Source organism: Pieris napi, chromosome 22 (assembly GCF_905475465.1).
Source record: "Pieris napi chromosome 22, ilPieNapi1.2, whole genome shotgun sequence".
NCBI lineage: Eukaryota > Metazoa > Arthropoda > Insecta > Lepidoptera > Pieridae > Pieris > Pieris napi.
Window position 1 is genome coordinate 8337252 of NC_062255.1, and position 1152552 is coordinate 9489803.

Genomic DNA, 1152552 nt, shown 5'->3' on the forward strand with positions numbered 1-1152552 from the left:
TTTCCTCACAATGTTTTCTTTCAACTGTATTGCCATTTTAGTTTTTCAATATTAACCTGGTGTTTACAAAAAGACTCAAAACAAAAACATTTGGCATAGTTACTTAAGAAAAAGAAAATCCAAATAACAGACACGAAGAGAAAAAAAGTGCGTGCGTACAAATTACACATGTCACAAGTGAAACTTCTTTGTAAATTAATTATTACTAAGGTAAAAGCCCCAATAGATGATCATGTACCAGTATATGATCACTCCATGTATTTGTATATCTTTTATTTCCTAGAATAATTTGGGATCGAACCGTTGATTGAGTAAAACATACTAAGCTTTATAATATTAGGATAGACCTGTCGAACACAGTAACTGCATATTTTCAATCATTAGTTTTGTATCAAATCATTTTTAAAATCCATTTAGTTCCTTGCTGTTATTGTATGAAAATATTGCCTTGTTAAACAAATTCAAATGATATAGCGCCGATGTACAATCTATCTGATAGTGGACAAATCTTTGTTTATAATTTATTTTATTATTATTTATTACTTATGATGTCATGTGGGACATGGTGTAATGGTTGCAGCTCCTTACAAACGTTGTGTAAAACAAAATACTTGGCGATTAAAAAGAGTGGCGGAGAGTTTATTGCCAGTTCTTCTCTTCCGTTCTACGCCCTTGATTTGATAACTGGCAGTAAATGTAAAATTTAGATGTATTTCATATATGAATAAATGATTTTGACTTTGACTGTATCTATCTATCTATTCGGCTTTATAAAATAACCATAGATTAATACACTGACTGAATTTAAACGAGATAAAACCATTTGAGGTAATGAATCGCTGATCCAGCTCTGTTCCGTTTTTATACGATTTTATTTTCCGATAAAAGACAGAATTTATCTCCACAATGAATGTCGATTCGAGTGAAAGCGAGAAAAATGCTGTTTCAGAACACGGGGTCCATTAGCGGCAAGACATTCGTTTGGAGAACCATCCGCATAATAATTTTAATATCTATCACCTTTTATAAGTTTAATTTGTCTTTGAATTGTGGTAGACTAAATATAAAAATGAATTGCTGTTCATTTGTTCTCGCTAAAACGAGACTGATTTGGATAATTGGAATTGGAAATTAATTTTTAACCTTGTGGTTGTTCAAGATTAAAACTATACATAAAAAAGGGTGCGGTCTTATGTACGCGCGTAAGAAGTTATATATACTTTTTGGCATTATCAAAAATAGTTTTTGATTGCATGCAAATAATTAATTACAATTAAATAATCAAAGACTGAAAAAGGAGTCATTATAGTCAATAAAGTTCAGTTTCCATTTGAAAAATTAAATAAATAAATATTTATTACTATTCTCTTACATTAAGTGTAACATAAATTCTATTATTATTCGAATGTTGTTTTTAAATTATGTCCAATGCCGTAGCATCTTCCGTGGGCAACTTGATTCTGTTAATTTTGTGTCACGGTGCGCGCGCATCGTAAAATTTCACTCTCATCAATTTTTCATAACGCGCCTAAAGAAGTATAACTTCAATAATAAGTAAAGAAAAATACTTGCTAGCAGTGTTGGCCTAGTGGCTTAAGTGTGTGACTCTCACCCCTGAGGTCGTAGGTTCGATCCCAGGCTGTGCACCAATGGACTTTATTTCTATGTGCGCATTTAAAATTCACTCGAACGGTGAAGGAAAACATCGTGAGGAAACCGACATGTCTTAGACCCAAAAAGTCGATGGCGTGTGTCAGGCACAGGAGGCTGATCGCCTACTCGACACTAATTGTTTGTTTTAATAACAATATTTTTAAATATTAATCTTTAAAAAACAAACGGACATCGAAAAGTCTTAATGTTTAGTTATGTAATCTTTGGTAATTTCTTCTCGTTCTTAGCAAATTAAGCATTTTAACTTTTTCATATCACCTCGACGTCCGTGGTTCCCCAACTTAGCCTTTTTAGGCGCGTACCACCACTATATGAAACCAGTTGCCTTCGGAAATATTTCCGACCCAATCCGACTTAGGGTCCTTCATGAAAAGAGCGTACCAATACTTAAAAGGCCGGCAACGAACGTGCGAGCCCTCTGTGAGTGTCTATGGACGGCTTAACATTAGGTGAGCCACCAGCCCGGTTGCCCCCTGTTACCTATATAAAACAATTTTTTTTTAAATTAATATTTATATAAAACAGGAAGATGTGTGGTCCTTTTGTGTGTTTTTAAACTCTTTATATAAAAATACTGCAATAAGATTATTGCATACATTAGTAACTTATTGTAATTAGAAGCTCTAACGTAAAACATTTAATACTTTACGTAACTAATAAGCTTTTTAATGGCTGTGTGGGTTCTAAGTCTATATGACTAGTCCAGTCAAATTATGGCTAAAAACGGGTTAAATAAACATGAGCGAACACAGTTTGGGGATTTTGAGGATCGATAGGGGGGTGTATTCTGAGCATAAATTCCAATTTGAGGGGTTGTACTGAGGTCAGCTCAAGGTCATTTCGATGGAAACGCATTTAACTCGATATCTCGAGAATGGTTAGTGTTAGCCGAAAAATTGTAGAGACCTTTTCTTTTCCTAACTAAATTTACTAACTTTTTTATTTGAAACTTTTTTTTATAACATTAATATTTTTCAAGTTATTACTCCCGCAAGGCAGAAATTTTACTTTTTTTTTCAATTTTTCGTCGTTTTCTCCCCAACCATTCAATTTTATTAAATTTTACCGATCATCGAAGTGTAGATCTTTTAATTATGAACAAATTTCTTCTTAAACTTTTTTCCGTAATGCCAATACCTTCGGAGTTATAGATTACTTTACCGAGCGAAATCCGCGCCACTGTCGCAATATAAAAAGGTCAATCGATTAAACTATTTAAAAATTTGGTATTTAATATTCATGGGTTAATTTGGGTAAGAAGTAAATTAAAAATTAAAACTGTTTCACACATTTATTGATAGAAAAATAGGTTATAAAATTCGGAATATTAAGCACCCGAGGTCGATGGAAGTGATTCGTGAATATTCGTTGTCCTGACGGTATTGGGGCATACGTCGTCCTCGTCCATTGCGTCAAGATCATCATTCGAACAATAGTTCTCTTGGCAATTGGTGCAAATCACTGAGCAAAAGAGGCCGGCCTTTCTGCATCCGCACGCTTTGCCGCATTTGGTTTTGCATTTGCACGCAATCGATCTCAGTAAATTATTAATCATAATATATGATTAATAATGATAATTAATCAGTAATTATTAGCCGATAGCGATGTCATTGAAACCAGCTCCGGATAATTTACGTGCGGCAAAGCGTGCGGATGCAGAAAGGCCGGCCTCTTTTGCTCAGTGATTTGCATCAATTGCAAAGAGAACTATTGTTCGAATGTCGCTAACGTTATCGACGATGATGATCTTGACGCAATGGACGAGGACGACGTATGCCCTGATACCGTCAGGACCACGAATATTCACGGATCACTTCCATCGACCTCGGGTGCTTAATATTCCGAATTTTATAACCTATTTTTCTATCAATAAATGTGTGAAACAGTTTTAATTTTTAATTTACTTCTTACCCAAATTAACCCATGAATATTAAATACCAAATTTTTAAATAGTTTAATCGATTGACCTTTTTATATTGCGACAGTGGCGCGGATTTCGCTCGGTAAAGTAATCTATAACTCCGAAGGTATTGGCATTACGGAAAAAAGTTTAAGAACAAAATTGTTCATAATTAAAAGATCTACACTTCGATGATCGGTATAATTTAATAAAATTGAATGGTTGGGGAGAAAACGACGAAAAATTGAAAAAAAAGTAAAATTTCTGCCTTAATAAGTAATAACTTGAAAAATATTAATGTTATAAAAAAAAGTTTCAAATAAAAAAGTTAGTAAATTTAGTTAGGAAAAGAAAAGGTCTCTACAATTTTTCGGCTAACACTAACCATTCTCGAGATATCGAGTTAAACGCGTTTCCATCGAAATGACCTTGAGCTGACCTCAGTACAACCCCTCAAATTGGAATTAATGCTCAGAATACACCCCCCTATCGATCCTCAAAATCCCCAAACTGTGTTCGCTCATGTTTATTTATTTCGTAATTTGACTGGAGTAGACGTCAATTTCCAACAACGAGACGTCAGATCCTACTCACCTTAAGTAGATGTTTTGCGATAAATATTTATTTCAGTGCGTTTGGGATCAATACTTGGATTTTATTCTTGTTCAGTGAAAAGTTAATTTTTGAATAGAATTATTATGAACTAAAACATTTAAAACGTACAGAATATTGTACTTCTTGAAGATGTTGGATTTCTGCTTCTCACTCACCATAGTTACCCGATTTTATATTCTTGAGGAAATAAATCGTTTAAGGAACGTTTCGGTTATGCATTCTACATAAGTAACTTTAACAAATTGGGATCCAAAAAACGTATCAGCCGAGTCCATTGAAAGCAACAAGTCAAAAAATCGAATCCAGAAATGTTAGTTCGTGTACGAATTAACTTTTTCGAAAACAAAACCTATTCCGAAAAGTTTTATTTTTGGTTTAACTTAAATTCGCTTTGAGTCAAGTATGCTAGTGACATCAGCTCCGTATGGTTGACTACCCGTGATCCAGAAATATTGAGAAATTATTAAACCTTCGTTATGAAGCATAAACTCCGTAAGTATTTCTTGGTTACCCCAGCACCCTTCTGTTGTGTTTTATATATATTACTCAACACTACTAAAATATAAATTGAACACATAGGATATATCCACAAAAAGTTTCACTCATAAAAATAAGATACAAAGCAAAACATGATAGCAGAACGTTAGTTAAGCATACAATACAACACCAAATATATAAATCAGAACAACGACAAATATACTAGTAGGTATAATGAAGAAGAAACATAAGGTAGCATTCAAGTATTACGTAACGAATTTTTTCTATTTGTAAAACGTTACGATGCGGGGCGGGGATTGAATTTCGCGTTATTGTTAATATTTTTATCGACTTTCCAGTACTTTACACCACATAATGGTAACTTTTAGGTATTTAAAGAGTCACTGGCTGGTCACTAAACGTATTGGGTACAGAAAAACGTTACGGTGCGTTACAGGGGGGGGGGGGGGGGTGTCAATAATCTCCAAAAATTGCGTGACGTAGTACTTGAACGCTTCCTAAAAGGCTTAGGACGATAATAGTTGTTTTAACTTATGCTTTAATGAAGCAGTAAAGGAGTACGAAAAAAGGTCGATATTAGTGGCAGAATCCAACGTAGAACACATTCTGTGGCTAGGCTCGCTGAACCCAATGTTGATTCTGTGAGTCGGAAGGTTAAAGGTTTTTTGCGAGCGTAGAGATCTGGCAGGAATATTGAATGGTAAGAGATCGAGAAGATCTAAACAAGTTAGATTTTTTGGTGTAGTAATATTCCTTCAATAATGTCGTTCGAAAGTTTTTTTTTTTTTAAGACAATTCACACCAATTGACCTAGTCCCATGCTAAGCTGGTGAAGCTTGTGTTATGGGTACTAGGCAACGGATATACAATATGCATACATATTATAGCTAGATAGACATATAAATACATATTTGAACACCCAAGACCTAAGCACAACACCAAATGCTCATCACATCGATGTTTCGATCGATCGATCGAAATCGAAAAAAATATATACGGGATCGAACCCGGGACCCATGGATTCCACTAGACCAATGAGTCGTCATCGGTGATCAGGTACACATATTTTTTATCTTAAGCCCCATCCACACGCTTGCCAAACAATGGCAAACAGCCAACAGCAAACAGCAAACACGGACGTGTGGATGGGTGCTTGTCGTTGTTTGCCTGTTTGTGTTTGTGTTGGGCAGTGTTCGGCATCGGTGTCGGTTTTTCTTGCCAGATCAAAGGATGTTTGGCAAACAGTTTGCTACGTATCCACACGTTTGGCTGCGATCAGTATGCGCGCGAGCTTGCGGGAGGCGGACGTATTTACTTGATACACTTTTTCGTTGGCGCGCAAAGCGTAAAAAATGTCTGATTGTTCAGCACCTACGATTTTGACATTTTGGAGGCTTAACAAAATGAGCTCATTAAATTTTTCTTCTATAAATTGTCTGAAACGAATAAAAACTTTTAAGTAAAATTAAAATAGGTCTAAAGCAGTACCTTGTACGATGTCTATGTATTTTAATCATCAACCATCGTCTTTACTTTCTTCTTTTTTTCCTTTTTTCTTTCTCTTGCTTTAATTTATAATAAAAATATGTCAACCCGAAAGTAGAGCTGCCACAAGCTCGTCGGACGCCATGTTTGCCGATTCGGAATGTTATGACCGTTCGCCAAGCATGTGGATGGCTGTTTGTGTTGGGTGATTGTGGTTGGTGTTTGGTACTTCGTTTGCTGTTTGCGGTGTTTGTGACAAACAGCCAGCGTGTGGATGCCCCATTATAGTTTAAGGTAATACATAGACAAAAGACTAACGCGCCACTCAGGAAACCAAGCATAAAAATATAGAATGGAAATAATAACGTGGCTATCTTGATTTTTCTTTGTTCTTTTAATATCGCGTTCGAGCATACCAGCCTTTGCCTGAAGACGTTTATATAACGTGGAATTTGTTTGAGATCGGTGTAAAAATCTTAATTTAGAGTACAATTTTGCAAGGAATTTTACGGTATATTTTAATAGTATTTTATGTTGTACCCCTTTTCATAAGGATGTTATTGAATGTTCTTTATCGCGAACGTGTCAATTGGGAACTGAATAAACGTGACAAAACATTATATAACTAATTACTTCCGTAATCTGGGATATTTTCGCCGATTCGATTTTATTCCAGATTACGGATCTTAAGTAATATATTTTTATTATAACAATCAACTATATAGTATATAAAATATTCTTACCATACAAAGTAATAATTAAAAATTAATAAAAAGAAAATTAAAACTAATTTAAAATGTTTGGTCCCTGTTTGTACTCTTGACGCTGGCAGCATTTACTCGCTGTATTGCGATACTTATTCGTTGAGCAAGGAAGATCTACCAGGCGCCAACTTAAATCTTTAATTAGTGCCTGTGCACATGAACCCCACGGCCCAAGAGTCTTTACTCCAAAGGGAACATAATCGAACTTGGATGAAAGACTCTTATATTTGAGCCGTTTTTTATTTTCTGCCTGCTCTACGGCCGCCCCCGCTTTTTTGATTGTCCGAGGGAGGTGAGACGGGGCAAACGTGTCCACGCCCACCCAATCTTCCAAGGGATCACGAAATCCGCCCGCTTGCCATCGTCTCTTGCGATGCCCGTTGACTCCAAAATGGCTGGAATCTTGACGTAGGCAAGAGAACGTCGTAGTAGTTGAGCGCAGCGTGGCGAGATAAACGATCTGCACTCTTTTGGCAGTGGCCACACACAGCATGGAGAAGGCCATGGTTTCCAAGACCACTTACTTCAAAGCCACTGGGACACTTATGGGGAGTACATTTGGGCACTCTTACGCGAAGGCTGGTGGCATTGCAATTCAAGATCCAAAAGGGTGCCAGTGTTTGACAAAGAAATAAGAATAAGCATTAAGCCAATGACCGGCTTTCCTAGACCCCACAGCCCCCAACCTTGCCCGGTCTGTAATTGAAGTGTGACGTATTTCATGAGTTCTAGTTCTATAATGTTTTGTCACGTTTATTTAGTTCTACGCTCTTACACATACATAGCCTCAATAAAACTACAAATTTATTGAGAAATCATGAAGATTACTTTTTATGTAATAATATGAAAAGGTGGCACATTGTACTTGATTAACTAGAACAATTATTATTGAAGGATAATCCCCTTTTGTCGTTCTGTCCTTTGACCTAAACATACTATCTGAATGAAAATCCAATGGGAATGTCGATTCAAATTTATTACACACATTTGCGGTTTTCATAAAAGGCCAATGGCTTGGATGTGGTTTAATATCCTTTATATTTGACTGTTTACACACACAATAGGGGATTAAGTAAATAAGAAGCTTATATACTGGGATTGAGGCTTACTTCGTTACGCATATGGCGTTTAATCTGAAAGGTTTGATTCCCGACAAAACAATTATTTATATTGTTAATAATTTTCACTATTTTTTTAAATAGATTTCACTTCCCAAGAATTTTGTATTATAAGAACCAAATGTCGACGATTTCTCCATCCACAACTACTCACTTAGCCAAGTGAAGTGAACAGAGGTTACCCTCACGCATGGGAGGATCGTGAATTTCTGGGGCTCTGCGCTATTAAGGGGAAGTCCCCCGTCATAGACACAGGCGAAAAAATACACCGGCCAAAAACAAGCGACTGGGTGACGACACCCCGTTCCCAGGGATACCAATGGTTATTTCAAAATATCGCCTATTGTTTTTAGTGGGGACTTGGAGCCCTTGTATCCACGGGACCCTGGGCTGTCGCCCAAAAAGCTAAGTAAGTAGATCCGCCCATACCCTCGTGGCATAATTAAGATCGTTGAAGCCCCTGAATAAATTTGATTTATATTTGGCACAGAAGAATAATTGTGAATGTAATAAAAGGTAATTGATCGATTTAACTTGCGAAATTACTTCACCGGCTCCGGAGACCGGAGACTCGTAATGGACCACCGCGCTGGGTAAAGTGAGATTGCAAGTGATTTGATCATAGTCATTTTAAGGAAACCGCTGCAGATATGTTTCTGCCTCTTCCTCATTTGCGACTTAGGGGCCGTTCAAGTATTACGTAAGCAGATTTACTGCCCCCCCTCTCCTCTTTTCAGAAAAAGTAAGCACAGCTCTCAAAGATAAAAGTACATAATCGTTTTATTTTTTATAGGAATTCTATAATGACTATTGACGTAATCACTAAATATGAAAATCAAAGACCCCCCTGCCCCTACAGTACTCACTTAATACTTGAACGGCCCCTACGGGTCGTTTTATATAATATTATGCAATTAATTCCAGTCGCATTATTCGCAGTTTGGATATGCGCCAAATTCCTTAAAAATATAGCAATATTCGGGTCACAGATTCGATTAAAACGGTGCCTTGTTGTCAACCAACTGACCATTATCCCAGAATGTAGGCGAAATATCAATTAATATAGTGTCGTAATCTAGTAAAGTTAAAGGATTTTGTAATGCACTCTAATTTTTTTGCTCAGCATGTTAAAAAAGACCTGTGGGAACTTAAACGATATAAGTTTGTCATAGATAAAAAATATTGAATGCCTAATGTGATCTGGCTTCAAATAAATCAACAATTTATGAGATTGAGTGGCACTAAAAGAAAACTATGCTATGGTTTTATTGAAAAGGAGGGTTATTTATTCTTCAAGGGCTGGTCAAATAGTCATACAATACCGTGGTTGATTTAAAAATGCATCATTTTCAATCGCGCCTCACAAGTTTATAAATACTATGGCGAACGTAGGGCAACAGTTAAATAATAATTGGACCGCAAAAGTTGAAATCGACTACAATTATGATACAGCTATAGAGAACTAAAATGGCAACATTCTTACCAACTAAGTAATGTTGCCAATGGACTTTGTATCCGGCTAATAAATTAATTTAAAAAAAAGTAATGTTGCCACTTTCGGTCCTATTATTTCATTTCACTATGAAGGTTTTATACTTTATTCTTACGGCACGCTTGCGGTACATAACACTGTATATACCTTACTCTGTAAGTGCAATTTTCCGTAAATACTTGGGTAGTTTTAACATACACACGATACAAGCCTTTCAAACCTCCTATCGGAGTGATTAAATCGATATGCCTGTGTTTGCATTTACGTCTTATTGCAGTTTTTCCCGCTGTTTACTAGCACTCAATTTAATTAACGGTGGCTGCCATATTTTCTCCTATTTCAATAGAATTTTATTTTCTCAATTTTAGACGCTGATAAAATGAATGATGGAATAAAATCAAATAATTTTCTATTATTTCCGTACGGATTTCGATCAATATTCGATGTCTGGTTACGCCCTAATGAAGCGTTGATTTTGCTTAGGAATTTTGATTTCTGATTATGCTAAATATATCTTAAATATGTCCTTCAAGAAAAGAGCGTACCAATTTTAAAAAGGCCGGCATCGCAATCGCGTGCCCTCTGAGCATTGGCGGTATCACTTAACATCAGGTGAGCATACTGCCCGTTTGCCCCGTTCTATATAAAAAATACTTTTCTAGATATGTATACTGTGGGTATAGAAAGGAAATGTCAAGGAAGAGAGTCTCATTGGCCAAACGCTGCTATGTAAAAAAAACAAAAATCACTGATTATTAGCAGATTTTAAGAAATATTTCATAGTAACTCTGAGTGTACTGAAATACACTACATACCAACTAAACATACAGAATATAAATAAAAAACCAATTACATTTTATAAAAAATATATTTACAAGTCAATTGTCAAAACATACAATTTTCCTACCAAAACAGTGTAGATGAAGACGTTGACAATTTACAAATAGACCAAAAGACGGAAGAATCTTAATCGTGCGTCACAGAACGATCACCAGCTCGCATTGCATGTAGATCGACCACAAATAGCTTTTGCAGAGTGCAACGTACGTATACAGTGGATGGCGCCAAGCAATGCGTCGAAGGTACCAACATTTCACTGGCGTTGGTATCAAGTCAAACCACTCCTTGTGTACTCCAAATAATCGTCTGAAAAAATTGTTATAAGAAGTATCGTAAAATCATAGATTCGAGGTTATAAGCATGGACATTTAGAGACCCCCCACACTAGCGTCTTCCAAACGTTGTCGTCGTGTCAGCGGCCGCACAGCGTCGACGCTATGTCGACGCCGCGGCGACGTGACGCTATCGTTATATGGCCACAAAATATCCAAAAAGTGTACATTCCAACATTTCAGTTTCTAACGTTAAAATATATATATAAATGATGTATATATCTTATTTCGAATCGTATTTGAGTCACTATCATATCGTGAGCTTTGTCAAAAAATTATTTATACAAACATGGCATAACGGTTCTAAAATTAGATTTAAGTTTGTTATTTGAAAAAACGCCATAAAGATACCCTTCGTATCTTTTAAGTCGATTTAAAATCGACGTAAGTAGGTTGTGGCTTTAGTTTTGAATATCTTAGCCGACAAAACTATTTTAAAGATTATATTCAATAACAATAGCATTATGAAATGTAGTAAAGTGAGATACGTATATTCTGAAGGTGACAGGCACAAATTCTGGTCTGGATATTTGTAATCTATCAATTTTCTTAGATATATAACATACGTGAAAGACACTATAAGAACTTGTCGTCTTAGCATTGTTCTAATTATACATACGAATTATCTGTAAATTAGATTAAAACTACCAGCGGTCTAAGCATATATGTATAATAAAAAAGATACAAATAAAACTTCGTAACCATCAGGCGTGGTCAGTAGGAGATTGCGACTGCTACAAATCCCTCGAAACTGTCGAGTTATGCACAAAATTTAAATTAGATTAGCATTTATATAATGAAGTTTTATAATTGTAGTACTCACGTTTGCGTTCTGTTATTAGAAAACATTATTTCGAATTATTGTTAAGTACTTACTCTTCCATGACTTCTCTTTCTTTCCTTTTTAAGTTTCTTGGTCGTGTATTTGGTCGGAACCTATAGTATTTCGGCATACTTAAATAATTTTGTAAAACCAATAAAAATGCACAATGTGTTGTGTTACGACACTTTTGACACTTGATTTAATTGACGCAATAATGCAAATCTCAATCTACCCTCTAACGTAAGAAAAATATTGTGAAATTTGTGCTATAATACTATTTACCATTTATAAATTGTAATATTTTATATTTAATAATTATTTTATATTACTGAATACTAAACTCATAATTATTGTAATTTTAAAGTTAAGGTGACTTAAATTAACACAGAGTATAGTACTGAGGTCATGTCAAATTGACAATTGACTATTTATATTTTACCGTTGACAAATAATATTATGAAGACACTTTTTATTGTAATATAATTTCTTAATTTTGAAGAATAATTCATAAAGAAAAATGTCTCAAACACAATATAAATCTCGGCGAATCGTACTTGTATTTGTAATTGCTGCGATATTAAGTTTTATGTACCACACTTCTTATACAATTAACTACATCATCACGAATAAAAATGGCGGAAATTTTGAAATGAACAATGATTTATATATAAATGAGTAAGTCTTTAACCGAATTCTAGGGTACTTTACTAGAAGAAGAATGTACTAATAAGACGAAAAATGATCTACTATTTTATATCAGGTCATAATCATCACTAAAGGTTTCCATTTACTGTTTCCAGCCCCAGCAAAAGAGTCCCCCACAGAGACTTTAATAATAAAAGAATCTATAGTACTTGGTTTCGCAATAAATTATTTGTTGTTAAACTCGGAAAAAAAAACTGGTTTTTTTTCGGAAAATAATTCGGAAGCTGAAGGCCTCCACTCGTTTGTTGCCCCCCCGACCTCCAAATTAGGCATTGATTGTTTCCTAGGCATGTTAATAATGTTCCAACCTATTAACATATTCACTAAAACCTATTAAATGTTTCAGTTTCGTGTGTCTTGGTAATAAATAGACATGTCAAAACATTTTATCCTAATTTACGTTTATGAAAAAGCGTATGAATGATTGTATTATAATTAATGTGTAATAAACAAATTAACACTGTTCCATAATTTTGAATGAAAGCATAGTTTTTATGATAGTCAAACTGAATGAATGAATTTATATAAGGTTTATATTTTTACGCTAGTTTTTCATGCCTATTTTTATATGGCTGTTTGTGCGGTTTTTTTAAAACTAATCAACCTGAATGTACCACAACTGAATTACAACTGTTGCGTAGGTAACTACAGCCCTTAGGCCTTGACTTCAGATTATATTTATATTACTAATAATTAAAGGAGTTTATAGTAGTGTGGTAAAAACACAAACCATACATAGTTTCTATGTCCGCCAGGATGTCAAACAAATTTACAACTTATTAACAAGTACCTATGTTGTTCACGCAACACAACAAAATTATAATTGTGTGCACTACGAAAGTACATTATAACCAGGTCATTGTAAAAAGTCGATTTTAGAAAAGGTAAAAAAATCAGTGATTTCCTTTAATTTTCCTTCACCGGACGTTGAGAAAATTATGACTTTGAAAGAGTCATTGTTATGCTTGGGGTTCAAACGTAGATATACAGTAAAAACTCCTTATAACGAATTTCAAGGGACCTTTCGTTCTAGAGAGTCTTACTTATATAGAGGGAAGAGTTAGGCACCTCAAAAGGATAGTTTTGTAAGCTGATTAGAAACACAATTACACTTAAGTTGATGTCTAAATATGAAAATATTTCTTCGTAATAGAGAATGGCTGTTGCCTTATAAAGAGTGAATTATTGTATGAGTTTTGTGTTAAACCAATGACAAATGACGTTATGAACAGTTTACACTGTACTACATAAACGTATATGTCAAGTTTTATGTCCTAACACTAGTCTGCACGAGATCTACCTAACCCATGATTTCAAATTTTTCAGAACAGAATACTCTCAGCTGGTACCAATAAATATAGACTGGAACAAGCAAGTTTTACGAAATACTGTTATCTGTGGTAAAAATATTACCAGTGAAAATGCCAAAAACGTAACTAACAGAGAACTTAAAGACGGGCTCTTAGATTATTTTCAAAATTATGAAAACGAAAAGAATGAATTGTGTCCAAGAATTCCGCCCCATCTTGGTAATAATTTTATTTTTATGTAATTAACAGGAAGCAAGTACTGTACGCTTTCTAATACCAGGGAAGGTTAATTAATCCGGCGTAAAGTTGTAATTCTGTTTAGGTATTAAAAGTTACACCGGATTTGTTATAATATAATTAAAAAGCATTTTGAAGTGAAACTTCTTTAGAATCGTTGTGATTTCAAACCGGATGCAACGGAAAAAGCGACAGTAAAAAGAGACAGACGCATAAATACGTAGGATTTAGCGTGGGAGAGAATGAGATGGGAAGAATTGTGCAGTGTATAAACTTTAAATTGGCGTGTATTTGATCATTTTCTGAATTAAAAAAACATAGATGTGCAAAAAATTAAATAAGTAATAATCATCGAATTTCAAACTTCCATTATTTTAGTTTTTATCAAATTAAAGATTGATATTGATATTAAACTTATAAATGAAAATTTAACATAGTCCTACATTTAGTTAGTGAAAAAAGTATAATTTACATATTATTCATTATAAAAACTTTGTTTTTGATGGTTTCACTTCTACCACGTGTGAATTGCACACATGAGTTTTTTTTTTATTTTGCTTCAGAATCATCTAAGCAATAATGAATTTGTTGAATACGTTTATTTACCCTTAAATGAATATTATATTTTAAAAACTCCCACACTCAGTGTTGATTATTATAATACATTTCCAAATTCTATTAATATTCTATTTCAGACAAAACTAATATTGATATAGTTTTGTATTGCGAAATCGCGTTATTAAAAATATTGTCACAAAACCCAGTTTTTTAGTCGTAATAGATAAAGTCACAACAGTGCCGAACTGTTTTTCATTTAAACTTTATCTATACGCTGTGCTCTTTTAATTAAAACCCATTTTCAGGACCTGTGCCGGGTGATAAATCAATTATTGGATTGTATGGTATTGAAAATATGCATATTGATATTGTGGTGGGCGGTATACACTCACCCTCTGCGTGTATTGCGAGACAAAATGCCGCGATAATTGTACCGCTGCATGAGACTAATAAGTATTATTAATTAATTAAAACTCTGTGGGATTTCAGCGTCTATTTCGTAGATATTTTCTAAGCATATCTATGGCTACATCTTGCTTGCTAATTGGCTAAGGTCAATAGGGGCCTATGTGCGAAGTATCCCATCTGTCAAAAGGTTAATTCCCATAAGATTTGACAGATGACAAAAATAGTTCACCATTTAAAATCTTTCTTAATGAATGCCGAAGCGCCTGTCTAGTTATTGAAATATTATAATACAGATGTAAACATTTAAATATTATTTGAAAAATCTGTAGCGCTGTAACCTCTTTAGGTCCGGTCCTCAGATTTCTGAATCTGTTTCGTGATCACTTATCAATCTAATAGGCAAGTAGGTCGACTTTGAGATGTCGGTTTCCTCACGATGTTTTCCTTTACCTTCGAGCGAATTAAATGCGCACGTAGAGAAGTCCAGTGCACAGGGATCGAACATACAACCTCAGGGATGAGAGGCGCACGCTGAAGCCACTAGGCCAATACTGCACTGTAAAATATTATAACCTTTGACAAAAACATATTTATATAGTTTTTCTTTCTTTCTATAATGCCTTTATGAAAGTTAAAATTCATACTATTGGCCTAAATCGTTATTAGTTTAAGTGATAAAGTTTAACCACTGGCACGCTTTCTTGATTTTAATCCGAGGAAATAAGTTTTTATGGCTTGATATTAAAACTTCTTGGTTATATAGAAAAATATGACCGACTCTTAAAAAAGAACCTTATTTGAAAAAAGTATACGTTTTGGTACTTCCAACAGACAACACAACTATATGCGACGTAGTAGAATATAATTAAGTATTATTTACCTAACCTTACCGTAACCTTTATTTACAATTATCTTTTACAGACATATGCGAAAATATTTGACAAGTTTTCTATATTATATGCATCCATTTTTGATGAAACAACAACTTGCCTACCAGATATTTGTTATCAGCAAATGTTAGTCAAATCATATATTTTAATATAACAACATCCTGCAGGAAAACGATTTCCAATTCTAGACTCTGTGCTAACTTATACACTATTAACCATCGTTTCATTGAATGTTTTATCCTTATCGCTCTCGAGTCCCTTTGAAAATATTAAAACGAGACACAGTATACGTGACTATTTGGGCCATACATTTTTATTTTTCTAGTAAACTCAACGACCCCATACAAGCGCGGTCAACTGTACAACATTGGTTTTGAAGTGGCTCAAACGAAGCGAGCAGAGGGTTGGATGTGCTTCATATTTCATGACCCTCACATAGTTCCTGAAGATACGAGGAACCTATACCGTTGTGGGAGCCGTCCTAAAAGACTAATAGCAGATACACGTATGCCTCCAAGGTCGGATAAAATAATTTATAACATTATAATATCCGCAGGTTGAGTTGTCATCTCAGTAAAAATAGTTAGAGATTTATAAGGAAATTTAAGTAGTTTTTACTATAAATATTTACAAATATTTATAATTAATTAGAATCTATTTTTTGGGAACGAAGCCTTTACTAGTATTATTATTTTCATTAGATTTGGTGGTGCCATTTCTATTCAGCCGGAAAAATTTACCAAAGCTAACGGATTTTCGAATCTTGCATGGAATGATGATGATGATTACATCGATATGTATCGAAGGTAAAATTGATTTATTGACATGACATTCCGTTGGGAAAGAAGGCTTATTCGTGACTATAAATCGATCATATTTCAGATTGATCGTAGCCAACATATCATTAGAAACGAATAAGGCGCCAATAGGAAAATATTCTTCCTTACCGTATCTAAAGCAAACAAATAATATAACGTGAGTATAGTTTTTGTTTAAATTTACAACACCAATACTCAGATTAGCAGCAATCTTTAATGCGTTCGCCCTTTTTTTATTTACAGTGTAAGAAGAAAGCAAACAACACCAAGTCTAAAAAAATTAAACGAAGGACTAAACAACATTAAATTAACGATAATGTCCATAGAGTATCACCAACTTTATACATTGGTAACAATTGTTGAATAAACAATATGTGAAAATAATTGTTTTACTTAGAAATAGCACTGTTAAAACAAGTATGGATAAAAAGGAATTAAATGACTTGAGTGGTTAAATTTCAGAACGTAACTTTTTCATTATAGTACTGACTTTGACTATCACTCTAATGTCAAATTACAAATGTCATCGAATCGAGATTGACATCGTTAATTTATTTTTGTGGGTGAATTGTTGATTAAATAAATTTTCTATTTTATTGTAAGGAATTTGGAATTGGTTCTTAACAAAATAATTTGTTTATTCTCTCTCCATGCTGCGCCATATTAGACGTGTAAAATGGCATTTTTAGAGGTACATTTATTATTATTTTAATGATATTGCTATTTTTACAAGTACAATGTTTTGTGTTTTGTTACTCCCATAATATACTGCTACTACACATAATATGCTACTTTATTAACAATATTAATTATATTATTATCAATTCATTACAGTGGCGCCGATTTACCTTTTTTGATGTCCATAATAATATAGATAATGGAAAAATTGCTGAGTGCCTACAGGTATGTAAATAACAGTTTTATTTTAAAGAGCATTACAGTATAATGTAGTTAGTTACTTGAAGCAATAATACTTTGGTTTACACACTAATAATTTATTATATTTGACGCACTTAAAAAATACAGATAAGTTATCTCAATTGTATGTAACTGCAACTTCAACTCAATTAGGAGTGCTCTGAACTCAATAGCAGATACCAAGTATTAAAGGTGCCTAAGCGAGACTTGTATGTATGTTGGGTTGTAAACAAAGCCATTATTGCCTTTTTGAATACTCAGCACTAAAGGTTTGGCTTTAATACCACAATTAAAACCAATTATTGCTCAGATAAACTATAAATGTTCTTGGTAAGCTTAAGTTGTATAGTTTTATTCCTTTTTATTTAATATTTTCAGGACACTCATGTAACAGTAGCTACAAGTGGAAATAATCATGTCATACTCTGTGACTTGACAGGCTGGGCCCACCTAATCTCACGTTCATGGGAGATCACATCATTTAAAGCATATGAACTCATAATAACACATGCTCAACAATTGCCACATGATACTCTGTTGGTGACAATAGGGGTAATATTTTTTTTATTTATAATAGGGTACTACCTCCAAAATATTAATAAAAATCTATATTTAAAACTCTACAAAAAATTAATTAAAACTGTTGAAATGTCTATAATATTATCTATTGTCTATGGGTCCATAAGGTGAAATTTCATTAATTCTTTTCTGATATTGTTTTGTAATAAAAGTTTATTTTATGCAGGAGGATGAAACTGGTGTAACTCCATTAATAAAAGTATGGGATTGGTCAAGGGTTGACCGGCATGGGAACCCCAAATGTGTAAGAACATCAAGGGCTGTGCCCTCACATATGTTTCCCACTCCAGCCACAGCATTAGCCGTACATGATAATAAGGTATTATAGTCAATAATTCTTAAATTATCTTTACATATAATTAGGCTGTTAATGGCTCAAATCCTTTGAAAACAAAACATATCCCTTATTGTAGCAGCTGCAACTTGTATTTACAGGAAGATTTTCAACAAAAATAAAATAGCGACTATAATTTTGCTTTCTGATAAACACAAATAATTAAATTTTCCAGAATCTTCTAGCTGTAGGTTTTCAAGATGGCTCTGTATCACTGTTTCGTGGAGATATAGCAAGACAACGTGGTAAAATGAAAACATTATCAGACACCGGTACTAGCCCCATCACAGGACTTGCTTTCAAGTAAATATATCTGATTCTATTCTCAAATAACAAATGTTATTGTTACCAAGGTTTCCTTTAGAATTTCAATAGCAAATAGTACTACATGATTATAGTATAGTAGAAAATGTTTTTTTAAGCTATTGCATAGATTTTATCGCTGGCTTTGAGCGCGGCGACCTAATCAAGAAATTCCGTAACGAAAAAACCTAACACACGATGACGTAATATAGGTGCGGCAAATACGCGTTAGAGTGGGACAGAACGCATACTGCGCATTCCCATCTCTCTGACGAGATAGGTTTGATTAATATCAAAGAAAAACAAATACTGCATAAATAAATAATTATAACTTCATAAGTTGTTAAAAATGCTATGCTTTACCGTCATCGAGTGCCACACGTTTTTCGATGTTAAGTATACCACCCCGCCGCCCATGGACACTCAAACCAGACAGCTCGCTAGTGCGTTGCCGGCCTTTAAAACATTACTTTAAACATAGTGACAGTAAATTTTTACAGGGCATTCATACCACAGTCAGTTTTATTACTACTTACTAAAATCATAAATTTTCTCTTACAGGGACACTGATAAATTATTCATAGTATCCCGTAATTGCATTATGGTGTCCTATGTGAATAGTGACAAATGTGTAGTTCTTGACTCTATGGGAGCGGTGGCTGGCTGCAGTGTTTTGGCTGATAGGCATAGACTCACTGTCGCTACAAGTGAGGTCAGTAATCTATATAGAGCTAGACGTCTTGTTTAATGTGATAATCTCAGGAATTATAATTTTATGACCATAGGGTATGGTGAATGAATCCAGTTGTCCAGTCGTTTTTAAGTTTATCGATACGTTTTTCCTTCATAAAATAATATTATTAAGGATTTTATGACCTTACTTTATAAATTTTATTATTTAAGTGATCCTAATACTTGGGATTAATTCGCTCCAGTTTAAACAATTTGTATGACTCAAAACTTGGCGATTAAAAAGAGTGGCGGAGAGTTTCTTTCCAGTTCTTCTTGCCCGCTCTACGCCGTTGACTTGCGAACTGGTAGTAAATGTAAATTTAAAATCAATTTAACATGTCTTCTGTTGACGTTCATAAGTCTACTTGGTTACCTATATGTATGCGTATAATGAATTTTAAGTTTGAGTTTTACTGGCCAGAAAAAGCTAGTGTGCTCGAGTAGACAACCCTAAGACATGAGCTACCGATCAAAGAGAGAAAATAAGGATTTTTAAGACACAATATTTGTATTATTATAATACATTTATTCTAGTCTATACAGATAACTTTATATTAAATAAAAAAACTCGTGTTTAAAATTTAAATCTAAATTTTAAATCCACTTTGATAAGATTATCTATCTATCGTGCTAATTTTGAATGAATAAATTGTAGGCGATATACTGCTATACCACCGAAGGGCGGGGTCCCTGCTACGCTTTAGAAGGCGAAAAGCTCCGCCTTAACTGGTTCCGCAGCTACCTCGTGATCACCACAAGCGAAACCTCCACGAAGCCATCCGGCTCATCCACCACGCCCAAATCCCACCACGTCACAATTCTAGACATACAAAACAAATTCATCGTCTTCTCGAAGACATTCGAGGAAATTGATGCAGTTTTGACAGAGTGGGGATCTTTCTATATTCTAACGAAGAAAAAGGAAATGATATATTTGGATGAGAAGGATCTGCAGTCGAAGTTGTCTTTGCTATTCAAAAAGAATCTCTATGACGTTGCGATAAGGATCGCGAGTAGTCAGCATTATGATGCGGAGGGGCTCACGGAGATATATAAGCAGTATGGGGATCATTTGTATAGCAAGGTATTTAGTTTAATTTTTTATTATTTATATATTAAACTAGCTGACCTGGCTAACTTCGTTCCGCCCTACAACCTTATAATATCGTTGTTACTTTAATTTAACTTATTTTAGGATTTCATTAATACAACTTTTTGCAAATACAGAAATGTTTTATTGCTTGCCATTGCGAAAGAAGAATGGCAGTTTTACACATTAGGCATCTTCTCTCTAGCGTCAATATGGCGATACTGCATGTTAAGCACTTTCTGATATCCAACATCTTTTGATCAGGATCAAAGCATGGTTATGCATCTCCTCATTCACCTCAAGATCGGAATTTCTTGAACTGACACGAATTCGACGTAAAATGATGCGTAGTTTTGTCAACAGATGGCACCATATGGTTTTTGCATAAAATTAATTTATTAATTTATTGTTATTCGATAACTTATCCGATATTTTATTGCTTATTCTGCTATTCGGGACGGAAACAAATCCAACAAATCAAAAACCATGGCAATCAGTCCAGCCGTTCTCGAGTTATAAGTGTTGTAACAAACACGACTTTCTTTTATATATATAGATAATATGTGTAATAATAAATATGTTATTTATATGTTAACCTCCTATCTCAATTTAAGTTCCGTGTACCCTCTCGATACCCCAGGCATCCCATTATTCCATTTGTCCCTCCTTTCCGTAGAACGCGTTTTGGTCAAAGCTCACCGATGTCCAGATAAAGCATTCTTATAAACGAGCTAGGTCTGGATATACATAATTGCTCCCCTCACACTATAAAATGGATTTTTGTTTAGTTTTCTGTAATTTGAATTTTTTCTTTGATTAGTAATTGTTTTCTTTTTTGTAATGTTTGTTATGTTTGTGTTGTAATAGGTTATGATCTCTATATATTTGTAAGTCATGTTTGCCTTTAAGTGCTTGTCACATTAAAAATTGTATTTTGTGTTTGTTTTGTGCCAGTGTGCCAGTGTGCCGAGCGTTGGCAAGCTTTTTCTCAATAAAAAAAAATATGTTTATTTACACTTCGTTGCTTTATACAAATACATACATAAAAAACATCTTATGAAGTTTTTAATAGGGCGTGCTCTAACCGAATAAAGCTCTAATAACAACAATTTGTTGAATTTTTTTTAGCATTATTAATTGTGTTGCAAAGAACAGAACCTATCAAGATTCTTGAGCCGTCCAGCTTCGAAATCAATAGACCTATTTGCACAAAAAGTGCAGTATTTTTTTATGCAATATTTTTCATACATTAATTATTTTGAATAAAATTTCAGGGAGACCTTAAAGGCGCAATATATCAGTACGTAAAAACGATTGGTTGGCTCGAGACATCTTATGTTATAAGGAAATATTTGGAGCCGAGACACTTGGAGCCGCTCATACAGTATTTAGAAGAATTACATAAAAAGGTAAACATTCTGAAATTCTTAGGAAGAATTCGCTTAATTGTCATTGGTTTTTTTTTATATTTATTTATGGCTCTGGCACGATTTGTGCATTAGCCAGCGTCAAGTATAGGATTTTTTATAATTCGTGCGTGTCTTTTAGAAATTCGACCGTGACCTCCATGTACGGTTTAAGCACTCGCCCGGTACCGCACAACCCTCCCAAAGGCCGAGAACAAATTTAAATTAAATTAAAACTTGCCCTCGAACCGGGAATCGAACCCGGTACCCCTCACCTAGCTGCCACTTAATAAGACCGCTAGGCTATGAGGCCCCCAATTTCATTGGTTAATAGGTTGACACAAGCAGTACGTCGTTCCGTTTCACCAATTACATGTTTCGTTTTAAATAAAATCTAATTGCATCTTAAAAGATCTTATCTGTATTACAGTTTGAGAGAATGAGACGAAAGATTACTTTAAATTAGTCCAATTAGTATTTTTTTAATGAAATATATGTTAATCTCTAGTACACGGTTTCAAAGTTAGATGCGCAAATGTTTTAGCTCTGCTACGAAATAGAGTGAATTTTCTCCCACTAGAAGATATGTCAAAATTATTTAACTCTATTTCTTATATTTTCTTTGATAGACATATTGTGCTTGTAATTTACACATATTTTGCGTTTGTCTTAAAGTAACTTTTCAAAATTAAAATTCATGTATTTTTCAAAGAAATTATTAGTATGAAGAGTTTGGTGTGTCTTGGAATTAAAAATTAGGATATTGGTTGACTAATATACGCGTGCGTTCAGACAATTCTTGTGTTAATTTCTTACTGATGTAGTGATCTTATTATTAATTTGGTATCCATTGTATTACATTCATAAAATAATAAATTAAGTTCAATCTATAACACGACATTTATTGTTAAAAATAAGTCTAGTCAGTTTTATACCCACTAATTAGTCTACAAATCTCTTTAAGGGATTTGCCACAGAGGACCATACTACTCTATTATTGACGTGTTACGTCAAAATAGATCAACACGACCAACAAGGGAAATTGAAACTGTTCATCAATTCTAAGGACAAGGCCATAGACTTTGACGTGGATGTCGCTATAAAGGTATGTTGAATATTAAATAATTAATATAAATCTATTGTTTATGAAGTGATGTTTACGAAATTTATAAAAAACATCGTAATTTTTTAATGTTAATAATTAGGTAAATCTCTTTGAAAATTTTAACTAATCCTGCTCTTAAATCAAAGGCAAACTGTTTTGAAATACACATTTTACAATACACTTGATGATCAAATGTTTAATTAACAACAATTACTCTAAAAGTGTGTATACCAATGAAGTTATACTTCTTTTGGCCCTATAAAATGATGAGAGTAATTTTTTACAATGCACGCGCACACCGTCACAAAAAACCGACACCCTGAAGTTAGCATAGTCAACATTTTAAAATAAAATCCATTCTTTAATTATGTAGAATTTTTTTGTGATATTTAAATAGACTAGTTAACTAGATAATGCGTTATAATAAAACTTTCAATGTATTTAATACCTTTTTTATATTGTTAGTGTCGTTTTTTCTACAAACGTAGAATAAGGCGAAAGATATAATTTTTAAATATATTTTTATCTACTACGCCTAAGAAGTATAACTTCCAACGCGTGTACATAAGTACACACACATGTTTTTTTCTTTCAATCCTTATATTTATAATCTTCTGTATGTGTTTGTAATTAAACGATTTTTGATCACTTTTGTGTATTAAAGAAAAGTTAAATTTACGATTATATCTTTTTTATTTATTTGAAATTTTTGTATTAGGTAAAGTATATAATTAATGACCCACAACACATTTTTTTGTGAATTTAAATGTCAATACCCATACACGCAATACTTACAAATCTATTGCAATTATTCTTAAAAATTGAATACTGTTTTTTTATTTGCGTGTGTGATAATTACTAGTCAAAGTTATACAAATTATAGGTAGTCCGTCAAGTAAGCATAGACGACGCCCTCTCATTAGCAGCGAACCATAACAGACACGATTGGTATCTCAAAATGATGATTGAAGACAAAAAAGAATTTAAACAAGCCCTCGATTATATAGCGGAATTAGAATTTGACGATGCCGACTGCTATATGAAGAAGTATGGCCATAAATTGATACAACATGAACCGGAAGAAAGTACGGAGTTGTTAAAATGTAAGTATTGGTTAGAATAATAATGTAATATTAAGCTATTGCATAGATTTTATCGCGGGCTTTGAGCGCGGCGACCGAATCAAGAAATTCCGTAACGAAAAAACCTAACACACGATGACGTAATATAGAGTGGGACAGAACGCATACTGCGACTTCCCATCTCTCTGACGAGATCGGTGACGTAGCGAGAGCGCGGCCGGTGCAGCCGGTACGCGGTAGAGTGAGACAGACTATATAGGCGTTTTAGTCTGAGTCTGGTAGAGTGGTAGATTGAAATAATATCAAAGAAAACACTTGAATTATTAATTATTATCAAAGAAAAACAAATACTGCATAAATAAATAATTATAGCTCCATAAGTTGATAAAAATGCTATGCAATAGCTTTACCGCGGCAGTCCCCGAGTGCAACACGTTTTAATTTTTATTATTATTTGTAAAATTTATATAGATACGAGCTGACCTGGCAAACGTCGTTTTGCTATGTATATCGTTTGTAATAAAAAATAGGGGTTGATCGTAGAGGGGTGAAAATTGGGGGTTGTATGTATTTTTTAATGCTGTATCATAAAAAAATAAATAATTTATCTAAAAATTAAAAAAATATAGGTGTGGACTACCCTTAACATTTAGGGGGATTAAAAATAGATGTTGTCCGATTCTCAGACATACCCAATATGCACACAAAATTTCATGAGAATCGTTTAAGCCGTTTCGGAGGAGTTTAACTACAAAAAACCGCGACACGTGAATTTTATATATTAGATAGGCATAACATTTTATTAATATTAACGTATTAACGAAATTAATCCATAATAGACTAAATTAGAGTATTTAACAGAAATTTCTTTTATACTGTACAGTAAGAATTAATCAAAGTCGGCTAAAGAACAAACCGTTCAGATGATTTTGGTGCCCTGAAAAAGCAACTTAAAATTAAATGTACTTAAAATGTAAAAATAGACAAAGAAAAAACGGATTAAAATAATGTATTGCTTTAACAATCAAAATTTATTACTATGTATTTATTTATAGACAAAATTAAGTATGCGACTTGATGGTTCGAATCAAATGATGGATGGGTTCTAAAAGTATAAAACGGGATTGTGATTTGTGTGTTAGCCCTAATCACTTTGTGGTGTTTGAACCTCATGAATCTTGTAAAATACCTATACGTTGAGAGCTATGAAATAGAGTACACTTGTGGATTCTAATATCGACTAAGCAAAATTCGAATAAGAACTCTCGAAGCGACATTATTATTTCAAATACATAATAAAATGTTTTCTTATAACGAATCTTAAAAGGGATTACTTTAAAAATTGTTTTACAACCTAGTAATGCACTATTAATACATTTTCATGTCTTTTCCAGTAATGTGTACAGACTACAAACCACGTAGTAAGCCGTTAGTTGACGAATCGTCGCTTGTCGGTAGATATCGGGAACCCGATCGATCTATACCCGACGACTTTATTCACATGTTCCTTAGTAACTCAGAGAAACTGATCATCTTCTTGGAACACATGATATCAACAGATGTCAAATGCTCTACCCTTGTTTTTGATGCCCTGATTGAACATTATATTCATGTATGGTGAGTATTCTGGATCGAAGGACCAATATTTTAAAGTAATAATAAAACCGTATCTTTGACGTATTTATTGTTTTGACGTTTTAAATTAATTAGTTATATTTAAATAATGTGTCTTGTAGCCTTTCTTATTTGATTTAGAATATAAAAACGTTAATAATTGTGAAACCGTAACAATAATAAAGCTTAATATTATGATGGGTACGATTCCTAGGATTTCTGACAAAATGATGAGAAAAAAAGGTGCAGAAATATGTCCGTATGTATGATGATAATGTGGCAAAAACTTTAAACGCGAGATAAACGCATATAGCTTTCCACTTTCATGTGAACAAAAAACATAATTTTCTTAAGAAAATCGTAAGATCTAGTTAATTATATTGCAGGGCGAAATCAACCAACAGTGAAAAAGTAATATATGAACAGAAAATACTGAGTGTGCTCAAAGAACCAGAGTCGAACTATGATAAAGACCACACCCTCATCATTTGTCAAATGTTGGGATTCAAAGCTGGCATTTTACATCTGTATGAAGAGAAGAAATTGTAAGTTAAAATTAATCTTTAAACATTGGGACATTTAATTTAATTGTACATTATTATCTTATTTAATTGTTACTAAGTTTAGTCTGATATAATCATTTTTTTTAATTGTTTAATTCAGAAAACAAGGTTCCATAACAATGTTAGTAAATTACAGCTTAATACCTTAAATCTAAGTGTTAGTATGTTTACATTAATTCATACTGGAATCATTCCGCATGAAATAGAGGAACAGTGATTCACGTATGGGCAATCGACTCGGTCCGCGATAATGCGGAGGATACCGTTACCGCTAGCTCTCACCCTGCGCACCAAGGATGCACATCTCTTGCGTATGGTGGCGTAAAAACAATCCACCCGCGCCTCAGCAAACATCCCCGATGCGCTGCAGAATCGAGGCAGCCGCAACAGCACCCTGAACGCATTATTATATTGGATACGGAAAGCGTTGTATGACAATCGAGTATATTTCGACCATAAGGCGCTCGTATAGAATGATGTGCAGAATGCTCTAAACAAGGTTACTTTCACATCAATTGAGCATCGTGCAAACCTGCGGGCGATCATGTTCGCCCTGACACACAACGCTCTCCGTTCCCTATCTATATCAGCATCGTCCCTGAGGTCGGGTGTCAAAATGTGACCAAGATATTTAAATGTTTTTACAATTTTTAAAGGGACCCCATATAGCGACATGGGGGGTATACTGGACACACCCTTCCAACCGGCCCCAAAGACCATGACTTCACTTTTATTTACATTATATTTCAAACCATGACTTGCCGCATATACCTCACAGAGCTTAAGGAGACGTCTAACCCCACAGACCGACGCACTCAGCAGCACCATGTCGTCTGCGTAGCTGATATTGTTAACGCACACACCGTCCACGTGACAGCCGACACGCTCGTTGCTAAGCGTGTCAATCAAAGCGTTTATATATAAATTAAAGAGAGATGGAGAGCTCAGTCCACCTTGTCTAACTCCACACTGCATCGTATAGGGCTTAGACAAGGCACCCATCCATTTAACATTATTGATTTGGTTACCATACCAAAACTTAAATACGTTCAAAAGTTCTTGAGGAACACTTATATCCTCTAGCTTCTTCCAAAGTAGATCGTAGCAAACCAAATCAAATGCCTTGGAAAGATCAAGGAAACAGGCATATACCGCCGTCCTCCGACGCAGATAGTATGAAACGGTGTGCTTAAGACTCAGTATAGCACCATCTGTAGACAGCTTGGGTCGAAACCCAAACCCAATCATAAACTCACTTAAAAGGCCGGCAACGCACTCGCAAGCCCTATGACATTGAGTGTCCATGAGTGGCAGTATCACTTAATCAGATGAACCTCCTGCCCATTTGCCCCCCTGTTCTATATAAAAAAACATCTTTCGTCATACAGCATTGATATTAATAAAAACAACCTTAAGCCCTATCAGAAGTCGTTACGAACACGCATGAAAATATCGTATCAATTCTTAAAAAGCCACCAACGCACTTGAGAGCCCTCTGACATCGAGAGTATCCATGGTACCACTTAACAGCAGATGAGCCTCCTGCCCAAAGTGACAGTACTTACAGAAACCTTGTGTAAGTGCTGTCGCCCTCCTGTGTCTGACATGTCGTTTGGGTTTAGACATACTGGTCTAAGATCCCGCTATACAACGACCTTCACCGAGATGCTTATTTAATGAAACTTATTTTATATATAATTTAATATGTCAATAAATATAATCCATATGGGTTGCCTAGCAAATTTCAGTCCAGAGTATATTTAATTAATTTAAAAAAAAAAATTTTTTTTAAACATTTCACCGGTATGATTATTAGATAAATTCTATACCAATCGAAAGTATGAAGCCCATAGAATATGCAAACGTTAGGTTGTTTTTAATCAATTAATTATTTGTGTATATTTTTTATGTGACACTAAAGTATATATACATCTTTAGTATAAAAGAAGTTTATAGTGATATATATATATAATACTACCCTGATTAAAAATATTGATTGAAAAAAGTTCAAAAAATTTACTACATGCAAATTATAAAAAAAAATTTTTTTTTTAATATTAATTAAACTTACTTTGGACTGAAATTTGCTAGACAACCCATATGGATTATATTTATTGACATATTAAATTAAATATAAAATAAGTTTCATTAAATAAGCATCTCGGTGAAGGTCGTTGTATAGCGGGATCTTATACTATACCGGTTCCTCCGTTTAAGTGTTGTAAATAATTTCCCAAATCCCCAATAGATGGCGTGCTCAAGTGTCCCTGCACATGCGCAGTGGTGAAGCCGATCTCGCGTTGGCCGTGTGTCGAAGAAGGGGCGCGGTTTGTCCTCGTCTGTGGTTGGACGTTCTATGGACGCCGCCCCCGCCTCGCTGCTTGCCTGATTTATTGCATGTTGTTGGTGAGTTTAATTTTATTATTAAATTATTTATTTTCAAAATTATTCTACCTTTACAGTCACAACTGAGGCACTTTTAAACAGAAATAAATTCTAGACATTTAAACTAGCTATTTCCCAAGCGAAATTAGAGAATTATCACTGAATAAATTCAAAGCACTTGTTAAATGTAAATTAATCAATAAAGCTTTTTATAAATTACACGAATACTAAAATGATCCTAATCCGTGGGATTGATTTGCTCCAGTTCAAACAATTTGTATGACTCAAAACTTGGCGATTAAAAAGAGTGGCGGAGAGTTTCTTGCCAGTTCTTCTTACCTGCTCTACGCCCTTGACTTGCGAACTGACTAATTTAACTTCTTTCTGACGATTCATAAGTGTACTTGTTTACCTATATGAATACAGATATTTTGAGTTTGAGTTTATAACTGTGTAATGTTACAATAAAAATAAATAAACTTAATTGGAAATGGGCGGGGCACATGGCAAGAGGGACAGAAAAGAGGAACAAGAAAGTATTTAACTGGTGGCCAAAGTACAATAAATGCATAAAAGGAAGACAATTTAGAAGGTGGAAAGACTAGTTTAAGGAAACAGTGGGTACATGGCTGAGAGTTTCACAGTGCAAACAGGAAGTGCGGGATTTGAGGAAGGCATTTGCGAAATACACATAGATATTTAAAAAAAATAGATGATAGAACTATAAAAGTGGAAATGTATCTGAAATAAAAGGCTCATATTTTATTAACTGTGTAATATACAATATTTAATTTGACCTATGTTTCGTTGCAGCGACTGAAAAGCTGATGTCACCAATTCTAGTCGTAGACTGCTTAGCGAGCACGCCTACGTACACGCTCGGGGACGTTCGAAAGTACGTAAAGTGATATATACTAATGTTTTTGGTTAATATATACTATTAAACTTATCAATAATTCAAGCGATAGTTTATTTATATAATTATTTCCAATTTAATTATTTAATCAACTACCAGACTGTTTTTAGATTTAAACTGGTTAGGGCCGAAAAATAGATTTCCTCTTTATGATATACGTTATTAATTATGTATGTTGGTTACAAATAAACTGAAAACCGACTAAGCCGATAACACTATTTTAAATATAATTATGAGTGTTTGATGATACATGTTGTGCATGAAATTGTGCATTTTACCATCCGTATCACCTCGATGTCCGTCGTTCCACAACTGAGCGTTTTCTAAGGCAGTTTTTGCCGCGCACCACCACTATGTGGAACCAGCTGCCCACAGAAGTATTTGCGAACCAATTCGACTTAGGGTCCTTCAAGAAAAGAGCGTTCCAATTCTTGAAAGGCCGGCAACGCACTTGCGAGCCTTCTGGCATTGTGAGTGTCCATGGGCGGGGCGGTATCACTTAACATCAGGTGAGCCTCCTGCCCGTTTGCATAACATAAAAAAAAAAATACAGAATTCTAAATAGTTTTTGAAGAAGGACCTTTGGACCTCTGATATGTCTCATTTGGAGCTATTTTTGGCTTTTTCATAAAGTTTATGAGTGAAATCTGGATGTTCATTTTATATAATATTAAAAATATATCAGATGATTCTTTTAGATACCTAATGGACGTTCTCAAATCGGAAGATGAAGTCATAACCCGCGAACAAGAGTTGGCCACTAAATATAAGAAAGAGATTGAGAAGATGAAAGCTCATATACAGGTGAGTTGAGAAAGACTTTCCTATTATTACCAATTAGATAAATTATAGTAACTCCTAAATCATATATTGCTACCCAAGAAATAAGAAAAGAAAACGAGGTAGACAGTTTCGAAGGTGGAAAGACGAAATAAAGGTTAAAAATTTAGGTTTAAAATTATGTAAAATTTTCTGTCTGAATAAAGGATTTTATTATTATTATAAACCCTAAATGAAGGTTCTAAGTATGTTTTGCTCTCGTAATAGCTTTAATAGTTTAGTAGAACATGTGCGTCAAAATAGTATGATTATTCTTCGTAAAATATTTCGTATTTTAAATCTATTTTTATAAACTATCCTCAAGGAACAAAAGACGTTCTGTGAAATGCTGTTATCTATGGTCCTCAGAGTACACGACCCTGAGGACTGAACTGACTGACTGGTGCACAGACTGAAACACGGCTGTGCACCAATACAATTTTCTTTCGAAGTGCCCACTTAACTCGCCCGTACGATAAAGAAAAAGAACCTACTTAGACCCAGAAAAACAAACACAAGACAGATACACAAATACATACACTGAGGCCTAGCAAGACCTTAAAAGCGTGTCGCGCCAGTGTTTATTTCTATGAGATAGATAAATAAATTTCAAATACGTTCGCGAAGTCGAAGACGCAACATATTAACCCACCTTTTCGAGAAACTGGACGTTTTCTTGAACCGTTGATTATTTGGATATTATTTGTATTAATCATGAAGTATGGTCACGTGATATGCGCTGAAAATATTTAAATATTGCTATTTCAGTCGTGTTTAGATACAAAATTAACTAAACTTAAAATACTGAACGGTTTTTTTTTCACACAAAAAAGTTTCATAAAAAAAGGTTTAATATAAAGTAATGGTTTTAAGTAAATTCACTGAAATATTTTTGTTGTTGCAAAAAATCATGAAAAATTCAGAATCCATGCAGTCGAGGGGTAAGGTAAGGGGGGTAAGTGCGAGGGTTAGCTAGTTGATATATAGGTATCACTTAAGTAAAAAAAACAACTAAATTTACATTAGAACAAACTTAGAACGAGAAGTAACTAGAAACTCTTCGTCACTCTTCTTTAGAAGAAAATACGATTCACTGTTTTTGTATTATCTACAGGTGATCCAGCATGAACCAGTGACATTCCAGTCTTCCAGATGTGCAGCCTGCAATCGACCTCTAGAACTACCCACTGTACATTTCCTCTGCCAACATTCCTATCACCAAGAGTGAGTAATGGTTTATTTAGAACAAAATGTTTTTAAAATTAAATAATTTCAATTTTGTTTTGTCTCTTTCTGTTTAATTGCGTATACGCTATAGCGAAAAGAGATGAATAGGTAATTTAGTTAATTACCCGATAAAATTTATAAAATATTCTTATAATATACACAAAATTAATTTTAATTAGTGTTTGAAAATAAGCCTGAATAGTTTTGAGAAAAAAAAATTAGATTTTAATCTTTTCTACAGTTATGCGGGTACAACACAATTTTTTAGTTAGTTTGTGATGATACTTGACACAGCAAATATCCTTCACAGACCTTTCGCCTATAAACTAACATAACCTAACCAAATTGAACTAAGAACTGAAGGTTATTGTTATTTATAATGGTGATATGTAAAGTTATTGAAATATAACTATGCGCTTTCTACTAAGCACGGGCTTTAATTTAACAATTGTTTGCAGTTGCTTCCAAACGTATAGCGAAACAGAAAGGGAGTGTCCTGCCTGTGCGGCGCCTTCCCGAAGACCGGAGGCTTTGCCCCACGCGGCCGAAGCCCTACATTCGAGATTGCAGCAGCAACACGATCCGTATGTATTATTTGTATAGTGTACAGATTTTTGGTATTCAAATTCCGCTAAAATTTTTATTGCTATTGAAAGTTAAAATATAATCCCAAAATTAGTACTTGTTTTTGCACAAGTGTATATTTCGTCTATAGTTAGTAGCCGTCGCATTATGTATAAAATCTTGAGTTATATATAGTTTTAGGAATTGGCTTGCAGGGAAAGTCTTGTCACCCCATGTCAAGGGGCAGACATTTCAGTCATAATAAAACTTCCTTCCAACTCGTTACTTACAAAGATACATAAAAATAAACTAGACCAGTAGGTAACCTTCCGTATTAATTAATTTTTAACCCCCCCTTAATTTAACTTTTTTTCCCTTTTACCTTACACTTTTAGGTCTAAAACATGTCGAGATATAGAGAATTCATAGACGCAATACAAAATGACGTATGTAAACGCGTGTTTAACGAACATACAGTCGTTTCGTCTCTCGTTTGACATTTCCCTCGATCTAAGGTGCCTGTCTATATAATAATCTTCAAATTAGTTATTTGATTAGTTTTCTAACTTTTCTGTAGTGTTTTTACTTAAGGGAGCGTTCAAGTATTACATAACGTATTTTTCCTTTTATAAAACGTTACTATGCGGGGCGGGGATTGAATTACGCGTTATTGTTAATTCGACTTTCCAGTACTTTACACCCCATAATGGTAACTTTTTCGTATAAAGAGTCACTAGGTGGTCACGAAACGTTTTACTATACTTGAGTACAGAAAAACGTTATATCGCGTTACATGGGGGGGTCAATAATCTCCAAAAATTGCGTGACGTAATACCTGAACGCTCCCTAAGTTAACCGGTTAATAAAATTTTGTAAACATGTGTTTTTTCCCCTGTGACCTTTCAATAATAAATAAATTGCGCCTAGTGAAAAACGTATGCAATTACGCAATACAATATTTATGCAGTAAGGGGCGTAGCTTTATCGTTGATTCATAAAAAGATTCCCGATGATGTTACCATGACCATAGTGTATTCATGGTGCGGTGTTCCCGATTGAAAAATTACCCATTAATTCTTTCCATTTTGACATGTTATTTTAATGGCATGTCGGGTGTCTTATAATTAAGTCGGTTCAATTTATTTCTTACTTCCAATCAAGAGCGACTGCCAATGACTGGAGGGTACTCAATAAATCTTATTGGTTTTTTTTTCAGATATAAATTAAGCTTGCGTTGCCTCATTAAGACAAATAATTTTTAGACCTGACACAGTTTACAGAATTAAGAGCTCAGATTCTATGAACAGACAAACAATACAGTTTTTAAAAAAATATAGGTTTATTAATTCTCTTATAACTATTTCTAAACGTATTATAAATCAACGGTTTTAGATGCCTCAATATGCCGCAAATGAGGACAAAATATTTTGCATTAGACAGCTACCGTAATATTAAACTGTGTTGTTAACACATTATTAATAACATTTCTATTAGCAAGTCACACTTCCCGAAAAATACTTTTCCTACCTATAAAGTTTCGTCCCAAAACAATCGATCATTAAATATTTTATAAATCTCTTGGACCTCTAAAATTCTAAAGCAACGCTTTTTTAGCCTTAAAAAAAACAGGAGTTTGATATTGCAAAGCTGATAAACCAAATATAACCCGAGACATCAGAATCTGAAGCTTGCTGACACAAATAGTTAAACAAAATTTTGGTATTTTTACTTTTTAAACAAAGAACTCACATTATGAGTGATTTCTGTTTTATTGCTAAACAATTTAGGTTAATCTTTAACATTAAAAAGCAATAAAATTTTATTTCTTATCATCATTCATGTAATCTATATTTTGAAAACAATGATCGTAAATTACTAATAGATTAAATTTGGTAACTATCTTATCATTGACATTTAAATTATATTTTTAAATGACAACTCTATAAAAAAATATTAAAATAATAACTAGCCGCAATTTAAATGGCAACTCTGATTTCTTTAAATAAATCTCAATAATAGAATACATTAATTATGATGGCAACTCGATTAATATTTACCTAACGAAATTAATTAGAACGGATAGGAAATTATACGCACAGGTGGCCACGGTCGTACGTCAATGTCATAGTTGTACTTGCGCGGGCGCAGTGTTATCAAAATATTTATAATTGATAACACATTGTAGGAGACATGTTGCCACCGTTCTCTTGCTGTTTCAAAAATACATCCGAGGATGGGTATGTGAGGTTGTATAGATTTTATAAATTGTTTTAATTTTTGGAAACGTGTTCGTGACCTTCGGAATTATGTTTTAAAAATTGTTACGTGTATTTAGTACGTGTTAAGTGTATTTTGTGTAATGTAATCGCTTGCGTGTCACACTTGTAATTGTGAAAATTATGTGTTATAATTATAAATATATATTCTATTCCCCATTTTACAGATTTTTTTGTCTACTTATGTCACCCGGGGGCATTTTGCCATCTTTTATATTTACAATAAAATCAACTCTCTATCTCAATAAAATTTGTGTTACGCATCCCGCGGGATACTTCCCGGCTACTTCGGTAATATAATTTACAATATTGATCGCAAGACCTGTTCTTTCCTCTCGTTTACGTATTTTTATTTAGACTTAGACATATCATTTATTACAAAAACACACAAAATAGCAATAATCAAAATTTTTTTTTTATAAAAAATATAATGAGAGATATATAATAAAAAAACCCGTTTCCCATTCGGTTCGTTTCAAGTGTGTAATGCGTGTGTGCTGTGGCTGTAATTGGTTCAGCATTATGCTGAGGAGCAAAAAGTTCCACGGCGCTGGTTATTTGGTCGCAGAACCTTCCAGACACTTTCTGTAGGCCTGACACTTGTCCTGTAGGCCTTTTCGGTCTACCCCATTTTACTGTTGTAGTTTTTAAATCATATACCTATATCAAATATATATTTTTTTGTATTGCGTCAACCGTTAAAGTTTTTAATTAACCCGGAATTATAGGTTGTGTTAATAATTAATGTAAATAAGTGGTTTATAGAAATGTAAATATGCAAATAGTTCATTTAAAAAAATCTAAAATTTCAAAGTAAAGTATTTATGTGACTTGATGGAATATATTTTTCCTATTATCGATTATATTATCTATTTCATGTTTCTAAGAGTTAGTGCAAATATATACTCTTTTAAATCTTATCAGGGCTAAACACACTAATAAATAATTTATTAACCACTTAATAAACAATTATCATTATAAACACAAAAGCCTCGAATTAGTTACGTGATTGAACTGGTCTGGTAAATGTAATGTTATTAAAATGTTTTGCGTCTTCGAGGAATCCAGTTTTAAGTCTTAATCGAATAACAATATTTTTCTTTGTAAAGCTAAAATGTAGTTACTGTACGTAATGGCTATTTTAAAGTTTATTAACATTTAAATAAAATTATAAATTCGTTATTAAAATTAATAAGCTTCTGCCTTGCGATATTTGCATCGGCAGTCGCTCTGAAATCAGTCGTGAAGCAGTCATTTTATGATTTGGCATTCTGATAAACAATAAACTACAAGCTCCCACCTTTTCAGAATGCCAAATCATAAAATGCCTGCTTCACGACTGATTTCAGAGCGACCGCCGATGCGAAAACCGCTGTGTGAGTTCGAAAAGTGACTTACAGAATCGCAAGGCTGTTCTCTTAATAGTTAATTTTTCGTAATTTATGTTACCCCATTTCGAAACGAAGGCCTCAAAAAAGGCCAATTTCCCTTAAGCCGTCCGAAGTCAATGAGCCAATTTGAGACGGCGGAAACGAAGATTTACAGCATAGGCAGAACGCATTTGTGGCACCAGGCCAAAGGCGTTGCTAGTGATTAATACTGTATACGAAACTATCGATTGTTTTGTTAATAAAAAAAAAATGTTTATTATGGAACATTAGATACATGTATCACTTATTCCACGTCATTAAATTTGAATTTGTAGGCATCCCTACTCATCGGCAAAGAAGACAGAGGGTGTAGGCCGAGAGAAAAAGCCGGCGTAAAAAACTCTCGGTACTCTTTTAAAATAGCAAATCATCAAACAACACTAATTTTAAAACATATATCGCAAATTAATTAGAAGTAGCCTGTCTAGCACTAGTCCCAGGCCCTTTTATCAACTAGATATTATATTCTAACGTACCCAAAGTGGGCCTTAAATTTAATATATATTTTTTATTAAAATATTACGTATAACATTTTATTCGAATTCTGCATATTTGCAAAGTCTACTGGTGTCAATTTTCAGTAGAACTAAACATTTTCGTTTATACATATAATAGGGAATTTATCCACCCTATCCAAAAAAAATAGGCTGTTTACAAATTCAATTGGATGTTATTATTAGTCACTAAAGTCAGTTAAAAAATGTGCGTGTACTAGTGTACACACGTTAGAAGTGAAACTTCTTTATGACCTTATTTTTCGAAAAATTATCTATATGCAACTAACTTTACAGAAATTGGTTAAATAAAGTTTAACAAAAGGCTTTTAATATCACAGACTTGAATACAAATAATACAATTATTTCATTTTACCTTATTACCACTAAGATTATTACAGAATTTCATAAATTGTAATAGAATTTTTAGTATCATTGTTATCGTTATTATACATTTTTGTTATTAATGGTTTAGAATCTCTTCGAATCAACCATGGTAGGGACGAGAAAAAGACGCGCGTAACGGTCAAATGTGACGCGTAACCGAAACATGTGACGCGTAACCGAAACATGTGACGCGTAACCGAAACATGTGACGCGTAACCGAAACATGTGACGCGTAACCGAAAAATGTGACGCGTAACGAAAAACTGTTACACAAATTTTTTTTCCAACCCCGATAAAGAAGTTTCACTTCAAAAAATACTTTACAACTCCAAATACATATTTATTTACGTTTAATTCTCCTAAGGCCAGTTAAACTAATATGTTTTATACTTAGTCTGAAGTGGGCATTTCTGGTTTCAGATTTGCAGTAGTCTCAGAATACTTCGGTCGAGGTCTATTCAATAAGGTGACGGTTGTGACTGAAGCCCCCACGCCAAGTCCGCCTCAGTCCAGTTCAGTCTCTGAGACTGCGACACTGTCCTATGGACCGGGCGCTGAGGCTAGACTGAGACTGCAGGAGGGGCAAAGCAAGGAGAGTAAGTGCTTTTAATCATAGGTGTTGTAATGTTTAGGAAGGTTTTATATGGAGTATCAAGTGTTGAAATCTATTAAAAGTATTTTAGTGGTGACCATATATAGGTCTTTGTCTAAATTTGTTAGTTACTTTATCTTTTATAGACAAGTAACAGTTATTAAGTGGCAGCTAGGTGAGGGGTACCGGGTTCGATTTCCGGTTCGGGAGGGCATGTTTTAATTTAATTTAAATTTGTTCTCGGTCTTTGGGAGGGTTGTACGGTACCGGGCGAGTGCCTAAACCGCACATGGAGGACACGGTCGAATTTCTAAAGACTAGCACGAATTATAAAAAATCCTATACTTGACGCTGGCTAATGCACAAATCGTGCCAGAGCCATACAAAAAAAAAGTAACAGTCTATGCCTGACTTATGAAACTTTGTTTGAAGTGAAACCTCTTTAGGCGCATTTTTTTTACGGATGAAACGCAATAATAATAATATTAGTCACGAAGATGTGCAGCGTTTTTGTCGAAAAGGGAGAGAGCGATTGAGACCAATTGATAGAGAGTGAGGAGGGAAAATTTCGTAAAGAGAATTTATGAAATATTAGTATTTTATATTCTATGCAAAATAATTTATCGACATCTCAAATGACGAATTGTAAATTAAAATGCCACGTGTTTTTATCATCGAAGAAATAAATTCAAAAATTAATTTATAATTTGTATTAATATTCGACACTTTCAATATTTTAATGACAATTAAATTCATTAAATTCCTATCATCTTCCTTTTTCCCACGCACTTGTCTTAAGCTACAAATGTTTGTAAAGTAACGAGCAACCATTATGGAACCATCTATCCATTGAAGTATTTCGGAATTAATCCGAATTAATCAAACTTAATCCTTCAAGAGGGTACTGGTTTCTAAAGGCCGGCAACGCACTTGCGAGCCTTCTGGCTGTAAGTGTCAATGAGCGTCGTGTCCATTAGTAAACATCCGTTCATGCAAAATATTATTTAAGTATTGGTCTTCATATTATTTAAGTATTGGTCTTCACTTTATTAATGGTATACAAAATATTAATATTGGAATAAATGATTAAATCTAATTTTACAGTTTTCGTCTCCAACACGGCAAAGCAAATACCACCTAAAGGGACATCAATAGTTCCAGTACCGGAAGGTCGTATGCGCGTCCTTGAACAGCAGAAATACAGTTCGAGCCTCGAAGCACATTTGACCCGCTTAGAACCGGTACACGTTCAAAAAGATAGAGATTCCCCAATCTCTAGCGCAATATCAAACGGCAACCCTTTTGAGGAATATGACGAAACGAAAAATCCATTTGCAGATGAAAGCGATCCAACCAACCCATTTGAGAATGATGATTATGATAAAAACTTAAACCCATTTGCGTCGTGAATGAATTTACATAAATTAGCTGCTTCAGGATATAAAAAACAGTCCAGTTGCACCTTCACTAACCCTCTCTTTTCACAATCCGACAGAAAGAGACAAAAGACTTTAAAAGAGTGCAATGAGATTGTATTTATAAAGTGTCCCGTGACGTATTCTACGACGGGCGTTAGGTCAAAGGTCACGTGACCATGTTTAGCTAATCCCCATACAATATCCAAATTCATTTATGTTTAATAAGAACCGTTATTTGTGTATACCTGTCAAATCGATTATTTTCTATTATATATATAATCTGTTGTACGCTCATAATATTCGTATGCAAGTGAATATAAAAGTTGTATTTTCACTGTTTGACGTAAGCTTGAGAATAATTTGTTTACAACGATCAAAGATGTATAGAAGATTATATTTTTTATTATTATTTTAAATATAAGTTATCCTAACTGACATATTTATTGTTTACGGAGGGATCTCAACTGTATTGAGTTATTGTTCCAATAAGTTATTTTATACTAGTTTTAAGTAATTGGTACTCTTGTGATACTGTAATAAATGATATTTAACGATTTAAGCATTTTTCTTATTTACATACCGAAGTTTTAGTAGAGAATATCGATTGTGTGCTAACGGAAATAGCCCCCAATCGCAATGGAATGAATGACTCTACTAGTCCAAGCCATCGAAGGACAGGAATGCAATAACCTGTGTGGAAATTAGCATTGCTCTTAAAAGTGAACGCAGTCTGTAAAAAACTTCAATTTTCCCATTTATAATCGTGACATTAGAGTGCCCAACCGCAAGGATTTCTCTGTCTAGCCTAATAGTCAACAGGAACTTTCTTCAGAAGAAACTCTCTTACGAAAAACTGAAATGAGAGCTGTGAACAAATACTGTTAAATAATAAATAACAACAAACTCGGTACAGCGTCGTCAATGTATGTCTCCGAGTTAATATGACGATAAACAAAAATAGTGTAATTAAAGATACGGCTAAAGCAAATAACTTCAAATGCTAGGAGAAAAATGGACAGGTTAATTTTCGCTGTCAGAACTGAAAAGCTTCGTTCGCCTGAAGTCAAGTCGTCTTTGTGATGTATCATGTATTTTAAACCAACTATAGACCATACTTAATAACTTACGCATATAATTTTCATACAGCAAGCAGTCAATCCGCATAAACAAATAATTTTAAATAACCTTTAGAGAATATTTATAAAGAATCTTCGTCCACTATCACATACCACTAGAAAACATTGTATTACAATAATACCCCTTAAAATTTTGAAGTGGAAAATACAGCGTGGGTTACGTTGTATTAGCAAGTGACCGTGGCACCAAGAAAATCTTCGGCGCATTAAATTTATTACCATACATTCAGATATATTATCGTACTCATTAAATGCTGGATGGATCCTAAATTTCAAATATTTGTTTTTGCTAACTGTCAACACATTAGATCAACAAATTTACAAAAAAATCGGTTTTGTTGTTCTGGAAAAACAAGATCCTAAAATAAAAATATCGGAACCACTCATTTCTAAAGGAAACTGTCTCTTAGTCAAAGATAATGACAAAATTACAATACTCAATATATCTCCTTCTTTTACTAATGTATATTTCTGTAAATCGATAATGCGCTGAATCAAAATGATAATATTTCCACTTTTATAGTCGGAGATATTAATCAAAGAATTCGCTATCGACCAAAAAACATATAACATAAATATCTTAATCTGATAGCATGTTGTGATACGTCCAAATATTCAGTTTGACTCCTCCCTCAAAGGCCGGCAACGCACCCACTAAAAATGGGTGTCCAATGTCCATGTATTGCGAAGACTCCAAAGTTTGTGGGCGTCCCGTAGGCTCGTTTGCCCTACTTTTTTTTTTATTTCTTTATATTTACAATAAAACTGATGGAAATTGACTGGACTGGACATATTTAGCTACTCCGAGTCGTTTTTAGAAATCTTGCTGTGTTATTTGATATTATTATTACGTTCTTTATTCCTTCATAATTATGTATTTACATGTGTTGCCATTCTCATATAGCTTTTAAATCTACTATTTGTATAGGTTGTTGTTGCTTGTTGCCAGTTTAAATGGCTACTAACTATAAAGTGGCCAATAACTGCACTATTTCCCCTAACATAATTCTATAACTTCGATTCAGAAATCCTATGTAGATTGGATTTTATATTAGAGTCCTTCTTGTCCAAATAAAAAATTGTACCAGGTTGTGACTTGTAGCTGCTTGTAGCAGAAAAGATCGAGTGTGTCAGAACAATCTAGACTTTATATTTAGGTTATATTTGTTGAAAAATTGCAGGGATATAAATAGGGGCTAGGGTAGAATTAAAACAACGGTTTGGAAATTTTCAAAGCATTTTATTTATGACCTTTAACACTGTGTATAATATATTTGATAGTACATTTAGAGCAATGAGTAATATTACCAATTACATTGTTCTTATTTTCATAAATTGAATGAAATCCATAAATTATATATAGAATATATATAATTTCATAATCGTTCTCGCCCAACAAACAATCTCTATCGAATCACAAGGAGCCCTCTCACATCACTATAATAAAAAGCACTAAACATAAGCTCCCTCAAATATAAAACAAAGTTTCGAAGAACAGTCAACTCAAACATCCGCTACTCTATAAAAATAACAGTATAGCTTTCGAGTATACTCTATAAAAATATAATATATAATCCAGCTTAAGCTGCTATATTATCTAATTTAAAAAGATCTTTCGAAATTTCAAAAATACGTAAGAAGCTCCGCAAACCTAAAAAACTAAATAGAAAATATATTACCAATTCACGGCACCTCCGCGCCATCTGTAGCTATTTCTACGCAAACACAATTTTGCTATGCAAAATACATTATCCTATCATTCGAAAGAAACGTATCGGAATGTTATAAAAATGACTAGAAAAGAACGCATTAAACAATTATTATTATTGAGATCCATAAATTATGTGAGGTACAAAAGATTGCTAAATAATTCAACGCAATTAATAACGAGACATACCATCAAACTACGGATGGCTACGGTAAGAGAATTTCAAGCATTAGTTTAAATATTCGAAATAGTTGACGATATGTCTCAACAAACAGATCAGCAAGTATACAACACTAAGAGTATATTGTAATTTCAGAAATAACACATAGCATGCCTAATTTGGATAATACTTTTGATCTTAAAACTATTTTTAGCTCTGGTCACCCTGAAAGGCACGGGCCTACACCTCCTGACCAGTGCCTGCAGTATGACATCCCTATTTTAATCTTAATTAACTCGTTAGTGTTCAATGATTCTACGTCAGTGTGCCTATGATCAGATTTGTAACAAAAAAAGTGGAATAATCGGTTTAAGTCAGTTAAAAAGCAATCGTATTAGTGTGACCGAAACAAACTGTTTAGACTTATTTACAATGACCAAAATTCACTTAAGCTTAAAAATTTCAAGATCTTAAATTACGCTCAATAATTTTATAATATCGAAAGTCACCTAGAAGCGATAGGACAGTGACATTTACTCAACATTAATCGAAGCTGTAACAAGATTAGAACTGGACATTCGAGAAATTAACACCTACCGTCACATTTATCTACCTACGATGATACAACGAAAGGGCGAGGGTAGATCTATGAGAAAATAACACCGAGACAATTATTAACAAACTACGTCGTGATTGTATGCACAGCATATTTGTATGAACTACCCTATCACGCAACATCCTACGCCGCGAATGACTAGAATATTCCCAAACGATTTGTGACGTTGGACACTTCCGAAATTAACTGTTGCAAAACCATTCCTACCGTAACATTAACCTACTTTATACAATCAAATTCAATCGTGATAATAAATTATTCGTAAATAAAATTGGACACATAAAGGGTAAATAATCTGGAACGCATATACTATATTAACTATAAATATTATAATAATAATGTATTTACAATCAATACTAGTGTTGTATGAAACAACGGGGATGTTAATGGACTGTATTGCGAAATGTGCTAACCTCACGTCCAACATTCTCGATCCACCATCCTTGACATAGACTCTTAAGCAGATCATATGATCATATATTTGAAGTCTACAACAGCCCATGTTGTTTATAATCGTAACTAATCCCCATTATCGCAAGGCTAGCACATTCAACGACAATAAAACAAAATGTTACGTATGACGTTACGGACGACCGCCATTTTGAATCGGCCTTGAGCCTCAAACTTAAACCACTAGCATTCGGTCATACGTATATACAAGATAATTATTAATAAATTATGAAACATTAGAAGAAAATCTAGATACTTCCTTAAACATGTCGGTTTCGTGTAAGTCGCCTCACTTATGGAGTCCACTCGAATTCGCCGATTATTTTTGTGCGCAGCATTAGACCATATTCTCGTTACATTTATAAGTTTTGTGTATGTTAGAGTCTTTGCATGGCTAGCTACAGCTACCACAGATAATAATTTGACTCGGTCGAGTCAACTAAGCGTTAAGTTAGAAAATTATCTGTATATTGATAAGGATAAAAATATTTATTAATGGCAACTATCACAATCATATCCATGTAATGTCAAAAACCAATACTAACCTGACGATATAGTTCAAAAAATTTGGCAAGAAAATGACAACATCGATGCAAAGACAATAACGCTAACAATTTGTCTAAAATCGATTACAAATACAATTCAAAGATTACAAAACGATGTGCGTCCCGCAGATATTAAAGCCAGCCAAATGTTACCATATACAAACATTATTGTTCTCCACAATCTGTAAATAGCTCTCATCTGTGCACCGGTTTGGTCCCAACTCACACTTGTCCATAGCAAGTCGAAAATATAAAATCTATAATTACGTATAGAACCGTCGCATTAAATGCAATTAATACTGAAAATCGCGATAACACCGAAGGATACAACTAATTTAAAAATATATATAGAATTTCGGATTAGAAAGTCTTTGGAAAATATCTTACTAAAGTAAGCAAATAATTTTTGGTAAATTTCTTTTCTACCAAACCAGTCACGGAATTTTTTTATCCACTTTCGTCCCACGAGTTTTCCATTTTGGAGAGTTCCTTTTTTTCAAAGTTTATGATACTTTTCTGTATGAAAAGCATCACTACTCCTACGTACATTCTAACAATAGGCATTTTGACACACACAACACCAGTTTACAGGGTGTTCAATTGTGTCAAGCGGTTACAAAGAACACAAATCCATAATATATCTATCAAATTTCACTATACCACATTGGTACGTAATACTTGAGATTGAAATAATGTTTTCAAGAAAACTTTGGTGAAGAAGTTCTGGTCATAGACCTTTTGAAAATTGTTCAATTTAATTAAAATTTCAATCTAAAAGAAACTGCTCTCAGCAGTGACTCAGCGATATTCAATTCAATTTTTTATAATTGATGTCAATAATATTAGATTTGTATTTCTTGTAACCGCGTCCGTATCAATTACCAGTAATAGTTCTCTCGCTCTTTAAAACTATGGGCCGACACAATTCTTTCATAAACCCTATCAAGTGGGACGTAAGTGGAGCTCATAGGCCGGTTTCAATATCTGGCGGATCGCACGGCTCTGAGCGGTCTGTGCGCTATTCTTCCGTCGGCAACGCCTTTAATAAACGAGTAAAGACTCCATTGTGAGGTCTCATGCTGCAAGCTGTCCTTTCTCGGGTGAGGCTTTGTTAGGTGACCCCTTTTCCCCAGTAGTGCGCCGGGCCGAACGCGACCTGTGCGCGCACACCTTTATACATGTATTTATTGGGCAGAGCTCGGGATATCACTTAGGCTAATGCTCTTAAACAATTGAATGCTTGCATTTACGACTTCAATTGTTTATACCACTTCAAAAGCACATTAGCTGCAAGGTTTCAAGTTTAAAAGCAACTAACCTACAATTTATAACGTCTCTCATACATTTTTAATTCGTTTCACATCAGACTAAACCCCGGTTCTGCGTTGGATTTCTAGAAAATAGACGGAAGAGCATCTTCCGGAATAAGATCGAAACCACAAAATTGAATGAATTTTGGTTAGTTAGCCAGTTAAATATGTTATTTAACCCTTTTTCTTTTAGTTAAAATTATGTTAATCAAATTTTTAACCTTTCATACTTCCAAATATAATAACTATTAAAATTATGACTTTGTAAGCGTTGTGAATTCACAAAGATACAGAAAGTAAATATCTTGATTCACTTGACTTGAATTGGTTATTTGCTCACCTGATTTGTCCAGCCAGTAATGGGTTGATGGCGTAGAGCCAGTCGTGGACCTCTTTATCACCCAAGGTCTGGAGCAGGTAGCCACGCTCCTTGCTCACCACACTGTTAAATATATTTGGATTATAGAACGATGAAGATTATTAATAATTTACTATATATGGGACATTCATTTGTATGAATTTTTAAACAGAGCACTAATTGAGATTGGTCAAGCACTAAAAACGTACGTACGTACGTTATGTACGCGTTTAAATCTAAAATAAACTAAATCGGTGACGCTACAACCTCTTTAGGCCTTGGCCTCAGATTTTTCCATTCCTCAGATTGAATCTGTTTCATGATTATTTAAAAATCTAATAGGCAAGGAGGTGATCAGCCTGACACACGCCGTCGACTTTTTGGGTCTAAGACATGTCGGTTTCCTCACGACGATTCACCGTTCGAGCGAAGGTTAGATGCGCGCATAGAAAGAAAGTCCATTGGTGCACAGCCGGGGATCGAACCTACAACCTCAGGTATGAGAGTCGCACGCGGAAGCCACTAGGCCAACACTACTCAACGCGTTAAAATCATGTTTTTCAATAACCCTCTGGTGGCGCTACCAGCCATGATCATTTGTTTTTCTCTACCAGATGCCGTTGATTTTTGGTTCTAAGGCGTGTAAGTTTTCTCACATGTTTTTCCTTAACGTGAAAAATTAAAGAAAGAAAAGTTCTTTAGTGGTGGTCCAAATCATAGAAAGACCTCGGAGTTTTAATGGCAATTTTATTACATCTAAAATAAATTCTCTTGAATGTCGTGGTACTTGAAGAGGAGACAAAAACCAATATCTGTTAACCTCTAATGCCTCGTTATACTAACCTGAATGTATTAGGCATGCGGACCATTTGTTCCTGGTCTTCCGAGTACTCAACGTGCGCGTTCGCGAGGTTGATGAGCGCACGTTCAATGGGATCGCGTTCGTCACGGTACATGAATACGTACGGTCGTCTAACCACCTAATATTCATTTTTATATGTTAAATATATATTCCTATTTGAAAAATATTTACATAGAGTTAGGGGTTTACTTAGAAATGAAAAAAAAACTTTAGACTAAGTTCGATACAATCAGCTCTCATACACATGCTCTTTTATTTTTAATGAAAGAAAGAAATGGTTGGTAAAATAATTATTAATTGTTATTTCTTTTCCCGAGAACTTTACAATAATTAACTAAAATGTACATCATTCAATATTCTTTTAACTTGGTAAACTTACCAGCCACCGTTTCTTCCAGCCGTGCGTGCCATGTTGAAGCACGTTAAGATACCCGCGTCGTGCCACTGCGGCCGACACGCGCACTTCCTCGCACTCGGGCACGTAGAGGGCGCCTCCCACTCCCGAGACGGACATGGGGCCCATGGGCGCACCGACACCGCAGCCCCAGCCCGATATGGATTTCTCGAGAAGAGCGCGCTCGGGAGAGCAGAGCCTAAAATATTACAAATTATTAAAATATTACAAGTTCCCAAAATCCAATCACAATTTTATCTTGGCAGAATCGTCAAACTTTAAAGATACAATTGACAGTTCTTAAGGAATATTTGTGTGTGATTTATAATTGTGAATACCAAAAGAGATTTTGATTTAGTTTTTTTAAGGCGTAATGTAAAGTTTTTAAGAGGAAAATCTTTTCAAAGTCAAAATAAATTAATAAAATCCAATAGTATTGACTAAAACAAAGTTATCAAAATCCAAAACAAGTTGTTAAAATCAGAGAGCAGAGATAAGTTCGTTTACTCACTCAAAACTGCTAGCACTGTGAATAGAAGAAAGAAGACTTGGGGTGGAAATATCCGCAGACACGCCTTCGTCGACTGGAGTCGCGGGAGATACTGCTGTTTCCACTTCTTTGTTCGTGTTTGTGCCTATTCGTCCTGAAGAAGTAGCTTAGTCATAAACAAAGAAAAGTTATTTAATCAACTGCATATTAAGTTTCTTTGAATTATTCTAAGTACAAAGACTTAAAAAACTAAGGCACCATTAGTAATATATATTTCAATATTACTTTAAAAATTTATTTGTAATGGTGTCTGAGTTTAATTTGTATTAAAGTTTTGGTATATTTTTGTTGTAAGTAAAAAGACATAAATTATTATCACCTACGGTAGTAGCACAAAATGCCTACCTCCAAAAAGAACAAAAATCTATCCATGTTAGGATTAGCAAACATATTTATCCTTTCAAAATACCTTGTATCAATTTGATGTATTTAGTGGTTAGTTCCTTCTCCTTTGGTGACATTTCCCATGGCTCATAGAGTGACTCGTCACGTGTGTGTGCGCACTCAGACGCTGCTTTTGCCGCCATGTTGCATACCTCCTGTAGAGCACACATTTTAAAACTATTTTAAAAAATTGGCCATTTTTTATTTTTTATAACATAAATTTATCAATAATTAAATTTTGGAAAAATTATCACGAATCATCGTAGTTTGAATCATGACATACATTATTTCAAATGTATATTAATCTTTTGTTTATCACAATTAAAAAAAGTTACTAAATGTTTTAAAAAACAATTTGGTCCTTCGATCCGGATTATATACCTTTTCTGTCTTAGTAAAGTCGTTTGGAGCAACTGTGTTCTCATGGCCATGCCTCAGACGTTCACGCAGAGCCAGCAAGTGTCTTGTACGTCCCACCTGTTCCAGCCGAGTCATTTTCTCCAACTCCCACTGAAACATATATGAATTTTTATAACTACCCTCAAATATTGAGCCATAATTTTCAGGATTAAAGCACGCTATTTTTAAGTATCAATTACACACATGCTAAGCCACAAAGCAAGAAACGATCCAACGTCAAAAGCAGATATCCAAGCAAAAGGCATGAAACAATATAAAAAGACGGTACTTTACAAGCAAAATCTACAAATAAGCTAACAATGTATGATGAAACGAATCCCGTATGAGATGCCCAGTACACAAATTTTCAATAGCTATTTAGTATGAATGAAGGAACATCGAGTGAGTGATTGCGCACATACTAAATAGCTAAGAAAACATTGTGGACCTGAAATCTATCGATAACGTTGAGGGGCCAATCATACATCACTTTGCGCCAAATGCGTCTCTGTACGAGTGAAAAAAAAACATTGTTAATGCACATTGGTGCTGCTGTCGATGCGCCAATGACGTGACAACGTTTACGATACAAAGACGGTATATTTATATATTATTCTAAGCAAAATATGAAATGATTTGTTTACAAGATAGGACCAATTTTAATTTGTATTTACATAGTAATAAAAGTCAGAATTTTGATTTTTATAGAAACGGCAGGAGGCTCATCTGACGTGAAGTGATACCGCCGCCCATAGACACTCTCAATGCTAGAGGACTCGTGAGTACGTTGCCTTTAAATAATAGTTGCGCTCTTTTCTTGAAGCACCCTAAATCGAGTCTAATTGCATTGAAACTTTTCTCTGATCGTTTGAGTATGTCTATTTCTTTCAATAACATAAAGTATTTAATCAAATAATCAACTAAGAACAAATAATTGACATATTTCATCTTTGCTAATTTTCTATAATGTATTCGAATAGGAAACTAAAGTTTTCTGAGCTTTTTACCATTAAAAACTTCTCAAACGTTGTCATGCCAAACAAGTATCAATTTACATTTTATTCGCACTACGGTAATAGCATAGCCACAACGCTAACACTACTAGCTCTCGGTCAAGACGTAGCCATAACAATTATTAAATAGGTTCAATATATTTCTGTTAATTTAATAGTTGGCCGACATTTAAACAATATTCATAGAGCATATTCACAGCCCTATTGCATTATCACATTCACCGAAAATATACGAGTAGGTATGTGACAAAATGTACTTCAACAAAATTATTATTTTTTTAAATATTAAATTAATATATTTTATATCTATGTGTATATACAGCACTATATTATTGTTCTAATGATATATTAGTCAAAATTCTTTTCCTCCTATATAATATAACATTTGGGGACCTTTGCGAATAACCAATTCCTAAAATTCCCTTTGTAAAATTGAGCATCGGTGAATGTGAAGGTAAACAACATGCACATATCAAGACACAGATCCACTACAGCATCAGAGAAAATCCGTACCTGATGGTCGAATATGAGGGAGTCACCACGAGGTCGCCACCCGTGAAGGTTTTCTTCTCCGCGCACGTAGGTGCCGCTAGTGTCCAGTACGCGTCTCTGTCTGCGTTGTACGCCTAAAATAAATAATATATTAAAGATATATGTCATTGCTTGTGGCGGCGTCCATGCGTCGGGTTGTCTCTCTCCCTAAAATATGGTGAGGGGGCCGATGGCTGGCCATGCGTCATACTCGTGAACGGGTGCTACCTGGTGACTGGTCGTACTTGAATTCGTGTATGCGGTGATGTTAGTTATTTCGACTATGTATTTACGTGTTGTTCCCACGAGAATGTAAGTGCGTGATCCTATTTCACCATGCCTCCTGCTGATAGAGGACAAATAAATTGTTTTTAATTTATTTTACTATTATTTATTACTTAAGATGTCATGTGGAACATGGTGTAATGGTTGCAGCTCCTTACAAACGTTGTGGAAACAAAAAACTTGGCGATTAAAAAGAGTGGCGGAGAGTTTATTGCCAGTTTTTCTCTTCCGTTCTACGCCCTTGACTTGAGAACTGTCAGTAAATGTAAAATTAGAAGCATTTAATGTATATTTCTTTTTTGACGTTCATAAGTGTACCTATATAATAAATCATTTTTGACTTTTTTAAGTTATAGTTGTGATCAGCCTTCTGTGCCTGACACACATTATAGAAATTAGTAAGCTGTATTGTTTTTCACTTATGGTGTTTTGTAAAATTTAAAATATATATGTACAAAATTACAGTTAATATAGAAATAAGAGTGCTATCTCTCTCTGGACCTATGAACTTCGAAAACTCCTTATGAAAGAATGATAGTTAGAAAAGGACTTAGGTCGTAAGTGCTGTGTTCCATTGTCGTTTAGTAGTACAATTTGTAAAAGGTTGAATTGGCATAAAATGATTGATAAAACAGACTCAAAAACCTACCTGATGCGCCTTTCCTTTATTTTTTTTTAAATCTTGACACATTTTTATTCATTGTATATTCACTGTAAAGCTGGGTTAGTAATGATTAAAAACATACCTGGTTCTAGAGCGCGATGCAGGCTAAGTTCGTAGACGCCCGTAAGTCTGTCAGCCCGCGCCATCTTGGATCCGAACAACGCGCGTCGCAAAGAACGACCCGTGCGAGCTTCACGACCCACGACAACCACCGAAAGGTCTTTTGTCACTATGGCTGGGCGACCGCAGTTTTCGATCTATTTGCATATTATTACATTGTTAATGGCTCATAATATCTATACATATGTACATTTGTTTGGTTAATATGCTCATTTCAGGAATCGTATGATTTTGTGTAGGGTATTCAGAGCTCTAACTAACGCAGATAAAACTGTAGTGGCCCCTTATACATATTAAATAGTTTAAAATTGGTTAGTAAGCCTGATCAATATTGTTTTTAAAATTATATTTGAAAAATATTATTTCGTATGTGGGATCGACTATGTCACTTTGACAATTAACTTTCTTAGGAGGCATTTTTTCATCGAATTATCGTTTTGTTAGGAATTATGAAGAAAAATTAAAAGGTTTTTAAATCAATACTAATAATATCTTCAAAATTATGACGTTATATTAAATATTTGACATGTTCCTAAAATATCGACGATAAAATTAAAATTTTAGTATTACCTCTAGATAAGCGCTCAGTGTTATGTAGACAACTTCTCCATTGGCGCTAACTCGGTTGAGCAATGGAGACCCGTGAAGACTACTGTCCCATGCCGCTTCAAACCTTCGAAATAATCGACTTTTAATATGTTTTCTTAATTCATTAAACAATTTTATCATTAAACAATTTTATTATTAAACAATTTTATCATTAAACAATTTTATCATTAATCTATTTACCTGAATACGGCTCGATCGTCTAAGTTGGGTCGTTCCCCTGGGAATAGACCTAGGGAAAGGGCTCCATCTTCATCCCCATCTGTCGTGTCCTCGTTCGCCTCAGGACTATTGCGTATGCGACCTGCGACGGTGAGTTATTTACTAGTTAGTTATATAGGATGATACATTTTATTTATTAAGTTCACATATTTATTATTTCAAAATATAAAATTTAATAGTACAGAAGAATTGCAATAAATTAATCTTATTGAAACTTTTAAGTGCCCACGCACAAAAAGCGACTTCATTCGTTCTGCGCGTATGTGTGCGCGCACAACTCGCTTAAAGCTTGGAAGTAGTGCGTGTGTAATGTTGGATACCCGTTTGATTCACTGTTTATATATGTTTTGGGAAAAACATAAAAACAATTAATTATTTTTATAAATTCTACCCCATATTTTTTTTAGATGATTTTTCAAGATCAAGAGTACTGTCTAACTATTATGATGTAACTTCGTAACGTACAGAACTTTACAATCGGTTTCATGCATAATTTATTTGTATAAATTCGACTCCTGGGGACAAATATGATTTTAATTTGAATCTTACATGACGTGTTAAAAGGTTTTTACTATTTTTTATCAATTCAGATTGACATTTACTGGTTAATTTTGTATTAATCTATTTTAATTAAATATTTGTAGGGGTAAAATCAAATAATTTTCTTACCAACAACAAGCTCCCTGACATCAGTCCACTGAAGGTCCGACGATGGCTCATGGAGAATTGTGATGCGGATACGACGTTGAATACCTTGATGGAGGAGGAACAGCCCACGGCAAGGAAGATCGTCGCTATGTTCGAATACCTATGTATGTAAAATTTAATGTTATTGAAAGTAATCTATGTAAAATATATTTTCTATCGTCACTAATCAATAATCTGAAATTATTAAGTTTTAAAGGCTTGGTTTTAATTTCGTTCATTTTCCCACTAAACAAATTCATCGTTGTTTTTGACGTGACAACGTCTTATTATTCGATGGAGCCGGCTGCACGCACGAAAAAACATGACGCATGCGGCGTTACCTCGCTCTGAGGCGTTCCATTTAAAATTGACATAATTGTATTTATGCGTACAAATAAATGTAACTTGATCAATTCAATTGTGATTTCCATTTACCTCCTCTATATCCATACAAAATACCTATCAAACAAATATTTATTTTTTTTTTAAATGCAACCATCCCATCAATAGTTTTTTATGACGTTGTCACGTTCAACTATCGTCAGTCGACTTTACAGACAACCGATTTTTTATGGTTCGAACACACGATTGGTGAAGGGTCGCGTAATGGGTAATCGGGTTTAAAGAAAGCATTGTTAAGTGGCTATCTCGAACATAATCCGCTGTTTAGCTGGTATTTTTTTTCTGCTTAACAAAAATTTCTAGTATTTTTAATTTATCTTGTTTATTTTAATTGTATTTTTGTAACATTTGTTTACTTAAATTTTCATACGTTTTAGATAAAAAAAGTTTGTAACATATATACCGTAGTTAGTATTGTATACTAAATATACTATGTGTGATTAAAAAAACTACGTTTTTACATAAAAGTAGCTTTTAAATCCACTTCTTAGAAAAAACAATGTTTTTATCTGTTTGGTGATCGTTGATTTTTCTAATAGGCAAGTAGGTGATCAGCCAAAGATATCAAAAGTTCAACATTAACATTATTTAGTTCAAAATTAATATTAATTAGTTCAACATTAATATTATTTAGTTCAAAATTAATATTAATTAGTTCATCATTAATATTATTTAGTTCAAAATTAATATGAATTAGTTCAACATTAATATTATTTAGTTCAAAATTAATATTAATTAGTTCAACATTAATATTATTTAGTTCAACATTAATATTATTTAGTTCAAAATTAATATTAATTAGTTCAACATTAATATTATTTAGTTCAACATTAATATTATTTAGTTCAAAATTAATATTAATTAGTTCAACATTAATATTATTTAGTTCAAAATTAATATGAATTAGTTCAACATTAATATTATTTAGTTCAAAATTAATATTAATTAGTTCAACATTAATATTATTTAGTTCAACATTAATATTATTTAGTTCAAAATTAATATTAATTAGTTCAACATTAATATTATTTAGTTCAACATTAATATTATTTAGTTCAACATTAATAAGGCAGTTTTTGCCGCGCACAAACACTATGTGGAACCAGCTGCCCACTGAAGTATTTCCGAACCAATTCGACTTAGGGTCCTTCAAGAAAAGAGCGTACCAATTTTTGAAAGGCCGGCAACGCACTTGGGAGCCTTGTAAGTGTCCATGGGCGGCGGTACTTCTTAATATCAGGTGAGCCTCCTGTCCGTTTTCCTTTGTTTACATAACATAATAATAAACGCGTTAAAATTTCTTATGTACTCACAGCAGGCACGTATTCCCCACTAGGGGCCAGTTCGCAGATCTCGAACCAGACCAACAAGTCATGCTTGGAGTGCAGGTGCGAGGAGCAGCAAGGGGGCGCCACACTGGCTGCCCCCCATTTGGGGCTCCTCACGGGGGCAGATATCGGGATGGAGGGTGGCAACATTCGACGAGGGGGCGTACGACCCGCCACTGGACCGTCCTGTTTGGCATCCTAAAATAATAATTGAGATAATTAAATATAAAAAGCTACTGTACTAGAATTTGTTAAAAATATTAATTAAAAAATCATCTATATACTTTCCTTTAATTAGAACAATATTATATAAAAAAGAACAACATATTTATATATATACCTTATGTAAAGGATGTTGTTGATAATGTCCAAAAACTTCGAAGACAATCGGTTGGGTTTTAATATATTCAACGAACGATTTCGTTACTGGAACGGTAATCTGAAAAAATATTCAAACTTGTACAAATTTTAAAATTTCTAAGAATTCAATATATTTAAGACTCATACAGCAAAATTTCAATACAGTACAGTACAGTAAAAATTATATGTTAACACACAAAAAAACCATTAGCTTGAGCATTAAAGTAATACTGAATCAATCTTGTTAGTAATAAAGGAAGACCGTAATGTTATCTTACGTTTTGTACGTGGTAGAAACCAAGTGGCGTATTCTTGCCGGCATTTTTGACTGGCTCCGTTGAAAAGGCGTCTTCATTTCGATGCAAGAAGCTGAAATTACATATTTTCATCAATAAATATGAATTATTAAAAATACGTTTTTATACGTACTCGTACGTGTACGTATTGAAACAGCCAGCTTACACTGTCAGTTTCGAGTTCTGAATCCACCGATTTGGATCCCTACGGATACTTAATTCAGGCTCTGTAATTCTGATATAGCGCTTAATTGCGTCGTGGTGAAAAATAATGATGCAAGTCGAATAAAAAATATATCGAAAATATCAACAGACCTCCATAAATACTATTTATTAGTAGAAATATATTATCAAATTCGGTACAAAACATTGGCAATGCTCGATTTTCATTAATTATGCACTTTAATAATGAATAGGATAGGGATCGTTCTAGTAACGTCACGCAATTTTTGGATATTGACCCCCCCCCCCATGTAACGCGCCGTAACGTTTTTCTGTACCCAAGTATAGTAAAACGTTTCGTGACAACCAAGTGACTCTTTATACCTGAAAGTTACCATTATGTGGTGTAAAGTACTGGAAAGTCGAAAATAATATTAACAATAACGCTTAATTCACTCCCCGCCCCGCATAGTAACGTTTTAAAAAGGACCCCCCACCAAATTCGTTACGTAATACTTAAACGCTCCCATAGTAAAGATAAACAGATATATGGAATCGTCATTTTACAATTCGCGGGCAAGGTAAACGTATACTTGATCAAACTATCGTAGTAAAAGCAAAAGACCGTTCGTTCTCTACTGTGATTGGATTTTAATACGTACTTAAACTGACAGAAGACATCAGCGTAATCTGTGGACACGCTGTGGGCCTGGAGTACGGTCACTCGGAAGGTGAACTCCTTGCCCGGTGTCAAGTGCTCTGGAAGCTCGTCATCCTTCAGCTCAGACGCGAGAGAACTGTCTCCGCGTCCACTGTCTGCATCACACTCGGCAGCTGCTAGTTCTAAATATATTTAGTCATGATTTTTTTAATGAGTTTAAATATCAATCACTTTCTCAATAACTGTTTGATGAAGTCGTTATGTCAATGCATATTTTCAAGTTCACGTCAGAATATCAAGATATCTAAAAATATATGTAAAGAAGGGCGATGATGATAGTCTTTCTAATATACTACTAATATATATATATATTATATATATGTATACTATTTTAATAAAATCTTCTCAAACTGTCCTATGCTGAAACGGAAAGTAAACGTGTGCAACAATAGTTTAATAATAAAATTGTAAGTGTTATATAGTAATTATTATGTCAAGTACCGTTAATATGTGAAATGGAAGAACTGCCCTCGACACAGGGAATTCTAGTGTGGGGTTTATATTTTAACTAAACATCCTTTTTTATGTATAATAAAGTTTTTTTTTCATATATTATATTCTACATAAAAATATAAGTCGATATACATCATACACAACCAACAGTATAAGGCAATATTCAAAACTTCGGCGTTAAAATTTTCGTTATTTTTTGCAGTTACTAAACTATCGGCGAGAAAACTTGACTTCCTTGATATAACATATAGCGTACCGGAAGTGCTATGATTCATTTCCAGAAATTGCATTATTTTGAGCTGCCTGGTAGACTATGTAACCTTTAAACTGTGGCAGTCTTATAAGAAATTAATGTAACCAATTTAACTAACTTCAGCTTAATTTAAAAAACAACAAAATCAGCTTCGATTCTCCACTCCAAGACAAATCACGCAATATTTTTAACAATCAAACACGCATTTTTGAAATATTTTACAACAATGAATATCACCTTCAATCTTAATGTTGGAGTCCTGATCAGGCCTATCTTCTAAATTAATAGCGTTGTTCTTGTCTATGGTTGACAAAGTCTTCAATCGTGACCGAGTGGGCACGATGTCGTCATCGAATGAGATCTTAGCGGACTGTTTGACACCCGCTACGAAATCAGCGTTATCTGTAATGAATTCCAAAATATTCTTCTGTATAGCTAAAATTATAGAATTCCATAAGTTTTTTTTTCTACACCTAAACGGGATTAATTATCATGAATCATAATGCTGTATAAAGACATGATTTTAGATCCGGTGCGATTTAGAGAAATGTAAGAAAAATACATGTTCCCTTGGAAAAAACATTAAAATTTAAAAAAAATATTATTTTTTTCTTGTAGCGGTTAGGTATTACTTGTAACCACCTACTAAATAGCGGAGGCTATTTTTCACTAGCTATCGGAACTAATTAAAAGTCGGATGCAAAATAATAACTATTAATTTATTGGCGACGCTAGCCTAACATTACAATAATAATTGTGCACAGCGAACGATGTTATGCAAGTGAATATTTTCAAACAGAATTGACCAGCTTTTATATGAAAACAATTTTCTGACGTAGCGGTGGCGTGATCCGATGCTGCGTTTGAACTTGATATCTTACTCGCCTGCCTACTCGCCACATTCTGATGATTTTTTAAGGTTTTCTGATGCTATAGTACAATAGTATAAAATGCGTTACTTTTTTCGGCGTCGACTACCGCCTGCACGGCTACTCTGAGGTAGCCCTTCACGTCTCCCTTCTCGTTCACGATCGCGACCTTGTGAATGAGCGGAACCGGGTACAGGAGGTTCGAGAGGTATACAAAGCTCCTGCAAAAGGATAAATGCTATGATGAGCGAGTAACAAGTACTTCTTGCACATGTGGGGTAAAATACACGACCGCTATTCATATATGAGATTAAAAACTTCAAAATATCATGTAGGTTTGTGGACTTAAGGTCAAAAAGTCAATATATCACTATGTGATCCTTTATCATCGGTATTTAACAGCACATGGTATATCGTCAGACTTTTAGAACCAGTAACAATGAAAATTAAGCAGTGTTGGCCTAGTGGCTTCAGCGTACAACTCTCATCCCTGAGATCGGAAGTTTGATCCTCGGACTGCATCAATGGACTTTCTAACTAACATTCGTTCGAACGGTGAAGGAAAACATCGTCAGGAAACCGGCTTGCCTTAGACCCAAAAAGTCGACGGCGTGTATCAGGCACAGGAGGCCGATCACCTACTTGCTTATTAGATTGACAAATGATCATGAAACAGATACAGAAATTAGAGGTTCAGACCCAAAAAGGTTGTAGCGCCACCGATTTATTACTTTATATATTTAATGAAAATTATCATAATTACGTGACTTTAGGAGCTTATTAATTTTAATTTATTATTAAGGAATCTATACTAAATTTAAAATCAGCGTACGCTAGATTTGCGCTGATACTGTAAATATATCGATAGCAGTACCGGATTCGATCAGTTTTGCATGGTCACAAAGTAACAACACTACGGCAATTCAAGAATTATATCAAAATTAACAACAATATCCATCGAGATCGCTATATATACGTAATTCAAAGAGTTTGCTGTTTAACAAATTATAACAAGTTCTCTCCACACTAGTCTAGCTTCTCCAAACCGCCACGTGTGACTCATAGAAGTATGCGTCGAACGAGTTATCTTGCATTACCTAAACTACGTACGAACTACGGCAAAAAATGTTTACCTACGAAGGCGCACAGCTGTATAATAAACTACACACAGATATAAAAAATATTACTTCTATCAATTCATTAAAATCGAAGCTAAGTGAATATGTTAGACAAAATTACTTTTAAATTCATTTCTTATAATTACTTTTAATTCATATTTCTTTGGTTACTTTTATTTTTAAGTTTATTGCATGTACGGCTCTTTTACTGTGATTTTTTTTAAAACGACTACAATGTTATGTTAATCTAAAGTATTATTCTCATGTTAGTGAATTTTTTTTGTCTTTCTGAGAAATAAAGTCTTTAAACCTAAAGTATGGAAAATATTAATCATATTATGACTTACCGTCCAACAAGACGGAACCAGGGGAATCTATCGTAGAATGGATCTCCACCGGTCACAGATTCGATATTGTGATCTGGCGATGTCGGAGAGAGCTCTGCCTCGTTGTGGTACATCTCACGCATCAGCTCCAAGCGTTGTCTGTTAATACAAAACCTTTTAAAATCAGCTTTTCTGAAAGTACCAGGGTCATAAGATCCGGCTGCAAGATTAGTGCGTTCATCGGTTATTTGCTAAAAACCATTTTTTTAAGAATATTTATGATGATATCTAACAAGTCGCCTATCAAAATTTGGTCGTATTATTATAAATTGATTTTTGAAAAAAAAATTCGTTCACTTGTTTTTTAAATAAAATATCATAGCATTCGACGCATGCGCAAAGGCTTATAAGCGTCGCACAGCCGGCAATCGCTACCTCGTCTGTTAAAACATGTTACGCGTAGATATATAAATATAGATAAACATTTGGTTTTGGCAAATAACCGATGAACACACTAATCCTGCAGCCGGATCTCGAACTATTAAGAATCCGCAAAACTAGAGATAAGCTTAAGTGGGAACTAACTCTCCAATCTGTCACAATTTGACAGACGAGAGGAAAAGCTGTAAACATATAATCTAAGGCTTTGAGCGGGAATCAAACTTAATTTGACCTCGGATAAGACTCAATATAACATATATGTTAGTAGTGTTAGTAGATTTTAATTGAATTTGGTTCCTCGAGATTCTCCTGGCTAAATATATTAAATATATGATCTGAACGGATATAGACGTATATTTTCACAAAGAATACAAATTGTCATTTAGTACATGCCTTAACACAATTATACAAAATTTGGGTGCAATAACTATGCTCTAGTCTAATACTAAGCTTCAAGTTTTTGCCACAGTCATACATATTAACCAAAACAATGGCCCGGAACATTAAAAAGTTCCTGTATTTTCCATTTAGCTACATTTTCAATAACTTTAATATATTTAGCCATTTTGGGGAACTTTCTAGAATGCGGTACATGCATAAGTTCAGTCTAGCTAAGTTAAGGCACATGCGAACACAAATGAACACAAACATTGCAAACAATTTTGGACTTTTATCTCCCAAAAGATTTCCCATATGACGCCACGTGCTTATAACCTAAAAAGCTATTTTAAATATATACAAGATCCGATTGGTAGACAGATAGCGAAGCCTCGAGTACTGTGCAATGGTTAACATTGAGTAGGTAGAAACAAAACAGGTATCTTTGCCTATTTGATCCCCATTATGCGGCTCCCAGGTTAAGAAAATTAAAGCGGCCGCACTGCTATATTCAAAGTATAAATTGACTTATACTCTGATTTTTAATTCCGTAGAATTCTGACAGCTATCATTTTTTGACATGTCAGAGATGGCAAACCTTTTTCGCCGGGCACAATTTTAAATTTCAATACGAGTCTGAATATCTGACTCTATACATACATTTTATTTGTTAGTGAATGTATCCATTTCATTAAGTGCGGTACTCAACATTTGAAAGTGGTTGTACGGCGAGTGATAATTACGTCCCTTTTCATCACATACAGTAAAAAACGCACACGTAAAGATAGCATTTTTTTAAAATGTTTACTAAACCTGGAATTAGTAGGCAGTGATGCCAGCTAAAAAATAAAATAAAGTAATTAAAGTGAATTCGATATATTCTTCTTGACATTGAAATATTTGTTATTTTTGTATTAGGTCACTTGAATAAGTAAATATAATATTAAGATTTACCTTTTTGTAGGTAAAACATAAAACATACCTTGCATTTTATTTTATTGCCCTCAAATGGGTCAAATTTGTCCCATTTTCGGTGGAGAACTTTTTTAGTAGCAACATTTATGAAATGTCAGAATTCTACGGAATGAAAAATTTGAGTATTGAAGCGACAAGTATATAAATGTTATGCCATTTTGTTTCGCGAGCAGTGCGACCGCACAATATCTAATCAATCTAGCGTTATCTCTGTCCAAATGCCAATACATCGCTGTATTGTTTCTCCCCTGAGGCAGCACAAACCTCGAAGGTAACAGGTTGGCTAGTGACAGTCTGGTCTGTTGCGCACACGCAGAAATGCACTGCAATAGATCGTCTTGTTTCGCTTGTATGGGGGGCGACGGCGGACGAATCGTCGGTGTCGGCTCGTCATCTTCAGAACATGCCGACTCGTTCATGTTGTATATTTGACGCATTAGCTCCAGACGACGTCTACGAAAAATATCTTTGCTAACTAACCTAACCAAACGATGCGTAGAGTTTTGTTGAAGGATCCTAACGCTTGCGAATGTATTTGTGTTAATCATGTTTATGCCTTTTTAATATATACAAGATAAAGCGATTAAATGAAAAAAGCCGCAAATTAATCAGCGCTATGAGGCGTCGCTAGACCAAGACCCGACTTATACATGTATACAAATATTTTATAATAAAAGCGTCTACACACGGCCCTAACATCAGAGGCAATATCGGGGGAGTGGTGGGGGGGGAGTACTCTAGATCAATTTTTATCAACCCAACTGCTACTGCCGTTTTGAACTACGTGCTGATTTCATCCCCACCACCAATGTCCCGATATCGCCACTGATTTTAGTGCCGTGTGGACGCTTCAATGTAAAGTGCAGCATTGATATTCGTTGAAACATAAAGTGCTTTAAATAAATATTATACGAAAAATAAAAGTAAAATAATAGAATAATACAAATAAATGCAACAAAAATATTGTAAATAAATAATGTAATGTGTTACGAATTAAAAAAAATATATCTTTAGTATCAGATAATTTAGTTTTCTATATATGTCATAAGGGTTAAATTCTAATTTAAATTACAACTAGATCACACAACTAAGTTTACACAAATTTACTTACCGTTAAACCAAACATTCTTAATTTAATTTATAATTTCTACAAACATCGGTAAGGGAATACTATAAATAGGAAAGCGTAGAAAATTTATTTTGCAACAACAAATTTTTGCACGACTGTATGTAATATTTTGATGGGATTTTAATTAATAGTTAGAAGTATTCTGAGACAATTGAAACGCTGATGAACAAATTATCTATGTAAGAATGTCCCTCATAAATAAAAAATCCTATAAATTGCCGCGCACCACCACTAAGTGGAACCAGCTGCCCACTGAAGTATTTCCGAACCAATTGACTTAGGGTCCTTCAAGAAAAGAGCGTACCAATTCTTAAAAGGCCGGCAACGCACGCGCGAGCCCTCTGGCATTGAGAGTGTCCATGGGCGGCGGTATCACTTAACATCAGGTGAGCCTCCTGCCCGTTTGCCCCCCGTTCTATAAAAAAAAATTGGCACTTACCGCAGTTTCTCCAATGTCCAGTAGTGCGTTGCCCCATTTTTGGTATCAGTGACTTCGACGGCCACCACAGTTGGAGCACTGGGGCGATATTCGTCATCTGCATCATCACGCGGTGCCAACTCCGCCGGTAAGGGTGAAAATGGTGTATCGGTGAGGAGCGTAAATTGGAATTGAACTTTCTTTCGTAGTTCTACCGATATCGCGTTCGCTTCCTGTTATAATTATATTTTTATTTTAAAGTAATGAAACATTAATATACCTAATAATAATATAAAAAACGATAATACATATTTATAATGTTTGAATGAAAACTATAGCCAAAATGGATTAAATAAAATATACGACGAACATTTTACAAAGCTAGTTTTAGTATAGGGTAACATTATCTTTAGTTAAAAAAATCCTACATTTATTTTTTTAAATTAACAATACAATTATATTCTGTCGGTGTTAAATAACAAGAAAATAATCAGTGAAACAAAATTTTTGGCAAGTAGATAATACTGAAGTAAATTTTCTTTCGTCAAAGTGAGGGTATGTCGCTATGGTCCCTATTCGTAACTATAAAAATAATGTTATTTTTAGGGTAATACTTTTATCTTTTCATAAAAATGGTAATCAGAACAGAGGTTTTTTTAGACCAGAACTAAAAAATAGAACAAATCCAGCTCTTAAAGGGCTAAATTAACATTCCGACATAGCGTTACAATTATTTACTCGACTTTAATTAGCTTAATTACTTTTTAAAATTTAAACCCATTTTAGAGTACATATTCATTAATGACTATAGAATCAACAAAATTGTTAATTTTAATTCTGTTTTGGTTTGACTAAAAAGTTCTTTAGAACATTCAAAATTTCAAGAACACGCCAAAACATTTCATTACTTAAAATGGCGATGTAGCAATTATTCCAACAACGTACTGGGAACATATAAACAAACGTTTCGTGTTTCTTAAATTACCCTATCACATTATATTTCAAGCAAAAAACATGTCCGAAATTAAAATCCAATGCAATACAGTACATTATAGACAAATATGCTACTCCATCGTCGATACGACTAATCTGTGACCGTTTCGTGTCACGTGACTTATAAAAATCTATATTTTTTAACAAATTTTTGATAAATTATATTTATGAGATCAGATATTAACAACCCTTTTAATGTCAATTCAAAGACACAATCATGTTCAAAGAAACTACTTTCAATAACGCTTTTTTTCCATTTCAAATAGCCTATATCAGAAAACTAAAGTTGTTGAACCATTCTTGTACCCAAAGAATAGTTTACATTAAGAAAATCAATAAATTTAAATAAACCCATACCTTGAGGAAGATCGCGTTGCCCCAGAGATCGTCCCGTAGCGATGTGAACTGGTGGTACTTCCACTTGCGGAAGGCCCACGCGGCCAGACCCACCTCGCGAGCCGACCAGCACTCTGTCTCGAATAATGGGTTCACTATAAACATAAATGTATGTTTATACGAAGATGGAAAACTAAAAAGGGGATTGCTAGTGAAAACCAAAATAATAAATAATTATTTGTTAAATGAAATTCTTTTACTGCCAAAATTATTAATGTACGGAAGAGATAAAGTCTTTTAACACACAAGAGTGCTCCCTAGACTAGCGTTTGATCAATTTGCATCCCTTCAATTAGTATTATTTTTCTTAAATTTGTCCTTTAAAGATAGGAAATGGAAAAGCTTACGCCTAAAACATACAAGAGAAATATTGAAAATTCCCTTTAAAAAACCTGACGACTTGATTGACTGTCTAAAAAAAACAAAAAGGGAGGAAAAAATTAAGAAATAAATAAAGAATGAGATGATAATGTGTTTTTCCTAAATGACAAATGAGCTGTGACATTTTCCGTGACTTACCAAATATATCTTCATCATTGTGGAAATCTTCGGGGGTGTACGAGCTGTACATTGACATGGTGACGCTCTGTTCTTCCACTTGACGCTGAAGAGCATCTATACGGGCTTCGTAGTTCTGAAAAATAGGTAAGAACTTGTGGTTATTTCTCTCATCCACGTTCGTATCTTAGTAAAGTATTTTTAAATTTTGAACCATTCAACAGTAAGCTTTTTCGTCAAGTTATCTTTCGGTTACCAACGTCTGTTTGGAAAATTATGGTAAATTCTACAAAAGGAGTGTCAGATGGGCTGTCCCAAAATCTTTGACCTTATAATGGCTGGTATATTATAAGTAACTGTGCTCTATTTTTTTTAATATTAATTTTACCGGGAAACACCAAATTATAATTATACTACATTAACACATTATTCCTATATAAATGCTAGGGATAGAACAATATATAGGAGAAATGAAAATAATAGAAAAACCTTTCTCTGCTCCTCAAACTGTTGGTCGGCATGTTCCTTCTCCTTGCGGAATTGTTCTTCCAACGCACATAACCTCTTCTGCATCTCTTGCTTCAAATCAATGCCTTGCTTTTCAAGCAGCTCACACTGGGCGAAGTCCCAATCCACATTTTGATTTTCGGTGGTGTCACTGTCTTCTACGAAACAAAATTTATCTTCTAAATATTCTAAATTCCCTTCTAAATATGGGATTAGGGTAAAATTTGTAGTCGACTTGCATTAAGCTAAGGTTTTGTGATGTAATCAGACTTAACAATTCAAGTTCAGAATATTGCTTCATTCCGCTTTATGGTAGGTGTGCCCCAAGGGTCATAACTGTGTCCTGTTCTATTTACCTTAGTTATTAATGATAACACATATGAAAAAAATGGATGGCCAAATTTCAACTAAAAATATTATAGTATTAAGTTACTTTATAAAATTAACAGAAAATCTTTGCTATCCATCTTTTCTAAGTACATTTTAAAATCATAGTATTTACCATAAAAATGATTGTATACTCACTCTCAACAACTCCGGGTGTATCAGCAAGCTTTTTGTTGCTAACCGGTTCCTCCCGGGGTTGACTCGGATCAGTGAAACGGAATACGTGGTTCTTACCCAGAATCACTCGGGATCCGGTCTTAAGTATTATGGGTTCTGTCACCTAAATTATAACAATAACACTATGAGAAAAGTTTCAATACACCAAAAATATATTTCTAGAAATTAAGAACATTACACAGATTACATTTTCAAGTAATCAAATGGTTAGAGTATATGGTGAATAAAGATACGATTTCTGCAAAAATGATTTCTAGTTACAAAAACAATTATCAATTTAGATATGTGACATGAAATCTTTCAAGCCCACAAAAAGGCTTAGACTTAGACTACCAAAAATAGATCTCGTTATTCGAACTCATTAAAAGGCCGGCAACGCACTCGCGAGCCCTCTGGCATTGAGTGTCCATGAGCGGCGGTATCACTTACCATCAGGTGAGTCTCCTGCCCGTTTGCCCCCTGTTATATAAAAAAAAATCATAAGAAATTCAAATACCTCTCTTCCATTCACATAGACAAGAGCCCCACTATGCGGTATAAGACAGATAACGCCATCCGTGTTCTCGAAAATACAATGTTCACTGACAATATGAGATCCGGATAATTGTATATCCTGTGGTACGTTCGCTTCGGCTGTTCCCACGCGGGTTAAACCTGTCAAAAAATATCATAGATTGAATTACGAAAGTGAGACAACAAAATAGAAATGTATGAGAGTGAATAGGACAAACATTTTGTAATGTTTTTCGTGTGTACTTCGTCGTTAGCCTTTCAAAGTTATATTGAGGTCTGAAGCATTATTGTTGATTTTTTTTATGTAATAGGAGGCAAACGGGCAGGAGGCTCATCTGATGTTAAGTGGTACCGCCGCCCATGGACACTCACATTACCAGAAGGCTCGCAAGTGCGTTGCCAGCCCTTCAAGAATTAGTACGCTCTTTTCTTGAAAGAACCTAAGTCGAATTGGTTCGGAAATACTTCAGTGGGCAGCTGGTTCCACATAGTGGTGGTGCGCGGCAAAAACTGCCTTAGAAAACGCTCAGTTGCGAAACGACGGACGAGGTGATACGGATGGTATTTTGTATTTTACCTTGACGTCAAATTATAATCTTGCGGAAGTGCCTTGGAGTGCTTGATGCACAGAAATTATTTTTTTGTTAGCAGTTAAGGGATAATATAATGTATAACATGGCTGAAAACGTTGAAGAAAAGGAAAAAGTAGCTTAAATCTATTTCGAAGTAAATCTTAAGATAGTATTGTCTTTGATTAACATTACCCTTACACATTTAAAGAAAAACGCTTTTTACCGGATTAAAGTTATGTATTATTATAAATTTACAACTATTTGACATAATTTTAAATTTATCCGACGTTTCGCGTGCTTTACAGCGTGCGTGGTCACGGTGAAACGTCGGATAAATTTAAAATTATGTCAAATAGTTGTAAATTTATAATAATACATAACTTTAATCCGGTAAAAAGCGTTTTTCTTTAAATCTTAAGATTATTGTTTTCCATACCTATATGATGAACGAACATTATGTTACCTTAGTTTATAATCAAAACATTTAATACAAAATGGCTTACCGTCTTTGATATAGTAAATGAGACACTCGGACAGATTTGGGTCCTCATTCAAATTCACCAAATGTGGTGTCTTCTTGGGCGAATAAACACCAACAGTAATGCCTTCCTTGACAGCAAGACCCATTTCAGCAAATACAGCTTCCCGTTGCACCCGGATTTGCTCGGTACGTTTGAGTTTCTCTTCCCATGTCTCATTTAGTTCTAAACAATAGAGAGAATATACAATTTAGTCAATAATAATTAACCTAGTTTAAAAAAGATGGTTAGTTTTTAATTTCCTTAAAAACCGTTTTTTTGCCTTAATTTCGTCACTGTGTGACACAAATTTCTTGGAAAAGGAGTCGTTATAAGTATTTACCTGAAGTAAAGTGAAGTTTTTTTATGTTTTCTCTTTTACAGGAAACATACAAGAAAGACTAATTGCAAACTTTCTTTCGCTTAAGGGTTAAGTCATACGCTCTAGCCTAAACTGCTCTTCTGAACAAACCCAAAAATGGGTTCGGGATTTGTATGGGTTCATTTTAAACCTGATACTTACAAACTTCCAGAACGCTTAATAGGTTTCCTAACTTGTTGAAATATCGGAAAAATTCTAATGAAACGTCAATAAAATGACGAAGGTTCGCTTGCTTACAAAAGTTTTGAAGAGGGTATTTTGTTGAGGAATATTGAACTATGAAAATATTTCATGAGTTAAAAATTTTCCTTATAACATTAAAATGATATTCTGAAAACATTTAGTAAGACAAACATTGGACAAGCTTAAAATGAAAAACTCATTTCGATGGAAAATTTAAGTCTCTTTACAATTTAGCGATAAATCTGAGCGAATGTAGTTATTTAAATCTTATCTTAATATATATAAATTACCTGTCACGTTGTTTGTCCGCTATGGACTCCTAAACTACCAAACCGATATCAATCAAATTAGCGCACCGTGTGCAGTTTCATCTAACTTAAAAGATAGGATAGCTTACATCTCAATTTATACCCGCAATATTATTTTATTGTAAATATTTGTTTATTATTTAATAGTCACAATTCTAACAGATGGCGCTGTGTTGAAAGTACCAACGTTTCGCATAAGCTACAATTTAATGGCATAACTACCAAAAGCATGGTGGTCCCCATGTTCTCCTACCGTTTCCCTTGAATAGTTTACTACTATGTAATATAATAAAAACCTTAGCCACAGCAACGCTTGGCCGGTCTGCTAGTAGTTGTATATTTCTCAAAACTTACCAGCAATAAGTTTCTCAGAAGCCTGCAGCTGATCAACCGCCTCTTCTGCAATCGTTGTTGCTGCACGAGAAAGCTTCGGCGATAGCACTTCTTCCTCATTCTTTTTGCGCATCGGTGAAGGTTCTCCTGTTTAAACAGAGATGGTAGAAAGTTTCTTGACGAACAAATATGTTTTTACTAAGATATGTTTAATTTTGTTATGAAGAATTTGTGTCGCTTCATTGTGTTTAGAGATCGAATCACAATCAAACGACATGTCTTGTTCTCAAATATAAAATATTTTGTTTTAATGCACAAATTATGCAGTTTAATATCCATAATTCGGAGAAAAAATCTCCGACACAGTAAGCGGATATGACGTCACTATTGTGACACTAAAAATGTCGGTACACCTAAAGCATCATCATGCAATTATATGTTTTGAGCCATTGAAGCGACGATACAAGATAGGAAATTATTTCGTTTGCGACTTGATATCGATCGATATTACGATACAAAAATTAACATCTAAAGGCCAATAGTTTTCAAACTAATATTAATAAAGCCGCGAACGAAATTGCATAGATTTAGAAATATTTTGTTTAAAATCACAAATATACAATTCGATACTATATACCCAAGTGATAATTCTAAAACGCCACAAGCTTCGGAGTGCGTTTTGCTCTGTGGGTTGCCAGTTTTTTTTTTATTTCCCTGGCATGAGGCAAAGCGGTACAGGTGGGGTGTACATATGCAAAAGCCTCTTTACTTACTGGTCTCTTTCTTTTCATAAACGACTCTACCGTCAGGTCCTTCGCGTTTGAAAACAAAATTAACCATGGTTAGTTAATACCGGGTATGTTGTGGCGATACTATACTAACACATTCACAATGCTCACATGACTAAGCTTATCGCCACAGATTAAGCGATTTTTGACAGATTCAAACTTGACAACGTAAATACCCTTCATATGGTAAATAAATTAACAGAACAATTGTCACGATTCAGTTGTTTTTAATGAGAAAAAAACCATTCCAATAACTTTGCATTTATATTGAACGATGCATTTAATAATTTATACGACGAATTTAAAACGTGTCTTCCATAGTATTTTTTTTGCAAATCCGTTTTTTCTCTATTGAATTACTATTTCCTTTTAAATGTCTTTTTATATAATAATTGTTAAGTGTGTGTCATGTTTGTGTTTAAATGTGTAGTCCATTTTTGGATTCTAAGTATGTGTGTCTAGAATGTGGGAATATTGAAATCAAATAAATAAAAACATTATATAACAATAAGATTTTTTAGTTTTCCCTTGCTCATTGAAATATATTTGACACATATAAATTATTACTAATTAATTAAAATAAAAACTTTTCTTTATTTCGCATAATGAGGACGCACCAAAACACATTCACGTATACGTACAGTTCGTACAAATCTGTCAATAATCGATCAATCAAATGGCCGCAGAGTAAAAATATAACTGACCTTCCTCAACGTCGATGCCTTCAGCCTTGAGCAGCTCTCGGAGCTTGAATATCTCTTCTTTGAGCTCTCGAATGAGTTTCGCGTTCGCGTCTTCGTTGACCACGGCTTTGCAGACAATTTGCTTGGCGCGATCGGCATATCTATAGACAAGTGAAGTTTCTCCATAAAAATTATGAATCCATAAAAAAAGACTAACACAAGCAATGTTACTTACATGCGGTATTTATAAATCAATTATTGAACCTAATTACAAATTGGCAATTAACCTATCATTGAATAAATAAAAAATACTGAGTTTTTACTTTTATCAGATTTTTTGACATGATTTTAAGGCAATTAGAGAATGCAAATCCAATCATTTTCCCTCTGTGACTCCCAAACTATCAGAGTGCAGCAAGTCTCTCCCTTCTCAGCCGAATCACCGTCCGATCTTTTAGGTCTGGGCCTCAGAGTTCTGTATCCGATTCATAATCTTCATTTCATTCATTCTTTTACTCACGATGTTTTCTTTCACCCTACGAGCGAGTGAATACGTACATAGACAGATTATTACTGCATAGCCGGGGTTCGAACTTACGACTTCAGGGGTGAGTATTTCGACTATGTATTTGCGTGTTGTTCCCACGAGAATAATAAGTGCGTGTTCCTATTTCACAATGCCTCCTGCTGATAGACGACAAATGTTTGTTTTTAATTTATTTTATTATTATTAATTACTTAAGATGTCATGTGGAACATGGTGTAATGGTTGCAGCTCCTTACAAACGTTGTGTAATACAAAAAACTTGGCGATTTAAAAGAGTGACGGAGAGTTTATTGCCTGTTCTTCTCTTCCGTTCTACGCCCTTGATTTGAGAACTGGCAGTAAATGTAAAATTAGAAGCATTTAATGTATATTTCTTTTTTGACGTTTATAAGTGTACATTGTGTTACCTATATGAATAAATTATTTTTGACTTTTGAGTGTTAAGTGAGTAGGAAGTACTAAATTTGTCACAGTTTCTCTGTTTATCAAATTATTATTAACATTTTTGTATTTTCTCACAATCTACGAATATCAATCAAATATTACCAGAAAATCTTAGCAAGTTTTCAGTTCAGAATATATAATATATACCATACCTGAGTGTACTTAATGTTTCATCATAGTTGATGTCAGCTGGCGAAATGGCGGCTATCATGGCCGTCTTGGAGTTTCCACCAAGATTTTCACGAAGCAACCAAGTCAGGACCGAGTCACGGTACGGTATGAAGTCCGCTTTCTTCGATTTTTTACTCTTGGACGCCTGAATATTAGGAATACGTATTGAATAACTTTTATAGTAAAGGAATTTGGATTGTGTTCTGTGTTATATCGTTAGTTTTATTAACGCGAAAAATATTTAAATTAGAATTTAATCATTACATAATATATTAAATTAATAAATAAAAATAAATCAATGGCACTACAACCTTTTTTAGGTCTGGGCCTCAGATTTCTGTATCTGTTTCATGATCATGTGTTAATCTAATAAGCAAGTAGGTTATCAGCCTTCTGTGCCTGACGCATGCCGTCCATTTTTTTAGGTCTTAGGCAAGCCGGTTTTTTAATGTTAAATGCGCACATAGAAAGAAAGTCCATAGGTGCACAGCCGGGGATCGAACCTACGACCTAAGGGATGAGAGTCGCACGCTTACACTGATCATATATGTATTACATTTTATCATGTGTTTTTAATCTTAAAAACTATAATTTTATTCAATAACATATTATGAAACGATATAGTCCGTTTGTTATATCGTATATATATATATAGGTATATAGTGTATGAGTTAAGCAAAAATGCATTTTTGAAGAGGGCTATTACTAGAGTCCTGTACTTTTAGCGGAAGCATAGCTTAAGAATAATTTTGACATCTGTACATTTGACCAATATTTATTGAATATTAGCTAAGCCAAACTGTGCATTAAAAAGTGAATCATGTTATAAATGATATTAATTGTCACAGAATTATTAGTCCAAATCCAAGCTAGCGTTAGTAGTAGTTAAAATTTGTGGACGAGACGGCCGATAACTGAGATAATAAATAGGTAACTATGCAATTATACTTTTACTAATAATTCTGTTATATAGATCTGAATCACGCAATCAAACATACAACTTACCGACTATAGATATCCACACAAGATGCATCAAACATTCGAAAATAGATTTTAGCTAGCTTACAATGATTCAATCACACGCAACAATAACAATTCATAACTAAACAGCTAAAAGTACTAATTATTTAATTCAAACAATTTAGTATAAGATCCCGCTATACAACGACCTTCACCGAGATGCTTATTTAATGAAACTTATTTTATATTTAATTTAATATGTCAATAAATATAATCCATATGGGTTGCCTAGCAAATTTCAGTCCAGAGTATGTTTAATTAATATTTAAAAAAAAAATTTTTTTTATAATTAGCATGTAGTAAATTTTTTGAACTTTTTTCAATCAATATTTTTAATCAGGGTAGTATTATATATGTATCACTATAACCTGCTTTTATACTAAAGATGTATATATACTTTAGTGTCACATAAAAAATATACACATAAATAATTAATTGATTAAAAACAACCTAACTTTTGCATATTCTATGGGCTTCATACTTTCGATTGGTATAGAATTTATCTAATAATCATACCGGTGAAATGTTTAAAAAAATATTTTTTTTTTAAATTAATTAAAAATACTCTGGACTGAAATTTGCTAGGCAACCCATATGGATTATATTTATTGACATATTAAATTATATATAAAATAAGTTTCATTAAATAAGCATCTCGGTGAAGGTCGTTGTATAGCGGGATCTTAGACCAATTTTAATGCTTTGTCCGTAATCAGTATTATGTTTTGTTTGTCACTTATAAATAAAATTTTGTATTTTATGTTTGTGTTAAATATCTTCCGTTTTTGGCTATTATGTATATACTATATATGGCTATTTAGACAATGTATAGATTTCTTAGGAAATATCGTGTCTAATAAAATTTATTTTACACATTTCCGTGCGATTTTAGGAATTACATACAATTCCGAATTATATACATATACTAGCTGCCCCCGCGAACTTCGTTTCGCCTTCGTGATTTTTTTAGTGAGGCTACCTTTTTACTGGCAAACACATCGAATAGTTTGCTACCCCAGATAGACTATTCGCTTTTTCGAAATAAAAACTTTCTAAAACAATTTTTTTTTAAATTTTTACTTCATAAACACCTAAATATTTAGGGAATAAATATTTTAAAAAATCCTGTAAATTTAATAATAATAGAATCTAATTTGGGCTTAACTATGTAATAGTATAAGGCCATAGTCAAGCATGACTCTTGTGAAAAACAAAACAAGTTTTGTCTCCTATTATCCATGAGGACCGCAATATCTTTACATAAAGACTTTAGAACATGTACTATTAGCTGCTTTTGACAACTTCAATAATGACTAAATCTGAAGAAGTAGAGGTGGCTATGATATGACGTGATATTGGCAGTAAAAAAATGATTATTTTATATAATTTATCATTCTCATAAACATATATAAATATAAATCTTCTGTGCATGTGTTTTATAATCCTTTTAAACATCTGAACCGATTTTGATGATAATTTTTGTGTGTTTAAGTGGATTCGAGCATGGTATAGATTTTTTGTCGTCACTGTAAATTCTAAAAAAATATGTTTAGTGATAACGTAAAAAAAAATTATTAATAAAAATTATAAGTTGTATGTAACTTACAATTTCGGCGAGAGCGGATATAACTTTCCCCAGCGTAGTAAGGGACTTGTTAATATTCGCGCCTTCTTTGAGCCTAGTCCCTTTCGCTCCAGTAGAATCAGCTCGTTCCGAACCAGCTAAATCCACTAGAGATATTTTCGACACCTGAAAATAATGAAATTATGTTTATGTTTAAAGAACTTTATTTCTCATTACAAAAAATATATGTTTTATTACATGAGAAACTTAATATATACGAACGAGATACACGTCGCCATCAGCCGTCCCAATTTTAGTCTGCTAGGCTCATTCTAATATGTATCTTTAATGCCCTTTTGAATTGGTTAAACGCGTTAGTATTACGAATTATATACGGTAATTGATTAAATATAATATTTGTTTTTAAAGACAATTCACACCAATTGACCGAGTCCCATGCTAAGCTGTGTGTTATGGGTACTAGGGAACGGATATACATACATATAAATACATATTTAAACACCCAAGACCTAAGCACAACACAAAATGCTCATCACATCGATGTTCGTCTCAGCCGGGGATCGAACCCGGGACCCATGGATTCGCAGTCAGGGGTACTATCAACTAGACCAATGAGTCGTCTTAATAGATTATTTATATTATTACTTAATAGACTTCTTCAAATAATTTGTACGCGGCTTCGGCAAGATAAGCAAACTCGCTCGACGAGTATTGCGTGTAGTGGTGTGTTTGTTTTTTTTTTAACAATAAGCTACTATGGAGAGTTATTTAATTTTTTTAAATTAAGATACAGGTGCTATAAACATATAGCTGTTTTACCGTCATAATATTGGTTTCGGTAGATTTTCTTAACAATAAATTTCAGAAATGAAGCATGTCTTTGTAGTAAAACCCAAAGTTCAAATCCTTTTTATAGTTAATTAAACAGTAATTGTTTTACAGAGATTTGAAAGAGATAGATTTCTACTAAGACATAGGGCCCATGCTTTTAAATCAACCAAAATTAATGGTAATTTATCCAAGAATGATCTAAGTATAGAGAAATTCAAGTTCCAAAATTATTTAGTAGTTAAAATCAATTGTTGAGTGGATTTCCTATATTTCCTTCAAATTAACATTAGTTTACCTTTTCAGAAACCAAATTAGTGGTTTTGTCGTATCGCTGTTGCGTGAAGAATATTGTGAAAACTGCATGGGATCGGGACGACGTCTCGTTCATGTTAGTAGCGGCCACAGTTCTGCAAAAAATATATAGTTTAGTTCAAATAAATATTGCAGCGAAAGGGTTAGGTTTTATTGGATTAATATTAGTCATTAATATATTAGAATGTGAAGATGAGACACAATTAAATAATTAATGCGTTAATTAACTTAAATTGTTGTAAAGTTATAAAAAAAAATATGAAACAGCTGGAAACCCTGACACAGGATCCAACTCTCACAATTGTAATGAATGAACGAATCGTAATTTTTTATTAATTTTAATTATAAATAAATAAAAATATATTAAAATCAATACGCCTCTGTGTTACAAAGCTTAATCTGGGGTAGTGTTGGTTACGTTGCTGTTTTGATTGAAAAGACAATTGTCTTTGGTTTGAAACAGATGCGATGATAACACAGTATCAAATGCAGAACATAAATTTGGCATAAACTTCTGAAAGGATTTTGATTGCTTTAAGCAAAAACCGTAGAAGTATCATTAAGACTAGATCATTTTATTCAATGAAACTTATTACATAGAAATAATTGTATATAGATCATGAAATTTTTTAAGGCTTCAAAAAGAAGCTTTTTAATTTAAGTAGACGAAATACTTCAATAAGCTATGTAATACAAAGGACATACAATAGTTTTATGAAAGAAATAACGAAAGCGCTCCCACATTTGTGTCAAGGTCACAATCACATCGTACAGTTTGAATAATCCCTGGGGTAATGCAAGTTAAGCCGTTATTTGCATATCTTTATTGAATTAAGCGCGAACATTTTACTCATACATTTAAATTCATGTTTATAGTATAAGCAGCTTTAACTTTTTTGTATTGATTTCATTGCCAAAGGAAACGTATTCTTATGTTCTTACGTCCAAAATTTATTTTTTTGTATGTATCACTTGTAAGTAGTTTTAGTACGATTACGAATATCATAGAGTCTCTAAAAAAACAAGATTTTTTTTATACTATAGGCTAAGTTCTGTAACAATAATTATTGTATAATCTATCCAGGAAAAATGTAACGATTTTAAGACGCCAATAAATGCAAATGAAAAACGCAGTAGAAGATAAAAGTTTTTTTTTTTTTTTTTCATTTAAATCATGAGATGTATGGAAGAAAAGATTGCACTGAAATAACAGAGGCTAAAGCCTTCTTACCTGGCCTTATTTCCTTCATCTATGAGGTCGTAAATGTCTTGATAAGACATGACAGCTAATTTGCTGAGATCTTCTACATAGGGCCCCAGTGCTGGGTGCTCACGAACCCGAAGGTTCCCTTTGTTTTTCGGGTTCAATAGATCGCGTACGCGCTCACAGTATATCTCCATGTATGAGACCTCCACCTTATGAGAAATCCACTTGATTAGTATATGTACTACTGTAAAAAAGTTTAACTATAAAAATGTGAGTGTATAATTAATTGATAATTATTCTAACAAAAAGGAATGAAAATAAGTCTGAAAGGTGAAACACATATTCAAGAACTCAACCAGGTCTTTATAAATAGCCAAGAACCTCCTGGGAGCCCTTTTGATGAGGCAACATGGCCACATCAAGTTGTGAATAGCCTGAAAAGCAGTACTGAAAAGCTTGTAAGTAGGAAACAGTATTACATCACCATGCCACGCCGTAGGCGCGTAGCACACGCTACGCAATTAGCAAAGCTACGCGCCACGAAATCATTAGTAGTAAGTAGTGAAAAGTCGTAGAGCTTTTACAGTTAAGCCTATTCATGTTTGTGCTTTTGGTTCAGGCTTATAACGAATGCGTATAAATCAACTTTCCGGAATGTTTTTTTCATACCAATAAAAAATCACAGACTAGTTAGTTTATGAATAACTGCATTAAAATCGCTAGTATGCTTATAATCTAAGACCAAAAAAATCGTTATATCACAAATATATTGTGATCACAAATTCATTCAAATGCGTAACATTTTCACGCGTTGTCTTACGTTAAGTCTTTTTGCAAAGCCTAATCTTCTTGATGTGATTATGAGACATGTGGTTATCAATAACAATATACTAAAACTGAAAGTTTGTATTATTAATTGTAAAATTAAAAGTTAGGGAAGGCTATAGAACCGAATTAACGCGCGTCATCACCGGATACAGATACCATGGAGCTTTTTATTGTATCAAGCATAATAATAGATAGTAAAAGGGGCATTACCGAATAAGTGAGGTCCTCTGAAGTAGTCTGCCTTATTCGCCGGAAGAGATCTTTGCATATCTGAGGGATAATACCCTCTTGTCCGTCCTCACCACGGCCCATCATTGTGTACGACTTCCCCGCCCCCGTCTGGCCGTATGCGAATATGCATATATTGTAGCCTGAAAACCATTATTCTTATATAAAAAAAATTATTAACGTAAAATTTTCTTTTACTCTCTGCTTTTGTGTTAGTTTGTTGTTATTTTAATGTAATTTCGGGTTTCCAAACAGCTATCTTTAATTGAACACTTCATGAATTACATAATTTAGTAGATATTTAAATATTTAAATATTATATTAGAACATGTCACAATAAACTAGTATTTCATATCGTCACTGTAGAATGGTAACCTCGTATGTCCAGAGAACCAGTCATTACAGGAAACGAAAAAATGTTTTATTGCGTCTTCTCAAGGTTCGTTAAAATATTATTATGTGCTTATGTTTTCGATGGTAAAAAAAGACTCATTTAGTAATAACATAATTAAGTCCTTACTTCATGATTATACCAGTTAAATACATAAGAGTCTAAGAATAAAAAATGTTTTTTTGACATACGAGGTTACCATTCTACAGTGACGATATAGGCTTCAGAGTCCCGACAAAGTATGTTCATGAACTTAGAGAAAAGTTCTAGCGGCTTCGATCGATCGAATCACGGCCGTGCAAAAATAGACTTTTCTCTCTACGTGCGCATTGAATACTTGTACGGTAGAGAATATCGTGAGAAAACCGACATGTATTAAACCTAAAAGTCGACGGCATGTCACAGATGGATGATATTATATCGAGCTCTTACCATCAAAAGAATGCTGCAGCATCTCTTCCCCGATATCCTTGTAGACCATCACTTGGTCGGAGAAGTCGGGATCACTTGGCTAGAACAAAAAATAAAAATTGTTTAATATAAATATAAGTAAATACATACATAGACCACAAAATGCAAGAAAAAATAAATTACAACTGATGTAGTTCAAAGTAATGATGCAGAAACCTTGCGAAGAATTATCATGATGACAGTCCACATTATTAATCTCGTTTTACTCCTTCAAAAAGGTTTGTCGAAGATTGATAGTGAACAGTCTCTTCGACCTCAAGGGAGGATCCTCGACCAGTCTGAGTGACTGGCCCGAAAGCCCCATAGGTAACTGGTAACGATAGAATGTAGGTGTTACAGGTCCGACAGATTTTAAGAGACGAAATGTCTGTTACACCATTACGGGACTGATTATTAGGCAAATTAGTACAAGCCGTAGTTAAATACAAGTCGACATTTGTGGCACTCGACAAATAAAAACTTCAGTATATTATAGCTTAATAAAACTTGAGATGTCTAATCCATATTAAGAGTGATCCTTAAGGATCGTCCTATTATTATACTGCCACAGAAAACATTTAAATCCCCTTTAATAACCTGAACCAAAACTGAGCGATTTAAAAGAGTGGCGGAAAGTTTCTTGCTAGTTCTTCTTGCCCGTTCTACGCCCTTGACTTGCGAACTGATAGTAAATGTAAATTCACAATTAATTTAACTTTTTTCTGACGTTCATAAGTGTACTTGTTGTCTATATGAATAAAGTTATTTTGAGTTAACAATATATAACTAGCAACATTCATTTAAAATTACGTAGTAAAACATCTGCCATATTAAAAATCTAAACATTAATCGAATAATATTAATTTTAAAATTAATGGAGGCAATTAAACTTGAATATTTTCATAAAATTACTGCGTTCTGTTATTGTATTAGTCGAGTCGTATAAATTTAAATAAATATGCATAATTAATTACGAATGCTAATCGCATTTCTAAACATATATATACATCTTGTTTGAATAAACATTTTTGATACCAATTGAAATGTTTGCAAGTGCAATTAGACATAGTTTTTAAAATATTTAAAGAATTTAATATAGCCTAGATGTTAGTCTGGGATAACGTATCATTCAAATGGTGAAAAAAAACTTTATCGATTCAGTTAATTGAAATTAATCGTTGTTTAGTTCTCAGTGCTCTAAAACTAATCACTTTCCAATACTGTGAAATTGAAATCGTAATTAAAATTTAAACAGGTCAATCTTGCCGCTATTTCCGCAACCACAGACAATCGAGGGAGAGGAGAGTGAAATTAATTATCAAATGGCATCGTGGTCTGTGGTTTGTTGAAGAGGGTTCAAATTGTCTATTTGAAAGCTTTACTCATTTTACCGTCGTGTGGCAATGCTACGGGTAAACCTGGGTTTTACTACCGCAAAAGGGATCTACGGCACCAATTTGACAACCACCAACTTGACAACCATAAATTGCGTGTAAGCCCCCATAGAATATTTTAAGCCATCACGATCAGGTTATCTGCCTAACCACTACAATCCCATTTGCGGATGAGTTTTTCCCCAGTTCAGTTTTCCTACAAGGTATGTTTTCCCAAAAGGTATTTTTTTTACTTTTTTGTTACAGAAACAGATTGATTAAATACCTACATACAGTTATTACACACTAAACAACATTTCTAAACCTGAAGACCAATTACATCTGTACACAGCATTTTAGTGGCATCTTCAATGCTGGTTTACTAAATTTTAACTATTACATACCGTAAATATATATTTAACTTAATGACAAAAACATTAAGTTATATAGTATAGTGAAAAAGGCCCATGGGACTGGAAGCAAAAGCCCAAAATAGGGGCTAAAAAAAAATAGGCCATTGTCGACTCTATAGTAAAAAATCCGAATAATTTAAATGTGGCGAGATTATTCCTATTACTCGACTCGAAAACATTAAATTTAATTTAATTTGAGCGTAAAAACTCAAGTTGTCATTTACCGTCAAAGGAAACCTTAAAAATTAAATGACAACAACACGACCCTCACACCATAGATAACTAATCCCGTAATCCGTTAGATAAACTTAAATCCAATATGGCCGTTATGTCAAAACCCATCTAACAATGGACGCTTTGTCTTGCGTTCTGAAATGTATTTTTAACATTAAACACGAATTTATTACATTATTTATTTTAAACATTTTTCATTTATTCACGTTAATACAATATAGAGCTTAATAACGCCCGATTAAAAAAATAAAAATATATCAGTGGCGTCACAACCTCTTTTAAGTCTTGGCCACAGATTTCAAAATGTGCATGACACACGATGTTTGACGATGTTTTCCTTCACCGTTCGAGTAAATGTTAAATGCGCACATAGAAATAAATTCCATTGGTGCACAGCCGGGGATCGAACCTACGACCTCAGGTATGAGAGTCGTACGCTGAAGCCACTAGGCCAGCACTGCTTGATTCAATTAATTTCTTATAAACGTTCTCCATGACAAAGACAGATGGTTTATATATAACAGCCACCACCACCACATTGTTGAAGGTCGCAAATTATATATTTGGTCATTATGTCGAGTAACTAAGACATATAGGGTGTTTACCTATCAATCAACCATGGAAACGTGTCTGACACGACTCAATTGGGGCAACCCAAGATCTAAAAATTGTATGTGTTATATTTAGAATTTAAAACAAAAGACAATCAACAATATAGGTATTAAGTCGTTGGATAACACATCTCCGAGTATGCAAAAACAAGATTTATTTAATGGAAAAACAACATGACGCAGCACAATTAAGTTTTCCATCTGGACGCCATTTGCTGAGGAAACTCGAGTCGTGGAGATTATTGATTCCACCCACCCCTAGACGTCTAGGAGTCTGACGTATTTCTTAATAGCGAAGTTTTTATAAAAGCAATTTTCTCTTATATTTTAAACGAATCACTCGTTACTCAAACATTACTTTGTTCACCAACGCAAAGTCAATTTCACAGATTGGACAAATTGAGTTAGCTATAAAGAAAAATGAATCGCAAAACTCGAAGACGGCTGGATTAATTCGAGTATTTTTTTATTTATTCCTTGAACTCTGAGGAAGGATTTTACGGAGAGAAAAATTAGAAAAAAATCACAGAAAAACAAGACCAGTTTTAATTCGGAAATAGTGTATTTGGGGTAGCATAGCAAAATGTTCCATATGTTGCTAAGTAAAAAAAAATCATATTAAGGCGAAACGAAGTTCGCGGGGGCAGTTAGTTATTGATTGATACACCTTCAATCTCAAATATTTTGACCTTATTTCTCTATCTATACTGAAAACGAAGAAGTAACTTCCTCATATATATATATCTATACAATATACATACCATATTATTTATCTCATGTATAACATGAATTATGTCAATTTCCGCTGTTCAGAAGTGAGGAGAAGCATTTAATGAAAACAAAATGACGGATGTAAATAACAAGCGGCGAAAAAGGTACTTATTTTCTAAAATACTTACGTTATGCGACCAATACGAGAAATCAAAGTTGAAACTTTTTGCGCTCTCCTTGGAACCCGGCGGAACCTTTGGGTTCACGATTACTGCAACAAAAAACCCATTGTTAAAAATTATATTAAACTATTACATTTTTTATTGGAAGTTTAATATTAGTATAAGTTGAATAATTCATTAAGTTATGATTAGCTATATAATTTTTTTGTCTCTCTTGTATCATTTTATACTTTGTATGTGACAAAATTAATTACCACGTAGTTAGAACATAGTTCACATATACACTAAATCACAATTAAATAATTGTCTCAATCTTAATTGTAAAATATAGTTTTACAATTTTCTTAACCAACATAGTAATAATAAAAATAATTAAAAATTAATACAAATTGATTTTTTTAAATATATAAATATATTTATATTGCATTGCTTTTTAGTTTGTCTACAAAAACAAACAATATTTCAATATAAAATGTTTTTAATGAATAATACTATTATAAACAGGAAATATTTGATTGTTTTTTTTGCATTAAATAGACGCCATAACTATTGGACCAATCAGAAACCATTAGAATCCTACATTATTATGAGGCTTTGGAATATTTTTAAAATAAGGGATACGTATGAAAACTTCGATAATGTAAATGTAAAAAAATACACATAAATATCGCGTACGCTGAGGAGACTATTGACAATAAACCAAAGTGATATCCTAAAGTTTTATATAATAAGACATCAATATCTACAAAGTTACCAAATCTAAATAATACATATTTAATAAAATAAATATCCAGCCTGAACTGAACGCTAGAACTTTATAAGCTTAAGTAAAACATTTAAAAACAAAACATCAGTAAAATTAGGTTTGATGTTTCACTACGCATTCTACAGGCTCTTGACAGTTAAGTTTCGTTACGTACATTCGCTCCGCGATGAGTGTGTTTTGTTAATTCAACCGTTTCTTGTCTCGTCGTATCGACCGAGCTTTACCCAGACGCTTTCAAAGAAACCTTCTATACTGACATATAAGAAAGTCTAAAGTAAGTCGTAAAGTAGTCTAACTCAAAGTAGTCTAATTATGAGGAATTTCTTTACACATTTTTCTAATAAAGTGTTCACACTAAAGCTCGCAAAGCGGATAACAAGGTCCAGAATTCGATATCCGTCTAATCTTATTAAGCTTTTAATTTATATACGATTTCTATTGACTGGCTTTCCATCTTCTGTCATATTATAATTCGTTTTTAAAGAATAGGGGGTTAACGGTCAGGAGGCTCATCTGATGTTAAGTGATACCCGCCGCCCTTGGACACTAACATTGCCACAAAGCTCCTTGCAAGCTATTCCGGCCTTTTAAGAATTGGTCCGCTCTTTCCTTGAAGTACTATAAGTTGAATTAGTCTGGAAATACTTTAGGGTATGTGGTTCTACATAGTGGTGGTGCGCGACCATTGCCTTTTATTTTGACACTGGCTGCGTTATTTTTACTCTATGTGCAGTAGTGCAGTATAAAGTTCCGAAGTAAAATTTTCCGCAGATTCCAATCAATATAGAACACGTGATAGGCGCCAGTTGATGTATGTGATTAGCAGAAATAATTACTCGTAGCGAATATTCCACGGTATAAACTTCCGTTATACATTATAATAAGAATAATATTTATCGAGGTGACACAATAGAAAGACTTATTATCTATATATTATTAAGTATTAAATACATATAAAATAGTTTCATTTATTTATTGATTGAGAGCAGTTTTGGCCTAGCGGCCTCATCCCTGAGGTTGTAGGTTCAATCCCCGACTTTGCACCAATGCACTTTCTTTGCATGTGCACAATCTCTCGAACGGAAACATCGTGAGGAAACCGGCTTGCCATAGACCCAAAAAGTCGACGCCGTGTGCACAGTAGGCCGATCACCTACTTGCCTATTAGATTGAGACATGATTACAGCCCAGACCTAAAAAAGGCATATAGGCAGAATAATATGTTCTTATACGCAACGGAATTTGCTCGTTATACATATTAACATAATAAAATAAAAATGTGTGCGTGTACTAGGTGTACACACGTAAGAAGTGAAACTTCTTTATGACCTTATTTTTCGAAAAATGATCTACTATATGCAACTTTACAGAAATTGGTTAAATAAAGTTAAATTAGATAAAGTTTAACAAAAGGCTTTTATTATCATAGACATGAATACAAATACAATTATTTCATTTTAACTTATTACTGTACCTAATACTATGTAGTACCTATTAAGATTATTACAGAATTTCATTAATTGTAATAGAATTGTTAGTATTACTATCATTGTTATCGTTATTATATATTTTTGTTACTAATGGCTTCGAATCTCTTCGGATCAACCGTGGTAGGGACAAGAAAAAGATGGCGCGTAGGTAACCGAAAAATGTGACAAATGTGTGTAAATTTTTTTCCAACGCCGATAAAGAAGTTTGACTTCAAAAAGCAACATGGCGCGTAACCTGCTACAAAATTTCTCCCATACGTCGATAAAGAAGTTTCACTTCAAAAGATGGCGCGTAACGGAAAAATGTGACGCGTAACGAAAAAATGTTACACTACATTTTTTTCCAACCCCGATAAAGAAGTTTCACTTCAACAAGTATTAGAAACGCGGTTCCCTTGAGTGCAGTGAAACGGCACTACATGAATTCCTGTTATACTTTATACTCAAGAGTATGTTTTACGAGTGCTGCCTTTTACGTAGTTTGCTAAATGCATGTTCCAACATATTTTTATGGCAAAAATAACGAGCAGTTAAACTTTTAAGCTCGGAATTCTTTTATTTTAAGACCTATATGGAAAAAGGAACTATATATACGGATGAAGGCATATTCAAACAACGATATTTTTATTAGTTTGAAGCTATTACAATCCTACATTATTATTAGGCTATAGAATATTTAAAAAGTAATGGAATACGTATGAAAACTTCGATAATGTATTGAAACGTATAAAAGGCTCAAATATAAGTGTTTTTCTTCCAACTTCCATTTTGATCCCTTTGGAGTAGAGACTCTTGGGTCGTGAGGTTCTAGTGCTCAGGCGCTTATTAAAGATTAATGTTAGCGCCTGGTAGATAGTACCGGTGACCCCACCAAATTTACTTTGTAGGTTTAGAAACTTGTAAATATTTGATATGTTTAGGTTTAATAAACAATATAATAATATATTAAAGTGTAATCTTTGTTATATAATATAATATATGTATATAAAGAGACAGTCTTTGACGATACAGCCAGTAACGACTATTTGCTAATTTTTAATTAGATTTTAATAAAACTAACTAATACTTTGTTTAATTAAAAATCAAACGCATTCCAAATAACTGTATTTGTTACGTTTAAGGACAAACAATAGATAGGCTGAGTTTCAACATCAAAAGATGAAAACCAAGCAATAAAATTATCCAGTCCATTGAAAAGCAAGCAACCAATTAGTAGAATCCTTTCCCTAATTATACAAATGGCTACCGTTTTTATAAACAAAAGGATCATTCACTTTGAGCTCCGACCTCACTTCCCGGGTCACAGTTTCTTTTAGCGTTCATTAAAATGAAGAAATATACGCGCGTTTACACTCGCCCCGTTAAAGCTCACTGGGAAGTTTAGCAAGCATTATTAATTTAATTGATTTAAAAAAATATAACAAGTTTTGTTTATGTTTGACGACTAGGTCTAGTGGTTAGTACCCCTGACTCCGAAACCATGGGTCCCGGGTTCGAACCCCGGCTGAGACGAACATCGATGTGATGAGAATTTGGTGTTGTTCTTAGGTCTTGGGTGTTTAAATATGTATTTATATGTCTATCTATCTATAGTATATATGTATATCCGTTGCCTAGTACCCATAACACAAGCTTCACCAGCTTAGCATGGGAACAGGTCAATTGGTGTGAATTGTCTTTAAAAAAAAGTAAATTGCATATGGTATAAGATCAAGTATATACTAGATATCTCGTGGATGCGGTGCCGATACAAAGATTTGGAAATAGGTACTGCGATGGACAGTTGGTTCTATGGTAAAAGCGCATTTAAAAATATTTACTCTTCTGTTAAAGGACTTAAAGAGTCGAGGACTGCTATGTCCAAAAGCTGATCAAAAGGTACCTTAAACGCTCAGGTCTGGAACTATAGACATCGAGGTGATGCGGAAATCCGTATTTGAAACAATAATATATTTTTATCAGAACAAATAAATTAAATAAAAGCTTATTCCAAATTCGTCTTTACTAGTTGAATCCATGCTTTTAAAACATTTCTAATAAAAATAATAAAATAAATAGTGTTCCATAAGTAAGCTTTAGTTTCGGAAGTGCTCTTTGCTCTACAATATGGATGAGGAAATAAAATTCAGAATGTCGTAAACTGTTAAACCACAAGCGGTGACCACAGACACGTTTCGCATTAGAGCTTTAGTTTATGGTTAGTTTTATGTCAAAGTTTATAGCGTCTTCTAATATACTTTTTGATAAGCTATGGATATACGGGCCGGCGCGGCTCAGTGCTCCAGCACCCCATTGCGCCCAGTCCAGCAGTCCAAAGACAGGGCCTTAAGTTCGTGTAATTTGAAAAAAACTCTTAAAAAGATTCTATCAGCAAATTCTGAACATCTAGGCAAACACAGTGAATAGTACGATTACGCCAATTATCAGAAAACGCAGTGAATTTCATGGATCGTTCCATTTGTTCACGTGTTATTAATCTCAACCAAATCGCTCCTTAGGGACAATCGTAAAGCTCCAAATCCTTACATTACTGACATTTATAAGCATTATACAGCCGTACTAAGAGTCGTTTATTAAATTATCTCTAATGGTAAATTAAGTAAATTCCCCTATTCATAAGAACTAAATCAATCTAAAAGCACTCTTGTAAATAGCGTCCCTGGCGTTTTAAAAGCTGGGGTTGAAAAAACTACACTCTCTTTCTGTGAAATTATGTTGACGCTGTGATGAAAGGAGACAGATGAGTACTAGTTAGTAGCCTAGGCTTAAATAATAATAATAATAATAATAAAGCATATTTATTCAAGACTTACAATTTGTTTTGTTTACAACCTATTATTGAAGCCTTGACCCCATCCGGGTATATGCCTCCTCCATCTCATTCCAAACCTGTCTATCCCTTGCTTTCTCTAGCCAGTTTGTGCCTGCCACTTTGGCAATGTCGTCCATCCACCTCATTTTTGGTCTGCCCCGATGTCTGTTCCCTGGGGGACCTCTCCATTTTGTAATTTTGAGAGTCCATCTTTGGTCTGGGACCCTGGCTACATGTCCTGCCCATCGCCATTTCATTTTTAGAGCATGTTTGAGAACGTCTGTAACATTCGTACTTTCCCTAATGGTTTTGTTACTAACTTTATGTAACCTCCTTAGCCTTAGCATACTCCTTTCCATGGCGTGTTGTGTAGTAAGCAATCTGTTTCTGGCCTTATTAGTGTACACCCATGTTTGGCTACCATAGGTGAGGCAAGGCAAAATGCAGACATCCATTACCGTCTTTTTTAGCTCTAATTTATAGGCTTAAATACTTTTACTAAATTACCTATAGAAGTAAGACTGTCGAAAGGACACAGCTTAAAATTTTGTTTAATTCAAAAGAACTATAGTTTATTTATTTTAATCAGAATACGTTAATAATTTGAAAATATCCAATTTTATTAACAATGATATTTAAGTATTCAAGTTGTTGTATTAATTATGAATTAAATTTCCAATCAAAACAACATATCCTTTTACAAGTGACGTCAATGTTTTAAGAATACGCATATTAACTTAAACTTAACTGGCTTAGAATCTGAAAGCTCGGCCAAGCTTTTATGACAGTGAACTTGGATTATATTGTGTTATCTTGTTTTTAATTTGTTAAATTTGGTGCAAATATATGATCCAGGCTTTAAATTGTAGTCAAAGTAAAAATACAATCTTTTATTATCTAGTACTAGGTTATTCCAAAAAATACATCCAAAGTAAATGTGAAACAAAATCTTAATGACATTTACAATTAATGACAATAACAGTTTGATAACTGTACTGATGAATTAAGACGAATATATATAATACAAAAAAACATATTTTCATATATTCAAAAACATATTTAAGTGTTACAGCATTATCATATACATTTCATGTATGATCTCATTATGGAAGTAAAAATCTTTCATTAAAATGTTTTTAATGAAAGCAACTAAGAAGTGCAGTTCCACACTAATTCCTGTCCTAGATTTGAAATGAAAATATTTAAAAAATGTTAACGAAGAAAAAGCTGTTTACTCAAATGATGTGTTTTAAATCGCATGTATGCTAGCTGTTAGCTACGTAAATGAAATTATGTATCACGGAATAGTGGTAACAAAGAAGTTAAACGATGCTCAACCCTGGGGTAGTACGTTCGTGAGATATAGACGAAAAAAAAATAGTTTAAAATAAATAATAGTTTAAAAAAACTAAAAAAACACTCTTTTAAAGCACATCAATTGGGTTGCTCGATAGACGAAAAATATTGCCCAGAGCGCCCCACGCTTTTTCACAATAATTCCAGTATTTTTTGTTCATTACCATTTTCAGCCTAAATTAGGAATTATTTTTCACTTTTTAGTTTGATGTGCTTTAAAAGCGTGTTTTTTAAAACTATTATTTATTTATTATTTTTTAGTTAATTTTTTTTCGGATTATTGCATTGTCATCGATCTTTGACAGGGGCGCAAAGTTTGAATTAAATCTGTCCGTTAAAAGTGGGTCAAAATCGAGTCCGAAGGAGTCGGTTACATACATACATACATACAGGTGAAGCTAATATAAAGCGTGTAAAAAAAACCAGTGGGACTGTACGAGCCAAGGTTGTACATTTTACTCACTCAGGCTTTCTTAGTTTTATAAGCGTGATGATTTTCTATGTACGTGCCATGGCTATACATTTTGATCACTTATAAGCGTGACGATTTCTTAAACTGTCGGAGTCACGCCCCGAGAGTATAGCCAGACGCAGGCACTCTCTTCGACTGTTACTTTGCAGTCTTTTCATTCGTTTAAGAGCAATTAACGAAATCATGGGAGTTACACTTGAGAGCATAGCCAGATGTAGGCACTCTCTTTGACTGTTAAATAGGAATCAACATTTCATTATTTCGCTCATATTCTATTGTTATACGCGAGTTGTTAATATAGAGTAAAACAAAAATCTTCTATTATTTAAAGTACCCCATGATCCAGGAACCGTACAGGCACAATGGTTTGAAGGTCTCAGATTTCTGTACCCGATTCATTTGTTTTTCAGGCAAATGATCAGCAATGTCAGACAAACACCGTCGACTTTTTCAAAAACATGTTTCATATTGATTTCCTTTACCGTACCTTCACGATTCAAAGCTACTACCTCAGGGATGAGAATCTCACACAGAAGCCACTAGATCACTGCTCAATGTCCAGAAGTAAATTTAAAAAATACACACTTTATATTACGCAATTTTATACATGTGAAAGAAATTTTAAATCATTGGTTTTTATGTTATACAATAATTATATGTTTCCGTTCCAGTATTCATAGATACAACTCTAGGTTAGTTTAGCATAGAATCGTTGGAAATTCATTCCTCGCCAATATCCTTTATTACATGTTAAGTGAAATATACCTTTAAAGTACTTTTATATACGAAAACGCCCTGAAAATGGAAAACTATTGATTTCCCATTGTAACCGATTGTAACAACGATTACCTGTGACATTGATACTTGAAAAGATAATCTCGGTTGCTATAAACAAACTTGTATTACCGACATACACGCAACACAAAGAATTATGGTAACCATAAGTCCACAGACGGGTTAAATTCGAATATATTCTCCATTATTTTATTATTATAATTTTTTTACCTAATAAATAGAAATTTAACTAAAATAAATTGTCAATCAAGTATACAGTATTTACAATTTTCTTAACCTACAAAGTAATATTAGAAATAATTAAAAATAATTAAAATGAAAATCAAAACAAATTTAAAAAGTTTGGTCCCTGTGGCAGTGTACCTTTTTTTATTTTATATTAATTAAAGTAAACCAACTGCTGCTACCTTTACCCGTGAGGAGATTCCGATCAAAGAAAGGATAACGAGTATCAAGAAAAATATGAATATAACAATTACATAAAAACTGTATATTGTTAGCAACTGTAAAGATTGAAAATAAACGTGCTTTATTATTATTTAACCATAAACATATAAATCAAATCAAAGGCTCAGAGACAGCCTTATTGCTAATATGCGATTTCTACAAAGCAACTTAGCAGTTTAACTAATCATTAATTGAATTAAATTATTTATTTCGATGTTATTTTCGATAGTAACTCTACATAAAGAAATAACTTGCAACGGGGTATGCTTTCAAAAAATTTCATGGGAATATATTTAATTTATACTTAATGGTGTATACAGACTGGTGCAAGCAAATTCAGCCTATATCTAATAATAATAATAAATCGTATATTTGCCAAGATAGTGGTACAATTAGATCGATCAACAAGAAAAATCCGCACAATCAGCCATATATAAAGGCATGCAAATGTCATATAAATTTTTTGCAATGTCATATAATAAGATCATTAACATAACGTCATAATAAGAAGTTAAGTCATTTATAATTGTTAAACTTATGGTCTAAACTAACTACTCGACTTCCGACTTGGCGATCTTTGTGTCTATTGTGTTAACATTCTATTGATCATTTGTGCATATGATACTCACACTTAAAAAAAGGTTTATTTCGAATTGAGGCATGTATAGGCAAATTTTAATAACCAATAAAAATATATGTAATATTAATAAGAAATCATAAGAATATTTTGATCTCGTGATGTAGTGAGAACTATATTCCGGAATGACTTCTCATTTGTAGCACAAATAACAATTATAATGAACTTTAAATATATACTACATATAGTTTTTGTCGCTTCAGATTTCTGTATCTATTCCGTGATCACTTCTAATAGATAAATAGGTGATCAGCCTTCTGTGCTTGATACACGCCGTTGACTTTTTACATCTATGCCGGTTACTTTACTATTCAAACACCGCCTTTTGTCAAATTGTTTTATGAACAGGGAATGAGTCATTGTTTTAATAGGGAATAAGACTTTAAATTTAAATGTAACATGAATCATACACGTCCAGATACGCTGTCACCCCTTCAATTATTAGTCACAGAAGTATGTATGTATGTACCCGGTCAAAATTTATAAATTATCCAACGACGCGATTGAAGCGGCCTTATTTATTAAACTTGGATTAATAATAACTAATTATTCATTCAGATACTTAATTATGTTGTGTTATGTATATTGTGTGTTATAAGTAACGATAAAATAATATAAATTCCAATTAGTTTTCTTCAGAAAATGGCTTCCATTAAATTATTAGACTTAATATTTATTATTTATTATCATTAACACTTCAAATGAAATACGAAATTAGACCTGATCAATGTAAAAGGAATTGGAATTCATTTCTCGCTTCGTCTCAAAGTGGCAAAGACTGCTTAAAACTATTGATCGTGGTGAGCCTGCCCGAAACCTTTGAGAAAATTACACCACTGTGAACCTCTGATCATATTCCGGCTCCCTTTGTTACCTTAGGTGTCTTAGTGAAGACATCCCGTACTTATTTATATATTTATTACACATATAACTGTAGGGCGTAGGGATAGGTACGGTTGTTAGGTAACACACTACATATATTACACAGATACTGCTGACACTTATTATTACTATGTGCTTAAGACCCCGTTTTGAAATTTAAATTTAATAAGAATTTGAAAGTTAATATTAAGGATTAATATAAGCGCACCAAAACAATATTCTACCTATATATATGTAATCCATTAAAGCTTTCAAACATGTATTTAATGCTTGGAAAATTTCTAATCAGATGACAATGTCAACAAAAAACTTAACGAAGAAGCCATGGCGTCTTTTAGAATCGCTGTATTTTCTTCAATATTCCAACATAAAACATTTCTAAAATTAGCTTTAAGTACAATATCTTAAGAGTCGCAAAGGCTCTTCAAAAGGTTTTACGGCGCAATAAATGCCACTCTTCATTATGGCGCACCGCTAACTTAAAAAGACGGACTGATAAATTAAATAAGGCACTCATAAACATTCATTTGCTAGCTATTTGCGTCGTAATGGCTTTTTTGGGACTTTTACCGCATAAATCTCTTATAAAAAAAATTACTACGATTTTATCAGGCTCTATCAATACATATAAAAGTTTATTTTGCATAGATCAATTTAGTTACTTACTTAAGAGTACAGTCAAAACCGTTTACGACGACATCGTTTAGAACAACATACCGGTTACATTGACCAAAATCAAAGGTCCCGGCTGAATTCTATTGTATTAATAACAACGTCATCGGCTGGTCCGACTATCGGTTTTTACGACCAAATATGAGTAGTCCCTTCGATGTCGTTATAACAGATTTTTACTGTACTTTTCAAAGTGGATATTACAACTGAATATTGTTTCTTACGTCATACCTTTCGCTGCTTCGCGTGGATTTTTATCACGAATGTTAATGATCAGATCAACAATATTTCTAATTCAATCAATTTATATACAATCATAATGAATAAGGCAATCCTCAGCCATTACACAATCGTCCGACACAGCCAGGGACTTCTTTTTACAATATTTATTTAATAATATGTAATACAGATTAGTAGTAAGGTCAAATAAACTAATCTAAGATAAGAGTCACAGATGTATTTTTATTTATTATTATTGTTATTTTTTCTTTATTACATAATATTTGGGTTTTTTGTTGTTTTTAATTATTTATACACTTCTTGTACTCTACCGTAGGTGTTTCTTTTTTAATGTTCCACATTAAAAAGGGTTGCCTGGAAGAAATCGCTTGTTAGCGATAAGACCGCCCGTTGCCTTATAACTTTTGTAACCTGCTTTTTTTTATAAGTATGTTTTTGCATAATAATAAAGTATAAATAAAGGTCGTAATGTCAAGAATTACATACTCATGGAATCTCGTACTATAGAATATATATTCTTACCTGTGGTATTGCCGGACATCTCTATGATACATTTGCTCTCCCTCGCGATCTCCCGCGAGTTGAAGGGGCGGACCCGCACCGCCACCTTCACAGACGACATGGCGGCTGTTTATTTAACCGTCTGCGCCTTACAGCATCGGTACTTGTGCCGATTTATGCCTGGAACAAGAGTTTATATGAGAACCGGATTTTACATATCGTAAATGAAATGGGTAAGTAATGTAAGTGTGTGAAAAAATAGAACACAAGAACAGAGTGTCTTCTCTTTAATAGAGATTGTAAGTAGTGTCATTGGACACTTTCTTATGTTAAATATCTTTAGTTGTAAATTAGGTTAGACTTAAATTACTTATTAGTCTTAAGTTGGGCTAGATCGTAATGTTCCATGATGTCTTAAAAAGACACATGTATAATGTGACAAAATGTTACAATTATTATAAAGAATGTCGTATTTTTTTCTTACTTATAAACACTAAGATTAAATCGCTCTCTTCTCAAGTAGTGTTTCATCACTTTCTGTAAAATTGTGTAATTGTGATTAAAGGAGACGAATACTTTAGTTAAAACTGTGCAATTACTAATTTATTTTTTATGAGTAAGACTAGTGTAGTAGACTTTAGTGCTTAATAAAGCCCATATTTTAAATAGAAGAACAGAAATAATAATTAAAATTGGCAAAAAAAGAAAAAGAATTATGTGTACAAAAGACTAAAGTGGCTATTTCAAATCAATAGTCTTTATATAGTCTTGAAGACAGGTTTCAACATAACTTACTAAAGAAAATGTTTGAAATGGTTTGGCCGTAATAATATTTATTTCAAACTAGCAATGGTCCATAGTCATCAATTTAATAAACGCTTTTGGTTTTCTCTTGATTTTCAGCCTACATATATTACATTTTGAAACCGCACACTATATGTTTAAATAGAAACTATGAAACTGTTTTACACATTTTAGATTAAATTCGATATACATACATACATCGTAAATTAACATATATATTTTCAAACTAATTTGTATCGCCAATTTTTTACTATATTTTTTTTATTATTTCTAGTACATAGTTCAATCAATATATTCTCAAGCACCGTTAAGCTCACAAGACGTGAAGAAATTCAAGTCTCCTTGACCTACTTACAAGATGGTGTTCCAACTTGATGTATTATATGAACCTTTTGCATTTCCAAATTCCCGAATAAACTTTTTCTTTCCATTGTTATTTTCCGACATAAAAATGCCTAATAATCTGTTTTGAGAATACTAAATATATTTTAATTATATCATTCTGTCACTAGATGGCATTATATGTAAAACGTGTGCTCTGTTTTCATTTATTTGTTTAAGGTTTTTAATGATGAATACACCCGTTGCTTTTTTGTGCTATGTTAGTTTTTATTATTTTTCCATGATGCTTTTGTAATAATAATTAAAAATATTTGTAAAAATTAATGTACATAATACAATATAAATTAAAACTAAAAAGTGAAACTATTAATAAATGATAACAATAAATGTCTTGTTCAACAATTTACGTAACTGTGAACTAAATAAATCAATACTTGCGTTTACGTGTTTAAAAAACTGGCATTTAATATTAGTTGAACGTTTATAAAAATTTTGCCGTTACGAACCGTTACGCTCTGACAGACAACTAAACCAAATGCGCCGGCGACTCACAACAGACATTTGGAAAGGTCACAAATCATCGATTTTATTTAATGTTGCACGCACTCGTCGACTTATATACCAAAAACATCACCTACCTATGACGCAATAAAAGCAAAATCCAAAAAAACACTGTCAATTAACACTTTCACAGCACATCTCACGAAATCACAGCTTAGCACAAAATGTAGGAGCGAAGTGATTGTTTTCAAAGCGCTCCACGGTCGCGATCGACTGCACACAACTGAAAGTGGCCGCCACGGCCGATGCACGCCACTTACGTAATCAGCACTGCAACCCACATCTAACACCGCCTGCAAACTCAAGATCGAAGGGGCAGCCATAAAACGTCGTCGCAGAGGTGACTCATCGCGCAGTGGCGCCACCTACCCTGGAACCTCTGCTGCAAAGGTGAAAACTTACCCTGGTCTCGCGGACGAGGGTGTGGAGTTGATGCGTTGTTTTCTAACGTTTAGAGCGTGGTGCTCAGGTCAAGTCGCAGTTGAGGCCGGCATAGCGTCGCCGTCGGGTGCGCGATGCGACTGCGGGAGGACGGCCAAGGCATTGGCGGAATGGTGGCGCGCATGCGTGCTGCCTTTCCAGGGCCTTCGATCTAGGGCCGTGGTGCGCGAAAATGTCACCGCGCATCCCACACCGCAAATAACGTTATATACAACTTGAACGATGAATGTTCGTTTGATACAGAATTCAGCCCTAATTTCATCACATTTTAACAATTTATTGCCATTTTTAGATGTTTTTATTGCATTCAATTTATGAAACTACCACTTATGAATTGCAATGTTACTTTTTCTCATATTATGTTGAATTCATTTATTACCGAACGGGTAATTGAGGTCCTTAAAACACAATCATTACAATTTATCGCCTCAACCGTGAGCAATAAAACAGTGGGTATTCGGTGAAAATCTCTTCATTACCTACCCCCACTTTACATATTCAACATAAGAAAGTCTTTACTGTTTATGTACGTCATACTTTTAAATATTTAATAAAAACCAAGTCGCACAAGATGAAACGGAGGGGTGGGATTTGATTCCAGGAAAAAAAAGACTGATTATTAGTCCCTCTTTAATCCTGTATGGGATTGATCTCATATATATATGCAATTGTTTCATCGACAAGGAGGTTATCGCTTAGGAGACTTTAACATATATATCTGAAACTCCCCAATGGATAAATAGAACTTTAAACCAAATGAACAGCAGTTAAAGCCTTCTTTCTCTCAGACATCTGTGAGTCGACAATCGATACAACTGCGTCATAGATTTGTACATTTCAAACTAGTTCCTTGAACCTTCTTTGGTAATGCGCTTGACGTAGAACGCTTGGGTTCCGAGTAAATCGTCTATACACAGTAGATGAGGGCAAAGATATCTTTAGTGTGACAAAATCTTTTACTTTTCCATATATTATTTGCTTGAGCTTTTTGTCTGATTGTTTTTAAATATGATTTTCAGTTTACCCGCCTAACCAGTACGCCACAATGGCGGCGTTTTATAACTTAGTATTTTGGATATAGCTCTTCAATTTTTCAATAGAGGGCAAACGGACTGGAGGCTCTTCTGTTGTTATGATATACCGTCCATCGACACTCGATGGGAGAGGGCCTCGCAAGGCCAGCATTTTAAGAATAGGTAGGTACGCTCTTTTCTTGTAGGATCCTAAGTCGCATTGGTTCGAAAACAATTCCACAGCGCATAGTCTATAGTCCATAGTCAATTAGTAATTAATAAAACAAATTAAGCTCAGGACTGCTTAAAAATAGATAGGTAATAAATCTCCGCGTCTATTCATAAAAGAAGATCTATCGAAACGTAAAAGAAATATTAAAATATTCTTCAAATATGTTATCGTTATATCATATATATATATAGGTATATATATATATTTCTTGCCCCATGTTCTATAAAAAAAAGTTGAGGTCAAGATCGCAATTTTCTAGCGCTTTTGTTTCACATCTATAAAGGATAGACGCCGTGGGATTTTATAATAAATTTATAGTGCGACCTAGAACACGCGATCCCCAAGGAGAAACAGGATAAACAATACTTTTCCAATAAAATTTTCTTGAAAGATTTCTTGAACTCAATTTTCTTTAGATTGTTGTGACCCAACGTAGAATTAGAATTATAAAATCGATAAAGAAAATCTTATATAAAGTATTAAAACATTTATTTATTGGCTAAAAAACAGTGTAATTTATATAAAAAAGAGATATTTGTATCTATTAAAATATGTTCTTGAAACGCGTAATGGCGTCACTTCTTTAAGAATTTATAACAGAGGTAAACACGATCTACTGAAGTGAAGTTTCAATCTCGGACCGAAAAAAAATCTATTTGAAGGCTGTGCTGCCGAATGCCTACGTCAGTCGTGTCTGACATACTCCGAGTTATAAAGTGATAGAAAAGCAATTCCACATGCGTCTACGCACACTACGTTGCTATTCTGCGTAAATGGCCAGTCTCAGTCACAGAGACCTGCCATCATAGCCGCTCGTCTGCAATACAGCACTAGCCTGTCTCAACAGAGACTAGCTGTCATAGCCATAATACAGAACTTCGTTCTGCAGTACTAAAAGAGCTTTATGATGAAAGTCAGATACATCTGAATTATCATCAAGTTGATTTCAAACAAATTTCGTATTTATTTATTTATTAAGGAAACTAAATAGATACATCTCTATACAGTAAAAATAAAATAAAAGTAAAACATTAAATAAACACATTGGACATATCCACAAACAGTTTCACTGATAAAAAATATAATACAAGACAAATCATGACAGCACAAAATATATAAATTAGGAGAATGGCAAACACACTAATAGCTATTATAAACAAGGAAGATACAAGGCTTAAGACATTAGAGTTTTTACTTCTTAAATAAAGCAGTAGAGGAGTGCGAAAAAGGGTCAATATTAATCCTACTTCTGAAACCTTGACTGCCTTAGCCACGCCTGGGGAATGAAAACAGATTTCACAATCTGTGATCAATAAAAGCCATCACTGCCAAATTAACCTTGACTTGTTAATGGATGTGATGTAAGTTGTTATAGTTAAATCCGTTTAACACAGTAAAATTAAATATGCTCTAAATATTGTTGTGTATAAATTTATTTGTAAGTAAAATTTCTCATATGAAAATCATATTTCTCGTTTGAAAGAAATGAATCCAACTAATTTCTGAGCGGCAACTCTTTTCAAACGCCTACTCAAATTTACTCTCAAAAACAAAACAGCCATAATAGCTAAGCTGATCAATTGTGATTTCCCTAAATTAGGCTCAAATTGAGGCAATATATAATAATTCAAAGGGTTTTATATTAAAAACTAGCTGGCCTGGCGAACATCGTAACGCCTAACAGTCTATTCTTTATTTGTTTAAAGTACTTATTCTTCTATTCGGGACACCGGTCTAGCTAGTAAGATAAAAAAAGAAAGTTGATAAGACAACAAATACATTATGTCAAAAATAAAAATTTACCTTCCCGGAACCCCTCCACTAACACTTGAACTCTATGATATGGTATTAAAGTTCAAATTGACTTTTAAGTATTATTACGAATATTTTGTATGGGAATATAGAAAAGTTGTTTTTAGACGTTTTCACTCATTTTTTTTAATTTTTCTCTCAGAACCATCCTCGTACTTCAAGGAATATTATATAAAAAAAATCAGACAAATCGGTCAAGCCGTCTTCATGTTATGTCGTGACAACGGAAAACGGGTTTAATTTTTATATATATTAAAAATTACTTTTAACTGAACAGTTTTAATTGAGTAATCAAAGGAAAACTACATCGAAACTGAATCAGTCTTCGTGTCATTATTTCGAATAGACGAATAGAATCATATCAAATGTTAAATTAATTTAAGTCAACAGTTCATAGTATTTTTTTTATAGAACGGGTAACAAACGTGCAAGTAGCTCAACTGGTGTTATATAAACATGGACACTCTCAATGCCAGAGGGCGATGCCGGCCTTTTAAGAATTGGTACGCTCTTTTCTTGAAAGATATGTTTCTAATTTTCCGTTCTGAAATTAGTAAATTTTCACGATGCGCGCGCACACCGTCACAAAAAACCGACATCCTGAATATCTGTTCAAACGTCTGTAAAACAGTCTGGCGCTTATTTTATCGACATTTTGCATTGTCTGTTATGGCGTAGTGTTTTTCAAAGTCGTGTTTATTTAAACCAAAATAATGTTTTCTATACGAGAAAACCCGTTCCAATGTGATAAAAACGTAGTGTAAAATATCATGATTAGTACATATTACTTTGTTTCGATTAGAAGTGAAGAGGGAAGCGTCCCTGTGTGTACATAAGTACACACACACAGTTTTTTGTATTAACGTGACTGAACACTATTTTGACAAAAGATAGAATCACATTACAAACTAGCAATGATATAGTCTGCCATATCAGTATAAAATGTGTTTGATTAATAATCGAATACACATTTTATCGAACGAGTTTTATCTTATCCAAAAGGCCCACAAGAATTATCTAAAGAATTATATAAGAACTATATATAAATTAAGATTGTGTTCTATGTTCATGCTCGCTGTTTAAAATTTTGCGGGGAAATATATTCTACCAAAATTAAAAATATTATGTAAACATTTTTTATACAAGTTACACTGCTTGGTGCAACCAACACGAAAAATAATCATACATATAAATAACCGCAACGAAATACCGGATAAATATTGCAGCCACAATAATCCTTGAGCTTTATCCCTCACAGTCGGGCACAAGGCTACAGCCTTCGGGCTATATTGCAAGCCTTTGTTTCTCTTTCTTGTTTATCTCGAGACTCGCCCGCCGATGTTTTTAAATAAATAGAAGAAATATATGAACACTATTTAACCCTAAACACCTTCACCCTATCAACTTTAATGAATGTTTGACATAATCATTATATTTGTGCTTAAGGATCTATAAAAAAATTTGGACCTAAGACTGGTAGTCTTTGTCTTTTCCTAATAGCTTACGGGGTTAGAACGCATCGAGATTAGCACACGTAACTATTAAGCTAACATAGGCAATTAATACTTTTTCAAAACTAACTGTCAAAATTAATGAGTACACATCAGACCTTTCCCTCGCATGACATACATTATGTATTAATCGATTCCGTTTATATGCGTTACATATTATATCGTAACCAAAGTGTATATTATGTATTTTAAATAATGTATGTAACATTATCAAATATAATGTTTTTTTACAGAACAAATAGGTGTTAAACGTTCTAGTACATTTGTTCAGGTTACTCATGGAAGGAAAGTTATTTTTTTTATATATTATCTTTTCACTGAAGCATCATGGAAATTACGATCTAACCTAACTTAAGACTAAAGTAATATAAGTAATGTTACTCTTACTCATTATAATAAGGATATTTAACATAAGAAAGTGTCCAATAACTACTTACAGTCTCTATTAAGGAAAGATAATTAACCGTTCTTTTGTTTCATGTACACGTAATTATCGACTGCTTCTCGAAAGTTCCTTTAAAGGAACAAACAAAACTTTGTCGTAAGAAAATTATCTTATACGCTTATAGTACGTTCATGAACAAGAGAGTGATTACAATGTTTACAACAGCCCGTTTGAACCCATTTATAATACTGTACTAAGATCTACTTACTAATGGAATGAACAAGTGTACACTTATATATCTTTATTATATCTACCGATGAGTAATATCTAGAACGAAACGTGGGTGTACCATCCCACACAATGCGCTTTTCATTTTATTCATTTCCAATGAAAAGCTTACAGTTTATTAGCTACTGTACACCGATAAAGATGTAATTCAACTCAAATATCAGTCAAGATCTAATGATAGATTTAATACAAAATAATTAACCATTTTAATGCAGTTTTACCCGTAGTGCAGTAGCATCTGTAGCCCACAGACTTAAATAATCACCTACACGGCCAATCTCAATTATTCTGCATAGGTTCTGAAGATCGGCTTACTATACTGAAGGCTCAAATAGCCAGTTATGTACATTAACATTGGGGTGAAAGCCGATGACAGCGATAGAGGTCGACCGACAAGTATAAAATAATCGTTTGAATCTGGGTCACAATTATGGCCGGCCTAAGTACCGGGATACTGATCCCATAAAGACACCTTATTCAGGTTATATGCACTTATAAAATGGGACAATTTAAGCAGCTCTATGTATAATCTGTAGTTGCCATTAACTCGATAGCACATCGTATAAATAAATATAAACACATTTTGGTATATTTTTTTTTATCTTAACTTTAGTTTATAAGTACAGGAATTTATACTGTGGCCCTTAAGGTTAAACTTAGTGGTTATTTAGGTTTTTAGTTATTTTAGTTAAACTAATGTTTAAGCAATAGTAATCAAAAATATATGTATATGAAATAGTATGTACATATCTTGTAAATAAATTTGGCTCTGGTTTGTATAGACTATAGACTATATCAAGACCGCTACCGAAAAGATAAACAAGAGACTGTAGAAGAAAAATATACTCTATGTCTTTTGAAACATCATACATTTGATAAACAATCAAATATACAAACTCAATTACATAACATCACTTTGTATGCAACAACAAAGAAGCTCACGTATTTTTTATAGCAATTTGGTTTTTATCAAAAAATAATAGATTTCTGTATTAAAGGCTTGAGCACGTCGCTCCTAGATGCGCCATTTACGATAAGAACAATATTAAAGCAAAATAAATAAAAAAACTTATCCCAAAATGTCCCACAACATATTCATGCATATAAGTTATTATTAATATTTAAGCTTTACTAAAAATCCATACACCAATTGTTTAGTTTACATTTCTTAATATTAGTTTAGTCCTACATATGTTTCCATTCCTCTTTGTCTTGAGCAAAGTTCATCAGCATATAAATAGTTATTATCAATTACCTAGTCCTTTAAAAGGCTTACGATCACAACACACAGAGGCCATTTCGAGAGCCCGCAGCCTGTTATTAAAATTCATATCATTCAAACTATTTCACTCGCAATATGAAACACGTATTACCGCTCGAACAATTGCATCGTAAACATTATCAACCTGATAATACATATGAAGATATATCTATTATCAGGTTACTAGTTCTATAAAGATACAATTCATTCCACGAACACATCATTGTTCATATAACAATGTGGGATATAAAAGACAAAACGTTTCTAATCACCGGAGGTGCGTCGGGCTTGGGAGCTCAGTATGCAAAGACTTTTTTACAACTCGGAGCTAAGGTAAAGATTTTCTTATTAATCTAAATTGTATTGACGCCAAACTTAGAGACTTGACTAGATTCCGTAGCGATATGACGATACATTTGTTTTATATTGTATATTAGAATCGACAATAAATTATTAATAATATAACCTTAAATGTACTTGTTACTGTAAGTGAGTGTTTATGTACATGCGCGTTTTTTATACATATAAGACTAAAATAGGGTTTTAAAGTCTACCATAACCTAAGCAAGGTTAAGACTCGTAACATTTAAAATATATAAACGTATCAAAACATTCTTTAAAAAATTAAGTATACTTCGTAATACCGTAATAGTTAACTATTACTATTATTTTTTTTAATATTAAACTATTGATTAAAATCAATTAAGGTTAAGTTCTGATAATGCACAGTGAAAACTAGAATTTGATGTTTGGTCATATAAAATATACTTTGTTTTATATATTATTTTACACAATGCCTGTTAATTTAATGCACATTAATTGCAAATTTAAATATCTGAAATTATATAATATGAAAAAATATTTAATATAGTAACTCATGCTTAAAGAAGACGTATGCTGTCGCTAGTTTTTAGTTTTTTTACATACAATCCATACTTTAACTAATATATACCACTGAGTAGTGAAATAAAAAATAAAACATTTTTTAACGGTGCTACAACCATTTCAGGTCTGGGCCTCAGATTTCTGTATCTATTTCATTTTTTGTCAATGTAATAGGCAAGTAGGTGATCAACTCTCTATTCCTGACACATGCCATCGAATTTTTGGGTCTACGGCAGATGTTTTCCTTCATCGTTCGTGCGAATGTTAAATGCGCATAGAAAGAGAGTCCATTGGTGCAAAGCTGGGGATCGAACTTAAGACCTCAAGGATGCGAGCACGCTGAAGCCACTAGGCCAACACTGCTGTGAAATATACATATAACAAAAATATAATTTACAGAAAGTAGCAATATTGGACGTCGCTGAGACTGTCGGGGTGAGCTTTGTAACGTCACTGAATGAAACCTATCCAGGAAAAGCTGTATTCATAAAATGCGATGTCGGCAACGAAGACGACATTAAGGGCGCTTTTCAAAAAGCACTAAACGATTTGCAAAGGCTGGACGTGATCATCAATAATGCGGGGATTATGAGCGATAGTCCTGATCTATGGAGGAAATCATGTGAAGTTAACTGGGTATGAAACTTTTACATACAATTTTCTTCTTCAGTCTTAAGTTGAAGAATTTGTTTATATATTTACACGATCAGGAATGTATAATTGTTAAACAAATCGTAAACTTTATTCGAATTATGGCGTGGTGAAGGACTTACGGGAATTCCAAGTGCGCGATTGGGAATTCTCTAATTTCAGAGGCAGAAGGCACAGTTTGACTCTCTGTGGCGCCTCAGAGACAGATACACTCCTGGGGTTAGCGAAAGTTTTTCCATACTTGTTTATGTAAATCTTTGATGCAATTCTACGTACAATACCATAAATATTTTGATGCTAGAATATATAGAATATATCTACAAAGACTTGCTATCTTCATCCTATGACACATCGATGAACAGTTAATTGAAAAAAAACCTTAACATCTTTCAGCAAGGTTTAGTTTCGTTCACCATGAAAGGGGTTGAGTCCATGCGGACAGACGAAGGAGGCGCCGGTGGCACAATCATCAATATTGCATCCACCGCTGCACTTTTCAAGTTACCTACAATGCCAGTGTACTGCGGATCCAAACTGGCCGTAATACATTTTAGTCAGAGTCTTGCGGTAATACTTTTATCTCTCAATTAAAATAATAGGGGTTTTGATATAATTTCATCAAATGCATTTTGTATCGTAGTTGTAATAGATGTGGAATATAAAATAAAATATGTTTATTATGGAATATAAGATACAGGTATCACTTATTCCACGTAATTAAATTTGAATCGGTAGACTACTCATCGGCAAAGAAGACAGAGGGTGTAGGCCGAGAGAAAAAGCCGGCGTAAATAACTCTCGGCACTCTTTTAAAATAGCAAATCATCAAACAACACTTATTTTAAAACAAATATCGGAAATTAATTATAAGTAGTCTGTCTAGCACTAGTCCCCTGGCCCTTTTATCAACTAGATAATAAAAATATATACGAAGTCTGGTGTATTAGCTTAGCTGTTAATATACAGCCTATAAAGCCTGAATAATTAATGTTATAGTTTAAACATTACATGTAAATGCGATATAACATAAACTAACTCGTACACTAGCGGCCGTTTTCTATACTCAATCCCAATAAAAATTTTACTATTAGACATTGCTATTTCAATCCATTTCTCCTAAAATACGTTTCAATAACCGAATATGGATCATTTTTGAAAAATTTAAATTCGACAGATCAAATTTTCACATTCATCAATCTAAATTTGCGAAAATCTGGATTGGGGATAACTTTTGATTATAGATCGTGTATAGAAAGCGGCCGTAAGAGACTCTGTCACGTCATCTCCCTAACCACTTTAAAATCATTAGAACCAGAACGTTTTTCTCTAATCTAAATATATGTTTCACAGGAACCGCCATTCTTCGAACGTACGGGTGTTCGCATTTTGACTATGTGCCCAGGACCGACAGATACGCCCCTATTACACAATCTTCTAGATAGAGCCATTGACAAGAAATACGCTGAGGACTTCTATGCTGCTGTCCCAACATACCCCCAGGAGTGAGTTTTTACATTTTATATATATGCATTAGGAAAAATATTGCACTTTGCGTGACAAACATTTCGTAGCAAAAGCTACGCATGACTTCAAGATTTTAAAAACACTTTCACAACTAGCGAATAAGTATGGAATCAATTAAAAGTTATTTATAATTCCAAATATCGAACATTTGTTAATAAAAGTATTAAATTGCACAATTTGAAATAGAAAATCGATATCACATATAATTATTTAACAAATGTAACAAATATTGTAAACCTATTTTAAAAGAGTAAGTGTGGAGTTTCTTGGCCATTCTTCTCCACACGAAACTACCTTTTGGAATGGGCAACTAGAATCTTCTTTGTATTTTTTTTTGACGTTCAAAAGTGCCATTTTAGATGGTCTAATTGAAATAAATGATTTGACTTTGACTTTGACTTTGATACATTATTTAGAAAAGGGGAAAAATATATCATTTATTTTCAGAGTGGAATCAGCGGTTAACGCAGTCGTTAAAATGTATCAAGAAGGTGACTGCGGTTCAATTTGGTTATCAGTTAAAAATAAACCAGCACAGGACATAACTGATATGTTTAGGAATTTCTACATTGAATTGGCGAAAGTCATATAATACTACTAGCTGACCCGAAAAACGTTGTTTTTCCATGTATATTATTAATGCCACATAATAAAAAAATTCTAAAAAAATTCATTAAAAAAACTAAATAAAAAATATCATAAGAATCGGTCGAGCCGTTTCGGAGGAGTATGGGAACGAACATTGTGTTAGATAAAACAATAATATACATATTTTGTTTCATTATACGCTGAGCGTGTTCTCTAGAGGTTCAATTTAAAAATATTAAAAAAAGGCTTATTACGACCGAACCATTTCGTGTGTAACCGCGGGACATAACTAGGTATGTTTGAAAATATCTTCTATAAATAAGATAAACTAATGTTACTCTTGTAATTCAGAGATTAATTTTTTTTTGCGTCACCATAAACTCTATTTCATGGAGAAAAACCTTGCTCCTAGAAGAATTTCATTGTCAATTTTATTTTTCATTTCATATCTTTATCTATATATATAAGGTCAAATATATTGCTTAAATGATATAATCTTTATCTTATCAAGTACTTGTCATACTTAATATCGTTTCTTCACCTATCGATAGCTTCAAATTCTACGAAATGTCGAAATGTTTTCGTGACATCTAATAATTCGACAGTTTGATGGGTAGAAAAACAAAGGAATTTCCACCTCTTTAGCTGTAGACAATAGAGTTACAATCATAGATAAACGTCGGAACTCGGAAGTATAGCCTTACAAATCGATTGATAAGCGACGGCAAGGCGCCATTGGCTAGACTCTGTGACGTCACGCGTATCGACCGCCCGCCCACGGGCGCGCATGCGCGTGCGGGCAAACTGCGTCGTGATTGGCTCACCTGGATATCTAAAGTAAATGTACGGTTTCGTTTGTTTTTAAACGGATTATTGTGTTGAAAATTTTTGTTTAACTGTCAAGTTCGAATTAAATAAATAATGACCAATATATAGATTAATCATGGTTGTTTCAAATAACATATAATAAAATCAAATTTTAATAATCTTACTGTTTTATTGGAAAGGTGGCATACGTGCATGGATACTTTGAATCAAGTGATAACCGCCGCCCATGGACACCTACAACCCCTTGGGCTAGCGGGTGTGTTGCCGACCTTTCAGGGATTAATCTTTTCTTGAAGGTCCCTTGTTATATGAAAAGATATAAAAGATGACTTACGTTCGATTTTTATACAGTAATGTAATTTTTATACTGTCAAGTAACACTATATAATAAACAAAATCATAGTTTTGATACATATATTAATTTAATTTCATTCATTAATACATAGTTGCATGTGTCGCAGATTTTCCTAGGACACTTCCAATACTGAAAACTAATTCAAAACGTACATGCATCGGCATAGCACGCCGATCTTCGCATCTATAAAATATTTTTTTAATTTAATCGTCGTTTGTTTAAACCAACATTATCAAGTCCGTGTACTGGTAATCAAGTATCGTATTGCGCATACACCTTTATTGCTCTGAGTGCAATAGGTGTAGTTATATCTATGCATTTATAAATTTAAGTTTCCATAATCCGGTATACAGTACTTCAATGGCCCATGATTACAACATTGCGTGACACGCCACTCCGCCGCCGTAGGCCTCACTTACCCCATTTCAACATAAATTACCAATGCAATTAAGTTCATATACAGCTTAAATTTGAACAGATAATTTGTTGAGAAAGGTTAGTTACAATTCCATATAAAATTCCTTAATCCAGAAACGAGACTAGGAGTAATTCATTCGTAAGTTCTCAAGCGCCATCTTATGATAAGAAAACATGTACTGGCAATAAAATCTTGTCTGTTGGAAGCATTTTGGACAGAAAATTTCATTATTAAGTAGCATTATTCACTTATAAATTATATTTAAATTAATAATAATAATTTATTTATTCAAAACAATCATAAGTAAATATTTTTATATAGAACAGGGGGCAAACGGGCAGGAGCCTCACCTGATGTTAAGTGATACCGCCACCCATGAATACTCTCAATGCCAGAGGGCTGGCGAGTGCGTTGTCGGCCTTTTAATAACCATTTTATGGTTATTAATGTGTTAGTTGCAATACCGTCCTAAATATTATAATAGCAGGTTAGCTTTAAAGTTTATTTATTTATTTATTTACATTTTATGTACACTTCGTTACCTTATACAAAAACATACATATAAAAAAGCAGATTACACAAGTTCTGGCAACTGGCGACCTTATCGCCAACAAATGATTTCTTACAGGTAACCCAAATATGGAACAATAAAAAAAGAAACAAACATACAGAGGGTAAGGTACTAGCATAAATAATTAACAAAAAAAAACCTAAAATAACATATAATTAACCTATAACTACAATAAAGTAAAATCTAAAAAAAAAACAAAAAAAAAATAAAGTAAATAGTATATTCACTCATTAAATTAAAAATGGCACACGTTGTCCTTTACCATTAGAAATGAATGTTTTTTATTCATTTTTAAACATAAAAGACAGGAACAATAAATATCTAGACAACCCAAACCTAACTTGATTAACATATAACAGTAGCACGGATGCCAAAATCGGTAGGCCATAGGCACTCAACATTTCGAAAAAGACAATTATAGTCTGTAAAGGTTGCATACTGAGAATGGCAAATCGACATTTTCTTAGCTCAAGAATTAATTATTTAACTTATACCTAACTAGCTGCCCCCGTGAACTTTTTAGTAGCTACATACCAACATATGGAACATTTTGCTATGCTACCCCATTGAGACTGTTAGATTTTCCGAAATGAAAACCTAAGTTCTAAATATGACTAAATTATACAATTTTTTTTTTATCTCCATAAAAACCTTCCTGTCTTCCAAGAAAAAAAAATACTCGAATTGGTCCAGACATCTTCTAAATTTGCTCTTAGCAAAATAATTTGATTCATTTTTATTTATAAAGAAAATAAAAATTCTAATACACTGAAGTATGTTTACTAAATACCAACACGAAACAAAATAATCTTTTTAAATCACCGCTGGAATAAGCAGTATATATTATAGCCTTTAAAAAAACGTCTTGTAACATTTACTGACTGGTTTGGTTACCTTTCATTAAATTCAAATAACAATGATCATAGATTACTATCGAAGTTAATTCACAAATCCCTTATTAACATTCCGTAACCAATTGTAATGAAGGTTCGATTCTCATTCCAATTCCACTTTGAGCCGACCGTTCTATAGCCTTCCTATATATTTGATTGTGAAAGGTTGTGTATAAATTTTATACGGAGCACTTTGCTTATATTTTTTTTTATTATAGTTTGGTTGTCCGGAAGAAGCTTTTAGCAGTAACACCGCCCATTTACTTCCTTTTTTAAATTAATTTTCTTTTCATCCTTTACTATGTTATTGTGGTATAAATAAACTGTAAGTACTAACCTAAATGTTAGCCCGAGGGCGTGACTTCGAACGACGGCTTCTTTCTATGTATGCAATTACTCTCACGCTTACTTGTATACTACAAACATATTCACAGTCGAGATTTAAAAATCACGACGTTTTTATATGAGTAATATTTACCACTAAGTCTCGAAACTGGATATTTTAACTTCAGCCAAAAAACGACTCGACTTAGGCACAGAAGACTATTTACAAAAAGATACAAAAATACCTAAATTCTTAGATACTTAAGATGCAAGGTCATCTCGTCACAATCCATGTGCAAGTGTGGTGGAGTAAAAGTAATTGTGGTAACAGTGTGATGTGAGTCGATAAAGTTCACCTATTTCCCGAATGGATCTTAGGTCACAATTTTGCGTTCATCATAATCAGAGGTGTAAAGAGGTTGCCGGTTCTGCCAGAAATTGACGAAAGTGGTAGAGGTCCCAACTGGGAGCGGTGGAAGTTACTGATTTAGAAAACCAAGATCCTTGGGTCGCATAGCAGCGAAGTGATTGATGACAACTAGCGCGTTTAATGTGGGTAGCATCAAAATATATATATATATATTACTCTGTAAAGATAAACCGATAAATATTAATTAATGTGGATCAAATTTTTACGTTGTATTTCATGCCCGATGCAATTGGATGTATTATTTGTAAAATGTATGGTATTTAATTGTCTGTTCTGTCTGTGTTGTTGAAATAATGTTGACAAAGAAACTAAGAAGTACTGAAAGCTACTGCTGTTTAACATTATTTCTTTGAAGTTTATCTGTGTAAATCTTAAAGTGGTGAAATACTAAAACACACGTTTATAAATATATTTATTAGTTAAATAAAACAGTTATAAATATATCTAATAGTTAAATAAAACAGCAAGAGAACTATAAACTTACTTTGAGGTTGAATATATCTATTTGCCCTCCGTAAATACTGAATTTAAGGGTCTTGTGAACGTATGTCTAATAACTCGCCTGGGATGCGTTGCTAACAATTTATTAGCGATTTCTTTGAATTTGCGGCTCCCTGAGATACTTCAAACGTCAAATAAATAAATTACTTTTATACACCGTAATTGTTTCTTTATGTATAAAAAGTGGCGCTATAACCCCTGTTTCGTGATAATGAGCTGTTTCTAGTAGGTGCTCAGTATGTGGCTGACAAATGCCGTCTACTCTTCGGGTCTAAGGCATGCCGGTTTCCTCAAGATGTTCTCCTTCACCGTACAAGCCATAAACAGAAATGTCCATTGGTGCACAGCCAGGGTTTGAATCTACAACTACTATATGTTACAACGTTTACATAAAGATAATATGTATAAGCAATATTAAAAAGGGAATGAAAACATCTGTTTAATATGCCCCTATTTTTTGGGTTATTATGTATTATGATTTGTAGAGCAAAGAACGTTCTTAATCATTACCGTATTCATTAAGTCGCTAGACATATCGAAAACAAGGAATACTCCTACCAATAGACATAGACATAACATTTATTACTAACAAAAACACACACACATAATAACAATAATCAAAGAAAAAAAAATGAGAGATAACAAAAAAAAATATTCCCTTTTCCCTTTCGGTTCGTTTCAAGTGTGTAATGCGTGTGTGCTGTGGCTGTTATTGGCCCTGGCTCAGCATTATGCTGAGGAGCAGACTGTTCCTCAGCGCTGGTCATTTTGCCAGAGACCACAGCAGCTAGTTTGCACCTCAATACGATAATGTCCCTTTCCCTAGAAAAACCAACGAAACTACATTTTTGAACATTCAGCTCTATACCATTGTAAATACACCACGAAGTTATATGATTTAGACCGGAGCTACAAGCTATCCTCGAAGTAACTAATTACACAAGAATCATCCGCATACATATACTCGTTAGAATGCTTATTACGAAATGAAATCTATTCTATGAGAAGCTGCGAGCGAAAGTAATTTATAAGACGTTACAAGCAACTGTATCGTAAACATGAGATATCTCGCTTATTCATATCAGCAATCGGCATCTAAATCAAAAATGCATTGCTCAGCGGGAGAGCGAACATACTTTGAAATATTCCCCAAACAATCAGCTACAGAATACTTTATACACTGGCAATAAATTAGAGATACAACCGGAAACAGTAAAATGAAAGGATATATTTTGAACTTTTGAATTTCGAATGTTTGAATTTTGTAAATAAATAATATGACATTTTGTGTTGTATTAAGGAACATTAAAACGGTACAAGCGATTCCTAGAACAATATGTAATTTGACATAAATATATTAATTTATTATTTTAGACCAGCCTAGAAACCATAACCACGAAAGATCAAAAAGGTCAGAGATTCTTTACTATTTCATCAGTTTACAGAAAATATGGAAATGTTTAATATGTTATACATTTTCAAGATTAAACGTCGCCCTTCATTATAAGGCGCCAAGAAGTCGACCCCGGTGAATGTTATACGTTTATAAATACAAATTTTTACGACATTATAAACACGCAACTGTATTTTGTCTACTGTTTAAATATTGTTTTATTTAAACATTTAAACATTAACGTTTTTTAAAAATCGAACATGAACCATCTCTACCGCATTTACCACGGAGAGTGTTCAGAGGAGTTGTTCGGATTAATACCTCTTGTCTGTTGTTCCGTAATAAGCGTGTTTTAAGGCAGTTTTTGCCGCCTTTCACCCCTTTGAGGAACCTACTGACCACTGAAGTATTTCCAAACTAATTCGACTTAGGGTTCTTCGAGAAAAGTGCGCACCAACTCTTAAAAGTTTGGCAACGCACTCACGGTCTCTGGCATTGAGAGTGTCCATGGGCGGCGGTATCACTTAACATTAGGTATGGCTCTTGTACGTTTGCCTCCTGTTCTTTAAAAATGATAAAAAGCGTGAGAAAAATATGGTCAGTAAGTAGCTTTCACTACTTCTTAAAAATTGAAAATTGAAATTGACGCTTATGTTGCAAATATATTCGTATAGTTTGAAAGTGTTTGCTACGACGTAGCTTTACGCTACGCGGATTTTACATCGCTGTTACAGATTTGTTTTTAAATACAACCATTCAATTTTCTAGTATAAACTGTTTTTAGAAAATGTCACTTGGTTGTCATATATTTATAGATAATTAAAGCCTTTAGATATTTGTAAGTTTTGACACAAATATATGTAATAGGAAGTTCACGGGGTCATCTAGTAAGTAATAAAGCCTGTTATTAAAATGAATCGTATAATTTTTAACACTCAATAAAAGAACTAAATCAGCTAATTATACAAATGTTTCCATAGAAATGTGACTAGTACAACACATTAAAGATAAACATAATCATGACTCAGCGTTTCATTTTTCGAATTCACTAAAATCCTTTTGAAATAACCCAGATTCGAATGCGTGCACAATGAGAGTTTTCCACAGAATTGCAGACTGCATAGTATTTCGTGAAACTTCATGTAGGCCATGAGTAATCGATACCTGTTGAAGTATGTACTTTTGATAGTGAACTTTAAAAGCGTATAAGAGTTCTTCTTATACAATTACTATTATAGAAAACGCAGGCGGAAACGTGCACAGGACCCCCAAGGCTGTCCCATCCAACAAAGGATAACATCAAAGTCTAGGCTCTGCTCAGATATCTGAGTTTCTATACAGTTTTAAACCACTTATCAACAACTATGTTGCGAGAACATCGAGGTCGCTTAATCGCGTTAAGGCTTTTACTACAAATAACGGAAACAGCACAGAACAGGCTCTTTATTCCCTATAGCTATATATTCCCTAGTGCGTGCTCCTATTTCACAATGCCTACTGCTGATAGAAGACAAATCTTTGTTTTTAATTTTGTCTATTATTAATTAAATATTAATTACTTAAGATGTCATGTAGAACATGGTGTAATGGTTGCAGCTCCATACAAACATTGTGTAAAACAAAAAACAAGAGGTGGAGAGTTTATAGCCAGTTCTTCTCGTCTGTTCTACGCCCTTGATTTGAGAACTGGCAGTAAATGTAAAATTAGAATCATTTAGCATTCAATGTATTTCGTTATTTACGTTCATAAGTGTACATTGTGTTACCTAAATGAATAAATGATTTTGAATTTGAATAAAGGATTGTAGTGCCACTAGACTTTCTTAAAATGAATTAATGAAATACATAATATATCGAAAGTTATGATAGATTATTGTCTGTGGTTAGAGTTACCAACCCACGCATTGACGTGTATCGCCTCGTGAATTCATCCAAAACGCCTACTGGTGTTACGTAATAAGTACTCGTCCTTTCGACCGGGACGAAATATTTTTACACCAAGTCTAGAAATTCGAATATTAATGGGATCTATATATTATTAGTATTTTCGATATCCCTTTACACACTTTGGTTGCGTTACGTTTGTCTACGTAAACGTATATTTATTAGTACATTTATTTCGTACATATTGATTGCTTACTAAAGGTTTTTATAGAACAGGGGACAATCGGGCAGGAGGCTCACCTGATGTTAAGTGATATGCCCATGCACACTCTCAATGCCAGAGGACTCGCGAATGCGTTGCCGGCCTTAAAAAAATTGTACGCTCATTTTAAATTGTTTTTTTTTATAGAACAGGGGAAAACGGACAAGAGACTACATTATACATATACATTTATTTCAAACGATGCAGCTTTAGATCATAAATTGACAAGAAATAAGACAATATTCTGTTACTAGCTGGCCTGGCGAACATCGTACCGCCTAACAGTCGATTCTTTATTTTTTTTTAAATACTAATTCTGCTATTCGGGACACCGGTCTAGCTAGTAAGATAAAAAAAGAAAGTTGATAATACAACAAATACATTAAGTCAAAAAATAAAAATTTACCTTCCCGGAACCCCTCCACTAACACTTGAACTTTATGATATGGTATTAAAATTCAAATTGCCTTTAAATATTATTACGAATATTTTGTATGGGAATATAGAAAAGTGTTGTTTTTAGACTTTTTCACTCAATTTTTTTTTATTTTTCTCTCCGTAAGAACCATCCTCGTACTTCAAGGAATATTATATAAAAAAAATCAGACAAATCGGTCAAGCCGTTTTCATAATATGTCGTGACAACGGAAAACGGGTTTATTTTTATATATATAGACTAAAGCAAATTACATTTGTTTTAATGTACGTAGAAATGTTACCCAGTTTTGATGTGGAATTTTCACGAACGCAGAAACATTTCAATAAGTTTCATCAAGTATTCATATACCTCGATACGAAAATAAATTTAATCAAAGCACGAATTTATACTACTATTTATTCGTGTTTTGTTTTAGTACAAAATAATAAGCTCTGCCCAAGAGTTTCATATAAATTCGATCCTATTGTTCGTGGTTGGAACAAAGCGTACTTTTTCTTTTTCGACAATTAAATCAACGAAATCGTCTTCAAATCACATTAGTGAAAATTTGATTAAGACCCACTGAGACTGAGATGCATTATCGCTTATTATTTAACGAGAAAGTCGAAAGGTTATTTCTTTGTATCGGAGTTATCAGTAAAAATTCTGATTAACACCGTAAACATAGAATATACAGAATAGATTATATTATTGCTAATAATATTCTATACATAAACAATATATTTACAGTCCCATATTATTAAAAACATAATTAATAAATTTATTTCTTAAAGTACTTAAGGAATACAATAACTGAGATGGTTCTTATAAACGTATCAATTTGTAAAAAAACTATTTTGTTTATTTATTAGATTATTCGCCGCATATAGTACGTTTATAGGTAACACAATGTACACTTATGAACGTCAAAAAAGAAATGTTCATTAATGGCTTCTAATTTTACATATACTGACAGTTCTTAAATCAAGGGCGTAGAATGGAAGAGAAGAAGTTTTTTGTTTTCCACAATGTTTGTAAGGAGCTGCAACCATTACACCATTTTCCACATGACATCTTAAGTAAATAATAGTTAATTAATAATAATAAAATTAATTAAAAACAAAGATTTGTCCTCTATCAGCAAGAGACATAGTGAAATAGGAGCATGCACTTACATTCTGGTGGGAACAACACGCAAATACATAGTCGAAATAACTAACACCACACACGAATTCAAATCCGACCAGTCACCACAAGTAGCACCCGTTCACGAGTATGACGCATGGCCAGCCATCGGCCACCTCGCCATATTGGTTGAGAAACAACCCGAGGGATTTCGAATATCTATCCAGTTCTGTATTAAAAAACTCTTGGTTTCGCCAAAGGATCAAACCCATATACGAAGTTACAAGCCAAGGGGCCATCCATAAAGTACGTCACACGAATTTTAGGACTTTTGAACCCCTCCCCCCGTCCTTGTCACAAGTTGTCACATTTTTTATACCCCCCCCCCCCCCCTCTTGATGTGACGTCACACATTTTTAAATTTATGTATGTATTTAAAAATAATCGTTGTAATAACAACTTTATAAATAATATATGCTTGTAACTTATAGAAAGAGACAGAAATAGTGTTTCGGGACACTTTCAAGCGTTACTTTTATTCGAGACTGTGCATCTTGGGTTTTTTGTATATCAATGGTTTTAGTATTTAAAATTTTAACATGTGACGTCACAAAAGTATTAACCCCCCCATGCCCCTTGTCACACGATGTCACAATTCGGTGATACCCTCCCTCCCCATTAACGTGTGACGTACTTTATGGAAGGCCCCCAAGGTGACCGGAATATCAAGAGTAACGCGTTATTAATTCTAAATCATAAACTGAATTAACTTTTTGAATCAAATACGTGTCTTGTTACACGAAGCAGAAACACTGGGTCATTGCTGCTTAATATTCCATGAGACGTAATAAAAGAACATTTTCTTTGTAAACAAAGCGATTGAAGTGAAACATTACACCTATAAACAAAAAGAGTTCTGTTTATTCAATTCCATCCCCGCTTTCGTAGTAAACTCTAGTGTATTTGACCTTTTTTCTCACCAAAATAAACGTGTCAAATTATTCTTTATCTAATCTAGTAGTCTAACGTATATTAACTGCATGTATACTTTAAATATTAGAGGATTTTATTGTTACTCTATATTTACCACTCGCGTACAACTATAGAATATAAGCGAAATAATGAAATGTTAATGTAGCGAATGAATAAGTGTTGAAGAGAGTGCCTACGTCTGGCTATACGCTCGGGGTGTAACTCCGATGATTTAGGAAATCGCCACACTTATAAAACTAAGAAAGCCTGAGTAAGCAAAATGTACAATTGTACAGCCTTGGCTCGTACACTGCTTACTGTCCCTAAATATAGAACAGCGTCTTTTCACGATAGAATTCGATACAATACAACTAAACCAACCAACCACCACCACTTCGCGACATCCAAGACATTACGTCTTTCAAGATTTGGAATTTAGTTGTATTGTTTCATGTTCTATCTCTGTTTCCGTTTGTTGATTTTGTTTTTTTTAATGTTTGTTTTGTTCAGTGTATATAGCTGTCATTCCAAGATAGTATGGGTCCACTGTACAAGTGTTGCTTGTGACATCCCACCTCCAACTTGAATCGGGCCCAGTTTTGATTAAAGTGATTGGGTTTGTATTTCTTTATTTTATATATGTGTGCTTTAATCAAATAAATGTTTTTCCTTTCTTACTTTCTATCTATATGTGTCCTCCTTTGTCCGGCTTTTCTATATAAGAAAATGAAATATACTAAAGTCAACTGTTGGCAGGAGAATATTCTGCATTGGCTGTTAGTGGGTAGATGATTTTAATACTACGAAGAAATAACTACTGCAAGATAACAATCTTGGGTACAGATTTGATAAATCAAATACTAAAATGCGAATACTTAATCAAAGAAACTCCAATATTTTTAGATAAACATTATTTTCAAACTTCGAATATTTTATTTAAAAATACTGGCGAGTAATTTACCAGATTGAAGCGATAAAGTAATTGTCTGCAAAGGAAATTGCTAACCCTGCTCCAGACTCCCCTCAATATCCGGAGCTTTTAAACAAATCAGTCTGGCTAAATATTTAGGAAAAATATGTTACCTTGCCATAATTAATCATTTATATTGTAATTGTTTAAAGTAACCCTCCACTTGGACAAGAAAACAACACCTTGTGCCAATATATCTATACATGTCTATATACTATAAACGTTCGTCATTCCACAACTGTACGTTTTTTAAGTCAGTATTTGCTGCGCTCCACTACTATGTGGAACCAGCTGCCAACTGAAGTATAACCGAACCAATTCCACTTAGGGTCCTTCAAAAAAAGAGCGTATTGATTTCTTAAAGGCCGGTGACGCACTCGCGGGCCATCTGGCATTGATAGTGTCCATGGGCTGCGGTATCACTTAACATCAGATGAGCTTCCGGCGGTTTACCCCGTGTTCTACGAAAAAAAAATCTTTCAATGCCGACGAAGCTAAAACAGTTGTTTCGTGAATCGAATCCAGAGGCTCTTAAGTTAACCACAAAACCACAAAGTATATATCTTTCTAGATATAACTCGATATCGGTAAAAATTTGTCGTTATAATACTAGATGACCTGTCTTACGGTGGATTGTTATATAAGATTAGTACAGTACTAATACCGTTATTCAAAAATGGAGTTTGATGCCAAAGCATAACGAAATTACAATAAAAAATAATTACCAAAAAATGTGGTGTGGGCAAAAATCAATCGTGGGCAAAAAAAAATTTACGACCTAACTAACAAACACTGTTATATCAACTACTATTTACAGAAGAGAGATACCCAGTGTATAAATATCAACGCTTAAGAACGTCTCAGTAACATAATACCCAATTAAGAAATACACCTGAGGTTTGGCTACATTTAGTGCCTTTCAAAATACAAATTACAAAGGTGTCTCAACATCGCATTGCCGGACGTTTTTTTATAATATTTGGGGAAAAAATATAGCTGATCCTTTTATTCAATCCATATAAGTATAGATACATTACTTTAAGTCTTCACTAATAAAAATTATATCTAATTCTTATGTTCCGTGGAACTCGGATTAATACCTACGGCTAAAATTCATCATCGGACGTAAGATTGAATACAAATTACACCTGTTCTACCTTGACGTCTTCGATCCACGACAGAGCGCTGTAAGAAATTTCTTGTCTCGCATCACCACTTATGAAACCAGCTGCCTTCCCAGGTCTTTTCCCAACCGTTACGACTTAGAGGACTTCAAGAGAGGGTGCTATCTTAAAAGCGGGCAATGCACTTACCAACCTCCTGGTGTAGCCACTGGGCGGTGGTAATCTTTTTTTTTTTTAAAGACAATTCACACCAATTGACCTAGTCACATGCTAAGCTGGTGAAGCTTGTGTTATGGGTACTAAGCAACGGATATACATACATATTATAGATAGATAGATAGACATATTAATACATATTTAAACACCCAAGACCTAAGCACAACACCAAATGCTCATCACATCGATGTTCGTCTCAGCCGGGGATCGACTCGGGACCCATGGATTCGCAGTCTGGGGTCCTAACCACTAGACCAATGAGTCTTCAAGTGCTGCCGCCTGCTTATTAGACTACAGACGCGTGTTTGAATATCAGTTAGGTATACAACAATTTTCTTGTGTACACTTAAGAACATTCTCATAAGCAAACAATATCAACGCAGCAGGTGTAACGGGATATCATACTTTAAATATTTCATTACAGCATTGTAACGCAAAAAATTTAATATCGCTAAAAGGTCTCAAAATTAAAATGTTACATGCACACGACATCCCTCGAGGTTTTAATGATTTACTATATGTTACATATAATAATAAGGAATATGTTACATATAATTTAGCACATCAATCCTTACTGTTTAGTAAGAAAACCCAGATAGAACTACAAATTTTTGGAGTATTTTTTGTCACAACATTTGCCATACATTTAGTTAACTGCGCGAATACTATTTGAACGTATTCCGTTTCGATTCAAATACTCGGCTATTTTAAACCCTCGACACAAAATGTGATGAGAGAGAGATTTATTTTTCAGAATATTCAATGTAAATCATTATTACATTTGAAAACCTCTGTGATTTGTATTAATGTTGAACCAATTCTACTTAGGGTCCTTCAAGAAAAGAGCCGGCAACGCACTCGCGAGCCCTCTGGCATTGAGAGTGTCCATGGGCGGCGGTATCACTTAACATCAGGTGAGCCTCCTGCCCGTTTTCCCCCCGTTCTATAAAAAAAAATGTTCGCTATTACATTTTTTTCATGTCAGTCGCGACAAATGAATATAAAAATAATCATTTAACTTGTTTTAAGTATCGCTGTTGGTGAGAGAATTAAGAAATACATACCTTCAATATAGGCTGAAGTTCTTAGAATTACCTGATAAAAAAAAGCAAGAGTTATTAACATCTTTAAAAACCCAACAATTTTAGGAACAAATCGATGTTATTTAAATAATAACATTACGTAACATTTTACTGAATTCCTGTTTTCATACTTATAACAGGAGCCAAATTAAAAATAACCTTATTGCAAATAAATAAGGTAGGATTTTGTGTAGCACAGCTGCTTCAGTAAAAGTCGTTTTGTGGGTTTAGAGGGGTCTGTTATTAGTCTTGTCCTTCTTTATTAGAATGTAGGGAATGAAATTTTGGGACGCAATATACTATCTGGCGTAGGAGAAAAACTTATAAGCGAAATTATACAACATATAAATAGTGTTAGTCATAATGCGTTTCTCATTCTTGAGTGTTTGCACCATGCATGAACGAAGTTCTCTTTCTTTATAATTACACTAGCTGACCCGGCAAACGTTTTGCCATGTATATTATTCCTAGGAAAAATTTTTTTAGTTCAATAAAAATAACTATCTACTATACTATCATCTTTCAAACCCCTAAGTGATAAGTGTGTACATCCCAAATTTGATTTTTTTATTTTGTACACAAAATTATTTGTTTTTTATTTTTTTTATGATATAACATACAAAAATACATACAACCCTTAATTTTCATCTACCTACGAACCAAACCTATTTTTTTAATAGTTAGTTAAGAACTTATAACTTTAACTCTGAGATTTATATAGAGAAAAATCTAAAATGTTTTCATTCCGGAAAACCGAACTGTCTCTGAGGTAGCATAGCAAAATATTCCATGTTGGTGTGTACTAAAAAGGTATGCTAGGCATTAAGTTGAAACGAAGTTCGCGGGGCAGCTAGTTAATATAAAAGTATACTGTTATCGAAAATTGGTAAAATATATATTATCAAATAAAACCATCTATCTTTGGTTCAGTTACAACGATGGTTATAAAGATTGGGCCAATATCTCTTAGCTTCACCTCAGACATGCTTCAGATCTAGGTCACAACTGAACATCACAGAAAACATACCCCGATATTGTAGTGATTTCAGTATAAAAACTTTTGTATATAACAAAACAGAACACTAGCTGAAAATCTTAAAATTTGGTTTAAGATTCTACAGTGATATTCAAAACATTCATATATTAAAATTCAAAATTCAAAAATCATTTAATCATATGGGTAACACATTGTACACTTATGACTTGTCAGTAAAGAAATACATATTAATGCTTCTAATTTTACATTTAGTGCCAGTTCTTAAATCAAGGGCGTAGAACGGAAGAGAAGAACTGGCAATAAACTCTCCGCCACTCTTTTTAATCGCCATGGTTTTTTTTTACACAACGTTTGTAAGGAGCTACAACCATTAAACCATGTTCCACATGACATCTTAAGTAATTAATAATAATAACTTAAATTAAACACAAAGAGTTGTCACAAAGGAGGTAAAGTTTCTGATTGTAGGAGCGGATTACTAGCGACCAACCCCGGCTTCGTGGTATTAAATCCGTGCACCTTATAAACGTAAACTCCCGCATGATTCATACTAGATATTGGTAAAACCGCTAAGACTGCAGTAGTTTTTCAATTTATCGCGAATAGACTGACACATGCTGTTGCTGACTTTTGTCTTATAAGATCGACCGTAGGAAGCGTTTTCGTTCAACCAGCTACCTACTGAAGTATTCCCGAACCAATACGACTTCAAGAAAAGAGCGTACCTATTCTTGAAAGGCAACGCACTTGCGAGCCTTCTGGCAGTGAGTGTCCATGGGCGGCGACTTAACATCAGATGTGCCTCCTGCCCGTTTGCCTCCTATTACATTAAAAAAAACGTTTTTTACTTTGCAAATCCGATTACCACCAAATTCTTATTTTTCAAATCGGTTAAGTAGATTCAGAGATTACCTCCTATAATCAGAAACTTTACCTCTTTTTAACATAAGTATAGATATTACACGAGTAATAAGGACAAATCAATTAATAAGCATATAAGCTATTTTGTATAGAAGTGCGTTGTCGATGAAGCGTTTAAAAGAATCTAGCCGCCATTGAAAGATAAAAAAACAAAAAATCTGTGGCGCTACAACCTTTTTAGGTCTGGGCCTCAGATTTCTGGATGTTTCATGATCATTTGTCTTATAGGCAAGTAGATGATCAGCCTGCTGTGCCTGACACACGCCTGCGTCGACTTTTTAGGTTAGAGCGAACCACGACTCCCGGACGAATGTAATTAATACATTTAAAACCGGAGTATTTAGTGTCGACTGAATTATACCTTTAGATTTCTCGTAATGGCTTCAGTCTAGGGGGTCGTTCAATTATTACGTAAGCACTATAGGGGGAGGGGGTCTTTGATATTCTTATTTGGTGATTACGTCAATAGTAATTATTTACTTTTTTACACATATTACCCACACATTGTCTCTGATTGAAAACGAAATGCATTTTCAAGGATTTCTCCAAAAAACTAATACGTTCATGTACTATTATTTTTGAGAGCTTTGCTGCACTTTTGCTGACAAGAGGGGGGGGGGGAGAGATAAGTTGCAGTAAATCTTCTTACGTAATACTTGAAGCTACACTAACCCACGTCTAAAACATTTGTATTGTGTAGGATCAACTACAAAATTGAGCTAGGAGATAGCGTTTATACTGCCACACTTAAGCCAGTGTTAATTATTGTGTAATTAATTACGCCAGCGTTATTAAGCCGTCAGATACTCTTGTTTCGTAATATTAAACGGTATTTTAATATTAAACTTTTGGAGGGTTTAAGGGAACTTTAGACTATACAACGGCAAAGTAGGCAATCCCTTAGTTGAAAATAACTATACTTATGTTGTGTGTGAGCAATTGTTTAATAAATTAAGAAATATTAGCGTGTTTAATCAATTTAACGGCATTAAAGATACACATGAGAATGAGCCTAGAATACTGATATTAGGACGGCTGTCTGGATGTTAAGAATTCATTCAAATCATTTCGTAATGAGAAACAAAGTACCTTAAACATGACACTTTAACTAGGTTCAAAGTATAATAACAAGTTGATACGGATTGTCTTTTTAATCCAATGGTAGCAGGTTCAACTACTGCTTATGTCTTTAGTTACATTACAGGTGGAGATCAATGAGTAATTCAAAGCCTTTTAATGGAATTGCGTATTTAATAAAGTTCCTTGAATTTCAATTTGTGTTAAAAAAGCTTTAACGAATTAAAATTATTCTAAGCTAGCTGTTCCGACGAACTTCGTACCGCCTAACAGTCAATTAATGTGGTGTTACAGATTACCTGAACCTAATTTATGAAAGTAATACAATGAATACAAAATAAATATTAAGTTCACTACTTTATTAAGCAGAAGAAATATAGAATTATAGAAAACCGGCTGCCCCCGCGAACTTCGTTTCACCTTAATATGTTTTTTTTTTACTTAGCCCACCTTTTAGTAGCTACATGGAACATTTTTCTAAGCCCCATAGAGAGTGTTTACTTTTCCGGAATAAAAACTTAAGTACAAAATAAAACTAAATTTTTCGTTTTTTTTTCAATTGGTATCCTCAGTGTTCAAGGAATAAATAATCTAAAATACTCGCAGTCCAGTTGAAGTTTGCACTTAGTACCATATTTATTTACAAATAAAAAATAAGGGTTGATCGGTAGAGGGGTGAAAATTTAAGGTTGTATATGTATTTTTTAATGCCAGATATTTAAAAAATTATCCAAAAAATTAAAAAAATGTTTTGGGGTGGACACCCCTTATCACTTAGGGGTTTTAAAGATAGATAGTAGGCGAATCTCAGACTTACTGAATAAGCATAAAAAGTAGTCTTCGATTTTCTTATTTGGTGATAACGTCAACAGTAGTTATTTACTTTTTTTACACATATTACCCACACATTGTCTATGCTTGATTCGTACAAAAAATTTATACGTTTATGTACTATTATTCTTGAAAGCTTTGCTTACTTTTGCTGATAAGAGGGGGGGAGGGATAAATTGCAGTAAATCTGCTTACGTAATGTAATATTAGAACCCTTAGTGGTAAATTTTCAAAGAATCAAAAATCGGTCCAGTTCTTCGAATAAACCCGATTTTGTTTTATATTATAAAATAAAAAATGTCATAATAAGAATGTCCCTATTGGCTCAAAGTTGTATATAAAACCCATACATCATACTAAATGAAACGATAAGCTAAGACACTATCAAGTTTATAGGCCATAGATTATTTTAAGTGGATTTTCGAAGTAAAACTCGTATTTAAAAGCTGCCTTCATCTAACACAAAAGCTCGCAAGTTTAAAGTATTAAATTTTCTATTGTCCAGTCTGTCGATTTCACTCGCAGGAACACAAAGGAAATTTATTTCAAAAGGACGCTGCCAGAATAGAACATTATTTTGACTTAACAAAAAGCATGACAGCTGTGCTATTCGGCTTCACGGAAATCCATTTCAATTATGCTAGGAAATTCCAGCTACTATCGATTTTCCCTGCAAAATGCGTTTGCAACTTCAGGTAGGGTACACGTTCTATGTAATATATTATTAAAAATAGGAAAATGTTCTAAGCCTTGTAATGACTTATAATAATTTCCTTTAAGAGTAAGCGAGTAGCTTAACGTGTACATAGAAACATTAAATATGACGTCAAGGAGTTTTTACTTTTAACAAAAGAAAAATCGATGGAAGAATTTTTCTAAGAAAGGTCACGGCTTAGGAGTATAGACAAAGGATTATGTAAAGGAAATAAAGTGTTAGATAAACTAAGTATTGAAAATATTAAAATATACGTTTCTATCCTCTCAAGTTAGGGGCGATACAAAATGATCAATAGTAAATTCGGGAGAAGGTCATCAGACAGCAGGTACAAAGGGCATCAAAGTCAAAGGGCAACGCACTGCGAAATGGCTCTCGACGGGAGATTATTGTCACGACGTCGTAAGACTGATTGATTGCGAATAAACAATTTAGCTTAAATTATTAGCACTGAATACATAGAGATTTTTTTATTTTATAAAGAAAATTCCGCAAATAACGTAACTGATATAAGATGAAAATTATTAAGCTAATTATAACGCTATAAACACAAACAAAAACTTAAAAACAGTATTCTATAATACATACGACCTCACACGAAAACCGACAAAATATAATAAAAACTGTTTTTTTTTTTAATGTAATAGGAGGCAAACGGGCTGAGGCTCACGTGGTGTTAAGTGATACCGCCGCCCATGGACACACATTGCCAGAAGGCTCGCACCGTTGCCGGCCTTTCAAGAATCGGTAAGACATGCCGAATTCAAGATAACCTTCCTAATTCCATATATCAAGCAAACTGTAGTTTCAACAACAGTAGAAAGCCACATTCCATTCCTTTTGCTGCTATTATCCGGAATAGGAAAAAATATACAACATCAACAATTTTGTTTCGAATATTTTAAATTAAAGTATACGTAACCTGTCGGTGACAGTACCAAACAATAACTATATTTCTATACATAATCGTCCCGCATAACTTTGAAGAAATATTCAAAATTGTTATTAATAAAAGTACCTATAAAAATAGTAATAAATGTTTATATTTTTAAGGTTTACGCAAATTAAATTTTCATACCGTTTATAAAAAATAATATCATATTATTATTCTATGCTATACTAATTGATTATAATTATAAAGCTACATAGTTTGATTAATTGAACACGCTAACTTTCTAAACTACAACGGATGAAACAGCCGGGTACACTAAAATAAAAAATAATCGCAAATAATGAGATATTTATCCCATATTTTTACTGAAAAATATCGCTAACTAACGAAACCCCTTACGCGATACAATGTATATTACCATTTTGCTGAGTATTAAAGTGATATCTTTTCACTTATTATTAGCAGCTAAGACATTTTATATATCCGTCTTTATGTAGAGTGAAAAACAAAAGAAACCTCTAACGGAATTAAGAATTAAGGATAAGGCTGTAGCAGGATAAAACAAAGCCGTTGCATTGAAAGGGTGAATAGTGCATTCACCGACTGAAGTATCGCGTGCGGCGCCTGATATCCATCGTAGCACTATAGACACCCATAGCTTTTTCATTCAAATTATTAACAACCACTTTTATCTATTTTCCTATGGAGTCTATAACTGGCATAGGCTAATAATTCTATATTCGTCTATAGCTTTACGTTTGAAGAAATTTACTTATCATCTTGATTGTCAAAACATTTAACAATTTTATATATGTATAATCTTTGTTCTACTCCTGGTTTTGATAATTTTTAAGTTAATATATATATCTATATAATTTAAAATAGGCTATATATTTTACAAATATTCAATTTATGCTTTTTAGACTAATGAGTTTCCCATTTCTCGCAAAACATTCCATGTATAAAAGACCGCCCATTGCCACTTTTATTTTTGTGCTAAGTTATAAAACTAACATATAATGTCAAATATAGAACATCCCGCTTCCTTTCAGACCTGACCTATCCCAATAATGGCCTTAATTTTGTGGAACAGCTGTTATGAGCCCCTACTAAATAACATGCCTCAGTCCTCACCCATATATATATTTGCATGCAGTGAAAACGTTGCATGTTAAACTAATAAGATGCCGTTATTTGAGTGCACTGTAGGAGTTTCCTTTAAAGAAATTACAAATTCCATAAAAACATCCTGTCTTAATTTTGTTATGTTAACGCATAATGCATTGTTCATAAAACTGATCATGAAACTTATTAAAAAATTGACATTTTAGATTAATGTTTATTTATAGATTAAATTCAATATTAATTTTTAACATCTATTTTTATCTATAGATCTGGGTACTACTAACAGATACTTTTCATACAACTTTTTATTAACATATATTTACTTAATATATGTTATTGAATATTTTATAGATATTTAAAATATTTTGATTTGTTCTAAATAAAATTTCCATGTAATTAAAACAAATCTCAGTACATAAAAACCAAATATTTAACTGCAATTATGTTGCAGTAATATAATTTCCTAATAAGCGACCTTCATACACGACTGGTAAGATTACTAAACAAAGACTTTTTGTAGTTGATATGAATCATTTTGGCAATAGTTTAATTAAATATATGATGAGCTAAAGAAATCCTTCGTAAAATATCGAAAACGACACTGAACACGGAGAATGAAAAATCAATAACATGGGCCTTCGTTGTTTTATTTAGTAAAGATTATGGGTTAAATGATAACGAAAGTCAACTTACGGAATTTCAATCGATGGCCGTGAACCTTTTAGACGAAGCTTCTGTTAACAATATTGGAGTTTACACAATAATAAATTTAATATTTATTTATTTCACACTCAATTCTTACGCAGCGATTAATGAAAAACTGACATACATTACTCAATTTTGTTTTGACATTTCTAGACTTCAATGACTGACATTCAACTACGTTTTGCCACAGGAAATTGATTTTTATCACAGATTATAGAGATCTTTATAATTTGAGATGACATAGTTTCCACAAAACATATACAGGTGGCCAAAAAGTCGTGGATCAAACGCAAATAGGGGATAGATGAGGTGCAAAAAATTGTTCTACAGGAGGTCTCTAAGCTCAACCCCTACAGAGTTATAATTAATGTTGGGTTTTATAAGAAAATTGACTTTTTTTACTAATTCTTATTGAAATTCGAAAAAATTTACATCCTGTATCTTTTTCATAATATCCACTAGATTTTTTCGCCCTCCCTGTTCGTATCTTCATATCAATGCCCTTTTGAACATTGTCAACATCCATTGCTGTGCAAACAACAGCACCATCAACACATTATATTCCGACCATCCAAGTCTTGATCTGAAATCGATGAAAAACTATACGGAAAAAGTTTCTGTGTGGGATAGTAGCAACCTTGTGAAGTATGACCATACAGAGATTCAGGTCTGTTGGCTTTCAGCCAAGATAGAGACTTTTGTCGTGTCTCAACCTAGGTATCCTTTCAGTTGACATATCAAAAGAAGTCCAAATCCGCAGTCATCTGGAAAAAAAACCCAAAGTGGCTTTCAAAAAGCTGGGTGTTTTTGGTAGGACTAAGCAATATTTCATTGAGGTACAACATAACCAGCTCTACAAGGCTCAAGTACGTACCTCGTATGGAATACTGCTCACATCTCTGGGCCAGTGCTCCCAAATACCCGCTTCTTTTTACCAAATTTAGCGAAGGGATTGTCGAATTATCAATATTCAACGCAGTGGCGTAGCGTGCCTTGTCGGGGCCCCGTATAAAAATTTTTTTGGAGGCCCTTATATGGAGGTAAAGATTTTTCACAAAAGAAAAAAAATATTGTGAGAAGTAATATTTATTTATCACATAATTTACCCATTTTACAAATAAAAATCGAATTTTAAATATTCACTCTCCTTGCCTTTTTATCGGCAAACTGATTTATTAAATCATTTATGGCTGATGATGATTTTAGTTTTTCTAAAGTTTCTGCCTCTATGGACAATAGTGAGATGTCTGACAGCCGTTCTTGTCCCATCGAAGTTCTTAAGTAATTTTTTATTAGTTTTAATTTTGAAAAACTTCTTTCTGCCGTTGCGGTTGTAACTGGAAGGGTCAAGAATAAAAAGCATGCTGTGATTACCTCGGGAAAACTGGATGCAAGACTATTTAATTTTACTAGCAATAATTCAATGAGTTCTTTAATGGAATAAATTTTTTTAATTTCAGAATTTAAGCTAATTTCGCTACTTTAGTTGAATTAGGACGGAATCCAGAACATCTAGCAAGATTACACGAAGAAATTGATGCCTCATTTGCTGAACATAATAACGAAATGCCGTACGATGCTGTAGTCAACATGACCTTCCTTGACATGGCTTTAAACGAAGCGTTGCGAATGCACCCACCGATTGGATTTTCAAGTAGACAGTGTGTAAAAGATACCGTACTTCCTACGGGTAATATTAAAGTAGATAAAGGTACTAGGATTTTCACACCTATATTTGAACTTCATCATGATGAAAGGTATTACGAGGAGCCAGAAGTTTACAAGCCAGAGAGATTTTCTGCTGAAAACAGAAATAAAATTGCTGATATAACTTATATGCCTTTTGGAAAAGGAAACAGAATTTGTGTTGGTATGAGATACGCCACTTTACAAACAAAAGCAGGCCTTATACACCTATTGCGTAACTTTACAGTTAAAACTATAATTGAAGATGGTGGAATGAGGTACAGTAAGCAACAAGTACAAGTTAGGCTGAATAACGTGGATGTGGAATTAATACCACGCCAAAATGTATCTCAATAAATTATATTTTTGATAAAATTGTTATTATTAATTAAACATTTGTATGCCAACTTATATGTTATTGTTTTCCTTACATAGAATTAGAAATGTATGCACTTTGTCTATACCCAATATGAGGTACAAATTTTCAGAAATGTGGGATATGTACATGGCAGTGGCGTAGCGTGCCTTGTCGGGGCCCCGTATAAAAATTTTTTTGGAGGCCCTTATATGGAGGTAAAGATTTTTCACAAAAGAAAAAAAATATTGTGAGAAGTAATATTTATTTATCACATAATTTACCCATTTTACAAATAAAAATCGAATTTTAAATATTCACTCTCCTTGCCTTTTTATCGGCAAACTGATTTATTAAATCATTTATGGCTGATGATGATTTTAGTTTTTCTAAAGTTTCTGCCTCTATGGACAATAGTGAGATGTCTGACAGCCGTTCTTGTCCCATCGAAGTTCTTAAGTAATTTTTTATTAGTTTTAATTTTGAAAAACTTCTTTCTGCCGTTGCGGTTGTAACTGGAAGGGTCAAGAATAAAAAGCATGCTGTGATTACCTCGGGAAAACTGGATGCAAGACTATTTAATTTTACTAGCAATAATTCAATGAGTTCTTTAATGGAATAAATTTTTTTAATTTCAGAATTTAAGCATGTTTTTAGAGCCTTTAATTGGTCACAAAGATTAAGTGAGATGTCTTTACTGTATTTAGCAGACAGTTTTCCGGAAGCGTTTAATATCTCTTCGCTTGAAGAAGATAGGAGTTTCTCCGGTTGTAATATTTCGAATATACTACTCAGGTTGCAAAGGCTCTGAAATCTTTCTTTAGTTTGAGAAATTAATATATCTAAACAGCAATAGTATACATTGACTTTGAATAGGATGGGTGTGAAATAGGATTCCGGGTCGGAAATTCTCTCATCTTGTGATAACTCATCAAAAAAACGCTTCGTTATCTTTCGCCTACTGTTTTTAAAAACAGTTGTTACCCCCCACTTTTTTGCTAAATCTTTGGATTCATTTAGCAAACTATTAAATGAATTCTGATTTCTTAATTGGCACAGTCTATTTAAAAGATTACTTAATAAAATACTAGATTTCTGTAAGTCATTATTTTCATGCTGTAGAGCTTTAGAAACAGGATTAATAATTTCAAATAGTGAAGAAAAAAATGTAACGAGCACTAAGAAATCAAAACTCTCTAAAATATTAATTATACTTTTACATTCTTCACGTTCATCTTTTTTATTTGAAATTAAATTTAGTTGGTACAAAGTTTTCATGATTAGTAAAAAAATTTTCTTTACTGCTAATAAAGCGTCGTTCCTAGAAGACCATCTGGTAGGACATACCTTTTTAAGGGTAATCAAATATTTTTCAGATGAATCGTCACTTAGCATAGCCCAGCGTTTTATACTATTGCCAAAAAAAGTATATATTTTTTCTAAATTATCGAAAAAAGTCGATACTTCACGAACATGTCTCGCAGCATCGTTCAAAACCAAGTTTAAAGCGTGCGCAGCACAATGAACATAATCGGCATTTGGAGCATGCTCTTTTATTAGGGTTTGTAATCCTCCATACACACCCGACATAACATTTGCTCCATCGTATCCCTGTCCTCTACATTTAGTCAAATCAATTCCATATTCTTTATTCAAATTTAAAATGACAGTTTTCAGAACTGCAGCACTGCAATCGGTTACTGCTATGAATCCTAAAAAGGACTCACAGATTTTTATTTCTTTAGGCACATTATCATCATTTTCTGTAACCGAGATATATCGAAAAACTACAGATAGTTGGTCAATTTTTGACAAGTCTTGTGTTGTATCCAGAATTATTGTCAGAAATGGAGCTTTTTTAATTTCTGAGATAATACTGTTCCTAACGTTAGTACCAAGCAAACTAATAATTTCGTTTTGAATCGTAGGGCTTAAATAATTTATTTCACCTTTCGGTTTTAGAAAAAGTTCTTTTAAAGTTGCATCATAGTTAGATAGCAGACGTGAAATTGCCATAAAATTGGCAGAATCAGAATCATGCCCCCTCAAAGGTAGATTACAAGATACTAAAGTAATTATAACATTAATTATACGATGCAGTACATCTCTCCAGAATGTAATTTTACTATCGATTTCACTTTTCAATAGAGTATCGATGGTATTTCCTTGCAACCAATTATTATAAGAGAGTGAGGCACTAATATGCTGCTGTGACTTTTCATGGTCAAGAATAGTTTGTGTGAAATTGCTTCTAACCGAAACACCGTTAACCCAAGCAGAGGAGTACGATTTGTTTTGACGATCTGCTAATAACCAACAGAAGTGACAGTACGGTTTGTTTAAAACGTTAGAATAACATAACCATGGTCTTATAATTTTTATGCCTGCCTGATTGAAATATGAATAATAATAAGCTGAAAAAGGTCGGTTATTTTCTGAAACTTTTGGAAATGGTCCTTGTGGTTTAAATGGACCCAATTTAAAAATTATTTTTCGTTCGCATTCAGTTAAATTGTCACCAAAATTTCCTCTATCTGATGAAATTATATTACAATCTGCATTATCTGCAGATATATCAGAATCGTTGACTTGGGGTTCCTCGATTTCTGGATGGACATCCGATAAAGTATGTGCTTGGCTTTCTTCTATTTCCGGATGGATATGTGACGAAAAACATGCTTCAGAAGAATCTAAAAATAAACGAGTAATTGTTAAAAAATAAATACGAATGCTTTGATACTAAACTAAAAAGAGTTATATATAAATAAATAACGTTACTAAGGGTCACAGTTAAAGAGTGTTCAGTTCAGACGCACACAGATTCTACGCGGATTGTGCTCGTACCTATTAGTAGATACAAAATCACCTGCAGCCCGTCCGTGCATTACTATACACCTGCGTGCTATTTAAACGCAGCGCGTAGTGTAGTGGCCATACAAAACGAGAACCCGAAAGCGAGTCTGCACATCTGAAGTTCTCAACACGCAATTAACGATACGATACGGACTGATAAACAAACAACAAAACAAATCGATCCTATAGATAAGTTAGAATTTTGTTTTTTTTAATCAAGGCACGGAACCCTAAAAACAGTATAATTGTGAAAATCGAGGGGGGAGACAACTTTTTGTGACGGACAGATGGACAGACCGAAATTAAAAGATTTCCTTGTTTATCAGTACGGGCCCCTAATAAATGGGTTGGGTAGTAGTGTAGTACTTACCTTTCCAATCTAAATCACTCACAGTATCTTGTCTCTGAAAAAATGAAGAAATTTTGGGCACTTTTTTTATAACCTCGTCCCTTTTCTGTTTAATTTTTCTTTTCTCAGCGCCGCTGGGATAATCTCTTTTTCTTTCACTCATTTCTTTTACAAATCGTTACTAATACTGCTAAACCAGAAGAACAATATTGTTTCTACTGAATTACAATGTAATGCACATTTATATAAAGCGCGTAAATAAACAGTGCACTGCACTCCGTGGTTTAACATCCAATGCAAAGTACAACAACGTACACGTACATCGCGATATCGATGAAGGATTCCCGGGGATTCCCCGCTGAGTTGAAGATGAAGTAAGTAAAACGGGGAAGTCCCGCAGCCCGCCATAACGATGTAGTGTTGCCAACATTTGAACGCATGCTTAAGGCGGGAAAAAAAGGAATTGCTTTATAGAATTTTGTCATTTGTAAAATAAAATAAATTAGAAAGTTTTTATTCTTTTTCCTTACACACTTTGGGGGCCCCCGTGGCCCGGGGGCCCCGTATAATTGATACGGCAAATACGGCGGTAGCTACGCCCCTGATTCAACGTATTACTGATCGACTTGATTCTCTCACAGATACATTGCGTCTCTATGCGTTTTCTACAAAGTGTACTATGGTGTGCGAGCTGGAGCTCGAGACTGTCATGAGGGTATACAGGGATGGGCTATTCGACATGTTGCTTGAGCACAGATCGAAACTGGAAAAATTCTGCTGAAAGATTGTCAAATATGTCACTAACATAAATAGTACGAGAGGTAATGCGGGTAGCGGGCACCGACTCGTCCTTAAATACATATTATGAGGATATTTTCGAGTAGTCGTCGCCCGGGCCCGGGGGGAGACGCCAACCCTTTAAGTTAATAAAGTCCTTTTTTAGAAAAAGGGAGATTTGGACACTCCCCTGCTGCTTAGCTTCTCGGTCACATATCTGCCTGATTGCGTGCCTAATAGGCTATGATGTAGGTGTCCCCGTTTATTAAAAAAAAAGTGTACTATGGTACCCGAAGAATTGTTCGGGTTGATCCCTCCTGCCATGTTTCAACACCGTACGAGCTGTATTAATTTAAACTTCCATTAGCATAACCTTGATGGCTTCCACAACCTGCTAGTTGGAAGTCTTCCAATGTCACAAGACATTTACTTTTGCGAACTAGCGAGCTATGGAATCAACTCCCAGTGGGGGATTTCCCTGAGATACAACCCTCGACTGTTCAAAGTAAGAGTACACCATCCCGTAAACAACAAACACAGGCAACAAAAATTGGGTCTCCATAGGCTGCGATGACTGCCCTTTTTGGGTAAAGTAGGCTCATTTGATTGAAAAATATAAGTCATAATTGAAAAGATATTAAACTACAATTCAATTAACTATAGGAGGTAAACAAATTAACAATAATTTTTTCGAAATTATATTTAAGAGTTAACAAAAATGTAAAGGTTTTAACTTATAAAGGCATCACAATAGCAGACTATATAATGCAATTTGAATCACTAAGTGACCAAAATTTATGCCTTTGCATCTAAAGGCTTTCTAAATGCTGAGATTATTCACTTGAGAGCTTTTTCATATCTTGCTGAGATGTCTTGCCAGTTAGCCACATCAAATATTGCTTTTACATAATCAGCACGGACATTTTTGTATTGCAAGTAGTAAGCATGCTCCCACACATCAATTCCAAAAAGAGGCACCAACCCTGTTACAAAACAAACATCTTATTAATACAAATTTAAAAGGCTATATAGGATAAAGATAAGATAAGATGCCAAAAAAAATATTTATTTTTATACAGATAAAGTTCTGCCTAAATAGAGTGAAAGATGAAAATTACCAGTGGTTGCTTCCAATGGATCTTGGTTTTGACATGTCTGAATTACTAGTTTCTTTGTCAGTTTATTGAAACCTAACCAACCCCAGCCTGAACCCTGGACACCAACTGATGATGCAGCTAATTGGTTCTTCATGTTCTCCATAGAACCAAATTCTCTGTAATAAGGCAAATAATTAATTACTAATCCATTTCTTAACAAGATTAAAAAACATATTACACTATAGAGCATTTACATTTAAGAGTATTAGGTATTTATATAAATATGTATTCAAATGAGTCTAGTCTATGTGACCCAAGCCAAATTTAATAAGTAACTACTATTTCTAAATGAAAAATAAGATAAGAAGCATTCAAACAATCAAACAATTAAGCAAAAGAATTAGTTTTTCAAGCCATCTCATTCTAATTATATGATGTGTTTACTTCTCAATAGCCTGAACTAAGGCATCAGATGGTTTTCCACCTTTGGGAGAAAGGTTCTGCCAGAAAATAGTGTGGTTTATGTGACCACCTCCATTGAATTTAAGTGCTGGGGCTAAGGTGATGACTGTTTGAATGTCACCTGGAGATACAATATTACACAAAAATTAATATACAATTACTTTATATCAGTCTACAGTTACTTTTTAAAAATAAAATATATAAATAAATTTATTAAGTATGCTAGAATCATACTTGTAATATCCTATATTGTTATATATGTACATATATACGTGAAACTAAGTTTATCTACTTCTTAAATTTTAAAATTACTTTTCAATAGCTTTGCAAAGGGAAGGAGAAGGTTGAGTAGAACCGGGACTAAGGTTTTGCCAAAAAATTGAATGGTTTACATGTCCACCGCCATTGAAGTTTATTGCACTCATTAAGGACAAGGTTGTGTTCGTGTCTGCTGCTGTCAATGTTAATTTAAATGTAAGAAAACCACAAGCAAAGACAATTTGTTAAAAGCTGTTATTAAATACATATGTTAAAAAATCAAACCTTTTGCTTGAGCCTGTGCTAACTTTTCTTCAGCAGCATTTAAATTATTTACATAAGTGGCATGGTGCTTGCTGTGATGCAAGCTCATGATTTCGCGACTGATGACAGGCTCAAGTGCGCTATATTCGTAAGGTAGGTCAGGAAGAGTGTGCTTTTGCCGAACATTATTTGCGGACCGACTGAAATATATATTTGCTACAATGTTTTAATAGTTCTAACATAGCAATTAAAACAAATAATCAATTGTAGTTTGAATAATTAGGGCTTATTCAAGTAATAACACTTTTCTAATACTTACAGTGTAGTGCCGATTCTACGGATAGCGTACATAGTAACAAAGGCGGTTCCCTGAAAAATATGGTACAAGATGCCGAATACTACAACTAAATAATTAGAAATAGGTAGGTATAAGAGATATTTTCAAATGAATTGCTATTATGTATTATGCAATAAACTGCAAATAGGAATATTCCGCTACCTACCAAAAGTAAACGTAAAGGCAAGAGTCAAGACTAGTAGTGACACCAGTGGCAGTGACCAGACACATTCAAAATTCAAATGGTATTCTTAAATTGTGTATTGTCAGTGTCGTCTGTCAACTATTATAATGTGAAAAGGTGTAGACTACATAAATTAGATTAATTAATATTGTATTAATTTCATTTAAGACTGATCAAAATATTTTTTATACAATGCTGGAGGTTTTAAATGGATTTCTTCTGGTTTATTTCTTTGTTTTATGTACTATCAGTGCTTTAGTTCCTCTTCTAGTCAAACCGGTAAATCATAAAGTTTTTATATTTTTAGTTCAAGAATGAATTGTTCGTTATAACTATAATATGTTATTATTTCAGATTGTCGCGTGTTTCTCAAGGCCCTCGCACGAAGAACGCCAACTATGGGATGAAATAGTAATGCTTAAATGTCAGCAAAAGCAAATTTCTATGAAAGATGAATTTGCTGCTTATTCCAAACTTCAAAGGCGGATAATCAAGCTAGAAGCAGAATTAAAAGAAAATTCTCAGGCTCGATTAAGTAAAAGCTTGGCAATAAAGGGCACTATACATATAGTACTTCAAGTGGTCATTGGTTTCGTAATAATTATTTCAGTCATCTTATTCAGGAGAGAACCTCTCGTAGCCCTCAAAGGAGACCTTTTCCCACTTACAACATTTCTTAAATACCCAAGTGAAACTCCGAATGCAATCTCGACACATATGTGGGTTATAATTTCGAATGTTTCAATAAGAACTCTGGTGAAGCCTATGCTTTCTTAAATTTTAATAATTATTTTATAAATGTATTGTAAATTATTTAACTACCTTTTTAACAGCTGTAAACAAAATGTCTATGATAAAAATTTATTGTATAAATAATTTCTTGATGAGAAACATCTAGTTCTATTTTAAGTTATAGTAAAAATTTTAGACAAATCAACAGAATGTCTTAAAATTAAAAATCAGTGTAATTATTGTGTTCCTATTGCAAATATAGAATTCAATATTTGGTCACCATAAATAGTTTTTTATTATTACAAAACTGTTTTTAATTATAAATTAATAATACATTGGGGTTAGCTTGTAATTATGCATTATATATTTTTAGTAAGTTTTTAGGACAATCAAGTCTTCTTAAAGTAGAGGTTTTAAATAAAACAAAGATATTATTAATCATTTATTTGTTAAACAAATTTAAGTGTATCTTATACTCAGTCTGACATACGTCCAATTATATCTCTAAAATATATTCTAACAACCGGATCTGCCCGCCTTAACATATAAAACTCAACATCTACAAAATTAATATATATTCTATGCAATCCATAGTTTGGAACATAACACTAAGATTAGAATGACAACAATAATCCTAGATTTTCAAAAAATATGAAACAGGTTACTCAATTTTTTTTTTCTTATTTATCGAAGGAATAAACTAATTTACTCAAGCATAATTTGGCTTCATATAAAGTTGAGATATTTTATTTTAGTATCAAAATTTTCAGTACAGGCTGACTATATATATAAGCAAATATAGTTCCATGTTTTGAGAAAACTCTTTTATATAAAGAAATTACCACTGAATCTATCAATTCTTCACAAGACTAACATAAGCGCTATATCACAGCTCACAACTAACTATTTAACCAAGGGATTTTAGAATTCCTCTATATATAGGTTATTCAATATATATTTTGTGCTGGAGTAATCTTATAAAAATATTGAATGTCTCCATTTTTATCCTTCTAATATGTACTTTCTCATAGCCAATCTTATAAAAAAGTAACAGTATATAAAAAAATATCAAGAAAAATAAAATAATTAAAAATCCCTTAGTTTTCTTATTTTACTTGAGACAAAATGACTAAACCACTGGTTTAAATCAATCAATGGACAATTAGTGTCTCCCAGCAATATGATAAAAAAACTTTTAAGTCAATTTTGCACACATTCTACTATTTATTATGAATAGGACAATATGTGATTAAACAGCCATGTTGTATTCAATATGCCAATTGTTATTAACAGAGTATTTTAGCCAACTTCAAAAGAGGTGGCACAAATTAATTTCAATGAGTATATTCCAACTAAGAGAACCAAGTTACATAAAAATCGGTTGCATAGTTTTTTTTAGATATTTCTGTAATATATACACTGAAAGCGACATGTATAATGTAGAAACCTAGTTTAATAAAAAATTATTCTTTTTTGTTGACAGTTGACAGTTTGAAGTCGGCACTTTATTTTTCAATTAGCTTTAGAAGTAAATCAACATTATATTATTTCAGCAGTCTTTCCATTTTGCCTCACAAACATCGGGCAGAATGGTGTTCGATACTAGACTAGACCCTAATGACTATCTTGCGAGTAAGTAGCCGGCTGTAGGAAGATTCCAAACCATTATTTACAAACACCGCAATAGAAACAAAACTCCATAACCAATAGAGTATTATACCTTGAAAAATGTATGAACAACAAAAATTTCATGATCCTACCAAAGGGCTCCACTAAATTCTGATCTTCCTCTTACAATCTGAGTTTTGAGAGCCTTCGTGTGACGGCCAATTGCGAATATTACTTGAGCAGTCAAGTCGATATGACCATTTCTCATAGAAATTGCAAGTCACGTGACCATGCTCTCTTACAAGTTGCCGACATATGACCATCATACAAGGGTTATTCATAGTTTCCGCTACCACGTATGGCTAAAAGATCTCAGGGGCCAGAGGTATCAGAGCCTCGCTAACTAAATGGCATCTAACTGTCAGTGGGTTCGCCACTTCGAGTATCTAACGTGATCAACTCGATCATTTGGTAAATGGCTAGGTATTTTCGTAGAAGGAACTATTAAAGTGTGTCGTAAGAAGATATACCACTGCTTCATATGTGGACATCATTATCGCTGTGTTCGGTATCTGACGGACCAGCTGCGTGCCAAGGCCCCTGGAAAAATTAAATAATTAAAAATGTATTTTCCGGCAATTAATTAGTACCTGACGTAATGACGACAAAAGTTTTGGGCCTACCCTTTTTGAGATTTTTTTGTATAAAACGGGGCAAGCGGTAAGGATGCTTATCAAGACGTTAAGAGATGGGCATTGCGACACGGCTCGCAAGTGCGTTGCCGGCCTTTTAACAGTTGGTACGGTATGTTCTTGAAGGACTCTAAGGGTGAGATCTATAGTGCGCACTTGGACTTTGCTCAGACTTAACTACAACCATTCTTTACTTTTTTAAAGGATAATAAAGAAGGTATTGCATGAAATGAAACATCAATTTCTGTCTTAGCTTGAGCTTAGCTTAATCTCACCGTTAAAATGACTATAAATATACTAAATCATAGTTTAACCTTAGTGTTTTTCGTAAGTAAAGTCTGAGCAAAGTCCAAGTGCGCACTATAGATCTCACCCTAAGTGGAATTGGTTGGCAAAAACGTTGAGTCGTAGAATGACGGGGTGATACGAGTGGACTTTCGTATTATGCTTTGACGTCCGATGATGAAACTCAGCTGCAGGTATTAATCAGACAACTACTGAATACTTCGTGGTAAATGCGCTAGGAGCTGCAGTGACCCCACTTCTCTACCCATCACCAAGGGATCAAGTCGCTCGGAAACGGATTGATCGTTGACAATTAGAAATGATAGCAATTTATTGAAAATAAGGGTATAGGTATGTTATCTAAAGCTGGCGGCTTCAACACATTTACACTTTGTGCTTGTGTAGTGTCTGTGAATAAGCGCGAGACGTGATGTCAAACTGAAATACAATCACAAATACATCATGAAAAGACTGTCCGTCTCTCTCGCGCTCGGTCAAGCTTATGAGTATAAAAGAGACAGTTATTGTTTTTCTTTTGCTACTGTTTATGTTGATCTTTACTGTATTATATTATTATTATTTTATACATGTTGATCTTTTTTCAAACATTACCAGGGCAATCTCGTGAAATGGTGCACAATGTTTTTAATTATTTTAAGCATCTTAATAAAAACAGTTTAATGAAAAAATTTTATATTTAATTTGACATCACATGCGACTGGGGTTTCTAAGAGGAGTATTGACAGAATAGTTAGTGAAGTAAAAGTGAAGTGTGTTGAGCTAGATGGAGCTTATGTCGAAAAATGAAAAATTATTTACACAAACTACTCTTATACGTTCTTGGTCAGGTTTAGAACTTTTGGATCCACCCTCGTATGCACATAATATTTATATGTATTTGAAACATTTTTATTTATTTACAACCCACCCAACCTTACTAAAACCAGATTAGACTAAAATGTATAGCTTCGCAAAAAAGTAATATTTTTAAACATACTGTATAGTGAAATTGCATTAGTGTGAGTACTGTGAACGCGCCAGCTTTCGATAATCGACCTATAAATGTTTTTCATGATACCATTCAAAGTAAAATAAAATCGTTGTTTAAAAACGTTAACACTCACCTATAAACACCACGATACCCCTCTTCCATCCAAACAGTGTGCAATGTTTGCCAGAATTTCCTGTACTTGTCACCTTCCTCGCGAAGTCGCGTTCTTGCCACTTCTACAAAAAAGACATTTTGTTATAAATTTAACGCTTTTTTTTCAAATATTAACAACCAAAAAAAAAACTTAAATAACGACCGGCCTTATCACTAAAACGCAATATGCGCGCTGTTTGAAGGTGCGACAGGACAAAAGTAAACGAATACAATATGGACAAGAGTTAGTTTTCTGCCTACAAGTTTTGAAAAGGAAGGATGGATATAAATACTTAGGGACAAATTTTATTACGAAGTGTCATAGTCAAACTTATTTATAGATTCATATGTAGTATGCTATTTTTGACAGCAATGATATAATTATGACTCACATATTCAGACTACATGACATAATAGTATATGAAAGTCATCTCCGAATTATATCATAAATATAAAAATTAAACACGATAACTGATAACATATCATTTTCCATTGCATATACTGATAACCAGTTACCTTATATCACAATGCGCAAGATATTTCAAAAGAGTATTGTCATTCTACTAAAATCAGCGTTTGAACAATGTATTGTCAAAGTTAAAGTCAAAATCATTTATTCATATAGGTAACACAATGAACACTTATGAACGTCAAAAAAGAAATACATATATGCTTCTATATTTTTACATTTACTGCCAGTTCTCAAATCAAGATCATCAATAGCGTATACATAGGTACGAGTATTTCACTGGCACGCAACTATCTGCGTGCCGCGCACATTTTAGAAGTAGTGCGTGAGTCCTACACTCTTTATACGTATAGTTATGGCAATATTTTGTAATTTATATATATTTATTATGACCTTTACTTTTATACTTATTTTACTAACTTGGAGAAACTGATCGTGGTTGGTAACACAGAAGGCAAAAGATCACGTGGCCGTGTACTAACCAGATGGCTCAGACATGATCACATGAGCTGCCGATTGAAGAGAGATACTTTTAAACCATAAATGTATGGTTTAAATATCAATAACATAATAAGCATTGCATTTGGAGTATATTTGAATATCATCTATACACCTAAAAGTCTATCTCTCTTCAAAAGAACCAATTCCAAAACTCCACCTCTTTACAAAAAGGTTTCAATTATATAAATGAAAAAAGGAAATCATAAATAAAACTATACAATTTAAATAAACGTAACACTTATTAAGAAGTTGTATAAACCCCAGATTTCGTTTTAAAATAAACTTAAATCTGTTATTACTGTAAAAAGTCTTAATTGACAATAAAAACCTTTACAAAAAGGTTTAATTTTTTACGATTTTTCAGACCGACTTTAACTTCCTATAAAAATGCATATTTGCTCACTAAAAAGCAGATTTTTCCATAAAATATAGTACTATTTTTAGTCCACGTTTATAAGAAAAATATGATCCGTAATTTTTATAAGCACTAAGTATAGACTTTAAAAGCCTTTGCAATAATTTCCAAATAACTCATCTGACTTGCTCAGAGACAATTATCCAAAGATAAATCTTAGAAACATCCTATCTATGAACTGATCACTATGACCTTTAAGACGGTTATCAAAAGTATGTCAACTCTGATTGCAAATGATAAGCTTGTCCTAGAAATATTGAATCATTATTTACAAATATTCCAGCGCGATTACAACTTTGTCATATTAACTAAACAAAACTAAATTAGGTTGAATTACTTAAAATTTAGAAAAAGTATTGCTCATATTACCCATGGGTCTGTTAATGAATTCTTCACTTTAAACTAACTTAATTAACTTTAAATTAACTTTATTTTTTTTTAATTAACTTTATTTTGTCGCTACTAATATAAGAGAATTTAGTTCAAGAAGAATCAAGGAGAATTATGGTACTGTCACTGAGCTAGGGGCCACTGTTTACATACAAAAGAAACATTGCATCCGCCCATGAACCATTACAAGAATTCATTATCAATTGGATAAACATATATAAATACATTATGTAATATCTGGTTATTTTGGGAAGGTCACTCAATTTACACATTACATATTTACCTATAAATGAATTTACATGTAACATTCTGTTATATTTAATAAATTGTTTCGTAGTAAATATCGCTTTAGTAAGTCAGCTTGTTTCACGAAGACTAAAATATTTTGAAAAACGCTGTCATTCTGGCAATGATCGTTTTTCAAAATATTATATATAAATAAAACATTTCGTTTCTTATTATCTTGAAATCCTTGGCACAATCCAAAACCATGATGGAGTGGAATCTTTGAGTTTAAAATTAGATTTGCAGATAACTTATACAAACAAACATTGTGGCAATTTATTTTTCAACAAAACAACGGTCAGAAGAGACTGCGGAAATAGAACTGTCGCGGGATTTGAGGTCGCTGCAGTGGTACCTACTTTTATAATATGTAATCTTAATACGTAATATACGAAAATTAAAGGAACATAATTTTTGTTATGTTAATAATAATTATATTATCATAACCGCCACGCCACTGTTTTTAACTCTAAAATAATGTAATAAATTCGCGTTTAAGTTGTAGCCTTACCGTGTGGATAAGCGATGCAAGAAGCGATCGTCTTGGAAAAGGCTCCAGCAGCCATGAACTCGAGGAAATCTCTCGGCGAGCGAGTGTCGCTGACAACGCCATCTTTGCTCCGGGCAGCCATCAATCGGGCTTTGACACCTTCGTAGAGAACAAAATGGACGACCGTCTCACTTATGCCCATGTATGACGCAGTTATGCCTTTGTAGAAACCTTTGATACCCTGAAAACAGCGTTTCACTTTTGAGCATCAAGAAACATCGAGAAATGCAAGTATAGATCCTTAATCGTTTTCAAAATATAAAACATAAATAAATTAAGCCCAAGACAGTAAAAAAAAACTATTACTTTTACATAAATACACACAGATAAGAAAATTGTTTAGTGAACTTTGTATTAGACTGTGCGATACTGTTTCTATCTTATCTATTAACAGTGGCGTCACAATAGGGTGGCAGGGCTGGCAAAATGCCACGGGCCCCCGAACCAAGAGGACCCCTGCCCAAGAGATATTATGGTATATGGGTGAATGTGAAGTCTCCAATACGCATTGGGCTAGCGTTGGGACTACTGACTATTCTCTCTCGCCTAGAGGAGGCCTATGGCCATTAGTCGGACATATACAACGTGTAATTGAGTACGCTGAAAATCTCGAAGTTTATTAAAATTAAACTGAGTACAACGTGACGATTTTTATTGATAGGATGAAGAATTTGCCACGGGCCCCAGATGGTATAGTTACGCCACTGTCTATTAATACTACTTAATTATTAAAAACCCAGTTTCTAGAGCGTTAAGAAAACTTAAATCTAGTTTCAAAACACATTTGAAATTATTCTTAGTAAATTCTAGCATTCAGTGCCAGCTTCACACGGCTGAATTTATTGAAAAAAATAATAAACATAATATGATATTCCGTTGATGTTTTCTATTAAATTAAAACTGGACGGAAACTATATTTATTATTTTAAGCTAACATTACCGAAAATCTTCTACAGCCTATATTAATCAGGGCTAACATAGGATTCTAATGGTGAAACAACTTTTTAAATCGCTGTAGTATTGGAGCCTATTAAATTCAAACAAACAATGTAATCTTTCCTCTTGATAATATTAATAGTTCTTTGATTAAACTAGTAATTCCTCTTATCTTAAAAATGAATTCAAATTTCCAGGTCCTATATGTTACGCTCCTCCAATAGATGCTTATTGGAAATTCCATCCCACAGCTCATCCTTCTTAAAGGCAATTCATTTAGTATCTCCACCATTAAGTTGTTGAATAGGCTGCCCGATTCCATACGATTGGCTACCTACCTTTCAACTCTCAACATAAACATTACTTAACCATATCCAATCCTGATCAATAACTTGTGTAATTATTATATGTCGTTTTCTTTTGTATTGCCATTAATCTCTTTTTTTTTCCTTCAGTTTTTTTCCCTTACTAGGGTTGCCTGGAAAAGATCGCTTGATAGCGATAAGGTCGCCCGTTGCATCCCTTATAATTTTTATGTATCTATTTGCTTTCTTATTTTAAATGTAACGAAGTGTGAATAATAATAAATGAATAAACTCCCTAGAAATTTCTCGAATTGTGTTTTTTACATTATGTATATACAAGTAACGCTTTATAATTATAACATTGCAATTAATTAAAAAGTATACTAACATGCTTTGCGTATATCCTCTTAATACACTCCAGCGCTGTGATATTTTGTCCGTCGAGTTGCAGCCGAGTTTTCACGAACCATATCGGGTTCGTCATAGTACACGAGACAAATCCTGAAATAGAATTTTAATTGAGACAAACAAACCACAGTTGATTATTTTGTTTTTTTGCCAATTGAGTCACATTCTATAAGTATATAGGCAACATATCTTAATATATATATTTCTTGTGTGCGTGTGTATGTGACTGAACTCCTCCTAAACGACTGGACCAATTTTGATGAAATTTTTTGTGTGTCTTCAAGGGGATCTGGGAATGGTTTAGATTCACAAATCAGCCCGCCAGATGTTAAGGGTAGTCCACCCCTAAATTTTTATTTTTATTTTTTAGACAAAATTTTTAATTTCTATTTTTTTATGATACAGCATTAAAAAATACATACAACCCCTAACTTTCACCCCTCTACGATCAACCCCTATTTTTTTATTATAAATGATATACATGGCGAAACGACGTTTGCCGGATCAGCTAGTATTATATAGTATTGATAAGGACAAAACCATTCGAATAAGTGAGTGCATGTTAGTCTTAAGGCCCTATCCCAGCACGAATTGCTGTGTCAGTGTCTCGGGGTGGACTGCGGGGCGCAGTGGAGAGCTGGAGCACTGAGGGGCGCCGGCCCGTAATAACAATTAGTTATGTAAAACATTAAATTAATGTTATTATATTAAAACAAATTCTGAAATGGATTAATTAGCTTGCGATAAAATACATCGTATAAATTTCAAAATCATGTTCTATATACATTTTCGTCATAAAATTAATTCAAAGTCAAAAATTGGCTATGTTTGGATTTTTTCTATCGAGCGAAGTTATTTAAATCGTGTATCGATCTTTCAAAATGGATACATAAACTACTGCACCATATATTTTTTCCATTCGCCTTACTTCAAGAAACGATGACGACAAATGGAAAGAAAAACAATGTACTTTTTTGGAGTTTGGCGACCAGATAGGTCCTTGAGTGGTAAGTGGAAAATAGAACGAAAGGTCAGGTGTCTTCCCCTTAATGCTGAGTGTAAGTAGTGTTATTGGACATTTTCTTATGTTAAATATAATTTAATTTAAAGTATAATATAGAAGAGACAATTAGTAAAAAAAATAAGTATATTTTTTTGTCACAGATCAATTGTTTGAAATATGACATAGTAACAGACAAGATAATATAATGTTATCAAAAGACGTAATCTTGATTAAGGAAAGTCGAACACAAGAATCTAGGTTTCTAGGTTCAAAAAATTCATGTCTTATGTTTGTAATGTCTTTTGTTTTTGTATATATATTAATCTTCTCTGTTTGTAATTGACGACTAAACGACTGGACCGATTTTGTTGAGTTCAGTATTCAAGTGGATTCGAGATTTGCTTATATTATTTACAATTAGATGTTTGTTTTTTTTTTGGTTTGATATTTTCGTATGTATCACGTGTGTACAGAGCACCGTCTTTCAGATCCGCTAGTAATGAATATATTATATGTATTTCGAGGCCCAACGTATAATAAAATGGTTCTAATTCGTCACATAATTACCTAAATATTAACAACATGAAACATAAAATCTTATTGAGAATAATCTACATATATAAAGCTTTAAGCTATAAATACTTAAGTACTACAGGGGTGGATCTTTGATTTTTAATTATTTACTTTTTAACACATATAAAATCATTAAATATTACCCACACATTGTCTATGCTTGAAAATGAAATGCATTTTCGATGATTCCTATTTATTGATTGACAAGAGGAGAGGGGGGGGGGGGGAATAAATTGCAGTAATCTGCTTACGTAATACTTGAACGGCCTCTATGGTGCAAAACCACTTGTAAACAATAATTAATTTGTCACATCATCTATAATTAACGTCAGTCAAACATGACACAAACTATAACTAACTAATGTGCTTTTAACGTCACATGACACCAAAGAATAAGTCGTTGACGTGTATAGTCTGTCTTCGCCTATCTATTGGTTAAAAGATAGACCTTAGGAACACATCAAATTAGTATCACATTAATTAGTATTAGTAGCAAAGAAATTATGCGTCCGCGTTTCAAATTTTAAAGTATGTTTTCGAATTAAGAATTTTTTTAACAGTCAACTGAGTGTTGCCATGTATTGAGAGAGCTCGGTTTTGGCAAAACCATTGACAAAGACGGCATATGGTAATAATAATAAAGGCTATTTATTTCCTATCTTTACATATGTTGAAGTTTAGATTTGTTATATACATTTGTTTCTCACGCGACATCCTATCTGCCTTCTGTACCATTGACCAGAACGACTTCACGGGTGTGAATATAAGACTTTCTTTCTCCATTCGGTTGCTGATAACACTTCTATCCACCTTTTTGTAAGGCGCCCTTTTCTTCTTTCCAGTCCACTTTTTATCTGTGTATCTTGCTATATGCCCCGCCCATTACCACATTCGTTTTATGGCATAATGTAAGTCATCTATGACTTTTGTTTTTCGTAACTAAATAGTAAAACGTCAAAAAGCCTCAATGTTATTTGTATTGATATTTTATAAATAAAAATAGATATGATTGAAGATATTTTATGAACACCTTCTGAATTTGATCCAGTAGTTTAGAGATTGCATTCAAACAAAAAAAATACTTATTTCAATGATCAGATTCAGATATGAGACTTACGCCCGAACCTAATAATCAATCCACAATGTCAGATTGAAAACAATCTGAGATCAGACCGTGACGGTCGATCAATCTCCTATCTGCATCCCAATAACCAAACCCTACGAAGACAATCCATTTTTAGCGACGGATAAAATGCTCATTGTCGTTCCATTTTATCGAGTTTTCACTCATAATTGATAGTCAATGTAATCCAAATAAAGTTAACAAAACCGTACACATAAAATTAAAATATACATGTGTATGTTTAAAAAATAACAAACAGTTTTTACTTATTTAAAAAACTGGTGTAAGTTAAAATCTGTTAAAATAATTAACTGTTGAAATCAAGCTTTCGTCAATTGTCATTTTCATACAAAGGTCTATCCACAGACACCGATACGACCACCCATAGATAGCTTGTATCTACAGATGGCTATTACAATCCGGCGATTGGTTATTGGCACACTTGTTACAACATTTGTATAACTATCTCAGATGGTGGATTATGGATTGAGATATGTTATTGGGTTCGGGCGTAAGCAGGAAGTGTGACACCCGCATGTCAAAATCCAATTCATTTTTTGACGTAGAAGAGTCAGAATTAGCGCTAAGTATCGTTTCCGAATCTTACCCCCAAAAGACTCATCTCTTACACAGTACCGGGAGGCTTAGCAATGTATTTGGACTCACCAGCTGCGCTTGCCGCTGACAAGTGCACAATAGGGGTGTCCGGTGGTATGTGCTGATTGAGGATCGCTTTAGCCTGGGAGTACGTGCAGAAGTAAATCGCTCGTGATGGAGCCACACCAACGATATTCGGTCCTAAGCCTTTGAACAGCGCCCGCGCACCCTCATTCTTCACTATATATCTGAAATGAATGGGAAATATTATAACACCCGTATTAATTGTGGTCTATGATTTGTTCCAAAATATGATATCCATGGTAACAGCCCGTTAGCCCGCGATTTATTAACCCATTTACCTGCTTACAACCGTGCTAAGGTGTGTCTCAGTGTATATATTCTCTCTGTATATATATATACATATATATGTACGCTAAAAATATGCACCTATTGTACACACCCAGTTAATTATTAGTACTTAACTATATGTAAAGATTTGTTTAATGGCGTTAAAAATACAATATATTTAGTAAGTAAGTCATAAGCTGTAAATCTTTCTCAATAAATAAAATAAAATAAAAATAAATCATTATCTCTCAAGATAAGCATCACATAAAATTTCATAGTCAATGATATGACCCCCCCGTCTTGGATTTTCTTATTTGGTGATTAAGTCAACAGTAATTATTTACTTCATTACACATATTACCCTCACATTGACTCTTGAAAACAAAATGCATTTTCGAGGATTCCTACAAAAAATTAATACGTTTATGTACCTACAATTATTTTTGAGAGCTTTGCTTACTTTTGCTGACAAGAGGAGGTTGGGGGGGATAAATTGGAGTAAATATGCTTACGTAATACTTGAACGGCCCCAAAGCAGGCTAATATATTCTTTGTGTTACATATACCTGAACACAAATCACTGACCCCTTCCACCTCTCATACAGCTTCACAAATTTTCAAAAATGTTTATTAAATTATCATTTATATTTCTCGACTTGTCACATAATTATTTTAAATACATAATAAGAATACTGTTAGTTAAGACTTTAAGTATTAATTTATTTGACTATTAAGTGGTGTGCAATTACTGTTTATAGTTTGTTTGTTTCTAGATATAAGATTTTACTGCAATGCCCGTGGGCAAACCTTTTTTAAATAAATATCATATAACAATATTTCTCATAGTGGTTTGTATTGTATTGTAATTTGTAACATATATGAGAATGGATTAATTGCAAGACAAAGGCGAAAGGGATTCTGCCTGTAAAACTCCGCGTCTTATACATATTGGTTCAGTTACCATTTGTGCCACATGCGGTCATAATTACCTTCCGTAATGGCACATGTTCCATGAAGTTTTTGATCCACCCCTAAACATCTAACACTCTGAGAAGCCATTTGTGTGAAACGCTTTCAAATTCTTTTTGGTAATCAACCAATGCCATGCATAAGTGTACAAATTTCTATAAACGAGACTTTTTTAATTGGATGTTTGGAATGTTTTTCAACAATCAGTAATTAATCAATCAGCGAAAGTGCCAATCAATAATTTGATATGATTAGATGTTAATAATTTATTTATTTTATATAACAGGGGGTAAACGGGTAAGAGGCTCACGTGATGCCACCGCCAGAGGGCTCGTAAGTCGTATCAAATCAAATCAAAATACGTTTATTCAGTTGAGATGCGTCTTAGGGCATGCTTATGAATGTCAAAAAAGTTTACAAAATTCGCGAAAAAGCAAGACTACGCAGTCCGTTCGCAAAACTACCAGGAGCCGTTGTTCTGAGAAGAACGGGCAAGAAACTCAGCAAGTTTTACCCTCCCTCTACATTACAATTATTCAAAGGAAAATGTCATAAACCACAACGTCATTAAAGTTACATAAGTAAATAAAAATAAAAATCTGTTCTGTGATTTACCACATTCACCATTACACACATATTCACAACACTTCAAAGAGAACAAAACAAATAATAACAATATAATTAGAACTATTGCCAAGCGTTGATTGGTTTATTGGTTCGGAAATACTTCAGTGGGTTCTACATTGATGGTGCGCGGGACTGCCTTAAAATTCTCAGTTGTGGAACAACGGAATCATATTAATTACCTTAAATAAGTTTAATTTAAATGTGTCAAGAGTATTCAAATTTGACGCAAGACAGAAAAATATCTACTAAATCATAAGTATATTACAATTAGGTAATTATTACCACTATTAAATCCTGAAAAAAACATTACAATTATATTTAATATTAAAATATTTTCACTATCTAAGTAGGAACTGAGTGACTTAGGGTGAGATCTATAGTCCGCACTTGGACTTTGCTCTGACTTAACTATCGAGCTAAGACACAGTCGGTATTTATAGAGCAAACTGCGAATCTCTCCCTAGTGTTGGCTTAGCTTAATCTCAAGTCCACGAAATCGACGACTTACCAAAAACTTTGACTATAAGCCTAACAAAAATAATGGCCTAAAATTTGCTCTACCATCATATCTTTTACTGGACTTTTTATTTTTGTCGGTTTTTAATGAACGGTGTTGCCATTTTGTATCAGAGTTCCATAGACTTTGGGAAAAATAGAATTTGAATTCAAAGAAATTTTAAATGATCTTGATAAATACCTATGAAATGCATGAATTAAAATAATTACACATTATTATGGTATTTATTGTTGTTTATTTATATTATTTATGTAATTGTTCAAACCCCATTTTTGAGAAATCTTAAAAATAACTGGTGTGATTTTGTATGTCACCTGGCATATTATAGTGACAACGAAATTCAAACTATAACCTAACCGATGACTCTCGCTTCACATCTGTTATTTTCGTTTCCCTGAATCTTCTACCATTTATTACCTGACTACCCTAAAAAATTTGAGATAGGAGTGGAACATATAAAATTAAAAAATCTGTTAGAAATAGAATTTCTTCAACAAAAATATAAATTAGTATTAGAAATATGTATTACACTCAAAAAAAGAATCAGAAAATAAATGTTTAAAATGAAACAAGTTTTGTTTTGATATTCTTTATTACCGAACAAATTACCTAGTTAAATTGTGCAATCACAGATTGCCGGAATGCTAGACCTGTAGGAGATCTTTCATTGTTTCTGTGTTACTCAACTTCTGCTGTCGGCAAGATCACCATCATCATAAGCATAGGGGATGCTTATGACTCTGTATACCTATATTATGCAATACAGCACAAGCTATAATTATATATAACTAGTATATTTTGTCAATTTTGACTGTAGTCCTAGCTGTAAACATGGAAATTTCCTTTTCTACACTCCGAAAACCCTTTCAACAATATGCCTAGTTCTTATTTGAGAATAATTATAACTATTGTCAGCTCTTGTCGTTGGATATAAAAGTGTTGTTAACATGAAGTTAAGTGCCGGATAACCGCTGTCACCTACTAAAACTCCTTCTAGTTCACCATTTAGCAGCCTTGCATACGCCTGGCAGTTTCTAAATATCCTGCTGTCGTGTGAACTACCAGGCCACCTGGTCACTATATCAAATATTTCCATATCAGGCCCTATTATTGCTTGCACATTTACAGAAAATTACCCTTTTTTATTTCTGTATGCTTCAGAGTGAGCGATACCTTTGGGTCTATTAATTTTTATATGGGTGCAGTCAATAGCTCTGATTATACTGTTTAGGTCATGGTGAGTATTAGATCTTCCTAATTCTTCAAACTTCCTTTTGGCTGTGTTCATATTTCTTGGAAAATTTACAAATCTAGGAAGTAATTTACTCAACTCTGCAGAGACTTTATTTATAATTAAACAGACTGTAGATTGGCTTATTCTGTTCAGATCACCACACACCACAAATGTCTTCAACATATAATGTATTTAAAATCATTTGAGAATACATAGGTACCTATAATATTCAAATCGAAAAACCATACATATTTATGAACACAATATTACCTGAAAACATCCAGTTGCATTTTTATGCCTTAATGCAAAAAGTATTTGCAATTGCGGTAGGTTTGGCGATCCTCTGTTGTTATAAGGTTGCAAGTTTGTAATGATCAGTGGCAGGATCACATTTAATACCGTGTGTTTCAAAATACGGTTCCTTCTTTTGAATTCATTCTCACCGTACAGGATGGAAGGATTTTGGTTGTATTCGTTCCGAACATATACAACACTTTAGGCAAAATTTTCAATTGTTGATATTTGATACAAGTGCTCTGTTGCTGTTGTCAAAACAATGCGATCCGTTCTACGTAACAAAATTATTGTCATCTTTAAATAATTAATAAATTTTCTAAAGGTTACTCGTAAATTTCTAGTTATTGCAATAATAAAATAAATGAATACATAAATAACAATAAATTGAAGATATATGTGTACCGTTTTAGATGTTTAAATATTTGTTATTGTTTACTTTTTTAAAGGATAATAAACAAAGTATTGCATGAACTGAAACATCAATTTGTATTTTGACATTTGCTGTCTTAGCTTGGGCTTAGCTTAATCTCACCGTTAAAATGTCTATAAATACGAAATCATAGTTTAACCTTAGTGTACACTAAGCAAAGTTTTTCGTAAGGTAAGTCTGAGCAAAGTCCAAGTGCGGACTATAGATCTCACCCTTAGTGACTTAGTCCCAAACAACAATCGAAAATATACTACAACTAGCCGTTTCGCGCCCGCTTTGCTGGACGAATTAACATAAATTTTATGTTTCATTATTTTATTTTTTTTCATATTTTTATTATTCTTCTTTTTAACTTCCCGCTAAGAAAATTGAAATATTTCGAAAATCGAGTTTTTAACAGATGTTGACGTTTAGAGGTTCTAGGAAGCCTCCCCGAATGTTTCCGCGTTGAAGTCCGTATGGATAAATTTTCATAAAAGTAAAACAGCAATAAAAAATGAAGGAACGTTGGAATTTAATAAATAAATAGCCATAAACCATCTAGGAAAAATGTTTCATGATGAAGTTGAATGAAGTTTCATGTCGATACGATCAGTGGTTTAGGCGTGATTGAGCCTCAAACGAAGACCATTTTCATTATATATATATAGATATTCATCAGAGATAACGTAGAAGTCTAATGCTGAAAGAATGAGAGAATCGTTCCAGGAGTTTTGGATCCAACAAACATCTTTGCTCTTTAATATTATTATAGATAAGATAATGAGAATCGAACTTTGAGGATGAACTGATAACCCATATACAAAGTAATAAACTTTCGTAATTTTTTTATTTTTGTGATGGAAAATTTCTAATTAATCTTATTATCTTGATCGATGTCTCAAACAAATCATAACTGTGTATAGTTTGATATTTAAAGGAACCCATTCGTCAGCGACGTGATGCTCATGTTCTCCATCTCTTATATTCCATTCTGTTCAACCCTAAAACTCCTTCCTATCTCAAAAATGATTTAAATTTTTTGGGATCCCATAACTATAGCTTACGCTCTTCCAAAAACTATATCCTTGAAATCCCGTGTCATAACTCCTCCTTTCTTGGCGAGTCCTTTAAGGTCTCTGCAGTTAGGCTATGGAATTCACTTCCAGTCCCTATTCGCTTAGCTCCTTCTCTATCTTCCTTTAAATTTCTTCTGTACAAACATTACCTGTCCACATCGTATCCCTAACTTTAATAATACCCACTAACTGACGTGAGACTGATCTTAAATTAAATTATAATGATTCATGTGCACTTTTTATTATTAGGTATTAATTTTTTTTCATGTGTCCTTTATTAGTTTGTTTTTTGTTCATGTTTAGTTTCTTTTTCTCAACAACTATATGTAATACATGTATTTTTGCACTTCTTGCCTACCTTATGTAATTTAATACTTTTTTTTTCTTTTCTCACAGTGGTTGCCTGGAAGAGATCGCTCGAAAGCGATTAGGCCGCCAGTTGCTCTCCTTTTTATTTAATTATGTCAATTGTACTATATTCATGTATATGCAACGAAGTGTTGATAAATATGTACATTTTTGCTTTATTTTAATGCATGTGAGACTACATGAGCCAATATAGCTTTTAGGGAATTAATAACGACTGCGCAGATAGCAAGCGGTTGCCAAAATAAGTCAAGAAATAATAAAAAGTCACCACTCCTGTATATAGACATAATTCTTAAGAGTACATAAAGCTCGATTAACAGGCATGATTTTACATTTTTGTATCTAAATTTGTGAGCGGTGTTTGCTTTAGCATGCGAGTCTCATTCCTGAAGTAGGTTCGACCCCCGGCTGTGCAGCAATGGACTTTGACCACATGCGCATTTAACAGTCACTCGTAAGATGAAGGAAAACATCGTGAGGAAACCGGCATGCCTTAGACTCAAAAAGTCAACGGCGTGTGTATTATGGTGGATTGTTGTAAGATACATCAATATATTATTAGTGTTAGTAATTAAAAGATAATTGTCTAATCGTCCTCGTTTAAACATGTGTGATGTTCGAGAACAATAAAATAAACAAAATAAATTTGAGAAGGTATTAAAATATTTCACTTATCAAACCCTCCTGTTATTAATCACCTTCCAATAGCGATATTCGTCAATAAATCGTATGACGTACACTGCTATCTCACGATAACTGAATGTAAACATAAATTATTATTATCTCCTATTATATATATAAGAACTATATATATCCCGACATTGGGTCGCGAGTCGCGACGTGACCTTTTCGCCAATTTTGGCGTTGGTATTACAGGTTTATTCAATATCCTTATGCCTTTTAAGTTGAGAATTTATTTTTGCTCAAGGTACATATTTAGTGAGTTTTTTTTCGATCTTATTTATTTTATAAGCCATACATCCAGTGATTAGGGCGGCTTAAAAATATAGCAATATTGCTTAAGCTTTAAATATTACTTTAACAGTTTACTAGTTAATCAAAAACTTTATAATATTCAGATCTAAGGTTCAATGAGTCTTTAATGTAACTTATGAATCTCACACTAAATTCGGCAGTGACCCCTTAAGGACCTATCTGGTCGCCAAACTCCAAAAAAGTACATTGTTTCTTTCCTTTTTTTGACATCGTTTCTTGAAGTAGGGCGAATGGAAAAAATATATGGTGGAGTTGAGTAGTTTATGTATCCATTTTGAAAGATCGATACACGATTTAAATAACTTCACTCGATAGAAAAAAACCAAACATAGACAATTTTAGACACTTTGAATTAATTTTTTGACGAAAATGTATTTAGAACATGATTTTGAAATTTACACTATATATTTTATCACAAGCCAAGTAATCCATTTAATAAAAATATTGATGAAATTACATTAATTTAATGTTTTACATAACTAATTGTTATTACGGGCCGGAGCGCCTCAGTGCTCCAGCTCTCCACTGCGCCGTCCACCCAGAGGGGTGTCTAGTGTCTAGTGTCTCTACACTGACACAGCAAATCGTGCTGGAATAGGGTACTTAATAAATGATGGAGAATGAAAAGTCGCCAGTAGAACAGCGAGTTTCCTTTATGAAATCCAAAATTGTTCGTTGATTTTACACTCATGTAGAATTAAATGTAGGAGGCTCTTGTCTCTCACATCGTGTACAATTAGGATCATCTCTTATTTTCATAATGAAATTAAACTCGTTAAGTGGGATGTGATAAGTACGAGTGAGTAGCACAACTCAGTCAAACGTCTTGAATGGCTTAAAACCCAAAAATATAATCTGGCTGATCACTGACTTGCTTATAAAAAATTATCAAAACACATAATCTGCGGCCATACAGTAGAGTAGGTAGAGTTTGTAGCGCTACTGGATCATTATTACATAGCAATTAATATAAAAATTGCAACTACATATTACTATCACTATATAACTCTAACTACACACCATCACACAGCACAGCCGAATTAGGTATGACATGTTAAATAATTTTTATTATTGTTTTCCTTTCGTAAATATTTGAACCTTTTTTTAAATATGTAGTATCTATCCCACCTTTTGCTATATTTTTAGTATAATTGTTTTTTGTTCTATATCATTTATGTTAGGTGTACAAATACGAAATAAATAATGGTTGTTGTGAATAGCAGACCACAAAATTAAAACAGTAGTACGTTTACAAACATCTATGATAGGTACCTTTAGTGCCTAATACTATTCTATTAATTAATTCAATCGGGTACCTCTAATAAAATGCCGAATGATTCTGTGAAGTCGTAGTATATAGGACCTTGTAATTAAAGCGGAGCAACAACCTACTTGACATGAAGCCCGTCTTACAATATGTATATTGTGTTATCAAGTCATATACGGTAAGCGACCTAACAAGATATTGTATCATATTTATTATTGCGCCAACGTGAGTACTATTATTCAACAGCCATGTTATTGATTTCAAAATATGGAGCAGCGTAAAATGAATACTAGTTAGTTGATAGTAACTTTCTAAAAAAAAGCGTCTACACACGGCCCTAAAATCAGAGGCAAAAACGGGGCAGTGGTGGAGAGCATCTATATCTCTCCCTAGAGCTGCTACTGCGGGTTCGAACTATTGCATCCCCACCATCATCCCGATATCGCTACTGATTTTAGTGTATAGTTTAAAAAACATCAAGGTAGTTAAATCACAAAAACTGCTATCTAGTTAACTGTCAGTTTCGTACTATTTTTTTATATAACATAAAAATGAATCGCAAAATATCTAAGCCCAAAACTCGAAGACAGCTGGACCAATTCAAGGATTTTTGAATTTATTCCTTGGAGGTTTTTAAGGAGAGATAGAATTGGAAATGTATAAAAAATTAAAAATTTAGTTTATTCAGCTGAGTACGGATTTACCCAGAAAAAGCGAAAAGTCTCAATGGGGTAGCTAATACTCACTAATGTCACTAATGTTTGCTAAAACATTTTGTATTAGCTACTAAAAAGCTATGTAAAAAATCACATTACGGGCGAAACGAAGTTCGCGCTGCTGTAGTTATAAAAATATAATAATAAACATCATTTATTTATTTAGATAGCAACATTTACGACCGATAAAAATTCAAATACATTTACTGCCAACTCTCTAATCAAGGACGAAGAACGGACAAGAAAAACGGACATTCTTTTAAGAACAAAAATGTTTTGTCATTCTCATGTACTCATAGGCCCTCGATACAGATATCGATATTTCGTAATGAAACGCATGCCCGATAATATTGTGATGAAAAAACAAAGTGATAAGCTAATGTTTGACGTAAATTAAGGTGAAGTGCGAATCTGTCTCACGCCCGTCTCGCGTGATACTCAGTGGGAGCAAGTTGTTTCTTATCATTAGCGCATGCGCGATAACTACCCGAGCCGGTTAAATCCTCTATATAATTAAACAATACACAATTTTCCGTGTCATCGAAATTAGTCGATAATAATTTGTCTTATTCACGTGAGATGTCAAATTTTATTATCATTTCCATTAAGCTAGTTTTATCCTTGAGATTATTTTGAGAAGATTTATATGAACATATATTGTTACTATAGATCAAAAACATTACTTAGTTTTGATACTTGCTAACCCAAAACAAACGGTTCGCCGGAAACAGCACCTTTGTTATATACAAAAATGGTTTAGATAAACACTGTAAGCAACTAGAAATAAGAGATCTCTTATCATTGTGGTATTGCACATATTGTTGACACATCTTTTTGTATAACTAACGCCATATTAAAGTATTTATTTTTCTTTTGACATATAAAAAACGTACACTATTGGTAATTTGTATAGATTGCATTGCATAACCCAATATTACATTTATTAAGATATGTTCATAAACTACATATCACTCAAAAACATATAAATTTTCTGCAGCTGAGTTTCAATATCGGACGTCATGGCAAAATACCATCCGTATCACCTCGACGTCCGTCGTTCTACAACTGAGCGTTTTTGCCGCGCACCACCACTATGTGGAACCAGCTGCCCACTTAAGTATTTCCGAACCAATTCAATTGGGGTCCTTCTGCCTTCAAGAAAAGAGCGTACCAATTCTTGAAAGGCCGGCGAGCCTTCTGGCAGTGTGAGTGTCCATAGGCGGCGGTATCACTTAACATCAGATGAGCCTCCTGCCTGTTTGTCTCCTATTACATAAAAAAAAGGCCACGGATCACCACTTGCTTCTGACATACCTCTCCCGTATTATCTGCTATCATAACATTCACCATGAAAGCTCAGCTGAAGCTTGTTAGCCGCTTTTATTTTTTTAATTATTTCTACTTAACGTAACCGTAATAATGAAATTAGTTTACTTTCTTAAAAGTTTCACTCACATAGGTTGCGAAAATTCTGTTAATTTTTCCAATATTCAATATTAGATTAAAACATGCAAAATCAATACTCAACGCTTCAACAATAATAGCGCGGTGGCATTTCGCCAACATTTTAGTAAACAACTTATTAAGACATGTTTACTATAAGAAAATATTATTAATTAAGCTAAAACATAAATCCACAACTACGCTAACTTCTATTTATGACCAAAGCTTTAGATGCTAGATCATGTTTTGTATAGTATAAGATTGGCGATTGATATACGTAAAAAGCTACATCTTGAAAATAAACATTTATAAATAAACTAGCTGACCCGGCAAACGTTGTTTTGCTATGTATACTACATATTTCTAGGAAATATTTTTTACTTGAAAAATAACTATGTATCTACAATAATAAAAAATAGGAGTTGATTGTAGAGGGGTGATTTAGGGTTGTATGTATTTTTGTATGCCGTATCATAAAAAAATAACAACAAAAAAATGGTCTAAAACATTAAAAAAAATGTTGTGGGGTGGACACCCCTTATAACTTAGGTGTTTGAAAGATAGTAGCCGATTCTAAGACTTACTGAGAATGCATAAAAATTTCAGAAGAATCGGTCGAGCCGTTTTGGAGGAGTATGGGAACGAACATTGTGACACGAGAATTTTATATATTAGAAAATAAGGATATGTTATCGATAAAGGTCCACAACGAGTTTGACATACATTTTGTTAGAGTGGATAAAATGGCGTCAGTTTTTATTTGTATGCAGGGGTCAATGAACTCGTGATATACAACATAATTAATAAATATAATCGCGCGCAATATTATTTCTATTTACTATAACAAACCTTTACCAAAGTGAAATTACATACATCGTTCACGTTGTAGAAACCGGTCCGTCTATATTTAAATTTCCCAACTATAATAAATCTATGTTTGTATGAATAACAAGTTCCAAGTGCATACACAAATTGTTTCTATGATAGAAATGCTTTAATATGGTTAACGAAAGACTTTCTTACATCACTGGCCTCGAAAAAAAGTCAAAGTCAAAAATCATTTATCCATATAGGTAACACAATGTACACTTATGAACGTCAAAAAATATATATATTAAATGCTGCTAATTTTACATTTACTGCCAGTTCTCAAATCAAGGGCGTAGAACGGAAGAGAAGAACTGGCAATAAACTTTCTGCCACTCTTTTTAATCATGTCATGTCAAAGTCATGGTTCTTAAACAGTTTTAACAAGTATTTCTAAAGTGGTTACTCGTGTCTTAAACATCGTGGTTGTTCCACTATCTTTAAGGGTGAGATCTATAGTCCGCACTTGGACTTTACTCTGACTTAACTATCGAGCTAAGACACAGTCGGTATTTATAGAGCAAACTGCGAATCCCTCCCTAGTGTTGGCTTAGCTTAATCTCAAGTCCACGAAATCGACGACTTACCAAAAACTTTGACTATAAGCCTAACAAAAATAATGGCCTAAAATTTGCTCTACCATCATATCTTTTACTGGACTTTTTATTTTTGTCGGTTTTTAATGAACGGTGTTGCCATTTGGTATCAGAGTTCCATAGACTTTGGGAAAAATAGAATTTGAATTCAAAGAAATTTTAAATGATCTTGATAAATACCTATGAAATGCATGAAATAAAATAATTATACATTATTATGGTATCTATTGTTGTTTATTTACATTATTTATATAAGTGTTCAACCCATTTTTGAGAGATCTTATAAATAACTGGTGTGATATCGTATCTGTCACCTGGCAGCCCTGGCATATTATAGTGACAACGAAATTCAAACTATAACCTAACCGATGACTCTCGCTTCACATCTGTTATTTTCGTTTCCCTGAATCTTCTACCATTTATTACCTGACTACCCTAAAAAATTTGAGATAGGAGTGGAACATATAAAATTAAAAAATCTGTTAGAAATAGAATTTCTTCAACAAAAATATAAATTAGTATTAGAAATATGTATTACACTCAAAAAAAGAATCAGAAAATAAATGTTTAAAATGAAACAAGTTTTGTTTTGATATTCTTTATTACCGAACAAATTACCTAGTTAAATTGTGCAATCACAGATTGCCGGAATGCTAGACCTGTAGGAGGTCTTTCATTGTTTCTGTGTTACTCAACTTCTGCTGTCAGCAAGATCACCATCATCATAAGCATAGGGGATGCTTATGACTCTATATACCTATATTATGCAATACAGCACAAGCTATAATTATATATAACTAGTATATTTTGTCAATTTTGACTGTAGTCCTAGCTGTAAACATGGAAATTTCCTTTTCTACACTCCAAAAACCCTTTCAACAATATGCCTAGTTCTTATTTGAGAATAATTATAATTATTGTCAGCTCTTGTCGTTGGATATAAAAGTGTTGTTAACATGAAGTTAAGTGCCGGATAACCGCTGTCACCTACTAAAACTCCTTCTAGTTCACCATTTAGCAGCCTTGCATACGCCTGGCAGTTTCTAAATATCCTGCTGTCGTGTGAACTGCCAGGCCACCTGGTCACTATATCAAATATTTCCATATCAGGCCCTATTATTGCTTGCACATTTACAGAAAATTACCCTTTTTTATTTCTGTATGCTTCAGAGTGAGCGATACCTTTGGGTCTATTAATTTTTATATGGGTGCAGTCAATAGCTCTGATTATACTGTTTAGGTCATGGTGAGTATTAGATCTTATTAATTCTTCAAACTTCCTTTTGGCTGTGTTCATATTTCTTGGAAAATTTACAAATCTAGGAAGTAATTTACTCAACTCTGCAGAGACTTTATTTATAATTAAACAGACTGTAGATTGGCTTATTCTGTTCAGATCACCACACACCATCTGTAATGTCAATGAATTATTATTAGTTACATATATGTTATGTTTCTGAAAGTCAGAAGACAAATGTCTTCAACATATAATGTATTTAAAATCATTTGAGAATACATAGGTACCTATAATATTCAAATCGAAAAACCATACATATTTATGAACACAATATTACCTGAAAACATCCAGTTGCATTTTTATGCCTTAATGCAAAAAGTATTTGCAATTGCGGTAGGTTTGGCGATCCTCTGTTGTTATAAGGTTGCAAGTTTGTAATGATCAGTGGCAGGATCACATTTAATACCGTGTGTTTCAAAATACGGTTCCTTCTTTTGAATTCATTCTCACCGTACAGGATGGAAGGATTTTGGTTGTATTCGTTCCGAACATATACAACACTTTAGGCAAAATTTTCAATTGTTGATATTTGATACAAGTGCTCTGTTGCTGTTGTCAAAACAATGCGATCCGTTCTACGTAACAAAATTATTGTCATCTTTAAATAATTAATACATTTTCTAAAGGTTACTCGTAAATTTCTAGTTATTGCAATAATAAAATAAATGAATACATAAATAACAATAAATTGAAGATATATGTGTACCGTTTTAGATGTTTAAATATTTGTTATTGTTTACTTTTTTAAAGGATAATAAACAAAGTATTGCATGAACTGAAACATCAATTTGTATTTTGACATTTGCTGTCTTAGCTTGGGCTTAGCTTAATCTCACCGTTAAAATGTCTATAAATACGAAATCATAGTTTAACCTTAGTGTACACTAAGCAAAGTTTTTCGTAAGGTAAGTCTGAGCAAAGTCCAAGTGCGGACTATAGATCTCACCCTAAGACACATTGTGTGAGACACAATCGTTGTGGAATTTTGCATTTTGCGTTGATATATGATATGAATTTAAGATGTAGTCAGCAGTCAATAGTTATTAACTAATTAACCATCGTGACTTAGCCATTTGAAGCCAGAAGATAGCTTATTTTAATAATCTATTCAACAATACAATAAATAATTGCATAAAATCTCCAAAAATCAGTCCAAACTTAATCAAGTGCGTAAAGAGCGTATACGTGCACGTCATCACGTACGCATTGCGTGCAGTTTTGTATTTTTAATAAAATCAGCTAAAACAGCTCTATATTTATACTACTCGCATTGCTGAACATACATTTTTAAATATTTTAGAAATAACCAACGATAATACCATTGTAATGTAGAAATAACTTTTAAGATCGATCCGATTACTCAGTTTATATTCTCTTTATAACATAAATATATAACAAACCGAAGCCCCATAAAGACTTACTATACCTGAATTGAATATTTGTAAACAGGAATTGGGAAAATTTATTAAGATGGATTCATAAAATTGTTTAAACTACATACACTATTACTCAAAAACATATACATACACGCTGTCTATATTATATATTTAATTTTAAAGAGTTCCTATATCTATTTATAAAAACCTGTTACTGTAAACAAATAAATTTGAATTCTCGTAACGAATATTTAAAGCCACTTCTTTCACACCTTATTCCCGAAGGGGTAGGCAGAGACCACGGATCTCTTCTTGCTACGTACCTGACATACCTCTCTATTTATCTACTTTCATGACATTTACCATGCAAGCTCATCGATTAAGGGAACTTTTAACTTCTCTAGTACCTCCTTATTTCCCTTCGAATTTGGTATGTAATCTAAACTAATATTATAATGAGGAAAGATTTGTATGTTAGTATTTGTAACGGATTGGCTCAAAAAGTACTGGACCGATTTTAAAAATTCTTTCACCATTTGAATACTTCATCATCACTGATTACTATATGCTATTTTAATTGCAAGAAAAAATAAGGATTCCTACTAAAACTCCAATAGAGTTACCCAAGGTGTAAAAAAAATACCTATAAAATATCTTCCATCGCATGCGCTGCGAAAACTATTGATGAGAGAACAAAATTTTTTTCCACAATATTAAAGAACACAACAGTGCGATGCGGGGACGGGCCGCTAGATTTAAATATTTTAGAAATATCCTATCTTACTCAGAGCTTACCATTGAAATCAATTACTGAGCTTGTGTAATACACACACATATACACATTATCTCGATATAAGCATTTAACGCATCGAAACTGCATACAGATTTACTACAACTGAATTGAATATTTGTAAACAAGTATTGTGTAATTGCATTTAATTTGCTACATTGTAATTGAGTTCATTCGAGTCGCGACACAGATTGTGATATGCAAATAGACATTTTACGCTGTGTTCGTGAGATAAGACTAACTAGTAACTATCATTGTTAAGATTATATAGTTTGAGTTATACATTTTGTTCATAATCAGTAGAATTTTCCAAATTCCATCTGCAAGATGACGGCTCATTGGTCTAGTAGTTAGTACCCCTGACTGCGAATCCATAGGTCCCGGGTTCGATCCCCGGCTGAGACAAACATCGATGTGATGAGCATTTGGTGTTGTGCTTAGGTCTTGGGTGTTTAAATATGTATTTATATGTGTTAGTTCTATCTATCTATAATATGTATGTATATCCGTTGCCTAGTACCCATAACACAAGCTTCACCAGCTTAGCATGGGTCTAGGCCAATTGGTGTGATTTGTACAATCATAAAAAAAAAAACAACCAACCAACTAGGCAGCTCATATTCTAATCTTTGCAAATATAACAGAATAAACACTACTCATCCAGAGCTTGATATGATGATGAAGTGGGATGATCAATTTATAAAAAAGCATTGTTTAGTGCCTAACTGATACCTAATCCGCTGTTTTACTTATTGTTAAGCAAGAAATTACATACTAGTAAAATCTAAAATTTTAAGTGTACCATTATTTTTATTGTCTACTAGCTGACCTGGCTAACTTCGTTCCGCCCTACAACCTTATAATATCGTTGTTACTTTAATTTAACTTATTTTAGGATTTCATTAATGTTAAGTATTACATTAATACAACTCTTTTGCTAATACAGAAATGTTTTATTGCTTGCCATTGCGAAAGAAGAATGGCAGATTAGGCATCTTCTCTCTAGCGTCAATATGGCGATACTGCATGTTAAGCACTTTCTGATATCCAACATCTTTTGATCAGGATCAAAGCATGGTTATGCATCTCCTCATTCACCTCAAGATCGGAATTTCTTGAACTGACACGAATTCGACGTAAAATGATGCGTAGTTTTGTCAACAGATGGCACCATATGGTTTTTGCATTCGTAAAATTAATTAATTAATTAATTGTTATTCGATAACTTATCCGACATTTTATTGCTTATTCTGCTATTCGGGACAAAAACAAATCCAACAAATCAAAAACCATGGCAATCGGTCCAGCCGTTCTCGAGTTATAAGTGTTGTAACAAACACGACTTTCTTTTATATATATAGATTAAGATAATATTTATTACCATAATTAATGAATAATAGAGAGCGCTAAGTATAACTATGTCTATGTTGATTTTGACATACCCTTAGAATCTGATGATCAATCTCACGCCAAATAAAAGCTTTTAGTGAAAAGAATTCAAGTATGAAACAAGAAATATTTAAAAAAAAACTATCCTGCTATGTTCCAAGCATTCTTCAGTAATTACTCTACTTAAAGTGTACTAAATATTTTCTTAATAGCTTAAATGCTAAAAAAACATTTTCCACCTTATCATAAAGGGTGTTAGAAAATTTGTTGGGAAGCAAGAAAACTTTGACTTTATTTAGCAGAAGTAACAATTTCTTTTCCTTTAAAATATTAAGTTGTAGTTTGTTTAATTTCGGTTTTCTTTTTTATCTATTAATAGACTTAATTGACTTATGTTTTCTCTTTAATTTTTTGTTTAACAATATATTATTCGGCTTTGTATATTAGGTGTTTTTATTTATAATATGTATATATATGTGTAGCTGTAAGATTACTTATAAATAAAAAATTAACTTTTAAACCAATTTTATCGGGAACTTACTAGTTTCGTTTTACAATGTCAGTCTGACAATAAATAGTGCTGTCAACATGGCGTCACCTAGTTTGACCATAAACGTTATCTATCTGTCTATAATATATCTTCAAAACACACTCTAAAGTCTTAAATAATCTGACAAATCTAACCTGATGCACTGAATAAGGCTCATCCTCTGCACCGTCCTCGCGTGGCCTGCGCGCGCGCACTGCTGCACCTGGTAATTGTACGACATCAGCATGCGATCTGCTTGCTTGCTGTAGGCGAACATTGCGCCCATCGTACGTCTGTAGCCCCATTTGGCCTCCTGCATTATATGGCCAATTAGTGTTTAAATTTAGGGCTGGTAAACTAACTACAATACCCACGAATGACAGAGTAGAAGCTCAGTTCCCTTCAGCTCTAAGTTCAACGTTAATAACTAAATATACGGCGACGGCAATAAGTACAATGTGTCAGCCATTGCATTGACAGCTTGAAGCTGTTTCAAATTTAAGCAATTTTGTAGTCCTTGAATAATTTATAAATTCAAAAATACAAAACAAATGTTTATATATGCAATATTGATTATACTGTTATTTTATTTGTTTTGATACATAGGTAGTATGGATATTGCAGCGTTATTTTGTCCCAATTCGTAAATAATTTTATTAAAAACCGAGTGCAGCAAATCGCATGAGAACGTATTGGTACCATGTTAAGTTATTATAAAATAAATTCATCACATTCATTTAGGAGCTTTACCATTTAAATAAAAGACCATTCTCGAATCCACTTGAACACACATAAACATTTCATCAAAATCTGTTTAGATGTTTAAATTTTAATACCAATACAAAGATTTATCCTTATAAATCAATAAAATGAAGAATTCTTATTCTTAGTATTGTAACCATTCCATAGAAATATTTAATAATTTACATTGGCGTTGTTAAACTCGTTTCGTTTAACCATAATCATAATATATATAAATTGTTTTAAATAATTACAAATAATGAGATAATCACAGAGATTAATCGCCTTAAAAAAATGCCATAAAAATATTCTAAACATTCAAATGTTTATAATAATGCGTCGAAATCTTGTTTAACTAAAACAATTATGACTTCTCATTAACGATGTGAATCTCAGTCAAAATCCAAATTAAAAATTAAGATGTACCAATACGTTCAACTTGTTTAAGATATGTTATAAGCAATACACTATGTTACCCATAAATTAGTTATAACGAAATAATTATATTAAAACCTATTATTTAGTCATCAAACTGAATTCACATTATCAAATTTTCAGCTGTTAAAATATACCATGCATTTGTAATTAATACTAAAATAACCGAACAACTGTGGCCCAAGTAGAATGATGAAATACATAAAAAAACTTTGAAACATACATACGCAGGAGCATGAGAAAGGCAAACAAAAGACTCAACATTATTATTAATAAGATTGATTATTCTCACGCAGTAATTGTATTGCAATGAAATCCCTTCAGATATTATGCAATACAACGCAAACATTTCTATACTTAGCTGCAAATGGGTGGCACGACAGACAATACACTTTACAATACATAGATATTCATGTACGACTGAGTCTATATGGTCGGGACTTATTCATGAACTAAATAAAAATATCTGTTTCAATTTCAAAGAAACCTTATGCAATAAAATTCTTATGCAATAACGCCTCTTGGTTTTAGTTGTGTGGCTGATGAAATGATAAAGTAAATGTTTAAGTCAAAACTCAATTAAATTTTAATCGATAAATTATAAATATATATTTACTGTCTAATGACTATCTAAGTTCACTTGCATATCTATGTATATTTATTCAAAAAATGCCGTCACTATTTATATTTCATGTTCTTATGTTATTATTCAAATACCTAATACTGTTTTATGTGATTTAAGATGTTTTTAGGAGAAATAGAAAAAAAACTAAAATTTATATTAAATCGCAATTAGTAAGATCGATCCTCGGATAGGAAAGAATAGGTATTCTGTCAATGTGCGCATTTAACATTCGCTCGTACGATGAAGGAAAACATGGTATTGAAACCCATAAAACTTTTTACGTTTTTAACTCTTTTTTTTACCTTTTTAAACAGAATATACAGAAATCTGAGGCCCCTAAAAGCGTAGCGTAGATATATCGACACTGGTTTTCTTATATTAAATCGATTAAAACAATACACTTTTATAATTACACAATTTATTTTTAAAAACTCTCAGTATACTTAGATAAACAAATAAAAAGCTTAATAAGTTCTCGTTAGTAACAAAATATCTTATCACACTTCAACTTAGGAACAATAACAAACAACGGAAAGTTTCGTTGGCATAATAGGTCGATTCTTCTATTCTAATTGAGTAAGATATATTCAAATATTTAACACTTATTTGCACCTAGAAAGAACTACAAAAATTCTGATAATTATATATAAAAACTAGTGGACCCGACAGACGTTGTCCTGCATGATATTTCAAGCAATTAGTAAAGCAAAGTATGAAAGTACCGACTGCAGCGCCATCTGGAGGGCTGATTTGTGAATCTAAACCATTCCCAGATCCCCTTGAACACACACAAAAAATTTCACCAAAATCGGTCCAGTCGTTTGAGAGAAGTTCAGTGACATACACACTCACAGAAGAATTATATATATAAAGATGTTTTGTCTGTGAAAATAAATATGTAGTAGACTTCCGGCCAGAGCACATCTTATGAATGAATTGTGACCTGACGAATTTACTATCAGTTGCTAGGTCAAAGTCCAAAAGTTTTTTAGTTAAAGATCTTTTAATACAAAATTGATTACGACAAATAAACATTGATCGTAAGTCCCTATACTCCTATACTCCCTAAAAAAGTTCTCCACCGAAAATGGGACAAATTTGACTTATTTGAGGGCAATAAAAAATGCTACGTATTTTTATGTTTTACTTACAAAATTGTAAATCTAAATATTTACTCACTCAAATGTTTCAATATCACGAACAATATATCGAATTAACTTTAATTACTTTATTTTATCACTGCCTACTAATTCCAGGTTTAGTAAACCTTTTTAAGAATGTAAAATGTTATCTTTACTTGTGCGTTTTTTACAGTTTGTGATGAAAAGGGACGTAATTATCAGTCGCAATAAAACCACTTTTTATGTGGAGCACGCACTTAATTAAATGGATACATTAACTAACAAATAAAATGTATGTATAGAGTTAGATGTTTAGGCTCGTATTGAAATTGAAAAATGTGCCCGGCCAAAATGGTTTGTAATCTCTGACAGCTGTCAGAATTCTACGGAATTAAAAATCAGATTATAGGTAGAATGCTTAAAAACTATCCTGACCCTGTATGATAGATAGATGATAAAGCCCTTAAGGACGTAATATATTGGTAGTTACGGTATAACTGACTATTAGATGACTCATGACTACTGCACGAATAGAAATGGACAATAAATTGTATGTAACGTTTATACAACAAGCGCACGCAGTATTTTACTGATTACAATACAATTACTGTAGGATACATATAATTTATGTTTAACCCTGGAAAGATAGTCTGCGTAAAATTTACGCATGCGTTTTCGAATAATTGCTCTATCTTTCTAATTAGCGCGAATCCATAGCTGTGCGTTTAGGACATCTCATTCGTGGTTGGGAGCTGCCGCGTGACGTAAGTGTCAATAAGGTAAGTGCCACCGATTTTGAAATATAACGACCGCGTGAGTCAAAATTACGCATGATTATCTTTATCGTGACTTTTATGATTTTGGCTTATATGACAGTTTTAGTACTGTTTTAATACTTTATATTATAACTAATATTATAATTTCATTTTTAAAGACATTGAGGCAAATATATACCACAATGGGGAGTATCAATTGAAACCAACACGAAATCCTGGCCGCTCTTATGCAAAGTGATGACGAGCTTCCGCGTGAGGACACCGACAGTGAAGTAGCGGACCACGTTTAAAGTTTTCTTTTTTTTTAAGTAAAAATAAAGGAGTTTAAAAAATTATCTGCAGTATTAATTACTCTAATATATGTGTATATATAATAACATACAGTTCATTAAAATAAACTATTAAACCTAGACCTACAACTAATTCAAATTCTTGCGTAAATTTTACGCATGATTATCTTTTCCGTATTACAAAATATGATTATCTTTCTAGGGTTAAATTAACTAACAAAAGTTATACAGTAATTAAATATTTTAAAAATCAATAAGACGTATCTGACTGGTATACTATAGCATTCCAATGGATAATTAAATGTTAAAATCTTTATTACACTAAACCAAATTAACTAACTTATAATAGTTAAATTTAGTGTTAAGAGATATTAAACTATTTAAGTATATAAAATTTAAAGCAATTTTTAAAAGATTTAATAAGTATTTTGATTACTTTGATAACATAAGAAATGTTTGTGTATATTATTGTTATACAATTTTTATAATAGATAATTTTTTTATATATTTTCATTCAAGGCATATTTAATAAGCAAGACAAAAAGGCCTTGAATCCTAGGTCGCATGGATAATAAAAAGTCTAAGGTCATATCGACCAAGTCTAAATCTAGACTTATGATAGCTTAAGACTTGTGTACATATGATAATCAAATGATTCATCTGTGAACACAAAACGACGTAGGAAATTTTCTTGACACAGACCCTTATCGGTCTTTACATACGAGTCTTACAATATCCAGAAATTATGAATATATACTAGGGATGCATCGATACACCTATTAGCCGATACGATACCGATGCCGATACTCTTATAGAAATATCGTCGATACCGATACCGATACCAACGCTTAGTGACTTAGAATAAAATTAAGGTTAAGTATATAAAGTTTTTTATTTTTATTAAAAAATATAAAAAGTCACAATTTTTTTTTTTATTAAAAAATATAAGAAGTCTCAAACTTTGAATAAGATTATTAAAGGTTTAGTTATAAAAATTAAGAGCAAATAATTAAATAAAAATAAAAGAAAAAACTGTCAATAATTAAAATTAACATTGATAAGATTTTTGTTTAAAAAACAGAGCATTCTCATGTTTTGGGGAGAAAGTCTATTTCGCAAGTCTGTCTGTATAAGACCTGCGGTGGAAAATAATCTCTCAGATGCGACCGAACTCATTTGAAAGCTGAAGTACTTCTGCGCCAGTTTTTTCAAGTTTGGGTATAATATGTCATTGTGCCAGAAAACAAACGGATCTGCGTCTCTCGATATATTAGGAGACCTCAGGTATTTCTCGACTTCCTCTTTGAGATCATTACAGCTCAGAGTGGATAGGGGCTCATCCTCCTCGGCCTCTTTAATAATGTTTTCACAAATGCTCCAAAGCCCACCATTAGTAGGGATCTCAGAACTTGTACTAGGTGTAGGCATGACTGTGTCTGAAATAGTTTCGGAATGCAGAGCTTCATTAAGGTTAAATAACTCAACAAGACGCTTTTTTACCGTTAAAATAGTAGACTGTAAATGAAATGTTCGTGTTTTGTAACGAGGATCAAGCGTTGTGGCTATGCAATATGTTTCATCATTTTCCAAACTATCAAATCTTTCATTAAGAGCCAATATCAAGTCAGCAGCTAACATTTGCGGTTGCGATGCATTCTCCCTTTCTGTTGCACGACGTCTAATGTTTTCTAACAATTTACGAAGACTGTTAATTAACGGAATAGCGTCAGATAACGTAGCAGTAGCTTTGCTTATTGACTTTGTAGCCTCTTCGAAGTAGCGTAAAATGTTCACCACCTCCTCCATCATTATCCATTCTTCGGTTGTAAGTTCTACTTTGCAAATTATACGAGGCAGACAAGCTTGTACTGCAACTCGTTGTTCTAGCAAACGCCTTAATGCCTGTAGTGTTGAGTCCCAGCGTGTAGATACATCCTGTATAAGAACATGATTGGGAATATTGTGTGCATTTTGCATTTCTTTTAATATTTTATTGCTGCTCGTGGAATGACTAAAATGTCCAATAATAGACCTTGCTTTGGTTATCATTTCTTTCACTTTGTCTTCTTTAAAAAGGCTGTTTTTGATTACCAGTTGCAATGAGTGAGCCAAACATTTGACAGGTAAAATATCATAGGTTTCTTGAATCTCTCTAATAGCAACACCCATATTTGGAGCGTTGTCAGTAACTACTGCTCGAACTCTATCTTGTATACTCCAATCTTGAAAAGCCTTGTTTAGATTACTTGCTATGTTGATACCTGAATGCTGAGGTCCATCGAATGGCATAACCTCAAGGCAGTAGTTTTTGTATTCAAAATTTGCATTGATCCCATGAGCTGTCAAACTAATGAAATCATTGGATTGCGAAGAAGAGTCACTTGTCCATATATCGGTGGTCATCACAATATGCGGCAGCTCCTTTAACAGTTCTAGTACTTTAGCTCTCACTCGCTGATAAATATCTGGTATAACTTTTTCAGTAATGTGGAACCGCGAAACAATTTTATAATTTGGGCATGGCTTTTTTAATAATCTTTGGAAGCCTATTTTGTTGACCAAATCAAACGGCTCCATGTCAACACATATTTCCTCAGCAATAGTGCGAGTTATATCTTTTGCCCGAATATCGTCGTCGGTGTAAAGTGTTTTCTTATTAATTATCTCCGTCAGAGTTGCTTGTCTCTTAGGTTGTGGACCATTGTCGTCATCACACTTTGTTTTTTGGATAGTTGTTTTTGACGCTAAATCGGTGTTCAATTCTCTCGAATGGTGCCTCTTCATGTGAATCCACAAGTTTGAAGTGTTATAATTTTTAGAATTGATGCCACGGGACACATTTTCTTTACAATACAAACATATTGCTTTGGAATTATCAAATGAGGAAATTTCAAAATGATTCCATATAGCACTTTTATGTTTTGAAGTTGACATGATCTTGCTATTTATTTAAAAATTCAACCAACGATAAACACACACAAACGAATTAATTACGATATGTAGTTCTGATTTTGTTTAATTTGATATCGAAAAAACACTAGCGCGATAGCAGTTAAAAGCCAACTAAAGTGTCTAGCGAAAATCGAAATGGAATACGCGGGCACAAAGCGGGCGAGAGAGACAACAAACTGAATAAAACGCGGGGCTTCCCCGGGTATAGATAGTCCGTGCCTCGTTTGCAACGAACTAGATCAAACAAGATGCGCGCTTACATTACTTTTTTAAAGCGCGAAATTTGAAAAGTATCGTTGTATCGGCAATAGAAATATCGCCGATGCCGATGTATCGGCAAACCCAAAGTATCGCCGATATATCGGTATCGGAATCGGTATCGGATGCATCCCTAATATATACCTACTATGACCGTCAAAGCCAGACTGAAATAACATTAAACGGGCATATTACATGTAAATATATGCTTCAGCGATTCACGTAAATTCCAATCCAGTTATTTAAATTAATTATTAAAAGAAAATTATTAAATATTTAATAAATTAAATATATATACGATATATAATTTCAAACAATCGCGAAATTTCAGTTATCACAACCAATTGAAAGAAATGTCTTAAATGTTTTGTTTCGTCGCTCAACAGCTCGTTACCAACCTATATTGTTTAAAATAATATTCCCGTCCCATTTTTGTACAAAAAATGGTTACTCAATGCACATACTACGCCGTATCTAATTGACTACTGTGAAGCAAAGAAAATACGTTGTGATATGAAGTTATTTGTAGAGTGACCTTGGTACTCCGTTAGTTTCATAAACGACATTGGACAAGGTCAAATATTACTTATCTAAGGCACTAATACAGCCTAAACATAAAAGTTTTCCTACTTCGAGACTTAATATTTGATCGGCACACGTTCTTGTTTTCCGTACTTCTCCTATTTATCGTATCATCAAACCATTGTTTCCAAATTATAAACAGATAACTCTTTAAGTAACATCAAAATGGCGGATACTTATCAAATGTCACACTGTTTTAAAATCATTGAATATAGATAATATAAACAAAAACAGCCATTGTATCACGATGGTTTCCTCCACTGTATAAACAGTACAAACTGAGCACAGATCATTTGCAAGCATCAGCATAGCTGCAGAAAACGCAGCTCTAAAATAATAGAGATCCAAAAATAGTGTGAAAACACAAACATCCTAATTCAATTAAGGTTCATTATTCTCTGTTGATTGATTGGTCGGCTATTTCTGCGCAATACATTGCCAATAATGCGAATTAATGATAAAAAACGTAAACAAGATCCGAACGTTATGTGAATGAAACAAAATTAGCATATGTATGTTAAATTAACATTGAATTTTGATCATTTGATGTTCTTTACTACACTGGTACCAAGGTCTCTTTATCACTTCCGAAAATTCATGGCTTTCATACTTGTTGAATAACTCGGTACTAAGTCGTACCAAAAGCGCAAATATTATGTTTAAATTAACTTTATATATGAAAAAAAACAAATGTTACCAAAATCTGAATACAGCCCAGAATAGAATTATTAACACAGATTTCCAACGGCACGAAAATGAACAAACGGGTTAGGTGACTATTTTATTGAATAGTTAGAGAATTTCGTCGTCAATTATCACTAGAAATCCGGATCTATGACAACCAGTGAGAAAAGTTTATGTTGCTATGTCAGGTATGTACTATATTTTAAGAAGTTGTTCCACTTTTTATTTTTGCACATGTGTATCAGGGTCAGGCTGGGTTATGAATACTTTTGCATCGTCTGAAGTAATATCACAATAGAAAGTGTTTTATTTCCAAGAATAAAGACTATTGCAGTCTATTATAGATAATAAAATAGGTATTGGAAGAATTAAATTAAAAACTCGAGACGTTCCTATAGTATGAAAAAATATTTTTTTAATTAATGCGTAAATTACTCAAAATGTCATTATGGTAAGATTGTGAAACGTTTAGATCAAAACTTTATCATTCGAGTACGTGTTTTACGAGAGAACTATATATACTGTATTGTCAAACAGTATAATTTACACCGACGCGAAGTTGCGGTTAATTTATGCGTAGACGCCGGCTGTATAACAGTTACGGATACAATAACATTAAAAAAGACTGCTGATATTACTATAAATGAACAGCATATATTTTACGTTTTAACGACACTAATTCCATATACATAGTTAATAACTTTAAAGCAGATAGCTTTTTTTATATTTTTTTCAAAACATAAGTTTGATAAAGAGGATGCGTAATTTTAACTTAAACATGCCTAAGTTACATTGTAAAGAATGAAACCAACTTAGGATTCTCTTTTCTTCTAAATAACACAACATCTTTTTCTATATTAAAAACCGAGTGCCCCAGTGAGAAAGAGTTTCTAGGTTTCTTCACACAAAGTATGTTTGAAAAGTATGATTACTTAATCAATTGCATTCTAAACCCTCAACATGAATTAAATCGTCATTCATTTCATCTCCTCAATGTGTAATTTACCATTTCTAATCATGTCTATTTATTAAACAGTAATAACCAAACATGCAACATTGCATGCTTCCATTATCATTTAGGAAAATTGTATTTTCCTGTAAACTACCCACAATTTACTGATTTACAACCATTCAATATTTATTTTGACTTAGCTATTGAAAATATTTATTGACATTGAATGTAGACAATAATTATAAAGAGAACAATGTCATAATTTAACTTGAGTCTCTGTTTGCCTTTTTCAAAAGTAATTCCGCATGATATAACTTTAATACTGATAACATTAATCTTTATTAATTCATCATCATTACTGAACCTTGAACAATGGTAATGAATCTGTATTATAGTTATATATTAACACTAAAAATTACATGTATTTTAACTGTACGGTTTTGTATGACTCAGGAACAAACTACTTCAAATAATAATAACCTTACCTGGTGTTTTGGGATTTTAGAACAGACTCTTTTAGAACTAGTAGTATTTGAGGATGGCGGGGGTGGTGGTGGAACCACCACACCTTTAGATGATTGCAGACGTGTCTTTACAACTTCTAGAGGGCAGGTAACTACTGCTCCCGCTGTACCTGCTACCCTGTGGATTTATATATATTTTTAAACATTTTAAAACGAATGTGTGTAAATTTAATCAAAACATTAATTCTATTATAGAATTTTATCAACAATTTTATCAAAACGGTTATCGGAATATTTGCAAGGTACCATTGACATAATATATGTATGACTATAACCTTAATAATTTACATAGGAAAACTTTCTCCAATAGTAATGCTGCAACAACAGCAATTCATTATAATCTAATACTTCTATTTTTATATTTTATAACAATATTGGACTTTAAATTTACATTAATCAATAAGAAGGCTGTCTTACTCAAAAATACCCCCTCGTGAACTAGCTATTTGATTGTATTTTGCATGTTAATTCTTGTTTAATTATCAATTACCACTAATAACTTATAACAAAAATCGTTCTTAATAACTAATTGTATTAAATTATTTACGTCGATCAAGCAAACTATTGTCAATAAAGATATGCGCCGTATCTGAGCACATGTATCGACAAAAATACGAAGGTCTACATCAAAATATGCAAATAAGTAAGGCATTCTTATTATCTAATTTATAAAAGTTAAACCCACCCTCCGGCAACCAGATGAATAGCTGTATCCCTTTGAGACATTTTAGCGCCACCAGAATAACAACATGACTGCAAGTCTAAAAATAAACAAATGCACCACTACCACTTCGAAAATAGCAATGTCTACACTTGTATTTTATATTCAATAAACAAGTTAATATTTTCCACAAAGCGAATATATGAAAGGATAACACTGGATGTTGTCGTTAAAAACACTATAGATACACTGGAAATTTTCTTGCTTTTCTGAAGAACAAGAACGATTTATCAATCCGCCGGTCACGTACGCCGCATCGAGCAAACATGTAAAAATGAGCAAAAAAACTAATTTATGTCATGGACTCATGGAGCATTGACATGTGACTATTGATAAAAATTAAAATGACAACACAAAATGCTGTCTTTATTGTCGACTGTCAGATGAAAGTCATAAGATAATGTCAATTGTTAAGTGGCCGCCCAACTCCCAACAGAGTGCACGCAACTACGACCATGAGTCAACGGTCTCAGTTAAGTTAAACCTCCAGTTAAGTTTAGATGTGGTATTACTAGACTGAGTATTTGCATTATTAAAAACAATGTTACATCGCTTTTACCCCAGTATCTTTAAAAAAAAGAGTGTGTGTACTTATGTACACGCGTTAGAAGTTATACTTCTTCGGCGTATGGAAAAAAAACCTAAAATGCAGTAGTGATTAACGATAAATATTAAAATTAATCCATAAAATTATTATTAGTAAATACTATCACGGTCGTATATGAAATTGATTTAGTAAAAACACCAAAATAATATTTATTTATTCACACTGTTTAATTGTACTGTTACAAAACACGTGTTCTTAATATAAAAATACTAGAATATACAACTTGAACATAGTTACTATCGATTTTCATGCTACTAACTTCATTCTGTTAATTTTGTGTAACGGTGCGCGCGCATCGTAAAATTTCACTCTCATCAATTTTTCATAACGCGCCTAAAGAAGTATAACTTCAAAAAGTAATAGCAATTTTTTTGTGAATTCGAAACCGTTACTTTAATAATCACATAACAAAAGCCAACTGAAAAGCTATTGTTTGCTTGTAATTAAAAAAAATTGGGAAGTTTCGTTAAAGTTGTCAGGACATAGTTTAAAAGCAGCACCCAGTGGTGCTACAACCTCTTGGGCTTGGCGCCAGATTTCTTCTGTGCCTAACACACTTGATCATGCCAGAGAGTGTTAAATTGATCACACTTATTTTTTCTCAAGACCATAATTATACAATCTTTCACTGTTTTCATCTATTTCAATTTTAGTCTAAGCCAAACTTCATGTGAGCCCGTTAAAGTTTTCCTCGTACATCATATGTCAAACTTCAAATGTCATTCTTTTATAGTTCATAGTTCATAATTCATATTTATAATTTATTTACACCAATTTTGTTACAACTTACAAGCGTGTGCATTAGAAAATAAATAATGAATAAGTAGTTCAGCTTAGTTTTCAATAAATTCGTATCAACAAAGAATCTAAAAACTATTAGAAGCGTTAAGACATGTCTAACTTTATTTATCTGGAAACGTTTAATAGCTATGATGACTATAAACAAACTCTAACCTTAAAAGTGCCAATAGAATCACTGATTTCTTATTGTATATACAAATACTGTTGTCCAGATAATGTCAAGTTATATTTTACTAACACTAATAAATCTGCAAGCCATGTGAGTCTTGAGCTACGTGTAGAGGACGTAAGCTTTCTAGATCCATTAGAAATTCCTTGGCAAGCTTCATGCTGTGTGTTTCCCGTAGTACTCTATGAGGACACTGTAATTACAGGTCTGTGCGCAGTAGCCCGTCATATCTGCAAGTACAGAAACTCGACACAAGGTACTAATGAACATGAAGAAGGTTTGCTAGGATTCCGAAAAAGTTGCCTTCAAGCACCAAATGAAGTTTCTATCTGGACAAAATTTTGTGAAATTGATATTATTAAAACGGTTTTAAAAATACTGGAATTATCAGAACTGCATGAAATACCTCTTAATATGGTCCGATTTGAGAACCATTTAAGTAAACCAGTACGGATTCATAATGTGTATAAGGTAGCTAGGGATATGAAAAGGGAGGCTTTGGAAAGTATAAAGAATACGTCTTTGCCCGAGAGAAATGAAACAAAAGACATATTGGATAATCCTAGAACACCTAAACCTAGAAAGTGGAAGTCTAATATAAAGAAAGATCTTGAAATAAATTGTTCCTTAAAAACTGAAGAATTGAGCATAAGTCACCAATTTGCTGAGGGTCCCTTCTTAACATTAGCTGACATAATATTGTTTCCATCTTATTATATATTTTTCAAGTTACTAGGACAAAATAATCTAGAAAAGTTTTTACCACTCTCATTTAAGTGGTACAAAAACTTAAGCAGTATATCAGAGTTGAAAATATTAACACTTATTTTAAATGAAATAAAAAACATAAAAACTGTATCAATACATAATTTGGTACTGCCTGAAGCAGATGATGTGAGTTTATACAAATCTGATCCAAAGAGACATAATCCAAAAAAGAGGTTATTTACTAAGCCTGAGGATATTGAGAATGCAATAAATACTCTTACAAGTGACTTAGAACTAAATATATTGTTAAATGAAACTAATAGTAGTATAAATTGGCAAACAGTACCTGATGGAGCAAACCCATCAGCTGGGCACTTACCTGATGTAAGGGTGAATAGAAAATCACAACAACTTGAAAATTTAACATTGGCGGTTACATCTATGGCTCAAGATGGAGATTTGATTGTAGACTTCTGCAGTGGTAGTGGACACTTGGGAATACTAATTGCACATCTATTACCTAAATGCACTGTTATACTTTTAGAAAATAAAGAGCAATCATTGCTAAGAGCTAGGCACAGAGTACACGAGATGGGATTAACAAATGTATTATTCTTTCAGTGTAACCTAGACTTTTTTGTAGGCAAATTCAATATTGGTGTTGGTTTACATGCATGTGGCATAGCAAGTGATCTAGTATTGGATAAATGCTTAAAGGCCAATGCAAAATTTGTTCTATGTCCTTGTTGCTATGGGTCTCTGCAAGCCACAGATCGACTGAAATATCCTAGGAGTAAAAGATTTAGTGGTATTTCTATTGATAACTATTTATGTATTGGCCATACCGCTGATCAGACTCATGACAATCATCCTCTTACTGAAAGAGGTGCCCGCTGCATGGCTATTATTGACTCAGATCGTGGAAGGTTAGCTGAGGAACATGGCTATACAGTGACATTATCTAAATTAAAACCTCTGTCTTGTACTCCAAAAAATAATCTACTAATTGGTGTACCTTCATGAAATAAAACACTTGTATATAAACATGGTTTATTAAATATACAATTTGTTACAACTGTCTTTTAAACACTAACTTCCAGTTAAATGTTTTACATTGTTAGTAATATTTCCTTATATCTTTGTATGCTCCGCATATTATAATGAATAGTATCATATAAAATACATAGCGACCAAGTCTGAGCACAACTGCCTGCGGTGGTACTCTGTAACTCAATGGCTTGAGCTTTACAGAAAATCGCCAGGATAACTAGTGTGAGTTACAGTTACAGAGTAAAAAGTCGCTTAAAAATACATAACATATGGCAGTAAAAAGTAAACAAATTCTCTTAAAATATGGCAAGGTAATCACAAGTGTTTTGGCTGATTATAAAATTGTGATAAACAGTCTTTTATTAAATTGTTTTCATATCAATCACACTTGGCGTAAACAATTGCTGTACGGCATGGAATATATACCTGAAAAAAATATATAATATAGCCTGAAGTAAGAACCACATAAATATATAATACTCTTAAAAAATAACTAAGAAAAAGAAGTGTCTTTAAACTCTGCTCCCGTTTGGAGTATATTAGATAGGCAAAAGTTAGCAATTTAGCTTACTATCTCGTTATAACAGTACGGATTCATAATGTGTAGCTGTGGAGTCTAAATCATTACCCTAATGGAATAAACAAATTAAGTATTAACCATAAATTTGTCAGCTTTTAGACTTTCAAGTTCGGTATAGAAGTGGATGCTTGTCAAAGCTGGGTTAAAACGATAGCGGGATAAAAAAAATCAATAAAAATATCAATATTTGGAATTTACCTGAACCGAGTCTCTCCTATTACCCCATCCACTATTTAAGGTGAAATGAAACTCGCCGTCCGGTTCTACGCGACCAAAGCCGCCATATTTCTTACTATCAGAGCATAACACCGCCTAAGAATAATAATCACTTATTAAAACATAAACACAGGGAACAGAAGTGGTGAGTTCCAATCATGGCTTTGTACCAATATGGACTATTCTCTCTTTGTGCGCATTAACGGAGGATGCCTATCGTAAAAATATGTGTCAGTCACAGAAGGCTGATCACCTTGTTTATTAAGAAAAATAAATCATCACAAGACAGATATAGAAATCTGAGGCTTGCTCCTTTGCCCCCTGGGCAGGAGGCTCGTCTGATATTAAGTGATACGGCCGCCCATGCACACTCTCAATGCCAGAGGGTTCGCGAGTGCGTTGATGGCCTTTTAATAATTGGTGAAACTAGTAACTACCTAAAAGGTTGTTTTAAACATAAAAATCTTAATCATTAGTAAACATGCTATCAAATTTTGTACCAAATTAATAGACAAATTAAAATATAAACAGACAGAAATTAATCTTCAAATTACGGAGAAAACTAGAAAATTCTCAACTTAAGAATAATAACTTTATCCCCTATGTTTTTAAACTTGTTGTTCTTGAGTTTGATCCTTTTGTTTGAGTTTGGTGAAGTTTCTGAATATTGTTACTGGAATAGTTTAAAAAGCCGAAGTGTGCTGATAAAACACACCCTTACCTGGTATTTGCCGGGCACATCCACCCCGACTCTGTAATCTGTGAAACTTTGTGAAGGATGGAAGTTGAAGACAAATAGCAATCCAGCTCGCTCGAACGCTACCACCTTATCGCCTTCGTGCTTGCAAGAAACATAAGCCTGAAATTTATATTAAAATATTAAGAAAGAATCATTTATCGACACAATAGAATCGTATAACAGCAAGAAAAATAGAAGTGCTAATTTGGTTCCACTCGGTAGAGAAGACAATCCCTCGGACAATTTAGGAATACATGAACGTAAAAACAAATGTTTAGTTGTTTATTTATAGTACGGAGCAAACGGGCAGGAGGCTCACCTGATATTACCTGATCTTGGAAACACACTGACAATGGCTCACGAGTGCGTCACCGGCCTTTTAAGAATTGGTGGCTTTTCTTGAAGGGGTCCTTCAGTCGTATTGATTCGGAAGTACCTTCAGTGGGCAGCTGGTTCCACATAGTAGTGGGCGGCAAAAATGCCTTAAAACGCTCAGGAACGACGGACGTTGAGGTGATACGTGATGATTAAATAAATATATTTAGAAATTTTAATAATTGATCGGTTCAAAATGTAAGAAGCATTGCAGCTTAAACAATAATTTTGCGAAACAAAAAAATTTGCTCTTGTCCGTTCTACGGTTTTGAATTAAAAACGCAAATTGTAATAAAACAAGCCTCTACGAAGATTTAATATATTAAACCATAGTGAAAAATATGAGATGGCGTCTTAGAGACAACAATAAGTTATTTCAAATAGTTAATGTAGTTTAAAACTAGTACGTAATAATAGTACCTAAGTATAACAATGGTTATCATTATTTTTATATGGCAAACACATTAAACACACAACGTTACCATGGTAACACATGGTATTAACGTTGGCTTAATTTAAGGACCTTATGTAATCTCTATGATTCCGACTGAAGGACTCTGTATCCATGGATATGAAATAAATTTTAAAAAAAAGTTGGCTTAAATCCACGCTTAATAATGAGGCCGTGTATGTTTAGAAAACGTCATTAAAGATTTTTTTCGCCCAAGAGGCAGGCTTAAGCTTTTCGACAATACCGCCTCCGCAGTTTTGAAGTTTGACATTCAAATAACACGAATAGTTAATATATTTTAAAAACTTACCGGATTCGACCTCAACCAGCCATATTTCTCTTCAAGCATTTGCATGTCCCTATCAAAATTATTCAGGTATTTATATTTGAGTAAATCATTGTCAACTAACGGCCACTGTCTTCGTGCGTAGTGATACGACGAATTGTTGCCCGCTCGAGGGAAATCCAACCATTCGGGGTGACCGAATTCGTTACCTGGAAAAAATATTCATTTAAAAAAACGTAACACGTGGAATTCATTGCATTTTAAGTATGTAATTACGTTAATATGAAACGAGAATATTGGATTCATGGTTACTGTAAAAAAATTTTTTTAACATATTTAAAAAATACACACACACACATTGCGATTACATTAATTTATTTTATGTCACTATATTTTAAATAGTACCTAGTAATGATTCTAGTATGAAGTTAATTAAATGTAGAATTACAAAATTCAGAGTTCTTTAAACTCGGAAGCGCAGATGGTAGATTTTTTCCTACTTGATATTTTGGACAATTCACACAATATCTTTATAAATTGTATCCTATGTGTTATTCTGATGTATAAGCTATATTATTGTAAAGTTTCATTAAAATCCATTCAATAGTTTTTACGTGAAAGAGTAACAAACATCCATCCAAACTTTCGCGTTTATAATATTAGTAGGATAAAGTCACATCTCGTGATGTCTGCAGCAAGAGACTTAAGGTAACAGACGGAGCCCTACGGGTAGGATCAAAGGTTCAAGGTGGTATTAATTATTATCTCACGATAATTAAGGGTCGTTCCACAACTGAGCGTTTCCTAAGGCAGTTTTTGCCGCGCACCACCACTATGTGAAACCAGCTGCCAACTGAAGTATTTCCGAACCAATTCGACTTAGGGTCCTTCAAGAAAAGAGCGTACCAATTCTTGAAAGGCCGGCAACGCACTTGAGAGCCTTCTGGCAGTGTGAGTGTCCATGGGCGGCGGTATCACTTAACATCAGATGAGCCTCCTGCCCGTTTGCCTCATATTACATTTAAAAAAAACCTAGATGAATAAATGACTTTTGAATATTTGAATTGTGAATATTTGAATTTTGAATATTTGAATTGTGAATATTTGAATTTTGAATATTTGAATTTTGAATTTTTAAAGATATGGAATGAAAATAATTTATTTTGGAACTTACCGATAAAATTGAGGTACGCCTCCCCGCCCAACGCGTGTGTGATAAGTCTTATCATACAGTGTAAGGCAAGTCCTCGCTCTATCACTGGATTAGGCTCACTCAGCGTACTCATGTGGGAGTACATATCTTTGTCCATAAGCCAAAATGCGATTGTCTTATCGCCAACAAGGGCCTGGAATTTCCAAACAAAGATAGTATAGTATGTATACGCATTGCGTGATATGACAATAGTGATATACGTGAACAGTGTGGGTTACAAGACGTAATGACAAGGATATGATAAGGAATGCTTAATAGTCTAAGATCCGGCTACAGGATTAGTGCGTTAATCGGTTATTTGCTAAAAAAACAAATTTTTGGAGTTATACTTCTTTAGGCGCGTTATGAAAAATTGATGAGTGAAATTTTACGATGCGCGCGCACCGTGACGCAAAATTAACAGAATAAAGTTGCCCACGGAAGATTCTACGGCATTGGACATAATTCAATAACAACATTCGAATAATAATAGAATTTATGTTACACTTAATGTAAGAGAATAATAATAAATATTTATTTATTTAATTTTTCAAATGTAAACTGAACGTTATTGACTATACTGACTCCTTTTCCAGTCTTTGATTATTTAATTGTGGAGATACGTGGTCTCTACCTACCCCTTCGGGAAAAGGGCTAACCTAACCCCCTCGAAGCGCACTATTACTATATTTACACATTTTATATTTTAACTTTCTATTGCTCATTATTGTACTGTAACAGGCTCCTGAAATACAATGTTTATCCAGGAGCCTAGGACTCATTTTTTATTTAATCAGTTTACGGCAATGACGGTCAAATTACCTGATCGTGGCTTTCAGCATATGCCACGGTGCCCTCCATCCACCTTCGATTAGTGAGAGTATGAACAATATGTCCCATTTTCCAGTTTTCATCTTTCTCTTCTTTTAACAGCTTTATCCACATATCGGGGATGGCCATGCCTAGGCGGTAATCGAAGCCTGTACCACCTTCCTTCACTGGCCGACCCGTTGCCGGCATTCCTGATACATCCTGAAATAAACCATTTTAATAAAACAATATATTATATATTATATATATATATATATATTTATATATATATATATATATATGTATATATATATATATATATATATATATATATATATATATATATGTTATATATATATATATATAACATATTTATACAATAGCTAACATATTTATTTGTTTAATATATAACAAAAAAATAACAGCCGATATATGGAAATCAACTTATATAAAAGGATTTTTAAAACCTACAAAAAAAATCTTGCTTTTATTTATAAATTAATTTAAAAACCTACATTAAAAAGGAAGAATTTTCGAAACAAAGTTTTAAATAAAATGTATTTTTCTGTTTTAAGTACTTTTATAGCACTTTGATTTTTATTTGTAGCTTCATAAACAAAAATATTTCTAATTTAATTTAATTTGTTACGTGTCTTACCTCAGCAATAGTAATAGCTCTGTTGTCTATGCCATGGACGAGTTCGTTAGCCAACATCAAATACACGAGTGCCTCTGTATCAACATTAAGGCCGTAATATTCGTCGTAATGTCCTGAAAAGCCTTCGCCGATACCACGGCTGTGGTACAACATTGATGTTACACCATCAAACCTATTACCAAATTAAAATCATTTTTAATCTAAACATTTCATAATATCATGGGTCAACAAAATTAGACCTTGACTTAATATGAAATTTCGATTAGTCGAAAAAAAACTATAACATGAAAAGGTTTAATAAAATAAATCAGTGGCGCTACAACCTCTTTAGGTTTTGGCCTCAGATTTCTGAATCTGTTTCAGGACCTTTTTTTTTGAAAAGGTTTGCTTTTGTGTTTAGGAGACCGACTGAATGATATTTTTCATAATCTGTGGTTTTCATTTTTAATAACCATGGGCCTTAGTCAAGATGCCTTAACAGTAGTGTATGTAGAAAGTCTAAAACTAAATTTGTATGGATATTTCGTGTCGAAAAGTTTTCATGCAAATTTAGTTTTTCACTTTCTACATACACTACTGTTAAGGCATCTTGACTAAGGCCGCATAACCATTCAAATTATTATGTTAATTTACATCTGATCGTTCTTTATCAATCAAGTGCCATCTAGCGGCACTATGTGAACGTAACGCTCTGATCGCGCGGTATTTTTGAATGGATTAAAATTAATAAACAAAATTAAAAATGAGTATTTTTACTATAACTAATACAAACGCAAACTTTATAACAATAAAACCGAAAAATCATAAGGTACACTTTAGGGCAAAGAACGTTTTTTTTGTCGTCGTGTAATAATCAAGTTTTTGATATATCTTAAATCTTAATATATATAAATTACGTGTCACGTTGTTTTACCGCTATGGACTCCCTAAACTACTGAACCGATTTCAATCAAATTTGCATACCGTGTGCAGTTTGATCTAACTTAAAAGATAGGACGACAGCTTACATCTTCATTTATACCCGCAATATTTTTTTATTGCAAATTATTTGTCTATTATTTGATATAATATTTGATCAATTCTAACAGATGGCGCTGTGTTGAAAGTACCAACGTTTCACATAAGCTACAATTTAATGGCATAGCCACCAAAAAAGCATGGTGATCCCCATGACTGGTATTCTCCTACCGTTTCCCTTGAATAGTTTGCTACTATGTAATATAACAAAAACTTTAGCCACAGCAACGCTTGGCCGAGTCTGCTAGTAGTTTATATACCTAGTTTTATGTATACATTTGTTTTAAAGTCACACACAGTTTTCTAATTTCTTAAGTTCTATTATTAAGTAAAAATGAATATCAGATGTTGTGTATTAAATTATATTAAAAATTTATACCTGAATCCGTCAAACTGATATTCCTCTTGATACCAACGGAGATTCGACAATAAGAATCTTAGAACTTCAGTTCTGCAAAATAAATATATAAAAATAAAAAGTATATATTAGCCGAGGCCAGAGAATTCTGGATAAAGCTGGAGGAGCCCTTTGGAAAAAGCAAATAAATATTATTATTTTAAATGGCATATTGTTAATAGCAAAGATCGGATGTTTCCGATCCGTTGCGATCCCGTTTATTATTGGGCTTTTAAAGTGAAACTTTTATTACATCGTCTCAAACTTTTTCGTCTGTGTGTTGCATGTCGCGTGACGGTCGGCCGCGGAGTAGGGATAAAGTGAATAGCGCTCGTCATAGCAGCCAAGGCCAATATGGCGGCGCCTATAGTTCGCAGCAGCTGACCGTGTAGTGTGACTATTATTTAATATGTGTTTATAATCTAAATAATTGTTAAGTATTATGTATGTCGTAGTCTCTAAGACACAGAGTTCAATAATAATATTAGTTGGAGACTTAGTCTACTTTTATTATTTCCCATTATCATTCCAATTTTCCAAGTATAAAATTAAGATTGATAAAGCGATTATTAATCCCATAATGGAATATTATTCCAAAATTTTATAGTTCAATGTCTATAATGTGAAAAAAAGTTTCACTTTTACTGTGGTTTCATAAAACCACACAATCCTTTTTATTATTATTATTAATTATCTTATAACATCAGGCTCGTGGTTCGAGTCAAAACATATGTTTGGTCGATGGGAAATTGAAAAACAATGTTTGTACGAAATTTAGTTAAATATAACTTACTCTGAATAATTAAAAAGCCGACTATCCCACAAGGAATGTGTTCCCCTGGGACCATCGTGGAAGAAGCACGCCGTGGTGCCATCGAACTCGTTGAGTCCATCTAACGTGTTTTTGGACGCGTGCGAATGTACTACGTCTAATAATACGTATATTCCCAATTCGTGGGCTCGGTCAATTAGCTCTTTTAGTTCGCAGGGGGTACCATAACGACTAGAATATAAATGTAAGTAAATAAAAAGAAAACCTTACCTTAGTTAATTGCTGCAAAATCAAGAAGTTTATAGCCTAGATTTGCTATTTTGTGAAAGTTGATTTTTTTTTTTGGAAATTGTAAATTTTTTTTTAGTAAAATAGGCCCCAAACCTACTGGAACAATTTGAAATATTCTAGATACTAATAATATAGTAGGAAGTAACCTAGCAAGTACTTTAAGTTACTTGATATTTTGGATAATTCACACAGTATATTTATAAATTGTGGCCTATGTGTTATTCTGATGTATAAGCTATATTAATGTAAATTGTAAAGTTTCATTAATATCCATTCAGTTTTTACGTAAAAGAGTAACAAACATCCATCCATACTTACAAACTTTCGCGATTATAATATGAGTAGGATCTGTTTTATGTAAGACAAAGCGTAAAATTTTAGTTATAAAAAGTAAGTCTAAATACCTGCTTGCAGCAAAAAAGCTGGTAACTTGATATCCAAAGGATGCGTAATAGGCATGCTCCATTATTGCCATTAACTGGATAGCATTATACCCTGAAAGTATTTAATTATTAGAAAGAGATTTAGAAAGAATTTATTTAATATTTTAAAATCATTCTTATGATAAATGTCATACTGGCGAAACTTGGAATATCAATGTGGTTTATTTTTAAATAAATATAATAATTGGTTGTTGTAAAGTCTGTAAACAAGTAGTAAATTAAGTTTTAGGAATCAACAGTGTTGCCCTTTAAGTACTAAAAAGTTTTTAATTCCTTTAAATTTTCATATTAAAATACAAAGGTTAAAATATAAAACCCATAATTTGTTAACAATAAAATAAACCAATTTTGAGTTTAGGCTTAGGTCAAATGAGCAATAGGCATTAAAAAATCTTTATTGGAACTTGAATCTCAGATACATACTATTTCAAAACTAATGTTTTAAAGTTAATCAACTCAATCCATGAAAAGACTTTAAGCATGTGTTACTTATGGTAAGCTGATGATATAGCGTTATAATACTTACCAAGATTTTTGATCCGTTGCAGAATATTATCCTTAAATTCAGTGTATGTCCCAACTCTTCCTTCCGGAGTGGCAATACCAACGTGGCACTCATATATACGAAGAGAGGCTGGCCTAGGAACTTTTGGATGTTTGAATTTGTATGGCTGTGAAAGAATATAATTATTAAGATAAATATATTAGAAGATGTACTGAGTTTTTAAATACAGTAGTTAGTCAAAGTAAATAATATATTTTTATACTAACTCAATAAGTAAAGAGTAGTAAAAAGAAATGCAGAGCTCTTTATTGTAAAACAATCTATATATATATACTAGCAGACCGGCCAAGCATTGCTGTGGCTAAGGTTTTAGTTATATTACATAGTAGTAACCTATTCAAGGGAAACGGTAGGAGAACACCAGTCAAGGGGACCACCATACTTTATTGGTGGTTATGCTATTAAATTGTAGCTTATGTGAACGCTGGTAAGTACTTTTAACACAGCGCCATCTGTTAGAATTGTGACTATATATTGCGGATATAAATTGAGATGTAAGCTATCCTATCTTTTAAGTTAGATCAAACCGCACACATTTGTGCAAATTTGATTGAAATCGGTTCAGTAGTTTAGGAGTCCATATCGGACAAATTATGTGACAAGTGAATTATATATATTAAGATATGTTATATATTCCAATTACTCACATTATTTGGCCGGTAAATAAACTGTTGATATGTGAACCCCTCAAATGGCTTCACATAGCTTGCCCAGGGAGATACACGGTACAAATTATCATTAACAATAATTTGTACACGGCTCTGATGGTGTAGGGAACAGCTGCGATCTGCATTTGGTGGAATATACAGTTCCCACTTGCCATATTCTAACTTTTTAAATGGATGACTTTTGGTGTTCCAACCATCTGAAATTAGTAAAAGAATAATTTAATCTAAAATTTATGATTGCAAAAATCTGATTAAAAAGACAAATGAATGAGATTAGAATTAAAACCATTGAACAAGTTAAGCCTTAATTTTGTTAAATAACTTCATATTCTTATTGTAGTTGAGATTAGTCTTACTAAAATCTCCCTGAAGATGTATTGAATGAGCACCGGGTGCCCATTCCCTCCAAGTGACAGACCCATCAGCGCCAAATTGAGGACCATAGTATTTGTAAGCTGATGTGAATCCTTGTAATCCACCATCCCATGAGTTCATCCTATCCCAAATGTCTTTGAAGCAGCCATATCTGTGAAGACATTAGTTTAACCTTACTTCATACTTGAAATAACCGAAACGAAGTATCTTGTAATTATTGTTTCCTTAACGACCTTGAAAGGTGAATATATAAGTTACTACAATTATGCTAAGTACATAAAAGTAAAGTAGTAACAATAGTAAATATTAACATGTAAGATTTTGTATAATTTTGTATTTGATAAAAAAATTCCACTTGCAGTTATTATTAACTATGAAATAACAATTGATTATCACTTCGAAATAAGATCTACATTCCGAAATTCGATTTTCGCGGTTCACGTTTGGGAATTGTGCCGTTGACAGGTTTGACCTTTGGTGTGACATTGTAGATGTAAAATTTGCCGCTTAAAGCGCTTTACTTTTGCAGATTTTTTAAAATTCAAAATTTTAAATATATACATGATTAAAGAAACACCAACTTTAACAGTATTCATTTATAAGTGAATACAATGTATTGATATGTTTCTTTTGTTACAAGTTATTATAATTCTCTTATTTTAAGTAATTACGACAAATAATCTAAATAAAATACGAAAGCATTACCAGCGCTAAGTTGTCAAATTATTGTAAATACACAACATAACCTAGAGTGACTACGAATATCAAATTTTTCATTTAATTTACAGAATTTTATCACAATCTTTCTTTAAATTAAGGTAATGTATCTCACCTTCTACGTATTTCTCTTTCGTATGGCTTCAAATACCCATCTCGTTCAAATAATTTTTCAATATCAGGCACAGGCACGTCCATTGGATCCATTGCTGAATAATTACCTCCCATCCTATCGTATAGATATAGTACGTAGATTTACAATACCAGTTTATGCGCACGCGCACAGCCGAGGGTACCGATAATTCTTGATTGAATGACAAATAGGTATAACATTTCTCATTTAAACCAATGATAAGTATATATTAATAACTGTGGTAAAAATATTATCATTAGGTTGAGAGGTCAAGTTGATTATCCTATCATCCACCTTGACAGTGCATCTTAATTATGGTCCTTTATCATGTAAATATTTTAATAAATTTACAATCTTGCATTACCTTCCACAATATTCAAACGAATATATTAAGTGAATGGACTTCATATTCATACTTGATTAATATGATGAATTCAGTTATAGTAATTTCATATTAACACTAATTAAGTTTTTGATAATATAATGAGATAATAATATAGTGCATTTATATTCTGGATACAATAATTTATTAATAATATCATATTTATTGAAAATTAATTTTTAACCTTCAATATTATAACTCGATTTTTATGATGCATTTTATTTATTTTCAAAAAATCACTACATAATGAGATATTAAGTAAATTTTGTAAATAAATAAATAATATCATATTTTATAAAATGTTGTTATGTAATTTTAATTTTATATACTAAAATGTTTATAAAAAGTAGGGGAATTAAATAAAACCTATAAATTACATCCTACAATATCTATTTTCCTATAATAATATGATAACTATAATAAGAACTAAAATATATCAGAACCAGTTCTCTTTGCTCTGACAACAGCTTCATCAGGCTGTAATTTCTCTTCCTCTGATGGTTCAATGGGTTGGTCGTTTTCATCCAGTTTACCTTGCTTAAAGTCCAAAACAATCTTTTTACTATACACTGCATCAAATAGTTGTTGAGATGTAAATTCACTTTGGATAACATCTTCAGTTTTATATGAGACATATGGTTTAAAAGTGCAATCTTTTAGGTCGGGTACAATTAGTTCAGGAATCATTTCTGGTACAGGTACAAATTTTCCATTTAATTCATATCCTGTATCACGTACACCTCGTTTGTCTATCGGTAGCTCGCGATTTGGCCCCATTTGTTGCAATTTGTGGAATTTGGAGCCTCTTTTGTTGGGAGTAAGAAATTTCCTAAAATTTCTCTTTCCTTCCCTTGGCGCGGAGAGAGAAATCCATCTCTTTGATATCGAATTTATCAATGGAACAATTTTGGACATACCTAATGTGTTTTAAATATTTTAGTATCAAAGAAATCTATCGTTTTTGTAAAAATTTAAATTGTAACTTTAGCGATAGGTATAAGGTTATATTTTGAAAATACACCATACATGTCAAGTGAATTTTGACATATATCGAACTTTGACTTGAGTCAAACGTCACGTCAATAATGCGAGAAATGAGTTTTTATATAATATATACTACTAGGATCACGCAGTATTAGAAAACAAAGGACCAACATGGTATTTTATGTTCGTTGGATATTTTAGCGAAGTTTCTATGCTTCTTTTGTTTAATCCCATCCATTTAGAATTTGACCATACAACCTGTATGCTGTTATAGTCTGGCTAATTAAAGAAGATAATTGAATTATTGGAAAACTTTCGGATGGCAACGGAGAATGTCATTGAATTTCTTAGGTAAGTATGATAGTATAGTATAGTATAAAGGCCGATTTACATTATCTTAGTGTTTAGGAGAGTGCTTTAGTACAACTTGAAAGGCAAGTTCTTTAGCGTAGCGTTTACTAAAGCAAGTAGCGTTTACATGTTTCAACTAAAGTACTATCCTAAAGCACTCTCCTAAACACTAATGATAATGTAAATTGGCCTTAATAGTGAGAACTATTGGTAAGCTCACTGATTTAGAGCAGAGAGACATTATAATAAAATCACAGAACCAGTACTTTGAAGAAATCGCAAATTTCACGGATTCTGATTTTGATTATTCCGAATAACGTTGTGTTTTATAATAAATATAGTTTTAGTTTTCCATGCAATGCTAGTCATTTTAAGTATCAATAGTAAAAGACTAAATACGTATAGTATTTAATTTCATAGAAATACAGTTGCTATCAATGTACAACATACTAAAATAAAATCAAGCATCAAGTAAGTTTCATCCACAAAATATATCAAACTTTTAGGGATACCATACTATTTTTTTTTATTTGCCGTGATTTTTCGTTATCCTTTTTCATTAGCCAGAATCTAGAGTGTGTAGATAGAGTGTAGGTAAGAGTGAATATAAAATGAAATTTGACCACCTTATTCGTAATCCAGGAGAAATGTTCTGCTGTGATCAGGCAGCTGGCTTTTCTAGTGGGAGTGCCATGCTGTTGCCTTCGGGCTTCAGCCAAATGGGCAGGCACGATCGGGGCAGTACCACTGTCTCTCAGAAAACCTGCGTGAAGGGATGCAATAGGTTCGCCTTATTGTACTCGCGTTTCGTGCGGTGAGAGAGATTTCCGGTTTAGGCGACAGGCGTTCCTGCAAAGCGGCTTTGCGCCGTAAGCGTGAATGCTTTAAAGCCTGGGCAGAAGCAGTGACATCCTATGATGCTACTATCGGCGAACGTAGAAAAGCATACAATTGCGCCTCCAGGTCCTTCAAACGGGAATTCGCACGTCAGTCACCAGGTCCTTCAAACGGGAAGTCGCAAAGTCAGAGCACGCGGTCCAGTTTCGCGGTCATTTGGAATATACTGCTGCGAGCTGGTACCCACTACCCAGTACCAGCTCCTTCCGCTTGACCATATTCAACGGAGAGCGATTCGAATCGTCGACGACCAGACTTTCCGCGCGGCTTGTTGCAGATCTCTCTGCAACTTCTGCCACATTTACCATGGTGAGTGAGCAGAGGAGTTGTTCGGACTAATACCTGCAGCTGAGTTTCATCATCGGACGTCAAGGCAGAATACAAAATACCATCCGTATCACCTTGACGTCCGTCGTTCCATAACTGAGCAATTCTTAAGGCAATTTTTGCCGCACACCACCACTAAGTATGTGTTACCAGCTGCCCACTGAAGTATTTCCGAACCCATTCGACTTTGTCCTTCAAGAAAAGAGCGTGCCAATTCTTAAAAGGCCGGCAGCGCGCTTGCGAGCCTTCTGGCAGTGCGAGTGTCTATGGGTGGCGGTATCACTTAACATCACGTGAGCCTCCTAACCGTCTGCCTCCTATAATATAAAAATAAAGATCATTTTATGCTTTAAGAAAAACATTTCCCTCACCTAAATGTCCAGAAATCGTTCTATAAACCATTAGGAGCTATAAAACTATTGTGTGTACTACCAAACTCTATTTTTTTGTACTCTGCTAACTTGATGGTCACAGTGCGGTCTTAGAGGAAGCGATACAGTTTTGACATACGGCGTAGAGAACTAACTTATTTGTAAAAGCGGTCTCGATTTTGATATTGATGAATATTATCATATATAGTTCTTTTCATGAAAGAAGTCCCCCAGACGCGGCGCTGCAATCGCATGACGTAATGTTGCCATTTATGAGTAAAAAAATTACCTATTTTAATTACATTTAGCAGATGTAATTTATCAAATAATACTATTTTCTGCATACTTCGATGAAACAATATTTCTGTTATAATAAAAAGTATATTTTTATTTACTTATTTTAGCGGTGTTCTACCTACTTACAGGGAAAAGATGAGAAAATAGGGTAAAGAAAAACAATACAATTTTTTATTCAGAGTTTTAATGCATAATTGTTGGGTTACAATCGTTTGTAATTCTTGTTACAGTTTTCTCTGACACACCTGCAATTAAATTATGAACATTTAAAAATAATAGTAACTTTAATGCTTATGTAATGTAATATAAGTTTTAATTTCAGTTACCTAGTTTCATCACGTTATGTATTTGTTCAATTTTGTCGCAAAACGAATTTATATCATAAAAGTCCCATCAATACAGCAAAAAAAAATTAAATAGCAACTCTAAAAAGTACCTGTTATGGCTGCAACTCTCTTCCGAACATTGTTTAGTGGTATTAAAACACCTTGATTCTTATGTTCCGCTTCACAGAACTCTTTCACCATTAATATAATTTCTCGAGCCGAACTTTTTACAACTTTTGCCATTGTAATCAATCTTCAAAATGCACTAAGCTAGTTAAAAATTCACAAAAATCTACCACAACAAACGAACTTGATAACATCGACTAATGACAACATTGCCGACCTGTCAAATGTAGTTCCAAAAATCACCGCGGGACTTCTTTCATGAAAAGCACTATAGATCAAGAGCCCAGGGCTGCCAGACCTTCGTCATTTTATAAAAGCTGAAAGTTCTTCTGTGCGTGTCCCCTATACAGGTAAGAACGACCAGAGACTATAGAGTTTGGGTAGTGGTTACTTTGGCAGATAACAGGTAGTAAAGGTGTATAAAATAGTACCTTAAATTCGTTAAAGTATAAAGCTCAATTTTTTTATATTTTATTAGGGATAACTTAAGGAATCTCGTCATACATTGCCGGACACTTATGACAGTTGCTTCCCCCTGCCAGACACCCCTAAACATTAATACATTATAATTATACTTTCGTTAGAGTATAAAAGCTAAATCTTATATATGTTACTTGGGGACCTATGAAAAAATTATACCTCAATAGCCGGACAGTTTCAATGGTTTTTACACCTTGCCAGACACATTGAAAGTCCGCTGTAGGTCCGAGCGCGAGGTAACGACTGTTCCAGCGGATGAGTGACAGGGCGCTTAGTCGACTGCGATCATTTACTGCGCATCATCTGTCTTTCAGTGATGTATTGAAGAATTATGTGTACTACAACCATACAAAAAATAAAAAAAAATATCCCGAGTACCACGAAGCTTTCAAAAACTTCGGCAACAGCGAATTAATTGAAAATTTAGATTTTCAACGAAAAATTTTCAATATTATTCAGAGATTTATATGCAGTGTTTACAATGTCCCTAAAGTTAGTTGTGTTGATGACGCTAGACTACAAATATTCATCGATTCATATATGGTGCGTTCCACTAAGCGTTCACAACACTCACGCTCACGACCGCTGATTTCCCCATTCCACTTGATTGTGAATGTTACTGTCGTTAACTCAAGTGGAATGGATTATGGAGCGTTTCGGGCGTTCATGTAAATATTACAAATGGCAAGTTTGAAAAAATAAATGTAATAATGTTCATTAAACCTTCAAATTCTGGAGTTTCAGAATTGAGATCGGTTGGATTATCACTATCAAGTCGTTCTTCTCCAATAAAACTCTCTGAAGTCTTTTCATCATATAATTCACTAGATTCTTGATCAACTTCAATAGATGCAGAAGCTTCAGAATTTTGATTAATAATTTTTCTTTCATATTATTAATGATAATAAATATCGTTTACTTATTGAGTTAGGTTATGCTATACATTATTCAGGAAAAATGTATAAATAGCTGTTGAATATAAACTAAAATCAATTGTATTAAACTTATATTGCATAATTATATTTACCTCTTTCTGCACGAGCAGCTTCAGCTTCATAAACGATAGCTTCTACTATAATTTCTCTTTCAGAATCATATAATGTTATTTTTCTTGACGCCATCTTTAAGCTTTGAATATCATATTTCAAAAACAATTTCAAAAATTGCGCCAAATTATTCTCATCTAAAGAGATGGGTCGTTGTGAGCGTTGCGTGAGCATTAGTCATGACGTCTTGAGTGACGTTTTCGCCGTGACCACAACGACCGCGGTCGGTATGTGGAATGGCTAAAGGAGCATTTTGATCGTCGTGAGCGCTTAGTGGAACGCACCAATACAGTTTCCGATGTACATGAAGCTTTTGACCGGAAGAAGTTGCGAAATTTTGACGGTAGCTATCTACCACCATGCAAAAGCGAGCTATTGGAGCATTTTCTGCGAGTAAATTATGTATGTACCATATTATGGAATAATGCTCATCTGAAAAATCCATCCACACATCAACCAGACAATAACGGCTGGGTATTGAAAAATGGCAAATACCAATTCAAATGGTTTTCAAGAGATCAACTACCAAGTTATGTTAGTGATTCGCTCAAAACTCAATCAGGTATGTTATTATTATGACAAATTATTGTACATATTTTTTTAATTATTCAGACTTGTATAAAATTCTTTATTTTTTATCAGAAACTGACGAAGAAGGCGATATTGAAGACGACCATGACATCGACGAAGAAAATGAAATTATCGACGATATTGAATAAATACTTTTTTTTACATGTAATAATACTTTTTTTGTGTTAAATAATAATAAAATTACATTTTTTACTTTATATAACATGGCTATGAACATAATAAAATATTTTTTTTATTGGATATCTTTAAAGATCGCAATCGACTAAGCGCTCGCGCTCGGACCTACAGCGGACTTTAAATGTGTCTGGCAAGGTGTAAAAACCATTGAAACTGTCCGGCTATTGAGGTATAATTTTTTCATAGGTCCCCAAGTAACATATATAAGATTTAGCTTTTATACTCTAACGAAAGTATAATTATAATTTATTAATGTTTAGGGGTGTCTGGCAGGGGGAAGCAACTGTCATAAGTGTCCGGCAATGTATGACGAGATTCCTTAAGTTATCCCTAATAAAATATAAAAAAATTGAGCTTTATACTTTAACGAATTTAAGGTACTATTTTATACACCTTTACTACCTGTTATCTGCCAAAGTAACCACTACCCAAACTCTATAGTCTCTGGTCGTTCTTACCTGTATAGGGGACACGCACAGAAGAACTTTCAGCTTTTATAAAATGACGAAGGTCTGGCAGTCCTGGGCTCTTAGGATAATAAGTATGTGTATCAGAAATAAATTTGTGAATATATAAATATTTATATCCGATATTTTTATATTAAATAAAATATACGAATACAAAATATTTTTCCCTTTTATCATACATAGATTTGCACGATCATTTATAAATGTTTAAATTACCTTAAGTAACAATAGAGTGCATATTGGTTATTATTTATTAGTTATTACCACAAAATGGTAGTATAAGCCTTGCTTGTTAAATTGTTTTAGAACAATAAAAGTAAGGAAAACATACCATCGAACGCTTATATCAAGCGCGATTCTCGGGAATATAAATAAAATGCATTCAAAAAAATTCCAAATTGTATAATCTTATTTCCACTTATAAATAAAAACATTTTTGTATCAGCCAGCCAACACTACATACAAATAATTAAAACAATTTATATTCAATATTTATTTATTTTGAAACAAAATGCTGTAACAAACACTTTGTACATTAAACAAGATAATAAAAATTTCCATCACATTTTCAGACATTTTTGTGCAATTACAAATATTGTGATTTATCCATATTTTCTTGGCACACATAGTTACGGAAAGCACCACAGCAAAACTATAAAAAAAGTCTATAAAGGCGTCGGCGAAATAGAAATCTGAAATATCGCGACCATTTTTAAAGACACAAGAACTATAGAGTGAAATAAAACCTTATTTCACAAAGGTTAAGATTCATTATTGAATACATACACATGACGGTGCTAAACGACTTTACGATTGTATCGATAGTATAGACAATTTTATGTGAGAAACTCAAAAGAGATTAAACCTTATTTAGAAAAAGTAAGGTTGATTTGACAGCACCTTAAAATCTTTTACGACTTTATTAGCGGTCTTAGAGATTTTATATAAAGTATTTATTTATTGCATGATACCTTTCCCCAAAAACTACTTATTATTTGGGATAATTTATTTAAATAATAATACAGGAATGTCAGCACAGATGTCGCTAAAACATAATTTCGATATTGCACAATTTAATAACATTTCCAGTTTAAAAAGCCAAAATTAAACTTTAAGTTTACACTTGCTATAGATAAATCTGGTTTTAACATATAACTAGCATCACACACATTGAACAGTCTTTCCCGCAAATTTAATGACAGATAAAAAATCGTAAAAATATTGTCAGAGTTTGTACAGAGGTAATTGTCAACTGTCACGTGTCACATGGCCTCTCGTCGTGGTTATTCTCTATGTCGTCAAGCGTGTCGCTAGAGGAGTGCGTGACGTCACTAAGCTCGTCCATTTGCTTCTGTTTCTTTCGCACATTCCAATGAAGGCATTCGCCGAGTGAGTCGAACCAATCCGATATTTGGTCCTGTGCGCATATTGACGGCACAGGGTACACTGATGTTGTTACGTATAAACTGAAATAAGTTTATAATGTAATGAAATAGAAGTATACAAATATCGCATACATTTTCATAAAAAATCATTTATTCAAATGGGTTTCGATATTCCAACGTAAACATTGCATATAATAATGTAATGAAATAAACTAATAATTTTCGATTCATCTCTTGTTTAATTAGATTTGAATAACTTCACAAAAAAAAATCTGGAGTAATAATGTTTTAAAAATTTCGACACTGCGTGACTTGGTAAAGATCTCAGAGTGTTGGAAATACTGATTAGCCGGAATGTGCTTGCCTCATATCTCATGAGTGTCACAGAAAATCAAACAAGACGTAATAAACAAGAGCTAAATTGAGGCGTCGAAGATTTTCAATCAACAAATCTTTTGGCTCTGTATAATCCCCTGGTATATAAATAATAAAAGTCAGAGGACATGATAGATATAATTCATATTAAACAATAATAATAAAAGTATTAGAGGGATTTGACGTTGATGTTTGTTAGGTATGTTGTTAACTATTATAGTTCGACAGTTTCGATATATGTATGGAAAAATTTAATATAGTAATTATAAGTATTAGTTGAGGTTAAACGTAAATTATTCAATAAATTCGACGATTTAAAAAAAAATGCTTGGGATTTATTTGCTCCAGTTCAAACAATTTGTATGACCAAAAATTTGCCATTAAAGCGTGGCGGAGAGTTTCTTGCCAGTTTTTCTTGCAGGCTCTACGCCTTACTTGCGAACTGGTATTAAATGTAAAATTAGAATAAATTTAACATCTTTTCTGTTGATATTCATAAGTGTACTTGTTTTCCTATATGAATTAAGTTATTTTGAGTTTGAGTTTAATTTAAATTACGATTACGTAAAAGATTCCATAAAATAAATTTTAAATAAGAATTACCTATCGCCATGCTGTAATGCTTGTCTGTTTCTTCCATCAAAAGATACCCACATTGCATTCCTTGCGTCGGGGGATAAGGAAATCTGAAAACATACAAATTTTGATACAAAACTGCAATTATTTTGGATATTTTTTAAATTATTATAGGTATTTAATTAAATAAGTAATCTTATTGAAGTTATACTTCTTTAGGTGCGTTATAAAAAATTGACGAGAGTGAAATTTTACGATGCGCGCGCACCATGACACAAAATTAACAGAATGAAGTTAGTTCTAGGTGGCATCAAAATCGATAATATTATTTTGGTGTTTTTATTAAATCAATTTCATATACGACGGTGATAGTATTTACTAATAATAATGTTATTGATTAATTTTAATATTTATCGTTAATCACTACTGCGTTTTAGTAATTTTTTTCCATTCGCCAAAGAAGTCTAACGCGTGTACATAAGTACACACACTCTTTTTTTTTAAATAGATTTCCTGTATACCTTAACAATTTTTTATCTATAGTTATTTTATAATAACGGTCACGACAGACACGTACACACGTCGAAAAAAAAAAAATAAAAAAAAAAATCATCTAATTATAAAATCCACATCAAAACAGATTAAAAATTAGAAACACATACATAAATTACTGTGTCCAAAAAGTTAGAAGAATCTTAAAATACCTTGAGTTCAACTCCAGCTGGAACCACTATGGGTCGGAAAGAGAGCGAATGTGGGCAGATGGGCGTGATCATGATGGCAGGCACCGATGGGTGGATCATACTCGCACCTGCAGCCACCGCGTATGCTGTACTACCAGTTGGGGTGGACACTATAAGACCTGGAAAAAAATATGTTAATTTAAGTATGAATAAAATGCTTACTTCAAAACTATTTTGGACTTGGCCCGCTGTGTTATTTAATTTCTATGATATCTATGGAAATCAAAGGTCATTTGTTCAAAATTAATAAAAACGGCGTGTATGGTATACAAACCATATTTATTATTCGGAAACTAAGAATTATTTTAAAACAAATTTAATAAGAGGTTATTGTGTGTCAAAATACATATACTGTCTGAAACATTTTTAAATTCCTTCATACATTCTTGTTCGTAGGTTCGATCCCCGGTCGTGCAGTGAAGGAATACATCATGAGGAAACCTGGCATACCCCAGATATATATGACCCAATAAGTCGATGGTACGTGTCAGGCACAGAAGGTTGATCACCTGTTGTCTATTAAAAATTATCAGAGAACAGATACAGAAATCTGAGGCTCAGACCTAAAAGGTTGTAGCGCCATTGGTAAATAAAATAAAAGTCACTATGATTCAAGTAAATTCTTCAGGTAGACTATATGAACTCTATGGCCATCTATGTGTAAGTTCGAATCCCAGCTATGCATTATTTTTCTATGGTTAGTAAAACTTTAAAAGGAAAATGTTTACGGGAATTCAACACGCTAAATCTATATAACCTTTTATATTATTAATAAGAAAAATGTGTTTGTTTTTAATTTTAAAAATGTATGTTTTATTAACAAGTGAAATTATTTTTTTCAGTATTTACTTATGGCAACATTTCAATAACATTAAAAAAATATTAAACTTGTCTATTACTAAATAAAATATTTTTTAGTAAAACTTCTTACCATCTCCCTGCACCGAGGTAATATGTTTTCCATCCAAAAAGAGATCGATATTAGAGATATAGGGTGAAGGACCCCTATCCACGACTACTTCGTTCAGCACCAGAATTGTCGTGGGCTTCTTCTTGTCTTTGTCTTCCGTTCTCTTTCTTAACACCACACATTGAAGACGGGAGCGTAATGTTAACGCCGCGTGACCTGAAAGTTTAAATTCGATTTAAAATAAATTTTAATTATACTTAAGTAATTGACTCGGCATAGGTTGTTTTGATTTTTAAATATTATTACAGTACTTATATTACTATTGGGCAGGGACAGTGAGAACTTGGACAAACTGATCGTGGTTACACAGAAGGCAAAAGATCACGTGGCAGTTCACCAACCAGATGGACCGATCAAGTGAAAGACTCATCGTCCTCAAAACTCACTGTCCTAAGAGAGGCGCTGGACCGAAACCGGTGGAAAATAGATAGTCCGCTCCAGACGCTTTCTTGCTTACCACAACGCTCAGACATATTATGACATGTGGTTGGTGAGAGAAGACTGAAAATTATATGTATTCCTATTCTTAAAAAAGAATTGGGGTGGGTCACCCTTATCACTCAGGGATATAGACAATAACGAACGACTCTTAGACATACCAACTAAATACTTTAATTTAATATATTAGATTATTTTTATTCTGTGCCAGAAACATGTCGACTTTTTGTTTCGAGTAATAATACAGTGGTAATTGTTATTTGTGTATTTTCTTGGTTTTTCGGTATGCTGTGTTTTATTATGTTTTTTAGTTGGTATGTTCTCAAAGAAAAGACAAAGTAAGGAGTAGCAACATCAGAGGAAAGACTAAGGTACAGGACATAACTTTGAAAATAAGAAGACAAAAGTGGAAATGGGCAGGCCACATAATCAGGGGAAAGGACAAATGGAGTAAAATAATCACACAATGGTACCCAAGAGATGGAAAGAGAAAGAGAGGTAGACCACAAAAAAGGTGGGACGACGACATTATACAAGTCGCGGGAACAACATGGGGTAGAGTGGCCATAGAAAGGCCAGAATGGAGAAGGTTAAAGGAGGCCTTTGCCATCTGGCAAACGGACACCCAAAAGTGGAAGAAAAGTACAATATACGAAAAATAAAGAAAAATACTGGCATGTCCGAATAGAGGCTATAATAAATAAATAAATAAATAATAATACAGTACAATTAAAATAACTAAAAGGGAGGGCAACTGGCGGCCTCATCACTTTCAAGCGATCTCTTCCAAACAACCACTGTTAGGGAAGAAGAGAGCAAAACTATATACGATAAACAATTACTTAGACTTAAAAAATGGAACAAAACAACGCAATTAAAATATATGTAGACAATGAAAAGGTTAGGAGGAGTTAGTATAAAAGTTAATAAGTCGATGCGGGCAGGTAATGCTTGTACAGTAGAGATTTAAAGGAAGAATGAGGAGAAACCAAGCGATCAGGGATACTGATTACCTTGATCTAACTGATTACCCAAACTCAGATTCATATTTCTCATCTAGCATCTAATATCTCTCGAACCTAATATCGCTGTTTTGCTGATTATTTTTCTTTCTTTTCTGCTTTTAGTGCCAACAAATTTCTATAATTTTATTTTATTTTATTGTGTGCTTGTATTGTTGTATATGTTTTAATTGTATTTTTTAATTTTTAATTTCTATTTTTTTTTGTGAAACTTATGTTTACATTAATTGTCACACATGTTAGATGTAAGATTTTGTAAAATAATAAGTAGATTTAGTACTGTGTGTGATGTCGTAAGCTTAACAACTAAATAAATATCTAAAGAAATGAATAAAATATTACCTTCTAAAACATTCATAACTTGGTCCTGGAAATTATTGAATTCGAAAGGCGTGAGGAAACCCAGCGAACCCAAGTGGAATGCCATCACCGGTGGTACAGATTGCTGAAATAAATAGTCATTTAAATATGACATATAACACTCGCCCGTACGTAAGGAAAATATCGTGAGGATTCGCATGCCTTAGACACAAAAAGTCGACATGTGTCAGGCACAGAAGGCTGATCAGCTACTTGCCTAAAAATGATTACGGAACTGCCTTGCGATTCTGTAACTCACTTTTCGAACTCACGCAGCGGTTTTCGCAGCGGCGGTCGCGCTCAAATCAGTCGTAAAGCAGAAGAGAAAACTGAGTTACAGAATCGCAGCTCAGATACTGAAGCCCAGATTTTAAAGGTAGCTCTATTGGTGTATTTTAAATATTAAGTATGTCTAAAGTCACACAGTTAAAGTAAAACCAAAACAGACGTAAAATTGTGTATAAAACTGGTTGATATTGAACAAATCAAAATCATTTATTAATTTAGGTAACACAATGTATACTTATGAACGTCAAAAAGAAATACACATTAAATGCTGCTAAATTTACATTTACTGTTAGTTCCCAAATCAAGGGCGTAGAACGGAAGAGACGACTGGTAATAAACACTACGTCACTCTTTTTAATCGCCAAGTTTTTTGTTTTACACAATGTTGGTAAGGACCCAACTATTTGAACTTTGAATAGAATTAGAAATATCTCGTAAATTGTATTGGTGTCTTCACTCCTTTAATGTGTATTTTTGTTCTGTTTTTTAAAGCTTACAGGCAAGTAAGTGATCAACCTGTCAAACGTCGTTTTTTAGATCTAAAGTGTGCTGGTTTCCTCAGGATGTATACCAAGCAAGAGAATTGCGTAAATGGCTAAGGCTAGCACTATTTTCTTATAGTTATAATTAACCAGATCGTTTCATAAACACTTCACCTTGTCTACTCTAATATTATAAAGAGGAAAGATTTGTTTATTTGCATTGAATAGATTCCAAAATGACTGAATTACCTTTGATGGACGAGAATATTTAAAAAAAGTTAGTGATCTGTATGAAACCTAGAGTAATCCATGGAGTGATAAAATTCCAAAAAATCCTGTATCGCGTACGCTGCGCAAGCAATTTACAGTACTACAGTGTTTTAGAAGATATGAATATTTACAAAAAAGTCCGCGATATCATATCTAATCACATAATTAATAAAATAAATATCCATCCGAATAACGACTTTACTGCTTTGTAAGATTTTTCAAAACACAAAAATTTCCCATCAATTTTTTATATGTTTAAAAAGTTACCTGAAATAATGAGCTAGCGTGTAACAAGGTCCCATCACCACCCAAACAAATGATAAAGTCAATTTTATCAGTGAGGTCATCCGTGCCTGCGCGGAACGTCATCAATCTCTCCTTTACCGCATTGAAGTTCCCATATTCTGAAAGTATCCTATCTTCTAGCACAGACGCCTCCACGAATACCACCATACTTTTGTCCTAAAATAAAAAGAAATCACATTAAAAACGACTAGATTTATTAGCTAGTTGGCTATATTAATGGTTCGTTTTATGTTTAATGAAATGTTTTTGTATGAGTGTATTTGTAAAAAACGTAAACGCGAGACACTTTAATTATGATAAATTCAACTATAAAAATAATAAGTTAATTTGCCTTTACACAATTTCGCATTTAACAAGTTAATCCAGTTATAGAAAATGTTTGTGAGAAACTGGTGCCTATTAGATATAGAAATAAAAAAAAAATATCTGATACAATTTGCGATGTAAAAATACCTATATTATTTTTATAAATTATCATAACAATAATTAAAGTATCTCAATCTGTGGATAAAAATGATATTCACCTTAAGTTTCAAGGTATAATAAGAATTAACCTATATTACTTATATGGACCTACTTGGAAATATATAGGGTGTGGCAGTAATGAATGAAACCTGCAGGTAGAGGACGTTGTGGCTGTTCAGAAAAATTGGTTTTACGTTAAGTAAAAGTTTCTCGGTTTTCGAGATATTCTTGGATATATGCGGTATCGAAGGTAATGTATGTGATTTTCGAGCATGCGTTTTTTTAACAAAGATCAAACTGAAATTTGATGTTTTACTTATTCTATTATGTCAGCTTAAACTTAGGACAATATCTTTTATTTTATATAAACAAAATCATCGAAACCAATATTCGGACTTATCATTTCATGATAAGATTTCATAACAATGGATATAGATTACAACTATAGATTAAGTGAAGGTTTTTAGATCTAATATGAGTCACACAACGTAAAGCTCTGGAAATGTGTTCGAGGTGGATAATTAGAATATCTTGGCTAACAAAACAAAGATATAAAAACGTCGACTTTCGAAACTTTGTTACCAACGGATCTTGAGCTTTGAACATATAACACGTACAGTTCCGGAAAATTTAGAAAAACTCATCTATTGTGATTGGCAGAATGGGCACTAGACTAGGCTGGATCAATCAACAGGACAATACAGGTCCTACCAGTTTAATAACATAAAAGTTAAAGAACATCAAAACCGCTATATTGTATATTTGATTTGCCAATATTAATAAATCATAATCATCAAAAAAAAATGCTACGTATTTTTAATGTTTTACCTACAAAAAGGTAAATCTAAATATTTACTTACTCAAGTAACCTAATACAAAAATAACAAATATTTCAATATCGAATAAACTTTAATTACTTTATTTTATTCTTTAGCTGGCATCACTGTCGACTAATTCCAGGTTTAGTAAACCTTTTTAAAAAAAATGTTATCTTTACTTGTGAGTTTTTTACTGATTATGATGTAAATGGGCGTAATTACCATTCGCCGTTAAACCACTTTTAATGTGAAGCACCTCACTTAATAAAATGAATACATTAACAATAAAATGTATGTATAGACTCAGATGTTCAGACTCGTATTGAAATTGAAAAATGTGCCCGGCCAAAAAGGTTTGCCATCACTGACATGTCAAAAAATGATAGCTGTCAGAATTCTACGGAATTAAAAATCAGGGTATAGGCTAAGACCAAAAAAGACTGTTAAATCTTTGTAAGATTAAATACTTGGTAGTTCCTTACATGAACAAGCCAGTGTACTAATTGTACGAATGGTGTGATGATGGTAGCGTCGTGTATCTTCTTGATGACCAGAACAGTCAACGGCGGCTTGTACCACGTCAGTCTCTGGGACGCCGGGTCTTGGATCTGCCTGAAATTGTTAAAGTCCATTGTTAGTCTTCATCGGGAAAGACTTATACATTGACATTACATATTGCGTGGACCAAACATTGTTACTTATTGCATCTCCGAAATGTGACAAATAAATGATCAGATTGAGAAGCTACACTAATACTTAATGATATTAGTTATTCAGATTAGCCTATTAAATAAAGTCTATGTATTTGTTATTTTCTACGAATTTTAATTAAGACACTTACGTAAGTACCATACGCGCCTGTAACGCGATAGTACATAACCCTTCCCTAGCAAGAACTTTCTACCTAATTAGGACGTGTTTATTAATTATAAATATAAACCTATTCCAATGTTTCCTATGTTATAGTATTATAAGTAATACAATTAATTTTTTAATCCAAAGAACTACTTAAGAGACAAATATTAATATAAAGAGTAAAAAAACTATATCATTGTTTACATTACTTGTTTCAACTTTCATAATTGAATTTTTCATACATAGGCAAATTCACTTAATTTGATGTTAAGTGAATAACCATGGACTAGCAATTAATCGAGTCGCTATAAGGCCTATAATAAGACTAAGGGTAACATTCACAAACGCGACCTAACGGTAACAGTCAAAAGCGTATATATCTATTAATAAGGAAACAACCAAATACATCACTATAATAAGAACAAGATGTCTTTTAAAACAATTACACGGAAACAAAAAGAATAATTATTTACAGACATGACAGCAGAATGGTAAGATAAGTAGACATAATATTTCTGACATGCGTCATAAACGATGTTGCGAGTCCTAAGTGCGACTTCCATACGTCAAAAAATTATTGGATTATGACATTTGTTTTTATGTTACAGGAGGCAGACGGGCAGGAGGCTCATCTGATGTTAAGTGATACCGCCGCCTATGAACACGCACTGCCAGAAGGCTCGCAAGCGCGCTGCCGGCCTTGTAAGAATTGGTACGCTCTTTTCTTGAAGCAGCAGCTGATTTTACATAGTGGTGGTGCGCGGCAGAAATTGCCTTAAGAATCGCTCTGTTGTGGAACGACGGACGTCAAGGTGATACGGATAGATGTCGAAGATGCAGAGAGATCCCACATCTCAACGCAACGCCAAGGGATCAAGCCGCTCGGAAAATGACTGGTCGTGGACCGCTCGAATCGCTCTTAAGATAACCATACTTACATAACCATTGCAGAGTTCTTCATTATTCTTCCACATGGTCCAAACTGCTGGATGGGTGAAGGCGCGTTCAGGGACCTCGTCCGCCTGGAAACGTAACGAACATTCTTTGGACACACGTTCAAGTAAAAATTCTTTGACTGTCCTCTTGCTACAAGTGCTATAAGGCACTTATGGAATTAAATTCACGTTTATATCTAAGTATAATTCTTACTAATATATTAAAACATAATTGCTCTTCATTTGCAACCTCTCACAGACATAGCGCAAATTATACTGACTTAGAAGTGGTAATATTAAAAATTTTGAAGAGTCATGATGTGTTCACTGACCATTATATCCGGTAGAGCAAAAAGTTGCATTCGTGGTTCAAAATTTTTCAAAATTTTGCTCTTACAAATTAACATATTCAAGGCATTCACTTCACATTCAAGTCACACAGTGGCCAATTAGAATTACTCAATTTTTCTTACACGAAATAATTATTAATCAAAACGTATACTGTCTATTAAAATGTAAATTTACTTCATTATTATTATGGTTTAGGTTCTTAGGTAGTACAATATCACCATAGACAAATTCTTTTGTAATTATTCAATCATAAAACACTTGTTTTTTTAAATATAAAATTCACTATGTTCATCCTAGAGCAATCATAGACGACCACGGACTGCACTATAAAGATAAGATTCATAAACAAGATATATTGCTAAGTCTTACTCCCTTACGTCAAAAATATATTGGAATTTGACAAATGGGAGTCAGATGTCAAGTCTCGTTTCTGAATCCTTAGAGTAGGTACTACATACATATTTTTGTCACGCCTTACCGTATACACACAAAAACTGCCTTCACGATTTTCTATTGAATTTAAATATAAAGGCATAGATAAATCAGTAATTAAAACAAACGCATCATAAAACTTGATTTTGTTAATAACTAAAACTACACTATAATTCGACCAATTTTCGACCTATTTTTATATTCTGTGAATAAAACACAGATTAAATTTCAACTAAATTCGACTAAAAGCCTCTTCCGACCTTCATTTTATCTTATGTCTTATATTCACTCGCACACGTATTTCTTATAACTATTTTTTTTACAAATTGCGATAAAATACATTAATTCCAACAATAATTACCTGAACGCATCGCGATAAATAAAACGACTGTTACCGCCTTACGTAAACTGAATAAATTAAAACTGAATAGGTCGTTTTATATTAAACGATACATGATGTTAATTCACGGTAGTGTGTAAAGTAAATAATAAGCACACATGCTCAAGGACTGTGAAGTTTACAAACACTATCGAAGATGTATTTTTAAAACTATTAAATACCATATATTTTAAGGGACAAGCGGCAAGCGGGAAGTCACTTAAGTTCTTACCGCCGTCCATGGGCACCTGCAACACCAGGAAGTTCGTTGCCGTTAAGTGATATCGCACATGGACACTTAAATTGCCAGGAGGCTCGCAAGTGCGTTGCAGGCCTTTTCGGAATTGGTACGCTCTTTTCTTGAAGGACCCTAAGTCGAATTGGTTCAAAAATACTTTAGTGGGCAGCTGGTTCCACAAAGTGGTTGTGTCAAGTCGAGGTGATACGGGTGGTGTACGTATCATCTGCAGGTATTAACCCGAACAACTCCCCTGAACACCCTCCATGGTAAATACGGTAGAAGATGAAGAATGAACCCCCATCTCTCCGCACGCGAAGGGATCAAACCGCTCAGACAGTGACAGGTCGTTGACGATTCGAATGGCGGTCAAGTGGAAGGAGCTGGTACTGGGGAGCTCCCACCCTCGGTGAGAGCAGTACAGAGTACTCTATGTGGGGCTAACTTTGCGCTCTATCGTAGAACACTGACCTGTCTTTTCGCGAACGTTATTTGGGTAGCGTGATTAGTACAGCTGACTATCCGGGACATAAGAAATTTTCAATTCGAATTTGTACTTCCTGGGATCCCAATATCGCACTAAGGGAACTGTCAAACAATATTGAATGCCATACAAATAAGTATTCATATTTTCAACAGAACATTTCAAGGCTTTTATAACCTGTTACAAACAGGAACTAAGCCTATTTTTTTTTCTCCATTGTGTAATTTCCGATCACACTGTACATAATCGAACATTCTACGCTCGCAATGCATTGACTTGTAACCTCTGATTAAAATACGCGTCATCGTTCCCAATCTATTTACATTATAATCAATAATTAAAATATTCCCAACGATAGTCACAGACTACTAAACATAGGTAAATAATAAAGCTATATCTTAGTTTAGTCTATTTTAGAAAGACGCTGCCGTATCAGCCCTGCGATTCTGTAACTCACTTTTCGAACTCACACAGCGGTTTTCGCTCTCAAATCAGTCGTGAAGCAGTCATTTTATGATTTGACATTCTGAAAAGGTGGGAGCTTGTAGTTTATTGTTTATCAGAATGCCAAATCATACAATGACTGCTTCACGACTGATTTGAGAGCGACCGCCGATGCGAAAACCGCTGTGTGAGTTCGAAAAGTGAGTTACAGAATAGCAGGGCTGAGCTCAAAAACAGTCGAGACGTAGCTTGACTTCTGTAATACTAAAAATATATTGGGATTTTACATACTGGAGGGAAAAACTTTACATAGACTTTATATTCGGAGCTGACATTACACCTGGAACGTTTGTGTCCAAAGATATACAGATTATTAACGGACAGTACAGGCGGTGTTCTCTCCACACGTCTTAAGTACAATAACCATTTAATTGTAAATCTCTGATCGAATATACTTTGATCCAGCCGTATAGGAAGAGTTTAGTTTCACACACAGAGATTTATATGTATTAAGATTTAAGTCTAGTCTTTAAATCGAACTTACGACCTCAGGGGGGAGAGTCGCACGCTGAAGTCACTAGACCAACAATGCTCATAGATATTAGTATACAATTATAAGTTAATTAAAATAAAACAATTGTAGCTACTAAAAAACAAAGCCGAAATCTAAAACTCATTAAAGAAAACAAAAGGACGCAATTTGGGCAAAGCGGCCTATGCAATTAAGTTTAAACATTTTTACGTAACTATTAAAAAAATCAACCTTCGATCCAAGTACTCTTCACGCGCTTGCAGCAACACCGATTTTCCCGACTCATGGGAAAAATGCCGTCGGAGCATCACAACTATATCTTGTCACTTGTGTCCCACCAAACACTGACGTAACCAAGCAAAAACATTTAACACACCACCGAGGTCCGTCCAAACCGAGGACTGGCATCGGAATCGCTTGCGCATCTCAGACTTGTGATAATTGTGACCTTGATTTCGCGATTACGAAGATTCGACGCAGGCCGATCTTATCGTTAGCCTTTTCAAATTCCAACACGGAATCTCTGTAGGGTGAACAAACTTGTATTTGAAACATGTTTTGACTTATGGGTACTGTGGTAATTGCGAGGTATATAGACTATACAGTCAAAACCGCTTACGATATCGTTTAGACTTTAAAACAACATACCGGTTATATTGACCAAAATCAAAGGTCCCGGCTGAATTCTATTGTATTAGGTATTTAATAACAACGTCATAGGCTGTTACGACTATCGGTTTTTACGACCAAATATGAGTAGTCCCGTCGGTGTCGTTGACAGATTTGGACTGTACACATAGTGTTGGTAATCCGCTTGTAAAACTTTAGCAAGACTAAACACAGAGAGATAGAGAATGGAGCCAATTGGAGGAGGCCCATACGTTTTAAGAGGTCCTTGAAAGAAATATATAATTTACTTACTTAAGTGTGTGTATTTTGTAAAGGATAAATGAGGCTTAATTATTATTATTATAAGATACAAGCAATACATGATAATTAGTGGCAATACAATTCTTTATAAGTCTTGGTTATTACAATTGTTTTACTTTTTTATCGAAGAAGGATAAGACCGACCTATTTTTTATTGTTAAGTAGTCTGTGCATACTACGTATTGGATCTAACTCTTCCGGCCTCATGTCTTCAGGAACAATTAGTGTTAATTGTACTAAGAAAATTACGCACGCGCAACAAAAAATAATAATAAATTAAATAACTGGTATCATTTATAATGTTCGTGATCATATAAAATATTAACCTTGGTGTTTATTACAAAAAAAATTATACGTATTATATATTACAATAAATTATAATAATGTAAATTTGTAATTATTAGGAAAATATACAAAGCGCGAACTACTACTCCCGTTTATCAATAGTGCAATAGCATCCTCATATTAATTAAATATGAGGCTGCTATTGCACAATTAAAATCTGTGGTCAAACAATAATATAGAGCCGACATGCGTCAAATAGCCGACCGGATATACTCGGCATTACAAAAATAAGCATAAATTACAATTGTAAAAACATAATATTTATAAGCTTTTTAGTTTTTTTTTGTATTATACATGATTAGGGTTGGTGATTGTATAATTTTTATTTTATAAAATTTGATTATGCTCTTCTTGCATTTTACGCATCATATTTCTTTTTTTAGTGTTTTCCCTTACCTACTTGCAGCTCCTTAAAAACATTTTGTAAAAAAAAAATGCCGATTAAAAAGAGTGGCGGAGAGTTTAATGCCAGTTCTTCTCTCCCGTTCTACGCCCTTGATTTGAGAACTGGCGGTAAATGTAAAATTAGAAGCATTAATATGTATTTCTTTACTGACGAGTCATAAGTGTACATTATGTTACCTATATGATTAAATGATTTTTTACTTTCCTTTACTTTTTTTACTAGGGTTGCCTGGAAGAGATCGCTTGTTAACGATAAGGCCGCCCGTGGCATCTCTTATAATTTGTATGTTATTTGTTTTTCTATAACTGTAACGAAGTGTAAATAAAAATAATATCAAATGCGATGCTTCTTTATAGCACTGTAGTGAAGTTCGGCGCAATACCGATAATTCATCAGTATGAAGAGTCAATTCATTTTTCAAAATTTATTGGCGCCAACGCATATCAGCAGACATGACAGTTTACTGTAAACAACATCGTAAATTTTCTCACAACAGTGGTGCGGAAATTGGAAACTATTAACAGTTAAATTAATTAAACATAAAGGTAATTAAAAATTTTAATTAACTGTCCATCAAATTTAAAAGGCAATTAATTTTCTCCTATATACAAAATAGGTAATACCTAGATTATTCAATACGCTAGAATTATTCACAAACAATAAATCAGTCTAATTGTACCGTATCAAATGAAGTACTCACCTGTCTTTTAATGACAGTGTAAACACAAATTGGCAGAAAGAGATGAAAGATGCATTATTTCTCATCAATAGGTAAAAAATAAACAAAAAAACAACGACGATCACGCTGCAATCTATATATATAAAAGAAAGTCGTGTTTGTTACAACACTTATAACTCGAGATCGGCTGGACCGATGTTAGTTATGTCTTTTTTGATGGATTTTTCTCCACTCCGAATAGCAGAATAAGTAATAAAATATCGGATAAGTTATCGAATAACAATAAATAAATAAATTAATTTTACGAATGCACACGGCATGTGGTGACATTTGTTGACAAAACGCATCATTTTACGTCGAATTCGTGTCACTTCAAGAAAACCCGAACTTGAAGTAAATGAGGAGATGCATAACCAGGCTTTGATCTTGATCGAAAACATGTGTTACCTCATCAAAAAATGTTGTAAAGCAGAAAGTGCTTTAACATGCAGTATCGCAATATTGGCGATAGAGAGAAGAGGCCTAATGTGTAAAACTGCCATTCTTCTTTTGCAATGGCAAGCAATAAAACATTTCTCTATTTGCAAAAAAAGTTATCACCTTAATGAAATCCTAAAATAAGTTTAACTAAAGTAACAACGATATTATTATTAAGGCGGAACGAAGTTAGCCGGGTCAGCTAGTATCTATATATATAAAAATGAAACCCCTTTTCCGTTGTCACGACATAACATGAAAACGGCTTGACCGATTTTTCTGATTTTTTTAAATAATATTCCTTGAAGTACGAGGATGGTTCTTACGGTTTCTTACGGTTCAACACTTTTCTTTATTCCCATACAAAATATTCGTAATAATATGTACTTAAAAGTCAATTTGAACTTTAATACCATATCATAAAGTTCAAATGTTAGTGGAGGGGTTCCGGGAAGGTAAATTTTGATTTTTTGTCATAATGTATTTGTTGTCTTATCAACTTTCTTTTTTTTATCTTACTAGCTAGACCGGTGTCCCGAATAGCAGAATAAGTATTTAAAAAAAATAAAGAATCGACTATTAGGCGGTACGATGTTCGCCAGGCCAGCTAGTTGATAATAATTACATATGACGACGGGTCGGGTAGGTCTATCTGGACGTCTACAGATGAGGTCTACCTGGATCCAGGACGTACTAGAGACGGGACATTTCAGAACTTAGGTATGCTAGTGGAGAACCATGGTTTCTGCATTCGGGAAAAAGTAAATGAATAAATAAATATTTATGCAAAATTGTGCAATAATCCATATCAATAACAAGGAACTATTCGAGAATATTGAAGTTTTAAAATAACGATAAGATTACTAATACAGTAGCACTTACATTTCATACGTAACACAAGTCGCAATTCATACTTGAAGTGTTGAACAATGCGAAAATAGTTTGGCTCTTTAGACAATTTAAAAACACTTCGCTTGGATACTGATAACATATCATATCAATGTTTAGACTTTGGTTTTAGATATTCATCATTCAAATCTCTTTTAATCACTACAATATATTTTTTCCTTAAGCAAAAAATATATTATGTACATTGTACAATAATCCTATAACTATAAGTTATAACGCGTTGTACAAATAATTCACGTCTAACTTTTGATGTTAAAGAGGATTTAAGTCAAATATTCAAAACTTTGAATACTATGTATATGTGCGTACAAATCATGTCACAGTACAGAAATAAAACGTAGCCCCGCGTTATATGCAATCGCGTAATATGAAAATGCGTTATAAGAATACCGTGTTGGAAGGGGTTTGCTGTATATGTCTGTTAAATACATGCAAAGTTGAACTTGCAAAAATTTAATTTTTCTAGTAGCTTTCATTACTGAGATATGCGCAACGATTTGTGACTTGATTCTGGCCCGAGAGAATCTCTTACCACCAGCTATACGAGCTATCCAATGAGGTGCCAATTGACAGGTTTATAAAAGATGGAAATTGGTGGCTGCGGAGAGATCCAAGTCACATTGCCAAGCGAGTCTCGACTGGAATCCTCAGAGAAACGCGGCCGCCAAAAACAGACCTGGCAACGAAGCAACATTGCAGAGGGGAAGAAAGCTGGAATGACGTGGAATTAAATTAAGACAGCCACCCAGGACCGATCCGGCTGGTTTTTTTACGCTGGATGCTCTCTGCCCCACTGGGGGACATAGAGCTTTAAGTTTAGTGAGTCAAAGGGCATATTGTGGACCTGTACAAAAATTCTTATTAAATGTATATTTTTTTTTTTTTAATTAAAACACTATTTTGACAGGATTGAAGTTATGTATTATTATAAATTTACAACTATTTAACATAATTTTAAATTTATCCGACGTTTCGCGTGCTTTACAGCGTGCGTGGTCACGGTGACTGAAGACAAAAGATGTTGAATGTCAAAAAGTATCACAGCTGCAGAGAAAGTTGCATTATCTGTATTAATTTCCCCGGGGTTGGTATCGACTAAAAGATGGAGGGTTTTGGCGTTAAAAATAATAAAATAAAATAATAGTTAATAAAAGTTATGTTAATCAAAGACAATACTAAATGTATATTTTGTTTGGACTATCGTTCCTATTTTTTATTTACATACATAGAGCATCAATATATATATATATTTAGTTATAATATAAAGCATACCTTTAAAAGGAGTGGCGAGTGTTCCTTGCCAGTTCTTCGACCGTTCTGTTACATAACTTATTTGAAAACTGGCAATAAAGTTAGCTGTGATATATTGACGTATGTACGTACATGAATAAATTATATTTCAATTTATAATCTAAAACGGACTTACGTATACAAAACACGTGTCGATAATGAGAACCGCAATGTGATGACTATTTCAATTACAAAACTATTAAGTAGCAATAAATAATACTCACATAATTTATTTACAATTTCCGTTGCTAAGTATATTTAACGCAGAACAACCGGGGGGTCTTAGATTCGATTCGATTTACAATAAAATAATACATACTTTACGTTTTAAGCTAGAAAACACTTCCGAATTTGAACAGAATTTTGGGACATAGCACCATTTTTTTTTGGAAAATAGGTACTGCTTTCGAGGATTATGCCAAATGTAACACGTTGGTTTCGGATTCGGTTAATTCATTTTTTTATAGAATAACTAACCTACAGGACGCCGATAAAGGGCAGTCTGCCCATGGACACCTAGTTTAGTGGGTTGCCGGCCGGGGGCCGTTCAAGTATTACGTAAGAAGATTTACTGCAATTTATCCCCTCCCTTCCTCTTGTCATCACAAGAAAGCAAAGCTCTCAAAAAATAGTACATAACCGTATGAATTTTTTGTAGGAATCCTCTAAAATGCATTACGTTCTCAAGCATAGACAATGTGTGGGTAATATGTGTGAAAAAGTAAATAATTACTGTTGACGTAATCACCAAATAAGAAAATCAAAGAACCTTAGGTAATACTTGAACCGCCCCTTAGTAGTATTTATTTAAACAATAGAAGGTCGTATCACCTAGTTAAGAGTCCCGGGAGTCGAATCCACAGTTCGCTTATTCGCAAAAGAAAATGTCTTGTGAAGACTTCCAGCCACCTTGCTGCTGATTCTATCGGCTGTAATCAAAAGCTAAATGCAAAAACCTTCCGAGCTATACGTTACGTGCCTTAACAATTAGGCCACGAAGGCGATAATAACATAATGCATATGTAAAACACTGTACCTAAGCCTTCGTGCTTATAACCGCTAATCAGCGTATCGATCGTGACAGTGTCAACACGGCATTGACCGACATTGCCGATTTCAAAACGTCTATCGAACTTGTTTACCCGACTGCCCAGTTTCAGGTCATTCCGTGCCACTTAGAATACAAGAAGAATCTTTACAAGGAAATGATTTGAAATTGTAAGACTATCGAGAACTGTTTATTGAAGTTTTACTTCTTTTGGCGCGTTAGGGGAATGATGGGAGTCAATTTTACGATGCGAGCGCACACTGTCACAAAAAACCGACACCTTGAAGTCTATAGTCAACATTTTAGTTACTCCCAGGCATTGAGAGTGTCCATGGGCGGCGGTACTTAACATCAGATGAGCCTTCTGCCCGTTTGCCCCCTGTTCAATAAAAAAAAATACAAATGCTATATTGACGCTGTTTTTTAAATAATTCCGTTCAAGGATACTTAATTTCTCGAAGAACATTCACTTAGTAAGAAAATTTAGTGTAGGTTAGTTGTTTACATCGTGTTATGAAATTATTAGATCAGTGGCCAACCTTTTTTGGTCTGGGCCTCAGATTTCTATATCTGTTTGATCATTTGTCAATCTAATAGGCAAGTAGGTGATAAGCCTCCTGTGCCTGACACACGCTGTCGACTTTTAGGATGTAAGCCATGTCGGTTCCCTCACGATGTTTCCCTTACGCGAGTGTTAAATGCGCACATAATGATATAAACTTTGGCTATTTGTTTGGCTGAAGGCGCTAATTAATGAATTTAAATGTGGTATAATAAATGACTGTATTTATCATTCTATCAAATAGCCATTCTATAAATCTTTTTGTATACATCGTCAAAAGAACAACAGAATTTCGGTCAAGATTAATGTTATTTATTGCAAATGATTTGAGGTCTAGGTCAAACATCGGACAAAATAAACTTAAAATTAAATCAAATTTACTTTGAAACATCCATTATTTTGTGATAACGTAGATATTGTTCTTGTATAATCAAACAACCGTGACTATTGATAAGCTTTTCATAACAGGAAGACATTGTATAATCAATTATATAAACGTTACGCCAAAGATTTTCCTAATGTTCCAGTGCGTAGGATTTTGTCTAGGAATTATCCATTTCCAAAAATATATTATTAAGTCGTTTAGACTTGATCCCTTGGCGTTGCGTAGTTGAGTCTCTCTGCATCTTCTACCGCACTACCTTTACCATGGTAAAGAGACTCAAGGCAGAATACAAAATACTATCCATATCACTTTAACATCCGTCGTTCCACAACTGTGCGTTTCTTCAGTTTTTGCCGCGCATCACCACTATGTGGAACCAGCTGCCCACTGAAGTATTTCCGAACCAATTCTTCCTTCAAGAAAACAGCGTTGCAATTCTTAAAAGACCGGGATCGCACTTGCGAGCCCTCGGGCCCCTTTTATATAAAATTTAATAAATAAAATAGACGTGTATTATCTTTTTACTTCTCTTTAACTTCCACAGAATCGCCCGCGTGGATTTTGTGTATCGCGACCTCCATAACAAAAAACTCGTTATATTTCAACCGGTATACTTATATAACGAATTACATATATGTATATCCTTTTTAGGAATCACACTATCTATGAGTGTAACCATACAAAAATCCGTCCGTTTTTGAGTTTATCGTGTTCCCGATCTAAAAAAATAGTTTTTTGCAATGCTTTTGGAAGTAACAGAGTAAGAGCGAGTCTACGGGACGCCCAAAAAGGGCAGTCACTGCAGCCCATGGGCACCGATTTTAGTGGGTGTAATGCCGGCCTTTGAGGGAGAATGATCTTTCTATAAACAATTGGAGGTCGTATTACCGGGAGTTGATTACACAGTTCGCTAGTTCGCAAAAGAAAATGTCTTCTGAAGCGGACCGAGGAAGACAGCCATCAAGGTGATGCGGATGTAAGCATTTACATAAAACTTTGTTACAAATAAATCTTCTAATATATAAAATTCTTGTGTCACAATGTTCGTTCCCATACTACTCCGAAACGGCTCGACCGAATCTTATGAATTTTTTTATGCATGTTCAGTAAGTCTGAGAATCGGCTACTATGCATCTTTCAAACCACTAAGTAATAAGGGGACGCCACCCCAATTTTTTTTCTTTTTTGATATTTTTATTATGATACAACATACAAAAATACATACAACCCTTAATTTTCAACCGACTACGATCAACCCATATATTTTTATGTAGTAGATAGTTTTTTTATTGAACTAAAAAAATGTTTCCTAGAAATAATATACATGGCAAAACAACGCTTGCCGGGTCAGCTAGTATAATAATGCGTAATACTCGCAAAAAAATCTTCCTTCGCTTTCAACCAAACTTAAGAACTGCCCTGCGATTCTGTAACTCAGCGGTGTTCGGATCGCCGGTCGCGCTCAAATCTGTGTGAGTTCGAAAAGTGAGTTACAGAATCGCAGGGCTGAGCCGTATCTTTCATTCGTGATGATAACGTGGCATATAGTAAACTAAATGAACATAAACCGATAAATTAAATGGTATGGTCATAGGTTATCAAACCTTTCACGCATTGATAATGACATTGCAATAAACATTATTTCTTATATAAACACTTTCTACTAGACTTCGGCATCACTATTACTATTATATGATATTGGTATGTTATCTAAAGCTGGCGGCTTCAACCCATTTACACTTTGTGCTTGTGTAGTGTATGTGAATAAGCGCGACTGTCAATGTCAAACTGAATATGCATCATGAAAAGACTGTCCGTCTCTCTCGCGCTCGGTCAAGCTTATGAGTATAAAAGAGACAGTTATTGTTTTGCTTTTGCTACTGTTGATGTTGATCTTTTTTCTCATTATTATTTTGTCTGTGATTGTTTACTTATTTGGTTGGAGGTTAGAATACTTTGAAAAAAATGTCTTATGAAATATATTCCGTCTACACATTACCAGGACAATCTCGTGAAATCATGCACAATGTTTTTAATTATTTTAAGCATCTTAATAAAAACAGTTTAATGAAAAAATAATATTTTTAATTTGACATCAGATGCGACTGGGGTTTCTAAGAGGAGTTTATTTATATACAACCCACCCAACCTTACTAAAACCTGAGTAGACTAAAATATATGGCTTGGCAAAAAAGTCATATTTTTAAACATACTGTATAGTGAAATTGCATTAGTGTGAGTACTGTGAACGCGCCGGCTTTCGATAACCGACCTATACCTCTCAAACTCAAAATAACTTTATTCAATAGGTAACCAAGTACACTTATGAACGTCAACAGAAAAGATGTTAAATTGATTCTAAATTTACACTTACTACCAGTTCGCAAGTCAAGGGCGTAGAGCGGTCAAGAAGAACTGGCAAGAAACTCTCCGCCACTCTTTTAAATCGCCATGTTTTGAGTCATACAAATCGTTTGAACTGGAGCAAATCCAAGGATTAGGATCATTTAAGTATTCGTCAAATTTATAAAAAGCTTTACTCATTAATTTACGTTTAACGAGAATTTATTCAAAATCACAGAACAGATTTTTATTTTTTTTACTTATGTAACTTTAATGACGTTGTGGTTTATGACATTTTCCTTTGAATAAATGTAATGTAAAGGGAGGGCAAAACTTGCTGAGTTTCTTGCCCGTTCTTCTCAGAACAAGGCCTCCTGGTAGTTTTGCGAACGGATGGCGTAGTCTTGCTCTTTCGTGAATTTTGTAAACGTTGTTGACATTCATAAGCATGCTCTAAGAAGCATCTAAATTGAATAAACGTATTTTGATTTTTTTTTTGAATGTATGGAAATAATTACGAACTGCATAGATTAACGATATTAATTGTCAGTTGAGTGAACTGACAAAAGGTCTGCTCATCAGTTTCTATAATGTAAGAAGTAGTTAGTCATTTTGTAAATATTTTAATTTATTGCTGTTTAATATTCTGGTGTTTTTATCTATATGTATGTGTTGTTTTGTGTGTAAATACTTGCCGCATTCGCATCTGTAATGGTAGCTTAATTTGTTAAAAAAATGATTACAAAATGTAAAGTAAATATTCTTTTATATGATATGTATTTGATTAACATTATATTATTACAACGCCGCAGATACTCCTATTTGACTATGCTCTCGGAGCGTAACTTGAATTCAGGTACGCGGTTTTAAAACTTAGAGCACCTGTGCGTTATTTACAGTCAATGCTCGTACTTACAACCAAAACCCCATCACCAAGGTCAGTACCACTAATCAACAATGGGGTAATGCAAAATCTTGTTAGACACCACAAAATAATTATAGGTTGCATAAATTGGTTGGTTTAAAGTAGGACGTCACACGCTGGCCCAAAAATGTGTTAATTGCTTGACCAATTTTTTTTAAAGGCACACTAACGAAACTCACACAGTAACACAATACATGCGTGATGCACATGCATGTATTGTGTGTGCATGTAATGTTTAACCTTAAGGGCCTGATCGACGGACGAGTAAGACCGCGGTTTTATGGCTCGTCGGTAAAGCTCGCCGGTGTATCATTGCAAAACCACGGTTTTAAATACCGCTGAGCCTGGCTCGCGGCTCGTCGTCGTGGCATATTTTTTACTCGGCTCGCCATGCAAAACCGCGTATCGGAAAGAGAACAAGACATGTTTGCGACTGTTTTGCTTGCTAATCGATCAGCACCAACGAGCCGCGAGCCAGGTTCGTCGGTATTTAAAACCACGGTCTTACTCGTCCGTCGATCATAGGCTTTAAGGGCCTGATCGACGGACGAGTAAGACCGCGGTTTTATGGCTCGTCGGTAAAGCTCACCGGTGTATCATTGCAAAACCACGGTTTTAAATACCGCCGAGCCTCGCTCGCGGCTCGTCGTCGTGCTATATTTTTTACTCGGCTCGCCATGCAAAACCGCGTGTCGGAAAGAGAACAAGACATGTTTGCGACTGTTTTGCTTGCTAATCGATCAGCACCAACGAGCCACGAGCCAGGTTCGTCGGTATTTAAAACCACGGTCTTACTCGCCCGTCGATCATAGGCTTTAAAACGAATAAAATAATATTTCACTGTAACGACAAATTTAGTTCCCAGGGTTCCCGTCGGCAATGAGTGGTGGCGCGGACTCTACACACTATACGATAGCCCACAGTTTAGCAAGAAATTCTAAAAAACATCATAAAAATAACATGTTGCTATGGCAACTAGACACAAACAATAGAAGTTCAAAGAAATAATGTTTAAGTAGACCAAGGTGACAGCTACTTTTCTATTTAATTGTAATATGAAAGTCAATATACTATTTATTATTACGGATATAGCGTAAGCAGTGTTTGCTTAGTGGATTCAGCGTGCGACTCTCAACTCTGAGGTCATAGGTTCGATCCTCGGCTGTGCTTTTTTCACTTTGTTTCTCTTTCTCTTTCAAACTAGCCTGATGTATCACTAGTTTACTTTTCTCATGTAAGTGAATGTTGTAATATTCTTAATGAGACAAACAAAATACATAAGTCAGTTTCCAAGCGGAAGTCTGCAAAGCGACAAAAGGATCTATATTGGGCATAATACTATAGAGTATAGAGCATTAACCGAAGATAACATCATACATGAAGTGGTACCTCTTTCAATTGATAAAGGCTTGGTATGAAATTGCTTGGAATTTATATTTGCTCATTCATTTTGGGCTTACAAATTTGTAAAAACTGTCCTTTTTATTTTCAGTTTTGATAAATACTTGCACTAAGTTGTACTTCTATTTGTCAGAGTCGCTAAGTTTAAAGGTCAATATTTATAAATTCTCAATTATTATGTCGCATCGTGCGCATAAGGAAATATCAACTTTACCTATATACACGTATTAAAGACTAAAATTCTCAATTATGTCGCATCCGGAATCGCATGCGCATAAGGAAAGATCAACTTTACCTCTTTACATTAAACACTAATAATTTGAAATACCCACTATATCAAATAAATTATTGTTTTCAATAGTAGTATTATAATACACAGCGTTTTGGCACAATATCACCGATATCCAGATTGACAATTCTGATAAACGAGCTGGATATCAATACTGGCTCACACTTTGAAATCGATTTTCGTTTAGTTTTTATAATTTAATTTCTTTTTCTCTTTGTGTATACTATATGCCTATAGGTTCTTGTCACAATGTTCACTTCATTTTTAGTATACTATTGTGTGAGTGTGCCGAACGTTGAAATTAATAAAATAATATAAACAATAGTAGTGTGTTAAGTATGGAAGATAGACTTCATACTGTAAAGAAATATTAAATAATTTACATGATTACTTGAAAACTAACTCGCCTATAGATAAGTGTCCTTCAGTCGAGACTAATCCAAGAATGAATTCTATATCTCAAAGGCACTGAAGTTTTTGCCAGGGAAAAGAGACAATGAAGCTTTAATCTAAATGATTATTTTATTGCAAAGAGGAGACCTCACCTACTTTACATTTAAAGCTTTTATACATAGTAACATGACAAAACGATCTTTAACGTTTTACCTATACAGACGATATGGTAATTGGCAATTAATCTTACATATTCTTAATATAATTAAAACATTTCCTTCTACGCAATTAAAGAAAAAACTTAATTTATGTGCTTTTTATCGGATAAAATCCAGAAGCAAATTCAATATTTGGTATTTCACATGGTCATAAAGTCAATGACCAGCCACACCTGGGAAATACCTAATTTAATTATAAACAATCACCGTAATTGCATCGTAAAATTACTCCAAAAGGTCGCGTTTATTGTATTTTGATGCGATATTTTATGAATATTTCGTTAATTTTGATTATAAATATACGCTTAGTTCAAATTGTCTATGAAACGTAGGTTTTCTATGGAAAATAACTGTTAAGAACACTTCCTATGTAATTATCAACGATTCGTATGGATTTGGTCCTGACAGTATATCAAATCAAATCAAAATCGTTTAATCATATAGGTAACACAATGTACACTTATGAAATCAAAAAAGAAATATATATATTAAATGCTTCTAATTCTACACTAACTGACAGTTCTCAAATCAAGGGCGTCAAACGGAAGAGAAGAACTGGCAATAAACTCTCCGGCGCTCATTTTAATCGCCAAGTTTTTGGTTTTACACAATGTTTGTAAAGAGTTGCAACCATTACACCATATTCCACATGACACCTTAAGTAATTAATAATAATAAAATAAATTAAAAACAAAGATTTGTCCTCTATCAGCAGTAGGCATGGTGAAATAGGAGTACGCATTTACATTCTCGTGGGAACAACACGCAAATACATAGTCGAAATACCATCGCCACCGCATACACGAATTCAAGTCCGACCAGTCACCATATATGAAAAGTTTATTTGGTATTATTGTATCACATCAATATGCAAAAAACTCATTTTGTTTCACGCAGCCCGGAGATACAACTACCAATATTTAAGCCTTGGTTAGTTAAGCTATCGTGGAATATGCTTACAAGGTGTATTAAGAATATCCATAGCGCTAAATCACCTGCATCACGAGCACACATACACATCCTCACGTACATAACCTCACTTACACACCATCACACAAGTAGTAGTTATATTTGAGTCCAAGTAAAATCACACCAGGTCGCGCTTTTAGGTCTCCCAGAGTTGCAGGTGTACTGTGTACGTTATTCTAATTGGCACACTATACCTTCAAGATTTTAAAATATCTTTTGCTTCTGTGTTTATTTTTACCGAGCTACAGTAAGTTATTTTAATGATATTCATTTCGGTTTTTCCCGTGACCATGATGCATTTTACAAATACATTTTTATACAAAACTCGCTATCCTTGACTTTTGTCTTTCAAAATTCCAATTTACTGATAAATAAGGGTATATTTAAGATATACATACTTCGCTTACTTAATTGAGTAAAGGAAATAATTTGCAAAAAAAAAAATCATTAGATTAACAGTAAGTAATAATTAAAATATATTAGTATCTCTTGCGTTGAAAAACTTCAGAGAGTTTCTTGCCACTTCTCCTTTCCCGCTCTACGCCCTTGAATTGCGAACTGGTAGTAAATGTAAATTTACAATCAATTAAACATCTTTTCTGTTGACGTTCAAAAGTGTAATTGGTTACCTATAGAATAAAGTTATTTTGAGTTTGAGTTTGTATGAAACTAGCATGTATCCTTTTATAGTTAAAGCATGTTCTAAGATAACTCCCACACATTGTAGAAGTGCCTATATAACACTAATCACCTACCCCTTTTTAAAGATTATAATGTGTGTTCGCGTAGTAAAGTGCCCATGAGCAACGCATTTTACTTAACATAAGGTAAGTTTATTTACCTGTTCAGCAAAAAAGTTATCATGACATTTGCTATAGAAAGTCGCCTTTCACAAAACAACTGCAATACATTTACTTTTAATGGAAATCAGCGCGACTTGTAATCTTAGAAATCCTGTACATCTGGTAGAATCATTCATTAGCCCAGAAACCTAATACTTAGCCTGTTTGTCCACACTTCCACTACATCCAACATAATGTTCAATCACATAGGGCTTCATTATTTGAATCTGGGATGCACTAATTATAATTAAAATTATTACTAATATAAGGGTCTGTTTTACAATGTACGGACAAGTTCTACATACGGCTCATTGCATTTGACGGCTCATTGGTCTAGTGGTTAGTACTCCTGACTGCGAATCCATGGGTCCCGGGTTCGATCCCCGGCTGAGACAAACGTCGATGTGATGAGCATTTGGTGTTGTCCTTAGGTCTTGGGTGTTTAAATATGTATTTATATGTCTATCTATCTATAATATGTATGTATATCCGTTGCCTAGTACCCATAACACAAGCTTCACCAACTTAGCATGGGACTAGGTCAATTGGTGTGAATTGTCCAAACATAAAAAAAAAAGTCTAATAAGTTCCAAATTAGCTATTTATTACTTATTGGTAGGATAAACACTATTGTTCCGTTTCACGACTGTCAGATAGCGCTATTCGTCACATAAAGTCCATCATAATTTATGAGTCCGATGAATGTCAAACAGCACAATTTATCTTCCAAATAATTTGTGTTGCATAGCTATTTGGTACTTTATCCATACATTGTGAAACAGACCCTTAGGGTCTGTTTCACAATGTATGGATAAAGTACCAAATAGCTATGCAACACATAAATTATTTGGAAGATAAAAGTTCCGAATAAGAAACTTTGCGTTTCACAATCATATTTTATCCGGCACATAACTATCCGACACATAAAGAAGATTGTGGTAGCAACACCAAATTCGTATGTTCCGTTTTTTTGTTACGAACAAATAAAGTTACAAAATTCTATAGAAAAACATAGAACCTTAACCTTTTTGTTGGTCATTTAATATTACTTGTAATGAAACGGGCTGTCATTTTCACATGGTATTTTTGTTTGTTAGGTTATTGAGTATTTTAGTACATATTTTAGTTCGGTGCCTTCGGCTTGACCTTTCCGTTGTTTTTGTGATTCGAGGTGGATTCTTTAACTTAAAAAAATGTCTACGCAAAAACGTGAAAGAAGCGTCAATTTCAGCCGGGAAGAAGTTGAGCTTCTAACTTCGCTTGTTGCTGATCATAAAAATATATTAGAAAATAAAAAAAGTGACTCAGTCACCTGGCAGGAGAAAGAGCAGTGCTGGAAGACGTTAGAGGCGCTGTTTAATAGCACAAGTGGGGAAAACTTTCGCAGCGCTAAAACTTTAAAAGCTAAATACGAAGGCTTAAAGAGGGGTACAAGAAAAAAGTCTGCCTTGATACATGCTGAAACGTAACGTAAAGGAGGTGGCCCTGGTGCTGCTACTCCTCTTACCCCTATCGAGGAAAAAGTCAAAGACATGATATTGTTGTCTGTCGAAGGAATTGAAAGTCAATTTGACTCCGATCGCATTGGTAAGATATACAATACAAATTACTTTATTTTCTCTCACAAATGAAACAATATTACATACATATTATGATATAATTTTAGAAAGAGAATCTATCCATTCAGTTGAGGCAGACGTTTGTACACAGAAGGAAGATTCTAATTGAGTTGTTGGTAAGTTAGTCGGACTTTACCTTTTATGTTTCACTTCAGGTGAATGTGGTAGTGCTACCCCAAAAAAATTGGCAATTGAAAAGTGGACCAACTGGAAGCCAAAATCTCTACGTTCCAAAAAAATCCCGCTTTATGTAAGTTATTTGTATTAAAGTAGATTTATTTCATTATTAGGTTTTGCCTATAGTCACCACGCTATATCTAAAACTCGCGGATAAGCCCTAAGTCGCTTTCATCGACACCCACAAGCAAATATTGAGTGGTACTACTCGTCTTTGCTGCCACCACACGACTAACCAATCAATCTATTTTCAGCTACTCCGAAGATGAAAAGGCCATTCGAAAAAGTTGCTGATTCAAAATTAGAGATTGCGGATCTGCAAAAGAAGATTCTGGAGGTAGAGCTTCTAAATAAGAGAAAGCAATGGGCATTTGAAGAGGAAGAAAGAGAGCATAAAAGATAATTATGGGCCATAGAAAAAAATATGTTGTTAAATAAATTAGAAAAATAATCGATTTTGTGCCTGGAGCGAGGATGTATTGTAATAAAAATTTGTATTTTTATTTTAATAAAAGCATTGAATGTTTATTTAATTTATCACAAAAATTTTGTAATTTATAAAATATTATAGTAATAAAGCAAAATAATCACTAATAAGATTACTTCGCACACTTGCATTTCCCACGTTGTCAATTGCGCTTTGATCAATATCATCAGCAGGTTCATCTACTTGTTGCAGTAGTTCAAAATGTTCATCTCGCATATCAATAGCAATATTGTGCAACACCGCACATGCCACTATCACGGCTTGTACACGAGATACATGAAGTAAAATCTTTTTTGACAAAATGGGGAACCGGTTTTTCCAAACACCATATGTCATTTCCACCACATTTCTGCTTCGAATTTGAGATTCGTTATATAAAAAAAAATAAAAAAACTAGAAACAATAATCGAATAAATAACAAAGTACAAACTACATAGTTTAATAGATATTATGTTTTTATATGGTTATTGGATCTTTTATAGGAACATGGGTACAATCAATAGCGCCAATGAGTCTTGGAAATTTAGCCATATTGTAAAACTCTGGCTGTATTTCTTGAGTATCGGTTGGAAATTTGATAAAATCAGGACGGAGCTGTGCAATAGCCTATGAAATCAAGGTGACAATGCGACTGGCAGGAGCTTTGCTGACACCAGAGAAATCACCGACTACTGTGAGAAAACTTCCTGTTGCATAATATCTCAAAGTCAATAGTAGACGAGTAATCGGCATTATAACATGATTTCTGAAACAAACATGGCTTAGATTTGGTACATAAGGAATTCGTTGGTTAGGTAAATAGATTCCTATTCCTACTTATTTTGTCTAGGAAAACCAGACACAATAGAAAATCTATTGTTAAGTGGATCCAGCAGCGCTCATCTGGTAGCTAAACCAATCATTGCGGGTTGTATGTATGTAGGTACTTACCTTTCTGTAGGAGCAGAAATTGTTTCTTCAATCATTGAATAAACAAACATCACGGCTTCTTTAGTAAGTCTGAACCGTGTCCTAAAGTCCGTTTCGTCCAATGTCTCCATATAGTTGGTTCTATTCTGAAATACGGGATTCCTGCGCGGTGTTGTGATGCGATCAAAGTATTCATCAAACTCATCTTCAAGAGTTTCAAAAACGTCCATCATATTATTGAATCACAACGTTTTCTTGTCTGACATCAGTCAAACACACTTATGTTTCAGATAAATTGTGCTATTTGCCACTTCATCCGACATATAACTTATGATGGACTTTATGTGACGAATAGCGCTATCTGACAGTTGTGAAACGCAACAATAGTGTTTATCCTATCAATAAGTAATAAATAGCTTATTTGGAACTTATGTGGAACTTATCCGGACATTGTGAAACAGACCCTTAATGTCACAAAGTTAAGACTGTTGAGATGTTTTGCATTCTTTACAGTGAACGTGAAACAACGAACGAATGAGTAAAATGTCAATGTCATTGGCTGTGACAGTCGAAGTTAGTTTTTGTCACCTATTTTCCAATTATATTGTAGAAAATTCCAACTATATTGAACAGTGTTGGCCTAGTAGATTCAGCGTGCGACTCTCATACCTGAGGTCGTAGGTTCGATCCCCGGCTGTGCACCAATGGACTTTCTTTCTATGTGCGCATTTAACATTTACTCGAACATTAACAGTGAAAGAAAACATCGTGAGGAAACCGACACGTCTTAGACCCAAAAAGTCGACGGCGTGTTTCTGGAACTGGAGGCTGATCACCTACTTGCCTATTAGGTTTAAATTTACTATGAAACAGATTCAGAAATCTGAGGCCAAGACCTAAAGAGGTTATAGCGCCACTGAATTTTTTATTTTTTTTATTATAGAAAATTCACTTCCCAATTCAAATACATAAGGGACTTGTCTTTGAAGTTTGTCTTGTAAATGTAAAGTCGCACTCTTTTTTGTGAACTTTATTGTAGATATATATATATATATATATTACGTAATGAGGTCCACTGGACGCATGCATCTCTCTATATAAACTAATAGATATTGTGATTTCTGAGAAAGGAGGTTTTATATTTGGCTGAATTATAAAGATTTTTGGTGAAAGAAATCTATCATATATAGTAACAAATATATCTATCACATATGTAGGGAAAGTTAAGTGAAATTAAAATGGTTGAAAACGGCGATGTTATGTATAATAACGTTTTGCGTTGGAAGCGTTCAAGTATTATATCATGCAATTTTTGAAGATTATTGACCCCTGTAACGCGCCGTAACCTTTTTTCTGAACCAAAGTACAGTAAAACGTTACCCAGTGACTTTTTATACCCAAAAGTTACCATGTGGTGTAAAGTACTGGAAAGTCGAAAATAATATTAACAATAACGCGTAATTCAATCCCCGCCCCCATCGTTACGTTTTACAAAAGGACCCCCCCCTCCAAAATTCGTTACGTCATACTTGAACGCTCCCTTATTTAGAAAAAAATACTCAAACCACTTGTTGGTTAGATAAGCTCCTTACATAACATTACATTACGTGACAACCGCTACTTCGACAAGTGTTAACTATTGACATTATTGGTAATGAACATAACGCGTTTTACCATTCGTATAAATGTATTTTTTTTAATTTACATTTATAAATAAACATATACACAAATAATGACAAGGCACTTTGGACGTATAATATCGATACACATTGGAAGTTGGTAACCGTACAACCTACAATTATCCTCGAATAGCTATTGTTTTGTCCTTATCACTCTCGAGTTAATTTGATAATAAATAAACGTGACAGAAAACTCTAGCTTTATAGCATAATAAGACTAGGAAATTAATTAGATCGTTCGTTTAGACACAAAACATTAGAATTGAAGCTAGTGTTGAACATATAAATAGAAACACTATCCTGATTAATCTATTATATAAAATTCTCGTGTCACAATGCTAGTTCCCATACTCCGCCGAAACGGTTCGACCGATTATTATGCATATTCAGTAACTCTGAGAATCAGCTACTATCTATCTTTCAAACCCCTGAAATTGGGGTTTGAATTTTATTCTTATTTTTTAGACATTTTTTTATTACGTGTCATTAATAAATTCATACAACCCGTAATTTTAGTACCTATAGTTATTTTTATTGAACTAAAAAAATATTTCCTAGTAATAATATAAATGGAAAAACAACGTTTGCCGGCTCAGCTAGAATTAATATACCTACTATTCATCTATAAGGAATAAATAGGAAACGTAAATTAATTAGTTTGCGTTTTTTAATTACTGCGTCATCCTAACAATAATTAATAATAATCAGCGATTAATGAGACCATTGTTTATTTATTTTGTGTTAGATAGACAATTTGATAAAAGCAGTGTTGGCATAGTGGCTTCCGCTTGCGACTCTAATCCTGAGGTCGTAGGTTCGATTCCCGGCTGTGCACCAATGGACTTTCTGTCTATGTGAAGGAAAATATCGTGAGGAAACCGGCTTGCCTTAGACTCAACAAGTCGACGGCATATGTCAGGCACAGGAGGCTGATCACCTTCTTGCCTATTAGATTGACAAATGATCATGAAACAGATACAGAAAAAGGTGGTAGCCACTGATTTATTTTTCATATTTCTTTTATAAAATCAATTTAATCCGTCAATATCGATTCAGCACTTGCCAATGGAAAATAATCATCAGAATCGATTAGTCTAATTGATAACTGCGACCTATTCCACTATCAATGAAGATTAAGAATGTGGGGCGTGGCCGAATTAAACAATATCTAGAGTTACGGCCGTGTGTTGAATAAATTATAGGAAATAAAGCGAAAGTAATACCCATAACAAGATTTTTTTAGGTCACACAGGTGACCAAACATGACGGTAAAAATTTTAAATTCTTGAACACTTTTAGACAAGTATGTAGTCCCAACTACCTGAACGCGATAAACTCAAAAACTACCAAACGAATCATTGTACCGTTTTCACTAATAAATAGTTACGTGGAAGGTTTAGGTGTATAATTCAAATAAATTACAGTTCGCAAAAAATATTTCAAAGCGAACGAAGCTCTGGGCTGAAGCTAGTTTATAGAGTCAAAATATGTATGAAAACTAAAACAAATAACTTTAGTAATATAGATAACCATTTTTTTTATTTTTTATATCCGAGGTGGAAATGCATTTGCGCATCCCCTGAACAGGGGTATGTGGGACTCGACCCACGACAAAATCTCTGCTATTCAGAGACTGGGTGAGCAATACCCACTAAAACCACCTCGAGTAGTTCCGATAAAGCCGCGTTACAGAGGCTCCGAATATAGGTAACCAAGTACACTTATGAACGTTAACAGAAAATTGTAAATTGATTCTAAATTTACATTAACTACCAACTGGTAGAACTCGCCAAGCGTTGAGCGAAAGAAGAACTGGCAAGAAAGCTAGTTTCTCTCTCTTTTTAATCGCCAAGTTTTGAGTCATCATACAAATTGTTTGAACTGGAGCTAATCAATTCCAAGGATGAGGATCAATTATTAATTGATTAATTTACGTTTAACGAGTTTTGAATTTATTCAGTGATAATTCTCTAATTTCGCTTGGGAATTTGTTTTAAAAACGAATACAATTTCCATAAAATGAGTGGTTTATCTACTATAGCAGGTCGTACGCTTAAATTCTGTTTCGAGTATTATACTGGTGATATATGGACAGAGAATTCAAACAAACGAATATTATTTGCCAAGGATTGAACATTACCCACAACCAACAATTATTATTGCTTATCTTGTACTTAAATAACAATTTTAAATTACGCATCCGCAAGCCGCAATCTTTTCGTATAATTGCTTATGAATATTAAGAAACCAAGGGCATACATCTATTAGGGTTTTATTACTGTTATATAAAACTACAACTTTATTTTATTTTTGCTTTCAAACATCACATGTTACAAGGAGGACATTCATATACTTATGAATATATTTATAGAAAGGATATACATGTGTAGTCAGATCAAGCACACAAATGCAAATGGATAGTTCATACACTCCGAAAGGATCCCAATCATATTCCAAAGCAGGCGCTTGATTGAAACCTGCAATAAAAGCGGAAGCGTGGCCCAGGCAAACCTGGCGCCGTACACATGAGGCAAAAAGAGTGGGAAAGACTTGAGCGAGGTGAAATACGAGGACCGAGAATCAAGACCGAACGCGATGGGGACTCACTGTGGACGCCCTCTGCCCCATCTAGGGGTTATAGAACATTAAGCCATGTAAGTCATATACACTTGTAAAAATTACAAGTGAACCTAGGAAGCAGCAACCAACAGAACTTCCTTACAATCGAGTAGCCCGTAATATCTCAGCACACAACTCACTAGGAGACTCTTTGTATTGAAGAAGTCGCATGGGTCCGCCAAGCATCCGCGAATAAACACGGTAAATACAATATGTAGGAATAAAGATAATAACAAATAAATACCTTAACACAGCATGGTTTCTAAATCGATCAGCATTATATAGTCCGGTGTTACCTGATATTCATAACTCGAAATACCTTATTATAATTTACTTTATATCTTTTGAGTTTAGCATTATTTCAATAAGGAAACACGGCTGATATATTTGCAAAATTAAAATCTTCGTAACAAATAAACGATTTCCGGCTTTACATGTATCCTTGCACTTTATAACACTTGTATGGAGTATTAAAATTACTCTAAATTCAGGGTAACGGATGCAGAATGCAGTACTGTGGTTATAAGAGCGTGATATGCTTTATAGAGCGCGAAGGGGTCAAACTAGAGGTCAACCAGTGGAAATTTGGGTTTTTCGAGGACACTAAAAAAAGTTCTTAAGACTATAATAGAACCGCGTTTATTAAACCCTATTCAGTGTCTTGACCAAGTTAAAATTTTAAGAAAACCATATAGATTTTAAATGATATTTATATTAAAAACTCTTTATAAAGTTTTTCAAAAACCCTTATTGTATAGACGTGAATGTCATTAGTAAAAATCAATCAACTGTGATCTATTATTCATGGAACATTCATTACGTAATTAATAATTTCATTGTAAATGACATTCTTTTCATTAAACCATTAGTTAGATTGCTTTTACATTAAGTAGATAATTCAACAGAACATGATGAGAATAAATCATAATCTACATATGAAACTAATAATGGAAAAACCAGAAACCATAGACGTATGTTCTATTGTCTACATGTGACAGACGACAATATTCTTGTAGACCTACTTTGAGACCCACGGGGGTCAACAACCGACCTACCTATCACAACTTGAACGATAATTAAGGTTGCTCTACTTTATTTATGCTACTGAGAAGTGACAGACTGCGTTGGAATGACTTAATTTATAAACACGCACAGTAGCTTCTAAGAAGCCGCCAATTTTTGTTGGGCTAACTTACAAACAATGGTTCGCAAGTGAGAATCAAACAAATTATATTTTTACAATCATTTAGATAATTATTTAAAAAACATAATTATCAGAATACTCACGGCCAAGTGCCTGATCGTCGATGTCTATGATGACGAAGCTGCGGTTGCGGCTCCGCGTGTAAAAGAGCTTGAGGTATCAAACTTTTCGAAGGCTTCCTCTTAAATCTATACTCCGATCTCTCCACACTTTTGCACATCCTCAGGGTCGACAGTTCCGACTCCGAACTACACCATAATGATTCCATCGAGAGCATTGTTAACGCAACAAAAATCAAGAAAAAATTCGAGAAAACTGATAGTTAAAACATCGCACGAATTTTTCGAAATTGCTTAATATCAAGGCACGGCAATGCGAATGTTGCAATTTTGCCCTGTTATGGGGAAATCGAAAGTTACGGAATCCGAGCGGCAGTAAACCAAGAACACGTCTTAACGCGTCTGGCGTGACTAACCAACTGACGACTGATAGCAAATTTCAACTATAGCCCGTGATATTAACACGATATAAGTGCGTGTGCAAAATTACAATGTTTTATGTTTATAAGAGCCATTGAATATGCAAAAGTATAACAATGTCAATTTTACTTGAGAACATTCCTCTCATTAAAAGAAACAGGTATAAAGACATTTGCTTGAACCAATTGTCGCTGTAAATTGCACTTCAATAACTGTAAAGTGTTTTCTGTCATACATGTAAATGAAGACAATATCTCAACCATTATCACAATCTAAAAATGTATATGCATACAGAACTTTCTTAAATGCATTTGTATTTCAGCTAACTCGAGTAGAAAGTGTGACCATCATGCATATCAGACCAATCACTGAAAACTCTTATTATTTCAGTACCAGCAATTAAGTGAAAGTAAGCAACATGTTGAAACTACTGTTGATTACATAAACAAACCAATCTTAATTAAAAATTTGTTAAAGAAAATAATTTTAGAACATATTTTGTATAATATAACAATATAAATTGATTTTATCTACATTGCAAAATATATATTAATTCATAAAATAAAGCTTAGAATTATCCACTCAATAAATTAAATTATTTTTGGAAACAATGTGTAAATTGTTTTCAATACTTAAGATGGTTTAAAAACAAGAATAAAGATTTTTCTTACTTCTCTCATATTAACGACATAAGGATAGTAGTAAACTGTTTTTATTGATACAAATGTTAAGGTAAGGTACTATATTAAAATGTTCATATTGTCATCTATTTACCCAAGCAGACCTAGAAATATAACCCCAGGTACATAGAATCTAAAATAAACATATAGGTATATTTATTTATAATGAATGAAACATTTAAGAAAAGAAAATGAAATAACTTACTCAATAATATTGGTTTGTTTACTCATCTAGGTTATGATTACACGGTAATTAAAATCTAGATCCAGATTAATAACAATATAAAATATTTGCATTACCTGTCTTCTTCTTCTGCCGACTCTTTACTCGTACAAGGATTTTTACTCTTTTTATCCATCTTCAAACCACACACTACACAATAAGCAATGAATTAGAACCATAATTATTGATATTGAATTCTAGTTCTCATGTCGTACGTAATTTATCAACGTTTATTTAGATTAATAAAGGAATAATAGTTTAACAAACTAAAATACTGCAATATTTTTTTTACATACAAAACTTTTCAAAAAAAATTCGTAATCAAAATATTTCAAAATAAAATTTATAGGACGTCATTAGACAATTTTCAATTTCACTACTGTCAGATGTCAGAACGCCAATCGACATATAAGTCTACCGACTATACACTTGTTTGGCCTGGTACACAGAGCACTAATATTTAATATTTCTGTGGTGTATGTGCGTCAAGAGTCAAGACTCACGTCGATGATGTAATGAAGAAAGGAGAAAAATCTTTTTTTAGACCTGCCAGGAATCTTATTCATGTTTATACTTTATACATGTAATTCATCTTTAGAAGAATGTCGTCAATATCACGGACTTTTAAAATAATCAATAAGAAGACTTAACTGAATTTCTCAGATGTGGCGAAAACAGAACTTGTTTATTCTTAACTCTAGCAGGGATATTCAAAATTCGGTATCTTCGATTTTCAATACATTAAAATTAAGTGTGACTCTCTTTTGAAACCCTTGCATTGAATATCGTTTTTCCGTCATGCATTTTGCTTTTAACTTTTTTATAGGCGTTACGAAATGTCATCGGTGATTTGCTAAAGATCCAAGTACTTACGGAGTTATACACAGTATACTTAATTTTATATAAATGAAAACTATAAGTATTCAAAACTTTCTAATAAAAAATGTGAGGGATAATAATTCTAAAACATATAATTATAATGTTTAAAACGATTCCATATTCATATAAATATCTTATTCGTATTTCTATTCGTTATAGTGTAACTTACCGGAATGTATTCAGCTTGTCAGCGATATTATTGAGAGGATTTTTACGCAGAGGTCCAGGTGATCCACCAGGCGAGCTATCCCGGGACTCTGCCGCAAGGGCCCTTGCAACCATCAAGTCTTGTTCGTTTAACATTCTGTAAAAACCATCGAAACGTACATTTTACAATATTTGTTTACATTTTAAGAGAAATGGTTAAGCATAAGACATACAACTCTAAGCTTTAGATAATCTGTGTGTCCACTCAAGGCTACAGCGCAATATAATCATGTTTAAATGTATATAATTTTGATATTTAATATTTCATAAACGTTTTACATTCAAGTTAATATTAAGATAGTTTCAACGATGACATTGAAACCTTACCAAGCTTATCATTTCATGTTTAAAACCACGTAGGTACACATATACATACTTTATATAAATTATTTAAGATTATTTCTTTATTAAAATTCATAACTTGATTTTCTACCTTCGATTTGTGTACATTTACTATTTAATAAAAATACAATTTACTATTTATTCATCTATGTGTGGTGTTCCATAATTAAGTATGGGACGGGGACATTTATAGGTTACTTTTTATTGACTATTAGACTAGTAAATTAGCCTTCTACCTTTTCAACAAACGATTTATATTTCGTCGAGAGTCTGTACGATTAATAGATGTAATATAAATCTTTTTATATACTCTGCGGTTTTCAAACCGAAACATAGACTATCATTTAAAAACCGAAGGTGTCGTGAGGTGCTGAATCTACGAATCCTTTCATTCAGAATACTGTATAAACTCATTTTTAATATAAATTAAACAATAGGTCCTCAACCAAACACGTGTTTAAGCTTCTTAAGTGTTTAAATATGTAAATGTTTATCTTAAACATACGCAAGTATGACCAAACACGTCATATTTTTGCTAACCATAATTTAACATGAAGACTTTAAAGATTTACTACTAATCAAGAGCTATATTGACACTTGCTTGTATGATAAATGAAAATATCGCGACTGAACCTACCTTGGACCGAAAAGTATAGAAGGTTGATCATTTTCAGGCGAAATTAAAAAAAAACACGCAACAGATACAAAATGCTGAGGCTGAGGAAGTTTTTTATATAATATGTGCTGTTCTTATCTTGTTTGATGATACTATCTTTAGGTAAAATGTTAATTTTAAGTATAAAATCTGTGTGTATAATGTATATTTAGGGTCCTTTGTAGGTTTTTAAGGTAAGATTTAATGCCTGGATTTAGGGCTCAGTATGACTTCCTATTTATTTATTATTTCCGAACCAATTCGACTAAGGGCCCTTCAAGAAAAGACCGTACCAATTCCTAAAAGGTCGGCAACGCACTAGCGAGAGCTCTGGCATTGAGCGTCGATGGCGGTATCACTTAACATCAGGAGAGCATCCTGCCCGTTTGTCCGCTATTATATATAGAAAAAAAATAAGGATTAACATACTTTTAAGACTCGACTTTGAAAATTATTAGTCATTTCTTAAAATAATTCTAAAAATTCATAATCGGTACCAAATTCTAGTATTACTCTTTTTGTCGCTTATAATATCACAACGCGCGCAAACACTTGGCAAAGATGGGCTTTAAATATTTAATATTCTCTATATTAAATAGCAAGTAACATATCGGTAAAAGTGGTTTGGTTAGCGATGAAGAAATGTTCGTGCTCTCCGAAGGTTAACTAGAGAATTGAGAGCACTGATTCAATAAATCATAGAATAATTATTATTACATAAGATCGAATAAGACATTGAATATACTTAACTAGAACAAAGTATGACAAAGGCGCGGATAACAGGAAAATTGTTTGGATTAAAAGCAATTAATTTCGTTAGTTTTTACAATTTTATGAGCTGAATCAGGACTAATAAAATTACGTGTTTGTGAAACATGTTTTTTGATTGTAAATTCAAGTAATTGGTAATATTTATTCTGTTTATACGTGTTAGTAATATGTGATATTTTATAAAATCCGTGTTACTTGGATACTATCAATTCCAGAGGACTCGTGAGTGCGATGCCAGCCTTTTAATAATACGAAGAAAGTATATAATATGTAGAAACAAATTGTCTATCTTTACTTTAACTACTTTATGAATAAAACGATCATTTAATGACGCGACGCGACGGCTAAATCCTTTTTTGTTACCATAAACAAGGTAAAAAGATTTTAAAATGAATATAAGTATGACAAAATGGACACTGTCCAATGTCGGATGGATATCTATAAACAGTTTAAAATATTGTTTTATGACTTACAAGTTTTATGTTTCCATAGAACCGTTTATAGTACTTGCTTCGTAATTTTTTAAGATAATAATAATTGAACTATCAAAAGAGCGGCCGCAGACCAGGCGGAAGATAATAAACGGCTCAAATATAAAAGCCTTTCCTCCAACATCCATTTTGTTCCCTTTGGAGTAGAGACTCTTGGGCCGTGGGATTCAAACAGGCGCTAATAAAAGATTTAAGTTGGCAACTGGTAGATAGTACCGGTGACCCCAGAGCTGGTGCTTTCCTCGCTCAACGAATAAGTATCGCAATACAGCGAAGAAATGCTGGCAGCGTTAAAGGTACATAACATGGACCAAACTGTTTCAATTTGTTTTAATTGTCTTTTTATTAATTTTTAAAAGCCCAGAATTAGATCGTCAATCAAACTTTTTTTTTATTGATTTGTATAAAGTTTTACATATTTGACGGTGCTCGAGATAGACTTAGAATACCAATTAGAATAAGGACCGAAATACGAAAACGACCACTTGTTGGCGGTACACCTCTCATACTTTTTTACGAATGAAACACATAACACATTAGTTTATTACAATACGAATTCCTTGATTGTTCATATAACTATAAAAAAAACTAAAAAAATGACAATACCACACCAAATATATGTCCGAAAATTTAGGTTTTTTTTCCAATAACATTTTTATATCCACCTTACCTGCTTGATTATACCACAAACACGTCACATACTACAATTTAAAAATAAAACACGTTTTAGAAATTTGTATATAAAACACGTATTGAAAAACGTGTGCGCATGAGAGCGATTTGTATTACAATGGCCATACGTTTATTTTTGCTAGGGGTCGGTTAGGTACAGCATCTGTCAATGAAGTAAGTCACGGCCATTGAGCCTCTCACCTCATTCAAAGCTAATAACCATTACTTAAGTGTATTTTTAAAGTATTTATCTAAATGCTGGCTATCTACCTGATATTAGGATGTTTTTTTATTTCTTTTATTATATAATCACGCCTTTTCATCATCAGACGTCAAGGCAGATTAGAATATACCATCCGTATCACCTCGATGTCCGTCGTTACACAACTGAGCGTTTCTTAAGGTTTTGCCGCGCACCGACACTATGTGGAATCAGCTGCCCACTGAAGTCATTCCGAACCAATTAGTCTTAGGGTCCCTCAAGAAAAGTGCGTACCAATTCTGAAAAGGCTGGCAACGCACTGGCGAGCCTTCTGACAATGTGTCACGCCGGCGTTATCACTTAACATCAGGTGATCTTCCTGCCTATTTGCACCGTTACATAAAAAAAGCCAGAAACCAAAGAACGGACCGTATCTCCCTCCTTCTGGTTTCTTCTATCTATGTTTGCCTTACTCAATTTGTATGATTGTTTGATATTTTAAAAGAGTAGCGAGAGCTTTTTCTCTCGGCCAACACCCTCTGTCTTCTTTGCCGATGAGTAGGGATGTCTACCGATTCAAATTTAATGACGTGGAATAAGTGATACCTGTATCTTATATTCCATAATAAACATACATACTCACGTATCTCCACTTGCTACGGGCTTGTACCCTTTTGGACTTGGTCCAGGTACAAGGCCATCCCGACTTCACCATCCAGTTGCTTTGTATATCCTACTTGTTAACCGCTATTCGGTAGGATTGTGATTACCTTAATTCCACCATTTTGTTTTGTTCGCTACAACACATGATTAACAACTATCTCTAAGCTATTTGATCAAACTCGCGCGTCACACTTATGAGGATTGCAAAGAAATTTGTATTTACTTGAGAGTCAAACCCAACCAGCGTTAAAACAATTGAAGCAGAGAATCATTAGTATGTAAGAAAGTTTAAGACTAACACGAGACGTAGAACTCTTGCAAAGACGTACCTACAAGATATGTCCTAAGCTAGGACTCCTATTACGATTGTTTATCAGAATGCCAAATCATAAAATGACTGCTTCACGACTGATTTGAGAGCGACCGCCTATGCGAAAACCGCTGTGTGAGTTCGAAAAATTAGTTACAGAATAGCAGGGCTGCTCTTAATAAACCAACGGCAAACAAATGATGACAGCTGTGTAGCTGTCGTTCCTCACTAGATATACGCTGCAATAGAAACTCCATGAGTAATATTCTGACTCAAGACTTAATTAGATAAAAAACACATTGAATTTTAACACGCGATCTTCATACTTCGTAATCCTTGAAGTTTATGAAATATAAATTTAACGCCATCTTCTGCTTAAAAATCTTAAAAAAATAAACAAATATGTTAATGTAAAGGCTGACCAAATATAACCAAGAACATTTAATGTATGTATTAGTTTGTAAAATGTATTAATATTGAAATATTAAAAACCATACAGAGAACATAATTCTGTATCCATACATTGCATTTTCTTTTGCACCTAATCAAATTTTGTGTGTAATTAATTACCTTGACACTATCTTTTCTCATTTATCTTGATTTTGTAGTAAGGAATTATTTTTTAATCTTTTTAAACGCGACAAGATAAATTTAGATGATAAGTTTAATTATGTTTACTTTTTAAAAATTGTTAAATTTAGCTCTAGATAAAAGCTAATCAATAGTACTGTTTCAAACACTTGAAAATACATTAAAACTCTATTTAAATTTTTACGATGAAGATTTTTAACATGTTTTTATTATATTTTATTTATATTATCTAGTCAATTGACTAGTGATGACAATCCCAGCCGAGAGATCAGTAGACGCATCATGATGGCAAAACGCTGCTACTTTGGCCTTCGCAGATATTTCCAATCGCGACTTCTCAGGAAGTATACTAAGCTTGTTCTGAACAAAACTCTGCTGCGACCAATGCTCACTTATTGTTCTGAAACCTGGCCCCTTAGCAAGAAAGACGAGATCTCTCTCCTTATTTTCGAGCGGAAGATTCTTCGAAGAATCTTTGGTCCTGTTTACGACGACGGTGTTTGGCGTATCCGCTACAATAAAGAACTTTATAACATCCTAGACGACGCCAACATCGGCCAATTCATAAAGTGCAACAGGCTCAAGTGGCTGGGACATGTGCACCGAATGGCGAACGACAGAATCCCTAGGTCCTCACAACCCGGTGCTAAGAAAAAACCCTGTAGACCGAGATTGCGTTGGTGGGATGGAGTTGTCAAGGACCTCGAAACAATAGGGGTTCGCAATAGGACGCGGGAAGCACTAGATAGATTGAGATGGCGAAGTGTAATTGAGGAGCCTAAGGCCCACAAGGGGCTGTATAACCATTGATGATAATGATTTATATTATCACGCCTTTTTCTCGTAGGAAAAAAAAGATCTCCCCTCTTTCGGCCATGCCTTCTCGATTTATCGACTTTCATAACATTCACCATGCATGTTTGACATGCACGTCGCGGATCACTTCTGGTCACCAATGGACTTTTATTACTATGCACAATAGTTGCTCGTACTGTACGGCTGAGGAAACCCGCAGACACTAAAGTCGACCTCATGTGTCGGGCACAGAATGATCAACCACTTACCTATTGAGGAAAATTTGACCACGACACAGATATAGAAATCGGAGCTCAAGACTAAGGATTGTAGCGCTACTGGTTTTATTATATTATCTTTATTCCCATACCACCAGCGCTGTGGAACATTCTGCTCCTCAGCATAATGCTGAGCCAGGGCCAATTACAGCCACAGCAAACACGCATTACACACTTGAAACGAACCGAATGGGAAAAAGGTTTTTTTTTTGATATCTCATCATATTTTTTTCTTTGATTATTGTTATTTTGTGTGTGTGTTTTTTGTTAGTAATAAATGTTATATCTACGACTTCTTCGATACAAAACGTCCCCTCGTGAGTTGTGTGCTGCGATAATGCGGGCTACTCGATTGTGAGGAATTTGCATAGATCTGGTTAGCTCTGCTCTTTTATAAGTTCTCGTGTCATTTTCACACGTGTATATCCTTTCTATAATATATATTCATAAGTATCTAATTGTTCATTTTAACATGTGTGATGTTAGAGGGTTTAAATCGCTCACCACCACTATGTGGTACCAGTTGCCCACTGGAGCGTATCAATTTTTAAAAGGCCGGCAACGCCCTCGCGAACTCTCTGGCATTGAGTGTCCATGGGCGGCGGTATCACTTAACACCAGGTGGTCCTCCTGCCCGTTTTCCCCCTGTTCTATAAATAAATTAAAGAAATTCAAAATTAAACCACTTATTAATACCATATTCTTTATTGTAAGAGTCTAAGTACAATAGGTTGTAATTGTCATGTGATAGGAATTATTTAAAAATACTCCATTACATCCAAAGTAAACTTAATATTAAAAACATCGTCCTAACATAAAAATTGCTGAAAGCCGGCAGTTCGGGCAAATGCAAGATGTCCATAATCTTAGAAAATACCACTAGTACGTACTCAGATCCACTTATCTTTTAATGCGGGTATAACTCAAGAGAGACTACCCTCTTTTTTTATTTTTTTAAAGACGTTACATACAAGTCTTCAGTCGAATAGTCTACTCGAAATAAAAATGTTACTAAAGTAAATATAAAACTAATTTTAACTGGATAACATGCGTCATATTAAATACTTGACTACTAGCAAGTGTGATAACAAAATCCTTAATTTTACGGTGTACCTACGTTTTCTAACAATTAACTTTCGATTGCTAGACTACAGAATTACTTCAAACATACGTAAAACAAAAATAATGCTAAATAATTCTAAGAAAGGGACACAAAATATTAACCGTCAGTCTTCACTTTCACATTGTGCGACCACTGCGACATTACGCGTTAATCACTGTGAAAAGTCACTACAAAATCACTGTGAAATAACGCGTCTAAATCACTGCTATTCGGGGTTTTTCACAACCGCGAACTAATGGGCCATATTTGAGGCCTGATGAGGCATACTAAATAGGCCTTTAATGTTGAGACAGCGTCACTCGCACGGCTAATCCGCGCCGAGTGAAGCCTAAAGTTGTGCTTCTGTCGGATTCTGCCAGAGGTTTGATGGTAGCGTGTCATAGTGGGATGGAACCGTCAACAAGGCATCCGCAGTTGTTCTGCTTATCGAACAATTCTGTAATTAAACAAAGAACAATTAGGTAATATAATAATACTTTAACATTTATATAGGAGAATGTAGTGCGTGCTGGGAGCGCCATGCCTACTGCTGATAGAGACAAATCTTTGTTTTTCATTTTATTTTAATTAACTTTTAATTACTTAAATGTGAAACATGATGTAATGGTTGCAGCTCCTTACAAACATTAAGTAACACAAAAGATTGGCGGAGAGTTTTTTGCCAGTTCCATTCGTCCGTTCTACGCCCTTGATTTGAGAACTGGCAGTAAATGTAATATTAGAAGCATTAAGAATTTATTATGATTTTTTTATTGACGTTCATAGGTCTTACCTAAATGAATAAATGATTTTTTAATAGAAACTTAAAATTACCAGAAATAAGGTAATAGTGTTTTAAATATGTACAGTTATTTCTTTATATATATTATGATTTATATACGATAAGGTCTAATTGCGAATTTGGAAGTGCTCTTAAAACATAATGATGTTAAAACGACGTTATCATTGCAATAAAAGTTTTAAAATAAAAAAACGTTAATTTATGACAACGATTAACTTGTTAATCACCTTAATATAAATTTATGTACACTTATCATACTGTTTTAAAGATAATATAAAGCTTAAGATAAAAGAAACTGTCTACTTATGCACAGATTAAATTACAGTACAATATATAACCACGATATTCCATTGATTTACAGTTAAGATAATAATTTATCTGTCAACATCTAAGTCGCCTCTTATTATTTTATCACTATTATTGTACAACATACAACTTACGAGTGACTCATTATAGCACATATGTAAACACAAATTGTTAAGACATGTGTTTAATAATGGTCACATTTTTTAAATACAGTGATTAATAAAATATATACCTGTTATAATTACTTGTGAGACCATTTAAAACTCATAAATATATAGCAATAATAAAACATAGATAGTGCTATTTTCATTTAAAATTAAATAAATAATAAATCAGAGGCGCTACTGTTTAGGTCTGGGCCTCAGATTTCTGTATCTGTTTTATGATCATTTGTCAATCTAATAGGCAAGTAGGTGATCGGCCTCCTATGTCTGACACACGCCGTCTACTTAGGTAGCCAAGCCGGTTTCCTCACGATGTTTTCATTCACTGCGAATTTTTAAATTAAATTGCGCACATATAAAGAAATTCCATTGGTGCACAGCAGGGGATTGAGCTTACGACATCAGCAATGAGGGCACGCTGAAGCGTTATTTTCATTAACGCCTGCTATTTAGCAGACTGTGATTTATCACAGTTGTGAAATTCTGATTTGTTAGATACATATGACTCTTTTGATATATTACCTTGGGTTGTTGGCGGTGTGTATCCACGCACTCTACGGGCAGCTTGATCATTTCAAACTTGTATTTATACCCATACGATGTCAGCTTAATAATTGTATGCAGCGGTACAGTCATATACGGCAGCTCATCTGTAAAACAATAGCCGTTATTATAATACTCTTTTGTATAAAAACTTAGTTTAAAACTCTACCAACCGTTGTATTTTAGTATAATAACATTCCTTAAGACGGTTAAACGACAATCTATATACATCTTTAGTTTACGTGAATACTAAACTTTAACACGTAAACACGTATTTATGACATCAGATGACGCTATAAAGCGCTAGAAACGTCGAGGTCGTACATATTTAAATAATAATCAATTTTGAAGCAGTTTGATTTTTATTTATATTACATTGATAGAATAGCAGCAGTACTGCGATTAGTACGTGGAGCAACTACGATTTATTTAATAAAAATATAAAAAGTGATCCTTATAAAATTAATTAAAACTTAACCAAGACAGCCCCTGCCCAAGAGATATTATGTTCTATGGATGAATGTGAAGTCTCCAATACGCATTGGGCTAGCGTGGGGACTACAGACCATTCCCTCTCGCCTAGAGGTGGACTATGGCCATTAGTGGGACATATACAACGTATAACGCCACTGCCTCTGGAAACGTGAGTGTCTATGGGTGGTATTACTTAACATCAGGTGATCCTCCTGTCCTTTTGCGTATGTTATATAAAAAAACATGAATCATCCAACAGGTATGTAATTATTAAAAAAAGCCCCTAAAAAGTAACCCATGTACGCCACAATACATATTATAATGGCCTAGAATAAACAATAACGTTCTAGAATCACGATCTAAGAATAAACAATGTAGGTCGTGATATATCACCGATGATTGATTGTTAAACTAATCGTCGCTTCCGTGAAATGAGGAAACCGTTTATGCTTACGAAATCGAAGTGTAAAGAATTATATTTTGAAATTATTATAGTAATACTAGCTGACCCGGCAAACGATTGTTTTGCCATGTATATTTCTAGGAAACATTTTTTTAGTTAAATAAAAATACAATAATAAAAAATTGGGGTTGATTGTAGAGGGGTGAAAATGAGGGGTTGTATGTATTTTTGTATGCTGTATCATAAAAAATAAAAACAAAAAAATAAAAATATTTTTTTTGAGGTGGACACCCCTTATCACTTTGAATTGAATTTTATATATTAGATATAATTATTTATAGTTACTTCCCTCACACTTTGAAATCGATATCTCTTCTTGTATGCTATGTCTATAAGTGCTTGTCTCATTAAAAATAGTATTTTATTTTTAATAGTTTGTGTTGGCAAGCTTTTATAAATAAATTAATCATTATTTTATATTTATATTGGACCATTACAAATTCAAAATTTTGTACAAATTAGGAATTGTCAGAATCCAATTCAAATGCGACAGTTGCCAAGTGAAGATGAAAGAAAATGTTTAAAAATTTTCTTGGAAAAATTGACTTCCTGATTTAATTCGCACGTTGTATTCCATTTTCGAAATGGACTTTAGTTTTATACAACCTATATACGCTGATACCAAACATTTTTTTGTTTCATATTAAAATAGGCTGTGTTTTTTTGGTACAGTACTAAGACTGCATGTTTGTGATATTTTTAGATTTTTTTACCACAATTTTTATTTAGTTTGAGGTTCAAGTACAACTAAATAAAAACTATTTTTAATAATGACAAGTGGACCCGGCGAACTTCGTTCCGCCATTCTAATAATATCGTGTTAACTTTAGTTAAACTTAATTTAGGATGTCATTAAGGTAATAACATTCATAGAATTTTTTTGCAAATACAGAAATGTTTTACTGCTTGCCATTGCGAAAAAAGAATAGCAGTTTTACACATTAGGCCTCTTCCCTCTAGCGCCGATATTTCTCGTTATTTATATGCGTAATTTTGTCAACTTACTTGCGTAATGAATTTATTTATTTTTTTTCGATAACTTATCCGATATTTTATTACTTATTCTGCGATTCGGAGCGGAGAAGAATCCACAAAAAAAGAGATAACTAACATCGGTCCAGCCGATCTTGAGTTATAAGTGGTGTAACTAACACGACTTTGTTTTATATATTTAAGATTTATAAACATGTAACTACATACTTGCAAGAAGTTCGCATATTCTGCCACACATAATGGCGTGCAAATTTGTCTCAAAAGGAATTATACAAAATACATAGAAGTTTCATACATTATGAGTCATATCATTATAATTAAATCTTATATTATTTGTAGTGATAAAATCATCATTAAAATAAATTATTACGTTATCAAATTAATGTTATTTATAATGGTTCACGCAAATAATCAATAATAGAACAATATATATATTTTTTACGAATTCTACTTAGAGACGTACCTTCTAGAAAAATGTCGTATGATTCACAGTACAAACTGATTTGATAAGATAAAAATATTTACCTATTTATCATAAATGTCGTGTGTATTTTTGAAAGATAAATACAATTAATATAAACATATAAATAACTTTATAATACGGGATACAGACCATAAGCTAAGACATAGCATAACAGATGACCATAACTTACCAAGCTTAGCATCCAGGAAGTATCCCAGCATACATCGCAACACCGCCTGATGCCCCACCACCACCACGTGATCTTCATCCTCTAGAGCAGAGAGAACTGGCCTCAGTCGAGTCATAATGTCAATATAGGACTCCCCCCACGGGTATCTGTACCGCAATTTGTCCTGATCACGCCAGGCGAACTCTTGTGGGAATCGTTCTTGCATCTCTTCATATGTTAGACCCTCACAAATGCCCTGTGAAAGATAATAATAATAATAAATAAATAAAGCCTTTATTGTCTTACCGTTGCTGTAACAAAAATAACAAATAATTGGTCAGAAAAAAAATTGAAAACTCTTTTTTTAGCAACTAAATTTGATATAAATAAAAAAATGATGTATGTACTTTTTTCTCAAAAATTTTATCTTTCGCCTTATTCAACGTTTGTAGAAACAACTACACTAACAATAGAAGAAAAAAATCTGATTATTTTTCCTAACGCACCCAAAGAAGTATAACATCAAAACTAACAAAATGTTAACTATAGCTAACTTCAGGGTGTCGGTTTTTTGGATGCGCGCGCATTGTAAAAATTTAGTACCATCAATTTTGCCCAATGCACCAAAAGAAGTCTAAATTCAAAAATATGTAAACTATGTAGATTTATGGATCAGGTTGAAATAAAGACAAGCACAAAAGCTGGCGCGGCCACAGAGCAGGCGGAAAGTAATCGGGTAAATAATAAAAGAGTCTTTCCTCCAACTTTGAATTTGTTCCCGTTGAAGCAGACTCTTGGGCCGTGGGGTTCAATGCACAGGCGTTAATTAAGAGAAGACCACTAAAGCTGGTACTTTCCTCACTCAACGAAGTATCGCAATACAGAATGGAAATGCATTTAAGGTAAACAGCCGGGACCAAACTTTTTAAACTTATATTAGTTTTCTATTTCTCCATTTAATTATTATTACTATGTAGGTTAAGAATATCGTAAATACTCTATATTTCTGTTATTAAACAATGATTACAGTTATCTAAAACAATTATTAACTCGATATCCTTTTCTTAATTTCTAAATCTTGTAACATTGCCAATTACTTTGCTCAATTTTATATCTCGTGCGGAGCGATGATTTCATTCAAATTTATTTTGAGAAAAATCCTAATAATATACAATAGTAATCTTTGCAATTGTTGCAATTCATTTTACTACCACAAAATACGTATGTGTTATAAATACACAACTAATAACTAAAACCGTTTGGTTGAAATCTTCTTGGGTCGAATTAACAATAAAATATTTCGTCTTTATTATATAAATATAGATGAATATTAATGTTACGTCAATAAATACAACAAAATTTACTACTACTTCCCAAATCAAGAACTGGTAAGAAACTCTCCGGTACTCTTTTGAATTGCCATATTTTATACAAGGATATTGCTAACTGTAAATTACGCCATACAGGTAAAACCCCTGGGCATTACTAGTATAACATAATTGCTTTATCTGTATTAAACTACATATTGTTTGAAGTGCACTCAAAGATAAGTTGAGCAAATATTTTAGCTCAAGCTGTCTAGGCTTAATTACTGTCTGATCGGAATCCCGTAACTCATATAGGCGAATGCTACACGCTCGATATTTATCGTGATATTTATCTTGTATTTTTTTAGTATACTACACACTCGATACGAATCGCGTCAGTACGACGGTAAATTTCATTGAGTACACTCGTACGTTTCGTGTTACAATATGAGTAACAATATAAAGAAAGCTTGCGTTGCCATTATTATTATTATTATTATCAGTATATGCTGATATATATCAATATCCAAGACTTTGAATTGTAAACATTTTCCGCTGCAGCACCAGATCGTTTCAAATCTGTTATTTTTTAAATTATTTTCTGTAGTTTGCCTAGTTTGCATTTGAGGTGTCCCATATGGCCGATTTACACGTATTAAGTTGACAAAAAATTTACTAAATATTAACTTAATTTTAAGTAACTTAACCCGTGTAAACAGTGAATTTAGTAAGAAGTTGCAAGTTAAAATTTAGTTGCAACTAAACAAGGTAGAATAGAATTTTGTCTATTTTTCGGTTAAGTTGGTGGGCGTGGCTAATCACTTGACACGTTTGGACAGGCAAAATTTAGTTAAATTTAAGTGAAAAGCATAAGCTGGCGGAGTCATTGCAAAGCTATGCTTTTGCTTTCGGCGCTGGAAGCTCAAAAACATATCCAAAACTATTTGTCCGATATGCGTATACAACAATTAATGAACAGTAGTAGAACCCCTTCGCCAATTAATAATAGTAGCCGTTTTACTCCGTCGCCTTCTTCAAATACGTATTACGTTGAGTCCCCAGAACCTTCACAATCATGTATTGGAGCATACAATACAGTAGATCCCCAATCAGGAAGAGAAAATCCTATAATATTTTGTTCTGTGGTCGTCCATCTTGAGCGAATAAATGAGTTTAACTAATTATTTAGTATTTTTACGTGTAAACGGTTACTTAAAATTAAGTCACTTGAAATTTAGTTAAAATTTAGTTAAGACTTGGCAACTTAATACGTGTAAATCAGCCTATACTTATAGGTAATGTTTCTAATACAAGTATGAATTCTCTATATTATTCCGCCTCCATATATGCGCGTCCTCTTCCATCGCTGGCAGAATAAATACTGACGCGATAAATATCGACCAGACACTAGACGCTCGATATTTATCGACGATAATTGATACGGATCGTGGATTTTTTGATTTCTAGAAATCCAGCGATCCGTATCACGATACGTGATACGCCTATACTACACATCGTGATTCTGGATCACGATCCAAATATCACGATAAATATCGAGCGTGTAGCATTCGCCATACACTTATTACAAAAAAACTAATATAAAATATATTTGAACAAAGATTCATCAATAAATCAGTGGCGCTACAACTTTTTCTGGGGCTGGTCCTCAGATTTCTGATAATTTGTCAATCTAATCGACAAGTAGGTGATCAGCCTTCTGTGCCTGACACACGCCGTCGACTTTTTGGGTCAAAGGCAAGCCGGTTTCCTCACGATGTTTTCCTTCACCGATTGAGCGAATGTTAATTGCGCACATAGAAAGATAGTAGTACAAAGGTGCACAGTCGGGGATTGAACCTACGACCTCAGGGATGAGGGTCGCACGCTAAAGCCACTAGGTCAAAACTGCTCTATGGAAAAAGATATATAATAATATACCAGTTTTAATTCAAATAATTTAATATATTTTTCAGTATCTCCAAACCATAACAAGCTAAAACTTTCAGATAACATGTAATGGTATATTTCCACGATATTTTTAATTATCATAATGCGATTATAAAAACAAATGTAATACCCGTCATGTCATAAATCATATGATTCTTTCGTCAGAATTTTTATCACGATGCAAATCCATTATGAATGCAACGAAATTTAATTATTAAAACTACTTTAACATAACTCAGTGTAAAGGGAGTGTATATTATCTTAATATATATAAATTACGCGTCACGTTGTTTGTCCGCTATAGACTCCTAAACTACCGAACCGATATCAATAAAATTTGCACACCGTGTGTAGTTTGATCCAACTTAAAAGATAGCTTACATCTTATTTTATACCCGCAATATTATTTTATTGCAAAATATTTGTTTATTATTTGATAGTCACAATTCTAACAGATGGCGCTGTGTTAAAAGTACCAACGTTTCACATAAGCTACAATTTAATGGGATAACCAGCAAAAAAGCATGGTGGTCTCCATGACTGGTGTTCTCCTACCGTTTCCCTTGAATAGTTTACTACTATGAAATATAACAAAAACCTTAGCCACAGCAACGCTTGGCTGGTCTGCTATTTGATTTATATAGATAAATCCAGGGGCTACAATGCTTTAGAACTAGCCGTCAGATTTGTTTAATTTTTTGTTACAGGCAAACATGTGCTGTGTGGGCCTGGGACCAGGGTATCCGGATGCTCCGTTACCTTGGTAAAAAAATATGCGCTGGTTCGTCTAACGTGTGTCAAATATAACAGAAAACTATATAATGGCAAAGTTTTTATATCAATATATAATTCTACTGTACGTGTGTATGTCACCGAACTCATTTTAAACGGTTGGACAGATTTTGATGAAATTTTTTGTGTGGAGTCGAGAATGATTTACATTATTAGTTTTTTTTTTGTATGTAAGACGTGTGTACATTGTACAATACGTCTGTCGGATCTGCTAGTTTACTTGTAGAAAGACAATATATATAAAAGAGCCTATTATAAACTACTGTATAGCAAGAGTAAAAAGGTGTTTTCCACGCTCAACGAATACAGCGAGGAAATGCTGCCGGGACCAAACTTTTTGAATTATAATTACTATGTAGGTTTAGAATATTGCTAGTACTCTATATTCACTACGAATTTAAAAAAAACACAATATCACCTTGAAGAAAATCATAACAAAAGAATTTATCTATGCCACGGATCACGATTCTATATGAATAGATAAAGATACATGATTTATATCTGAGATAATGTATTCACAGCTTATTTAAATGAACACTATCTATAAAGAGTAATCCAAAGTACAAATCATAATTCATTGTTGATAGGTCAAAAGAAATCGTAATAACTTATGAATACGCTGTTGGTATAGTAGCGCGTGCGCGTACAATTTACAATTGTTATGGAACAATGGAAAGTGCTTAAAAATTTCAAACCACGATTCATTTTAGTTTTCTTGGGGTTTGACTTGGGTGATATTATATAATCGTTATTATTACCGTCACTTTAATTTAATGTGATGTCAAAAAACGAGCTGTCAAATAAATTTGACATAATAATATGTATATTGTATTGTATATATTGGATGGAAAGAGAATTGTCGTTGTATTTGAGGTCACTGCTGCCCTGCGATTCTGTAACTCACTTCACGAACGATATTGTTTATCAGAATGCCAAATCATGAAATGACTGCTTCACGACTGATTTGAGAGCGACCGCCGATGCGAAAACCGCTGTGTGAGTTCGTGAAGTGAGTTACAGAATCGCAGGGCGGTGCTAAATTACGTTTATTATTACATCATTATAATACGTCAGTTTCCTAATCTTGATATGTACTTACTATGAAATACAAAACTATATAATTTTTGTGAATAAATGAAAGCAAAACAACCTTCCGCGCATATATATATATCTAATCGCTATATATATCATATCGCATATATATATCTAATATGTGAATAAGTAGATTTTTTTATAACTTAATGCGTCAAAATGATCGAATAAGTTTTTTTTTGTAAAGGGGCTAACGGGCTAGCGGCTCATCTGAAATTAAGGGGTTACACTCCCACTGCAACACAGTTCTAGCAAGTTTCTCACCGCATCCAACTCATTCAACGCCCTGACAGCTCTCTTCGGGGCCATAATTTCAGCTGCTGTCTGCATTGTGCGCCTCATTTCCGAAGTCCATACCGCCATTGGTTCATGCCCTGCTATCCTATTGATATATTCAGCCAATCCGTGAGCGTACCGCTCACCACGTGGGGACAGGTTCGCGTCACCACCGATGCGGCCCAGGACGTTGTATTCGCTCTCACCATGCTGTAGAAATTGTTATTATCATTTATCTTCGTCTCTTTCTGTCGTAACACCTTTAAGCTGAGATGAAAAGAAACAGATGAAACAACAGCTAGGTAATTGGAAAAACAGAATAAACCCAAAAGCAAATTTTTAATTACCTTAATTAGTTTTTAAATCTTATAATTAATTAGTGAATTTAATTAAAATTTTATAACTAAAAACATTTAAATTTCAAGGATGTTTGAAACGTTATTGTAAGTCGTTAAATGTGGTTTTTCTGGCCTTCTATATTTATCTATGCTATATGTAACTTAACTCATATTTATAGTATAGTTGTAATTTATTGAAGACCATGTTAAATCAAACAAAAATCGCTACTTTTTTATTAACATATTTTTAGAAATTTATTACTTTACGTAGGTACGTATATAATATATAACTAGCTTCCGCCAACTTCGTTTCGCCCCAATATGATTTTTACTTAGCCTACCTTTTTTGGTATGTAGCTACCAACATATGGAACATTTTAATATGCTACCCTACACTGTTCTCTTTTCCGGAATAAATTTTTCATTTTCCAAATTTTCTCTGTATAAAAACTCTTACAGAGCTCAAGGAATAATTAAAAAAATATTATCTACATTTTATTTATGTTGATAATATCTAATGATTCGATAATCGTATGTATATACTAAAAAATATAATCCTAGCAAATTAAAAACTTCGCTATATAAAACCTACCTATTTATAAACTATCTAAAAGCATAAAATTTTGTATCCATTGCTTGGTAATTTTACGATGCGCCAAATGCATATTATAACATTTACATTAACAATGGTTCTTATACTAAATTAATAATTATGAATTTTATCGTCCCATGACATCACAAAGCATTTACAAAAATATCAAGTTGAATGCAATTGGGATGCATCCAATACAAACAAGTGTGTTTATAATTATTGCAATTATAAATAATTATTATCAAGTAATAAGAAGCCGGATTTCTTGGGAAAACATGTTGACGTCTTGGATAATAGATGTTATCGTAATGTCACTATTATAAATATTTGTCTGTTGGGACAACTATAAATAAATGAAGTAACTTATATGTTACTGGTAAGTTTTCGAAAGACGCAATAGTTTACTCGATAGAATTTGTATACTTACTATACTTTATATTTGTAAAACCAATGTTGTTTGTAAAACCATTTTTTATTTTTCTCTCAAACATCACACAATGAGGACAATCAAATACGTATCGTGCGTATTCGTGACCACCTAGTGACTCTTTAGTTACTATTATGTGGTGTTAGTCGAAAAAAATATTAACAAAAACGCGTAATTTTATCCATTTTTCTTATTTGGAATCGTCACAATTTTGTTCTTCTGATAAATAGAAATATAACTAAACATTCTATATTTTGTGATTCGTAACTTTTAAGCCAACTAACTTTTTCCAAATAAATAACTTGAGTTTTTTTTTGGATTGACTACTTATTATTTGAGCTAAATTAAACCAATGTCCCATTTTGAGTCAAAGATGAAATGGTAACTTTAGGTATATAGCTAATAACGTAGGCTAAGTACAAACATCACATTACGGAGAAACGAAGTTCGCGTGTGCAGCCATTTATAAATAACAATGACCCTTTGCTCTAAATCATTATAATTTCAATTTACGTCTCACGCGAGAACTACTCAATAGATTTACACGGCTGTGCTCCGAGCTGACATTGCCCATGAATAGGAACTACAACTTAGCTTCTAAAAAAGTCTAACTTACCCGGGTAAAATATATGGTCTGTGGAAAAGCTCGCATCCCAGACAAGTATCCGAGTATGCCCGACTCCTTTTGCCCGGCCACCTTGTGCGCAGTGACAATCTCCCCCATATCCTCCACCCTCACAAAACCTATGTTCTCCACCGTGCCATCAATTGGCTCGTACTGTCTCATGTAATGTTCCAATTTCTTCCTCAAGTCATCTACGGCCTCCTCTTCGCTCATTGTCTTGTAATCAGCTGAGTAGTGTAGAATTTCAATGATGTTTCTCTCTAGAAGGTTTTGGTCTTCGCAAACGCATTCGATAAACAGAATTCTGAACCCCATTTCGGAGACGTATTCATTCAATTCTCTGCGTTGGTCGCGAGTAATGTTAGTTCCATCGAATATCTGGAAGGGTTAAGATTAATTTAAAACAACGATATGTATGCTATTTCAATGTAATTCTTAATATCCTACACTAAAATCGCGGTACATACTGAACTCCCCCCTATAACGCGGTAACCCTATAACGCGTTTTTGTGTATCATTTCTGTAGTGTGAAATTTGATTTGTGACCTTTGCATCTGTTTCAATTGAGTTGTTATAAAATAACTTTAATTATTGTGTGATCCTAGTTTTTGAATTAATCAAAAACGGTTTTATATTCTTACAATGCGATTTCTGGGTCTATCGCGTTATACAGATTAACTGTATTTACTAACACGCTTACAATTTACCACATGGCCAAGAAAAGATACAACTAAATATAACAAAAAAGATACAGTATTGCGGAATTTGGCTATTGAGGTAACAAAGTACCGGCGCTGATTCTGAAAGTAAAATAATACCCATGGTACACTTTTTTACGTCTGTTTCGCTGATTATACCTAAGCAGGTCAGTACGTGGCAAACGTGAATATTGCGGAAACAAGGCAAAAATCTTATCTTCATAAATACGTTTTAGAAATCGTATTAAGAAAACAATAACACTCATAAATAAAAACTTAATCGGTATTTTATACATGATAGAGGGGCAAACGTGCCTACGTAGAGGCCATAATAGCTGCTGCAGTCCTTCTGTTTTAAATGGTATGATCGCACTCTTTTAAATAAATTACTCATTCGTCTTTCTCACTCTCTTTGACAAATTGTGATTTCGTAGTGAAAAAAGAGACAGTACTATAGCCAACAGTGTGCACTGATTTACTTTTTATGAATAAGATCCAACGATCACTTACAACTTTACTGTTGTGAGTACAAGAAAATAATAAAAAATACAAAGTTAATTAATGAAACAATAATATCGGAGTTGGACATGTGCAACCATGGTTGTGAGAATAAAAATAAATGAATTAAACGATTCTGAGAAACATTCTCAAATGCATTCTATTTTAAGATCGCTGGCAGATGGCACCTAGCAAACACTTCATGTTCACGACTAATGTCAAAACATTTGCTCTAAATGTTAAACCATACACGATAACAGAATACATTTGGTCACAACGGGAAGAAATACTTATCATTTTATATAAGAGGAAAACGGCGCATCGTGTAATTTTATTAATATACGAAATTGTTTATATTCCTACACTCCGCGCTTAACACATCTTCTGATTGTACGTTATTTGCAGTTAACCCACAAAGCGACTTCTAAACCTAAACAGAACTAATCTCAAAACAATGATAGAGACAATTACGGGCCATTGTCTCCTTATCTTTTTGTCCTAGGCGCGACAGACAGCCCCATGTGCAGAGGCTGTTTCAGCGCAAAGGAATCAGTCACCCATGCAAGGCTGAACAACGTGCAGAAATCCTCGAAGCAGTGAGGTCGCTGTGAAGCCTACAGACTACTAGAAGGATCTAGACTGACTTAGTTAGCCAGGACTTTACGCACAATCTACCATAGTACCTTAGTATGTTTTTAGCGTAAAAAGCGTCTCAAAGCGTCATCAAAAATGTGAAGTTAAAAAGCTACTTACAGCAACACCATTTCCCTCCTTCAACCAAAGAACTGCGTCTTGTACCGCCTCTTGCGCACTCTGGCGGCGTATAGCTGAACCCTGCTGGTTATCCGCCCTGAAGATGTCGTGAGTGCCGTACAGGGCCATGTGACGTCGCCGATATTCACTGCAGTCGAATACTGGAACAAAAATTTTACTTATTGCTTTCCTGTATATTAATGGGTTCACAGGGGCACGTTGCCCGAAGAACGGATGGCCGATGGGGCAAAAACGTCCTGGAAGGGCCGGGAACAGTCTGCGAAGCGTTCTAACGGCCTCCCATTAGGTGGATAGATCTGGTGAGGGTGTAGAGAAGGTGTTAGATGCAAAGCAAACCGCTCATATTGTAAATTTAGGGAAGAGGCCTATGTCCAGCAGTGGACATCAGCTGAAAGGACGAAAGGGTTTACCATTTTGATATATGAACGCATGAGCATCTCTCTATCATATTTATTATATGCTCCCTAAACTTCTTAATTACAAAGGCCCTCGGATTTCGAAAGGAGTTTTTGCGTTCTAGATATCGGACATTTTCGTAATATTATAATTATTTTCTTATATATTTATTCAATTACATACTAATAATGCATATAACCACGTTTTTGTTTTTAAATGTTCTTATACCAGAACAGGCTAAAAATCTGTGTGAAGCAGAAAGTGTATGATTGTTATATCACTTTATACATATGAAATTATAAATATATTCTGCAAACAGCAATGTGTCCTACATTCTAGTGCAAAGCATAATATAAAATATACATAGATACCTGGCTACAAGACAAACCAGGTCAAGGCAGAGTGGTTATCATGGGCATGAATCTAAACTAAATAAATAAGTGTTAATAATTTAGACATTTAAGATAAGTCTGGTGTATGTATGGAGAGCACAAATTTTATAATCTTAATTTATTCTATATAAAAATATCAGAATAAATTATATTTATTCTGATATTTAATAAGCAAATCCTTTACAAAGAGCACTGAACTATCTAAGCGACCGATAAAGTTTATTTTACTTACATATACTGATTCTTAAAAAAATGACTTATTATTTGGAAATAGTTATCTCCATAATAATATAAATGAATAAAATAATTAAAATATAATTGTTTGTGGAACCTTAAAAACGTATTTTTTATTAGTTCTGGGCCTCACATACTGTACATTTCTGTTTCACGATCATTTGTCAATCTAATAGGCAAGCAGGTGATCAGCCCGTGCCTGACACACGCTGTCGACTTTTTGGATCTAAGGCAAGCCTTAAGAATATGTTTTCCTTCACCGTTTGAGCGAATTTTAAATACGCACATAGAAAGAATCATTCCATTGGTGCCCTGTCGGGATCGAACTTACGACCTCAGGAATGAGAGTCGCACGCTGAAACCACTAAGCCAACACTGCTCAATTAAGCTACAATACATTTTTTAAATGCTATGATTCAATGATGACTTATCAAAAATAGGTTTATCGCGAACAATGGTCTATTATTAGAATACATTTATTTCCTGAAGTGCAGTGTTTACAAGTGATAATACATAAACCACGTAACCCATCACGTTTTACCGATATAAAGAAATAAATGTCAGTTGTTTTTATTAAGCGAGCTCATAAAGGAAGTTTTGAATTATGTTTAGTGTAGACATATATGTGTATACTAAACATAATGTGTAACTAATAACTATGAACATTATGGACATACCTATAGAACACACATTATGGTGTTCTCGTCTGTTATGAAGCTACATTTGTACAGAAGATTTATTCATATCCCTTACTTCTGATAAGATGTTTATTTTTTAATTAAAAGATATCATCAAAACTACATTAGGCCTTTATAGGAGCGGCAAATCTACATAGATTTTCGGACATAGAAATCTATTATACAACAATTAGAAAACTTTCCAAAACTACTAAACGATCGTACTGTTGGTATTGTTTTATATTATGGTACCTAACTTAATTCCAGAGTAGAATTAAAAGTCAAATCTGTTACGACATCGAAGGGACTTCTCATATTTGGTCGTAAAAACCGATAATCGTAACAGCCGATGACTTTGTTATTAAGTACCTAATACAATAGAATTCAGCCGGGACCTTTGATTTTGGTCAATATAACCGGTATGTTGTTCTAAACGATGTCGTCGTAAAAGCTTTTGACTGTATAGTGTATATATGTCACCGTAAAATTGTAAAAACCGTTAGATTGTAATCTATCTCGCGATCCCCAGGTAGCCGAGATCCGCCGGAGCCTGGAAGAGTGCCGCAAAAGAGGAACTCATATAAGCCTCTTCTGGGTAAAGGCGCACGTTGGTACGCCAGGGAACGAGAGGGCGGACACGTTAGCAAAAGAAGCGGCGGAAAGACTAAGGTCAAAACCTGAATACGCCGCATACCCCCTGTCATATGTAAAACATCAGATAAGGCAAAAGACTCTAGATGTATGGAATGAACGCTACCTGGGGGGTGAAACAGCTGGAACTACAAAATTATTTATCGCAAATGTTAGAACTGCGTACAAATTAATAAAAGAGAAGCGTTTCACACCCCAGATGGCGCAAATTCTTACAGGGCACGGAGCCTTTGCACATTACCTTCATAGGTTTAAAATTAGGACAAGCCCAGCATGTGACTGCGGCGATGAAGAACAAACAGTAGAACATGTGCTCATACATTGCCCTATTTTCGCATCGTCCAGGCACGACCTGGAGCAACAAATGCAGATGACTGTAGACCGTAACGGCCTACAGGACATGTTAATAAAGCACAGATCGTGCCTGGAACGGTTCTGCGAAAAAATTGTGGAATATATAAAGGCGGCAAATAAAACCCCAAGAACGGGTCTCGCGAGGAATTGCGTCCCGGCTCGCCCATGAATATTGTTAACAAAAATATTACAGATGTAGCCGGGGCGTCTTTCGCGAGACGTATGATGTGCAAAGGTCCCTGGACAAAATGGCAGGGGAGTAGAAAAGTGATATATTATAAAAAAAAAAATAAAAAAAAAAAATCTATCTCGCGAGATTGTAAACTGTCGAAAGATTGTCAACTCAACATACTGCTTGCAATTTAACGTATTATTATTCGGTAGTTATATGAAATTGTTGGGAAGTAAAATTAATCTGTAATTGACCAAAGAAGTTTGAATGATAACTAAGTTAGTGTAGTACAATCTACCGAATACCGATAACCGATAGATTACAATCTAACGGTTTTTACAATTTTACGTTAACATATACATTACAGGTTAAACTTGTAACATTGCGCTCAAAGTAAGTGTTACTTACTAAACACTTTCTACGAAACACAATTTTAGTTGCCTTTGTGACATTGAATTGAAAAATATTAATACCATTTAACCCTTTATAAAATCATAATATATGTGGTTCCTAGCAACACATCGTTCTATTGGCAATAGCACTTTCCAGCTGGACTTACTATTATTTATTGTCGTAACTAACGAACCCAGTACTCTACCATAAATAGTAAAGAACTTTCTGTTAAAAAAACATCGGTAATACGAATGTGTATTGTGTATGCATTAAATGACCGTTGCATAATTAATATTTGAATATCATTATCGTACTTGGCTGCTTTGTTTTCTATAAAAACAGTCTACTATCCGTTTGGTGATAATTTATTTCTTAATAGACCGGTGATCCCTCTGCACTTGACACAAGCCGTCGGTTTCAGATCTAACGATGTCCATTGGTCCAAACCCGTAACTCCTCAACTGGCACACGCTAAAGGCTGGCAACACTGGTCTTTGTTAGGATAATCACATTACTCTACGTAAGCCTCAGCCAGCCAGACAAAAGATGGAACTGCTTTTGATTGCAATAATGTGGACGTAATATGACCAATCACAATCAGGAACACGCTGTGGAACGCTGTCGAAAGAAGGGAACACAGTTCTGGGGGGTGAAAAGACCAAAAAAGATGAAACCGTGCTTTTGATTTCGATAATATGGACGTAATATGACTAATCACAATCAGGCAGGCGCTGTCGTACGCTGACAAAATTTCACCACGCAGAACAGTGTTCTCTTCAACGTAAGCTAAGTTAATTGTGTATTACCTTTAGTGCTCTCTCCATTCCAGTTAAGATGTCGGGAGAGGCGATGAGCTAGCTGACTCTTACCGCGCGCAGGTAGCCCCACCAGCGCGATCAATAACGGGGCAAACTGGCTGACGCGCCTTGTACGGAGTGACACTGGAACAATATTGACTATGTACTTAATGTATAGATGGAGTACACGAGCTAAATATATTAGAAATGAGACTCCTCCATAGGCCAGCAACGCACACTAACAAAGACGTGTCCAAGGACTTATAAATTTACCAGAGAGTCCTAAAGCTTGAACGTTTTTAAACTCTTTTAGACTTAAATTTTTTTAGACATATATCGTATCACGACGGCACATTAGACGCAATGAATGGAAATAATAAACGAACTGCATAGATTTACGTTTTTAATTGTAAGGGTAGCTTATTACGTTACATAAATAAATTCCATAGTTAAAACGTAATTAACAACTTCATTATAAACGTATTTTATCTATAATTGGAAATACAAGATTAATTTGTTGCGTAAGCTAAAACGTATCTATCGTTTAACCTTCACTTACACAAGCTTACATAAGTCCGGGTCAATATATTTTATCTCTAGCATTATAAAGCATTGTTTTCTACAGACTCCTGGAGTGTCTGGTCCGGAAAGCTGATCACGTACTTATAAAGAAAAATATTGTAGAAACGGGCACAGTCAGTAGACAATAGACTGTCCCCTTTTTATGGTTATGGGTATTCAGACAAAATTCAGTTCAAAACTTTACATAATAATTATAATCAGTGGCGCTACAACCTTTTTAGTTCTAGGTCGCAGAGTTCTGTATCTGTTTGTCATTGTCTGTATTTGTCAATCTAATAGGCAAGTAAAGCAGTCTCTTGTGCTTGACACACGCCGTCGTCTTTTTGGGTTTAAGGCAAGCCGGTTTCCTCAAGATGTTTATTTTTTTCAAATTATAAATTCGGAAATCGAACATACGACCTCAGGAATGAGAGTAGCACGCTGAAGCCACTAGGACAACACTGCTATTATGCTGCTCTCGCAAATCTTTATATATTTAGAATAATTATTGGCTAATATCAATAACCCAAGTGTATATAAATTACGTTTTCGCCTAAAAACCTTATCGTTTATAAAAACATTCACACATCAAAATGGCTGACGTAGCGACACGGAATATCAATCGTACCACAAACCAAATCGACCAATAGGATGAGGTTTTATTTGCCGCGCCTTTTGTTTATCTGTGGCAAGGCATAAATTAAAAACATAAATGACGTCATCAGAGATTAACAACTGTCGTATCCGCCTGGGTACAGGCTATAATATTTAGTATTTCTCCGCAGCAAACACAAGTTATCATTCTGTTACCAAGTTATTAAAGTTTTAGTATTTACATCATTTGAATTAATTAATTACATATTGTGAGGTATGCACTGAACTGAAGTTAAAGAGACGTGACTTATAGGTATGACTTCTAAGTATGATAACGTAACCACAAAAAGTCCCGAATTTTTTCCCTCACACAATATGAAACTAGGGCTTGCATCGTTGACTATGAAGAATTTTGGCATAGAGATATTCTTATAGATTGAGGGACAAAGAAACGAAATTCATACAAAACCTATATTTTTTGTAAATAAAGTTAATATTTGTCGTGTTGGCATATGTTTAATCATATAGGATTTAGAATCGTATAACCAACGACTAAATCGTCGTGTCGTTGGTTACGTAGACAAATGTTCGGTGAACGTACGCTTGCCAATAGAAGGGACTTTGTACCCAACTCAAGGAAATATCAACCATTCTCTAGCCAGCGCACTTTGATACACAGATATAGGTTAAGGAGATTTATTTAGATCAAATTATGCAATTGAGGCTATTTTAGGATCGGAAATAAAGCGACGTGAGAGCTCAAGGGACCGCGATCTCATTTTCTTACGCCCGAACCCAATAACCTATCTCAATCCATAATCCGCCATCTGAGATAGTAATCTTAATCCAAATGTTGTAAAAAGTGTGCCAATAACCAATCGACGGATTGTAATAGCCATTTGTCGATCCAAGCTATCCATGGGAGGTCGGATCGGTGTCTGTGGATAGACTTTTGTATGAAAATGACTGTTGACGAAAGCTCGATTTCAACATTTAATTATGTTTTAAACATACAAACGTATATTTTAATGTTATTTGTACGGTTTTATTTACTTTATTTGGTTTACATTGATTATCAAATATGAGTGTAAACTCAAAGGTACACTGTCACAGGGACCAAACTTTTTAAATTTGTTTTAATTTTCATTTTATTTATGTGTAAACTCGGTAAAATGGAACGACAAAGAGCATTTTATCCGTCGCCAAAAATGGATTGTCTCCGTAGGGTTTGGTTATTGGGATGCAGATAGGAGAACGATCGACTGTCACGGTCCGATCTCAGATTGTCTCAATCTGAGATTGTGGATTGATTATTGGGTTCAGGTTAGGTATGTCAAAAATGCAAATCTAATCTAAAGGTTGCATAGCTCCCAGGTAGTTTACCTCATTGTTAAATTTAGTTAACCATTCGAAACATTACAACTTTTGTTTTATCTGTTTTATAGGTTTTTAAAAAAGCAAAATGGCTTTAAAACGTGTTTAGTTTTAAGTTTGTTACATTCTATGAAATAATGTACACTGGATATGTACCACTACAAACTTTCTGTAACGAAATAAACAATTTTTATATTGAAAACTTGAATATACGGTTTCTTATTAGCCCGAGGTTAGCTTACAGAGTTGTCTCTGACGCACATATAGTGGCCTATAAAACTGTCGAAAAATAACCCCATAATTTAATTATAAATTAATCGACTCTTGTGGTGTGGGACCTTATTTTGTACACATATTATGTTAAGAAATATTCCTATATTTTCATAGGCGATAGACATATAAGGGATGGTAAACTATATATTAAAGACCACTGTAGTATACTATTAGAATACGTAAATATGTATTTGTTTTAAAGTATGAACACTTAAACATACTGTTCTGTAGCTATATGTATGTTTTTATAATTATAAATAATTATTGTAAAACTATAATGATTAAACGACTTTTAAACTAGATAATGATGCTTCAAGAAAGAAATTGTAATATAAAATAATATATATTTAATAAAATTTATATTTAAATAAAGTCCGAAAAATTACAATTTTCAACAACGATTTAGATTATAATTATGCGTATATATTTGAATTAAAACGGATTTCACGGAAAAATATTTTGTATTTGCTAACGTTGTTAATTATTTGTAGTTTCATGGTTACGTCTTAACAAACTCCAGCTGTTATAATATTAGTATAGTAAAATAATTTAATTGTTTTGTATATGTAATATCTATAATGACTAACATTTATTTATATTTAGAAAAAATGTGTAACTTTGAACACACATTTTCTATTCAAAATCACTCATCAGGGTTGATACCTATACAGAAACGAGACAGCGTAAGACTCTTTTCGGATCTTGTCACACGGGAAACTAACATTTAAGTCGCGACTTACATATGTCAAATCTAATTCGTTGTTAATTAATTTCGCATAGTATTTCAATTATAGAACAGGGGTCAAACGGGCAAAAGGCTCACATGTTATTTGATACCGCCTATTGCCACTCACACTGCCAGAAGGCTCGCAAGTGCGTTGCCGGCTTTTAGAAATTGGTACCCTCTTGAAGGAGTCAAATTGGTTCGGAAATTCAGTGGGCAGCTGGTTCTACATACATTTATATAAATATATATATATACGTATTCTGCCTCAGACCGCTGAAGAAACTCAGCTGCAGGTATTAATCCGTGTCTATAGTAGGTACGGTTTTGTCAAGTCAAGACAAAATAACTTTATTCATATGGGTACACTTATGAACGTCAGAAAAGAAGTTAAATTAATTCTAATTGTAGCGTTGAGAACACAAAACCTTCCCATTATTATAGTTAAGTCTAGACTATAATAACATAATATATTTGCTTTGATTAAAGAGTTATGCTAGGTTAATCATAGATAATGCGATCAATGAATGACGTCAAATTCACGCTCGACACACGTGCATGAAATGCATACGTAAATCATAACTAGAGCTATTTGATAAAAACCTAAAATTTTCCAGTTTTCCCACAGATCTGCAACACTGAGACCTCTAATATATAAAATTCGCGTGTCACAATGTTCGTTTCCATACTCTTCCGAAACGGTTCGACCGATTCTTATGAATTTTTTATGCATGTAAGTCTGAGAATCGGCTACTATCTATCTTTCAACCTCCTAAGTGATAAGGGGTTTCCACCCCCTTTCTTTTTTGTTTTTTTTTTATGATACAGCGTATAAAAATACACACAACCCCTAATTTTCACCGCTCTACGATCAACCCCTATTTTTATTATTGTAGATAATTATTTTTATTGAACTAAAAAAAATCCTAGAAATAATATACATGGCAAAACAAACGTTTGCCGTCAGCTATTAATTAAGTATAATCTATTATCTATACCGTTAATGGGTATACCTTGCACTGCCTTGTGTTATCCAAAAAGTAGTCAACAGTACTTCTGTGTGCAAATTATGCTACAGGAGATGCAGAACGAGAGACGAATCCTAGGATCAGAAGACGATGAGAAAATATACCCATGTCCTTCTATGTAGTGTAAGCTGGACCGGAGGTTTTTAGCGCAATAGTTATGCCATAAAATTCCCGGTAGATTGTAAGAGCGACCCGAGAGCCTCTCTATAAAGCTTTGTAGGAACTACCGAGGTTTTAGTGGGTATTGCTCAGCTGAATAGCAGAGACAATAGTCCAGACATACCAGTGCTATTTTCGGGGGGAGTGGACGCGCAAATACATTTCTATCCACATGGATGAAAGCACAAATAGCATACAAGATACATTCTTATTACTCAATACAGTAATCGACACATACATTGTAACGTGTTCGAGAAAAGTGAACGATACACTGATTGATTAGTTATATAATAGTTTGTTTGCACGAGACGAAGTTACGACTACAATCTTGGACCCATTATACGAGTAGCTTGTGTAATGTTAATTTATGTGCATAAACATATGTATATAACCTCGCAAACGTTTTACATTAGGAAGCTCGATCGCATCTAGTGGAGTTGAGCTCCAAACCTAAATGGTGGACAATTAAAACGGTGTTTGGTTAAATAAACTCGTCAGAATTTAGAAAGTATATACGTCTATCAAAACCCTCCATACATACAAATCTTAAACACAACCTTAAAACGTTCAAAAAATCACACAAAGTTAAGCCGCCAATTAAATATTATAACAAAGAGGAGGAAGGGGAGACCCTTAGACCTCTGGGAAGATGATCTGAAAAGATCAGCTGGCATAAACTGGTACTCCATAGCACAAGACTGATAAAAATGGGCATCTTTGGAGGAGGAGGTATGATGGGCTGAGGTGTTTTTAGTGGGTGGGGGTATTGATTATAGACCCAGCCCCACAGTCCCCGCGTCAAGCTCGACATCCATGGTGCGGACCCACGTCAGCGCATTTGCACCTCATTAAAAAAAGACTATCTATGTGCGCTCGTCCTCTGAGAGAAAACATCGTGAGGATACCAACATGCCTAGTCTGATCTCTTACTTGCCTATTAAAAAATATGATCACCATTATTCTTTTAACAGTCCTAAGATTCAAGCGCGAACTGACTCCACCATGTCAAAATCCATCACATTTACATCATACTCGAATTATTAGCCAAGAGGATATTTATAATTTTATCATTTAAATTGCGGTATAAATAAAAAATAATCCCTTTTAAGACGATAATAATTATTTTTGGAAATTCAGTTGTTTCAAAAGCGATAACACGAACATTGATAACGATAAAAATTCAGAGGACAGAACAATAAACTTGTTTTTGTTAAAATGTTTATGTAGATAGTGCAAATGGTTTTGACATTTAGATGACAAAAACAAACGAGGTGGGTGGTATCACTCGAATTCTAGAATACTCAGAACATTGCAAGCAGATTTAGCTTGCAGTAAGGAAATATTTGAACTCGATATTTTCTACCACACCTCAAGGGTTGGTATTGAGGCTACGCTAATAAGGTATTGGTATAGTCAAGTCAAGTCAAAATAACTTTATTCATATGGGTAAACAAGTACACTTATGAACGTCAAAATAGAAGTTACATTTATTCTAAATTTACATTTACTACCAGTTTGCAAGTCAAGGGCGTAGAGCGGGCAAGAAGAACTGGCAAGAAACTTTCCGCCACTATTTTTAATCGCTTAGTTTTGAGTCATACAAATTGTTTGTACTGGAGCAAATCCATCTCAAGGATTAGGATCATTTAAATATTCGTCAAATTTAAAAAAAAGTTTTGAATTTATTTACTGATAATTCTCTAATTTCGCTTGGGAGTTTGTTGTAAAAACGAATATATTTTCCATATAAGGAGCGGTTTATCTTCTGGAGCCTTGGTTGGTCGTACGCTTAAATAAGTTCTGTTTCGAGTAAAAATTATACTGGTGAAAAATCCGATGAGAGAATTGAATGGCATATACTTTCCCTAGTTCCCGATATTTGTATGTCACTGAACAATGGCATATCGTACCCGCCTTACGAGGGACAGGGGATTCGGTCGCGCCCTGACAACGGCGGAACAAATTGCAAATTTGAGTTACGATGGGTAAATCATCTTGCTTAGTAACTGTAGGCAAATTAGATAAGCTACCTAAACACAGACTATGAAATGAAGATGTGAGATAAATTAGGTACAAAGATCAAGAAATTCCAGTGGAATATTGCAAATACCTATCGCGGCTATAGGTGTAAATAACAGGTAGACACTTATCATAACGTCAAAGAGCTTCGTCTACTTGATTAACGTGCGACTCTTGTCCCTGAGATCGTAGGTTCGATCGCCAGCTGTGCACCAATAGACTTTCTGTCTACATGCGCATTGAACATTCGCTCGAACAATGAAGGAAAACATCGTGAGGTAACCGGCTTGCTTAAGACCCAAAAAGTCGACGGCGTGTGTCAGGCACAGGAGGCTGATCACCTAGTTGCTATATTATATTGACAAACAATCACGAAACAGATACAAAAATCTGAGGCCCAGACCTAAAAAGGTTGATGCGGCACTGATTTATTTTAACCACATTTAGTAAATCATTTAGCATATAAAATGTATTTCTTTATTGACATTTATAAGACGTGTACATTGTGTGAACTAAATAAATAAATGATTTTGAATTGAATTTGAATAGCTCTCGAAAGTTTTAATAATGTGATAAAATGTTTTATTTAAATGTACTCTTAAATTCTACAGAAATTCCAATTAAAATCATTCTCAAATAAAACATATTTGTTTATTAACTTATTTGAGCCACCTATCTCGAGACAATTAACACTATCAGGTTTGCTGTGGGCGTGGCCCGACGTCACAAGATCATAATTCTTGTTTCGTTATGTCAGCTTGCGCCTTGTTGATGAAATCGTTCATCAAACTCAATTGTGGCCTCGTGATATTGTCACTTAAGCTAATATTAGAATCAATTAGTCCGCTTGTCCTTTTTGCAATTAATCGATGATTAAAAAGATAAGATGGATTAATTTTAAAAATAGGTTCGGCTATGTGATTTTTAAAAGACTGTTAAAATACGAAAAGTCGCATATCTCGGACACATCTTGTGTCATCATCGATACGGACTTGTTGCAGCTTATAATTATGGGCAAAATTCAAGGCAAGAGACAAAAGTCAAAATCATTTATTCATATAGGTACAACACAATGTACACATATGAACATCAAAAAAGAAATATACATTAAATGCATCTAATTTTACATTTACTGACAGTTCTCAAATCAAACTCTCCGCCACTCTTTTTAATCGCTAAGTTTTTTGTTTAACACAACGTTTGTAAGGAGCTGCAACCATTACACCATGTTCCACATGACATCTTAAGTAATAAATAATAATAAAATAAATTAAAAACAAAGATTTGTCCTCTATCAGCAGGAGGCAATGTGAAATATGCACTTATATTCTCGTGGGAACAACACGCAAAGACGGGCTGGTAAAAGGAACAAGTCGCGGTTGCAGACATATCGGAGTGGACCTTTTGAAGCTTTTTAGCCTAGCGCAAGATACCCGGACATTCAAATGGTTAATAGCCAACCTTTAGAAATAAAGTGGCACCAGAAGATGTGGTTTACCCCATCAACATTCAATTGTGTTCTACCATTCTCGCACCCGGATTTCATACATATTGGCATGATTATTTGGAAACTCTTTCACAATAATTATTTTATCAATCAATTTATCTAAACTAAAATACTAAAATAAATTTCATATCAGATGTATTTTACATTTTATTATTATTAATTTAAAAGTAAAAGTGTAATATAAATAAAGTACACACAGGCTCTAGGACATTATGTCCAAAATTTGTTACGTTTCTTATTACGTAGCGTAAATTCATGTACGCACAGAAAACCACAACGTTGCATTATGTGGCAAAATACATAATAACAATACGTTTTCCTTCCCTTAGACTTTTTTTACTTGAGAACAATAAAGGAATAGGTAGCTATAGTTAATAATTTATCTGCATGTATATATCATTGTATGTCGTGTTTCAAGACAAGTATATGGAAAGTACCAAGGGGTAGAAGATGGCCCCCAAAAAGTAGGCGGATAGAAGAGATAGAAGCGTCAGCTGGAAGCGAATGGAGAAAGTAAGCCATGGACAGAGATATTTGGAAAAAGCTGGAGGAGACCTTAACCCTTGAAGGGGTTCCGGCACTGAAGGTAGCCAGGATATAGGATAACAGGAAATATTTATAAAATGTATATAGCTTACATTTGTTAAGCTACGCCACTTTTGTAAATTGGATATTAAACGAGCTTTAATTATTACTATTATTTTTAGTTGGTCATTACTGCTTTTAAAGCTATTAAGAATTAAAACCTAAATTTCAACTAGAATATTTCCATACCGCGGTGACCCTTTTATTAATTTCTAAAAACACTATACTAGAAATTACATAATTTTACGATCGTTAATTGTATCAAGTAAAGATAATAAGGGAAAATGAAAGTCCCGCAGTAATATCACGAATTTTCCGCGTGTAACGTAGATTTCCCAAGACCTCTGGTCACATCTGGCTATCTGCCATACAGATTACGTAGCCATTACTCATTTAACTGCGTCTAGATAATTTCTACAAACGACACAAAATAGTAACCTCTTCGCTGTAAGCCCGTAAGGTCCTTTTTTTAACACACATTAAAAATAAAACCAGTGGCGCTTCAATCTTTTTAGGTCTGGGCCTCAGACTTAGACTCATGATCATTTGTCAATCTAATAGGCAAGATCAGCCTCCTGTGGCTGACACACGCCGTCGACTTTTGGGTCTAAGGCAAGCCGGTTTCCTCACGTTTCCTTCACCGAGCGAATGTTAAATGCACATATAGAAAGTCCATTGGTGCACAGCCGGGGATACGTACGACCTCAGATATGAGTCGCAATTATTGATTACTAGCTGGCCTGGCGAACATCGTACCGCCTAACAGTCGATTCTTTATTTTTTTTAATACTTATTCTGCTATTCGGGACACCGGTCTAGCTAGTAAGATAAAATAAAAAAGTTGATAATATAACAAATACATTATGTCAAAAAATAAAAATTTACCTTCCCGGAACCCCTCCACTAACGCTTGAACTTTATGATATGGTATTAAAGTTCAAATTGCCTTTAAATATTATTACGAATATTTTGTATGGGAATATAGAAAAGTGTTGTTTTAAGACTTTTTCACTTAATTTTTTAAAATTTTTCCCTCCGTAAGAACCATCCTCGTACTTCAAGGAATATTATAAAAAAAGAATCAGACAAATCGGTCAAGCCGTTTTCATGTTATGTCGTGACAACGGAAAACGGGTTTCATTTTTATATATATAGATTAAGAATTTTTTCATCCAAAACCTGACACTAGACCTAGAGGTTTTTGCTACTTGTCATAATTTAATTTTCGTTCGAGTGAATAATCATCTGACGCAGGTCGATTTTTAAGTACTATTTTGGTATAAAGGTTTCTTTCACCGTCACCATGAGCAAATGTTATATTTTGTGGTTAAGGATTCATTACATTAACAATGGTCTATCAGCGTAAAAGACAATGCATGCATCAAGAATTAATAAAATTACTATTTCTTAATGTTCTATAATAAATAACTGTGAGGTTAATATTCAAGGGCGTTAAATTGAGTAAAAAAATTAAGTTAACATTAAAATATTTTTTCTGCTCCAATTTCTTTTGGTTCTTTTTACGTTGAATAAAATTTCACTACACACGTTCTGGTACGAAGCCAATATGTTGACATGTGTGACAGGAAATAAGTAGTTATTGAAGTTTTCATCGGAACTATATATACTAGCCTACTTTAATTTTTTTGTAGAACCGCCCATGGACTCTTAATGCCAGAGGGGTCGAGAACGCGTTACCGGCTTTTAAATATACAGTAAATCGGTCGATACTCATATCAAGGTCTTTCTGTCATACTTGGAGATTAATTTAATATTTCGCAATATAAAAATTATACGGACAGCAACGGGTAATCATCGCTAAGGGTCATCAAAACAATTCTAAAATAAGTAATACGATAATTGAGAACACAAAAACTAGTGCCTAACATAGGCACCCAAACTTAAAAATGAATTTTATTTCGGCCATACACTGCGAAGAGGCGAGAACTTGGATCTGCTCGTGGTTGATAACACAGAAGCCAAAAGATCAAGTGGCCGTTTATCAACCAGATGGACCGATCAAGTGAAAGACTCATCGTCCACTGTACTATTTTTTTTAATAATACTTTATTTATTGCAAGAATATGGTACTAAAATGTGTAAGGTGGTACAATCGTAAATTCGCATATTCTGCCACACACAATGGCGCGCAAATTTGTATTTAAAGGAATTTTACATTATTGGTCAATTCTTACAATATTTGTATCGTACATATCATACGTTATTAAACTTATATCAACTACAGTCTCACGCAAATAAACATTTATTGAATAATATTTTTTTTTCCAAAAGTAATACACCAAGTCGGTTTTTAAAGACCCTAGTCGGAAGATCTTTTAATTATTTTGATCATACAAAATGCGTTTTTCCTAAATAATTCCAGATTGATTTTTGGCACAGCCAATTTCTTCCCATGTCTACTTCGACAGATGTTCATTCCCGTTGACTTCAAGATTATAAGAGAGACGCTGGATAGATACCGATGGAAACAGATTGAATTGAGATTGGACATGACGCTCAGAAATGAGCTACCGACTAAAGAGAGAGAGCTAATACAAGTCAAAGTATGCTTCGTAGATTACGGTCTATCGTTGTGTGTCGATTTCATTTCATTGACAATGACCTCCTCGTCAAGGTGGTTCAAAACCCCGCGGAAGTAACAAATAATTATTTTGTCAATGCTATATTTTTAAATCCAATCGATATTTGACAGCCGAAGTAATAACGTAAATTTACTAGGTAAACTTGGCACTTACCATTCGCAAGAGCACAGTGCAGTGCTTTCTCCTTGTCCTCCATCATTGCCTGAACTGGACTCGCTCCTGGTGCCATCACTATCTTTCTCAAGGAAGGTCTCCTCACTAGTGCAACTGTGTGCTTCACACGATGTTTCCTGCGACGCGTGCGCACTCTGTGGAGGCCTCCTGACGACTGGCCGCCGGCGCTTATCACGGATCGAGCCTTATCACCGCCGTGGCAGTGATTGCCAACCAGCCTTATAATTGCCGAGTAGATTTTGCAATATATAATCCACAAAAATAAGTACCAGTCGCCCCTGATACTGAGTAACGCCATGAACAGCGACCTGGAACAATCGATTTAAAATAAGTGAATAAATTCTATAAAATTATCATTTTGAAAGTAGTAATGAAATAAAACCCTTAGGCCTAGCAAAACCAGACACAGTTCCTTATAACATCGCATAAACAAATAATAATACTTCAAAATGTACTGTAAGTTGAAGAAAGTATAAACTCGTAATGATTTCGAAGAAAAATATTGCGGTCAACAAAATTACCGCACCTTCAGGAAAAATGTGTCAGCCAAATAACACATGACGGACAAATTATATTTGAGCAAAAATATTGAACTATATTTTTCGGTTTTAAAAATGTTACTGAGCAGTGTTATAGTGGCTAGGCGACTAACCCTGAATGGATGGACGTATCCATGTGTGCTATCAATATTAGCACATACCACTAGCACGTCTATAAAATCGACGGTGTATCCAACACGGCCTAACCCCAGTCAAAATTATTTTTTAAATAAAAATAGAAATCAGAGTGACCAAGGCAATAAAAATAATCTTTTACCACTATAATATGTACCTAAAATAAGTACTTCAATGTACGGGAAGGTAAAATTGGGGATGGTGAGAAACTTCTGAGAATTGGACTTAATTATCCTTGCCAATTTTAATTTAGTATGGTCATCTGTTTTAAGTCATTTATTAAACCAAACTCCGAAACATTCCATACCCTAAAAGGGGTGTGTTACAGAACGTTATTATCTTGTTAAAACACACCTCTTTTTGCATCTGTCATTATCTGTGTATATCATTCACTTGTTTATAGCTTTAACAAATGATATTATATTTAAATTTTGTTCTATTATTATCAAGATTCCGTTTATAATTTTAATAATTTACCTAATTTAACAATTTGTCCATTAGTGAGGTCTACAGTCAAAGATCGAAATGTTATATAAAGCCGTAATGTGAAAACAACTAAGTTCAGTTTACACTTTACATCACCAATTGCCGTGTTATCTATAATTCATGAGTCTCACTCACTCTCTTTGGTAAACAACACGGATATAAATACGAATGCAAATGCATAAACGAAGCAAGTAAATATGCATTAATATTAGTATAATATGCAGTTGTTTTTTACAGTTATGTACATCATATAGGTATAACATTATAGATATAAATAGAAACGTAATCAAGACCGCTTATAGATCACGAAATTGTGCACGCAAAAAAATTGCTGAATTGTAGGTTTGGGTATAGAAAACCATACAAGTCCTTCTCTGTTTATTTCTTTAAAAGACAACTTAATCTAAAAGCCACGATAATATTACGTATTTTAAATGGAAGATTACTTATTATAAATTTATCAGTTCATAATATTTTTCTTTTGCTTGGTCGGTGTTCTGACTATTATAACATTTCGCAATTAATAATAGACTGCGTTTAATAATAGGTATTATAATTTGTTACAATGTCATTGTTTCAAATTGTCTGTATTCCGAGACTAAATATGATAACCCCAGAGTCAAGCGCTTATAAGCAGCGTGAAGTCGCTTTCTATCCATCTTTGGTTTTGTGGTGGCCTCGTGTTTATAACCGGTTACAACTGGCACAATAATAACATTTAGGAACACGTTTAATTAATATTTTGTAATTTTATTCCGAAATAATTTGACTCGAATGACTTTTGGAAGAAGTTAGATAATGCGAAATGGAAATATCATGTTGTATCCAAAGTAGCGTTCACGTTATTTTCCACTGTACTCGATGGATTATAGATTTATATATGCATTCCAGGCTCCTAGCCAGATTGCAATACTACTATGCATTCATTAAAGGTATATGTATGTGGAAATTACTAGAGTTGTTACTGCCTCGTTGTTAACTTATTAGTGGCAGCTTGTTTATTTATTTAGGACTCCTTGGTAGGTGTACCAACGTTATTGTTATATATATATTGTTACCTTTATAAACAGTAGGAATTTCTTACCAGTTCCAGCAACTAAAGGGCTCCTTCGCAATAGTGATCTGAAGATGTATGCCTTATAAAGTGGACCAAATCGTGGCGCATAGCAGTGCGCCCGTGGATAGCGATAAACGTTTCAATACACATTCGCAATAAGTCCAATGAGTCGTAAAAGTCCAATTTATTAACTAATATTCTTCCCCAACATCTCACAGGTTTTATAACACAGTAATTATACAGTTTTGTGCCGTCGACAACACCGATGCTATGAAATGACGATTCGTAAATATAAGACCACCAGTCACCACAGTTCACACGCAGTTACTTCACACCGGAGCGTATTTTGCTCATTGTAAAAAAAATAATTAACGATCGTTAGGTAAGTTTTTAATGAGATCTACAGTTTAATAATACGTCTCGCTGCTTTTGTTTGCTAGACTTCGTTTTGTTAAGATACGGACAACTAAATGACGTGGTGCACTTGTAGCTTAGCGAAAGCAAAATGTGGGAAGGCACGATCTGCGAGCCGCGAGTCGCAATGTATATGAAGCAATGAATGAATGAACTTGAAGTGGGTTGTTTGCCGCCTGATGAACCGTGAAGTGTGAACGGGCTACGGAGCAAACGCACAACGATAAGATACGATTGGTTGGTAATATTGATTCTCGGAGAACTTCGTGTTAGTGTTACATTTGTAGCTCCATCCTTGTCTCGCGTAACTATACATTTTACCAGCTTCGTAAATAAACAAACAATGCGAAATGCGGATCCCTTTCAGGTCGATGGCCAGTCCCCGTCAAAACAAAGGACGAAGGACATCTTATTATAAAAATGTAGTATGTCTTTATTTATCAGAATTATATGAAAGGGTAGGTTTTATTGATCTAATATTTAATACTTTTAATGCAAATAAAATTGTAATTTGAATATCAAACTTTTATAGAGAATAGAATGAGATCACACAAGTTTGTGTTTGTGAACGAACTACTCAAGTGACCGATTTGGATCGTTATTCTACAAAATCTGTATAAATCTATCATTATCAATTTAATTTATTTTAAATAAAGCTAGATACTGAAAATAATCCGCCATTTAATCTAATAAACATCATGTACACATGTCCTTATCGAGCTTATAAATTAATATACCTACTTATTTTTTTTTAAATAGAAATCATATTTTCTCGTTGCTGTATTTTACATAACAGATGAACATTCCCACTGAATTTATTTTAAGTATTTGACATCAAAAGGCTGTATATTATGTCTTTTTACTTACGATACACATATACATAACCTAGCATGGCTTAGATTATACGCCATTTAAACTTCAATTAAAATAGTCGTTAAATAGTGTAGTAATTGAAAAGACAGACACCATATCCAATCAAATGCAGGCTTTATAATTGCGTTTTGATATACAAATAGACGAATAAAATCATATATTTAGAGAACCATATTGAGAAAGACGTCCTAAAATCGATTGATGCACGTGTTAACTTCTGTGGCGGTTGTTTTATGGATATGTTCAGCTATATGTTAAATGAAATACTTTGTTTGAAGCTACATGAGCATGAAGAAACATGAGCTTATAACTAAAATAACATTAGGGGTAGTGGGTTGCGACGCTGGATTAAGGAAAAAGTAACTTGACTTATTTAAGAGTTCGTAAATTTAATTGACACTTAGGTTTTTTTATATATAATACGGGGGCAAACGAGCCTACGGGAGCCCAAAAAGGACAGTCATCGCAGTCCATAGACACCCATTTTTAGTGGGTGCGTTGCCGGCCTTTGAGAGATTATTATGGTATTACATACTTATTGGACATTATCGGAAACGAGAATGTTAAATTACAATTTATAAGTGTGGTTTAAACTAAAGGGCTCATATTGGCTTCAAGTGTGCGGTATTCTTTACATTTTTTTACGATTTTAATTATTCCAAGTTATCTTTGACATAATATATTATGAAGAACGAAGGTACCTATTATACGCACACAAGATTGAAAGCTAATTTTACTTCCATTGTTTTTCTTTTAGTGTATATTTTAAATTGGTACTTTTTGCAGTGATTCAAAGAATACGAATTATTCTTCAAGTTAATAAATAATACACACTATTTTTTTTAAACATATTTAATAATTGAAAATGACTGACGTGGGTTAGCTCGTCGGTGATCTTAGTTTTCGTCCTGTTGTAATCGCGGTAACCTAGAAAACGCAAAATAAATTTTAAAAAATATATTTATTGTGAGCCTCATATTAAAACCCACGTAAGGCCTACTTATTAGTTTTTATAAGGAAACGTTTTCAATAATTACTAAGTTCGTGACGCACGCGCAGTTGAAGATCCACAATAGTATTTTCCTTGACGCATAATTGTTATGCGCATATTAAAATAATATATACCAATGGCGCTACAACCTTTTAGGTCTAGGCCTCAGATTTTTGTATCTGATCCGTAATTTATAATAGGCAAGTAGGTGATCAACCTTTTGTACCGTCGTCATCGGGTCTAAGGCATGCGAATTGCGAATCCTCACTATATAGTGTAATGAATGCAGCTCCTTACAAAAACTTGGCGATTAAAAAGAGTGGCGGAGAGTTTATTGCCAGTTCTTCTCTTCCGTTCTACTGCCTTGATTTAAGAACTGGCAGTAAATAGAAATTAGAAGCATTTAATATATATTTCTTTTTTGACGTTCATAAGTGTACATTGTTAGCTATATGAATTTATTTTGACTTTTGAGTATTACATTCAATATTACAAAGTCCATTGCACATCGGGGATCGAACCTACGACTCCAGGGATGGGAGTCGCACGTTGGAACTAGTAGGAAAACTATCCATTAAAATTAAAAGGCGTCCTATATTTTTTACATTACCTCAATTCTGACGGTCTTTCTTCTCAATGAATAATTCTAATGTTAATAGAGGTGTGCTAGATGGACAAAACAAAGGATGTTCGAATACAGAGAGTAAAACAAAACTGGCAGGTCAGGATATCGTTTCTCCTATGCAGTAACAACACTTAATATGACTCAAAATGGATGGAGGAAGGCCTGTGTCAAATAAATTTCTGATGGCGGTAATTAGCTTAAACCTGTGTAGTAGGAAATATTTCATCAGATGCTCATCTCCTTCAACTCATCATATTAACAATCACTTCAAATTCTCAGGCTCTTATATGTTACGCTCCTCCAATAGATGTTTATTGGGAATTCCATTCCACATCTCATCCTTCTTAGGCAATTCATTTAGTATCTGCGCCATTAAGTCGTGGAATAGGCTGCCCGACTCCATACGATTGGCTACCTCCCTATCATCTTTAAAACTCTTCTGCATAAACATTTCCTAACTATATCCTATCCTGATCAATATTTACTTGTGTAATTGTTGTATTTCCTTTTCTTTTGTATTGCATCGCCATTAATGAATCCGTGAGATTAGCTTCTTAGTTTTTGGTTTGTTTTATTAATAGTTTTTTTTTTGTATTACTTTAGATTAAGGTTCTTTAATCTTTTTTTATATACCTAACATTTGGTTATGCACGTCTTGTCTAGGGTTGCCTGGAAGAGATCGCTTTTTAGCGATAAGGCCGCCCGATGCATAATATATATACTTTATATATTTTCATATATAATAATTTTTATTTATTATATTATTTGTGTTTCTTTTTAATGCGAGGTGTGAATAAATAAATATTTGATTGCGTTTGTTTGTCACAATTACAGAACTGATATGAAAAGTTTCTTTACCATTAAAATATACTAAAAAGCATAGGCTAGAATATTTTACGAGAAGGCACTAATTTAATAAAATACAACTCGTATCAAGCAACGAAACTTACAATTACTATTTTTGTTTTTCCTAGTTTTTAAGGCAGTATACAATGAAAAAACCCATTAACACAAGGTCATATAAATAGCACCAAATCAGTAAAACCAACAATTCAATAAAAAGTCGCAAACCTTTCACCAAATACGATACGAAAATCAAAACCTAAATCAGTTGATTACGGTCGAGCTTCAAACAAAGGATTCTAACATTTTTATAGCACAATATTACTTGCAATAATCGCATGTTGCCTTCATATATCTTATAATCACAGATTTATCCATACCTATTCGCCAGTGCAAATAACAATTAGCTTGTGTGCTTTATTTACAAAGTGATAAGATACAAGATGAAAATTGCGCTAATATGGCTTTTGTGTAAGTAATTTGTTTCTTCTTAGAGATTTTACAAGTGCCTAAATTATAAACGAAATTGTTGTGATATAACATAAAAACCTGTGATAATTAAGCAGGTTGACAAGTTTCCGTTACATCTATGTACTGATAAAATACCAGTTATGCTTAGGTAACTTGTTGAACCTGCTTCTTAATATGCTTACGCGCTTATTATTTTCTAAAAGCGTTATATGTTATAGTTTAAATTATAATAAGTTATTTCCTATTTTATATTCTTCAATGGGTAGGTTTTGAGATACTAACCACTGACAATTCTGGCACTATATCTTCCGTGTCCTAAATGCTGAGTATTCGCACTAATATTTACTACACTATAGGAATTGAGTTATTTTTGTAAAGTAACACATACATTAGTCGATTTATTTCGTAAATACAAATATAATTACAGTTTGTAATTCAAATAAAAACACGAATATCTTTAAAATATACAAATAAAAGTGAAATTTTGTACATATTTTACCCAGATACAATTTGACGTAAAATAGAATAATTTCGTTATTTGCATATATATACAAGGACTTTTTTCAGTTTATAACATTCAATTTATCGTTATATCTTCATAGCATGTAATTAAACAATTTGAACAAAACTCTTCTTTTTTCTTGAAATGTGCGTAGGACAACACATCTATTTCTTCGTAGAATTGTAGGTTTGAATGGCCAATGTGTGTTGCGGTATTCATAAAATAACATTTAAACCTAACGGTAAATAATATTTGCCTTTTTTAAATTTCCCTCAAATCTTTATTCTAAACCAGAGTTCCCCAAACTTTTTTGTGTCGTAGACCCCTTGCCATGTTTTTCAGTGTTGGGTAGACCCCCTACTTTCCTGATATTGATTTCCTGTAAATTTCTAACTGTAGTGAAGTTTAGTGTTAAAAACTTAAAGTAAAAAATAATTATAATTTATACATTTATTAATTGAATTTAAATTAAAAATACTCAAAATAAAATTTTGTATCTGTTATGTAAAATATACGTAGCATTAAATAAACTATAAATAAAATAACATAAGCAATAAGTCAACATAATGTAATATGTTTTGATAATATAAGATAGTATGATGTAAGTAAATAGATACTATCAGTGTATGTGTTGAGATCCACTATCGTAGACCCCCATTTTCATTTCATGGACCCCCAATATTTTTTCGATAACGTAGACCCCTTGCAGGTTATCATAGACCCCTAGGGGTCGATATAGACCACTTTGGGAATCACTGTTCTAAACAAAGTAATGAATGAAATTTATTAGTATTTCTCGTCAACTGTCAAGTACAGTCACACACTATTAATCTGTGCTTTTCATTGTACTTAAATTTTTTTTTTCTTAAATCATTCTTTCATTTCATTCCAAATTCTACTTAAGTTTTTATAACAGCTAACAACTTTTGCTTAAATCTTACATAGTGTTATATATTTAAAAGTTATGTATAAATCTTTCATTTAATTCACGAAATTAATTTGATTAGAAAATCAAGATAAAGTTGTAACTTCAATTTACTTATTATGTATTTATTTAGCTTGAAAACAAAGCATTGTGATTAGAAGGTAGGTGCTGAACAAAGACTTTGTTTCTTATTTATTACCTACAATCGGACTTATTGCATCAGTTGACCTCATTTGTTTATAAAATAAATTATAAAAGGCTTATAATTATTAAAACTAGTTTCAGTTATCACAATGGGAGAAGATAGTTTTGCTCAGACAATAGATTTAGAGAATTGGATGAAAAAGCTGCCAGAACAAATTAAAAATACTCCTTTTATATACATTGCCATACCAGGTAAACTATTTTGCTTTTTGACTATAAAAGTATATTTTTTATTAAAATGTGTCCTGCAACATTTATGTTGTGGTTTATGGTTGGGGCTATGTTATTGGGGTTTAATTACTTGTATACATTTTATTCAATATTGGAATATTATTAAAAAAAAACCTTTTTTTATGTTTGTGATTAAAAAAAAATATTATTTCAGGAAGCCATGATTCAATGACATATGCTATAACCAGATCAAGTGATTTGGCACCTGATGCTGAACCAATTCTCAAAAGACTGTACCCCTTGTTCAAAGGTACGATATTGAGGTGGACAATAACTCAAAGCATAGATGCCTTGCAACAACTTCTAATGGGCATTAGGTAGTGAATTAATATAGTTATGTATTAAAAATTATCTATCTGTAAATAAAGTGCTTTGTTTATATAAATTAAATAAAGTATGTTTTTGATCACTACAAGCACTCAATTGATAACGCTTTGAATTTCAATTATTAATTTATTATCAATGAATTATTTATTCCTGACAAAAATTTACATTTAATACATAACTAATAATTATATAATTATTTTCAGATATTTTGATCTGAGGCTTGCAACAAAGACAGGTTCCGATCATTTTTACTTTACCCATGGAGTTTATGCAGGTGAAATAACGGAGCCCTTACATCAAATTAAGGATTTTATTAATTCCCACCCTGGAGAGGTATGTTAAAACATACAAAATGGAGAAGTACTATTTATTTATTCTAAATTCCATAAGAAAGCATGTAAACATTAAGTTATCAACCAAAGCTTGTTTAAACTTTTATTTATCAGTAACAAATTGAAGCTGTCTAATTGTGGGGCTAGTGGGGTACTTTTGCATTTGGAAAGCCCAAATTAAACATTTAGCAGTTAACTTCAAAAAAAGATATTATTTGCCTGTTTAAAATTAACAGAATTAACAATAAAGTAAGCTCTTGACTTGCACCAAAGCAAGTTGAAGTTTTCAATTCAAAAATATTAAAAGTTATATTTTTACAATTGTATTTAATTTGTATTGTATTTAAAAACACAAAATAATTTCTTAAATAAAAATAATTATTAAAAATAAAATAAATCAGTGACGCTAGAACGTTTTTATGTCTGGGCCTCAGATTTCTGTAACTGTTTCATAATCATTTGTTAATCTAAAAGGCAAGTAGCTTCCGCATGCCAACGACTTTTTGGGTCTTAGGTGAGCCGGTTTCCTCAAAATGTTTTCCACACCCTTCAATGATTATGAAATGTTAAATGCGCACACAGAAAGAAAGTCCATTGGTGGACAGCCGAGGATCGAACCTACGACCTCAGGGACGAGAGTCGCACGCTGAAGCCACTAGGCCAGCGCTGCTCGGTTTAACAAAAATAATTATTAGTGATCATTTATCTCTTACGCAAGTTTCAAGGATTTTTGAAGTCAGTGATATTTTTGTGTTTTCAGGTTGTGATTTTGGATTTGCAACATTTTTATGGATTTACTGCGGATGACCATCAAAAGCTTTTAAGGTATCTATTGAATATGTTTGGACCAAAACTTGTACCAAGAATACAAAACCTTCAAAGCATTACGTTGAATTCACTTCAGAGATTAGGACAGCAGGTACTCAATTTTTTGTCTTTTTTATTTACTATCATTTTATTTATTTTATAGATTATATTCTAAACTGTAAAACTGTACAAATTTAAAAATTAATTCACCTTTATAAAGGTACGATGTTAGTAAAAAACATAGACCCTGATATAAGAACTGACCATCAATATGAAATGTCGCAATACGGAAATTATTATTTCCTTTCGAGAGCTTCCCTCAGTTTGACGGCGCTATCTCAAGATCGATATCTGGATCTTGGGCTTTAGGGCAGGAATTTAAAAAAAGGCTATATTAGAAAACCACGCTACGATCGAATTAACGTGGCTAAAACTGCATGGGGTATAGATAAAGTGACCATTTATTTTTTGACTCAAAACGGGACATTAGTTTAATTTAGGTCAAATAATAAGTAGTCAATTAAAAAAAACACTGAAGTTATTTATTTAGAAAAATTTTGTTGGCTTAAAAGTAACGAATTACAAAATGTTTAGTGTTATTTATATTTATCAGAAGAACAAATTTGTTTTAATATAGCTAGTGACGATTTCAAATAAGAATAAAACTCTTGGCACGATTTTTTTATATACTCTCAAATTTTCGTGCGGTTTCTGAAAACGGGACAATTTTGCGTCCCATACTTCATTTCGGGAACACCGGGAAACGTAATTGGAAAAAGGGACAGTCCCGTTCAAAACAGGACGTCTGGTCACGTTAGGTATAGATGATATTCCTGCATTTGTCTTTTTAGACATGCAATGTAGTCCTTTTATTGCTATTAACCAATTGCTTAAGAAGTGAAACCTCAGTGGTTGCCTGGAAGAGATCGCTCGAAAGCGATAAAGTTGCTCTCCTTTTTATTTAATTATGTCAATTGTACTATATTTATGTATATGCAACGAAGTGTTAATAAATAAAATAAAATCTATAAAAGTATTTCAAATTAAAAGACGAATATAATACAAGCATTTAGTAAGACTTGTTATTTATCGTTTATACTTGATAAATTATGTTACCCAGGATCTCAACATGTTGAACGCAACCAAAGAGGTGGTTTTATCTCAGTATTTACTAGTTAATTAAAAGTATTTATCTATATGTTACAGGTGGTTGTTGTATATCGAAACCCCTCAGTGCAATCGACAGGGGAACTCTGGCAATCCAATATGTTACCATCCCCTTGGCCACAGCAAGATAGTATAAGTGCGTTATTGCAATTTCTGCAAAACGTAAAACGTCATCCGGGCATGGGCTTTGTGCATCAGGCTGTTTTGACACCGACACCAGCATTTATTTTGTTCCGGTGAGTTCTTATATACAAATACATATATAAATGAATTGCTTGAGAGTGGCTGGACCGATTTGGCTAATTTGATTTTGAAAATTTGTGGCAGTTCAGGGAAGGTTTCAATTATGAGAAACATGTATAATTCAATTCTACCGATTTTGTTGAAATTTTTGAGTGTTCAAGTAGATTTGAGAATTCTTAGATTACCAATTAGTGAAAAATAATAATTTATATAACATATAGATTACTAACATCAGTACGATTTCAAATGGTATCCTAACTAAATGTATAAATTTTATTTCCACATAAGTATACAGTACTTTGTAAACTTCTATAACGATAGCGATATTGAGTTTTTCTACTCCGAGATCCCAGTCGCGAAGCGCTACAGATTTATGAGAGAGAGAGAGAGATGGAAATTGCATAAAAAAGTTTATTACTAAGGCATATCACGCATATTATAAAATATTATTAATAGGTTGAAACAAATCAAGTGATGGAAAATTATCATTATATTGACTTATTGTTTCTCGGAAATACCTTCTTATACATGTATTTTATCTTTAATTGCGTAAAGTAAATTTCAATCGCAATAGCCAGTATAATTGTTGTACGCGATTACATGATCTATGAATGTAGTATATTTATATTCGCTTCCATATTGCAAATTATTTAATTAAGTGTCAATCAATTTATTGCCTTGGCGTTATACGGAGAACGTGATTTTTTTTTTAAATTTGAACATTTTTATCTTAGATTTAAAAAAAATTTAAACCGTTCTGTTGCCTATTTTTTGCACCTATTTCATTGATATTTAAGAATATAGATAATAAGCCTTCTGTTTATTACACCCGAACAATTATTATTTCACCAAGAATCGAAGAGGCATGTATAATATAAGGGAGTAAGATGCTTTCAGGCCGCCATCATTCGGACAGATATCATAATACTAAAATTGAATTTAACTATCTTTTGATAAAATGAACTTTCAGGTGGCTATCAACGTTACGAGAGAAATGTGCTAAGCCTGTCAAAAACGAGATCTACCCAAAGCTGACTGAGTTTACTCCTGGACCACCTAAAACTAACGGCTCAGCATCTGTTAATGTCGTTATAGCAGACTTCATAGATCTAGACAACGCCATATTTTCTAAAACGATTATACAACTTAACTATAAGCTTCTAAGGAATACCGATTCCTTATTCCATAATAATGGGTAAGCTTTAAAATACAAGTACCTGATAGTTTAAGTAAATGAGATGTGATATTTTATATTTTTACCTTGTACATAAATAAAATGCATGTTTAAATTTAGTTTTATTTCACGAAACAATTTACGGACCAAACACTTTATTACAAAAATCATCCAATTTGATACGTTCACACAGGTCTTTGAACGACCAAGTTTTGTTTTTATTCAGTGTTTCGGTGTTCAAAGCTGAAAACAATTTATCTGATAACTCGTCTGATATTTCAATAATCCGGCATATTTTATCTAAACGAGATATGTCTTCGATGGAATTAGTTAAATCTGTTATGTTAATTACTTGGGATTTCTTTTCTTCGAAGGAGGTCTCTGAATCGGACCCTGAAGCGCTATCCAGTTTATCGAATATATCTTGTTTCTTCCGCGGTCTAAAATTGCTATTTGATAAACACGGGCTGACGCACTTTGATGTTCCAGCTGAGGTTACATCCATTCTATTTATTTTATGTAAAATTCTTTCCACCATTTGATTTGTTGGTACGTTATTAATGAGTCGTTCAGATTTTTCTTGATCTTTTACGTATTTTTTATCATTTTTATTTTGTTTACAAACGTTTGTTGGTACGCTTTCATCATTTTCAGAAATAACGTTTTCAGAATATATTTTATCAGGAAAAACGATTTCTTCTCCTATGGGATCAATATTTTTGCTTTCAAGACCTAAATTGGCGTCTGATATTTGAGGTGGTTCACATTGTTCTATTATTTGCACATCTATAATTTGTGTTGTTATCGAATCCTTTATAATCCCCGTTATTGTACTGTCATTATTAGAGACTTGTACTATATTGCAAATGATATCCTCTTGTCCTAATTTTATAGTGTTATTGTCACTCTTTGGAAGATTTATGTGTGGAATATGATTTTCTGACATCCCTACTTCAGAAATGCTTGGAAGTGAATTTGCTTCAGATTTCACATATTCCAGAAGTTTACCACAGTTGCTAGTTTTATTTTTTGTAGTATCTTCAATGCCTTCTTCAATGACATTACTGGTCTGAATAATTGCAGAATCTTCTGGCATATTTATTGTTGTAGTAGAAGTAGATATATTATAAACTTCTTTATTTTCAGTGGTTTCGTTAGTTTCAGGTTCATTATTAAATGCAACTATTGGTTCAATAGCTTCTTTTGCATCATTAATATGATTGTTTACTGAATTTTTCTCATCCAAATCGAATGTAACAGATTCCATTTCTGGAATAGTTATGCTACTTTTATTTATCTGGTTATTACAGTGGCTTGATTTCTTTAACAAATCTTCTGTCATATTCACAACTTTGGAGAATTCTTTCTTCACCTTTTCAAGCTGTTCATGATTTCTTAATTCTCTACTTTGTGCTACACAAGCGGGACCCAAATGTAGGCAGCTTTGAAAAAGCGGGCCAATCTCATTTTGAGAGTGAGTTTCATCATCTGTTTTGTTACTTTTTAATACTTCATTCGTTTTATTTACAACACGTCTTAAAGTTGTCTGAGGCTTGGGTATATAACGGTAACCTAGTGTATTGTTATTTAATGTTTTCGGAAATAACTTCATTTTAAAGCCAGTGTCTTGCGATGCACTCGATATCATATCAGGGTTTATTTGAAAACTATAATTGTTAGGAATGAAGATACTTTTGCATCTGTCCGTTTTAGTGCCTCCTGACATAGATTCGATATTAATGGGTATAAAAACGTGCTGAAATTGTCGTTCCGAGAATAATATTGTATCTACAACACGGCATGCGTACGAGTACTCATTTTCATACCAACAAACCAGTTTTAAGAAATTGGATGATAGTTGGAAGCTGGAGTTAACGTCAACTATACAAGAATGATTTTCACCAAAAAAATCTGACGATACCGCCTCCTCATTCGATATCGTAATTATATCTTTCATACTAGTATGGCTGTATTGATGAATGCATTTCACAATATCTTCTATTGAAGCGCCCTTGTTTAATCTAAAGAGAAAAAAATCAGGTAACCTTCTGCCTAAAAGCGGGCATGATATTGATAACTTTACTTACCTTATTGACATATCCAGAACTGAGACATTAACAATAGGTACTCGAAAAGCAAGACCAGACAATTTATCTTTAATCTGTGGTATTATTTTATGAAGTGCTTTACAAGCTCCGGTGGCGGCGGGAATTATGTTTTGATGGATACTTCTATGGTCCCGCCAATGCTGAAAATGTAAAAGAAACACAACTTGCTACCATAGGATAGCTACATCTACAAAAATAATATTAATAATAATGTAAACGCTCATCTTAATGACGATTAATATAATAAATAAGTAGCTAATTACGAGGCAGAAGAGAAATGCTAAAAAAGAAGGTTCATAAATAAATTTAAAGACAGCTCGTATGATATCAAGAGTTCCAGCAGGATTGCAAAAAAAACTACCGCCAGAAAGTAACATACAATTTTGCTTTCAGTATACAACTAGGATTTCTATGTATTATAAACTTAAATTATTTTATACACACGAAAAAAGTAAGTTATATTACTTTTTTCGTGTGTATAAAATAGTTTAATAAATATAAAATTATTATTGGATAATTGGACTTTAAAAAATAATAGAATACAAATTTTAATGCCTTTAGGAATAAATAATATGTTGATAAATCTAAATTTCCCCCAATGAAAACTCTAAGAATACTTGTAACTTTAAAATATTGTAATAATATACTGTAACATACTCTTACATAAAAAATCGAACTCATGATCGAAAGACTTACTCTTCCTCTTAAACAGAGGCTGTCAAGGGGTTTTAACGAAGGTGTCATAGCATGTATACTTGTTACAAAGCCTTCTGTTACACCGAATTTGTCTTCTAAAATCTTGACTATTGGTGCCAAACAATACAGGGTACTGGACGCGCATGACAACACTTTGTCCTCTAAACAAAAAAAAACGTAAAAAAATCAGTGGCGCAACAACCTTTTTGGGTCTGGGCCTCAAATTTCTGTATCTGTTTCATGATTATATGTTAATCGAATAGGCAAGTAGGTGATCAGCCTCCTGTGCCTGCCACACGCCGTCGACTTTTTGGGTTTAAGGCAAACCAGTTTCCTCACGATGTTTTCCTTCACCATTCGAGCGAATGTTTATTGCGCACATAGACTGAAAGTCCATTGGTGCAGAGCCGGGCATCGAACCTACGACCTGAATAATGAGAGTCGCACGCTCAAGCCAGTAGGCCAACACTACTCTTAATAAATGTAAAAAGCTATCCAATATGTTTATACTTTTCGGAATCTTGAAATAAACGAGACAAAAAAATTCCTGTCATACTGCGATTGATAATCACTTAAATTTAATGTTGTAATTACACTTCGTTAAAAAAGATACCAAAAGGTTACATTTAAATCACTTCGATATCATTCTGTAAATATTTTTATGAACTCATAATGTAAGCAGTTTAAAAATATTTTATATATGTCGTGGGCTTATCGTTAGATTGGCCAGATCGAGATATGCCCAGGCAGAACGTGATACTCCGGCACATCATGATCTGGCCATCCAACACAGGGCATATCGTTCAACACTTAACGTTTGGCGATTTGGCCAGAGATACTTTAGGCATATCGATTATGTAGGGTGTCCAAGGTTTTAGCAAATAAAAATAAAGTTAAGAATTAAAATGTTTATTAAAATTGAAAATAATTATTGTTATGAAGCTCTAACTTAACATTATTTTTTAAAATTCCAAATGTGGCACATAGAATCACAGTTCTTTGGAGAGAAAATAACAAAACGCCTATTTGAGGCAAATAAAATATGTAAATAAACAGTAAGGTTTAATAAAATGTTAACACAGCCATCACGTAGAAAACGGCACGTACGAGCAACAGCTAGAATTAAATGAAAATGTTAAAAAATAATGAATAACATTAAAAATGAGTTATTTAAATAATAAAGTGTAACTAAATAATCAGACTCATTAATCAGTTGAAAACAAACTTATATTAATAGGAACGTCAAATAGTTTTTCAAAGAATAGTTACCTATTATTTGTTATTAAATATGACAAACATTAATAACATCGTCAAAAAATTCTAAAAATGGCACATTCAATCACAGCCCTTTGGTAATAAAATAAGATAACAAACCAAACGTTCGTAACATTTAAATACCTAAAAAATCTTTAGAAATAGGTAATACAACCCGACAACCGCCATGCAGAAAGAGAAATTAAATTAAAAAATGTTTATAAACATTAAATAGGTACCTACTTAAAAAATGTTCCTCAATCAGACTAACAACAGACTTAATCAGTTGAAAATAAACTTTGTATTGAATATTAAAGGAAAGTCAAATATTTTTTGAGATATCTATCATTTGTTGATGCATGATATACTTTGATGACATTTTGAAGTGCAGAGAACATTATTCTTATAACATGCACACCTTTTGGTGTGACATTGATTTCTGGCAGGCCTGCAGGAGCATTTCTGGAAACCTTGACCTCCAAACATGGACTGACATGTGACTGCATGACGCAATGTTATAAATGATTCAGAAATGTCTCCATTATAATCTTTGGCTGAAATTTGTAATTCTTGTCTCGGGAACCAGTTTTTTATTGTTCCAGAAGTAGTACCAATTTTAAATACACCATTCCTAATGTCAACAATTTTACCTGCGATGTTCTTGGTATCAAGTGGTCCACGATCAAATTTTGGAACATTTATCAAGACGCTATTACCAACTTCTAATAACGGAAGCTTTTTGACTGTTTGGTCAATCATTTTTTCTGCAGCCCGTTTGGTACCTTTAAGAGTTTGTGCTCTTTCTTTTGCAATGTTTTGTCTTATTTTGCATATGAAACATAAAATCTGAGACCCGTAACCTTCTTCACCGTCAGTGAGACCACATATAACGTGAACTGGTTTAAAGCACGATCTACAACTATGAGCTCCAGTTGTTTCTTTGGTACAAACCAAACAAATCTGCGTATTGCAGTCGGCTTTCTTAGTCGTTAGTGACGTGTCGCTACTGGCTGAAACCCCTTGAATTGAAACGACAAAAACATCTTTGCTAGTAGAAGCTCTGTTAACAGTTTGCAAAGCTAAATCTTCTATACAGGACGTATAATTTCTGGGTGAACAATTAGTTGCATCAAGTTTTTGTTCGGCGGTTTCAATATTTTCTATTTTCAGATCTTGATTGGCAAGCGCCGTTGCCGAATTTACACTTGTTAGGACGTTCTGTACTTAATGCTTTAGGAACATTTATTTCGGCCAAAACCATCTCAACATCAAGCGTTAGTGCTTTACTACTTAAGCCATCAACATTTGTCCCTTCAGGCAAGATTATCTCCATCGAGGTTGTCGTAATATTCTTCTTTTCAGTTTCAATAGATGAAATAACACTGTCTGCGATATTGGCAGTATATTTCTATAGCTTTTTTCGGTATGTGAAATTTGTTTTTAATACTATATATCATTTTTTCTCTGCCACCATGCCCAACAGCTTTGTGAACTTCTGTTAATATATCAAAATATTCATCTACGGCGACTATGCGCACTGTAGGATCATCGGCAGTTTTTCTTTTGAAAATTAAGTAATCTTTGTCAGAAGTTTCCATGACATCATATTTTGCACTCCAATTATTATTGAAGAAGAGAACCGCTGCATGGTCACCCTACTTCTTTTTATTTGTTCAATAACCTAAAAAATAAAATGGAACTTTAGCGTACAAACATTAGTTACTTAATCAATCTAAGAATTTTAATACATAATGACATGAGAGAAACGCATCACCTACACATTATTATGCAAAAATAAACACTTGTTTATCAACTAAATACTAACCTCTAAAATACGTTGAGAAGTCCATGGTTTTTTTACACTGTGCGAAGAATCTTTATGTCCCTCATAGAAATCAAGTAACTGATGGTAATATTGTTCTTTAAATGCACTTTTTGTTTCGTTTTCACTGTTCATTTTGATAATATCAACACCACATTCACTTGTTTGTAACGCCGCCATCTTCCGCTCGCGTAAACAAAGCCGAGCGCGCGAAGACAGCGCCACTATCGGCGCGAAATGCAACTATTTCACGATCCGCCGTGTTGTTAGCTCGGAATATCGACAAATACGTTATTCTCGTCGATCTGCCCAACCTTTTACTTGGCGCATCGCGATATGCCCGGCCGAATCATGATGTGCCAGCGTTTCAAGAAGTGCCCGGGCATATCTCGATCTGGCCAATCTAACGATAAGCCCACGACATATACAAGAATACCTAGTTTGGCAAAGTATGAAACTAAAGAATGGTCCGTGTCAAATATATAAGGGCGCCGTGTGCTTTTGTTACGATACCATTAAATCGCCAAGTTCATGGCAGAGTTGTTTAGGAAAATCAGCATCCTTGTAATGCTTTAATAAAATAACAGTAGATAAATACTGTTCCATTCAGATGTACAGACGATCAAAACTGAACAGCACAGAATATTTTACAAAGGAAATTATTATTATTAGGTACTAGCAAATCTATATAATTTAAGTATTGTAACTTACCGATACTAATCATGTGCTCGTTTACTCCTACTATGAGCATGGGAATATCAAGAGTTGGTGCAGTCACTACGACGCGCTTAACACCATTGCTTAAATGACCCTAGAAGGATATAATTAGAAGATTTAAATATTCGCTTATGATTAAAATATTCCGCTTCAATAGACGCCTTGACGCTAGTGGCAGGAAAAGCTCTTTCCGGTCGAGCTACGCTGGCTACAGCCCGAGCGGAGCTGTCAAGGCACTTTAAGCCAACAGGGAGATTTCATTAAAACAAATAAAAATCTACCATAACATGATACCCAATATATAGATAGAGCGAAGCAGAGAGCTTAGAGTAAACATTTTAAACCAGATTGTTCATATTTCTAAAGACGTCGACCAATCACAATCGAGCAACGATCCTTTGTTATTTTCAGTATGTAAAAGACCCAACGATGTCGCATGATTGATCTAACGAAACGATAGAGTATCTATGATTGGACTAGATGCTGACGACTAATGACAGACGAAAACGGTTACACTTTAATGTCAAAATAAATTAACAATTACTACCATAGACCTAGAATGAGAAGAACTAACATTAAATTACGATAAGTTGTTCTTAATCGCAAAGTAATTTTATAACATGTTGTAAGAAACTGCAATTATTACACCTTACTCCACATGATATGAAATAGAAGTCAATAAACTAGATAATATTTGGTTAATAATATCTTGGGGGCTGGGCAATGACAAAGAGTTATCACAATTTGACCCTTGGCTTTTAATATATCGTTAATTTTAATTCATAATTATACTTGTTTTGCCGCCCCTTTATGCATGACCTTCGTAGCTGTCGTTGCTTGATTATGTTTTCGGCTCCAAATTCAGGAGCAGAATAGGTGGATAGGAAGAGCTTATTCCGTCTGTGTTTGAGCACGGGAAACACAACAAACAAATTCATAAGATAAGGAGACAACAAGGCTAGCGTAACATAATTCTACAATGAATAAAACTGAGAATCATCTATTAAACTAAATAATGAATTCTTTAATTTAATTTATATTGTAATTTAAATATTAAGAGCGATAATATTATCAAGTATCTAGATTTTATAATATAATAACAATACCGAAGCTTTTTCCAAACTTGTGAACATTCCAGAAGCCTCAACAACATACTGAACCTCAACGCTGACCCAAGGAATATTTACAGGTAATTTCTCGTGAAGTATTTTAATTTTCGTTCCTAAAAACATCAGAAATATTATAGCTATATCTATACCTACAAACATTCAACTTCTTAATTTTATTCTCAAGAGTCAAGATGAATGAGCCCGTCAAGGAATGAAACAAATAACGAATATCGCAAGAATCAATAAAATTTGTTGTTGTTTGTTGTAATTTCTTAAATTCCTAAAAATAAAATATAGAACAAAATTGTAGAAAAAAAACAAAAATTGTGTTCGTTTAAGATTTCGATAAACCCATAAAATATTGTACGTACCGTCAATATTAACCTCATTTTCAGTAAATGATATTTTTCCTCTAAGTTTGCCATGCGTAGAATCAAATTTAATTAAATAACAAATATATTCGATATCAATGGCCGGGTCGTTGATTGCAGTAACCTAGAATAACAACCTAAAATATATGAATTATATCTAAGGAAAATAGGGTTTGCTATATACAAAATAAATAATAGTAGGTAAATGATTAATAATTATTTTCTTTATAGTAACTAACTTTAATATCAGGTATTTGAAGACATTTTCTAAATATAACTCTTCCAATTCGACCAAATCCATTTATGCCGACTTTTATAACCATAACAAATTTACATAGGCTTTACTTATAAATTGATTTTATGATTTCTTGAGGAAAAAATTATCATCTTCAAGTAATTCAAAATAAAAACTTCTAAAAATATTTGTATATTTCATTAATTATGTAGTTTGACTTTCAAGTTTTAGCTTCAATTTCATACTCCCCGCCATTAAAATGTCTACAGTCTATGAGCATTGAGCAGTTTTTTTGCACATATTATGGGTATGTTCCGATATACACTGCGACCACTGTACAGAGTACCGTCAATTTAGTATACTGTGAAACCGTTTCTCTATAGCCAGCTATACTGGTTACAATTTAAAACGGAACGCAGTCCAGTATACTAGTCAGCTTCGTTTTTCGACACAGTTTTCAAATGAGTGCATCAAAGTTTTTCAATTCAACAAGAAAAACTATTATTGGAGTATTATCGCATTAAAAAAATCTATATTAATATTAACTGTCAATTGAATTAATACTACAAAAAAAGTAAGTTAGAATTTTAAATGTTTGTTATTAAACTGTAAGTTATATCAGCCGTTAGGCATTCAAGTGGTTTTGATTGATCACGTGATCAAAGCACTGCGAGTACCTTACCTCGAAAACGCCAGTGCTCGCAGTAGAAGTATAGCGGGGATTTGTGACGTCATATATTTCCTAGGACGCTGCGGCTGTATACTGCAGTCCATAGCGGAACAAATTTTTGAACAGTGGGAGCACTATACAGTACTCGCAGTGTATATCGGAACATACCCTATATTTATAATGTGCTCTTCAATCTTTAGTTGACGCGAGTTGGCAGTTTTCACAGATACAGTTTTATTCTGGGAAATTTCTTTCTTACCCAATATTAGGGTAGTTATTCTTAACTTTATGATAACATGGCAGAACAGAATAATAATGAAATGTATATCATAAATTTGTGGTAAAGCTCTACAATAGTGCTGACATAGAATAGCATTAATTAATGTTAATTTTTAACTTAAAAAGGATTTTACAAACATTCTATGCTAGATTTTATTTTACAGGTTAGTAACACTGGTCCGCCCTTTATCTGACATTTCCAATAAGAACATTTATTTTCTTCACATTTCAAGTCACCATCTTGTGAAGGACGTACGGCTTGTGATTCGTTAATTATTCCAAGAACTTGGTAAGTCGACATTATACGCTTTTTTAATTATTCGTGTATATTTGTTATTTAATTATCATAATTTATGATGAATTAAAGATTTTACTGTATATTCTTCGGTTTAGATGTTTGCGTCATAATTACACGTAGGTCGTAGAAAAGAAAAAACGCGTAAAATTATGTAAATACAACTATTATCCAGTGAACTCTTCTGGCAGCGAAACTTTTAGAGTACCTAATTAGTTACTAATAAGAATTTAGTCAATAACTTGGATGATTTCTACTCAAAGGTTTGACCTTAACGTGACCTCTACAAGCCGGTATAATGTTCTCGAGCTCGATACATAATCATAACTAGAACTTTGATATAAATTGTCTTGAATTTGTAGGCTATTGTTGTAAACTAGCTCGACTAAAGGGTCATTACCAAGGTCAATCGTAACAAATGAATTAAATTATAGCTATTTTTCGGCCATTATAAAAATCTTATTTATATAAGTAGGTATTTTATTTTTATTATTAGTTCATTACGATCAACATGATTTTTGTTTTCAGCAAACATGTCGAAAATCGGTATCAACGGATTTGGACGTATTGGACGTCTGGTGCTCCGTGCTTCAGTGGAAAAGGGAGCCAAGGTTGTTGCTATCAATGACCCCTTCATTGGTTTGGATTACATGGTCTACCTTTTCAAGTACGACTCCACTCATGGACGTTTTAAGGGCACAGTTGAGGCTGCTGATGGATGCCTAGTAGTTAACGGAAACAAGATTGCTGTCTTCTCTGAGAGAGACCCTAAAGCTATTCCCTGGGGAAAGGCTGGAGCTGAATATGTTGTTGAGTCCACTGGTGTGTTTACCACCATTGATAAGGCATCTGCTCACATTGAAGGTGGAGCCAAGAAGGTCATCATCTCTGCTCCTAGTGCTGATGCCCCCATGTTTGTAGTAGGTGTAAACCATGAAACCTACGATCCATCCTTCAAAGTCATCTCTAATGCTTCCTGCACAACTAACTGTCTTGCTCCTCTTGCTAAAGTTATCCATGATAACTTTGAAATTGTTGAGGGTCTTATGACCACAGTTCATGCTACTACAGCTACCCAAAAGACAGTTGATGGCCCTTCAGGAAAATTGTGGCGTGATGGTCGTGGTGCTCAACAAAACATTATTCCAGCTGCTACTGGCGCAGCTAAGGCTGTCGGCAAAGTAATCCCTGCTCTTAATGGCAAACTCACTGGAATGGCATTCCGGGTTCCAGTTCCCAATGTCTCTGTTGTTGATTTGACTGTCCGCCTAGGCAAGCCTGCTAGCTATGATGCCATTAAGCAAAAGGTTAAGGAGGCATCTGAAGGACCCCTCAAGGGAATTCTTGGTTACACTGAGGACCAAGTTGTATCAACTGACTTTGTTGGTGATACTCACTCTTCAATCTTTGATGCTGCTGCCGGTATCTCTCTAAATGACAACTTTGTTAAACTTATCAGCTGGTATGACAATGAATATGGTTACTCCAGCCGTGTCATTGACCTTATCAAGTACATCCAAACCAGAGATTAAATTGCCCCAATAGAGTTGAATGTTATATTGTGATTGTAATGTCGAGATTACCGACCCTTATTTTTAAGTTTTAAGTATAGCTGTGTATTTATCTAAATTATTATGCTACTTTGACAGTAGTGTGCACTATGTATGTGTAATTTTGAATTCTGTTTAACATTCTGTGTATAGGATCTTCGCTGTTGAATCAAAAATAAAGTCAAATTATGTGTAAAAGTATTTTATTTTTTCTTTCTGTGCTATTAAAGAGCTGAATAGCTATTTTAACACAAACTTTGGGGAAATGTGGACATGTTAAAACATTTTATCATCCATATGGCCCTCAAGATATGTTCACAAGTGATCTGCCTTCTGTGCCTGACAGATATATGGGTCTCATACATGATACATGCCTGTTTCCTAAATATAGCACACAAAACTAAAATCTATAGGTGTACAGTCGTGCTCAAACGCATCCTCATACCTTTTGTCTTACGCATAGCACTTTCAGATGAAAGTAGTATGCGTAAAGGTGCGCTTACACGAGGGCAATAATTGCTCGGCGAGACGAATGGACCGATCTGGAGCAATTAATGGAGCAATTTCAATAAATTGCAATAAATTATTTCGGCGATATTGCTTCTAATTGCTCCAGATATTTCATATCGCTCAATGTCGCAGATACGAATTGACGAATATCCAATGGACTTGGAAATTCCTAGCAATTTTTGTATATGTCTCATTCGCACTTGTTTGTTTTGCGGCTTGCCGTCTTGCTTCCGCGGGGAGAGCGAGAGGTCTAAATAATAATAATTTATAATTACTTTATTCAAAAGTAATTCAAAGTCTGTTCGTGACATTCTAGTAAAGTTTTTGAATTATATATCATCTAATTCTTTACATAATGAAAATTTTGTCCTCTTTGCCAAAAACGATCGCACCCAGATGCGCCTATTCCTTATCTTTCTTTTTTGTTTTTGATTAATGATAAAAAAAGCGCTACAAGCCGCCGCAGCAAGAACAATGTCGTCCATAGCGAGCGAAAACTGAAATGCTCGTGTATGACAGTATTGCCTAGTTGATGAAGTTGTGCCATATCGCTCAATATTGTATTGCGCAGTATTGATGCTTGTTGCCGTTGCCGTAAATTGCTTGATGTAGTCGTGACGTCATAATTGACGAGTATTGACTGGAATTGAGCAATTTTAGTTGCCCGTGTAAGCGCACCTTAAGACCATAATAAGAATAACTAGGCACACTGCTCATTCAATCTTAGTACAGTAAGTACATATTTGTATTGATTGAATAATGTTTAATATTTTATGGTGGCTGTACACACTCGGCGAGAGCCTCTCGCCGAGAGTCTCGACCGAGAGGACCGAGAGAAGAGCGCAGCCTGTACACACTCGTTACGTTATTTGTATTTAAAACACCGTTAATAATGGACGTGGAAACCGCTGCTGCTGTTTGTCTTTGTGCAATAAGTTATTATAATTTTCTTCACGTTTACCATAAAAAATAAAATTACGAAGCCATGGCGAAGAAGAAGATGGTGGATGGTTACTATGCACCGCAACAGAAATAGGTAATTAGGTTCATAAAGTTACGTCCACGGTACGTAGCCATGAGTGAATCTCGCTTTTTCTTTAGTTCCTCAATTGGGGTATCCATCGGCCGGCTTATTCGCATCCAAGCATCATGTAGAGATGTTTATTTTTGTGTCCTACATCCTTCGGATTCCATAACAACGATTCCCTTTGGTAACACTCCAAAAACTCTAATTCGCGTTCGTTAGACCACATTGTGCGATACGTCCTGTCACAACCACAGTCATCGAGCAAGTGATTGAACGAGTGTGTACAGGTCGCTCTCGTTTTACTCGCGAGACCCTTTGACTCGTGCGCAAAAAACCGACAGGCGACCGAGAGAGGCGAGACCGACTGCGAGGAAGCGAGGCGAGACGAGAGCTCTACTGTACACTCTCGCCCTCGGCCTGTCTCGGGGTGTCTCGCCGAGTGTGTACAGCTACCATTATATATATTTCGATTAAAAATTCAAAAATCTGTTTACCACAGCAAAAAATTTAAACATTTCGCTAAGTGTATGGAAACAATAATAAAATTATAGGGTGGTCCTTGTACAATTGTGATAATAAGTTTTTATCTAGAAGTAAATAACTAAAGTGTAGCAGTTCCAACTACCAAGGAGAGAGAGTGTGAGCGCCACCATTTAGGTGTGTGGCCGATTTAGATGGCAACCATACTTGCGTACTTTCCACTGTAGGATTTCAATGAAATCATTTCAAACTGACTAAAAGGCTGCATACAATCGTTTTCTTTTGCAAGATTCTTATATACTTACACATATTATACAAAATTAAAACATATTTTTGAAATATTTCATAATACGTTTTTAATAAATAATATCTATTTTATTTTTCTTTATCTGTTATCAATGACAGACAATGAAAGCATACAATTGTCATAATTCGGGATTTGTCAATCATCAGTGTCAACAAAATAAATTCGTCTGAATTCTGCTGCTTCGTGTAAAATTGTGAAAATAAAGTTCAAATGGCGTTTATTTTGCAATAACTATGTTTTACAATGATAGATAATGGTTTTTCGTGTTTTATCGTTGAAATACAAAGTATCTTCTAAGTGTACTGAAACAAAACTTTAATAATCTTTAATAATGGAGGATCTCAATTTGACAGAGACTGAGATGAGATATTTTGGTGATTTGTTTTTATGTTGCGACGAGGAGTCCAACGGGAAAATCCCAATCCTTAAAGCGACAGAACTTTTTAGGTCATCTAACATACCAAATGATGTTCTCAAGCAGGTTAGTAACAGCGATTCTTAAGTATTTGCTACGCAAAAACTTTTTTGTAATTAATATACATTTATTTCAGATTATGGATTTAAGTGTATCGCCTAATAATAGTTCGTCTCTAAATCATATGAACAGAAAGCAATTTTATTCGGCCTTAAAACTTATAGCAGCTCATCAATCAAATATAGTATTAAAACCAGAGATTTTAATAACACCTTTGGATCTCCCCCTTCCAAGGTTTACATGGGCCTTAAACTCGGATGCAAATTCAGATTTAATACAGTTATCCAATTCTCCTAAAGAGCAGCATATATCAAAGAGAGAGCGAACCTTTGTAGAAAGGACTCTAGGTGCTTATGAGCCAATAAGAGTTTCATCAAATTTATCAGATAGCGACATTCCTCAAACGCTGTCACATGATACTGCTGAAGTACTAAGTACAGACTCGGAGATAGAATCTGAAACAATGTCACAAAGTGGTTCTATTGGGGTAAGTTGTTGTTTGATTAGTAATTAGGTTGAAAGGTAATAAGTTTTTGGTTATGTTTAAATAAAAAATATACATCATTATGTTTTTAATTATTATCAGAAAATTTTAATAGGTTAGTAGTCATAGTTATCTTATCTAAAACTTATGTTTACCATTTTGATAAGTAATTGAGTTAAAAAGTATTAACTTATTACCTTTGATAAATACAGTAAAAGATTTAGCTTATTCTCTAAATAAAGGTTTTGGAAAACAGATTAAAAAGAGTCAATTTAAAAAACTGCTGACTGCCACATATAGAACTCTATCGTGTTCTAGAATAAGGACAATCTACTGGAATACCTACTGATATTTTAAATATATTTGATTTCATCTAATTTTAGTTAATTAATCTTTGGCAAAACTTTTTTAATCACCTTTGTAACATGATTGGGATATTATAAAATAAATTTACATATATTTTTAAATACTATAGAGGAGAGGTAAAACGGGGTCTCCATGGAGTACAGCTAGTGAAAGTCCTACTCCAACCAACAGTGTAGCTGAAAGGGTCCACCCAGTGTGGGAACACAGTGCAACTGGGCGTGGTGTATGGCCTACAAATACTGCGGAGGAACATACTAGGCTTCTAGGTATTTGCCTTTTAAAAACTATAATATTTTGTTAATAGGTCTACATTGATTTATGAAATTCATTACTAAGCTAAAGTTAATAGCATTAATAGCAATAGTTGTTGATACCAGAACCAATTTTTTCATAATTCTTTCTATTAGTTAATAAAAAATGGATGGTCAGCTGCATAGATATACATATTTTATCAACAGTTTGTATAAATTATTGAGCAGGAATTACAGGAAGATGTTTTATATACATACTTCAAGATTTTAGTTTTATTTATGTGAAGTACAGTTGAATTGTTACAATTCTGTTCTGTTTGGTTCAAATAAATGGTATAAATAAAAGCAACAACAAAACTTAAACAAACTTATAATAACTTGACAAAACTTAACAAAAATTAAACAATAAACTTAACTTAGACTTAACTAATTGTTCTGTTTATTTAAATATGTAATGAGGTTTCACCACTCTTACCAGTACCCTCTTTTAAAACAGTTAGGCTTTTGATCAACATATATTTAACTTAATTATGTTTTATAGGCACAGAAGAGGATTCCTCTGACCGTCACTCCTCAGAGGAGGATGGGGAAGGCGAGGCAAGTGGTGATGACGTATTTGCGATAAGTCCTGCGCAGGCGTCGCATTATGCGTCACAGTTTGCGCAGCTACGACCTGAACGCGGCTTGCTGTCGGGACCTACTGCTAGGTACGTGTCCGATATTTATCAATTTTTCAAATATGTAAAATAATTACTTATGGTCTAAGATCCCGCTGCAGGATTGGTGCGCTCATCGACTATTTGTTTAAAACCAAATTTTTATGTTTATTTATAATTAAGAGAATATATATTTACTAGGGTGCCTATCAAAATTTGGCCGCCAGTATTTTTAATTAAATTATTTTTAATTGATTTTTGGAAAAAAATTTCGTTCATTTATTTTTTAAATAAAATAACGTCTACATCACGGTAATTAATATGAAGATTCTAAAAAAATCACGGGTGCCGTTGCGCACATGGCCGCACCTCTTTGCAGCCAGGTGTAAACAGGTATGATTTCGATAAATTTATTCGTTTATAACCTATTTTTATTAATTATATGTCAAATTGAAGCTAATTTTTTTCTATTAATTATCATATAAAGTTGCTTAATTAAATCTGGCCGCAGATAAGGGCTACTGGCTGTTAAAGATAATAAATATTTAAGGTAGAGTGAAAGAGAGTTAGCGCGTAACATCATTTGTCAGACGAGGACCGCGATTGTCGGCTGTGCGACGCTTTTAAGCCATTGCGCATGCGTCGAACGTTAGTGTTCTCAACCACCGGGGAGTAATAGAGACGACTTATAATAAATATGTACTCCAAAAAATATGTAATTTTTTTCAAAATGACAAATTTAAAATAAACGTATAAATTTATCGAAATCATACCTGTTTACACCTGGCTGCAAAGAGGTGGGGCCATGTGCGCAACGGCACCCGTGATTTTTTAGAATCTTCATATTAATTACCGTGATGTAGACGTTATTTTATTTAAAAAATAAATGAACGAAATTTTTTACCAAAAATCAATTAAAAATAATGGCGGCCAAATTTTGATAGGCACCCTAGTAAATATATATTCTCTTAATTATAAATAAACATAAAAATTTGGTTTTAAACAAATAGTCGATGAGCCCACCAATCCTGCAGCGGGATCTCGTACTATTAAATACAATTGAAGACACAAATTGTATTAGTAAAATGGTTATAGTTGGTAAGTTATCAGTTATTGTATTCAGTTATCTTAAGAGTTCGGTGTATTCTATTTATGTATTTATGTCAACAATATATATATAGATATCCAGATATAATGTCTATTTTGATGATAGCGTCAGTGATAGTTACTGAGTGTCATTAAGTTTTAATATTTCCTGTACATAAATAAAAACTAAATTACAAATTCCAGCTATTAAAGCTGCAGACAGAAGGGAGCAAATAAAGAAGTAATGTTATTAATTAAAATTACTATATACTTATTAATATTAAACATTCCAGAATGTTTTTCGAAAAGTCACGGCTGTCGGTTCCAGATTTACGAAAGATCTGGCAACTCGCTGATATCACCAAAGATGGAATGTTGACTCTTGAGGAGTTTAGTATTGCCATGCATCTCATAATTTTAAGGAGGAACAATATCCCAGTGCCAGATGTTTTGCCACCACGCCTCGTACCAAAAGTTGACTCACATTTCTCGCAACAATCGGTTACAACAGATCTGGTTGACCTGGGTGCTGATATGTTTAACTCTGGCACCTCTGCTGATTTCAATTTTGCAAAACCAGAAGTCAACGATCCATATGAAAGTAAACCAAAAAAATCAGAAGAGAGACAACCTTCCCTTTCACCAAAACCAGAACCTCAAGTGAACAATAAGGAATGGACCAAGTTCGTCGACTCGCCCACGTTCAGTGTTTCTAGTCCCGGCCCTAAACCTGTCAACTTTGACTTTCAAAAGTCCGCATTAGAGAGAGATCCAAAGATCTATCACCCCGTCGCATTAAGAGTGACTCCGGAAGCGAATACAATTCCACACGAAGATTTACGGTCGAGCACTTCCCCGCGAAGGGACGATATATCTCACGCCTTCGAACTCTCGAGTCCCAAACGAAATTCCAACGATCAATCGAATGGTAGCGAAATCAAGTCCATCCAGCGTCCTCAACCGAAGAAACCAGTGAAAAGTGTTGGTGTCTTGCCTCCTCCACCCGCCAGAGAGTCATCCGTTCACGCAGAAGATGGTCCGCAGTCGTTACAATATGCGCCTAAGAAGGATCCACCTCCTCCACCGCCACCAAGACCTATCAGAAACCATACACGTTCCAGTTCTCTGGATTTAAACCGGTTCAAAAGTGCCGCGCCCCCTCCGCAGCCGCCCCCTCGAATGTCCCCTTCGGCAACGACACCCACCCGTCGCTTAGTGAATCAGAAAAGTGAGGAACCCAGTTTTCCCCCCGACGCCTTCAGTAAGAGTGAAGAACCCAGCTTTCCTCCTGATGCTTTCGGGGAAACGTACGGCTACGAAGCGCCAAAAATGCACGGCGCGTTTGAAGTGTATCGGAAACCGTCGCGAGAATCGTCGTGTGAGACGGATCCGGATGTGAAATCTTTGCAGGAGCAAAATGCTGTTTTGCACCGTGTTTGTAGGGCTTTGTGCGCGGAACTAGCGGATGTGCAGAGAGAAAGAGAGGCTCTGCGGGTCCAACTTGACGCACACTCGACCCCCGTCTAGTCACAGCGGGCTTTGTAATCTATGGTCTAGCTTCCTAATCACTTAAAAACCCCCTACTACAACACAAACTATTCTATTGCGACAATAAAATAAGAATTTTGAAACTTTTATGAAAATCTTTGTTCGATACTTCTATTTTATTTCTATCTATTATTTCTAAATGCTGGATCATAGATTATTTGCCTATAAATTTTACTACCCTTTGTCTGTAAATAGACATATTCCACTATAATCGTTTAATTAATCTAAGTAATCTCATATTCTTTTGTTTTTATTCATATGAATTTTATTTGACTACAAATATTAGCTTTTTTAAATATAATCATTGCTTATTGGTTCTCAGTGAATTTGAAATAATACAATGTTTAATTAATCAATTTGCCGTCCTTCACAGATTACAGAAAGAGCAAGATGTGTTGGTTTTGTTCAAAATAAAAATTAAATTCTTTGAGAGCTAACTCATGTTCTTTGAATTTGGGATATGTTTAAGATCAACATATGTTTTTTTTAAATCGTTAAATGAGGCTACATGTCAGCAAGCACTTTTTAATATTTACTTAACCTTTTAAATGTTTGTATATTGTTAGCAATTACAATTTTAGTATTGCATAAAAGTGAAAAATAGAGTCCCCTCTATAGATGTATTGGTTTGATAAAATCTACCTCAAAATTTTAAATTAAAAATCCTTGAGCGAATGCTATGCCAAAGTAGAAAATTTAACAACATAGTAAACAAATTGAATAAAATACAATATTATGTATGTCAATATTTGTTACATGATATGTTTGTTAATGAAGCATTTATTTTGAAATTTGATTTCATAGTACAACAAATTTTCATTATGGGTAAGTAGAATCGCTTGCATTCCTTTTTATAAACGCTTTGTGAAAATTAAAAAAAAATCTAAAAAATATTAGATTTCGCATGTGAATGTTGTATATTAAATGTTGTATATGGTTGGACTCAGGAAGGCTAAAAATGTGATGTGTTTTACACAAGATTGTTTTAAGTAGATAGATAATATATTTTGTTGTCTGGAATTTTGAAAATTTTGAGCTGGCAACACTGAGCTATCTTGCGATTGGTAGCACATAAGTATAGCATAGTGTAAGTGTGAAAATGCGTTGTATAATATATTAAAATAAAAAATATTTATCATTTATTTTAATGTACGCCCTTCGTGTAAATACTATAATTTTTCCGAATGCATTTTCGGTATCTCGAAGCTTTATATCACACAAATCTATATTTCGGTCCAATTTTTTGTAATCTTCACCACTATTAACCTATTTATGTTTCGTATAATGTATACAGTAATGCATATTATAGTAGTTAAACTATGTATAATAAAATTATTTAAAAATATATATTTTTTTGTTTTTATCTAAGTCTAAACGGTAATATTACGTTTTTTTATGTTAATTAGAAAAATATTTATACCATATTCTTTGATAGTTTTTGAATATATGTAATTAGTGTAAAATAAGAAATGAATTTCAATTTATTAAAAAAGAATTACTATTTATTTCGAAAGCTTAAAGGAAACATAGTTTTCGTAGATATGCCAGTATATAATCGTATGTAAATATTAGAATAAGGAACATGAATGTACGATAATATTTTAACGCGATATACCAATTAATGACAATTAAACTACATAGTGTGAAAGTCTCGGGATAGGAAGTTAAAGTCTGTTAATGAGGCTTGAAATCCTAAAGTTCCTTCAATATCATCGTGCATACCTGCGTGGCTGCCACTTGCCCGAACTTTTTTATTTGTAACTGAACCCCTCCCGCACTCCACCTACGACGGCCGACCGGCGATCGCTATTTGCGCCTTGTGATTTGTCAGCGGTCTACAGTGCGGTTGGTTGCGGCGCGCGGCGCTTCATAACGTCAACAGACTCTTTGAGTAGTGCACGTGAGCCCAACTTTAGTCCGCGTGCGCGAAGTTTTATACGATGCATTGAAAGATTTTTTTGTTTTGTGGTGTGATCTGTATAAAAACAATGTTTAAGTACATAATTCTTCTCACTCTCGCTATGAACGCTGCCTCCGAGGCCTCTGTGCGGATATGTGAACCGATAAAAGTGGCTATGTGCAAGAACATTGGATACAATCAGACTGGAATGCCTAACTTAGCAAGACATACACTTCAAGCAGATGCCGATGTGACTCTGCAGACGTTCAGCCCTCTCGTACAATATGGTTGTTCATCTCAGTTACATCTGTTTTTGTGCTCCGTTTACGTTCCAATGTGTACGGATAAAGTCGCTCTTCCAATCGGGCCGTGTAGAGGACTGTGTGAAAGCGTATACTCAAGGTGTTATCCGGTGCTGAGAGGGTTCGGTTTCCCGTGGCCAGCTGAGCTTGACTGTTCTCTATTTCCAGTGGAAAATAATCATGAGCACATGTGTATGGAAGGGCCTGGAGAAAGGACTCCAGTAGGAACAGTACCTCTCGATACGAATAGTGCTAGTAGGAGCGCATGTAGGAGATTAATAAAACCTAATAACTGGATTTGGGTTAGGGGAACGGGACGATGTGCCCAGTTTTGTGACGCTGAAGTGTTGTGGGAAGCTGGGGAGAGGAAGGCTGCCGAAGTGTGGCTTGCTACATGGGCTGCGTTGAGTTTTGTGTGTTCCTTGGCGGCAGTGGTGGCTCAGTTAGCGTGTGGGGATCGAGGAGGCTCTGGAGAGAGAGCCTTGGTATTGGTCGCCCTCTGCAGGTGTGCTGCGGCAGCCGGTTGGGGAGTAAGAGCAGCGGCCGGTCGAACAGCAGCGGGCTGCGCTAAGGATTCCACCTCACCAACCCGAATGCTGCTTGCTCATGACGGCTTGGCAAACCCCAACTGCGCTGTTGTATTCATGCTTCTATATTATTTTGGATTGGCTGCATCTGTATGGTAAGTTTTTGGCTTATGCTTATGTCCTAGTTTTTTATTAGTTTTTCGATTTATTGCGTGTGATTTTGTCAAGTAATATATAGTCACTAATATTCAAACCATGAATAAAACTAAGTTAAATTCTCTATACCCAAAACGTTGACACAATTGACACAACTTTCTACTAATAACTATTTGTATACAATCTGAAACATAGTAAAACCTAAAAAAATTGCAAACATTGCAACCTTTAGAAATTAGTGACAATAGATTTGCAAACACCTTGTAACAAAAAACATCCGAAGCCGTACCTGATATTTTATAACGCATCCCAACTTTTGTCACCAAGGTATTTCCAATCTTTTGTACTTTGTCACTTTTGTCAAAAGAATGCGTGGTATTAAAAGTTGACTTATTAACAAAAACGAGAATTTGTTTGGGATGAATGCCAACCTTATAAATTGTTCCTTAGCATCTCAATAGCGCATGGGCCAAACACATTTCCCTATCCTATAGATAGACCTAATTAGTTTTGAAAGCAAACCTTCTGTGAATAAAAAACATTTTACCTGAAAAAAAAATTCAACCTTGAATCAACTCGAGTATATGGTTATATATTATGTGCTTATGTTTAACTTATCTATAGAAGAATTATAGACTATTTTCCGTTTTACCCACGAATACTTCAGTACAACAAAAACGGTTTTAAATGCAATGTAGTTTTCTGGTTTTGTGAAATAAAAACCGCACATTACTAACCAAACCGCTTCTATGAAATAGGTGATTTATGACCAACTATATTTTACGGCAAAAGGAATGTAAATAAGCGATGTTCAATAAATCATAATGTTGATGTGTATGCATTAGTCTAAACTGAAATGTGGGCCGCGCATCATAACACTTTAAAATAGAATTGTTTTCAGAGAAATCCTAGCTGTTTCGCTTCTTTTTACTACCACAAAAGATGCGGGCTTTCTTCGTTCATATATTATATTTCCTATTTATTATCGTTATACCTTTGAAAGCTGCTTATTCATTTTCATAATCTCCTTCACTCTTTGTTTAATCTTGAACAAATATATTTAATATTTTGCACTCCTTTCAAAATTCTCTCTCCAAACTTGCTTGCCTGGAGTAAATTGCTTTTAAGTTATAAGTTGCATTAAGGATAAGATCACGTCACGATCAAGTAAATCAAGACTTAGCGCTAAGTACCAATTTACGTATATGAAAAACGCATTGGATTTGACAAGCGGGAGATTACTCCCAAAACTCAAAGTATTTGCGCTAAGTCTCAGAAAGTTTTAGTGCGTTCTATGTTTATTATTAATTAGAATCTATATGTTCCCAGCTATTTCACTAGCGTTAATTTTATTGCAATATAATATATAGCTCTCCTCGACTAATAGACTAACACAAAAACAAATAAATTCGGACATTTCAATTAAACAAACTCTTCTTATTTATTTAATACTAAGTATTAAATAAATTGCAATCAAAAGCATCGTTATTAAAAAGAGTGACGGAGAGTTTATTGCCAGTTCTTCTCTTCCGTTCTACGCCCTTGATTTGAGAACTGGCAGTAAATGTAAAATTAGAAGCATTTCATATATACTTTTTTTTTGACGTTCATACATTCGTTTCTGATATGAATAAATGATTTTGAATATTTGAATTTTAAACTATAGTACTTCTATCATGCGCTTACGCAAACATACTTAAGCTAACGTAAATTATTATCAATTCAACATATTTTGTAAAGTATGTAGTTTATTTAACTGGAATGTTTTATAATAAATGGAACATCTATTAAACAGAGTGCGACGTATCTCTAAGAAGTTTTAATGTACATAATGATTATTAATAGATTGTAGAGGTGCATAATCAAGTCAAGTAATGACTTGATAGATATAGCAGTAAAATACTGGCCTATCGGCAAAGATGGAAACTTCTGGAAGGGGTTGGAGGAGACCTTCATCCAAGAGGGGTCCAGGTCCACAGGCGACTGACATATTTAGTTATAAGTAAATACTAACAACATTTGAAATGGAAATTAAGGATTTGGAAAATTTCAAGGCTTTATTATTATTATTAATATGTATAATACTATGTAAAGATATCTGGTACTGTCAGTATCAGAACGTAAATGCATTGCACCCGTTCGGCGCTGGCTCATAATTACAATGAATAATTTTTCATACTGGTATTACTGGCACAGAACACAACATGATATCAGTATGGATAAAGCGTCACTTACATTCCCCAGAATCAGGAGGTGGTTCACAAAGACACAAGAACCAGTCAAGTCAGATTTCTACATATATTATATGACTTTTGACTGAAATTTACGGGGAATCTCGAGGATCGATACGCTGCCAAAGGACAAGCGATGATTTTTTGCTCTCCTCATTCCCCTCACAAAGCTTCTTGCTTCGCACTTTGTGAGTCAAATTTGTTTCAACGGGTAATATTTGGATCTTGCCATACTTGCAAGTATTTTATTGATACCCAGAATGGCGGACATACGTAATTGAAAATTTCTTTTTGGATTTGATACGAAACAAGGCGTTTCCGTGTAATCAGTTATGTTATATAAAGTATTTCCCCGTGACGATAAACTCCCAAAATTTAATTTGAAACTATGAAAAGTTAGTAGTATATTCAAAATATATGTTAGAAGTTGTTGACTATTGTATACTTCACCACACGTCATAAGCAAGTCACTAAATCGCCGATTAACCCTAAGAACTCTACGGGCGCGTTCAGTCTCGTCTCTGAATCTTGAGCTAAATACTTTTTAGCAATATTATAAGAAACAAAAGCAAAAATAATAATCCCGTTAAAGTTTTAAAACGTATTGTAGTTATAAATAAATCCATAAAATACAGTTACACTAAATCAATGTCGCGTATGTAGAAATATCCAATTAATATTGTCATCGTCGAACATAACCGAAATATCGTAAAACCGTCCATTTATTTTCTAGAGCCAGAATTCTTCTAAACGACTCGTTATGATAATTTCACGTAGATTTATGTGCTCGGCATTCTTTGATACGATATCTGATGGGCCTCGACAGATATTAATGTTTCGTGTTGATAGTTACGCACCTATCTTTAAGTTTTAAAACTGTTTGTGATAATATTTAAATTAAAAACTTCGACATATCATTAATGGACTAGGTACGCTTGCAGTGGTTTCTTCGTGGACTTGTTATTCTTAATTTGCAAGAAATATACTATGCTACTTTATATTAATTAGCGTAAAAGATATATTGCAAATATTATATAATGCATATATGCCCAATAGGCCTAAAATACCTAATTCAATTTTCGTTGAAGCACTTATAATACATCTTTTCTAAAGTAAATAATTAAAAATGTCGTGAGTAGAACGAGTTTGAAGTTCGACACACTCCACCAACCGTTCATCAATTACATGTAGTTATCGCATTTTATTGACACTTCAAAAGGGACCGGTTTAATTGTTTACAGCGCGCGCCCTTGTTTAGCAGTTAGAACAATTTTATATTACTTCTAACTAGAGTCTAAAATATTGTAAAAGAGGTTGATTTATTACTGTATTCTTGTTTTATCAGGGGCAAGGGACAGACACTTTATACAGACAAGATAGACAAGTTGAGCAGTCTTTTGTGTCTGACAAACGAGGTTGATTTCTTGATCAAACCCAAGCCAAACAAGATTCAGATATTCAGTAACGATACTTAGCGCGAACTATGTCTTATGCCAAAATCCAATACTTTTTTGACGTGTACTTAGTGCTAAGTCTCGTTTGTAATGTTTACCTTTAACTAAGTATAACTCCTATGTATCAAACTTACCCTAATAATTTCGATTATCACGATGTTTTCCCTCCGTGAACGAATAATTAATTATTACGCATACAAAGATTCATTTGTGCACATGGGTTCGAATGCACCTTATAGTTGTGAACAAAACTACTAGGAACTCGAATATTATAGTAATAACAGACGAGCACGGAACTAGTTAACGGCGCAGGCGCATGTTGTGGTTGCTGTAATGAGTGGTGAAATTGGTTATCTGTGTGATGGGACGTGCGTCGGCGTGCCTAGTTCATGAACAGGAAAAGATTATTATTAATTTTTATAAGGTAAATTATTTTGTGAGCTATATTAAAAATAAAGGTTTAAAAAATAAATCAATGGCGCTACAAAATTTTTAGGTCTGGGCCTCAGATTTCTGTATCTGTTTCATGATAAATTTTTTTCTAATGTTAATCTAATAGGCAATTAGGTGATCGGCCTCTTGTACCTGACACACACCGACTTTTTGGGTCTAAGGCAAGGTTTCCTCACGATATTTACCTTCACCGTTCGAGCGAATGTTAAATGCGCACATAGAAAGAAAGTCCATTGGTGCACAGCCGGGGATCGAACCTACGACATCAGGGATGAGAGTCGCACGCTTAATCCACTAGGCCAACATAGTTAAAAAAAAGTTTACTTAACTAAAAATGTTAATAGTAGTAGAAGACTACAGTTTATTTTCTAGACTTCTAAAGCCTCTGCTTGATTCCGAAAGGATTTGAACCTACTAAATTGTTACTTAATGGTTTAAGTAAACGTTAAGTTGGCCGTTAGTAACTTTTACTTAGTAATTTAGTAACATCAACTAGTCTTGTGACCCGAGGCGTATAATCAAAGTCTGGTTCATAATTTCTTGTTTATTTTAAATTTTCTTGCTGCCGATGTAATCTCGACACGAAGGCCCCGCCTCGCTCGCTCGTTAGTAGGGCTGTGCTATCTGAAAATCGATATCGTTATCGATAAATAATTTTATCATAGCATGAATTGTATTCATAATAAGGAACTATAAACGAGAAGTTTAAAAGTAACACAAAGTTACTTTAGTACTGAATTTTCTGACGAAATATTATTGATATAGTTAGAAGTTAGAACTATTTATATTTTAGAGAGCAGTGTTGGCCTAGTGGCTTCAGCGCGCGACTCTCCTGAAGACGTAGGTTCGATCCCCGGCTGTGCACCAATGGACTTTCTTTCTATGTGCACATTTCACATTTGCTCGAACGGTGAAGGAAATATAGTCAGGAAACCTTGCCTTAGACCCAAAAAGTCGGTGTGTGTCAGGCACAGGAGGCTGATCACCTACTTGCCTATTAGATTGACAAATGTTCGTGAAATAGAAACAGATATCTGAGACCTAGACCTAAAAAGGTAGTAGCGCCAATGATGGTTTTAAATGTATTTTTCGTTTATATTTTTGTAACACGTTATAAATTGAAACTAGTTATTTGATAATCTGCTAGCGCTAATAGTTTTATCACGTCAATAAAGGACGCCGCGTTTAATGAGAAACTCGACATCGAACAACACTACAAAGATTCGATTCTCCAGTAATTGGGATGCTAATCAGATGTTGAACTCTTTCCATCCCTTTCTTACACCGACAAGATGCTAAGTGCGTCCCTTTCACGCCAGGACTGCGTCGAAGGCAAGTCTTCAATCATCCTGCAATAAGCACTGACGGCGCAGGCGCAGGACAACGTAATCACTGTAGTTTGCACTGGCAGAATAATTTCCCTTTTTAACTTAACTATACTAAGATTAAAACTGATATTTAAGGTAACAATGTTACTGATTTTTCTTTTTAATGGATTTGTTAAAATTGCGCTAAAAAGTTATAAACAATTGTTTTTGAAAAATATTATTTAATTATTAGTCTCTAGTTGTCAAAAAAGTGTTACAAAATCAGTCAATAGAGTCAGAAAGTTTATCAACCAAACTAAAGCGAAGAAAATTTTGACGAAAAGACAAACACAAACTCTAACATCATAGCATTCATTCACGATTCAATTTTAGTTTTTATTATTTTATTTTAGATGTTAGTTTGTAATTGTTTACTACATTGTTATCTGCAATTTTATTTTTCATAATTATATATTTATTTCCAACACACAAACATACAGTATTTAAAAATTTTGGTCTCCGTGGCAATTTAGTTTACCTAATTTAATAATTTAGTTTTGCAATTTACCCTTAGTATTTCTTTTTTTTCTTACTAGGGTTGCCTACAAGAGATCGCTTAGAGATAGGGCCGTTGCCGCCTTAATAATTTATGTTATCTGATTGTATGTACTATCAATGCAAAGTGTTAATAAATAAATACAATTTCTCGTAAGTTTACGAATATATTATAGTTATTTAGTTATCGTAAATCAATTCGTTGAACGAGAAATATAATATACCTTTTGTGAACTCAAACGAGCCGAGTATCTTTCACCGTAATCGCAGTCGGCCCCGCTTACTAAGGTTTATTGGAATCTTTTGTTGCCTCCACTCAGAGATGTTGAGATTGGTCCTAATTAAAAATTTACTTTTAGTCCATTGTAAGGTTTTGCCAGTAAGGGTAACTTACGAACAATATTGCTAACCAAATTAGAAACTCTATATCCTAGAGTAATCTCTATGGAAACTAGGATTGACGTAGGAATGTAGAGAACTATATAAAAGAGGGTGTTTTTAACTAAAGAAAACTATTGATATATCGCTTAAACATTAGAAAATAAGGTTACAACACCAATAATCCGGTAAAGGGTTAAATTGCTTGCCACACGACAGTTCAAATCTATTACTTAGAGTAAAGAGAAAAAATAATTAATGCAATGCAATTAAAGCAACATTAAACAGATAGAGGTTTTTGGAGCCAGATTGCGTAGTCCGGGCTAATCATTTATCTTTAATTTTATCAACTCACTAAAATTCTACACTAATAATACATATACTTATTTGAATGATGCGATACTTACGCGTTGAAACGAGTAGACACTAGTAAAAATATGTATTGCCTAGAGATAAATGCAGTTATGAGCCAGTGTTCAAATCCCGGCTCCACCAATGAATGGCCTTAACACAGTGAAGTAAAATGCCGAGAGGAAACGACCTTTCTTCAGACCCAGAAAATCGACTTCGTGTGTTAAGAACAGAAAGCAGATCACCTACCTAATAAAGATACATAATCACGACTTTACAAATAGACACAGAAATCGTTAGCCAGGCCAGTTAGGTTGTATTGGAACTGTTTTTTGTAGTTATACTTCTTTTGGCGCGAATGATGAGAGTAATTTTTTACGATGCGCGCGCACACCGTCACAATAAACCGACACCCTGAAGTTAGCTATAGTCAACATTTTAGTTTTTTTGAAGTTATCCTTCTTTTGCTGCGTTAGGGAGATGTGAGAGTAATTTTTTTTTCTATTGTTAAACTATTGTTTTTTCTATTCTACAAACGTAGAATAAAATTATTGAAAAGATCTTGTCACGCAAAAGAAGTATAACTTCTAACGCGTGTACACACGTTTTCTAGACATGTAGCATTACTTCCTATAAAATCAAACGTCTCAGACTTATGAAATAACAAAACGTTAACCAGTTTTACCTAGATTTTGACGATGCATAAGCGTGTACCTTATGCATTATAATTAAATGCGCTCAGGAACAGTACAAAGGAGGCTTGTTAACCGCGATCCACGGCCGAGATACACCCTGGCTGTAGACGCCCAGATATTATCTCGCATTGTTCGCCCACGTTCAAGGCTTTGAACTTGAAATTCTTCTATATCACATTTAATAGGTTCTACTAAAAATGGGTTCACAATGGATTTAAAAGGTTCTTAAGCTTTTCTCCAAAGAAGTTGAGTTCGCAAAAGTTATGACGATTTGAACAATGTTTCTACGAATAAATTCCTATGGTGTACGCGAATACATTTGATTACAAACTTTATTAATTACGCTTTAATATGAATTTTACTGAACCTACCATTTTAGTAGCTACAAACTAACATATGCAATATTTTGCTATACTACCCCATAGACAGCTTTTCCGCAATAAAAACCTATGTGCTAAAAAACTAATAATTTTTTTATAAAAATGTTCCTCAGTCAGCAAAAAATTCGAGATTTGCTCTTAGCGACATATTTTTCGATTCATTTTTATTTGTACACGAATTTCTTAAATTACAGCATATCATGTAGCGTTTATATACAGCGGTATGGAAATATCAATTGTCAAGTTCAAGATTTCTTTAAATAAAATAGTTTATAGCCTTTTTTTGCTATCCATATTTTTACGTGAATATATCATCATTTATAACTTATATTAAACATGCAAATATCATAATTATATATTCGCTGTAATGAGATCCTTATTGCCTATACAAAATTAAAATGTCTCAAAAGTCGAATCCATTTATTGAATGATTGATTGTCATGAAACAGGTTTTTGTTTCCAGTATAATTGGCTAGTATTTTCCAAGTTATAACTCGTATATTGCAAAAGTGTCTGTGCATCATTAGGAAGGCTGTTTATTCTGTCCAAATGCTTGTCTACTACTAACGAACTGATTTATGTATAGAGCATTAATATTACATAACATTAAATGATATGAAAATATCGTCTTTGAACGTAATTTTAGCCACGAAGTTGATAACCGCGCACCACTACTATATGGAACTGAAGTATTTCCGAACCAATTCGACTTAGGGTCCTTCAAGAAAAGAGCGTACCAATTCTTTAAAGGCCGGCAATGCGCCAAGACTAAAAATTAACAATATACTAAACATTTTATCTTTCGCCTTATTCTACGTTTGTAGAAAAAAAACGACACTATCTATGGAAAAAAGGTATTAAATACATTGAAAGTTTTATTATATAGCATTATGTATTTAATTAAAGTGTATTTAAATATCACAAAAAATATTTCTACATAATTAAAGAAATTGACATTTTTTATTTTATTTTGACTATGATAACTTCAGGGTGTCGATTTTTTGTGACGGTGTGCGGGTGTCTGTTTTTAGTGACGGTGTGTGTGTGTGTGCGCATCGTAAAAATTTACTCTCATAATTTTTCCCTAACGCGCCAAAAGAAGGATAACTTAAAACCAAAAATGTTGACTATAGCTAACTTCAGGGTGTCGGATTTTTGTGACAAATGTGAAAAATTTACTCTCATAATCTTCAAATTTTTTTTTAAGAAAACTGAAATTTAACGAAAGATAAACGATTCAAAGTGAAACGATTCAAAAAACTAGAGTGCTACTGCTTAAACAAAATCAAACTCTTCCCGCCTCTTCAAATGTTTCCTCAATCTTGGCTAGATTGGCCTTCGAATTTTGCTGCCTTGAACCTCTTCAAAAGTATGATTGTTTAATCACACATTGCTTACATTACAATTTTCTCCACTGTGGAGATAGACGGTCGGAGTTACGGGTATGGGCTTGTCAGAAATAATTCCCGTGTTGGGTGGCCAGTCTTGAAATACCTTGTTTGTTGGTTTTGTATGATGGCAAGGCATATAATTATGTGAGGCCACGCCCATCGAGAAACTTGTGGAATTTAAAAATCGACGATAATTTCTATGTTCGCTAATTTTGTAATACACGAATTTATTAACAAGTTTGAAAGCAATTTGTCCACTTTGTTCGTAGTAATAAGCAGCATAAAATTATTTTAATATTTAAATGTTGGCGTAAATAAGTATAAATTATTATTATATGTCTGCTGCTGTTTTAAGTTTCCTTTACCATCTTAAACTTGTCAATAAAATAAAAACGCTTTTAATATCACATTTTTACTTTGAATTACTGATAGGAGTTATATAATTTTACTAACCCGCGGGACTTCGCGTGGTAAGTTTTAGGGTAAGATTCCGAAACGAGACGTTTATTCCCATTACTGAAAGCGTCTTAAAGAGCTTAGGACAAACCATGACTTCCCTCCAAAATCGCTTCCTTCGCTCAACTAACTGTCGCAATCCAGTGCTGCCAGCTCTAAAGGTACACTGCCGGGATCAAACTTTTTAAATTTGTTTTAATTTTCTATTAATTACTATGTTCGAGATTAAGAATATAAATATGTACTGTATATTTGTATGTTATTAAATATATTTTCCATTAAAAAATTATACAATGTGGAACTATTAAGCTCGTTTTTGTTTTTTAACTCCCGCTGATAACCACAATAGTTTACATTACTGGAAACACATTCGAGATCAAATTAATATGACCAACTTAAACAGGTCTTATTAACATTACTTTTTATACTATTTCACAGTTTGTTGCACTTATTACTTAATTTATGCAAAAAACTAATTATGTATTTAATTCCAAAGCACAAAATAATGACTTTGAATACATTTAACGGTACAAACTGAATTTATTTCTGTAAGACAAAGAAATTGTCTGTGGTAATAGTATGTTTATTTATTAATATTTGTGCTTTAGAAATTGCGCGTTCTAATAATTTCTGTTTAGCCGTTCCACAACTGAGCGTTTTCTAAGGCAGTTTTTGCCGCGCACCACCAATATGTGGAACCAGCTGCCCACCGAAGTATTTCCAAACCAATTCGATTGGCGTATCACTTAACATCAGGTGAGCGTCCTGCCCGTTTGCCCCCTGTTCTATAGAAAAAGAAACACCGCAGCCTCCGTATTGCAATATTATTACAAAATTTTAATACTTAATTTATAAATAGTGTAAATATCATATAGTAGAAGAAAACAATTTTTATTAACTATTGTCTTTTTCACTGTTTATATGTTTTAATTGCTTTGCTTTCTTTTTCTTTATGTAGTTTTCACTTTTTGCGCGCACGTTCCCTAATTTTTTTATTGCCTAAAAGCCTGTCTGGAAGCGATAAGGCCGCCAGTTCCCTTTTAATTTAATTATTTTATTTGTACTTTTTGTAAACTTGCGTAACTTGTTAATAAATAAATAATTGTTCCGATATAAGAGCTGACGGACGCATTATATTGAATTTCTTAAACACTAATGTCTCTTATCCCAACCCGAGACGAGTCTTCAACAAATACACAAGTGTATTTCAACTCAAATGGTTCTTGGAAAACAGCAGGACCCTTTGTTAGTTCAAATGGAATTATTCATGTCCGAAAACGGCGTAAAACTAAAGCTGATATATTGAGGCAGTATCGGGATAGCAGGTAGGATTTTTTGCCCCCTCGACCGAGCAAACGAAAAAGCATAATTTATTACTCTGTTTTGTGGCTCTTAAATTTGGGCCTGTTGAAGCTAGAAAAGTACTTAAGTAAAATAAGTTAAGTATAAAACGAATACAAAAATGCGATTTTATTCGCTAGGCACTTTATATAGGGTTATATAATGTTTGGTCAGGTATCATTTATTTTTAAAGTTATACTTCTTTAGGCGCGTTATGAAAAATTGATGAGAGCGAAATTTTACGATGCGCGCGAACCGTGACACAAAATTAACAGAATGAAGTTAGTGGCGCATGTTGGCACGAACGCCGCCTCTGTTCACTGTGTATTTATATTTATAATATTTATCCACATGCTTTGAGTTTCTACATTTAAAACACGTGTTATATTTTGTTTTCATCTATATATTATAGATATACAAGTGCGAATTTTATATGTGCGTCTGAATTATAATCAGAAGTGATTTAAATTGCATATTTAAATCAATACTAATTAATATTAGAAAATAATAATAAATATAATATTAATAAATATTTATTTATTTAATTTTTCAAATGTAAACTGTACTTTACATATATTTTATAGGGTTTCAGTGTAAAAAGCTAAATAGGAAAGAACTTAAAATTTTGATACGGAATGTAAATTTAAAAATTACATTTATTTGAACATAATTTTAAAGCAAAAATACGCAGAAATAAAAGGTTTAAAATCTAAAAAGTTTCCTACATGAATTCCTAAAACAGACTCCTGTTTAATAGCAAAGAGAAGGTCCTAAACAAACAATGATTTCCATTAATGTCGGACGGATAGACGGCACATATATTTATTGATTTATTGATCGTAAGCAGAAATCCCCGATGGGTGTAATTTAAACACGGCACCAAAAATGTTTGGTGCATTGGACAGAGAAATGTTTGGACAGGTATGATTTATTTTTTGTTTACAATATTATTTTAACAGTAACTGATAAATTTTTGTTGATTTTGACTAAAAAATGTATAGGATATACAACTAAAGCCAAACTATACTTTGTTGTTGTATATCCGTTTCGATAATATATGTAACAACAAATACAAAGAGATAAAAGAAAAATTAAACCAAAAAATCTAATGATAAAAACTAAAGAAAAATCTATTTCAAATTGTGAGGGCATATCCATAGGATATGCAGACCTAGCTTGTTTATCAGAATGCTCTATCTTATATCGGTGAGTTTTGGCTTTCTTCTGAAAGGGACAAATAGGATGATGGGATGCCTGAGGTATCTAGAAGATACACGAAATTTATTACTGATTCTTAAATATATATAATGTAAATATGAGTTCAATACAGAGTTGTAATATACCTCAACAAACGATCTCATTCTGTGATAGATTTTTCATAATAAGTCTACAAAAATGGTTATATAATCAATCATTACTTACACTATAATTATGCATTATAAGTAATATGCTAACTCAGTTTTCTCTAATATTAATATTAAACTAAGATAGGTTTTAGTGTTCTGTTTTGAGTGAAATCGTATTACATTCTAAGTGAAGTTTCTATGCTAGATCATTTATTACATATTAAAACAACAAAATACAATTTTAAACGTTTATTTGAATATAAAAATGTGTTTTTATACTAGATACAGTTACTGTAATTGGTTAATGTAAATGTATAAAAATACTTAAAATATATAATAGCTACTCCATGCAACCTTTATTCTTACCACGCTTTCCTAAGCAGATGCACATGTCTGCGCTACGGGATCCCACTATCTATATTTTTATTGTTATCTCCCTCCTTTTCACTCCTCCCAGACGGGCTATAGGATGAAGAGGGATAGTAAATCTACATCTACAAATTATTTTATTGCTGTAAGATATTTATGTCGTATGTTACGATCTCAGATACGGCTAACAAGTTGGGCTCGGATTTCGTAGACGAGATTAGTTCTATATTACAGTTTTATCTTATTAGGTATAATTAGAACTTCTTCGTGGAATTATAATTTAGTCTTCAGTATTGAATTGCGAAACATATTTTTATGACCGCAGAACTTTTAAAGTAGTTTTAGGAGAAAAGCTGATACGTTTGCGCATCACACAGGCTTGTAAACACTACTACCGTCCTGTCGGGTATCATAATTTCATCAAATTCAGTCCAATTCGGAGGATTTTGCAACACACAATGAATTAAAGATTCACTTATATTAAAGAAAATCCATAATTTGGGACAACAGTAATAATGTATTTTCTCCCTGATTATACATTTATTTTAGCGTATTAAAAATAAATAAATCAGTAATTTTAGGTCTGGGCCTCAGATGTCTGTGTCTGTTTCATGATCATATGTCCTAATAGGCAAGATCAGCCTCTTGTGCCTGACAACTGTCTACTTTTTGGGTCTAAGGCACAATTAATCGCACTTTTAATTGCGGTAGATTTTTGTAAATCTCAATGTTTCCCCTAGTGAGGTGAGACATACTAATTTGTAGAGTATTTCGGCAGCCTTGATACACTTCTATGTACTCATGCGAAAAATCCTTATACATTTCGAACAAAAAGCTACCATTAAAATTCAACTTTCGAGTCAGCCATCAAACTATGCTAAGTATCTCGTTACAATGAGATTTATGTTCATTTAGACATTATTTTACATACAATTGGCTATTATTTGGTCGGCATGAACTGGTTATTGTTGGAAGTCGTGAGATGATTATCCTATGTTGATTGCGCTTGCCTTATATGAAAACTTGCCAGATATTGTCTGATAGGCAATTGTCCAGTTTAATAGTTAAGGGACATTTTATCGTCGTTTATTTATTTTTGATGAGCCTTCTTGGGCTTCAGCGTGCGACTCTTCAGGTTGTAGGTTCTATCCTCGGATGTGCACCAATGGACTTTTTTATGTGCGTATTTAAGATAGGAAGTTTGAGGCCCAGACCTAAAAAGGTTAAAGCGCCATTGCTATGTATTGCCTAAATGCAATTAAAATCTCAAAGATAACACAATATTTGAAACGCTTCTAAGCTTTCGGTGGAGTAACCAAAAATAAACGCTTTAGGAAGTCATAAAACTTGTTCTATTTAAAGCCATGACGTCGAAGTAAGGTCTGAGAATGGGGCATAATCTTAATAATAGTTGTATGTATGTAGTGTGGACTCAGTCACTTAGACACCCATTTAGTCTGTTGTGCGTTATGTCCTGGCTAAATAACCCAGCCTAGCTTCATCCAGAAGCTCAGCAGTTTCTTAAACTTCGCAGGCTTTAGCGACCTCACTGCTCCGAGGATTTCCGTTCGTTGGGAAGCCTGACTGATTCCTCTACGCTGTAACAGCCTCTGTCAAAACTGTCTGTTGTGCCACGGACGAAGAGATGTTTAATGAGACAGTGGCCAGTAATAGTCGTTGTAGTAGACCAATTTTGTCTGTCAAGAATTGAATCACATTCGAGTTATACATTAAAGATTTTGTGTTTGTGGTTTCCTGGGACATTCCTTTATTTCAGCTAACGAAGCAGTTACAATATTTAAAAGCCGCACTACTAAAACGGGTGTCCATGTTCTGTGATCACTGTCTGGCGTGCTGTAAGCTCGTTTGTCCCCCTATACTATAAAATGAAATATAAATAATAATAAATCGTTTATTTGCATAGAAAGTGGTACATTTAAATTGATTATTTCTAAAAATTTTACATTTTTCTTTTGTTATTTTATATACGTACTTGTGCGTTCTAATTATTAATCTTAGTAAATATATGCAGTTTTTATGAGAAAAAAGTTATTCTTAAACCAAAAAAAAATCATTCATCTAAAAATAGGCATGCAAATGTCATATTAATTTTCATAATGTCATATAATAAGAACATTAACATAATGTAATAATCTTATAAACATAAACTAATAATAATAAAATAATATACATTGAAATAAATAACGAAACTTAACATAAACTAAAATATATCATTAAAAGGAGTCCCTTTAATATTTGTTGTCAAACTTTTGGTCTACATACTCGCCCACGCTATAAAGGCATCTTGCCTTAAAAAATTTAATCACCTTACCCTAGAAAGCATTACAAGGTAGTGATAGTATTACTTCTAGTATCTAATTAAATAGTTTGATAGCCATCGCGTAACAATTGTTTCAAATGGAATCTAATCCAGACACGCAATACATTTAGCTCTACACACTAAAATAAACAATTTATTTATTTACTCGTGTATAAGAACAATTTACTAAACACTTAATAAAAGGTACGAAAGCTTGTTATAACCGTAACTTGAAAATTTAATTATGTAGTAGCTATAAAATATGAGATCAATAGTGGAGAAAAACTCGATTGGCGGTCACTTTGAAGTTTCGCGGCGGCATCAAAGGTTTAATCACCCATTAGTATATTGGAGCGCTTTCGCTGTGTCTAACAGTTGCTCGTTAGCACTATGACAGGTGATCATAGATATAAACATACCGTTATTTTATTAATAACAATCAAATATACACTACAATTTTCTTAACAGAGTAATAATAAAAAAAAATTAATTTTTTTTTTAAAAGTTTGGTCTCTGTGGCAGTGTATCTTTAACGCTGGCAGCATTTCCTCGCTGTTTTGCGATACTTATCTTTTTCATAGATATAATAAGTCTGATTTAGACATAGCCGTTAAAAGTCGTTAACTCAAGATATATAATATCACCATGGATACAATGGGGATAGTTTTAGGGTATGTTCTAGAAATTGCATTCGAGTTTGATTTAAGAACTGCTATGTCCATCAGGGGAGTCTGTTGGACCGTCTTGATCCTTGTCCTATAAACCATATTTTGTGGGTTATAGCTTTAAGTAGTGAAACGGATATTGATGTGCTCATATAAAACGAATTGCCGATGGCGCATTTCGTTATTTTGTAGGTTTTTTATAGAAGGGGGCAAACGGGCAGGTTTATGTTATACCACTGCCCATGTACACTCCTTGTACCTTGTAGTAATTGGTTTCCTTTTCTTGAAGGACCCAAAGTCGAATTGGTTCGGAAATACTTACGTGTGTAGCTGGTTCCACATAGTGGTGGTGCGCGGCTAGAAACGCCTTAAAAACGCTCAAACGCTCAATAACATCTCTCGTCTAAACGTGACACGTTCCGTATTCCCGTTTGACCAATCAGAATCAAACGAAACGCGTCATTTCGTCTCTTAAAGTATCACGGCTTTAACGTGTTTTATCAAGGAGAGATTATAGTATTAAAAGATTTTATGCGACTACACGTGGATAATTAAAATAGCTTAGATAAGTTCCTTAATTTAATCTGATAATGTGTTAAATTCGGTTTATTGGGAAATCCCAAACTTATTATCATTGTTTACGGCTCGACGCGACGCGGCCGTCTATGCCAGACTACAAAATCCAATTTAAATAAATCTAAAAGAAAATTAATAACTTCTATCTTCCAGCAAGAAGCTTTACATTACCATAACAAACTTACAGCTGAGTCAGCCTCGTTAATCAAGTCACAATATCAGTAATTATTTGTTCGAAATTATGTTGTTATTAAATATGATAGAGTTTATAATTTAACGAGCTCCATTGGTGTTTAGGACCTTCTTAATTGGACGCTTGTCCATTGTTGACCGTGTGATGCCGTCTTTTTCTTTTCCATGGGTTTAAAGAAGTGTATCTCTTTTCAAGGTTCGAAGCAAGGTCAGCTCGTTAAAAGTTAACAAGATTCTGTATGGAGAAAAAAGTATTTGTAATTCAGATTATAAAAAGCGATAGCGTACGGGATTGATGGTGTTTTTAGAGTTACAGAGAATGTTTAATGTACAAATATTTTAAAAACGAAAGCTGTGTATAATGTCCTTGTAACATTTGACATTAGCAGTATTTCAAAAACGTATTGAATTTTGGCAAAGAGAGTCATCGTGCGAACTAACACTGTCAATAATTGATTCTAGAACCAAACAAAACTTAAAATGAATACTGAAATATTTGTGATAACACGTACACATGGTATAAACTACAGACCATTTATAGTGGTGTATAGAAATACATAGCAGTGCAGTTGGCCTAGCGAGTTACAGCCGTAATTTTTGAAGTGAAATTATGAGTATGATAATTATGAGTAAATTTTTTTCTTCTATTGTTCGTGTCGCTTTTCTACAAACGTAGAATACAGCGAAAGATAAAAATTTTGAAAAGATTATTTTATCTTGTTACGCCAAAGAAGTATAACTTCTAACGCGTGAATATACCTACACGTACACACACGTTATTTTTGCTTTTGTGTGTTTGAATCACGGCTGTTTCACTTATGAACTTTACCTTCCATGTGATGATTTTACGCTTGTACGGTGAAGGAAAATTGTGAGAAAGAGCGTCTTTAAGACATTTTTTGCCGCGCAACACCACTATGTGGAACCAGCTGCAGCGGTCCATTGATATATTTCCGAACCAATACGACTTAGGAAAAGAGCCTACCAATTCTTAAAAGACCGGCAACGCACTTGCGAGCCCTCTGGAAATGTGAGTGTCTATGGGCGGTGTTATTACTAAACATTAGATGAGCCTAAATAAAATAAAATAAAAGCCCCTTTTACATAAAACCAATATTTGTCAAGAGCGCCTCTCGTATAAATGAAAATAAAAATAAAATCACCTATATACTTGGTACAATTATAAAAATAAACGTTTGTTTTAAGCAGTTAAATTGTAGCTAAACGAATGCCCAAGTCATAAAAGTATCTCGTTCAAGCCAACAGAACTCGTCTTAGCATGAAAGAAAAAGCACTTATTTGAAATCGATTTACTGCTTATCTTGTTAGTTGTTAACAATCGTCTGTTTATCGATAAACTGCGTTTAAAGGAATTCAAATGGCGTTTCGTTTTACGTAATTGTATTTTAACTCCTTATTAAAATATGAATAGGAATCGTTTGAATTGAGATTTTTTTGGTTATAATTATAGTTAAAAATAATGATATTAAATATATCTGATATAATTCATACGAATAAGGAATTTAGTTATACGTAATTTGATTTAATAATTAATTTATAAGAGTGATATTTGTTTGAAAGAAAAATAAATGTTTATTTGGTTTTTTAGACTACTAAAAGTACTGTTTGGAAGAAACTGCTTTTAGGAGTAAAACCGCCCATTTACATCCTTTTTCTTCATTCATTTTATTTTTCTCCTGTGTTATGTAAATAAAGTGGTAATATTAATATTATACTATGGTGGATAACACCACGTTGCAATTGAATACTGATTCACTTTATATGAATAAGATAATACTTAACTATATTTGGAAACATAACTTATCAATATGTCATACAATAATCACCCATTAGATTGGACTAGACCTTCTTAACGCCCACACCATAAACAATTTTTATTTCAAATCGAAGCTTAAAGCAGCGTATACACTTGAGTGAATGGAATTTAGTATTTTTTTTATATTTGTTTAGTGACCTTTATACATTTATTTTTAATACTATTACGGTATATTATATATTCAAAGTGTTATTTACTAGTATAGTATGCGCTTCTATAGAAAATCGTGGCTCAATGTGCCCCCCTAAATGGGGCAAAGGGGCGTTCTTAGTAAGTCTCCATCGCATTCGGTTTTGATTCTTGTACCACCTCATTCCAAGTCCTTCCGGCTCTGTCTGCCTCATCTGCACCTGCACTCTAGGCTTGGGACGGCCACGCTTCCGCTTTCCTTGCGGGTTCCAATCAAGTACCTGCTTGGGGATATAATTGGAATATCTTCGAAGTGTATGGCCTATCCATTTCCACATGCGCTTGATCTGCTAATAGGGATTTTTCGGCAGCGCTCCCAAGAGTAGGTAGAGATAAAAAATCTATTAGAAATTACTATGAGTGATTCGAATATAGAAACCTGGTATTAAGATTGACAACAGCTTGTACATTCTACAGACTGGCACAAGGGGTGATTACTAAATTGGAATCGAAATAACCAGTGGCTATATACAAATGCAACAATGGATTAATAAGACTTATAAGTAATAAATTAATTAAAGAGATACCGGTATTAGCGTTAATGCAAAGATTGATAGCGGACATCTTTTATATTTGCAGCGATTAGATAGCTACCGCGGTCGAGAACAAAAGCTTCCGATAAATTGATTAGATTAAGACTGAATGAAGGTGACCGTTTGTGTCCATCAATTGGCACTTTGTAACTTTACAAAGATAAGCAGTATCCAAGATTTAGGTAGTGAATTTCTACGCGTAGTATCTTGTTTGTATATTTTAAGGCATCGATTGTATTGTAAAAGACATTTTTTGAATGTAAGAGAATGACGTAGCCAATGTATTTTCAACTTTACTTTTTATAGAATAGGGGGGAGGGGGGGAAATGAGCTTTCGGGACCCTCAAAAATGGTAGTCATCGCAGGCCATGGACACCTATTATTAGTGAGTCCGTTGCCGGCCTTTGAGGGAGGAGTACTCTTTGAGTACTTCGCAAAAGAATGTGTTTTGTGTGTGACACTGTGACTTCCAGTCATCGAGGTTCTTCTCGAATAAAATAGGCACTTAAAATCTCCTTCGGGTTTTTTGAAGATCAAAAAGTCTTTCGAAGGTTAAAAGGACAGTGTGTACGCATCTTTATAGTGTCGTAAATCGTTATTCCATATAATAGATTTGACGAGTTTGAAATGGCTTTCAGAAATCTCATCGGAATTATCGGTACTTACCTCTAACGGGACCTCTAACTCACAATTGCTTGTCATACAACATTTCGATCTAATTTGGTACAATAAGTTTGTAATTTTTATTCCAATACAATACGTACTAATACATAGAAATCGATATATGTATGTATAAAATTCAACTTTCATTTTTGAAGTTATACTTCTTTTGGCGCGCTAGGGAAAAATGATGAGAGTATTTTTTTTCTATTGTCTGTGTCGTTTTTTCTACAAACGTAGAATAAGGCAAAAGATAACAATTTTAAAAATATTCTTATCTTGTTACGCCAAAGAAGTATAACTTCAAAAATGAAGTACATAAGTACACAGACGTTTTTTTTAAATTCTCTATTTTAAATCACCGAAGTTAAAATTGTCATTAAATATTTCTTTACTTAATTAAACCATAGACAAATCTAACAACTGCGTTAAAACTCTTTTAAAGGATTCCAAAACAAGGCCTCAGTAAAAGTACTTTATCTTAAGAAAATAAACCTATTCTCATCGCTAACAAACTCACTTGACAGCTCTTTAAAATTCTTTAGTTGTTAAGCGGCTAACAAGAAAGAAATGTTAATTATAACCACTTTGTATTCTGTCGACGTATTGTTAAGTTGGCACAGTGCACCATTATGTAAATAAGATATCTATTAACTATTTCAAAGTTATTCTTAGCACTAAAAGCATGATACATTACCAAATTCTGTGAGTAAACACTATACGTATAGAAATGACAAATGCATAACCGATCCCGTGTACAGCGAGTGTATAATGGTTAAATGGCCGGTTAATAGCCGGCTGGGATACCCACTAAAACTCAGCTACATCCAGTCGTATCTTCTCGAAGTCGCTTTTGCAATCTGGGAAATCGGCAGTCTTTAATTAAAGTTTAGCCTGGAGTTTGGTTTCCCTTTACTCCCCTTTTGTGGAGGAGTTTCTTACGTCCTGGCGGGTGTGATTGTGCGCTCCGTTTCATTGTAATTAGTTGATAGCATCGACAAGCGACATGATATGAACATTTCGTCTTGTATCTTCCATTCAGTGGCGTAACAACAGGATGGCGGGCTGGCAAAATGCCACGGACCCCCGACCCAAGAGGGTCTGCCCAAGAAATATAATGTTCTATGGATGAATGTGAAGTCTTCAATACGCATTGGGCTAGCGTGAGAACTACATACCATTCCCTCTCGCCTAAGAGAGGAGTCCTATGGCCATTAGTGGGACATATACAACGTGTAATTGAGTACGCTGAAAATCTCGAAGTTTATTAAAATGACTGAGTACAACGTGACGATTTTTACTGATAGGGTCCCATCAAAAGAATTTGCCACGGGCCCCAGATGATAAAGTTACGCCACTGCTTCCATTTTTATATTCTTTTCTCTGTGTTACTATCATATAGCAGCATTACATGCTCACGGCCTTCCAATCCTATCTAGTACCATTTTAAAAACAAAGTAGAATATATACAAGTCTTAAAGTAAATTAATGATTCGAAAAAATATGTTTTTACTTTTTACATCATGTACACAATAAGGTAAAACATAAAAACACAATTAGTCCTTTAACAAGGCAAGTAATTTGCAACCATAAACATCGTTAATCAAGCGAAGTTAGTCCCCCATAGAATACCGTAAAAGGCCTCCTGCACAGACAACATAGAATATAGTCTGTAGCGTAACTGGTTCTCAGTATTAACATCGATCAATATTTATAAGTTCAGATCAATTATAGAAAGCTAATTAAAAACGAACTAAGGATGTAGACAATTTAGTTGTTTTTATATGATTATTGATTAGCAATTTAATGCAATTCCAATGAAAATACGACACACGGCTACCGCGTTAGTTAGTTTGTAACTGTTAAGTTTGAATGAATGTCTGTTCTTGTGTTACATAAAATAATTCAATTTTGTAATTCCATTATAAATAAGAATATAATCAAATTTAATTTATTTTCGTACTAAGAGTATGCAATACACATTATTTTGAAAACTCTTGTGACTTTACCCTAAGCGCAATTTTACAGAAAAACGTTTGTAAGATTAATTAGGTACCGGTGATATAGAAGAAGTCTTTTTTCGTGGGGAAATGCGTTACGCATACCCTCCCGCGGCAATGTTGCCTCGTGGTGATGGGATATGTGGGAATCGCTGCTGTGCATACCCAATAACACTCCACGGCGCCGCCAGCAATCGCTCTAGGCAGGACACGGTAACAACGTAGCCACGCGAAGCCAACCGAAGTTAAGTTTTTGAACCGCGCCACCTTATGGTTGATATCAGCGCTACGGATATTAAGTAAACTGCATCATGTCATACAAAAACGTCAGACGCTATCTAATAATAATTTATTTGTATGAATATGGTACAAAAATGTTATGGTGGTACAATGTGATCTCACATATTCTGCCACACATAATGTCGTGCAAATTTGTCTTAATTATTTTAATGTTGCACCCAAATAATCATTAATAGAATAATAATTTTTTCCAAAAGTAGTACATTAAGTCGATTTTTAAAAACTCTAGTAGGAAGGTCTTTGTATCTATTGGAATTCCTTTTTACACAGTACTGTTTACTTGATCTATCTTCTTTCCGTGTCCTTCTGTTCCTGAAACACTTTTTTGTCTAAAACTTTAATTTTAATGAGTCAAAGTTGGGTTTCGCTAGTAAACTGACTCTACTCTGATTGGTCAAGTCTTATTTTGGGAATAATAACAACGATGATTCACTTTGACAGCTGTAATTATTTTTACGAACGAGAATTGCGCGCTATATCCTCATCTTGACAAGGGGAATAAATCAACATTAATAATTGGCCGTGTAAATTAAACAAGGTGCGACAGATATCGATCTGCATTCCATTTACATACATGTATAATACCATATTTCAAGATATAAAGTGGAAATTATCGTGAAGAGTTCGATACAAAGTATGTACCTCAGTTACTCTCTTTCAATCAATCAAATAAGAACCGACTAATACATTCCAATATTTTAAACGTCCAAAATCATTAGACCCCTCCTTGTCGGTGAGTAATTGAACACTTAAACCCGAAACGAGGTTGCGTTATGTATAATACAGGCCATATTACAATAGCCATTAAATACGGTTCGTTCAACTTAGGGCCCTGCGAATATGTGCATTAATTCCGCCGAAATTGTGACGTCGTAACGTGTTTAGAAACGAAATATATCTGTTTAATATTGTATTACAAAGTTTGAAGTGTACGTTGGAAGAAAGAAATGTTTCAAGCGATTGGGCATCACTTTCGTCACTTCGAATACAAAATTGATTTTAAAGTAAAAATAACACAGCATTACATCCACAATATATATTGTTTTGGTTCTGTTTGGAGTAGAGACTCTTGCGTCGTGAGGTGCACAGGCGCTAATTAAAGATTTAAGTTGGCGCATGGTAGGTAGTACCGGTGACCCCAGAGCTGGTGCTTTCCTCGCTCAACGAATAAGTATAGCAAATCGCAATACAGCCAGTAAACGCCAGTATTAAAGGTACACTGCGGCGGGGACTAAAAATTAATAAAAAAGAAAACCATTTATTAATTTTTAATTATTATTACTATTAAAGATATAGTAAATACTATATATTTGTGTGTTGAAAATAAATTTGAGTTAATTTGTAATTCAGTAAAAACGAATATTTCCTGCATCTAAATCTTTCAGAGCATTTTAAAACGGCTCGTAATGTGTTTTATTTTCGTTTTATAGCGGCTGTATATAGAATCAGCACATTAATATCGTGCACAGATCTCTGTCAAAGCTTACAGAAATAGTGCATCCTGTGCTGCGCGCGAGCAGACGCCCTAAGTCGAGCTGGAATCGGATAATCGATTTTACGATTTCCAGAAATAACTCTCCACGTTTCGGGTATTTCGATATCTTTAATTAGCCTTAATTAATTTAAATAAGGAAAATATTTTTGCGGCTTTTACTGAAATGTCTTTATGAGTATATTCATTTTAAGTACTTACGATAATACTTAGTAGCGGTCAAGATTATTTAAGGAAACCTTGTCCTAGTTTTCATTCCCTTCAACGTCAGAGAAGGATGGTCACTTAGGGTGAGATACAAAACGAAACTAAGCGTTAAGTCTGTTTGTACTGTCTGTCTGTATGTAATGGATTTTGACATGAGTACCCCCTCAGTCTCGTTTAGTCTTCTTAGGTTCTTGCTATAAGGAAAATGATCAAACATGCATCAATATGCCCCTTAGTCGGATTACTTCTCACTCTTGATAATACAAAGAGTATGTTTGAAGTAATAATCCTGTTTAATAAATTTTACTTTTGTCCCTTCAAAGAGCAGTTTCGGCTTCAGGCTTCAGTGTGCGACTCTAATCTCTGAGGTCGCAGGTTCAATTCCCAGCTGTGCACCAATGGACTTTCTTTCTATGTGCGCATTTAACATTCGCTCGAACGGTGAAGGAAAACATCGTGAGGAAACCGGCTTGCCTTAGACACAAAAAGTTGACGGCCTACTTGCCAATTAGATTGACAAATAATCATGAAACAGATACAGAAATCTGAGGCCCAGGCCTTAAAAGGTTGCAGCGCCACTGATTTGTTTTTTTGCTCTTTGAATTTATTTAAATTAGTTCCTTACATTAATACGATTATATAACAAGGTTGTATTTAATTTTCTCACAGCTAAGTAATCTTATCAAACCAGTTTCGCTCTGATAATGATAGTGTTAATATATCTTGATCGATATGCAAATAAACACCGCATTTATTGTTTAATGGGTCAACTAAAAGCGAATCGAAAGATTAGATTTTTATGTAAATTTCTTGAGGATTTACTGCACATTAAAACCTTCTTGCAACACATTTTTAGTTTTATAGAAAAACTGGTTGCCTAGCAACGGTTGACATTAAAATTGTAGTGACATAAGAGAGGTTGATTGAGATTGAGATGGCCGGTCACAGTGAAACACAACATCGTTATAAATGTTCTTAATGTAGGCAAAGTTTTGTAGTATATAATAAAAGTAAAAAACAACTTTTACTAACTACTACTAACTTCAAACAAAAACACTTAAATATAAGTGTCTTTAGCTCTACAGATGTAACAATAAACCGTCTCAAATGTAAAACTTGATATATCCAGTAGTGGGCTAATTAATTTTAAAATAAAAAAGGGTGCTTGTACTTATGTACGCGCGTAATAAGTTATACTTCTTTGGCATTATTAACAATAGTTTTTGATTGCATGTAAATAATTAATTACAATTAAATAATCAAAGACTGGAGAAGGAGTCATTATAGTCAATAAAGTTCAGTTCATATTTGAAAAATTAAAAAAATAAATATTTATTATTATTCTCTTACATTAAGTGTAACATAAATTCTATTATTATTCGAATTTTGTATGTATTTAAATTATGGCCAATGCCGTAGCATCTTCCGTGGGCAACTTCATTCTGTTAATTTTGTGTCACGGTGCGCGCGCATCGTAAAATTTCACTCTCATCAATTTTTCATAACGTGTCTATAACTTCAAAAATCGTTAATCGTTAAGCGCCTATCTGGTACATATTCCGCATTGTTAAGTAAAAGATTACTAGTAAAAACTAAAGTTGGGGTTGGCTTTTAGAATCAATAATTTTGACTTATACTATAAAAAATGCATTATTTTATTAGTGTACTTTAATTAATAACAATTATTTTCATTTTTAAATTTAAAACGTAAAACGATATCAAAACAAGTAGAAACTTAAACCATATGTCATAATATATCACGTCAACATTTACGATGCCCGAACATTTTGAAATAAAAACAAATATGAACTTGCGTGTGGGCTCGTAACCGCAGCATAGTCTCATCATATTATGTATTTATATCTTAAAAAAAAAACGACGTCAAACTTAGTTTCATATAAACTTTTAAGATGCTAGAAAGTTCTAGTAATAGTTAGTATACGACTTTAAGCGTGCAACTTAGGGTACGATTCAATGTTGACTTGGCTAAGAATGACTCCACTATGTCAAAATTGGTTTTCTTTGAATTTCGAAAATCCTGCGTATTAACTCTGACAGAGCAACAAAGGATGTTTCTTTTCATAGGCGCTATCATTATTTGCTTTTATAAAAACAACGTGAGGAAACCGGCTTAAATAACATAAAAAATCGATGTGTTCATCAGCACTTACTTGTTAAAGAAAAGAACCAGAAATCTGCGGCAGAAATAAAGGGTTGTAGCTCTAGACTATAAAGTATAAACAATTTTTTAATGATTTTAATTCAATATTTATTTATCACACCAAAAGCTTTTCACTTAGGCACATTAATTTAAGTGCTGATAACATAAACACTAAACAAACGGCATAACGGAATGTTATTTTTATTACGTTTCGAGAGTCGTATGGATTTTTAAGAAATATAATTTTATAGCGTGAAACCAATCGTTCCCGCCAGATAACATTATCGTTTAATGGTCACTTGGTGCACGGCATGACGCCGGTGAAATAAAAAATAAATGTTAAAAGTCGGTTCGCGCCTCGTCGTAATAACATTTGCATATCTTGCTCACGGTAAGTACTTCGACATCGATAAGCTTGATTACATGTACTTTTTAATGGTACAACTACCAAGCAAAGCGTGGGAGCACACGTTGTACCAACATTAGAACTTAAATATTAATTTTTTTTAATGTAACAGTCAGCAAACTGCTCACCGGATGTTAAGTGATAGATACTTAGACACTCACCTTGTTAGAGGGTTCGCAAATGCGTTGCCGGCCTTTTAAGAATTAGTACGTAATTAGGTTCGGAAATGCATACATCGGTGAGCAGCTGGTTCCACATAGTGGTGGTGTGCGACAAAAACTGCCTTAAAAAACGCTCACTTGTGAAACGTCGAGGTGATACGGATGGAATTTCGAATTCTGCCTCGATGTCCGATGATGAAACTCAACTGCATCTATTAATCCGAACAAAGTGTAACGTTACCGTTGTTTAAACATATAAATTCTAAGGTGGAAAACAGTAGAACATCGTTTGAAACACCGCTCAACAAGAGCCTAATTATCACAATGCAAATCATACAAACGTTAGTAAAATGTCGGACAACAACGGTTGCCGTCAAACACACCAGCGGGCGAACAAACATCTCGTGTTTGATCGCCACTTTCGGTACTATTCAAATACATGCTGTTATTTGTTCAAGTGCCAGCGACACGCCACCGCCAAGTCCTTTAACCAGCGTAAGTTTATCCCAACGAATTCGAATGTTGCTTTAAAGAATTGAAGAAATTTTGAGATGGAAGCTCTGGATATCCTGGCGATCATTCGACCGAATCGAGCCGACACCTTTTCTTGTTCCTTAGCAGGATTTACCTGTCACGGGATTTAACGAGCTAAGTAAGGGTTGACTAAGATTGTAATTTACATGAAGCGACGACAGCCTCGTTAAGAGGACCTGTTTTAAGTAAACAAGAGGCCATAGTTTTAAAAGGATGTAAAATATGGGAAACAAAGTAGTCTTGATAAAGGCAAAACAGAGTGACTACACCTAAGTTATGTATACGTATTTCAAGTATACAGTATTTACAATTTTCTTAACCTACAAAATAATAATAAAATTCAATAAAAATTAATAAACAGAAAACATAAAGTTTTGTCCCTGTGGCAGTGTACCTTTAACGCTGGCAGCATTTCCTCGCTGTATTGCTTATTTGTTGAGCGAGGAAAGCACCAGCTCTGGGGTCACCGGCACTATCTACCAGACTAAAATCTTTAATTAGTGCCTGTGCACTTGAACCCCACGGCCCAGACTCTCTACTCCAAAGGGAACAAAGTCGAAGTTGGAGGAAAGACTCTTATATTTGAGCCGTTTATAATTCTCTGCCTGCTCTGCGGCCGCCCCAGCTTTTATGCTTGTCCGAGGTAGGTGAGACGGGGCCAACGTCTAAAAAGCATCCCATACCAAAGTCAGTACCATCTTCCAAAGGATTAACGACATCCCATCCGGCCGCGGTGTTAAATTGTCAATAAGTAAATGATTACTTGAAAATGAATTGTTTCAAGTTGTGAGAAATGAAAATATGGTTAAAAAACTCTCCGAGATTCCTGGTGTGTTCCGTTTCACATGAAATGTAAGACTAGAGATGAAACACGAAACCGTTTTTGGACTAACAGACAACATGACGTATCATGTGTGTCAACGCTTGTTGATGTGGAGATGCAATTGACCCCAGGACGCGTTCAAACATATAAAGTTACGTCTAACGTCTTTAAAGATATTGCTTTTTTAATTGGGTTTCAAAGTAATGATCGTGTACATGATAAAAGATAAATAAAGTATTATTTTTATCCAATTAGTCTGTCTTAACTCTTAGCTCAGTAGCTTAGAGTAAAGATTGCATTTACGTTCGCGTTTTAACGTCTCTGCGTACACCATAAAAACCTTATACAGAAGTAAACAGCTACTAGAAAGTGTTCTTATGGCTAGAACTATGAACAAGTTTCAAAGAGCCATTAACTGTTTAAATACATTGGGAATGAGAAAATACCGGTAGCTTCAAACGCACGGACCGTAAAAACGGGTATTATAGAAAAAGGCTAGCTATATAGGGAAGTGTGTCTTTTTAATGAGCAGTGATTAGTTTACTACTAATCCAAGTTGTACGCGAGTGAAACTAGGAAATACAAGGACGAGTTGAGGGGGTGTTATACATGGTTTAGGTTTAGTTCTAATACTATTGTTACAAAAAAGTTATTAGTAGATATTTCCAGTGTCGGTATGTAATGCAAACGCCACATTACAAACACATGCGTGTGCGAACTTATTCGTAAAAATTTTAGCTTTGACTGTGTTTGTTTTCGATTCTCTTGGTTACTATAAATGTAAAAACATAAATTATGCTTTTCAGACAACGCAATAATCGCTGTTGCTTATATTAATAGACCATAATTAGCCATTTTCCAAACATAGATTTTTTTATATCTATAAAGCAGTGTTCTCCTAATGGCTCCGTATGTCTTATCCCTGATATTGTAGGTTCGAATCCTGGCTGTGCATTTAACACTTGATCGTAAGATGAAGGAAACATTTTGAGGAAACCGAAAACCTTAAACCAAACATGTGTGTCAGGCATTAATAATAAACACATGACAAATGGTTACTTTAATTAAAAGCATTGAACTCTTCACAGCGCAAACACCAATTCATATTCAAACTATACTGTTATAAAACAATTTCAATATAAGTAAAAATTCGCGTAAATATTAAATGAGCCCGCTCAATATTATTGCACGATGTTTTTTCCGTTCGAAACTGATCATGAGAAATTGAAAACAATTTAACCTCATATGGTATCGAACCACCTGCAGATCCAGCTGATTGCTTATAATTTAAGTAATAATGGACTCGAATAATTACTATGCTTAACAATGCTTCTATCAAAGTACTTATACGTTTATGTATTTATAATACCTACTTTCGATTTTTAATATGACGGAATAAACATTGAAAAAAGTCTACTACATTTGGAATTTCTTGGAGATTACATCCATCATTAGGTCATTGAAATCGTAACAATGATGATGATAAAATTATCATTTCGATCTTTTTGTTTGGGTTATGTAAAGGACTATTGAAATAGTATTCTACCAAGATACCAAGAGACGATGTGTGTCAGACAGAGATCTTGGTGATCAGACTTCTGTGTCTGACACACATCGTCGACTTTAGCGAGTGTTAAATGCGTACATAGAGCAGTCCATTGGTGCACAGCCGGGGATCGAACCTACGACCTCAAGGATGATAGTCGCACGCTGGCCAACACCTTTATAACTATATATTTAGCACGAATAGATACGCGGTTAATGGATTCTCATCCCTGAGGTCGTAAGTTCGATCTCCGGATATGCACCAATGGACTGCACTATATACGCATTTAACACTCATACGGTGGCGGTCTGCGTGTGTCAGGCACAGTAGGCTGATCTACTTTCCTATTAGAAAAAACAAATGATCACGAAACAGATACATAAATCTGACGACAAGACATAAAAGGTTGTAGGGGCACTGTTTTTTGGCCACAGCGTGTTTTACTGGAGGTTCGATTCTCCGTAGAACAAAATTTATTTTGTATTTACTCAATGGATTGATTTTATAAATAAAAATATCAGTAAAAAGGAAACTCGACTCGGAATCGTAACTGTTCCTAGATAAATAAAAAAAACATTATTCTATAATTACAATATTCATCCTATATAATGATAGTAAAAATATTTCAATTATTTTTTTATCTAATTGTAACTAATTAAAACGTTACTTTCAGGTGGGTTGTAGTAGCGGGCGCGTGGAGAGCAAGTGTTCTGCGTCCACCGGTAACACCTGCAACCTCAAGAAACGACAGGCATTCGTCGTTATTACAGCTGGCTGCTTGGGGCGTGCCAGCCGCACTTGCAGCGGCTGTGTTAGTAACAAGAGATGTGGATGCCGATGAACTTACTGGTTAGTACTGCAATTTTATGGATATAGCATACGTCTTATCTATGGCCACAGGGGATTTTAATTATTGTAAGCGTATAGCAGCTAAAATACTTAACGACCCATAAAGCTTATACTGACTTCCTTGAAGGGCGTTATCGTCCGTACCGAATCATTATTACACATAGAGTTATTCCGAATTCTAACAATCGCAACTCGTGCCTAATGGTAGCTTATGGTTTAGCGATTTTTAGAGATATTAAATAATCATGGTAGTTTGACAAAAATTAAGTCATATCAATGCATCAACATGCTTATGAACGTCATTTTAAGTCCAATAGCCCTCGAATGTTCCTTAGCCGAGACAGTTTGACAGAAAGTTCTCTGTGCAGCAAGCTTCAAGCGCAAGGATATCACTGGATTGAAATGATAAAGCATAGAAAAATCTTTATTTAAATTATATGGAATTTGAATTTCAGTTTTTGAAAATTTACTTACGTGTTTCGTTAACGATTTCCTAGTGAGTTCTTTCTAGAACCTCATTTAAGTTTCTAAAGTGAACAATTAAATTTTTTAATATTCAAAATTATGTATGTTTCATACGGGGGCCATAACAATTTGAGGAATCTAAGGTATCATGGCACCAAAATGGTTTATAAACGCTGGACATACTTTGGTCACAACCTCAATTTTTTAAATAATAATATTACATTCTTAGCGCTAAATCTGAACTCTGAATCTTACCTTATGTGAACTCAACTAAGATATGAGATAGGATCTAAGATAACTTTTACAATACGGTAGCTGCAATTGTTCAATTTAGTAATTGCGATTGTGATTTAGAAATGGAAATATGGCGCACCGTAACAGAGAGCCCCAACGGTGGCGATTCGCGGTTTAATACGCCTTTGATTGGCGGTTTCTTCAAAGGATCGGCATTCATACCTTCCCATTCATGTGTTTTGTGAATAAGTATTGTATTATTTCACCTACGTGTACCCAATAGGAACAACGATTTTTTGCTGATATGCTCGATGCCAATTTCTTGTACACAACAGTAAGATTTCTTAAACGAGTTTTTCGCATTAGTCTTGCGTCACAAACATTTCAAGTTACAAAAACAAAATTTCGCAAAATAAATATTTGCCGTCACTTTTAGTATCAATTCTAATTTATACATTAATGTAACACAATTTCTACTACTACTATTCGAAGAAGTTTGCGTACGAATAAAATATCTTAATATAAATCTCCTCTGCTTGTGTTGGTTAACTCCTGCTAAACTCTTGGTCCGATTTTGATAAAATATTTTGTGTGTTTAGGTGTATCCGAGAATAGTTTAGATTTACTATATAATTTTTGTATTTACGACGTCTGTCACAGTTTGTTAAAGCCCAGATGTGTGTATGTTTATCACAGTTAGAACTTTTATTAAAATTAGTTTTTTTGTTTAATGTCCTTAAACTAAAATGCTTTTTCTACACAAAGCGTAGCGACAGTACTTCACAACATCGTTATCTATGGAACATGATTAAGACAGTGTAAGATACCGCCTTGTTAAAAGCAGACAATTTATCTAAGTTATAAGAATATAAGCCGAAACTAAGACCTTTCAAGAGTAAAAACAGCCGACTTAGATAAACTCAAGTTGCGGTAGCATTGATAAAAGTTCAAATATTATAGTTCTAGCCATTGATGTTCCCGCACTTCAAAATCCGTCTTGCTTTCGACGAAATTTTATATTATTCTAAATATTCATATAATACAAACTAAAATTTTGTCTCTGTATAGAGAACAAAAAGTTTGATCGGTTTTCTATACTCTATGTTTGATGTGAACGTCTCTGTCCTTTTTTATTAACAGCCAGTCTTTTAAATATTCTTTTTTCCCCTGCCCTTTCCGTCTGATTCTCAGGCATATTGCAGTTTCAATCATGCTGCGAGTATATTGTTTATTTCCTTTTATTATTACCACATCCATTATCCATAGCGTCTAAAGAAATGCGCGGCCATTATTCGAGCCGTTAAATACGACACCTTTCCTCTTCGCTCGCTCGTATTTCAATTTTAAATCGGCCCTTTTAACCACTGCCTTATTAATGCAGCCTTTTTCTCGCCGTGTGTTTGTGTAGGTGTTCGCTTTGAGAGCTGCTTTATTGGAAATCGGAATGTTATTCAACTCGCGAGAAGAAGCCGTATCCGCTAAAACTGTTCAAAGTATTTTGACTTTATTTTTTTAAACACATTCTTTCTTTTACAGGTACATGCTTTGTTGGGAACCAGTCTAGCAAGTCTCTGCTCGCCTTAGTTATTATTCCGGAAGCGATTTGCCTGCTACTCGGCTCCGTGTTCTTGGCTTCAGGATTGAGGACAGTTCTCCGCCGTCCGACGCCAGTGCCAGTCCCAGGGCCGTTGCTGAATGCCCCAAGTCACCCTCAACCCCACACCGACCAAAGTATCCTGCGATTAGGAGCGTTTACTGCTCTTTACGCAGTTCCCTCCGCTTGTATATTGGCAACGTGGATTTACGAGTATGCTTGGAGAGATGATTGGCTCACTGGGCCTGTCCCGTCAAGCGAACCCTCAACGCAGCCCCGACCAGCTCTCTGGGTGTTCCTATTTAGAATATTCGCTACGCAAGTTCTGGGAGTGATGGTTGCCGTTTGGATTGCCACTCCGCGTCTCAAGGCGTTGTGGAGGAGGATCAGTAGTCCCAGAAAACCTGTGATTGCGAAGTCCCCAGTTGGACCTCCGCCTGCACCGCTTTCTATGCATTGTTATGCTGGCCACCCGCACACACTCAACCGGCATTCACATAAATATGCGACGTATAGACCCCCACAGCAGCAGTCGTATCGTAAACCAAGACATTACCACTACTCTGCCGGCGAAACTATTCTATGACAACTTGAAAGATACTTACGATTAAAAATTGACGGCGATCAAAAGCATTTTAACTATGATCAATAGGATAGTGCCTCAAACTAATGTAATTCAGAGTTGTTTTGTTATAGTCTGTTAACTTTTAGTTTATCTGGCCAGAAAAAATTGTGCTATTATCGGAGTGCCATTAGCAACTTAAAGTGTTTAAGTTGTAGAATATAGTAATAGTTTACGAATGTAAGTTTGTACTATAATTGTAAGTAAATCTTGCCACTAATAAAGACTGGAGAAGTTTTGACTGTATAAATCTAACCTCGCAAAGTGTATCATCACTGCCTAAACATATTCAGATATGTTTTTGTAAATATACAGTAGACCTATATATTGTACTTAATTATTATAATGTTATTCATTCAATTTATTCTTGAAACTCTACAGTAACAATCTTGCCAAGAATGTTTCCTATTTAATAAGTAAAAGGTAGGTAAGTTGAAGAGTATTTTTGATAAAACTAATTTATACAAAAAAAGATACGTTACGAAAAAAGCAGTAGACCAACGTTGACTAAACAAAATTTTTAACTATCTAATATGTTTTAAATCTTTTAATTAATAAGATGTAATGGAGAAAATTTATATAGATAATAAGCCCACCTTTGTACAGTTGTAACATAGAAATAAGATATATCTAAGCATGTAAATATATATTTAACTAAGCGATGAAACTATTTTGTAAATAAATTGATGACATAATATGATATTTGTTTTACTTAGATTTTTACATTTCCACAATTCCTGTATAGTCTTTCTGGGTTAGAATTCTGAGACCTAGCGTTGACCAGCGCTGCTACTCAGTATCTCCAAGATACTTCAACAGCTTTGACTAATTGTCCTCCTTTATACCATGTTTGCGACATTAGAACTAAGTATATCGAAATAACTGAATCGAATTTGGATATAAAAACTTAATATCTTTAATATTGGCTCGGGATCGCGGAGGACATGTCACGGAGCAGTTATTTATGTGTTGATTAGTTAGATATCTAACAAAAGTTAATTGTATCTACTTATTCAAAATAATGAAGAAGATAGCTAATTGACCAGTGTCGAGGCCAGGGTTTGTTTCATATTTAAAGGTTGTTAAATCAATCAAATCAAAATACGTTTATTCAATTTAGATGGGTCTTAGCGCATGCTTATGAATGTTAAAAACGTTTACAAAATTCGCGAAAGAGCAAGACTACGCCATCCGTTCGCAAAACTACCAGGAGGCCTTGTTCTGAGAAACGGGCAAGAAACTCAGCAAGTTTAACCCTCCCTCTACATTACAATTATTCAAAGGAAAATGTCATTAACCACAACGTAGGTACACAAATAAGTAGGTACCTATAAATTAAGGAGGACTACGGAGCATTTAACAGTCTTCTCAGTTTCTAGGATGTGGGAAAGAGTTTTTAATTAATCCTAGTGTTGATGCTAATTCTGACTTTCCATGCCGTAATTCATTTTTAATTTATAACCACATATATAAAAAAATTATAAATGAACAGAGGCATAAATGTGACCGTCTTGCCTTATTGGAGTTGTGGGATTTTATACTATAAACCTATTATATGTCCTAAGCATAACACATAAAAAATACATTTTAGGTTTAAAACCTTCGGCCGCAGTGTTGAGGGTTGCAGCACGATTCTTAAGACTAATTTGCTAATATAGATTTTACGTCTTTGGAGTAAACATCAGTACTGTAGGATCAGGAGAATCGTGACGGTTACGATTCCCGGATGGGGACAGAAATTAAAATTACGTTAATTATTTTTTTAGATTTAATGGTACTTAAGTTTAAAATTTGCGGAACGACCTTCTTAGAGAAGTTTATAGAAGTTAAACAGACAGTACTACATCTAGTCTTGTGAAGAAACTGCACTTGTGTCTCATTAGAGATAAGTAGCCGAGAATATAATAGCAGATTTTTAAATGACGGTTAATATTTGTAGCCTATTAGTCTGTGCTAAATTACTAGTTTTGTTCTGTTGGCAACACTGACAGTTTTTATGATACTTGATTGGGATTATGTAGTGCCATTTCCTTTCGAAAGTTGGCGCTCTGCGGCTAGGTCTCCTTCTTTCAGCCTCTTTGCCATAAATGATTAGTTTAAGGAGCCGATTGAGATTGAATAAATGAAATGTCGTTGCTATGCGACATTTCAGAATTATTATATGATAGGTTGTCTTTCAGCATAGACTACATATTTAAATATATTCTGTAGTTATGTTGAATAAAATAACAACTCAGATAAATATATCTTTATTTAGAGAGGCCAATTAAATCTATTGCAATAAGATTACAAATGCTTTGATAAGATAAGGATACAAGCAGGGTTGGGAATAACTTAGCTATAAAATATAAAAATACAGTTGAAAAAATGGATAAAATCAGACCATCAATAAAATGAAGAAATGCAAATGTTCAATCTTTGAAGTAACAAATCGAGTAGATAAAAAACTAATTTGTGTTATTTACATAGGAATTCTATGCCTGAATGTTAGTTTAATCTGAAAGCACCTTCTTGGATGCCTAAATTTAATAAATTTAATACTTAATAATTTAAATCTATATAGTTCACTAATCATTAGTAATATTTCCATCTTCTAAGATCGTTGTTAGATTTCACCCAAAATCTCGTCTTCTGAAAAATAAATTTGCTATCGTAAGTTCGTCATTATTTTTATCAACTTGAACTTAAAATCCTTTATTAAAAAATACTTGTGACAACCTCCTTCGGTTTTAAAGTCGGTTACAAATCGAGCCGAGAGCAGTGAAAACCTAAAACTGTAATAGTTTTCTCACTGCGTCGGCTAATATTATATATTTTTTATAAACTTAAAATTACATTTAGAGTTGAGTGTTATCGCGAGCTCGTATGTTATATATGCATGTCCTTTCTGACGTGAAAGGACGTGACCTTGATTTGCACCATTGGAAATGTAAGGAATCAATAGATTACTATTTTAAGAAGTAAAATCAAGTCCATTCCATTCAAAAATAAGAAATTTTGATGCAAGGATAACTCACCTTCAACTTCGTCTCAGTCGGCACGTGTCAATTGACGTCGTTGAAGAAGAGCTTCAGCAAGATCGTGTTGCAGGGCTGCTTTCTGCCGAGCCACATTAGCTGGTACAGTTGAACGCAAACCGTTTACTATATCTTTCGTTTTACCTGAAAATCAAATTAAATTTATATACTGACGGGATTTAATTACACAAAGTATAATGCAAGGTACATAATATAATTCACTATGTTTAAAATACAAGTGGCGCTACAATCGGTCGTGGCCTCAGATTTCTGTTAGTGCTTTGTGGTCAATCCAACCTCTGATAGGCACAAATTCCGGCCCCTAGGCAACACTGCTCTAGTCAGAATGACCGCAGAAAATAGAAAAGTGATCTAACAACTTGCAGGACTCTTGTACGACCTTTTAAAAAATTTTAAAAAACCCTTGGGCTAAGTTTTCGTTTATCATGAAAATTTGTTTGTTCTTAATAGGTAAATTGGTGATCAGGCACCCACAACCATTGAGTTTTGGGTTTAAGGCATGCCATTTCCTCACAATACTTTCTTTTTCCGTGTGAGAGAAACAAATAATTAAAAGAATGACCAGAGGGTTGTGGATTGCAAGCCTAGCGGCTAGGATAACATTGAGACCAAGCAAATATACAGAACATAATATGGACAGCTTATGGCACAATTAGACTATGCAGAAATAAAAAGATAAAATAATATCTTGTATACCTAGCGCGTCTATCATGTATAAATATATATATTTTTAATAATGATGTAGTATATAATGTAGTCAGTTAGATTCAATTGAAGAATATTGCAATATGAAAGTAAATTGAAATGCAAAACAGAGAAATAGCATGGTACCAAAGAGAGGCAATGAGAGTAGCACCCATCTACTGAAGACAATATTAAAAGGATAGCAGGACAAATTATCTTAGTCTTGGCGGAACAATAACCATCATAGGAGTCATGCCAACTAGCATCTAGCAAATTTAATTTTTATTTAATATGCATAATTTCACTAGTGTTCATTCAGTTTGTTCAGTCATTAGTCTATATATATAAAAATGAAACCCGTTTTCCGTTGTCACGACATCACATGAAAACGGCTCGACCGATTTGTCTGATTTTTTTTTTGTTGTGTTTGTAATTGCCAGGAGAAGGTTCTTATAAAAGAAAAAAAGAAAAAAAAAATGCGCGGAAAATTAGAAAATTCAAGAATACTTAACCACCATACAATTCGAACTTTTTGGTGTAACCTTATGGCGTTTGACATAACACAACATTGACAGAATGCGTGCTGCAAATATCGTCAGAGGATGTAAGAAAAATGAATATCGTTCAAAATAAATGCTTCGATCGGAGTTATTATATTGATAATATAATAATATGCGAGCCAGAAAAACAAACAAAGAATGTTGTATAACATAAAGCATTAGAATAATAAACACTTTGTTGCTGAAATATTTTTTAATTCATTATACCAATTTGAAATCAATATTCATAGTTAAGACAGGACAACGTCTGTCGGGTCCGCTAGTGTTCTAATAAAAAAAAAGTAATTTAGCATTGATGCAATCAAAAATTCCATGACAATTAACTTTTCTGCATTTCACTTAACAACTTTTTGTTACAGTGAAAAGTTTACTACAACATTTATTATTAATTGTTACATTCTATATCCATAATGCCATTCTTAATTACTGTGAAGCCATAGATTTAATATAAAAAATCTGTGAAAGTTATTATATATCAATCTAAATAATTAAAGCAATTGCATCAGCAAAGAAGGTTAAATTAAGGTTTACTTACCAAAATAAATATCATTCAGTGTGTTTCGTATTTTGTTCTCCATGTCCTCTACCATTCTACCAATGTTGGCAATATGTGGTGTCACATCACTAACAGCAGTATCTTGCTCAGCCTACAAATATGTTTTAAATTACAACACTAAATAATATGTTATAACATTACATTTAAAAAAAAACTAAGATATGGTAATATAAGTATGTTTTGTAATTGTAGTGTTTTTGTCTAATTTACAAATTTGAAATACATTGTACCTTTATGAAATGGAACCATCTAAAAACCTGATTTGAGACAAGTAAAGTTTTTCAATTGTATCAGACAGTCCCTATAAATTACTCTTAAGGATAAAAATGTTCCTATATTAAAGTAGAGTATGGAGAGTATTATAATTTACATAAATTATTAATTAAAAAGAGTTATATCATTTTAACTTTTAATTTTGTGTTTTACAGAGGTAGTTATTAACTTTGTTACATTAAAAGAAGCACAAATAAAATAAATTATTAGGGAGTAACAGGCAGCCTTATTGCTAACAAGCAATCTCTTCCAGGCAACCCTAGTAAACTTAAACAAAAATGTTAAGGGTAAAGTGCAAGAAGTGCATAACCAAATCAACAAAAATAAAATTATAAGTAGTACTGAAAAATTATAGTATTGCCAAACTTAATCTAAAATGAAATAAACTAAAAATTAATTTTACAGTTCATGAATTACAAAAGTAACAATTGAGCAGGATAGGATATGGTTAAGAAGCATTTATGTAGAAGACTTTTAAGAGGTTAGGGAGGTAGCCAATCATATGGAGTTGGTATGTGTTCTACAACTTAATGGCGGAGATCCTAAACAAATGCCAAATGCCAAACAAGGAAAAGCTGTGTGAGATGGAATTTCCAAAAAGCAACTATTAGAGGAGCGTAACATGTAGTTAAGAATATTAATTTGTTTATGTGCATGTAAGAATAGAGTTTTTACCTGTCTAGTTAGACTACCCCCAAGATTCATAGTTCCACTGCCTTCTTTATTAGTTTGCAGCCATAGCATGGCAGTTGATGTCAACTTATAATGAGCATTACGTCCTGAACTTTTCTCTAACACCTCCACAACATGGATTGAGTCCCAGCAACCCTTAATCTTTTGAGAGCCATCACCAGCCTTCTTTATTAATATCACACCTGTAAATCAATGATGTAATTTGTAGTGTATTATTACTGTTGACAAGAATAACAAGATTATATTTTACTAACTTTTAATTTGTTTACAAACAAAAATACGTCATTTTACTTCAAATTTCCTTCTACTGTACCATTTGAAGAAACAAGTTGTTAGAATAATAGTTTAATTAACAAAGAAATACACACCAGCAAATCCATGATCCATGTCCCACAAATACACAGAACTTACACCACCCTCAAAATACATTTCTCTGTATTGGTCAAAAGCGTGATTAGCTTCTATTTCTAACTTTCTTAATCTCTCAGAGGGCATTGACCCATCTTCAAGTGGTGGATCATATGTATTGGACCATGGTGATCTGTAAGAATCTCCATCTCGATTATAATCACACAGTAAATAATCTTTTCCGTTGCTACGGTCCTGTGCTATCTTTAAGGGTTGGTCCACGGATGATAACAAATCCTCACACAAGCTCGGAACTAGGTCGATCAAATCGGTCAAATTCTTTTCAATCTGTTGAGGCGGCAGTCTTCGCATCAAATCTAGAGCACAATCCATTTGCTGCTCTGTCTGAAAGGACAAATATTCGACAATAACATAAAATAATCTCATATATAAGCATTAGTCATCACAACAAACTTTGTACTAGTCAGTATTAGCTAGCAAATAAAAATTACTAAATGTATACCATACCATGATTAAATATATTTATTTAGAATAACTAATTATGACAAATAATATAAAATTTTATAATTTGGTTTAAGAATAGGAATTTACAAGTTTTGGGAGTGCACTAGACGACCAACCAACCATTGATTAACGAACTGTCAAGTGTCAACCATCACCACCATATTTTTACATTTGTCGTTAGAATAATGTCGCAATTATACAGATAACAAATTGAAATAAACTCGACAATTAGACTATGTTTGGTAATAAAACAGAATTAAATATTTAAAGATGAAATAGATGTCATTATAACGTAGATTTACTTTGTGAAAAACTGTTTGTTGATACTGATACTGCTTATTAGTTTAAATAGCTATTTAAGATAAAAAAACAATTTACCGCCTTTTGCAAAAATCCAGTGTGATGGTTAATTGTCATCTCAAATAAATGTTTGCAGAGAGCTGCCAAATCCCAAAAGTTCATTTATTGTTGTTGTGTCAAACTTTTGTAATTTGTTGATACTTTCCGAAAAATAGGTACTGTATTAAAATTATAATTAGCATTAAATAGAAACTAGTCAAAGTAGCTGAAAAAGTTATTCTTGCTTCGTTGGTCCCTTATTGAAGGCATGTTAATGTTATCTTTGTTCACATAACTGTGATTCATGTTACGGGAATGTTATCCGCTATATTACACCTCAGTGGCTATAAAACTTGCCCAAACGAGATGCAAATCATTTAACTTCACCGCCTAAAATGATATCAACAGTAAAGCGTAATGATTAAATATTGTATGTCTATAATTGGACAATCCTAGGTTATTCAATGAAACCTTACGACTCGTCAGGGTTTTCTAATTAAAATACTTAGACATTCATACGGTTTACGTGATGTATTAAACATATTACTTTAGTAGTATATTTTGCAAAGTAAAGAAAACTATCTTTTCATAAAATTTAATCTAATATTGTGCTAAACATTGGAATGCATCTCTTTCCTGTGTGTCTTGTAAATATCTTTTTTATGTAAAAGATTTTACATTTAGATTGTTATATAAAGTTAAATATGTGCCATTAAGGGGAATATAATATTACAAAAGTTTGCTTACTATACTTATCTGGGTTGAATATATTTATAGGAAGGATATTGAATTTGAAGTGATAAAGTGATATTCACCAATTACAGTCAATGCTGTATTTATAGTCTATTTTAAAATTTCAGAAATCTGCAAAGATGCCAACACAGTTGGTTGGGCAGGATAACCATGCCAGTGATGTGCGGGTGAAGACTGTGTATAGTGGTGATGTAATGATCACATACATCAATCACAATATTACCCTTGAAGAGTTCACTCAAGAGATGATTGCCATCTGTCGTTTTACACCAGATCAGGTATGTCATTATAAATTGTACCTAATTAAGATACGAAAGAAAGAGACAGTGTTGAATTAGTATACAAAAAAAATTATCTATTTAAAAGGTATACATATTACAATTAGTTATAACCCTTTTAACAGACTTGTTGCCTAAAGACATATTTTAAACATTGTATACTATGCTTAAACATTCCTGTCACAAATAAGTTCCTACAGTTAAAAGTTGAGTAACAATGTACTAAACAGAGGAGAACACAAACATGAGACAAGAATATTAGAATTTCTATGATAATTACATTAACTAAGCTTATCTAAGTTAGATAGAAATAGGATAGTAATATAAATAACTATATTTATAATTATATTTAAAATATAATTCAAATCCCTGTTGCATAAGTTTAAGATAATTTTATGTGTGATGTAATATTTTCAGGTGTTTACAATGAAGTGGGTAGATGAAGAAGGCGATCCCTGCACAATCTCAACACAGCTGGAGTTAGACGAGGCGTTGCGTTTGTATGAGCTGAATCGGGATTCGGAGCTCACTGTTCATGGTAAGTAATAACTTTAGAAACTTATTCTAGGCATAAGGCAACAAATCGTAATGTCTCTCAGGACGTATTACCTTTATCTACAAGTTAATGTTACAGATATTTAAAATAATTATTTATGTTACGTGAAAGCTAAATAAGCACATGAGAAAACAAAGTTTTAGTTTATAACAAAGACAATTATGTTATTTATACTAATTATGTATGTTGTATGTATGAACAAGTAATGCATTCTACAATTTAGGTAAATTACTTTAATTGTGATGACAAAATTACTCCTAAGTAGCATGACCGTAATTTTTAGATTTTCAATTTTCTTACTGACTAAATAAGTAGAGAAAATCATGGCAAAGTTCAATTATTAATTGTAAAAGTTAGGTAGTGATGTAGGTATATTTGGAACTAAATATGAAGGTGATTTAGTTTTTGTATAATATTGGTATTGTGAACTTAGAACTATGTATATGTATTAGAAAACGCTTTGTTGGTAATGGAAAAAATGTATGTTATGGAGTACATATTTGTTTAAGTACTTTAATATATTTTTTTATAAGTGATTAGATTTAAGTGCTGCTTATAGGTACTGCCCATAGTTCTTATTAAAGGACAGTTAAATTATTATTGAAATTTTAAATATAATTGACAGATAATAACTTAATCCCTATAACTTAAAATTTTTTGATTTTCTTAAAACCGTAATTTTGATATCTAGATTCTAGTAAAAAATATATTCAGTAAGTACTATAGTCTTGGCGAAAAGTTAATAATGTAAATTAGGTACAAAATTAGGCAGTGATTCATTTATACTATTCAAAATGAAATTATAACAGATTTTGATAAAATACAGTCGAAATGGTGATTTTGATTTCATACTATGTATTAACATAAATGAATAATTTATTTGACTGCCAAAGTTTTCAGCACAAGTTGAGATGTCTGTCTTGAAATATTGGAATTAAGGAATAAATTCGCATAAATTACCACAACTGACCGCACGAAAGTTTAAAGATTCATTTACTTAAGAACTGCAAAAATTATTTTATGATTCTTGTATATTCAGCCAAAGAGGAAAATTAAGTTTCAGTATTCTTTGAGTATGTAAGGAATTATATAGAAAGCAATTTACTAACAGTTTAGTGTTAAACTCATTTAAGTATTTTTATAATATTATTTTTATTTATTTATTTAGACTACGTTTCAATAATACAGAAATGCCGTACAGTTAAAATAATTTAAACAATAATTCGCTTTCGAGCGGTCTCTTCTCACTACTGTGAGAATAAAATTTATTAGATAAGGTGAGCGCAAGAAGGGCAAAACATAAGAAATAAAATTACTTAGACAAAACTATTGGAACAAAGCAAAGAAATTAAAACTTAAACATTATTTAACTTTATAAAGATTTTGTTATATTTTTTTCTAAAGACAGCACATCTTTACTATATTATTCCCAATACGAGAGTACCGTTCCCGTATTATCGGAAATTTTAACATGAAAACATCTATTTTCAGCTGTTTACCCATCCGAATGTAGATTTTCGCTATAAAATCTTTATCTACCCGCATTGCGAATCCGCTCGACCGCTATTTCCATATTGAGATTGGTATTCTAGCGACGACGTTCCCGCTTTTTTACCAATCACGCGTATATCCAGTCACGTCCGATGTCGATTCACTTCCTAATAACTTCGTTTTGACGCTGATTGTTTTACTCTTATCTGTGATGACGCAACTTCATTGCCTCCTGCTACGTAAATACCTATTGTCGGTTAACGCAGCCATTCTCCAACAGGATATTGCATACGGGTTCGATAGTGGCATATAGCACCGTTGGGATTCGATGTAAAGTTGGCGCGTTCTAACCGAGAGTAAATAAAACGGGAGCGTACCAAACTTGTATGCAAACAGGGGCGGAGAAACTTGCTCTAATAATGTACAAACATTGCGGAACATTTTGGCGCCCGCTGTGGGCCGAGTTTGCTTGTGCCGCTGTCGCTGCGTAATTAGGGATATTTTAATTAACTTTGTTCGCGTTATGAAAGCCGATTTGAAATCCTATTTGTGTTAATTGAATCCGTTGCTCGTGTGAGGCCTTTGTTTGGTATACGTTAATACGCCCTGCTTGTTCGTTAATTGCTTTTCTGTCGCCGAATGGTGATGGCTTTAAAAGTATTTTATTGCCGGATTAAGGATGAGAGGATACAATTATTTTTGTTTTCTTGACGTTTTGATGTGTTTAAATAATTTTATTATTTTACAAGCAGACTCGGCCAAGCGTTGCTGTGGCTAAGGTTTTTGTATTACATAGTAGTAAACTATTTAAGGGAAACGGTAGGAGAACACCAGTCATGTCGACCACCATGCTTTTTTGGTGGTTATGCCATTAAATAGTAGCTTTTGTGAAACGTTGATACTTTCAACACAGCGCCATCTGTTAGAATTGTGACTGTCAAATAATATACAAATAATAGGCAATAAAATAATATTGCGGGTATAAATTAAGATGTAAGCTATCCTATCTTTTATGTTTGATCAAACTGTACACGGTGTGCAAATTTGTTTGAAATCGGTTTAGTAGTTTAGGAGTCCATAGCGGACAAACAATGTGACGCGTAATTTATTACACGCTTTATATTAGCTTCACCTGTATGTATGTATGTAACAGACTCCTTCGGACACGATTTTGACCCACTTTAAACGGTCAGATTTAATTCAACACTTATAAAGAATCAGCGACAATATAATAATTTCATAGGTTTATCTCGAAAAAACAATGAAATTTTTTTTAAGTCCACAAAGCAATACGATTAAATTGAGACAACACGTATTGCTGCTAGGACTAAAAAGTGGAAAATAAATATAGTTTAAAAAACTATAAAACACGCTTTTAAAGCACATCAAACTAAAAAGTGAAAAATAATTCCTAATTTAGGCTGAAAATGGTAATGAACAAAAAATATTGGTATTATTGTGAAAAAGCGTGGGTTGCTCGATAGACACTCAATCTTAATATATATTTATATATATTAAGATTGAGTATATAAATATATATTAAGATTGAGTATGAGATTAATTTCCAATACTTTAGAGTTGAGTGCAAATTGTACGCGGGACCGTAAAGAGATTTAATCAGGACGGAAACTACGGGAAGATGACGGCAACTTTGCTAATTAATGTATCTTGTAATTTTGCTCTGCCTTTCAAGTGCCACGTTACATTCAGCAATATTCATTTGATATCTGACTTAAGATTTCCTTAATGTAAATTTTATGACGGTAGTTCATCTAAAGTTTATACTAACTTCGGCTTTGGGTAGAGACAGAAACCTGGACCTAAGCATTAAACTTGCATTTTGCACTTGTTTCTTTAATAACTCTTTTATTTAAAAAAAACAAGAGTTGTTGTCTTTTAAATGTATCTTTCTATCTAATCTCTGATGTATTATATAAACACACACGGGTTATAAAGATTTATTACTATGTAACAAGGCGGATGTGCAAGGTTAGTTTTCCGAGAGGAGTCGTCTGGCCACTGCATATCCTGCAAATAATGCGCAGTATATGGATATATTATTTTAATGTTTCGTAACTGTTATATTGAACTATCTATTCTAAATTATATAATGGGCCATAGTTAGTTCCCTGGATTAGTGGAATATATCTATATTATTTTCTGGCGATTTTTATTCGATATATGAAATCGAAGTATTTCTCAACCCAGATAACATAGGGCCCTTCAAAAATGGGTGCGTGTACTTATGTACGCGCGTAAGAAGTTATACTTCTTTGGCAATAATTAATTCCAATGCCGGAGCATCTTCCGTGGGCAACTTCATTCTGTTAATTTTGTGTCATGGTGCGCGCGCATCTTAAAATTTCTCTCTCATCAATTTTTCATAACGCGCCTTAAGAAGTATAACTTCAAAAGGTTGTAATTCTTAATAATCTGGCAACGCGCTCGAGAATCCAAGTGCCTTGGGTGGCCAACCTTATTCTACAAGAGTATATATTTCTATCGGAAAGGCAGATGCGGTTTTACTTATTACATATATATTATATATGTAGTTAAAAAGTAGGCAAATGTTTTATGCTGTAAATAGAAAACATCTTTACTCCCAGAAAATGGAAGGTTGGGACGGTTTATCGGAATTCGTGCCGTACTGTGGATTTTCATGTTACCTAGTTAAGCTTTGTGCAGTTTGAGCGTGCACTATGCAATATTGCAATAGGTGAGCTGAAACATATTTACTTACTCCAGCACCTTTAGCGTATATGTAATCAAATAGTACATTCATTTTTGTATGGAAAATTTGGGCGGCGAATTAGTTAAATTAGGAACTTTATCGTACTGTTAAAGAAAGTTCGTGTAACCAAATGTGTAACACTGCGCTCATCGTGTACGTATTCGCATAGTTTAATCGATATAACTGTATACCGTTTACGTTAAGTATTTATCGGAAGTTCGTCTATTAAATGTATATAAATGAATGTTATCTAGAGGAAGGTAGAATTCTATTTAGATCAATTTTATGTATAAAATATCTAAGTATTAAAAAAAACCGTAACGTTTTTTATTCGTTATAGAGAGGTTTCGTTATAGGGAAGAAGTAATGTCTGGGTTTTGAACTAAAACCCAACTTAAGTAATTTAATAAACAATAAACTACAAGCTCCCACCTTTTCAGAATGCCAAATGATAAAATGACTCCTTCACGACTGATTTGAGAGCGACCGCCGATGCGAAAACCGCTGTGTGAGTTCGTGAAGTGAGTTACAGAATCGCAGGGCAGCTCCGGATAACCACTGTTTAATCCGTTAAAATCGCAAAGAATTCGAAAGAGAATTGCCTGAATTTTTATTGCTGAATATTGTGTAATTATTATAACAGCATTTAATAGAGACGTATCTTTATCAATTCGAATCTCCCAACTAGATTTTTTTTTATTGTATTTTGTTTCAAAGCAGAGCTGTTTTAGTAACTAACTTTATTATGTACGATTTTATAGCCCTTTGTGAGACAGGAGTTATATTTCGTTCCATGCGCCAAACTCAGTTACTGCTCTGGCTTTCAGAGGATTACGTTAGTGTAGGGGCCTGGACCTTTACTCTTGACCTGTCTGGCATTTAGTGCTTTTGTGTAGTAGATAATTACTATACAAATCTTAGAATAAGTATCGAAATACAGCGAGAAAATGCCAGCATTAAAGTACACAGGTATCAACTTTTAAAATTTGTAGTTTTCTATCTATATAAATTTTCATTACTGAGTAGAGTGTAAATAGCTTAAAAATTATATAAGTTAATAGTATATTTTTAATAAAATGCACGATACAAATCAATTAATATAATGTTCAACGAATATAGCCCGGCGCCCATAATCGGCATCGGTACGACTGAGGATTTTAGGTGGCAAATAGCAATATATTATAACATAATGGCAATAAAGTAGAAATTTCCGTGATATGTGGTCGTAATAACAAAAATACCGCTTCGGTATGCTTGAGGCTGGTGTATCGGCAGCCTTGAGAATGCTTCGGCATCCTTAGGCAGCCTTAGGTACGCCGCCGGCGCCGAGGCAACACTCGGGGGATAGTTTGAGATAATATTAGATATAATAGATATTGAGACGCTTCGGCAAGCTACAGGACGGTGCGGCATCCTTAAGGATGCTTCGTCATCCCTAAGAACGTTGCAGCATGCCAAAGCATAATTGCCGATAGTGTGCGCTTGCATGTAGGATGCCGAAGGATCCTTTTCCTTGCCGATGCCGATAATGGGCGCCGGGCCTAAGGCGTATGATCCGGCTGGATTCGAGGCTGATCGAACCTAAAGCAGATGATGATGATAATGCCCTGAAATGTATCTGATCCAGGGTACTCACTCACTCATACTCAAACACACACACACACACACTCGAACATATGACTCCCGTATGTGAAAATCCAGCGCTAATTCCGGTCTTAATTTGAGTTTAGAAAATTCAGGTTTTTACGTATATGACGTTTTTTTATGTAATAAGAGGCAAACGGGAGGATACCGTCGCCCTTGGACACTCACATTTCCAGAAGGCTCGCAAGTGCGTTGACGGCCTTTTTAGAATTGGTACATTTTTATTGTACGTATTAAAAGGGGCTTTTATCTATTAATACTATAATGCTGTAGAATGATAACCTCGTATGTCCATAGAACCATACACATCAACGAAAAAAATGTTTAATTTCGTCAATGTTCGTTAAAATATTATTAGGTGCTTTTGTCCATAGTTTTGGATGATTAAAGGGACTTATTTATTAATAACATAAATCCTTACTTCAGAACATAAGTCCTTTCTTTAGATTATACCAGTTAAATGACATGAGCAGTGTTGGCCTAATGGCTTCAGCGTGCGACTCTCATACCTGAGGTCGTAGGTTCGGTCCCCGGCTGTGCACCAATTGACTTTCTTTCTATGTGCGCATCTAACATTCGCTCCAACGGTGAAGGAAAACATCGTGAGGAAACCGACATGTCTTAGACCCAAAAAGTCGACGGCGTGTGTCATGCACTGGAGGCTGATTACCTACTTGCCTATTAAATTTAAAAATTATCATGAAACAAATTCACAAATCTGAGGCCAAGACCTAAAGAGGTTTATTTATTTATTTAGTTAAATGACTTAAGTGTCTAAGAATAAAAATTGTTTTTTGACCTCGTATATCATTCTACATTGACGATATGTAAGAATAGGCGTTAGTGATACAAACAAATTAGCTAGCAGAGATCGCATAATAGCATATTTTAAATCGCGTTGATATTCAGTGATACGAGGAAGCGGTTATTAATTGGCTCAATCAGGGCGTGTTACGATGTCGCGACGTTGCCTGACGCTGTATTAGAAATTTTAATATTTTTACTCGCCGACACAAATTGCTTTACAGTTCATTAAGCTGAGAGCTTTATTACTATAGGTTAATACGGTTTAGCAGCATCAAGCAATTCAAGGTCATACAGACTTTAATATGGCAAAAACGTCATTCTTTTCGAGATCAGAGATATTGTAGTGGTCTAAGGTCAAGCTGCGCTGAACCATGGACTTGATGTTTACTTTGTCACAGTAGATATGCAAGCCAAACTGAACGAAGAGCGAAGCAGCCGGAGTGGAACTGAAGGACTGAAGGGAGGAATCATAATGTTTCGACACTCGGCTCGGAGACCATTAAACGAGTGCAGATACCTACCTCGGAAGTGTCGTGTCAGAGTCCAGCGGAACTGATGAGGATATTTCCTCTGATACTAAAGCTAGAGTCACCTTCAAACAGTTGTGCCCCATATAGAAATCTAAACAACTAAGACGTGAAGTGTATTTTAAATATTTCGCTACTATGAACAGTGTTTTGCTAGATGCGAAACGTGAAAAGCCACAAAAGCCAGGCTAGGCTCCAGGTCTTTGTTAAGCGGTGCCTGAGACAGATCCTGGGAATCTTAGCCTGAGAAATTTTTAATGAATACTACAGAAACGCTGCTGGGAAACGCCAATCGACCACCAGACTTTCATCGCAAGTGGAGATTCGCCCTTCGAAGAGTAGATCCGAGCCCAACCACATCCCCAACCATGCACTAGATTGGACTCTCCAAGTAAAATTATAATCGTGGCCACCCCAAACAAGCCCGGCGACCTTAGTTGTGACCGAGGTACGAGCTATTGGATGGAAGTGGTCCGAAGTTAAGAGTAGTTGATGCCCTTTGCTCCACATTGAGGATATAGGAAAATCAAGTTCTCGTCTTAGCTGGCAAACGCTAGTCACCATTACCCTGCCCCTTCGATTTATCATGCATGGATCGTTTTGCTAACAATATTTTTTCGTCGACTATCATCAACGCTCCGTGTTAGTTGGTGAAGAAACAGTCTCTGGACCTCGAATGAACGAAACAATCAACAAGTTAGCAAGGTCATATATGATGACGATATTGTGGGGATACGTTGTATTCCACAATATCATGATAATAAGCAATGTTGACCTAGTGGTATCGACTCTCATCCCTGAGGTCGTAGGTTCGATCCCGGCTGGGTACCAATGGACTTTATGTCTATGTGCGCATCACATATGCGTTGAAGGAAACCGATTAGACGCAAAAAGTTGACAGCATGTCAGGCACAGACGACTGATCACCTACTTGCCTATTAGAAAAAACAAATGATCACGAAACAGATTGTATAATGTATTTACCATAATAACTGTGCATTATTGAAACAATGTGACAAGATAATATCGAATTTCATATAAAACGTAATTCTAAAGTGAGGCGAAACCACATTCATGGTCTTATTTTCAAGGCCAAAGCGTAGTCGAGACGCATTGAAACTATAATTATACTGCGGGTAGTTCTCCTAACGAATGACTCTGACCTCAGATGTGGAACTTGCTCTTGCTTTCACATTTTTGACAAAACATGTTATTAGACTCTAATTCTTAGGAAGGCGCTGTATTGTTTTGCAAATGTTTAAAGTCCTGTGTATCCAAACAATTTATGATTAATACCTGCAGCTGATGTCCATCATCGGACGTCGAGGCAGAATACGAAATTAAACCCGTATCACCTCGACGTCCGCCGTTCCACAACTGAGCGTTTTTCAAGCAGCTACCCACTGTGGTATTTCCGAACCAATTCGACTTAGGGTCCTTCAAGAAAAGAGCGTGTTAATTCTTAAAAGGCTGGCAACGCACTCGTGTGTGAAAGCGAGAGTATCCATGGGCGGCGGTATCACTTAACATCAGGTGAGCCTCCTGTCCGTTTGCTCTATAAAAAACCGAGTTATGCGCCACTAAGCCACGGGGGTCATACCACGGTCTTCTACTGCTAAGAATCATCAGATTTATCGTTCATCCGTAATACTCTTGAATCATTTTAAAAAAGTATTGTATACCGCGTAAATGATGAAAGTAAAAAACTAATGGTAATCTTTTTATGAAGCGAAATGCATCAATAGAGAAAAAATCTTACAAACAAAAGCATTGTTTGGATGGCAACTACCGTTTTGGTTAACTGGGTCTCCATATAATAACAGTAACGACATTGTTAACAATTGAGCTATAAAAATTACTCTTGCCGAACTGTTATTGCCTCTTTTCACTGGAAACGGACGCATTTGATAACTCGTCTAATGTGCAAGTCTAGAAAACGTATAAGTTTTAATTGTATTTCTGAATGTCGTGCTAATAAATAAATTACAAAACATAAAAACTAAGGGATAATATTTATGATCTCTGGACAACATTTACCATCTAAAGGGACTATTAAGGACAGTGTCGCTAGCGATATGGTTGATAATTTATCTATTAATATTAACCACGGATTTTCTGTGTGCACAATTAACGCCTGCTAGAGAAGGTAAACATCGCGAGGAAACCGGCATTTATTAGGTATAAAATACGTATAAAAAAATGTACAGAGAAAGAGGTAAATAAATAAAAGTCAAGGCAAGGTAAATAAAAAAAATAACGGTGCCCTTTTTGTACTACCAATGGGATCACCAAGAGAGCATAGGCAAGGACACAATAATGTACGAGGCAAGGTAAATAAACAAATAAAACAAAAATTAAAAAAAACGGTGCCCCTTTTGTACTACCAATGGATTATTTGTTATTATTATTTTCCTCAAAGAGAGCATAGGCACGGACATATTAATGTACCAGGCAAGGTACATAAACAAATAAAACAAAAATTAAAAAGAACGGTGCCCTTTATTAAGGGAAGTTGTATCAAATCAGCCAAGAGCAAGTAATATGTTACGTATTAAAATTTCATAGTCTGCCATTGTTCGTGTATGAACCGCGGTCGCTAATTGCCGCTTATAAACCAGTCTCCGAGTGAAAATCGTTGCGCGCGCGCGTGTTTTTCGCGTAAATGTCAGTTCTCAATACAATGATCGCGCGTGTTCAGTGAATTGTTTTTGTGATCATGGAATCGTTGACCCCCGTTGTACATGGAGATTCTGAGGTGGTTTTGCATAAACAAACTTTATAAAATCAAAATTCACTTTGTCATTCACATGTATATCTTTCAACATCTGTAGTGGTATAAATATCCGTTATATCTGTTTGAGAATGGTTTTGTTATGAATTACGTATGGAATGTGTTGGTTGAAATAGCGTATAGTGATTTTACCACAGATGAGTGAAAGTGTATACTTTTTATTGTAAAAAAAATATATTTGTTGTCGTTTGTTTGTTTTGACGCGGTTCAATTGTTTTGCCGCTTTCTACTGTATATGTAATCCATTGATTTTCTCTTGTTTTTATTGAACTGTAGTAGTAGGTACTATTTATAGTGGATGTATTCGATATATAACTACTCGAATGAGTCATATGATTTCGTCTGCATACTTACGATTTTAGGTTTAGTAAATTTTCATAATAGATTGTGTAGTAAACGATAACTTTCCATTTCTTAGCGAGTTCCGTAAACAAAACTGGTTTATATGAAAACAATCATTGGATTGAGATCTGTTTATGTCTGTAAATCGGTGCAATATAGATTTATAGTACAATTAAATAGCTCAATATATATATATTTATATGATATACGGTTTTTATAGCACATAGGTCAGGTGTAATTGCGATTTTCTAGATTATTCTGTAAAATGCCAGTCGTAAAAAATATTTTGGGAGGAGGTGATTTCTATATACCATTATTATCAAGATCTGTATTATTTGGTTTAGTAGTTTTTTGGGTTAAAGAGCAAGATTAATTATATACGCAATATTGTATGACGCAATAAATTCATCTTGTGTCAGTCTTGTTTTGGGAGTATCGAAGTACCACCTCGTCACTAGATGAACACACGGACGAGACTTTTCTTTTTACCTTTTTATAGATAACTAGCTGATCCGGTAAACTTCGTTTTGCCATGTATATCATTTATAATAAAAAATAGGGGTTGATCGTAGAGGGGTGAAAAAAGTAGGGGTTGTATGTATTTTTTAATGCTGTATCATAAAAAAATAGAAATTAAAATTTTTGTCTAAAAAATAAAAAAAAAATTTAGGGGTGGACTACCCCTAACATTTAGGGGGATGAAAAATAGATGTTGGCCGATTCTCATAGATACCGGATAAGCACAAAAAATTTCATCAAAATCGGTCAAGCCGTTTCGGAGGAGTATGGCAACGAAAACTGTGACACGAGAATTTTATATATTAGAAGATAAAATATGACTGTCTCTGGCTGATTGGCACTCCAACCATGTCTGGTCCTCAGATTTCTGTATCTGTTTCGTGTCTGACGCACGCCGTCTACTTGGACATGCCGATTCACGATGTTTTCCATCACCGGACGAGCATGAAATGTATCGGTGCACAGTCTGGAAGTCCTCGCACGTTGAAGCCAGGCTAAATGCAGGGGTATATGGGACTCGACTCACTCCAGGTATTCTGTTACTCTAGATAACCGGGTGAGCTATACCCACTAAAACCACCTTGGGTAGTACCAAAGAGGCCCTTGGGCTCGCTTTCGCATTTAATTGGGACGCTGAGATACCCATAAGAAATATAGTAAACGAAAAATGTGTAGTTTTAAGAAATACAAAAAAATCACCAGGTTTTTGTAACCGGTTTCGCGGTGAAATGCGATAAGAGTAGTGACCTATATGCACTCTAAATTTCACCACGGAACTGTTTTAAGGTCGTTTATTGTACTTTTTTATGTTACAAAATTTTTCGAAGAACAGATTCGCACATTTTACATGCAGTATTTTTATAATAGCGTGTCAAGCGAAATAATCTAATGTTCGTTCCCATACTCCTCCGAAACGGCTCGACCGATTCTTATGAAATTTTTTATGCATATTCAGTAAGTCTGAGAATCGGCTACTATCTTTCAAACCCGTAAGTGATAAAGGGGTGTCCACCCCAAAACAAATTGTTATTATTTGACAAAATTTTTGTTTTTATTTTTCTATGTTACCTACAACATCCAAATTACATACAACCCTTAATTTTTATGCCTCTACGATAAAACCCTATTTTTATTACAGTAGATAGTTATTTTTATTGAACTAAAAAAAAGTTTCCTAGAAATAAAATACATGGCAAAACAACGTTTGCCGGGTCAGCTAGTATATTATATAATTCGATTATTCGATGATTACACGCACTCTTTTTAATATATTTAGATGTATATTTCTTTAACGTATAAATTTTTATGTCTCATATATAAACTAGAGGTAAAACTATAAAAATATTTAAATCTAGATAAAACGACGAATAAATATATGATTTTACGTGTGTCTCAAACATTCTATAAGTCTGATACATTCGTGGAATTTATCAATATTTTCTATAGTTCTATTATGCCCAAGAGATGTTGGCAAAAAGGCTGTCTTTGTTGTTATCTTTCGCAATGGCATTCTATTGCGGCATTCAAGCTGCCTGTTGACTGGATATTTTTATAATATGGTAGTTTGATCGTGTAATGACATAACTGAGAATTTTTTTTTAATTATAATTTTTTTTTAAATAAAACAATTTCTTCTTTATTTGCTATTGTACAGAAGTCGCTATCATTATTATTACAAGAGCTTGACAGTACATAGAGCGTGTGATTCTCATCATCTGACTTTTGTGTCTATGTGGACATTGTACACTCGCTAGTACGTTGAAGGAAAACATCGTCCGGATACCGGACTAAAAGTCGACGGCGTGTGTTAGGCTTTGCTTGGCCTGATCACTTACTTCTCTATTAGAAAAAGAAAATCTAAAAGAAAAAGAAATCACGATACAGAAATGACGGAGTGTTGTAGCGCCACTGGTTTTTTTAATCATTATTCTTAATGAGACCCTAGAGTTTAGTTTACCTTGCTTTTTTCGGACATCTAACATTTTTTTCGTAAAGAATATATGGGTATATCGTATTCTGCCTCGACGTCCGATGATGGAACTCAACTGCAAAAATCACTATATACAGAAGATGTCAAATGAATTATAAAGTATAATAGAGAAATATAATATTTCGATTTAGAAAACAGTTAAAGCTTACCCATCAAGCTTTCGGCGGCTTTTTCCGGGAAATGGTAAGGGAAGGTTATATGCTATATGGTTGGGTTGTAGTACTAATAACGAATAGTTAAGTTACGAAACATTGGAAACGTGCGTTATCTAAAGGCGTGATTAACTGACGCGTGTAATTACGGTTATTGTACGGAATATTTATATAATATAGTCAACTTTTCCGTATATAGTAACACGCAATATGGCGAGGACCCGCCTTTATTCGGGTTATATAATATTCGCGATGTATAATACTAAAATACGAAGTGGTTACTAAAAGTACATACATATATGGGTAGGCAAACCAATTCAACGTTTTAAATAAGGAAAGAAAAACAAAACAAAAAAGTCAACAAGTAAGAAGTTAGTAGAAATAAAGTTGCATGGGTGTATGTGAGGGTGTGTGTGTGAGTGTGTGTTTATTGACTTGCTGTTCTGCTTTGCTGTTCAGATGAGCGCGCGTTTTCATCGCGATCTCGTGTAATTTTGTTAATTTTCGTAATTATATTTTGTTCTCGCATTTAAAATGAGTAAAATTGAAGATATTAACATCGACTTACTAGTCTAGTCGACAAGTTGAAAATGGAACAAAATAGAGATACTACCCCTAAAATTATGTGCGATAGCTCATTGGATCCGGAATGACGTCTAGAAAAATGTGCTAAAAGCGTGTATTAGCACATAAAAAATTGCAAAAGTTATAGACCATTAAAGATGAAAAAATAATGGCATTTAGTTTTTTGCCAATATTTAATAAACTATTAATATTTAAGAAATTTCAAATAAAGATTCTGAAAGAGGAGGAAATTTCCAACAAAAAACTCCTGACTCCCGGAACTCTATCTCCATTATTTATAATGTTAATTTAACGCTAAAAATAGGTCTGCGGGTGACATTTTTAGGATTCGCGCGTGGCGTCAAAAGCGACTACGGCACATTAATTAATTTATTTAAGGTATTGAATATTTTTTTTTAAATTTGAAAAAATTATGGTGTGTTCTGAACACTATAATTAATTTATTCCCGTTGGAAATTTTACTTAAAGTTAATTTTTCAACAAGTTAAATAATTGTTAACTAACGAAATTTTCTCGAACGACCGTCTTAATTGTAAGTGAAAAAAAATGTTTAAATAATGGTCGTAAAAATATTTCGCTTCGTAGAGCCTTTCTTACATACATACTTAACAAGATCGTGCCATAAAAATTAAAAAAATATTTATACTTTGTTTATAACAATTTTTTGACTTAAACAAAAACTTAAAAATCCATGTAATGATGTTAAAAAAAATTTTTTTTTTCTCAATCATCATATAATCGTTTTTTTATTAATACAAGATATTTATTGATTTGCAAAAAAAAAAATTCCCGCCATTTGTTGATAATTTTTTTTTAAACAAATTGATTAAATCAATATTTTTAAAAAAAATTTTAACACAACTTTATTACATTAAAATTTTTATGATTTTTTAAAAAAAAAATTCCTTAATAACAATTTTTAATTGTTTATAATCGTTTTTTTTAATTTTCTATTGTTTAAATAATTAGTTTTTATAATTAATTTAATAATTAATTTTAAATAAAAGTAATATTCATGATAATCAAAAAATTTACAAAAAAAATTTTTCTATACTTTGTTATATATGGTTGTTTTTGTTAATTTTAGAAGTTTTAGAAAAAAAATAAACAAAAGTTGAATATTTGTTTATAACAAATTGGTAAGTTAATAAACAATAGAATTGTTGATAAAAAAAATTTTTTTTTCTGTTACTTTATAGAAGACTGTCAATTATGATTTTTAGGAAAAAAAAATTTCTTAACTAATTATTTAAACAATAGAAAATTAAAAAAAACGATTATAAACAATTAAAAATTGTTATTAAGGAATTTTTTTTTTAAAAAATCATAAAAATTTTAATGTAATAAAGTTGTGTTAAAATTTTTTTTAAAAATATTGATTTAATCAATTTGTTTAAAAAAAAATTATCAACAAATGGCGGGAATTTTTTTTTTTGCAAATCAATAAATATCTTGTATTAATAAAAAAACGATTATATGATGATTGAGAAAAAAAAAATTTTTTTTAACATCATTACATGGATTTTTAAGTTTTTGTTTAAGTCAAAAAATTGTTATAAACAAAGTATAAATATTTTTTTAATTTTTATGGCACGATCTTGTTAAGTATGTATGTAAGAAAGGCTCTACGAAGCGAAATATTTTTACGACCATTATTTAAACATTTTTTTTCACTTACAATTAAGACGGTCGTTCGAGAAAATTTCGTTAGTTAACAATTATTTAACTTGTTGAAAAATTAACTTTAAGTAAAATTTCCAACGGGAATAAATTAATTATAGTGTTCAGAACACACCATAATTTTTTCAAATTTAAAAAAAAATATTCAATACCTTAAATAAATTAATTAATGTGCCGTAGTCGCTTTTGACGCCACGCGCGAATCCTAAAAATGTCACCCGCAGACCTATTTTTAGCGTTAAATTAACATTATAAATAATGGAGATAGAGTTCCGGGAGTCAGGAGTTTTTTGTTGGAAATTTCCTCCTCTTTCAGAATCTTTATTTGAAATTTCTTAAATATTAATAGTTTATTAAATATTGGCAAAAAACTAAATGCCATTATTTTTTCATCTTTAATGGTCTATAACTTTTGCAATTTTTTATGTGCTAATACACGCTTTTAGCACATTTTTCTAGACGTCATTCCGGATCCAATGAGCTATCGCACATAATTTTAGGGGTAGTATCTCTATTTTGTTCCATTTTCAACTTGTCGACTAGACTAGTAAGTCGATGTTAATATCTTCAATTTTACTCATTTTAAATGCGAGAACAAAATATAATTACGAAAATTAACAAAATTACACGAGATCGCGATGAAAACGCGCGCTCATCTGAACAGCAAAGCAGAACAGCAAGTCAATAAACACACACTCACACACACACCCTCACATACACCCATGCAACTTTATTTCTACTAACTTCTTACTTGTTGACTTTTTTGTTTTGTTTTTCTTTCCTTATTTAAAACGTTGAATTGGTTTGCCTACCCATATATGTATGTACTTTTAGTAACCACTTCGTATTTTAGTATTATACATCGCGAATATTATATAACCCGAATAAAGGCGGGTCCTCGCCATATTGCGTGTTACTATATACGGAAAAGTTGACTATATTATATAAATATTCCGTACAATAACCGTAATTACACGCGTCAGTTAATCACGCCTTTAGATAACGCACGTTTCCAATGTTTCGTAACTTAACTATTCGTTATTAGTACTACAACCCAACCATATAGCATATAACCTTCCCTTACCATTTCCCGGAAAAAGCCGCCGAAAGCTTGATGGGTAAGCTTTAACTGTTTTCTAAATCGAAATATTATATTTCTCTATTATACTTTATAATTCATTTGACATCTTCTGTATATAGTGATTTTTGCAGTTGAGTTCCATCATCGGACGTCGAGGCAGAATACGATATACCCATATATTCTTTACGAAAAAAATGTTAGATGTCCGAAAAAAGCAAGGTAAACTAAACTCTAGGGTCTCATTAAGAATAATGATTAAAAAAACCAGTGGCGCTACAACACTCCGTCATTTCTGTATCGTGATTTCTTTTTCTTTTAGATTTTCTTTTTCTAATAGAGAAGTAAGTGATCAGGCCAAGCAAAGCCTAACACACGCCGTCGACTTTTAGTCCGGTATCCGGACGATGTTTTCCTTCAACGTACTAGCGAGTGTACAATGTCCACATAGACACAAAAGTCAGATGATGAGAATCACACGCTCTATGTACTGTCAAGCTCTTGTAATAATAATGATAGCGACTTCTGTACAATAGCAAATAAAGAAGAAATTGTTTTATTTAAAAAAAAAATTATAATTAAAAAAAAATTCTCAGTTATGTCATTACACGATCAAACTACCATATTATAAAAATATCCAGTCAACAGGCAGCTTGAATGCCGCAATAGAATGCCATTGCGAAAGATAACAACAAAGACAGCCTTTTTGCCAACATCTCTTGGGCATAATAGAACTATAGAAAATATTGATAAATTCCACGAATGTATCAGACTTATAGAATTTTTTTTTACAAAAATTTTTTTTGTAAATTTTTTGATTATCATGAATATTACTTTTATTTAAAATTAAAAAAAAATTTTTTCTATACTTTGTTATATATGGTTGTTTTTGTTAATTTTAGAAGTTTTAGAAAAAAAATAAACAAAAGTTGAATATTTGTTTATAACAAATTGGTAAGTTAATAAACAATAGAATTGTTGATTAAAAAAAAATTTTTTTCTGTTACTTTATAGAAGACTGTCAATTATGATTTTTAGGAAAAAAAAAATTTCTTAACTAATTATTTAAACAATAGAAAATTAAAAAAAACGATTATAAACAACTAAAAATTGTTATTAAGGAAAAAATTTTTTTTTAAAAATCATAAAATTTTTAATGTAATAAAGTTGTGTTAAATATTTTTTTTAAAATATTGATTTAATCAATTTGTTTAAAAAAAATTTATCAACAAATGGCGGGAATTTTTTTTTTTGCAAATTTATAAATATCTTGTATTAATAAAAAAACGATTATATGATGATTGAGAAAAAAAAAATTTTTTTTAACATCATTACATGGATTTTTAAGTTTTTGTTTAAGTAAAAAAATTGTTATAAACAAAGTATAAATATTTTTTTAACTTTTATGGCTCGATCTTGTTAAGTATGTATGTAAGAAAGGCTCTACGAAGCGAAATATTTTTACGACCATTATTTAAACATTTTTTTTCACTTACAATTAAGACGGTCGTTCGAGAAAATTTCGTTAGTTAACAATTATTTAACTTGTTGAAAAATTAACTTTAAGTAAAATTTTCAACGGGAATAAATTAATTATAGTGTTCAGAACACACCATAATTTTTTCAAATTTAAAAAAAAATATTCAATACCTTAAATAAATTAATTAATGTGCCGTAGTCGCTTTTGACGCCACGCGCGAATCCTAAAAATGTCACCCGCAGACCTATTTTTAGCGTTAAATTAACATTATAAATAATGGAGATAGAGTTCCGGGAGTCAGGAGTTTTTTGTTGGAAATTTCCTCCTCTTTCAGAATCTTTATTTGAAATTTCTTAAATATTAATAGTTTATTAAATATTGGCAAAAAACTAAATGCCATTATTTTTTCATCTTTAATGGTCTATAACTTTTGCAATTTTTTATGTGCTAATACACGCTTTTAGCACATTTTTCTAGACGTCATTCCGGATCCAATGAGCTATCGCACATAATTTTAGGAGTAGTATCTCTATTTTGTTCCATTTTCAACTTGTCGACTAGACTATACTAATCGATGAAGTAGAAAAAAGGCCAGCAAGTTGGAATATAGCAAATTTGTATAAAAAATATAATATAATTTGTATTTTTTTTTTCAAAATTGGATGAACCCAATGTGTACGTTTTCTTTTTCTATATTTTTCTTTATAATAAAACCACAAAACAATAGCCTCTTCTACGTCCATTTTCTACGTTCTACCGAACTAGACTGACGAGTAGTCTCGCAACGCGCGTTAGCGCTCATCATCTGAACGCTCTTCAAATTTGATCGCGCGTTGACGCGCGTTAACGCGCGTTACATATGAACATAGCCTTACTTAAAATATTAAACTAGAACTCGTCATACTGAGCTGTTTCATATGCCACAAACCACAGTACGCGAGTCTCGACTTAATCTTTATGAACTCATATTTTCTTAAGAATTTATTTGTACCATCTAAAACGCACACACTTTCCCCTCCTCACATTTCACGTTCCCACACAATTATTGATAAAATAAATAAAATTAGCACTGTTGTGATAGGTACTCTACAATTTGAAGATAATTGTGAATAGTTTAAAATGAATTTATTTTTTTAGACTACATTACTACTAGTATGTATGTGTGTAATCACGTGTATAGATAAGCCTATATAACGAGAGACAGCTGTGAATGTAAACATGCAGTGCAATTGTTTAAACCAACTTCCGGGTAGCTTAGATCGTGATTTGCTTGTTCGGTTTATTTAATCTGTAATTAACTGTTACTACGCACTTTAATAAATCATTATATTTCCGCAGATACAGTTTTAGATAAATGGTTTGAAAACAAATCGGTCTTAGTTGCTATGGTAGAAAAAAATACCTGTGGGGCAAAAGCATGCGAACTTAAGAAGTTTAAGACAAGTATAGAAATTGATATAAAAAATACTTAGTTCAGCTTTTTATTTTGTTTTTTTTTCCACTAAGGTTGTAGAATATAACGCTATCGAAGTGAAGTGTAAAGAGAGAAGGATATTATTGGGTATTTGTATTGTTTTTCAAATTTACATATGTATATGAATATTTGAACGTCACTCGCCTTTGATTTATTATGAGCTTACGTCTAAAACTGTCCAAAAAGTTCGTTCCGATGAGACGAATGTCAAACAAGTGAAGGCGAGTTGTATAACCAATAAGTTAAATTGAAATTCATTTCGGTATGTACACAGATGAACGTCGATATTAATTAAAAAGTTCTAAATTTAAATTTACTACCAGGGCGGGCTAAAAGAACTGGCAAGATACTCTCCGCCACTCTATCAATCGCCAAATTTCTGGTTTATAAGGAAATTTTAAGGCATCCATAGACACTATGCTTCACATATTGATTAATGAAATAACAAACGCTTAGATAATCAAATGTTAGCACTTGCTTATATTATAGAGATAGCAAAAGTCAAAAAAAATAGTGTCGTATAACACTTTCATGTGTTTAGATGTTTAGCGTGGAATGTTCTAGTCCATTAGAAAAGATGTACTATTCATGTGAAATGACCGAAGCTTAACTTGTTTAAAAGTGAAATCGGTTTGATATCACCAAAGCTATTTATTCAGGAAATTGCTCGTTATTTGAACTAGAAAATTGTACTGGGATTCCTGAGATTATATGGATTTAAAAACGCGTAGAATCTTAAGAAATCTGATGGAGCTTGGTATTGGTATTTGCTTGCCAAGTAATTTAAATTAATTGTAACAAATTTTATTTATCACGTAATTTATTTTCGACATTTTAACAGAACAAAACTTAGAAGCTTGTGTTCCAAAATTAGTTAGTTCAATAACATTCGTTTTCTTAAATATATTTCAAATTAAGTCATATTACATAGTAAATAATGTAAGCGATTGTTTTAAAAGTAACTGACAAAGTTCTTTAGTTCTTTGGACCGTTGTTACAAAAGCCACCATTCGTCTAAAGATATATTTTAAGCAATTTTAAATTAGATATCAAAAGGTATTGGATTTGACAAACGGAAATTACTTAACTCTAAGTCTTGAGTTTGTCGTAACTAACAAGTAAGCTAAGCATAGTTTATTATCCATACTTTCTAGCTTGGTATTTATAGCCTAGCTGAGAGTTTTTGCCGCGCACCACCGCTATATAGAACCCACATTTCCGAACAAATTCTAAGGGTACATTTAGATCGATTAATTATAAAAATCCGCATAATCTGCCACATAAAAATAGGCATGCAAATGTCATATAATAAGAACAGTCAGTTATTTATTATTGTTGTCAAAGGTATTGGTAGGGGAGCCCAAGAGGGGATTTCGGGATTTACTCAAGCGCGGCAGATTAATATATAGGGGGATACCTTGTACCCGGTTAAGTACCTCCACAAAATATGAGGCTCATATATAAAGCCGCACGTGAAGGAGACAGGATCAGTTTAGTAAAAAAAAATTGACCATCAGAAATTCCCGAGCGCGTCAGATTAAGGTAGGGTGAGTTAATTACATCCTAAAAAGTGTATATTCCACTAATCTGACATTTTGAGAGTGACGGAAAAAAAGGGGAGGGCAACAAAGTTGTAAAAAAAAAACGTCATCTCGACATTCTCGAGCGTAGCTAATTTTTTTTTTATTTTGAAGGAAATAATTCAAGAATAATGAAAAATATATAATCTGACGATTTCCGCAAGCCGAAATAACAAAAATTCGTCGATAAAGTTAAATGCGTGCAGCTGCGTGATGCCTACATTTCCTTAAACCGATCGGAATCTACTAAACGGCGTTCTAAATATTTTCCTCAAAATTACATTTCCTGTGAATTTGAACCGATTCGGACCGATAGATTTTGAGAAATTTTGAAAAATCTTAAAAAAATAAGAAATATTTTTTTTTAAAGTGGTTTCTTTATTGATCAACTTTAAAAACTAATCCGCCTTTGAGCTTGAAAAACCACGTCGATCGCCACCAAGCTGGTCAAAAGCGGTTGATTCGTTCGAGAGATATCGTACACGAAAGAAACCCGAAAAAGTGTTTTTTCGGGATTACTCCGAAATTTGTGGTTCGATCAATTAAAATTGCAAAATTATTAATGAGGATGATAAAACTGCGTCGAATGCCGCCAACCGCGTGAAAATTGCTTGATCCATTCAAAAGTTATTGCGGTTTGAAAATTCCAAAAATAGTGTTCTATGAAACTTCTATCAGACTTTCGAGCTGGGAGAGCTCAAATGCATAGAAATGTTATTTCTTTGAACTCAGCGAGCTCAAAATATCAATTTTAAGCGCCCAGGAATGGAATTAGCGGGAAGTTGCAGGGATGGCCCTTTAGGTGAACCGTTTTTCTATTTTTTTTTGTCAGATCAGGCGAATCCCTCTAGATAATCGTCAGATTATGAGACAGTACGTTTAGAACATAAAGATGAACCACATATATCTTAATCTGACGCGCTTGAGTATTTCAAAATTGCGATTTTTTTTTTGCAAATTAAGAAAATGGCTGTGGGTTTGCGTCCCATCGAAATCGTCAGATTAGTGAATGAGAGCTTTTTTTTGGTGCACTTAACACTCCCTTAGAAAATCTGACGCGCTCGATAATTTTTTTTTTTTTTTAATTTTCAACCCTTAAATACAACCACCCGCATCATGCAAACGATCAGATTAACATACGTACATTATTAAAAATACGTAGGGCATAGATGCTATCAATATCTGACGCGCTCGAGGATGTCCATGCAACAGTTTTTTTTTACATATTTAACAATCTATAGCCGCTTCCCCCACCGATGAAAAGGAATTTATCATATAACATTTTTTTCTTCTTTTTATCTAAGCTTTGCATCCCAATAGGTCTCTACGACGCTCGAGTAAATCCCCATTTAGCATCGTGGGCTCCCCTACCATATGGTCTAAATACTCGCCCACGTTATAAAGACACTTTGCCTGTCAAAATTTAATTATCTTCAAGATAAAAGCGTACCAATTTTTTAAAGGCCGGCAACGCGAGCTCTCTGGCATTATGTGTCCATGTGCGGTATTATGTATCCTGCCCGTTATCCTTCTATTCTGTATAAAAAAATATCTATATAAATATATTCTCGTAAATGTAAGTATGATTCCTGCATGTCAAAAATAATATATACTTTGTTTTAAAAAACGTACTTGGACAATATTAATGTTTAGCAAACGGTTTTCTGGTATTTGTATAAAAATTACTTACTACTACTATACTAGTTTATTTGTCATATGTAATAAAAAAACGTATTATGTCACGGGAGTACCTAATAGTTCGCGTCAGTTATTATCGTTTCTGTACCATACACTAAAAATGATTAATTCAACTTAAACGGAATTATTACGTTTTGATTGTTTGTATAGCGTACTGCGAGAGGTGTTGCAAATGTCTAGAGACCTTACTAGGCCGTCCACCTGACCTTGATCTGTTGGTGACTCATATGCAAACTCGCTGGACCATTTGCTATAATCTCTATTGTTGAATTACGAGTTTTTTTTGTTACATTTAATTCTAGCAAAAAGTTTAATGTTTTAGGTTGTTGGTTTAGATAAATATTATTGAAGTTATACTTCTTTTGGCGCGTTAGGGAATTATGTGAGTAATTTTTTACGATGCGCGCGCACACCGTCACAAAAAACCGACACCCTGAAGTTAGCAGGCAATATTTTAAAATAAAAATGTCAATTTCTATAATTATGCAGAAATAATTTTATTGTGATATTTAAATAAACTTCATTTAACTAGATAATGCGTTATAATAAAACTTTCAATGTATTAAATACCTTTTTTCTATTGTTAGTGTCGTTTTTTCTAGAAAAGTAAAATAAGGCGAAAGATAAAAAATTAAAAAGGTTTTTATCTTGTTACGCCAAAGGAGTATAACTTCTAACGCGTGTACATAAGTACACACACATGTTTATTTTACTATAAAATTGGTGTCATTTATTTTTGTTTTTTATTTAACACAACGTTAGTAACTCGCATAGTAATATCATTTATCTAAATTTACCTTTTGTCGCTTTCTGTCAATTTGTGTTTACCATGGGATAAAAAATACGGTTGAGTACTTTAAAACGGTGTCATTAGACTAATAGATGAAAGAAAGCGTTATTTCATTGAAATAACTTTAATTATTACTTTTTCTATGTAATAACAATACAAAGGAATTGCTGATTTTATTTCACATAAGCCGTTTTAAATGAACAATAAATTCCAATCGAATTAAACCAATTTCACACTGTAACGCGCGTAAACCTTTTGTGCTCAATTATGTTTAGTATTAATATCTAGAATCTAGATTTTCCATTTATTTATAGAAACACCGTTTTCCTTCACACGCTATTCTAACAAGTAACAACATCTAAAGTTGGCGACCTTAATTTAAAGCAAACATTGAATGGATGATGCTAAAAGCGTTCTTATGTTCCTTATATTAACAGTGTTATTCCTTTGCACGCGGTCACATGCAGTTTGCAGATCTAAGATAGGTTTTTTCTCACAAAATAAGCTTACTTTACCGGTTTAGTCTGGTAAAATCTTGCACAGATCGATAATAAAATTGTATATTTTTACGATTTAATTGCTCTTTGTTCGTATTATTAGATTTTATGTTAAAAAAAATATATTGAAATATGGTCTATATTTCAATTTCGAACCTTAGTGAATGTAAGTTGGTATTCGTATCAGAGAATTTGGAACTTTACGAACATCTTAATTTAATTGTTATAGTTTTTACTTATAGCTTAAAAGGTTATATATAAAAAAAGCATTCAATCATAACTCACACGTAATTTCTTTCCTATTAACGCTATGGAAGGTGCATCCCAATGAAGTATATCTAACTTCTGCAGTATTTTTTTTAAATTATTATTTAACGCCATACCGCCGCCCGTGGAGACTCTATGCCAGAGGGCGAGTGCGTTGCCGGCCTTTTAAGAATTGGAACTCTGTTTTTTGGAGTCTAAGTCGTATTGGTTCGGAAATACTTTAGTGGACAGCTGGTTCCACATAGTGCGCGGCAAAAAATGCCTTAAAAGCTCAGTTGTGGACCGACGGACGTGGAGCACAACCGAGTTTTATCCTCCCAGTAGCAGATCCTGTGACACATCGTCATATTTTGGGCTTGTCATTAGAATGTATTTTTTCGAAAGCATTTGTTAATTGTAAATCACGGTCGTGTAATATGAGTAAATGATTTTTAATCTACGTAAATGAACATGCATTTTTACGAAAATTTCAATTGAGTGAAACAGTCAAATGCCAACAAAAGACCCGCGCAGCCTTCGCATTAATCAAATTTTTTTCATCAAATGCGGTTGAATTGAGGAACGTATAGGATCATTATTGTTAACGATGCACGATGTTTGATGTTTTTTGGTATTGGTGTGACAAACATAAGGGCGGTATATGTGTAAATGAAAATGCTTTATTTCGGTCATAGCGTTATATAGGCTTTAAATAGATAATAATAAAAAAATCAGTGACGCTACAACCTCTTTAGGTCTTGGCCTCAGATTTCTGAATCCGTTTCATGATCATTTTTAAATCTAATAGGCAAGTAGGTGATCAGCCTCCAGTGCCTGACACACGCCGTCGACTTTTTGGGTCTAAGACATGTCGGTTTCCTCACGATGTTTTCTTTCACCGTTCGAGCACATTTTAAATCCGCACATAGAAAGAATGTCCATTGGTGCACAGCTGGGGATCGAACCTACGACTTCAACCTGCTCAATATAATAATAAAAGCCCGTTTAATTTCCAATCTTTACAAAAGTAGAATATACAGCTTAGGTTTGTTAGAATTATACACACACAAATTATACATATACATATTATACATGTTATCCTAATATTCTAGCATCCTTCAGTACCAATGTTTGAAACCCCTTCACGGGTAAAGGCCCTTCAGCTTTTTCCAAATATTTCTATTTCGTCTATCTACCTTTTTTTGGGGCACCCAATTTAAATAGAAATGGTTTTTCGATTTGATCCAGTAGTTTCTGAGATCGCGTTCAGCGAATCAAGTATAAGTTACCTTTAGCAGAATACTATACATATTAAAAGTAGTATAAAATTGGAAGCCTGGTCGAATTGACTGATTCTGGTTGACCAATACTCCATGGTACGTACCATGTTTTTATACATAGGCCGAGAAGCTAAAAAGCAGGGTGTCAAATCTACCCTTTCCTAAGAAACGTAAACTAAAACTAGGTCTGTGTGAGCTTGGCGTATATATTATACATTTTTTGTGGAACCTATGCGTACTGAAATGTTTGTGATAATTGTAATTATAACGTGCTCCGAGACTTGTAAGAACGTGTTATCGAGTTCATAATACCGCGATTACTTTCACTAAAGGTTAAATAATCGATGTAACGACAGATGTAAGCGAAATTAAGTCGTATTAATGTTATAATATAGCCTATTATTGCGTAAGGTTTCAAGTCGTAATGTCGTCAATGTCCGGGGCTTTCACTGTATGACGGAATTAAAAAATAATGATAGTGAAACTTTAAAAGCTACGAAGCTAAAGCTTAGGAAGACTTAAAGAAGACAAACAATAATGGTTTTTAGTTTTTGGTTGTGATTTAAATATTTTTTCTCATAGTTTTAGTGAGAAAAATTGGTTCGACTTAAATTTTCTATTATTATTATTGGTTTGTCTCGTATCGTTTTATTATAATATTTATTTTTTACATACATAGTTTTAAAAAGTTTATATTGGCTTAGTTTTACCCTCCATTTCTATGTCAAAACAGAACTTATTTAATAAAATAGATAAAACAATGATATATGACCGCAAAATAAACTGGAATGGAAGGGACCAAAGGAAGAAGATGGCGCCCTAAAAAAGTGGATAGAAGATATTAGCAGGAAGCGAATAAAAACAGAAGTGTCAATGGGCAGTGCGTTTAGCTAGATGCACAGACTTATGATGGTTGACTTTAAAGACTGGAATGGTAAAGAGCAAAGGGAAGAAGGGGGAAAAAAAATAGGTGGATATATATATATGTATTTGGAAAAAGCTGATGGAGGCCTTTACCCGTTCGGGGGTTTCGATCAATGGTACTGATAAAAGTTATTATAACATAGTAGCTGACCCGGCAAACGTTGTTTTGCCATGTATATTATTTCTAGGAAACATTTTTTTCGTTCAATAAGAATAACTATCTACAATAATAAAAAATAGGGGTTGATCGTAGAAGGGTCAAAATTAGGGGTTGTATGTATTTTTGTACGTTGTCATTAATAAATTAAAACAAAACAAAAATTCTAAAAAAAAATTTTTTCGGTGGACACCTCTTATCACTTACACTTGAAAGATAGATAATAGCCGATTCTCAGATTTACTGAATATGCTTAAAAAAATTTCATATGGATCGGTCGAGACGTTTCGGATGAACATTGTTACACGAGAATTTTATATATTAGAATAACTAAAGTTTAAAGTACCCATTATGAAGAAAATTTTAATTTGGTATTTATCTAAAGCCTTCCCATATTCAAACCCTGCGTTACCTTAGCCATATTAACCTTTGCAATAATTATTTTTCATTGTTCGATATTTGTTTCGTGCTTTTGAATGGGTGACCTCCGAACAGGAAATCCTTTTGCATGGGAAGTTGAATAATTCATTTTGTAATTATCACGTTAATGGTTGTTTAGTTTGTGGTATTCAATTATTGTGGCTCATCATATTATTGAAAACTTCTGATACTGGGGAAACTGTCATTCAAGATTGTATGACCTCGCTCAAAGTGGTGACAGCAACTTAGTAGGCCCATTGTATATTTTTAACCAAATAATTATATTTTCTAAAAATAATGATTTATGTGACAAAACTATGAATTTTGTATTTACGCATTGAAAAGCTGTTTTAATACATACATTAGAACTTAATTCACAAATCATAACTCAGTTTGTTTGTATATTTTTAACTAATAATCGTCTAGTATTGTCTTTAATTAACATAACTTTTACATATTTAAAGAATACATTTGTTTACCGGATTGAAGTTATGTATTATCATCACCATGACCACGCACGCCGTAAAGCACGCGAAACGTCGGTTTTTTTTAATTACGTAAAATAATACATAACTTCAATCTGGTAAAAAAGTGTTTTCTTTTAATAATCTTCTCTTACTTTAATTATAACTTAAACACAATTTGAGAGAGAGAGACGGATATGGTGGAGATTATTAATTAAATTTTTCGGATATACGTTTTTCTTTCCTCTAATAATAATCTTTTGGCGGTCAATGGGTCTTAACTTTAGATTACGATTTTTTATCACCTCTCCTTTATAGGCAATAAGCTTTAAGACATGCCAGTTTTTTCATGATGTTTACCATAACCGTAAGAAGTTAACTGCGCATTTAGAAGCAAAAATCCTGTGGTCCTATTGGTGGGGTTCGAACGCACAACGCGCTATTATTTAATTTACCTGCAGCTGTGTTTCATTATCGCACGTCAAGACAGAATACAAAATACCATCCGTATCACCTCGACGTCCGACGTTCCACAACTGAGCGTTTTTAAGGCATTTTTTGCACCACTACTATGTGGAACCAGTTGCCCACTGTATTTCGAACCAATTTGACTTAGGGTACTTCAAGAAAAGAGCGTACCAATTCATGAAATGCCGGCAACGCACTTGCGAGTAGTTTGGCTTTGAGAGTATCCATAGGCGGCGAACTTAACATCAAGTGAGCTTCCTGCCAGTTTGCCTCCTATTACATAAAAAAAGAGTCGCGCTCCTATCAAATACACATTGCTTCTTTTTGCTTTATAAAATGAATATATATAATATATTTGTTTTCATTATAATCGCCTCGATGTCAACATCAATTTTAATGACCTATGTATGCGACCTATTTCGAAGTGAATATGGAGTAAAATATTTTAAGCGTCGGCCTCATTATATGACGTCATTAATATTATAATAACACCTTGTAATTGATGTTTCTAAGCTCTTATCAAAATAAGCGATACAACCTTCATATATTCATATTCTAGGCCGAGGTTGCTTGTAGCAGATTTAAAAGTAGGAGTAATTTTGATGCATCTTTTTTCTTCTATTTGTCTTCGAGGCAGCAGCATTTTTGGCTTTTAAAAGAGCCGCTTCGCAACGACTTTTTTGACTGTTCTAGAACCTAAGGCGATAAAACAAAAATAATGATTCAAAGCAGTTTCTAATTTTTTTTTTGGGCAACCAGATTAGGACTAACACATGATAAACATAAAAATTTATGACAAGCGATGCCGTCCCTACGATATGCCGACACGTCCAGCGAAATGAAATACAAAAAACAGTGATAATACAAACAACAATAAAAACTACAAACTTAAGTAAAAATAATGTTTAAATCAAAAATTGAATTATCAGTACAGTGTCCAAATTTTAGCCTAGCCGAGGTCAGTGAACCATGAAACACGTCAAACAAACACACACACGACAAACTCTGCAATGGTATGGTAGTGACATTAACTATTAATTGGAGTTCATAAGAATACTCCAAAATACATAGCATTAAATAGCGACGAAAAATATCGCGACAATTTTTTAATGACACAGAACCAAACGGCTTGCTGCGGTCGGGACATCTACAACACCAGGAGGCTTGCAAATACGTTGCTGGCTTTTAAAGTAGTGGTAATGACGCTTTGCTCAAGCAATTGTTAAAATGTTAAATGTTGCGCAAATGGAAGACTAATTTATAAACTTACTAGCTGACCCGGCAAACGTTGTTTTGCCATGTATATTATTTCTAGGTAAATATTTTTTTTTCTACTAAAATAAAAAATAGAAGCTCATTGTTCAGGGGTGAAAATAAGGCGTTGTATGTATTTTTGTATGCTGTATCATAAAAAAGTAAAAACAAAAAAAAAAATTGTCAAAAAAATTTTTTTTGGGGTGGACACCCATTATCTATCACTAAGGGGTTTGAAAGATATAGATAGTAGCCGATTCCCAGACTTAATGAACATGCATAAAAAATTTCATAAGAATCGGTCGAGCCGTTCCGGAGGAGTATAAGAACGAACGTGTCACAAGAATTTTATGTATTAGATATGAATGTGATTGACGCTGTTATTGCAATAAGATTTTCTTTATTACATTTACTGAACATGTTAGCTATTAGAAGCTGACTGACCTCGCGTGTATCCTGTCAAATGTTCAGGTGAAATTAAGAGCTAGACATCAAGAAACTCTTCACGTATCTTATACCTATACAGCCTGAACAGTGTCTGTAGTCGTAAATAAATCGAATTTCGTTTCGAGAGATCGTGATAGGCAACTCTGTTTAGTCAAAGGTCTTAGATAAGAGGATGTATTTAATAATGTTGAATGAAGCTTTTTACAGCTTTTCTTTGGTGAGACTCACTTTTGATGTTTTATACATTTGATTTTGTTGATGTTTGGTTCGTATGTTAAAATAGGCTTTTGTATTAAATAATGTAGAGAATATAAAACTGTGACCGGTTTTGGGGGTATAAAAATCGGATTTATAATACATAATTATTAGTGTGTTTCAAAGCATTAAGATAGATATTATTGATACCTGCAGATCATGAAACGTGTATTTAGATCATAATATTATTATATACCTAATTAGGTAAATAATAGACACATAAAAGTAATTAACAAAATATTTTTTATTGAAAGGAATGAAACGACGCGGATAAAAGTTTGGATTGATAGATTTTATTGAAAACTAGAAAAACCCTACCAATATATACCATATTGTCTTTTGTACACTTATGCACGTCATATTTTTTAACGATCAGTTCTCAAAACAAACTTGCAAGAGACTGTCCGATAATTCGTCATCTGTTTTAATTAATCTATTTGAAATTTGATGGTTCCACTCATACATTGTTTATGAACATGTCTCTCTTAGTTAACGAGCATGTTTTATGGATAAAATGGTGGGATGATTTCGTGAGATTGCTGCTGTTACAATCGAAGACATTCGACATGTTTCTCGTATAACGTATAATCTTAATTTTGAATGTGTTTAACGTAACATATTATAAGATAAAAATAAATCAGTGGCTCTACAACGTTTTAGGTCTGGGCCTCGGGTTTCTGTAACTGTTTTATGATCATGATACTTGGGTACAGAAAACGTTACGGCGCGTTACAGGGGGGGGGGGGGTCAACAATGTCCAAATATTGCGTGACGTAATAGTTGAACGCTCCCTTACTTGATTTAATACGCTATGTTCCCTAGGCCAGAGATCTTTTCTGTTTATCGTGTTCGATCTTGAGCTTACATTCTTTATTTATCAAACTAATACAATGACGCAATCAACTCAACTATAGCTGGTGTCGTATCAATTTAGATTTATTAAACTTTGGTTATTGATCACAAACATTGTCTAGTCTTTGTGGTTGAAACATTGAAGTTTCTATGTTTTATTAGTATTATTTGGGCTTATCATACTGAATTATGTTTGTGCTTCGAGCATCTACACTAATAATATAAAGACAACAGCTTTGATTGCTTGTTTGCATTTTAATGCTCTACTAGCGGATAATGATAATGAATAAATGAAATAAAACTATATAAGATAATGTAAACCAAGGTGTGTAAAAAATACAAATGCAATAATATTCAAATGCGTACAGTTTTGTAGAAAATACAGTATCTAATAAAAATAATAAAAGCCCGTTTAATTTCCAATCATTTTAAAATCAGGATAACAAAAAAAAATTGTTATCCTATATTCTAGCTACCGTCAGTACCGTCGTGTCGATCGGAACCCCTTCACGGATAAAGGCCCCCTCCAGCTTTTTCCAACATACCTTACCACATATGTATTATATATTTAATCAAACAAATACCTATACGTGTAATGCCGGGGAACCTAGCCTAAATGCTTTGTTGTTAAATAAAGAATCAGTGTAACTAATAAAACTTTACTTAAAATACAAATGACGAATTTTATACAGTCGATTCAAAATCTATCCACAAATCGTCGAGTTTTGCTAATAATTTAAGAAATTCTCTTTAAAACCCATTAAATGTGTTATTTAAATGCAGTCCAACATTTCTATATCAGTTCATATATCAGGGAAAACTTTGCATGTACTATGAACTAGAGGTGTAAAAGTAACGAAAAAAAGCGTACCCGTATGTATTCGTTACTATAACAATTAGTACTCGTTACTATAGTATCGTTACTCGTTACTTCTCTTAAAAAATTCGGATTTACTATTTTGACACTTTTAACCGTGAGCACTTTTAAATGTTAATGTTATATATCAATAACATCGCAATCTATTGCATATGCATCAATTATAATGAAAAAGCAACAAATAGGTATCGAAAATTATTTATTGATAATAATACTTGAATAGCATTCTAACGATAAATCAACATAAAAATATTTTTGCTTAGAATAAAATTAAACATCTGTAAAAAATAAAACTTGGACGACGACGAATTTTCAAATTATACCTACTTCACATAATAAACAAACATCGCTCTTTGTAATGTACGTTTTTAAATTCACCGAATATGCTCGCGCATGCGTAAAGGTCGATTTACATCAAACGAACATAGAGCTAGAGCTAGAACAAGAGCATTCTTTCGTAATCTTTTAGTGTAAACGAAAGCTAGAGGTATCGATTTACATCAAACGAACATAGAGCTAGAGCTAGAACAAGAGCATTCTTTCGTAATCTTTTAGTGTAAACAAAAGCTAGATCGAATGTTCTTTGCTCATTCGTGTCAATTCTGTGGTTAGTATTGGTAGTGCTTCGTTATGTCTGACTCTGACAGCGATATCATTATTGCAAGTGCTGCATTTATTATTTTGTCGCGAAAACTCTTTTTTTAACTCTTCAACATTACATTCCAGTTGTTTTGCGATTTCCCGCCAAGCATCTTGTTTGTAAGTTGTATTTTTATAGTTTTCATACGTCGGATCCCACAGGCATCTGAAATTGCGGTAGGCTTCTATCATTAATAAACATTTTTCTTGAGACCAATCCATAATTTAATCGATAAGATACGTAAACAATCGCTAGAACACAAGAACGCTTTGAAAAGACCGCTCAGTGGCGCGAGCACGTCCGAACACGCTAGAACGCTCTAAGCAACTGTTCGCGCGCTCTTGCGCCGTTTACATCAAGCGAACGAGCATTCTTAGAATATTCTATAGAATCTTTGCGAACGCACTAAGAACAACGAAAGAATGCTCTACGCTTGTTTACACTAGAAGAATTTGATGTAGTGGGGATAGAATGAGCATTCGCTCGTTTGATGTAAATCGACCTTAAAACATACGATCAGCAAATGTTTCTATACACACATCAATAGTACTTGCGTAAACTGAAACATGTAGATACTCATACTACGAAAGATGCGAGTAACGAAATGTATTTGTGAGTAACGTTTCGTTACTCGGTACTAGATGGCGTACTCGTTACTCAGTAACGAATACATACGGTTTGCTACAGCTCTACTATGAACATGTCCCTTGTGCCTTGTAAGAGTACAAGCGGTATTCATGAGCGGAATGTCTGGGTAATAGATTGCTGAGATAATTGGTCACAATTGCGTATGTCGATTTGAATACATCTTGACCTTATGAGTGCTTTTGATTGTCTAACGGCCAATACTGTAGGGGCACACGATGCCCAGTCTTAAGGCCAGAATGGGCCAAATAAACTAAATCATTATTATGGTAACTAAAGTCGTTTGTCTCTTTCTGATACATTGTTTTTATATTGTGATGAAAAGAGACTTTCGATAAAACGCTGCAATTAGATTGTTTTTTTGAAGCGTTATTCCTTTTGGCGCGTTAGGGAAAAATGATGAGAGTAAATGTTTATGATGCGCGCGCACACCGTCACAAAAAACCGACCCTGAAGTTAGTTATACTCAAGATTTTAGGTTTTTTTAAAGTATACTTCTTTTGGCTCGTTAGGGCAAAATGATGAGAGTTAATTTTTTCTATTGTTACTGTCGTTTTTTCTACAAACGTAGAATAAGGCGAACGATAAAAATTTTGAAAATATTTTTATCTTGTTACGCCAAAGAAGTAGGTATAACTATTAACGCGTGTACAAAGTACACACACGTTTTTTTATGAATAAGGTGGAAAGGTATTATTAAAAAAATACACTTGTTATTCAAAAAAATAAAAAAAAACCCTCAAATGACCAATTATTTTAAATTCAAATTCGCATAAATACAGTTCTATAAAATAATGCAATTGGTACAAAGTTTTTACCGTCATAGATAAGTGAATTGAAATTTTCCTCTTAAAGGATCTTAGTCACGTCTCGGCAGTGAAAGCTAGTATTTGCATGGAATAACTTACATGTTTTACTTAAAATCTAGTATATATCTCTATGGTAATCACTTTTATCTCGTTACTTAAGTGCGCATATATCGTGGTGGAAGTCTACGCATATAGTAGGAAAAATCTTCTGTCAACCTTGGAAGCTATATAACACTCTTAACAGTGGCAAATGCTGGAATTAAGGAATGAGTGTAGATGTTTCTTTCCATGACCAGGCAATAAAATGAACGCTCCAATAGAGTTTCAAAAAATAAAAAAACACGCTTTTAAAGCACCATTTTCAGCCTAAATTAGGAATTATTTTTCACTTTTTAGTTTGATGTCCTTTAAAAGCGTGTTTTTTAGTTTTTTTTAAACTATATTTATTTTCCACTTTTTAGTCCTAGCAGCAATACGTGTTGTCTAAAATTAATTGTATTGCTTTGTGGACTTAAAAAAAATTTCCATTGTTTTTTCGAGATGACTATGAAATTATTATATTGTCGCTGATTCTTTATAAGTGTACAAAGTTTGAATTAAATCTGTCCCTTTAATGTGGGTCAAAATCGAGTCCGAAGGAATCGGTTACATACATACATACATACAAAGCGTGTAAAAAATAACCGAACCTACTGCGGGGAGCGATTTGTCAAAGTTTTAATTGAATGACACTATCGGTTGTATTAATATTAATCCCCGGGGCAACATTGATAATGTTTTGCTTGTAAATGAACTAAAGTACCGACTTCGTTACGAGTGCCTGTAGCGAATTTCAAAGTAACTTTATAGGGGATTCGAAATTTGAATGTGTTTCGAAATTCGAATATTTTTCAACAGTCACTTGTAAATTTACGTACGCTAAAAGTATGATCATATTAATTAATAGTTTGATTCGATTAAATATTGAGGCATGTAAAATTTAGTAGATTTAAATATAATCGTATGAGAACAGGAATCATAATTTTTCGTACGAAATGGTTTAATAGGTGTATTAGGAGCTAAATGAACTTATAACCATAACTCTTATATTTAATGCTTAATTTCATAGTTTTTTCAATACATTTGGTTTGGTTTAGTTTTTATGTACTGTAAGGAACTGACGGACTGAGGGTATGCCTGACAAAATACCCTCAGTCCGTCAGACATATTAAATACTATATGAGCAGTGGTGGCCTAGTGGTTTCAACACGCGGCTCTCATCCCTGGGGTCGTAGGTTCGATCCCCGACTGTGCACCAATTTACTTTCTGTTAAAAGCTGTCTCTGGCGAAGCAAAATATCGAAACGTCAACGGTGTCTGTCAGACGCAGAAGGTACATCACCAACTTGCCTATTAGAAATGATCACGGAACAGATACATATATCTGAGGGCAAGACCTTAAAGGTGGTATCGCCATTGATATATATATATTAACTACTATAAATGATAATGATGTGTGTTATACTGTAATACCGCCACGGCTAAACTATCAAATATTTTTTTATACTATATGGTAAGGGGGCGAGCTTACGGGATAGCTATAAAAGGGTGCGGCAGGCTTTGAGAGAGGAGTTTGCTCTTTTTAAATACATGGAGTTCGTATCTCCACGTAAACACCTCCACTGGGCTAGTTCGCAAATGGAAATGTCTAATGTAAATATTGGATTTTTTCTATAGATGAAGTCCATAAAGCTGGAAATGTCTCCGACATATGAAACATGTTTTTCCACGCCTCGAAATTGTCAAAATATCGTTGGCGTTCATGAAAACATATTTCTGAAAGGTTATTTATACGAAAAGGAAATCATTCTTTCTGATTACTTTTTCAGATGTATTTCACTGTTCTTTATCGTGATTACTTTTCGATTTTATATCTTTGTTCCGATATTGTCTTTGAAATTATTCACATACATCAGATTGTAATATATCGGGTGTATGTTCATTGGTATGTCTAGCGTTTTTGGGGATCTGGGGCCATCCTTTGACATCCTGGGGCGGGAGTCTGTCCCGGTCATCATGGCACACTATAATCGCTGTGTGTGAGATTTTACCTCGGTCATAGCTTTGTAGCTTCTTGATTAACCCTTTACAAAGATTTACTTAATTCGAACCTTTAGTTTCTAATATTATGTTCATTGGTTTATTCACTCAAACTAACTTCGCTAGGTCTTTTTAGCTTTACAAAACCGATAGACTATAGACTAAAGATTATTAATTTACCGGTGTTTGGCTCAATATTGGACCACAGACGTAGTTAAATTTGTGTTGTGAAAATTAAATGTTTAGGTATTGTGGAATGTTTGCAATATTACTATTTTTTTATAGAACACGGGCAAACGGGCAGGAGGCTCACCTAATGTTAAGTGATACCACCGCCCATGGACACTCAATGCCAGAGTGCTCGCGAGTGCGTTGCCGAAATCTAATAAACCCGGCATAGGTGAATAATATTTCTTAAGATGTTGTATGTTACTATAACGTATATCATATAGGTATACATCTATGGCTCAGTGGTCAGCGCATTGTTCTATTTCATCGACTCACTTGCCGTTGATTTCGTAAATTATATAATATCTGCTATTTGACGGCCTCAGATACCTATTATATAATACGATTAAAAGATAAATATAATAATTAGCATAATGTTTCTAACAAAGCCTTCCCACATTGCGCTAATCGCTAATGTTCTCAAGTTCAATGTGACTCGTTAAAAAATCAAGGTTAATTCAAGGTTTATTATCAAGTTTTTAATTGAACACTTTTGGCGAATGTAACTACATAAATCTAAATGATTATATGACTATGATATTATGACTTTTCTTTATATCAAGTGTGTGGAAACCGTGTGTGTACAATTAAGTAATCTGGTATAAGCGTGTTTTGATACCCGGACACAGGATAGGTGGACAACAGATAAATTAAAAGTTTAAACTATTTTAAGATAATATTTAGGTACTATTATCTGTAGCAAAGTTATGATTAACTATTATTTTATATTTTTAACATATATTTACTTATACTCACGTAAGCTATTGGTGTTAGGTTTATACTATATATATATGTTAACGTAAAATTGTAAACACCGTTAGATTGTAATCTATCTCGCGAGATTATAAACTGTCGAAAGATTGTGAACCTCAGCGTACTGCTTACAATTTAACGTATTATTATTCGGTAGATTGTACTACACTAACTTAGTTATCATTCAAACTTCTTTGGTCAATTACAGATTAATTTTACTTCCCAACAATTTCATATAACTACCGAATAATTATACGTTAATTTGTAAGCAGTTCGTTGAGGTTCACAATCTTTCGACAGTTTACAATCTCGCGAGATAGATTACAATCTAACGGTTTTTACAATTTTACGGTGACATATATAAATAAAAATCTCGCGCTAAATATATTTTTTAAATTGCCCAGTTGTCACGAAACAAAACGGTTTTTAAACGATTACTTCTGTCAAACTGGCTTATCTTCCGTAAATTTTGGGGAATATTTTGAATAAAAATAATAATTTAAGAATTATTAACTTTACTTTATAAAGAAATAACATCACAGTAGACTCATTCAGTCATTCTCAAAAATACGCATTAAAATATTAAAAGAACGCGTTTTATACATTATCATTTCCTTTTCCTCTTCATCTGTCAGATTTACAAAAAATTAGAGGCAAAGAATTCACAAAATTCATGCAAGATATCTCTGATATTTGTTACAAAGGCAACATTCTTTTACTTTACAAACGATTGGACACAAAGAGTCGGCGTGGCTGGGGCAAGGGGAGTGAAATTTTAGAATCCTTTCAGATGCCTTCGTACGTGCTGAAGTCTAAAATACAATTCTCTGTTCACGACAGGTTTAGTACCACCGCAAATACTGTATGAATGCCGTCGTTTAGAGATATTTATTTTAATATATAGTTTTTATTTAGACTTTACACACGTGTTTAGTAAAATGCATTTAATTGTGCGTTGAAAAAAAGGTTTAAAAGTATTGTTGAGTAATATAATTTCTTGTTAATTTCAATAGACTTTGGCTTTGTTCACTTAACTACGAAGAAACTGAATTGCTAGTTCAAGTATAGTTTTACCATTCCTAATTTCCACACTGCACTTTACACTATTTTACACTACCACCCTCCACCTTCCATCCCATCAATCCCTTCCCTAAGATTATCATTCTGGTGCGTACAAATGTAAACCTGTAAATCTCAACCATGTAAACCTGTATCCTGTAGTTTAGTAATTAGTCTTAGATTTCTGTTTTTCTTTATAATATAGTTATATATATGGTTTCAATATTATTGTTAAGTTACTATCTCGTTATGCCATTGGAAGAGCGGAGTACCCTGATGTACAGGTCTCCCCAGACTTAGTTCAGAGGCTCCAATATCTGCTAAAAATGTTACTTGTTATTGAATAAAATTTTTTCTTTTTTTTTTGAATTTTTTGAATTTGAAGAAATAGTATGTAAAAGGAGCGATTGACGTATACAAACGATTGTGTATATGAGTGAACATGTATTTGTTTCACACATTACACCATATATTACACCAATTGTCTATTGAAAAACTTAATTTGTTGGCAAAAAAAATTTTAACTTCAGACCCTAATTCATAGGAGATTTTAAGCACCAAGTATCTATTTCTCAAATTATACTAAGGTATTGTAAAAACGAAAATTAGTTATACTTCATAAATAAATACCTAAATGGCTAGCGCAATGCTGTCTCCGGTGGACATTACTCGTACTGTGATGTCGTGTTTTCAGCTCATGAACCACTCTGACTTGTAGACTACCGTCTCGCCTTTTCAAAACTTCAAGGAATTGATACAATATACGTGTGTCTTTAAATTTTGTACAATATTTTGTTTTTAATGAATTTACTTTCCGCTGTGAACTTGAACATTATCTGACACTAATTGGAAATTAAGCCAGATGTACTAAAAATTCTAATTATATAATTTCAATAAGGTAGAGGTTCTATGCATAACTTACAGTTATGAAAATTATTAGACAGAAAGGTAGTTTCTGAATTAACTCATTCAAACCAAGACACACCCGATAAGGTTACTTTGGTCCGTTTATCAGCACACCTTCGGGACGGCCCGGCTTTATTCCTCGTGACAGATGGGTTTCTCACCTCTAAGCCAATTCTGACCAACGCTGATAAGCTTTCTCACTTACTCGCCTATACATAGTCCATTTACATGTTACGTTGTTTTAAATTTCGAAAAGGTTTTCATTTATTTAATGCTTCGGATGTGTACGCTCGTATAGACGGCGTGTTGCTCATATTTTATTCAAATATCAAACTCCCGTGCGCTAAGCTCTCATCATAATATTGCTTAAGCATGGACCAATTCACAATATCCTACACCTGAATAATGCCTAGTTTTCCATAAATGCATTTGAATAACAGCAGCCCAACAGCCAGTTACAGTTTTATAACGCAATATTGAATGTTAATGCAAAACCATCTCATATTACTTTAGCGCGAAACGTGAAATGAATAAGGGATGCAGTGATGGAATTTTTGACGCAAATTGATACATTTAAGATTGTGAAAATGATTGTGCTGTCCAATATATTTCGCGGTAATCATCTACAAAACCAAATGGCAAATGAGATTAATGTTACCGACAAAGAGAACTCGCGGCCGATCTCACAAAGTTCGTTGCGATTGAAAAATAAAACAAAAACTGTGGACAATATAAATAACACTGTAGCTAACGGATTAAAGAAAGTGAATAGTGAAAAGTGTATATCGAATAGTGTCGACACTCTCCTCACACATAGGGAGGGAAAGGAGAAAGTGATATGTAGTGCCAAAGGTCTTTTAGAAACTAATTTAGATGATATTTTTAATGATGTCCATGATGCATGGAATCAACCAAAGAGCTTGGGAACAAGCGAACCTATATTGAGATTTAACGATAGTAGTAGTGCGGGTAATCGAGAGTCCTACTTGTCTGAAGAGAGTGAGGATACGTCTGTCAGTGACTGTACAGATATTGATGCGCGGGAGCAAAGGAAATGTATGGGAGCACGACGCTTTGGCCATTTGCTAAGGAGAGTCATATCAAGAAATGGTAAGTCTGTATCTTTTCGTCAACTCAGTTTTGTATCGCGGAATATACTTAATATTAAGAATATCCATAGAGCTAAATAACCTGCATCATGAGCTCACCCCACACACAACCTCTCGTTTATTATTATACCCTCACTTTTACACCAGACAGCACAGCTGAATTATGTATTACGTATTTAATAAGTTTTATTGATTTTTTCCTTTCGTAAATGTTTGAACCTTTTTGTATATATAGTATTCAATTTTTGCCTATATGGTTAGTATAGTTGTTTTTTGTTGTATATAATTTGTTAGCTATAGGATTACGAAATATATATAATAAATAAGTTAGACTAACTAGAGTTAGTCTATCTACACTCACGGGCTCATAAACTGCATCAAACTTCAGGATTACTTTGAAATGATTTTTTTAATAAGTATGCAAACTTTTTGGATTAAATTATATAAATATGGAGAGACTGGCCCTTAATCTTAAAAAAAAAGGGTGCTTGTACTTATGTACGCGCGTCAGAAGTTATACTTCTTTGGCATTATTAAAAATAGTTTTTGATTGCATGCAAATAATTAATTACAATTAAATAATCAAAGACTGGAAAAGGAGTCATTAAAGTCAATAAAGTTCAGTTTACATTTGAAAAATTAAATAAATAAATATTTATTATTATTCTTACATTAAACAAATAAAACACTATTTATCTTTAAAACATTTTTATTTCATTATACTATTTATTTTTATGTGACTCTAATGTCTTCATCAGAACTTCGGTTTGTAATTTTAAATTAATCATTACTTGGTTGTGCATCTACGAGGCTTCTCCAAAACTAAAACTACTTCTTGCTTTCTGCAACAAATAAGAGAATATTAATTTAAGCTCTGTCCATGCAAAACTTAAAAATTTTTATAATTCATATTATAAAATTTTTAACACATTTATATTAATATAATTATATAAATGTGTTAATAATATAATTTGTAGCACATGCTACAGACCTGGATAGCAACTTTCTTTTATTCTATTTAGAGATAGAGATAATTTAAATATAATAGCGGTGTCTTCCTTGTATGTTTCTTTGGAGTTGTTTGGGGATTCTTGTTGTTCAGTTCGACATGATTTTCTTTAACCTTTCTTTAATCCTACAAAATAATGAAATTGTTAAGTTATGTTGTCACTGTTGTGCACACCTTTGTTTGGCTTTTTTAGTATTCAAGTTATGTCAAAACTGATTTATTACCTTGTCATTGTTGGCTTTATTTGCTTTTGGGATATCAATTGTTTCCAAAATGATTTTATTTGTAATATCCTGAAATATATAAATAACATCTATTAATTTAAGTATCATGGTGAGTGGTTCGCACTCAGGTATTAAGGTGTATTATACCCACTGTCCATTATAAGTGGGAATGGGCTCACTTCGGGCTGGACAGAGTTTCGGTACTACAAATGCAACATGGATGTTTTGAGGTATTACAATATCTCTAACTACCCTGTAGGGGAATAAAGTACTGTTGTGAGCATATGCCTATGCTTGAAAGGTTGAACCTTGAACATTACCATACATCATATTTATAATTAACACAATCAAATTCATTGAAATCTACTTCAAACCATTGCGGTATCATCTCTGCCATATCCATTGTGTCTGGAGAAGGTGATGGTGGCTTTGTTCCACCTCCAGTTTTTGATGTTTCACGGCGATAAGATGACAACTCTTTTTTTGTATTCAATTTAATGCACTTCCACTGATTCATCAATTGTTTTTTGTCTCTTGTCCTTATATTTGCTAGATTAAATCCGAAAAATTACATGTTTTGATTAAATATGATCATTATAATATGTATATATGATATGGTCATTTTTTTGAGATGCAGGTACTTATTAAAATGTTTACTTCTCTGTTATATCGCTCCAAGCCTTCATTTTCTCCTTATTAGTATTCGTGCTTAAATCTTAGTTCTCAATTATTGATATATAGGGTCGTAGAATATTTCTAAAAAGTTGCTGTAACAAACGCAATAAACAAAAGCAAAGAATAATGGTTCATGTTTCAGTTTTAATCAACAATAATACTCGATAATACATACGGATAGTTAACCTCAATTGTATTGAAGCACTCAGGAAGGTTGGCACAGTTTTTTCACAAATATTTTATCATATTAATTAGTATTGATTTAGATAATACTTCTGATTATAATTCAGACGCACATATAAAATTCGCACTTGTATAATGAAAATAACTAGGTATATAATCTTTTATTGTATACAATAATTAAAACTCCTATATTTGTTTAAAAGGTAAATGTCATTGTCAGATGTCAATGTCATGGTCATTCAAAATTCTCGTTAAGCTGCTAAGCTAAGAAATAGAATATGCGTGAAGTTAGCTTCACGCATATTCTATTTCTTTTTACTTTTAGATTGTATTATTCCCATCTCGCTCGCGCACGCTATATCACACAGCCAATTTTGTGTCACAGGTGCGCGCGCATCGTAAAATTTCACTCTCATCAATTTTTCATAACGCGCCTAAAGAAGTACAACTTCAAACAAGCAATATTTAAAAATAGAACTGCAGTAAAATAAATGAATATAGCCGGGTAATTCTTATTGATTTTTTATTTTTATTCTACAGCTGAATTATTGTTACCAGCAGAATTGTTGGGTAAGCTCATCGAGAGTTTCTGAACTATAATATGAATACTTCGTCCGAACAAGCTGCTCAAATTGTAGCATTGGTGTGGGAGGACTTGGCTCAACGAACGATTGGTAGAAATTTAAATTCATAGTTTCATATTTGATGTACGAAATTTTGACATATCACTCTAGGCGAGATTTTGACTTGGGATACGATTTATTAATCGCTAGATCAATAATCTCTATCATTTGTAAAACACTTACATAGTTTTTAGACTTTCTACACCAATCCCAGTATAATCAATTTAAACTTCTAAGCTGAACAGAATTTGTCCTAAAATAATTGAGTAAACAAAAATCAATTTTCAAAGTCTTGTAACAACGAATCTAAATCAGTCGATAAACATCTGGTATTAAATTGAAATGGCGTCATTTATTTATTTTCAATTGTCGCAAATTGTTTCCCTCGCCCCGACTGAGATGACCGTCGCGTCGTAAACTTGTAAAATCGTCGATCCTATCTTGTCCCATTCAATTGGTTTGATTTTGAATTATTGTCTTGTCTTTATCTAACATTGTCTTTGGTCTGGTAGATTTATATAAAATTTTATATCGGTCTAGCAGCCCGTTGCGGCTTCGCACTGGTGGACATTGATTTTAAAAATTTTTTGTAGGTATTGATATGTTCTTTAATATTGTGGAACATTTTTTTGTTCTATCATCAATAGTTTTCGCAGAGTATGCAATGAAAGATATTTTATAGGCATGTTTTTACATCTTAGGTAACATTGTTGTAGTTTTAGTAGGGATCCTATATTAATCAGTGATAATGTAGCATTCAAATGGTGAAAGAATTTTTAAAATCGGTCCAGTATTTTTTGAGCCATTGTTGTTACATGTTAAAAACATTATATTAGTATAGATGAATGCATTGTGTGTGATGTAATGTGATGAAAGTCTTTGTTTTTGACAGATATATTTTAATTGTTCTTATTCACGTAAATCTAATTCTTGGTAGAAGAAATGAAAAACAGTGATGTATTGTTGTTGATTAAAGAAACTATTTTTCCATCTGTTGCAAATGAAATCTGAAAGTCCTTCTTATATAATATGATCAAATTTGTGGCGCTTTTCGAGAAACATAACAAATCAGACTAAGTATAAACAAAAATGGTTACGAGTTGACCCATGACTTGCTGTCAAAGTGAGGTTAGTTAGAAAATTCCAAATATATCTGTTTTAATTTATTAAAATGTTTTTTGTTTAATTCGTAAAAAATACTTCTATCTCGTGTGGGCAATTGCAGTTACGTCATAAATTCATTGAATACCGTAATGGCGTATCATTAAATCTCATATCTCACATGAATATTCACTAAACAAATAAATGCGCTCGTTTATCTATGGACAATGGTTTCCCTTACCAAGTGGAAACTAAGTTACAGACTTCTTGCTTAACACCTGGGCTATTTTGGAGGACTTTGCGTTCCTATATGCTTATTTATATTATTACTATTGAAGAAGTTTCTGGTACTTAGCAGATTTTATTAATAGTACGCTGTTCATTTTTAATCTAGAGTTTTCTAGACCCATAAAAAAATATTAGACCGGCTAATGACTACACGACTCATGTAAAGCTCTAAGTATATTATGTAATGAATTTCCCCGCATAGTTGAATTTTAATGGATAGGTAGTATTCGCTGTATATTATATTTTAAAATTTTAAAATCAGCCATTCAATTATGATAGATGCAAAACCAATATTTAGCCCTTATTTCCATTTAAATTATGTTATATTAATGCTTATGACTCGTAAAAACCAAAGACATTATAGATATTATATACGCGAAGTCCCGTAATCCTCCACTTATCTAAAGTCGGGGTGATTTTTATCAATATTAATTATTGTTTTAAAAAAATTACGTCGTCAGTTTAAAAAGTAATATTTTGGCATCCAAAAGTTAATATTAACATTTAAGTCCCAACATCTAAGAACAACTATGAAGAGTATTAATCAGAAATAGAACACGATGTACATGATTGGCTTGTAATTTTACATTCAGAGTTTCTACGGGAAAATTCCGTACAATTGATCGAAGATTCAATGGAAAGATCGAGATGAAACTGGGAGATTACACAAGTACAAAAGGAGCTGTAGCGCTGATTCAAATTTTCCTCTAATCGTTCGATACGTTTTCTGAATAGTGATTACAGTCTTTGTAAACTGTTTTCTATGTAAGGGTTTGAAATTGCTTCGATAGTTCATAGTACATATACAATGTAAACTCTATATAACGACACTAAAGGGACCGAGCATATTTTGACGTTAAATGTTGTCCTTAAATGGAAAGAAGAAAAAGCTGTATTTAGGAAAAGATAAAGTTTATTTCAGACTAGCGTAAGTAATTACATTAAAAAAAACGTGTGGCACTCGGGGTCTGCCGCGGTAAAGCTATTGCATAGCATGTTTTATCAACTTATGCAATTATAATTATTTATTTATGCAGTATTTTTTTCATTGATATTAATTAAATCTACCACTCTTACGCTTCGTCACCGATCTCGTCAGAGTGATGTGAATACGCAGTATGCCTTCTGTTCCACTCTAACGCACCTGCGTTACGTCACCGATCACCCCAGACCGATGTGAGACGCGGTATACGTTCTATCGCGCTCTAACGATGACGTATATATATTACGTCATCGTACATACGTACGACCGATAGTAAAGTTTATTATGGGTTAGGACAATAAAGCAATATAAAGTACACAGCTCCGCAGTTTTAACAAATTTCGGCAACTTAATAAGTACGTTTTATTATTTTATTATGGTTATTAAGGGTGGGTGTAATGCTATGTAGAGTATATCATTGTATGGAAAACAAGCTAAACCAACCAAAAACGAGTGATTTCAACGCTTTAGGGGGTTTGTCGATCGTGGTTCGTTACATGGAGTTTACACTGTATATACAAATTTACTTATTAACAAGATAATCTTTCAAATTATATGTATCAATAAAATTTACCGGTGTGGCATAACATTCGTATTTACACTTATATTTGATACTATAAGAAAGTCTCTTCCGTGTTAGGGAAGTGGAAATAAAGTTTAAATTATAAAAATATATTGTATCTCAAAAACCTGTATGTCACTGTATGTCAAAAACATATTTGATTTGACAGTTTCTATCATCCCAGGCGCAAACTTAGAAGCTCTCGAGACCTTTTATTCGCCTTTTCAGATCTGAATTACATTATATTATAACCAAACCTTATCAGCTCTAGCAAATTTTTAACACGGTACACCTAAATGGTAGTTAATCCGCAATTCTAACTCGTTCAAGCAAAATTGCAATCAATATCTGATGCAGCTATATTTAACCGTGTTACGTGGCTAGACTGTTAATGGGTTGCACGAAAGTTCAGTTCATCGATACGCTTAGTTGGCCTTGTACAAGCGATACGGTGTCATACAACTGCAAATAATAAATTAGCGAAAATTGGAAATGGAATGAGGTCATTCACCTTACAGTATAGGAGTATATCGCCTCTATATTAGTGTTGCCCAAATGCAAGACCAAGACGAGACTTAGGCCAGTCTTGGTATTGTCTTGCGTCAATACACCTGGTCTCGGTCTTGGTATTGGTATTGCGCTCTCAGTCTTGGTCTTGGTCTTGATCTTGCAGCAAGAGTCTCGCAAGTCTCGCAAGACTTGCAAATACCTATTTGCCTATTGCTATTTGTGGGGGCTTGCGGGCTATCCTGGAGCATTCACCAATGTACAATGTTCATCAACCAATAATAGCAGGCAGGCTACAGGCATTGTGTTGAGATTAGCAGATTTCATTACAGTGTGCGTAGGTACATTTTTTAGGCAATTTGTCGTACTCGTGACTGGCGCGCTTTGCTACGTAGGTACTGTCGTTAAAGTATGTGTAAGTAAGAAACGATGTAGGTACCTACTACAACAAAATTGTATTCCTTAGAAAAATAATCGTCGTACCTACACGACGATTATTTTTATTTATTTATTAAATCATCGCTGAAGACAATAGTCGCTACTAGAGTAGGTACGATAGAAGTTGATAAACCGACACTGCAATTCTCGATGATTTTAAAACAAAATGCGTAAAGCAATATGACGTCGCTCATATTTGGAGCTTTTCCACGTTTCAAGTTTGTTAAAATCACCCACTTCCAATTTTGCAGTGCAATGTCCTTTAAAAAGGTATAATAGGTAATCTATATATATAAAAATGAAACCCGTTTTCCGTTGTCACGACATAACATGAAAACGGTTTGACCGATTTGTCTGATTTTTTTTAATAATATACCTTGAAGTACGAAGATGGTCTTACGGAGAAAAATTAAAATAAAATTGAGTGAATCAGTCTAAAAACAACACTTTTCTATATTCCCATACAAAATATTCGTAATAATACTTAAAAGTGAATTTGAACTTTAATACCATAGCATAAAGTTCAAGTGTTAGTGGAGGGGTTCCGGGAAGGTAAATTTTTATTTTTTGACATAATGTATTTTTTGTCTTATCAATTTTCTTTTTTTATCTTACTAGCTAGACCGGTGTCCCGAATAGCAGAATAAGTATAAATATAAAGAATCGACTGTTAGGCGGTACGATGTTCGCCAGGCCAGCTAGTAATAATATAAACTAGGTATATTTTTATTACTTACAACAATTTTTATAAAATCTACCTATCCTTACGACTACATTCTTCCTTGCGAGGACAACATAATCTATTTGCGTCCGTTCTGAGCACCCGGAAACTTATTTTATTCTTTAAAACATGGGCAGTGGCGGCGACCTTTGACATGAAAGCGACGGCGGCAACACAAAGTCTAGAAGCGGACTAAATTTTTACCTATTTTGGTGGGGTTGTCAATGTTGGCATTAGCACAGAAAAATAAAATTAAGTAAACACAACGTTTATCCACTTTTTAATAACTAGGTATCCACGATAGAATATTTTTTTTACTAATTTCCTAAGGGTCGATTCGACCAAACTTCAATTTATACACGAGTAACTATACCAAGAATAATCTATTCCATGATTTTAATCTCGAGTAAATCCATAGTCGTTTGTCCACGTAATCGATAGTATAATCGCGCTAGGAATAACAATACGCGAATAGCAAGAAAATGGTGAACGAAAATAAAACTCGGCAAATAAATGTTGTTCTACAACGGGACAGTGTAAGAGCATACATCATGTCAACTCGATTTTGCCGTATTATAGTGTGAAAAAGTAGCTTTTAACAGGTGTCAAACGACAACAAAAAGTTTTTATTTCTTGTTTGTTTGAGGCTTTCGTCTAAAAAGGAACTTCTGTTGAGCCCAGTTGAATTTCATTCTAATATTATAGAAAATAAAAAATCTAAAAATAAATAAATAAATAATAAATTGTTTAAACGTTTCATTATACAATGCCAGACTATTAATTTAGTGCGTTGCGTTGACTTGAAATTAAAACACAGAACACATATTTGTGAAATGACAGAAATCAGCTGATTGGACTGACTGACGCCATTAAATTATTCTAGGAATAGCTGTTATTCCGTGCGAAACGGCGGTATAGTTACAATTCCCGAATAAGCCCACTATTCTTAGAATTTGTAGTTGGTAAAACGTAAAATTTATTTACTCTCGATTAACTGACGATTTATTCTAAGATTAAGATTTACTCTTCTTTGGTCGAATCGACCCTAAGTACTCAGTCTAAATATCTTTTTCATAATTTTTGTTTTTCAATAATATGTTGTGTGTAATTGAATGGTAAACTCTAAATCTTACTAGAGAGCTTTTTTAAAATAAACTTATTGAAAGCACTGACATGGCATATACACTTTTCAATCTTGCTGCTCACATTTTAGTACCTAGGTATCACTCACTATCTATCATTTACCGATATTAACAATGATTATTTCGAAATCAAAATATTCGCAATTCAATAGATGCAATACCTACTTAGTTATTAATTATCATCTCGCCCGACAGCTTTTAACGCTGTAGTGTTCGAATTCAAGCCAGTGTGAGAATGTATTTAAATAAAAAAAACTCAGAGCATTCAATTTATACCTACCTACTGCTGGGACATCTTCAAGGTCATTTAATTTTATACTCCTATACCAACCCTACCAAAATAGGTAAAAATTTGTGTGCCTCTGTCCGTACTCTTTGTCGGCGAATGCGGCGCTCAGTGTCAAATGCTGTGTTACACTTGTTGCAAACCGCGTCTTTGTCGGTAAATTATCAAATAAGTAGGTATTTAATACACCGACCGACCAACAGTTTATTCGCAGAACGTCACATTTCCCCAATCAACTTTGAACCTTAATCCTTTAGCGATAAACTTGAAAATCTGTTGAAGAAATTTGATAGATTGTAGTAGCTTGATGTGCTGGCGTCTGTACCATAGTATTGGCTGCCGTAGAAACTGTTACTAGACCTACTCGACTCGCTGTTAGTTTTAAATTTTGCTAAGTAGAAGAATAATATAAACTTTGAAACATAAGTTTCACACCTACATGATGTTTATATAATTTTGTTAACTATAATTTTAAGCACATACCAACCTACGAGTACTAACGTTAACGATCTGCACATTAGACATAAACAAGCATAACATATTATTATAGGTAGATACCTACAAGGTATGAACTTTGCTAGAAAGTTATTAGGGAACAGATTTGTGAGTATTAACACGCTACCTACTTAATAAATTGTTGAAATATAATAAGTACTTACCTACCTAATCAATACAATACGTTTCAGGGTGCTTTCAGACGAGCGGCACGTTGCCAATTACAAATACAACTGCAGCCCTTAGTTTAGTGTTATGATTTGTGATACCTACGGTTTTGATACTGGGGAACGTTTCTCAAAATCGAGATTGAAACCAAATACCTACTTAATAACGCCCAAATCTCAGTTTGTCTTAACTGCAAGACGCAAGAGTCTTGCAGGCTTAAGTATTGTCTTGCTCAAGTCTTGCAGGGTTCAGTCTTGGTATTGGTCTTGCTATAATAAGGCGGTCTTGGTATTGGTCTTGGTCTTGCAAAAACGCAAGAACAAGACCAAGACTGCAAGACCAAGACCGATTTTGGGCAACACTACTCTATATGTATGCTATGTATAGCTATTCGACTAGTGCATAGTAAATATACATGTTTAAATCTAATCTATTTCTAGTAATAATATTTTTTGGAGCGTTTTTATTACAGCGATGTCTTAGACTTATACAGTCAAGTTTTTTATATATTTCGAGTTGACACAATATGCTATGTATTTTTATTAATGAAAACACTCCTGCCCTAACAGTCGACCCTAAATTGACAAGAGTGCACAATAAGTAAATAAAATTTACAGACGATACAAAAAAAGAAAACACACGAAATTAATTAGGAAAAATTACATACCAAAAAATACAAGAAATTAGCTAACTACTATATTCACTAACAATTACTAGAACTTTTGCCAGTTCACTCGACGGACAAAGAAGAAGGTCCGTTAACCTATTTAATAATTTAACTAAATTATAATTGTATAATATAACTAAAATATATGAAAAATGTAATCAAAAATTCTATCGTACGTTTATTAAGGTAATTGTATACTATATGGCGATTAGACTATAATAAATGTATGTGCACAACGCCTAAAGTGCTTTTAAGCGCACTAGAGTCGTTTAAGATCTTCTGTTTAATAATCGTAAAAGTTAAAAACTCGTTAGGCGGCGGACGTTAGAGGCTTGGTATCGACCTGCTTGCGCCAATTTTACCTGCACTTAAACGTAAATATTACAGTCTATGAACGGGTAAAGTTTTTAAAGCTACTAAGTGCCTATAGTATTATAATAAAAGCCAGATGCGAGAATATTTCTTAAACAGGGCGGATTTCCTAGCGTTGTTGGGCTCTTTATATATATATAATTCTTCTGTGAGTGTGTATGTCATTGAACATCTCTCAAACGACTGGACCGATTTTGATGAAATTTTTTGTGTGTGTTCAAGGGGATCTGGGAATGGTTTAAATTCACAAATCAGCCCGCCAGATGGCGCTGCAGTCGGTACTTTCATCCTTTGCTTTACTAAGTGCTTGAAATATCATGCAGGACAACGTCTGTCGGGTCCACTAGTATAGTATTATAATAAAAGCCAGATGCGAGAATACTTCTTAAACAGGGCGGATTTCGTAGCGTTGTTGGGCTTGGGCTTTTCGAGGTACCGGGAAGTCTTGCCCGGTGTGGGTTGACCGCAAGCCGGATTCGAAAATGAATATAAAATTGTATGCAAATGGCCGCTTGGTCATACAGATTTAAGTATTTTCATACAAATTTGATAAGCAGTGTTACTGCACAGTTTTCATTTTTAATACGCAATAGCGAACAACAATTTTGCTCAGCGGAAGTTACACCTGCAATCAATTAAATCACAGGTGTTTTATCATGTGAATAATTATATCTGTATGCCTTAAAAGGTAAATTATTGACCATGAGCTGTAATAAAACAGTTTTTTATCTCGTCTAGCAGAAAAAATTATAGATTCTTAAATGTTTACTTTAAGTTTTTGTATGAATGGATGGATATAATGTGAAATATATAATAAATTTAATTTGTCACAAATATTCTTAAGACAGTATTCAAAATTGCTCTTATAATGTAAATATATCTTAGTACGGTTCGATGAGAATAAGAAATAATAGACGATTTATTATTAAAACTTTATCACAGAAAAACAGTTGTTTTTATTATATATATATACTAGCCGTTTCGCGCCCGCTTTGCTGGACGAATTAAAATAAATTTTATGTTTCATTATTTTATTTTTTTTCATATGTTTTTTCATATTTTTATTTTTAACTTCCCGCTAAGAAAATTGAAATATTTCGAAAATCGAGTTTTTAACAGATGTTGACGTTTAGAGGTTCTAGGAAGCCTCCCCGAATGTTTCCGCGGTGAAGTCCGTATGGATAAATTTTCATAAAAGTAAAACAGCAATAAAAAAATGAAGGAACGGAATTGGAATTTAATAAATAAATAGTCATAAACCATCTAGGAAAAATTTCGCATCGAATGGTGGTAGTTTCATGTCGATACGATCAGTGGTTTAGGCGTGATTGAGCCTCAAACGAAGACCATTTTCATTATATATATATAGATAGATAATTTTTATGTTAGCTTGCACTTATTGTATTTCCGTCTATTTTTCTTTATGATCAGCTTTGGCCTAGTGGCGTGCGACTCTTTTTCCTGACGATCGAACCAGCATCAATGGACTGCCTTAGACCCAAATCGTCGACGGCGTGTATCATGCACAGAAGGCTGATCACCTACTTGCCTATTAGAAAAAAAAAAGAAAAAAAAAAAAGAGATACAGATAGCTGAGGCGCAAACTTTGAAAGGTTGTATTGCTACTTCTTCTTCTATTCGTCTAGACGGTAGCCTTTAATACACCGCATTACACAACATAGGACACTAATTTATCTTACACTAAACTATAAAAAATAGAATTTAAAATTAAATACGACCACTACGTAGTTTTAATTTCTTTATATTTTGTCGTTAGAGCAATGTTGGCTTCATCGTGCGACTCTCATCCCTGAGGTCGTAGGTTCAATCCCCGGCTGTGCACCAATGAACTTTCTTTCTAGCGTTTCTTTCTATCTAACTATAAAACATCGTGCGTTAGGCTGATCACCTACCTGTCTATTAGATTACCAAATGATCATGAAAAAGATACAGAAATCTGAGGCCCAGACCTAAAAAGGTTGTAGCGCCATTGATTTTTTTAAATATTTAGTCGTTAATGTATAGGTCAGTAAATGTAACGATACCATAGTGTTAGTAAATAAATACGCTCATATTGTGAAGATTAACTATATAAGAACTTTTTGATAACTAACGGGAAACTTTTTGTAGAAACCAGTCTCGATTTAGTCGGTACGTGACGGAAGACAACTCAAAGATTGATTCCGTACTATTTTTATTCGTTGTGATAGATCGGGGTTCTTTTAGCAATTTGTGGGGTTCTATGATTTAGCTTCGTCATGAAGAGTTATGTAACTTGGACGGTGTGAATTATTGAGAGGGAATATTTTATGAGATAATATTTGAGTACAAGTATAATAGTGGATGTTTTTAAAGCGGGAATATGAAGATTTTGGTTATACTGTGTTACTTAGCGAACGCCGAGAGCCCACCTTAAGGGCGTTAATAGTAGAGGATTTTTAATGTAGAGCATACCAATTATTAAAAGGCCGGCAGCGCGCTTGCGATCCTTCTGGCTGTGCGAGTGTCTACGGGCGGTGGTATAACTTAACATCAGGTGAGCCTTTTGTCCGTTTGCCTGTCCATAAAAAAAGGACCCAGTCCCGAAGCCTCCGCATCAAGTCATCCGTGGCACAGGCCTGCGTAAGCGCATTTTTACCTCCTCAAAAAAGCTTTAGTTATAATCTTTCTAATAGTGAAAGAATCGGTGCAGTCAATTTTCAGTTCGTTACGGGTCTGAGGCCAGAGCTGGTCCTTTCCTCGCTAATATGTATCCCAATACAGCGAGGAAATCCTACCAGCATTGAAGTTACACTGCCACAGGGACATATTATTATTTATTTTAATTATTATTACTATGTAGAAAAGAAAGACGAATATTGTCATTCGTTCCACATACATAAATGTATGAAAGTTTTTCAACTTTAGTAGTATTGGTTAGCATAAGAACCACAAGATTTATTTAATTTTCCATTTCTTCAGTACATTCACACCCAAATCAATGGACCACAACACAGGCTCGACTGGGCGTGACATCAAAGAAAGCATTAGGCAGTCACGCATCAACGTAAATCAATGTATGTCATCACGAACTACTGTATTGTTACGAAAGTGTGTGTATTACAATGACAGTAGATACGAATTTTATTACCCACACTAATAAAAGTACAAAATTTCTATGCGCCAAAAAGTCTAATTTCGTAGGAGACCAGTTTCGCCCGTTTTCAATACTCAAATCAGTCGGAGAAATATCGATAATGACATCGTCGTCGTTTAGTCGTCATGTGGGTAAAGTGTGAGCACAAGACACGAATAATTATCGTAGGTACTATATGTAATTTACATTTATGTATTCCTTTTGAGTGTTGTTCACACGAGAATGTAAGTGCATGCTCCTATTTCACCATGCCTCCTGCTGATAGAGGACAAATTTTTGTTTTTAATTTAATTTTATTATTATTTATTACTTAAGATGTCATGTGGAACATGGTGTAATGGTTGTAGCTCCTTACAAACGTTGTGTAAAACAAAAACTTGGCGATTAAAAAGAGGAGCGGAGAGTTTATTCCTAGTTCTTCTCTTCCGTTCTACGCCCGATTTGAGAACTGGCAGTAAATGTAAAATTAGAAGCATTTAATATGTATTTCTTTATGGACGTTCATAAGAGTACCTTGTGTTACCTAAATGAATAAATGATTTAATGCCCTTAGGTCGATGACCCCTTTTTTCTACATTTTATTGGAATTCCCCCAAAATTCATTATATTAGGTATGCAGCGGTCTTACCAGTTGAACTGTGTAGAATGGATCTTCAATTATAATTAATTTCCAGCGATTGTCTTGAGCTAACCAATTGGGCTTTTAATCAAAAGCCTCAATTGCACTGCAAAGGGGTATTGTTAGAGCCAATAGCCTTTCGGGTTATTAGAGTATGAATAAGACATAGGTTGGTATTATTTCGAGGTAGCTTACAATTTATAACTCGATTAGACTAGAAGATATATGTTTGATTCGCAGACAATATAGCGTAAATGAGGATGAGAATTAATGTAATGACAATGAGGTAGGTGAATGTAGAAAAAACGAAATGTGGGGGAATAGTATATATTTATTAATAATTTATTTATACAAAGATTCAAAAAAATAATTAAATGGTGCAACTATTTATTGGTTATTCTTGGGCCGTACGGTTCAAGTGCACATGCGCTTATTAAAGATTTGGGTTAGCGCCTGGTAGATAGTACCGGTGACACCAGAGCTGGTGCTTTCTTCGCTCAACGATTAAGTATCACAATACAGTGAGGAAATGTTGCCAGCGTTAAAGGTACCACAGAGACCGAACTTTTCAAGCTTGTTTTAATAATTTTTTTATTATTCCTATGTACGTTAAGAAAATTTAAAATACTGTATATTTGATTGTGATGATAACTAATAAACTTTATTGGTTTAGTAAATTTTTTTAAAGTATGCAATGCAACTTTTTGATATTATTTCCCTAAATTTGGAAGGCCACGAAAGCTTACAAAAAAATAAATTTTTGTTCTATGTTATTATTTATGCAGAGGTTTATAAGTATGTATGCGGGCGAATTAACAGCGACCTTACTTGCCAGTGGGGCTACAACATCAGAGCCTCAGATTTCTGTATCTGTTTGTCATCATGTCATCAGCATTCTGTGGCATACATAAGATAAATAAAAATGCAGTCAAAATCTGTTATAACAACATCGAAGGGACTCATATTTGGTCGTAAAAACCGATAGTCGTTACAGCCGATGACGTTGTTATTAAGAAACTAATACAATAGAATTCAACCGGGACCTTTGATTTTGGTCAATATAACCGGTATGTTGTTGTAAACGATGTCGTCGTAAACGGTTTTTAAACTGTTTAGACTGTATTAGTTTTTAATAATGAATTTCTCAAATGCCCTAGGCGTACTTGAGTAATTAAGGGCCTTAATAATAATAATAGCCTTTGAATTTGCTAAATAAAATAAAGATTGTGTCAAAAGTTCTAATACAATCCTTTTAATTCTTAATCACTCAAACCGACATACATTCGGATTAATCTCGATTTCTGAGTCCTTTTAACAATGGTCCTAATTTCCATGTCCCAAGATAGGCTTTCAAACCGTTTCAATAGCTGGCAATCTCGAGAGTGGCTGTCCAGTGTTGCCATATAATGGATGTTTTCCCAAATTATTTGTATAATAATAATTTAAATATAGAGGTAAGGTAGAAAAAATAGTGGATCTGTTTGATGTTTAAATAATTTCTTTAGTTATAAGAAATTAAATAGTGTAATTCGGAAAATGTACTTTGATTTTTTTTTAAATACAATTTAACCTTTATTAATGTTATATTTATACGAATTATGATCTATAGATTTTGATCTATAATGAAGCGTGTTATTATTAACACGATAATTCAATCATTAAGGTTAATTAATTTGATTAATTAGCAACATAGATCTGTCGTGTTCAGCATGTATTAGCTGAAATTAAGTCTATATAAACATACTTTAACGACCTGTTTCCTGCGACGACGTCTATGTGAAATTGAGAGAACGTGCTTGTATCAGTATACGTTTTTTTATATTCTAATGAATGTATAAATAATTAATCATGTGTAGTATATTGCATCTTTCTATTTTAATCTATATATCTAAAAAAAAAATCTATATTTATCATTTACAAAATAGTTACATTTATTTACGATTTGCCTTGTATATTTGTATCCTTATCTAAGTATAATACAAAGAAGAGAGGTAGAAAAAAGGTAAACAGTAGATATGGGTAGATGAAATAAAACTGGTTGCAGGCAAGTCAAGAGTTGGGCGAGAATGGGCAGATTGAATGGGTCTTTTTTTATTAAGTATACACGCACGCATAGTTGTCCGTTTGCCCTTTTTAGGCATTGACTACTGGACGCTCCTATAAAAAATAAACATTTTTAGGCACGGTTATAATAATGAAACAATCTAGCTAATGTAAGTTACGTAAACTTTAAAACCCGACTCAAAAGCTGCATATAACTGATAATTGAAATTTATCTTACGCTTCAAAGACTTTTAATTACCAGGAGAGCATAAGTGGGGTACAGTTCGACAATTAGCTATAGACTTATGTGGGTCCCTTTCATATAACGATTCAACGCTTGCTAATTGGTTGTGGGAAATGGAATTTAAGTTACAAAAATTTAATAATTGTAATTTAATAAATAAAAATAAAGCTTTTAATGTCCTTATAAAATTAGAATTATAAACATGTTGTTACTACTTACATATAAGATATATCAAATTATAAGTTACAATTATAGAAAACTTCATAGTTATACATGTCCTCCACCAAGGAATGCTATTTTTCCCTTCACAAGCCACCTGGAGCCAGTATGGAAAGTTTAGAACTGTTCTCCCATTCTCCCATCGAATTTGTGGGTCTACCTTTGCGCCGTGTGCCTTTTGGTTTTTTCCATGATGTGATTCGCTTCTTCATCTTCCATCTTGATGCCCACGCCAAATCTCTCGTCCAATATAGACGAAATTGAAACAATTTGACACTGCTTTGCAATGATTGAAATGTTGAACAGGAGTTTCTCTAAAGCATGTTTAACGTTGTTGAAGTAAAACATTCTTTAGGCGCATGAGGGTAAAATTTTTACGGATAAAACGCAATAAAAATAATATTAGCGTCACGAAGATGTGCAGCGTTTTTGTCGTAGAAAAGGGAGATAGCGATTGAGACCAATTGAGAGAAGGGCGAATTACTTTATAGAAATTCTATTTTCTCGAAATTAAAATTTCTTCAAGAGAATTTATGAAATATTAGTATTTTATATTTTATACAAAATAATTGATTGAATTGAATTGTAAATTAAAATTATCGAGAGCGGATTTTGGAGCTGTATACAAGTCAAACAGCAAGTACTATTACATAGGTTGTAATATTAATTTTCTCGCATTCGTAATATCGCATAATAGCAGGGCTCCATATCAACAAAGGCATTGAAACGGTATCACTCGATATATAATGGCTGACTTTCCCCATTGTTTTTCGCTGGAGCAGAACAACAGCGTCACCGTGTCTGATCGTTTACTGACTTACTTTAATTGCAATAAACGCTGGTGCTAATTACAATTATAGAAAGTTATTTTCTTTTAAAGAAATACATAATATGTATGTAACTTCAACTGAGCAGACTATTTCGCGATATCACAATTGTTCCAAATTTATAATAATAATTTATTAATACTTATTATGTCTTAAATCTACTACAGATTTATGTCTTAATAAATTAATGATGCAATCTGTAATTTTTTTACCTTAGCATTTGACATGACGAACATTTGACGTCTATACGCTGTCACCTATCGTCATTCTAATGGCGGCGCCAAAAGAGCATTGAGAATTGTCAATTGTCAATATTAGTTTCTTTTTTTAAACATGCCAACTTGACATCCAGACCAAAAAGGTGCAAATAGTGTAAGTAATTCGCCATCTGTAAATTGTATTTAAATGTGTTTATTTGTTTTCAGGTAAGTACCAATTTGAAGAAGATTCTAAAGGGATTTCAGGTATTTCATTATTTATATAGTTTCCTCTACAAATGTAATTTTTTTTATTCACGTAAAAATAGTTAAGGTTCGATTTAGTATGTATATAGTTTTGTTTCCAAACTAGAAGTAGTTACTTCCTTCGACTTGTGGACGATAGTGGTTCTCTTCTTCCGACCTAAAGGGAGGATCCTTCAGTAGCCACAGTCCACTGAGTTTTGAATGTCGTCATCGTGCTGGTTGTAGGAGTCGCTAAAGACTTAAAACAGCGCTCCAAATTGTCACAAAATTAATCCGCCATAGAAATGGGTTACCATCAGTAAAAATTCTATAAATCCTCCTTGAAAGATAAACTTTCTGAAATCGGGTTTAGCTGGCAACTTTGAGCGCATTACGTTGAACTAGGAGGTTGCATTTTTCACCGACAATACGGCCATTTACCAGGCGATTGTCAGACCTTTCATACTTTGTACATTTATCACAGTTCTACAGAGAAATAAGGAATAATTTCGACTTTGATTCACGAGTTTTGAAACTTGTCGAAAACAAAGGTATTGTTTAAGTCTGTAACTGTTAGTGTTTTAAAAGTGTATATGTGTGCACTTAAGCCCGGTTTCTGAGGTACACAATTGTCATTTTAATAGGTATTGATTCAATATATAAGGTGACAATGGCCCTGACAGCCTCCCATCGCACATAGAAAATATACTAAAACATGACTACATACTATGACTAAAGTAATAAACAAAATAAAATATACATTGTTTATTCAGCATCCGACCGGTAGCCAGGGAGTTCGTCGTTTTGATAATAGATGGCTCTTAAACATTTAATTTGGTGTAACCAGTGCTGTTATAAATCATCATGACACCAATTCACTCACACGCAACATCTGTGAAGTATGATTGTTCAATCATTTTTTTATGATACTTCAGTGGGCAGCTGGTTCCACATAGTTGGTACAGTGGTTACAATTTTTAACCTGATAAACGTACAGTCATTGTATTACAGGATTCAAATATTTTTATTAAATTCAAGTAATGAAAACCATTTCATTTTATTTAAAAGTAGCAAGTTTAATCCAGTCCAATTACAGCTGGCGAATTTTATCCTAAAATCCCTTTCTAATTAAAATTAATTCCTTTATCGAGCTTTTAGCACACGGTTTCATTGAAGTAAAGGCTGCAGGCGGTGGAAATTCGGCAAAAGGCAAAATGCGATTAAAATTTCATTATGGGGAAACTGTGTGGAGCGGCTTTTTAAGACTTTTTAAAGATACGTTATTATAAGCTACAATATCGCAAGTATTAGTTACGGAAGTTTTTTATGATGTAACTTTAATTAGAATTTATGGGTCGTAAAATTTTATAAGGTCTTGTAAACTACATTAGACTTAAATTAGTGGAGGCCTAGTCAAAGCCTAAAACTACCTTTTTTACGTGAATATATTGCAGAGAAAACGACTTTTAGCTAAACCATGTCAAGTCATAATGACCGTCGTTTCGCAATCCTTCTTAATTCAAATATAAATAAAGCAACAGTTTGATAAGATCTTTATAATCGTTAGCGCTTGACTGTCATCATCATCATAGTGATGATGATATATCTATGATAGCCACTGGGCTATACAGCCTTTTGTGGGCCTTAGCCTCCGCGAGTATATTTCGCCATCGCAATCTATTCCATGCTTCTTGCGTCCAACTTCGAACCCCTATTGTTTCGAGGTCCTTGATAACTCCATCCCACCAACGCAGTCTCGGTCTATTGCATTTTCTCTTGCCACCAGATTGTGAGTTCAGTAAGTACCTTGTGGTTCTGTCGTCCGCCATTTGGTGCACACGTCTCAACCACTTGAGCCTGTAGCATTTTATGAATTGGACGATGTTGGCGTCGTATACAGATACGCCAAATACCGTCATCGCAAGCAGGGCCAAAGAATCTTCCACTCGTCTTGTTTGCTAAGAGCCAAGGTTTCAAAACCATAAGTGACCACTGGTCGCAGCAGAGTTTTGCTTGACTATTGCAATGCTAATTCAAATGTCAAAAATTTATTTTGACATTTCATAGACAATCAATATATCCTTGGCATAGTGGTTGATCTAAATGGTATATGAGAGTTTCCGGGTGGCACAAGATTCATTATCTAGCAGGAAAATTTTCTATGTCACATACGTAGATACCAACCAATGTCTTATATACGTAAAACATATAATATAAGTAGATTTTTTGTCTACCCGCAAGAGTTTTGTTGCATTTCTATTGAAAGTTAGCAGCATAATATTTCTCATTGAGATATAAAGTAAAACTCGACACAAATGTGTCGGAGATTCAACAATGACATTGTTCTATGGCCGCATATTCAGAAGTTCTCGCTTGTTGTCCCCTCATTATACGCTGTCGTAGATTTAGACACGCAATTACCGAAACTATTACAGTATGCCTTTGTGGACGTATGGGCTTATATTAAAATCTAGTGTTTTATTAACCACAATTATGTATTGTGTTCTTCTTATAAAAATATTATTGTCGCGGCCTTTTTAATGATCCAGCATGGCTACGCTGTTCAAGTGCGGGTGACACATATCTATTTTAATTTGAATTTATGTTTGTAATTTCCTGTACCATTACTTGCGAGACCTAAGCCCTGCTAGTAATAATTATACAGTGGGGCTACAACTCTTGTCTCGGCCCGAATAGATCTGTTTATATAATATGTTTGAAGTTATACTTCTTTTGGCGCGTTGGGGAATAAATTTTTACGATGCGCGTGCACACCGTCACAAAAAACCGACACCCTGAAGTTAGCTATAGTCAACATTTTAGTTTTTTTTGCAGTTATGATGATAAAAGTTGACCAAAAATGATGAGAGTAATTTTTTTTTCTATTGCTATTATCGTTTTTTCTACAAGCGTACAATAAAATTTTGAAAAGTTTTTTTTTGTTACGCCAAAGAAGTATAACTTCTAACGCGTGTACATAAGTACACACACGTTTTTTTTATGGTAGAAATTTTTAATTGCTGTGTTTTGTTCCATTATTTATGTGTAAGTATTGTATTATGCAGTTTTACTCTTCTCATTTAATTTAATTGGTTTCCGTGACTGGGGTGTGGTTGGCTAGAAGAAAGCGTTAAAGCCAGTCGCTCTCCATTTTATGTAATTATTTTAACTATACTGTATTGATGATAAAATTAATTCTAGTTTAAAAATTTCAGTACATTTAACTTCTTACCGTACACAGCGCGACACGAAATTAGGTCAGTATTGAACAAAAGTTGTTCGATAGGAACTATTGAATGCGGAATGTATCAAAGCGAACGCCCCGATATGAATGTTCGATGATTGCTTTTTGAAATTGTGTTTTTTCAAAGGGCCTACACTCGACGAAATTGTTAAAAAAGTGCACTTGTGTTGTACCGTTTTATTCTGTTATCGTCGGGAACTATTTCCGGAATTTTAATACTTACCGGTCTATCTGCAATTGTGAGATTATTATATCTCAACTAGCTGCCCCCGCGAACTTCGTTTCTCCTTAATGTGATTTTACTTAGCCTACCTTTAAGTACATACCAACATGGAACATTTTGCTATGCTACCCCTGAGACTGTTCGGTTTTTAGGAATGAAAACTTGTTAGGTGTTTCTGTGATTTTTCTCTATATTAACTTCAGAGTTCAAGTCATTAGTTTTTAATAAACAAATAAAAAATAGGGGTTGATCGTAGAGGGGGAAAAATTAAGGGTTGTATGTTTTTTAATGCCACATAATAAAAATATAGAAAATAAATAATTGTATCCAAAAAATAAAAATATATTTTTTTTGGTTGGACACCCCTCATCACTTAGGGGTATAGAAATATAGATAGTAGCCGATTCTCAGACTTACTGAATATGCATAAAAAAATTCCTCAGAATCAGTGAGCCGTTTCGGACGAGTGTGTATGACATTGCGACACGTGAAATTAAATATATTAGATTTGAATTATCGCTCTTGGACGAAAGAACGGCTGTCAAAACCATCACGATTAATCTATGATTCCTATTCGATAACCCAGGCCAGAATTTCTTGATGAGACCCTTGTTTCTGTTTGTTCATGATGATAATAGGAATAAGTCGTACAAACCTTCGTTGTGAGAGAAGAATGAAACGAAACTGTAACTGTATTTCTTATATTTTATTCACGTTTACATTTTAATCGTGCATATATTTTGACTTTACATACATATACGTATATACATAAGCCTTTATTCATAAGCTTAAAACCTTAAACGGTATTAAATGTTTTGTCCTCATTACTCTGGATAAATAAGGATGTCATAACAGCTTGTTGGGGGCTTACAAGCAGGAGGGTCTCTTAGAAATAAGTCCTTACTACCGGCCATAGACGTCTGCAACATTAAGAGGCTTACCACTCGTTGCCTTTAAGGTATGAAGATAAAATGGTATGATTTTAATACCCCTAAGTTGTATCGGTTCCACAAAGCTGTAAGCGGCAAAAGCTGCTTTAAAAAGCGCTTTTTTGTAGACAGCGTCGGGGTGATGATGTCCGCAGGTGTAATTATGAACAGTTCTTCAGAGCCCCCTCGATATATGCTTCTTCACTACAGTGAAAGCTGAGCTATTTTCGGGTTATAATATAAATAAAGCAATTTTTTCCCGGAGGCCCAGATACATTTTGAGTCACAGAGCAAGCGGAGTGATGTTTATTTATTAATTTATTAGTAATCTTACAGCTAACATCTATATTATAAAACAAAGCACTTAGACAATATATATAGCCAAAACAGTTTACATAAACAAGATATATGAAACAGAAAACATAAGTACATTTATAGACAAAAAACATAAAGAAAACTTTAAACAAACGATAATAATTAATTCTTAATATTTCAAAGAAAAAACTAAATTGTTACTGCTTAACAAAGTTAGTCTTACCGCCTCTTCAAATATTTATCCTCTTTGGTGTGGTAGAAAACATCAACATCCTCCTGTTGAGTATATAAAGCTGGGAGAAGGGTAGGGGAGTGATTTTACAGGTTTCGTATATTATACATAATATATAATTATAGTCTTACAAGCTGGCCCGACAAACGTCGTTTTGCCATGTATATTTTTTCTAGGAAACAATTTTTTAGTTCAATAAATATAAATATAACTATCTACTATAATAAAAAATAGGGATTGATCGTAGAAAGGTGACAATTAAGGGTTGTATTTATTTTTGTATGCTGTATCATGAAAAAATAAAAAGTTTTTTCTAAAAATAAAAATATAAATCTAGGGGTGGACACCCCTTATCACTTACGGGTTTGAAAGATAGTAGCCGATTCTCAGACTTACTGAATATTCATAAAAATTTCATAAGAATCGGGAATATGATGCTATATTTGTATATGATTATTCTTTTTGCTTCTGTTCCTCCCGATCATAATCTAAATTTAATTTATCTATCTGTTTCCACTATAAATGTGTGTCCTTCGTAATAAATAAACATGATACAAATTAGTCCCGTCCTTTTAAAGCACGCGTTCCAATGATAACGGCAATGGCCTCTATGTTTTTAAATCTAATGAAAAGTACAACAGTATAAAATATATGTTATAGAATGGTTTCAGCGCTCAACAATTACGTTTCAAGACGTACGAAAAAATCTTGCCTTGACCTGCAAAAACAGCATGTCGCATTCAGAAATACGAAATACATTTCATAAAACACATTGTCGCTTTGGAAAATGGTTTAAATATGGTAAAATTTCGTGGCGGAGATATATATACTTCGCTCGCGTTTGTGCTTTCGTATGATGACCGCTGTTTGGTGGAATTCCACAGACCCTTCGTAAATGGGCGTTGGACCTACGATATGCAGGATTCGTCAGGCCGTCGGAGTTAAAAAATAAATATAAAATCCGTTTTTGCACCAGGAATTGAACTATGACCTCGGCTGAGCAAGTCAAGTCAAGTCAAAAATCATTCATTCATATAGTTAGCGCAATGCACACTTATGAACGGCAAAATAGAAATATATATTAAATGCTTATCTAAATCTAATCACTATCTTTAATGTAATTCTAATTTTACATTTAATGCCAGTTCTCAAATCAAGGGCGTAGAACGGAAGAGAAGAACTGGCAATAAACTCTCCGCCACTCTTTTTAATCGCCAAGTTTTTTGTTTTACACAACGTTTGTAAGGAGCTGCAACCATTACACCATGTTGCACATGACATCTTAAGTAGCATAGCAATAATATCGTTATAAACGCAAATTATAACACTATATGCATAACCCAACGGTCCAATTGCCCCTCGGCATTATCGGGCTTTCATTTAAATGTGTACTTACGTAAGCAGTGGTGGCTGGGGCCTTTTATTCCTGAAGTCGTAGGTTCGGACCCCGGGGTGTGCACCAATGGACTTTTCTGTGAGTGTTTCTTCTAGTATACACACTGTACACTCGCCATACGTCGAAGGACAACTTCATGAGAAAACCGGCATGATTTAGACCCAAAAAGTCGACAGCGTATCTCAGGTACAGAGCACCTAATATTAGAACAAAATATCACGAAACAGATACCGATATCTGAGTTCTAACAAAAAAATATTTGAATTAAAATTTAAATGACAGGCAAAACTAGCGTCTTTTCCACAGACTAAAAAACAAGTTAAATAAAATCGAAATAGATAATTTATAATCTATAGAATCTTACTTAAGAACCGTAATTATTGCTTTACTTATACCATAGACATGAGTAATATACAGTTAAAATTCTCCTACTTTAGTGTCTAATTCTTGTTACTGGCAACGTTCAAACAGTTTCAAATAATATTACATGAAGTTAAGAGTCGGGGCGGTTGAAATCCTCTTGGTTTTATTGCTTTAATGAAACTTTGATGAAATGTAAGGAAGCTTGCATTAACTGGAAAAGACTGCATTTTAGATTTTCATAGAATATTATTTTAAACTTACTTTAAAAGTGTCTATCGTCATCGTCTGCAGCCCGACTTTATCAAATTGTGCTTTTTGGAAGATATTTCATTGATCTCCTACAAATAGTTAAATCGAAATTGTGTATAATGCTTGTAGTATAGGAATGAACTATAACGATATGCCCAGAGATCTTGTGATAACTGAAATATGTACAACTCAAAATATATAAAAACGGCTAAAAACAAAAGGCTTAATTACTAATGTCATGTAGACAACAGTTTTACGTCATCATACGATTTGACAGACGTCGTAACACAGGTCTTAGGGGCCGTTCAAGTATGACGTAAGCACTATAGGGGGTCTTTGATTTTCTTATTTGGTGATTACGTCACCAGTAATTATTAACTTTTTTACACACGTTACCCACACATTGTCTATGCTTTAAAATAAAATGCATTTTCGAGGATTCCTACAAAAATTAAAACGTTTATGTACTATCATTTTTGGGAGAGCTTCGCTTACTTTTGCTGACAAGAGGAAGAGGAAGGGGATAAATTGCACTAAATCTGCTTACGTAATACTTGAACGGCCTCTTAAATAAAAAAAAAAACATCGAATTGTAAATCTGAACCATTCTCGAAACTTAAAAATTTCATCATAATCAGTCCAACGGTTAGAAGCACAGATGCTTTATATATATATATATATATATATATATATATAAAGATATTCTAAAGAAATTATGCGTATTAAATAAGAGATAATAGTGCGCATAATTGCCACGCCCTTTCTTCCGGTAACTTAAAGAAATGTTCTTCCTTTTACCTTAACGCTCCTAAAACAACAACTGGAAAAATTCTGTTTGTATAGCGAACCTTGTTCAAAAAGGTATTTTATTCACTACATATAGCTTACAAGCGCACTATTTACTTAAGGAATGGTTATAAAATTTTATCGGCTGTAGTGCTCGTAGTCTATATATATTGCCCCTTTAAAATCCTTTCCAATAACGTTTTCTTACGTAGTAAAACTTGGTAAACGTATTTTTGAATTTAGAATAACACTCCAGAAAATATGACTTAAATTTATTTATAACGTTCGAATAGTGCCACATACTTTTCTTGGCCGGTAAGAGCGTTGCTGTCATGGATATAAGTATTTTTATTTATTGCCAGTAATTAAAAAATAACCATTATAAGGGCAATAATTTGAAGTCTTGCAAGATAACTTAATAATTTATTGAAATGTCTTAATAAAACAATGCATACTAGTACCTAGAAAATACAGTTAGTATTAAATAAATGTGACACAAACTTAGGAACAACTGATATTATAGGTTTTGTTATCTGTACTATTAATATATGTTTAAGATACCTAGCAATCAGAACCGTTCGATAATGAAAACTTTGCCATTATAATTCAAGGAATAAAAATTAATACATTTTTAGTTTGATTTTTATTGTAGTAAAATTATGTGTAGCAATTGAGAGTTAACTGACAATGTCAGTCTGACATTTTAAAATGGCGACGCGACGGTAGTATCAATTTTAGCCGCTGGTCAAGAATAGTATGTGACACTGTACCGCCTAACAGTCAATGTGCATCGTGTTATAGACAAGCTGATCTTCATTTATTATTTTATGAATGTAATACAAAATAAATATTAAGTTCCCTAAAGACGTTACGATACCTTGATTTGTTGTATATTTAAATAGCTTTATATATTTTCCTTAAATAAATTTCTGAACGCACGCCTAAATATTTGATGACCAATATATATGTCAATCCTTTATCATTTCTGACATTCTACATGTTTAAAATACGCCACTTTCGGAATATTGTGGATATCTTGTCGATTGTTCTTTAAATTGGGAGAGTTTACCGTATCGTAGGATGAACACTAAATGTTTGGTAGTTACGAAACCAGTGAACATTTTGTATTGGAAGGATTAGTTTTAAGTCTAGCAGTAGGTTTTCCTGTGAATGATTTCAGAATTCCTTATTCTGTTGCTTTTATACATTTCATATGTTATAAAGTCTGTTAGTAGGTAAGTTCAATAGACGAAAAATCATAATTTACGCAGTGATTACAGATTTCGTTTCATAAGGATCGCATTAGTTTCGCTATCTTTATTAACTATTTTATTAATTAAATAACACATAAGCACACCCCATATAATACACACCCTTACGTACATACCCTCACTTTTACATCATCACACAACACAGCTGAATTAGATATTACTTAGTTAAACGTATTTAATAATTTTAGTTGATATTATGTATTCCTTCTTTGGTTATATCTTTGATATATCTTTAGTATAATTGCCGTTTGTTATATATCATTTATGTTAGCTGTAATATTACGAAATAAATACAAAATAAAATAAGTTAACAACTATGTTGCCATATATCGTTAATAGTTAATGACCGTAAATCTAAGTTATCTTACTACGAATGGTTAATGTTAGCTGTTAAATTTTACGACGGCTAGACCATGGATGGATATTGATAGTGGAGCGTGTTATGTATTTGTCCTTGTTTATATTTTATTACTGAAATAACCTAATTAGGCTTATTTTATTTAAATTTTCTTTTTATATTTTTTTACTTTGTAGGTTAAGAAAATTGTAAATACTGTATATTTGATAGTATGGTTAGGTTTAATTAGGCTAAAGTATTCGTTGTTTGTACTGTAAGGAAAATGTTTTCTAAAAATATCAATATTTTTTGTTCTCGATTTAACAGGTTTAAAAAAGTTTGACGATCTTGTGATTGTTGTTGTTGTTTTTTTATAGACGTGTTCTATAAAATTGGGCAGTAGGCTTAAAAGTGTTAAGTGATATCGCCCATGGACACTATGCCAGAGGGCTCGAGAGTGCGTTGCCGGCCTTAAGATCTCTGAGTCTTGTGATCTATTTAGGCTTCTAAGCACGTGTGCTAAATTTTGTTATTGTTTATATGTTTGTTCTGTAATATCTTGAAAACAGTAACTTTTATTGTTGATTAAATTAATGTTGGAAATACTACATAACGATCGTGTAATAAAAAGTAAACATTATAAAAAATATCTAAAACATAAAATTTGTTAAAATAAAATGCTTTTCGATTAATACCTTGAACAAAACGCCTCTGCGCAGTCATATTTCAGCTTACTCTTTAATTACAGCCCAAATACACAAACACATTTCCGAAATATGAACGTTACTATTCTTTGTTATTTAGTAGCTTTGTGAATCCTATCCGTTTAATTTTGGCTTGCTCCCAGCACAGATAATTAGTTAACATGAGTTGGGACGTTTTGAAATGAGATAATCCTGTACAGCCTGCCAGATCTTGAAATTGTATATTCCGTTTATGTATACTATTACAAACATGTTTATACTTTATTGTAACGGATTTCTTATATTATTGTGTCCGAAATATTTGAAATGTCTATTAAATTATTATTATCACAGATGTTTCAGCGGAAGGACTCGATGATTTGTTTTAAGTCAAATATACGGGGTAGTTTTCTTTCATTACTTTTGTATGTATTGATAAAGATAGGAGGAAACGATACTTATTTTTAAATCTTAATATTATAAACGTTAACGCGGATTGCGTTATTAACGCGTTGGAATTTAATATTTTTTTTACTCTTAGCTCTTTAAAGTGTGATTAAAATAATATTATTTGTTTAACGAAAGTATTATGTCAACATGCATACTTTCATGTATATCATATGGATGACAAACCTGGATTTTTAATATTTAAAGAAGATTGGAATTTTAATGCCAAAGGGCTATGGAGCGTTCTATTTTTCATTTGAAAAAGACAACGTTAAAAACACTGTAATAAGAATATTACGAAAATAACAGACGTAACACAGTCAAAAAAGTTGAAGTGAAAATGAGCCGGTAACATTGTCCGCGTTTGTGATGATAGATGAAAAAGAACCTGACTTGGAATGGTCCAGTGGGAAGAAAATAGAAAGGACGTCCAACAGAAAACTTGCAAGATGAAGCATAAGATATAGCGAGTAAAGATTGAAAAATATTAGCGGAGATGAGAGACAAATGAAAGAATTTTTGAGGAGACCTTCACTGCGGAGGTCGTGTACTAATATTAAATATAATAACTTAACATATAATCCTTATTATAGACCTAGAATATAAGCTATTTTTATTTTAATAATATTGTTTATAAAACAGTATAAATGTCGTAGTACAGTGGCGTCTAATAATATAGTAATAATAAGAAAATTAAACGGAGAGTCTGAAAAGATAAGCTGTTTTTTCTATAGAATAGGGGCAAACGGGCAGTAGGCTAGGCTGTTAAGTGATACCGCTCATGGACATTCTCCCAGAGGGCTCGCGAGTGCCTTGGCGGCCTTTTAATAATCGGTACGCTCTCGTCCCTAAGTCTAATTGGTTCGGAAATACTTCAGTGGGCAGCTGGTTTCACATAGTGGTGGTACGTGGCAAAAACTGCCTTAAAAAACACTCAGTCGTGGAGCTTTGTAACAGTTGAGTATTATAAAACAATATTTAACAGTTCCAAAGATTTATCGAAGATGTTTTCTCTTCGCAATCAATCAGAGCTAAGTGAGATGTGTGAAAAGTGGTTAGCGAACACGGGAATCGTAGCGGAAGTGGATCACTGCTCGTTCGACCTACTTGGAGCTAAACCAGACTTTCAGTATATATAAGTAAATGTAAATACATGAAAACGAATGTGTATTTGCTCATGTACTTTCCAAATGTAAGTTGGATTTTTTAGTTAAATTGTTAAAATATAGTCGATTCTATAAATAAGACAAAATGACATCCAACAGTTTCGTTAGATGTCATTTCGTTTTAATTCGCATTGTAGGAGTATTCTCGTAAAACAGTTATTTTGATCAATTCAAAAACTAAACACAAATTTTATTAAAGTTTGATTTTATTTAGTTAAATATTATTACAATACAATTGAAACAACGGCAAAGGTACGCAAAACTAAAATTATGGCCTTAACAAATCATTATAAATTTCACACTACAGTTTAGTAGTTTGAAAAATCTCCACGTTATAGGGGGAATATACCGCCTTATATGAAGGGGGGGGTGGAGAAATCTAAGAACTGTGTGACTATTTAATCTTTACTCTATTTTTATTTATAATTTAAAAAACTAATACGGAGTTCCACCTGCTAATAGTATAGTTATTCATCAAAATGTTTTCTATATCACTCAACTGCAGAGTGCAAATTTTACATTCATACCAATACCATAGGAACATATTTCATTTCAAACATACGATATCAAGTCTCGGAGAGCATAATTCATTACTCACGTCCTAGGCAAGTCGCATTTCAGACACGACTACGACAGTGACCACTCAGTTACATTCTGAAGCGTTATAAAGAAACATCAATCATCGTTAGAGGGCATTCTAAAAGGAGTTTTATATCGTACGATTCGTGGATGTGAAACCACAAATTTAATTCAAAGTCTTAACTAGTTGTTAACTTAAAAAATATATAAATCACTGGTGCTACAACCTTTTTAGGTCTGGGCTTTGTATCTGTTTCATTATAATTTGTCACACACTTCGACTTATTGAGTCTAAGGCAAGCCGGTTTCCTCACGATGTTTTCCTTCATCGTTCGAGCGAATGTTAAATGCGCACATAGAAAGAAAGTCCATTGGTGCACATCCGGGGCTCGAACCTTAGAGTGGAGTCGCACGTTGAAGCCAATAGGCCAACACTCTTACATTTGTTAACTATTGTTGTATAAAAATGCATCTAATATATGTAGTATTTTAAATAAAAGTATATACATCGTATGCGGTTCCTTGGTCAGTGGACCGTTGACGCTCTGTAATCCAAGCGCGTACAAATTATTTAATGATAATTAATTAAATGCTAAATGAAGGTATAATAAAGTAAATCAGTAAAAAGCTGAGCCTGCGTCTGGCTATATCTAAGGGTATAACTCCAGCGATTTAGGTAATCGCCACGCTTATAAAACTTCGATTCGATAACCTGAGTGAGCAAAGAATACAGCCTGAAGACGTACGCTGTATCTTCAAAAGAGCGAGTGCAAACTTGTTTATTATGTTTCGATATTAAAAATCATTGTGGAACAATAAAAGTAAATTATTGATATTAAAACGATTAAAAGGTTTTATATATTAGCCCGTCTAATTTCACAACTAAACCAAGTAAACTCTGTTCATAATATCGTGAATGTGACAGAAAGAGACGAATATACTTTAAGCAGTATTATAACCATGATGCTTTTACAAATGAGCTACTTTAAAGCCACCAAAGAATGAAATTTTCTTTACCAATAAATATTGTTAGTCTCGACATCGTGTCGGTTGTTATTAATGCTCGCGAAGTGGCTGACCGTGGAAATCAAAGCGTGGTCGTCTATAACGAGATAATAAAGCTCCATCGATGGATGTCTACGATGACAGGTTAAATGGCTTCTGTTTTTCATTATAGGCCTTTTCAGAAATGTTTGTTCATGATTCCAGCGTTTGTAATGTACAATTGAATAGGTAATATGTTTGTTATTGTACGGTTCCTGGGTCATCGGGGTGCTTTATATAATAGAGGATTTTTGTTTTACTCTATATTAACCACTCGCGTATAACAATATAATATGAGCGAAATAATGAAATATTAATTATGTAACGAATTAATGAAATTTTACAGTCGAAAAGAGGACGTAGGCAACGTCTGGCTATACTCTCGGGGCGTATCTCCGACGATTTAGGAAATCGTCACGTTTATAAAACTAAGAAAGCCTGAGTGAGCGAAATGTACAGCCTTGGCTCAGTTATTTTGTTGATAACTAATACAGTATTTAGGTTACTGTATGTGTGAGTTCTTTTTGTTTGCCAGGAACTCAGGACTTCCAGGTCATGTGCTACTAAGCTATCTTCTTCTTATAGTGCCATCTCCTTGCGATCATCATGGCTAGTTTAATTTTGGATGCAGCGCTTCTAAACAATGACTTGGTGCTTTGGCCAAACCATTGTCTAAGGTTTTTCAACCAAGACGTGCGTCTGCAGCCAGGACTCCTTCCTGATACTTTGCCTTGTATGAGAAGCTCGTATTTTTAAGTGCACTTCTTTGTTCTTCTGCATTCTGTGCGTACGGTTGTATTTCGTATGCGGCTTAGCTATGGTTGACAGCATTGTAACGCCCTAATGTTTTATAATTATAATAAACAGTTTATTTACATCCCAAACAATATAAGAGACAGGAAAATAGATGTACATGGCCTGTGTTACAGCTTATTAAAAACCATAAGGAATAGAAATCCCGTAGCCCTCAAAATATTAGACCAGACATAACTTTTCGTTTGTTTCAGACGCGTCGTAATTTTTAGGTTCTAAGCAATCTGATTTCCTGACCTCATTGTTGGTTGCGCCCATAAATCCATCGGCTATACGACTAGACGAACAGATGATATTAACACTGCCCTTTCAAAAAGTCATGAAAAACATTGTTCGAAAACATATTTTTCATTTTATAAAGTTTGTTGAAGTCGATACATAATATTTTAACACGGCCGATCGTCACACTTGATCATTTTATGATTAGCTTGATTATGTTAGACGCATTTTGATTTTGATCATATTTTATAAATTATTTATAAATATATTTTAAGGAATTTATAATTAAGTTTGTTATGGAAGAGCTGGGAACCCTGACGCAGGTATTTTTTATTTAAAAGGATTCCCAAATCTTACACATTGTAATACATAAATTATGTACTTAATGAAAATAAAAAAAAATGAATAAACACATTTTTATTATATGTATTTAAATAAAATTGGCAAAAATTTGTTGTAAAATTGAATGTTCAAGGCAAAGTATTAGTTACTATAATATCAGTCTTCTTCTAAGTCAACTTCTTATTGTAACCATACTAATTTCCTCCTTACGACTGACAATTAATACTTTCTTCATGTTGATAAATGTATTGAAACAAGATATAATTTACAAAATTTACCGAACCGTTATTCTGGTACAAACATCTTTGGATTATATGAAAACGTATATGAAGGTAAATTAATATTTTGCCCAAGCAATATTTTTACCTTACCGTCTGATGTTTTCCGAGTATTCGTCGCACGTGTCACCCTCCTCCCACCACTTCCACTCACCTACTTCTACATCCTGCTAGTTTGTAGTCTAACGACGGATGGTACAAAGCTATATGAAAATGTGGATCAGCTATATCTAAATTATTTTATAACAAAGTATCAAGTAAAGAAGCCTTTGGACTCAGCTTTTTAGTTTGACGGTTTACTACAATTAAGTATTTGGAAATTTTATCAACTTCGTCATTGTATGTAGAAGTTATATAAATTAATGGATGCTTGTTACTATAGAAATGTTTCCATTGATTTTATTAGCTGTTTATAAGAAATAATAATTTTGAAATTAATTATATCAATAGACGTTATGAAAAATTTTCATAGTAATATTTACAATTATTTGTATCTATTATTATTTTTATAGATTTAACTAATAATGCTATTTATTAAAAATTTCACTATTACCATTAATAAACGGTAATTGTTTACATAACTTGACGTCTCGAAGCCGTCGTGGTCAGCGACTGCCACATCAAGTAACCGATTCCTTTGTATATACATATATACGTTGAAGTTCTATATAAATATATTTCTGCCAAATATTGTTCACGATGTATTAGAACTTCGGGACTGTAATCAAATAGCATCAAAACCGTGTTAAGTTAATCATATACTTTTCATATAATAAATACATTGCCACATCTAAAATATATGGTTCGCTCCTACCTTCCTAAAGAAAAATGTTTCTTGGGAAGTAAAGTGAGAGTCGTCTGTCTACGTTACCTGTAGCCCTCGTCATTTCAGGACCTATTTTAGGTCACATTGTGTCATTATGAGGACAAACGAGACGCTTCTGTATAAGACAATGTCTAACTGTAGATATGTAGATAGCATCATATTTAAGTCCATAAATCTTAAGAAATAATCCTAAAACATATTCGCCTTATAACTTTTTACGGCGTACAGAGAAAAGAGTGATCTAGTTAACTATAGGGTAGATAATATATATAACTTGAAGATTATATTTACAAAATCTAGGGTTATAACTAGAATTTAATAAATCAAAAGAAAATGTAGCGGTCATTCAACTCTCTCATACTTTTTTTTTATTGGCAAGTAGGTGAGTAGGCTTCTGCACCCGACATACGCCGTCTGTGGGCTTAGATAAAAAAAGCTCAAGCTTTGAAAGCACGGCCTCTAAAAGCCCGAAAATTGATTACAATTCGAAATAGCTTAAAAACAAATTGCACTATTTGTTTTTAAGCTATTGCATAGATTTTATCGTGGGCTTTAAGCGCGGCGACAGAATCAAGAAATTCCGTAACGAAAAAAACCTTACACACGATGACGTAATATAGGGGCGGCAAATACGCGTTAGAGTGGGACAGACTCATACTGCGCATTCCCATCTCTCTGACGAGATCGGTGACGTAGCGTGAGCGCGGCCGGCGCAAACGTACGTGTTAGAGTGAGACAGACTATATAGGCGTTTTAGTCTGAGTCTGGTAGAGTGGTTTTGAAATAATATCAAAGAAAAAACTTGAATTAACATCAAAGAAAAACAAATACTGCATAAATAAAAAATAAATAAATAATTATAACTGCATAAGTTGATAAAAAATGCTATGCAATAGCTTTACCGCGGCAGTCCCTGAGTGCCACACGTTTTTTTTTTTCTCGTTTTTAATAAACCCCGATGAAGCTTATTTAACTTTAAATTCGAAACATTTCAATTGGAATCGTAATGTTAAGTCCACGTTAGAAAACAGAAATAGCTATGTGTAGTCACGGATTAATTTGTTTCCCTTTTTTTAAACGAGAGATTGCTCCATCGAGAGGCGTGCTTGAATAAAAAATTCGCAATGAATAATTCAAAGTTATAAAAAGCTACATCTTTGAACGGCAAAGTAAAAAATAAAATACAAAATTGCGGCGTAAAAGGCTTTCACTATTATAGCCTGCTTATTCTATCGTGCATTTTGTCTCATCGATTCATTATTCGAAGAAAGCGTAGCGACGCAAATGTGAAACATTTGCGTCGCTGACAATTTTTATAACTTTAAAGCTAGTTCTTGCTTACTTGCTGACATGACAGTATATAAAGTCGGTAAGATCATGAATTGAATTTATGTTTTTTGATATTGATTAATAAAGCCGTATTGGCCTAGTGGCTTTAGCGTGCGACACTCATACTTGAGGTCGTAGGTTCGCTACACGGCTTGTACACCGCCGCCGTGGTTCACTTTGCTGGTTCGCTTTTTTACTGTTGGTGTTTGAAAACATTGTGAGGAAACCGGCTTGCCTTAGACTCAAAAAGTCAACGCCGTGTGACAAGCACAGGAGATTAGATTGACAAATTATCGTTAAACAGATACAGAAATCTGAGGCCCAGACCTAAAAAGGTAGCGCCACTGGTTGTTTTATTTATTTTTTTAGTTTACATTTATTATATCGCTAACATTAACACAAAGTCAGTGATTTGCAGGCAATCTTACTGCTGAGATCAGTTTCTTTGAGACGCCTCGGTCAGAAAATGGGAATGAAAATCGACCTAAGATATACATAATAACAAATATAATATACATTATTTTGTTATTATGTATTAAGAGTTTGTTTTCTTATTTTATATGTAACAAAGTTGTATTGTAACAAATAAACTAATTGTATTGAACGTTTTGCTGTAAGTATTTTATCACAATCGAACGCAATAGGGCCCTTAAAATAAAGTGGTGTAATTTTGTGTTGTACTAACTTTTGTATATAACAGAAGACAATATACGAAATAGTCGATGTGACCTAAATTACCCAAGCGTCGCACCGCACCACTTAGCCCCGGATAAGTCACGGTTATATTAGTTTCTCAAGTGAATTATTGTTCTTTTGGCGCCATAGTTGTATCGCTATTGAAAATGTTCGTAACTGATGTAGCAAGCTTTTCAGCTGTCGCTACGCCGTAGAAATGTCTACGACGTAGCTCTGTGTTTCATATGATAATGGCGGAATATTTGCTACGATTATAAACTAAACAATTGTGCTATTTTGCACTTATTTATAGGTTTTATTTATTAATAATAAATGTAATCTATTTAATAGTGCAAAAAATTTAATTTGTCTTTAAAAAAATCGATTGCAGCGTTTTTCAGTGTTGCATTTTTTAATATGACTGTAAAGTTATTGATCCTGTAAATTATATTTTCAGCTTTATTCTAATTATATACAATCACGTCCAAGAAAACACTATGATTTTTTCATCATATTAAAAAAACTAACTTAATTTTGCTACGTGCCTCTAGTTTCTTCTGCAGCTAACCGCATAATATATAAACCTTATCTACTCAGTATTTTGTCGACTGCAATTAGAAATTTCACTCGCCATTCGAGTAAGTCGAGTAATTACCACTGCAGTATCGCATCGAGGGAAAGATTGAATAACTTGTCATCGAGATAAGTGCAGCCTTTGTTTTGTTTCCAAGTGCATTTAGTCGTGTTTATCACTTGAAATTACACGATGTAAATTACGTTTCAATGTAATATTTGTGGTACTAATATTGAGCCTTTTGACACAGTTACAGTTTTGGTTTATGATTTTCCCTATTATTTAACACGTCTTGTGTACTTTATTTATGTAACTATTTATTTAATAACATATTAAATACTCATCTAGCATTGTCCAAAAACAAATGAACGCGATTGGTTGATTTGCGTTTGCTGGGAAGTTCTAATTTTTGAGGTAATTCTGGGTCCATGCGTCCATCTTTAGAGTTTCTTCTACAATATATATAATATAATAATGATCCATTCTCTATAGTAGTCTTGTCCTCATATTGCACCTCTTTATTTGTTAATTTTTTTGTTATTCGTAATTTGATGTAGTATATGCCTCGATCATTATATTAAGTAACATTTTTTAATGTAAGAAGTTCTATGTATCTAACCAAACTTTTTCTTTTTCAGGTAAGTGTTAGTTTCAATGATTACTTGACTTTTTAAAAGGTAAGTTTGAAAGATCTATAACAATAGTTTTCCTTTCTTTTCAACTCTATTGTTAGTCTTATTAGGTGAAAGATAGGTCCATTGTCTGAAAGAAAATGTTTTTGCATTTTATTTTTTGACCTGCATACTTTGGTCATAGATAATTTGTTCACCCTTATACAATGTTGCAAAGCCTTTACTCTGTTTAATCGAATAAGAAAATTCGTATTTTATACGTAGGCGTGTATACATTATTTTTTTCAAACAATGTGATTCTGTTTTAAAGTGTAAATAAGCACAACAGGTAGATTTTGTATATTGTAATAAACATAGAAAATTGTTAAAGCGTGCTAATGTGACGCTCATATCCTTATACACAATTCTTGTCAATCCTAAAATTCCCTCTTATCATAAAAATTAATTCAAATTCTCAGGTCCTTATATGTTACGCTCCTCTAATAGATGCCTTTTGGAAATTCCATCTCACAGCGCATCCTTACTAGGCAATTATGATCTTCGCCATTAAGTTGTGGAATACTCTCCCCGACTCCATACGATTGGCTACCTCCCTAACATCTTTTAAAACTCTTCTACATAAACATTTCCTAACCATAGCCTATCCTGCTCAATCGTGACTTTTGTAATTCTTGTATTTCTCATTATTTTGTATTGCATCGCAATTCATGAATACGTGAGATGAGTTTTTCAGTTTTTAAGTTAATTTATTTTAAACAAATTTAGATTAAGGTTGGTGATTCTATAATTAATTATTTTAAAAGATTTGGCTATGCACTTCTTGAACTTTTCCCATTAACTTTTAACTTATTAGCGATAAGGCCGCCCGTTGCAACCCTTATAATTTTTATGTATCATGTTATTTGTTGTGTGTAAGTAATCTATATATCTATAAATATACTAGCGGACCCAACGGACGTTGTCCTGATATTTCAAGCGATTAGGATATTAAACAAAGTATAAAAGTACAAGTTCAGCGCCATCTACCGGGCTGATTTGTGAATCTAAACCATTCCCAGATCCCCTTGAACACACACAAAAAATTTCATCAAAATCGGTCCAGTCGTTTGAGAGAAGTTCAGTGACATACACACTCACAGAAGAATTATATATACAAAGATAAAACAAAGTCGTGTTAGTTACACCACTTATAACTCAAGATCGGCTGGACCGATGTTAGTTATCTCTTTTTTGTTGGATTCCTCTCCGCTACGAATAGCAGAATAAGTAATAAAATATCGGATAAGTTATCGAATAACAATAAAAAAAAATATTTTTACCATCTCCTGACGAAATAAGAAAGTCAAAGTCCATCAAATATATCTGCCAATATGTCACAAAAGGGGCGATAAGGGGCGGTTTTTCGCATCTGTAACCTCTAATAGCAACGAAATAAAACATTGCTGAATTGCAAAAAAAAGTTGTATAAATGTTATTACCTAATGAAATCCTAAATTAAGTTTAACTAAAGTTAAAACGATATTATTAGACTCTTAGGCGGAACGAAGTCCGCCGGGTCAGTTAGTAAATAAATAATACTCAATAGATTTCACATATAATGAAACGGTTGAAGTGTAATAAAAAAGCAGGCAGGTCACCTATACTAAGATTATTTTATTTCTCTTCCACTCGCATTTAAAGGAAAACGAATCGAGAAATAAAAGAAACTCGCACATAAGTCCGTTCTAAAGTGAAATTTTCCACGCCATTGAAGCACTAAGTGTTACCGGTCAATATTAGACGGCAAAGGACGTTGCTCGATACAAATTGGTTTTAGTATGCAGCAATAATACTAAATATCAAGTAAATACTATTTATTATTTAGATTAGCTTAAGTCAAGGACCGCACTTGTAAATGTGCTGTCTGATGCGATTATCTATATTATGCATACAGCTTTAGTGAGTGAAGTATTATCTAGTACTGTAGTATATTTATGAAATAGTAAGCTTATAAATAAAATTAGTAATTATTTATATAAACTGTGTTGACCGAGTGAATTGGATCTTTTTGAAACATAGCTAATTGGCACTCAATTACCGTAGAGCGCGATTTTTAAATACTTTTATCGCATTCAAAATTAAAATTGTGGTTTTTATAATTTATAACTTGCATAAGTATCTCTTCTTAATTTTGACCTTTAAAAATGGTTTTCTCAAAGTTTTTTACACACTACAACACTGGGATGTCTCTAATGAGACTTGTATCTATTCATCTATCACGAATAGCGGCATGTGTTTGTTTGCTTCTGCTTTCTAAAATAAAAATATTATTATTACATTTGATTTAATAAGTTATAAGTTTATTTTTTGTTTTATGTTTGTTAATTTCTTTGTCTTTCTTTAACATTTGTTGTTCTGTTTTTCTCTTTTGGCCTTAAAAAAGTTAAGAAATCAGTATCGCTGAAATCTTTTTGGACCTTAGATGTCTGCATCTGTCTCATGATCATTTGTCAATCAATAGGCAATTAGGTGATCAGCTTCCTGTGCCTGATAACGCCGTCGACTTTTTGGGTCTAAGGCAAACCGGTTTTCTTTCACCGTTCCAGTGAATGTTAAATGCGCACATATAAAGATAGTCCATTAATGCACAGCCGGGGTTCGAACCTACGACCTCAGGGATGAGCACGCTGAAAAGGCACTAGACCAACATTGCTCTTCTGGTGTGTCAACGCCAGATAATTTCTTTGAGTATCAAACCTACGAGTTAAACTCTATCTGCATTAAGCACAAAGCTACGGTGATGGAGATGTGCCAATAAATTTAATATTGAAGGGGAAAATTCACATTCTACCCGAAACTATTACTGAATTATGTTATGATTTATGACTGTATGTTGGTTTATGACTGTTTTGGCAACATGTATTTTCAAAGTTGTACTTTAATTGTACTCTATACAGAAATGTAGAAACGCTTTAGTGTTATTGAGTTGTTTATGTTTTTACGATTTTGGACTTTACTAACCTACTTAGTATTTAATTAATTATTGGACATTTGTTAAATTTTAGTCAATTGTAGTACTTAGAGAAAATACAAGAATCTTATTTTATTATTAATAAATTGACGATCATCGCGTTTAATGCAAAGGTTTTAGGTTCCATTCTCATCGAAACATATTTTTTTCGGGTTGATAGGAACAATCTTACTGACTTGTTGTAATATTTTTTTTATATAACTGGGGGCTCATCTGATGTTAAGTGATATCTCCGCCCATTGACTCGCCAAGTGGCAAGTGCGTCGCCGACCTTTTAAGAATTAGTAGGTTTTTTTCGTGAAGGACCCTAAGTCGAATTGGTTCGGAAATACTTCAGTGGGAAGCTGGCAACAATTAAATTACCGTTGAAATTGGGGCGGTGGGTTAGGATATTATGAGAAATATTGTGTATTTTTAATTAGAGATTTTGCTTCTGGTAAGTTCGACAGCGATATTGTAGAGTTGAGTCAAGCCGAAAATATCAAACGCTTCTTGTTAGTACAAAGCGAGTTTTGGACAAAACTGCTTTATCAACGATGCGAAACCACTTTCATGGTTGACTTGCTCGACTACGATCCTCAATTGTATGGCCAGGCCCATCCTGAACTCTATAAAGGACAACGGAGAATGTACTAGCAAGTATATTATAAATAACGATATTTTTAATACGTGAAAGTAAAAAACGTACAGCTTCTCCATCCTACGTAGATAACGAAAGCTCAGGTTATGTAGGAGTCGATAAACAAAACATTTATTCCACAACAGAAGTCAATGTATAAGTATAAACACTAAAGTTTAGCGTTATCAATTGGTGATGATGATTGGGGGTCAGCTTACAGATCCCCAAGCAACAACGTTAGAGAAAGAATTTACAATGAAAAGTGTATCAAACATTCATCATATATTATATATGGTGAAATAATATTTTTTTTGCTATATCTTGACTCGGTCTTGGTATGGACCTAGAATCTACAAAGCGTAGCTTGATAAACAATTAATGCGTAGCATTCGTAGCACGCCTACGAATCTTTGAAATCGATTTTTTTTATCTACACGTAGTTTTATATACACTATAGTATTTTATACCTACATTCATAAGATATATATATACATATATATATATATAAGTTATATATATCTTATTCCTGATATATAGTATAGCTAGTTTGGTGTAACTTTTTAAAAATATAAATTTGTAGCGATTTATTCTATTGTTTGTTTTAATAAGGTCAAATGTTGGTTTGTGTTTAACTTTTGGGTCCAGCAAGGGTGCTGGGGAGTGAAGTATGAAGCTTGCTAGCCCTCTCGCAAGTTGATATTAAATAAAACTTTGTCGAATTTCATTGGAGCACCTACCGTTCGACCCTTAAACATAAACGTGTCCGAAATCGTAATTTTGCCAATTTTCTTCACCAATACAAATAAATATAAAGCGATGTTTTCGTTATTACGTTATCTTTAGTTTTAAGGTTTTCGTAATAGAATTGATATAGTTTTGTGGAAATATGTCTTATTTTTGTCTTAGATTTTATCCTTCTCAAAAGACATATTATATTTCACGGTGTAAATTAATGTTTGTTTTAAAACTGCTTTTAGAGGATCGGCATATATATAGGTATTGTTAACACATAAAACTTTATCTAGAAAGCAATCAATAATGGTGGTGCAACCCATGAAATTAGAATTCTATATACGTCTCTTAATATTTGTTTTAAAGTAAGTAGTCAGCCTTCTGTGCCTGACACACGTCGTCCAATGGTGTCCGATCTTTTTCTTCCGCAAACGAACAAGTGTGAAATTGAGCTAATAGAAATAAACATCCATGATCATATCCGTATCTTAGAGTCGCGCTTTATACCACCAGATCAACACTGCTCTGCACTTTAGCTAAATGCTAGATCAAGCCTACATTATACACGGCTAGGTTAACATTTATGCCTGAGTGAGTCGCGATGATATGCGGCGTGAAACTGTGATCGCACCGCAACCAATTTCCAGCATCCCGCCGGAGATCCGTTGATAGGATACGTCAGAACGTTGCCAGGGTTGTCATTTTCACTATAACAAAATTAAATTAGTGTAATAGATTTATTGCAACTGGTTTTTGCGTGTGGGCATGGTGAAAACCTCTTGATTATTACCTATAAACACGCGGTTTTCGGCTGGTAACACTGATCATATGATAGTGCGACCTACGACGCAGTGCGCCCACCTGTCGGCGCGCGTGCGTCCCGCGGTGACGTCACAAGCCCGCGACTCACATCGGAGACGCCCGAACCGACCCGACCACGACGGATTGATCCGACTCACTAATAATCAAATCATCCGTTCTTACGGTTAACGCAAAAATACTTTATGCACAACGGTCTTGCAAAGTCCAAGAGGCTGTGTTACTTGATCAAAAGAATAGGTTTTTGGACGCAAAATTGTAGGTTTATATGTTATATTTGCAAAAATCATTAAATTTTGCTACCACTTGTCCATTGTAGATAATACTGTAGTATTGGGTGCTCTGGTATCTATGTCTATAAATCTTTAAAACAGCCTATCCCTTGAAATTGAGGTCAAACGGGCCAATGCGTTAAGACAATTGGTTAACGTTAAAACGTATCAAAGTTGCGATCTCGTAGCGTCTCACTGGCTCCTTATCTAGTTCTTAATCCAAGATAAATATTACATCAATCGGGGGTGTAGGGCGGCGCACGCAAGCGCGATTCTCCCGGCCCAGTCCCGCTCTGGCCGCGCCGCCCGCCGCACGTCGCTACGCGGCCGCGACCCGGCGGCGACTCACACGCTGCCTGCAACAACCCGTTTATTAATTAGACTCTCGTATTACTACTAAACTACCGTCTATTAGTGCTACGTCTGTATAAGAAAGGCACGCTGACGTCGCGTCGCGCCGTACCCACGTGCCCATCTCGTTGCGTAAGTCGCGAAAACTAACCGAATCTCCTTTGACACGCAAGAAAACAAATAGAGTATCGATTCTGTTTATTCTCCGTTGTGCCCAGTCAGGCACATGTTTGCCTCTGCGTGTATTGACTTTAAGGGTAGAATTTGTATATTGTTATCCGCGAGCCTACGGGCGCGGTCTTTTAAGCCTATAATACGCAAGTGCTGGTTGACCTTAAAACTAAGGCGAGAGAAACTTTTGACATTGCCCGTAAAAATTTTAAGGTTTAAATTTAGGTTTAAAAATTTACGTTGCCAACTTATCTCGCTACGAGCAATTAAATTTATACTGAGAAAAATAAAATGTATATATTTTAGTTTTTTTGTTATTTTATATTAACATTTAGCTATTACAGATTTTGTGAACCTCTTTCATATAATAAATTTAAACAGAAGAAAATAAAATGTTATTATATGAAAGAGGTTCACAAAATCTGTAATAGCTAAATGTTTAATGCCACTAAAATAGGATTTAATTAATTATCATGTGAATTCAGAATTTCAGGTTCTCAAAAAAACTTCATAAATTCAATTACATTGCATGTCTTCCTAACACCATTATACCATTACTTGTTACATTTAATCCCATCAATTAAATCATAAAACCTCCTCTGAAATGAAAAATAGAGCAGAAAGTTAAATACTTTTCTTACTCCACTTCATCGTAATATTTATATTCGTGGCGGCCATTAAACTTTTTTAATCGTCGCTAATGACTTCTTTCCCTAATTAATGATCCTCGACGCTCGGGAAATTAGAAATTTGGACAAAAAATTTGTATTAGCGCTTTGAAAGGCGCCTCACGAAACGTTTACTAAGGACTTTGATGATATATGAAAAAATATATTTATCTAAATAATAACTTACATTTGTACCTATGTTATACAAAATTTATTCGTGGGCCTTTGAAGAGCCCATACAAACTTCTAATGTTCCATTGGTCAAATACTTCCCTACACAAAGTTTACCCAGAGGTGTTTTGTGTAAATACGATATAATTTCCTTTTGTCTATCTATTATCCAAATCTTCACCATCATAATAATTTAAAGGAAGATATTTAATGACTCTCATAGTGAGAATTGATAACACCATACCATCATCAACATCAATGGCTATGTTGTATATGTATGTGCCTTAGCCTCCTCAAGTATATTTCGCCATCGTAATCTATTTCGTACTTCTTGCATCTAACTTCGAGCTACTGTTGTTTTGAAGTCCTTGATAACTGTATCCCACCAACGCAGCCCTGGTCTACCGGGCTTTCTCTTGCCACTAGGTTGTGAATTCAGTAAGGGTCTTGGGATTCAGTCGTCCACCATTTGGTGCACATGTCCCTATAATATATAATATAAAATTGATAAACGCATTATAATCTAGTTAAAATGTAAATCTTAGAAATAATTTTATAGTTCTTATAAAAGGTTTGATTCCTTGAGCATAAATTGGTCCTAGACTAGCCTTAAATTATAAAAGCTTATGACGTCATTGTTGTCTCTGCAATGTCCAGTAAACAATGAACATCAGTCCGTGTATAAGTATTAGTCGAACAATGGCTGCCCATTAGTACCTTAACAATACGTATATATTTAGAGCTTCCAAGTCACAGTGGAAAACCTTGAGAAAAAAAATATGAAAATCCCTATAAAGATATCGAATATGCCTGAAATTCAACACAGCGCTGTTTCAGGCACTTTCTGGCGGTTTACACTTTGTTCAAAGTTTGCCTGCACGTTTGCCTCCCATTAAATGCAATACATGTGTTACCATATTCTGTTTTAAATTGACAAATAATTGGCTAAAATTGGGTTAGCCTAAGCCATTGTAACACAAATAAAAATTGGTTCGATCTCAAGTGAAAGTAGGGAATCCCATCACTAAGCTAGCTAGAAACGTTTGTAATGAAATAAAAAATATCAAGCCCCGATGTTGTACACCAATAACAATTATATTTAATGTTTACAGCTAACTAGGGGCTTAAGGGGTTACTCCAGGAAGTGAGTAAGTGGGAAAGCACAGTCGATGTAACCAAGTCACGTGAACAGCTCGTTCGGCGTTCGTGTTTAGCCCTACATTTCAAGTATTTCACAAAACTTTCATGTTATTTGTCGCGCCTAATCTATGCTAATATTGTAAATGCTAAGTTATTGCTTTTGGTTATTAGGTTCTTAATAAACTCATCAGGGTGAGCATAGTGGTTAAGTTAACCTCTCAAATGTGCGTTTGTTAGGTTTAACCAAAATTACGATCATTAAACAACTATATGTTTATAGCACCTGTATTAATTTAATAAAATCAAACACCACTATACGCAATACTCGTCGAGCGAGTTTGCTTATCTTGCCGAAGCCGCGTACAAATTATTTGAAGAAGTAATTGATTACATATAATGCTTAACAAGTATTATATTTAATCAATTACCGTCTATAATTCGTAATATTAGCGCGTTTAACCAATTCAAAAGGGCATTAAAGATACATATCAAAATGAGCCTAGTAGACTAAAATTGGGACGACTGATGGCCAAATATTTGACTGAAATAAAAAAAAATTTTTTTGTAATGAGAAATAAAGTTCTTTAAACATTATTTTTATGAGCGTTAATATTTGGTTGAACGAATGTGATAAAATCTTAGATCCAATATCGTTGACGCGTCTGATCATCTACTTACACAAAAGCAGATCAAAAAAATAAGCCAAAACCCCTCAAGAGTCGTAGTGACACTACATAAATATGTTGTCTACAGATGTTATTTCGACTTCGCGTAGACCAAGATTTTAGCTACGATTAACGTAGGACTTGTAACCGCCGCGTAGACTTCAAAAAAATTGTCTGCTTATCTTTGTCTTCTATATTCATTTATTCATAATAAAATTCCAAATTCAAAATTATTCTAATTTTAAACTCGTCTCCCATGATTTCATATTCACATTAACCAAGAAATAGATTTAAAGGCGTTAAATTTATAGGAAAAGTGTCACCGTTTTGATTCCAAAATTCAATTTCACATACGTCAAGTCTTTAGTGCTTGTGGTATATTCCCTGGCATATTCTGTTCCAATAGTCTTAGATTTCTCGGTTTACGTATAATCCAGTATTAATCATAACATAGTCTGTTTCAAACATGAAATATGGTTTCTATGAATTATTGTTATTCTGTGCTCGTGCATAGATAGTCTAGTAATATTGAACTGCAGTGTATAGTCCTTTTCATGAAAGAAGTCCCCCAGACGCGGCGCTGCAATCGCATAACGTAATGTTGCCATTTATGAGTAAAAAAATTTACCTATTTTATTTACATTTAGCAGATGTAATTTATCAAAAAATATTATTTTCTGCATGTAAAAAGTTTGCATTTCTGTTATGTAAAAAGTATATAATATTTTTATTTACTTATATTAGCGGTGTTCTACCTACTTACAGAGAAAAGATGAGAAAATAGGGTAAAGAAAAGCAATACAATTTTTTATTCAGAGTTTATTGCATAATTGTTGGGTTACAATTTTTTTCGAAGTACACACCGCTATTATACCTTCGTTTGTAATTCTTGTTACAGTTTTCTCTGACACACCTGCAATTAAATTATGAACAATTAAAAATAATAGTAACTTTAAGTTTATAATGCTTATGTAATATATGTTTTAATTTCAGTTACCTAGTTTCATCACGTTATGTATTTATTCAATTTTGTCGCAAAAACGAATTTAAATCATAAAAGTCCCATCAATACAGCAAAAAAATATTAAATGGCAACTCTAAAAAGTACCTGTTATGGCGGCAACTCTCTTCCGAACATTGTTTAGTGGTATTAAAACACCTTGATTCCTATGTTCCGCTTCACAGAACTCTTTCACCTTTAATATCATTTCTCGAGCCGAACTTTTTACAACTTTTGGCATTGTAATCAATCTTAAAAATGCACTAAGCTAGTTAAAAATTCACAAAAATCTACCACAACAAACGAACTTGATAACATCGACGAATGACAACATTGCCGACCTGTCAAATTTAGTTCCAAAAATCACCGCGGGACTTCTTTCATGAAAAGCACTATAATAGATTAATTCGTCTTAATGAAATAAAAAAAACATGTTCAAACGTAGACACTTTTTTAAAACTAAGAAATGTTATATTACTTGAACGGTAAAGTTCTTGAAGCTTCAGTTTGCGTATTATTGATTGATTTATTTATTTTATTTATTAACACTTCGTTGCAAATAAAAGAAACACAATACATAAAAATTATAAGGGATGCAACGGGCGGCCTTATCGCTAATAAGCGATCTCTTCCAGGCAACCCTAGTTAAGAGAAAAACTAAAAAAAAAAGAAACATGATGCGTGCGAGAAGTGCAGAATCCTTAATCTAAAGTAATACAAAAATAATATTTTTTTCATAACAAACTAAAAACTTAAAAGCTAATCTTACAAATACATGAACAGCGAATAGTGATGTAAAAGGAAACAAGAATTATACAAGTCACGATTGATGAGGATAGGATAAGGTTAAGAAATGATTATACAGAAGAGTTTTAAAAGATGACAGAGAGGTAGCCAATTGTACGGAGTCAGGCTTTACTTAGATTTTAATGTAACTTTTTTAAAACCTGTTTTTGTTGCTGAAAGTCTTCAACTGTTGAAATAAATACCAATATTTCTCGCACAAAAACTAATAGGATCGTATCGTCTGATACGGTTTTATGTTTCTCCTTTATATAAAAGTAATAAATGTTTTATGAACCATTTCGGTATTTTCCAAGGCTCAACATTAGAAATTAAGAGTTGAAAACAAAAGAAGTTTGATGATATAACGTTTAATTATTCAAAATTTGCGTAAAGGCTCTATAACTCAACGTGAATTGAATTTTGTAATACGACACTTAAACAATTGTTCTTTACAAAGTTATTAAGAAAGCTTCGCCAGATTGAACATACAATTCTCATGTATATTAAATAATTATATGTACGTTGTTTTCATAGTAATTTGCATAAGAAAAGCTTTGTATATTTAGTAATCATATGGATTTTGCGTGTCGTTTTCTCGTATCGGATACTACTAAAACAGATTCCGGTGAAATAATATTTATTTCAGGGTAGTAGAAAACGCGGAACACATATCAAGGAAATGTGTTTGTCATATCCATTATATATTTGGATTACGAAGTATACAAAAAAATCTACACTATATATTTTTATCACCAAAAAAATGTATACCTTTCTTTTCTCCCCGGTTTTTAAACTCGGTTAGAAATTTAACAATCATAGGAAAATTAAAATAAATAGTAACAAAAGATAGTTCTTTTTTACACGCTTTATATTAGCTTCACCTGTATGTAACCGACACCTTCAGACTCGATTTTGACCCACTTTAAACGGACAGATTTTATTAAAATTTTGCGCACCTGTCAAAGATCGATGACAATGCAATAATCCGAAAAAAAAAATTAAACTAAAAAATAGTTAAAAAAAACTAAACAACACGCCTTTAAAGCACATCAAAGTAAAAAGTGAAAAATAATTTTAGCTGAAAGAATAATTTAGGCTGAAAATGGTAATGAACAAAAAATGGTATTATTGTGAAAAAGCGTGGGGCGCTCTGTGCCATATTTTTCGTCTATAGACTTTTATTTATAACTACTCCTAAATATATGTAATAGTAAAAACCCGTCACTATGCTATATCGAACTACGGCTGGTAATAAAAACAATATTGTCGTTACGCTCAGTATAACCACACCCAGTCCTTCGACAGGTTCTATAAAAACATTTGACAGTCGATTTTTTCTATAAAAAAAATTAACTTAGCAATGTATTTTGAATATGGAACGGGGCATATTGACTATTGAACCGATGTATAATTTAACGACACAACACGTTTACAAATTACATTAAAGCGTTTAATCTTCAATTATCGAACAATTCACGCGTCTTTTGTTGAAAGAGCACTCACAATGAGGGTGGGTGATCGAGTATGGGGAATCAAAGGGTTCTAATTACGTTCCGTGCTCAGTTATTTTTAAATTGGAGCTTCAAATAAAGAGTCATTTTTAGAAAAGAAGAAAAATATTCCTTGACGACATCAAACGAAATAAAATGTAACAGGAAGGTTGGAAGGATGTTATATATAAATCGTTATTCACTAATAAACTAATTATTTATCTGTTGTGAATCAAGTAATTTTGACTGCCAATGTTATTCTTTTATCTATTATGGAAATTATATTATTACTAGCTGACCGGGCAAACGTCGTTTTGCCATGTATATCATTTATAATAAAAAATAGGGGTTGATCGTAGAGGGGTGAAAATTAGGAGTTGTATGTATTTTTAATGCTGTATCATAAAAAATTAAATCAAAAAAAAATATCTAAAAATAAAAAAATATATATATATTTAGGGGTGGACTACCCTTAACATTTAGGGGGATGAAAAATAGATGTGGTCCGATTCTCAGACCTACCCAATATGCACACAAAATTTCATGAGAATCGGTCAAGCCGTTTCGGAGGAGTTTAACCACAAACACCGCGACACGAGAATTTTATATATTAGATAATCATTTGTCATAATGATTAATTGAAAATTTAAATTATTTTTGCATTTTCAATCGAGATTTCTCTCAAAGTGCATCTGCTCGTATATGCAATAAAGCTAACTTCATTATTAAATAGAGGATATGTATGTACGTACTTAAAAACTAAAAAAATAACGGATCGTCTCGCTTGACTGCTATTGGACGGACGCTGCTGACCAATCACAGTAAAACGTCATACGTTCTTTTTTCAAATATATATTCAACGTTACGACTTAAACCATTTCTGACTTAAGTTTCCCCGTTTCACCTTAACCGCGTAATAAACTCCAGTGGGTTATTAAAAACTTTTTAACTGCGACGCTTAAATAAACATTCTGGAATGCGTTTTGAGGTTAAGGCGTTATGATAATCAGCTTGACAAGTTACAAATTGTTATTTGGTTCGGCGTTTGGGCGGGCGGGTTGTTGGGCGGTTGACCTGATTTCGCGAAGTATGTTTCGTTTGAAAAATGTTTATGTAATTTTCGTTGACGGAGTGCATGCTACACATTCCGGCCACGGTTTGATACGGATTATTTTTCATAAACAAACATTTTGGCAGGGCGACCCGAATTTGAATTGTGTTTATTTATTTTGCGTATTTACTCTATTTTTGACACAAGCAACATTTACCTTTTACGGGTTAAATAAGATTAAAATCAGTCGTAAACAAATTGTTAAGGAATTTATTAGCTCACGTCATTAGGTATGTGATTAATATTTACCTACCGTTAGAGACACTTTAATGAACGACTCTGCTCTAAGTAGACGAAAAGTACACTTTTTAATCATCAATAAATTATGTTCAGTAGTTCGTATACATTGTTGTTTAATAAATCTGTAATAATATTACCATTTCAATCAGTCCTAATAAAAAAAACGTGTGTGTACTTATATACACGCGTTAGAAGTTATTACTTCTTTGGCGTAACAAGATTTTATTCTACGTTTGTAGAAAAAACGAAAATGTTGACTATAGCTAACTTCAGGGTGTCGGTTTTTTGTGACGGTGTGCGCGCATCGTAAAAATTTACTCTCATAATTTTGCCCTAACGCGCCAAAAGAAGTATAACTTCAAAAATAAAAGATATAAATTTTACATTAAATAAAATATTTAATTGTTGTGTCTAAGGGTACAGGGACACACGATGTTAGTTATTTCAGAATTGTTAATTGTTGTTAATTATTAATAATATTTTATTATTATTAATTCTATATCTACATTATTTCAATTCTCTATATTCGAGGGTTATTAAGGTATAGAAATTAATTTCGATATCTTATTGTAAAATCAATAAACAACAATGTTACCCCATTATTTCCATCATATTAAGTTTCTAAGGTTCATGATGTGTTTATAATAGTTACATCAATTATGCGATACGAACATTTTGTTTACAAATTGCTGTATATAAAAATTTCATAGAACCGGCTTGAATTCGAAAGATATTTAAAAGTTTGATTTCCATTTCGCCCATTCAAAACACGGTACTAATAAAAATGGTCGGTCATAGTATTTGTTATATAAATGATAATAGAAGTCGATTAAGCCATATAGTCATTTACTGGGTTGCAAATCTTGTATGTGAAGTATAAAATAAATAAATAAAATTAAAAAGGCATTCATTTCTTAATTTTCACATTATTTTTTACTTACGTTTTGTCTATAGTAGGTACCTATATTATTACACAATTTAATCATAATCGAATTTTAGTAATTAAATTGCTATTATAAATAATATTAATTTAGATTTATTCTATATCTTATTTCTAATCTGGTTCAGCTAGGATCCCATATTACGTAACGGCTTCCTCCAAATATGCCCATTTGACACGGTCGTGTGCTATGGCTCCAGTTTGGACTAGCTTTTGATCTCGTCTTCTCAAAGAGTCAGTGGTCTTCCTCTTCTCTTTTTCCTTGAAAGCCTTTCCACAACGTTGACTTTATTGTCCACCTCCGTTACTCTTTAAATTAAAATCTATAACTAATGAATCCACAGCGAGATTTACAATCGGCTAGTCCATCACAAACACAATTAAACTGTACATTCGCAGTATTTGACGCTAATTAGCGACATATAATCCCATTGGGCTTGTATTTATTGCAGTAATTCATTGGCTAGTTAATTATGTGCTGTTTTGTGCAGCGCATGTTATAGTTTAGAATATTCAATGGCTATCCTGTATTAGAATTGTGTGATGTAATCTATTTAATTGCTATACGAAGTATATTGTTACATGACTGTTAGTACTTGGTCTACTATAGTCCTCACCCGAAGAAAATGCAGAAATAGGATTGTAGAAATAATGAAATGCGTGCGTTGGAGTTTGGACTTGTTAGACTCGTTACTTCCGAATGCAAAGTCATTTTATTTATTTATCGTTACTCCTTTTTCCAGAAAGGGTAGACAGAGATCACGGATCTTCACTTGCTACGCTCCTAACTTCTGACATATCTCTTGTCCACTTTCATGACATGTTTTTTCTATAGTACCTACTGGATATGTACGGATATGTCTAGGTATGTACGACAAGGCGTACTCAACCCCACTTCACCATCCACGATTCATCCGTTCTATATGGGACAAACCACCTAAGCCTTACTTTTTCGTATACTGTCATTACGTCCTCTTTTAACTAAACACTGCTAACGTATCTCATAATTACTTATCCTATCAATATTCTCATATTCCATAGTAAATAATAATTTTGAAAAATATTATTTTGGATCAAATTCATGATAGTACATAATCGTAGGTTCCATTTTCAGTACAGAATAATTACCCCTATTTTGTCATTTAAAAATTCTTAAACGTATTTGAATGTGAATTTAATTCATTATTTACATTTCAAGCGCTGTTAATTTGTTTGGGGATAAACAGTGTTTTATTATACAGATAGCACATTGACGATTACTTCATGTGTGTGTAATTTAATCAACTACCTTCAAAAATTCGTAATATTAGCGCGTTTAATTAATTCAAAAGGGCATTAAAGATACATATATGAGCCTAGTAGACTAAAATTGGGATGGCTGATGGCGACGTGTATCTCGTACATATTCAGTTTCTCGTGTAAATAAAAATACATTTTTTTGTAATGACAAATAAAGCTTTAAATGTACTCAGTATTAATACATTTAAAAGCCTTTTTTGCCAGTGATTTATACAGGTAATCTGATGGAATTCATTCACATGGTTTCCCTGAGCTATCGAAAGCTTTGAGCGGTTAGAAGTGCTAATTCAACGCGCCTTGTAAAGTCGAATTAGCGCCTCGCTCGAATAGTTTATAGCTGGCTATATTTCGCGTAGTTTCATTAAGTGCGCATTATCCCGGCGTTTTGTTTTATTATCGCTTTGTTTTAACGGTTAGTGCGACGGTTGGGGTAGTAAAATTTTGATACTCATATTCATGTAAGGGACCTCGTGAACATTGGAACGATAACGAAGATAATTGTCATAAATTTCGTGTTTAATCTGATAGCGTGTTTATGATTTAAATCTCTACTTGTGTAAATAACAATATGGAAATATTTTTAATAATAAGGTTAAAGATTGGTGGAGTCAGATTTCGCACTTAGACTCTCACTAAGTCCTGGCCAACTATGCCAGTCTAGCTCCTTCTAGAAGCACAGAAGTCTCCTGGCCACTTCGCAGGCTTCAAGGAGCGACCTCAGTGCTCCGAGGATTTCTATTCGTGGCTAACCACAGCGTCGCATTTAGCGAGGGTGATTGATTCCTCTGCGCTGAAACAGCCTCTGTGGGTGGGGCTGTCTGATACAAATAAAAAGTTGTTTATTAAGGAGACAATGGCCCGTAATTGTCCCTATCATTGTTTTGAGATAAGTTCTGTTGAGGCTTAGAAGTCGCTTAGTCATTGCCGCGTGCTGGTAGAACTATTTTGGCCTGTCTGCAGTCCGCGCTTCGTGAACATCGTTGATGTTGGAGTTCTGTAGATCTTTGGATTTTAATTACTATAATGCACATCCGAATATGCTTTACTTAGTTAAATGTATGTCATCTATTTTATTTTCATTTTTGGCTATATTTTTTTTGGTATAACTGTTTTTAGTATGACGAAATTAACTCCAAGTCAAAGTAGTATCATTTGTCTTGTAGCATATTTTTCTATGCTATGATTAAAACAGTGATAAAATTGTTAAGGGAATTTAAAAATAACATTTGAGTTTTCTAAATAACTTAAAATAGTTTTTCCCGTGAACGCAATAATTTGAAACCGATTTCAATATTCTCCGCAATGTTTATATAACATGCAATAAACGATAATTCTGTTTTGCAAACAAAATGAAAATATCAATACATTTTCCTCTATGCCACAGTGAAACTAATATTTACTCAATTAAACATTTCTCGGCATCATCTACCATTATAGCCGATTCAATGCATCCTTTATACAGTTCATAAGAAGCGACGGAGAACAAACAAGCAACATTAATTGACTTCTTTCAATCAATATTAAATATCGCGGTGAATAAGGCAACGCGCTGACACGATACTCTATTTGAAAATTATACTCTCTTTAATCGGCAGCTCATGTCTGAGCGTCGTGGTCAGCAACGAAGCATCTGAAGTTTCCACCGGCTACTCTTATGACAGTGGACAGTTTTGAGGACGACAAGTCTTTCACTTGATCGGTCGATCTGGTTGGTCGGCCACGTGATCTTTTGCCTTCTGTGTTACCAACCATGGTCAGTTTCTCCATGTTCTCATCGCCTCATTGTATGGCCGAAATAAGATCCAATTCGCTGTCGGCATATAGTAGACTAGCAAGTCCGTATGTGGAGCTGGGACAGGATCAATGTATTGGTGCGCAGTGTTCTGAGCATTTGTCGCCAGCTCCACACCTCTAAGGAAACGATCCTTAACCTTTCTCGAGCCAAGATAGTCCACATTTCTACTCCATACAGGAATAGGGAACATTAGAGCCCGTATCAGTCTTATTTTGGTTTTGATCCCAATTCCTCTCTTCTTCCAGATGTTGTCTAAACGTGTCATGGCATCTTTAGCCATGCCATATTAGTCAAATATTAGCTGAATATAAGAATTGAATGAAAGCCCTCAATAGAGTATCAAATACGACAGGTCGTGAATATTCTCATATAGAACTTATCATGTATTGAAATACTTTGCTGTAAAGAACACACAGCTTACAATTTACATGTTAGGTTTCAAGTGTGCACGTTAGGGTCAATAACCTTAAAGGTCATGAACTCATAATGTCACGAATCAGCTGTTTTAGCGATACGATTTCGAGTAAATTTCATGGGGTTTCTAGGTATTTTTTATTATATAAATAGGTGCGGCTAGATTCAGATTTATACTTTACAAAAATATACCTGAAGAGAGAATGAGAAATGTCAGATTTTAGGACGATCCCTTGCAGACGTGAAGTAAACTTATAAATTGCAGTCGTACATAGAATTATAACACATCACAGAATAGAAGTGTATTAAAATTTTAAATAAATTTTATCGCGATCATTTTAATATGCAACATCAATCACTTCCCTCTCTAGGTATTTCCTACTAATATTTGAATTTTAATAAGCCTCGATTCATCGCCACAAGATGCATTGGTCACTAGGGAATTATTATTCTCGTGTGGCTTATATCTTGTGTTACCCAGAAATATTAATCTTAATGATGTCTTCGTTTGTTAGGATTTCGTGATGAAGTGGATTTAAATCTTGCTTCTATTTTTTATGGGGGCAAACGGGCAGGAAATTCACCTGATATTTAGCGATACCGCCGCTATTGCTTAATACATTGTCACTCGCTGGGGATTGAATTACGCGTTATTGTTAATATTATTTTCGACTTCCCAGTACTTAACACCACATCACTGGGTGGTCACGAAACGTGTTACTATTGGGGACAGAAAAACGTTACGGTGCGTTACATGGGGGGGGGGGGCAATAATCTCCATAAATTGCGTGACGTAATACTTGAACGCTCCCTTTTGTACAAATGCACTTAGTTAACTTTTGACCGTTTATCCTTGTGACTTTAAAAAAAACCATAACAAAACGTACGGGAATACCTTAAGGATATAAACACGAATTTATTAGGAATAGACGTTTTGTGTGTCAGAGAGTCGCGAGATATGAAGAACTGTTAGAATATACTCTTATTTTACCATGTGTTCGAAGATATTAAACGTCATAAAGACAATACCGCCCGCTGCCGACTCAAATGAACCGACTATAGAAATATTGACATACACGTTATTTCCATTTTCATATCAGCGACCTTTGTATACTGTAATGTAGAGGGAGTCTATGTTATCGAATATATTAGTAACTGTCAAATAATATATTTGTTATATGTTAGGGTTTGATAGGCTAAAGACATTAAAAGACCATCTTGTGATAAGAGGCAGACATATTTTTGTATGTATCGTTTATTACTTTTTTCACGATATTGTTCCTACCAACACGAAAATCGGGCATAATGTTCCTATTAAGGAGCGTTCAAGTATTACGTAACGCAATTTTTGGAGATTTTTGACCCCCCCCCCCCATGTAACTAGTCGTAACGTTTTTCAGTACCCAAGTATAGTAAAACGTTTCGTGACCACCTAGTGACTCTTAAGTTACTATTATGGGGTGTAAGTCGAAAATAATAGTAACAATAACGCGTAATTCGATCCCCGCCTGCATCGTAACGTTTTACAAAAGGCCCCCCCCCCCCTCCCAAAATTAGTTACGTAATACTCTAACGCTCCCTTAGGTCAATTTTGGACATTTATTTATTTAAAACTTCATTGCATACATATAACATAGGAATTTTAATGGGCGGCCTTGTCACTAATGAGCGATAGCTTCCGAGTAACTCGATATTTATGCATCAATGATTTTGTATTTGATTAGGAATAACATGAACTGAGCGTAGTGGACAGTTTGCCACAATATACTCAGATGTTGTTTCTATTTCATAACTATATGTTTATTTATAATAAATTCAACAAGCAAAATCAATTACGTTGGATAGCCACACGGAAAATGAATTTAACATTAGGTTATAATTTATGCGTCCATATTAAAATATGGAATATTTCAAATATGACAGTATACCGATTCGCCAGGGATTTAATAGAATAACAGATTTTTCCACTTCGCTACATAATACTCGTATACAAAAATAATGTTATGAAACCGATATTCAAAATGTGATTGCTCTTATGTAAAAGGTACATGGTTTTCACATATAATTATCAAATCAAGTAAGTATGGAGTTTATTGCCCATTCTTCTCCATATGAAACTACCTTTCGGAAGGGGCAAAAAGTCTTTTTTTAATATTTTTAATTTGTAATTGTGACTTTCTAAAGTGTCTTTTTAATAGGCCTAATTGAAATAATTTGATTTGACTGATTTGACTTTCAAGATAGTAAAATTTCGCTTTTCAGTAGAAGTATGGATGTTAACTGATTATGATATGCTTTATTTTCTTTTACTGAGATTTGCGTATGAGACTGGGTGTAGACAGAGGCTTTTAGGTAAAGCTGGAGGTTGTTTTTTTTAGCCTTCCTAGGCTTTTTGATTAAACAGCTGGGGGGAAAATGGACAGGATGCTCCACTGAAGTTAAGTATCGCCGCTAATGGGTACTCCAATGCCTTTTTATATTTAGTACGCTCTTTTCATGGTCAGTTTATTTTTAGTGTGCCAATATTGTTGTCAAAACATAATCAAAGTTAAAAATAAAAAAATCTACTTCTTTCACACTCAGAGTTATATAAATAGCGCAACCTGACCTTATATAAACACCATTATGTTTGCTCAAATACAATATCTAGTGACCGTATTATATTGTGTTATTTTTAGTTATTCATCTGCGTCCCTACAGGTTAATATCGTTTGCAACATGCGAAGAGAAATTGCGTATAATGAAACGTATTATTTAACATTTCGTTGAGTAAGAAGTTATCAATAAAATAATTAATGCCATGGGCGTAATAATAAAGGAAAAATAATTTCAAATGTATTTTAAAAATTCATATTCTCTTAAAATGAAAATGTACACAAATTAGTTCTTATTTCTTTTCCTCATATGAATATGCCCGAAATTATACCATCACGCAAAATATACAATACAAGGTCTACTATCCTAATATCGCAATAAAAGAACTACTCTTTACATCCCTTAAGAATTGGGACGCTCTTTTCTTGAAGGACCCTAAGTCAAATTGGTTCGAAATTACCTCAGTGGGCTGATTCCACATAGTGGTGGTGCGCGGAAAAAACTGCCTTAAGAAATGCTCTGTTGTTGAACGACAGCGTCTATAGTGGTAGGGGAGCCCACGATGCTAAATGGGGATTTACTCGAGCGTCGTAGAGACCTATTGGGATGCAAAGCTTAGATAAAAAGAAGAAAAAAATGTTATATGATAAATTCCTTTTCATCGGTGGGGGAAGCGGCTATAGATAGTTAAATATGTAAAAAAAAACTGTTGCATGGACATCCTCGAGCGCGTCAGATATTGATAGCATCTATGCCCTACGTATTTTTAATAATGTACGTATGTTAATCTGATCGTTTGCACGATGCGGGTGGTTGTATTTAAGGGTTGAAAATTAAAAAAAAAATTTTTTTATCGAGCGCGTCAGATTTTCTAAGGGAGTGTTAAGTGCACCAAAAAAAAGCTCTCATTCACTAATCTGACGATTTCGATGGGACGCAAACCCACAGCCATTTTCTTAATTTGCAAAAAAAAATCGCAATTTTGAAATACTCAAGCGCGTCAGATTAAGATATATGTGGTTCATCTTTATGTTCTAAACGTACTGTCTCATAATCTGACGATTATCTAGAGGGATTCGCCTGATCTGACAAAAAAAAAATAGAAAAACGGTTCACCTAAAGGGCCATCCCTGCAACTTCCCGCTAATTCCATTCCTGGGCGCTTAAAATTAATATTTTGAGCTCGCTGAGTTCAAAGAAATAACATTTCTATACATTTGAGCTCTCCAAGCTCGAAAGTCTGATAGAAGTTTCATAGAACACTATTTTTGGAATTTTCAAACCGCAATAACTTTTGAATGGATCAAGCAATTTTCACGCCGTTGGCGGCATTCGACGCAGTTTTATCATCCTCATAAGTCATTTTGCAATTTTAATTGATCGAACCACAAATTTCGGAGTAATCCCGAAAAAACACTTTTTCGGGTTTCTTTCGTGTACGATATCTCTCGAACGAATCAACCGCTGTTGACCAGCTTGGTGGCGATCGACGTGGTTTTTCAAGCTCAAAGGCGGATTAGTTTTTGAAGTTGCTCGATAAAGAAACCACTTTAAAAAAAATATTTCTTATTTTTTTAAGATTTTTCAAAATTTCTCAAAATCTATCGGTCCGAATCGGTTCAAATTCACAGGAAATGTAATTTTGAGGGAAATATTTAGAACACCGTTTAGTAGATTCCGATCGGTTTAAGGAAATGTAGGCATCACGCAGCTGCACGCATTTAACTTTATCGACGAATTTTTGTTATTTCGGCTTGCGGAAATCGTCAGATTATATATTTTTCATTATTCTTGAATTATTTCCTTCAAAATAAAAAAAAAATTAGCTACGCTCGAGAATGTCGAGATGACGTTTTTTTTTTACAACTTTGTTGCCCTCCCCTTTTTTTCCGTCACTCTCAAATTGTCAGATTAGTGGAATATACACTTTTTAGGATGTAATTAACTCACCCTACCTTAATCTGACGCGCTCGGGAATTTCTGATGGTCAATTTTTTTTTACTAAACTGATCCTGTCTCCTTCACGTGCGGCCTTATATATGGGCCTCATATTTTGTGGAGGTACTTAACCGGGTACAAGGTATCCCCCTATATATTAATCTGCCGCGCTTTAGTAAATCCCGAAATCCCCTCTTGGGCTCCCCTACCATAGAGGTTTTCTTAAGAATCAAATCGTAAAATACTATACTAAATCATAGTTACGTATATAACTTCGATCACACAGGGGTTTCGTTTATGTAAAAGCTTTTTACGATAATGGCCGCAACATGGTTTTCATATAAAGGCCGTAAAAGTGCCAATAGCAAATGTTTGATTTATGTAACGCCGCATAGCGCTCGAATCGCACTGCACGCAGAGTTCTTTTACTCGATTGCACATAAAGGGGTTTTGTTAAAGTGCAGCATCGTGATGAGGGAGTCATGCTGAGTCTTGACTCTTATTCTGGAACGGAAGTTGGAAGTTCTTTAGGAACTTGTAAAATGACTTTTGTGGATACTATACCATTATTTATACTGGGCATAACTTCGTAACCATGGTAACTAATAGGTTACCGCCATCTTTAGTCTCTGTTTTATATCGTTTTAATGACAAGTGTCTGATACAATGGTAATCTAAACAGTTGGCAAACTATTTTTTAAATGAAAGTTGTCGTGTGATTCACGTTGAGGGGGTCTATGAAGAATGTGACAAAATTCATATTTATTTATATTACAAGTTAAGGCCTTTAGTCTAGTCGACAAGTTGAAAATGGAACAAAATAGAGATACTACTCCTAAAATTATGTGCGATAGCTCATTGGATCCGGAATGACGTCTAGAAAAATGTGCTAAAAGCGTGTATTAGCACATAAAAAATTGCAAAAGTTATAGACCATTAAAGATGAAAAAATAATGGCATTTAGTTTTTTGCCAATATTTAATAAACTATTAATATTTAAGAAATTTCAAATAAAGATTCTGAAAGAAGAGGAAATTTCTAATAAAAAACTCCTGGCTCCCAGAACTCTATCTCCATTATTTATAATGTTAATTTAACGCTGAAAATAGGTCTGCGGGTGACATTTTTAGGATTCGCGCGTGGCGTCAAAAGCGACTGCGGCACATTAATTAATTTATTTAAGGTATTGAATATTTTTTTTTAAATTTGAAAAAATTATGGTGTGTTCTGAACACTATAATTAATTTATTCCCGTTGAAAATTTTACTTAAAGTTAATTTTTCAACAAGTTAAATAATTGTTAACTAACGAAATTTTCTCGAACGACCGTCTTAATTGTAAGTGAAAAAAAATGTTTAAATAATGGTCGTAAAAATATTTTGCTTCGTAGAGCCTTTCTTACATACATACTTAACAAGATCGTGCCATAAAAGTTAAAAAAATATTTATACTTCGTTTATAACAATTTTTTTACTTAAACAAAAACTTAAAAATCCATGTAATGTATCCATGTAATATGTAATTTTTAATTTTAAATAAAAGTAATATTCATGATAATCAAAAAATTTACAAAAAAAATTTTTCTATACTTTGTTATATATGGTTGTTTTTGTTAATTTTAGGAGTTTTAGAAAAAAAATAAACAAAAGTTGAATATTTGTTTATAACAAATTGGTAAGTTAATAAACAATAGAATTGTTGATAAAAAAATTTTTTTTTTCTGTTACTTTATAGAAGACTGTCAATTATGATTTTTAGGAAAAAAAAATTTCTTAACTAATTATTTAAACAATAGAAAATTAAAAAAAACGATTATAAACAATTAAAAATTGTTATTAAGGAAAATTTTTTTTTTTAAAAATCATAAAAATTTTAATGTAATAAAGTTGTGTTAAATTTTTTTTTAAAAATATTGATTTAATCAATTTGTTTAAAAAAAAATTATCAACAAATGGCGGGAATTTTTTTTTTTCAAATCAATAAATATCTTGTATTAATAAAAAAACGATTATATGATGATTGAGAAAAAACAATTTTTTTTTTAACATCATTACATGGATTTTTAAGTTTTTGTTTAAGTAAAAAAATTGTTATAAACAAAGTATAAATATTTTGTTAACTTTTATGGCACGATCTTGTTAAGTATGTATGTAAGAAAGGCTCTACGAAGCAAAATATTTTTACGACCATTATTTAAACATTTTTTTTCACTTACAATTAAGACGGTCGTTCGAGAAATTTTCGTTAGTTAACAATTATTTAACTTGTTGAAAAATTAACTTTAAGTAAAATTTTCAACGGGAATAAATTAATTATAGTGTTCAGAACACACCATAATTTTTTCAAATTTAAAAAAAAATATTCAATACCTTAAATAAATTAATTAATGTGCCGTAGTCGCTTTTGACGCCACGCGCGAATCCTAAAAATGTCACCCGCAGACCTATTTTTAGCGTTAAATTAACATTATAAATAATGGAGATACAGTTCCGGGAGTTAGGAGTTTTTGTTGGAAATTTCCTCCTCTTTCAGAATCTTTAAATTTCTTTAAATTTCTTAAATATTAATAGTTTATCAAATATTGGCAAAAAACTAAATTCCATTATTTTTTCATCTTTAATGGTCTATAACTTTTGCAATATTTCATGTGCTAATACACGCTTTTAGCACATTTTTCTAGACGTCATTCCGGATCCAATGAGCTATCGCACATAATTTTAGGAGTAGTATCTCTATTTTGTTCCATTTTCAACTTGTCGACTAGACTACTTATCTAAGCACAAATTGCTGTGTCAATGTCAATATATCGTGTAAATTTCAAAATCATGTTCTGCTTACATTTTCGTCATAAAATGAATTCAAAGTGTCAAAGATTGGCTGTCTTTGGATTTTTTTTCTATCAAGTGAAGTTATTTGAATCGTGTATCGATCTTTCAAAATGGATACATAATCTACTCAACTCCACCATATATTTTTTCCATTTGCCCTACTTCAAGAAATGATGATGAAAAATGGAGAGAAAAAATTTAGATTTTTGGAGTTTGCCCTTTATTTAGATAGATAGGTCCTTAAATTCAGTGTTTAAATAGTTATCATGAGTATACTATTCTTGCAATTTTATATTACTTCTGTGTTTCAAAGATTTCGAGTTTTTTAAGTTCCCTAGATGTCGTTGTATCCTATGCGACTTTTATTTTAATTATATTTACAGTTATGTACTTATTTATCCAATTTCCGCTTTGAAAAGGCTTCCAAATAAGAAAACTTAAAAGATAAGTTGGCAATTTCCTTTAACATTTTTTGACGGAAACGATTTATTTCTATTGGATTTAAAAAGTATTTCTACAGAGATATTTTTCTATTACGGTTATAAAAAATATTTGTAAACAACGTTTTTAAGTCCCTGTCATAAGTTTTTCTCTTTAGGCAAGTAAGAAAAGTTTCTTCACCGCACAAGTATTAAAATATTAAAATTTCCAAGGTCGAGACATGCATGCTTAACCACTAGGTTAATACAGCACATTGCGTTATTTTAATGACGTAAAAACAGAAATTGCGATCGCCTTAATAGCAAAAATAATATTTCATGAATAGGTTGTTGAAATTCGTTGCTGAAATTATATGGCTCGGTTTGCAAAATATTTTTGACCGAACTACTACTATTCGGGCGGCTGCTCCCAAACGACGTCAAAGGAGATTAGGTTCGTTTACAGTTGTGTATCTTAGGGTTGTCTACTTTTTAAAATAAACCTTACAATTTTTAAAGTATGTTTCATTTTAGTTGATGAAATTTGTCTACTATAGTGAAGTGGCAACGCCCTACTGTCTTAGTTGTAATGCGTACGCTGTATACCTGGAGGTCTTGGGTTACATTTCAAAACAAGTATCGTTTCGATTTTGAAGACTCCAGCCTGATCTACTGGCTTATAAGAGAAATAGATCCAGAAGCGGGGTTTTAAATTTTCATACTTGATTTACTAGCCAAAGCTTATATGTTCTAAAGTGTATCTGAAATGAAACATCACTTTAAATAATTTGTATTTACAATATCTCTTAACGTTGTCAACCCTTCAGTCAATTTAGTCTTCCGCGAAAACAGCCACAATGGCTTGGGGATACTGGTCCGCGTCTTCCGTGCTCCCCGACAGGGGCCGCAGCCCTCGCCGCGCGGGGACCTCCGTAGTGCATTCCCACCCTAACCCCCCTACCGCGAGAGAGGTCATGGAGACACAGGATGAGAGCATCATCCACACCGCGTCTACCTCCCGCGACAGTCGGGATCATTCTGCCTCCCCCCACTCCTCTTCCAACGGGGGACACTCCCATCATCACGAAGTAAGACACGCTGTGCCAGCGAGCGCTCTATTTGGTGAAAGTTACGGGGAACTATCAAGACGGCCATCCCTCGATCTGGGATCAGTGCGGAGTGCGTTAGCGTCGTGTTCTGGTGGTGGGACGCTAAGTGCTGGGTCGACGTTGACCCGCGGTGGTACAATAGCGGACTATTTGCCCCCGGTCCCGTGCCCCCATCATCATAGAGTGTACGTGGATCATCATAAACACTATGAGCAGCCGATACAACCAGTGCATGTGGGTGTGCCGCACCATTCACATTCTCACTCACACTCGCACGCGTCCAGTCGACATCACACGGACGATGAAGATGATTTGGAACCAGCATATGCTACAGGTATTTGAGCTTATTATATTACAATAGAAAATATAGCTTTATACATAAGTATCTTAATTTGAATTGTACTGAGAATATTATATAAAAGGTATACAATATATTTTATTTAACGCTTTTAAGAAATCTACCTAACATTTGGGTCCCCATTTGTAAAGATGCAAACATTCTAGCTCATATCAAGTTAAAAGCATCTGAGGAGACCAAAGTGTATGTAACGTTTAGTGGCGAAGCCTTGAATAGCAAAATATAAAAAAATAACGAATATTTACTGCTACGTTATGAAAGAGAAAAATAAATCAGTGGCGCTACAACCTTTTTAGATCTAGGCCTCAGATTTCTGAATCTGTTTCATGATCAGCCTATACCTGCCACACACTGTCGACTTTTTGATTATATGCCCATTAGTGCACAGCCGGGGATCGAACCTACGACCTCAGGAATGAGAGTCGCACGCTGAAGCTACTAGGCTAACACTGCTCACGTTGAGGAAGTATTAATGATAATATTATAGGCTTTTAACATGTAATAAAAAGCTTTTAAAGCTAAGAATTATTTTATTATTTTTCTCTACCCATAATGCCTTTTCGTTACGTTATAAATAAAACAGATATCGATGACAAACAAATATAAACCACTGTCAAGTGAGTAAACTGTGTTTCTCTATAAATGTAGTTCGTAAGTTGGGAGTCATGTCGGTCGTTAGCCGGCCGGGCGCATCCACGCTACATTAGGCACTAAATGAAAGCACTATGCCCTAACTAGGACGAAATATATTAATAGAGTGCTATTCATTTTCTAATTACTCTAAAGACTTGATGTGTGGAATTAAAGTCCTATATGGAATAATGTTAGCATATTAGAATGCTTAGGAATATTAGGTTATAAAAAATTGTATTAAAATTTAGCTTAGTTTTGGTTATCACGTAATTCTAAATGACCCGCTCTAAAACAGTAGCAATAAACTTCGTCCATAAACTAATATTTTTCCAAGCTATTGTATGGTTTGTTCTCAAAAAGCAACCGTTGCCTTTTGAGAATAATGTTATGACCAGGATACAGAGATTCGCAATATATATTTTTATATATAGTCAAAGTCAAATCATTTATTTCAATTAGACCATCTAAAATGGCACTTTTGAACGTCAAAAAAAATATATAAAGAAGATTCTAGTTGCCCCTTCCAAAAGGTAGTTTCGTGTGGAGAAGAATGGGCAAGAAACTCCACACTTACTCTTTTAAAATAGGTTTACAATATTTTGTTACATTTGTTAAATAATTATATGTGAAGACATATATAAATTACGCGTTACATTGTTTGTCCGCTATGGACTCCTAATCTACTTAACCAATTTCAATCAAATTTGCACATCGTGTGCAGTTTGATCTAACTTAAAAGATAGGATAATTTACATCTTAATTTATACCCGCATTATTTTTTTATTGTAAATTATTTGTTTATTATTTGACAGTCACAATAATAACAGATTGCGCTGTGTTGAAAGTACCTACCAACGTTTCACACAAGCTACAATTTAATGGCATAACCACCAAAAAAGCATGCTCCCCATGACTGGTGTTCTCCTACCGTTTCCCTTTAATAGTTTACTACTATGTAATATAACAAAAATTTAGCCACAGCAACGCTTGGCCGGGTGTGCTGGTATATATACGTATAAAGTTTAATCTGACTGTCACAATACACTTACCTTCAATGGATACGCCATGACTTTATAACATTTTTCAGTTTCTATTAAAAAATATATGAACAACAAAATATATGAGCATCAATTGTTTTCCGAGAGTGAATGGAAGGCATAATTACATTCGCTCTTAAACGTTTTCATTCATTCGTTCATATCTGCGAGTGCAACTCGTACTCATTCATACGCTTTTATATTTGTTTTTAATATTGAAAAAACTTAGGCTGGCGCGAGTTCTTGATAACATCAAAACATCGTTGGTATGGAAATAGTTTTCCACAAATGTGAATTCTCGGGGCATTTTAACAGGTTTTTCTGAATGTAAAACTATTTCTGTTTCGTAAAGAAAATGTACGTTGTAACAAATCGAACGCGGTCGAATTTTCGAGCTTTATTTTCGAAGTTTAAAATAAGAACGTTTTCCGAAAGTTTACTCAATGCACATGTTTGATTTGGAGTAGAATATTACGATAAATAGAATATACACATCACGTAGTTTCAGACGTTCTTCAGATATTCCGTCGACGTTTCTCTTCATTTAATAAAGTTGGAAAATAATGAAAAGCTTCAACTTGGATTCATAGCAATAAAGAGCTTTCGACTTTCTACGTGCCAAAATATGAAATGGAAATCGACTTAAATAATGCAGACAATAACTCAGGTGTAATCGGGAATGCTTCGCCATTCGAAACCCGACCAATATTTTAAAGCTATGAAATATATTCAGATACCAATCTCGAGATAGCTTTGCAACAAGTTCTGAAACTCGCTGATCGAATTTGCACCTTAAAATGATGATATTAAATATCAAAATAAATTAGCGGTTTTGCCCCAAACATGGCTATCAACTGAATTTCAACTTTCAGGAGAGGCTTTTCAATTTACATTTGAATAGGGGTTCCCGGGGTCAATCGAATTGACATTTTATTAACGGAAATAGAAATTACTTTTCAAATTGTTATTATCATTAGGTTTTGTGTATCTCTTGTAACTGGAATTTAGTTTAATTAAAAATGATTACTGGCTAATTATAGACGAAACGGAAACAATTTGACACGCTTTGAAATGATTTTAATAAACTCTTGTTTCTCTAAAGCATATTTAACCTTAGGTATTAATACTTGTAGCGTATGCAACATAGACACAGACATGATGATATTTTAAGACCAGTTTTTATTTTATCTAATTGATTAATTAGAAATCTAATATATATAATAGCAATAACATCACTAATAATACTTAACATAAAAACGATTCCTTATTATCTGATATCCAGTCTCTTAATCATTTTATTTCCTCCAATATAATATGAGCCCAAATCCAATTTGCTGCTGACATCAACATAATGCTGGATTGAGCCCATTTTGGTAAAAATTATCGTGTTTTTGGATTTTTTTATATATATGTTACTGTAAAAGTTCGAACTACGGTTAATCTTAAGATTTAAGTGTAAGTCTTAGGATTTACCGACGTGAGTTGGTAAATGTAAGTATTTCTGAAAATACAACGATTTTTTGGAGCTTTTACCATTCGAATTCAGTATATGCTAGGTTTTACCACTGTCAGCTGGTAGATGTTGGTTTTAGGAATAAAACAATGAGTAATTCTTAATTATTAACTTTAATGTACTATTAGACGAAACAGGTATATAGTATTATAAAATTGATTAAGTATGCACTTCAAAAGTGCATACTTAATCAAGTGAGTTCCCAACTCTCAGAAGCTCAACACGGGTTTCGGTCTACGAGGAGTACCACTAGCAACCTCTTAAATTATATGGCTAATATTAGCCCAGTAGTGGACAGTGGAAAGCAGGTGGACGCTGCCTATTTCGATATTAAAAAAGCGTTTGATTTGGTCGATAACGACGTGCTTTTGCAGAAGCTTGCACAGGTAGGATTCACTCCACACTTATTGAACTTCATGGCTAGCTTTATGGAAGATCGAACGCAATACGTGGAATACGCTGGGTGTAGGTCAGAGGCTTACTTTACGAGATCAGGCGTGACACAGGGCAGTAATTTGGGACCGATGGAATTTATGATAATGCTGAATGACCTACCAAAAGTTGTCAAGAATGCAAAGTGCTTGCTCTTCGCTGATGATATCAAACTTTACATGCCCATAGAAAGTACAGACGACTGTATGCGGCTGCAGGAAGACATTGATCGAGTGGTAAATTGGAGCAGGAGAAATAGATTAGAGTTTAATTTGGCGAAATGCAAAGTCATATCTTTCTCGAGAGCACGATTTCCCACTCGATACAATTATACTATTAGTGGTCTAACGTTGGCTAGAGTATTGGAGGTTAAAGATCTAGGAATATATTTTAATGCCAATCTTGGGTTTGCGCAACACGTCGATAAAACATGCAAAAAGGCATACAGAAATTTGGGGTTCATATTGCGAATAGCTTGTGGCTTCACAAATATTAGTGCGATTAGAATTTTATACAATGCGTTAGTCAGAAGTCACTTGGAGTGCAATGCAATGGTGTGGGCCCCATATGAGGCTAAATACAGTCTCATGCTAGAGCGAATACAGAATAAATTCACCCGGTAAATCTACAAGAGACTGTACGGAGTGTATCCTTTGTATCCACTTATGTACCCGACCCTGTTTGTTCTGGGTATGGTGGGATATGACCAGCTACGCCTCAGAAGAGAGCTAGCCTTGTCGGTGTATATATTTAAGATACTTACGGGTCGGGTTCATAATCCGGATATAATGGAGAGACTGAGTCTACGGGTACCAAGTAGAAACCTGAGGCGGAAGTCTCAACTTTTGGATGTACCGCGCGCACATTCCAACTTGGTTAGCGAAGCACCACTCACGCGAGCAATACACATAATAAATAAGATTTCTATTAAGGTAGACTTATTTGTTTGTACACTGGCTGAGTTCACAAGAGTTGCTTCCTATACTATTAGTTATAAGATTTAGGTACATAAATATATTTCTGTTAATGTTTTGTATTTAGGTTAATTGGTGTGGGTAAAATATTGTGTCGTTCTATCGAATTAGTTATTACTGTAAAGATAGAATAATTATATGGAATAAATAAATAAATAAATAAATAAATAAATAAATAAAGGTATCATATGATAGTAATAAGTACAAACTAATACCAACATATTTAAATTATTTTGAAAACACACATAACGTATGTCTCTGAATATCTCAATCTCTATCATATCTATCTAACTGAATCAGTAGTTCTCTATTTGGAATTTAACAACGAAATACAAACATAATGCTTACATAAGCTAGTCTAACTTAATAATTATTTTTGATTTTCAACATTTACCGTGCCATTAATGTAAATCCTAAGATTCACCAACGGAATGGTGGTAAGAGTTCGAATAGCAAACCTTTTGGGACATTTACCATTAGGAATTGGTAGATCTTAGGTTTTACTGGAATGTCTTAGGATTTACTGCAGTTCGAGCTTTTACAGTAACACAGTATACATTTCAGTCAAAAATATTTAACATTCATCATGAGTATTTTCACATAAACACCGATTAAAGACAAGCACATAATTCATATTTGCAAATACGTTTCTAAATGTCAATACAAATTGCAAAAACTAGCTATTACAATTACAGTCCAACCTAAATGGAGTACAACGTAAAATATACCAACGACCTATTTGCAGAAATTAATTCAATTGAAGCAACCATTTATTAAGGTCAAACGGGAGTCGTGTACTGGTAAACAAGATATTTGTTTTGTTTTTTTGTTTGCTTAGTTATATCAGATGAAATATCGTTGAACTATATACAATTATTAAATTATTTCTTCGTTGCTTGGTGTAGTTGGTTAAATGAATTCAGAATAGATTACGTCTGGATCTCAATGACACCAATTTGACATCCAACTTATATTGTTATACGAGCAGTGCAGGCTTAGTAGCTTCAGCGTGCGGCTCTTATGCCTGAGGTCGTAGGTTCGATCCCCGGCTGTGCACCTGTGGACTTTTTGTCTATGTGTGCATTTAACATTCGCTCGAATGGTGAAGAAAAACATCGTGAGTAAACCGGCTTTAGACCGAAAAATCCGACAGCGTTTGTCAGGCACAGGAGGCTGATCACCTACTTGCCTATTAGATTGACATGTGATCGTGAAAAAGATACAGAAATCTGAGACCCGGACCTAAAAAGCTTGTAGCGCCAATGATTTATTTTATTCTACAATAGTTTTTCGTTATAAACTGCTTAATACGTCCTTAATGCGATAAAAATGTCTGTTATGGATTAACATTGGGATATTCTAGAAACGAACGAGAGTGGTAATAAAAAACGCATTAGCAACGGTCGTAGCACTGACTGACAATCAACGGAATACAATTGAGGAGAGGTCTGTTTTACCCCGATTTCCTCAGACAGTGTTTAGTCTTATAGAAAAAGCATCTTAAATAGATAGACTGTCGTTGCTGGTGTATGAAAAAGAGACGTTGTGAGTTTTAGTCAAATGTGAAAGAGAGTCAAATCATACAGAAATTATATATTGAACATAACCGTAGGAGGAGTCGTGAAGTTTCTCTATTTAATCAGGAAAATAACATACAGCAAAAATGTAAGTCTTTCCTCAAATTTTGGAGTATAGATCGGAAAAGCGAACAGTTTCTATGGGGTAGCTTAGAAAAATGTTCCATATGTTGGTATCTAGCTACTAAACAGACGAAGTTCGCAGGGGCATCTGGTTCTATAATGTTTTTTTTTAAATCTTATATAAACGACATACAAAGCTCCAGTATTTCATACGAAAATCTTATTGAATAAAGGAATTAGATTCTTATTATTATTACAATGTAAGTTAAGAGTGTAATCAAATGAGCTTTAAAGTTTAAATTTTAAGATTCAAATAAGATATTTATTTCCAACCCATAATACAGTATTTACAATATTCTTAACCTAAAGATTAACGTTAAAACATTTAAATTGGCTCCTAGTGAATACCGGTGACCCCAGAGCTAAAGGTAGGTGCTGCTAGGGTTAAAGGTACACTGCCACAGGGACAAAACATTTTAAATTCTAACAAATTTTCTATTTATTAATAATTATATAGTATTATTATTATGTAGAAGAATTTTGTGAATGTAAAATAGTTTTCGATTTGTTGACGAACATATTTACGAAACTAAGCATACGTACGAAACCAATATCATACCTAAATACTCACAAACATACAGGTCAAACAAATAACCCCTTTGTAGTAAGTAAAGAATTAATCGACTCACAACACAGTGAAGATTTTTCACAATTAACGAAAAACGATTAGAAGGGGCAATCCTCTACGAGTAGAATTTATGCCTTCCAAAGTACACCTTATTTGTACGGTACTTATCTGTTTTAGCGTAGTTTGACTTAATTACATTGGAAGTCCAATTTCCTGAACTGAAAATAGTTCAATGAAACGGTTTAGATGTGTCAAGTTTTTCATGAATGAATTGGATTGATATTTAAATAGATTTACTAGCTGATGCCCGCGAATTCGTCTGCGCAGGATTAAAATATTTGTTTTAATGATGTAGCGTGAAAGACATATTTATTATTTATCTACTTTTAATACCAACAGCGATAAAAGTATCTATTTTCATTTTGGAATTAATTTATTACTACCAAATGTGCATTTGAAATACATTATCAATTTTTATTGTAGTTATGCTTCACTATTCTGGCTATAATGGCTTACACATAAGATTTAGATATATACTGTGGCGGGCTTTTTTGTTGGACTATTTAAGATTAACATTTCCATCATACCTTACATATGTGTAACTCTATTAATCTCTAATTGTGTTTCCACCACACCAAATTATTTTCTATTTAAGATCATGTATGTAATAAATAAATAAACGAAGTTGATGAATTTGATTTTAGAACATTTTCAAATTATTATCAATCACGATTTAATGTTTTTCCAAAAATAAATTCTGTTAAAAATAATGTATATTTTAATTTAATAATACAAATATCATCGTGTAATTGTAGACATATACTGCACGTATTCATAGTTGGTATAACAATAAACCTGTCATTTTTCTCTTTCACTTCATATATTCGATATTCTACTCTTGGTAGGGGAGCCCAAGAGGGGATTTCGGGATTTACTAAAGCGCGGCAGATTAATATATAGGGGGATACCTTGTACCCGGTTAAGTACCTCCACAAAATATGAGGCCCATATATAAAGCCGCACGTGAAGGAGACAGGATCAGTTTAGTAAAAAAAAATTGACCATCAGAAATTCCCGAGCGCGTCAGATTAAGGTAGGGTGAGTTAATTACATCCTAAAAAGTGTATATTCCACTAATCTGACAATTTGAGAGTGACGGAAAAAAAGGGGAGGGCAACAAAGTTGTAAAAAAAAAACGTCATCTCGACATTCTCGAGCGTAGCTAATTTTTTTTTTATTTTGAAGGAAATAATTCAAGAATAATGAAAAATATATAATCTGACGATTTCCGCAAGCCGAAATAACAAAAATTCGTCGATAAAGTTAAATGCGTGCAGCTGCGTGATGCCTACATTTCCTTAAACCGATCGGAATCTACTAAACGGCGTTCTAAATATTTCCCTCAAAATTACATTTCCTGTGAATTTGAACCGATTCGGACCGATAGATTTTGAGAAATTTTGAAAAATCTTAAAAAAATAAGAAATATTTTTTTTTAAAGTGGTTTCTTTATCGATCAACTTCAAAAACTAATCCGCCTTTGAGCTTGAAAAACCACGTCGATCGCCACCAAGCTGGTCAAAAGCGGTTGATTCGTTCGAGAGATATCGTACACGAAAGAAACCCGAAAAAGTGTTTTTTCGGGATTACTCCGAAATTTGTGGTTCGATCAATTAAAATTGCAAAATTATTTATGAGGATGATAAAACTGCGTCGAATGCCGCCAACCGCGTGAAAATTGCTTGATCCATTCAAAAGTTATTGCGGTTTGAAAATTCCAAAAATAGTGTTCTATGAAACTTCTATCAGACTTTCGAGCTGGGAGAGCTCAAATGCATAGAAATGTTATTTCTTTCAACTCAGCGAGCTCAAAATATCAATTTTAAGCGCCCAGGAATGGAATTAGCTGGAAGTTGCAGGGATGGCCCTTTAGGTGAACCGTTTTTCTATTTTTTTTTTGGCAGATCAGGCGAATCCCTCTAGATAATCGTCAGATTATGAGACAGTACGTTTAGAACATTAAGATGAACCACATATATCTTAATCTGACGCGCTTGAGTATTTCAAAATTGTGATTTTTTTTTGCAAATTAAGAAAATGGCTGTGGGTTTGCGTCCCATCGAAATCGTCAGATTAGTGAATGAGAGCTTTTTTTTGGTGCACTTAACACTCCCTTAGAAAATCTGACGCGCTCGATAATTTTTTTTTTTTTTTAATTTTCAACCCTTAAATACAACCACCCGCATCATGCAAACGATCAGATTAACATACGTACATTATTAAAAATACGTAGGGCATAGATGCTATCAATATCTGACGCGCTCGAGGATGTCCATGCAACAGTTTTTTTTTACATATTTAACTATCTATAGCCGCTTCCCCCACCGATGAAAAGGAATTTATCATATAACATTTTTTTCTTCTTTTTATCTAAGCTTTGCATCCCAATAGGTCTCTACGACGCTCGAGTAAATCCCCATTTAGCATCGTGGGCTCCCCTACCATCTTGACCGAGTGAAGTATATTGTCTAACATTCTTGTATAAGCTCAGTGAAGCGTTCTCATATCTAGCCTGTTTGCTTTTCTTAGCCACTCCATAATCGAATTGCGAAAATTCCTGATGCAATGTTTTATTAAATTTTATCTTGCAGTTTTATAACTTATCGACACACAATAATTTTTCATTTAAGCTTTAAAATATTAATATTGGATACTCAATATTTCAAATCATTTATTCATTTAGGAAACACAATGCTTCTAATTTTATATTTACTGCCAGTTCTTAAATTATGGGCGTAGAACGGACGAGAAGAACTGACAATAAACTCTCCACCACTCTTTTTAATCGCCAAGTTTTTTGTTTTACACAATGTTTGTAAATTGCTGCAACCATTACACCATGTTCCACAAGACATCTTAAGTAATTAATAGTTAATTAATAATAAAAAAAATGAAAGATTTGTCCTCTATCAGCAGTAGGAATGGTGAAATAGGATCACGCTCTTTCTCGTGGGAACAACACGCATACTCCCTCCTTTATAATAGAATAAATCAATTTAATTTGATGGAGTATTTTTGTTAAAATAGGGCAGGCTGTTTCGTTTTTATCAATAAGGGGTTATTAAAAATATTCACTACAATTAAGAGAATTGCCATCGTATTTTGTTTCAGGTTTTTGACCTATTACATAAAATATAATATATATATTCATGTATAATAGGTATCAACCGTACACTACACAAAATAGTCTGTGATGATATATAGGTTTGATAAGTGGCTTTGCATGTTTCCGATGCAAGGGTCTCCACGACTCGACTCCAATAAGAGATTGGCTTAAGCATTGTTCAAAAAATTTCTACTGAATTTTATGCTTTTAATAAAGTATTTTATCGGATTAACGTGCAATCTTTAATTTTACGACTAGGAAATTTTCAGATAAAAATTGAATGCTGATTGTAATATACTTAAAATTATAAATAAAATTTGTTCTCATTACACTACAACTTCATTTAACTAACATAACAAGAAAATAGTTAGTTTTGGTTATTATTGTTATTGTTATTTTATTTTTAGTTTAATTAAAATGTTTGTTTTAATTATTATTTTATATTTATTTTGTGGATGTTAGTTTAATTCATAGATTGCTTATGTTCTAATTCAATTGATGTGTATGTGTGTTAAATTTGTGATGTCATATTTTCTTGTGTTTTTTTCGGCATACACATTGTTTTAAAATGAATATATAAATAAATAAATTGTTTTCACAAATGGACATTTAAAAAATTAAAGGACTCCTATTATAATGACATAAATCTTCAGTCGCGCTCTTAATTTCTGAAGGTCATGTTAAACTTGCTGCACTATTTCCTTCACTCCACCCTGTCTTCGGCATATGACCTAGTCCTTCACTCTGCCTGTCACAATAAGTTTTTCTAAATTGTCTGGATCAGCCCTGCGATTCTGTAACTCACTTTTCGAACTCACACAGCGATTTTCGCATCGGCAGTCGCTCTCAAATCAGTCGTGAAGCAGTCATTTTATGATTTGGCATTCTGATAAACAATAAACTACAAGCTCCCACCTTTTCAGCCACCACACCTTTCCACCAAAAGTGAGTTACAGAATCGCAGGGTTGTACCTGTATCCAAAAAAAAGCTCCGGATTTATTTCGTAACAAAATGTCAAAAGACGAGTCCCTTTCTTAGTATGATATACATAAAGATTTAGTTTTTAGTCTAATACATACTGATTGAGTGTTTGTTTATGGTATTAACAAATCACTGATAATACCAGCCTTTACCTCTATATTGTAATAACCTATATCTAACCTGTTAATTGAAGCCACACCTTTATCCGCTTTCGAATCTCTAATAATACGCCTACAGATAACTTGATATCCATGTGGTCCAAGTTATGTGAACAAGAATACTATACATATACTATATAGCGACCAGCAGTATCGCAGAAGAACAAAACAGTTCTTGAAATAGTTTAATATCTGGAATAAAAAATTAACGTGATTTTATGAGTTGAATTAATTATAACAATTCTCAGTCACACTAAATTAATGACTTAGCAATTTAATGGTGATAAATGTAAATTTAGAATCAATTTAACATCTTTTCTGTTGACGTTCATTAGTATACTTGGTTACCTATATGAATAAATATTTTGAGTTTCAGTTTACAGTATCATTATCATCAAATAATAAAAAATGGTTAGTATTAAAATAAAATTTCCCGACAGTCGCTATCTGTTCATACTTGGTTCAATGGAGCTATTCAAGTTTACATATCGCGCCTAATGGCCGGGTAATTTGTTACACAAATCGCAGGTGTACCGTCCGGTCGGTTGATATGCATAACTAGATCATCTTGATGGACATTATTATCATAATACATCACACACATATACTATAGCTTCGTTAATCTTACCGTTTACTCTCGAAGATCCGGCTCGAAGGACCAAAATTATTTTCTGGCGTTTCTAGTGTCTAATTTTAAATGGTGACGATAGTCGTGTGGACTCAGTTTCTGCACTCAGACGCCTATTTGGCCTGTTGTGCGTAAAACCAGCCTAGATCCTTCCTGTCGGAAAGTTTCCTGGGAACTTCGCAGGCTTCACGGAGCGATCTCACTGCACCGAGGATTAATGTTATCATGGTTATCATTATCCGTCAATATTTTGCGCCATTTTTCTTCATGCTAAGAATAAGAAAATTAGACAAGCAAAGAAACACAGACATAAGAGCTAGAACAGGTCTGATAGACATTCTCACTAAGATATACCAAATGAAATGGAGATGGACGGGTCATATGCTACGGAGCCCCATGAAATATGGAGAAAAAAAACTGTATATAGCTAGGTATTAATGCACATCAGAAATTATTAGTTTGCAAGCTTTATTACTACTGTTTCCAATGCTTCTTGAAGCTCTCTGAAATCGTCTGAGTATTCTGCTGATGTTGACATATAAAATTCATATAAGCTCGTGTAAAAGAAAATTGTGTATTAAATACATTTCAGTCCAATCAAACGGCGGATCCCGTCGGGTAAAAATTGCTTCTGATTAAATTTTTTCGTATAATTTATCTCCAATTTGGGCGCCTCGTGTGACTTTGGATTTGATCGCGGGCGTAATGCGATTATCTCGAATTGTGTCAAATTTTGTTCAGCTACCTATAGATGTGATTTAAAAAAATAGAATGTATAAATTACGCATTTTTTCCTATAGAACACGGGGCTCATCTAAAAACTGTGTACGTTGCCGGCCTTTTCAGTACATTGTACCAATGTACATTTGTGTTTGTCTCTTTCGAGTCTGTCCGTATGGTCGGATACTTCTCATACTTCTATGGACAGCTGGTGGTGTACCACAAAGTGGTTAAAATAGTGCCTTATAAAACGCTATGTTATAGAAATACCGACGTCGAGGTGGAATTACAATAACTATTTTTGGTAATTATTATTTTTAAAAATTTTACGTAGTAAACGGAGTAAAATTTCAAAATGAAGTCTAATTTTAATTTATGTATAGGTCAGAATCGACAAGGCCTAGTTTGAGAAATAACTTCGACAAACCACTGCAGAAATGCATACGTCCATTCGGAATTTATGGCGTTATTTCGCCAAATATCCAACTCAGATGGCGTTGGCAAGAGATTTATAAGTACGTCGAAGTATTTTTGCGAATACAACTAAGCCTTTAAAAGTTGGCTGTATGAAGTCGTTTCCATAGAATAGTAATTTTCCGAGAACACAACAAATTAAAATAAAAGAGTTTGAGGCGGTATGTAAAAAAAAGAGTAAAAAAGCAAGAGAATACAAATTGATCCATTAATCGAATTATGTAAAATTTACTAATGATTTCCATCATTCTTGTTTAAAAATAAAACCTAGGTCTAACCTAAAAGTTAGGTCACAGAAAAGATGACCGAGGGGAAAGTGGAATGAGGCGTAAAAATATGGAAATACCATTCACCGTTACTCCCGTCTCTTCGCTTGTCTCCGTGGGAGAAGACCGCCTCGTGGCCTCGCCGGCGGTTGCAAGTCTTCTCTGCAGCGCAGGATTATGTAGAATGTTTCCTTCCTGTACTTGAGCATGGCCCTTCCTGCAAAAAGAAAAAAATAAAATAATCTAAATATGTTTTTTTTATATAAAAGAAATAAAGCCTATGTGACTCAAAGATAGTATGTGTATGGTGTATAGTATGATGAAAAATTGTGGAAATAATATATAACAAAAACACAAATATACCAAAGAATACATACAAGAAGGTTCAATTATTTACGAAAGGAAATTATAATAAAAAATATTGAATATACGTAATACCTAATCGGGTGTGTTGTGTGATCAAAATCAAATTAAAAATCATTTATTCATTTTGGTAACACAATGTACACTTATGAACGTCAAAAAAGAAATATACATAAAATGCTTCTAATTTTACATTTACTGCCAGTTCTCAAATCAAGGGCATAGAACGGAAGAGAAGAACTGGCAATAAACTCTTCGCCACTCTTTTAATCCCCAAGTCTTTTGTTTTACACAATGTTTGTAAGGAGCTGTATCCATTTCACCATGTTCCACGTGACATCTTAAGTAATTAATAGTATAGTGAGGGTATGTGTGTGTGGTGTGCTCGTGATGGACTTTAGCCCTATTGATATTCTTAATAATCATTCTGAGCATATTCCGCGAAAGATTGTTCGTTGTAGACCTACTAATCTTTTTATATTAGTATAGATAAAAACACCTTGCGATTGTAAGTTACGACTTTGGAACATAAAATGTAAAGCAGAACTTTTTAATTACGCTCAGGTTTTTATTACTTAGGCCCTAAATTACGCTTTCATTCTCAACTTTGCTTTTAAGCGAGGATTTGAGCGTGCCTAATTTAAACACTGTCTGAATGTTTTACATTGTGTTCTAATTTCCGTAGTCACATGCATTTAGAACACGCAATATAAACTTAATTCCAATGCAAAATTGCCATTGTCAAATCAAAATTTACTTAATTTACTTATGAACGTTATTATTAAAAACAAAAGACGAGCTAATCAATTATTATATATTAATGGCTTATATTCGTAAATAATGTTAATTATATGAGATGTTTAACGCTCTAACGAACAAGTTGTTCTTAAAAGGCCGGCAACGCACTCGCGAGCCCTCATTGAGAGTGCGCCTCCTGCCCGTTTGCCCCCTGTTCTATAAAAAAATAAAAATGAATCCCTCGCTTTTCACAAACCGGTCTCAAATATAACCAGTGCAGATTTTTGGTCACCCGTGGACAATGCCGAGTTAGAATGGCTCCTCGTATTCAAACCTGGAATTAATTAATGTCCGTCACAGCCATTTTTCTATTTAATAAATTAATCTAAAGCTATAAATATCTGATCAATAAATACGTAATACTAGTACTATCTGATCAGTTAATACCTGATCAATAAATACGCTTAAATTCACCCATAAGAAGTACGTATAACGTGAAATAAAATTCAAGAATATATTTCAGAACACTCGTTACGATCGTTGTGAAAATCCACTTTATTTAAAGTTTTTTTCAACTCGGGTCAAGGCCTGTCTCTATAGCGGTTATGTAAGTCTATGAATGCTCTCTTAGTGCACTTATTATGATTTAAATAGGAGACGAAAGAGTTAAGGATTTTTTGAGTGTGTAAAGCTATTCATTTTGAATTGAGCTTTCATATGAGTACTTGTATTGAATGTATAAAATGATCTCGTAAAAAGGTTTTACCGTATTTTTAAGTAAGTTGTAACTCAACATGGATACGTAAATGTAGTGGATAACCCAGGTGACAGTGCGACAGTGGGGGTTTTCTCACATATGGACTTATGGACTGGACTGGAACCTCTTAACTGGACTGATTTACTGTAGAACATATACAATTCATAAGTCCAATCAAGCGAATACCTATTAAAATTACTGCTGATTAAATTTTTTCGTATATTTTGTGACTGTAGAGTAACTTATAGAGAGCTATTAGAGAGCAGTGTTGGCCTAGTGGCTTCAGCGTGCGACTCTCATCCCTGAGGTCGTAGGTTAGATCCCCGGCTTTTCACCAATGGACTCTCTTTCTATGCGCGCATTTAACATTCGCTCGAATGGTGAAAGAAAACATCGTAAGGAAACCGTCTTGTCTTAGATCCAAAAAAAAAGTCGACGGCGTGTGTCAGCACAGGAGGCTGATAACCTACTTGCCTATTAGATAACATTTTTTTTATCATGAAACCGATTTAGAAATCTAAGGCCCAGACCGAAAGCGAAAGATTGTAGCGCCACAGATTTTTTTTTTAATTTTTTTTTTTGTAACTTAACCCGGTAATAAATTTATTGGGTAATTCAGACAGTGATACAGAAGGATTGTGTTTCACTTATAGACTGGGCTGGCATCTCTTATCGGAACTGATATTAACTCACTAGCGAACTTTCTGGTATTATGGGTTCAAGCCACAGAAGGGAAAAACCGGGGCTTGTAAAGGGTTTTAACGGAACCCTTAATGAATTAATGAATTCCTTATCTATTTAGACATAGAAATAACATTTATTAGTAACAAAAACACACACACATAAACACACAAATAACTATAATCAAAGAAAAAATTAAATGAGAGATATCAAAAACAAAACAAAAAGTAATCCCCTTGACCATTCCGTTCGTTTCAAGTTTGTAATGCGTGTATGCTGAGGTTGTAATTGCATTCTCCTCAGCATCATGCTGAGGAGCAGAATGTTCCACAGCGCTGGTCATTCTGCCAGAGACCACAGCGACTCAGTGGCAAAAAAAGAAAGAAAAGCAATTTAATAAATACTTCGTAGAGAATTTGTTTGCTTATAACGCAAACAGGCTAATCTTATATAAAAATTTAACACTCCGTTCAACGCTAGAAATATTAAAGTGTTATTGCGAACAGTAACAATATCCGTACAAAACATAATAGCGCATTGTTTAAATGACAAATGTAGCAATTAAGCGTATTTTTCACAAGAAAAGCGACGGAACATCCATCAGCCGGCGAAATTTCATCTCCATATCTGGCGAAACGTATAAAGAATCTAGGTCAGACGGACAGAACGAATTTATAAGGGCAGTGCCACAGTTTACCAACAACATATAGTAAAAATATTTTAAAGATATATAAAATATAGTGGAACAGAAATTAATTTGTATTTATAAAAATGTTAAAACAGCCAGGCTATAAAAGGATGATCTTATTAAAACTGTAGATGGTTTGCTTATATATATATATATATATATATATAATTACAAAAGAGTCATATGATTCGCATTTTTGACACATATTGCGTAATTTAATTTTAGCTTTAAAATTATGCAAGTAAAGAATATATATACTGTGGATATAAAAATGCATCTTTCGGAAAGCCCGTAGACAAAGGTTATAACCTACTTTTATATTTCTGCCTTTTCATTAACCTCTTTGAATATATTTGAAGTTGTTAAGAATGAAACACTCAAAACAAGTGAATTAAATTTTTTAACCTTTTTTAAAAGTTTTTTTTTTACCGTTACATTATACATTTATCTTCTTCTTTTGGTGCCTCTCCATTACTGGTTGGGCGGCAGTGCCGTGATGCTGTTGTCTTGTGCTTGCTGTAGTCGCAATACCGGTCCACTCCCTAACATAATGCAGCTATGAATTTTTCCTTCTTTTCCAGTACGCTTTTATCCTGGATTTTACCCATTATAAATAATTGAAGGAGATAGTTACGGCCATGATGCAACACGAGGCCTACATACATACGTTTATCTTTTATGTAATTAAGTGAAAGGCGAGAATCATAATATTTTAAAATATAATAGTCTATACATACCATGTTATTTTTAATTAAATAGAACTGAATGTCGTTGTTTTTATAGTAAACGCACGCACATCGGGGATTCAAATCGATCTAAATTAATGTATAGCGTCCCTTTGTTTATTTTCATTTGAGTTTATTTAAGGCGGTACAATGCCAATTTATATATAAGTACTCTTTTGTCTCTTTCTATCCAATCGTATTTTCCCTGAGAGAAAAAGAGATATGCAGTGAGAGGAGCCTAGGCCCAAGGCCTGCAGGCGTAGAGTTAGGCATTGAAAATTCAATCAAAATACAGCTATTAAATACTCCCTACACAGTTAAAGATCTTCAGCATGATCGCTCATCATACAAGCTGTCAAGCTCATACGATAACAGACGCTTTCTAAAATTAACTTAGTTTTTTGTATATACGAGCTGATCGAAGCGAATTCAGACCAAAACGGCCTTTCGACAAAAAGTTTTTTGTAGCCTTCGTTTTATCTGTGGCAAGTTCTGACCTTCGGCGAAGCATCCTTTGGGTCGATGCCAAAAACATGACAATAGATTCTGAAAGAGAATAATGATATTGAATAGTGATAGGAAATACGATAAAATATTTTTAGGAAAATTCACGTGTATAGAAACGGAAACCATATAAATTGGTTTATGTATTGTCTGCTATGTATTATGAGGCAACATACATAGTCATCATGGACTTAGTTTAATAGGTATTAGTTGTTGTTTCATGCTATGTGTGTCTATGGTTCAACAAAACTTATCCAAAAATGCTTAGCTGCGACGAGGTGTTTAAGTCTCAAATTATCAGGTAATGACTATATATAATATAGTCCACGTATTTTTATTGCTGTGGCTTTAGCGTGCGACTCTCATCCCTGAAGTCGTAGGTTCGATTCCAGGCTGTGCATCAATCGACTTTCTTTCTATGTGCGCATTTAACATTCACTCGAACGGTGAAGGAAAACATCGTGAGGTAACCGGCTTGCCTAAGACTCAAAAAGTCGACGGTGTGCGTCAGGCACAGCAGGCTGATCACCTACTTGCCTATTAGATTATGATCATGAAACAGATACAGAAATCTGATGCCCAGACCTAAAAAGTAGCTGTAGTATATTTTGTCTTTAGTGTTTAATACTTGTCTTTTTACGTCAATAATATGCGTAATAAGCCAGATAATGCTATCTACAAGTAGACCTGGCAAACATCGTTATGCCATGCATTTCTTGGAAACGTTTTTTAGTTCAATAAAAATAACTATCTACTATAATAAAAAACAGGAGGAACTATATAAAGGATTGTATGTATTTTTGTATACTGTATCATATAAAAATAAAACGTTTTTTCTAAAAAAATTAGGGGTGAAGCCTTAACATTTAGGGAGATGAAAAATAGATCCTATTCTCAGACTTACTGAATATGAATAAAAAAATCATAAGAATCGGTTGAGCCGTTTCGGAGGAGTATGGGAATGAACTTTGTGACACGAGAATTTTATATATTAGATTTAACTAAAGCGAATCATATATATATATATGTATATTCGTTAAGGCTTTGTTTCTCCATAGCATAAATCTCCAACATAAACACGGCATGGCTGGACTTAGGTTATCCTTTGGCTCGTCGCCAAACATTTGACAATAGCGGCTGAATCCCCGCTTTCCTGACATTTATATGCATTAACATTTCTGACAATCGCACTGTGTTCTACATACCATAATAAATAGGTTATTTCTTGTATTGAATTAACATATAATCGGCCTTATTATAAATTGTTGATTGTGGAAGAATTAATAGGTTTCAATTTAGAACATTTACTCAGTTTATATATATTTTTATTATTGTCCCTTTCACTGTTTACATATGTTTTAATTGCTGTGTTCCATTAGTTTTGTCTAAATAATTATGTCTTATGTAAATTTGCACTTCTTGCGCTCACCGTATTTAATTTTTCTTTTTCTCTCAGGCTTGTAAGAGACCGCTGGAAAGCGATAAGGGCGCCAGTTGTTGTCAATTTTATTTTAATTGTACTATATTTCTGTATACTTGCAAAGAAGTGCTAATAAAAAAACACGCGTTCGAAGTTATACTTCTTTGGCGTAACAAGATAAAAATCTTTTTAAAAATTTAAATTTTCGCCGTTTGTAGAAAAAACTACACTAACAATATAAAAAGGACAATAAGAACAAATACATTGAAAATTTTATTATAACGCGTTATCTAGTTAACTAAAGTTTATTTAAATATCACAAAAAACTAAAATGTTGCCGATAGCGAACTTCAGGGTGTCGGTTTTTTGTGATTTTACCCTAACCTGCCAAAAGAAGTATAACTTTAATAAATAAATATTTGACTGAACGTCCCGCTTTACTCACAAACCCAGCTAGCTATGCACACAGAGATAATAATCCTTCTAACTGACGATCTTAGTCGTAAATAAGAATGTACTTGTCACAATTTCGAGTTAATATATAGTATCATCCTTTATATATCTCATACAGTATGCATTCCAACGATCATTAGTCCTGAACAAAGCCGACGCACGCCACTAAAACCATTTGTTATGACAGCGTCCCCCGAGGGTAGAGTCAACGTGCAGTCACGTGCCGATTCTCATCCTTGCCATTGTTCTAACTTGCTCCTCGACTCTCAAAGACCTCTTTGTTGCCAATATAATGCCCGAATGCCTTACAATCCATAAATAACAATTAGATTCTGCTACGGAGACTATGTATTTCTATATCGTAAAGAAGTTCGATTGTCATAAACGGCAAAAAACATTAGTTTCTCTACAGGGATGGAGTCTCTAACGCCCTTGAGAACTGGCAGTAAATGTAAAATTAGAAGCAGTTAATCTATATTTCTTTTTTGACATTACACGTGTACATTATGTTACCTATATGAATAAATGTTTTTTGACTTTTGACTAAATGCTAAAAACAAAAATACTTATACCTAATCAGTAATTTAGAATTACTATTTTTCACGAAAAAGAAAATTATTAGCGTTATTATATGTTGAAGAAAACATAGCTGGTAGACCATTTCGTGGTGTCTTCTGGTACACGAGAGTTGGAGAAGTAAAAAATTTAATAGACCATGGGCACTAAAGCTCAGAAAGAACTATATTTTTTATTTTTTATTGGAACGGAGTTCCTTATCGCGCGTTGTGAAAGGGGGCTAGACGGAATAAATTCTTACGAAAAGTTGTCACGACACTTTTTTGCTATTTGCTATTGTAATACACCGGTTCTCGTCCGATCACCGAAGTTAAGCAACGTCGGGCGAGGTCAGTACTTAGATGGATGACCGCCTGAGAACACCTCCTCTTGTTTTTTTTTTTTCGTCGTGTAAGATTGGTGTCGAGAAAATCTATCATACTGTTATGATACCAATTAACATATAAATTAATCAAAGGAATTTCGTTCCATTCGGGTGTCCCTTGACACCTCTAAAGTTTTTATTATTATCAACTGGCGGCCTTATGGCTTTTGAGCGAACTCTTCCAGCCAACCTCTGTGAGAAAAATAAATAAAAATAAACACTATTGTTATTGAATTCACTATAGTTACAATATAGCGCCAAAATTTCTCTATATATAGTAAAATTAAGAATCAAGAAAAGAGTTGTACCATTTATATGATTGTAATGTTATTTTTAATTTTCAGGTAAGTCAACATGATTACGCTGCATAAGTTTGTGATACCACAAAGCTGTAAGTACCTTGGTTTAATTAAATAATAACGGTTTCAAAGTAAAACTTTGACATAAATATGAGACGCAGAAAGGAAAAATATTACTAGGAAATCTCATTTAATACTAGAAATATTTTCCAATCTTCCTGGAGATAACATTATTAAGTCTTATAAAAGGCAGTTACAAATTACATTAAAAATTGTATTGGATTTTATACGTTTCACATAAGGCCTGCAGCGTCTTAAAGGATTTAGTTTACTATTTGAACTCCTATTTTAGTTTTTATATATGTGTTTGCAAAAAACATTGAAAAATTTGCCACCTGTTGGCAAGAAGGGCTATCAATATATACATACAGATATCTGAGACTCCTGCGCCTAAACAGTTTGATTATTTTTATTACTCATTCTGCTCCTCAGCATAATGCTGAGCCAGGGCCAATTACAACCACAGCACACACGCATAACACACTTAAAACGTACCTTGTTCTTTAAAAAAAAGAAGTGCGTGCGTACAAAGTACACAATATGTCAGAAGTGAAACTTCTTTGTCAAACAAATTTTTAAGTCTTGTTTTTATTTATACAAATCTAAAACTGTTGATTTCCCAGACTTAGAGGTAGGGAAAAAGGAAGATATGTGTATAAGTGACGAAAATTAATACAAATTGTAGATTTAATTTTTTATATTTATTTTTTTGATAATAAAAATACGTGGCATTTTAATTTACAATTCGTCATTTAAGATTTTAATAAATTTTGCTTAAAATAAAAATACTAATATTTCATAAATACTCTTTACTCTCTCCCTTTTCTTCGACAAAGACGCACATCTTCGTGACGTTTTTTAAAGAATTTACCCTCGTGCGCCTAAAGAAGTTTCACTTCAAAAAGGTTTCCGCCAAAATAAATAGTATCAATCTTTCTGAGCCATGGGTTTTTTTTGTGGTGATCAGACTACTCCACACTTCATAGTAATAGCAATATTGTATACTATTATCTAAAGGTGGGTCACCCTAGTATAATTCGTTATTTCGGTTAAAGGATGCTACAGTTTTCAGCACAGTGATCTCATTACAGAATCTCTCAATATTACATAACACGTAGGCGCTGTTCGGCAGCTGGCAGAGCGCCCGACGTATGATTACATTTGAAAATATACATGTTATATAATATGAGTTCTAGTGGTATACTGAAGTGAGATTTAGCGAGAATTCGTGATGACGATGTTTGGGTAACAGATGAATGTAGTTTTTAAAAGACCAGCAAGTATAAAGCCTTAAATGAAATTGAAATGGTAAAGACTTTGGATGGAAAACTAGAGCGATCAGTGAAAACTAGTTCGTGACGCTAAGAGCTCCATCATCAGCGAGGTGAGTATTCAAAATTTTAGGTATTTTAACAAAGCAGGTGGTAGAATATTGCTAGAGTCGCGAGTGCGTTGTTGTCTTTTTAACGGTACGCTCCTTTATTGAATTTTAAAAATATGTATAAAGTGCCGCAGCCAACCAAATGATGGCTATCTATCGCATGAACACATCTTTATCGATTGTGTCTAAAATAGCATAGTTTTCTTTCATTATAATCAGTATATTCGTTGAGGTATCGATAGCAATCGACAGATAGATAGATAGATAGTCAAATATACTGCACCTCTTTTGCGTCGGTATTAAAAATATTTTAATAAGGAGAAGTGAATAGAAAATAATACTTCAGCGGATTCAAAACGTTTAAATAATACAATTTAAATTTTTGAATCTTAAATTACCTCGACTAACCAATGCTGTAAAGCAGGGTACAGTTTTATTTTCAAATATTCCTAAAATTGGGATACCACTAATAGACCACAAGCCCATGAACAAAAAATACCTGTGAAGTGACCCAACCTGAATTACGCTTAGAAGGCTGTTACTATATCTGAAAATAGCTCTGAGCACTATGCCGTCATTTCTGAGCGGTACATGTGAGTACGTGAGTGAATGGACTTTCTCAGGTACAATGGGGAAATTTCGACTAATTATTAATGTACGGCTTTGTTATAAGTGTATAGATGATTAAAAATAAATGTCGAAAAACCTAGTGCCGTACAAAAGTGATGGTGCCGGAAGTCGGTGCAAATTTTAAATTCGACGACAGTTGCAGAAGCAATATAGGTCATTTATTACTGTACGGCATTTGTGTGATTCCTTTTGGACACATATACAGATACTTTACCCGTAAACGCCGTACATATTCCCAGCGGAGCGGTCGAAAGCCAAGGGTCGCAACATATATCTGATTAGCATATAGGTGATGATGATATGAAACAACATAAAATTAAATGATCTTGAGAGTACTTCACAAATAGATAACATTTTCCAGCATGCCGTACATTTTTTGTGGAACACATAGGTGTATGGGGTAAATTACTTTCCTCAGAAAAGAGTCATTTTCCGGTGACTTTTATCTGTACGGCAATAACACAGGTTATTAATACTTTAGACAATCTTCAATAAAAGATAAATGCCGTACACTTTCGATAGTCCGCTACCACCGCCTACCAATACAGGGCGTCCCAAAGTTATGGGAAATGAAGGGAAAGTACCTTAAATATCGTAGATAGGGTATTTTACTAAAAGAAGACTTTATGTTATTTTTAAAAGTTATTAATTCTGCATTCAAAGATTTTTAAAAAATTACTTGCCTCGTCTGGGAATCGAACCGACTTAAATGTAAAAAAAAACACCCCTACTTTTATGATGCCAATCGAAAGAATGGCCAAAAACTAATAACTCTTCTTCAGTAACATAGTATTTTAAAAGAAAGGAACAGCGTGAATATATTTTTTTAATCAAATTAAAAACATTATCTATCGTATTCGGCCTAAAAAAATCCCCTACGAGTCTGTTCCTTTAGAAAAGTTATTAGGTTTTGGCCATTCTTTCGATTGGCATCATAAAAGTAGGGGTGTTTTTTTTTTAATTTAAGCCGGTTCGATTTCCAGACGAGGCAAGTAGTTTTTAAAAAATCTTTGAATGCAGAATTACTAACTTTTAAAAATAACATAAAGTCTTCTTTTAGTAAAATACCCTATCTGCGATATTTAAGGTACTTTCCCTTCATGTCTCATAACTTTGGGACGCCCTGTATTATATTTTTATTTTTGTTAAAAATATTTTTCCTTTACCTCTCTCTGCTGGTACGATAAGGCTGTAAATATACTTTACAGCCTTATGGTAGTATACTCAGATATGTACAGTTATTAATGACCTTAAGGGACACCTCAAACGTCGTCGAAGTTTTTATCAGCTGTAAAGAATAATCTGGAGTAAAATGTACGGGATCTGGTTTTTTTTGTTTATTTATATTTGATACATATAAAATAACAATAATCTTTGAAAATATTACTCCCCATATTACTCTAGGAGCATTTGAAAAGTCATCTAAATTTCGGAAATTTCATATATTTTTTATCATAATATTTTTATTTGTTACCATTTATAATGAACGGCTATAATGTACAACGGTAATATTTAGTAACATTATGTAAAAAAACAAGTTGCCGTACATTATTCTCTGATCTTACAGCAGTAAGAACTTGGTAAATCCTGAAATTTCGATAAATATTTAATTACACAAATATTAACTATAATATTTGGACGGCATAATTATAAAACATTATTGTCCGTGTTAAATAATATTTTGAATATTTTGCCGTACATTTTACAATGACCTTAGGGTATATGGGTGTAGGGGTAGGGTTCCGACCCTTGGCTTTCGACCGCTCCGCTGGAAATATGTACGGCGTTTACGGGTAAAGTATCTGTATATGTGTCCAAAAGGAATCACACAAATGCCGTACAGTAATAAATGACCTATATTGCTTCTGCAACTGTCGTCGAATTAAACATTTGCACCGACTTCCGGCACCATCACTTTTGTACGGCACTAGGTTTTTCGACATTTATTTTTAATCATCTATACACTTATAACAAAGCCGTACATTAATAATTAGTCGAAATTCCCCCATTGTACCTGAGAAAGTCCATTCACTCACGTACTCACATGTACCACTCAGAAATGACGGCATAGTGCTCAGAGCTATTTTCAGATATAGTAACAGCCTTCTAAGCGTAATTCAGGTTGGGTCATTTCACAGGTATTTTTTGTTCATGGGCTTGTGGTCTATAAGGCTTAATACTCAATATTTTACGATACTATTGAAAAGGCAATACTAATAATTTGGTCGTCCACAACCGACCGTTTTTAATACATTTTTTGTCGCACACCACCATGTGGATCCAGCCCACTGAAGTATTTCCGAACCAATTAGACTTAGGGTCCTTTAAGAAAAGAGCGTACCAATTCTTAAAAGGCCGGCAACGTACTCGCGAGCACTTAGATTCAGAGTGTCCAAGGGCGGCGATATTACCTAACATCAGATGAGCCTCCTGCCCGTTTGTATAAAAAAAAATACTAATATAATCAGGTTATCCTTCAATTTTTAACTGACCTCGCCTGAACCAATAAATACGAAATTTATAGTTACGTCTACGTGTGTCAATAAAATTTAAGGATAATGGAGTAAACACGTTTATGACCAAATAAACTCCAGTTCGTAATTTATTAGAGCGTATGTTTACATGAGTGAAGGGCGAATATGTCACCTGGGTTTCAAGTTTATAGTTGGTATTTCTGCTACGAGATGGCGCTGACGTGGTTATTTATTAGAATAGTAAAACATCTCAAAGTTGTTAGAAGACCGCCACTACATATATCTACGTCTGTTTTATTTTTGTATAGCAATAAATATTGTTTCACTAGAATCGAACCGGGAATATTATAGTTCGGGTTATACGCGATCAGAACAGGAACACACGTCTTCTGATCGCTTAGGCTTTAACTATACAAAAATCCGATATGTTAATATTTTTAGAAAATTTTAATAGTAACTTAAGTAACAATTTAAAATATATAATAGTATTAATTTAATATAATTATTTAATTAATTTAATTCTATTAAATCTAAATTAATTAATAATTCTAAATTCTAAATTCTAAAAATCTAAATTAATTTAATTCTATTACCAGTCTTTATATAACGTATTTTTTTAAATAGATTTCTAGTTAGGAACAATAATCTGTCAAATATTATTAATACTGCTGATTTTTGTACTTAGCCAACCTTTAGTCGCTACATACTAGCATATGAAACATTTTGCTATGCTACTCCATAGAGACTGATCGCTTTTCCATAAAAACTTGCCTCTGCTGTCCTTTAGATCACGGAATAAATTTAAAAAAAATCTCAAGTTGTTCCAGCCACCTTTGAGTTTTGGGCTAAGCAATATTTTGCGATTCAGTATCTAATATATAAAATTCTCGTGTCCCAATGTTCGTTCCCATACTCCTCCGAAACGGCTCGACCGATTCTTATGAAAGTTTTATGTATATTCAAGTCTGAGAATCGGGTACTATCTATCTTTCAAACCCCTAAGTGCTAAGGGGTGTCCACTCCAAAATATTTGTTTGTTTTTAGTTTTAGACAATTTTTTTATGATACAGCATACAAAAATACATACAGCGCCTAATTTTCAGCCCCTAGATAGTTATTTTTATTGAACTAAAAAATGTTTCCTAGAAATAATATACATTGCAAAACAACGTTTGCCGGGTCAGCTAGTTATTTATATAGATTACAAAATAATACTGGTGAACGTCAAGTTTCTTGTGCTATTTCTTAAGTGAAATGTAAGTCGCATATCAAGAAAGTATACTCTAGGCTTATAAGGGTTTCACCAAAAGGTCTTCTATTCAACATGAATTTAACTTATGTTGTTTAATTTGACATTGGAAGGGTTGTCTACTGTCGCGGCCATTTTGCCTCATGAATTGCAAATGTGCCTTAAATGAGATACTGTTTTATTAAGCGCTCTAACGTGAGGGTATTTTAAGAGCTTCTTAAGGGAAGATAAAAGAAAGTATGTTTTAGATGATGTATTTAATCGTGTTATTTTAGGCTAAACCTTTTTTTATAGTACAGATGGCAAACGGTGGATCACCTGATGTTAAGTTATCACTTAACGTTAGGTAAGCTTCCTGCCGTGGACCTCCACGAATACCGCCCATAGACAATCACAAAAGTCAAAAGTAAAAAAATCATTTATTCAAATAGGTAACACAATGTACACTTACAAACGTCAAAAAATAAATATACATTAATGCTTCTAATTTTAAATTTACTGCTAGTTCTCAAATGAAGGACGTAGAACGAAAGAGAAGAACACACACTGCCAGAAGGCCGGCCTTTTAGGAATTGGTACACTCTTATCTTGAAGAACCCTAAGTCGTATTGAATCTGACACGATTTAGGTTAGTTTACCCTGAAAGGGGATTTAGCATGAGGACTCCCGTATGTCATATTCCCATAAATTTTTGACCCTGGGTAAAAATTTATGACGTACAATTAAGAAATACACGTTATACTAGATCGCTGTATTATATATAGATATAGATGATCGCATATTACAGGCCGTAAACTATTCGTATTGCGGGTTTGTACAAAATTTTAAACTAAAAATACATACGATAATTTCACCCTGCTACCATTAGTTAACGTAAAAGTAAGCAAAAACAATTGACTTATTTATAACATAAATATATTTTTAATGTTCTATCTTAGATAAAACATAAAAGAAACAGTTTTAACTTTATTAAAAACTTTTTAGAATCCTTACCATCTCACTGTGTCACATTGTGCACACACATAGTTTAACTATTAATTTCGTATGATTGCAGTGAAAGGCAAAAAGTTGATCTTCCGTCCATTAAATTACCTAAAGTCAATGCACTAAAAAAGCGAAACTGGCAAATTACGATGTACATATAGTCAATATATTTCCTTATCAACTTATAGTAGTATAAGTTTCAGCAAATATACTGATCTCATGAATTCTAAACTTGATAGCCGTATATTCTGTAATAAATAAGCATCTGGGGAACGTCCGCTATTCGCTATCAATCTTTTAATGTCTTCATTGAATACCGTAAAAGCATCTACTTTTATATCAGATATATTTTGAATTCGAAATTCATATTTTGTGATTACATCCACGCTATCAACATTTGTAAGAATGTTTTGATGACAGAGTGACACAATGTGTAAGTATTTTGGCAACAAGATTTTTAATTTAATAGATATAATTTAATATATATAATAAGATTTTTAATTAAATAATTTTAATCATTTTTTTTTATGTAATAGGAGGCAAACGGGCAGGAGGCTCACCTGATGTTAAGTGATACCCCCCGCCCATGGACACTCACAATGCTAGAAAGCTCGCAATTGCGTTGCCGGCCTTTCAAGAATTGGTACGCTCTTTTCTTGAAGGACCCTAAGTCGAATTGGTTCGGTAATACTTCTGTGGGCAGCTGGTTCCACATAGTGGTTGTGCGCGCCAAAGACTGCCTTAGAAAATTTATTTCTTTTAAAATATGGTAAATGTTATACATGTGGTTACGTGTGCTAGTCCTAAGCCTGAAGTCGTGCGTTAGAACGCATCTATGCACTGATTTCTTTTTATTAGCTGGTATGCAAAGAATATATATTAAGACTAAATATCTTGTCAGGCTGAAGGATCACCTGTTCGTCTAAAAATTAATGAGATTTGCCGTCAGTGAAATTTTTTTTAAATGGTTTTTAATTTAGTATTTTTTTGCATTAATTTACTTTTCTATCATGTTTTGTCTTAAATTTTGCAATCCAAACGTATTTAAACCTACATTACATTCGATCAGTCGTTGTGTATTACTTTAGGATAAATTCGTATGTTTTAATAATAATAATAATAACACTTTATTTACATCACAATAACATAAGCAAATAAAATAAAAGAAGATAAAGAGTGTTAACTTTAGGTCTTGCTAAATCACGACCTTTCTACTTCCAGACAATATAAACATAAAAAAAAATAAGAACTTAAAACTACACTATACTACTTAATATAAAATGACATACAAGTATAACAAAAGTTTGTTGGTACAATGTTGTTAGTAGTGTGACCTATTTAAAAACACACGTTCAAAAAATGTTCTAGGTCGGTTTTTATAAGTCTCTAATATCTGTTGAAAATAGGAGTATTTTACGAGTACTCTCTGAGTTGTAACCTGTGCCGTTAGACGCTAACGATAAAAGTATCTTTGAGCTTTTTATTGCACTGAAGCCATTTCATTGTGAGCCAGTCACGTACTGTGGAACTCTATTTATTTTATTCAATTCCTTTAGTATCGATTGAACTGGCTTGTTTGGAAATCGGAAAATTAAACAGCAAATTTCAATTTTCGATAACCATTTTATCCCAAGAAGACATAAGATATATACAGGGTTGCCAAAAAGTCGTGGATCAAACGCAAATAGGGGATAGATGAGGTCATCAGCTGCAAAAAATTGTTCTACGGGAGGTCTCTAAGCTCAACCCCTGCAGAGGTATAATTTATTTTGCGTTTTATAACAAAACTGACTTTTTCACAGGTAGGTAAATAATCTATGCTATATGCGCCAAAATTTGTAATACATGGTCACTTTTCGGTAGAGTAATTTTTTTTTCACAGTGGGGTCCGAAGTAAACAAAAAGTTTTGATTTGAAAAAAAAATATATCGTATAACTTAATATTATCTTCAATACACTCAATTAATAACTATAAATAGTATGTCTAACGCCAGAACTCATCAGTAACAATCTAGTGGATATTATGAAAAAGATACAGGATGTAAATTTTATCGAATTTTATTAAGAATTAGTAAAAAAAGTCAATTTTCTTATAAAACGCAAAATAGATTATAACTCTGCAGGGGTTGAACTTAGAGACCTCCCGTAGAAATTTTTTTTGCAGCCGATGACCTTATCTATCCCTTATTAGCGTTTGATCCACGACTTTTTGACCATCCTGTATAGCTATATGAAGCGACTCGCTACTAAGCAATCAGCATAGTGTCAGATTTCACGACTCGTACAAGGTCACACAAATTGTCAATTAGACTCTATTGCATAATTTAGTACTTCGATAATCCCGTAATGTCATGTAATTACATTCCAAATTGTACAATTATACAAGTTTCATCTAATTATAAATGGCTGATGTCGACGCAAGGCAAGATTTATGATCTATTACGGAGAATGCAATAAAATCATATTATATATGCTACATAAGTGTTACTGTTATTTATTCAGTTTTCTGTCTGAACAACCGAAACTTGCGTCATAAAATCTCCTTTCAGGTTTTGTAAGTTATTTATATTTAACCAAGGCGACAGTTTTATTATATTGGATTTTGAAAGGAAGTAAGAATAAACGTTTATTTGATTGAAGCACACATATATATAAAATACGAACACAATCACTTTAATCAAAAAATGTTCACCTTCAATTAATTTCATATCTAGTTCTTTTGTATAGAACCATGTCACAGTGATACTAAACTCCTCAGATCGACTTGACGATTTTTATGAATTTTTTGTGTATATTACAGAGAATAGGTAAACTATTTTTCATATCCCCATTTTGAACATTTTAAATTAAAAATGTATAAAAGCGTTAATTTGTACCCTGCTACCATTGGGGTCCAGTTTAATTATATAAATTAATAGGGTAATGGCAAGATGACGTTAAAGATACACATCAGAATGAGCCCATTAGACTAAAATTGGGCTAGCTGATGGCGACGTGTATCTCGTTCGTATATAATATTAAATTTCTCATGTAAATAAAAAATAATTTTTGTTATGAGAAACAAAGTTCTTTAAACGTTTTTTTTAACGGGCCAGCTTGTTTGATTATTCAATTTCCAGAAAAAATTAAAATCTCGTTACATATTGTCAGATACAGTCTTAGTTATTGTATAACGTTAAACTATTGCTAATTAAAAGTTATACGTTAATGAATTTTCACATTGAAGACCTTTCACGAGCAGGGTCAGGAAAGGACACAATAATTTATTGTTCCTAATAGAGCGATAAATTGTCTCCCTGTTATTAATTTCACTCGAGAATTTATTGTTGAAATGAAGTGCGCAAAAAGCGAAAGTTAACGAGCGGCAGACAAAAGGGAGCCGCAGCTCCGATACGGACAATTTGCAAACTCATTTACTGTTCAGGGTACTTGAAAAAATAGGAGTTTATTTATGAGATTTTGAAAGTCATTAATTTCAGCTAGAACCTTGACTAGATCTTAGTCATTCTGTGACCATTACTAAGTAAAAATATTGAAGCAATGCCAACAAATAAGGTTTTGTCATTAGGAAAATAAAGCCTTAAACCTTAGTTGGTGGAGGGTATCATACAAACTGTTACAGGTGTGTCAAAGATCGATAGAACGATATATGGTAGGGAAAAAAGAAATAGATAAATAAAGTATATAAAATTAAGAGGAATAATTAAAGTAGCAGATGTCACAATAAAAATAAATAAACTTCACGTAAGTTTATTTATTTTTAACACAAGGAAATGGGTAACACACAAGAAAGTATTAAACTGGTGCTCAAGGTACAATAAACCCAAAAAAGGAAGACAATTTAGAAGTTGGATAGACCTGATTAAGAAACCGAGGGTTACATGGCAAAGAGTGGCACAGTTCAGACAGGAATGTCGGGAACACACACAGATATTTAGAAATAATGAGATGATAGAAACATAAATGTGTTTAATTGTAAAAGAACCTGAAATAAAAGGCTTTTATTATTACATATTATGATACAAACTAAAGTGGTTACGTTTGCCTAAAATGTACCCATTTTCTCTATTCTTTTCTGAGAAAATAAACGTAGAGAGGGAGTTCCATTCATCAGTGAAATTCATTCTGGATATAAATGGAACTTTTCTTTTTCCGTTTTATTATTCTATGCATGTTTAAAAAATCACTTTGGCCCACAGTCGAGCAAGGCATCAGACTCTGTTCCGAAGAAAGTGACGTCAGGAGTCCTGAATATGAGACACAGTTGTAAGCTAATCCTAGCTAATTAAGATGTTAGCTATAAATTTTACAAAAAAATTAACAAAGACCTTCGATCCGTAATGTAGCGTGTTCTTAGTTGGAGCATATACAACCGTGTATTTGCCAAAATCATCAGTTCGAATAGCTATATACAAATAGAACAAGAAATCATAACGACCATTGAAATTTCCTCAGACCTTTTTACCTTCAAAAATAGCACCCAAACCGTCTCTTATCGCGCCCCTAATAGCGTTTCGCTTCAAACAAGGCCTGAAAGGTGGATGCTGCGGTCGTCAACAGGTGCCCGAGATAATGCCTGAATAGTTTTTGCCTGAATATCGGGCGGGCCGTTTCGTAGATAACGCGTAAAAGCAACCGGCGCGAACAAAACAAGGAAGTCCTTTGTGGTTAATGTCTTTCGCTCCGTAATGTTGATAACGGTTGTAATAGGATTTTTAATATCCCAAATGTATAAGCTTTTAAAAAGATGTCACAAATTTCAGTTTTATTCAGTGTATTGAGTAGGAAAACTACACAGTAAATAAACAGTATAATAATAATAACACTTTGTTTATAACAATAACACAAAACAGGATAAAGATAAGATTAAATAAATGAAGACAAATTATTTAAATAGGAGTACTTACTGCTAAAAGCAGTTAAAAGTTTCTTCCAGACAGTAGAGTGGCAGTATAGTAAAGAAGAAACTTGTCGTTTTCTAATCAATTATTTCTAAAACCTAATGTGATTATATCTATAATTTAAAGTACTGTTCAGTCGAGGTATATATCAAAGCCGTCGTCGGGTTGTCTGGAAGAAATCGCTTGTTATGTTACGTTTGATTTGTATTGTAACGAAATTTTAATTAATAAATAAATGTCTGAAATGCATGCTTACATTCAGCTCGTTACGAAAAGCGATAAAAGTGTATGTAAAAAAATTATTTACATACAGCCTCGAAACATTCAGAAATATCTCCTCACAATTTTATTTATCGTTATTTTTTAACGTAGAGTTCGTGTCCATAAATGAAATATGATTACTGACAACACTGAGATTAATGGCGGGGCGAGTTGCCAACATTACGCTTGGCTTAACTCGAAAGAGCCTTCAAGATATGAACGTTTTAATATCTCTCTTTTCGGCTTATATCTGTTTAGAAGTCGTGTAATAAGCGTGGACTTCGCTTAAATACGTCATAAAGAGGCTTGATGAAGTAAAGTTTTTCTTTTACTTACGGTTAAATTAAAAAACTTAGCGCTGTTACAACAAAGAATGGAAGTTCCGAAGAAAATAAACAAAGGATAGAAAACAACTGTCCGTATGTAGTTTGATCTTAGATTCTGTCTGGGGAAATGTTTCTTGTTGAGTGTGTGAGCAAAATATATTTAAACCTTAGTAGTTAAAATGCAGCACTGTTAGCCGAATATATAATAATACTTACATGTTATGATTCATACCTAATGAAGCCTTTGAGTTGTTGGTGCAATGGGCTATTTAATAGAAATTTCAAGTATTCAATTCAATTGAAAATCATTTATTAATATAGGTAACACAATGTTCACTTATCAATAAAGAAATATATATGAAATGCTTCTACTTCACATTTACTGCCAGTTCTCAGCCAGGGCGTAGAACGGAAGAGAAGAACTTGCAATAAACTCGCCGCGACTCTTTAATCGCCAAGTTTTTTGTTTTACACAATGTTTTTAAATTGCTGCAACCATTACACTATGTTCCACATGACACCTTGAGTAATTAATAATAATAAAATGAATTAAAAACAAAGATTTGTCCTCTATCAGCAGGAGGCATGGTGTAATAGGAGCACGCACATACATTCTCATGGGAACAACACCCAAATACATAGTCGAAATAACTAACATCACCGCATACACGAGTTCAAGTCCGACCAGTCACACAAGCAGCACCCGTTCACGAGTATGCAGTAACTATTTAAAAGAACAACCAGAAACTCAGAAGTTTCCTGGGCGCTACGCAGGAGCTTCACGAAGCGACCTCACTGCTCCGAGGATTTCGGTTTGTTGGTAAACCACTGCTTATTATGCTTGGGTCATACTACCTTTTTTCCTCAATTTTTGTACTGAACATTCGCATTTTATATTTGTTAAAAATTAGACCTATTACTTTCTATAAGGTATTTTCTATTATAACAGCTTCCTAAACATATTGTGCAAACATGATGTCAAAGAATCAAATTTCATGCAATAATTTAGTGCAAAAACAAAACAAGAATGTTAATATGATTCCACAGTATTACTTGATCTGATAGAAACAGATGATTTTGAACCCCTATTGTTCTTTATTAAAGCTTAAAGTTTCCTCTGATAGATCTAAATATCAGCCGAACCCAACCTAAATTCCTCAGCGCTTTCGTTACTCCGCCTTTTCGCTGTCAAGTCAGGCAAAAACGCTGCCTTGACTTCACACTTTTTGTCCTTTATGGAGAACAAATTCTTAAGAAAGTAGTTATGAACATCTTCTGATGTATATAAACTAAGATAGTCAATTTTCAGACATATAACTCAAAAACACAAATAGACACAATATAAAAGCAATAAACAAGACATAATGAACGAGTGTGTATTTTTAGGTATAACGCTAGATAAATTTTGTAGTTAGAAAGCACATATTGAAAAATTACAGAACAAAATACACAGCTTCGTTTTTGTGTTAAAACGACTAAGGGAAACTGTTAACCGTGATACGGTATTAGCTATTTATCATGCATATGTTTCATCTATACTTATATATGGAATTATAGTTTGGGGAAATTCAGTCGAAGTAAATAGGGTATTTAAGGCTCAAAAGAAATGTATTAAGGCAATTTGTGGAGCAAACTGTCTTGATAGTTGCATACCTTTATTTAAGAAGATCAAAATGTTATCCCTTCCCTGCCTTTATATATTAGAAATGTCCTTAGTCGTGCACAGAAACATACATATTTTTAAGTCAATAGAAGTCGAAGTAAGAAGTAGATATAAACTATTAATGATGCTGAAGTGAAAGTAGTCAAGTGAAACGTTGTGTCAAGTGTAACATGAAATATGACACTGAAGATGACAATAGTCATTTTATAAAACTATTGGCATTGATAAATTGTCTATTACTCATTAGTGATTAGTGATTATAAACTTAATTTTACAGTAAAAAACGTATGGAGGTTGAAAACATGAAATTTAATTTATGTATACATAACATGATGTCAAGGAATATAAAACAAATGACGCAAGAAACGTTGTGTCCGATTGTAATTAGTCAAACATGACGCATCATGGCTTGTGTTATACCTACTGAGATTCTATCATCACAACCGAATGGAGCATATAATGTTTTTTCTTTCGTTTAACATTCTCACCCCACTATTTCGCGACATCTATAAAATAATTTTGACCTTTAAACCTAATAAATATACTTAATTCAACCCAACTTAAATTAAAACAAAACACTACCAAAATTAACTTTTAATTTAATAGATAATTGTTCCATTGAGTATAGTTGACCGCTTGTACGGTGTCATATGTAAGCTTCTTTGCAATAAAGCCGCAACATATTTTGCTTATTTTATTCATGAATTAAAAGCTATACAAATTATTCTACAAAGAACAATAACTGAATTATTTCCGCCATGTTCGATGTCAGACAGATATTAATTTTTATGTAAATGTTAGTTACACAATGGAAGTGTTCAAATGTAAATTTGTTGTAATTACATTTTGATTTTGCTCTGAAATATTTGTAATATTACGGGTGAAACCACAATATTCGTTATTAAATGTTTACAAACATTCTGTAGCCTTTTCTTAAGATTTTTATTTGTGTTAAAAAATCTTATAGACAAGTCATGCGACATTTTAAACTTATTAAAATGTATATGTTATTGTATTAATTGAAAAATAATACTGTAAGGTACGCACTACCTCTTTGTCTCCAGCTGAAAGTAGAGGTTTCCGAACCGATACGAATCAAGAAAAGAGCCATTTCCTTAAATACATCCCAGCATTGTCCACGGGCGGCGGTTGGCACTTCAAAATGTTTTGCTCGTTTGACCGCTGTTAAATAAAAAAAAAGTGCGTGCGTACAAAGTACACATGTCAGAAGTGAAACTTATTTGGCAAACTAATATTTAAGTCTTGTTCATATTTATACAAATCTAAGACCTTAGATTTCCGAGACTTAGAGGGAGGGAAAAAGGAAGCTATGTTATGAATTTAATTGTCATTAAAATATTAAAATTGTCGAAAATTAATACACATTTAAAATTTAATTATTTTAATTTATTTCTTCGAAAATAAAAACACTTGGCATTTTAATTTACAATTCGTTATTTGAGATTTCAATAAATTATTTTGAATAAAATATAAAATAGGTACTATTATTCCATAAATTATCTTTACAACTTTTTTTTACAGAATATATATAAGGTAATTCGCCCTTCTCACTCTCTCTCAATCGGTACCAATCGCTCTCTCCCTTTTCTTCGTCTAAAACGCTGCACATCTTCGTGTCGCTAATATTATTATTATTGCGTTTCATTTATTTAGAATTTTTTCGCATTAAGAAGTTTCACTTCACTCCGTGTTAAATAGTCTGCACAGAGTCATACATTGGATTTTCGGGCTTCAAGGTAAAGTTTTCGTTTACGCGCTTAGACTGGATTACAAGATAAATGAAGATCAATCGATATTCGAAAAAGCATCCAACTCCACCTCGAGTTGGAAAACTTAGGGGCTTTAATTTAAGTGGCCCTCTCACGTAAGCCACTCAACGGAAGAATCTCTCCAGCAGAGTATCGTTTGAATATTAATGTAAGATTAAATGTAATTTTTAAAGGCCACTTTATTACTTAACGACTTTGTTCTTATAATTTATGTATATATTTAAATATTGGGTTAAATAGGTTCAATGTTCTATTAACTGCTTGCGGCAGTGCCGCAAACGCACGCAGTGTCTTTCGAAGGTACTACAAAAAAAATACCACACACATTAGTGGCGCTACAACCTTTTTAGTTCTAGACCTCAGATTTGTATATCATGATCATTTGTTAATCTAATAAGCAAGTAGGTGATCAGTCTTCTGTGCTAGACACGCTGTCGACGTTTTCGGTCTAATGCAAATCAGTTTCCTCACGATGTTTTCTTTCACCGGTTGAGCTAATGTTAAATGCACGTAGTAAGAAAGTCCATTGGTGCACAGCCGGGGATTGAACCTACGACCACAGGGATTAGAGTCGCACAATTAAAGTCGCTGGGCTAAAACTGGTCTGAGTTCTGACCCCAGCTGTGCTTATAATTGTTTCTTTCTATGTGTACGATTTGCACGCAAGATAAAGCTTCTTGAAGAATATGGGATACCTACCCATGTATTAATAAATATAATTTATTAATTCATAATTCAAAATATAATACCAATCTACTTTAAACAAGAAATTGTTAAGTTTATATTGGTTTGAAATACTTATATTCGCTTATTCAAGTCAAACTTTAGGTCATATCAAACGGGCATCTGTTTTTAAGTTAAATAAAAGTTTTGCTTATTGAAAATTCACTTCAGAGCGAGAGTCGAAGTTGTTATCGCAATGATGTTGCACCGCAGTGCTTTTGTAAACTTACTTCCGATTGAATGCGTCAACGATGCACACCGCACTGCACTGCAGTATTCCGATACTTCATACTGTTTTATACGGCTTATCGAGTGTATAGCTTTGCGTTCCCGAAATACTTGCGTCAAAGGAACATTATCTTTTAGCGTCTTTTCATTTTCGGAAATATTTTGATGTCGCAGTTATATAAGGGCAAAATGATGTTTAAATTAACGCTATAGATACAATTTAATTCAGATATAGAGTATTCATCATCAAAGATCGAAGTTTATACCCTTTAAAACCAGTCATTAATATGTATGATATTCAAATTAATTGAAAAGCCATAGAAATGGTTTAATACGAATCATATCAGTTTGAAACAATACATGTCGTGCAAACACGGCGAAGGAATGCGCAATCTATGCAAGTTTTCACTAACGTTGAACATTCTAATGAATATGCAAATGGCCACTAAGCGTGTATACTCGGCACATCGACAGGACACGTCGATTCGTTGCGGTTTACAGGCGTTAGGTTATTTACAGCCCTTTAGTTTGCTACGACATGGCACTACGAAATTAAGCTACGTAGATTAGTTGGATTCGTAGAATGGAGCTGCGCGTAGAGCTTTACTTCTACACGTAGCGCTTTACTTCTACGCGTAGCGCTCTACTTCGAAGCGGTGTTTAGATATATTGTCTTTTTATATAGTCTAGGGTTGTTTCAATACTATATAGTATTTACTGATAGCTTCTATTGTTTATTTACGTAGGTACCGAAAGGTTAATTGTATAATCGATTTGAAAACAAATTACAATAAATGTAATCATTGATGCTGTAATGCGTACTTCTAGATTTTTTAAAGAAGCCTTAAAGGATAATTTGTTGACAGAGCGAGATAAAAGAAATAATCTACGCTTAGTATCATAAAAAGTGTAATTGTGATGAAATATATGAAACTTTTTCAATCATCCCAAAGCACAAGTTATTGCTTGTAGAAGGTTTTTGTGAGACTTTTATGTAACAATTTACATAAAACGTTATAATATTCAGTGGCTGTCGTATCTCAGTGTTACCAGATACAGGCTACAATCGTAAAGTTGTATCATAAAAATTCGGCTTTTTCTTTTATACTGCGCTGGCCTCTATTCGCTCCGAAAACGAATAATCCAACAAATTTACGTTTTGTGTTTTATATTTAGAGGACTGTAAATGCCATCTCTTCAGTGTTTTTGATCGAATGTGTGTTGTTTCATTAAATTTCGAGCGTTTGAAAATTTTAAAGAATTTGTTGACATTTGCTAATGAAAACTTATCTTCCGTATCTTAAATCATTTATTGAAATATGCAGAATCAGTGAAAATATATTTTATAGACTACTGTTAGATATAGTAAATACTTAATATTTTTATTAATGTGGGTTCTCATTTACTATTAAAGACTTAACATAGTTTAAAGAATGTTCTGTCCTGACAATTATATTTTTATGTGTAGCTCTGACTGTGCACTGACTGTTTGTATAGTGAAGGAAAATATCGTGATTAAATCAGTATCTGTTACACCCAAAAATCTACACGAGACTGGCTTAGATGGCTTCTATCTAGTCTAGATGAAAGATATAGTCAATAAATTGAAAATGTTGATTTTTTAGGCAAATCAAGCGTTTGATATTACAAATATATGTTATAGTAGTATGTTTCTTTTATCTAAATATTAATCTAAGAGATCGAGATCAAATCGGTCTCTGAATTTTAGAAAAATACATTCAAAGTTAAATGTAGCAATTAGATGCAAAGTATTGCGAAATTGATTTAACTAACGTGTAATGTCGTATTTGGAAGTGTTTTCATCAAAGCGAACGTAAGAGGTCCTTTATAAAGACGTATTCATACAAGCGGCGAAATATCACCCAAATGTCAAGGAGCGCTTAATATGAGAGCTTTTGACTCTTGATTATTTCTTTTAGATGCGTTTCCGCTTGGGTTTAGTTCATTATTTCAGTATTTTATGACTAAATTTTGGATTTATGTTATTATCTTATTTGGTAATATGCTTATCACTTAATATTAAATATCTAAACGAATTGTTAATAAAAAATATATCAAATCAAATCAAAATACGTTTATTCAATTTAGATGCTTCTTAGAGCATGCTTATGAATGTCAATAACGTTTAAAAAATTCACGAATTTACACTTCGTTACCTTATTCAAAATACATACATATAAAAAAGCAGACTACATAAGTAATTTGCCAAACAGAAACAAGCGATTTCTTCCAGACAACCAGGCAAAATAGTATGGAAAAATAGGGTAAAGTACAAGAAGTGCATAAATAATTAATAACAAGACATAAAATAACATATTACTATAACTAAAATTTGAAAAATAATAATAATATAAACGAAAAAGATAATCCTAGGGTTAATGAGTCGCAATAAATAAGTTATAATTACGAGACAGAAGATAATTTATCAAAAAGAAGATTTATAAATAAATTAAAAGACAGAACTCGTCTGATATCAAGAGGTCAGAAGTTCTAAAGCCTGATACTTTGCATAGTAAAGGAGGAGTGATAGAATTCAGTTTTATGGGTAGGGGTTTCAAGAATTAGATTTCCAAGCGAACGCAAATCAAAGCTACTGCCAGAGAGGAACATCAAATTTTGCTTTAAGTAACTAGGAGTTTTAGGATTAAAAATTCTAGAGAAGAGTAAAATGTCCTCATCTTGCGCCGCAATCGCAATTTATGGGGACTAATTCAAACGTATTTCTGTGCACACATGTGTGTACTATTTTTCAATGGTGGCCAGTCTTTAGGAACCTTGACTTAATCGGCCTAGTGAACAAATTACTTATGATACATTAAAGGCGTACGAAACTCTCCAACTCAATTGCATGTATTATATACTTATTGTGCATTGAAAATACTTTTCTATTTTAGTACTCAGCTCGGCCAAGCTATCGATCTATTGCGTCAAACCGAAGGGTGAAATAGAGTAATTACAACCAGTATTGAAACGTTGCATTTATCTTATCTACGCTTGATGGGATTGTTCGAGCTAAACAACTAAGTTCTAGTAATTTTAGAGTTTGGTCCAGATTATATTACTGAGTTATTAAAGTGAAATGTAAATCGTTTGATTAACAGAGACATACGATAGCCACGCTAACGAAGCAATTGCTACGCTGCACGATAGAAAATCGAGGTCTGTTTCATATCAGAAATCGATAACTTTTTTATTTGTCAAGAAAAACGATTGAATTTTTGCACACGCATTGGGTAAGTAGGGCATCGTATATCCGTATCGACAATATAGTGAATTAAAAGTTATTTTTTCATTGCTTTATTATAAAACAATATTTAAGCTTATACCTATTGAATGAGTAATTAAGCACTTTTATACTATTCAATTAACTTTAAAAAGTGCGTCAATAACAACATTAGTAAAAAAACAAGATTTGTGAAATATGCGTTATTTTAACATTTTCCATAGTGCATGTTAGATATTATCGTATTAAATGAAACAGTTAAAGAATCGGAGAAAGAATAGTAGTTATGATGAATCTCTTTTTTTGAAGTGAAACTTCTTTAGGCCCATGTGGGTAAATTTTTTACGGAACGTAACGAAGATGTGCAGCGTTTTTGTCGAAGAAAAGGGAGAGAGCAATTGAGACCGATTGAGGGAGAGTGAGAAGGGTGAATTATTATAGAAATTCTATTTTTTAAATTAAAATTTCGTAAAGAGGATTTATGAAATATTAGTATTTTATAATTTATGAAAATAATTGATTGAAATCTCAAATTACGAATTGTAAATTAAAATGCCACGTGTTTTTATTTTCCAAGAAATAAATTTAAAAAATTAAATTTATTATTTGGAGTAATTTACGACACTTTTAATATTTTTATGACAATTAAATTCATTAAATTCCTAACATATCTTCCTTTTTCAATCCATCTAAGTCTCGGAAATCTAAATTTTTAGATTTGTATAAATATTTTTGCCAAAGAAGTTTCACTTGTGACATGTGTACTTTGTACGCACGCACTTTTTTTTCAAGCTTGAGGCTGTGTGTACTCTTAGATATTTCTAACAAAAAGTCTTTAATGTGGCATACATCAGACACAGTGGTTTAAGAAAAAGGTATAATAACTAGATAGTAACGCAAATTTGCTTCACTATCTGTGCGTTTAGATCTAAATAGGTTTCGTGTATCCATACGAACGAAGGCGTGGGTAATAGTTTTTCACTATTGCCCTGAAAGAATTGTCAATTTAAAAACTAATAACGCCGTGCTAAAGTGAAAATAGTTGTGAAATTCAGAAACTTTTATATTAAACGAAACGTTTTTGTTTTAACATCAAAGTTACAAGCTTTTGAAAATAAATAAGTATAACGATACATTTGGCGAACGAATAATATGTACGAAAAGTGGTGATTTTTGATAATTGACTGTAAATAAATAACTAAATTTTCCATAAAAATCCCATTAAATTTATAAAATGCGCCAAGGACAAGGCAACGAAATATAGAAGTTTTATGTTATTTAAAAACCTACATTTTCAAAGGACATTCAAATAGAAAAGTAAATACAATAGCATATGAAAAACCTCTAAACAAAATGTGCAAAGCGTCAGCAAGGTGCACGGGTTTTTCGAGTGAATTCACCGGTTGTTCCTGGGTTGCCCTTTTTGAAGATTCACCCGATTTTACCGTGTGTTAGGCAAAACTTTGCAAAATAAAATATTTTCAAACTCCGCTAGATTTGCACGTGAGCTTCGGTTGCTGTTTTAAAGTTTTTCACAAGTACTCGTGTATTTTTTAAAATAACGACTATAGTTATATCTTTCAATTCAACTCCATCCTTATGTTTAGTATTAAAGTAAGTGCTTTTATTGTAATATATATAAACGTGAATAACACACGCATATATGTTCATTTATATATGTTATGGTTTATAAAAAATATAAAAGCTCTATTCATATAGATATAGATAGCTCTATCATTCTATAACATAATATTAAAAGTTAAATTAAAAATTTGTATCATTGCTTTTGCGATATAAACGTGATATACCAAGTATTTCTATTTGAGTTCTAGTATGTTTACTTGAGTATAGTATGTTGATTTGAGTCTAGATATATAACAATATATATTCTAAGTGCATATGCTAATACAACATTAGTTTTGCCATTAAGTAAAATAATCTATATATATATTCTGATACAATTTAACTTTTGCCAGTAATTAAATGAATCTGAATTCTCATGTAGCAAAACAAAAATATTAATATCTAAACAACACAATTTGAAACAAATTTCAACGCGAGTAAAAGAAAAGCAAGCAATTTCGTCGGGACATAAAATATTGTCCTAGAAACGGTTATTTTTATTTGCTCCTGGTTTTACTGCTTTGTGTAGCATTAATTTGTTACCTTTGCCTTTCCACAGTTGTGATATATGGTATTATACTTTGGGAGAATAGAAATAATTTTAATACACAAAATTCGTTGGCACAAAAGTCTATGTCGTGTGCCTTTATGATTATTCTGTTGTTCCGGTGATAGTTTGTTGTGGGAGCCCTGTATTGTCTACAAGTCGTCCCCATGGGGCAAACATTTATGCTTCATTGCCATAAAGTCATATCATCTTTGTGCAAACATATATAATAGCAGGTCGAGGCTCATAAAGCCAGACAAAAAGCAAAAAGATTTAATAAAATTACGTGAGATAATATTTTTTTATTATTTACATTTTTTGTATGTTTATGATGATCTAAAGTCTAAACTAAACAATAGGAATAAAATTTAAAACGAAAAAATAAAAAACCAGGAAAGAAAAATCTCACACAAAATCACATTTACCAATAATTATAATCAAATAGGTAAATATATTACTTGAAAGAAAATTTATCTTTCATTGGAATTAATATCTATATAAGTTACTTCACACTTTTGCAATATAGCTTTTAAAAGTGACTGTTATTACTGCATGCGCCAAAGATGTATTGGCAGTATATATCTGTTGTATTTTTAAATGTATTGATTATACTATGATAATTTTTATCTACTCGGTAAGCTCCATGAAGTGTGTCTAAGTGTTTTCTAGGTCAATCTCTGCGGTCTCGGTACTAGAGCGTAATTATTCTAATGAAGGGGGAATCTTCATTGGCTCTTTTAATTATTTATCAGTTAAATGTACTGAAGCATTACAGCCTAATGGTTTAGACCATACCATAGTTAATGTTAGTGAAAGGGATCTTCTTTTTTTTTACTGAGACGTTATTTATATGAATTGCTTTATATTTAGAAGTTCAACATCTCAGAACTTTCAAGCACATTTTATATATGCGCAGTGAAGTTGCCTTGCATTCGCCGTTTGCTCGATTTCTTCTCATTTCAGTAACTTTTGAGGGTACGATTTGTGGTCTAACAAACTTAAAAATGGTAAAGTGTTATATTTATCATATTGAGGATGAAATATCCTTAGAACAAAACCTGAAGGAAAGTTTACGTGTAATAATTTTGTATTAATGTTTTCTTTACAATTGTTTTTTATTTGATATCTATTTAACTTTTTATATAAATTGCCGCTTATCAAAATAATTATGCCCCCGTCTTATCGTGCCTCAATAATTATTTTTGTATATTGAACATATACAGTAGTTTTAACATTATCAATAAATAAATACATTCGCGCAATCGATTGAATAAATAAAAGACCTAAGGGATGTGGTTGACCTTATTTCTCGTCAAAATAAATTGCCTGTTATTTATTAAAGTCGACGACATTTCTCCAAAAACTAGGTTTTCGAGGTTTGTCGATCTCGCGGGATATAGTATCGTTGATCCTAAGAAAATACTTGAATAGTGTAAGAGTCATACATTATATGAAATTTTGAAACCTAACTACATTTATATCTTAAATTATTTTATATATTTCACGTAGTTGTCAAAAAACACGACTTTACAAAAACAAATTAGTTCTTTGTCCCAAAGTTTATTTTATTATTTTTCAATTATGGGTAATTACTCAAGGAAAATACCTTTTTTGTATAAATTTTGCTTTTGTGAGTAATAATACAAATATTACATTTGGGGTTTATTAAACCGATTAAAATTCGATTACCGTCTAAAATTCATAATATTAGCGCGTTTAACTAATTCAAAAAGGCATTAAAGATACATATCCGAATGAGCCTAGTAGACTAAAATTAGGACGGCTGTCAGATGGCGACCTGTATCTCGTTCGTATATATTAAGTTTCTCATGTAAAAAAAAATATTTTTTGTGATGAAAAATAAAGTTCTTTAAATTTTATGATCATAAGAAAAGTAAAAGCGTGCACGTGAGTTATTTTGATAATAAAACTTAATAAAAATAATACACATCTTCAATTAAATTTTAAAACAAACGATTTTGAAAAATATCGTTCAATCGGTCTCTTAAATAAAAAGCAAACTTTGTCATTTTATTTATTTATTTATTTGCTTAATGGTATTCCTACAGCTACTTACAAGTACTATACAATATTCAAAAAATTACACTATACACAAGAGCCAAAAATGGAATACACATTTAAACATACACAAAACACAGTTACACCTATACAAATACAAAAAAAACAAAAAAATTACAAAGAATATATGTATGTATGTAAATTCTAAATTCTACGATTCACAGTTCATTACAACACATTTATTATAAAGAAGGAATAACAAAGCCATTCTATCTAATAAAAGATACTAGATTTTTTATATCATTTCTTAAACATTTTTTAGATACATTAAATATTTCTATTTGCTGGTAATTCCTATTATAATCTGAAGGTATACGATGCATGACTGAGTTACGCAAATAGTTTGAATTAAACCGAGGAATTTTAAAAAGTTGCGTTTGCCTTGTATTGTGTGAAGAAGGGGCGTGAAAAAGTAAAAGCGGCAATAAGTCAGGACAGTCAATTAAACCATTGCAAATAGCGTGTAAAAATATAAGGTCATATTGTTTACGTCGACATTCCAATGATTCAATACCAAAGTACTTGCAGGAATCTATATAGCTACTGTACTTTCGGAAATCCTTAAAACTTAAAAACTTAAGAAACTTTATTTGAATGTTCTCTATTGCTTCAATGTATTTCTTGTAGGTTGGGGACCAAACAGTGCATGCATATTCCAGTGTACTCCTAACAAAAGCAAAGTACAGGCATTTTATACATTTTATATTCCTGAAAGATTTGCATACTCGTTTGAATGCATATTATTTTCGTTTAATGAATACCCCTCGAAACCCCCGGTTTCATACTTTAAAGTCAAATTCAAATTTAAATTACTTTAACTCGGCGACGCTGAGTGTTTGTCTTCTTTCAAAAGCTTTCCCCACTTTCCATCAAAATTGCCTTCAATAACACCTCCACAAACAATTTGTTTTTTTTTTTAGAACGGGGGCAAACGGGCAGGAGGCTCACCTGATGGTAAGTGATACCGCCGCCCATGGACACTCTCAATGCCATACGGCTCGCGAGTGCGTTGCCAGCCTTTTAAGAATTGGTACGCTCTTTTCTTGAAGGACCCTAAGTCGAATTGGTTCGGAAATACTTCAGTGGGCAGCTGGTTTCATAAAGTGGTAGGGCGCGGCAAAAACTGCCTTGAAAAATGCTCAGTTGTGGAACGGCGGACGTCGAGGTGATTGGTGTATGAAGCTTCAGTGAGCTAAAACAATTTCTGTGCCTGCTTCATTACCCACATATATAGACTATTACAGATCGGATGTAACGATATGTCATTCGATACAAGGATAGGCTCCCTTAGGGTTACGCGCAACGCGCATAAATTGTTAGTTATCGCCTGACATTTAAGGAGATCTTTGATAACATAATTCAAGTTCTTATCCAACTTAAGGCTTTGATAACTTGAAATATCATAATTACATGTGAATGATTTTTTGAGGTACGTTGCAGGGCCTTGGAGGACAGTTATGTCCATTGGGCGTTATTATATTGATATTTATATTTTACTAGCTGATCCGGCAAACGTCGTTTTGCCATGTATATCATTTATAATAAAAAATAGGGGTTGATCGTAGAGGAGTGAAAGTTAGGGGTTGTATGTATTTTTTAATGCTGTATCATAAAAAAATAAAAACAACAAAAAATATCTTAAAATTAAAAAAAAAAATTAGGGGTTGACTACCCCTAACATTTAAGGGGATGAAAAATAGATGTAGGCCGATTCTCATAGATACCGGATAAGCACAAAAAATTTCATCAAAATCGGTCAAGCCGTTTCGGAGGAGTATGGCAACGAAAACTGTGACACGAGAATTTTATATATTAGATATTATTGGAAATAAAAAAGCCTTCGTTAACTTATAAGACGTATAACGTAAAAATGCAATTACACGCGTTTGACGTGTCTACGGGATATTGTTGCTATTGGATATTTATTGGTCCAATACCAATTACCAATACCAATACCAAAGTACCAATCTAGGTAAGATTTCGTCTACAAATTTCTTATAAATTAAAATTTATATCAATTTCCTATTTGATTTAAATTAGATATATTTCAACGGATGAAACAGTCCAGTCACAATAGATCAGTTTGTAAGGTATATTTAGCCAAGCATTTCTGGAGACAATACCTGCTGCTTGCATTTATAATGTAAATAGTTAATTATATTATGAAGTGTTTGCTGTGGTAGTAATAGTTTATTATATTTATTTTATGTGTTCAGTAAAACGTAATTCTATTTAGTTTAGAACATATTCTGCGTGTGTATTTTACAATAAAGTATTTTATATCGAAAACTAAAAGGAAAATACGTCAAGCGTAAGTAATAGGCAATTCTCCTTTAAATTAGAAAAGGGCCGTGATGAAGGACAGGCGTGAGTGAGCCTCGAGTTATGTATGTAAATGTGAATCCTTTCGAAAGATTGATTGAGCTATATAAAGTAGGCAAACGCGACTCAATTTCGATTTAGACTCTGTTGATTACTTGAACTGAAATACTGGTTAACGGAGCCTTCAAGTATTATGTCACGTAATTTTTGGAGAGATTATTGGTTTATACATAAATTATACTTTGGTTTTAAAATATAAGGTGTAAGGCTAAACGCGCACGGGTTACTTTTGTTACCGTTACATTAAAGTTGTCATTGTCACGTCATGTTTCTAAAGTGGAGCGCGCTCACGAAGGGTGATGACTAAACTTTTTTGAAATCGAAGTGTCATTTGCCGATATGGATTACGAAGAGACGGTCGGTTACCCCAAAAATTGCTAAATATTATTTTACTTATCTTGTTCCAAGCTTTAATTTTAATGGAAGTCTTTCAGGTTTTTATCAAATATTGTTGGTCTCTTTTCCACTTTAATAAGAATGATATCATTATCGATATCGTCTTCTCGGATATTCACCTTTTGTGTCGATGATGACACCATTCTGCGTGCACCAAAGTCGAGACCATGCTGAGAGTGACAAATTGGTCACAAATTGAACGGCGCGGTGACAGTCTTCTTGGGCTTGTTCGTTTGGCGGACATAAATGTCACCCAGTTTTCGCGTCGGAACATGCGTGCATCTCCATATATTTCCACAGACTTGTGTGAGGAAACAGTCACGGTGATAAAAGTAACCCGTGTGCGCTAGTCCTAATATCTACCGATGTCCATACGTCATGCTACACATACGGCTGGCATTAAGTTGACGTGGACTCAATGTAAACACTACATCGTAGATCAATCAAAACTGTCAAAAGAAACACGCTGTAACGCGCAGGCTTCGTGGGATATTTCCGGAGTTCGAACTTCGTACTTTCAGAAGCTAATAATAAAAGGCTTTTAAAATGAAATGTGTATTGTAAAAATAAATACTGTGAAAACTACTAGCACTAGCCCTGAGTTTCATTTTAGTAAAGCATTAATTTGAATATATTTTTTAATGGACGTCTTTGAGTGCGACTAGCGGTCGTATTTATTTTTCAATGAATCATAATTAATAAACTGAAAATCATAATTTTGCTGCGTGAGAGATGTGTCGATTCATTTCTTAAAAAATAAACTTCAATAATCGAACGATGACAGTAATATGTTGTTGCAAAATATTTTTGGGAAGACGAGTTATTGGTCCTACCCGCTTTTTTAAATAAATTTTGAATAATTATTTGTATCAAATTGACAGATCTCACCATTTTTTTGTAGGATTGTAATTTGAATTCTGAACTGATCGTTTAATTGTATTGATCCTTAGATTTAGAATTATAGATTTATTGAAGGCGTAAGAGTACTGAAAATATACCACTAATATAGGGCAAGTACACAAACTTTTAACCTCATTAGTATTCCGCCTACACCACTGTGTGCTTGCGGAATTGTCAATAGCTAAACACAATGCCAACTTTACAGACCCAAAGAGAATTACGGACACATTGGCTGAATTAATCATTGTTACAATCTATATACTATGTTTATACTGTATTAAATTTATACAAATTGTATAATTTATTGAAAGCGACGACAACAACAACAATTGTCTCTTCTTAATTTATAACCTAAAGGGCATAAGCATAAAACTTCTCGTAATAGTGTTATTTTAATTTATTTTCAAATACACTAGAGAACTTAAAACTAGCTTTCACGCCAGGAGAAGGCAATAGCTCGTTGTGTGCTATTTCAGTATATTACTATAGATACTATATAATATCTATTGGATTGTTAATGGGTTTAGTTTTAAAAATGTCCCTTTTAAAGAGCAATCAACCTTAAGACTTGCTACATATTTTATTTATTTATTTATTAACACTTCGTTGCATTAACATAATAGAAATTGAACATAACTGGCGGCCTCATCGCTTGCGAGTGATCTCTAAAAACTAATCAGGAACAAAAAAAAACTGAACTAAAAAAGGTTACATGATAAATAAAAAGTGCACATGAATCACGATAATTTTAGACGCGTTAGTTAGTAGTGTACGAAAGTTGGGATACGATGTGGACAGGTAATGTTTGTAGAATAGAAATCTACTATCTTAATTATGTAGTTGATTCTAAGTCCAGTTAAAATTAAAAACAAATATACGACAACTTTCTAAAAGACAATTTAAAGTTCAACTGACCTGTTTACAGCCTGGCATTATTAAAATAATGAATAAAAAATTTTAATTGCACCGAATATTTACTCAGTAAATGTGAGCTCATAATGGAGCTGTATTTATGGAAACTGCACGTACGCTGTTTGGTCAGCTGTTAATATTAAACAGCATTTTCCACGTCGTTTCATCTGGCTTAAAAGTTTAAATTTAGAACTCATAAAAAGCTTTATTTTTTGTCAGCATTACGCTGCAAGTTTGTAGTCAGTTCCGGTCATCTTTCCAAATTTGCCTAAATACACAAGCGATTTATATGTAAATTGAAGTATGCGATTCTTACAGCTGTACAGAGTTCACTAAATTATCTCTAAAATTAGATTAATATTTGAAGTTATTTATCCAAATAACGTAAATCAAAATCAATCAGTGGCGCTACAACTTCTTTAAGTCTGGGCCTCAGATTTCTGGATCTATTTCATGATCATTTTTCAATCTAGTAGGCAAGTAGGTCGCCATCGACGTTTTGGGTCTAAAGCAAGCCGGTTTCCTCACGATGTTTTCCTTCACCGCTCGAGCGAATGTTAAATGCGCACATAGTAAGAAAGTCCATCGGTGAACAGCCGGGTATCCAACCTACGACCTCAGGGGTGAGAGCTGCAAATAAGAAAGTACGAAATGTAATACTCGATGATATGACGATTGATTTTCAAACTTCAAAAAATCTGGTGCTACTGGATTATTATTATTATGTTAGCGTGTCTTGCTATTAAAAATCTAATATATGTTCGTTCTAAAACAAAACATCGTTAAGGGATGGTTGCGGTGAATGTAAAGTTGTTGGAGTTGAGAAAGTTAGCGTGCTTAACGATCGTCGCTCTTTATTTTATTGCTACCAAAAGTTATTATATTGCCACTGTCTTTAAAACTTTTACGGAATATTTGAAAGTAAACCACTTTAAACATCTTTTGTCATAGTTTCCAAACTGCTTAGAGAGTATGAGTGAACACTTAGTGAACGTCACCAAAATTATAATCGTGTATATTTGAAGACGATTGCGTGTTGTTCCCTCTAGAATGTAAGTGCGTGCTCCTATTTCACCATGCCTACTGCTGATAGAGGACAAATCATTTTTTTTATTATTAATTACTTAAGATGTCATGTGGAACATGATGTAATGGTTGCAGCTCCTTACAAACATAGTGTAAAACAAAAAACTTGGCGATTAAAAAGAGTGGCGAAGAGTTTTTTACCAGTTCTTCTTTTCCGTTCTAAGCCCTTGATTTGAGAACTGGCAGTAAATGTAAAATTAGAAGCATTTAGAATTTGATATATATTTCTTCATTGCCGTTTATAAGTGTAAATTGCCTAAATAAATAAATGATTTTGATTTGATATGAAAACTATCCCAATTGGCGTGTAACTCCACCACCCAAGATACGGTTTGCGGCTATAAAGTTGATAGGCTTAGACGACTGTATTGCTGGCAATGATGTATTGCTGAAATGTACCTGCTATATCTATGAAAATACCTGTAGTTTATAAACATTTTGGCATAAACATACAGTAAATGCGCACTAAATAATAATTTATTTAGCAATAGTGTATCGCTGGTTTCCTTTGTGTACGGTACTTGATGAAGGCATAATGATAACAGAATAAATGACATCTACGGGTAATTTTTAAAAACATTTCACTGAGGTTTAGAATTATATCCTTATTTTCTTGCATTTAAAATAGCCTATATTAATCAGTGATAATGTAGCATTCAAATGTTGAAAGAATTTTTTAAATCGGTCCAGTACTTTTTGAGCCATTTCGTTACAAACATACCTACAAATCTTTCCTCTTTATAATATTAGTAAAGATATTCGAAAATATGTTTGCCCCAAGGGTCGGCTCACATTGTGACTCAAATATTGACACAGTTGGTATTTATAATTTTTTTTTTATACTAACTCCTTTTAATAACTATGGCAATTAGCTTGTAATACTTAAACCCATGTTTGTTTATTGTATTATTCTGTTTTACTAATACATTCTGCTTTTATAACGCCTCAGGTAACGTTTAATAATTAATACATATGTAACAAAGAAGTTGTGGTAATTACATGTGGGTACAGGTGCGGGCGATGCCTAATGAGTTCATAAATTGAGCAGAAAGGGTCCGAGAGGTCCCTGGGCGTTGGAATAAGGTTACAAAATACTTTTTCTTTATTAAATTCGGAGCTCATAATGACTCGTATAAAATATAATTAGTGTTTTACTTAATTATTAAAGCGCCAATTAGTGTTCGAGTAAAATATTTCACTCTATACGCCAGTCACGCTCGTTCCAGTTACGAAAGTCTACGTACGCTACGGTGCTACGAGCCTCTACGTAATCGTGGAGCACTTCTACGAATTGCTCATTGCATTTACATTCTGATAAAGTAGCCCTTTACATTTCCATTTCAATGAGCATTATTTAAATTAAGAATTTTACAATTGTATTGAAACGAGCGTAAAACGCAAACAGCGCTTAAGCCGATAAGATATGCGGGTGGATGTTGCGATTTTCATTAAATAGCCGGTAGCGCTGCAGCGCATTATTATGCAAATGCAAGTACACAGCGACGGGAAGGCGCCGACATTGAGTGGCTGCTTTGAAACTGATTTATTTTGTATCGATAATAAATTGTATTTTACTCGCTTGACTAGAGACAGCTACGCTCCATCTCTAACGCCATCTACGCTCTAACCATAATATAGTAATACGGTAAAGGATTTTGTATTCCAGTTATTCTAGAACTACATTTAAATTAGCGTGAGTTTGCAACGCAATGTGTCTGAAACGCGTCAAGCCAGTGTAGTATAAGCTTCGTTCCGTGGCGGATTTACAATGTATTACTGTAACGAGAAATGTAAGCTTAGCTTTAACAATGTTTTGACAGATAAGGATGTAAATGATCAATCAAAAACAACTATTAGAATAAGCCTGGTCGTAAATTTGATATCACTCTAATGAATTTTTGAAGTTATACTTCTTTAGGCGCGTTATAAAAAATTGATGAGAGTGACATTTTACGATGCGCGCGCACCGTGACACAAAATTAACAGAATGAACTTGCCCACGGAAGATGCTACGGCATTTGACATAATTTAAAAACAACATTCGAATAATAATATAATTTATATTACACTTAATGTAAGAGAATAATAATAAATATTTATTTATTTAATTTTTCAAATGTAAACTGAACTTTTTTGACTATAATGACTCGTTTTCCGGTCTTTGATTATTTAATTGTAATTAATTATTTGCATGCAATCAAAAACTATTTATAATAATGCCAAAGAAGTATAACTTCTTACGCGAGTACATAAGTACACGCACCATTTTCTTATGAAACTATCGTAACCGTATAAAGACGGAGATAGATATTGGTAATATTAATAATGTCAGGCTAACATATCTATGGTGCCTAATCTCTATTAATATACAAATTTAATAATGCTTTTATGCGATTTTTGGTCCCGTTCGGAATTTGTACATTTTGGCATTTAAATTTGATTTTAAGATATAAAAAAGAAAAATAACTGGCCCTTAATCTTCTATCGTTATAAGAATAGAAGAAAAAGCGCTGAATATAAATCACCGCTACCATAAAAGATGCATATTTATGCAAATAGCGAATATGATATTCCTTTATTCCGAGCTTTTTCGTTCTGATTGTCGTTTTTATTTCTGTTTGTTTTAGACCAACTGCGGCCTGCGGATTAGATTTATAATTACTGCTCCATTCCAGTTTTCGTTCTGGACGGTTTGGTGTTTTAATTGATTGCTATTTAGAGCCCAGGGAATGTTATAATTAAAACGGAGAGAATTCATGGGGACGCAGCCCGACACGATGAACTCACCAAGAAACTCGCAAGTCACAAAAATCCATAGGAATGCCATAAGAGATGGAATGAAAGATGGTGTAATCTACAACAACAGATTCTAGAGCATCGTGATGTAGGGAGGATCATCAACACCCCTCTGACTATCCTTAAATGTAATCTCAGAGTCCCAGGGTCAAATCCGACATCCGTTTTCACGTTATTTCCTTATTAAAAAATGCTAACCGCTTAAAGCCTCTTAATTTTCAATTTAGTTTAAGAATTGATTTTGAAAAACAAAGATTGTTAACGTTTTGCTATACTTCTTATTAGTAAAGACAGATTACAGATTTGCTTAAAGGAAATTGTTTTATATGTAAACTGTGACCCGGCAAACGTTTAGCCATGTATATTATTTTTAGGAAACATTTAGAGGTTGATCGTAGACGGGTGACCATGGTTGTATGTATTTATGTATGCTGTATCATAAAAAAATTAAAACAAAAAGGTTGATATAAAAAATAAAAATTGACTTACTGAATATGCTTAAAAAAATTAATAAGAATCGGTCGAGCCGTTTGGGAGGAGTATGGGAACGAACATTGTGACATGAGAATTTTATAAATTAGATGTGGTTATTAATAACCCAAGTAAGTTTGTAGCTTCTTAGATGTGAGGTATTAATATATTAATCATTGTATTATATTTCATTTTGATATTCATACTATATATAATTACGTTACGCGGTACGGCAGGTTAAATTGTAAACTTATCAGCTTGTAGTTTACCGCATGCGGTTTGATATATTGAACTTTTAAATTAATGTTCACTATATTTTATTGTTAAAATAGTATGGACATTTATGGGGGTAAATACATGTTTGAATTTAACTGAGGAGTTTTATGTGGACTATTTATTAATAACGTGAAGAAATAAAGTAGTTATAACAGCCAATGTAGACTGCTTTTAATTAATTTACTTAAAGAAAGGTCCTATTTGTTACCTTTCCTAAAGTTGTCAAGTTAAACATTGCAATGTCTGATAAAAACTAGGTTAATCGAACAATCATATATATTATAGAAACAGAAAAAAATATTCAGCTAATCACAAAATATTATAAAATTATAGTTCATGATTTCATATTACTTTTAATTTATTACATAAAAAAAATCTCACCTTACACGCAGTATAGAATGGAAAGTGACACGAACACATACATAAAACAATTTTTTCCTTCATATAAATTAGTATAACGACACTATTTTAGCCCTTTAGCTAAGATGACTATATAAAACTAATTTGTCTCTATTCATTTCATCGTAAAGAATGAGAATGACAAGGACAGTACTCTGACGACCAAGTAGTTTAAACGTGGATCAATTGAACTAATTTAAAAAACTTCAGAGTGAGACTCTCCTCTCAGGTCGTAGGTTCTATCCCCGGCTATGCACCAATGGACATTTCTATGAGCGCATTTATTATTCGCTCGAACGGTGAAGGAAACATCGTGAGGATACCGGCTTTCCTTAGACCCAAAAAGTCGACGGGCTGTGTCAGGCATAGAAAGCTGATCACCTACTTGCCTATAAGATTGACAAATGATCATGAAACAGATTCAGAAATCTGAGGCCCAGACCTTAAAAGGTTGATTTAGCGTGATTAATAAGAGGGTATTTAACTCAGTAATTCAGCTTTTTAATAAATTGAGTTATGTAACTACCCGCAAAATGTACAATATATTTTCTAACTCAATATTAAGTTTAAACCGTAGCTCAGACCCACTTTATTAGGCACTAACTTCGTTAGAATTTATCTTCAAGTTCTTCAGTATTTTTTCCATTTTTCTGCAATGCGTTCTTCTATTTAATTTAAGAACATTTTGCGGATATATTATAGAAGGCGTTTTTAATAATAAAAACAGAAAAACTTTTATATGTAGTTTCCTCTTAATAGGTTTTTTTTTTATTTGCAAAGTATCTTTACAGTTACTAAAACACATTAAATAGCATGTAAACTATTTTGTAGATTTAATAGATACTAGCCGTTAAACATCGTATCACCTACATATATTTGTATCAAAACTTATTACAAAAATATTTAAACAGAAATTTCTGAAGGTATCTATAATCTATATATTATATGACTACCAAGTGACAATTTTTGTTTCTAAAAAGACAAAAAACATCTAATATTTCCCAGTTAAGAACAGATTTAATTGGAAAATCCAATTGACGTATCTAGTATTTTTATTTACTTATTATTTATGTTTCCCACCGTGTAAACCTGATCTACCACAAATATTTCAAGATTAGCCAAATCTTTCCAGCCTTACTCGAGTTTTCACGAGACAAACGGAAGGTAGTAAACATTTTAAAACTGCGAAAGGTATGCTATGTCGTCATTGTTAATAGCGTCACAGCGCATGAACTGTGATATATTTAGATTCACCTTTTATTTGACGAGCTGATAGAATAGTTTTTAGCAACATTATAATAATAAATAACAATAATTTATTGTTTCGATACTTTGGCGACTAAAGTTGATTTTCTTATTTTGTTGACAATTGTATATTTAAAACATATATTGCTTTCATATTATATGCATCCAGAATTATTCAAATGGACAAGTACTTTTATCTTTGTCCGATATCCGGACAGTTGCCGGATACTTCACATCCGGTTTCTTATTTGACCGGATATACACCGGACTTCGCTTATCGGATGAATTTATGCGTTGTTATTCATAGGTGCTTTGTTGTGCTTTTATACGGTTGCTGAGGGAATACGCTATTGAGTAAACCTGCAAGTAGATGATTCTTCTGTTGGACTCCATCCAATCATTTCCTTTTCTTTGAAATCTTGAGAAATCTATCTCTTAGGATAAACAAATACAATAGTATAGACATTATATTATGCTATGAAATAATATATATGTTAATAATTTAATATCTATATGAAATTCTCGTGTCAGTGTTCGATCCGATCGACTCCTCCGAAACGGCTCTCCCGAATCTTATGAATGTTTTTATGCATATTCAGTAAGTTTGAGAATCGGCTACTATTTTTCAAATCCCTAAGTGATAAGGGGTGTCGACCCCAAAAAAATTTTTGGATAACATTTTTTTTTATTATGTGGCATTACCAAATACATGCAACCCTAAATTTTCACCCCTCTACGATAAACCCCTATGTTTTATTATGGCAGATAGTTTTATTAAAGTAAAAAAATTGTTTCCTAGAAATAATATACATGGCAAAACAACGTTTGCCGGATCAGCTAGTAATATATATTAGTATATAAACATTAAATAAATTATCTGATTATATATACCTATAAGAATTCCCAGTAGGTAACAAGCACAAATGATACATAATCATTGATATTAATGAAAATGAAAATGAATGACTATAATTAATATCGATATCAGACGACAAACTCTGCAGGTAATAATATTAATAATTTATTGCAAGAGTATGGTACAAAAATGTGTAAGGTGGTACAGATTGTAAGTTCGTATATTCTGCCACACACAATGGCGCGCAAATTTGTCTTTAAAGGAATTTTACATTTTACATTATTAGTCATATGAATTGGTCAATTCTTATATTATTAGTATTGTACATATTATATCATACGTTTTTAAATGTATATCAACTGCAGTGTCACACGCAAATAATCATTTATTTAATAATATTTTTTTATAAAAGTAATACACCAAGTCAATTTTCAAAAACTATAGTCGGAAGATCTTTAACTCTTTTGGTAAATTATTGTAAACCTTGATTGCCATACAAAAGGTTTGTTTGCTAAACAGTTCCAGATTGATTTTTGGCACAGCCAATTTCTCCCCATGTCTACTTCTTACTTCGACTTAAAAATATGTATGTTTCTGTGCACGAATAAGGACATTTCTAAATCTACATACAGGGAAGAGATACAATTTTGAGCTTCTTAAACAAAGGTACGCAACTATCAAGACAGTTTGCTCCACAAATTGCTCTTACACATTTCTTTTGAGCCTTAAATATCCTATTTACTTCGACTAAATTTCCTCAAACTATAATTCCATATCTAAGTATGGATTAAATACAATTCACATTACTCTATAAGAGTACTTTAAAATAAAGCTCCAACATAAAGGACAATGCAATCAGAGAGAGCACAGTGCAGCCATCAGTCATGATCTCACAGTGAGTGATCGCAAACTTGGGCGAGTGATGGATGACTGAGAATTTACACAATTCGCCACGTATTGATAAGGGTTATCTTACAACGCTAATTTGCGTTTAAGCTTCGAAAAAGCTTTTATTGGGGTTTTATTTAAAATCAAATTAGATTTGTAATTTGGAAATAAATAGTTGTTTTCATTTTGTGAACATATGTAGTCAGTGTAATGTAGCTAAGTAACTGACTACACTCTTAAAATTATACTTAGTTTATTTTATAGAGGTAGGATTAGCTTTAATTTTAAGCCTTAAAATATAAGTGATTGTTGAGTTTCCGTGTCAGGGTACTTAGCGACGAAATGACTACTTTATACGCAAGTTACTGCCATCGAGTAGTTATACTCGTACATGTAATGATTTTATTCGTTCTTAGAAAAGCGCCACCTTGATGGCTAGTCTTCCACAGTCCGCTCCCTTAGGCATTTCCTTTTGCGAAGTGGCGAGCTGTGGATTCGATATCCGAGGTCTTTCCTAGGAGATACGACCTCAAAACTTTTCCCCTCTTTTTAAATGGGCATGAGCATAAGAGAGGATCTTAAGGTCGGCAACGCACCCTCTAATATGGGTGTCCATGAGCTGCCTTTATAATTGTTCCGTATTCTCGTTTGCCTTATATAGGAAAAAGTTAAATTCTTTTTATATCGTATTTTACTTCAGCTTTAATAGTAAGCTGTTAAAAGAGGAACAAAGCTGTCCATCAGTCGACGGATACTCAAGCCCTCTCAATTAAAAGCGTACAGTGTCCTATGTTAGAAGCAAATTGTTTCGTTCGGCGCTGCGTCATCGCTATCGAAAAATTCCAGTAAAGATGACTCATAAATAAAGTCTAAATTTATACGAACACCGAAAAACGCCAAATAAATGAAGTTCAGAGATAGACTACCATCTTTGTATTATACTTGTTATGAACGCGTTATTTTAAAGAATAGGGGGACAAAGAAGCCTACGTGACCCCCCAAAAAAGCCAGTCATAGTACCCCATGGACACCCATTTTTAGTGGGTGCGTTGTCGGCCTTTCAAGGGGGAGTATACTCTTATCGATTCCACAGTTCGCTAGTTCGCAAACGAAAGAACTAAAATAAAGTAGAAATGCATAGTAGCAGATTGCTTAGAGCAGGGTTTAAATAATACTAAAAAGATATTTGATTTTACAGAGCTTCGAACTTTGAACTAAATTTCTCAATTCAGGTTTAAAATTCGAATGACAAACGGTAATTAATTTAAAGCTATATAGAACTGGAATAAATGTAAAAGTGTTTAATTAAAAAGTTCGGAATACAGCATAGTTTGTTTGCCGTCCACAAGTTTGGGACTCGTAAGGCTTTGCATGGCAGTCACGCTCCAATGAATATATCCGGTCATACGTGAGTCTTAGTTCTAACTCGTACTACTTGTTACTGGATACACACAGATGTTTGAGTTTTGGAGAGAAAATTGTTTTAGTTCAAGCGATTTTTAAAAGAGTAGGTTATCAGTGTGATATTTGGAAGTGATTAAGGATTAGTGATTAATATTTAGGCTTCCAAGGACGTTCTAATCGTGTTTCGTATGTTTTTTTCGCATTTTTTTTTTTTTATTAGGTATATTCCTACTAAAGGAACAGTGAACTTTTATTATATTCGGTTTAGTAAATTGAAATATACGCATTTTAGAGAGGACATATATAATGTTTTCAGGAATCGAATGCAGTTAAATTTTTCAAAATTCATTTTATGGAATGTAAAATTGATTGGGGTCGAGTTGTTTCATGATTAAAATAATATATTTGAGTCAATTATAATTATTTAAGATACGTACGATTCATGTATGCACCAAAAATAATAAAAATAGTAATAGATTTGTATACAACTTATCTGAGTTAACATTGAAATTTCCAGCAGGTAAATAGGAAAAGCCGCGCCCATAAGTAACTAGATACACTATGCAACGAAAGTAGAATTTATTATTTTATATATACATCTAGTTTCCCGTTTTTACCATGAAGCAGTGTGTAAATCAGGAGCCTTAAAGGAGATTAATAAGTTGTCCCTTGGCCCACGTCCCGCCTCGGAGAGAGTTTGTCGAGTTTACGAACTTTGGGTCGCTAAGTTTCGTGATGTATGTGTAGCATTACATAATATATCTTAGGTCAGATAGCTAAAGTAATGTGGAAAATTCGAAAGTTTATATACTACTATATAATGTATGGTGCAACATACGTTTCTGTTAGCTTAGCAGTTAAGCGTGCGAGTGTCAATCTTAATCCATATAATCTTTGTTATCTGTGCGCAACACAAGCCGAAGAAGCCGTTTTATAAATAGAAATCGATGACCTATCGTGAGAAATCAATGAAAGAGGCCAACACGTATAAAACTGGCTTATACGTATTAATAATATTACACTGGTTTATTAGTGAGCGAGAATAGTATGTGTCTAGGTAGCCATTGAAAAGGCAAGTTAAAAATTTTACTACAAAACTCTGATATATTATATCTGATATTTTAATATAACCTTACATGAATTGGCATAAAGATACAATTAGGTATTTATAGTAAAAATGAAAACAACGACCATAGCAAAGATTTTAAGCTTATTTTTATTTCTTGTACATGTGTGAATCTGATGTCATCAAATAATATAGTACAATAAATATCAGCACTTACAGTGTACATAGTGTTGAAGAGGCATTTTCTGGTATTATAGAGACTTGTCATTATGTGGGAAAAACATTACATTGTATGGACAAAAAAGTCAAGGAGTTTGATGTTAGATGAAAAAATTTACAACAATTTTTTTTATAGAACAGGGGGCAAACGGGCAGGAGGTTCATCTGACGTTAAGTTATACCGCCGCCCATGGACACTCTCAAAGCCAGAAGGCTCGCGAGTGCGTTGCCGGCCTTAAGAATTGGTACGCTCTTTTGTTGAAGGAGCCTAAGTCGAAAATATTTGGAATTTGAATTCGAAACTTCGCATACCCTACACCCGAACAATACGACTCGTTATTTATACTTATAAATATAGCACCCGGGCGTGAATTAATCGTAAATGAAAGAACCTCTGAACTAGTATCGTTGCGTTAACGATACGGAACATTAGTACATCGAAATGACCTATATTAAATGCGCACAGGCGGCGCGGTGCTCGTAAACGAATTTGGGACGAGCAATAAAATGATGATCTCATGGGATACAGGAATTTATCGTCTGCGCCTTTATGCTTTAATTATTATATCGTTACTTTATTTCCACGAAATACAATTCGTGCTGCAGAAGCGGGCGGTATTTTTGTGTTTCCCCAAGTTCTCGTCAAGAACAGGTTTCTTGCGTCGGCTAACTGGAGCGTCAATTTTCAATTGGTTTGTTTTACGTACAATTTTAATGGTAATAATGTTACAGTGTATATGTCACTGGTCTTAGTATATAGTTAGTTATTTAAATATGTTGGACGTCCTGGTGGACAGAAAAACTGTGTCCAGTTTGTGTTTCCACCACATCAACCTATTTTATTTTTAACATCATGTATATAATAAAAATAAAATTTTAAAAAAAGTAGGTAGGAATTAAATATTATGACACTATCTGGTCAATATATTCTTGAAGCCTTTTTGTATGTACCAAAAATATAAACGGTTTTTTAAACAAATGTCTTTCACGAGTATAATACTCGAAACAGAACTAGTTTATAAAAGTTTCTTGTTTCAATCAAAAGTATGTCGTATTATGTAAGGTTTAAAGATACTAATAAGGTATTTATTCAGCTTATTCTCTGAATTAAACAAATGCCCAAACGAAGTTTGCACATCCAACTATCACAACCCAACGGAAACAACCTCTCAGATCTGAGGTTGCTCTTAATATATTAAATTATAGTATTCCCAGAACTGCAGCCAGTCTTAACAGATTTTGACCGAGTTTAGCGACTCTCAACTAGTTATTGAATTCAAATAACAGTGTTCGGATAACTTTGTAAGTAGGCTGATTAATTGGATTTATTTAACTACTAGCAATGCCCCGCGGTTTCACTCGCGTAGATACCGATCTCGTGGGGGAGGAAAATCTACTACAATAACATAAAAGTTCTACATACTTATTTTTCTTAGTTTTTAAATATTTCTTTTCAGATTATGAGATACACATGTATATTCATAATCTGACCAACATACATATTTTACTTTACAACAAATATATATCTAATATATTTTTTAATTCATAACATTATTTACGTAGAATGTCCGCTACTGTTTCATGATGTCTAAGTAAAGACACATGTATAAAACAACGTAGAATGTCCGACATTAGTAAATTTATGCCCATGGGCAAAACATTATTTTTGTAGATATTCATACGTCTATACTGTACAACTGTTTTTTGTTCTATCATCAATAGTTTCCACAACTCACACGATGATGATTTTTATTGATAATTTTTTCACACCTTGGGTAATATTATTGCATTTTTATTAGGAATTTTTAAATGTAATATAGCCTATGTCAGTCTGTGAAGATGCAGCTTTCTTATGTTGAAAGAATTTTTGTATCTTTGTGTGAAAACATTACAAACATACATACAAAAACACCAGTTTCACCAAAAATTTATTATCTAAAATTTATAACAATTATGTGCACAGGCAAAAGTGTAAAAACGTAGCTTTGCTTTGGAAAAATCGCAATGTTTTTATATTTTTCGGTTTCATCGGAAATCTGAATTGTTAGTCGTCACATCCAAGAATTAGCTTAAAATACAGTACTTTCATTATGGTTGCATACTTAAATAAATGTATCCGTAGGTTTGGATGAAAAAACACGACTTTTATACAAAGCTTTTATAAAAATAAAATATGTTTACTATGGAATATAAGATACAGGTATCACTTATTCCACGTCATTAAATTTGAATTGAATACTTTTATATATAATTAATTTTCTACAGTGCTAGTTAACAATAACTAATCTCCATTATCATTGTTATTTGATATTTTCGCCAAAATATTATTAGATAGATTCTTAAGGAAGGTGTATAGTAAATTATGGTTTTATGTAAATTTATATATTACTAACTGGCCTGGCGAACAACGTACCGCCTAACTGCTGCTATTCGGGACACCGGTCTAGCTAGTAAGATAAAAGAAAGTTGATAATACAACAAATACATTATGTCAAAAAATAAAAATTTACCTTCTCGGATCCCCTCCACTAACACTTGAACTTTATGATATGGTATTAAAGTTCAAATTGCCTTTAAATATTATTACGAATATAGAAAAGTGTTGTTTTTAGAGTTTTTCACGCAATTTTTTTTATTTTTTCTCTCCGTAAGAACCATCCTCGTACTTCAAGGAATATTATAAAAAAAGAATCAGACAAATCGGTCAAGCCGTTTTCATGTTATGTCGTGACAACGGAAAACGGGTTTCATTTTTATATATATAGATAATATATTAATTATAATATATTATAATATATTTATAATATATATTATAATATATTTTGAAAAGTTCGCTAATATTTTTGCCAAAATACACGTAATCCGCAGGCAAGTGGAAGCAAGCGTATTTATAAAATTATGAGGAAGATACGATGTTGACCTGGAAAGCTGTATGGACCATGGTAACAATGTTTTCCCCAATACTCAGGGAAATGTTACTCCTATAATATGTAACGGTCATTGAATTTTGTATGAAGGAGAGTTCCCGACCGTACCTAACGGCCATTTCTGGGAACGTATAATTTGCATCCCTTAAACTGTCAGAATAAATCAGTATCTACATATTTTATAACATTGAGTGATATTATTTTTTTTGTTCACAGGTAAGCATTGGATTTGTGTAATTGTTAATCCTTATTGATTAAGGAAAACGAAATCTTCGAGAAAGGTTTGTGATACAAAAGACAAAATACAAAATTATTTATTCATATTGGTAATGCAATGTACACTTATGAACGTCAAAAAATATAAATATGAAATGCTTCTAATTTTACATTTACTACCAGTTCTCAAATCAAGGGCGTAGAACGGGGGGGAAGAACTGGAAATAAACTCTCCGCCACTTAGTTTTTATACAAAGTCGACAACAATGTTATTAATATTGAAATACAATTTGCATAACTCATATCTAAGCCACGACATAAAATATTTTGAAACGATAGAGTCATACGGCAAACGAGGAAAAGCAAACGGAGTATCAAGAGTTTCTTAGACTGTATAACATTAGTGTATGCTTTTAGTCTTTGCTAATTTTCGAGGTGATATTAGATATTCAAGTTACAAGTAGTCGATGCTTTGTATTCACCTACCAACTCTTCTATTTCGGCATTTTTTTCGGACTCTCCATGACCCGTCGATTTGGGTCGATATGAAAATATACTATAAAATATAACTCTTTATATAATACATTTAGCAGTTATACATAATCACAATTCCCCCTGGTCCATTAATAGACGTCCCGAGACGCAGAGAGCTGTGACCTTGGAACCATTATCCATATCGATGGGAAACTAGGACAAAGATTATATTATGACGTTTTATCGTAATTTTGCACTATTTCGCATCAGTATCGCTACCGTCTTTAGCGTGTGATGATTGAATTTTAAATTTCGAACACGAATTATGAATCGCGAGTGAAACGTGATCAGTGTGTGATTTTTAAATGTGGTTTCTTCCACAGTAGTTTTGTGTGACCTAATTTTGTTACATTTAGGTTTTTACTATATTTTTTATCTATTTTGATTAGCTTATATTAAAGTACGTGAAACAAAGGCATTAATTTTTCTGTAAAAAAATCTTTATCGATCGATGCAAAAGATTATAAATCATAGAATATATATATTTTTTTTTTTTTTTTTTTTTTAGAAGACAATTCACACCAATTGACCTAGTCCCATGCTAAGCTGGTGAAGCTTGTGTTATGGGTACTAGGCAACGGATATACATACATATTATAGATAGATATACATATAAATACATATTTAAACACCCAAGACCTAAGAACAACACCAAATGCTCATCACATCGATGTTCGCCTCAGCCGGGGATCGAACCCGGGACCCATGGATTCGCAGTCAGGGGTACTAACCACTAGACCAATGAGTCGTCAATATATAAATCCAATTACATTATTTACTTACCATTTTGATTATATAAATGAAAGTACTTCAAACAAAATTCATAATTAATTTTTTGGTTTAATCTTTATCGATCAATACTGATACGATATTATTAAAACAAAAACATATAAACCAAATAACATATATAAAAAAACATGCTTCTTATATTCATAAATTAAATATTTTAATACTATTTACACATTTATTTCCAATGAAAAAATATACAGTATTTACATTCTTAACCTAAAAATAATAATAATGATTGAAAATTGATAAAAAGCAAATTAAAACGAATTTAAAAAGTATAGTTCCTGTTTTCAATTTTTAATGCGGAAATCCATTTGGCATTTCGAGCAATCTCAGTCAGGAATCAATAGCATTCATTAATTACAAACTTTGTCCATTTAATTTGACGATCATTAACGAATTTTCGCTACGACGCCTCGTAATTTGGTCAGACATTTTAAATTAATATTTTATTTATTTGCTCAACAGTATTCATACAGCTACTCACTAAATAATATCCAAACAATTATATTGTACACAAAAGCCAAAATCGGAATAAACATTCAAACATAAACAAAGCACAGTTTCACCTATATGTACAAAAAATATAACAAAGTATATATGTATTTATAATAAATTCTAAGTTCTAATATTCATTGAACATATATATTTAATATAAAGCCATTATTAATAAAAGATACCAGAGTTTTTTAAATTTTTTTAGTTGGTTCATATATTTTGAGTTTTAAAGTGAAACAAACAATGGTTCAAAACAAAAACGAGGATTGTTTTATCCATCTGTTTTCGATGCTCTGTGACCAGAGAAAATCGGTCAAAGACAGGATCCGACAAAGTGACGGTAAGTCAAAGGCTATATTTTCTAACATCTGTGGAAATTCTTTCACTTTTGTGCAATCGAGTGCAGTGGAGCCTTATTGAGTCTGTGCTGAAACGTTCAAGTATTATGTACAGTAGAAATATTGGTTCATGTTGCGTGAAATCCGGAAGTAACAGGAAAATCAGTAAAACCGAATAATTTAATAATTATAATAATTATTGACGCTTTTTAGCGATTATTTCAAAGCCTTAGTTAACGGACACAGTGACACTTGCGAAATAATGGTTATTTGGTTTCGTTTCGTATGTAATCGTTTTTTATATGAATCCTCATATCCATCACTATAAGCGAGAGTTCGAAGTCCCCTAACTAACTAATTGGGTATGGGGCAGACTTAGTACACGGTTGACACGCAAATATATATAGTTTTACAGAAAATCGAAGTCAGGATCGTAGTTGCAAACCACTGAGCAGGGGAATTTTGTAGTAATTATAATTTTACACTAAGTACACAAAGAACCAGTCGTATTTGACAGACTTGAGCCTCAAAAAGTTACAAAATAAAAGTCCGTATATTTTTCATTACAGATAGAAAAATTTAATTGAAATTCAAGCAGTGTTACCGCAAATAGAGAACTACAGTTGTTTGACCTACTTCCTAGCTTCGTTGTCTTATCTGATCCGACGGCATTGACTTTATCAAGCCAATAAATATTATATATAAACACTGATTTCTAGTGAAAGTATGCATTTTTGATGATTTTGTAGGTTTATGGAAAAGCCGGGAACAGGTATTTTTTACTTAAAAGGGTTCCCAAATCTTACGCATAGTAAATTGTTTTTAATGACTTTTTTTAAATATCCTTTAGTTTTGTATATCGTTAATCGACGATTAATTTAATTTAATTTAAACTAATCAGTCGAAAAATAGATTCAGAGAGAAATAAAAGATAGAAACTCTAATTCAAACAATAAAATTGTTTATTAACTTTACGAAATTACTAAACTAAAAAATGCTTTCTTTGTTTTACTTAAATTTGATCTCTTATTCATTTAAGAAATTCTCCTTCTGGTGGAATTAAATATTCATATCATATACGTATAGATACACAGTATCGCAAATAATTAAGTACCTGCTTTTATTTATTATTGATTTTAATATTATATAAAAACTAAAAGTACAAGTACCAAAAAACCACTAAGGTGTTTAACTTTGGAGCCTGAAAGGCTACACAATACAAATTTTAAAATCCTTATAAACTAAGAGTTCAAATAAAATACAATTAATACAAAAAAACGAAACGAAAACAATACAACAAATAGAGTGAAGGAAAACGTTTTTATACTTTAAGGCCCTATCCCAGCACGAACTGCTGTGTCAGTGTCTCGGGGTGGACTGTGAGGCACAGTGAAGGGCTGGAGCACTGAGGAGCGCCGGCCCGTAATAACAATTAGTTATGTAAAACATTAAATTAATGTAATTTTACCAATTTTTCTGAAATAAATTACTTGGCTTGCGATAAAATATATCGTGTAAATTTCAAAATCATGTTTTATATACATTTACGTCATAAAATGAATTTAAAGTGTCAAAAATTGGCTCTTTGGATTTTTTTTCTATCCGATAGCGAAGTTATTTAAATCGTGTATCGATCTTTCAAAATGGATACATAAACTACTCAACTCATATATTTTTTCCATTCACCCTACTTCAAGAAACGATGACTAAAAATGGAATGAAACAATGTACTTTTTTGGAGCTTGGCGACCAGATAGGTCCTAAAACGTATATCTTAAATTTATGGAGCCAAGCAATCGCATCCCAGGTTGGCTAAAAAATACCTTTTTGAAGACTTTATTGTTTATGTATTAGTCGAATTTTGGTTTGTTACACTATCAGTTGTTTCACCCAATTGTAGGTGCGGCTTATCACTGATACGAGACAGAAACAATTGATAACACGGCAGTTGCCCACATTACTTGCATAAAACAAAATCTATCGAGAGAGACGCACGCTATGATGTAAATCTATTCTATGATTCGTGTTTTATCTGTAACCGTTTTAAATTCATGCAAGTTTCGCGCCGTTTGTAAACTAGAGAATCGAATAACAACCACAAATTCAATTTTAGAATGATATACGGACTACGTTTAAAAATGTAACAGTGACTGTGTAATTGACGTTGAGTGATTTGAATATGTCGATAAATGGATTGTCGATAAAACGGTGAAAATGAGGGGTATTTGGTTGGAGTGTTTGAATGCAGCTGCTAGTCATCCATTTCCGCTGGTTCCGGGGGATTTAGTGTCGCCATTCGATATCGATTTTGACGATGAAAGTTGGTAATTTTTAATCTTTTGTTGTAATGTAATGTTTCTTAAAAACACTATTTTTTTAAGTATTTCAAACACAAAACAATAGCAAAAAACTTAAACTGGTAATGCACTTTTATAACAGCATTATAAATAAATAAATCAGTGGCGCTACAACCTTTTTAGGTGTGGACCAGATTTATGTATCTGTTTTATGATTATTTGTAAATCGAATAATAACGAGTGAATGTTAAATGTGCATATATTATAAAGAAAATACATTGGTGCACAGCCGGGAATCGATCCTACGACCTCAGGGATGAGGTTCGCACACCGAAGCCAGTAGGCCAATTATTGATTTATAGTAACAGCATTTCCGGTCACACTTTTAGATACAGCCTTTAGTTACATTGTGTATGATAACAAAGTATGTTTATTGTGTTTTCTATTGTCCGCCACAGATAGCAAATTGATTATTCTTTATCATACGATAAATGAACAGAACAAACACTCAATCATGCAGTTTGATCATCAATTTGCGCGTGCTAATAATACCCGATATTTCCTGGTTATGGGTTGTTAATTCTGTTCTCTAATATGCTTATTAATCAGAAATTATTATTGATTAACATTGGTGTTTTAATCAATTTTATTTCCGCGAAACATATACAATGTGCCAAGGAGATGTGAACTTGGAGAAACTGACCTTACACAGAAGGCAAAATCTCACGTGGCCCTTCACCAACCAGGTGGACCGAAGTGAAAGACTCGTCGTCCTCAAAACTGTACAATGTTAAGAGAGGCGCTGGACAGAAACGTGTGGAAACTGATTGTCCTCTCCAGATGATTTAAAATAAATGATTTCCGTGAAACGTTACTTGAAACTTGAATAAAATACTTACGTAGATTATCTTGCTATGCAACTTATCTTTTTGCAAATGCAAGATTAATTATATCTAAGACTGATAAAATATTTAATTATACAATTTAATCCTTACTTAATTAATTTCGTCACTTAAAACTTGATTTTATATATTTTAAATAAAGTGTTGAAATGTTCTACCTAAAGCGTTGCGCAAAATCAGTAGATAGCGTTATCAACCGAATTATCAGATACAGTGCACGGTTCTTAACTCAGCCAGTCAACGAAACACAGTGGAATAATAAGTAACCGGTGAAAGATAACTTTTATCGATAAAAGATCGATTCGAATTAAAATCACGCGCAACATCGAATCGACATTCGACCGAGATAAACTATCTTATCTAGCAGTCAGAGTCAATCGTTGTGAACGGAAGGTTTAATTTATTATGAAGTGTTGACAATATGCGTATGTCTTTGACGGAATGTATGCGGGAGTGTGCGTGGCAAACTTTTTACTGTGGGTTGGATGCGTGTGAACGTTTGCCTTCAGTGAGTAATGTGCTTTCACCGGCCTATCCTCCGCTAGATGTCGTCATCTCCGCCCCAACGTGTAGTAGATGTATGTATTAAAGTTGACATTGACATTAGATAAAGTATCGATAACATTCGACATCCCTATGATCTATCGAATATTACAGAGCAATTTTAAATTGACATGTTGTACGTAAACTCTTATTTATAACACACGTACTAAAATAGCTAGTTAATGTAATCCTTATCATTCTCTTGTCCTTTAAAATTGGAACGAGTTAAAACATTGATTCAAGCACATTTATGAATAATAGTTAATTATGAAATGTTATTTTAACATTGCAAGATAAATTAAATCCCGCAATCGCAAGTGCGTCGCTGGCCTTTTAAGAATTGGTACGCTCTTTTCTTGAAGGATCCTAAGTCCTAAGTCGAATTGGGTTGGAAATTCTTCAGCGAGCAGCTGCTCCACATAATGGTGGTACGCGGCAAAAACTGTCATAAAAAACGGTCAATAGTTACTGTGTAATAATTTTACAATTTCAATACAGAATATATAAATTTAAAAATATTATCGTATATAATCCGTTGTCTATTGTTTTATCAAATTCCTCATATCATATCAAAATTCTCGCTAATAAAAATAGTAAATGTCTAAAGTTTTACGAATTTTGTTTAAAATACACGAGCCGGTTAGTCCAATATTGCGTTGAATAAAATATATTTTTCGTGTTGGAAAAGCAATCTATATTTATTACTACAGAAATGGAACTTTGTTTATTCGGATTAACTAGCTTTTGATTTACGCTTGCAAATAAAATATTTTATATTGCGAAACTTGTATTTTAATTTTGACGTTAAATTGTTATCTGTGTTACATCTGACATCTGTCACTAATGTTTGTTCTGTGGTTATTCCTTTCAAGTATTTTATATTATATAATTTTTAATTTTTGTATTGTTCACTTAAGAAACTTAAATTATGGGAAAGAAACAAACATAATAAATATTATGTAATGAAAAACTGAAATTGAAATTTCAAATAATTTGAATAAATTTTCGAATATCCCCTAACCTAACAAGTACAGTAAAACGTTTCATGACCACCTAGTGACTCTTATGGGGTGTAAGTCGACAAAAATATTAACAATTACGTGTAATTTAATCCCCGCCCCGCATCGTAACGTTTTACAAAAAGAAAATTCGTTACCTCCCCCCCTCCCGAAATTCGTTACGTAATACTTGAACGCTCCCCAAGTCATCATCATGCTTCTGTAACTGACACACACGGTCGACTTTTTGGATCTAAGGCATGCATGCCAGTTTCCTCATGATGTTTTTCTTCATCATACGAGCCTGTCTTAATATATATAGACAGAAAGTCTATAGGTGTACAGCCGGGGATCTATCCTACCCTCCTAAAAAAATCCATGTTTATTTATAAATTATTCTTTGAGATGTGTCGCGGATGTTATTAAATATATAGCCTCTCAATTTACAATAAGTATGTTAATTTATTATTTTAAAAAAAAATAAAGGCTTTGAATCTTGAATCTTGAATGTTAATTTATAACTGCAATCAAAATATCATAGTTACGTGACACAATTTAATGAAATAAACACACAATCGTAATTCGATTGGAAATTATCAATTATACGTGCTTGTTAATTTATCCAATGCGGGACAATTGAATGTTTCGAATATTAATCAAATAGTCAAAAGCAATGTTGTTCTAGTGATTATACATGTGACTCAAGCTTTTCTGGTGCGTTCAAACCCTGGCTGAACAACTTTTCTTTCGTGTAATAAAATATTAATATTCAAAACTTTAAGACAAGCACAGAACATAGTGGCAGTTGACCAAACATAGACAACTGGCAATTTTTCTAAAGTAAAAATCGAAATTAAAATCGTAGTTTCACAATATAAAATATTTTTACTATTGCAGCTCTTGTACAGTAATAGAACAGTGCAAGCCAATCGACAGGTTTAAGAATCCAATGTGCCTATTGCGAAAGAATTATCAAGAAAACAGTTTACAATTTTAATATTTAGCCTCAGTCATTCCTTGAAACCTACCTATTTACAAAAGATACACGGTAACCTACTTATTGTGGGTGTGTCCTATTCCAACCGGCTCCATCTCTCTCTATTTTGAGCATTATTCTGTCAATCTTCCCCACCAACTTCTTCAAGCTCTCTTCGGTAAGAGGGCGACGTCTCTTTTCCCTGGTGGTCCTTTCCACCCTGTTAGTGTGGCCCGCCCATTTCCACTTAAGACTTTTTCAATGGGATACTGCATCAATAATTGTTCTCTTCTTTCTGTGCTTCTCTTGTCCTTTAGCTTTAAATTTAGTTCGTTCCATTCTTCTATGACAGGTTGTTTTTTTTTTTGTTCGAATCATATTGAGGATTGGCTATCCTAAGAAAGCAATATATACGAGATTTATATTTAATTTTAGGCTTTATAAGGTTAATTAATCTATCAGTGTCGTCTTCCGGTTAGCGACGAACTTTAAACTAATATAACCTAACAACCATTTTAGTTTGGAAGTTCCAAAGAAATCTTTTGTTGCATTTATTTTACACCATTCATAATATCTATAATGTAATTGATATATTTATCTAACACAGTTAAATATCTAAATTATATTGGTTTGGTTTTATTAGTCTGCTGCCTTTATATAATAAAAATAAACCCTAAAAGTCAAAGTTGAGTTGTTCGGTTCAAAATGTTTCGTTATGATAATTTTTATAGACCGGAAACTCGTTACTGTAATGTGATTGCGCGGTTTGGCTTCGGGAGAATGCGGTCAGGAATAACTCTATTTCAGACCTTGAGAGGGTTTTGGGTTTAACAAATTTATTTTTAAAACATTTCTTCTACCTGTCATGTTAAAAATATATTTACCGAATGCGCTCGTATACAAATAAATAGTAATATTGTCTCTCTTATTATCTATGCTATGTTGGCCGAGTACCTCTTATCTTTGAGGTCTATGGCGTGTGACTCTTATCCTTGAGGTCGAAGGTTCCATCCTCGGGTGTGCACCAATCGACTTTCTCTCTATGTGCGCATTTAACATTCGCTCGAATGGTGAAGGAAACCATCAACAAACCGGCTTGCCTTAGATCTAAAACTTCGACGGCGTGTGTCAGGCACAGGAGGCTGACCACCTGATCCTTGCCTATTAGATTGACAAATCATGAAACAGATACAGAAATCTGAGGCAGACCTAATTGATTGTTGTTTTTTTTTTCTATTAATTATTATAATCTACTCATTAACATTTGGAACCAGTAATTCTTGGAACAAGTTTCCAAACTCTTTATAAATATCAAGCTTTAATACTAAATGCAAAAGATATAATAAAGCCCCACCCCATAGCAGGTAGTTATGAATAAAAACTGCGCTCGTCCTCACGAAGTACCCACTGAAATTTTAATTTTTTTACAAAACTTTTAATTGCTTTTTCCATCGACGCCGAGTGGCTATTTCACGATTTAATACCGAACGTGCGATGGTATACCCGTGTTTTTATATCCGACTGTTATTTATGTGAGCATTTTACGAGTGTTTTTCGATGCGGTAACTGTTTTCTTAATGTTATAGTAAATTTTTTGCTTGACATTTCATGGATTAAATATGCTTTTGTTAGCGAGTCTCATTCCTGGGGTCGTAGGTTCGAACCCCGGCAGTGCACCAATGGACTTTCTTGGAGCAACATAACATTCGCTCGAATGATGGAAAACATCAATTTTACATGAATTTTACATACATACACATAAAAGTTTACTAGAATATAACATACGCATGTTTTTAATACTAGGAACTAACGCAGACTGCAATTTTGCAAAAAAAGGATACTTTTCTTAAATAAATTTAAGAAATTTATTAGAGAAAAGCTGTCTATAAAGGCTTACTCTAAAGTTAACGATTATCTAGTTAATAAAAGGGCCTGGGACTAGTGCTAGGCAGGCTGCTTCTAATTAAATTGCGATATTTGTTTTAAAACAAGTGTTGTTTGCCATAGTCATTTTGTATGATGATTTGCTATTTTAAAAGAGTTCCGAGAGTTTTTTATGCCGCCTTTTTCTCTCGGCCTACACCCCCTGTCTTCTTTAGATAAATAGGACCGATTCAAATTTAATGAGTGGAATAAGTGATCCTGTAATAAACATATTTAATTAAATTTTAATACAAACCACTGTGTTTTCAATTGTATTATTCTATGAAATAAATAATACAGATCTAAAAAGCCAGTTTCAATATGTGGAATGAAATTCTGCTTTTTTTATATTCCATTAAAAATATATTATGCAAACATCATACTAAAAATCTTTCTTCCACAAGATTATACCCAACTGTGACCTTTATAAATGTGAACTTTTGGGAACTCGACGTGAGAGCACAATATTTTAGAGCGAAATTCCATTTAAAATAGTTTATTAGTGCTAGCGGGCAGCGGCCGGCCATTTGGCAGACCCAGCAACATATACTTCGTAAGTAGGGTAACTATTGTATAAAAAATGCATTTAGGATAAAGGTTAAAGCGTAAACTAGCTTACCCGTGACATTGTGAGAGCATTGTTGTTTTAGTCGGAACTGAATATGATAGAATAAATTCACTCAAACAATTGGCAACGGGCGAACATGTTGTTTATAGACAAATCATTATTCTGCGTATCATTGGTGTTGTCTGTAAGATTTGTTGGTTTTTCGTCACCCTCAATTTAATGCTTTATAGGTACACTGCCACAGGAACCAAACTCTTTAAACATTTTTTTTTGGGGGGCAAACGGGCAGGAGGCTCATCTGATGTTAAGTGATACCGCCGCCCGTGGACACTCTCAATGCCAGGGCTCACGAGTGCGTTGCCGGCCTTTTAAGAATTGGTACGCTCTTTTCTTGAAGGACCCTAAGTCGAATGGGTTCGGAAATATTTCAGTGGGCAGCTGATTCCACAAAGTGGTGGTGCGCGGCAAAAACTGCCTTGAAAAACGCTCAGTTGTGGAACGGCGGACGTCGAGGTGATACGGGTGGAATTTCGTATTCTGGCTCGACGTCCGATGATGAAACTCAGATACTTATTATTACTATGTAGGTTAAGAATATTGTAAATACTGTATATTTGTGTGTTAGACAAATATATCCTCTATTGCTTCTCCCTTTAATTGCAAATCCAGCCCACGATTGGTGAACAGTGGTGGTTCAAACGCCGAGATCAAGAGATGCTTGATTAATTTAAATTGTTTACTTTTATGTTTTATAATTAATTGGAGAAATATCCGAGTGCATTGTTACCCTACTTGACCCGGTTTCTCGGCCCGGGTCTGTCCGGTTAAAAGTACGACTTACATAAATCTCTTTTAAAGAATTGCAACTATCAACGCCATTTTTGTTTTTATCCGCAGCGAACTGGAAGTGATTAAGCTTTAATGCAATAGCTGGAGACTTTTGTTTCCGAAATTCGTTCATTCATAACGGATGTCAAGTATTTAGGTTTTAAACAAATAAGGCTTTGTTTGATGACCTAAAAACATTTGAATACGATGACGTAAGTTTATAAACGCTGTTTATTAAAAGGCTTTTTTATTAATTGTAAGAAAGTTTCTTGTTATGAGCAGTGTTGGCCTGGTGTCATGAGCGTGAGACTCTTATCCTGAAGGTTCGAACCTCGGATGCCCAATGGCAATGTCTAAAAACAAATTATATTCGACAAAAATTGCAGTGGCGAAATATACTTGCAGAGAGTAAGGCCCATTAGGGGCTTTACAACTGTTATATATTGTATCGAATAAATTTGCTTTAGATGACATACGCCTAACATTTTAAAATAATAAAAAAAAATTATAGTTCTATCAATTTTTTTTTACGCAGACACATTTATATATATAGCAGTTACACAACACAAACAAGATACAAATACAAAGTAACAACAGCAATAGACAATAAATAGAAGTAACTTAACAAAATACACCTCAATCTATAATATATTTTCAATAAATTAATACTGTCCTATATAGAATAAAACATACTCACATACCAATAATTTCTAAGCACACGTGCCTTCAAAACCTTATTGAGTTCGGATATTCACTTATACGATACACACAAACACTCCAATGCAACTATATATATATAATATGTATTATAAAACGAATTAACTAGTTTGTATAAGGCCAAAAACGTTTAATACAAAACAAAGTTAAACCAAAAACCATCACAAAACTTTATCAACGGTAGTTAAAAGAAAACTTGTTAAAGTAAGCCAATTTATTAGCGAAAATGCTATTTAGACTGGCATTAAAGTGTCATGAAAAATTCTGTGGTTACATTATAAAGGTGTTCGTGGTGTTTGACATTTTCATTTTACTGTCCCCATTGCCAGTTTGAGAGATGCGTAACTCTGGTTTAATTCTGGACAAAAATATTTGTTTAAGTGATATCTCAGTCGTAAATATACTGTAATGGTGGTAGTTTCGAGTTATAGACAAATTATAAATAGATCCAGCCAGGATTTGAACCGGGTTCTTTTGATTTTCTGGATGAGAACCAAGCTTTTTTTAATTACCTTGTAAGAACTTTGTGTCACTACAAGCTTTTAACAAATAGTATATTTACAATATAAAAATGAGTTCTCGCTGTTGGAGGGGCTTAGGAGGTAGCTCATACAATTTGTTATCTATTGAGACAGACATACTGTTTTAACGAATATTTATGTTATCTAAGCCTAATAATTTAAAGATAAAAATGATACTTTTTGCCTAAAAATACAGTATAGTTTACTTTTAAAATGTCAGCAAATTCAAATGTTACTATTAAAATGAGCCGCGGTATTTAACCCGGAAACAGTTTTACTTCTCCTAAATATTTAACTCTCCTACAGAAAGTGTATTATGAATGTGACCTAACCCTTATGACGTGCCAAGAGCGAATAAAGAGAAGGGTTGGTGGTTGATGGGAAACAATAAAGGAGGCAATTAATTAAAAACATCGTTCCCAGTCCTTTGAGATTTGCGCTGATTTCCACAGAAAATCTGCGCGAAAACGATTGCTATTCATTTTGAAGGTTAAATTAATTTAAAAGGTTGCCTTATGTAATCTGTGGACGTTCCATTATTAAATTAAAATATTGTTTTGCGATTAACCCTTATGTTCATTTTGTATAGTATATTTTCTAGACAGGAGAAAATATATGTATTATTTTATTTAAAATTTTGGATACCTGTTTTCAGTAGATGGTATATGCCTTGTGGATTTTTTAACACTACTTAGGGTCCATACGAACACATATTGCAATGGTATGGCAAATAAACAATTGTTTCCTATATCAAAAATTATTTAACTCTCGATAGAAAAACGTTTACACTACTTACCGTTTTAACGTGATAAACGCAAAATGTATTAAATTGTCTACGAAACTCATCGTAATTGTCTATTCAGAGAAATAAATGATCACAAAACATTTTGTCGTGGGAGGTATTAAGTAACTACGAGTATGTGCTTTAGATATTATCATTACCATGGTTAAGAACTACTAATTTTCTTAGACAATCTAATTCTTGAAACTCTTACTGATAAAACTTAATTCTATCACTCCTCATTTACTGTGCAAAGTATCCTACTATGAAATTCCTTACCGATTAATATCGGACGAGCTCAGTCATTAAATTTATTTAAAAATCTTATTTTTGATCATTATTTTCTGCCTCGTAATTAGCTACTACTTATATATATAAATTACGACTCAGATAACCTTTGTATTAGATTTTAAATTTTTGTTAATACCTATTATTTTATTTATTATGATTTTTATTTCTTCTTTAGATTTTAGTTTCTAGTTACACGTTATTTTGTTAATGATTTATGCACTTCTTGTACTTTACCTTCTGTAGATGTTTCTTTTTTACTGTTCCATATTAGGGTTGCCTGGAAGAAATCGCTTGTTAGCGATAAGGCCGCCCGTTGTCTTATAACTTATGTAACCTGCTTTTTTATGTATGTTTTTGTGTAAGGTAACAAAGTGTAAATAAATAAATATTTTTGATAACACCTTTTTGTATCATATTTACAGAAATTTTAGTGTGAGCCTTGAAACATAAAACATTTGTTACACCCTTAATAGGCAAATGTATCTAAAGACTGTTTGTTTGTTCCGTGTCTGAGAGGATTGGGTATGATCAATGACGAAACTCGACAAACACTGTAACATATTGTATCATAAATCAGTCGATTTATGAACGATATATCACGTGTTTTTGTTTGCTTTATTGATATCCATTATGGATATTAGGAACGACAAATAATTCTTGAGCCCAAATAATAAATGATTAAAAGGGTTGATTTATTTGATGTAATGCGAGGTTTTAGACATTTTGTAATGGAAATAATGAATTTCAATTACGTAATACAAATAAGAAATCCTATTCAAAGAATTCAGGATTTCTTATTTGTAATATTAATATTTCGAAATGATTAAATGTATTTGGATTACCCACGAATACTGTTAATAGCTACAACCATCTCTCTGTTAAGGTCTTGGCCTCAGATTTCTGAATCTGTTTCATGATCGTTTGTCAATCTAATAGGCAAGTAGGTGATCAGCCTCCAATGCCTGGCACACGCCGTCGACTTTTTGGGACTAAGACATGTCGGTTTCCTCACGAGGTTTTCCTTTACCGTTCGAGCAAATGTTAAATGCGCACATAGAAAGAAAGTCCATTGGTGCACAGCCGGGGATTGAACCTACGACCTCAGGTACGAGAGTCGCACGCTGAAGCCACTTGGCCAACACTGCTCATAAATTAGATAAATTTCACATACATAACTTTATTTTGACATTCTACATTTTAATATGACTGATTGGTTTATTCCTGATCCAAGGTAATAATAATATAAAATTTCGTTTTTCCAATTATCCATCCACATTTTTTAACTCGTCTACTATCATAAAACAGAAAAGTTTTCGCTAACATAAATAGCTGTAATACCGTTATAAATGCGATGTCAGAACGATAATCGAGCTCTTTGTTTACTTAATTGTTAGCTGAGATAAAAAATAAATAAGAATTGTGAGTCGTAAGAGCGTCGGATCCAATCTCATTCGTTTATAAAATAAAGGGAGTGCCACTCACAAGTGCTAACCAAAGACGTTATGAAAATATGTTTTAGAATTTATTGCTTTGAACTCGCATTTTCAGGCGAATTCAATTGAATCGAGGACCATTTTAAGCTTGACGTGTAAATTAAAAAGATTTTCTCGTATTTGAAAATGTTGCAAACATTTCTAAGATGCATTTATTATTTAATAAGGTTTTATGTGCTCTACGCTGCTACGGAGCTACGACGTAGCTTAGTTACGCTTATAAATGTTATTGACCTTTTACATGTTCTTTAATATTTTGCTTCTTGTATCGTTTAAATGCTACAGAACTTATAAGTGAATGATTAACCTGTTGTAATGGGAATTTTCGGACTTTCTAGCGAGAGTTCTATTGGTTTTAATCGATAATTGTCATGAAACAATATTTTTTCCGCCAGGAAAAGGATATGGCGAATAACGCGAATCCGTTTATTTACGACTTTATTGTCGAAAAAGTAAAAATAAATTTAATTTATGTTCTATATTTCTAATTTTAACTTTAAGTTTTATAATAAAAGATCCTTTTAAATTATCCCTTAACTTAAATCAACAAATGTTTTTCAGTTCAAAGTGAGATAAAAGTTTTGGAATTGCGAAAATTCCTCGTTATTTGCTTGTTTTATTGCATTCTCTCGGGTCAGGGTTTTTGAAAAAGATTTAAATGGTAATGAATATATTACTTATATAAGAAGAATTACAATAAATTCTTATACACCAATGCTAGTTTTTCCACCAGGGATTTTAACCGGTTCTATTCCTGTGAAAGCATATTTCAAAACAATTTAACAAATTTTTGTTGTGAATGTTTTGTGAGGGGCCTCCAAGAAAAAGAGCGTACTTAACGTTGAACCCTATCTGGCTGACACTCTATTACTTTCTATTTAGTCAGCATTTCCCAGCAAGAGGATTATTACAATATCAAGTTAGTTCGGTATCATCCTTCGTCGCGCACACACATTGTAACACCGAATTATCAATTAAACTTAATAATTTTGTTAATACATAATTTTAATTAATTTTTTAATTATAAATAATTTTCTGTATTAAAATTGAGGTATTGTAGAAGTTTCACTGTGTATATAAGCTATCTCTTTTAAATAATCATAAATTGCTCTCACAAACACGTCTTTTTCACATCAGCAATTCAAGTTCATATGAAAAATATACTTAATTTTTACATAGCATCTTAACACACTCTAATTTCGGGTTACCAATACCATTTATGTAAGCTTTTTAACACCTCCGACGACTACATAGTCGGGGAATTATCTGGAAAATATTTAATAAAAAAATAAAATAAAAAAACACACTCTAATGAATTAGAATTAAACTTGTAACAAAGTAAAAGAATATAAATCATGCCGTTTTTCTAAACAGGAGAAAATAAGAACATGAAAGACAAACAGTAAACTTAGGCCGGCAGTTGTTTGTCTGAAACACATTAAACAGATTGCAAAGTTGTGTTTTTTGCTTTTTTCCTCGTCCTCTATAATTATCTTTTCTGTTGTAGCTTTTTCTTAGTTATTAGTTTGTTAAATTCTTTTTGTTTTGCTGCTTTAATTTGTTCTTAAGTTGCCGGTTATCGATAAACTCTAGACTTGAAAGCTAAGAAAATTCAGGCGTGAAATGTACGTACATTTTGAGGATACTCCCGATTTTCCTATTTCCAGAATAGTAAATCCAAGCAGCTCGATCCCGACTTCAATGTTGAATTCGATCCTCAGCTTGCAGCATCAGCGCTTCTATTAAGAACTCTATGGACATTGCATACAATAACCTCTGATTTTAAACACACTCAAATTATAAATAAAATGGTTGTATTAAAATTTCGTAAATTTTACTCATAAACTGGTAGTTCTATAAAAGTTCAATCAACTGCTACGCTTTCAATGCTACGTCGTAGACCTACTACGTCTCAAATAAAATTTGATTACATGATAACATAAGCTTTTATAAGATGTGTCTTTTTAGTACATGCAGCGGTTATCTTTTCTTTATATTTTTAGTAGTTTTATAGCGCACTAAAAATTGTCAAAGGCCTGCAACGCATCCACTGAAATGGCTGTCCATGGGCTGCGATGAGTTCCCTTTTTGGGCGACCCATAGGCTCATATGCCTCCCTATCAAAGAAGAAAAAGGCGTGAATTTTTAAGAATCTATCGTTAATTTAACTAATACCTAGAGAATTATTGTTTTAAAACAGTTAATTAGCCTTTATATATAAAGCCATAATAATTTTAAAGCATAAATGACAAGATTTGATCCGATAAAACTAAAGAGAAATTCGCGTAAGCTGCGGTATATTATAATGACCATTCAGTAAACCGCATCACTGCATACGATTTCTACGAACGAATTTTCCACGCCATTATCCAACTGAAACACGTAGCAGCTTAACTAACCTATCTTAATTAAAATGCGCTTTAGGCTTTTTTTATCGTCTGCAATCCCAGATCCGATGGCCGAACTAACGCCACGTGTGCATTACAGTATTTATTACGTGATTTTATTACGTGATTTTATACTGTGTGCTACACGTTATTTTTGGTTGCATAGCTTATCCTGTTAAGTTATGGCTTTTATGAGGCATTGCCATAGCATTTACTAATTATTAAAAAAAAAAGGCATTTGCATTGCCAAAGTTCATTTATATGTACGTTATTTTATATTATTAGTACAGTATTCTATATTATTGTTACAATATTATGTTATCCGGGAAAGCTTAAAGTAATACCTTTCTTAACAATATGTAAAAAAAAAAAAAACACAAGTGCAAGCAATACTTCTAAAATAAATCAGTCGAACGGTAGCGAACAGTAACGAAAAATTTCTTAACTTAAAATAGTGTTAGATTTTTAAATGAAAAATAAAAATGCAATACGATTGCTACAACCCTTGAATCCTCAGATTGCTGTATGTGTTTTATGATTCATGATGATTTGTTTTTTCTAATAGGCAAGTATGTCGACCTTCTGTGCCTGACACGACGTCCACTTTTTGAGTTTAAGGCATTTACTCACGATATTTTCCTTTACCGTATGAGCGAGTGTTAAATGTGCACGTAGACGGAAAGGTTCACTGGTACGGCGGAGATTCGAAAGTACGACCTCAGGGATAAGATTCGCACGCTCAAGCCACTAGGCCAACACTTCGGCTTTATAAACAAGTCATAGTTTATATAATAACAGTAAATAACAGTACCGTTTAAAACGATTTTACAACCAAACAGGCTAAAATAAATTTATACAACGAAAAATAACGGAAAAATTAACCATTTTGCATGCGGTAGCTAAGGTGGGTATTCAATAACCTCTCATCTTACGGGTGGCTGGTCAAAATTGAGGTCTAATTAAAAAAGCCCGGCTCGGATGATGGCCGTAATTGGCTATCCGCTCCGAGGGCACTCGATATTACCACAGTGTGTTGCAGTGGAGAAATATTAAAAATTGTTTAAGACTTCAGCAGGTAAATTAGGTGGCTGCTTTTTATGTCTACTATCTAGTATGGTTTTCTCCTAGTGCAAATTAAAAAGATTTTTGTGCAGGATAGTCCATTTGTCAGTGTAATAAAAGCTAGATAAATAAGTCATTTGATTTCAATTAATAATAATAATATCAAGAAGACAGTCATAATATAGTTATAAATATGTAAGTTAGAGCAGTGTTGGCCTAGTGACGTAGGTTCGATCCCCAGCTGTGCACCAATGGACTTACTTTCTATGTACGCATTTAACATTTGCTCGAACGGTGAAGGAAAACATCGTGAGGAAACCGACATGTCTTAGACCCAAAAAGTCGACGCCGTGTGTCAGGCACTGGAGGCTGATCACCTACTTGCCTATTAGATTTAAAAATGATCATGAAACAGATTCAGACATCTGAGATCAAGGCCTAAAGAGGATGTAGCGCCACTGATTTATTTTCTTTTATATGTTAGTTACAATATTGTCCAAAATATTATATTAGTAGGTTAGCTTTAAAGTATATTAAATCTTAAAATTAAAAAGTCTCATGCAGTCCATTGCAATGACCCATGTAAAGCAATCCAGCCGTCCCACTATTACCGCCAGCATGTTGAGAATGTAATGGTTGCAACTTCTAACAAACATTTTGTGAAACAAATAACTTGGCGATTTTTTTACTGAAAGTTTTTTTCACCCGTCTACGCTGGTTTTAGAACAGGCAACAAATGTTAATTTAGAAGCATTCTTTTTTTTCGACTAATTATCTTGTTGATGTTTATAAGTGGTTGGTGGAACAGTGTTTTATTACATTGAAGAATGGTGATGAAACTTGAAAATTGCCGAAGCTAATTATTGCGCGTTTATTTAACAAAAATAACCTGTTAATTTTATGAAAATAGTTTTAGTTTAATCGTTTATTTTCCGTTGTATTAGAATTTATTCTAGACAAACCGAAAATTTCTCCACTAGAGATTCGTTAACTATGAGTTTCTTTGTCGTAACGGTCACTTCGAGATTGCATTTCTTTCCAAATAACTTGTTTTATACCAAAGGTTGGAATGCAATTTTCCTTAAAGTTATCCGAACCAAGGAAAATTAACAGATTTTTCTTTCTGTACGTTTCTTTAACCTAAACATCGTAGCTATCTATAACTTACTAAAACAAATCGATGTGTGAATTTCTTAATGAAGTGTTTCCAAGTTGAAGTTCTTGACATCAGACCATAAAGTCTTGGAGCCTCCTAGTCAGTGGTTAGACTGGTCTAGGAACCACCCTTTAACACACACTTTCTTCCCTCACAATATGTGGTGATAATGACTCATTAATTTAATTATTGCTTTATGGTAGTGCCCTTTTTACATAGCAATTGGATGTTAAACATAGTAAAAATGGGTTCGATTCCCGAAAAAAAGATAATCATTGCCTATTAAATAAAACAAACGTTTAAATTTTCAATATTTTTATAATATTTTGTTCTTAGGAACAAAACAATAATAAACTCTCGGAACCTCTCTGTCTAAATGTTAAAAAGTAGAAATCCCAAGCTTTAAAGCAAGGAATTGAAATGCGTAAGTTAGTTTATGCGTTAATACAAAAATAAAACTTAAACTTATAAAAACTGAAAGGATCATGTTATGGGTTGTGTAATTATACATTTAATGTGATTTTTGTTTTTTTATACATATGAAGGTTTTTATTATTAAGTAGCTGCCTCCGCGAACTTTGCTTCGCCTGAATATAATTTCTTTACTTAGCCTACCTTTTTCTACTAAAAAGCACTTACATACCAACATATACAACATTGTGCTATGCTACCCCATAGAAACTGTTCGCATTTCCAGAGAAAACCTTCCCTAGAGTTCAAGGAATAAATTTAAAAAAATACTCGAATTGGTCCAGCCGTGTCTAAGAATTAAGCTTAGCAACATATTTGGGGTTTAAAAAGTTATATAGAAATGTAGCCGTGTAAACTTACGTGGTGTATTTAAATCCAAACTGTCTATCAATAGAATTTCCTACTCGAAATTAACAGGAAAACATCGTGAGAAAGTCGTGTGTCGGACACAGGCGGTTGATTACCTAAAAGAAGAAAAAAATCTGACTCAAAGACCGGATAGGGTACAATGTATATTGCATATGATAACAAGCTTTATAATAGAGAAAGTGGCGTTAAACAGTCGCAAGGGTTTTAGTACAATAATTATCTGCTTTATCATGTGATGAGCATTGAGCAGTACGATGTAATGTGCCATCATGGTGCTGACAAAAAAACCTAGGCGATTTAAAAGTGTTTCGGACAGTTTATTGCCGTTTCTCGTCCAGTCTATGCTCTTGGTTTGAGAACTAGTATTAAATCGAAATATAGTATAGCCATAATTAATCAGGTTTTTCTTTGTTTCAGTATTCCCCAATGTACCCGCCGCGCCAGGGATGCCATGTGCTGGAGAGGACAGTGAGTATTATTATCCATGGCTCACATGCACAAAACACATTGAAAATAAATACCGCAGGCATATTAAATAATCAGTGAAATTAACAAAATGCTTATATATATATATCGAGCTGACCGGGCAAACGTCGTTTTGCCATGTATATCATTTATAATAAAATAGGGGTTGATCGTAGAGGGGTGAAAGTTAGGTTAGAAATAATAAAATCAGAAAAAAAATATCTAAAAATAAAAATATTTAGGGGGATGAAAAATAGATGTTGTCCGGTTCTCAGACATACCCAATATGCACACAAAATTTCATGAGAATCGGTCGAGCCGTTTCGGAGGAGTGTAACCACAAACACCGCGACACGAGAATTTTATATATTAGATTTATATGCTATAGGTACATCACACCTTACATATAATTAGACAAACGCCCGGTTTTATAGTTAAAATACAGGTAATAATACCAATAATCGGATATCAATATATACGGATTGAATAAAAAATCCCCTGGTTAATTATAAGAGAAGTTAAAATACACGATCACATAGCTAAAAGGTTGTAGTCATACGTTTTCCGGCAAAATTTTATGTTATATTTTAATGTATTCCAAAATACCTTCGGTAACGATTTTACGTTTGCGTGAAATTCTTTTCTGTGACTCGAAATTCGAAGTACCTACTACAAATATATTCTTATTATATTTCTGGAGATTGACTCGTTCATGCATAAGAAGAATATGTTAGAATTAACTTTCGTAAAAAAATCTGAATCTCACCCTACTAGACTAATACTGTTTCCGTTCTGTTCACAATACGACATATATTTTTGTACGTACAAAAAATATATATAAAATCATACTATGACCATTGTTAGATTTGAGGACCCTTTCCAGTAGAAATAACTCGCAAAGTTGCACTGACAACAGACATGTTACACAATTTACAGAAATAACACAATACAATATTTTTCTGTTTATATGTATCGTATATTTTATATACAATATCTATTGTCAATCGAAAACAAAGTTTTGTTAAAAGCGCTAACACAATTTAGCATGTTACGATACCTGCAATGTAAATGTGAGATGTATGCTTATTGTATGGATTATTATTACTATTATCTATATATATAAAAATGAAACCAGTTTTCCGTTGTCACGACATAACATGAAAACGGCTTGACCGATTTGTCTGATTCTTTTTTATAATATTCCTTGAAGTACGAGGATGGTTCTTACGAAGAGAAAATTAAAAAAAAAATGGGTGAAAAAGTCTAAAAACAACACTTTTCTATATTCCCATACTAATAAAATATTCTTAATAATATTTAAAGGCAATTTGAACTTTAATACCATATCATAAAGATCAAGTGTTAGTGGAGGGGTTCCGGGAAGGTAAATTTTTATTTTTTAACATAATGTATTTGTTGTATTATCAACTTTCTTTTTTTTATCTTACTAGCTAGACCGGTGCAGTCCCGAATAGCAGAATAAGTATTAAAAAAAAAATAAGAATCGACTGTTAGGCGGTACGATGTTCGACAGGCCAGCTAGTCATAAATAAATCTAAAATAAATAAAATAAAATATAGATTGTCAATAAACACGATGTATAAGACAAATGTGTAGGAAGACGAAACTGAACAATTAATTTTAATTAACAAAAATCAAAGTTCTGTTTATGACAGTGTAGATATAATTCCTCTAACAGAATGCGTTCCAAGCGTTGCTTCTGGTTGCTAATTTAATCATGTGGTTAGTGGTTATGAAATCTCATCAGGCTCTTGCGCTGAATGAGTATAGTATATAAGTGACTTAGCATAATACAGTGTTTTCCAACGTGGTTCCCAGGCCCCATAAGGGGCAATTTGAGTGTTAAGGGGCTATTTGAAAATTTATTAAAATTTTGAATATTAATTTCAGTTATGCATTATGTTTTGAAAATTAACTTACTATCGTTAACAATTTCCTAGTAATTTCTTCCTTTAAGTTTTTTAACAAAACATTTTTTTAAGGAAGTCTAAATTGGGGCAGGGCACAAAGAAGGTTAGGAAACACGGGTCTAATAGGTTGTTAAAGGGGTTTAAATAAAATAATTAAACGAGCGTAAAAACACCGTATTCTGCTAACATTATTATAATATTTATAATTAAGGCTGTATTAGCCAATAGGTTAACAGTATTTAACTAGATAAAGACGTCTCGGCTTGCGACACACATAAGCGTTCAAGTGCAGCTTTGTATTTTATTATGTGCAAATAAATAAAGCGAATAAAAACATTAAAAAGATCAGAAAAGATGACGTCTTAAACAGTAATTTTTGACTGTGTCTCTTTTCCTCACAGCGTTAACACAGTTTAAGGAAAAGGGACGAGTATTGGGAAAAAAGCGTGATTTCGTTTTTGTGATTTAAACTACTTAATTTTTCGCTGTATGACAATGTATTTTAAATGTTATTGCATTCGCGTTATAGAAGAATTTTAATATGTACGCTTGAGTCACAGCAAATCTAAGTTTCTTTAAAATAAACTTTACTTAAACGTTAGACAGTTATTAATTATTATTATTTCTGTATTATAAAATAAGTTCCGAGCTCCGAAAACTGAAACAACAGTCTCAATTTAATTAAATAGTGTTTTTTTTTAAGACAATTCACACCAATTGACCTAGTCCCATGCTAAGCTGGTGAAGCTTGTGTTATGGGTACTAGGCAATGGATATACATACGTATTATAGATAGATAGACATATAAATACATATTTGAACACCCAAGACCTAAGCACAACACCAAATGCTCATCACATCGACGTTCGTCTCAGCCGGGGATCGAACCCGGGACCCATGGATTCGCAGTCAGGGGTACTAACCACTAGACCAATGAGTTGTTATTGGCTATTTTCAGTAAACTTGGTTTTAATTAGAAATATTATAAAAATGTTAGCACAGTACCCAGTGTCTACGCTCGGGAATTATTCAAAGTGTACGCTTATTTAATATTTAAGTGGGAAGAATGAGAAAATGTCACGTATTCTGGGTCAAAGTCAGCTTTCTGGGCCCAAGACCGGCTTATAAATAGTAACTACTGGAGCTCTTATGTTGACTTTTTGAGTAGTCTATATCAACTGAATAGAATCTAAAATTTAACACAAGTATAATACGTATTTTGTTACGATTATATTGATAATTCATTGATTATTATAAACGAAAAGCAGTGTTTGTTTAGTGGCTTCAGCGTGCGATTCTCATCCCTGAAGTTCTAGGTTCAAGGTTCTATTTCCCTTAAAACAAAAAAAAGTCAACGGCGTGTGTCAAAATCCCGCAATTCCTGTCTGCACTGTGCCACTCTCTCCCATGTACCACCCATGGGTGGTCTGCTTGTTTGCCTCCATTCCCGTAAAAAAATTGATTTTTGTAACTTAAAAAGCGTAAATGTACAACAGAATACGTGTCCGTACGTGTAATAAACAAAAAAATTGTCTGGAAAATCGTAATAAAAATGTAATTCACCAATAAGATATTATATATTTTGTGTAAAGGCCAAAGAAGTCGGTATTTAAATTACTCGTTGTTATAATATTACGAAACGATATCTACTAAGTTAACTTGCCTTACAAGCATACAGTAGCCATGAATAACAAAGCAATTAAACAGAAGTAGCTAATCGAAACATCAAAGATGTATGGTGTAACGTCCGTGTTTGCTCACGCTCTCATATTGACTCATACATAATTTGCTTCTTAGCTCCTTCCTCTAGAATATAGTAAATCTATATCACAACATGGCGGATCTTGGGAGGCTCATGACGGTCATGGTCCCCGATGGGATCTCGATAAAGTTTCAAGGACAAAGTACCTTTTCTTAGTAAAGATTGATGACACTGCAAAAGATGTTATTTTACTAATTTAATAGTGAATTTTAAACATATAATATACTCTGAATTTTAATTCCGTAGAATTCTGACATTTCATAAGTGTTGCTACTAATAAAGTTCTCCACCGAAAAAGGGACAAATTTGACTTATTTAAGGGCTATAAAAACTACTTACTCAAGTGACCTAATACAAAAATAACAAATATTTTAATATCACGAACAATATATCAAATAAACTTTAATTACTTTATTTTATTTTTTAGCTGGCTGCTGGCTGTCTACTAATTTCAGGTTTAGTAAACCTTTCAAAATCACTTTTAATGTGGAGAACCGCACTTAATAAAATTATAACATTAACTAACATTAAAATGTATGTATAGTCTCAGCTGTTCAGACTCGTATTGAAAATGAAAAATGTGCCCGGCCAAAAAGGTTTGCACTGACATGTCAAAAAATGGTAGCTGTCAGAATTCTACGGAATTCAAAATAAGAGTATAGACTTGTTTGTGTGAGAATGCGTAAAAACATCAAAGATATGTGTCAAAGTCTGTCAATAGTGCGTATTATTGTCATAATCGATCGTTGAGTTCATCTACAACATACATATATCTATAACTTGTTTCTTTCCTTTTCTATTATGTTGATGCGGCTATAAATATATAAAGCAGCAGTTTTTACAAAATTTTCTCTAAAAGGGCAAATTTAGAATTAGGGTGTGAAGTTTAAATTATTACGCATTGAAACCTTACAACCTTTTAGATGTGTATGATATTGCGAGGAGTTGACATTCTTAAAAAAACAAATGACATCGTGTTTCTTTATTACATAATCTCTGACACATAATGCTTATCATATAAGTAATTAATAAAAAAATACCAAACATTACAAAATATAGCAAAGCAACCTTTTTAATGTATCTGGAGTTTTTGGACCCTGCAGCAGATTGCACAGTCTAATTAATCGAATAAATAAATAACTAGACATTTAATTAGTTCGCCTGACAGCAATTGTACATGAAAGTTCAAAAACAAATTATCATAATCAAATTTCAAATGGCAAATACGCGCGGTATGCAAATGACATACACTAATTGTAACACAAACAATGTATCTTGGAGACGGAGCAAATCGCATTAGTGAATGTTCATTCTGTCTTACGACCTTAATTTATTTATTCAAAGCATTTATATTAACTTTTCACTAAGCATTTTTGAATATTTATATACCATCTCGAAAATATACCTTTTAGTTCTGAGCCTCAAATTTCTGTATCTGTTGCTCATTTCTAATAGGCAAGTAGATGATCAACCTTCTTTGCCTGACACACACCGTCGACTTTTTAGAGTCTAAGGCATGACGGTCTAAGTGAGCGCATAAAAAGAAAAATCCATTGATGCACAGCCTAGAATCGAATCTACGATCCCAGGGATGACAGCCGCACGCTGATGCCACTATTTATATATGCCTCATATTAAATTATATACAAAAATGGCACTACACACCTTACTCCTTAGTTTTCTGTTACTGTTTCTTGATAATAATTTCTTAATAGGCAAGTAGGTGATCAGTCCATGCAACGCCGTAGAGGTTTTACCACCGGCGAAGGTTAAATGCTTTATATAAAAAGAATAATCCATTGATGAACAGACGTGATGCGAAAACGCGACCTCAGGTTCGAGAGACGCACGAAAGTAAATGACTTCGTCATCTATAATATAAATATCAATATTGTTGGTCATAACAAACCCTACGTGATCCTAATATTACATTTCTTGGAAAGAAAATGATACATTACAGCTTAGTGCTTTCAGCTATTAAGATGATTACTCTTTCACTTTGCTACCTTGGTCAAAGAGAATAGAGTTATGACCCTTAATGAGGGGATCTTGCCATATCTTTATATAAGATTTCCTACTACCGTTAGCCTCTACTTTAGTTAAATGAGTGCATTAAGACTTTTTGAAGTGAAATTTCTTTAGGCGCATGATAGTAAAATTTTTACGGAACGTCACGAAGATGTGCAGCGTTTTTGTCAAATAAAAGAGAGAGAGAGATTGATACTGATTGAGAGAGGGTGAGAAGGGCGAATTAAAAATTAAAATTACATAAAGAGAATTTATGCAATATTATTATTTTATATTTTATGCAAAATAATTTATTGTAATCTCAAATGATGAATTGTAAAGTAAAATGCCTCGTGTTTTTATCATCGAAGATATAAATTTTAAAAATTCAATTTATAATTTGTAGTAATTTTCGACACTTTAATATTTTAATGACAATTAAATTCATTAAATTTCTAACATTTCTTCCCTTTTTCCCTCCCTCTAAATCTCGAAAATCTCAAGTTTTAGATTTGTATAAATATGAACAAGACTTAAAAACTAGTTTGCCAAAGTTTGTTTGTTTAATTAAGGTTCTTAATTATTATTATGATTTGTGTAACAAAAAAATTATTTATACCATTTCAAAATTTTAAGTCCTGTTCAAATTTAATTCATAAGGATACTTTTAATCATGAAATTGTTGTTCGTAAAGTTACATTCGGAGGTAACTTTTCGTTAGTCTTAATTAAAACTTAATTAAATTTAATACCATCTTGCTTTTTCATAACGGAGCCTTTGAAATTTATATTTCATCGGGAAATGTAAATTCCCTGAGATATTTGAGACAGAATTTATAATAATGCAACCGTGGTAGTAACTTTATTTAATTTTAAAACCCAAATATCAGGAGTAGCTACATTTATTGTAGATTTTTATTTCGCGTGCGTCTATAGGTTTATATAGTACTAGCTGGTGCCTGCGATTTCGTCTGCGCAGGATTAGTATTTCGAGTAGCTTATTTAAGCATGGCCTAGAAAAAATCTACCAAAGATATTGACTATTTAAGATAAATATTTCCATCATACATTCCATGTTATGTATTCACTATAGCGGTTTTGGCAGCGCACGCCGGGATAACTATGGTAGATTTTTTCCTACTTACTTGATATTTTGGACAATTCACACAATTTCTTTATAAATTGTAGCCTATGTGTTATTCTGATGCTATATTATTGTAAAGTTTCATTACAATCCATTCAGTAGTTTTTACGTTAAAGAGTAACAAACATCGATCCATACTTACAAACTTTCGCGTTTATAATATTAGTAGGATAATTTATTTTACATAAATGTAAAGTATTTTAAAATATATATAATTCATATCTTTGTATAACGTAAAATGTCTTACACAGCAATTACACTGCAAGAGCCAGCGATCACACGGTTCTGTTTAAGTGAAAACTACTATAACAACAATTAATCTTTATTAATATTGACTGTGAGTAGACTTCAGCGTGCGACTCTCATCCTTGAGGTCGTAAGTTCGATCCCCTGCTGTGCACCAATGGACTTGCTGTCTATATGCGCATTTAACATTTGCTCGAACGAACGAAAAACATCGTGAGGAAACCGGCATACATGCCTTTGACCCAAAAAGTCGACGGCGTGTCTCAAGCATAGAAGGCTGATCGTCTACTTACCTATTAGATTGACAAATGATTATTAAACAGATATAGAGAGAGAGAGAGAGAGAGAGCCACTGGTTTTTATTTTTATAAATTGTCTAAAGTAACATGTCTGGTACTCACATGGCGCCCAGAAGTTAGGCAGATGTGACTAGATGTTAATATTATGTGCGGTGTGTTTCAGGAAGCATATACAGGCGTGGCGCCCGCCGGTGGCGGAAACTGTACCGCGTCAACGGACATATATTCCAGGCCAAACGGTTTAATAGAGTGAGTATATTTAATAATACAATAAAACTGTAATCAAAAATGACTCTGAGGACATTTTCAGCAACTCCATAGAGACCTTTCGCCGAGTCGTATTAGCAACCTTGCTGTGTTAATTATTTTCTTTTGATTTGTTATATGCCTATATAAATATGTATTAAAATCGTATACATATTCGCGGATGCTTGCCGGACCCATGCTACTTCTTCAATACATAGAGTCCCCTCGTGAGTTGTGTGAGATCGGTGGCTACTGGATTGTGAGGAATTCGCATGGATCTGGTTAGCGTTTTCTTAAGTTCTCATGTCATTTTCACACGTGTATATCCTTTCTATAACATATTTTCATAAGTGAGTGTGACGTTTGAGAGCAAAAATAAAATAAATACAGAAATTGTGGAATTATAATTTGTAATGTTTCGCCAGGATCATCTATTGCTTGTTTCGTAGACAAAAGTTATTTTAAACAAAATTATTAATTAAAAAGTCTGAATAGTCTTTTGGTTGATTTGACAGCAAGGAAAGCCTTAACACAAAATTACTTCAACCAGGATAATGAAATGCATGGAGATTTAGATTGTATTTTTTTTTTCTTTTTTGTATTACAAACTAAAAAATATTTGGCATGTTTACCTTCTTGTTGTAAAAAAAAAATCTATATGTGAAGATTTTTAATTGGCCCATAATGTTATATATATATACATATATTTCTGTATTGTGCTGTGAATCTTCTGAATAAATAAATAAATAAATAAATTAGTGACTTGGAAAATATGATTCTAAAATGGTAAGGGTTTGACAGACATTACGAACATACAACACTGAACATTTAATAAACTTAGCTATTTGTTTCCACTTGAAGTTATATGTAATATATATGATATGTATGTAAACATAGTGCCATCTCATAAATCCTTTTAAATTTCCAGCGAGCCTTCTGTGCCTTCTGTCAGGACCGCATCTGGGGTCTCGGCAGGCAAGGGTTTAAATGCATCCAATGCAAGCTGCTGGTGCATAAGAAGTGTCACAAACTGGTGCAGAAGCCCTGTTCAAATGAACACGTTGATCCTATCGAGATTAAGGATGACGCTAATGGGGAGAGCACGCTGGGAAGAGCACCGTCAGTCAGGTATAGAAACAAGTCTAGTAGTTGCGAAATAGTCCTTTTTGATCTGGTTAAACTCAAACTCAGAATAACTTTATTCATATAGGTAACCAAGTACACTTAACAGCAACAGCAAAGATGTTAAATTGACTCTAAATTTACATTTACTAAGAGTTCGGAAGTCAAGGGCGTAGAGAGGGCAGGAAACTCTCAGCCACTCTTTTTAATCGCCAAGTTTTGAGTCATACAAATTGTTTGAACTGCAAGTCGATCCCAAGGGTTAATTTATAATAACATTTAATTAGGTTAATAAAGTGCTTGTAATCGATGATGAAACTTAAATGATTAGGAAAGTAACGGGTGACAAGTGATTTACAAATAACATTTGTAAGAACATATTATTGAAATTCTAGTTCAAGACTTACAAACCTATTTTACTAAACTAAATTAAGAATAGTATCATCTAGTAATATACAATAACAAATTTCCTGGCGTTTGAATATTTAAATATACTGAGCTGTACTAAGGTATCTTTTCACTTACAAATTCATGAAAGTCACCCCTTTTTATAACAGAAATATAAAAACCCTTTTTTCTTTAACATAGATGCTATACTAACATAGGACTATGACAAGTAATCATAATAATATGAAACAGCGAACTCATGATTTTATAACGCATATGTTTATAAATACTTATGGCAATTTCAGGTCTCGTGAGGAACCAGAGCCTCCTCTTCCGGAGACGCCACCAGCGCCGTTGCCTCCAACCATCAGAAATGAAGACCTGGAGCCGGGCTCGCAGAGGCAGTACTCGCTGGACGACTTTGAGCTCATCAGGGTCATTGGACGAGGGTCTTATGCTAAGGTATGGCATATTTAATAATTTTCCTATGCATCATGATTTAGTGGTATCCTCTATGGTCTTCAGATTTTAGCATCTGTATTGTTTTTCTTAAGTTAATAGGTAAAGAGCTTTCTCCGCTTGATACACATAATAGCCATGTCAAATTAGGTAAAAAAAGGGGTCAACTTTCTTGTTCTTCGTCGTCTTCTTTTTGTTGTCGATCGAGAATGTTCAATTCATTGACATCATCATATGCGCTTTCTTTATGAGAATTACTTGGATATAGTGAAGCGTTGAGGCAAGCTTGTCCATTAAGACGGGGACACGATAGCACTTGTGACTTTTGAGACAACATTTAGTGCCACAAAACAAGGGTTTATACCAATTTACAGCTTATTATCTTTTATTCCGACGTGATAATATGACTGGGCTATAAATACATTTAACGTATAATGTATCCCTATACAATATCAGGAAAGACTGCTCCTTAAGTTGCCTGTATCAGCGACCTTCGGTCTAACTGATAAAGTTTGATAATTATAAATCACCAATGTAAACGACATTGGTGATTTAACTAAGGTCTTGGCAGATTGATGTATGTTTCGTGATCATTTTCCATGGTGCTCAGCTCAGGTGTCTGTCGCACGCCGTCAATTTTAAGATCTAAGTCATCCCAGTTTCTTCAATATGTGTTTGGCAGATAGTCAAGCGACTATAGTATGTGCGCTGTAGCGTGGGGCGCTGTTGTTGATAAAATTAGAAATTATTGTAATTGGTTAAATTTGGTTTCTTTTTTTCTTCCCTCTCCATAACGAAAAAAGATCTCAGCCCCTAGAAATTCGTTATAAAGAGTTTACACTGTATATTAAATCATTAATAACGTTAGTAATTTAAATTAAACCCAGCCAGAATGTACTAATCTACATATAAACTTACGCCAATACTGATTTACACACACACTATTAATTTTAAACTGAAATCCCTATTCTCCAGGTGCTGATGGTGGAACTGAAGCGAACCAAGCGTGTATACGCCATGAAGGTGATAAAGAAGGCTCTGGTGACTGATGACGAGGACATCGACTGGGTGCAAACTGAGAAACACGTGTTCGAGACCGCCTCTAACCATCCGTTTTTGGTCGGACTCCACTCGTGCTTCCAAACGCCAAGCAGATTGTTCTTCGTCATCGAATTCGTACGTGGTGGAGATCTTATGTGAGTATTTTCTGAAAACTATATTTCTAAATGACCATTTTATGTTTACAATAATTATAATAATCCAGCGTTACAATCCTGTGGGCCTTGGTTGCAGCTTCTTATTATAGACGAGCTGATTTATCTCTTTTTTGTTTAATTCTGTCATTGGTTTCCTCACTATATCTTTTACTTTCGGTGCCTCTCCACTACTCGAGATTGGCTGTCTGTCTCGTGAAGCGTGTCTTGTCCTGTACCATTTTATTTTAATTAATTCCTTTCAGATTATTACATATACACTTACATTCATATTCTAATCTATATACAAATTGTACATTACAACGTGTATAATGTAGATATCTAATACATTTTTAAATTCGTAACATCATTAACGTAGAACGTCCGACGGTAATTTTTTTTTATTCATCAATCCAGGAATTTTAACTTGATTAAAAATTGTTAAAAATTCAAACAGAAATTCAAAATGCTAAATTATTATTATATTAGGCAATTTTTTTTTAAATTAATATAGCCTAGTTCAGTCAGCGAAGATGCAGCTTTCTAATAGTGAGCTTTTGTGTGAAAACATTACAAACATTCACAGAAAATCACAAATGTTTCTTCTTTATAATATTAGTATCCAAACGCCAAGCAGAGTGAGTATATTTATTTATCACGCTACTATGTTTGGAACAAGTAGTGGTTAAATTATATATATATATATATATATATATATATATATATATATATATCTATTAAAGGTTCCACATGCAGCGTCAGCGTCGTTTGCCAGAAGAACACGCTCGGTTCTACGCAGCGGAGATCTCTCTAGCTCTTCACTTTTTGCATGAACGTGGCGTCATCTATCGGGACTTGAAACTGGACAACGTCTTATTGGACCACGAGGGGCACATCAAGCTCACTGATTACGGAATGTGCAAGGTGATTTTATGCAAAAAAAATTATTATGGCGATATTTATTACATTATGAAAATCCCTTCCCGTATCTCATAAACTGCTAAACCGATTTTGAAACTGGGATGGTTTATTAAATTGTTCGACCTTTAAACCAAAAGAATGATCTACATACGACTTGAATTTTTCGAAAAATGTGTGAACTAAATGGTCGAATGGCTGCTTTCGTTTTATAAAGTAGATGCTGCGAACGGGATTTAGCAATGTTTCAGGTCCATATTCTAATGCGCAAGTCATAATGATTGACTTTTTAGAATATCCTTTTTTATAAGTATTTTTCTTATAAGATTTTTTTTATAAGTTTTTTTTTCATATACAGCTTGAGTTACTTTAAGTTAATTATTTTACAAAATGACATATTCATGTTTCAAGAAATCTATGCTGATAATAAAGAAAACTTTACTTTGTACAAAAACTAGCGTTGCTTAACCAAGAGACCATTATAGGTATCTCCATAATCATTAATTAATTAACAATATCTTCAACTTAATTGAATCCGATTAACTATTTAAAAAGTTTGACACAAATCATGAAGATTTGTTCAAAAGTGTTGGTAATTCGTGGACCGTTAAACATTGTACACGTTTTCAGGAGGGCGTAAGACCCGGCGACACAACGTCGACTTTCTGCGGGACTCCCAATTACATAGCCCCAGAAATATTACGCGGGGAGGAATATGGCTTCTCAGTGGATTGGTGGGCTTTAGGGGTGCTCACATATGAAATGTTGGCTGGAAGATCTCCCTTCGATATTTCACACGCAGCTGACAACCCTGATCAGAACACTGAGGATTATCTCTTCCAGGTATTTTTATTTGTTACATCGGTACAATTTTTTTTATAGCTGGTAACACCAATAATGTAGATGTGATTCTATGAATAAAACTCATGTGACAAAAACAAATAAATTATATTTTAACATTGACGTAATGAAATTTTTTTTAAGTTATACTTCTTGATGAGAATGAAATATTACGATGCGCGCGCACCGTGACACAAAATTAACAGAATGAAATTGCCCACGGAAGATCCTACGGCATTGGACATAATTAAAAACAACATTCGAATAATAATAGAATTTATGTTACACTTAATGTAAGATAATAATAATAAATATTAATTTATTTAATTTTTCAAATGTAAACTGAACTGTATTGACTATAATGACTCCTTCTCCAGCCTTTGATTATTTAATTATAATTAATTATTTGCATGCAATCAAAAACTATTTTTAATTATGCCAAAGAAGTATAACTTCTTACGCGCTTACATAAGTACACGCACACTTTTGTTTTCCTGTAATGTTCGGTACTCCGGACATACGAGGTTATCATTCTACAGCGATGATATGTCTGTTCTTCCCTGGTATCTCTGTGCCCCTTTTTGGCAAAGGCTCTTTTAACGTAACACCACTGTAACACCATGCCATATGTTAAGTGGATTCGACGTTTTAGATTTACAATGAAATTATTATTATTTTTGTATTTAAGACGTGACAGGCACAGCTAGTCTCTTTATATATTTTATCTTGCGAAAGTTTCCTGGTAGAACTTCCTTTTAAACTTCCTAATCTCCTTCTTGAAAGATTTTTATTTGATCATTATGTTACATTACATTAATATTTTAAATATTTAATGTTCTGACACAGAATTTTTAGTTGTATCTAAAAAAGCTAATTCTGTAAATAGCGCATTTGAAATATTTTTCTAACAAAACTAATAAAAATACATGTTTAAAATGATTACAGGTGATTCTAGAAAAGACGATTCGAATCCCTCGTTCTCTATCCGTGAAGGCTGCGTCGGTGCTGAAAGGCTTCCTCAACAAGAATCCGGTTGAGAGACTTGGATGTGGAGACACTGGCTTCAGAGACATCGTTAACCATCCGTTCTTCAAGAGCATTGAATGGGAGATGGTAAGTTTTTTTAATTACAGGTATTACGTCACGCAAGTTTTGGAGATTATGGAACATGTAACGCGCCGTAACGGTTTCTGTACCCAAGTATAGTAAAATGTTTCGAGACCACCTATTGACTATTTATATCTAAAAGTTACCATTATGTGGTGTAAAGTACTGGAAATTCGTAAATAACATTAACAATAATGCATTATTTAATCCCCGCCCCGCAAAGTAACGTTTTACAAAAGCTCCCTAACTTATATTTATACATTATAATAAAACCTAACGTACATCAAAATCATGTATGGAGAGATTTTTTTCTCTTCGAAAAACCACGATTGTAAACCCACCACCAATTTTTACTATTGATAACCCTAAGAAAGTTGGCGATACTTATTAATTTGTTATTTTAGTTGGAGCAGAAACAAGTAGTTCCACCATTTAAACCTCGTCTGGAAGGAGAAAGGGACCTCGCTAACTTCCCACCTGAGTTCACCGATGAGCCTGTGCGACTCACGCCCGATAAAGAGTATGTTATTTATATTTTATTTTATTAATATCTATAATAAATAAAAATTAATATAAAAATAAAAAATCTGTGGCGCTACAACCTTTTTATTTCAGTATCTGTTTCATGATTATTTGTCAATCAAATAGACAAGTAAGTAATCAGCCTTTGTGCCTGACACAAGCATTCGACTTCTTGGGTCTAAGACAAGCAGGTTTCTTCACGATGTTTTCCTTCACATAGAAAGGAAGTCCATTGGTGCACAGCCGGGGATCGAATTTACGATCTCAGGGATGAGAGTCGCACGCTGAAGCCACTATGCCAACACTGCTCATGAGAAATGGATAAACATGTGGTCAAAATTGGGATAAAATCTTATTTTATTTTTGCACAGCATTTGCATTTACCCTATCATTTATATAATTAATAAAAACCTCCATTCCAGTAGCGAGATAGCGGACATCGACCAATCGGAGTTCGAGGGCTTCGAGTACGTGAACCCACTCCTCATGTCCCTCGAGGACTGCGTGTGACACCACGCCTGTCTGCTGCACCCAGGCGACAAGCAGGTGTGTATTCATATGTCGCTGCTTAGAATCCGGCCCGAAGGACCAAAATATACTTTATTTGTAAACTACCTGAAGATTCAAATTATCATCGCTGTACACGGTCGCTGAAAAGCACTCGAAACGTTGTTCATGTGAATTGTGTATTTATTTCGATATAATCTGTTAATAAACTTTTATTTATTTAAATTAAAATATATATATTCTTACGTATTATATATTGTGTTTTTGGTCGGTAGACTACTCGTTCGTTCCTGCACTAATTCCAGAATATTCTTGTTTGTGACTAGCTATAGGCTTTACTTATTGATGATTTAAGCTGGGCATTATATATTATATTGGAAAAGAACTATTTAATTATTACAGTAAAACTAGTTTAAGTTGATTTAATATCAGCCGTTTCACTTCATGGACATATAAGTGTATTACTCTGGTGACACTGTACGTATAGACTTCGAATATAAATGTCATTTGGAAAAATTACTTTAGAAATTGACAGGATTTATGCTAACATTTTTGTATTATTATTGTCTTTAATAACTCCATATTTAATATACTTATTTGAACATACAGATGTACGGGTACAGCGCGGAATCGTCATCATCAGACTACGACTCGGTCTGTTCGGAGAGACCTTCCCGCAAGCCCACGCTATTGCAGCACATGTTCTGCTTGCCGCTCAACTGACGCACGAAACACACGCAACAAACCAAACAAGCCACAATGCAACGATCGTTCGGTAAACATACACAACCTATCACCACACAGTCTTACTATACACAATCACATAATACACTGTCTTATAATACAGCGTCTTACAATACTCAATTTCATAATACGTCGTCTTATAGTACACCGTCTTGTAATACACTGTCTTACAATACACAACAGACTTTTAAACCATTAACAAGACAGATGTCTGATTTATCACAATCATTGCATCGACCGCCATTAGGTATATCTCGGCAGTATTCGGATATAACACAAGAATCGCTCGGTGTACGCCAATTAAACAATGTGTTATTGAGACGCGGTGAACTTTTAAATGAATCTAATACACAACAGTCTTTTGGCGAACAATCAGACTTTACACACACACATAAATCTTCAAAACGTAGCGTAAAATTTGATGCTGATCTTTTGTGATTTTTTAAATTTAGTTTTTGTTTAGATTTTAAGAATTGGTAACAAAAAAATTATGAACATTTTAACCTCTTCGGTTTTCTTTGAGTGACGTCAGAATTGACGAATTGAACAATCAATATATTTCAATGGTTTTTTAACACTATTTTATTTAAAAAACATATTTGGGAACTCTTATTTATATTGTTCATGAACATATTTCAGACATTTATCTATGTCTTCATTATTGTTTTAATGATACAATGAGGTTCAAATTCTTCATAGGGTTTTTGTTACACGTTTATTTATTACCCTATAGTTATTACCGTATATTACCCTGAAGTATGTAATTTCGAATATCAAGTACTTAAATAGTGCCTAAACATTCCGAAACGTGGTAATGGAATTGAAATAATTGGTTTCTCATTATGTTAACGCAGGACCGCTACTAGATGGCGCTGTATTAAATTTACAAATATCAGTGTTGCCAACAACTCGCCACTTCCCATTTCAGTTACATGTCTTGAAAAATAAAAAGTGGTGAATGCGCTAAGTTGGTAGATTCATTCTCTTTAAAGAATAAGAGTATTGTAACAATGTTTTATATTTAATATTTATCACTATCTAGTTCCAGCGTTAACAGATTGTGTGCGTAACGGGTTGCAACAGACAGACAACTCGCTATATGTACATAGAATCGAGATAGTATTAGAATGTTTATTAAAAGTGTGATCAAGACTTGAAAACTTCGCTATAATAACCGAAATGTCTTACTTTTATGTTCCATTTTAAAGTTACTAATACGATAGAACTACAGAATAATAAATAATACAGAATAATAAGTAATACAGAACTACCTTCACTGATAATTATTTATTTCGATCATTTTTTATTTCTATTTTATTTTTTTCGTTAAATATAAAATATCTACGATAAATATTGAAGCGGTTTGAAAAGTCAAGATCGCACGTTAGGTATACTCCTACTATATAATAATATCGATATAAACATACCAAAGCGGACTTTGGTACGATAAAGCTGTACATAACGATTGATGTACTATAGGAATATATGAGATTTTCTATAAGAAAAACTCGTTAATAAAATACCCATTCTAAATTAAACAAATATAATTAGTCGATATTACCATTATAAACACTAATAAAAAATAATTTTCGAGCAATAAACGTATTTAAGTACGGCAGATTTCTGCTCAGAGGCACGTAAGGAATTAAAAGTAGTAACATATGCGCACGCGTCGCGCGAGTGTAGAACTAGAGTAAGCTAGATCGTAGCCTATTAGCTATTGTGACGTCATTTCTTTGTTGGTTCTATCTGTTATTGCTTAAGCTGTCCTATTACGAAGTGAATCTTCAAAACAGAAAAGAAAAGTCTCTTTCGTGATTACACTGAGAGGAGAAGAGATAAAATTGTGTGATAAGAGTGATGTTATGAAGAGTCATCAGTCATCTCCAATATTAACCATATTGGAGATGACTGAAATATTTGAAAGGTCAATTCAGAGGTACATCAAACATTTATGATTGCCGTGACCTTTCTTTGTTTTCAAGGTCGTAAATGGTCCTTCGCATCAGAGTTTTAAAGTATTTGAACCTTAAGCGATAGTACGGTAGACGGCTAATATTATAACCCTTAGGCGTTTAAAAATATACTGTAAATAAATTTCCGACGTTATAAATTATGTAAATGCTAGAAATCATCGCATACCGAAATATTGTTGTTATTGTAAATAAAGATTTTTCACGAAATAACGCTTTCGTACGCTTATGTAAATTTTGTATATGACCGCTGTCTCAGTGTTGCCATTTACTGTTGTGTATATACGCAATACTCACCGTTTTATTACGTAAAGCGTACAATATCGTTTTAGCTTAGAAGTAAATACCTCATAAAGTTACTTCAGTGCGGTGCACTTAAAATATAATCCCTTCCTTAGATCCTCTTCTATGAAAATCGTTAGGTAGCAAACGAATTTTACAAATTAAAGCACTGATAAAATCGTAATTCTATCGTTATCGAAGTATATTGTTAAAGTAGGTAAAAGACTTCGTGAACGGATGTCCACAACTATTCTAAATAGTGTAGAGTTAGACATTTTGCACGATAATTTAGTGATTCGTTCCACACGCCTTTCCCTCGATAATTCTTTGACGTTGCTGGCAATTGTTGCGTTGTTGTGTGCGGTGGTTATTTTCTATTAAGTATTTAATATATTCATAGGCTTATTTAAGTTAACATTCCATTTTGTTTGCACTTATGACATCACATGAGTTTTTGTATTGCATGAAAATACCCAAAAGTGAGGCCGCTACGAGAGTTGATTTTTAACGGTTTTATTGAGGTCTATTTGACAACTAATATACTTAGTCGAGTTGCCAGCACCAAATGGCGGCTTGCATTTTTTTACCGCCAATAAAGTTACGGATAATTATTATAATTAATATCATGAAAATGGATTAATTGACTAATTACATTAATTAATGTACAAATTCTTTATCTATCCAATTTAATTGTTCCACATATTTCCTTAATACTATTTTAATGCATAACAATGCAAGATTTTAGCTCGTGTAACGTAGCGGCCATTTTATATGTGTAATGCTATTTTGTGATTTCGCATTTTACTTAAGGTGTCGTATTACTTCAATACATGTATCTTGTGTATCACCGATTAGATAATGTTGTTATGATTGTGACTGCTTGGGGTGTGACTGCGACTTATTGTCAAATTAGACTGGATGACTTGAAACTGTACTATTCTATGCTTAAATAAAATAAAGAAGATTAATCTGAGCCACGTTTTTTATTCCAATAATACCTGACATACCCTTCCTTTGAGACAAAAAAACAATTAACTAGTTAAACTAATATAAATATATCATAAATTGAAATTGAGAGTAGTAGCTAAATATTTAATAACTCCTTGTATTACATTTTCAAGTTACTGTAATTCTTTATAGCAGCAACGAATAAAATGACAGCACCAATAATCACGTCGGTGTCACCATTGCGGAAGAAGGATTGTGTACTGTTTCTCTAAATGGAGGATCCTCGAACAGTCTAACCACTGACTGGCCGGCCCGAAGGCCCCAATGGCTAAGGTCTAGTAACAACGTTAGCGCGTTTCAGAGACATAGTAGTGACTCGTAGGTACAGATTATAGGTGTTGCTACAATACCATGCCATATTATGGCCATGTCACATTCCAAGGTTTTAATTAAATGAAATTTGATTGTCTGACGTAGTCTACACTTAAATTCGAGTAAATAGATACGCTTGAAGTGAATGGCAATTTTTTTTGTTAATTTTTGATATTTTTTAAAAACCTTCAGGGCATGATTTCGACGGTGATTTAATAACGTTTTTAGTTAATAATAAGTTCCCACTCTTTTTTGATCCCTGATGTTTTGTGGAGCAGGTTGCACTGATCTCACTCGTCCCTTTAGAACGTCCTAGACATGCTCAATTGGATTGAGGTCAGACTTCGAGCTGGTAAATAAACGACGGATCCCAATATGTGCATTTAAGTTCCATATTCTACGAAATCTAACTCCATACCTCCGTCGAAATCAGAATGTGGTATTTAATATAAGAAATAAAGATTAAATTATTGAATTGCAGAAAACATCCAAATAATTTTAAAATTGTTGTAATCAGTAAAAAATCGTTTCAGCAATAACATACAATAGTCATTGCTTTTGTTCTTAATTCTTCACGTAAGTGTTTTGAAAAATCGCTTAATTTAATGACGTATGTATGATTGTGAAATACGATTTTTACTGTAGAACAGTTTGGGATCCAGATGCAAATTAAATTATCTCCATATGCATTCTTCGACGGCAGCTTTAGCTCGCATTTTATATCCACAAGATGTCGCTTTATTACCTGTAGTCCGTTTTATGAAAAAGAACAAATAAAACACTGAAGTTAAAATAATATTTATTAAAAAGTGCACGAATAAACTAAATCTACACACAAATCATTAAATTGTTATTCATAGCCAAAACATTAATTATATTATGGAATAAATGCATCACATTAAAATTAATACTGGTTATATTTTAAAACTAATACTGATTTCCGAAAATTTTAATATTTTAAACGCTTAAATATTTCAAATATAATACGTTTCTAAGTAAAATATACTTTTTAACAAAACAATTCACTTTAAAAGCGAATATTAAAATAGACCTCTTATAAAACAATAACGAGTAATACGAGTCTAACTCGAAACGTAAAATAAATGTTATATCAAAATAATCGGCCAGCGCCGATATTTATATTTAATAAAATATATCTTTGAACATAAAAAAAAACAGTAAAAATAATTGGTAAAATCAAATAGTACATTTTATAAAAAAATTATGTCAAAATGTGTTTATATTGACTTAGACGACTTCCTTCAAGAAAGGTACGTATTTTTAAAAGGCCAGACACGAGCGAGTGCGTGCCTTGTTCGTATGAGTGACCACGGGCAGTATATCTGAGCTCAATAAAAAAATACTTGTTTCTATTTAGTTCCATATGGTCTAAGATCCCGCTATACAACGACCTTCACCGAGATGCTTATTTAATGAAACTTATTTTATATATAATTTAATATGTCAATAAATATAATCCATATGGGTTGCCTAGCAAATTTCAGTCCAGAGTATTTTTAATTAATTTAAAAAAATATATTTTTTTAAACATTTCACCAGTAGGTATGATTATTAGATAAATTCTATACCAATCGAAAGTATGAAGCCCATAGAATATGCAAAAGTTAGGTTGTTTTTAATCAATTAATTATTTATGTGTATATTTTTTATGTGACACTAAAGTATATATACATCTTTAGTATAAAAGATGGTTATAGTGATACATATATAATACTACCCTGATTAAAAATATTGATTGAAAAAAGTTCAAAAAATTTACTACATGCTAATTATAAAAAAAAAAAAATTTTTTTTAAATATTAATTAAACATACTCTGGACTGAAATTTGCTAGGCAACCCATATGGATTATATTTATTGACATATTAAATTAAATATAAAATAAGTTTCATTAAATAAGCATCTCGGTGAAGGTCGTTGTATAGCGGGATCTTATACCTACTAATATGCACCCTTGACTAAAGTCTGAATGTTACTATTCGATTTTACGTTAATATAATACATATAATATATGTATTGTGCTTTAGTTGAAAGATATATCAACACTTAAAATACAACACTGAAAAAAAGATCTTTTGTGCTAAAGATTCTAAATGAGATTAAACAATTTTGGATATTTCGATAGTAGATCTGTGAAAATAAGAAATAGAGTATAAAATTTAGTCTATGTCATTTGACAATATGGTACTGTCAAATGTCAACTATAAATGTAGATAGAAAAATATTACTGGTCGCCATTTTCGTGGCCCAATTTTTGCTTCTTCATTGGCGGTGATGAAGCGAACATCGCTCCAGACTTCAAATCGGACATCAAAAATGGAACCTAGGAAAGAGTTTTCATTATCAGATACATATAACCGAATATAATTGTTTACTACATGGATTTTAGATAATAAGTTTTTGTTTGATTTTATAAATTTTTGAACCTTTTTGTAGTAAAATGTATTATGTATTCCATCTCTGGCTATATTTTCAGTGTAACTGTTTGTTATTATATATAATTTATGTTAGCTGTAGGATTACGAAATAAATAAATAATACATGTAGATTCGATAATAATCAGAAAGTCTTTTCATATTACGGATTAATATGTATTCTGTATTTTAAGATATAAATATATATATTCAGAAATAGTTTAGTGGATCCAGAAATTAAACCCTTTTACATCAAATACTTTACCTCTTTGTCATAGTAAATATATAGAAAAGAATTTCTTTGGTAATTTAAACTTATTTTACCTTTAGGCAACAAAAATTTAATTAAGCCTAAATTAATGTCCTTTAAAAATTTAAATTTATGAAATTAGATAATATGTAAGATAATATACTTAATTTTTCCCCTGTAAGTTACTCCATTGCCTAGAAGAGATCGCTTAATCTTAAATAATTTATCGCAATAATTAAAAACAGCTGTAACTAGTAAACGCTATTGAATATCTTTGCATTTCTAACCAAAAACCTATAATTTTATTTATTCAATTTAAGAATATTGGGCATTTATTTTTTAGAATGTACAAAACCTGTAAATACCTTATGTTCCAACTGCATATGATGGACAGGTGGAAGTGCGAGGCAGGCCCTCATTATGTTATCGATGCAGGCCCTCTGCTTGAACAGGGCGTTGACAACGGGTGTTCCCGGGGGAACTAAGGGCGCCTTCAGGAGATAGGCTAGAGGGGACAAAACCGCGTGCATTGGGGTCCATTCTGGAAATTATCAAGTCAGTTTAGTGAGAGGCCTCGAATAGTCATTTTAAAATTATAGACCCTAATTTTAAATTAGGGATATGAAAAATAATCGATTATTAAAAAAATCGATTAAAATAGATTTTTTTAAAGTGAAAATCGTCTATTGTTTATATTTAATTAATAAAACCATGAAAAATAAAATATTTAAGGTGTTTAGTTTGAAATGCATTCAAAAATTAGGAAGAAATCGATTAATATAAAATCGATGATTTTTTAAGAAAAATCGATTATTTTTTCATTGTAAAAAAACAATCAAATCGATTTTTTTTAATGCAGATTGTCACATCCCTATTTTAAATATTCCGGAAAACCATGTTTTTTTAAATAAGTTGTCGTTTCGTTTTTATATTGATTGGTTTTTTTTGAAGTTATACTTCTTTAGGCGCGTTATGAAAAATTTATGAGAGTGAAATTTTACGATGCGCGCGCACCTGTGACACAAAATTGGGAGTGTGATTATAGCGTGCGCGAGCGAGATAGGAATAAGACAATCTACAAGTAAAAAGAAAAAGAATATGCGTGAAGTTCGAAGATCGCAAATTTTGAATGATTTCAGTCATCGCATAATGACATTTGTCATTTACTTTTCAAACAAATACAGGAGTTTTAATTATTTTGTCAAAGAAATTGAGCAATGCTTTTTCACAAAGACCTATATTGTTACTTAGTTAAAAGGTTATGAACCATACCTAGTTATTAAATTGAATGAATAATATAATAAAATAATTATATTATTAATATTAATAATAATTATTAATATTAATTGATTGTTGAATAATATACTAATAATTAAATATTATTAATTTATTAACGTTAATATTTATTTAATATTTAAAAAAAATAAAGAAAGCCAAAGAAGTATAACTTCTTACGCGCGTACATAAGTACACGCACCCTTTTTTTTTACTCTTTAGTTCATAAGGAATTTGTACTGTGATGTACTGGGGGCACCAAAGTTAAACCCCTAAGAGGTTTTGGTGTTTTCTGTACTTTTTTAAGTTTAAGTTTATACACAATGTTTAACCAATAAAAAAAAACAGGATTATTGTATGAAAATTTGAAGTACTCCAAAGTTCAGCACATCTGTGGACATTACCTTGATTGACATTAGGTCTGAAAGACAGACGAGTGAATAACTCAGCCAGCACCACCAAATCCAAAATGAGTGGAACTGCAAGTAAGGAATCCTCACACGTGTTGTGGACCACGATGGTATTTGTTCCGTGAAGGAGGATTTCCGAAGTATACTCGTCCATAGCTCGCTTGGAGTCACCTATATATAAATAAATAGTGTTGTTAAAAAAACCTATTTATAATAATAATTTATTTATTGCAAGAATATGGTACAATTGTGTAAGGTGGTACAATCGTAAGTTCGCACTTTTTTTACATTTTACATTATTAGTCAAAATTCTTATATTATTTGTATCGTACATATCATACTTTATTAAATTTATATCAATTACAGTGTCTCACGCAATTAATCATTTATCGAATAGTAATTTTTTCCAAAAGTAATACACCAAGTCGCTTTTTAAAGGGTCTAGTCGGAAGATCTTTTAATTATTTTGGTTATTAGGTCTGGGCCTCAGATTTCTGTACCAGTTTCGTGATTTGTTTTATCTAACAGGCAAGTAGGTGATCAGCCTTATGTGCCTGACCATGTCGATTGGTTTAATGCGAGTTACTCCACACAGTTCTTCACCGTACCAGCGAGCGGTGAATGGACATTTAAAGTGCACAGCCAGGATTCGAACCTAAGGGATGGGAGACACTCAAGCCACTAGCCAAAACTGCTGTCTTTTATGTGGTAAAAAGACATGCATTACTTGAAAAACTAAATTCAAATATATTATACAAATCAGATTTACAGTGAGACCATTGATTATATATGCAACTTACAAAGGGATAGAAATATATATGTATATTGTATATATATTATTTGAGTTATATAATATCTCAAAATAGTAGATTCTTTGGCCTGTATAGCTTTGAAAACAACACACTAACACAACAGAAGAAAAATAAAATAAGTGAAGATGTAAATGGGAGGTCTTAGGGAACGTTCAAGTATTACGTAATGCGTTTTGGTGGGGGTGGGGGTGTAAAACGTTACGATGCGGGACGGGGATTGAATAACGCGTGATTGTTAATATTTTCGACTTACACCACATAATAGTAACTAAAGAGGCACAAGGTGGTCGCGAAACGTTTTACTATACTTGAGTACAGTATTGTACTGGGGTACTGAAAAACGTTACGGCGAGATACATGGGGGGGGTGTCAATAATCTCCAAAAATTGCGTTACGTAATACTTGAACGCTCCCTTACTGCTAAAAGCAATTTCTTCCCAAATACGAAAATTAAATGTTTAATGCGTTGCTTTTTAACTTACCAACATACGGCACGTATTTAATAACCACCACGTGATCTGGTTTCTCCCCTTCCGCGTACAAAATGCGATTCGATTCCACCATGTCATCCACAACGTTGCTCTTTGTTATCTATGGTAAAGCATGCGAAACGTCGGTAAATTATGTAAAATAATTGTAAATTTATAATAATACATTACTTCCGGTAAATCCGGTAAAAAAGTGTTTTCTATAAATGATGTTTCTTTTTGCTTTTGATGATTCGTAGTCATATTTTTAATGTGTTTTTTTAAATATTAAATAAATACCTCTTTGGATCGGAACTGTTTGGGAGCTGAGAGATTCTTTCCATCATTGTTGCCGAGGTGATTGTAGCTCACAATAGATACTGGTTTTAAACCTGTAGAAAATACAATTGTAACTGTCCATCCTTTCCTTCCTAGTGTAAAATTACACAGTTTATCAGGATTTAAACACGTATTTTTACATTTGTACCAATTCACCACGTTTCTAAATGTATTGACTATGAATTGATGCCATAAGAATTATGTTTCAGATTTTAACAGTTTCGATTCCCAGGAAATACTATTTTCAATGTTTTATGAATTATTAGGAAATAATTGCTATGTTGCACACATATAATTCGTATATATTTTTAGGCCCGATACAAGACCCCCGTAGGATGCAAGAACGGAGCTTTTCTAACACAGCCTTATATAAACTTTAGTGAGTCTGTAGTCTCTGACCAGCAGAGATTCTGAGTCGAATCCCACATACCCCATGAATTCTTTACCATATATTTTGTCTGAAATTTTGCTTTTTTATTCAAATGTTAATTCGGACATAATATTTTTAGAGCCAATGTCAGGTCCTGGTAGAATTTGAGAGCGAGTCGAGCCTCTCCTAAAGCTTAGGTTTCCTAGAAAAGCGGTGCCGTTATCTAACGGCCGTAATGTAGCGTTGGGTGTCGTCACCCATAAATCTATAAATAACATCGGAGTAGGTTTCCTAGAGAACGTTGAGTGTCACCGTAACGTCAAATAGCGGTGCTGTCATTTGCATGACGGCCGTCATAGCGGTGATAAACATTAGTTCAACGATTTTCGGGTGTAGCGGTGCCCATATTTAATTAATACAATGAGAGGAAACGTGACTCGGACGAGCGAAAAAGACGGCCGTTAATTAACGGCACCGCTTTTCTAGGAAACCTAAGCTTAACACAGCCTTGTAGAAACTCCGGTGGATTTAGTGGGCTCACCTAGTCTCTGAATAGCAGATATTGTGGGTTTAATCCCAGATACCCCTTACTTTCGGAGGCATTGGGTGCGCAGTGCATTTCCACTTGGGATATAAAAACAATAGCCCAGACTTACCAGCAGACACAAGAAAATCGACAAGCACAGATTTAAGCTTCGTCTGTCCGGACTTAAAATCATCGCCAGCAACAAAAACGCCACGTTTTTCCGCCCTTTCGACCACACCAGCGACTAATGTGTTCTGTGGCGATCCATTGATGTAGCAACACTGAAATAATAAATATAAGTTATAGTACACTGCTACATAGGCACTTTATTAAATTGCAATAAGGCAATTTATTGAAAAAAAAATTAAATAAGAAATCTAAAGGAAATTAGATTTCAAAACTATGGATATTCAGACCTAGCTCGTATATCAGAACGCTCAATCTGAATATCGTTGAGTTTATTATTCCTGTATTGTTTTTATATATAATAATATGGTGTTGTGTATGTGTGTGTAAAACAAGAGTGGAGGAGAGTTTGCCAGTTCTTCTCTTCCGTTCTACGATCTTGACTTGAGAACTAACAGGAAATGTAAAATTAGAAGCATAATTATATTTCTTTTATGATGTTCATAAGTGTACATTGTGTTACATGAATAAATGATTTTTGACTTTTCTTTGTGAATAAATAGAGAAATATTGAAATAGATATACATATGTATATACAAATACTCTGTAATTAATTGTATACTTACGTCTTCATCAATAGCGGCCATAGCAAAGATTGTAGAAGGGGAAATCTCAGAATCATTAGCACGGAGCGCCTTTTCCAAATTCTCATCTGTATCGTGGACACCTTGCCGCACTTCGCAGAACCTATAATTTACTGTCTTACAATACATTGCATAAGACAATACAATGATTACGAATTTAAGACGTTTAATACAAACAAATTCTTTATGCACCCCTTGCATTTGTTGTATTGTTTAACCCAATTTTTTTTTTAAATACATACGAGCCCTAATTTTCACCTCTCTACGATCTACCCCTATTGTTTATGTAGATAGTTATTTTTATTAAACTAAAAAAATGTTTCCTAGAAATAATACACATGGCATAACAAACGTTTGCCGGGTCAGCTAGTGATATTTTTTTTTGATTGGACAATTCACACCAATTGACCTAGTCCCACGCTAAGCTGGTGAAGCTTGTGTTATGAGTACAAGGCAACGGATATACATACATATTATAGATAGATAGACATATAAATACATATTTAAACACCCAAGACCTAAGCACAACACCAAATGCTCATCATATTATAAGTTTCAATGAGATTACCTATCATAGTGAATAATAATTTTATTAAGGCTTTTGACGTACAAATCTGAAGGCGATCCAAGATCTGAAGTATACCTTTCAGTATTAGCTGTCCAGAGTACAATGACCTTATCCAACTTCTTCTTGTCGCGGAAGTTCTTGATATCTGCACGAATCTGTAGGTACTGCTCGTAGCGCGTACCACGGATGAGGTTCGTTGCTCTGTCAGCCTGTTATAAAAAACTAATTTTAAAAAACCGAACAAACAGAGAAGTGCGCAATCTGTGGTCGTTGTTTCACGGCATTGACGGAGTTTTCTTTTTATCTCCACAATTAGCCGTATCAAACACGAGGAAATGTGCATTCATTTGACCTAAAAATCGACATGTGCCGGTTTATTGCCAGTTCTTCTCTTCCGTTCTACGCCCTTGATTTGAGAACTGGCAGTAAATGTAAAATTAGAAGCATTTAATGTATTTTTTGACGTTCATAAGTGTACATCGTTTTACCTATTTGAATAAATTGTTTTGACTTGCTTAAGAAGGAAAATAATCATGAAACAGATATCTTATATTAGTTTTAGCGGTTATTTTCGATTGGTAATTTTTTTTAAACTATTTGCTTTCTAACACTAGTGGTAGCTATATTCAACCCTGGAGACATTCAAAGCTCGTCTACCCGTGGATTTATCTATGACGTACTCGCAAGATATTTGAAATATCGACAGCGAAGTCTACGATGCGTCAAAGACGGCTTATTACCTAAAGGCTTATTAAAACTAATTAATATGCCTAGATTAATAATTATCGCGTTAAAATTGCCCGAGGATCGTTCAACAAAATGAACAAAGTTTTGTGCTGTCTTTGTCCATTAAACTCCAAGTCCGAGTTCTTTGTTACATATAGCCGTGGGGTTCAAGTGCACAAGCGTTAATTAAAGATTTAAATTGGCGCCTGGTTGATAGCAGGTTTCGGTGACCCCAAAGCTGGTGGTTTCGTCGCTCAACGAATAAGCATTAAAGGTGCAAATCTGAATTTAATAAATAATATACATACAAATACATTTTATATGCATCATTTGTCGTTTCGATATAATACGTGACAAAGAAAAACTGCCCCAGCAACAATTACAATAAATTTACATTCTAAAACATACACGTGTATAATTTAAATTATAAACATCCACATCCACCATACATAATAGATTATGGAAAATCACAGTTTAGATGTATTCATTGTCTACACGTGCTAAACCCCTATTTATACCAACTGATTAACTTATCCCAATAATGTAAAGCATGTTGTAGCGCAGTTTTGACAGTTCTTCTCGCCCACTTGGAAAAGCAAATGAAAATTTAGGCTGAAATAATGACGTTTAATGGGGGCCTCATAGCCTAGCGGTCTTATTAAGTGGCAGCTAGGTGAGGGGTACCGGGTTCGATTCCCGGTTCGAGGGCAAGTTTTAATTTAATTTAAATTTGCTCTCGGCCTTTGGGAGGGTTGTGCTGTACCGGGCGAGTGCCAAAACCGTACATGGAGGACATGGTCGAATTTCTAAGGCAAAAAGCACGAATTATAAAAATCTCATACTTGACGCTGGCTAATGCACAAACCGTGCCAGAGCCATAAAAAAAATTACGTTTAAAAGTGTAAATAGTTATTGAGTATACTTTGATTTGATTAAGAATCACTTCTAGACTACCTGTATGATCTCTATTCCTATGAAGTAATCCTATATGTAGGAAATTTCTTATTACTAGATTGATTTTAATGTGTTTTGAAACCTTATTTAAACTAAATCAATTAAAATCTTTATATTATTACATTACCAATAAAACCTTTCTCACATCGCCCAGTTTTTTAATTATGAGGGACATAATTTTACGCATTTAATATTCAAGCATAGCTTCTTCCAACTACCCCGTATTAATTCGTAATCCTACAGCTAACATAAACTATATACAACAAAAAACAATTATACTAAACAAATAGCCAAAGAAACACAACAAGAGAATTCATACAAAAAGATTCAATTATTTAGGAAGGGAAAAAATGAATAAAAATTCGGCTGTGCTGTGTGATGGTATGTAACGACAGAGTGTGTATGAGGGGTGAGCTTATGAGTCAGGTGATTTAGCGCTATGGATATTAATAATACTGCTTTTAGGCATATTCCACGATAGCTTAAAAAAGTCAAGGAAAATAGTGGTCGTTGTATGCATATTAATTAATTAATTTTATACATTTATTTCTCTAGTGATTTAATGACTTTTTGTTTGAGTGTTTGTTAAAACAAGACAGATCAATCGAAATAACAAAAAGGTTATTTAATACTTTTTACTGCATTGAATTCATTCAAACGGTAATAAATGCCACATATTATGATATAAAAATTATAGAGACCAATAGACAAACACTGTTAAGCGGATATGGAATTTTCCAAACAGCGGCATCCGGTGAAGTGTCAAATGTCAGATTAAGCTGAAATCGATAGTTGTTTTAAAAACATCTGTAACAAGACACCTCTATTTCATAGAATCGCTTTCTTTGCAATAACCTCGATTTTTCTTTTTTCTGAACGAGCATAAATTAGCAAATTTACAAACGTAATATTAATTGTAATATTATAAAGAAAATGCTTGTTACCAAATATTATTTTACGTTTAAAAGGCCCTGCAAAAAACATAGACATTGTTAATTAAAGGCCGCTGACTTAAAATCTTTCATGTTATATATGACAGCCGAAACTATAGAGGGAAAATAAATAACTAAAACAGTGGCGCTACAATCTTTTTAGGTCTGGCCCTCAGATTTCTGAATCTGCTCTCATGATCATTTGTATATGCAAGTAGGTGATCAGCCTCCTGTGCCTGACACACGCCGTCGACTTTTTGGGTCTAAGGCAAGCTGGTTTACTCACGATAATTTCCTTTACCGTTCGAGCGAATGTTAAATGCGAACATAGAAAAGTCTATTAGTGCACAGCCGGGGATCGAACCTACTACCTCAGGAATGAGTTGCACGCTGAGTTGCAGGGCCATCATATAGAGGGGAAAGGAGCAGAGAAATTCTGCATCTCGTCGATTTACACAAACTCTTTTTTAAAGAGCCTTTTATTCTAACCAACCTGAAACTAATTATCTAAACCAATCGACTTCAAGAACGTCTCCCTTCTACCTCACTACGCAAACCACTGAACCGTGGAAACAATAGCGATAATAAGGATAAAAGTGTGCGTGAAACCGTGGTAGAAGGAAAACCTTCAAAAATTTTGGTTTCGAGATAATGAGACGAATGTTATTTTAATATTTAAGTTTAATAAAAAAAATCAGTGGCGCTACCGCCTCTTTAGGTCCGGGCCTCAGATTTCTGAATCTGTTTCATGATCATTTTTCAATCTAATAGGAAAGTAGGTAATCAGCCTCGACTCGACTTTTTGGGTCTAAGGCATGTCGGTTTCCTCACGATGTTTTCCTTCACCGTTTGAGCGAATGTTAAATGCGCAAATAGAAAGTACATGTGCACAGTTGGGGATCGAACCTATGACCTCAGGGATGAAAGTCGCACGCTAAAACCACTAGGCCAACACTGTGTATAAACAGTGTATAGACTTTACGTTTAATACGTTTCACTTCTTCTTTTCTTTTATTTTTAGTTTCGTGCACTTCGTGGCATTTTATTATTCGTTTTGCCTGAAAGATATAATGAATAAAACCCGTAAATGTACGCGACTTTCGATTTTACACGCAGAAATATCTATACAAAATCAACAGCCTAGCATGACGGGTTCAGGGAAATAGGTCAAGGGCAACTCTGACCTCGCACAACAAATCGGCTAAAAATAACTAATCGATAACCGATAACCACCTGTCAAAGCAACAGTTTGTTATAGGGAACGCGCTATTGGCCTACAAGTTTCCTCATAGGACAATATATAGCAAACTATACTTTTCTACGTTAAATTCTCTTAAGTTTTGCGGGTTACAGCCATTAAATACTAAGCTACGAAAACCATTTAGACATATTAAACGTTTATTTAACGAATATAAGTCAAGTCAAATAATTTATTTTCAATAAGACCTAAAATGGCACTTTTGAACGTCAAATAAAATATGAAGATAATTCTAGTTGCCCCTTCCAAAAGGTTGTTTCGTGTGGAGAAGAATGGGCAAGAAACTCCAAACTCACTTACTCTTTTCAAATAGGTTTCCATATTTTGTATACATTAGTTAAATAATTATATGTGAAGACAATGATACAAACATAAGAATCGGTCGAGCCGTTTCGGAGGAGTATGAGAACGAAGATTGGAACACGAGAATTATATATATTAGATTAATGAAGTTTGGAGTTTTGCCATTTCTACGTTCTATCTTCTTGATTTGTACCAGGAACACAAAGTGTTTGGACGTGTACACGTGCAAACTATTAAGATTTATTACGAGTCTTGGAATAGAATATTTAGTAAACACTAAACATTCAAATACAATTACATTTTCTATAGTAAAACAATTATAATAAGGTGAGACGTCAACGTATCCTTAGAAATCAAGAATGGCCGAAAATTACGCAATAAGACACATTTGTACACGCCGGTATTCAAACGTACTGACTCTAGGTTGAGCAGCGCGGAACTACTAGGCTTTTTAAGAGCAGTGTTACTATAATACTATAACAACTCAATATTTAATTGGTCAGCAATTTTTTCTAAGTCAAAGTCAAATCATTTATTTCAATTAGACCACCTAAAATGGCACTTTTAAACGTCAAACAAAATACAAAGAAGATTCTAGTTACCCCTTCCAAAAGGTAGTTTCGTGTGGAGAAGAATGGCCAAGAACACTTACTCTTTTAAAATAGGTTTACAATATTTTGTTTACATTAATATACATGTTCCTCACATATTTACAAAATATATCGAAACCGTAGAATATTATACATTAAAGAGAAATAATAATAATAATATAATATTTTTATTTTTAGCTCTAACATAAACTTAGTTTTGAAATGGCAGAATGTACACATACACAATGTATGTAACGGTAAATCTTCAGCGCATGCACTCCTGTATCGATTGCGAACCCACACGATATTACTCTAAAAGCTTTCATCAATAAGCTCAATATATCAACTATAGTTAAATATATGAAAAGGCAATGAAGACACCGCTTGATGTAAGTAAACATATAATCACAAGTATTTTTGAAAATGTTATATTATGTCTATGCGATAGTGTTTCTAGAACAATATTCGAACCTTCTATGTTTATGCGTGACTAGAACAGTGTTAGCCTAGTGGCTTCAGGGTGCGACTCTCATTACTGAGGTCTTAAGTTCGATCCCCGGCTGCGCCGGCTGCTGAAGTGCGCATTTAACATCGCTCGAACGGTGAAGGAAAACATCGTGAGTAAACGAAGGTCTGTGTCAGGCACAGGAGGCTGATCACTTGCCTATTAGATTGAAAAATGATCATGAAACAGATTTAAAAATTGAGGCCCAGACCTAAAGGCGGTTATAACGCCACTGATTTATTTTATGTTTACGCGTACGCTGAAGAGACAATTTAATTAATTTAAAAATATAATTTAACAATAATAACGAGTTAATTAACTGAAATTTAATTGCCGTACTGAAAAAAATTGCAATATAGTTTTGTGGTCTTATTTTTAAATGCGACTGCGAAAGAGTTGCTGCATCTAGTACAGGACAAGACAAGCTTCACGAGACTGACCGTCAAGCTCCAGTATGGAGAGGCACCAAAAGCATATAATTATATCAAAAAAGACATTGCGTGAAACAATACTTAATAATATAATATGACCTACTTTCCTATCCATTTAGTAAATATATTTTAAAACGCAACATAGATTATAGTTTCGCCGTAAATGCTTACTCAATTCTTCTATCAAATTTCAATTATTTACAGTTTACGATATAAACCATATTTTTTCAATTGAAATTAATAATTACGAACAGGTAATCATTTTTATTGTATGTAAAAAACATTAGTACAGGCATTGTCGACAAATATTCAAATCATATTTTAACTAAACTAACTTTTTCTAAGAGACTTGCACAAACTATGATTCTTGTATGTTAAAACCCATTGTGCAAGATTCTATTTATTTTATGAACAAATGATTACTTTGTTAGTTCTCAGGATTTTAATGAAATTGGAAAATGATTTCTGATATATATATATAAATATATATATTCTTGGGGAAATCTTCCCGTCCCTATTTGCTGAGCTCCTTCTCTATCTCCTTTAATTTTTTTCTGTACAAACATTACCGTCCACATCATAACCTTTACTTTCGTACTAACTACTAACTGACGTGAGACTGATCTTAAATTATTGTGATTCATGTTTCATGTTTGTAGGTTAGTTTATTTTTTGTTGCTGTTTAGTATCTTTGCACTTCTTGCCTACCTTATCTAATTTAATACATTTCTTTTCTCACAGTGGTTGCATGGAAGAGATCGCTCGAAAGCGATAAGGCCGCCAGTTGGCCATTAATTATGTTAAATTTATATATTGTAATGCAACGAAGTGTAAATAAATAAATAAATTTAGACCCCAATTCAGCGTTAGTAAGTAAAGTTTATCATACCTGATTAGCTGCAATGAAGTCTGGGTCATAAATAGCTGGTCTAGGCTTCATAGCTGACATCTCTTTCTTCAACTTCTGCTGAAGATCATAGTCGATGACTTTCGCCCGTACCATTGACTCGGCAAGGTTCAAAGGACTTATGTCCCATCCATCGATAACTATAAATTTAATAGCATATTAAAATTACAGAAACGATTTTTTTTAATTGCAGGAATTAATACATGAATTCTCATTTGCCTTTCAACCTCTACGGTTAAGGCCTAACGCAACAATTTTATAACTTTGATTTTACTGGTCACCAGATTTTAATTGCCTGAGAAACCTATTCTGACAAAGGATCCATTAAATGGGTAGTCCCTTGCAATACTTGCATGGATATGTTGATAAACTTCTTAGTCTTATATATCTTAAAGTATTATAACATAGACATAATACTTGATTTCTGTGAGAAATTAAGCCATTTGTGTCTCATTTTTTATGTATCCATTAAAATAAAATATGTTTATTATGGAACATAAGATACAGGTATCACTTATTCCACGTCATTCAATTTCAATCTGTAGGCATCCCTACTCATTGGCAAAGAAGACAGAGGGTGTAGGCCGAGAGAAAAAGCCAACGTAAAAAACTCTCGGTACTCTTTTAAAACAGCAAATCATCAAACAACACTTATTTTAAAACAAATATCGCAAATTAATTAGAAGTAGCCTGTCTTGCACTAGTCCGAGGCTCATTAGTATGATAAAATTTTATTATATCATATTTGATATATTTTTTTTAATTAAAAATGTTTAGTTATCAGAATCTTAATATGAAATTCAGTATCCATGAATAAGTTGACAAGTCAACAAAATTATTTTTAGTGTTTAATTTGGCATGAGTAATAAGAATCTGCAAGTTTTGTATTTGCAGTAAGAATATGTACTGATATGGTCACTAATTAATAAATTTTCAGCAATCACATCTTTTATGAATTGAATAAATATGGGCAAATTGGTTTAATAACACCTCAATAATGGCATTATATATCTGTTTTGAGATCATTTGTTTTTTTCTAATAAGCAAATCGATGATCAGCCCTCTGTGCCTGATACACACAAATGGAATTTTTATATCTAAAACATGCCAAGCAAGTATTAAGTGCACACATAGACAGAAAGTTCACTAACGCACAGCCAGGATTTGGATATCAAAACTCATATGCAATTTAAAATATTGGTACACTATCTTTCTTACCTAGATCATCTGGATGTACCATAGGCAACAGTTGGGACATTTTGACAAATACATCATTCCCTTTTTCATCTAGTCCTAGACGAACTGTAGATGCTTGTGTGATTGATCCAAGCCTGAGTCAAGTTTAAAATTGTTAAAATATGAACTGTTATAAAAAATTTAAATTTATAGTAAAAATTGAAACTGGTTTCATTATTTTCTATATTTTGTTCTTTTAAAGCCGAACTATATATTTCAGTGTCTTGACACTTACCAGTTAGAATCTAGTTTTCCATTTCTTGTATTCCATGACAGTTGATGTCTGTTGGCCAGTACTGCTGCTGTAAAGGTGGATCCATTATTTCCACCCCAGCCTACCAACATGACACCAACCCTGCCAATCTTCCTCTCTGTTTTAATTTGAAGTGATGTTCGGTATGGTTTTGCCTAATGTAAAAAAGGAAAATCTATTTAGGTTTCATAGTAAATTTATAGAATATGTACTTAATTTAGATAGGATGAATTGTCAATTTCTACACGCCCACGACGGCCACATATATTAATGCAAAAAAGAAGCATTCTGAAAGTTCGAAAATATTCCAGGCATTTCAGTAATTGCTAGTGCGCCGACAACAGGTAATACAGAGATAAAGCAGCCGGTGTATGCTATATTTGTTGTTAAAAACATTATTAATAATCTTACCACTAGCTCATTCTTATTTCTAGTTACAAGAGTATCCTCGTATTCATAGTCTGAATAGATAAAATCTTCAGTATATTTAATATTTGGTGAGGAAACAATCAAATTAGAGGTTGTATCCATCATTTTAATTCACGGAAAATTAAAGAAACTTAAATTAAGCGAACAATTTATATTTAAAATTATTATTATATTTTTACGATTCTTAACAAGCAATTAAAGAGCCTTGTTTCTGTTATTTAACTTGAGTTATTTACGCAAAATCCTTTGCTAGGTACAAGTTAATTACTGAAGTAGAAATACGTGAACCACTAACGCAAACTCACATATGACTATTGACAAATTTGTTTGAAGAATAGTTTTAATACTTCCACTTGAAAGTGACAGTTCAAGTCCATATTGATAATTGACATATCAAAAGTAATGTCATTTATTGTCTATCGTCTAAGATACATTATGATAAATACTGTAAAACGCTTTCGTTACCATTATTTATAGATAATAACAAATTTAATTATTTTTAACTTGTTATTAGTAAGCTTTTCTTGATTCCATGTTGATTTGTAACATATAGTATAAAAAAACAGTTGAAGGTATACAGATAAAAAAAAGTAGAGCGAGAGTAGAGCCCGTTAATCTGTGTTTGATAGCTACGTCAAAAGTGATCATAGATAATATATTTATATTATCTGTAGTAATTTTGAAGCTGTAGAGTCTAGACTAAAATCGATTCGTTAGTGACGCATATTAAGTAATCTGTGAATGGCGCTAAGTTGAAATTTTGAAATAAAATATGTTGACGTCAAAGTCAAAAAGTCCAACCAAAATTAACGTTTTAAACTTAAAAAAAATATCGTCCGATATGAAAAAACAAACTTTCCTCAGTTTGCCAAAGGATGATACAGACTTATTTAATAATTAGTACAGTAGTAGACTACTAGTATCATACATACCTTTATTTTGTACAAATAAAATTGTAAATCACCATACGTAAAAATAAGAATATGATATATTAATATTTATATATTATGTTTTAGGTTCATATTAACATCGAAAACTTATAGTATTATCCGTCGACATTTATGTACTTGTTTATATAGGCCCTGTTAAATATAAATCTATATAGTCTTCTTTGTCCTTATAGGTCCTTTAATAAAATAATGTATTTTTAAATATCATACATTTATGTCTTCAAAGGTAAGAAATACGAAATATTCTTAATTTGTATACGACTATAATAATAATTAAGAATATTTTCAACTACATAACTACATTAAAAAGTTTGAACTGTAGGCAGTTGCTCTTTTTATACATGTAATCGTATAAAATAGTTCTAGTCTAAAAAAGAAAGGTTATGTAACTAGATATACAGACAAAGTAAACCGTATATCGGATAATGAAGAAATATTATTCATGCAACCGCTCATGCGCCCTTCTCTCCACGTCTATAATATCAAATATGTATTATAAAATATTGTGAAGCTAACACAAACACAATATTACGTAGTTCATAGCTAGTACTTAGTAGCTACATCACCAGTGCACCCATATATTGTAATGGTTTCATTAATGTTATAACCATATTCGTATAGTTACATTTCTGGTTTCACCCTCTCCCCGCGCCATGCACCATAATATTAAATGTAATATTGTTATACGTTGTTTTGTTTGTAGAGATGCATTCTGCAGCAGGTACTTAAATGAAAGGATGGAATCTAATAAAAAGAAGACGGTTTGGATCCATCTATTACAACTATTGCCTATGTGTGGGTAAAATTTTATGCATGTTGTGAGGAGAGATTCAAGTACTTTTTACACACATACTTCCCACCCGACAATTTTATTATTAGGAAGAGGCCCATGTTGGGTTGAAATAAAATAATTTAACCTTCACAATAATTATCGTTGTATATTTTATAAAATTAATATTTTTATTTGTTAAAATACAATATACTATATAATTCTACAGTAGCTTTATAGAATGGTTTCTTAATTCAATATTTAACAATTAACAATATTTTAAGTAAGTGGTAGGTAAGTACATGTAAAGTATTAAGTAATCATAAAAAAAGTATTTAAATTTCAAAGACGTTAATAATTTGTTACGTTATCTGCAACAAAAATGAAAAAAATTTGTATGTACTTCGCGTTATTAATGTATACGTGCAGCAGTGTACATTTATATAGTTGTATATATTTAATTACGGTATAATAAAGCATGCGGGGGGGCGAGGCGGCGCGCCGCGCTCTCATATTCCGTATATTGATTGTGCGAGGGGGCCGGGGCAAGGAGGGGGCCACGGCGTGCCCCACTCTGTTTTTTACGACACGGCTTTCTGTGTAACATAATAAGTATTTAAAAATTTTTGTGAAATGTTTCGGTGTTATTTGTAAAAATTCGGGAAGTGGAAATTAGGAAACGAGGTGAGAAATTTTCACTGGGCTGATTTAAGTCATAATTATCGTTTTACCGAATATAATATAAATAAAATTTTATAGCTCTAAATTCCGTCGGCGCGTACCTACAGTATTACACTGTCATACCGCGTACGTATAGTGTTTTTTTACGGGCATCGTTCTAAAAATAAGTTGTAATAATTATAATTTTATGTAGCGGTCGCAGCTCCGAGGGGTTTCTGTAGATTTTTCATAAGTTGTGAATTATTAGTGAGTGACAAGTGTTTGTGGTGGTGCAGATGCAGGGGCTGGTGAGTGACAAGACGTTCCACCTCAAGTGGAACAACCACCTGCAGAACCTGAGCCAGCTGTTTACGACGATCTATTCGTCGTCGGCGCTCGCAGACGTAACTCTGTCATGTCGCGATGGCACCCTCAAGGCTCACAAGCTGGTCCTTTCGGCTTGCAGCCCTTACTTCGAACAAATTTTCAAGTGAGTCACATCAATAAACACGCATCCATCATTCATTTTTCTCAGAAACGAAACCATTTGCTAATTAAAATTTTATGTTATTTGTAAGGAAAAATTTTCGTTACATAAGTAAATATAATTAAATTTGTTTTAGTTTTATCAAATAATGATAAAGTAATTCAACAGTGTTGATAATTTGTATTTAAATTATTTTTGATAATTTCAATATAAATATTTTTCATAGGGACAATCCATGTCAGCATCCAACAGTGATATTGAAGGGTATACCTTTCTCGGAGATCAATCTGTTGGTAGAGTTTATGTACAAGGGATCGGTGGATGTTCAAGAGTTGGACTTGCAATCTTTGATGCACACAGCCTCTGAGCTAGAGATCAGAGGACTGGCATATGAGGCTCGTGATAATGCTGCACAGTTACTGAATGTGAATTTAGAATACCCTGCCTACACACAGACAACAACCACCTCAACTGTCACAACATCACAATCATTTCAACAAAACCGTACTGATGTCGAGAGATTAAAACAGGTAAGTCTTTGCCATGTTTAATACTTGTAGGACTTCAACGTTAAACTGCTTGATTGTTTTCAGAGTAGTTGTGGTAATATTATAATATTTCATGATTTATATAAACAAATAACTATGGAAGACGTTATCCCTCTTCAAATTGGTAAGCCTAAATTTTTATGTGTTAATTCATTTGTTTTTTTTATAATAAATTGGGACCGTGATTGAGTTGAGTAAAAGAATGATTTAAATTTTTATGAATGAAGTTAACTGATGACAATTAATAACCATTATGTTAATAAATAAATAATACTGCTTTTTTTAAATTTAACAAGTGAATCTCAGTTGAGGTTTTAATATGCTGTAGTCACACCTATATTAAGATGTAACAATATGTAAAAAAATTGAGCCATTAATGATGAAAAAAAATTAAAGATCTCAATTGTTTAAACTAGAACTAAGCTTGAGTTGAATAGTAGAACATTTATAACCAAACATTTTATTTAACAAGTGATATTTCAATCAAAATATGATCTTGTATTTAATAAATAACCTTTTAAGTCTTATCGCTAATTGGTTGAATTTATAAATTTTAAAAATAGAATTTATTATATACAATGAATTACTGGTTTGCTATAATTAAAAATAAGTTTTACTCATGATTTAACACACAATAAGTGTGTGACTATACCATATACAGGTATATTAATGGGAAGTAATAAATAATTATTGGTTCATTGTATTGGAACCTTTTTAATTGCTTTATTTTTTGTGGCAATTTTTTTTCCCACTTGGGAATTGCAATTATATTGTTATAATCTATGACATACCAATAAAATTATTGTAGATGGCTTGAGTGAGGATTTTGAACAATATATTTTTTATAGATAATGTTTAAGCTGTTAGAGAAATCATTATCTATAAAAAATAACTCATAGACAATATTGTTCAAACTTTTTTCATATGGCTGGAAACCGCTCTTAAATAAAATCTCCAACACAATATAACTGGTTTTAAAATATAGGAGTTTAAAGTAGGGTTTCTAACAAATAAAAATAGTAAACTGTAGAAGGTGCATTGGCAATGAAATTTGAAAAAAGGTAAAACATGAGCTGTGGAACACTCAAACCAGACTGGGAAGTCTAAAATAAAACATTCATTGTTCTGGCCGAGTAATGCTAATGACTTGCACGGATTTATAGTAAAACAATATTAGCTATACTTCTCTATAAATATTATATTATTATTATAAAGGTGAAAGATTTGTTTATAATGAATGAGCATTTTTAAGGCAGTTTTTGCTGCGCACCACAAGTAAACCTTGTGCCAACGGAAGTATTTCTGAACCAATCCGACTTTGGGTACAATAAAAGAGCGTACCAATTTTGTATAGGCCGGCAACGCACTCGCGAGCCCTCTGGCATTTTGTGTCCTTGGGCGGCGATATGACTTAAGATCAGATGAGCCTCCTGTCCGTAAAAAAAGGATAAAAATAACTACAGGACTAAATTAAAATATTCTCTACCATTGGAATGCCACATTATCTCTGACATACAAAAAAAATGTAGTGGTATTTAGCTGAGACAGGGTGCTACATTATATATGTAAATTTCCATAAAACAGCTAGCTAAAAAAAATCAGTGGCGCTACAACCTTTTTATATCTGGGCCTCAGATTTCTGTATCTGTTTCATGATCATATGTCAATGTAATAGGCAAGTTGGTGATCAGCCTCCTATGCCTGACACCGTCGACTTTTTGGATCTTAGGCAAGCCGGTTTCACGATTTTTTCCTTCACCGTTCGAGCGAATGTTAAATGCGCACATAGAAAGAAAGTCCATTGGTGCACAGCCGGGGTTCGAACCTACGACCTCAGGGATGAGAGTCGCACGTTGAAGCCACTTGGCTAACACTGCTCGCTAAACAGCTAGCTACATTGGAAATTTTGTTTTGGAGTTTGGTTTATTTTATTTTAAATTAATATAAGTATAGCTAGCTAAGTCTTATAAAATAAATTTTAATTAATATCGTTCATGTGTAGGCAATGTTGTCCATGTCTTCCCGTAATTATATCTATTTTTTTAACTACTAAGATATAATACCTTAAATTATGATGTATGTACTAAAAAACAATAACAAGAACATTTTTAATGTTGCCACGACCTCGTTTTTAATTCAATTAATATTACATAAATCTAAATGTACAAAAATTTTCCAATTTAGATTTTAGCAGTGCGATGACGCCATGTTTTCTCGTAAATTATCATTAAATAAATATGACGTAAGCGATTTTCAGATATAGATCATAGTGTATTTATGAATATTAAAACTGATGTGATTTTGATGAAATATGTTAACTATGTTCGATAAAACGCAAATTTTAGCTAAATATGTTTTCTATATCTAAATCAATGGAATTGGTCTAATTGTGATCCTGAATTATAAGGAAACCACGTTCGGACCCAAAGGGTCTTTTGGTATCATCCAATGGTGATTATTCCTTACGCACACAGCAACCAAACCAAAGTTTGAACAACTTTTTTGTCTAGTTACTAAGCTAGTTATTTTTTATAGATTAACTTTTTATCTGCTTAAAAATTGTCTATAATAATATTTTTATTTTATTCAAAATATACATTCAAAACCGTTTACGACGACATCGTTTAGAACATACCGGTTATATTGACCAAAATCAAAGATCCCAACTGAATTCTATTTGACCGCCTTATAAAAAAATAACAGATTTAGTAATGTAGAAAAATTATAACTATGTATGTAACAAATCGCACGAAAATATTATAATTTTCATGCCAAATAAATAAAATGTAGTTATATTTTATACATATAATCACACGTTCAATAATAAGTATTAGGTACTTTTTTTTAATAACAACGTCATCGGCCCTTCGATGTCGTTATAATAGATTTTGACTGTATTAACATTTGCAAGTAAAGAAAATAAGCGTCTGGAAATTCATTCTAGCATTCTGACATCTCTTTTTTAAATAATAGTAGAAGTCCTACGTGAAGGAAGCATTAATTAAAAATTCTTTAATAGCTTTAAACATTTTATACACTTGGCAGATGATTGGTAAATTGAATTAAATGATGTAATAAGACAATGAGTCACAATTCACGAATATCATTGAATATTGTGTCATGGTGACTGGTATATGGATAACTTCTTTTGTTGCTATTTTATCCTTTGAACATAAAGTCGTTATTAAAGGATTTTGATTGATATAAACAAGCAACTTTTATTAAATATATAGCTGCACCCGCGAACGTGTATTGCTTTAATATGGTTTTTTAGTTAGGCTTTTTAGTAGCTACATATGGAACATTTTGCTATGCTACCCCATAGAGTTTTTCGGAATAAAAACTTACACGTAAAGAGTATCAAAAAAAATTGGTCCAATTGGTCCAACCATCTTCTTCAAGGATTTAAAGATATTCTAAGTTTTTTACTTCTACATTTTTAGTAGCTTCATGTATACATATGAAACATTTTTCTACCCCATATTGTTCGTTTTTCAAATTAAAAACTTAAGTAAGTACTAAATAAAACAATATTTTTCATAATTTTATCTCCATAAAGACCTTCCTCAGAAAAAAAACTGGGACTCGTCTAGCAGTCTTCGAGAATTAATCTTAGCAAAATATCTATTAATTTTGATTTACATAGATTACGGTGAGATTTAGAAAACATGAACTCATGTATGTCAAAATACATGACGGATATTTGTTAAATATACGAATACAATAATTTATATTCATCGAAAACAAATGTATTACCAAATGTTTTGAAGTACAGTAGTTCTTTTATAAAAAAATATAAAAAAAAACATCACACAACCGTCTCTTTTAATACTCAGGCGTCACTACACCAGGAACACAGCTTTTATTTAAAATACCTTTTTTTAAAAACGCTTGTATTGTTGAAAAAATTCAACTATTTCAAATACCTACATACGTGTACTCTAGAAATGTATATCTCAAAAACTATTGAACCGATGTTTATGTAGCTTGGAATTTATAATCTTGCTTTTCGGTTTTCGAGAAATTTGTGGACAAAGATACATACGCTAACAAAAGCACATGTGCTTGGTATTCTAAACAGATCATCTCATTCCAACGTTTAAAGATTATCCTGATCCTATGACCCTGTTGTTTAAAGTAGAAGACCCATCTTTTTTTTGTCTCATTACCTCACTATCTATATTTTTCAACATTAATTGTTATGTATATGACGAAATCAGTTTTACACAAATTTGCTAATATAATGGCCATGGAGTACAATGCATGTGCGTATTTAATAAACAGAAATAATGACGGGAAGTATTAGTCATTTATTTAATTTACTGCCAGTTCTAGCCTACGTTATCGTAATGGTTATAATCTGTGAAATTGGCGCGAAAAAATGTTTTGCACGCAAAAAGGTTTATCAAATGTTTATGCTAATTATACAGATATCGCTAAGTTTTTTTATGCATATATCGTTCACAGATGTTAAATCAAGTTATGGGCATAGACAAATAGTCCTTTGTTCTTGGAAATCTATGCTCTTTTACCTGTGTAAAGTAAAAAATCATTTAATCATATAGGTAATATAATGTACACTTATGACTTGTCAGTAAAGAAATACATATTAATGCTTCTAATTTTACATTTAGTGCCAGTTCTCAAATCAAGGGCGTAGAACGGAAGAGAAGAACTGGCAATAAACTCTCCGCCACTCTTTTTCATCGCCATTTTTTTTTTAACACAACGCTTGTAAGGAGCTGCAACCATTACACCATGTTCCACATGACATATTAAGTAATTCATAATAATAACATAAATTAAAAGAAAACAAAGACTTGTCCTCTATCTGCAGATAGAGGACAAGTCTTTGTGGAGGAGGCATGGTGAAATAGGAGCACGCACTTACATTCTCGTGGGAACAACACGCAAATACATAGTCGAAATAACTAACATTTTTAACTAAAAGCTTTGTAACCAATGTATTAAGATATTATGTTTGTATTTGGAACTCGAAAACCTTCTTATTAATTCCTATAAATTTGATTCATAACGGAAATTAAATGCCTAAATTAAGGTGAAGAAAAATCTCACTGAATACAATATAAATATATACATATGTACTAATAATAAATTTGTCTGACGTTTCGCTATCTTTGGACCCATTGTCACAATTTGTATCTGTTAGCCAACGTTTTAATCAGTTTCTAAATATAAAAAAAACGTTCTTAAATATGCACCACATCCAATTTAAAGCCCGAAATAACGATATTTTTTATCACAGCCGGTATAATATTCTCAGAACCATTAATAGAAATTAAAGCAATTTGTGAGCTCGGGCCGTGTCAAATTAATATAAAACTGGATCGTTCGAAACAAAAGAGCGTCTACATGAATGCTGTTAACAAATAAAGATATTGGAATAAGAGGTACCTATAGCGTCTAGCCAGGAGTCATTGACAGTGTTGTACACATATATATATATATATTATATATAATTATACACATTAGTTTAGGTATTTAATTTGAATTAGGTATCAGTAGATTTATAAGTTAGTTTTCGAGATACATACAATACATCGTAATACCGAATTGCCTAACAAAGCTTTTACACAGGTAAAAGAATAGTGAATAGATTTCCAAGAACAAAGGTCTCTGTTTGTCTATGGCCATAACTTGAGCCTTATTAAACATTTATAGTCTGTGGAAAAAACGTGAATATTAAAAATCTAATCTACTGATTTGTCTCTGTGACATAGGATTGTCTTTGCCATGATATTTTAGCTGATATTCTAGCCCTGCGAAGACAGGTCGCAATGTAAAGCCGTTCTCAGAGTCGTTCATTAATACGCCCCTATAAAAAACCGTTTACTCAAATAAAAGCTAAAACCCTTGAATATTTGTTCCTTAACATTTCATAAGTTACTCAGTTATTTAAATTAATATTATAATTATCGCTCTCCTTACGTTTAAAATATTACAATGAAGTATTAATATTTTCTAAGTTTGTGCTTTTTCGAGCTAAAGATAACAGGGAAGGGCAAATGTAAACACTTGCCAAGGGATTCGTTTACTTTAAGAATTTGTAAACAAAACGTAAAGTTTACTTTATAGTTTATCACTCATTTCCCTTACCATAGGGTTAACATTTATTTAAACCCATATTCATAAAACCTAAATTATTTTTACATATAAAGATACTAACTCAGTGTGTACAGCGCGTAACGATTGATCTGGTCTGGTCGTAAGAGAACAATGATATGAGATATATAAACGAAACATTTACTTTATTGAATTAAAATATCTGAATTGCCTCGACGCACCTTATGATTTGCCTGAAGGCGGAAGGGTTTACAATTGGACATGATTATTCTTGAAATATTTAAATACCACTTTAGTCTCTGTAGTTGCGATCGGCTTTGTAAATATACAATGTACATACTAGGTAAAAATTTATTCGCGTTAACACAACATAATTATTCCCAATGTTATTCTCTCTAATACTTTTACCTCATTTGATAATAAATCTGTTTGTGGTTTTTTTTCAAATTTAAAAATAGAATATCTGTTAATTCTAAATTTGATTTCTACGTCGCCTTCTGTAGGTGTTGGTTTTTTTATTTTAATTTAAAATTGGAATATCTGACAGTTCCAAATTTGATTTCGACATGTGTTTTTAATTTATTTTTAAACGCTAAAACAAAATAGAATGCCCCCTCATAAAAACCCATTGTAACCAAAAAAATTAAAAGGTTGAGAAGTTCCCAAAATCGCCTGCGGTCCTTTTGTATTTTCAATAATTGTTTTGTTAAAATACATAAATTTTAATCGTCCGCAATTTAAATGGAATGGTATTTTTTTCAAGTCGTAAATTATATCTGAATAAATTAAACAAAAATTAAAGATAAATAATGTTTTAGATAACATAAAATAACATATTAAAATTTTGTATCACACGATAAGCTATTTTTATTTTGCATATTATCGCTGGTTTTTGAATAATATTTTTATTATTGGACTATAAAATTAAATAATTCGTATTTTGATTAGCTTTGGTTTGATAATTGTAAATGTTGGTAATATAATGTAGCGATTTAAATGAATTATGCGAATGAACTAGCCCAATGCTGTGCATTCAAACCCTGGCCAAAAAACTTTTTATAAAATACAGACAGCGTGTTGACACAAAAAATTACTTGACTATAAAGAACCTATACAACATACTTTTTTTTATGGCTCTGGCACGATTTGTGCATTAGCCAGCGTCAAGTAGGTATAGTTTTTTATAATTCGTGCTTGTCTTTAGAAATTCGACCGTGTCCTCCATGTACGGTTTAGGCACTCGCCCGGTACCGCACAACCCTCCCAAAGGCCGATAACAAATTTAAATTAAATTAAAACCTGCCCTCGAACCGGGAATCGAACCCGGTACCCCTCACCTAGCTGCCACCTAATAAGACCGCTAGGCTATGAGGCCCCTGAACAACATACTTAGGAATATGTTTTAGTTTAAACAAAAAAACTAGTAAAATCTAAAAAAAGGTTTTTCTCTCATCTCCCAGTCAGGTGTAGGTAGTTTTTAAGCCTTCAAAGAGAAAGAAATAAGAAACTAAGTTCTACCTATGGAGGTAGGAAGTTTATATGGATAAACTTTATAGAACAGTTAAACCAAGTGTAATTAATAAACAAATTATTATAACTTATTATACTATAAAAATATATTATGTAGTATATTTTTTTATAGTATAATTATATATTGTCTTAAAAAAATAACGGACGATTAATAATGTCAGTCGTATGTGCGTAGGAGCAGGTAAAATTCTGATTTAATGCTATTTTTTACATCTTATATTTTAATGGCTCGTGTAGGTATTGCTTAGCTTAAACTAATCTTCTATTTGTACATATTAAGTTATGAAAAGTTACGATTAATTATAATTGGTCCAATTATGCGTTTAACCAATTCAAAAAGGCATTAAATTTACATATCAGAATGAACCTAGTAGACTAAAATTGGGACGGACGATACATATTAAGTTTCTCATGTAAATAAAATACATTCATTTGTAATGAAAAATAAAGTTCTTTAAACATTAATACAGTAGAACCTCTTTAAGTCTAACCCCGAAAGTCGAAAAATGTTTTGTTCTCTTTCCTTCAAGCCACAAAACCGCCTATACACGAAATCTCTGCCCTCTTTTCGAAATAATCAGTGACTTGATAATGAATCTGCAAGCGGTTTTGGTACATATTTTCTGTCTATAACTCGAAAAACTAAATAGGACCTACGTATCTTGACATTTTGATAGTTTATATATATGTTTATTACCTCTGTGACTTGATTTTTTTATTTAGGTCACCTCCAACTCAAAATTAGTAAGAATTAAATCAAATCAAAATCCGTCTAAGTCTATATTTCGAATTTTTTAAAGTTGATATTGAGTTATAGAAGTTCTACTAACTCGACGAGTCAAGTGTACAGAAATTGTTGACCAATCAAAGTTAAACGATGGCGCGTTTCTTTTGATTTTGATTGGTCCATAAATCTGGTCCAATCACAAACAGGCGTCGTTTAATTTCATTTTACTACACACCCTAATCACTTTATTAATTTTAATAAGATTTAATTTTACAAATGTTATAAGTTAAAAAATAGTTTCACAATCTTTGACTACTTTTTTATTCACGTTGTCTTCGTTTAAAACATACACCGTACCATTTCATATAACTGGTTGGTAAAAAAATATTTAAACAGGTTCCATATGTAATTATTGAAAAAGGTTAAGAAAAAAGCAGATACTGCTTCGCCCATGGACCGAGTGAAATGTCAGACAAAAATATCTTTATGTATAATTTGGGAAATTAATGGTTTCACGGCCACGTACCGGCGGAGGCTTTTCGACATCCTTTGTACATTTTTTTTTAATTAAAGAGAAAATAGTTGGTTTATTTTGTAGATACACAACACACACTCACACCCACACACAATTGGCTTTGCTACCCAAAATGTATATTTTCCCGCACCCTGTATATTTAATTATTTGTAAAAGTTTATACATATACTTTTTCATGGCTCATCAGATTTAAGGCAAGCATTCTTTGTCAATCTTTACCATTTGTTTCACTGGGATTTGACCCGTTCGTAATCACTTAGTAACGAAGGTGATATTTCATATGTTAATTATTTGTAAAAGTTTATACATATACTTTTTCATGGCTCATCAGGTTTAAGGCAAGCATTCTTTACCAATCCTTACCATTTGTTTCTCTGGGATTTGACCCTCTCGTAATCGCTTAGTAACGAAGGTGATATTTCATATGTTTATTATTTGTAAAAGTTTATACATATACTTTTTCATGGCTCATCAGATTTAAGGCAAGCATTCTTTGTCAATCTTTACCATTTGTTTCACTGGGATTTGACCCGTTCGTAATCACTTAGTAACGAAGGTGATATTTCATATGTTAATTATTTGTAAAAGTTTATACATATACTTTTTCATGGCTCATCAGGTTTAAGGCAAGCATTCTTTACCAATCCTTACCATTTGTTTCTCTGGGATTTGACCCTCTCGTAATCGCTTAGTAACGAAGGTGATATTTCATATGTTAATTATTTGTAAAAGTTTATACATATACATTTTCATGGCTCATCAGGTTTAAGGCAAGCATTCTTTACCAATCCTTACCATTTGTTTCTCTGGGATTTGACCCTCTCGTAATCACTTAGTAACGGAGGATTTCTTTAAGTCTCAATCAAGCCTTGAGCAAAGTGTAAGGGTTAAAAAATCAGTCAAAACTTCTGTAAGTGTTTTAATCAAGGCAAGGCAAAATAAGCCTTTTGCGCTTGACATATGGAGTCGACTTTTTGGGTTAAGGCATGCAGGTTTCCTCGCGATGTACACAGCTAGATGCGTATTAAATACGCTCATAGAAAAATCGTGGTGCACAGTCGGGATTCGAACCTTTTTTTAATACTTTGGCGCGTAAGGGAAAAATGAGAGTAAATTTTTACGATGCGCGCGATACCGTCACAAAAAACCGACACCCTGAAGTTAGCATTATCAAAATTTTAAAATAAAAATGTACATTTCTCTAATTGAAATCTAAAATGAGATAGGAAGCATTATACAGTGTATAAACTTTAAATTAAGTAAACTTTAAATTAAGAAAATTTTAAATTAAGGTAGTAAGAAGTTTTCACTTCAAAAAGTTTCTATAATTAATGATATTATGTAAATAAAATTGATAAATTTCATCTAATTTTATAATTGATTTACTTACTTGACTTACTTATTTAATTTTTTGCACATCTGTTTTTTTTATTTCAGAAAATGATCAAATACACACTAATTTAAAGTTTAAATACACTGTATAACCTATCTCACTCTATCCCACGCCAAATCCTATTAATTTATGTGTATGTCTCTTTTTACTGTCGCTTTTTCCGTTGCATCCGGTTTGAAATCACAACGATTCTAAAGAAGTTTCACTTCAAAAATGTTTCATGATAATTCTAATAGGCAAGTAGGTCCAGTGTCTGACATATGCCATCGACTTTTTGGGTGTCGGTTTCCTCACGATGTTTTCCTTCACCGTTCGAGCAAATGTTAAATGCGCACATAGAAAGAAAGTCCATTGATGAACAGCCGGGGATCGAACCTACGACCTCAGGTATGAGAGTCGCACGCTGATGCCACTAGGCCAACAACACACAGCCACTAAGGCGATTACAAAAAAAAAAACTTGATGCGATTTTAATTATAAGTGGGGCCATTCAAGTCTTACGTAAGCACTGTAGGGGAGAGGGTCTTTGATTTTCTTTAAGGTACGTCGACAGTAATTATTTCCTTTTTTACAAATATTACCCACACATTGTCCATGATTGAAAACGAAATGCATTTTCAAGGATTCCTACAAAAAATTAATATGTTTATATATCTTAAAATAGATAAATTACGTGTCACGTTGTTTGTCCGCGATGGACTCCTAAACTACCGAACCGATATCAATCAAATTTGCACACCGTGTGTAGTTTGATCCAACTTAAAAGATAGGATAGCTTACATCTCAATTTATACCCGCAATATTATTTTATTGCAAAATATTTGTTTATTATTTGATAGTCACAATTCTAACAGATGGCGCTGTAAAGTACCAACGTTTCACATAAGCTACAATTTAATGGCATAACCACCAAAAAAGCATGGTGGTCCCCATGGCTGGTGATCTCCTACCGTTTCCCTTGTATAGTATAGTATGTATAGTATAGTATGTAATAGTTTGCTACTATGTAATATAACAAAAACCTTAGCCACAGCAACGTTTGGCCGGTCTGCTAGTATATTATATATTTTTGAGACTTTTGCTGACAAGATGGGGGGGGGGAAATAAATTGCAGTAAATCTACTTACGTAATACTTGAACGCCCCCCAGTGATTTAATTATACATAAGAATATATGCTATAGGTTTAATGTCCGAATATGATAACTTATAACATTGTTTCTATTAAATATAGCTTATGCTAGGCACAAAAAACTATACCGCATGGGAATGACCTCTCGAGTTTAATGCCACGTCATCTCCTATTTCTAAGAAATCATTTGAGATCAAACATGATTTCTGTTATAATTTTTATGTGTTTTTCCTAATCGGAACTCGTTTTATAACTAGCTATTAATAAATAATTGACCCTAAAATTTTTGCTTATTTATTTTTATTTAGTATTTCAAGTTACTCGTCTACAAACTCTACAAATTAAATTATCCTTACTACATTGACCCCTTTCCAGAGCACAGCTCTTTTTAAAGCACTTTCTGCCGCGCACCTCCTCTTTCTGGAACCAGCTGCAAATAGAGGTACATATTTCCGAACCGATACGACTTGCAGTACCATGCGGTTATCACTTCTTTCAAAGTTACTGCTCAGAAGAAAATACAATTACAGTCAAAACCGTTTACGACGACATCGTTTAGACTTTAGAACAACATACTGGTTATATTGACCAAAATCAAAGGTCCCGGCTGATTTCTATTGTAGTACTTAATAACAACGTCATCGGCTGTTACGACTATCATCGGTTTTTACGACAAAACATGAGTATAACAGATTTTGACTGTATTTATATCAATATTTTTGTAATTTAATTTGTTCTCCTATATACTATCACAATGAATAAATAAAAACAATAGGTTTTACTATAAAAACCTTAAACAGCCTCAAATATATATAATGGTTTGTCTTTCTCGCTCTTATCATTTAAAAAGCAAACGAACGAGACAATAGTATATATAAAACTCTGTCGTCGTGTTTATTAAACTGCCCCGAACCGGCTAGTCAAATTGTGTATATGCAGTAGAATACGAAACTATTGTTATACCCCTAAGCGATAAGGGTGGCCCATCCCGGTTTTTTATTAACTTAATAATAAAATATTCACTAGAATGCGGGAATGCAATGCTGGTTATAAAGTTGTAAGGTAAGGGGAAAGGTTTTAAAAGCTTCGTTAAAACTTAAAAGCGTCTTTCCCAGCGTAACTGACATAGAAATGATAACATCTACGCTGTTAATCAAAAGAACACTGGGGCAACGAAATTTCTAGAATATTTTAGTAGAAACAATTTAACAATTACCATTAGTTACTCGTAATTTATATAATTACGTCTGTTGTCATATGATATAAAAATATATATACTATGAGCAGTGTTGACCTAGTGGCTTCAGCGTGCGACGCTCATCCCTGAGGTCGTAGGTTCGATCCCCGACTGTGCACCAATGCATTTTCTTTTTATGTCGCATTTAACATTCGCTCAATTAAAGGAAAACATAGTTTCCTCACTAAGACCTAAAAAGTCGACGGCGTGTGTCAGGCACCAGAGGCTGATCCTACTTGCCTATTAGATTGACAAATGATCATTAAACAGATACAGAAATCTGAGGATTTATTTTAAAGATTTTATAAACAAAGATGTTGGGTTAAGCTTTTATTTAAAAGGTTTCATTAACTCATAATAAAAGTATTTTATTACTATGAAGATACGTTCGGGATTTAAGTACCTTGAACACACACACACACAGGCCTCTACCCAATTAACTGATTAACAATGTAAATAACCTTAAGGGCTGTTAACAAAGATGGCGGAAGATATATATTCCTCATATAAGTTTTTTATGGTTTAATAAAAAACAAAGTAAAAACACAATAGTTAAGAATTTTAAGGCTTTACATCCGGGTCGAGCAATACGTACAGTGTCTAGCGAATGAGTCACCGTTCACTCTCACTGCGAACAATGAACGAAGAAATTCTTTCCAGTCTAGACAGGTCTTCGGACGTTACTCGGGCGTTTTGAGTGAATTTTTGTATAGAACGTTTATAATTTGTTGGCGTTGCGTAGAGATATATGTCTCTTATATCTTCTACCGTATTTACCATGGTTCCTTAAATACGCAGATAGAAAGTCAATTGGTGCCGGGGATCGAACCTACGACCTGAGCGATAAGAGTCGCACGCTGAAGCCACTAGGCCAACACTGCTATTTGTTTATTATATTTAAAAAAAATAGTAAAACGTGTGGCCCGTATCATCAGTAACCCATGTTTTGTCGAAAAGTTTTATCTTAATTAAACGTACAATTTTAATTTAATTATTTTATTACTCTATCTATGCACATATACATATGTTATGTTCGCAATTGTGAGACTTTAACCTTGACGGCATTAGAACGGTTCAAAGCTTTAAAATATCGCTAAGTCAGTAAAAAAACTCTTAAATTAAATTTAGATTTAATTTGAGATTCATTTATTATCATAATATATAAACCAGTAATAAAAGACGGTAAGGCTTTTCATTAAAGGATATATGTTACTAAGGGTGAGATCTATAGTCCGCACTTGGACTTTACTCTGACTTAACTATCGAGCTAAGACACAGTCGGTATTTATAGAGCAAACTGCGAATCCCTCCCTAGTGTTGGCTTAGCTTAATCTCAAGTCCACGAAATCGACGACTTACCAAAAACTTTGACTATAAGCCTAACAAAAATAATGGCCTAAAATTTGCTCTACCATCATATCTTTTACTGGACTTTTTATTTTTGTCGGTTTTTAATGAACGGTGTTGCCATTTGGTATCAGAGTTCCATAGACTTTGGGAAAAATAGAATTTGAATTCAAAGAAATTTTAAATGATCTTGATAAATACCTATGAAATGCATGAAATAAAATAATTATACATTATTATGGTATCTATTGTTGTTTATTTACATTATTTATATAAGTGTTCAACCCCATTTTTGAGAGATCTTATAAATAACTGGTGTGATATCGTATCTGTCACCTGGCAGCCCTGGCATATTATAGTGACAACGAAATTCAAACTATAACCTAACCGATGACTCTCGCTTCACATCTGTTATTTTCGTTTCCCTGAATCTTCTACCATTTATTACCTGACTACCCTAAAAAATTTGAGATAGGAGTGGAACATATAAAATTAAAAAATCTGTTAGAAATAGAATTTCTTCAACAAAAATATAAATTAGTATTAGAAATATGTATTACACTCAAAAAAAGAATCAGAAAATAAATGTTTAAAATGAAACAAGTTTTGTTTTGATATTCTTTATTACCGAACAAATTACCTAGTTAAATTGTGCAATCACAGATTGCCGGAATGCTAGACCTGTAGGAGATCTTTCATTGTTTCTGTGTTACTCAACTTCTGCTGTCAGCAAGATCACCATCATCATAAGCATAGGGGATGCTTATGACTCTATATACCTATATTATGCAATACAGCACAAGCTATAATTATATATAACTAGTATATTTTGTCAATTTTGACTGTAGTCCTAGCTGTAAACATGGAAATTTCCTTTTCTACACTCCGAAAACCCTTTCAACAATATGCCTAGTTCTTATTTGAGAATAATTATAATTATTGTCAGCTCTTGTCGTTGGATATAAAAGTGTTGTTAACATGAAGTTAAGTGCCGGATAACCGCTGTCACCTACTAAAACTCCTTCTAGTTCACCATTTAGCAGCCTTGCATACGCCTGGCAGTTTCTAAATATCCTGCTGTCGTGTGAACTGCCAGGCCACCTGGTCACTATATCAAATATTTCCATATCAGGCCCTATTATTGCTTGCACATTTACAGAAAATTACCCTTTTTTATTTCTGTATGCTTCAGAGTGAGCGATACCTTTGGGTCTATTAATTTTTATATGGGTGCAGTCAATAGCTCTGATTATACTGTTTAGGTCATGGTGAGTATTAGATCTTATTAATTCTTCAAACTTCCTTTTGGCTGTGTTCATATTTCTTGGAAAATTTACAAATCTAGGAAGTAATTTACTCAACTCTGCAGAGACTTTATTTATAATTAAACAGACTGTAGATTGGCTTATTCTGTTCAGATCACCACACACCATCTGTAATGTCAATGAATTATTATTAGTTACATATATGTTATGTTTCTGAAAGTCAGAAGACAAATGTCTTCAACATATAATGTATTTAAAATCATTTGAGAATACATAGGTACCTATAATATTCAAATCGAAAAACCATACATATTTATGAATACAATATTACCTGAAAACATCCAGTTGCATTTTTATGCCTTAATGCAAAAAGTATTTGCAATTGCGGTAGGTTTGGCGATCCTCTGTTGTTATAAGGTTGCAAGTTTGTAATGATCAGTGGCAGGATCACATTTAATACCGTGTGTTTCAAAATACGGTTCCTTCTTTTGAATTCATTCTCACCGTACAGGATGGAAGGATTTTGGTTGTATTCGTTCCGAACATATACAACACTTTAGTCAAAATTTTCAATTGTTGATATTTGATACAAGTGCTCTGTTGCTGTTGTCACTTGTCAAAACAATGCGATCCGTTCTACGTAACAAAATTATTGTCATCTTTAAATAATTAATACATTTTCTAAAGGTTACTCGTAAATTTCTAGTTATTGCAATAATAAAATAAATGAATACATAAATAACAATAAATTGAAGATATATGTGTACCGTTTTAGATGTTTAAATATTTGTTATTGTTTACTTTTTTAAAGGATAATAAACAAAGTATTGCATGAACTGAAACATCAATTTGTATTTTGACATTTGCTGTCTTAGCTTGGGCTTAGCTTAATCTCACCGTTAAAATGTCTATAAATACGAAATCATAGTTTAACCTTAGTGTACACTAGGCAAAGTTTTTCGTAAGGTAAGTCTGAGCAAAGTCCAAGTGCGGACTATAGATCTCACCCTAAGATTCTTAAGTCAAGTGTGTTGTTCCCACGAGAATGTAAGTGCGTGCTCCTATTTCACTATGCCTCATGCTGATAGAGGACAAGTCTTTGTTTTACATTTATTTTATTATTATTAATGAACTATTAATTACTTCAAGATGCCATGTGGAACATGGTGTAATGGTTGCAGCTCCTTACAAACATTTTGTAAAACAAAAAACTTGGCGATCAAAAGAGCGGCGGAGAGTTTATTGCCAGCTCTTCTCTTCCGTTCTACGCCCTTGATTTGAGAACTGGCAGTAAATGTAAAATTAGAAGCATTTAATATATATTTCTTTTTTGACGTTCATAATACATTGTGTTACCTATATGAATAAATGATTTTGTCCCAAGTCCAAATCTGAGAATGGTCTTGCAATGTCCAATACTGTTTTTAAATCTTCTGCTACATATCACTCTACTAAAATGAGTTTTAGCCTCTGAAACAAGAAACTACCAGCGCTCCCTGTCTGGTACCACTTCCTGCCAATTTCTGGCTTTCAGCTGCAGCAGATCTTCCTCCACTCTGTCGATACCTGCTCAAAGTGCCCCAGCACCGTATGTGCCTATAACGTTACGAGACCGAATAGCGTACTATATACATTTAAAATATTAAAATTAATTTCACGTCGGAAATACCACTAAATCGTAGATAACGGCATCGCAAAAAATATATCTCATTAATATTTTTTGCCCAGTACTTGGTACACAATGGATAATGTAATCGTTGTATGTTTACAAGACCGTGTAATATACTTATAAAATATTTTATTTTATTATGATATTATTATACTTTATGTGTTGGAATGTTGGTATAATTTGCAACGGCTTACATATATGTATATTGTATATATAAAAACGATGATAAATGTTTGAGCGTCTGGAAGGTACTGAAGCATTTCCAAATCAATTAGACTTAGGGTCCTTCAAGAAAAGAGCGTACCAATTCTTAAAAGGCCGGCAACGCAATCACGAGCCCTCTGTCATTGAGAGTGTCCATGGGTGGCATCACATATATTTTGCCCCCAGTTCTATAAAAAAGTCGTCACTAGATGCACTTAAAATAAATTTTCTGAATCTGTTTCATGATCATTTTTCAATCTAATAGGCAAGTAGGTGATCAACGGTTTCATCACGATGTTTTCGTTCACCGTTCAAGCGAATGTTATATGCGCACATAGAAAGAAAGTCCATTGGTGCACAGCCGGGGTTGTACCTACGACCTCAGGGATGAGAGTCGCACCCTGAAGCCACTCGGCGAACACTGCTCAATGAAACTAGATACACTTAATGGAAAATATACATACATATGTAAATTAACGTTTTTAGTTTTGACTCTTATAATAAACTAATAGAAAAGTTAAAATACTTGTAGTGTCCAAGTAATGGTTAATGTAAAGCCAAAATTAGTGAAAAGAATCGTCTTCTTGACTCCCCCCCCCATGTAACGCGCCGTAACGTTTTTCTGTACCCAAGTATAGTAAAACGTTTCGTGACCACCTATTGACTGTTTATATTTAAAAGTTGCCATTAAATTTATAATAATATTAACAATAACGCGTAATTCAATCCCCGCCCCGCATCGTAACGTTTTATAAAAGTAATCCCCCCTAAATTCGTTACGTAATACTTGAACTTTCCCTAAGTCCGAAAAGAGGATATAAGAGAGACACTATTCTAACAAAGGAAGATGCTTTAAGCTCTCGCGAATCTAATTGAAAACATTAATTTCTAGATTCACATGTACCAACAGTCCATGATGCGGGCTGAAGAAGTGCGCAGGCGGCGCAGAGAAGACATGCCAACAACACAAACGGCTGTCAACAATATTTTAGCTGCAGCAGCAAGGGAGATGGAAGAGGCAAGACAAGCGACCAGGACTGATAGAGTTGTCGCTAGCATCCAGACGGAACAGGATAGCAATAGTAAGTACAGTCTCTATTTAAGCTGCTGTTACAAGAGTATTTATTTATAATAATAAAAATATCAATGACAATGTATAGAAATTATTTTTATATATTACGAGCTGACCCGACAAACGTTGTTTTGCCATTTCTAAGAAACATTGTTTTAGTTCAATAAAAATCTGCTCTATTTAAAATAGGGGTTGATCGTAGAGGGGTGAAAATTAAGGGTTGTATGTATTTTTGTATGCTGTATCATAAAAAAAATTGTGTAAAAATTCAAAACAAATTTTGGGATGGACTATCATGGAATATCATTTACGGGTTTGAAAGATAAATAGTAGCCGATTCTCAGACTTACTGAATATGCATAAAAAAAATCATAAGAATCGGTCGAGCTGTTTCGGAGGAGTATGTGAACGAACATTGTGACACCAGAATTTTATGTATTAGATTCTGCTTATACCTTTTCTGTCATATTTCGACCGCATCAGGCCACTTTTCTATTGGTATATTTAATAAATGAGGTGTTTCTTTTATTTGAGCCGTGTAAAAGCGTTATCCTAAGTAGGTTCATCCGTTATATATAGTTATCACTGGACAATCAGTGCACTGCCGGGAAAAAAGAAGGGAAAAAAGAAGGGAACAAAGAATTAGTGTACACCATAAATAAATCTGATTTTTTAGCATCAACAGCTACACCGTCAGACGTGAAACGCGAGTCCGAAGACGAGAGGCCAAAGAAGAGAATCTCGATTATGTCACCTGATGATGAGAGGATGAGAGCGAAAAAGAAGATGACTGTGCGCTTCCAGGACGAGAAGATGGAAGAACCCAATAAGGTCACTTCACCCAGTGAGTATTGTATTTAGCTTTTACAGTTTTTTTTTAAATATATGTAATAGTTGCTCAAGCGATCAGGCGATTTATTTAATTATTAAAGTTCACCACAACATATAATGCTATATCTACAGTATATGTTACAAGCTATATTTTCTAATGGAGGGTCTTTGATTTTCTTATTTGGTGATTACGTCAACAGTAATTAATTTTTTACATTACGTAAACAGTAATTACTTTTTTTTACTTTTTTACAAATATTACCCACACATTGTCTGTGCTTGAAAACGAAATGCATTTTCGAGGATTCCTACAAAAAATTAATACGTTTATTTAATTGATCAGCCCACTACCGAATATGTCAAGCTCTGGATTAGTTTTTATTTTGTTGTTCGTTCTATGAAAATGAAAAAGATGTTCTTGGTTCTATTCCGAACCAATTCGACTTTAGTAGGTAAAGCACTTTAGAGCCGTCTGGCAAAGCGAGTGTCCAACAGACGGCATCACATAACATCAGATGAGCCTCCTGCCTGTTTGCCTCCGGTTACATAAAAATTAGATTATTGACTTTAATTAACATTTAAATGGACTACAAAAATTCTAATTATAAATATCATAAATCCTTCGATTTATTGTCATTATTAAATGTCAAAAAATCAAGTCTAATATGTCTCGGAACGCAATCAAAAAAACAGGTTGAAGTTTTATTATAAGTTCAAATAATATTTGCTTTTAATAAAATTAATAAATGACAACATAGCGGTAACTTTTAAGATATATTTGAGATGTAATCCTTCATTTTAATATTATAATAAATGAAATATATTATAAGTAATTCAGATTAATTATAAAAAAAATCCGCACAATCAGCCACATAAAAATAGATTAGAATAAAACTTAATTTATAACGCACATTTTAAACGCAAGTTCATATACAATGTAAAAACATGTTTAATTACGTAATTTAAACAATTAAAAGACAGTCCTATGTGTATTCATCTAACATCGAACTCAGAGAAACTTTGAAATCGATTTTCCTTTAGTTTTTACAATTCAATTTTTGGTTTAATATTTTTATCTCTTCGTGTATGTTATGTTTGCCTATAAGTGCTTGTTACATTAAATATTGTAATGAAAAATTTGTGTACCAATGTATCAATGCTGCGCATTGGCAAGTTTTTATATATATATCAAAGTATCTCAGGTAACCGTTATTTAAATGACGACGAGTAGTTAAGCACTATTAAATATGATGATGTTTCCGTCAAATAATGATAATTATTAACAAGAAAACCAGATGAAAAATTATTATAATAGCCCTGAGGGCATTCGGAACGCACCTGCCATTTTATATGATTCAAGTAATTGTAATTTTATTTCAGTTAAGGTATATTTTCGCTTAATACTACATTGACACGTATTGTTCAAGATTTGGAAATAAAAAACTCATTGCCAAATCTCGAATTTTATCTATAAACTATCAACATATTCAGTAACTAGAGAGCATACTAAAAGGCCGGTAACGCATCCCCTAACCTTTTGAAACAACGGTTTTCCTTTATCGCCTAACCGCAGGCTCGCTTGCTCCCCCATGCTTGTTATAATCCAGTCTCCCGCCGCGTGGTATGTCTCTGTTAGGTGAGTTCAGTTTTCACTATTAGTTCATTAGTTAGATTTAGGTATATAATGACAAGGTTTTGTGTAAATGGGTATATAACGATTTCCACGTGTTTGAAAAATATCACGTATATATTTAAAAAAAAAATTGTACTATATATTTATTTATTAAAGTACACCGCACCATACATATAATTTTTGTTTATACATATTTTAATTTATTATTATTGTTATTTTTTCTTTAGATTTCACTTTATTTTAATTTAGTCATAGTTACGTGTTATTTAGTTTTTTTTTAAATTCTTTATGCACTTCTTGTACTCTACTGTAGGTGTTTCTTTTTTATTGTTCCACTTTAGGGTTGCCTGGAAGAAATCGCTTGTTAGCGATAAGGCTATCCATGCCTTATAATTTTTGTAACCTGCTTTTTTTAAAAATTATATGTATGTTTTTGTATAAGGAAATAAAGTATAAATATGTAAATATTTTCAACAGTATAAGCGATAATTTTACAAAAATAAAAATATTATACTTCCATAGATTTAGTAAAAACTAAAATTTATAATTAACTACAAATTTTAATTTTTATCTTACTTGCCTAATGTGGATGAAACCGATAGGTGTCAAACAACGCTTTTTAAATCAGCCCAATACCGATTATATCAAACTCTTCAAGCTCTCAAGTAGTCATTCAAAGTCATTTTTTTTTAAAGTAATAACCGTCATCCACCTTCTTACCTATTTAAACAAATCACGATACAGAAACCTGAGGCAAATAACAATATTTAATAATAGATTCGCAAAGTAATTGTTATTAATACAACAGTCTATCTTAAGTATAGCGAATACGTTTTAATCGAAAAACCAGAGCACTCCTTAAAATATTGATTGGCTTTCCCGGTTAATGAATTTCATCCTATACTCCTGTTATAATTTAACAAGGGTGCATCAAGCTAGCGCATACATCTGCAGTATATTATAAGCACTAATTATCTTATGTGAGGGTGTTCCACCCTTCATAACTGTAGTTGCCACTATGTATATCAAGGGTTCATATGTAAAGTCGCTATAGGTTTTTGTTATATGATCAATAGCTATGAGTTATTCAATGATAGGTATTCGCTGGCATTTTGTTCCTATTTTATCCGTTCCTAAATAAGACTAATCAATATGAAAGTCTTGTCTATGATGTTGGGAAAGACAATGCAAATGTTACGTTGTTGTTCTATTGTCTTTGATTTCTGACGTGAATACAGATAATGTAAAATGTAACAGATTTCCGATGCTTGGGATAGATTTAACAAGGATTCTGATCAATAGCTATGTGTTATTTCATGAGAAAGATTATATTTTAACCCTTGCTAAATAGGACTATGTATTAATATATGAGTCTTGTCTATTACGTTGGGAAAATGTCATGTTGTCTATTGTCTCTGGTATTTACGTGAACATAGATAATGTAAAATATTTGATTTTACACTATCGATTCCGGATGCTTAGGATATATTCTTCGCTTAGCGCTAACAATGACTCCCATATAAAAAAAATACGTACAGGGGCATAAATATCTTTTAAATAAAGCTTTATATTTCATACTTTAGTATGCTTTAAGAAGACTGTTTTTAAAAGACGGAACTGTTCCTAGACCCACGGTTGTACCAATACACTTTTCTATATTTATATATTCGAAAACATTATGACTCAAACTCTTCTTAGTAACCGACGTGCTGTGCACAGGCTGATCACCTAATTGCTAAGAACAATATGAGCATGAAACAGTATTTACAATATTCTTACCCTAATAATATAAATTGATAAACAGAAAATTAAAACAAATTTAAAGTTTGGTTCCCTTTAACGCTGGCAGCATTTCCTCGCTGTATTGCGTTTCTTATTCGTTGAATGAGGCACCAGCTCTGGGGTCACCGGTACTATCTACCGGGCGTCAACTTAAATCTTTAATTGGCGCATGTGCAGTCAACCCCACTGACCAAATGTCTACTCCACAGGGAACAAAATCAAATCTGGACGAATATATTACTTTTATGACGTAATATATGCAAACATATGTTATCGTAACTGAATTTTTGCTTTTAGTAAGATGTAAAGTGAATGTACAATTAGAACATTTTAGTTTTAAGTAGCGTTTCACGGTTCGCTTGGTTTTATGTCTTATGTAGTATAAGATATATTACTTTTTTTAATAGAGTCTAATTTTGCAGTAATAACTATTTTATCTTGGATATAAATAATTTCTATGACCATAAACTTAATTAAATTTATTTATTGTATCCAAAGGTTTGGACAATTTATTCAGTAGCATAAATAATTTACAATATTTATGTTTAATTAACTTATAATTAAAGTATTTTTATCCAGTATACAAGCGTCACTCTTTGATCTATTTGTTATTCTTTACTTTAATTGCTTATTACATACCTGTAAATAATGTACAGCCTAAAGTACAATAATATTTTTTAAATATTACGACAACGACAAACCGTATTTTACTCTGGGTAATACTGGCAGCGTATAAAAAAACAATTATCCGTCAGATGTCAAAATTTATACATGATTCTAAATTTAAATTTGCCGCCTTCTAAACGATCAGATTTTATAATATACAAGATCGCATGGAGCAACATTACATCCTTCACAGGCAATTTATGATAATAACAAATTAGACTCGGTCTGTGATCTTGATATTTTTTTCTATATAGCCAAGTATGTGTTTTCCTTCTCTATAAGGATAGGTTAAGGTCGCCGGTTCCATCGACTAATAGAGGGTTCAATATTCAATCGCTTTCTGGTAATGGTGATAATTATGATCAAAATATTTATTTATAAAATCCCTAACACATATATAAAAGTTCGAATAAAATTCTTACATTAAAATCATATTTTATCACAATTTTATTACTCAATAAAACTGTATTTCTTTAATATTTTTTTGATTATCTGAGGTCATTACTCGGTCGTTGCTTTAAAATATTGAATTTGCGAAAACAATTTTGTATTTTTCGTAACAGTTTCATTTATTCACATTTTAACCAAATTTAAATGGAAATTTTTGTCATAAATTAAAACCTGTTTTTGTGGTACGTACTAAAATAATGTATTACTTAGATATGATATAAATGATAATGCCAATTTATTATATATTTATGTTACTCATAAAAAGTATATCAGTAGTATTATTTTACCAAAACTCTTTCGTCTCTCAAACAATCGACGGCGTGTGTCAGGCACAGATGATCACCTACTTGTTTATTAAAAACAACAAACGATCAAGAAACAGATACAGAATCTGAGACCCAGACCTAAAAGGTTGTAGCGCGACTGGTTTTTTAAAATTTAATTTAAATAATTTTTAAACCTCACGTTGAGATATAACCTCATTTTTTAATAAACTTTCGGATTTTCCATATTTCACATGAATACATTATATTTAATAACCTTAGTTCTTAAATATGGTATTTTATTCCAGTAGCATGGACTCTATGAAAATTCGCGAAATCCAAAATTACTTTACGTAAATAAATTCATACAACCAAGAGTTTGAGACACAAAAATATGTCGTTTGAAAGACAGAAGGCTGACAAATAATCCGTGAAACAATAATATATATCTGCTGCATAACCCTAGTGTCTTAAAAAAACAAAGGCGATAATCGACTTGGTGTTTTACTTTTGGAAAAAAATTATTATTCAATAAATGATTATTTGCGTGAGGCACTGTAGTTGATATAAATTTAATAACGTATGATATGTACGATACAAATAATATAAGAACTGACCAATTCATATGACTAATAATGTAAAATTCCTTTAAAGACAAATTTGCGCGCCATTGTGTGGCAGAATATGCGCACTTACGATTGCACCACCTTACACATTTTTCTACCATATTTTTGCAATAAATTATTATTATTATTAGAACCTTTTTGGTCTGGACGTCAGACTTCTGTCTCTTTATTCTAACAGGCAAAAGTTTAACTCGTAAGGTTTTCTCACGATATTATCTTTCATTGTACGAGGGAGTTTTAAATGCGCACATACATAAAAAGTCCATTGTGTAGCCGGAGTACAAACCTACGACCTCAGGGATGAGAGTCGCTCGCTACAGCCAACACGGCTCATAGTCTTATATTATAAAGGCGTATTTTCTTCAAGCGATTTATGATCCAATAAATTGTACATTTATACAATTCACTTAAGCTATATATGTACTCTTAATTATACTTTATAATAGAATGAATGGCAAAAACTATTCTCAAACCCATAATTTGCTAATCGAACGGGATACATAGGTCAAACAAAAAACATATAATATGGTGATCTAGATAAGCATTAAAATATCTCGGGACAAAAAGTTATTTGTAAAAGTTTTATAGTTTTGCATTTTAATATTATGTAATTGTATGGGCGATACTGATTAGACGTAAACCGTGCCAAGTAAAAATAAATATGCATTTTTTTTGGAAATTAAAATCTGTTATCTATTGAATCTCTAGTCCACAGATACGCGATTCGTAGAACCAATCACAATCAAACGAAACGTCATCTTTTGACTTGACTTAGGCCAGGTTCACACGGCATTGTCCTGCACGTTTTCTTTGTATTCGTTTTTTTAAAGTACTTTCCGGGTGGGTGTCCACATGGTAGATTTTCATTCGTGTAAAATACGAATAGCCGCAGTCTTCACACTGTTGTCACAGTGAGCGAGAACGAGATAGAGCTATATTATGTGCCCCTTTAAACCGAATTAATGTTAAAGTTCATTCGATTTGCTTGACAAGTCCGTTGAGTATTCGTTTGAACGTATAAACGGTGTACGATATTTTGCAGTACAAACGCCGTGAATGGGTCTATGTACAATACATGTGCCACTATTCGTTAAGACGTATACTGCAAAAAAACGTGCAGGACAATGCCGTGTGAACCCAGTCTTAGCGTTACGGATTTATTTATTACCTAATAATATACAGAGACAAAATATTTCACAGAACACGCAAATACAAAATCGAAAAAAGTGACAAATATTTTTATTAAAACAAATTTAATTAATTCTGGAACGTTGATAACAACTTACGCTGGCAGACATAAACTCACAAAAGGTTCATTAAAGCAAATTTGAAACTAATTTTCAAATTGTTGTCATGGCATATTGTCGCGATGTTGTATATATGTATATACTCTGTGAAAAGTGTTAGCTCTCGGGAATTCGACTATTTTGATTTAGACAATAATGATCAATTACGTGCTATGTAAATAAACAACAAATTAATTGTAAAGACAACCTTTTTGTTTGCTTTCAAATGTGTTGAATCTGTTCTCCTCGCGCTGCTGGCATTTAGAAATAGGTAATTGTAGTGCCACTGATTATTTAATAATAATCAGTGGCACTACAACCTTTTTAGGTCTGGGCCTCAGATTATGTATCTGGTTTATGATCATTTGTCAATCTAATAGGCAAGTAGATGACCAGCCTCCTGTGCCTGACACACGCCGTCGACTTTTTGTTTTCTTCACCATTTGAGCGAATGTTAAATGCACATAGCAATAAAATTCATTGCTGCACAGCCTGAAATCGAACTTACTACCTCAGGGATGAGAGTCGCACGCTGAAGCCACTAGGGCAACACTGCTCTTTAGGCCAAACAACTATCATAAAATACTAGTGTCTTTACACATGCACATTTATCATCATAAATTTGTCTAAACTTTTTATTGAATAGATTCAAGACCCATACTATAAAAGGCTACGCAAGATATAGTTATCCTTTTTTAAACTATAAAAATAATAAATAATATTTATTTAGCCTTTAGCTTTGTATAATTTAATGTATAATGTATGTATAATTTATTTTTACCGTTACAAAGATATAATACGCAAAAAGTCGTTAATTTAAAATGCATTGAGACATTCCAGTTTTATAAAAACTTGTAATACACTCGTATCATATGTACTAAATATCCAAAGGGCTAGCCCATACATACTTAACAGATATATATTTATAATCTTCAATATAAATCGCAATGAAAAAGCGAACTTACTGTTTGAAGAAGAATCGCATGGAGGTGATGTTTGCCTGGTATTTGAACCTTGAAGATCTGTAGTCGAACATGCTAACCACTATTAAAAAGGCAGTCAAAAATCGCTATAATAAATTCCTTTTTAGAAAAAAAATTCCGACTTCAAAATTAATTTTTATTTATAAATAGGTACACACGAAATATTATATAATCATTTCTTTCCTTTAGGTCTGTTTCGAAATCATATTATCGGATAAATGTTACATGACGTTTTCATATAAAGTGCTTATTATGAGTCAATTTTTTTAAGATATTATCAAAAAACATATTATACTTAATACTTTCATATGTAATTTTAGATTGACATTCAGATTACATAATTGGAAGTCTATAAATTCAGGCTTAGCATATTTCACGTTTTTTTTAACACACGGATTATGAAACTGACGGCTATTGAGTTTATAAATAAATATATATATATATATATATATATATTGTGTGGTATGTATTTACTAACCAAAAACTTATAAAAATATTTCGCCGAATTGAACTGAGGACCTCCAATGCCGCCATGAGATTGATGATTAGGTTCCAATTATATTTAGCTAGCTAGATCTTTAAAAAAAACTGTACCAAGTATTCTCCCTAGAGAACTACGCACATAGGTGGCTCCTCTATGAAGTTTTGATGTAACATTTATAACAAGAAATATTGTACAAATATCTTTTAAATTACAAGTTCCGATTACGTAACAGTGACATGCTCTTCATAATTTTGTATTTTGTTTTGACGTCAATGATATTACAATACAGTACGTTACCATATTAAAATTGTTGAATAAAATCATTTGACGTAATAGATTTATGAAAAATTCATATTACGTAAATATAGATAGAATCGCAATAAACAAATCATTCATCAATATATATTCAAAAGAAAGTTATGACTTTCGAGATTGAGAAATATCGATAATGCGTTTGACAAGTTATATCACTCCTGACTAAATTGGGCATAAGAAACATTTGTGATTAATTAATAAAAACAAACAAAAATTCAAGTGCCGAACAAAGAGACTGTAACACATGTGTACAAAACGGAATTTGATTGAAGCTAAATATTTTGTACACTTCGAGAGAAAGAACGAACTTGTGCACTACAGGGATTCTAACGCACGACTTTTTTAGCTTTATCATATGTACCTTGGCTTAATGTACGAAGTCTCCAGAATAGGGCAGAGGGCGTCAACAGTGAGTCTCTACCGTTTTGGTCTTGAGCTTCGTATTTCACCTCGCCCCAAGTCATTCCGCCTCTCTTTGCCCCATTTGCAAGGTTTATTTATTTATTTATGCTTTATTATCTTATTCACAAACATACACATAACAAAAGTACAAAAAACATGTTACAAAAAGTTATAAGGCAACGGGCGGCCTTATCGCTAACAAGCGATTTCTTCCAGGCAACCCTAATGTGGAATAATGAAAAAGAAACACCGACAGAGGGTAGAGAGTACAAGAATTGCAAAAATTATTAACAAAAAAAAACTCAAAATAACCTATACTATATCTAAAAAAAAGTAAAGTCTAAAGGAAAATAACAATAATAATAAATAAAAGTATGTATAGACAAAAATTTAAAATACAATCAAAAGGTTATCAGAGTATATAAGCATTCTTTTGGTTTTCTTGTTGGTTCCAATCAATTAATATATACCTTACAAAGAATACGTCTGTTGTTTCTGCAATATATATTTATTTTCAAATATTCTCACATTTATATACGAGGAACTTTACAAAATTCGAATTAATTGGTGACAAATGTGAAATATTGTTGTTATTAATTTTGGCATTAATATAAATTAATTATTGTACCTTAGGGAGTAAGTTTTGTATTTGATTAAAATTTTGATACTTTGCATTATAGTGAATAAACAATCGTTTAGTAGTATTAGATTTATAACATTGATACTAAATTTTCGGTAAATTACATTTTTTAGTACTTTTAAGATAAAATGACGACGACTTTTTTGTTTGTTATGACGTTGAAAACGATCCAGTTGCTTTTGCATTTATTCCATTACAAACATAAAAATGCTTCCTCTTCATATAGCTTATAGTATATCTTGCTTTATATCTTATTTTGTACTTAACTCTAACCGCCAATATTACAAACAAGTCGGCAATTTAAATCACATCATCTTACATCTGACATCTTCATATAACTTTTTATCTCTCCGAAAATCTCTCAAATTATTTCTGATTCTTTATTAAATTTTTGATTAAATTCTTTCGTATTATGCCATTTATATAGGAAAAATCTACTGACTTTATATGCTTCTGTATCCGTTTCGGGTGGTTTTTCTAATAGGAAAGTACCTCACGATGTTTTCCTTACGAGTGTGTGCGTATATAGCAAAGTTCAGTCCACAGCCGAGGTTCGAACCTTACTGTTAATTTTGTATGCTATAGGCTAACATTAGGCTATGACCGAGTGTAAACAGGGAAAACTGTGGAGCTTAGATAGTAATCAACGGTATATTTACTTTAAGGAATTTTAATGTCAATTGAATTACCGTTGGCAATTACCGAAGACGAAATGTAAAAACTTGGACATCTTCGATCAATTACAAGGTTTTATTTCTTATTTAAAAATCAATTTTGTTTAATTGGCATATTTGTAAGATAAGATCTTTTGCGGGATTTCAACGTTTAACGCAAATAAAAATCGTGTTTAATTTACATAAATTAATTAAAATGTACTTTGCGAAATTAAGAATTTCTACCAATAATTACGCGCAGAAGTTAACCCGTTTCTTGAATATGTATTCTTATTGTTAATAATGCTCTGTTTTGCCACGCAGTGTTGGGGGTTTGAACCCAATTGCAATTGTGATTCTAAACCTTAAGATTATCGTGTTTTAATTGTAGATTTTTCATTATTACTTGTAATTATATTTTTACCCCCACCCTTAGTATTTATTTTTCTTACTGAAATTGTCTGGGAGAGATCGCTTGATAAGCCAGCCCGTTGCATCCCTAATAATTTGTTACCTGTTTTAATCTGTTCTTTAAATGTAATAAGTAAGACTTTCCTTTGGTCATTTGACACTCGAGTGCAGGAAAATATCGTGAGGAATTCGGCCTTAGACCCAAACGATGTGTGTTAGCTACTTACCTAGAAAAACCTAATTATAACGAAATATATTAAAACCTTAGGCCAATACGAAGGGTTATAACACCACTGATGTTATACTTTAAAATAAAAAAAATATAACTTGAGAAAAAGTACTTAAATTACTCGTTCCATTATACCATTGTAATTCCGTTTGTATTAATTATATTAAAAACATCGCACGACATTCATAAACATTGGGTTTAATTATAAAAATATGCGATAAGGAATAATGGTTATTGTTTAAATGTAAACTAATGAAAAAACGTATGTGTTTCTGTAAATAAAATGGTTGTAATACATACATAAAGTGCTCTTGCTCTTTCCTTCAAATTGCATTTAGGCTGTAATAAAAAGAGATACGAGTTCTTTAGTCAAACGTTATGAATATAGGGGATAAAATTAAAAAGTTTCCTTGGTCATTTCAAACTCAAAATAACTTTATTCATATAGGTAACCGATTATGAACGTCAACAGAAAAGATAGTTAATTAATTCTAAATATACATTTACTACCAGTTCGTAAGTCAAGATCGTAGAGTGAGCAAGAACTGGCTTGAAACTCTCCGCCACTCTTTTTAATCGCCAAGTTTTGAGTATTACATGATACAAATTGTTTGAACTGGAGCAAATCAATCCCAAGGATTATTATTATTATTAAATCTTTATTAATCCATACAACAATTGGTTAGTTTGCATTAGTTGTGTTAGTTTAAATTTATGTTAGATTCCTTTTTTAGTGGTCTAGTTCTTGTATGGCCTTTTAGGGTAAAAGCCTCCTCCATATTTTTCCATTTCTCTTTGTCTTGAGCAACTTTCATCCAGTTTTTCCCCGCTAATTCTATAATGTCATCTGTCCATCTCTTCTTTTGTTGTCCTATACATCTTTTTCCAGTAGGTCCAATCCATTCTGTTATTTCCAGCGTCCATCTTCTATCCCGCGCTCTAGCAATATGACCTGCCGATTTTAGCCTTAGAGCGTGTTTAAGTGCATCTGTAATCCCAAGGATTAGAATCATTTAAATAATCGTCAAATTTATAAAAAGCTTTATTGATTTATGTACGCTTAACGAGAGTTTTCGTTTGAGTTTGAGTTCGTTGCGGGTAGGCGCAAGTTGAATATCGAGTCCTCACAAAATAACCAATTAAAAATAGAAATAAGTGAGAATACACAATAAAAAGTAAATATCAAACTGAACCAGGAGAAGATATACCATAGGCAAACGTATCTGCCTCATTATTAGTGTAAAAAATAGAACATTTTCACGTTTTAATTTGTGTTATTGCAACGGTGACTTTTCGTTTTGACTAAAACAATTAAAAGTGCGTGTACAAATCTAGTGCAAGTGACTCGGAACAAGGATCAGTCAATTTTTGTTGATATTACTACAAAAAGAAGAAAAAACTACGACTTTGTAACAGTGATGTTAAACGGGTATACGTGACTTGCAGCGACCTAATATTACATTAGTCACTCCTTGTAAACGTCACTCAAGAAAGAAACTGTTCAAGTAATTCGTCCTCTTCGTCATACAGTATCTCGGCGTCGCAGATAAGCTGTGTTCCTGAATCGAACATTTGTATCGGCCCGAGTTCAAACCTAGACACGGAATATTGACACTTCAATAAATTTCGAATTTTTGTTTTTATAATTTTACTTGAAGATATCTAATCTATCTCTAACGGATAGAATATAAAAGGAAAAATAATTCTGTAATAAAAAAAAAAAAAAAAAATTAGAAACAACATTTCAAAGTATGGACAAAAAAGAAATGGAATACCTTATAGAATCGATACACCAAAAGCTGTGCGAAAAGTTGGAAGATCAGACGAGAATTATAACAGAAAGTGTAACAAAGTCCGTCGTAAGCAGTATAAATGTGAAGTTAGCAGAATTAACTGAAGAAAACAAGAAACTTAAATCGGAGATCGTCGTTCTAAAAGACAAAGTAAAATTCCTTGAAGATGGGAAAAGGAAAAATAATTTAGTATTTTTTGGCATACATGAAAACCAACAAGAAGAACCTAACCTGCTTACACACATGCTGAAGTTGATAAATAATTCAACTGGTTTATCCTTGGACCCTAAAGAGCTAAGCTCAGCTTATAGACTGGGCAAAAAGAGTGAAAATCCTCGCCCAGTCCTCGTTAACTTCACTAGCCTTTGGAGAAAATACGAGGTACTGAAAAATGGAAACAAACTCCCATCTAACATGTATGTAAAAGAAGATTTTTCCAAAGAAGTATTAGAAAAAAGAAAACTATTACAAATCGAACTAAAAGCTGAACGTGCTAAAGGGAAAACTTGCCACATTAAAAAAGATAAGCTCGTTATATACGAGAATACGCATGAGAAATCTGAAAAAAGAAAGAGAAACTTCTCAGAATCTCCGAAACAATATCAACCCCAACCAACAAGTAAAAAAATAAACTTACTTGATTACTACGAAGCGCATGGCTCGAATTCAACGCCGAAACAGCAAAAAAACTAGCATGCGCCCCCGACCGCTCGAACCAACATAATTCTTTCAAACACAACAACAACAGACAAAACGCACTAACCACCCCAAGCCGGCTGGTCACCGTGGGGGCTGTCGACCACTCCCTTCCAGCTCAGAAACGAGATGAGAAGATTCACAAAAACATTACAAGTTCCATCACTCCAAGCCGAATCGAAAATAAGATACTTTATATCGCCACTCTGAACTGTCTATCATTGAGAACACACGAAAAACTTACCGAGCTAGAGTTAGCTCTTTTAAAGATAAACTGGGACATATTAGGATTAAGCGAAATAAGAAGAATAGGCGAAAGCATTGAAGATCATAAAGAGTATATCTTCTATTATAAAGGCGAAATAAAAGGATCCCATTTTCCAGGTTTCAAGGACAAATGGTCAATTATACAAATTTATGCACCTACTGAAAATCATGAAGAACATATCAAAGATAAGTTTTACAACCAATTGACTACAGTTTTACAAAATACTTTCAAAAACATCATAGTTATGGGCGATTTCAATGGAAGAATAGGACGCAGACGTCCTGGTGAAGAGAACATCATAGGCGACTTCGGCTTCGGCCCAAGGAGCAAAAATGGAGAACGAATGCTCAATCTTGCTCTCGAAAATAACTTAGCATTCATGAACAGTTTCTTCAAAAAAGTTACGGCGAAGAAGTGGACATGGATATCACCGGACGGACGCCACAAAAATGAAATCGACTACATCGGAACCAACAATAGGAAACCCTTCCAGAACGTTAGTGTATTAAATCAACTCAACTTCAACACCAATCATCGATTAGTAAGAGCCACCATAAAATGTATCGAACCAAAGAAAAGTAGAAATAAATACAACACAAAAACAAAGCTAATGATAGTAAAACAAATCCCTGACAATGAAGTCAAAAACCAGATAGAAGGAAAATATATCAATGAAGTAAATGAAATACTTGGAACTCTAAGTCGCAATCCCCCAAAAACTAACAAGAAACAAATTGGAAAAGAAACTCAAAAGCTAATGGAAGAAAGAAAACAGCTCTTAAAACTTGGAAAAAACAAGCAAAATCTAAAATTGATATCAGAAGTAAGTAAGAAAATTAGTAACAATATTAAGAAAGAAAGAACCAAAAGAAGAATAGAAGCACTTAATTACCATATAACCAAGACAGGAGGAGTTAAAAAAGCTCTAAATGAACTCGTAGAAACAAAACAATGGATACCGAACATTAAGAATTACGTAGGCAAACAACAGACAAAAAGAAAAGATATATTGAAAACTGCAACAGACTTCTACAGAAACCTCTACTCACTAGAGACTGATAATACCTCACAGAATCCAGTAAATCTTGAACAAGACGAAGAAGAGGTACCTAAATTTCTCCTTTCAGAAACGGAGCATGCTATCAAAAGCCTAAAAAATGGAAAAGCGCCTGGACCAGATCACATAACTAATGAGATGATCAAAGTATCATCAGCAGCACCAGGGAACCTAAGAAAACTTACTGAACTATTCAATACCATACTAAAAACGGAATACATACCTTCTCAATGGACGAAGAACATAATTACACTGCTCCACAAAAAGGGTGACAGGAACATCATAGAAAACTATAGACCTATAAGCCTTATGTCCAACATGTATAAAGTTTTCTCCAAAATGATCCTGCGAAGAATAACGAAGGTAATGGATGAACAACAACCCATGGAACAAGCTGGATTCAGATCCGGATTCTCAACTGTAGATCATATACATGTTATAAAACAGCTAATACAAAAGTGCAAAGAATACGGAAAAGCACTATACATCGCTTTTGTAGACTACAGTAAAGCATTCGACTCTATAAAGCACGATTCCCTCTGGAGAGCCTTAATACAACAAGGTATACCAAAAAAATACATACGTATAATTAGAAATATATATACAAGTAGCACGGCTTATATCAAACTAGAGACAACGGGTGAAGAATTTCCTATAGCCAGGGGTGTGAGACAGGGCGATCCTTTGTCCCCAAAACTCTTCTCAGCCATTTTGGAGAGTTTATTTAGAAATTTGGAATGGGATAAGGTCGGCATAAACATAAACGGCAGACAACTGAACCACCTAAGATTCGCAGACGATTTAGTGATCATTTCAGATAACGCAAAGACGCTTCAAACTATGCTGCAACAGCTGACAGAAGCAAGCAAGATAGTTGGGCTTTCTATGAACAAATCTAAAACGAAAATAATGACAAATAGAGAAACTATTATGATACAAATAGGAGGAGATGCTATCGAATATGTAGATCACTACGTATATTTAGGGCAAATAATATCATTTCATGACCAAATGGATCTTGAGATAGAAAGAAGTTAGAAGAGTGTCTAGCGCCTGGAAGAGATTTTGGTCACTCAAGGAAGTACTTAAAAGTAAAGACTTCCCAATAGTAGCTAAGAAAAAGGTGTTCAATCTATGTATCCTACCATGTGTTACATACGGCTGCGAGACTTGGGCTTTATCTCAGAAACATCTTCTAAAGTTGAGAACATGCCAAAGAGGAATGGAAAGAAGCATGGTGGGTGTAACACTGAGACATCGAAAAAGAGCAGAAGAGATCAGATCAACGACCAAAGTAGAAGACATTATAAAGAAAATAAGGCAGTTGAAATGGCGCTGGACTGGGCACATGACGAGAGATAGCAGGTTGAAATGGACAAAAATAATTACAGAATGGCAACCACGTGATGGAAAAAGGAAAAGAGGAAGACCGACCAAGAGATGGGCAGACGATATTAAGATAATAGGAGGCACAACTTGGACAAGAAGAGCTAATAACAGAAAAGAATGGAAACAGCTGGAAGAGGCCTACGTGTCACAGGACACGCTGATCACCAAAAGCGGGTCTTATGATGCATAAGATTAAGTTTTATTTTATTTATGTGTTAGAATTAAGTGTTTTTTTTATGTAACTTAAGTAATTGTTATTACATTGTATGGGTGTCAGCAATAAAGGCTAATCAATCAACGAGAGTTTTGAATTTATTCAGCGATAATTCTCTAATTTCGCTTGGGAGTTTGTTGGTCGTACGCTTAAATTAGTTATGTTTCGAGTATTATACATTTGAAAGTCACCATTTATTTTAAAATCGTTTACTCCCTTAGGGAAACACAGCAAATACTCCGAACAGCTCGATTTTATTTAAAAGACAAGTTAATCAGCTGTCTGTTGACTTTTTGGGTCTTTAATTACTACATATTATAATTTAGTTTAGCAAAACATTTAAGAATATAAAATTTGTTTCCGGGGTACATAACTGGTAGCGTTTCTTTACTAGATTACATTGCGTGGAAAGATGGTTTCCTTTTAGCATCATATTATGAAGTGTTAATTGGACACAACAATATATATGTGCCGTGAAGCGAACGCGCCTCACCTGGGTCACCTTATATAATAGTTTAACACTCGTCACTATATGATAAAAATATAGTTATGTATGTTTCGTTTAAAACGATTGATAAGTTGTTAGTTGTTGTAATTAAGTAGATGTGTTTGGTTTAAGCTGAAACCTGTCTTATAAAATTAACTAACACACCGATTAACACATGCCAGAAATAGCCGAACAAATATATTATAGAATTTAGTTTAATAAAACCAGATTTTATTGTTATAAATGAGAGATGTTTTTTAATCTTTACAGTATGGTAATTGAAAATTATAATTAATGCTTTTTCAGATGCAACAAATAATGGCGAGCCAAAAGAAGACAACAAACAGGGCGGTATAAAAGTTGTGCAGTTGGCTGTTTTACAGAAACCCACCAATAACGAACACGACGATTCTGATGGTAAGACTTCAAATTCTTTTTTTACACATGATTTTTTTAAACAGATTACATTCAATCTATAAATCAATCATACGACAAATGTTTAGCATGATATATCATGCGATGGGACGACGGGATCGAAAGCGATCGAAAGCAAAACGGTAGCTGGAAAAAATTGGATGACGATGGCACAAAATAAAATAGGGTGGAAAATTTAAAGAAAAAACTTTTTAACCGGATTAAAGTTATGTATTATTATAAATTTACAATTATTTTTTTGAAGACATAAGGTGTTGGATGTCAAAAAGTATCACAGCTGTAGAAAAAGTTCTGCCAAAACTCTCCACCTTTTAGTCGATACCAACTCCGGGGAAATAAATACAGATAATGCAACTTTTTCTACAGCTGTTTTACTTTTTGACATTCAACATCTTTTGTCTTCAGTCACCGTGACCACGCACACTGTAAAGCACGCGAAACGTCGGATCAATTTAAAATTATGTTAAATAATTGTAAATTTATAATAATACATAACTTTAACCCGGTTAAAAAGTTTTTTCTTTAAATGTGTATCGGTTATGTCAATAAAAGACAATACTATAGGGTGGACTATACTATAGGGTCTCCCGGACCGTAGTTAAAATTATATTTATTTTTGTTAAATGCATATCAATAAGATGTAGATATAAATTTTATTGCATTAAAATACGCCTCAAATTTCTAATGAAATACACATTTTTACAGAACGAGGTAAAGCGATGGACGAGGAAGAAGAAACAGATTCAAGTGGTTCCGTATCTGATGCTGCTGCCAATGATTCGCAGGATGGAAGGCCGTATGCATGTGATATTTGTGATGTTAGGTAAGCACTATGTTTTAAGTTTTACGTAAATCTCTATATAAAATTCTCGTGTCACAATCTTCGTTCTCATACTCCTCCGAAACGGCTCGACCGATTCATCTGAAAATTTTTATGCATATTCAGTAAGAGAATCTTTCAAACCCCTAAGGGGTGTCCACTCCAAAAATTTGGATTTTATTTATTAGACAACAATTTTTAGTTTTTTGTTTTTATGATACAGTATACAAAGATACATACAACTCTTAATTTTCACCCCTCTACGATCAACACCTATGTTTTATTATAGTTATTTTTATTAAACTAAAATATTGTTTCTCAGAAGTAATATAAGGACATGGCGAAAGAACCTTTGTCGGGTCTGCTAGTTTATTAATTATATTATTATAGCGCAATGTTGGCCTAGTGGCGTGCGACTCTCAAGTCTCAACCCTAGTCTTCAGTTCGAGCCCCGACTGTGCACCAATGCACGTTTTGTCTATATGTGCGTCGTTGAATAGAATACTGCATAGTTTCTTATCTTGTGTGGTATAGATATAATTAAAAGTAATCAAAAATGAAAGAAATAGCTTTTAATAAAAAAATATTGGTTGTTTGTAAAGTAGGTTTACGATCGAGATGTTTACGTGATAACGTCTTATTGGTGATATAAGTTTTTGGGAAGTAAGGAATTAATGAAGATAACAATTTTTTCAAATTTTAAATTACATCTATCGTTTTATTCACACTTTTGATGATACATTTCGGGTGTAAAATGACAAGTTTACTTATTCGACTATGATATACATTTTTCTTCATACATTCACGGAATCACTGGCAGCGCTCGAGATGAGACGGGAGATCGGTCCGTCTCTCTCTCGTTATACCTGCGATCGCGCTCGTGAGGTTTTGGTGTGACACAAGTTTCTGAACATGTCACCCGACTAAAACGATTTTAAAGACGTTATCACGTCAAAAAACACTTACGCAGGTGTTACACAATGATCACCGGTTTTACCATAATAAATAAATATAATTTATTACTAAATTCCAGGTTCGCCCGTTCATCCCATTTGTCACGACATCGTCTTACGCACACCGGTGAGCGTCCGTATACGTGCGGCGGTTGCGGACGTTCGTTCGCTCGCTCCGACAAACTGCGCGTACACACTAAGATCTGCGAGCGGGTACGTATTCATGTACGTGATGTGAAATGTGGTTTTATGTTTTTTATACTTTTTGTTATGTTGTATGTAGTTCTACGGAAATAAATAGTAATAACTTAATTTAAAATACTTAAAACTAATTAGGTATTAACGCTATATTATATACCTTTATATACAGCGAGGAAAAAAACGTTATATTGTCTTTTTGTAATTAACTAAAAACCTTATTTTCTCATACAAACAAATTGAGAAAAAAAATCGTCGATAAATTTAACACCCTTGCAAATTCATACATACTAAACATCGGTAAAAAACGGCAACGCATTGGCGTGCTAGTTCGGTAGGATTATTATTACGACCGGGACGTAAAAATTATAGCTAAGTTCACTTGTGTCATAACAAATTAAGATTAATAGAATTCGATTGTTTGAGCCACCGGGATGACTACGAAAGAGATTGTATATACTTACTAGCAGACTCGGCCAAGCGTTGCTGTAGCTAAGTTTTTTGTTAGGTATATTATATAGTAGTACGTAGTAAAGGGAAACGGTAGGAGAACACCAGTCATGGTGACCGCCATGCTTTTTTGGTGGTTATGCCATTAAATTGTAACTTATGTGAAACGTTGGTACTTTCAACACTGTGCCATCTGTTAGAATTGTGACTGTCAAATAATATACAAATATTTTGCAATTAAATAATATTGCTGGTATAAATTGAGATGTAAGCTATCCTATCTTTTAAGTTGGATCAAACTACACACGGTGTGCAAATTTTATTGATATCGGTTCGGTAGTTTAGGAGTCTATAGCGGACAAACAACGTGACACGTAATTTATATATATTAAGATATTCAACTGAATGTTTCATTCGATGAGGTTAAGTATTCATAAGTACTTTTTTAATACAGTTGCTCAAAAAGTGGCGTATTGCAGTCGAGACACACTCGTTTCTTTACCTTATCCGAACTAGTGCGTTTTCTTTCCCAACTGTCAAAATAATGTCTATTAAAAAGAAAAAACCAACCACAAAGTTTTTACTAAAAAAAAATCATGCAATGATTCATGCAAATATTTCTAAAAAGGAGCTACTAACTTGTTTCAATATCAGATTTAATGATTTGATTCAATGAGTTAGGTTAGGTTTCATTTCATCTCATTAAATTTCATTTCATATCAATAAAAAATTCTACTGAAGACTTGGCTGTATGGGCATAGTTCCCTTGGCCTAACCAAAATTGGGGGAAGAAAACAAAAAAATCTTTGCTTATATTCTTTTACGGTTGGCGCAATTTTCCATAAATGTTCTTTGCTAGTTTAGTTGTTTGTTATATTGTATATGAAATATACATGAACAAACATACTAAATTACATACAAAAACAGTAAATATGCAACCTAAAACTTCCCCAGTTAGTATAAAAAAAAAACTGTTCGAATTCCAATATATATGTGAATTTTATCTTTTATAAGAAATAAATGATTAGTTAGTTGAGTTTATTGTGTTTTTTTATTTAATTAAATTGCTTTGCTAAAAATAGTTCTTCAGTACACGTGCGTAACCGTCATTGCAACTTGTTCCGACTGTCATTTGTCGTAATTTGCAATGGCCGGCTTTCCACACTCGTAATGAAATACTAGACTTAGGTACGATACATTACAAGCATTTCACGTCTAACCTGAAAGGAACAACTATACTGGAAAAGCTGTTACAAGGAAAGCATTTCCAAATTTCAGGAAGACCCAACAGTGGATATGGCAAACGAACAGCCGGTTGTCAAACGCGAGGACAACTCCGAAGTGATGTCAGGAATGGTCCGTTCCACGCATCGCGAGTCCAGCCATCTTGTTTTCACGCCCAGCGGTGACGTCATGCTGCCCCCGAGAACTACTCCAGTGATTTTAAACTCCACACTGGATGCTAGGAACGATGCTGATCTCTCTGATCCTCCGAGACGGGGCCGCGGTAGACCCAGGAAGACCCCGCTGCCTTTGACCCCCAAGGTCAAGAAGCGACGAGGACGCCCGCCAAAGACGTCTCTTGGTAAGTTAAATTTATTCTGTTTCATAGTGCTTAGGGGGCGTCCATAAATTACGTGAGGTGTTTAAGGGGGGGAGGGGGTCGAGTCAAATCTCATTTAATCTTACGTTGGCGAGAGGGGGGGTCTCGGCAAATATCACGCAATTTTTTGACGCCCCCTTATGTAAGTAACAAATTCTAAAAAAAATTAGCTATTATTAGTATTCATTTATTCAAATACTGTTTGCCTATCACATGCCTAGACCAATTTAAAACTATAATGGACTTGTGGGTTGCGTTATTTTAATCTGAGCAATAAATAAATTATGATAATAATAATTAAAAATTGATAAATGTAAAATTAAAACAAACTTAAAAGTTTGGTCCCTGTGATGTTTAATGATGGCATTTCCTCGCTGTATTGCAATACTTATTCGTTGAGCGAGGAAAGCACCAGTTATCTAACAGGCGCCAATTTAATTCATAAACATAATAAATATATATATTTTTTTACAATTGACATATCACAAAATGACTACGTACTGAGAACATGTAAATGTATAATTAAAAAAAACTAGATTTTGAGAAATAAAAAACATTCCAGACATGGAAGGATGTGTACTAACAAGTGGTACCGTGATGGGTCCCAGCCCCCAACATATGTCTGCTCTGTCCCCCGCGGGCCAACAGCTGCTGCTGAAGAGGAAACGAGGTCGCCCACCCAAGAACTACCTCATACCCAACAGACCTGGTAAGAAAAGAAATATAGAGATTTTTTTCGATATTTTTTAACAATGTTTATTTTCTTGCTTTGTTTGACTTTAAATTTGAATGTTTTTAATAGTTTATAGAAATATTATTTTAACAATTTGTTGTTGAAATTACCTGTTTCCGTTTTCCAACTTGTTTTGAGCTTGGCAGTCCAATTTCTATGGTCACGTGATGTTACACAATATTGCCATATTCAAAATACAACAATAAGAAATTATTGACGTGATAACGTCTTTAAAATCGTTTTAGTCGGGTGACATGTTCAGAAACTTGTGTCACACCAAAACCTCACGAGCGCGATCGCAGGTATAACGAGAGAGAGACGGACCGATCTCCCGTCTCATCTCGAGCGCTGCCAGTCATTCCGTGAATGTATGAAGAAAAATGTATATCATAGTCGAATAAGTAAACTTGTCATTTTACACCCGAAATGTATCATCAAAAGTGTGAATAAAACGATAGATGTAATTTAAAATTTGAAAAAATTGTTATCTTCATTAATTCCTTACTTCCCAAAAACTTATATCACCAATAAGACGTTATCACGTAAACATCTCGATCGTAAACCTACTTTACAAACAACCAATATTTTTTTTTGTCAAGCGAACGCAATACTATTTATATTGAAACACAAATAAAATAAAAAAGGCGAATAACATCACGTGACCGTTATAGTAAACATAATCTAAGGTTAGTCAACAAAAGATAAATTTGTTTCCCCGGGACTCGAGCGCGTAAACGCTTTAAATAATTGTGATAAGAACATAAACGATAATCTAAAAGTTAATTGTAACACTAAATTACGGTTAAAACCAGAATATAAAAACTTGGAAATTACCGTCTTGTCCGAGTTTTTATATTACAAAATGACATTATAATGAATCACCAGTTTTTATAACTAGCTAATTTAGAGTACAGTCAAATACAAAAGTGTTTTTGAAACGTGTTTATGGTGTAATGTACAGTGATGCCCCATATAACGTATTTCCGACCCCCATATAACGCGGTATTTCCTCCCTATATCGCGGTATTTCTCCTCTTAAACGTGAAGATTTCTCAAGTTATATTTCTGTAGTGTGAAATTTATAATAATTTTTTGTTATATTTGTGGAGTATGAAATTTATAACAAATTCACAAATCGTTTTGCGTACCTTTGCACCTGTTTCAATTGTGTTATAAAATTATACTAAATAACTTTATTAAATTCGTGTACTTACTTTTTCATTTGTTCAAAAAAATGGTTTTATTAGAATACTCCTACAATACGATTTCCGGGGGTTTACTGTGTTATTAAATTTAGATTCAAATTTTGAATCAGAATATTGTTTTTTTAAAATACTACTCGAGTCCACATTGTCGCAATAAAAAGAAACATTTAAGAAATTTTCCAAATGCCGTTTGTGTGTGACTGTACCTAGATAATATCACGATTCTATTGTATTTGTCCGTGTGTGCAATCACTTCAAGCTTTTTATTTTTCGTTACAGCCTTTGATGAACTTTTTTGTTTAATGTTATTGTACTCTTGCGCCGTTTTTTGTTCCATATGCATATTATTTCAACAGTCTTTCCGACAAGCGAACAACTAAATTTAAATAAAATTCTTACAAATTAACTATCAAAGATCATAAATAAAATTACCATAAGGAAAATGTTAATTTACATATTAAATATGAATAATTAAGATAACTTTTATCATGTATAATACGGTGAACAAAAAAGTTCTAACGACATCAAATGAGAATAGTTTATAGAGCGAATAGTGTATTTGACAATAGATCGCAAAACGTCTAGTCCTATTGACGTTCGTTCGTGTTCGTGACGTGCACGACTCGTTTCTTGTTCGCTAATAAATCGGACTCCCTATGTCTGTGAGCAAATGGACACATAGTTTAGTATCTTACTTGTCTTTCTAGATATAAAGATGAACTGTCACTGCGCAGATGTTCCAACTGGGTCTTATGTAATATATGTAACGAAATGTGTGTACATTGCGTTACCTATATGAATAAATGAGTTTTGACTTTGACTTTAAAAGCATAGGATCATCATATATACATAAGACCCAGTTGGAACATCTGTGCAGTGGCAGTTCATCTTTATGAACGTCAAAAAAGAAATACATATTAAGTGCTAAATGCTTCTAATTTTACATTTACTGCCAGTTCTCAAATCAAGGGCGTGGAACGGAAGTGAAGAACTAGCAATAAACTTTGTCTCTGAGTCTCTGTGTTTCCAGATTGGACTAGAAGTTGCGATTACAACCCTATTGTTATTTTGTCAGCGAAATGTTTTTGAGACATATCTCAATATAATGCTTTTAAAAATGATTACACATAGCAGAATCTTGCAATTTTCTTGTAACCTAAAAATTAAATAAAGAAGTTGCCAGTTTTTCTGACCTGATCTTCCCTCTTTATTTGGGAAATAATAAATCTAAATTTAGTAAACATAAGTAGATTAGATTTGTTAATCTTGGCTTTCTTAATCTAATCCTAATTGCAAATTCAAGTCTTCATGGAAACTTTGATTTAAAACAGTTTTCACTTAACTTGTCTGAATATTACTGGAAATTGTCTGTCGCAAAAAGTTGGGCGATTTTGGCAGATGGTAATCATAGACATGTCTATGAATCTCAATTAGTTGGCTTGACATCTGTCAAAATGACTATATGTGCGCCAAAATATTTGAACCGTCCTAAAATGTTGCTCAATATTATTGTAATATCACACTGTCAATTGTCAAACGTAGGAATAATTGTTTGGCAGTCTTTGAATCTATATTTGAATTGATATTGCTACCGATGCCACAGACTAGACTAGGATTATACGCTCTATACTCTATTTCTCTTTTATGTAGATTGTAGTCGTTGAACGTGTTGTGCAGAGCTAATAAAGTGTTTTCTTAGGTATGGATATGACAATACCGATGCAGTACGGCCTAGCTGCTGAGATAAACAAATTTTGTTAGTATAATACATTATTTGGCATGAACAATTGGGAAATTGTCGGTACTAATCGGTATTTTATAAGGGATCGTAACCTCCAGCTGAAATTAACATATTAAACAAATCGCATAATAACGAAAGCTTTTTACTATTATTTGCTTCTATTGTAGTTTCGAAATATGCATGATACATGGTCGCATTATTGGGCAATTGCATGATTAAGTGCTTTTTAAGTTGTGAACGAAAGGCGTTCTTTTTCAGATAGTTAAATTTTGAAAGAATTGATTTGATTGTCTGAAAAAATCAATATAAAAACGCTAAATCAATCTTGAAATAAGCTTCAAATCTAGATTTAGACCTTTTGAGGTTGGGAGCGTTCAAGTATTACGTCACACAATTTTTGGAGATTATTGACCCCCCCATGTAACGAGCCGTTTAGTTTGTGGTGTAAAGTACTGGAAAGTCGAAAATAATATTAACAATAACGCGTAATTCAATCCCACCCGCGTCGTAACGTTTTACAAAAGGACCCCCCCCCCCAAAATTCGTTACGTTATACTTGAACGCTCCCGTTCCCCAAGGTCAAAATCGCTGTTACTACACACGAGTTAAAAAATTTATACATTTTTATGAAACCATAACATCTCCGCCAATTTCCAGACGGCCGACCGAACGAAAACTACAACGCGACCAACCTGCCATTCGGAGACTTCTCCTATTTAACGGAAATGATGTACAACCCTCTCGCGTACTCTTACGGCGTGACCAGCGTCGACCCGGACCGGAACATCGACGCCGACCACATGGCGTCCGAGACCCACGACAGGACCATCGACGTGTCGGACTCCTCCAGCGACGAGGAAGACTCGAGGGTGGAGCCCGAGGAGAACGTCCCCCCGGTCGGCTGCGAGACCCAAATCATGACGGTAGGCGACTGTCAAATCGTGAAACTACCCGCAAACGAGGACAAAGAGGACAAAGATCAGGCGCAGATGGATGCGAACGTGTCGGTCTCAACTCCCAGCTCAGTCACGATTACCCCGATCACCACCGTGGGCGATTGTACCATACGCCCGGTTGAGAACACATAATCCACACCTGTTTACCCCATCATAGTCATACGCTATGTTGTTCAGTAGTCTGGACTTTTTGGGGATTCTCGAGTTTTGAGTGCTGTAAAGACAGTTCTCGGAACGTTTGGGTTAGAAGGACCCGAATCTTTCGCGTCCTTTGTGGGACGAGTCCGGACTACTTTGAAATTTTCCATTTTCCTCTCTGTCTTCCCTTATTATACTATGTGGGGTAGACGTATTATTGTGGTAGCATAAAGTTGGGTCTTCGTCAATGTGCTTGTAGCGTATGCTAGAATGTCTTCCTATTATTAATAAGTGGATGTCTCGAACAATTTAGAACCTAACGTTGCCAGCTTAACCACTAATGGTAGAAATTTCCCCATTTTTGAAAGTTGCTATTCGGTTTTAGATTTACGATGTTTTATTGTAGAAAGCGGAGCGGTGTCGCCCACGAATGCTACTACAATGATAATATTAGATTAAGTGTAGATGCATTTAAATTGGAATAATTTATTGGATCTTGAGATTTGATCACGAAAGCTTTACACGGCTTCGGAACGTTTGGCGTCGGGGACTCTCTCTTTAACGGGACAAAATGGCGGAGTGCGTTCCCGACGCGAAACGGACCGACGCGTCGAAACAAAGATACTCAGTCGACACAATTGGTTCGGAACAAGAAGTCACAAGCGAACAGTGTTTTATATGAAAGCGAATCCGCCTGGTCCGCCAGAGTTGCCATAGACTATTTTTATTTGAATCACAGAGTTCTCGTATAAGACACTGTTTTTATAGTAAGTATAACTATTTTGCGATACTCTACAGATGAGTCATATTTACCGCGTATTTTAATGGAATTAGGTAGGAATTCTCGGTTGCCTTCGATGTGGTTCTCGGTGTGACTATGGGCGCGCGGCCTATTTCGGGGAGATTTTTAGCTTTAATAATGAAAAAGATTCACTTCCCTTCCGACGTTTCCTTCGGTCAACGCCTCGAGCGACGGACGTAATTTTCGTGGATCTGATTTATTTTCTAGTGATCCGTACCAGACTTAATATAGTAGTTTTGTAACGTAGATTGGCCGTCTATTTACGAATTATCCGTATATATTGGATGTGTAGTAGCACAGCTGTATCGCCTTTATCTTATCTTTGTGAATAGCGAGTAGCGTGTAGTGATTAGGTATTTGAAAAATTCTAAAATGTAACACCACACGAACAAGTGATACGTTCGCTAAATATTTTTAGTCGGACATAATTTAATGACATATATTTCTCTAATCGTTTATGCCTGTATGTGTAATCTTAGTACGTAATTCGATTTCTCGCGGGAATGTCGCCATCTTGGACGACCGTCAATGTCAACGTCAAACACGACCTGTCAAACGAGTTGACGTCGGGCGCATTGGGTCGCAAATGTATATTCTGACAGCTATCCAGTCATTGATGCTGTTAAACAGTCGATTGGACTTTAATTAAGTTTCTTGAGTTCCTTTACACGCTTTGCTATGTGTGTGATGGCTTCTTTAAATCTTTTACAATTAACATTTTTCAAAATTAGCCATAAAAATAAGTAATTGCTTATACATGACTATTCGATTATAGTAGTCGCATTATGAACTGAGTCTTCGGGCCATAAATCATATTTAACTGTCTGTCTCGCTCGCACTTACAGGTCTTATGGAAAGGTGTAGTAATGTGCGTAAGAATTGTAGAGGTGCATATCGATAACGGGATAGGTACGATCGATATGCTAAACTATGTTAAGTATTAATAGGAATAATTTTTCGAAAATAAAAGTTTTTATTTGTAAGATAAATGTCACCATTTAATTTCTTCAAAACCACGTTAGAAAAGCCTCCATTGTGCGTAACGAAGCGTAATTAATGTGTCATAACGAAACATCTTATATTCATAGAAAAACAACAACCCTTACTCGTAACGACCAATCAGGAGTCAGAGCGCGTGCGCAGGTACCTAAGTATTGATAACGGGTTACATTGCGTCGATTCCTACTGTCAGAGAAGGCCGATTTACATTATCTTAGTGTTTAGGAGAGTGCTTTAGTACAACTTGAAAGGCAAGTTCTTTAGCGTAGCGTTTACTAAAGCAAGTAGCGTTTACATGTTTCAACTAAAGTACTATCCTAAAGCACTCTCCTAAAGCACTCTCCTAAACACTAAGACAATGTAAATCGGCCATGACATTTATGCCCGACGAATCAGTTTAAATGCGTCGACTGTAACGGGAGCAAATGGCTGATCACCTACTTGCCTTAAAATTGTTGGCAACATGTCTGCCACAGACAAAATTTAATTTTTTTATTGAAGAAGCCGTCACCCATACGTTTTACAAGTATTATTTAGTTCCCTTGAATCTGTACAGTAGTATAGTTCCTAACGATTAATCAAAATTATAATCCTCGAACTAACTTAGTGGTAAGTTTTTAGTTTTCAAGATCAAATTAGTTCACTATTAGTGATATGTTTATTTTAATCCGCTTTACTTAATAAGACTGCTCGCTTTTTCATTTGCCCTAGAGGCTTCATCTGGCAAGCTGAGGTGAGAGTTTATTTAATACAAATGAATCTGTATTTTTATACTAAAGATAAGTTTCCGAATAATCTTGTGTCCCACGCGGTAGGTTAGGTTTTTATGTTTTAACGGCCCTATTGGCAGCTGACGTGCGGTCGCAAGTCATTATGGTTAGGAAATATGCAACTACCTTCACAGGAAATTTGAGAACATTGTAATTGAATTATCATTTTGTTCAATATTTATTTGGCTCGAAATTTGAGTTTCTAGAGAACATTTACACAATGTGGTATAGTCTACAAACTACAAAAGTTCTTTATTGAAAATTTAAGCAGTGCTCTGTCGTATTCGGAACTAAATGGAAGTATACAAGTTCGCTTTCCGGTAAAAATAAATATATGAAAAACACTGATTTAACATAATATGCATGACGTATCAAAAAGTGTATACAAGTATCTAAGGTAAAGATTCAGAAATGGCGACTTAGCGTTAAGTTCTACTTCCATATGTCAAATCATAATATAAAATATGTTTTTACGTTAATCGCTTAGTTCCGACTATGAATGTGAAAGAGAATAGCCATTTATTATTGAGCCATAATACCTTATGTGATCTTATAGTTTTTTTAATATGAATAAATGAAATATAGAATGTTTAATTTTGAGAAAAATAATGAATTCAAATGATTTCATTTGAGATTTAAAAAAACTTGATTGAAAATGAATCTCTAAAAAACATTAATAATATTGGATTGGATTTTCCCAATTTGACATTGGGTTGTGATCGCACTACAGCAAGTTTTGGCAATAAATGATGGTATAATTATTTATGGAATGTTGTATGAGCGCCCGGTTGTATTGCATTTATATTAAGTTTTATTTTTATTATGTCCCGCGACGCAACTAAGAGTATGAATTATATAACGTAAAAAATGCATTTATCATCTAAAATGATTTTTTAATTATCAACGATCAAATTATAATCCTTTTTATATAAAATGCCTCATTAGGTCGCTCATCGCTATGAATTCGCCGTTCGCGCCAAAATTATTAACTATTAATATAATACTGGCAACATACTTAAAAAACCACTGCCGTATAATATTCTTTGTTGCGTCACGATTATGCTTTTAATCAATTTTAATTTAGGTTATACCTCTGTAGGTTTTATTAGGGTCTCGTCAATGAAATTATCAATTATTACTTATGATTTTTATTCCTACAATGTATGCTCTCTGTCGCATCATGTTCGGCGAGATCTTATTCGTTTTAATCAAATCATCAACAATATATTAATTAGTTTTAATTATGTTATTCCTGTTTTGTGAAATGTGTATCATTTTACGTTGTGATTATGTGAGTGCAAAATTATTTTGACCATTTTAATTGACTTTGTCAATGGGCAGCAGAATGTTATGGACACATTTATTTCTGCATAGTCCGAGAGCAGTATTTTTTAGCTGTAGTCTTTATATAAACTTTTTTTTATTTTAACAATTGTGAAATTCAATCGTTAGTTAATTTCTAACAATGAAATATTTAATAAAGAAATTACAAAACTATCCGTCTTTTACTTTTCTCGCTTCGACGTATTTCCTAAAATAAATAAAAAGAAATGACATTGACATCTCAGTTAAAATAACATTAATATACGCTGTCTCACTACCCAGGGTAATTTATTCTAATAAATATCATTTGTAATTTAAAAATTGATATATATATTGTATTGTCTACACTATTTTTGTACAACAAATGCTGTATTATATTTCATAACATAGTTAAACTATTTAAATCAGTGGGGCCCACTTTTCGAAAATTTATTAAAATAATTTGAATGTCAGTAAGTATTTCTTTGTTTTGAAAATATACTTACCGTGTTTCGTTAACAATTTCCTAAAAAAATTTTCCTCAAACCTTCGTTCTTAAGTGAACAATTTAATTTTTGCCCCCATTGCGATCTAATACCACCATTAATTTCAACGCTATGAATTAAATTATAACTCCTTAAAATCTGAATTAAAATCTATTTAATGGAGCATTCTGACCTAGATTTGATTTTGCAAATTTAATTCTGAAAGGAGGCTTTGCAAATCGTTGTAGCTTTTTAGGAACAGAAATGTTTACTCTGGACAAGATATCTGGGGTATCCAAAATTCCATTTATAAGTTTATACAGAAACATGATATCAAGCAGCTCTCTACGATGACGAAGTGATTTAAGGTGAAAATGTAATAGACGATCGTTGTAACTAGGAAGTTTCCTAGCCATGTTGCAACCATAGCATAGGTGCCATAAAAATCGCTTCTGTACATTCTCTAAGCGCTTGATTTAGATACCGTAATGCGGATTCCACACAGGACTGCAATAATTGAGAATACTACGTACGAGACATGTGTAAATTGTAACTTTAGTGCTGGTACTACGAGCAGACACAACCGCAGTACTAGAGCAGGCGCTGGACCAGCTTTTGCTTATCCGACGCAAAAGCGTGTTTACTCCGCCAACACGGAGCATTTACTAATGTGTCTCGATATCGATCACCAACTCGATATAGAAGATTCTCAGTTTTGTTAATCATAGGGTGTAAGAAAAACAAACATTAACTATAATAATTATATTTAAAGATAAATACAGGTATTTGGATAACAACACTAGAATATCAAACACTTGCTTTTATTACCGGATCAAGCATTTTTGTTAATAGAAGTTATAGGCAAAATATTTTAAACTTTTCATATGAAAAGCACCAATTATTAAAGGAAATTTAAATTGAGTATATATTAAAATACATTTATTCATTGGTATTCCGCCTCATTGACAGGGTACTATAACCTAAGTTAAAGATTGTCTCATCATTGAGGCAAAGCAGATAAAAATTTTATTTGCAAAATATAAATTCTATCGAAGATCTTTCCTGCAATATTGGTACTTAATTAATGGACAAATCAAAAAGTTCCAAAACTTTAATTAAATTTGCCTTTTAAATATCCTTAGGAACTAAACCGGAGATTAACAGTCGAGACATAGCACGGACTTAAATATGTCAAATTGGGACATGACATAAGGAAGTCATACTTAGTGAATTCGACTCTGAATCTTACCCTAAGTCCTCTTAGATTTTGTTTCGTTCCCATAGCTGCTAACATTCCGAACTCACTGTTGGATAAGGAATGAAATATTTTCAAAGCATGCATAACTATATAATTAAATGCATGCAAAATGGCTTTTAAAAATGCCTTGATACATTTTATGTCCCAGGTGGAGGTGGTTGCCTCCATTGGGGATGGGCTCCGGGCATATTGCAGTAATTGGAGCCAAAAGTGGGCATATTATGTCTAAATGGCATCATATTGGGCGCTCCAAGGAATGGTGGTCGGCCAAATCGCATCCTTGGACGCACGAACATGGGTGGAGCAAACAGTGGCCGGGTAAACCCGGGTGGCGGACTCATATCCGGGTGGGGGGGAGGTATTCTGCCGTGATAAACGGGTCCGGGTGGACCTCGGTAGTTACTATTTCTATTCCTAAATTGTGGTGTTTTTCGTTTAGCTTCAAGTATTTTACGATCCTTCGATGTTTCTCCACCTGTGGTTTCGTTTTCTTGTCTATTCTTTTTCTTCTCTCTTCTCACTCTCCTTTCTTCTTCGTCATCGGAAAATTCGGCTTGATTAGGTGGTGTCTCGACGTCGTTTAACCATGATGCGTCGCAGCCTTTTACTCTGAAAATTGTGGTTTCGTATTATTTACCAAATTTAATTTTGTAAAATATTACTTAAAATAAATGCAATATTAAAAACGTTTCGAATTGTTTTGTGATATTTTTAAATTTGTTAGTTTATAACAAATGAATCTTATTACGTTACGATAGTATTTTTTTTAAGTTTGAAATATACCAGCATTTTTTTTTAAACAAATCGAAGTACTAGAAACTATCTACAAAAATAATTTCAATGACAGAATAACTAATGCCATCTGTTGGAAATTAGCATTAAATGCTTGTAATGTGACAGAAAAACAATCCCAATATTGGGTTCAGCGCCATCTATTACTATTTTTGTCAAACATATTAGACCAGCCATACGACCATGTATTCTTGCTTAACTCCTATATACTAAAAATTATATCTTCACTATTAGAATAGTGAAGATGTAAATGATAGTATTTCCTAATGTCATACAAATTCAAAATATCTCTTATTAAATACTCTATACACATCTATTTACTTTTATTTCTATCTATATATATCTATATATAATTAATCATTTAACAATCGTTTATTTTATACTGGCATGCATTATTATGTCACAACATTTTGGGTTTGGAATTAAAATAGCGTCCTAATACAACGTTAGGTTTCCATACATACATAAATAACACTTACACATAATAAAACTTTTAAATTTAAGTAACAAAACATACTTCATAAGTTGCTGAACTATCACGTAGTTGGTGTGTGGAGTATTTGGTGCTATGAACACATCCATATTTACATCTACTCCTCGTTCAGCAATGTGATCAGCAGAGTTGAATCTTACACAATAATGTGGCTGAGATACCTGTAAATATTATATGGTTACATTATAAATCAGAACAAGATAAACAGAACAATCAACGTTGCTAGCTCAGCCCTAAAGAGTGAGTCATGTATATGTAGCATTAAAATGGCTTAAAAATGGTACTTACAGGCCCAAAAACGTCAAACACTTGACCAAGTGGTTTAGCACCATTTTCCAAGAACAATATGCTATCTATATCTACAGCTGGTGTTTCAGGTAATCCTTGAACTACAACTGTAAAGGATAAAATTACTATAACACTCTGTACTATTTAAAATTCGAACATCTGAGGTTCAAACAAGAACATGCCTTAGCAAGTGAAGGATTGATGAACAGAAATTAAAACATACAACTGTGAGAAACTTACCTAACCTATCTACGATACTGCAAATTTTTCCAATCTTAGTGGTTTCTTGAGCTGGTATGCTTATGGTAAGATCTTCTATGGGTGGGAGCTCATCAAGACCTATTTCACCTGGAACCTTAGGAGGAACCAATATCTCTGCTTGATTTCCACTCAACTCATCCCTTCCAACAAAATAGGATTTATATTAGTGTCTAGTATATCCAATAACACAGAGAACTCTACCGTAATACAAGGTGAAGGTTACAAATTAACATAAAATGTTTCCATGACAACTCAAGGTTATTTTAATTTTTTTAATAATCAAAAAGCTTGATCATATTAAATCTATTAACAATAATTGAGTTTGTGGCAGAGACAAAATAACATTTATATGGTTTCTACTCAAAATAAACAGATAAAAAATAGAATTATCTTATTATAAAATTAAATTATACAATGAGGATACTAAAGAATTTTATTAAAGCTGTAATACCCGCTATAAGCCCCCTCAATGTCTTTGATTGAATCCACATCACTATCACTAGAATCTTCAGAGCTATCAGATTCTGAGTCATCACTATCCTCATCATCAACTCTATACATTGTCACATCGTATTGAGAGACAGCATTTTCTGAACTATCTATGATCATGTGAGTTGTAACTTCTCCATCGCTTTCACCGGAATGTAAAGGACCATGAGCACAGGCATTTATAATGTTATTTTTTAACACCATTTCACTTAGTTCCACAGTATCCGAATCTCCGTCTGTCTCAGCGGCATTTTCATTCGATGGCGTATATTCCGATTCTGAATCCGAATTATATTCAGATAATAAACTTAAAGACACGTTTTTATTATTGCTTTGGTCGTGATTTTCCATTGCGAATCCACGAGGACGGCACTAACATCAATTCCGTTTTAACTGTAAAACTATTAAATGATTTATAGCTTTAAGCTTAGGCACTAATTAAAACGTTAAATCACAAAGGAGCTTATAGGTAAAATTAATCCATACTGCGAAGGAAACTAGGGATGAGATATTTTGAGTAGGAAATGAAATTGCAAAATGCTGATCACCAAGAGCATAAAGCATTCGGAAAATTGCTGTTTTTAAACACTTTACACTTGACGTTGTCAAACTGTCATGTTGATAACATTTCCACTGTTTGATAAGCAACTTGTATATTGTCTATGCTTTATATTGTTATGGTAGTCCCAGTCTGTGGTGTTATTTTACAATATTTTTTTTGAATTCTGCCGCTTTAGAGTTTAGTATTAAAACTTTTTCATCGCCTTTTTCCACTTTCTTAAGGCCACTGACGATACGTCCATTAATTCTAATGGAGTAGTCGTCGTCCAAAATCGTCCCATGAATGGTAAAAAAATATTCCATTTGGATGGACGTCAGGCAGCTCTGGATTTCCAAACGGATTAAAATCCATGCGTCCAGGCCAAATGGACGTCATCCGCGGCCGTCCGTTAATGTCAGAAACGTGCGCCACCGGCCACGCCATATGGAAGCAGTCCGAATTGTCTGTGAATGGGCGAAACGGCGTCCATTTTTTTGAGGTTTTTGTTTCAGTTTATGTTTTGATGTCGATGGTGGTGCATGTGCTGTGTATTTGTCAAGCGTTATAAAAAAAACTATTATGTCTTTGTCTGCGCGTGACTTTGTGTTGGAAGTAATAGAAAAATATAAAAGTATTTTTATTTTTAAATAAATATATTTATATTATTAAATAAGTAAAAGTATTTCTTTGTTTCAACCAATCCTTCATCCACCTTCTCTTAGGTATTTTTTGTCTTTTTAATAAAATACACACAACTGCTGCCACCAGTAGGTAAAGTATTGTTATCCATAGTATTATTTATTTCCGTTCCCGTTCATGCATCCAAAAGGCAGTCTACTAAATGGACGTATCGTCGTCGGACGACCTTTATGTACATATTAACCGACGTAAGTCTTGTTGAGTACAAAATATACAGTCTGGTTGCCTATACATAGATAAATATTCAAAACAAAATAGGATAGGGTTTATATATTTAATTAAATTTATCTGTTTATTTTTTATTATAATTCATAGTATTTCAGGCAAATATAATTTCTTTTTCTAAGCTTTAGTCAGCTACATAGATTTGAATAGCGATTCATTGCGAAGAAAATATAATTTGTATATGAATACATAAACAAATAAATTTTATTCAAATGGTACAGCGGGTAGCAATTTTCCTGCGCAGTTGCCGAAACCGATGCGAACGCCATTTTCATTAACGCAAAAACCGCGGAGTATAACAGTGTCGCCATCTTGCAAGAATTTACGTTCCTCTCCAGACTTTAGACGTAACGGTTTCGTTCCTTTCCAACTTAATTCAAGCATACTGCCATAAGAATCAGATGTCTGAAAATAAATAAAAGTTCATGAAAGGATTGCAGACCAATGACAGTTACGTTACTCAGAGGCTTTACAATAGGAAGAAGCGTCAGGAATCACTGGTATCCTTATTTCGATTCCCAAGGAAATGATAAAGGCTGGTGAATTAGCGCGTAGCATCAACTTGTTAAATAAATCAAACGTTTACAATTTAAATCCCTGTTCCAAAAGACAAAAACATAAAACGCTTTCCCGGGCAAAACGCATTTCTTTATTAAGACTTCAAATCATTTTAAACGGGTTTTACGGTATACTTTAAATAAGTACTAGTCAAGGTTTATTTACTTATGTATGTTAATACCTCACACACACTACCAAATTTGAAATAAAAAAAAAACTGACTGTTTTCTAAGTTGATCAGTTATATTTTATTAAACACATTCCGTATTAAACAACATATAACTGATTCATATCCCCTCGAAAAGACTTTTATTTTCCTAGAAATTTGTGCACAAACATTGTTTTTATATAATAGGGGCGCAAACAACGGGACGCCCAGACCCATTTTAGTGGGTGCAGGCCTTTGTGGCAGGAGTATACTCTTTCTTTAAACAATTGGATGTCGTATCTACCAGGGTACCACAGGGTTCCACAGTTCGCTTGATTCCAGTCATCATGGTGATGCTGATGAAATTTTGAATTAATAGGGCTCGTCGGTGTTGAAACCAGGCAAGTGGGATCAAAGACGTACATTTACGAAATTTAAACAGATTGAGATTCATCATACTCAAATATTATCCAAGTCCAACAATCTACATACAGATCGAATATTATGATAAAAGTTATTAACTTTCTTTCATGAAAGTCCGGTTGAAAAGGATTCAAGTTTTGTACTATGAACATATAAATCCTAAACTTTTTTTATATATACAGATATAGCCCATAGACACTCATATCACCAGTATAATCGCAAGTCCGTTGCCGGCCTTTTAGAAATTGGTACGCACTCAGAAGGACCCAAAGTCGAAGTTAGAACTTACGTCACCACTGATGGTCCCCGAGCCGAGGAGGTCTCCAGGGTTGAGGTTGCATCCTGTGATAGTCTGCTGGGCTAATTGCTGCTTAACTGTCCAATATAGGAACCGGTAGTTGGAGCGACTAATCGTAGTGACCACTGGTGATTTTTCAGCTGAGAAATTAAAATAATACAATAGTATGACTTCAAGTAAGCTTCTCGGATTAAATGGAGAGAATCAAGCTCAAATAATAGCTATTAAAATTTCAAAACTGCCTTTTCCATTTTTCTAACGGCTTTAAATAGAAAGAACAACTAATTTAACGCTTTAACAAACAAGAAAAACATCACGAAACCAAATGAATGAATATTCAATAAAATGTCAATGTCTACCCTCATTTCTCATTTTTTTCTTTTTTTATGTTAAGTACTCTTTTCTTGGTTCGGAAATACTTCAGTCAGTTGGTTCCACATAGTGGTGGTGCGCTGCAGAAACTTGCTTAAGAAACGTTCAGTTGTGGAATGACGGACCTCGAGGTGATACGGCTGGTATTTTGTATTCTGTCTTCACGTCCGATGACGATTTCTGATGAGCATACCCTTAAATATTACTTACAAATTAAATCCACTTCCAGTTTAATATCAAAGTTGAAGTTATCTTCATGTTTCAAGTAAGGGAATGGTGCCGGGTCTTGAGGGTAGTTCTCGACAATGTAAGGTCTCAAGGCGTCTACCGTCACCACCCAAGGCGAAAGTGTTGTTCCCAAATTTTTGGCCGTAAATGGCCCTAAGGGTACGTACTCCCATTTTTGAATGTCGCGAGCTGAAAGTTATGGAAATATTATTATTAATAATCCAGCAGTATACAAACACTTTTTTGGGTTTTGGTTCTCTCTTTCTATATTAAGGTATTAAAGTAGGATGCTACTGCGCTTTTAGTGTTTTAGCTTGATATATAGCCAAGTGATCAGCCGTCTGTGCCTCACCCGTATCGACTTTTATCAAGACATATCGGTTTTTTAATGTAACAGGAGGCTTACCTGATGTTACCATTGCCTGAATGCTGGCAAGAGCGTTGCCGGCCTATTAAGAATTAGTACGCTAAGTGGTTTGGAAATACTTCAGTGAAAAAGGATGTTTTCTCTCATCAGACGTGGAAGTATCAGGCACAGGTTTTCATTGGTGCATAGGCGATATTCGTACGCGCAATTAGCTAATAAGATTTAAATATAATGAAGAACTGGCATTTTTAGACCATAAAAGCACAGGCAATCCAAAGTACCTACCAATATCTTAATATTATCATTACATACATTAATTAATTAACAAGAAATGTGTTAGTAAATAAAACAAACAAATATTTGTAGGTGTATGTAAGTCAGTGTATACGCACCACTCCAATCGTTCATCAATGCAAATCCAAAGATGTGTTCTTCAGCCTGTTTGGCAGTCACTCTTTCACCAAGTTTAGTAGGAGGTCCACCAACGAAACAGGCCATTTCCAATTCAAAATCCATCAATCTGCATGGACCGAAATGGGGCTCGGCACCTGATATTAATAAACAATATTGCTTCAATGTTTTTCTATGTTTATAGAAAAATGTCTAAATATTTCAAGAAGTAATTTACTTTGACTTAAGAGCGGGATCTAACCAAAATCGTATCATCGTAGATTTGATTTTATTAGTATGTGATGCTTGAATTAAAAACAATAAATATATATTGATCCTTCACTACAATTTCACAAAGTGGTGAGAACAGTACTCCATGTGGGGCCGAATTTGCGCTATATATGTATACAGTTGCAAGCGGTGGCTCGAAGTGAAGTACCGTCTCGCCTTGCTGAGCACACCAAGCTTCTTAGCACTCTAGTTAATTTATTTTGAACAATAGTTCTAGTAAAATATCGAAAATGAGGTCAACTAATATATAATAATAATTAAATAATCATACTTAATATTCTGCACGTCTAGGTGACGAATAAATTATCTCCAAAAAATTATAATGAAAGTTTATAAGTTGGTATTAAGTACCTTCAACTGGCAAGGTTTGTCCATACGGTCTCCTAATCGGTGTTCCGGATACAATAATGGAGCTAGATCGGCCGTGGTAGCCGACTGGTATATATTTCCTGAAAATACTCCTCGTGAAACATTGTCCGACTTATTTTTAATAATTGCACTCAATGATAAAAAATTATGCCGTGATCAAAAGAGACAGATGAGTTCTTGAATGAATATAATGAATAGAAATAATCTTATTGATTAAGGATGTGAAACAATGTTCATAGGGCAATTCCAATTCAATAATATTTGGTTATTTATTAATTTATTTCGTAATTCTACAGCTAACATAAATTATATTTATTACAAACAATTATACTAAAGATATAGCCAAAGATTGAATACATAATATTAACAAAATGCTTCAAATATTTATAAAAGGAAAAAACAATTAAAATTATTAAATACATTTAAATTAAGTAATACCTAATTTGTCTGTTTGTGTGATGGAGTAAAAGTGCGGGTGTAAACGTGGGGTATGCTCACGATGCAGGTGATTTTGCTTTTAAGCATATTCCGCGATAGCTTAAACAAGTCAAGGCTTAAATATTGGTCGTTGTATGTCCGGGCTGCGCGATACAAAACTAAGTTTTTTGCGTAGTTGGTGTTGATGTGAGGAACGTGAAACGTGTTATCTCTAAGTTTTCAGTGTATTAAGGTAGAATGAAACATTTTTAATGAAATTAGTGAATAAAAATGATAAGATTCCATAGATAAATAAAGAGGTTTTATAAGTAGCTCACCAGTTAGGCATAAGCGCGTTTTCTTTGCTCCTGAACATAATACCAACGTTGGTAGCATGGTGTATAGAAGAATAGAAATCTGTGTAATCACCGATGTCAGCTGGTAAATGCATTTTGGCTACGCTCTGCTTGACAAATGCCCTGTACGAAAACAAACAAAATTAAAACATTAATATATGATTAATTAAATAAGATCCAATTATGTATTCTTACCTTTCCCGTAATTGTGAATCATTTTGTAAAGTTTGATTATTTACATCCAATAGATTTTGTATCGTTGCTCTTGCTTCACTCCAGTAAGCTTTTTTCAATCCCATAAAAGAGTTCAATTTTTCGTCCTATAAACAGATAAAAGCTAGCTAAGTTTTGCGTCAATTGAGAATGTTAATATATTATATACAAAATTAATAAAACTTCTTAATAAAGCTAATTCGTTTTCCTTTGCGACGAGACAAATGAATACTAGTTGCAATAGATAACTGCTTTGAGATAAACGCATTATTTTTCTGTAAACAATACGAAAGGGAAAGCAAAATGTATGATCATTAACAATTCAGTGTTTCATTATAAAAATAATAAAGGGCATGAAGACAAATTTATTTTAAAAGGTTATGCAAAATCTAAAGTTAATTATATTCGTTAAATTAACATAACCAGTCTTTTCTATACTTACTTTGAAAACATGTTGTTGGTCTCTCAAGAGATCGCCATTAAATAAATGCGATATGACATTCAAATCTAATATCCATTCGCCGATAGCCACTCCTATGTGTTTTTGTTCCTATGATAATAAAGTAAGTACATTTATTATTACTGTATAGGGCAGATTGTACGATGACTCTAGTGCAGTTTCAAAATTCCCGCGTCAATATAATTTTAACACAGATTATAATTTATATCATTTAATTTAGATTATCTTAGGATTTATGGTTCAAAAATAATAAAAAAACAACCAAAAAGTTTATTGTTGCTAACTAAATTGCGAAGTTAAAATAAATATTTGATGAAGATTGATAAAAAAGGTCACATTGATGATTTTACTTTATGTATATTTAACTTTATTTTTAATTTTAAACATATGCCATGTGTAGGAAACTAAGAATATAGAATACTTACATTTGAAGGCGAAGTAAATACACCATAAGGTAAATTTTCAATTGGAAAGTCGGTGTCCGACGAATATTCTATGAACGACTTCATAACGTCTGTATGGTTGGCGGTTCACAACTAAAATCACGTTTATTAATCTAAAACAAGTCTATGTAAATAAGCTTAACAAACTTGTTTACCGCCGGTTGAGTTTTATAGCTATGTTGTGAGGTTAGGTTTGACATTTCTCAGTCCCAAGGACATTCGATTATTTGCGCCTGAGAATTTTTACAAGAAACAAAACATTTTAGTTTAAAGTAATTGCTATAGATGCTAATATTACACAAGGGAACAAACTTAAACTTTTTCTTTGTATTGAATTTTATACCTGTACCTAACCTACTAATTTGAGGTCGCTGAATACAATTTTACCCTATTTTTTTTCTTTTCTTTAATTTGAGGGCATAGAATCTTAAAGCCGTAATTTTTAATCGGCCACAAATAAGAAGGTCGATAATTAATTCGTTTGGACTGCACAAAATTGTCTGGAAAACAAAATGGACGAAAACTATGCGTACCTTTACAGTAATTTAGACTGAGAGGAAGTACCACCGTTCCCTTTGTTCTTTAAGACATTCTACTACAGAGGAACGTTGTTAGAACATTAGAAACATCCCTCCTAAACAAAGTCAAGCAAAGAAAATCTTACAATGTTTTTTTTTTAATATCAGTGGTTGTTTTTCTATTGATTTTCTTAAGAAACAACAGATTTTTAATATAAAATGATTTCAACAATTCTTAATGCTACAGAAAAGCTGATCCTTTGTTATTTTAGGTACCTACTTAAAAGTCTTACTTTAGATTATGCTATCTCTGTTGCTCCTTGAGTATATTAAATAGTAACTAGCTGACCCGGCAAACATTGTTTTGCCATGTATATTATTTCTAGGACAATTTTTTTTCAGTTCAATAAAATAGCTATCTACAATAATAAAAATAGGGGTTGATCGTAGAGGGGTGAAAATTAGGGGTTATATGTATTTTTGTATGCTGTAAGTATCATACAAAAAACAAAAGAAAATCTAAAGAATAAAAAACAATTGGGGTGAACACCACTTATCACTTAGAGGGTTGAAAGATGGATAGTAGCCGATTCTCAGACCTACTGAATATGCATATAAAATTTGATAAAAATCGGTCAAGCCGTTTCGGAGGAGAGTGGTAACTAACATTGTGACACGAGAATTTTACATATAAGATAATTTCATAGTACACAACAAGCGGTTACTGAATTCATGCGTAAAATGTTTACTTGATGCCTTGATTGAGTTTAAAATTTCCTTCAAATTCCACATTGAAAAGGTATATTATTATAAATTAGCTATTATAAATTATTTTGGGATTTCGTAATATTACAGCATATTTTCGTAAATTATAGATGAATCATGTGAGGTTTTCTAGTTAAACACAAAAACTATTTCGAAATTAGAGAAAAGTTTAGACAGTTATTATTTGTAAATATTTTTATAAATATAAGGGAAATAATGAAAAGAAACAAACATAGTTCATTGTTTATTATAAATATAAAGTAGTATTTACAATTCAAAATTAACCTTATTCAGTACGCCCAACAGAGGGCGTTGCTTGGTCACAAGGCTCGAATGAGATTCCGAGACTGCCTGAAAATCATTTCTCTATAGTCTATGGATAAACTTATTTTTAATTATCTTATTTTGACGCGCATATAAGAAAAGTATTTTTGTTAACATCCATAAACAGATTATTGCGAAATATCAGGATTAATATAGCTTTGTACTTAAAGAAAGAATTCTCAAACTTGATTTAGTACTTCCAGAGGTAGCCTCTTCATAGTAAAAAGATAATGTAAGACAAGGCGAAGGGGACGGATTGAATTGTATAGTTGTTATTTAATGACAGTAGCAGGAAAATAATACATATAAAGGTCTTCATAAAAGTATGCACCAAGCATTAAAATAGCTGCCGTTTCTAAAAAGATGTTTTTAGCAAAGGCACGGTAACATGTCGTGTTTAACACAGGTATCTAACTACTACTAGTAACTAAACTAAAATAATAATACATTTAATTTTAAATCTAAACAAAGTGATCATGAATATAACAAAACTATTTTTTTAAAGAAATTTCAACATTATTAGTATCTCATGTTTAATTGAAAATATTTGTGCAATGTTTTTAACAATTCAAAAAAATTTACACTGGTCTTGCATCGGATTAAAAAAAAAATGTGTGCGTGTACTAGTGTACACACGTTAGAAGTGAAACTTCTTTATGACCTTATTTTTCGAAAAATTATCTACTATTTGCAAATTTACAGAAATTGGTTAAATAAAGTTAAATTAGATAAAGTTTAACAAAAGGCTTTTAATATCACAGACTTGAATACAAATAATAGAATTATTTCATTTTACCTTATTACCACTAAGATTATTACAGAATTTCATAAATTGTAATATAATTTTTAGTATCATTGTTATAGTTATTATAAATTTTTGTTATTAATGATTTAGAATCTCTTCGAATCAACCGTGGTAGGGACGAGAAAAAGACGCGCGTAACGGTCAAATGTGACGCGTAACCGAAACATGTGACGCGAAACCGAAACATGTGACGCGTAACCGAAAAATGTTACACTAAATTTTTTTCCAACCCCGATAAAGAAGTTTCACTTCAAAAACTGAATGAGCTATATTGAAATTTCTTAAATATTTTTTTATAATTATTTACACATAAAATCTAATGCCATACTAAAGCTAACATGACATACAATTATTACACAACATTATGAAAACTGGTCAATGACGTAATCTACGAATTACTTAGAAATGGAAATTAGCAATGAGTGCGACCTGACAACGAAACTAAGCTGGCGAACAGAAATAACCAATTATATTTATTACATACATAAGATCTTTATATTTTAAAAGATTAGTGTCTTGGAATATATATATAGTTAACTAGTTTAAACGTTTTTATTTGCGGAATTCGGTCGTAGTGATTTTATAGCCACCAGTGATCAAAGTATCAAGATTAGCCTAAATATGGGTGATTTTTGTTGTATTTACACTGAAAATTATATTACGAAAAATAAATTTTTTTCCCGCGTAACTTGGAGTAGTAAGAACAATTGGCCCGAATAAGTTATTTTGATGCAGAGTTTTCATATATCAATTTCGCAATAAAATTGTATCATACGAAAAACCAGTAATTGGCTATATAACCATGTTTCAAGAATTATGATGTTATCTAACAATCCTATTTTCATACATCTCTCTTAATATTCGAAGCAACACGAAAGAGAAAAATAACACATAACAGAGATGAAAGATCAAATAAATATATTTTTATTCCATTCGCCAGCTAACGATTCAATAACATTTATTTACACAGAGTCGCATCAATTTGCTGCAGCGATGGCAGGATGAGCTTCAGTTTGCGCCTGTAAGCTGGGTCCGAGGCCAAAGGGTTCCGTTCTAAATAAATGGTAGCAAGTTTCTTGTTCTCTTGAAGGTATTCTATCGATGACCATTCTGATACTTGGTTGTCGTTTAACTGAAAATGTTTATATACAATGTATATAAGAATTTATTCTTCTTTATTCTGTTTTACACTAAAAATATTTGGCATGTTTACCTTGTTCTATAAAAAAAAAACTATATATGAAGATTTGTAATTGGCTCATAATCTTAATATATATAAATTACGTGTCACGTTGTTTGTCCGCTATGGACTCCTAAACTACCGAACCGATATCAATCAAATTTGCACACCGTGTGTAGTTTGATCCAACTTAAAAGATAGGATAGCTTACATCTTAATTTATACCCGCAATATTATTTTATTGCAAAATATTTGTTTATTATTTTTGATAGTCACAATTCTAACAGATGGCGCTGTGTTGAAAGTACCAACGTTTCATATGAGCTACAATTTAATGGCATAACCACCAAAAAAGCATGGTGGTCCCCATGACTGGTGTTCTCCTACCGTTTCCCTTGAATAGTTTGCTACTATGTAATATAACAAAAACCTTAGCCACAGCAACGCTTGGCCGGTCTGCTAGTGTTATGTATATTTTATACATCTATTTCTGTATTGTGCTGTGAATCTTCTGAATAAATAAATAAATGTAAAATGTTGGCCAGTGGTGTGCGGTTAGTGAGGTAACCAGCATGCCTTAGACCCAAAAGTCGACAGTGTGTTTCAGGCAAGAAGGCTGTTCGCTTCCTTGCCTATTAGAAAAATCAAATGATCACAAACAGATACAAAAATGTTGCGGGACTAGTTTTTGAAGTTATACTTCTTTAGGCGCGTTATGAAAAATTGATGAGAGTGAGATGCGCGCGCACCGTGACACAAAATTAACAGAATGAAGTTGCCCACGGAAGATGCTACGGCATTGGACATAATTTAAAAACAACATTCGAATAATAATAGAATCTATGTTACACTTAATGTAAGAGAATAATAATAAATATTTATTTATTTAATTTTTCAAATGTAAACTGACCTTATTGACTATAATGACTCCTTTTCCAGTCTTTGATTATTTAATTATTAAAATGTAAATAAAAAAAATGTAATTATTAATTTACATGCAATCAAAAACTATTTTTAATAATGCCAAAGAAGTATATATAACTTCTTACCCGCGTACATACGTACATGCACCCTTTTTTTAATACTAATCATATTTGTAATATTTCCTTAAGGTTTGAACATTTAGTTTTCTGTAAATAGCAACACAAAAAGTCCATACACCGTATCGAACATAATGGTATATATGCTTTGATTTGAGATATTATTATATATGCAATGTAGGTAAAATATGTTTATGGTAATAAGTTATGCGTAAAGCTGTCTAGAAACCCTCATTACTGTTTGAAATCATTTGAACAACTAGTTATATGACCAAAGGTTTAAATTGTTGATTAACATATTATTAATATAACCTTACCCAGAGTTCTTCCAAATCAACCATATGCCGAACATTATCAATGACTGTAATTTTATTTGTCGACAAATCTAATGTTTCTAACTTCACTTGGTAATCCAAATTCTCAATCGTGGTAATACCATTCTCTGAGATGTAGAGTTGATCTAATTTTGTTAGATTCTCTAAATTCTCGATTTTTACTATCCTGTTACTTTGTAAAACAAGTATTTCTAAATTTGACAGATCTTCGAGATTTTGAATTTTATTTATTTTGTTTTTTCCTAGATACAGTTGTTTTAGTGTCCGTAACCCATCTAGGTTTTTGATTTCCTGTAAGAAAACAACATTTACAATAATATATGAATGTTTCGTTTCAGCGACTGCCACTTTATTTATATCAATAATTATTTATAGCTTAGGGAGCGTTCAAGTATTACGTAACGCAATTTTTGGAGATTATTGACCCCCCCCATGTATCTCGCCGTAACGTTTTTCAGTACCCCAGTATAGTACTGTACTCAAGTATAGTAAAACGTTTCGTGACCATCTTGTGTCTCTTTAGTTACTATTATGTGGTGTAAATCGAAAATAATATTAACAATAACGCGTAATTCAATCCCCGCCCCGCATCGTACCGTTTTACAAAAGGACCCCCCCCCCCCTCCCAAAACGCGTTACGTAATACTTGTAACGTAACTATAACTTTATTCTACATACAATACATTTTCTAGTGTTGCTGCTATTTTAACTTATGCATTTTTTGTCGTACCTGTCTGAAGGACTTGTATAGCTGATCATGAGTTATTACTCATACCTTAATTATTAATAAAACATGTTGCAATAAGTCATTAAGGCTGAGCTTACATACATTGAAAGATATTTAAAAAAAACTGATTTTATATTTCACCATTATGTGTTAATTAAAGTTATTATGTAATTGCATACAAAATTGAAATTAAATATTGGTAAAATCCTTTAAACTAAAATCTCACTTACAATATTGATGACTTAAACAGGATCATCCAAGAAGCGTCACTAAATTAAATCATAATATTAAAATAAATATTTATATTTACCCGTATTCTATTATCTCCAAGTTCAAGCAGTTCCAACTTCGTGAGGTGGTTAACATTTTTGATTTCTGTGATCTTGTTTGAACTTAGAAAAAGCTTCTTTAAATTTAGAAGTTTATCGAGCCCAAATATTTCATGGATTCTATTGAATGATAAATCCAGAATTCTGAAATTTTAAGGTTTTTGAGAAGATATTTCCTCAATTTAATTTAAAGTTTTGACACTATTTTCATTAAAGAGGTTAAAAGGGACTGTAACAACTTAAATAAAAATATTACTAGGTAAAAAAATTATTTAGTCATTAAAGGTCCTCCATTTTCTCAGCTTCTTATTTAAGGCATGTATATTTTGGCTCTAATTTTGTATTTTAATACTCACAAGATTTTAATAGCAGTTCAGAGAATTTACTTGAAACTACACTTACTCGAGATTTACAAGATTATCCAAATTCTCAATTACTGTTATCTGGTTGTCATATAACTCAAGCTCAACCAGTGCGTTTAGGGTGTCTAAGCCCTCAATCTTCTTTATCAAATTCCAACGAAGATATAGTCTGTAAACATGGAATGCAAATTAAACAAAATGGATCCATTACTTACAAAAAAAAAACAAATTGGAATCTTGTTAGTATAAAGAGAGAGATATATATGTCTCAGAAAAATGTACCAAGTTTACCGAATACACAAGATAAATGACGTAATTCTAAGTGATATTTCAATAATATGTTTATCTAATTAAAGTTGATACCTTTCTAAATGCTTCAAAGGTTCCAGATTTTCAATTTTACCGATTTTACCATGATTAAGATCAAGTTCCTCGGTATTTTCATTAATAACAATGATTTCCTGGGTCTCAACTTCAGGTGGGGGTGGCGTTACGGGTGGAGGTGGAGATTTATCACCACTATTGTTTTCACTTCCATCATTGCCGTTAGGTACAGCATTTGCATCGTTATTCGCCACCGGGGTATCAATATTATCTGAAAGTCACATTAATTAACAACTAGGCTTATTTGCTTGAGCAATCAAGAAACAAGGTTACCTTACAATAAATACTTACCAGCCATACTAGGTCCTTTAGTTAAATATATTTTAGCCTAATTGTAATTGACTAATCAATATAAGTAATTAAAATGATCTCCCGTTGTATGTTGTTAATTCCTAGCCGGCGTTTATTTTAAATTAGCTTTTTAGTTTTTACAACCAAAACTAACACTATCTGTCACTTTAAAGCACAGATTAGAACATGTTTACAAAAATTATGTTAAGACGTTTGTTTTGATCATATGTACATACACTGTATAATATATTAAGACAGACTAAGAAAACTGTTAAAACTTGAGAAAGCTTTAAAGTCCTTAAAATTTCAATGAAATACAGACACTATTCTACGAGTGAATTATTTTCCTAATTTATTACAACAGACCAACAAGAAATAAGTAGTGATTTAACTATTTTCTGTACCTTGGCCTCAGATTTCTATATCTATTTCGTGATCAGTTCGTTTTCCTAATAGGCGATGCAGGCTTAACATACGCCGCCGACATTTTCAGCGTACCAACGAGTTTTTTTATATATTAGACTGTGACACGAGAATTTTATATATAGATTTTACAAATCGATTCAAGATTACCGATAATAAACAACAATACACCAGAATATGTGTCTCTGTGGTAAAATTTAAATCACAGTGTTTATATTTTGATGTTTGTAATTTGTATTGAATCCGCTTCCGCCAAATTTAAAATATATTAACAATACTTATTTTAAATTCTATTTAATATTGATTCCAATAGGAAATGGACCAAAATCATGACGCAAACGACACTATAGAAAAGTACGATTTAAAAGTTAAGTCAAAGCCAAAATATGGTGTTATATTACAGCTGCACCACACTGTCCGCGGTCGTCGTATCAGATTTTCTTCAGCTTCATTCGATGATATTCACGAAAAATTAGCATGTGCGGATAATGTAGGAAATATATTTATATTAGATTTTGCTGATCTGAAGTTTTGGAAGTTAGCAAGTCAAGGACCGTGCACGGCACTACACTTTTATCCCAATAAGCTAGATACTTTAATAGTTGCCAACAAAAATTACGATATACATTTTATGGATATAGAAAGCGGTTCAATATCCTTCACATTGTCTGGACACAGTGCCCCTGTAAAACATATTTCCTATTCAAATAGTAAAATGAATAATCTTCTAACAGCAAGTGCTGCTGAAGCTATTTTATGGGAACTTACTAATTATACCAAATATTTTACATTGAATACTTATTCTGGTGCCCAAATTCAACAAATTATGTTTACACCAGCTGGTGATTATTTGGTATCCTGTTTTCAAAATGATACTGTTCAAATATGGAGACATGAAACTATGAAATCTTTAAAACAAATTATACCAAGTGAATTAAAACATATGAAAAGTATAGCGTTTACTATGAACGGTAGAGCAATGGCAATGGCAGGGCTCTCTCCAACCTTAATTTTGTTCAGCATGGATACATGGAAAGCTCTTGTGTCTATTGATTTAACAAAGTACAATATATCTGGAGTACAACTTGTTTCATTCATACCGCAAGTATTTGATGGTGGATCCAATAAAATACTGGGTGTCTTAAGCAGTGATTGCATACTTTATATGATCAATGTAGAGACATTGAAAGTTATACATAACATTCGCTGTGAATCATCTGGAATTAGAAATTTTATTGTAAGTCCCAGTGGAAAATATTTTCTATGCATTTTACAGTTAGGTGAAGTAAATGTTTATAACACATCATGTGTTTTGGACCTGGCTAAAGTTTCAAAAGATAAAATTATTGTACCTACACCAGCTCATATAAATCCTCCTTATAAGATTCAATCTAAAAATGATCTACATACAAAATTAGAAGTTGAAAAAAGGATGCGCACATGCATGGATAGTGTGAGACTGAGAAGAATACTAATGCAATATGGGGAGTATCCTGAAAAATTTAGATCAGTTATTTGGAGATCACTTCTAGTGACCCCTAGAAACAAAATAGCCTATTCAACCCTTGTTGACAAAGGAATTCATACAGCTTTTAAAGATATTGAGAAACAATTTACAATTCACAGTACAATCACTCTGAAAAGTTTGAAAAGACTGCTGTCATGTCTTGCTCATTGGTGTCCATTATTTGGGGTCTTAAAATTTCTTCCAGGTTTTGTTTTCCCATTTGTTAAAGTATTGCATAAGGATCCCTTATTGTTATTTGAGTGTGTTGCAACAGTTTTGATGAACCAATGTCAGCTGTGGTTTGAGTATGCGCCCTTCCCACCTCTTAGCATTTTGGCTATAATAGAGAATATTTTAGCAGAACATGACCAACAACTGTTAGATCATTATTGTGAACTCGGTATAACAAGTCAAATCTATGCTTTAAAAATCCTAGAAACTGCTTTTAGTGAAGTTCTCACATGTTCTGAATGGCTAATACTGTGGGATCACATTGTGAGCAATGAGCCATCATTTATTTTGATGGCTGTTGTGTCATATAACATTATTCAAAAGAACGCTATAAGACGACTGACTACATACAAGCAATTAGAAAACTTTTTTCACAAACAAAATCCTTTGGATAAAAAATCCTTTTTAAAAAAGACCTATTATTTACTAAACGAAACACCCGAGGATATTCATCCCAGACGATTTTTGAATTCTTTTGTATCTCTTGAAAAAGGCATAAGTTATCAACAATTTTCTGGCTATCCTAAAGCGACTATATGTCTAAAGCTTGCTAGAAAAGAAAGAAAAAAGAATAAAAGTGAACGATATACTTTAAAAGATCTAACAACAAAAAGTCAAGAGCGGGAAATAAGATGTCGTTTTAAAAATAATGAAAGCGATATTGATAGTAACACTGAATTAAGTAATGATGATAATTTTGGTACCGAAGAAAAGCTTTATAAAAGTACCAGGCGCGAAGCTTTCCAGAACAATGGAGATATCATTAAAAGAAGCGTGAAAGACGACTTGATAGAGAGCATTATGTGCCCAGCCACAGTTCAGCTAAAGAGAAGCAAAAAGGTTTTAAAATCAAATAAAAGAGAAGATATTTCAGAAAGAGCTGAATCTATATCTAAAAAAAATAAAAAAGCAAATCAGAATAATCAACTCGAAAAAGCGGTTGAAAAGTTACTCTTTGATGGCAGTAATACAGAAACATCTAGAACGTAATGAAAAACAAAAATAAATAATACAAAAATTTATTAACCATACATGAATTACACAGAAGAATATTTAAAGATTCTGATCTTTTGGTTTTCCGGAAGACGGTTTCGGTATTGTTGATTTAATGTGGCTGAACTTTTTATTAGATGCACTTAAATTTGGACTCATTAAATTCGATTTCGATGTACTTGGCGGTGGAAGTACTTTTTTTGGCTTGAATAAACCTAAAAAATACAAAAAATATTTTGTGTTTCAGTTAAATTATGATAATACAGTGGAATATCTATAACTTGTTATAATAATATGTGATAACTCGGCTTAAGGAGTTTTCGACTTAACAAAAACTTCGAGATACATATGATTTAATTGTTGTAATTTCGACTTACAGAGGCACGATTTCTATGTGTATTTTTCTATTTGTAGAGTCGAATTTGAATAACAATTCATCTTAAGTTTTGTATATATATTTTTACATAAACTGTTCTCTAAAAAATGTATGTATTCATTCATTGCACGTGTGCAAATCAAAAACAAAAGATATAAGAAATAAGAGCTATCTCTTGCTTCTTATATATTCTAAGCCCCGAATCCCAACAATCATTTTGGATTTTAATGCTATTATTTTGGGGAACTCCAAGTAAGACGTAATTATATTTTACTAACTACGACTTGCGGAGTCTTCGTTTTAAAATTCGAGTTGAGTTTAAATATGTATTATCAATACTTCGTTGGTAAATAACATTTTGTTCCGAGTTACAAAGTAGGTTAGCGGAAGGGCAATTTTTTTCGACTTAACTAAGTTCGAGTAAAAGAAGATTCCACTGTACTATCAACTCAAAACTAAAATAGAACTATAAATATCAAGGAACTGTTCGCTTTGAAGGACTAAGGAATGTGTAAAATAAACTACTTACTAGTCAATTTACTCTCTTTGGGTTTTTTATCTACTTTTGGTGTAATATCCTTTTTAAGCTTCAAAAGGCTAGGAGAGAGCCGGCGTAGACGAGACGTTTTCTCTTTTGTGGCGATTGTTGATGTGCTTGATTCACTTCTTTTTAGATTGTCTTTCTCATCACTTGGTGTTACTGATGCTGGTATATTGGAGCATGACAGGAAGTGGGTTTTTGGTGTATCTGCCACCTAGAAAGCCATATTTTTATAAATAAATAACGTGTGCCCAAATCGCTTTCCAGGTTTTCGTGTATTTTAGTCATATACTCTTTACAAAACTTCGTTTGGTCACAGATTTCCATGTATTACTTGTTTATTTTATTTCATTAGTAAATAGGTAATCAGTTGCGATTCTGTAACTCACTTTTCGAACTCTCACAGCGGCGGTCGCGCTCAAATCAGTCGTAAAGCAGTCATTTTACGATTTGGCATTCTGACTGACGACTGATTTGAGCGCGACCGCCGCTGTGAGTGTTCGAAAAGTCAGTTAGAGAATCGCAAGGCAGGTCTGTGCTTTTGACACATTACGTCTATTTTCGGCTCTAAGGCATGCCGGTTTCCTTACAATGTTTTCCTTCGTACAAGATAGCATCAATTGAACATAGAAAGAAAAATTAATTGCGTTACCGCTGTAATCTGAACGCAAGAAACGTAGGTCGCGGATCTAGCCACTGCAATAAAAATTTGCAGACCAAACAATATAAAATCACTCCATAGTTGAAGTAAAAACAATTGGCTCCTCAACCTTGTCTGTATAATGAGATACAAGGCATATTTTACTGAAAGGGATATTATAGAAACCTGAACAACCATTAGGATTTGTTATATGTGCTAATGTACTCACTTTAAAAACAGGTATCTTAGAAACATCTAATTCCTGGCACGACGAATCGTTTTTAGTTTTTCCACTCAATGTTTGGATAACATATTTAATATGTTTTTGGGTTTCTTCACAACAATTTGAAGCGTAGATAAGCTTCTCTAAAATATATTTCGATGTTTGAGGCTCTTGAATAGGGCTAAAAAACGCGAGAGAAATTTTTTATTAAGATTTAGTTAAAAATAGATTATTAGATAGAGATTGTTGCGGGTAGGCGCAAGTTGAATATCGAGTCCTCACAAAATAACCAATTAAAAATAGAAATAAGTGAGAATACACAATAAAAAGCAAATATTGAACTGAACCAGGAGAAGATATACCACAGGCAAACGTATCTGCCTCATTATTAGTGTAAAAAATATAAAAATATCACGTTTTAATTTGTGTTATCGTGGCTTCGATTTCGGTGACTTATCGTTTTGACTAAAACAATCAAAAGTGCGTGTAAAAACCAAGTGCAAGTGACTTATAACAAAGATCAGTCAGTTATTGTTGATATTACTACAAGAAGAAGAAAAACTATGACTTTGTATTTGTGATGATAAACGTGTGAACGTGACGACCTAATATTGCATTAGTCACTGTTTGTAAACGTCACTCAAGAAAGAAACTGTTCGAGTAATTCGTCCTCCTCGTCATACAGTGCCTCGGCGTCGCAGATAAGCTGTGTTCCTGAATCGAACATTTCTATCGGCCTGAGTTCAAACCTACACTCGGGATATTGAAAGATCAAATATTTTTAATTTTGGTTTTATATTTTTTACGAAGATATCTAATTTATTTCTAACAGATATAATATAAAAGGAAAAATAATTCTGTAAGGAATTAAATCGCCGCCGCCGCTCCCGAGCTCGAAGCGAATTGTAATTATTTTCGGACGAGTTAACGATAACAGATGTTTACTGGCTGACACCGAAACCGGAATCTAGTGTTGCCAACCCTTAACAAGTATTCCAACTAAATAATGGAAAAGGAGATGGATATTTTTTGGCACAGATTGAAGGAGGAGATGGCTGCGCAAACAAAGGCAATAACCGAAGCTGTCACTAGAAACGTGTCAGAGAATGTCAACGAGAAACTGACTGCTCTGGTGGAAGAAAACAAAAGCCTGAAGACTGAAGTAAAAATCTTACATGACAAAATTAAGTCCATGGAAGAATACAGGAAGGGAAACAACATAATCTTCTTTGGTATAAAAGAGGAACAGCGCATGGAGTCTCCAATCGAAGTCATAAAAAAAGTACTTGAAGAAAACATGAACCTTCATCTTAACTCGAATGAAATAAATAAAGCTTATCGACTAGGAGAAAAAAAAGGCAACAAACCGCCTCCTATCCTTGTAATGTTTACAACAAACTGGAGAAGAAACGAAGTACTTAGGAACAAAAAGAAATTAGATTCTGATATCTATATTAAGGAGGACCTTAGCAAGGAAACCTTGGAAAAGAGGAAACAACTTCTGCCTCAACTAAAGGAGGAACGAGCAATGGGAAAAATTTGTTACTTTTTCAAGGATAAAATAGTCGTGAAAGAACCGAAAGAGGACAAAAGAGATAAGAGAAAAAGAGACTCCACTAACTCCCCAAGCAAATCTCCAACTAACACACGTACTGCGGGCCCAAAGAAGATTAATAAAACTTGCATGCTAGATTACGTAGCACGTGGCAGATCACTGTCACTACCTTCACCTTCAGCATCAAAAAACGCTCAACAGACGCCGACAACAACAGGAGACCCAACCCAACAATAGAAAATCAAAACAAAAATAACAACAATATTTACATAACAAATAAACAAAATCAAACAAATAGACAAAATCAAACAAATAAACAAAATCAAACAAATAAACAAAACCAAACAAATAAACAAAATCAAACAAATAAACAAAATCAAACAAATAAACAAAATCAAACAAATAAACAAAATCAATCAAATAAACAAAATCAAACAAAAGAAGCATTCCCCAACCCGGCTGGTCCCCGTGGGGAATTAGACCACTCCCCCCCAAAAGAATACCAACAAAAGAACCAGATTTATATAGCAACCTTTAATGTACGCACACTGAGAACAGAAGATAGTCTGCTAGAATTGACAATGGCACTGGAGAGAATAAAGTGGAGTATAATAGGAATCAGTGAAGTTAGACGCATGGGCGATAAAATAGAAGACTATGGCGATTTTGTCCTATGTTCTAAGGGAGAGACACCAGGACAATATGGCGTCGGTTTCATGATACATAAAGAATTAGAAAACAATATCCTTGAATTTCAAGGGGTTTCAGAGCGTATAGCAGTCCTAAAAATCATGCTACCTTTATTTAAAAAGGAATGGACCATAGTACAAGTATACTCGCCTACAGAGCAATCTTCTGACAGCACCATTGAATCCTTCTATAAAAAACTAAACAACACTTTAACCGAATTAGGTTCAACAAATTTAATCCTGATGGGAGATTTTAATGCTCAAATAGGGACTAGGAAAGACGGCGGAGAAATCATAATGGGACCTCACTACCAAGGAAAAAGATCAAGAAATGGACAGAAACTAATAGATTTAGCTTTCGAACAACACTTAGTCATTTTAAATTCACTATACAAGAAAAAACAAAACAGAAGATGGACATGGTCATCCCCTGACGGGCGCTATAAAAATGAGATTGACTATATACTTACCAATCGTGCCAGATCATTCGAAGATTGTCAAGTCATTTCAAATTTAAATTTTAACACTAACCATCGAATGGTGCGAACCCAGCTTAAATCTACAACAATAAAATGTACTAGAAAATTCACTAACCACCAAAAAGAAACAACGAAAAATAAAGGACCACAACTAACAGCCAAACAACTGGAAGTAGAATTGAAGAACATAGAAGAAGATCTATCAGAGCTGAATACACTGAAAATCTACAGCAAATTCTCAGATATTCTTGGTAAATTTAGTACGAAAAAAGAAGTACATGGAAAAGGAAAAGATTTACTGTCGGAAAAGACAAAACGAATAATGGAAAAAAGGGAAAAAATTATACAAACTTCCCCTAAAACAGTAGAAGTTAGAAAAGTCATTGCTCAACTAAGCAAAGATCTAAGAATGAGTATGCGAAAGGACAGGAAATTATATAGACTACGAACTTTGGAAAACCTAATTGAAAAAACTGGAGGAACTAAAAAAGCCATAAAACTACTACAAGAAAAGGTGCAATGGATACCCAAATTCAAAGATTTATCTGGTAAAGACAAAACTAAAAGACCAGATATTATAAGTATTGCCACAGATTATTACAGAGAACTGTACTCAAAAAGATCAACAATTGAACACATTGAACTACTTGACTCAGATAAAGTACCATCCATTATGATACGCGAAGTCGAAAAAGCAATCAGCGCACTGAAGAGAGACAAAGCACAAGGTCCTGATAATATTTCAAATGAAGTGCTACTTGAAACAAAGCATATAATTACACCATTCCTGACTAAACTCTTCAATACTATCCTGGAAACGGAAAGTATTCCAAAACACTGGACTGTATCGTCTATTAAACTACTGCATAAAAAAGGTAACAGAGATGACATTGGCAATTATAGGCCCATAAGCCTAATGTCCAACTTATATAAAGTATTTTCAAAAATTATTTTAAGCCGTATCAGTAAAACTTTGGACGAAAATCAACCCAGGGAGCAGGCAGGCTTCAGAAACGACTACTCGACAGTGGATCACATGCACGTTGCTAGACAGATAGCTGAAAAGTGCAAAGAATATAACATCCAATTTTACTGTTGCTTTGTAGACTACTGCAAGGCATTTGATTCACTGGATCACTCAAAAATTTGGGAAGCTTTGCGAAAGCAGGGTGTGGAGCACAAATACATAAGGATAATTAAGAACATCTACACAGGTACCACAGCAAAGATCAAAATGGAAAAGGAAGGCTGCGACATAAATATCCTCAGAGGAGTAAGACAGGGCGACCCACTATCGCCCAAACTGTTTACAGCTGTTCTAGAGGAAATATTCCGAAAGTTAGATTGGACAGAATATGGCTTAAATATAAATGGCGAGAAACTGACCCATCTGAGATTCGCGGACGACATAGTGGTATTTGCAAATACGGCAGAAGAATTACAAAATATGCTCATAGAACTGAATACAGCTAGCAAAGAAGTTGGACTCTTAATGAACATCCAAAAAACTAAAGCAATGACCAATGGCAGGAATGACAGAGTAATAAAAATAGATGACAACACAATAGATTATGTATCAGAATATCTTTATTTAGGTCAACTGATATCCAACCATGATTCAACTACAAAGGAAATAGACAGAAGAATTGGAAATGCATGGAAGAGATATTGGTCCCTAAAAGAAGTTATGAAAAATAGTCAAACAAGCATGCACATCAAGAGAAAACTTTTCAACATATGCATCCTACCAATTCTTACATACGGCTGTCAAACATGGGCACTTACCAAAGCACAATGCGAAAGATTAAGTGTAACCCAGAGAGCCATGGAAAGAAGCATAATAAAGAAAAGAAGAATTGATAAAATTAGTAACAAAAAATTAAGAGATAAAACAGGGTTTGCTGACGTTGTGTATAAAACAAAATTACTAAAATGGAAATGGGCTGGACATACCATAAGAGGAGCAGAAAAATGGAGCAAAATCGTTACACTATGGCAACCAAGAGGCCATAAAAGAAACAAAGGTAGGCAATTTAAGAGGTGGGCCGATGAAATCGTGGAAATGGCAGGAAAATCTAAGACCTGGACGAGATTGGTTTACAATAAGAAAGAATGGAGGACAATGGGGGAGGCCTTTGCCCGTAGGCACACAGAATCAGTTATCATAGATTAAGGAAATAACAGTTATAATGTATATATTTTGTATTCTGATATAAGGCTAATAAATAAATAATAAAATAAATAAAAATAATATAATGCCTGCGTTGCTTTGTGCGTAAGAGTTCCTTGGTTCGATCTCGGCAAAACAAAACTCTTACGGCATAGTACTTATTTTTAGAGGCCGCTGTCACTCGTCTTGACTATGATCGAAACAGATGCAGAAATCGATATATTAAACAGTCCATTTGGACGTTACGGGACTTCAAACATAATCTATCAAATGTCAAAATCACGCCTTAAAGTACCTACTCCTAATTACCTTGATGTTTTATTCCGACCACGGAGACTATCCGGTGTAGATGACACGGAATACGTCCTAAGTAAAGGATTATATCTTTGATTTTATCGTTACACCAACAGTTTTACTGGCAACTGAGGCGCCTTAGCCCTTAGGCGCGAAACACACAGAAAAGACGTAGGTGAAGGCGCGGTGCCTGCGCCGCGCCTTGCCGCTTCAAAATGCGTCAATACAAAATGTACGTAAGCGGCACGTTGTTAATTATACTCAAGCGGCGTGGCACAGGCACGTCGTTTCGTCACCTGTTCCGCGTCGCTAGCAGTCGCAACTAGAGTGATGAGGAAAACATGCTATCACGATAAAGTCAGCCTGCGTAATGACTCTTTGAGCCGTCTCTTCGCCTCTTTGATATAATTTATGTCGCATCCGTGCCTTATCTGTTCCTTCCTCTCACCTTACGCCTTTTCTATATGTTTCGCGCCTTAAAGTACTCCTAATTACCTTGATGTTTTGTTCCAACCACAGAGACTATCCGGAGTAGATGACACGGAATACGTCCTTTGTCTTTCAAGGATCTTTGGTATCTAGGTAAAGGATTTAGTATTATCAATAAAAAATAAAATATAAATAAATATAGTCTAGCAGCTTCAATGGGTTAGTAAACAAATAAAATTATTTCTAAGCAATTTGGAATGTTTTAATTAGTGTGCTAAAAGTGAACTCTGTCGGTAAGAATTATACTTACCAAGCTGCCCAGATTTAAAGAGCAGCTTAGAGGTAACTAATCAAAACATGATGCATTCTAAAAAGACGACAGGCCCCTTGGCAGCCCGTTAATAATGCAACAATATTAACTAACTTTCGTAGTAGCTTTATCAATATTGAAAAAATACACATTAAAACCGATACGCTAAAACTATAGATTTAAACCTAGGTTTTTTATAGCCGATTCATTAACGATTATTACTAAATAGGTGATCAGTTTATAATATGTCATCAAATGTTGGTATTAAGGTCCCAACTTTTCCTTTGGAGTAGACTCTTGGGCCGTGGAGTTCACACACGTTCACAGGCGCTAGTTGAAGAGTTGGTGCCTGGTTGATACTATTGGTGTCGCTCGCTCATCGAATAAATATCGCAATACAGCGGGGAAATGCCACAGGAACGAACAAAAAACATTCTATTTATTTATTTTATCTATTATATATTATTAAGGGTCTTTCAGATTTGAAACTTAGGGAAAATTATAACTCCGGTAGGTCATAACCAAATAAGACTTTCGAGGCATTAGCGCTAATTCTCAATCTATATTCTAGAACATCAATCAAAGTTAAGTCTAGTTTCAAGAGCTCTTAATTCTGTTTGATGTTTGACGTCTGACAGCGCTCAAGACAAATACGCATGTCATGTCAAAAACTATAAAAGGGATTAAGACATAGGGAAAAGCCGCTGAACTACATGGTTCTGAACTTACCTGTCCCTTAAAAGATCTTGGTATGGGGAACGATGGTGACGAATCATCAACAGTTGTCAACGTGTCCAAAGAACGGTAACGTGTCGGTGTGTCTGCTTCTAATTTTAACCTGTAAGGAAATTATACATATACAGTGTAAACTCTATATAAGACACAAGGGACTGTGCAATGTGCATTTAAAAAAAAAATATTTCAGACTAGTGTTAGTAATTATATAAAAACAATTCGTTTTGAAGGCTTTTGCGTTGTCTGTTCTTTTTGTAATGCACCAGTAGTTCGGTTGTATATTTTTACTTATTTAATTCATATCCTGCGATATTGAAGCATCTTCGTGATAAAGCACATGCAAGCATGCGCAATTTGTAAAAAATACGGATTTCTTGGAACGTTCGGTACGTATGACGTGTAGTCGAGTTTATTTCTCGCTAGGACAATAAAACGACAAAACAACATACAGCTCCGCAATTTTAACTAATTTCGGCAGCATAAAAGGTACTTTTTATTATTTAATTGTTGTTGTTATTGAGGATGGGTGTAATGCGATGTAGAGTGTATCATTGTATGGAAGACAAGCTACACCAACCAAAGCCAATTGATTTTGACGCTTTAGGGAGTTCGTTAAACTTAAGTTTACACTGTATAAAATAAAATTCTCGCTATCAAATAGTTAATAAATTACATTAAATACGATAAAGGAGTAACGTTAGTAAATTACCTTATCTCAGGCGTACTTAGTTCCAACATACTAGCTGATCTATTGGCTCCTTTAGGTTTTTCATTGGTTATGTTCTCTTTGATGAATTTTACAATATTTTGCAATTCTTTTGATATTTGCTCCTGATGTGTTTTGGATAGATATCCTAGAAGGCCGCTTCCACTTTCCTGCAAATTCATTTTATCATTAAATAGCATTGTAAAATAGAGGAAAATACGGTCGTAAGATGATTATTAATATAATGATATTACTATCTAAGTTGGACGCCTATTTTCTAAATCTACCAACTTTCTACAATTTGTTTTTACCGTGACTAAAATTGTATACAAACGGATATAATAAATACCAATATAAAGAGAAAATATTAGTGAATGTGGATAGATGGATGTACGCAAAAACTGCTGAACGTAGGCACTTATACTCGTATAAGTTTTAATAAAATTTTGATTTGTATAAACATTAAACAACCTACATCGAAGTTGCTATTTGTTAAAAAAAATTAGTGAACTTGTTCTTCTGTAAGTGTTATGTCTACAAACTGTCCACGATTTCTTATGACTTATAATACAAGTAAGAACACCAAAAATTAAAGTAATTTACTTTAATTCTCTTTGATTATATCTATTCTATTCAGGGAGGGTAGGCAGAAAATCGGAGAAAACATTTTCTGGCGGTCGCGAGCCCGCTGTCGTTGAGAGTGTCTATGGGCGTCGGTTTAACTTAGCATCACGTCACCCTCCATTTGCCCGCTGTTCTATTAAAAAAAAAGAAAAGTAGATGTTAATATTCTGGAAGAAATGTGTTACTGATCCTCCAATCTAACATCTCTATCAAATTGATTGTGTTAGAAACCTTTACTGTACACATATCTACAGGATCGAGATATCGCAATGATAAACCAAAAATTTATAAATTGAAGCGGTCGTGTCGATAAAAGAGGGATTGTTGCCACTATTTATAATAATAAGCTCATTAGCGCGGGAAACCCGAGGGGAGAACAGTAGAACATAATGTAGATAAGAACTTTTATAAACCTTTTACATTTATTTAGAACAAGATTAATATTTTTTTACCGTATTATGTTGTTTCCCGCCTGTAACCCCCGATACCTCCCAAAAGCCGCTGTTGTTTTTATTCGCATCCGGCGGGCATGAACACCTCAACTCTGAACTTTCCATTATAACGTGGAGTCCAGAAGACTGGAAATTACATAAAAATTATGAAACTCGAGAACAATTGACCAAAAACTATTCAATTACCAAGTAAATGTTTCAGCATGTATTAATTTTCATTCTAACCACAACAAAATCTATAATCAAGGCCGGATTTAGAGGTATGGAGGCTTTGTGGAGGCCCCTGGCCCCAAATTATTTAACAAATAAAAAATAAAAAAAATTGTTGAGTTTTTCAATCAATAATTTATTGTGAAACTAAGTAGACTCTTTTGAGTTTTTAAAAACCATATAGAAATTTATCAAAAGACAAGTTGTTTAATAGTTTTTACTACTGTCTGAATTTAAAACATTTCTTTCTGAAATATTTATTGTGGGGGTTCTTCTTTAATGATAACAACATAGGTACCTGGCAAGTAATTACAACATTGCGCGTGGAACTATCTTGACTCATATTAACATCTCTAGTCTCCAATGATTTGACATTGAATCCCAAACACTGCAAAAGTGTGCATAGTTCCACTACATCCATAAAACTGTCCTATAATGTAATCAAACATATAAAAGCGTTATCAAGGATATATCTAAATTTCTGAGAATTAAATTAAGTATTACAATGGGATGTAGACAACTAATTAGCTAAGTATACCTATAATATTCAAATACCGAACAAATGTTATAAAGGATAAATTAATATCATACTTTACATAAGAAAAACTATTTTAATATTTTATCACGAAAGTACGTCTAATAATTCGTCTGCCTTTCATTTTAAGGTAGCTTTAACCTTTTAAAAATCACAAGCTATAAACAATTTCGTTTAAATTTATGGACAATTTTTTACAATGTATTATGATCATATTATCTTGTTTACTATGAATTTTCTAGAAATTAAAATGAATTTAAAATACATACCGTAAGAGACATTGTTTAACAATTAATAATCAACACTTTTTATATCACAACAAAGACGCACGAGTTACTAAAATGGCGACAACTTTAGTCGCAATTATTTGTTGTAATATTGCTGTACTACCCTCACTGTTTACTAAATAAATTCTATAGTTTTCAGTCGGTATCTGTGGATGGAATATTATTATGTTAGAAAGAGAACAGTATTTTATTTATTTATAGCCTTATATGAGAAATATAAAATATATACATTATAACTATTATTTTTCTTAATCTACGATAACTCATTCTGTGTGCCTACGGGCAAAGGCCTTCCCCATTGTCCTCCATTATTCCTTATTGTATACCAATCTCGTCCAGGTCTTAGTCTTTACAGCAATTTCCATGATTTCATCGGCCCACCTTTTAAAATGCCTACCTCTGTTTCTGTTATGGCCTCTTGGTTGCCATAGTGTTACAATTTTGCTCCATTTATCTTCAGAGTTCTTGCTTGCAGTAAGTATATTGTTATTCCAGGTCTATCAATTTGGATCCAGATTACACAGAAGAACTCGTCTTTTTGGAGTAAAACTGAGCTATGTCTAAGTAGGTACGCTTCATAAATTTTTGCCTATTTTTCAGAAGAAAAATCTATCAAGTATGAATGTTTATACTTAATCTATTCATCCCTTATACAGTATAATTAAGTTTATCAGTAGTCTTTTTATACTCCAATTTCTAAATTATTATATATTAAATTCTATGTGAGCAGTTTTGTCCTAGTGGATTCAGCGTGCGACTCATATCCCTGAGGTCGTAGGTTCGATCCCGGATCATACACCAATGGACTTTCTTTCTATGTGCGCACTACGCATTTAACGCTCGAACGGTGAAGAAAAACATCGTGAGGAAACCTGCTTGCCCTAGACCCACAAAGTCGACGGCGTACGTCAGGCACTGGAGGCTGTCCATCTACTTACATATTAGATTAACAAATGGTCATGAAACAGATACAGAAATCTGAGGCCCAGACATAAAAAGCCTTTTTTTTCCAAACGCGATATAATAGCAGAATTGCTGTATTGCATAATATACAATAGTATCAATAGGTAATTGTTGTATGGAAGAGTTCAGCGCTGGGTGGACGCATTTGAAACTAGCAGTTTAAATTTAATAAGTTTTCATATTTTATATTGAACTAACACAAATAACAAGAAGCTTCTGCTTTGGGTAGAAAATAAAAAACAGAAAAAAATAATTTATGACACATGTTGTATAGGGTTAATATTTGTTTTTGTTTTATTGTATTCATTCATTTTTTAAGTCTTTTTTTTATTATGGCTCTGGCACGATTTGTGCATTAGCCAGCGTCAAGTATAGGATTTTTATAATTCGTTCTTTTTTGCCTTAGAAATTCAACCGTGTCCTCCATGTACGGTTTTGGCACTCGCCCGGTACCGCACAACCCTCCCAAAGGCCGAGAACAAATTTAAATTAAAACTTGCCCTCGAACCCGGTACCCCTGACCTAGCTGCCACTTAATAAGACCGCTAGGCTATTTTAAGTTAGTGTAATTTGGTGTGGGTCTTCGGGCAGCAAGTATAAACCCCTTAAAAGTTTTTTGGTGTTTTTGTACTTTTCGTAAATTTATTGTTTTAACAAAAAATATAATAAAAGACACAATACATCGAAATGGTATATTTTATTTTAATAATATTAATTGTAGGTCATGTAGCGAGGTGTAGCCGAGAACTTGGCGTAACTCTTGATAACCTTATTGACAGCCTCGAGGAAGTCTTTCTCGGTCGCGACCTTACGACGAGCCCGAATCGCGAACATTCCAGCTTCAGTGCACACCGACCTATAAACATAATTTAGATTTATGTACCATAAAAATTAATAGACACAGATAGAGCGTCACGTGATACATCAATAACGTCAGAAGAATAATGTTGAAGTTATAGTCAACACCTAGTCTTTAGAAAGAGAACCGTAGTGGGAATTGAGGCCGCTTTTACGTCATTATAATTCGACAGTAATCCTTGATACAATGTACATATTAAAAATATATAATCTTTGTGAATAAATGAAATGAGGTAGCAATAGTCTGTAAGACTTTAGTTATCACAACAAATTTATTTTCATAAGAAAACAAATGAATGCTTTTGTTAAATGTAGTAAAAACTTAAGATGATGAATATCTAGACATTAGTTTTTTTTTCACGTTTAATATTTAAAAAAATATATATTTAGCCTTATTCTTCGTTTGTAGAAAAAACGACACTATCAATAGAAAAAAGGTATTTAATACTTTAAAAGTTTTATTATAACGCATTATCTAGTTCAATTTATTTAAATTTTACAAAACAATTATTTCTACATAATTAAAGAAATGGACATTTTTTATTTTAAAATGTTTACTATGCTAACTTCAGGTTGTCGGTTTTTAGTGACGGTGTGCGCGCATCGTAATAATTTACTCTCATCATTTTCCCCTAACGCGCCCAAAGAAGTATAACTTCAAAAACCAAAGTTGTCTTTAAGGTTACCTACATTAAAGTCTTAAAAGGCCAAAGAGTCATTTTATGCAACTCACCGAATCTCAGCACCCGTGGAGTTGGGACAGAGTCTCGCCAATAAATCGAATCGAATATCACGTTCAACGCTCATAGAACGTGCGTGGATTCGGAAGATGTGCGCTCTGCCTTCGAGATCTGGCAGACCAAACTCCACTTTACGATCTAAACGCCCGGGACGCATTAAAGCTGGATCTAGCGTATCTGGACGGTTCGTGGCCATTAACACCTGTAAAAATCATATATATATAATTACCGATTTTTTTTTGTGGTTTCGGTAAAGGTCACCCAAAGCGATTAACTGCCCAGACACACATGCAGGCATCATTTTTTAAATAAGTATTTTTTTACGATTTGGAATAATAAACTAAATATCGTCGCTGTAAAATGATAACCTCGTATGTCCAGAGAACAACAAAAATATTATTATGTGCTTTTTCCATAGTTTTGGATGGTAAAAAGGACTTATTTATGTTATTAACCAATCCCTTACATCATTAGATTATACCATTTAAATGACATAAGAGTCTAAGAATAAAAAATAAATACTTTTTTGACACAATATACGATATACCTATAATATTCACAATTCTACAACTAACCCCAATTTTTAAAAGCGTGTCAAAATGTCTTTATACGTCAAAACAAGGCCCCATTAGCTATTTATAGAATAAGTATTAAAAGCATTGATATACAAAAAACCCAAGATGCACACTCAACGTCAAAAAAACGTCCTCAAAAAACGCTCATTTCAAATAGTCTCGCGTCTAATAAGTGGAGTCGATGTTATTTATTTGTGTTTTTTTTTTATAAATAAATTTATGTACTTTTGAACTTTTTTGTGTGTCGTTTTTGACAAATATATTTACGCTATATAAAGTGTAGGTCAGGAGGTAGCCAATTTAACATTAATTTAACATTTTTTTTTTAATTTAAAGAAAACACTTTTTAACCGGATTAAAGTTATGTATTATTATAAATTTACAACTATTTAACATCCAACACCTTTTGTCTTCAGTCACCGTGACCACGCACGCTGTAAAGCACCCGAAAAGTCGGATAAATTTAAAATTATGTTAAATAGTTGTAAATAAAAAAGTCATATTCGACTCCACTCAATACCTTGTCCTACCGACCACGGTCGGTCGTAAAATTTTATTGCTTTAAGTACGTATACACTGCGTTGTAATAACAACTTTAAGCGATTCACGTAAGGTTGATTTTGCAATAATATATGCTTGTAACATATACTGTTATAGAAAGGGACAGAAATAGTGTTTCGAGACACTTTCGAGCGTTACTTTTATTCGAGACTGTGCATCTTGGGTTTTTTGTATATCAATGATTAAAAGTGACAATCGTTTCCCGCCAAATATAGCCCGTAACCTGGCTAAGCTTTTCGTGGTGACGGAATGTTTTTACATATACTTTTAGGAGGGAACAAGTATCGCGCATCAATAAGTCTTATTTGTATACAAGCAAATCCTTTAAGACAATTTTTGAACATTTTTTAAGGAAGGAAATTTCGAAATTGTCTGGACATGTATATGAATAAAATTTTGGTTTAATACGGCTTTCTTGCCATGTTTTTTTTTATACCACGCATATTAGAGACAAGAGTACTTTATTCACAATAGCGCAATAGATTTGATTATCAAAAAAAAGGGGGGGATACGTACTTTGATGTTACCACGTGGGTCAAATCCATCCAGCTGGTTGATCAGCTCCAACATAGTTCTCTGAACTTCGTTGTCACCACCGGCACCATCGTCAAACCTAATGATACAATTTACAATTCTATTAACCTGACAGACATTTATTGTATTATAGATGTATCAACATTCCGGATTACATAGTTTTACCGCGAATCGAACCTAAGCAGGGTTACTTAATGCTCCTTGATACGCAATGTCGACATCCTAAACTGGAACTTAAATAAAGAAAGCGTTGACGAAGAAATTAAAATATGTGAAAGCCCAACATACACTTCTCACTACGTGTATGTCGATGCCCCACAGTTCCCCGACAGTGTTTTAGCAACTATAAGTGTAGAGCGGATTATAGTGGAAAGTTTTATCAGATAGTTTTTAAAGGCACTAGAAAGTTAGCGTGAGCTTAGTGCTCACGCTAACTAGGCATTAAAAAAACGAACATTATAACTGTTTATTAGCTAAAATAGGCTAGATTACAGTAGAACTAAACTGTTTTTTTTTAAATAATGCATTAAAAATGTGGTGTTCAATTTGTCTTGGATAATTTTTTGCTATTACACTCCTTTACAAGTAGGTTCACTAAACGAAATACCATTAGAAATAGTCACGAGATAGATTTCTATAAAGGCTGTCAAAAACACTAGCATTTTATTTAAAGAATTAAAAAACTGGATATAGAAACCGAGAATTGGTAGATTTAGAAGGTTTATCTCTGACATATTAGGGGCCTTAATCAAGATGCCTTAACAGTAGTATATGTAGAAAGTCGAAAACTAAATTTGTATGGATATTTCGTGTCGAAAAGTTTTCATACAAATTACGTTTTCAACTTTCTACATACACTACGTAATGTTGTTAAGGCATCTTGACTAAGGCACCTGTTGTTTCTGTAGCGTGGAAGCAATAAGACTACCCATTGCCCTCCTTATTATGGAAGTGTTTTGTTATCCAATGAATAAATGTCTGCCCCACACAGGAAATATAATTAAAAACTGTACCACAACTAGTAGCCTCATTGGTAGTGGTACCAATAAAGTTGTTAGTTGTGTTTTATATCGGAGAGCTGTATCAGAACACCAGTTTAGCTTACACGGGGTACCCTTTCTTTACTCTCCTATCCAATACATTAAATTATCGTAATATAAAAATGTTTTTATTTGGTATTGGATTTTTTTTATCATTAATGATTATTTGAGTGAAACATTAATATTAATTTGATAATTAAATTATTAAAATATATTATGACGTCGATGTAGTGATAAAATAATATAAGAATTGACTATAATGTATGTTATGTCTATGTAATATTCCTTTTAAGACAAATTTGCATGCCAGTATGTGTGACAGAACATGCGACAGTATATAAATATGTATTTGCAAAATAGACAGTAATCAAAGTTAAGTAGTTTCAATGTAGTTACAATAGTTTTTGGGATATGGCTGTTTTTCAACATTTCTGTTCTAGGGAGCGTTCAAGTATTACGTAACGAATTTTGGGGGAGGGGGGTCCTTTTGTAAAACGTTACGATACGGGGCGGGAATAGAATTACGCGTTATTGTTAATACTATTTTCGACTATCCAGTACTTTACACCATATTAGTAAGTTTTAAGTACATATAAAGAATCACTAGGTGGTCACGAAACGTTTTACTGTACTTGGGTACAGTACTGTACAGAAAAACATTACGGCGCGTTAACATGGGGGGGGCGTCCAAAAATTGCGTGACGTAATACTTGAAGACTCTCCTAGTACACAAATATTTGAAGTTGGGATTAATTTTAGTACATGACTTTTATTTCGTAAATAATTTAGAGAAAAGCAATTCATCATCACCATCTGGGGTAACTTACCGAGCACCTCCAATAGCGTCAATTTCATCAAAGAAGATTAGGCAGGCTTTCTTGCTGCGAGCCATCTCAAACAACTCTCTCACCATACGGGCTCCTTCACCAACATATTTTTGAACCAATTCAGATCCTGTAAACATATTTTTATATAACATTGGTATTTGGTATACTTTAAATGCTTTTCGATTAAGTCATTGTTATATTAAATTCTAGTGATTTTTGATATCTATTTTATTAAATTTAATTTTATACTAAGAAATATAATGGATCATAGATTTTGAAGTAAAAAGTGTTATACTTATTTATAAGTTCAGAAACAAACAAATAAATACTTATTTTACAATACAACACAATTTAGTTATGAACATAAATATAGGCAAAACAGCAAAACTAAAACGAAAAATCTAAACCTTAATAAAATGTCATGATTTGCCACTTTTATAGGCTTCATATAATCCAATAATGATTTTAATTTTTTTTCAATTTGTTTTGCTGGGAACCGTTTTAATCTCCAAAGCAGTACAAGAAATAAAAATATATATAGGGCATAAGGTATAGTTAACATTTCTGATTTGAATTGTTACATATTGTGTAGCCTTGAGGGTAAACTTAAATCTTCAAGGTTGTTCAATATGATTTAATTTCGGAGAGCTGTATCAGAATACTGTCTAAGCTTATGTACAAGTATTCTTTCTTTACTCTCCATAATTTAATTATAAGAAATGTATATATTTAAATCTGTATCAACATGAATTTTGACAAAGTAATGGCCAACTGAAATATTTAAAAAAAAATAACATGACATACATATTACTACTATATGCAGCTTTTTATGTTTTAAAATTGAGTAATCTATTATAATATTATAAAGAGGAAAGATTTGTATGTATGTTTGTAACGAATTTGCTCAAAAAGTACTGGACCGATTTTAGCAATTCTTTCACCATTTGAATACTAAATTATCAGTAACACCGATTAATATAGGCAATTTTAATTGTAAGAAAAAAAAGGATTCCTGCTAAAACTACAAAATGTCTATGAAATACCTTTCATGCGCGTGCGGCGATGCGAAAACTATAACTACAAATGTTCCATTATACTATATACAGAGAACATATCAATATACAAAAATGTTAATTTAAAGATGGTACTTTTTGTTACTATGTTCTACTTTTTACATAGTAAAACCATTGTAACCATGTCAACAAACACAATCTCATGTGTATAAGTAGTGTGGTATAAAAAACATACCAATAACTCTAATAAAGCAAGCATCAGTTCGGTTAGCTACAGCCCGAGCACATAGTGTCTTTCCTGTACCAGGTGGACCGAATAGCAGTACACCCTTGGGTGGCTCAATACCAAGCTTAACAAACTTCTCTGGCTAAAAAAGAAAATAAAAATATAATTAACCAGGACCTTTTGTTAATATTTAAAAAAAAAATAACCGTAGGATGCTTAGAATATAGCATTATTGTAACTCAAGAGATTTTTAAAAGAGTGTGATACATTTTTACTCATTTGTTTTTATCTTAACCAAATATATCATCAAATTTTAAGTTAATTCCTTTTTTACTTTATATTGAAAACTTTAGGTTTAATTTAGTTGCCAATCAATAATTTGAAAAATACCATTGTAACTAACCATTTATTATTATTTTTTATCTCTTTGGTGAACAAAATTATGTCTATTTGTACGGAAGTATACTCTTTTGAGTAAGTGAGAACATCTGTTGACCTACATAAAAAAACTGAATAAAGCAAAAACTTACGTGTAAAAGTGGAGTTTCAACTACTTCTCTAAGTTTCTCAATTTGTTCCTTACAACCTCCAACATCACTGTATGTGACATCTGGCTTTTCTTCAACCTGCATCATGGTGACTGTCGGGTCTATTTTTGGTGGCAGAGGTATATGAATCTGATATTTATTGCGATCCACACTAAAGATGAAATATTCATTTACATTAGAATACAATGGTCATTATTTGATTATTGGCCTTTTGTTATAATCAAAATATATAGTTTTAATGGGTATTTATATTATATTAATGGGTATTTTTATATATAATTATTGTTTATATTGTCAGTTGTCATTGTATATCTTACTCTGGACTATAGAGAATAGTGTGTACTGTTGTTCATAAAATAACTCAAACACCATATCTTAAGTGGTAAGCTGAAAGTATGAACTATCATTTAGGAGCATGAATGTTAAACTGCGTACTAATGCAGTTGAACTTTTTCTGGACTCCATACTGTACTAAAGTCTGAAAAGGGACATCAGAATTCCTATTGTCCAGCAGAGCAATAATATACGTAAAAATCTAAACAACTGCATTTATTGCTTGTCACTCAAATCACTACAAAAATAATAATTTAAGAAAAATGAAAGCTAAGAAATTTTGTATATTATATTCACAAAAATTCTACTTACCCAACACGCATTCCTTCTTCAATATCTGTAGGAGCTACAGAATCAGCCAGATCAACTACAAACTTTGCAAACTGCTTTACATTAATTATGTATTTAGGATCATTGGAGTCTGCATTAATAATCTTTGTGCATCTTGCTACCTACAATTACAAAAAATGATCTTAGATAAAGTTGAAATAAATACTATATTGACAATGTTAATAAAAACATATACTTTATTTCTTAAAACCCTACCTGCAATGGTTGCTCATTTTGTAAAGTTTGTTTATCTGCAGCCAAATCCCAAAGAGCTGGTGGTGCCAATCCTGTATCTGACTCCTTTATACCAGTAAGTTCATTGACCCTTTTCATTACTGTTTGAATACCGTCTTCTACTTCTTTGATAATTTTTGTGTACTGACCTTGTCCCTAAACAAAAAGGTAGGTTATGGTTTAACCCTGTGACTAAACAGCTATTGTAAACTTAGAATCCAAGCACGATCTTAGGATATTAATTGTTCTTACTTACATAGGACTTTAATAATGCGATATCCCCTTCATCGAGCGCTGAAAGAAAATTAGTTAGATTAATATACGATATTATATAGTTTTAGTAGTAAATTTATTGAAAAAGAAGTCTACCATCGTAATAAAAACTTACATTTTATCTCCTTTTCTGGTTCTTCTTTGTCATCTTTGATCTTTCGCATATCATCACCTAAATGGTCCGGCATTTTGGTTCTGCTAAATATTTCTTATTTATATTTATGAACTATTGTTTAATCTTTTGTGAAATTCATTCACACTCAAACCTACATAAAAATACTCGGGTCTCAGTAATTCAGAATTCTGAAACAAGTGTCAAATTATTTACAAGTCACTGCAAGCATAGACTATAAATCACCAACTTTATATTGATACCAATTTTTATACAACCTATATATTTCAGCTTATAATTATAACTAACTACTTTATACAAATGTACATTTTAATTCCCGAGAAAATATAACAGAATCTGTAATATCCTCAAATAATTTACATATTTTATATAAATATTAAATGGTTGGTAGAGGATAATAAGATGATTAGCGAACGTCATGACAATTAACTAAGGCTATAGATACTGGCGCCACTTGAGTTTCATTTCAGTACTATAATTTTGTATTCGTAGTGCTGAATGGAGAACCACATTTATTCGTGTTTTCCATGAATATATATTCCTGAAATATTGAATATTATTATTAGGTGAGAGTATAATATATTAATAATATAGCGTCACAGCGTGGGATATCCTAAAGTGACCTGAAAATAGACTTTTATCTTGACCCAAAATGTTGGTAATGTCAGGTCCCGGTTTTACTCACGTTTTCTTTTTCGTTTCTACATGTCGTTTGTTTTAATTGGTCAACGAGAATTGAATGGTATGAAATTATATTTTCGAGTATTCTACTATTACAATAACACTGCTTCAAACTTTGTTTCGTGTATACCACAATGTCAAGTGTCTTTCAACTTGCAGTTTAGAGTTTAGACTGACTTCTCTTTTAGAAATGTTGAAAATTATCTCAATGTTATCATTTTTCGTTATCAAGCGATGTCCATCATCGCATTTTTTATTATTAGATGAAAATTTATTAGAATTCTCAAATGTGCACCAATTATGTTTTGTTTATTTAGAAAGGTTTGTTATCCATTGTTTTAGTTTTAACCTCCTATGAAATGAGGTATGTAATGATGAGAAATACATCTTCACTATGCTTTGATTGTGTTTTTAACATTGGCATAATTTCTTAAAAACCAAGGTTAATTCAGTCCAATATTATTTAGGTTACTAATGTTAATGTGACCTCCCAGATATTGAACCATAACTGGAGTCATCTTGATATATAATTTCATTGTCATTTGACACACCTTTTCTCAAATCTTTCAAACATGTACAGATTTAATCTGTATCTTGTTTATATAACATATTTTTTATCTAACTGCAAATTTATTAATATTCTTAAACTCATGAATTCAAGGATGGATGAAGGATGTCCCTAAAACTTTCAGTTTGAAGGTAATAAATAACCTTAACATTGTAATTGCAGCTGTTTTGTTCTTGTTAATAATGTCTATACATCTTGTTTTACTTCAGATCTTCTGTCATTAATCTCAACAAATTTATCCTAAAATACATGATGCGCAAATAAGAGTAACATTTGTAAATTTAACTGTAACAAAAAATTTTAATAGTCACATAAATTATATTTGTACTTTATGAATAGACAAATAAAGATAATATTAGTACTGTACATAATGTCAACCACTAGTTACAAAACAATACATAAGAGAAGACTTCTAAACTACGCTATGTCATTGTGGATTATGTTTATAGATTTACACGAATCATGTGGGATGCTCTAAAAATAACCACTTACAGTGTCGACACAAATGTGCACGGTACTGTTTGAAGCTAAATAAACTATGTGTATATTGTTAACAAAGACTTGAATGTGTGAAAATGTTATGTGTAATATTTATGTGTTATGTTTGGATTTAAAAAACTCTTCAGTAAGGTTTGTTTGATATTTGATCAGTTGTTTATTGCCCTTTGTGTTTATTGGTCTGTATATCACATTCTTTTATATTACTTTAAATTTGACATTTCTAAAAGTGTTCTTTGTTTATTTGTGGAGGGAAAATGCATTGTCAGCATGGTATAAATATTGATTGAAAATACTACTAAATTTATTGTATGTGCAAGTTCAATGTTAATATTGTGCTATCTTAGGCAAATCATTTAATAAATACTCTAGTTACTAGTAGTTTAGTTTCTAGTATAAAACCATTTTTTACATATGCTGCTATTCAAATAAATTTGTCCTGCCTTTAAGTTATTGATATGTTTAGTAAACTGATTCTTTTATAAAAAAGTCCTAAAGTAAAGCGTAAACTAAAATTATTGTTTTCTGCATTTTACTGTTTGAACATTACATTATGTAAAATGTAATGTATGTATGTATGTATGCATGCATGTATTACATGATTATGTAGAGCTATATGCAACCAAATATAACTGGATCACTAGCAAGTTAAGAAATTTATGTTAGAACTAGGACAAAAAAGTCTAATTAACATGTTACATATATATGTATATACCTTTTACAATTTGAATTCTTTGTTAAACTTGATTAGATCTAAAAATACAATTTAAAAGATTCTTTTATAACTGTAGAGGGAATATAAAATTCTGTGTGCTTACACAACCTCTCTACCTCTTAGTGTACACTAATTTATTATAACTTGTTTAGAGATTTCATCTCGTAATTAGTGTTATTGGATATTTTTCATCAAGAAATCCACAGGTATCGCCTGATATTTTAAATCTCGTATATTAGCTCGAACCCTATGTATTCAAACAAATTGGTGTATAATATTAACGCGTTGTTTACTTATACGGTCAGTGCTGCGGGCGAGTTGGCGAAATGCACACGGCGGGCGCTGATGGTCAGTACAGAGGGACGAATGGAGCAGCACTTGGACGGGATAAAGTGGCTATATTGGACGCAGGGTCACAGTATGGAAAGGTAACTTATTCAGTAAACTTATTGTATTTTTCTGCCGCGTCCATGCATAATTAATTGAACTTGTAACTTGAGTGTAGCAGACATTTCTGTAGCTGTTTCATTCAGTTACATCATATCGGGTATGTGTTGTGTCACATTGACTGCAGGACTCCCGGGTTGTACACGAGCCTCTAAGTCATCGTAGTCAGAACTCATATACCATTAAGCCAAACTAGAAATATTTAATTAAAACATATATTTAATCCGTTGTAAGTATAGCAACTGATAACTTATGTGAACTATTCCTGTTATTTTAATTATGTAATCAACTTTAGTTAACCGATTATACGTAAATGTGCTTCAGTTCACACACATTGAAAATTACGTAAAACTATTTAAATTCTAATTTACCCTACCATTTTAACAAATTTTATTTTAATCTTTTCAAGAACTTATTATGTTCAAATAAATAACATAAATATTATTCTAGTAACAACGGGATATTATATAATCAATTCACAATTTTATTGTTTATTAAAGCGTAATTTAATCTTGTTATTTTGTATGGTTTTTATTCATTTTAAACGCTAGGAGAAAATATATTACTTCCATAGGTCCTTCATTCTATTATGTGGATATATTATTGCCAAGTTTTAAGTCAATATAATCTATATATATATAATGAAAATGGTCTTCGTTTAAGGCTCAATCACGCCTAAACCACTGATCGTATCGACATGAAACTACCACCATTCGATGCGAAATTTTATATGCGATCGAATTATATACGAAATTAATAGTTTATGGCTATTTATTTATTAAATTCCAACGTTCCTTCATTTTTTTATTGCTGTTTTACTTTTATGAAAATTTATCCATACGGACTTCACCGCGGAAACATTCGGGGAGGCTTCCTAGAACCTCTAAACGTCAACATCTGTTAAAAACTCGATTTTCGAAATATTTCAATTTTCTTAGCGGGAAGTTAAAAAGAAGAATAATAAAAATATGAAAAAAAATAAAATAATGAAACATAACATTTATTTTAATTCGTCCAGCAAAGCGGGCGCGAAACGGCTAGTATTTCATATATTTCTGATTATGATTAATTAAAATATAACCCCAGAAATCTAGGATCGTCAACTTTAAACCGTATCTGTCAGTCAATAGAAACCAAGTAAGAATAGTAATATGTTAAAAAAAGGTTTTTATTATTTTGAATTAGGATATAACAATATGGATATTTTCGTGACTTATACAATCTAGTATTTCTGGGAGCAAATAAAGCGATAATTATTCGACTGCGTCAAATATATATTCGACTTTGACTTTGGGAGTCAATGATCGCGCTCAGTCTCGTTTCTGAATTTCACCTTAAGAGCTTAGTGGTTAAGCGTGCTACTATGAGGTCGTGCGTTCAATCGCCGGCTGTGCACCAATTGGTGTTTCTATTCAATAAGCAATTACGGTGAGAAACGAAAGAGTATCTGGTACCAAGGATGTCCCTAGTGTAGTTACTAGTGTTTGTATGATTATCAGCCACCAATTTAATTCTCAAATCTTTGATTAATCAAGGTGAATAATATTGTAAAGCCATTTCATCATACGTTGTAATGTTATCGATTCGCGTTCGTGGGTCAAAAAACCACAATTTGATTAAAATAGTACAATCTGACCTTTAGATACTGTATTACTCAATAGTTTCCTACGAATACGGGTTTGCTGATTTATATTATCTTTATTATTTTTAAGCCTACTTAGTTTAATAGGATGTAATTTATGAAGTACGTGATGCATTTTCTGCGCTTTTATTGACAGAACTGGTATGTTTACTTATAGACTTAAATCTAAGTTTCTAAAGGCTTGTGTAACACCGTGGACCATGGGCCTTTTTGGGCATACAAGTGATTGGAGTGTAGTGGAATGCCTAAATAAATTCAAAGCCCTCGTTAAACGGAAATTAATCAATAAAGGGTTTTATAAATTTGAGGAATACTTAAATGATTCTAATCCTTGGGATTGATTTGCTCCAGTTCAAACAATTTGTATGACAATACTTGGCGATTAAAAAGAGTGGCGGAAAGTTTCTTGCCAGTTCTTCTTACCCGCTCCTACGCCCTTGACTTGCGAACTGGTAGTAAATGTAAATTTACAATTAATTTAACTTGACAATTCATAAGTGTACTTGGTTACCCACTTGAATAAAGATATTTTGAGTTTGAGTATACTAAACTAAAAAAAGGGCTTAGTCGAAGCTTCTATAAATAGGTTTGATATACCTCGGATAGATTAGAAGACTATCGTACGTAAAGATAGTATTTGATTTTGTCATAAGGGGCCATTCAAGTATTACGTAAGCAAATTTACTGAAATGCCCCTCTCCTCTTTTTAGCAAAAGTCAGCAAATCACTTAAAAATAAAACATACATATAATTTTTTTGTAGGAATCCTCGAAACTGCATTTCGTTTTCAATCATAGACAATGTGTGGGTAATATGCGTGTTAATAATTACTGATGACGTAATCACTAAATAAGACACAAATCGCCCCATTCCCCTACAGTGCTTTCGTAATACTTGAACGGTCCCTAAGCTAGCCGGAGTTCGCCAAGTTTCGTTTCTGAGTCTCACTCTAAGAGTAAAAGGCTTCATCAATTAAAACGCAGATTTCGAAGGTCAATGTTATAAAATAATCTAATTGCGAACAAGTGTATTCTGTAATTTCTGTGTTACGGAGAAGGCACAGTATATTTAAATACTGTTTTAAATGTAGCTGTGATCTTTGTTAAAGCAACATTTAGTATATAGTATTATTAGTATGTTCTTTTCTGGATACATATGATTTAACTGCTGAAATATCGGCTTACAGAGGCGCGATTTCTACAATATGTATTTTTCGATTTGTAGAGTCGAAATTAATAACAATTCAACTTAAGTTTTGTAGTATTTTTTATATATTAAAACGAATTATATATTAATGAAGTAAACTGTACATCAAGAATACGTTATCTTCTTTTGATTTAAATTATTTGGAGATTTTTTTGACATAACGTTCACAGCTGTGTTACTTAGAAAGCTTTATGATTGTGTTCATTTATTGCACGTGTACAAAACAAAAGCAATAGTTTAGAAGCCTCGAACCCGAACATTTAGTTTGGATTTTATTGCTATTATTTCGGGAAATTCCAAGTAAGACGTCATATTTTACTACGACTTACGGAGTCTCCTTTTTGAAATTCGAGTTATAGAGTATAAATATGTATTATCAATACTTGGTAGGGAAATAACATTTTGTTCGAGTTACAAAGTCTAAATAATTCGAGATATCGGGGTTCAGCGGAAGGGAATGGCAATTTTTTTCGACTTAACGAGGTTCGAGTTATTAGAGATAGATAGAGAAGTTAGAGATTCCACTGTATTTAATTTGGAGGTTTTTAATATCACTACGAAAATTATATATACGTTTGTTAGCAAATAATTATAATAAGAGAATTAAGGGTTAGAGTTTAAAATTAAACACAACGTTGGTTTTGTTTCATTGTGATTAACAGCTCTAGTCCAATCACAGACACGCGACACGATCACTAAATGATTTTTTTCACGCGCGTGTCAACGATCTTGTCTTATGATAGATTACCGTACATAATGCATGAGTACGGTAATCATTCTACTTATTTATATTTTCTGATAGTTCTCAAATAGCAGCGTAATGGACGAGAAGAACTGGCTAGAAAGTCTTCGCCACTGTTGTTGTTTGAAGGAACTGCAATTATTACACCATGTTCCTCAGGACATCATGAAGTAATTAAAAGTAAATATACGTTTGGCCTCTATCATCAAAAGGCCTGATGAAATAGGATTTTAAGCTACAAAATGTTCTTTCTTTATGTTTTTTTTTAATGTTTTCTCTGGACAAAGACATCATGACGACTAGTAAATCATTTATTTTTGACCTACTACTAAAAAGGCTATTTAACATAAGAAAATGTTTAATAACACAATTTACAGGTACGATCATTAAGGTACATACTTCTTATCTTTAATATTGATAAAGGAATTCCACCTCAAAAATAATAAAAAACCTCAACGACTAGCGAGCCTTTTCCAAAATTTAAATAATTAAACGATTACAATTTGAATTCCTTGACTCCATTAATGAATTGTTCGATAATAATTCTAATAAATTCCTAATTATAACACACAATTTCCTGTGTAATTAGTACCTAATAATTGTGAATTTCGCAAACGTTACCAATGATTGGTAAATGCTGTAATGAAATAAAAACAGACCAAAAAAACTCACGCGCGTAGTACGGCCTAGTTTTACTATATTACCAAGTAACCTATATCCGTTTCTTTTGTTTTATCTTTCGTCATTTTGTTTTTATGAAAATGACTATCGAGTGAAATAAGAATATAATAATTCTTAATTTATCTTTTGTGTAAAGTGAGACAAAAATAGATGAAAAATGACTCTACTCTACTCTACAATTTATTTGATTACAAAGTTTAATTTATTTATATAAAGGATATACTTATGTGAAAATGACATGAGAACTTAGCGGAGAAGATAGCGGAACCAGATCCATGCAACTTCCTCAAAATCTTCTTCTCTTTCATCGGAATATCCAATCATAATTGATAAATTTATGCCAAGTTCTTAATTATGATTAGAAATTTAAAAAAATTTAATAGCAACATTTCTGACTTAACTATTCGCTATAACGGACATCACTAGATGAACAGTAAACTTTTAATCAAAATCAATTAGTAAAGTATGTAATTATTAATTTACCAATTCCAGGTGATAGATCGCAGAGTCCGCGAGTTATGCGTGGAGTCAGATATTCTACCGTTGGACACTCCGGCGTATCACCTCAGCGAGGCTGGGTACAGAGCGATTATCATATCTGGCGGACCCAATTCCGTGTACGCTGAAGATGCGCCGAGATATGATGCTGATATATTCAAAATGGGATTGCCTGTTTTAGGTAATTATGTTTTATGTGATGAGTATAAATTGCGCCGGATAAAATATACAAATTATTAGAGATATAGTTTTTATTAATTAATTAATTAATTAATTAATTTATTTATACGTTTTAAGGCAATGTGTATGCCTAAAAATTACAAGAAAATATGACATCACATCATCATCATATTTAACACATAGACATACCCATCAATTACATAAGAACATAAGCAGTATATTAAAGGAAAAAAATCAAAAAACAATCACAAAATAAAATAAAACAAAAAATAATAACATAAATAAAAAATTAATAATAACTAAAAATTAAAAAGATAAAAAATATCATAGCAATAATAATCAGTGCTATATGAAAACTTAAACCTCAGCAAATAAAGTTCAACATTATTTTAAACTATAGTTATTATTTTTTGTACATAAGTAACAAAGTATTTGAACTCCTGAATTTTTTTTTTATTTGAATTTTAAATGTTACAAGTAATCTATTACTATTGATAACTGGACTTTAGATCTCCATCGAAACTATGTTTCCGATTCAAAAAGGTGTTCACACGAATTTCTAAGCCGATAACGATTTGCTTGTCTTCGTAGGTATATGCTACGGTATGCAGATGTTAAACAAGGAGTTTGGTGGGTCAGTGCTACGTAAAGAGGCACGTGAAGATGGACAGTATGAGGTGGAGATTGAGACCACGTGTCCCTTGTTCAAGTAAGCATACTATTTTTTTTTGTCTATAATAGAAAATATGAGGGCCTCATAGCCTAGCGGTCTTATTAAGTGGCAGCTAGGTGAGGGGTACCGGGTTCGATTCCCGGTTCGAGGGCAAGTTTTAATTTAATTTAAAATTTGTTTTCGGCCTTTGGGAGGGTTGTGCGGTACCTGGCGAGTGCTTAAACCGTACATAAAGGACACTGCCAAATTTCTAAAAGACAAGCACGAATTATAAAAATCTTATACTTGACGCTGGCTAATGTACAAACCGTGCCAGAGCCATAAAAAAAAAATGTGTGCGTGTACTAGTTGTACACACGTAAGAAGTGAAACTTCTTTATGACCTTATGTTTCGAAAAATGATCTATTATATGCAACTTAACGAAATTGGTTAAATAAAGTTTAACAAAAGGCTTTTATTATCATAGACATGAATACAAATACACTTATTTCATTTTACCTTATTACTACTAAGATTATTACAGAATTTCATTAATTGTAATAGAATTATTACTATCATTGTTATCGTTATTATATATTTTTGTTATTAATTGCTTCGAATCTCTTCGGATCAACCGTGGTAGGGACAAGAAAAAGATGGCGCGTAACCGAAAAACGTGACGATTTGCTACAAAATTTCTCTCATACGTCGATAAAGAACTTTCATTCCAACGCCGATAAAGAAGTTTGACTTCAAAAAGCAACATGGCGCGTAACGGAAAAATGTGACGCGTAACGAAAAAATGTTACACTAAATTTTTTCCAACCTCGACAAAGAAGTTTCACTTCAAAAAATAGAAGATATCGAATTTTTATGTTATTAAAGAATTTAATGTTTAATTACAGTGTAAACTCTAGGTAATGTCCTTCGATTTAACGACGCACTCCTTAAAACGTCGAAATCAATTGGCTTTAGTTGGTTTAGCTTGTCTTCTATTTAGAAGTCTTGTTTTTTTATTTATGAAAGATACACATGTACATATGAAAAACATTAGAAAACCGCGACGCAAATCTTTTTGATTTCTATGAGGTTGCAAAATAATCGGTTCCCAATTCGGCAGCCCTAGACTTGCCTGCTGTTAAATCAGCCACAATGCTGCTGATAGAATATTACAATCTCGCCTTAACTTAAGTATAATAAGTAATTTAAGTCTAAGCTTATTTACTAATAAAGATTCCTTCTGCCAAAACCAACCTAGGAGTTCAGGCACCTCTCGTTCGAATTCTTCGCGATTTTAACAAATTGAACACAGCTTATTTAGAGCTGAATATATTCGGTAGTGGGCTGATCGGTTTTAGAGAAAGCATTATGGGGTGCCTTTCTCGAACCTAATTTCGCTGTTTTGCTGATGATTTTTCTTTTTTTTCTGCTCTAAGTGCCAACAAATTTCTGTAATTTTATTTTATTTTAATGTGTGATTGTATTATCGTATATGTTTTAATTGTATTTTTTTAATTTCTATTAAAAATTTTTTTTTTGAGAAACTTATGCTTACATTAATTGTCACACATTTTAGATGTAAGATTTTGTTAAATAATTAGTAGATTTAGTACTGTGTGTGATGTCGTAAGCTTAATAACTAAATATAAAAAAAAGAAGATATTTAACATAAGTTAGCGTCCAATATAATAAAAATAGTTCATTTTCCGTTCTTATGTACGTACGCTCTTTATTGAACTGGTAGATTTTTTTTATTTATTCTTAATAATATTTTAATTTTATTTGCAGTCGTCTAGAAAAATTACAGCCTGTACTTCTAACACACGGTGACAGTGTGTCGAAGGTTGGCGAAAAATTCCGCGTTGGAGCTCAGTCCTCTAACCATCTGATTGCGGCGATTTATAACGAGCCAATGCGTCTTTACGGAGTCCAGTTTCACCCTGAGGTAAATTGTTTTTGTTTATATTTATTCACAAAATATTAACTATCCTTACAGTACTAGGCCAATAAGTTAATGTCGAGAAAAATTGAGATATTATAAAGATCCCAGATCTGGTGCTTTCCTCGCTCAACGAATAAGTATTGCAATACAACGAGGTAATGCTGCCAGCGTTAAATATACACACGCCACAGACCAAACTTTTAAAATTTTCTTTTTATTAATTTTTATTATTACTATGTGGATTAAGAAAATTGTCCTGTTTATTTGATTGTTACGATTACTAATAAAGATACATTACAAATTATAATATTAATACATAATATACACAATATTTCTAGTGTGAACTCTCTCTGCAAACATAAAGATAACAATAGTGTGTTGGAGACAGCATTCAGTAGGCAATGTCTTTGAATCGGAGATCTGTGCAACAGACTGGTTCTGGCCCTTAATAATATATAAATAAATAATTATAAATAATAAATAAAAAAATAAGGAAATAAAATTTACACAATATAATTATTTAAGTATGTGTAGGACAATCTTTTCCAATAGTTTTTAACTCAATTTGACAATTAATTTAAAAGTCAAAAAGAAGTGCATTTCGGCTAGAAGATAGTTCTTATAAGTACTCTAGTCAACGTGATTACTAGGTTTAAATTTATTTAATTCAAGCCAAAAGTGGTCCAATACATTTCCCTTTATTCATAAAAATTATTCAGTTCAACACTTTAACTAAAGCTTTTATTGTTTTTAAATAGTTGTATTTTCTGTCAAGTTATGTTTATCACATAAAAAGAGACGAACTTAAGCTAAAACGTTGCCCCGTTAGACTCACTTATGACTGATCTCTCTACGACTCCATTGGCCGATGCGTCCGAGTATATTTAATTGTAATCTGTACAATTTAAGTAATAAAAATAGTAACGAGTGCAAAAACATGTTAATTTATAGAAAACAAATTTAATTTTTAATTAACTCAATAATGATAGTTATTCAATTCAATTCATAAAAGTGTGCAATTTTTCAACAATGTTTTCTTATGACGTTATCACGTAAAATTATGCTCCGTAATCATTTCCAGACAATCAAATTTTTTTGTAAAAATATAATATTCGTAGTATTAAGATAAATGTTTTTGATTTCAGGTGGACCTAACACCCAAAGGCAAGCAAATGTTGTCCAACTTCCTGTTCGACATAGCGGGCATGTCTCGTACGTTCACGTTGCGTTCGCGTCGTGACGCGTGCGTACAATACATACGGGATACTGTTGGAGATAATAAAGTGCTGGTAAGTTTTTTTAATAATAATGTATTAAAATTTATATCCTAATTATGAATATTCACTGTCCATATGTATTATAAAAACTATATGAAAATTATAAAATTACACTCGATTTCTAAAAGGCCGACCTTCTAGCAGTGAGAGCGTTCATCCAACATCAGATGAGCCTCCTGCCCGTTTGCCCGACGTTTTCTGAAAATAAATTTGACAGCAGATTCAGAAACTTTTTACTTTTTGTCTAAAAATTGGCATTATTGTGTGAAATATACAGCATTGGTATCTAAATGGATACCAATTTCCAACTTTTTTGGTTCTAAAGAGAATTAACAGCTCAAATTGTCTGGTTTTAGATTGTATTTTTTATGTGTTTGTTAGGTTTTGGTGAGTGGTGGTGTGGACTCGACAGTGTGTGCGGCTTTGCTTCGGACTGCGCTCAAAGAAGACCAAGTTGTAGCACTTCATATTGACAATGGTTAGTTCTAAAACAAAAAGTTAGTTAATGTTTTGAAGGAAAAACGTTTATATTAATATAGAAAATTGCAAATGTTCATACCAAATTTACGTTTACTGATATTCCTCAAAGGAGTACAGTTGACAGACACTTTGCCACTAAATCTCTAAGTATTTATAAAAGGTGTTTGGAAGGAGCTGCCAACCATTGCTTCAAATAACAAAAAAAAATTAAAACGCGACAGACGCGTTGGCGTAATCAATAGCACACTACGACCAGAACGCGTACACGCAACGCACACCTAGAAGCGCGCGGCCTCTATATAACGCGAAGCCACACCGAGCTCGTGGCACCACCCGAAAAATAATAGTTTTAATCAGATTAGGGTATAAAACCCGGGGAAGGCGTGGACCGTTACTCTGCACTTCGCTCACTCCAGTGAGCTTCCGTCCTGCTATTCTGAAGTATATTTATGTATAAATAAATATTTATTTAATACATAATATTATATAGCCAAATTATGTATTATTTAGTTGAATGTATTGAATAATTTTGTTTTTTGTTTGTTTGATTTTGTAAATTTTTGAACCTTTTTGTAGTAAAATGTATTATGTATTCCATCTCTGGCTATATTTTCAGTGTAACTGTTTGTTATTATATATAATTTATGTTAGCTGTAGAATTACGAAATAAATAAATAAATAAATAATAAATATACGAGATGGAAAAACATGAAGAGAGGTTTCTTTTTCAGGTTTTATGCGTAAAAACGAGAGCTCGAAGGTGGAAAGGTGCCTCCGTGAGTTAGGGGTTCGTTTACATGTCGTCAACGCGGGACATCAGGTTTGGATTTTTTTATTATTTTTAATATCGATATTATTAGAGCAGTGTTGGCTTAAGTAAGGTCGTAGGTTCGATCACCGGCTGTGCACCAATGGACTATGTGCGTATTTAACATTCGCTCGAACGGTGAAGGAAAACATCGTGAGGAAACCGGCTTGTATTAGACCCAAAAGACTTACTTGCCTATTAGATTGACAAATGATTATGATACAGAAATCTGAGGGCCAAACCTAAAAAGGTTGTAGTGCCACTGATTTATTTATTTAAAGTGTTTTTAGAAGAAAAAAATACAAAACATTGGAATTTTATATATTTAGGTGTATATTGTTTTTACGAATTTCTTGTAAACGCTTTTCGATATTATTTTTTGTTTTTATTGCAAGTTTCATCAAAATCGTTTCTTTAGATATTTCTTTTTATTTTCATGTTATATTTAAACTGACTAGATTATTTTTAAAATTTTGCGAAAACTCTCCCTTATCTTTCAGTACCAATTATGTTTAAAGGATATATCCTAGAGCTTTATTTTTTTGCCTCTTTATTTGCTCCATTTTCCTCCATTACACCCTGCATTCTCTCTCTGTATCCATTGGGAGAAATCTCCTTGACCATGTCGCCGTGCGGTCTTTTGTTCTGATGAGGAGATGATTCTAGGAGCCTTCAAAAATGAAATCTCTCGCAAGCTTGCGGAACAAAGATATATTTCATAAGGAATCGAACCAGTTCCTTTCAGTTTTTATGTATCCATCCACAGTTTAGACAAGGCAGTACAACGGTCCGCGAGGCGGGTGGTCGCTCTCGGCACACGCCTTTACTGTGCCACACAGTAGCCCCGGAGGACAAGCGGAAGATCATCGGGGATGTCTTCATGCAGGTTGCGGAACAGGCTGTCAGGGATCTGTTGAATGTACAGTAAGTAAATATGCAATTGATAAAAGATAACTTAAGAAGACTTAATTAAAACTGTTAAACAAAATTTTTTTATTAACTTATGCAATTATAGTTATTTATTTATTTTTTATTCTACCAGACCACTCTACTAGACTCAGACTAAAACGCCTATATAGTCTGTTTCACTCTAACGAGTACGGCTGCACCGGCCGCGCTTACACTACGTCACCGATCTTGTCAGAGAGATGTGAATACGGTATGCGTTCTGTCCCGCTCTATCGCGTATTGGTCGCACCTATATCACGTCATCGTGTGTTAGGTTTTTTTTGTTACGGAATTTCTTGATTCGGTCGCCGCGCTCAAAGCCCGCGATAAAGTTATGCAATAGCTTAAAAATATTGACGGGACTTTTTGAAAAACTTATTTCAAATTTATACTTCCGGTTTTTTGAAGTATATATAGATATTTTATTTTCGTACCGTGCGATATAGAAGTAACAGCGCAGGCCAATTTTTTTATAGTTTACTGAAAGAGAACAGGTCGTTTTTGGTTACGTGATCTAATAAGTGTTATTTGATATTCGAAGTATATATAGATATTTTATTTTCGTACCGTTCGATATAGAAGTAACAGCGCAGGCCAATTTTTTTATAGTTTACTGAAAGAGAACAGGTCGTTTTTGGTTACGTGATCTAATAAGTGTTATTTGATATTCGAAGTATATATAGATATTAAAAATAACACTACAGCGACGACAAATCAACTCTCACGACGTTCTTTCCCCGCAGGCTAAATGTAAATTTATATAATTATATTAAATTAATATGTTTAATTTCAGAGAGGACCAAGTGCTCCTCGGCCAAGGAACTCTCCGTCCGGACTTGATAGAGTCGGCCTCTTCGCTGGCCTCAAGCAATGCGGCCACAATCAAGACACACCACAATGATACGGAACTGGTGCGCGTGTTAAGGCAACGCGGCAGAGTCGTGGAGCCGCTTAAGGACTTCCATAAGGACGAGGTACACGATAGTACTGTAGCGACTATGATAGAAATATTGTCTTTGGTTAAGGGGCCGTTCAAGTATTACGTAAGCAGATTTACTGCAATTTCTCCCCCCCCCCCCCCCTCTTGTCAGCAAAAGTAAGCAAAGCTCTCAAAAATAATACATAAATGTATTAATTTTTTGTAGGAATCCTCGAAAATGCATTTCGTTATCAAGCATAGACAATGTGTGGGTAATATGTATTAAAAAGTAAATAATTACTGTTGACTTAATCACCAAATAAGAAAATCTAAGAACCTCCCTCCTCCTATAGTCATTATACTTGAACGGCCCCAAAGCTTTGAGTAACAAAATAATATGTATACTTAAAACTACGTAATCTCCTCTTTATAATATAAGTATAGTAGACAACGTGACAATATCATAACAAACAAATTTTTATTGAACTTTCACTACTTTGTATGGGTATAAAGAAGGAGTGAATCCTCGGAAGCATAGGCCAATCGAATGGAAGAGAGATAGATGCGGCGCAAGCGTACAATGAGCGTAACGGGACAGTGGTTCATGCGTTTTCGTGCGTGCAGCCAGCTTTTATTGATTTATTAGATGTTGTCACGTCAAAAAGTTAAAGGACTGGCTTCTGAACTCAACTTACGCAGAGTTGGAGATAACACCTAGAGACTACAGACAGACCTAACATGTTTTAACACATTCATGCACATTACAGACACTCATGTGTTAAACGTCGCGTCATGCGCTTTGGTAAAAAAAATCGAGAGAAGTTGATGTATACAGTAAAAAAATAAATTGTAATTGAAAAAAAATCGAAATTGTAATTTAAAAAATCAAAATTGTAATTGAAAAAATCAAAATTGTAATTGAAAAAAAAATCAAAATTGTAATTGAAAAAAAAAAACAAAATTGTAATTTAAAAAGAAAAACAAGTTGTTATGAAATTAACTATTAAGGGCTGGGAACCCTGACAGGTATTTTTTACTTGAAAGGGTTCACAAATCTTGCACATTGAAAAGCATTGTTATAATGAATAAACACTTTTTTTTTAATTAATTTAAATACTCCAGGTTCGCATACTAGGTGCAGAACTGGGTCTGCCTCCGGCGCTAGTAGAGAGACAACCGTTCCCGGGACCGGGACTCGCCGTACGGGTATTGTGCCAGGATGAAGCCTTCGCTGATAGGGACTTTGCCGAGACACAGGTTAGTATTTCTTAAGGTGGTCATACACTTTACCGATATGCACGTGTATGGCTTACATTAGAGCTTATTTTTATTTCACTATTGGATTTATTTAATTTTTTTCTTAGGTGAAAAGACTTTGAACCCCTGATTATTTCAGTGCATTTGCACCTCAATCATCAATGTCCAAGTATTTAGTGATGATATTATAGAATTCCAACAGAAACTTAATATTTTTTGAAGTACGTTTTCTCCCGTTATATGGAAAGAGACGTCGAGTAATTCCCATGTTTTAGGGAACACATTAAATGGAGTTTAGTACAAATAATAATAAAATCCTTTTTAATTTCCAATTTCCAACAAAAGTAGAATATACAGCTAGATGTGTTATATACATTTTTTTAAATCGAAAATAGGTAATATTTATTTACTAGTAATCTTACAGCTAACATTTATATTATATAACAAAACACTTAGACACTATACAAAGCCCAAGCAGGTTACATAGATAAACAATATATTTGATGTAATAGACAAAGATATTAAAAAAAGAAAAAACTGAAATTTAACATTAAACAAACAACAATTAATACTTAATATTAAAAACAAAAAAACTATTGTTATTGTTAAACAAAGTCAAAGTATTCTCAACTCTTTAAAAATTTCCTCACATCCTCTTTGGTGAGGTGGAAATTTCATAACTTTTTCTAGTTATATCAATATCTTAGCTTGTTCTAGTACCGTTGATCGGAAACCCTTTAATAATAAAGGTCTCTTCCAGCTTTTTCCAAATATCTCTATGGATTTCTTTCTCAGTTCGCTTCCTGTTAACGCTTCTAGAAGATATAGAAGCGTCCACCTCCACCCCTCTCCCCCCTTCACCTACTTTTGGGGCGCCCCCTTCTTCCCCATAGTCATTTCCATATAGTTGTCTAAGTCCGCCTTTTATCTGTGTTGGAGATGATTATCATACCGTGTGAAATAATTCCAGGTGATAGTAAAGATAATGGTGGAGTACGCGTCTATGTGCGTCAAATGTCACGCGTTACTCGGTCGCGTATCGAACGCGACGACGCCAGTTGAACAAACCGAGTTAAGGCGCATCTCATCCACTGGGCCTATTGTCGCGACACTTCTGCCTCTGCGCTCTGTGGGAGTACAAGGTAAGAGATTGATTTAAAAAAAAATTCCCCTTACTGACTATGGTATATCTGTACAAAATTATAATCTGTTAAACCTTTCTCATAATTCAATGTCCATTGTCACGTTTTATTCTAGCTCTCTAGTCTGTGACCTGTTACCAATATTGTCCTTAAAATAAAATATATTTCTCGAAGTGACTCGACTTCAATCATTTATAAAATAAGGTTTTAAAAGATTTTTTAGCTAGATGACATAAAAGAAATATCAGGCAATAATTCGTGTTAACCTGTTTTGATTTTTATTCTACCAAACAAAATAAACGTTTAAAAACTCGTATAAAAGCGATAATGTTTGTTTCAAATACTTATCAGCAATACTAGATGCGTGAAGTATTTGATTCGTGTATATGGCAGTAGAATAAATAATATTTTTTTCTTTTGTTTATAGGAGACGGACGGACATACAGCTACGCAGTAGCCCTGTCGACAGAACGCTACCCACCCGATTGGAAGGATATGCAATACTTGGCGCGTATCATTCCGCGCGTCTGCCACAATGTTAATAGGTACGATTCCGGCTCGAAGGACCACTTTTTATTTATTTTCAAAGAGAAATCTTATCGATTTTTTTGTCTTGTGTGACAGTTTCAGTGGTAATTAAATCTGGGAATACTGTACGAATTGTTACGAATTTTTCAAAATCATAGCAATTTAATAAATTTTTATATTTGCGAATAAATGTCACCGACATTTATTTTTGTTTACGGGCACGCGTTGAAGACGTACATGGAGGTATTTAATGCGTTGTATCTAAAAAAAATCTGCGTATACGTGCGTATACGTCTTACGGTCGATTCGACCAAACAAGAGTAAATCTTAATCTTAGAATAAATCGTCAGTTAATCGAGAGTAAATCAATTTTACGTTTTACCAACTACAAATTCTAAGAATAGTGGGCTTATTCGGGAATTGCTACTATACCGCCGTTTCGCACGGAATAACAGCTATTCCTAGAATAATTTAATGGCGTCAGTCAGTCCAATCAGCTGATTTCTGTCATTTCACAAATATGTATTCTGTGTTTTAATTTCAAGTCAACGCAACGCACTAAATTAATAGTCTAGCATTGTATAATGAAACGTTTAAACAATTTATTATTTATTTATTTGTTTTTAGATTTTTTATTTTCTATAATATTAGAATGAAATTCAACTGGGCTCAACAGAAGTTCCTTTTTAGACGAAAGCCTCAAACAAACAAGAAATAAAAACTTTTTGTTGTCGTTTGACACCTGTTCAAAGCAACTTTTTCACACTATAATACGGCAAAATCGAGTTGACATGATGTATGCTCTTACACTGTCCCGTTGTAGAACAACATTTATTTGCCGAGTTTTATTTTCGTTCACCATTCTCTTGCTATTCGCGTATTGTTATTCCTAGCACAATTATACTATCGATTACGTGGACAAACGACTATGGATTTACTCGAGATTAAAATCATGGAATAGATTATTCTTGGTATCGACCCTTAATAGGAGGGTGAAGCGAGAGCCGTGGGAGAATATTGTCGAATTAAGCGCGGTCGGCTTCTCGTGTATTACTGTTGTAGGCTTAAAGTATGTCTCATAAGGGCCAGAGGAATGGATGAAAGATGAGGATGAAAACATAAAACTAAAGATATTTTATGTTGCATGTTAATAACATTTTTTTTTAATTTTTAGGGTGTGTTATGCGTTCGGCGGAGTAATAAAAGAGCAGATAACAGATATAACACCGACTTTCTTAACACAACAAGTGATATCTACAATTCGTCAGGCAGATGATCTCGCCACACAGGTAAGATAAAATTTAAAAAGCTTTTTAATTTCTTTAAAAAAGTTGAATATTTTTTAATTACAATTTCTTTCCTTTTACATCACCATATTTTTTATAAGTATTATATAAAGGTAGCGGCCCTCAGACACGAAAAAAAATTGTTATTCAGCATAGTCCGCAATAGTAATTTTAAAAGATAGTAGAGAGATAGAGAGATAAGATAGATAGATTATTTATTATTAGAAGTTTTCAAGCATAGACAATATTTGTAAAAAAGTAAATAGTTACTGGTGACGTAATCACCAAATAAGAAAATAGATCCCTCCCCCCTATAGTGCTTACGTAATACTTGAACGGGGCTCCAATAATAAAGAATAAAAATCTGCAGGTGCTAACATCGAGCGGGTACATCAACCGCATCGCGCAGATGCCCGTGGTGCTGATCCCCATCCACTTCGACCGAGACGCGGCTCTTCGGACACCTTCGTGCCAACGCTCGCTGGTGCTTCGCCCCTTCCTCACCTCGGACTTCATGACGGGCGTCGCGGCTCTGCCCGGCAGTGACGTCATGCCGCAGGATGTGAGTTGCAAAAATGTTTACCTCATTGGATATGGTCACGTGACCAAGTTTCTCTTGAATTTTAATAGTTTCAAAAAAGAGGTGTCAAACTGTCAGACACGTGTGCCAAATTTCGTAAGTGTACATATGTTTGTACACGAAACTAAAAATCGGTGATCTTTTGATTAATTTCCGGTGTATTCCGTACAAATTTCATCAAAATCGGTTCAACAAAATCTTTCTAACTACAGAGTGAATACTTATAATTGGAAAATCGATGATTTTCTGAAACAATTTCTAAATGAATAATTATATTTTCATGCAAACCCTTCAATAATGTGTTATTTAATACAATAATAATTTCGTAATTGATTATATTATATAAAGAATCACCATTTATATACCAAAAAAATTTTAAAATAATATTTAACTAAATAATTTAGTGAATACTGTTATTATCCCGATATTTACTTTAGATACTTGTGCTATTTGAATTAAATAATTTTGTAATACTTCCAGGTGGTCGACAGAATGCGCAAAGAGCTGATGACGGTACCGGGAATATCTCGTGTTCTCTACGATCTGACGCCCAAACCCCCAGCCACTACTGAATGGGAATGATTCCTATACGTCTGTAGATATAGAGAATGGACTGGCCCGCTATATGTCAAAACAATAGAAAATGGACGACGTTCAGTTGTCAAATATCAAAACAAGAGAATGTGTGGAGGTTAACGGCTGTCAAAATTAGAAAATGGGCAGTGCCCTATTCAGCCATCGAACTATAGAGAAATGGCGGGAAAAAAAATTATTAAATTTAAATCTGAAGTATCAGTGCCCATTTTAACTGTACATTCTCTATAGCTATATTTTTACAGTGTTTCAGTGAAGTCCATTGTCTATGTCTGAACTCTCCACGTGTTTATGAACGTGCGGAAATGTCAAATGTCATTGTTAAGTCAATTGTTAAATGTCAAATAGTTTTATGTTAGTTTAGACGTTATAAAATTGTCTTTCTAAAGAAATCTAGTTTCAGTGGCTGTCAGAAATTACTCGGATGACGCAATTTGAAGTTTTAATGCTCAAGACAATATTGTTATACAGTATGTGACCAGTGAATTTCTATTTAAAATACAATTGACTATTTTCGACCACGTTCATGAGCTTTTTACTTAAGCACCGGCAGTGGTAATATTTGTTAGCAATTTTTATATCGAATTTTGACAGAAAATCGGTCAAAGCCTTTAAGATTTTAAAGGTTTTTCCGTGTATTTGACTCTGAAATTAATTTATGTTAAATACCCTAAAGGAATTTGTTAATTTGTGAAACACAATTTAGCTTCACTGTTTTGTATTTAGTAAAAATATCAAAGGCTGTGTAATATATAAAGCCAACCAAATTGCACTCCGAATATAAAACTTATATGAAATCAGACGCATTGATGGAATGATTCAGTGTTATTTACTGGAGGTTTCGTAAATAAAATTATATTATTGCTTTATTTTCATACTGACTTTCATTTATTCCTTGTCTTTAACAGCTGAGAGATGAGTTTGAATAAAGTTATTGAATTAAATGGATCTTTACTATTATACCGATATTCTCGAGACGCATGAATACGAGTAAATGGTAATCGTTAGCGCATCAATAAGCTTTATGAATTTCAGACTAAAGGTAAAGTCAGGGTCGGATTAACTCGACACGTAATTAACCATTAAATATCCGCGACATCGACGTATGAGTACGGTTATTACGCACTACGCAGTTCTTTTAGAAATGGAAATGCAGCAATAGTTTTAACCAATTTATTTCATTGTTGAAACAATAGTATATTTTTAATGCCTACAATCAGTTTTGTTTGTATGTTTTTGATAGTTAATTGTAAAAAAGTTTACGTGCAATGTATTCAACTAGATATAGATAACAGAGAAGTCTTCGTTAGTATACAAGAGTGTGATTCACATCCCAAAAGTAACTCGCCTAACGTAGGCTTTGCCTCAATGGATTTTTCTATGAATAAATCAAATTTGATTAATAAAATGTCTTAATAGTGTTTTATATAAATTTTATTACTTATATAAGTCAGTCAACATTAAAAATTTCAAAACAAGGAGTCTACCTTAATAAAAAAAGTTTGTAAATTGATAATAAACTAAAATATATTATTTAAACAAGCAGATGGTACAAAGTTATGTCTAGTATGATTAAAATAAAAATACTGATAATTAAAATTATAGTTTTCCAAATCTTCAACTATCAGGAACAAGTAGGTTCACATTCTTCCCTGCAGTTACCACTGCTCCAATAAACCCTTCTTCTTCTCCCCTTATGGACAATGTTTCTCCTATAACTCCCTTCTTCTCTCTCATCATTGGAGCTTTAACCCATCTTGAGCCTCTACAATTACTACATGAATGCAAAGGCAACACTTCAAATGCTATTGTTCTATTATTACAGTCTGCACATTTGAAGAATCGTTTATATGTATCAATAACTTTTATTGGGTGCCTCTCAGTTTTGCAAAGTTCTGCTGCTGAAAATGCTGTATATTTACATTTAACACACCTCACCGCCTTGCAAGCTATTTTAAATGTGTTCAACATTTTTTCCTCCATTGCTTCTTTCTTCTCTAACTTATTAAAGTATTTATCTTGTTCTTCATCGTCATGTTGTTTGATTAAGTTAACGTGAGCTGATGTGGCTTCAAGAATTTTCTTGAACCGTTCAGACATAGGTTTTTTATTAGAATAGGCATTTTCATTTCCTGAGATAATATTTATCTTTGGTTTGACACCACCATCATTACATTTAGTCTTTTTACTAATATTTTCATCAAAATCAGTCTCTGTCAGTAGTTTTTCAATAGCTCTTTTCTTTCCTATTTCAGTACCTTTTATGTTATTAGGGTTGATTTTTTCTAAACCCCCGTTTTGCTGGATCAATCTAACTGCATGCAGCTTAGCTTTTTCTGCACGCTTTATGCTGTAGGACATGTTAAGATCAATTGTGCCTCCTCCATTTAAACTAAACCCTTTGCCCAATGTTGGGGAATTGGCTACTTTTTCAGCTAAACTTGACTCACACAATGTATTTTGGCTCAATGCATTTAATCTCTGTGTGTCACTTATTTTTTGAGGTTTAGGACTATGCAATAATCCACTTTTATTTTGTAAAATGTTAGCTTGGCATGGTGATTTATTGGTCATAAGTTTATTACCTTCAGACTTGTAATAGTCACTTAATGACATTAATCTATTTTGATCTCTCTCTTTAACAACTTTATTATTACCAGATGGTAAAGCTGAGTATGCTTTACCACCATACATAAATGTGTTTTTACCAAAAACTTTATTTTGTAAATTAACAAGACCCTTACCCATGGTTGAGGATTGGAGCTCTTGACGTCTGGAATATTTTTGATACTCCTGTTTGATGTGGTAAATACAGTGTTCACCTTGACTCATATTGACAATACCTGAACATGGTTCACCATTTTTCTTTTTACTCTTACAAATTCCAAAATCTTTCGATTGGCCAAGTATCATAACACGATCAGTGTTATCAACACTGAGACATGCTTGATCTTTACTGTTCTCAGATCTATCAAGAACATTAGGGTTTAGAATTGCAACAACTGTACCTTCCGTTGTTTTCCATAAGTCGTTGTATGCTTTACGAAAAAGAAAGATTGACACTGTTTTTATATCATCTTTCAAGTCACTTAGAGTCCAAATAATAAATTGATTACCTTTTTGAGATTTTTTCGTTGAACTTTTCTTAATTATGACTCCAGCTATAACCCAGTCTTTAGAGAGATCTTCATTTTCTACATACCTTTTTACACGCAAAACATTAACTGCTTCCCGGCCTTGCATGCGGTCTAAAAGAGCTGTACTTGATATTATTGGCTTTGTTATTCGAATTCCAAACACAGGATCTGTCAATATGTCGGCAGGTTTTTTATTTTTAGTTTCTGGTGCACTAAACATATGTTTTTCAGCATGTGCAATATTTTGAGTAGACTTTTTAGCTGTTGTTTTGGAAATTTTTAGATCTCTATTAGTATCTCGTAATCTGCTTTCAAATTCTAAACGTTTATCAACTAGCTCGTGATCTTTTTGATCTAAAGATTTTTTGACTAACGACCCGTAGTTGTTGTACTTGCGTTCTGTATAATTCTTCCTCTCTTCATCATCAGAGGAATCTGTATCTCCATTATGAACTGCTGAAGACGAGTTAGAAGTACCTGGAGGCAAATGATCGTCAGTATGTGGTGTGTTGAATATGTCCACATCCTGAACACTACGTTCTTTTCCTTTTGTAGGATTATCTTCAGTAAAGTCTGCACATAAAAGTTGTTCCAATTGAGCAAGTTCATCGTTTGTTTCCATTGCAGTACAGTAAAACATAAACTTTTAAAGGAAAATAAACATATAAAACATAAACTAAAATAAATATTGGCGGGAAATGGTTATGTTTATGGACTGTGGTCACTGGTCTGTCACTTTGTTTCAAATAGAATCTCGCTGTTGACCAGTTTATCTGTGGGTACACACAGACTTGTTATAGATTCACGTTCTTATTTTTGTCTACATTAGACTGCATAAGAATTAGAGATACTTTGCTTCCTAGCCTTTTTAACGTCTTTGGAATCTACTGATTGTCGATTTCAAATTTGACTATGTTACAGTAAAAATTATCAAATGAAAATAAATTATTGTATGGGAATATAAATGTGTTAGAGTTATTGTAGTTTACATTTTTAACCAACAATCTAACATATTTCTTGATTTATATAATCTTTGGTTATAAAAATCATTCCTAGTTCTATATATTATAATTTTCGGTTTTCATAACGCTTTTCTCTATAGTCGGGACTTCCCCCGAAAGTTTAGTATACTGTAACAGGTGAGGTAACTACTAACTATGTTATACATACGTTACTAAAAACGTAGTGCGCGCTTGCTCTAAAGGTGTTAACTGTTATATGTTTAGACTTTAGAGTTAAGAAATTAGCCTTTCGTAGCTGTTTATTACATTTATATTACACGGTTTCATTGCATTGCCGATAACCTTTTGCGTAAGTTTTATTAAAGTTGATATTAGGTATAGGCGTACAGCTGTAATAGCTGTATAGACGTGGATTCAAAGTAATATTGCTTATTATTGAACAATCTAAATATAATCTAACTATAATTTATTTATCATTACACGTGTAATGATAAATAAATTATATTTTTTCATTAGAATGTCTGTATATACCAAATTTAATAAAGTTAATTTCAACTACAATAAAAAATAATATTTTAATTCAGGGGCTATCCCACAAAATGCAACATTATTTTGTACCTATATTAAGCGCTATAGAAATGTATATTCATAAAATTAATTTTATTTGCGAATTTAGTCTATAGGTACTAATCTGATAAGCGCGTTTTAGAGTTAAATGGGTTGATAAGATAATAAATAAGTTATTTTAAAACTAATAATATTAAACAAAACAATTGTTTATTAGATGAGACATGTATAAGATTAATTGTTTATTTACAAACTTGCTAATAAACAATAATTAATCTTAAAATAAAATATTTTAGTATTTTACTGTTTTTGTTACAGTATAAAAAGATGAAGATGAAATTGGTTAGAGCTTATTTAAAGAAAAAATCTGTAGGAGTATTTGAAAACAGGACAGATGATTCTGGAATTATAATTGATGGTAATTATTTCAAATCAACATATATGAACAGTGGATGTCAATTTATATTAGGTGGAGAATATGATAGATATGCAGCTTATTTAAGGAAAATGTTAACATCATTCACAGACATTGGTGTAGAATTATATGTTATTTTCTCTGGATCTATGAAAGCTGATGTTGATAAAAGGAAAGAAATTCATCAGAAATTAATGAATAAAACTGATTCTATACAGCCGGGACGCCAAGAAAATGAGTATTGTGAGCCTACTTTTACGAAAGATGTACAAAGAGAAGTGTTTGATGAATTAGGCATTCGATATTTTGTCTGTGAGTATAATCACAGTGAAGCTCTAATAAGTCTAGCTATTGACTATAATTTGCCCATATTAACCAATAATTTCGAGTATTGTTTATTTGGGGTTACATGCATTTTACCAAATTCAATTGTGTTTGATGACAATGGCTTTAGATGCACTGTGTACAAACCAAACCGACAACTATTTCCTCTCTCAATAGATATGATGTCTATTTTGTTAGCAATATCTGATGAAGATAGTTCATACTACCAACACATCCCTGGAATACTTAAATGCCATGAGAAATTAATTTTTATTTCTGCACAGCATTGGATCCGCAAGCAAAATAAAAAAAGTGCTATTGAAACACTAACTAAATATTTAAAACCTTCAGATAAGCAAGAACTACTTGAAACCATTTCCTATATGGAGAAACTATTCAAGCATAGCAGACACTTTGTTGCCAGTTCATATCGCAATCGTCACGCCGTTCAACCAACAAGGATTGATACCACAAGTAAAGATTGGTTTGAAACAGCTGTGGCAAGGGGTCTGATTGCTATTCCGTACATAAATTTAAAAAATAATAACAGTTGTTCTGGTTCTTGGCTAATTGTTGAAAAGAATAGAGATGATGCAATGTTAGTTGCATTAGATCTAATTTTCTATGCATTGGGGCTGTTGACAAATTCTACAGATTTGAAAATTTCTTTTATTGGTCGTCAATCTTCTTTAAGTATCGTTCGGGATATAGAAAAGAAATTACCAACTCGTAAAGCATTGTATATGTTTAGGAGCAGCAGTGATTTATGCTTTGCTGAACTTTTCAGGGTTATTATTAATGAGCTAATGAATGGATTTGACTTTGTAACCTTGGACAGTATTTCAAAAGACTGCCACATGATTATAATAGCTCTTGTTTACTACAGTCGTAAGAATAAGGATTTTCAAAACGGTGTTTATAGTATACTGCTATCTTATTTCATGTTGGGACCAATTGGTAACAAAGTAGGTGTGTTAAAGAAAAGCAATTTCGCGGTGACGCATAGTACAGGCGATAAAACTAAAGACCGATACGTGACGACTGCGAATGCTTTTATCGATTTGTTTTATTCAGACAGGTCACGTTTAAAAACTATATTTAATCGCAACATTTTGCATAATATCGCTGAATTTGAACATTGTTTGCAACATGTTAATTTCCTGAATAAATTATGCGGTGAAGTAACGATGTGTACAATATATCACAAAGCTGTAAATACGAGGTTTGTTCATAATCTGTATTTTACGTTAAGACAAGAGAAGAACCCGTTGGAGTATTTAAAGAGCCGCATTAATTGTGATTCAATTTATTTGGAGTATGAAAATTTAATAAGGGTTTTTGAGAAATGTGTTCATTCAGTCAAGGAGTAAGTGAATCTAATCTTGAGATGGAAGTCTATTTCTTTTTACTATATTTTTTTTTTTGGAATTGAAATAAAAATATTTTTATTCATGTGTGATATGTGTTGTAATTTGGCTTACGTTTAGCGTTTTTATTAGGACAAAATATTATGAAATCGACACTAAAATTGATCATATAATGCACAGTATATCACTAAAGAAGTTTAAAATATTATGTTGCTTTTTTTAATATATTAAACATGTTATGATCGTGAGTTTTATTTAAATCATCTTAACAATATGTCCCAATGTGAGACGAGAGAGAGAGAGAAGGTTATTTCAGCTGATAATGAATGTTTTTAATTAATTGTAAATGACATGGTGGATTTTTATTAATGCGCTAATTAAGAAGATTAGAGCGTTTTATTCTTCGGTTGATAATTGATATTTTAAGGATGTGCGTCAGGTGGGTTGACCAAACTTGATATCGCAATCAAACTATACGCCATATTTCTTTACCTATTTGATACTGTTTGCTACCTCAGTCTTTAATAACATAATAAAGAAATAAAGTGGCTGGCCATTCTGACGTTAGGTTGGCTGACCACTTTCATTTAATTGGGTTCTAAGCATCTTTGAGTGATAGCGTTTTTATACATATTTTCTACATGAGCAAACAAACTTTAAAATAAGTTTCAGAAGCCTATACATTTTTTATTATTAATATAGACATGAGGAGTATAAAAACGCCTACAAAAAAGGTTAAGCAAGAGTTCGACACGTATAACTTATCACAACATTGCAGGCGCTTAGTGTTTTTCCAAAGATGAAGATGATTTTTATTAGAGGGCAGTTTTTCACAACTGTGTGCTTAAACAATATTCACTCAATTCGATAACAGTTATTTATTATATATCTTATAAAAATAGTGCGTTTTCAATATGAAAATATGCAGAAAGTGTTCAGTATCATTAGAAGACCAAAAAAGTGTAGTCTGCCAGTGTGAAAAGTACTTTTTAGATAGGTAGTAAATATGTATAAAACGCTATCACTTAAAGATTCTTAGAACCCGATTAAATGATAGTGGTCAGCCAACCTGACATCAGAACAGCCGGCCACTTTATTGATTGTTCTTTAATGCAGAGGTAACAAATGTGTCTTTGAAGGTAGCAAATAATATCAAATAGGTAGAGAAATATGGCGTATAGTTTGATTGAGATATCAAGTTTGGTCAGCCCATCTGACGCACACAAATAAAGACCAATTGTAAACAGTACGAAGCCCAAGCCCTAATTAACAGACGTAAAACATTCAATAAAATTAAAGGGCTGGTCACATTGTCCGCGTTTTTTTTTTTTTTGATTGGACAATTCACACCAATTGACCGAGTCCCATGCTAAGCTGGTGAAGCTTGTGTTATGGGTACTGGGCAACGGATATACATACATATTATAGATAGATAGACATATAAATACATATTTAAATACCCAAGACCTAAGCACAACACCAAATGCTCATCACTTCGATGTTCGTCTCAGCCGGAGATCGAACCCGGGACCCATGGATTCGCAGTCAGGGGTACTAACCACTAGACCAATGAGCCGTCGATTGTGTCCCAGTGGGAAGAAAGAATGGCACAGTGGGAAGAAAATGGAGTGGATGATCACCGGAAAGAGTAATAGGGTGGACTAGCGGCTAAGAATTAATTAAATGCAAAATATAACTAGAAAAACATTGTTTTCTTGTATGAGAAAATATAAGACATTATTTTCTGATGTTAACATGGTCACGTCTCTTTGTGTTCCACTTGAGGGAGATGGTTCATCAACAGGATCTTGACTAGAGCTGGAATAAAGAGGGTTAAGTTCCTGAAAAGGTAAGTTCTCATAAAAGAAGAAAAGAGACAAGTGGAAGAATTTGGAAGAGGTTTTCACTACGTCGAAGGTCGTGTTCTAGTATTAAATATAATAATAACATAAACTTTATGTAATCTTAATTATATATCTCGAATATAGGCAATATTTTTATTATGGGTTATTGACTTATAAACATCGTTTTACGTACGTATAAGCCGTCTGTGGTATACCCAGGAATCTTACTAGGGCTTCCCGAGTTTAATCCTTTTATGAAGTGTGTGTAAGTTTCCTTACATGAATAAATTACGATGTTTAAGGTTTTATGTAGGTATAAAAAAAAAATATGTTTATTATGGAACATAAGATACATGTATCACTTATTCCACGTCATTAAATTTGAATTTGTCGGCATCCCTACTCATCGGCAAAGAAGACAGAGGGTGTAGGCCGAGAGAAAAAGCCGGCGTAAAAAACTCTCGGTACTCTTTTAAAACAGCAAATCATCAACAACACTTATTTAAAACAAATATCGCAAATTAATTAGAAGTAGCCTGTCTAGCACTAGTCCCAGGCCCTTTTATCAACTAGATAATCGTTGACTTTATAGTAAGCCTTTTTACACAGCTTTTCTTTAATACACTTCTTAAATTTATTGAAAGGCAGAGATAAAAGAGCCTCTGGGATTTTATTAAAGAAGAGTATTTCTTTCCCCAAAAATATATATTATCGATTATTACAAACTACTGAGTTTCACGTAGATATTTAATTAAAAGCACTGAAAACAGAAATATTAAACTTACGATATATTTTACGCTATTTTATCTCTTTGAATAAATGTTTCTAACATATTTTGAACATTAATAATCGTGATATATTCTCCAATCAACATTAAATGGATTTAAATTTAGAAAATGCATTGCATTCATTACGTCTAACAGTTCGCAATCAACTAGTAGATAAAAGAATTGGCCACGGTTTTTGAATGTAATTATCTGTGGTACATTTTCTCCGTAAACTGTTCCGTTTTTTCACCTCGAGAAAATTATTTGTAAGTCGATTGCCGCGTTCGCGGGCAGTGCCACAACGTCATGCGCGCCGGCAATAGCCGCACAGATAAACAAAAATGTTATTCATTGTTAACTTTTATAAAGAAAGTTTGTCTAATGAAAAATTTCCTCACGCAATCAATTAATTTCAGTTAATTCGGACATTTCGTTAAGATTGCAAGATGTGTTTTTTGAACGTGCTTAGATTACATGTCTCCCAGAGCCAGCGCCAGAAAAGATTATACAAACAGTATATGGAGCAATTGGCCGGGGCGTATGTGGAAAAATGTACGGACCTGACGATGCCCTGGGACTACAACTGCAGGGTTGCGAGTCCAGAGTGTTGTCCGTGCGACGAATGGTGTGGTAGTGAATGCTCCAGAAGTTATTCTGACTCAGATAGCGGCAGATATTCCTCTCCGTGCTGTTCGGAAGTGATCTTCAATGGTGGACAGCATTACAGTGGGAAGGGACAAGGTCATGCATGTAGGAAATTAGCGATTTGCTATCCTGGTAATTTTGGGTGAGTATTGAGAATTTCTTTGTTAGGAGCTGTGTTGGCCTAGTGGCTTGAGCGTGCGACTCACATCCCTGTGGTCGTAGGTTCGATCTCCAGCTGTAAACCGATGGACTTTCTTTATATGTGCGCATTTAACATTCGCTCAAACGGTGAATGCAAACGTTGTGAGGAAACCGGCTTTTCTTAGATACAGAAGTCGACGGCATGTGTCAGATAAACATATAAAAAATATATCATATCATGTGTGTCATCATAGAGATCTGAGGCCCGGACCTAAAAAAGGGAATTTCTTGTGGGGCCGAGTATATTCGCTGAGGTAGTAGATTTAGATTTAGTTAGATTGTAACTAAAATTCTTAAACATATAATTATGGCGATAATTTAAATAAGATAATTTAATAATAATTTTTATTTATGTGACTAAGTTGATTTTGATGCATTTTTGTAAAAACGTGATAGATTTTTATGGGTATTTTTAAATAAAAGATGTACAAAGAATAGTTATAATCAGTAATAGCTATTAATATCGTAATTATTTCTTTTCGTGTAAACACAAAACTAGTGAACTATTAATAATTATATTATATATACTTACATCATTTAAATGAATTATTTATAATAATAAGTTATAAATAATTCTTGGTATCGTCTGCAAAATTTAAATCCAGTATTTTAATTTTCATATTAAACACAGTCCTTTTGAGCACGCTTTGTCATCATGTTCAATCATAAAACAATTTCATGGATTAATTAAAGATTCAGATACTTAAAGCTCACTGCTCTGTTTCTTTAAATTTCAGTAACTTATCAATACATTTCGTAAACGAGATGCACCAGTTATGTAATTATTAATCTACCAATAACAAAACAAAAATCATTTATTCATGTAGGTAACACAATGTACACGTATGAACGTAAAAAAAAAGAAATATACATTAAATGCTTCTAATTTTACATTTACTGCCAGTTCTCAAATCAAGGGAAGAGAAGAACTGGCAATAAACTCTCCGCCACTCTTTTATTTTTTTATATTTCATAGAGACAATAGACGATTATGAGTACAAGTGTACAAGGCATGATCATAATTCACGGCTTGTACGCATCGTCACGCTCTGGCGATTGAACGGAGTTTCTTAGGTTGATATCCCCTTTCCGATATGAAGCTATTTCCATAATAAGAACATCTAGAACTCGGGTGTAATCGACAATTGACACGCTATCGATAGAGGATGTAATGCACAGTCAACATTTGATTGATCAGATATTGGATTTAGAGTTGTCGCAGCCAACTAGCTTAACCCTGGAAAGATAGTCTGCGTAAAATTTACGCATGCGTTTTCGAATAATTGCTCTATCTTTCTAATTAGCGCGAATCCATAGCTGTGCGTTTAGGACATTTCATTCGTCGTTGGGAGCTGCCGCGTGACGTAAGTGTCAATAAGGTAAGTGCCACCGATTTTGAAATATAACGACCGCGTGAGTCAAAATTACGCATGATTATCTTTATCGTGACTTTTATGATTTTGGCTTATATGACAGTTTTAGTACTGTTTTAATACATTATATCATAACTAATATTATAATTTCATTTCTAAAGATATTGAGGCAAATATATATCACAATGGGGAGTATCAATTTCAACGAACACGAAATCCTGGCCGCTCTTGCAAAGTGATGACGAGCTTCCGTGTGAGGACACCGACAGTGAAGTAGCGGACCACGTTTAAAGTTTTCTTTTTTTTTTAAGTAAAAATAAAAGGAGTTTAAAAAATTATCTGCAGTATTAATTATTCTAATATATGTGTATATATAATAACATACAATTCATTAAAATAAACTATTAAACCTAGACCTACAACTAATTCAAATTCTTGCGTAAATTTTACGCATGATTATCTTTTCCGTATTACAAAATATGATTATCTTTCTAGGGTTAAATAAACAGCCTAGCCTTTTAACTAAACGGCGCCGTTTAACTAACGGCCTGAAAGATATTCAGCCGAAGCGTTAGTTACAACATTCAATAAACTGGTTGGCTAATGCTTAGGCCATTTCTACGATAGAGTTATTACTTGGCAGAAATAGAAAAGATAAAACATATGACATAAAAAATATTTCTTTTAAAATTAAATTGCTTGAGTAAAATTCACATTATTATTGTTACTACACTCTTCCATTGTACTCGTTGTTTTTCATGATACTTTGGAAAACACCATCAAAGTTGTGGTTTGCCGACGCCATATTGATAGTTTTCGAGTTTTCGAGTTTGAGAGTGGCAGAAAGTGGAATTAAATTTTAATTAACAATCAACAGGCTAGGTAAGTAATGAAACGTAATCGATCCAAGTCATTTGCCTAGCTGTGATCAACTGGCTGAACATCTTTCAGGCTGCTAGTTAAACGGCGCCATTTAGTTAAAAGGTTAGGCTGTTAATTGAACGGCTATTTAAGCTAGTTGGCTGCGACAGAGTTATAGAGAATCGTAAAGGCCTTTAGATGGGCTAAAATTTTCGTATTTCATAGAGAAGTAGGGAAGGGGATGACGGGTCTGGGCGTTACTGCATACGATTTTTAGCATTTTCTGAGAAGATTTACTATGGTAATATATATATATATTTTTTTACCATAGGAAAGTAGAGATTTCAACGAACTGAAAGCATACCAACTTTTTGAAAAAAGCTGAAATTTTGACGTCAGAATTTTCGATTGAAAATTAGGGTGTTTTTTCGATATTAATTCAAAATAAGGTGAAAAAATAAATATTTTTAATCAAATAAATTACAGTATATTTGGGACATAATAAGGTAAGTTTTCACCAAATTTCGTTTAAAAAAATTAATTTTTGTAAAAGATAGAAATAAAAAACCAAAAAGTTGGTTTTTTGAATTTTTCACATAAATTTTGAGGTTATGTGAAAAATGTGTGAATACAAAAGTTGTAGATCTTTTTATGACCTACAACTTTGCCATTTAGTTTTCTTCGATACGACTTTTAGTTTGTCCGGAAATCGAGATAAACCGTTTTTTAACGTTAAAACTCCCCCCCCCCCCCTACCCCTTCCCGACCTCAGATCGACCGTAATTTATTTTTCCTTTCATTTTGATCATATTCCTCTGCTTTTCTAATGGGTTTCATCCTACAGTAATTTTTTTTGGTTTCAAAAATTATCGGCACTGCCCTGCGATTCTGTAACTCACTTCACGAACTCACACAGCGGTTTTCGCATCGGCGGTCGCTCTCAAATCAGTCGTGAAGCAGTAATTTTATGATTTGGCATTCTGAAAAGGTGGGAGCTTGTAGTTTATTGTTTATCAGAATGCCAAATCATAAAATGACTGCTTCACGACTGATTTGAGAGCGACCGCCGATGCAAAAACCGCTGTGTGAGTTCGTGAAGTGAGTAACAGAATCGCAGGGCTGGTCTATTAGATGAAAAGTCGGCTGTTTTCAAAAATGTTATTTAATTGTTTAGTAAAAAAATAACTTTTAAATCGTACCAGCCCAAGACCTTATCAAATTGATAATTTAAAGTCCGCTTTCCGTATATCTCATTAATTCCACTAGCACGTAGAAGTGTTGCTTAGATAATATAAAAAAAACATGATTGCAATCAATAATGATTTATAATCTGTGACAAAACGTTGTTTTCTATTTAACCCGAATGGAAAGAATCGATTTGCGATTATACAATCTGTAAACTAAACCAATTGATTTGACGAGTTCGTGACCGAGAAATCATACTTGTGTGCAACATTTAGCAAATAAGAATTACGTTTTAATGATGTCCTATTTTATTAATTGGTAATCTTACAGCTAGCTTATAGCACAAAACTAGCTGTAACGCGGGGAGCTGGACCGCGACATGACTTTTAAGGACCGATCTGGTCGCCAAACTCCAAAAAAATACATTGTTTCTTTCCATTTTTCGTCATTGTTTCTAGTAGGGCGAATGGAAAAAATATATGGCGGAATTGAGTAGTTTATGTATCCATTTTTAAAGATCGATACACGATTTAAATAACTTCGCTTGATAGAAAAAATTCAAATATAGCCAATTTTTGACACTTTGAATTCATTTTATGACATAACATGATTTTGAAATTTACACGATATATTTAATCGCAAGCCAAGTAATCTATTTCAGAAAGAAAAATTGATAAAATGACATTAATTTAACGTTTTACACAATGGTTTTACATAAATAATTGTTAGTTCGGGCCGGCACGCCCGAGACACTGACACAGCAATTCGTGCTGGGATAGGGCCTTAAAGGCCGATTTACATTATCTTAGTGTTTAGGAGAGTGCTTTAGTACAACTTGAAAGGCAAGTTCTTTAGCGTAGCGTTTACTAAAGCAAGTAGCGTTTACATGTTTCAACTAAAGTACTATCCTAAAGCACTCTCCTAAACACTAAGATAATGTAAATCGGCCTTAAGGGCGGATTGACAAATTAATATAAATTGTAATAGCCAAACACTTTTCATATCAGAAAAATCCTTAAAGATGTGCTTGAAAACAGCGTTGCATTAAGAGCCTGCAGGTATATTACCTGGGCAGAAGGATAATAATATGTGAAGGAAAGCATCGTGAGGAAACCAGCTAACCGAAGACAAAAAAAAATCGACGGCGTCTGTCAGGCACAGGAGGCTGATCACCTTATTGGCTAGTGAGTAGTAATGATCATGAAACAGATACAGAAATCTGAGACCTAAAAAAAGGTTGTAGCGACACTGATTTATTTATTTAAATACCTAATAGCAATATATAAATAGCAAACAAGGGATCGACCCTATTTAAGGTAAATGGTAATACAATTTTGTTAAATAATATCTTCGTATATTAATCTATAGTAAAGCCGTTTTAAAATCTAATTTTGTTGTTGGTTCCCCTGAAAACCTATGATATGATTAATTTTGTTAAGATATTTTACAAATGAGTCAAAAAAAAAATATTCTTAGATATAGTATTCTGAACTTTACAGTATCAGATCAGTTGCACAATGTTATTTAAGCGTTAATGTATGTTTTAAAAATTTGACAAATCATTACAACTCACAACTAGATAATTAGTCTTATAATTTGAGTGAAAATAGCAACGAACGAGCTTAGATAGCTTTGGTTATGGCATCACAGAGCAATGGACTATGAAACTATGTAATTTAATTCTTCGATAGACCATGACTCGCAATTTTCCATTTAAATGTAAATTCTTGATACTTCGAGAAAGTACTGCAAAGGGATAATTTTATTGGAATTTGAAACTGAATTGTTTATGAACTATTCGCCTATTTGTCAAAGCTGGAGACTCAACATGATAGTTGGTAACCTGCACAGCGTACAGCCGGTGTATCATCAGGGCCCCGTCGGACCTTCAAAAGAAATAAGACCCTCACGTCCCTATATATAATTGTAGTCTTATGTATTGGCCGTGTCCTGTGGTGATTCGATGTATACTTAATAAACTTTGTTATCTAATATACAAAATTCTTGTGTCACGGTGTTTGCAATTAAACTCCTCCGAAATGGAAATATTTTTATAGAACTAAAAAAATGTTTCCTAAAAATAATATACCTTCATGGCAAAACAACGTTTGCCGGGTCAGCTAGTACTGAGTACACAATAAAAAGGATATTTAATAAAGCCGCCCATGGACCGCCGTTGCCGCCTTTTAAGAAGTTGGTACGCTCTTTTCTTGAAGGACCATAAGTCCAATTGGTTTCGAAATACTTCAGTGGGAAGCTCAAAAGCTCAGTTGTAGTACTATGTCACATACACTCAATCTTCATCAAAGCGCAACTTGATTGGTACCTTATAAGTGCCCTATTTTTGTGAATGTCATTACATCAAAGACGGAGTACAATTTTACCTCTGTTTAGTTAACGAATTAACGGACCTTTTTTATTATCCGTTGAGGGAACTGACAATAGTTCTACAATACAATAGTTACTTAACTTTGTTTTTTGTTTCGTGTATAAATTTTTGAAGTTATACTACTACTATACTTCTTTAGGCGCGTTATGTAAAAAAGAGATAGAGAGTGAAATTTTACGATGCGCGCGCACCGTGACACAAAATTAACAGAATGAAGTTGCCCACGGAAGATGCTACGGCATTGGACATAATTTAAAAACAACATTCGAATAATAATAGAATTTATGTTACACTTAATGTAAGAGAATAATAATAAATATTTATTTATTTTAATTTTTCAAATGTACACTGAACTTTATTGATATAATGACTCCTTTTCCAGTCTTTGATCATTTAATTGTTTGCATGCAATCAAAAACTATTTTTAATAATGCCAAAGAAGTATAACTTCTTACGCGCGTGAATAAGTACACGCACCCTTTTTTTCATTAGTTAATAACATCGTATTAAGACTTAGTTAATTAAAAAGTTACTTGTTACAAAAAAGTTTTTAATGCATTTTTCATTCGGGGCTTAAAAATAATAATTCTTCTCAATGCCAGTAGGTATTTAGAAAAAATAAACATAGTTACGGACATTTATCATTTTTCTTTAAATATTATTTTAATGAATTAGATGAAATGTTATAATAAGCAACTTGTAGACTGAAGATATTTTATGAATAGTAATTAATTTTAGGTAATCGTTTTTTTACGCTATTTATGCTACTTGATAATAGATGTCGCTACGGTGTTAAGCACAGTTAAAATGGGCAAGCGCAGACCGCGTAAAAGAAAGTGTTTAGAAAGGCGATTAAAATTAATGTCTTTATTTATTATCTTAAAAAATTGTATGGAATTTGTTACTTTTGCTTGATTGCTGAACTTATTTAGATATTGTGGGCATAGGGGCATGTCCAGAACCTAAAATGAGGTCGATATTAGGGTCAGATAAATACATTAAAAATACATCGATATGTTTTTTTAAAATATGGGATGAAAAAGTAACAAACAAAATACTTTCTCATTTACAAGTTTGTTATTATTAGTATTTTGATTATATTTTTAATTTAATAAGTCGTCCGTATCGGTTCGAATATTAAACTAGATAAATTTATTGCGCCTGCAAAAACTTATTAGCAAATTGACAATAACAAATCTTGCTCTGTAGAGATAAAAGTGAACTAAAAACATCTATAAAATTCCATTAGCCAGACCAGATTAAGATACATCAAAAGTAATCTGTGGCGAATAAGCACTTCGCGCTCAAATTTTTTTGTTATTATGCTGAAAATAGTATTCATATTAGGCATAGACTACATGCCTAGCAACAGCGTAAATAGAGGGAAATTATAATATTATTTTGTCATGTTTTTAAGGGCTATATCACCAAGAATTTATAGTTTTCTAGAAGCTTCTAGAATATCCAAATTCATAGTATATATTGGGTATATACTTCCTAAAATTCTAGATATAATCATATTTCACTTATATCATTTTCAATCACGTCAGTAATTAAAAATACTATTATTGCTTTGATTGAAGCAAGAACTGGTTTTGCTTGTTGAACCACCCATAACTCAAAGAAATATATTGTTACTAATGAAATAGGTCGAGCAGTGTTGGCCTAGTGGCTTCAGCGTGCGACTCACATCCTGAGATCGTAGGTTCGATCCCCGGCCGAGCACGAATGAACTTTTTTTCTATGTGCGCATTTAACATTCGATCAAACGGTGAATGAAAACATCGTGAGGAAACCGGCTTGCCTTAGACCCAAAGTCGACCTTGCGTTCCTGTAACTCACTGTAACGAACTCTCACAGCGGTTTTCGCGCTCAAATCAGTCGTGACGCAGTCATTTTACGATTTGGCATTCTGATAAACAATAAACTACAAGCTCCCTCCGCTTGTCAAGCCGTCATGTGAAATTGCTTAACAGAATACCATGAGATTCGTAAAATTAAGTGAGTAAGGGAGCGTTGTTAGTGCGAGGTAACTCACGTATTAACAAAATCGTACGGCTGGAGGCTGATCACCAACTTGCCTATTACATTGACAAATTATCATAAAACAGATACAAAAATCTGAGGCTCTAAAAAGGTTGTAGCGCCACTGATTTTTTTTTTTAAAGAAAGAGGTTGTATTTAATATCTAAGTATTTACCATAATGAGTAAGACATAAAGTACAGAAACATAGAAGTTCCATTGCTAAATCCTAACATTTGACAGAACATTTTCATTTATGAAATAAATACTTATTTCGAAAAGGTTTGAAGGTCTAACGCTCACTTTCGTTTACGTAATAACGATAAATTAATTATGCCTTAATTACCGCGACTTACTTTGATAGTTACGTTATAACAATACATTTTAACTATGAAAGAAGGCCCTTGACCAATAGGTCACTGGATAGATACGTTTCAAAAGACTAGAGTTTTTAATGCCGTCGATGATGACATTTCTTATTAAATTGGGCTTTAGGCATATATCACGGGGCATTGCTTCTTAAAACAAACTTAACTTATAGTTCATATAATTCTGTCACAAAGTCATATGATGCTGATGCTTGCAGCATTAACTTCTGCCTTGCGATTCTGAAACTCACTTTTCGAACTCTCACAGCGGTTTTGCAGCGGCGGTAGCGCTCAAATCAGTCGTAAAGCAGCAATAAACTGCAAGGTCTCTCCTTTATAAGTTATAACCGCTGTGTGAGTTACAGAATCGCAAGGCTGTTCTCCTACTCTCTTGCTCACATTGTGAGAAGTTAACCATGCTTTGCGAATTGCACAAAAAGTGTGCGACTTTACATGAATTAGGTACAATCTAGCCTATACAATAATTATGGACCAATAAGTAATATTATGTTGACTTTATTTTCTACAATACTAATGAATAGTTTAAACTAATAACTTTCATTGTGTCTGGCAAGGTATAAAAACAATTGAAACTGTCCGGCTATTAAGGTAACATTTTTTCCTAGGTCCCCAAGTAACATATATAAAATTTAGCTTTTATACTCTAACGAAGGTAGAATTATAATTAATTAAAGTTTAGGGGTGTCTCGCAGGGGTAGCAACTGTCATAAGTGTCTGACAATGGATGACGAGATTTCTAAAGTTATCCCTAATAAAATATAAAAGGAGTTAACTCCAAAAAAATTGAGCTTTATACTTTAACAAATTTAAGGCACTATTTGCCCAAGTCACCACTACCCAAACTCTATAGTCCCTGGTCGTTCTTACCTGTATAGGGGACGCGCACAGAAGAACTTTCAGCTTTTATTAAATAACGAAGGTCTGGCCGTCGTGGGCTCTTAGGCCATAAGGTAATGATCATTAACAGTCTTAATGTTCTACAATGTTGACACTATTTTTGTGTTTCCGAGATACCGCACTTGCACTTTAATTCTTTACACTAGGGTTATTAACTAAAAAAGTTTAGTTCTCTTTAGGCGTCTTATTGCTGTCGTGTCAAGAAGTTGGATTGCTTCAGCATTCACATGGCTATGTAGGGTTAAGTGAGCTAAGGGAAACCGTTTCGCTGTATTTAGGACAGTATTCACATTAAGATCCTTGTGAAAACTTTTTTAATGTACCATGGAGCAAAGACAATGTCCCGAAGAAACATGTCCTGAAACCGTTGTATTATTTCTGAATTGCTCTTCGCTTTACAGCCCCAAAGCTGTATGTCATATGTTCAAAGGTTTTATTAAAATTGATAACTGACCCATTAGTTTAAATTTAATTCCTATAATATATAATTCTACTTCTAAATTTTTCTAAATAAATTAAATGACCTTATATACACCAAATATTTTACAATCTCGGCCAATTTATATCCGTCATAGGCTGCTTAATATGCATAAAACTGGTATTTTCACTTTCTCAAACATCGCTGTATCTATTTCAATGCTTTAGATTTTTCCGTATTTCGTTTTATTTTAATAAATGTAATGTTTACACGAGACCGCCTAGATCAAAATGTAATTTAATTATTACAGAATTATTTTTTATGTTTACCGCCTTGAGACCGCCTAGATCAGGGACAAATCAAAGCCTGAATAATAGTGGAGATACGCGGCCGGCTGCAATTTAAATATTAGCAGAGACAGCTGTTTTTCCCGGAAACTCTCCTTAACACTCCTATTGCAGTCATTCTAGTTCTTAATTTGTTGCGAACACTGGATATTCTAGGTGTAATCATGTAATACTAACGCCAATTCAAAATACTTTAATTGGCTACGATTTAACGAACCGGGTCAAACCGGCAGTAGGCTCATCTGATGTTAAGTGATACCGCTGCTCAAGGACACTCAATGCCAGGGCTCGCGAGTGCGTTGCCGGCCTTTTACGAATTGGTACGCTCTTTTCTTGAAGGACCCTAAGTCTTATTGGAAATACTTCAGTGGTTGTCTAAATACTTACCACTAGTTTTAATATGAATAATGAAATATGTGCTGTGTTTTTGTCTTTGTATTCCCGTAATATCCCAAAGGGGCAAGTGACATGTATTTCTATGTCTATTGAAATGATGATAGGCCATTTTGCATTTCAAGTTTTTATTAATATAATTGTCTCTTTATGTTCTTTTTAACTTTTATTTGTATCAATGATGTTCATAATAAAACTACAGGAGAGAACATTTTTAATAGTATATAGTACATATATGTATATATAGTCTGGAGAGTATACTAATATATGGGTAACTAGTCTTTAGTAAGAGATAACAAAATAGGGCCTGCCGCGCTTCTAGTTGTAAAGTTAGTTATTGATTTATTTTTGTGACCAATGTTTTATATATAATTTCTGCTCTTCTAGAGTAGTGTTGTTTTAGTATTGGCTTCAGCCCTCATCCCTGAGTAACCCCGGCTGAGCACCAATGGACTTGTGCATAAAACACTTGCTCATATGGTGAAGGAAAACATCGAAGAAACCGGCACGTCTTCCTAAAAAGTCGGCGGCGTGTGTCAGGCACAAAAGGACCTCTTTAAATTGTCATAGTTATTGTCGTGAATGTATTCTATTTTTGAATTACGTGTTTATAGTCTGTGTTGCCTTCTGTTTAATATTTTTTATAGGTCTGTCTTGTTTGCGAACAGGTGTGCCCATGCTCTTGTATAATAACATCACGTAATTTAACTTCCGAGTGAAGATTAAATAATGTCTTCGATACTATATTTTTACATTACATAACTCTCAATCAAGTATATAAATGAGTTATTCAAATGTATCGAAAGTTATTTTCTAATACTTTACATATTTAGAAGTGATTGAATGTTGGCCATGTGGTGTGCGACTCTCCATAGGCCGCCGAGCGATGCGTCGTTTTCTGTCTTTAAGGGGTTATTTTTCAAAAATTGTTAACATATATATATTATGTACTTTTACCAAGTTATTATCTTAAAATATGTTTTATAAGTTATAATATATAATAACAAACACATAGGTTTAAGATGTACAGTGACCCCACATTTTCCGCTCGGAAATGGATTGGTTGTCGACGCCAGTCGCCAAGATTCGAACCGCTCTTCGTTGATAGATATACAAAGGTATTGGAAAATAGCACAAAAACCTATTTAAGGTTGTTGAAAATCCACTTTCTACTTTATAAGGAGTAAAACACAAAACAGGCCACAACTTTTATAGTATATTTTCTAACAATTTTTATAAACAAGTTTAAACAGGTATTATAAGATTTATTGCCCAGCTTTTAATGAAAGCAATGCACGTATTTCTTTTTCTAGTAGGTGTCAAATGCTAGAATTTTTTTTTATAATAAACTGCCGTTAAAAAAAGTATTGTCTGAAATTTTTGTATTATTCTGAAAAAATATATCGCTATTCCGTGTAATGACGTCCTACATTCTTAGTACTTAAAACAAAGAGAAATGTGTTTGAAAGCAATGATTTTTCAGAATCCAATATACAGAGATATATTATTGTAGGTCTAGGGACGACTAAACTTTTTTCTAAAAGCGAAAATAGCAGAAATGGTATATCATTTACTTTACAATGTTTTTGTAAGTATTCTTAGGTAGACTCAGTAAGCGCTTTATTTGCTTCATTTACTTAAAAAAAATATTCTACGTTAATAGTTCTTTTTTAAATTTGTGTTTTGGTTGCGATGTAAGCTTCAAATGATCAAATCCGTGTTACTAAAGCCAAACATTACCGTAACACACGGACGCGACACGCGATATCATCTGCGCACGCATTCACTAGCCGGCAGACGATATATTCGCGCGCGTTCACATTCGAAATTTAAATATTTGACATTTTATTGTTTTACTTTTATCTATGACTTAGTGGACATGTTTTTTATTTGTGATATGTGTTCTGTGTCTGTGTAGTGGTTTTAAGGATTGCAATTGTACCGGTAAGTTAATTAAATTAAAAGTTATTTCTTACAATCTACAGAAAGCTGCGTAATTTAGGCTATCGTTAGAGTGAAAATATTTTATTTAACTATAAAGAGAACAGAGATTTAAATTTACAATTTAACATATACAACGTTAATATTATGACCAAAAATGCTCTTACGTTTTCCTCGTATTAAAGTTCAATAAGACATAGTCCGTACCGCCAAAGAGCTTTAAGATTCGACTATTACATGTAACAATAACTATTATTAGCAAGACTATTTGCGAATCTCGTCTTTATCACCTTGAGTTAAGGTTTATTTATACCGCTATGTAAGTTAATGGATCTTACCGGTGGTTGGTGGTTGTTGTTCCCGAATTCAAGTGTTATTCGTTCGTTTATCGTACCGTAATGCAGACCTCAGCTTATTCAGTAATGTTATGTCTGAAAATAATATTAAAATTAATTACTTACATGGTAATCGTTACTATTTAAATGGTTCACGAAATATATATTATATACCTACAACAACATATGCTTAAGATTTTTGTTAGAGATAGATGATAAAGAAAATCATCCTGCGGAATTTGGCTTGCCGTAGACCCAAAAAGTAGACGGCGTGTGTCAAGCACATATAGCTGATCGCCTACTTGCCTATGGAAAAGAAAAGAAAAATACAACTACAGTCAAAACCGGTTATAACGACATTGAAGGGACCGTATAGTTGCCGACGTTATATCCGATAGTCGTTATAAGCATTTTACGTTTCATACTCCTCAAGGTATGAGTATCACCAGTATCAAACTGTTCGTTAAAGGCAACAAATTTTTGCAAAATTGTTACAGCGTTAAGAGCCTCGAAAATCGTTGTTGGCTGAAACTGTTCGTTGGGAGAAAGTGCGTAGGTAATAATATGCCTAAATATTCATTCAATGCCTTTAAATAAGATTTAAAATCGTTTGTATTGTTTTGTTTTGCTGAGACAAGAAGCGGTTGGTCGTTATAGCCGATGAATATCGATAAAATTTCGTCGTTGTAAGCGATATGTCGCTGTATCCGATGTTGTTATAAGCGGTTTGTTTACTGAATAGTTTACTAGGGATTCGGACGGGACCATACAATCTGGTTGTAATAACCGATAGGTCGTTGTAAACGATGTCGTTATAAACGGTTTTGACTGTAATTAAATTTACAAAAGAAATTATTGAGAGAATTTTTTGTTCGATTATGAAATATTTACTTATCGTTGATAAAGGTTTTAATTGCTAACAAATTCTGGAACCTAGAAGGAGATGCGAATCCCCGTAGAAACGTTGGCAATTTACGTTGGTTAATCTTAGATAATCGATTACGAAGTAACGTGCAATATTAACGTAAGCATTCATAATGATAGATTTCAATAAGTTACATCACGTATGTAGGAACTGGACTGGGATAATTATATTGACAAGTTTTTCCGTACAATCTCCACAGAGTCCGAACTCTATGAACGAAAATCTAAATATAATCTGTGATTTTTATTGGAGGGAACGTGACTTGTTTTATTCAGGCGTGTTAATCTGACAATGTTTATCATATGTTATCAACACAATGACATTTCTTTCAATGCCTAATTTTTATTAAATGCTCTTTTAGGGATTTACTCTTATAAAGGGATTTTACATTCTGCGCACGCATTCAATAGCCGGAGTTAAGACTAGAGGGCGAACTCTATGAACGAAAATATAATCTGTGATTTTTTTATTGGAGGGAACTGGAGTTATTTTATTTGGGCGTGTTCGTGTCTATGTAAATTTAACAAATTTTATCATACCATATCATTACAATCAAACTGTTTTCAATGCTTTATTTTATATTAAAGGCCCTTTTAAGGAATTTATACCTATGGCTTTTACTTTAGTAAGCTCAGATTAGTCAAAAATGTATGAATCACTAAGATGGTGCACTATGCAATGCCGGATAGATAAACATTCTTAAGATTTTCGCGAATACTTAATTTCTTCAAAGGATGTTGGGAAATTAAATTTACGACATATGTGCAAATTACTCGTAGTTTATAAGCTTCGTTGGATTAGTATATACATAACCAGGTCAATGATTAGGGAGGCAATGCTCAGGCTACCAGGTAACCTAGAGAGGAAAAAATATAAATACTTTTCATAGTAATAAATAATAGTAAATATATACAATAAATATATTGAGATATTAATCGATAAAGTCTTGATCAATTATTATTTATAAAAAACATATATTTAAATAATACATTACCGGATTAGTTTAATTTAAATAAATCAAATGCTTAGCAATCGTGTCGAGGCTGCCTAATGAAAGGGGAGGGGTATAATAGATTAACGTAAGTATCAATTAAGAAATAAAACTAATCTAATGATACAGTGAGTAAACGCCGTTTTATTTTTTTATTATTTAGGTTATTATGTAGATTAAGAGCTGTGTTGGCCTAGTCGTTTCAGCGTGCGACTCTCATCCTTGAGGTCGTAGGTTTGATCCCCGGCTTTGCACCAAAGGACTTTCTTTCTATTTGCGCATTTAATATTCGCTCGAACGGAGAAGGAAAATCGTGAGGAAACCGGCTTGCCTTAGACATTAAAAAGTCGACGGCATGCGTCAGGCACAGGAGGCTGATTACCTACTTGGCTATTATATTTACATATGATCATGAAACGGATACAGAAATCTAAGGCCCAGACCTAAAAAAAAGGTTGTAGCGCCACTGAATTTTTAAGAAATCTTTATTCAGGAACAAAAATAACTTATAATATTCTACTAATCAAATGAATTTAATTATTTGTAGCAAAACATCTCTTATTCCGACTTCTATAAATGAGAGACTGTTACCGGTTTTATGCAAAACCACTTTCCACGCTTTACTGATTAAGTAGCTTTAAGAAAATTTGTATGATAATTTTTTAACTGTTTTAGTTTGAGTTTTGCAATTCATTTAAATTAACTATATTTTGGACTGTCTAGAACGATTATTTGATCAAATCTGAGCAGTTTTTTATAGAACAGGGGGCAAACGGGCAGGAGGGTCATCTGAAATTAAGTGATACTGCCCATAGATACATTGCCAAGAATGGCTTTTAAGAATTGGTACGCTCTTTTCTTGAAGGTCCCTAAGTCGAATTATTAAATACTTCAGTGGGTAGCTGGGTTCCACATAGTGGTGGCGCGTGGAAAGAGAAAAGCAGTGTTGGATTTAGCGTGCGACTCTCATCCCGGAGGTTCGAACGTCATCTATGTGCGCATATAACAATCGCTCGTGTTAACATACCTGTATGCCTGATATGAAGGCTGATCACCTACTAATAGAAGAAAAATCACGAAACAGACAGAAATCTGATTCTAAAACCACGGGCTATAGGTTTTTCATTTCAGGTGTGGATGGACTATTAAACGCAGGCGGGACTGCACGACATACCTAGTTTGTTTAATGTTTATAAAAACTAAAAAGGAATGCATGCGGCCATAATAATAATAATAATAATTTATTGCAAGAATATGGTACAAAAATGTGTAAGGTGGTACAATAGTTCGCATATTCTGCGACACATAATGCGTACAAATTTGTCTGTAAAGGAATTTAACATTTTACATTATTAGTCATATGAATTAGTCAATTCTTATATTATTTGTATCGTACATATCATATCATACTACAACTTAATAGCGTTTCAGCGTCGGTATTTGTAGCTTCCAATTACAAAACCTATGTATTTGTATACCATTTGAGTTCTCTTGATATCCTGATGATGAATACATATAAACTCGGCCAAGAGTTGCTGAGGCTAAGGTTTTTGTTATATTACATAGTAGTAAACTATTCAACTCCAGTCATCGTGACAACCATGCTTTTTTGGTGGTTATGCCATTAAATTGTAGCTTATGTGAAACGTTGGTACTTTCAACACAGCGCCATCTGTTAGATTTGTGAATGTCAAATAATAAACAAATAATTTGAAATAAAATAATATTGCGGCTAAATTAAGATGTAAGCTATCCTATCTTTTAACTTAGATCAAACTGCACACGGTGTGCAAATTTGATTGAAATCGGTTAATTAGCTTAAGAGTCCATAGCGGACAAACAACGTGACGCGTAATTTATATATATATTAAGATATAAAAACAATATTGAAATGCGATAATCTTTCTAACAATGAAACACTTTTTAAAATGCGAACGAAACAAAAACAGATAAGCTCAGTTATTAATATTAGAATTGGTGATTCAAGCCAATCATTGCGTCTGAAATATAGAATAACCCTGCTGGAACAAAGTGTGTACAGGCGTCATTGCGATAAGTAGAGCGTACCAGCCCGGTGTTTTTAGCTCAGTCAATTAATGTTTTATAACCATTTTTATTCTTTCCATACTCCAGCAGTACAGTAGCTTAATTTTTTATATAAAACTAGCTGGCCTGGCGAACATCGTACCGCCTAACAGTCGATTCTTTTTTTTTTTAATACTTATTCTGCTAATCGGGACACCGGTCTAGCTAAGATAAAAAAAAAGTTGATAAGACAACAAATACATTATGTCAAAAAATAAAAATTTACCTTCCCGGAACCCCTCCACTAACACTTGAACTTTATGATATAGTATTAAAGTTCAAATTGACTTTTAAGTATTATTACTAATATTATGTATGGGAATATAGAAAAGTGTTGTTTTTAGACTTTTTCACTCAATTTTTTTAATTTTTCTCTCCGTAAGAACCATCCTCGTACTTCAAAGATAATTTTAAAAAAAGAATTGGCCAAATCGGTCATGCCGTTTTCATGTTATGTCGTGACAATGGAAAACGGGTTTCATTTTTATATATATAGACTAGCTGACCCGGCAAACGGCGTTTTGCCATGTATATTATTTCTAGAAAACATTTTTTTAGTTCAATAAAAATAACTACTATATTAAAAAATAGGGGTTGAACGTAGAGGGGTGACAATTAAGGGTTGTATGTATTTTTACTTTTAATTAAAACAAAAAGTTTGGTCTAAAAAATAAAAATTTAGGGGGGATGAAAAATTGATGTTGTCCGCTTCTCAGACATACTCAATATGCATAAAATATTCATAAGAATCTGTGGATTTTGTTTAGTCTGGAGGAATGTATATTTCTTGTCAAAGGACTGTGCGTTGTATTGCTAGTTTATATAATCCCAAGTGACATAGTATGCCAGTGTGACCAGCATTAATCCGTAAGGAATGTATGTCCCATTGCGGTCATCAAGTCAATTTTCCTCTAACGGAATATAACTTCATAACGTGGCTACATTTAATTTAAACTGTAAAAAATATAAAAAGTTTTCCTAATTTGCAGTACTAAATAAATATACTGAGTATTCAAAATTTTATTTATTCATAAAATATAAACAATATACTATTAAAATAATATGTTAATTATATCATTATTGATATTAATAATGGATCCATTTCGTAATTCAATAACGTATTTTAACTTTATTATGAATTAATAAGAGGGAAAAAGGAAGATATGTTATGAATTTAATTGTCATTAAAAACTTTTATTTCTTCGATATTAAAAACACATGGCATTTTAATTTAAAAATCGTCATTTGAGATTGCAATAAATGTTGCATAAAATATAAAATACTAATATTTCATAAATTCTCTTTACATAATTTTCATCTCAATCGCTCTCTCCCTTTTCTTCGACAAAATCGCTGCACATCTTCGTGACGTATCTGTAAAAATTATACCCTCATGCGCCTAAAGAAGTTTCACTTCAAAAAGCAAATTTAAATGGTACTCAAAACTATACACAGCCATAAGGGAGGTGCTGAACAGAACACGGCGGAAACTGATTGTCCGCTCTAGATGGTTCCATGCTGTCCACGACGCTCAGATATGAGCTGTACTGCCTTGCGCTTCTGTAACTCACTTTTCGTCTTTTCGAACTCTCACAGCGGTTTTCGCAGCGGCGGTCGCGCTCAAATCAGTCGTGAAGCAGTCATATAACGATTTGGGATTTTGATAAACAATAAACTACAAGCTCCCTTCGCTTGTCAAAACGTAATGTGAAATTGCTTAACAGAATACCATGAGATTCCAAAAATGACGTGAGTGACGAAGGGAGCGTTGTTAGTGCGAGGTGAACTCACGGAACAGAATCGCACGGCTGAAGAGAACACATACTTCATTTGTATAGAACACATACTCTACAGTACTAAAATAAAAGTTATGTATTGATTGACGGATATATAAGACTACTTATTTATGTAATGGTAGGGTAATTTATCGGGGACCCAATAAGCAATAACGGCGTGAGATCGAATCGAGAAAATCGATCAATCATTAGCTAACCGCGTCTTTCCAATTTCTGAAGTGAATTGTTTATTTATTTCGTACTTTCATACATTTTAACTTAAATTATAAAATTATAATTAGAGTTAATAAATGTAATTATATCCAACACACAGATATTGTATTTACAATTTTCTTCTCGAATTGCTTATAAAGAGAGGATAGCCCTCCCTGAAACGCCGGCAACCCACTTAAATAGGTGTCTATGAACTGCGATGACTTCCCTTTAAGGGCCTGTTTGCAGTCCTATCCCATAAAAATAGCTCTTTATTTAAATTTCTAAACAATTGAACGTGTAATTCTATTTCTATAGTGTAGTGCAAAGTTATAGCAAGTGAGCTGTTACATACTTAAAATTAATAAATAATAGTTTAAAAAAACTAAAAAACACGCTTTTAGAGCACATCAAACTAAAAAGTGAAAAATAATTCCTAATTTAGGCTGAAAATGGTAATGAACAAAAAATACTGGTATTATTGTGAAAAAGCGTGGGTTGCTCTATAGACGAAAAATATGGCACAGAGCGCCGTTTGATGTGCTTTAAAAGCGTGTTTTTTAGTTTTTTTTAACTATTATTTATTTTTTAGTTTTTTTTTTCGGATTATTGCATTGTCATCGATCTTTGACAGGTGCGCAAAATTTGAATAAAATCTGTCCGTTTAAAGTGGGTCAAAATCGAGTCCGAAGGAGTTGGTTACATACATACATACATACATACAGGTGAAGCTAATATAAAGCGTGTAAAAAAAAAGATATAGAATATATTTTGCAAAAGGCATATTATATTAGAAAAGATCAATACCTAATAAGTATTAGAAATTTATTTGAAAAAAATATATAACGATCTTCCACAATTATCGCTCAAACTCGCAAGAAGTGTGTATTACGTGTGTTTGTAGGTCAATAGGCACAGATTTGTATTAACAGTGCGAGGCTAAAGTAACGCCCCATTTCCTCAGTGAACAAGTAACAACATAATCTAATAATCATACAGATTACTATTATATTATTATATGTTATGTTTGTAGTGCTATGTTAAAGGTTTATGACGTGAAATTGTTAGCACCATTTCGGGCCTCCTCCATGGTGATTTATCAGGATCAAATTATGTAATTCTTTTCATATTTTATTGTAAAAGAAAATAATGTTAATTAATTAAATGAACAAGAAATATACCTAACTTACTTTTTTTAATTGATTACAATTATATTTATTCTTAATCGACTTTATAAAAACTGAATATTGGAGATTTAAAAAAAAACTTTTTTTCTAGAATTCTTTAAAAATCTTTTCCCACAAAAAGTACTTTCAGATATAATTAAATGTTTATTATCTAGGCCCTTCCACTTCCGGTACTGTAAAAAATTTTTGTTACCACATTAATAAATTTAAACTGAAAATGTATACAAACCTGTAAAAAATCTAGAAAAACTGTTACTCATTACAAAAAAATTCTCAACAAGATTATGTATGTCACCGCATTTTTTTTTAATGTAACGGGGGCAAACGGGCACGGGGCTTATCTGATTTTAAGTAATTCCACCGCGCATAGACACTAACATGGCCAGAGGTATCGCATATGCGTTGTCGGCCTTTTAATTTTTCATTAGAATTGGTACGCTCTTTTCTTGAAGGACCCTAAGTCGAATTGGTGGAATTTTAGTGAAATTAAGTTATTTACAAAATATGAATAAGACAGATGCAACAACAATAGTAAGATATCGATAAATCTATTGATTACAGTTATTCTTCTCTGTGATAGGTGACAACTCAAACATTTTATATAAAACGTGTTTATGTTTAGTTTTTTAATCTGACCATCTGGCAATATCAATCTGTGGAGGCGAGATTTCCTTTGTTTTATTGCGCTTTGTCGTCTTAATTGTCAATAACGATTATTGTATTGTGTATTGATTCGAAATTTAGGTCATTTTCTGTGTATTTCTTTTTAACTGAGCTCTTGTAACTTTATTAATATAGACTATATACATACTTAAATATATTCTGCAACAAAGCCTAGAATAAAAATAAAAATTAAAAAAAAGGATTCGTTTTAGTAGACTATAAACTTTTTATAATCTTATGGATTTGACGATTTTACCGACCACCGACTTTATCGACTTATTCTTGCCCTAGACTTTAGATTCAGTCGATAAATTTATCATCTAAAGGTCTTTGGCGAGTGGCGAGTGTGTTTTTATTCTAAATTAATAAAACCATTTCGACATTAAACATGATTTTGACGGAAAAAGTTGAAAGGAGTATCGTTGTGTTTTAACAATACCTTTAGGTCCAACTTGTCTACTGCAAAATTGCGGTAGAAATCACGCCTCTATATAAATATTAAATCGAAATAGTACGTTCTCATATCAACTAGTTTTTACTAATATCGTATATATATATATATGTTGCACATATAGCACCATCTATCGTGGTAAGTAAAAAAGTCGTTATTACTGTTAGTGAAATGCGCGCAATTTAACTAGAAATTATGTTAACTGTTTCAACTCACGCTTGGTGGCGCTACGTTATAAATGAATCATCCAGATATAATAGCTTGTTAGTAATATAGACTATTCTAAACTCGTAAATATTAGAAAATCACATATACATATTACCAACATTATAAAAATTTGAATTTTTATTAGCGGCGCTGTATTTTTAATACAGATTATATAGATCAATTTAAAATATTAAAATACTTTCATTTTGCTTAAGAGAGAAACAATAATTTATAGCCTAACCTTAATGAAAACGAAATAATAAAATGTATTCATACAAATGTAAAAAAAATTTAATCTAATAAAAATAATTTAAGATATAAAAGACTGGCCTTGTTAAAGTTTACATTAAATATGACTTGATTCACAGAGCGACGTTAAAAATTTGAGAACATTTTTACGCATATATTATCAGCTGGTAAATGCCAATGTCAAAATTGGCGCGTAATATGTAAAACTTCTGATAAATCGTGAAACCACGCTTATTGTGCAAACTTGACTCAAAATGATTCTGTGCATAATATAATAGGTATATTTAATAATATCAAAGTTTATTTACGATATTTTTATTTCCATCAATTGGTTACACCACAGGACATCAGCCATGCGATTCTGTAACTCACTTTTCGAACTCACACAGCGGTTTTCGCATCGGCGGTCGCTCTGAAATCAGTCGTGAAGCAGTCATTATATGATTTGGCATTCTGATAAACCATAAACTACAATCCACCACCTTTACAGATATGCATGTTTCCTCACGATATTTTCCTTCACCGTTCAAGCACATAGCGCATAGCGCACATAGAAAGAAAGTCCGTCGGTGCACAGCCGGGGATCGAACCTACGACCTCAGGTATGAGAGTCGCACGCTGAAGCCACAAGGCCCACACTACTCAGTATCATCATATAACAAACAATTTATTATTCAACCCAAGTCAAAAGATAGTGAAATTACAAACGGTATTTAAGCGAGAACAACAAATGAAAGTGGCAGGTGAGCGAGGCATATTTCTGACAAAATCATTTGATACCGTCGGCCGGTCACGCCTCGGCGCCTCCATAGATCACCGCAGCGTAGAGGCGTTTTTATACATACAATACCGTTTTATACAACTCTCCAATAAGGCAGACAGTTATGCGTTATATGTTTTATACAATATTTAATATAAATTAAATATTGTATAAAACATATAAAACTAACTGCAAGGTTAGTTCTATATGCCTATATTTAATAAATTAACTCACACAATAATTATCTAAAGTTACAAAATATAAATTATCTGTGAAGAAGAAAGATTGGCATTTGGCTAATGTGTATTATAATGTAGACAATAATAGCAAATGTATACTGTACAACAGTATTATAGCTTTCGCGCTCGGTAATAATCATACAAATCAAAACTAGAGCTTAATAAAAAGTATTATTCACCCACTACACTGTTTTCTAAGAGATACTAGCGCAAGACGATTGCATTGCTTATAATCGAAGAACAAGAGGTGCACGTCATATTTCTTGCTTTCTACGCGTATATGTTATTGTTATCTGTGGTTCAGATTCGCGCTTTAGACATTCGATATTCAAAATTTGAATGTAGTCTGTATTCGTCCTACTCTGTTTTTTGTGCAAAGGTCGTGACTCTGTGATGTGGTATATAATAGTGACATTGTTTTTAATATGGCTGCTGGAGAATTTCCGGCGGAAGGAATCACGTTTGTTTAATCATCAGTGTGTCCAAATGTTAGTATGACTTTATTTTTTTTAATTTGCATATAACGTGGGAACCGATTTCTACATGTGATGTCTAGTAGATGTCTATCTAGATCTTTTCGAATCCTATCAATAAAAATATTACAATTCTAAAACAAATATTAGTAATTTAATTAAGTTATCATAGAAAGTTGCCCCTTTTTCCTTTTAAAATATACGGCATTGTTTGCAGTGACATCTATTGACGAGTGGAACAATTTCTAAGTGAAACTTGAGAGGTTCCCGCCTTTTTATATACGCAAAAATAATTTCTTATCTACATTGATATTATGAACATAATATAGAAACGAATTTAAAATTCGTATTTATTAATATAGACTCTCATTCCTAAGGTCGTAGGTTCGATCCTGGGCTGTGAACCAATGACTTTCAGTCTATGTGCGCATATAACATTCGCTTGAACGGTAAAGGAAAATATCGTGAGTAAACCAGCTTGCCTTAGACCCAAAAAGTCGACGGTGTATGTCAGGAACAGGGGGCTGATCACCTACTTGCCTTTTAGATTGACAAACAGCAACAGGTACAGAATCTGAGGCCTAAAAAGGTTGTAGCGCCATTGAAAATTTTATGTTTAATTATTTAAAAATAAGGTAACATAATGTACACTTGTCAGTAAAGAAATACATATTAATGCTTCTAATTTTTTTACTGCCAGTTCTCAAATCAAGGGCGTAGAACGGGAGAGAAGAACTCTTTTTAATCGCCATTTTTTTGTTTTACAAAATGTTTGTAAGGAGCTGCAACCATTACACCATGTCCCATGTGACATTTTAAGTAATTAATATTGTTAATAAATCTTTGCCCTTGTATTTAGGAATCTAAATTCCGTGTTGACATTTATTGGAAACAATGCCGAATATTTGAACAAAAATATTTATTGCATATTACAATTGCATCACAATTTCACAGAAATTTTATCATGACAATCAATTATAATGTTTTGTGTGTTGCGTGTCTATTTTTTTATTCTTTACGTGTTCGATTGACGTGTATTAACATACACACTTTTAATCATCAGACAAAACATGTCTTGTCAAAATAATGACGCGTTTTTTGTATGATGAATGCAATGAAGAATGTTGGTTTAGTTGGCTGGAAGTCTTCCACGTTCCGCTTCACAAGACAATTTCTTTTGCGAATCGACTCCCAGTGGGGACACTACACCACAGACTAGAGATACCTGGGAGATACAACCTTCAATTGTTTACATACACTCCTCTTTCAAAGGCCGGCAATCCGCCAAAATAGGTGACCATGTGCTGCGATGACTGCTCTTTTTGGACGTCCCGTAGGTTTGTTGGCTCCTACAAGAGTTTAGCATCACAATTGTGCACCAATGGACTGTCACGTACCGAAACCAAAACCAAGGATTCAAGCGCTACCAATTTTTTTGGGGTGATTCATGTTTTAAAGATTTTGAAAAAAAATCTGTTATTATAACTAAATAATGTTTTGTTGCATTTTTTTAATTATGAAATGGTTACATGTTGAGTCCCGACTGCATCAATATACTATTTTAATGAACGCAATTACCTAACACTAATTATTAAATACTGTAAGAATAATTTCAGAGCCACGATCATGTAAAAATGCAATACATTTTTGAAATACAATAAATTGTAGACTTGACTTTGATTTAATTATTAATGGAAAAAGCTTGCCTTAATTTTATTGGTAAAAGTCTGGCCAACTATAGATTTTAATATTATGTACGTAATATTATGAAGTAATATTAAATTCATTTGCCACCAAAGATTCTCACAGATGAGTTCGGTATTCTTTAGGCAATAAACCCAAAAATATAAACAAATCGAACATTTTTGGTACGGTTTTTAATAGATCAGCCAATGCCGATATATAAAAATTAAGGAGGTCGCAAAAAATTGTGCCAATATGATATTCAAGGGGAAGATACGGGCCGGAACTTACCAGATGATGATAATTAAAAGAACTTTCCGAGAGATGCCATAATCATTGCTTGGTTTGATAAAAGATTGTGAATGTCGTAATCATAGTTTTTAGAAATCTTACCCAATAATCAAATTAAATTTAAATGAACGAGTTTTGGAGCGGAAAAGTCTTTGTTAACTTCTAATTTTAATTGCAAATTTAACAAGCAATTCATCAAAAAATCAGCCTTCCGTATATTTTTAGACGAAAGTTATTTCTTTAGATATAAAACCAGGATCACTTTCTGGTCATACTGGTTCTTGATTGCGGATAATTCTTGAAACAAATTTGAGTTAAAATTAAAATCGACCAATAGTTGCGGGTGCGTTTAAATTTACTTTAAATACGTGACGTAGACCACGCAAGTCATCAACAAAAAGATCCAGTACCACCTTTTTAGGTCTGGGTCTCAGATTCCTGTATTCTAATAGAAAACTAGGTGATCACACAGCTGTAAATGCCGTCGACTTTCTGGGCCTAATGCCGATGTTTTCCTAAACAAAGTCAAAGTTAAAAATAATTTATTCATATAGGTAACTTTACACTTATGAACGTCAAAAAAGAAATATACATTAAATGCTTCTAATTTTACACATACTGCCAGTTCTCAAATCAAGGGCGTAGAACGGACGAGAAGAACTGGCAATAAATCCTCCGCCACTCTTTTAAATTGCCAAGTTATTTGTGTTACACAACGTTTGTAAGGAGCTGCAACCATTACAAATTGTTCCACATGACATCTTAAGTAATAAATAATAATAAAATAAATTAAAAACGAAGATTTGTCCTCTATCAAGTCTCTATCGAGCCAAGATAGTCCAAGTTTCTACTCCATACAGGAAGATACCACGTAATAATATGTATGTAAATGACAAAATAATAAAATCTGATAAGTATTTAAAATGCTACGCATTCTATTCTTTCTTGTGATAGAAAGCATAACACGATGTTCATCAGTTTTTGATGTCTATCGGGCGTGCAAATGTAAATAATAACTTTTATATAACTGATATATAGTAATTTATTAATAGATTTAAACATAATGTATTCAATAAGTTTAAAAGGGCTTCACATTAGGAGCTCAAAAGAATAAATTACAAAATTAAAACTGGTGTCCAATCGCGTGTAATTATTATAATTAAGTACTCCTCAAAATAAAATAGACGTTTTGTCGAAGAGAATAAAGTTCATATTCATATATTTTATCTTAAATTGATAAAATTAAGAACAGTCTTAGCTTAGTGCCCTTTAACACTGGCTCGTACGGTGAAGGAAAGATCATGAGGAAACCATAACCATAGACCCGAAAGTCGACGGCGTGTCACAGGCTCAGAAAGTTGATCACCTATTAAGAAATCAAATTATACCACTATATAATACTTACTACCCACAGATACAGACATCTGAGACCAAGACCAACGGCTGTAGAGCCACTTTTTTATCTTAGATTAGGTACTACAAACAAAACACTATCACGATCAACATCACTATCAGCCTTTGTTGTACGGTAAAAATAGCAGCTTCCCGCTTTATCCGTCCCGATTAGGTCTTTAAAACTAGGGATTTGTTTGCATGCAAACAAAACTACGCAAGAAATAATTAATTAATTATAAATTACTACTTTTTAAATTATACTGACACAATAAGATTGATAATAATCAATAGGTGACTATATTTCGTCTTGATATAGCTTAAATACTCGTACTTTTCTATACAAAAATAATAATAATATATTCTTTTATATAGACAGCAGGCTAATCTGATGTCATTGCCATTGCCGGAGGACTCGCAAGACCCTTTAAGGGTCTCTTCTCGCTATTTTCTTGCTTATCCTAAGTCAAATTGGTTCGGAAACACTTCCATCGGCAGCTCAACAAATCCCAAAAAACAGTTTAGTTCCTAAACAAAGTCGTTGGCTGTAGAATAGATATGGTCAATCTATCTTAGTACTATGCTTTTTTTGACTTTCGCAATATTCATAATACAATTCATGATATATCCTCATTCATATACAGCCATGAATACATCAAATATCTGTGAGTTTCAGAATAAAATTTGAATAATTATATTAATTCAAATTTAATTACGAGTTTTATTTATTATCAAAATAAAATTAAGAGCTGAATTGTTGCATTATTATGCAATTTAAATTTACATAATCGCTTCTAACAAATTTCACTTTTCATACACACACGGAAAACTTGTTTGGAATGGTGTGAAAAGTTAGATATTTGGTAAAAAATTTAAAGCATTTTTTCATTTCTTTTCCAATCATTTGGAGTGTATTGCAGACACAATAATGTGTCTGTTCTATTCGTTTTATAGCAAGGTGAGGGGGGAGGCTTAGGGTCTATATGTGAATGTTAGGTAAAAAATAAATGTGAATTGCAAAATATTTAAAGTGCATAATTTTCCGGTGTTTACTGTTATTTTTCTTTAGAAATAATTTTACTTTTTTAGGAAAATTTATAAGTAAGATACTGTGAGGCGATTAATTTCTGAATATTCCCGTTCTTATATATATTAATAATAATATTTATTAATAAATATTATTAGAATGATAGAAATATATGTATATATTTAATTAATATAGATATAGTAGTGGGTTCCCAGATGCTATTAATTACATTTTTATTGCTATTATATTTCGTGTATTATACTTATTAAATTGAAGTTTATCTGGTATAGTAATAAAAAAAAACAGATAATATTTAGTTCCTAAATCAATCGCACCTATTTAGGTATTATTATATTTTTATATTAATATTGTAAATTTAATTCTGATAAAACGAACAGCCAGCACTGAGCCACCTAAGACGTAGTCTTCCGTATTCTAAAATCTAACATGTTTTTGACGCTAACTTCGACTTCAAATTGTGATTGTCAATTGTCATGTCAAAGACAGATTACTCCACTTTAGTATAAGAGATCGTCCCTTTTGATATCAGTAAAAATATGTTTTAAACGTGACAAATTAAAAGTATTTTGACGTTTTGGTCTATTTTCATTTGGTAAATTCATAACAGTCTCATTATATAGGAATGGGTGAGAGCGAGGCCGGTGGCCGTTCAGTTGCTCATCACGCGTAATTCGACATGGTCAAGTGTATAATTACTTTACCGTGAATTTTGCGTATTTGACAATTTTGTGGATTAAGTGATAAGTGCGTAATTTGGATGTGTTTAAGGTTCATTGACTGATGTAAAATTTTGTTATTCGTATGAATGTGCTTTTTTTTTGTTTTGCGCTGGGAGTTTGTTGGTTAATTAGTTTTTAGATTAAAACAGTGTTTATAGTGTGTTGGGATTCAAAAGGATCTTAAGAAATTTCTGACAGATTTCAAATAAACTGAAGAAGGTTATAAAGACGTGTAATTTTTTTGTGTAGTTTTTTTAAATCGATTTGAAAAATTAAAAAAAAATGTCACGTTATACATTTATTTTACTGAGCAGACATTTTAGATATTATTATGTTCAAACTGAATAAGTTTTTTTATAACTTTTGAATAATCGAGTTGTTGCAAAAAAATGTTAATATGTACTGTATATTTGTTACTATGTTAGCCGTTTGAATAATCGAATTGTAATTACACGTTGAATATGATCTTACCAAGTGGCATACTCTGTGTAGTTGTCAAATTTGACCAAAATGGCTGTCAATCTAAAACTATTATATAGATTTGATTTAGTACTAAATCGTGTAATAGTCATTCATAGCAACAACAAAAAAACACATTTAAACAAAAAGTATAAAATAATAACTAAATTAAGGCGAATATAATTTTAATTGTCTATAGGAAGCGTGGCATGTTTTATTGTCTATGGGAAATTCGCTTGTCTTTGGTTAGAGTAGAAAATTGCGATAAAAAGTTGAGCATCGACGCGATATTGCATGCACAATGCACTTATGAATAATAAATGCCTTTCATTTCATAATCAAATGCCTGATTTGGAGATCGACAGAGTTTGATGACATTGATATACACAAAAACATCATTTAGAGTAGATTTCGTCTCATCTCGAAAATTAAGTCTTAAACACTGTGTAATAAGGTCGATTTTATCTTAATAAATTAAAATTGTATAGAACTTGATGATTCAGATTACACACTGACTGCTATTTCGTATGACAATTTGTGCCGTTTTTTTACATATAATTATTATAACAATAAAATCCTTTTTATAACCAAGGAAATGCATTTATGTATGCCCGTAGTAAAACTAGTGTCTACATATAGTATATGAGTGCAAGTAGTGTGTATAGAGTCTCGTACAACTCAGAGTTCGTACGAGACTCTCAACATCAGACTATAGGAGAGTTCTTACTTACTTTGGTAATTTCGTCCGTCTTGAACCAGTTAACCTGGACAAGCTGGTGGTATTCGGGAAGGTGGAAGGCAAAAGGTCGGGGGGCAGTTCGCCAACCCATTGGTGTGACCAAGCTGTAGACGGATCAAAGTGGAGAGATATCACTATCAGGGCAGCAGGTACCTTACAGTGACGACAGAGAAGAAGACTATATGTAGACACAAGTTTTACTGAGTAAAGTTACATAGTACTATGGTACAGTACCATATCTCCGAGGTGACCTTTTTACTGGAGGTCTATATGGATCTATATGGATGACGCCATATATAAAGTCATTTAGACACATACCAAGAAGCTAACTTTTTCATAGTATCATATCATAATGTATATTCGAAGTAAATAGATTTTTATAAGAACTAAAACTTTAAATAGAACACAATATATTATATAAACGTAAATTTATTACATAACATAACTTGACGTCAGCGAAAAACTAAAGACCATTAATTTCTTATTGTCTCTGTGCCACTCTTGGCATAGATATTATTAAAGAAAATATTTCTCTTTTAATAAAAACATTTCCAACTGTACGAGGATAGGACACTATTAAATAATTCATTTAGACATAGACATAACATTTATTACATATGAAAACACACACACATAAACACACAAAATAACAATACTTAAAGAAAAAATAAAATAAGACGTATCAAAAACAATAAAAATTAAAAATTCCCTTTTGCCATTCGGTTCGCTTCTAGTGTGCAATGTGTGTGTACAGTGGTTGTAATTTCAAATATGTTTTTTATAGATAATTTATTATTGTCCCTGTGCTATCTTCACTATGGCACTCTTGTCATAGACAATATTAAATCAAATTATAAAATATGAATACTATATATATAATATTCTCTTTTAATAAATAAATCTATGCGAAAACAAAACACTAGTTAATGATAACTCAAACTCAAATTATCTTTATTCATGTAGGTAAATAAAGTACACTTATGAATTGTCAGAAAGAAGTTAAAATAATTGTAAATTTACATTTACTACCACTTCGCAAGTCAAGGGCGTAGAGCGGGTAAGAAGAACTGGCAAGAAACTTTCCGCCACTCTTTTTAATCGCCAAGTATTAAGTCATACAAATTGTTTGAACTGGAGGTATAGTTGTACTGTGTACTAATCATTACTTTCTTATTGTCTGTGAGTTATCTTCACTGTACAAGTCTTGGCATAGACTATACAAATACGTGTATAAAATGACATTTATGACACTAAACATAAATAAAGAACTTTAATTACATAGAATCGTAGTAACGTTGTGTTGATAATAATTAAGTAATTAATATTTGCATGCAATATGAGTAGAAAGTCTTCATCAATTCTAGATGTTAACAAACCCTAGAGAAAGTATATTTTACGGTTTTTATGTGTAATTAAAACGTTTTTATTGCGGTAGTTTTGATATGCAGATTTGGATAAAATACAATACAACTTCGTAGTAAAAACTTAATTTCTTTCCTACAGTTATCTAAAGTAATAATGTACACTTTGTACTTCGATTAACCAACAAACTTGCTTTAATATTTTGTAATTATTAACCGCAAAATTTATTTAGATATTTAAATGTGCTAATTATTTTTACGGCATCCTTTATCGTATTAGTTTCATTAAAACAGCTTCAAGCGCGTTGAGTTCTTTTATATGGAATTTGCAACATGCGAATAAAATACATAAATATTGAATGTAATTAGTTTTCTATACATTAAAGAAAGTAGGTTTTAAAAACACTATGAATATTTCACAGTAATTTACGTAATGCTAACGTAACAATGACTACACGGAAATATTAAATGTAACTCGACTAATTACACATACATCTTCATAACTCGACTAACTTGCCTCTGAAGTGCGTGTGCGACAATTCATAATAGTGATTCTTCATGAGTGAAAAGTGAAAAAAGAAAAATTTATGGTTTAACTATGGAAATATGGCCAAAGAGCGTCCTAAAGAAAGCAGCTGTAGCGCATTAGCGAGAATTCTCAGAGACTTCTGCAGTTGCTCGGAAAACGCAGCATGGTCACCCGACATGACGTCAGACAGAAAAGGCCCATTCCTAAAAAGCGAGCTAACAAACATGTCCGCTATGCGCAGACGCATCATGACTATTGCAAGGCGCAAAAAACACGTCACAGAACAACCGAAGAGCGAAAAGAAATCGGAAACACTAACATCGAACTTAATAAACACAGTTAGCTCACAAAACAGCACAATGCGTAGAAACATCGACAATTTTCTTATATCCCGACGCATGGTCGCGTTGGACGAAGATATATACGAGAAACCAATTGCGAGCTATTCCTCGTATGGAGAGAATTGGTCATTAAGCAAGTCATGGAAGGGCAACAATGCTGAATATTTCAATCGTACACTGAATGATAGAACTCTGGAACCAATCGACGAAGTACCGAAACGAAAGAAGCGGAATCGGAAAATCAAAGAACAGCTACGCTACGACAGGAATATCAAACGTCATATTCGGATACGCGTTATGCTGTCTTTGAGAATGCGTCGGTATGTGAGGAGGAGGTATCGGAATGCGATACAGAATGTCCCAGTACCACCAAGGAAATTTCCGCGTGGCGCATCTGTTACATCCAGTTTTGGGACACGGTCGTATCGAAGTGTTATGACGGATAAGACCAATGATGGGACGGTACTCTTCGATATTCACGAGGCTAGGAATACAACGATGGAGCTCTGCCACAGTTATGATGAGGACCTCGACACGTTGGATATTGCGTTACGCGCCGGAAATTTTAGGTTAGTATAATTTAAATTGCGAAATTATTTTCAAATAATTACACTTTAGTTAAAGTTTTGAATTACGTATTAAAACAATTACCACAATGGTCTATATATTGTTTGTTTCGATAATTAATTATAATAATATTTATAAATATATTTTTGACTCAACAAATATACAGCATTTACAAGTTTAAGAAACTTTGTAAAAATTAAAATAAATTTAAAAAGTTTGGTCCCTGTGGCAGTGTACCTATAACGCTGGCAGCATTTTCTCGTTGTATTGCTATATTTACTAGATGAGCATGGAGAGCACCAGCTCTGGGGTCACCGGTACAATCTACCAGGCGCCAACTTATATCTTTAATCAGCGCCTGTGAACTTGAACGGCCACGGCCCATGACGCTCTCGAAGAACTCGAAGAACAAAATCGAAGGAAATAATCCTATATTTGAGCCGTTTCTTATTTTCCGCCTGCTCTGCGGCCGCCCCAGCTTTTTTACTTTTTACCAAACCCCGTCCCATCCTCCAAGGGATCAATGATCCCATCCAGCCGCTTACCATCGTCTCTTCCCATGGCTGCTAAAAAGCTGGAACATTGACCTAGGCAATATAGATTACTGTTATATAATATTCGACTTCTTCAATACAAAGAGTCCCCTCGTGAGTTGTGTGAGATATTGCGGGCTACTCGATTGTGAGGAAGTTGCATGGATCTGGTTAGCGCCTTCTTAAGTTCTCATGTTATTTTCACACGTGTATATCGTTTCTATAACATATTTTCATAAGTATCTGATTGTCCTCCTTGATACAAGTGTGATGTTTGGAAGCAAAAATAACATAAAATAAAGAAATAAGTAAAATATCCTAAAATACGATACTGACCTCGATGGTTTGTACACGAAGAAACTTAGTAAATCTAGTACATATATACTATATAAAACTCTCTTGTCGCAATGTTCGGTCCCATACTCCTCCGAAACGGCTCGACCGATTCTTATTAAATTTTTTATGCATATTCAGTAAGTCTGAGAATCGGCTACATCTACCTTTCAAATCCCTAAGTTATAATCTGTCCCACTAATTTATATTTTATTTTTTAGATATTTTTTTTCTGATTTATATTTTTACATACAACCTCTAGTTGTCACTCCTCTACGATCAACCCCTATTTTTTGTTATTGTAGATAGTTTTTTATTAAACTAAAAAATGTTTTCTAGAAATAATATACATGCAAATATAGAAAGAAAACTCTATTGGTCGCAAGCTCAGGCCAACCCATCTCCAAATATTACGTATACGTGTGAATTGGTTTCTAGTCTATAGACAATTTTGTGTTATCATTTCACGTTTTTAATCAGTAACAATCCATAGTATCCTTTGTGACATACATTGTTCTGTTGGTGTCATTGAACAATTTTAAGGTCACGCACAATCAGGTGGAAATAACAGGATGCGAATGTAGACAGCGTGACGTCCCTTTAATACAAAGGGGAATGTTCGAAATTTATAACTGTTTGATTAAAAATTGTCTAAAATTCTTGTTGAGAGAAAGGTACCATTAATTTATTTATTTTATTTATTTATTTAATTATAATTAATTAATTAATTATAAATATAGACTCCTCTCTGTCGATGCCTCAGATTTAATCTGTTTTTGATAATTTGTTTATAAACAGTAAGCGTAGGCGCAGACACAAAAAGATAATTTTGTGGTATCTTTTTACTTGCAATTATTAATGCTCATATAAAAGGAAGCCCATTAAAGCACAGGTCTTTGGGGTACAAAGTTACACCCTTTATCGACACGTTACTGCGATTTGGAGATATATGGACAGATATTGAGATTGCTACTTTTTAAGTTTTATTGGGTGCTTAAATATGGTTGCGACATAATATAGTAATAATAAATAACTAAGTGTGATATAAGACGAAACCGACAATTTAAACCAGCGTTAAATAACATATGCTTTTATTTATGTAATTATATGTTAAAAATACTTATTTTGTTATTATCATACAGTTACAATAATTTACATATATTATATATTTCATAATAAGAATTACATAATAATTAATAGCCATAGAATATATATTTAGCACCAACATGAGACACGGTTAACGTTTTTTTTACGAAAATGACTTTTTTTGCTTTAAGGTACTATACATATGTTTATTACATTATTAAGATGATGAATTGTTTATTGTGAATATGAGTTAATATTAACAAAGCCATTCCAGCAATCATGCCTTCATCATTAAATTGCTATTGCTATCGAATTGTCAATTGAAAATATGTTGCATCTCACGGCTACAATATTAGCTAATAAAAAGTGATTTACTACATATTCAAAGATTTCGAAAGCTTTTAAACAAACATCACGATTTACCGTTTACAGTGTATGCAATATTGTAATGAGCTATGTGATTAGGCAGTGCGAGATCAGATTACACTATTATTTAATGCTCTTTGGAGTTTGTTGAATCGTGAAGAACTTGTTTGTATTATAAGTTGTCATCTTTCGTCATTTTGTCAGAAACATCGTTCTTTTATAACTTAGCATCTTCTACTGCACGGAGAGTGCTCGGAGAAGTTGTTCAGGTTTATATATAATATACCTGATATATATAAATATATAATACCTGCAGCAGAGTTTCATCATCGAGCGTCGAGAATACGGAATTCCACCCGTATCACCTCGACGTCCGCCGTTCCACAACTGAGAGTTTTTCAAGGCAGTTTTGCCGCGCACCACCACTATGTGGAACCAGCTGGCCCCTGAAGTATTTCCGAAACAATCTGAGCGTACCAGTTTTTAAAAGGCCGACAACGCAGGCGCAAGTCCTCTGCCATTGGGCGGTGGTATAATATAACATCAGGTGAGCCTTCTGCTCGTTTGCCCCCTATCCTTTAAAAAAAGGACAAAACAAATTTTTATGAACAATTTCATTCAAAATTCCTACCTTAATTGATATACCAAACTTACGCCAAATTTAATATCAACCCTAAGTAAGCTTGCCTACCCAGGCAAGCTTATTTACACGTCTAATTAACCCTAATTAGACGTGTAAATAAGACATGTATTTATAGAGGATCTGCAATATAGTTAGATGCGCAATGGAGTCCCGTTTTTGACACCGGTTTTAAATTTATAGGTTAATCGGGTAACGGACAGTAGATAGTTATGTTGCAAACTTACGGTATCATAATAATAACACTGTTATAATGTCAATAAAAAAGTGTCCTCTAGGGGCTGGTTGGGTATGGGGTATTAAATCTCATGTTTGATATTCATATATGATCAAAAGACAAAAATCATTTATAGATAACACAATGTACACTTATGAACGTCAAAAAAGAAATATACATAAATGCTTCTAATTTTACATTTACTGCCAGTTCCGAACTGGCAGTAAATGTAAAATTAGACTTAGAATTAGACTTAAAATTAGACTCTCCGCCACTCTTTGTCATTTTCATTTGATCATTCATTTGGCGGTCATGATATTGGTTATCGTAAAATATCGTATAATATCGTATAATAAAAATTACGTAATGTGATCTCCATATATTCTGGGGGTTCCAAGCTAGAATATAGTCTGTAGTAGAACTATTAACAGGTCATGCGACGTCGTATTCCTGGCCTTAATTCTAAAAACCTAATTAACGTAATAGAATACTAATGATAATTATTTAATACTAGCAACTTAAGCTGAGGCGCGATTTGCGGTTTTGGCGAAATTATCTAACCTGTTTTTAAAAGAGTTCAAAAAGGGTGCACTAATCACACTTTCCGGAAGCCTATTCCAATTAGTCACCAATCTGTTTCAAAGAACTACCCCTCAAATATTTGTTCTCACTTAAAATAAAGAGCTTTTCAATGGAACATTACAATGGCCAGTTATATAGTGAATAGTATTCGTGAGAATAAAAATCTATTTAACACTTGATAGCTCTAAGTTACGTTAATTGGAACTAACTAATACTATAATATATTTGACATTTGTATAAATCTCAAACTGTAAGCTATTTATATATTTTTTCTGATTTTTAAATACTAGTTGATGTTATTCAAAGAAACCGTATTGTTGTAGATTATAATGTAAGTGGCGGCGCGTAGTGTCGAATAGTTATACTACCAGAATGGAACATTTTACAACCACATTGTAGAATAGTATTATAGTGACCCGATAGATGGCGTTATTGTAAAAAGGCTTGTGTCTTAAGATACGTATTTTTCACGCCACCGCTTTACGAGCACGGAGTAGATAATATAGTTTGTCTGTTTGATTAATATTTTTAAGGCTAGAAGTGATCTTCTGTGGCCAAACTCCAAACAATTATGTTTTCATCGCGAATCGAACTCTTAACCTAATTACTGTGGTGGTAGTAACTGTAGTTACTGTACAACAGGTGGGTTAGCATACCATGGAATGTAGTCCCACAAGAATGAAGGACATATATGTCTATAATAAAGTCTCTTCCATGCTAGGGAAGAGGCATAATTAAATTAATAAAAGTTAAATATATTATAATTAAATAAATTAAAATTAATAATATTGATGTATACTTTAGGAACGATACATTTGAGCCTTTCTGAGCCATATTTGAGAGAATGTTTTGTCATAGGAGCGGTAGACTAGCTGTCGAAGGTTGGTGGTGCGGGAGGGCGATGCCTGGCGGCAGAGCCAACAATGGAGCCCTGGCGCTCCACTACGCCGCCGCTAGGGGCTGCCTTGATTGCGTGCGCTTGCTGGCGAATACTACACCTGATGTATCGTAAGTACTTTAAGATAATAAAATAAAATAAAAAAATAAAAAGCCCTTTATTGTTGTTAACAAGTTTTACACAGAGTAGTTTCGTGTGCCTAAAATTACTTATGACTACTATCTAAAAAAACACATTTTGACTATTAACTAGAGTTTAACTAATATACTAACAATTTTAATATTTATTGACTATCGGCAAACGGTAGTTCGGTTACAACTTGTCCTCCGACAAAGGCCTCCTCTAAAGCTCTCCAGACTTTAAGATAGTATTGATTAATTTTATGGTCACAGGGCAATGATCAAAAATAAACTTGTATATGGTGGGATCCACTGTTACTGATAGTATGACAGCACTGTTTTTATTCAATAATAATATTTTAATCATGAACGACTTTAAAATGTGGAGGCTATATCACCAAAGACGTTCTGATTGTGTACCAGTTTTGACGAAATACTAAAATAGGACATATTAATCTACTTTCCTCAGGTCTTATCGGGTATAATACAAAATAACATGTAAAACGATTTTTGTAATAAATAAGGTACCTATTACATACATTATTGAGATAGGGAACTTTACCAGACTGAAAACCGTATAACTAAAACTATACATTTTATTTAAACTGTACCTTATATTTGACTAAACCTTCTTAGTCAAATATAAGGTAATTTATAGTTATTTCACTAATGTAGAAAAACAAATAAAAATCAATAAAGCCTCCAGATATTTTGAAGTTATACTTCTTTGTGTTTTTCAGAGTCGCGTTTATTTAAACCAAAATAATGATTTGTATATGTCACCGTAAAATTGTAAACACCGTTAGATTGTAATCTATCTCGCGAGATTGTAAACTGTCGAAAGATTGTGAACCTCAACGAACTGCTTACAATTTAACGTATTATTATTCGGTAGTTATATGAAATTGTTGGGAAGTAAAATTAATCTGTAATTGACCAAAGAAGTTTGAATGATAACTAAGTTAGTGTAGTACAATATTACATCGTTTCGATTGGAAGTGACCATTAAAATGGACAAGAAAAATGCAAAAATTCTGTCTGTCTAAGGCATCTTGGCTTCCTGACGATGTTTTTTTTTACTATATGACGGATTGTTAAATGCGTTCATAGAAATAAAAGTCCATTGGTCAATAGAACACAATATCAGGGATGAAAATCACTCGCTGAAGCCACTAAGCCAACACTGTACTATGTTTTTTTAGATGTGCACAAAGTTATTCGAGCAGTGTTGGCGTAGATTCAGCGTGCGACTCTCATCCCTAAGGTCGTAGATTCGATCCCCGGCTGTGCACCAATGGACTTTCTTTATATGCGAATTTAACATTCGCTCTTACGACGAAAACATCGTGAGGAATCCGACATGTCTTAAGGTGGGAACTGACCAACGTTACGAGGTGTAATGTAACATGTAATGTAATGTTACACAGCGAGCATTCGTGCAGTCAGTACGTCGTGTTGCGGGGAAACACGACGTACAACTAAGTACAACAGTTATTACCCGTTAGTTATCGTGACTGGACAGTTGGATGAACAAACAAAAACTCTACAGTTTCTTATCGATTATCGAGATTTGTTATTGTAATTTTTTACGCTTCTGTAAAATAAGTGCTCTATACAAGTATATCAAAAGTGGGTTTGAATTAATTTAAAGGAACTAGAAGCTGTATTATTAAGTATCATATATATTTATTATTAAGTAAGATAATAAAAAAAGTGCGTGCGTACTTTGTACACATGTCAGAAGTGAAACTTCTTTGGCAAATTTTTTTTTTAACTCTTGTTCATTTTTATGCAAATCTAAAACTTTAGATTTCCGAGACTTAGAATGAGGGTAAAAGGAATATATGTTAGGAATTTAATGAATTTAATTGTCATTAAAATATTAAAATTATCTTTTTTTACCAAAATTTTAGTTTTAAAAATATAATTTCTATAAGGTAATTCACCCTTCTTTCTCTCTCTCAATCGCTCTCTCCCTTTTCTTTCACAAAAACGCTGCACATCTTCGTGACGTTTTTCAAAAATTTTACATGAGGGTAAAAGTTGCACTTCAAAAATCGTTGATTGTATGTGGTGGTACATTCACAAAGTCACATTATCATAATGTCATTATTTTCGATCCGGGATCGGGGACCGTGGGTCGAACATTGACACGATTATTCCACGTTCTTGGGGAGTAAAACGGTCCATGTTTATTTTCAGTGTATTTTTCAACAAAAGAATGACAGGAAATGTCATATAAAAAAATAAACAAATTTTCTTTAGTGCCAGTACTTTTGCGCCACCCGGTATAAACCAAAAACAATGTTTGACTTACGCCTCTAATAAATGTCAAAATCAATAATAACCCCGCTAATTTAAAATATTGAGAACTATAATATAATGGATGGGATAGGCTTTGGGGAATGCTACGTCTGTGGATACGTTAGCCCCGTCTTACTTTCCTCGGACAGCGCAAAAGTTGGCGCGACCGCAGAGCAGACGAAAAATAATAAACTGCCATATGAGTCTTTCCTCCAACTTTGATTTTGTTCGCTTTGGAGTAGACTCTTGGGCTGAGAGGTTCAGGTTAAGTTGGCGCCTGGTAGAGTACCGGTGACCCCGGAGCTGTGCTTTACTCGCTCAACGAATAAGTATCGCAATATAGCGAGGAAATGCTGCCAGCGTTGAAGGTACACAGCCACAGGGAAAGAAACTTTTTAAATTGTTTTAATATCCTATTTATAATTTTTAGTATGTAGGTTATTAATATTGTAACAACTTTATATTTGTGTATTGGATTAACGAATTAATATTTATATTATATAATTATTATCGTTAAGAGTCAAATGAGAAATGAAATTACGTCAAAATTTACGTCAACGCATACACGCTAAACTATATTTAATTGTTAAAATCTGCGCAAATTAAAACTTACATAATAAATCCATTCAGAACACATGCATGAGTTTTTATTAAGATCTCAAATAATTGCGCGGTGAAAGCGTTACTTACCGAATTAATTGAGCTCATCGTTGCCACAGATCTTCACACTGTGTAGGCAGGATTGCGATCTCAACAGACTAGCTTTGTTTTCGAATTTCTATATGTCAAATCTGATTGAAGGTCGTGGTAGTCTAATCAAATAGGGTGTATATTTTCTATGTGCGCAATTAATTTTTGAATGGCGAATGAAAACATCGTGAGGCGGTGTTTAAACAAAAATCCTTTTTTGTGTTAATGTAATTAAAATATATGTCTTATAATACCTTTATTCATTAACAAAATACGTATATTTTAACAATTTTCTTAACCTACTATACGATGTAGGAAACAAAACATTTTACAATAAATGCTGAAAATTCCTGCCTCTACTATACTTAATCTGCACCATCTAATCAAATTATTGCGTAAACCTCCAGGACTAGGTTCAGACAGCTCTGGTCACAGGTAGGTAAATAATCTATCATAAGTCCGCATCGTTGTTGTTGGTTTTTCGTCCTAAAAAGATATTAGAGCGACTCATGGCCATGTATAATACCTTTTCAAAATCTCTATTAAATGCGCCAAAACTTGTAATATAGGGTCACTTTTCGGTAGAGTACTTTTTTCACCGAAGTAAACAAGAAGTTATGATTTGAGAAATTTTGATATCGTATAACTTAACATTATCTTTAATACACTCAATAAACAACTATAAATAGTACGTCTAACGCAAGGACTCATCAGTACCAATCTAGTGGATATTATAAAAAGATACAGGATGTTGATTTTTTCGAATTTGAATAAGAATTAGTAAAAGTCGTTTTTTATTAAAACGCAAAATAAATTATAACTATGCAGGGGTTGAGCTTAGAGACCTCCCGTAGAACAATTTTTTGCAGCTGATGGCCTCATCTATCCCCTATTTGCGTTTTATCCACGACTTTTTGGCCACCCTGTATACAGATGAATGTCCTATAAAGGACTATATATATATATATAGACTATAGGTAGCCTCCCTAACAATTAAATTGCCTCCTTGTGTGGCGTGGGCCTCACGTGAAACACTCCTCTGTAGTCTATTTCCCTTAACAAATTTCACTGTCAGGTAAAAATCATCAAAACCATTTTCTTTGTTGTTAATTTTCCCTCAATTGTACATAGAAAATGTGAATACATTCTTAGAAAGCTTATATGTCATTCAATTACCTAATTTAAAATATGTGAAAAACGATTTAGTTTTTACTATGAATATGTTCGATTAAAATCAATTACATAATTAGATAGTACCGGTGACCCTAGAGCTGGTGCTTTCCTCGCTCAACGAATACGTACGTATCGCAATACAGCGAGGAAATGCTGCCAACGAGGATCACACTTTTTAAATTTGTTTTAATTTTCTTTTTATTATTTTTATTATAACTATGTAGGTTTTTGACGGCTCATTGGTCTAGTGGTTAGTACCCCTGACTGCGAATCCATGGGTCCCGGGTTCGATCCCCGGCTGAGACAAACATCGATGTGATGAGCATTTGGTGTTGTGCTAAGGTCTTGGGTGTTTAAATATGTATTTATATGTCTATCTATCTATAATATTATGTATGTATATCCGTTGCCTAGTAACCATAACACAAGCTTCACCAGCTTAGCATGGTGTGAATTGTCCAATCATAAAAATAAAAAAAATAAATAAAAAAAAATAAAAATATATAATTGTAAATACTGTATATTTGATTGTCATGTTTAAGTTTTAATAATAACTCAAAAAAGTATATTTAAAACACGCCAATTGTATTATGTGCAATAAATAATTATATCATGTCTTTTTTGGGACCAGTTATGGTTTAAAAAAATTGGTAATACCATTTCTTTGTTTTGTATAATTACGACGTACTTTGCGCTCTACTCTCGATAAAAATCAAAAACTCGTTGGCATTTTAATTAATATGCAATCGTTGCGCAGTTTTGTAACGAGGCCGTAAAATGGTACAACTAGATGTAAATAAATCGATGAATTAAAACTTTAATTAAGATTACAACGTTCACGGCACATTACCCAAGGAGAAAACAAAACATTATGCAAAATTTACAGGAGTAAGTAGGTGACGTGCTTCAGTTGTGGTATGGTATAGGCGAAGCGATACATATATATAATTAAAAAACTTTAGAGGTGTCAAGGGACACCCGGATGGAACGAAATTCCTTTCGATTAATTTATATGTTAATTGGTATCATAACAGTATAGATAGATTTTCTCGATACCAACGACGAAAAAAAAAAGCCAACATCACGAGGTGTTCTCAGGCGGTCACCCATCCAAGTACTGACCTCGCCCGACGTTGCTTAACTTCGGTGATCGGACGAGAACCGGTGTATTACAATAGCAAATAGCAAAAAAGTGTCGTGACAACTTTTCGTAAGATTTTTTTCCGTCTAGCCCCCTTTCACAACGCGCGATAAGGAACTTCGTTCCAAAAAAATCAATGGCGCTACAACCTTTTTAGGCCTAGGCCTCAGATTTCTGTATCTGATTCATGATCATTTGTTAATCTGATAGGCAAGTCGACTTTTTGTGTCTAAGGCAAGCCGGTTTCCTCACGATGTTTTCCTTCACCGTTCGCGCGAATGTTAGCGCACCTAGAAAGAATGTCCATAGGTGCACAGCCGGGGATCGAACCTACGACCTCAGGGATGAGAGTCGCACGCTGAAGTCACTGGGCCACACTGCTCGGGTAACTTTGTGCAAATCTAAAAAACATCATAGTAGATATATATAATTACCGACAGAAATGGTCATACTGAAAAAGACAGTTATTTATTTAAAGCAAATTTATATGAGATGCTGTGCTTGTGGGATATTGTTGCTTTTTTTTTAATTGTCACAAAGAAATCTCACAGAGAAGAGCGTACCAATTTTTACCGGCACCGGCAACGCACTCGCGAGCCGTCTGCATTGAGTGTCCATGGGCGGCTTTATCACTTAAATAAAAAAAAAATATAACGATAAATAATATTACTATTTCATGATGCTAGGAACAAATTTTAACGGCTACCAAATTGTTACTTAGATCAGCAAATAGTTAATATTTATACACTTCGTAATATAATCTCGCTATCGCTCCCGCTTACCGCTACGCCTATTACCATATAATACACCGTAATCAACACTATGTTGGAACCCAGAAATGCACTAGTCAAGTGAGATTTGACTCTGCTTGCGCTCGCGTCGAGTGCAAATGGCGTGAGTGATCTGAGTTCCGCGATACAGTTTTTTACTCTGTGGCATTGGTGATTTATTAGTTTTGGTTTAGTGTCTATGATTAATTATTGTTTCTTTAGGTGGTTTTTGTGATTGTTAGGTACTAGGGTTTGATAATTTAAATAAAATCGGTAAGAGATATCTTTTTCAGTCGTTTTAAATCAACCTTCTAAATTATATTTTGACATTCAAAAGAAATTAAAGCAACTAATAGCGAGATATGGAGTAATAAAGTGTATTGCTTGTTATATTAAATAAACATATACTAATAAATAAATGTTTCCTAACATAATTAAAAAAAGAGGCTCAAAACATTTACGTTTACGTTTAGAAGATGTTGGAAGAAATTGCTTATACCATAAGCCTGTTTCAGCATTAATAAAATGTTTTTATTTATTTGATATGAATGTCAAGTTCAAGATTTCAGATCAAGGTTATAAAACAATAGGCCATTGTTTTCTTTATATTGTATTTAAAGCAAACGAAAGCCTTTGTAATTTTGTTGACACCTAATCCCCCCTATAACGCGATTTCCGTCCATCATACAACGCGATAATTCCCCCTTATAACGCGAAGTTTTCTCAAGTGATAAGTAGTGTGAACTTTATGATTTGTCAAGTCCATAATTTGTTTTGCGTACCTTTGCACCTGTTTTAATGGAGTTATAAAATTAAACCAAATAACTATATTAAATTGGTGTTCCTAGTTTTTGAATTTATAAAAAAAAATGGAAATTATCGATAAAATAGTGTGTATGATGTGTTTCCTACATTTCGGGATTGTGGGTTCACACGTAGTTTTGCAACGTTCTTATAATTTATTTATAACGATTTAGTTTGTTAATCGATAAATTTTATCTTAATTTACGAATACTTAATGTTTTAGTGACTACTTTTGACTTTTCTTAAACTCCATTTTGTTATATTTTTTTAGTAACTCAAGAAAGTAACAAAAGCATTATCAAAACTGAAAGTAAAATTAAATTAACACTTTCTAATTATTTCGCATGACGCATAGTTTTCAATGTTAATAATTACAGCATATTTTGTTTTTATAAAGAAAAACTGATAAACTATTTGAAAAGCGCGATAATTGGCTTACAATAAACTGTCTAAAATCTTTGCGAGATCCACAGACCCACACAGAAATTATTACAGAATGTATCACATTTGATTATGGTCTTCAAAGACCTTGATTACACTGAAGCACTAGAAATGGTATATTAATTAAATAATACCGTTCAAATATCAATTTAAAACAAATCAGTGGCGCTTCAACCTCTTTAGGTCTTGGCCTCAGATTTCTGTACCTGTTCCATGATCATTTGTCAATCTAATAGTAGGTGATCAGGCTCCTGTGGCTGACACACTTTTTGGGTTGAAACAGTACCTACTAACATAAATTTTGCCCTACTAACTTGAGGGACTTTAAATGGACCAGTAATTATTTATTAAACTTTTAAACTGATTTGCATTGGTGGCCTTGGTGTGTGGCTTCAACGTGCGACTCTCATCCCTGAGGTCGTAGGTTCGATCCCCGGCTGTGCACCATTGACTGTCTATGTGCGCATATAACACTCGCTCGTACGGTGAAGGAAAATATTATCGTGTGGAAACCATGCATGCCTTAGACTCAAAAACTCGACGGTTGGTGTCAGGCACAGAATTTTGATTACCGAGTGGCCAATTACAAATGATCACGGAAAATATACATAAATTTGAGGGCCAGACCTAAAAGGTAGCGCCATCGGTAAATAATATCTAACGATACTTTCTATTGCATTATTTTCTTTAAGGATGATAATAATCCTGTCAATAATCTTACTTAATTTATGTTGCCTATGGCATATTTTTCTAAAATTCCAAATGGACATAGAACGGTACGAGCGTGATAGTATGCATCGCATCAGTTCCTCCCAGTAATTTATCTTAGAATTAGCCGTTTAACTGTCTGGTAGGAAAAGAAAATTATTGCTTTTATCACAGAAATAACTGTTAATTAATGATGCAGTCAATGCACTTGGACTAGAATACCGATCTGTTATAGTGCAAACAAGATGGCGGCAATTCGATATTTGAATATCGAAATCTGTGAAAATATGTTCTGTGCCAAGTTATTATTCAAATGTCGAATTTGATCGGAAGCCGCGGCATTTGTAGTTTTCTTTATGGTCTTTGATATAAATGTTGCCATTATTTTAAACTCATTTGTCTTACTAATCGGCATTATTTTTATTGCGTCGCTACAGATTCTGTTCTATTATCGATTGTACATTATTGCATAAAACTCTTGTTAATTTGAGATAAAAGTCTCGACATTTTCAAATAATAACCTGTTTGCTTATCGTTATCGACAAAACGTCAGTTTAAGTTCACCTATCAATCATTGTTAGACGAGATCTTTTAAAGCTATTATTTATTACTAAATCATTCGTAATTGACATCAAATAGTAATCTTTTGGAATGTTCGAATATGACTCTAAGGCTGTATGTAATTCAGAGTCGAGAGCTCGGATCATGATCATCAGGATCAAACCATAGGAATTTTCAAGTTTTATTGACTTTTTGTAGGACTCCATTTACTTTAGAGACCACAATTAAATGAATGCCTTACGTATTTGGAATACGTCTAAGTGCTTAGTAAAGTCGTTTACTTAGTACTCTGATTTTTTTATTCCGTAGAATTCTGACACTTCATAAGTGTTGCTACTAAAAAAGTTCTCCACCGAAAAAGAGACAAATTTGACTTATTTGAGGGCAATAAAAAATCCTACGTATTTATTATGTTTAACCTACAAAGAGGTAAATTTTAATATTTTATTACTCAAGTGACCTAATACAAAAATAACAAATATTTCAATATCACGAACAATATATCGAATTAACTTTAATTACTTTATGTTATTCTTTAGCTGGCATCACTGCCTACTAATTCCAGGTTTAGTAAACCTTTAAAAAAATGTTATCTTTACATGTGTGTTTTTTACTGTTTGTGATGAAAAAGGACGTAATTATCACTCGCCGTTAAACCACTTTTAATGTGGAGCACCGCACTTAATAAAATTAATACATTAACTAACAATAAAATGTACACTCAGATTTTCAGACTCGTATTGAAATTGAAAAATGTGCCCGGCCAAAAAGGCTTCCCATCTCTGACATGTCATAAAATGATAGCTGTCAGAATTCTACGGAAATAAAAATCAGAGTATAGTCGTTTTTAATTTTGTGTTATTAAAAGGTTTCTGAACGAGAATTTTCCCTTCAGTATATGCATTAAGCAAAAAGAAAAACTTCATATTTTCTTTAACCTTGAATTTAGAGAAGTAAGCTGTTGATTAGACAATTTACCTTTTCTACGAAAAGTATAAATTTGTGACTAGTGATTAAAGTGTGAGTGATGCATTAATCAAAATGGCGACTTGCCCACGACGTGAGCGCCCTCTGCGGGCGTTATCCGCAAGACTGAAGTATTCTAAAACAATACCGGCGAGTACTATCAGGTATGTATAATAATTGTAAAATTTAGTACACTTTATCCTTATGTAACCCTAAAGGCACAAAACAACAAAAACTTCAAAAACATTTACTTGGCAATTACTCATGGCAAGAATGTCCGGCGCTGCCAATTGCAAGCAACAGGTTTATACAGTTGTGGGTTGCAACCCTTATGACATCAAAGATATAGGTATTGGCCTAAAGGTCTAGATACCAGGCCATAAACTCCAAAAAAAAAGATATAGGTATGAACTGTATCTTTGATACTTTGGTCATTTTCGTAAAATTTATATGAGCAGCTATGCTTATGGGATATTGTCGCTTTTTTTAATTGTCACACAACAAAAGAAGAAAATTCTAACAGAGAAGGTTCTTTGTTTAAAAAAGTCAGTGGCGCTATAACCTCTTTAGGTTTTGGCCTCAGATTTCTGAATTTGTTTCATGATCATTTTTAAATCTAATTACTTAACTGATTTAAAAACTGGTTTTAAGGCAGATATTTTCTATTTAGTCGAAAGCAAAACAATTTACTTAAGTTAAACCATTAAATTACCGTAAATGCCTAGTTTTCTAAAACATGAACCAGTTCTAGAAAACACGTAAAGAGCATATTATAACAATCATTTTCGCATTACGTATGTCAACGTCACCTACAGACCGCATTCCCCAGTTAGGCTAAAACGTAATTATAGTGAAATAAATATAGTATGCTTCGAGGACATTAACGAACGCATATTTCCGTATCACCTCTACGTCCGTCGTTCCACAACTGAGCGTTATTCAAGGCAGACTTTGTATACCACCACTATGTGGAACCAGCTGCCCACTAAAGTATTTCCGAACCAATTTGACTTATATTCAAGAAAAGAGCGTACAAATTCTTAAAATCAAACAAAACACTGCGAAATATGAGCGATGCGCCGTGGTTAACACGAAATGCGGAAGTTCATAAATATTTGGGAATTGCCACTGTCGAGGAAGTCATTAAAAGATCAACCGTGCGATACAAAATGAGACTTCAGCAACACGTCAACCCCCTAGCTTCGGGCCTCTTGGAAATGACGGACAGTGTGTATCGGCTAAACTTCTGCAGTCTGACAGTTTACGAATTACGGAGGGAATAAAAATTATTGGATTTGCGTTCCCTAATTGCCATCATTTCTCATAAAATCTGATAAAAGCCAAGAGGCTGATTGCAGAAGGATTAAAAAAAAAGGAAAAACAAAAATTCTTAAAATGCGGGCAACGCACTCGAGCCCTCTGGCATTGAGTGTCTATGGGCAGTGGTATCACTTGACATCAGATGAGCCTCCTGCCCGTTGGTTATAAAAAATATATTTTATTTCGCGAATCAAAGGCTCTATACAAGCTTTTGTTTAATCACGTCCCAGCGTACAGGACGTTATATTTTGATAATATTTTAGTCTGTTAGGTAAATAAGCAGGCGATTCTTAACCCTGGGGTGGTGTGTTCGAACTCCGTATGAAGGAAGAATAAGGCATGTCTTAGAGTTAGATTCAAAGTTTGCTAGCGCTGAATATGGCTTATTGCTGAAAAAAATAAATGACTTCCATATTGTTACGAAGACGGGTCGACTGCAATGTTTCTAGATTTTTCCACTAGTTAGAGAACTTTTCAGCAGGCTGAAATGTGATTTCTGACCGTTTCAGGGGAGGGTCAATCACATATTAGAAAATCGTTTTGTAATCATTCTTTCAGGCCGTTTCAGAACAAGTGTAGTCGAGTGGTACACTTTTCAGGAAACCCGTTGTCAGGCGTTTTCAGGCCTGGTTATATCTTTCCGATCCCCTAGCTCGTAACAATATGTTGAAAACATTAAATTTGGTATTTGTAAACCCTTTTTTTTAAAAATAATTTTAAGATTATAAAAATGGATTTTCATACGTTCCACAGAGACTTTTGTCCGACCATAATAATTGCTTAGATAGCATTACATTTTTGAAAATAAATAATTAAATAAATACATATACTATGACAGTATTGCACGCACGCGAAGAAACTTGATATGCTCTAATTTTAAGTTAATATACTTAATTATGGCAATTATGTTATATTAAAACTCTCGTTGCCAGTCTAGAAATAACAAATTGACATTACACAGATTGACACGATTCAAGATTGTTATTTACAAATTTCATAGACTATACATAGTCATTTTAAACTTTATAATTTTTGCTTTCAAAAGTCTTTTTTGCTCTTTTGGGTTTATGCACTTTTTAAATAATTCACGAGCTAAGTTGTATTTATATTAATTTATTTAACACATTGTTGCAAGAACAACAAAAACAATTTTGGCAAATGGCGGCCAATAATGGCTATCTCTTACAGGAAACCACTTTAAGGAAAATTAAATTAAATTAAAAATAACTTAGACATAAAGAATACAACAAAACAATTAAAACATATGCTGACGAATTTATAGAACTTTGAATTTTAAATTAAAGAAAAATGAATAGTACAGAATTAGAATTTATAAGTTTTAGCGCCAAAATGCAGGTAATAACAAAACTACAGAATATTATCAAAACGCGTAAAGAGAATTATGTTTTCTGTGTAACATTAATAAAATTAATTTCTTTCATCTTTCCGATTACAGAAATTCACCATTAGATTGATAGATTATCTCTAAACATAGGCTATATATATTTTAAAAATATAAACAAAATATGTCCAGCTTTGAGAAGTCGGTACAGATATGGTTTCCAAACTTTTGGTTGAATACCTTGGTGAAACCCGATAGACCCAGCCGCACAGTCCCCGCGTCAAGTTCGACATCAAAGGCGCCCGCCTGCGTAAGCGCATTTCCACCGCAATAAAAGATATGGTTCTAAAGACGTACATAAGGCAGACTTATAATTTTCGTTATCAGAATTTCTTAAAAGAATAGCATGTGCCTTAATTTATTTCCGATCGGAGCACAGATACGTAATTAGTTCGAAGGTTTAAGCTATTGGCTAATAAGTAAAATGGAAAAACGCAATACAACGGTATGCGACGCGCGCGTTCCGATCTGAAAGGCATGGAGCTGACTTTATAATTAATTATTTGCTTACAAATACACTTTTATGAGTTTCCTACTTGCGTATTTCCTAAGGTTTTTTTGTGACGGATTTATTGTTAATTTATGGTAAGGAATTCGGTTAATTATATAATTTTGAAGTGTCGGAAAATATATTTAGTATGACAAATTTTTATTGAGAAATTTTCCGTTTTTTTTTACTTTACTGTTATTAATTTTTTATCATTACACCGTATCCTATTTTTTGACATTCAAAGGCCGGCGAGCCCTCTGGCAATGTGAGTGTCTATGGGCGGCAGTATCGCGTGAGCCCTGTTACATAAAAAAACATGTTAATAAATTAGTTTATTAACATGTTTTTTATATGTTTTAAATTAGTCATAAGCCTTTGGAGTCCAATTAAAATAATCACGCGTTGGTTGAAATGACGCTTTGATTTGCTGGTATCAATACGTTATTCCTTCAGCGTTTGAGCAATAGAAAATCTATTCTTTCACACCCGGGGCTTAAACATACGGCCTTGTGATTCGTGCGCCTATATTACGCGCCAATTTATGGATTTCGTATTCCTACAAACTAAAACAATTATACTTTAAATAAAGACAAAGCTGGAATAAATAATATATACAAAAAAGGTCAAACATTTACGAAAGAGTTGTTGGTTGAATTGGATTAAGTAAATATTTCTCGATCGAAACGGTAACAACAGAAAATCGGAAATTATCTTTGGAATCTGAACAATTTAGGCATCGGAACAATAATAATGCAAATAGTGCTTTATACTTTTTGTTGTAAATGTAAACAATGTTAGTTTTTTAGCGCCATCTGTTGTGTAGAAAGGGTGGGAATGTAATTACAACGTGGACATTGTTTTGTTGGGTTTCACCTTTCGACAGCAATTTGTAATGTTTATTTATTACATGTGTTCTTGCTTGTCTCTTAAGTTTTTAATATGTACATAAATGCAAATATATAACATTATTCAAAGATGCAGACCACCACTGTAGACTTAAAACAAAACCTCCTGCCTCGATGGCTGGCCATGTATACTTGTGGTGACTGGTCGGACTTGAATTCGTGTATGCGGTGATGTTAGTTGTTTCGACTATGTTTTTGCGTGTTGTTCCCACGAGAATGTAAGTCTGATAGAGGACAAATATTTGTTTTTAATTTATTTTATTATTATTAATTACTTAAGATGTCATGTGGAACATGGTGTAAATGTTGCAGCTCCTTACAAACATTGTTTAAAACAAAAAACTTGGCGATTAAAAAGAGTGGCGGAGAGTTTATTGCCAGTTCTTCTCTTCCGTTCTACGCCCTTGATTTGACAACTGGCAGTAAATGTAAAATTAGAAGCATTGCATATAAATTTATATTTTGACTTTCATAAGTGTACATTGTGTTACATATGAATAAATGATTTTGAATTTTTTTTGCTTCAACACCGTACAAGCTGTATAATATATAAGAAATATAATTATTACATATAAAGAATGATAATAAAATATATGCGTTAAAATGTATACGATGTATTATGGATTAAAATAAATATGATTGATTTCCGCCAGCTTATATATGTGTTACTATACTAAATGAGTGCTATATATAAAAAATAACTTAAAATACTGTCAACAATTTATTTTATATAGGAAACGTATTATCACCTTACATAGAGTACAGTTTTTATAGCTTAAGTGAAATTATATATTATATTTATTATTTAGGTCTCATTAAATTTTGATTGTTAAACCAGCTATTCGCGTTAAAACACCAATTAAATGATTTTCTTCGTTACCTTCTAAACAAAACACAATATCTCCAATGCACTTTATACAAATAAATTAACAGTATTTACAATATTCTTAACCTACATAGTAATAGTATTTAAAAATTGATAAAAACAAAATTAAAACGTAAAAAGTTTGGTTCCGGCAGTGTACCTTTAATACTGGTGTTTCCTCGCTGTATTGCGATACTTTTAAAGTTATACTTCTTTTGGCACGTTAGGGAAAAATGATGAGAGTAAATTTTTACGATGCGCGCGCACACCGTCACAAAAAACAGACACCCTGAAGTTAGCTATAGTCAACATTTTAGTTTCTTCTATTGTTAGTGTAGTTTCGTTGAGCGAGGAAAGCACCAGCTCTGGGGTCACCGGAACCACCAGATACCAATTGAAATCGTTAACTAATAACTAAAATAGTTCTCATCTTTAATAGGAAATACTTAAAATAAATCATTAATAATTAAAACATTAATTGACATTATAATTATAACTTAGATACAGAGAATGATAAAATACAAATCTATAAATAATATTTAGTAATCTTTATCTATAATGACTTAGAAGTGGCCATTCAATTGGCGAAAGTCGGAAAGAGTCATGTCATGTTCAGTCGATATGCTGGTGAAACCAATGCGTTTAAGTCATAAGCGTTGCCCAGCTATTCGTGAGTAATACTCTGGAGGCTATGAGCTGAGTTTGACACCCATACGTCAATGAATTTTGACATTAAAACAGTTACGCCCTGTTTTAAATGGTCATAAATTAACTATATAACTGTCAAATTTATACTACTATGACTTTAAATAATATATATATATATATATATACGTGTGTGTACTTATGTACACGCGTTATACTTCTTTGGCGTAAAAAGATATAAATCTTTTCAAACATTTTATTCTACGTTTGTAGAAAAAACTACACTAACTATAGAAAAAACGACACTAACTAGAGAAAAAACTAAAATGTTAAATTCTTTCCTGTAAAACTCTCATCATTTTTCCCTAACGCGTCAAAAGAAGTATAACTTCAATAATGTTATGCAAGACGAAGGAATTACTTTATGCTTTCGTTTGTTACTACATTATATTACACACTATTACTGAGCACCACAGGTTAAAATACTAGACAATAAATAATAGAAATAACCAACGTATACGATACGATATATTTATAAGTTAAAAACGATAATCGCTATTTGCACCAATAACTCAAACTGATCGAATGAATTAAGAATTTTTTAATAAAACCGGGAGCTAACGAGCAGCATTAAGTGATACCGCCGCCCATAGACATTGCCAGAGGTTTTATATGAGTGGGCCACCAAAGTTAGTTTTTTGTTTGAATTTGATTTTATTCGCCTATTCCTTTAACTTGCACCAACGAGTCGTGTTCACGAACTCATACGTAATAATTACAATCGCAACAAAGATTTTTGACTGTATTTCATTGACTTGGGCTTATAAATATTGCTTAAAACCTTTTAAGTACATTTCAAGGACGTTATATAACCAAATATATAAAGAACTCGGTAACGCGTTAAAAATCCTACGCAAAGGCTTGTATGTGCAGAGGATTCGTTTCTGTCTATAATCGATAATGGGTAATAAACAATAACCTTATATAAAAAATAAATCAGGTTTTAACTATAGTGATGTCTCTTTTCATCACAGGTTAAACAGAAATCGAGAGAAAGAGATTGAACGGCATTTCGGCTGGCTTAGTTTTTATGTATAAGGTTTCGGGACTTTACTCTTTATACATTAAAAAAAGCCTCAGATATTTCGTCTGTTTTATGATCGTTTGTCAATCTAATAGCTAAGTAGGTGATCAGCCTCCTGTGCACACACGCCGTCAACTTCTTTTGGTCTAAGTCATGCAAATGCTTATGATGTTTTCCTTCACCGTTCGAGCGATTGTTTAATGTGCACATGGCAATAAAGTCCATTGGTGCACAGCCGGAGATCGAACCTTCGACCTATGGCATGAGAGTCGCACGCTTGGCCAAAATACTTTAATTGCCTTTGGATGTTGTGTGGTCTAAATATTACTTCAAGTAATTTCGTTACTACAACTGAAACATATACTAATAAAATAATTATGCATATGAAACTATTACTGGATGATAGTAAGGTATAGTTACATTGATTTCCTAGTCAAAAACAAATCCTAGGTATTTAAAATACGTCTAAAAATAATAAGAAAAGAAGGAATATTTTTTTTTAAATATAAAAACCAGACACAATTAAAACTGTCACAGATCAATAAATGAAAACACGCGTCGAGCTTGAGTCATTAAACCTCTGTGAAAATGCACTTTCGCTGTGAAAACGTAAGCTCAATCGCTCAGTGTATCGCGAACAACCTGCGCCCGCGCTTGTGTCCAAATTCAATGTGACGTGCTTTTTGTTATGCAAAAAATTACTGTCAATTAGTGAAGTTATGGTTCAATATTTGTAACAATGACGCAGAATAACACCCACCCGCCGTACAGTCGGGTGACGAGTAAGTTATTCGGGAAGAAAGGCAAGAAAAGCAAGAAATATCAGAAAACTAAATCTGGGACTTATGGAGGGCGAGAACGGTAATTTTAATGTTTAAAGAACTTTATATTTCATTATGGTCTAAGATCCCGCTATACAACGACCTTCACCGAGATGCTTATTTAATGAAACTTATTTTATATTTAATTTAATATGTCAATAAATATAATCCATATGGGTTGCCTAGCAAATTTCAGTCCAGAGTATTTTAATTAATATTTAAAAAAAAGTTTTTTAAACATGTCACCGGTATGATTATTATTAGATAAATTCTATACCAATCGAAAGTATGAAGCCCATAGAATATGCAAAGGTTAGGTTGTTTTTAATCAATTAATTATTTATGTGTATATTTTTTATGTGACACTAAAGTATATATACATCTTTAGTATAAAAGAAGGTTATAGTGATACATATATAATACTACCCTGATTAAAAATATTGATTGAAAAAAGTTCAAAAAATTTACTACATGCAAATTATAAAAAAATATTAATTAAACATACTCTGGACTGAAATTTGCTAGACAACCCTTATGGATTATATTTATTGACATATTATATTAAATATAAAATAAGCTTCATTAAATAAGCATCTCGGTGAAGGTCGTTGTATAGCGGGATCTTATACTATTACAAAAAATGTATTTTTGTACATTAGAAACTTAATAGAAACATGTCGACATCTGACAGCCTAATTTTAGTCTAGGCTCATTCTGATATGGATCTTTAATGCTCTTTTGAATTGGTTAAACGCGCTAATATTAGAAATTTTAGATGGTTATTGATTAAATAATTGCACAATCTCATACATAATAGACTTCTTCAAATAATTTGTACGCGGTTTCGGCAAGATAAGCAAACTCGCTCGACGAGTATTGTGTGGTGTGTTTGATTTTAGGTCTTATAATAAATAGGTTACCATGGTTACCATTTAAATGTAAAGTAGTTCGTGGTAGTGATATGTAATTCGCTATAAACTAATCAATAATTATCTTATATTCGCTGCCACTGCGAACTTCGTTTCTCCTTAATATGATTTAATTAGCCTAGCTTTTTGTAACTACATACCAACACATGCAAGAGTTTGCTATGCTTCCCCATAGAGACTGTTCGCCTTCACAATTACAGAAAAAGAAAACTGGGTTTTCCGTGCAATTTTCCATGAAAACCTTCAGCTGTCTTCGAGTTTTGCGTTTGTTTATATCAGAAACATTAATACACTGTCAAGTGCATTTGGAATTCCTTTAAAGGAATTTATATACATCAAAACGGGACTACAGCTTGTCATATGTACGTATGTTAAGATATGTGTATGCACACATTCATTCACATATTTTGATGGAGTGTGCCCGGATATTAAACAAAGTATGGTATTCATCAAATGTTGGTTATTGTAATTGTATTGGACGTTTACCTACAAATGTGTATTCTGCCGCACGTTGGCTTAGTACACGATTCAGATGTAATAGTGCAGTATGAAAACGATTTGAATTATTATTAGGTTATTAACAAATTCGCGACTCACACGCCTGAGGTCGTAGGTTCGATTCCTGGCTGTGCATCTTTCTTTCTATGTGCACGTTTAACTCACTCGAACGGTGCAGGACGTGCGGCGTGTGTCAGGCACAAGAGCCTGATCACTTACTTGCCTGTTAGATTGACAAATGATCATGGAACAGATACAGAAATCTAACCTAAAAAGGTTTTCGTGCCACAGATTTTTTTATATCAACAAGTTCGCGTACTTAAATATACATATATACATAATAAACAAAAGAGCTTTCTAATCATTAATTAGTGATGAAATATATTATTCCTTACTTTCTCTAGTTTTTGATTGCAAAACCTAATGCATAAAGCATTAATGTTTATCTTGGATTTGCATAACGATTCAACATATTTATCGGGTCTTATAAATTATTAATTTCTTATATCACTTTGAAGTGTTAAATTCGATGTTTTAATCTCGAGATGAAGTTAGCTCATGTACCTACTAGAAGGAAATAAATAAAAAAAATACCGCAATTAATGACACTTGTAAAGTTTTATACATATACATATGTTAAAAATAAGGTTAGAAATATAATTCAATTATACACTGTTAAAAAAAACACGTAAACTGATTGACCCTGTTGTATTTGTAAAACAACACAAATTTAACGTAATTAATTTCATAATCCTTAGACATGAATGACATGACATTCTGTAAAATTTATTTTCTACGTAATATTAAAACTTTGATAAATAAATATAAGAAACAAATAGTTTGATCCTTTTTCACGAAAAAGCTCTTTCAATTTGTTACGAAAAAATATTCAATTGAACCGTATTAACTAAAGTAGTCATTATTAATAATGGAACTAGAGTTCTACCTAATTCTTTTGTATTAACTCAAACAGGGTCATTCACCCCGAGGTCACAACCTCTATTCAGCTGTTTATTTTGTTGTTTTAACTATAACATTACTATTAATATAAGCCACTTACCCCAATAATTCGAGTCGATTGACGTACGTTATGATTTGCAAAAGCAACTTTTTTTTTAAAGACAATTCACACCAATTGAGTAGTCCCATGCTAAGCTGGTGAAGCTTGTGTTAAGGTGGGAACTGACCAAAGTTACGAGGTGTAATGTAACATGTAATGTAATGTTACACAGCGAGCATTCGTGCAGTCAGTACGTCGTGTTACGGGGAAACTAGCGAGCAACGAGCCGCTCGTTGCTCGCTTTGAGTGCTCCACCCGGCGGTCGGTTTTTCAGCGAATCCTTTGACTGTTACGCGGTTCAGTCAGTACGCGTCACACGTCACGAGTGATCATGATTATGATTTTCTATAAATTGTGTCTTTTTTAAGTACTTTTGGTCCAATTAAATTCAACAGTTCTTCAAAATCGAGACATGCGTATAAAGTTTTTATACTGTCCAGTAATCATTCGGTTTTTTAATATTTGCAATCAATAACAAACATCTCATATCGTGAACACTGGCGGCGAAAGCGGAGCACAGAGTTTTGACGAGCATGTTACGCCGATTTTAGAACACAGCGTAACATGCTCGATGCGTAACACGCTCGATGCCAATGCTACATTACACTTCGTAACTTTGGTCAGTTCCCACCTTTATGGGTACTAGGCAACGGATATACATACATATTATAGATAGATATGTCTATAAATACATATTTAAACACCCAAGACCTAAGCACAACACCAAATGCTCATCATCATAATAATAGAATTAAACGATTCCTTCAGTTTTATTCGTGTTAAACTTGCGTGCTTTTTAAACGTGCGTAACACACCATATATGGAGCTTTAGGTAATTTTCCTTGAAACTGTAAACAATTTCACCGCTATTGCGCTATCATGTGAATGTTAAAACAAGTTAGATTCGGTAATTGATACGTTTGATTATTGCTGAACATGCATATTGAGTGCGTTAATATCCTCAATTATCTAAGGAAAAATAACAAATTGCTTTAAATTCTGAATGCGTGACGTCATACAAAACTAATATCTCGTAATGATCTTTGAGTCTAGATATAAAAAGAGGATCAATTTCGAAAGTGCTAGGCACTAAGACAGAACTAATTTAGTAGTCTTCAAAAATGTGCCTGTCTTGAAAAGCCCTAAGCGATACGTTGACTTCCATACCACTTCTCAGCTTGTCACCGGGCATTATTAGTTGAGACACATGATTGTCATAATTTGGTCAGACCATTTGGGTGATCGACCCCTACTTCTCCTGCCCATGATTCCTGCCTTTGTTGCCATCACTACTATCACTCTTGCAGTTGTTCGAGACAATTCGGTTCCCCTGGCAATATAGATAACCCATTTGAAAATGATTATAATTTACAAATAGGTGATCTCCAGTTGGAATTAAGATGTAATGTGGAACATGGTGTGATGGTTGCAGCTCCTTACAAACGTCGTGTAAAAAAAAAGTCGATTAAAAAGAGTGGCGGAGAGCTTATTGCCAGTTCATCTCTTCCGTTCTACGCTCTTGATTTGAGAACTGGCACTAAATGTAAAGTTAAAAGCATTTCATACACATTTCTTTTTTTGACGTTCATAAGTGTACATTGTGTTACCTATATGAATAAATGATTTTTGACTTTTGAATTAAAACACCGAAAATTTTATTTATTCTAAAAAATCTATCTACTTTGACGCACTTACCTCGCGTCCGCGTCAAACAAAGCGTCTAGGTACGCGTAACGCGTAAGGTTTTGACATATTAATTTTATACGTGGCTTAAATATTGCTAAGGAAAATAGATATAAAACTGTTGGTATTTCTTTCCGTTTAAAACATATACCAAATCCTTTGTTAGAAACTGTGATATTAAAGGAATATCAAATAATAGCCTACCAGAATGCCTTCAATCAACTTCCTTCCGTCTTCTAGGTCAGCTATTATCGTATAAACACCTGTAATTAAGTTAATCGCCTATTATATCATCCACGTAACCAACAGTCTAGTCTTACCGTTAACCAAATCTCACGTTTCACTTTTATCTTCGTTTTCACTTGTCGATGTCAGGAGGTCGGTTACGACATAAACAGGTTTGACAAATTGGTTTTATTTTTGTTGTTTGGACTGGATTTTGTACATTTTGTAATAATTTTACTTTTTAATTTGGATTTCATAATTGCGTGAGTGGTTTACATTTATGTTTTAACAAATATAAAGTTTTGACCGCTTATATGTGAGGCCTCAAGCTGCTTAAATACTGAGAAGATGTTAGGGAGGTAGCCGATGGAATGGAGTAACAATCTAACATCTTTTAAAATTCTTCTATATAAACATCTTTTAACCATATTTTTTAGTTTATGGTTTTTTTGTGTTATTAAAATAATAATCTAAAATAACTTAATCTAAAGAATAAGTTTGGTAATTCAATAATTTTTATAAGATTTGGTTATGCACTTTACCCATTATTATTTGTTTTTCTTTTAATTAAAGTGTAAATAAATAAAATAAACACTTATACAAGTAGAAGTAATTATTATTTAAAATATATTATTAAAAGTACAGAAAATACCAACAGCCACTAAGGGGTTCCAGGGTTAAATTCCTTTTTAACTAAAGAGGGACCGTCGTTGGAGTTATGTGAACGAACGAACGAAGGTTATGTGAAAGGTACGTTTATTTCGTGGTGGTGCGTCTCCATTGATGGAAGTTGGCAGTCAGTCTCGTGAAGCGTGTCTTGTCCTGTGCCTGATACAGCACCTCATCCGCAGTTGCAATATCCTTCCACTCCGTAACTTGCCATGCTTTTCCTACTACGTTAACCCTGGATTCTACCCATTTACCCACGGAGGTGGTAATGGTCATGATGCAACACGTGGCTCAGGTACGCAACTTTCCGTTGTATATATACAAATATTTATTAGCTATTGGTGCCCGGTTATGCACCAATAGCAAATATGCTACGCATTATTTCATTCCCGAAACTATGTCAATCTTTTACTAGATTACTTTTTAACGATAATGACGTAATAATATTGTCAGATTATAAAAAGTTATTTAGTTCTGTGACCTGAAATCCCACGGCCGATCTCTTTCCGAAAATACTACGAAATACTGCATTATATATATGTATTATATATAAATGCTGTATTCTAAAATGTAGTGATTATCTTCTCCAAAATTTCTTCTATTCATTCATGTATTATTGACAGCAGTGTTGACCTAGTGTCTTCAGCGTGCGAATCTCTTGAGATCGTAGGTTCAATGCCCGGCTATGTACCAATACACTTTCTGTCTATGTACGCATTTAACATGCGTTCGAACGGTGAAGGAAAACATCGTAAGTATTCGCATGGATCCAAAAAGTCGAAGGTGTGGTGGCTGATCACCTTCATGCCTAGTAGATTGATAAATGATCATGAAACAAATATATAAATCTGAGGCCCAGACCTAAAAGGCTCGTAGTGTCTCTGCAATAAAGTTGTTTGGTACTTATTCGAGTGGATTTTTCAATCTGATGGAAAGTTGCTTGTTGGACCCAGAGATTCTTTACTAAATTACCGTCTCTTGTTTCAGTGCGAACACGGCTATGGACAATGACGTCACTCCTGTGTACCTGGCGGCGCAGGAGGGTCACCTGGCAGTGCTCAAGTATTTAGTGTTGGAAGCTGGAGGAAGATTAGATGCGCGTGCTCGCGATGGGATGTTACCAATACACGCGGCGGCGCAGACTGGATGTCAAGACTGTGTCAAATGGATGGTGAGTTGTATGAAGGTTTTTTGTTTTTCTTTGGTTTACACTATGATTTAAATAACTTCATTAAGTCAAAGGTCTGACGACTCATTGGCCTAGTGGTTAGTACCCCTGACTGCGAATTCATGGGTCCCGGGTTCGATCCCCGGCTGAGACGAACATCGATGTGATGAGCATTTGGTGTTGTGCTTAGGTCTTGGATGTTTAAATATGTATTTATATGTCTATCTATCTATCTATGATATGTATGTATATCCGTTGCCTAGTACCCATAACACAAGCTTCACCAGCTTAGCATGGGACTAGGTCAATTGGTGTGAATTGTCTTTACAGAAAAAAAAAGTCAAAAATCATTTATTCATGTAACACTATGTACACTTATGAACGTCAAAAATGAAATATACATTAAATGATTCTAATTTTACATTTACTGCCAGTTCTCAAATCGAGGGCGTAGAACCGAAGAGAAGAACTGACAATAAACTCTCCGCCACTCTTTTTAATCGCCAAGTTTTTTGTTTCACACAGAGACTGCATCAAGATAGATATTAAATGTCTTTGGTAAATTTGTCAAATCACGGTTCCACCTAAAAAAGCTCTAATTTTTTTTCTACCTATTTTCATGACTCGGCAATGGTGTACCATGCAATAATGTGGTAGCACATGGTCTTTAACCCCATAGAAATTAGATAAAACATCATGATGTTTGAAATGAATGGAAGAAGGCACAAATTTTTGCCTTTAAGCTTTAACCTTAATGCCCATTTTTTTTTTAAAAGACAATTCACACCAATTGACCTAGTCCCATGCTAAGCTGGTGAAGCTTGTGTTATGGGTACTAGGCAACGGATATACATACATATTATAGATAGATATACATATAAATACATATTTAAACACCCAAGACCTAAGAACAACAACAACAACACCAAATGCTCATCACATCGATGTTCGCCTCAGCCGGGGATCGAACCCGGGACCCATGGATTCGCAGTCAGGGGTACTAACCACTAGACCAATGAGTCGTCATTGTATACATATTGTTCCATACTAAGCAAAGATATGTTCGCAAATAAAATACCATTCACTAATTACTTTATAAACCACCTTTTGTACGGAAAGAGTACAATTTCAAAGCAATTACTTTTAGATTTTATATTCCTCTAATAACGGTATTCAGAGAAAAGTATGACGCAATATGTTCACGCGTAGAAAATATTGCACGACAATTCCTTTCTTATATAAAGACAAATACATTTTTTATACATTGCATAAGTTTATTATCGGATAGGAAATTGATGTCGTGATTCAAGTAATAAAAGCAATTTCAATAGGAAATCTCTGACAAATATAAAATTTATTGTTACCGCGCTTTAGACATAGCTACTAAGTGTATGTCCGGTTAATAAGGAATTGAGTTTCTTTGGATCTTAAGCGAAGATTTCTGTATCTGTTTCGTGATTATTCATTTCTCGTAATAGACAAATATGTAATCAGTCTTCTGCAGGGCCGCACCGACCCTCGGCCTTTGTGCGAAACCTATGAAAAGCCTCATCGTACGAATCATGTTTCAACGTATTTTTGAAGTGAAACTTCTTTATCGGGGTTGGAAAAAAATTTAGTGTAACATTTTTTCGTTACGCGTCACATTTTTCCGTTACGCGCCATCTTTTGAAGTGAAACTTCTTTATCGACGTATGGGAGAAATGTTGAAGCAGGTTACGCGCCATGTTGCTTTTTGAAGTCAAACTTCTTTATCGGCGTTGGAAAAAAATTTACACACATTTGTCACATTTTTCGGTTACGCGCCATCTTTTTCTTGTCCCTACCACGGTTGATCCGAAGAGATTCGAAGCCATTAGTAACAAAAATATATAATAACGATAACAATGATAGTAATACTAATAATTCTATTACAATTAATGAAATTCTGTAATAATCTTAGTACTACATAGTAGTATAGTAATAAGTTAAAATGAAATAATTGTATTTGTATTCATGTCTATGATAATAAAAGCCTTTTGTTAAACTTTATCTAATTTAACTTTATTTAACCAATTTCTGTAAAGTTGCATATAGTAGATCATTTTTCGAAAAATAAGGTCATAAAGAAGTTCCACTTCTTACGTGTTACACGTTACACCTAGTACACGCACACATTTTTATTATTATATATTAATTTTGACCAAATAAAATGTTCTCCAGCTTTATATACGTAGATTATATTTTCCTAAAAAGAAACAGTTCGCTTCCGCAGGGAGAGGATCGGACGTAGCTTCGGCGGCATCTTAAATTAAAGACAGACCAACATAGTACATAAAACCATCAACGTAAATCTTATCAGGGGCGGCTGGACTTCTGTGCCTAAATGTTCATTTCTAGAACTAAGGCATGCTTCAAGATGTCTTCCATCATTGTCCGAGCGAGTGTTATACACACATATCCAAGATCCATGGGTGGACAGCCGTAATGCGAACCCGTTGTGTGTTGATTAGGGATCACGCTTAGACTCTACTGAAATATATAATATGAATAAAATTATTAATATATAATATTTGGAACAGGACTATAATAAAAATAATTGTTATTATAGTCTGTAGCTATATTTGGAACTTACGGAAGTATATATTACGTATATAATCGAATATTATTATTTACCAAATGTAACGAAAATTACACGTTTTTATTGTAACTGTTTTCGCGTCACTTGATAAAGTTTGTAAGTAATAACTATTATCATTAATTTAATAATAATTGTTTCCTAATTAAAGTTTTATTCTAATTGTACTATATGGAATCAATAGCTTCAGCGTGTGACTCTAATCCCTGAGGTCGTAGGTTCGATCCCCGGCAAAAATACTTTTATACTATGTGCGCATTTAACATTCGCTCGACCGATGAAGGAAAACATCGTGAGGAAACTTACCTTAGACCCAAAAAAGGTTGTAGCGAATTAAGTTAAGTGGCGGTAATGTTCAAATATAACATATTATGTTAAATAAAACACTTTGTTTGAAGCTGGATAACAAGTTCAAATACAATTTATGAGTTTGGTAAAGACTAAAGGGCTCATATTAGCTTCAAGTGTACGATGATGGTTTTGATATTGATAAAAAAAAATAAAAAAATAAAAATAAACGTTTTGTTTACTAATTATTAACTAAAATATATATATGTAACTTAACTAATGTTAGGTTACATAAGTAGCGCCACAGTTTTTTTTAATATTGAATCAACATGCAACATGCTCCAGTAAATTAATACTTGTTTGCATAACATTTAAATGTTAGCAATTTAACTTTCCATAAATGATTCCATCCAACCTATGATTGGATGTATCTCAAACATGTAATGACAGCTTTCATAGACAACGGAAATGGTTAAGATCGATAGAAAATGTCTGTGGCAATTGCACATTGTCATTGTAATAGACAATGATGAGTTAATGCATTGTGCGATATTAGAGAAAGTATATACATAGGTGTAGATTGGCTTTGAATAAATTTATTTTAGGAATGGTTTAATTGTTGATAGGATTTGTGTTATTGGTATATTTACAACAAAATAAGCTACGTAGTCACATAAAAAACAACACCAATACAACAGTAATAGATTAAAATATTTACAAAAGACTAACTATTTACTATAGTATAGAGTCTGGCTAATGAAAGAAGATAACGAAAAAGCGCGGCAAATTCTACAAAAATTTAGTATGGTATCCCCAAAAGTTTGATATATTTTGTGGATTATTATTTTATTATTTTTTACATTGATAGTAACTGTATTTCTATGAAATTAAATACTATTCGTATAATTAGTCTTTTACTATTGATACTTAAAATGACTAGCATTGCATGGAAAACTAAAACTATATTTATTATAAAACACAACTTTATTCGGAATAATCAAATCCTGCGAAGGAAACGAAATATTCTTTCAAATAAAACAAAGTTTAGGTTATTATATACCTGTTAACTATTCGGAAAAATATAAAATAGAAATAAAAATGAGTAATTGCATGAAGTATCAAGACAATAAATCATACTAACCTAAGAAAATCAATGACATTTTGTGTTGCCATCCGAAAGTTTCCAAATAATTCAATCATCTTCTTTCATTAGCCAGACTCTATAGTATAGTAATTGACATGAAGCAATCTGTGCAGTTCGTTAATTATTTTCATACATTGTGTCATCAGTCATGTGTGCCCTTATTGATAGGTTAGTTTTTGCTGATGTATTCCTAATGTAACCATCAGGAACCCTGAGGCTTATGATTACCTTACAATTTATCACTTAAGACTAACGTGCACTCACACAAATTCACTTATTAAAATGCTTGGTGTCTATATGAAAGAGATATTAATAGGAAAATTTAAGAAAGAAACAACAAAATAATTACAAAAGCAATCAAAACACGAAGTCGCCTTGATATTTTATAGTTTAGAATGGTGATTTGGTTCTACCTACATACTATTTGACTCTATTTATTTATTTCTCTCCTCTATTCGTTTTAAATTTATTTTTACTATGTATGTTAAGAAAATTGTAAATACTGTTTATTTGACTATTATGATTACTTATAAAAACAGCCATTATATATTATTATTTACGAGATTTGAAACTAGACGTCAACTCAAGTTATTCACGAGAAAGTGCTTAGGCGCTGCTTCTGAACAATAAAAATATGCCTTATGAATGTGTAACTAAGAAAACCAGTGCTCCAAACTTTTAGGTTTTCAGATTGCTGTATCTGTTTCGTGATTTGATTTTTCTAATAGGCAAGTAGATCACCTTTTGCGCCTGAAACACGTCTATTTTGGGTCTAAGGCAATGTTTCGTTTAATGTCCTATTACCCCTAGATGGGGCACAGGGCGTCCACAGTCAGACTCCATCGTGTTCGGTCTTGAGCCTTGTATGTCACCTCGCTCCAAGTCTTTCCGGCTCTCTTTGCCTCATCTGCAACTGTACGGCCACTTTCTATGGCTTGTCTAAGACATGCCAAATGATGGTTTCCTTCACCACACATTGTTAAATGCGCACATAAGTCAGTTCATTGGTTTATGGGGTTCGAACCTACGATCTCAGGGATGAGAGTAGCACGTTGAAGCACCAGGCATAATTGACATCACAAATTAACCCTTAATACAGGCTTTTTCTCTCGGCATACACCCTCTGTCTTCTTTGCCGATGAGTAGGGATGTCTACCGTAACAATTTAATGACGTGGATTAAGTGATACCTGTATCTTATATTCCATAATAAAAAATAAAAAAATATATATTTTTATTTTGATCATGTAATTTCAGATCGTAGAACGTGGAGTAGACCCAAACGCTAGAGATGGAGATGGTGCCACTCCTCTTCACTTTGCAGCCTCGCGGGGCCACTTGTCAACAGTGCGCTGGCTGCTAAGACATGGGGCAAGACTTCACTTGGACAGACATGGAAAAAGCCCCATTAACGATGCTGCTGAGAATCATCATTTAGAGGTAAACCTTTATATATATCAAACGTTGTCTGTTTCGTTGACATAATTGTGCAATAATAAATAAAAAACTTTAGAGGTGTCAAGGGACACCCGGATGGAACGAAATTCCTTTCGATTAATTTATATGTTAATTGGTATCATAACAGTATGATAGATTTTCTCGACACCAATCTTACGACGAAAAAAAAAGCCAACATCACGAGGTGTTCCCAGGCGGTGACCCATCCTAATACTGACCTCGCCCAACGTTGCTTAACTTCGGTGATCGAACGAGAACCGGTGTTAATACAATAGCAAATAGCAAAAAAGTGTCGTGACAACTTTTCGTAAGAATTTTTTCCGTCTAGCCCCCTTCACAACGCGCGATAAGGAACTTCGTTGCAATATTTATTCACACTTCACATTATAAAAAAGAAACAAATATCATAAAAATTGTAAGGGATGCAATGGGCGGCGAAAGAGATCTCTTCCAGGCAACCCTAGTACGGAAAACTAAAATAAAAAGAAATATGATGGGTAAAGCGCAAGAAGTGCATAACCAAATATGGTAGGTACAGAAGTCTGACCAACCACTAGTCCTAAATATCTATCTATTAATATACTAATTAATTATTTATGTACGAGTCAGCTGTCAGCTTGACATCATGTTTCCCATATAAAGAGGTTATTGAATAAACCTTCAGTAATTACTGGATACTTAATTCACTTTCCATACAAACAAACAATGGAGATGAAAGTGTATTATGGTCGTACACTTGCGGACTAATAATTAGGATCGATCACTAAGGCCTGTGTCCCGTGATTTTTTATTGAATAATCTAAGGTGCGAATAATAATTGTTTACCCAGGTATAACAACAATTACCAATTATTACAATTATAATTTGGAGATAAAAATGAAGAACTTGAGGTAGAGCGGCAAATTAACATGAGCTGGAAAAAGCTTTGGTCCATGAAGGAAATCTTAAAAGGTCAATTTCCTCTTCAGTTTAAGAAAATGTCTTGTCTCCGTATGTGACAAGACATTTTACTCTCACATACGGCTGCCAAACGTCGACTTTCAACACAAAAATAAAAGCTAAACTATTAGCATGCCAGAAAGCAGTGGAAAGAAGTTTACTGTACTAGTGTTAAATTACTGTTGCAACATCTTTGTATCATCTCTAATCTTGTAGTGTACATAAAAACAATGGCATTTTTTTATTTATCTGTCATTGTTGTGGAATCGTTTAAAGTGTCCGCGAGTGTATCAATGTGTTGTCTATGACTTTTCAATTTCACTTTAATGATAGGCCCTAAAATAATGCTCGCGTCAATCACAACGATGTAAACATGTTATGAAATTGTTTTAAATTGCGCAGTGTCATTGTATTTGTTTGCTTTGAATTATTTAAAAATTCGTTGACTTTATAGAAGCTGTACATTTATTTATTTAAAAACACATCGTTGCATACAGAGATATGCAGTTGACATTATTAAATGAAAAGGAGGGCAGAGCTCGCTTTCGAGCGATCTCTTCCAGGCAAACAATGTGAGAAAAAATTTAGATAAAGCAAGCGCAAGAAGTGCAAAAATACATATAGAATTAGACATAGACATAGAAAAACTAATGGAATTAAACAAAATGTTCACATGAATCACGATGATTTTAGATCAGTTTCACATTAGTTAGTACGAAAGTTAGGGATGCGATGTGGACAGATAACGTTTGAACAGTAGAGACTTAAAGAAAGATAGAGAAGGAGCTAAGAAAGAAACAGGAAGTGAATTCCATAGCCTCACTGCAGATACCTTAAAGGATTCGCCAAGAAAGGAAGAGTTATGAGATACATGTAATACTAAACACTTCTAGTATAAGATCCCGCTATACAACGACCTTCATCGAGATGCTTATTTAATGAAACTTATTTTATATTTAATTTAATATGTCAATAAATATAATCCATATGGGTTGCCTAGCAAATTTCAGTCCAGAGTATGTTTAATTAATATTTAAACAAATCATAAAACTGCTTCACGACTGATTTGAGAGCGACCGCCGATGCGAAAACCGCTGAGTGAGTTTGAAAAGTGAGTTACAGAATCGCAGGGCAGCTCTGGGGTCACCCTATGAACGCAAGATATACTAACAATTTTCCAGCCAGTTAACTTTCTAATATTTAAATAATTTAAATTATGTAAGATTACGCGTGACGACACGAATATCTTCCTTATAAGCTAATGATATGTGCGTGTAATATGTAATCTTCACGAAAATTAATGGTTAGAAAATGTTAATCGCATCGATGTTTTGTACGCACTGTATTTGGATCTCGATATCTTAAACCCATCTATGACGGAACATTTTTATTTACGCTATAGAGAAAATAGTTAATTTTTAAAACACAATAAACAAATGAAAATTCAGTGTATATAAAATAAAATGTGTAATAAAATCATCCGATCTACTACACAAGACAATTTCTTTTGCGAACTAGCGAACATTGGAACCGACTCTCAATGGGGGGCCTTCCCTGTTAAAAGACAGAATTTACTCCTCCCTGAAAGGCCGGCAACGCACCTACCAAAGTGGGTGTCCTTGAGCTGCGATGACTGCCAGGCTCGTTTGCTCTCATATTCTGTATAAAACAACAGATTCTGAGATAGACAAATTGTCCAGATATAAACTTAAATACATTGCTTGCCGATTTGGATTTTGATTCTACAGAAGTCTAGTTGGCATGATTCTAAGGTTGCAAAATCCCAGACACTGCACGCTTACACACAGACACACCTTTTCACATACTCACACACTCACGCATATTTAAGTACAAGATTTTCTGTTTGAAGAGATTTTACATTAACAATTTTTCTTAATTTTCATTTATATATATATTCCTTTTGTTTTAAACATGCACTATGTACTATGGAAGAACTGTAGTATGGGGACTGGCGTTAGATGAATTTTGTTACAACCATATTTTATTATGAATAAAGTTATAATAAAAGTTACAACAATTAAAACGTAAATGGTATATAAGACTGATCACAGGCGCATTTGTTTGTCTATTATCATTAAAACAATTCCGGATTGTCATTATTAATATGATACAATTTTAAAATGACCTTATTCTCAAATATCTTTAAAATATTTCAGTGTTTAAACGTTCTCGTGGCGGCGGGTGCAGCGGGCGACAACAAGCAGTTGTCGTCATACAAGGCGGTCCACTCCTGCGCATGTACTCCCGGAGAAACAAGAGTAAGTTGAAAATATTTAATTATCACAATACATCTTTACAGATTCAAGTAAGTATACAGTCAGTTCTATTGATTCCACTGAGAGTGCTCCAATTGCACGACCTGATTCCGTCATCCCCTGTCAAAACGCTCATCTAGAAGCACGCTGGAGTTTCACTCCTTCGATGTTGACATCCCCGGGTCGGTCACTGCACGATTTGGAGCTTCGTTTCTTGTACCAGCATAAGAGTGTAACTTCTTGCCATCCATCCCCATCCATCTTTCTTAAAGGGTTTAATATGGGTTATTTAAGTGGTTAAATAGGCATCTCCTGTACAGATATGTGCCCTCCAATAGGCCCTATCAGGTGGTATTGTGGTCAAACGTCAATCCAGTTCCATATTTAAAATTCAAATTCGAACTGTTTTCGCACTCCTCTACTGCTTAATTTAAGAATAATAATAAAAAATGTTGTACTTTCGGAGGAATCATTTGATTATTTTTTGTTTTTGAAGAGATTAACGAAGGTATTCCTTTTTTTCTCTGGGTTGCTATCATCAGATTCTGGTTTACTTATTTTAGTACGACCCTTGGGATATCTTCTTTCCAAAAAAATCTGTTCATAAACGACGAAATTATCCGCGAACACACAAACAAAAATATACGGTTGATTTGAGAAATCTCTCTCCTTTTTGATGTCGGTTAGAAAGTCTATCTTAACATTGAAATGTGAATTCCAGTGTGCCCTCTCAAGCTGCATCAACGCGAGCAACCGGTCACCATTCTACCTACACGGACCAGAGCGATGTGCATCAACCCGTGAGCGTCGTGGGTCCGTCTCTTCCACCGTGGGGTCCATCGGCTCATCCAGATCTGGGCCAGCCGATGGTTTGTACGTCAACCCAATGCAGAGAACAGCGCCAGTGGCACAGCACAGCTCCTCGGGAGAGGAAAGCTCAGGTTTGTTTGTATTTGTTCTTGACGATTTTCAATATTTTTTTTAAAGATTTTTTTGAGAAGAGGGAGCGAAGCAGCTGTTTAGAAGTACTGATACAAACATTTTAATCCTCATTCATTCCGTTTCTTGGTGCTACCGTTTTTACCATTCCTTGTAATCATAGTAAAGAATCGACGAATCTAACTACACGCGCAAGCGCGCATTGCTTATCATAAATATTTTTCGCACTCATGCTTTAAAATAAGAAAACTCGTCGTTCGTAATTGTGTTTAAACAGTGAAACAATCGTAAAATGTTTTTCCTCTTCAGTCTAATTAGATAAATGACTGTAATGTACATTTAGTTAATTTGTAACTATTTACACTAAATACCCAACACCAATGTATAAACCGCTAAATAGGAACTAAATCTAAACGATATATACAGCGTGTCCAAGAAGTCGTGGATCAAACGCAACTAGTGGTTAGATGGGGTAGCTGAAGGACTTCTCGTAGAACAATTTTTTGCAGGTGATGACCCCATCTAACCACTAGTTGGGTTTGATCCACGACTCTTTGGCCACCCTGTATATTTGAATTTGTAATGTCCTTAGTATAATTGTAATAATATAAAATGTAGCTTCTAACTAAGCAAAACTAAGTTTTATCTAATAATTCTCTTTGCAGGATGTTCCGCATCAGAAGCAGACACAACAAACTCCGGTGGTTGGTTCTTGCACGGGTCCACCAACACGTCTGGAGCACCTGCAGCTTTGTACCAACGAGTCAGGGACCTGTTCCACACTCGTTCTCCAGGACCGAGGGTCCCTGCTGAAGGTCAGGAGGCTCCCACTATGACAGGTAGCTTTTCGCTTTAAGCTATAGCTCGTTCATTCCTCTTCTACAACCCGAGTCTCCAAGAACTATTGTTTAAATTAAAATTTAACATTAAAAACATATATTTTTACATTAAAAAATATGACCCCAGAAAAAAGAAAAAACTGTTTAACCGGATTGAAGTTATGTATTATTATATATTTACAATTATTTAACATAATTTTAAATTTATCCGACGTTTCGCGTGCTTTACAGCGTGCGTGGTCACGGTGACCATAAAGGTGTAATTATTTATGGTGTCATTAACTGTGTAAAGGTTATGTAAATCAAAGACAATACTAAGATCCCAGAAATTCTTATATGATGAAATATTGTCCAAGAATATCTTCGTAGGTAATGTATAACTGGTAATAAAATTTCCAGAAATCCCTAGGACACGAAATAAACATATATTATTATTAATACATATTTCTTATTATATGTCTTCAAGAATTAAGGAATGAAAATAAATTTTAACGAAGGTGTTTCCGATTAGGGGGCAGTTGCCCCTACCGACGCTCTTGGCTTATACTATAGCTGGTAGCTTAGCAGCTTGTGAACAAAAGTGATAAATTGTATATTTAACAATAAATCATTTTTAGTGAAAGCGGAGGTGCATGGGACCAAGGAGGTGGCTCAGGAACAATCGGACAGCGACAGTGGAGCTGATGCGAATCGAAGAGATCACCATTATGAAGATATCTATTTAGCGAGAGATGAACATCATAGGAAGAGGTATTTTCACTGTTTTCAAGACACCACAATTTCAATTGACAATTGACAAATACTTTCTTACCTAATATTGGGAGTTTTACCAAATCTTAAAAGGCCGGCAATGCACTCGCGAGCCCTCTGTCATTGAGAGTGTTAAGTGATCACTTAACATCAGGTGAGCCTCCTGCCCGTTTGCCCCCGTTCTATAAAAAAAAACGCTGAGAAAAGTTTAAGAGTGAACTTACACTACTATCTGTCAAATAGGATTTTAATTATACTAACGGTAAGATTAAGAGAAAACTGGTGCTTAATATAACTTTCGTTTGTCTTTTTGAAAATCTTTTCTTTAAGTTGTAGCCTTAAAGCCATTCAATTTCCCATTCCATTTCCATCAACCTTATTGACAATTGACAAATTAGGGGTATTAGGAAATTAAAACGTTCTATGAGCTCCCTTCATAGTTAACCAGCCTTGCACCGTATGAAGTACTCATCTCTCTTCTACTATCGCAGAGTATACACAACTTGACAGAAAGAGACAAAACAAACAAACAGTTTTATTAAAAGTTATGCACACTGCAAAACAAAGTGAGAGAGTATGGTGATCAGCCATCTGCGCCCATGACCACTAACGATGTCAACATCAAATTTTTGACGTACCTCCAGACTTTGTGCAGAATCTTACCCTACATAATTGTTACAAGGAGTTACGACAGTTCCTCGCTATAGAAACAAGGAGTGGATGAGGTCCACAGCAGCTTAATACGTACCAAACTAAATGAAATATTTTTCGTTATTAGAAGCAGTTCTCGAGACTCGGGCAGTCACAGCAGACCGGGCAGCGCGGCGTTAGTCGTTGACTATGACAACAAAGATAATGCCACTGACGCGTGAGTTAATAGATTAATTATTAGAAGTGGGAAAGAAGTAGGATTCGTGGGCGCTTCTGTTGTATATGAAAAGCTTTTAAACAAAATATAGATTTTAACAAGTTTTAAACTCTCACCATTCCAGCCTTGCGATTCTGTAACTCACTTTTCGAACTCACACAGCGGTTTTCACTGCAGCGGTCGCGCTTAAATCAGTTTATTGTTTATCAGAATTCCAAATCGTAAAATGACTGCTTTACGACTGATTTGAGCGCGACTGCCGCTGTGAAAACCGCTGTGTGAGTTCGAAAAGTGAGTTACAGTATCGCAAGGCTGAACTCAAAGTAATAAGAATAAACAATATATCAGTGGCCCAACAACCATTTTTTTAGGTCTGGGCCTCAGATTTCAGTATCTGTTTCATGATCATTTGTGAAACTAATAGGAAAGTAGGTGATCATACTGGGATACGCCATCGACTTTTAGAGTCTAAGGCAAGCCAGTTTCCTCACGATGTCTTCACCGTTCGAGCAAATGTTTAATGCGCATCCAAAACGAAAATTTAAACACAAGCGATTAAAAAGAGTGGCGGAGAGTTTATTACCAGTTCTTCTCTGCCGTTCTACTCCTTTGATTTGAGAAGTAAATGTAAACTTAGAAGCATTTATTGTATATTTCTTTTTTGACGTTCATTAGTGTACATTGTGTTACCTACATGAATAAATGATTTTTAACTTTTGAAATGTTTCATCAGAATCTTTAGGTAATCTAAATGAAATAAAGATGCAAATAATGATTATTGACAATACCTAAAGTAGTAGGTACACAAAGGATGAAAAACAATTGATTATCGGAATTGCATCTTGTATGAAACATTAAATTAAGGTAATCAAAAATGAAATAATACTTTATAATTTATAGTCAAACAAACAATTTAGCTGATAATTTTTTTATCTTATTGACTTCTTTTTAGAGGTTAAGGTAATCACACAAATGTTACAATTAAATACGTGTTTGTTTAATGTGTGTCTGGTTAAATTTAAGATATTCTACACTTGTGTCGACTGTTTAAATCCCGACTGGGCACCTATGAATACTAAGTATGACCCTTAAATATCAAAAGTGTATTGGATTTGCTCAGTACAAAAGTGTGTCAGGTAAAAATCACCGGTTTTCCTAAAGAATATTTGCAGATATAAAAAATATGACGAGCAATGTTGGCTTAGTGGCGTCAGCGTACTTTCATCCGAGGGTCGTAGGTTCTATCCCCAGCTGTGCACCAGAGGACGTTCTTTAACTTCTTGGACGCATTTAACATTCGCTCGAACGGTGAAGGAAAACATCTTGGGGAAACCGACATGTCTAGACCCAAAAAGTCGACGGCGTGTGTCAGGCACAGGAGGCTGATCACCTACTTGCCTATTAGATTGACAAATGATCATGAAACAATTTCAGAATTCTGAGGCCCAGACCCAAAGAGGTTGTAGCACCACTGATTTAAAAAAAAAAAAAATATGACAAAGGCTTAAAGCGTTTAACACTGGATATTCACCTCACTAAATAAAATAATAATTTTGTTTTTTTATAACTTAACTATCCTGAATTGTTTCTTTAATACCATTTTTTACCACAGCTCAAACAAAAACTACGAAGAGGTCTCACCACCACCTTTGGAGACACAGACCAAGTCTACCATTGCCACCAAGTTAGCAGCGCTAACACACAAAGCACAGACCTTTGTAAGTATTAAATTTAAAAACCGTATAATGTTTTAAATTTCACATTATACTAGATTTTCTACCAACAATATATTCTCCTATACATAATTTTCCCGTATTATTAGATTATTTATCTACGTATGTGATGCTTGAATTAAAAACAATAAATATGTATTGATACTTCACTATCATTTTAATGGTTGACTTTAATTAAAACAATACAATATAAATTCCTCGATACAAATAAAACACAAAGTCACTTTCGCATAATATCGTTTTTATTTAATCATGGCGAGTATTACGGAGCCAAAAATATATTACGTTACAGCACATAGTTTGGCCGAAAACTGTTACTAGCGATTTTATTAAATATTGTATATTTAACGAGTTATTTAAATAAGAAGCCATTGGCGTTTACTTCTTTTTTTTTGCGAAACACTGTATAGAACTATCTCATCTCACGCGAACTTCAGGCATTCGTTTGGTTCACTTGTCACTAGAGTGGGGGAAGGGAGACGCGCGGGTCAAATCACGAATTTTGCTGGCATAATGCGCGCACTTAACAAGAGGGTTTAAACAATATGTTTATTTGTAGTTAATTTTATTAATATAATGTGTTAATTAGGTTTTGTAGTATCAGTAGATCATGATAAGATATATAAAAAAAATTGATGTCTAGTGATGATTCTGAATCATTTGCAAGATTTTGCGTCATTATTTTATCAACAAGATAAAGCCTCCGGAAAATTTAAAAATGAATATATTAGTGCACTGTTTTCAGAGAATGATAAGAATATTTGAATACTAATTACCAAATTTTTTGATAAGTATTACATCATTTTAAGTGAAACGAAGTCAACATTAAATTATTCAAGGATATCAATTTAAATAAATGTGAAATCGTTGTTACTTATTTTTATTGTTAAAAAAAAGAATTTTAATATATTTGCCATGACGATTCCAATTATGTTTTAATTTGAATATCTTTTGTTTTCGCATTAGTTAAAATTATTTGAACATAACTCAGTGCCTGTATACTTAAAAGTATATAATGGTACATAATATGTAATTATGACACATTAACATAATTTGTATGTTTCAAAGTGCATTCAGGCCATTTATCAAGGAAGGCACATAATAATTATAGGAGAGGAGGATGAATCAAAATAGTTTTAAAAACAGGAAAAAAATATTCCTTTGTGATGTGTGTGCGCTGCTGAACGGTGAAAGTTACGCAAAAATAATGTATAAGGGACGTTTTCCTGTTGTTTTTTTAAGCCAGCCTTGAATGAAAGCATAATATTATAACTATAAAAAAATTTCGGCAATTAAATTTGATCGAAAACAATAATTTCCAAAGCTAAAACCCCTTATCGAAAAATAAGATATGTATTACAAATATATAGTCTTGAAAACTGTACTTTTCGTGTATGAATGTCGTAGAAAATAATTTAATAACTCCACAAAAAATTGGCCATGTACCACGCGCAAGAATCATTCATTAACGCGAATGAAACCGCAGGTCACAGTTAGTTAAATAAAACGAAAGTAAATATTTAATTATTTATTTTAAAATTCAATGACAATTTAAATAAATGTAGCAATATTTTTATCTTTTCTTGGAAGAGAGTCTTTTAATTAAGTGTAGGGTAACAGTTTTTTTTCAGTGAATTAAAAACGTCTTCGCTGAATAAATTTTGTTTACATAGATTACAGACCGATTATTAGACACAGAATAATTTTAATTGTTTTAAAATTATTTTGTTGCTTTACTTAAAATTTAATGAACAATTATCTTTATTATGCCAATTTTTATACCTATAATCCTTGCTTAATTTCTAAATCGCCACTTAAGGCCACAGCCTCGATCTCCACAGCAGCATTCATCGGTAACTTAGCAACTTGGTAACAGGCACGCGCCGGCGCATTTTCCGGAAAATATTCCGCATACACTTTGTTCACGTCGGCGAAGTCGTCTAAATTCGCCAACAAAATGGTCGTTTTCACAACACCAGCTAAAGACGAACCGCCGGCTTTTAATATATGCTTCAAATTCTCCAATGCCTGCTTAGTCTGGGCAGCAGCACCAGACACGAGTTTTGTGTCTGGTGTGGCCCCTAAAACACCAGATACATACAAAGTATTGTTCGCCAATACAGCCTGGCTGTATGGACCCACAGGCTTGTATATGTTGGGTGAAGATATAATGGTCTTCGTAACTTTTGCGATTGATTTGCTCATTTTGCACGGCTGGTTTCAATTAAATTCAAATGAGTACTGAACTAGTGATAATTACTTGTAGTGTTGTTCATATTATATCAGTTTTAGTTTTGGTTAGATTTATTATTTATTTTATTAATTATTATTACTTTTGAAAAACACGTGTGAAAATAACAGCTAACCAGATTCATGTAACATCCTCACAATCGAAATGCCCGCAATATAGCAGCAGACAACTCACGAGGGGACGTTTTATGTCGAAGAAGTCACATAGGTCTGCGAATATATTTCTAATGTTAACATAAATAGGAATATAACATAGCAAGAGAAAACTACCATATTAGTAAATGGAGTTGGTGAAAACGTTCACCAAGTCGTTTTGTCATGACAGTTTTATTGTAAACACGATACAGTAAACAGGACCTTTAAACGATGAGCATAAACGTAAGATCTAGTAGTATTAACATTAATCAGAAATTATTTAGATACAATATCAAAAATTCAAAACTCAAACTCAAAATACCTTTATTCATATAGGTAAACAAGTACACTTACGTTCGTCAACAGATAAGATGTTAAATTGATTCTAAATTTACATTTACTACCAGTTCGCAAGTCAAGTGCGTAGAGTGGGCAAGAAATTCTCCGTCCCTATTTCTAATCGCCAAGTTTTGAGTCATCCAAATTGTTTGAACTGGAGCAATTCCCGTTGGAACGAATGTTCTCACATAGACAGAAAGTCCAGTGGTGCAGCTGAGATCGAACCTACGCCCTCAAGGATGAGAGTCGCACGTTGTGCCAATATTTTCTTTATTGTTTTAATTTATACAATACGCATTTAGTGTTATATAACTATAAAAACGTGTATACGTTTGACCTTGTTATTTTAAGAGTATGTCAAACGTATTAGAAATACTAGTTTGTCCCAACACTAGCAATGACTTCACAGTTTAAGGTTATCGACTATATTTTTGACTCGATTGTTTTGATAACGAAGTGACACTAGTGGATAAAATGTTGCTATTCGTTAAAATCATTGTACTGTTCCTGGGTTAAGGAGATGCTTTAAATATAGAGGAAATATGCTCACTCTATATTTTCCATATAACAAAAGAATAAATGCAAATTAATAAAATGTTAATTGCTATGAATGTTAAATGGTTGTTATGAAAATGTTGAAGAGAGTGCCTGCGTCTGGCTATACTCACGGGGCGTAACTCCGACGATATAGGTAATCGCCACGCTTATTAAACTAAAAAGCCTGAGAGCAAAATGTACAGCCTTGGCTCGTACATACTCCCACAGACAAGAGTGCAAGTCGATGTTGCCATTACTTTCCACAAAATTAACCGCTCATATTAATTTTACCTAAATTAACGAACCAGCACAATGCTTTTTATGAATTTTGTGTTCGACAAGTTAACATAATATCATAATTATAATTTAGGAAAAATTATCGCAATTAATATTTCGAGCAAGTTATAAATGAATACTTGATATTATGCAGCAAAATACTCCCATCTATATACAACCACCAATATTGAAGTCTTGATTGGTTTAAGCTATCACGGAATATGTATACGTATACACACCTTCACATGCATAGTCTCACACCACCACACAGCGCAGCCGAATTAGGTATTACGTATTTCATATATCATAAACTACCCACAGATATAAAAAAATATTCTATCAATTCATTCAAATCGAAGCTAAGTGAATATTTTAGACAAAATTACTTTTAAATTAATTTCTCATAATTACTTTTATATATATATATCTTTGGCTATATGTTTAGTATAATTGTTTTTTTGTTGTATATAAATTATTATTATAGATTGCGAAATTAATAAATATTATACTTTTACGCTACATTCAGTTGCCAAAACATAGTTGGAGGTCTAAGGTTCGGTTGCTGACGAAATAATAGTTGTTTAAACACAGAGCCTATCGCTTGCCTTTATATCTGTGTCATATGCCCCAATGGGAACTTAGTGAAACTACCAGAGGGGTAATTATAATTGTATCGCAGGCAAGTCGTATATCATCAGCAGCAGGAAGCCGTCGCGCATCAGTATCAGATGATACAGTCGTGGTGCAAGCCTCTGCATCATCAGGGGTGTCATCTGGGGGTAGTTCTGGGGATGAAGCTCCACCGCCTCCTCCGCCGCCGCCGCCACCTGTAGTTCTGGAGGAACCAGCGCTGAAGCCATCGGAGTTGAGGAGTAGGCTTGGTATGTTAAAGTTGTGTTTTTTAATCGATTAGGTACTAGGTCGTTAACTAGGTCTAGCAAAAGTGCTAGATTTGGTAGCTTTCTCTTAATTCAGCGTTAGATATGGCCGCTTTTGCTCCTCTCAACACCTATGCAATAAAAAAAGGGCCGAAAAATGCAAGATTCCGCTAGATCTGAGATGAGCACTTTACGACAGTTTCGTCAAGATTTTTTTTAATAGCGGACAAATGGGCAGGAGGCTCACCTGATGTAAATACTGCCCATAGACACTCCCAATGTAGATGGCCTTTTAAGTCGTTAAGAATGGGTACGCTCTTTTCTTAAAGGACCCTAAGTCGAAGTTGAAAAGGTGGGAGCTTGTAGTTTAATGTTTATCAGAATGCCAAATCATAAAATGACTGCTTCACGACTGATTTGAGAGCGACCGCCGATGCGAAAACCGCTGTGTGAGTTCGTGAAGTGAGTTACAGAATCACAGGGCTGGTTCGGAAATACTTCAGTCGACAGCTGGTTCCACATAGTTTCACGCGGCAAAAAATCACGTCAATGCGATAATTTCAATGACTTTCAATACAATTTGTATTAGGCGGTCGGCATCAGTTGTTTATTTACAGAAAGTTGAATAGAATCAATAATATCGAATTGCCACTTTCTGTGCTTTCACAATTCAGTCTTTGTACGAAATAAGACATTACTGCATTGAGTAATTACACCTGTACTAACTCCGTCGAAATTCATTTCGAAATTAAAAACGCCGATGTTTCCTACAATACTTATTTGGCGTAACAAGATAAAAATCTTTTCAAAAATGTTATTTTACGTTTGTAGGAAAAACTACACTAACAATAGAAAAAAAATACTCTCATCATTTTTCCCTAACGCGCTAAAAGAAGTATAACGTCACAAAAACTAAAATGTTGTCTATAGCTAACTTCAGAAAAGAAGTATAACTTCAAAAACCTGTTAATACCACTAAATAATAAGTATGAATAGCTGTAACTGATTTTCATCATCATTAGTCGAGGCAGATAAGAAAGATAAGAAATTCCACCTGCATTACATCGACGTCCGTTGTTCCACATCTGAGCGTTTTTTTAAGCAGTTGCCGCGCACCACTACCATAGATATTTCCGAACCAATTCGACTTAGAGTCCTTTGAACATACCAATTCTTAAAAGGCTGGCAATGTACTGGTCAGCCTTCTGGTAGTGTAATTGTCCATGGGCGGCGTTAATATGGCAATCGGTGCACTTGCAATGAATATCTGGGCTTGCCTTACCAGTGCGGTTTTAAGTGTTGCCAGTGGAATAACATGAGAATGACCTTTATATTTAAGTAGGTACTTTCGTATCGATGTTCCCACCCTTGCCTCACTGAAAAGCTGTGGTCACCAGGTTAGGCTTCGCGGTCGTTGTGGGTGCATAGGACTCAACTACGCCAAATGTGCGTGCAATATTTTGTCATTAATTAACTTTAATTATATTTGTAATTATTCTAAATATTTCTTTTTAAATGATATATATATCTTTCGAACGATTTAACTCAACAACGAAAGTTATTAAATTGGTAATGTACCGGTGACCCAGCTGGGGCTTTCCTCAACAGCTACGACTCGCAGTACAGCGAGGAACAATACTGCCTCTGGGTCCTTTTTCAATTTATATTTATCTATATTTAATTTTTGTTATTAATTTAAATTTAACTTCTTGACACGAGCCTAGTGAGAAGATGAAAAAAGAAAAAACCATACGAGTAAGCGTAAGTGTGCGTTTTAAGTGCTAAACAGTGGTAAGTGGTAAAAATAGTACACAAGAACAAAGTGTCTTCCCTTTAATAGAGGCTGTAAGAAGTGATATTGGACACTTTCTTATGTTAAATATCCGTATTAGTAAATGTTAATATTTTATTTACAATCAAGTATACAGTTTACAATTTTCTTAACCTACAAAGTAATAAAAAAGAAAATAAAAACAAATTTAAAAAGTTTGGTCCCTGTGGCAGTGTACCTTTAACTTATTAGTTGAGCCAGGAAAGTGCCAGCACTGGGGTCACCCGTACTATCTACTAGGACAACTTAAATATTAATTAAGCACCTGTGCACTTGAACCCCACGGCCCAAGAGTCTCTACTCCAAAGGGAACAATTTTTTGCTTGTCCGAAATTAAATAGTAAATTAGGTTAGACTTAAATTACTTATTAGTAGATTAAGGCTAGATCGTAAAGTTCCACGATGTCTCACAGAAAAAAATAAATACAGATGGGAAAATTACTCATTATAGGTGCTATGGACACAAGTGAAGTCTCGCACTTGCGTTGACGGTCTTTTATTAATGGGTAAAATCTACTTACAGCAATAATTTACTAAAAGCTTAGTTGTAAATGTTGCACATATGGAGGTCAAGTATTCTGCTGTTTCTTAGGTGCGAAAGCCCTAGTAAGCAATAGATTTCCTACGTGTTGTAGTATATTTGTAAAAAACGTTTCGTCAAAATTTAAGAGAAATGTACTATTGTGATATATGGTATTCTGTAATTAAATTCGCTTTCTACATTTAATGGGTTGTTAGTGCCGTTCTGTTTGCCTTTCGAAGTGTATGTAAAATAAAAGTTTTATTTAAATTAGTTTTACTTTCATTTCTCAGTTCAGTTTTAACTGACGAGTTTTGTTTTAATTGTGACGTTGAATAATATTAATTAAAATTTAAATATTTATTTTCGACACACAAATAAACAGTATTTACAATATTCTTATCCTACATAATAATAATTATAAATTGATAAATAGAAAATTAAAACAATTTTAAAAAGTTTGGTCCCTTTTAACGCTGGCAGCTTAAAGCACTAACAATGCACGTACAATACTTGCATTGCTTGCACTACATAATTAAAAAAACAGAGAAAAAAGTAAAATAACATTAATTTATTTATTATTTATAATCTAAAAATTTTTAACAACTAAATACTATTAAACAGTAATACAACGTTTTAATATAACATTATAGTTACGTTTCTGGTATTGTTTTTATATTATAGCAAACGGGCAGGAGGCTAACCTGATGTTAAATAATACCGCCGCTCATGGCCATTGCCAGATGGCTCGCAAGTGCGTTGCCGGATTTTTAATTATTCATCCGCATTCGGTCGTAGCGTTATTTAGATGATACGAACTAATTGTTCAATACGAACCATGTGATTAGTGCATTTAGAAGCAAACAAATATTTCTAAGCTTCTTATGTGAACGAATAGACTATATTTACAAATTTTAAAGCAATTTAACAAAAACAGTCAACTGTATAATAGTCGACTTGTTTGAAATTTGTATAGATTTTTTTGCTTTCAAATTTAGTTTTTACATAAATAATAATTATTATTGCAACAAAAACTACAGAGAAATTCTATTCAAATATTCTGATTAATTAATATATGTACTACATTAGTAACAATCTCAAAATTTTAGTTAGAACATTAGTTTCATTAGGTTTTTAAATGATTGTTATCGACATTACGCATATCAATTGTTGCATTGAACGCACCATTCATATTCATTATTCACAATTTCTACTCCCCTGCCGACCATACCGATAAAATATTCAAATCTCACGCATACGCATTCTTACAAATTTTCTAATACGTCACGGAAATGAACCGCTATAATTACATAAATAATATTAAGATCCTTAAAAATACAGGAAATTTTATCGCTATTCAATAAAAGTCAACGCGCACTTTCTCTCCCCCCTAACGGTGAATTGTTGCAGGGGGGCGTCGCGACTCGACGTGCGCAGACGACGACCGACCGCGTTGCCCGAACCTCGTGAACAAGCAGCCGGCTCTGCCGTTCGTGCCACCCGCGTTCCCTCACAACGCGCCCGACAGACTTATCAAACCCTCGGAGTATTTGAAGACAATCACGGCGCCCTGCAAGAGGGATGAAGGCGCGGCGGAGGCGCGCCCTCCCCCGCCGCCGCCCGCGCCCCAGCCTATCCCGCCGCCACCCCCGCAGCCACCCTTAAACAATCAACAACAACCCTTGGCGGTGATCAGCAGCGCCGAACTTTCAGCTGTGAGGCTCAAGACAACAGTGACCAAGTCGGTATCGGCACCTCCGACTCGGTCGTTGAGCCTGCAATGCTTGCCTAGCGCTGCGGAAATATATAAAAACGCAAAAACGGACCTGATAGAAGAATTGAAGATGTCCAAGGATATAACGGGGATTAAGAAGTTGAAGGTGGAACGAGCGAGACGCGAGAGCCTGCAAGACAAGGAGACGTTTACGGAGTTCACAAAACGATTCACAGCGGATAATTTTGTTGATCAGGTGAGTGCTTTTTCTGTAAACAATAATACAGTAAAATTTATACGTCATGCTTCAGTTACAGTCCCCGTAGCTTACTTGTTCACGCATCAGTAATGAACGGACAGGTCTTTGGGTTTGATTAAGATGTACAAGCAAACGTAAAACAAATCTGTAGAATTTTAATTGTCAATTTTATCAACTATTATTAAAAAAAGGTTGTCTTGCTATACTTTAAAACTGCGCCCGTGAAAATCTTTCGTGAAATGTTATTAAAAACTTTATAATTCCGCCAAATATGAATATTCCGTCCGATTAGGCTGAATTAAGAGTTACGCTCAATTATCTTTCTTGTTGCGTGTCTTGTTGTTAATAGTGAATGTATAGACAACTATAACGGATATATATTTCACGTTAAAATCTTTATTAAACGTGCTCTGTACTCGCTAATTGGATGTAATATCGTCTGTAATTATGACTACATTATAGTGTTTGGCTTCAATATTACAATATATATTACTGCTTTTATATTATTTATAATTCACACTCAATTATAATTAAAATTATTTGGGAAAAAAACCTGTCACGTTGTAGTAAAAATCTAATATATAAAATTCTCGTGTCGCGGTGTTTGTGGTTAAACTCCTCCGAAACGGCTCGACCAATTCTCATGAAATTTTGTGTGCATATTGGGTATGTCTGAGAATCGGACAACATCTATTTTTCATCCCCCTAAATGTTAAGGGTAGTCCACCCCTAAATAATTTTTTTTTGAATTTTTGGATATTTTTTTCTGTTTTTATTTTTTTATGGTACAGCATTAAAAAATACATACAACCCCTAACTTTCACCCCTCTACGATCAACCCCTATTTTTTTATTATAAATGATATACATGGTAAAACGACGTTTGCCCGGTCAGCTAGTATATTTTATAACTTTTTACTATCAATCAAATATAAAGAAGGTTCTAATTATCCGTCTTAGAAATATCAAAGATTTTCTGAGAAATTGCAGTTGCATCCGCACGGTCGACCCAGTGGCACACATACCCCCCCACTGTTTAATGCCCGTGAAAGATGACTGGCTTTTTTGACCAAATTGTTTTAGGTTGATGGAATATGCGATTCTTTTGTTTTTCCTTAAGTATTTATAAGACCACCCACTACGCTAATGGAACACGCAAAGCATGTTAGCGGGGTATCTGAAATAATAGGGAAATGTGCCAGTAATAATGTGATAAAGATTTGTTCTTTTAAACAACACTTCGCTTTATGTAATGGCGGGCTTTTTTTCTATAAAAACGTCAAGAAGTTGTAGAGTTATGTTCGAGATGTCAAATGCACGCCATTATTTATGTGCAATGTACAAGTATACCACAGATAACAGGAACGCAAATGCCAGTGTAATCTGTGATCGAAATTTTGTCCTCCGGAATGCTTGAGACAAAATCACTTAAAGCCGGGTCCACATTTGTAGCATTTCGGTGTATCGTATCTCCGTTGCGTGGCTTCGGCGCGTATCATGATCGTTAGTTTGGACGCAAAATGATACCCGTTTATGATACATGCCGTATCGGATACGGCCCGATCCGCACTAAGCGCGTATCTTGATACACCTCGTATCCGATACGCGTATCACGATCGGTGGTATGGACGTATTTTGACACTGTATCACGATACTGTATCGCGATACGATACTTGATACACCCCGAACCATCCTGTGTCGGTTTTTTCGCGATCATCAAAGGGAATACACAACATCAATGGGTGACATGCGAGTGAAATTTTTGTATTTTCCGCTGGTATGCTGAAATTTGAAATCTCTTATCAATGGTATTCCACCATATTTGTTTCGGTTTCTAAACATTTCCAGCGCCGTCTACGTCTGGATTTAACTTTTTTTTAAATACTATTAATGATAATATAACAGGCGCTAGTCACCGCCAAACTGTGAGCAATTGCTGACGGCTAAACCGTTTGGGAACGAAGTCATGACTGAACCGTACGAGAAGGGAAAGGTGCACTGAAAGACACGCGCATCAGGATACATCGGAAGAAAAGTGAAGCGTCTATATTTGTAAAGTTAAAGCCGATACACTGATATGATACAGCATTTGATAAGTATGGACGCGTTTTTTACAAGATACGCCTTAAATATACGACATGGACAAAATGAGCGTCCATATTTATGATACAGATACGAGATACGATACGACTGATCGTGATACATCAACATGCTACAAATGTGGACCCGGCTTTAGAAAGACGTGACCCACTAACACTAAACAAATTTGTATGGGAATGACATTAGGTCTCGCTTTGTCACGTGACCATTTTCATACAAATTAGTTTGGTGTAAATGGGTAACGCATGTCGAAAAGTGATTTCGTCTTAACCCCCAGCACTAAATATCGATCACAGATTATTAATGTCACAATAACAGAGCACACGACATATTAAAAACCGAATATGTTATAAATTCCAAAGTATTATTTTTGCAAGACGTGATAACGTCTTTAAAATCGTTTTAGTCGGGTGACATGTTCAGAAACTTGTGTCACACCAAAACCTCACGAGCGCGATCGCAGGTATAACGAGAGAGAGACGGACCGATCTCCCGTCTCATCTCGAGCGCTGCCGTGTCATTCCGTGAATGTATGAAGAAAAATGTATATCATAGTCGAATAAGTAAACTTGTCATTTTACACCCGAAATTTATCATCAAAACTGTGAATAAAACGATAGATGTAATTTAAAATTTGAAAAAATTGTTATCTTCATTAATTCCTTACTTCCCAAAAACTTATATCACCAATAAGACGTTATCACGTAAACATCTCGATCGTAAACCTACTTTACAAACAACCAATATTTTTTTTTAGCGTTTATAGAACGACATACCCAAATAGAAAAGCCAGTTAAATATTCAAGAAACATAAAGGCATTTCTCAACATCAAATAGGCTCATGTAACTTAGTTTAGTGAAGTGTAAAGTGATTTGTAATCGAAAAATGTCTACAACGCGATCAAGGCGACTTACGAAAGTTATTTTTGTTGTAACCTAATTGCGAATTGTAGTGAATTAATAAAGCGAAAAAATGGCATTTTCGCATATTTATAGTATGATGATTAATCATGTGCGCATCTATTACTTAATTGAATGATAAAACGCTTTTAAACAAATCGTCGTAAAAAAAATTAATTTTGGTAATGAATGTTTGAGGTAATTTGAATTTTGTTTGTTACTGATCCGGTAAACGACGTTTTGCCATGTATATTATTTATAATAAAAAATAGGGGCTGATCGTAGAGGGGTAAAAATTAGGGGTTGTAAGTATTTTTGTATGCTGTATCATAAAAAAAATCTAATAATTAAAAAAAATATATAATTTAGGGGGATGAAAAATAGATGTTGTCCGATTCTCAGACATACCCAATATGCACACAAAATTTCATGAGAATCGGTCAAGCCGTGTCGGAGGAGTTTAGGTTTAAAGACTTTATTTCTCAAAAAAGACAAAAAATGTCACTTACATGAGAATAATACTCTAGATAACATAACATCGTAACATTTAACTACAAACACCGCGACACGAGAATTTTATATATTAGATATGAAGCCTTTTTTTCTCTAACCACGATACTGATACGTCAATAAAAGGCGGGCTCGGAAGACAGACTGATTTATTAATGTTCGTAATAGCAGGTAGGCGATAGATGCTACATCTTTCCCCTACAAACCACGAAATACATTTTAAACCACTACAATAGGAATACAAGAAATATTACAAAATTTACATAACCTAGTACTTAATAAACTAAACCAAAATAAAATCTTTAATCATGACAAACTTACTTAACTTATCAACTATTATTTTTAGCTCGCTTTAAAGCACGCAATGCTCGAGCCGATAGTTCCTGAGAGCAACTCGGTGACTCGGACAGGGTCTGTGTTGACTGAGGCTCCACCTGAGACGCTTGATCATCAGATTTGTTGATAGTTTTATTAGGATCACTCTCTTCAGTTGTAACCTCCACCATCTCAGACCCTAGCCCATCATTACCCTCCTGCTCTGAGACAACCGCGGTATTCGTGCGTGACATTGAAAATCTGTTTTTATTTGAAATAATTTGGTCTGCATGTCTACGCCACTCAATACCGTTGCCCAAATCAACTTTATAAGAAACCGGGCCCGTCCTTTTACACACCTTTCCTGAAGCCCATTTCTCCCCTCCTTGCCTATAATCTCTTGCAAGTACTGTTTCTCCAATTTCAAACTCTCGCTGAGCACGCGGTATTTTCGCGAGTTGCCGCTCTTGCTTTTCCCGAACAATGGCGGCCACGTCCGGTCGTATTGCGTCTAAACGGCTACGTAAACGACGCCCTAGCAACGCCACGGCCGGTGAAATGCCAGTTGTGGCATGCTCACAGTTGCGATATTTAAAAAGAAATTTATCGAGAGCTGCGTCAATATTTTCGCCTTCAAAAACTGCCCTTTTAATTGTTTTTTTAACGGTTTTGACTACATTTTCCGCTGCTCCATTACCCTGAGGTCGATAAGGAGCCGAAGTAGTATGTTTAATGCAATTACTTACACAATAAGACTCAAATTCAAAAGAACAAAATGGTGGACCATTATCAGTCACGAGCTGTGATGGTAAACCAAATCTTGCAAAAATATTTCTAAAAACCCTAATTGTAAAAGACGCGCTGGTATTAGTCATTGAAAATACTTCTATCCATTTCGTGTTTGCATCAACAACAATAAGATACCGCCTACCCCCATATTCCGCAAAGTCAGCATGCAAACGATGCCACGGATGTAAAGGAAACTCCCATGGGTGAATTTGGGCTCGAGGTGGCGCATCCAACACGGACCGACACGCCCCACAGTTCCTACAAAGAGTCTCAATATCGCGATCTAAAGTCGCCCAATACACATAGCTCCTAGCTAAACTTTTCATTTTATTTATTCCCAAATGACCCTCATGAATTTCATCCAAAATATTTTTTTGTAAATTCGTTGGAACCACAATTCTATATTTATAAATTATACAACCTTGTTCAACAGCAAAATCATGTTTTCTAGCAAAATATGGTTCTTCACCTTCACAACTCGGATCGCTTGGCCAACCAAAAAAAATATACCGTTTGATTTTACACAAAAAATTATCTCGTTCAGTTTCCCTGGCAATATCTTTATAAGAAATAGGTGAAGAGTCCGCAACCAAATTAAGATAATCTACTGAATCTGCAAATCGACCCTCTTGAGGAAGCGGCAAACGCGACAAAGCATCGGCTGGACCGTTATCCACCGATCGTACAAATTCTATCGTAAAATCATATGCAGCCAAACGTGCTGCCCATCTCTGTAACCGACTTGCTGCAGTCAGAGGAATACCTCCCTTACTGCCAAAAATATATGTCAACGGTTGATGATCCGTACGCAATGTAAAACGTCTTCCAAACAAATATTGATGATGTTTAAAAACACCAAAGACAATAGCGAGCGCTTCCTTGTCTAATTGACTGTAACTGCGTTCCGCCGCATTAAGCGTGCGAGAAACACAGCTTACGGGCCGCTCGACCCCGCCCGGATAGCGGTGCGCTAACACAGCACCCAGCCCATAAGCGCTGCTATCCACTGACAAAACTAACTCTCGACCTTCCTCATAGTGCGCTAAAACCCGTTTACTCAAGAGTGATCGCTTTGCCTTTACAAACGCCTCCTCACATTTCGAATTCCAGTCCCAAGAAGAATTTTTTTTTAATAAATTATGTAACGGTTGCAAAAGAGTACTTAAATTAACAATAAATTTTCCATAATAATTTAACATGCCTAAAAAACTTTTTAATTGAGTTACATTACTTGGCGTGGGTGCATTATTAATAGCTTGTAACTTATCAGGATCTGGTTGCAAACCCTCTTTATTTATAATAAAACCAAGATACTTAACACTATCTTGCAAAAATTTACATTTAGATAATTTGACAGTTAGCCCCATACTACGCAAACGTTCGAGTACAGCCTTAAGATTAGTTATGTGTTCAGTTCTATTCGAGCCTGTCACACAAATATCGTCTAAAAAAACGACACAGCCGCTCACTCCACGCAACGTTTCTTCCATTAATTTTTGAAATTTTTCCGGTATACATGATAAACCATAAGGAGTACGACGATAAGCAAAAGTACCCATATGGGTAGTAATGGCCGTGACCGGCTGTGATTCCTCAGATAAAAGACACTGCTCGTACGCGTGCGTTAAATCTATTTTCGTAAACTGCTCCCCCCCTCTTAAATTAGCAAATAATTCATCAATTCGTGGTAATGGATAAAAATCTCTTTTTAATTTGGGATTCACAGTAATTTTATAGTCCCCACAAATACGTATCTCCCCATTTTTTTTAACTACTGGTACGATTGGGGTCCCAAAATCAGAGTACTCCACCCGATAAATGGATCCGTCTGCCTCAAGACGCGCTAGCTCGTTCTCAACTCGAGCGCGAAGTGCTAGTGGCACCGGTCTCGCTCGCACATAAACCGGTTCGTTATCGCAAAGTTGTAATTGAATAGTTTTCTTACATGTGCCCAACTTATTACAAAAAACTTCTGGAAATTCCTTGCTTAATCTATTCACAAAAGAATCTTCCGCTATTTCATTAAGATAAATTTCTTTAATATTCAACGCACGTAACCATTCTCGTCCTATTAAAGGTCTAGCACCTTCTTTTATAATATATAAACGTAATGATTTAACTTCCACGTCGCCCAAACGTACATTTACCTCAATGTAACCCAAAGACTCGATCTGAGTACCTGAATAAGAACGTAAGATTATGCCATCCCTTATAATTACTTTATGACAAAAAAATCTATTATACATTTCTTCACTTATTGCTGATATACGACTTCCCGTGTCTACTTCGCATCGAATTAAATTACTGTCTATAAAAACCTTTATAAAATAAGGTTCGTTACCCTGACTGCTCAACTTCAAATTAAATAACTCAACATCAGATTCGTCCGACACAAAGTTCTGTCGACTATCACTACCACGCACTTGTTTGCACATCACTTTTAAATGACCCCGTCGGCCACACTCATCACAATTGTATTGCTTAAAACGACACTTATCCGCTATGTGCGCCTTGCCACAGCGCCAGCATGAAACACCAGAACCTGAAGTCCCCGCGCTTCCACCTGCTGAACGCACAGCAACACCAGCGCCCTTGGCGCTCGGTATGTAGGTCGTGCGCGGCTGTTGGCTGCCCACACGGCCACCGCCACGCGCGTAATGCAAGCCCTCGCTCACCTGACCGCCTGTTGTTCCTGATGCCTCATTCACCGATGCCCGTGTGGATCCACTGACCTCTGCGTGCCGTTCAGCCGCCTCCAATGCCAGTGCCAGTTCCACAGCCTCTTTATACTGTATCTTTTTCTCGGCAAAAATTCGAGATCGCATAGCATCATTCGCCAGACCCGATACAAATTGATCCCGAAGATTTTCTTCCAACGTTGAGCAAGATGAACACTTGCCGAAATTACATGAAGAGGCCAAGTGTTTAAGGGCCTGCAAGTAGTCGGTTAAAGACTCCCCATTTTTTTGCCGTCGCAAACGAAACACGTGCCGTTCCGCGATTTCGGACCTCTGAGGTTCTAAATGTTCTGTTACTAATTTGACTAACTCATCAAATGTCGAATCCTCAGGAAATCCTGGTGCACAAAGATCACACATGAGCATATATGTTTCTTCTCCGACCACGGTCACCAACATACTAACTTTTAATTCTTCGCTAATGTTATTTAATTTTATAAATTGTTTTACACGCCGAATATACGCTGGCCATTGCTTGGAACCCAAATTAAATGATTCAATTTTCCCAATCGACATTTTATACTTTTTTAATCGTTAAACCTCGTCGCCAAATGATACGTCAATAAAAGGCGGGCTCGGAAGACAGACTGATTTATTAATGTTCGTAATAGCAGGTAGGCGATAGATGCTACAGATACAAACAAAATAACAAATATACCTTTAAATAGTCAATTGTCTTCTGACATAGACCTCCCTTATTTTAGACCATGCTGCTCCATTAGCCTTAGAGTTTAATCTCTACAAACATACAAATCCTTTCGCTGTATAATATTAGTATAGAAACACATTAAATTAAGCAACAAAAGTTTAGTTAGTGTCAATAATTCTAGTAATAATTAATTCCTTTCAAGTTTAAGTTCTTCCAAATCATCAATTATAATTGGACCGTTAATTTATTGATAGAAACACACATACTGTTCTTGTTTCATTCTTATACAGTAATTTTATTTTATTACTCGTCTACTAGTCACGGTTTCATCCACGTTGTTCTAATAGATTTGCCTTTCTCGAGGATTATTAAATATTTGTTAAATTCCTACCGGTGGTTCTAAGATCAAAGCCCTTTATAAAATTAGTACAAAAGTTTCCCTGAAGAACTCGAAATATAAATAAAATATTGTTACATATCGTCTAAGTGTAGTGTTAGACGACTCATTAATCTAGTGGTTAGTACCCCTGACTGCGAATCCATGGGTCCCGGGTTCGATCCCCGGCTGAGACGAACATCGATGTGATGAGCATTTGGTGTTGTGCTTAGGTCTTAGGTGTTTAAATATGTATGTATATCCGTTGCCTAGTATCCATAACACAAGCTTCACCAGCTTAGCATGGGACTAGGTCAATTGGTGTGAATTATCTTTAAAAAAAAAAGTGTTGGCTTATGCGTCTCTCTAAGGTCTTCGCTCATACGGTGATATGCCTTAGATCTGAAAGTCGACGGCGTGTGTCAGGCACAGAAGGCTGATAACCTACTTGTCTATTAGAAAAAATTATCACGAGACCTAAAAGGTTTTAGCGCCACTGGTTTTTTTAAATATATCATCCAATTAGTGAAAATCTTTAGAAAAATGAGCGAAATTACTTGCGTGCAGTTTAAATGAATTTTTCGAACTTAACGATATATTTTTAATTTCATTATTATGTACAAAATACATAATTAGCTTATTGTATTCCAAGCATAGTAGACATTACTGTCATCGTTTTAGTGTGCAATTCCCGTACACGTCGCACGTTCAAACACTGCTGAGCAATGAATTTGTTAAAGTACCAATAAATACACGGAATTTGTGACTGCCTATTAAAAAGGCTGTCTTATAGTTTAAATAATACCTATTGTCATTAATAATCACGGTTACTCTTCACGATTCAAAGATCTTAGAAACGACCAGAAAATTGTATAAACAATAAGTTTGTTGAGTCACGGACTCTCTCGAATCTATTTGAAAGCAAGACTTATTTATTTAACCGAAATCATCTATTATATGCGTCTAATTGCACCAACTAAAATGCTCTCTCGTCTCTGTCTGTCAAATTGTGGTTACGCTGTGATCAAAAGAGACAATAACATGTTAAATCGATAAGACTGAGTTGTTATCGTTTTTATTAATAACTGTAACTGATGTTGAAAATGCATGCAAAATATATATTAATTAATATTTTTGCATTTGCATATCACGCCATACTGAACTAATATGAATGATTGATACGGTTGTAGTTACATCCTTGTCAGAAATCTGGAATATTATTTACAATTAAAATAGGAACACTTTAATAATTATGGTAATGATCATCAAAGTCCTTATAATCCCTAGATGGGGCAGAGGGCGTCCACACTGATTTTCCATCGCGTTCACATTTAATTTATTTAAAAAAATATATTTATTTATGGCAATTCGTTTTGTAAAGTTAATATATTTTAGCCCTCTTTAATTGTACACATGTTAAAATGTTTATTATATAACATAGTAGCGTTATATGTCGAGTTATATATACAAAAAAAAAATGAAAATCATTCCCACTCAACTTGAACACACAAAAATGTAGTCAAAATCTGTCCAGCGCTTTAGGAGTTTAATAACGAATACATGCACGGAAGATTTATATATATACTAGCTGATTATTTGCTGCATAGATATATAACCTAGATATCTACCGGGCTGATTTCTGAATCTAAACCATCAAAGCCGTCACCCAAACGCATACAAAAAAAATTATTCAATTCGCTCCAGCCGGAGGAGTTCAGTACACACGTACAGTAGAATTATATATATATGTTAACGTAAAATTGTAAACACCGTTAGATTGTAATCTATCTCGCGAGTTTATAAACTGTCGAAAGATTGTGAACCTCAGCTTACTGCTTACAATTTAACGTATTATTATTCGGTAGATTGTACTACGCTAACTTAGTTATCATTCAAACTTCTTTGGTCAATTACAGATTAATTTTACTTTCCAACAATTTCATATAACCACCGAATAATAATACGTTAAATTGTAAGCAGTTCGTTGAGGTTCACAATCTTTCGACAGTTTATAATCTCGCGAGATAGATTACAATCTAACGGTGATTACAATTTTACGGTGACATATATAAAGATAAAGAAAACATGAAAAATTTGATGATAAAACGATAATATGTATCATATTTTTGTCTCATTATAAAGAATTGTCATACAGTCGCTGTATAAAAGTTTGATATTCCAAGATCTCTCGAAGGAGCGATAAAATTAAATGACCTTCCAGATAAGTTTCGTCTAAACTCCGAGATTTTGTTGAACTAACATTGTCTTTGTAATTGACCGGGGGATAAACTTGTACAATACAGAATGAGATTAAAAGTTTAATAAGAAAACTGGTGTACGGAAAAGAATTTATGACATCTTGTACATTTTGATGAGAACTTTTCTATGGTCTCGGACTTCTGCATCTGTTATCGAAGTTAATAATAATAATTTATTTATTGCAAGAATATGGTACAGAAATATGTGAAAGGCACAATCGTAAGTTCGCATATTCTGCCACACACAATGGCGCGCAAATTTGTCTTAAGGAATTTTATATTATTTGTATCATAGATATCATATCTTCTGTGTCTGATACCCGTTGATTTAAGGATAGGATTTCTACCATATTTAATGTGTATAATATATCGTACACTGACAGTAAATTTGACTGAAGTAAGATTGGATACCCAAAAATCGACATCTTAAACATAGATAGGTGTTTCCTTGTCTATTAACCAAATTGTCAAAAACCGCTAGGATCTTCGTTAGGCTGAATATTTATTATTTTAAATCTATACTTATATTATACAGAGGTAAAATTTGTGAGGGTGTAGGTGAACCCTAGATCTACAGCCGATATCGTCTTTTTACCAAAAGCAATATATTAAGAAACATACTAATAATAGATTGTAGAGCTTGATAATAATAAAAAAATGGCGCTACAACCTTTTTAGATCTGGGCCTCATATTTCTGTATCTGTATCATGATCATTTGTCAATCTAAGGCAAGTAGATGATCAGCCTTCTGTGCCGACACAAGGCGTCGACTTTTTGGGTCTATGGCAATTTCCTTACGATGTTTTCCTTCACCGTTCGAGCGAATGTTAATTGCGCTCATAGAAAGAAAGTCCATTGGTGTACCTACGACCTCATGGATGAGAGTCGCAAGCTGAACACTGCTCACATAGCTTGATAATGCCAACAAAAGACAGCATATGTCTAAATTTAGTATTTCATAAAAATAACTCAAAAACTACTGCACGGGATTTATTACGATTTTCACCAACATCTAGTATGATTCCTGTGGAAGTTTTACGTATATTTTTTTAAGGTAGCGAACCGGGGATAGGCAAATTTAAAAATACATATTTTCATAAATTTACGTATTTCTGGGTTTATATGTTTCACACACAAATGTTTCCTCTTTATAATGTTTAGACATAGTAAATAACACTTTATTATTATAGTCAATAACAAGAAACCGTTTTGGACATAAAATTTAATATATTGCTGAATACGTAAAGTTGTACGTTGCGCGGTACTTTCGAAAACAATTTCGAATTATATAATTTTGAGTAAAGTGATTGTTGTATTATAATTTCATACTAAGTGTTTGTGTTATATATGCACTAGAAGAAACTGCTTTTAGCAGGACGACCTCCCATTTATATCCTTTTTCTCTCCTTATTATTGAAGTATGGGTATGGCAAACTTGGTAGGGAAATCGGTATCCAAGAGATGGAAGCAAGACCAATCAGCCTTGACCTTGAGGTCATACTGGACTAGAGTTGCCAATTATATAATTCATTGGAAAGAGATGGGAGAGGTCTATGCTAAACTTGATAAACTTGTAACAATTTCAATGTTATGTATGGAACTAGTCATTCGGAAATGAAGTAATATTATTATATTACTGAAGTATAGCTTACTTATTAGTCAGTTATTTCTTTATATATATTATCTTCGGTATCGATAAAAGTTATCTTATTTACCCATAAAATAATAAGCTTTCACTCACTAAGTTAAAATACTTATTATCACTTATTATCAAGGGCGTAGTTTGGACGACAAGATATGGCAATACTCTCCGTTACTTCTTTAATAGCCATGTTTTTTATTTTGTTTTTACGCTAAGGAGTTTTAGTAAAAAGTTTTTACTGTTTAGTAAACAAGGGTTTACTACAAGGAAAATGGTCGCTGTTACTTTAGAGGGAATATTAAGTTTCCGTTTCGTTTTATATTTCTCATAAATCAGTGGCGCTGCAACCTCTTTAGGTCTGGGCCTCAGATTTCTATTTCTGTTTTATGATCATTTGTAAATATAATAGGCACGTAGATGATCAGCCTGCTGTGCTTGACACAAGCCATCGACTTTTTGGGTCTAAGGCAAGCCTCCTTACAATGTTTTTTTTCACCGTTCGAATATTAAATGCGCATATAGACAGTCCATTGGTGCACGGTTGGGGATCGAACCTACGACCTTAGGATGAGAGTCGCACGCTGAAGCCAACTCTGTTGATTCGATATTTAAGATTTGATTGATTTAAAATTCTGTCATATTTGTCATGTGTGTTATATTAGTAAAGATGCAACTATTATAACCCTAATTGGTAATAATATACATTAAAAGACACACATGAATCTCTGAATCTTAGGTAAGAAAAGAAAATATCCTCTTAGTGCATAGTGAAATTCGTCTCAAATCGCGTTTATGTTTTACGTCAGCAATGTTTTTTGTCTGTTTTTGCAGCCTTTACACGAATGGTGGGCCTTTAGTGATGACTCAGTTACAAATTTTACAGTTGATTAGCTCATCTACGAGTGTAAAACTAGAGTCAATAGTTAATTGGTAAAGATTAAAGGGTGAAATTCAGAAACGAGACTTGACTCATATGTCCAATTCAAATTGCGCTTGTCTCGGAAAAAACTGCCCAAGCTGAACTGTCAAGTCCTTAATCAGAAGACTCAATAAAACAAATGAAAAAAAAAATGTCACAGGGGCTTTCGAGCCGGCCCGTCAGTCGTTAGACTTTTCGAGGATCCTTTAAGTTTGAGGAACAGTATTGTCAACATAAAAAATATGGGTAATTTAGCATTGCAGCGACCTAAATATTTTAGACTTAACAGTTATACACTCTTTATATACTCTTTGAGGTGTCTCCTTCTGATTTTTGTTGAAAACTATTATGAAACTCATACTTATAACCACCACCCTTTTTACCGTTGTGGTCACGGTTAAACGAAAGACGATCGCGTGATGTAATCAACTGTTTATCTAACTGTACAAGCTGACGATACTTCCGTATTGAAACCATATTTGTGGCTATTTTATAATGAATAGTAAAAAAGGCTCAAATAGATTTTGCGTTATCAAATTCAAAGTTTGGTATCAAACTCTTCTTAATTGAAGATGAATTATTTATTTATTAAGATCACATTTTAGGTTAACAAATCCAGATCAGATTACATTTGCAAACAAAATATATACAGAAATCATAAATCAATTGAGTACTTGAATAGATATAAAAGAAAACTGAAATAAAACATTAAACAAACGACAATTACTTTAAGAAAAAACTAAATTGTTACTACTGCTAAATAAAGTCAAACTTTTTCCGCAAGCTTCACGCAAGCCTCACAGGGTATAAGGAAATATTTTAAGAAGCTTTGGTAAGGTGGAAAATGTCTACATCAATTGTATTGTAGTTAGCTACAACACTAAATATTGGCGGTGATGAAAACTAAGTACTCTTATGCGAAGTGATGATGTCCTTGAACGTGCCACTCAACCTTAAGGTCGCCTGTTCGTAATAGGATACCAATGGATTTTTCTTTCTATGTCTTAGATCCAATCGAGGGCGTGTAGGTATCAGGGACAAAAGTCTGATCACCTACTTGCTTATTAAAATGTCAAAAAACATATATAGAAATCTGATTTTATCCGCGGTTAATTGTGGATTACGATTTTCATTTAGACTATACACAAAAAACATCTCAACAATTTTAACCTTTCTTGCCAGCCGGTATTAATTTTCATTGTGTATCTATAGCAATTGTATTTTATTTTTAAAGTACTGTAAAATTATATTTGTAAAATATCTTGTCTACCTATAGTCAGTAGTCTGTGTATAGAAATTTAAAACAAGCATGTTTTCCATGCCTTATTTACATTTCTCATTATATATTTTCACCTATTAGCCAGTTTCTCGGCAGAGGAAATTATTTCTACCGCAACTTTTAAATTATAGCTATTTTGATATTCTTATTTTCACTTTCATACGCATTTTAATTTCGACTTTTCCTTCAAAATGTATTTAAACTATGTAAATTCATTCGTTGCACTCGTCGATTTAAAAAATATAGATAGATATACTTCCCTACTGAAAGACAAAAGCATTTTAACACAAGGAATTTAATTAAAATTCTACAGAACGTGCGAGGTGCTTGTTTTCTTAAAATTATCAAGCATTTCTTTGTACAGAGTGTGTTGGTTGTGTGATATATTTAACAATGAACTTCTTGTTAAAAAATATACTGGATTTATTAATCTAGAGCAGATATTTTTAATAATAAGTCAAACTTATATTGCGATTATAAAGTCAGTTTTTGTGAATGAAATGAAAGCACCCATATTTATGTATCGTTTGGTACCTATCACAAAATTGCAGGAAAAATATATTTCATTAAAACTTGCATTAGTATTAGCTTAGGTTTTATAAGATGAACCCAAGTCATATTTCCGTTTAATTCGTCCATGTGGGCACTCAATACGATGGTTGGTCGATGGAAGGGTAATTCACAGATCCCTGAGCGTGATGCTGCTGGCAACGTTATCCCGATTTGGAAGCGGCAGATGCTGGCTAGAAGAGCTGCGGAGAAGGCAAGGAGAGATCTGGAGAGAGAGTTGGCGGGAGAAGCGGAGAGAAGGAGGGCTGCGGCCGTGCCTGCTTGGAAAAGACAGCTGCTGGCACGGAGAGAAGAGGCCGAGTGTAGATTGAGGTTAGTTACAGTTCTGCCCAATGCTCATAATTAGTATCAATGACTAACAAGCATATGAATATCCTATATATGAATACTTAACTTTAAATTATATACGATAACCCTACGATTCAAATGAAAAAATAAAATTTAGTTTAATAGACAAAGCTTCGTTATGATTTGGATCAAATAAAAACCCACTAATAATTTAGTTTTTGAGTAATTTTGCTGATGGTGGGAAACTCATTTTGCAACTGATATATACCCGAGGGGGAAGTATATATTGGATGGCGATTTATTGACAAAATATTTGCCATTTGTACAGATTTTGTAAGTTAAATTATTGTTATTTTAATTCAATTTTAATAATAAAATCTACCGATAAATTAACGATGTTTGTTGGATAATTGGTCTTGAGTAAAATTGGTAGGTAGCGTATTTCTTATATATTATTTTTTTATTGAATTACCCATTTGTTTATACAAATCTTAATAATAATAAGCCTTTATTCATCCACATCCTATTGACATACATTTAACAAAAATATATATAAAAAAATGTTTACTACATTAAGAAGGCCGCCTACAACTTTTTCCACCCTATTTTATTTTTTGCCATCATCCAACTTTTCCAGCTACACTTACGATCCCGTCGGCTCATCGCTCTATTGGTCTGCCCTTGTTCCTTTTGGATCAGTTCATTCGGTTACTGATTTAAATCATCTGTCATCTGTATAAAAGGCTACGTGAGAGTATTTTTACGTTGCGCGGGGACACCGTCACAAAAGCATAGTCAAAATTTTAAAATAAAAAAAAGTCCATTTCTTTAATTATGTAAAAATATTTTTTTAAATAAACTTTATTTAACTAGAAATGCATTATAATAAAACTTTCAATGTATTAAATACGTTTTTCTATTGTTAGTGTCGTTTTTTCTACAAACGGAAAATAAGGCGAAAGATAAAAAAAATTATAAGATTTTTATCTTGTTACGTCAAAGAAGACTACTGACGCGTGTAGCGTAGGCTTCTCCTAAAGTATCTTTATCTATAAAATATAAAAACGAACACGGTTATACAAATTGTACCTACTTTACACAATGCTCTACTACTTTATGCAATGTAAACTTAATATGCTTGTACATGCCTTTCTCTACAATAAAAATTAAACCGAGCCAAATTAATCACAGCTAATTAGGGTAACGTTTGAGATGTGTTAGACACGCACCATGTCTTATTTAGTGCACAAAATAATCTATGGCTAAGTCTAGAACTCATACGAAAGTCAGTTAAATGATTTATTGTGTTTAACTAACTATGACGGAATTGTTTAACCGTTTTCTAACTGGTTTAGTGTAAAAATTAACTCTAATATTCCTTATTCACTGTAGTTTACCGTGCGATTCTAAAGTCTAATAAAACTCAAACTCAAAATAACTTTATTCATATAGGTAACCTAGTACACTTATGAACCTCAACAGAAAATATGTTAAATCGATTCCAAATTTATATTTACTACCAGTTCGCAAGTCAAGGGCGTAGAGCGGGCAAGAACTGGCAAGAAACTCTCTGCAACTCTTTAATCCTATTCGTTTGTACCCTAGAATAGCCAATGGCTGTGTACTTCATTATGTATAGCTATAAAACTATGTGAACGTGTAAAAAGGCAAATAAAACTATTTGTATGTTTTTCTCTGTGCTGTTAATTTTTTTTCTCGTACGGTGTAGAAAAATCTCTAGAGGAAGTTTTTTTATTATAATAACAATCGTTTTTTTTTAAGCCCAATTTTGTTTTTAACTGCGATTTTATAGTATATATACATTTTAACTAAGTGTAACGTTTTAAAGTCATAATTACGAGTATCTCATATAGTAAAACATGTCGATTTAAAGGTTAGAAAATATAGATTTTCTAGCAAAGATGATGCCGTGTCTGCGAATGCAAAAAATGAAGGTGGATATTCCTGTTAATGATACAGTAATTATTTTCATGAAAAAGTCTAGTTAAATCTTATCTCGGAATCTTTGATCTTAAGTAAATATCTTCAGAATTTCCACGTTAGTAAGAAAACTATTTTTTTTAATACGTACGATTTTACGATAGCCCTAATCAATATCTGGTTATGTTACTACCTATTACTGTCATTAAAATATATATTTATTATTATGTTTCCAGACAATCCTTATACACTCCAAAAGTGGAAGACAACGGTAACGGAGAGTGGCGTCCTTACCCAGCCGGAGGTCGCGCCGTATCCATAGACAACATCACGCTTTGTTATGATGCGCCTGCGCAGCCCACCCGCGCGCCATCTGAAATGAAACTCTCAACAGAACATTGCAATGGTAATAAATTTTTTTTAATTCTACATAAGCTACAAAGTAGGTTTAGGTATATTATTAATTATGGTTTTATTTAATTGACTGGGGTCTGACTAGCAAGTCTTCCACGTAATCTAGAAATTATTTCATCATTATATTTCACATTCAGAATGATTAATTATAAAAAAAACAACACAATCAGCAATCATTTATAATTATTGTTGTCAAACGTTTGGGCACAAATAGGTTGACTGATTTCAACTGATTTTTCTGCCTCACCTTAGTATCTACTAGGAAATTTTTAACGAAACAAAAAGCTAATTTTTGATTAAGTTCTTCTCTTCCGTTCTACGCTTTTGATTTGAGAACTGTAAAATTAGAAGTATTAATATAATGTATTTCTTTACTGACAAGTCATAAGTGTATAGTCAATGTGTTACCTATATGAATAAATGATTTTGATTTTTTAAACCATAATTAAAAACAAAAGTTCATGTACAAATAATTTTAGTGAACTTTCGATTAGCCATCAAATTGCCTCCCTGTGGGGCATAGGCCCTACGTTGGGAAACACTGCATGGTCTAAATACTCTCCCATTAAAGCCACTTTGCCTTTAAAAATGTAATCTCCTCCCCTTGAAAGCATTACACGGCAGTGTTCTATTACTTCTAGGAAGGCGATTTCATAGTTTGATAGTCATTTCTTAGTTGTTCACCAAAACAAACGTTGTCGCTATTCGATAAACATTTTCTGTAATAAAAGTATTAATTTGCAGGCCACACAAACGGTAAACCAGAACGCGAAGAAGAGTCAGCAAAAATTATCCCCTGGAGAGCGCAGCTCCGCAAAACGAACAGCAAACTTAATTTACTCGAATAGTTGAGAAATTTATGAAATAATAAACTTGACGATTAATTTATAAAAGAAATTGTATACAAGTAATACTGCGTTGAATAATTTAGTTTTAAGGCAGAACGAAGATTTTACTCGTAGATTATTATTATTTATTAAGTGTGTTAAAAGTGTTTTCGTAAACTATACGAATATTATCTTTTTGTATTACTTTTTCCTATTTTTATACCTTAGCTAATCTAAGGCATAGAAATGTCAAAAATCTCCAAAGCTGGTTTCGGGCACTTAAAGTATTTCCGATTGTCAACGATTTTATTTGCCACAGGCACCGAAATGAAATAAATCTTCATAATTATTTTCTAATTAACTTGAGATGTCTACAGAATAACTTAACCAACCTTTTTTTTAATTTAAAAGGCTTGAAGGAATTTCACGAAGTTACTCTCTGTACGAGACCGCCTCTAATCTCCAATTAGAGATAGCAAAAAAATGTATGATATTTTTATACTTGTGTATTACGAATAATTAATAAGTTCTAACAAGCAAGTGATACCATTGTTGCAATATTAGTACGTAAGCTTTAACAGGCTTTGCAAACAGAAAAAATAATTGTATTTTGCAAATATCTTTTCTGTTGCCTTTTTTATTTTGTTTTTAATAAAATCTGTTGCTTACATTGTTTTTCTTTCGTAATAAACTTTCAAATGCAGTACAATAAAATATTCAAATTGCACTCGAGGAATAAAGTCGCAGTAAACTGGGTGATAAAAATGAAATTATTGCTTTAGGAATACGAAATAATGCATTTTTCAAACCACTTCCTGAGAGGTAAATCTACCATAATCATTTATATTCTATGCGTTAGTGTACGATTGTACTTGTTAAAGAAAACTTGAAGCAAAGGGTCCAATGTTTCGTCATTTTTATATTATAAAGCAATCTTAAAGACGAACGTGTGAGTGAAACGGCTGCGTTCTAATTTAAACTTAAAACTACACGCGGCAGATGCGCCAATCTTGAATTAAACATAAGAAAACAACTTTGCCATACTCTTGGTATAGTTTTTTTTGTCAAGCTACAATATAGTGATTACTTTTACCACGATTTGCATTTTGTTATAGTCGTTGGCAAGAGTAATTAAATGCGTGAAACAAAATCATCACATGTCAGATCGGATAACAATATTTTTTTATATTGCAGCCGTCATAACTGCAGTAGCTACAAACATAGTTAACAGTATATTAGAAGACGCAATTCCCAATTCTTTACTATCAGTTATTCATAATCACTTGAAGCTTATTGCAGCAAATTCCACGCATATTGATATAAACAATGCTGTTGAAGAAACAGCAGTAGAAAAGGCAATAAATAACAAAATAGACGAACTTAAATCGTATTTACAAGATGAATATATAGTAAATGCAACGGATACAATTTTTCAAGATCAAACGAAAATTGTAGAGTCAATAAGCAAAGACAAACATGGTTTGAGAGAAAAGAAAAATCAATCTAAACATAACGCGAAATATATCCGACTGAGAAAGAAAATAGACAAAGCATTAAAAAAAGAATTGATTTCAGATAAAGCTTACGATTTAGTCATAAAAACATTAGATAATCTAATAGCTAAATTAGTTGGAAGTCAGTGTAACTCGAAAAATAAAGGTACCCGAATTCGTACCCCAAAAATATTGAATGATCTATGGAATGAAGAATGGAAACGTTTAAAAAATAACTACCTCCAGAAAATAAAAGTGAACGACAAAGAGCAGATACGAGAACTAACGTCATTTTTCGACGGATTGTACACGTTTTTTTCCTTCATCATCAAAGATATGGGAGTTCTCTCTAACAGGCATAAAATTAAATGTGAATATATAGATAAACCTATATATAGAAAGCATGGAGATTTTGAATGCGACTCGGATTCTGATAATCATAATAATGACTGCAAACGATTTGTGATATGTTCAAAGGAACTTAAGAATTTCATGTTAGATTTCTATAACTTTATTAATGACACAACGGTGAGTGTTATAAGAAATTATGCAGAAATGTACATCAGAGATACCGATAACTTCGCAGAAAAACCAACAATTGTTTCATCCATTAACACTACAAGTATTAAAATGGAAAAAGCAATAGTGGATATATTTATCAAAAACACTAAAGCGATTAAATTGGATAGTAAACAATCTAAAGAGGGCAATATTAAATCCCTATCAAATTATGTACGAGCAACAATTTCAGAGATAAAAAATAATGCTAACAACTATTTAGCCAACGAATTAAAATATACTAAAGCCAAGTTATCGTCAGGAATAAAGGATGATCTGAACATGAGCTTAAAAGTAGATTTAGAAAATCTACAAAGAGAAGTACTTGGAAGAATTTGTTTTGTATTCAGATTTTGCAATGGTAAATATAAAGGCAGAAGAAATGGTGACGTTAATAATAGCAACATCGAAATTGAGTCAGAAATCAAAGAATTATTCAATTTGACAAATTATAGACGTCTATTCGATATTAAAAGTGATAAAAACAGTTTCAGAAGTAAAAATTATACCTTTGCTACTATGAATGTTACGCGGACTACACTATTCAAATTTCTGTTTTGATATAAATAAAATTTATAATAGATGAAATCACTTTTATTGTCTTATAATACATACAAAATCACTTTAATCAGCATCACAACACTTATAAAATGAGTGTACATTTATCAACTATTTTTGGGCAAACTAATAAATTAATTGAATGTAAATTTCATTCAATTTACAGAAAAACCTTGAACAATCGTGTTATTTAATAACAGTGTGTTTGAAAACAAGTGACAAAACAAAATAACAGGGAATATGCATAATATTAAAATTTGTATTAATTTGTTTTAAACCTATATTGAATTTATCGGCGTTGATATTCAGACTTCGTTAGTAGAAGTGAATCATTTAAAAAAATATATTTTTTTCTATATTATTACGATGTAAACAACCAATTGAATATATATATACAAATTTGCATATTCCCTAATTTAAGTTTATCAGAGGTAAGATTTGTAAGGAGCTTGATTAATAATTTAAAAAATATACATATAAACGTTTTACTGAAATGACATACAAGATTAAATATAAAATTTTAAAAACATTTCATAAGTTCCAAATATGCTTAATACGAATCTGTGTAAACTATTGGAAAATGTTGGACTCTACCACTTGACCATGCAATAGTAAGACAAGCGCCCTCAGTGAAGTTTTGCTGGAAAGCTATTGTTGATGGAACTTCATTATCGATTCCACTGATATAGCAACTGGAATGAAAATAATGACGATAAATAATCTATAAGTTTGTTTTTGTAATTGACTAAAAAATTATTTTAGAAAAAATTCTACTCACCATGGTGACACATTCAGTTGCATCATCATCTGTGTAGTACAAAACACAGCTATTATGTGGGACTCTTCAAACAGTAGGGCAAGGTATTTCCCCGATGGATCCCAGCACATATCCAGTATGGGACCCCCAACGGTATATCCTGATGCTAGCTCCACTTTTGTAACATCCAAGACTGGTTGTGCTTTGCTGTCTTTTGCTCCTAAAATTATTTCAATCCATTTATGTATGGTTTCACATAAATATTGGTTAAAAGAGATCAGAAAATTATTAGATAAGTGGCTTTTATAAATTTCCTATAAACTTAATAAGTCAGTTATGAAGTACCTAGATTAAACTGTATTGCTTATGAAATTTGTAAATTTGTCGTTCTCAGAAACAAGTTTAAATAGAGAAACAAACTAGTCTATACATGGAACTTCAACTTAGTTAACTTTTTAATATCTACTATCAAAACTTTTGTCATAAACAACAAAGATTATTTGTACATATTACTGATCTTTCACAATAATGGTATTTATATAATGTCTATAAAAGTGCATATATTTTTTACAATGAAATACTATCTTTTATATGTTACCCAAAATTACCATTTAATAATCCAATATTCCTTAAAGCATACACAACTGGTTCTCCTTTTGCTGCAAACATCACAACATCATTAGGGCCCCAGCAGGCGGCGACGACGCGACAACCCCGCGCGCACCAACGCTCAGGCGTCCATGACTTTGTATCCCACACTCTAAAAGCCCGTGATTAAGTAATTAGATGTTTAAGTCTTATTACATAAAGAGAATACTTCCTCAAATGTAAATGGGATGATAAGATACTTCTATCGCATTGAATTTGATAGTTGTTTTTAAATAAGATATAATTTCATATAATGTAATTAACTTTCAAAAAATAATTATTTTAATGTAAAAAAATTCTAGATCATACCTAAAAATAATAGATGAAGTAGCAGCAAATATTTTATTAGCACTAAGTGACCATCTTGCAAATACTATTCCACCCCCTGCAACCCTCCTCAATGGCACAGCAGTTTCCATGGCAACATCCCATACCAGCATAGAAGTGTCGGCACCACAACAGCTAATTAAAAGGTCTCCATTTGGTGACCAGCTAACATCAGTAACTGGACTGTGACCAGACCTTTAATAAAAATATATCATTTATGGCAAGTCATTTTAAGTTAAAAATATACTTATTTACATTATATTTTTCTTTGAAATATACTCATACCGTTTTAAAACTACTGCATTACTTGATGAAGGCTTTGTAAACATAGAATTAGGGTCTACAGTCCACACTATCACTCCTTGCTCACAGCCTACAGCTATCTCTGAAGCTGAGTAAGGTCTCCAGCTTAAGGAGGAGACATGTCCTTGTGATTTGCACTTTAGTGTTGATACAAATGAAACATCAGAACTATAGATTCTCACCCCATCATCAGCTGTAGCTATAGCAATTTTAGTTGTGTGTGGATGCCATGCCATACATTTCACGGATGATGCACCCCAGCTACGAGTCCTAGAGTATTTAGACACAATTTTCGGTCCTATATCTTTTAAATGAGGTTGAAGGAAGTATCTAAATGTTGAAAATGCATTTGCAACTTTTAAAGCATATGTTGCTGCAACAGCTAGTAATTTGCTTTCAGTATTTATGCTAGGATCTGCTGCTATACTAAGAGCTTCTAAGAAACCTTGATTGTACCAAACACTTGATATTTTCTTGAGAAACTTGTCTTCAACGTTTATATACATAGATATATTTTCATCGGACAATCTATGATGATGTAGATCTCTTGTTACATTTATTTTTGGGTGATGATTTGTCTGGAATAAATTAGGTGAATTTTAGCGATTACTTTCCCACAATAACATAGCAATATTGTCAACAACTCTTAACAAATATAACCTCACCGTATTTGTAAATGCAGATACATCTCCGTGGCGGACGTTTCCACAACAATACACTTCATTTATTTTGCAAAAAGCAGTTTCGTTTGGGCCAGGCAAATCAGGAAATCCTTGGAAAATAGACATTTTGTAGAAATTAGACCATTGAACAACGTTTATATTTGTTAACCGGCACAAAAGTTTCAAATTTGAATCTTGTTTTGTAGCTAAAGTCAAAATTGAGTTGGAATATTGACAATAGACAAATAAGTTTATGTCAAGTTATATTGTCTGAAAATATACAGGTGCGTTCCCGCTAAAAGATAATTATATGCCTTATAATAAGAATTAGTATGTTATATTTGTATACTTTTAGTTCTTGTTCTAATGATATAGCAATATTTTGAAGATCGTCGTGAATATTTTGAGTCGTATTTTGTTAACAACAATCAACAATTATTTGACAATCTGAGGCCATTATCCACATACTTGCAACACTATGAATTATCTATCGATAATCGAACCCTTATAAATATCGTACACAGTACACGAAGTTAATAACAATTTGGTACAATAGACGAGGTAAGGCCTCATAGCGAAACTAATTGTTACTTTATGCATATTTATACAATAGGTATAGATAACAGGTGTCTCAAAAGAAACTTTTCATTTCAATTCAGAGCGTTATGTGAAAATGTTAGAGACTCTTCTTCTTCTTCTCAACTTAAAATTTTTCCTGGCTGTAACCAAAGAACATGGTACCAGCAGGACGGAGCAACGTCACACACGTCCAATACGTCTCTGCCATGAGTTCGTGAAATTTTCTCAGGCAAATTGATCTCCAGGAGAGGTGACATAAATTGGCCTCCACGCAGTCCTGATTTAACCCCTATGGATTTTTTACTATGGGGTTATCTTAAATCTAAAGTCTACGCCAATAAGCCGACTTCTCTGGCGCAATTGAAAGAAAATATCCGTCACGAAATGGCAGCCATCACTGAGTCCACCTGCCGAGCCGTCATAAGTAATTTTATTGTTAGATTTGAAAAAAAACCAAAAATTTGGCAAACATCACGAAATATCACAAGGTGGAGGGGGGGTATAGTAAGATATCACGTGTACTTATTTTTTTCGTCAAACGCGTGATTTTTAAACCGAAAAGCGGCTTAGAAAAACGATCGATCAGTAGATCAGATTCTCTGCGTAGTGCGCGTGATGACGCCGAGTGGCTTGATGAAACCGAGGTTGATCGTCAACAAAGTGCAGTGCCAACAACGGACTTGCAAGATGCTTATCCAGTTGTTAGTATTGAAGAAAGTCTTGCTAATCTGTGGCAATATACATTAAATAAGTTCATGTACTAATACAATGTATGTTTTTCGCATGATTACACCATTCCTTTAAAGGTGGGAACTGACCAATGTTACGAGGTGTAATGTAACATGTAATGTAATGTTACACAGCGAGCATTCATGCAGTCAGTACGTCGTGTTACGGGGAAACCAGCGAGTGCTCCACCCGGCTGTCGGTTTTTTGGCGAATCCTTTGACTGTTACGCGGTTCAGTAATTACGCGTCGCACGTCGCGAGTGATCATGATTATGATTTTCTATAAATTGTGTCTTTTTTAAGTACTTTTGGTCCAATTAAATTCTTCAGTCATAACAGTTCTTCAAAATCGAGACCTGCGTACAAAGTTTTTATACTGTCCAGTAATCATTTGGTTTTTAATATTGCAATCAATAACAAACCACCTCATACGCCTGTGTTTTTAAATAAGTTTTATGTCCAGTAACATTTTTTCTTCTTCTTAATTTCGATGAAACAATAATTAAATAGAATGAAAGATTACATTATCACTATCACATCTCGTGAACACTGGCGGCGAAAGTGGAGCACAGAGTTTTGACGTGCATGTTACGCCGATTTTAGAACACAGCGTAACATGCTCGATGCGTAACACGCTCGATGCGAACGCTACATTACACCTCGTAACTTTGGTCAGTTCCCACCTTAATATTATTCGTATGCAAGTCAAAAACAACCTGCAATCTTTCTGCCTAGACGTTTTTATCATGGCCCTTAATTTTATAGAATAGGATTAGATTATACTTTATACCGGTACTTAAAAATCTATATATATAAAAATGAAACCCGTTTTCCGTTGTCACGACATAACATGAAAACGGCTTGACCGATTTGGCCAATTCTTTTTTATGATTCTTACGGAGAAAAAAATTAAAAAAATTGAGTGAAAAAGTCTAAAAACAACACTTTTCTATATTCGCATCATTGATATACAAAAAACCCAAGATGCACACTCAACGTCAAAAAAACGTCTTCATAAAATGAGCGCAACATTCTAAATTGTGCGCTCATTTCAAATAGTCTCGCGTCTAATAAGTGGAGTCGATGTTATTTATTTGTGTTTTTTTTTATAAATAAATTTATGTACTTTTGAACTTTTTTGTGTGTAGTTTTTGACAAATATATTTACGCTATATAAAGTGTAGGTCAGGAGGTAGCCAATTTAACATTTTTTTTAATATAAAGAAAGAACTTTATAACCGGATTAAAGTTATGTATTGTTATAAATTTACAACTATTTAACATCCAACACCTTTTGTCTTCGGTCACCGTGACCACGCACGCTGTAAAGCACCCGAAAAGTCGAATAAATTTAAAATTATGTTAAATAGTTGTAAATAAAAAAGTCATGTTCGACTCCACTCAATACCTTGTCCTACCGACCACGGTCGGTCGTAAAATTTTATTGCTTTAAGTACGTATACAATGCGTTGTAATAACAACTTTAAGCAATTCGCGTAAGGTTGATTTTGCAATAATATATGTTTGTAACATATACTGTTATAGACATACTATTATAGAAAGGGACAGAAATAGTGGGACACTTTCGAGCGTTACTTTTATTCGAGACTGTGCATCTTGGGTTTTTTGTATATTCCCATTCCCATACATAATATTCGTCATAATACTTAAAAGTCAATTTGAACTTTAATACCATATCATAAAGTTCAAGTGTTAGTGGAGGGGTTCCGGGAAGGTAAATTTTTTATTTTTTATTTTTTGACATATAATGTATTTGTTGTCTTATCAACTTTCTTATTCTTTGATTCTTTGAAGGTAATAAAAAATACACGTGATTTTTGGTGGGGTAGCCTTAAACCTCACCACGTATCACCATGGGGGCGGGAGGGGTTAGACAATTAAAAAAAACATCACGTGATTAATGGACAGCCCCTTACTTACTAAATATTACACCACACAGAAATATTTTACTTATTATCTTTTAAATAATATTCACAAGGAAAATCTTTTAAATAATATTTTATGATCGTCGTCCTACGAGGAAGAATTTTAATTTATAATACTTAACCTGAAGGCTCCACCCTCTAAAGCACCTCAAGTGATCTTCGTAAATCTTATAGCACTAAGCGTTACTATCCTGACTAAAGAATTGTTGACCCAAAAAAGCAACATAATTTACCCTCTCAAATATGTACTATAAAAGCCATTAAAAGAAGAGTGGATGAAGCTTGGGCTATTCTTGCCATTATAAGGTGCTTTGTGGGAATTTACTGCGGCTCACCGTGATTTATGCAAATCGTTGCCTTCAACTGACAACGTAGTAATTGATTTTCCTGAATCATTGAGGTTTCAGGTACTAAAAGTGAGAATTTATTATAGTGGACGCTAATTACATTTATTTATTTACTGTTTATGTGTGGCCAAAAGAACTAGTGAATTAGTGCTAGTGCACGTTAATCTTAAGTGCTAAAAAGTAAAAAAAAAAAATAGTACAAAAAAAAAAAGTACACAAGGACAGAGTGTCTTCCATTTATTAGAGACTGGAAGCAGCCTTGCGATTCTGTAACTGATTTTTCGAACTCGAACTTTCGATAGACAATAAACTACAAGCCCTTATCAGAATGCCAAATCGTAAAATGACTGCTTCACGACTGATTTGAGCGCAGTTATTGGACACTTTCTTATGCTTAATATCCTTATTAGTAAATAAGGTTTGACTTACATTACTTATTAGTCTTAAGTTAGGCTAGGTTATTTTCCAAGATGTCTTAGAGCCTTGAGTGTTCTTTCACGAGAATTACCTTCGACAGGTATGGCATTATCAGACTTCTATTTATGATCATACAGGGATTGTTGAAAAAAAATTTTACGCTGGTACAAATCGTTTTGCTGATTGCTGATTTTCGTAAATGGCAGCACGACGATAATTAACTGTGGAAAAATTAGTCTGGTACAAATGGTTGAATTTTTTTTAATCAACGTCGGTATGGCGGGCTGTAAGTCACACCGGAGAGGTATGGCATGACACTGCCGCCTCTTATTTTTTTATGGACTATCGGAAAATACTACAACGCGCTTGGGCCGCCGGTAGCAGCGCTATGACCATCATTTATCTTTTTTTCATTGCGTAATAAGACCCCTGAAGAACCGCCGTACTGCTGTACACTATTTTGTGTCACTATCTCCCGGCCTATTTTTCTAATATTAGATATAAGCCATTAGATTATGCCGTTATTCATAAATAAGTATAAGTGTAATTGCAACGTTTTAATTAAACTCGCCTTTTTATCACAGCGTAAACATAATTTAACAGAAAGGGACAAAAGAGTACTTCAAAATCGCAGTTAAACAGATTTAGATAAATTTTTAATATTTAATTATTATTTGATTTGAGTACTTTAATATAGGGGTAAGAATATAATAACACTTACTCCTCTGCCAAACATGGAAATTTACAAATAAAACCAAAAAAAAAAAAATTCATGTCAACGAGGCATGGAAAGGAGCATGCTAAATGTTAAAAAGGTACATAAAATAAGACACTTAAAAATTAAACAAGAGACGAGAGCAATTGACGCTCTAAGCCACGCAAAAAAATTGAAGTGGAAGTGGGCGGGTCATGTAGCGCGCCTACGGTGGACGAAAACAGTAACTACATGGAGTGGCCCACCAGGCAAACGACACATAGGCAGACCCTACGCTCGATGGGATGATGACATCAAAAAAATCGCGGGTCCTCACTGGGTCCAAATAGCTCGGGATAGAGAAAGATGCAGGCCTTGGAGGAGGCCTTTACCGGAGAGGGTTCCTGATACTTACTAACTGTAAAAGATATTCTATATACTAACACATGAGATACTTAGATATTTTTGTATTAGGAAATGAGATAAGGCTCCTCTGGCTTTGCGACCCAAAATATGTGTTGGTCTCAGAAACAAAAACTCCAGTTCCAGTCATGCACCATTACCTTGCTAGCTTTCAGCTGCCTGCCACATATCCTACCACTTAGCCCATAGGGTTGTTTATAAAAATATTTTAGATTACTAATGATTTGTCATGACTAATATGAGATAAGTATTTTTTGCCACACATCGTCGATGTAAAGGCGCTCCCTTACCGGCATTCGCGTGTAATGTAACGTTATCGATGCGAGAATTATTGAGGGAGAAAAGCAACCAACCGTTATGGTGGTATGGTAATGTTATGCTCAAAGAATCTATAATATTACTACACGTGACTGTATATTGTATGAAAAAGTGTCATTAAAAAAATCCATTCGCGCGGGTGCTCACACGGGATCAGCCTTGCGATTCTGTAACTCACTTTGATAAGGTGAGAGCTTGTAGTTTATTCTTTATCAGAATGCTAAATCATAAAATGACTGCTTCACGACTGATTTGAGCGCGACCGCCGCTGCGAAAACCGCTGTGAGAGTTGGAAAAGTGAGTTACAAAATCGCAAGGCAGACCACTAAACTGATATTATAAAAGTTAATTCTTGTCATCTAAAATACAGTTAATATTCTAAAGACTATTAAGTAAAATTTTCATTTGAGTACTTAATAACGAACGACTTTACGAGGACCGTGAAATATCGTACTAAATGAATCAATTGAGATTACAGATTTGATGCTGGATTTTTAATTAAAAGTTCAAATTAAATCGATATCTAATGTTCTCTTCAACGAGATGAGTCAACAATGTAAGTTAACAATGTTATATATATATATATATATATATATATATATAAATAAGATTATCTGTACTATAGTATGTATAGAGAAGTGTTGGTTGGCTTTGGCGTGTCACTCTCATCCCTGGAGTCGTAGGATCGAACCCAATAGATTTTCTGCATATGTGCTCATTTTAAACTCGTATGGTGAAAGAAAACATCGTGAGGATACCGGATGCGTTAGACCCAAAACGTCGACGGCGTGTGTCAGGCACAGAACTTACTTGTAAATATTGTAGCCCCCGGAGATGTTTTCTTTAATCTGTAATATACGTTTTATTAAATCCGAACCATTAACGCATTTATTGAGTTATAATAAATCAACATTATTATTTTTCCTCAAAAAGCTACAAATCAAACTTAAGACGAACTCGTGCGTTACCTAACTAAGCGAACTGAAGTTGTACCCCGCTGGTTCAATTCCTACACGTGAAGATAATTAACAATTTACTTTACAAAAAATATTCATACAACGCTTATTCGAAACAAAACCTATTTTGATTCTATCTTGTGGTTGCGATAAATTATACAAAAGATTTAACATCCATTAGATAAACAATTTCCGTTTTTTAATGTTCCGTTTAAAGGCACATGAATATATAACTCAAACTTCCCGAATTAAATTAACACACACACATACATTTGCCAGGAACTGCTATTCTTTGGGAAAACAAGAGAGATACAGAAATCTGAGAGAGAAAGGGGTAGAATTCTACCGTCACAGGAAATGATAAGAACACTCTCTACCCGACTCCCCAATTAGAGACTTGCTTTTTTAGATAAGGAAGGCAACTTTTATGTTTTCCCCTGTTTTCAGAATGTACAAACTATTTAGTATCATAGCATTGCAGACAATCGTGTCGACGATCCCCGCGGGAGCCACTGTGTCTGGTCCAGAGAGAAATGTTCCAATGGATTGGCTGCGGGTACTTTGAATATTGTCTGTTTATACTAAATAGAGGGTAGCTTTAGTATTGTACTGGGCTTAAGTGTATTTGTACCCGATGATTTGAAAATTATGCCTACTGTTGCTAATTGGAATACTTTAAAGGATATTTAAAGTTTAGTGTAGAAAAGGAAAATCACCAAATCACCACTAGTATAGTTGTTACACTTTAGCACACACGCATAATTATTGTTAATGTTTTGAATTTTCTAAAGTTCGTGGTCCACTTATTTCTTCTAGATGACCGATATGTACCTTAGAAGAATGGTCAACCGTCCGCACGTGGAAGTTGGTCCGGGTTTCTTCAAGTCAGATCCTGTGGAGTATTCACCGGACCAGCTCGCAAAGGAGTATAAGAAGTTATTTGCGCTTAAGAAGAAAATGGAAGAAGAGAATAAACCTTTAAATCCTTGATTCTTTTATTTGTGTGTGTGTCATACTTAGTTGAACAAACGTGTGTGTACTTATGTACACGCGTTAGAAGTTATACTTCTTTGGCGGAACAAGATAAAAATCTTTTCAAAAATGTTGTTCTACGTTTATAGAAACAATGACACTAACAATAGAAAAACTAAAATGTTGACTTCAGCTAACTTTAGGGTGTCGATTTTGTGACGGTGTGCGCGCGCATCGTAAAAATTTACTCTCATCATTTTTCCCTAACGCGCCAAAAGAAGTATAGTTATGTGAATGTAAGTGCGTGCTCCTATTTCACCATGCCTCCTGCTGATAGAGGACAAATCTTTGTTTTTAATTTATTTTATTACATATCATTTATTACTTAAGATGTCATGTGGAACATGGTGTAATGGTTGCAGCTCCTTACGATCGTTGTGTAAAACAAAAAACTTGGCGATTAAAAAGGGTGGCGGAGAGTTTATTGCCAGTTCTTCTCGTCCGTTCCACGCCCTCGAGAACTGGCAGTAAATTTAAAATTAGAAGCATTTAATATGTATTTTTTATTGATATTCATAAATGTACATTGTGTTACCTAAATGAATAAATGATTAATTTTGAATGTTTATTGTTGTTTTTCTTCGTTCATTTATTCTAAAGTAGTGAGTAAAACCTTCGCAAGCAACTAGTAATGACTTAAGGAAACTCCGACAAAGGCGTCTAATTTAAACGCTCTTGGTACATAGCTGGATGATGTTATTATTTAATTATAAATATCTTTGTATGAGGAATGTTATAAGTGAAAAATTTAAAGCTTCCTGCTGATCCAAATATAGTCAAGAGAATGGGTCCGCAGCCAGCATATTTCCGTTGGTATTGGGATCCCTGAAATTTCGATATAAACCGAATATTTTAATATTCTGCATTCTGCGGACTACGTGCAATGGGGCATAAAGTTGCGTTGATGAAATATATGTTTAGGTATTTCTTATACAGAGTGGTTAGATTGCATTTGAACTGTGTATTTTTAGTTGTTCTAAATTTAAATACCTAAAGGTGGGCAATACGCTAGCAGCTCACAAGAATAATTTGATGGATGTTAGGTGTCTTGGTGCAGACATCCCGTACTTATTGACGTGAAACTTCTTTATCGGGGTTGGAAAAAAATTTACTGTAACATTTTTGCGTTACGCGTCACATTTTTCCGTTACGCGCCATCATGCTTTTTGAAGTCAAACTTCTTTATCGGCGTTAAAATATGACATATATAGGGTATTTCAACAAGAAGTTTGTTTTTCAATTGTGGCAACACCGAGAAAATCGCATTAAAATAATTCAAATCCACTATAAAAATGGTGGTTCTGTTAAAGTTACATTTCGTAAAATTCGTGATATTTTCGGCCAGCATAATCGTCCTTCTGAGACCGCTGTTAAGAATTTGGTCGCGAAATTTGAGTCGACAGGCTCGGTACAAAATGTGCCAACACCAACACGTGTTCGACCGGGTCGTTCAACAGAAAACATCGCCGCCGTGAGCCACAGTGTTGAAGAAGATCAAAATTTGTCAATTTCACGACGTTCTCAACAATTGGGGTTATCCAAAAGCACAACATGGCGAATTTTGCGAAAGGATTTGGCTTTGAAGCCTTACAAGATTCAACTGGTGCAGGAATTAAAGCTGATCGACCATTCAAATCGCCGCAGATTCGCTCAGTTCATTCAGGAACAACCTGCTGGTTTTTCTGAAAAAATCATTTTTTCAGACGAAGCCCATTTTCATTTGTCAGGGTACGTCAACAAGCAAAATTGTCGCATTTGGGCTTCTGAAAATCCTAAAGCAATTATTGAGAAGGCTTTGCATACTCAACGTGTTACTGTGTGGTGCACTATGTGGTCTGGAGGCGTGATTGGGCCTTTTTTTTTCGAAGATGAGGCTGGAAATGCGGTAACAGTCAATGGATCACGGTATCGCGAGATGTTAACCACTAAATTTTGGCCTATTATTGATGACATGGATATCACTGAAATGTGGTTTCAACAGGACGGTGCCACATGTCACACAGCCAATGAAACGATCAATTTATTGCAAACCAAATTTCCCGAGCGCATAATTTCGCGAAATTCAGCTGTTAAGTGGCCAGCCAGATCGTGTGATTTAACACCACTGGATTATTTTTTGTGGGGCTATGTTAAAGACAGAGTCTATACGGAGCCAATCGAATCGATTGCAGCCTTAAAACTCAAAATCCGTGATGTCATTAACGAAATAGACCCTCCATTTTGCCAAAAAGTGATTAAAAATTTTGATGAAAGAATCAACATCTGTCAGCGTGGTCGTGGTGGACATTTGCCAGATATCATTTTTCATTCATAATTGCCAAACTTTTCTCTTTGTAATACAATAAAAATTTTATTCATTTTCCTCTAAATTCTTTGTTTTATTTTGTTTTAGAAAACAAAGTTCTTGTTGAAAAACCCTTTAGTATGTTTTTGACTTTGAAGTTTGACAACGGATTACATTTTCGAAGTCAAACTTCTTTATCGGCGTTAAAGTATGACATATAGTATGTTTTTGACTTTGAAGTTTGACAACGGATTACATTTTCGACTTGAAATTTGCTAATCGCAATTTGAAGCAATTAATTTGTAAATTGTATGCTAGGCAGTGTATCAAAATTTACTGTGTTTAAAGAAATAGTTTCGGTCCTCTAAACTTAAAACAAACCAATTATGGCTCTGCGTACAACAAAGGTTTTATATAAGTTTCACTTCTTACGTGTGTAAGTACGCATACATTTTATTTATATTATATTCACAATTTATGTGTTAGGGTACGTATGTAGGGCTTATGGATCCGTAGGGTTGTTAGGTTCTGACATCTCACTTACTCATATATTTAGTTATCTAGTGAAGTTTGCTCATACATATCCTACATAAACTATACAGATACTCCTGACAGTTAATACATATAAATTTAAACACACATTTCACAGTCCACTTGCTGGCAAGCTGTACACAGAGTATAGATTTAGTAGTATTGAGTGAGAAATTTAAGTATAAAAGATCATTTTAAATTACGATAGGTCTCAGATATTTGTACTTTTCTAGTACAAGAGCGTACCAATTCTTAAAAGGACGGCAACGCACTTGCTCTTCTGGCATTGAGAGTGTCCATTATTTTACGTCTTTCGTCACTTTCTCTCAAATTGTGTTTACCCTATGACGAAAAGAAACAGGTGAGCACTTTGGCTAAAACAGTGGAATTCGACTGATTTAGGGTTAATCTTTTAGTATTCGAGTATATTTAAAGCGGTTCACATGACCATTGGAGCGTAATTTTAAATTATATCTCCACTCCAAATACATTTTATATAACAAAAAAATATTCAAACGGGAAAATGAAGTGAATCATGGTTTCGAAAAACTTATGGACTTAATCAAAAAATTCAGTCAAAGTGGGCAGTACGACTAAACGTCAATGTCATAAGTTCCTAATATATTTATGCCTTACACTGTTATGGTTACAAATTTTGAGGACTGCGCTGTTATTCTTCTGTAGGAGACATGAGTTTCCCGCAACAATTATTACTAACTAGCGGCCCGACCCGGCTTCGCACGGGTGGACATTTTTTTTTAAATTTGTAGATTGATATGTTCTTTAATATTGTGAAACATTTATTTGTTCTATCACAACAGTTTTCGCAGCGCTTGCAATGAAAGATATTTTATAGGCAATTTTTTTACACATTGGGTAACATTATTGTAGTTTTAGTAGGGATCCATATTTTTTCTTGCAATTAAAATTACCTTTATTAATCAGTAATTATATAGCATTCAAATGGTGAGAGAATTTTTAAAATCGGTCTAGTACTTTTTCAGCCACGTTACGTTACGTTACAAACATACTTACATACAAATCTTTTCTCTTTAAGAGCAGATTAAATGATCGTCGTCAACGAAATCATGGTTATATGGAATTGTGTTATCCTAATACTGGATAGTATACTTTAAAAGGATGTTTAAAAAACTTTTTACTAATGTGCGACTTTATATGCAAACTGATGGATACATTTAAAAACCCATTGCACATGTTACGTACATCCTTTGCACGTGATACATTTGTGCAACAAAGATTATTAGATTATTGTTGTTGAATTGTTACTTTAAAACTAAAATTTTTTTTTATATAACAGGGAGCTAACCGACTGGAGGCTCATCTGATGTTAGGTGATACCGCCATGAACGCTCATTGACAGAGGGCTCGCGAGTACGTTGCCGGCCTTTTAAGGATTGATACGCTCTATTCTTGAAGGACCCTAAGTCGTATTGGTTCCGCAATACTTCTTGGCACATAGTACTGTTCAGCTGCAGAAACTGCCTTAAAAAAGATACAGATGGAAAAATTGTACGTTATTTTATTAATTCATTTACAGCATATTATAAAACAATAATTAAATATACTAACGTATATACTACCTGAAACTACTAACATAGTTTGTTTCCTCTAAAATGAAAGCAACATTCATATCTCAGTATTCCCAAACCTAACACGAATATTATATCCATAATCCAGTTTTGGTGCAGAACTGAGAAACTTAAGCAGCGAAATCATAAGCAAAATTGGTGACTTCTGGCAGAGAACAGTGGAGTTCTACTGTATCATAGTTGGAATTGGGTATTAGAGTCAGATGGTTTTTAGACTTCGTATGCAAATTCCGAAAAAGTTATATCGGGATAATCCCCCGATTTGAAGGAATAGCCCGAGTTTTACCAAAATTCATTAAAGGCAACTTTCAGTTTCAAAACATTTTTAATTAATGAATTCTTGGAACACAGGATTTTAAAATAGAAGTCATATGTTTTTTTAAAGTTAGAAGCGTTAACAGAAAGCGAATGGAGAAAGAAAGAAAGAATAGAGATATTTGGAAAAATCTTGGAGGTTTTTCCCCGGTGGGCTCCGATCATTGATGAAGGAAGTTAGGATATCGAGTAATAAGAAATAGAAATGCAAATAACAAATGTAAGCTGTACGTACAATTTGTAAAGATTGGAAGTATATGATATATTCCTATAGTTTATTAAAATAAATAAATCAATATTGATTTCTAATCAATTATTTGGCTTTGAATAGCCTCCAAGTCTAAATGGAGCCTGATATTGAACTGGAGATTTGATTCTTGGCTACACAACTTTTAATAGGCTGATAATTTAAGGAAAGAGACGCCCCACTGTCTGCCCATACATGGGAAAAACTAACAGCAATTTTTTTTTCTCAGAAAAACAATTGCAGCTGCACTTATTGGTGTATCTGTTAATCTATATCCCACACGAAGTCCGCATCTGTTGACCAGCTGATAGACACAGCTAAATAGTCCTCTCCGTCATCTAACCCGGGACACTGCGTCTGTACTTCCAATCGTTCGGATCTAAATTTAAACGACCTCGCGATGCGCCCGCGCAGTACCAAACGCCGCGCAAAACGCGAACGTAGCACATATTATAATTTTCGAATCGAATTAACGAAAGGGACCACCTAAATAATAATGGTGAGTTGCCAAAAATAATTGAATGGCAGTGGTATTGTATATTATTAATAATTGTGTTTCCAGTTATTGTGATGTGAAGCGACCATGAAGTTTTCTATAGATGTACTTGGAGTGTTTTTGAAAATTGTTATTAGGGTAAGTCGACTTGTTGTCGTCACTATCATTTGCTTTATGTGGCGTTATGTAAGTGTTAGGTAATGGTAATCTGAACCGCGGAGATTTTAATAAACATTGATTGAAAGGCGCTGCTTATACTGTATTCCCTTGATTAGTTTTTTGTTAGTTCCTTTCAATGGCGGATATTCTATTGCTTTCACAGTAATTCGCTTCTTGCTTTCTAACTTAAAAAAATGTTTTCTTTTATCTTTCACATACATGAAATACAACGATGTTAAGTGATAGCACTGCCCATGGACACTCGCAATGCAAGTGGGCTCGCGAGTGCGTTGCAATCCTATTTAGAATTAGTATCCTCTTTTCTTGAAGGACGCTAAGTCGAAGTTCGTAAATACTTCAGTGGGCAGCCGGTTCCACATAGTGGTACTCAGTGTGGTGCGTGCTTTGCTGAGTATATTTTTTAAAACCAGAAATCGAGCCAAAAAGATCCTGTTGTATATAACAAATATTCTGAAATACAACTTAATTCAACGTGTATTCAATTCCGTAATAATGGGGCAGACACATAGAGTAAGCCTATACTTCTACGGCTTGTAAGGCCAACAACGCACTCTTGAGCTCTCTGGCATTGAGAGTGTCTTGGTATAACTACAGCCTGATAGTCATACATGAGCCTTCTGCCCGTTTGCCCCCTGTTATATAAAAATGTACTCTGTCACACTCTTTATAATTGGTCAAGCAAGGGTGGCATGTAGTTCTTCACCGTATTGTATATAAATATAGTTTAAAAAAAACTATAAAACACGCTTTTAAAGCACATCAAACTAAAAAGTGAAAAATAACGACGAAAAATATGGCACAGAGCGCCCCACGCTTTTTCACAATAATACCAGTATTTTTTGTTCATTACCATTTTCAGCCTAAATTAGGAATTATTTTTGCTATAAAAGCGTGTTTTATAGTTTTTTTTAACTATATTTATTTTCCACTTTTTAGTCCTAGCAGCAATACGTGTTGTCTCAATGTAATCGTATTGCTTTGTGGACTTAAAAAAATTTCATTGTTTTTTCGAGATAAACCTATGTAATTATTATATTGTCGCTGATTCTTTATAAGTGTACAAAGTTTGAATTAAATCTGTCCGTTTAAAGTGGGTCAAAATCGAGTCCGAAGGAGTCGGTTACATACATACATACATACATACAGGTGAAGCTAATATAAAGCGTGTAAAAAGAACATTGTCGGGGTTCAAACGTTGATATTAAGTTTAGCATGCTTGGCTTGGATATCACTGTTGCGTAATGTGTTATTAATCCAATTATTTCATTCATTTATCACGGTTTAATCAAATCCCTCATTACCCATATATACGTTATTACACAATGAATATGATTGGGCAACGTGGTCTATTGTTCTTGTAAACTTCAATAGTCCTGTGAGTCTCTTGACAAGAGAAAATTATTATGACCCTCTATATAATAATAATAATAATAATAATAATAATAATAATAATAAAGCCATTTATTCCAAAACTTGCTTATGTTTTACAATGTTGTTAGTACTTAATTGCTTAAATTTAAAATGGTTACTTATAATTACCGTTAGTATTATTATTTATGTACAAGGTTTGGATCCCTGTTGGGTAAAGGCCTCCTCCATCCTTTTCCATGACTCCCTGTCTCTGCCTATTTGTATCCAGTCGTTTCCTGCGACGTGTGTTATATCATCAGCCCACCGTCTTAATTGTCGACCAACATTTCTCTTCCCCATGGGTCCTTTCCATCGTGTGGTTTCAATGGTCCATCTTCTGTCTCGGTATCGTGAGATGTGTCCAGCCCATCTCCATTTGAGTAAGAGTGAGTGCCTGAGAGCATCAGTTAATTTGGTTTTTTGACGAATTTCTTCGCTCCTAATTTTGTGTATTCTCCTAATTTTCAGCATACTCCTTTCCATTGCTGTTTGGTTACTTTTAATTTTTTGTTTTATTTTATTTGTAAAGGTCCAAGTTTGGCAGCCATACAGCAAGCAAGGTAACAGGCATGTATCAAATATTGTCCTTTTCATGTGTGAGCTGTAATTGCCTTTTAAGATTTCTTTTAATGCCCAGAATTTCTTCCAAGTTGTGTTGATTCTCCTTGTCACTTCTTCTTCGTTATTTGAAGTTTTGAAGGAAATTTGTTTGCCCAAGTATATGTATTGCCTGACGTATTCTATATTATTACCTTTTATCACTATCTGGCGCTCCCGATTGTTCGTTAGTATCTTCGTTTTATTTACATTCATTTCAAGGCCGATTTTGGAACTTTCGCAGTCCAGTGATCTCATCATTTCGTCTAAGTCTTTTGCAGTCTCAGCAATAACAGCAATATCATCTGCGAACCTCAGATTGTTTAAGTATTGTCCGTTTATGTACACTCCGCTGTTCTTCCAGTCTAGTTTTTGGAAGATAGTTTCAAGGACTGCTATAAACAGCTTCGGGGAAAGAGGATCACCTTGTCTAACTCCGCGTTCTATGTTTATTTCGTCACCTCTAGTTTCTAATTTAACTCTGCTCGTGCTTTTTGTATAGATATATTTCAAAACATTGATGTATTTCTGGTTGATATTTGAATATTGTAAAGCGTTCCAGATTGCACAGTGACTAATGCTATCAAAAGCTTTGCTATAGTCAATGAACGCCACATACAGAGGTCTATTGTATTCTCTGTATTTTTCTATGACTTGTTCTAATGTCTGTATGTGGTCCATTGTGCTGAAGCTTGATCTGAATCCTGCCTGTTCTTTTGGTTGCTGCTTATCAATATCGTCAGATATTCTCTTTAAGATTATGGATGAAAATAGTTTATAAATACTTGCCAGCAGACTTATGGGCCTGTAATTCCCTATATCTAAGGGATTTCCTTTCTTGAAGAGAAGGATTATATCCGATGTACACCACTGTTTTGGTACCTTTTCTTCATCTAGTATCTTATTGAACAATCGCGTAAAATGATATGTTAAAATGGGTGCTCCTATTTTAAGTGCCTCATTGCATATTCCGTCTGGTCCGGGACTCTTCTCGGCTTTCAGCTTTTTCATATGATCATAAACTTCGGAGTATTCAATTTGTCTGATGTGATCTGTCGTGTTCGTATGGGTTGTTTGCGATATGATTTCGGGGTTATTTTGTTTACTATATAAGTTTTTGTAGAAGTTAGTAGCGTGATTTATTACATCTTTTCTGGATTTTGTTTTTAGTGAGTTATTTTCAAGTTTTTGAATCCAGGACTTGTGTGTAGTTAGTTCTTTGTATGCTTTTTTGGCACTTCTAAAATGTTTAATGTTCCTTGTAATAATCTCGTATCTGTGGTTGTTGTAGTCCTTACGGATTGATCTATTAGTCTCTTTGTATATTCTGCTTAGTTCTGTTTTCATATCTTTAGTTTTGTTCTTTGTGTGTAGTAGTTCCGTGCGCCTTTTTAAAAGTTCCATTGTGTCTTTTGAGAAGATATTGTGTTGGTGGGGATACATATTGGTTTTGTATTTTAAGCTCTCTGTTATGCCTTTTTCCAGGATATTGTAGTATGTTTGGATATCAATGCTGTCTGTTTTTATATTTTCTGTATGTTTTTGTAGATTTCCGATGTAGCACTTTATTTCTGTTTCTGTCTTGGGGATATTAGCTGGTGTTGTATAGGTTTTTCTGCTCTTTACTGGACTACTCAAAAGTAATGTTGCTCTCACTAATCTATGATCGGAAGAGAATTCAACTTTGTTAAGTACCTCAATATTAGTTATAAGTTTGTTGTGGGTTATCATAATAAAATCTATTTCATTTTTAGTTTTGTGGTCGGGTGATAACCATGTCCATCTAGAGCTTGCTTTCTTTTTGAAAAATGAGTTCATTATGGATAGTTTGTATTGATGAGCATAAATTAAGAGCCGTTCCCCTCTATCATTCCGCACTCCGTAACCAAATTTTCCCATTACTGGATAGTAGTTTGTTTTTGGACATCCTATTTTCGCGTTGAAATCTCCCATGACAATGACCTTCCCTTCTGTCTTTGTGTGAGCAAATTCAATGTCTTTGTAAAAATTTTCAATTTCTTCTTCTGTTGATCTCTCTGTCGGTGCATATGCTTGGATTATTGAAAAAGAGAAGCAATCAAACTTCATTTGTAGAAGTGCTACTCTTTCAGAGATTCCTATAAAGTTGATGATGTTATTTTTATACATTTTCTTGATAAGGAATCCCACTCCATATAGTCCTTTAGTTTCGCCAATATAGCAAAATATAAGGTCGCTGTGCTCTTCTATCTTACATCCCATTTTTCGGACTTCTGCAAGGCCTATAATGTCCCAGTTAATATTTTTTAGAGCATTAGTCAATTCAAGGAATCGTTCTATTGATCCTAGCGATTTTACATTATAATTGCAGATTTTGAGTGTTTGTTTCATACCATGATCTATTTCTCTATTTGGTGGAGGGTTGTAGTCTGATTCCCCACGATGACAAGTCGGATTGGGGAATGTTTTGTTTCTTTTATCTATTAGTTCTCGTCTGTTTAATGTTTTGTTCCGGTGGCTGATGGCAATATCCTATAGATTCTGAACGGTTGGCACATTGGCAGAAGGTAAGGAATTACTTCTATTCCTCATTATGTCGAATGCATTTAACCGAGCTGTTTTTGTTGACAGTTGTTGTTTGTGAGGGTGCTCTATTGCGTTAGGCGAGGTTGATGTTTCCCTTTTGCGTTTTTCGTTACCTGGTTTGCCCTGTTTAATAATTAGCTTGTCGTAGTTTATGTATGCGTAATTGCCCTTCTTCCTTTCCTCTTCCACTTTTGGTTGTAGTTTCTTTCTCATGTCCAATATTTCTTTCGGGTAGTCTTCAGATAAATACAAGTTTTTAAATTTCTTTTTATTTACCACTATCTCGTTTTTCTTCCAGGCGTTCACGAATGTTAGGAGGATAGGCCTTTCTTTTCCGTTTTTTGTGTTATTTTTGCCAATTCTATAGATCGTGTTCACATCCCTATCTTCAAAAGTAATGTTTAAATCATGTTCAAATTTCTTTTTGATTATTTCGATTAGGTCGATAGTCGATGTTTCGGTTTCTTTTACTCCATATAAAATTAGGTTGTTGTATCTTCTATATTTTTCAAGATTGTTTATTTTTTCCTTTAATTTCTCATTTTCTGATTTTAATTCCTGCATTTCAAGTCTAAAAGGAACTAGTTTTTCATCAATCCGTGCCATAATGTCATCGGTTTGTTTTGACATTTCTATTTTCATTTGTTCAAAAAAAGATTGAAGGTTATCCATTTTTGCCGCTGTCGCTTACGTGAAATGAAACGTATTATTGTGAACGCAGCTTAATAGGACTATTATGTTGGTAGTACTGACCCGCCTTAGTTTTGTTGAAATTGTGTCTATAGTCTATACTCGGTTTGTTTGGCAGGTAACCTCAAAAGTTTTTTCCACTTTTTAACCACTGAATAATTATCTTGATAACACAGTTTGCACTTGGATGTTTTAGTTGCAGTATAGTTTATCACAATATGTATGAAATTTAAATGTTTTTACACCGGAGTTCACAGTATATTCACAGTTTATTCGTAGAAATACGGAGCTTCGTTACACTATGTATTTACGTCTAGACAGCCGGACGAATTTTGTGTATAATAAAGCGCAATTAACTATGTGTTTTGCCAATTTTATTTTTTTCCTACAATCCTCTGTGAAAAGCCAGAGGATAACGCGATGATTAGGTTTTAGTGCCACACAGTCACACTTGTTTTTGATAAGGGTGTAATGTTAATGTGAAGATTGTCTATCAAATTTGTTTTTTTACTTTTTATTTCTTTCCTTCTGTAAAAATATTTTGCGGAGCTATAGTAATTGCAATGTTGGTACCAAACAGAGAAGAAAAAAAAATATTAAAATCATAAGAAATAATAATATGGCCGCCCTGAGATTTGATCGTACGGTAACTTGGTTTCAAACTTTTCGTGCAGCGTTCTGTTCAGTGCGCAACTGTGCACATGTCGTAACTCGCGAATACTCTGTACGTATTCTCCGTTTCGTTAGATCGATCCGGTATGAGTCATTGTCTTCTTTGTTCGAATAATGAATCACTTGTTGACGGCACTTTCACTTTAAAACGATAACGAATTTTTGTTCTTTTAGACAGTCAATTTATCACTTTATTACCGATCCGATATTTGAACTATTAAAAGTTTTCTTCAGGATTGCACTATTTAATCGTTTTAATGCTATTTACAAGTTTTAAACATTTGCTACACTTTTGAAATGTTTGTATGTTTTACTAGATTTATATCGGAAATTAGTCTAATAAATCCTTCACAATCACTTGCACTGATACTATAAGCACTACTTTATAGTTTTTTGTACTCCGAATTCGCGAATATTCGTTTGTTGTATTTTTAATGATTTATTATAGCGGAGTACGACGTGACTGTGACGCACGCGGCGGTCCTCTATATAACATACATAATTTTTGATATTAAACATTGTTCACTTAAGAAGGTTTGAGGTACTAATTGTAAGTGAAATACAGTAAGTAAATTTTAAAAAACTGAAATTCAAATTACAAATAATTTTAATAAATTTTTGAAAAGTCCTCCTTAGCAATCAAATTGCGCCCCTGCGAGGCCTGGGAAGTTACCTGATACCACAAATATACAGTATTTACTTTTATTCTTCACCTATATTCTAATATAGTATAGTATTTCTATTAATTCATATTCAAATTTAAACAAATTTATTAAGTTTGGTCCCTGTGACATACCTTTAATGCTGGCATTTTCTCGCTGTATTGTGATACTTATTCGTTCTGGATTCACCGGTACTATCAACCAGGCGCAAACTTAAATCATCAAATAAAGCATGTGCACTTGAACCCCACGGCCCATTAGTCTCTACTCTCTCACAAGTCTCTTATATTTGACTCTGTTTGTGTATTTGTATTACTCATACTAAATTATTAGTACGACATGAATATTTTAGTATGTGAAACACGCACGTCATAGTGCACAGAAATACCAGACACATTAGTAATTAGTATGGACCTTACGCAATACTAATCAGACATTATTGATGATGGGTGGTTCTTTTATTTAGCAATATGTAACAGGAAGAGGATTGGAGGACCTTTTCGGGTCTAACGCATGCGAATCCTCACATTTATATCTGTGAACGAGCGTCTAAGAAATTATAACTATTCATTAGTCACACAATGAATAGTTATGCAGGTCGCATCGATGTTACAACACGCATTGTTGATATTGCAACACCTGTACTTTTGCAAAAAAAATTGCATATTCTTAGGTACTAATATTTATATTTTATATAGCTTATTTTCTAACAATTTCATAACACGATGTACATAACTTACCTTCTCTACATTTTCTCATTAATGTAATTCTTTTAGTTATAAAATATCTTTGAACGAAACCAAACCATTCATGTGTAGTGCTTTAATAAATGCTACAACGGAAATAGCAAGCGTTTTAATTTTTCATGCCTAGTATATGCAATGAATTATCGACGTAATTTACTTACATACAAAAATACTCGATTTTAAAAATCCTTCAAATTTTAAAGAATTTATTTTTATAAAACAGTAGGTTCATCTGATGTTAAATGATACTACACTGCTAGAAGTCTTTTGTCTTTAATAATGAATTGTATAGTAGACACAATTTTATTATTTTTAAATAGAAATTCAAGAAATATTTTCCCATATTTGTTTAGTTTAATTCAATTCAAACAAACTCGTTAATTAAACATTCCCAACTGCTAACCTGTCAAAAGCATTATTGCACTGCATAATTAATTTAATTAAACTATGAGTTCCTTAGAATCAGTAGCGCTACAATTTGTTAAGTATTATATTCGAAATGATATTAAACCCACGGGGATCTTCCCGGACAGAGTACTTACAGGACAGGGCTCATACAATTTGACAGAAAGAGACGGTTGTCAAACAAGAATTAGATGTGGTTTTTATTAAAAAGGGGATTGATTAGCCTTAATAATATATCTTATCATTTTAACGATACTTAAAAGATAATTTTAACCCTCATGCAAAAGTAAATTTTAGATTTGTCGTGTTTTTTTTAGCTTTTATCAAAATAAGTCTCTTTCTCCTGATTTACAAAAACGATTAAATACTGAGTTATTAAAACAAGAAATATCGGTCCAAAAAACGATACGAATTTTTTTTTCAATTAAAATGCCTTACCAAAAAAATATGAAATGTTAGTCAAAATCTTGATCAAATTTGGATCATTTCCTCGGTCGATAGGATTTCTTTTTCAAAATAGACGCATCTTCTAGATTCGTATATATTAGGAATCTATAGAAAGCAACATTCCTTTCAGGGTCTTCTATCGTACAAGATACCTGATGGTGATAGATCTAATAGGTTATTTGTTACCTTAGCACACTCAAACTCAAAATAACTTTATTCATATAGCTAACCAAGTACACTTATGAACGTCAACGGAAAGTGTGTTAAATAGATTCTAAATTTATATTTACTACCAGTTTGCAAGTCAAGGGCGTATAGTGGGCAGAAACTCTCCTCCACGCTTTTTAATCGCCAAGTTTTGAGTTGTTGTAAGTCAGACATATTTATTTGAACTTAAGTAAAAATTCATAAATTTCAAAGATCGTTTAAATAATAAAATGGTCAAATTTATAAAAATATTTATTGATTAATTTAACGAGAGTTTTGAATTTATTCAGTGATAATTCTCTAATTTCGCTTGGGAGTTTGTTGTAAAAACGAATACAATTTCCATATAAGGAGTGGTTTATCTTCTGGAGCATGGTTGGTTGGTTTAGATTTGTTCTGTTTCGAGTATTATACTGGTAAAAGTCACCATTTGTTTTAAAATCGTTTATAAATCTCTCTAGGTTTGAAACCTTAAAACGATTTGTAAAATTTGAATTACATCTAACAATTTTTATTCTACTAACAAACATTTTTTTGTAGTAGAAATGCAATAGTTAGATAGTAGTAGATTGTTTCCATTCCATGCGACGTTGCCGTTTTGTGTGACGCTTTGGTGCGAAAAAAAAGGAAATATAGTAGGCAAATAGGATCGGCGCGGGCGCTATCCCTTGCCCTCCCCCACTTACCTTTAAAGTTTGACCAATGACCTCTCATTTTCTCAGTCGATTAGTCGCCGCGACCGAAATTGGTTACATTATTCACCCATGCGTAGATGCCGATCCCTAATGCGCTGTATTAATCCTAAAGTCTTTAAATCTTACGAATAAACCACTTGATAATTGGATAAGAACACTCTAAATTAGTGATCTAATAATAGTGGTTGCGTCCGAATAAATCCGGTGATAAATCCGAATAATAACATGATATGTATATGAAGTCTTAGTCAAAAGTTTAGGTACGTTTAAGTGAACATATACAGAAGTGAAATCCTTCTCGAAAACGTGTGAGTTTCTCTATTTAATTGCTCCTAGTTGTATTTTACGATTTTATAGATTTATAGAAGATAGATTCGTATATAATCGTCATATAACACAAAGTAGATCGACTAATTTTTTATGCTAGGCTGTTATAAGAAATCGCTGATGTACTTAGAGCAATCCACAAAATTATTTTAAGACGCCAATATAGCTCAAAGGTCGTCGCTCAACGCTTCGTGCTTTGCACTAAACATCTAGCGATGTAACTACTTTCTGTGTAGATTAGATTAGAGAAATATTACTATTAAGGTGATTAAAACGAGGTCGTTGGTTCGATCCCTGGCTGTGCACCAAAGGGCTATGTGCGTAGTTAACATTCACTCGAACGGTGAAGGATTGTGAGGATTCGCATGCGTTAGACCCAAAAAGTCGTCATGTGTCAGACGCAGTCGGCTGATCACTTTATTGCCTCTTACAAATGAAATAGATGCAGAAATCTGAGGCCTAGACCTAAAAAGGTTATAGCGCCACTGATTTATTAATTTTAAAGAATTAAGCGGCAACGTATGGTTATTACATATGTATATAAGTTTATATTATATTAATAAAGTTTAATACCGTGAATTGACCCAAATTCAATCGAACGTGAACCTATTGAACCTAATAGTTAATACAAGAAACATTTATCTTAGCTAGATATTTAAACCGCTAATTCCGCTAGGAAATATTCTAGGAAATTTACAAACAATTTTGAAGCACCAAAAGCAACTAAGATACTAATTACTAAGATCAATTTTGAGAATATAATGAAACGCTTACAAGTCATGTTTTGTGATTGTTTTAACCTAAAGGAACTTTACCATAATGGGTTGCCGTAATAATTTATGTTATTAATTAAAATATTTTATTTTTAATTTAGTTTTAACGAGGATTAAGTTTGGTAGTGTTGGATATGTTCAAATAAAACACTTTGTTTGAAGCTGGGTAACAACTTGCTTTAATTGTTTAAAACATAAGCGGGGTTGCGACGGTGGATTAATAAAAACTAACTTGACTTCATAAACCTAAGTGACACTCCTGTTATTGGACATTATCGGAAACGAGAATGTAAATTACAAGTGTGGTAAAAACTATATGCTCATATTGGCTCAAGTATGCGAAAATTGTTTACATTTTGTTTACGATTTTAAACTAAAATATATATATATGTAACTTAACTAATGTTAGGTTACATAACTCGAGTTATGTACTGTTTAGTTTTGAAACTAAGCACATTACAGTAACAAATGATATATTAATTTAAAATATTGAATAAATCCAGCCGCTAGTATTAGGGGTATTTAGGATATATTTGTAAAACAGTGTTGTTTACTCGCAAAGTTCGAATAACAAAAATACGATAGAAGTTTTAAAAGTAGCACAGTTTATTTCAAACGTTGGCGAGGAGCCACTAAACAAGAGATGAAAACACGTAACATATATAACATCTAAAGGTCATTGCTGCTTTTAATAAAACCTGGGAGATTCCCTATAATTATTTAAATAGATCTTTGATAGAACGCATGAATGAAAAACGGAGAAGTAGGACTTACTATTTCTCCGGCCGCCGCTCTTCTAAAATATAGTCTAGTCGTAGTAAGTAGAGTCTTTCCTCCAATTTCGATTTTGTTCCCTTTGGAGTAGAGACTCTTGGGCCGTTGCAGCGGGTTCAAGTGCACATGCGCTAATTAAAGATTTAAGTTGGAGCCTGGTAGTACCGGTGACCCCAGAGCTGGTGCTTTCGTTGCTCAACGATTACGAATCACAATACAGCGAGGTAATATAATGCTGCCAGCGTTAAATGTACCACAGGGACCAAACTTATTAAATTTGTTTTAATTTTCAAATATTATTACTATGTAAGGTTAAACAGTCACTATCAGTGCGGCTTGATCCCATTGTGTAGAGATGTGTTCAGTAGATGGTGAATTGGCTCACAACTAAAGCTTTACCTTAAAACTATGTATAGAAGCAGACCAAATCACACAGCTTGCTTTAATTTAGCCACATTAAGTCCCTACGAATATTCAGACGCCGATCTAACGATATAATAATATTATCATAGAGAGGAGTTCGTTTGGACTTCCTACTGAGATTCAATTACCTAACAGCGGTAGCTTAAGTCGATATCGTAGGCGGGGGCCCAGCCTACCCATGATCCAATATATATATGAAAAAAATAATCATTAATAGGCTTTGTAGGTCCATCTAAAATCATTTGTCATTAATGTTAATAGAATAATGGGCAGGACCAGCCCTGCGATTCTGTAACTCACTTTTCGAACTTACACAGCGGTTTTCGCATCGGCGGTCGCTCTCAAATCAGTCGTGAAGCAGTTATTTTATGATTTGGCATTCTGAAAAGGTGGGAGCTTGTAGTTTATTGTTTATTAGAATGCCAAATCATAAAATGACTGCTTCACGACTGATTTCAGAGCGACCGCCGATACGAAAACCGCTGTGTGAGTTCGAAAAGTGAGTTACAGAATCGCAGGGCTGCCAACCATTTTTGAAGTAATAACACAAGTTTATTTCCGCAATATTGAAACATATTTTAGTGAAACCTATACATATGTGTATATAGTTTTAAAAAGTCAACATACATATATACATGAGAGATTCGATTCTATTATATATGACCGTTATTCGAACATATGAATAAATATTGAGAGCGATGCCGATGCACACTTACACTGCCAAAAGGCTCGCGAGTACGTTGCCAGCCTTTTTGGAACCGGTATTATTTAATTAAGTCGTAAATACAATTTGAAATTATTATATTAGCTACATTTTAAAAGTTTTGGATATAAAAAATTCTTTTTTTGAACAGGCTTCTTCTGAGCCTTCTGGCTCACTTGATGTTAAGTGATACCGCCGCCCATGAACACTCAATGCCAGAGGTGCGAGTGCGTTGCCGGCCTTTTAAGATTATGTTGATATAGATTCCAATTTTTATGTTAAAAAGTCATTTAATGCATATTATTGTTATACCTCAAGAACAAAGAGTTTTTGTATATTTTGCTTTCTCAGCTATGTTGTCAAGTCGTGGTCAAAAAATGTATATAAAAACGTATATTGTCAAAGTTGTCTTGGTAGTGGAGTGATAATTTATTCAGACACTCTGTGTGGTTCCAAGTAAATACTAGCTTTGCCACAGTTAGTCGAACTGTCGTCTCATTAACATTTACTATTCAAATAGATGTTGACATTGTGTCTTTAACATCTTGGAAATACTACAAGTGGAATTTTTAATACTTTCTTTTAATAGAAGAGATAAGAAGAAAATTTTGACTATCATAAACGTCGTCAGTGTCCTTTTCATACTGTCAAAGATTCATGAAAAGCCGTGTCCGATATTGAAAGACACATTATAAAGAAAGTAAGGCAATTGAAATGGCGCTGGATCGGGCACATGAGGAGAGATAGCAGATTGAAATGGACAAAAATGATAACAGAATGGCAACCACGAGATGGAAAAAGGAAAATAGGAACACAGAGCAAAAGATGGGCAGACGATATAAAGACAATAGGAGGCACATCTTAGACAACAAGAGCTAACATTAGAAAATAATGGAAGCTGGAAGAGGCCTATGTGTCACAGGACACGCTGATCAACAAAACTGGCACATCTGATGTCTTAGATAATGTTAGGTTATGTAACTAAAACAAATGTTTATATATACTATACTGGTCAGCAATAAAGGCTTAATAATAAAACCAGTAAAGTACGGTACCTACTATGTAGTTACTGATAAAATACCATATGGTAGGAGTAGGAAAAGTATACAAATTCAATAGGAACATATTCCGGCAACATAATCAAGGGCTGGGGACAAAGATGTTTGCATAGAACCAAAAATCTAAGTTGAAATAATTCCATATACGAAAAGATTTATAAAAAAATAGTGGCACTACAAGGTCTGGACTATAAGTAGGTGATGCGTCTTCTGTTTCTGTCACACGCCGTGGACTTTTTGGGTCTAAGGCGGGCCTGACGATGCGTTTCTTTACGAGCGAGTTTTAAATGCTGACATACACAGATGGTGCACCACGACTACCACCTCAGGGATGAGAGTAGAACGCTGAATGTAGACTATCATAAGATGTATACTTAGAACTATAAAATGACATAACCACACCAATAATTGGACATTTACATACTTAAACGATTATTTTAAAGATAAATATCTAACATATAAAATTCTCGTGTGACAATGTTCGTTCCCATACTCCTCCGAAACAGCTCGACCGATTCTTATGAAATTTTTATGCATATTCAGTAAGTCTAAGAATCGGATACTATCTATTTTTCGAACCCCTAAGTGATAAGGGATGTCCAAAATTTTATTTTTTATTATTTAGACATTTTTTTGTTTTTATTTTTTTATGATACAACATACAAAAATACATACAACCCTTAATTGTCACCCCTCTACGATCAACCACTATTTTTTATTATAGTAGATAGTTGTTTTTAATGCACTTAAAAAATGTTTCTTAAAAATAATATACATGGCAAAACGACGTTTGCCGGGTCAGCTAGTAATTATATACAATCAACAAAAAATCGTAAGAATATAGATCTTAAAGTAATTTAACGGTATCCAAATAACGTATTACACAAACATTTGTCAACACATGATCGCAAACATTTGCCACAGAATTCAGAAATCAAACTGATGTAGGAGACACCCAGCTGAATACCGTTTCAGATAACATATGAGACACAGATGGTTTACCGACGTGCTTTCTACGGAATATTCGAATATAAACAGGGATTTACTAGTTTAATTCGAAATGGTTTAAGGAAGGTTCTATACAAAATCCAAAACATACAGAACAGAAATGCCTTTGAATACTCCGCTCGGATGATATGAACAGTAAAAAGTTTACTTTCTTTCTCGAATGTATTGCTTCTATTGTAAGAATCCCGCAATTTTTATGAAACTATGAATTTTTAAAAACCTTAATGGCTTCTTTTACCTTGGTACGTACCAATGAAGTTGTCACATAGAATAAATCAGTGGCGCTATAGCCTCTTTAGGTCTGGGCCTCAGATTGCTGAATCCGTTTCATGTTCATTTATCAATCTAAAAGGGAACTAGGTGATCAGCGTCCTGTGCCTGACACACGCGGTCGACTGTTTGGGTCTAAGACATGTTGGTTTCCTCACGACGTCTTCCTTAATGTTAAATGCGCACATAGCGAGAAAGTCCATTGGTGCACAGCCGAGTATCGAACTTACGACCTCAGGAATGATGTCGTTGATCCCTTGGAGGATGTTAGACACGTTAGCCCCGTCTCCCTCGGACAAGCAAAAAGCTGGGGCGGCCGCAGAGCAGGCGGAAAATAATAAACGGCTCAAATATAAGAGATTTTCCTCTAACTTCGATTTTGTTGAAGTAGAGACTCTTGGGCCGTTATAGGCGCTAATTAAATACTTAAGTTGTGGATAGTACCGGTGACCCCAGAGCTGGTGCTTTCCTCGCTCAACGATACGTTTTCTGAGCGTTTTCTAAGGCAGTTTTTGCCGCGCACCATCACTATGTGGAACCAGCTGCTCACTGAAGTATTTCCGAACCAATTCGGCATAGGGTCCTTCAAGAAAAGAGCGTACCAATTCTTGAAAGGCCGGCAACGCACTTGCGAGCCTTATGGCATTGTGAGTGTCCTTGGGCGGCGGTATCACTTAACATCGGGTGAGCCTCCTGCCCGTTTGCCTCCTATTGCATAAAAAAAAGTAATTGTGAATACTACACAATTAATAATTTATAAAATAAATGTGCGGAAATTTCAAAACGATAAACAAATAAATTAATAACTTTCATAAGAATCTATTGCCTATGTCTAGATTTTTGTAGCAACATACATTCGTTCCGCGATCACTCTGTCCTTGTTTGTGATACTATCTAATGTTTAAGTGTATTAGATGCATTTGAGGCTTAGCGCTAAGTATGTCAAATCCAATACGGTTTTGGCACGTGGAAGTCATACTTAGCTTAATGTTCACGCTTACATTTCAATATTATTTTAAAAAGGATTTTTTCTATTATGTATACTTGGCAAACTGCGCTGAAAAAATTAAAATCTTGTACTTATAGTCTTTCGAGAAAAGAGCGCATCAATTCTTAAAAGGCCGACAACACGAGCCCTCTGGCATTTAGAGTGTCCATGGGCATTGCCCCCTGTTCACATTCACATGGTGAATTAGCTCCCAACTAAACCTTTACCTTAAAACTATGTATAGAAGCAGACCAAATCACACAGTTTGCTTTACTTTAGCCAAATTAAGTCCCTACGCGTATTCAGACGCCGATCTAACGATATAATAATATTATCATAGAGATTCGTTTGTACTTCCTACTGAGATTCAATTACCTAACAGCGGTAGCTCAAGTCGACATCGTAGACGCGATGGGGCGCTCAGCCTACCCATAATCCAATATATATATGAAAAAAATAATCATTAATAGGCTTTGTAGGTTCATCTAAAATCATTTGTTTAATGTTTATATATGTTAACGTAAAATTGTAAACACCGTTAGATTGTAATCTATCTCGCGAGATTATAAACTGTCGAAAGATTGTGAACCTCAGCGTACTGCTTACAATTTAACGTATTATTATTCGGTAGATTGTACTACACTAACTTTATTATCATTCAAACTTCTTTGGTCAATTACAGATTAATTTTACTTCCCAATAATTTCATATAGCTACCGAATAATAATACGTTAATTTGTAAGCAGTTCGTTGAGGTTCACAATCTTTCGACAGTTTACAATCTCGCGAGATAGATTACAATCTAACGGTTTTTTAAATTTTACGGTGACATATCCGTAGAATAATGGACAGTAGCTGCCAACCATTTTTGAAGTAATAACACAAGTTTATTTCCGCAATATTTAAACATATTTTAGTGAGACCTATAGATATGTGTATATAGTTTTAAAAAGTCAACATATATACATGAGAGATTCGATTATATTATGTATGACCGGTATTAGAACATATGAATAAATATTGAGAGCGATGCCGATGCACACTTACACCGCCAAAAGGCTCGCGAGTACGTTGCCAGCCTTTTTGGAACCGGTACAATTTGAAATTATTATATTAGCTACTATAAATTTTAAAAGTTTTGGATATATAAAAAAATTATTATAGGACAGGCAGTCACTTCGAAGTCTCACTTGATGTTAAGTGATACCGCCGCCCATGGACACTCTCAATGCCAGAGGTGCGAGTGCGTTGACGGCCTTTTAAGATTAATATTATGTTGATGTAGATTCCAATATTAATGTTAAAAAGTCATTTAATGCATATTATTGTTATACCTAAAGAACATAGAGTTTTTGTATATTTTGCTTTCACAACCATGTTGTCAAGTCATGGTCAAATAAATGTATATAAAAACGTATATTGTCAAAGTTGTCTTGGTAGTGGAGTGATAATTTATTCAGACACTCTGTGCGGTTCCAAGTAAATACTAGCTTTGCCACAGTTAGTCGAGCTCGTCTCATTAACATTTACTATTCAAATAGATGTTGACATTGTGTCTTTAACATCTTGGAAATACTACAAGTGGAATTATTAACACGTTCTTTTAATAGAAGAGATAAGAAGCAAATTTTTGACTATCATAAACATCGTCAGTGTCCTTTTCATACTCTCAAAGATTCATGAAAATAATAATGAAAGATAGGATTTGTTCTACAGTACAGTGTCCGATGTTGAAAGACACATTATAAAGAAAATAAGGCAATTGAAATGGCGCTGGACCGGGCACATTAGGAGAGATAGCAGATTGAAATGGACAAAAATGATAACAGAATGGCAACCACGAGATGGAAAAAGGAAAATAGGAAGACAGAGCAAAAGATGGGCAGACGATATAAAGACAATAGGAGGCGCATCTTGGACAAGAAGAGCTAACATTAGAAAAAAATGGAAGCTGGAAGAGGCCTATGTGTCACAGGACACGCTGATCAACAAAACTGGCACATCTGATGTCTTAGATTATGTTATGATATATTAATATGATTAGATTATGTTAGGTTATGTAACTAAAACAAATGTTTATATATACTATACTGGGTGTCAGCAATAAAGGCTTAATAATAAAACCAGTACAGTACGGTACCTACTATGCAGTTACTGATAAAATACCATCTGGTATACAGTATACACATTTAATAGGGCTAGGGAAAAAGATGTTTGCATAGAACCAAAAATCTAAGTTAAAATAATTCCATAAAATCTATATCAATACAGAAGAAATTAGAAAATAAAAAAAAAATCAGAAAAAGAAATGAAATTAGTTAATTATAATAAAATAAATTACAACTAAAAAAAACAGTTTAGGTCTAGACAGAAAGTAGTTGTTCTTCTGTTTTTTCACACGCCGTCGACTTTTTGGGTTGCAAGACGATGCTTTTCTTTACGAGCGAGTTTTAAATGCAGACATACACAGAGAAGTGGTGAACCATAACTGTCGTAGTCTCAGGGATGAGAGTTAAACGCTGAATCTAGGCTAACATAAGATGTATACTTACAAGTATAAAATGACGTTATCACACCAATAATTGGACATTTTCAACAGAAATTTAAACGATTATATTAAACATTATTTGATAGATATTTATTTATTTCAGAAACAAAACAGATACATCTCTATACATAAAATAAACACATTGGATGTATCCACAAAAAGTTTCACTGATAAAAAATATGATATAAAGCAAAGCAAAACAAAACATTACATGTATATAATTATGCATAATATACAAAAAAAATTATGAATACTTTATCTTAAAGTTAACGGTATCCAAATAACGTATTACACAAACATTTGTCAACACGTGATCGCAAACATTTGCCACAGAATTCAGAAATCAAACTGATTTCGGAAGGAGACACCCAGCTGAATACCGTTTCAGATAACATATGAGACACAGATGGTTTACCGACGTGCTTTCTACGGAATATTCGAATATACACAGGGATTTACTAGTTTAATTCGAAATGGTTTAAGGAAGGTTCTATAGAAAATTCAAAACTTACAGAACAGAAATGCCTTTGAATACTCCGCTCGGAGGATGAACAGTGAAAAGTTTACTTTCTTTCTCGAATGTATTGCTTTTATTTTAAGAATCCCGCAATTTTTATGAAACTCTATGAGTTTTGAAAACCTTAATGGCTACCTTTTACCGTGGTTACCCATAAAGTTGTAACATAGAATAAATCAGTGGCGCTATAGCCTCTTTAGGTCTGGGCCTCAGATTGCTGAATCCGTTTCATCTTCATTTATCAATCTAAAAGGGAACTAGGTGATCAGCCTCCTGTGCCTGACACACGCGGTCGACTTTTTGGGTCTAAGACATGTTGGTTTCCTTACGACGTTTTCCTTAATGCTAAATGCGCACAATGCACATAGCGAGAAAGTCCATTGGTGCACAGCCGGGGATCGAACCTACGACCTCAGGAATGAGAGTCGCGCGCTGAAACCACTAGGCCAATATTGCTCTACAATTGTCACATAGATCCCGGCAGGCATACAGGGACATCTCACCCGATAGGCTTTAGATATAAAATAAAAATAGCCTATATTCGAGTACTATAATAAAGATTACATTAAGCTTATGATACGTGGGTAACACTGAAAATGTTTAGAACTGGCCAGTTAGAAACGTTGCTAATGTAATTTTTTCTTCATTTTAAATTTTAGAACTCTTTGGTAATCAATCTAATGTTAGTACATTGCATTCAATCGTCATTTGTTTTTGTGAATTGGCGGTAAATCTAAAACTCGTGAAAATGAACCTAAGAGCTGATTTACACAGGGTCAGTAACTGACTACAAATTCGAGGCAAGTCAGTGCTGACCCGAAAAAAACCCTGTGTAAACTGATTTGAAGTCAGTACAGTGGCTTGAAGTCAGCGCTGACTTGAATATTCGGACACGAATATTTTAAAGTCAGTTGGCGCGCCCCGCCACCCGCGCACCCCCGCGCCAGCCAAATAAACCCCGTGTAAACAGACAAGTCAGTGCGTGGTTAGTCACTGCCGCTACGTTGTAGAGTGACCACGTTTTTTTCGCTGGCGATAAAAATAAAGCTTAGCGAAGACGAAACCTTAAAATTGGTGCAATTATATGGCGAAAACGAGTGCCTTTGGGATATTAAATCCCAAAATTACCGCAATAAAGAAATGCGGTCAACAGCGTTGCAAAATATGGCTCAACAAATGCAAATCGAAGGGCTCACTTCTACTGAAGTAAAAAATAAAATTAAAGCCATAAGGGCTACATAGTACATATTATTTAGAGCTCGACAAGATACAAAAATCCACCAGATCTGGCGCTAGTGGGAATGTATATGTCCCAAAAGTCAAGTGGTTTCAAGAACTGGACGGCTTTATAAAAAATGCTATTGTAAATAAATAAATAAATTTTTCAACAAATAATTAAATCGTCGTTTCAGTTGTTTTCGCGAATTCATTTTTCCCACTGACTTCACACACGTGTGCTCATCGTGAGAAACGCACCAATACTACTTACTTCATGTAAACAGTTAAAGTCAGTCGCGGCGCCGACATTGGCGCTGCGACTGACTTGTCTACTTACCCTGTGTAAATCAGCCATTACGCGAGAAAATTTTCGGTCAATGATTTATTATGTGTTTCGTTGTGGGCTTACTCAACAACAAAGCTATTATAGGCTGCGATGAGCAATTCTAAATAAAGCTCCAGCTCGTGCCACTATTTACAATTGGTTTAACGAGTTTAAGCGTGGACGTAACAATCTCAATAGCAAAGAGGAAGAATTAGGGGCCTCATAGCCTAGCGTTCTTATTAAGTGGCAGCTAGGTGAGGGGTACCGGGTTCGATTCCCGGTTCGAGGGCAAGTTTTAAATTAATTTAAATTTGTTCTCGGCCTTTGGGAAGGTTGTGCGGTACCGGGCGAGTGCCTAAACCATACATGGAGGACACGGTCGAATTTCTAAAGACAAGCACGAATTATAAAAAATCCTATACTTGACGCTGGCTAATGCACAAATCGTGCCAGAGCCATAAAAAAAAGAGGAAGAATGGACCCACTGCTTTTCTCAGTGGTTCCATCGAATGTGACGATTTGTAGAGAGGGACGGAGATTACTTTGAAAAACAAAAAAATATTTATTAAACTTTCTACATTAAGCCGTTTTTCATTTTCTAAACATTTTCAGGATATCCTAGGTATTATTATATTTAATACTAGTACACCGTACAGGACAACGAGGCGTCCTCCAAATTCTTCACATCTTCAGTACTATTTTCCAATCTATCCACGCTTTCTATTCTATGTCATCTTCCCAGTTTTCTGGTGGCTATAGATAGATATACTGACATATATTATAAAGAATTATTTTCAATTATATTTTGACATTAAGATACCAATTTCATGAAAGAATTTATTATTATCGTTAAATAATATAGCATAATTGACGGTGTTTATAAAATTCTGCAAATTTTTTGATAAATTTTCTTTATGGGCAAATAGGTCACCTGTGTCTGACATGAGCGTTTTTTATCGGTCTTGGACGTGTTGGCTTCATGTTTTTCTTTATCGTATAAGCAAGAATTGTTATTGGAGGCCAGGGTGTTAACATTATTCTAATTTTATTATCATAAAATTATTTTACTGCTTGTGTGCTTCGACTTCTAGAGCCATAAAAAATTATTAAATGCAGTTTTTATTATTAAGTTAAATATTTGAATTATAGATTCCTTTGTAGTTAAACTCCTTTACCATCCCTTACAATTTCATATTTTTTCATCACAGCGTAAGCTATATTTGTCAGAAAGAAACACAAAAGTACTTGGTTAAAAATATTTTATGAATAAAATGACACATATTCTACAATCTTGAATTCGGTGGCGGTTGTTGTTCAAATAGATGTTAAATGAAACTCTTTGTTTGAAGCTGGGTATCGAATGCCTTTAATCGTTTAATACATGAGCTTATAAGTAATATACTACTATTGAGGTTGCGATGCTGGATTAACAAAAAACTAACTTGGCTTATGAAAGGGTTCATAAATCTAAGTGACACTTTGATATAACTGTAGTCGACCGTTTCGACATTATCGGAAACAAGAATGTTATATTACAATTTATGAGTGTGGTAAAATCTAAAGGGCTCATTTTGGCTTCAACTGTGTGATGATTGCTAACATTTGGTTCACGCTTTTAATATCATACTAAAATATATATATGTAACTTAGCTAATGTTACATAACTCCTCCCTCCTTACATTAGTTACGCGTTGATTTGATACAATAATAATAAGTTATAGAAAAATTGTAAGTTTAGTTGCAGGATAATACTGATTACCCTATAACTACGATACATATATGATATTACACAAATACATTAGAATAAAACTAACTCAAATTTATACACAATTTAGAAATCACTTGCACTGTACTGAATTATTAAGGCTACGTATAGGACAGGCATTGGAAGTAACAGATGGTATGCTTACTTCAAAGATAATTTTTCGACATTACGGAATTCAGAATGTTATATTACAATTTATGAGTGTGGGAAATACTACAGGGCACATTTTGGCTTCAAGTGTGCGAAGATTGTTAACATTTGGCTTACCCTTATAATTATAATCTTAATATATATAAATTACGTGTCACGTTGTTTGTCCGCTATGGACTTCTAAACTACCGAACCGATATCAATCAAATTTGCACACCGTGTGAAGTTTGATCTAACTTAAAAGATAGGATAGCTTACATCTCAATTTATACCCGCAATATTATTTTATTACAAAATATTTGTTTATTATTTGATAGTCACATTTCTAACAGATGGCGCTGTGTTGAAAGTACCAACGTTTCACATAAGCTACAATTTAATGGCATAACCACCAATAAAGCATGGTGGTCCCCATGACTGGTGTTCTCCTACCGTTTCCCTTGAATAGTTTACTACTATGTAATAGAACAAAAACCTTAGCCACAGCAACGCTTGGCCGGTCTACTAGTAATATATATATGTAAGTTGACTAATGTTAGGTCACATATCTCTCGTCATAATTTGATTATAGCTCATAGAATGCACGATATACTAAGATTAGTACGTCTTAGGACGTCTCTGTGAATAGGTCAAATATTATTAAGCAACCTATATTTGTGAAGCATATTTTAATGGTAATGGGTAATTGCTGTAGTGTGAGTCTGGTGTTATTGTGAGGTACGCCAAACATATATATATATATATATATATAAGTTATATATAAGTTGGCTCTTTCGTAACGTGACTAATTGTTGTCTGAATTTAATGCACGAATGTATGGTGAGAAGTGTTTAGTTTTATGACAAACCCCAAATCTGATTTGAGAGCGACCACCGATGCGAAAACCGCTGTGTGTGTGAGTGACAAAGTGAGTTACAGAATCTTAGGGCAGGCCTGAAAGAAACTGAGAAGATGCTTGAATAAAATAGAGGTAAAGGTAGGCTTTGGTTGATTTCCATATTTTTTATTAGACTTTGGCATCTGTTACTTAATAGCTGGTAAAGGAGGTTTGTATTTGATTGTTGGATTTGGGTTATGTTTCAGTATGTTGATCTAATTTGCTTCTTTTCCCACACATTTCTCGAAATGTAAAAGGTATAGCGAGGGATGGGCTTTTTATAGAAATCGCGTATTTTCCAACTTAGGGAACAATATAAGTTCCATCAATTGGATCCGTAGTTTTCTTGAGATTGATTTAAAATCTACACATATATTTCTTTATGGTTGAGAAAGATGATTACAATTTTTAATCACTTTTTTGTTTTGTAAAATATACTTAATGTTGTGTATCGTACACAAAGGACATATATCTGTCTTTTTCAAATGAAAAACGTTACGTTATTTAACTAATTGAGGTTATACTCGTAGTATTTTGTGTTTAATAACTAGGTTATGCTTCGCGTAGTGCTACGCCGTAGCACAAATACCAGGCTGTAGATTAGATATACAGAGAATGCCCTAAGCAAATAGGCCAGTGATATTCAGTCATTCAAATTCCATAAATACGTATATTCTTTATTGCATTTACTCAAATAATACTTAATAATTTCTATTATACGACGACAGCTACAACGATATGAACAAGAACCGTTATAGACATGGGCAGAAATTGCTTGTGCCAAAAATGTATCTTCAATTATTTAGAAAAACTTTTTTTTTAAAACAAAACATAAAATCGACTAAAACTATTTCCATAAATTTAAAAAGGATTGGGAAAACATATTATTTAAAATAAATATTACGCCTTTTATTTTATATACATTTACATAAACACATTTATATTTCTATCTTTTTAAATATATGTGTGCCCTTTTTTGGCAAAGGCCTCCTCCAAACCCCGGCTGCACTGAACTATTATCTGCAGTTATTAATCTGGTCTATCCAACTTTTAAATTGTCTTCCTCTTTTGCCTTTATTGTACATTGGGCACCAGTTTAATACTTTCTTGCTCCTCTTGCCTTTCAAATGAAAACCTGACAAATATATATGATGTTTTTGTGTATAAAATAATATAGAATAGTGTTGGTTTGGACAAATATTCTTATGTTATATCGTTTTGTTCTATTCTTAACACTATTCTAAACGAATTTATTACCACACTTTTACAATTACGTAAAAATTCAAAGACCTTTTTGCGGCCTTTGCAGTTCACATGGTAACTAGTTGGCTATTTATTTATTCAAGAATGAATCATAACATATAAAAAATATATAAAAGTGACTGTAAATTAAAAAACTAAGAGTAGAATCACGAGATTCTAAGAAAAATAAACAGAAAACTTAAGTACATAATTCTAGTGTAAGACAGTGGAGTGTTATTAAATTTGTTTTAAAAATCGACAGAATAGACGCGGAAATTTGCCCCATTGAGAATTAAAATAGCAGTAAGATACAAAAAGAAATCAAATTGGAATGATTTCTCACGTATTTAGGCGTATCTAATTGGGAAATTCGGTTGAATTGAGTTAGCCGAGAGCTCTCGGGACAATGCCAACATTTGAAAGCTTTATTAAAGCTTTAAGTATTCTTGAATAATTTGTAACGAAGTAGCTTTCAGCGCTTGTTGATTCACTTCAGTTTGAGTTCTGACATCGTAAAATTAGGCCCAGGGGTGACATTTTAAGTGTTTTTCTTAATAAAGTATTTAAAACGTTTAAAAGGAAATACAGTTTCTGTAGAACTCTGAAGTTCATTACATGATATAGCAGACTATAATTATAACGTCGTAGAGAGTCGCACGTTGAAGCCACATTGATCACAAATACTTCAATAGCAGTTAACTAAACCTGCTCCATAGGACAATCATAGAGCCTGGATAAAATCAAATTGGTTGCCGATTTTTTGTTATTTTTATTTTATAATACTACAAAATGTAATTATTTTATTTTTATCTCACACACTGTTTTATTTTGTTTTTTATTTTTCTTTAATGTATAATATTCTACGGTTTCGATATTTGTAAATATGTGAGGAACATGTATACTAACTTTTAGTTCTAAGAGTATACTGTCTTCACATATAATTATTTAACTATTAAATACAAAATATTGTTAACCTATTTTAAAAGAGTAACTGTGGAGTTTCTTGCCCATTCTTCTCCACACGAAACTACCTTTTGGAAGGGGCAACTAGAATCATCTTTTATTTTATTTGACGTTAAAAAGTGCCATTTTAGGTGGTCTAATTGAAATAAATGATTTGACTTCACTTGACTTAAACAAATATTTTAATCATTTATCTTATCAACATCGCATTATCGCACTCCTCTACTGCTTCATTTAAGAATAATTTAAAACAACTATTAATGTCCTAATCCTTGTATCTTTCTTCTTTATTATAGCTACTAGTATGTTTGTCGTTCTCCGAATTTATAAATTTTGTGCTGTCAAGTTTTGTTTTGATTTGCTCTGTATCATATTTTATCAGTGAAACATTTTGTGGATGCATCCAATGTGTTTATTTTATGTTTTATTTATTTTATAGAGATGTATTTGTTTTGTTTCCCAAATAAATAAATAAAATAACATCACACACACACACACATACACACATTGTATAATAAATAAATCTAAACATTTTAATTTTGTTCATTATCAAGTAGCTTATTGACCAAATTGTGTTTCATCGTCACATAAATTTCTGTATTTAAAAAAATGGAATAGTCAATTAAGTTCAGGGGCAGTTGATGTATGGATATGTTGAGATATATGTTAAATTAGTATTAAAAATCAAAACCTATAGAACTACGAGCCGTTATTAAGAAATTGAAACCAGTAACAATCCAGTAGAATTTAAACTGTCACCACATCCGCATCCGTTTAAGAGATTTTGGCAGTACAACTAAAACAATTTTGTATAACGTTCTAGTTCGCAGTCATATTGAATACGGTAGCATTATATGGAATCCCTTATATGCGATCCATTCGTCCATTGAAGATATTCAAATATCATTCACTCGGGACTTTGCAGGATTTCCTTATAGCTACCGAGGATATCATCAGCGACTTAGGAAATTCAAAATGATGTCACTGTACAATCTCAAATCTTTGTTACGTTATTATAAATAAAATCAGTGGCGCAACAACCTTTTTAGGTCTGGGCCTCAGATTTCTGTCACACAAGTAGGTGATAAGCCTCCTGAGCCTGACACACGCCGTCGATTGTGTCTAAGGCAAGCCGGTTTCCGCACGATGATTTATGCGTTTGAGCGATTGTTAAATATGCACATAGAAATAAAGTCTATTGGTACATAGCCAGGGGTCGAACCTACGACCTCAGGGATGAGAGTCGTACACTCAAGCCACTAGCCTAGGATGTGTTGTACTTTAATTAATCAATTATTTCTTTTCAGGTAAATAGAGATACATTCGCACCTCTAGTCGTATCAACACTCTTTATCCTACTGACATCGATACTAGCGCATTGCGCTCGACGTCTGGTGCAGAATATCGTGAAAGATCCCTTCGTCAGATTACTCTTTGAGGAGGCAATAGCAGCAGCTGAATTATGTGGCTGTTGCTTTGAGTTGATAGTCGGTAAGTACTTTACGAACCCTGAAGTTAGCATAGTCAACATTTTAAAATAAAAAATGTCCATTGCTTTAATTAAGTAGAAATATTTTTTTGTGATATTTAAATAAACTTTATTTAATGCATTGCAATAAAACTTTCAATGTCTTTCAATATCTTTTTTCTATTATTAGTGTCGTGTTTTCTACAAAAGTAGAATAAGGCGAAAGATAAAAAATTTAAAAATATTTTTATCTTGTTACGCCAAAGTATAACTTCTAACACATGTTTTTGAAGTGAAACTTCTTTATCGGGGTTGGAAAAAAAATTTAGTGTAACATTTTTTCGTTACGCGTCACATTTTTTCGTTACGCGCAATCTTTTGAATTGAAACTTCTTTATCGACGTATGGGAGAAATTTTGTAGCAGGTTACGCGCCATGTTGCTTTTTGAAGTCAAACTTCTTTATCGGCGTTGGAAAAAAATTTACACACATTTGTCACATTTTTCGGTTACGCGCCATCTTTTTCTTGTCCCTACCACGGTTGATCCGAAGAGATTCGAAGCTATTAGTAACAAAAATATATAATAACGATAACAATGATAGTAATACTAATAATTCTATTACAATTAATGAAATTGTGTAATAATCTTATTACTACATAGTAGTACAGTAATAAGTTAAAATGAAATAATTGTATTTGTATTCATGTCTATGATAATAAAAGCCTTTTGTTAAACTTTATCTAATTTAACTTTATTTAACCAATTTCTGTAAAGTTGCATATAGTATATCATTTTTCGAAAAATAAGGTTTTACTTCTTACGTGTGTACACGCACACATTTTTTATTTTATAACATGTCTAAAAACTTTAATATTTTTTTATAAAAAGCATTTTATTTGATTAGATAAGCTAAAAGAGTCAAGTCTGGCTAAAAGATAGATAGAATTCTGTTTAAAAGCCTTCAAATAATGTATTATATGTGACATATGAGTGGGTGATTAGCGCTCTGTTCTTGGCACACCTCGATTTTTGGGTTGTAGACATGTCGTCACAATATTTTCTGTCAACGTAGAAGTATTGCTGTTATTATTTAAGTACACTGAACTAGTCCCATTTGACTAGTTATTCGACTGTTATTACAAATTGTCGGCTCATTGGTCTAGTGGTTAGCACCCCTGACTGCGAATTCATGGGTCCCGGTTTCGGTCCTCGGCTGAGACAAACATCGATGTAATGAGCATTTGGTGTTGTGCTTAGGTCTTGGGTGTTTAAATATGTACTTATATGCCTATCTATCTATAATATGTATGTATATACGTTGCCTAGTACCCATAATACAAGCTTTACCAGCTTAGCATGGGACTAGGTCAATTGGTGTCAATTGTCAAAATAAAAAAAAATCTCTGAAACTACACGTGTTTAATCTAGATGCGATTTAGCCGCTTTCCTCTACATTATGCACAATAACGCGCCCCAATAATCCCCACATAGCGTGCACTTTGCGAATTTTACATTATGTGGGATTAATTAGAACGTGCTTCATTATAACGCTAATACTTCATTGTTATAACATAACATATGAATAGTTTGTAAATTCTTGTGCTTTGTGGAGTAACGAATTACTATATGATTTACCAACATTATCAAAAAGGAACAAGAATATCTGAAATATAAAAGTCTTACACAATCAGTAATATTTTTATTCTTAAGTCAAGAGGTATTAAATGTCAGATTCTAAAGATTTGACGGTCTTTACACACAATTCAAGCAATAAGCTTGAATTCAATAAATCCAATCATTTATAATATCGTAATGTTTTTCAGTTGCTGACAACTTTGGTGTAGCCACATACGCGGTTTACCTTTTCGCACTCACTATCTGGTGGTCTCTGAACTGGGGAGACGCAACAGCCTGCCCCTATACACACATTGAAGATGTTATTGAAGGTATGTACTTTATAAACAGTTAACATACATACAACATATATACAGTTGTAAAGTAGGGGTAAGTCCCCTAGTATCGGACACCTAAGGTTTTCAAAAAATAAAATAAAAATCACTTCTAGAAAAAATATTTTATTTATGAAATAATTAACTCACTTATTATTTTTTATATTGAAATCAAAATATATCAATATAATTGCAACTTCTACATATACTATTTTATAAAATTTAACTTTCGTGATAATAAATTCAATTCTTGCAATGGAACCTAATACCGGACGTTTTCTACGACGGACGGGTTCTAATTACTCAACAAAAATCCCACGGAATCTAGTTTTTAATCCGCCCAAAAATATTTATTTATCTATTTCTTAACAATTATTCTTATTATTATTTACTATATTCTTTTACACACATATCTTCCTCGACTTCCTTACTTATTACACTGTTCATTTTTACTATCATTATTTTTTTGCGTCTAAAGCGCAAACTAACTGTTGTGGTCCCTGGCAGAATGACCAGCGCTGTGGACCACGTCTGCTCCACAGCATAATGCTGAGCCAGGGCCAGTTACAACCACAACACACACATTACACATTTGCAATGTACCTTATTCCTTAAAAAAGCCTTTGTTTTGTTGTAATAAATTATTATTTTGTGTATTTCTGTGTGTGTGTTTCGTTACTATTAAATGTAACGTCTATGTCTATATCTATTTTATAATTATTAATTAGTGTACAGATCAATTATGAAATATATTTAATAACAGAGTCCACCAAATCGAGTATAATAATGGTGTATATTTGAATTAATTTGAAAGGTTTTAATTTATTAAAACTACTTTATAAATTATTTTGGAGGTTTTGACTTTTGCTAAATTATGTGTCTTGTGTCGTAATGCTTGATGTTCTCTTTAAATTTTATGAGAAATGTTATTAAAATAATCCTGGATCACAATATTGTGTTAATTTAGATTCTTCTTTTGTTTTATATTGTTTTAATTCTGCATTAAAATCGTGGAATATTTAATGTTACCTATATTAGATTATATATTATAATCTGTAGTAATATGATATACCATTTGTTTGCTTGAACTCACTCTGGATTAAGGGTTCGAAAAGTCCTTTTTATTTTACATAGTCCATTTACTGAGGAAGGAGGCTATATAATATCATGGTAATGATAAGAGCGGAGCGTGAATGAATGGAAAAAAATAATTCTTTTGAGAGCTTTCGCTGCGTAAAAGTTATGCACAAACCGTGTATTATGAAAATGATCCTTAAATTTTCTACTAAAAAATCCTGGAAAGCTTATATTAAAGGTTGTCTAACTAAAATAGTAGTTAAATTTATATTAAAGCAAAACAGGAATTAGGTAACTTAATAGTATAGTAACTATATCTCAAGACATACATAAAAACCTAATTACGGTAATATTCAGAGATTTAGACGGTTGTCAGATCACGCGAAGTCTCATTTCTCAATCTCACCCTTATTCTAGTATTCATGTATAAATCAATCTCTGTCAAATTGTATCACAGCGCATACAATTGAACAGAGACAAACAATTTTAAAACAGTTCAGTAACGTTGGTTGAGGTTTTATATGATCTTTTAAACACTCGCCTATACTCGATATTTTCGAAGTAGTTGTCGCCCGGGCCCGGCGGGAGACGCCAACCCTTTAACCCAATAATGTCCCTTTTTAAGAAAAGGGAGATTTTGACCCCCCTGCTGCTTGGCCACTCGGTCACAAATCTGCCTGATTGCGTGTCTGACAGGCTAGGATGTAGGGGACCCTGTTTAAAAAAAAAAAAACATAAAACTTAAAATACAATATATTTCAGGTCGAGGGGATGTTCGCAAAGCCATACTCAAGATTTGGGCGGAGTTGGGCGGCGGCATGCTTGTGTTCAAGTACGTGCAAATGTATTGGGCGCTAGAGATCTCTGACACGCACAAGGACAAGGCTGTGGAGGACTGTTCGGCTGATCTACAGGTAGATAATATTCTTTTCTTTTTTTAATTTTTCTCAACCTGTTCTATGCTTAAACGGAAAGAATTCCTATTGTGCCACAGTAGTTTAATTATGTATAGTACCATTGATATGGTAAATGGAAGAGACTAGCCCACGATACTGGGAATCCTAGTGGGGGTTAGTGCACTTCCTTTTTAACCAAACATCGTTTCTTATTATATATAATAAACTTTATTTCTTTCTGTTGTAATTTTGTAAAAAGGTAGACTCTTGGATGTCGATGTCAAGAATATATGACATATATAAACATTGTGTAACGTGATGCAGAAAAATTCGCTAAGTAAAGTCGATTCAAAATTAAAAGTTTGGTAAATTACGTCGTTTAAGGTTATATAAACTTTGGAAATGCCTTTAAAAAAGCGGACCTCATTTCGTATGTTGGTTGAATTGAATCATGTAAAATTAATTCTAAAGAATATTCTATACGATTGCTACACAGATTTCAAAAAGTTGTTAAAAACTTCAGTTTATATTCGATAATATATAAATTATTTTGCAAAAAGAAGAGAAGGATTGAAGCTGTGATTCGCGCTGGTTTTTAAATTTATTTAATTTAAAGAAAGTTAAAAAATCCTCTTGTCTTTACTGCCGACCACTTCGTATTGTTTGGCTGTGTACATAGGTTTAAAGAATTCAGCCCTGCGATTCTGTATCTCACTTTTCGAACTCACACAGCGGTTTTCGCATCGGCGGTCGCTCTCAAATCAGTCGTGAAGCAGTCATTTTGAGAGCGACCGCCGATGCGAAAACCGCTGTGTGAGTTCGAAAAGTGAGTTACAAAATCGCAGGGCAGTACACGATTCAGATAAGTATTCAGACTACGTCAGACAATTAAATTAAACTTAAATGAAATCGACTTAAATTTCTTTAGGTAAAAAATATTATCTACAATATTATTATTCGGATTTAGAACGAACCTTGAACCCTGCGCTGTTTGTTTCATTTCTGCCATTGACACTTTTCATTGTCTGCGAAAGTTGCCAGATGAATAAAATATTAATTTCTTGACGTCTCTTTAAAACGAAAACACGTGTTACAGAAAATATTAATGTTATCAAAATACATTTTGTTATTATTTGTAGCCCCATAAATGAGGCATGGGGTAGTGCGAACTTGGCGATAATATTTGTTTAGGGTCGCACTAACACAGAATTCGTTTCAACACTATTTATCTTGATGATTATAAATCAATGATGATTATTATTAAGCCTTTATTTCTGACACCGAGTATAATATAACACTTATTTAAGTTACCATACCATTGCCATTCTGTAATTATTTTTGTCCATTCCAAAGTGCTATATCATCGTCATGTGCCCGGTCCAGGGCCATTTCAATTGCCTTATTTTCCTTATCCTCTTCATTGGTCGTTGATCTTCAAATCAAAATCTATTACACAGACACAAATGCCACAAGCTTCGTTGGGCTTGAAAATTCAAACTATATAAAATATTACCCAACATTGTCGTAAACATTATCAGAAATGTTGGGCTGCGCGTGCGGTCCCTAAGGTCGTATATTCGAACCACGGCTTTTATTTCTATGTGCGTATTTAATATTCCTACGGTGAAGGAAAACGTCGCGTACTTACTTGCCTGGCAGAGAAAACAATATCGCGAAGCAGATATCTGAGGCCAAGATGGTTGTAGCGCCACTGTTTTTTTTTTGGGTAATTAGATTCTACTTTTTATTTTTTATAACTCTTGTTAAAATTAAATTCGATGAAAAAACCTCTTTTCTATTTGAATATCAACACACAAGCACCTTAATCCAAGTTAAGAGTGTACAAGACTCTTAATCTTATAAAAAAGTGCAAAAGTAATTCCTTTCCAAACAAGACTGCGTTTTTCTAGACGACAGTACTAGAGTCCGTTAGGAGACAAAGAAGTACAAGAAATATTTATTTGGCACGGCATAGTGATGAAGCGAAGTACATATTTGGTTTGGACTTAAGATTTCGTGCGATTTAAAAAAAAATATTGACCACTTTTGTGACTTACGGAAGTAATAACTCTCGCTAAGTTTCGATATGTCGGTGATTATTATATTATATATATTATTTTCCCCAAGCAGCAGTTGTTACCAGTGATAAAAGTCAAAGTCAAAATCATTATGAACAAAAATGAAATATACATTAAGTGCTTCTAATTTTACATTTACTGCCAGTTCTCAAATCAAGGGCGTAGAACGGAAGAGAAGAACTGGAAATAAACTCACCGCCACTCTTTTTAATCGCCAAGTTTTTTGTTTTACACAACGTTTATATGTACCTTTACACATGATGTTTCACATGACTTAACACGTTCACTGCGGCAAGTAAAATAATAATGTTTCATCAGGTGCGGCGGCGGGCCAAAATGCGCCCCCAATGATATTTCCGCCGGTGCGTGGCAGGTCTTTCTAGACCCAACAGCACTAGGATAGATTAAATTGCTATAACTTTGTGGAAACATAATGTATACTTTTTTTTTTATATTGTTAGAATGACCTTGAACCCAACTTCCTTAGGTTTGATTCGCCCCGGGATCTGGCAAACAGGAAATGAGAAATAAAGCAGGAAAAGCGGCAGGCCGATATCGACCTGAACCGCACTAGAATATATTTTTAGTAGTGATGGGACAGAGAAATATCGAAAATAAAACAGAATTATCGTAAACTCAACTCAAACTCAAACTCAAAATATCTTTATTCAAGTGGGTAACCAAGTACACTTTTGAATCGTCAAGTTAAATTAATCGTAAATTTACATTTACTACTAAAGGAACTGAAAAATTTATTTATTTACTTATGTATGCCTGTCTTGGAAACAGAAATACTTTTTATTTTTCTTAGTGGAAAATATTTCTTCACTGCTGTCACTATCAATGTCAATAACTGCAAGGCGAATTACTCTATTTTCCTAAATTTGTATTTTTCTTGTATTGCTTGCCATGGTTGATAATATCGAACGCTATGTTAGATCAGTTAGATAGCACAACACTAACTGGTCGGGCGCGCGCTCTGTGCGGTATCGGGTCGCCAGCTGCCTGTTGGGTGGGCGGGCTGAAATAGGCCCACTGCCGCACTCAGCGGATGCAAAGCAGCGTCAGTGCGTGGTAGGTCGATAAAAGCCTGCCGTTATGTTTTGATGGGGAAAACCTACAATTTTGACCGCAAGATGAAATATATATTTGTCAATGTCGAATTTTTACAAACACCTGAGATAATCGTTACGCACCAGCGAGAGGGACATAGATTTCTTCGTCCGCACCAGCGGAAATACCGCGGCAGGCTGATATCGGCCTGTTACGCAGTGAACGTGTTAAGTAGTAAATAATAATAAAATAAATTAAAAACAAAGATTTGTCCTCTATCAGCAGGACGCATGGTGAAATAAGAGCACGCCCTTACATTCACGTGGTGTTCCCACGCAAATACATAGTACTGAAGACCCCATAGATCGCGATTTTTCACAGCGTATTCAAATTGCAATACGGCATGAAATCTGTCATCCGAAAGCTACATCGATTGGATTGGTTTTCCAATCCGTCCGAGTTTTATACTTCAATTAAAAATATATTAAATTAATAGTGATAATATTGTGTTCAACTTATTGGTTGTTTATTTAAACAGAAATTAATTTGATTAAAAATTGCTCTGCTGTAAATATTGTAATGAAAGGGTATAATCGCTCCGATAATTTTAGACGAATGTTTAATATTATGTGGGCGAATGTTGTGGTTATGCATATTTTCATTAACTATAATGAAAATACATATATTATTTTTTACACAATACAGTTTGATAAGCATGAAATGTGCAGTGGTAGTTAAAATTACGCATTATTTTTTGTTTCTTAATATTTAAACATATATTTTATTTATATGTATATGTATATATATATATATATATATACAGGGTGGCCAAAAAGTCGTGGATCAAACGCAAATAGGGGATAGATGAGGTCATCAGCGGCAAAAAATTGTTCTACGGGAGGTCTCTAAGGTCAACCCTTGCAGAGTTATGATTTATTTTGGTTTTTATATGAAAATTGACTTTTTTTTACTAATTCTTATTGAAATTCGAAAAAATCTACAACCTGTATCTTTTTCATAATATTCACTAGATTGGTATTGATGAGTTCTTACATTAGACATACTATTTATAGTTGTTTATTAAGTGTATTGAAGATAATATTAAGTTATACGATGTAAAAATTTTTCAAATCATAACTTTTTATTTATTTCGGACCCCACTGTGAAAAAAAAATACTCTACCGAAAAGTGACCCTGTATTACAAATTTTGGCGCATTTAATAGGGATTCTGAAAAGGTATTACACATGGCCATAAGTAGCACTAATATCTTTCTAGGACGAAAAACAACAACGATTCGGACTTATGATAGATTATTTACCTACCTGTGTCCAGTACTGTGTGGATCAGACTAAATTCAAAAAATTGGACAGATGGCTGGAGGGTTACGTAGAAATTTGATTAGACGGTGCAGATTAAGTATTATGGTCAGAGTAAGGAATTTTGAACATATTTTATTGTAAAATATTTTGTTTCCTACAAACAACCATTGAGAAATAATTGTTTTAATACAATTATTATTTCACAATCGTTGTTTGTAATTCTTCCTTGAAAGATATTAGAGCGACTCATGGCCACGTGTAATACCTTTTCAGAATCCCTATTAAATGCGCCAAAACTTGTAGTATAGGGTCACTTTTCGGTGGAGTAATTTTTTTTCACAGTGGGGTCCAAATTAAAGAAAAATTTATGATTTGAAAAAATGTTATATCGTATCACTTAATATTATCTTGAATACACTCAATAAACAACTACAAATAGTATGTCTAACGCAAGAACTCATCAGTACCAATCTAGTGGATATTATGAGAAAGATACAGGATGTAGATATTTTCGAATTTTAAGAAGAATTAGTAAAAAAAAGTCAATTTTCATATAAATACCAAAATATATCATAACTCTGCAGGAGTTGACCTTAGAGACCTCCCGTAGAACAATTTTTTGCCGCTGATGACCTCATCTATCCCCTATTTGCGTTTGATCCACGACTTTTTGGCCACCCTGTATATATATATATATATATATCTATACTGTAACGTGTGTTTGTTACTGAAACGGCTTAAACGGCTGGACCGATTTGAATGTTTTTTTTGGAATCGGAATCGGAAAAGCGCTTGGAAGGCGCCCTGGATGGTTAATATTCACAAATCACCCCGGCAGATGGCGCTGCAGTTAGTATCTAGGTTATTTATCTATACCGCAAATAAACAGCTGGTATATATAAATCTTCTGTGCACGTGTTCGTAATTAAACTCCTAAACAGCAGGACAGATTATGATGAAATTTGTGTGTTCAAGTGTAGTCGAGTTTACATTATTAGATTTTTTTGTGTGTACAGGACAACGTCGCTCGCTAGTTTTTTATATAATCATTTATTACATCACATTAATTGTGTATTATATTTCAAGAAATACAAGTCTTATGACATAATTTATTTAACTTTAACTAAACATAGTATTTGTCACTTCTTTGTACTTTCAGCCAAAAGGCTCGAGTACTCTTTGCCTAATGGTCTAAGATCCCGCTATACAACGACCTTCACCGAGATGCTTATTTAATGAAACTTATTTTATATATAATTTAATATGTCAATAAATATAATCCATATGGGTTGCCTAGCAAATTTCAGTCCAGAGTATTTTTAATTAATTTAAAAAAAAATATTTTTTTAAACATTTCACCAGTATGATTATTAGATAAATTCTATACCAATCGAAAGTATGAAGCCCATAGAATATGCAAAAGTTAGGTTGTTTTAAATCAATTAATTATTTATGTGTATATTTTTTATGTAACACTAAAGTATATATATATATTTAGTATAAAAGAAGGTTTTAGTGATACATATATAATACTACCCTGATTAAAAATATTGATTGAAAAAAGTTCAAAAAATTTACTACATGCAAATTATAAAAGAAATTTTTTTTTTTAATATTAATTAAACATACTCTGGACTGAAATTTGCTAGGCAACCCATATGGATTATATTTATTGACATATTAAATTAAATATAAAATAAGTTTCATTAAATAAGCATCTCGGTGAAGGTCGTTGTATAGCGGGATCTTATACTATAAGTTGAACTCCGGAACTCACTCTGGGGGTTGACTGATTGCGCTGGTGAAATACCTCTAAAATAAAATATGTTTATTATGTAATATAAGATATCACTTATTACACGTCATTAAATTGTTACGGTAAACATCCCTACTCATCGGCAAAGAAGACAGAGGGTGTAGGCCAAGAGAAAAAGCAGGCGTAAAAAACTCTCCGTACTCTTCTAAAATAGCAAATCATCATACAAAATATGGCAAACAACACTTATGACAACACGCTGTCATAGGACGAAGTTGCTTTTCGATCTATAATGATTATTTATTCTCCAGGTGCCCGTGTTATTTGGCGCCTTGGTGGAGGGCATAGCGACATGTTTATGCAGACTGGCATCGAGGGCCTTGGGTGATCTAAATCCTAGATTTGCCACCGCAATCGACGCCTTTATTGGCACCTCACTAGTTGTAGCCGGTAAGCTTTTTACAAAAAGGAAACTGTTTTTTTTTTGTGTTGCATGTTTGAGTTTCGTGGCACCTTCTTTTGTTTTTTGAAGTTATACTTCTTTTGGCGCGTTAGGGAAAAATGATGAGAGTATATAAGATAAGATTTACGATGCGCGCGCACACCGTCACAAAAAACCGACACCCTGAAGTTAGGTATAGTCAACATTTTAGTTTTTTCGAAGTTATACTTCTATTGGCACGTTAGGAATAAATGATGACAGTAATTTCTTTTCTATTGTTAGTGTAGTTTTTACTACAAATGTAGAATAAGTAGAAAGCTAAAATGTTTGAAAAGATTTTTATCTTGTTACGCCAAAGAAGTATAACATCTAACGCGTGTACATACGTACATACACATTTTTTTTTCATATTTTATAAGGGGCTAATTAAGAAAGAAATTAGGTATTTATTCACGTGTTTATTCAACACCGTACTGTAGGTTTTTTATTTCGTTACAAATAGTGCCCAGAGCTTTTATCCTAATAAATTTAGTCATAGTGTAATGTTCTCGATGTTAGACTATTGAACACAAATTATTTTTTCTACTTGATATAAATCAATCCAACAATAACTTCATATTCTTTACAAATATCACTCTTATTTTAAAATTAAGTTCTTGTTAGTAAATTTCACCTCTTATGCCCAAAGTCAAAGGTTCAGACCATTCATCCCTATAGCCATATAACACAGGGAAGAACAAACTTTGATAAACTAGCATTTTAGAAAATTAAGGCAAAGGATGCGTTGTTTTTTTAAACATCTCATAATTAAAATGCCCTGCGATTCTGTAACTCACATTTCGAACTCATACAGCGGTTTTCGCATCGGCGGTCGCTCTGAAATCAGTGGTGAAGCAGTCATTTTATGATTTGGCATTCTGAAAAGGTAGAAGCTTGTAGTTTATTGTTTATTAGAATGCCAAATCATAAAATGACTGCTTCACGACTGATTTGAAAGCGACCGCCGATGCGAAAACCGCTGTGTGAGTTCGAAAAGTGAGTTACAGAATCACAGGGATGTTTTGAAATTTAAAGTGTGTGTAACTAACCAGCTTCGCAATTAAATCAAAGTTACGATAACCTGACGTTTTTCGCTTAGCAAAGCTTAGCTTGTGTGTTTCAGGGTCACTGTATAGAAACACGATTTTGACCTACAACTATCAAGATAATCCGAATGCCGACATCTACTTGTCAATTTCATGCAAAGTTCATTTAGGAAGAGGTACTTGTACTAATATGTTAATGTGTATTCTAATAATACTCACTCCGATAGCTCTGTGATACAAAATTTTTATTGGCCTTCGAAACGAGAAGGTTCAACCGCTCCCTGTTATGTATAATGTATATGTCGCAAAAGTATCTAATAGTAATAATAAAAAAGTTATTAAAAATCGTCTTCAAATACCTGTCAATTGAAAAAGAAAATACGTGATGACAAATTAATAGAACCTTTGATAACACTTGGACTGTTTCCTACGTTGGAATATTTGAGACATTATGTTACAAGAATTTTAAACGAAATTTTAGCTTGTAAATCAAAATCAAATAACACAAGTATTTATAAGATAAGTTTCTTGAAGTCGGTTAAATTCGTGTATAGATTTAAAATCATATACAATATACATATATATTTGTCTTTGTTTATTTGAAGTTTAGCAATTTATCATACTTTTAATTGTCCTTATGATTTAAAGTAAACACTTTTTTACCGGATTGAAGTTATATAAACTTATAATTATTTTTTAACTTATATAATTTTATTTTCCTTATGATGTATTTATTTATGTATATTACTAAGTGTATAAATATATTATTCAAAGATTTAGTATACAAATAGTAATCGGCTGCATTGTATATAAAAATTATTATAGAACAGCCTTTATCGATCAATTAGATTAAAAATACATTTTGCATATACTCCCTGAATAATTCGTACTTCGTAATTTTATTTAAAACGCTGAATTCCTAAAGGCCCCTATGGTAATAACTCACAAATTTGTTTTATGTTGCGATACATTTTCGCGGAAAACTCCAGTTATTTAATTTGAATACTGTAAAAGATTAATCTCTATTAGATTTGGAAAAAACCTTTTTGAATATAATGTTTAACTTTATTTCTGATTACAAAAAAAAATGTATTTTATTTATATGAGAAACTTACTTTATACGAACGAGATACAAGTCGCCATCAGCCGTCCCAATTTTAGTCTAGCTTCATTCTGATAAGTATCTTTAGTGAAAATGTTAAACGCGCTAATATTACGAATTTTAAACAGTAATTGATTAAATAATTGCACACCCTTATACTTAATAACTTCTTCAAATAATTTATACGCGGCTTCGGCAAGATAAACAAACTCGCTCGACGAGTATTGCGTGATATTTGCATGATATACGTATATGACTAGTTGTTTGGTCGTTACTACTTTTACTAAATACTCTTGACAATTAAAAGCAACGTCGATGTGTATGTTCAGTAGATACATTGGTCCATCATACGTCCAACTGAACTTCATTTGTCAAAAACAAACAATTTCACTAAAAAGATAGCGAAAGATGAAATACATAATATTTATTAATAAGTTCTAACATTTACGAAAGGGAAAAAACAATAACAATTATTCAATACATTTAACTAATTTACCTAATTTGGCTGTGATGTGTGATGGTGTAAAAGTGAGGGTATGTATGCGAAGTTGTGTATGTGCATGCTCATGATGCAGGTGATTTTGCGCTATGTATATTCTTAATACTTATTCTAACCATATTTCGTGATAGCTTAAACAAGTCAAGGCTTATTATTCCCTTAGTAAATTTCTCTTCAAGGTACGTGGTACAAACTAAAGAAAATAGCACTAAAACATAAGCGATTTTAATGCATTCTTTCTTTCAGCTTTCGACTATTCCGGTGGCTACTTCAATCCTGTGCTAGCAACGTCACTGAAAGCCGGTTGCCATGGACATTCGCTGTCAGAATTCGCCACTGTCTACTGGGCTGGCGCGTGCGCTGGTTCTATTGTCTCTGTTTACCTGTACAAACTTCCAATAATTCAGGAGTACGTTCGAGGAACGACCGAGGTCAATGGAGACAGTATCTGGGCTGGAAAAGAAGATTAAAATGGTTTTATATTGTCGATTATAATTGTTATAATGAATCACCCATCCTAAATGTATACAAGGGCACAGTTTTTCAATTTTGTAATATTATTCAGTTACTAAACAAGCCCTCTATTTTGCTCCGCGGTCTACGCGATCCAAAGAGAGTCTTGGTCTCCGAAACGAAAAAGTTCCAGCGCTTCTGCTGTGCCATCTCCCGTTACAGTTCCTATTGTTTCAATCACGGAATATGAATATGGTTGAAATGGACTTTGGTCAAACGATACTATTTATTTTTCTTGCTAGAGTTTGCTTCTTCATTCATTTATCTACTTTGTAATTTGACGAATTTGTTTATAAGCGCAAAAGTACAAGACCATCTTTAAATTTGTCGTCGCTCTGACTCTTTCCATACTAAACACGTGGTACGCTAATGGTAGCAACATTTCCCTTCCATTCACTAAAGTTAAAGGGTATACAAACTTATAACATAAATGTAAATTTTATACAAGATTGTATTATTTGTATAATTACCGGTCATTGTTACAATTCTATTCTAGTCAGTCCATCGCATAGTTGCTCTATGTAATGATGGCTCTCATAATTTATTATCTTGTTAATAGACATTACAGTCTCAAGTACAATTTTATTAAACTATAATAAGTGCTACGAATTTTGTAAATAAATTGTTAATATAATTTGAATTTTATTTGTTTTCATTCATTCGCGAACGGTGAAGGAAAACGTGAGGAAACCGGCTTGCCTTAGACCCAAACAGTGCACGGCGTGCGTCAGGCACAGAAGACCGATCACCTACTTGCCCATTAGATTACCAAATGATCATGATCAGATACAGAAATCTGAGGCCCAGACCTAAAAAGGTTGTAGCGCCTTCGATTATTATTTGTTTTCATTCAGATTTCTATTAAGCACATATATTTCTATAAAGCACATATATTAATCTACTGAATTTGGTTAAGATTAAAAAAATCTGATATTGCAGACTGATCTTGAATCTGACTGTACGAGTCAGCCTCAATTAACTTTCAAAACAGATAATAGTTCCGTTCAAATCTCCAATTAATAATAGACTCCTAATGAAATAAGTGAAAAGTTTTGTTGCCGTTTGAAATAAAAATCGGTCCATTTAGTACAAGACACTTCCATTAAACGCAATGCGTATAATTATATTGAATATACCTTTTAGGCAGATTTTCTATTATACATATAAATGTAGTTTCATAGCCAGACCTAAGAAGTTTTACATATGACTTTGTATTTTGTTTCTTCGCTACTCTGTCACGGCTAACGGATCATCCAGTTTTGAATATCGTGTAATAGAAAAATACCTATCAAATAAAGATTTGGACCTTGGACATAAAGCTATATTTTAATAATGCATTTATTACTAATTAGTACATATATATATGTTTAATTCTCTATGAAGCAATAGATCCGTCTTTGTACGAGTCATTTTTAGGTCTAAGATATATCGGTTTGCTCACGATGTGTCAACATATATGCAAATCTAATATATAAAATTCTCGTGTCACAGTTTTCGTTGCCATACTCCTCCGAAACGGCTTGACCGATTTTGATGACATTTTTTGTGCTTATCCAGTATCTATGAGAATCGGCCAACATCTATTTTTCATCCCCCTAAATGTTAGGGGTAGTCCACCCCTAAATTTTTATTTTTATTTTTTAGACAAAATTTTTAATTTCTATTTTTTTATGATACAACATTAAAAAATACATACAACCCCTAATTTTCACCCCTCTACGATCAACCCCTATTTTTTATTATAAATGATATACATGGCAAAACGACGTTTGCCCGGTCAGCTAGTATTATTTAGATAATAATACCCAGGATACGAACGCTAAACAGTCATAAAGTCACTCATTTACCCGTTAAAGCGTTATTAGGTAATTAAATAGTCATGATTATAATTTGACTGGCAAACATTTCAATTAAACAAACATGTTCAGAATAATTTCCATCAAATTAAGCATTTGTTTTCTTAGTGAAATGTTTCAAATCCGTCTATGATCAAACAGTCTATTTGGTTGTTAGTTCTATGATAGTAATCCTGAATAAATTTATTAAGCTTTTGATATTCTATCATGGAGACCGTACCTCTATTTATGTACCTCTTACTTTCTCATCATAACTCAGGAATTAATTCACAAAACAGCCAAAGTAACGTCAATATGCTTTTATCAAAATGTGTTGTGGCAATAGCTAATAGAGATTTAAATTATAAACCCACGATTTTAATAAACGATACAGTAAAAACGAAATCTAATAATGATTTGATTAAAACGTTAGTAACAGAAGTACATATGAGTGGAGTACCTAGTACAATAATTAACGAAGACATTTGGTACTATAATACTGTGGTAAATGGTGACATACTATTAGTATTAATAGTGAAAGATTGCTTAGACCTAAAAAATATGCATTTCAATAGTAAAGAAATTAAGTATTTAATAATTTTTCAAGATCAAATTAACTGTCATCACTTCGATACGTTTAAAGAGATGATATCTCATAATGTGGTAATAGCTATGAAATCTAATTCTTCAGATGATTTTAGTTTAAATGCTGCAATATTTGACATTGATGAATCTACTTGTGATATAATTGATGAAATAAGACTTGAAGAGGTCAATGTGTGCATTAATGGATCGCTGAGTAGAAGAAATAAGGTATTTGCTGAAAGATCGGTCATGAATTTGAAGAAATGTTCCTTAAATGCTGGGATAGGAGAACTATATCCATATATGCTATTAAGTAACAATACTCGTAAATATGAAAACTTAAATAGTATTTCTGAAGCAGAAATCAGAGGATCTGATGTTGTGATTTTAAAAATATTATCCGATTATTTAAATTCAACTATAAACTTCTTCTTTATCCATAGAGATCAAGAAAATCCATATGTGGATCAAACGTTTTTGAGTTTACTTCTTAATGGCAGTTTAGACATTTGCGCTGGAGGATTATACAGAATTTACGGAGACATTGTGGACTATTCAGGTGTATACACAAGGCAGGCAGTGGTATGGGCGTACAGCGTTGAAAGAGAAATAAGATCTTGGCAATCTTTCGTAACAAAAGTGAATGGACTTTATTTCTTTTTGCTATTCTACGTTATATACGTATTGATGTGGAAGATGATCTGTAAAATTGACAGCGAAATGTTTTCACTGAAGCAAACGTTGCTGTATAGTTGGGGTGCTTTAGTTGGAGCGTCGTCTTTACACGATGCCAGAACTATAAAACAGAAAATTGTAAATTGTATGTATTTAATACTTTGCTTACATTTATCAGCGTATATAAGTGTCCAGCTATATTCGTACTTAACCATACAATCTCCGCCGCGTCTTTATAAAACCATCGACGAACTTATGGATTCTGGTATCAAACCATACTTGAAATCGACATCCAAATATTTTATAAAAGATCAAAAATACGAAAGATTCGCCAATACTTCTGGTGATTGCGATAACTTCATCCATTGTCAACAAGTTATTATAGAAAAGAAAGGAGCGACTGTTCTTATAGAAGGACACATACCTGGCTATCAATTTAAAACCGCAGTAAACGACGAAGCAAGAGTGTTACAGTTGAAGGAAGATATCTTATTTGTTTACCATGAAATGATTATTAGAAAGAATATTGTCTTCGGTCGTGCGCTGAATAAGGTATTGTTGCGTCTGTTCGAAGCTGGTATTTGTCAGAAATCATACGAAGAGGCGGTGGGTATTTTACTGGCGGCGAAAGGTAAATCGGCTGCAAAAAACTTAATGTCTAATAGTTACAGCTGTCAATCGGGATGCAAGATAACGTTGACGCAGTCAGCTGGCGCGTTTTATATTTGGCTTTTTGGATGTGCTTTGTCTTTTGTCGCCTTTATTGTAGAGATTGTGGTTGGTAAATATAAAACTAATAAATAAAACTAACATTTATGGTAAACTCGATCACGATACTCTGACCTTTCTTTTCTTGTATGTGAATATACGAGAAATTAGTATAATATATATATGTAGGTACTCGTATAATATATAGGTATATATTAATGTTACCACGTGTGACCGTTTTATTAATGTCTTTTTTAGATTAAAAAGGATTGTGATTTGATAAATAATGACATGTTTTGAATAATGTAACATAATTTCAAAAATTACATCTTTAATCTGAAAAAGTAAAGTTTGTGATAACAACATAATCAGAAGACGATATTACGTGTCCACAAGATTAAAACCCTTCGAGGGTAGATACATAAGCCCTTGGAGGGTAGTTCATTTTCAATAGCTCCGAATTGTTTCTCGCTTCATACAACTTTACTTATACTTTAATTCCATGAAATAAAGAAAATTACGAGGAATGCTGTTTCATTTGACTATTTGTAGAGCGAGATAGAACATGGAACGTGAAATTAAAACTCAAAGTTAGTTCGTAAGTATTTGGTTAATTAAAACTTTTACCTATTGGCACTTGTATAGTTAATGTATTTCACTGCGAGTTAGAACTGTTTTTGATGCTGAGTTCTACGAATAACGTTATTTAAAAAGGATGGTCGTCTCTTGTGTTCGTTGAGAAAAAACGTAATTTAAATATTAAATCGATTACAAAACCGCACAGCATTATTCACTTAGGCACTTGTTGAACGTGTCCACTCCAGAAATGCGTTAATATCTCAAAAATTACTAAACCAATTTTGATGTAGATATCTCGATACGAAATTAAGTTTTTAGACATATTAAGCAAGTAATTTAGGATTATATATAATAGGATATATATAATATATGATATAGCTGCAGAGTTTGTTAACACCCATTATTTTACTCCAAAAGATATAATTCTTATACTAACTTATCGTGTTTCCCTTCAGCTTAAGTAATGTTGTATCGAACCCACCGGAATATATGTTTCGCCAGGAAACAGATTCAGATCTTGACTTAAGAACAAGTATAATCCTTTTTGTCTTTAGTTCTATAAAAATCTTTAAAAAAAATCTGAACTGGTGTACTTTACAAATAATCGGAGCAAAATATAAACTAAATTATATTTATTTTGATTAAAAAATATATATATGTTTATTATGGAACAGAAGATACAGGTATCACTTATTACACGTCATTAAATTTGAATCGGTAGACATCCCTACTCATCGGCAAAGAAGATAGAGGGTGTAGCCGAGAGAAATAGCCGGTGTAAAATATATAGAATCAGGGATTCCAACATTTTTACAGTACTATATACATTAATTACAATACAGTATTTTGGCTTTTTACAATTTAATTTAATTAAGTTTATAACTTCAAAACAAATTCGTAGGAACTAAAATTTCTAAGGAAATAAATATATAGAAAATTCATGAATTGCCAACCTCACGGAAAAATTACATTTGGGCTATGAAAGGAAATGAGTTCGCGATAAGGCATTCGATTTCGTCTGTTCACATTTCAGTTTACGAATGTACGGACGAGAAATTTTCATTTATATTTTTTACATGAAATTGATGTTTCTGTGTAAGTGATATTGATGTAGATGTTTTTTAAACAACAATTCTTTATTTCCTGATCCTACAGCTAACATAAATTAATATAACAAAAAACTATAACTAACCTTAAAATATAATAACTAAAATAAAAGGAGTCACCGAGAACCTTTAGACAAGGTTTCGAAGATACTGGCAGCGTTCCCCCTTTGAATGGCTAGACTAAATCTTTGTCTGAGGTAGCTGCCAGCTCTTCGGTCTCCTGTGGTGTCGACTAACCTTTTAGCTAGTTCCTTAAAAAGCCTTATAGCGCTAGGACCCCATGGACCAAGGGTTTCGACACCGAATGGGACAAAATCATATTCGTAGACCCTTGTATTTAGCTTTTTCAGCCGCTTCACTAGCCGCACCAGCCTTGCGATTCTGTAACTCACTTTTCGAACTCGTACAGCGGTTTTCGCAGCGGCGGTCGCGCTCAAATCAGTCGTGAAGCAGTCATTTTACGATTTAGCATTCTGATAAACAATAAACTACAAACTCCTTAATGAATTTCCCCAAGAAAAAAAAGTATTATTAAGAAACGTAATGTTCGGAAAGTAACCGAACACCTTGTAAAATAGCATAAGTAGTAAGTACATGTAGTTAGATCGCCGCCTGCGCGCGACGCTTTTCTATATACATCAGTGTATCATCAACCATCACCGCTATCACTCATTAAATTAGTTTTTAAGAGCAAAGCAATCTTTTATTTAAATATCATTAAAGTGTTTTGGCAGCAGCCCGAACAGGTAAGGTCAGTGAAATAGATGCAATTTTACTTCAGGTCCCAATTGGGGGTCTCGGTATTTGAAGATTAACGGATTGCCAACTAAATAATACGATGCATAGCTGTTTTTACAAGAGATGCCGTTTAGAGACAAAAAAATTAAATCTTCATTTAAATTTTCTAACATTATTTCCAGACAAAACTGATGTTATACAATGCGCAGTTCCAATCGACATTGACACAGAGAAACCCGGGCAAACAGTGCGTCCAATATATATGTTTATCCCGTATAAGAAACCGTTATTATCCAGGAAATACTATGTCAACGTTCCAAGATATGAGAGAGAAGATATACATAATTATCAAAAAGTAAAAGTACAGGACAGTGATTACATTGATTATTTAGATTTTCCGTTTGTAAGAGGACAATCAAGGCATCGCTCTCCCAGTGTAGGGCATGGGGCAGAAATATTTTTTGGTCAAGCTAAGGTTGCAAAGAAAATCTTTGGTCATTTAATGAATAATGATGTTATGGAGGCACTTAAGAGGTGGCAATATGCCAATCGGGGGAAGATTAAGGTTTTGATGTAGAATAAATATGAGTTAATTAAATAAGTTGTAAAATTATCCTTTATGGAAAACACTTTTTTAACGGATTGAAGAATAAAAATAATAGTATTGTCTTTGATTGACATAACTTTTACACATTTAAATAAAAATCTTTTTTGACCGGATTGAAGTTATGTATTATTATAAATTTACAACTATTTAACATAATTTTAAATTTATCCGACGTTTCGCGTGCTTTACAGCGTGCGTGGTCACGGTGACTGAAGACAAAAGATGTTGAATGTCAAAAAGTATCACAGCTGATTGAGTTGACATTCAACATCTTATAATAAAATATAAAATAAATAATCTTAAATAAATTTAAAATTATGTTAGATAGTTGTAAATTTATAATAATACATAACTTCAATCCGGTCAAAAAAGTTTTTATTTAAATAAAAATAATAATCCTTTTTTTATCCTTTATGGTTAAATTTTGTTTATAAGAAAGTAATATCAATACTATTTGTAAGGTTCCTGGGTCATCGTGGTTTTAATAATAGAGGATTTATGTTTTACTGTATATTACCCACTTGCGTATAACAATAGAATATAAGCGAAATAATGAAATGTTAATTGCTATGTAACAAATGAATGCACTTTTATATTGCATTCATTTGTTACATTGAAGAGAGAGCCTGCATCTGGCTATACTCTAAAGAGCGTACCAAATCTTAAAAGGCCGGCAACGTACTCGCGAGCCCTCGTGCATTGAGATTGTCCATGTGCGGTATCACTTAACATCAGGTGAGCCTCCTGCCCGTTTTCCCCCTGTTCTATGTTCTATAAAAAAAACTGTCGATTTAGCAAAATATAGCCTTGGCTCGTACACTATTTGTAAAAGTAATTCCTAAACATACATACTCATTGGTTTCAGTAGATCTTTTTTTGCCATATTTAGTTTTATATCTCTTTGTTAGTATTAATAAATGTTTCATTTTATTTTATCTTCATCTAATATATTGATGGCGCGTCTTGTGAAGCGGCTGAAAAAGCTAAAGCATGTAAATACAGGGGTCTAGGCTCCGAATATTTTTGTCCCATGTGACCCTTGGTCCGTGGGGTCGCGCTGTAAGGCTTTTTAAGGAAATAGCTAAAAGGTTAGTCAACATCACATGAGACCGAAGAGCTGGCAGCTACCTCGGACAAAGATTTAGTCTAGCTATTCAAAGGGGGAACGCTGCCAGTATCTTCGGAACCTTCCCTAAAGGGACTCCTTTTAATAATATATTTTAGTTATTATATTTTTAGGTAAGTTATAGCTTTTCTGTTATTGAAGTTATACTTCTTTAGGCGCGTTATGAAAAATTGATGAGAGTGAAATTTTACGATGCGCGCGCATCGTGACACAAAATTAACAGAATGTAGTTGCTCACAGAAGATGCTACGGCATTGGACATAATTTAATAACAACGTTCGAATAATAGTAGAATTTATGTTACACTTAATGTAAGAGAATTATTAATTAATATTTATTTATGTAATTTTTCAAATGTAAACTGAACTTTATTGACTATAATGACTCCTTTTCTGAAAGACTGGCTTTGATTATTTAATTGTAATTAATTATTTGCATGCAATCAAAAACTATTTTTAATAATGCCAAAGAAGTATAACTTCTTACGTGCGTACATAAGTACACGCACCCTTTTTTTATTTGTAATAGATTAAATATTATTAAATATAATGATGTCTTGTAGAAAAAATATACAAAGTTCATGTAAAATCTATTTAATAATTTTGCTTCAGAAATACTGAAACTTTATTAAAAAGTATGTCGAAATGAATAACTGGAAGCCGCCAAGCGTGAAGTAAGAGGGCTTGTTAAGTATTAAAACTATTCGTTAAATAGGCCGTTGACACAGGAACGACTCGAACATTACAAGCCGGGGCAATTTTAGAAATAGTGGTTTATTTCTATGGCAAACTCAGTGATTGATAATAAAACTATTTTTTACCGGATTTATGTTAGGTTAGGTTATTTACAATTATTTTTCATAATTTTAATTTTAACCGACGTTTCGCGTGCTTTACAGCGTGCGTGGTCACGGTGACTGAAGACAAAAGGTGTTGAATGTCAAAAAGTGTCACAGCTGTAGAAAAAGTTGCATTGTCGCCATAGAGTATTTATTTATTTACACTTCGTTACCTTAAAAATACATATAAAAACAGGTAACATAACGTATAAGGCAACGGGTGGCTTATTGCACTTCCAGGCAATATGGAAAATAAAAAAATAAAATTACATAATATAGGTAACATGTAGAAATACTAACTAATCTAAACTAAACAAAAATTTTAAAAAATTCAACTAAAAATATTATTATTTAAAATTTAAAAGCTAATCTTAGTATATTATAATTACGAAGCAGAAGAGAAATGCTCAACGAGAACAAGACTGTCAGAGGCAAAGACTGAGCTCTTCTGATAACAAGAGTATAGAGTTCCAAAGCAGGATTTGCCGCGCATCACCAATATGTGGAAGCAGCTGCTCACTAAAGTATTTCCGAACCACTTCGACATAAGGTCCTTCAAGAAAATAGTGTAAATAAAAAAAATAAAAAATACAACACATAAAAAAGGAGAAGTGATAAAAGATTACTGTCTCTCAAAAGACACAAAATAAAGTGCTTGCGTACAAAGTACACATGTCAGAATAGACCAGTGCCGATAATTTTTGAAACCAAAAAAAATTACAGTAGGATGAAACCCATTAGAAAAGCAGGGGAATATGATCAAAATGAAAGGAAAAATAAATTACGGTCGATCTGAGGTCGGGAAGGGTGGGGGGGGGGTAGTTTTAAGGGTAAAAAACGGTTTATCTCGATTTCCGGCAAAACTAAAAGTCCTATCGAAGAAAACTAAATGGCAAAGTTGTAGGTCATAAAAAGATCTACAACTTTTGTATTCACACATTTTTCACTTAACCTCAAAATTTATGTGAAAAATTCAAAAAACCAACTTTTTGGTTTTTTATTTCTATCTTTTACAAAAATTAATTTTTTTAAACGAAATTTGGTGAAAACTTACCTTATTATGTCCCAAATATACTGTAATTTATTTGATTAAAAATATTTATTTTTTCACCTTATTTTGAATTAATATCGAAAAAACACCCTAATTTTCAATCGAAAATTCTGACGTCAAAATTTCAGCTTTTTTCAAAAAGTTGGTGTGCTTTTAGTTCGTTGAAATCTCTACTTTCCTATGGTAAAAAAATATATATATGTTACCATAGTAAATCTTCTCAGAAAATGCAAAAAATTGTATGCAGTAACGCCCAGACCCGTCATCCCCTTCCCTACTTCTGGGTTTCATCCTACTGTAATTTTTTTCACTTTTTATTAATTATTTTTAAAGGCTATCTGCACTGGTCTAGAAGTGAAACTTCTTTGGCAAACTAATTTTTAAGTCTTGTTCATATTTATACGAATCTAAAACTTTAGATTTCCGAGATGGAGAGAGGGAAAGGAAGATATGTTAGGAATTTAATGAATTTAATTGTAATTAAAATATTAAAAGTGTCCTTAATTAATACAAATTATAAATTTATATTTTAAAATTTATTTGTTCGATAATAAAAACACGTGGCATTTAATTTACAATTCGTCATTTGAGGTTTAAATAAATTATTTTATATTGAATATAAAATATTAATATTTCTTAAAAAAAACTACAATAATTTTTAATTTTCTCTTTTTAATTCGCCCTTCGCACTCTCTCAATCAGTCTCAATCGCTCTCTCCCTTTTCTTCGACAAAAACGCTGCACATCTTCGTGACGCTAATACATTATTATGTATTATTATTATTGCGTTTCAAACTTTTTACCCTCATGCGCCTAAAGAAGTTTCACTTCAAAAGAAATATAAAAACAACGAAAAATGGGTGAAACGTTTTAATTTGGGTTCACCGGCAACACTGTGGGCCTAAGTAAGTTTTCAACTGCAAAAATATTTCAAATTCATCAGAATCACGAGTGTATAGGACCTTTAACTCAAGTGATTCAGACGAAGCTTGAACTTTTATCAAAGTTTGTGAAGAGTTTTGAAACCTTGAGTACTTAAATGTTTAAAAGTATGTATATATATATATATAAAGGGTTTTTCAACAAGAACTTTGTTTTCTAAAACAAAATAAAACAAAGAATTTAGAGGAAAATGAATAAAATTTTTATTGTATTACAAAGAGAAAAGTTTGGCAATTATGAATGAAAAATGATATCTGGCAAATGTCCACCACGACCACGCTGACAGATGTTGATTCTTTCATCAAAATTTTTAATCACTTTTTGGCAAAATGGAGGGTCTATTTCGTTAATGACATCACGGATTTTGAGTTTTAAGGCTGCAATCGATTCGATTGGCTCCGTATAGACTCTGTCTTTAACATAGCCCCACAAAAAATAATCCAGTGGTGTTAAATCACACGATCTGGCTGGCCACTTAACAGCTGAATTTCACGAAATTATGCGCTCGGGAAATTTGGTTTGCAATAAATTGATCGTTTCATTGGCTGTGTGACATGTGGCACCGTCCTGTTGAAACCACATTTCAGTGATATCCATGTCATCAATAATAGGCCAAAATTTAGTGGTTAACATCTCGCGATACCGTGATCCATTGACTGTTACCGCATTTCCAGCCTCATCTTCGAAAAAAAACGGCCCAATCACGCCTCCAGACCACATAGTGCACCACACAGTAACACGTTGAGTATGCAAAGCCTTCTCAATAATTGCTTTAGGATTTTCAGAAGCCCAAATGCGACAATTTTGCTTGTTGACGTACCCTGACAAATGAAAATGGGCTTCGTCTGAAAAAATGATTTTTTCAGAAAAACCAGCAGGTTGTTCCTGAATGAACTGAGCGAATCTGCGGCGATTTGAATGGTCGATCAGCTTTAATTCCTGCACCAGTTGAATCTTGTAAGGCTTCAAAGCCAAATCCTTTCGCAAAATTCGCCATGTTGTGCTTTTGGATAACCCCAATTGTTGAGAACGTCGTGAAATTGACAAATTTTGATCTTCTTCAACACTGTGGCTCACGGCGGCGATGTTTTCTGTTGAACGACCCGGTCGAACACGTGTTGGTGTTGGCACATTTTGTACCGAGCCTGTCGACTCAAATTTCGCGACCAAATTCTTAACAGCGGTCTCAGAAGGACGATTATGCTGGCCGAAAATATCACGAATTTTACGAAATGTAACTTTAACAGAACCACCATTTTTATAGTGGATTTGAATTATTTTAATGCGATTTTCGAGCGAAATTGAATTCATTGTAATAATTGCCAAAGCACCTGCTACGAATACCGCCAAAAACTAAATGTCAAAACTATCACGTTCTCGGTGTTGCCACAATTGAAAAACAAACTTCTTGTTGAAATACCCTTTATATATATACATACTTTTACATTATAATAAATTCAATATACTTTAGACCTGTTCCAAAGACTTACGTACGACACTGCTATGTCATACTTAAATCTTTGTTTGTTTTTGTAATATGGCGGAGTCGCTTCAATGCGACTTTAATTTCTGAAGTCCTAGGATCGGACCCCGGCTTGCATAACATAACATAAACATAATAAAGAATCTGATATAGACCTAAAAATGTCGCGTTTTTCAGACACAGAAGGCTGATCACCTGCTTGTCCGTTAATAAAACGAAACAGATACTGAAAAATCCCCGACTTTAAAATTTGTAGCACAACTGGGCTTTTTGATGTTCTCGTACTTAATTATATCAAATTTGTTGCCAAGCTGGTGCATTTCTTTAAAAAGCCATTTTCTTAAGCGCCAGAGATTATCTAATTAAGTCTATTATATTTTTAACTTGATATTGTAGACTGCTGTATCATTGTAGTGAACTAGCGAACTGTGGAATCAATTCCCGGTGGGGGTCTTCCCTGAGAGATACCTCAAACTATAAAAAGTAACAGTATACCCCTCCCTCAAAGGCCGGCAAAGCACCCACTATGAATGTGTCTATGTGCTGCGATGACTGCCCTTTTTGCCCCCTATTTTATAATAAAAAGTAAGTAAGTTTGACTTGTGGCGCAATGTACGGCTCATTGGTTTAGTGGTTAGTACCCCTGACTGCGAATCCATGGGTCCCGGGTTCGATCCCCGGCTGAGACAAACTTCGATGTGATGAGCATTTGGTGTTGTGCTTAGGTCTTGGGTGTTTAAATATGTATTTATATGTCTATCTATCTATAATATGTATGTATATCCGTTGCCTAGTACCCATAACACAAGTTTCACCAGCTTAGCATGGGACTAGGTCAATTGGTGTGAATCGTCCAATAAAAAAAAAATAAAAAAAAAATGTACTGTTCCTCTGACCTACCTTCACGTCACTGGCTGGCATGAAGACACCGCGTCTTATTAGCGCGTATCAAGACCTTATCGTAGACAGTTGTAGACGAAGAGTGTAGGTTAGATATTTTTGTCACTATTTAAAATTGTGTATGGACTTCTTATAAACATTATTTTAATTGGTTTACTGCCTTGCGATTCTGTAACTCAGTTTTCGAACTCACACAGCGGTTTTCGCATCGGCGGTCGCTCTGAAATCAGTCGTGAAGCAGTCATTTTATGATTTGGTATTCTGAAAAGGTGGGAGCTTGTAGTTTATTGTTTATCAGAATGCCTGATTTAAGAGCGACCTCCGATGCGAAAACCGCTGTGTGAGTTCGAAAAGTGAGTTACAGAATCGCAGGGCTGATATTAAGTGATACCGCCGCCAAGTGAAATTGATGATATTTTGTATTCTGCCTTGATGTTCGATGATGAAACTCAGCTGCAGGTATTAGTCCGAACAACTCCTCTGAACATTCTCCATGGTATATGCGGTAGGAGATTCAGAGAGATCACACATCTCTCCGCAACGCCAAGGTATCAAGGCGTTCGGAAAGTGACTGGTCATCGATGATTCGAATCGCTCTTCGTTGAAAACGGTCAAGCGGAAGGAGCTGGTACTGAGGAGCCGCCCAGAGTTGAGAACAATACTCCATGAGGGTCCAAATTTGCGCTTTATAGAGTTGCAAGCACTGCCTCGCCTTGCTTAGAACACCAAGCTTTTTGGAGGCAAATTCAGCCTTTCCCTCCAAATGACCGCGTTAGCCCTTTTGTAAATATTTTAATCTATTACATTTTAATGAGGTATTGTTTTTTCTGTGTATGAATTATTTTGTATGTTATGTAAGGAGTAATCTGTAATGGTAGCTTATTTTGTTGAATTATTAATAAAAACTACACAATTAAATATTTTTGGGAAAAACATAATAAATTTACGTTCATAACCATTACAACGTTTTATTTTCAGATTATTTATTATACGTGAGTAAAAACACATACGACCATCGTTTTATTTATAAGTTACACTTTACATGAGTGCCCTAATCCATGGAGCGTAGTACGAAACTCTAGCGAACCCTGAAGGTTGACCAAGCTCACAATTGCCTGCCCCAAAAGATACAACTCCAATCTGAAAAAAGGTAAATACGTTGTAGAAATAACCACAACTGAAATGCGAAGAATTTGTAATAAACCAATAACAATATCTCTCTAATAATATATGAAATATCAAAATATACCTTGCTTAGCCTACAGGCTTGCAATAGCAACTCTGGTGCGAACAATAGCGTTACCTTCAGTGATCTGAATAAAGAGGTTTTCTTCCGCATTTTTTTGTGTTATAGGAGGCAAACGGGCAGATGGCTCACACGTGTTAATTGATACGGTCGCCCATGGACACACACTCTCCATGGTAAATGCGGTGGAAGATGCATCCTAATATTAATAATAAAGCCCGTTTATATCCGTTGAAAAATATACAGTTTAAATTTGTTATATAGGTACACTTCTTTTTCTGTATTACTAGTTGTTATAACTTCTTTTAGTACCAATGATCGGACGATCCGGGACGATCGGAATCCTCTGCCAGCTTTTTCGAAACCATGCCTTTCTTTCTCCATTCGCTACCTGCTAACGCTTCTATATATTTTACCCACCATTTTCTAGGGCGCGCTCTTCTCCTTCTTCCCCTTGGTGCTTTCCATACCCTGTCCATTACTACTTTTGTCTTCTACTCTTCTTCTTTTAGGGCATAATGTAAGACATCTATAACTTTTTTATGCGTCTTATTTTTTCTCTTTTTCCTTTTTATATTCTTATTTTTAGTACCTACGCTTCTTTTCGTTGCTTACTGGCATGCTACTAGTTGAGTTTTAATTTTTATATTGTATATTTTCGTTTGGCAGCCGTATGTGCGAGTAGGTAAGATACCGTTGCCTAAGACAACATCTTTAGGCGAAGGGGAAATTGATCATGTACGCTGTTCTACCTCTATTTCTTAATTTTTATCATCGAATGGTAATTGTTTACCTAAGTATATATAATTATGCATTAAACACTTCGGAATCGGTATCGAGTCGCTATTGAAAGACACAGAGTAGAGAGGGAACACAATAGCAGGCTTGGCTTAACATTGGTCCTCCGCGCCAGACTAAATGACGTGGCATTTGGTTAATGTATCTTCAAAAACCCAATCCGTCTGTGGAGTGATCTGTGTCTGATCACTGAGCGATGTTTGAAAGGATATGCCTTTAAAAGATCTAATAAACTTATATTTAATTCTCTTACACAATGCCAATTAATACACACAAGAAAGATAATAATTACTATACTTTTCAGAGCATTTCTGTATATTTAAAAACCTTACCAAGAATCCATTACGGCCGCTTCCAAGGGATAGGGGGCCTCCAGAGTCACTACTGCAGATATTATCATTGTTGTCACCACTTCTCGTACAAATGTTAGATTCCAATATTTCCACTCCAAAACTCTTTTGGCACTCCTCGTTAGATATGACTTGCGTTTGCATATGCTTAAGGGTCTGATCACGAGATAATGTTTGGCCTGTAATGTAATAAATTAGCTGGGTCGGCGTGCGTAGATGCTTGATGGATTTAAAAATGTGTAAAATAAAATGATCTAGGTTATTTTTATATAATTGGAGGTCGTATCTCTCAGGGAAGAACCCCACCAGCAATCGATTCCAGATTTCGCTAGTTCGGAAAAGAAAGTGCATTTTGCACGGCATACGGCACGTACGGTGTTGAAACGAGGCAGGAGGAATCAACCCAAACAATTCTTTAGAGCACTCACCATATTACACTTTGTAGAAAACGTAAAGAGAGGTCTCTGCGTAGAGAGAGAAAATCAAGCCGATCAGTAGTACGTTGGAGACTGACCACTATAAATTGGTGGTAAATCGGTGCAGAACTTTTTGAGTTTTTGAAGCGTAAACAAACCATAACATTTTTATATATATAAATTTGTATTTGTAAAAAAATATACATGTAGGTATATACTAAAAACTTTTGTGTACCGGTTCTTATATCATAAAGTTCAAGTGTTAGTGGAGGGGTTCCGGGAAGGTAAATTTTATTTTTTGACATAATGTATTTGTTGTATTATCAACTTTCTTTTTTTTTATCTTACTAGCTAGACCGGTGTCCCGAATAGCAGAATAAGTATTTAAAAAAAATATAGAATCGACTGTTAGGCGGTACGATGTTCGCCAGGCCAGCTAGTGTATAATAAAGTATTAAGGATATGCAAAACAGACATCTCAGACCAAGACAAGCGTACTGGTTGTTTTATAAACTTACTGGAGCCTGTTACTCCGTATCCAGAGATTGAAGCCCAGACACCAGATAGATCACTACTTCCCGTGTAAAGGTTAATGGGCTGGATGATATCTGAAACACATCAATAAGCTTTATTTAATTCCATGGAAGATGCTGGTATGGGATGCAACCTGTTCAGACACACTGGCCCCTGCCCATCTACATGGAACCAACAACAGAGCTGGTGCGGCTTGTGATGTGGCTGAAAAAGCTAAAGCCTGCTATATAGGGCTCTAGGCTCCGAATATGATTTTGTCCCATTCGGTGTCGAGACCCTTGGTCCGTGTGGTCCTAGCGCTATAAGGCTTTTTAAGGCTATGGTAGGAGAGCCCAAGAGGGGATTTCGGGATTTACTAAAGCGCGGCAGATTAATATATAGGGGGATACCTTGTACCCGGTTAAGTACCTCCACAAAATATGAGGCCCATATATAAGGCCGCCCGTGAAGGAGACAGGATCAGATTAGTAAAAAAAAATTGACCATCAGAAATTCCCGAGCGCGTCAGATTAAGGTAGGGTGAGTTAATTACATCCTAAAAAGTGTATATTCCACTAGTCTGACAATTTGAGAGTGACGGAAAAAAAGGGGAGGACAACAAAGTTGTAAAAAAAAAACGTCATCTCGACATTCTCGAGCGTAGCAAATTTTTTTTTTATTTTGAAGGAAATAATTCAAGAATAATGAAAAATATATAATCTGACGATTTCCGCAAGCCGAAATAACAAAAATTCGTCGATAAAGTTAAATGCGTGCAGCTGCGTGATGCCTACATTTCCTTAAACCGATCGGAATCTACTAAACGGCGTTCTAAATATTTCCCTCAAAATTACATTTCCTGTGAATTTGAACCGATTCGGACCGATAGATTTTGAGAAATTTTGAAAAATCTTAAAAAAATAAGAAATATATTTTTTAAAGTGGTTTCTTTATCGATCAACTTCAAAAACTAATCCGCCTTTGAGCTTGAAAAACCACGTCGATCGCCACCAAGCTGGTCGAAAGCGGTTGATTAGTTCGAGAGATATCGTGAACGAAAGAAACCCGAAAAAATGTTTTTTCGGGATTACTCCGAAATTTGTGGTTCGATCGATTAAAATTGCAAATTACTTATGAGGATGATAAAACTGCGTCGAATGCCGCCAACCGCGTGAAAATTGCTTGATCCATTCAAAAGTTATTGCGGTTTGAAAATTCCAAAAATAGTGTTCTATGAAACTTCTATCAGACTTTCGAGCTGGAAGAGCTCAAATGCATAGAAAAGTTATTTCTTTGAACTCAGCGAGCTCAAAATATCAATTTTAAGCGCCCAGGAATGGAATTAGAAGAATGATAATGCGAACCCCCTGGCATTGAGAGTGTCCATGGGCGGCGGTATCACTTAACATCAGGTGAGCCTCCTGCCCGTTTGCCCCCTGTTTTATAAAAAAAAAAAAAAAATTAGCGGGAAGTTGCAGGGATGGCCCTTTAGGTGAACCGTTTTTCTAAATTTTTTTTGTCAGATCAGGCGAATCCCTCTAGATAAACGTCAGATTATGAGACAGTACGTTTAGAACATAAAGATGAACCACATATATTTTAATCTGACGCGCTTGAGTATTTCAAAATTGCGATTTTTTTTTGCAAATTCTGAAAATGGCCGTGGGTTTGCGTCCCATCGAAATCGTCAGATTAGTGAATGAGAGCTTTTTTTTGGTGCACTTAACACTCCCTTAGAAAATCTGACGCGCTCGATAATTTTTATTTTTTTTTCATTTTCAACCCTTAAATACAACCACCCGCATCATGCAAACGATCAGATTAACATACGTACATTATTAAAAATACGTAGGGCATTGATGCTATCAATATCTGACGCGCTCGAGGATGTCCATGCAACAGTTTTTTTTTACATATTTAACAATCTATAGCCGCTTCCCCCACCGATTAAAAGGTATTTATCATATAACATTTTTTTCTTCTTATTATCTAAGCTTTGCATCCCAATAGGTCTCTACGACGCTCGAGTAAATCCCCATTTAGCATCGTGGGCTCCCCTACCACTATATACGCTTGTGTGTCGGAATAGGATCATCTCCTGAATTGTTCTATAATAAGTTAATAACTGACCGGCTTTGATATAAATGCAGAAATAATTATTTTATAAAGTACACAAGTAACTTACCGGTAAACGTAACAGGAGGTATGAACATAACCGCGATGTCATTCGCGAGGCCCTTAAATAGGTCCCATTCTGGATGATTAACTGCCTCTGTTGCTTTAACACGTACACCTCCGTAGTATACCGTTCGAGATCCGAGGACCACAGTGATGTTGCGAGCATCGCTGACCATGCAATGCGCTGCAGTCAAGACGCGGGTGCTACTGATCAAGGCTGCCCCGCATACAGAGTCGAAGTTAATGGTCAAAGGTATTACAAGCCCAGCCTTAAATAAGATGATGATATACATTAATATATTATCGATTTTGTAAAGACACAGGCACTAATTAAAGATTTAAGTTGGCATCTGACAGATAGTACCCCAGAGCTGGTGTTTTACTTGCTCAACGAATAAGGATCGCAATACAGCAAGGATATGCTGCCAGCGATAAATTTACTCTGGGGACTAAATAGGGACTAAACTTTTTAAATTTGTTTTTATTTTCGTGTTATCAATTTTTATTATTATTATTAGGTAAGCTAAGAATATTGTAAATACTGTATATTTATGTGTTGGATATAAAATTAAGTCCATTAAGTATATAACTTAGCCTTAACAAATGTATTATTTACCTATTGTTAAAGAACATGTACAGCAAACACTAATATAACGTAATCACGACTTGACATTCGTGAGGCGTAAGTGGCATTAATAATAATAATAATAAATCGTTTATTTACCAAGATAGTGGTACAATTAGATCGATTCATTATAAATACAGCACAATCAGCCATACATAAATAGGCATGCAAATGTCATAATAATTTTTATAATGTATACTATGTAACACTTAACATAATGTCATAATAATAAGTTAAGTTATTTATAATTGTTGTCAAAACTTATGGTCTAAATACTCTTAATTAAAGGCACCTTGACTTTAAAAATTTATTCACCTTCCCCTTGAAAGAATTACACGGCAGTGATGTATAACTTCTAGGAAGGTTGTTTAACACCACATGAAGGAAGAACAAACCTACTGGTTTTATAGTGGAAGACTCCAGCAATTATTTTTAGTTTATAGTATATTTTACACCTTCTTGATGACCACGAAGCTCAGACATGAGCTGGCGATTAAAGAGAGATAAGTTTAAGACATTAATAACTTTATAATAATGCAGTTTTATTGAAAATATCATGTATTGCAGAAGGAGGCTTAACCGCTTAAGTGCCTGCTCTTTTGCCTTTTGGTTCATAAAAAAACTTCTAAGTGGAGTAGATTGAAAGGTCTGCCTTACGAAGAAAGGAAAAAGGCTCTCTTAGAATGCGTGTTGGCCGATTTAGAAGAAGACTGCGCTGGTTTGTATCGGTCAGGCCTTACACAACTAACAGTCTCAGTTAGTGATGTTTAGCATGACACAACCTCAGTGTGAGGGAATGGGAAGGTGAGGTAAGAAGGCTAAGTTCTACTATTAGAAGTCATTACCATATGAGGATAAGCTCCCAAAGGTGCCTCATGTCCTCCAAAAATCCTTGAACCATCAAAGTCTCTCGCCAGCTCCAATTGCTTCAGGCGAATTGCCAATGGAATCCCAATTTTTTCATGATAATCACTAATTTCCGCAAATGCACACGATATTACACTGATCAGAGTTAATAACTTCATAATGACGGTTTTTATGGTAGAATAATAATAACTTTTAATAGATTACCTTATATACCTTATATCTTATCAGTAAATACGTGTTGACCAAAATTCTGAGTATCGTCACTATCAAGTAATTGATGTTTACGGATTTTAAATTTCTTCATCTTTGTTTCTTGATTCTTAGGCTTTCTTAGCTCTCTTCTAGCACGGGTTGACTGAAAGAGACAGCGCTGGTACCCCTTAGATTTATTACCGTGTTCTATATTGATTGTTATTTGTGAAGTGTAAATAAATCATTTTTGTTGCTATGGAAGGTTGTATTTTTCATTACGGTGAATGAGACCACACGTTTTTGTACTCAGAAATAAAAGGACCCTTCAAACAGTCGTACCACTGTTCCAAAGGTCTAATATTCTCGGGATTCTTAGCGGTTAGAAACACTCTTATAGCCCTATTCAGGGTGTGACATAATCGTACTTATTGCAAGGTGTCGCTTATGACCAATATCCCTAATTCGTTGCCCAGTCGACTTGGTCGGTCATAGGTTCGAACCCTGGTTGTCAATATACTTTCTTTCTGTGACCTTCCTCAGACCCAAACAGTCGACGGCGTGTGTCAAGCACAGAAGACTGACCACCTTGCCGATTAGAAAAAAAATAATCACAAAGCTATATAATAAAATAGATATAGAAAGGGCAAGTCCAAGGGTTGTATTGATTGTTATAAAACTAGTTTGAGATAAACGACTCTTGTTAAAATTAAATTGGGTTAATTATATGGGCAATACAAGTAAAACAAAGTAGAAATAAATTTGATTAAAACGTTTATACGACTCTGCAGACTGCATCTATTTTATATCCTTTAACTATAATGTTTTTTTTAAATAATACAATTTGAATGATTTATAAATAAACAACATAAAATATTTCAACAAAGTTAATAAATAATGTTATATTTCTTAATGTAGTAGTAAAAAAACCAAACTATAGTGCACAGCGAAAATGTTGGAATACCTGCTTTTATATCAAAATAAATATAATTTAGTTAATAAATGTTTTATCACGTTTATTTGTAAAGTTTTCAGGATTATTTAAGAGATAGATATGTTATTATAGACCTAAAGACAAAATAGATTAAACTTTTTCTTAAGTCAACATCTGAATTTGTTTTAAGTTTTAACATTACTTAAACTGAAGGGAAATACGATAAGTTAGTATAAGAGTTATATCTTTCGGAGTAAAATAATGGCCGTTAACAAACTCTGCATCTATTTTATAGAACTTGTCCAGGCCTATGTAATTTCTATTTATCCTATTAAATATATTCCTATCAAGAAATCAAGTTTTCGTTACGTTTATTACGTTATTTTATTTATTTACGTAAATTACGTTTTTTTTTCTAAACGAACACAAGAGAGAAACGATCATAATTTTTTAAATATCGTTATTCCTAGAACTCAACACCAAAAAAGGTTCTAACTCGAAGTGAAATACATTAACTATACAAGTGCCAAAAGGTAAAAGTTTTAATTAACCGAATACTTGCGAACAAACTTTGAGTTTTAATTTCACGTTCCACGTTCTATCTCGCTCTACAAATAGTCAAATGAAACAGCATTCCTCGTAATTTTCTTTATTTCATGGAATTAAAGTATTAGTTAAGTTGTATGAAGCAAGAAAAATTTAAAGATATTGAAAATTAAAAATTATTAGGCTTACATACAACTTACCCCCGAAGGGCTTTAATCTTGTGGACACGTAATATCGTCTTCTGATTATGTTGATATCATAAACATTACTGTTTCAGATTGAAGACGTAATTTTCGAAATCATGTGTAAAGATATGCAATGCCTACACTATTCAAAACTTGTCATTATTTATCATATTCCAATCCTTTTTAATCTAAGACATAAAAACGCGACACACGTGGTAACATTAATATACTATATATTATACAAATTTCTCGTATATTCACGTACAAGTACAAAAGATAGGTCATAGTTACAAAACAAAGCAGTTTACAATAAATTTTAGTTTCATTTATCAGTTTTATATTTACCGACAACAATCTCTACAATAAAAGCGACACAAGACAAAACACATCCCAAAACCCAAATATAAAACGCGCCAGCTGACTGCGTCAACGTTATCTTGCATCCTGATTGACAGCTGTAACTATTAGACATTAAATTTTTTGCAGCAGATTTGCCTTTCGCCGTCAGTAAAATACCAACCGCCTCTTCGTATAATTTCTGACAAATACCAGCTTCGAACAGATGCAACAACACCTTTTTCAGCGCACGACCGAAGACTATATTCTTTCTCATAATCATTTCGTGGTAAACAAATATGATGTCTTCCTTCAATTGTAACACTCTTGCTTCGTCGTTTACTGCGGTTTTAAATTGATAGCCTGGCATGTATCCTTCTATAAGAACAGTCGCTCCTTTCTTTTCTATAATAACTTGTTGACAATGGATGAAGTTATCGCAATCACCAGAAGTATTGGCGAATCTTTCGTATTTTTGATCTTTTATAAAATATTTGGACTTCGGTTTCAAGTATGGTTTGATACCAGAATCCATAAGTTCGTCGATGGTTTCATAAAGACGCGGCGGAGATTGTATGGTTAAGTACGAATATAGCTGGACACTTATATACGCTGATAAATGTAAGCACAATATTAAATACATACAATTTACAATTTTCTGTTTTATAGTTCTGGCGTGGTGTAAAGACGACGCTCCAACCAAAGCACCCCAACAATACAGCAACGTTTGCTTCAGTGAAAACATTTCGCTGTCAATTTTACAGATCATCTTCCACATCAATACGTGTATAACGTAGAAAATCAAAAAGAAATAAAGTCCATTCACTTTTGTTACGAAAGATTGCCAAGATCTTATTTCTCTTTCAACGCTGTACGCCCATACCACTGCCTGCCTTGTGTATACACCTGAATAGTCCACAATGTCTCCGTAAATTCTGTATAATCCTCCAGCACAAATGTCTAAACTGCCATTAAGAAGTAAACTCAAAGACATTTGATCCACAAATGGCTTTTCTTGATCACTAAGAATAAAGAAATTTATAGTTGAATTTAAATAATCGGACAATATTTTTAAAATCACAACGTCAGATCCTCTGATTTCTGCTTCAGAAATTCTATTTAAGTTTTCATATTTACGAGTATTGTTACTTAATAGCATATATGGATATAGTTCTCCTATCCCAGCATTTAAGGAACATTTCTTCAAATTCGTGACTGATCTATCAGGAAATACCTTATTTCTTCTACTCAGCGATCCATTAATGCACACATTGACCTCTTCAAGTCTTATTTCATCAATTATATCACAAGTAGATTCATCAATGTCAAATATTGCAGCATTTAAACTAAAACCATCTGAAGAATTAGATTTCATAGCTATTACCACATTATGAGAAATCATCTCTTTAAACGTATCGAAGTGATGACAGTTAATTTGATCTTGAAAAACTATTAAATACTTAATTTCTTTACTATTAAAATGCACATTTGTAAGGTCTAAACAATCGTTCACTATGAATACTAATAGTATGTCACCATTTACCACAGTATTATTGTACCAAATGTCTTCGTTAATTATTGTACTAGGTACTCCACTCATATGTACTTCTGTTACTAACGTTTTAATCAAATCATTATTAGATCGCGTTTTTACTGAATCGTTTATTAAAATCGTGGGTTTGTAATTTAAATCTCTATAAGCTATTGCCACAACACATTTTGATAAAAGCACATTTACGTTACTTTGGCTTTTTTGTGAGTTTATTCCTGAGTTATGATGAGAAACTAAGAGGTATATAAATAAAGGTACGGTCTCCATGATGGAATATCAAAAGCTAAATAAATTTATTCAGGATTACTATCATAGAACTAACAACCAAATAGACATATTTGATCATAGACGGATTTGAAACATTTCACTAAGAAAACAAATGCTTAATTTTATGGAAATTATTCTGAACATGTTTTTTAATTGAATTGTTTCCAAGTCAAATATTTTTATCATGACTTTTACCTAATAACGGTTTAACGGTTAAATGAGTGACTTTTTGACTTTTTGGCGTTCGAATCCAGGGTATTATTTTACAATTAATATAGATTTTTTTTATAAAATATCTTGGACCTAAAAATGCCTCGTACAAAGACTAATCAATAAAGAAATAAACATTTATACTAATTAGTAATTAATGCATTATTAAAATACAGCTTTATATTTAAGATACAAAATCTGTTTTTGATAGGTATTTTTCTATTACTCGATATTCAAAACTGGATGATCCGTTGGCCGTGACAGAGTAGCGAAGAAACAAAATACAAAGTCGTATCTAAAAATTGTTAGACCTTACTATCAAAGTATGTATATATAATAGAAAATCTGCCTAAAAGGTATATTCAATATAATTATACCTACGCATTGCGTTTAATGGAAGTGTCTTGTACTAAATGGACCGATTTTCATTTCAAACGGAAACAAAACAAATATACGAGGCGTGTATTTAAAGTAAGGTCTCCATTTATTTTTTTCACATTAAATAACATGTATTTACAAAGTTTAATACATTGCTGTAAAGCTTGAAATCTAAGCTATTTTTCTATATAATCGCCATTCACTTCGATGAGTTTCTTCATTCGTACGACAAACTTTTGTATCCCCTCCTCGAACCATGATCCCGCCGCCTCGCGCAGAAACGGTGGGAGCTTGTAGTTTATTGTTTATCAGAATGCCAAATCATAAAATGACTGCTTCACGACTGATTTGAGAGCGACCGCCGATGCGAAAACCGCTGTGTGAGTTCGAAAAGTGAGTTACAGAATCGCAGGGCTGGTTTCACATAGTGGTGTTCTTCTAGAGGAATACCAGTTCATATATTTTGTTAAAATCACGACCCACAATCCAAATAGGATCGACGTGAATGTATTGAAAAAGTATAAAATATGCAAAATCCGTAGCCCCGTTCAGTTTAATGTGCAAAATGATACGAGATTGCAGTTTTCCAATCAACCTTTGTGCCGGCTGCCAAACAGTGATTTTAATTAAACAAAGCGAACCAAATATTCGGGCCTTAATATGGAACTTTTTAACTTATGTAATAACTGAGGAAAGGTGAGTTTTTAAGTTATCTCTGGAACCAGATAACCGATTTGTTTGTTAGATTGACACATGATCATGAAACAGATTCAGAAATCTGAGGCCCAGACCTCAAAAGGCGCAACTGATTTATTTATTTTATTCCTCTAAGTGATAGAAGTACAGGTTGTTTTCGCTCGTCATTTCCCATTTTGCGATAACTAAAGCTGTAATTTGATGGAAAGGTTTTTTCGTGCGTAAAATTGTTAAGATTATTATAATACAGTGTAAACTCTATATAACGACACTGAAGGGACAGTGCATTTTATGGCGTTATAGAGAGTTCTCGTTAAGAAAAAGAAAAAGTCTATTTCAGTCTAGTGTTATGTAGTTATGTACATAAAAAAGAATCTTATATACATAATGCTATTGCCTATAGTCTCTTGATTTAAAGTAGGTGAGCAACTAAGAATATGATATCGTATAGATAACCTGATCTAATAACTAAAATCAATGGCGCTAACACCTTTTTTAGGTCTGGGTCTCAGATTTCTATATCTGTATCACGATCATTTGTTAATCTAATAGGCCAGCAGCTGATCAGCCTCCTGACGAGAAAGGTTTCCTCACGATGTTTTCCTTCACCGTTCGAGCGAATTTAATAACTCCCACTTATTAATCATGGTCCACAACAGTCTATCAGCAATCCCGACAGTCGAGTTTATTGCGGGCTAGGCTAGGCTATAATAAAGCGACGAAAGACGGTTTCGATATTTGTAAATATGTGAGGAACATGTATACTAACTTTTTTAGTATAGTAGTTTATTCTAAGAGTACATTGTCTTCACATATAATTATTTAACAAATGTAACAAAATATTGTAAACCTATTTTAAAAGAGTAAGTGTGGAGTTTCTTGCCCATTCTTCTCCACACGAGACCACCTTTTGGAAGGGGCAACTAGAATCATCTTTATATATATTTTTTTTTTGACGTTCAAAAGTGCCATTTTAGATGGTCTAATTCAAATAAACGATTTGACTTTGACTTTTGACTTTGACTTTGAAAGAACGTAGCTGTGCAGTTTTTACTAATTTTAGCAACTTAAAAAGTACTTTATTACTCAATTGTTGTCTTTATTGAGAGAGGGCGTAATGCTTTGTAGAGTGTACCATTTTAAGAAAGACAAGCTAAACCAACCAACGCGAGTTGATTTCGACGCTTTAGGGAGGTCGTCGTTAAATCGAGGAATGTTACATGGAGTTTACACTGTATGGCAAAAAACTGTTTTTTTAACGTTTTAAAAATTAATAAATAGAAAATTAAACATATTTAAAAAGCTTGATTCAGCTTGTCGAATTGTCAATCTCGTACGTACGTACAACGTACACGTACAGAGGGGTACACGAAATTTGAATTTAATTAAAAGGTTGGGGCAATCAACCTGATTCTTAAATATCTTAAACGCAAATTACATATCAATAAATTTTCTACGATGCTCCAAAGACAACTTCTTAAAGTGTTCGGCTTCGACGCTATTACCTCTGGTATCCTGACTAATTTTATATTATTTTTGTTCTCGAAATCGAAAAAATAATAATTAAGAAATATACTTAAATTATATCTTTATAAAATACCCTGAAATGATAATTAATTTATCAATGGATTGTGACGTCCATACTTCCACAATATTTAAAAGATAATGTTAAATGATGGATGACCAATAAGCTTGTACTCATTATCTGATAGGGTTTTCCCAAATAAATTTTAATTTGTTTGTTTTTCCTCTTCCATTCTCTCTAGTGTCGGAGCGTCAAGAGCGTCATTCGTCGGCCAGATATCGCTGCAAGACGCCGATGAGGAATTGCGCGAGCTTTAAGCCGAAGAAACGCAATCGTGGTGGCGTTCTCTTCTTTTAGACTGGGAGATAGTGACATAAAATATTGGGTCATTTGTATGGCGCCTATTTATGATCATACAGGGACTGTTGAAACAAAAATCTAGGCTGATACAAAGCGTTTGGCAAAAAAATGCTGATTTTCGGCGGTATGGCGGCCATTTGGAACCATGATTTTCGTTAATTAACTGTGCAAAAATGATGTGCACGACGATGATTAACTGTGCAAAAATTTGCCTGGTACAAATGGTTTTTTTAAAATTAATGCATTAGCGTCGGTATGGCGCGTTGTAAGTCACACCGAAAAAGTATGGCACTATCGCCTCTTATTGTTTATGGACTATCGGAAAATACTAGAATTTTTGTGGAACAAATCGTTTCACACTCGTAACTAATCCGACGAGTTCGACTAATACCTACGTGATTGATGCCCGGTACCAGCGCTATGACCATCAATTATCCTTTTTTCATTGCGTAATCAGACCCCTGAAGAACCGTCATACTGGTACAAATGACCCAATATTTTGTGTCACTATCTCTCGGTCTATTTGGCAAACGAGCCCACGGGACGCCAAAGGTCAGTCATCCAAGACCATGGACAACTACTTTAGGGGGTGCGTTGTCGTAGGGAGAGAGGAGTATACAGTTTCTTTCTTCCCACAGTTAGGTAGTTCGCAAATTCTCGAAGACTTGGGTCGTTGTAGTACAAAGTAATTAATTGTTATCGCCACTCTTTCATCTCGCACAATTGCTGTTGATTGCCGCAATTAGAGGCCATTAAATTGTTCGCGTCATATTCTCGGAAGTTAACTGTCAAGAAAATCTATAATAGCGGTGATAGTACTACTAAGAATTCTGGGCTAGTTCAAAATGTTAAGTGCCTATCCGCTTAATCCGCTGTTTTGCTGGTATTTTTTACATATTTCATTTCTTTTAGTGCTCAACATAAATGTCTGGTATTTTTATTGTATTAAGGAAATAGGCATATTGCAAAATGTACAGTCAAAGATGGCCCACCCAAGCCACCCACTGGAGGGGACCTCAAGGAAAGAAACAGCAGGAAGACCACACAAGCTAGGCTAACGACATCATACTTGAATGGTCGTACTTGAATTCGTGTATGCGGTGATGTTAATTATTTCGACTATGTGTTTGCGTGTTGTTCCCACGAGAATGTAAGTGCGTGCTCCTATTTCACCATGCCTCCTGCTGATAGGGGACAAGTCTTTGTTTTTAATTTATGTTATTATTATGAATTACTTAAAATGTCATGTGGAACATGGTGTAATGGTTGCAGCTCCTTACAAACGTTGTGTAAAAAAAAAACATGGCGATTAAAAAGAGTGGCGGAGAGTTTATTGCCAGTTCTTCTCTTCCGTTCTACGCCCTTGATTTGAGAACTGGCAGTAAATGTAAAATTAGAAGCATTAATATTTATTTCTTTAATGACGAATCACAAGTGTACATTGTGTTACCTACGTGAATAAATGATTTTTGAATTTGAATAAAGATTTCTAGGAAGAAATGGTTGGGGAAAGAAAAGAACAGCTCCAAATGGAAAGTTCAGCAGGAGGCTTTTACCCGAAAGGGGACTGAATGTGTGATACAGTAGGTATAGGAATGGAAATAACAATAAAAAAAGACTAAGTGTATAATAACAAAACTTACACCCATTTCATTTTGAATAGTATGGAATTAAAGTGGCTTCATTATGTTGGGTAACTGTTTACTTTAACTCAGGATCGATTCATGATCCTGGTACCACTGTACACGGACCTAAGACAAGTGAACAGTTTTTATGGGTAAATTTGCAGGTTATTTTGTATTTAATATTACTGCTGAAGGATGATGTAAATGGATTGCGGTAGGGCTAAAAAATTTTTTAACAGTTTTGCAATTATTCCGGTGGTGGTCTAAATGATAGGGACTATTACTTTGTTAAGGTTCCTTCTTCTTCTTCTTCTGCCATCTCCTTGCGAAGGTTGGCTATCATCATGGTAGTAATTTTTGATGCCGCGCTTCTAAACAATGACTTGATGCTTTGACCAAACCATTGTTAAGGGTCCACATAAGGTAATTTCATTTTTAATTTATTTCGTGATTTTATGAGATGTTTTTATAAGTGTTATATCTGGTCTATTGTAGTATATTGTTTTTCATGTTAATATGGCCCTATCAAAGTACAACTTATGAGTATGACATTCTAGAATCGTTTCTGGGTTTTAGAGAATTTAAGTTTATATTTTATTGCAAAAGTTTGGTGTATTATAAATGCAATATTATTATCATTAAGCATCAAATTAATAATAATAAGAATATTAAAAACAAAAGTTATACCACTTATACCTTACATTATCCACTAAAATAGAAGAAGCAATGAATGGGGCAGATGCACTGATAAAAGATGGACTTTAAAATATATATGGAAAGGACCAAGGGGAAGCAGAAGAGAGCGGTGAAAAAAGTGGATAGAAGAAGCGTTAGTAGGAAGCGAATGGAGAAAAAAGCCTGAAGCGTGAAGGGTTCCGATTAATGGTCTGATCAACAAATGGAAATTAAGGTATCGAGTTACAAGAAAAAAAATGTATATGACAAATCTAAACAAAAACCAAATTATAATTCGTCCTACATATATACTTGATTTAAAGTTATGTAAATTAAAAATATAGTATCGAAGATATTATTATTACTAGGATATAAAGATCTATATACAATAAAAACAATATATAAATAATAAAAGGAGTCTCTTTCTGAGGTTCCGAAGATGCTGGCAGCGTTCGCCCTTTTAATAGCTAGACTAAATCTTTGTCCGAGGTAGCTGCCAGCTCTTCGGTCTCCTGTGATGTCGACTAACCTTTTTGATATTTCCTTAAAAAGCCTTATAGCGCTAGGACCCCACGGACCAAGGGACTCGACACCGAATGGGACAAAATCATATTCGGAGCCTAGACCCCTGTATTTGCAGGCTTTAGCTTTTTCAGCTGCATCACAAGCCGGACCAGCTCTGTTGTTGGTTCCATGTAGATGGGAAGGGGCCAGTGTGTCTGAACAGGTTGCATCTCATACCAGCACTCGGGCCATTTTCTATGGAATTAAACTCATACCGTCCGGTCTCTTGCCATCGTCTCTTGCAATTCCAGTCGGCTCAAGTAGACTTGGCACGTTGACGGTGGCAAGGGACCGGCGTATGATATCGTTGAGTACAGCATGTCTCGAGAGCGGCCAGCACTTTTTTGGCATGATAGTCGGAATCTAAACTGTATTTTCAACATTTGTAAATATTGGATGTAAACGGGCTTTATTATTATTATACTACTGTAGAAAAAATTATTAACATAAAATTCGCGGCTATCTAGAATAGTGTACGTAATAAACAAATAAACTGGAGTCGCAGTTAATATTTAAACAAGATTGTTTATCTGTGTTGGAGTTCAGTCGGAATACTCAATGTGTGTAATTAAGATGTCTATTGACAAGTTGAAGCAGGGCCAGATTTAGGGGATGGCACACGGGGCTACAGCCTCGGAACATTCAAAAAAGAGGGGCCCCCACAATAGAACCTTCGGATTTTTTTTTTCAAATTCCGACTAATAACACATTAGTAAACGAATTAAGTTTTGTAATTATTTTTCGCTGTTTCGCACCTTTGTACAAACATGATTATATTGTTCTTAAATATTAACAGAAATCGTTTATCTGTATTTATACTTTAAAATGTTTGTTAATTACTTAAAGAATCTAATTAGTTTTACAAATAATTATTGATTGAAAAACTCGACTGAAAAAATTGTTAATTTTATTTGGAAAATAATTTGGTCCCTCCACTCCTTTGTTGCCCCGAGGCCTCCAGACCTCTAAATCCGGCCCTGAGTTGAGGCATCCAACGTTCGTAGTTTACTATGCTTGTATCGAGTACTTCAAAGCGCATTTTGATTAGCAAATTATTACTTTTGACAAATGCTGACATCTATGGAGAATATTTGGCAATTTAAGTTCGGCGTGTCGCCACCAGATGCGCTGTAACCTTATTTATATTGATTTATTAATAAGGAAGAATCACAAATACAAGATATTATGTACAAAAGAAATATACATAATTATAGAACTGTCCTTAAATTGTTTTATAGATATTTTTTGAAGTTATACTTCTTTTGGCGCGTTAGGGAAAAATGATGATAGTAAATTTTTACGATGCGCGCGCACGGTCCCAAAAACCGACACCCTGAAGTTAGCATAGTGAACATTATAAATTACAAAATGGCCATTTCTTTAATTATGTAGAAATATTTTTTTTGTGATGTTTAAATAAACTTTATTTAACTAGATAATGCGTTCTAATAAAACTTTCAATGTATTATTAATACCTTTTTTCTATTGTTAGTGTCGTTTTTTCTACAAACGTAGAAAAAGGCGAAAAATATTTTTTTTTAAGATTTTCATCTTGTTAAGCCAAAGAAGTATAATTTCTAACGCGTGTACATAAGTACACACACAAGTTTTTTTTTATACACGGCAAAGTCTAGCAAAAAAGCGGCACGGCCATACAATCCTTTTCTCGAAGCAGTTCAGGCCATTGTGTCTCACAATTAATACATGTTATAATCAATTAAGTCCACCAATATATTAAAAGTCTATTCATTTTTTTTCCACAGTCCGTTTCACCAGGCATTTTCTTTTGCGAACTAGCGAACTGTGGAATCGACTCCCGGTGGGGGTCTTCCCAGAGAGACGACCTTCTAATGTTCAAAATTCGAGTATAAGGCCGGCAACACAGCCACTAAAAATGGGTGTCTATGGGCTGCCCCCTATTATATATTTAAAAAAAAACATAAAAGATTTGTAATATTGATATGGTCACCATAAGATGTTGTCACTTTGTCAGGTTAGCTATTTACGTAATAACTTAAGACTGAAGGTCCCTTAAATAGAGACTGAATTAACCGATCAGCCGTGCGATTCTGTAACTCTGATTATTGTTTATTAGAATGCCAAATCATAAAATGACTGCTTCACGACTGATTTCAGAGGGACCGCCGATGCGAAAACCGCTGTGTGAGTTCGAAAAGTGAGTTACAGAATCGCAGGGCTGGTATTACGTGGATCTCACAACTTTTTACGGTAGAAGAACTGCGTTGCGAGAGTAACTAACCTAAGTTAAGATACACATAAATATTTCACATAATAATTAGAAGCGTAAACCCAAGCGCGGCCAATATGAGCCCTTTAGTTTTTGCCACACTTATAAATTGTATTTTGACATTCTCGTTTCCGATAATGTCCAATAACATAAGTGTCATTTAGATTTATGAACCCTTAAATAAGCCGAGTTAGTTTTTGTTAGCGTCGCAAACCCAATACCCCTTATTTTATGTTAGTTATAAGCTCATATTTTAAACCATTAAAGTCAGTTGTTACCCAGCTTTAAGCAAAGAGTTTTATTTAAACATCTCCATACAACAATAATTAATTTTATATTTATTATGATTTCACCTACAAAAAAATAAAAGAATAGCTTTGTTAACTGGAGAGTTAACAGGCCAATTCTTAAAAGGCCGGCGACGCATTGGCGAGCCTTCCGGCAATATGATGGCATAAAAGTATGATAAAGGCAACTAAAATAATGTTTTTAACAAAAAAGGTTGTACGGATCACCCCAATGCATCAACTATTTAACATTTAAATACAACACAATAGTACGTAGGTCATTTATTATCTATGTCAAAAATTCTCAATTTTATAAGTTCTAAAACTAAACAAGAAAATATGGCATCACAAATTTTACACGTATACACATCAATTATATTAGAACATATGCAAGCTAGCAAAAAATTAAACACACAAGAAAATAACTAAAACTAAGTAGAAAATTTAGTAAACTTTAACTTTACTTTACTTTGTGGTATACTATACTATACCACAAACATTACTTAAAAAACGCAACGCAAAGGCAACATTTTCGTCATATAAATTATATAATACCTCCTACTACTCCTCCGCTGGCTCTGCGATGATTATCTTCTAGCACTCACTGTCGTGTGCTACCTCTCGCCACTTGCTGGCAGGTCCTCTTCCATTCGGTATATACAGTAGTACCTAGGCAGACCCTCTGATCTCCGACCACTAGGCTGGGTCACTGGTCAGGAAAGCTTCCTTCACCGACCGATATTATTATTTTATTTATACTATTAAACGTCACTTATAAATGTTAAAACATTTGAGAATGATACTTCAATCAGAATCAGTTGCAGCGCTAACCAGATCCAACTTACTCGCAATCAAGGAGCCCGCTATAGCGCAGCACACAAATCCCGAGGGGACTTTATGTATTGAAGACTGTTTCACCAAGCAATAGAATCTATAAAAAACTATGTAAATTCAATTAGAAATATAACGAAGCGAAAGAAAAACATGTAATAAATAATATTTGTATAAATAAGTTTATGATGTAGTTTCCCACAGATTGCAATGAGTAATGATAGATCAGATATTGTTACCATCTGTAATTTCAGTGTGCCTATATCACGCCTATACACCTGATATGTAATATAATATGAAATTAATGCATATCATTCGGTTTCAATAGAGCCTTATGTGATAATAAATAGAATAAACTAGAAATTCAATTTCATATTTCGCTTCGTGGAATTGTCATAAACATTTTCTTCGAAATTATGATTTAGTTTATATAAATTTATGGTACAGAACGCTTATCACTTACTTGTCTATAAGATTTCTTAAAATCTTTATTAACACTTTTACACGAAACAGAGCAATTTCAAATAAAAAGGCGTGCAACAAGCGGCCATATTGGTAATAAGCGTTGGCGCCAAAGTTTCAACTGTCATTCAAAAGAATACAGATAAAAAGTGAAAGGGTCATTCCCCGTAGGAGATTCAATCAATTCATTGTGAAGTACAATCGCATTCCAAAGGAATTCGACTATGTACCTGCTATTCTAAAGATTCTATTCTGCCTGTATTAGAATCATAACTTAAAGTTTGTAAGTGTTTAATGGCGACAATTCACTTGTTTAAGTTCTTTGAACACGACGTGTTATTTATTATTTTATTTTATTATTTATGTATAACAATAATTATAATATGTATACAGTTATATACATTTCAACCACTTCATAAGCATAATAAGTTTTAAATGTATGGTTTTTATACAAATAAAGAATGAAATATTTGATAAACGCAACATATTTGCACTATAAATATAATATAAGACAACAATAAACATTATTATTAAAGCTAAATATGAAGTTACTAGGTCTATTATTTATTTATTTAAGGAACACACAGTAAATATAGAAATATATTCAAGTTTTTTCTTATTAAAACTCGTTTAAAAAAATCTCCAATGACTTAGGTATGACACGATCAAAATGGATTAACAATTATATAATGTAAGTTAAAAGTAAATAATACATAAAGTCACGGGCTATTAAAACACAGTTTTTACTCCTGGGGTTAGAGAGAGTCACATTGCGACAGTCGCGATCCATCATCCACTAATGCCAACTCTTTAAAAATGTTCCCCCTAGAACCAACTTCAACTTCAAATGTCGATTAAAAACCCCTAATTTTTGTTGTACACTCGGTTTAACAGGTAATTTCAAATTTGCCCAAAAATACATTCAAGTAGGATAGAATAGTATAAAAATCCGATCTTGGAGTAACATCGCTTTTTGATATTTCAGTTACAGTCAGTAAGAAAAAAAACCCCTTAAAATAACCTGAAAATGGTGACAAAGCTAATGTCATTCTCTTACTGTAATGTTTTAAGAATGTTTAAATAAATAAATATAATATAACATATTAATTTGCAGATAAATCATTACGGATGTTTGTTGTTTAGTTTGATAAATGTTTAGTATTGTTTGTTCACACAAAGTAATTATCAAGTATTATAAATGTCCTCCTTCGCAATTGTAAGAACATTCGTAACTACTGACTATAGCAACCTACTTAGGTCCAGCACCACAAGAGTCGGGGATATTGGGAAATTTAAATAATAATAAAAAAAAGTGTGTGTTGCGTGTACCGATCAAAAATAAACTTTTAATACATTATTAAAAGGCTATTTAAATCAAGTCTCTCCCACTACAAACCTTACTATACAAATACGTTTAGCGATAGTAAATCACGCAAAAAAATGACATTGTATCAAGCCCGGACATGTACTGATTTATCTATGGATATATTTTCTACGTTGTGTTTTGTTTAATCTGCGGATGTTTTTGAACGAAATAATAATGTCAATACGTTGACAAGCCCCAAACGCGTAATTTTAAGTCAGTTTGACCAATCACAATCAAATACTTGGTGTTGTTTTAATAATATAAATATATAAATAAAAATGATTCGCAAAATGTTGCTGAGCGCAAAACTTAAGACGGATGGACCGAGTATTTTTTATATTTATTCCTCTAAAGCTCTAGGGGGCTTGTTATAAATAAAACTTGATTGTGTTGTAAGAGACAACTAAAGATTTAAGTCTTAATTAACCTTCGGGTTTAAATAAGCCAAGGAAAACACAATTAAATATTTATTTTATTGCATATGAGTCATTGACTGTCAACTAGACTGACGCAATATACCGATAATTTAAATTAAATGCAATTCACCATAAATTATTTACTAATTTCGTCCTTCGGGTGTCAATTTCCATGAATTTTATCCTGCATTCTTTAAAATGCTTTTGTTCCCGTGTTGTGAATATAAAATTTTCACAATTCAATCATATTAATGTAGAAACTATATCCATCTCTTTCCTAAGTAGGGACATTTTCGTGCTGTCTCGCTCTACAGAGTCCTAGACGCTAGCTGATAGCCTGATATCGACGCAGTCTTATCACTGCAGGGCTTCAATTGAATTATTAACTTTAATGGTATGTAATACAGTTTAATTTTGATTGACGGAATGCGTCAGAGGTTGTTGCCATACCTGAATGGCCGTATCGTAGTATCCAGATCTCGCATTCACTAGTAGTCCGCCGGACTGAACGTCGAACCGCGGCCGCCCTTAGTACTTCGCGGCCAGTGTGACCAGTTACAAAATTTTACTGCTGTTTTGGCGGATTAAGTTTATTAGTTTCCAATTGCGCAGTTTGTTTAAGAAGCTATTTTTGTTTATGACTCGGTAAATCTTCTAGTTAAATCCACGAAATGTATTATTTGTTTTAAATTTATTTTGCTAATAAAAACTGTATATTCTTAACCTACATAGTATTAATAGTTATAATATAAAAATTGGTAAGTAGAACATTTAAGCAAGTAGTATTACTTTCATGGTTTCCGTTATAGAAATACTTCTAAAACCATATAGTAACCATATTAATGACTAAGTTTCACTGATTACTACTACCGAAAAGCACTCTTATAAAAAAGGATACGCGCATTACGTAATGGGTAATGTACGCGCGTAAGAAGTTATACTTCTTTGGCATTATTAATAATACATACGGATAGTTAACCTGTATGGTATTGAAGCACTTAGGAAGCTTGATGAGTACAGTTTTTTCAGAAATATTTTCTAATATTAATTAGATAGTATTTTAAATTGAATATTTAAATCACTTCTGATTTTAATTCAGACGCACATATAAAATTCGCACTTGTATAATGAAAACAAAATGAGAGCACGTGTTTTAAATGTAGAAACTCAAAGCATGTGGATAAATATTATAAATATAAATACACAGTGAACAGAGGCGGCGTGCGTGCCAACATGCGCCACTTACAGAGGTTCCATTTCTGTTTTGTTGGTAGCATTTTTTCCTCAAATTAATGAGCGATTTAGTGGGCAACTTCATTCTGTTAATTTTGTGTCACGGTGCGGCGCATCGTAAAATTTCACTCTCATCAATTTTTCATAACTCGCCTAAAGTATAACTTCAAAAAATTAGCTACAATAAATTCTATCCAATGTTATGATTTTAGTTGCAACTTGCTCTGTCTAAAGTCGACTGCATAATGTAATAAAATAATCATAATATTGTTGCATGAAATTTGGCAGAATTTGTTTTACCAAACTGTCACCCTGGCCGGTAGACTCGCCGGTTGGCCTCGCGGGTCGCGGCTCGCTTAGTTTGGCTCCGACATCCGAAGTGAAAAGTTGTGTTCTTCTCGGCGCGATCGTTGTGACCGCGTGTTAATTCTCGAACCATATACATTACTTTCGCGTTGTAAGTTTTGAGTTATGTGTGTGTTTTAGTGTTTGTGTGTACGGATAACGTTTCTCGCAGGTATGTCAACCAGTTATTAATTATAGTCGGATGCTGTGTGATTTCCTTTTGGTATGCAACACGGACCAGTTTTTCGTCCGGTCCAGCGTGGGAAGGTATTTGTGATTTACAAATTCTTATTTGTATTGTTGTGTTGACTAGGATGCCATTTTGCAACAAGCTTTCTATTAAAGAAACAATAGACGATTGTTACAAAGGAAGTGATTGGTGACTTTAGGTGTTAAAATTGCGTGATTCTTTTAGAATTTCGTTTAGGTAATTGTTAATTTCCTTTGTATAATTTAATTGTGTAGTGAAGAAATAACGCTATAAACAGTTCTTGCAATTTGACAAGAAGGTTCTTGATAGTATAAACAATTCAGCAATTTTAATGTTAATTGCAATCTTCAAATGTCGTTATATTAAATCTAATTTTAATGAAAGTCTTGGATCGTTCTAAGTAAAAATAGATTTCAAAGATAAGCGAAAACAAACAAATGTAAATATATCCGAGGAGACATACAAAATATAGTATTGTCTCCTCTAACTACCTATATGATTAAAAACAGTTTCAGGAAAGAAAAGATCAATGCTGTTTCTACTGAATTATATAGTTTATACTAATTAAAGGGAAAATTTGTACTTTGAATGTTTTAACGAATCAATAATCTACTGACTGATTTTTCATTTCTTGTTCATAAACGTTAATAATTAGCAATAATTGTTTTATGACTAGGTATATCAATTGTTTTTAGATACACATCTTGAGGGTAGTTGATATATGTAGGGACGTACAGTGGTTGACATGTTATATATATATATATATATATATATATAGATTCTAAAACAACGTGTATGCATAAAATTACACAAGAAAAGATGACATCACAAATTTTACACTCATACACATCAATTATATTAGATCATGAGCAAGCTAGCAAGGGAAAAACAATAAAAACGATGACTAAATAAAATATAATAACTAGAACTAAATAGAAACTTAAATCTCATTAAGAGCAAGATAAACAAAGTTACGGTAAGTTGGAAGATTGTTGTAAAATCTATCAATATTTTCATCAATGTTAGTAATTAAGTTAATAAAAGAGCGAGATAGCCTATCACTGGACCAACTGGACTGGATTACTTCGAATAATGGTTTTTGTGTAATTAAATATCATAGTTTAGATGTGTGGATAAGTTTCCATCAATTAGTAACTTGTTTGTATCAGCTTCTAGAAACATCCTCAAATACAGGTTGATGAGAAATAAAAAGGTTTAATAGGATTGTTGTAATTCGCCCTTCTAACTCTCTCTCAATCGGTCTCAATCGCTCTCTCTATTTTCTTCAACAAAAACGCTGCACATCTTCGTGACGTTTTTTAAAAAATTTACCCTCACGCGCCTACGGATGTTTCACTTCAAAAATAAAAATAATATGTACATAGTAAGTTTTTTGCTTATTGTAAAAAAAAATCTGTAAAAAAATGTACGAACGTGTACAAATTAGTTTTTCACATGACGCTCTACTTCATCAGTTCACTGTCTTCTGTTGTTTATGCTCATCTGCTTGTCTATTATGAATTAGTGTTACGCACATAGACTAGAATTACAAGCAATATCAGTTACTCAATACACTTCTCCCCTTACAAAGCATTCAATTAAAGTCGAGTGGGAGTCGAACTTAATAGAATCTCATTTGGGATAATTCACTTAGGATCTATACACGATTAAGGGCTGTGTCATAGTTAAAATTATACATCTATGTTTATCTCAAGGGCGTGTCCAGTTAGGGGCATTGTGCTCCTGAGGATTGATTGTGGAAGATATTTCCATCAATGGCGAACATATAATATACTAGCAGACCGGCCAAGCGTTGCTGTGGCTAAGGTTTTAGTTTTATTACATAGTAGTAACCTATTCAAGGGAAACGGTCAGTCATGGTGACCACCTCCCTTTTTTGGTGGTAATGCCAATAAATTGTAGCTTATGTGAAGCTTTGGTACTTTTAACACAGCGCCATCTGTTAGAATTGTAACTATCAAATAACAAACAAATATTTTGCAATAAAATAATATTGCGGGTATAAATTGAGATGTAAGCTACCATATCTTTTAAGTTAGATCAAACTGCACACGGTGTACAAATTTGATTGAAATCGGTTCGGTAGTTTAGGAGTCCATAGCGGACAAACAACGTGACACGTAATTTATATATATATTAAGATAACACGATATCGTCGACGTTTAAGTCTATATTGAAGTGAATAAATGCATTTTTGATATACATATATCTGATGTGGAAATGCAAAGCGAAGTAACCCCCGATAGTGGCGGGTACGTGAGGCCCACTGAATCTCTGTTATTAATACTAATAAATCGTTTATTTGCAGAGAAATCGGCCATATAAAAATGGGCATGCAAATTTCATATTAATTGTCATAATGTCATAATAAGTTATTTATATTTGTTGTCAAAACTCTCCCTTAAAAGGCAACTTGCCTTTAAAAATTTAATCACCACCCTCTTGAAAGCATTACACGGCAATGATCAATAACTTCTAGAAAGGTGATTAAAAAGTTTGATAGCCATGGTGTAACAGTTTTTTGATTACAGGGTTATTCAGAAGCTAGATGAGCTAAAGCCACTAAAACCTCGGCATAGAGAGGCTCTTTATAGGTGAAGGAGCAGATTTATAGATATAGTATATATATGATATTTTGAACAAGGAAGTCCCTTTAGGCAAGGTTCCGAAGATACTGGCAGCGTTCCCCCTTTGAATAGCTAGACTAATTCTTTGTCCGAGGTAGCTGCCAGCTCTTTGGTCTCCTGTGATGTCGAGTAACCTTTTTGCTTTTTCCTTAAAAAGCCTTATAGCGCTAGGACCCCACGGACCAAGGGTCTCGATACCGGGACATAATCATATTCGGAGCCTAGACCCCTGTATTTGCTTTATACGTATAAGATCTATTAACGGAAGATTACATAAGAAGGTTGATAAGACAATGTGCTGTTTGTTGTGAGTCAGCCGTGTGAATTATCAGATTATGCAATGAAGCTAATAATGAGGAAACTGTGGGTTTGAATGTGGGCAGGTAAAGGTTATTTGATTTATTATGGGTTTGGTTATAGCTATGAAAAGTTATACTTGACTGATATTAGTTTTATGGAATGGTTTGTTTAAAAGTTTTTTTTAAATTCTTACCAAGAATAAGAGCTTATTTAAAATTCAACATATAATATAGATGTTTCTTCCTGTCTGTTATATATATACACAAATATACACTAACTAATATTTAAATTTAATACTCATACTAACCTTCTTGCAAAATTTTCCTTTCTTTGTAATCCTAGAGTTACTAGAACTAAAAATCTTCTATACGGCGAAAATCAAATTTCAAATTTCGTGCCTACCTATAAAATAGCATAGTAATGAAATTATTAATCAATAGCGGCCTATCCCGCATTTGCTGGACATAACTGATTTATTTTAAAACGTATTTTAGAAATAAATACGCGTTATGTGTAATGTATGTTATTCATATTTCTGCATATGAAAGTACATTTTGGAAGGGGCAACTAGTAATTTCTTTTAGTACTTTATTTTCATTTTTTAAATTGTAATTTTGACTGTTGAAATTGCCATTTTAATAGGCCTAAATGAAATAAATGATTTGACTTGACTAGTATAACTTAACTTAACTAATATGTCACACAAATATACAGTATTTATTTACAATATTCTTAACCTAGATAGTAATAATAATTAACGACTTAATACTTATCTCTTGCTGTTATCAAGATTAACAATTATAGGTCAATAATTGGTTCCAAAGTCTTATCATTGCCATAACCTAACTACCGATGCCCTACTCTCTTATCAAAAACCGTAGTTATTTAATAATAATTGTTTAGACATGAAACTAAATACGACACATTTTTCGCAAATAAATCGGCTTAAATTTTTTTTTTATTTTTTATAAGCATAGAATGTGTGAATGTTCCACTAATAAAAACTTGCATCAAAGACGTACTCTACTTCTAACAGACCAAACTCTGATCTGTTACGCCTAGAGTATGGACACCCATTCTTAGCTCCCACATGGCCGTTCTTTGAGAGAGGAGTACACTCTTGAATAGTTGATGGTCGTATCTCTACGGGCACGCCATCATGGGCAATCATTCCTTTGATGTACCGACACAACGGCGAATACGTACAATCATCGCCGATGATGGCCGATCACAGACATTCCACTATAACACAATTGGCCATGATGGCCCATTTTGGCGGCAAGAGTAAACCTCCTTGTACCACCTGCTGTCCTGGTACAAAGACTTAGTATACAACGATTTCCTTGTAAGTCATAATGAATAACTATGTCCTCTACACTAACGTAATTGCCTTTAGTCGCCCATCATGGCCCATTGTGAAAGGCTGCTCTAAGAGGAGACTCGAGAGTCGATTCACACACATTCACAGTTCGCTAGTTCGTAAAAGAAAGTGAAAACTACTGCTACAGGCTACCAGGGATAAGGTTTTGGTTGATAAAGTTCTTTATAGCTTTAATAGAAAGCTCAACTTTCTTAATAGTTTCGATCAAGAATAAATGAGAATCATTTTTCACCTAGCGAAAGAACTATTGTATTTCTCTTAATCGGCTTTTCATAAGCCTTCGGGTACAGATCGCAAAAATCTTTTAACTTTCTTATATATATGACTAGCCGTTTCGCGCCCGCTTTGCTGGGCGAATTAAAATAGGTCATATTTTTATTATTCTTCTTATTAACTTCCCGCTAAGAAAATTGAAATATTTCGAAAATCGAGTTTTTAACAGATGTTGACGTTTAGAGGTTCTAGGAAGCCTCTTTTGTTTTTATTAGCGGGAAAAATTTTCATAAAAGTAAAACAGAAATAAAAAAATGAAGGAACGTTGGAATTAAATAGCCATAAACCATCTAGGAAAAATTTCGCATCGAATGGTGGTAGTTTCATGTCGATACGATCAGTGGTTTAAGCGTGAAAGAGCCTCAAACGAACACCATTTTCTTTTTATATATATATATAGATTAAAAAATTTGGATGATAGCAAAAAATTAAATCGGATACTCGTTACCCAATTTACATACATTACAACGTTATATATAGCTATATAATATGTGTTGAAATTAGAAAAGTTGAACCCTATAGTTTACCAACTCATATTATAAGTCTGTAGTTTTATACTGGCAACCCTGAGACATAACTGTTTTGTTATAGTCATTTGATTTGATAAATATTCTCTCAAAATAAAACTACGTTGTCTAAAACTAAATCGTTACTTTTCATTTATATCATCAACGTTGCAAATTTTGTTATTATAATATATAAACAAAAGGTAAAGGCTGACCATCTGTGTGAATGTAAACAAAAGATAAGAAATGTTTGTGAAATATATAAATCTTTGTGTCTTTGGCGGCTGACTCCGATCGCAATATCTGCATGGGATTTCTAGGAATTTGTTACAAATGATTCATTAAAAACAGTCGCTACACCCGAACTCGGCGTTACATCCAAAGTCGCAATAGCCACATGAATTTTGTACTAAAGTCTGCTTTAAATTCAAGGGGCTTCGTTACGATTCGATTTAACGTCGTTATAGTTAAATGGTCGCTACTATCAATGTCGTAATAAATTAAATCCATTGTGGATAAATAAAGCTTTATATACAGTATTTACAATATTCTTAACCTGCATAATAATAATAATTATATATTAAAAAATAAATAAAAAGTGTGGTCCCCTTTAACGCAAAGCATTTCCTCGCTCTATACTTATTCGTTGAGCGAGGAAAGCACCAGCTCTGGGCTCGCCGGTAGTATCTACGCGGCCTAGTCCATAGAATTTTATATATTCACCCTTCGATGAGTCAGGGATAAGAGTCGCACGCTGACTGCTCTAATACAGTAGAATATGTTAAGCCAAATTTAATTTGTAAAGTCCTAACGAGCTATAGAATTTAAGTCTCAACAGTTTTGCTGATTGTACTAGACGGCTGCAAAATTAGTTTCAGTAAAAGCAAGCGTGAAAATATATTTTTCAATAAAATGCGTTCGTTGCCCTGTGTTAACAATGGGAATAAAACCGATTGATTTATTTTTGATGCTATAGTCTATAATTGGGAAAATATCAATTTACAATTCAGTGTTTTCTGTATTTAGTATTATTCGTTCAATTCATTATAATAAAGCCCCTTTCCATGCTATTGAAAATTTAATATCAAATGTTCAAGTCAAGTCAAATTATTTGTTTCAATTAAGCCTATTCAAAAGGCACTTTTGAGAGTCAAAATTACAAAATTAAAAATATGACTAGTTGCCCATTCCAAAAGGTAGTTTCATATGGAGAAGAATGGGTAATAAACTTCATACATACTCTATTAAAATAGTTTTTACATGAACAAAAAAAAACTACGATGATAAAATAGGCGCATGGTGTTATAAAAATATTAAACATACTAGCTGCCCCCGCGAAGTTCGTTTCTCCTTAATGTGATTTTACTTAGCCTACCTTTTCAGTAGCTTAAGTAGATTGTTCACTTTTTCGGACTAAAAACCTAAGTAACACTAAAATTAATAATAAGAGTTCAAGGATAAAAAATCTCGATTTGATCCAGTCGTTCGAGTTTTGCACTTAGCAACATATTTGCAATTATTTTTACATATGATACAAATTTCAATATCCATTACACATTGCTGCGCATGTAAAAAACAGCGTTTAGCCTCTGTCAGCACTAGGCATAGCGAAATAGGAGCACACGCTTACATTATTATAGTGAGAACACAACGCAAACACCTGGTATATGAATTAATACTTTCAATCATCAATATAAGTATTTCCTCCAACTTTGATCTGTTTCCTTAGGAGTAGAGACTCTTGAGGCGTGAGGTTCAACTGCACAGCTAATTATAGATTTAAGTTGGCGCCTGGTTGACCTCAGAGCTGGTGGTTTCCTCGCTCAACGAATAAGCATCGCTGTACATCAAGGATATTCTGCCACAGAGACCAAACTTATTAAATTTGTTTTAGTTCTCTGTTTATCAATTTTTAATTATAATTAATATGTAGGGTAAGAATATTGTTAATACTGTTTGTGTTTGTTTGAAATAAATTACGTACCGGCTATTTAAAACGTCAAGTACATTCCTCACCTACGCATAGACAAGATGTAACTCGATTTAACATTCGCCCACGAGCTTACACGAGCGCATTCTCATGAAATAAACATGGCGCCTTGTCAGTTGTCAATTGTCATCTTAGCGGGAAACTACTGAGATCTGATAAATTGCTTTAACTGTTGTCAGATAAACGTTTAAAATACCTTAGTGTAATGTTTAAAACATTGTTTATAAAAAGATGAATTACCTGTAAGTAAGCAAATTTTCTCTTTCTTTCCAATGGTATTCATTCATTCATTCATTAGCCTTTATTGCTGACACCCAGTACAATGTAATAACAATTATTTAAGTTACATAAATAAACACTTAATTCTAACACATAAATAAAACTTAATCTAATACATCACTTGACCCGTTTTGGGTAGTCAGCGTGTCCTGTGACACGTAGGCCTCTTCCAGCTGTTTCCATTCTTTTCTGTTATTAGCTCTTCTTGTTCAAGTTGTGCCTCCTATTATCTTTATATCGTCTGCCCATCTCTTGCTCGGTCTTCCTCTTTTCCTTTTTCCATCACGTGGTTGCCATTCTGTAATTATTTTTGTCCATTTCAACCTGCTATCTCTCGTCATGTGCCCAGTCCAGCGCCATTTCAACTGCCTTATTTTCTTTATAATGTCTTCTACTTTGGTCGTTGATCTGATCTCTTCTGCTCTTTTTCGATGTCTCAGTGTTACACCCACCATGCTTCTTTCCATTCCTCTTTGGCATGTTCTCAACTTTAAAAGATGTTTCTGAGATAAAGCCCAAGTCTCGCAGCCGTATGTAACACATGGTAGGATACATAGATTGGTAATGGTATTAATAATAAATAATATAAATAAATCGTTTATTGGCAAAGATAGTTAAAAACCACACAATTGGGCTTATTAAATTAGGATTTAACTGTCATATTATTATATTAGTAGTATCAAACTAATACAAACAGTTAAGATATTTATAATTGTTATCAAAACTTATGGTCTAAGTACTCTCCCACGCTATAAAGGCACCTTGTCTATACAAATTTAATCACAAATTTACACTGTTAAAGCCAGAACAATGCCATAGTTTTAACAGTGTAAACTAAAAAACTAAAAAAAAAAAAAGTAAAATACAGAGTAAGAAGCATTGTTTTTTAAATCAAAAACCAGTATCAAGTGACAGTATTCCTCGTTTCGTTTGACCAATCAGGAACAAACGAAACGCGGGATCGAATATTTCGTTTTACATCCGTTCATATTGCTCTCAACTCGGATTCCTGTTGGAACTTTGAAGTTAAATTGGTTTACTGTTAGAATGAAATAGTTTTGAACCTAATACTTGGGAATGTATACAAAAATTGCAGATCCTAATTTGACGTGACTTGGACTGTACGGTCTTGGGTCATCATTTAAATAAACAGAGGTTTTTAGATATACTCTATATTAAGAACTCGCGTACAACTATAGAATATAAGTTAAATAATGAAATGTTAATTGCTATGTAACGAATGAATACACCGTAACAGTTGAAGAGAGTGCCTACGTCTGGCTAAACTCTCGGGGCGTAACTCCGAGGATTTAGGAAATCGCCACGCTTATAAAACTAAGAAAGCTTGAGTGAGGAAAATGTACAGCCTTGGCTCATATATGGTCTGTTAAACTCAAGCTCAAAATATCTGTATTCATGTAGGTAAACACTTATGAATTGTCAGAAAGAAGTTAAATTAATTGTAAATTTACATTTACTACGAACATTTACTACTTGCGAACTGTCGCAAGTCAAGGGCGTAGAGCGGGTAAGAAGAACTGGCAAGAAACTTTCCGCCACTCTTTTTAATCGCCAAGTATTGTCATACAAATTGTTTGAACTGAAGCAAATCAATCCCAGTTCTCTAAGTTATATATATAGATTTATATAGAGGACACCGTGAGCCATTTCTGCCAAAGCCCTCCATCTTTTAGTCGATACCAACTCCGGGGAAATAAATACAGATAATGCAACTTTTTCTACAGCTGTGATACTTTTTTGACATCCAACACTTTTGTCTTCAGTCACCGTGAAACGTCGTCGTATATTGAGATGTTTTGATTTAAGATCATCTTGATATGATTTTTTTAAATATCTAACATACGAAATTTAGTTTAAGTCCAACCTGAGTATCTAATTCCATTCAAAGAAATACGTCTTTTGAATGTCTAAGTAAAATTCACCCTCTCGCTAAAAATGTTTTTCGCATCACTTCGTATTATGTAATCCCATTACATTAGGTTATTTACATACACTTTCTACGCTTATGTAACATTATTGGGCTCGTTACGAATCGGCATACTAACATAATTTCCCAAATTTTATATGAATTATTTACCGTAACGGAATTCGGGTAGTATTTTTTCTTTTTTGTTTTACAACCAAAATATTGGGCATGTTTCCCTTCTTATTTAAGATAAACGGTATGTGTAGATTTTAAATTAGCCCACAATGTTATATATATATATATATATATACATCTATTTCTGTATTATGCTGTAAATCTTCTGAATAAATAAATAAATTTAATCGCCTAATTGACTATTATTATGGAAACATTTCATTTAGACCTGTGATTCAGAATTGTCGGTCCTTTGTTCGATTCCCGACTGCGCTGTGGGTTTTCTAAAAATGTACGCTATAACTGACAGTGGAGTGTGACCCTTAACCTAACCATGAGAATAACAAGGGCTACGTTTGACAAGGGTATGTTAAATTTGATATGTTTTTGACATACTCAATGCTTGAATTGTTCTAGGAGTAAGACTAAAATTTACGATGTATCAGCCACAGCAAGTTCATTCTTGAACAAAGCCAAGTGGTATAATAAATATATTACATGTATACTATATTAGTGTACACTCTTTATAACATCATTCGTTATAATAAAGCACTCTCTATAACGTAAATAAAAGTTACCTTTGTTTGGTTTAACATAAAACCCATACATTAATTCACTCTTTATAAGGCAAAAGCGAGTCTCTATAACGAAGAAATATTTTCATATTTAGACATCAACAACATACTTAAGTGTAATTGTTTTTATAATCAGCTTACAAAACTAAACTTTTGAGGTTTCCAAATTTCTAAGAAAGACACCTGATGTCATAAACAGCCGTCTCGCCTTTGTTATTTAGACTAGATTTTTTTTTAATTCTTAGATTACATTGCCTGTAGGAAATTTTGGTCTCAGTTACTAAACGCACCACAGTCACCAACGGTGTATTATCAGTCGTAAACTAACTTTGAAACTGTCAAGATGGCCAGTAAAAGAAAAGCGTTGTGTTTAGAATAATTTACCTATTGATAGAAATAAAATTATAAATTATTGTACTTGGTTAAATTTGTTTTTTTTTATTCAATCCCTTTAACGAAAATTTACTGTAACGAAAAAAATTGTCGGTACCTTGAAATTCGTTATAAAGAGAATACAATAATATATATAATTTCTTGAACGCACAAAACACGATTTATTTAATACCGTTATCGTTATGTAATAAATACAATAAATCGTCGTGATTTTAACGGATAAAACAGCCTATCTCGAACCTAACCCGCTGTTTTGCTGGTAATTATTGTTCTGCTTAGCAAAAACTTCTGGTATTTCTATTTTATCTTGTATAATGTATATATATGTATATTTTTTTTTACATTTATGTTCACTAAATAGATAAAAGAGTTTGTAACATACCGTAGATGTATGATGTGGTAAACTTTAATAAATAAATAAGATCTTTATAGGACTCATGTAAACCAAAGACAACCTCACATATTTTATTTATTTATACGACCTGGATACAAGTTCAGTGGCCGAGGTGGTCTTTTATCTCATTTATGTATTTCTAATGTACAAAATGCTTAAAATTATCAAACAAAAGATGCCGCCATATCGCGGTGAATGGTAATAAATAATGACTATCATCCGCTCTCATTCACGATCATAGCGAAGGAATAGACAGTAAACTAGTTGTCTATGGTCATATCCGGTTTTCCGTCGCTTTTACTTTTAAATACGTATTATGTTCTAGAATTATAATGTTCAATGTCGAGACATTGATATCAAATGTTTATTATTAAATTGTTTTATACTATTTTAACTTTAAGCATAAATAACGTAGGTAAATACTGACTGATTTCAATTGTATTTAAACATGTTTTCAAACTTTAAAAACCTTAATTAATTCAGTTAAAAATGGCTACCATTGGTATTTTAAACCGCCTTCAAAAGGAGATTGTCAAATGTCAAACTGACATTATCATATGACATGATACTGTTGGAATTGGATAATATTTTTGCATAATCTATTTACGAAGGACGTGTGCTGAATTTTGTGTGTCCAAAAATTTATGGAAAACTTTTTGTTTTTATACTTTGTCCACAATCCCACCTGATGTTAAGTGAGATGTGGCCTATTGAACGCCTGTCCAGGAGAAGCCTGTTCAACAATCATATATTTTATATTTTATTAAGATAAACTAAAACAGTCCAAATATCATCAACATCCGGTCACTTTTCGAGATATGGACATCCATACAAATCCTTTTCAGTATGTATTTAACAGATTTCACATCTGTTAAGTATGTTATACACTAAATAAAACTTTTTAGAATAAAATTTAAATATGATATTTACTTAGAACCATCAAATACCCAGTACTTACAATTTTCTACATAGTAATAATAAAAATAATTAATTTTTACCACTTTAACGCTGGCAGCATTTTCTCGCTGTATTGCGATACTTATTCATTGAGCGAGGAAAGCACCAGCTCTGGGGTCACTGGTACTATCTACACCAACTTAAATCTTTAATTACTGTACTTGAACCCCACGGCCCAAGGGTCTCTACTCCAAAGGGAACAAAATCGAAGTTGAAGAAAAGTCTTGAATATTTGAGCCGATTAGAATTACGTGTAATTTGGTAATATTATTTCAAATAATTTTTGTGCTAAACTGGGTCGAACAGTTAAAAACCAAAGTTGATATGGCTAGATTGGTACCGGTTTTAAATCGAATGGTCATGGCTATACGAGATACGGCATGCAAAACTGCTTTCTCAGGATATATGGCCCGAGCGATATATGAATACTAAGATTAGCTTTTGCTCAACTGAAGATATATGTAAACTGACCGTAAATACTTTATTTTGTATATTTATAGCATATATTTTAGATACGGGCCTAGCAGATGTTAAATTACAAAAAACACTTACGAATCCATAGATAAATAATGTAAACAAAAAAAATCCAAAAACTATAGAAAATAAAGTTGCGCTACAACCTTTTAGGTCTGTGGCAGATTTGTGTATCTATTTCGTGATCATTTGTTTTTATCATCTGTCACGCCGTCGACTTTTTAGGTATTAGGTATAATATAGGATTCCTCACGATGTCTTCCGTCACCGAATATAGAAAGTCTATTGGTGAGACTAGTAGGTGGGTCAGTCTGTGCCTGACATACCATCAACAATTTGGGTCTAAGGCATGCATTCTTCATGATGAATTCCGCACCACTATGTGGAACCAGCTGCCCACTGAAGTATTTCCGAACCAATACGACTTAGGGTCCTTCAAGAAAAGAGCGTACCAATTCATGAAAGGCCGGCAACGCACTTGCGAGCCTTCTGGCATTGTGAGTGTCCATGGGCGGCGGTATCACTTAACATCAGGTGAGCCTGCCCGTTTGCCTCCTATTACATAAAAAAAACAAAGAAATTTGCTCACATGATTCTTAGAACTTTCGAACTCACTCCAAAGAATATAGACTACTTTAAAGAAGCTATTTTAAACGCGAAATTTAAAAACACGTTTTGTGAACATAATTTAATCTCGAATTCAAGTATAGAAATATCATACGAGTGAGTCACACTTCTCGCAAATGCCATTGCGTACCCAGACGATCGATTTGGTCCGCGCCAAGAATATTAATGCCCAGTTTTTGCCACTTGCATTTTATGGTCGTACATAATGAAGCATTTTATCTCATGTTTTGCGCCATTAACGTGTATTATTTAATGCTAATCAGAGCAGTGTTGGCCGCGTGGCTTCAGCGTGTGACTCTCGTCCCTGAGATCGTAGGTTTGATCCCCGGCTGTGCACCAATGGACTTTCTGTTCGCATTTAACAAAACATTGTGAAACCGGCTTGCCTTAGACCCTAAAAGTCGACTTCGTATGTCTGGCACAGGAGGCTGATAACCCACTTGCCTATTAGATTTACAAATGATCATACAGATACAAACAGACACAGAAATCTTAGGTCCAGACCTAAAAAAGGCTGCAACGCTACTGATTTTTTATTTTTTTCAAATTCCAGTAACATACCTCGATTCCTCTCAGATGGTTTTAAGACGAATTGGTAATGTCCAATGTAAACGCTGTCCCTACTTCGATTTGAAAAAAAAACATTTCTTAGTCGTGACCGAATTTTTTGAAAACATACCTTTATCGTGCTTCTAACAGATAAAGTAAGAGAATATACTATGAGGTCACTTAGGCTTAACCACTGCGGTATTATATGTTACTATGATTTTTACTAAATGACTTCAATACTCATCTGTGTCTACCTTGTAGTTAATGGAAATCTCCACTTAAAGTCCGGGATAAAACGAAATAAACAAACACTAAGTCTATTAATTTATAGCTTCGCGGTAATTTTTTTTTATTAAAACTAAAATGCATTTGTCTCTGTCTAACTGTGTTTACGCTGTGATATAAATAAATATAAATGAGTACTGAGTACAGTGCAATTAGACTAATTTAGCTTTTATGAATATAATGGGGTAAGTGTATAAGATAAGCTTTGTTCACACATTTATAAAGAAAAACTTTTTTTACCAAAAAACAACGTGTGCTGTGTGTAACTTTTTTAAATAAAAGCAGTTACTTCGTCAGTAATTCTTCCTCCCATTTCTTCATTGTCTTTGTCTTCTTCCGTTTCTAGGATTCAAATCTACAATTATCCTTGTCCACGGGCTATTAAATTATCCATATTAATATGGAACATCAAAGTAATAACTAATACCATCTAATCCGTCTGATCAGATATTAATGCGCATAAATCTACAATTTATGTATTTGACAATTGACAAGCGACTGCTATGTCAGTGTCTATAACATTTTAAAAAAAGAATATCATTTGTTCAAATCTATATATATAAAAGAAAGTCGTGTTTGTTACAACACTTATAACTCGAGAACGGCTGGACCGATTGCCATGGTTTTTGATTTGTTGGATTTGTTTCCGTCCCGAATAGCAGAATAAGCAATAAAATATCGGATAAGTTATCGAATAACAATAAATTAATTAATTAATTTTACGAATGCAAAAACCATATGGTGCCATCTGTTGACAAAACTACGCATCATTTTACGTCGAATTCGTGTCAGTTGAAGAAATTCCGATCTTGAGGTGAATGAGGAGATGCATAACCATGCTTTGATCCTGATCAAAAGATGTTGGTTATCAGAAAGTGCTTAACATGCAGTATCGCCATATTGACGCTAGAGAGAAGATGCCTAATGTGTAAAACTGCCATTCTTCTTTCGCAATGGCAAGCAATAAAACATTTCTGTATCTGCAAAAAAGTTGTATTAATGTAATACTTAACATTAATGAAATCCTAAAATAAGTTAAATTAAAGTAACAACGATATTATAAGGTTGTAGGGCGGAACGAAGTTAGCCAGGTCAGCTAGTAGATAATAAAACTTAAAACGTCAAAATTCTAAATTTAAATAGACAACCGCGACAGACAGTAAACACTGCCGTTCTTTTGATTTCGAAGTTCGTTAAACTCATTTAATAATACACAGATAATATTCATTGCAATCTTAGAAGTTTATTATAAAAACCACAGATAAAAAAACAAAACCTGTATGGTGTCAGTATAAAATAAGATAGACTAAAGTCTCTAAGAGAAATGTACTCTAATTAATTAGATGAATTTTAAGACGAGATATCATACGAGATGGACGTGTTTACTTGATTCCCTACATCGAGACCTTATATGGCGACACTGCCAGCGCGCCGCGATGTGCCCGAAAAGGAAGAAGAATCTATAAACATTGAGTGATGCGACTAACTTTCATTTTGTGTGTGACGGTGTCGTTCGCGGTTGATTTCCACTGAATTATAGACAAATTATTAACAGTCCCAAAAAATAACTATTATGACAACAGGCTAAACACGATACTATGTATTTGCGTGTTGTTCCCACGAGTATGTAAGTGCGTGCTCCTATTTCACCATGCCTACTGCTGATAGAGGACAAATCTTTGTTTTTTATTTTATTATTAATTACTTAAAGGTGTCATTTGGAACATGGTGTAATGGTTGCAGCTCCTTACAAACACTGTGTAAAACAAAAAACGTGGCGATTAAAAAGAGTGGCGGAGAGCTTATTGTCAGTTCTTCTCGTCTCTTCTACGCCCTTGATTTGAGAACAGTAAATGTAAAATTAGAAGCATTTAATATGTATTTCCTTATTGACGTTCATAAGTGTCCTATTAATGATTTTTAATTTGAGAATAACAACTGAAAACTCTTGAAATGGTTTGTCGTTCTAAACACGGGACTAAGACACGTTTCTGAATCCCTAAACGTACAGACGATAAGCAGCGATTTGGTTTTAATAACTGTTTCACCAGACGGCTCGCGATTGCGTTGACGTCCTACTTAGATATTTTATAGAACAGGGGACAAACGGAGGCTCACTGTAAATGATGCCCATGGACACTTAATGCCAGAGGGCTTGTGAGTGTTGCCGGCCTTTTAAGGATTGGTCTAGATAATTGTATTGCTTATGAAGCGTGCTAAAACGCCAATTAACAAAGGAAGTCGTAGAAAGCAATTAGTTCTAGAAATAAGTGCGGAACAGCTGACACTGTATAATTAAAATACAAAATAGCAAAAAACATTTTGTTACGAACCGTCAACAAAAGGTGTTCGTATACGGGTATTGAATATGTATGTGTTGCGTACCTAATGACCGTTATTACAGATGTTCCAGCATATAAGGAATGTGATATTAACATAGTGATAAATTTTAGGAAAAAGACTTAGCTCAGTCAGACTTTCGTACGCTCACGCTCTCGTTTCAGAATATCACTCCTAATCCACGAGTTGAAAAAAGACCTGATAGAATCCGAAAGCGACCCTGGAGTCTCTCTAACCATGAAGGAACTATCCGAGGTGGCTCAGGTCGAGGCCCACATGCCCCTTACTTTCGGGGGATATGCAAATATATTTCCATGTCGAAGTGGAGTTCCAAATGGAGTTGAAGGCGATAAGAGGTTTAAATTTTTTTAAATCCTGGAATAGAACGATGTATAACCAATGCTCTTCATCGTGTCTGAGCGCCATCTTGGTGACACTAGTGAATTACCTTTAAACTATATATTATTCAGACAAAACAAAATTCTGATTCTCCAACTCTTTCACTCAAGTTACACCCTTCACACGAAGTAAATCTCTCTAACTGAAATATCGTCTCAACAAATTTTGTTTATGGTCCAAGATCCCAGGGCCGCCAGACGTCACGTATTTTCTGACGGATGAAATGTGGACGATTGGGTAGTGTTAGTATGTACTATGATCGTATGCCTACCTGCTAGCTTGGTCAAACGGCCAATTTCCAGGTATCAGGTAATCAAGGTACACAAAAACATTACTTACTTCACGTAAATTCTCATGGCTGATTTTTATATATGTTTTCGAGTGTATAGTTAAAAATAAATTGTCAATACTCCCAGACACTTTCCGTCGGCCATATTGCTTAACAGACGCTTTAAGGGTCTCAAAATAATTAGTCAACTTCACGTAAATTCTGACGCTCCATTTTTATATATGTTCATCCCACAACTATTTTAAAAGCTTTGACAAGAAGACAGACCGATCCAAGGGGCCAATCATCCCCTAAACTAAATTTTAATATCTCTATGAGTGGGAGAGCATTATCTACGCGCATGAGACTGAGTGAGACCGACTGCGCTGTTAAAGCCATGAAAATTACTTGAAAAATTATTATTATTCAAAAAGGGCAAGCAAAAGCCGTTTAATATTTTGAAGAAAAATGAAGAGTACCAACAAGCATTTCACCGTTTTGGTACGTTGGATTTTGTTGGTGATGTAGATGAAGAAGAACGTGTATTCAACATAATACAAAAATTTATCTGTGATGTTTACAACGTTCCTGGAATAATTGATGTAGATGCTGCCAGACTACAGTTGTTTATCATTTACATACATGGTATCTGATATAAATGAAGAATTCAATCGAAAGAATTTAAGAAACTTCGATGCCAGTAACTTACCACCTTGTAAAAGTGAGCTTTGGCAACAGTTTCGACGGGCTAGCTTTGGAACAATGCAAGTATGAAGATGATAAATATTTTCAACCCCGAAAACAATGGCTGGACACTACAAGATGGTAAATATGATTTTCATTGGTTCGATGAAGATCAATTACCGGGTTTTGTCAGTGAGTCGCTGGAAGAACAATCAGGTAAATTATTTTCGTTTCTCATATTATTTGTATCTTTTTAGTTCTTTCAGACCTTCATTGTTTAAATTGTTTTTTACAGAGGAAGAAAATAAGGATAATGCTGATGATGACGATCACGATTTAGATATTCAATTTCAAGATTGATATTTGATGATGATGATAATGAAGATTAAAAGCCACTGTTAAGAAATATTGAAGAATTAATATTTTTCCACTTTGTTTCCAAATTTCCAATAAATAATTAATTAAAAAAATTGCTGCTATTTAAATATAAGTGGTATTTTTTAAAAATATTTTTTAGTTCTAATTAATAAATTGAAAAAAAAAAAAATGCCGGCTAACTTTAGTATTATTTATTATGTGTCAATTTTTTTCTTATTTTTGTTGCTATAATTTACTTGTCAACAAAAGTTCTAAAAATTATAAAATATCTGTTCAAGTAATTTTCATGGCTTTAACAGCGCAGTCGGTCTCACTCAGTCTCATGCGCGTAGATAATGCTCTCCCACTCATAGAGATATTAAAATTTAGTTTAGGGGATGATTGGCCCCTTGGATCGGTCTGTCTTCTTGTCAAAGCTTTTAAAATAGTTGTCGGATGAACATATATAAAAATGGAGCGTCAGAATTTACGTGAAGTTGACTAATTATTTTGAGACCCTTAAAGCGTCTGTCAAGCAATATGGCCGACGGAAAGTGTCTGGGAGTATTGACAATTTATTTTTAACTATACACTCGAAAACATATATAAAAATCAGCCATGAGAATTTACGTGAAGTAAGTAATGTTTTTGTGTACCTTGATTACCTGATACCTGGAAATTGGCCGTTTGACCAAGCTAGCAGGTAGGCATACGATCATAGTACATACTAACACTACCCAATCGTCCACATTTCATCCGTCAGAAAATACGTGACGTCTGGCGGCCCTGGGATCTTGCTCTATTACGCTATGAGTACTTTAAACGTAATTTAGTTATTATGAGTAGAGGGTTATTTTAAGAAACTTTCGTTATCTTTTGAACCACTCAGAAATTATTAGCATTTGTGTATCTAATTATAATGACTAGGCATATTTGCCGTGCTTGGCCTGGTTAAGGGTTCAGCGTTTAAGTTTATATATTATTATAATAATCATTTTTTAATTTAAGCAATCATAATTTCTGGTTAATATAGTGTTAGTTACAATATTATCCTCAATATTATATTAGCTTGGCTTAGTTTAGCTCACTAAGTTTTTTTTTGGTATTTCAAATTTCCAACATAGATAAGTACAGTAATTTACAACATTCTTATCTTACATAGAAATAATTATTAAAAATTGATAAATAGAAAATTAAAACAAATTTAAAAAGTTTGGTCCTTATTGCAGTGTACCTTTGATGCTGGCATTGCCTCGCTGTATTGCGATACTTATTCTTTGAGCGAGGAAATCACCATCTCTGGGATTACCGGTGCAACCACGTGCCAACATAAATCTTTAATTAGCGGCTCTGAACTTGAACCCCACGGTCCAAAAGTGAACAAAGGGAACAAAATCAAAGTTGGACGAAAGATATATATTTGAGCTGTTTATTATTTTCTATGAACTAAAGACATCTTTTTAATTAGAATCTCAATATAATAAAATATTTTTCTTTGTTAAAAGAATTTTAGGTAAAAATACGATACACATCATTAAGGGAAACTTATGCTTTGTATGTGTCTCCCTTTTTCAGTTTTATTTTTAATAGTGTATGAAATTGTGAACCTTTGTCTTTTGGCCACGTTAGTAGGTACCTACTTTTGTTATACTCTGATTTTTCATTCCGTAGAATTCTCACATTTCATAAATGTTGCTACTAAAAAAGTTATCCACCGAAAAAGGGACCAATTTGACCCATTTAAGGGCAATAAAATATAATACTACATTACATTTGGTAAATTATTATAAACCTTGATTGCCATAATTTTGTCTCTTAGCGTCGACACGTCTTTTCGTCTTTAGACTATCTTCGGGTCACATCAGCTAAAGACATCTTTGAATGTTTTTGGTATATAATCTTACCATAATTTGTCTCTAAGCGTCAACAGCCGTCGTTAGACTTCTTCGGGTCTTATCAGCTAAAGACAGTACATCCGGAATTGTTAGACAAACGATTTTATTTACGTCATAGTGTTTAGTTTAAACATTTCCAACGTCCAGAACTTTCTTCGTGTGCCGTTTCAACTGTAATCAAGTTAATGCAGTACAGTCGAGTCACAAAGCTCTTTTGTTTTCTATTTAAAACGTTTTTTGTAGCTTTTGGAAGGCAATGTGCAAAGTATAATTGTTTCGCTGTAAACTACAGTTTCCTTCGTCTGTTTGATCTTAAAGATAATGAAACGCCTTGTTAATACAAATAATGATTTTGAATATAATCAAACCCTACAAGGTTAACGGAACTCCTATGATAAATTAATTAATCAGTGGCGAGTTATGTAACCTAACATTAGTTTAGTTACATATATATATATTTTAATTAATAATTAGTAGCGGAAACCAAATGTAAGCAATCATCGCTCACTTGAAGCCAAAATGATACCCAAAAATACACTCAAAAATTGTAATTTAACATTCTCGTTTCCGATAATGTCCAATAACATAAGTGGCACTTAGGTTTACGAACTCTTCAATAAGTCAAGTTAGTTTGTTAATCCAGCGTCGCAACCCCACTGCCCCAGTTAGTTATAAGCTCATGTTTAAACAATTAACGCCAGTCGTTACCCAGCTTCAAAGTGTTTCATTTAACATATATCTGAACGTATCCATACAATAACCGCCATCGAACTTAACTGGCGCTACAACATATTTAAGTCTGGGCGTCATATTTCTGTATATGTTCCATCATTCTCATGTCTTACTAATAGGCAAGTTTTCTTGGTCTAAAGGCCGATTTACATTATCTTAGTGTTTAGGAGAGTGCTTTAGTACAACTTGAAAGGCAAGTTCTTTAGCGTAGCGTTTACTAAAGCAAGTAGCGTTTACATGTTTCAACTAAAGTACTATCCTAAAGCACTGTCCTAAACACTAAGATAATGTAAATCGGCCATAAGGCATGCGAATCCTTACGATGTTTTCCTTTCTGCGAGCGAATGTTAAATGCGCACATAGAAAGTCCAGCCGGGGATCCAATCTAGAATCTCAGGGATGAGAGTCGCTGGCTGAAGCCACTAGTACAACATTGCTCTGACAACGTAAATCTAACTAATTAATGATTAATTCGATAAGTATCGCATTATTTTTTTCTTTCTTTTTTCCTTCACCCATCTTTATATGTTTTCTGTCTGCGATGGAAAACTGGTGACCTGTTGGCTGTTACCAAAGGACCTATACAATATACAGTCCTACTAGCGGACCGGACAGACGTAGTGTCCTGCATGATATTTCAAGCGATATTAAACTAAAGTACCGACTGCAGCGCCATCTGCCGGGCTGATTTCTAAATGTAAACCATACAAAACTCCACCCAAACGCATAAAAAAAATATTCAAATCGGTCTAGCCGTTTAAGAGGAGTTCAGTGACGTACACACGTACAGTGGAATTATATATACATATATATGTAAGCTAATCCTATCCTATCTTTTAAGTAAGCAAATTTGATTGAAATCGGTTAAGTAGTTTAGGGGTCCATAGCGGACAAACAACGTGACGCGTAATTTATACATATTAAGATTATAGACCTCTCACAAAGATGGGTCAATACGTGCAGGATGTAAATCTGTAAAATGCAATATTGTGAAGATGCAAATTGATTATTAATTATTAGACGTGCCCATGGCAATTGATAACTTATTGGTACAATCTTTGTAATCTGTAGAAGTTGCTGTAAGTCGAATGACGTCAGAATCAAAATGGCAAATGAATTTCGAAATTTTAACACAAATGTATCAAAAAACACTTTTCGTTCCGCCAGTACAAAGTATTGTGCTCCATTTAATCCCTTTAATGCATCGTAGTACAGTCGCGTAAGTAAATGTTGAAACAGTTGCAATTGAGAGGTTTCCAATTTTTCATTTGACTGTAGTTCTGTTATCAATGAAATTGCGATCGTATTTTGTTTACGCTTGAGTAACGACATGGATGATTCAACCCATCAAAGTGTTTACATTTCTACATTTTACGATCATTTTAGATAACCGAATTGAAAGACAAATTAAAAAAATGTGAGTTAAGTTCGGTTGCGATATTTTGGAGGGATGTTCAAATAAATGAAACACTTTGGTCAAAGCTACTAACTGTTACTGTCAACTGTCTAAATCTCGCTGTTGGCCTGAAGGACTTTACAGCTCAACTCTGACTGTTTTGGCTAGAATAGCTCGGCCGGAATGTTCGTCGCGATTAGCGTAAGAGCGTCCCCTGCGAGACTCGGACCTCAACTTGGGCCGTCGCGGGGTCTGTATTTAATCGTTTAAAAGAAAAGCTTATAACATAAAATTAGGGGTAGTGGGTTCGATGCTGGACTAACAAAAAACTTATTTATACTTAGTACTCTTAAAACTAAGTGACATATCTGTAAACAATATAAGTGATATCGACATTATGTATATATATATATATATATATATATACACTAATATAGGTTAACTTAACTAATATAGGTTACACAACCCGTGTCTTGAAATCTCTGTAACTTCCAGTACTGACAGCGATTCCGGTCCCAATAAGTTGTTCCGCGATCCCAAAGCGACATTAGCGCTACGGATATTAAGAAAACTACATCGAACTTGCAAAAACGTTGGGATCGGAATCGCTGGGGCTATTGGAATTTACAGTGTACGGAAACCGGTCTGTGAACCAATAGATTTTTGCCTCTATATGGGTGATGCAAAAACTGGCAGTCCTAATAGTGCGCACAGGCCCATAAGGAATAACAAGAATATAGAAAATTGTGGAAGGTCCTTATAGGGTTGTAGCGCCATTGCAATATTATAAGGTTGCCGAACTATCATTTTTTTATATACAACAATGGGCAAACGGGCAGGAGGCTCATCTGATGTTAAGTGATAAGCCCATGGACAATCTCAGGAGCTCGCGAGTGCGTTTTAAGAATTATTTATCTTTTCTTGAAGGACCCTCAGTTGAATTGGTTCGGAAATACTTCAGAAGGCAGCTTTTTCCATATAATGGTGGTCAAAAACGCTCCTATGTGGAACGACAGAAGTCGAGGTGATACGGTTGGAATTTCGTATTCTGCCTCGACGTCCGATGATGAAACTATGAACTAAATAGTTTTATTATGACTGAAATCATAATAAAACTTAAATTTGTTTATATCCCTGATTAGCCATTTCTGGCTCTTATACATCCTCTTGTTAACACGTAAAAAAGTATTATTTTGATGTTATTATAGTCCGGCAATACACTACCCCATTGTTCGTCTCCATGGGCATCACTTGACAAGCCTCCGTTTTTTGACATCTGAAGTGGAAATGCATATGTGGCGCAGAGCAGAAGTAGCAGAGGAATGCAAAATGCATACCAGATACTGTTATTCAGAGTGTGAGGTGATACCCTCTAAAACTCCTTCGTGTACTTCCGCGGCTGCGTTAGAGAGGCTCCGGGTCGCTAGCATTCTACCGGGGCTCAGATGAGTCTTCTGCCCGTTTGCCCCCTTACAGACACCAATAACACCTTGTTCATCGACTTGCCTAAAGCATGCTACCCCCTTTTTTCAAATGATGTTAAAATGCGCTTAAGCAGGCCCGTGCCATGGATATTGAGCATGACGCGGAGACTATTGGGCTGGGTCTACTAAAGACTACGGCTAAAGCCCTCTGCTATTCAAAGGGGTAGAGAGACCCACTAAAAACACCTCAGCCCTTCACTCGCCCTTAAGATGGGCCCTTGGGGTTCGCCAGGCATTCTACCCAAGGGACCCGTGCCTACATCCGTCATAAAGCTCAATCACTCCTGCGGTTCCGGGCCATTCAAGACCGAGACAAATCATGCTACCTCTGCCTTTCTTTTGTCATCCTCTCTTATGTCTTCTTCCACGGTCGAAAGCCAGAAGGCAGAATAAATACCGACTCATTATAATCTTATAAATAGGATACAATGTTATATCTATTACGTACACTTTCTTCACTTTCCAGCACTAGGGAATATTCGTTATCTTTGTACATTGAAAAAATTAATCACAGTCATTTAACCTGTCCTGTCAAAACCCGGACGTTTTCCGTCCTCAGTGTTACCAACGTAACCTAGATAACATCTAGCGGCTAGAACCAGCCATTGTTCGTGGCACAGACCGCGAAATTTCCGTTCCATTAAAACAATAAAGCTTTCATATATTACTATTTAAACACTGAAAGTAGGGGAGCGCGGGGCTTGTTGTAACAGGGGTAAATAGTAACAGACCTTTTTCAATAGGAATTTGAATTTTATTCACGTTTTTTTTTTACCTTATCTTAAACTTATAACTTGTCACGCCACTTTACCACAGCCAGGGTCCCACCAGACGGCGTAGTGAGTGGGTGTGTGCAAACGCTTTATTGTTGACAGGTAACCTATAATTTTACTTACTCAAATTTTTGGTTAGTTTTACTATTTTCGTAGCTTTGAAGTTTGATGTATTTTATTTTATGCTAAAATATAACTATTTATGATGATGTGTAACAGTTTTCAAGATTACTAAGTTGATTTAATAGTTATCGTGATAAATATTAAGAACTATATCTAGGGGCTAGTTGTAACAAAACCTTGGGGTTTGTTGTAACATGTTACAATTTGCCCCCAGATTGCTGTAAGTTACTGACGACCGATGTTTATTTTTCCCCGGCTTAAATACTCAGAAATGTTCATTCGCGGTGGACCTCAAGATTGCATTGGAGCTGGCAATTCTTCAGGGTGGATGACTGAAAAAGAATTCTTGATTTTTATAGATCATTTTATCAAACACGCGAAACCTACCAAGAAAGAGCCAGTTCTGTTACTTCTCGATAATCATGGCTCACGTATGAATATTGCAGTTGTCGAAAAAGCCAAAGAAAACAATGTTATCATGTTCTCGTTTCCCCCCCCCCCCCCATTGCTCCCACAATTTGCAACCTATGGTTGTAGGAGTCTACAGCCCTATTAAAAACCACGTGAACAGAGCACAGACTGCATGGATGTATAATAATCCAGAAAAAACGATGGCAATTTATGACATCCGAAGTGTAGGAAAGGAGTCATTATCACTTGCCTTGAACCCTGCAAATATTATCAGTGGATTTAAAGCTTCTGGTATTTGGTCTTTGAATGTTTATATTTTCCAAGATACTGACTTTGACTTTGCGCCCTCTTATGTTACTGATCGTCCAGATCCTACAGAACAATCAGAAAATGTTCTAAATGAAAGTGAAAATTTATCGTTGAATCTTGAACATCCACAGCTATTTATTAGATTCTGCTCCTGAAGTGGATATCAGCACAACAGAAATAAACGCCACATTGAAACTGCGAACAAACCAACTCCAAGTTGCTCTGGTCAAAATCAATTATCCCAATGAAAGATTAGACCATTACCAAAGGCGCCACCACGAAAAACAAATATAATTTGCAGACGCAAAAGGAAGTCTCCTATTCTGACAGATACGCCTGAAAAAGAAGCTTTGAGAGTAGAATATGAAGAAAAAGCAAAAAAAGATGATAAAGAAAAGCGAAAGGGGAAAGGAAAAGTTAAAAAATCCGCGAAAAATAAAGATAGAAGGTGTCACATTTTTGTTTTTTTTGTTGTTACTACTTGCCCCAACAGATGTTACAACTAGCCCCAACCACGGGGTAAGTTGTAACACTTCCCTTTTTTCAAAAAAATCATAATTGTGAGATAGTTACCTGTAGATTTGATAATATTTCAATTCGACTTCATAGATTAATAGTTAGAGTATCGATCAAAGTTTATTTGGTAGTAATTTAGCCAATACACTTCATGATATTCAATTATTTGTTAAAATTGTTACAACTAGCCCCTCGCTCCCCTATTATGATGGGATGGGATTTTTGTTCATCAAAGCTTTGCGAACACATTTTAAAAGCTTAAATTGTTATTTTCCCTGTAATTGCTATCACTTATTTTCACCTTTTAACCCAGAATTACATTGATACTTACTTGTGACATTTTCCTTCGAGAAAATAGCGCACCAATTCTTAAAAGGCCGGCAACACATTCGCAAGCCTTCTGGCATTGAGAGTGTCCATGGGCGGCATCACTTAACATCAGGTGAGCCTCCTGCACGTTTGTCCCCAATTCTATATAAAAAAAATTAACAGTACCATATCTAGGAGAAAAGCAGTGCGCTAAGTTGAGCAATTAAAAAAATAAAGGATTTGTAATATTGATTTGGTCAATATAAGATATTGTCAGGGTAGCTATTTACGTAATAACTTGAGACTGAATAAATTAACCGACTTAGTATTACATGGATCTCACAATCTTACGGTAGAACGTTGACAGTCTTGGTGTTTTCACAAGTTATGTTTCAGATGGCAGTTTATATTTATTATGATTTTTACCAAAATCGAAAGAATAGCTTTGTTTACTGGAATCTAAGCTTAATAAAACAACAATGTATTGAGTCCAAGACCCGATTAAAGTAACTTTAGTACATTGGTACATTCCTAAACGAATTTTCTTAATAAAATGTTAATGAACACCTTAAACAGTTTTTAAGTGTCAAAAAAAGTATTTCCGAACCAATTCGACTTAGGTCAAGGTCCTAAAAGGGCGACGCCCTTTGGAGCCTTCTTGGAGTATCCATGAGCAGTATCACTTAACACCAGATGAGAATCCAGCCCGTTTGCCTCCAAACTTTACATTAAAAAATGTGTGTGTACTTATGTACACACGTTAGAAGTTATACTTCTTTGGCGTAACAAGATAAAAATCTTTTCAAAAATTTTATTCTACGTTTGTAGAAAAAGCGACACTAACAATAGAAAAATCTATAATATTGACAATTTACTCTCATCATTTTTCCCTAACGCGCCATAAGAAGTATAACTTAAAAAAAAACAAAATTAAACAATGAATGTTATTTTAGTGTAAGTTAAAGAAATTGTGTTGAAAATTCCAATACAGAATAGGTATTTGAAAACGAAACATAGAGGGTAGCTCGGTTCGGTGAACAAGTATTTCCTCACTTATCTTTTTGTTTTGCCAACTCATTGAACTTAGACTCGATCGAGTACACCACTTATCTTTAAATTGTGTTCTTCAGAACTATGTATTGATATTCGAGCGAATATTATTTCAATAAAATTATATATTTGAAAGAGCTTCGCCGAACAAAACTAAAAACTTGAAATTTCTTAAATATTAATAGTTTATGAAATATTAGTTTATGAAAAAACGAAATGCCTTTTTTTTCATCTTTAATTGTTTATAACTTTTGCAATTTTTTATGTGCTACTCGCTGCTACACGCTTTTGGCACATTTGTCTAGACGTCATTCCGGATCCAATGAGCTATCGCACATAATTTTAAGAGCAGTATCTCTATTTTGTACCATTTTCAACTTGTCGACTAAACTAGAGGGGTAATCATTTGAAAAATTAACTTGTCTATGAGATTCTATGGACATACCAAATTATGATACAATAAGGAACTAGTAAATATAATGTTGCATAATGTACGTTGGTGGATAATATGATCGCGAAAGTCTACCACTTTCTCCCGAGGTCAACGCTCTGTCATTATATTTCGATTTAGTCCTTAGTCCCCTGCTTATTCTATAATAAAAGTCTAACATTATCTGTTGAGTTTATTCTGTTCATTAACTCTTTAATGTTTCTGAATTTGTATACATCATGAAAACTTCATAGCGGTTGTGCAGCATACTAAACGATGGAACGTTATATATTTGCGTTTCAATATTTTGTCGTTGATTAGTTAAAGTTAAAAAAAAGCATTATATTGAAAAAACTTCAAAGTGCACCAAAAATTATATATTAAAAATTAAAAATAAATAAATCAGTGGCGCTACAACCTCTTTAGGTCATGGCCTCAGATTTCTGAATCTGTTTCATGATCATTTTTAAATCGAATAGGCAAGTAGGTTATCAGCCTCCAGTGCCTGACTCACGCCGTCGAATTTTTTGGTCAAAGACATATCGTTTTCTTTTCTTCTTTCGTTAAATGCGTACATAGAAAGAAAGTCAATTGTTGCACAGGGGATCGAACCTACGACCTCAGGTATAAGAGTCGCACGCTGAAGCCATTAGGCCAACACTGCTCCATTATAAAAACAATACTAATATATAAAAATTATATATTAGTATTGTTTTTACAATTTCTGCCAAAAGGTGGCTATGCGATAGTGCGCTGTATTAATGTATAGCCGATGATTAATACTATGTACAATGAAGGCCGGCAACGCAATGGCAATGTGATGTCTATAGGCTTGATATCAGATGAGTCCGTTTGCGCTGTTACATCAAAAAAACACGTACATACAATTTGTTGAATTACTTATGTTTATTTATTTTATTTATTAACACTTCGTTGTATACGGAAACAGTAGAATTAATATATAGTATTGTCTTTTATTGACATAACCATTACACATTTAAAGAAATTTTTTTTTAACCGTATTAAAGTTGTGATACTTTTTTGACATCCAACACCTTTTGTCTTCAGTCACCGTGACCACGCACGCTGTAAAGCTCGCGTAACGTCGGATAAATTTAAAAAATATGTTAAATAATTGTAAATTTATAATAATACATAACTTTAATCCGGTTAAAAAGATTTTTCTTTAGAATTAATATAATTAAACAGTGGGCAACTGGCGGCCTTATTGTTAAGCGATATCTTCCAGGCAACCACTAACACTTTAATTACTTAGAAGAACATACTTAAGAAGAAAATGAAATCTAGTCCACATACAAGTATGTCCCAGGTACGAAACTTATGACTTAACGAGTTTAATAAACTTACTATGTTGAAAAGGCAGCTTTGAAAGTTTCGCAGTTAACTATTTACAGGTAACGGAGACTGGCTTAGGATCGAACATGAGAACTTTTAATTGGAAATAATACCGCGAGTCACTTATTGAAAACTAAAGCTAAAAGCTCAATAAGGTCTAGTTTTGTTTGACAAGTTGATATAGAAAACTATAATAAGGAAAGGTTAAGAATTAGAACCAAACCAACCAAAATACTTAAAGACTTAAAGAATTAATTCTTCTATGAAAAATAACAAAAATTTAATAAAAAAATATTTTAATTTACTGGCATTTGCTGTTCCTTGTTGATAATGCGGCCATCCGTTGTCAGCCATCTTCAATAATGTCCATCTTTTGTTTAACTACAAAAGAATCTCTTCGTATTCTTTGCTAGGGCTGTCAAACATTCACGTTTTATTTGAGAAAGTTCTACAGACTTTAATCTTCTTAACCTACATAATAATAATTAAAAATTAAAACAAATTTAAAAAGTTTAGTCCCTGTGGCAGTGTGACAAAGTTAGTGTTAGTAGTTGAAGCTGGCGTTTCCTCGCTGTATTGCGATAATTTTTCGTTGAGCTAGGAAAGCACCAGCTTTGTTGAGAGAGGAACAGATATTGCACAGTTATATACAGGAAGGCCAAAAAGTCGTGGATCAAACGTTATTTATTTAAAAAAATAACACAATGATATTGAAGCTATTCATACATACGATGGTCCACACTAGGGACATTCCTGTGTTATAAATGACTAGATTATCTTCCGTGGTTCATATATATACGTGGAACAATACAAAACATTTAATTACTACTGTATAAACAAAAAATAATTTTGGTAATTGTAGTATCCGACTCTGCCGGGGATTCTTAGCACGCAATGCCACTGCGATATTGGAAATATGCAGCACAAAAAGGATTTCTCGAACAAGTTTCTGAGATACCACTAACTTTCAGCTTTATAATGTAAAGGTTTTTGTTGACTTTTCTATCATGGCATTCTTAATATTAATTTATTGTGAGTAAATTAATTTATTGCAAACTGACAACCCTACAGGGAATAGAAAAGTCTTATGCAATGGAGTCGATGGCAAGTACGATTAAAAGCTCAATAGGTGCTTTTAAAGTTAAAAATAGAAGTAGGTTGCATTGAAATGATTATTATTGTAGTATGAAAGCATTTTAAACTGAAAAAAATAAATTTCACAATATATACGAGGTTTTGTCAAACATAATGTTTTGAATCTGCTTTCATTTAATATTTTAATACTAAATAAAAGGAATGTATAATTGGTTTTACATAGAAACCATTCAGACTACATATAATAATAACAAAGTAAAGTCTGATGAAGAGTAGGCTGCTGGTTGCGGCTGCTCCACTAGGCCACCACTTTGAGTCTGGAAACATTCTCTGCTTGTTGGACCTGTGTCGTAAGCCTTTAGAAGACTTTTCTTGGGTAATGACACGTGAATTACTAATCGAGATACATAACAATAATAAAGCGGATAATAGACATTACTAGAGTATTTACTAATGAAAAAGAGTGGCGGAGAGTTTATTGCCAGTTCTTCTCTTCCATTATATGCCCTTGATTTAAGAACTGGCAGTAAATTTAAATTTAGAAGCATTTAATGTATATTTATTTTCGACGTTCATAAGTGTACATTGTGTTAACTATATGAATAAATGATTTTAATTTGATTTGAATGATATTATATATAGCACCAGCTCCTCACCCGCTTGCCAAGTTGCAAACCCCCCCCCCCCCCATTCTTCTCTTTCATTGCGTACATAAATCTCTTATGTGATCGTTCTCTACCACGCTTTTCGTAACATAGACATCATTCTGTCAGATTATTGTACCATTTCTCCTTACTTTTTATAGCTTGTCCAGACATCTTCAGTTCTTATTAGTTCTTCCAATGTTCCTTTATCTTGTATAGTGTCTAAAATCCTGGTTTCTAAATCTATAAGATTTTCTTTTTCCATGCTCCTTTCCATTGCCTGTTAGCGACAGGAGGTACAAATGTTGGACAAGTTTTGTGATTTTTTTTTCTCTTCTTGATGGATGTCCCGCTGTTGGCCTTGTGGCCTTGACAGCTCAGGCTGCTTTGGCGAGCGTAGCTCGAAATTGTTTTTTGATTTTGAAAAGACTGGGTTATTTTTATACCCAATTAACCGTACTCGTACGGTAAGGGCGTATCAATTCTTAAAAGGCCGGCAACGCGCGAGCCCTCTGGCATTGAGTGTCCATGGGCGGCGGTATCATTTATCAGGTGAGCCTCCTGCCCGTTTGCCCCCTGTTCTATAAAAAAAGGGCTGATAGTGAGGAAATCGGAATATCTTAAGCTAAGATACTTGTAACGCTGTCGACTTATGAATGTCATCTATAAGAGGTTTTGAAAACGGGGGGAAATTATTATTTAAACGTTATAATGTTTTTAAGTAGAGAGCTAGTATTTTTAAATCGTTTTTCTTGAAAAATTAATCTCGAATCGCCAATAAAAGCGTTCTTTAATCTCTTAATACACTTTGGAGCTATGATCGACGAATTTAAAATTGTAATTTTTAAACATTTTTATTATTTACCCAGCTCCAAAAAATTTTTGCTGCAATGGGAGAACTTTTTAAAGTTTCATCAAAATTGTATTTGAAGACGGTATAATTTATTGAAATGACTTTAATTTTTATTATTGGTTATTAAAATAAGTTATTTTCTTTTTCAGGTAAGACCACAAGAATATCGTTAAAAAAACTAGATTGTAAGTAGTTCTAGCGTAATAGTAATAATTATTTACTGAACCACAGAATGAGGTCAACCCATTTCTTGTAATGCATTAAATAGATGTATAATTTTTTTTATGTAATAGGAGAAAAACGGGCAGGAGGCTCACCTGATGTTAAGATACCATCCGCCCACGGACACTCACATTTCCATAAGGTTCGAAAGTGCGTTGACGGCTTTTAAAAATTGGTACGCTCTTTTCTTAAAGGACCCTAAGTCGAATTAGTTCGGAAATACTTCAGTGGGCACCTGGTTCCACATAGTGGTGGTGCGCGGCAAAAACTGCCTTAAAAACGCTCAGTTGTGGAACGACGGACGTCGAGGTGATACGGATGGTACTTTGTATGCCTTTACGTCCGATAATGAAACTCAGCTGCAGGTATTAGACCGAACAACTCCTCTGAACACTCTCCATGGTTAATGCGGTAGAAGATGCAGAAAAATGGCTTTACAACTCAAAAAGTGTCTTGGCCTTCGAAAAGAGAAATTTGCAGCGCTCCCTGTCTGTACCACCTTTCGCCTGGCTTTTAGCTCTGCTCTTTTTAGCAGGTGTTCCTGCACACTGTCGATACAGCTGTACCTTGACCGAATGTAAAGGCCCCATAATGGAGCATGGGGCTTCTGCTATCTACATTTCTACATCTTTATCATTGATTATTTCTGTCATCAATATTACATTATCCCACTTTTCCATTTGTGTACCTATCTATGGTTGTATGATTGGCCCATGCTGGATTCTCTGCTCTATTGAACACTGGAAAAAAATATCGTTTTAACCGAATCGAAGGTAGGACCTTGAGACGGCGTGTATATTGGATTAATATTTCCCACTACAGTTACGATGTTATTACAATGAAAAAATAATAATAAATAAAAGTAGCTAAAAGAATAAAATTTTCTCAAATGTATTTAATATTTATTAATTCACATTCTGAATGCATGGCTGCTTCGTTCAAACCTCTTACATTTTTCATCTAAAGAAATTTTTCATGTAACAGGAAACGGAGCTTAATATTTTATCATTTTAATTTTGCCGAGTTTCTAGTATAACTTACAGTATTATATAAGAATGAAAAATATTTTGAACCGAAAAACGCAATCAGTTTATATGTATCGTTAGAAGTCAAAAATTTCTCAAAAACAAAGACATAACAGTAAGTTTAGTTTTGTTTTCTTTCTAGTAGACTCTTGGGCCGTGGGGTTCAAGTGCGCAGGGTAATTTAAGATTCAAGTAGGTGACTGATTGCATCGGTAACACCAGAAGCTGGTGCTTTTCTCGCTCAACTAAAAAGTATCGCAATACAGCGAGGAAACGCCATTTAAGGTACACGGTTGGGACCAAACTTTTAATTTTTTCTTTTTATCAAGTTATAATTTTATAGGCTCAGGCTAAAAAATATATGCGCACATAGTAAGAAAGTCAATTGGTGCAAAGCCAAGGACAAATCAGCGGCGCTACAACCTTTTTAGGCCTCAGAATTCTGTATCTGTTTCATGATCATTTGTCAATCTTTAGGCAAGTTATTTGGGTTCGATCCCCATCCTCTCGGCTGGGGATCGAACCTACTACCTCAGCCCTGCGATTCTGTAACTCACTTCACGAACTCACACAGCGGTTTTCGCATCGGCGGTCTATCTCAAATCAGTCGTGAAGCAGTCATTTTATGATTTGGCATTCTGGTAAACAATAAAGTACAAGCTCCCACCTTTTCAGAATGCCAAATCATAAAATGACTGCTTCACGACTGATTTGAGAGAGACCGCCGATGCGAAAACCGCTGTGTGAGTTCGTGAAGTGAGTTACAGAATCGCAGGGCAGGGATGAGAATCGCACACTGAAGCTACTAGGCGAACACTGCTCTAAGGTATAAACAAATAAAATTCGAAAAAAAATATAAATGTTTACAAAGAAAGTCTAGAAACACCAGTCCATTAGGAACACGCGCGGTATAATCAGGACGTAGTGACATGCTTTGTGCCAACCGCCCGCCATAATTGTCATAATGACGAAGTCACATCTAGGTCTGCCGACACGAAAAATGGTGGCTTTTATTCTTTGTGAGTGACAAGGAATACATTTGACAGTAATGTCAGTGAATGGGCGGTCTGTACACTCACACATTCCGATTTTTTTTACGTAATAGGAGGCAAACGGGCAAGCTCATCTGATGTTAAGTGATTACGCCGCTCATAGACACTTACATTGCCAGAAGGCTCGCAAGTGCGTTGCCGGCCTTTCAAGAATTAGTACGCTCTTTTCTTGTCTAAGTTTAATTGGTTCGAAAATACTTCAGCGGGCAGCTGGTTCCACATAGCGGTGGTGCGCGGCAAAAACTACATTGAAAAACGCTCAGTTGTGGAACGGCGGACGTCGAGTTGATACGGATGGTATGGTATTTTGCCTTGACGTCCGATAATGAAACACAGCTGCAGGTATTAGACCGAACAACTCCTCTGAACACTCTCCATGGTTAATGCGGTAGAAGATGTAAACGGAATAATTAATTACTTGCTCATACGAAGAAACATATCTTGTTGCAACGAAATTGTCAAAGTACGTACTCGAGAGCTCTCTGGCATTGATAGTGTCCATGGGCGGCAGTATCACTTAACATAAGATGAGCCTCCTGCCCGTTTGCCCCCTGTTCTATAAAAAATACCGTAGGAGAGCTTAGTTTGATTCCAGTAAGTCAAAAATGTACTGGATTGGGAGTCATAGTCTAGGCCGAACTTGCGAGCCCTCTGGCAATGTGTCCATGGGCAGCAGTATCACTTAACATCAGGTGGGCAGGAGCCTGTTTGCCTTCTGTGTATGTTTATGTACAGAACATAAAGAAAAAAAGTATGACAAGCGTATGTGAAATCCAAAACATTTTTTCACACTGGAGTCGTAACTGGTCTCTGTCTCTTTAAGGCCAGGTCATTTTTGTGAAACTTCTCTTAGATGAGTGGCAATATAGAAGTGCACCCATTAATTACCTCATGTGACCTTATCTAAGTCCCCATTGTTTGGGACAATAGGGTCTTCGCAAAATCAGACCTTCAACGCGAATAATTTATTAGCGGTTTAAATAGATTGGATGTCTTATATATACAACAAAACTTTAATGTGTGTTTTGGCTATATTTTGTAGTATAATTGTTTGTTATTTAATTTAAGATTACCAAAGTAATAAAAAGAAAGGCAAAGTACACTGCTTCAGGGACCAAACGTATTAAATTTATTTAAATTTTTATATTTATTATTATTACTATGTAGGTAAAAAATAAATAAATAAATAAATTACGTTTTAATGTATGAGCGTTTAATAGTTTAAAGCTTACCAACGAATTTTTCTTTGTATTGTACACATACAGTTATTTGTAATAGTAAATATCAGAGACAAACCTGGACATCTTATATAAAAAGGGTACCAGACACGAATATATATATATATATATAATATCCTCATTATAATAAAATAAATCAGTGGTGCTACAACCTTTTTAGGTCTGGACCTCAGATGTTTCATTATCATTTGTCAATATAATAGGTGATCAACTTTTTGGGGCTAAGACAAGCCGATTTGCTCAAGATGCGAATTTATTAAATGCGCACATAGACAGAAAGTTCATTGGTGAATATCCGGGAAACGAATCTACGACCTCAGGGATTAGAGTCACACGCTGAAGCCACTAGGCCAACACTGCTCTTCGTCCTTGTTATAAATCAGAATAATTTATATATGTTTTTCTCATATGTTACATATATATGAATATAACAAGCAAAATAGCGCACTATATAAGGAGAGTTTCCTTAATATTCACAAGAAAAAATATCACCCCTTCATTCGAAAGTCGTAAAGCAATTTATCAACTCGGAACCAATCCATCACGTGATTATCTTTTGACTGAAGAGGCTCCTAAGAAAAGGTGGGAAAGTTTATATAGGTGATACACAAACTTGCCTGTTTAGATTAAAGCTTCGGGTAGCTAAATAAGATATTTAAAAAAACAGTGGTGCTACCTTTTAGTGTGGGACTGAGATTTCTGTATTTATTTTTTCAATGGCATGTCTTCTGTCCTTGATGTTTTCGTTGTAACTGGCACTGGCTCAGCATTATGCTGTGGAGCACACGTGTTCCACAGCGCTGGTCATTCTGCCAGAGAACACATCAGTTAAATGCGCCTCAGACGCACAGTGTAAGTAAAGAAGTATTGGAAGGTAATAAAAAATGAAATGAAATGAAATTTATGAAATGAAATGAAATTTAATAAAAAATAAGAATAATTTTTAAGAAATAGATAAATAAATATTATTGGGCGGATTAAAAACTAGATTTCGTGGGATTTTTGTTGAGTAACTAGATTTACTTTATAACTGTGACATAAATTTGATTTTAGTTGAAGATTTTTCGGCGGAGGGGGTTGTTATTCCAACAATTTGTGACGCTATATTTAGAACTCTCACGAAATGATGCCGTCCGATGCTGGGGATTGGAGAGCTTCTGAGTATAACTCCTAACTTGGTTCTTGTTGAAGTTTCTACGCCAGATGAGATTTTATTATTATGTATTACTGAAGCAGTTCTTAAGCAAATAAAGCGTTGGCAAAAGTCATAAGTCAAAAATCATTTATTCATATTAGGTAACACAATGTATTAGGAACGTCCAAAAAGAAATATACATTAAATGCTTCTAATTTTACATTTACTGCCACTTCTCAAATCAAGGGCGTAGAACGGAAGAGAAGAACTGGCAATAAACTCTCTGCCACTATTTTTAATCGCCAAGTTTTTTTACACAATGTTTGTAAGGAGCTGCAACCATTACACCATGTTCCACATGACATCTTAAGTAGTAAAATTAATACAATGAATCAAAAACAAAGATTTGTCCTCTATCAGCAGGAGGCATGGTGAAATAGGAGCACGCACTTACATTCTCGTGGGAATAACACGCAAATACATATTGCCTTGCAGATAAAAAGCTCTTCTAAAGTAATCTTCGATTTCTCATCAATAGATCATTATGTGGGCGGTTATGTAAGCTTTTGTCCAAACTGTGCCAGCTGCACAGCACTTGTCGATAACTTTTTCTAATCTCCAACTCAACCACGTAATACCCAGAAGTTTTGCTATTCGGAAAATAAACGATTGCTGTATGACTTTGCGAAATGAAATTTTTATTTGTTCGATCGATATTAATACACTAAATGCTTTTGCAGCTGAGTTTCATCATAGTCGAGGCAGAATACGAATTACCATCCGTATTTCGACATCCGTCGTTCCACAACTGTGCGTTTCTTAACGCAGTTTTTTTTCATGGTAAAACATAATGAAATACCGAAATTAAAATTCCAAATAATTTCAATAAATTTTTGAATAACCAAAATTCAATTCAATTTTTAACAATCAAATTGCCCCTGTAGGGCATGGGCCCCACGTTGGGAAATGGCGTAAAATATAGGTGGAAATAAATAAGCTGAGTTTCTAACAGCTAATGGCGCGTAATACGCAGCCAAGTGACAGGCGTCAAATGTCAACCGATGTCAACAATTATTAATCACTCATGTGAAATTTATGTATGCTGGGTTTACTAGATTATTCTTGGGAATAGATAAAAGAAATGTCCTTCGAAGCAAAATCTATGGATTTTATTCGTTATTTATAATTTTAAAAAGCGTGTAACTATTTGTTATATTATTTCCTCTAAATACCCCCGGGCATCATCCCAGTTGTCGCGTTTCAGAAGATCGCGTTTTGGCCAATATCCAGATTAAGTGTTCTGATAAACGCGCTAGGTCTGGATATCCACAAATGCTCCCTTCACACTTCGAAATAAATTTTCCTTTAGTTTTATAATTTATGAATCGATGTATTTTTGTTTCTCTTCGTTTTTTTAATGCTTGCCTGTAAGTGCTTGGCATATTAAATCTTGTATTTTTTTTTCTAGTACCCACTTTTAAACTACTATCTGATCCATTTATCTATTTAACTACTATTTATATCTATTCGACTGGTAGCAAATGTCTGAAAATCTTAGTAATAATAGCAAGAAAACTTCTGTAATATCTGCTTCCACCGATATCTACCCAGCGCCTGTGTTATTACATTGATTACGACTTCCAAAATATAGCAAAATATTTGTCCACAAATTTTTCGGAAAAGTCATGACTATTGTAACGTGTACTATGATTAATTTATTAAAGTTATACTTCTTTAGGCGCGTTATAAAAAATTGATAAGAGTGAAATTTTACGATGCGCGCGCAGCGTGACACAAAATTAACAGAATGAAGTTGCCGACGGAAGATGCTACGGCATTGGACATAATTTAAAAACAACATTCGAATAATAATAGAATTTATGTTACACTTAATGTAAGAGAATAATAATAAATATTTATTTATTTAATTTTTCAAATGTAAACTGAACTTTATTGACTATAATGACTCCTTTTCCAGTCTTTGATTATTTAATTGTAATTAATCATTTGCATGCAATCAAAAACTATTTTTAATAATGCCAAAGACGTATAACTTCTTATACGCGTACATAAGTACACGCACCCTTTTATTTATAATGGGTCATAGAACCTGAATATATACTATTACTTATAATATTGTATTTATATTAAAGGTAAGATTTTATTTCCAAGCATAAAATAATTCAATTGAAACTGGAAATGTATAAATGGTATAAGAAATGCAGGGGAAAATCTTTGTTTCGAACTAGTTCACTTGTATTATGAGAGACATTTCTCATTTTCTGCTCTCAGTGGACGAAATAGCTTGTTATTAATGATGTTTGGGGCTTGGGGCGTTTTATTAATTCTCTGTAGGTATTTGTTTTTTATCGACGCCTATTTATAGGAAGATTAAATGTTTAGGGCAGAGACGATTATTACGAATCTAACAAAGAAAAAGTTTTATTACAAAATTCGTAATGTCGCAATAAAATTCAATATTTAAGTTACTATTACAGGATAAGTGTCTCGTTACAATATAGATTTACACTTAGACGCCCATTAGGTCCGTTGTACGTAAAGTCTATATATTTTATTTTTTGACGTTCATAAGTGTACATTTTGTTACCTATATGAAAAAATGATTTTTGGATTTGAATTTGAGTCCTGGCTAATTAAGCCAGCCTAGTTCCTTCCAGAAGCTCAGAAGTTTCCTGGACACTACGCACACTTCACGGAGCGACCTCACTGCTCCGAGGGTTTCTGATTGTTGGGAAACCACAGCTACGCATTCCAGGACTACATGGTTGATAGCTTCTTCTGCACAAGTTTCTTATTTAGTTACTACTATATTTCCCAAAATTAAACGCACCAAATCCTTAATACAAAATGTCCCCCGTCACGTTTCTATCTGTATCAACGCAATACTAACGAACAGATTTTTTTACGGTTTCCACTGATAGGGTTATTTCTATGGAAGGGTTATATACGTATAATTAATTACGTAAAATAATTTATTACGATTTTTTAAGAGGTCCAAATTTTTTTACGAAAGCTAGTCTATACATAAATGGTATTAAGCTTTTTTCGAGCTTTTGGCGTGAATATCCTAGTGGATACGCGTCCCGAGGGTGTACTTCATTAAATAAATATCAGCTCTGGGACTGGGAATGCCAATAAATATAATATTGGATCTGCAGCAGCTGCGACAAATATCAAGGTTTGTTTGTATAATATTTTATGCTGATGTTTTTTATATGGGGAAACGAGTCTACGGAACAGCCGCACGGAACCCATGGACTCTCATCATGGGTTGCGTTGTCGTCCTATTAGAGAGGAGTATAATGTTTTTTTTAATATTTAGATTGGTATCTTCCCGGGAAGGTTTCATTTGCTAGTTCGGATTAATACCAGCTGAGTTTCATCTTTCGACATCGAGACAATTCGAAATTCCACCCGTATCACCTCGGCGTCCGTGGTTAAACAACTAAGCGATTAAGAGAGTTTTTACTATCACTATGTGGAAACAGCTGCCCACGGAAGTATTTTCGAACTTATTCGACTTGGGGTCTGTCACGAATAGAGCGTATCAATTGGCCAGGCCAGCAACGCACTCGCGAGCCCTGTGTCCTCTTTAGTTTTATAAAAAAAAATGTTCTATTAAAAGAATCTCCGATTTTTTTCTTTGGCTTTTCGATGAAGGCGGCTTCATTTTTAATTTATTTTCATTTTTCATAATAAATAAACATATCTATGGAGATATATATTATTCCTAAAACCGCTCATAATAACTTGGCAGAAGGGCTTTGATAAATTGCTTCATTACGCAATGATTAATGGTAGCGCGTATAGATAGTTACACAACTTAGTGACAAGGTAGAGAGAAATTGTTTTTGGGTATCATTTCAAACCATTTGTGACTGACAAAATATGGTACAGCTAAGCTGAATTAATGACAAATGTGAATTCCTAAATTAAACCTGGTAAAATACGTAGAGGAATTCGGGAATTCGGAATATAGGTGCCTGTTAATTTACGTTTAATGCTAATATTTATTATTATTAACAAATAACACACAAAGTAGAACTAATGTGTGGCCTCTACAGTAGCTGCACAAACATATTGCTTAGAATTCCTTCCAGAAAAGAGCGTACCAATTCTTGAAAGGCCGGCAACGCACATACGAGCCTTCTGGCAGTGCAAGTGTCCATGGACGGTGAAATCACTTAACATCAGATGAGCGTCCTGCCCGTTTGCCTCCTGTAACATAAAAAAAACAGTTGTCCACTGAAGTATTTCCAAACCAATTCGACTTAGGATCTATCAAGAAAAAAGCGTACCAATTCTTAAAAGGTCGGCAACGCACATGCGACCCTTCTGGAAATGTGAGTCCATGGGCGACGGTATCTCTTACCATCAGTTGAGCCTTTTGAATTTTTTATCTGTCAAGCCATTTTCTATATCTAATCTAAATATGCTTTATCAAAAATTGTTTTGTTTGAGCACAATTAGCTGTATTTCCGTATCCCTATTATTCACATTTAAAAGCTACAATAGTACATAAATTGTTCGGTCGTAAACTCATAAGTGTAATTTTCCAAGCCATAAAAATGTTAAAGGAATTACGGTCTGGCTCAGCCTACCGGACTTAAGCTTTAAGGCTTAGGCGTCGTATTTTGAAACTACCTTCAGTACGCGACATCACTCGCACTTCCGGTTAAACTCATAGGACATCCGTTGCATTGATATTTAGTGATGAGCTTTTGACGGCTTTTTCTTAACCGTTTATCATGATGCAACGTTGCAACTGGCAAAAATTGCTAAACTAAAAAATTGCTAACCTAAAAATTTTAGGCCTCATGGTATCAGTTTCATGATCATTTGTCAATCGAATAGGCAAGTTTTTTGGGTCTTAGGCATGCGAATCCTTACGATGTTTTCCTTCACCGTTCGAGCGAATGTTAAATAAAGATAATCCATTTGTGCACAGCCGGGGATCGAACCTACCTCAGGGATGAGAGTCGCACTCTGAAGCCACTAGGCCAACACTACTCATTTAATCTAAATTAATATTTAATTGTTTCAGGTAATTTGGATGGGAAGAGGACAATGCGGAAAATTGCATTACAATGGCCATTAATTCTAGACCGGGGTACACTTTGTCCCAGTTTGGCCCTTTGCCCACTGTGCGTCACATCCCGTTGCCCACTTGATCTATGACACTCGCCGTTTAAAAAAATATTTAGCTGTAAATACGTGAAAACCTTCCTTAAAGGTACGAGCCGTTTATTTTATTTGAGTGTTCATTTATCCGGCCTTTTTCTGGCCGGTTTCTCATTTTCAGTTAATTTCCTTGCCTTTTTCATAAAGGAACGCGTGGTACTTGATCATTATTTCGTTATTGATGACTTCAAAAAACATGGAAAGAAAAAAATAAATATTTACACTTTTTCCCCAATTAAATAAAAAACTTAAAAATAAACATGCCACGGTCGGGCTTACTAAGAAATCTCTTCCAGACAACGCTAAATATTGTTGGTATTGTGGCTTTCAAGCAAAATGGTAAATTTCGCTAGTGTCTACCACTTCTCAGAAACTAAAAGATAATTAATACATAGAGATTTCCATTGAGGGATCGGTTAGCTTTTGAGATCCATACATATATAATATATTAGGTAAAGGTTATATACCTATAGACATAATATCTATATATATAAAAATGAAACCCGTTTTCCGTTGTCACGACATAACATGAAAACGGCTTGACCGATTTGGTCAATTCTTTTTTTATAATATTCTTTGAAGTACGAGGATGGTTCTTACGGAGAGAAAAATTAAAAAAATTGAGTGAAAAAGTCTAAAAACAACACTTTTCTATATTCCCATACATAATATTCGTAATAATACTTAAAAGTCAATTTGAACTTTAAAACCATATCATAAAGTTGAAGTATTAGTGGAGGGGTTCCGGCAAGGTAAATTTTTATTTTTTGACAATGTATTTGTTGTCTTATTAACTTTCTTTTTTTATCTTAGCTAGACTGGTGTCCCGAATAGCAGAATAAGTATTTAAAAAAGATAAAGAATCGACTGGTACGATGTTCGCCAGGCCAGCTAGTAAACTAATAAATATAAAAAATTCAAATATGGCAAAGATTTGGTTTCGATTCCCTTCGAAATAACAAATGAAACTCGCACGCATTTGCCTCTTGCATTTTCTTTTTGGTCTATAGAAGACATCGAAACTTCTTTAGTGAAACAAACTTTTCATATGCTCATTATTAATAAATATACTATGTAGGACATAGTATTGATAATTAAAAATGAATAAATAGAACACTAAAACAAATTTGAAAGTTTTGTCCCTTGGCAGACCTTTATGGCAGCATTTCTTCGCTGTATTGCGATACTTATTCGATGAGCAAAGCACCAGCTCTGAGCATCACATATACCGTCAGGCGCGAACTTAAATCTTTAATTGCTGTGCTCTACTCCTAAAACAAAATCAAAGCTGGAGGAAAAACTCTTATATTTGAGCCGTTTATTACTATAGCTTTTCTTCCGATACACTATTTAGTTTATTAATTAATAATATTGAAATGGTTCAATCAACAATAACCACTAACTTTCCATCAGCATAATATACGATTACAAATACGTTTGATTCCAACCTCTCTCTTTTGTGAACTTTTTTCCTAGAATAAAGTTCACAAAACAGAGTGCGACTTTACATGAATTGCAATCTAGCCTATACAATCATAGTGGCAAATATTATGTTGACTTAATTTTCTACAATACTAGAGAATAGCTTAAGCAAAGGATATGTTCTATAATGTCTTGACACTATGTTCGTGTGTCAGAGATACCGCACTTGCACTTATATTCACTACACTAACTACGTCTATTAACTCAAAAGGTTTAGTTCTCTTTAGGCTGTTGTATCAAGACTGAAAATTAATAAAAAATATTGGAAAAAATACACATATTTTGACGTATGTATGATCTTGGCAGGTTGCCAGTTTAACAGCGCAATTTTGGTCAATTAACTTCGATATGGGTTTTAAGTACACGCTTTATGCAAAATTTAACATATTTATAGTAAGGAAGTGCCTAACTTTTCAGGTTCACTGCCTTGAACGGTACTGGTAAACTTCCATTTCGTATAAGATAAGGACAATTGAAAAGAATGACTGAGCGGAATTTCCGGAATTAATAGTATCGTTGAGAGAGCTGGTGCTTTCCTCGCTCAACGAATAAGTATCGCAATATAGTGACGAAATGCTAGAATTGGAGGAACTTTTAAAATTATTTTAGTTTTCTAATATGTTTACTTTTATTATTACTATGTTTAACAATATTGTAAATACTCTAAATAAAATAAAAACACGTCGCACTTTAATTTACAATTCGTCATTTAAGATTTCAATAAATTATTTTGCATAAAATACTAATATTTCATAATTCTCTTTACGAAATTTTAATGTTAAAAATAGAATTTCTATAAGGTAATTCACCCTTCTCACTCTCTTTCAATCAGTCTCAATCGCTCTCTCTCTTTTCTTCGACAAAAACGCTGCACATCTTCGTGACGCCAATAACTTCAAAAATACCTATTTAATAACTTAGTTTCTAATTAACAAAGGTTTGATTCTTCAGTGATAAATGACTCCAAAGTTCGAAGAAGAATGACCGCGCGCATGTGCCATTACTAGTTTATATTCTATTTCCTACTCCGACTCCACCACCCCACTTTGGGCGGATGTTCGACGTAAACAGACGGAGTCAAATAAGAATCACGTAGTTTTCACATAGTAATGGGCTAATTAATTTAAAAAAAAACCTAGTTATGTGCCTATCTGACACCTAATCCACTGTTATTTTAATTGTTTAAGTTTTGGTAACATTTATGTTTATCATAACTGTCATGTATTTTAGAAAAGATAGCTTGTATCATACAGTAGATATAGCATTATATGTATGATGTGCACTTTGAGTAATAAATAATTCTTGTTTTAGTTTTGCCCTTACTAGGGTTGCCTGGAAGGGATCACTTGTTAGTAATAAGGCCGCCCGTTGCATCCCTTATATTTTTTATGTATGTTATTTGTTTTTCTATAGATGTAACGTGTAAATAAATTAAAATATTTAGAACAGCAAAACTTTTCCTAAACCTAGTATCATAGTAGTGATGCCCAAAGCCTCTTTTTAACTTTCAAAAGTCTAACAAAGCTTATAGGATTTTGTGGTATACCGGCGTAAGCTCAATGCAGCTTACCCTGTATGAGCCTGTGTCTCGTAAAACAGCCTTTGAGGGCCATATATATGAAAATTTTATGGGAAAATTCGTGTCGGCGTTTTTAAAAATGCAAATTGTACAGATGTTATGAAACATAATTTTCAGATAGGACAAATGAATTAAACACCAGGGCGTGTTACTTTGGTGGGATTTATGTATATGTTTCTTTCAGCGTGTATCAGACATATAAGACTGATCGATGTATCAGTCTCTACGTGACGTGCTGTTGGTTTTTGGGTGGTTTCTTCACGATGTCCTTCGATATTTTACCGCGATCTTTATAAAAGAAGAGAGAACTTTATTAAATTAATAATCACCTAAAGAGAACTAAATCTTTTGAGTTACTAAAACTAGTGTAGTGTACTGTCAAAACATTATGGACTGTTAATAAACCTTAGTTTAAGCTATTCACTAGTATTGTAGAAAATGAAGCCAACATAATATTACTTGTTAGTCATAATTATTATATAGGCTAGATTGTAATTCAGAGTAGGTTCAAGTAGGAAAAAAAATTACCTAAAAGGATTTGTGCAAAAATTAAATCCTGCGACTTTGCCGCGAAGTGTTAAATTTAATTTATTTCACAATTTTTTTTATATTTAGTCAAATAAAAGTTCTGTCTTTCCAAATTTTTATGCTTTTTACACTACTCTCGCATTGTATTATATCTACTTAAATTTAGTATACTTATTATTAAACCTTTATTGCTGACACCCAGTATCTATATATATATAATGAAAATGGTCTTCGTTTGAGGCTCAATCACGCCTAAACCACTGATCGTATCGACATGAAACTACCACCATTCGATGCGAAATTTTTCCTAGATGGTTTATGGCTATTTATTTATTCCTTATTTCCTTCCTTATTTATAAATTCCAACGTTCCTTCATTTTTTTATTGCTGTTTTACTTTTATGAAAATTTATCCATACGGACTTCACCGCGGAAACATTCGGGGAGGCTTCCTAGAACCTCTAAACGTCAACATCTGTTAAAAACTCGATTTTCGAAATATTTTAATTTTCTTAGCGGGAAGTTAAAAAGAAGAATAATAAAAATATGAAAAAAAAAAAAATAATGAAACATAAAATTTATTTTAATTCGTCCAGCAAAGCGGGCGCAAACGGCTAGTAATATATATATAAGCATTTGTTTTAGTTACATAACCTAACTTAATCTAATACATCAGATGTGCCAATTTTGTTGATCAGTGTGTCCTGTAACACATAGGCCTCTTCCAGCTGCTTCTATTCTTTTCTAATGTTAGCTCTTCTTGTCCAAGTTGTGTCTCCCATTCTCTTTATATCGTCTGCCCTTATATTGCTCTTTCCTCCTCTTTTCCTTTTTCCATCTCGTGGTTGCCATTCCGTAACTTTAGTATACTAAATTATAGTAAGCAGATTTATAGAAAAGTACCTCGAATTTTCAAAGACATTTGCTTTTTTAAATATTTTAGAAATAAATAACGACGAAAGAATTTTTGGTCGGTCCAGAACCAAAACAATTTTTTTTTAAAAGTCTCTAAACAAAAATCTTACCTCATAATATTATTATAGGCGAAGTAAAAGCCTCAGGCAGGCTACTTAAGAAATAAGATAAATGGACGCAGAAATGATGTCATACTTAAGTGTACGTGTTAACCGGAAGGAAATCTCCTCTAATTTCCGTTTCTTTAAGTACAGGTTCTTGTACGTGCAAGTTTATGCAAAATTCGCTTTTACTAGACATATAACATGAACGGCCGGCAACGCACTTGCGAGCTTCTTTAGGTTGTTACCTACCTACCTTGTAATTACTACAATAAAAAATCATGAATTCAAAATCGTATAAAAAATTTGCGTAAAATATTCATTCACTACTTGTCTTAATTTATGAATGAAATCACAAATGGCAGTGGACCTTTTAATTTTTTTTTAAACTAACTACTTCGTCTATCAAGTTAACTCACACATAAGGAAAAACAAACATTACATAAGTACCTAATTAGGTTTAAAAAATTAAATAAATATAGTTTAAAAAAACTATAAAACACGCTTTTAAAGCACATCAAACTAAAAAGTGAAAAATAATTCCTAATTTAGGCTGAAAATGGTAATGAACAAAAAATACTGTTTTATAGTTTTTTTAAACTATATTTTCCACTTTTTAGTCCTAGCAAGCAATACGTGTTGTCTCAATTTAATCGTATTGCTTTGTGGACTTAAAAAAAATTTCATTGTTTTTTCGAGATAAACCTATGAAATTATTATATTGTCGCTGATTCTTTATAAGTGTACAAAGTTTGAATTAAATCTGTCCGTTTAAAGTGGGTCAAAATCGAGTCCGAAGGAGTCGGTTACATACATACATACAAACATACATAAAGGTGAAGCTAATATAAAGCGTGTAAAAAGTCTCATGCCCCATTTATGATTAAACACAACAACTTAAGACGCGTAGTAAACAAATGTTTTACGCGTAGACTGCAAACTTGTATACGATTTTTAATTACATATAATTTTTTTACTATAGTAATTATTTTTAAGTAACTAACCTGATGTTAAGTGATACCGCCGCCCATAGACACTCTCATAGAATGGGTAAAAATCACAGTATTTTGAATACTTTTTACTAATTAGACATCAGTAGGAAATAGTACAAACAAAACTTTATAGTACGTACCTAGTTCCCTTTCAAACGCCCCCATGTTTTTCTTGGAATGAAAATAAATAGAACTCGTAAACTTAAAGTTTGAGATTTTATTTTGTTGAGATAACGAGCTGTCTCGTGTATTATCTGAGCCGCAAATTGTACAAAGTTTATTTGAAATATATCCTATTTCTTTTTCATTACATTCGTAAAGTTTTAATCTTATTTACCACGAATTGCGTTCTGTAATTTGTTTAATACTTCGCTGGAGCACAATTAAAAAAACAAGTGAATTACTGAAGTATTCCGAACGAATTTGACTTAAAAAAAAAGAGCATACCATTTCTTAAAAGGCCGGCAACACACTTGGGAGCCTCCTGGCCCTGTACCTCCTGTTACATCAAAAAAGAAAAGACTCCTTCAAGAAAGAGCATACCATTTCTTAAAAGGCCGGCAGCACACTTGGGTGCCCCCTGGCCCTGTACCTCCTGTTACATAAAAAAAAGAAAAGAGTCATTCAAGAAAGAGCGTACCATTTCTTAAAAGGCCGGCAACACACTTGGGAGCCTGACCCTGTTCCTCCTGTTACATTAAAAAAAAGGTACAGTTTATAATAACAAATTTCTTTTAAACATCACTGAATCAAAACGTTTATTAAAACCTATGTATACTTATATACAAACAAATAATACTACAAAAAACTAACAAGCAATTTCAAATGTATTAAAAGTCCAGATGAATCCCAAATCCGAAGCGGACTCGATTCCGTCCATCAATCAGTGTACTCGCCAGGAGTCGAACCACCCGCGTCTCCGTATCTTCATCTTGGAAAAACACATCCTTCTCAACGGTAAAACCACTGTACAGTTGTGAGTTCACAAACATTTTCAGCTCCGTACCGTTCTCACAAATCTTATTCAGCGCAACGCTCAGAGTTGTTTGACCGCCGTGATTTTTATTCACAATGGTTGCTATTCGGAGCTTCTGCGCAAATTGTTTGTAAAAACATGTCTGGAATCCGACCATGCTGTATGTTGAAGATACTGTAAAAGACGGCTTATCGTACCTTAAGCTGAACGAGAGCCATGGCTGATCCAACGAAAGTGGCTTATGACCAAACTCACTGCCAAAACTTAAGCCCGGCAACGCTTTATACATGCATTGTATCACATACTTCGACGTATTCACGTCGACGTCCGTCATACCGAACGAAACTGATCCAATGAACCGATCTGTTTCCTTTTCGAGCACTGCTTCCACCTCCGACGACACCAAGTCGCGAATCTTGGTCGTCATTCGTATTTCCAGGTTGTCCTCCAGCGTTTCCCGGTAGGTGGCGGTCGCTGATCCTGCCAAATCGACGACCAGACCCTCTTCGGAGGTTTTAGTTTCCATTTCTTTGTGTATCAGTCGGGAGTAGCAGGAGTGCGACGCCTTTGATTTCCCAAAGGAGTAATTCTGGACTAGTTTCACTTTGTTCATAACATCCTTGTATATTACGAGTTTGGTACCGGCAAAGCACTGTGGGAAGACATTCTTGGCCTCACTGTGGACGTCACTCAGTCTTGTCATCGTAACCCGTGGCTTTAAAACGAATATGTCTTTTTTCTTTGGTAGAAACTTTTGTAAATTCGTTATTAATTTCCTCCAGTCCTCTTTTAGTTGGCTTTCGTGTATATCCATTTTTAATTGATTTATTTATTTATTTGTAAAATGTACGGACGTCATTCAGTTTTCTGATCTGACGTTGAATGATTGCCGGCCAGGTTATATTTTTGAGGTTTTATATTTGGCTGAAATTAAAAAGGACGTTACCACTAACTTAAAAATATAAATTTTACAGTTAGCACATATGACAAATTAATAATATAAGTCTTGATGTTTGAGACTTAGTTGAATAAGTAATTTATTTTTACTGAGATAATTCACTTATCTAATATATAAAATTCTCGTGTTACAATGTTCGTTCCCATACTTCTCCGAAACGGCTCGACAGATTCTTATGAAATTCTTTATGCAGGCATATTCAGTCAAGTCTGAGAATCGGTGATAACCCCAATAAAATTATTGACAATTTTTTGTTTTAATTTTTTTATGATGTATCATACAAAAATACATACAAAACTCACCCCTCTACCATCAACCCCTATTTTTTATTATTGTAGATAGTTATTTTTATTGAACAAAAAAAATGTTTCCTAGAAATAATATAATGACAAAACAACTTTTGCCGGGTCAGCTAAATATATAATAATTTTAATATTAAAAAACACATTAAAACACCTCTTCCCCACTTACGTATAAATGACCGTATTTATAAAAATATTTTAATTAAATAAAAGTTTTGACCTTGTAAATGTTCACTTGTCAAAACAGCTGACATAAACTCGACACGCCGACTGAGTCAAAGTAACGGGTGTCAGAAATATATATTTACACTGAATTAAAAATAATTAAATCATAAAAACAAACACAATAAATGTTGCAATTGAATACTTTAAAATACAACCACGCGTCTTCCAGACACTGAAAACACAAAATGGCGTTGCTTGACACTTGAACGAATGCCAGAGCCGGGAACGATGATCGGCGAATTGAATACTGGGGTGCGATTCTGTGGTGCGTGATATTGTATTCCACGTGATTCTGATAAATTATATTATTTTTTGAGTCAATATCTCGTTTCTTTGTTTTTGATAATGTATTAATGTTATTATTTATTAATTAAAAAGTAAAAACACTGTTCTTTGATTTTTGAATTACTTTTAACCAATGAAACTTGAAAAAACGTTTGGTATCGTTATTGTACAAACTAAATGTGCCCTTTTTCGTATAAATGTTTTAATTGATTTGTTCTATTCTTTATGTCTAAGTGTATATATCTTTTGTAGTTTTGCACTTCCTGCTAACTAGGAAGTAGTTAATTTGTTTTTCGTTAAGGCGGCCGTCACCTTTATTATTTAATTATCGTAATTGTTCTTGCAACGAAGCATTTATTTTCACAAATATATAAATATTTTTTATTGTAAATAAAGCTGATATTAACCTATAATCTAACATCTAGCCTAGCAGAGCATAATATCATATCTAAATTATCGATATTACGTTATGTCTCACATACCAGAATCACACCCCTGGAGGAATGCAAATGGGCTGTTTGTGCCGAGTGTCGGATTGTCAAAACCATTCTTTCAATTCATAGAAACGCGCGCAATGTGCTATCTGAAATGTGACATTACAATGATAGTAATAATTCAAAGAAAACACATATTAAAACAGAAGGAGGTAATTATTCGTTGAGCGAGGAAAGCACCAGCTCTGCGGTCACCGGTACTATCTACCAGGCGCCAACTTAAATCTTTAATTAGCGCCTGTGAACTTGAACCCCACGGCCCAAGAGTCCCTACTCCAAAGAGAACAGAGTCGAAGTTGGGAGGAAAGAGCGGATTTGAGCTGTTTCCTAAATAGTAGGATTAAGATTTTATTTTGAGAGAGAGAGAGAGCAGTGTTGGCCCAGTGGCTTCCGCGTACGACTCTCATCCCTGAGGTCGTAGGTTCGATCCCCGGCTGTGCACCACTGGATTTTCTTTATGCGCATTTAACATTTGCTCGAACGGTGAAGTTAAGACCCAGTAGAGGGCAGAACATTGAAGTATTCAATTTGGACCCAAGAAATATATTGCTTTAAGTAATTTTGACGGCAATTCGTTTTGGATTAAAACTTTACGAATTAAACGCTTTGTAACAAATTAGAAGGGGTTTCAAGAAATTTTCAAGTTAAACAGTTTATCTGAATGGGCGAGTAATAAATTTCACGTAATGAAACACTCGGACAGACATTAAATTTATATTTGTGTAATTAATTGGTTTAAATCAACTTTGTGCTCTGACACTTCGAGACTTCATTTAGTCGGAGTCTTTGTTGTAAACCGAATTGATTATTTGAATATCACCACCATTTCAATTTGTCCCTCCTTTCCGTAGAACGCGTTTTGGTCAAAGCTCACGGATGTCCAGATTAAGGCATTTTGATAAACGAGCTAGGTCTGGATATCCATAGTTGCTCCCCTCACACTATAAAATCGATTTTTGTTTAGTTTTTGTATTTTTGAAGTTATACTTCTTTAGGCGCGTTATGAAAAATTGATGAGAGTGAAATTTTACGATGCGCGCGCACCGTGACACAAAATTATCAGTATGAAGTTAGTCGCGGATGTTGGCACGCACACCGCCTCTGTTCACTGTGTATTTATATTTATAATATTAATCCACATGCTTTGAGTTTCTACATTTAAAACACGTGTTTTTATTTTGTTTTCATTATACAAGTGCGAATTTTATATGTGCGTCTGAATTATAATCATAAGTGATTTAAATTGAATATTTATATCAATACTAATTAATATTAGAAAATAATAATAAATACAAATATAATATTAATTAATATTTATTTATTTAATTTTTCAAATGTAAACTGAACTTTATTGACTATTATGACTCCTTTACCAATCTTTGATTATTTAATTGTAATTAATTATTTGCATGCAATCAAAAACTGTTTTAATAATGCCCAAGAAGTATAAGTTCTTACGCGCGTACATAAGTACACGCACCCTTTTTTTATGTTTGTTTTGTTTAATAATTGTTTTGATCAATATTTGTATGATATCTACATGTATGTCATGTCCTTTTAGTGCTTGTCACATTAAACATTGTATATTCTTTTACCAATGTATCAGTGTGCCGAGCGTTGGCAAGCTTTTATTCAATAAAAAAACACGATGTGATTCTGTTATAAACTGATTTAAAGGCCGGAAATGCACTTGCATACGTCCTGGTGTTGCAGGTGTATGAACACAGTGAACGTGACCCGTTTGATTCCTATCCCATAAAATGAAGCTTGTATACAAGAATACTATATCTAACTAGTGGACCCCACAGACGTTGTCCTGCATGATATTTCAAGCTATTAGGATATTAAAGTATGAAAGTACCGACTGCAGCGCCACCAGCTGCCGGGCTGATTTGTGAATCTATACCATTCCCAGATCCCCTTGAACACACACAAAAAATTTCATCAAAATCGGTCCAGTCGTTTGAGAGAAGTTCAGTGACATACACACTCACAGAAGAATTATATATAAAAAATATATATAAAATTCTCGTGTCACAATGTTCGTTCCCATACTCCCCTAAAACGACGGATTCTTATGTAATTTTAATGCGTATTCAGTAAGTCTGATAATCGGCTACTTACAAACCCCTGTTCAAAAGTGATCTGACTCTTTTAAAATAGCAAATCATCAAACAACACTTATTTTAAAACAAATATCGCAAATTAATTAGAAGTAGCCTGTCTAGCACTAGTCCCAGGCCCTTTTATCAACTAGATAATCGTTAACTTTATAGTAAGCTATTCTTTAATATGTATTAAATGTATTAAGAAATGTATTAACGTGTTTTCAGAATCTCTATACACATCTAAGTTCATGACACGTAAACTTCTCCGAACTTCATATTTGCTAAGATAATATGGAAAGCATACTGTGGTTTTACGTTTTGGGGAGTCGTTACATTTATACGTAATACGAAAGATAATATTTGCGTATGCAAATCTCGTACGTCTGACTTAGACAAGTGTATTATAATATCCAGAGTACAATAAATTATCTTTTGACTGATTTTCGGGAGCGTAGGGTTTAGGTTTTCATTGAATTTTTAAGGAATCTATTTAAAAATGTAATCAAAAAGTCAAAAATCATTTATTCATATAGGTAACACAATGTACACTTATGAACGTCAAAAAAGAAATATACATTAAATGCTTCAAAATTTTTATATTTACCGCCAGTTCTTAACTCAAGAGCGTAGAACGGAACAGAAGAACTGGCAATAAACTCTCCGCTACCCTTTTTAATCGCCAAGTTTTTTGTTTTACACGACGTTTGTAAGGACCTGCAATCATTACACCATGTTCCACATGACATCTTAAGTAATTAATAATAATAAAATAATTTAAAAACAAAGATTTGTCCTCTATCAGCAGGAGGGATGGTGAAATAGGAGCACGCACTTCAAAATTCAACACTAATTAGTATACCTAACAACGAGAGTCTTACAACCAGCCCTGCGATTCTGTAACTCACACAGCGGTTTTCGCATCGGCGGTCGCTCTCAAATCAGTCGTGAAGCAGTCATTTTATGATTTGGCATTCTGATAGACAATAAACTACAAGCTCCCACCTTTTCAGAATGCCAAATCATAAAATGACTGCTTCACGACTGATTTGAGAGCGACCGCCGATGCGAAAACCGCTGTGTGAGTTCGAAAAATGAGTTACAGAATCGCAAGGCAGATGACTGCACAAAATTGCCGCACCAATGTGAATAGTGTGTTATTTCTATTAGATGTAGATACTCCCAGTTAAATGCACGTAAGATTTCGTAGCCCCTGGGCAGAGCAGGGTAATTATAACTAAATCTAGGTTAACCATTGAACTCAGAATTTCACGTCATGGTGCATAGGGCAGACATTTTTGCGTCAGCGGGAATATCTAATATATAATATTCTCGTGTCACAATGTTCGTTCCCATACTCCTCCGAAACGGCTTGACCGATTCTCATGAAATTTTTTATGCAGAATCAGCTACTATCTATCTTTAAACCCCCTAAGTGATAAGGGGAGTCCACCCCAAAAAATAAGTTGTTTTTTATAAAAAATTTATTTTCGTCAACTGATTTACCAATCACGCGATCGACACGTCACTCCCGCCGCACCACCGCCCGCCTAGTGATACCTAAAAATCATATCTGCGCAGGCAAGGTCATTTGATCAAGATGTTTGCCGGTATCTGTAAGCAAAGCTCTGAAAAATAATAAACGTATAAATTTTTTGTAGGAATCCTCGAAAATTCATTTCGTTTTCAAGCATAGACAATGTGTGGGTAATATGTGTAAAAAAGTAAATAATTGCAGTTGACATAATCACCAAATAAGAAAATCAAAGACTATAGTGCTTACGTAATACTTGATACATATTAAAAAACTAGTCAAATCTAAGAATGATTTTGTGTCCTCTCGCGGAATACACTTGAGCGAGGGTCGTTTTTAACAATGCCTACCCTTATTAATGTTATAACTTTGCGGGGCTATAAGCTCCCTTTTTACGTAAGAATCCTTAAGGAATATTAAGAACGTGAATTTTCATAATGTTATACCAATAAATTTCCCGGCGTGAAAGTACTTTTGAGATACGACGTTATATAGGAAACTTAATTTAAAACTCATTCGTAAAAAAATCAGAAGACCAGGCGGCATTTGGTCGAACGGCCATTAGACGAATAGATGACCTGGTGAGGGTGAAGGGAAGGCAGAGCGTGCAGAACCGGTCGTACTGGAAATTTAGAGGAGAGGACTATGTCCTGTATGTATTCCTGGCATTATTTTGTGCCTGTCATAAAAAAACCTTGGTCAAAAACAAATCCAAAAATATGAGGTCTCATATCCGCTTAATAGGGTAGTAGATCATCATGCCTGACATTCCTCACGCTGTTATCCTTCGCCGTACTAACGAGTCCAAATACGCAAATATAGTTTCTATTTTGCAGAACCACATAGTTAAAAACGTATATAAGACAAAGATATACCAAAATGATAAATGTAAACGAATTTGTTGGGCTCCAGTAACTGAAGTCAAACGCCAAAATATACATGGACGAGACATTCGTTCCTGTTCTCTCTAACACTATCGCTGTCTCGCTTTTATAATGATTAAAACCCAATCTATCTACCTAGTCTTATATCCATTTACGAGCTAAATCGGCCACGGTTATATGTCCGGCAGTAAATGATCTGAGAAGGTATACCTAATGTCGTAAATTTGCTTCACAGGCATAATTTTTATAGCACTATAGTGAACATCATTTTAAATTATTGCGGACTTCCTATTAACTTAAGTAGGTATTTCCTTGTTACGTTCTAAATATACCTTACGTATTCGGGATATTTACGAAACAGGGTCCTGTATTGTTTATTATATAAGATTTTTGATCTGCAATGTTTATTTTTTTAAATAAAAAAATACTAAACTTGATGTGACGGTGGGACACGAATTGGTCGCAATTTCTCCGTCCACAGAAGCGACGACAATCAATACAATACTTTAGTAAAGAGAAAATAACTAATTTATCAAAAGAGTCGTTCCACAACTAAGCGTTTCTTGAGGCACTTTTTACTACTGCCCACTGAAGTGTTACCGAACCGATTCTACTTAGGATCCTTCAACAAAAGAGCTTACCAATTCTTAAAACAGGATGCTGTTTTAAGAATGATGGCACTTGTGAGCTTTCTGGCAATGTGAGTGTCCATGGGCGGCGGTATCACTTAACATCAGGTGAGCCTCCTGCCCGTTTCCTGCCTCCTATTAAAAACGTACCGTGTAACAGTTATGTACACGCGTTAGAAGTTATACTTCTTTGGCGTAACAAGATAAAAAAAAACTTCTATGTTTTTAGAAAAAAACGACAATAGAAAAAAGGTAATACATTAAAAGTTTTATTAAATATCACAACAAAATTATTTCTACATAATTAAAGAAATGGTCAAAGAAATCGTACAAATGCGACATTGACTGTAGCTAATTTTTAGCGTGTCGGTTTTTTGTGTCGGTGTGCGCGCGCATCGTAAAAAAAATCTCTTATCATAATTCCCTAACACGCCAAAAGAAGTATAACTTCAAAAAAAAAGGATTAAACCAAATAAAAAAATCGGTTGTCTGTAAAGTCGGTTTACTGTCGATAGTTGAACGTCACAACGTCACGAATCGCTCTTAGGAGAGAGACCGATGTCGAACGCTGAAGAGCGTGGAGTCCGATTGTGCCTCTCTGTCGCTTCGCGCTCTCGCTTGCACTTCAAGCCTTAAATGTAACGCCTCAAAGCGAGGTAACGCCGCATGAGTCATGTTTTTTCGTGCGTGCAGCCGGCTCCATCGAATTATAAGACGTTGTCACGTCAAAAAACAATAAAGTATTTTTCTTTGTTTGACACCACAAGGGTTCGATTAAACATAATATTTTGCCAGGTAAGTGAGGTCAGGTTTGCTTAAAACTCTGTAAAGTTGAACAAATAGTCACCCTACACTAATTCAGAGAAGGTTGTAGAAGAATTAATAAAAGTTTCAAGTGGAAAAGTTTCAATGGATAAAACGTCTGGAAATCGCTTTGCTATAACATTTTTTCAATAAATCGAGCATTTTTAAATTAATGTCAAAGTTGAGTTTTCTTAGCGAAGTACGACATAAAAGTTGAGTTATTTATACTATATTATATAGTTTACGAGCGAGTATTAAGTTCGAACCTACGACCTTAAGGTTACGGTAAAGCCACTAGGCCAACACTGCTAACAGCAGTTTTTTATATGAAGACTTTTAGAATATACAACAAAAGAAAAGAAAAACACCATGTTTACTCAAATGTACAAAGCGAGTTTTATATCAAAACATTCGCTTGCTAAAGAAATGTATTTAGTTAAACATCTCAAATAAGAAACAAATGTTTAAATGACAGCCCGCATGATGGACCAAATGTGTTAAATATGCATTATATCCTTATCAGTTTGTTAATAAATGAACGAGACAACACATTCTTCCGTAACATAAAAATGTAAAATGTTAAAAGATTTTTAATTGAATTAGTTTAGAACTCTTACTTGGTTAAATTCCTCGTAATTCTTTGTTCATTATACATTTGGTTTTGTAATATAAAAGATATCTTTATAAATAAAAAAAATATTGGTTGTTTGTAAAGTAGGTTTACGATCGAGATGTTTACGTGATAACGTCTTATTGGTGATATAAGTTTTTGGGAAATAAGGAATTAATGAAGATAACAATTTTTTCAAATTTTAAATTACATCTATCGTTTTATTCACACTTTTGATGATAAATTTCGGGTGTAAAATGACAAGTTTACTTATTCGACTATGATATACATTCACGGAATGACTGGCAGCGCTCGAGATGAGACGGGAGATCGGTCCGTCTCTCTCTCGTTATACCTGCGATCGCGCTCGTGAGGTTTTGGTGTGACACAAGTTTCTGAACATGTCACCCGACTAAAACGATTTTAAAGACGTTATCACGTCAAAAATGGCTAGCCGATAACGAAAGATAAGCAAAAAGTATTAAAAACTGTAGACAGGTTTTTAATCATAATAATTGTTGTGTTCGTTAAACGTGATACTCAAAAACTATTAAACATTTATTGGGATGTAATTTTCTTAACTAAAAACAATTACTAACCTTAAATATATAGTTAAGTCGAGTCCCTTTAGGCAAGGTTCCGAAGATACTGGCAGCGTTCCCCCTTTGTATAGCTAGACTAATTCTTTGTCCGAGGTAGCTGCCAGCTCTTCGGTCTACTGTGATGTCGACTAACCTTTTTGCTATTTCCTAATTAACTATTAGTTTCCGAGAAGGAAGGAACAAGTATCAAATAATTCCAATTTATATAATAAAATAAATATTACAATAAATCGATATTATCGCTGATATATTTCTGAACGTGAATTTGGTTTTCATGAAAAACATTTACATTTATCAAATCATTGTTTCAGGATTAAATATGTGGTCCGGCAAGAAGACTGAAGGGGGCGCTGGCACACCCACTGAAGAGGAGATTAAAGTTGTCCTAGTGGGTGACACACAGTGCGGAAAGACATCACTCGTACAGCGGTTTGTGACTGACAATTTTGTTGAGGTTAGTATTTAAAATTTCTATATTCAACAGATTCGAAACTTCGAGTTGAATTCACATTTAAGATGGTTTATAACTACTCATGTAAACGAAACGCAATACTATACGAACATTTATATATGTATATACTACTGACCGGGCAAACGTCGTTTTGCCATGTATATCATTTATAATAAAAAATAGGAGTTGATCGTAGAGGGGTGAAAATTAGGGGTTGTATGTATTGTTTAATGCTGTATCATAAAAAAATAATAACAGGAAAAAATATCTAATAACAAAAAAAAATATTTAGCGGTGGACTACCCTTAGATAACATTTAGGGGGATGAAAAATAGATGTTGTCCGATTCTCAGACATACCCAATATGCACACAAAATTTAATGAGAATCGGTCGAGCCGTTTCGGAGGAGTTTAACCACAAACACCGCGACACGAGAATTTTATATATTAGATTTTTATCGTAATTGAACCATGTTAATGCTGCCAGCGTTAGAGGTACACTTGCCACACACACTGCCACAAGGACCAAACTTTTTAAATTTCTTTGAATTTTCTATTTATTAATTTTTAGTTATAATTATTACTATGTAGGTGAAGAATATTGTAAATACTGTATATCTGTGTGTTGGAAGTAAACATTTATAAATCAAATATATAGGCTGGCACAACATCCAGCGTCCAGCCCTGCGATTCTGTAACTCACTTTTCGAACTCACACAGCGGTTTTCGCATCGGCGGTCGCTCTCAAATCAGTCGTGAAGCAGTCATTTTATGATTTCACATTCTGATAAACAATAAACTACAAGCTTCCACATTTTCAGAATGCCAAATCATAAAATGACTGCTTCACGACTGATTTGAGAGCGACCGCCGATGCGAAAACCGCTGTGTGAGTTCAAAAAATGAGTTACAGAATCGCAAGGCTGTTCCTGAAATCTGTATCGATCATGTCATTTGGTGCAATGAAAAGTTTTTGTCGAGTTTCCGCTCGCTGTCAATGCTTTGTATCTGAAAGCCTTTAACCTAGACATAATTCATGTGTATATCTATTACTTTTGCCAAATTATTAGGGCAGGTTATCAAAATGACAGAAGACAATGGCAAATGTCATTTGTACATTGTCAAGTATATTTGATTCAAGTTTCGAATGTTCAATAGACACCAGAGATAAAATTGAAATGGCGGGCTGAGTTTCTTGTCATTGAATTAGCATTTTGCTAAATAATTTTGACACACGAGATTGAGGAATTTGCAAGAATGAATATTAGGAACATTCATTCTTGCAAATTATATTATTGCTTATTAACTATATATATATATATAAGTTAACTAAAAATCAGTTTGTGAAAAAATAATAGTGAAAAGAATGTGTAGCATAATAAGCTTTCTAAAGCTTCTCTCTGAAGCTTTTGTTTTGCTGCGTCAATACAGACTGAAAGGAAAATCTCCTGCAAGTTTTATCTCCTTTGACAAGTCGGTGACCTTTGTAGCTGTACGGAGATATTTTTATTTGTATGAAAGTAATGTACTTACGATATCAAAGGTTTTTGTGTTGAATGATGTTGGTTACATCTTAAAAATGCTTATTTATACGTAATAAAGTTTTTCGTAATTTAGGTATTAGACCAGGGTCGATAATTTTTGAAACCAAAAAAAATTACAGTAGGATCAAACCCATTAGAAAAGCAGGGGAATATGATCAAAATGAAAGGAAAAATAAATTACGGTCGATCCGAGTTCAGGAAGTGGGAGGGGGTGAGTTTTTAAGGGTGAAAAATTGTTTATCTTTATTTCCGGCAAAACTACAAGTCCTATGGAAAAAAGTCAAATGGCAAAGTTGTAGGTCATAAAAAGATCTACAACTTTTGTATTTGTAATTTTTTCACATAACCTCAAAATTTAGGTGAAAAATTCAAAAAACCAAGTTTTTGGTTTTTTACTTATATCTTTTTCAAAAAAAAATTTTTTTCTACGAAATTTGGTGAAAACTTACCTTACTATGGTCCCAAATATACTGTAATTTATTTGATTAAAAATATTTATTTTATCGCCTCATTTTAACATAATATCACAAAAGCACCCTAATTTTCAATCGAAAATTCTGACGTCAAAATTTCAGCTTTTTTCAAAAAGTATGGGGGCTTTCAGTTCGTTGAAATCTCTACTTTCCTATGGTAAAAAAATATATATATATATTACCATAGTAAATCTTCTCAGAAAATGCAAAAAATCGTATGCAGTAACGCCCAGACCCGTCATCCCCTTCCCTACTTCTCTATGAATCTTCTTAAAATTATAATTAGATGCCTATTTATTACTATTTAATAAAAAGTGAAATAAATAATAGTAGTATTATTTATTTCACTTTTTATTTATTTTAAAGGCTATCTGCACTGGTCTATATATTTATTTCCAATACAAATATACAGTATTCACAATATTCTTAATAATGTGAATACTGTATATTACTACTTACATAGTAATAATAATAATAATAAACAGAAAATTAAAACAAATTTAAAAAGTTTGGCCCCTGTGGCATTGTACCTTTAATGCTAGCGTTTCCACGCTGTATTGTGTTACTTATTCGTTGAGCACCAGCTGTGGGGTCACCGGTTCAACCAGACGCCAACTTAAATATTTAAAGCTGTGCACTTGAACCCCACGGCCGGGTCTACTCCAAAGTGAACAAAATCTAAGTTAGAGGAAAGACTCTTACTCTTTTTTTAGTTAATATGATATTAGAAGCAGAGCAATGTTGGCCTAGTGGCTTCAGCGTGCGACTCTAATACCTGAGGTCGTAGGTTCGATCCCCGTCTGAGCACCAATGGACTTTCTTTTTTAACATTTTTTTTTGCTCGAACGGTGAAGGAAAACATCGTGAGGAAACCGACATGTCTTAGACCCAAAAATTCGACGGCGTGTATCAGGGTCAGGAGGCTGAACGCTTACTTGCCTATTAGATTTAAAATTAATCATGAAACAGATTCAGAAATCTGAGACCAAGAAGAAAGAGGTTGTAGTGCCAGTGATTTATTTATTTTTTACTAGAAGGGATTGGCTAAATAGCATAAACAAAGTTTTTGGATCAACAAAAATAGATGAATTACACGTATTTCCGTATTCGGACAACCTTCTGGGAAGTGTTCCTTGTTAATGATATTTCACAAATATTTACGAATACAGGATGTTATTTTAGGACACCATAAACACGTCGATGTTTCGTGCAACGTAAGGGATAACTTATAATCGTGGCTGTAATGTACGAAGACTTAAATAAAAATATATAAGGCAGAATTTATTTGAGTATTTACACATGAATTGTTTTAAAATGCATTACTGTATGGCTGGAAAATTTCCACGGTCCGCTTCTCTAGAATTTTCTTTTGCTTTAACAAAAAGCGAGCTTTGGAATCGGCAGTATTACAACCTCCAACTATTTAAAAAATGAGCAAACTGCTTTAAAGGCCGGCGACGTACACTTACTGTGTTTATGGGCTGTGGTAGCTCTTCTTGAGGCTCGTTTGTTTAAAAAAATCAATATTTTTTTAATATAAGGACGGCACTATTATAATAATTATCTTTTAAATAACATGGATTTGGCCTACTTTTGTCGTCCAAAAAAATTGCTTACATTCGAATTGCGCGAATATACACTTGTCAGAGGTACATGTTTATAAAGCTATTAAAAAAAACAGAGATATGTGTGTTCCGGACCCATGGGGATACGGGACTACATTCGTTTCTTTAACGTGCTACTAAAGCCTTCATCGTATGGGCAAGTATAAAATACTTGGAAAAGTATTCCTTGGTCGCGTAACTAGGCTGCTGTGAGACTAAATGCGGTGAGGTGGTTTTAGCGGGTATTGCTAACCCGTCTTTCTGAGTAGCAGATTTACTCTACGTCCCACACCCTTTTACTACATGTGACTACACTTCCCATATAAAAAAGGCTAATATTCTATCCTTAAAAATATCTATATTTGCACCAAAAATACATATTAAATTTATGAAACTCGAATACTTTAATGAGTAACTTAATGAAAAGGAAATATTAATATGTTTTAATGAAATAAACTCCAGTCATACATCATAATGTAGTCACCTTATTACTGACTATATTTCCAAAATATGGGTCCCGGCTCTGTAACATAACATTATAGAGGTCATATATTTATAATTTCTCGTACCGCATTATATCCTCGAACGAAGTAGGCAACTTCATAGTACTTGCGAGACTTGCGCTTTACTTTTTCCACAAAGAATAAGTTTATTGTTTGAGAAATATTTACTGAGCTTTACAATACTTAAATTAGCTTCTTGTTATTTGTTTTATTATTTAGATTCACAGAGAATCTTGCTTGAAATTGCTTTATGCGTTGCAAACGTTTTCTTTTCAGTAACTAATTGCATACCGTATTTATACCAGAAATATAATATACTAGATATACTCTGCCAAGCTTTACTGTGGCACATTGTGATTGAATGGTTGAGAAATGAGAAACAAAACAAAAAAGGAATATAATGATCCCAAGCTGTAAATTTATTTTACGTATTGTACAGTCGTATTTTTGAAACGTGTCGAATAAATAAGTTTTTCAAGTATGGCAGCACTTTTTCCCCCTACTAGAAGTATGGCAAATATAATAACCGTCACATTATATCAAATACTTTCCAAAAATCCAAACGCAATACTGGTACAAATCGTTTGGCAAAAAAAAGGTGATTTTCGGTGCCATGGCGGCCATTTGGAACCGTCAGTTAAGTATGGCATGGTGATTTTCGTAAATGGCTGCACGACGATGATTATCTGTGCAAAAATTAGCCTGGTACAAATGGTTGAATTTTTTTTAATCAACGCATTCGCGTCGCTATGGTGGGCTGTAAGACACACCGAAGAAGTATGGCATGACACTGCCGCCTCTTATTTTTTTATGGACTATCGGAAAATACTAGAATTTTTGTGGAACAAATCGTTTGAAAATTAAGAAATGAGTCGTAATTAATCCGACGAGTTCGACTAACGGCCACGCGCTTGGGCCGCCGGTACCAGCGCTTATGACTATCAAATTTTTCTTTTCTTTTCGTAATAAGACCCCGGTAGAACCGTCATACTGGTACAAATGACCCACTATTTTGTGTCACTAACTCCCGGCCTATTACCATCTGCGAGCTATTGTGGCGTGCGCTGCCAAAACCGCTAGAGTTACACGTATCTAATGTATGATGGAAATGATTATCTTAAATAATCCTACAAAAAAGTATGTATCTTCAGTATATATCTCGGACTTATGTGTAAGCCTTTATAGCCAAATATAAATTGATAATTTATTTCAAATGCACATTTGGTAGTAAATTGATTCCTAAATCAAAATATATACTTTTATCGCTTCTGGTATTTAAAGTATATAAAGTATGTCTTTCACGCTACATCAAATGATGTAGTTCAAATGAATAAATTTTATTTTAATCCTGCGCAGACGAAGTCGCGGGCACCAGCTACTTCATATGAAAGGAAGGTACTGGAGTTTATTTATTGTGGAATATATACAATACCACCAAATTACGATGACGAAAACGACAGGACACAGCCAGTGTATTATATTTCTGTTATGCGTACACACGATAGCATCACAACCTTTTTTAAAGTCGGCTAAGGAATGTCGTTGCCTCAGACTTCTAAAAATTTCAATTTACTCCGACCGCAGATGGCGATTCAACATTATGACGCTATAATTTTATTCCTAAATTGGTTCCTACGGGGTCGGGATTAATTTTAATTAATTTTATTTAGGTTTTCACTAAAGTTTTCTTAAATTTGTATAAGCAATATTCTCCAGAAGTTTAGAGAATTCTTTTGAGATAATTTACACAGTAGATGTGTTTACGAAATCTTCGCACGAGAGAATTTTAACGTAATTAAGGTGAATTAACAAATTCATATAAAATGCTTTAGACATTTAATAATGAAAATATCACATATTGGTAAGGCTATTTTGAATTTCGAAGGCTATTTTGAATAATGAAATCAAATTCTACGAACCTACGAACTTTTCATTTATATTATTAACTGCTTAAGTACATTATATATGAATACCAGCTACGCCTCAGAGGAGACCTTGCTTTGTAAAAGACAAATAAATAAATACATACATAAAATAAAAAGTAAATAAATATTATTAATAATACTGGATACATACGGGTCGGGTTCATAATCTGGATATAATGGAGAGCCTGGGTCTACGTGTACCAAGTAAAAACCTGAGGCGGTAGTCTCAACTTTTGGATGTACCGCACACTCCAGCTTGGTTAGCGAAGCACCACCCACGCGAGCATTACAAATAAGAAACATAATTTCTATTGAGGTAGACCTATTGTACATTGGCTGAGTTACCAAGAGTTGCTGTTATAGGATCAGTTAGTTATAGGATCTAGGTCACTGATCACTGAACTTCTCTCAAACGACTGGACCGATTTAAATGAAATTTTTTGTGTGTGTTCAAGGGGATCTGGGAATGGTTTAGGTTCACAAACCAGCCCGGCAGATGGCGCTGCAGTCGCTACTTTCATACATTATTTAATATCCTAATCGCTTGAAATATCATGCAGGACAACGTCTGTCGGATCCGCTAGTATATATATATACATATATTCAATGTTTTTAGGTGTAGGTATTACTGTGTCGTTCTATCGCATTAATAGTAACTGTTAAGATAGAATTATGATGTGGAAATAAATAAATATTTTAATCTTTGGTTATATATACAGATGCTAAACCGATGGGCTGGTAGGTACATAATATTAGTAAATATCTACACAACGTTGGCAATAGCTCGTACTATGATCAAAACGTGATGCGGGGTTTCTGTTCTGGATTATTCGCTGTAAATACTTTACTGTTTATCGGAATAATGTAAAATATAATATTTGTTTACAGAAAAATGTAGGTTCTTGTTAAATGTACAAAGAAATTTAAATTACGCGACATAAATTTAAATTTAAGTGCTTATCACAGTTTTACTTTGTCTGATATTGAAACAGTGATAGTATTTATAATTAGATTAAGATATTTACAACTATAAGAATTACAATTGTAATTGATTCCAAATCTCTAACAATAGTAAAAACTAATTTTTAATTTTTTTTGTTATAAATATAGTTAGACTTTCCTCCAACTTGGATTTTGTTCCTTTTGGAGTAGACTTGGGCCGTGGGGTTCAAGAGCACAGCTAATTAAAGATTTAAGTTGGCGTTGATTTAAAAGGCCGGCACCGCACTTGCGAGCCCTCTGGCATTGAGTGTCCATAGACGGTAGGTATTTCCAAACAATTTGACTTTGTCTCTTTTAAGAAAAGAGCGTACCAATTCTTAAAAGGCCGGCAACGCACTCGCGAGCCCTCTGGGATTGAGAGTGTCCATGGGTATCACTTAACATCAGGTGAGCCTCCTGCACGTTTGCCCCCAGTTCTAAAAAAAATAAAAAATTTGGTCCAGTTTCTGTAGTCATCCACAGCTTTTATTACTCTCACTTTTTGTTTACCAGCTGAATCAGGGGTGAGTTTGTACGATTGTACGTACTTATTCAATAACAATTAACATGTCGCCAGGCCATTGTGTGAGCCTAAATATATTCTAAAGTTTCTTGACTATTAGTACGAAATTTGTCGTAAATTTTTCACCTTATCACATCGAACCATCCCTAGTGGAAGACAATCCATCAATTGACTGAATTCCGGGCGCCATCATTCACCCTGCCACTGTCGATTGGAAATCCGTAGAGCTTTTATTTCTTGACTTTACATAGAAAAGGCTTTTATATGTTTTTATAAATGATAAATGATAAATGATTTATTTCTGTAAGTAGGTTTTTACAAACACTTTTACACGTCAAACATTTTTTTTTTTTAAACTAGATGAGATCGACGTTTCCTATCTGACTACTCTGAGAAGAAACGCCGAAACAAACTCAGAGGTCACAGTCTCTTTTAAAGTCCAGACATAACTAACAAGATTATGTGAAGACCATGTAGATTGTTGTCTGAAATGGTCTTTTGAGGAAAGAACCACACAGATTGAGTGGACCTGTCAAGTCCAAAGACAAGACATTTGGGTAGGCCGCAAAAATTACTCAAACTGTCAGACTATGACAAAAACTGAGAAAAGGATTCAATAAATAAAAAACAATGATCCACGTAGTCTTCACATTCACAATAATACAAAATTGTATAAATAATACTTTACAAAGTAAATATTCATTTAATTGTACATAGAGTATGTAAAAAGGTATTTAAATCAACATTAATTGTGCAAATTTATTGGAGCAGCTCAATCCCAAGCCTTTTTGTCCTCAATATAGTCTTTGACAGTATAAAAGGCTTTCTGACAAAGTTTCCGCTTTATACTATTTTTGAATTTATTAAGGCTTAGTTCTTGAATGTGGCTAGGTAGTTTATTATAAATACGTATACATTGGCATCTAAACGAACCACTTATTTTTTTAAGCCTGGTTGTAGGGACAACAAATTTGTGTTTGTTTCTAGAATTCACGTTATGGACGTCACTGAATTTTTTAAACAAATTGATATTTTTATGAACATACAAAAGATTTTCATAGATATACTGAGAAGGCACAGTCATTATATTAATTTCTTTAAATTTATCTCTGAGGGAGTGTCTGGGACTTAATTTGTAAATTTAGTTACTAAAACACTGTATCTAATAACTTATATATCTCCAGGCCAACTCTGCCACACTCTTTCTGGCTTTTATTAAAATGGTGAAATCTACAAAAGAGAACTTTCCGGATAAATTCTTAATTAACAAATTTGCGTGGCCTTGGAAAATTATTTGGAATTTAAATTTTTATGTTTTAAAATTTTCTATGTTTCCTTAACAATTTCCCCTTAATTTCTTTCTAATTAATTTAATATTAAAAATTATGCATTTGATATGGGGGCATAAGAAATTTTAAAAAGGCTAAGTGCCGTGTTGGCTAAGGTTGGGAAATACAAATCGAAGCGATTGAATTTGTATTTAATGTCAAGTGTTCCACAGTGAATAAAACAAATAAAAAAAAAGCCGTTAGAATTGGATTCGAATATGTCGAAAAGATAAGTGTCATCCAACAAATTGGAGGACCTATACAGTTTAGACGTTTTGATAACGCTATGATCAAAAAATATCAGAAATGAAAAACCTGTTCTTATATCGTTATTTATAAAATATTGTATATGTGTTAGTCTATGACGATGAATTAAAAAAAGTGTACAGTTGTCCCCCCTATTACTTGATTTCCGTTCCCCATATAACGCGGTATTTCCTCTGTAAAACATGAAGATTTCTCAACTCATATTTCTGTAGTGCGAAATCTATATTAATCTGTCCATAACTAGTTTTGCGTAAATTTACACCTGTTTCAATTATGTTTAAAAATTTATGTTCTTAATTTTTGAATGGTTCAATAAAACGGTTTTACGACGACAACGCGATTTCCTATAACGCGATAGCTCCGGATTACCATATATAGGGTTCAATCTCTTTCATGATAATTACTATAGTTTGATACATTGCGTACGTGTTTGCGTATTTATACGTCTTAGTTAATGACACGATTAGAAGTATTTTCTTCTGGTAAAGTGTTTCTGGCGTTATAATGACGTGTCGTTTAGTAAGTAGCCCCTTAGTACAGTGCTTTTAGCCCCAGCTATTAAAAACTTTTGGTTCTCATTTATTAAAATACACAGGTAGAATTGTAATATACTGTTTTGTTCCCTTTGGAGTAGAGACTCTTGGGCCGTGGGGTTCAAATTCCCAGGCCCTAATTGAAGATTTAAGTTGGTAGAGAGTATCAGCGACCCCAGAGCTGGTGCTTTCCTTGCTCAACGAATAAGTATTGCAATATGTACAGCGAGAAAATGCTACCAGCGTTAAAGGTACACTACCACAGGAACCAACTTTTTATTTTGTTTTAATTTTCTATTTATTAATTTTTAATCATTATTATTACGTTGTATATATTATCGTTATATTCTTGGCAATGCACATAACATGTGAACTACGAATTCAACTTTGTAACTAGTCTTTGAAGTCTAACAAATAAGTTACGAAGTTAAGAAAACGTGCTTGTTAAATTTACTTTTAGTTATAAAGAAACTGCTCGAGGTAATTTAACCATCTGAGATGTATACGTTAAAATTACACAATTTTGACAAATCCTTTTCGATTTAGGAAGGCTGTGATTGGTCCAGAAAAGGTTTAAGATTTGTATTAAGAGTGTTATGATGATTTTGGCGTAATTACTATAATACTTTTCTTTTGGCATTAGCTGTGTCCCGCTGCATAAACCGCGTATGTTCCCCATAGCCTCTATCAATAAATCAATCAAAATACGTTTATTCAGTTTGGATGCGGCTGAGGGCACACTTATGAATGTCAAAAACGTTTACAAAATTCGCGAAAGAGCAGGACTACGCCATCCGTTCGCAAAACTACCAGGAGGCCTTGTTCTGAGAAAACGGACAAGAAACTCAGCAAGTTTTACCCTCCCTCTACATTATAATTATTCAAAGGAAAATGTCATAAACCACAACGTAATTAAAGTTACATAAGTAAACAAAAATTAAAAATCTGTTCTGTGATTTACCACATAACACACATATTCACAACACTTCAAAGATAACAAAATAAATTATAACAATATAAGTAGAACTATTGCCACGCGTTTTTCTCTTCTAGATAGTCATTAAGTGTGTGTCTAGTAATAGTAACCTTTACACATTAATGTTTTTTTTAATATGTTATAAAAAATCAATTACAAGCCGTGATTTTCTATATGAACTCCGTTTTATAATTTTAAACTCGCGTAACAATAAACACAAGGCGAAACTTATCTCAATTAAATTTAAAACTAGTTTTTAATTGAATTAAGAAAAGTCTAATTGGTTCGGAAATACTTCAGTGGGCAGCTGGTTTCACATAGTGCTGGTGCGCGGTAAAAACTGCCTTAAAAACACTCAGTTGTGGAGGTCGAGGTGATGCGGATGGAATTTCGTATTCTGCCACAACGTCCGATTATGAAACTCAGCTGCCGGTGTAAATCCGAACAACTCCTCTGTAATAATAATATTATTGTAAATATATTAATTATTATTATCAATTAGCTTAGGGTCCTTCAAGAAAAGAGCGTACCAATTCTAAAAAGGCCGGTAACGCACTCGCGAGCCCTCTGGCATTGAGAGTGTTCATGGGCGGTATCACTTAACATCAGATGAGCCTCCTGCCCGTTTGCCCCCGTTCTATAAAAAAATATATATTAAAAATTCGAATTCTCATTAACAAAATATGCCAGAACCACCCTAGTAACATCACTTTACAGGTCTGTGCACATTTGTAGTGATATATTTCTATGACAACGATAGAAACAGTTAACAAAGTGAGCATTCAATTACAACTTGAACTCCTAATGAAATTAATTATCGATTTATTAATGAAAAATGGGAGTTGATGAAGGATCACAAAGGGTTTTCAGTAAAGCATCCTACATTGTAATGGATTTCCAAATCTGAACACTAAATTAAAAGGTTGTGTAGGGTTGCCTAAATCCCCATGAAATGAAATGAAATTACAACTATTTTAAAGGAGACTGAGAGCCACAAATAATTAAAAACATGAAATTTCGCAGTCCCTAAAGTTAACGATATGATTGTGTACAAACGTCAATCAAATGTATTAATGACATATATAAATCTTAATCAATCTAGTAAACGTATATGCAAAAGTAACAGAGATGATAAATTTAATTAATTGAAAATTTGGATTTTTTTGCTTTTGGTGTTGCGCGGCAAAAACTGCCTTAAAACGCTCAGTTGTGGAACAACGGACGTCAAGGTGATACGGATGGTATTTTGTTCTGCCTCAACGTCCGATAGTAAAACTTAGCTGGATTTTTTTTAATTTATTTAGTTTTCATTGAATTATATAGGTATGATTATTTAGGCTTGAAGTGGTTTTTTTGTGCTCTGGATTGAGTTTATTTGAAGGTCAAATGAAAAAATAGTCTGATCCTTGTAATAAATGTTCGTTTTTGTGCCAACCCTAAGGAATGATTTATCTAACAATAGAAAAAGGTCGGTAAAGTTACTAATTTAGTTTAAAGCTTGTACCTGTTTGCGGATAAAGTTTGCGAGGACTTTGATTAATTAAAATATCAATTACGTAGCTACGGTCTATCTAAATAAATAAAAAATCAGTAGCGCTACAAACTCTTTAGGTCTAAGACTTCTAAATCAGTTTCATGATCATTTTTCAATCTAATAGGCAAGTAGGTGATCAGCCTCCTGTGCCTAACACACGCAGTCGACTTTTAGGGTCTAAAGCAAGCCGGTATTCTCACGTTATCCTTCACCGTTCGAGCGAATGTTAAATGCGCACATAGAAAGTCCATTGGTGCACAGCCGGGGATAGAACCTACGACCTCAGGGACGAGAGTCGCACGCTGAAAACCAACCAACAAAGCTCAAGCTTGAAAGCCAACACTGCTCAGTCTATCTTAAATATACGACAATTACGGTGAACATATGGTTTGCTAAAAATATTTGACAAATTCTATATTATATTTTATGATTACTTAAAATAACAATAATGATAAATTTATTAAATTTAAAAAAATATTATTGTTTTTTATTTATTTTTAAAGTTTGCGAGGACTTTGATTAATTAAAATATCAATTACATAGGTGCGGTCTATCTAAATAAATAAAAAATCAGTAGCGCTACAAACTCTTTATTTCTGGGCCTAAGACTTCTGAATCAGTTTCATGATCATTTTTCAATCTAATACTAAGCAAGCAGGTGATCAGCCTATTTTGCATGACACACTCCGTCGACTTTTAGGGTCCCGGTATTCTATAGAAAGTCCATTGGTGCACAGCCGGGGATAGAACCTACGACCTCAGGGACGAGAGTCGCACGCTGAAGACACTAGGCCAACACTGCTCAGTCTATCTCAAATATACGACAATTACGGTGAACATAGAGTTTGCTAAAAATATTTGACTTGCAAAAAAGTAAAATAGTACAATTACTTATTAAAAATACTTACTATATTAAAAACTTTATTTTATTCCATAGTAGTTTTAGTTTTTGAGTTTGACAATAATTTTCCCTTTAGGCAGTTTAGATGTAATATATCAAAATATTTCTTTGTAGTGAATCGTTTCCCTTTATTCAAGTTTCCAAGGAAATGAAGACGAAGTTAAGAGAAAATGTTGCAAGAATTTCTTGTTTTTTTAACATTTTCTTAAGCGCTCTAGTCTGCAATAAATATTGCTCTCAACATATCTGCAGTTTTAATACTTATTTAAATACACTTTATTCCAAGATGCTCTATCTATAAAGTAATTTTAAATTACAATCTTTGGATATTGTTGTTGCTTATACCCGCCACTACCAGCGTGGTGTCTGAAGTCTGGACCTCAGATTTCTGCATCTGTTTTATCTTATCCGCAAGTAGGTGATCAGCTTCCTGTGTCTGACACTCGCCGTCAACTTGGGTCTAAGGCAAGTCGATTTCCTGACGATGTTTTTCGTCACCGTTCGAGCGAATGTTAAATGCGCACATAGGAAGAAAGTCCATTAGTGCACACCAGGGGATCGAACCTACGACCTTAGGCATGAGAGTGGCACGCTGAAGACATAATAGTATATTTTATTAAAATTATGTACCAAAAAATTTGGCGTGTAACAAGTTTTCGAAAAGAAAATCCATTTTTTTTTATGTTATAGGAGGCAAACGGCCAGAAGGCTCGCAAGTGCGTAGCTGGCCTTTCAAGAATTGATACGCTCTTTTCTTGAAGGACCCTAAGTCCAATTGGTTCGGAAATACTTCAGTGAGCAGCTGGTACTTTTAGTAGATAAAATTGCATACTGGCCGAGTTAAAAAAAATATAATGTTATAAACAAGTATTTTATTAAAACAACAAACGATTCAAGCTAATTTCATTCTAAGTTGGATATTAATTAGTTCCCCAACGTGTATTTAATAAACTGTCATTCAATAACTCATTACGTTAGACAAAGCCTTAGAAAACGGTAGATAATAGAAAAACAATATCCTGAATTTATTGTTCGATCTTGACATAAAATATTTGCCTTGGAGCAATACTGTCAACTGTCATTGTCATTATATGACACAGAGCTCATAAATTAACAACGTCAAAGTCTAATTATTACATATTACAATGGACTATCAAAATGGTCGTTAATTTGTAGATATATTGGCAAATCGAATAAACGGTTTTAAACTAATTTGACTTTGACGTTTAATTTATGGGGTCTGTGACATTTGACAGTGGAGTTGACATTGCACCGACATGATTTAAATTCAAATAAATTTTATAGATAATACTATCTGCCCCCGCGAACTTCGTTTCTCCTTAATGCGATTCTACTTAGCCTACCTTTTTAGTACATACCAACATGGATAATTTTGCTATGCTACCCCAAAGACGGTTCGGTTTTCCGGAATAAAAACTTTTTAGGTTTGCTCTGTGAATTTTTCTCTATGTAAACCAGTTCAAGTCATAATTAACAAATAAAAAATAGGGATTGATCGTAGAGGAGTGAAAAAAAGAGGGGTGGTATGTATTGTTGTATGCTGTATAAAATATTTGCCTTAAAAATATTCTTTTTTTGCGATGAACACTCCTTATCACTTAGGAGTTTGAAAGATAGATAGTAGCCGATTCTCAGACATACTGAATATGCATAAAAAAATTCATAGGAATCGGTCACGCCGTTTCGGAGGAGTATGGAAACGAACATTGTGACACGAGAAATTTCTATATTAAATTAGATATTGTTCTGTAAAATTTTGTATTAAATTTCCATACATTTATTTATTAACTTGAGTGTAAGATTCAAGAAATCAGATTGCTTACGAATATGCCAGAGTTAGGTATATATATATATATATCATAAAAATTAGAATGGAATCCTTTTGAAGTTATTTCTGTAAATAATGATGCCAAAAAAGCATTTACGGGAAGTATTGAGGAAGGCTTGATATAATATATATAAGGCTCCAGTCGATTGTTAGTGTATATCCTCACATAAAAGCCATTATCGCTAAATAACTAGGAAACTATCTAACTGATATAACGAGTTGAAAAGTTTAATTATGTTGAGCTTTGAACTAGATCTAAGCTTTTAATCCTAGAGTCTGTTACGTATAGTTTAATAATGAACCAATTAACTGAATATTCACCATACCATTTAATGAAAGGCAAAATATGGTTTTTATTAAGTAAGTTTTAAAAAAACTTTTTAAATTGGGTGTCGTGTCATGTGCGCGAATCTTACGTATAACAATAAATCTTTAAAAAGAATTCTATACCCAAGGTATATTAGATATAATTGCTTATTTAATACTTATGGTAGTGAATTCGATTCCCAGTGGACGAAAATTCCACTAGTCTCTAGAGCTTCAATTGTTTGCAAAAACGCAGGATGCAAGGCCTAAGAAACGTTTAAATATATGCTCTAGGGACCATCATGCATTAAATCATACTTTTAATTCAGTTCATGAACTTTTGACGGTAGTAATTTTTATAACTACCCTCATTTATAAGAAAAAACTGTAAAATTAATTTTTCAAATAAGCAGATGCTAATTCTTATTTGGCCTCGTTGCCAGATGCTAATTATAGCTTAGAATGCAAATGAATCATTCTTAATTCGTGATAATTGAGAAACTACTGTAAACAACGATTAAAGAGAAAATTTTCGTAAGTTTGAAACCTAATTTCAGACTTGGACGTCTAATCTATTAGTAAGAGTACACTCCTCCTCGGCTGGCAAGCACCCACTGAAATAGGTGTCCATGGGCGTCTTACAACTCGCCTGTTCTATAAAAAAATTACGGTATTTTCTTATTTAGTTTTTGTATGTTGGGTACAAAAAAAAATCACATTCGAGTCGTCCATTCCCAGACGAGTAGAATAATATCTAGATACGGTAGTAAAGTACGGTAGTAAAAATCTAAAATATTAATTATTCAAGCTGTGTTTCAAATGGAACATGATTATATATTTGGATAACGAATTAATAATTCTGAATTAAAACATTAACATGCTTAGTTATTAACTTACATATGCTATTACGCGTGTGGCAACACAAATAAGCGGAACCACGCATAGATTCTAAAATAATCATAGACATGGATTTAAATAGGTCAAATTAATTGTCTATTTTATTGCCTATTCCGGCCGAGCTACGCTCGCCGAAACAACCCGAACTGAGCTATAAAGGCCCACAGCGAGATTCCAATAAAAAAAAATACTATTGTATTTTATATATTCTTAGGCTTGCTTGAAATATTTCTTCTACTTGCTTCGACTTGCTGCCTTCACACCATTCTTCACCTTCTAATTCAGGTACTTCACCTGGCAATACGGCCAAAGTAGCCTGGTAAATCTTATCCGTAGTCTTAATTTGCTTTTGCTGACTAGAGGGGGGGGGGATAAATTTAAGTAAATCTGCATACGTTATACTTTAATCATTAGGGAATGATACTTTAACGTCTTGTGGTGATATTTAGTTGGTTGGTTAATTAACTAATGTTAATTACTTGCAGATAATTATATCTACTGTCCAGAATTGCTATTATTCTTACTGCTCTGAAAACAAAGGAATGATGAACAAAATATTAAATACTTTTATGTAATACGTGTATGAGAACACGCACTTATACGTACGAATACACACCAAAAGTTATATTCTATTATTGCATTTTTCCTGATTAAAGATACAGTAACCCCCTATAACGCGATATCCATCCCCCAAATTACGCGGTATCTCCCGCCTATAACGCGTAGATTTCTAAAGTTATATTTCGGTATTGTGAAATTATAATATTATAAACTAAATAACTTTAGTAAATTCGTGTTCCTACTTTTTGATTATATAAATGATTTGTGCTTTTTCAGTTCATTAAAAAAGCACAAATCATTTATAACTAATATTTTCGTAAATTATTTTATAATATTGAGAGAATAATTACGTTCAAATACGAACTTCCCAGGAGTCTAAAATTAACAAATTTAGTAATTTTAAACTTCATACCTCTCCCATTCAACTTGAACTCTCATATCTTCACACAAGTATTGACTTAGAGATCTACCTACAATGGTGCTCGTTCTACCATTTACGTTTGACCTTTAAAATCGTTAAACGTCTTCATATTGAGAGCTCCTCGTAGCCTGGTTTCCCATACACCGCGGTGGTCCGGCCAGCTGACTTGTGATTTTAATTCGGAAGTGATTTTCTACTTGATTACCTTTAGATATATGATAACTTTATCCTTTTAAGCTAAAAACTAATTGCTTTTTTAGTAAGAACTCTTCCGTCTCTGTTTGTTAAATTATGTTACGATGTGACGAAAAGAGATGGACTTGGGTAACTATGAAATTCGATTGATTATATTTTATAAGCTTTGCCAAGGCAAGGCAGACGGGGAACGTACGACATTTTGACAAATTTTCTGTTGCATCGTAATCAACGCTTTTCAGAAATTTAGAACAGCTGTCTCATTATTTTTCTTGTAAATACTTAAGGAAGAATTAAGTTTATTGTACAAAAATGGCCCAAGAAAGAAAAAGAAGTTATCTATAAATTCTTTTATTCATTTAGGTAAAACAATGTACACTTATGAACGTCAATAAATAAATACATATTAAATACTTGTCATATTTTTTAAATTATTTATACATTCTAAAACAAAGTGTATGCCTAAAAAATACAAGAAAATATGACATTACAAATTTAGCACACATACACATCAATTACATGAGAACATAAGAAATCTATCAAAGGAAAGAATTAAACAAACAACCACAAAATAAAAAAATTAAAAACAAAACAAAAATTAAATTTAAAATTTACTGCCAGTTCTCAAATAAAGGGCTTAGAACGGAAGAGAAGAACTGGCAATAAACTCTTCGCCACTATTTTTAATCGCCAAGTTTTTTGTTTCACAAAATAGTGTAAATAAATAAAAAGCACATACAGTACGATCCAAATTGGATCCTATCTTCACAGCTCCTTATAATGGTACAAACAAGTCAAATTAACAGCACTCAAAGTTATACAATTTATTGCTCTAAAGTCTAAACGATGTACAACTTTACTGCTAACTTCAGAATATTCATGTGCAAATTAACGTTTGTGTAAATAGGAGAATATAGAGGTATCTAGCGAATGTTATGGAGAATAGAGAATTTATTCATTGTTTTTTACGTTTACTATTATACAAATATTGCCAATCTTTGTGAGAGACTTTTAGAAGTCCTATGGTATTACTAAAAAATGATTGATTGTGTGTGTGAATTTTACGTTCGTTTATTTAGCTAACAGATAACGGCCGCTTTCTATCCTCAATCCCAATCCAATGTTTACTACTAGAGATTGATATTTCAATCTCTCATAAAATACTTTTCAATAACCGGTCGATAGATCGATAATCAGACAGATCGACGCTTTCTATAATACCTTTGAATTCGACAGTTCAAATTTTGACATTTAACAATCTAAATTTGCGATCTTCACAATTGACCGAGTCACGAATCACGATTGTTGCGGTGCGTTTTGTTGTGTACTCTAGCAAGTGTTAAAAACCATTTTATAATGGTTAATAAATTAAAAAAGAACGCAATCATTGTTATTAATAATAGATATCATTATGTATTTATCATAAATATAAATAATATAATATAAATATCATTATATATATGTCAACATGCCATGGAAAGGAGCATGACTGGGATCAAAAGAAAAGACAAAGTAAGGAGTAGCAACATCAGAGGAAAGACTAAGGTACAGGACATAACTTTGAAAATAAGAAGACAAAAGTGGAAATGGGCAGGCCACATGATCAGGGGAAAGGACAAATGGAGTAAAATAATCACACAATGGTACCCAAGAGATGGAAAGAGAAAGAGAGGTAGACCACAAAAAAGGTGGGACGACGACATTATACAAGTCGCGGGAACAACATGGGGTAGAGTGGCCATAGAAAGGCCAGAATGGAGAAGGTTGGAGGAGGCCTTTGCCATCTGGCAAACGGACAAGCAAAAGTGGAAGAAAAGTACAATATACGAAAAATAAAGAAAAATACTGGCATGTCCGAATAGAGGCTATAATAATAATAATGTATTTATCATTGCGTATTTGGAGATAAATTATTTATTTATTTATTTATCAATGAGAGAAAATATTACATTAATACAGAACATGCATGTTTATTAATAAAAATTCTGCACGATATATAGACACTTCACAAAATCAGAAAAAACGGAACAAATAATATTTTTTATAATAATTAACGTTGCTGGAATAATGGCAGCATCTTGCTCTTGAACTCAAGACTTTTAGGAAAAAGGAACAAACTAGCATGTCCTTAAAACATTGTTAATAATAGAAAGAGATCTATCAGAGCGTTGGAACCAACGTTTTTCTCTCTTCTGGTGTCTCTTGTACTTTTCATATAATTAACCCGCTTATACAGGGCTAATTAACTCGCTCTATACAGGGCGTCCCAAAGTTATGGGACATGAAGGGAAAGTACCTTAAATATCGTAGATAGGGTATTTTACTGAAAGAAGATTTGTGTTATTTTTAAAAGTTAGTAATTCTGCTTTCAAAGATTTTCTAAATATTACTTGCCTCGTCTGGGAATCGAACCGACTCAAATGTAAAAAAAACACCCCTACTTTTATGATGCCAATCGAAAGAATGGCCAAAAACTAATAACTCTTCTTAAGTAACATAGTATTTTCATATAAAAGAAAGGAATACGAACAAATAAAAAAAAGTACACATGTCAGAAGTGAAACTTCTTTGTAAATTAATTATTGAGTAATTAAAAACCAAAACTAAATTTAGTTGTTGTTATGTATAATTTTTGAAACCTAAAAAAATTACAGTAGGATGAAACCCATTAGAAAAGCAGGGGAATATGATCAAAATGAAAGGAAAAATAAATTACGGTCGATCTGAGGTCGGGAAGGGGCAGGGGGGGGAGTTTTAAGGGTAAAAAACGGTTTATCTCGATTTCCGGCAAAACTAAAAGTCCTATCGAAGAAAGTTAAATGGCAAAGTTGTAGGTAATAAAAAGATCTAAAACTTTTGTATTCACACATTTTTCACATAACCTCAAAATTTATGTGAAAAATTCAAAAAAAACAAGTTTTTGGTTTTTAATTTTTATCTTTTACAAAAATATTTTTTTTTAACGAAATTTGGTGAAAACTTACCTTTCTATGTCCCAAATACGCTCTAATTTATTTGATTAAAAATATTTATTTGTTCACCTTATTTTGAATTAATATCGAAAAAACACCCTAATTTTCAATCGAAAATTCTGACGTCAAAATTTCAGCTTTTTTCAAAAAGTTGGTGTGCTTTCAGTTCGTTGAAATCTCTACTTTCCTATGGTAAAAAAATATATATATATATTACCATAGTAAATCTTCTCAGAAAATGCAAAAAATCGTATGCAGTAACGCCCAGACCCGTCATCCCCTATATTAATCACACACGTACAACAAAACATTAATGCTATGCTTAAAATTCTAAAGAGAGAGCCCGTATCTGGTATATACCCTCGGGGCATAACTCCGACGATTTAGGTAATCGCCACTAGTTGACCTAGAGGTCGTAGGTTCGATCCCCGGCTGTACACCAATGGATTTTCTTTTTATGTGCGCATTTAATATTCGCTCGAACGGTGAAGGATAGTAACGTGAGGAAACCGGCTTTAGACCCAAAAATTCTACGGTGTCAGGCACAGGAGGCTGATCACCTATTAGATTGAAAAATTGCCTTAAAACAGATGCAGAAATCTGAGGCCCAGACCTAAAGAGGTTGTAGCGCCACTGATTTATTTTTAATAAACTACCTGGCTTGGCTCGAACAGGCTTGTAAAAGATTACAATGACAAAACGTTATGATTTCTTATATAATGCACTGTTTTTCATAGAATTCCGCTAAAGTGTTTGCGCCGTCCGCCGAGTGTTGGGTGTGGTTTCACAAGTGTAGTGTGGCTTTTTGTGTTAGCAAGAAATGTCGAACAAAAAATGATGTACCTGTTTACGTTTAACAAGTGGAGCGTGAGAATTTCCTGTCCTTCGAAATAGTTAAGATATTTTGTGAGGCATCAAAAAATAGACGATGGGCCGTAACATTCCTCTTAAATTTTTTTCTGTAATTAAATAATGAAAAACAATATTAGTTAAAAATTACTTATATAACTCACCAAATTATGCTTAATTGCGGAGTTTTCAAACATCAAAACGTTTTGTAAAAAAAAAAAAAGATGTCTGGGACCGAGAATCGAACCCGTATGGTATGGTAACTGCCTTTCACCCACTAGAAAAGCCAGGTATTCAAGCCACTAGACCATACGGGATGTGGGTGCAATTATGAAAGAAACGTACTTATTTGAATAATTCACAACAATTATATTTTAGATTGAGTATATAAAGTATAAGTTTCTGAATATTTTAAATAAAATATTTAATTCATCGTACAAAATATATTCAAAAGCCAATGAAAACATTTTTAACGTCATTTTACTTTCATTGAATAGATATTCTGAGAAAAGGTACACAGGCCATTCACAAATTTTCGGCACCGAACTGCCAATTAAAGGCGGGAACAAAAAATGGCGCTCGAATTTTTGTTCGAAATTCGAGATTTTACAACCATTTGACATTTTTTTAACACTATTTGATTGCATCCTGCGAATTGGAGCTAATTAACGATTGGAAATAAAATGTAAGCACCATCGTTACTATTATTTTTATACAAATCAACGTTACCATGGCAACAATTTACTCTATTCCTCGTTCCGATTGACTGGTACTTGACTTATGCCTGAATTCCTAATATAAAATAGTTGCCATTTCAAGAATCGTTGATTTTGTCTATAGCCATCGTTTATATATGGAAATACTTTTTATATAGAAATTTATTGGTACACGCAACGACCGATATAATGTTACAAATATTCATAATTTCTTAACGTTTCCTATTACGGAGATGTAATTTATAAGGCAGTATTTTTTGTCAATGAAACATGTCTGCTCCATTTTGGTATTACCGAATTCCGATCTCATAAAATCAAAGTCCCATCCTGGATATTCAGAATGAAGCCAGTATAAAACTATTTTATGTATCCTTTCAAAAGTAAATTTGAAGTGGAAATACGGCTAAATTGAGAAGTCTTACAAATACATTTTGGTAGCATTATATCAGTAGATTCACAGTCTTTGATACCTATATCCGGCTGCCCGAGGGGCAATGATAATCAAGAAGATGTCTATTGTCAAAGGCGTGGACACACACGTATGTCAAATGTCAAAACGTTTTTGACAGTCTTACTGAGCGCTCTTACCACAGAACTTATAAATGTCAGCCAGACAAGATTGGTCTTTATTTTTGGCTTATTAACAATGTTTTCTCACCTCTGGGCAGGAGTACCAGTACCAGCTCCTTCCACTTGTCTGTTTTCAACGAAGAGCGGCTTGAACCCAATCCGTTGCGTAGAGATATAGGGTCTCTCTCTCTGCATTACCGCATTTGCCAAGGAGAGTGTTTAGAAGAGTTGTTCTGATACCTGCAGCTGAGTAACATCATTGGACGTCGCGGCAGAATACGAAATTCCACCCGTATCACCTCAACGTCGGTCATTCCACAACTGAGGGAGTTTTTGCCACTGTGAAATCAGCTGCCGACAGTATTTCCGAACCAATTCGACTTAGTAGTAGTCAAGAAAAGAGCGTACCAATTCTTAAAAGTGTCTGGCAATGGGCGGCGGTATCACTTAACATCAGGTGAGCCTCCTGCCCGTTTGCCCTCTGTATTGTAAAAAACGATTAATAAAAGAAATAAAATAAGCGCGTGTAATTTAATGGGATAAAATAGAAACTCTATTAGACGACGGATACATAGCATTTTCCGATTACTTTTTCGTCATTCAAAGAATTCAGTTGTTTCAGGATCTCTGTTAAGTTAGGCACCTGCGACTTATGATTGCAGAAAAAGGTTGTATGTGTTGTTAATGTTTATTTATGTAACTATTTTTTATATACCTAACTGTACGTAGTAGATACAGTGACGGATATTTACATATTTACAGTGGTAAATTAGATTTTCGATATCTCCAAAACAGCTGAGATGACAGTTAAATTTGATATCTGCACAACTACCTAGTGATTTTTTTTTATTAATGGCTCTGGCACGATTTGTGCATTAGCCAGCGTCAAGTATAGAATTTTTTTATAATTCGTGCTTTGTCTTTAGAAATTCGACCGTGTCCTCCATGTACGGTTTAAGCACTCGCCCGGTACCGCACAACCCTCCCAAAGGCCGAGAACAAATTTAAATTAAATTAAAACTTGCCCGGGAATCGAACCCGGTACCCCTCACCTAGCTGCCACTCAATAAGACCTCTAGGCTATGAGGCCCCCCACCTAGTGATTTGGCGTTGCCTGTTGACAATTTCCATAATGGAATCATACCCATATGGAATTTCCAAATATGCGCATTTGACAATTGTCTAAATTTAAAACGTCTGAATTATTTATAATATTTAACAAGTGTCTATAATATGTTTATCTTGTTACAGGCGTACACACCAACCGGCTTTGAAAAATATGGATACACTTGCACAGTAGCTGACTATAGAGTTAATTTCTCTGTATGGGATACGTCAGGTTAGTTCTTTTATCTATGGATTATCTAACTGTCACTGTCAACGTTTGATGGAATCAATGGTGTAAAGAGATAATAAATAATAATACATAGCTGAGTTTCAATTTGTTTGTTTATCCACTACATTAAAAGCTATGACTTTATTGACGTATGATTTTGAAAATATATATTCCCAATTAGGGAAGAGTTTTATCAAAAGCCAGTTATTGGGTATAAATAACTTATTAAAATTATTTTCATTCTAATTATAATATAAATAATATTCATTCTAAAAATATTTTCATTTTTAAAATTTATTTGTATTGACTTCTGTAGATTCACAAAAAAATAACTTAACATAGATAAGACAAAATATTTTAAGACATTTTGAAGTCCAGCTTAAAGCAATAAAGAAGATAATTTAAAAAGCAACAAATAATTTTATCTTAAATTATATATTTTATTAATAATTTTATATTAAATTTTTTTTAATATTATATATTAGACACAGGCCTCCTCTTTGAGGTTCCATTCTACTTGGTGTCTAGCTTTATGTAGCCACAAAGGGCCAGCTCCTCTACTTATATATAATTTTCCCATATTTTTATTTAACTTCCTCGTTTTCTTTTGTCATAGCGAGGAAGCCATTCCGTCGCTGTTTTCGACGCTTCTTTGTCTTCTCTCATAATGAGTCCTGTCCATTCCCATTTCAATATTTTACTAGAAGTAACAGTATTTCTAAACTTTAGTATGTTTTTTTTAATCTCTGTATAGTCTGTGCAAAATAACAAATGATATCTATGCTATCCTAATCTGTGGAAGGTTTAAAGTTAGACATTCAACTTTACTCCGTTCGTCTTAACGAGTTTCATTGTGTAAATGTTATTCGTGTACAACTTTTTATTATTTTCACGAAATACCAAATCATTTTAAAAAGCTTTGTCTTTAGATTTTTATCTACCAACCTTTTATTTCGCCAAAATCGAACCACACACATAAACAATATAATTCATAGCGTGAACAATCAATATACTTACCATACAAACGCGAACAATTAAAATTAACAACAGATATTAAACGGAAAATGGCGATAAAACTGTCAAATACATAATGCATTGTTATATCAATAAGGTCAGTGATTTTCAATAATTGCAATATCGTCGATTATTCGTGTTAACACTTAATCAAACCACGCTACGTGACTCTAAATAACATCAGTGTGTTCATATATAATGTTCTATAGGCGGCGGACACGGCGAGCTTTGCGGCCTAATGGCCATACGCAGGAGATGTTAGTGTCTACTAGTTTATTTATAAGATATAATATAAGTAACCTTAGAGCTACACATATACATATTGTAAAAGAAAACACTTAGACAATATACAAAGCCAAAACAGATTACATAGTTGAACAAAATATACGAAACAGTAACCATAAGTCAATTAAGTACATTAATAGATAGAAAAGAAAAAAATAATCATAAAACAAACGACAACTTAATACTAAACGAATAAACTATGTCTAATATTTTAAAGAAAAAACTAAATTATTTCCTCTTTGGTAAGGTGGAAAAGGTCAACATCTATATCTATCAAAGGTCGGCAACACACCTGCAAGATGTTGCAGGTGTCCCATAAAAAATTGCATGCTACGATGAGACGGGTGTCCGACACAACCATAATACCACGAGAGCAGCTTGTCTTTACGCGCTTAGATGACTTCCAAACTTAGGGCTAACATAAAATAAATATCGCGTTAAATTTTCATCCCCACCCGGGAATCGAACCCAGAACCTTATGAACTGCAGTCGATCAGCATGATCGACTGCAGTTCATAAGTATAATATTTGATTAAATTTTTCTTTAAATTAAATACAGCATAACCAAAATATAAATCTATTCTTCGTTGCTAAACTACGTGAGAAATTGGAAGCGCAAAAATATATTGTCAATACAGGCTAGCTAAAGGGTGATATTTTGCTGCATCGAATTGGACATTGGCCAAAGGTATTATGATACAAATGAAACGGAACGGAATTGAAATCCTTTGTAAAAAGAAAATAACGGCAGCTGAATCCGACTCAAAACTCTCTTTAAATTATTATGTTTAAATTATGAGAGCAGGCGCGTAAAAAGAATAAACCCCCTCAATTAATAATACAGTCAAAACCGTTTACGCCAACATCGTTTAGAGTGTTACCGGATATATTGACCAAAACAAAGGTCTCGGCGGGTAAAAGTATTATTAGATACATAATAACAACGTCATCGGGTGTTACGCTATCGGTTTTTACGACCAAATATGAGTAGTCCCTTCGATGTCCTTATACTCGTAATATAATAGATTTACAATTAGTAGTAACATGTACAAACAATAAACATGTATTGCAATTTCGACATGTAACTTATCGCCGAAATAGCTCAGTTGGGAGAGCGTTAGACTGAAGATCTAAAGGTCCCTGGTTCGATCCCTGGTTTCGGCAGTCTTTTTTAATATTTTATTTTGTTACAGGAACAGCGGCATACGACACAGTGAGGCCGCTCGCTTATCAAGACGCTAAAATATTTATGTTATGTTTCAACATTGCTGAACCAGAGTCTCTAAATAACGCCGCTGCAAAGGTATTCTTTTTTACATTCCTACTAGCTTACCCGGCAAACGTTGTTTTGTTATGCATTATTTCTAGGAATCATTTTCAATAAAAATAACTATCTACTATACTTAAAAAATAGGGGTTGATCGTAGAGGGTTTATTTAGGGTTGTATTTTTTAATGCCACATAATTAAAAAAATTAAAAAAAAAATTCCAAAAAATAAAAATTTTGGTATGGATCACTCAGGACTTACTATGTATAAAAAATTCATAATAATTGGTCGAGTCAGTTCGGAGGAGTATGGTAACGAACTTAACATGTAACACAAGAATTTTATATATTAGATTAAACAAAACTAGTAAAAAAAAAATTACATTTATTTTTTAGAAATATCGTCGTTTAATTTCTACATGTTTACGAAGGTGAATTGTGAACAGCTGTTTGCAAAATTCTTCAATTGCATGGGACAGACCCATTTTGGGTCTATATTAATGATTTAAGAAACAGTTACCGTCAAACCTACAAGTCGTTTTAATTACTTTCTGCTTTCATTCACCTGGATACTACGTGTTTGCGTATGGTTCCCACAGTAATGTAAGAACATGGTCCTATTTCACAGTTCCTTGCTGATAAGTGATTTCTTTTATATTTCTTCATTATTTTTTATTTAATTGCAATAATATCTATAACATGTAATGAGTGTTAGAAACATTTTGGTAAAAATCTTGGCGATTTAAAAGAGTGTAGAAGAGTTTGTTGGTTTTTCTCGTCCGTTCTAAGTCCTTGAATTGAGAACTGGCAGTAAATGTAAATTTAGAAGCATTAATTTTGATGATAAAATTTTTTTTTACCGGATTGAAGTTATGTATTTACAATTATTTTTCATAATTTTAAATTTAACCGACGTTTCGCGTGCTTTACAGCGTGCACGGTGACTGAAGACAAAAGGTGTTGAATGTCAAAAGGTGAAAAGTATCACAGCTGTAGAAAAAGTTGTTTTATCTGTATTTGTTTCCCCGGAGTGGGTATTGACTAAAAGATGGAGGGTTTTGGCAGAAATGGCTCCGACAATTGGCGAAAATAGAGGACACCGTGAGCACGCTTTAAAGCACGCGAAACGTCAGTTAAATTTAAAATTAAGAAAAATAAGTGTAAATACGTAACTTCAATCCGGTCAATAATTGTTTTATTATCAAATGTGTGAAAGTTATGTCAGTAAAAGACAGCATTAATTTTAATTCGCAACTAATAGCCCTACTATATCATACAAAATCAAATTTCAGTGGTACCGCGAAGTCCGCACACATGGTGGATCAGCTCCGGTGCTCCTCTGCGGCTGCAAGGCTGACCTGAGACACGACAAGGAGACTTTAACCATGCTGTCCAAACTTAGAACGCATCCGGTCACTAGCGAAGAGGTATGAATGACGTGCTCTTATTTCTGCAATCTTCAAGAAACTAAAGGCCGGCAACTTTTTTACTTTCGAGCCTTCTGGCAGTGTGAGTGTCCGTGGGCGGCGGTATAACATCAGATGAGCCTCCTGCCCGTTTGCCCCACACATACAAAAATCACAAAAAACGGGCCCATCTCCTGATGTTAAGTGATACCGCCCATGGACACTCAATTCCAAAGGGATCGCGTGTGTGTTGCCGGCCTTTGTTTAGGCCTTTAATTTGGTTATGCACTTTTTGCACTTTAGCCTTAGTATTTCGCTTAGTTATTTTCCTTGTTGTTGTCGTTGTTATCGATAACGTCGTTGTAGTCCTAATAATTAATTTTGTTGTTTTAATTTTGTAATGTAACGATTTTTAAATAAATAAAACACTATAATATACAGTCGACTCTCGATAATTTGAAACTCAAGGGACCAGAGATAAATTTCAAATCATCAAGAGTTCAAAATAACAAGTGTTTGAATAACCACGAGGGGGAGGGGCGACTGAAGGAAATAAGAATTTGATCAAAATTTGTTACAAGTATTAGGTATTTCTATATTCTTACTATGTATTAACAATTATTATAACAATTATTCACAAATTTTTATTTCGAAAAGAAGTCTGTAATCTTTTTTTGAGTGAGTGACTTCAGTTTATCATTGTCCAAAGAATTTTCGATAGTGGTGAGAGCTGCAAAGTAATCGTCACTGCATGATAAACGCTTCAAATTATAGAGAGTAGGGAAGACCGGATTTCAAATTATCGCATGTTGGCGAGCAAGATAATACTTTTTCAACTTCAAATTACCGAAGGGACCAATTATCATAGATTTTATTCAATTTATCGAGTATTTTTCAAGGGACCGGATTTTTTTTTCAAATTATCGAGAGATTCAAATTAACGAGTGTCAAATTATCGAGAGTCGACTGTAGTAATATTTGAGTTCAATGTTATATTGATAAAAGTAACCTAGATATATTAATAACAGTCCAAACTGCCATTATCAATGAATAAAACATCACAGATCAATCAAGGTTATTTAAAAGTTATCTCGAGACATTCTTTGGCAATACTGCTTTACGCTTACATTCTTTCCAATTCACCAAATCAATATTATTCCCAATACCTCATGATTAATTATTACACTTTAAAGTAAATTAACTCCAAACAAGCGATTAAAAAAGTGGCCCTTGAGTTGTGAACTTGTTGTAAATGTAAATTTAGAATCAACATCTTTTCAGTTGACGTTCATAAGTGTACTTGGTTACCTATATGAATATAGTATTAGTGAATAGAATATTCTTTTCGAGATAAATAATATTAAATACTGCTTAAAAGAAGAGGCTCTCATAGTTAGCGTGACAGAGGTTCTGTGTTCGAACCATGGCCGCGCTGTCATAATTATTTCTATCTAGGTATATTCGCAATTACTATATGACGGCTAATCAGATTCATAAGATTGATAAATTTGCCTTAAGATCATGAACCAGTAGCGCGATTTTGACATAGTTTATCAAACGCCTGTCTCATGTTTGTACTCATCGTTTAATGGTCCTAACAGATCGGATTTACAATGAAACTGTGATGAAAAATTACTCGGTGAACCTTTCGCCGAGTTGCTTTAGACCTTGCTGTATTAATTATTTTCTATTATTATTTTATGTATTCCTTCATTATTATTATTTATTTATTTATTGCCCCTGCGATCTTTAACTGCGAATCCCCTCGTGAGTTGTGTGAGTTACTCGATTGTGAGAAAGTTGCATGGATCTGGTTAGCGATGTGCGTTCTTAAGTTCTCATGTCATTTTTACACGTGTATATCATTTTATAAGTGTCTAATGGTCCTTAACATGCGAGATGTTTAGAGCAAAAATAAACATTTATATAGCGAAAACCAATAAACGCGGCATATCTGAAAGCTTTTACCCCGTTACGCATTCAATTCAGCGCGCTAACTTAGTTTAAAACTTCCAATCCAATTTCGGACATAGTACGTCTCATATCCATCAAGTTTATGTGAGAATCCGTCGTAAACAGTAATTCCCAATGTCCATCCAATTATTTCCAGTACACATTTGATATTCGATGTCGTTACATGGAGTTTATATTGCCCTATTTCGTATATACCAGTTGATTGTAGGATTTTGCATTGCTGAAATAGAAATAACTAGGGCAAATAGATTTCGTTACAAAATCTATAATAAGTATTTATAGGTTACAATGAAACATGAACTTTTGTGGTCAGGCGTACTGACATACTTAATGTATCATTCAACTCGCAGACTAATATTTTATTTGTATTATTTCTGTGGCATAAATATTAAATACGCCCATAGCTAGGACCAATCCTTTGTGTAGAGTTTAAGTCTACTGAAGGTATTTTTTTACTTTAACGTTAATAAAATTTATTTATCTTTTCATTTATCTGTGCATAAAGAGGATTATAAGAGACAGGTTAGACAGGTTGGCCGTGGCTTGAGTATGTGACTCTCATCTCGAGACGTAGGATGAAGGAAAATATCGTAAGAAAAAGCAAAAGAAATCGACGGTGTCAGGGACAGAAGGCTCCTACTTGTCTATTAGAACAAACGAAACAAATACACAAAGTGCCACTGGTTTATTCATTTGATGATTAGGTGTGAATATATCATTATGACATTTAAGTATTTTTTTTTAAATATAAAGCCAATTTCAAAACCAATATATATTGTTTCTATATAATGACTACATGTTATTTCGTACCTTTACAGGCCTTATCAGTTGCTAGACAGCTTGGTGCCACAACGTACGTGGAAACATCAGCGAGAGCTTCCAGTAAGGGCGTGAAAGATGCATTCGAAGTAGCAGCACTAGCGGCTTTAGGAAAACTTAACAAACAACAAATTAAACAACAGGTGACTATTGTTATATATTTTTATTTTCAATATGAAATAATTTCCTAAGCCTAAGTTTGAACCAATTAAATTCACTAATTATTTGAGAAATTTCAGAGGTGCTTTATGTTAACATAATCCTCTAAACCGCTGAGATTAAAACGGTGTTATGAGTAGAACAATACGTAAAATATTATTTTAATGAATTCAGTGTAATTGAATAGTATCCTTAAATAATTATATGCAGATAATTTTATAGTGTTTGTTTGTCGCCAGAAGCAAGTCGGACGCAGCAAAAGCAAACGGGACCTGAAGGCTGAACTAAAGGGGCGGGCGAAGAGTTGCTGTGTCATGTGATCCGTAGCCGGCCACCCTTCAAGGTGGCCGCACGACTGCTAGGCGACCACCGCCCTTCCATCCTTCAGACGAAATATGAAATTGAGCAATTTGCCAATCATACACACAAGAAAAGATTGTGGGCCTAACGTTAAGCCTTGTGGAACTCCTAACGTGATGAGTGCTAAATTTTTATAATGGGAAATAGGCGTTTCTAGATTATTGGAACAGAGTTCGGTTAATTTTTAATAATAAGCGAAGGTGCAATGTCGATAACCCCCAGGGTTAGAGCGTGAGACTGTGATATGCAAATGACATACGGTTCGATAGAGGCAAGATAAATTATACCAAATACGGCCAATTTTAAGTATTTAAATTAAGGTTTTAATACATAATTAAATAGTGATTTGGTTGAAAGGACTGATACATTTGGTATAATTTATGAAATGGAAAGGATACGCTCTACGCTCCCAAAATTTGATAAAAGCATAAATATAACGTATACTTAATCTTAAAGAAATTATGTAGAGGAATACGTGTTTTTCATATACATAAAAATCGATGTTTTTCTATATTAATGCATTTAAGGTGTAAATATAAGAATAATGGTAAAACCAATGCTCTGTTTATTTTAGCCAGAGCATATAATTTGTGTGATAAAAATACGTAAGTATTTGAACGAATATGCACAATTTTGGACAATATTTGTTGAATTACGGAGGTCCATTCGATCGTTAGTTCCACGTCCAATTTTGCTACTTTAGATTAGATTTTGTACATTTAGTACATGTGAATTGATGTTGCTTTTAGTATCATCAGTTTCATGTGTAATTGTTACATGTTTTAGGTATTGTATTTATTGCCTAGAGGCTCAAGAACAGCGTTGAAGTTAGCAACGTTATCAAAAGCTTTTGTAAGAACTTTCTGTTGTGAAACAATAATTGTATGACTTGTTTACGCGAGTATAATCAGATTTTTTTAATCAACTCCATTTAATTATCACTGTTTTAGATATAAAATGAATTTACGATTCTAATCTGTATTGGGTTTGTCATACCCGAACAGAAACTATTTTAAAACTGTTGATAATGATACTTGTGTATCACATGACGTGTTTCGAATATTGCTACAATCTCACGAAAATAAATCGAATTTAAAATTATTACTTGAACCCTTTCTGACAAATTTGTAACAAATAATGTTTAATGTTTTTAGTTTAAAAGTTAAGTCAATAAGCTTTAAATTGATTGTTAGCTTTAATTACAGTACATTAAATTATATTACATCCTAAAAAAACTTATATTTTCCTTAAACATTTCGTACAAAAGAGTTTATTTACGAAAATATTTATTGTATGAGACATATCGTATATTTAAGATTTTTTTAATTCCCGTAAATGATTTTTGTGAAAGTGTTGATAAATTAATAAGACTTTAGTAAATTCTGTTTTCTATTTATCAACACTTCGAACTTAGCACAATGCATGTTTTTGTATTAAGCCGATCGTTACTTGATGTTGTTTCTAGAATTTGAAATATAGAGTTCGATGTTTTTGTATGTTTGTTTTTTATTTACCTAAACACCAAAAAAAAACTTTATCAATGATAAAAAGTATGAATCCCTGTGAAGCTAGTAGAAGATAATTATTGAAGTGACGGACCAAAATCTAGTCGAGACATATCAAAAACTAACTGAATTCGGCCAAAACTAGAGCGTAATAAATGACTATAGTCTGAATAATAAAGAACTTCGCTTTCCGAGTATTATGAAATAGATAATTTAATGAAAAATTCACCAATTTTTTTTCGAAATGACAAAAAACCAAGTTAAGCATGTCGTAGAGCCCCGAGCAGCAACGCAAGTTCGGCTCTGTGATTGAAAAGCAAACAACGTCTATGGTGAGAGAACTTTGAGGTATTTGCTACCGCGGCTAATAGACTGCCCGGTCAGTTATTAGATAGCTTGAACAATATAATAAGTATGTTGAAAAACTACTTCTATATGCTTTCCTTAACAAGACTGCTATAGTTACATTCTGTAAAATAAATTAATTAAAAAAATTAACAGAAAAAAAGCACAAATCGGAAAGTCAATTTTTTCATTAAATGTAACAAACGGAAATAAGATTTAAAAAAAAAAATACTTAGGGTTTCTTAATAACAGAAAAACAATTTAATGAAAAAAACAACTAGTTTATCTAATTAACATTGGAAACTAATATTGGCGACCCCAATCTTGAACCATCTAGATTTAATAAAAAAAACTTAGGGTTTTAAGACCGAGTTTACTCACAATGGAGGCACATCAGTGAAATAGGCACCCACTTAAACTCAATACGCCCGGTGGCGCCACAACCTCTAGATCTGGGCCTCAGATTTGTGTACCTGTTTCGTCAATCTAATAGTCAAGTAAACCTATAACCTCAGGGATGATCGGCGTCCATGCGTTGGGTTGTCTCTCTCCCCCTAAAATATGGCGAGGGGGCCGATGGCTGGCCATGCGTCATACTCGTGAGCCGGTGCTACTTGTGGTGACTGGTCGTACTTGAATTCGTGTATGCGGTGATGTTAGTTATTTCTACTATGTATTTTCGTATTGTTCCCACGAGAATGTAAGTGCGTGCTCATATTAATGCCTCCTGCTGATAGAGGACAAATCATCTATATTCCACGCCCTTCATTTCAGAACTGGCAGTAAATGTAAAATTAGAAGCATTTAATGTATATTTCTTTTTTGACGTTCATAAGTGTACATTGTGTTACCTATATGAATAAATGACTTTTGATTAGACTCGCACGTTGAAGCCACTTGGCCGAGTTAAATGAGGAGTTAAAAAATCTGATAAAATATCCGTTTTTGTCCAATTTCACAGTGAGCCCCATACCGTTCATAGTTATGATTCTACGCCTTAAAAATAATGTTATTGGAAAATGGAAAAACAAAGGCACTTAGCTCTCCCTAAACAATAACTTACCTCATATAATTTTACGAGTTCAATAAAGGGAAACAACGGAATATTATCTTCAATAACTGAGCAATTTGTCGTAATACCTGAAAATAATATAACATTATTAACGTTATATTTTTGTATATCACACTTTTCGCACAGATTTGTTCATCTCAACAAAACGTATTGAAACTTTTATTTAGATTTCAAATACGTTGTACAAAAATATGAAGTTTATTCTAAGTAACACCTCTATTAAAAGTAAAAGTAAAGTAAAATAAAAAATCATTTAATCATATAGGTAACATAATGTACACTTATGACTCATCAGTAAAGAAATACATATTAATGCTTCTAATTTTACATTTACTGCCAGTTCTCAAATCAAGGGCGTAGAACGGGAGAGAGGAACTCAAATATATAGTATTTATAATTTTCTTAACCTAGATAGTAATAATAAATAATTTAACATTAATACAAAGAAAAATAAGACAAATTTAAAAAGTTTGGTCCCTGTAGCAGTGTACCTTTAACGCATTTCACCGCTGTATTGCGATACTTATTCGTTAAGCGAGGAAAGCACCAGCTCTGGTGTCACCGGTACTCTACCAGGCGCCAACTTATATCTTTAATTAGCGCCTGTACACTTTATTATTATTAGTAATAAAATATGGAACAGCCATGTGTAGCAGGTGGTCAATGTTCAGATGAAATCTGAACACTGGCTTAACTATTGACATTTCATTGCGTGTCTTTACGACTTCAGCGAAATTGGGCGGAAAAGCTTTATATTGAAGCTTTTGCTTTTAGAAGATACAAGGTACCAGTTTTGGAGGGCCCGAGAGAGGTGGCCCCGATAAAGATAATAATGGCTTATAAAACTTGAGCATACTCTTACAACGCTTTATGTTTGGACATTGAATATTTTCAAATAAAAGGCTTAAGCGTGCAACATCCCTGAGGTCGTAGGTTCGAACACCGGCTACTAGACGTAATAGACTTTCTATGCACGCATTTTAACACTATTGTACGATGAAATAAAAGCGGCTTAGACCCAAAATTTACTTGCCTGTTAGAAACAGACAAATAAATATTAGGTCCGGAGCTCATAGGTTGTAGCGCCATTGATTTTACTTTATTATTTATGAGTGTATTTATGCCTTAATTGGAAAATGTGTTATCATAATTAATTGGAAGCCTGTATTCTTATAATAATAATAATTTATTTGCAAGAATATGGTACAAAAATGTTATGATCTAAAGTTCGTATATTCTGCAACACATATTTGAGCGCAAATTTGTCATAAAAGGAATATAACATAGAAATAACATACGTTAAGATTCATATTATTATAGTCAATTCTTATATTATTTGTATTGTGATAAATAAAATATCACATTATTAAAATATATAATAACGTTATCAATTTAATATTAATTATTGTTTCACTCAATTAATCATTAATAGAATACATTCTTTACTTAGTAAGAGGTTTTGATCAACTGTCAACCGAAGTCACTTAATACCTGATCTTACATTCAAACCAGTTCCGGAATCATAGCGTAAATTAAATAAAACATTGCTTGTCACAATTCATTTAATTCAAAGAATTGAATACATATTTGTTTCGCGTATTTAATTTCTGCGGTTTGCGGTTGTCATGTGTTACGTTTTTAAAGTACACTGCTCTGTCATTGATGTTCTCCTGATATATATCCTTCTTTATTGTCTAATTCTTTTTCTTTTTCATTTGTTTAGTTATGTGATAGGTGACTGGACTGGACGGTGGTATGAATTCTCCATACCGGACCATTTGAAAATTTGGAGCATATTCTGTCTGACTTGTTAGACAGCGGAAAAACATTGTATTGCTTTTATTAATCTGTAGTTGCTATTGGGAATTTAGATGGTGATATATAATCCCTATATATGTTACAAATGTAAAAGATTCAGCGTTTCATTGTTGTATGAAAATTAAACAAATTTCAAGTAGCAGTTAAATAAAAGTAATTTAAAACCAATAAATTTGTGTTTCCCAACGTGGAGACTTGAGACTGAAGCTCACCAAATTGGAACCTAAGTTAAAATATCTCTGAAGCAAGCATCACGGGTATGAACGCGCTCACTAAATTAAAATAAAAAAAGTAATATAGAAAAATCTTTATCAAAATTATTTGGTAATTGAGTTTCTGTGTCTTACTATGTTTCGCTAACAATTTCTTCCTGAAACCGATCATTTAAGTTTCTTAAGTGAACTTTTTAAATAGGTAATAATAAATTTGTATGTTAAATACAATTTAAGAAGGTTGGTTTACCAATGATGTTTTATTTGAAAAATACAGTACACTTGTATTTCAAGCGAAAAGCTGATACAAAATTCCGCGCCTACAAAACAATTCGTAAACATAAATCTCTCGAAAAACAATTGTAAGAGAAAAAGGCGTTTCAAGGATTTCCTGATATTGGCAGAATGCACATAAGTCAACGGAAAAGGAAACTATTTTCTCGGGAAATGACACCATTTTCTTGACATAAACATTGTGACGTGCTCGTGATTTTTGTTGTATAGTGTTAGTATAGTGGTTGAATTCACGCCCGCACAAACGCTACTTTAGGGGGATATCCCGGAGTTGCGCCCGTCATGTGATGCCAGAAGTCATGCGTTTAAACGCCGGCTGTTGATTGTTTTTCTAAATTCTGAAGCTACTCATATGATTGGTAAATCGTTTATTTGCTAAGAAAGTGGTACATTTTGATCGATTAACATAAAAATCCGCACAATCAGCCATATGAAAATGGGCATGCAAATGTAATATTAATTTTCATAATGTCATATAATAAGTTCAGTTATTTATAAAAATTGTTGTCAAACTTATTATGGTCTAAATACTTTCCCATTAAACCTTGACGTTTAAAATGTAATCACCTTCCCCTTGAGAGCATTACACGGCAGTGATGTTAACTTCTAGTAAGCTGATTAAATAGTTTGATAGTCACGGCGTAACAATTGTTTGAATACATCATGGTGCAAGATGCAAGCACCCACAGCCGTGTTGGATCCCTCGGTATATACAGACAAGTTTCTTTAAATGTTACGCACAATTTTGGATGTTTTTTACAGTCATAACTGCATCAAGGATATATAAACTTGGTACTATTAAAATACCGAATTTGTAAAAACATGGTCTACAGCTTACAATAAAGTAATAATAAAAATAATTAAAAATAAATAAATAAAATGAAAATTAAAACAAATCTAAAAAGTTTGGTCCCTGTGGCAGTGTACCTTTAACGCTGGCAGCATTTCCTCGCTGTATTGCGAGACTTATTCTTTGAGCCAGGAAAGTGCCAGCTCTGCGGTCACCGGTACTATCTACCAGGCGCCAACTTAAATCTTTAATAAGCGCCTGTGCACTTGAACCCCACGGCCCAAGAGTCTCTACTCCAAAGGGAACAAAATTGAAGTTGGAGGAAAGACTCTTATATTTGTGCCGTTTGTTATTTTCTGCCTGCTCTGCGGCCGCGCCAGCTTTTTGGCTTGTCCGAAGGAGATGAGACGGGGCAAAGGTGTCTACACAGGTGGCATCCCATACTAAAGCCCGTCCCATTTTCCAAGGGATCAAAGACATTCCATCTGGCCGCTTGCCATCGTCTCTTGCGATGCCTGTTGGCTCCAAAATTGCTGGAACATTGACGGAGGCAAGAGAGCGGCGTATAATGTCATTTAGCGCGGCATGGCGAGAAAAACGACCTGCACTCTTTTGACAGTGTAGGCCATGGTGTCCAAGGCTACTTACTTCAAAACCACAGGGACACTTATGGGGAGTACATATGGGCACTCCTAAGCGGAGGCTGATGGCAATTCGAAGTGATTCAGGGTCTAAAAGGGTGCCAGTGCTTGGCGAAGGATAAGCATTAAGCCAATGCCCAGCTTCCCTAGACCCCACAGCCATCAACCTTGCACGGTCTGTTATTGGTATGTGACCTAATACCTTTTTGAATTCACTTTTGCAAAGAGGATCATCCCAGCTCCTTTGAAAGTTGACGCCAGAAGGCAAACTCAAGCCTGGGTTGGATGCTATCCACACGTTTCTTGCATCTGTCAAATCCGCAATCTCGTAGTTTGTAGAATAAGATCTAAGGATTTTACCTACCAGACTGCTAGATTTGTGAGCAGATGAGAGAAACGCTGGAAGAGCTACACTTGTTATCTTGCGTACTCCTAATCCGCCAAAGCGAACAGGAAGCGATGCTTGATTCCAAGAAGGTGTATCAAAACGAACATTTAAAATAGATTCCAAAGAAGTTTTTAAAAGATTATCCAAATCACTTAAAAAAACTGAATGATTCCATAGAGGGCTACAGCGAAGTACGTAAGTTAATTTCGGAACAAAAAGTCAGAATTTTAAAATGAACAAAGCTGAGTGTGCTGTAATATCCAGAAGACGGTGAGAAAGATCTTTAAATTTTGATATTGTCGAGTTAATGTATTCTTCAAAACCTTCTTTGAAAATCGGTGCTCCTAAGAGGTACAGCGATTTTTTATTTATTATTTTTATATTTGGGGCTAAGGTATTAATTTTTTTTATTGTATGGTCGGTGTCCATATTCTCACCATGGAGATATATTTCACATTTATCAAAATTTAAAGTTAGACCCATTGAACTAAAATCTGATATTATCTTAGATAGATCTGAAAGTACTACATCTGCGTTACCTCCTAGAGTACCATCGTCAAGATACCAGACGTTAAAATTTGATTTTAAATTTTGTATGCAAGAATTTATTGCGAGACTAAAAATAGCCGGCCCAAGAGGATCACCTTGTTGACAACCAACTTCTGAAGAGAGTTCGTAACTCTTGTATGTTAATTTTGATGGCTCTGAGTAACACTGTAAAAGATAGTTATATATTTCTGGAATGTTTTCAAAAGACTTAGTCAGCAAGGTGTCCCTGCTGATTGAATTAAATGCATTCTTGACGTCAACTTTCAACAACACATCAAATTTTTCGTTAGAAAAAAGAGTGCGCAAAGCGTGTATAGCAACTTCACAGCCGCCTTTAGTGCCAAAACCAAGTTGTGTTGGTTCAAAAATTTTGTTCAATTTACTAATTATATGTTTTACTGCAATTTTCGAGGTTAATCTGCGAAAAGTGCTACCTACAGCAATTGGCCTCACCCCACCATCTTTTTTGGTAAGAGCCACCAAGTTTGCCCCATATAAAATAGGAGCAATAGCTTGGTTTATCTCCCCGCAAAGCATTTTATTAACGAGTTTTTTAAGAGCTTCTAAAAGCCGAACACCTGTATCACCAACACTGAATGAAGTTAAATCTTTAAGATGTTGGGGTGACAGCCCATCCAAGCCTGCAGCTGATCCTGGTTTAAACGAATTTATAGCGTTTAGAATTTCATCCGTAGACTGAATTTGAAGGCAGGCCTGGACGTCTGTGGGAGGGTCTAAAAAAAAGGTGTGTCTGGAGCACTGGGGTGCTTTGATGTAAGAGCTGCAAGTGTATCCGGGGTGTCAGGGGCCAGTACATCATTTGAGAAAAGAAGTCTGGCGGCCCCCTTTAGATCTCCATCGTTAATTTTTTGTTCAACTATTTTTGAGACACATTTTGGTCTTTTTCGAAAGGTTCTAATAGCCGGAATTAAAAATGGATTTATACATGTGGGATCATTACAATTGTTTTTAAGTTTTTGAGTTAGCGAAAGGTTATCACTGGACTGTACATGCAAGAAACTATACGGAAAAGTCAATAGTTTCTCCCATGAGTCTGTACTGTTTTCTGTTATGCATTGTGTAATATATGATTCTAATAAAGAGGCGATGGAGATCCGGGCACCTCGAGGTATGCGTTTAACAACTGGACATGTTTTTTTTAAATTCGAAAGTAAAGTTTGAAGTTTTATGTGGTCTGGTGTTGCTTGCCTATCTGTACTGTTATTAAAAGAAAGTTGTGAATTTTGTATAGTGTCTCTGTGTATCTTTGTTTTATGTATTTTTAAGCCCCGGATTGTATTAAAACTTTTTTTACATAGGTCACAGGTCAAATTTTCCATATGTACACTCCACTCCGCGTTTATGAAAAATACAAAATTAGTACTCTTAAAATAAGTCAACTAAAAAAAAACTTAAATAACCTTAAATTAACTTAAATACATGACAATAATATATAAATATACAAAGAAAATATGAAAATAAAATAAACACACAGGCATCAGCAGGAGCACAACACAAGCAAAAGCAGGACCCCACACAAGAAGAAGCAGGGGCACAAGCAAAAGCATAAAGAGCACAAGCAAGAGCACTGAGAAAAAAGAGTTTAGGTTTAGGAAGAAGCAAATTTCGTCTGACCACTATTAAATTGTCCGTTTCTTAGACTTTACGTAATTTAATTTTTGATTGATTTTGTTTATTTCCATTTTTTACGCATTAAATATCATCATTTTGCATCATATTCCATTTAATTTAATCAATTTTTATTTCTAAATTCTCATAAATATTTTTTTCATGTTGTCACTTTGACAACTTTTACTCTTTTACTCTTTCTGAGGAATAAAAGCTTTATACACATCTACTGAAATTCCCTATAAAATAGCAATAATTTCTGCTATTTTGAAAGCACTTTGCGAGTTAATATTTATTTAAAATGTTGTAGTAGTGATTATGATATTTAATTCAACACGATACGAGCCAAGTATATGATTAGCTAAGAGTTGGCAAAACTCCTGTGCTCTCAAATTTGAGAGCTAGTTAGGAATAAATATTTCATAAATGTGCCAAATTGCTGCAATTATATTAGTTAGCTACGTGTGGTAATAGGAATAACATTTGTTATAAGGTTTGTTTTTAAATATGAAAAATATTTAAAAACAAACCTTATAACAAATGTTATTCCTGTTACCACACGTAGCTATATTAAATAAAATAATATGATTCGTAATATCACCTCTTGAGGAGCAGAAATGAGAAAAGTAGAGCAAGAAAGTACTAAACTGGTGCCCAAGGTGCAATAAACGTTTACGAGGAAGACAATTTAGAAGTTGGACCAGATTAATGAAACAGCAGGTGGTGGCAGAGAGTGGCACAGTGTAGACTGAGAGATTTGGAGGCCTTTGCCAAACACGCACAGATATTTAAAATAAATAAATCAATTATATATAAATGTCTTTAATTGTAAAAGTATATGAAATAAAAGGCTTTATTATTAATAATACTCTTTAGAAAGTACCTGTTTTTGTGAACAACTTAGAAAGGCCTTTTGGAAACGACAAACTGTGTAGTGTGTATATCGGCTGAGAAGGGCGAAACTTGCCGCAGTCTGATAGTTTGCGAATTACGGAGGGAAATAAAAAAATATTAAATTTTCGTTCCCTAATTATTTCATAAAATCTGATAAAAGCCAAGAGGCTGATTGCAGATGGATTAAAATATTAAAAAAAGCACTTGCCATTGGTGCCCAGCCGGAGTCGATCTCCGACCCACGACCTCAATGAGAGTCACACGTTGAAGCCAATAGGCCAACACTGCTCATGTATCTGTGAAAATTAATCCACCGTAGCCTGTGTAATCCAACATGGAAGGAATAACTTAGTTATTACAGCTGTTTCGCCGTTGCTATATCTGTTATATGTGTTGTGATTGTCTCTTACAACGCACTAATCTCAGAAACTGCGAAAGTTCTCGACGATACGTCTAAATTAAATACAAATTATCATTCTTTAAAACATCCTCCAAAAGCTATTTCACTCAGGCATTAAGATTACAGCAGCTCTCTGCAAAGTCTCATTATTTTTTGTGGATTTCCCATTCACACTAATGAGATTACACGACGCCGGCCTTTGAAAGCTCTGCAGGGTTATTACGAAGAACGAACTAATCGTACAATTTACGACTAGTTAGACTAACCAAAAATTCTTAAAAAAATAATTTTGTGTAGAGATTTTCACTTTATCTTAAATATTTAAACATATTTTTGTTGTATTTACATCATACAACGATACAGCTTGAATGAGCGGGTCACTAGTAGAGTCGAATAAAAAAAAAGGTTGCGTGTACTCATGTACGCGTGTAAGAAGTTATATTTCTTTAGGCGCGTTATGAAAAATTGATGAGAATGAAATTTTACGAAAAGAATAAAAATTATATCGGCTATGGTATGTGAACAGAAAGCTTATGTAGACCAGTGCCGATAATTTTTGAAACCTAAAAAAATTACAGTAGGATGAAACCCATTATAAAAGCTGAGGAATATGATCAAAATGAAAGGAAAAATAAATTACGGTCGATCTGAGGTCGGGAAGGGGTAGGGGGGGAGTTTTAAGGGTAAAAAACGGTTTATCTCGATTTCTGGCAAAACTACAAGTCCTATCGAAGAAAGTTAAATGGCAAAGTTGGAGGTAATAAAAAGATCTAAAACTTTTGTATTCACACATTTTTCACATAACCTCAAAATTTATGTGAAAATTTCAAAAAACCAAGTTTTTGGTTTTTTATTTTTATCTTTAACAAAAATTATTTTTTTTTAACGAAATTTGGTGAAAACTTACCTTTCTATGTCCCAAATACACTGTAATTTATTTGTTTAAAAATATTTATTTGTTCACCTTATTTTGAATTAATATCGAAAAAACACCCTAATTTTCAATCGAAAATTCTGACGTCAAAATTTCAGCTTTTTTCAAAAAGTTGATGTGCTTTCAGTTCGTTGAAATCTCTACTTTCCTATGGTAAAAAAAAATATATATATTACCATAGTAAATCTTCTCAGAAAACGCAAAAAATCGTATACAGTAACGCCCAGACCTGTCATCCCCTTCCTTACTTCTCTATGAAATACGAAAATTTTAGCCCATCTAAAGGCTAAATTTTTTTTTTAAGTCACTCAGGTATATATAAATTATCTTAAAATAGTAATAAATAGCCATCTGATTATAATTTAAAGAAGATTCATAGAGAAGTAGGGAAGGGGATGACAGGTCTGGGCGTTACTGTGTACGATTTTTTGCGTTTTCTGAGAAGATTTACTATGGTAGTATATATATATTTTTTTACCATAGGAAAGTAGAGATTTCAACGAACTGAAAGCACACCAACTTTTTGAAAAAAGCTGAAATTTTGACGTCAGAATTTTCGATTGAAAATTAGGGTGTTTTTTCGATATTAATTCAAAATAAGGTGAACAAATAAATATTTTTAATCAAATAAATTACTGTGTATTTGGGACATAGAAAGGTAAGTTTTCACCAAATTTCGTTAAAAAAAAATAATTTTTGTTAAAGATAAAAATAAAAAACCAAAAACTTGGTTTTTTGAAATTTTCACATAAATTTTGAGGTTATGTGAAAAATGTGTGAATACAAAAGTTTTAGATCTTTTTATTACCTCCAACTTTGCCATTTAACTTTCTTCGATAGGACTTGTAGTTTTGCCGGAAATCGAGATAAACCGTTTTTTACCCTTAAAACTCCCCCCCCTTCCCCTTCCCGACCTCAGATCGACCGTAATTTATTTTTCCTTTCATTTTGATCATATTCCCCTGCTATTCTAATGGGTTTCATCCTACTGTAATTTTTTTCACTTTTTATTTATTTTAAAGGCTATCTGCACTGGTCTAATGTGTATATAATTCAATACAGACCTTTCATTCAACCGAGAAGTATATTTATATGTGGAGGAAGGAAGGTGAGCTCCTTCTACCTAAAGGAAGGATCGTCGACCAGTATAGCTGACTGGCCAGCCCGAAGACCGCAGTGGTTTTTTTTTTGGGACTGGAATATCTGTTGGCCTCAACGGACTTCACAATGGGCTGTTTTGGCGAGCGTAGCTCAGCCCGAATGGACTTTTCCCTACGACTAGCGCAAGGGCGTCTTCTGCGAGACTCGCGCGGACCTCGGTTTGGGCCGTCGCGTTGTGGTCAATAGCGTGAATGGCGGGAGGGAAGCTCACTCGAGTGAGCGAAGAACGAAGTAAAGAACGCCTTCCCTGGTGAAGGAGTATTTTTGCCCTTATCTGGTTTTGATTCTGCTTTGCCGGCCGGAAGGCTTTTAATCTGTCATACGCTATGGTGATTGGAGCATCCTAATTCGTTAAGAATGCCCCAGTGGCTTTGTATATATCATTAGCAGCCGGAATGCCTTCGTAGTAATTCGTAGACACAGATTATACTTAGGTGTTGCTACACATAAATATTGTTTTTTTTAAATCTAATTTGATACGTTTTTTTTCTTTTCTCACAGTGGTTGCCTGGAAGAGATCGCTCGAAAGCGATAAGGCCGCCAGTTGTCCTCCTTTACATTTAATTATGTTAAATTTTTATATTGTAATGCAACGAAGTGTAAATAAATACATAAATAAAACGGTATGAGTTCGGGTGAAGCCACAAGTAAGCTAACTGCAAATTGTGCGACAAAAAATTTCATTTGGAATAACCCTAGAGAACTGGGTTCCTATAATTAACGATTCTCATTCAAAAATGTATTTTACACTTAAAAGAACTCGTTAATGGCGGGTTAAGCTTGAGTATTAGCAATTTAATATTAAAAATGCAAATACGGGGATTTTGTTATATTTTAAATCATTACGTGTGATGATGTAATACTAAAACTTGATCAAAATTATGCGTTATGCTAAGTACATATTATTATTAAGACAATTAACCTTGCCTAGTGATGCCAACTTGAGCGTTTTCGTCCCCAAATTTAGGGAGAATCAAGATGCATTGAGGGGTTTTTAGGGGTTTAAATTTAATTAAGGGGACTTTTAAGCGGTAATTTATGCAAGATATCTGTTTATTATTTCTTAAGAAATGCACAATTCTATGCAATTTATAATAACCCTAGAACCCAACCAACAAACTAAACCAAATATCCAAGCGTGGCTATGTCTGAAATATCAATGTATACTCTTTATAACGAATTTCAAGGGACCGAGCATACAGTATTTTCGGTATATAGAGTTGTCGTTATAGGGAGGAAATAGAAAAAAATAACAAAGTTAACCAAGTACAATAATTAATAATTTTATTCCTATCAATAGGTAAATTATTCTAAATACATTATTACGCTTTTATTTTACTGGCCATCTTGACAGTTTCAAAATGTGTTTACGACTGATAATACACGATAGGTGACGGTGGTGCGTTTAGTAACTGAGACCAAAATTTCCTACAGGCAATGTAATCTAAGAATAATGGCACACGTGTTAATGCAGTTAACAATAACAAAGGTGAGACGGCTGTTTGTGACCTCGTGTCTTCTTAGAAATTTCGAAACCTCAAAGTTTAGTTTTGTAAGCTAATTATAAAAACAATTACACTTAAGTATGTTGATGAGTTAATATTTGCGTTATAAAGAATGAATTAATTTATGGGTTTTGTGTTAAACCAAACAAATGTAACATGTTTTACGTTATAGAAAGTTTTTTGTTATAACGACTGACGTTATAAAGAGTTTACACTAAATTTTATACTACTTGAATGTAAATTATCTCTCAAACCGAGAGTACAACAAAAACTTAAGGGGTTTTTAATCAATGTTTGAGTTTTTTTTTGGGGAGACTTTTCCCGCGTAGAAATGTTTTTAAAGCGATATCTCGCGGCGGATTTCGAATTACTTTATTAGGTACTCGTACATACAGATTATGACATCCAAGATTAAAATTTATAATTAAAACAGTAATCAATTGTCTATTTACTTGATTAATATCACACGATCAGCGTCGGCCGATAAAGAATATATACGTTAAATTTGCATTTCTAAATTTATCATATTTAATAGCTAATGTTGTCTAAGAGACGTAATAATGCTAGCTGTTAAGCTGGCAGTAGTCTAATCACTTCTAATCATACAGACTACGGCACGTTTATTATTTTCCTCGACGTTTTCCTTCATCTTCATTAATGCACAGCCAGATCTCGAACCCTCAACCTCTGGAATTACACGCTCATGCGAATTGACTCCAGTGTATTTATCCAATATATTTTTAAGTTCAGTCCTTACAAATACCATTAACTTATACAAGCCTATCGTATATTTCATTCCCAACGGTTCTATTTACTAACTAAGTCTTAGGCAGTCTCAAGTAAATCATGGTTTAGGCTGAAACACACCCCAGGGATTCAAACAAATTGAATTATTGGGTTCTTCGCTTTATTAAGATATTCAAATTAATAACTTGCTAATGCTCGAGGAGGAATATTAATTAAATCAAGATGAGCGCAATTCTTAAAAGACCACGAGTTTTTAGCAGTATTATCCATGGGTGTAGATGTAATGTAGCTGTAAAATAATCGTAATTGACTAAGCTAACCTCAGATTATAGTTATTTAAAGATATTTCTGATTTTTACTCTTTCAGAGGCTCTGTCATCTATAACCAAAAAGAAGGTTCACTATCAATTCAAAACTTTATACACTAAAAATGTTCCATAGGCGTCGGGTTGCCTCTCTTCCTAAAATATGGCGAGGTGGCCGATAGCTGGCCATGCGTCATACTCGTGAACGGGTGCTACTTGTGGTGACTGGTCGTACATGAATTCGTGTATGCGGTGATGTTAGTTAGTTCGACTATGTATTTGCGTGTTGTTCCCACGAGAATGTAAGTGCGTGCTCCTATTTCACCATGCCTCCTGCTGATATAGGACAAATCTTTGTTTTTAATTTATTTTATTATTATTAATCACTTAAGCTTTTTGTAGCTAGCTAGCTAGTTGCAGCTACTTACAAAAGTTGTGTAAAACAAAAAACTTGCCGATTTAAAAAAAGGGCGGAGAGTTTATTGCTAAATGAAAATGTATAACATGTAAAGTAAGTGTTGAAATATATTGTATTCAATATATTTCATTTATACAATATAATTTATATTTAAATAAACATTTATCATTCGCAACAATAAACATGTTTGTACGATACGTTATAAAGAGAAATTGTCGTATTTATTTTCTCCTTGGAGACCATGTATTTATGTCGTGTAGTTTTAAATATTTTACGATAATTTAAATTTTGATTATAAAATAGTTCGTACAAAATACTAAGATATAATCGTATATGTTACAATTACGATTTGGATGGATTTGGAAATACTAAAACTGAATTTTGAGTCTCTAAATACTTTAAGAAGTAATTAAGGTATTAATTACTTATATTTTATTTTTTTCTAATTTTTGTATTACAGTGTATAGACGACTACAGGGTATAGACGACACCTGGAAGGAATAATTTATGCAGTTCACAACATCTTTATAGCAATAAATATTAGAACTTTATTGTTATTATATTTAAAAGGAAAACAAAAACAAAATTTGGAACGTTTTGACTTTTCATACAATTCCAATTTAATTTTTAATCTGTGTTAAAGGTAAAAATAAAAAACCTTTATGTAACTAAATTTATTCAAGTGAAGGTATGGACCGCCGACATTCTTCGAACCTCTTCAGCCAGCGTCGACCATTGGCTGATCTGTTTAACGGTGGTCGGCAGTTGTAGCCGCCGTTCCCATTTATCATCATGTAGTCGTAGCAGTTGGTGACGCCATCGCCATTACAGTCCTGTTAAAACATTAAAAATATAACTTACTAATCGAAGATTTTTCTTTATTAAACAGTTAAAACATAAGCAAGAAAGATCAAAATGGACCAAATTTTTAATATAAAAAAAAAATAAATCAATGGCGCTACAACCTTTTTAGGTCTGGGCTTCAGATTTCTGTATCTGTTTCATGACCATTTGGTAATGTAATAGGCAAGTAGGTGATGAGCCATGTGTGCCTGACGCACGCCGTTTACTTTTTGGGTCTAAGGCAAAGCGGTTTCCTTCACCGTTCGAGCGAATGTTAAATGCGCACATACAAAGAAAGTCAATTGGTGCACAGCCGGGGATCGAACCTACGACCTCAGGGATGAGAGACGTACGCTGAAGCCACTCGGCCAACACTGTTCTAATCTTTTACTTATTTAGATATTTTTAAATATAACATCAAGTTATATATTATCATTATTTCTTTAAATTACTTATAGAATTGATCAGAAATCTAATCTAATTTCTGTCAAATAAACTTGAAAGTTCACTCACTTGACCAAATTTTGATAAATATCCCCCGATTATTCGTTTTGCACAGGTGAATTCGCGGGCGCAATCTTCCCATGCTGTAACATAATACAATTAATATATGATAATTAAAAATTGATAAATGGAAAATTAACCAAAATTTAAGTTTGGCCCCTGTGGCAGTGTACCTTTAACCCTGGCGTTTCCTCGCTATATTGCGATACTTATTCGTTGAGCGAGGAAAGCACCAGCTCTGGGGTCACCGGTACTATCTACCAGTCGCCAACATTAAAGTTACACTGCTCACAGGGACCAAACTTTTTAAATTTGTTTAAATTTTCTATACCTATATATATTTATTTAATATGTGTAAACTTTAATTTAGTCAACATGATTATTTAACATGATAATTATTTATTGTCGTTTAATATTAAAATGTGTATAAACGTCACCAAAATCTTATAATTTCCGTTTGTTTATTAAATCTCTGATACTGAATGGGAAATCAGTGTTACGGCTCAAAAACTAGTACATCGGCGTAGGCGTCAAAAGTTTCGTTAAAGTTCGAAGTTTTTTTTTTACTTTACGTAATTTCCTTAATTTATTTTAGTCAAGCTCTCAAACATCACACATGTTAAAATCAGGACAATCAGATACCTATAAAAATATTTTATTGAAAGAATATACACGTCTGATAATGACATGAGAACTTAAGAAGGCACCAACCAGATCCATGCAACTTGCTCACAATCGAGTAGCCCTTAATGTCTCACACAACTCACGAGGGGACTCTTTGTATTGAAGAAGTCGCGTGGGTCCGCCAAGCATCCGCGAATATATAATATAAATACATAAATATATATAATATAATAATATAATATAAATACATAAATATATAAATATATATAATATAAATATAATATAATAAATACATACAAGTACATATGGGTATCTAGGGGTAAAATACTAGTTAGAAAAAGTGAAGGTGAAAAGTCAATATGCATTCGTAATGAAAGTGAAATCGTGGACTTACTTAACAAAAACTAAGTATTTTTTATTAACTACCTTATAACTGGTGTTTAACTATTTTTATTAAATTCAACGATTCATTTCATTTAGACTTAATAACTGATGATGAATCTATTAATTATGTATGTACTGATAGCATAGATAATTGGATAAGTCAATGTATCTACAAAAAAGAACTCTGTATTATTCACGTAAATATTCGTTCTATAAAAAAACATTTTTCAGAACTTTTAGTAGTGCTTAACAACCATCTAAGTTATATAGATATATTAGTAATAACCGAACCTAATATCAATTATTCATTGTTAACATTTTATAGTATTCCTGGATTTGATGTAAATGCACACACTCGTTGTGGGCGAAGAGGTGGAGGAGTGCTGGTTTACTCTCGCGCGGGGTTGTGCGCGCGGCTTAGCCAGAAACCTAGCCTTGTGAACGGCGAGCGTACAGCCGAGTTTGTTTCCATTGTTTGCAACTGGCATAGTGAGCAATTACAAGTTATTTCAATATATCGTCCACCAAGATACAATAATCAGAATAAAATCCAAGAATTTTTAACATTCTTAGAAAAACTTTTACAATCATTATCTACTAGTGACAAAGTAATTATATGCGGGGATATAAACATAAATTTGTTAAAAGATACCGATAAATATGTAAAATGTTATGAAGATTTATTAGCCGAACACGGTTTTACAAAATGTATCAAAGACGTGACGAGAAGGGAAATTTTAATGGGTAATGTAGTCGAATCATGTTTAGATCATATATTTATTAAATCATCCTCAGCATTAATCGATTCTGCAGTCATAAAACATAAAATATCTGACCATTATTTGGTCGCGGCATCTGTTCAATGGAAACAGACCCCCAATGTAGCTCACTCGGGCGAGGTGTGTGAATCACGCGCTGCCCCTGCCATTACCTCGGCCCAGCGCTACCGCCGTGTGCTTGACAATAGATTAGTCAGAGAAAAATTATTAGAAACCAACTTCGATCATCTCTTAAATATTGAATGCCCATTTAAATTATATGACGAGCTATCTACTTTATTTAGAGACATATACAACCAATGTTATAAAGTAAAAAATATGACTGGTAACAGGGATTCTAGAAATGAAAAGTATTGGTTAAACAATAGCTTAAAAAATATGGTTATTGAAAAAGATAGATTATTCAAAATATGGTGTAGTGATCCAAAGAATATGGTAAAAAGACTAACTTATACTAGGTACAGGAACAAATGTCAAAAGGCAATTTTTAAATGTAACGTAGAACATGATAAAAAAACAATTTCAAATTGTAATAATAATATAAAAAAAGTTTGGGATAAAATTAATGAATTATTGGGTAAAAATAAGCAGTCTTTGGATAATCTAATCTTAAATAATATAACTAAACAAGGTGGCACGCAGGCAGTCTGTAATGATTTTGCTGATACATTCTCAAAGGAAATTGATCAAATAAAGCACTCCTGTGATGAAAAATGGCTGGATAGGAAGACTTATGTTAAATTATCGAATGTGTGTATGAGATGGCAACCGGTCGATGGCAAGGATATAAAACTAATAATTGATAAAATGAACAAAAATAAATCACCGGGCAGTGATCTTATACGCATGTCTGACTTAAAAATAATTGTTGACAAGATTAGCCCTGTATTATCTAATCTGATAAATCTATCTGTAAAATATCACAAATTTCCACAAAAATTAAAGGAAGCAATCGTTCGTCCGGTCTATAAGAGAGGCGATCGTAAAGTTTTTTCGAACTATAGACCAATAGCTATACTATCAAGTATTGACAAAATTATGGAAAAATGTGTTGTTAATCAAATTGGAACTTTTTTACAAAAAAATAATATCTTAACGGAATGTCAACATGGCTTCCAGAAAAATAAAAGCACCAACACCTTATTATCAAATTTTACAGACGAAATTAATGCACATTTGGAAAATAAAAAAATTATTGTAGCTATTTTTTATGATTTTAAGAAGGCTTTTGATACCTTAAATACTGAGACCCTCTTAAATGGAATGGAGGAGTGCGGCCTGGGGCAGCCGTTGAACCCTTGGTTCAGCGACTGGCTCACGGCGCGCTCTTACCGTGTGAAAGTCGGCGACGCATTCAGTGAGGAGAAACAAGTAAACTGCGGCGTCCCCCAGGGTTCTGGGTGTGGGCCAGTGTGCTACCTGATGTATGTAAATAGCCTCTGTGAAGTATTACGTCACTGCTCGGCCCACATGTTTGCTGATGACCTTTGTACTCTCAGCGCTAGTACCGACCTCTCGGAGATGTGTCGCCGGGTTCAAGAGGATGTGGATGCGGTAGTTAAATGGTCACATGATAACGGCATCATATTAAACGCTGACAAAACAAAGATGATAATTATTCACTCCCCGTATTTAAGTCCTATTGATAATCCACCTCCTCTTTTTGCGCACGGCTTTGATTGCTTTCATAACAACAAAATTAACTGTACGTGTAAACCTATCGAAAAAGTTAATTGTGTAATTTATCTAGGAGTAAAAATAGATACGTCTTTTTCTTGGGATTCCCATATAGAATTTTTGTGTAGAAAACTAAGAATTTTACTAGAAAAGTTTTACCATTTACGTACTAAAGTCTCATTGCCCATACTAAAATGTTTATATTTTGCACTTGTGGATTCCATAATAGGTTACGCTCTTGACTGCTATGGGTTAACATTTAAAACATACATTGATAAAGTAGAATCATTACAAATAAGATTTTTAAAATTACTAGTAAATAAAAAGACAAGGAATCAATGTAAAGGAGATTATTATAAACTATTCAAAATATGTAAAATTTTACCGGCTAGCCTGAAACATAGATTCCTTGTACTTGTAAATAACCATGGTAAGCAGGATCGTTTTACTAGTTTGGTGCATCATATAACTGACACAAGGTCAATGTCCAAAGGTAAATTTGAAATACCCATGGTGCAAAATTATTATGGAGATAGAACGTTGAAGAAGCGGATTCCATACTTGCTCAATAGTTTACCCGAGGACATAAGACGTGAGACTTCATTGGTTAAATTTAGAGGTTTATTAAAAAACCATTTGTTAAATATGCTGTAACCTATAAGTAAATTAAGTGTATTAGTATTAGTTGTAGTAGCTGTGTTAGTAATTTAGTGATTTAGAAGTTATGTTTATTTAAGGCGAGTCACCTGCAGTCAAACTGCGTAAGCAGTTTTGCGGGGCATGGTTTGATTTAAGGTGTAACTTTTTTGTGAATAAATATATTTAAAAAAAAATAAAAAATAAATAGGAATTAGGAATATAACAAGGGACAACTTTAGGTTGACCCCGTAATAAATACAGAATTAAAATAATTTAGGATACGTGTTAGGTCGTTGACTGAAGGAAGACACAAAATAGACAATGTTACAGTACTTTTTTGTGTTAGGGTATCAAAGGGTCTAATTGCGGTTGTGATGTTTGCCAAGATTAGATTAGAAATGGCCGAATGTGTATATATGTCACCGTAAAATTGTAAACACCGTTAGATTGTAATAGAGTTTGAATGATAACTAAGTTAGTGAACTTAGTTATCACTCAAACTTCTTTGGTCAATTACAGATTAATTTTACTTCTCAACAATTTCATATAACTACCGAATAATACGTTAAATTGTAAGCAGTACGCTGAGGTTCACAATCTTTCGACAGTCTATAATCTCGCGAGATAGATTACAATCTAACGGTGTTTACAATTTTACGTTAACATATCTATATATATACGCAGTGTCATAATTACTACAAACATAGAATAGCTAGATATTTCGGACTGTCAATATTAAAATGATTGATGGTTTAATCTGTGGTTCCTAGTAAGTTAATAATTAATATTGGTAAACAAATTTTGACAGTTTACATCAAAATTATAAATAAATCATGGCTTGATTCAATTTGACAGTTTTCGTAACTTTTGCCTAATAAAGTGTACTACGGTCTATAACAGAGATGTATTGCAAATTGTTACAATATCAAATAAAACTCTAAGGTCTAAAATAACAAATCTATTAATATAACAAAAACTAAATTGGAATTCAATTGAATAAATGAAAGGTATAGACTTCAAACGCGAAAAGCGTGAGCCGGCACAGATAAGTAAAAGAGTAACATGCCATAGACTATACAATTTCGCGCCTTTTTTTTTTTTTTTTTAATATTATGGCAACATATTTCGCGCCTTTAGCAAATTACAAAATGTGTGTTTCAATATTCTGTGCTTACAGTACGTACAAAAAATTTTGGTTCAGAATAATATCTAAGACTTATGTGTGTTATTTTAGTTACCATGGTTCCTCTCTGCGTCATCTTCAGGTAGGGTAACTCGTCCAGCATCGACCCAGTACACTCGTGATATATTGAAGGGGCCACAGTAGCCGCCCGTACACTGATGCGATGTGTCACATTTCGTTGACACATAACACAGACAGTTGAAGCATTCACTTGACAGGTTCGGGATGAAGACACCTGAAAATATAATATATGTTTAAATATTTTAAATAAACGCCATTATCATGATCGCTTTAATACATTACAAAAACCTCAAAATCGTAACATTTTACAACACAAAAAGATAAGGGATTCAAAAAGTATTTTTATAACAAAAAGCATCTTCCACGCAATTTTTAATAATTTTCAATTTGTATTTTTCACCAGAAGATTCTTTTGAGTTTTCGATATTATTAACTAAGAAATCCTAAGCTGCTTACGATAATCTCAATAATACATAGAATCCATTTATAATCAATTTTATGGATAATTTATTTGCGCACGTGGTTGCGTTGATTGCATTCAGAACAAAATAATGGATCAATTAAAATACCATTATTTGATTAGTTTTGTCTTCTTACGCTCATCTCATCTAATTTTATTTTCTCACAGTGGTTGTACTTTATTTCTGTATACTTGCAACGAAATGTTAATAAAAAAATAAATTCAAAAACGTGAATAATAACAAATAATGCTTTTACATTCACATAAACTGTAACCCTTACTCTAACTTCGAATAGTGATACCAACGATTCCGGTTCCAATGAGTATGAGTTACGATCCCTCCGATCAGCGCTACGGTTATTGAGAATACAACCTACAAATATGTCGGAATCGGAATCGCTGTTGCAAGTAAGAGTAGCAGCTCTCAAATAATTGACATGGAAGAGAAGATCTGGTAATAAATTTTAATTTAACATTGTCGTTTCCGATAATGTCCAATAACATAAGTGTCACTTATATTTAAGAACTCTTCAATATGTCAAGTTAGTTTGTTAATCCAAGCGTCGCAACCCCACTACCCCTAATGTTATCTTAGGTATAGGCTCATGTTTTAAACAATTAAAGCCAGTTATCCAGCTCCAAACAAAGTGTTTCATTTAATAAATATCTGTACATATAACATTAACCGCGACCGAACTTTATCGTGCAATGAAAATCAATCCAGCAGTGCCCCAGTGACTAGACCTCAGGGTGCCTGATGGTTAAGCTATGAGGCTCCATCAACCACCGCTTTTATTCCTCTCAACGAATACTTACCTCTCGAAAAGAGCATGTCACAATATTTGGAAATAATTAACTAACTTCACAGAATTCGTGTCACTATACTGTGATAAATAGTCATTTTTTTGTAAATATCTTATTGTTGTATTGTTTTTTATATGTAATGTTTTGTGATGTAAATGTGTGTGTGTTTTTTTACAAAATCTTTTTCCATCTAATATATAAAATTCTCGTGTCACAGTTTTCGTTGCCATACTCCTCCGAAACGGCTTGACCGATTTTGATGAAATTTTTTGTGCTTATCCGCTATCTATGAGAATCGGCCAACATCTGTTTTTTATCCCCCTAAATGTTAGGGGTAGTCCACCCCTAAAATTTTTTAGACAAAATTTTTCATTTCCATTTTTTTATGATACAACACACAAAAATACATACAATCCTCAATTTTCACCCTACTACGATCAACCCCTACTTTTCAATATAGTAGATAGTTATTTTTATTGAACTAAAAAAAAATTCCCTAGAAATAATATACATGGCAAAACAACGTTTGCCGGGTCAGCTAGTAATGAATAAAAATCTTTCCTCTTTGTGATTTTCCTTATATTTATCTAATTATCGAATAACTCATGCCAAATACAAATACCCAAAGGTCAACTCACCTATTGAGCTGGTCCAAAATGAAAAAACGAAGACGACGCTTATGATTGAAACGACTTTCCTGAACATTATTTGACTTAATATTCGTTATGGAAGCTTTTGCAGCCTGCAAAGGAGAAAAATAATAATAATAAAATCTTTATTCGTGACAAAAATGGGTCGTGACAAAATTCATCTGTCGCAAGTCCCCACTAGGTAGCCCCTAGTGAGCAACCAGATCCCTTGCCCCAGGGAACAAAGTTTTAAAGCACCATTACGACTGTTTTGTTTTCTCATTTTTGAATTCCTTGGGTATTTTTTTTCAGAGTTTTTCAAAACATTTTACTATAAAAAACGGTAATTGTTTTTTGCACAATGTTAGTAATACTCGTTCACCCAATTTTACCTCCGCTGAAATAGATCGCAACAACCATAAAGATAGTTTTAGTTATGATTGAAATTCTACAAAATAATCATAAAAAGTTACTGCGACAAATTAAAAAATAAAAACAAATAAATACTAGTAATAATATATTTCTGTTTCACCAACATAATAATATTTCCGCGAAAAGAATGGTATAGATTAATACGTTCTAAACATTCGTAAAAATATGTATTTCTATATAGAACGTATACTTGTCTTTTGCCTTAGATTTTATCTGCAGCCCATGTTCGGACAAATTATTCGTAATGTATTTCGTTATTCTGACATTCGGTTAAATGAGTCTGACATTGACATTTGATCCTTATTAAAGATCTCATTGATATCATGTTACGTCAAACTATTGACAGATTGACGTAATTTTCTAAAAAGTACAAGTTTAATAATCATGAGTATTATACAAGCAGAGCAATGCTCCTTGCCTAGCCTTGTTTTCATAATATTATAACTTCTTTAGAGGTCATTCTGTATTTATAAAAAAAAAAATTAGTGACGCTACAACCTCATTAGGTCTGGGCCTCAGATTTCTGGATATGTTTCATGATCATTTTTAAATCCAATAGGCAAGAAGGTGATCAGCCTCCAGTGCCTGACACACGCCGTCGACTTTTTGGGTCTAAGACTTGTTCCTCACGATGTTTTCCTTCACCGTTAGAGCTAATATTAAATGCGCACATAGAAAGAAAGTACATTGGTGCACAGCCGGGGATCGAACCTACGACCTCAGGGATGAGAGTCGCATGCTGAAGCCACTAGTTCAACACTGCTCCATTCATCATCATCATCTGCTCATTCTGTACTTTTACGTCATAATATATGTTGGATACCTACTATAAGTTTGACAATGACAGGTTTGACAGTAAGCTTTTTGTAGTGATGAGTAGTCAACCAAGAATGCAATACGCAGTTGGCCTTGCGTTTATTCTATAAAAAACGCTTGTAATCGATATTAACTATATTATTTATATGTACTAGGAAGCAACTACTTCAATTACGTAGTAATTAATGACACAATTACAGAACGGATTGGTTCGAGATAGGACGGAGAAAATTAGACCGTTCCTGTAACTCGGGTGTACTCCACATATGTATGTTCCATTTCGCAGTTCAATAGCTACACTTTGTATCACTTAAAACAATTCAAATGTATGTATATACACAACATTTAGTTAATTAAATTTGCATGCAGTAAATATAATTATTATAATTTTATGCAAACTTAATGAAATATTAATCATCGCTAATCGAAGCTAGTAATTTTTTTGTGTATATTATTTTTTAAATAAGCTCAATCTACAGCCAGGGGATATTAATAAACAATTATTTTGTGTTGATTTTCAAAATGAAATAGGACAAAACATTCAACTAAGTTAAGAATTTACGTTGTAAAACCAAAGTTTTGCTATAAAACAGTTCCCAACAGTAAGTTATAATCAATGCAATTCTAATTACTTGTAATTATTGTGTTACTTGTTACAAACTTAACTTACCTTGGTGTTTCGCACAAAAAACAATTAATGTATGCAAGGCAGCGAAGCGACGTCGGTCAATGTATGAAACGAAATAAGGACTAAATTATAAATATTGTTATTGTATCTGGTTTGAAACTTGATCTACTTGATTCAAAGGTACATCGCCACCGCTTGCAGTAAAAAAAGAACTTATGTAGAAAATGTATATTGCAGGTATAACTGGTTTAATATACAATACAAATATTATAGATATGTTAAAATATTTTCATAAAAACATGTATAATCCACAGAGGAAAAGTATTTAAGTTTATTCTCTATATATTATCACTATTTTTATACATTTACTAGCTGACCGGGCAAACGTCGTTTTGCCATGTATATCATTTATAATAAAAAATAGGGGTTGATCGTAGAGGGGTGAAAGTTAGGGGTTGTATGAATGTTTTAATTCTGTATCATAAAAAAATAAAAACAGAAAAAAATATCTAAAAATTAAAAAAAAATATTTAGGGGTGGACTAACCTTAACATTTAGGGGGATGAAAAATAGATGTTGTCCGATTCTCAGACATACCCAATATGCACACAAAATTTCATGAGTATCGGTCGAGCCGTTTCGGAGGAGTTTAACCACAAACACCGCGACACGAGAATTTTATATAATAGATTTTATTGTGGGGTGAAGGAAACTATCGTGAGGAAAGCATGCCTTGTACCCAAAAAGGTGACGTCACGTGCGTTACGAGTACAAGTTAAATTCGTTGGCGGGTGTTGGAGGGATGTTCAAATAAATGAAACACTTTGTTTGAAGCTAAACCAACTGATGCTAATCGTTTAAAACAAGGGCTTATAACATAAAATTATAAAGGGGTATTTAAAAGGGGTAGTGTAGGATTGCGACGCTGGACTTACAAAAACTGTATCATATTTATAGGTTCTTAAAACTAAGTGATGTCGACGGTCGACGAGCGAGAATGTTATATTACATTTTATGAATGTATGAAACTCAACTAGTTTCAAATCACTACCAAAACTGACGTTTTACAATTGATTGGCTACAAGTGTAAGATTGTTAACATTTCGTTGTAACTTGACTAGACTGACTGACTTCAAGGCATTATTTTTACTAGTAGATATATTAGAACACCGTGAATCGTGAGGCTGTTCCAAAACGAATAGTAATAAACTCAACACATTTATTCAAATCTGATACATGTTTGAGGAAACTGTATTGAGTACCAAAAAAATGGCGTGTGGCACAGACGGCTGATCACCAGCTTATTAATTGGAAAAAAATATCACGTAACATTTTACGTAGAGATGGTCACTCTGCATCTTCTACCGCATTTACCATGGAGAGTGTTCAGAGGAGTTGTTCGGATTAATACCTGTAGCTGAGTTTCATCATCGGACGTTGAGGCAGAATACGAAATTCAGCTGCCCACTGAAGTATTTCCGAACAAATTCGACATCAGGTGAGCCTCCTGCCCGTTTTTGTTGTTCTATAAAAAAAAATTGAAGCCCAGATCTTGTGGCGCCGCTGGGTCGTTTAGTTATTATAAAATTCTTAGTATTCACTCACTCATAAATCTATACGTTAACTAGATACTAATGTCACCTGTCATTTGTCACCTAGATTTAAATTTTAAACATAATATTGTGACAAGGTGATGCTGATGAAATTTTGAATTAATACTCCTCGTACGGTTGAAACGAGGCAGGAAGGATTAACCCAAACAACTCTCCATGGTACGCTTTCTAGAATACGCATAGAGACGCAATGTCTCAAATTAATATAATACCATAATAATGACAGTACCTAAAGATATTTATAATTGTTGTCAAAACTTATGGTCTAAATACCTTCCATTTAAAAGCACCTTGACTTTTAAAATTTAATCTCCTTCCCCTTGAAAGCATAACACGGCAGTGATCTATAACTTCTAGGAAGGTGATTAAATAGTTTGATAGCCATGGTGTAACAGTTTTTTGAATACACTATGGTGCAACATGCAAGCACCCACAGCCGTGTTGGTTCCCTCGGTAGATACAGAAAAGTTTCTTTAAGTTTTGAATATGGTGTGAATAGCACCAAGTCCGTACATTATAGCGTAGATTATGCATTCAGCGCGCTTACAATAACTCTTGTTATTTCCCCCAAGGCTCGCTTCCCGCTCAAATTCACTCTGCGTTACAGAATACCGAATGAAACCTCACAAAGGTCTTCATACAAAGAGATTTAAATATAACATAGATTACCTGAATACTATGAAACTGTAATCAAAAAATTTCAAATTATTCTAGTGCGGAAAAGGACGCTGGACGAAAATGTACTGTAATTACATTTTTGGTTTTATTTTTTGGATTTTCTTTATACTGGCTGACCTGGCAGAGGTTTATTGGAAAAATGGAAATAGGTAAATTGGAGTTGGTGACAGTAAAACGGTTATACGTATTTTTAAATCATAAAAAAAAATATACGAAAAAGTTTATGGAGTGGGAGAAGCATTCAAATTCTGTACAAATTTTATCTTTACAAAAGGAAAACGTAGGTACCTTCTTTAAATAAAAAATAATAATTAATTAATACTTGAATATTATTGATACTAAGATGTCCCACATCAACTCCATATCGCATTTTCTTAGAAAAAGATTTTTTTCAAGTATTGTTATTTACAATTTGTAATAATAACAATACTTAAAAATTTATCAAAACAAAATTAAGTTTTGAATAGTGTTTTATGTATTAAATAAAATTACTAAGATTACCATCTAAAAAGGGTTAAAATACGATTAAAACCACAAATAAAATAACTTAATGTAGAAATATTGAATGAAACTATTATATATAAATAAAATATATAAAATAAATATATAAATATTATTTCAGATATAGGAGAGGACGCTTTGCCCTTAAAAATGTAATTTTAAATGTTATACACAACCCGAAGGAAACTGAAGACGGAAGTTATTACATTGACGTGTCAATTTTTTTGACCCTCAAAAGATTCTACGTGACATTGAACTGAACTATGTATGTACTAAGAATTCCAACATTGCTTGGAAACGAATGAATATTCCAAGCAGGACGTGATGAAAATTCATGAGGCCTCAAACTCGTTAAAATTATTCCGGGCTAGAAGTACTGGGCAAACTCGTTATTTTTAATTGTTTTGACCAATTTTAATTCTCCATTAAAACCCTGGATAATCCATCCATGTATTATAATAGGTAGTTAATATAAATTTATCTAAATTTTGCTTGACCGGGAACAAAGTTGTGAAGCACTATTACGACTGTTTGAATGTGTTCTCTTCATTGTATTTTTTTTTTCATATTTTTTGTAACACATTGTATTATAAAAGCACGAGTAGGTATGTCTTTATTCTACGGAAACGATTTTGTGCACAATCTTAGTAATACTTGTTTACTTAATTTTGCTTTCGTGAAAGAGATAGCAACAACCATAACATAGCCATCAAAATTACCGTAATTATGTCATCGTAATTATATTTAAAAAAATGAAACAATCGTAAATCGCTCTTCAGTATAATTAGATAAATTACTGTATGTAAATTTAGTTATTTTTATTCCGTTTTATTCTGTCTTATTTCAAAAAGTCCAAATATTCTATATTTTATTACTAGAAATCATAATATATCCGTTCAAACCCCGGATGTGCACTTAAAGATTTGGCTCTCTAAGTGCGTACTCTAGACAGTGAAAATGTTTTAGAGCCGAAATAGTTTGTTCTCTTGTGTCTATCTCAGAAACTTATCTTAAATGCCTATAGTTAAATCTAGGAAGTTCTGAAATCATCGGTAAGACTACTTTTAATTAAAATGTTATTGTCGCACTCGCTATACTTGATCAAGAACGCGGATCTGCAAAAAACCCAAAAGAACCGGTCTTTTCCGAATATTTTAATCCCCCTTATAAATTCAAATTCAAATTCAAAAATCATTTATTCACGTAGGTAACACAATGTACACTTGTGATTCGTCATTAAAGATATAAATATTAATGCTTCTAATTTTACATTTACTGCCAGTTCTCAAATCAAGGGCGTAGAACGGAAGAGAAGAACTGGCAATAAACTCTCCGCCACTCTTTTTAATCGCCATGGTTTTTTTTTTGTTTTTTTTTTTTACACAACGGTTGTAAGGAGCTGCAACCATTACACCATGTTCCACATGACATTTTAAGTAATTAATAATAAGAACATAAATAAAAACAAAGACTTGTCCCCTATCAGCAGGAGGCATGGTGAAATAGGAGCACGCACTTACATTCTCGTGGGAACAACACGCAAACACATAGTCGAAATAATTAACATCACCGCATACACGAATTCAAGTACGACCAGTCACCACAAGCAGCACCCGTTCACGAGTATGACGCATGGCCAGCCATCGGCCCCCTCGCCATATTTTAGGGAGAGAGACAACCCGACGCATGGACGCCGCCACAAGCAATGACATTTAAGCGAGCATGACGATCCTTGAAATGTGGACTTGGCTACATAAGAAAATAATAACATACAATATATAACTCGGTATACCCGGACTGCGTTACTGGAAATCGCGTTGTTTCGTAAAACCGTTTTTTTGAACAATTTAAAAACTAGGAAAACGAATTTGACAAAGTAATTTAGTTTAATTTTATAACAACACAATTGAAACAGATGCAAAGGTACGCAAAACTAATTATAGACTTGACAAATCATTATAAATTTGACACTACAGAAATGTAATTACGCGTTATTCTTAGAAGATTACTATGATAAAACGTTAAATAAAACAATATTCAATACGCCCTTAGAAAACTGACTTTTAAAGACACACTGCATTATATTTACATTATTATTAAAAAGCACTTCCAGGACTTTAAAAACCTCCTTTGTGGCGAAAAGACGGGAAAACTGTATGCTAAGTTGAAGAAAGCTTTGTTGCATGAAATAGGATTCTATTATGCACAGACTATAAAGCTAATGATATTGCCCGCCATTTCACGTACGTGCTGTCATTTGTCTATTGTCATTGCCATATTAAAATATTACGAGACTCGGGAACGGGAGTGTTCCCGGAGTGACGTTTTATTTCATGGTTTAATTCATATGACTTGGTTACCGTAGAGTTAATTTATCATTTATGAATAATATCGCACATTAAATGAGTCTCTTGATGCTATTTTATTGCAATTTATTTAATGTCTTGGTTTAGAGTTTAGACTATAAAGTTTATCAGTAGTCATTTAATTTTTTAAAGCAATAATAGTACATGAGTGTAACAAATATATTATTTCAAAATAAAAAAAATATTTGTTTAGGGACAATTTGACAAAAATTTACTGCACTGCCCGGGAATCGAACCCGGGTCGCAAGAATGGGAATCTTGCATGATACCACTACACCAGCAGTGCGTGGTATTTATGATTGAAAATAATGTACAGCCCCTTGTCCCATTAAATATTTATTCAAGGAATAAAAAACATTTTTCCTTTAAATTTAGGTATTATAAAAAAATTATCGCAAAATGAAAAAAATCTTATTAGCTTTCGGGGAGCATATTTATAAATAATAAACTGTTTAATATAAACTTCATTAAATACATTATGCTCGTATTATACATATTTAATAAACATACCTAGTATATCAATATTTGCGTATCTCCTTTACGTTGAAGGAAAAAGTTCTAGATGAAGCAATTTTTCTTAATTCCTTTAATATTCATCCATCTGTAGGCATCTGTGAAAACTGCATTCTTAAATACAGAACCTCATAATACCTAGTGCCTGGAACTCAACATAGTGCTTAACTTAGCCGCCGACAGATGGAGTAAACAATGTAAATACAATATGTCAGAAAATAACTAAACGTATTCCTTATAAATTTATTAACAGAAATAAAAGTAAATGCTTCATTGAAATTCAAGCAATCGTTCTGAAATGATTACACTTAAATTGTTCTCGAATAATTTATTCATTTAAATTTAGTTCATTTTCCTGTCCCTAGAGGCGCTTTCGTAGTTCCGCATGCGTAGTTGTTTTCCTGTTTTTTTTTTCAGTGCCCGTGAAATTCATGAATGGCGCTCGTTCACAGTCGATAGAACAATAATAAAATGTATATTATTTAAATGTCAGAAAATGTCAGAACAAATAGCTCATATTATCAAGAAAAAACCAATTAGATAGTGTTGTGAACTGAAGACGTTGGGTTTCCCGCTAAAATTTGACAATAAATAAATGTAAGTAATCTTCCTTTTTGCTTAATCTATATATATAAAAATTTAAAAGCTATAATATATGTTTAAAAAAGTAATAAGATAATTGTATTAAAAGAAAATATAGATAAAACATTTTCTAGCGGGACTTTTTCCTTGAAAACAAAACTGCGGTAATTTTATTGATTTGACACTTAGCTCTATTCAATGTTGTGAATCGTCACTATGCGAACTTTTTGTATTAATTTAAGGACGCTAATTCTTTATTAATTCATTTATTTCCAGATTATAAACGAATTAACGAAATCTTTATATTTTTGATTGCAAATCTTCACTTAAACCTATTTTGGTAGTATATAGGTATTACAATTTTTCTGTACATAATAATCTAACTATATATAACATATATTTAATGTGAGATTATGTGGTCTTTGACGAATACGATATTCTTGCGGTAAAATTTGCTATACATTTCCGAAAATAATTTATAAGCAAAAACGTACGACCAGAAACTATTCAAATATTTATTGGTTATAAAAACAATAAGCAAATAATAATATCGCGTAAGTGAATATGACAGATTCAAATTAAAGCGGAAATTTTAAAGATTGATAATTTATGGTCAATTGTCAATGAAATCATTCGAAATTTAAATTATAATTTTATCTTTGGGTTACCGCATTGAAAAATTAGCTACCAATAATTTAATAACTAATTGACGCCAGAAATAATCACGCTATTGCAATTTGTAGAAGATCGATACTGATAAGTTATAAAGGAAGGATAATTTTATTGCTTTAAACAGACGAGACTCGAGAATTGTCTAGGTTTTTAGGTCAAGTGTTCTGTCTGCCAAACAAATTTAATATGAAGACAAGCGTAATGTGGCGTAAGATGTTAAACTGTTACATACATTACATTCAAATAAAATATTGCTTTGTTTTCCTTAAATTTATATGCGTACTATGTTTACCGTTAAATTGAACATTTAGTGTTACTATATGCAGTGATTTAATAATTTGTATTTTTTAAATCTAACGGTAGGTTTCAGTGTAGAGATTTAAGTTTATATGTGTATATTATATAAATATATAGATTTTGACACACGGAAGTTATAGTTCGAGTAAGTCTCGTTTTTGGTACTCATTCTATGTATGATCACATGTAATAAAATGACAATAAGAAATAGGTGCTAGGTGTTTTTCGTATTTTTGTGAAAGCTTGAAATGTTAATATAGTTTTTAATATTTTTATATTAAAAACCAAATCATAAAATGTATTTGGCGCATTTTATAGAAATTTTCTTTCGCTCTAGTTCAAATCGTGTTCCACATATCACTTTATAGAGTCTGCGGAATTACAACTAAACGCTTAGTAACTTTCATATTATTTTGACAGTACTGTTTTGTGTGTTCCACGATATTCATACTGCACATGATTGAATTAAATAAAAAATGGGCATAACTATCACCCCAGTTCTCATTCCAAACACTCTAACATAGAACTACCAGCAGTGCTTAAAACGCCAACAAAAATCTTGCTTTATTTCTTGCTTTTTTATGACCTAAGCATGACATGACAGACATAAAATTTACAGCACGATGTCAAGTAGCCCTTTTCCATATACCTGTGAACTGTGCGGGGCAGAGGGCCTGACAGATGAGGGGATGCGTTCACATACATTGGAGGCCCACGTGGCAGGAAGACCAGATTGCCCCTTCTGTGACTGCACGGTACCACAGCCACAACTAGTGGACCATGTGCAAAGAGTCCATCTCCACTATCTCACGCCAGAAAGAGAGCTAATGGCGTTCATAGATGATCAAAGTCCAGGGTTAGTTAGATAAATTTGATTATTGTCGACGTGTAGTTAGTACTTACGGCACAAAATAATTTTACGTTTTTAAACAATACTTAAATTCAAAACACGTAAATAAATGATGCGTTTTTTTTTTATTTGTGGCGTAATATTTCTAGTAATGTTTAATTACTTTTCTAATAAAAGTATAATTTCAGTTACGACGAAGACTCAAAAATGACAACTACAGACAGCTGCAGTTACAACACTCCGGGTTCAATCAACGGATGGCACAGCCCTGTTGAGGTCTCCACGTCTTTTCACAATGGCGCTATATCCAAGAATAATAGTTACTATCACAACGGATATCAGGAAAAGGAGAACTGTAACCATAGAAGTGAAAAAGACGAAGATAGATTCTCACGGTCGCCTAAAAATCTTAATCTAGCTAATGGTGTAAAAAATAACAATATAAGTAATGGAGTTATTAAAAAGAAAAATAAAGAAACTGCAAATGAAAAGGAAATGATGAATGGCCTTGATAAGAAAAGTGGGTTTAGAAAATAGATTAACAATAGGTCGTTGTCATAAATAAATACCACAGATAATACTCGTTTTATATTTGAACTTTTTCCTCAGGTGTTAATTCAAGCCCAACACACAATAACGTAAATAACTATGATGGTTCTCCAAAAAAAAACAAGTTAGCTATGGCAAGTGCCGGGCAGGGATCACCATTGAGATCACAGTTAGCTTTAAAACTAAAGTCGAATACACCAAAAAAATTGGCACCGACGCCAAGTCCAACTGTCCAAGTAAGTGCAAAAATTATATTATATTTTATGTTCTTTCATTAAAACACAGAAAAAGTTCATCTACTGTATATAACTGGTAACATTTTACGTGTTGGCTGTCAAAAATTTGAAGTAGTTGGCGGGAATTGCAATTTGAAAGTGTACACTTGTCATAATTTTTAAATTCACTAGTTGTTTTAGTACTTTAAATTCTAATGTTATGTTAAATATACTTATTACTTGAGCTTTACATTCGTTACATTATTTCTAATAATATATTTACTTACAGTGTCTTCTTTGTGATTTTAAGTCATCATGTCCGCGGAAATTGGAAGAACATATAAACCGTGCACACTTCGATTTAACATCTCCTTCTGTTATGGGAAATGAAAATTCTTATGATAATTTAGATAATGCCACATTAAGTCTAGCGAACCCTACATTAGGTCTTGCAAATCCTACAATAAACTTAGATAATCCTACGTTGGCGTTAAGTGCCATGGCGTTATCACCTGGACCACATAGCTCGTCATTCCAGTGTCCTATTTGTGAGAAAGAATTTGCGAATGGCTCTGATGTGGAACTCCATGTGAATGTGGAACATCGGGACATCTTGAGTCCCCAAAAACCAGTTAGTATTTTATTTAAAAATCAGTTTCTGTTATTAAAATAATAGTTTGTTGTTGATTGCAACATTATAAATATTAATAACTTTATAATAAATATTGTCACTTTTGCTGATTAAAACTTAATTATCCCATCTATAAGGATTCTTATCATTGACACATATTGTCTGGTTATTGTTTTTAATTTTAGCTAATTAGTTCACTTATATTTGCAATTTCAATCTTTTTTAATATAATATGTTGGGGAAGTGTAATATTACCGAAGAACAATATTTTCAGGAGCAAGTAGACAATGCATCTTGTGATGATGTGATTATGATGGAAGAGAGTCCTGTCAGCAACTGTCCAATATGTTGTCAGCCATTACCAGTCTCGCAGCATGAATTGGTAATTTTATCTATTAAAAATAATTAACCAACTAAGTGTAGAGTGAAATACTATAAGGCAGTGGAAAATATCTTTCTCAATCTTAGTTAAATTTGAGTAGGCATATCTCACAAATAAAAATTTTGTATATTGACTTGAGGAATTAAAACTGTACTGTAACCCGTACCAAACAAGTAAACTGTAGACATTTTTTGGATTTGTTACTTTGACTACATGCTAAGTTAAGAAATTAAATATTTTGCTTAAGATTCAGCACATAGAAGAACATTTTGAAAGAGGCGAAGACATGGGTGCTTCATCATTGTCTGAAGCTGAAAGAGAAGCTCAGAAGACTCGGGAAGAACAAGAGTTTCAGTTACTTAGGGTCTGTATATGACTTTATAGTTATTATTGTTTTCATAAAAATAAGAAGATTTTAAGTAATAGGCTTACAATGTGTTTATATTAAAGTTAAGCCTAGGAAAAACTCTTAATGTACTACATATTACATTAAGGCAATTGTAATGATAGTTTTTTTTTGTGTTTAAAAAGATATGGAATAACACCTCTTAACATAGAAACTTAACGGGCACTAACCAAAATCACTCATTGTACATTTGATTTTATCTAAGTATGATGTGATGCTTGAATTAAAAACAATAAACATGTATTGATTCTTCACTATAATTTCAATGTTTGAGTCTACATACGAATTACAATACAATATAAATTTGTCAATGCACAAATCACATAGTTTTTATTCAATGTTTGGTAACAATTGTTGTGTATGATTTTGATATTTAGGAAATAAAAGTGGTACCTATAAAATTACTCATCTAGGATGTAAAAATAATTTGAGCCTGCATGTTTATGGGAAATTTATATTTACACGAAATAATAAATATAAAGTTGTATATATTGTAGGCTCAATATGGTATGGAAGAAGATGAAGAAGGCTACAGTAGTCGAGCAGCTAGCAGTCTCAAGCGAGCGGTGTACAGTGGAGCCCTATCTGTAGCTGGCTATTATGAACGCAGTGTAGGCCTTCGTCGGGCCTCTGCTTCTGGCTTGGATACAGGGTGTTCTAAAACCAGTGGTAAGTTAATTGTGTAGCAAAATTTTTATTTTAGCGGATGATTTTTGTTAATTTTGGTATTGTCTTTTTTAAACATTTATTTCCAAATAATTGTTTCCATAGATTATGTTAATTGTTTTTTAACACCAGGGTATGAAAAGTAGATGATTTTTTTTATTATTTTAAACTAGCTGTGCCATGCGGATTTACCTGCATTGATTCGGTCATTGTATGTTATAATATAGCTTCAATAAATGGTTTGCCTGCCTTTTAGTGCCAAAATAATTTTGCCACATTTTTTGTTAGAAATGACACTCTGTCCAGTATTATATCACTGCACTCTTAATGATGAATAGAGAAAGATAAGGATTATAATAAACTGGTGTAGATCTATTTTTTACGATTAGGAGTTGGAGTTTATCATACATATAGTGTTATGTATATGTTATGTGAATTTTTCGGTGCATTTTGGATTTGAAACAAAAACATATACAGAATATACATACTATGTGTTCTAGGAATATTGGAAAGGATAGTGCAACTAAACGCTCAGAACCCAAGTATTGTGAAGACATACCTTTGCAGTGCGGTGGACCACTACGCCAGTACTTATGGGGATAGGGGATGGGGGTGTGGTTATAGGTGAGATAATTTATATATTATAAATAGAATAATATAAGAATATGTAATGTACATTTCTATACCTACGTAAGAGCAGGTGTCAAGTGCGTCGCCGGCCTATAGTCGAGGAGAAGTTTAGATCTACACAATTGAAAATTTTACCGTGGTCTTGATTGTGTAATAAATAAAACATAGTAATTATTAGGTTTTTTTTTTTAATTAAAAGTTTTTTGATCCTCTAGGGGGCGGGTGCCCCTACACGCCCCTCTCACTCTTTATCAGATCGTATCTATATCTTTCATAATATTTGGACTAATTTACCAGGAACATGCAAATGGTACTCTCGTCTCTCCTCCGTCACCCCCCATTTGCGGCTCTGCTCAGCGGGGTCACGGAACGTGAGTGCGACTGCGTACCCTCTATACCCACTTTACAACGACTCGTCGAGAGGGCTTGGAGTCTCGGCTTCGATACCCAGGTTAGATATTATAAGATAATTATAACACATAAGGGTATTGCGCTGATATAAACCGGTTAAGTCAACACTTTACATGTATTAAGAGCGTACCTATTCTTGAAAGGCCGGCAACGCGCTCGCGAGCCCTCTGGCATTGAGAGTGTCCATGGGCGGCGGTATCACTTAACATCAGGTGAGCCTCCTGCCCGTTTGCCCCCCGTTCTATAAAAAAAAAAAAAATTGTTTAACGTTCTTGTAGCATGGTCACGCATGGTCATGTAATGTCATGCATGGCCTGTCAACTGTTCGCTCCTCGTTCTAGGAATGCCATCATGGATTGGACTTTACCATCTTGGATCTTCGACCTAACAGTTTGTCTATAATGGTAATTTTGTCATGTTGACCATGCTGTCACTAACGGTTAACGAACGATTATTTATTTCATATTTAGTGCTTGACCGCATTGAATTGCAAACTTGTGACGTCATTACATTCAAAGCCTTCAACAGGGTTCCGAACAGTTGGGTTCGAAGCTGCACAACACGAGGAAATGGATTGGGGCTTGTGAAGTGGTCACTGTACTCTCGTCCCTTAGGATAAAGTAAGTCTTCCTTCACTGTAGTAAGAAATTCTAGAATCTGGAATCTCCTCTAAGTTCCACTTGTGCAGACACAAATGCCTGATCACTTACTTTCCCATTTGAATACAAGAGATATATTACGTCACTAAAGTCTGGTTATTAACAGCAGCAGCAGCAGCAGTAGGTTCAAACCCGTGCACCGTAAAGTGAAGGAAAACATTGTAAGGAAATGTCTCAAAGACAACAGACGGCTGTTCTACTTGTCTATGAAAGGCAACGCTTACGAGCCCTCTGGCATTCAGAGTGTCCATGGGCGCCCATCACTGAACACTAGGTCGCTCCCTGTTTTAAAAAAAACGTGTGTGACCACGTACACGCGATAAAAGTTATACTTCTTTGGCGTAACAAGATAAAAATCTTTACAAATTTATTATTCTGTTTGTAGAAAAAACTAAAATGTTGACTATAGCTAACTTCAGGGTGTCGGTTTTTTGTGACGGTGTGCGCGCGCATCGTAAAAATTTACGCTCATCATTTTTCCCTTTTCCCCGCCAAAAGAAGTATAACTTCAAAAAATCCTTTCCAGGTGTTCACTAATAGACTTCCATAAGCCGACATCAGCTGACGGAAGCCACCCAGCCCTGTTCGAGTGGGTCCACAAGTACTTCCATGATGAACCACTAGCTTTTAAACCGCCCCTGTACTTACAGCATCAAGGTATTTTTTTTTAAAATAAAACTTGGGCTAAATATATCAGATATATATAGTTATAACTAGCTGACCGGGCAAACGTCGTTTTGCCATGTATATCATTTATAATAAAAAATAAGGGTTGATCGTAGAGGGGTGAAAGTAGGGTTATATGTATGTATGTTTTAATGCTGTATCATAAAAAAATAAAAATAGAAAAAAATATCTAAAAATAAAAATAAAATATTTAGGGGTGGACTACCCTTAACAATTAGGGGGATGAAAAATAGATGTTGTACGATTCTCAGATATACCCAAACTCGATTCTCAGACATGCACACAAAATTTCATGAAAATCGATCGAGTCGTTTCGGAGGAGTTTAACCACAAACACCGCGACACGAGAATTTTATATAGTTATAATATAACTGATTTTAGTAAAATTAAGATAGAAGACATACATTTTCATTTAAATTTAGCAAATATACTTAGAAAACTATATAGATCATCAAAAAATAATTCACAAACAATTTATACTGACAACCTCCTTCTTTTTAGAGTCAGGTAAGTTCGTTAAATATTATTTATATAATGAAATTAAATATATTTTTTCTATAATAATTCCAGGTCATTCGCGAACCATAATAGGCTATGAGAAACACAAGGACGGCAAGGCGACATTACTAGTGTTAGACCCATCGCATTCGCCTGCTCAGGTAAAAAAATAAATTTAAAAAATACAAAAATATAAAATAATTTAGACACAAAAAAATAAAATAATTTAGGCACAAAAAAAATAATTTACAATTTTAAAACACAAAAGAACATATTTTAATAAAAAATGTAGAATAAAAAAATAAGAAGTATTTTTCTTTATAATAGCTGTAAGTGCGGTTAAAACAAAAAATATACAGCAATTTTAACTCCACGAAATTACAGGTGCGTCAAGTAGTGTGCGGAAGTATGAGCGCATGCGCCGGTGCATTGAGATTATTAAGGCGCGGCTCCAGCGCACTTAGAGCTAGGCAGTACCAGCTTTTGTGTGTCACCGGTCTTATTTCTGATGACCGGGAGTATGAGGTAAGGGAACAAAAAATTTAACTTTATCAAAATTAGTTTATCCATTTTGATGTCAGTCAAATGTGGCGTAATAATTGACGCCACATGGTCTAATGGATATAAACATGATTTTTATATATATATATACGTGGCGGTAAAATGGCAACATTTCAAAATTAAGTCCTAATAATACATTGTTATCTGTCAATTTGACGTTTCTCTATGAGTGCTGAAAAGTACTTAAATGTAAATTTGCGTTTAGTATATAAAAAAATATTCGCGTAAATTAAATATATAATAGCGGACCTGGCAAACGAAATAAATTTTATATACGAAAATTTCAAAAATTATTGAACACAATTTCATCAAAATCAGTGCAGCCGTTTAGTGACACACGCACAGAAATAAGTTCAACTATGATTTAAACTCAGACCAGAGTTTTGAGTTTACTGAGGTCGTAGGTTCGATCCTCGACTGATCAATTGACTTTCGGCGCGTCAGAAACAGGAGGCTGATCACCTACTTTCCTATTAGATTATGATCATGAAACAGATACATAAATCTGAGGCCCAGACCTAAAAAAGGTTGTAGCGTCATTGATTTCTTTTACATATTTTAAAGAGTCATATATCCTTGATTAACTAACGACAGTTTATAAGGCTTATATATTTCCAGGCGAGTAAAGTACTTCAGTCGGTTCGTATACCGTAATCTACAGGTTGTCCCGCCCGATGTCTACAGGTTCAATAAAGTTAGATTATTAATATTTATTCACTAAATCACTTTAAATAATGTCGATATTATAAGTTCATTATGGTTTGTTGGAGGCTTCAGTTATACAGGGTGTGCTCAAAGTGAATATAGTATGTAATTTAATACGCAGGGTGTTTGTTAACTGTTTTAATTATTAAATTTAAATGTGTATCACGTGTTCTAATTGTTAAATATTTTTAATTATTTATTTTTTTGTGTTTGATGATTGCGTGTCCAAAATTTAAAAAAAGATTTTGTTAAATAATTTTTAATTATTTGTTTTTGTGTATGAAAATTACGTGTTCAAAATGTCAAAAATATTTTGTTAAATATTTTTAATTGTGTTTACATTTTACTAGCACAATTGTATGCTTTTCCTTGTAAATATTATTTATAATTTTTATTCTCAGTAAAGTAGACGAATTAATAAAATTAATAAAAAAAATGAAATAAAAAATCATATAATTGTCACACCCTGTATTAAGCATTTATAATTTAGTAATATTTTCTACCTCATATCCTTTGTCAATTATTTTAAGTCAATTCTCCATAGATATCAGAAATACCATAAAAATTGTTGCCATGATTCACAACTATTCATCAAATCAATTTGCGTACAAGATTTTTTGACACAACACCAGAATGTAAAAAAATAAATAGTCAGTAAAGTTTATGTCAAAAATATTTTTTAATATGGACTAAAAAATAGCTTTGACAGAATATAATCGGAAATTTTATGTCACTATAAAATGACAGTGCGGTGTCATAAAAACCTTGTACAATATTATAATTTAATATTAAAAACCTTTTCAATATAATATAGTGAGTAATACAATAAATGCTTGTCATTGCCTTGAATAGATAGGTTTAGGTAAAGCACTGAGCTTTTTTTAATTATTTGCACTTAGTTCCTAAAGGAATTGACGGCTTGGAATTTACCCGAGAGGAAATAATATTTCGTTTATGCAGTGTTTCCCAAGCTTTTTGACCCATGCCCTTCCATCTGCCCATCCTTAAAATTAAAAATTGTTCCCTAAAAGTTTTAGAAAGAAATTACTAGGAAATTGTTGACGGAATACAGTAAATAAATTTTCAAAATATATAAGAAGAAAATCGTCGAAACCATTTTCGAATAGCAATTAACAATTAAATTGCCCCCTGCGGGGCGTGGGCGTTGGGAGACTCTGGTTTAACGCAAACGAGCATCTGTTTCTGAACATTTTTCTATTTTATCGAAAATTTAAGAATGTTTTTATATATTTTGTTTTGAAGTGCCTAACAAAAGTATATATATTATGAGAAAATCTCGGTGTAAAATGGAAGGTTGAAGGTGGATCAAATGAAATGGTGCCTATTTAACTATATTTAATATTATTAAAGAATTCGTGACAATTTTTTTTGTTTCCAGCCATATTATCTTCAAAAAAACTTATCTTAAATCTACGTTAGATTCGCTACACAGATGTATAGAAAAATTGTCATGAATTTGAATCAAGCGCACCTTATTTTAATCTAGTCCTTACGCATACAATGCACTTATTACCTCGTTTTTTGCAATTTCGAATAAATAATTGAAATCTCCGAGAATTTCTCGCTTAGATTCCTGTTATACAGGTTTGGTGATACTTTTCGCTTAATTGATACTGGGTATAGAGACAGAACAGAACTGAAATAAAATGCCCATACGGTGAAGGGAAACATCTTATGCCTTCTGGTGCATATAAAATTGGGCTTAACAAACAGATAGAGAAAAGGAAAAAATGAGAACTGATTTGGATTGACTTCCGGAAGGTTTATTTTGCCTCACCTTGAACTCGGAAAGCTGTAAAAAGGCGTCATTCTCTCTCTCTTCCTTTTTCAATAAAAAATACTATGGTTGCGACATATCGTCAAGTTTAAACCAAAAATTATTTTTATTTTCGTTGTCTTTATACCCGGTAGGTAAAAAGTTAATTTTTGAAGTGAAAACTGCTCCTTTAGGTAAGATTAGGTCAATTTAAAACTTTATTGAAGTAACATTGTTAACGTGCTATCAGCAAAAGCTTCTAAAATTATTACATTTTATAGAAAATTGTTGGGTTGGGTTCGATTCCCGGGAACCTTTCCTTTGGTTGGGACAAATTGACAAACCATTTCGCGATGTTCGACTTCAAAATTAATTTTGGAGAAACCAGTGGAATGCAACTAGTTTTTTCAATATCTGAAATCGCTGATAGTTCGTGTAAAATAGTTTTATTTGAACCCACCGATTGCTTTAAGCGATATATATGTTTTAATCAGCTGAACTATGTAATAATTGTTGTGTAATTATAGCGTTGACCAAATTGTTTTAGTAAATTGTTAATTGTTTGTAGTCTATTGGCGTAAGGCACAGACACGATGTATATGGTGTGAAAATAAATGCTCATGCTTCAGTGTCTCTTAAATTTCAAACCAAACTAATACAAATTCTTATTTATTATGTTTTATTTACGTAAATTTATTAAAACAGTATGTATTTAAAATAATCGTCAATGTCATGAATGACGTCAAAAAATAGGTTTCAGAAGTAAATATAATCTATGGCCCCATTTTGACATTTAGTTAAAATTTACAGAAGCCATTGACACTATTTTTATACATTACCTATGCAATTACAGTGTGACATTCTTTTCTTGGGCGGTAAGAGCGTCGCTGTCAGTATTGCCAGTAAATAAAAATTAACCATCATAAGGGGAAGAATTTGAAGTCATGCAGGCTAACCTAATAATTTATTGAAATTTCTTAATAAAACAATGTATACTATTATCTAGAAAATACAGTTCTAGGCTTAAATAAATGAGACACAAACTTAGGAACAACTAATATGATAGGTTTTGCTACCTGTACTATTAATAGTAATCAGAACAGATCGATAATTAAAATTTTGCCATTGTAATTAATATTGCAAGGAATAAAAATAAATACGTTTTGGTTGGATTTTTATTAGATGTTAGTAGATAGTAAAATTATTTATTGTACACTCCAAGAAATTACAGAAATTAAACACAAACATTTCAAAATGGCGACGGTAGTACTAATTTCAGCCGCCGGCCAAGAAAAGTATCTGGCACTAGAACCCGTAATTAATACACATGGGGTCATTTTTAAACGTCAATTTATCTGATTATTGACCTTTGCGCAATAGATATTTATACATTTTCTACACACGATAAGATTCTCATTTGCCTAAAATGGGATTAAAGTGGAAAACCCATATTAACTGCAATTATTAATCGAAATATATTTTTTCATTTAACAATGTAAGCGAATTGGTGCTTTTAAGCAGAAATGTAAAAATAATTAAGTTTTGATCACCATTAGACTATGCTTAGCAATGTCAATAATATGTATTGCACTCATGTGATATTTATGGATTCGCCATTTTGAATTGCATTTTGATATAGGGAAACTATTGTTATGATTAAAAATACGCGCATAGAGGTATTGTTATCTATAATAAACGATCCGTTTTCTATAACTTGTCGTAATTAACCTATATCAAAATGTATTTTAAAACTATAAGTCTTCATTCGCAGAATTAATAATAGTACTCCTGTGATAGTTCAAGCGATGAGACACAAATCTGCTAGATGTTGCAGCTTTTGAAGTGATCGAGATGTGTTAACTTGCCTTGTGTAGGGAACGGTAGCTTCGTAGGAACAGCTAGGCTGTGCTAAACTGTTTATTCAATAAAGTATCATAAGTTATGTCTGGTTTTATTTTCTCCTTTTATTTCCAAACCAATTTGAAATAGACATGTGTTCGTACTATGTTTATTAAATCACTAATTGACATTGATATACAAGACGAATAACATGAAAGTAAAAGGCATATAATTTGTATACATAATGTATTACTTGTATATTTTTGTGGGAAAAAGATTATAAATAAAATACTTATTCATTAGAAAAAAATGGTATTTACACAGACTTCTATTATTCACGCATAATCAACCAACAGCCTTGCGATTCTGTAACTCACTTTTCGAACTCTCACATCGGTTTTCGCAGCGGCAGTCGAGCTCAAATCAGTCGTGAGGCAGTCATTTTTCGATTTGGCATTCTGATAAGGAGGGAGCTTGGAGATTATTGTTTATCAGAATGCCAAATCGTAAAATGACTGCTTCACGACTGATTTGAGCTCGACCGCCGCTGCGAAAACCGCTGTGAGAGTTCGAAAAGTGAGTTACAGAATCGCAACGCAGTACGGTACTAATAGGACTGCTATATTTTGACTAATCGAAGTTTAGGTGCTGGCAACATTGAGGACGTGCATTATATCGATCTGCTGATCTGTTTACGGCTCCAGAAATGCCTTTGCCCTGCTGTTTCAGCTACTGCACTCGCTTGAGATCGGTGGGTACAGTAGTGCCCGTGATGCACGACGTGGACAAGGACTTGCTGATATTACCCTCTTTAACCCCGCCACGGGGTGTAGTAAAAAGCATTTCTCAGCATTTGAACAGCACTCCCCAGAGAACAAAAAGTTATCCCACCGAGACCCTGCATCAGCTTTGACTATGCACAGATGTTGCTGCATAGTGTCAGTTGATCTGAACAAATACCAATAGAAATGAAACGATGTAGTTATGTATCGAAAAATTTTTCTCATAGAGACTGGAAGCAACGGGTGTCGTGTACTTCAAAAGTCGTTACATGGTCAAAACCAGTGATATGACTTATGTTTGACGTGAAAAATAACAACACGTAATTTTGTGAAAACTTTATTGAAAAAAAAAATACAAATACTTCATTGAGACTACAAGAGAATTCGCATTAAAATGCTTACAAATTTAGCTGAAGGTAAAGACATCGAAAAATTACGAAACTTAATCTAGCCATTTTAATATTATTTTACATACAAACGAATTTTTCGATCTTTATTATATAGCTGATTCTTCAAAGTGGCGAATAAAGACCTTTATAAACTTTTTAAACTACACATTATACATGTTTAAATAATTAATGGTATTTTACCTACTTATAAAATACATACATTAATGCAAAATGAATTAAATATAAATTATAATTGTTTGCAATTGATTGTTAGCAAAAACATACGAAAATACTGATCGAAATTTAGGAACTTTAGCCATTAAATTCGAGGGAATATCATAGACTAAGCAAAACGCCATAGACAAACCTCTTTATCACAGTTGTTGAAATGCAAACGCAATGCATTCTTCATTGTAATAAAGTTAAGTGCGAAAAATGGCTTCCTCTTAATATCTATGTCTTACGTTAGACGAGACTTGTCTATGGTTTGGAGTCGATGTGGTCGTAACACAAATTATGTAAAATATTATTTTCAAAGACAAAAAAAAGATACAATGCGTAAAATGGACTTGAAAAAATTAATAAATCACATAAATAATCCAATTGTTTCAAACGCAAATCGACTCCATTGATAACATGAATGGCTGTAGAATTCCTAAATACTTGAAATAGAAAAAATAAATAATTGATACTTATGAATACTTATGGAGAAAGTGGCCCCGATGGTCCCGGAAATTGTCAAGCTAATCTGTCAAATTGTGACGTTTTCATATTTGACAGCGCTCAAGACAGTGACTGAATTAACAGTGAATATAATTTTCATTTCCTAATATTTCAGAACAATCATAGTTTAATACGATTTATCAAACTTATACAAAAATTTAAAAGCCATGCATCTAGACGTTATCTAGGGATGACATTCAAAGTCTAGATTTAGCGATATGATTCCTTTATGACAGAAACGTATTAGATTTTACATACAAAAGTATACTAGGCTAAGAATTCTGAATTTTACGGTATATTTACAACAAATTTTGAACTGATTTTTTTGAACGTATTTTTCAATAAATCCTTTGGCTTACACATATTAAGGTCATAGCAGGAATAATTTGCAAGTAAGGGCCACTTACACTCCAACTTAAACTACTTGCCATTGAGTCGGGTTTCTCCAATCACGAGACAATCGAGTCCGTAACGCGCCGGGACGTTGATCGATATTGCCTATTTTAAGTGAAACTTCTTATTAATATACAAAATGTTTTATTAAATCCTCGTTTTTAGACAAATAATGGAGGGTAGGTGAGCAAACGTGTAGGAGCTGATGGCGCGCTGTCACTTTCTCTTTGACCGCCACGCCATGCGGACGTTGTTTTTAGTTTAACGAAATATTGTTTTTAGGTAATATAATTTTTTAAATTGGCTACTTGTTTATAATACCTATTCTAAATAAGTTATTTTGAGGAATTAAAAAACATTTGTCTGTAAGAAGTCTCACTTATGTGCGCGGCAGACGCAAACAAGGAATTATTTTTACGAATGTAAAATTAATTTCTTGTACTTAAAATTAAAAGCAACGATTTCGATAAATCAGTCGGAATTTGTTATACCAGACCCATGTTGCAATTAAATTTGTTTTTTCGATTTTGTTTTTATACGATTTGGTAATGATAGTGAAGGTTTATTGTTTACCACTAAATTTTGATATTTATGGCGTTGACACGTTTTTATAATTTTACATTTTAATATTCAATTTCAAAATCGATTAAGATTTTTTCATGGAAAACAATAGTTTAATTAAAAATAAAAAAGGTTGTCTGTAAAGTCTGTTTACGGAAGATAGTTTAACGTGACAACGTCATAACAAATTGATGAAATGATTGCATAAGTTTATGAATAAAATTGATTCATTTTTAATGAATTATCACTATTTTGTATGGATACAAAAAAGTGAAATGAAATCTAAAATTTAAAGGATAAATTTACTTTTATTTGTGTGTTGCCGCTGTCTTTCTTGTCCTCGGACGCATAGGCCAATCGAGTGGAAGAGAGATAGATGCGGCGCAAGCGTACAATGAGCGTAACGGGACAATGAGTCATGACTTTTCGTGCGTGGAACCGGCGTTCATCGATTTAATAGACGTTGTCACGTCAAAAATTTGACAACATAGGTCTGTAAAGCTACACTTAAAAGCCGCTAAAATGTACAGTGCCTTAAGGAAATTACCGAAGTATACCAATATGGTAAGTAAGAGACGTTACGATTAACAAACACACAGGTTTATCTGTATATGAAATTGGGAATGTCTATTATTTTGAGTTTTATAATCTGTGTTGACAATTGTCATAAATGTTAAATGTGAAAATATGACAGTTATTGCGTGTCTGTTACAACTGAGACTCCTATACATCAGTTTAATTTGTATTGATTGCCGTCAAATGCCAAGTTTGACACATGAGGCATAATTTGAGAATGATTCTCGCTACATTTAGGCAAAACCCCTGAACCAATTTGAATGAATTTGGATAATGTTGTAATTATAAAATATGTAAAACCTGTATGCCAGCAATCGTAACATATTGGAACTAGATTATACATGAAATTTGATAAATAAATAATTTCACTAAACTTTTGTCTTGTTTGTACATAACAGATATTCGAGTTATCCTACGAAAATGACGCTTAACTTGACAGTACATGTTTGAAAAAGTTGTTCTGAAAATAACTAATTTTGGAATTTATTTAATCTGTGGTCTATTATTACATATCAAAATGTTTTAACAGTTTTTATTGGATTCAAGTTAAGCAACCATTTTAATTAATAATAAATCAAAGATATAGCAGTATTTAAATTCTTTATCTATGGAGTCTAACAACTTTTTTTTTAATCAGCCATTTTGTAACACCAACATTCAAATTTGGAATCTACAACTATCATAAATAAAAAATACTGCTATAATCTATGACCCATAGATTTCATAGACTATATCCTATTAGCCAGAGACTACAGTATAAATGTTTATTAGCCGACGGTAGTGCGTATGAGCCAGTTATAGTCTATGATTTCTACTGTCTATGGACAATTTAGGCTTTTTGCTCATTGAGCGGTTGTTCCTCACGCTTATTGTTCTCGCTACTTGGCGAGTTCCAGGGTTGAAGTTCCCCTGACCCAAGGAAAGTGAACACTAAGGCCCCGAAAATATACGTCCCAGATAATATGAAGAATACTATTTGCCATTGGGAGTATGTGTTCTGAAAAATAAAAACTTTCAATTAATTTTGTATTTTTTTTTTGTGTTATCGAATAATTGACATATTCGGTAGTGGGCTGATCAATCTAAAATAAAGGATTACATTGTTAAATGCCTATATGATACAAAAATGTACTAGTAAGATCTGTAATGGCTCAAATATCTTTCATCCAACTTCGATTATGTTCCCCTTGGAGTAGACTCTTGGGTTCAAGTGCACAGGCGCTAATTTGAGATTTAAGTTGGCGCCTGGTATATAGTACCGGTGACCCCAGAGCTGGTATTTTCCTCACACAACGAATAAGTACGCAGCGAAGAAATGTTGCCAGCGTTAAACACTGGCGGGACTCAACTTTTTAAATTTGTTTTAATTTCTAATTTAAGAAAATTGTAAATACTGTATATTTGATTGTTATGTTTAGGTTTTAATAAACAATTATAATTTTAGAAAATATAGCTTGTAACATATACTGTAGATATAGCATTATGTATTATATGGTGAAGTTTAATAAATTAAGTATTGTCAGAGCTCACTTTAATTTAAGGGTTTTTTAAATTTCAAATATCTTCAAGTCTATTTTCAGCATGAATTTTACATTGTTTTGTACTTAAAATTTTCCATTTTGGTAAAACAAAAATAATAGAACTTACCTCGTGCTCAGTAAGTTCTCCAACCATGTAAGTCGAAAGCCAGCCGCCAATAGAAGACAACGTGTTGGCAATACCAAATATGGTCCCTGGAAAACACATGAATTTTAAATTTAAATATGTGTTGGCCTAGTGGCTTCAGCGTGCGACTCTCATCCCTGCCTGTGTGTGTGTCAGGCACTGGAGGCTGACCACCCACTTGCCTATTATATTGACAAATGATCTGAGGCCCAGAGGTAGAAACAAATACAGGAATCTGAGGTAGAGGTATTTATAATGTATGCACGAATACTGAACGCCACTTACCACTGAAGTTAGGCGCAATATCCAGCCCGTTGCCAAGGTAACCAGCAGTGACAGCTCCGTTGATTGTCAACGCCAGTGTGAAGATAGCAATGGACCAGATGCGATCGTGACCGAAGAAGGCTTGCGCAATCATAAGTATACCTGAAATGCCAGACATCATGAGGAATTTCTCTTTTGTTATTTTCATTGGTGTAAATCTCTCCCAATGATAGAACACGCGACAAAAACTTTTTTAAATTAAAAGGGGCAATCTTTAGTGGGTGCGTTGCCGGTCTTTGAGCGAGGAGTACACTCTAACTTTGAATGACTAATCCCCACCGGAAGTCGATTCCACAGTTCGCTAGTTCACATAAGAAAATGCCTTTTGAAACGGACTGTGGAAGACTTCCAGCCATCAAGGTGCTGTTGATGAAATTTTGATCGGTGTTGAAAAGAGGCAGAAGGGATTAATTCAGACAATCATAGTATATTATGTAGAATGATACACTACAGCCATGACGTCACATCGCAATTCAAGTGAAAAAGTCTTTTGTTAAATTTACCGCTCTGCCTTCCGTAGGGATGATTCCAGTTAGTGAGATATTCATTCTTTTACATTACATATTAAGGCTGAGTTGGCATCAGCGTGTGTCTCTCATCCTTGAGCTCGTAGGTTCGATCCCCGGCTGTGCACTAATGGATATTGTTTCTATGTGCACATTTAACATTCGCTCGAACGGTGAAGGAAAACATCGTGAGGAAACCGGCTTTCCTTAGACCCCAAAAGTCGACGGCGTGTGTCAGGCACAGAAGGCTGATCACCTACTTGACTATTAGATTGACAAATAATCATGAAATAGATTCAGAAATCTGAGGACCAGACCTTTTGACACATATTACCGCATTTAACTAAGCTGTGCTCTAAGGAATTTATTGTGTGAGTGTTAGTTCGTAGTGTCTTCGATTTACAAAAATTCCCGTTACCAGTTCCCGAGTTCCTTAATATTGATTGTTACATTAATATTCTAGCATAGATACATGTTAACTAAATTACCTGGTAAGCCCACAGCCAATGCGGTAAAGAGTTTCCTGGCTGTTGTAGTGGACAGACTACCACTGCGGCGTAGCGAATCAGCCAGCACTGATGACGCCAAGGCGCACAGGTATTTACCCAGATACGGCAAAGAAGAGAGGAGGCCATTCTGAAAAGGTTAAATATACATTTAAAAAATATATATATTTATTATGGAATATAAGATTCAGGTATCACTTATCACCACGTCATCAAATTGTTACGGTAGACATCCCTACTCATCGGCAAAGAAGACAGAGGATGTAGGCCGAGAGAAATAGCCGATATGGAAGAGACTGCTCCCGACCCGAGCGATCCTAGTGGGGGGGGGAGTTCACTTTCTCGTTTAATTATTTTTTTATTACATTTTTGTTTACCTAAATACATACATTTTAGATAAAAGAGTTTGTAACATATACCGTAGATTTAGTACTGTGTATGATGTGGTAAACATAAATAAATAAATAAAGGTATTTTACATTCAGTCAATTTTAAAGAGCGTAGCATGACTTGCAAGCCCTTTAATTTTGAGAATACATCTTACTACTTGATTAACGTAGACTTTCTAAGCGCAGAGGCAAAATTTACTGTAGTCGGATTTAAAGGCACCACCGCGAGGTGAAGAGTCGCGAAAACTTTTATTTAATTTTTACTATAAAATGTTAATATACTGGAAGATATCGCTTGAGAGCGATAAGGGTTAATTGCTCTCCTATTAAGTGTTCTCGTTGTATTGGTTTGTAAAAAAATAAATAAACTTGGTACCAAATAAAAATTGCTAAAACAATACAAAAAATAAAACCAGTTAAAAATTAGTTGAACGTCAGATTGGATAGTTCCTATATTATAATCCAATAAAGTCAATATACAAAATAGCTTAAGGAAAATGTTTTAAAATTTTAAATTTAACTCAGTTATCAGTACCTAGTCTATAAATAGCCTAGGCTACAAGTGCGTGGAATCCCGACCGGCGCCGTATTACGGCTAGTTTTTTTTTATTGGAATTGCTGTTCGTTAACCCTGTCGTAAACTATTAAGCTTGTAGGAAAAAAGTTTATCAGCACGTTACCACGCAACTTCATTAGACATAGACATAACATTTATTACAAACAAAAACACACACACATAATAACAATAATCAAAGAAAATAATAAAAATATATAGAGAGATAACGTTTTTTTTCCTTTTCTCTTAAAGAACAAGGTTCGTTTTAAGTGTGTAATGCATGTGTGTTGTGGTTGTAATTGGCCCTGGCTCAGCATTATGCTGAGGAGGTGAATGTTCCACTGTTGACTGTGCGCTGGTCATTCTGCCAGGTCATTAGTAATTAAAATATTCATTTCTTGCGTTTTTGACAGTGCACTGCATACAAACGAAATCCCTGTCGCTATTAGACAGTACCATCGGTGTATGAGTGGCATTGTTCTCTAAATGAGTAAAAAAACGTGTGTGTAACAAGATAAAAATCTTTTCAAAAATTTTTCCCAAACGCGCCAAAAGAAGTATAACTTCAAAAAAACTAAAATGTTGACTATAGCTAGCTTCAGGGTGTCGGTTTTTTGTGACGGTGTGCGCGCGCATCGTAAAAATGTATTCTCATCATTTTTCCCTAACATTTCTTTCATTTCTCTCTTGAAAAACAGAAATCGAATCACTTCACGTAAAATCTCAAATATTAACTACCTGCTATATTATCCCCGAGTATATTTCTAAATATTCAGCCGTGGGAGTCCAGGACAGTCAGGATTGTAAACTTAATTGTTTGAAGTAGGAGTCAAGTAGTAAAACAAGTTTGATGGATGGTGAATCACTTGACGCCAGGCTACGGTAAACGACTACAGCGTGTGGGTCAGACCTTAGTGTAAAAACAGTTTTATCACTGTGTGAGACCTCTTTGGTCTTTGGTCAGTTTGTTCAAAAAAGTGTTTTTTTACTTTGTCGTTAGTGGTATTAGTGATCGTAGAGGGTAGATGAAATTGTAAGCTATATCATAAAAAAATAAAGACAAAAAAAATTTCTAAAAAATAAAAAATATTTTTTTGGGGTGGACACCCCTAATCACTAACGCCCGAACCCAATAACCTATCTCAATCCATAATCTACCATCTGAGATAGTTTGATCCAAATAATTTTAATCCAAATGTTGTAACAAGTGTGCCAATAACCAATCGACGGATTGTAATAGCCATCTGTCGATACAAGCTATCCATGGGAGGTCGGATCGGTGTCTGTAGATAGACCTTTGTAAGAAAATGACAGTTGACGAAAGCTCGATTTCAACATTTAATTATTTTAACAGATTTTAACTTTACACCAGTTTTTAAATAAATAAAAAAAACTGTTTGTTATGTTTTAAATATAGACATGTATATTCTAATGTTATTTATACGGTTTTACTTACTTTATTTGGTTTACATTGATTATAAAATAAGAGTGAACTCGGTAAAACGGAACGAAAAAGAGCATTTCATCCGTCGCCAAAAATGAATTGTCTTCGTAGGGTTTGGTTATTGGGATGCAGATAGGAGATCGATCGACTATCACGGTCTTATCTCAGATTATTTTCAATCTGAGATTGTGGATTGATTATTGGGTTCGGGCGTTTGGAATTTGAAAGATAGATAGTAGCCGATTCTCAGACTTACTGAATTAAATATAGTGTCATGTCAATAAAAAAATCATAAGAATCGGTCAAACCGTTTCGGAGTATGAGAACAAACATTGTGACACGAGAACTTTATTTGTTACACCTAACTCCACGCTTTGCTTTGCTTTTGAGTGCTTTTAAACAGGTCTAAGATTCAATTAAGTTAATAACCTTTTCCTTATTTCTTAAACATCAAATATATAACAAAAAGCAGGAAATAATTTAGTCGCGTCCAATCGTTTTAACAGGTTTTTTTCTGTCAATCAACATAAATCAACTAGTCTAAGTTGTTTTATTGTATTAATAAATATCGTTTAATAACTGTACATATAACATAGTTTTACTTTTTTATTTATATTTTACGGTATTTATAATATTCTTAACCTTTAATTTTATAAACCCTAAATTTATAAATGTTTCATTATTATTACTATATTGTGTAATAATAATGAAGGGGGGTACCGGGTTCGATTCCCGGTTCGAGGGCAAGTTTTAATTTAATTAAAATTTGTTCTCAGCCTTTGGGAGGGTTGTGCGGTACTGGGCTAGTGCCTAAACCGTACATGGAGGACATGATCGAATTTCTAAGGCAAAAAAAAAGCACGAATGATAAAAATCTCATACTTGACGCTGGCTAATGCACAAACCATGCCAGAGCCATAAAAAAAAATAAAAAATTCGTTGACAAAACCACACAACAGGTTTGAATGAAACAGTGTTAGAGAGGACCTTATGTCGTGAGAAAAGGGTTTGAAAGGGGGAAAAGTTTCTATGGAGATTCGAGGTGAGTTTTTGACGGTGACGGTATCTTAAGAAATTTAAAATACTGCCTCAATATAACCACGCGGAAGTAGCAAAAGCTAGTTGAATATAAATAAAACACCATGTATACTTAGAGCATTAGAGAGTCTTTGAAAACTTAATAAACTAGATATGTTAATTAGTAATTACATACTATTGCTATTAATAAGCGGGTGAATTGACAATTATAATCTTAACTTTTGTAACATATATAATTAGTTATTATACTTGTGATAATTTAATATTATTTCTTTATTGACGTTCAGAAGTGTACACTGAGTTACCAAAATGAATAAATTTTATGTAAAAACATGCTTTTTTTTATTATTTCTAAAAAAAACAAATAATTCAATAAAAATTTTATTAATCCTAGAACCCAACAAACAAACTAAACTAAATTTTATACTACATATTAGAATGTATTTTTGATGCATATTTGAAATTATGTACTTCTCAAGTCTCAACCGATTGCACAACAAAAGCTTTAGTGGTTTTTATTGATATTTAGGCGTATTTGAAGTTCCTCGCATTCTGTAAGAGTTGGCATACGTGACCTGCGACTTCTTTCTTTTCCATTCGGGTGCTTTGTAACTAAAACACCCTTCTGACTAAATCATATTACAGTAACATATGCAGTATTTATTTCCAAACGCTGACACGTAAATGTGTAAAAAAGTTACTAATATTTAATAAGACCTTGTAAACCAATTCAAACATTTACTAAGTGTTAATATAGGATTAAACACGTAATTCACACGTTATCCGCTTTAAGTCGCTTGTTGTATTTGGCGATTAATATTTGCATATATGTACAAGGAAATCACGAGAAAAATCTAGTTATAAAAATGTGTTAATGTTGTGAGAAAATGTTAAATTTTATTTTCAAAGATACCTAGAGTTATTCAGAAACGAAACTTGTCGCTAAGAATTTTAAATAAAAATGTATTGGATTTTGACTTGTCAGAATTTCATACCAGTATAAAAATGAGATAAAAAAATAGCTATTACTTTGTATTGTATTCCTTTTGTTTTAATTTTCTACAAATGCTTTACTTTACTGAACACTGTTGACCTGGTGGCTTCAGCGTGTGACTCTCATACGTTCGATCCCCAATGCACTAATGGACTTTCTATGTGCGCATTAAACATTCGTTCGAACGGTGAAGGAAAACATCGTGAGGAAACCGGCTTGCCTTAGACACAGTCTACGCCGTGTGTCAGGCACAAGAGGCTGATCTATTTGCCTATTAGATTGCCAAATGATCATGAAGCAGATATAGAAATCTGAGGCCCAGACCCAAAAAAGTTGTAGCGCCACTGATTTATTTTATTAAAAAAAAAATGCATTACTTGGTTTTCGTGTTAGAGTATTTTCAAAGTTTTGAACCTTTTGTAATGAGATTTCATTTTTTGCTAATTTTTATAGTATAATTCTTGCTTGTTAAATATAATTGTAGAAGGAAGTAATAAAAATAGTCACCGAATGAAGTTTTAATTCTCCATACACATTCTAATATTCTTTTTATATTATGTGCATGTATTTTATCCTATATAAATAAAAAAGAATCGTAAAATATGCTGCTAAGCTCAAAACTCGAAGTCACTCACGAACAGTATTTTTTTTGATTTCTTGAAATCTTAAGAACTTTTTATGAAGATAAAAATTTAAAAAAAAATGTAATAACTTAGGTTTTCGGGCCGTGGGGTTTAAGTTGGCACGGTGGCCATAGAGCTGGTGCTTTCCTCGCTTAACGAATAAGTATCGCAATACTTTTTAAATTTGTTTTTATTTTCCTTTTAATTATTTTTATTTTTACTATTTAGGTTAAGAAAATTGCAAATACTGTATATTTGATTGATATGTTTAGGTTTTAATATACGATATACGTGAACTTAGGTTTTTACTACGGAAAAGCGAACAATCTCTATGAGCTTACATAGCAAAATATTCAATAAGTTGGTATGAAGCTACTAAAATGGCAGGCTAAAAAAATTTAAAGGCGAAACGAAGTTCGCGGAGGCAGCTACTATTACTTTGGACCTCTGTATAGTATTTTTATGTTTAAATTATGTCTGCAAGTCTGCAAAGAACTGGTTTTAATTATACCACCCATTTACATTCTTTGTTTTGTGACATTGTAAAAAGTGTTTATTACACTCCCTCTTTTAATGATAAAGCTGGCTCTGATACGTCTTAAGGCCCTATCCCAGCACGAATTGCTGTGTCAGTGTCTCGGGGCGGACTGCGGGGCGCAGTGGAGAGCTGGAGCACTGAGGCGCGCCGGCCCGTAATAAAAATTAGTTGTGTAAAACATTAAATTAATGTAATTTTATCAATATTTTTTCTGAAATGGTTTACTTGGCGTGCGATAAAATATATCGTGTCAATGTCAAGATCATCTTCTATATACATTTTCGTCATAAAATGAATTCAAAGTGTCAAAAATTGGCCATGTTTGGATTTTTTTTCTATCAAACGAAGCTATTTAAATCGTGTAACGCTTTCAAAATGGATACATAAACTAATCAACTCCACCATATATTTTTTCCATTCGCCCTACTTCAAGAAACGATGACGAAAAATGGAAGGAAACAATGTACTTTTTTGGAGTTTGGCAACTAGATCGGTCCTTAAGAGAGCGAATGAAACCAGCATATTACTCAATATGTAATAAGCTAACAATAAGGACGCTTGCATTAGGCCCTAATGCAAGTGAATTGCAAAACACATCCTGTCATTTATCACCATTTCCTGCCGACCAACCGGTTTAAGCAGATTCGATTGAGTGTATTCTTAAACGAGTACTTGTGTTTAGTATTACACGCATAATTTAACATTATAAAGTCGTTTCGCCGAAGATGGCTCGGCTCCTAGGATAGATCACTTTAAAAAAAATACAGTTATGATAATCGAAACATTTGAAATTTCGCGGGTTTATGCTACTAGTACCATAGACAATAGTGCAAGTCTGTTTCATCACCGGCGCGTCGCCATTTTGAAGACAGATTAATTTAAGATTAAAAATTTAATGTTTTAATTACATTCTTGGGACTTTGGGACTTCATTTCCCCTTATATGATTACGTTTGTTTGTCACTTTAAATCTTGTATTTTATTTTTCTTGTAACAATTGTATTAGTGTTTGTAACTAAATCTAAAATTGGGTCGTAATACATTCGCGTTGTTGAAGATTAACGTTCGTTGAAAAATTATGAGAGTAAATTTTTACGATGCGCGCGCACACCGTCACAAAAAACCGACACCCTGAAGTTAGCTATAGACAACATTTTGGTTTTTTCTATTATTACCGTCGTTTTTTCTACAAACGTAGAATACAATTTTTGTAAAGATTTTTATCTTGTTACGCCAAAGAAGTATAACTTCTAAACTCTTTTTTTTTATTATATTGGTATATAACCAAAAATATTATTAAGGTTACAAAACTGTAATTTATATAATATTATCCAAAAACATATCTAGTAATGATTACACAAGGCAATAATAATTGAAATTGCAATTCCGTAAATAGCACAATGTGACAAATAGATTGTTGATCAAGGCGCGTTTCAAACTAATAAAACCATTAAAGGTTTGCTGTTTGCACAAACGTAGGGTATCCATCTTAGTTAGAGAAACGGGATATGCGCAAGCGCACATTATGCTATTTAAACATTTGTCCTCGATTTACGTGAGTAATACAAATTTGTTTAGCTTTATAAATATAAACAAAAAGACATTTCCGCTGACACAATTAATGAAAAAATCACACTCTTTAAATTATTAAAAACAATAACTAACCTTAAAATATAATAACTAAAATATATTATTATTGTTTTTGGAACGAAGTTCCTTATCGCGCGTTTGAAAGGGGGCTAGACGGAAAAAATTCTTACAAAAAGTTGTCACGACACTTTTTGCTATAGTAAGCTATTGTAAGCTGTGCGGCGACGCATGTTTCTCTCTCTCTGTCTCTCTCTCTTATAGAAAGCAAGCCAGATATTTTCATTTTTATTTCGCATTGAACAGTGTGGTGTCGCGACGATTATTTTTGTTGAGTGTATACAGGTTTTTTGTAAATAATAAATAATAATAATAATAATGAATCCTGACAGTGTTTCTGCACAAGTTCCGGATATTTTACGAAAATTGAGCCTACTGATTAAGTTTATATAACATTATATTTGTTAATAATAAAAAAAATATTATTATAACTTAAAAAAAATAAAATTTTATTACAATTCCTTCACTAATTAATCGAAAGGAACTTCGTTCCATCCGGGTGTCCCTTGACTCCTCTCAAGTTTTTATAATTAAGTGTGTTGGTAAATATTGAATTAAATGTCACTTTAAATTATTTGAAGTTTTAGTGTTGTATTGATATATAATGTTAATAATTGTTTTCAATTATCTGTTGTAATTGAATCCGAGTATTTTTTTAAATTACACAATTAATTTAATTAATTACACACAAATATACAATATTTACAATATTCTTAACCTACATAGCAATATAATAAATAAATATGGATATATTTGGTCCCTGTGGCAATGTGCCTTTAATGATGTCGTTTCCTCGCTGTATAGCGATACTTATTCGTTGAGCGACAAAATCACCAGCTCACTGGTACCTTCCAGGCCCAGTCCATTGATTTTTACATTACATTATATTTCGTAACTCTCGAAACATGGTATAGACGAAATTTCATTAAAGAAAAATGAAACAGAAGTGTTCTTTGTTTAAGTTTGATACCACCCTAAATTTTTGTTAGATATGTCTAATTATACGGAATTTTATAAGCTAAAGAACTATTCTGATATTTTGGCCAATTAGTCGAATTTTTGCAAGATTTTTCATATACACCTACCGAACTACATAATTTTGTTTTCTATTGTTATATCACACCTGTTTCAGTTGCTTGTATATATTAATAACAAACATTTCCTCTTTATAATACTAGTGATAAATCCTTAACTTTATAGCTACACTAAGATATATTACCATAGTTTAAAGCACTGGTGTCGGCGTCTATAGGATATCGACTTTATGGTAGCGTTAAAGCGATAAAATATACTTCTAAGTATATATTATGTAGTATTTTTTTCAATTCTAAGGTAAAACTTGTATTGCGTATTACTTTCAGACAAATAGAAAAAATAATGAATATCAGAACATAATGTAGATAACTTAATGTAAACTTATGAACGTTTCTTTAGTCTAATAAAAATAACTCATTTAATCATTAATATTAATAGATTTGCTTATTTTTCAAACCTATCTAAAATAACGGAAACCGTGTAGAAACCTGCCTTCAACTAATACCTGAGGCTGACCACTTGTTGGCTGATGCAATAGGGCTGGATGCTTACGTGAGATTTGTTTACTCTTACAATTTCAAGAATTGCCAAAGAAAATTCAATTCAAGCGTCTAAGACGCAGAGTTGGAACTTTAAGAAGTTTTGAAACCACAAGATGTAAAATATACAATATTATTTTAATTACAAAACTGTATTATGAAATTTGTTTGTTTAAGGATCAATTTGAGGTTAATGAAAGGTTTTCAAAATGTTGACATAAGAAAGGTAGTTAGCACGTTTCTGTAACTGAATGTTTTAAATATGTTTATGAGTAAAGATACACCAAAAAAGTGTTTTTTAAGCTAATTTTCGTCTCTTCTGTCTTAAAGTGTGATTGAAAAGAACAGATGAGTACTTTAGCTTTATTTATTATCTTTGTTTATATATATGTATTAAACAACAACATACACTAAGGGGATTAATCTTGGTGTCTGAAGGGCTTTAGTACAAATATAGTAAAATTGTTATCTTGTAAGTATAGTAAAATTCCTTGTAAACTAGAATTAAAAAAAAACAATTAATACAAAAACCGAAACGAAAACATTACAACAAACAGAGAAAAAAGAAACGTTTTTATACCTACATAATATTACATCTTAATAGAACATACTTTTGAACATGATGAAAAAAATCGCAAACACTTTTCTATAATCAAAACTCGTAATAATCTATCGTAATTATTTATGTTGGTATAATGCGATGATTCTTCAATCAGATCATATGACGTAATTTCTATTTATAAAAATAATTGTCTTTATGTAATAAGAAGTACTGCTTTATCAACTTCTATTATATTATCACTACAGTAATCTTATCAGATATCAGATAATTATCAGTAATAACTATAAAAACACTATCATCCGATGATTACATCTGAAGAGGCAAAGATATATTTCCTGTTATTTATATCTGACCTAATAAAAACAATTGTCTTCATTATTTTATTTTATTCATCTATTTACAATTTCAAATTAAGTGAACATTCTGCAATTTAGTAAAGCATGAGGCTATTTTTTCTAGTATTTTCGCTTTAAAAAAACGTATTTGGGCCGTTCAAGTATTACGTAAGCAGATTTACTGGAATCTATCCCCCCTCCTCCTCTTGTCAGCATAAGTAAGCAAAGCTCCCAAAAATAATTGTACATAAACGTAGTCATTTTTTGTAGGAATCCTCAAAAGTGTGGGTAATATGTGTAAAAATGTAAATAATCGTATTAATTTTTTGTAGGAATCCTCAAAAGTGTGGGTAATATGTGTAAAAATGTAAATAATTACTGTTACTACTTACTGACGTAATCACCAAGTAAGAAAATCAAAGACCCCCCCACCCCTATAGTGCTTACGTAATACTTGAACATCCCCTAATAAATACATAGTTTATTTTCAATTGAATATTAGGATATTATTAGAATATAATTCCTACTAAAATAGTTTTAAGGTATACTACTAGATGTTTAGAAAAATAGACTAGTTTTTTTTGAGGTGAAAATATTAGCTAAACTCAATATCATGGTTACCCTACCAAATTCCCGATTAACGCGACATTAAAAATATCTTATCGAATCGAGTTAAGGATGAAAATAGAGTCGGAAGTAGGTACTATATCTTGATAACGTACGGATGGACATTGAACTTACATGGAATGAGCTTTAAGGGTTTTTATCGACTTGCGTTTATTTAGTTGTTATATATTTTTAAGTCCTAACTTGTGCTTTGGCGTTGCTCATGAAAGAACATAAAGAAACGGTCTTAGACCCAAAAATCTCTCTAATCTACTAAAATATATAATGATATGAAAATTAACTAGATGTATTAAAATAATTTTCACTTATGTTCTCAGGCGTGTTCCTGACACATACTCAACACACCCTCCTAACACTCACTCATACATACCCTCTCCCTCTATCACACACACACAGAAACCCTCAAATACACCGGCTACTTTCGGAAATGCGAAGGATATATAAAGGACTGCAATGTTGTAAATTCGCATTTACTGTATAAAACATGTTCTTAAGTTAATTGTTAATGAATATTTAAATTATTTTGTAATACATACATATATTAACTAAACCTTTTAGGTCTTTTAGAACGGTTTCGTGTTAATTTTCGTAATTGACAAGTAGGTTGCTGACAGAGGCCGTATATTTTTGGCTCTAATATTCTCCTTCATCATACGAAGTGTGAGCGAGTTAAATGCGAACATATAAAGGTTCATTGGTGCACCAGCCGTGATAAGAACACACGAGAGGAGAAGTACACGCTCTAAGCCAGGGCTTTCCAACGTGGGGCCCATGTCCCACAGGGAATTATTCATTAGTAAGGGGGGTAATTCGAAAATAGACGATGTTTTTCATTATGTTTTAAAAATTTACTTACTGTGTTTCTTTAACAATTTCCTAGTGATTTCTTCCTACCGATCATGTATGTTAAAAATAATGTATGTTATGTTGGTTAATTACTTAAGATGTCATGTGGAACATGGTTTAATGGTTGCAGCTCCTTACAAACGTTGTGTAAAAAAAAAACATGGCTATTAAAAAGAGTGGCGGAGAGTTTATTGCCAGTTCTTCTCTTCCGTTATACGCCCTTGATTTGAGAACTGGCACTAAATGTAAAATTAGAAGCATTTATATGTATTTTTTTACAGACAAGTCATAAGTGTACAAAGTGTTACCAATATGATTAAATGATTTTTGAATTTGAATTTTAAGGGCATGTCACCAGAAAGGTTGGGTAACAATGCTGTAAGCCGTCATCATCCTTTCCATTAAAATAAAAAATAGTTGTTACAGATACCGGCAAACTTCTTGAGCATTAAACAAGTGAGTGGGGGAAAGTTTGCGAATCGTACGGGACGCGCGGATCACAAACGTCAACTGATTTACAAATCACGCGATCGACACGTCATTCGCCCGCCGCCGCGCACCTCTGCAAGTGATACCTAAAAATCGCTTTTGCGTAGGCAAGGACATTTGTTCAAGATGTTTGCCAGTATCTGTACTTAGATTAACTTTGGTGGAAATCAGGGTTTTCCCATGCACGTGTCCATCCATAAAATTAACTTTTGATTGTCTCGAAAGCGTATTATAATACAAATTAACTACGTTGTTTACTTCAAAGTATCCTCATAATTTTCCTTAACATTGTGTATAGTTATTGTTACGTAATTGTTTGTTATATAATAAATAATTTTACATCTGTTATAAAGTTACACAAAAACAAATGTTGCTAATTCTAGCTGTTACATGTTTTTCTAGGAGCAATGCAATCCAGGTGATTAAAAATCTCTCATGCACATTGCCCTGTATTTAAAATCATGCCAGTTTTGAAAAAAAATCATACAGGAAGCGATCGACTCTGTGCGACTAAAGCTATAATGTTCAATAGAGATACAGATTCGACATTAATAATTTCGATATATTTCTATGAATAACCGAACTGATGGCAAAGACGAGGCTTCTACTATATTATATTATAATAATATTATAATATAATAATATTATAATATAATAATATTATATTATTATCTACTTAGAAGTTTAATAGGTATACCATAACGCTAGTTAGACAAAGAGAACAAAATCTGTAATTCCAAAGCCATCGCGGTGTTTAAAGCAGAGGATTTTATTTTCGCTCTTTATTACTCACGTACATTCAAAGAATAATTTAATGTTAAATTAATGTATTATACTTAATATATTATGATTTAAGAAATCGCGACGCTTATAGAACTAAGAAAGCCTGAATAAGCAGAGCAGCCTTGGCTCATAGAAAATAATAATTTAAGATTTTGTTTAACTATTTTCGTAAAGCGTTCGATATATTTCGATAACAATAAACATACAAACAAATATACTGTCATACAAATAGTACTCACGTGCTTAATACTATAGTTGAGTATGCTCTCAATGTAAGTGGGCAGTTGGTTGACGACGGTGAAGTAGCCGAAGACAGAGGCCCCGTGGGTTATCACGATGGCCCAGACGGGTGCTGACGTCAGCAGACTGCGCCACGGTACTGGGTTGTGCTGAAAAGTGTATATATTATAATTACTATCAGCATATTACATAGATTCTGCGGCAATGTTGGAGAGACTGGGGCGGCGACTGGCGAGTGCCACACACGGCGTGGTAAGCGCAATGGCATTCAAGGAAAGAGTTTACCAATTCTTAAAGGGCCGGCAACGCATTTGCGAGTAAAGTGCCTATCTCATACCTACATACATTCATAATTTTAGCTAAAATAAAGTAATAATAACATTTTTTTATTTTATTTTTGGTAACATTTATGTTTTCCAAAATTGTTATATATTTTAGATAAGACGCATATACCGTAGATAATAGATATAGTATGATATATAATGTGGTATACTTTAATAAATAAATATAATAAATTCGAAATGAATATCAATCTATAGAATCACAGAAAATTGTAAAAAAACTATTGATCTTTTATATTTGTTCAACTGTTTGAAATGCCTTGAATTATTTGTTGCCATATGTAAATTTTTAACCTTGAAGTTATTGCCAAACTTGATATATAAAAGACACAACATTCGACACACATATAACGCCATGACAAACAAATATATATAACATATTACCTTAATTTTTTTTTTTCAAGGTCCATTCCTCACATTTTTGTTTTTAGTGTAAGTTCAATATTACCTTATTCCCAATATTTTAAAATAACTTATAAAATATATGAACCTAGATTAGTTTTTTTCTTACGAAATCGACTTGGTTAAAGAGTGTACCAGTTCTTAAAAGGCCGCCAATGCACTTGCGAACCTTATAGAAATGTGAATGTCCGTGGGCTATCACTTAACATTAGGTGAGCCTCCTGCCCGTTTACCCTCTTTTATAAAAATAAAAAAGTGCGTGCGTACAAAGTACACATGTCAGAAGTGAAACTTCTTTGGCAAACTAATTTTTAATTCTTGTTCATATTTATACAAATCTAAAACTTTAGATTTCCGAGACTTAGAGGTAGAGAAAAAGGAAGATATGTTAGGAATTTAATGAATTTAATTGTTTAAGTGTCGAAAATTAATACAAATTATAAATGTAATTTTTTAAATCTATTTCTTCGATAATAAAAACACGTGGCATTTTAATTTACAATCCGTCATTTGACATTTCAATAAATTATTTTGCATAAAATATAAAATACTAATATTTCATAAATTCTCTTTTCAGTAAATTTGCTTACGTAATACTCTAACGGCCCCTTGGTCAAAAAATTACTCTAGGCAACTTTTCTGTGTGAATTATTTGCTATTATTATTATTTTTTTTATTCCTACATAATTATGTTTTTGCGGATACTTGGCGGACCCATGCCACTTCTTCAATACAAAGAGTCCCCTCGTGAGTTGTGTTAGATATTGAGGGCTACTCGATTGTGAGGAAGTTGCATGGATCTGGTTAGCACTGCGCCTTCCTAAGTTCTCATGTTATTATCAAAAAATATCCATCATAATAATAATAATAATTCGTAATAATAATAATAAGTATCTCATTGTTCTCCTTGTCACAAGTGTGATGTTCGAGACAAAAAAAAATCACCTTTTGCGTCTGCGTCGATTACAAGTGTCAGTTGGCGCCTTTAAAAACGTGGCGTGCTTTGTCTGACAATAAATTATTGATTTGTATGTTATTGTTTAATTATTCTGTTAATCATACATTGTTGTTGTTTCTTTGTATTGTTATATTTTGTTTTGTATATAGCGCAAACAAATACATTGTTTATAAATAAATAAAATTGTAGCAGAAATTCCGATGAGTTGATAATCTTAATATGATAGGTATTTAAAATAGTTATAAAACCCTATTTACTATTTTCATAAAACCTAAATTAGTCTTTGAAAGTATACCTTCGTCTCTTTCTGTCAAATTCTATTTACACATCTATCTATCACAGTGATAGAAAGAGAGTAAGAACTTTCGTTGAAATTATCCAATTGCTTTTTTTATGAATGTAAAAAATGAACTTAATGTGTTAATACTTACGCCTTTGTTGGAGTCCTGTGGCAGTGCCTTCATGAGGTGGTTCCTCTCAGCATCAGAGATGCGTGGATGCTGCGCAGGTGAATCGTATACTACCGCGAACCATGCCACAGACCACATTATACCGATAATACCTAGAATATATTAATATTTTACTTTATTTTTCATTGCCCTCTTAAGAGTTCTATATAATATGTTTTGGTAACGCTTTTTAAACAGCCAAAGTAGGTGATCAGCTGTGATGATGATGGATGTAAAGCAAGCCCGTTCTCACGATGTTAAGGGGTTGCCAACGGCGATTCGAACGCACGACCTTAAGATCACTCTTTCAACACAGCTTTGACATAAATTATTCATAAACTCACGCCTAAGCTATGCCCTCAAACTATGCCTCGTCTATTAGATGTTTTGTCTTTGTCACTCTCATATTCATCTTAAGAGACTACAAATGTCCTTAATTAAATTGGATTTTTTTCTACACATAAATATCCAGTATTAACAATATTCTTAACCTAATGATATAAATAGAAAACTAAAATGAATTAAAAAGGATTAGTCCCTGTGTGCCTTTAATGCTGGCAGTTCCTCTCAGTATTCTGATATTTATTCGTTGAGCGAGGAAAGCACCAGCTCTGGGGTCACCGGCGCAACCAGGCGCCAACTTTAATTAGAGCCTGTACGTTCAACCCTCACCTCATTAATTTGAATTATATATACGTACCAGTAAAGTAAAAGGCAGATTCCCACCCGAAGTGCGCGATGAGGAAACCGCAGATGGGCATTGTGAGCGCTGCTCCAAGAGACGATGCTGTTGATAAAACATTCATGAAAATGATATCATATCAGAATTACTTACTATAAGTTTATGTATACTGATATTGAGATTTTGAGACTGAGATTTGATACATATTAGAATGAGCCTTAAGTAACTAAAATTGGCTGATGGTGACGCGTATCTTGTTTAGTATATTATAATGTAAATGTTTCTCATGTAAATAAAATACATTTTTTTTTTGTAATGAGAAATAAAGTTCTTTAAACATTATACTGTGTGTATATGTGTACTTAAGTAGTTACTGTTTTATAAATCTTTATTACTTAGTAGTGTTATTATTAATATACATTAGACATAACATTTCTTACTAAAGAAACACAAAAAACATACAAAATGCTAATAATAATCATCAAAAAGAAGAATTGTTCATAACAAATAAATAGGTACATTTTGTGTGTGTGTTGTGCTTTGGAGCAGACATGTTCGCTGGTCATTCTGTCAGAGACCAATCATTTAGTTTGCGTTTCAGACGCGAAAAAAAGAAAAATAATGTAATAATAATAGTAGACATAAAAATAATATACAGTTTTATATCCTATTTAAAAGAATTAATTGCGATTTATAAACGCGCCAAACAACACCACAGATAACAGCGATTTGACATAGATTATTGAAACTTCGCGCCTTTTGGCGACAAATAAAGAAACTCCTTGGTGACACAATATTTTTGAAATTGGAATGTATAATTTCAAGCATCATTCGGAATAACTTAAAGATGATTATGTAATTGTATAACGAACAACAAAAGCATGACGTACTTTAAACATTATTCATATCGCCATTCAAAGAAAACAGTGGTTGTGATCACATTTATAAAAATAAATCAGTGGCGCTAGCTTTCTAGGTCTCAGCCCAGATTTCTTATTTCATATTTATTTGTCAAACTAATAGGCAAGTAGATGATCCTACTATTAGACCAGTGCCGATAATTTTTGAAACCAAAAAAAATTACAGTAGGATGAAACCCATTAGAAAAGCAGGGGAATATGATCAAAATGAAAGGAAAAATAAATTACGGTCGATCTGAGGTCGGGAAGGGGTAGGGGGGGGAGTTTTAAGGGTAAAAAACGGTTTACCTCGATTTTCGGCAAAACTAAAAGTCCTATCGAAGAAAGTTAAATGGCAAAGTTGTAGGTAATAAAAAGATCTAAAACTTTTGTATTCACACATTTTTCACATAACCTCAAAATTGGTGTGAAAAATTCAAAAAACCAAATTTTTGGTTTTTTATTTTTATCTTTTACAAAAATTTATTTTTTTAGACGAAATTTGGTGAAAACATACCTTATTATGTCCCAAATATACTGTAATTTATTTGATTAAAAATATTTATTTTTTCACCTTATTTTGAATTAATATCGAAAAAACACCCTAATTTTCAATCGAAAATTCTGACGTCAAAATTTCAGCTTTTTTCAATGAGTTGGTGTGTTTTCAGTTCGTTGAAATCTCTACTTTCCTATGGTAAAAAAATATATATATATTACCATAGAAAATCTTCTCAGAAAATGCAAAACATCGTATGCAGTAACGCCCAGACCCGTCATACCCTTCCCTACTTCTCTATGAATCTTCTTTAAATTATAATCAGATGCCTATTTATTACTATTTTAAGATAACTTATATATACCTGAGTGACCTAAAAAAAAAGTTTAGCCTTTAGATGGGCTAAAATTTTCGAAATTTTTCACATAAATTTTGAGGTTATGTGAAAAATGTGTAAATACAAAAGTTTTAGATCTTTTTATTACCTCCAACTTTGCCATTTAACTTTCTTCGATAGGACTTGTAGTTTTGCCGGAAATCGAGATAAACCGTTTTTTACCCTTAAAACTCCCCCCCCTTCCCTTCCCGACCTCAGATCGACCGTAATTTATTTTTCCTTTCATTTTGATCATATTCCCCTGCCTTTCTAATGGGTTTCATCCTACTGTAATTTTTTTCACTTTTTATTTATTTTGAAGGCTATCTGCACTGGTCTATATGCTATGTAGCCTCCTATGTTTTCCTTCACTGTTCGAGCGAATGTTAAATGCGCAGATAGAAAGAACATTGGTGTACAGCTGGGGATAGAATCTACGACCTCGGGGATGAGAATCGCATGCTGAAGCCACTAGACCAACACTGCTCTGCACTGCACATCATTTTTATGTTACAGATAATTGTTTCAATAAATAAATCTTTATCAGCCATTGTCTATCTTGTGAGTTATAAAATATGATTACAAATATATTAAGTTCCTATAAAAATAATCCGGTAAACGACATCGCCTTGATGTGCGAATCACGGCACCCTTGCCCTCGGCTGCTAAACTGGGTCTAGGCACTGACGAGGAAGACATTTTGACCTTAAGAATTCGCCAATGTCAACATGGGGAAATGTTAATATTAATAATTATGATTTTTTACTTTAATTTTTGGACATTTTTGCAGTTTTTACGACGACATTCACATGAAGAACTTAGGACTGTTCTATTATCTATGGTAGACCATAGACAAAAAAAAAACTATTACACGAGAGCTTTTAATAATATTCCTGACTACCAGACTCATGGTTTGTTTCACGTTCGTCACATCAACCAACTATGCCCAAAACTCAGATTTGTATCGCGCAGCCCGGACATACAACGACCAATATTTAAGCTTTGACTTGTTTAAGCTATGGAATATGCTTAAAAGGAGTATTAAGAATACCCAAAGCGCTAATGCATCCTCACAGCCGAATTAGGTATTACGAAATCAATCATTTTTATGAATTTTTTCCTTTCGTAAATATTTGAACCTTTTTGTATATATTATGTATTCCATCTTTAGCTTTTAGTATATAATTAGGGTAAACTGTAGGATTACGAAATAAATAAGTATATATCTTTATATATTATGTAATTCTACTGTACGTGTGTATGTCACTGAACTCCTCTTAAACGGCTGGACTGATTTGAATGATTTTTTTTGTATGCGTTTGGGTGGCGCCCTGGATGGTTTAGATTCACAAATCAGCCCGGTAGATGGCGCTGCAATCTAGGTTATATATCTATACAGCAAACAAACTGTGCATGTCTTCGTAATTAAACTCCTAAACGGCTGGACAGATTTTGATGAAATGTTTTGTGTTCAAGTGGAGTCGAGAATGTTTTTATTATTAGAACTTTTTGTGTGTACATGACGTCTGCCGGATACGCTAATGTTATATAAACCCCATATCATTAACTTGCTCAATCACCCTTGACCATACTATTTTATTACATAACATATTACGTAAGAGGTACAGGTTTAAAAGTAATAAATTCTAATAAGAGCTATTGTCTCATTGATATGAATAGGATGAAAATATAACATTATTTGTTTTAGTACTAGAATATTCGTATCGTTTCTGTATATTTTATTTTAATAGATTCCTTTGTGGGTTTTACACCGTTATACATATTTAAAAACACTTTAGAAAACAATGTACGATTGGAGATCTTTAGCCGGTATTCTTGTTTTAATTGCTAAATCCATCTTTTATCCCACACTCTAGAAATATGACCTGCCCATTTCTCTCAAAATCTTTAATATGGCTCAATTCGAATGTTTACATATGCATTGCCATTTCTTCTCTTCCGTTCTTGATTTGATTTGAACTGGCAGTAAATGTAACATTAGAAGCATTTCATATACGTATATATATATATATACTAGCTGACCTGGCAAACTTTTGCCATGTATATCATTTGCCAGATAGGGGTTGATCGTAGAGGGGTGAAAATTAGGGGTTATTTTTGGATGCTGTATCATAAAAAATAATAAAAAAATTTAGATATCTAAAAATTAAAAAATAATAACTTAGGGGTGGACTACCCTTAACATTTAGGGGGATGAAAAATATATGTTGTCCGATTCTCAGACATACCCAATATGCACACAAAATTTCATGACCATCGGTCAAGCCGTTTCGGAGGAGTTTAACCACTAACACCGCGACACGAGAATTTTATATATTAGATTTATCATGACGTTAATGTACACTACATTGCGTTACCTATATGAATAAATGATTTTGACTTTTTAAAGTATTTTATTATCTAAGTTTTACATACATAAATGTTTAAAGCTTTACATGATTCGTATATGATTTAATTTTCCTATTAATTAGGTCTTATGAGTAATTACGATGTGAACTTTTGCTCCTATTTAGCGATGATATCAATCAATGAACAGTAGGATTCCGTCGCCTCTTTAGGTCAAAGGGTGACCAATATTTACTGATGTTCTGGTACTCTTCCATTAGCATAATCGCCTTCTTGTCTCAGACATGACGAATATTGCTTTTAACTTTTAACACAATCTCTATTGATAAGTTTCTATGCAAAATATAGCAATTTATCGCATTGATTGTGTGGATATCCATCCTTATTAAAATGTTGGTACTGAGTTCAGGTATGGATTGCAGACGCAAAAATGTGTCTTGGCTTTACAAGGTACGACGTGGTATGAAGAATTCTACTTGCTCTCTTCTTCTAATCCAATTATGAGTTAATTTTTTTTTGTAGGGTAAGATTACGAATAAGTGGATACTTATTTTGACATTGTGAGACATAGCGTTGAGTCTTCAAAGAATACTTGACTTGTTACTTAGTTACTTAATAAATACACAACAATATAAAATAATAAATATACGATATAGAAAATATATTAAAAGTTTTGGCCTGTTTGTGGCATACAAATGCGACAGAAAGCGCTTGCATTGATATGAAATAATTTCAATGCTAGAAATAGTAGCGTGTAGCTTTAAATATGTATACAGGGTGGCCAAAAAGTCGTGGATCAAACGCAAATAGGATAGATGAGGTCATCAGCGGCAAAAAATTGTTCTACGGGAGGTCTCTAAGGTCAAACCCTGCAGAGTTATGATTTATTTTGGTTTTATATGAAAATTGACTTTTTTTTACTAATTCTTCTTAAAATTCGAAAATATCTACATTCTGTATCTTTCTCATAATATCCACTAGATTGGTACTGATGAGTTCTTGCGTTAGACATACTATTTATAGTTGTTTATTGAGTGTATTCAAGATAATATTAAGTGATACGATATAACATTTTTTCAAATCATAAATTTTTCTTTACTTTGGACCCCACTGTGAAAAAAAATTACTCCACCGAAAAGTGTCCCTGTACTACAAGTTTTGGCGCATTTAATAGGGATTCTGAAAAGGTATTACACGTGGCCATGAGTTGCTCTAATATCTTTCTAGGAAGAATTACAAACAACGATTGTGAAATAATAATTGTATTAAAACAATTGTTTCTCAATGGTTGTTTGTATGAAACAAAATATTTTACAATAAAATATGCTCAAAATTCCTGACTCTGACCATAATACTTAATCTGCACCGTCTAATCAAATTCCTACGTAACTCTCCAGCCATCTGTCCAATTTTTTTAATCTAGTCCGATTCACACAGTACTGGTCCCATGTAGGTAAATAATCTATCATAAGTCCGAATCGTTGTTGTTTTTTCGTCCTAGAAAGATATTAGAGCGACTCATGGCCATGTGTAATACTTTTTCAGAATCCATATTAAATGCGCCAAAACTTGTAATACAGGGTCACTTTTTGGTAGAGTAATTTTTTTTCACAGTGGGGTCCGAAGCAAACAAAAAGTTTTGATTTGAAAAAAAATTATATCGTATAACTTAATATTATGTTCAATACACTCAATAAACCACTATAAATAGTATGTGTTAAGCAAGAACTCATCAGTACCAATCTAGTGGATATTATGAAAAAGATACAGGATGTAGATTTTATCGAATTTTAATAAGAATTAGTAAAAAAAAGTCAATTTTCTTATAAAACGCAAAATAAATCATAGCTCTGCAGGGGTTGACCTTAGAGACCTCCCGTAAAACAATTTTGGCCACCCTGTATATATGTATTTAGTTTTTTAAAGCAACACAAAGAAACCCAAGTTCTTGAACTTGCACGAGCTTTTATAAAAATCAAATAAATAAATCAGTGGCGGTACAACCTTTTTAGTTCTGGGCCTGAGATTTCTGTATCTGTTTTATGATTTGTCAATCTAATAGGCAAGTAGGTGATCAGCCTCCTGTGCCTGACACACACCGGTGACTTTTTGGATCTAAGGCAAGCCGGTTTCCTCACAATGGTTCCCTTGTGGTCGAGCGAATGTTAAATGCGCAGATAGAAAGTCCATTGATGCACAGCCAGGGATCGAACCTACGACCTCAGGGATGAGAGTCGCACGCTGAAGCCACTTGGGCTACTCTTTTATAATGTCCCATTAATTGAATGAAGCATGGCTGCCCTACATCACATGCCCCCCTCCTGACCCCTAATGTTACTGTACTGATTTGCGCATGACTGTTTACGACATATCGTCATAAATATTATTGTAATATTACGTCAATATTTATTCTCTGATAAAATGTATTACGTATATGTGTGTACAATCCAAATAAAATAACGATCACTTTTACGATTGTCCTACACAAACTTCATAAGAATCGGTCAAGCTGTTGGAGAACAAGAGTTATATATGAGGAGGAAAGATTTTATATGAAAATTTATTTATACGTATAATATTTCGATTGTTTGACTTAGTATAATAGTATTTTAATGCAAGAACTAATGATAAAGTAATTATGGCAATTTCGTTTATCATCAAGTCATTTAAGTCCTCCCCCACTCTGTCAATACCTACCCGACCACTAGGCGGGCTTCCTATCCAACTAAGCTTCCTCCACCACCAAGCCAGCAATTATTGGGATGAATGGGAGGCCAAGACTCTTTTTCAAAGCAGATTCAGAGGGAGTTGTAAGCTACATTCGTGCTATTATTAACCTCATTCAGATTTGAGTCGCAATTTTATTCCTATCGTCTGCCAAATGCCACATAACAGACGCTGGACATATGAAATGTTTAAAGTATTTATAATTGAGAAAGATTTCACCTGATGGCTTTTTTTATATAAGAGTATGGAGGCTCATCTGATTATAAGTGATAGCCGCCCATAGACACATTGCCAGAGTTGCGTTGCTGGGCTTTTAAGAATTGGTACGCTCTTTCTTTGAAGGACCCTATAGTATGTGCGCTGTAGCATGGTTGCTTTTTTCTTTCAATTTGATTTTATTTGTAGTCCAGAACATTCTGGCTGGGTTAAATTTAAGTTACTACAGTTATTAATGATTTAATATATTACGAATGTGGTAGAGCTGAAATACTAATCCATAATTTGTAAATCGCGGCAACTTTCAAGAGTGAAACGTTACTGAAACTGTCACCCGCACCATGCTTTAGCGTACATACTTTAAGTCGAATTGGTTTGAAAATACTCCAGTCCTAATAGCTGGAGGAAGAGAGAAGAAATAATCAATAAGATATTGATTATAATATAGATGACAGCGGACCCGTTTCGACGCCTATTCAAAGTTTATTCTAATGCAATAATATCGTACGATGGTAGCGTGATATATTTTACTTTTTGTCTTTAATATTTATTTTCTCATGTAAGTAACTTGTATGTTTTAATGAGACTAAAACCTTATCTATAAAACCTTATTTATATACATTACTAAATCGACTCGTTCAAGGCTAAAATTGTATACTTAATTTGTAATTTATAGAAATATTTTTGCTCAACCAGACTATGGTTTAGAGCTCAATAAATCTTGTCTTAATGTCATCAGAGTTTGTCATCTTTTGGTTTTTAACCTCTTTAAGTCTGGGCCACAGATTTATCTATCTGTTCCATGATCATATGAGCGAATGTTAAATGCGCACATAGAAAGAAAGTCCATTGGTGCACAGCCAGGGATCGAACCTACGACATCACGTTTCATGGAGCTACTAGGCCAACACTTCAAATATTTGCAAGATTTAAATTCCAGTTAAAATAAAGAAAAAATCGTACAATAGTATAAAATTTTTAGTTTTCGAATTATTATGGTACCTAATAACAATTAAAAAACATATTAGTCGCGCATTATGATTGTTAATTATCAAAAGTCTCGACTCACTTCGTTTCAATAAACGTATTGTGTACGCTTAACGCTCAATTTTTTAATTTCAATTCCATTGCCAAGTCTGAGTACAGGTTATTGACATAATACATCGGCAATCACAAAAATATCAAATAAAAAAATCCGATAAAATCGTTAAATACAATATCGGATTAGCGTCGCCTTCGTTCCAGAGTGACCTAAAATACCGTTGCATTAATGTGCGCGCGCATAGCAACAGTTGCGCAAGGTTAACTCGCGCGGTCAGATGACCGACCAATCACAACAGCGAACACCGCTGACGTCAGATACCACGCCTGCGCGCGCCTCCGACGCCATTTTATTTAGATAACGTTGAATAACAATGACGCAGACGCAGTTCCAGATTGATATTCGCGGGGTTAAAGCGTAACTCTTCCTTAATTGTCGATCATATTTGGTGACAAGGACGCCTTTATTGTTTTTAAGTAGCGAAATTGACGGAATTAAATTACTATTAGTATACTGCGGTTGAGTAATTAATATGAATGAGACGTCTACAAAGGAGACTTAAAATCAAGGAATAATTCGTTCATAGCGTCAGGAATGTTGGAATATAGATTATTGACTCTAGAATTGTTCTAGAACCAATGTGGTGATTCTTTTTATTTTTTGCACATTTGGTACCTATACCCATTTCGTATATAAAAGGAGGAATTTAGTGTAAATCATAGTGTAATAAAATTGTATATTTATTTCTTTCAGTATAATGTATGTAAATAAGATGTGGATAAATTATTATTATTACATTACGTTAATGTACCAATTGGGTTAATGTGTAAATAATAAGGCTGAGTCAGCAGTTATCATTCACATTTACCATATTTAAGTAGTTAACTAATATTGATTTTTAACAGATCGGGGTTTATACCCCGATCTTTATTCAGTCCTACTGTTTCTGATGCTGCAAAAATGCTTAAATTACAGTTCTAGATATATAACTTACCCATCATGTTTGACATGAACTTCGATCTGTCCATTGGAGGTATCCATTTGGATGCCATGGGAAGAATGGCAGGCCATGTTGCTCCCAAGAGGAAGCCGAGAACTACTCGCAACGCCACTATCCAGCCGAAGCCAAGAGCGGCAGCACCAGGGGAGAGAAGGGTGAGGATGCTGGCAAGAAGAGTGCTGTAGCCGAAGACTCGCCTATAAAAAAAATTTGATCATGATTCAGTAATATTGTGTTATAGTTAATTTAACGTGTGTTTGAAGTGTTGTAACCCCTCAATAGCTCAAATTGAGCCTCATAGGGCAGTGTCATACCTGCCCCCTTTTTTTTAAATTTACATAATCTGTTGTAACGAATGACATAAAAAAAACATTAATAAAATCTAATAAAGTTCATAGCAAAGTTGCACTGTTCTTCAGACATTTTAGAGATAATTCCCGACATTGAGTTTGGAGTTAATGAATATGACCGTGTAATTATACCATTATCTCAATAATAACTGAAGAAAGTCATGTTTAGTTAATTGGTGATATCATGCTACGCCCACATTGTTTTGCGAAAACATACACGCATATTTGCAGCATGATTGCGCATACGCAGGCGTATTCAGCCCGCATTGCCTTCTAGAATGTTCCTTGAAGTATTTAATAGTAACTTTGATCTATTTATCAAGACCCAGAACCATTATTTGTATAAGTAATTTAACCCACTTATAAAGGAAGTAAATAATGGTAATACAGCAAGATAATTCGGCTTCCAAGCGTTGCGTAGTATATTTCTTGATCACACATATATGGGAATCAGTCACATTTTATAGTTAAAAATCGTATTCTTGCTACGTATAATATTGATAAATATTTAAATATATATAATAGCTAAGCGATGATACTTCACTATTTTTGATACTTTTACTAAAAAATTATATCCGATGATATCCTAGTTTTACTGAGCCCTATATATTGAATAATTTCCTGAAATATTTATAACGACGATTAGTTCAGAGATATCCTAAGCCTTGCCTTTTTTTAATTTAATTATATACTTTCCATAATTCAAACTTTATATTAAGTCGTCTTTCATATTAATTTATCTGTATATGTATTTATTTGCGGTCAATAAATAATTAAAAATTTCACTAACAATTACAGCTGATTAATGTTAAAATGGACAAATTTCAATTAATTCAACAATACAACTGGTGGCCCTTTCCACCTTGTTACCACCTTTGTCCATCAGCCATGAAGGTCATGAAAGCTTATATTAACTTTAAATACCTAATATTTTTTTTAAAACAATTTGGTTACAACAAATAAACAGACAGAAAACGTTGAAAGGTCGAAAATTCTTGGGTTTTTGAAGACATTGTTCTATAAATGTTAATAAGCATACACGTGTATAATAATAGCAATTAAATCTTAGTAATAAGCTATTTTTAGCGTTATTAATTAGTATGAACTATATTAATCAATTTTTATTAGTCCAATTGAATGGATTCATAACAAAATTATTAACTGGCTGACCCCGAGATCTTCGTTTTGCCTTAATTTTTATGTAATAGGAGGCAAACAGGCAGGAGACTCACCTTTTTAAGTGATACCGCCGCCCATGGACACTCACAATGCCAGAAGGCTCGCAAGTGCGTTGCCGGCCTTTCAAGAATTGGTATGGTATTGGCCTTAATATGATGTGTTGCTTAGCCTACCTTTTTCAGCTCTATACTAACATATAATCATTCACTGTTCGCTTATCAGGAATAGTAAACATACTATTTAAAAAAATTAAATAAAACTTTACCTTAAATAGTCTCGTTGCGTTCAAATAAAACTTTTGAACTTCATACGACCTAGATAACAGCTTACTCATAAACCGGTTCCATTTAAATTCATGAATTATGTCCTCATTGATTGTGTTATCAGGAACTTTACCCGTTTTAAACCTTACTAACTGCTAACTAATAGGCGTTATTTTAAAGCTATGATATCATTGTGAGCAGTGTTGGCCTAGCAGATTCAGCGTGCGACTCTCATCCCTGAGGTCGTAGGTTCGGTCCCCGGCTGTACACCAATACACCAATGGACTTTCTTTCTATGTCCGCATTTAACATTCGCTCGAACGGTAAAGGAAAACATCGTGAGGAAACCGACATACACAGGAGGCTTATCACCTACTTGCCTATTAGATTGAAAAATAATCATGGAATAGATTCAGAAATCTCAGGCCCAGACCTAAAAGAGGTTGTAGCGCCACTGATTTATTTATTTTTATATCTATCCTTTCTAGTTAGAAAAGTTCCCTAAATTTTTTTTTTCGGGACTGAAAGAAACGAGCTCGTGGTGGTGGTGGCGTGGTAGCCCCTGGCGTTGCAGGTGTGTTGCCGACCTCCAGTCTAGCCACTAACTGCTCTGAAGGCCCCAGTGGCCAAGGTCGAGAATATGTTTATATGTTGAATATATATATATCGCAGTGATTTTAGCCGGAAATTATAGATACCTATCTACATTTTGATTCCTTGTAATCAAATGCATAATTAAATTTATGTATATTTTTAATAAGGTTTATATTATTCTCTAAGAAATATTAACAACAAAATTTATTGCCAAACAAAAGGTTATCAGAACTTTTGAAGTCAATTTCGTCATACACATTTTCGTTATGCATGAGTAATGAAAATCTCAAGATGTAACCGACTATTACATGGCCAATTTTAGTTGGATGAATCGAGTTAAAAAAAATCAAATAATAAATGTCCAATTTGAAGCTTTCAAAATTAAGTGACGTAAAAATGAAATTTTGGTAAGTAAAAACCTCGATCCGATGGTCATATTACATCCTGAACCGTGGCTGCCAATATTCTTGCCATATACAGAGACTCATTTGGCAGTTTCCGGTCGCATAGTTCACATCGGAAATTGTGAATTGCATCGAATATCATGTCGTGTTTTGTTAACAATTTATTGTTTTTGGATTAAATTGTATATCTTTAAGGGTCGATTCGACCAAACAAGAGTAAATCTTAATCTTAGAATAAATCGTCAGTTAATCGAGAGTAAATCAATTTTACGTTTTACCAACTACACATTCTAAGAATAGTGGGCTTATTCGGGAATTGCTACTATACCGCCGTTTCGCACGGAATAACAGCTATTCCTAGAATAATTTAATGGCGTCAGTCAGTCCAATCAGCTGATTTCTGTCATTTCACAAATATGTATTCTGTGTTTTAATTTCAAGTCAACGCAATGCACTAAATTAATAGTCTAGCATTGTATAATGAAACGTTTAAACAATTTATTATTTATTTATATGTTTTTAGATTTTTTATTTTCTATAATATTAGAATGAAATTCAACTGGGCTCAACAGAAGTTCCTTTTTAGACGAAAGCCTAAAACAAACAAGAAATAAAAACTTTTTGTTGTCGTTTGACACCTGTTAAAAGCTACTTTTTCACACTATAATACGGCAAAATCGAGTTGACATGATGTATGCTCTTACACTGTCCCGTTGTAGAACAACATTTATTTGCCGAGTTTTATTTTCGTTCAGCATTCTCTTGCTATTCGCGTATTGTTATTCCTAGCACAATTATACTATCGATTACGTGGACAAACGACTATGGATTTACTCGAGATTAAAATCATGGAATAGATTATTCTTGGTATAGTTACTCGTGTATAAATTGAAGTTTGGTCGAATCGACCCTAAGTAGACGTATGTGAGAGAACTATCTACCAAATTTAGTAACCTACTTTTTATCTATTTATACAACCTTTTTTTTTTAAATGAGGTGAAATGCGCTTACGCAAGTGCGAGCCATGGAAGTCGAGCGTGACGCGGGGACTATTACTGGGTTTACACTCAAACTCCTCTGCTACACAGAGCGAGACCCCACCCATTAAAAACACCTGAGTCTTTTACACACCCTTAAGATGGGCCCTCGGGTTCGCCAGGCATTCTTCCCAAGGTACAACTACTCTAACAGCTTATAGCCAATGCGATACTTATGTAAATTTATTACCGTAACATAGTATAGAAAACATATAAAAATGTCGATCCTTAGGAGACTTTTAAGCACTCGCTTTGTTCTGGCTAGAAGTTCGTGGGGACTGCAAATAACCTTTGTTTCCTACCGTCTCAAATAGCCGTTGTGTACAAATAATCTGAGTTCATGCAGAACACTAGGATTACTAACAAATCCCCAAAAAACTTTGGCAACTTTCATTTCCAATCAAAAATATTCTTCGACGACATTTATCTCCTAAACAGTATAGGGACCAGCCATATTATTTACAAGCATGCTACGTCATCGTCGATTAAACTATTCCCGTTTTGTGTCACGTGACTTACGTATATAACTCGACGAAATATATCAATTGTGGGATAAATAATTGGTTTATTATTTATTTTTACTTAACTCCATAACGCTTTTTGAATCTACTTTACATAGACTATTTAATAAATACAATCATAGAGCATAAATATAAATGCCAGTTGTCATGAGAACGTTGGTGTCACTTCCGAAACTATACTAATTCTTTTACACAAAATACAATAAAATAATATAATAACTGTATTTTCACATACCTTGCTCCTATAACCTCTGCAAGTCGACCACCTGGAACCTCTGTGAGAACATAACCCCAGAAGAAGCAGCCAAGCAGATGATTCTTCTGCTTTGTATCCCAATGATAGCGGGTCTGTGTTATATGTTCTGGGTGCTGCAAAAATAGGAACATGTATGTATGTGTTCTAATTTATTAAATAGAAATGATTCCCTATTCTATAAATATAAGTTTCATCTGGCAATGATGAACTTTTTTTAGTAATTCGGGTTAACAGCTAAGTTGTCCCATCGAACGTTGAGGCAGATATAATTCCACCCGTATCACCTCGACGTTCCACAACGTTTGTTTTGTAAGGCTCTTTTGCACCACCACCACTAATTGAATTTGAGCTGTCTGCTCTTTAACCCGTACCGATTCTTAAAAGGCCTGCCTTCCGATCTTCTTTAATTGTCAGTGGGCATCATTTAACATTAGGACAACTTCCAAAAGCGATACCGAAGGTTAACCCTGTCCCAATCGGATCTCGTGGACTCGGGGGTGAGGTGCCGCGTTCGGTAGATTCGCACGCGCTTGGTATCGCATAAGTGGACGAGGGAGACACGACGGGATGCGACGTTGATGTGGAAATAGCGACACCGACGACGAGCCGTTCTCTTGTCGTCGGTGTAGAATGATAACCTCGTATGTCCAGAGAACCAAACATTACAGGATACGAAAAAAATCTTTCATTTCGTCTTTGTTCGTTAAAATATTGTTATGTGTCTTTGTCCATAGTTTTAGATGGTTAAAAGGACTTATTTATTAATAACATAAATGTATCATTACTTCATGATTATACCAGTTAAATGAAATAAGAACCTAAGAATAAAAAATAAATGGTTTTTAGACGTACGAGTTTATCATTCTACAGTGACGTTGACGTTGTCATGTCCGCAGCCAGAGGGAGAATGCGCACGGGACAAAAATAGCGTGAAATTTGTAGGGAGTCAAGAGAGTGCGCCGGTGACGATGCAGATGCATAGATTCACCGGTGCATCTCGCATTGCTTCGGTCGAGACCCGGTCCGCATGACCGCCAGAGCTGATTGACCATGGGAACGTTAGTGGGTCCCAATAATAACTTTGGTTCCGCGATCCCAAGGCGATATCAACGACTATATTGAGAGAATTACATCGAACTTACAAAAACTTTATCGGAATCGCTATTGGAAGTTATAGAGTGTGATCCTTTAAAATTATATTGCAGTATATAATCAGGACGAGGTTGCTGGTAAGAACCAGATTAAAGATTTCGTCGACTGACTTGGGTTTTTACCAGCCAGATAAGAATGTAACTTTTTCCTTCTAATTAGATCTTGAATATTTTCCTGTTATTTTAGCTTTACTTCATAAAGTTTTAGATATAGGTACTGTAATCCTCTTATAACGCCAAAGCGAAGCGAGTTATAGGAGTATTCTCGTAAAACCGATTTTATTAACAATTCAAAAACTAGTACGAATTTAATAAAGTTGTTGAAACAGGTGCAAAGCTACGCAAAACTAATTTCACACAACGGAAATATAACTTGAGAAATCACCGCGTTATATGGGGGAAATAGCGCGTTATTCAGGGACAGAAATCGCGTTATATTACTGTAATAAAGACATGTTTGATATTATTTTAGGTGTACCGCAAAGCGTTATGGAAAACAATATTCCTTGAAGAACATGCTTTTATACAATCAGAAGATTAATAAAATTATTTATAATTAAATGTTTATTTCCTTTGTAATACATAGTTGTTAAATAATCGTGTCAGACGTTTCAAGAATAAAATAATCGATCTAATACAGGAATACAAAACAATATATATACATTATCTAACTAGTCTCTAGGTATATGTTTAGTTTATGTGCAAAGATTTTTCAGCGACTATATAATAATCTTTAGCAGCAGTGTTGGACTCATCTCTGAGGTCGTAGGGTCGTTCCCGGTTGTGCACCAATGTACTATCTATGTGAGTAACATTAGCTTGAACGGTGAAGGAAAACATCGTGAGGATTCGCATGCCTTAGACCCAACAAGTCGGCGTGTCAGGCTCAGGAGGCTGATCATCTCCTTGCCTATTACATTGACATATGATCATGAAAAAGTTACAGTCATCTGAGGCCCAGACCTAAATAGGTTGTAGCGCCACTGATTATTTTTTGATAACGTCTTACGTTTTATCTTAAGTTGTTGAAACGACTTGTTATTATTCTGTGCAATTTAAGTAAAAAAATATTATAATTAACGAATATGTTAATTTATCGATTAATTTACTTTTCAATTAACTTTGTATTTAACAAAATAATGACAATTAATGATAATAATTAAATTCAATTTATATGCAATTTTTCATCAACGTCTTTCGACTTTATGACGTAAAGTTATCATCCATAGACCAACATTAGATATAGACAACCAAATTGTAAGGTCCAGATAATGTCTTACAATATAATGCATTTGGTAGTTTTTTTTATATAAATCCTTTTCTAGAACTACTAACAAGTGGGATATTGCATTATGAAGATGCTTTGTAGTTTGAATATCAGGTAAACGAACCGCAAAAAGGCAAATTAGCTACGCACTGCGTCAACGCCTTTTCTTGGAATATTGTTTTGCGACGCGATGCTAAGCGAAACGAGAGAATTCTAAGAATAAAAATCTTGTTATACGAATTGTACTTGGATATATTTGGTAGGATATGGATCAAATATGTAGTATTTTTTTTGGCGGGCAAAAAAATAGGCTCACCTGATGTTAAGTGATACCGCGATGTACACCCTCAATGCCAGGGGGCTCGCGAGTGCGTTGCCGTTCGCTTAGCTGCTTCTCTATCTTCCTTTAAATTTATTCTGTAAACATTACCTGTCCACATCGTATCCCCAACTTTCGTACTAACTACTAACTGACGTGAGACTGATCTTAAATTAAATTATTATGATTCATGTGCACTTTTTACTTTTTTTTCATGTATCCTTTATTAGTTTAGTTTTTTTTCCTAATAACTATATGAAATATGTATTTTTGCACTTTTTGCTTACCATATCTAATTTAATACATTCTTTTTTTCTTTTCTCACAGTGGTTGCCTGAAAGAGATCGCTCGAAAGCGATAAGGCGGCCAGTTACTTTACATTTAAATATTAATTATGTTAATTTTGCGGGACGCTTGCATTCTTCCTGTTCATATAATCTGGAGTTTAATTGTATGTGCATTGTGCAACCTACCTCTGTAACGTTAAGTGATTCGGTGAGATTGGCCACCACCTGTGCATCCTTCTCGTCGAATATCATCTCCACTATGGCAATTGTGAGGTTCACGCGCAGTGCGTAGTTCAGCATGAACCCGAGGAGCACCATTATGTTTAATACTTGGACGCATGTTAGGCAATCTGAAAGAAGAAATATCATTATAAAATGAAGAGTTTTTTGGACGAGCTTTATAAAGCTTTCATTTAACTTTTAGGTATAATAATAATATCTGGTATTGGAAAAACATCTTTTTATAGCAATCAACCCGTAGTTTACCAAAAACATTAAAAGATCTTCCAACTAGAGTTATTAAATTACTTAATTTGGAAAAAACATATTACATAATTAATGACTATTTAAGTGAAACATGATAATAATTATTAATTTCTTAACGTAATAATATATTTGAATAATGTGATATTTCATCACTACAAATAATATAAGAATTGACTATGTGATGTAGGTAACTATGAAAAATTTCTTTTAAGACAAATTTGCACGCCATTATGTATGGCAGAATATGCGACCTACCATATTCTTGCAAATAAATTATTATTATTATTGTTCCACAACTGAGGCTTTTAAAGCATTTTTGCCGCGCAACACCCCTATGTGGAACCCTACAAGGTAATATGGTTAAATAGAATCTTAAATTCAGTTACGTCTAAAAAAATACATAGCAACATAATATATACCTATAATTAATTTCTTTGCACCGACTACTAACAGTTTAGAAATTTAGCAAATTACAGGTGTGTCCGAACCAATACGACTTAAGAACCGGAAAAACCGGCAACACACTCGCGATTCCTCTGGTGTCCAGCGGCGGTATCACTTAACATCAGCTGAGCCCCCCCTATTCCATAAAAAGTATGTAAAAATCGTGTTAGGTGAGCGCTAAAATATTTTCTAATGTATAGATTTTTACTCAACTCCCGTATGAAACTGTTCTTTTAATATATGTATTTTGATTAACTTGACATGACCTATATATAACCTGTTAATGCGTCATAATCAAACATAATTATAATATTACAACATCTCCAAGGTCGTTTTACGCAAAATCATTTTTCTCGCGCATAACGGCATTTGCGAAACGTGTTCTTTAAATTGACGATTTATGGTAAGCAAAAAAAATTGGTTTAACGATACTCGTTTTGTGATTAGAACCTTTAGATATTGTTAAACTTCACTTTTAATATTTGTTTTTTTATTTATCTATATATATAAAAATGAAACCCGTTTTCCGTTGTCACGACATAACATGAAAACGGCTTGACCGATTTGTATGATTATTTTTTTATAATATTCCTTGAAGTACGAGGATGGTTCTTACGGAGAGAAAAATAAAAAAAAATTGTGTGAAAACGACTAAAAACAACACTTTAGTAGTACTAGTAGTTACATATTACATTATTATATACTCATAATCAATTCTTATATTATTTTATTAATGATATAAATGTCTGTGAATAAGTCGAATATTCTGTAATACCCAAATTTTTTATTTTCCATACAATTTCTTTATTTAGGCACTGATTCTGATTTTAATCAGAAAAACTGCACCGTTCTAACCCTTTTATATGGCAAAACAAAGTTTGTAGATCAGATAAAATTTTAAGGTAAATTTGTCGAATCACGGCCCACCGTCACCGTAAAATAGCTCCAAATTTTTTTCTATCGTTCTTTACGACTTGTATGTACCCAAAGTAATATGTGGGAGGCTTTGGACCCCTTAAAAATTAAAAACAAAAATATTACATGCATGATGTAAATGGTATTGTCTCCGTTCCCAGTGAATAACATTAGGTTAGGTTAAAGCCAAAAATTTGTACCATCTTTCATTCATTTCACAAATCATGATGTTTGTATGTCTATGGGGTTAAAGAGCATGCGCCACCACATTATTGCATGCACCATTGCCGAGCGATGAAAATTTGTAGAAACAAAAATTGTTAAAAAATCTGATATGCCAAACTTTGTTTATATAATAAAAGGGTTGATAGAAGGGTGAATTGTTTTTGTTGATTTTGAGTGCCTTGATAAAGAAATTGTATAAAAAATAAAAATTTACGGGTATCACAGAATATTCGACTTATTCACAGACATTTATAGTATTCATCAAATAATATATTAATTGACTATAAGTATATATAATAATGTAATATACAAGTACCTACTATACAGGCATTATCTGTCCACATCATATCGTACTAACTGATCTGAATAAATTTACCAATGTACATAAGGCTGCCAGTCCACCAGAGCGGAGCGAGGCAGCGGAGCCGAGAAACGGAGAAATATTAACCAATAGGATTGCACAAAATCTCCGCTCCTCTTAAGTGGACAGGGACTTGCGAGCTAGTTTAAAATTTCATATAAAACCGGTATGCGGAGCGGGGAAACGGAGCGGGGAAACGTGCGGGGATGCGGAGCGGGGAAGCGAGTGCGGGCGCGGGCGCACTTTGCGCCGGCAGTGTGCCGCCGTATTCCGACCAGTGCGTATGTGACCGAAGATAATGGATGAAAAACTTATTGAAAGTGTGAAAAAGTTTCCGTGCATTTGGAACACATCTTCAGAATTTTACAAATGCAACGAAACAAAAGATGCTGCGTGGGACCAAATTATCATTGAAACAAACATATCGGATGGTAAATAATATGTATCTTTATTCTATAATACCTTCTAGTAGGTACATATTGATATCTTTTTTTTTATTTAACAAAATAGCCTATATAATGTAATAGCCTAAATAGTTAAATAATGTCCGCAGCTGGCCAAATTATCTATATCTGTCTCACATCACTGACTATTATAGATTCTTTTCAAAATTCGAGTATCTTGCCATGGTACCTTCCCCTGATTATTAAAGTATGAACAATACATTTCACGAACTTGATAACCATCGTTACTAGAATGTTGTGTTTCTATAATATCACCAACTGATAATAATGATTGCTCCATGTTATTTTCAATATTGTTTATATAATTAGGTTGTCTTTGAATTAAATAATTGTGCAAAACACATGTTGCTTTTATTACCTTGTCAACTGTTTCTATTTTGCATTCAAAATCTTTATGATACACGTACCACTTTCTCGTCAATACACCGAAAGTTGCCTCAACAATACGACGTGCTCTTGATAATCGGTAATTAAAAATTTTTTTTTCTGCGTTAAGTCCATCACGTGGGTAAGGCCTCATAAAATTTTCCATTAATGGAAAAGCTTCGTCTCCTATAAATACGAACGGCATTTTTGCTCCACCTTGATAAAATGGTACCGGCTGAGGTAAATTCAATCTCTTTTCTTTTAGACTCTTTCCGAAAATGCTGTTATCAAAAATTCCTGCATCAGAAAATCTTCCCATAGATCCCACATCAGCCATTATGATTTTCCTTTTGGTATCAGCTAAACACATCAATACTACAGAAAATCTCTTTTTGTAGTTGAAAAACGAGGACCCGGTTTTCGAGGGAGCCTTGATATATACGTGCTTGCCATCAAGAGCACCTATACAATTTTTAAATTGCCATAGTTCATCAAAATCTTTTGCGATTTCTTTCCAGTCGTTTTCTGTTGGTTGTGACATGACAAGAGGTTGCAATATATTCCATAAAGCATCACAAACCTCCTCAACAATTCTTGATACACTTTTCAATCCAATTCTAAAATTCTCTCCCATCGTTGTAAATGACTGGCCGGTTGCTAAATACCTAAAAAAAAACGTATTTAATTGTACTTCGCGTAAGTGATGTAATATTTTTGTCATAAATAGACCATGTAATACATTTTTGTGTTTGTTGATTGTTTCAGTTACAACTGCCAAGTCGCGATGGAAACAACTGAGAGATAACCATCGGGATGCCTTAAAAAGACAAAATGCAACAAGGAGTGGACAGGCTAGAAAACAACGAAAAGAATGGAAATATCAAAAAGCCATGTCATTTTTATTGCCTTACATGAGTAACAGAGACCGGTCAACAAATTTTACGCCCCTGGACCACTCAGTAAGCGAAACTTCAAATCCGCCAAATACCATTGAAGAGAGTTCACGGGAATCATGCAATTTTTTGCCATCAAATTCAAATAATCTTCCTTCTGCCGATGATCCTAAGAATCCAACAGCTTCGGAATCTCTTCCATCAACATCCAAAAAAAGAAAGAACGATGAAATTCTAGATTATTAAAAAAAAAATCAAGAACGCCGCGAAGTGTTGGAACGAGAACGGATAGAACTTAAAAACATGATGTCAGCCAGTGATAAATACGATGAAATAGACTTATTTTTTTTAAATTTGGCTGCATCGACAAAAAAGCTGCCGTATTATTTTCAACTTCAAATTAAAAAAACCTGCTTTAATGCGGTAATGTCAGCTGAAGAAAGTAATCTTCAACATAGTTGGTATTCTCCGAATAATTATGGTTATTCTACAGGCTCAACACCTACATCAGATAACATCAACACTAGTATCGATACTCCTAGTGCTTCAGATAATATCAACACTAGTATCAATATTCCTAGTGCTTCAGATAATATCAACACTAGTCTTAATATTCCTAGTGCTTCAGATAATACCAACACTAGTGTCAATATTCCTAGTGCTTCAGATAATATTAACACTAGTATCATTAATCCTAGCGCTTTACAAATTCCAACAACCCAGGATATTGAAACATCTGCAGCAGAGCCAACAGAACCCAATGAAAATGCGGTCAATTTTGAGACAGATTACGATTTTTAAATTAATATAACATGGCTTCTATAACTGTATGCAAAAATAAAAGTTACTTTGATTTAAAATGTGTACTTACTTTAAACACACCGCTAATCTTTCACGGCTACTAATTGAATTTCTGTAATTTGTGTCTTGTTTCCGAATATATGGTTCAATCAGGGAGTGAAGTTCATAAAAAGTACATCTTGAAACTCTATAAGAATTTTCGAAAGTTTCTTCATCAGCTGTTTGGAAAAAAGTAAAATATTCACTGTGTTCTGAACGATGTTTGATATGATTTCTTAACCAAAATCTATGTTTCCTCATAGAATTGTTCAAATGGTATATGGTAAGTATTTCGGCTTCTTCTGACTCCAACTCTTCTTCCTCAAGCAATGTAAGGTAATAATGTATCAACTTTTTCGATGGCATGTCTGCTATCACTGACATTTCGCGTAGAATTAAACCAATCGCCCCACGCCGGGAGCTCGAAATCACTCGTCGCGTACTTGCTGCCTAGCTCCGCATATTGAAAAACACAGCAACTCCGCTCCGCATTACTTCCTCACTCCGCTCCGCAGCCTCGCTCCGCTCCGGTGGACAGTCACAGTACGCAACTCCACTCCGCATTAGTCCGTTTCTCGGCTCCGCTGCCTCGCTCCGCTCTGGTGGACTGGCAGCCTAAATCTCACTTAGATTGTGACTTGGAGATGATAAACCTGACTCATTGCAGAAGAATTTACGATTTGATTCACTCTGTCTTATCTATTTTAGTTCGTATTGGTCAAGGACAACGTGTGAAATTTCTCCTGCATGGCAACACCACTTCGCTATGACGTGTATACAGAATGGCCAAAAAGTCGTGGATCAAACGCAAATAGGGGATACATGAGGTCATCAGCTGCAAAAAATTGTTCTACGGGAGGTCTCTAAACTCAACCCCTGCAGAGTTATGATTTATTTTGCGTTTTTATAAGAAAATTGACTTTTTTTACTAATTCTTATTGAAATTCGAAAATATCTACATCCTGTATCTTTTTCATTATATCCACTAGATTGGTACTGATGACTTCTTGCGTTAGACATACTATTTGTAGTTGCTTATTGAGTGTATTCAAGATAATATTAAGTTATACGATATAATTTTTTTTCAAATCAAAACCTTTTGTTTACTTCGGACCCCATTGTGAAAAAAAATTACTCCACCGAAAGTGACCCTGTATAACAAGTTTTGGCGCATTTAATAGGGATTCTGAAAAGGTATTACACATGGCCATGAGCCACTCTAATATCTTTCTAACAAAAAAACAAGTTGTAAACTTCCTTATCAAACTGATGCGCAATTTCGTATACATAAATTTGTGTTTTTTTTATTTACATATATTTGTTAATATAAATGGTTTCTTTATCTCCATGGAATCTAAACTTATTAAGAATGAGCGGTTATTTTACTTTTTAAAATTATTTTTTAACACATATTGAATACCAAAAACAACTCTCAATGCCAGAGAGCTCGCAAGTGCATTGGCGGCCTTTTAAACTGACACTCTTTGTTTATAAGGCAATGAAACGAGGAACATATTGTAGTGATTTCTGTCTAACTATAATGTATCTGTTTGAATAAATAGTAAATTATATAAATTATATCTGTATTCCGTGAGTTTAATATCATTTTTCTAATCTCTCCTATGCGTGTGGTAGAGAGGAATGGCATAGCCACTTCTCCAATAATATTTCATCACTAGCATTCCTATATATAGGTAGTAGAATACTGAATAAGGTCATCAGATACAATACACACATCACAATACGTCCAGTTAAATTTCAGTGTTATCACAAGGAAATGCGATAAGAACCATGAATGGTTAAATACTCGTGTTGTTATGTGTGAATAATATAAATATGCTGAGAGTATAAATAAGTTAAAACTGTCAAATTCTCTTCTTGGTAGACTTTATTACTGGAGGTCGTGCCTGTCTTGAAAAACCCTAACCGATACGTTGTGAAGTGAACTTCTTTAGGCGCATAAGGGTAAATTTTTACGGAACGTCACGAAGATGTGCAGCGTTTTTGTCGAAGAAAAGGGAGAGAGAGATTGTGACCGATTGAAAGAAAGTGAGAAGGGCGAATTACCATTTAAAAATTCTATTTTTAAAATTAAAATTTCGTAAAGAGAATTTTTGAAATATTAGTATTTTATATTTTATGCAAAATAATTTATTATAATTTGTATTAATTTTCGACACTTAATATTTTAATAACAATTAAATTCATTAAATTCCTAACATATCATCTTCCTTTTTTCCTCCCTTTTAGTCTCAGAAAACTAAAGTTTTAGATTTGTATAAATATGAAGAAGACTTAAAAATTCGTTTGTCAAAGAAGTTTCACTTCTGACATGTGTACTTTGTAAGCACGCATTTTTTTAATACGGGGCAAACAGGCTCAGCTGATGTTAAGTGATACCGCCGCCCATGGACACTCAATGCCAGAAGGCTCGCGAGTTCGTTGCTGGCCTTTTAAGAATTGGTACGCTCTTTTCTTGAAGGACCCTAAGTAGAATTGGTTCGGAAATACTTCAGTGGGCAGCTGGTTCCACATAGTGGTGGTGCGCAGCAAAAACTGCACACCTCACTCACTAACTTCAGCTTGTCTCTGGGCTTTAGGGATGTTGAGATCCATAATTGTCTTAATTTGGTAAGACCAACGGGTAGGCGATCGGCGAACAGGCATCCGAACAACTCTGAACACTCCATGGTAAATGTGGTAGAAGATGCAGAGCGACCCCACATCTCTACGCAACGCCAAGGGATCAAGCCGCCCAACGTTTATTTATTATTTTTATTTATTTACATTGCAAATAAAAAAAAACACAATACATAAAAATTATAAGGGATGCAACGGGCGGCCTTATCGCTAATAAGCGATCTCTTCCAGGCAACGTTGTCACGTTTCAAGTTTTTCCATGTACATTAAGTTAAATATTGACATCCTTGAACCTTTAAAAAATCTTCCGCATTTTTATCAGTTATTTATAACTGTGTTACATCATTTATTTCGTATCACTGCCTCGTCACCGCATTATCGGTTACGATATATAAACACTTGACGATTATTATAAATATAATACCAATAGTGTCTGGGCCTTTCTATATTTGTTCCGTGATTTCTAATAATCCTTTTTTTATATTTTATACTAGCCGTTTCGCGCCCGCTTGCTGGACGAATTAAAATAAATTTTATGTTTCATTTTTTTTTTTCATATTTTTATTATTCTTCTTTTTAACTTCCCGCTAAGAAAATTGAAATATTTCGAAAATCGAGTTTTTAACAGATGTTGACGTTTAGAGGTTCTAGGAAGCCTCCCCGAATGTTTCCGCGGTGAAGTCCGTATGGATAAATTTTCATAAAAGTAAAACAGCAATAAAAAAATGAAGGAACGTTGGAATTTAATAAATAAATAGCCATAACAAAAATTTCGCATCGAATGGTGGTAGTTTCATGTCGATACGATCAGTGGTTTAGGCGTGATTGAGCCTCAAACGAAGACCATTTTCATTATATATATATAGATAGATTCCACATCATTATTCTATAACTGATAATATAGGAAGCAACTCGACTCATTGGTCTAGTGGTTAGTACCTCTGACTGCGAATCCATGGGTCCCGGGTTCGATCCCCGGCTGAGACGAACATCGATGTGATGAGCATTTGGTGTTGTGCTTAGGTTTTGGGTGTTTATATATGTATTTATATGTCTATCTATCTATAATATGTATGTATATCCGTGGCCTAGTACCCATAACACAAGCTTCACCAGCTTAGCATGGGACTAAGTCAATTGGTGAGAATTGTCTTAAAAAAAAAACTCTTGTGAAGTCAGCCAGTGTACAATAGGTCTACCTCGATAGAAATATTATTATACATATATGTATTGCTCGCGTGAGTGGCGCTTCGCTAGCCAAGTTTGTAAGTGTGCGGTACATCCAAAAGTTAAGACTGCCGTCTCAGGTTTTTACTTACTTACCCTACTTAACTGCTCCCTAAATTCTTTACCAGAACTGAATAGTTATACCATTTTTTTATAGAACGGGGGGCAAACGGGCAGGAGGCTCACCTGATGTTAAGTGATAACGCCGCCCATGGACACTCTCAATGCCAGAGGGCTCGCGAGTGCGTTGCCGGCCTTTTAAGAATTGGTACGCTCTTTTCTTGAAGGACCCTAAGTCGAATTGGTTCGGAAATACTTCAGTGGGCAGCTGGTTGCCTTGAAAAACGCTTAGTTGTGGAACGGCGGACGTCGAGGTGATACGGTTGGAATTTCGTATTCTGCCTCGACGTCCGATGATGAAACTCAGTTGCAGGTATTAATCCGAACAACTCCACTGAACACTCTCCATGGTAAATGCGGTAGAAGATGCAGAGTGACCCCACATCGCTACGCAACGCCAAAGGATCAAGCCGCTCCGAGAGGGATTGGTCGTCGACGATTCGAACCGCTCTGCGTTGTATACGGTCAAGTAGAAGTGGAAGTGGTTTGTTAGTAGTTGTAGGTATTATATACATTTTATACCTAAATAAATAAATTTATCATATTGTGAAGAAAGGATATAATGGTCAGTATGAAGATAAACTAACTCAAACTTTAGAGTCACATGACACAAAATACTAGAAACTGTATCTCTTATAACAGATTTAATTAAACAATTCATGGTACCCGCATTTTAGCATTAATCCATATTATGAACTCATCGCTCATGAATTGTACGATTTGAATACTAACATGAATTTAGTTTTAGACTAGAAAATAAAAATATATGTGTGTGGGTAGTGGTCGCGACGCCAAATGTTAATGAAAAATTGACCTCGAAATGAAATGTTTGCAAGTAAGACAAGGACACATTCGTATATAACGTGAAAATACAGATTTTATTTATACCTCTTTAAAGAGCAGTAGTTGCTGAGGTCGTAGGTTCGATCCCAGCTGTGCACCAATGGACTTTCTTTCTATGTGCGCATTTAACATTTGCTCGAACGGTGAAGGAAAACATCGTGAGGAAACCGACATGTCTTAGACCCAAAAAGTCGACGGCGTGTGTTAGGCACTAGAGGCCGATCACCTACTTGCCTATTAGATTTAAAAATGATCATGAAACAGATTCAGAAATCTGAGGCCAAGACCTAAAGAGGTTGTAGCGCTACTGATTTATTTTATTATAACTCTGCAGGGGTTGAGCTTAAGGACCTCCCGTAGAAGATTTTTTTGCAGCTGATGTCTATCTATCTGCTAGTTGCGTTTTAATCCACGACTTTTTAACCACCCTGTATATCTACAGTATTCAGAAAGCCTTATGTTGGATAATAAACGTCATAATAAAAACAAGTAATATGGAATATTACTGATAATCTAGAAATAATTCACATAACACACGTTCTTGTACTTTTGAGTCGTAACCGGAAACGTGCAATTCTTAGAAATGAGATCTTACTTGGCCTTACACTGGCCTTTGTCGTAAATAATCCGTGGTGTATTTATCCAGAAGTACTATATTTTTACTAGACATATAACTTTATACTTACAAATTCTCGTCAAACGTCTAAACAGATTTTTATAGGTATAGGTCCGAGAATAGGTCGTAATTTAATGATTTGGCATAAAATATAATGAAGTCTCTGCTACCATTCTAGAATGACCAGCGCTGTGGAACATTCTGCTCCTCAGCATAATGCTGAGCCAGGGCCAATTACAACGACAGCACACACGCATTACACACACTTGAAACGAACCGAATGGGAAAAGGGAATATATATATATGTCACCGTAAAATTGTAAACACCGTTAGATTGTAATATATCTCGCGAGATAGATTACAATCTAACGGTTTTTACAATTTTACGTTAACATATATATAGTTTAGAATAGAGTTAACTATTAATCTTGTTTTACGTATTTTCTGTCGTATACTAACATAACAAATACAAAGACCTCAAATCCCACGTTTCGTTCCTTACACTGGGTACGGTCAAACAGACCATTGTGTGCAAGTAAGTAAGCAATCCATTAGACACCGTTAATCTGTTACTCAATGCAACGCTTTAAAGTTCCGGGTATTCTAGTGACCAAAGAAGGCATTAGGGTTGGCAATCTTATTATATTAGTTGCCTGGTCGGGCCTTTTTTATTTGGATAATAAATAAAATAAACTCAGGTATTTGTATGGTGGAGGATTGTTTTAATTTCATTGGGTTTTTATTAGTAACGAAAATACCTATCTTTCTTTCTATATTAGTATAGATATAGATAGTTCAGAGGAGCTGTTCGGATTAATACCTGCAGCTGAGTTTCAACATCGAGTATACACAATACCATCCGTATCACCTCGATGTCCGTTGTTCCACAACTGAGCGTTTATTAAGGCAGTTTTGCCGCGCACCACTATGTGGAACCAGCTGCCCACCGAAGTATTTCCGAACCAATTCGACTTCAAAAGAGCGTACCAAATCTTAAATGGCCGTAAAGGCTGAGTGACCATGGGCGGCGGAATCACTTGACATCAGGTGAGCCTCCTGCCCGTTTGTCCCCATTTATGTATAACAAATAGGTTCATGTCTTCAAATCTGCAGGACTTTGAGCCACAATATTGCATTATATGGAATACATGCTGCAGGTATTGGCCATGTTCGTGAGAGGCTGGTGCTTAGAATAGGATATATTAAATATTTCTAATTTTACATTTACTGCCGGTTCTCAAATCAAGGGCGTAACTGGCAATACACTCTCCGCCACTCTTTTTAATCGCCAAGTTTTTTCACAACATTTGTCAGGAGCTTTTACACCATTACACCATGTTCCACATGACTTTAGTAATTAATAATTAAAAACAAAGATTTTTCCTCTATTAGCAGGAGGCATGGTGAAATAGGAGCACGCATTACATTCTCGTGGGTACAACACGCAATAGAGAAGCTCAGTGGTAACAGGTCGTCAGCCGTCCATCGCGGATTGATATATACATAATAAAACAAAAGCATGAGTGGATATGTGTATGCAAAAGTGTGTGAAAGAATTCAATTTAAATTGCCATAATCTATGAAGTATGTTTAAAAGCTTTATATTTAGTATTGTCTTTTATTGACATAACCTTTACACATTTAAATAAGAAAAAAATCACGCCGTCACCGTGACCACGCACGCTGTAAAGCACGCGAAACGTCGGTTAAATTTAAAATTATGTTAAATAATTGTAAATTTATAATAATACATAACTTTAATCCGGTTAAAAAGTTTTTTCTTTAAACGCTTTATATTTGTAAGTTTCTACCTTTAAAGATACAGAATCGAGTATCTGATAGTATTCTAGATATAATTTCAGTTCTCGTTCGATTTCTACACTTTCACTACGAGCGTGGGAGCACAAGGATTTCAATTGTACTTAGATTTAAAGCTAATTTCCGGTTTGAATTACATTTATAGTCAATTTGCTGGTCATTGAGTAAATTATTTCCTCGTTATTGTGTAAATATTGGATGACAATTTAACTTATTTATTTATACAGCTAACTATAATTATAAATAACAAAAAACACTACACACCCACAATACATTACATTACATTTCTCATTCTTGATAGTGAGAAGGGCGAATTATTACCTTATAGAAATTCAACTTTTTTTTTAATTGAAATTTCGTAAAGAGATTTTATGAAATATTAGTATTTTATATTTTATGCAAAATAATTTATTGAAATCTGAAATGACGAATTGTAAATTAAAATGCCACGTGTTTTTATTATCGAAGAATTAAAAAAAAAAATTTCGAGACTTAATATTTTAATGACAATTAAATTCATTAAATTCCTAACATATCTTTCTTTTTCCCTCCCTCTAACTTTCGGAAATCTAAAGTTTTAGATTTGTATAAATATGAACAAGAGTTAAAAATTAGTTTGCAAAAGAAGTTTCACTTTTGACATGTGTACTTTGTACGCACGCACTTTTAATTTTTTTTTTTAATGTATCGATGTATTTTTTTTCTGTTAGTGTTTCTTTTGTTCGCCTATATAGACCAGTCATTATAGACATTCGAAATCGAAAATTTGATAATAATTCCAAAAGTTTTCAAACTTCGGTCAAGTGAATGGTACATTGGGACGACAATAAATCTCATTTTGCAACCTTGTCCGCAGTCCGGAACATTGTTAAAATTGCAATTAAATTAATTTTTGCTGTATGGTCGTGAAAAAAATTCCAAAAGTTCTGCAAACTTGGGGAAGTTTTCGATATAATATTTCATATCACGTATAAAATTTGCAACCAACCTAAGTGTACGGAACATTTTTTGTTATTAAAAACTTATTTTTAACAATGTTCCGGACCGCAGAGCAGGTTGCAAAATTTTATAGTTTGTTTTAATACCACTCCCGACCTTACATCAAAATTTGAAAACTTTTGGAATTATAATGAATTAATTGTCTTGACTGACTGGACTAATATATGTGTCACGTTAAATCTTGTATTTTATTTCTCTTTATATATCAGTGTGCCGAGCGTTGGCAAACTTTTGTAAATACAAATAAAATAGCAGGTAAGTGGAAATATAAGCTCATAGCTAATATAGAACATGTATCAAGTCGTAAACATATAAAAAATATAGCCGGCTTTCTCAATTTGACAGCTGTCATTTAAATAAAATTGACCAATATTCGAATGTCAATGTCCGAGTTGTTTTCAATTGCAAATATAAAAATGACATCTTTATGCTCCAGTTGACATTGACCCAATATATTCTTTATAGCGTTGATATAATCTAATAAATACCAATTAATATTTTTTATAGTAACTGTATTTTCTGTATTTATATTATTCATAAAAACTAAATCAGTTCGATTGCACGCTTTATTTAAATTAGCGCTCCTAAACAAGTCTGCTATGGTTACATTAATACAAACCACAGCGGTTTTCAAATGTAACTTATTATGATTGTATTATATTTTTTTTGTAAAAAATAAAGAAATTAAAAAAAAATATTGAAAAAGCAATTTTTTATGGAATTAACTATTAAGTTTGTTAATAGCTGAACTCTGACAGGTATTTATTACTTAAAATGTTTCCCAAATCTTACACATTGTGATTCATTGTTATAATATTATATGAATAAACACATTGCGATAAAAAGAGACAGGAGTACATCTTCTCTATTACAGATAATTTATAAGTCACTATAGAACCTACACAAATTGTTATGTTTAATTTCTTTCGTTTAATTTCAAGAAACCGCCAAAACGCTTATTTAGTCAAGATGGCGTCGTCTATGACGTACTGTATGGCTGTAAACTTCAAGTTTTTCACCTGTTAATTGTCATTCTTAATCAACGGCTGCCGAAAAGTGTTAAAAATATTCTTAATTGATATTAAATTCTATCAAATTGATTTATAAGTGGCACACACAATCACAATCTTTGTTTTTGTTAGTGACGTCGTAATTTGTATGTAAAGGTATGTTCGGAAGTAATGACACGTCAACCTTGGCACAAATGATTTGGCCAAAGGCAATATTTTGTTTACAAACATTACCAAGCCGCCAACAAAATTGCTGTTTGTGGCTGGCATAGTATGTCATAATCGAACTCGTCCATGACATGAGTACTAGGCGCTACGACTCCCGTATATTAAAATCCAATACATTTTTGACGTATATGTCTTACTTAGTTCCAAGTCTCGTTTATGAATATGAGCCCTAGGCCTCAGATCTTACTGTAAAAGACTTTACTGTAATTTTTTTTTAAAGACAATTCACACCAATTGACCTAGTCCCATGCTAAGCTGGTGAAGCTTGTGTTATGGGTACTAGGCAACGGATATACATACATATTATAGATAGATAGACATTGAAATACGTATTTAAACACCTAAGACCTAAGCATGGATTTGCAGTCAGGGATACTAACCACTAGACCAATGAGTCGTCGTAGTAATTTTATTGTTTTACTTATTTCATGTTATGAATATACAATTATTATGTTAATAAATTAAATTCATTTACTGCCAATAATTAAGGTAATTCTGAAATACATGCCACTAAATCAAAACGTGCCTACTAAATTAAAAAAGCCCGCCCTAACACAAGACCTAACCCATTATCTTCGTAATCAGGTAAATCCAAAAATTTATGTAACAAACAGCGGAAACTATTACAGACGCACGATAGTTGCGTTTATTTTCAAAATGGCCGCGTGCCAGATGTGACGTCACACGTGCAGTGGGCGCGCCGATCTGTGTTGCCATCGTTAATATATTCCATCATGTTTATTGTGATATAGTCCTTTGGGACTATGACTCAGTCTAATGCATTTTCATAACTTTGCTAGTTAAATTAACCTTACATCGTTGTTTTACTAAAGATTTAACGTCACCAATTATAGTGAGATATTCTCGATATGACGACCTTGAGACCACTTCCTTAAAGGCCGTCGACACTATAAACTATGGGGTTGCCTGTGCCTTTGGCTAGAAGCCAACAACTTTTTAATTACTCTTTAAAAAGAAGATTCTAGAACAATTCAAGATGACAGGTACAATACTTGGTTGTAAACTTTTCGGAACGCACTTTAAGACCGACTACACACTAAAGTCTGCAGTTGTGGAATATAATTATTATTTACGCGAGTTATGAAACCTAACAATTATTTAAGTTACATAATATATATATTTTAGTTAATGATTAGAAGCGCAAACTAAATCATTGAAGCTAAAATGAGCCTTTTAGTTTTTCCCATACTCATAAATTGTAATATAACATTCTCGTTTCTGATTATGTCCAATAGGTCGACTACTGAAGTGTCACTTAGATTTAAGAACCCTTATATTAGTTCTTTGTTAATCCAGCGTCGCTACCCCACTACCGCTAATCTTATGTTAGTTATCAGCTCATGTTTTAAATGATTAAAGCCAGTTGACACCCAGCTTCAAACAAAGAGTTTCATTTAACATATTTATTATATTTGATACAACAACCGCCACCGAACTTAACTCGCGACATTTACTTCTAAATCCTTTAAATGTTTTCATAGTATCAAGATTACTGTCGAACTATAATGACGTAAGTGTCAACATAACGAAAAAGGTAAAGGTTCTCATTCCGCACAGACTATTTAAATTGTGGTGTAGGCGTCTTTCGTCTGTGGTAGATTATACTTACGTATCCTAATATTAAATTATAGTGAATTGAAAATAATTGCTGCAAATAAGGGCCTTATAATGACGATTATGGCAAGCCCCTATGGATCGGAAGTCACGAGATTTTACAATGCGTGACTTCAAGTCATGGTTAGAATTAAATGAGGATAAGGCGGGATTACAACCTTGCTCAACAGTTTAATACACATAGGAGAAGTTAAACACGTTAGTTTCGTTTCGTAATTTCTTGAACATTTTGAACGGTTTTCTAATTATTGATATAAAACACGCCATTATTGTATTTCAGCTTGTTTCAAGAGTTCGAAATTTGAAGTTTTGACATTTCTATATTGAACAACCATTGTAGCAGTTTTTGCAATTCCAACCTTTGAGGCGTAAATCGTTGTTTAGAAATCTGCGCGTTGCAAAGATTTATTTAAAGTAATAATCAATTACTATAGCATGGTGATTTAGTTTTATATTTTAATTAATAAGATTAAGAAATTATTAACGAAACAAAACCTATAAAAAAATTGAAATTCAAATTACAAATATTAAAAAAAAAACGAATAGCCCCCCTAACAATGAAATTGCCCCCCCCCCCCCTTGAGAAACACTAATCTAGACCTAAGAATCACAGATTTCCGTCATTTTTGGCTGCAAAATTAATATTAAATGCCGGATTACTATGAAGTTGTTTTACAATATTAATTTAAGTTACTTAGTCCATTGCCATTCTTTATGACACGAAACGCATTTCAATTTAGTCTGATTTTGAGTCCAACAACATAACTATACTAAAACACGGCCAATAAATTATTTGCCATAGACAATATAATAGCGCTTACCTGTAATATTCCTCGTAAATGACTTCTCCGTTTTAGCCATGTTCGAATGAGTCTGTAACAAAACAAGTGAACGTCAAATTGTTGCCAGGTGCAAAAAACTTGGTCACCTCAATAGCTAACATGCTAATTAGTAAGACAATATCAAATTATCACTGTTATTTAAATTATTTCGTCTCACAAAGCGAATTATATTCTTATATTTGGAGAAAATATATATAAACTGAAAAACTACTGAATTATCCTAGATTAGATATAGTATAGTCTTTATTCATTTGACAAATCATTAATTATAATGTGTAAGATTTGGGAACCCTTTTAAGTAAAAAAATACCTGTCAGGTTTCCAGCTCTTCAATATACCGTTTTTAACACGCCTGAGTGCATGAGTGAGTGTGTGGGTGCATGTTAGTCAATGAATAAGTGTGTGGGTGAGTGAGTGAATTGTGTAACTACATACTCAGAAGCATCTCCAACACTGCTTAAAGGCCGATTTACATTACCTTAGTGTTTAGGAGAGTGCTTTAGGATAGTACTTTAGTTGAAACATGTAAACGCTACATGCTTTAGTAAACGCTACACTAAAGAACTTGCCTTTCAAGTTGTACTAAAGCACTCTCCTAAACACTAAGATAATGTAAATCGGCCTTAAGGTGCGTTCTTTAGCCAGTCCTTTAATCGTATCTTAAGATTGTAGACGGTGAGCGGGTAGATATTAATCATCCTATTTAATCTACTATAGATATAGTCTGATCCCAGATCACAAACGACTCTTAGAATGAAAAAAAAATGTGCGTGTACTAGTGTACACACGTTAGAAGTGAAACTTCTTTATGACCTTATTTTTCGAAAAATTATCTATATGCAACTAACTTTACAGAAATTGGTTAAATAAAGTTAAATTAGATAAAGTTTAACAAAACGCTTTTAATATCACAGACTTGAATACAAATAATACAATTATTTCATTCTACCTTATTACCACTAAGATTATTACAGAATTTCATAAATTGTAATATAATTTTTAGTATCATTGTTATAGTTATTATAAATTTTTGTTATTAATGGTTTAGAATCTCTTCGAATCAACCATGGTAGGGACGAGAAAAAGACGCGCGTAACGGTCAAATGTGACGCGTAACCGAAACATGTGACGCGTAACCGAAAAATGTTACACTAAATTTTTTTCCAACCCCGATAAAGAAGTTTCACTTCAAAAATGTGTGTGTGTACTAGATGTACACACGTAAGAAGTGAAATTTCTTTATGACCTTACTTTTCGAAAAATGATCTACTATAATATGCAACTTTACAGAAATTGGTTAAATAAAGTTAGATTAGATAAAGTTTAACAAAAGGCTTTTATTATCATAGACATGAATACAAATACAATTATTTCATTTTACCTTATTACTACTAAGATTATTACAGAATTTCATCAATTGTAAGAGAATTATTACTATCATTGTTATCGTTATTATATATTTTTGTTATTTATGGCTTCTAATCTCTTCGGATCAACCGTGGGACAAGAAAAAGATGGCGCGTAACCGAAAAATGTGACGGTAAAATTTTTTCAACGCCGATAAAAAAGTTTCGACTTCAAAAAGCAACATGGCGCGTAACCGAAAAACGTGACGATTTGCTACAAAATTTCTCCCATACGTCGATATAGAAGTTTCACTTCAAAAAAACCTAACCTAATGTAATTCATTGGGACCGATAATATCGTTTACATAATGCATGTAATATTCAGTTGCTTTTTTTGCGCCAAAGCCATAGCAATACTTGGGGTACTACATACAAGTCGTAAAAAACAATAGAAATATTTGGAGCTGTTTTCAGGTGGAATCGTGAGTTGACAAATTTACCAATACTAATTATAAAGTTAGTATATTGGTTATTAAAGTACATTAACTATTCAGGCATATCTAAAGAATATTCAAATTATTCGCAACTGACGCACGCAAATTTGACTTCCAAATTATACACTACATTTTAAACATAGTTGCTACTTTCTTTAATATTTCAAGTTTACAGTCCACAAAAGTCAAAAAGTCAAAAATCATTTACTTATATAGGTAACACAATGTACACTTATGAACGTCAAAAAAGAATTATACATTAAATTAGGGATGCATCGATACGCTTTTTTGCCGATACGATACCGATGCCGATACACTTATAGGAATATCGTCGATACCGATACCGATACCGATACCAACGCTTATTGAATTAAAATTAAAGGTAAAATATAAGAAGTTAAGTTGAAGTTTATAATTTTTATTAAAAAAATATTTATACAGGTTTTGTTACTAAAATTAAGAATTAAGAGTAATAATTAAATTAAAATAAATAACTGTTAATAATTAAAATTAACAATGATAACATTGATGTAATTCTGTATTTTATTAAATTTGGTATTGAAAAAATACTACTCGCGATAGCAGTTAAAAGCCAACTAAATTATCTTCAAATCTACGTTCAATAAAGTCTCAATGATCTCCCGCAAGCCATAATATCTAATAACTATGCGCTGGCAAACATAGTTGGCTCGAGTAAAAATTTTGGTCTACTAATCAATCCAACAAGAGTTTTTTGTACTAACTACTAACTGACGTGAGACTTATCGTAAATTATCGTGATTCATGTGCACTTTTTATTTTTCATGTAGATTTTTTTTAGTTTATATGTAATATGTGTTTTTGCCCTCCTTTTCATTTAATTATGTTCAATTTTTATATTGTAATGCAACAGTGTTAATAAATGAATAGTGTTAAGCAAAATTAAATACATATATACATAATTAATAATGCTTTGTCCCCAAGCGAATAAAACGCGGGGATTTCTCGGGCAACAATAGTCCGTGGCTCGTTTGCAACAAACTAGATCATACAAAATGCGCGTTTAAATTATTTTTTTAAAGCGTAAAGTATCGGTGAATCGGCAATGAAAATATCGCCGATGCCGATATATCGGCAAACCCAAAGTATCGCCGATATATCGGTATCGGCATCGGTATCGGATGCATCCCTACATTAAATGCTTCTAATTTTACATTTACTGCCAGTTCTAAAATCAAGGGCGTAGAACGGAAGAGAAGAACTACCAATAAACAATAGCATAACCTAACCATAGACAGTTTTCTCTTTATACAATAATCCACCTAGATTTATGAATCAGCCTTTGTGCCCACGTTGTCAATGTTTTTTTTAATAACAGGGCAGGAGGCTCAGGTAATGTTAAGTGATACCATGGGCACTCACATTGCCTGAAGGCTCGCAAGTGTTGCCGGCCATTTAAGAATAGGTACGCTCTTTTCTTGAAATATCTTAAGTCGAATTGGTTCGGAAATACTTCAGTAGGCAGTCTAGTAGTTAGTCGTTTAAGGGTATTCCTTCACAATGTTTCCTTATAATAATAATTATTTATTTATTGCAAGAATATGGTACAAAAATGTGTAAGGTAGTACAATCGTAAGTTCGCATATTCTGCCACACACAATGGCGCGCAAATTTGTCTTTAAAGGAATTTTACATTATTATTAGTCGGATGAATTCGTCAATTGTTATATTTGTATCGTACATATAAAATTTTATTAAATTTATATCAACTACAGTGTCTGTAACTAATCATTTATTGAATAGTAATTTTTTTCCAAACGTACAATCGTAATACACCAAGTCGCTTTTTACACGCTTTATATTATTATGTATGTATGTATGTATCCGACTCCTTTGGACTTGATTTTGACCCACTTTTAACGGATAGATATAATTCAAACTTTGCGCACCTGTCAAAGATCGATGACAATGCAATAATCCGAAAAAAAAAAATGATAAAAATTTAACTCTGTGCCATATTTTTCGTCTATCGAGAAACCCACGCAGCTTTTTCACAATAATACCAGTATTTTTTGTTCATTACCATTTTCAGCCTAAATTAGGATTCATTTTTCACTTTTTAATTTGATGTGCTTTAAAAGCGTGTTTTTTAGTTTTTTTTAACTATTATTTATTAAAGATTCTAGTCGGAAGACACGTCTTTAGGCAAGTGTTAATTGCGTAGAAAGTAAAACCTCCCGTACACATTGCAGAGATTAAATACAGCGGCGCCAAAGCTAACATGTAAAACTGCAAACTGGTTATCATACCGTTGTCTCGTCGGGACTGTCAGTCCGCCATAACGGCCCCTTACAATCAAATAATTCTAATTACTCACTCATGTGTAAATCTTGGATTGAGGTTACGGATTTTTAACGCCTATAGATGTTTGATATTATCTATGCTTAAAATTGGACCGCGTCGAATACAGTTTAAATTTACTTGGAGTAAAACCTCCTTCGAAGTAGAAGAACAGAACACAAAAATTTGTTATTAAGAACTTGACAAATATTTGATTTAGTTTTTTATTATTTAAGTTAACATTATTGTATTTTATTTTATTTTTTTTGTTTTTGTGTACATATAAAAATGAGAGAACTTGACTATTTATTAAAACTACGTTGTATACAGAAATATAATAAAGTTAACATAATTAAATGAATAGGGGCTTATCATCGCTTTCGAGCGATCTCTTCCAGGCAACCAAAGTGAGAAAAAAATTAGATAAGGCAAACGCAAGAAGTGCAAAAATACATATATAGACAAAACGAATTGGATTAAAACAAAGCAACTAAAACATAATATGTAAACAGTAAACAGGACTTTATTTAAAAAAAAGGACGCATGAAAAAGGAAAAGTGCATATGAATTACAATAATTTCAGATCAGTTTCACATCAGTTAGTACGAAAGTTAGGGATACGATGTGAACAGGTAATGTTTGTACAGTATAGATATAGTATCTCATTATAAAAATTATATTTAAATAAAGGTATTGTCTGAAGTGTTTATTTGCTATTTGTCCTATTTTAATTAATAATTTTAACCTATACTATACTTTTTTATATCTTAGAATACACATTCCATTTTGGAACGACGTCAAAAATCCTAAATGTTCAATCGAAATTTTGTATGAATTTTTGCGTTAACTCGACGATATTAATTAAATAAACACGTAAAATAGCTGTAAGAAAATCAAGTGTAATTCGTTGCGAAAACCGCTATTTTAGTACACCAAGGTCATTGTTATCGTCACCAATCGATCTCTAAAGGGTACTTCCTATGGAAAACATTTCAAAGTTGACACTAATGCGGATAAGGTGCTCGGATTGTAAGGATTCGGCCGTGGAGCCAAGCCCTCAACGAAAATGAAAAAACCAGGACAGGCCAGTGCATGGCACGTTCACCTTTTGGGTCTCCAATTCATACATACATATATACTCTTAGTCAACCATTATTATGTCACATAATAATGTCGTACAGCTATTTGCTTCAAAATTGTATTTATATTGCACTGATTTAAGCTAAGGTTGTATGTCGTTAAAATTAATTGCCATACCTTATTACTATATTTTTAACTATGTATATACATAGTTTAAACAAATATTAGTTATATATCGGAGAACAAAGTTTATAGCCACTATTAAATATTGATTTAGTATTTAACTGCCCATATAACGAGTTACTTTCCCTGTTAGAATTCCTTTTTAGTACACTTAGTTAAGTTTATATTACGGCGATAAATCAAACACATTATTATTACAAACACGTTACATAACAGAATCTAATTTATGCGTCAGCGCAAGCCGGTAACGACCGACATCAGTTAGTGACTGGGCACTTTTGTGATAATTATAATTTACTATTGAAAACCAAAGAAAAGCAACCGTGTGACTTCCGTAGAACTCGCCATGCTATCCATCTTGATCCAAGAAACAATATGAACGTAACATTTTGTTGAACATATTGAAGGATTTTATTTACTGACAACAAATGTGTGCGCAAATCTTAACAGCACCTTTCAATTGTTTCATTGCATAAAAAACTAAATATATGTACTAATATACTAAATAAACCTAATTGTGTTCTAATACAGCTGTATTCAATAGAAAAAATATTAGTTCTACATTTTCACGTAGTTTTTCAACCTTATAATTTTAGGTTGCAACAAACTGTAATTCAAGACTTTGACAGTCGCGTTAATTCACTGTTCAAATAAGTTCTTAATCTTTTTTATGTGCCGTAGTCACCCTCATTTTGATAGCTCGGTGCTTTCGACAGCTGTTCGGTATTACGCACAATTTTAGCCTTTAAGTCTTTAATTCTAAAGTTCGATTTTAAAATTAAATTGAATAATACTACTCCAGAAACGATGCGAGCCACGCAATTGATTTGCACGGCTTAATAAAAAATAATGACAAAAAATAACTAAGACGTAATTTTTAAGTCACTAATTGTTTAAAAAAGGCCTAAATCTAAGTTATAAAAATACTAAAATTCTTCAATTAAAGTTTCTTGTGGACAAGAGACACTTATTGATAATTTTACGGTAAAAAATGTAGTCAGGGAAAGTTAGGAAGACTTAAATTACTCACCGTTAATTTAAAACACTTAAATAAATTCACAAAACTTAAAAATACACAAAATTACAACTTAAAATAAACCTTAAGTAAAGTTTTTAGTAATAAATATCAAGCTTAAAGTAATTAATCGAAACGCGAATGGAAATAAGCGCGCACCCGTCTCCGACAAGCGCAGAAACCCGACTAATGCGCCCTCACGCGACGATTCTATAAAATTGTATTCGCATTCTCAAAATACTTTTCAATGTTTGGCCAATGAAATATAGTCCGTAGTCCGTAGACGTACATTCCTGTTTAATAATTGTTTCATTCATAAGCATTTATAAGGTTAAATATATATTTATTACTATAACGAAAAGCTTATTATAAACAATTTTCATAGTCTGCTACGAGTCTAGCAACTGCAAGCGACATAGCAACCACAGACTTTATTTTACATTCTTTTTTATTTGCAGTACCTAATGTATTATTTGATAATTTGACGGACTGTTAGTTCAAAAATTTTAAATTTATGTACTAAGTACTAAAATTGTACGTATACAAAATTCTAAGATGGTCAAACGTGGCATAATAATATTGAAGTTCGGGTTTCCTGAAATTATATTAAGTGGCGCTAATCTATTGCGAATATTACCGATGGCGCGACGGTTTAGCGTTCCTATTGGCTGTTACGAGTTGGGCCTCCACAGCATATACCACCAGACCATTCAACTTTATATTTCTAATTAAGCTACAGACTAAATGACAAAATTACAGTTTCTTAAATAACTTTTTCATGCGTAGTTTAAATGAATATTATAAGCAATCTACAATTAATTATAATTTTATAAATACTCCTAACCTGTATTTAAAGAAAAAGATCAAATTTCAAAAGATAATTAGTACCGTAATTTTTATTAAATGCACAAATTTTTTTTCAACTACCCCCATAAAGCATTTAATTTGATCAATTTGGAAGCCATGATGATTTTAATAGTTGGGCACAAGTTGGTGCGTAGTGAAGCCGTTTTAATTTTAATCTAATATTAACGTTATTTTAGCCATTTTAAATTATTCGTTGTGGAAGTTATTTATTTTATGACAGTTTAAATAAGTTGATATATTATTTCATCCCTTATGTATAAAAATGGAATCTAGTAATTTTTTAAATGTAAAAACGCACGTGTCTGAACTAAGAAATGCCGACAAGGACTCAGTAAGTGAGGTAAAACCTCTTTAAATTAAGTAATCTATGAAATTTTGATAAAACTAATTGAAGATGTAACCGATTCATGTAAAGTAAGATTATTTTATTCGTGATTAACCATGCCTGAAATTGGGCCACGCCATTTTGATCATACTTCCGAATTTTTTAAACATAAAACAAATTACTACAATGTTTTCGTATTTCTGTCACCGCTGACGTCACACTTTTTAAAAGATATTTTTTTCAGACTCTGGTTACCAGTGGCCTGTATCTATATTTTTAATCAATAAAAAAATATTACACTGTATAGGCTGTTATTTATTATTTTCGTTTTCGTAGGCTTCTGAAAGTGGAACAAGTAATTCCGTGACGTCAGCTGAAGACCTACAGAATGTCGCTTTGATATTGGGGCTGGCGAATGCTGAGGATGTTCATCAAGAAAGATTTCGAGTCGACAGACGGCGTTTGGAGGGTATGCTTGCTGGTATGTTTAATAGGAATGGATTTAGATTCCAATAATCCAGAATAGTAAAGTAAGGCTAGCATGGTTTGATCCTGGTTCGTGGTAAGAATTACCAGAAAAGGAAAGGAGAAAAGAAATTTGTACCAATCTTAAGTATTGGTGTTTTATATTTTATTATGTATACATACATAGCTACGGTCTACCTAATTAAAATTTTTTTTTATTATTTATGCGATGCGATTTAAAGTTTTAAATAATATTATTATTATGTTTAGATAATCTGGATGTGTCTCAAACTGCGCAGGCGTTCTTTCAAAAGGTAAGTTATATTTTTATCCAGGGCCAGATTTTGAGGTCTGGAGGCCTCCGGGCAACAAAGGAGTGGAGTCCCCTTAGCCCCAAATTATCTTCCAAATAAAATGAACTAGTCGGAATTTGAAACAATTTATTTTTCCAAGTCTATTGTGAGCCCCCCCCCCCCCCCCCCCCTTTGTGAAGGCCCCGGGGCTGTAGCCCCAGCTGCCCTCCCGTTATTATTGCCGTACATTTTTATATACATTAATCTTAATCTAAGTATAAAAAAATATTATTATTTTAGGTTATGGATGAGACCCGCACTGTGATCAACTGGCCTGCTCGCCTTAAAATTGGAGCTAGGTCAAAAAAAGGTAATATGCGTAAAATTGGAGAAAACCAGCAGGCGATCAGCCTACTGTGCCTGTTAAGCTAAAATAATTACTGTTTTACTAAGAATCCATACCTGGCAAAACGGTTTCTTAAGGATTTTTTGAATACACATGCACTAAAATGAATCATTTACCTATACAACTTGCACCCAAACAAAATTTAAATAAAAAACCGTTAAAATATTATATTTTCTAATAAGTACGCTTTCAAAGTTTAAAAATTCAAATAATTGAAACGGTTATATTATTGTCTTCGGTATAATATCGCTTGAAATTCAAATATTTCCGTTAAAAACGTATAATTTATAGACATTTAAATATTAAAATATCAATTTATACCACTAATTTCGCTATATTTTCCTATAATACAATATTTTTAAATAGTTTATACATATTTTTTTTATAAGTTTTAATTGGCGTGAAATGAAACGTTAATATAGGCGCCAAAATGTCTATACCCGGCGCCAACTAGGCGGTTACATTTTGAGAATTATAATTTTTTTTTTGGATATTTTGAGTATTTCACGTTCGCGCGTCGTTTGGAACGAATGAAATTGAAATGAATTTTAATTTTCTTTGTTAATATCATGATTTATTTAATTAATGAAGTGTTTACAGTAATCATTTAAGATGGTTTTACTAAATAATAACGATGAAATCGTGTATAGTATTTTAACACACCTGCGTGATAATAATTTTAAAGATCTTTTAGGTAAAATTTAATTACAAGTGTTTAGTGTTTATTCATTTTTTTAGTGAGTGATGTTATTTATAGAAAGTATTAATTTTAGACCCGCACGTGAGAATATCTGGTCTCTCTGAAGATGTGAAGCTGGCACGAGAGAAAATAATGCAGTTACTAGACACTAGAGTGAGTAATACTATATAAGTTTTCTATAAATTCTTGTAGTAGTTTTAGCTAATTTTAAGTAAAGGTATACTTTATGTACGTCATATGCGTATACTGTAATTGTATTATTAATTTGAATTACAAATAGTGTTTTATCAATAAATAAAATATTAAACACGCCCTTCGCTCGCTAACCTTACCTGTACCGATGACATGGTATTAGTATAAGAATAAAGAAAATCAAGGTTGAAGGGACATACAATTGGCACGGCAATTTTAAGTATTAAATGCTTATATTGAATACTAAATAGTATTGTGTCCTTTCTTAAATATTTAGCCTTTCATATTAAGGATAAATTATATGCTAAATGAATGCCAAATGCTTGATCTTGCGCGTCGATTTATAACATGTACTATTATTATTTTATTACTATTTTAGTTTTTAATGGCATTTTAAATTCTTTCTCTCTTCGAAGCCTCTCCAAACGAGTCATAAATAAAAAAATAAAAAAACAACAAAGTGCTTAAAATTAATCTTAATAAATTAACTAGAAATTGTTTTGGATTTTCAAAAATTAAAATAGCGTCTGTTACATTCTAAGGATAAAAATTTTTTTAGGTCGGACCCGGTAGTTTTTGACTTTATTCGTTACATATATAAAATACATATATCTTTCATCTATATTATATCGTTACATAGATTAAATGCGAAATATAAAGATGGTCGTCATACTTTAAATTTGTAGTAAATATTAAACATTTTACTAGTACATAATTATATTGTTTAAAATCAAAGATTATTACTACCAATATATTGATATATATCTTTCATATTTCAGAGTAACCGTGTTACAATGAAAATCGATGTCAGCTACACAGACCATTCGCATATCATCGGAAAGGTAAGACCCTCACAAAGATATACAATATATATCATCTTAGCTTAACGGATATGGCGTAAAACGCGAGCGTCCAGGGTTCTAGATATATTTTTTTTTACCACATCATACATAACGCTATATTTACAGTTTATGTTACAAGCTCTTTTATCTCAAATACATTATATATTATGACAACTTTTATAATCATGAATGATACAAAAACAAAGACTAGTAATTTTTTAAGTATTCTTAAGCTAATAAAATTACCAGCTTAACAGCAGATAATGGAGTGGATTCTTTAAAAATTTATCAGCCCACTACCGAATATATCCAGTTCCGGATTCATACATTCAGTACTGTTTAATCCGTTATAATTTCTAAGAATTTGGATGAGAGGTGCCTGAACTCCTAGAACTTTTTGCAGACGGAATTTGCAAAATTCCTGCTCATTATAATTAATTCGAATTTTAGGCTTTAACCGTAATAATAAAAACTTCTTTGGCAAACTTATTTTTAAGTCTTGTTCATATTTATACAAATCTAAAACTTTAGATTTCTGAGACTTAGAGGGAGGGAAAAAGGTATGTTAGGAATTTAATCAATTTAATTGTCATTAAAATATTAAGTATCGAAAATTAATACAACTTATAGATTAAGTTTTAAAAATAGAATTTCTATAAGGTAATCACTCTCTCAATCGGTATCAATCACTCTCTCAATCGGTATCAATAACTCTCTCCCTTTTCTTCGACAAAAACGCTGCACATCTTCGTGACGTTTCCGTAAAAATTTACCCTCATTCGCCTGAAGAAGTTTACTTCAAAAAGTTTTAGCGCCATTGTTTTGTTTGTTAAAAGATTAATTCATAACCCGCACTTGTGTTTCGTTTAGTGTCTGTGATTTATGACATTGCAGCAACGAACAACAAGGCAATGGGTATTTGCATGACAATGACAGGTGTGCATTGATTTAAAAACCTTATAATGTAAATTTTATCCTGATAAATTGCTCCTTGAGGGTTACGCATATATGACTTGGAGATCGCTCAAATGCATGCAATATTCACATTAATACCTTAATATTTTGAGTAAAATTGTAAGCAATCAATCAATTGGCTTATCAATTTGTATATAAAACACAAGATTAATAAATATAAGCCTTTATTCATACATAATTTTGCATTAATTTAATCTTAAGGACCGATCCGGTCGCCAAACTCCAAAAAAGTACATTGTTTCTATCCATTTTTCGTCATCGTTTCTTGAAGCGAATGGAAAAAATATATGTTGGAGGTGAGGATTTAAAGTACTTCGCTCGATATAAAAATCCAAACATAGCCAATTTTTGACATTTTGAATTAATTTTATGACGAAAATGTATAGATATAGAACACGATTTTGAAATTTACACTATATATTTTATCGCAAGCCAAGTAATCCATTTCAGAAAATTACATTATTGCGCCTCAGTGCTCCAGCTCTTCAATGCGCACCGCAGTCCACCCCGAGACACTGACACAGCAATTCGTGCTGGGATAGGGCCTTAAACTAGACTCGGTGACACCGACAACCCTGTTTGCCCAACTTTGGCAAAAGCCTCCTCCACTTCTTTCTACTTCTTTTTCGTCCTTCTTTCTAGTCTGCTCTGCTCTGAGCTTTCCTTGTCCATATTTTCCCAGTTACGTCTTTTATTTCATCCACCTTCGAAACTGTCTACCTCATCTTCTTCTCTTATTACTTGCGTAAAATAAATCACAAGATTAGCTGTGGTTAATTACAACCTACCTAGTTTTTTTTTTCTATCTAATTGTTTGTCTATCTAATCTTGCGAATGGTTTCGAATCATATGACGTATCTTTAAATAGGTGTTAATAATGAAATATGTCATGTCATGTAAGACGAATAGCGCAACGCCGTTCTGGTCCCGCCGGCGCCGACCAGCAGGCTCCGTCCGACTTACTCATAATTATCTTGAGGATATTTCCGGAGTAGTTGTCGCCTGGGCCCCGGCGGGAGATGCAAGCCTACCTAAGCTTGACACTCCCCATCTGCCTAGCTTCCTAGATAGAGTACTATGTCTCCTTTGTATTAAAAATAGTAATAAAATAAAGATTACTTTTAGATATATTGTTTACTTAGATTTATTTATTGATTTATTTACACTTCGTTACCATAATATACAAAATCATACATATAAAAAAACATAAGTTATTAGGCAATGGGCAGCCTTATCGCTAACAAGCGATTTCTTCCAGGCACCCCTAACATGGCCAACCTACACAGGCTAAAGTAAAAGAAGTGCATAATTAATTAACAAAAAAAAACTTAAAAACATGTAACTATAACTAAAATTAAATAAAGTAAAATCTAAAGAAAAAATATAAATAATAATATGTATGTATAAACAGAAATGTAAAAGCTAATCCAAGCGTTAATTGAGTTACAATTAATATAAATATATAAGTAGTAGCTAATTACGAGGCAGAAGAAAAATGATCAAAAAGATGATTTTTAAATAAATTTAAAGACTCGTCTGATATCTATTGGTAAGGAGTTCCATAGCAGTATACTTTGCACAGTAAAGGAGGAGTGAAAGAATTCAGTTTGATGAGTAAGAGTTTCAACAATTAATTTATTATACGGGACAAAATCTTTGATTCCATCCGTCACTACCATAATCAATATTTCAGTAGAATTATTTCAAAAGAACGAACAAATTATTTAAAATAAAATTACATAAAATCTTGATGGATAAGTTTAAACGAAGAAGGAACCCAATATGGCCATAAAAACTAAAACGTATTTGTATTAAAGGTGTCATAAATGACAGTTATATGAATTTAAAATTCACTCAGCCATTAGACAGTAATGCGACAAGATGTAATGCGGGCATTAGATTTTAATATACATTTTGTATTAATGAGGGCTTGAGGTCACACTATACACTAGTTACTAACGGAATTATTACTAGTATGTACCTGTGACTTTGAACGCGGGTAGTATCTGCAGAACATCAGATTTCAATCTCGGGTGGGTCCGAAAATTAAATATGGTGTATATTTTATTTATGTATTTATAAGATACACCAATGGCGACCCACAAGCCCTCTGTATCTGACCTTGGGTGCTCTCGCCTTGCTATGCTTGGAGATACGAGAGATAGATATATTACAGCTGTAGGATATACGTATATAACAATATATAATATATATGAAGACAACTAGCTATAGCAAACTAGCCATTGATAAATTAATCGTAAGTTCATAGATGGTGTTAACGCTGCTAACTTCAATTCGGTTGTTCGATGTCAGGGAAAGTGGCGAACTTCATTCGAATTCGATAAGTCAATCAAGAAAAAATTATCACGCGAAGTTCGGTGGCGGTTGTTGTATATGTTCAGATGTATATTAAATACAACACTTTGTTTGAAGCTGGGTGTCAACTGGCTTTAATTGTTTTGGCGCCATATACGCGAGCATACACATTACACATATAATAAATAGAATTTGTATCGAGGTAGACCTATTTGCTTGTACACTGGCTGAGTTCACAAGAGTTGCTTGCTATATTATTATTTATACCATCTAGGTATATATTGTTATGTTTTTTCAATGGAAGATAATCGCAGTAGGTTATATTGTGTCGTTCTAACGCATTAGTAGTAGCTGTTAATATAGAATATTGATGTGGAAATAAATAAAATAAAAACATGAGCTTATAACTAAGATAACATTAGGGATAGTGGGGTTGCGACGCTGGATTAACAAACTAACTTGACTTGAAGAGTTCGTCAATCGATAGACGTAATGGTAGGGGAGCCCACGATGCTAAATGGGGATTTACTCGAGCGTCGTAGAGACCTATTGGGATGCAAAGCTTAGATAAAAAGAAGAAAAAAATGTTATATGATAAATTCCTTTTCATCGGTGGGGGAAGCGGCTATAGATAGTTAAATATGTAAAAAAAAACTGTTGCATGGACATCCTCGAGCGCGTCAGATATTGATAGCATCTATGCCCTACGTATTTTTAATAATGTACGTATGTTAATCTGATCGTTTGCATGATGCGGGTGGTTGTATTTAAGGGTTGAAAATTAAAAAAAAAATTTTTTTATCGAGCGCGTCAGATTTTCTAAGGGAGTGTTAAGTGCACCAAAAAAAAGCTCTCATTCACTAATCTGACGATTTCGATGGGACGCAAACCCACAGCCATTTTCTTAATTTGCAAAAAAAAATCGCAATTTTGAAATACTCAAGCGCGTCAGATTAAGATATATGTGGTTCATCTTTATGTTCTAAACGTACTGTCTCATAATCTGACGATTATCTAGAGGGATTCGCCTGATCTGCCAAAAAAAAAATAGAAAAACGGTTCACCTAAAGGGCCATCCCTGCAACTTCCCGCTAATTCCATTCCTGGGCGCTTAAAATTGATATTTTGAGCTCGCTGAGTTCAAAGAAATAACATTTCTATGCATTTGAGCTCTCCCAGCTCGAAAGTCTGATAGAAGTTTCATAGAACACTATTTTTGGAATTTTCAAACCGCAATAACTTTTGAATGGATCAAGCAATTTTCACGCGGTTGGCGACATTCGACGCAGTTTTATCATCCTCATAAATAATTTTGCAATTTTAATTGATCGAACCACAAATTTCGGAGTAATCCCGAAAAAACACTTTTTCGGGTTTCTTTCGTGTACGATATCTCTCGAACGAATCAACCGCTTTTGACCAGCTTGGTGGCGATCGACGTGGTTTTTCAAGCTCAAAGGCGGATTAGTTTTTGAAGTTGATCGATAAAGAAACCACTTTAAAAAAAAATATTTCTTATTTTTTTAAGATTTTTCAAAATTTCTCAAAATCTATCGGTCCGAATCGGTTCAAATTCACAGGAAATGTAATTTTGAGAGAAATATTTAGAACGCCGTTTAGTAGATTCCGATCGGTTTAAGGAAATGTAGGCATCACGCAGCTGCACGCATTTAACTTTATCGACGAATTTTTGTTATTTCGGCTTGCGGAAATCGTCAGATTATATATTTTTCATTATTCTTGAATTATTTCCTTCAAAATAAAAAAAAAATTAGCTACGCTCGAGAATGTCGAGATGACGTTTTTTTTTTACAACTTTGTTGCCCTCCCCTTTTTTTCCGTCACTCTCAAATTGTCAGATTAGTGGAATATACACTTTTTAGGATGTAATTAACTCACCCTACCTTAATCTGACGCGCTCGGGAATTTCTGATGGTCAATTTTTTTTTACTAAACTGATCCTGTCTCCTTCACGTGCGGCTTTATATATGGGCCTCATATTTTGTGGAGGTACTTAACCGGGTACAAGGTATCCCCCTATATATTAATCTGCCGCGCTTTAGTAAATCCCGAAATCCCCTCTTGGGCTCCCCTACCATAAAGTGACAATTATGTTATTGGAGATTATCGGAAACGAGAATGTTAAAATACGGTTTATGAGTGTGGTAAAAAGTAAGTGTGCGATGATTGCTTACATTTTGTTTATGCTTCTAATTATTAACTAATATAATATATACATATACATTTTTCTTCTCATGATGTAGAACTTTACCCCTATGGTGGAACCATTGTAACCAAACCCCTTAATAACCATTGTACATTATCTTATAAAGTTTTGGTTAGGTTAGGTTAGAAAATTATAAAATAGAAATCCATAGTTTTTAAGGTAAAATGTTTAATAAGCCCGAATGAAAATACTAATTAATATAATTACTATTAATATCAGTGGTATAAAACGCTTACAGACAACTGAAAATAAGTTAATGAATTAAGTTTTATTCAGCACCTCTTCCAATAACTGTAATTGCTTTCAATAATAAATATTTCATTATAGGGCGGTCTCACAATAAAGCGAGTAATGGAGGAGACAGGGTGCCACATCCATTTTCCGGATTCGAACAGGACCAGCGCAGTGGAGAAGAGCAACCAGGTGTCCATCGCTGGTGACATGGAGAGGGTTGAACGAGCACGTGCCAGGGTTCGGGTAAGTTCTCTTTTATAGAATATGTCATTTTAGTATACCCTCGATGGTATCTGTGGCTGGTTTTATTGGTATAATATTTATTTATTTACAGCATAAATGCCAAACAATATTTATAATATATATAATACCTTAAATTAATAATAAATTGTATTACTATTTAAAAAATAAAATCTTACATTTATATCTCAGTCTTCCAAACCTGTCACAAATATATCCAATTCTGGTGCAGAACTGAGATAACAGTTAATTGTAGCGTGACTCGTGAATTTTCTTTGCTATAAACCTCACGGAGCCCGAGACCTTTCCAACGAATGCAAAACCGTGGAAATCGGTTCGTGCGTTCTGGAGTTATAGCGTCAGGAAGGAAAACCCGACTTATTTAAACGGTTTTATTTAGCTCACCCCGTTTGTTTTATTCTTGGGTCAAATTTAGTAATTCAAATTTCACCCTCTTCCTGTCAACCGATTAATCTGAAATTTTGTATACACTTTAGATTTTGGTGACAATACAATAAACTAAATAAATAAAATAAAAATAAATAAATATTATATAAATATATATTATATATGTTATATATATATATATAATATATATTTATAACATTATATTAAAACTGTATCTATTTTATTAATTAAATATATATTATATTTATATTATAGAATTGATTTATTTATATAAACTAACGGGCAAGGAACCTTGCAATAATGAAGCACTAAATGAATTAAACAGAATGCGAAATAAAAACTAAAAACTAGAAAATAAAAATAGGTAAAAAAACTTTTTAAGTTAAACGGTTTTATGTTAAACATACATACATTGCAATGTTTAAGATAAATGTACTAAAAACCAAAAAATAATAAAATAGATACAGTCGTGGGAATTATAAACATATGCATAGACTAGACTTAAATAAAACCGTAGGGCACGTCAATTGTCTACAATCGTTGATTAAAATGTTTGTTTTGTAATGTTACACTATAATTAGGCAGTTGTTCAACCGACAACGATGGACGTGTGATAAGTAGGGCTAGAATGTGGAAACAAGCTAGCAAGCTCGATTATAAGCGAGTTTTAGGATTTCATAGTGGTGAGCGAGTAGTACTTTTATCATATGTTTTGTCGATTAAAGACAAACTACGAGCAGTGAAACGATTCCTCGCCAGCCAGCAGAATGTCCAACGATAAACTAGTTGAAACATCTCTTTTATTTACATGGAGTGTATAACTATTGGAATTTCCATGAGCAAGAAAATAGTAAGTAATTTCCTGACCGTCTGCGGGCCAACTGCCTATTTTAACGACGAATTAAACGATTCTTCTATCGCACATTAAGTCGATAATTTGTAGACAATTGACGTGCCCCACGGTTTTATTTTAGTCTAGTCTATGCATATGTTTATAATTCCCACGACTGTATCTATTTTATTATTTTTTGGTTTTTAGTACATTTATCTTAAACATTGCAATGTATGTATGTTTAACATAAAACCGTTTAACTTAAAAAGTTTTTTTACCTATTTTTATTTTATATAGTAGATAATAATAATTAAAAAAAAATCTCCAAAAATAAAAAATAAAATTTTGGGGTTAACACCCCTTATCACTTAAGGGTTTGAAAAGTAGATAGTAACCGATTCTCAGACTTACTGAATATACATAAAAAACTTTATAAGAATCGGTCGAGCCGTTTCGGAGGAGTATGGAAACGAGAATTTTATATACTAGATTTATTTATAAGTTCTAAAACAACGTGTATGTATAAAATTATATAAGAATATATGACATCACAAAATTTACACACATACACATACAAAGGGAAAAAAAATAATAAGCAACCACAAAATAAAACACAAAAAACAGCAGAAGACTAAAAATATAAAATATGTGTTCTTCATGAAGATATCGCCTCTGCTGTAGTAAGGTGACTGTTTAAACTTTTTTTTCCAGGCTCTAACCCCACTGATCTTCACATTCGAGCTGCCAGTTGTAGCGGCTTCGAACCCACTTCCAGAGATCACCTCGCCCTACGTCCAGCAGATACAGGACAAATTTAATGTTCAAGTTAGTTTATATTTCTATAATAGTTTTATTATCTATTGTTTCTTAATTGCATTATTATACAGTAATTGTATCTTTTTTAATTAATATTCATGACGTATATGATAGAGTACGAGCGACTCTTGTCCTTGAGATTGTAGACTCGATCCCCAACCAAAGGACTTTCTGACTATGTCGATGATGTTTTTATTAGATTTGTTAGGTAGTAATTAATTCAGCTCTTGATAATCCGTTTATTATATTGTGATTTTGTTCTATATGTGTATCTAACACTCGGTTGTACGGTGAACGAAAACATTGAATCCAAAAATCGACATGGATTACACAGAAGTCTGATCCTGGCCTGGCCAATGATATAAAAATGATCAAAGAAAGGGATGCAATCGGAAGCCAAAACCCATATAGCCACTGGATTATTATTATTATTTAAGAAAGAAACAACTTTTTTTTCTAGCGAGGATGTCAGAGGCATTTCTGAATCATAGTTTATATAACCTATCTAAGGCAGAAGGTAATTAATTTAAATGTACATAAGCAGTTTATATAATAAAATAAAATATTTTTATTAAGGAACATAAGATACAGGTATCACTTATACCACGTCATTAAATTTGAATCTGTAGGCATACCTACTCATCGGCAAAGACAGAGGGTGTAGGCCGAGAGAAAAAGCCGAAAACAAACTCTCGGTACTCTTTTAAAATAGCAAATCATCAAACAACACTTTACAACAAACATCGCAAATTAATTAGAAGTAGCCTGTCTAGCACTAGTCCCAGGCCCTCTTATCAACTAGATAATAGTTAACTTTATAGTAAGCCTTTTTACTCAGCATTTCTTTAATACATTTCTTAATAATAAAACAATTTTTTACCGGATTGAAGTTATGTATTACAATTATTTTTCATAAATTTTAGATTTAAAATAATTGTAAATGCATAACTTCAATCCGGTTAAAAATTGTTTTATTATTAAATGTGTGAAAGTTATGTCAATAAAAGACAATACTATGTACATTTCTTAAATTTATTTTATTAAAGAACAGTATCCCTTTTCCCGAAAAAAGAATTTCTAACTTTAGATAGTCTACGGGGAAATTACAGCCTGCGTTTGTTCCGAGTATTAACATTGAGCGTATGTTCTAGTAAACTTATCACTATTTTTGTATACATACATAATATTTTCATAAGTATATTGCGAGGTAAGTATATTAATTTCCTTGAATTTATCTCTTAGAGATTCCCTACTTTTTAAATTATAGATTGCACGAATAGCCCTCTTCTGCAGGATGAAAATAGTTTCGACATCAGCAGCATGACCCCATAATAATAAGCATAATTATATAGGTGATGATTCGCAACCGTCCCAAATTACACGCGAATCTCGTCGTGGTTAAGGGAGTCCAATGGGAAGTGCAGGCCACCATGGAGGCTACCACTCTGCTGCTCAATTACATGTGTGGACAACATGCAGTAAGTATATTTCTACTTGTTACCTATTGGGTCTAGGCTCGTTGTTGAAAGTATGCGTAGATCTAATACAAAATACGATCCGTATCACCTCGACGTCCGTCGTTCCTCAACTGAGCGTTTCTTAGAAAATTTTTGCGACGCACCACATCTATGTGGAACCAACTATTCACAGAAGTATTTCTGAACCAATTCGACTTAGGTTCCTTCAAGAAAAGAGCGTACCAATTCTTAAAAGGCCGGCAGCGTGAATGTCCATGACATAAAAAAATACTGTGAATTATTTAAAGTCTACTTTATGGAGGATTTTCAATTTGGTATGTTCCACTGTCATAAATTTTTGCTGTAATATTTAATGTTCGTAAATAAACAAATAAAACATATTAAACAATTTGTGTGATCCACTTGATAATAAAAAAGTAGGTACATAAGTTTCATATTATTTTATATAAGTCTACGCAACATACAGAAAATGATATATGTTCCACTGTTACATAAATAAAAAATATTTTCAATTTAAAATTTTCGGCTACTCAATATATAATTTGTATAATAGAGTAGTTTTATTCAAAAAAAAATTATGAATTGATTAATGTCAAAGGCAAAAACTTTGATAAACAAACTTGCTTAAATTTTTCATAAGGCGTTATTTTGTTTCACGCAATCAAGGATATAATATTAAGGTACTATAATATACGCGTTCATAATGACCTAACAATAAAATTTCTGTTTTTATTACAGAAAATACATTTTTGTGATGTTTCACATTTATATTATTTTATGATTTTTCTTATAATTGGATTTTGAGATATTTGATTTTAGATTTAAAACGAAACCATTTTTCAAAAGCAGTCTTGGGTTTTGTGGTTTCAGAGTGTTATCTCATCCCTGAGGTCGTAGTTTCGAAACCCGGCTGTGCACCAATGACCTTTCTATCTATATGCGCACCTAACACTCGCTCGTACGGTGAAGAAAAACATTGAGAAACCGACATGCCTTTAGACCCAAAATGTCAGGCGCAGAAGGCAGAACTACTTGCGTATATAACAAATAAATGATTACAAAACAGATACAGAAATCTGAGGGTTTTAACTCCACTTTTTTGTCTACCCTTAATTTTAATTTTTGTCTACCCTCATAATTTTAAATACATAATCAAATTCTTACCCTATTTTTACGCTATGCAGAAACAAACCCACGTCCAAATGACGTTGGAGATATCACCAATGCACCATCCGGTGGTGGTGGGCCGGTCGTCTGAACAGTTGAAAGTCATCATGCGTACAACAGGCGCACAAATAATGTTCCCCGACGCTGAAGATCCGAATATACCCGCATTGCGCAAGAGTTGTGTCACCATCACTGGGGCTATACAAAACGTGTACGCCGCTAGACAGCAGTTGGTGGTGAGTTTTTAGTCTACCCTTTTTATATTTTAGGTGCCTAAATATGTCTACCCTCCAGTTTGTAAGAGGCAATATCATTTCATAATTAATGCTAGGTGTGTAGGGACACCTGTCATCGGCTACAAATTAGTGCGATGGCGTCATACCCTTAAACGCGGTAAAGATCAGATATAACGCTATAACAAAAAATAGGGGTTGATCGTAGAGGCGTGAAAATTAAGGGTTGTATGTATTTTTGTATGTTGTATCAGAAAAAAAAACAAAAAAAATTATCTAAAAATATTTTTTTTTGGTGTGGACACCCCTTATCACTTAAAGGTTTGAAAGATAGATAGTAGCCGATTCTCAGACTTACTGAATATGCATAAATTTCATAAGAATCGGTCGAGCCGTTTCGGAGGAGTATGGGAACGAACATTGTGACACGAGAATTTTATATATAAATTTTCTAAATTCTCGAGCTTCTAAATTTACATTTACTGCCGGTTCTCAAATCAAGGGCTTGGAACATACGAGAAGTGGCATAAATCTCTCCGTCACTCTTTTATTTCACCAAGGTCTTTTACAAAATCTTTGTAACTATTACATCTTGCTCCTCAATACATTTATTTATTTATTTATAAAAGCTTGCCAACGCTCGGCACACTGAAACATTGATAAAACAAAAATAAAATACAAATTTTAATGTGTCAAGCACTTACAGGCAAACATAGCATATTAGAAATAATAAAATTAATTAAGCAAAACAATAATATTATTTAATAAAACATTAAACGAAAATCGCTCTTAAAGTTTGAGGTGAGCAACTATGGATATCCAGATTCAGCTCAATACATGTAAAGTATTTTTTTTTCATTCCCAATTCTACAATTCGTCTACAACACATACAGTATACAGCTTAAAATTTGACCTAAATTTTTAATCTTATACCAAATAAGATAACATCTCTCTCAATGATAACGGATCAGAAAGTCAGTATTCTGTGTAAAATATCAGAATGCGAACGTCTAAATTACAAAATACTCAAGATGGTCAATTTTGGAAATATCGTGATTTGAATGGTAAGAATATTTATAATTTAATCCGACTAGAATCCCTTTCTTAAACCTCACTTGTCGGTACAACAGTACGTCTTCATTAGCTATAAACGAAAAAAACAAGTGCGTGCGTACAAAGTACACATTTCAGAAGTTAAACTTCTTTGTAAATTATTTGTATATCTATATTCGCACTGTTTACACAATGTATACGTGCTAATGATAATATAAATATTAAATATATATAATATATATAAATAAAAAATCTGCATTTACTGCACAAGACGTTATGCGACAGAATTGCCATCTAAAGTTCTAATATGCAACTACTAAAAGAATACATCAACCAATAGCGTGTATTTTTCTCGATCTCCCTTACTCTCTCTCAATCTTTCTCAATATAGCTCTCTCCCACATCTCGCTCCATGGCACTGTGCGTGATGCTATGTTCGCCCTTTCTCACTCTCTCTCAATCAGTCTCAATTGCTCTCTCCCTTTTCTTCTACAAAAACGCTGCACATCTTCGTGACGTTAATATTATTATTATTGCGTTGCATCCGTAAAAAAATTACCCTCATGCGCCTAAAGAAGTTTCACGTCAAAAATACTTAAAAGTACCAAATAATTGTTTTCTGTTTATATTTTCTTACAGGGAAGCCTCCCCCTGGTGGTGATATTCGATGTCCCAGACGATATGTCGCAACGATTCGAAAACGATAACGTCACGGAGCTGATGAATAAGTTCAACGTCTACATCAGTGTGCGCAGGAAGCTCAAGCAAGGGATTGCTTCTATCGTCATCAAGGGAATTGAGAGATGTGCTGGTAAGTAATATTTTTTTACTCAGTATCATAGTACGGCTCTCTTTAACTTAAATACCAGTGTAAATATTTTCGTCATTTATTTATCAACACTTCGTTGTATTACAATATAAAAATTGAACATAATTAAATGAAAAGGAGGGCAACTGGCGGCCTTATCGCTTTCGAGCGATCTCTTCCAGGCAACCACTGTGATAAAAGAAAGAAAAAATGTATTAAATTAGATAAGGTAGTTTATATATACAGTAATATAATCTTATCTACCTTTCGTTAATCTATATTACATATAGTTTAAAAAAAACTAAACAGGAACAAAAAACAAACTAAACTAATAAAGGATACATGAAAAATAAAAACTGAAAAGTGTACGTTATATTATTCTATTAACAATTATTTGAGTGAAACATTATAATTAATATTAATGAAATAATATATTTTAATAATGTAGTGATAAAATAATATAAGAATTGACTTTGATAATACGATTGATAATGTAATGTTATATTTTTTTATTTTATTCCATATAATTATTCTATCTTTACAGTTATTACTAATTCGATAGAACGACACAATATTTTTAATATGAGACTACTTAGTAAAATTCTACCTTTTTAGTGGGGCAGAATATGCGACTAGATGGTATCACCATAATATTTTTGTAGCATATTCTGGCAAATAATGTTATTATAAATTTTGTTATACATGTATTGAGAACTCTCGAACTTTTAAGAAATTCGAGAGACTTTCGGATATCTTATGATACGATATTGATCTATACATTCAATAAACTGTAATAATACTAAAATTTAATAATAAATGATTTAATAAACAAAAAGGCATACTTTAAAATTAGAAAAGAAGCTTCTTGAAGAAATTGTTTAAAGCGCCATCTGTGATCTTCCAGCCGACATCTACGAAGCCCGTCGCGAGCTCCTGGGCAAGCGCGAGGCGTCTCTGAACGCCGAAATCCCGGAGAGCTACAACATCCCGAGTCTGACGAACGTGATGCCCAACTTCCCGCCCTTCAACCCGTTCTCGCCGTCGCACTCCGTCGCTACTAATTCGCCTTGTTCGCCGTTTATGAGGGTAAGCCGTGTTAGAATTCTCAAAAGGTCGGCAACGCACTCGCGAGTCCTCTGACATTGAGAGTGTCCAGTATCACTTAACATCAGATGAGCCTGCTCGTTTGCCCCTTGTTCTATAAAAAAAATTTGTCGTCACTCATGTCGATTTTCGTGTTTGTTTTACTCAATATTTCAATGAGAAACCGTACAAGTAACCCGTACATGTTGGATTATTTCAATTTTTTGGTAAACTTTATGCAATATTAACAATTTCTAAAAGGCCGGCATCACACTCGCGAGCCCTTTAGCATTAAGTGTGCGGTATCACTTAACACCAGATGAGCATTGAGCCTTCTATTCTGTCCGCTTGCTCCCTGTTCTATATAAAAATCGAACGATATTTTTTTAATGTTTTACAGTATATAGTACCAGCATAATTCTTGTGGATACGAGTATTTTGATATGTCATGATCATGATTCATGATCAGGGAGTTATGAACGGCCAAGCTATATTTGTTCTATTCTAGTATGATTTTTTGACTATAGGTATATATAGTATAAAATAAATAAATCAGTGGTGCTACAACCTTTTTAGGTCTGGGCCTCAGATTTCTGTATCAGTTTCATGATCGTTTGTCAATCTAATAGGCAAGTAGGAGATCAGCCTCATCTGCCTGAAACACTTCGACTTTTTAGGTCTAAGGCAAGCCGGTTTTCTCACGATGTTTTCCTTCACCATTCGAGCGAATGTTAAATACGCACATAGAAAGTCCATTGGTGCACAGCCGGGAATCGAACCTACGTGAAAGACGCTGAAGCCACTAGGCCAACACTGCTCTATATATATGTTGAATTTGTTTGAGAATGACATTAGCGTAGTCACGTGACCATTTCCATATAAATTGTAGTTCTTTTATTATTTTGGTCACTATCTGTTTACCGTATTTTCGAATCGCAAGAGCAACTTAGGGCAGTGGTATCATAGTGACTTAAGAGCGTGACTCTCCTCTCTGAAGACCTAGGTTCGATTCCCGGTTGTGCCAATGAATTTTCTATTTAAGACTTGCTCGTACTGTGAAGGAAAACGTCGTGAGGAAACCGGGATGTCACAAATAAAAAATAAAAAAGTGGCTGCCAGAAGTAAAATTTAATGGCATAACCACCAAAAAAGCATGGCGGTCCCCATGTCTGGTGTTCTCCTACCGTTTCCCTTAAATAGTTTACTACTATGTAATATAACAAAAACCTTAGCCACAGCAACGCTTGGCCGGTCTGCTAGTAGTTATATATTTCGTTATTCCAGGATCTGTCATCCTACGGCAGTCCGATGTACGGGCAGCACCCACCCACGCCCGGCGGGTTCCCGGCACCCATGTCTCCAGCTATCCAGGTGTACGGCAACTGGCTCATCCCGTCCCCGCAGCCCACCACCAGCCAGTTCCATTACCCCATGCCGAGCCCCTCTGCGCCTTACCAGGGACCTTGGAACTGTAAGACTGTTTTTACATTTGTGGGGCATTTTTAATTTGGGTGGCATTGTATGTTTTGTAGATTATGTATTTTAATCAGCCTTGCGATTCTGTAAGGGAGCGTTCAAGTATTACGTAACGAATTTGGGGGGGGGGGGTTTCCTTTTGTAAACCGTTACGATGCGGGGCGGGAATTGAATTATGCGTTATTGTTAATATTATTTTCGACTTTCCAGTACTTTACACCACATAATGGTAACTAGGTATAAAGAGTCACTAGGTGGTCACGAAACGTTTTACTATACTTGGGTACAGAAAAACGTTACGGCGCGTTACATGGGGGGGTGGGGGTCAATAATCTCCAAAAATTTCGTGACGTAATACTTGAACGCTCTCTACGTTGTGAAATCGCTGTGAGAGTTCGCAAAGCTGATCGTCCCAGTGGGGTGTGGGGCATATAATATATTTTTTATTTTATTTTAGGAAAACGCAACTTTTAATTTATAACCTAACAATTTTCATAATTTTTTATCCAAAATCGAACCTACCACCTATGTCCGTAAGCTTTATATACTTTAAAAATGAAATATTTAAATCAGCGATATCCGGAAACGGCGAGAGCAACGTTTCCAGTACCAGCATGATGCAGCAGTATCCTGGAAGCTCCCACCCACCCAACTGTGAGAGCAGACCGGTAAGTCCTAACTAAAATCGTCTTCATATACATGTAAACCAGAATTACGTGGATATCTTAAAAACCACTGAACCGATTTTGATGAAATGTTGACTGTCTAAACAAGGGCGTCGTCAGGCCTCCCTGGCGAAATCCTTACGAAGAGATCTGTGATTTACGTTTAGGACTATTGATTTTTGATTTGATTTCGTAAAACCATACATAGCCGTTCGCCGTTCCAAGATTTTTATAATTAAAAAAAAAATATTGAACATAAATGTGATTTTCGTGATCGATAACCTCTTTTTTTAAAAAATTTTTTAACTGCTTTCAAAAAAGGAGGATTCATTTCGAACTATTCAAACGTGGAAGAGTTTTAGATTTAGACCATAAGTGTTGCTAAATTATAAAGTTAAGTTAAGATAAAGTTATAATTATGACATTTTGATAATTAATATGACATTTGCCTATTAATTTACAAGAATATGGTACAAAAATTTTATGGTGGTTATTGTACCAATATGTATATTGATATAGTTCGCATATTCTTCCACACACAATGGCGTGCGTTGTCTTAAAAAGAATTTTACATAGTTGATGAACGATTAATTTATTATCATTATAACTAAAATGTTCCTTTGTCGTGTCTCTTCGTTTCCGAAGTGCGCGGGCGCATATTTGCTTCTATATATAACCGGGGGAACGCGCCTATAAAAGCCCCGCGGAACATTCGCGCTCCTCAAATGCTTAGACATTGTTCATGATCTCATTAACGAATATCGAAAACGAATAAACGAAGTCATTTTCCACGTGATGGGTGAGTGCTGAAGTACTAATTAATTATTTTTATATTAATGTATTTTAAATTGTCTCACGGAAGAGATTTGCTTAATTAGAAAATCGAGTATTTCTTATTTAAATTTTTTTATTAATAAATTTCCCAATTAATTCAGATATTTTCTTAAATATATTACTATTCGTAATGTGTATTCTAGGCGAGTGGCGCATATCACTTTCTTCAAATCTTACATTAATAATTTATAATTATTCCATTGGAAGTATTTTCCCTTATTCTAAAATATTATTTTTTACGTTGTGTCAATATCGTGGCTTATTTGATATAACTTTTGATATGTGATCATATGATATATATATAATAATTTAAAAAATATATTTTTTTGTTTCTTATAAAATCGTTCAACAACGATAAACAATGCAATGTTTAAACGCCTCTATTTATAAATAATTTTATTGATTGATAAAAGTCAAAGTCAAAACATTTATTTTAATTAGGCCTATTTAAAAGGCACTTTTGAAAGTCAATTAAAAGTTAAAAATATTTAAAAAAAATTACTACTTTCCCATCCTGTAGTTTCAAAAGGGGACGTATGGGCAAGAAACTCCATACTTACTCTTTTAAAATAGTTTTTACAATATATTGTACATACTTGATATATGTGAAGACCACGTACTTACCTAGAACAAAAAAAACTAATATACTAAAATAAAATAGACACATGGTGTTTTAAAAAACAATGCAGCCCTGCGATTCTGTAACTCACTTTTCGAACTCACACAGCGGTTTTCGCATCGGCGGTCGCTCTCAAATCAGTCGTGAAGCAGTCAATTTATGATTTGGCATTCTAATAAGGTGGGAGCTTATAGTTTATTGTTTATCAGAATGCCAAATCATAAATTGACTGCTTCACGACTGATTTGAGAGCGACCGCCGATGCGAAAACCGCTGTGTGAGTTCGAAAAGTGAGTTACAGAATCGCAGGGCAGATACTATATTATTATGTTGATACATGGTGCTCACATACTTACAAATATTGTAACTATGGATTTTAACTTATCTATATAAAACGTTCCACAACACTTACATTAACTAAAGTGAGATTATACTCGTGACATTCCGCAGCGTGGGTGTATTTATATCGCAACGGGTGATATTTTAGAAATCTAGAACATACTGAAATATTTGAAATTTCCATTCAAGTTTAATTTCCGTTCGCATATTAGATCGCGAACTTCGAACCTTGATATGATTTCTTTACTAAGCCTACCGTTTTAGTAGCTACATACCGATATGGAACGTTTTGCCATGCCACACTATAAAGACTGTTCCCTTTTCCGGAATAATAACTGGTTTTTAGGTTTTTCCATGCAACTTTTATTTACATAAAAACCTTCCTCAGAGTTCAAGGTATAAAAGAAATACTCGAATGGGTCCAGCCGTCTTTGATTCATTTTTATTTGTACAGATTCACCATTTGTATTAAAATATATAATGTTATGCTATAAAAGATTTGTATTTTGGTTTTATTATATATTGAAACGTATCTAAGAAATGTTTAAGATATTTTTATTATAATTCTATAGTATTATAAAAATAGCTTGCTAATGATGAACAAATGATGAGGTTAACAGCAAGAAAACGTGTCCGCCACATGTGTCGCGGTATATGTTCATATTTAAATTAGGTTTTTGTAGATAATTATTTATGTATTTTGGCAAAATAAAGCACTCTTACCACGATTCTACAATTTTGATTTTCATTTCTATATCCATAATTTATTTGGATTAATTAAAAGAAATTAATAAAAAGGCTTTAGCTTTTTTTTAAATTGCTACACTTTTTCATAACGTTATTCTTTATTTCATAAGAAACATTGTCATTAAACAATAATCTATTTTGACCGCGAATAGTCCTTTTTTTATTTACTGTATTTATTTATTATAGTATATTATTTTAACAATAACGTACGCGGTTTTTAAAGATAAATAATGTTGCAATGAGCTCCATTATACTTTAACAGTCAGGCAATTCGTCTTAAGGTCCTTCAAAAAAAGAGCGTACCAATTCTTAAAAGGCCGGCGACGCGCTTGCGAGCCTTCTGTGTTTCGTCCATGGGCGGCAGTTAAGAATTTCGACGATATACTTTCTTCACTTTTATATTATACATGTAAGGAAAACATATATTTTCCTATACAAACTCTTTTTATATTTTATTTTTCTTCTTTGCCGTCTGATCGACGATGTTTAATTTGTTACTTGACATAATAGATGTAAGATGTTTTAATTTTTTTTCATTATATTATTTTACTTTATAAAACCTAAAATATAGGCTTTAAATGTTGTTTCTTAGGTATTCACAGAGAAACGCAGTTGCGCCTTAATTATTCCCAGTACTCGTATAAGCGATTGATACCATAGCATATGTACAAAAAAAAGTTTATTATATATGTTATTAAAATAAAATATAAAAAGAGTTTGTATAGGAAAATATGTTTTCTTTACATATATTTTTGTATTTTTCTAGATATCTCTAACTCAGCTGCTGAACAGCAGTTCCGCCTGCAGCAGCGGATACCAGAGCAACTTCACCGGCAGCTCCGTCTCCATAGATGCGCAGAATATCTCCGGTATGTCTTTTTTTAAATTATCTTATATCTCCAAATCCACGGATCTAGGTTTATGCAGTTGGAAAACATATGTGGACGGTCAGGCATAGGTGGATCAACTTGCCTTGTAATAAAATGGTCGTGGAAATGTGTCTGCCCCATGTCCCATTGCAGGATTAGAGAGAGATAGGTATTTTGGTCAGATTTCCTTCAATTTAGATCTCTCTACGTGCGACTCTCACCCCTAGGGTCATGGGTTCGATGAATGCCTTAGACCCGACGTCGAGGGCGTGTTGATCATCTGCTTGCCTATAAGAAATGACCATGACCATACAGAAATCTGAGGCCCAGACCTAAAAAGCTTGTTTATACCAATGGCGAAATTACAGATTTGTATCATATATATGATACAAAATTGTATCATGTATATAAAAAAATATACATACGTATATATTAAAATTATTATAATTTTGTCGATTCGGTACTTTTACAGTTTATCTCTGTGTCTAGAGTTACTGATTTATTTTCTATGCAAATATAGAAATTCATAAAAAAATAAATAAAACCTTTCTTCGTTAGGAATAATATATAAATATGATTGTGACAAAATCCATCTACCCCACACTGTTTAAAACATTTTTTTTTTTAAAAAATCAGTATTAGTATTACAAATACGCGTGAATGTATGAGTATTTAAATGAGTGTGTGTGTGTATGTATTTGAGAGTGTAATATGCGTGCGCTGTGTCTGTGTTAGTTTTTGGAACCTCAGAGTCAAAATGGATTTTTTTAGTACGTCAATATAGAACGTACTTCTATCATTTTACGGGCTGTCATACATTATTGTTTATATAAGACGAGATTGATATACGAATCAGATATAGCCGATAATCGAAGGCACCAATGCTGTCCACCATTAAGTCATAAACATTTGATTCAGCCGGGGCTGAGAACAGCGTGGTGTCTCCTTCGGTGTCTCCCATCAGCAAGTCAGCGGTCAGCCCGGCCCAGTCTTCAGAAAATGATCGCTCACAGCAACAAGGTAATCAGTGCTTTTGTGGATTAAAATAGTAATTTCTACTCAATTGCGCACTAAAGCACGCTTTCGTCTCTTTCTGTCAAATTGTTTACGCTGTGATGAAAAGAGATACTTAGATTTCAATCAAAGCATTGTATATCCTTTGTTTCTCGCGAGTGGTTAATATACAGAAAAATATATTATCCTCTATTACTTAAAGCCCCCAGGTGGCCCTGGAACAGTACATTTTGGTCCTTCGAGCCGGATTACCCGGATAGACGGATTTAACTTTTTTTATTTTAGTATATAATTAAACGGGCAAAATAGTTTATTATTGGATTATATGAAAAATGATTTCTACATTTTAAGCAAATCATTTTTACCCCCTTTTTTCAATCATACAAAGGAAATGTTTTTAAAGTTCAAATATTTTAAAACCTCCTTTGATTAATATATAGTTCTATCAATACTGTCAAATAGCCAAAAAAGACTGTCAAAAGCTATCAAAAACAAGAAATATGTGTCAGAACTTCCAAAATTCCAATTTGATTCATGATAGAGCTAGCGAACCTCATACTGGAGCTGAAGAACAGCGACCGTCGTGCTCCAGGATGCGAGAAGAAGACTTTGGAGACCATAAAACAGCTTTCACCCCTCTCCGAGTACCGGAAACTGCAGCAGGAGGCTAATAAGGTGAAGTTAATGTGAAAATTATTTTCATAATTCAACTCCTATGAGCAAACATTTTATATATTTTATACTAGCTGACCCGGCTAACTTCGTTCGTTCCGCCTTAATAATAATATCGTTGTTACTTAGTTAAACTTATTTTAGGATTTCATTAAAGTGATAACTTTTTTTGCAAATAGAGAAATGTTTTATTGCTCGCCATTGCAAAATAAGAATGGCAGTTTTACACATTAGGCCTCTTCTCTCTATCGCCAATATTGCGATACTGCATGTAAAAGCACTTTCTGCTTTACAACATTTTTTGATGAGGTAACACATGTTTTCGCCTCAACATCAAAGCCTGGTTATGCATCTCCTCATTTACCTCAAGTTCGGAATTTCTTGAAGTGACACGAATTCGACGTAAAATGATGCGTAGTTTTGTCAACAAATGTCACCTCATGCCGTGTGCATTCGTAAAATTAATTAATTTATTTATTGTTATTCGATAACTTATCCGATATTTTATTACTTATTCTGCTATTCGGAGTGGAGAAAAATCCATAAAAAAAGACATAACTAACATCGGTCCAGCCGATCTCGAGTTATAAGTGTTGTAACAAACACGACTTTCTTTTATATATATAGATATAGATAATCTCATTCGGTAATATTGTAATTATGAAATGAAATACAGACTTTTATTGGCATATTTTATCAACATTCTTCTTTAAGGAAATTAAAAAATTAAATTAAAGCATTATTCTCCTAACAAAACAATTTTTTAATTATTAAACGCTCGTGTAATCTTATTTTGAAACTACACTCATGTTTTACTACCCTTATATAACAGTTGCATAAACTACTTACTATTTAGATTATAACAATAAAAAGTAATAAACCGACGAATTAACGGTCAACTCTAATCCTAGGTTTATACATATGTATATTTATTATTTACTAAACTATATATCAAAAAGTAGTGAACCTGAGCTGACTTACTGATTATAACCGATTTAAACTGACGAATTAACTAAAAATACACTTTGGAAATTTAGTAAACTTGTTGAGAAGTCTATATATTATAATCTTATTTTAATACAATAGCTTATTGCTTTAATATAATAGCAAACTCCTATTTAGAGTCGGTCAAACCTATTCAATATGATGAAAATTTGAGCACTCTACCAATTAACAAATGACGTGATCACCTAATCTGAAAGCACACACAAAATTTACCTTAAATAAGTCAACAAACGGATGTTTTATAACCTATTTGTAACAGGCAATGCGCGAAAATGTAGGCAGCGGGTATCGCGTACCCACGACGAGATGGTCCGGGCATTATTTCAGCAACACTATGCCCGCTTCGAACGCCGAACCAGAGAGCTCTCATAGCACTGTAAGTTTATTTATTTACTAGCTGCCCCCGCGAACTTCGTTTCTCCGTAATGTGATTTTACTTAGCCTACCTTTAAGTACATACCAACTTGGAACATTTTGCTATGCTACCCCAGAGACTGTTAGATTTTCCGGAATGAAAACTTTTTAGGTTTTTCTGTGAATTTTTCTCTATATAAACCTCAGAGTTCAAGTCGTAAGATTTTAATAAACAAATAAAATATAGGGGTTGATCGTAGAGGGGTGACAATTAAGGGTTATTTTTGTATGTTGTATCAGAAAAACAAAAAGTTTTTTCAAAAAATAATAATTTTGGGGTACCCGGTAACATCAGGGGAATAAAAAATAGATAGTAGCCGATTCTCAAACTTACTGAAAATGTATCAAAAATTTCAATAGAATCGGTCAAGCCGTTTCGGGAGGAGTATGGGAACGAACAGCGGCGGTCGCGCTCAAATCAGTCGTAAAGCAGTCATTTTACAATAAACTACAACCTCTCCCTTCTTATCAGAATGCCAAATCGTAAAATGACTGCTTCACGACTGATTTGAGCGCGACCGCCGGTGCGAAAACCGCTGTGAGAGTTCGAAAAGTGAGTAACAGACTCGCAAAGCTGTTATAAGAGGCTTCGAAACCTTAAGAGACTACTTCTTTTAGCCCGACAAACAGCACAACGTTTTGGATCTATCGCGACTGAAAATAGCTGATAATTGCGCCACCCCACCCAAGACCAAGCCGTGCCGATACCAGCAGCTCTACGACATGCTGCAAGACATTGGCCTGCAGAAGTATATCGGTAAGTAGTTTAAATTAATTTAGTTGAATACTAATAAATTTCATTTATTTTACTAGCTAATGGCATTTGACATTTCAGATAAATGTTAGAGATAAATGTGTATACAACATGGCTTTAAGTTATGGAGTACAAACTTGTTAATAATTTATAATTAAACAGTGTAAACACTTTATATAACGAATTTCAAGGGACCTTACATTTTTATTCGTTATAGAAAGGTGACGTTATAGGGAGGGAATAATTATTATGTATGGTTTAACGAAATAAATTTAATAATAATTTCATTTCTGCGTTACAGAGAGTGTTTTGTAATAACGAATGATGTTATAAAGAGTTTACACTGTATATTAGTTCTAGGACACATTTTTTTAGTTCAATAAAAATAACTTTCTATTAAAAAATAGGGGTAAATCGTAGAGGGGTTAATTTAGGGGTTGTATGTATTTTTGTATGCTGTATAATAAAATAATAATGTAAAAAATAAAATTTGGGGTGGACACCCCTTATCACTTAGGGGTTTGAAAGATAATAGCTAATTCTCAGACTTACTGAATATGTATAAAAAAATTCATAACAATCGATAGAGCCGTTTCGGAGGAGTATGGGAACGAACATTGTGACACGAGAATGATATATATAAGATGTTTTATTTTTTAGATTTGTTTAAAACCCACGAGTTGGATATGTCCACATTTGCTTCACTGAACGACGCGGATTTGATTGAGATCGGAGTGACTGCCTTCGGCGCTCGCAGGAAGATGCTGCTAACCATTGCAAGTTAGTGAACCTTTTATCATAATACTTAATTATTTTAATTATAAATATCACCTTGAATCCGCCATAGCTTACTTCTAATTCAAAGAAATATTCAATAGACAAGACCATCTTTAATAATAATAATAAGCCGCATCTTATTTACATATACACAGTAGATTGGTTCCGCGTTATAAGAAACGCGTTGTAGGAGTATTCTCGTTATGTACAATTTAAATTTTCTCGTTACCGGGGATTTAAGAAAAAACAATGTTGTGAAAGTAATGTGTTACAAATGTCACAGTACAGAAATATAACGTGTGCAATACCCGTGTTGCAGTGGCGTAACTATACCATCTGGGGCCCGTGGCAAATTCTTTTGATGGGGCCCTATCAGTAAAAATCGTCACGTTGTATTCAGATTAATTTTAATAAACTTTGAGATTTTCAGCGTACTCAATTATACGTTGTATATGTCCCACTAATGGCCATAGGCCTCTTCTCTTAGGCGAAAGGAAATAGTCTATAGTCCCCACGCTAGCCCAATGCGTATTGGGGGCCTCACATTCATGATTCATCTATAGAACATAATATCTCTTGGGCAGGGGCCCTCATGGGTCAGGGCCCATTTTGCCAGCCCTGTCACCATATTGTTACGCCACTGTTTGAGGGCATTTCCCAATCTAAAACAAAGAAAACATTTCAGATTGTTTCGCAACCAAAATAAATCTAAACCATAAAATAAAAATTAAAGGAAAAAAGGAAATAATCCAATTTTATATATCACATAAGACACAATTGTGTGTCCTTTTGTCCCTACCCTCATCCTATTAAAATCAATTATTTTTAGCGTGAATTAAAGTATGTAAATTTTGTTTCAGAGCTGCAAAAACAAGCGAGTGCATCCGGTAGCGTAACTCCCAATCGCAACCTAATCAATTCCCCTCCTCAGTACAATACAAACGCTATTTCCAAGGACAACTGGTAAAATCGGATCCAAAACGCTTATGAGACTTATGAGCTGGTTTCATATTTATTCTGTGACCTTTAAATACATAGACTACCTAAAGCAAGACTAAAATGTCCCATAAGCGTTTATATATAAGTATTTCTCTATCGTCCAGAAGCCGTATCGGAAACCATTCAATTACGAATCCGATACCACTGCTGAACGAATAGCGATCCGTCGATCTCAATCCCGGTTCCATTCGTATGTATGGAATTTGAATTTGAAAATGGAATCGGGCCTCAATGCTCAAGACTGATGAAATGGAGTATTTGACAGTTTAATCTATGGCCGTGTAACTGTCGTGATTGTAGTCTATGATTGTTGTTATTTTATAGAATTTTTAATCGTAGCTCTAAGAGCGCATTAGACGTGTATTAGTCTCGAATAGACAATAATTGTTGAAGTAAATACGGGCCTTGGGCCATAGAGTTAAGTAGTTTAAGTTTTTAATAGCATGTTTTATCTTTTGATTATGATTTTTTTTCTTTAGTTCATCTGCGACAATTGTAATCACGTTTTTAAACTTTGATTATACACCAACGTCGAATTACAGCCAATCAGCTCTTTTGATTACATATTGAATTCAAATATGTTTCATCTAAAGGACAGGAAACGTTATTTTTAGGAGTGAATATTTCGAGACTATTTTTTGGCCATATTCTCACAATCGAGAGATTTTACGATATATTTGCTCTTAAAAATAACAAATTGATGGCGAATCAATGACATTTGGTAATCATACGTCACCTTTGGATTAAATCACATGACCACCGAGAATTCCGGCTTCTTTTTCTTTGAGCCGTATTTTAATCAGATAACATATTTTTTAGTTGTAAGTGCATTTTTGATTTTAACAACGTTTAACATACTAATCTAATCAAAGTATTATAGTAATGTTTTGGCGCATAATATTTGCGTTCATTTAATTATTTCTTTTAATACCACGATATTATGCGACATTCCATTTACTTTTTTATTTTTAAGTTCACATTTTAATCATGAGCTTTTCCTCCATTTTAACAACTGATTATGCAATGGTTTAAATGATTATGATATCAACGAACAATTTTGAATTATTTCGTCGCTGGTTGATTGGAAATGATTTGAAATGGCAGTTGTTTTGTAAGTTTCTTTTGTTTTTTTGAAAGTTTTGCTTGAATAAATTATCCATTAAATTTTGAGGTATATAATGCTAGTTTTATTTACATCGTTATCCCACATTGTAGTGTTAAAATGTAGTACACAATATACATTTAAAAAGTATTACTATTATTTAGTACAAGAAGGTGACCTCTAGGGAAAAGGAACTCTTTCCAGTCACCAGAAAGCCTTTCCACCTTGTTACCCTATCTATCATTGCTCATGCCAGCGATGTAATATAATATATCGGACTTGTCTAGTGCCTAGTCATTGGCACAATACTTGGTTAATATTGAATAAGAATTATTATTGTGATTTCTGAGGAATCCATTAATTAAAAGTAAAGACACCATAATAACATTATTTTCTTTAAGACAATAATTACAAGTCAAATAACAGTTAACAATAACTCTGTTTTTAAATTTTGTTTGTCGATTTGTCAACATCACCTACAACTGTCAAACAGAGCCATAAAGTGGAAAAAAAAAACTGTCAATTATGAAGTTTTATTGTGAGCTGTCATAGTCACGCCGAAATACGAATGTCCTTTGAGAAATTTCGTAATATTTTGTGAATTGTGATCATTACTAAGCAGAGAAGTCTTTAAAATTAATAAGAATGGGTAATGCTAGTGCAAAATCAGCAGAGATTCCGGAGCTACCGGCACCAGCTAATGTTGAAAAACCAAAGCTAAAACCATGCTGCGCTTGTCCTGAAACAAAAAGAGCAAGAGATGCCTGGTAAGGTTATTATTAGTTGGACGAAATCCTTATGTAATTTGTATGGACTATGCATCATATGATCTGTTATAATAGTTAGCCCTATAGCATTGTTCTTGTTAAGTACAAAATCTAAGCTTATAGGTAATTTTTTATTATGTTTTTAACTTGGACATTACTTCCAACAATTTTTAAATGAGGTTGTTTAAAAAAATTTATATACAACGAGCATATATTTATATAGATTTTAGTTATGAATTTATTCCTTTTAAAAGACTTCAACTACAAAAAGCAATGTTTTGATTAATGATCAATAATATGAAAATAAATTTAGTATTTCTGTATTATGAAATAATATAAATTATATTTTTAGCATAATTGAAAAAGGCGAAGAAGAATGTGGGTCACTAATTGAAGAACACAAAGCTTGCATGAGGAAAATGGGATTTAACATCTAGGTCTTTCAATAGACCATAATATTTACTACTTGTTTATAGTATAATGCTTCATGGTATGATACTTAAATTCTATAAATGGAATATCCTAGGGTTAGATTTAGACTTGAGACTTAGCATGACTATAACTTTCCTATGTTAAAATGTTATATGCATTCCACGTACGGGAGCCATATTTTGTGCTAAGTGCTAGTCATACCCTTAGACTTTTGTTATGAAGAGAGGTATCAAATAAGCAATAAACATATTGACAATCTCCTCTTTTGTGTATACTAATTTATAAATATTTCTAAACTAAGAGTGAAATAGAAAAGGCCATATATTTCATTTGTTGTAGCGTTTCAAGTTATTTGAAATGTGAAAGTAATCTATTCTTTATTTGGTAACATCTAAAATTTAAAAACCTTATTTATTAGGCCAAAGAATTTTTTTTAATTATAATGTAATGTAGTTTTAGAATAGTTAAGTTTTTTTCATATAGACTAATATGATCTATGTGAATTGTGATTTGCACTTATTTATTTTGTTGTATTTTATGTAAATAAAAAGTTAGTTTCTTATAAACATTTTTCATTTTCTAAAAAATCTTAAGTAAAAAGAAGTCATCCTAATGAGTAAATAAGCAAATTAGTGAAGATATATATGTATATATATATTACAGAGAGAGTTATATATACATATATATATATATTTTTTTTAAACACATTTCACACCAATTGACTTAGTCCCATGCTAAGCTAGTGAAGCTTGTGTTATGGGTACTAGGCAACGGATATACATACATATTTTAACTAAAATAACTTTGCATTCTTGTAATAAAATGTAAGCCATACATAATTACCTTGTTTTTATCAATTTACTCAATGATAGTAGAAGTATATAATATATACATAAGTCCTTTATTCTGTATTTTGTGGCAAAAAACTGGCCATATTAAAATTAGTTAAATAAAGCTTACCATTTTTACAAGTTCATCAAAACTATTACATAATTTTAAAAAGTTAACTAGTATTAAGTGAACTTGGTAACAATAAAAATGTTTTATCAGTTCGAGTTCAAGTACTATCACATTAGATGCTTACGTTATGAGAAACATAACAAAATGATAATCAATTGTGATTTAGCTGCCACCGGCAGTGCTCTGTTCGAGACATTAAGATATGTGTATAGGGAAGAAAGATGCGTTCCAAAAGGAATAATACAAACAAATGTGGAATAGAGTCTGCTGCAAGTTCTTTTCAATCAGCTGATAGCTATGGGTAAGTTTTGGATTATGGTATTTTTCTTTGATTAACATTTTGGGGTAGACAAATAGGATTTAAAAATTTATATTATTGTAAATAATTTAATCTGGATGGTCCGGGAAGCCCGGTAATACTTTATTATTTAAATAATAAATAAAAATTATGTGTTGTTAAGGTTTAAACAAAATATTGTTATTAAAATTAGAATTCTAAGGTTTATATTTTCTTTTTAAATACATATGTACACAGTTATGTGTGTAATTAGGCGTTCGAAATCCCGAGAAAGTATGCGGACTTTTGAAATTCTTAAAACCGCTATAGATTACTTTTAATTGTTTTAATTGTATCACTATATTAAATATACTAATTAAAATTAGTTTGTAAATTAAGCACTTATATGCAATTTGACCATTACGGATATTACCCATACATTCGGGTTTTTTTAATGTGAAAATGCGATTACGCATGCGCCATGGATGTCTTGTATGACATCGGGGACTGTGGGGCTGGTTCGAAACTCAAAGGCCCCGCATACATTTGCTACGCTAAGTAGTTTTATATTAAGGCTGTCAAAATTTTAAAGCGGTAAAAAATGTATAGCGGCATTTTTTCTATGTTTCAAGTCAATCGCGATCCTTGTAACAATAATCCCCATTTAAGCAACGGTTCACATAATAATTATACAATAAATATTATCTGATAAAGTACTTAAATCACTTCCTATTCTAAATTTAGCCGTTTGGGTCAAAGTTAAAGGGCACAATCGAATGATGAAATAATGAACATAATTTCATCAATTCGATTGTATTACGATTTAGACCAGTCTTTTTCTTTGGGTCAATGACCTAATTATATTTATCTTAATGTAAATACGTGTAACAGTCGCACGTTTTTTTTGCAATGCACGTAATTAATATTACTATCATTTTAAAGATATCTTAGTATAAAAAAGACTGGAATGTCCGTATATATTTTCAATTATAGTTTGGCTGCGTCTCTCTGTGTGTACAGGTGTATAAACTAAAAGAAGTGCGTGTACGAAGTATACAAGTCAGAAGTGAAACTTCTTTGGCAAACTAATCTTGTCTTGTTCATATTTATACAAATCCAAAACTTTCGATTTCCGAGACTTAGAGGGAGGGAATAAGGAAGATATGTTAGGAATTTAATTGTCATTAAAATCTTTAAGATGTCGAAAATTAATACAAATTATAAATTAATTTATTCGATGATTAAATTATTTTGCATAAAATATAAAATACTAATATTTCATAAAATCTTTTTACGAAATTTTGATTTTAAAAATATAATTTCAATAATCTCCGGGCCGGTGCTGCCAAATGTCACCCAAATAGCTTAGCGAATTATAAACACGATTCACTGAATCCTAACTTAAGTTTTGACCATCGCCGTTCAGCTGCCTGCTTTTAAGTCTATAGATTGGACTCCGCCATTCCCTTTCGAACAACGCTCTAGAGTTTCCCTCTTCGTTGTTGACATCCCCGCACTGTACGATTTGGTTCGTCGTTTCTGGTAAAAATAGGAAAGGAGTGGAATTCCTTGCCCCCTTCCTTCACCTACACAGTTTAATATATAATTGAAGTGGCGATTAAATTGGCCTGGACAGGCCTCAATTAAAATCAGATGGTCTGTCCAGTTCTTTAAAGAAGAACGCCAAAAATCTTAACAACATACACAAAACCACACTGGTTGAAGCTATATACTTAAATGAAATGGTTAGGGTTTTATTATACATAGACATAACATTTATTACTGACAAAAACACACACAAAATAAAAATAATCACAAAAAACATAAATAAAAAAAAAATCCCTTTTCCCATTCGGTTCGTATCAAGTGTGAGTGTGTGCTTTGGTTGTAATTAGTGATTTTCGTGGTGACACCAAAATGATTGAGCCTACTTAAGTGTGCCATTTAAAACAGAGATTGTGTGTTCGCTAAATTGATACATATTTTTATTCGCTACTATCTACAACTAATTGTAATGTTTATATTGTATCAATCATAAGACATAAATGACTCGGCCATTACATATGTTAAAATAACAGAATATGTAGTATTTGTATACAGTGTTCACATGTAATAAAATATATAAAATTAAACACACTGATTGACATGTTTATAATATAACTCAAAGTAATGTTAATTATCTTCAGATCAAGGTCCCTGTGGTGTGGAAAGTGATTATTTCATTGACTCGTCATAAAGATTGCAGGAATGTATATAAATTGTATAAAGCGGAAGTTTCTTTCGCACATACATATCTCAAAAGGTTTGAATTGCAAAAATGTCAGATGTGGACTATTCTTTTATTGAAGACCGACCAATACCGTAGGATATATAAAACTAAATATAAACAAAAGACTTACTTCCAATCCTGTTTCATTTAATAAAACAAAATGCAAAACTTTTACAATTATTTTATTGAAGTTTTACTTCTTTTGGCGCGTTAGGGGATAATGATAAGAGTACATATTTTATACGACGCGCGCGCACACCGTCACAAAAAACCGACACCCTGAAGTTCGCTATAGTCAACATTTTAGTTTCTTTGTGATATTTAAATAAACTTTATTTAACTAGAAAATGCGTTATTATAAAACTTTCAATGTATTTAATACCTTTTTCTATTGTTGTGTTTTTTCTTCAAACTTTTTTCTTGTTACGCCAAGGAGTATAACTTCTATCGCGTGTACCTACATAAGTACACACACGTTTTTTCTATTTATTGTTAGCGGTTTCCTCAATGTTTTCCTTCCGCATACGTGTTAGTGACGCATAAAATAATATCCATTAACTAATTTGAACATTAGGCGAACACTGGTATGCAACAAACATACTAGCGCGCGCCAGCAGTTAGCGCAGCGACCCAATGTGAGCTTCGTCCTCCGAAACTAAAACACGACCAGCCGATTTAAAAAAATATATCTAATGACCTACATAATATAAAATGGGCTTCGTTTATCTATCTGTGCGGACAGGAGCAGATTAAAACATATACTTTTGTGCTATATAATATAGACAATATTTGCACTCTTTTAAAACATCTTGTTTTTGCGGATGTCGGTTAAGTAGAAAACTCAAGGCCGACTCGTAACAGTTGTACCTAATGCTTATTTAGTATATTTGTTTGTGCGTTTTGCTCCTATAAAAACTAGAGTTTTAACCGGACGTTAGTGACTCGGGTACAAAATAAATATAACTCGAGATAACATAGACCAAGGTCTAAGATATGACACGTAAAACTTATCAACTAATCACATGTTACACCTAACCTTACGCATTTTCAGTGCAGCTGCAAACAATTCGTGAGCTATGAGTTTAAATTTATGTTACACATATTTTCCCTCCAATTAATCTGACGGCTTGCAATTTTAATTGTCTATTCCTAATGTCAGACATTATGTATTAAGATAATCAAGGAGGTTGTCCCACGAAGGGTTTACTCGCCATAGATAATGTTTTAATTTTTTTTTTATTGGGCAAGTTGGTAGGTGTATTTTTTCTTCCTTTCATTTTGATTTGATAGTATTAGTTCAGTTACCCGCGTATATAAATACGTTGCTAGAAGGTAATTTTTGGGAGTATATTGTGTTTTATTTTGGTACGATTGTAAAGTAGGTAAATACCTAGTAAGTTTGTGATTTGCTATTAACTGTTAATCTCGAACAGAGTTTTTGGCAGTGCCTGTTCGGACTTCTCAGAATGCGAAGAGGGCGAGGAAAGGCATAAAGGATCTTATAAATACAAGTAAGACATCTTTTACGTTTTAGACATCATTTAAACTGTATACAGTTTAATCTCAATTATTTATTTGAAAGCATTTTAGTTGAAATGTTTTTTTTTAATATTCGTGAGGGTGACTATCCACTCCAGTGCACCAACAATGTTTCCTATTTGATTTCGCAATCGACAGTTGCTCGTAAACAAAGCAATCACTGAAACAGACGCAAAAAATAATCTGCGACATACTTAGTGTATAATTAATATGTATAAGGTAAATTATAATGAAGATATGTACGACTAATGTGATTCCTGCGGCGCTATTACTCATATGAGTAATTTTTATTAATCCTTAAAAATCTTTTTCAGTCAAATTCCCTCATTGTCAACGAGCATCGCCAGTTTCCAAAGCGTTATGGAGCGAGAGACTGCGCCGTTGCTGCTTTCACCATCCTATATGCCGGGATACAAAAGCACACGCTTCACCAGTTCTGATACCCTGGTATGAATGAAATTTAATGACAAATAGAAAATTAAAACGAATTTAAAATGTTTGGTCCATGTGGCCAGTGTACCTTTAATGGTGGCGTTTCCTCACTGTATTGCGATAATTATTCGTTAAGCGAGGAAAGCACCAGCTCTGGGTTCGCCGGTACCTACTATCAACCAGGCGCCAAGTTATTTCTTTAATTAGCTGTGCACTTGAACCCCACGGCCCAAGAGTCTCTACTACAAAGTTGGAGAAAAGTCTATTATATATATTATTAAGATATTATTATATTTTTATATTCGGCTTAGATAAAAAGTCTATCGTCAGATAATAGATGGAATACTATAGATATTTTGTTTTATCGTAACAAAATCTGTGATAAGCGCTACTTCTATGGGTTAGTTGGTCTCATGGCGTGATGTTTCGATATTTGGTGAAACAATAAGGTTTAGGATAAGTAGCCACTGACGGCTACTAAAACAATCCTGTGGCTCAACGCCTATCGTTCTGCAATTGGCCGTTTTTTAAAGCAGTTTTTGCGGCACACCCCAACTATGTGGACCCTAAGAATTTCCCGACCAATCCGACTTAGGGTCCTTCATGAAAAGAGCGTAGCAATAATTCTTAATAGACTGGCATCGCCCTTATGGCATTGAGAAGACAAGTCAAAATTCATTTATTCATATAGGTAACATTGTCACTTATGAACGTCAAAATGTCTTAACAACGTTAAATTACAGAAGACATTTTGACGATAAGTGATAAATAACATAGGTATGTTAATTTCATGATGTTCATACCAGGAATTATTTTATCGACATATTAATTTACTATCTTTTTAAATATAATTCTTAACTTTCCAGGGTCCAGGCGAATTATCAGACAGGGATATAATCGAGACATACAAACGAACACATGTGAAACCAGATAAACAAAACAAGAAGAAACAGAGCTCCCTCGTTACTATGTAAGCACAGCTAAAAGTATTACGTAAGCAGATTTACTGCAATTTATCCCCCCCCCCCCCCTCTTCCTCTTGTCAGCAAAAGTAAGCAAAGCTCTCAAAAATAATAGTACATAAACGTATAAATTTTTTGTTCGAATCCTCCATAATGCATTTCGTTTTCAAGCATAGACAATGTTTACCAACATTGTGTAAAAAAGTCAATAATTACTGTTGACAGCAAGCAGTCCCCCCAATCAAAGCAGACCCCCCCCCCTTAGTGCTTACGTATTCCCAGCTTGCTCGCATATACCTACCAATTTAACCAAGACTAACAGATCAAAGTGTGTGAACGTGTGTCTATTTCACTATCTATAATACAATTAAGTAACACGGCATACTGTCTATGTGATTCATAGACAATAGATTTTCTGGAACAGACTAACATATAATGTCAAAACATTACAGTTTTTCAATATGGAACACAATAATGGGATCATCCCTTCTCACAATGGCGTGGGGAGTTGAGAGGGCCGGTCTTCCAGCTGCTCTTACCTTGGTGGCTTTGATGGCAGCCCTCTGTTTATTCACTGCTTACCTCTTAATTCGGGTCAACGCTTATCATGGTTTGTGTATTATCTGTAATATCTCTATATTTAACCGATTTAAAAAAAAGGTTATCAATTTGACCTGTATTGGTATATGATTTACGTACGAGGCACTTATCTCTTGCCCCGGGGGACAAAGTCGTAAAGCACTATTGCGTTTTAATTTTTTCTTTTTTTTTTTACTTTCTTGGGTAATTTTTTCAGAATTTTTGCAAATCATTTTATGGCATGAGGCTCACCTTATGTTAAGTGATACCGCCGCCCATGGATACTCATTGCCACAGGCTTCGCAAGCGTGTTGCCAGCCTTTTAAGAATTGGTACGCTCTTTGAAGGACCCTAAGTCGAATTGGTTCCAAAATACTTCATTGGGCAGCTGGTTCCACATACCGGTAGCAACTGTCTTGGGAGACGAGATTTTGTATTCTGCTTAAATGCAGTTCTCTTTTATCTGTAGCGCTGATGATACCAACCTTGGAATTATGAGTTACAATGGAACTTCTACTGAAACATACGGGTATAACCCGGCAGCATAATCATAATATTTTATTTGCAAGAATATGGTACAAAAATCCCATGGTTGCACAATCCAAACTCCGCATATTCTGCCACATATAATGGCGTGCAAATTTATCTTACATAATTAAAAATTAGAATTTTACGTAGTAGTTATATATTACAATCAAATCTTATGTGATTTTATAATCACATTATTTATTTTTTATATCCGCACAATCAGCCATATACAAATAGGCATATCAAAATTATTATAGGTATGTTATCTAAAGCTGGCGGCTTCAACACATTTACACTTTGTGCTTGTGTAGTGTCTGTGAATAAGCGCGAGACGTGATGTCAAACTGAAATACAATCACAAATACATCACGAAAAGACTGTCCGTCTCTCTCGCGCTCGGTCAAGCTTATGAGTATAAAAGAGACAGTTATTGTTTTTCTTTTGCTACTGTTTATGTTGATCTTTACTGTTTTATATTATTATTATTTTATACATGTTGATTTTTTTTCAAACATTACCAGGGCAATCTCGTGAAATGGTGCACAATGCATTTAATTATTTTAAGCATCTTAATAAAAACAGTTTAATGAAAAAATGTTATATTTAATTTGACATCGGATGCGACTGGGGTTTCTAAAGTATTGAAAGAATAGTTAGTGAAGTAAAAGTAAAGTGTGTTGAGCTAGATGGAGCTTATGACGAAAAATGAAAAATTATTTACTACTCTTTCACGTTCTTGGTCTGTCTTAGAACTTTTGGATCCACCCTCGTATGCACCTAATATTTATATTAGGTGCATACGAGGGTAGTATTTGACACATTTTTATTTATTTACAACCCACCCAACCTTACTAAAACCAGAGTAGACTAAAATGTATAGCATGGCAAAAAAAAACATATTTTGAAACATACTGTATGTGAAATTGCATTAGTGTGAGTACTGTGAACCCGCCAGCTTTCGATAACCGACCTATATTAACAATTAATAGGTGGCGACACATTCGAGGTTCCATCTCTATGCCGCCTTTTGCTTGGTCCCAGGGCAGAAGCCGTGGCTCACGCCTTCAGCCTTCTCGTATTAACTGGCGCTAACGTGGTGTATTGGATTCTCATCACGAACTTCCTGTATTATACAGTCAATTATTTTATTGGTGAGAACACATTTATTTATTTCGTAATCCTATTATAAAATAGGTATAGCTAACAAAAATATATATAAAGTCGGTTTACGGACGATAGTTTAACGTGACAACGTCATAACAAAATATTGATGAAATGATTGTGTGGCGTAGCCACAATACATTGATGTAATAAAACTACGTAAACTAAATACATAAATCATATGTACTTATAATAAATAGAATAAATGTGTATTAGAATATATATATATATGATTTATTTAATTTATGTAGTTTTATTACATCAATTCAAAATCATCTTTTATGAATAAAATTGATTCATTTTTATTGAATTATCACTATTTTGTATGCCGTATGTATTAGCCGGCGTTCATCGATTTATTAGACGTTATCACGTTAAGAAATAGTTACTTAACATATAACCACATATGGAATATATAATACATAAATACTAAAATAATAATAAAAATGATTAAATACGTAATACCTAACACGGCTGTGCTGTGTGATGGCGTGAGAGTGAGGGTATCTACGTGATGGTGTGTGGGGGTGTGTACACAGAGTACTACCGTGCGTGCGAGAAGCGACCACTGTCAAAGCCAACTTTGCTCTATATAACTCCTAGGTTACATGAGAAATTTAAAGATGACAGAGTCTGTATAAATTAATATTACATACTCAATAAAAATTTATTTACTAAAATTTGTTCGTATAAAAAGAAAATAGTATATAGACGAAACTTGTGGCCTCTCCCATTTTTGCATGACTGAATTTCTTAAACATAAAATAAATATACTCAGGGATAAAGTACTATAAAAACGATGACAGACATCGTTCCATTATTTTTTGAGTTAACATACAAAATACTTTATAACATTAGTATAAATAAACCAAAATTTTCAGAGGAACCTCCTGTCAACGCAACCAGTCATAACTCATCAGTGCTGCTGTGCCCCAAACATGAACTGATCCCCGGGTCCTCAAGTGAAGCTCATGATCCATCCCCATTCTGGGGCCTGCACACTACTGTACCCTTTTACGTAGCTGTTTTAGTATTCCCACTTCTTAACTTTAGAAATGTGACGTTTTTTACCAAGTTTAATTCGTTGGGTGAGTTTATTTTTCATAAAAATTCTGTTATTTCTAAATATGTATAATATTAGTTTAGCAATAATTTATATTTAAAACTCCATCGAGACCTATTGCCGAGTCGTTTTAGAAACTTTGCTGTGTTAATTATTTGCTATTATTATCATTTTCTTCATTCCTACATTATTATTTTGCGGATGCTTAGCGGACCCATACAAAGAGCCATAATCTCGTATCACGATTTAAAATCTTTAATAATTAAATACTTTTTGCTATTTCAAGACTGCGTTTGATAGAACATTTATTACTTATTTGGCACTACTCTTATATAACCGATTACGAAAAAACTTTCTTAGAGTAACTCTTTCTGTGGCAAGATATTAAAATATTTTTATTGGACTTCGATTACCGTGAGAGGTATTTATGACTAAGTTTCCTTTTTGTTGTATGTTACCTTCTTACTTACGTTGGTTTGGCTTTTACATAGTTAAAATAATATTTTTGGTTTGTTGGGTAATAGTCTTCCTATCGTAAGTTTTTTTAAACGAGTACGGAAGGAGCACCTTATTAATATAATGTTGGTTATTGTATTGTATAACTAAGCAAGACCAAAAAAGGGGTTTTTAGTCGCCTTAAAATGTATTTTTAAATTTTTTATAGGTATGTAATATCATATAAAAATTACTGAAAACTATTCTTTAAACGAATTTATATTTTTTATCTAAAATTCCAGGTACACTATCAGTACTGTATTTACTGATATTCATCCTAGTTAAAGGAGCTTCTTGGGGTATAAACCTTAATATGCCCCTTGGCCCTCGGGGTGGGACAGACGCGGCCGTATTAAGTGGGATGTTGGCATTATCCTTCTACATACACAATATTATTATCACGATTATGAGCAATAATGAACGGCAGGATAGAAATGTAAGTGTAATCTTAAAATTGGTCCTTCGATCCGGAATCTTTATTACACCTTATTGAAATTGTTAATTATAACCAAAATCCGAGTTTAAGCGCATCTATTTATTAGTATTTTACATGTTTATGTTGAACGTTGTTATTGATTAAGCAGTTAACTAAACGTAAACTAAAAAACATTTTTCGTATACATGTATGCAGTATATATGTCACCGTAAAATTGTAAAAACCGTTAGATTGTAATCTATCACGCGAGATTGTAAACTGTCGAAAGATTGTGAACCTCAACGAACTGCTTACAATTTAAGGTATTATTATTCGGTAGTTATATGAAATTGTTGGGAAGTAAAATTAATCTGTAATTGACCAAAGAAGTTTGAATGATAACTAAGTTAGTGTAGTACAATCTACCGAATAATAATACGTTAAATTGTAAGCAGTACGCTGAGGTTCACAATCTTTCGACAGTTTATAATGTCGCGAGATAGATTACAATCTAACGGTGTTTACAATTTTACGTTAACATATACATAACTCTTCCGAATCATTACTTTTCCTAAGGATGTCATTTGCAGAAATTCAAGAATTAAATTTTTTTAATAATTTTAATATTTTTTCACGTAATTTATTTTAGGGTCGGGATTTAACCATAGCATTCCTACTGGTAACTATTACTTATACGGTTGTGGGGGCAGTATTCTATGTGTGCTTTCCGTTGGCCAAAAGCTGTATAGAAGATGTAAGTAACATACAAAAATACAATAACTAACTAAAAGAAAATACAATAAGTCAAATCATTTCAATTAGGCATATTAAAAAGATGACTCTAGTTGTCCCTTCCAAAAGGAAGTTTCAAATGGAGAAGGATACAATATTTTGTATACATTGATTTGATAATTAATGTGAAGACATGTACCTAGAACAAAAAACTACTATACTAAAATAAAATAGACGCATGTTGTTATAAAGCAATGCAGCAGATAATAAATTAATATGTAGATACCTGGTGCTCACATATTAATACAAATATTGCAACTATACATTTTATTAAGTAAAAAATGTTGTATATTGTCCAAATTACTTATTATAAATTGGCAAATTTTTGCCTAAAAGGAACATTTCTACAATTAGTTTTTTACTAAGATTTATTTTTTTCAGAACATATTAAATAATTTTGAAATGCACGATGTAATGACGGTTGTCGCGAGAGCATTGCTACTATTCCAAGTAAGTATTTTTTTATAGATTTCTCCCCATTTTATTTACAGAACTGGCCTCTAAACGGGCAAAAGACTCACCTGATATTAAATGCACATAGACACTCAATGCCAGAGAGCTCGCGAGTGCGTTGCCGGCCTTTTAATTTTAAACAATATCTCCTCAACACTGAGTTTGCATTTAGGATCTTTTCGATATTTAGCTCTATAATTAAAACTCAATTCCCTGTATACTAGGAAATGCAACCCCGATCTTGCGAGATCTGGATCCCGCGAGATCTCGCGCCTTTTTCGAGATTAATCGCTTCTCTAGGTGCTACTTATAAGACAACAGAGTCGAGACTCTTAGATTCTTAAGAAGTTATTCCAAAATCACTCCTAAATATCTAGCATTCCGAGACCTTGAAAATATCGAGATCTCGCGAGATTGTAATTTTTCATTGAAATAACGATTTCGAGATTGCATTCCCTACTGCATACTATACATACATCAGGTTTGGAAAGGTAACGAAGCGTTAACAAACATCTTAATTTCTTTGCCACATGCTTTGTTTGTCAGTACTCTTTTTTGACCTACAAAAAAGTAATAAAAGTGTACTAATAAACAACTGTTTATTTATAATCAATAAATGTGTGCGTGTACTAGGTGTACACACGTAAGAAGTGAAACTTCTTTATGACCTTATTTTTCGAAAAATTATCAACTATATGCAACTTAACGAAATTGGTTAAATAAAGTTTAACAAAAGGCTTTTATTATCATAGACATGAATACAAATACAATTATTTCATTTTACCTTATTACTAGTTCTTACAGAATTTCATTAATTGTAATATAATTATTACTATCATTGTTGTCGTTATTTTGCTACAAAATTTCTCCCATACGTCGATAAAGAACTTTCATTCCAACGCCGATAAAGAAGTTTGACTTCAAAAAGCAACATGGCGCGTAACGGAAAAATGTGACGCGTAACGAAAAAATGTTACACTAAATTTTTTTTCAACCCCGATAAAGAAGTTTCACTTCAATGATATAATATGTGCTATTTCAGGTAATAACCGTATATCCTCTAGTGGTATATATGTTGCGAACCGAAGCCATTCTCCTTCTTCCATTAAAAGATTCGGGGAAGGTCACCATTTTAATCAATCTCCTGTTGATTAGCGTCAGCATACTTGTGGCCTGTCTTTGTCCTAATGTTGGAACTATCATAAGGTACATGTAACGCCTGATAAGATGCAACCAATATACTAATATAGGTGTATCGCCATAGCAGTGATTGTAGCCAAAGACTGTAGGTGGCGCTACTCATGTATGGTATAAATAAATTGAAAAACTAAAATATTTCGGCATTACCCCTGAGTATGCCAAATATATTTTCGAAATAGTTTAAAATTAAATGTTTAGCTGTGCGAGCGAAAAGTTCGTTAGTTATAAAAGTAATTTAGCGAAGCAAATTCTATGGTTTTCTCAAATCTTATGCATACAACGGACGAGAACTGGTACTAAACTCATTGCCATCCTTTCTAATCGTCAAGTTCTTTGTTTTATAGACAAGTAGGTGATCAGTCTGACACATTTCAACTTTAGGGACTTAGGGTCAATTTAATCGATTTTTCTCTCTTTAAAATAAATCGATTTGTCACACATCGAGTAACTTAAGAGTAATAGTTTGTTGTATACTCGAAAAGTCGCAGTTTCTATAGGTCTACCAGGATCTGATGGCAAAAAGGGAAAAAAGAAATTGACGCTAGCAATACTGGGGAAATTGGAGTAAAACGTTTTGATACTTTTTTTCCTTATAGCGGCTGATTCTGTGTGTGATACATGCAAAATATATAAAAATTTATCCAATGATAATTTTTGAAAATGTGGCGAATGTGGGGTTTGAAATTTAGATGAAAACTCCAATTACTCTGTTCATGAGTTTATTAATTAATTAAGAACTTGAAAATGGTTCCAAATACTGCACATCCATAAAAAAAAGTCTTCAACGCAGTATTTATAATAAACCTTTCCTCCTGCATCTCAATTAACCGATCTTGTTCTATGAACTGATTTTCAATTATGTTCACAAGATTTTCGCTATTTATCGATCCCTATTTGAAAGAAAGAAACAGTGTAAAACTCATTTATCTTGTTTCTGATCAATTCTAAATCAAAACTATCCAAGTTTATTTGTAGTATAAGAAACCCCTGAAATAAACCAAAGTTTAGTATAAGTACATAATATAATACACACGAAAAATCCCATAAACCAAAGTATCAAGACGTGTCATTCCTCCTAACCAGTCAACGCTTGCACATGGCTCAATATCGATGATTGTGTATGTTCTGCATCTTGTTGATCAAGTATTCTTTGATCAACATTGAAAACAATATGTCTTGCTTGTGATCGAAGAGGTTTCTTCGACATTTTCATCACTTTTTAAAGGAAATTTGAAGCCAAACCAAAAACAATTCCTCGAAATTTCAGTTGACAGATGAAATTTTTCTTTTATTGCCATATGATAATCGCTAATTTTTTAAAAAAAAATTTGCCATCAGATTCTGGTAGACCTATACATGATATTATTTTTTTAATTTTTCGACTGACAGATGACATTTATTTTTCACCATTATTTTCATTTAACGCATAGATGGTGCAGCAAAATTCGATTAAAATGTGTAGTTTGGCTACATTAGTTTCTAACAAGGCATATTTTATCTTTTCTGCTTAAAAAAAAGTAACTAATATAATCACCGTGAGTCATTTCTGCCAAAACCCTCCATCTTTTAGTCGATATCAACTCCGGGGAAATAAATACAGATAATATACTAATATAATCGATTATTAATATTTAGAAAATCGATTAAAATAAAAAAATGATTACTCTTTCACACCCCTGATTCAAAGTCGAGACATTGATTAATACGTTTTTGACATACTGGAGTCGAAACGACCTTGCCTTGCCTTCTAAGCCGTAACTCTAATAAAAATATCTTCTAGGTACACCGGTGCAATCAGCGGCTTGGTACACGTATTCACTCTACCGTCTCTCTTGTTCATGAGATCTCTTCAGCTGAGAGGAGAACTCACTTTCTTTAAGGGGTTATTTTATTCGGCCATTATCGTATTTGGCGTTTTTAACCTTGGCATGCAGTTCTTTATATCATAATTGTAAATGGTTATTTCTGAAAGCTTATATTAGGAATTTATTGAGGCATTATGTACCGGAGGTTCGATCCCTGGTAAAACAATAATTATGTCGAGCTGCTTGGTTTGTAAGCAAAGCCTTGAATAATTAATGAAATGTCCCCATGTCCCATTTACGGGACTCGATTGTCCCTAAGATATAATTGTATAAACATCTAGTCATAGATTACATAAATAAAACTATATTTTTAATTTTGTGTTTTATTTCTCTTTTATAACATTTATAAAAATCTTTCGCTTAACTAAATAACATTCCATTATTTTATTATTCTGAATTCAGTATAAAGTAACAATTCAAATGTATAAAATAACTAATCAATCTTGAAATATTAAATATCAAAAATCCTTTTAAAGTATTTATACAACTAAAGGCCGATCGTTTTTGGTATAGATTTGAAATATATTTTTAGCTTAAAATTACGTAATCCATTGCACCTTAATAATAATTTGTAAACAGGCAACCGTGTAAAAAGTTTGATAATCATAAACATAGATGGCGCTATTTGCAAAAATCTATTATATATAAAACAGATGAATAATACATGACAAATTATATAATTGATATAAAAAATCCCAATTTTTGAGTTTACACTCACAAACCACTGGAAATATTATTAAAAAAGTAAAAACAACTGGAAGTTTATTTTATAAAAAAATGGCAAATATCGTTATTTAATCGATCATTTATAAGGTTTATGTAATAACGGTAGGTTTGTCGCGGCCGGTGTACTTCTGTAGATCTGATATTTGCATCGCAACACTAATAAGTGGCGCTAGTTTCTCTTGAGCCGAGCCGAGGACATCACTAGCTTCGTACGAGTCAATGTATAATCTAAAAAATAATTAATATATTCGCATCGAATCTGGAACACGTGTTATTACTGTAATAGTAACTGAGCCAAACCTAGTACAATGTAAGTAATAGGCATAATATAATGTAAAAAGCAAATTGTCAATATTTAACAAACTACATATTATAATTGTCTTTATATTTCTGTGTTAAGGGATTTAGAATGCACATTTTGCACAGTCCACTAACCTCACAGTTGCTCCAGAGCTGCCTGTACCACTGAGACGCATCACAATGCGGGATCCATCTTCAAACACTATACGGAGACCCTGAAATTAATACAAATATTACAAATACTTTGAAGCTTCAAACAACAAAATCCAATTTAGTTCAGCTTATTTAATATATCGCTTACACCGAGCAACTAAAGCACTATTACGACTTTTTTAATGTTTTCTTATTATTGACCTCCTTAAGTGATGTACAATAACTGTAATTTTATTTCTACTTTCCTGAAATAGATCGCAACAAGCAACAACCATAAACCTAGTTTTAATTTAGATTGTAATTCCAATCATATCATAAAAGATGCGACAGTTTAAAAACAAATAAAAATGGTAATAATCTACTTCTGCTTCACCAAGGTCATAATATTTACGCGAATAGTACGTTGATAAATTATTACGTTCTAGACATTCGTCAAAATTACCGTCGTAATGTGCGGTTACTGTTTCGTCCGTAATTTTTTTTAAACAGTGCAACAATCGTAAAACGCTCTTCAGTCTAATTAGATAAATTACTGTAATGTATATTAAGTTATTTTTTGACTATTTACACTAAATACATAACAAAAATGTTTAAATCGTCGACAAATGTGTGCGTCTCGGCCTGACAGAAGTCATAACCTAATCTAAGCCGAAGTATTTGATTCTTTAATGTTCCGAGGATAATCTTTATTTAGCACACTAAACAGTGAGCAGAGGGGGGTGTAGAGGGGAGTAGAGGAAGGCTAGACAGACTGGCGCCGTAACGCATAACGTAACGAACCGGTTTACCCCCCCTAGTAAGAAGTTCAACAATTGTAGTGATAACTTTCTAAGCTTTCGTTTTAATTTTGATATATATATATATTTTGTATATGTAATGTACGTAATATCCTAGTAATAAAAGCATTACCTTCTTTTACTTTTACTGAAAAAAAAATTTGCTTTTACGACTTTGTTCCCGATATTTTAATAAGAAATACCTGCTTCATAGCGACGCTCTGATCTACTGGATCCATGTAGGAGAAGTTATCAGCCACTGACACTTTATACTCCTTCCCATTAGCAGAGTAACGGGAGCCTACAAAGCCAGGGGCCGTCATCTTCTTCTCCAGCTCTTGCATCATCTCGTTGCAGGGGTCGCTGGGGCACTCCTCGTAATCATATCTGTAATAGTATGTTTATAGTTGGGCCCTGTAGCAATTAAGACCTTGGAAATTAGAAATTCATCATAGAAACAATGAAGGTTCTACCAGTAAACTTGTGCCAAAGAGTTTGTCCGAAAGACCACTCCGATTCGCCATTGTTTTTTTTTTTATATTTAACGAATAAATTAATGAAAGTAAATAAAAGAAAATAAATAAATGCCAAAAAGGTTTCTTTTTAAGCATTTTCCTTCTGCTTTTGTTTTTTTAGTTAGTATACTTCTAGTGTTATATATGTAATTTTTACGTATTTATTTTAAATTATTAACTTTAATAATTAAAAACAATTTTTCTAATTATTCAAGTACAATGTGTCCCGACCAAGGAGGTTTTAATTCAATTTAAGTACACATGATCTGTGGTGAGCGCTGGTTCCGAGCCAATAGACCAATAACAGACTTTTTCCATTGACGCTATTTCGTACATACGAATTTGAGTAATATTTTGTTGGATAAAACTTTAGTAGCAAAAATGTCAAGCAACACCGACGATACTGATGAAAATTTAATTCCACCTGATATTAGAAACAGCTACGAAACTGACGAATAGGTAGTCTTTTGCCGGAAAAATCAAGAAAAGCGTACGACAAATGTTACCAAGACTTTATGACTTGGAAACCCATAACCATGAGATTAAATAAAGTAGTGAATGCAACTGCATATAATTAGGTATTAAAACACTCGTGTAATGTTATTTTGAAACTACACTCATGTTTTAATACCCTCTATTATATGACAGTTGCATAAACTACTATTTTTAATGTTCTTAAAGAAGTATGTATAGAAAAGTCTGTATTTCATTTCATAATTAGAATGAGATTATATAAATGGTATTTTAACATTCTCGTTTCCGATAAAGTCCAATAACATAAGTGTCGCATAGATGTAAGAACTCTTCAATAAGTCAAGTTAGTTTGTTAATCCAGCGTCGCAACCCCACTGCCCCAGTTAGTTATAAGCTCATATTTTAAAACATTAAAACCAGTTGTTACCCAGCTTCAAGTATTTCATTTAACATATATCTGAACTTAACAACCGCCACCGAACTTAACTCGGGATTTAAATTAAAAAGGCGCAAAACGAAGCCATGGTATATAATTGTTTTATGGCATGGAATATTGTAGTTAAATAGAACGATAAAAGTTATATTTATTATAATCATTTAATAATGACCACTCACCTGGTAAAGTAATTCCTGCCAAATTGTTGCCAGTGTTTCGTCAAAATCTCTTCCACAGAGAGTCCCGTAGCCGCGAGAACGGAGAGCCAAGCCAGTGCCGCCCAAAGCCCATCTTTCTCTCTCACGTGGTCAGACCCTGTGCCAAAACTCTCCTCTCCGCAAAGGGAGAGACGCCCAGCGTCCATGAGGTTGCCGAAATATTTCCAACCTAAAAAAAATATTGAGAAATATTTGACATAAACAAGATCGTGATTAGAGATAGAAATTACGACTTTAATAAAATAAAAAGAATTGTCTCACCAGTAGGCACCTGGAAGAACTCCTTTCCCGTGGCAGCAGCAACTCTATCAACGGCTGCAGCTGTGGGCATGCTCCTGGCGAAGCCCTTCACACCTGTCTTCTGGAAGTACGGGATGTGGTGGAGATTATTTGCCAGCACTGCTAGGGAGTCTGACGGTGTAACGAAAAACGCATCGCGACCTATTATCATGTTGCGGTCACCTGGAGAAATCAATTTAAAATTATTAGGATGTGACCTTGTCTATTGTTGGAATAATCCAGTTACACCAAAGAAAAAAAACAATAATAAATCTAAAACAATTCTCAGTTATAAAAATAAAATAAAAATCCTGAGTACTTAGTATGTTTCTAGCTATTAAAATAATAAATTAATGCAAAAAAAATAGTTCTGTTGGTAATAATAAAATTATAAATGCAGTATAATATAATATAAAAATATATTTTTATATTACAACATATATTTCAAGGCTAGGAGGTAAAAAGATTAATACAAACATACTTGGCAATAACTTAGTACTTACCATCACCATCAAACGCAGCACCAAAATCATAGTCCCCACTCTTGACCGCATTCACAAGATCAGCCGCATATGTCAGATTGGGATCAGGGTGAGCCCCCCCAAAGTCTTCCAAAGGTACAATTCTACGAACATTATTTCCTGTTGCTCCTAACTCATCTATGAAGATACGTTTTACATAGGGACCAGTTACTGAAAACAAAGTTTAATGAAATTTTATATAGTTTAAGAATAAAAATGGTGCGTGTACTTATGTACGCGCGTAAGAAGTTATACTTCTTTGGCTTTCTTTATTTTTTTTTAAATATTAAATAATTAATATTTAGCGTTAATAATTTAACAATATTTAATATTTAGTATATTATTCAATTATTAATTAATATTAATAATAGTTATTATTTATTATTTTATTAAATTATTAATTCAATTTAATAACTAGGTATGTTTAATAACCTTTTAACTAAGTAACAATAGGTCTTTGTGAAAAAGTATTGCTAAATTTCTTTGACAAAATAATTAAAACTCCTTTATTTGTTTAAAAGGTAAATGACAAATGTCATTATGGTCATTCAAAATTCTTGGCATAGCTGCGATTTGCGAACTATTTCTTTTTACGCATATTCTATTTCTTTTTACTTGAAGATTGTCTTATTCCTATCTCGCTCGCGCACCCTATAATCACACTAACAATTTTATGTCACAGGTGCGCGCGCATCGTAAAATTTCACTCTCATAAATTTTTCATAAAGCGCCTAAAGAAGTATAACTTCAAAAAGAAACATCCTATACATTAAAATATACTAACCTCCATTCATGGCATCAATAAGAACATTAAAAGCCTTTCGGCGCTCTGATCCTTGCAATAGAGCCTTGATTTTTGGAAAGTCAAATATCTCCTTCATATAATCCACATAATCTTTTACAGAGTCTACTATTTCAACAATAAATTCTCTATCTTCAACCTAAAACAAAAACTTCTAACGTTATAACTATTCATATTTTTAAGTTGAAACATCGAACTCATCTAGTTTAAAGTAAAAGTGTTTGTACAAACCTACTTACAGAAAATAAATCATTTATCATAAGGCAAGTGTCCATTATAAATGAATTTTGGTAGGTTTAATTTTTTATATCTGTGTAAATTCCTTAGCTATGAAATACATATATTATGTTTCTCTTTCTAAAGCAAAGACACTTTATAGGTTGCAGAGTCGAGTGACTGATGATATAATGTATTTTACATTTTTTAGTTGACAAAACCTTACATGGAAGGACTCTTTTTCTTAAAATTTTTTAGTCATAAATGTGAATGTTATTAATTACAAGCTAATGTCTACCTTAAATTTTTGTAGACCAATTTTATCAATATTGCACTGTATATCTGGTACAATTTTATATTGTTTGATTGCTGTACTGAGTTTATATATTTCATTTGTGGTGTGGTCAGGTGCAGGGCCCCCATTACTGCAGTTAAATTTGATTCCAAAATCATTGTCAATGCCACCAGGGTTGTGGGAAGCTGTGAGAACAATTCCACCTGAAACATAATTAAACCAAAATTCTGATAAATTGGTAAAGGAGAGTAGGGGAGAGATGTGATTAATGTATAATATTGTAGGTTTATTAAAGTAGCTTGATTCATACTTGTTATATTTATTTTTAAAAATAGGGCTTAAGAATATTTTGTAATGATAGCAAGATTTTAAAGTCTTCAGTAAAGTAATTATATATATGAACTTAGAATGTATGAAATTTAAAGTTTGCAAATTCTGCCACATATAATGACATGCAAATTTGTCTTAAAAGGTAGAATAGAAGATACAATCACAAAATGAGTCATATCATTATAATCAGTTATTTTATCACTACATCATCACATTATTAAAATATATTAATATGATATCAAATTAATAATAATTATAATGTTTCATGCAAATAATCATTAATATAATTTTTTTCCAAAAGTAGTACATTAAGATGATTTTTAAAAACTCTATACTATATTATTATACTATCTGTTGATAAGAACTATTTTTGGACTTAAGATATATTGATTAAATTTATATGTACTCTGATTTACATTTAAAATTTAATTACATTTAGTATCTTGTAATATACCTAAAGTTTTAAACTTCCTGATGATATGGGAAACAGCCGGTGTAGATAATATACCATTTTGTCCAACAATCAGCTTTCCAACCTGTAATTAATAAAGAGAAGTCAGTAAAGAATCCGAAAAGATTTTTTTAATTACCAAGAACACTGAATCACAAACCATTTCTACTTCTTATTTTAAAATTAATTAATAAATAAATATATATGAATTTTATTTCTATATTGTTGTATTATATATATTTAATTTCTAGTAAGAGTTCTCATGTAACTATAGATAGATATTTCTCGAAGTAATTTGCACTTAGTTTAATTCTTACCCCATTTCCAGCAGCAATCTTTATGATCTTATCAACGACTTCCTTGACAAGGTAGCGACCATCACCACCAACTACAAGCGTGGAACCGTTTATGGAATCTTTGTTGGCATCCAGAATACTTTGAACAAAGTTTTCGGTGTAGTTGTTTTGTACAAATACCTTAACTTTTTTACGCAAACCACTTGTGCCCGGCTTTTGGCCTTCGTAAGGGTTTGTATTAATTGTAACAACGCTAGACATTTTGTACAACAAAAGTGGCTTTACTACTAAATGTTCTAACTTCTAGTAGTTACACGTAGGTTGTAATCTGATAACTAAGTTCGTAAGGTCAAGAAATATTATTGTTGAAGAACTCAGCTGTTAGGACAATGTCAAACAAGGTCGCCGGTCGGACCCAAAGGCACAACTGCGGACAGCGGAGTGCGGACTGCGGACTGCCAAGTGCCATTTGTCAACTATCTATCAACAACTATCAAGTATCAGTATTCAGTATTAAAGTGTTTAATGTCTAATCACTATTGTCAACAATGTAGGCTATTTGACAGTATGAAAAATTAAGTGTTATTCAAACTAATCTGTATAAAAAGCGTTAAGAAGTAAATCTAAAAATGCATATTTAATAATATTAATATAATTAAATAATTAATTAATTATAATTATACTTATATTATTATTATATATTATATACCAGCCGCGCGAACAAATCCACGATTACGTTGCTTGCGAACACATAAACAAACGTCAAGTTTTTTACGTGTTAATAATCATTTATCATTCTGAACTTACTCAAATACACATATATTTTTAGTGGAACAGAAACAGTCTCCGATGTAATTAATATATTACATAATAAGAGGCACCAGAACGTTAAACAAAACACGAGATTTAATTTGATTTTGATCGGAATGGAAAGACGGCTGGATTGAAGATTCATATTTTCATCATAAGCCAACGAATCTAAACGAAATCATTACGCCTTCCTGTCTACGTTCCTATTCCTAGTTCTATCATCCTAGAATGTTCCCTATATTCTGCTTCAATAAAAGTCATAAAATCATTTATTTTGTCTAAAGATAAAAATGAATATGTATATAATTGTATTTATTTATTACAAATTATGCATATTAGTTAAATGCCGCCAGACATACCTATGCTTACCTTTCTGTTTGTCGTCGTCAGTCAGGTTACATATTCTGCCGGTGTGATACGTAATAAATGTACATATGATTTCACCGCGAACGAAATCGTGAAACAATATATTAATTAATAGTGTAAACAAAAAATAAGTGTGTTGTTACTACTTAATTACCTAATATATGTTTTAAAAAACATAATTGGATATAAAAATACTTAATATGCGCACATTGTTCGCATAATAATTATTTTGTTTGCAGTCTGAAGACTTAATTTATTCACAATTCTTACTTAGTTTTATAGAAGAAAACTAGTGATTAAATTTATAATAGGTAAGTATGGGACAACAGCTTCCTAGCATTTAGACATTTAAAAATTGATCTTTATAATGTATATTTAATTGGGTTTTACATTATGCGTTTTAAAATAATTAACTTTTAATTATTTTTAAACTGATCAGATTATAAGATATGTCATATACAAAAACCAAGGACAACATAATATTAAATATATTACCATTTATTTATCATCAATCATATCAAATAATAAATAACAAGTTTTTAGTACAAAATCAAAAACAGTTGTAAATATGTATTAATTTTCGATTGATTAATTAAATGAGATTTGCGGAATCGGTTTTTAAAACGTTTAACAATAATTTTGACTAAGTAATATTATTTATTTAATTGATTTATTTTAATAAATAAAATAAAAAATTCTCATATAAAATATAGATTTATATGAAACTTATTACGTAGTATACAAGGTTAATGAACTAATATGTTACTTGGGCAACGTTCTCCTTTTAGTTGCAGTCGATGCAACCACAGATTATGCAATTACCTATTGCTTTATTTTTGTAAAACATATCTAGTTTTAAAAAAAAAGTAGGTAAAGAGATATTGTCAGAATACAAATATTAATATGATTGGTTTCGATTTGATTAATATATGATTAGTAGAAATATATATATAATATATTATAGTTAATAGGTTGACGGCCCTAGGTAAGAGGAGAAACTCTTACCCTTAGAGGAGCAAAGGGACAGTTTTAGGGACTACAAGCAGACCCAACACGACGAGACGTTTCCTGTACACACAGGTCTTATGTTTAACATATAAATTTTCATGAAAATCGCCTCCGTTTAATTTAATTACTGTAACACGGAAACACGCAAAGATTTATATCTAATATATAAAATTCTCGTGTCATATTGTTCATTCCCATACCCCTCCGAAACGGCTCGACCGATTCTTATGAATTTTTTATGCATATTCAGTAAGCTTGAGAATCGGCCACTATCTATCTTCAAAACCCTAAGTGTTGTTCACCCCAAAAAAAATTTCTTTATTTTTTAGACCAAAAAATTTGTTTTTATTATTTTATGAAAATATATACAACTCTACGATCAACTCCTATTTTTTATTTGTTATTTAAGAACTTGAACTCTGAGGTTTATATAGAGAAAACTCACAGAAAAACCTAAAAAGTTTTCATTCCGGAAAACCGAACAGTCTCTGGTAGCATAGCAAAATGTTCCATGTTCCAAATACTAATATATATATATATAGTTTGTTGTTCGTTATCCACTAAACCGGTCTAAACCACGGTAGTCATAATTTTCTTTAAATATAGGATTTACAATATCTTAACCAACATGGTAATAATAATAATAATTAAAAATGCATAATTAGAAAATTGAACGAAATTTTAAAAGTTTGGTCCCTGTGGCAGTGTACCTTTAATACTGGCATTACCCCGCAAATCTAGCAGATTATAACTGAGATTTGTTTACTATAATTGAATTCAGTGTTTTGACTTAAAGTTAGTTAAAACTTGATTTCCTTGAAGTGAAGGTGAAGCGGTCAATTATTCATCACAATGGCGTAAGTTGACAAACTTGTTATTCTTTTGACGCTCGACTGATCTACTACACACAGTTTAATCATAATCTGTCTATACTCCAAGTTTGATTTTGATTCTTTGGAGTAGAGACCCTTGGGCCGTCAGGTTCAAGTGCACAGTTAATTAAAGATTTAGGTTGGCGCCTGGTTGCACCCCAGAGCTGGTGCTTTCCTCGATCAACGATTAAGTATCGCAATACACCGAGGAAATGCCAGCATTAAAGGTATGTCACAGGGACCGAACTTTTAAAATTTGTTTTAATTTTCTGTTTATCCAATTTTAATTATTATTATTATTACTATGTAGATTAATAATATTGTAAATACTGCATATCTGTATGTTGAAAATAAGTACATTATTGTATCTAGTTGTTATCATCAGTAATTACTTTTCCACCTGGAAGCCTAATTAAATTAAAATAATAACAAGAATTTCACATGAGAAAATAAAGAAAGAAAAAAACTTTATTATACATAATAAAAAAGAATGGAGGATGCCCTAGCAAATCATCAAACAACACTTATTTTAAAACAAATATCGCAAATTAATTAGAATTAGCCTGTCTAGAACTAGTCCCAGGCCCTTTTATCAACTAGATAATCGTTAACTTTATAGTAAGCCTTTTTACACAGCTTTTCTTTAAAACATTTCTTAAATTTATTAAAAGGCAGAGATAAAAGAGCCTCTGGGATTTTATTAAAGAAGAGTATATATATATTTTATAAAAAATTAGTACTCTGTAATTTCCACGTCCACAAATCCCTACGTAGTTGTATACAATTTCGATGTAGTCCTCTAAAAATCCGTAACGCTGTCGTAACTTTGCAATCGCGCAATACAAAAACTAAACGTTGAGGTCAGAATCGCTATTAAAAATTACAAAGTACCAATGCTCGTTTTCGACTTCAATTTAAATTCTTCCACACACCCTTACACATATTCACACACCCACAACCACTCATGCTTTAGTTTTATTTTGTATGTGTGGAGGGTTGGTGGACTGTATGTAATGTTATAGGCACCAGCCGCTCACGAAGATGGTCAATACTTGCAGCATGTTCCGTAAATGCAGTAATGTGAACAGACAATATTTTTTTGCCTTTTTGCAGATCATCAAAATGTCAATTCTCCGAGCGTTATGTTCCCGTATACGACTCTTCCTGGATATAGTAATAGATTTTATATTCTCCTTATACTGGGAATGCAAGAATAAAAAGTTACCAGACTTGGACGAAAAGCACGCATATCTCGCAGACAGTGCTGTATCCTTAGCACAGAGGATTAAATCGAAGCAATTGAAATCTGAAGATCTGGTTAAAGCCCTTATTGAGAGGATAAAACAGGTAAAAATAGCTGGAGCAATATTATTAAAATACCATCCGTAATACCTCGAAGTCCGTTCCATAACTGAGCGTTTTTCAAGGCAGTTTTTGCCGCGCACCACCACTATGTGGAACCAGCTACCCACTGAAGTATTTCTGAACCAATTCGAATTAAGGTTGTTCAAGAAAAGAGCGTACCAATTTTTGAAAGGACGCCAACGCACTTGCGAGCCTTCTGGCAATGTGAGTGTCCATGGGCGGTATCACTTAACAACAGATGAGCTTCCAGCCTCCTGTTGCAAAAAAATTGTGGCGTCATTTTATTACATATGTCAATATGGTCAATATTCATTTCTGCTGCGTTTACACATCAATAAATATTGACGAGATCTCAAGGATCACGATATATATTGATAGTCTGACCCCTGCTATGGAGTTTATTTTATGCAGCAGCATATAACCACAAAATATATTTAACAACAAATTATCTACACATTATACTGAGAAAATTAAAATCGAAGAACTGCTAAAGCAATTATTAAATCAGTGGCGCTTCAAACTCTTTATGTCATGGCATCTCTGAATCTATTTCATGATCATTTTTAAATCTAATAGGCAAGTAGGTGATCAGCCTCCTGTGCCTGACGCACGCCGTCGACTTTTTGGGTCTAAGGCAAGTCGAATGTTTAACGATCTCACGCTAAAGCCACTAGGCCAACACTGTTTAATTAAAAAATGAAATAGTTACATTATCAGCGAATTTTATAGGATATATAACATTATTTTTATGGTACAGTCATAATTAATATAAACATTAATTTTAATTTACCTGTATACAGAACAAATATTTCTCTTCAGAAATTATATCAATATTAAGGATTTGAATCATAAATTAAAATGGAAAAAGAATCTAACATTTACGAAAACTCTTTTTTAGGTGAATCCAATTTTAAATGCAGTTGTAACAGAAAGATATGAAGATGCCCTAAATGAGGCTAGAGAAGTAGACCGGCAGGTCAGTGCTGGCCTTTCCGAACAAATGGCGAAGAAACCGTTCCTGGGTAAGCAGTTTTATATAGATTTTTGCTAAATGGATTATATACGATCATAATTCCAAATTCCAAGGTAAACCCGGTATCGTAACGGTGAGAGGAAGACTCTGTATCTGTTTTATGGTCTTTAGGTAGGTGATCAGCCTTCTGTGCCTGATACACGTCTCCTGTTCTGGATATGGCATTTTCCTAACGATGTTTACTTAGTCGTAAAGACAATTAATTGCGCCATTGTTAAAAATCTATTAAGTAACAGAAAGCTCTTCAATCCTTGTATACTTCCGGTACTAACATATGAATCTCAAATTTGAGAGCCCACTCGCAGCATACAAAGCTACAGATGTGTCAAAAGTTGATAGAACGATGTGGGAAGAAAAGGATAGACAAAATAAAGAATACAAGCTATATCCTAAGAAAAACAACACATCGCATCAGGAACAGAAAAGTGGAGCAAAAAAGTGGAGCTAAACTGGTGCCCAAGGTACAGCAAACGAAAAAGAGGAAGACAACTTAGAAGGTGGATAAACCTAACTAAAGAAACAGCAGGTAGTACATGGCAGAGAGTGGCACAGTGCAAAGAGGAATAGCGGGATTTGGAGGAGGCCTTCGCCAAAAATAGGCACACAGCTACAGAAAAGAATATTGAAATAGAAATGTGTTTATATGTATAAGTATCTGAAATAAAAGGCTATTAGTATTAAGAAAAATGTATTAGTGCATACCTGCGTTTCAAAGCCACAACCACAGAGCCTACTTAATCACTAAACTACTTTCAATGGAATCTTCAAAAACACCAACAAAAAGAAAAAATGTTCGAGAGATAACTTATTATTGTAATATGAAATTTTGTAACAGGTGTCCCATTCACAATGAAAGAGAGTCAAGCATGGAAAGGCATGCCTTTGACCCTTGGGCTTTGGAGTCGCAGGAACGAAAGAGCTGTAGAAGATAGCGAGGCCATCATAAGGTTGAGGGAAGCAGGTGCCATTCCCTTAGCCGCAACTAACCTGCCAGAACTTTTAATATGGTAAGTTTTATTCAATCTTATCTGCTTTATTCTACACAATTTATCATTGCAAAAGCTTGATTAAAACCACAGCGTGGAGATAGTGTATCGTCAGTGACCCCGTCTTAACTTCAAGAAAAAAGGCACTCACGTCACTCACTACATGTTTATAATAATAAAAATATGACAAGGGGGCCGATGGCTGGCCATGCGTCATACTCGTGAACGCGTGCTGCTTGTGGTGACTGGTCGTTGAATTCGTGTATGCGGTGATATTAGTTATTTTGACTATGTATTTGCGTGTTGTTCCCATTCCCATGCTCCTATTTCACCATACCTCCTGCTGATAGAGGACAAATCTTTGTTTTTTATTTATTTTATTATTATTAATTACTTAAGATGTCATGTGGAACATGGTGTAATGGTTGCAGCTCCTTACAAACATTGAGTAAGACAAAAAACTTGGCGATTAAAAAGAGTTTATCGCCAGTTCTTCTCTTCCGTTCTACGCCCTTGATTTGAGATCTGGCAGTAAAATTTAAATCATTTCATATATATTTATTTTATGAAATTCATAAGTCTACATTTTGTGACCTATAATAATCTTTTTATTTACGAAAAATAATATTATAGGGAAGAGAAATTTAATCTAAACTATACAGAAAAATAATTGCTTAAAAATTAAATACGAATAAAAGATTTTTTTTAGTATTCATAATGCTGGCAGTATTTCTTCCGAGGAAAGCACCAGCTCTACGGTCACCAGTTTTCTCTACCAGGCCCCATCTCCAATCTTTGACTAACTTTTAACTTGCTCAATACTATAATGTAGTTTTGATTACGAAACGAATGTTGAAAAACGTGTATTACTTCTATTGTGTAATACGACGTGCGGTTTTAGATTTAATTTTTTATATTTAAGTATTAAAGATATAATATTTAGTTGTGTGTATGAATGTATGTGTGTCGTAGTTTATATTAATATCTACTAATCCTATATTTCTCCAATAAGGCAAGGAACATTTCACGTGTAATTAAAGAAACTATTTATTTTATGTAATAAAGCAAACGGACTCCTGTCCGCGCCTGAGCCTCCTGGCTCACTTGATGTTAACTGATAGTGACACTCACACTTTCAAAGCTTGCAAGTGCGTTGCCGGCCTTTTCAGAATTGGTACGCTCTTTTCAAGGACCCTAAGTCGAATAGGTTAGAAAATAAGTACCTACTCTCTGATGAGGAAAAGAATTACGCAAATAAAGTAATCATTACTTAGCGTGTGATCTGCCCTCTATGCCCGGTATGATACCGATTTATGAATTTATTGAACTTGTAGCAAAAAACCAGTGACTACAACCTTATAGGCTTATACTTCTGGATCTCAGACTAATGTATCTATTTTGTGATATCTTTTTTCTCATAAGCAAGTAGGTGATGAGCTGTGCCTGATATATGCCGTCAACTATTTATGTCCAAGGCATGCCGGTTTCCTCACGATGTTATTCGTACCATATTCACCTGTGACTTCAACAACGAGTCGCACGTTGACTAAGCCAACACTTAGCACTTCAAAAGAAAGCTCTCAAAACTCAGATTAAGAATACAGAAATTGAATTAATATTATATTTACAGGCAAGAAACGCGTAACCCAGTGTACGGAATGACAGTTAACCCCCAACACACGGGTAGAACTCCTGGTGGTTCCAGCGGAGCTGAAGCAGCCCTCACTGCTACTTACGCAACTTCTATTAGTCTTTGTAAGAACATAGTCTGTTTTTGATGTAAGGGTAGTTAAACGGGCAGGAGGCTCTCTTGGTGTTAAGTGATACCGCCGCCCATGGACACATTGCCAGAATCCTCCCGAGTGCGTTGCCGGCTTTTTAAGAATTGGTACGCCCTTTTTTGTAGGACCCTAAGTCAATTCTGATACTTATTCGTTGAGGGAGGAAAGCATCAGCTCTGGGGTCACCGATACTATCTATCTGGCGCCAACTTAAATCTTTAATTAGATCTGCACTTGAACACCCCTTGGCGCCTGTGCACTTGATTCGCTACTCCGAAGGGAACAAAACACAAGCTAACGTGTCCACACAAGTAGCATACCATACCAAAGCCTGTCCCATCTTTCAAAGGATCAACGACATCCCATCCGGACTCTTGCCATCGACTTGCTTATCTGGTATTATACAAAATTATTCCAAAGAGTATTTTATTGTATAGGTTCTGATATTGGAGGCTCAACTCGGATGCCGGCCTTCTACTGTGGAATGTTTGGACACCATCCAACAGCCAACACAACATGTGTGAGAGGTAATATTAATTTAAAATGATAATAAAATATACTGGTTATGGGAAAAATTTATTAAATTATAATAATTATAGATAAGCGTTCGTGCTAAGAAATTTAGCAATTTTTGAAGTTATATTCTTTTGGCGCGTTAGGAAAAAATGATGAGAGTAAATTTATAGGCGCGCACACCGTCTCAAAAAACCGACACCCTGAAGTTAGCTATAGTCAAGATTATAGTTTTTTCTACAAACAACAATAATTTTTGAAAATATTTTTATCTTGTTACGCCAAAGAAGTATAATTTCTAAGTAAAGAACTCACACGTTTTTTTTAATATTACAGAATAATATAATAGAAATCATGGTATTACATTTGAAAACCACTGTGGTCTGTATTAATGTACCTTCTTGCTAGGAGCGCGACAAATGCACGTAAAAATAGTTCTTCAACTAAGAAATGAAACATTCCAGAATAAATCAGTCTTATAGTCAACTAAAGTTTCCATTCTTTCTGTCCAATTGTGTTTACGCCTTGATGAAAAGAGACAGAAGGCTTTAGTTAAAACGACTTACAATAAATTCAAAGCTAATCTTCCTTTAACGTTACATTAATATGTATAAAGCTTGTAACTGTTCCTTGTGACAAGCGTGTAATTAGTAATTTCGTGTTTTTTGATATACAGTAATCAAAGACAATATTTTTATAGGCGTCCTCTTTCGTGAGGGCAACGAAGACTCCATGTTCTGTCTGGGCTTCATCTCCAGGCACGTGGAAGATTTAGTTCCTCTCACCAAGATAATAACGGCCCAAAAAGCTGATAAATTAAATTTGGATAGAAAAATTAATTTGAGGACTGTAAAGTTTTATTATTTGGACTCGAGCAATGACTGTCTTGTCAGCCCGTTGCGATCTGAAATGACACAGGCGATAATGAAGTGAGTATCTACTATTGTTCTATTCTATACGAGGAAATGTCTTGAAATATATTTAGGATTTTAATATAAGTGGCTAATTACTTATGGAAAGCCTTAACTCTAAAGGATGTTTTAGTATTAATATAGATATAGATCAGTATCACATAGATGTTTTTGAAGTTATACTTCTTTAGGCGCGTTATGAAAAATTGATGAGAGTGAAATTTTAGGAGGCGCGCGCACCTGAGACACAAAATTGTCAGTGTGATTATAGCGTGCGCGAGCAAGATGGGAATAAGACAATCTACAAGTAAAAAGAAATAGAATATGCGTGAAGTTAGCAGCTATGCCAAGAATTTTGAATGAACATAATGACATTTACCTTTTAAACAAATAAAGGATTTTAATTATTTTTTCAAATTATAAGATTATATTCCTACTTAGTAAAAAAAAAATTTTTTAGTTATTTTTAAATAAAACTTATTTAATTGATTTTCGTTTCCAGGGTCGTTGAGAACCTGAGAGGGAACCTTAAAGTGGAAGTTCAGCCATACCATCACAAGGGTTTTGATTACATGTACCGTTTATGGAGTTACTGGATGAGCAAGGAGGCTGGGAACTATTTCAAGTTGGCAACCAACAGTGACGTAGAACTTAATGCGTGGGCTGAAATGGGAAAAAAGGTAAGTTATGTGTCAGAACATGCGAACTTTCGATTGTACCACCATGTATAGGTTAAAGACTACCTAGAAGACAAAAACGCGTGGCAATAGTTCTAGTTATATTGTTATAATTTGTTTTGTTATCTTTGAAGTGTTGTGAATATGTGTGTAATGTGGTAAATCACAGAACAGATTTTTTTGTACTTATGTTACTTTAATGACGTTGTGGTTTATGACATTTTCCTTTTAATAATTGTAATGTAGAGGGTGGGTAAAATTTGCTGAGTTTCTTGCCCGTTCTTCTCAGAACAAGGCCTCCTGGTAGTTTTGCGAACGGATGGCGTAGTCTTGCTCTTTCGCGAATTTTTCGAAAACGTTTTTGACATTCATAAGCATGCCCTAAGACGCATCTAAACTGAATTAACGTATTTTGATTGATTGATAAAAAAATTGTACCATATTCTTGCAAATGAATTATTATTATCATCATCATTATTATTAATACAATCGTTTCAGCTCATAGGAATGAGCAAGCACTGTCTCTTCCTCATATTGCGGTGTCTGGAGCTGAGAGCGTTCCCTCAACTGGACAGCGTGTGGGCGGAGAAAATTACGCAGGAGCTAAAGGATGATCTGGCTGTAAGATTTGCACAATGCTTGTTATGATGTTTTAGATGGAACACTTTCACTGAGTGCTTACCTCAGTCAGTTGTTTCTTATCAGCTTTAGCATTATACTGAATATACCTAGAGGTGTAGATATACATAATATATGTTTGTACTATACAGTGTGTAATATATTACAGCGGCTTATGGCCATGTGTAATACCTTTTCAGAATCCCTATTAAATGCGCCAAAACTTGTAATACAGGGTCACTTTTCGGTAGAGTAATTTTTTTTCACAGTGGGGTCTGAAGTAAACAAAAAGTTTTGATTTCAAAAGAATTTTAGCGTATAACTTAATATTATCTTCAATACACTCAATAAACAACTATAAATAGTATGTCTAACGTAAGGGGGGCTCATCAGTACCAATCTACTGGATATTATGAAAAAGATACAGGATGTAGATTTTTTCGAATTTTAATAAGAATTAGTAAAAAAACGTCTATTTTCTTATAAAAACGCAAAATAAATTATAACTGGGGGTTGATCTTAGAGACCCCCCCTAGAACAATTTTTTCCAGCTGATGACCTCATCTATCCCCTATTTGCGTTTGATCCACGACTTTTTGACCACCCTGTATATTTAATATAAAGGAAGAATAACAGAACCATTATTAATAAAAGATACCGGAGTTTATTGTTAAATATAGAGATTGTAGTTTAAATAATAATGTAAATAAATTGTACTTAATTTGGTATTTATTTAGAACAAACTTGGCGACAACGGAGTTCTTCTAATGCCGAGCGCGCCCCATGCGGCTCCCTACCATTACTCATTCTACCTTCGACCCTATAACTTTGCCTACTTTGGTATCGTCAATGCGCTCAAACATCCAGCAACTCAGGTAAATAGTATTTATATTCTTGGTTCAGGTGCTTACTAAGAAGTTTTTGTGACGATTTGACGTAAAGCAAAAAAAAGATCAAACTTAACTTAAGCTCTTACATGAGTGACAAATTAAGTCTATTGTTGTTGTCTATGTATATTTTTTAAATTGTCTATTAGTATATTACTTTAAGTAGTATTTACGTGACCACAGAGGGCGCTGAAAGATCTTCAAATAATTTGACGAATTCTTACGCTCTGCTTAATCACATGGAGAATTAAAGAAACCTACGTTGTTGTTTGGATCTCTTTTGCTATTGAATAATTCTATAAGTTTCAGTCGCATCTTATACATTCGCGACGTTGCCGCACTTACACGTTGTAGTCGCCATTCAAATATTGGCAACCTCGCGTAGGCATCAGAGCGTAGGAAAAATTTTTAAAGCGATATCTGTTCGCGAGCTTCAAGCGAGTTTTCAAAACATTTCGATACCGATTGTAAAATCCATCGTCAAATTTTTATTATTACCACAGGAGTTTATTTTAATTGTCTTTGGTACCACTGAATAAATTACCGATAGTAGTGTTTATTTTGCATGGGTTTTAACTAATGCTATATATCTTCTAAACAGTATCTTTGAGACTATATTATGTATTCGATAAACTTTTCATATCATATTTATTTTCAGCATAGGTCAAAGTTTAACTAAAAATATTACCCTTTCAATACTCTTACGAGATCACTGTGCAGTTTTTTTTGTATTTAATATTATTTTAAATCTTGATGGCTGGAAGTCATCCACGGCCCGTTCACAAGACATAATTTTGGCAACTAGCGAACTGTGGAATCGACTCTCGGTGGTTGTCTTCCCTGGGTGATACGGCTCCCAATTGTTTACTAAAAAAGAGTATGCTCCTCCCTCAAAATCCAACAAACGTTGGCAAAGCCAACGCACCCACTAAGATAACTGTAGGTACTTCGTAGTCCCGTAATAATGAAAAAAGCTAAACTAATAAAATTCTTTAATTTTTTGACAGGTTCCCCTGGGCACCAATAGCAAAGGATTACCATTGGGACTTCAAGTCCTTTCAACGCCATACAACGATGCTGTGTGCCTTGAAGTTGCGAAATATCTAGAAAAAGAATTCGGCGGCGCCATAATGCCTTGTGCAATTAAGAACAAAGCGTAGGCATTACTTTTCGTGTTCTTCTGGAATATGTAATAGATATACGTCAAAAAGTATTTTTTTAAATTTTGTAATGTCATGTGATTGTCGATTGTTACTTAGATTTTAAGGTGAGGTTAAAGGGGAATATTTTGTTAAATGTTACTGGCTGTAAATATTTAGACTTTAGAGTTATTAAAAATATTTTGATGGCTATAATTTTTTTTTGTTTAATTTTAAAATTAAAAACAAGTTTTACACATGTATAAATAAATAAACTTAATTAGGCGGGGCACATGACAAGAGGAACAGAAAAGTGGACCAAGAAAGTACTAAACTGGTGCCAAAGGTACCCATAAGAGGAAGACAATTTAGAAGGGGGGTAAATCATATTAAGGAAACAACGGGTGGTACATGGCAGAAAGTGGCACATTGCAGACAGGAATAACGGGATTTGGAGGAGGCCTTTGACAAAAAGGGAAAATAGGTATCTAGAAAATAATGACATGATAGAAATATAAATGTGACTGTCTGAAATAAATTACTTTTATTACTTATTATTGTGCGTTTTCCAATTACAGCACTAGAGCGCATTTTGCGGCATAATGCTCAACGTTGAGTGTTCCAACTACAGCAACGCTTCGCACAATTGAGCACTCTCAAAACGAATGCTCTCGCGTGCTTCTCGCAAACAATACCAACACAGTGACAGAAAATTGACCAGTATTTTTCTTTAAGTTGGCATTTATCGAAATTTTCGTTAGTAAATATTATTTATTGTTGAAAAATTTGTAAGGCTTTCGTTTCGTCGTAGATTTTGAAAATAATTAAAGTTATTTCAAACTGCTAAAAAAAATAAATATTAGTATGGATGAAGGTATAAATAGTTACTTTTTTAATATTCCACATTTAAAATATGAATACTAATCTGTAAACAAATTTATTTTACAGGATTATACTTTAGAAAAAATTGCAATGGTTTTGAAAAAGTATATATTTTTTTTAGAAATCATTAAAAAATATTACTTAAAACGTAAATGATGTAAACTTCTTACATGAAACTAAAGGTTTTCTATTATTTCAATAAAAAAAATGTTAATGAAATAATTTGATGATTAAAATAAGCGTAAAAAGTTTTCAACCAATTATTATTGTTTACCACATTATTTATACATTAATGAGGTTGCTAACTCAAATCATAACATTTTTTTTTACAACACTGACTTAGCGCACTCTGCTGATGCATTTGAAAACTAATTCACGTTCCAATTAAGCTTCAGAATTATGCGGCATTGTGCGGCACTGAGTCGCAAAATGCTCTGTAATTGGAAAACGCACAACATCATTATTTTACACAGATAAAAGAATGTGTTTTAATATATTTTCTTTGTCTATAAAAGAGCTTATCGTCGTGGGTTTTTATTTGTATTTGACTATAAATGACTATCGATGAAAACGACCATGACGTCATGTAATTTGTAATAAGATGTAAAAATTACTTAGTGCAAAGTCAATCCCTGTAGATTTTATTGCAGACACAGAAACTGGATGTAACGAATCCATACCTGACGTTAAGTTAATACCTCCCAGCTATACGACTGAACAGCTTGCCAGCCAACAAAAGTTAAAATATGTGGTTAAATTAATATGTATTAAATGTCAGGAGTATCTTTATAGTGTATGTAAGATAAGAGCA

General features: G+C 33.5%; 46 protein-coding genes, 5 long non-coding RNA genes, 2 other non-coding genes and 1 pseudogene across 112 annotated transcripts; 26 read left to right on the forward strand and 28 right to left on the reverse strand.

Annotated features, from left to right (window-relative positions):
* Positions 1 to 10395: 10395 nt before the first annotated feature.
* LOC125060911 lies at positions 10396 to 11819 on the reverse strand. The gene is made up of 2 exons (XR_007118941.1): positions 11595 to 11819; positions 10396 to 10692 (listed from the first exon to the last, which is right to left on the reverse strand). It is a non-coding gene; the product is annotated as an uncharacterized LOC125060911 (long non-coding RNA).
* Positions 11820 to 12012: 193 nt separating this feature from the next.
* On the forward strand, positions 12013 to 16922 carry LOC125060865 (beta-1,4-galactosyltransferase 4-like). Its single transcript, XM_047665974.1, has 8 exons — positions 12013 to 12216; positions 13573 to 13775; positions 14657 to 14804; positions 15681 to 15775; positions 15975 to 16167; positions 16351 to 16455; positions 16532 to 16624; positions 16711 to 16922. Exons 1-8 carry the CDS (start codon positions 12059 to 12061, stop codon positions 16832 to 16834), a joined length of 1119 nt encoding a protein of 372 aa, XP_047521930.1. The 5' UTR covers positions 12013 to 12058; the 3' UTR covers positions 16835 to 16922.
* An 83-nt stretch (positions 16923 to 17005) lies between these two features.
* On the forward strand, positions 17006 to 39260 carry LOC125060864 (vacuolar protein sorting-associated protein 11 homolog). The gene is made up of 19 exons (XM_047665973.1): positions 17006 to 17158; positions 17302 to 17370; positions 17764 to 17937; positions 18131 to 18283; positions 18474 to 18601; positions 19163 to 19313; positions 19989 to 20417; positions 21698 to 21832; positions 22794 to 22934; positions 23818 to 24037; positions 25411 to 25633; positions 26017 to 26175; positions 28442 to 28599; positions 29392 to 29473; positions 30193 to 30298; positions 31428 to 31537; positions 31999 to 32124; positions 37112 to 37287; positions 38388 to 39260. Exons 1-19 carry the CDS (start codon positions 17144 to 17146, stop codon positions 38690 to 38692), a joined length of 3060 nt encoding a protein of 1019 aa, XP_047521929.1. The 5' UTR covers positions 17006 to 17143; the 3' UTR covers positions 38693 to 39260.
* Positions 39261 to 41056: 1796 nt separating this feature from the next.
* On the reverse strand, positions 41057 to 124622 carry LOC125060703 (kinesin-like protein unc-104). 18 transcript variants are annotated; one of them, XM_047665711.1, is made up of 41 exons: positions 124492 to 124622; positions 117223 to 117253; positions 91198 to 91356; positions 80113 to 80195; positions 76565 to 76643; positions 75724 to 75884; positions 74710 to 74894; positions 73462 to 73573; positions 72357 to 72500; positions 70736 to 70738; positions 69712 to 69875; positions 68590 to 68729; positions 67871 to 67909; positions 67119 to 67244; positions 65877 to 66077; positions 64785 to 64942; positions 64250 to 64391; positions 63707 to 63882; positions 63239 to 63353; positions 62681 to 62814; positions 61352 to 61563; positions 60048 to 60236; positions 58011 to 58148; positions 56636 to 56766; positions 55914 to 56078; positions 54912 to 55092; positions 54070 to 54160; positions 53772 to 53870; positions 53417 to 53629; positions 51684 to 51822; positions 50976 to 51096; positions 50757 to 50859; positions 50149 to 50323; positions 49100 to 49212; positions 47556 to 47684; positions 47200 to 47329; positions 46752 to 46896; positions 46226 to 46439; positions 45828 to 45964; positions 44967 to 45068; positions 41057 to 44486 (listed from the first exon to the last, which is right to left on the reverse strand). In XM_047665711.1, the coding sequence occupies exons 3-41, from the start codon at positions 91295 to 91297 to the stop codon at positions 44294 to 44296; spliced, it is 5382 nt and encodes a 1793-aa protein (XP_047521667.1). In that variant the 5' UTR covers positions 91298 to 91356; positions 117223 to 117253; positions 124492 to 124622; the 3' UTR covers positions 41057 to 44293. The 18 variants fall into 18 exon arrangements, with proteins under 18 accessions (XP_047521667.1, XP_047521669.1, XP_047521673.1 ...); XM_047665713.1 differs by lacking the exon at positions 117223 to 117253; XM_047665717.1 differs by lacking the exons at positions 117223 to 117253; positions 124492 to 124622 and adding an exon at positions 93286 to 93417 and having other exon boundaries at positions 62681 to 62793.
* Positions 100026 to 103558, forward strand: LOC125060706 (15-hydroxyprostaglandin dehydrogenase [NAD(+)]-like). The gene is made up of 5 exons (XM_047665728.1): positions 100026 to 100159; positions 101111 to 101347; positions 101756 to 101929; positions 102713 to 102864; positions 103334 to 103558. Exons 1-5 carry the CDS (start codon positions 100064 to 100066, stop codon positions 103476 to 103478), a joined length of 804 nt encoding a protein of 267 aa, XP_047521684.1. The 5' UTR covers positions 100026 to 100063; the 3' UTR covers positions 103479 to 103558.
* A 1359-nt stretch (positions 124623 to 125981) lies between the features above and the next one.
* LOC125060916 (cytochrome P450 3A19-like) lies at positions 125982 to 126600 on the forward strand. Its single transcript, XM_047666032.1, has one exon. It carries the CDS (start codon positions 126070 to 126072, stop codon positions 126544 to 126546), a length of 477 nt encoding a protein of 158 aa, XP_047521988.1. The 5' UTR covers positions 125982 to 126069; the 3' UTR covers positions 126547 to 126600.
* Positions 126601 to 128897: 2297 nt separating this feature from the next.
* LOC125060917 lies at positions 128898 to 130181 on the reverse strand. Its single transcript, XR_007118943.1, has 2 exons — positions 129768 to 130181; positions 128898 to 129234 (listed from the first exon to the last, which is right to left on the reverse strand). It is a non-coding gene; the product is annotated as an uncharacterized LOC125060917 (long non-coding RNA).
* Positions 130182 to 131205: 1024 nt separating this feature from the next.
* On the reverse strand, positions 131206 to 133139 carry LOC125060907 (superoxide dismutase [Mn], mitochondrial). Its single transcript, XM_047666023.1, has 5 exons — positions 132924 to 133139; positions 132626 to 132804; positions 132065 to 132203; positions 131642 to 131796; positions 131206 to 131506 (listed from the first exon to the last, which is right to left on the reverse strand). The coding sequence occupies exons 1-5, from the start codon at positions 132953 to 132955 to the stop codon at positions 131361 to 131363; spliced, it is 651 nt and encodes a 216-aa protein (XP_047521979.1). The 5' UTR covers positions 132956 to 133139; the 3' UTR covers positions 131206 to 131360.
* A 78-nt stretch (positions 133140 to 133217) lies between these two features.
* Positions 133218 to 134143, forward strand: LOC125061000 (guided entry of tail-anchored proteins factor 1-like). The gene is made up of 2 exons (XM_047666137.1): positions 133218 to 133404; positions 133480 to 134143. The coding sequence occupies exons 1-2, from the start codon at positions 133318 to 133320 to the stop codon at positions 133900 to 133902; spliced, it is 510 nt and encodes a 169-aa protein (XP_047522093.1). The 5' UTR covers positions 133218 to 133317; the 3' UTR covers positions 133903 to 134143.
* A 143-nt stretch (positions 134144 to 134286) lies between these two features.
* LOC125060999 (mitochondrial carrier protein Rim2) lies at positions 134287 to 173200 on the reverse strand. The gene is made up of 8 exons (XM_047666136.1): positions 172885 to 173200; positions 172161 to 172317; positions 162415 to 162572; positions 145211 to 145389; positions 141826 to 141938; positions 140158 to 140377; positions 137567 to 137669; positions 134287 to 136065 (listed from the first exon to the last, which is right to left on the reverse strand). The coding sequence occupies exons 1-8, from the start codon at positions 172923 to 172925 to the stop codon at positions 135945 to 135947; spliced, it is 1092 nt and encodes a 363-aa protein (XP_047522092.1). The 5' UTR covers positions 172926 to 173200; the 3' UTR covers positions 134287 to 135944.
* Positions 157461 to 158877, reverse strand: LOC125061001. The gene is made up of 2 exons (XR_007118957.1): positions 158453 to 158877; positions 157461 to 158289 (listed from the first exon to the last, which is right to left on the reverse strand). It is a non-coding gene; the product is annotated as an uncharacterized LOC125061001 (long non-coding RNA).
* Positions 173201 to 174481: 1281 nt separating the features above from the next.
* On the forward strand, positions 174482 to 176280 carry LOC125060676 (glutathione S-transferase C-terminal domain-containing protein homolog). Its single transcript, XM_047665669.1, has 2 exons — positions 174482 to 174614; positions 174703 to 176280. Exon 2 carries the CDS (start codon positions 174912 to 174914, stop codon positions 176226 to 176228), a length of 1317 nt encoding a protein of 438 aa, XP_047521625.1. The 5' UTR covers positions 174482 to 174614; positions 174703 to 174911; the 3' UTR covers positions 176229 to 176280.
* On the reverse strand, positions 176244 to 187131 carry LOC125060675 (1,4-alpha-glucan-branching enzyme). Its single transcript, XM_047665668.1, has 14 exons — positions 186923 to 187131; positions 186072 to 186241; positions 185695 to 185912; positions 185009 to 185153; positions 184444 to 184534; positions 183770 to 183979; positions 182959 to 183030; positions 181563 to 181734; positions 180917 to 181126; positions 180077 to 180248; positions 178927 to 179111; positions 177773 to 177910; positions 177034 to 177147; positions 176244 to 176681 (listed from the first exon to the last, which is right to left on the reverse strand). The coding sequence occupies exons 1-14, from the start codon at positions 187033 to 187035 to the stop codon at positions 176634 to 176636; spliced, it is 2058 nt and encodes a 685-aa protein (XP_047521624.1). The 5' UTR covers positions 187036 to 187131; the 3' UTR covers positions 176244 to 176633.
* Positions 187132 to 187699: 568 nt separating this feature from the next.
* Positions 187700 to 188367, reverse strand: LOC125060963 (39S ribosomal protein L41, mitochondrial). The gene has a single exon (XM_047666095.1). The coding sequence runs from the start codon at positions 188235 to 188237 to the stop codon at positions 187749 to 187751; it is 489 nt and encodes a 162-aa protein (XP_047522051.1). The 5' UTR covers positions 188238 to 188367; the 3' UTR covers positions 187700 to 187748.
* A 5873-nt stretch (positions 188368 to 194240) lies between these two features.
* On the reverse strand, positions 194241 to 235433 carry LOC125060701 (NAD kinase-like). 7 transcript variants are annotated; one of them, XM_047665704.1, is made up of 10 exons: positions 235413 to 235433; positions 232446 to 232580; positions 204054 to 204137; positions 202743 to 202872; positions 200939 to 201133; positions 199614 to 199716; positions 197773 to 197967; positions 196803 to 196960; positions 196126 to 196208; positions 194241 to 195228 (listed from the first exon to the last, which is right to left on the reverse strand). In XM_047665704.1, the coding sequence occupies exons 2-10, from the start codon at positions 232577 to 232579 to the stop codon at positions 195018 to 195020; spliced, it is 1293 nt and encodes a 430-aa protein (XP_047521660.1). In that variant the 5' UTR covers position 232580; positions 235413 to 235433; the 3' UTR covers positions 194241 to 195017. The 7 variants fall into 7 exon arrangements, with proteins under 7 accessions (XP_047521660.1, XP_047521663.1, XP_047521659.1 ...); XM_047665707.1 differs by lacking the exons at positions 232446 to 232580; positions 235413 to 235433 and adding an exon at positions 231475 to 231666; XM_047665703.1 differs by lacking the exons at positions 232446 to 232580; positions 235413 to 235433 and adding an exon at positions 230099 to 230502.
* A 3509-nt stretch (positions 235434 to 238942) lies between these two features.
* Positions 238943 to 271490, reverse strand: LOC125060780 (6-phosphofructo-2-kinase/fructose-2,6-bisphosphatase-like). Its single transcript, XM_047665844.1, has 9 exons — positions 271010 to 271490; positions 268745 to 269073; positions 257174 to 257308; positions 253078 to 253238; positions 251120 to 251506; positions 249135 to 249356; positions 243754 to 243988; positions 241150 to 241277; positions 238943 to 239812 (listed from the first exon to the last, which is right to left on the reverse strand). The coding sequence occupies exons 2-9, from the start codon at positions 269061 to 269063 to the stop codon at positions 239705 to 239707; spliced, it is 1695 nt and encodes a 564-aa protein (XP_047521800.1). The 5' UTR covers positions 269064 to 269073; positions 271010 to 271490; the 3' UTR covers positions 238943 to 239704.
* Positions 271491 to 271528: 38 nt separating this feature from the next.
* On the forward strand, positions 271529 to 281226 carry LOC125060781 (PI-PLC X domain-containing protein 3). Of its 4 annotated transcripts, none has more exons than XM_047665847.1 (7): positions 271529 to 271633; positions 276906 to 277022; positions 277216 to 277378; positions 277592 to 277721; positions 278481 to 278639; positions 279734 to 279930; positions 280908 to 281226. In XM_047665847.1, exons 2-7 carry the CDS (start codon positions 276920 to 276922, stop codon positions 281134 to 281136), a joined length of 981 nt encoding a protein of 326 aa, XP_047521803.1. In that variant the 5' UTR covers positions 271529 to 271633; positions 276906 to 276919; the 3' UTR covers positions 281137 to 281226. The 4 variants fall into 4 exon arrangements, with proteins under 4 accessions (XP_047521803.1, XP_047521801.1, XP_047521802.1 ...); XM_047665845.1 differs by lacking the exon at positions 271529 to 271633 and adding an exon at positions 274990 to 275199; XM_047665846.1 differs by lacking the exon at positions 271529 to 271633 and adding an exon at positions 276629 to 276787.
* On the reverse strand, positions 281217 to 289665 carry LOC125060779. 2 transcript variants are annotated; one of them, XM_047665842.1, is made up of 7 exons: positions 289428 to 289665; positions 289189 to 289312; positions 288815 to 288930; positions 287703 to 287802; positions 283916 to 284076; positions 283199 to 283359; positions 281217 to 283132 (listed from the first exon to the last, which is right to left on the reverse strand). In XM_047665842.1, exons 1-7 carry the CDS (start codon positions 289509 to 289511, stop codon positions 281251 to 281253), a joined length of 2628 nt encoding a protein of 875 aa, XP_047521798.1. In that variant the 5' UTR covers positions 289512 to 289665; the 3' UTR covers positions 281217 to 281250. The 2 variants fall into 2 exon arrangements, with proteins under 2 accessions (XP_047521798.1, XP_047521799.1); XM_047665843.1 differs by lacking the exon at positions 288815 to 288930 and having other exon boundaries at positions 289189 to 289325.
* Positions 289666 to 290536: 871 nt separating this feature from the next.
* On the forward strand, positions 290537 to 292418 carry LOC125060782 (glyceraldehyde-3-phosphate dehydrogenase 1-like). Its single transcript, XM_047665849.1, has 2 exons — positions 290537 to 290661; positions 291196 to 292418. The coding sequence occupies exon 2, from the start codon at positions 291201 to 291203 to the stop codon at positions 292197 to 292199; it is 999 nt and encodes a 332-aa protein (XP_047521805.1). The 5' UTR covers positions 290537 to 290661; positions 291196 to 291200; the 3' UTR covers positions 292200 to 292418.
* Positions 292419 to 294676: 2258 nt separating this feature from the next.
* Positions 294677 to 300754, forward strand: LOC125060786 (ralBP1-associated Eps domain-containing protein 1). The gene is made up of 5 exons (XM_047665852.1): positions 294677 to 295022; positions 295093 to 295503; positions 295976 to 296132; positions 296659 to 296824; positions 298153 to 300754. Exons 1-5 carry the CDS (start codon positions 294873 to 294875, stop codon positions 299384 to 299386), a joined length of 2118 nt encoding a protein of 705 aa, XP_047521808.1. The 5' UTR covers positions 294677 to 294872; the 3' UTR covers positions 299387 to 300754.
* Positions 300755 to 301219: 465 nt separating this feature from the next.
* LOC125060906 (frizzled-4) lies at positions 301220 to 336062 on the forward strand. The gene is made up of 3 exons (XM_047666022.1): positions 301220 to 302291; positions 332275 to 332450; positions 334686 to 336062. The coding sequence occupies exons 1-3, from the start codon at positions 301396 to 301398 to the stop codon at positions 335327 to 335329; spliced, it is 1716 nt and encodes a 571-aa protein (XP_047521978.1). The 5' UTR covers positions 301220 to 301395; the 3' UTR covers positions 335330 to 336062.
* A 1536-nt stretch (positions 336063 to 337598) lies between these two features.
* LOC125060887 (F-actin-capping protein subunit beta) lies at positions 337599 to 342197 on the reverse strand. 3 transcript variants are annotated; one of them, XM_047666001.1, is made up of 6 exons: positions 342130 to 342197; positions 341538 to 341922; positions 341152 to 341351; positions 340183 to 340294; positions 338383 to 338526; positions 337599 to 337996 (listed from the first exon to the last, which is right to left on the reverse strand). In XM_047666001.1, the coding sequence occupies exons 1-5, from the start codon at positions 342163 to 342165 to the stop codon at positions 338396 to 338398; spliced, it is 864 nt and encodes a 287-aa protein (XP_047521957.1). In that variant the 5' UTR covers positions 342166 to 342197; the 3' UTR covers positions 337599 to 337996; positions 338383 to 338395. The 3 variants fall into 3 exon arrangements, with proteins under 3 accessions (XP_047521957.1, XP_047521958.1, XP_047521959.1); XM_047666002.1 differs by having other exon boundaries at positions 342046 to 342184; XM_047666003.1 differs by having other exon boundaries at positions 342163 to 342181.
* Positions 342198 to 342453: 256 nt separating this feature from the next.
* Positions 342454 to 550551, forward strand: LOC125060686 (atypical protein kinase C). 6 transcript variants are annotated; one of them, XM_047665684.1, is made up of 14 exons: positions 342454 to 342557; positions 343242 to 343412; positions 343830 to 343950; positions 531843 to 531893; positions 539442 to 539527; positions 540453 to 540652; positions 541339 to 541495; positions 542468 to 542688; positions 543429 to 543609; positions 544234 to 544446; positions 545389 to 545556; positions 545955 to 546070; positions 546495 to 546618; positions 547189 to 550551. In XM_047665684.1, exons 2-13 carry the CDS (start codon positions 343254 to 343256, stop codon positions 546580 to 546582), a joined length of 1761 nt encoding a protein of 586 aa, XP_047521640.1. In that variant the 5' UTR covers positions 342454 to 342557; positions 343242 to 343253; the 3' UTR covers positions 546583 to 546618; positions 547189 to 550551. The 6 variants fall into 6 exon arrangements, with proteins under 6 accessions (XP_047521640.1, XP_047521639.1, XP_047521638.1 ...); XM_047665683.1 differs by lacking the exon at positions 342454 to 342557 and adding an exon at positions 342990 to 343028; XM_047665682.1 differs by lacking the exons at positions 342454 to 342557; positions 343242 to 343412; positions 343830 to 343950 and adding exons at positions 353778 to 353923; positions 383101 to 383697.
* Positions 550552 to 552868: 2317 nt separating this feature from the next.
* LOC125060942 (inositol-3-phosphate synthase) lies at positions 552869 to 567963 on the reverse strand. The gene is made up of 12 exons (XM_047666068.1): positions 567626 to 567963; positions 567197 to 567369; positions 566944 to 567056; positions 565708 to 565865; positions 559195 to 559328; positions 558534 to 558654; positions 557912 to 558062; positions 556847 to 556938; positions 556562 to 556670; positions 555262 to 555438; positions 553948 to 554123; positions 552869 to 553241 (listed from the first exon to the last, which is right to left on the reverse strand). Exons 1-12 carry the CDS (start codon positions 567746 to 567748, stop codon positions 553143 to 553145), a joined length of 1626 nt encoding a protein of 541 aa, XP_047522024.1. The 5' UTR covers positions 567749 to 567963; the 3' UTR covers positions 552869 to 553142.
* Positions 567964 to 569880: 1917 nt separating this feature from the next.
* On the forward strand, positions 569881 to 617910 carry LOC125061015 (zinc finger and BTB domain-containing protein 44-like). Of its 3 annotated transcripts, none has more exons than XM_047666157.1 (12): positions 569881 to 570046; positions 570319 to 570512; positions 570736 to 571039; positions 589071 to 589260; positions 589927 to 590094; positions 607115 to 607225; positions 607949 to 608066; positions 609097 to 609241; positions 610943 to 611249; positions 611830 to 611976; positions 614905 to 614961; positions 615604 to 617910. In XM_047666157.1, the coding sequence occupies exons 2-12, from the start codon at positions 570319 to 570321 to the stop codon at positions 616032 to 616034; spliced, it is 2172 nt and encodes a 723-aa protein (XP_047522113.1). In that variant the 5' UTR covers positions 569881 to 570046; the 3' UTR covers positions 616035 to 617910. The 3 variants fall into 3 exon arrangements, with proteins under 3 accessions (XP_047522113.1, XP_047522114.1, XP_047522115.1); XM_047666158.1 differs by having other exon boundaries at positions 609097 to 609229; XM_047666159.1 differs by lacking the exon at positions 614905 to 614961.
* LOC125061016 lies at positions 585645 to 587066 on the reverse strand. The gene is made up of 2 exons (XR_007118958.1): positions 586637 to 587066; positions 585645 to 586473 (listed from the first exon to the last, which is right to left on the reverse strand). It is a non-coding gene; the product is annotated as an uncharacterized LOC125061016 (long non-coding RNA).
* A 3235-nt stretch (positions 617911 to 621145) lies between the features above and the next one.
* LOC125060855 (H/ACA ribonucleoprotein complex non-core subunit NAF1) lies at positions 621146 to 624574 on the reverse strand. The gene is made up of 5 exons (XM_047665963.1): positions 623942 to 624574; positions 623470 to 623630; positions 623230 to 623336; positions 622966 to 623102; positions 621146 to 622265 (listed from the first exon to the last, which is right to left on the reverse strand). The coding sequence occupies exons 1-5, from the start codon at positions 624328 to 624330 to the stop codon at positions 621794 to 621796; spliced, it is 1266 nt and encodes a 421-aa protein (XP_047521919.1). The 5' UTR covers positions 624331 to 624574; the 3' UTR covers positions 621146 to 621793.
* A 948-nt stretch (positions 624575 to 625522) lies between these two features.
* On the reverse strand, positions 625523 to 630964 carry LOC125060903 (fumarylacetoacetase). The gene is made up of 9 exons (XM_047666019.1): positions 630760 to 630964; positions 630317 to 630424; positions 629857 to 629981; positions 629644 to 629784; positions 628871 to 628968; positions 628231 to 628386; positions 627454 to 627660; positions 626863 to 627011; positions 625523 to 625849 (listed from the first exon to the last, which is right to left on the reverse strand). Exons 1-9 carry the CDS (start codon positions 630841 to 630843, stop codon positions 625649 to 625651), a joined length of 1269 nt encoding a protein of 422 aa, XP_047521975.1. The 5' UTR covers positions 630844 to 630964; the 3' UTR covers positions 625523 to 625648.
* A 3126-nt stretch (positions 630965 to 634090) lies between these two features.
* On the reverse strand, positions 634091 to 638033 carry LOC125060826 (protein phosphatase 1 regulatory subunit 7-like). Its single transcript, XM_047665930.1, has 6 exons — positions 637838 to 638033; positions 637526 to 637757; positions 637203 to 637331; positions 636782 to 636944; positions 635727 to 636035; positions 634091 to 634321 (listed from the first exon to the last, which is right to left on the reverse strand). Exons 1-6 carry the CDS (start codon positions 637842 to 637844, stop codon positions 634148 to 634150), a joined length of 1014 nt encoding a protein of 337 aa, XP_047521886.1. The 5' UTR covers positions 637845 to 638033; the 3' UTR covers positions 634091 to 634147.
* A 426-nt stretch (positions 638034 to 638459) lies between these two features.
* On the forward strand, positions 638460 to 641225 carry LOC125060824 (TBC1 domain family member 31). Its single transcript, XM_047665927.1, has one exon. The coding sequence runs from the start codon at positions 638577 to 638579 to the stop codon at positions 640986 to 640988; it is 2412 nt and encodes an 803-aa protein (XP_047521883.1). The 5' UTR covers positions 638460 to 638576; the 3' UTR covers positions 640989 to 641225.
* On the reverse strand, positions 641005 to 652364 carry LOC125060825. Of its 2 annotated transcripts, XM_047665928.1 has the most exons (10): positions 652229 to 652364; positions 651723 to 651854; positions 651215 to 651340; positions 650142 to 650308; positions 649427 to 649535; positions 648454 to 648536; positions 647974 to 648030; positions 642778 to 642952; positions 641897 to 642122; positions 641005 to 641206 (listed from the first exon to the last, which is right to left on the reverse strand). In XM_047665928.1, exons 1-10 carry the CDS (start codon positions 652238 to 652240, stop codon positions 641052 to 641054), a joined length of 1242 nt encoding a protein of 413 aa, XP_047521884.1. In that variant the 5' UTR covers positions 652241 to 652364; the 3' UTR covers positions 641005 to 641051. The 2 variants fall into 2 exon arrangements, with proteins under 2 accessions (XP_047521884.1, XP_047521885.1); XM_047665929.1 differs by lacking the exon at positions 647974 to 648030.
* A 1523-nt stretch (positions 652365 to 653887) lies between these two features.
* On the reverse strand, positions 653888 to 661604 carry LOC125060624 (26S proteasome regulatory subunit 7). Its single transcript, XM_047665582.1, has 10 exons — positions 661417 to 661604; positions 661285 to 661322; positions 661011 to 661184; positions 660777 to 660916; positions 660114 to 660282; positions 659593 to 659725; positions 658345 to 658471; positions 656460 to 656556; positions 654801 to 655009; positions 653888 to 654065 (listed from the first exon to the last, which is right to left on the reverse strand). Exons 1-10 carry the CDS (start codon positions 661487 to 661489, stop codon positions 653921 to 653923), a joined length of 1305 nt encoding a protein of 434 aa, XP_047521538.1. The 5' UTR covers positions 661490 to 661604; the 3' UTR covers positions 653888 to 653920.
* A 251-nt stretch (positions 661605 to 661855) lies between these two features.
* On the forward strand, positions 661856 to 682581 carry LOC125060623 (GMP synthase [glutamine-hydrolyzing]). Of its 2 annotated transcripts, none has more exons than XM_047665581.1 (16): positions 661856 to 662000; positions 664202 to 664324; positions 669107 to 669293; positions 669884 to 670001; positions 671734 to 671890; positions 673033 to 673176; positions 673546 to 673642; positions 674376 to 674464; positions 675219 to 675376; positions 676194 to 676374; positions 677442 to 677576; positions 678547 to 678718; positions 679146 to 679263; positions 680421 to 680535; positions 680903 to 681094; positions 681593 to 682581. In XM_047665581.1, the coding sequence occupies exons 2-16, from the start codon at positions 664223 to 664225 to the stop codon at positions 681692 to 681694; spliced, it is 2067 nt and encodes a 688-aa protein (XP_047521537.1). In that variant the 5' UTR covers positions 661856 to 662000; positions 664202 to 664222; the 3' UTR covers positions 681695 to 682581. The 2 variants fall into 2 exon arrangements, with proteins under 2 accessions (XP_047521537.1, XP_047521536.1); XM_047665580.1 differs by lacking the exon at positions 661856 to 662000 and adding an exon at positions 663174 to 663313.
* Positions 682582 to 683122: 541 nt separating this feature from the next.
* Positions 683123 to 685581, reverse strand: LOC125060784 (protein MCM10 homolog). Its single transcript, XM_047665850.1, has one exon. It carries the CDS (start codon positions 685481 to 685483, stop codon positions 683324 to 683326), a length of 2160 nt encoding a protein of 719 aa, XP_047521806.1. The 5' UTR covers positions 685484 to 685581; the 3' UTR covers positions 683123 to 683323.
* A 416-nt stretch (positions 685582 to 685997) lies between these two features.
* Positions 685998 to 688720, forward strand: LOC125060785. The gene is made up of 2 exons (XM_047665851.1): positions 685998 to 686154; positions 686691 to 688720. Exon 2 carries the CDS (start codon positions 686700 to 686702, stop codon positions 688479 to 688481), a length of 1782 nt encoding a protein of 593 aa, XP_047521807.1. The 5' UTR covers positions 685998 to 686154; positions 686691 to 686699; the 3' UTR covers positions 688482 to 688720.
* Positions 688721 to 691383: 2663 nt separating this feature from the next.
* Positions 691384 to 793701, forward strand: LOC125060642 (espin). 9 transcript variants are annotated; one of them, XM_047665625.1, is made up of 15 exons: positions 691384 to 691876; positions 728449 to 728598; positions 751749 to 751932; positions 757235 to 757417; positions 760552 to 760653; positions 761372 to 761591; positions 762255 to 762428; positions 763046 to 763178; positions 763957 to 764046; positions 765659 to 765764; positions 769996 to 770197; positions 773956 to 774515; positions 789667 to 789875; positions 792029 to 792198; positions 792951 to 793701. In XM_047665625.1, exons 1-15 carry the CDS (start codon positions 691536 to 691538, stop codon positions 793052 to 793054), a joined length of 2928 nt encoding a protein of 975 aa, XP_047521581.1. In that variant the 5' UTR covers positions 691384 to 691535; the 3' UTR covers positions 793055 to 793701. The 9 variants fall into 9 exon arrangements, with proteins under 9 accessions (XP_047521581.1, XP_047521585.1, XP_047521582.1 ...); XM_047665629.1 differs by lacking the exon at positions 691384 to 691876 and adding an exon at positions 704004 to 704154; XM_047665626.1 differs by lacking the exon at positions 691384 to 691876 and adding an exon at positions 714478 to 714719.
* Positions 793702 to 793748: 47 nt separating this feature from the next.
* On the forward strand, positions 793749 to 795645 carry LOC125060644. The gene is made up of 2 exons (XM_047665632.1): positions 793749 to 793855; positions 794228 to 795645. The coding sequence occupies exons 1-2, from the start codon at positions 793828 to 793830 to the stop codon at positions 795643 to 795645; spliced, it is 1446 nt and encodes a 481-aa protein (XP_047521588.1). The 5' UTR covers positions 793749 to 793827.
* Positions 795646 to 795663: 18 nt separating this feature from the next.
* On the reverse strand, positions 795664 to 798552 carry LOC125060645 (aladin-like). Its single transcript, XM_047665633.1, has 6 exons — positions 798343 to 798552; positions 797660 to 798255; positions 797357 to 797569; positions 797008 to 797159; positions 796421 to 796619; positions 795664 to 796334 (listed from the first exon to the last, which is right to left on the reverse strand). Exons 1-6 carry the CDS (start codon positions 798463 to 798465, stop codon positions 796193 to 796195), a joined length of 1425 nt encoding a protein of 474 aa, XP_047521589.1. The 5' UTR covers positions 798466 to 798552; the 3' UTR covers positions 795664 to 796192.
* A 12554-nt stretch (positions 798553 to 811106) lies between these two features.
* LOC125060636 (aquaporin-11) lies at positions 811107 to 851835 on the forward strand. 3 transcript variants are annotated; one of them, XM_047665610.1, is made up of 8 exons: positions 811107 to 811265; positions 811329 to 811400; positions 837775 to 837958; positions 839761 to 839883; positions 841726 to 841877; positions 848379 to 848517; positions 849672 to 849770; positions 851442 to 851834. In XM_047665610.1, exons 2-8 carry the CDS (start codon positions 811350 to 811352, stop codon positions 851663 to 851665), a joined length of 972 nt encoding a protein of 323 aa, XP_047521566.1. In that variant the 5' UTR covers positions 811107 to 811265; positions 811329 to 811349; the 3' UTR covers positions 851666 to 851834. The 3 variants fall into 3 exon arrangements, with proteins under 3 accessions (XP_047521566.1, XP_047521567.1, XP_047521568.1); XM_047665611.1 differs by lacking the exon at positions 811329 to 811400 and having other exon boundaries at positions 811120 to 811265; positions 851442 to 851835; XM_047665612.1 differs by lacking the exon at positions 849672 to 849770 and having other exon boundaries at positions 811126 to 811400; positions 851442 to 851828.
* Positions 851836 to 854306: 2471 nt separating this feature from the next.
* LOC125061045 lies at positions 854307 to 855607 on the forward strand. Its single transcript, XM_047666185.1, has one exon. The coding sequence runs from the start codon at positions 854378 to 854380 to the stop codon at positions 855605 to 855607; it is 1230 nt and encodes a 409-aa protein (XP_047522141.1). The 5' UTR covers positions 854307 to 854377.
* Positions 855608 to 865833: 10226 nt separating this feature from the next.
* Positions 865834 to 872040, reverse strand: LOC125060878 (collagenase-like). Its single transcript, XM_047665990.1, has 5 exons — positions 871853 to 872040; positions 870390 to 870651; positions 868210 to 868299; positions 867258 to 867454; positions 865834 to 866021 (listed from the first exon to the last, which is right to left on the reverse strand). The coding sequence occupies exons 1-5, from the start codon at positions 872030 to 872032 to the stop codon at positions 865920 to 865922; spliced, it is 831 nt and encodes a 276-aa protein (XP_047521946.1). The 5' UTR covers positions 872033 to 872040; the 3' UTR covers positions 865834 to 865919.
* Positions 872041 to 889096: 17056 nt separating this feature from the next.
* LOC125060806 (rho-related GTP-binding protein RhoN-like) lies at positions 889097 to 979344 on the forward strand. Of its 3 annotated transcripts, none has more exons than XM_047665886.1 (7): positions 889097 to 889276; positions 946661 to 946803; positions 970480 to 970567; positions 973057 to 973166; positions 974423 to 974557; positions 977329 to 977472; positions 977731 to 979344. In XM_047665886.1, the coding sequence occupies exons 2-7, from the start codon at positions 946669 to 946671 to the stop codon at positions 977806 to 977808; spliced, it is 690 nt and encodes a 229-aa protein (XP_047521842.1). In that variant the 5' UTR covers positions 889097 to 889276; positions 946661 to 946668; the 3' UTR covers positions 977809 to 979344. The 3 variants fall into 3 exon arrangements, with proteins under 3 accessions (XP_047521842.1, XP_047521841.1, XP_047521843.1); XM_047665885.1 differs by having other exon boundaries at positions 889098 to 889276; positions 977728 to 979344; XM_047665887.1 differs by having other exon boundaries at positions 889268 to 889371; positions 977728 to 979344.
* LOC125060804 lies at positions 936686 to 938582 on the reverse strand. Of its 2 annotated transcripts, none has more exons than XM_047665882.1 (2): positions 938398 to 938582; positions 936686 to 937841 (listed from the first exon to the last, which is right to left on the reverse strand). In XM_047665882.1, exon 2 carries the CDS (start codon positions 937729 to 937731, stop codon positions 936772 to 936774), a length of 960 nt encoding a protein of 319 aa, XP_047521838.1. In that variant the 5' UTR covers positions 937732 to 937841; positions 938398 to 938582; the 3' UTR covers positions 936686 to 936771. The 2 variants fall into 2 exon arrangements, with proteins under 2 accessions (XP_047521838.1, XP_047521839.1); XM_047665883.1 differs by having other exon boundaries at positions 938347 to 938582.
* On the forward strand, positions 972955 to 973027 carry Trnaf-gaa. Its single transcript has one exon. It is a non-coding gene; the product is annotated as a tRNA-Phe (tRNA).
* Positions 979345 to 994114: 14770 nt separating the features above from the next.
* LOC125060808 (lysozyme-like) lies at positions 994115 to 1004053 on the reverse strand. 2 transcript variants are annotated; one of them, XM_047665890.1, is made up of 5 exons: positions 1003921 to 1004053; positions 1002012 to 1002115; positions 1000144 to 1000323; positions 994812 to 994885; positions 994115 to 994288 (listed from the first exon to the last, which is right to left on the reverse strand). In XM_047665890.1, exons 2-5 carry the CDS (start codon positions 1002076 to 1002078, stop codon positions 994130 to 994132), a joined length of 480 nt encoding a protein of 159 aa, XP_047521846.1. In that variant the 5' UTR covers positions 1002079 to 1002115; positions 1003921 to 1004053; the 3' UTR covers positions 994115 to 994129. The 2 variants fall into 2 exon arrangements, with proteins under 2 accessions (XP_047521846.1, XP_047521847.1); XM_047665891.1 differs by lacking the exon at positions 1003921 to 1004053 and adding an exon at positions 1003262 to 1003360.
* Positions 1004054 to 1009251: 5198 nt separating this feature from the next.
* Positions 1009252 to 1009322, reverse strand: Trnag-ccc. Its single transcript has one exon. It is a non-coding gene; the product is annotated as a tRNA-Gly (tRNA).
* Positions 1009323 to 1009958: 636 nt separating this feature from the next.
* Positions 1009959 to 1019141, forward strand: LOC125060794 (zinc finger-containing ubiquitin peptidase 1-like). Its single transcript, XM_047665864.1, has 15 exons — positions 1009959 to 1010146; positions 1011720 to 1011956; positions 1012139 to 1012470; positions 1012560 to 1012735; positions 1013004 to 1013345; positions 1013620 to 1013727; positions 1013975 to 1014091; positions 1014631 to 1014802; positions 1015300 to 1015423; positions 1015727 to 1015880; positions 1016369 to 1016460; positions 1017026 to 1017156; positions 1017757 to 1017845; positions 1018069 to 1018209; positions 1018864 to 1019141. The coding sequence occupies exons 2-15, from the start codon at positions 1011724 to 1011726 to the stop codon at positions 1018897 to 1018899; spliced, it is 2247 nt and encodes a 748-aa protein (XP_047521820.1). The 5' UTR covers positions 1009959 to 1010146; positions 1011720 to 1011723; the 3' UTR covers positions 1018900 to 1019141.
* A 6463-nt stretch (positions 1019142 to 1025604) lies between these two features.
* Positions 1025605 to 1084867, reverse strand: LOC125060801 (sialin). The gene is made up of 12 exons (XM_047665879.1): positions 1084686 to 1084867; positions 1078213 to 1078264; positions 1061448 to 1061611; positions 1058217 to 1058350; positions 1053628 to 1053830; positions 1044526 to 1044612; positions 1043808 to 1043938; positions 1041675 to 1041824; positions 1028974 to 1029121; positions 1027941 to 1028081; positions 1027638 to 1027723; positions 1025605 to 1026987 (listed from the first exon to the last, which is right to left on the reverse strand). Exons 2-12 carry the CDS (start codon positions 1078250 to 1078252, stop codon positions 1026820 to 1026822), a joined length of 1452 nt encoding a protein of 483 aa, XP_047521835.1. The 5' UTR covers positions 1078253 to 1078264; positions 1084686 to 1084867; the 3' UTR covers positions 1025605 to 1026819.
* Positions 1063724 to 1066275, forward strand: LOC125060802 (annotated as a pseudogene).
* A 789-nt stretch (positions 1084868 to 1085656) lies between the features above and the next one.
* LOC125060791 (protein bicaudal C homolog 1) lies at positions 1085657 to 1114990 on the forward strand. Of its 4 annotated transcripts, none has more exons than XM_047665859.1 (21): positions 1085657 to 1085877; positions 1086199 to 1086343; positions 1086598 to 1086641; positions 1086921 to 1086990; positions 1087800 to 1087879; positions 1088698 to 1088760; positions 1094606 to 1094755; positions 1096704 to 1096817; positions 1098161 to 1098286; positions 1099471 to 1099689; positions 1101379 to 1101550; positions 1102452 to 1102633; positions 1103915 to 1104101; positions 1104680 to 1104774; positions 1108077 to 1108179; positions 1109098 to 1109199; positions 1109735 to 1109868; positions 1111130 to 1111246; positions 1111903 to 1112041; positions 1112699 to 1112818; positions 1113676 to 1114990. In XM_047665859.1, the coding sequence occupies exons 1-21, from the start codon at positions 1085800 to 1085802 to the stop codon at positions 1113780 to 1113782; spliced, it is 2547 nt and encodes an 848-aa protein (XP_047521815.1). In that variant the 5' UTR covers positions 1085657 to 1085799; the 3' UTR covers positions 1113783 to 1114990. The 4 variants fall into 4 exon arrangements, with proteins under 4 accessions (XP_047521815.1, XP_047521817.1, XP_047521816.1 ...); XM_047665861.1 differs by having other exon boundaries at positions 1086199 to 1086331; XM_047665860.1 differs by having other exon boundaries at positions 1085657 to 1085868.
* Positions 1114991 to 1117219: 2229 nt separating this feature from the next.
* LOC125060798 (sodium-coupled neutral amino acid transporter 9 homolog) lies at positions 1117220 to 1131419 on the forward strand. Of its 2 annotated transcripts, none has more exons than XM_047665871.1 (12): positions 1117220 to 1117376; positions 1121055 to 1121132; positions 1121475 to 1121607; positions 1122459 to 1122562; positions 1123007 to 1123164; positions 1124651 to 1124812; positions 1125704 to 1125910; positions 1126623 to 1126816; positions 1127445 to 1127549; positions 1127969 to 1128037; positions 1129083 to 1129246; positions 1131021 to 1131419. In XM_047665871.1, the coding sequence occupies exons 1-12, from the start codon at positions 1117297 to 1117299 to the stop codon at positions 1131187 to 1131189; spliced, it is 1623 nt and encodes a 540-aa protein (XP_047521827.1). In that variant the 5' UTR covers positions 1117220 to 1117296; the 3' UTR covers positions 1131190 to 1131419. The 2 variants fall into 2 exon arrangements, with proteins under 2 accessions (XP_047521827.1, XP_047521828.1); XM_047665872.1 differs by having other exon boundaries at positions 1121067 to 1121132.
* LOC125060810 lies at positions 1129839 to 1130423 on the reverse strand. Its single transcript, XR_007118924.1, has 2 exons — positions 1130321 to 1130423; positions 1129839 to 1130227 (listed from the first exon to the last, which is right to left on the reverse strand). It is a non-coding gene; the product is annotated as an uncharacterized LOC125060810 (long non-coding RNA).
* A 431-nt stretch (positions 1131420 to 1131850) lies between the features above and the next one.
* Positions 1131851 to 1138187, reverse strand: LOC125060796 (phosphoglucomutase). Its single transcript, XM_047665869.1, has 10 exons — positions 1137915 to 1138187; positions 1137601 to 1137682; positions 1136820 to 1137019; positions 1136288 to 1136444; positions 1135486 to 1135674; positions 1134965 to 1135165; positions 1134665 to 1134872; positions 1133264 to 1133447; positions 1132267 to 1132346; positions 1131851 to 1132059 (listed from the first exon to the last, which is right to left on the reverse strand). Exons 1-10 carry the CDS (start codon positions 1138152 to 1138154, stop codon positions 1131921 to 1131923), a joined length of 1680 nt encoding a protein of 559 aa, XP_047521825.1. The 5' UTR covers positions 1138155 to 1138187; the 3' UTR covers positions 1131851 to 1131920.
* Positions 1138188 to 1139070: 883 nt separating this feature from the next.
* On the forward strand, positions 1139071 to 1150993 carry LOC125060799 (fatty-acid amide hydrolase 2-like). 4 transcript variants are annotated; one of them, XM_047665876.1, is made up of 12 exons: positions 1139100 to 1139200; positions 1139309 to 1139380; positions 1142063 to 1142296; positions 1143213 to 1143336; positions 1144183 to 1144354; positions 1145964 to 1146088; positions 1146552 to 1146641; positions 1147328 to 1147556; positions 1148041 to 1148218; positions 1148714 to 1148836; positions 1149571 to 1149708; positions 1150728 to 1150993. In XM_047665876.1, exons 3-12 carry the CDS (start codon positions 1142072 to 1142074, stop codon positions 1150878 to 1150880), a joined length of 1557 nt encoding a protein of 518 aa, XP_047521832.1. In that variant the 5' UTR covers positions 1139100 to 1139200; positions 1139309 to 1139380; positions 1142063 to 1142071; the 3' UTR covers positions 1150881 to 1150993. The 4 variants fall into 4 exon arrangements, with proteins under 4 accessions (XP_047521831.1, XP_047521832.1, XP_047521830.1 ...); XM_047665875.1 differs by lacking the exon at positions 1139309 to 1139380 and having other exon boundaries at positions 1139071 to 1139200; XM_047665874.1 differs by lacking the exons at positions 1139100 to 1139200; positions 1139309 to 1139380 and adding an exon at positions 1141124 to 1141176.
* The last annotated feature ends 1559 nt before the right edge of the window (positions 1150994 to 1152552 follow it).

Excerpts from the sequence above, each read along its gene's own strand:
- LOC125060903 (XM_047666019.1), bottom strand. The coding sequence starts at position 630,843 with ATGAAGTCGTTCATAGAATATTCGTCGGACACCGACTTTCCAATTGAA. Across the intron at positions 630,425-630,759 it reads TATTTACTTCGCCTTCAAAT|GAACAAAAACACATAGGAGT; the intron begins GTAAGTATTCTA and ends TTATTATCATAG. Across the intron at positions 629,982-630,316 it reads ACCAACAACATGTTTTCAAA|GACGAAAAATTGAACTCTTT; the intron begins GTAAGTATAGAA and ends ATCTGTTTATAG.
- LOC125060855 (XM_047665963.1), bottom strand. The coding sequence starts at position 624,330 with ATGGAAAATCACGACCAAAGCAATAATAAAAACGTGTCTTTAAGTTTA. Across the intron at positions 623,631-623,941 it reads ATTGAGGGGGCTTATAGCGG|GGATGAGTTGAGTGGAAATC; the intron begins GTATTACAGCTT and ends TTTTGTTGGAAG. Across the intron at positions 622,266-622,965 it reads ATAGTTCAGCAACTTATGAA|AGTAAAAGGCTGCGACGCAT; the intron begins GTATGTTTTGTT and ends CACAATTTTCAG.
- LOC125061000 (XM_047666137.1), top strand. The coding sequence starts at position 133,318 with ATGCTGGAGGTTTTAAATGGATTTCTTCTGGTTTATTTCTTTGTTTTA. Across the intron at positions 133,405-133,479 it reads TTCCTCTTCTAGTCAAACCG|ATTGTCGCGTGTTTCTCAAG; the intron begins GTAAATCATAAA and ends TTATTATTTCAG.
- LOC125060799 (XM_047665874.1), top strand. Across the intron at positions 1,142,297-1,143,212 it reads TTATTGAGAGGATAAAACAG|GTGAATCCAATTTTAAATGC; the intron begins GTAAAAATAGCT and ends ACTCTTTTTTAG. Across the intron at positions 1,146,089-1,146,551 it reads CGCAACTTCTATTAGTCTTT|GTTCTGATATTGGAGGCTCA; the intron begins GTAAGAACATAG and ends TTTATTGTATAG.
- LOC125060686 (XM_047665681.1), top strand. The coding sequence starts at position 446,953 with ATGGCTTGGGGATACTGGTCCGCGTCTTCCGTGCTCCCCGACAGGGGC. Across the intron at positions 540,653-541,338 it reads GGAAGAGCACCGTCAGTCAG|GTCTCGTGAGGAACCAGAGC; the intron begins GTATAGAAACAA and ends TGGCAATTTCAG. Across the intron at positions 544,447-545,388 it reads CTGAGGATTATCTCTTCCAG|GTGATTCTAGAAAAGACGAT; the intron begins GTATTTTTATTT and ends AAATGATTACAG.
- LOC125060804 (XM_047665882.1), bottom strand. The coding sequence starts at position 937,731 with ATGGATATACACGAAAGCCAACTAAAAGAGGACTGGAGGAAATTAATA.
- LOC125060645 (XM_047665633.1), bottom strand. The coding sequence starts at position 798,465 with ATGTCTATTTTCCAAGGATTTCCTGATTTGCCTGGCCCAAACGAAACT. Across the intron at positions 797,160-797,356 it reads ACTTCATCTATTATTTTTAG|AGTGTGGGATACAAAGTCAT; the intron begins GTATGATCTAGA and ends ACGGGCTTTTAG. Across the intron at positions 796,620-797,007 it reads GAATATTGGATTATTAAATG|GAGCAAAAGACAGCAAAGCA; the intron begins GTAATTTTGGGT and ends AAATAATTTTAG.
- LOC125060887 (XM_047666001.1), bottom strand. The coding sequence starts at position 342,165 with ATGGTTGGTTGGTCGTCTAGTGCACTCCCAAAACTT. Across the intron at positions 341,352-341,537 it reads CATGGATCATGGATTTGCTG|GTGTGATATTAATAAAGAAG; the intron begins GTGTGTATTTCT and ends ATTGATTTACAG. Across the intron at positions 338,527-340,182 it reads ACTGAATGATATTTATTTTG|GTAAAACGAAAGATATAGTA; the intron begins GTAAGTAAACCT and ends TTTGATTTTCAG.
- LOC125060878 (XM_047665990.1), bottom strand. The coding sequence starts at position 872,032 with ATGAAGTTATTAACTCTGATCAGTGTAATATCGTGTGCATTTGCGGAA. Across the intron at positions 867,455-868,209 it reads ATACGGAGTAACAGGCTCCA|GCCAAACATTATCTCGTGAT; the intron begins GTAAGTTTATAA and ends ATTACATTACAG. Across the intron at positions 866,022-867,257 it reads GCGGCCGTAATGGATTCTTG|ATTGGAGTTGTATCTTTTGG; the intron begins GTAAGGTTTTTA and ends ACCTTTTTTCAG.
- LOC125060706 (XM_047665728.1), top strand. The coding sequence starts at position 100,064 with ATGTGGGATATAAAAGACAAAACGTTTCTAATCACCGGAGGTGCGTCG. Across the intron at positions 100,160-101,110 it reads TTTTACAACTCGGAGCTAAG|AAAGTAGCAATATTGGACGT; the intron begins GTAAAGATTTTC and ends TATAATTTACAG. Across the intron at positions 101,348-101,755 it reads AATCATGTGAAGTTAACTGG|CAAGGTTTAGTTTCGTTCAC; the intron begins GTATGAAACTTT and ends AACATCTTTCAG.
- LOC125060808 (XM_047665890.1), bottom strand. The coding sequence starts at position 1,002,078 with ATGTTCAGGAAAGTCGTTTCAATCATAAGCGTCGTCTTCGTTTTTTCA. Across the intron at positions 1,000,324-1,002,011 it reads ATTTTGGACCAGCTCAATAG|GTGTCTTCATCCCGAACCTG; the intron begins GTGAGTTGACCT and ends TTATATTTTCAG. Across the intron at positions 994,886-1,000,143 it reads TGACGCAGAGAGGAACCATG|CATGGGAAGATTGCGCCCGC; the intron begins GTAACTAAAATA and ends ATTATGTTACAG.
- LOC125060644 (XM_047665632.1), top strand. The coding sequence starts at position 793,828 with ATGCATTTTTCAAACCACTTCCTGAGAG. Across the intron at positions 793,856-794,227 it reads TTCAAACCACTTCCTGAGAG|CCGTCATAACTGCAGTAGCT; the intron begins GTAAATCTACCA and ends TTTATATTGCAG.
- LOC125061015 (XM_047666157.1), top strand. The coding sequence starts at position 570,319 with ATGCAGGGGCTGGTGAGTGACAAGACGTTCCACCTCAAGTGGAACAAC. Across the intron at positions 589,261-589,926 it reads GACGGAACAGGATAGCAATA|CATCAACAGCTACACCGTCA; the intron begins GTAAGTACAGTC and ends CTGATTTTTTAG. Across the intron at positions 590,095-607,114 it reads CAATAAGGTCACTTCACCCA|ATGCAACAAATAATGGCGAG; the intron begins GTGAGTATTGTA and ends ATGCTTTTTCAG.
- LOC125060781 (XM_047665845.1), top strand. The coding sequence starts at position 275,172 with ATGAAAATTGCGCTAATATGGCTTTTGT. Across the intron at positions 277,023-277,215 it reads TATATACATTGCCATACCAG|GAAGCCATGATTCAATGACA; the intron begins GTAAACTATTTT and ends ATATTATTTCAG. Across the intron at positions 278,640-279,733 it reads TTCAGAGATTAGGACAGCAG|GTGGTTGTTGTATATCGAAA; the intron begins GTACTCAATTTT and ends TATATGTTACAG.
- LOC125060796 (XM_047665869.1), bottom strand. The coding sequence starts at position 1,138,154 with ATGTCTAGCGTTGTTACAATTAATACAAACCCTTACGAAGGCCAAAAG. Across the intron at positions 1,135,166-1,135,485 it reads TGCTGCGTTTGATGGTGATG|GTGACCGCAACATGATAATA; the intron begins GTAAGTACTAAG and ends TGATTTCTCCAG. Across the intron at positions 1,132,347-1,133,263 it reads AGAGCGTCGCTATGAAGCAG|GGTCTCCGTATAGTGTTTGA; the intron begins GTATTTCTTATT and ends TATTAATTTCAG.
- LOC125060642 (XM_047665622.1), top strand. The coding sequence starts at position 723,003 with ATGGCCAAAGAGCGTCCTAAAGAAAGCAGCTGTAGCGCATTAGCGAGA. Across the intron at positions 723,836-728,448 it reads TTACGCGCCGGAAATTTTAG|GAGCGGTAGACTAGCTGTCG; the intron begins GTTAGTATAATT and ends GTTTTGTCATAG. Across the intron at positions 774,516-789,666 it reads CGGATAATTTTGTTGATCAG|GGTAATTCACAGATCCCTGA; the intron begins GTGAGTGCTTTT and ends GGTCGATGGAAG.
- LOC125060916 (XM_047666032.1), top strand. The coding sequence starts at position 126,070 with ATGCCGTACGATGCTGTAGTCAACATGACCTTCCTTGACATGGCTTTA.
- LOC125060676 (XM_047665669.1), top strand. The coding sequence starts at position 174,912 with ATGGTCCGATTTGAGAACCATTTAAGTAAACCAGTACGGATTCATAAT.
- LOC125060779 (XM_047665842.1), bottom strand. The coding sequence starts at position 289,511 with ATGGTTATAAAAGTCGGCATAAATGGATTTGGTCGAATTGGAAGAGTT. Across the intron at positions 287,803-288,814 it reads CAAGTTTGGAAAAAGCTTCG|GGTCATTTAAGCAATGGTGT; the intron begins GTATTGTTATTA and ends ATATCCTTCTAG. Across the intron at positions 283,133-283,198 it reads GTTCTGGATATGTCAATAAG|ATTAAACAAGGGCGCTTCAA; the intron begins GTAAGTAAAGTT and ends TTTTCTCTTTAG.
- LOC125060780 (XM_047665844.1), bottom strand. The coding sequence starts at position 269,063 with ATGGCGTTACTCAGTATCAGGGGCGACTGGTACTTATTTTTGTGGATT. Across the intron at positions 257,309-268,744 it reads GCACTGTGCTCTTGCGAATG|TGTCACTCCGTACAAGGCGC; the intron begins GTAAGTGCCAAG and ends ATATTGTTCCAG. Across the intron at positions 249,357-251,119 it reads AGACCATATATTTTACCCGG|CATGGTGAGAGCGAATACAA; the intron begins GTAAGTTAGACT and ends CAATTTCTACAG.
- LOC125060786 (XM_047665852.1), top strand. The coding sequence starts at position 294,873 with ATGGAGGATCTCAATTTGACAGAGACTGAGATGAGATATTTTGGTGAT. Across the intron at positions 295,504-295,975 it reads CACAAAGTGGTTCTATTGGG|AGGAGAGGTAAAACGGGGTC; the intron begins GTAAGTTGTTGT and ends TAAATACTATAG. Across the intron at positions 296,133-296,658 it reads GGAACATACTAGGCTTCTAG|GCACAGAAGAGGATTCCTCT; the intron begins GTATTTGCCTTT and ends TATGTTTTATAG.
- LOC125060806 (XM_047665885.1), top strand. The coding sequence starts at position 946,669 with ATGTGGTCCGGCAAGAAGACTGAAGGGGGCGCTGGCACACCCACTGAA. Across the intron at positions 946,804-970,479 it reads TGACTGACAATTTTGTTGAG|GCGTACACACCAACCGGCTT; the intron begins GTTAGTATTTAA and ends ATCTTGTTACAG. Across the intron at positions 977,473-977,727 it reads AACAACAAATTAAACAACAG|AAGCAAGTCGGACGCAGCAA; the intron begins GTGACTATTGTT and ends GTTTGTCGCCAG.
- LOC125060703 (XM_047665713.1), bottom strand. The coding sequence starts at position 91,297 with ATGTCGTCTGTGAAGGTGGCGGTGCGGGTCCGCCCCTTCAACTCGCGG. Across the intron at positions 53,871-54,069 it reads GTTTCTACCACGTACAAAAC|ATTACCGTTCCAGTAACGAA; the intron begins GTAAGATAACAT and ends ATATTTTTTCAG. Across the intron at positions 51,097-51,683 it reads TGTCAGGGAGCTTGTTGTTG|GTCGCATACGCAATAGTCCT; the intron begins GTAAGAAAATTA and ends TCACCGTCGCAG.
- LOC125060824 (XM_047665927.1), top strand. The coding sequence starts at position 638,577 with ATGGACCAAAATCATGACGCAAACGACACTATAGAAAAGTACGATTTA.
- LOC125060865 (XM_047665974.1), top strand. The coding sequence starts at position 12,059 with ATGTCTCAAACACAATATAAATCTCGGCGAATCGTACTTGTATTTGTA. Across the intron at positions 15,776-15,974 it reads GATATTTGTTATCAGCAAAT|TAAACTCAACGACCCCATAC; the intron begins GTTAGTCAAATC and ends TTATTTTTCTAG. Across the intron at positions 16,168-16,350 it reads GATACACGTATGCCTCCAAG|ATTTGGTGGTGCCATTTCTA; the intron begins GTCGGATAAAAT and ends TATTTTCATTAG.
- LOC125060826 (XM_047665930.1), bottom strand. Across the intron at positions 636,945-637,202 it reads GATAATCTTGTAAATCTCGA|AATTCTGGATTTATCATTCA; the intron begins GTAAGTGTAGTT and ends TTAAAATTTCAG. Across the intron at positions 636,036-636,781 it reads TTGGAGATAATAGAATACGG|GAAATCAAAAACCTAGATGG; the intron begins GTAAATATAAAT and ends GTTTTCTTACAG.
- LOC125060963 (XM_047666095.1), bottom strand. The coding sequence starts at position 188,237 with ATGTCCAAAATTGTTCCATTGATAAATTCGATATCAAAGAGATGGATT.
- LOC125060794 (XM_047665864.1), top strand. The coding sequence starts at position 1,011,724 with ATGTCAAGTAGCCCTTTTCCATATACCTGTGAACTGTGCGGGGCAGAG. Across the intron at positions 1,013,346-1,013,619 it reads TCTTGAGTCCCCAAAAACCA|GAGCAAGTAGACAATGCATC; the intron begins GTTAGTATTTTA and ends CAATATTTTCAG. Across the intron at positions 1,018,210-1,018,863 it reads CTGATGACCGGGAGTATGAG|GCGAGTAAAGTACTTCAGTC; the intron begins GTAAGGGAACAA and ends ATATATTTCCAG.
- LOC125060624 (XM_047665582.1), bottom strand. The coding sequence starts at position 661,489 with ATGCCGGACCATTTAGGTGATGATATGCGAAAGATCAAAGATGACAAA. Across the intron at positions 660,917-661,010 it reads AAAATGAGCAACCATTGCAG|GTAGCAAGATGCACAAAGAT; the intron begins GTAGGGTTTTAA and ends TTGTAATTGTAG. Across the intron at positions 654,066-654,800 it reads TCCACGGGTGCTGAGATTCG|GTCGGTGTGCACTGAAGCTG; the intron begins GTGAGTTGCATA and ends TTATGTTTATAG.
- LOC125060701 (XM_047665703.1), bottom strand. The coding sequence starts at position 230,292 with ATGCTCTCGATGGAATCATTATGGTGTAGTTCGGAGTCGGAACTGTCG. Across the intron at positions 204,138-230,098 it reads CGACGATCAGGCACTTGGCC|GCGGACGAGGTCCCTGAACG; the intron begins GTGAGTATTCTG and ends TTACGTTTCCAG. Across the intron at positions 197,968-199,613 it reads AGTTATGAATGTTTTAGAAG|GTCACGCGGCGTTAACATTA; the intron begins GTAATATTTTAT and ends TTAAACTTTCAG.
- LOC125060798 (XM_047665871.1), top strand. The coding sequence starts at position 1,117,297 with ATGCGTTCCAAAAGGAATAATACAAACAAATGTGGAATAGAGTCTGCT. Across the intron at positions 1,117,377-1,121,054 it reads CAATCAGCTGATAGCTATGG|AGTTTTTGGCAGTGCCTGTT; the intron begins GTAAGTTTTGGA and ends AATCTCGAACAG. Across the intron at positions 1,123,165-1,124,650 it reads TCGGGTCAACGCTTATCATG|GTGGCGACACATTCGAGGTT; the intron begins GTTTGTGTATTA and ends AACAATTAATAG.
- LOC125060864 (XM_047665973.1), top strand. Across the intron at positions 26,176-28,441 it reads CTGTATGAAGAGAAGAAATT|ATGGCGTGCTCAAGTGTCCC; the intron begins GTAAGTTAAAAT and ends AATCCCCAATAG. Across the intron at positions 37,288-38,387 it reads GGAGGGGCAAAGCAAGGAGA|TTTTCGTCTCCAACACGGCA; the intron begins GTAAGTGCTTTT and ends CTAATTTTACAG.
- LOC125060801 (XM_047665879.1), bottom strand. The coding sequence starts at position 1,078,252 with ATGGCTAAAACGGAGAAGTCATTTACGAGGAATATTACAG. Across the intron at positions 1,053,831-1,058,216 it reads GCAGAGGTTATAGGAGCAAG|GCGAGTCTTCGGCTACAGCA; the intron begins GTATGTGAAAAT and ends TTTTTTTTATAG. Across the intron at positions 1,043,939-1,044,525 it reads ATCTGCCTTTTACTTTACTG|GTATTATCGGTATAATGTGG; the intron begins GTACGTATATAT and ends AATATATTCTAG.
- LOC125060785 (XM_047665851.1), top strand. The coding sequence starts at position 686,700 with ATGAAGATGAAATTGGTTAGAGCTTATTTAAAGAAAAAATCTGTAGGA.
- LOC125060906 (XM_047666022.1), top strand. The coding sequence starts at position 301,396 with ATGTTTAAGTACATAATTCTTCTCACTCTCGCTATGAACGCTGCCTCC. Across the intron at positions 302,292-332,274 it reads GGATTGGCTGCATCTGTATG|GTGGGTTGTAGTAGCGGGCG; the intron begins GTAAGTTTTTGG and ends CGTTACTTTCAG. Across the intron at positions 332,451-334,685 it reads GGATGCCGATGAACTTACTG|GTACATGCTTTGTTGGGAAC; the intron begins GTTAGTACTGCA and ends TTTCTTTTACAG.
- LOC125060623 (XM_047665580.1), top strand. The coding sequence starts at position 663,284 with ATGTTTGGATTTAAAAAACTCTTCAGTAAG. Across the intron at positions 670,002-671,733 it reads ACCACGTGTCCCTTGTTCAA|TCGTCTAGAAAAATTACAGC; the intron begins GTAAGCATACTA and ends TTTTATTTGCAG. Across the intron at positions 680,536-680,902 it reads CAGATGATCTCGCCACACAG|GTGCTAACATCGAGCGGGTA; the intron begins GTAAGATAAAAT and ends AAAAATCTGCAG.
- LOC125060675 (XM_047665668.1), bottom strand. The coding sequence starts at position 187,035 with ATGGGAGGTAATTATTCAGCAATGGATCCAATGGACGTGCCTGTGCCT. Across the intron at positions 184,535-185,008 it reads GCAACGGATCAAAAATCTTG|GGTATAATGCTATCCAGTTA; the intron begins GTAAGTATTATA and ends AAATACTTTCAG. Across the intron at positions 180,249-180,916 it reads ATGCTGAAAGCCACGATCAG|GCCCTTGTTGGCGATAAGAC; the intron begins GTAATTTGACCG and ends TGGAAATTCCAG.
- LOC125060907 (XM_047666023.1), bottom strand. The coding sequence starts at position 132,955 with ATGTACGCTATCCGTAGAATCGGCACTACACT. Across the intron at positions 132,805-132,923 it reads CGTAGAATCGGCACTACACT|TCGGTCCGCAAATAATGTTC; the intron begins GTAAGTATTAGA and ends TATATATTTCAG. Across the intron at positions 132,204-132,625 it reads AGCACAGGCTCAAGCAAAAG|GTGACATTCAAACAGTCATC; the intron begins GTTTGATTTTTT and ends TTGTATCTCCAG.
- LOC125060784 (XM_047665850.1), bottom strand. The coding sequence starts at position 685,483 with ATGTTTTACTGTACTGCAATGGAAACAAACGATGAACTTGCTCAATTG.
- LOC125060782 (XM_047665849.1), top strand. The coding sequence starts at position 291,201 with ATGTCGAAAATCGGTATCAACGGATTTGGACGTATTGGACGTCTGGTG.
- LOC125060791 (XM_047665859.1), top strand. The coding sequence starts at position 1,085,800 with ATGGAATCTAGTAATTTTTTAAATGTAAAAACGCACGTGTCTGAACTA. Across the intron at positions 1,104,102-1,104,679 it reads TTACCAGGGACCTTGGAACT|CGATATCCGGAAACGGCGAG; the intron begins GTAAGACTGTTT and ends TATTTAAATCAG. Across the intron at positions 1,109,869-1,111,129 it reads TGCAGCAGGAGGCTAATAAG|GCAATGCGCGAAAATGTAGG; the intron begins GTGAAGTTAATG and ends TATTTGTAACAG.
- LOC125060825 (XM_047665928.1), bottom strand. Across the intron at positions 649,536-650,141 it reads CTAAGTACGCCTGAGATAAG|GTTAAAATTAGAAGCAGACA; the intron begins GTAATTTACTAA and ends ATTTCCTTACAG. Across the intron at positions 641,207-641,896 it reads CAAAGAGAGTAAATTGACTA|GTTTATTCAAGCCAAAAAAA; the intron begins GTAAGTAGTTTA and ends TGTATTTTTTAG.
- LOC125060999 (XM_047666136.1), bottom strand. The coding sequence starts at position 172,925 with ATGTCTCAAAGGGATACAGCTATTCATCTGGTTGCCGGAGG. Across the intron at positions 162,573-172,160 it reads CTAAAATCCCAAAACACCAG|GAGGCCAAATGGGGCTACAG; the intron begins GTAAGGTTATTA and ends CATATAATGCAG. Across the intron at positions 140,378-141,825 it reads AGAGGATATACGCAAAGCAT|GGTATCAAAGGTTTCTACAA; the intron begins GTTAGTATACTT and ends CGCTGTTTTCAG.
- LOC125060942 (XM_047666068.1), bottom strand. The coding sequence starts at position 567,748 with ATGATGGATACAACCTCTAATTTGATTGTTTCCTCACCAAATATTAAA. Across the intron at positions 565,866-566,943 it reads GGTACATCCAGATGATCTAG|TTATCGATGGATGGGACATA; the intron begins GTAAGAAAGATA and ends TTAAATTTATAG. Across the intron at positions 554,124-555,261 it reads CAGACCTAATGTCAATCAAG|AATGGACCCCAATGCACGCG; the intron begins GTAATGTCCACA and ends GATAATTTCCAG.
- LOC125061045 (XM_047666185.1), top strand. The coding sequence starts at position 854,378 with ATGAATTTGAAGAAATGTTCCTTAAATGCTGGGATAGGAGAACTATAT.
- LOC125060636 (XM_047665610.1), top strand. The coding sequence starts at position 811,350 with ATGAAGTTTTCTATAGATGTACTTGGAGTGTTTTTGAAAATTGTTATT. Across the intron at positions 811,401-837,774 it reads TTTTGAAAATTGTTATTAGG|GTAAATAGAGATACATTCGC; the intron begins GTAAGTCGACTT and ends ATTTCTTTTCAG. Across the intron at positions 849,771-851,441 it reads CAAAGTTCATTTAGGAAGAG|CTTTCGACTATTCCGGTGGC; the intron begins GTACTTGTACTA and ends TCTTTCTTTCAG.